Source organism: Ambystoma mexicanum, chromosome 6p, assembly GCF_040938575.1.
Source record: "Ambystoma mexicanum isolate Mex_15411 chromosome 6p, UKY_AmexF1_1, whole genome shotgun sequence".
Lineage (NCBI taxonomy): Eukaryota > Metazoa > Chordata > Amphibia > Caudata > Ambystomatidae > Ambystoma > Ambystoma mexicanum.
Genome location: NC_090935.1, coordinates 404,612,417 through 405,765,849, shown reverse-complemented (window position 1 = coordinate 405,765,849; position 1,153,433 = coordinate 404,612,417). Strand labels below are relative to the sequence as shown.

At 44.8% G+C, this 1,153,433-nt stretch overlaps 1 protein-coding gene and 1 long non-coding RNA gene across 3 annotated transcripts; one reads left to right on the top strand and one right to left on the bottom strand.

Annotated features, from left to right (window-relative positions):
• Nucleotides 1-186,486: 186,486 nt before the first annotated feature.
• PLCXD3 (phosphatidylinositol specific phospholipase C X domain containing 3) lies at nucleotides 186,487-1,146,176 on the top strand. 2 transcript variants are annotated; one of them, XM_069627200.1, is made up of 4 exons: nucleotides 186,487-186,984; nucleotides 802,914-803,622; nucleotides 1,137,310-1,137,390; nucleotides 1,140,206-1,146,176. In XM_069627200.1, the coding sequence occupies exons 1-4, from the start codon at nucleotides 186,882-186,884 to the stop codon at nucleotides 1,140,360-1,140,362; spliced, it is 1,050 nt and encodes a 349-aa protein (XP_069483301.1). In that variant the 5' UTR covers nucleotides 186,487-186,881; the 3' UTR covers nucleotides 1,140,363-1,146,176. The 2 variants fall into 2 exon arrangements, with proteins under 2 accessions (XP_069483301.1, XP_069483302.1); XM_069627201.1 differs by lacking the exon at nucleotides 1,137,310-1,137,390 and having other exon boundaries at nucleotides 186,519-186,984.
• Nucleotides 262,241-263,134, bottom strand: LOC138510927 (uncharacterized). Its single transcript, XR_011280473.1, has 3 exons — nucleotides 263,009-263,134; nucleotides 262,796-262,881; nucleotides 262,241-262,653 (listed from the first exon to the last, which is right to left on the bottom strand). It is a non-coding gene; the product is annotated as an uncharacterized lncRNA (long non-coding RNA).
• Nucleotides 1,146,177-1,153,433: the final 7,257 nt, after the last annotated feature.

The following is a 1,153,433-nucleotide window of genomic DNA, read 5'->3' as shown; positions in this document are numbered from 1 at the left end:
CCGCACCAGATTGTAGTGCGCAAACAGCAGCCACATTGCTGGTGAACCATGTGTTCTCAAGGTTTGGGTTGCCACAAAGAATTGAGTCAGACAGAGGAAGTCATTTCACAAGTACTCTAATGAGTAAGGTATGGCAAATACTAGGTGTGAAAAGGAAACTACATATCGCATATCGGGCGGCGTCGTCAGGTACAGTTGAAAGAAGCAATAGGTCTGTTGTGGACATTTTAAAGAAATTTGTGGCAGAAGCAGGTTCCAGCTGGGATTTGCGTTTACCATTGGTTTTGATGGCAATCAGGTCGACTCCTACCAAAGCAACAGGTGTTAGCCCCCATGAGGTCTTAACAGGTAGGAAAATGGTGTTACCACAACACCTACTATACAGAACACATGAGCAAACTCTAGTGAGTGCATCCACAGTTCATGAATATATTGATGAACTGAGGAGGCATTTGCAACATGCATTTGCTTTTGTGCAGAGAAATCTGGAAAGAGCTGCTGACAGTGCTAAGTCATATTATGACAAAAAGACATCAGTAAAGGAATACAATGTAGGGGATCAGGTGTACAAGTTTCATTTTGGAAAAAGTAAACAGAAAAATTCTAAATTTCTGGCAGCCTGGCAGGGGCCATTTCGAATTATAGATAAAGTCTCTCCTGTAGTGTATAAAATTTTGAAAAAGGAAGGTGAAACAGCAATAGAGCAGTTTGTCCATGTAAATCAAATCAAACCATGCCATCCCAGACATGAGATCAGGCAGCTTGAGCATGTGGAAACGGATAGAGTCCCTTGAGAAAATAAATGGGTGTGATCAGGAGGCAGTGACAAAGAAGTTAAAAAAAAAAAAAAAAGTTGATTGTTAGGATGGCACATAAACACTGTAATATATGTGAAAATATATAATAAATAAATAAATAAATAAATAAATAAATAAATAAATAAATAAATAAATGCACATATAACGGAAGCTCGTGGTTGGTGTGCAGAGAGAAAGTGTATTAAATATTGAATGCTGTTTTATATGTGTTTGTTTTCTTTTAACTTGTGTTTAATTTCAGAAAAAAAAAAAAAAAAAAAAAGAAGTATTTTTACCAAGCATGTTTTATTTTTGGCAAAAAGGTGGAAATTAGTATTGTGCTATGTACTTAATCTGTTTATTTTCTATTTTGATTTAGACAATTAACATTATTTGGTCGGAGGTTCCGGGATCAGAGGCCACGGGAGACGATGGAGTACTGGAGACCGCGAGGACGGATTCCGGGAAAGCCCCAAAGAGGGGTGAAGACCAAGGCTACAAAGCGATCAGCATTGAAGATGATACCGATGACATGTTTAACAATAGTGATATTTGGAGGGATCTTCAAGAATTCAGAAGCACAGGTTGTCATTGAACCTGGACCAGCATCTGGTATCGCGGTAGAAGAAGCACCAGGATTCATCATGAGTGATAGAAGGATGATTTTCCAAAATATCTACATACCATTGGATCCTGAGATTTTGATTGAAAAACATTTGAACAATACCGGAATTAAGATTGAACAGACTAAAGAGTGGCTGGAAATAAGAAAAGAGGACGCTAAGCAGTCAATAAGAGATATATTAATGCAATTGGAAAAAACATTCGTGAATTCAGCAGACATTAAGAAGAAGAGAGGAAAGAGAGGTGCGGTGATGCTCGCGATATCAATGGTAATGTCTATAATTGGGGCAATAATAGGTACTACAATATCAACAGCCAATTCTATTTCGGTAGGAACACTGAGTACTAAAGCACAACAACTGAGTATTGACCTAGAAATAATACAAAAGACATTAGATGGAATTAGAGGGGGACTGGATGAACAAGTAAGATTCATAAATGAAACTGCAATCATTCTAAATGAACAAGCGGATGTGATGCAACGGGCGACTAAAATAATACTTAAGCATGACAGAACTTTAAATGAAATATTGAACATAATGAGTCCTGTTGATAGACTATTAACGAATTATATGAGAGAAGTTCAAACTGCAGTTTCACAATTGATTCAAGGACATATTCCCTTGTATTTTGTTTCGCAGGATATCATTCGGCAAATGATAGAAAGATTGACCAGGAGGGAAATTGACCTTATACAGATAAGAATTGCATTCGAAATGGGGAATGCAATGCCGTTATATGTGGACTTGGAAAGACTAGAGATCGGATTTTTGCTATGCATCCCATTTGTAGCCCCTGAACTTATTTATCAAACGAAGTGGGTACACAACGTGGGATTTTGGCAAGAGGACAAATTCATTAAGATTAAGACTCCAGAAGTGGTGGCATTTCAGTCATGGGAACCTGAAGTTTATTTAATACCAAACCTGGAAACATGTGTAACATTTAAAGAACAAAATTATATGTGTCCAGGTAAACCGTTTGTTCCTGATGCCACAGATGCTATTTGTGGATTGAAATCTGACCCAAGTATATCAGAGGGATGTGAAGTGATTATTAGTAATATGGGGAGTGAAGAAATGGCACAGGCTAAGATGGTCAGAGGTAAATGGTTGGTCAGTACCTGTTTAAAGAACATGACGGTAGTACATTTAAACCATGGAACATACGTGGTTAAACAGGTAAAATATAATGTTTTTTATTTACAGGTTCCAAAGGATGCAATTGTGTCAATTGGGGGATTAACATTGTTCCATGTAACAAATGATGTTTGGGAAAGCCAAGTGGAAAATATCGATTTTTTTCAAAGGGATACTTTTCCAATAGATCCAGATGTGGAATATTTATTGAATCACAAAGAAAGACATGTTATGAAAATGAATTTGCGAAAAAACAATATTACAATTAGTAATCTGGGCATAATAGAAGTGGAAAGATTTAATTGGGGAACCTGGGGGGAACGCTCAATAGTGGGTTTGGCTATCTTGGTGCTAATCATGGGTGGATGGTTGATTGTGCTATCAGTAAAAATGAAAATGTTACTGATTTTACTGACTACGTCAGGAAGAGAAAGATATCCCAATACACATGCATTTTAAGAGAAAAAGAAAGAACAAGTTGTTTTTAGAGATTGGCTTGGATTATAGCCAAGTTCTAAAAAACAAAAGGAGGGTATATGTAAGGATATTTGGCATGTTACAGCACAGAGTACAGTACTACTGCACAAGTAGCATTTTTTTTTTGCAGCACCACCACAAGGGTGCGGTGCATTGCTATATGGGTTAGCAGATTAACAAGGAAAGACAGGCTATTCAGTCAAAAAAAAAACGATTTTAATATATAAGATGCAAAGCTATTTTTACAGTTAAAAGCACACGTGTTCATTTAAAAATGCACACTATTTTTCACCTGAAATGCCTATATTGCTAGAGACACATTTGAAAATTAACAGCTAACATATTAACAATTAACCTGACTAATAAAACCTTATTTTAATATAACCCACTAATAAAATGTGTTCTCTACTGCAGAATTAGGCATACTTTGAAAACCATTTAAATGAGTGTGCAGATTTTTCTCTTCTCTGCCTGATTATCCGTGTTGTTGTGCACAGTAACGGCAGGAAGGAGGAAGTCAGATTTGCAACAATTGCAAATGTATAAGCGAAGCTATTGTTGAAAAGTAGGAGGATGAGAGATGATGGATTTCATTGGAACACGTCATAAAGAGGGCTGAGAGGAAAGTTTTAGTGGGCAGTAGCAGGGAAAAAGACAGGCAGACATCTTTCTGCACTACTGGGGAGAAGACCTGGCTGTGGGGGTGTCCTGCTGCAGTCGAGACTGGGGAAAGCTGAAAGAATTACATTTCCACTGGCAGAGGCTGTCCTATCTGAAAAAGCTGAGAATTCCAGGCAATGACCCCGGCTTGAGAAGGCAAGCGTTCCTTTTTGTTGGAGTTAAGCCAAGAGAGCCACATTCACAGAGAAAATTCTCTAAACAGATAAGGTAATTACCTAACTGGGGGAGCTGTGTGTGTGCACGAAAGTATGCAGTCAGTGTAGAAAAATGAAAGTCCCGTGCGTGTCTTAATCAAGTGCTAATGTTGCAATTTAAGTTCTGTTCTCCGCCACTATAATTGCAGTGTGTCATTGAAAATGCTTTGATTGTTCCCTTTTATTGCTGTAAAGAATGAGATTATGTCTAAATGCAAATTTTATAATACAGAAAATATTTGAAAACAGACGGGTGGTTTATTTTCTATTTACCATTACAATGCCAATGATGTGGGGAGATTTTTAAACAGTGCAATGGTCATTTTAAGACAGATGTGTGTATGTCAGAATCAGTATGAATAATTGTGAGTGACTGTAGTATAACTTGTTGGAGGTACATGAGCCAACGGGAAGAGAGACTCTCTGAACATAGCTCCCTACCGTATATAAGGTAGTGGAAATTACCACAAGACTACCACATATAGCTCTCTGTCGTAAATAAGTCAGTGAGTTTGCCCATGGTGGCGCACCAACACTATCCCCGGAAATTGTGGTTTCCCTAGAATGCAGGTCTGAGGTCTCTCTAGTGATCACACGAAAAATCTAAGCGAAGATAAGGGATTCTGGACATTGGGGCCACAAATAAAACAAGGGAATTATGCTCACCAAAATACCACCAACCACGTATACCAAATATGCAGGTCTGGGTGCTGAAATAATGCATGTCCATTGTATTATTGTTGCACATGGCCAAATCTGAATACAAAGAGTGATTATTGCTAAGTTATTTCTCAGCGGTAATAAAATACCGTCAGGCCCCAAATCTCCACAAAATACCCTACAGTGAATAGCAACAATTTGGAATTTTGAACGTTTGTTTTGGGCTAGGCAATATCATTTCTTTACATTGGGCCTCATTAGGACTCAGGCGGAAAACCATGGTGCTATTAACACCATGGTCGATACCGGAGTCCGCCATGGCGGAATGGGGAATTACCACCCCATTCCAAGGTTGGCGGGGCGATAATTCCCCATGCCACCATGGCCCTTCCCCATTCCCATCTTTGCCCCATAGGGCATAATGGGAATGGGGAAGGAGGTAAGTACGAGAGTCCCTTTGCGGGCCCCTACTTTAACGTCTGGTCTAGACCAGCCGTTAAGGTCGGGCCCCGCAAAGGGACCTCGTAGTAAGGCGTTAAGGGTTTAACGGCGCCAACACCTTTTACAGTGCTGTTAACCCCTTAACGCCTGGGTCCTAATGAGGCCCATTGAGTTTTGGTATTGGCGAACTTTTGTGGTACTTATGATGCAAAATTGCTGAACCCATTGTTACAGAAGAGATAGAGAGAGAGAGAGAGAGAGAGAGAGAGAGAGAGAGAGAGAGAGAGAGAGAGAGAGAGAGAGAGAGAGAGAGAGAAGGGGATTACTGAACTGGGAATATCTGCCATAGCAACCAACAATGCCACAGCACGAAAATGCCAAATCACTAGTTTCTTTTTCCAAAACTCTTCCACAGTATTTCCCAATTAGGAGTTCCCTAACATTATTTGCTCCATTCAGCAGCTTTAGAAGTAAGGTGCCAGGCTTTCCAGTTCCCAGTTGCGCAGTGATTTGTAAGGTTGCAATGCTGGGCTATTTTGGGCTATTTTCCAGACAATTGGGGTATTTTGTACACATTTGGGCTCCTTTGTGTGGGCAATTACATGAATGTGTGGGTTTGTTTTTTGACTGTAGATCTGTTTTTAGTCCACCCCAGGATGCCTCTCTACCCCCACTCACCCCACTGTTTCTGCCCCCAGTCATTATCTGTGCTACTTGAGTTTTGTGTGGGCTATCTATTTTGGGCTACTTTTGATGAGTCCTCCAGAGGCTGCTTTTTTCTTCATGTTTTCTGCAGCAACAACTGTTAAATCCCACCCCGACCCTCAACTCTCTCTACCACCCAACCCACCACTCCCCCACTCTACCCCCACGCTCTCTTTCCCCAAAAAACAACCCTAGCCACACCAACCTGTCCTAACCCAACTCTTTCTACCCTTACCCACCCTACTGCCACACTCTCTACCCCAACCCATCCATTCTACCACGACTCTCTCTACCACCACCCAACCCCGATTTTCTCTATATGTCTACCTTCTCTCTACCCCCATACACTATCTTACACCCACTCTCTCTACCCGGATGCACCAACCTTTCCATCATACTCTCTACTGTCACCTACCCACCCTACCCACACTCTCTCTACCCCACTCTCTCCACTACCACCCTCCCCACCTCCTTTCTCTCTCTTTCTCAACCCCTACCCATCTTACCCCAACTCTCTCTACCTTCACCCACCCCACCTCACTCTCTCTACCCCCACCCATCCACCCCACCACAATCTCTTTACCCCATTCAACCCACCATACTCTCTCTGTACCACAACCCACCTACCCATTCCATCCCACTCTCTCTAACCCACCCACCCTACCCCACTCTCTACAACTGCCACTCTCTCTGCCCAATCCACCCACCCTTGCCCCACTCGCTCTGCACCCACTCACCCACCAAATCCCACTCTCTCTATCCTCAACCACCCAGCCTACCCTAACTCCCTCTATAGCACCCACCCTACCCCCACTGGCTCTACCTCCATCCACCCACCCTACCCCTCTCTCTCTACCCCACCCACCCTACTGCCATCTTTGTAACTCTACCCAGTATTCCCCCACTCTCTCCTCAACCCTACCCCCTCACACTTCCCCCACCCACTCACTCTACCCGCTACCTATCTCTAGCCCACCAACCCTACCCCCTTTCTACCCCCACCAACATATCCCCCTCTCTCTATCCCATATTCACCCACCCTACCTCCTCTAGCTCTCCCCCACCCATCCTACCCCTATCTCTCCCCACACCCACCTACCCGCTCTATTTTCCCCTAACCATTCTACCTCCCACTCTCTCTACCCCACTCTCTCTACTAGCCATTCTCCCTACACCACACTCTCTCTGCCCCAGCCACCCACCCTACTTCCACTTTCTCTACCCCCAGTCACACACCCTAACCCCAATCTCTCTACCCCACCCACCTTACCCCCACTCTCTATGTCCCCACTCATATTACCCCCACTCTCTTTATTACCACCTACCCACCTTACCCCATCTCTCCCTTCCCCCACCCACCAACTCTACCCCAACTCTCTCTACCATCAAACCCCAACCCTACCCCGACTCTCTACCCACACCCCCAACCTACCACCTCTTTATTTACCCTCACACACCTCACCCCCATTCTCTGTATTCCCACTCCACCTCATCCCACTCTTTCTACCCCATCCCCACCACCACACTCTCTCTAGCCCCACCCAACCCCCCACTCTTTCTACCCCCACTCACCCACTCTACCTAATTCCCTCTGCCACCACCCATCCTACCCCCACTACCTCTACCCCCACCCACCCTACCCCCACTCTCTACAACTACCACTCTCTACAACCACCATTCTCTATAACACTATCCCCACTGTCACCCACCATCGCTATCTGCCCACTGTACCTCTCTCTATCCCCACCCACCCCCACCCTATCCTCACCCACCAACCCCATCCCCACTCCCTCTATCCCCACCCACACTACCCCCTCTCTCTCTACTCCCACCCACCAACCCTGCCCCCACTCTCTCTACCCCCACCCACCCTACTCCCACTCTATCTTCCCCCAATCACAATACCCCCCTCTCTCTAATCTACACACACACCCTCTCCATACCCTCACCTACCCAACCCCTTCCCTTTACCCTATGCACCCCACCCCATCTCTCTACTTGAACCAACCCCCTCTCTCTCTACTCAACACTACCCCCTCTCTCTTCCCCCACCCACGCACTCTTCCCGTATCTCTCTCACTAGCCTCACCCACCCTGCCCCTCTATTCCCCCAACCACTCTCTGTACCCACACCTTACCCCATGCTCTCAACCCCATACACCCACCCTACCCCCTCTTTCTACACCTCCACACACCTACCCCCACTCTCTCCACTCAAACCTACTGCCTCTCTCCTTATCTTCACTCTCAAACCCTACCGCTTCTCTCTACCCCTCTTATCCTTCATTGCACATTTGCACTTTATGTCTTACCATCTCAATCTCACCATTTCCTGCTCATATTTCCTCTTGTTCATCATCAATGGCACCTTCTCTCAATGGCCTCCCTTGAGCTATTCCCCGTCTCATTCTCTTGCACACCTGCCCTCTTTATCGCATCCTCCTTTGAAACTTTGAACTCTCCTCCTTGCACCCTGGTGTCTATAATTGCAAAATGCAAAGAACAGCAGTAAATAACAAAGCAATGGTTTTTTTTTAAAGCTTTTTGTGAGAAAAGACGTTTTGTGGGAACTTAATTTATTTTTTGAAGTGTGTCACAGGAATAGCAACATGGTTAAAAGGATATTAGGAGGGGCCTTGTGGCAGTTTTTTCATCCAGGTTGGATATGAATAAGGTTAAAAAGTATCATTTGGGCATATTTAACATGTTTGGGGTGCTTGGTATAATATGTGATTTCCAATGCACTCTCATCTTATCGTCAGTATCAATGATATGTTTGTGAGACTTAAGTGAACGAGCAGTGTGCAATTTCCAATACTAATTTCTTGCAAGTGGTAGCGTTGCATTTTTACTGGAAAACCTTGTGGGAAGAACAAAGGGTGACCCAAAACAACTATTTTCCAAATGCTAAACATACTCATGGTACATAGCCTAACAATGTAATTGTAATATTGGTACCATCTATGATGCTTTGAAAATTACATGAAAAGTAAACTCTTTGGTACTAAAGGCTGTATGATAAATAGCATAACAAAACCCATTGTAAGTTAGCAAAACATGTTTGTTAAGCTAGAGTTAAGTTGAAACAGTTAAACACAATAAAACCCTTGAAATGCATTGTTGTACAGCCCATGAGTACATTTATTATATCACATCATTGTATACAGTGAAGAACAACTTTTATAAAGTATTAAGAGTGCTATCATCAAATCTATAAACAGTGGGAATTACACCATTTAGGCCCCAAGCATGGCTAGATGTAACATAAAATGAAACCAACATTAACACTATACATAACATACAAGAAATTCAACATTACTGAAACCTTAGCTCACACTCTTTCTTTGAATTGGTTTTCATGTATAAATGTGTTGAAGTCTTAACAGTATTTTATGACACATGTTCATACTGATGTTGTATGTGAGTTTCTTAGTACTTGACATATTAATGTAAGTTGTCTGGTTTTATGTGTTCCTTTGTTGACTGGTTTGTTTTTTTGCTAGGGACATGGATGACATAATGGCCCATGTGCAGTGTTAGACATTTGTTAAAATTGATGGGAAGTGTCTGAGCAGGCTGTGAGTGAGTTGTATCCTTTGAATGCTTCACCCCCTCTCCTAATGAGACGCCAGCACTTTTATGCTGGATTTCTGGAAATTTTTCTTTGATCCTGAATGAGTGGAGGAATTTTCTACTAATTCATTCTTATGGGCTCTGTCTTTTGGAACTCCATTATTTCTATTTTTCCAGGCCTATGTAGTCTATTTTCCTCCATAACTCTTAACCCCTTAAGTGCCAAGGACGAGTATGCTCATCCTTTTAGGCATCTGTATTTTACTATTGCAGCACACAGCCCCTTATGAGCAGTTTAGCTGGGGACCCTTAGAGTCCTTCTTTGAGATTAATTTCTTTTTCCTAGAGTAAATAAAGTTATTAAGGTTAGACATGCTTAGTATCTCTCCAAAACCTTTATAGTCTGAAAGATTGGCACACTCTACCTTATGTGGAGTACCAAAGGGATACCTAGTATCCCTCTTCTCTCTGCTCCTGTTACATTTTAGTCACATAGACAATGGGCCTCATTACATGGATGGCGGTAAGGATTTACCGGTACCAGTAAAATAGCGGTACCGGTAAATCCTTACCGCCTTACTACGAGGTCCCTTTGCGGGTTGGGGGATTTAACGCCTGATTTTTGCAGGCGTTAAAAACCAACCCCCAAAGGGACCCAGGGAGCTAATTACGGTACCGCAATTTGCGGTACCGTAATTAGCGCCTTCCCCATTCCCATTATGCCCTATGGGGCAAAAATGGGAATGGGGAAGGGCAATGGTGGAAGGGGGAATTAACGCCCCACCAACCTTGGAATGGGGCGGTAATTCCCCTTTCCGCCAAGGCGGTGCCGGTATTTTACCGGCATGAACCATGGCGCTAATAGCACCATGGTTCTCCGCCATCCGTGTAATGAGGCCCAATATCTTAGATATGGCTGGTGGCAGTGGACATGTTCTACCAACTATTGTGTAATTTTATTTACTGCAGCCTATGCCCATAGCCTCAGTAGTATAAAATATGGGCACCCAAGTACCACCTTGGGGCCTCCCTTCTTTTTTCAACGTTACTTGCATGGTTGGTTGTTCTTTGTCAGCCCTTCTTCTACCATTCTAGGAGGTGGAGGCCTGTGTGTGGTTTTGCCTTTGGCTGGAACCCTTGGGTGTCCCTGCCTAGGCTCCAGAGTGTCTGGGCGGGCAGGAAGTGAGGGAGATGTTTTCCACCCCCTGTCTTCGTCTGCCACAGGCCTGAATGGGACCAGCTCCCAATGGGAGTCTGGCTGTTCTGATTGGACAGCCAAATGCCCCTCTCTGTAAACTTCTAAGGACAATTGCAGAGGAGTGAATGCTGGAACTGTATAAAAAAGTATGGCCTGGAGTGAAAAGTATGTGGACCTCTGGAAGCTGAAGCAACCGAAGAAGACAACTAGATATGCCTGCAGATCCTTTGAAAAACCTTTAAGGGACCACTGCTGCCCTGACTCCGTTTTCTGTGTGACATAGGAACTCCGAAGAGGAAGATTCCTTCCCTTAGACTCGTGAGAACAATTCCCAAGACTAACTTTGATTTGAGCCATCTCCTGAGCCATCTCCAGAGGTCCAGTGAGACCTGCTGCCCATTTCAAGTGCATAGTCATGGAAAGCCTACATTCATCCATCCACGTATTTTCTGAGCCCTCAAGAAAACTCCAGAGACACAATCCAACTCATCCAGAACCCCTCATCAGAGTGTGGGACTGCAAGACCCGAAGAATATTGACTGGGTGAATTGCGTCCTTTGTTGGTGCTGCAGAAAAGGCAACAAAACCGCAGAGTGATCAAAGAAGTTGATGAAAGCCATGCTAGAGGTCCACCGTTCAGACTGCTGCTGAGAGATCCCATCCATTGTCTCACCTTCAGACATCAGACCAAGGAATACAGAGGTGGGGTTCAGAGCTGAAACATCATGATCATTCACCACAAATGTTTTCTTCAAACTAAGGTACTGTGGGGAAAGAGGTATTGCTTACCTTAATCCATAACATTGCTCCAGAGCATTGGAGGGCACATAGAGGTGGCCAGGGCAACCCCCACTTACCTCTGACTCGAGCTGCTGCTTTGTCCCTTTAGTGAGTCTTTTAATAGGGTCTACAACTTTGGTGAAGTCTTATTGTGTAGTCTTCCATAGAGACTAGAAAGTATGCACAGAAACATTTTACTTCTGCTCCTTTTTAAAGACTTTAACCCTCTCCGAACAGCCTTTTAGCTAGGGTTACGTTTTAGAATTTAAAAGACTTGCTGTGCAGGGAAACTGCCTCTAGAACCTGAAGCTCCGCTAGAATGACACTAACCAACTGTTTCCTTCCCAAAAATCACTATCTTATGTGTGTATGCTGACTAAATGCAATTACCATATTACTTTAGGATAGATTTGTACCGCCTTTGGGGTGGAGCGGATAGAGTCTACCTCCATTGCATTGTGCTGCACAACAGCGCCCCCCATACATTAAGCCTCTGATCTGTTAAATTTTGAACATACTGATGTTACTCATTCTTCAAGCTCTAATAAAATTTAGCTCATAGCTCAGCCGAGATATATATTTTCCAGAAGACACTTGCAGATATGATTGAGTGCTGCCTTCTTAATCATGGATGGAGATGCCATGCCTACGTACTAGATGTCTCAGTGGTTCCATATACAAATTAAAAATATTAGGTGAAATAATTGATCCTTGGGGAAATCCACAATATACAGGGGGAAAGGAATTTTTGGTCTATATTTGAACAATGTGCAGTCTGTTTGAAACACATAAGCAGTACCCATTCAAGACTGTGCAACATACCCCATGCAGCGACAATGGATATTAAGTAACATGGAGTGATCCGCTGTGCCACATGCGGCTGAGAGATCGAATAGTACCAAAAGGCAGGCACCTCCTCCATCAGCAATGCCCAGAATGTCATCTAGTCACTGAATAATTGCAGTTTCGGTACTGTGGTTTGATTTAAAGGAAACCTGATGAGACAGTGATGCACCATACTGTGGATGCGTGGCCCTTCTCTTAGGTATAGGGCATAGTGATTTAAGGGGTCACAGTGCACTCGGGGTGTGCATATGCATCCTTAGCTTTGGTAAGCACAATGTTTGTATGCATTGTCTGCGTATTGTACCCTAGTAATGTCATGTGTTTGTGTTTAGTAAAATCGCTAAAGGTTGTGGAGATTAATTAACCCATTAAAGTACCTTACAAAAGAATAGGAAGGAGGATAAATATTAGTTTTCACTAGATCAAGATAACCTTCCTTCCTATTGCTGTTTTCATAAACTTCTCAGTGGGTTAAACTACATGCTGCAGACATTTGTTTGTCCCTGATGCCTATAGTAATAGTAATGTAGTAATAGTATATGGGATATTCTTTATTAATTTCCAAGAGAGGACTTAGGTGTTTAATGTGTCAGCTGTTACATGCTCCATTTACTGGAGGCCTCCAAAATAACAATGCTGGAGCAGATTGAAACCTGGGAACTAGTTAATTTGTTAATGTGGGGGTCATCCAGTTAATGAGGTGCACACGAGTTTCAAACTCTGCTCCCCAATCTATACCCAATTTATGAAGGGTACATCAGTAAGGAGTTCAACATTGCAAACATGCTGTTGTAATGACAGACTGGCACATACAGGGCTGCTTCAAGGGACTTCTACGTTACACTGCTCTGGCGATACGTACTGCAGGCTTGATCGGCCGAAAAACAGTTGACATTTGGCATTCAAGCTGGTTTGATGGTGGGCAGGGGAGAGAGGGCAGCATAGGTTCAGCTAAACATTGCTTTTGAACAATCTGGCACTGCTGTGGTTAGGGGCTTTAGTGAGAATTAGAGATTGTTTCTGTGTATACAATTGGATACCTTCTCAAATGCCTCGTTCAGCTCTGATTGTGCATGTTGTGCGCATTGCATATCAATATAGCCTAAGCATTCTAGGACAGGTAGTCCTCCAATCGAGAAAAACAAAAGAGCTGCTGTGAGAGTATGAATCTCATAAAAACAAGAAATGATGAAGAAAAATACGAGCACAGATGAATAAAACAATACATAAATACCTCACGCAGATGGAAACTTGTAAAGCAGTTAATTTAGGTGTCACTCTGTGGAGGTGCACACCATTTTCAAGACCAGGGCTACAAGGTATCGGTGCATTTACCAGATATGCACTTAATCCCCCAAATACCACTATTGCAGAGCACGACCAGCACCTGGATGGCTATGTGCTTGAAAGGACTGCCTACATCAGAGTCATTTGGCAGTGCCAGCACATGAAGGTTCAGATGCTTCCATAGCTGTTGAATGACAAGAAGCCACCTAGTGGTTAAATGAGATCATGAACGCTGTGTCCTAATGAATCAGAGATAAAGTGGACCCAAAATAGTGCGGAGGTGTGTTGGAGAGATGGACAGCACAAATTAGCGATATGTTTTCACTAGCATACCACTAGCCCATACCTGTATTAAGAACAAACAAATGTGTCCATTTATATCCAGTGAACAGAAAAACAACCTTTCTGTGCTACGTAGTGCATGAATGAATTCAAATTAAGTAGTTCTATACAACATTGAAGAATGTTTAGGATTGATGAGATATGGGATTTTAACAAAATCACTTTAGAGCTCTGCTTGTTCTGCCTATGCCCTATAGTACTGTAATGATACTATAAAGGCACGACGGTGATCATACGGAAAAAGGGCATAGTTAAAGACCATATGGGATCAGATGGAACCCTGCTTGACCTATCATTTCTAGGCATATGCTTCCTAATCTCTGCCTTTATTCTTTGTGAGAGAAATGTGCACAAAGATGACACTTACAAAACACCACTAACAAAGTGTTTTGAAGCTACAATGAATGCATTTGCTATATCATAGCTGATGACATCATATATGCCTGTTGGATGTATTCCCAATTAATATGTAAGACGTTCACCAACATATTACCAGCATGCTTCCCAATGGCCTACAGACACTTAGAACGTTACAATATTATGAACCAACTACAATACCATGGTCTATATGATGATACAGAAGTTGCCAATCAAACTGGACTTGGGTAAACATATTGTAAAATTTGCCTTGGAATTTCCAAAGATCTGCTCCCAGCAAACTCCTACAGGATGGATGGCATTCAAGGGGGAAGGGGTGTCATTTAAATCGTGTAACCGTTTTAACATAAACCCTGACAACTCAAAACATAAATAGGTCATCGGGCATCCGAAGCTGTAACCAACTCAACAACTGTAGAACAGTCCAGTTTTGAAAGAGCCAGAAAACACTGTCAGATTACAACTCAGCTCTTACCAAAGACCTGTTGGGATGCGATTAATAAAACAATTCCTTACATTTATTATGTCTTAGCATGGGATGGACCCTCATTCCATTAACATGGGTGGTTGTTAGCATTCACTTTTGTCGTGCATTCTGGTGGATCTGTTTAACTGTATTAAAAGGTTTTTTCTTTTTATCAACATTATTTCAGGAAAAGTCTCCAGCATATAGCCAGAGAAGTATACTGGGTTTATTTATTTGTGATGGCGAAAGATCCCTGATGTTAAAATAGATGAGGGCATGTGTTCTCTGAAGCAAACTACCTTTAATGATCATCTTCTCCGAAGGCGTGAGAAGCATGTAACTATCCCCAGATTGAAAACATTTTCACTCTATAATTTCAACATAGAACTATGTCCATGTTCTACGTGTCACAATATGTGTTTCTGCACGTATGTTTCACTAGATTGAACCTTGACTCCTTTAATCTCCAGAATCATATTGCTAAGTAACTCATATGACAAACTACAGAGTAGCATTCTACAAGGGTCCTTTCATGAGTCCATTGAGTGTAAACATATGGTGCAAAACAAAGGTGTAAAGAGTTCATGCTTTGCGTTTACACTCCCATACCTCACAGCTCACATGCTTTTGGCGGGTGTCACCCACCACATAAGAAACTCTTTCACCAGTAAAAGCCCTTACATGCTCATCTGCTATGGGCGAAGCAAAAGGTTGAGAAATGTGTACTTTAGAGGATTTTGATTCCAACTGGATTGGACTAGGGGCACTAGTTGGGATATTGATTTCTGCTGTGCATTCCTGCTCCAACTTAAAGTACCACTTGGTTTTGTGTCAGTAGATATTTTCGTCCTGGTGTAAAACCAATTGATTCCCATGAAGACCACCTTTTTCTTACACCAGCTGAAACAGGCGGATTCCATAGGAATACATTGTAAACGCTGTCACGTGAAAATATCAGGCAGCCTTTATACTATAACATGTATGTACTTCTGTTTAAAAGCAGGCACATTTGTAAGAGTATCTGCATTTGTGCAATAAATGAAAGAACACAGGAATGTGTTCAATAATATGTGCAGTATTAACACTTACACGAGTCACAACGTTTATATAAATGGGCATCTGGTAAGAAAAATTTACATATTTTATTTTGAAATGAGATACGTTGTTAGCGCTCTTTTTTTAATTTTGATTTAATTACGTTTGCAATTTTTACAATTTTTTAAAAAAAAATCCTCCAAAAGATACTTTTTCTTTTAAACCAATTCAGAATTAGGTAGAGGTGGATCGGAGCAGCTTCGGCCATTGACTTTCCCATTTTCAAAGTTTCAGAGTTGTATATCCAGAGGTTTCAAGAATAACGTCACTGCGATCATACCTCTATTGTTTCCACTCATCAGCACCACCCATAGATTATCTGAATCGAATGTTCCAAAGTTTTTCAATGGTTCCGCAAGGAATCTGGTTCTTTCTGTTTTAAGCCCTTCGCATTCTAGCAGTAGATGCCTGCTAGTTTCCACTTGAGGGTTTCCTTTGCAAAAGCAGCACTTATTCAAATTCACCTGATTTCGGATCGCTAAGATTTCGTTAGTTTTCAACTGGTTTAATCGAAATCTTAAAAATGTCCTGCTTAGTTTTTTGTCCGGAAATTGGTTTAAGTACCCTCTCACCTCATTGAGCTTCATTGGTGTTGTCGGAAAATTTGCAGCCAGAGAGTACTTGTTGGCCACTTCCAAAGTATTGATCCAGTCGGCCTCGAAAAGTTTTTCGAGTCTTTGTTTGGGTTTTGCACCAGCGTTTCTATAGTAGATCTAGTTATTTTAATATATTCAAGTTGAGCTGTTCCCATTTGTGTAACATCTGGTTCTTACCGTGCCTTCTATCTCCCTTATGATTATGTCCAGCACTTTGGATTCGGAAGCATTTATTACTTTTCTATATAGCATTAGGGTTGCTCTCATTTTGATTGCCAGCAGAGATGACAGACAGAGTTCTCTTCTAATAAGTGCCATTGGTGTCGAATAAGACAGCCCTAGGACACCTCTCCAGAAGAAGCTTTCAAATTTCACTCAGATCGAGTTTGGGGCTAGCGGCATTGCATCCATACCATACGTTACTGCGGTAGCTACCTTCATCTTGAAGAATCTTAAAACAGGGATGATGGAAAATATGCTGTGTTTCCTGTTCACGGCCTTCGCTTGCGCCGTTAGATTTTTTAGTTTGCTCCACAAAAAGTCTTGCATGGCTACAGACAGGAGTCTGTCGTTACTGTACATTATTCCCAAGTATTTGAAGGTGATCACTTTTTCTAAGAGGAGACCTTCACAATGCCATGAGAGTTTAAATGTATTTTTTGGGATTCTTCCAATTATCAGAATTTTAGTTTTTTCTTTGTTTAGTTGTAGATTATTTTTTTTTAAGTATGTCACCGGATTGCCTAATTGCCGTTGCAGACCAATAGGGGTAAGATCCATCAATATTATGTCGTCGGATTAGAGGAGTCTAGATACCTTTGATCCTCCTAGTGATGGTGGAAAATGCCTGACTTCACAAGATGAATCTCCATAATCTGCTATGTAAGCATTGTATAACGTGGGAGCGAGGGAAAAGCCCTGTTTGACTCCTCTAGCAGTCTGGATTTCTTCAGACAGGCAGCCCGCTGCACTTAGATGTACCCTTATAGATGTATTTGATGTAAGGCTTGGATCGGTTCCAGAATAGAAGGTGGACATTTCTTTGTTTCCAATTTGGTCCAAAGGCGTTGTCTATTGACTTGGTTAAAGGCTTGGACCAGGTCAATGAAGGCCATGTAAACTGGGGGTCCTCCCTGTAAGACTTTAGCTTTCATGGGAGCTCAAATATAGAATGTTTGTTGTGGTTCCTGAGTTTTTAACAAAACCATTCTGAGAAGCGTCTGAATATTCTGTGGTGTGCAGCCAGGTTTGGAAAGCGTCTAAGGACACCAAAGCAAACACCTTCCCCATCACATCCAGGAGTGCAATCGGTCTATATTGATTTGGATCATCCATTGCTCCTCTTTTGAAAATGGGGGCGATGGTTGCTTTTCTCCACGATTGAGGAACCGCCTGGGTGATGTTACAATTTGCGAAGATCTTACTCATTATGTTGGCCCACAGCTCTGAGTGTTTTTTCAATTCCAAATTGCAGATCCCGTCAGGCCCAGGAGCCCTTGAATTATTTAGTTTGGTGATTTTGTTTAGGATCGTCGCTTTATCAGAGGGGATGTTCGAAGTTGCTTTATCCCTTATTTCGACAGCGTTAAAGTTCTTTTACTGTATTGTATCGGCCGATATCGGGGCATAAAGGGAGGCAAAGTGAGTTATCCAACGGTCCTCTCCCATGTTGTTTTGTATGAGATCATTCACCGTGTTTGATGTCCCCTTGATCATATTCCAAAATTCTTTAGCTTTGTTTCCACAAATTGCATGCAACATTTGCTCGGCATCTTGATGGTGTAATTTATGCCGGTAGTGTGTTAGCCAGCTTTTATAAACGCGCTGGGTCTTTAGCCACCTCACCTTATTTTCTACTGATTTTACTTTCTCAAAAGTTTTCTTAAGTCTCTGATGAAGTTGCCTTTTTTCAACTAAATCCGGGCTATAATGGTGAGGGTGGTTTGCCGTTGCTTTGATAGATCTCTTGGCATTCGTAGTAAACCTTGCCAGTAATGGCGTTTAATCCAAGTCGACTTTACTAATTTCTGCTGGCTTCAAATAATCTGTGGGTATTTGCTTGTACTGACTAGCTATTTGGAGGAGTCATTTTTCTGAGATCTTAACACGTTTACCTCCAGAAGCCACTGATATTGCTGGAAAAATAGAGAAATGATGGGCCCTCGATGCTAGGCATTCTGTAATAAGTAAGTTGTGATCACTAAACATGGTACTCTCAATCTTAAAGTTAGTGATCTCCGACAGCAAGTCCTTGGAGACGTATACATGGTCTATCGTGCATTGCTGGGTTCCTCTCTGCCAGAATATGATATTTAAGTTTATTTTGGATCGCACCCAATGAAAGTTGTGCATGTCACGAGGTGTCATAAACTCTTCCAACAGTTCACCTTGCTGTCTCACTGGCAGATGTCGGTCTTGATGTTTACCCTGCGCTCCTATGCCCTCACAAGCAGCGTTAAAATCGCTGTTAATTATTGCATAATGACCCAAATTTTTGGCATAAACCTCGTCCCAGATTTTCCCCATCCCATTAATAAAATCGTCATTTGATGTTGTTTCAGGATTCCAGTACAGGTTTATTAATAAGATGTTCTCCTTTTTCTGTTTCTGGGAGCCGACCTTTGCATGTTTCCAATTTAATAAGATTGCCTAGATCCAATGTGGTGAACTTAGCACTTCGACCAAATCAATTCCGGACCCCGCTCTTATTGTGGTTATCAGTCCTGCTGTAGGCTGACCGATTGCTCCTTTTCTTACTGCATTAAATATTAGTTCAAAGCCGTTGAGTTGGGGTTTAGAAGTCAGCCATGTCTCTTGTATACACAATATATCAAATTGGCCTAGGTTGACATCTGTTATCCTTGTAAGGTGCTCAAAGCCCCTAGTGTTCCAGCAGCCAAATTTGATGTTCTTTCTTTGTTCAATTGCTTCACCCTCCCACTCCGTCTCCTTAGGGACTTGATGACTTCTTCTCTTCATCGATGGTGGCTAACTTTTGCATTGCAATAGAGTGGGAGTCTTTGACCATGTCCACAGTTCTAATTTTTTATCCGACACTCCTTTAGTTCTCAATAATGGTGAGTCTTTTTTATTTGGAGTTGGAGATCTAATAACGTGGGCCTTGTGACTATCTCAGCGGTCATCCTTAATATTTGCCCTTTCTCTCTCTTCCGATCACGTTGATGAGTTTCTACTTCACTTCGCCTCCCTCGTCCTTGATCTTTACGGGAGGTTCGGAGATGTTCCGTCTTGCTTATATGGTGTATGTGCGTATGGTCTGTAGTTCTGGAGGTTGGTTTTGGCCCATCTAGGTCTGTGTCACCTAGTCTCTTTGTTTCAACAACGTCCATTGTCGGGCAAATGACTTCTATTAAGTCGTAGCCCAAAATTGATAATCTTTCACTTTCATCAGCTGATGTTCGATGATTTTGGAATTCAGATGCAGATATGAGGAATCTCTTCTCCCTGAATGACAGCGTTCCACTATCCACAAGTCCCTGTTCCGCATATGTCTTAGACTTTGTATTTGTGAGAGTACTTTTAGGATGGTGACTTTATTCAAAGTCAGTCCATCTGCTCGATGGAGCGTGCGTTTTATTTTGGCGCTCTTTTCAGTCTCTATCCCTTTAAACAATCATTGAGTCTAAGGTTGCTTCACAATCATCGCAAAACATGGCCAAACATATAAAAGAGCTTGTTGGAGGTTGCTTTCCCTAGAAGGGTAATGATAACCATCAACACATGATTCCCGAGCATATCGCTGGGGTAGATCGCGGATTGGTCTGTGTTGCAAAATCACTCCACTCCCTTTTGTACTTTTGCTCCACAGTGATTTGGAGGGCATGGCCAGTGACAGGAAAAGTTTTTGTTTAGTGGATGGCATGACCTTGAAAACATCATGGCACAACCTTGAAGACAGAATGTGGCATGACCTTTTAAACAGGGTGTGGAATGGCATTGAAAAGAGGGCAGGTATGACCTTGAAGAAAAGTGTCATAAGAGGGAGAAAGGTCATTAACCTTTGATCAAGGTGGGGAGTCAAAGCTCAGGGATTCATGTGCCTTTGTAAGTTGCAACAATGTTATTTATCCCCACAACACAACTCGTAACATAGTTTTCTAATGCATAACTTCTGCATTAGGCACAATTAAGGCCCCATTTTCAGTGGTCATGGATGCCATGAATGTCATTTAGGGGTCGCCAGAGGTCGCACTTGTGGTCTCCCTTGCTACCCCCCCTTTTTTTTTTTAACAAATTGAAGCTCCTGGGCTGTGACCAATTCCATGTGTCCATTTCAGCTGTTTGTCTTTCTGGAATTCCATAAAATAATTGGAGACTCATTACACGTTTATTTCAGGCACACTTCAGGGGGTGAGTCACTGATTTAGTTTGTTCTTAAACACCTCAAATTCACAATGCAGACAAAATCCTCCAAAAAGCATTTAGAGTAGAATAAGCATCAATTTCAGACTATGGGCCTCATCACGAGTTGGGCAGTAACGCCAGGGGTATTACTGCTGGCGGTATTAGCCCTACCGCCAACCCCCCCGGCGCTATTAGCGCCAGATCACAGGTTTGGCGGAGCAGTTAGTGCCCATTCCCCATTGGGCCCATTCCGGAATTCCTCATTCCCCATTGGGCCCAATGGGGAAATTTCGGGCTATTACCGCCGGCGGATTTCCTGCCGGCGGTAGTAGCGTCAAAAATCGGCAAATTTGCTGCGAATCTGGGGGGAAATCGGCCATGGCCATGATCTGGCAGACCTTTAAATGCAGCGGTAATAGCGCTACCGCCGCATTTAAGGGTTACCGCCAAACTCGTGATGAGGCCCTATGTATTTTGCTTTTCTCAAGTTGCAGTTATAGAATTTTTTTTCTGCCGATACATATGGTGATCCATTCTTTCATGAAATGTATATCACGTTACAGTAATATTGTAAACATATTTTTATAGTGCACTTAGAAACAATGCTATGTTATGCCCCTTCCTGTTTTGTCAAGGGGTAAAGGGTCGTGTTCCATCGCTTCCCGTGATGTCATTTCACAGTGGGGTCAAATGACATCACTTCCTGTGATGTCATCAGAGGTTAAGGGCCATGTGATGTCACTTCCGCTACCCCTGGCATTTTGGTAAAATGATGTCCCTGTCAGTGGTGCGTTTCTTTTTTAGCTGAATGTGACCCTAGCACGTGTAAGTTATTTGCAGCACTGATTACGCCAAGTATGTCCAGTTGTATGTTATAACCACACTAGGATGCAACTCACATCTATGTTAACTTGATCTTTGAAAAGGAACCTTTTTGACCCTCTCTTCATAACTACAAGCTCAATCTTTCTCTCACGTATTTAAATGTAACCTATTGAAGAACTTTGTTTATATCATCATATTAACATTTCTTTGAAACAGACTGACTGAGCCCATCATTGAAAGTTAGCAGAACGTACCTTTAGGAAACAGACAGTATTTCGGTCAGCATATGTTTTGAAAAAAGAGCCGTATTGACTTTGCTGAGGAAGGAAGCGAAAGAAAAATCAAGATGTGCTTCTAATCCACTATTGGAACCTGGGCCACCAGTCAGATGTTACTGAAATGTGTTCATGATAAATATGGAATGGAGATTGAGTCACAGAAGTAAGCTTATATTAGTAAACTCATAACTTTACAGATCTGCTTTCAGTATAGAAAATGCAACTTAGTTGTACGTTTTAAGCATATTTTTGTGTTACATCACATGTTTCACAGTTAATTATACCTATAGTAATAACTAAGGATTTTTAATAATCAAAGTCAGCCTTGATTCTGCTGTTATAGATTATTTCAAAATGGAGCAACTTGGCTATGCCATTCTTCAGGAATCCACAACAACACAACAGGGTAGGATTTATCAAAGCACTTGACCACTCCACCGGCACTGATTATATATTACTACACTAATCTGAAGCAGATAACGAGATAACAAGCATTTTCCATTGCTACAAGCCCACATGTTTGAAAACTCGCTGGGATTCTGATACATTGGGGGTCATTACGACCTGGACGCAAAGGGATACCGGGCACCGGTAATGACACCGGTGCCGGTAATCCCTTTTCGCCCTATTCCAAGGTCCCTTTGCGGGTCCCTCCCTTAATGCCTGGTTTTACCAGCCGTTATGGACGGGACCTGCAAAGGGATACAGGGGTCAATAACGGTACCGCAATTTGCGGTACCGTTATTGACGCCTTCCCATTGAGCCCTATGGGGGCTCAATTGGGAATGGGGAATGGCTTTTCAAATAGGGACTTACCGGTCCTGTAATGGTCGGAATAGACCGGTAAATCCCCATACCACCAAGTCGGTGGTGGTACCGGTATTGGTGCTAGTCATGGCACTAATACCGCCATGACTAGCACCAACCTTGCAATGAGGGCCATTGTATTGAAACTCAGGTGAAGTAGACAAGTTAGCAATTATGTAATCACCTCGGTTAAATGACCACCCACTTGCCATAGTGGTTACCACTGTAGTAACCTATAGTATACCAATAACCCCTGATTGGTGGGTGTATATGGCTGGTAAAGGGTTGCCAGCCCAAGCCTAGGCAGGCCAGAGTGGGGGCCATGTCGCTTGCCCTGTGAGGCCAGGACTCCCTTCCTCTCACAGAGCCCAGATGTGGGAGGGAGAACTGCCTCTGCATTGTCAAACAGAGCTCTGCCCACTGGCAAAAAGAGAACGAGAAGCATCTCTTTGACGCCACTTAGTGGCACTCTGGGAAGCCTAGCAGGTAAAGAAGAAGAGCGTTAACCACATTAGCCTTCTGTCTGGAGTGAAAAGGATAAGAAACAATGGGTGTCATTGCGAGGTTAGTAAGGGGTTAACAGCACCGGTAAAGGCGCCGGTGCCGTTAACCCCTTATACCTATATTCTGAGGTCCTCTAGCGGTTCCTGCGCCCTTAGTGGGTACCGCTAAAGGACCAGCATGCTAACAACGGGCCCGGTTGTTAGCATGGTCCCCATTCCCCTTGAGCCTATGGGGACACGAATGGGAATGGGGATGGGTTCCCTGTATGGGAAATACCGGGTGCTCCAAGGTTGAAATGGACTGGTAGTTCCCCATTCAGGGACCCGGACCTGGTATCCGATAAGGGGGTAGCCATGGCGCTAATAGCACCATTGCTACCTCCAACCTCATAATGGCCCCCAATGTCTGGGACCCAGCACCACTCCTGTGAGCTGTGCGCCCTAGGTGACTTACAAAATGACTTGTTCCCTGCTGGAGTACACGGATGAGAGCACTGGCTAACGTGCCCATTCAGCCTTCAGAAATTAAGAGAATTAAGAGATATTTCTCCTTCCCCTTTTGTGGAAACATGGCCCTAGGAAAAAGTATACTCTGAAGAGGAGTGTGAATGTGATCCAGAAGCAACCCAAAAAGCAAAGAATGACATTGCAACATCAAGGGAATATACAAGGAAGGTTCTATAAACATATAAATATTTTAATTAAACACACCATCAGCAATAATAAATACATAGAAAATGACTACAGAAAACCCACCCACGTGGAAAGAATTCAGAATATGCAGAGATAGAAAGATGCTGCACTGGATGGATTGAAGGTAACCTTAGCAGTCTCTAGGACCAAGGTGGCTGTAATCAGTTAATAATACCTTTTGTTGTTGTTGATGGTTCAAAAGATTCAAACCAGGCTCTTCGGTACTGTTCATGCGGTTCAAAGCGGGGCTGAATGAGCCAGTTGTGTTGTTCCAGACAGGTAGCAATCGTCATGCTGAGGCTGAGCGGAAGTTCATTGCAATTTGAAGAAGTGCGGATCATGAGGTCGACTCAACAGTGGGTTAGACATTGAAGATGCTGGTGACTGGTTTTGCAGTTCTAGGTTGGCAGTCCAATGCAGCATTCAGGGATCTCCCAATAGAGGTTCAAAGAATTCCTTGGCATGTTTTTGTTAATAGTGAATTAAGAGTGGCAGACTCTCTCTTTTGTAGGCACAGCTCACAGGTAATTGGACTAAAGCAAACGTGATTTAAGGGTTCCAATCCCTGTCCTTGAGACCAGTGGCCGTTGCCTTCTGACATAATACCCAAAGTGCTTTGTGCTAAAGGAAGTGCAGGGGACAGGAAAGCAAGAGAGAATATAGAGAAACAAGATGGTGGAATCTTCCTGCACCAATGCTGAGCTGCCCCTGTCTACACTAACTCCACCCCCTTCCCTTGTCAATAATATTAAAGGACTTTTGGTATGCAGCATCCTGGTGTGAGGCAAGTTCATTTGGGATGAGTGTGCCCATGTGATCATGTTTCCGAGGACAACTCCTGTTGGAAGGCTGTCCTGCTGGATAGAGTTGTTACCATACCTCACAAAGGATAACAAGAGAGGCCTAGCCATTCTGTCTCCTGCCCTGCAGTGTATCATGGCCAGGCTTTCTGAATAGAATGCATACAATACTTTCGCAGCTGGCCTGGCTTACATTGCTGACACATGTATGATATTAATCGTGTGTGGCTGCTTATGGTTATGTGAATTACTATCTATCATAACTTATATTTGGGTATGTCTTTATGGTTAAAGATCAAGATGCCATCAGAATAGAATTTCCTCATGACTATAGGTTTTGGAACAGAGGTGCTGACGTGCTGAAGTGACTTGGCTATCGCAGCAGCTGTCAAATGGGCATCTCTGTCCCCTGGACCTGCTCTGTGCCTCTAGAGAGCTGGCACTGCAGATAAGGATGTGATTCAGCGGGTCATAGGTGTGCACTATGCTTTTGGCGTGGAGCCTAAGAAAAAAGGATCTGATTAGAAGGTCACACTTTCTGAGATGGAATTACCTGCATTGGTTTTATGAATTAATGAAAATTAAAAATTATAGGGCTTCCACAGTCTTCCTTACATGCCCCCAGCCAAATGGTTTGAACACCACCATTCCTCATACTGGTTCCTTCACATGTGCTTGTGGGTGCACTGCACAAGACAGCCACAATGCTCTGGGCCCCACCCTTTGTCAACCCTTTTATGCATGCTGGAAAAAAAACACAGAGATGAAGTGACTGCTAGACTTCTGTACTGCTCTTGTGGGCTAGAGGACCCTCTGCCACCTACAATGCCTGAGGCTATTCATTGCTAAAAGGAAGCCTGGAATTGACCAGTGGTGCTGTTGACGACCTGTTTTTGCACCCAGTTGTATGCGCATTACATATCCAGGATATACAAATGCCACCTGCCAGAGCCATAACAAATGCAGGGATATTGTCCATGGTTCGTCCACGTGCATGATGGAATAGCTCAGAAAAGTGAGGGAGAGGTTCTTTGTCCCGCCTATTTATACTGGTCTAAGTGCAAGTAAATAATTAAAAAAGACCTTTCATGTTGGCAGAGGATGCAGGAGATGAATGAGGCACTGTCATCTGGCCAGGTGTATATACAGAGGAAACTTTTCCTCATAATGCAGTCAGCCAGCTCTGCCTCTGTTACCCCCATAGACAGTTACCCCCATAGAAGGATCACACACAGGGAGTCCCTCTAGGTGGCCATTGCTCACCACCATGGGTGTTGAGGATTAAGGGAGGGATTAAAGGAGGGTTTAAGGGAGGGTGGAGGACATGGGTCTCACAGACTTAATACATGGAGTTTGAAACACAAGTGAAGAACCAGTATTGTGTAGTGCAGATGTTTTATGTCCAAATAAAATGTCTATCAATTCTTGACATCCCTTCCTTCTGCATAGCCATCCTGTATTGGTCTGACAAACCATGTCTCATCACCCTCCTCCTATGAGTCTGCCCGTGATACACACTTTCTCCTCAGCAGGCAATGGTACATTCCTCCTGATGCACCTATTGGGCAGTATCAGACAGACAAGGACTATCTTCCCAACCTTTTCTAGACGGTGCAAGAGTCCAAATGGGCGTTCTATGCATACCCTGGTTCCTTGTGTGAGCCTCGTTCTATGCAATTTCACGTGGCTTCCCGGGATTCATTATTGGGTTCATGAGCAATGGTGGTTGCTGTGTGGGTAGCCAGAGTCACCTGCAAGTGGAATAAAACAGTGTTACTTGCAAATCGGTAATGGTCGTACTTCCCTGTGCTGAAAAAGTGGTGCGTGCTTTTCAGTTTCATGCAGTTATTCGAGTGCACTCTAGTGCCATTGGGTTGCATGTCCCATGAATGTGACAATGCACAATTACTTGTGTCCATCCTGCTCTGCAGCATATTTATGTATCCAATTGTTACTTTGCATTTTGCTACCTCTGCTGCCTTTTTCCTGGCCATTGTGATGTATTTGATGTGTGTCTGTGGCAGTATGTTTGATTGGCGTGTTCCATGTCTCGGGACTGTTGTTTGTTAATGGGTATGACGGGGTGCTTTCCTTTTGGCTTCCACTGTGGTCATCTGGGCCCGGCATCTTATCTGAGGGGCAGGATATAGGTGCTCTACCACAAAAATGCATTTTTAGTCATGGTGCCCTATGCATTCTGGGACTTGTGGTCTCTTCAGCCGATTGATTTTGTGGGGAGGGGGCATAGCATGAGATGTTTGCGAGGCCATGTGGATCATGCCCCAGGATACTTTTTGCTGACGCGCATGGTGGATCTTTGCTCCCCTGGCTCCACGTCCACATTCACCTTTGTGAAGCATACCTATGATCCAAGTGTGCTGTCTTCTGTGGGTCTCCATGTACTCAGACAGGGTGCTGCTCCAAAGACCATGGCATCATAACTTGAACCTGGGAAACAGGCACAGAAGTGGGTCACAGTGAGGTCTGCGTCACATGTAAATTGCACATTCAGGAAATGGTACTGTTTCCTGTTTTGAACAACCTGCTGTGATATTGTGAGGGGTCAGTAATGCGAGGTGGAAAAGTACTTGTAGATTTTTCAAAATATGCCATTTTATTAGAGAAAATATGATAAGAAAATACCTTGCTTGCACTACTCTACAGAGGAATTTCCTACCTAGCCTAAAGGCTAAGGGAACATTCTCTAGCATGGGAAAACTGGTCCTCACACTAAACAACAAATATACAAAACAAATTATATAGCAAACCAATATAATAAACAATATAAACACAATGGGCCTCATTACACGGATGGCGGTAAGGATTTACCGGTACCGGTAAAATACCGGTACCGGTAAATCCTTACCGCCTTACTACGAGGTCCCTTTGCAGGCGTTATAAACCAACCCGCAAAGGGACCCAGGGAGCTAATTACGGTACCGCAATTTGCGGTACCGCAATTAGCGCCTTCCCCATTCCCATTATGCACTATGGGCAAAAATGGGAATGGGGAAGGGGGAATTACCGCCTCGCCAACCTTGGAATGGGCCAGTAATTCCCCTTTCCGCCAAGGCGGTGCCGGTATTTTAGCGGCATGAACCATGGCGCTAATAGCGCCATGGTTCTCCGCCATCCGTGTAATGAGGCCCAATGTCTGAATGGGCTTCTCCTGTCGTGGGTAAGATCCCTACCCCAGGATTCAAAGTTAACTCCAAATGTTCAGCAAAAGAAAAGAAAGGTTTTGAACCAGCTCTTGTAAGTTCAACGTCAAAGAAAAAGTTAATCAAACAAAATTCCACTGGTAACAACTCTTTTGTTCCTGGATGAAAAGATCCCCTTCCAAATTCCAGAAAAAGAAATAGCACCAATAGTAATCCTGGTTATAATGATAAAGAGTTTCTTCTTCAAAATAATTTGTCACTTTTGGAAGAAGGTGTAATAGTCCCCAATGTCAATAATACACAATTAGAACTTCTTCATTTACAAATGTATATTTGGTATATTTGTCAGGATGCTTTCTATGTGCTGCTGCTCCTATTTTCAACAACCAAACTTCGACTATTGGTACTTTGGGAATAGTCACATTTGTCCCACAGTACATTATTACTTCAAACCGCTTCAACGTGACATCTGCTGACAACTTAATATACCACTACAGTTCAAGTATGACTACTACTGCTCAGTATAGTTGAATTATTAGGTACGTGTGACAAGACAATTCAACCTCTTCAGGTAGTCAAGGCACTCTTCCTTTTAATGACCTTCTAAAAAGGGGCAGCCTCTTTGCCTCTTCCATCTGTCTAACTACCTCAAGAACAACCTGCTTCTACCCATAAGACTCTCTCCTTTCTAGCTTCAGCGGTCTTTCGCACCACAGGTTGCATTTTACTTCAACGTATTCTTCACAAGCATTTGGTTCCCCTTCCCCAGCTTTGCTCCCACTTTTCTGCCAGTTCTCAGCCCAAGTAATTTCCAAGAAGCTTAAGTGCCACTCTCTCACCTTCCTTTACCTACACTTGTTAAATTGCAAGCGTCAAATTTGTTTTAAGGTCAAAGATACCAAGGTTAAACAGGTTCCATGTGTTTATAACAACACCATAAATGATGACATACATTTCTTTTGACACTTAAATGACGAAAACATTTCAAATTTTCTTTTTTTAAATTTTATTTGGGGTCCTCCCAGGCCTCTTGTTTCCCCCACTTTACTAACTCCCAATCCTCTTCACCCTTTTTTATCCCTTACCCCACTCCCCACATATACTTTCATTCAAAATGTTGTAATGTTTTCAGTTTTTCAGGTGTCACTGAAAATGTTTGTCATTATTTATTTTACGTTATTAACACTGTATACCGGTCAAACAAAGGAATGATCTTTGTTGGTTTAGTGAAGGGCTTACTTCTTAGCCTACCTTTTTGTTCTGCAAGCATGGTAATATCCAAGAACATTGTGCATTCTGTATTTGTGATGCTTGAGGATCAACCAGGATCAGGTTCTTCTCTTGAACCATCCCAAATGACCAAATGGAATAAATGGCAATGAATGGTTAATATGGCAGCGATGTTAATTGGTCATGGATTAGATAAAGTGTTCTTTGAACTCATGCCCATGTAGGTTAGCTATAATGGTAGAAATTGTGGCCCCCTTTGCTGTGCCTGATTTCTGGTGGAATGGATTATTCATAATTGCATTCATAGTCTGTGTTACTTGTTTCTAGACAGGTTCTCACTGTCTCCACTACAGTCCTCTGTGATATGTCCATACAGATATCATGAGTTGAATTGTTGTATATTTGACATAATTTGGGTAATGTAGTGGTGTGGTATTGTGCCTTCCTGGATGCCTGAGTGAGTGAGATCACTGGGAGAATGTTGAGAGAGTGATAGAGAATGTTTGTGTCTGATAGCAGTTCCACAACCAGGCAGTTGGATATGCAAGCTCGGGTGGTGGGATCCAGTGGGATTCTGTCCTTCCTCTTCGAACTCTTACATGTACCTGTCCTTTTACTTACCTCATGTGACCTATATCTGAATAAAGGAATCTCTCAAGAACTCACCTGCTGCCTCCAGGAGTCTCACTACATAACACTGATGAGGAGTTGGTCTTTTGATCTGGACCCAGGTGAGAATGAGCTACAAAAGGAACAAAGGTACAGTGCTTACCTGCTGAGGGGGGTGCAGGTCAGCTTGGACTGCCACTGCCCCCCAAGATCTATTTCCCACCACCCAGGGCTGAAGATGGGCAGAGAGCGGTTCTCTCCTCACCCAGAGAGACTGCCTGCCCAGGGTGACCTCCAGCTAGCTGGACTGCAGGCTGCAAGAGCCTGGTCTGTTTATGGCAAGGATCTTCCAGGCCGTCCTGCATAGCAGAGTGGGCTGCAGAGGAAGGAAGGAAGATTGGAGAGGAAGCAATGGTCTTATCTGTGCTTGGCCCTGTTTTAAGTGAAAATGCTAGCCTCAAGGTCAGTCTGACAAGGAAGAAAAGATGGCCTGAAAAAATGTAGCCCTGCTGTGAACAGGTCCTCCACGTGTGGCCCAAAAGAGCCAACATTGCGCATCAACTGAAGAAGTCACTAATATGTTGCAGCTGGAAGTGAAATCCCACCTTAGTCTGTGTGATTTGTTACCTCTGTTGTACATGGCTCACCCTGTGTTGTAGATGTGGTGAAGAACTTCATGAAGGCTGTGAGTAACCATTGGGAGCAGAGAGCTCCAGCCAGATTTGTGTCCTGACACGCACTGGTGACTTTATCCAGCCTGCATAGGAGTTTGGGGAACGTGAGAATGCTGGATATGTTCAACATTCGGCACCCCGGAGAGGGGAATCAAAGGAAAGAACCTACCAACGTGGTATAAGTATAGAAATGGCAATGTGGAATAGTGCCAGAAGAAGGAGAAGAATGAATGCTGTTGTGCATGATTGAACTGCCGAGCGTCAGATATAAATGAGCACTACAATTGCTTGAAAAGTATGTATTTCCATGCAGTAAGAGGTTGAAAGAGTAAAGCAGCTACCAATATAAAAGTTTAGGGCTGCAAAAGCAATAGTGAAGGCACTTTACCCAATATCAGCAATGTTTGAGGATTCTGTCTGCAGCTGGTTTCACCAAAGCTTAGCAAGCTGCCAGTTTACTCCCGCCTTTATGGTATGGGCTTTTGATTTTCTTTCTGTCCCTTCTGGGTTGCAGCCTGGGCTGTCACTGTCTGAGGGAGATAACAAGAGGAGTTCTGCAGCTCTGCCTGCATGTGTATGAATGTAGCAATTGTGTGAACTTTTTAAATAAATGAAGTCAATGTAAAGGTCTTTCCAGGTTATAGCTGCGACGCAGCGTGGATTTATGGAATTTATATAAGAAATGTGTCACTACAGTAGTATGATAACTTGATGATGCGTGTTCGAGTTTATTTCTTTGAGGGTGTGAATTTTCAGGAGTGGTACAGTATGAGTCATCAGTGTGTCTGTTTATATTACTTACACTAGTTTGAACCACTTTGAGGCATTTCGGGTTTCATAACTACCCTGCATGATTTGGGTTGTTTGCCCGTAACAGAAAGGTTTGCGGCCGAAAAGACTGTAGCTTACTTGTCCGTTACAGTCAAACAACCCAAAGAAAATGCCTCCCCAAGCATAACCCACAAATACACTCTCCCCCACCTTACTTACCTTTTGGCAGCACACCTTGTTGTGTGCCGTCGGCTCCGTGCATGCTTACATGCTTGGGAACCGGCGCCACAGGGTCCCTTTTCTTTTTTGTAATACTTTAATACACCCCCGCACCCTCCTGCCCTCTCTTCACTGTAATGTTTTGTACGGCATATTTTTCAAATTTTTAGGCAATAAACGATTTTCGTATAGCCTAAATTTGGTCAAATGTGCAATTTATTGTCAGTCTTTTTTGGTGTTAACCCCCTGCGCAGTAAGGACTTTTAGCTGAATATGAAACTTCACAAATATGTTTTTTATTCTGCGAGAAAGTCTTAGCTGAGACTGGGTTTTCTAAAGTTATTTCTTTTTTCTTCAAAATTATAGTGATTAGACTTTGATGTATTTGCAGGTCCTAGAATAATGGACCTATTAGTATTACATTGCTTATCTGCATTTTTGATTGTAGCATTACAATGCATGCACAGTCATTTTGCGTTTGTGATGGGCTAAATTGAAATTGTCCTTTGAACTGTGTTGTTGCTTCAGTGTGTGTCTTCTATTAGTTTGTGACACCAGTGTGTTGGCGTAGAAGCATGACACAGTGTCTGAAGTTTGGGTTTGAGCCATTGTGCATAGATTAAAATAACAACACTCCTGTGTGTGTTTGGAGAACATACCTTCTTGGAGATTAGTGTTTGTGCAATCAAGTATGGAGTTAAGAAGCTTCCATTAGTTTTCACTGGGAAGTGACAACCCTCCTATCTGTATAGATGTAAATCTGTGTGTGGATTGGAGTGTTACAGCCAGTTGAACAGGTTAGTGTACCACTTGCTTTTCATTACTGTGTGAAAATGTCTCTCATGGTAATGATACTTGCACCATTGTGTGCTTGGATTCTGAGGTGTTCTGTGGTGCTGGCAGGGCTCATTGGGGTGAGTGTTATTTGGGTGTTAAAGAGAGTTTTTGATTTTGAGCCCGTTCCAGTTGGGTCTTGTTTTTTTTCTCTCAACCGTTACTCCATTCAGTTCGGTATTGGTTTGCAAGTCCCCGCATTGTGGCAAACTCAGATCACAAGATCAGTAGTAGCTCTTGTTGGGGTTGAGTAGGTCCTTCTTCTGTGGAGGGAACACCTTGAAAGAGTTTTACTGAAGTGACATCTTAGAAGTGCGGTTGTGCTCATGGCAAGTACCTTTTGTGGCCAAGTGATGCAGGAATATTGGTTTGCTGTCTCTTTCTCATTCAGTTAGACCTGGTGGATCCTGAACTGCCTGGCCAGTAGTTTACAATGCAGAGCGAGATCTGTTTTTTCTTTTGTTGGGATAGTTAGGGTGTTCCATCTAACCCAAGTTTGTGCATGTCCTGTGTTTTTGTTCTTCTATATGCTAACATCTTAGTGTGGTGAGAAGGGAGAGGTGTGTGTGATTATGCATTGGGTATGCGCGTGGGTTGAATGTTTCCTGCTATGTGTATGGTAGGTGTTTTCCTGCAAGTGATTCACCTTAGCTGGTTGCTGCTTCTTTTAAGCTTGCAGTTTGGTGTTTGATTGAGCAGTATGGCCAACTGCCAGGTTACTCTGATGTTTGCGGTTTGTGCTCGAGTGTGGCAGGCTCAAGAACCAGGGTGGCAAGTCTAGGCAAAAGTGACCAGTTTTCTTTTGATGGTTTGGAGTTGGTTTTGTTTGGTTGCCCACGGCCTGGGATTCAAGGCTGACAGCATTAAAGAAAAGCGGTCTTGTTCTTTTGTGCTGGTTGCAAATGTTGGTCAGGTGATGTGGGTGGTATGATAAGTAAATATGATGTGAAGACCATGCTTTGTGGCATGCAGATAGTGTGGGTGCGGTGTATGTTCTCCTCTGTTGTGAAAGTTGAAGGAAGGGAGGTGTGTGGCATTGTGCCTTCCAGGATGCCTGAGTGAGTGATGTCATTGGGAGAATGTTGAGAGAGTGTTGAGAATGTTTGTGTCTGAAAGGGGTTCTACACCCAGGCAGTTGGAGATGTGAGCCTGGGTGATGGGAGCCAGTGGGCTCTTGTCCTGTCCCCTCTTTCCCGTGCATTTCATTTGATTTGATTTGATTTAGAATGTATTATGCGCAGATCCTCACAGAACCAGGCAGGAACCTGCATCTAGCACATATTTTAATGTACTTCTCAGGAATATAGTCACAGAGGTCTTGATTCATTGAAACATGTACATTTTCAGCTTTGAGCGGAAAACATCAATCGAGGAAACATTCCCCAGTTCAGCTGGGAGTGAGTTCCAAAGGCGGGTCCCCATAATAGAGAAGCAGTGGTCCGCATGGGTAGCATGATGAGAGAAAGGAACAATTGACAGGTTTTGAACAGCAGACCACAAAGCCCTGGAAGGCTGGTACAGTTGAATTATTTACACCAAACACAGGGGTGGTGTTCCCTGGATTCCCTTGTAGATCAAGCACAGTTTTATAAATTTGATTCTTTTTCTAAAGGGCATCCAAAGAAGGCTCCTCCAGTATGAAGAAATGTACCTGTCGTGTTCCTAACCTCATGAGACCTATATCTGAACAAAGGAACTTCTGAAAAATTCACCTGCTGCCTCCAGGAATCTCACTACATAACGCGTGCCTTATGTAGAAAAGTGAAAACTTGGATAGTGGTTCCAGAATGGAACGATTGCAAGAAACAATAGGCTGTCGAAGGAAATTTTGTCTAAATGGATTGTATTTATGCGTATACATTGAGAAATACTAATGACATATGTTTTCCCTTTTTGAAATCGAAAAAAGACTAGTAAAAATTTTGTTTTTCCTTTTTAAACAAATGGACTGTGGAATTTGTTTTTGATTTATTCATTGACCAATTTGAGATTACACTTTGTGTGTTATTTTGTTTTAAATTGTGAATTAGACTGTTTACTTTAATTAAATAACGATTGAATTTGATTTGGGGGGGTGTTCCTCCCATTGGAGTGCACTGTGGACAGACAGGTAGCAATACATGTCTCTTTTTCTTTTCTTGTCGAAGGAAAGAGTCAGGGTTTCTATGAATCTTTGGGTGCATATAGAACAACGCTCTTCTGTCAGGAAACTAGCCTCCTATGTTGATAAATGTTTTGCTGTGACCTCTTTTTCCACCTTCTCCTTAATTGGTTGATTTGAGATGTTCTATTGGGGCGGTCATGAGAGGGGCACATCTAGTAATGTTGGTCAGTTGTTTCCTACATTAATCTCCATCTTTAGCATGCAACATGGCCGCTGGTCTGAGGAAAGAGGGTAAAAGGAGGTTACAACAAAATGTATCACCAGTGGATAGTTTTCTGGCACAAGGAAGTTCCAGGGAAAGGCGATGGTGGTGAATCAAGAGTGATGAGATAAATTACCGGGCAACCCTAGAGGATTGGGAATTAGGAATGGAGAATAATTCAAACATATTTTTCCATGCATGGAAATTGAAGCTATAAACGCCTCAATTATCTGAGTAGCACACTTAAGTTGATTTCAGAAAGAAAACACTCCTGTAAAACTGGGAGTTGTCAGCATACATGTAATTGAAGCTGCCCATCCCATCACCAGATCCATAGAAATAAAAAAGAAATATGTGTGGCCTGAACAGTTCTTGGAGGAAAAATGAGGGATGGCAGATTGAGCATTAGTTAAAGTAACTTATTCAATGTAGATGAACAAGCAATCAGACAGGAATTAAACCCAGGCCACACTACAATATTGTGATGCAAGATATTATCAGAACCATGGGCGATTGTGTCAGTGGTTTGTCACAGATACAGGAGAAGTCAAATCCCACACCCACTCTTCAAAGTTGGAGGGGGGAGGGGAATCCGGGGCCCGCCATCACTGTAATGAATGGTTTTGTTTCTTGAAGCAATTTCAAATGCAATAAGTGGTTTGCCACGGCTCATGTATATGTTAAATCTTTAATAAACTGATGTTACAACAGAAAAAAAATCTACCACTAGCATCATCTATTGGAAGTCAAATGTCATCAAGCGCTTGCAGTGTTGGCATACCTACTTTTATAGCAGCACTAGCAGAAGTACCTGTTCTCTGCACGGGTTCTGTAGATAGGTATGATAACGCTAATCCTGTAGGTCACTGTTCTGATTTTCATATTGCTTGATATGCTTTGCACCCTGAAGTAAACTGCACTGTGAATGGCCACGTGTGGCTGGCTGACATACCCATGAGCAGACATTGGTGGGAGGCAAGAGTTGGTGTGCTGTTGCATACTGGGACATTCTGTGCTCTCTTCCCAATTGTCACCTCACCCTGGTGTGGTGCAGTTTGTTGTAGTGCAAATATCTTGGAAACCGTGCATCCTAGGGCCTGGACCTCTAGTTTTGTTCCTTGTGTCCGGAACAATCCTTTTACGACCACATTGATGTTTCGCCGATTTCATGTGTGAAGGTTCTGAAATCCGGGAAAAGGGGTTGCGTGTCCAAATGTCATGTAGCTAGTAATGTCCAGAGAGTCCTAACAGGTAACTATGCAACATTTGGTGCAGACTGGTGAAACGGTGTGGAATTGTATAAGCAACAATGCTTCACCATGCCACAAACCAACAAACACATTTTGACTTGTGCTGAAATCCGGGTAAAAGGGTGGGGTGTCCAAATGTCATGTAGCCATTGGGTCCTAACAGGTAACTATGGAAAATGTGGTGCAGATTGGTGAAACGGTGTGGAATTGTATATCGAACAACTCTTTGCCAAGCCACAAACCCACAAAATAATTTTGACTTGTGCTGAAATCTGGAGAACGGAGTGGGAAGTCCAAATGTATTATAGCCAGTTATGTCCAGAGGGTCCTAACAATTAACTATGCAAAATGTTATGCATATTGGTGAAATGGTGTGGAATTTGGTATAAGAAACAACATTTTACCATAAATGCACACAAGTCTCCAACTGACCCCCCAGGTCCAACTTAGGTCCATCCTTTCCTCTATCTCACTTTCTACCTGTGGTGTCCCCTAGGGGGTCTAACCTCTCTCCCTGGCTCTTCAACCAATACCTGGCACTGCTTGCCCACTGCATTGCTGCTCTCTGCTCAAACTTTCAATGCTATGCGGATCACACCCAATTTGTTTTCAGGCTCCCCTCTGCCACTTCTTCATCCACTATCATCTCCGACTGTCTGTCTGCAATCCAGGAGTGTTGCGCTGCCAACAAACTCTGCCTTAATGCCAGTAAGACAGAGATGCTCCTCATCGGCACACCTGCACCTTCCTTTCCTGTCGCTCTCTGGCCGGCCTCCCTTGGCCCTCTCCCTGCTCCCTCTTGCGAGTCTAAGAACCTTGGGCCATCTTTGACTCTATGCCTTCCTTTTCTCCTCACATCTCTGACGTCTCAAAAAAGTCTAACTACAAACTGCACCTCCTCAGAGGTATTCTTCCTTTCCTCTCCTTCCCCCAGAAGATCACTGTCTCCAGAGATCTGTTTCGCTCTAGGCTGGACTATTGCAACAGCCTCTTTCTAAATCTGCCTGCAACTACACCCCGTCCTCTGCAGCTCATCCAGAACAGGACTGCAAAACTAGTCCTTAGCCTCAAGCCTTGGGATTGTATCTCTTCAGCCGTTATTAGCTCCCAGTGGCTGCAAGGATTAAAATCAAGACCGTTTGCATTGTCCACAAGGTTTTCTGGTTCCTCGCTCCGTAAATACATTCTCACTCGATCTCTTCGCTCCTTCATCTCCATCTCCCTCAGGGTCAGTCGCTTCTCCAAGCTATGAGTTGGTGGTAGATCCCTTTCCTTGGCTGGGGCCTCCCTCTGGAACAGCCACCCTGCCTCTCTGAAACTTGAGGAGAACCATCTCCGGTTCAGGAAGCAACTCAAGACCTTCCTCTTTGATTCTGCCTTCGCTCTTCCTCTCCCCTGCTGATCTGTCTGCTTTGACACCGGGCACCTGGTTACCCTCTGATTTCAGGCCCAGATACCTGCCCTCCCAGCCACAGACCCGCACTGCCTCCTGGCAAACCCTGTACTTGGGTCTTAATCTGCAACCCTACAGTCCCCTTCCAGCACTTATCAGACACCCGCTATCTACACCTTATTCTCACACTTACCACCTGCTGACCGCACTACCTGTTGTTGTTCTATCGCGTGTTCAGCACTTTCCACTCCCCTCCGCCCCTCACAATTTCCCCCTTCGCTTTCCCCTGCACATGCACGTTCTCAATGTTACTGGGCCTAGTAAGATCGTTGTTTTGTCCTCCCTTGTTTCCCCTCCCTTATCTCATTGCGCTCTGAAACACTTCTGTGTGGGCGCGATACAAATAAAATATATCATATCATATCAGATCATATCAAATCAATGTTGACTTTTGCTGAGATATGGCAAAGGGGTGGGGTGTCTAAATCTCATGTAGCCAGTAATGTCCAGAGGGTCCTAACAGGTAACTCTGCAAAATGTGTTGCAGATTGTTGAAACAGTGTGGAATTCTATAAGGAACAGTGCTTTGTCACAATTCCCTCCACAGACAAGTTTTGATTTGAATACATATAGATTAACTTTAATACTTGAGTACACTATATAAAAAAGATGTCAGCACTGGTTTAAATAATTGGTTACATTACACAAAATCACCCACTTCAATGAATTATTGGTCAGTATAAAGAAATAATGGATTATGAAGACAGGTTCAGTGGATGACACCAATGATGTGCAACTGTGGGTTAAACTGTGCTCCCACACAGTTTGGAGTAAACAAGACAGCTTTTATCTGATTGGACAAACACACAAACAACACACATCTACACACTATAACATTTTTTGTTCAATAGTTTGTAGGTCTTTTCTACATACTTTCTTCTTTTAAGTTCATTCGGTCTGCTTCTGGAACCCAGCAGAAAGCTGTTTTGCGATTACTGAAGATTAATTCGAATGATAAAGTTATAGAGATGATTAGCTTCACTGTTTCATGAACATTTCATGCTTCACATTTCTTCTACTACTACTTTCTGCTTTGAATTTCTCTCAGCCATTCTAAGCAGTTAAAGTCATCTGTAATGCGACTTCGGTTGCCTACTGACACATTAGATTTGTGACGCGGTTGCTTTTATGACATACTTTTCACACGTTGAGAAGCCACTCGTTGCTTTTAGTCTGCTCAGTAGGCTGGTATAAATCGTCTGAAAGCCCATAATGTTACTAATTCGGCACATGCACAACAGTACAGTGCCCCCTTCATGCTCTGATAAATTACTGTATGAACTAAAAAGAAAAGAATCATCTCACCTCGGAGTCATTTGTTTCCTCATTATGAGCCTCCATTATATTTAAACCAGCAAAAAACAAAACAGGCCCACACGTAAATAATCTTTGCATTATGGAGGATTTACTAGAACATGGTGCTTTTAATTATGCAGACATTTTAAGTGCTGTCCTCTAGGGAAAGCTTTTACCCAGCCAACTAAATAATTAGATGTGCACCAGCATGTGGACATGATTTCATGGAGTAAATGTGTCTACTTAACGGTGAGTGATCATGTACGTGATTAACTGTGTTTTCGCACTATTTATGCTGCGTAGCACCAAGGACGTGTATGGAAACGTCCTAGTAAAACACATTGGGCCTCATTACGACCCAGGCGGTAAGGGGTTTACGGCAGCGTAAACAGCGCCGACCCTTACCGCCTGATTCCGAGGTCCCTTAGCGCCATGGAGGATTTAACACCTGTTTTTAGCAGGTGTTAAAATCCATGGCGCTAAGGGACCTTGTTGTTAATTACGCCACCGTAATTTACGGTGGCGTAATTAACGCCTTCCCCACTCCCATTATGCCCTATGGGGCAAAAATGGGAATGGGGAAGGGTAAATGGGGATTGGGGACTTACCGCCCCGCCAACCTCGGAATGGGGCGGTAAGTCCGCCAACCACCATGGCGTAAACATAGTTTACGCCATGGTGGTAAAGGTACGACCCAGGCGGTAATTTACCGCCTGGGTCGTAATGAGGCCCATTGGCCCTCATTACAACACCGGCGCTAAACCATGGCGCTATTAGCACCATGGTTGGTGCCGGTGTTGTAACGGGTCTGCCATGGTTCAAATGGGAATTACCACCCCATTCCAAGGTTGGCGGGGCGGTAATTCCCCATTGAACCATGGCCCTTCCCCATTCCCATTTTCGGCCCACAGGGCTCTATGGGAATGGGGAAGGCGCTAAGTACGGTACCGCAAATTGCGGTACCGTACTTAGCACCAAGGTCCCTTTGCGGGTCCCGCAAAGGGACCTCGTAATCAGGCTCTAATGGGTTAACGGCGCTGCAGCCTTTTACGGCGCCGTTAACCCATTAGCGCCTGGGTCGTAATGAGGCCCATTGAAAAGGCAATAGTTTCAAACCTCTGTGTGTAAAACATACGTTACTGGAGCGGATGTGTGGCCAACGCTGGGTTCTTAAAGTGTGGAGAGTGGACACTGGTAACCATGAGGACAGCTCCATTTTTATAATGGTAACATTCGATTGGGGGGGGGGCGTTAGGGGAGGCATGTGGAAGGTGGGAAGAGCACCTATACGTGCACCTTCGTTATGCAACACTCGAGTGCTTTCTAGCTAGGTTCACACTCTGTAAATCACCTACATGCGTATATACATACACACACTGGAGTGCTGAGACTTGAAGACCATTAGCAACATCCAAACAACTTTCCCATTCCATCCTTCAATGTTGCACAGCTGGACAGCAGGGTATAATTAATCTCCATCAGGGATACTGACCAAGAAACAGCATCACCCCACCGCGATATGAGAGGGCAACGCTACTCTTCTGTGGCATTCTGTGGCACATAAACTCCAAAAGAAATGGAATCATTACGAATCTGAACCTTCAGGGAGTCACTGAACTGGGAAATGCCACGTTTGCAGGGACTGTCGCCTGATTTGTGTGCCCTGAATGGGAAATGTTATTGCGTAGGCTTGTGAGGGAGGAGTGTGTGCAACTGGGTCAGGGACATGCTGCGATTCTCTGGCAGGTAGTGTTGTCAGGTAGCCACAACATTCCTTAGTGCTGACAGATCGGTCACTCCTGAAATGCTGCTACAATTTATCATTCTCATGTCTCCCTACTGACATGTCGACCTTCAATTTGGCTAGATTTGGGGTGGCGGTGGGTGGGGGGAGTAAAAGCCATGAAATCAAATCTTGAGTGATCCATGTTGCTCAGAAAGAGGTGATATGTGTGATTTTGTATCATTGGGCTTGCATTGATGTACACAATGCAAGCCATAGAATGGTACCTGGCCTGGAACCCTATGCCACCCCACAGTTCCAGGAGTGACGGTTGGGACACACATGATGGGAGATGAAACATAGAAGGATGCATCTACCATAGCTCCTACTTCCCTCCTACTTAATCCCTGTAACATAATAAAGCTTATTCATATTTGTACTTACCGGCTTCCAGAGTCCTTCCTGCTTATATGTGTGAACTTCAGATACTACAGATTTGCATTCTCTTAATGCCCACCTGGGCTTCATGGCAGCAACATGGGTTCCCCAGACATCACCTCATGACCTTGGCATGCTGTCTGAGAGGAACAGACCTGCTCATGAGCACCAGTGGGGGAACAGGTTTAGGAATGGTGATCTGATAGATCACCTGATCCGCCTGTGACAGCACACATCACCTCCTTGCACAGTTGGTGATGAGTGTTTTGGGAAACTACAGCTATTTGATTTCTGTGACACCACTTTGGCTTGGTTAAGATAATAATAGTTGTTCATACTACGTTCTTGTTCTAATACGTTCTTGGGTTCCTTAGTTAAAGTACAAGAATTCCAAAGAAGCCAACATTGGTGTTTGGCTTTCAAGATGTATCTTTCTCTACAGTGTCTCTGGTTTCCAGCGTCAATGAACTCATAGAATTGAAGTGTTTGATCTTCCAGCAGGATGTGGTTTATTTGCACATGAGGCTTCTTGCACGTCAACCTCCACTGTATTCTTTGTAGTTGCAATAACAATATTTTAAGGGGTGGGGTGCTGGATCCAAGTGTCAGCTGGGCTCCAGAGAAACCCTTGCTGCAAGTAGTGAGGTAAATTATAGGTCCCTGGAGACAGATGTGACTGGCGATTTGCCATAGGAACCTCATTGCAGAGCAATATTCTTGTAATCTGGATGTAGATAAATGCTGGCAGATACAATATGGGTGCTGCAACATCGCCCCAAAACCAAGAAGGTCCATGCAATTAATTCTCACTGGATTTCACAAGGATAATTGTGAAACGTCTTGGCTTTTCTTGGTCCTTACTTTGGAAGTCGGTGCACCACTTGTAACCCAGTTGTATTAGATGTCCCTACTCTTCAGTTGTCCCCTGGGTTCACTTATGTATGTTTCTGCCTATGCCCTTGTGCGACCACTTTTCTTGGACAATGACAGGCCATCTACTGGGTTGGAGGACAAGGCAAGTGAGGGCGAGAATTCCAGTTGGGGGAGCAAGTGCTAAGGAGGAATAACTATTGCATAAATGAAAAAAGAACCCAGAAACTACTCAAATAATTGATGAATAAACCGTGATTCCAGGAGAACGGACACGTACATGGAAGATGATGGGTGGGTATAGTGTTTTTTAAAGAGTATATGGCCTTTGAGGGTGGGTATGATGAAATGACTACTTCTCTGCAGGAGTACAGGGCAGGTGCGTTATTTGGGGGTTGCTAAGGGTCGCAGCTGCAACCCCTGCTGTCTCCCCTGCTACCCCTGGCCAATAAAAAAGTTGTTTTTGTTTTTTTAATCTGGCTTCAACCAGTAGCCAGTGGGTATATGTAAAGGCCCACTGATTAATGCTGTATATGGTGATGAAATGCATATCATATTACAGTAATATTGTAACCATATGTTTCTTAGTGTACTGAGGAACAATGCTATGTGATGCTACTGCCTGTCAAGGGGTGAAAGGTTGTGTGCCATCACTTCCTGTAATGCCACATTGCGGTGGGGTCAAATTACACTACTTCCTGAGATGTCTCTTAGATGTCAAGGGTCATGTTATGTCACATCCGATACCCCTGGTATTTTGGTGAAATGACATCTCTGGTACATGGATGAGTAATGGCTAAACTACCTACACAGACCAACACTACTACCAAACCAGCAGTAATCCCAATGTTAAACAGGCAGGCAGCGCTGGCCAGGACAACCTATATGTTCAGGAGGGGTGTGAGCTGATAACAGTGTCAACCCAGAGAGCTTTATTACAATATATCCAAAATGTAGGAATGTTCAATCAAGGTTCAAGAAAAATAATAACTTTAATAAAACAATCAATTCAAACAAACTAATTAAAAACACTGAAGACCCAATCCTATAAAAGAAACTCAGCCAATGCAGAACTTTAATGTGAAAGGACACTCTGGGCAGATAAGCAATAAACCAAGCAATCATCTTTCGTCATGTTTCTCTCTTGCCTTATTTATCTAAGCTTCTTGAATGCATTCTACAGAAACAACTTCCATCTCTGCTTCAAGCTCGCTTCATTATGCTTGCCATTTGAAACTGTCTTCTTTTTTTTGTTTTGATAGATCTCATTGCACCCTTTGAAATAGTGGATCATCCAACATTGCTTTCTAGTCTGGTGTGGCTCTTCAGTGGTTTTCTTATTTATCTCATCATTCCTTTGTAGTCTCTTGGAAAGATTATTTATCATGTTCCTATCTTCTTTCTCATGGGGTTACACAGGGCTCTGTTCTTGTTCCTCTTCTTTTCACTCTTTAAACAACTCTGTTGGCTTCTTTGATTTCTGATCATGGCTTTCAGGTACACTTTTATGTTAATGAAACTACAATTTTTCTTTCTTTTCCTTCTTTTGATGATAGTATTCATCAACATCTTTCTGCATGTCTGCTGGGTTCATGTGTTAATATCCCCGCACAAATATCGCCATAAGAATGGCGCCATATTTTGTTGGTGATATTAACCCATTAAACCGCCGGGGGACACCCCGCAACTCCCGTACTATTTTAAAGGGAGCAGGGGACACCACCGCAGCCCCTGCTCCCATTTAACCCCAAAAATGATCCCCACCAATAATATTGCATATGGCCGTTCACAACAACCATATATATGGCGATATTATTGGTGGGGATAATATTACCTGATACCGTCTGCTGGCTGTCTGATCTTGGAAGCCACGTTTTCTATGCCTTAACACCCAAGAAAACAGATTTCATGTTTTTCCTGTGTCTTCTTTGATTATCTCACCTCTTTATATTTCCTTTCCCCCACTCAATGTATTGATTGGACTTCGCTCTTGAAACCTGGGCTTTGTTTTTACCTCCTTGTTTACTTTACAGGCTCGAATGTCTATCTTGGCACAATCCTTTGGCTTTCCTCTTATCAATATTAAGAAAATGTGTCACCTTTTAACTTTGCTTCCTCCAAATGACTATCACTATTACAAACCACTGTCCCATCTTGTCTTAATTGTTGCTGCTCTCTGTACATTTGCCTTGCTGGCTGTGCTCTCTTTCCTCTTCCTTCTATGCTTCATTCTGCTAACAGGTTATTGATTGAACTTTAATATTCTTCTAATATATGTCCCTACTTAATCCAATTGCATTGGCCCCTGATTACATCTAGATTTTATTTTCATTTCCTTTGGTATTGAAGAGTATCCACACACAGGCTCCTGTTTATTTGTGTTCTTTGGTTTCCCTGCACCATCCTCAAAGGGTCCATCATACGTCATCAAAGTTTCTCCTTTCTGTTCCTTGTCCCCCATGTGCTTCTTCTCCGTTTCGTTGTTTTTAACCATCATCTCCCAAACTTTGGAATTTGCTTCCTCCTGATATCTGTTCCTGTTCCTATGCAGTACTTTTATTTTTTTAAAGCACAAACTATATCTTTTACAATATGTGTTTCCTCAAGATGCATTTTGCTGACTTTTGGCTGTATCATGACTTTAATTTATTGGTTAATGTTTTTTGTCATTTACCTTTTTGTACCCTTTGGAATATGTGCAGTGACTTGGATAAAGGTGTTATATAAATGTTGCAATACATACAAATAAGCTATGGTGTTCAGGCAAGAAACTTAGCAGCAATAAGAGGGAAGTGGGGCTTGAATCTGAAAATGGTCCTTCAAAATGGAGCAGTGGGACAGTGCATCTTCCAAACATCTTAGTTCTTGACTGTGGGTGGTCAACAGCATCACGCTGGCCTTTTTGATGCTATTCGCTGAGGTTGAGCCAATGTCATGATATCGTGAGTCATACTCTCCCAATGGTGAGTCTGCATCGAATCAGTTCAGGGTGCATTGAGTTGAGTCAGCATTTTTGATAGTCAAGTGAATGACTTCCAACAGTTCAGTATGATGCTTTACATTGGTTGAGTCGGGGTATGAGATGGGTGACACTAAGGCTTCCAATAGGTCAAGTCTGTTTACAAATCTGTTGCCTCAACAAAGTAGAGCCAGTGATTGCGTTGATCAATGTGGTCTGTATCAGTGGGTCGATTTGGAGTCTGGATGGTTTGAGGTGCAGCAAGTGGTTCAGTGGTGTAGAGAATGGCAAAAGCAGCATCATAGGTCCAGTGGCACTTGGAAGTGTGTTGAACGTTGTAGAGCCCTCTTGCAGATTTTCTGAGGCTGTTTCTGGACTTCTGGGCTTCTGGTAGGACCAATCCAGTGTCTCTAGTACAAGAGGAGTCCTTCAGTTTTGCTTTTTCACTTCAGGAAGTTTGTTGACAACTACCAGGCGTCCTTCACCTACAGTGCAGGATCCTGGTTCTGGTGCAGTAGCCAGCAGTGTGAGGCCCTGGTCCATAGCAGTTCACCCCACTGTTTTCTGGGGATAGTTTGAGAGCAGAGCTTGCCTCTTCCTTGGATGCTTTCTTCCTTCACCTCTTTGGCAAAGAATAGGCTGTATCCTCAACAGATGTCCAGTGAATCCATATTCTTGTCATGAGAGTCCAAGGATTAATCCAAAAAGGATGGGATTAACCTTCCTTATGAAAGCAACATGTCACAGAGGATTGGTTCACAGCAAGCCTGCTGAAAGGTGCCCTATCCAGGCTGTTGCCTTGTGACATCATATTCAGTGTGACTTGTGTTGCAGGAAAAGTAATTTACAGAGTGCCCTAATAGAAAGCAAGAGAATGAAATCTCTCTTTCTGCCTCTCTCTGTCCTCTAGCTACTCTAACACCACCCTCTTCCCAATTCTACTGATATCACAGGGACTCCAATGGACAGCGCTCTGGTGTGAATGTGGCTTTGTTATGTCTTTGCTGTCTTTGAAGCATCCCATCTCAAGAGCTCTCCTGTGTAGGGTTCCAGTTCTTTCAGAATCATGTAACCTGTTTTATGCAATGCTTGTTCAAGTTTAAAGATTCTTGTGCCCTTGGGTGTGTTTTCTGAATTACTTTGGCGAGGTACGCCTTGTTCGTTTGGCGAGTTTGCCTCTGCATGAGATTGTTGTTGCTTTTTCTTTGGTGTTCCATTGAGCATACCTGTTGTTTGAGCTTCGGCTGTTGAGGGCTTTTGTTCTTGTACTTTGCCTGACATCTTGGTTGCCCGACGCTCATTGTTGGATCCACTAGGGCTTTGAGTTTTGTTAGTTCTGGGTGAAACCTTCAGTTCTTGGTGGTTTTCCCTGTCGACACCTGTTGCTGCTAAAGGATTCGTCTGCATGTAGGTGTTGGGTTAAATACATGAGGCTACTTGATGCCTGAAATTCCGCCGGCGACTGTGGCGAGTTTCTTAAGTCAATAAATCCTTGAGTTTTGGTGGGATACTCTAGTTGGTGGGGTACTGTTTGTTGATTTTTGTTCACTGCTGAGTTCTCTTTACCGGCCTGTGTTCTGAGCCCTGCCGACTTTGGTTTCACGGAAGGTATTGGCTTTGCACTTGCCAGTTGAAAAGCTGGATTTAATTTTCTTAAAGGATCAATTCCAAAGGACTAGGAAGGGCTGTTATAATGTCACTCGGGTCTCTGATGGTACGTTTGATAAAGAGTGGAGTCACATTTTCATGGGTACTTCATCCACTGGTCTGGGATGCCTTTTCTGAGGTGAATAGTTTGGCCTGACTGGCAGGCATGGCTTTGGTCTGTTGTTGTTCTAACTGAGACAACTTTTCTTCAAGCTTTGATTGTGCAGACGTCTCTTTGGCTTCTGCTGCAGTTATATACCCTTCCAAGAAGATCAGTTTGGACTGGATCGCTGATAGGATTGAGGTGTTGTCTTTGGTGGCATCATTTATGGCTTCATATAGTTTACGGAAGGGCGATAAGGCGATGGTAATTGCTGACATTAATGTGGTCATATCAGGCCTCATTTTAGGCAACCCTTTATCTGTGTCACCTAAGGACTCAGAAGAAAGTCTTTTTTTTTTGATGCAGCCTCTCATGGGTCCTTTGACAGAAATTGAGAGTCAAGTATTTTTTCTGCTCGGAATGAATAGTGATGGGATGATTTGCGTACCCTTGGAGACATTAGCTGGTCGTCACGGCTTGAGTTGAAACAACCAGTATTTGACTGTATTGGCAGTGATATCCTGCCTCGATGTCGGCTTTCCAGATGGATGTTAGCCCATGGTTGAGAATTCATTTGGGGCACTGGCCTCTCATCTTGATGTCGTTTGTCCACTGTTCGTTGAGCCTGGATAGCTGAATTGTCAGCATCCTTGTCCCCGGTGACCTTATGGATTTGATGTTAATTTCCTCTGGAATGACTGCTGGACACGGTGGAGAGGTTTGGTCCTTCATCTGTTGCTCCTGGTGCTCTGGCTGCAAAGATTTGATAGGCTGCTCAAAAGTCTGAGCCTGGTCCAGAGAGGAAGTTCCTGTCAGTGTTGCTGGGCTTTGTGTTGGAATAAGTGCTTCTTTCTGCTGGTCCACTGAATTAAGATTGCCTGCTTTGTGGGACTGGATAAGAGGAAGCGGATTGCTTAATAGTGAGCTCTCGGAAGGTACAACAGGTAGCTGAGTAGAAGATTTTGATGGTGCTTTAGTATCAGGGTAGGCTGTTTTTCTTGATTTTGAGGCCGGAAAAGATTTTTCCAAGACCTCCAAGATTTCAGCATCCGAAAGTTCCATTTCCACATTAAGTTTGCGTTTCCATTGTTGCTTTTTAAAAAGGTTGAAGAGTGCTTTTGAAATAGATGCTTGGGAAGGCTTTGGTTCCCTGTATCACTGTTTTTTGCTGAGTTCTGGTTATGATTTTTAGGGTCTGGAGATGTAGATTTTTTTATTTTTGATTTCATTCCAGGGTCGGCTCTCAGTTGTAAAGTGTCATTTGTCTTGGGCCCTGTTTTTTTGCCAGTTTGGTTTTTATTGTAAGGAATTTTCCTTGATGGTCGAGTCGGTGAGGGATGGGTTTTTTGTCCCAATTCTTCTGAACCCCCGCTTAGGATAGCACCCGAGTCTGTGGTTGTTAAGGACTTTGTCACACCCTGCATAGGTGAAATAACCACAGTATGACTAGTGTCGTGTTGTTGTGGATCTACGTACACTGGAAGAGGGTCAATCCCTCTGTTGCTGTTTTTGTCCATAGAGGGTAAGTCATCCTCCGTGGCAGATTCGGCGTGTATTATTGCTGTGGCCCTGATTTTATTTTGCTTCTGATCATCCAGGACCTCATGGCAAGTTCCACTGTCCTGTATGGCATAATCCTGTCGGTTTAATCCAGCGCTTTTGTTGGTGCATTCACTCGCATTGGACGCATATGGCCCAGCTTTGTCAGAGCTGTCCATTTGGCCATGCGGGACCGTCGAAAGGGCCTTTCCAGGTCGTTCTCCAACGGCCTCGAAGGTAATCCCCCTCGCCGAAGCGGGACTCCGGCCCAAGCTATGGTCCCAATTGGACACTGACTGAGAATAGTCTGCAGGTGAAGGGGGCATTGTTGGTGGCTGACTGGCTTCTTGCCCTGGGGACAAGGCGCTACCGACCTGCTGCCTTGGCAAGCCAGTCAGACTGCGGTCTCTTTCTTTGTGAAGTTGAACGCCCGCGTCGGCGGTCACTGGGTGCACTCCAAGTGAGCATTCTGCTGCCGCGGCCGCAGCCGCGAGCACGTCCAGTGTCAGTGGCGATGACGGTGGGGGCGAGGAGGGCAGGGAGAGCCACTCGTTCTTCCCGAATGAGCAGCGCTGCTGTTTTTTGTGATTTTACCTTTCATCTTCTTGACGGGTGAGGAGAAGGAGGTAAGACTCACTTTGTCTGGCATTTTTTCTGGCCGTAGAGCTTGCGTTACTCTGCTGCAGAAACATCATTTTGGTTCCTTGTCCAAGGAGGAGGGGGGTGAGACAAGCACGTCCATGGCGCTGAGGCCTCCTGCGGCCCCTGAGGCCTTGCAGACTGCAGACTGCTTATACTCTGCGTCCTACTCCGCATTCCGCTCCACGGAAAGCCGTAGGTTTTAGTAGGTCCGCCTACTAAACAGCAATGGAGGTGAGACTGCACAGAGTGTAGGGACTGCAGACTGCTTATACTCTGCGTCCTACACCGCGTTCCGCTCTGCGGAAAGTCGTAGGTTTTAGTAGGTCCCCCTACTAAACAGCAATGGAGGAGAGACTGCACAGAGTGTAGGGACTGCAGACTGCTTATACTCTGCATCCTACTCCGCGTTCCGCTCCGCGGAAAGTCGTAGGTTTTAGTAGGTCCGCCTACTAAACAGCAATGGAGGAGAGACTGCATTTATAAACGCACACAAAACAGAGTTAACCATATGAAGGCACAGCTGGAGCAGAAGAATGAAACAAAGAAGACAGTGTGGGGAAGCCAGGCCAGTAAGGCAGCAGATGGCAGCAGATGGCAACATATGGAATCTCAAACCCCTGTTATTTGAAGAGATAGGTCTTAAGGAATTTACGAAACTGGTACACAAAGTCGAGAGGTCTGATATCTTTAGGGAAACTATTCCAGAGTTTGGGGCCATAAACTGCGTATCTTCTGTCTCCCCTTGACACACATGCAGAAGGGGACCTATCAACAGCAGTTGGTCCCCAGAACGTAGCGTCCTTGTTGGTTTATAGCGGCTAATTCTAGCCCCTAATAAGAGGGGGCAAGGTCGTTCAAGCATTCATAAATCAGATAGCCACCATAAAGTCGATTCTGTCCACCACAGCCAACCAATGAAGTGACCGGCGAAAAGCTGATACATGGGTGAACTTTCCCAGCTGGCACATCACTCTCACTGCGGCAGTCTGGGCTTTTTGCAACCTCTAGTGCTGTTTAACTGGAGTACCAGTAAGGAAACTGTTGCAATAGTCCAGTGATCGCTACCTGCAACAAGTGGCAGCACTTGGAGCAGTAGGTGCAATTAATAAAAAACGATTGCACCTTAGCACTAACCTGGCCTTCACTACCAAATTCAGCTCAGCCCTCAAGAGACATGGTGAATGGGGACACTTTCCTGAAGCAAGTAGATGTTTGGGCCCAAACAAAGCAATCTCAGTCTTATTAGAGTTGAGTTGTTGCTGTTTTTTTGCCATACTCCCTGCCCATGCTCTGGACATCGCTGACTTTATAACTCATGAAAAGCTCAATCTCCTCGCAGTCACGGAAACCTGGCTTAATGCTGCCTCCTGTCCATCTTTGGCCCTTGCTATACCTAACAATTATGCCATTATTAGATGCGACAGAAACACCAATCAGATGAAGGGAGGTGGACTCGCCCTCATATTCAGAAATACCTTTGACATTAAAATCATCCAGGACGCTCAAATCCCCTCTGCTGAATCCCTGTCCATCAAACTACCTCTATCACCCAACCACACGGCAACAATGCACCTTATTTACCGACCACCAGGTCCCATTTCTTCTTTTATAGAGGACATTGCATCACTCATAACCACTGACACTAAACCTAATTCACAAACTATCCTACTCAGGGATTTTAATCTTGGTTTTAACGACCCTAAGAATACTAACGCCCATGATCTAGCCAACACCTTATCCGACTTGGGTCACACCCACATTATTCATGAGCCCACTCATATCAAAGGTAGAACACTGGACTGGCTCACCCACCTCAATTGCTCTATTGATCTCCTATCCAATGATCCATGCATCTGGTCGGATCATCATAAAATAACCTTTTCTATCAAAGCCAACACACCCCAACCGGCTCCCATCATCGCCCCAGCCACCAGCACGAGAAATAAGAAAGACATTACACCTGACAAACTCCTACCGATATTACTCCCCATCCCGAACAATATTGACTCAGACGCTGACCCAACAGTTTTAGTGGATATCTATAACCAGGCTATTCTCAAAGCACTGAACACCATTGCCCCCCTAAAATTGCGGAAACCTAAACCACAGCGACACGTTAATACATGGTTCACGCCGCAGCTAAGAGAATTACTCAAAACTAAGAGAACTGCAGAGGCACACTAGAAAAAGTGCCCTACAGCAACCAATAAGAATGAGCTAACCCTAGCATCCACTAGTTACAAAGAAGCCATCCTTCTTGCTAAAAAAGACACCTACAACAAAAGGATTACGCAAGCGGAATCCAACACAAAAGAACTTTTTAAGATTCTAAAAGAATTAGAATCCCCTATTGCACGTATTCACAAATGTGTTACTAACGCACTATGCTGTAGTAATATTCAGAAGGCCTTATTAGATAAAATAGTTTGCCTACAATCTAAAATCAACGCTAAAAAAATCCCTGCTACTAGCTGACCCTGGCTACAAACAACTACCTAACAAATCACCTACCTTTAAGTCAACTTGTAAGCCATTCAATTTCTCACCCCTCTCAGTTTGGGAAGTAGAAAACATCATTAGGAAACTCAACCTGCCAAGGTGATGCCTGCCCGGCCCCGATCATCAAAGCACCAGCACACGATCTGGCACCGTTTATTACCAACCTCATCAATGCCTCCTTCAAATCCGGAGTAGTGCCTGACAACCTAAAAGACGCGTGGGTCATTCCACTTCTCAAAAAACCTACTCTTGACCCAGCCAACCCGTCTAACTACAGGCCGATAACTACCGTACCTTTCTTATTAAAAATACTGGACAGAGCAGCCTATCTACAAATACAGGCCTACCTAGAATCGAACAATCTCCTGGGACTAAGGCAATCCGGCTTCCGACCCAGACACGGCACGGAAACTGCATTAATAGATCTCACTACCCAGATCCAAATCCTAAAAGACAATGGCAAACTTGCACTCCTCTTACTGCTTGACCTGTCAGCAGCTTTTGATTTGGTTAACGACCAAACACTTTGTCACCACTTGAAAACTGCAGCACACTTTTCAGACGCAGCCACTGCTTGGATCAGTTCCTTCTTGGCGAACAGAACTATGAGGGTCTTCTCTCCCACTGATTCTGCCGAACCTTCACCAGTAACTTGTGGAGTCCAGCAAGGCTCTTGTGTGTCCCCGACGCTTTATAATTTATTCACAAAGCCCCTCTTTGATATCCTTGACTATCTGGGTGTCACGTATACTAATTATGCGGATGACACCCAGATACTCATTCCTATCTCGGGTAACTATGAAACAGACAGCAGAACCTTCAATGAAATATACTCAGTAATACAAGCATGGATGGCACATCATGGACTTTGTCTCAATGACGAAAAAACTGAGCTGATCATCCTTGGCACTCATGCCAAACTTAAAAATCTTAACTCCGCCTGCAAATCTTTCACTATAGATGGTAATCTCATCCCCGTTTCAAACAACACTAAAACCCTTGGTATCTACATTGATGCCACCTTATCCTTCCCCAAACAAACTAATGCAGTAGCATCAGCAGCCGCCTACACTTGCAAATTGATCACTGCATGTAGGCCGTTCATCTCCTCACTCAATTGCATTACTCTTGCTAGAGCATTAGTCCTATCCAAAATATACTATTGTAATGCCCTTTACTTAGGCACTAGCCACAAAAATATCAACAAACTGCAAGTAATTCAAAATAATGCCATCAGGGCTGCCCTCAACATCCCTAAAAAGTCGCATATTTCTGAGACTAGACGCAAACTACACTGGCTCCCAGTAGAGTACAGAATATCCCTCAAAACTCTGGCCCTCACACACAAAGCCAGGGCCAACCTTGCATCAGCCTACCTCACCAACCAACTTACACCTCATACATCATGAAGACCACTTAGAGCAGCACAAGTTAACACTATGTCCATACCGAGATTCAAAGTCCATAACTCGGGTGGAGCTAGCTTCCCCGTACAAGCTTCTAAACTATGGAACACACTCCCTGCGCTCCTTAGGTCATAACCCTCATTTAACCTATTCAAACGCAACATGAAGCATTGGCTTCACAACATGGACACTATGCTTCACAACATGGACTCTATGACAGCCTAACCTTCCAGATCCCAGAACGACTGACTGCTGACGGCACATTATGTAATGAATGTATTTATTTTAGACTATGTATGTATCTGTAATACTAAGCATGTACCTATCTGTAACTGTAACGTAACCGTTGTTTACTGCACTCAAATGTAACTGTAACCAGATCTAACTTACGCGCCTGTATGCCCCCGGGCCTGACTGCGCTTTATAAATAAAATAAATACAAAAATACAAATACATTTACTCACTTTGTCAAGACACTGCCTAACCCTCAGAAATGATTCCCCAATATTGCCTAGTCTAATGAATACCTGAATGTCATAGTGTAGGAGTGGAAATAAACCGTGTTACTCCTCACGATATCCATTAGTGGTCAAAGATAGATATTGAATAAGGATGATGATGATTTTTATCTGTTTAGAGGATGATGATGATTTTTATCTGTTTTACATTGTTATGTTTTGTACATGCTTGCATCTAAGGTTTAATTAAACCAAGTGATGTGTAAATAAAAAAAAATATATTGAATAAAAGGGGCGATAATGAGGAGCCCTGTGTGACTTCATAGCCCATAAATATTGGGTCTGAAATAAACCCTCCAGGTGTAACCCTTTGCTGATGATCAGAAAGGACAAAGCTGAAACATTTAATTGCATGCATAATATCTCCAAAAAACCTAGAGCACACCTTATGTAAATCTGAATTAATAAATATGTTTTAAAACTAGTAGAAGGTTGCAGGGGAGCAACCAACCCTGACACTAGGTTGTGATACCAATGTGACAAATAAACAGGTGTCCACAATGTGTAACACTCCTTTAACTTGCACACTTGATTATTACTTAACAATCAACAGTTAAGACGGTATATCTAATCAGTTTAAGAAACCATTATTCACTCAGAGTTATATATTTACAACCTTGATTGTTTATATAATTAGTGTACAAAAAAATAAATTATCTTTCACGCCATAATATACACAGAATTTGCTGAGGGCCGTGTAACTAGTTAGCATGTTGGAGTCTTGTTCGTTATCAGAATTAACTAGTTACACAACCCCAAGCCAATCAATATTGTAAATATATAACTCAGAGTGAATAATTCTGTATAATAATTTGCTGATTGTAAACAATAATCATAGGTGTTTAGGGGTCGGGAATGTTCAACAAATTTGTGGACACCTGTTTGTCCCATAAAATTGCATGTTCAGACACATTTCTAATGCGTCTCAGGTGGCTGAGTAGAATGTGATGATTCACTGTGCCAAAGGCCGTGGATAAGTCCAGCATTACAAGAAAGACAATTCTCCTTCAACTGTGACCCTTAACAGTTCATACTGAACGGCCTAAATGCTTTCCTAGTACCACATTCAGGCCGGAAACCAGACTAAAAGGAGTCCAATAATGACTCCTTCTCTACATATTCTTGTAGTTGGTAGGTAACCAACCACCTTCTCAAGAACTTTACCTGGCCATGGAAGACTAGCTACCGGCCAATAGTTTTGGAGAATGGCAGAATCTAGGTTTGATTCTTATTTAGTATCAGGGTAGCAATGGCTTTTTTTCAAATCCAGAGGTACTAATCCCTGTTTGAGTGGTTTATTTACAGCTCACAGTACATGCTTGCATAGGAAAAAGTAAGTCATTATTTGCTTTACGTTCTGCTAAAAAAAATTTAATGTGTTCCCCAGACACTAATATAAAATCAAACACTAATTTTACTTCTTGGTTACAGGAACGCAGGCACATCCAGGGAACACTACGTTGGGACGAATACCCCATTCCCTCTGTCAGACTGCACCCCTCTTTTTTCACATAGGAGGCGTGTAGTCTGGTGGAGGTGGCGAGGGATCTACGAAGTTCCCACCAAAGCTTTCAGGTACATACTTGTAAGATGTTACAAGTTCCTCCCTAAATGTAAATAATGACAATTCCCTGATAACTGTAAAGAGGATAGCAACCCAAAACCCGAACAGCAAAAATAATCCAAAAGGCCAAATAATCATTGCACCTCTTTGCAAGGGAAAACATTTTTCATTACATTTCAAAAGGTCTAAGACTGTCCCGTAGAACCAACTGACTAGGATCTCGTTGCACACCAAGAAGTTACATGTTATGTAGCAGAGAATTATGAATCTGCATACATAGGTTACAATGTTATCCCACCCCACTTTTTGGCTACTGCCTATAGAACATGCTAATACCCCCCTATAGTCCCTGGACCGATTGGCCACGTCTTAACTAAAGCCATTCCCCTGGACACGTGGCCTATTGCATCATCACTAGCAAATCCAGGTTTGGGATTGGTCACTACAACATACTTACACACTAATAAATCAAGACCGTCACATGATGTGCACCCCTCCGATCCAGACCCATTCAAAGCAAACTGGCAAGGCCAAATCTGCTTTGATAAAACGATAGGCCTTCTCATTATACCAGATGCCGCAGCAAACACAAGGTCTACCCCCGTCCCTGTACTAAATTTATTGGCATCACCTATGCTCCTGCTATCCCAAATCACGGAATGTTCCAGACACAGCTCCCCCTTATCTCCTTTAAACCCCAGGAGCCCAGTAATGACATGACCAGGGCACCGCTCTTGAGTTTGAATTTCATGGATTTATTTGTTTTCGGTTAAAAATGTACTTATCATTCAAATAGAATGACCACTCTTAGGTGAGGAATGTAGTGCTCTAAATCTTCGCCTGGCCCATTGGCATCACAAAACCTCATGCCCTATTCTCATAAAGTTTTCCTTCAAAGGGAACATCCCTTCCAACTCGCCCCACAGTTAATATTCCATTCCCACCATGTTCATACCCTGCAGCTGATTACAATTAGCATGTATCTGTGCACCGCGGGTGCCTCTGACTTTTCTCCTGGGGAACGCAAAAGACTATTTGTTTTGGGACGGAGCTAAATAGAGCCGCAGCTCCACATCATTCTGTCCATTGTGCACTGGGCCTTAACATCCAATAGGTCGATACTTCCGCCTTGTTAATTCGCTAACCTCGTTTCTATCATGGTACATTTCTGACTCCATCTTCCACCTATTTCAGCGCTCGTCTAACACCTAACTGGAAACATAACTTTGTGGACTACCTTTAAGCATTGCCCTATACCACACTATCACACTGGCCTATCTATAACCTTCTGCAACTGCAACATTAATACATGCATTGCTCCTTTTGTCTTTCTAATTTCTAATTGTTAGGCAGCTAATATGTGTCAAAACTAACAAAAACAATACATGCAACTTCTGCTGCACAAAACTCATTCCACTCACATGATGGTATGTGCTAATAGGTTTTTCTAAGCCTGAACTTTCTTGTCTGGCTGTAACACTGTACGTGCATCCCAACATAACCTAAATTAAATGCCAGAAATAAAGGCTACATTGTGAGGACTGTTCCTACTCTGTAATCAATGCCTGTAACCACTATCAGTGTGCAGTGCTCCACCACTATTCCATGTAAGGAGAACTAGTGTACCCTGCAGACCACATTAGGAAACCTGTGATCTCCGTAAATATGAGACACACACGGTCCTGTCCTTTCATGTCCTGGTTTCATGTTTCGATCCAACAACCATATTGTACATCCATGGTTTTGTAATCCGATAATAATATGAACATGTAATTTGTACTGTTCTATTTACATCAATTCATGTTCAATACAGCTGTTACCATAGATACTTTTTTCAATTGTTACACTGCTCTGTAGAGCTAGGTCCATGCTAGATCCATGCTATATCTACTACGCAAAATGAAAGGAATAATACACATAGTTCCCATCACCCACCATCAGACCCCAGTACTGACTTTGCCCTTATCATGTGTCCTGGGTTAATTGTTCTTAATGGCCAACTTCAAATAAAATGCCCAGGGACCTGGCTCCTCCTCAGATCCTTAGTGCACAGCTTATTCACCATTAAGGTCCCAGGTTCCTCACATTTACTAGCCACCAACAACATCTCTGCCTATTAAATCCCACATCCTGAGCCTTTGCCATTCCATTGTAGGTCCCTCTCTCATCTCCTAATGAGGTCCCTAAATGCCAAGCTGCCCATTAGGCTTCAGTATCATACTTCCCCAGCAGCTCTCCAATGCCAACCACTCCCATGTAAGGCTTCAATTTCCATTTCCATATTGAATTCATATAGACATTGTAGAGTCTTGATGCACTATCCAACAAAGAGGGAACATTAGGTAGAGGAATAACCATGGGTTACCCTCCAACTAGGTTGAGATACCATATGGACCTGCTTTCACAACTACACTCCTTCCAAGAAGGTTTCTAGTGTCAACCGTCAATGGAATCATTCCTAAGGTCTCAAGTCTCACTATTGAGTCAACAGGGTCACTTACCTTGATCTGCCTGTTTTCAACCCATCAGATGCCCAGTGACCATTCGCACATTTACACTTCACATTGCTACTCGTACACTCTCACGCAGGCTGTTATACACTCATCCACACAACAACTCACATTCACTAAGAATGAAGTGCAAAATATATTTCATATAATTGTTAAGTTAATGCAATGCAAAAAATCAGAATAGTCACTGTACCAATATATAAAACAGAAGGCAACATTTACTCTTAAGAATGTTCCATTTTCCGATGGGTTTCTAATTATAGTTCGATTTCCTGCTTACTTTTTTAATTGACTGAATGGAGAAGTCGTTAGTGTTTGAGGACATGAGAAGAAATGCTATGTTGTCTTCCTTCTCAGTGCAAGTATGGCAGTAAAGACAAAATAGTGGTAAAATGTCAGTTACCGAATTACTTGCACTTTACCACACCAAATACTAAAAGATTTGGAACAGAATTGTATTATTTACTCCAGTTTGCAGTAAATATGCAAAAACCTCATGGATTCCTATGGACCTAAAAATGGGGATTTACACTGCCTCGCAACTACTCAATGGGGCTGATTCATGTAATTATTTGCACCGAAAAATGGGGATTTGTGCCAGATTCTTCCCGCGAATCCCCATTTGTTAAACAGGGATTTGCGAGAAGAATGGCGCACCAATCCCCGTTTTTCGGCGCAAATAATTCCATGAATCAGCCCCATAATCCCAGGGAAATTCCACTAAAACAAGTGGCAGTAAAAGTAAACAATTTCTGGCAGTAATTCTGAAGATTACCCTTTGGTTTATCACTGTGAAAGATATTTCTTAAATACCTGTAAATGACAAAGTCACATTAGTGTGACACAACTAATTTCTTGCCCCCTATATTCAACCCCACCCCAGAATTCTTGGAAATACAAGACAGGGATTTCTCAAAGCACCACATTTATTTTAAAATAATGTGTCTCAATCCAAATAAAGTTGGTCTCCAGCTTTATATGAAGGAAATAACTATGATGCTACGGGCTCATAAAAAATTAGTCAACACAACTAATTTCCCCTAAAATATACAAAGGATTCGAAATACACTCATTCTATGATGGATTCTCTCTAAGCAACACAGTATTCATCAATTATAGTATTTCAACATGAGGAATAGCATTTCTGTTTCAAGACATCGAAATACAATCTTCATTTTCCTCAATGACACACCATTGTCATACACTTCTCAGAATCCCCTGCACCACATCTAATGTAGAAAAAGTATTCTGATAGCTTCTGAGATGTGTATGCAACATGTTCATAGTATGTGTGTGCAATGGGAATGGGGAACACAGATGCACCGGCACCATTCATGAATGATGCCAGTGCATCCGTCAAGGTCTGCGAGCAGGTACCTTTCTGCCCTCCAGGTCTGACCTGGCGGGAGGAAAGTCACCCGCTTGCAGAACTCGTAATCTGCTGGTCCGGGAACAACGGTACCTGCAAGCTTACCGGTACCGTTGTTTCCGGACTGACAACCTTACAATGACTCCCTCTGTATTCAAGCACACAAAATACTGTCAGTAGTAAAAGGTGCCTCTCAATACAAAAATGCTTTGGGTTTTAAGTAAATGACATCTCATGTGGTACTCAATTTAAGTGAGAGACACAGGCTCCATATTTAACACTGTACCTGTATCTTTGTCACTTTAATTCCCAGCCCCTTGGATTCCTGGGACTTTACCATGGATACTCAATAGGAACTATTTGGAGTTATCTCAAGGCTCTACTTATGTTTATGTTAATGATGTTAATGATAGCTTTTTTCAACTTCAAAATACACAGACAGACTAGTCGACTTTACATATATCTTGTCATGACACTCCTTTTCTCCAAGCCCCTAAAATACTCTGGCCCTCATTACGACCCTGGCGGAGAACCATGGTGCAATTTGCACCATGGTCCATGGCGCTAAGCTGCCAACTCCGCCATGGTGGTTGGCGGACTTACCGCCCCATTCCGACCTTGGCGGGGCGGTAAGTCCCCAATCCCCATTTACCCTTCCCCATTCCCATTTTTTCCCCATAGGGTATAATGGGAGTGGGGAAGGCGTTAATTACGCCACCGTAAATTACGGTGGCGTAATTAACAACAAGTCCCGTAGCGCCATGGATTTTTCCGCCCGGAAAAAGCAGGCGAAAAAAGCACCATGGCGCTACGGGAACTCATAGTCAGGCGTAAAGGTACGCCATGCATTACGCCGGCGTAAACCCCTTTCCGCCAGGGTCGTAATGAGGGCCTCTGACTGGAGTTTGAATCATTCCCTATCATAAAACCTTGTTTATGTGCCGCCTAAGTACCCCCTTGGGTTTTGAAATGACTCCTTCTAAAAGCTCCTTGAGCTAGGACCCTGGGCTCTTTTTGGAGCTTCTTGTCATATATTTATCAACCCCCGTTACTTTATTCTTTTACGACAATCCTCATTCCCTCATTTTGCCAATCCTCTCAATCTACTCACCATTCGCCTTTGAGCTTGTGACCCTCGGGATCGTCTACTCCTCCAATCAGCCACCGTCGCCTTCAGTCCGCTCAGCGCCTGTGGAAACCAGGAGGAATTTTGTGAAACAGGGACCCGTCCCACCTGTATCATCTTTTCTTGTAAGAGTTCTATATCGGCCGCTCTCCACAGGAAGCCTTGCGAACCTCCAGCTAAATGGCAGAGGACACCCGATGTTCAGAAAATTCGAAAAGCCACCTGGTCAACGGGTCTGTAACCATCCTCCTTCTGCTACCAAGTGAACCCGGAGGTCCTTTAACACAAGGTAATAGTATCTGAGATGGATGGGGATGCAGATCTTACTCATACATCAATAATCAGACCGACTCAGGAAGTTTGACAAAAACATGATTGTTTTAATGACACTTATTAAAACAGGGAGCACAACGGGCATCAACGGACGCTGCACAGCATTCTCTCTCAAGATATCTCGAAGCATTACATGAAAAAGCACAACTTTATACAAAAAATGTGTTATCACTGACGTCATACTACATGGCAAAATAAGAAAGACCTATGAGGGCTTGTGATACGCTCAATGGGAACATCTAAGTATATTTTCTATATAGGGACAGGTTGTGATTGGGTCTCTAAGGTCAGGTGGACAACTAAGCACACCCCAAGTGCAAGTCATCTTCTGTGTCAGACTAATACACAATGTTCTATTAGCTTCTCATACTATAGGGTTCCTTGCTAGCTACGTGGCCCCCTGCAATTGGTTGGCACGCTTGTACCCTTCTGGAATATTCCACTCGCTAGCAGCATGCAATCTGATACCCCAGGTGCAGGCGGGGTTGGCCTGGTTATGCCTCCCCACCCATTTAGCACAACATCCATCATCAATCCTGCTGTCTTCCAGTCCATTAGTCTTTGAACTCGGCCTTGTAATGGCTCACTGTGCATGAGAACAAAAGGGAGTGAAGGCATGGACTTATCTTCTGGTCTCGGTAAAGCGCGCCCCAAAGTCTATTTTCATCTGACCATGTGACTAGAGACCACGTTTTCAGCTCCTTCGTTGCATTTAATACTATTAAATGAAGACAAAACCTGGCACTTCTAGCGTTTTTCCATTACACCTCAAACAGGAGCTCGGCTCGCTTCTCTTCTCATGTTCATTGTATCTTCTTGAGTAGATAACCAGGCTCTTGGCGGCCCCAACTCTTGACACTGGGCCAGGTAAGCCTTCTCAAATTTTCCTTCGCCGCCAGCTGTTGTATTCTGCTACGCCACACTTTCAGCCCTTTCATTCATGGGGTCCAAGTTTGCTAAAATGCATCGTGGCACATCCAGATACACACACATATATATATTGGCGGCACTGCCTGCAGTCTATTCACTACGTATAGCCTGCCTTATGATTAAGTTGTCTACTGGCGTTACTGCATCTGTACATTTATGTGATGGTTTTGCATTTTCTTCAGCGCTTCTCTGCATGTGCAATCTTCATTTTGCTTGCAAAATGTTGCTTAATTCGCTATTATGCTATCAGATTCTATAAGGTCTATATACTTTCTTTATTGGCATCTCTTCTGGGTGTGTCATCTCTACTTCATGTGACGTTACCAGTCTTCTCTTTCATTCATCTTCACACTTCTTCCATAACGTCCTTCAGAAGACCGTCATTTCTTTGTGGATACATGTAGGGTTTTCTCAATGGATACCTTGTTTCAAGGACTCTTCGCGGTATAGGTACCATTACTGGCTACCCAAAATATAGGCAGAATGGGGTACTTGGCTCCTCCTCTACACTACTGATACACAGACAGTATTAGTTGTATGCAGAATTGTTACTGAGTATATACTGGCCATGGCCAGGAGAATCTTTTTGTTTTAGAGTTACATACTGATCAGGCAATAGTGGATTCAATATATGACTCACATTCATGTCGGAATCAGGCACTTTTTTCATTTTTACATGTAGAAAGTTGTACTTTAGGTACAGTTTCTGAGAAGTCAGTGGCATCAACAAGCCAATCTCTCAAATCGATTAAAATGCCTTTGAAATGGTAATAGACAAAAACCCAACAGGACTTACAATGGGCCTCATTCCGAGATTGGTGGTAGTCACGGCGCTATTTGTGCCATGACTGCTACCAATAACGGGACCGAGTCCGGTGTGGTGCAATGGGGACTTACCGGTCTAGTCTGACCCTGGCAGGACCGGTAAGTCCCCATTGCACCAACCGTTCCCCATTCACACTTGAGGCCCCAAAGGGCTCAATGGGAATGGGGAAGGCGCTATTTACGGGCCTGCTAATGACAGGCCGGTAATTAGCGGCCTGGTCCCCTAACGGGACCCGTAAGGGACGTGCGGTCCAACCGCACATCCCTAGCGGTTCCCATTAGGGGACCTCGGAATCAGGCTTTAGGGGATTACCGCCACCGGTCTCCTTACTGGTGCCCGGTATCCTCTACTGCCCGACTCGTAATGAGGCCCAATGTCAGGAATGGCCCCTCACTCTCTCTTTCAGAAATGCTTTTCTGTTGTCAGTTTACTTTAGGGGAACAGGCTTTCACTTCCAAGCGCCCCACACCATCATACTTGCAAAGATGCAATTTTCTGGTCACTTTATATAAATGAATCAGAGAGCTTTAAATGACGTTCACAGCAATGCAATTCCCTGAGCACATCGCATACTGGGCCTAATTACAACGTCAATTTAGCAGACAAAATGACAGTAAAATGGTAGTAAGACCACTTTACCACCGGTTTCCTGCATCCCATAATTCTGCACACCTTATTATTGAAACATGTTTTCACTTGGGTAAAAACTAAGCAGACTGTTTTATTTACTGTGTTTGCTCCATAACATGAACGTACATGGAGTAAATAAACACTTTTCTTTTTATGCTATGCATCAAACTTAGTGCAACAGTAGTCTGTCATTTTTGCTCTCATGAAATGACTTTTAGATCATTCAAATTGTGAGAAAACCTGTTTTCTCCCTTCCGTATTATCTAAGTATTTGCTCGGTTTATTAGTTCCGCTACAATGTTAGATATTCGGGATCCAGTTCGCTCCAGTGTGTGTTATCTAAGCAGTGAAACTGGTGCTAAATGCATTCACTCAATTTCTATCCCAGTCCAGTTGACATATATTATGTCTTTGAAATGGATGCAAGCTACGTGCTAAGCTGAAAGAGCAAACCCACGCAATACTCACCGCAGCAGTTCTGTAAAATGCAAAATCATGCGGCCACAATGCGCCATTTTGAGAACACAATGGCAAGCTGCATACTGCCCTGGCACAGCTTCGATTAAAGCAACAATTAGGGCACGTATCTGTACCTTAGATCTTCAAAATGCTCCCGCTTTGCTGGTGTTCGGGTGTCACTGAATCCGCCGACGTGGATAAAGGGCAGCACAGCAGGAGCAGTGATTCAGTCAACGAACGGAGTGAAAAGACTGCGCAAGAATTCTTTGCGCATTATTCTCGTCTCCCTCTGAGCTTTTGTCGGAAATCTTAACTGAGGTCTTCTAGAGGGGGCAGTGACCTGAACATACAGAAAAGAGACTGTGCTGAAATTCTCTTCTGTCCAAAAGAAGAGAAAAAAGTAGGAGCGGCTTCTGCTAAGATGGCCAAACTCGCTCCACGGGGATCGGAGGGCTCATGACATGTTACAATAGGTAAAAGTGAATTGTTTCTCTGCTTTCTCTCTATAATGGTATCATCATTTATCCCACCTGATATCAAGGCTTGGATCACCAGGTGATGCATTTGACGCTCTTTGCTCAGTGATGATGAGGAACCAGGCTTGCTGCACAGATGTGAAGCATCCAGGAAATCAGGAAGACATTCGTCATCAAGTTCCATCGCTTTTTTTTGTTTTTAATTAGAGCACTATTCACTCAGTGAAATAATGATAATGAACTGCTCATGTAAGTTCACTGGTGATAAGGATTTCTCTGAGACTCCTGTACACTCCCAGCATTCTGTCACATTGAAGGATGCCAAGCTGATGACCCATTTCCCCAGACCCGGTGGATGGTATGAGCAGACCCATTAATCACACTCAATGCACTCATTTATTTGTTTTATTTTTATTTTGCTTGTCGCTTTTTTATGACTCCCACTAGAGGGGGTGCTGCTTCAAAGCCCTGTCAGGAGGGATACAGCAGGGTTATGAAAAGAAGTAGCATCAGAGTGAGACCTTGAGGGCAGAATGAGGTTACACGCCGGAGATGAAATACATAAGATAAACAATTCTGGGGAAGGAAACATGAGAGTAATGCACAAGAGGAAGTACAAGTACAGTGTGGTGTATGGTGAAGCACTGGTTTTCTGAAACTAATATTCTCACAGGTATTGTGAGATGAAACAAAAACAATAGCCAAAGGGATTAGAGACTGGTCAGTGTATGATTACAGGCTTGAGTAACGGCTAGCCTACTTGGTCTCTTGGTAACTGATCAGTAACAGACGCATGAGAAGGCAGGAAACAATCTGATCATGTATAATACAGCCTGGGGGATTGCTGAAGGTTAACATAGATCATGAAGACTCAATTGGCAGATGAAGTGCTGGGATAATGTTCAATTGCAGTGACGAGGGTGAGAGTTGTGTTGAACTGGACTCCGCAGTTGGGACAGGGCCACTGAAGCCTAGGAGAGACACTTGGACACTTACATTTTCCGTCTGAAAATCACGATTTTAAGTTATTAGTTGAATATTTTTAGCTTAGGTTTCCCTTTTAAGTGGGGAGGAATTATGTTCCAATGAGCTAACTCTAGATCTGGCACTTTAAAAAAATAAATGGAAGGCCTAGAAGTCTTGGTTGAGGCTGGATGGTTTGCTAAGTAGGTGTTGAGGTATGTTAGACTTCATCTTGCATGTGCGTGAAATCTGATGCAGAGCACCTTATGACAGAGCCTTTTCTCCACCAGCAGCCAAATAAGTGATCTTTGGCCGGGGCTACGGAGTTCCCAATGTTTGAGAACGACGACCAGTTTGACAGCCTTATTTTGGATCAGCTGCAATTGTTAGAACTGATATTTAGGATATTACACTTAGGTGTGCGTGATACTATTAGGACTCTGCCGACTTCGATTTTATGAGACATGTCTATGTGGGAGAGTATGCTCCTAAGCAATTGTAGGTGGAATGAGATTTTTTGTTGGGGTATGAAAATTGAGATTGAAAAAATACAATTTGCTCTAAAAGATTAAACTGATATACTAAACATGTTCTGGCGTGGGCAAAAGGGGTGGCACTTCATCCATCAAAGGGTAGAAGGCAATAGTAGCAAGATCGGAACAGAGATGCCAAAGAATGCCACAGAGATCGTGGGCTATAATACAACCCTGCATTTTTGAAGATATTCAGTAATGTGATTATTACCAAACTTTGAGTGAAGGTAATACATGTCATCTGAAGGAACTCATCGTGAATAAGGCCATTAGCAGAGCTCTCAGATCTAACAATCTTAAATTACTAGTGATCCCAAGATGTAGATCCAAGAAGACTGAAAAGGGGGCCTCTTCATTTGTTGCCCCCATGGCATGATCTCCCGCTCGATCTTAGGCTCCAGACTAAGCTTGAGTCATTTAAGAAAAAACTGAAACCTGACTGTTTGCCTAAATCCACCTCCTGGCTTGTTTCTCTGAATCCCCCCGGCACTTTCTGTACTAGTTTTTCTCTGTCCCCTGTTCTCGTGTTTGTCAGCGCCCTCATGCCTCCGGGTCCATTGTTGCGCTATACAAATAATTTAAAGTAAAGTAACGGTAACCTGCATGAAGCTGGTATGACTTGGTGTAGAATCAATCAGTCAACCACAAGTTTGAGGTACATTTTAAATAACCAGCGTGAAATAGTGAATGATTTTAGTAGCCTGCATTTGACTGGATTCACTGCAGATTTACAATCACTAAGCTTCAGTCACAAGATGTGACAGGTCATTACTATCCACTTGAGGGCAATACTATTCCTGCCCATTTGCCTCTTTGCAGGAGGATATGATGATCAACCATATCATATGTAAAGCTGAAGATAAACCAGACAGTATGCTGACCGTCAAAGTATTACCACCACTTTTCTCTTTGATAAACCCTGGTGTATTGTCATTTAGGAGGCGATTTGTTTCACTGTGGGTCATGATTTGATCAGTCATGATTTTTCCAGAATGTTGTCACGAAAATCAATATTTGAGATTGAGCAGTAGTTTTCTGGTAAGTTTGTGGCCTTCTTTTGTGGTGGGGGTTATTGGTAGGAGACTTGCGATCTAGTGGGAGGAACCAAGTGGAAGGGAGGAGGTGCAGTGCTTAGTCATTGGGTTGGAAAGGGATTGTGTGGAAGAACGTGGGACACAGGTCGCAATTTTCAGCAAAAGCAAGTTTCCTAGATAGCCTGAGAGTTGTGGCAATGTCTTTACTTTCGAGACACATATGCCTTTGCAAGAGCATAACACTCTCAAAGCGGTTTGGTCTGTTATGATTGTCAATGTTGCTGAGGGTGTTAGTGCTTTGGAAAGCTTCACCTAAAGAGGTTGATATTTCCCTGGATGGTTTAGCGTGGTTTCTGATTTGGTGAGGCTCAGAGAACCTTTTTGACCAATTCAATGTTATTGCTCCATCAATATGCAATAAACAGGAGTGTACTGCATGTATTATTCCTTGGTAATGACTAACTAATTGTGTGCACAATATGACAAAGTGTGTCTAAACGCATTAATTCAAATTATTTTTGCTTGCAATTACCACTCTTATTTGCTCTACACTGCGATTTGTTCTTGATGAATCCCTCCCTGTTGAATTTCTGCTAAAATCACCTAGAGATCGAATTTGGCAACCTTGCAGTTTTTAGGGAGTTGCGTGTCAGAGACATCATGACTTGAAATTGTAATGTAGCTTTTCATACAATTCTATATATTTATATCTTTGATAACGCATCTTGTTAATATGTTATCAGCATTGTAATTATTTTAACCACATTGTATTGCAAAGGCCAATTCACATGCAGTAAGGCCAACAACATGGCAGAAGGGCATTATGTAAGAGCAGTTCGCATTACATACCATTGGCTGTTTTCCAAAAATTAGAGAGTATGGCATAAAACAAAGCATCCCTTAATCCATAATGTTGTAGTAATGCATGAACAAAAGCTAACTAAGGCAACATCTCTGCTCTTACAAAGTCATGTTGCAAATGCATTAAACTGATGCAAGGAATTGCTTCATTTGTTCAAAAGTATTATTTTAGTTGATAAACCCCTTTCGTTCAATCAAATTAACAAATTAAGCATTCATATCGCTGAAACATTCTAAAAATTCAAAACTCTATTACCTTGCTCCTAATTTTTTAGATGCTTCACGACCATTGCGGGACCAACTTTTTGATCTTGCGCAGGAAAAGACTCACATGACTGCTCTACACTCGCAAACGGGGTTTCCGACCTTGTTTGGCAAGCTCTATCTCCATTAAATAATTTATTTGTACAACCATTTACTCATATTGATATCTGGTTCCTAAGAGTACATATATGTATGTTGTTTAAATCAGCTTAGAGTATTACATTATACGAAATGGGGGAATCCTGAGGACTTTCTCAGACTTATAAGCTTATCAGACCCACAGGAGACCATATATTTTGGTGAGAGACATTTGGATACCTCTAACTATAATTTAGCACCTTTTCATAACATCTTCTGTTTCATCAAGCTCACATTAAGCCCACTCTAATCCATCTGAGGTGGTGCAGCCACTAATGAGGCTTTTTCTAGGTTTGCCAAACCTCACGAATTCTATAAAGCCTATATGATCATATAGCAAATAATCACTACCCAGTTCCTTATTAAGCAACAGCTTGATTTACAGCCAAAAGATTTATATTGGTGCAAAGGGGCCAAAAGACACGAATTGACTTAGAGTTACAAACTGCAACAATGTGAATAGCAATGATGGCATCATTAGTCTATATTTTTTACAAAAACAACCAGTTAACTGTTTAGATGAGTTTCTTAATATGGGATGTGCTTATTATAATGTGTTTTTTAATGTTTTTATTTCTTTAACATTTCTTTGTAAACAATTTGTTTGAAAACACTTCTTGCCCCTGATGAAGTGTAACTCACTCAAAACACGTTTGGGCCATTGGAAAAATAAAAACTATTAATTTTGAACAAAGAAAATTGTCAATTGAATATTTAATGTAAAAAGTATTTGCTGGTTGAAATAATACAAGTGTGTGTACTAACAATGTAACTATACATAAGCCATACCTGCTACCCCATTTATAGGGTAAATACGTTTTAGGCTTAAAAAACATTTTGGCTCATCTTAGTGTGCAGGGGACGCAGGTTCCCTTATAGGGAACTCTTCTTTGACGTATTTTTTCCCCAGCCTAGATGCCAAGGCTGTGACTATCTCCCCCACACCTAGAATTTCCTTAAAATTGATACCTTATTTTTCACACTATACTACCCTAAATCACCACTAACAAGCACCTACACAGGTGAGCTTTGTGTCTTTCTCTTGTTTGATATCTTCAAGAGTGCCAGAGAGAGAGCGACAGCACTTGTGGGGAGAGAGAGAAGGAGAATGAGAGCATGTGGAGTGAGAGAGAGAGAGTGACAGCGCGCACAGAGTGAGAGAGTGACAGCATGCACACTGAGGGAGAGACAGCGTACACAGGGAGAGCGAAAGTGACAGCGCACAGAGAGAGCGACAACATGTGGAGAGAGAGAGCGATAGCATGTTGGGAGAGAGAGAGCAACAGCGTGCAGAGAGAGAGAGGGCAACAGCGTGCGGAGAGAGCACAATTGTTGTAAAAAAGATGATGCAGCAGTCTTTTCCGATAGCAACATCTAGGAGAGTGGCCTTCATTTTGACACTGAACATAAACATGGGATAATTAATATGAATTTTGCCAAAAATGCATAAAATTAAGCTAAACATTAAACCAAGTGGCTCGCAGGCCAAGCAAAGTCACCTGACGGTCCCCGGAGCTAAAGTGGCTTCCAAGGCATGTCTCTAGAGGAAAGACCCTCACTCGATGAAAACCAGGGTGGCTATGTCCTATCAGGGGCTTGGCGGGTGGGAGGGAGGAGGGCACACGACCCCAACAAGGAAGCAGGCTGGAAGGGGACAGCAGGGGCAAAAAAGGTAATGGAAAATGCCGAAAATGGACACAATTATGTTAAACATTACACTAAATGGCTCGCAGGCCAAGCAAAGTCATCTGGTAGTCGCCAGCACTAAAGTCTGCAAAACTCCCACAAAACAGTGTTGCTACAACCCCAAGCAGGAAGCAAGCAGCAAGCAAATCATTATCCAGGAAATTAAATTGCAAATCCTTGGGCCAGCTGGAGAGGGTGTGTGTGGCAAAAAACTATAACGCACGAAGGTCACCAAATTGAAATATATGCATGTGGCAGAGGCATAGCCAGGATTGTGTAACAAGTGGGGCCTGGGGCTTGTGTAGTAGGGCCCACCCTAAGGGGAGCCTACAGAAAGACGGGGAATGGTTCTAAATGTGCAGGAACGACAACGCATAGATAGGGAACCCAAACCATTCCAGGGGGATTCGTTAGAAGAGCCAAGTAACCAACAATGCAGAGAAGAAGTTCCCAATGCATTTTCATAGTGTAGTACCTTCCCACTACACCAACCTCTCCTTCAAATAATAACACTCAATTTGCTTTGTTGCACCCGTAAACGCCAGTTAAACATGCCATGTCCCTGTTAAAAATTGCTCATGGTCCAATGACCCTCCCCGGAACACAGCCTCACATACACAGATACACACACACAAATACACAGACAGACAGACACACACATACACATACAAAGACACACACACAAAACACACACACACACATACACATACAGACACACAAACTCATGCACATTTATACACATTCATCCACCAGTCATATACCCATACATTTTCTGTCATTCACACAAGCACCCAGAACATACATACTGCATTCTCATTTACACCTTTTGTCGCACCAATGTACACAATTCACACTGCATTAATTCATACGAATGCAATTACAGACACACCCTTGCATACACACATATGTACATACACACACGTGCACTTACACCCTTTCAAGTATGACACATACATTCATACCTACATACAATCCTCAAACACACGCATACACACAAACAAAACACTTCTTCTTCCATGACCTTTTTCCCTCCAGACTTACCATGCCACTACCTCCTCAGCTGCTCCGTAGGCCTCCTGCTCCTGCACAGACAGAAACCAGGAAGCAGAGATAGCTGCCTGGTTCCTGACATGCACACAGCAGGGTCTGAACCCTCCCTGCTGCTCAGGCTGCACAGTGGCAGTTGTGAATGCCCACTCAGCCGTGCTGAGTGGGCATTTACAGATTTTGGGTGGGCCTTGCCCGCCAGGCCCTACCCATGTCAACGCCTCTGGCATGCAGCCATAAACACACCACCAGGAGAGCAGCCCTGCTAGAGCCATTGTGAACACAGAAGGCATGTAATGAACAATCAGTCCCCTGCGCCACCTGTGCACTGAAAAATTGCCAGATGGAGGCAGCATACCATCTGTAAAACATACACCAAGTGTGAAGGTAGGGCCTGACTACTTCACCCAATTCTACACCACCAGTGCACAGTTGTTTCAAGCACCATGAGACTGTTTCATATCTCACCCTATACATTCGAGCACAAACTGCAAGCCCCATATATTCCAGGAGCATACCGACTTCACATGATATCGCCTTTGTAACGGCTTTGATCAGAGATTTGAAACAGCGACACAGCCGTGAGGAAGGTTGTAAAAAATAGGGGGCGATATTCTTGTGCAGGAGGCAACAGCGTCAGAAGAAGACAGGAGAGTGCCCCTGCGGTCATGTGTGGAAAGTTGCAAGATGAACACCGACAGTGGTACCCGACCGACCAAAAAGGACTGTGGAGAAACCCTTCATGTAGAGAGGGTTGTACAGTGAAAGTGCAAGACGATCACCATGAAATAGAAACTGAACGATGCATGCATGTGCATGACAAAACAGCATCTAGCACAGGGAATAGGGAGCAAAGTGCAAATGGGCAACCAAGCTTGGGAAGACACCATAAGCTGCGTCACAGCACTGTCTAGATAAATGGTAGTATGCAAAGTCAAGAAGAGCAAATGAACTTAAGGTGAGGAACCATAGACACGAAAAGCTTCAGTGCTGGTCGATTGGAGCCGTGGTTGAAGCACCCTGGTAAAGCACTCAGAAGAAAGGGGCAAATGTTTTTCCCCCATGTACTTGTGGAGTCTGTTTTTTGGGGGTGGGTAGTTGTGTTAAAGTAATTGTGCGAGATCAGTCTCTGGATACACTGTGAATAGGAAGGGGGGGTCTTAAAGGCCGTGCCCATTGCTACCGAAGCCCACAGTCAGACATACCTGCATGGTGACCCCCACAGTTCCTCAGTGGCCTGCCTCTGCATTTGAGTGGCCAGGACCTGCGCCTCGCTGAGGATGTTATACTCTGTGTCGGTGGCTCCGGTGCTGCAACATTCTCAAAACCCCCACAGAGGTAGAGTAAAACTTTCCAAACACCTGACGACGCTCCACAAAACTTCCTGCCATGTCTTGAGAAACTCATTAAAGCACAGTCGAAAATGGCGGAAGCACAGCCCTCCATGAAAAGAACAAGGCTCAGCTGGTCCTTCGGCCATTTCGCCGCCAAACGTCGGCAAATTGCCATGCCAACATCATAGATTTCTCCCAAACTCCCCTTTCTCTTTTACAGTACCAATGTTTTGGGCATTAGGTGGCACTAGCGGCACTAAATGCACCAAAACCAAAAAGGTGAACTATAATGTGCCATGTATAGGAAAAAAATGTATATTTATGAGAAAATAAGCATTTATTTATGGATCTGGTAAGCCTTGTAGTTTTATGATGTGTGTTAATGGGCAATTCAGTGGGGAAACCGATGCCCAATGGGATGTCAATTACCTCATAGATCACCTTGGCCCTCATTACAAGGTGGGCGCAAAGGGATACCGGGCACCGCTAATGACACCGGTGCCGGTAATCCCTTTGTGCCCTATTCCGAGCTCCCTTTATGGGTCCTTCCCATAATGCCTGGTTTTACCAGGCGTTAAGGACGGAACCCACAAAGGGATACCGGGGTCAATAACGGTACCGCAATTTGCGGTACCGTTATTGACGCCTTCCCATTGAGCCCTATGGGGACTCAAATGGGAATGGGGAATGGCTTTACAAATGGGGACTTACCGGTCCCGCCAAGATCGGACTGGACCGGTAAGTCACCATACCACTATGTCGGTGGCGGTACCAGTATTGGTGCTAGTCATGGCACTAATAGCACCATGACTAGCACCAACCTTGGAATGAGGGCCCTTGTGTTTGAACGAATTAGTAGATTTTAAGTTATGTCATTACATTTGTATGCTGCTCCAAACACCCCGATAGTTGTCCTGCAGCAGTGGTAGCTTGCCTTAGAAATTGGTATATTGTGCCCACATGCAGGGTGCCCATAGAGTAGTCTTGGGAGAAAGAAGAACGCACAAAGTGAGTCAGAGGGAAAACCAGGACTAGAAAAGGGACACACACCAATTGGGAAGATACAATGGGGCTAGGGTAGAGTGAATGAGATTTTCGAAGTATTGGTTGTCTGTTTAATGAAAGAGAGTGTTTGCTAAAAACATTTTTGATTAAAGTCAATTTTCTAGTGCCTTAGAATGACGTTCCAAAATTAGTGGACATATAGTTGTTTGATCTGTGATGTATACTTGATGTCACTTCTAACTAAAGAGATAATCATGGCTGAGAAGGAGCGCCTTTTGGCTCTGGGATTTGAAGTAACTATAACAGGGCCCTCGATATTGTCAAGTTTGGCGCCAATTTACCAAACTTAGAGGGGCAACATCCAAGAGGAAAGAGATAGCTATAATAAAGAGATTTACAGCTCAAGAGGTTACACTCAAGACCCCATGAGAAGGAGAGGTGACGATCCTTGGGAGGGGGGAAATTATTTACAACGCCTATGATGGTCTAACTGGTCACTTATCACGTAGAATTCAAGAGGCTATAAGAACGTAACGAAGAATCATGACCTCTTTTCCACTTACGATATAATCTTCCTTCAGGAAACCTTTTTGCAGGACATTCCGATAATAGATGGTTTTGATGCTGTATTCATTAAAGCCCGGTGAGGAGTGAAGGGAAGGCCATATGGGGGATTAATAACTGCTGTTAAACGGTCTTTGGGGGTCACCATGCAGACAATTGAGACAGATAGGCCGGATATCTTAGTAGTGTTGTTAGAATGGCACGACAACGGGGGGGGCCTCGAAGTAAGTGTTTCCGGGTGAATGTCTATTTTAGTCCAATAAGGGAACAGTTGGAGGAGGCTCTGACAGCTGTGTCCTTAACATTACTGGGCGAGTATCCTGCTGATGGGGCATCGGTGATAGTTGTTGGAGACTTTAATGCAGAATGTTTAGAGGATAAGTGGTATCTGGATCAAAATAAGAAGTCTGGAGAGGGAAAAAAGAATTACGCAAGAATTTGAGGCTTGGAATCTAACGATTGTGAATGGCAATATACAAATGGATATTCCTCCAGCCTTTACTTGGTAGAATGGGCTATGGAAGACGACATTAGATAACGTCTTCGTCTAACAAGATCTAGCTTTGAAAGGGGACACCTTGGAAGTTATACCCCTGACTTGGAGTGATCATTCTCTGCTTCTATACAAATTGGTGGGTTTAGTCCGGAAGAAAGACCCTGAGCCCTTGGTGGTGGCAATAAACTTGGGTGGGAACGAAGTAAAATGGCTTCCAAGAATAGCAAAGGCATTTATTTCTGCGTGAGATAGTGAATCTACCTGCAAACAAGCTAGTATTTGTATGCTCGGCAGAGGGATTTTCTGGGTCAGTAAGGAAGCTGTTGGGTAGGTTAACCACAGATAGAGGTTTAATCCTGGGGTCAAAACAAACGAAAGGCACTCACTTTTTGTGGAGATACAGACACATAAAAAACAATTGCTCAAAGAAATAAGGCACCTTAGAAAAGCTTTACCTGCTGGTTATAAGGATGAGGCACGGAGACTGAGACAAACATACAGAAATTGGGTGAAAGGTAGGCAATTTGTGTTGTATATAAAAGATGCTGAGAGAATGTTGTATGTCAGGTAATAGGACAGAAACATTCTAGGACTTAATAAATCCTTCAGGAACCCAGGATTTTCTTCAAGTCCAGGCTGTCAGTGATACAGCTTGGGTTAAACATTTCTCTAAACTATATAGGGTAGAGGGGTTTGAACGATCTGTTAGTTGGTCCCAGGTGGAATGGAGTGGGGCCACGGTATGGGACTTGGAGGATGTCACTTATTTGATAAAGAAAAGTAAGCGCTTGAATGCGCCGGGGCTAGATGGCCTTTCAAACCTGACCTACAAGGACAATCTGACAGTCTGGTCAAGAGTGCTTTCAGATTTATTTATTAATATTCTTGCAAACAAAATGTTTCCCTATACCTGGTCTGCAGCCACTATAATGTTGATCTTTAAAGGTGGTGATTGGTCTTCACCCCTATATTACAGACCAATCTCCTTGCTGGACGAATAGAATAACATTTTTGCGAAAATGCTTCTGAAAGCCTTGCAAACATGGGCACTGGAATCTAAGTCTCTAAGTGCCTTTCAATCAGGCTTCCGGCAGGGTTTGAGCACTGCCACAAATTGTTTTGTTTTAGACTTACTAACACACCAAGCCAAGACCTAATCTCGGCCTGTATTTTTAGCCTTTCTGGATATCAGTAAGGCATTTGATTTGGTGAATAGGTCTCTTTTGTGGAAAAACTTACATGATCAGGGGTGCCCGGCTGCTCTGCTGGGTATCCTGGAGGCCCTACACACAGGCACAAGGATTAGGGTTAGGGTTGATGCTTTGGGAAGTTATTCGCCCTGGATACAGACAAATAGGGGCCTAAAACAGGGCTGTGTATTGGCCCCATTTCTTTTCTGTTTCTACTTGTTGGGGCTGGGAGGTCACTTAGGTTTATTCAATACCTTCCCCCCCAAGATTGGGCTTCCTGGTAATTCAATATCTACAGTATGCGGACGACATTGTTTTATGCGATTTAACAGCTATTGGTCTGCAGAGAGCATTAACAGCTGTGGAAGATTTTCTGGGGAGTCTGGACTTATCACTAAATACAACACAATCAAAGGTCCTTGCTTTAAAAGGGGGGGGGGAAATTGTAAAACAGTACCCTGGAACCTAAAAAATGGTAAACTAGAAGTAGTAAACAAGTTTGTTTATCTTGGTGTTGTAATGTACGATAAGGTTACAGGTACAGAGTATCAAGTTCTCAGGGGCACTGGTGAAGATGCGTGTCTTCGATGGTAAATTCGGAAGATACTCGCTTTTAGCCGTTTTGAAACTGTACAAGCAGAAACTCGTGCCTAAGTTAACTTATGCTGCCCAAACCCAAACCTGGCCCTTAGACTGGTCAAAATTGACGGGAGCATTGTGGAGAGGTCTTCTGCAACTACCACAATCAGTTTCACTTGTAGGGATTTTGTATGAGCTGGGACAGCACCCCATTCAGACAATGATAGATTGGGGAAGTTACAGCTCTTTATGAACATTCTGAACCCTCCAGTGGCCTCGGTTTTGGAGCAGTTAAATTTGGTAAGGCTGCAGGGGGGCTGCAGGGTCCTCACGGAGTGGGTCATGAGCTGTGAATCAATGCTCAAAGGTGCAGACATATCTGTAGAAGAATTGGGCCTCCCACCAAAAGTAGCTAAGCTAAGATGGTGCAGGTATGATTGGACAAATTTGAGAGGAATGGTTATGGATTTTAAATGTTTTGGTGATCATTTTGTGTGGTCTTGTAAAAGCTTTAATGTACCAGCACCTTATATGAAAAAACATCAGTCGAGAAGCTTTAGGTCTTAAGTATTAAGACTTAGGTTAAACTTGGTACCAACTAATGAAATATTGGGTCGGTGTCATAACATTCCACGAGACCAGAGGTTGTGTCGTCATTGTAAACTTCAGAGTCTAAGGCATCTATGTGTTGAGTGTCCAAATTTGGAAATCCTGCGACTCCATGGTTTACATGGAATTGGGTATTTCTCGGAAGATGAGTTGTGGAGGAGGATTATGAATTGTAATGAACTGAGCCTAAGTATTCATGTTTTAGAGTTTTTAAAGAACGCTGCAGTATTTTTAGAATAGGGTGGAATGTTTTCTTAATCTTTGTATTGTGAATTTGTATTATATTTGCATTTCTAGAGGTTAACTGTGTTAAAAGTACATTTGTACTGTGGAACACAATAAAATAAATAAAAATAAAAATAAAAATAAATAGTTGTTTGATCTGCCCGGGATGTGTTTAGGAAGCATTTAATGTGTAGAGGCTTGAATAAGTAGGTAACATATTTTAGGTGTGCCTGAAAAATCATCCACGTTATAGTGAGGAATGCCAGGACAACTGTCAGAATCGATCGAGCCAAGGATTGGCTGTGTAAATCGTGAATGTGCAGGAGTGGGAATAGGGACGAGGACGTGAAAACCAGACTACTAGAGCCATATGTGCATGCCCTATACACGAGGATCAATTCACTATTATGTTCTGTGGGAAATATGGTAGCTTTGTGATGTCAGTGCATGGTATTTGAGATGCTTTCATGTGCTGTTCTTGTGTTTTCGAGTAAAGGGCTTTCTTTGTATTTCTGTCAACATCGGGCAGTAAACCAAAGGATAAAAATAGCTTAAAGTTGACACTTTTACTTTTTCTTGTTTTATTTGATTGTCTAAAGCACAGAACAGCACAGCACTGTACAGGGTGTGGGTAGCAGGTTTATGGACTGGTAACACTGTACCGTGAGTTATGGTGGTCCAGGGAGGATAGCTCAGCGGCAACGTGCTCGCCTTGGAAACAAGACGACACGAAGCAACAAACGTTCGATCCCTGCGTCGGCGCTTAGAAACATCTGGGTATTAAGGGCATTATAAATACACAACTAAGAGATCCTGTAACAGCGCCTCGATGCCCTCAGGCTGTGTGAGCGCTTTAAAAATGCAAATAAATAAATAAAAGATAATCTGTACATCCATTGGCATAAGTCCTTGGTCAGGTGTCATTGAAAAAGCCACGATTTTAGAGATTTGCAAAATTGAAGAATTGTGGGGACATTCAGAACTGATACCGGGATTGAGTTCCAAAGGGTGGGTGAGTAACAAGGGACGGATCGTTTGCGGATCCTCTGATTGTGTGCTCATTGCGATTTGAGCTGCTTGGTTGATTTTCTGCATGAGGAGCTTGTTCCACCAGATATGTGGAGCTTAGCTGCCAGATACGTTGATGTGCTACTCATGACTGCCTTGTGGATGCTTTGTTTCCTGGCCTTCAGAGGAAACCAATGTAGTTTGCATAGGATAGTGTTCAAATTTCTGCGCACCCGTAATGTGCTACAGCTTGATGGACACGGTTTAGGTTTGCCAAGGACTAGATGATGGCTTTGTTCTGTGGACTTTGTACTCTTATGTACAATTGAATATTGCCCATGTCTTGATGGATAGCTATATTGGGATCATTGAGTAGTGTGCCCAGAGGCTACATATAAAGGTTGAAAAAGATTGGTGTGAGGATGGAGCCTTGGGTGACTCGGCAGGAGACTGGGAGTTGTTTAGAATGCAACATGTTCATCCGGACTTCACTATTGAGCATAGGCCAGGTGTCCAACATAGTAATGCGATGGGTTGTCCAGAATGTTTAACAAACCTGAAAATGAGACTCATCCAGGGGTGGATTAATTCCCCCTGTCCTTGGTCTGGCAGGGGCGAGTGTTAGGAAAGATTCCCATTCCATGTGTAATTTTCCCTCCAGTTGTGTACCCCACCAAATGTTTGCTTTGTTTAAACTCCATAGTCTGACTTTACCAGAGGAGCACAGCCTTCTGCTGCACTCCTCTGGGCTTTTTGCTCTCTTTGTTTTGGGGAAACGGACAGGCCCTTAAAGACAGTCAGTACTGGCAGACTTTGTTCCTTTAGTCCTTGTCAATGTTGCAACTTTTCTGCAAAACGTTACAAGTGCACAAATTACCTTACCGTACAGTGCACTTGGATCTTCCTGTCATTTCTAAAGGCCCTACTTACTCTCGAAGGATTTTTTAGGAGAAGCGCAGATGTGCCTTGAACAGGGCTGGTGGCAGCATATCTTTTAGTGTATTTCTAACTCTTTCCTGCCAGGTAAACCGCGGTTACCGCGTTTGGCACGGTTAGGTGGCCTGGCTCCCAAATGGCCACATCACAATGTTCTTTGTCTTGTCCTTTGGCCATCTTGCCCCTTCGCCATGCCCAGTTCTTTTTTGGGCATGCATTTTCTCGCAAGATGCCAAGCTTTCGCAGGCTTCTGCATGCCTTGAGTGTGCGCCCCAAGGATGTGGGCTGGACTGTCTAGTTCCAATACACATCCTGGGTGCCAGAGAGTCTGGTGTGCTGTGAATGCCTGGGACCACTGTGGTCCATGATTGGTCACGTATGGTGTGCATGTATTTGAGCAGATCTCCCATTGGGTCCTCTTCATTTTGGCACAAAGGAGATTCTGGATAAGAGAAGGCACCAAACAACCATACCATGTCGATCTCTGGAGTTCTGACTGAACGAAGGATAGGATCCAAGTATCCTGCAACTAAGAAGCTGAGTCGAGGAACCACAGGTAACCCGCTGGAAGGTTTGGCACCCTGCGCCCGCTGTCATGCTGTGGGACCCTTCTGCATCTGGTCATCCTAGAAGGTCTGCAAAGACGCTTCGACCCATTGGAATAGTAGGACCAACTATTCTTGGCACCTTCATCAAAACCTGCAAGTAAGCTTTTTCGGAAGCGTCCCTGGGCCAACCAGTGGGCTGACTAGCTTGCGCAGGACCTATGCCCTGATACGCCACCATTTTGAGGAGGCCCTTGAAACTTGGTACTTCTCATTCTCAGTGTTCACAGCACTCTCGCACCGAATTTCGTTCACTTGGCCTTACCATTCTGGAGTAAAGTGAGGGCGCCCGAACCGGAGTATATGCATGCCCAGCCGTGGGGACAAACTTTGCAAATTCATTTCAGCTCTTGTCCTCTGTGCCCTGAAGCTTGCTAGAGTGGAACTGGCCTGATCCATCCACCAGGAGTGGAGAAATCACCACTGTCCTGTTTGGGAATGAACGCTGTATCTTCGTCGCTGAAAACCACAGAGCTCTGAGATTGCTGCATTTGAACCTGCGTGGAGTCGACTGCCGAAGTTTGGTCTGGAGTGCGCCGGGTCGGTGAGTAATTGTAACTCTAACCGGTGGCCTCTAGCGCATCCTTCCATTTTTATACACAAGTGGCCACTGAGGGCTCCTCTCCTTTCCACTGCTAGTGCAAACTAGCAAACTATTCCCAAACCTGCTCTGCCTTGTTGGGGAGACCCTCCACGAATAGTGGGAACTTATTCTGCATCACCTCACCCACCTTCCTGAACTGCTACAGACCCTTGAAGAGACCCTGTTTTGGCCATCTGCATTACCGCATGAGCCAGCATTGCAAGTACATTTGAGCAATAGGCTCCACTCTGCTTAGGGATTGGACTGCCCTTCAGTTAGGATTGTGTTTGATACAGAAGGGACTAAAGACTATTTGCACTGCCTGTTTCCTTCCCCTTTTAGGTTATGGACCCCTTTTGTGCATAACCCTTTAGACCCAATTGGTCTTGTATATATGTATATTAATAGGATTGTGTTGGCTTAGAAGTATTACTGTGATTTTATTTGTGTGTTGAAACTCAAAGGCCTTGAAATAAATATATTTGTATTTTTAATATATCTACACCTGACTGGGAGTGATTTGTAAGTGTCCTTTACTCTGTGTGCTCATTGAGGTTTTTCAGTCACCCTCACCCCCCCTTAGACCTAGACTTGACCATCGCCAATGCTAACTTGATTGGTTTGGCTTGTCCAGAAGGTTATCGTGTTCCAAGAAACTAGGCTGGCCTTCTAAACCTCTGCCCACCAGGTCAGAGTTCAGAAATCCATCTTAACACCAGCTTCCAGCGCCCGGTGTAGCGGGGACATCCTGAAGATTTAACTATCATGTGTGATACCAGGATAGTTGGCTTACACTTCAGTAATGATGCCCATGGCTTCACACACAACCTGAACATTGATGTGTTTTCGGTTGCGGTAGATGTGCTGTGTTGCTCTAGGTAGATGTAGAGCAACATGGGTGCAATCAATAGCACCTAGCACTTTTGGAAAGTGCGCCACCCCATAAAATGCCTGGACCACTGCTTGCTTTTCTGCCGGTGTTATGGCATATAGATATGCTGGCGAACAAAAGCTTGTGCAGTTATGATTGCAAAGACCTGGTGTAAGCAGCCAGACTGCGTGACCTGGGAGATGCCACCTACTATGGCAGTGGTCTGCTGGAATGACCCAGTGGCCAAAAAATGCAGAGCAGTGAGCTCCTTTTGCAAGGGGCTCAGTGCGTGGGAGCATATGGTGGGTGATGTGTGGTCATCTTTCCACTCCCTGACCAGGTCTAGGATGATATGGGGGTGACCTATACCTGCCATAGACCTGGTCCTCAGGCATCCCAAAAAGGCTGGTCTGGTGGTGGAAGACCCCGCACCTGGCCATCCTCCTCCTCCTACGGTGTCCCTTGATGATTGCAGCAACAAATGGTGCATTCATCGTGGCTATATCAGTTTGTTTGTTGTCCTTGCGTGCTTTATTTGCATTTGTTAGGGTATGCTTTGATGTTTACGCCTGTTATCGCGTAGTGTAGATATTCCAGGATTTGGACATATTTTTCACGATCCGACGTTCCCAATTCAATTCCATGAATATGTTTATTTTGCACTTGTATGGGTGGTGCGATTGTTTGATGGTGGAACGTCCCTCGTAACGCCCATAATTTAGCTTGTTCTTCCTCCTTCCGCATGTTTCGGCCCCTTTTAGGTGGCTGCTCAGACCCAGCTCACCCCAGTCTTGTGCAAGGCGTTTGTCGAGTTGCAGCGACTTGGCGGACTGGCGCAGATTCCTCCCAAGTCCCCGGTAAACCCTGCGCTTTGCTTTCCATGAATCAACACACAGGGATTTGCGACCGATTTTGCATGCAAGTCTCTTTTTTTCCCAACAGAATATTCCAAGAATCAGGGACTTATTGTCGGGGTCGTGGGTCTGGCCCTCGACAAATGCAAATGTGTAAGCTGATTTGCTGATTGGGGAATGCGGCATGGCCGAAGCCTATACCCCATGGATTTGGAGACTGGCCATGGTTGCAAGCCATGAGCACTGGCCATTGGTTATATTATTAGGGTATAGTGGACACTGAGCTAGGATGCAGGGTAGGTACAGTGAATAATAGTGGTGGTTTGGTTCTGCTGGGGTCATGTTGGTACCTTATGCCGTAGGCAATTGAACAATGATTTCCATACCCAGCATGCGCTGCTGTTAACAACAGACATAAGTATGTGTTGCAAAATAAAAATATGTCGCTTAAAGGAAGTTTATAGTTCTTTCATATATATGAAAAGAGGAATTATTAATAACTTGTATATAGTGGTGTAACACCATGAAACATTTTCACTTATGAAAACCTATTAAATTGACAGAAACAACTTTGTTAAAGGGATGTTATGGTTAAGATGCATCCCACCCTATGGACTCCTCTGCTCCAGTAGTTACCCAATGGCATCCTACCGTGACATTTGCCTCCTGGGTTTTCACAAGCACTTGTCCATCCGTGTTGCCTCTTCTATTTGTGTACTTCTCTCACTGCACAATGCATATGTGCATTTATAGGAGCATTGTGTACAATTGTTTTGTATAAGTAAGGGAAATACAGATGCAAAAGATTTGTAAAAGACTGTTAAGTGGCAGTTTGTGTGTGGAAGCTTAATATGGTCATAGGGTTATATGAACAGTTTTTGGAAGCGAATGGTGAATGGATGTGTGACTGTTTAAAAGCAGGCATTGAGGGAGTGTTACAAATATAAAAATAAAAAAGGGTAGAAGGGCTGCCCTGTGCAATGGAGTGCACATGCCATCCGGGTGTTTTAATGATCCGTGGTGTGGAAAGAGGACTGTGGGGACTGTCCATAGTTATAAAGGTCCATTGAATATGGTCCTCATTACATTCTACAGAAAAGTATTTGGGACAGACAATGTGTTCAGTCATTTTATATTTCTCTGTAATATACAATTGTGCATTAGCACTCTGGGCGGGGGAGCCAGCCAATAAGGTGTCTAGGAACGGAGGCTTGAACTGTTGGTACAAGCCCACCATTCCAAGCTCTCCCTGCCACCATCTTCCTCCCCACCATTCGTTCCATTTTCTTTTTTTACCCCCCACCCCCTCTACTTACCTTATTTCAGCAGTGGGGAGAGCCACCACATTTGCTCCTTCTCTTCCCCTCCCACAGGCCACCATGAAAAAGGAGAGGAGCTCTGTTCGGAGTGCCGCTTTCCATTTCCATGGTGACCATCTTGAAAAAGGATTTTCTTTCCTACACCGGGACGCTCAGCACATACTGCTGTAGGAAGGACAATCCTTTTTTTAGCACCCCAGGTTAATGCTTTGGCAACCGAGGGTGCTAATGGCCTTCATCCCTAATGAAAGGGGCTTTAACAGGGGATAAAGGTCTGGAGTCTTCGTTATCTGCCCTTGCTTTGCTTGGACCGATAACTTCGTCTGCTGGGCCGGGTTTATAGTCACTATTTCGAATAACATTTGGTCGAAAGTCAAAATGTTGAAAAAAAAATGTTGAAAAAAAAAATTTGAATGTCTTTTTTAGTTTGTTTTTTGTTTGAAATGGGGTGGTTCCTCCCCAACCCCCTTCTTTAATTTTTTGTTTTCTGTTTTAACCCTTTTATTTACTTGCGGAGCCAAAAAATAAAACATGTATATAAAAAAAGAAAGCATTAGAAAACATTTTTTAGACATCATTTTTTCGACATTTTTGTCATTCGACCAAATGTTTTTGACATTTTGACTGGACACCGCTGGGCCGTTATTCCGCATTCCAGCGTATGGAATGGGGGATAAACGCCACATTACTCCCATTAGCATAACACAAAATGCTAATGGAAATGTTGAAAAATGTTATTGAGTCTCTCTACTTTACTGAAAAATGTAAAGTAGATGGAGTCTATAAGATTCCTTTTTTGGGTTCTATTTTTTAACTGTGAAAGGTGGTTCCTGAAGAAACCTTCTTTTTGTTATATTTTGATTTTGATTTTTTTTTTCAGGAGAGGTCAGAAAGTAAGGTGGGGAGGTAAATGAGGGTAGAGTCACCAAGCACTAATATGGGGTGGCAGCTGGACAGGGGAAGATGTTGCGGTTGTTTTATATCTATGGTAGGTAGCAGTGTTTCTCATGCTCCTTGATTATAGTTTCAAAAGCACTTTGAAATTGCTCCCTCCTGCAGAGTGGTATTTTGCAGTATATACAGAGTACTGTTGTCTTTGAAAGATATGGATCAATAGCCTCTTTTAATGCTTGCAAGGTGACTGGTGGGATTTTGTGTCCCACAGAAGTAGGCTGAGTGGCTACAATATTGGTTAAAATTATTGGTTGAGGAAGATGAGGTGGAGCAAGACAGTCACCTACTTGCTAATAAAGGAAACACATTGCTGAGAGCATTGCAGTGGTTAGATGTGGTGTGGTGGCGCATGAAGGCGGTCCCGTAGGAGGTCCAGGTAGTCCGTGACTGAGTACATTTCACTTTGGTAGCTTTAGCCTTTGGTACATTCCCAACAGTCGTAAAGAACTGCCACAACCATGATTCTCTCTGGGTGCTATAGGTAGGCACTTCCTCTATCTCATCTTCTTGGTCCTCTTCATTGTCTTTGAAAGTACTATGCCTTTTTTGTTGTTAGGTCCTCCTGCTGGTGGTGGTTGTGGTGGCTCTTTGGGAGGAGGGATGGCAATAGCTGATGCCTTTTCTAAGATAAATAGCAGTAATCCTAATATTGTTTGTTTGTTTGTTTATTTATATGGTGCACCAAACCCAAGGGTAACTGGGCGCAAGCAGTGCATGTAGGCTTTAGGCTTAGTTACATAGGTTACCAGACATAATATTTACAAGGTATTTACAATGTTAGAGATATTTGCAGTTACAAAGGTTTGCAATAGGTAACAACAGTTGACAGCCAAAGTATTTGCAGGGTACAATGTTGGATACATTTACAATTACAGAGTTTATAGGAGAAGTAAGTAATAGGACAGATTGCATAGGGTCATTGGCATAAATGGAGGTAGAGAGAGGCTACTGAGGCATTATTAGGTATTAGGTTCTAGGGTGAGCGTTGTTAGGTCTGATCCATTTCTGAATGTTGCGTCTGAAGCTAGGTTAGGTTTGATCAACATGGCGTGAAGGCGGGAGTGAGTTCCAGGTTTGGGCTGCCATAACTGGGAAGCTTCTGCTGCCAGATTTGGATCAGTTGAATTGTGGTACACTGAGGCAAAATGAGTTGGCCGTCCTGGTCAGGCGATTGGTTATCTTTCTGACTATCCGGTTGGTAAGGTAACCGGGGCGGCATTTTTCAGGCATTTATGGGTCAGGGAGGTTGTTTTAAGCAGGATTCTGTCCTTGATTGTCAGCCAATGGTTTTGTCTTCTGAACTCAGATATGTGATCTTTGTTTGGAATGTTTAGTGCCGTTCTTAGGGCATTATTCTGAAGAGTTTGGATCTTATTTAGGATGTACTTGTTAGCTCCCAAGTAAAGGGCATTACAGTAGTCCAGTCTTGAGAGTATGAGGGCGTTTGATAGGGTGATACAACTGGATGAGGATAGGTATGGCCTGCAGGCCCTAATTAGTTTGCATATAATTAGTTTATATAGGTGCCAAGTAGTTGACTTGTTTGTTCATGGTTAGAGTAAAGTCAAGGTAGAAACCCAACGTTTTTACTTCCCTTAGAACCTTGTTGGTATTGCCACCGATGTTGAAGGAGGAGTAATTGTTATTAAGTTTTTTGAGGTTGGCCGTAGTTCCTAGAATCAGACGTTCAGTCTTGTCGTCATTGAGGCAGAGGCCATGGGTGGCCATCCATGCCTGAATGAAGAGGTAGATTCTATTCACGAGAGCCGTGTCGCTTAGGTAATTGCCCAAAAGGGGTATGAGGATATGGGTGTCGTCTGCATAGTTCGTGTAGGTGACACCCAGATTATCCAATTTGTCAAACAACAGCTTTGTGAAGGTGTAATACATGGTTGGCGAGACACTTGAGCCTTGTGGAACGCCACACGTTATAGGGATTGGGTCTGCTGAGTCTGAAGGGGAAAAGACTTGCATGGTTCTATTATTGAGGAATGATTCAACCCATGCTATTGCATCCTTTGAGAAGTGGGCCGCCAAGGCAAGGTGTTTACATAGGACTTCATGGTACACCAAGTCAAAGGCGGCTGACAGGTCAAGTAGGAGTAGCATGGCAGTGTTCCCTTTGTTCCTTTATTTGTTTCTTTAGGTCGATTAGTGCAGTTTCAGTGCTATGTTATGGCCTGAAGCCTTATTGACGGGCACATAGGAGGTGATTTGTTTCAAGGTACTGTTGTATCTGAAGGTACGCTACTCTATCAAGTATCTTCAGAATGAATGGAACCGTCGTGATTGGCCTATAGTTGGTTGGAATGGATGTGTCTAAGCTTTGTTTTCTAAGTAAGGGTAGAACCCAAGGTTCTTTCAAGTTGCTTGGGACAGTGTTAGTTGAAAACGACCCATTAATGAGTTTGGATATAAATGGTGCCAGGTCTCTGACTGTGTCTTTGATTAATTGTGCTGGACAGTTATCAACCTGGCATCTTGATGATTTCAGCGAGGAAATAATTTTCTCCACCTCGAGGATGGAAACTTTAGAGAATTTAAACTGATCTAGTTTGTCAGTCAATGTCTGAGGGATAGGAGTATGAGTATCCTGTTTAGGTAGCGAGAATTTCTTGTTAGCTATATTCTCTTGGAGGAGTACTATTTTATTAGCTAGTGCGTGCTGTATGTTAGTACACCAGGTTTTTTCTTTAGCAATGTTGTCGGCTGGAGGGATGGGGGCCTCTATTTCATGTAGGATAGTGAATAACTCCTTTGTGTTAGAGCTGGCTTTCGCGATCCTATCATTGTATAGGTTTTCCTTAGTACTTATTATTTCTTTTCTGTAGTTGTCAGAGAATTTGGTCAGCTTGGTTTTGTTTTCTTCTGAGGAGGTAAGGCACCATATAGCTTCCAATTTTCTTTTAAGTAGCCTGAGTACTTTTAAATGTGGGGTGAACCAGGCATTCAGATGTGTTCGTTGTTTACTTTTGCGTAGTTTGAGGGGTGCGATGGAATCTAAGGCTTAGGACATAGTGTTATTGTACGTGTTGACTAATATGTTGGGGTCAGAGGAGGACGAGAGTAAATTCAGGGCTGGGAGGATCTGAGGCAGTAGTTTGTCAGCTGTGATATCTTTTTTGTTCCTGATAAGCTGGGGAGGGGCTATGACCAAGTTAGATTGTGGCTGTTTATTTATTGCCATCGTAAAGGCAATCAGATGGTGGTCTGTCCAAGGTAATGAGGTTGATAAGCTGATGGATAGTTCACAATTTAGATCGGCCACCAAGTCAAGGGTTTTGCCTTTAGCATGGGTTGGCTGAGTCACTTTTTGGGTGAGTCCTTGTTCTAGAAGCATGTTAGCGTCTTTGTCTGTTGGCTCATTAAAACCAAGGTTGAAGCCCCCCAGTAGGAGTACCTGTGAGGTTTCTTTTGTATTATTGGTGAGCATACTTGAGATGCATCCTCGAAGGATCCAATGGGTCCCGGAGGTCTATACACTAAATATATTGTAAGTGTTCTAGAGTTAGATATTGGTACTTTAGCTGTGGGAATTTCACAGGATGAGATTGATGGAGATGGTACTAGTCTAATTGCTAACTGTGTTTTAGCGATGATGGCGATAACGCCTCCTCTAGCATCAAGTCTGTCCGCTCTAAGGATTTGGTCGTTTTCTGGGACCGCGAGTGCAAGGGCTGGACCCGCTGCAGCATGTAGCTATGACTCGGTAACTGCTAGGATGTCAAGGTTATTTGTGGTAATTAGGTCTGCTGTGTCTAATGTGTGTATCACTAGGGATCTAGTGTTTATTAGGGCTGTATTGAGTTTGGAGACATTGTCGGGGTTGCAGTCATTTGTATGTTTAGGTAGGCTGGATTTGGTTTCAGCAGTTTTATTTAGGGTACTTTTCTGTATTGTCAGGGTGGCTGATGTATCAGGGCAGTGATATAGTTTAGCTTTAGAGTGGTTATTGTTGAGGTAGTGGGCCTGATTAGGTAGGTGGCTAGTTCATGGTTCATGGAGACATGGTAATCTAGCTCAAAGCCTATTGTTTCTTACTGCGAGTGGACAAGGTGAGATAATGATGCTGGCCATGGTCAGAGGTAGAGAGCCTACCGTAAGGCGGCTGGAGGCAGTAGTCTGTTGGATACTAATTACTGTAATGATTGCTAGTATGATTTGAGGGATAGTCCTCATAGTCATGTTTCCTCACTTGGTTAGAAGTCCAGATCAGCTGGCTAGGTAGTTTATTACTCTAACTGCATAGGCTATGTTGATGGTCAATTCTCGTGCCATGTATTATTCTAGTTAGGTTAGGTATTAATAGGTGCCTAGTATATATATTCTTCCAAGTATGTGCTCTGTGCTAGATTGTTAATGGATAATAAGTAAGAGTAGGTGTAGGTAGTATGAACGTTACTAGATCAGCAGACAATGCAGTTCCAAACTGTTCGTGAAGCACAAACCCATTTGTGAATACGTCATCATGCTATCCGTGCGCACGCAAGGTCATGTGATGCTGTTCGAAAAGTCTGCGATGGTGTCAGACTTTCGTGGACATTGACAGATGCAAAAAAAGTGGAACAGGTTTCAAAAAGTGTACATAAGTTTTAAAAATGATGTTAGGAGGTGGGAAATGGCAGAGTTTTAAGTAGAAACTTTGCAAATTGACCAAAAATGTTGCTATATTATGGGTAAGAATGACATTACTAAGTTGTAGGAAATTAGCATGTACTGTTAAAAACCCATGAAATTCACTGGAAAAACTTTGTTAAAGAGATTTTATGGTTAAGTTACACTAATAAAAGCCTATGAAATTCTCTGAAAAAACTTTGCTAAAGTGACTTTATGGTTAAGTTGCAGTACTAAAAACCTATGAAATTTAATGAAAAAACGTTGTTAAAAGGACGTTATTGTTGCAAGTAAAACCGAAAATCCTCAGAAATTCGCCAGTTATGGTAAGCTAAGCAAACATAACTCACACCTCCCCATACACTGCTAAGATAAAACTCAGATGACATCACATATCTGGGTCTCTTGTTTTTGTTCACTGACATATCTATGTCAGGCAGTTTTGTTCACTGACAGTCAGAATATGAACATTGAAAATGTGTTATATATCTAGACGTTAACCATCTTGTATATTCTTAAAGTTCTTACATTAGGGTTGGTCTCACCTCATGTTGCACACATATGGGGCAATAAGCAGGCTTCAAACACACAATTCATGTGTATACATCAGATGATAAACTTTTATGTTATTGACATTTTCTGGTGATGTTGTTTCTTTCTTCCTTACTTTAGTTTCCCTGTATGTGCCTCTGATTTGTATGAATTGTGGGTTTGCATATGTATTGTTTATACTAACACAAGTATGTATTAAGTCTTGAATTATTAGCTATTTATTCCATGTATAACATTACTCAAAACTCTGTTAAGGTACCATTCATTATTTTACTATCCAAATTACCAGATTATAAATATTGTACTTCTATGGTGGATGCTGCAGCCATTGCCTATGTGTTTGTATCATTGGGTTCCTGTATTAACAACACACCAATATAATGTTTTGTTTACATGAGTGCATTCTTTAATAAATTAATACATTCTTTAATGAACCGGTCTGTGCTTCGGGAACAGTTTGGAACAGTTTGGAACTGCATTTTCTGCTGATTTAGGAACTTTCAAACTTAAAATGTACCCTTGCGCAGCTCCTACACCTATTCTTACTCATTATCCATTAACAAACTAGCACAGAGCACATACTTCGAAGAATATTAGGAAAAAATGCTATTTATGGCCTTTGACCATGAGCAGTTTGTACATAGTTTAGCCATGTCAGCTGTACATTTTAAAATACTAACATGGCATAAGCGATGGACTCTGGCCATTCCCACTGTATATTATATACACTAACCAGCCGCAAGCCATGGTCTTCCACACAATACTAGGCAATGGCCACGTCCTTTGGCTGTGCTGAATGTATATTCTCACATATTAATGGGCACTAGCGACGGCTTTAGCTATGGCCACTGTCTACAGCTTTCAACGTTGCCCACTGTATATTTAAAAACAGTGACGTGACACTAGTCATGGCTTTTAACCATGCACATTGGTATTTTTTGCAATACTAACTAGCCACTAGGTATGGTGTGTGGTGATGGCCAGTGACCCCAGCCTTTGTCATGGCCAAATCCAGGGCCTAAATTGTAATTAAGATAATCAAAGTTTTCATGAGCCAACTTATAAATAATGTTATGTCTAGTTCCATTATTGATGTAATCAGTTATATACAATGTAATGAGTGTTTTCACCAATGTTGTCACCAGTGATGTTATTTGTAATCTCATCAGTGTTCTCATACAACATGTAATTACTGATTTCATCAGTCATGTGATCTGTGATGTCATCATTATGATCATAAAAAGCAAAATTGGGGCTCCCGCGCCTAATGTGGCTGTGAGCATGCGTTTTACTAAATCACTAAAGAGAATACACACAGGGATAATTAAAAGACAGTACAAAAAACGAAGCCTAAGGAAAATACAACCTGGCCTCATTAGGGAATACGATTCACATAGAAATTTTAATAACAAACATGCAAGTATTAAAATCAACTTAGTAGAACTAACATGTAAAATCTAGTATACGTGCTGACAAAATGACTAGTGTTTACAACACAAAGTGCTAAGTGCTATTGGCCATCTGGCTACAAAAGGGCAAGGTACAAACATCATACATGGCTCCAATTGTACATACAAAATTGTAGGCTGTTTTATCTTTTTTGAAATAAGTCTAGTTCACTCTTTCAATTACAATACAGCAAACAAAAAAACCACACAAAGTATAGAGATAGAGACCTTCTTTGTTGGGTGTCTCTAATTCAGATGCCTTGGTCAAAGAATACCTAAAAGTGCATCTATAAATTAAATACTTCGCATTAGTATCTGTCTAAAGCCCAACATGTTTCGTTCCTATAGTCCTATAGATTATTGGGAGGAACTTCTTCAGGGGAAAAGGAGTTGTTTGTGTGTAGGGGTTGGGGCAAGGAGCACTCCCAACCTAGCTTCAAGTAATAACTCTCTGGCTGTCGTTAAAGTGAGAGGTCTTTTCCAATTATTCTTGACAGACAATTCTGAGAGATAGTGTCCATGTAGTTAAATATATTCATCAATGAAGGAAACCTATACATTGTAAAAAATGGAGGCAATGGGGAGCTGGATATAAGATATGGGACTATCAGATTCAAAACAAAGTCTGGCTAGTTGTAAACCAGAGTTAATGCGAAATGGCTACCAGGTAGGTTACTAACATAAAGCAATCTGGCAATAGATAGCAGCCGGATGTCTAGGAAACATTATCTTTCCATGGGTAAAACAGAACTCAGGTGGAACGACTTAGGTGCCAATTCATAGCTTGTTGCCAAATAGCAAAGTTGGAAAACGATTATCAAGAGTTCAGTTGCTCCCAAATCGAAGGAAAAACGCTGAATTTACAACCTATATTAACGCTACTCTCAAACAAGTTTGTGGCGTAGTACCTCACTAGGTAATGGATTACCTGAAATGGATGGTCCATAGGCGTTTCATTGTGGTGTGGCTGAATCGCACAATGGCGATCGGAAAGGAAAGCTGCTGTGTGAAGAGGTAACTTTCTTCTGCACTCAATCCGAAATGTGTCTGCGGCCGCGCATGCGTCAAGTGACTAGCGTCTGTACTGCCGTGTACGTGAAAATATCAAGATGTAAAATGCTGTTCGAGAATAAATCTCGGTACGTTTTTAATCGTATGTTTGAGGAATTATAGCTATCGCACAATGGCTGTGCGTACCCTCCATGAATTGTCATCTAATAATAAGGTAAAGCGCACAGTCGGAAAGTAAATATATTTGTTTATAGAGACGGCAGTAGTCAGGCATTGTTAAGTGCCTGAAATACAAAGGGTTCTGGAGGCGCTCGAGACAGACATCCTCCGAGTTAATGGAAGGACAAAACATGTTGTTCTAATTTTGCCCGAGGGTATAAGATGTACAGAATGGATTCATGTTATTAAAAGAAAAACACCCTAAGGTGTTAATGAAGTGTGTATGCATTGCGCGTGCACGCAGCTAGTGTTGCTAGGGATAAGGATATAAAAAGAGAAATGGCTAGGTACAGGTTAGAACACAAACACTTTAAGGCTCTAACGGAGCCGTTACAACTCATAATTGGATTATTTAATGAATACACTCCAATCTATATTTTCATTAAGCCCTTCTGGATAGCTTTTAGTCAAAAAAAACATTTTTTGTTCTTGTACACTCAGAGTGTGTTTGTCATTAGAAAGGTCTTGTGTAGGTCCAATTTTCATCAACACTGTCCAGTTCAGTTCTTCTGGTTTGTGTCCTTGGCTAACAAAGTGGCCTACCAGAGGTGCATTAATGGTATTGTTCCTGATGCAACTTTTGTGTTCGCCTATCCTAACTTTAATTTTTCTCTCTGTCTTCCCAATATAGAGTCTCTTACATGGGCACCAGATGGCATAAACTACCATCATAGAGTTGCAATTGGTCAATACTCTTTGTTCCCACTTTTTTTCCAGTCCTAAATCAATGTCTTTAGTACAAGAAGTTTGGGCACAGCAATTGCAATGGCCACAAGGGCTATGACCTGTGGTTTTGGGTAGCCCCCAACTTTCAGTCAAGGTTTGTTGAGCACTTGTTTTCAATGCAACATCATTCCTTGTTATCAGTTCCTTAAGATTTTTTGCTCCTACGGAATGCGCACTTGGGTACTGATAGTGGGCAATCACCTTTTTCAAGTATATAGCAGTTTTTTCTCACAATCATTGTAATAGCATTGGATAGTGGATTGAATGTACTAACAAACACAATGTTGTCATCTTTAACTTTTTTCTGCCTATATTCCAAGATAGCCTCTCTATGGTTGTTGGATGCTCTTTTATATGCTGTTTTTACAATCTTTTTCGGATAACCCCTCAAAATCAAGTCTTGTTTTAGATTGTCTGCTTCTCTCACAAAATCCTCTCTTTTACTGCTGTTACGTTTCATCCGCAGAAATTGTCCAAATGGTAAATTTTGTCTTGTGTGTTTGGGATGAAAACTAGAGTATAGTAACATCGAATTCTTATCTGTTTCTTTATGAAAAGGTCTCACTTGTAGTGTCGATGAATCTCTATCTATAAAGATAGTCAAATCTAGAAAGTTAATCTTTTCAGCGCTCACAGTTTTAGTAAATTGTAAGAAGGGATTTTGTGAGTTCAGCCATATTACAAATGCTTCAAAGTTAGCCAGATCACCCGTCCAGATCAACAGAATATCGTCAATAAACCTCCTCCATAGTTTGATGTATTTCATATATGGATTAGAGTTATTCATGATGGTGTGTACTTCAATGGTTTCAACATACAGGTTAGCAAGTGTTGGTGCTACAGCAGACCCCATGGCTGTACCATGTATTTGTTTATAAAATGATTTGTTGAAGGAGAAGAAATGTTCGCATAGTGCCATCTCTGTACACCAAAGAATGAATGAATTTGGCGTTTTCCCTGAGTTTCTGGATGACATTAATTTTTCTTCTACCATATCTAGAGTTGCTGCCTGAGGAATTTTAGTGTAGAGGGAAACTACATCGAGTGTCACTAGTAGATCGCTGGTGTCAATCTTTAATCCTTCCACTAGCCTGATTACCTCTGTTGTATCTTGTTTATAAGATGCCATTAATTTGACATAGGAGCTGAGAAACCGATCTGCAAATTTGGAGAGTGGTTCTAGAAGTGAATTGCAACCCGATACTATTGGTCTCCCTGCAGGGTTTACTAGGGTTTTATGTATCTTTGGCAGGGTATAAAACTTAGGGACACTTGGCTGTAGAGGGGTCAAGTACTCTGCCTCTTGCTTAGAGATCCATCCTCTTTCTACTGCTTTCATGACTTTTTGATTAATTAGCGATTGTAGTCTCTTGGTAGGGTCAGTTTCCAGTAATTCATAAAAATGGCTGTCACTCAGTTGTCGCTCACATTCGGTGATATAGTCTTGTCTATTGAGGATTACTATAGCTCCTCCTTTATCTGCTTTTCTGATGATTATATCTGGATTCGATTTTAATGTCTGTATGGCTTCTCTCTCTCTTCTACTGGTATTCTGGAAGGTATGTGTAGGTGTTTCTTTCTCAGCTCGTTCCAGTCTTCCTAGATCGTTCATGACTCTTTTCTTGAATACTGTGGCTTCTGGGGTGTGACTCGCAGTAGGTGGATTAAAATTGGAGGGTCGACGTAGTCCTGTTTCATTTACTTCACCTGTGTATGGATTCATAGAAAAATATTGTTTCAGGTGAATTTTCCTGAAAAGCATCTCTAAGTCCATTCTGTTACCAAATGGATCGTAGCGGTTGGTAGGAACAAAGGTCAGTCCTTTTTCCAAAATGTCTTTTTCTGCAGCATTCGGGGTGTACTTAGACAGGTTCACTAATAGAGTCTCTTGCTCCTTGTATGTCATGGCTCGAAGTCCCAATTCATTTGTTCCTGGTCTAGAAAACTCGAGTTGGATCTATTATTACCTCTGCCTCTCCGGGGTCTTTGTGGTTGTCCACGTCTCGGACCACTCGGTCTTCTACCCCTTAGTGAGCCTCTGCTGCTGTTGAAGTCATCATCACCTTCTTCTGTGTTTTCGTCACTAGAGCCATAAGAGCTATAGGAAGTATTGCCAAATCTTACACGGCGTCCTCTGGAACTAGGTTGATCTCGTTGTTGATTAGGTTTGTAGTTATCCTGGGTATATGCGAAAGCTTTCTCGTGAGTGAAATTCAATAAATCTTTTTTCATCCTTCTGACTCTGTCTTGGGTGGTATAATCTTTAAACTCATCTATTTCTTTATTTATTTCTTCTAGTCTTTTCTTATAGATGTCTATCGATACTAGTTTTTTAATTTCATCTTCTAGTGCCAAAAGTTCAGCGGCAAATTTGTCAGTCATTTCCTTTGCTGTATCAATAATCAAGATTAACCAATCTCTTCCACACTTGTTAGCAATATAGCTCCATTGTTGTATGAATTGTTTATTGTCTAGAAATAATCTAGCTTCATTCCGGACTACCAAGCCTTGTGGTAGAGTACCATTTCTGAGATATTCTATCATAATTACGCCGTGTAGTTCTGTTCTGATAAATCGTTTCTTAAGTTGGGCTAGCTCATCCCAGTTACTAACATTGTTAATGGGAGAGCTGCCATTATCTGGATCCAGGGCTGTGGCTCGTGCAAGTAAATCTAACACGTATTTATCGTCATAGCTTTTGACTTTATCTGCCGCCATTGTGAAGGAAAGGTAATATTGGGAGTTCTCAGGAGTGGGCTGTATGTTTGTGGTGTATCTGTAACCCAAGCGGGTTAATTGGGACGCAAGGAAGTATAGTTCCCACGACCGATGGCCGTACAGAGTATATCCAAAAATATAGAGGGAAATCAGGTATCACTGCAGGTTTCGAGGGAGCAAACCTGACATATTATAACAAAAAGCAAAATTGGGGCTCCCGCGCCTAATGTGGCTGTGAGCATGCGTTTTACTAAATCACTAAAGAGAACACACTCAGGGATAATTAAAAGACAGTACAAAAAACGAAGCCTAAGGAAAATACAACCTGGCCTCATTAGGGAATACGATTCACATAGAAATTTTAATAAAAAACATGCAAGTATTAAAATCAACTTAGTAGAACTAACATGTAAAATCTAGTATACGTGCTGACAAAATGACTAGTGTTTACAACACAAAGTGCTAAGTGCTATTGGCCATCTGGCTACAAAAGGGCAAGGTACAAACATCATACATGGCTCCAATTGTACATACAAAATTGTAGGCTGTTTTATCTTTTTTGAAATAAGTCTAGTTCACTCTTTCAATTACAATACAACAAACAAAAAAACCACACAAAGTATAGAGATAGAGACCTTCTTTGTTGGGTGTCTCTAATTCAGATGCCTTGGTCAAAGAATACCTAAAAGTGCATCTATAAAGCAAATACTTCACATTAGTATCTGTCTAAAGCCCAACATGTTTCGTTCCTATAGTCCTATAGATTATTGGGAGGAACTTCTTCAGGGGAAAAGGAGTTGTTTGTGTGTAGGGGTTGGGGCAAGGACCACTCCCAACAAAGCTTCAAGTAATAACTGTCTGGCTGTCGTTAAAGTGAGAGGTCTTTTCCAATTATTCTTGACAGACAATTCTGAGAGATAGTGTCCATGTTATCTTGTTAGAAGTACAAGAAAAACGATCCTGGCCACACCTATTCAAGCAAAACACAAGAAAAACCACATATTAATTAGTGTGGTTGCTTGATAAATTACATCAATATTCAATTCTAATTAGAGTATGCACTTAGAGTAGGCGCTTACCATCTGTTGGTGTTAGTAAGCTGCCCGTGAGTACTGTCTGGAGTCACAGTATTGCAGTCTCCAATGGGGTCCATATAGATATACAGATACAAAAACACATACCTTCCTGTCAGGCCCAAAAGATTAGGGCTATAAATACAAAAGAGATATTGTTAGAAAGACTTACTTAAAGTCACACTCTTGTGTTTGGAAAAGTCGTTGAAGAATTGGAGTGCCTTTTATAATCTCGTTGGTACAGGCATACAGGGTTTAGTGCCAAATTCTGTAAATTAGAAAGTGGAACCCATATTAATATATAGTTGAGGATAGTAGTTAAATATATTCATCAATGAAGGAAACCTATACATTGTAAAAAATGGAGGCAATGGGGAGCTGGATATAAGATATGGGACTATTAGATTCAAAACAAAGTCTGGCTAGTTGTAAACCAGAGTTAATGAGAAATGGCTACCAGGTAGGTTACTAACATAAAGCAATCTGGCAATAGATAGCAGCCGGATGTCTAGGAAACATTATCTTTCCATGGGTAAAACAGAACTCAGGTGGAACGACTTAGGCGCCAATTCATAGCTTGTTGCCAAATAGCAAAGTTGGAAAACGATTATCAAGAGTTCAGTTGCTCCCAAATCGAAGGAAAAACGCTGAATTTACAACCTATATTAATGCTACTCTCAAACAAGTTTGTGGCGTAGTACCTCACTAGGTAATGGATTACCTGAAATGGATGGTCCATAGGCGTTTCATTGTGGTGTGGCTGAATCACACAATGGCGATCGGAAAGGAAAGCTGCTGTGTGAAGAGGTAACTTTCTTCTGCACTCAATCCGAAATGTGTCTGCGGCCGCGCATGCGTCAAGTGACTAGCGTCTGTACTGCCGTGTACGTGAAAATATCAAGATGTAAAATGCTGTTCGAGAATAAATCTCGGTACGTTTTTAATCGTATGTTTGAGGAATTATAGCTATCGCACAATGGCTGTGCGTACCCTCCATGAATTGTCATCTAATAATAAGGTAAAGCGCACAGTCGGAAAGTAAATATATTTGTTTATAGAGACGGCAGTAGTCAGGCATTGTTAAGTGCCTGAAATACAAAGGGTTCTGGAAGCGCTCGAGACAGACATCCTCTGAGTTAATGGAAGGACAAAACATGTTGTTCTAATTTTGCCCGAGGGTATAAGATGTACAGAATGGATTCATGTTATTAAAAGAAAAACACCCTAAGGTGTTAATGAAGTGTGTATGCATTGCGCGTGCACGCAGCTAGTGTTGCTAGGGATAAGGATATAAATAGAGAAATGGCTAGGTACAGGTTAGAACACAAACACTTTAAGGCTCTAACGGAGCCGTTACAACTCATAATTGGATTATTTAATGAATACACTCCAATCTATATTTTCATTAAGCCCTTCTGGATAGCTTTTAGTCAAAAAAATCATTTTTTGTTCTTGTACACTCAGAGTGTGTTTGTCATTAGAAACGTCTTGTGTAGGTCCAATTTTCATCAACACTGTCCATTTCAGTTCTTCTGGTTTGTGTCCTTGGCTAACAAAGTGGCCTACCAGAGGTGCATTAATGGTATTGTTCCTGATGCAACTTTTGTGTTCGCCTATCCTAATTTTTATTTTTCTCTCTGTCTTCCCAATATAGAGTCTCTTACATGGGCACCAGATGTCATAAACTACCATCATAGAGTTGCAATTGGTCAATACTCTTTGTTCCCACTTTTTTTCCAGTCCTAAATCAATGTCTTTAGTACGAGAAGTTTGGGCACAGCAATTGCAATGGCCACACGGCTATGACCTGTAGTTTTGGGTAGCCCCCAACTTTCAGTCAAGGTTTGTTGAGCACTTGTTTTCAATGCAACATCATTCCTTGTTATCAGTTCCTTAAGATTTTTGCTCCTACGGAATGCACACTTGGGTACTGATAGTGGGCAATCACCTTTTTCAAGTATATGCCAGTTTTTTCTCGCAATCTTAGTAATAGCATTGGATAGTGGATTGAATGTACTAACAAACACAATGTTGTCATCTTTAACCTTTTTCTGCCTATATTCCAAGATAGCCTCTCTATGGTTGTTGGATGCTCTTTTATATGCTGTTTTTACAATCTTTTTCGGATAACCCCTCAAAATCAAGTCTTGTTTTAGATTGTCTGCTTCTCTCACAAAATCCCCTCTTATACTGCTGTTACGTTTCATCCGTAGAAATTGTCCAAATGGTAAATTTTGTCTTGTGTGTTTGGGATGAAAACTAGAGTATAGTAACATCGAATTCTTATCTGTTTCTTTATGATGTATTTTCTATATGTATAACTCTAATATGGATTAGAGTTATACAGAGATGGCACTATGCGAAAATTTGTTCTCCTTCAACAAATCATTTTATAAACAAATACATGGCACAGCCATGGGGTCTGCTGTAGCACCAACACTTGCTAACCTGTATGTTGAAACCATTGAAGTACACACCATCATGAATAACTCTAATCCATATATGAAATACATCAAACTATGGAGGAGGTTTATTGACGATATTCTGTTGATCTGGACGGGTGATCTGGCTAACTTTGAAGCATTTGTAATATGGCTGAACTCACAAAATCCCTTCTTACATTTTACTAAAACTGTGAGCGCTGAAAAGATTAACTTTCTAGATTTGACTATCTTTATAGATAGAGATTCATCGACACTACAAGTGAGACCTTTTCATAAAGAAACAGATAAGAATTCGATGTTACTATACTCTAGTTTTCATCCCAAACACACAAGACCAAATTTACCATTTGGACAATTTCTGCGGATGAAACGTAACAGCAGTAAAAGAGGGGATTTTGTGAGAGAAGCAGACAATCTAAAACAAGACTTGATTTTGAGGGGTTATCCGAAAAAGATTGTAAAAACAGCATATAAAAGAGCATCCAACAACCATAGAGAGGCTATCTTGGAATATAGGCAGAAAAAGGTTAAAGATGACAACATTGTCTTTGTCAGTACATTCAATCCACTATCCAATGCTATTACTAAGATTGTGAGAAAAAACTGGCATATACTTGAAAAAGGTGATACCCAAGGGTGCATTCCGTAGGAGCAAAAATCTTAAGGAACTGATAACAAGGAATGATGTTGCATTGAAAACAAGTGCTCAACAAACCTTGACTGAAAGTTGGGGGCTACCCAAAACCACAGGTCATAGCCCTTGTGGCCATTGCAATTGCTGTGCCCAAATTTCTTGTACTAAAGACATTGATTTAGGACTGGAAAAAAAGTGGGAACAAAGAGTATTGACCAATTGCAACTCTATGATGGTAGTTTATGCCATCTGGTGCCCATGTAAGAGACTCTATATTGGGAAGACAGAGAGAAAAATTAAAGTTAGGATAGGCGAACACAAAAGTTGCATCAGGAACAATACCATTAATGCACCTCTGGTAGGCCACTTTGTTAGCCAAGGACATAAACCAGAAGAACTGAAATGGACAGTGTTGATGATAATTGGACCTACACAAGACCTTTCTAATGACAAACACACCCTGAGTGTACAAGAACAAAAAATGATTTTTTTGACTAAAAGCTATCCAGAAGGGCTTAATGAAAATATAGATTGGAGTGTATTCATTAAATAATCCAATTATGAGTTGTAACGGCTCTGTTAGAGCCTTAAAGTGGTTGTGTTCTAACCTGTACCTAGCCATTTCTCTATTTATATCCTTATCCCTAGCAACACTAGCTGCGTGCACGCGCAATACATACACACTTCATTAACACCTTAGGGTGTTTTTCTTTTAATAACATGAATCCATTCTGTACATCTTATACCCTCGGGCAAAATTAGAACAACATGTTTTGTCCTTCCATTAACTCGGAGGATGTCTGTCTCGAGCGCTTCCAGAACCCTTTGTATTTCAGGCACTTAACAATGCCTGACTACTGCCGTCTCTATAAACAAATATATTTACTTTCCGACTGTGCGCTTTACCTTATTATTAGATGACAATTCATGGAGGGTACGCACAGCCATTGTGCGATAGCTATAATTCCTCAAACATACGATTAAAAACGTACCGAGATTTATTCTCGAACAGCATTTTATATCTCGATATTTTCACGTACACGGCAGTACAGACGCTAGTCACTTGACGCATGCGCGGCCGCAGACACATTTCGGATTGAGTGCAGAAGAAAGTTACCTCTTCACACAGCAGCTTTCCTTTCTGATCGCCATTGTGCGATTCAGCCACACCACAATGAAACGCCTATGGACCATCCATTTCAGGTAATCCATTACCTAGTGAGGTACTACGCCACAAACTTGTTTGAGAGTAGCGTTAATATAGGTTGTAAATTCAGCGTTTTTCCTTCGATTTGGGAGCAACTGAACTCTTGATAATCGTTTTCCAACTTTGCTATTTGGCAACAAGCTATGAATTGGCGCCTAAGTCGTTCCACCTGAGTTCTGTTTTACCCATGGAAAGATAATGTTTCCTAGACATCTGGCTGCTATATATTGCCAGATTGCTTTATGTTAGTAACCTACCTGGTAGCCATTTCGCATTAACTCTGGTTTACAACTAGCCAGACTTTGTTTTGAATCTGATAGTCCCATATCTTATATCCAGCTCCCCATTGCCTCCATTTTTTACAATGTATAGGTTTCCTTCATTGATGAATATATTTAACTACTATCCTCAACTATATATTAATATGCGTTCCACTTTCTAATTTACAGAATTTGGCACTAAACCCTGTATGCCTGTACCAACGAGATTATAAAAGGCACTCCAATTCTTCAACGACTTTTCCAAACACAAGAGTGTGACTTTAAATAAGTTTTTCTAACAATATCTCTTTTGTATTTATAGCCCTAATCTTTTGGGCCTGACAGGAAGGTATGTGTTTTTGTATCTGTATATCTATAGGGACCGCATTGGAGACTGCAATACTGTGACTCCAGACAGTACTCACGGGCAGCTTACTAACACCAACAGATGGTAAGCGCCTACTCTAAGTGCCTACTCTAATTAGAATTGAATATTGATGTAACTTATCGAGCAACCACACTTATTACAATGTGGTTTTTCTTGTGTTTTGCTTGAATAGGTGTGGCCAGGATTGTTTTTCTTGTACTTCTAACAAGATAACATGGACACTATCTCTCAGAATTGTCTGTCAAGAATAATTGGAAAAGACCTCTCACTTTAACGACAGCCAGACATTTATTACTTGAAGCTAGGTTGGGAGTGCTCCTTGCCCCAACCCCTACACACAAACAACTCCTTTTCCCCTGAAGAAGTTCCTCCCAATAATCTATAGGACTATAGGAACGAAACATGTTGGGCTTTAGACAGATACTAATGCGAAGTATTTGCTTTATAGATGCACTTTTAGGTATTCTTTGACCAAGGCATCTGAATTAGAGACACCCAACAAAGAAGGTCTCTATCTCTATACTTTGGGCCTCATTAGGACCCTGGCGGAGAGGGTATTACGCCAGCGTAGTGCATGGCGTACCTCTCCGCCATACTACGAGTTCCCGTAGCGCCATGGAGGTTTTCTCCACCTGGTTTTACCAGCCGGAGAAAACCATGGCGCTACGGGACCTCGTTGTTAATTACGCCACCGTATTTTACGGTGGCGTAATTAACTCCTTCCCCACTCCCATTATACCCTATGGGGCAAAAATGGGAATGGGGAAGGGCAGAATGGGGATTGGGGATTTACCGCTCCGCCGAGGTCGGAATGGGGCGGTAAATCCGCCAACCCCCATGGCGCTATCGGCGGCTTTCCGCCATGCTTCGCGGTGCATTTAGCACCGCGAAGTCCGCCTGGGTCGTAATGAGGCCCTTTGTGTGGTTTTTTTGTTTGTTGTATTGTAATTGAAAGAGTGAACTAGACTTATTTCAAAAAAGATAAAACAGCCTACAATTTTGTATGTACAATTGGAGCCATGTATGATGTTTGTACCTTGCCCTTTTGTAGCCAGATGGCCAATAGCACTTAGCACTTTGTGTTGTAAACACTAGTCATTTTGTCAGCATGTATACTAGATTTTACATGTTAGTTCTACTAAGTTGATTTTAATACTTGCATGTTTTTTATTAAAATTTCTATGTGAATCGTATTCCCTAATGAGGCCAGGTTGTATTTTCCTTAGGCTTTGTTTTTTGTACTGTCTTTTAATTATCCCTGAGTGTGTTCTCTTTAGTGATTTAGTAAAACGCATGCTCACAGCCACATTAGGCGCGAGAGCCCCAATTTTGCTTTTTGTTATAATATGTCAGGTTTGCTCCCTCGAAACCTGCAGTGATACCTGATTTCCCTCTATATTTTTGGATATCATTATGATCAATCATATTCTGTGAAACAGCGGGCGCTACGTTAAGTTGGCTTTAGCTGAATTCCAGGGGTTTTGTTGCATTTTGTTCTCACCTTAACATCCATGCAACTAAAGTTGTTTACCTTAAATTTCAAAGGTTTTGTTATAATGTATTGCTCACCTTAATATCCCTGCAACAAAGGTTTTTTCCTTGAATTTCAAGGGTTTTGATATTCCATACATAATTGACATTAATAATACAGACTATTGGGCTAATGAAATTGATGTATCATGTGTAGAAAGTAATACAAAAAGAAATCGGGCAACCACATCCCCTATAACCCTGTTCTTGAAAAGCTTTGTCTGCATTTATTTAACTTTTAAAAGTGTTTAAATGTATATGTAATGTTGATGAATGGAAAGTTATTAAAGTGTTACAGTAACTGTGCACACATACTACACTCAATATATCTTAAAATAAATGTTTACAAGACTACTGCACATATATGTGTAGATATCTTTTTTTAATCGGTTTTATAGCTGTGGCTTTGAAAATGCATGTGTGGCTAATCCGCAGCTATAGTGAAATACATAAAGATATTTTGTTTTTTTTAACACACACTGTATTGAAAAGATAAATTAAGGGTCTTTAATCCATATATACAGTATGTGTTTTTATTGTCTATTTTTTATAACTGAAAAGTTGGCCCTGAAAAGAACAGTTTTTGGGGGCAAGGAAAAAAGAGGAAGGAACTGGGAAGGGAAAAACACTAGGATTCATACATATAACAAAAGGTTAAAAAGAAGAATCTTTTCTTTCCACATGTTTTATATTGTACATATTTTAATGTTGTGTTTATAAACAATGAGGTAAAAGAAATAGACACTGAAAAATATTCCTGGTGTTCGCAATTGGCCGTATGTTCTAAAAGAGCCTCGCCCAAAGCATCTAGCATGCCACGTCCCACCTCGATCAAGCTGTGACAGGTTTTGCACATCACCACAAAGTTTGGAAGATCAAGTGCACGCAAAATGGACTGAGGTTTGGTGTCAGTTAGTGGAAAATAACCAGTAATCGTATTGGAAATCTATGGCACAGATGATAAATACTGCTGAACTAATCTTGCTCCATGCCCTTTCTCCTTATGTTTCACATGTGCCTTCCTGTACGATTCATCCCAATTAACGCGGACAAGATATTGAATAAACATTGAGGTTCCCAAACTTTGCAACAACTTGTTTGAAGGTCCCCTCACAAAACCTTACCAGAGAAATTGCACATGACCTCCTCCTGTTTTAAACAGCAGCCATTGAAAGGGTGAACAGACTTTGGGCCTGATCACGACTTCGGCGGTAACCCTTAAATCCGGCGGTAGCGCTAATACCGCCGGATTTAAGGGTCCGCCGAATCAGGGCTTTGGCGGATTTCGCCCCAGCTCTGAGCTGGGGGGAAATCCGCCGAAAATTTGCACTATTACCGCCAGCGGGAAATCCGCCGGCAGTAAGAGTGCGAACATTCCCCATTCAGCCCAATGGGGAATGGGGTATTCCTGAATGGGCTCAATGGGGAATGGGGAATTACTTTACCGGCAAACTTGTGATCCGGCGCTATTAGCGCCGGGGTGTTCGGCGGTAGGGCTATTACCGGTGGCGGTAATACCGCCGGCGGTTACGGCCAAGTCGTGATCAGGCCCTTTGTATCCCATTCCATGCCGGACATCTTTTTCAGTTGCAAAATGCTGGTGTGCCTTGCAACCAAATAAAGACACTATTAGTAAACCGGTCTAATGAGCCAGAGTCCTAATAGCAATAAGCCCAGACGCAGGGGGGCTTTACTGCATCAAGTTGGGCCTGTAACTATGGGCCCAGGGGCATTACCTGATGCAGTAATGGCCCCTTACCCCCTGCTCAGGGCTTTTTGTTAAATAATAATATTTTCTGCATCCCAGATATGCAATACATTACACACTTATACTGAAAAGACACGAATTTCCCAAACCCACGTGTAAATTGATTTATTTACATGTTTTATTTAAAAGTAACATGCATAGAAAAAAAGAGTTAAAAATATAGATCTTCTTGAATCTGCAAATAGAAATCTGTAAGAGCATAAACAATAGTTTTTCATAAATCAAGCTCTAAATAACACAACACAACGCATGCACTATCAGAGTTTCCACTGCAAATAAAGCTGAAACTATTTACTGACACTTACTATCTGCTTATCCAAAAGATCCACAGATGTCAACAACAGCAACAGTGTAAGCATGTACACAGTGTGACGTCTGCAATTGTAGCCTACGTTCTTATTAAGAAATACAACATTTTTATTAGCGAACTTCTAAATGACATTGGGCCTCACCATGAGTTGGGCGGTAGTCCTTAAATTCAGTGGTAATGCTATTACCACCACATTTAATCGTCTGCCCAATCTCGAATTGGGAGAAAAATTGGAGTTTTACCTCCAGTGTTGTTTTGGAGGTAAAAATCAAACTTTCTGCCAGTTTTCGTCTGTTTTTGGTGCAATTACTGTAAACTCTATTTACACCATGGTGGATGGCGGATTTACCGCCCCATTCCAAGGTGAGTTGGGCAGTAAATCCCCAATCCCCATTTACCCTTCCCCATTCCCATTTTTGCCCCATAGGGCATAATGGGAGTAGGGAAGGCGCTAATTACGGCACCGTAAATTACGGTGCCGTAATTAGCGCCAAGGACGCTTAGCGCCTTGGTACTTAACGCCTGCTAAAAGCAGGCGTTAAGGTGGAAATCAGGCGTTAAGGGTTAACGTAACGCCTGGGTTGGAATGAGGGCCTATGCCACAAAAAATGAAGCCTCCTCTCTGAACCTCTATGGATTCCTGGTGACTCTTTGAATGTTGTGCTCCAGTGCTACAGGTGTTTCAAGACTGTGGGCCTCATTACAAGTTTGGCGGGAGCCTTGCCGGCACCTGCGAATGGCCAATTACTGGGTCATTACAGCCTAGCCGGACCCAGTAATTGCCCATTTGCGGGCGCTAGAATGCATTACTGCCCATTCTCACTTGAGCCCAATAGGGTTCGGGAAAGGGGAGGAGGGCTGTACCGGCAACATTGAGAATAGTGCGGTGCATCCGACATGCTCTTCTCGCGGGTGCCAGTACAGCCGCCAGGACAGACCTGGCAGCCATGATGGCACCCGAGAGCAGAACTCGTAGTTTGCCAGTCCAGGAACTACGGTACTGGCAAGATTACCGGTACCGTAGTTCCCGGACTGGCAAACTTCTAATGACCCCCTATGGCTGTTGCTGGTGAACCCATAGACCTTGGGCCCTTTAAGACAAGGTAGCAAACTTAGAGATAGATGGGGATGCAGAATTTACTCAAACATCAATAATCAAAACCGACTCATGAGGTTGGCAAACTCGGTCTGTTTTATTTGCAGTCTAAAACAGGGAGTTACAACGGACATCAATGGACATTTGCTAGATTTATCTCAGAGCATATTATAAAAAACACAACTTTTATAGTCAAAACTATTCATGAGTGACATCACACTGCATGGCAAACTACAAAAAAACTACTTGGGAATCTGATAGGACTACAAGGAACTCCTAAGTATACGTTCCATATTGATGGGGAAAGTGATTGGGTCTCTACTGTCAGGTGGCCAACTGCACGTCATCTTTTGTGTCACACTAATACTCAACACTCTATTGGTTATACAAAATATAGGGCTCTTTGATACATGGCTCTCTACCATTGGTTTGGCACACTTGCACCCTTCTGGAATATTCCACATGCTAGAAGCACACAAGCTACCATACCAGGGACAGGCAGCGTCGGCGTGATCATGCCTCCCCTCCAATTAGCCCCACATCTATCATCACTCTTGCAGTCTGCCAGTCAGTTAAGGCTTTGAACTTGGCCTTGCAGAAGCTCTCTGTACCTGAGAATAAAAGGGAGTATCTTCTTGGTTTCGGTGTAGCTCGACCCATTATCAATTTTGATATGACCATGTGAGTTGGAGACAGTCATTTTCCAACTGTGCCACACTGAAAACTCTTTTCAATCACGGGTTTCAAGCCTTGCTTAAAGTGCACTGTGGAATATCCAGGTACTATACATTTCTATATATTATACATTGGCGCATCGCTACAACTATTCACTACATAGCCAGCTTTAAGATCAGTTTGTCTACTTGCATTACTGCGTCTGTAAAAGTGTAAACTGATTTGCATTTTCTTCAGCGTTTCAGAAGCATGATCATCTTCATCTCAAGCCTGAAATGTTGCTCATCTTTGACACCTCCTCTTCAGATTTAATAGAATGTTTATGTTCTTTTACCTCGTGTATATTTTCTGGGTGTGCCAGCTCTGCTTTGCATGATGTCACCAGTCTTCTTTTTCACTCATTTTCACACTTCCTCTGGGACTTTGTCCAACAGGCCATTATTTCCCTGTGAATGCATATAAGGTTTTCTCAATGGATACCTTGTTTCCAGGATTCTCTGTGGTACAGGCATTCTCACTGGTACTGCATGCGTCACAATTTCTGCCTCCCAACAAATAGACAACATGGTGGCAGAGCTTTTGGTGGGGGTACTTGACTCCACCTCTACACTGGCAGCACCTTTAATGGGTGGAGGTTGATTCTGCACAACCAGCGCTCACACCTACAATGAACAGGTAATACCACATGTAAGCCAAAAATGGCTGCACCCAATATGGGCCACACCATCCGGGAGGTGTTAGCTGCTAGTTTGAGACATAGTTCACAGCATCTATCCCTCATGCAGATTTAAATACAGTTCTCCCAAGGCATGGACAAGAACAGAAGTACAGGCGACCATGTGTAGATTCGCATGTGTAGAATATGACTGCCAAGTGTTTCCTTCATCTTTCTGATTAATGTTATGTTTGTTGCCTTCCTGCCGATTTTTAACAACAGTTACATACCTGTAGGCGTATTGTAACTGTGCATTTGTTCCTACAGAACTGAGATATTCATTTATTTTTGTCGTTGTTATATACTGTTTCCTTTATCTTTCTGATTAATGTTATGTTTGTTGCCTTCCTTCCGATTTTTAACAACAGTTAGACACCTGTACTGTAGGCGTATTCTAACTGTGAATTTGTTCCTGCAAGTCTGTGATATCCATTTATTGGTGTCATTGTTATATCCTCTTGGGCAGTTAGATACCTATTGGCGTATTCTAACTGTTTGTAGACTTTCACATAATTTTTTGGCAATCTTGAAGTACACATTATTTATTACATTTTGGCTTTAAGAAGATTAAACACGCATTTGTAAGATTAGCTGGCAATCTTGGCTTTAGAGTAATGGTGCTATCATTACATTCAAACCATCTACATTTCTTTTTAATGTATACGATGTAGTGACCTGCATTGGTTGTAGTTCCTGCATGATAGATTATACCTATTGTTGTAAAGGTTTTCTTTCCAAGTGACAATTGACCGTGTGTGAATCCAGTCAGTTTGCAGTTGTTTTTGGTGCCATCTGCATTATAACGTAGAAGCATAAGTATTAAGTAGGCACTATGTGATTGTATCAGTAAGGTGGAGCGATTGTCTGAATTGCAAATAGTACATAATCTGCAATGGTTTGCATTCTGTACAAGTTGCTGAAATGGAATGCTTTTAAAATTTGTTATGGAAACATACACAAATCGCTCATTTGGGATTTCTTCCTGTATCACATTTCTACAGAGAGTGCATGTATGTTTCCACATGTACGAAATCTGGAAGATTCCATTTACAGGGATGCTTTTGTTTTCCAATACTAATAGTAAGTACATAAGAAATTCTTGTGGATCTTCTTGTGAGTTCAGAGTGAATCTCACCATTCCAGCACAGTCGTCCAATTCTTGCTGTATTCTATGAACACTGTGGGGTCGATTCATGGAGCAAACGTGCGCCGAAAATCCCAGCGCAAGCAGGCGCAAGGTGGCGCAAGCGTGAGAAACCCAGCGCACGGGTGCGTTTCAAGGAAGACGCTGCAGGTGTTTCCCGCTGTCCGTGCGTCAAATCCTGCCATGGCGCCCGCGGGCACACACAGCGTGTGCTACGTGCACAGCAAAAGCGTACATAGCGTGGCGCACACAACCAAAGTGGGCGGAACATTGGGCGTAACACGCAGAATGGGGAATAACGCGTGAAAAAGAAGGCGTAACTGGGGAAGAACTGGAGAGAACTACACAGAACGCCCACACGCACGCGATCAACCCGTATTCATGGATTCGAATATGGGAAACCCGCGTACGGCAAAAGACGCACACAGGCGTCAACGCGTCCGCCACAGGAAGGCAGGCAGAAGCGTCCCTGCGCACAGTATAAAAGTGCGCGCAAACAACAAACACGTATATACAGCTACGATGAATGCCCCATTTGTCGCAGCACTTATCGTGGGACACCGCAGGAGAAGGAGAATAGCCAGGGCACGCATTTTCGCACCATGGGGAGTCGGGGAGTGGGAAGATGACCTTACATCCCCCACCCTTTGCTCCCAAGTATTGAGCCCCTTGGAGAAGGGGCTCAATGTCCTGCATTTCTTGGCCACTGGGTCATTTCAGCGGACTACTGCCATAGTGGGGGGGTCTCACAGGCCACGCAGTTACGCTGTCTACACCAGGCACTGGCAATCATGACAGCGCGCCCCTCAGTCTGCAGGCACATATACATGCCCAGAACACCCGCAGAAAGGCAGGCCGTTGTCCTGGATTTTTACAGGGTGGCACACTTCCCCAAAGTGCTCGGTGCCATAGATTGCACCCATGTGGCCCTAAGTCCACCTAGGGCCACTGAGCACATCTACCAAAACCGCAAGCACTGGCATTCTATCAATGTACAGGTGGTATGCGATGCAAAGGGAATCATCACCTCTGTCTATGCAAACTACCCTGGCTCCACCCATGACAGTTTCATATACAGAATGTCCGCCCTGAGCCGGGCCCTGGAAACTGGACAGCATGGTGACACATGGCTCCTAGGTGAGTCCAAATGCCCTTGCACATGCATGCATGTCACACACACACACACAAATACACAAACACCAATAATCACAACCATTTACACCTCCCCAGGGGACAGTGCCTACCCTCTGAGCAACCACATGATGGCGCCAATCCGGAACCCCACCACACCACCCCATGTAAAATACAACGCTGCCCATATTGCAACCAGGGCCATAGTGGAGCGCACATTCAGAGTGCTCAAGTCACGTTTCCGCTCCCTTGACCGCTCTGGCAGGCAGCTACTCTATGCACCCCCAGTAGTGTGCAGGATAACTGTGGCAGCATGTGTCCTGCACAATGTTGCAACACGGCAGGGCGTACCGGTGGACATGGCGGTGCCCCCACATCCCCAACCACAGGCACAGGCGCTGCCCATGAGAGGGGACAGGGCACGTGGCGAGGAAGCCCGGACCCAGCTTATGGCCACATTTTTGACCTAAACTCCCACCCCTGCGGAGTGCACACAGGCCTGGCACATACCAGATGACAATCGATGATGACAAAGAGACAGTCAACTGTCAAAACCTTACCACCCTGAGATTGTTGCCATGGAAGTGCCACATTGTCTGCATCCCTAGCTACTTAAACACAAGCTATCCTGTGTGACCAAAAGGCACACATATGACATATGACATGACATGATATGGCATTTGTAACGTGCCTATACACAAGTGTTTCAAGGTGCAACGAGGCAGGGAGGGGGGAACAAGGGAAGACAGACAACGATACTACTAGGCCAGGTGACATTTAGATTGCGCAAGTGCAGGGGTAGGGGGAAGGGAAAAGTGCAAAGGGAAGGGGAGGGGGGGAGTGCAGTACAGGGTAAGTAGAATAAAAAACAAATAAATAGGCCAGCTGGTGGGAACTGCAAAGGTAAGTGCAGACAAGTGCTGGGAAGGGTGGGCTGTAGGGATAGAGAGACAGTGCAGGGTTTTCCAGTGAGGCAGTGCACGTGGAGAGTGGCTGGGCCAGGGACCGAGGTCAGTGAGAGTGGCCCAGTTGCAGATCCAGTGCAGTTTCAGTGAAGAATTTAGCAAGGGTGAGGGAGAGAGAAAGCAGAAGCAAAGAGGAAGGTTTTGAGGTGCTTCCGGAACCGGAGATGGTTCTCCTCAAGTTCCAGGGAGGCAGGAAGGCTGTTCCAGAGGGAGGCCCCTGCTGCGGAGAGAGATCTACCCCCAGCTCGTTGCTTCGAGAACCGACTGACCCTGACATGCAAGGTGTGAATCACACACACCTTCAAAACAGGCCATGACCATCACTGTTATGTCACTCAAACCCTCCGAAACCACAACATGACATGGCAAGCAATAGCCATACACCAACACAGTACCAATAAGGTACACATTGCCATGTTAAAAATGTACATTGGCATCAGACAATGATGCCTGACATGGAATCAGATTAAATGACTGACCAACAACCTCCCACCCAAAATAAGTAATTCCCAAATGCATTACAAATGTTGTAGACGTAACATAACAATGAATGCCTGTCTACATGCACATTGTGCATTGCAAAATCAACACTGCAGCTTCTGTGTGCTGTGTCCAACTCCTGCAACACACTGCTCAGCGCACAGCACAGTGAACATCTATTGTGTGTGATGCACACCCTGAGCATCACATCTAAGCGACAAACCACATCAAAAAGCAAATTAGGCATGTACAGGATCCATAATTGGTCACAGAACATATGCTGCAGGGACACAGTGGGCACCAGAAGGCAAACAGAGTGTACACGTGTATATCCAAGGGTGGTTGTACATGTAGTGCATCATAGTGCGAGTGTGTGGGTCAGTAAGGACATGCACTCAACATATGCATGTGCAATCAAGTGACCATCAGTGTCCTCTACACATCACATGTGAACATTCACCATGTGTACACCCCAGCATGTCAAACCACAACTATCCCCTCACACCTGAAAGGTAAACACAACACATGAACAGGCATTGATCAGCAGAACACAACATGTACATAGGATACCACAATTACAATGTCAGGGTTCCCATCACACTGCAGGGCAAGGCAACTATCAACAACAAAACACCCCCCCTCCCTCACAAATGACCATGACCCACTGAACAACTGCACCTGGGTCATGGAGCCTTCAACCCTCAATTTCACCTGGCCACAGGATCACCCTTCCCCTTCGTCACCACATCCCACCTTGTGTGTAAAAAGGTGCCTGCACCCTCAGAGTCCACCTTCATTTGCAAAATCACAAAATCCAAGGCAGAAAAACGAACCAGAACAGCCTCCAGTAGATGACTTGAAGTAGCAGTACCTCACAAAGGCCAAGTACTACCACAATGATGTAACAACCAAGGTAGCACAGTAAAACAATGTCACAACAGGATGTGAACCATGTGTGGTACATAACATAGAATGATTCACCACGAACGGATGTGTACTGTCACAGGTCCCGTATACAGGCGCAGGAGTGGCACGAACCAACCACCCCCACCGTGGCCCGGGTGCCTGCAAGGTCAAACTCACACAGGCCTCTGAGACTCTGGTGGGGAAGGAGGGTCAGGGATATGCAGTCAGGACAGGTGTTGGCACACTGGATAACTGGACTGAGTGGCAGGAGAGGGGAGGAGGAATGACACATGAAAGTAGGGAATGCACAAAAATGTACTACCTGCATGAACACATACACAATCTGAACAAACTTGTACATCATTGTCAGGGCCTTCTGGAGTCCAGGCTTAGGAGTGGCACAAACCAACCACCCCCTCTAGGGTTTTGGCGCCTGCAAGCTTGGGGCTTACACAGGCATCCGCAACCCCAGCAGGGAAAGAGGGTTAGGGAACGTTGGTTGGATAGGTACGGGAAGCAGGAACACCGAGTAGAGGGTACATGGTTTAGAATTGGATAGGACTCTGGGTGATTAGGGGAAAAAACATACCAAATTGAATTACACATTCATCCATGCATTAGTGCACCCCCCAGCAAGCCTATTCAGAGCAGTTTGAAAGAAAAACAACAAGTCACTTAGCTCTGGTTTTGAGTGCTGGCCTCCTGCCTGCGCACTCTCAGGTCCGGTTACAGGAGCACTTCAATGCTGCAAAGAGAGTCACAGTTAATAATCTGTGCGTGCCCATAACACAAAAACACACCACCAAATGTGCCCCATAGCAACAAACTACTCTACAAACAGACAATCTGGTGTGGATGCTTCGTACCCATATGTAACATTACCCCTGTGATGGGTCATACACAGTCAATTTCAGTAAGTCAGCCGCCGGTGGGTGCGTGGCAAATGGAACACCAATGTGTCACAATTCACACAACATGCAATGTTCCCTGGGTAAGCAGACAGACCCATATAGCAAGGCATGACTTCAGAACAAGTTGTGTTACACCATGACCGAAACAAAGTAGGCAGTGCATGTTTCAAAATGTACATGGAAATGAAATGCACTGCACCCGAGTATGGTATGTCCCTTGCTGTATGTCCCTGTGAGCTGCTCCTTTCCATGTCTCGGAAGGCTACATGGGTGATACAAGTGCCTCAATGGACCTTGGTGTTCCTGGAGTGTATGTGCCACTGCCCCTGCAGGTGCCCCAAACAACCTTACAATCAACAGCCATCAGTCCACCAACACATCTGAGCTGTATTGTGTGCTTCAACACCAATATTCGTCCAAGCTCACCCTCAGTGCTCCTACTGAGCCTGCATGTGCAACTGGCCTGGTGGAAGATTTGCTGTGTTGTGGCTCCCCTGTGCTGCTCACCTTGCCTGGAGTTCCTTGGAACACGTCAGCAGTTCTAGGATGTAGGTCTGCAATCCCTGTGCCTCTGCTTGCGCACACATGTGCATGTGGGCACCAACAAACGTGTCCAGAATCCAGACGTCCAATGGGCCATGTCTGCTGGCAAAGGTGGTCTGGAGGCTCATCCCCCTGCAGAAAGGGCATGAAACACATGATTAATGCTTTAAAGTCATCTGTGTGTGTCTCTTCAGGCATCTCATTACTGGACCATGTCAGAGACGTACATCAGAAATCACACGATCAGTCCGTCTTTCACATCCAAAGTGTGGAACACACTATCTACAGCATGAATTGCAACAAGCACATGTACAGTAAAGATAAGAAACATACTACACAATGCATAGCAATGAATGTACACATTAATCATGAAACACCCCATCTAGCAAAAGCCGAACAGTGGTCAATAACACCGCAATCATCCCCACTAGGGGTGTTAACACAAGTTACACAGCACCAGACATGCCACAGATATGACAGTCCAAAGCCCTTGTGTAATAGGCTGTCACACCGAACCATCCTTGCGAGCCCATGGATAAGGGAGGCAGGAGTCAAGGACCCCAAGCAGCAAACACATACACAAGACAAGCCTGAAGGACCCAGCTGGAACAGATAGTGGATGCTTTCAAAAGCCACAAAGCACCACACCGTCACATGAACGCACAATAGACAAGCAATTTTAAACTATATTAACTAATTACACTAACTATGAAAAACCTACATTACCTAATTAAACTAACTATCAAACAGAAACGTAACTAACTAAACTAAAAGAAAAATCAAAAATGGCCACATACGACCCGGGGGTGGGGAGGCACCCAGGAGGGGGGAGGTACATGGTGCTGCACAACACCCACATGCGATGATGCTGAGCCAAAAAAAAAACCTTCATGGGCTCAACGCCTGCACAGCCCGACCTATGTGGGAGATAGATGGTCGTCCGAGTCTGGCTCATCCTGGAAAGGAGGACGTGGCACTGTAGCCTGGCCACGCCTAGCCGCAGCTTGCCCCTCGTCGGCAGCAAGTCTGCTGGACGGGTGAGCCTGGTTCTGTGTGGCGATGTGATGTAGGCCTGCATGCAGAACCTCACGTGATACACGTGCTTCCTCTTGCAAAGTAGCACGTGTAACACAGAGTTCCTCCTGCAAGGCCTGGCTGGACAACCGCTGCACCTCCCGGCAAGCCTATAGCTCAGTCGAGATGGTACGCTCAAGCTGTGCAAACCTCTCCTCTGCCCGCTGCCTCTGGGACATCATAAGGACACCCAGAGTGGATTTGAGGGAAGCATACTCCTCCCTCAGGGCATCCATGTGCGCCTCTGCGTGAGCAGCAATTGCTTTACGCAGAGACGACATTTCAGCCTGGTGTGCCCTGTCTGAGGCCGCCATGCCCAGCCTGAGCGAGCGGGCCGTGAACCGTGCCGCCTGCTGCTGGAGAAGCACCTGCCTAGCAGGGGGGAGCACAGATCGGGCCACACGCTCCATGCTCTCAGCGATGTTCTCCATTGCTGCCCCCTGCCGTTCTGAATTGGCACTCAGTATACTGAGGTTGCGCGCGGCGACCGCGTTGCTGGGCTTGACCCCTGTGGGACCCAAGGACCGGGTGTCCTCGCTGTGTTGGCACCGCCCGCGGCTGCACAACTACATGCCCCCATCGACGTGATGTCCCAGGCACATCAGTGACTGGTGTGGAGGGTGACCCTGCATCCCGATCCACCACGGGCAGAGGAACCAAGACTTTCTGATCCCTCAGTGCAGGTGTCGTGGACAGAGGAGTGTCCACATCAGAATCACTCACCCCTGACACATGGACTTTATGCTCATCCAACTCGACATGGACGTCAGAGTCGTCATCAAGGCTGGACTCATAGGCAGCCAGAGACAAGATGGACTGTAGCACTTGGGGTTTTTCATGGCCTACCACCCCACGGCCCCCACTTGTGCCGGGTTGATGTAGTGGTAACAACCCTGTGTCTGGCATGACAACAACATCCTCCGCCTCCATTGCATCATCACCTGAAAAATAGAGAGAAAAAAGGTCACTACACATGTCAGAAGCACACAACACACACACACACCGACAACAAACACATCAGGCAGACATGTGACACACAACATAGAACCTGGCATGCATGCTGGGTCAACTTTGAATTGCTTCTGTGATCAGACCTGTTGAAAGGTGGCTGTTTGCATGGAAGTGGGTCTATGCAGTGCAGAAAATGTGTATGTCACTCACTACCTGCATGTACAAGGACTCCATGGTGTGTGTCAGGAAATGTGAAGGCAGTGCAAGGTCAAATTCAGGCATCACGTGCACTGTGCATTCAATGGGTAGCATATCTACAAGCAAAGCACCCCTCCACCCAAGTACAAAAGCAGGGATGCCTAGCATGGTATCAAAAGGCTGACCATAGACCTGTGTATTGACAGGCAGTATTGACTGGCATCAACAGCTTAATGTGATTCAAGTGACAACACTGCAAATGATGATGGGACAGTAAGCAGGACACATTATGAAAACTCTGGAGGCCGCCCACGTGTGAAGAAGACACTACAACAGTCGGACAGAGTCATTGGCCATTAAACAGGCTGAGGCCTGTGAGCCACACAGATTGTCAGACCCTAAACATGTGCGCAACGCAGTACTGAGCCACAGTTGACATGGGAAGGCTGATGAGATGCCATGCAATGTATGTCACCCAAGACTTATATTACAGTGATCATCCAGTCAAGGACACATGGGGGCATGCGTGCAATGCACATGGAGCATGAATGGGCACTCATGTCCCTGCAGGACATCTGACCTATGCACAGTACATGTGAGATACCCTGCATCAAGTACTAAGGCTGTACCACACGGCATATGTCTGGCAAATTGTACGCTGGAAGTTAGCATGTACACAGGACGCATGAACAGGAAAGTACACAATGGCAAGATTGAAGCAGACCAGTGCAAAGGTGGAACTGGGGTGCAGAGTGGCGGAGGAGGGGCAAGGGAGCATGCCTACATAGAGTACCCGCATGCAGGCAGAGGACACATGCACGTCAGTCATGCAATGACATTGTGCCTGGGCTGAGAGGAAGGTCACCCCACACCACATGCAGAAGGGCCAGTGAGCTGGAACATGGACCGGAGGGGCATACTTGTAACCAGCATGTGAGTAGGGTGCAATAGTGGTGATGCGGACAGTCCCCGTCTGCTCCACATGTCCAGCATCCAGCAGAGCAGACATGCATCACGGAAGCATTGCATTACTTACACATCAGAACCATGTACACATCACATGTAGTTGCAATAATGCACAACACATCCCACAAGTGAAACACACACGTCCTCAACAAACACGCATCAACACTCACTGGACTGGACATCAAAGTCCAGCATCTCTCCCACTCCTTCGACCAATTCAGGTGGTATGAACTCAGCAACGAGTGACTCATGTGGAGTGAGCTCTTCCTCCTCTGGTGCAGGCCCACCACCAGTCACCAGAGTCAAGTTGTAATTTGAGGCACGCTTAGCCTTAGCGCTGCGTTTGAGGTCATTCCAACGCTTTTTGCACTCTTGCGCTGTGTGCACCTCATGGCCGAATGAACTGACATGTTCCGCAACATGCTTCCAGTGGGTGTCACGGTGGGCAGCCGTAGTCTGACTATTGGCACCCACTACCATGTCACGGCTGTGGCCCCGCACGTAGTCGACGAGGAAGTCCAGTTCCTGCTTGCAGAAAGGATTCTTCCTTGACCTGCGGGAGGTCGTGGCTGTGTGTGGGGTCCCAGTCTGTGCTGCAGGTGCAACCTTCCTCTTCTTGGACTGTGGCGCAGACCCTGGCTGGCTAATGCCGCCCTGACCAGTATGGCCAGTGGGTTCGGTGGATCGAGCCAAGGGAGTGGCAGGTGGAGGGACGACCAAAGGCCTGACTTGTGTCAGTGGCATCTGGGTGCCCTCTAATGGACCCTGCGCAGCAACATCCGCTGTGGCAGGGTCATTGACTGCAACGGTCCTGGTTGGCAGACTCACAACCGGGGTGTTGTTGGGTGCATCTGCCCCTGCACTTGCCAACACCCGGCTGTTCGGGGCAGCAGATGACATAACTGCCCCAGGGACACGTGTCTTGGTCAGAGCAGCCCTGCGTGCCCCTATGGTTTCCCTACTGGCCTGTTGGAAATCTACCAAGGGCTCCTCAAGTGCCAACGCAGCCTGCGCTGGCAGACCCTGAGCCTGGGTGGCGGTGTCCACAGCTACACCTGCAGCTACCACTACCCTTGGGCCCGTGGCAGTCGATGGAACAGACTGCCGGGTCACACGGGCGCCAGTGCCAGATGCAGAAGCTGCATCCCCGGGAACCACAGGGGGTGGTGGCATGACTGCACCAACATATGGCACAACATTGTGCTCAAGTGGCGCACCCCTGCCTCTTCCCCCTCTGTGGCCGCCCTGGACACCCTGGAGTCCCCCTACTCCCTGGTCACCACGGCCACGTCCCCGACCACGCCCGCCACGAGGAGTACACCCAGCTGAGGCGCCCCTCACCTTTGCTGTCCCCCCAACCATGGCACAGATGTAGTAGTGCCGGCACAGATGGACTAGTGCCAGTGGGAGGTGTACACCACAATTGACCTGGGCAATTGTGGTGAAGGGGGTGGGAAGCAAGATGTTAACAGCCCCCCTGCACCTGCAAGGCTGTATGTGACCCCGGTGATGTAGTGACGCAACGTTCAGGCACCCCAAAACTGCAGTAAAACCGTGCACGCAACCCTGCAGCCTACGTGCGTGGAATCAACCTCCCGCAGTACGCAGTGGCACCCAGTAACACGAATAACGCGTACGCGTGGGACACGCAGGCTACTATGACCTCGAAAATAGGTGCGATACACAGGGGCACCCGCAGTGGGAAAAATAGCGTGTGCGACTCACCGTCTGACTAGCGCGATGCAGAAAAACACGTGTAGCCAATACCCCCGCCAAAAGAAGAGATACGTCCTTGATAGCTGTGAAGTTGTGATGGCGTGCGAAACAACAGGAAGCAGCAACACACGTCGGTCTCCACGAAAGGCACGTACAGCTCACCTTTAACCCGTGCTGAGGGAAATGCCCACGCACGTCACGTCACTTACCCGCATGGGCCCTTTCCTCGGATTACACGCATTCTCACACAGACATGCAGTTTTTCACGCGCGCTGAAATGCCTGGCACGCCCGCGCACCTCACGTCACAGAGGCGCTTACGCTTGAAGGGCCTTCGGTCCAATGAAATCGCGTATGCGTGCAGACACGCTTACGCGCTAAGGGCCTTTCCTCGAATTACACGCTGATGTGCAGAATTTTCACGTGCCAAATCACTCCGTATCAAGCTGGCCACGCGTAAGCACACGGAAGACCACGCTCCTGCCCAAAAGGATGAATTACAGCCCCCGGGAGCCCCGAGCAGCCTCCCACGAGCCATCTGCTGCTGCCTGCCTGCCTGCCTGCCTGCTGCCACCGTGCCCTGCCATTTGGTGCCTGCACATCAGCCATCTGCAGGGGTCCAGTTGCGGTGCCCACCCCTACTAGAACAGAAGACTCCCGACTGGGATACCATCGCACCACAGCCCAGCCCCAGGACCCAGTTGCCCACCCACACATGCCTCAGGGGTCGCCATGTCGGGGCAAACACCATCTGAGACCACTGGCGACCCCCAGCAAGAGGGGCAGAGGGCCACCAGCTTCAGTCATAAGGAAGTTGGTGTCCTGGTGGAGCTTGTCCTGGGGCATTATGGTTCCCTCTTCAGATCATCACGCGCCGACAAGGAAGGACGGGACAGGATCTGGGATGACTTTGTGGTTGCCATCAACGCAGAGGGGGTGGCAACCCGCAATATCAAGCAAGTCAAGAAGCGCTGGGAGAACTTGAGGTCCAGGACCCTCATAAAGGCCCGGAGCCTCATGGAGGGGGGCCGGGGCAGCATGAGTACCATCCAGCTGAGGGTCCTGGAACGCGTATGCCCAGCGCTCCATGCCCAGATCCTTGAGAGGCAGACCCCTCTGGAGTCGAGCGGTAATTGTCCAAGCATTGCTGTGTGAGGCAGGGCATGTTCCAGTGTGCTGGTTGTCTGCTACTTGCCTGTATGTGTGACATAGGCCATGTACGCGTGTGTGTGTGCAGGGACATCATGGTCATGCATGTGAGACCAGTAATGTGTGAAGCACACGGTTGGTGTATGTGTTTAAATGCTACATGGGGAGCCCTATGCGGAATGGACACATGAGAGCATGCCAGTCTCTGTTCCTGGACATGGGTGGGGGTGAGGGATGGGTGTTGATGCCATGTACATGTATGGTGTCCATGTCTGTGTGTCTGACCTGCGTGTCTGTGACTTGTGAATGCCATGGATGCATGACACATGTCTGTGACAATGTTCAGAATCACTGATGCAGCCTAGTTATCCTTGCATCCACTGTGTCTGGGGTGTACGAGTCCAGATGGATGACAGTACGGTGAAGTGTGTGCATGTGATAGGCATAACCCAATATGCATGTGAGTTCAAAAACAACATTGTATGTTTAAAGAGTCCCTTGGACATGTTTGCTAATGTCCATAGCATGCGCCATGCCTGTTACTGCATGTGTTTTGCCTGCACTGACCCATGTGTTGTGGAGGGACATGATGGAAGTGATCTTTGACAGTGCCACTCATCTGCTATTGCTTCCTGTCTAGGGGACCATTGTACAGTACCCTGATGCTTGTGTTCTATGTCTCCCTCTACACAGCGCAAAGTGAAGAAGAGGGCGGAGACGGTGCTGTGGAGCAAAGCGGCGGGGATGCCCCCAGGGCTGCAGCGGAAGGGGTGGGTGAGCCCCCACAGGGGCTTGCAACGGCGGAAGACGGGGTGGAGCCATCCAGGTTGGTGGTTTCCACAGAGGAGGAGGAGGCGGCTACTGAGCCGCACATGGGGCCTGGTAGGGGCATCCCTGCTGGTGCAAGTGGTGCAGTCCAGGGGCAGGGGCAGGAGGCAGCACAGGTCGCCGTGGAGGTGCCTGTGCATGTCACTGTCCCTGACACTGTGACTGCACCACCATGCACCAGCAGGGATGCCCCATGCCAGGCCCGTCCGCAGGTAGGGGGGATGTCCATGTCATCTGACTCCCCTCCACCTGCGGACGAGGGGACCCCTGGCCGTATGGAGAAGGTCCTGATTGGTGTCGCGTTGCGCACGGGTGTCATTCGTGATGAGGTGCATGCTTCCCGGGAGGAGCACGCACTTCATCACGAAGAGCACCGTGCCAACATGGCCCAGTTGGGAGCGGCCGTGGTCGGGGGTTTCGTACATGTGTCGAGCACTCTGGCGACCCTCTCCTCCTCTGTGGAGGCTATGCGCCAGTCGTTCTCCATGCCGTCTTCTGGCCCAGATGCCACCAGGGCCCCCTGTGGACCTGCCCCGACCAACGCAGCCAACTCGGTAGGGATCCCATCCCTGCCACAGTCGGAAGTAGGAGGTCCAGCAGGGGTGGACACACCAGCAACTGGACCCCAGCAGATGGAGGATGTGACGGCATCATCGTGCAGGGCACGTGCACGACGGCATCGGTGGATTCCATCACCCTGGATGCCGTCGTGCTGGCACAGGCAGTTGCGTCGGAGGAAGCGGCAGGCTCGACGTGGGAGGCATCATGCTCGGGGCCATCAACATCAGGGGGGCAGGAATCGGCCGGAGGGCAGGAGAACCCTGGAATGGGAGTGTCTTCCGTGTGGGAGCGGTTGGGCCAGCAGATAGGTGCGGAGCGGCAGTGTGCAGAGGAGGAACGGCTCACAATGGTCATGGCGGAGAACTCCATGCGGAGGGTGCTGAGGCGGGCTGAGTGCCTCGAGGGTATTTGCAGGGAGTTGGAGCTGGACACTGCATTATCCCTGCGAGACCTCGGGGCCAGGGAACATGCCCGCCTCCAAGCCATTGAACAGGAGTTCGATGATGCCCTGGCCCATGACAACAACCAGTGAGCCGTCGGACTAGCCCGCTGCCATTTTAAATAGTTATGTAGTTAGTGTTAGGTTTCCTTTGCTTTTTTATTTATTTTGGACCTTTTGGACAATGGAACACATTTTTGTATATAGTTTTTTTATTAGGTAGTATTTTTAGATAGGTTTCATTTCTTCAATTGGGATCATGGACCATGGATTGTTTATCTGTATATAGTTGACTGTTGGATTATCGTTTTTTTTGGGATTTACCCATGGAGCAATGGTTTTCGGTTTTGTTTTTCCTTTGGATGTACTTTTTTGAACTGTGACTTTGGACACCTTTCCTTTGGATTATGATTTGTGGTTTTTCATTATTTTACGGACATGCTGCTTTTGGTTTTTAATTCCCATTGTCGTTTGTTTATTTTTAATTCCATTTATGTTGCTTTTAATACATTTCTTTCATCAAACTTCAATGTGTAGTATCATCTCATTGGTTTCATGCATATGATGATATGGGTTTTGACATTCACTTACACCCATTGTGTGTATGTGAGGGACATGTGTTCATTTAGATACTTGCCATTGAGGTTGTATCATGTAATTGGCATTTCTAAGTGGGTGGATGCAATACTTGTGTGGGTGTTTGGCATGTGGAGGCTGCCCATAAGGGCCAGGGATCTAGATTGTGATGACGTGTTGGCTGGGGGACATGTGTCAGGGCCTGGAGGTGCAGGGGGACATGAGTGGGACATGAATGGGGGCCTGCTGGCAGGTGCCCCGCAATGCTGGGGGGTGGGGGTGCAGGGGGACATGAGTGGGACATGAATGGGGGCCTGCTGGCAGGTGCCCCGCAATGCAGGGGGGTGGGGGTGCAGGGTGACATGAGTGGGACATGAATGGGGGCCTGCTGGCAGGTGCCCCGCAATGCTGGGGGTTGGGGGTGCAGGGGGACATGAGTGGGACATGAGTGGGGGCCTGCTGGCAGGTGCCCCGCAATGCTGGGGGGTAGGGGTGCAGGGGGACATGAGTGGGACATGAATGGGGCCTGCTGGCAGGTGCCCCGCAATGCTGGGGGGTGGTGGTGCAGGGGGACATGAGTGGGACATGAGTGGGCGCCTGCTGGCAGGTGCTCCGCAATGCAAGGGGGTGGGGGTGCAGGGGGACATGAGTGGGACATGAGTGGGGGCCTGCTGGCAGGTGCCCCGCAATGCTGGGTGTGGGGGTGCAGGGGGACATGATTGGGACATGAATGGGGGCCTGCTGGCAGGTGCCCCGCACTGCTGGGGGGTGGGGGTGCAGGGGGAAATGAGTGGGACATGAGTGGGGGTCTGCTGGCAGGTGCCCCGCAATGCTGGGGGGTGGGGGTGCAGTGGGAAATGAGTGGGACATGAATGGGGGCCTGCTGGCAGGTGCCCGCAATGCTGGGGGGTGGGGGTGCAGGGGGACATGACTGGGACATGAATGGGGGCCTGTTGGCAGGTGCCCCGCAATGCTGGGGGGTGGGGGTGCAGGGGGACATGAGTGGGACATGAGTGGGGGCCTGCTGGCATGTGCCCCGCAATGCTGGGGGGGTGGGGTGCAGGGGGGCATGAGTGGGACATGAATGGGGGCCTGATGGCAGGTGCCCCGCTCTGCTGGGGGGTGGGGGTGCAGGGGGACATGAGTGAGACATGAATATGGGGGCCTGCTGGCAGGTGCCCCGCAATGCTGGGGGTGGGGATGCAGGGGGACATGAGTGGGACATGAGTGGGGGCCTGCTGGCAGGTGCCCTGCAATGCTGGGGGGTGGGGGTGCAGGGGGACATGAGTGGGACATGAGTGGGGGCCTGCTGGCAGGTGCCCCGCAATGCTGGGGGGTGGGGGTGAAGGGGGACATGAGTGGGACATGAGTGGGGGCCTGCTGGCAGGTGCCCCATAATGCTGGGGGGTGGGGGTGCAAGGGGACATGAGTTGGTGATCAGTAGTGCAAGGAGACATGTGCCTTTGCTGGGGGGCATGCCCATGTTGGGTGGGCTGCCTGCGGGACATGACCAGGGATGCAGGGTAGTCCCCTGTGGTGTGGGCTGCCTGCAGGGGCCGTGCAGGGTGTACAGGGAACACCTGGGAGGACCCACACTGCCAAATCACGTGTGGGACTCCCCGGCACCCCCAAAATACACGTACCCTGCTGAAATTGCGTGTGAAACTTCCCGCGCACCCCAGTAATACACGTACCCTGCTGAAATCGCATGTAAAACTTCCCGCGCACCCCAGTAATACACGTACTCTGCTGAAATCGCGTGTGAAACTTCCCGCGCACCCCAGTAATACACGTACACTGCTGAAATCGCGTGTGAAACTTCCCGCGCACCCCAGTAATACACGTACCCTGCTGAAATCACGTGTAAAACTTCCCGCGCACCCCAGTAATACACGTACCCCACTCGCACAGGGCCAATCGCGTGTGGAACTTCCCACGCACTCCAGCAATACACGTACCCTGCTGAAATCGCATGTGAAACTTCCCGCGCACCCCAGTAATACACGTACCCCACTCGCACAGGGCCAATTGCGTGTGAAACTTCCTGTGCACCCCAGTAATACACGTACCCTGCTGAAATCGCGTGTGAAACTTCCCGCGCACCCCAGTAATACACATAGCCTGCTGAAATCGCATGTGAAACTTCCCGCGCACCCCAGTAATGCACGTAACCTGCTGAAATTGCGTGTGAAACTTCCCGCGCACCCCAGTAATACATGTACCCCGCTCGCACAGGGCCAATCGCGTTTGAAACTTCCCGCGCACCCCAGTAATACACGTACCCCGCTCGCACAGGGCCAATCGCGTGTGAAACTTCCCGCGCACCCCATTAATACATGTACCCCACTCACACAGGGCCAATCGCGTGTGAAACTTCCCGCGCACCCCAGTAATACACGTACCCTGCTGAAATCGCGTGTGAAACTTCCCGCGCACCCCAGTAATACACGTACCCTGCTGAAATCGCGTGTGAAACTTCCTGCGCACCCCAGTAATACACGTACCCAGCTGAAATCGCGTGTAAAACTTCCTGCGCACCCCAGTAATACACGTACCCCGCTCGCACAGGGCCAATCGCGTGTGAAACTTCCCGCGCACCCCAGTAATACACGTACCCCACTCGCACAGGGCCAATCGCGTGTGAAACTTCCCGCGATCCCCAGTGATACACGTTCCCCGCTTGCCATGCTGGTGCAGGTTGCGCTGGATTGGGGATTTTGATGGCTTTTCCCTGCGCGAGGGTCGTTCTTGGGGGCGTAACTGACGCTGCTGCAAGGTCGCTGCACCACTGTGCGCCACGGCTGGTTTTGGTAGCTGGAATCCATGAATACGCTGTGCGCAGAAATGTATTTTAGGCACGCGGCTGGTGCAGGGATTCGCACGCGCACACTGTGCGCCAGCCGCATGCGCCACTTGTGCGCTAAATTCTATGAATTACCCCCTCTATGTGTTGTCAGGATTGCTTGGTCTGTACTGTGCAAGTAAAGATTGGTAACAATTGGTTGCAATTGAAATAGAATATTCATTGCTATATTTGCATAGCAACTTACCCCACTTTCATTTGCAAATTTGAATGGACCAGCTAGTTCTGTATCTGAGTGCATTTTTCGGAATTCCTGTTCCTTCTTTGCCGACGGCCCTGGTTTACATTCCTGAATAGCTTCTTCTTTGTTTGTGGTAATTGCTGAAACTTTAGCTTCTTTTCTTTTCTTTGAGGAATTTGCTGTTTGATTCTGTTGCATTTCTGTTTCATTTAGTTTTCTTTTACCACGTTTTACTTTATCTGGAACAGGATATTGTTTCAGATGAGGGGTGTACAGTGAACGCAGTCTATTGTATTCTAGAATGCAAGGAATATCAGCTTTCACTTTTCACTTTACTTGCAATAAAGTTCATTAGCAATAGACCGTCAAGTGTACGTAAGCGTGATAATGCTACGTAGCTCATGCCTTCTTTAAAGACTGCGTTTCCTATATCTATCAATGCTTTGTCTAGGGTAAGACCTTGGGATTTATGAATGGTAACTGCATATGCAAGAGTTAGAGAAAATTGCTCTCTACGTGCATACATGTCTTTGAAGAGAAGGAATCGAGCAATTGAGCGCCCTATCCTTTTCACTTCTGAAACTTTATCAAAGCGAATATTGACAAACTGAATGTTGCTGTCACGTGGGTATGATTGAAAGCCAACAACTGTACATAGTGCTCCATTAACTAGCCCTTGCTCGATGTCAAGGTTACGTTTAAGCATTACTCTTCAATTTAAGCATAATTTTAATATTTTTTCCAACCCAGCTGTGTTGGAGATTTAATTTTCTAAACTGTTTAGTCTTGTTGTGGCTTGCTCACACATGGGTACTGTCATACCATGTATGTCTAGTTTGTCTGTGGTGCTAATTTCCATTATTGGCTGCATTTCTTTACTTAACATTGTTTCCTTGAATTTGAAACAGCTTGCAAGAGTTGCCATTAAGACCATACAATTGACATTTTTGTGCCCTATTTGTTCCATAACATCAGTTGCCCATGCATTATCGCCATAAAGTGCATGAATGTGCCGGTTTGTCAATACAACTTGTGCTTCATGCGATAGTACACCAACTCTAATACTTTTTGAGATGTTGGCATAAGTGAGATCTGCAGATTTCCGTGTGTTCTCAGTTAATTCTCTGTATTTGAAATATTGCCGAAGGTTGACATTACCGATGCTACCAACAGTTCTCCGGCAGAGTTTGTGACCTAAGGTTTTAACAATAGGTTCACCTTTCACTGGTGTCAATTGTAGAAGATCTCCGAAAACTATAATGTGTTTCACTGCAAAGACTTCTTTGTTGTTACTTTTAAGTACTTCTTGTAATCTGAGGTAAATCAAAGCCAACATTAGGTTGGAGACCATGCTCACTTCGTCTATTAGTAGCATTTTCATTTGTTTTAATACTCTGCGTAATTCCATTGTAGCTTCTGCAGAAAGTTTGTAATAGTCTAATTTATTTTGATGCTCTACTGGAAGCAGTAGTAATCCGTGTAAAGTGACACCGCCTATGTTGTAGGCAGCTAAACCTGTGGGGGCCATTACAACAGCTGACAGTTTGTTGTTTGTCCATTTTTGAAGGAACTTGCTGGTGAATTGGCCCAGCTTTACCACTCACGTACAGCAGTATAGGTTTGTAATTTTGGCAGGTACATTCTTTATTTCGTGTTGTGCACCATGTACAATTTATTTTGTAACGTCTTCAACAATGGTGTGCTGATCTTTGTTAAGTTTTGCTTGTTGTGCATTTAAGTCTTCTGTATCTTCTTGATACTGATACATGGTGTTTTCTACTTCTGCCATAGCTACTTCAGCCTCATTTGCTATTAGTGGTTGTCCTAGTGGTTCTTGACTTCCTGTTACAGAAGGTTGACTACTGTCGAAAGAGTCCTTATGTTCTTCTGAACCTGAAGTTCTTCTTCCTGTTGCTGCTCATTGTGTAACATTGTTTTGTACTGCATAAAGTTCACATCGGTGATAGCGCTTTCCTTTCCTTTGAAAGTATCTTCATAGCAGTCATAGGGCCTCATTACACGGATGGCAGTAAGGATTTACCGGTACCGGTAAAATACCGGTACCGGTAAATCCTTACCGGCTTACTACGAGGTCCCTTTGCGGGTTGGGGGATTCAACGCCTGCTTTTTGCAGGCGTTAAAAACCAACCTGCAAAGGGACCCAGGGAGCTAATTACGGTACCGCAATTTGCGGTACCGTAATTAGCGCCTTCCCCATTCCCATTGAGCCCTATGGGGCAAAAATGGGAATGGAGAAGGGCAATGGTGGAAGGGGGAATTACCGCCCTGCCAACCTTGGAATGGGGCGGTAATTCCCCTTTCCGCCAAGGCGGTGCTGGTATTTTACCGGCATGAACCATGGCGCTAATAGCGCCATGGTTCTCCGCCATCCGTGTAATGAGGCCCATAGTTTTCTAGTATGTCTTCCTCTTTTCTCCATGGTTTGAAAAGTTGTCATTTTTTAAAAATGTATTTGCATTTATAAAGTGCACAGAGCTGCACTGGGGCATCGTGGCGCTGTTACAGCAGGCTTGATCTTAACATAGGTATGATGAATCATTCGGTTGCTATAGTAATACAAGAATAAATGGTTTGAGTGCAGTGGTGAACATAACAGGTGTTGAGAGACCGATTGGGTCTAAATGCAAAATGATAAGCTTTCCTATGGTTACAGTGCAAGCATAACTATGCATGATGGTTTGAAACATTAGCGGAATAGAAAGATTTTTAGGTTTTTGCGAAAGGTGGTGTAAGATTTTTCATTCCTTAGTGAGGTGGGCAGGGCATTCCAGTTCTTGGGTGCGAGGTGTTGGAAACTAGACCCTCCGGCTTTGGTTCTTTTGAACGTAGGAACATAGATCTGGTTAGCGCGGTGGGCTCTGGTGGGTCTGTTAGAGGAGCTTATGGTGATTCTTTCCGAGAGATAGGGTGGGGCATCTGATGTGAGGCAACTGTGTGTGATTGCCATTGCTTTAAAGACTATGCGTTCCTTTATCGTTAGCCAATGGGCATCTTTCCTACCTTGAGAGATATGTTCCTTTTGGGAATGGTCAGTGCTGCCCGCAGTGCGTTTTTTTGCGTGATTTGGAGTTTTTTTTAGATTGTTAGTCGAGGTGCCTAAGAATAGGACATTACAGTAGTCCAGTTTGGTACCTATTGTGGCTCTGGCGATGGATAGGCAGTTTTTGGTGGAGAGAAAAGGCTTGACTGCATTGACGGTGAGCGCTGAGGAGGATGCTATGGCATTGACCTGGCGGGACATGGATAGTGAGGCATCTAGGTGAACACCTAGGGTTTCCAGTCTTGGAGATTGTGATGATGGAATTGTCGATGTTGAAGGATTTATATTGTGGGGGAGTTTATTGAGAGTTTTGCTGATCCCTTCTACGAGGATCTCAGTTTTATCCCCATTTAAGCAAAGGCTGTTGGCAGCCATCCAAATTTGGATAGCTGAGTAAATTTTGGTTAGGGCTGTCACATCTTCTTCATAAGTCCCAGTTAGTGGGAGTAGTACCTGTGTGTCGTCTGCATCGTTGGTGTACGCTATGTTGCGACAGTGAAGATCATTGAAGGGTGGAAGGGTAAATATATTGTAGAGATGTCAGGCTGGAGACAGGCCATAATCACCTACATGGCCCTCAAGGTCCTCTCCATCCCTCCAAAGACCCACTTGGGGTCAGACTTGGCGCTTGTGGCACCAGACTCACTCATTCCCATAGGATAACATTGGGGATTGGACTTGTAGTGCATTGATGGGGACAAGATGGATGCCCCACATATTTTGGTTCCCCGAACTGCATGTGCAGGCTAGTCTTTTGGGTGATGTTCAGCCCAGAGACACCTGGGATACCCAGAAACTATTTAAGCCACGCCGAGGCTGAGAAACACCTGTTTTCTGCACCTGCAGCGTGACAATCACCTTGTTCGGATCAGTCTCCAGTAGGCCTGCATCTTTCTTCTGCGCTCAGCTCCTGCAAGAACAAGAACACCGTTAGGAACAGCCTTACCTTGCGGCGCTTATGCCCATCATTCATCGCTTCTTCTGTTCTGCGGGCATCTTCGGCGGTGTCATTCCCATCCTGGCACGCTGCTTCCTAAGGAAAAGGGAAACGAACAGACAAAAGGCATTTGTAAGCATTCAGCATATCTTTGCTTATTTTTAAAGAATGTACATGCTTCAAACGCTTACCTGAATCCCAGCCGCTCTGGGGGAACTCTGTCTCCGGAACTTCTCATCCATCTGCAACAGGAAAAAGACACTCCAGGTTAGCGTGAAAACATCTAGAGGTGCCGCATACCGCGCTTACTCACCGATTTTCTTCTTCATAACCGGCATCCACGCTGAAACCGTCACGGCACCTAAAGGACACAGAAAAATAACTCAGTTCAATACAAATACGAAAGGGTCGCATCACGCATCGCGCTCTCACTCACCTTCAGTGCTACTCATCTCAGCAGCACGTCGCCATCCCCGGATGCTGGCCATCATCTAAGGAAGGAAAGAAACCAAGTTAGAGAACTGTTCAAAAGACTCATTATACTTACCTGTCGGACTCTTGCCAGTGAAGTAACTAGGCAGCAACGAGCCCGCATCAATCAACGTGCCCCTGCGCTGAAAGCAGGACGGAGAATACACTTTCCAAGAAAACAAGGTGAGCTGTGGATCAAAGGGAAGGGTTGGACCCCGGGGAAGAAGGGGTTCAAGCACACAGAGACAATAGGGAGTTAAACTCTACCAATCCTGTATTTCAGGCCCAGTCTCCAGTCGAGTAGACTCCAGGGAAAGGTTTGAGGTCGTAAGAGGTCAGAACAGGCTGAGTGACATCCCTGTGGATACCAGGTGAGCGTTACAGAACACAAAGCCTCACATCAAAATCCACCTGGGCTTCATGGAAACATCGGAAACCGACCAGTTAGCCCACATGTTGGGGGAGCTATGTTCCGAAGTACATGCAGCCAGGCAGGAGACCAACAACCTGAGGAGAGAGCTGATAGTAGCCAACGAACGCACTGATGATTTAAGCCGGCAACTTCTCCAGTCACACACAGGGCAAGCACCATTGCAGGGAAGTGTGCCCTCGATGCCAGCACCATCAGCCAATCCCATTCAGATAACCCTTCCTGGGGCAGTTCCCTTGGTCCCGCCCGAACGATTTACGGGGGATCCCAAGAGGTTTGCAATGTTCTTGAACCAGTGCCACCTGCACTTCCTTTGTAGACCAGAGGCCTTTCTGAATAATCAATCACGGGTCGCTTTTGTGCTATCCTACCTGAGTGGTAGCGCCGCAGACTGGTCTGTACCATTTGTGGCCCAAGACGATTTCTTTGCTGCATGACTGCAGGGGCTTTCAGCAAGAGATAGAAAAGATGTTCGCCCGTCGTACTCATGGGCATGCATTAGACAACAAACTTCTGTCCCTACGCCAAGGGAATCAAGATCTATTAACATACATAGCCACGTTCAATAGACCCGTAGTTGAAGCAGAATGGCCAGTGGAGAAGAGAACCACGGTATTTTATTGGGGGTTTGTGGGGGGAGCTCAATGATGTTCTCGCACAAGTAGTGAACCCCCGAAAGACTGCTCAGAATTCATTGACCTTGTTGTGCAACTGGATCATAGGTTGCATGACCGAAGAGCAGATCGAAGAAGACCGGACCCTCGCCCTATGTATGTGCGTTCAAAGGACAATATTGCCTGCACAACGGAAGGTTCAGGAGAACCAATGCAAATCGGGGGGTTAAGATCCCCTTGACTAAAGCAGAAAGGGATAAAAGGAGACAGCAGCAGTTATGTCTGTACTGTGGAAGGTCAGGTTAAAGAGTGCCCTGTGAAGCCACCGAGGAGGACGGTAGGGGCCACGGACAAGGAATATACCATCAAGGAATCGAAAAACTCCCCAGCCCGGCAAGTGTAGGGGTCCACTTGTCGAGCAAAGAAAGTGAACTACAGACCTCCCATTTTGCACTATCTGTGGTCTTGATCAATCACCAACAACCATCTCAGATGCACGCAGTAAGAGCGTACGTTGACAGTGGAGCCTTTGGGAATTACATCGACCAGGATCTTGCGGCAAAGATGGGGCTTCCGTTGTGCCCTAAATCAGCCACCGACACTGTTACCACTGTCGACGGCACGGAAATAGCTTCTGGTACAGTAACCCAATGCACTGCAGCTTTAACCCTTCTATGCCAGGATGGACACCAAGAATCTACCGTTTTCGACCTCATTAAGGCACCACAGTTCCAGTTGATTTTAGGAATGCCATGGTTGGTAGCACACAATCCTCAAATCGATTGGCGAGCAAAAGAATTGGCCTTTCCCGAGACTTGCGCCCACACATGTTATCGCCAAGGGAATCAACCAATTGACCACAGAACCTCCACGCTTGCGACTGTGGCAATCGGCACCCTACCAAATGAATACCAGGACTTTCAAGATGTCTTTCAGAAAGAACAGGCTAATAACCTGCCACCGCATAGACCATACAATTGCCAAATCGGCCTGATACCCGGCGCACAAATCCATTGTGGGCGAATTTACGCACTCACGGAACCAGAAAACCAGCACCTCAAGGCCTATCTTGACCAATACCTGGCCAACGGGTTCATCCGTCCCTCGAAGTCTCCAGCAGCCAGTCCTCCATTCTTTGTACCGAAAAAGGAGGGGGACTTGAGAATGTGCATCGACTATCGCGCATTGAACCAGATTACCATAAAAAACAGCTACCCCCTGCCACAGATCCCTGAATTGCTTGATCAAAGATGTCCAAATCTACACAAAACTAGACCTGAGGGGGAGGCATACCACCTTGGCATATCACCTTGTTCGCGTAAAACAGGGGGACGAATGGAAAACTGCTTTTTGCACCAAATATGGCTTGTACGAATATCAAGTAATGCCCTTTGGCCTTTGCAACGTGCCTGCAGCATTTCAATACTTCATGAACAATGTCCTACAGGAATTGATTGATGTCTGTGCTCTAGTGTACATCGACGATATAGTAGTATATTCCGCATCAAAGCAGGACCACGTTAAACACATCCGATCCGTATTGGAGAAACTCTGTCAACACCACCTCTACGCCAAGCTCAAAAAGTGCTCATTCCACGTCTCCGAGGTGGAATTCCTGGGCTTTATTCTCAGCCCGAATGGAATCCGAATGGATGTACACAAGGTAGATGCTATCCTGAACTGGCTGTCATGATCTCTGCTTCCAAAAGGTCAGGGTTTTCCCAACTCCCTTGGAAGCAGATCCATAACCCAGGTTCCGAGTGCCAACCAGTCCCAATTGGGACCTTTTGGACCCAGTCCTGGCGCCAGTGGCACCAGGCTCATAAATATGCCCAGTCCCAGCGCTGGAAGCGCCGGGCTCATAATGCTTGGGTGGACTTACCTGCAGCAGACAGTGCTGCTTACTTGCCTGCCAGTTGAGCCTCTGATCCTCTTCTGTTTGGAACTACTTTTCCTGTTGGGTGGGGCAGGAGCCACTCCCTAGATTCAGAACACTGGAACTCTTCTGGAAAGCAGGAACTCTTTTCTTACCTAGGCGTGGCTGTGGAAGGAGACACCTAAGCACTACAGGAGGCTATTTAAACCACAACCGATGGATGAATCTTGCTCTGCGTTATTCTGCATCCTCTGCAGCAGAACGCTCATCGTGTCTTCTGCATCTGATCCTGGGCCTAAGGAAAAAGGCTTACCATCCTGAATCCAGTCTTCAGCAACACCTATCAAGACAAGAAAGAACAGGTTAGCATTACGGTCTTCAGTGACAGCTCTTCACTTACCTGGTCCATCGGCTGTCACCAACGCCTCGCGCTGCATTCCGGCATCTGAAAGACAAAGGCTTACCTACTCTTCGTGCGCTCCGGAGGTCTTCACACTGCATTCCGGCATCTGAAAGACAAAAGCTTACCAACTCTTCGCACGCTCCGGAGGCCTTCGGCGCTGCATCCCGCATCTGAAAGACAAAACAAGGTGCGTTTAAAGACATTGGGGAACTTTAATACTCACGTGCCATTACTCCTTTCCACATCTAACCCAGTGGGTATTCCGGCACCCTGCAGCCGCTCCGAACTTGTACCTGCAAAATAAAAAGACAGTTAGAGCGCATCGTGAAGCAGGCAACAAGCGCTTACTTACGTGCTTCCAGGCGCTTCTATTCATCACACGGGCTCCATCTTCAACTCATTTCAGCTCGTCATCCGCCATCGCCGGAACCCTGCAAAACAAGAGACATCATTACTAAAGACTTTAAAGACATTAGAATTACTCGAAACTTACCGTTCGTGCAGTAAACGACAGACAGCAGTCCTCTGAAGTCAAGAGGCCTGCTCCCCTTATCTAGTGAAGAAACTGGTTACAGCACCCTGCCCCGAGGCATATGGAGAGCACAGCGTTCACTTACCTAAGACATCTTACCCTTCGAGTCAGACATACAGTGCACAGAGGTCCAGCCCAAAGAGCCAGCCGTGTGTTACACATCACCTTTGAAGATACGGTAAACGCCCAGTCAAGACCGGCGCCTCTACGGGAATCAGGTGAGCGTTACACTGGCCATCCCCAAATTCATTCAAGGGGGTTCAAAGTATGCTGGGTTTTGCAAACTTCTACCGCCGGTTCATCCCAGGATTTTCGCAAATCATGCATCCCATCACGTCATTGCTAAGGAAAAGCAACAAAAAGTTCCAGTGGACAACAGAAGCTGAGGAAGCTTTCCAGGAACTCAAAGCAAGATTCACATCTGCCCCAATCTTATGCCACCCTTGCCCTGATCTCCCATACCTGGTGAAACGGATGCCTCAAGCTTGGCTATGGGAGCCTTCCTCTCACAAAAGGACCCCAAAACGGGCCAGTTACACCCTGTTGCCTTCTGGTCGCGTAAATTCACACCCCCTGAACTCAATTACGCTATCACAGACAAAGAACTCCTGGCCATTAAGTCAGCCTTTAAGGCATGGCGGCACTACCTCTTGGGGGCCAGACACACAATCACCGTAATAACTGACCACCGGAACCTCCAGAACCTAAAAACGGCATAGGCCCAAACCTCACGACAACTACGTTGGGCTCTTTATTTGCTGAATATGACTATGTGATTACATTTCGACCAGGGGTGAAAAACAGGAAGGCCGATGCCCTTTCCCATATGGGGGTGGAAGAGCAAGGGTATCAGACCCGTGACCCAATAGCAATCATCCTGGGTGACAAGCTCCTAGGAATCACAGAAACCATAACTCAGAAAGAATTACATGAAGAAATCCAAAAAACCTGATGAGTCCAGAGCAATTACAAGCATGGAGTGCACACAGAGAACATTACATGATATAAGATCAGTTGCCCTACTTCAGGAATCGTTTATTCTTACCAAACCAAGAACTACGAGAACAAGTCATGTCCGGTTATCATGATTCCTTGATCGAGGGCCACCCCTGCATCGCAAAAACCCTAGCCAAGGTAAAACGAAATTATTGGTGGCGTAAAGACATTGTGCCTCATTACGACCCAGGCGGTAAGTTACCGTCTGGGTCGTACCCTTACCACCATGGTGTAAACTATGTTTACACCATGGTGGATGGCGGATTTACCGCCCCATTCCAAGGTGAGTGGGGCGGTAAATCCCCATTTCCCATTTTACCCTTCCCCATTCCTATTTTTGCCCCATAGGGCATAATGGGAGTGGGGAAGGCGCTAATTACGCCACTGTAAATTACGGTGGCGTAATTAGCACCATGGTCCCTTAGCGCCATGGATTTTAACGCCCGCAAAAAGCAGGCGTTAAACTCACCATGGCGCAAAGGGACCTCGGAATCAGGCGTTAAGGGTCGGCGCCGTTTATGGCGCCGTTAATGATTCGTAATGAGGCCCATTATCCAATTCATCCTATCTTGTCGAGTGTGTGCTCAAAACAAGTCATCCAAGCAGAAACCGTCTGGGCTATTACAACCATTGGAAATCCCACCAGCACCCTGGCACACGTTGTCCCTCGATTTTATTACTGAGTTACCACCCAGTCAAGGGTTCAACACTATTCTTGTGGTCGTGGACCTATTTTCAAAAATGGCACATTTCATTCCTCTTAAGGGGCTCCCAAATGCTTCCACTCTGGCAAAGGTATTTCTTGAAGGCATAGTACGGCTCCATGGGTTTCCTTCAGTTTTAGTCTCAGACCGAGGTACTCAATTCCTATCTAACTTCTGGAGAAACTGCTGCTCTATGGCCCAGATCGACATCCGGCTATCCACCAGTCACCATCCCCAAACGGATGGTCAAACTGAGAGGACAAATCAGACGATTGAGCATTATCTGCGTTGTATGTTACACCAAGCTGAAGGAAGCTGGTTCGACCTATTATGGATAGCTGAATATGCTTATAATAATTCCCTACACACCAGCACCGGGCAGACACCCTTTTATACCATGTATGGCAGGCACCCACGTACTTCTGAGTTGGACGTTCCTACAACCCTGGAAATGCCAGTCAAAACCTTGCACACGACCATTTCTCAAACCTTTAAAAGGGCAGCTGAACACCTACTTCAAGCTAAGAATCGCCCAAAGAAGTTTGCTGATCAACACCGAGCAAAGGCCCCCAACTACCAAGTGGGAGACAAAGTGTGGCTGGCATCTAAACACGTGTCCATTAAAGGAACCCAAACTTTCCGTCCAAGATACCTGGGTCCATTCACCGTCACCTCCGTGATAAATCCTGTGGCGGCCAGACTAGCTTTGCGGTTAAACATGCAGATTCATTGTGTGTTCCACATGTCTCTCCTTAAACCTGTTCAACCTGGGACCCGACTAGTAACGGCACCGCAGCCAGTAGTAGTCGCCGGGGAGCCAGAATTTGAAGTCAAGGACATCCTGGATTCAAAGTATGTCAGATGCAATGATACTACCTAGTAGACTGGAAGGGGTATGGTCCACAAGACAGGACATGGGAGCCTTGTGAGTACATCCATGCACCTTGCTTGCTTAGACGATTTCATCAAAACCATCCAAACAAACCAGGACCAGACAGAAGAGCCACCTTGAGAAGGGCCTTGGGGGGAGTGCTGTCATGATTCCTGCCCCTCATGTCCCCAGCCCTACAAGATGTCAGGCTGGAGCCAGGCCACGATCACCTACATGGCCCTCAAGGGCCTCTCCATCCCTCCAAAGACCCACTAGGAGTCAGACTTGGCGCTTGTGGTATCAGACTCACTCACTCCCATAGGATAACATTGGGGATTGGACTTGTAGTGCATTGATGGGGACAAGATGGATGCCCCCACATATTTCAGTTGCCAGAACTGCATGTGCAGTCTAGTCTTTTGGGTGTGGTTCAGCCCAGAGACACCTGGGATACCCTATTTAAGCCACACCCAGGCTGAGAAACATGCTTTGTGTTTTCTGCACCTGCAGCGTGACACTCACCATGTTCGGATCGGTCTCCGGTAGGCCTGCATCTTTCTTCTGCGCTCAGCTCCTGCAAGAACAAGAACACCGTTAGGAACAGCCTTACCTTGGGGCGCTTCTGCCCATCATTCATCGCTCCTTCTGTTCTGCAGGCATCTTCGGCGGTGTCATTCCCATTCCGGCACACCGCTTCCTAAGCAAAAGGGAAAAGAACAGAAAAAAGGCATTAGTAAGCATTCAGGAAATCTTCGCTTATTTTTAAAGTCTGTACGAGCTTCAAACGCTACACCTGAATCCCAGCCACTCTGGGGGACCTCTCTCTCCGGAACTTCTCATCCATCTGCAAGAGGGAAAAGACACTCCAGGTTAGCGTGGAAACATCTAGAGGCGCCGCATACCGCGCTTACTCACCGCATTTCTTCTTCATAACCGCCATCCACGCTGAAAACGTCGCAGCACCTAAAAGGCACAGAAAAAGAACTCAGTTCAATACAAATACGAAAGGGTTGCATCGCGCCTCGTGTTCTCACTCACCTTCAGCGCTACTCATCTCAGCAGCACGTCGCCATCCCCGGACTCTGGCCATCATGTAAGGAAGGAAAGGAACGAAGTTAGAGAACTGTTCAAAAGACTCATTATACTCACCTGCCGGACTCTGGCCAGTGAAGTAACTAGGCAGCAACGAGCACGCATCAATCAACGCGTCCCTGTGCTGAAAGCAGGATGGAGAGCACACTTTCCAAGAAAACAAGGTAAGATGTGGATCAAAGGGAAGGGTTGGACCCCGCGGAAGAAGGGTTTCAAGCACACAGAGACAATAGGGAGTTAAACTCTACCAATCCTGTGTTTCAGGCCCAGTCTCCAGTCGAGTAGACTCCAGGGAAGGGTTCGAGGTCGTAAGAGGTCAGAACAGGCTGAGTGATGTCCCCGTGGATACCAGGTGAGCGTTACAGAGTGGGCAGTGCAGGAGACCTGAGGGACGCCACAGTGTATGATATTAGGGGATGCCGAGGCTGTGTCTGAGAAGACCTTCATGAGTCTTCCATTGAGAAATGAGGCTCCCCAAGCGATGGCTTCTGGGGAGAAGTGCGCTTCATTCTTTAGGTACATGCTTAGGATATCATGGTTGACAAGGTCAAAGGCGGCGAACAGATCCAGTAGAAGAAGGAGTGCCGGATTGCCTTTGTCCATGATGTCCCCAAGTTGTATTTTTAGGTTGAGTAGGGCTGACTCTGTCCCGTGACCTGGTCGGAAGCCTGACTGTCTTTTACCTAGGATATGGTTGGATTCAAGATATTCCTGGATTTGCGTGTAGGCAACTTTATCCAGGATCTTCAGCAGGAAAGGCACAGTGGTGATTGGCCTATAGTTATTAGCAACTTCTGTGTCGAGAGTAGGTTATTTTAGAAGGGGGCGTACCCATGCTTCTTTTAGACTGTCTGGCACTGTGTTGGTGTTGAAAGAGGCGTTAATGAAGGATTTGAGAAAGGGGGCGAGTGTTTCAGTGCAGTATTTAATCAGACTGGCTGGACAGGGGTCTCCTTTGCAGTTGGATGGTTTAATCTTGTTCAATATCTCAATAACTTCCTGTTCTGTTACTTCCCTGAATTTGAAAGGGGTTATGGGGGCTTTGGTGGAAGAGGGCATTGGGCTGGAGGTTGGCAGGTGGTCAGTATTGGTGGTTGATATTATGTAGTGTGATAGGTTTTTGTGGTGCTCCTTGATTTTGGCTTGTAGGAGTTTGATGTTGTTCAATAGGGCAGATTGTATGGAGTTGCACCAGGTTTGGTCTTTAACAATATCTTGTGATTTGGTAGCTGGTCTGGTGAGTTCTTTGAAAATGGTGAAGAGTTCTTTGGATTCGGAGCTTGCATTGGCAATTCTTTCATTGTAGGAAGCTGACTTGGCTGTGATTATGGCTTTTTTGTAATGAGAGGTGATTTTCTTGTAGGAGGATAGGGTGGCTGGGGAGGGTGATTTCTGCCAGGTGTTCAGTGCTTTTCTCTTCTGAGAGCGGAGCTCTTTAAGTTCCGATGAGAACCAAGTGTTTGAGTGTTTCACTGTTTTGGCTTTTTTATTCTTTAAATGGGCAATGGTGTCTATGTCAGTGCTTATGGTGTGCTTATAGATATCTGCCAACACTGATGGGTCAGAGGACTTAAGATCTGTTGGGAGGGGGCTGAGGTGTGGTAAGATCTTATCTTTGGTCAGATTTTTGGCGCATCTCGCCAGAGCAGGGGGGGTTGGGTTGGGCTTTTTGGTTTTATATGCGGCGGGGATGAAGAAGTGAATGATGTGGATGTCTGACCAGGGAGTCGGGGTGATGGAGCTAATGTCTATGTGACAGTTGTGGTCGGCTACCCAATCAAGGATACAGCCTTTGAGATATGTGGGTGAGGTTATTTTTTGGTCAAAGCCTAGTTCCTTAAGGGCTAGTGAGAGAGTTTTGGCTGGCTTGTCGTTTTTGTCATTGTATCCTAGGTTGAGGTCACCTAAAAGGATGCTTTTGGAGGTGAATTGTAGGTTTTCTGTTAGGCAATGGAGGAGATTCTCACGGAATTCCGATAGTGGGCCAGGTGGCTGGTAGACTAGGTTGATGGTGATGGTGGAGTTGGTGGAGACAGCGATTTTTATAGCAAGGGAGTCTATGGTATCACCCAAGTTAGAAGTGATTTGTCTGGCCTCTAGGTGATCTTTCAGGATGAGTGCTACCCCAGCCCCTACTGATGAGAGGTGGTCTTGCCTGATGATGGAGTAGCCCTGTGGGATGGCAAGGTTGAGGGCTAGCCCTGCGGCGCTCTGAAGCCAGGTCTCAGTGATGGCTAGGATGTCGAGGTCTAAGTTAATGAGGAGTTTGTGAATTTCAGTGGCATGAGCAGGGATGGATCTAGCGTTGATAAGGGCACACTGTAGGTTGTGTGGGGGCTAAGATGATGAAGGGGTGGCGTTGTGTGGTGCAGGTGAGGCACCAGTGTTGGGGTGGACCATGACTGGTGTGGGTAGAGATGGTTTGGCCATGAAGGTGGACATTTCAGTGGTTTTGTGTGAGTTGGGTGGGGTTTGGTGGGTGATGCTCGGCTATCTTGGCCGGAGTCCTAGGAGTTGGTTCCTGATGTTAGTGGGTCTAGTGTAGGATGTTATGGTAGCTGGAGGAAAGCTTGCTGTGATGTTGCTTTTAGTGAAGAAGGAGGGTAGAAAGTAGGTTGGGGGAATGTTGAAGGGGAGGGTCGTGGGCGACTGGTGTGCTGGTTGATTGAGGGAGAAGCATGGTGAGTGGCTGGATGGCAATGCAGCTGAAAGCTTGGAGTGCCAGTAAAAGAGGGGTGCATTTAGGTGCAAAGTACGGCAATCAATGGCGGTACAGGCAGGCAAAATGCGGGAACCAATTGCGGTACAGGCAGGCAAAATGCAGCAATCAATGGCGGTACAGGTAGGCAAAATGTGGCAATCAATGGCATTACACGCAGGCAAAGTGCAGCAATCAATGGCGGTACAGGCAGGCAAAATGCGGGAATCAATGGCGGTACAGGCAGGCAAAATGCAGCAATCAATGGCGGTACAGGCAGGCAAAATGCGGCAATCATGGCGGTACAGGCAGGCAAAATGTGGCAATCAATAGCGGTACAGGCAGGCAAAATGCAGCAATCAATGTCGGTACAGGCAGGCAAAGTGCGGCAATCAATGGCGGTCCAGGCAGGCAAAATGCGGCAATCAATGGCGGTTGTAACAGGTTGTAACAGAGACATGTAATATAGTTCTTTCTGTTGAGGAGTTTTTAATGACAATTTTACATGATTAATTAAGCTTTGTTTGGTAAGTTTCACTAAGCTCCCTTCAGAATCGGTCACTCTATATCTATGTTTGCTTTCATCGGGTTTTACATTATTTTTGTATGCAAAGTTTTGAGCTATGTGGTATAGAGACATGCTTTTCAAAGTGCTACTCCTGCTAGGATAGTATGTGTCCAGTAAATTGTTTTTTAGAATGTCTTGGCTGTTGGGATCATTTCTGGCAATTGTTTCTATGTCCTCATATGATTTCAGCACTCTTTTTCTAGATTTTGCAGGACCAAGACTTAGCCATACTATGTTGTCTGATTTACCATACAAAGCAGTACCGGTTAAACGATCGGCTGCTTCATAGGCACCACATTCTCTATGAGAGAGCATTTTTATGCCTAGGCTGTACAATTCTGTGATAATGTTTTGTCTGATGCTAGGTCATCCCAGAGGTCTTGAAGCTCTGTTTTTTCTGCTTTTGTTAAGTAAGCTGTAACATATTGTGCAACAGCAGTTGAATTGTCTGCAATGTACTGCACATCTATGTTTGCATTCCATAAGAGGGCAATGATTGCATTGTAATTATTGATATATTTTGATTCTTCCCTTCTTTTTATGTAATACATGTTCTTAGGTGATTTACCTTTAACACTATGTCGAACTGAAGACATGAAGTTGTTTACTTCACTGTTTCTGTAACTGGTCTAGGGAAACCAAAGCGGCATTTGGTGTAGTATTTACCTTTGTTTTTGTATTTCTGGCGACAATATTTGCCACATTTGTGTCTTTGAAATTGTAAAATCTGCCCATGCAGCTGACTATGTGTCTGTTGTGAAGAGATTTCACAAGTGACATATTTTTGGATAAACTGCAAAACAGTACTATCACTGTTGTGACCAAATTTCGGTGCACCTTTGATCCATAACAGGATGTGAATATGTGGAGCTCCTCTCGCTTGATATTTTTTTCTCCAAAAGAAGTGTTGCACTTCTCCAAGGGGAGCAACATTTTTATTGTAAATAAAGTATAGCATGGCAATGAAACGATGATGAAAATATCTTGACACATTAACTGAATCTAGAGAGCAAAGTTCTCCAGGTGTTAATATATCTATATTGTTTTTGTTGCTGTTTGCTATGCATAGGAACTCATGTAAATCTTCCCATGCATATTCTGCACAACTTAGCGTAACAAACCAAGTCGGTAGTCCAAGGTTTCTGATCATAAAACGCACGTCTCCGTGACGTCAGAACCAGTATTCCTTTGTACCACGCATGTTTGCAAACAAATTTGTTAGACTTGCTTGTAAAACCTCATCTTTTTCCTGTCCTTTTTGTATTAACTGTGTAGCTGACATATTTCGAAAGTGGTTTCCAGATTTCAAAATGTGTGCAACTCCATAACATAGTGTTGCTAATTCACTTTCATAGAGTAGGTAGAATATGTAGTCCACATTTTGTCTAAATCTGGGATCTTGCGAATACATTCGTAAAGAACGGTATTCTGATGCTCCAATCTGAGTGGGTCTATCATCGTATCTTCCACCTTTGCCATTAGGAAATTGCAGTGGAAAAGCATGTGCTTCTATACTTTTTTCCCATATGCTCATTGGTGACCCGTTGGTTTGTCGCATTTGGTAAGTTTCTAGTGCATCATCTATGCTTTCATTGGAATGCAATGGATGAATTGTGTAATGGTCCAAAAGAGTGGATACCGTAGCAGGATCCAGAAGATCGAATTGTCCAGTTTCTGATGGCTCTTCAATTATTTCAGTTGTTTCCCTTAAGCGTTCATCAATATTTATTTCCTGTAGTACTCGTTATTGTCTTTTAGATATTGCAATGCTTGTCTAACTTTTTGTAAGTCCACCAGTTGTTGCCACATTTTTTTGTCCTTTGTTGGTACACCATTTAGCAAGACTATTAAAGAATGCTCTATTGAACGTTGCACTCCTAGAGTGTGTACATTTTCCATTAGATCTAATGGCAAATAAACTACTTTGCCACAAATGCCTTTGACCAATTCAGAGGAAGGTAATTTTGCTGATTTTTGGATGAAGGCATATAATTGCTTGAAATGGGTGAACTGTTTGAATTATTATGCTCTCATACAAATTGAGTTGTTGCAGGACTTTTGGTTGTGGGAACAATTCCAAATGATTTGTAATAGCACGTGAAGGAGTGTGGTTTTTGTCTAATTTTGTAGTACAGTAACTGCAACATATTAGGCGTTCAGTTCGTTCATATTTGTTTTCTGCTAAAAGGTAGAGAGCTAATTCAAACCATTTAGAGTCTTCATTGTCTTCTACTTTGTATGCTATATCTACATTTTTTGTGTTCCTTTTGTAACCTTTTAAATGTTACTATTTCTTTTCTGTATGTGTGTAATAGAAGAATTGTTGCTACTATGTTCTTAAACTATTGTATTTTGTAATTGGCTTTCACTTCCAAAATACTTTCTCTGAATACGGTCAATTTCTTCTTGTAAGTATTTGGGTGTACCATGCAGAAGAGTGTTATTTAAATTGCCTAATTCTGAAGCTGGAGTATTTGCATAGTATATTTTATACACTAGATTTCTTAGACTTGAATGATGTATTGATATCCTTTTGATATCATGGAAGGTGCTTTTGCAAATAGGCCCAGAAATGCAGGCTAATGAATGTCCTTGTAGTCCTGTGTATTTGCGCACTGGACTACACAGCACTTTCATTTTACTTTTGTCTTTACTTTTTACATACTGATTGAGGAACCGACGTAAAGATTTGAAAGCTTTGTTTGGAATGGCACACATTGATGTGCATCGCCATTTGTATACTGGACGGTGTAGTTCTGCTGAATCGAGAGGTAATTCTGAGTTAACAGAGGATACTTTTGTAAACAGTGTTTCTTGTTCCATGATGGTAGTATTTATTTTTTCATACCCTCGTCCACTGCTATGGAAGGCAATTGTATTTGTTTGATGTTGTTTGTATGCTTCTTCATTAAAATATGGATCTGTGGTTGTTGTGTGACTCCATTCACCACCACAAACATTTTAAAAAATATTTTTGTTCACATTCAGTTTATTGCTGAGTTTCTTTTGTAGTTTGGTACTTAGTTTTGTTAGTCCTTTCATCCTATTTAACACTAATATAAACAACTTCATTTTCAGAAGGATTGCACTGTCCACGAGAACTTGTAGGATTAACTTTCTACAGTAGGTTTTAAGGGGTGAGGATGATTTTGCTCCTCTTCTTAGTAGATTCTGAAGGACTCTGTGACGAATCATTTTTGATAAAATACTTTTTTTGCTATGGATTCTTGTTACACTATCAGGATTAGTAGAAGAATTGTTAGCTGTACTGGTAGCCAACATTTTTGTGTTTTGTGACACATTTTTATGGAGGATGTAAAGCTTCGGTAGTTGAAGCTTCTTTTGTTTTGCTAACCGACTGCATTAGCTGGTTTCTTCCAACATTCTGTACAAACTCTACAACAGATGGATGATTAGATTGGGCACTTTTATTTTTATTTGCTCTACTTCTGCGTTCCTTTCTATGGAGTTGCTTTTTGGTAGGCATTCTTTGGTGTCTGTTGAAAAAAAGAAGGCATACTTTGGTCTGTTGTATAATGTATGTGTGCTGTGTGCATGTGTGCATGAGTCTGATGGGGAAGCTCTTTGTTATGGTGTGTGAATGTGTATTGGACTTTTGCAATGATTTGGTAAGGCTATTTCACTGTTTGTATAGTACAATGTGCTTCATATGAGACTACAAAGTGGGCTAGTGGTGACGAGAAGCATTATTAATAAACAAAATGCCATAAACTTGCAACAGCAACTACTTTTCTAAATCTAACCTTCTAAGGATTGCGTACGTTATTTGAGTTCCAAACACACAGGGATTTGTGAGCCATTCTGCCTGTTATTCTTTGTTCAATAAATGGATAATTTTAGGTAGAATGGTTCAGAAATCAATGTTTGCTTTGGTGCCCAAATTAAACAAATAACCCATGTAGCCTCTTTGAGGAGTAGTTACAATATAAAGGTAGTACTGTACTTTCTCAGTTTCTTCGGATATGTCGTCTGCAGTGTAGAAGCTGTTGATTCTCAGGAGAGTAGTCTTCACTGCGATTAAAAAAAACCAAAATTGATTACTTTGTGTGTTTACAGCAGTGCTGATACTGCCCACATTAATTGTGCATCGTTCGTCAGGGCATTCTCTTTCATATATGAACCCAGTGCATGTGCGCATTTCACTTCACTCTGTGCAGGCTTTGCATGGTATTTGCAATATGTTACTTGCAAGTCCTTCAAAATTGCTAACATTTTTAAGGTTATGAAAATGCCTTGTTTTTTACAAGGTGTACTATCAATAGGAGAGAGGTTTGTAAGTGATAGAGCACAGTAGTAGATGGGAAAAACTTTTCTACTTGCAATTTAAAAGCACGATGCCGAAAAATCGGGTGACCCTCAGAGGGAGATGTCACCACAGCAATCGGGAGCGCTTACTTTTGTCATACGATTACATTGTAAGTAGCATTAATGTAGGCCGTACACAGTATACAACTCCAACATTTTCTAATACAAAATCGAGTTTTGCTCTAAATAGGCATCCTTGCAACGTTTGTATAGGTTATGCGGAAGACAGTAAGAAATCGTGCGGTTTGTCAATGATAAATCGAACATCTTGCACTTAAAAGGGGGAGCGTTGGTATGTATTGCCTATGCACATTTAGCAGCATTAATTTGTTTTACATTAAATCATAAAGGTTGTACATGTTCTCCGATTGAAATATAATTACCTGTACTCTATACTCATGCATGTGCGCATGCATGGAGCTGTACACAGAAATTCGCAACACTTGCACAGTAGCTTCTGAAGTAGGTGCTTTGCAATGATATGTGACTTCCATTCAGAAATATCGACAGTAATTTTGAACTGCGCAATGTTGATGACGGAGTTACATTTAGCAATTTTCAATGTGATTGGTGGATGGTTGTGTGACTGCTTATGTGTGTCCAATGAGGGACTCGATTTGCTACCCCTGTGGAAAGGGTGAAAGGACTGGGTAAGAGTTGCATGCCGCACGTAGGCAACACTTGTCCGCGGGTAGGGCGTGTCACATACGGGTTTCTACAGCAAATCCTGCATGGAAAGGGGACTGTAGGCATCAGCCAATCAGATGTTCACATTACTCTTTAGTGTCCAAAGATGGTGCGTCCACTGAAGATGGCAGAGGTGGAGAGGATCACGGTTTTGGTGCTTGGAGACATTTTTGTCCATGGCTTACAACATTATGCAGAGAGTAGGCATGTGGCACACCATTTCGATGTGAGAGGAGTGGAGGTGGTGTGGAATGCTGAGACTGATGCCAATATTGCGGCAATTCTGCAAGTTTGCAAGTTTGCAGACACATACGTACGATGACCTCTCCTCATGTGGTAATTTTGCACTACGATGCTTGCCATTTGGGCTACGTGACTGCACGTACTTTGTTGGCAGATTTGGGACAGTTGGTTGATGCACTCATGACCATCTTTCCAACTGCAAAAGTAATTTTTTCTGGTTTACTCCCTAGAGTACAATGGGACAACAATTCTTTTTTCTGTCTAGATCAAAGTATTGGGAGGTGTATCATGTGTGCGTTTATGTTACGCGCTGGTGTGTTTTTCTGCAGCCATGAAAACATTGTTTCAAGTAATGTGGATTACTTTGAAGCAGATGGTGTTGCGCTATCTTCTTTGGGAAATGCGATGTTCTTTTGGAACGTAATGCTTGCTTTAGAGAATGTTCTGTAATGGTTGTAGGAGGAAAGTAAGGACAAAAAAATAAAAAAATAAACAAAATAACAGATGTCTGTAAGGTATCTGCCCAAAAATTTAAAAAAAACAGATCTTTTCAGAGCCAACCTTAAAGGGGAAAAAGGGGTATAATACTTTAATTCTTTAATTAGAATCGAAAGCCTGTCTAAGCATTTTTGAACCATACATTTATCATCTGACAACATAGGGTATTAAAGATCTCAACAAATGGAGCTAGTATATTCTAAAAATGGTCGCATCAACAGGCCCAAAGATGTACTATCAGAAAAAGAAAAAAAGGAAAACAGAAGCGCTACTCAATACTTCAATATTACTACACATTATAAAAATGAAAAAACATGGAGGACAGAACAAAACACCCTCTAAATACCCAATCGACAAGCTAAGATAAAACATAAGCAATGCTTCCATGATCAGTAACTCACTAAACATTCAAAATTCTGATATTCAACAGACGCAAGATCCAAATAGAGGTTCACAAAACTGTCATATGAAGCACAATGAACCTTAAAACTGCACAAGAAACAAACAAGTCCACCACAAAATACCACGATATACAGAAGTCTAAAATGGAAATCTACGGTAAACCGAATGAGCTGAAGAAAACAAAAAAAAATCAGATCCCCTTGGAACACTCGCTGACTACATCAGAAGCAAACAAAGATGTATTGCAAGAACAAAATGGATTTATTGTGGACGATACGAAAGAACAAGTATTTAAAAATAAAGATTCTCAACAAACAGAAAATCCTCCTATCCCGCTAGCCACACTCAAACTACGAGCAGAACATGCCAAACAGGTATGGCAACAGAGATTCAATACACAAAATAGTGAGAGCAAATTCAATCCATCCATGTTACAACCAGAGATCAAGAGAATGGCTGGACTATCTCTTGACATAACAGAGATGGAATCACTTTTGTCAACCATGAAAAGAGAAACCCATGTTTGGCCAAATCCATCAAATCACACATCCAATGACACAAGAGAGATGACGTCTACACCAGTACGGAAGGACCATGAATTGTTGGAAAAACACATCAAAGTACAACTCGACACAGAAAAATTCAAACCATTCACCCAGCGTGACACCTTAACAAACAAACAATTGAACAAGGAGCATCAACAAGAATGATTAAAAAGGTATAAGGAAGAAAAAGAATAAAGACAAGAACAAGATAACCAAAAAACACAAATAAAAGATCCTGAAGCAAGAAGAGATAACTCCCACGTTTGCGACTGTGAAAATAAGACACATAACCCAACACAACCTATCCCAATGACAATGCTGGATCTCCAGAATTCACTTATGACAGCATCAACGTACGCCCTAGCACCAATTTTAAAATTACAAAAAAATCAAGTGGACACCATGAAAGACCAAGCAACAATCCTTGTTCTTATCCACACACATTTTTTTTTATCTGGAGGCATGTGTAACTCGAACCCAGGAGAGATTGGATAGAGAAGCAGAGAGCTCTGCCCAATGTCAAGCCAGACTTTTCGACATTGCGAGAGCTGAGCGGAACCATATGAACGACATGGCAATGGCCCTCTTAAGTATGGTCGAACAGTTAGGAAATAATGACCAAAGAAAAAATATTAATCAACAAGAGAAGAAAATGAGACAGCAAACCCAACATGAAACCCTGCTAGTCAAGACAGTTAACAAGACAGCAGAGAACAAAAACCTAGGAGATAAACAAATAATTGAATTGAAACAACCAACCTTCTCCATATTTGAAGGCCTGAAAAAGAGAGCTAAACAACAAGAAAATCTAAAACATCAAACACCTGGATTGAAGGAAAAAACAAACCCCCTATATCGAAAAACAGCATGAAAGGATCTTGTGCTTCTTAAGAAATATAAAGATGAATCAACAAGCAACCGAACATTTACACAACATCCAAGAAAACAAGATTGCACAGAATAACCAACAGAAGTCCAAAAAAGGCAATAAAATTCAAGAAGAATCAAGAACTGACATAACAGATGATGAATTAGAACAACAAGAAATACTGATGAATTTATCTACCTATACAAATGAAGATGAAGAACAAGTCGCATTAATGCTAGATGATGAGTACATTGTCATCAATGAAGACTTCTTACTAATTGATAAGGCTTATTCCCAGAAAGAAAATGAAGACACAATATTATCCTGCAATAGTTCAGATACTGAACTAGCAACTTTCACAGAATCTGAACTAAAACCAGCACAAAACAAAAGATGTAAAAACCAAGAAGCAAGCCATCCAATACACAGAGAAAGTGCAGACTTGAGACAGGAGCTACTAATCTTTAAAGACCCAAGAGGCTCCTACTCAGAAAACATTCTTAACATCAAGGATACATGGCAGAGACATGACAACATTGTCCTGAATAGAGAAAATGTTCTAAGGCTATTACATGCAATTCCCAATTTACTTTTGATTATATCAGATGACATCAGAACAATTGAATTTCTTCATGAATATCGGACCAACCACTTAGCAGTACATGTACAGTCGCGAAAAACAGCAATTGCCATAATAGAAATGGCAAACAAGTTCTCAAGCTTGGGATTCGATTATCCCTTATAATGAATCATTAAACAAGGGAATAACTAATGAAAACCAACAAACAAAAAACCATTCCACAAACAGGAAAACATAACTTGAAGACAGAATCTTAGAAGCGCCATGGAAACTATGCTGCTGGAACTTCTGTGGCTCTAGATATCTATTCAAAGGTGAAAATCTAATTCTAAAAAATGGTGACATAATGGGGCTGATTCATGGAACAAACGTGTGCCGAAAATCTTTGCGCAAGCAGGCGCAAGCGCAAAAAAACAGGCGCACGCGCACGCTTGCGATTCATGGAAGTCACTGCGCGTGTTTTCCTCGGGATGTGCGCCAAACCCGTGCATGGCGCACACGTCACTGCAACATTCCGAAAGGCGTGCGCGACGCGCACAGTGAAAGTGCACAACCTCGGCGCATACACTAGAAAGTGGGCGGAACACGGGGCGTAACGTGCGGAATGGGGAACAACGTGCGAAAATAAGGGCGTAACTGGGGATGTACTGCAGGGAAGCAGACGGAACGCCCACACGCACCCGAACCACACGTATTCATGGAATCGAATAGGGCAAAGCCACGCACTGCCAAAGACATGCACAAGCCGAAACACGTCTGCCACACGAAGGCAGGCGGTAGCGTCCCTGCGCATTACAAAAGTGGCAACATACAGCAATTGTGCCTGTGCGAGCAGGGCACGTGTATTTCGGGGGTGCGCGGGAAGTTACACACGCGATTGAGCGGGGTACGTGTATTTCGGGGGTGCGCGGGAATTTACACACGCGATTGAGCGGGGTACGTGTATTTCGGGGTTGCGCGGGAAGTTACACACGCGATTGAGCGGGGTACGTGTATTTCGGGGTTGCGCGGGAAGTTACACACGCGATTGAGTGGGGTACGTGTATTTCGGGGGTGCGCGGGAAGTTACACACACGATTGAGCGGGGTACGTGTATTTCGGGGGTGCGCGGGAAGTTACACACGCGATTGAGTGGGGCATGTGTATTTCGGGGGTGCGCGGGAAGTTACACATGCGATTGAGCGGGGTACGTGTATTTCAGGGGTTCGCATGAAGTTTTACACGCGATCGGGCCTGGGGGAGCGGGCTATGTGTATTTCAGGGGTTCGCATGAAGTTTTTCACGCGATCGGGCCTGGGGGATCGGGCTACGTGTATTTCAGGGGTTCGCGTGAAGTTTTTCACACGATCGGGCCTGGGGGAGCGGGCTACGTGTATTTCAGGGGTTCGCGTGAAGTTTTACACGCGATCGGGCCTGGGGGAGCGGGCTATGTGTATTTCAGGGGTTCGCGTGAAGTTTTAGACGCGATCGGAACTGGGGGAGCGGGCTACATGTATTTCAGGGGTTCGCGTGAACTTTTCCACGTGATCGGGCCTGGGGGAGCGGGCTACGTGTATTTCAGGGGTTTGCGTGAAGTTTTTCATGCGATCGGGCCTGGGGGAGCGGGCTACGTGTATTTCAGGGGTTCGCGTGAAGTTTTTCACGCGATCGGGCCTGGGGGGCAGGGGGGTACCACTCACTGTCTGCCTTGCGTGTAGAAGAACGCGTAGCCAACACCCGCTGTGAAGTAATAGCGTGTGAACCCCAACGGATGGAAAACACATGCACAGCACGAAAAGCACATACAGAGCAGTGTAAAGGCACGCTGGATCTCCAAGCCCTGCCAGGGCAACGCCCGTGCGCGAAACGTCACAGACGCGCTTACGCTGTAAGGGCCTTTGGTCCAATGAAATCGCGTACGCGTGCTGACGCGCTTACGCGCTAAGGGCCTTTCCTCGAATTTCACGCTGACGTGCCGGATTTTCACGTGCCAAATCACTCCGTATCAAGCTGGCCACGCGAAAACACACGGAAGACCACGCTCCTGCCCAGAAGGCCGAATTACTGCCCCCCAGTGCCCCGAGCAGCCTCCCACGTGCCATCTGCTGCTGCCTGCCTGCTGCCACCGTGCCCTGCCATTTGGTGCCTGCACATCAGCCATCTGCAGGGGTCCAGTTGCTGTGTCCACCCCTGCTGGAACAGAAGACTCCCGACTCGGATAACATCACTCCACAGCCCAGCCCCAGGACCCAGTTGCCCACCCACTCCTGCCCCTGGGGTTGCCATGTCGGGCACATCAACATCTAGCACCAGTGGCAACCCCCGGCCAGAGGGGCAGAGGGGCACCAGCTTCACTGCCACCGAAGTTGGTGTCCTGGTGGAGCAAGTCCTGGGGCAGTATGATGCCCTCTTTGGATCGTCCCGCGCCAACAAGGAAGGACGGGAGAGGATCTGGGCCGACTGTGTGGTTGCCATCAACGCGGAGGGGGTGGCAGCCCGCACCATCCAGAATGTCAAGAAGCGCTGGGAGGACTTGAGGTCCAGGACCCTCATAAAGGCCCGGTGCCTCGTGGAGGGGGGCCGGGGCCGCATGAGTTCCATCCAGATGAGGGTCCTGGAACGCGTACACCCAGCGCTCCACGCCCAGGTCCTTGAGAGGGAGACCCGTCTGGAGTTGAGCGCTAAGTGGCCAAGCATTGCTGTGTGAGACAGGGCATGTTGCAGTGTGCTGGTTATCTGATGCTTGCCTGTATGTGTGACACAGGCCATGTACGCATGTATGTGTGCAGGGACATCATGGTAATGCATGTGCGACCAGTAATGTGTGAACCGCACGGTTGTTGCATGTGTTTAAATGCGACATGGGGAGCCCTATGCAGATTGTACACATGAGAGCATGGCAGTCTCTGTTCCTGGACATGGGTGGGGGTGAGGGATGGGTGCTGATGTCAGGTACATATATGGTATCCATGTCTGTGTGCCTGACTTGCGTGTCTGTGACTTGTGAATGCCATGGATGCATGACACATGTCTGTGACAATGTACAGATTCACTGATGCAGCCTAGTCATCCTTGTATCCACTGTGATTGGGGTGTACGGGGCCAGATGGATGTGACTGAGGTGAAGTGTGTGCATGTGATAGGCATGACCCATGATGCATGTGAGTTCCATTACATTGTATGTTTCGAGAGTCCATTGGACATGTATGGAAATGTCCATGGCATGCACCATGACTGTCACTGTGTGTGTTTTGCCTGGACTGACACATGTGTTGTGGAGGGACATGATGGAAGTGTACTTTGACAGTGGCACTCATCTGCTATTGCTTCCTGTCTAGGGGACCATTGTACAGTACCCTGATGCTTGTGTTCTATGTCTCCCTCTATGCAGCGGCTAGTGAAGAAGAGGGCGGAGACGGCGCTGTGGAGCAAGGCGGCGGGGATGCCCCCACGGCTGCAGCGGAAGGGGTGGGTGAGCCCCCACAGGGGCCTGCTACGGCGGAAGACGGTGAGGAGCCATCCAGGTTGGTGGTTTCCACAGAGGAGGAGGAGGCCGCCACTGAGGCGCACATGGGGCCTGGTGGGGGCATCCCTGCTGGTGCAAGTGGTGCAGTCCAGGGGCAGGAGGCAGCACAGGTCACCGTGGAGGGGCCTGTGCATGTCGCTGTCCCTGACCCTGTGACCCATGCACCAGCAGGGATGCCCCGTCCCAGGCCCGTCCGCAGGTAGAGGGGATGTCCATGTCATCTGTTTCCCCTCCACCTGCGGACGAGGGGACCCCTGGCCGTATGGGGAAGGTCCTGATTGGGGTCGCGATGCGCACGGCTGTGATTCGTGATGCCGTGCGTGCTTCCCAGGAGGAGCACGCACGTCATCACGAAGAGCACCGTGACGACGTGGCCCAATTGGGATCGTCCATGTTCGGGGGTTTCCTGCATGTGTCGGCCAATCTGGCGGCCCTCTCCTCCTCTGTGGAGACTATACGCCAGTCGTTCTCCTTGCCGTCTTCCGGCCCAGATGCCACCAGGGCCCCCTGTGGACCTGCCCTGACCAATGCAGCCAGCTCGGTGGGGATCCCATCCCTGCCACAGTCGCGAGTCAGAGGTCCAGCAGGGGTGGACACCACAGCAACTGTACCCCAGCAGATGGAGGATGTGCCGGCATCATCAAGCAGGGCACGTGCATGACGGCGTCGGTGGATTCCATCAGCCTGGATGCCGTCGTGCTGGCAGAGGCAGTGGCGTTGGAGGCAGCAGCGGAGTCAACGTGATGGCTCGGGGCCATCAACATCGGAGGGGCAGGCATCGGCCGGAGGGCAGGAGGACCCAGGACGGGAAGTGTCTTCTGTGTGGCAGCGGTTGGGCCAGCAGATAGGTGCGGAGCGGCGGCGGGCGGAAGAGGCGCGGCTCACAATGGTCAGGGCGGAGAAGCCCTGAGGCGGGCCGAGTGTCCCTGCGGACCCTTGGGGCCATGGAACAGGACCGCCTCTGGGACATCGAACAGGAGTTCGATGATGCCCTGGCCCGGGACACCACGGAGTGAGCCGCTGGACTTGCCCGCCCCCTTTGTATATAGTTATATAGTTAGTGTTAGGTTTCCTTTATTTTTTTTTTAATTGGTTGCGATTGGACAATGCGCCACATTTTTGTATATAGTTCAGTTTTTAGTTAGTTGTCATAGGTTTAATTTGGTTGGGCTCATGGACCCGGGATTATCTTGTAAATAGTTCTTCAATGGATTTTTTTATTTTTTGGATATTTTTCATCGCCATGGAGCAATGGTTTTTGTTTATCATTTACACTTGGATTACTTTTCTGACTGTGACTTTGGACACCATTTATTTTGATTGTGCTGTGTGTTTTTGATTTTTTTCATGGACATTCATCTTCTTTTGGTTGTTTTGCTTTGTGGTTTTTCTCATTTCATTTCCATTCAAGTTGATTTTAAATACATTTTTATTTTCATCCTTCAATGTGTCGTATCATCTCATTGCTTTCATGCATGTCATGTTGGGTGTTTTAACATTCACTTGCAGCCATTGTGTGTGACAGACATGTGTTCATTTGCATTATTTACATTGGGTGTGTAACATGTAATTGTCTTTGATATGTGGGTGGATGTGATAGTTGGTTGGGCCTTTTGGCAGGGGAGGATGGCTATTACGGACATGATTGGGATTGTTGGGACCCAGGTGCAGGGGGGCATGGATGGGACATGGGCGAGGGCCTGGTGGAGGGTGCCCCATGACTGCTGGGGGGTGGGGGTGGTGGGAGACATGTGTGGGGGCCTGCTGGCAGGTGCCCCATGACTGCTGGGGGGTTGGGGTGCTGGGAGACATGTGTGGGGGCCTGCTGGCAGGTGCCCCATGACTGCTGGGGAGTGGGGGTGCTGGGAGACATGTGTGGGGGCCTGCTGGCAGGTGCCCCATGACTGCTGGGGGGTGGGGGTGCTGGGAGACATGTGTGGGGGCCTGCTGGCAGGTGCCCCATGACTGCTGGGGGGTGGGGGTGCTTAGAGACATGTGTGGGGGCCTGCTGGCAGGTGCCCCATGACTGCTGGGGGGTGGGGGTGCAAGGGGACATGTGGGTTTGCTGGGGGGCATGGGCATGGTGGATGGACTGGCTGCGGGACATGACCAGGGGTGCTGGGTAGTCCCCTGTGGTGTGGGCTGCCTGCAGGGGCCGTGGAGGGTGTAGAGGGGACACCTGGGGGGACCCACACTGCTGGAATCGCGTGTGAAACTTCCCGCGCACCCCTGAAATACACGTACCCAGCCAAATTGCGTGTGAAACTTCCCGCGCATCCCTGAAATACACGTACCCAGGCCAATCGCGTGTGAAACTTCCTGCGCACCCCTTAAATACACATACCCAGCCAAATCGCGTGTGAAACTTCCCGCGCACCCCTGAAATACACATACCCAGGCCAATCGCGTGTGAAACTTCCCGCGCACCCCTGAAATACACGTACCCAGCCAAATCGCGTGTGAAACTTCCCGCGCACCCCTGAAATAAACGTACCCAGGCCAATCACATGTGAAACTTCCCGCGCTCCCCTGAAATCCACGTACCCAGCCAAATCGCGTGTGAAACTTCCCGCGCACCCCTGAAATACACGTACCCAGCCAAATCGTGTGTGAAACTTCCCGTGCACCCCTGAAATACACGTACCCAGGCCAATCGCGTGTGAAACTTCCCGCGCACCCCTGAAATACACGTACCCAGCCAAATCGCGTGTGAAACTTCCCGCGCACCCCTGAAAAACACGTACCCAGGCCAATCGCGTGTGAAACTTCCCGCGCACCCCTGAAATACACATGGCTCGCTCCCCCAGGCCGGATCGCGTGAGGAAATTCACGCGCACCCCTGAAATACACGTGGCCTGCTCCCCCAGGCCTGATCGCGTGAGGAAATTCACGCGAACCCCTGAAATACACGTGGCCCGCTCCACCAGGCCGATCGCGTGTGGATCTTCCCGCGCACCCCTGAAATACACGTGGCCCGCTCCACCAGGCCCGATCGCGTGTGGAACTTCCCGCGCACCCCTGAAATACACGTGGCCCGCTCCACCAGGCCCGATCGCGTGAGAAACTTCACGCGAACCCCTGAAATACACGTAGTCCACTTGCCGTGATGGTACAGGGTTCGCGCAGCCCTTTGCGCTGGATTGTGGATTTTAATGGCTTTTCCCTGCGCAAGGGGCGTTCTTGGGGGCGTAACTGGCGCTGCTGCAGGGTCGCTGCCCCACTGTGCGCCACGGCTGCCTAGGGATGCTAAAATCCTTGAATACGCTGTGCGCCGAAATGGGTTTTGGCGCACACGGCTGGCACAGACTGCCACACGCGCACACTGTGCGCCAGCCGCGTGTGCCACTTGTGCGCTGGATTCTATGAATTACCCCCAATATGTTTACGAGAAACATGGTCAGTGAACAACCAACATGTGACGGTTTTACCACACACGTGAATCCTGCTATCACTCAATAAAAAGGTCACCCTTCCTCAGGACTCCTAAGGATGATTAAAGCAGGAGTGAACTTACATGTGATCAAATCAATGAAGTTGAACCCATTCATTCAACTTACTATACTGGAAAAAAACAGCTGAATGCTCAATAAACACAAGAGGAAAAAAAGACGAGATGAACACAAGGATAACCTGTAAATGTACTGGAATCCTTGTGCAATTAACGATAACGTATTCATCAATGCAATATTTACAAAACTAGATTAAATAAAAGTCAGCTACCCAAAAATGGAGATAATCATATGCAGAGACTTCAACATCCACCTATTCACAAAATCTGGCACCGAAATTGCACAAAACAAACTTCTTTAAAAAACTCAACTGTGGCATAACGAATGCTCAATGAGGGACATATACCTTGTAAATGTTCACATACAAGGATACATTCCAGCCAGACCAACATGGGGAATAGGAAACACAATTGGATATCTATCTTCGTCACGCAATTGTTGATGCCCGAACTCGATACAATGGAGATTACTGATAAGACTACAAGTGACCACAACATACTTACATTGATCTGGAAAGGATCACATAAACATCCTCATATCAAGTCAGCTGCACCTTTGGAATTTAACCACAGACTAACCTTTCTACGGATATCTGAGGAACAGATACAACAACTTCCAATGATATTCCAAAGTACAGACATGACTGAGAAGGCTAAGATCGAATATGTATGGCTCTTCCAGACTCATAAAGGTCCAAGTTAGAATAAAAGATCTGATAGACCGCAACATATCCATGCATATAATCAGGAAACAGCCAATAGAAAGATTAAAGATGCATACGGCACAGAAATTGAGCTATGAAGAAAGAAAGATAGTCATCAAGAAACACAAACAACAATACAGAAACTGGCAAAAGAGTTCTCTCACTAAGCGCACACAGGCGCTGAAACAATGCTGGCTGCTTTAAACCAACTTAACACCAGAGAATTGTGGAACTTAATAAACCATAATACCCAAAAAAAGGATTTTCTAATAGCAGATGTGACCGAGGCAGCGTGGTCTGAACATTTCACTAAAATATTTGCAAAAAAAGAGACCTGAGAGTGAAACCAGATGGAAGTAAAACACTGAAATTGTCATGGGAGTTCAAATGGTCTTATGAGGAAATCCTAAGGATATTCTCACAGCTAAATACATCTGGGGCACCAGACCCAGACGGACTGAGCAACCAGATTCTGAAAATAAATCCAGAAGCATGGGCAAAGGTTTGTGAATACCTGTTACCTTATTATAAAGAACAAGCACATTCCAAACACATGGAAAACTGCAATACTCATACCGATCTATAAAAAAGGAGACCAGCAGCAACCAACTAACTATCGACCGATAGAGCTTCTGGATCCCCTTGGTAATCTCTTTGCCACCAAATTACAACACTGCCTAATGGAATGGATATTAAGTAAAAACAAATTTGATGAGAGACAAACAGGCTTCACACGAGGAATGGGGACAAACATCAACTTTCTCATACTAAATTTACTGAAACTAGAAGCTATGAAGACCAAGACACAAACAATGGCGATATTTATTGAATTTCAAATGGCATTTGACAGTGTCACTCGTCAAAGGTCGTGGCAAAAACTCAGAACATGGAATTGCCCTTTGGACATATTAGAACCAATGATAGCTCGCTACTCATCCACTAGCGTCCGAGTTAGGGTCTTGCATACAGGTGCAGTGTCAGAGGTCATTCCGACATGGAACAGACTAAAACAGGGATGCCCGCTGGCTGCCACACTTTTCAGCCTTTATCTCTCAGACATCAAATTACATCAAAAAGCTTTGATCACCAACCGGGCCATTTTGAATGGAATACCTATAAAATGAATACTATACGCGGATGATCTAGTTCTGTTTGACAAAACACAATTAGGCATGCACAAAAGAGTTAATGCTCTTTCCAACTATGCAGAAACCAGGTGATCGAAGTTTTAATTTGTCAAAATCTCATCTAATGCCCCTAACAAAAAAATATATTGGAAAAAAGAAAGATCCGACGATCTATTTGCAACAGACAAAAGTAGAAATTGTAAAGTCAACAAAATATCTGGGAATATGGATTGATCAAAGCATTGATGGATGCCTATGGAAAGATAATCTCATGACAAATATCGACTCTCTAGCTCGACAAGGAGCGATCCTCCACAAGAAATATGGCATATTTTCTTGCAAACCCTTGACCATGTTCTACCGACAAAAAGTAACGGTGATAGAAACATACAGAAGCAAATCTCTTCTAAACCTACCATGGCAAATTTGGAATACAATAGAAGGAAGGTTCTGGTGAAAAGTGTTATCCTTACCACCCTCATTTCCAGTGCAGCAAATCGGATTTCAGCCAGCACTACAATCACAAGAATCAATTGTAACATAGAAAACACTGGATCTTTGCAGGAAAATGGTAATAAACGAGGACATACCTGTTGTGCGGTTACTACGGGCCGGTTCCAAGACTAGCAATAGCACAATATTAAATGCGTGGAAGGATGCATGTAAACAACAGATGATAACCATGGGCATTACAGAAGAAATACTTGCGTGTAGACCATGCGAAGCCAAAAGAAAAATCCAGCAAAAAGACTGGACAGATACCATAGAGAAAAAAGACGAATACAAACTTTCGCTCATCTGTATTCTAGACTGTTGAAAACTGAACCAACTACCAAAATACATAGAATGTTTCCCACGTCGAAACATGAGAGACATTTTTCTTAGGCTCCAGTTAAACATTCTACCAACGAGGGAAGTTCTGGCAAAAACAAAAAAAAACTCGATCAATTTGAACTTTTGCCGATTCTGTAAAAATGAAAAACAGCCAGAAACATCTTATCACATCTTTATGGAGTGTGTGTCCCTGGACAAAGAAAGAAACACATTTTCGGCCAAGTTAGCATTGGAAAATTGCAGTAACTCTCAGGAAGAAAGATGGGAAATGATATTGGCAGGTAACTATAAGAGTCTGACATACCAAGTAGTGCAATACTGGAAAGAGATAATCTAAAAAGTAGTCTCCAAAATAGCCAAAGAGCAAGAAGACCTAATGCAGACCAATCTCCAAATAAACATGGAACCTCCATGAACAAAGAATTTATACCTGACTAAACTTGATTGCAGCATGAGTCACTTTATACTAAGACTGGGGGCCTCATTACGAGGTGGGCGGTAAGGGTTAACGGGCACCGGTCAGGAGACCGGTGCCAGTAAACCCTTACTGCCCTATTCCGAGGTCCCTTAGCGGGTCCAAGCAGGAATGGCTGGACTGCCCAGCCGTTCCCTGTGGGTCCCGTTAAGGGACCTTGGAGCTTATAATGGGCCTGCAATTTGCGGGCCCGTTATTAGCGCCTTCCCCATTTACATTGAGCCCTATCGGGGCTCGAATGGGAATGGAGAATGGTAAACTGAATGGGGACTTACCAGGTCCGCACAGGTCAGAATATCCCGGTAAGTCCCCATTCTGCCAGACCGGACCCGGACCCGGGTTTGGAGGCAGCCATGGCGCTATTAGCGCCATGGCTACCTCCAAACTCATAATGACCCCCTGTATTTTATTCTGGATCATCTAAAGGTACTAGTGAACTGATAATGATAACCGTGAAAACGATCCGAATGGAAATGTAAAAGTTATAATTTTATTAATTAAAACATTAAATAAAACAATTTTTTTTAAACTGGAAAATGGAGATTTTCAACATGCAAATTACTATTTCCCAGCCTTGCTTTGAATCATCTCAATACTGCTATATCAATCAAAATCTGCTAAAATGAACGAAATAACAAATGCACTTAACAATAATTCAAATGTTATATTTACGAAAAAGTCCAATCAGAAACATGACAGTATTCACCCCAGGTAATAATGAGACTATTATTATTATACCGTCATCAGCTTGTCTCCTAATCACAGTGATTCTCCACCTTTGCTTCCGTTTTTAATATTTAATGGGAGAATAATAACTTATTTTGTGTTGTTTTAATGTTGATATCTGTTTGTTGTTTAAAATATATTTTCCCCTTTATTTTACTGAATCTAGCAATGATTTTGTTTAAATGTAAATTAAATATAGGTATACTCAATTGATAATAAGTGGATTCTGCCAATGAATGTAAAATGAAACATTAGAAGACAAACGTAGAAGACAATTTCGTCATACTTTAAAAGAGTTTCTCTATGCCCAATTATCTTTTTCCCAGTTCACAATAAACAGACTTAATGCTGTACCGTTCAGAAGATGATTAGTAAGCAATGTGATGAGGTGCTTTGGAATTCGGCTGCACAAGCACTAAGGAGGCCAGGGACACCATGCATATTATGGCCTTAAAAGGGGTATACAGGAGAGCCCCTTTCTCTGAGCCCTGTGGTCCAGCATCTTCGCAGGGACCTGTCACATGACACACCATTTAATTCCATAATGCCTCTGGTCCACTCTCATTCCATAGGAATTCCATGCAATCATTTAATTTGACCCATATTTGTTGCTAAATTGGATCCACTATGAGATGGCTGCCCGTTCTGTCGCATTATGAGAGAGGTCTACATCTTCTGACGTGACGTCCTCTGAGCTGGTCATGTTTATACAGTTCTCAACCATGAGAACGGGACACACGCAGTGCTACAGCTGCTGCGTCTCCCCATGTACGGACAGACGTGGGATTACCAGCTGATGGAGACTGGAATGTCAGGGTAGGCACTTCAAATGAACATTCAGCCAGGATGTTCATCCCCCTGTGTTTTACACCAATCTCTGTGTTTAAACTTCACTCAACAGATGTGTTAATCTTTCAGATCCTTAGATGTGTTGCCCTGGTGAAGCCCAATCCCCTTAAGAAACCGTTTAGGGTAAGTCATCATGGATTCCTAATTCATTTTATATGTTAACTCAAACACTTTCTTTCGATGCAATGTGGTTTGTTACATTTGTGAATCACACTTTGGCTCAGAGGTTGACTACTGAACACATGTTTGCAGGTATTTTCACTTGGTTTGCAGTATTTCAATACAGGTCATTAAATAATGGATCTTATATTACCTTGTGTAACTGATGCACTTTAGATCAGTGACATAAGTCAGAATGATGTTCTAAATCTGATAGATCAAAATTGCCTGATACAGGCCTGGCTATATGGAATCACAATCAACAGAAGATCGGTCAGGTTCTGCTTCACTGCTTCAATGATATTTAGACTTTCAAATGTATTTTATTTATTTATTGGTTATTTATAATGTGCCTGTACACAAGTGTTTCGAGGTGCAACAAGACAAAAGGGTGGGGGAACACGGAGGACAAAAAGTAACAATCTTACTAGGCCTTGTGGCATTCAGATTGTGCAAGTGCTGTATCGAGAAGTGCAGGGGGGAGCTGAGAGCGGGGGGGTGCAGCAACAGGGCGGAGGGGCCAGTGAGAAGATGTGCCCGGTGATCAGGGCTGGGGAAAACAGAGAGTGAAGGGGAAGGGGTACCACAAGGTAAGTCCAGGATAAGGGGCTGAGATGGCAACATGGGTGCAGGCCCAGCCTGGTAAGTGCCGGTCGGGTGGCCCAAGGAGCAAGTGCAGGAATGGGGCGATCATGGAATACCAGTGCAGGGGTAGACTAGACAAGAGTGGGGCCTGGTGCCCTGTTATACACTAGCAGGGGAGCAGGAGGGGGAAGGAAGAAGAGAAAAGGTAGGTCTTGAGGAGCTTTCAGAGCGTAAGGAGATCCGGCTCAGTTCTGAGAGGAATAGGGAGGCGATACCAGATGGAGGCATCAGTGGAGGAGAGAGATCTACCCACTACTCTCTCCTTGGAAAGACGTTTGGTCTGCAGAGAGTTGGAGGGAGACAACCAAAGAGCTCTATCAGGGAGATACTTAGGGAGAGAGAGTTGGATGTAGCGTGGTCCCGGGCCCCAAAAAGCCTTGTGGGTGAAGTAGAGGGTCTTGAACTTGCTCCTTGCAGCAACCGGGGCCCAATGGAGAGATTTAAGGGCTGGACAGATGCAGTCCTTGGGCTTGAGGCCACGGATAAGTCTTGCAGCCCTATTCTGGATTAGTTGAAGGGGGCAAAGAGAGGAGTAAGGTAGATTGAGGAAGAGGCTTTTGCAGTAGTACAGCTTGGATGTACCAGAGTTCTGGAGACATTGAGCTTCTGGGGGAAAGTGAGGAAATGGAGAATGGCTCTTAGGAGGTGCAGCTAAAAGTAGGCCTTCTTGGCAAGGTCCGTGACTTGAGGAATTTGTGAAAGATAGTGAGCTAAAGAATCTGGGTATGGCTCTCATAACCAGGACTAATGTCGGCAGAGGGACTTCCCAGGTCCCACCTTGTTTTTTACATATTTTAATATTTGGGTCTCACCCTAAATTACTAGGGGAATCCAGATGTTGACCCCTTGCTCACTATTCTTAGAGAGGCATAGCTCCACCCTACTGATGAGGTCCAATCAGCCCGAAACACGTGTATGGGGTTTCTGTTGGTACTCTTGTTCAGAGAAGAATTGTTTAGCATTTCGGTGCTGGACTGCCCCAGGGCAGGACAAAGACTGACATATTTTGGATATTTCTCCTCTGTAAACGATAGTGAGCTAAAGAGTCTGGGCAAGGCTCCCGTAACCGAGACTAATGCCCAGTAGAGGGACTTCTCAGGACCTGCATTGTTTTTTGCAGGGTGGCTTTTGGACATAATCAAGAAGCTTCATGAAGGGACAGGAGCTTGAGTTTAGCTGGACAATGACGGAGGGTTGTCCTTCTTGGTGAAGCTTAACAGGTGAGTCAAGCAGAGGTGTGTGCTGGCTCCTCTGCTGTTTAACATGTGTATTTATGACCTTCCCACAAGGATGCTGTCCACTTCTATCTGTCACCCCCAGGATTGGACAAGCGAGAGTTGAGTGCATGTTGTACGTGGATGACCTTGTTATCTTTGATCATACACTCAGCGGCTGAAAATTTATGTTGGAATCCCTGGATGGCTATGCAAAGGAGAATGATCTTGAGATTAATTTGAAAAAACCATGACCATTTTAATATCTGGGAAGAAGGTAAACAGGGTGAAGCTAGCTCTTCTTTGGCCGATGTGTCATATGTAGACCATTACCCTTATCCTGGGCTGGAAATGAGTGCAGGGCTCACTTATCATCACATCATTGCAAATAAGAAGAGGAAAGCAGCACTACTTCCCCCAACTCTTTAACAATTTCACCCACCAGATGGCAGGATACACCCACAAGTGGATATTGGTCCTCTAAAGGCAGTGCTTCGGCATGGCCATCTTTTACGGTCTTGAAGTGTTGAGGATGAAGGATTTCAGATGGCTAGACTGTCTCGAGGGGATATTCTGGAGAAAGCTACTGAGACGGAGACCCTGGGCCTCATTACGAGTTTGAAGGCAGCCATGCCCTTTATACTCGGGTCCGGGATCCTTGAATGCAGAATTACCGGGCCATTCCAACCTTGGAGGACCCGGTAATTCCTCATTCAATTTTCAAATCCCCATTCCCATTCGAGCCCCCATAGGGCTCAATTGGAATGGAGAGGGAGCTAAAAACGGGCCCATTAATAACGGGCCCGTTGTTAGCTCCCTGGTCCCCTCGCGGGACCCGCAAAGGATGTCTGGTCTGACCAGACGTACAGAGCGTGTCCCGCAAGGGAACCTCGTAATAGGGCAGAATGGGTTTAACGGCACTGCCACCTTTACCAGTGCCGTTAAACCCATTCCGCCAGGGTCCTAATGATACCCCCCTGTGTTCCTATGGAGGCTGTTCACCTGAAGCTGGGGCTTATTTCTCTGGGAGGACAGGTTGACAGGAAGAGTGTAGAACTTTACTTGAAGGCTTAGATGGCATCGGTATGCCCCCTTCTGAAAATCTTGGGGGCAAATTGTGGGAGAAGTGGACACTTGAACAGTGACATGTTTGATAACCTTGTGATGTCTACTTTCCATGATATTGAGTGGTACCCAAACTGGAAAATCAGGGATTGTTACCAAAGTTTAAAACTATCATTTAAAGCTAAATACAATCTATTTGATTGGAACCAAAATGATGTGCAGATAGCTAATCTAAAATGTTTGAGTAATGTAACAAATATGGAACCCAGTTAGAAAAGACCACAATCCTACATTATCTTGAGTCCAAACCTTGAGGTGCGCTGGCTCGTTCTGCGCCTTCGAATAAACAAACTCGTGCAGCTATCCATTCTGGGACCGCAAATAAAAATACTGCTGGAAGGTAGCTATTGTTGTGCGTGCAGGAAATGCAACAGCTTAGAAACATCTAAGCATTTTTTCACTGAGTACCCAAACCTACGCACACTGTACATGTCCACATAATAGACCTTAGTTCACAAGTCTGATTCCATTAAATCTGCCGAATTTTGGGCCTATTGTCTAAACTCTCCCTCAGTGTCAGTTCATATTGCGCTGCATAGGGTCTAGTGGCATATAGCAAAGATGTTGTCTAGTGATAAAGTTCCTCGTAGATATCATAAGTAATACGAGGAAACCTGCACTGTTATATCAAATAAATCCCTGCGTTGACTATCAATTAAAGCATTTCTGCTCTGCCTTAGGCTTGCACATGCACGTTGACCATTAAGACTGACGGTTTCCTTTGATAATTGTACAACGTCCCATCTTTATTGTAACAGGTGCTCTTCACGTGAAACTGTCAATAGATAGGTGTTTACAGATGGGAAAGTTTGGGTGGATGGACCCATTCTTTCATTTTCTCTTCTTTATTATTGTTTACATTTATATTGAAATAGTGTGAATAGTTTTTATGTATTTATTAATAATTTACTATGAAATGTATTGTTTTAGGTTTGAAAAAAGTTAAATCGACTAAATACAAAAATGATAAATAAATATACTTTAATTAAACACACCATATGCAATACCTGTGCTTTAAAAATCCCTCTGGAACGAACACAGAAAATGAGATATTAAAATAATGCAAGTAATCCTGGTAATCTTGGTAATCTAGAAAAGTTGAAAGGCAAGTGCATTACAACAATGTAACCAAAAGGATATGTCTTAGATCAGAAAAGATTAACAGTAGTTACACCTCCAGCTAAGCTCTGCCATTACTACGGGACAGTAGCTCAGCTCATCAAAGGCCTTCTCTAGCTGATTTGATCCTGGAATGTACTGCCCTACCTTCACTAACTGTCCCCTGACAGCTGCAATACTAGCGGCATTATCACTTAAGGTTCAATGATACTCTTATGCGTTCAATGCTGGTATAACTCCATTTCACAATTGTTAAGGATATTCTCACATGCAATCATATTGTACATACCTTCAAAGGTGCCCTCAACTTTGTTACTTGTGACGCATCCACTCATATATTTATAGGACTGATGTGCAAACTTCTCTAAAGTGTGACCCGCTTTCTTGTAGAGCACTCTAAAGAGTTTGAGATATGGCTCTTTGGTCTAGCAAAACTTTCTTAGGATGCCAGATTTCATGTTTTCAGAAATGGTTTGATCACGCCTTTGTTGATGTGGCTCTAAGGCTTTCCTTGGGAGACACGAGTGGAGTTATGTATGAAGATGATACAAGCAATGTAGCATGTGTGAAAGGCAAAAAATGCAACAATGTTGCCAATTGATGTTTTGGTTGAGAAAAGGTTACATGTGTGCCTTAGCAGCCTTTAGGGTCCCACAAGTGGACCAAGGGGGATGGGGCATAGGACAAACCTTTATTATGTAGGCTACTTGCCACCCAGGATTAGACAACAGCAAGCCTGCTTTAAGAGATACTATCCAAGCTGAGGTAACAAGTGACTTTTACCTTCTGGGAAAATACCCAAAGTGCTTTGTTTGTGCTGGAAGTGTAGGAGACAGGAAGGAAAGAGAAGTCCACCAAAAACCAAAGTGGAGGAATCCTCCCCCCCCGTGTGTTCTGCTTCGCTTGACTGCCTAAACCTACCCCATTCTCTAAGCCTGGGCTTCAAGGTCTCTCTCTGGTACCACCCCCTTGTGTGAAGCAGAAATGAATTTGATGTGGAAGTGCCTCTTTGAAGGCATACTGTCAAGAGATCTCCTGTCGTGGGCCCCTGTGCCTTGGATTTGCAGGAAGAAGTTACCCAACCTCACACAGATGGCAACAGAGGCAGGCATCCTGCCCTGTGTCCCATCCGTTGGAATGCAGACAGCTTGGTGCCTGGAATCAACATCACCTCTCATAGCTGGTCTTCTGAGTTTGCACGCTTGTCATTGGTATGCAAATCAGATGTGGCTTTAATAATTAGGTGAATTATCAGCCACCATACCAAAACCTAGCTATGGGTTACATTTCCAGATTAACGGCCCACCAGACGATAGTTTGGCATAATTATTATGGTGCAGACTTAAATGCAGGCTCTGCATTGCAGTGACATTGATGTCAAAAACGGCACTTGTGATCTCTGAACCTGTTCTATACAACTAGAGAGCAGGAGCTGCAGATCAAGAGACTGATGCAGTAAGACACAGGTGTCACTAAACCTTTGGCATGGAGCTTTATGAAAAGGGGGTTGTTCAGCAGAACTCTCTTTTTGAGATGGAATTGCCTGCATTATTTTATTACTCCATGAAAATAGAAAATTGAGGTATTTTACAACCAGTCCACTGGGCAATTCCTAACAACATCCCATTGTTGTTTTTCTCTCTACTGTGCTTTTGCTCTTAGGAGTCCCATTGTAATCTAGTACTACTGGGATTTACACCCAGGTGTCAGTACATGGATATTTCTAATGGCCTGAGATGTTTAATGTGATACTGGTGTTTGGGAAGACTGATGGTTATGTTTGTTTTTATGCAGACGACTTGATAAAGAGATAAATTATCCCAACATATGCTATGGGTATGTCAAAAGTGTTGTGACGTAGCATACAGACACAGGTAAGTATTTAAGTATTTATTCAAGATAAATGAAGGCAAAAAGACCCCCGAGCATAAGAGATCCTTCCCCATCAAATCCTCTATCAACTGACCAAATTAGAACGTAAATATGGCTTAGTATCTTCCTCCAATGCCTGCTTATTTGGCCATGATCCAGACACAACATATGGAATTACTCTGTTGATAACATCGTCTCCTTTCATACCCTCTAACCACTCTCATTTGGAAACTATGCCATCGGTATTAACAAATACCAATTCTAATTCTTCATTCTCCACATTCTCAGGATTTGCAACTCTAATCCTGGACAGACTGTCCGCTAAAATATTTTCCTTCCCAGGTATGACTTCTATTTTAGAACAGTGCGTCTGCATCCTGGTGACCCAACCTGCCACCCGGCGTGAAACTTTGTCAAGGCCCTTACTCTCGAATATCGCTTTTAGAGGCTTATGATCAGTGCGTATTGTAAATTCAACACCCCACACAAAATTCTTGAAGCGTTCAACAGCCCAGAAACAGGCTAAAGCCTCTTTCTCGATGACCGAATATCTCATCTCTGCCCCTCTGAGACCCCGTGATGCATGAGCTATAATGTTTTCAGAACCATCAACTTGTTTCTGGGACAACACGGCTCCCAGACCACCCTCACTGGCGTCAACAGTAATGATGGTAGACTTCCTGGTGTCAAAACATCCTAACGGACGAGCCATATTTATATCTTCTTTGATACTATTGAATTCTTTCTCACACCGATTATTCCACACAAAGTCAGCACCCTTTCTCAAGATTTTCCTTAATTCCTGAACTTTATCGGCATAGTTCATAACAAATTTCTGGTAAAATTCTGTCATTCCCAGAAATGAACGAAGTTCACTTTTATTCCTAGGCGTCTCAATATTTCTTATAGAATTCACCATATCTTATTTGGGTCTTATCCCATCTCCCAACACTTCATGACCCAGATATTCCACTCTCGTCACAGCAAACTTACATTTCTCTCCTTTCACCGTGATACCTCTCTCTTCAAACATCTTCAACACCTTGCACAAATTTTTGTCATGTTCCCCTAAAGTCACTCCACTCACCAATACATCATCCTGAAAACAAAAAACACCCTTCATTTCTCTCAACAAAAGATCCATGATCTTCTGGAAAACTGAAGAGGCGGATGCCAACCCAAATGGCATCCTCCTAAATTGGAACACACCCTCATGTGTCACAAATGCAGTGATTTTCCTACAGCCCTCCTCCAACTCCACTTGATGATAAACTGATGCCATATCTAGTTTGGAAAAATATTTTCCCCCGCCCACCCTGGTCAATAACTCTCCCATGTTGGGCAGGGGATGCCTGTCCACCAACACACATTTGTTTAACTCACGCATATCAACACACAACCTCAAATCCCCTGAACTCTTCTTCACTATCACCACTGGGGAAACCCACTCTACTCTCCCAGCTCTCTCAATTACACCTGACGCCAACAATTTTTGTAATTCCCTCTTCACACTGCCTCGGAAAGCAAACGGCAAAGGTCTGAGCTTGGCCACTACAGGCACACTGCCCTTCTTAAAAATTATCTGATGTTAAACCCTTTCATTTTTCCCAGAGACTCATCAAACACTTTCCAATACTCTGACATATATTTCCCATGAGTCACGGGTTCTTCGGAAATTTATAACACTTGGTCTGGATGGTTGGGATCAAGCCTGATTCCCAAATTCTTTTGTTCTCTCCATCCTAATAAAGATTGTCCCTTCTTAGTGATATACACCTTCCCATCACAACATCGACCCTTAAACTCGAACTTACTCCACACGTACCCTAACAACTCGATTCGATCTTGATTGTAACTTCCTGGACTTATGTCGGTTTTGACAGTGCTGATACATTCCCTCTCATCTCTGCTTCAAATATACTCCTGGAAATAAGCGTTATTTTTGACCCAGAGTCAGCCATTAATGATATCTTGAAACCATTTACACTCACAGTGGCATACGGACGCTCACAGTTATCCACATCATCACCCTTACCAACAACATTAACCGTATTGACAATAACATTCTGAGGAGGGACAACAACAACTTCGTCATCTGACGATTTCCTATCCTCCTCTTCATTCACATAAAAGACTTTTCTTTGGTTATCTTGTGCAAATTGGAAATTCTTGCAACATGACATAAAATGTCCTCTCCTTCTGCATTTGGTACAGACAGTCCTTCGTCCTGGGCAAACTACAGAAGATGCAAAATGAGTTGCACTAGCGCAACAATAACAAAGCCTATCATCTTTCCTCTCCTCTCTTTTCTCATTTTCTGACATGTACTTTGACTCCTTCTTTCCTCCGGAATGTTCCTGCTTGACTGTCTATTTGTTCCTCTTCTTTTGTTCTTTCCTTCCGCTATGTTCAGTACTTCTGGTTTTGGTTCCTTGGTATCTTCTCCTTCAGTTTTGGACAACTTGGCCACACATGCTAAAGAGTGCTCTACTCGTTTAGCCAAATCCAATACTTCATCTAAATTTGGTTAATCTTTTAGCCATAATTCTTCCCGTATTTTGTTAGATCGACAATGTGTCAGGAATTGATCTCGAATATGTTCATCAAAACTTCCTTGAAATTTACAGGTTAGAGCCAGATGCCGCAAAGTAGTCACATAATCTTCAACAGACTCCCCCTGTGCTTGAACACGCATGCGAAAGTTGTAACGTTCCAAAATTGTGCTCCTTTTTGGATTGAAATGCTTGTCGAGTTTCAATAATGCAATTTCAAATTCATTCAAATTATCCCCACTACCGTCTCCTTCTAATTGTGGTAGCGTGTCAAAAATTCTCTGGCCTTCAAAACCCAAAAGATGCATACGGCCAGCTTCCTCTCACCAGAATAAGACGTACCACCAGCCACCTTCATATAGTGCATGAAACCCTTGCGCCATTGCTGCCAAGCAATCTTTGCCATTCCTGGGGTCGGCATAAAAATGGGAGGACCTGATATGCCTGGAAGACCTGCCATGTCTATCTGGCTGGAAGTATGTGCAGTTCGGTGGTTTCTGCGTGGCTACCACCCCAAATAACTCCGGTTACTTTCAAAAACTCTCAGCAGTTCTCTTCTTCCAAAAACTTTTTTGTGGATGAATATATATATATATATAGGGGTTACAACTCCTTCCTGGTTAAAATGACAACATTCTGTCCCTCTTGGATGCTGTGTGGCACTACTTTGAAACCAACGTCGCACGCATTTTAAATCATACCATTCACAGCCCTTTTACTATGAGGTATACGGTACCTTGGACACAGAGTCTCGGTTGATCTTGCCTCACTACCTATTGTACATAATACGGTAGTTGCGTTTAGATCACTTCGTCTGGGCTCTTCCATGAGATCACATGCAGCAACAACGTAGGAAAACAAAACTTACTTAACTTCGCCGGAAAAAGGTGATGAACCTCGTCATGCAAACTCAGAGGAGCCGCTCGACGCCAATGGGAGGCGGAGCAGATCCCTGAGATCAGCTTCGATCTCTCCTGCGCAGATTTGCGGCCTCTCTTTCCCCGCTCGACGCCGCGGCTGGGCGGAGCAGTTCCTGCTTTGCAGGTCGGGATCCAGGAGAAAGAACGGCTTTTCCCCCACAACAACGCACAGGGAGGCACAGAGACTGGCTCCTCGTGGGCTGCTCAACGCGGCTGCGGAGCGGCCCTGACAAACCGAACAGGTCCTGGAGGGTAAGGCTGTGAGCGGCAGCAACGTGGCCTGGCGAGTCGCTCGATCCGGGGCACCGTGATCGGAGGAATCCTCAGCTGCAGTTGATGCGGTCGCCGCTCGGCGCAGGTGCGGAGCGAACGGTACTTCAATCTTCATGGGGGTCTGAGTCTAGGCCTTCACTTCACCTGCCGGCCAACTGATGCTTCTTACTTCGATCCCATCCTCGTCGCCATTGTTGTGATGTAGCATACAGACGCAGGTAAGTATTTAAGTATTTATTCAAGATAAATGAAGGCAAAAAGACCCCCGAGCATAAGAGATCCTTCCCCATCAAATCCTCTATCAACTGACCAAATTAGAACGTAAACATGACATGAAAGGGCGAACATTCCGGTGACATCATAGAGACATCCTGCTCTTGTTATGTAACATATACATAAGCTATACCCAGAGAGAAACATCATCATAACAAAAAGCACGATAATTAAGAAAGTTAAGGGTTAAATTCATGAAGCCAATGCAATATCAAATTAAATGAACATGCTAAATGCTAAAGATACACATGAAACCCTTAAATTAATTGGTGGTGCTCGGATAAAGGTCACAAAGCTATTGTAATGACATGGACTGTTTCATTATCGAAAAGCATATCCAGCCAAGAGGGCATTTGATACTTTGAGAATCAAAGGAAGCAACAGACAGCACTTTGGGCTGTGAGCACTTTTAATCAGACGGTAACTTCTGCCCAACTGTGGTCTTCTCCAAGTTGACCCCACTGTTATTTTGCTTCAAGGTGTCCCATTTGATTGTGATGTAAGGAATCCCACTGTAACATCTTCCGTACCGTGATTTGCTCCAAGAGGTCCCCACTGTAATTTTCACTTCAAGTTATCCAACAGTAATATTGGACTACTGGGATTTTGCTCCTTGGTGCCACACTGTGATGTTGCCCTACTGTGAGTGTACCATGTGCTGTAGCACTGTTACGTCTGCACTATTATGATATTGCTCCTAGGTGTCTCATTGTAACACTGGGATTTCACTCCAAGGTTCCTCTCCTGTGATTTTGCTCTTAAGTATATTGCAGTCATTTCTGTCCTACCAATTGTTCACTCTCAGGTGTTCCTATGGTCATTGTATTCCTATGTCTACCACTGTAACTCTGTAACTTCTCCCTTACTGTTCTTTTGATTCTAGTTGTCAGACGGTAGCTAGTTAACTCCTTCTCTACTGTGAACTTACACCTAAGTGTCCAATTGAAATATATGGACGACTGTGTTATTTGTTTAGGAACCTTACTGTAACATCTGCCCTACTGTGTTTTGCTCTCAGTGGTCCCCACTGTGGTTTGCCCCAAAGTGAGTTTTCACATAGGTCACCAACTGCATCTTCTTTCCTGCTGTGATTGTGCACTTAGGTGTCTGACTGCAACATTTGCTTTTCTCATATTTTGCTCTGATATATCCCTACAGTGTTTTTGACCCCCTGTGTTCCAATATAACTCTTTAACTTCTGCACTCCTGCGAATGTACTCCTTTATGTCTGGCTGTAGATCAGTAACTTAAACCCTATTGCAATTTCTGTGTTTTTGATCATAGGTTTCCTACTATAACTTCTGCATACTGTGTTCTTGATTTTAGGAGCCCCACTGCAACGTTTTCCCTACTGTGAATTTGCCTTTAGGTGTCCCACAGTAACTACTGTACTGTGATATGCTACCAGTGGTGGCCGCTGCGATTTTGTCTCTAGGTACTAATCTGTAATCTATCTTGCATCACTGGCATTTTCCTATTAAGTGTCCCATTTTAAATTCTATTCTAGCATGTTGTTCTCTAAGGTTTCACATTGCAACTTCAGTCATACTGTAATTTAGCTCCATGGTTCTCCTAATGTGATTTCTCTTGTAAGTGCCTGTAGTGATTTTGCCCTACGTGTCCCACTGTAATTATTGCCTATGGTGATTTCACTTTCAGGTGCTCCACTGTAACCTCTGCCCTACTGTGTTTTGTTTTCAGGTGTCCATGCTGTAGTTTTGATTGTAGGTGTTTCCATGCAATCTTCCCCTTATGGTATGTTTCTACTAAGTACCCCACTCTAACCTCTGTTCTACTGTGATTGCACTCGTAGATGTCCCTCTGAACATTTTACATTACTGTGATTTTGCTCCTAGGTGTTTCACTGTGACTTCAGCCATACTGTGTTTTCACTTTGAAGTTTGATGGTTAGCACTGACATTGACCCACACGCTGACATAGCAGATTAGTAAGTAAGCAGCCATCATTAACCATACAACTGCATGAAACAAGAACCAACAGAGTACTGAGTATCACGTCTACTGAACACCCACCAACAATTCTGCCCAAGTGCTGGACAGAGAGAACAGACCACAACTGACAACCAAATTGAGAATGCTATACATCTCGTACAATCCATCTACCAAAACAGGCTGCACAGAAACCTTGTGCATCTTGGTTCCAAAGTGAATGACCCAATAAAAAGCAGACCAATAGGAAGGAAAAGGAGTATACAAAAGATGTAAAGGAGGAGACAAAACATGCTCGCTTTGGAAGAAAGACGACGCAGAGCAACACTGGTTCGATCCCCGGTCCGCTCTTAGAAACTGCTGGGTATTAGGCTCATTATAAATAAGCAATTATAATTGTAATTACAATTATAATTATGTACACATAATTTAGAACCCAAGTGGCAAACACAAGTGTAATACGCACAACACTGACCATTTTTTTAAACTGAAATGAACCTGGCATCTCACACTAACAAAGATATTTCATGTAACACACTCAGATGCAGAGCACCTATTCACTCCCTATATCAGAAAGGACGAGCACGTACAACTATGTATCAGCAACTCTAAAATAGGCTATTCTGGACATTACTGTAGTGGAAAATGGAGACCCTAATTTTACTTGTTAAAGTAGATCAATGTGTAACCAAAAACAGTAGGGATAGATTCGTCATACCCTCTACCCCAAACCCGCCAAGTGTGCCAACACAATGGAATCAAGTCAATTTTTTGGAAAGAGAGGCACAGGATTGTTGGCAAGACCAAAGGAAGGTTTACTGACCAATCGATCGGGACTATGTCAAAACACCAACCCACTCTTTATCATGAAACTGGATGCCAGATGGATGAAATGTAGTCGCACACAAAGCCATCTCACAAACAGCTTCAAATTCATCCACGCCAACTGGCAAGCAGAGGGAATTTCGGTATTGTCCAGAGACCACTTCAAGGTAAAAAGATCATTCCCCAACAAACATTTTAGACTGTGGGGGTAATTCCGAGTATGGTAGTAGGGGGTTAACGGCACCGGTAAGGATGCCGGTGCCTTTAACTCCCTACCGCCGCATTCTGAGGTCCCTTTGCGGGTCCCACTAGGGCCGGTTGGTTTTACCAGCCGCCCTTATCGGGACCCGTTAAGGGACCATGGAGTTGATAACGGGCCCGCAATTTGCGGGCCTGTTATTAGCTCTTTCCCCATTCCCATTGAGCCATATGGGGGCTTAAATGGGAATGGTTTTCGAAATGGGGACTCACCGGGTCCGCATAGGTCGGAATGTCCTGGTAAGTCCCCATTCCGACTACCCAGACCCGGACCCGATTTTGGAGGCAGCCATGGTGCTAATAGCACCATGGCTGCCTCCAAACTCGGAATGACCCCCTGTGAGTTATTCCTTGTCCATCTCCACCTCCAAGGAACTCTGTTCCTCTTGCTTATATGTCAAATACTTTTCTTGAAACTTATATTCCTGTAAAGGCTCACTGACAACATTGTCAACTTTGTGATGGAGTAAAAGTACCTAATTGTTCTAAAAAAGTCAACATTTAGTTTGAAGAAATAAATGAAACCCCAATTAGATCATGAAACTCCTACATGGGGAAACTTCATGTCAATGCAATTCTTGAATGAGCAATTCCCTCAGCCAGACACACCAGGATTTTGTTTTATGCAAGAAGAGATGAACTGCATCCCGCCCAATCCACGTTCTGTGCAGTGATTACTTCATAGTCTGAATTCTCACTTGAAAAACGCTAATTAGATGATCTTGACAAACTAGTGAAGTGACACCAATCCAAGCCAAGTAGCCCTACCACACACATTCTTGAGGACATAACAGATATTTTGCACAAAAGGATTACGAAACAATGGAGACTCTAGCACCATTAAAACAATTAAACCCATTGAATATAAAATACATGGTTTACCTAAGATCTATGCATCCTGAAAAACCAACCAGAAACTGGAGCATCCATGAAGGCAAAACTGCCACTATTAATACAAAGTAGAAAAACAACAACAGATTACACACTACAGATCAGTGGTCAGCAAGGAAAAGAAACTACACTTTGCAGAACAGTGAGGAATTGCAACCTGGTAATAATGTAAACGCTCTAGCTTTTTTGATTTGTGATAAATGATAACTGCAGCAGCTACCCTTCAAACGTCTGCATATCAGATTCAAAGCATCATAATTATAGTCCTAATCAGTCTGCTGGCAGGATAAACTTTAAGAATCAACCACAGCTGGTTTTTGTATGGTGACTGATAAGGGCCCACATTTATTAAATCCTCATCAAACTGGTGACATATATACAAGTGTCAATTCTGTGTAGCCCAGGTCAGCTATGTGGATGATATGTGGTTTTGTGGCTTGCCTGTCTGTCTCTCCTTCAGCAGGTTAGACAAAAGGCAGGATGCTGTTCTTCTTTGATGCTCTGGGAGGATGGGATCACTTCCGCTCAAGACATAGAGCTCTCACCAGGAGATCCCCTGGAATTATACTTCACGGAGACACATTCATAACAAACGGAAACCTCACACCAAGGTTTTGCACCAAAGGGCCTATGAAGCTGCAAGCTTAGGAAGGGGCAGGATTTGAATAGCCAAAGAGGACAGACGAGACACCGAGAAGTATTTCTCCCTCTTCCTTGTCTGTGGGGATCTCTTCCCTTCCTGCCCCATCCACCTATTGACGAACAAGCACTATGTCTATGTATAATGCATGAAAACAGGAGCCACTTGTTACAGTGACCGAGATGGGGTCCCTTACAGTGCGTTTGCTTTTATCCAATCCCATGTTGCCCTTTACCTTTTTAAGAAAGGGGTTTCTCACTCCTACCTTGATTTGGACTCACAAGAAAATACGAATAATTAATTGGGTCTCTTTTAAGAGTGCAGTGCATTCCAAAGTCCTGCAACAGTGAGGTGGAAATATAGTACATAAAAGGCAGAGGCAAGCTATACACCATAGCATCCTCAGGGACCATTAGGGGTGGAATTCTGTGGATCAAGGACTGTTCTCTGACCAGGCTCCTTGGGGATGTAAAGAAATACCCAAGTGCTAGGCAAGCTCCCTGAATGGGGAGTGGAGAGTTGGAAGAACTCACCTTGTTCTTGAGCCCTTGGAGTAGGTCTCCCAACACCCTGAGTAGCCCAAAGCAAATGGACTTTTGTTTCTGACAATTGAAACTATCCTTGAACTGATGAGATCGTTCTGAGCCTTCAAACCACATACGATCCATGGTGCTACCTTTGCCACTCTTGTTGAACTTTGAACCGCCTCTCGCAGGCTTTTACCATTTTAATGATGCATCGAACTGCCAGCTATAACTTCCATTTCAGCTCACACAACGGCTCACCACTGTGAAACACTTAGAATATATGTGTCTTGGAGCAAAGCATCAGCCCACATGGACCTTTGCACCAAACTGACTTAGACCTCAGCTCGAAACTACTGAAGCACCATATCACTCACCAACTCAACCCAGTTGTGACCATCGTCTTTAAAGATCTTGACCATCAACCCACCCCTGTTTGACTCATGAAACTGCACGCTTGAAAACTGCAACAAACTGCACAGAACTTGGCTTCAAACCTGACTCGATGCTGACTCGCCACCTAAACGTGACTCCAAACCCAGTTCCACTTACAAGGTAGTGCCAAGAGGTCTTGTTCAATTCTGTCAAACCATGCAAGCACGGAATATGTTACTGTTGAGAGGCTCAGACCCCTTGGTCAATTTTGGGGGCCATAGTGACTAATAAGCCACCCTTGTTCATCTTTTTCTAAAGACATATCCTTTTTCAAGTGGCATAGCTGCAATGTATTTCCTATTCACCTCTGCTCCAGCACCTAGAGTGTTATTATACAAATGTTCTGCATTTTCTGTGTTTTATTGCAGAGAGGCTATACTATAGCTGTTTGGCTTGAGTATTTCATGCCCTATGCGCATTTTTTTAAAAACGGTGAAGGAGATATATTCCTTCACTCTGCCTGTTTCACGTTTATTATTGGGATCACTTTTGGTTTATAGTAGTGTGAGGATGAGTAGGCGGATTAACCACAACACATGTCTGTACATCTCTGTAATCTGATGTCTCCTAAGGAATTGTGTGGCAGTATCACCTTCCACTTCTATAAACAAATCCCTAGTTCTATGGAGAAAATTAGGGCAGAAGAACAATCCAGCAAGGATAATACCAATGTAAGCACACCTCTGCTGAACTACATTAAACTCATCACCAAATTGGACTTCTCCAAACTGGTTAAGAAATGCATACATCAGGCTCACCAAATGACCCTTGCCCTGCGAGCATCTATGAAAGCACCATTTGCAAAGAAACATGGCCAACCTCTACTGGGAACTTAGTAAATCATGGTTAGCAACAGGAATTCTACCACAATACTACAGAGCTACTGCTCAAAGACACAACCAAAAACCCTGAAGACTGCACAAGCTCCCACGTCATCACTGGCAGAATAATCCCATTAAAAATAGTGCTACATATACAGTCAAATGATGGAACATGTTGAGTTAAACAACATCCTGAAACATCCATGAGTGTGATTCAAACCCATGAGAGCAATTGAATCAATACTCCAAGATATATAGTATGACTTATAGCAACATTTCAATGCCAACATCACCTTTTCTCCCATATTATTGGGAATTTCAACAGTGCTCGGCACAGTGTACATCTTGCCAGTAATCAAAAGACTCAGGAAATAGTACTAGGCTACACTGCACTATAATGGATTACCAGGTTCCTTACAGACAGAGCAGAAACAACCTGACTACCCTTGTATATTTGAACCAAAGTAACATGACATGTTCAGGATTACAAGAATCCAGCTTTCCCTGACTGCTCTTTATAGGGAAGCCCACAGACCATTGGCACGTGTCCAGCAGCCTCAGATCCCAATACCCCAGTCCCTGTAGAGCCAAGCTATCCCCAAAGACCTTCTTTCTCTATCCTGCAGCTGGGAAAGCAACCCTCCACCCACTTCCACCTCACCTGATGGAGCCTGCAAGCAGAACTCTTGGGCTTTTGAAGAGGGATGACCATGCAGCACACAACATTAGCTGTTTTTTCTCAAAGCCCACATGTCCTGTGCCTGACGCCATGATTGGCTGAGGAGGACTACATCTGCTACTGCTACCACGGAGCCGGATGGAGATTGCTGGCCCCATCAAGGGCCCACAACCTATATAAGCTGCTCTGCCGCCCACACCTCCTGCTTTCTCTACCCTGCAGCCGGAAATGCAACCCTCCACCCACTTACACCTTTCCTGATGCTACCTGCAAGCAGACTTCTTGGGCCATTGAAGATGGTTAACCATGCGGCACACAACATCAGCTGTTTTTGTTCAAAGCCCACGTGTCCCTTGCCAGCCACCATGATTGGCTAAGCAGGACTACATCCGTTACTGCTACCACGGGGCCCGATGGCGATCGCCAGCCCCATCAAAGGGCCATGTCCTGTCTGATCCTGTCCAGGCCTGGTAGGGTCTTGGATCATGCAAATCTTACCTCCTCCTGTGCATCTTCCAACTACCCCAGTTTGATCCGTGTGCCGTACATTTCAACTGTGGCACAACAAGGTAAGTAGGTAATGCAGCTTGCTCATCGATCTATCATAGTGCTCTCCCGTCTTACTACTTCAATGGTGCTCCTCCATTCACAGTCCCGTCCTCTGGCCTTGTAACCACGCCTGCATTGTTGTTGCCCACTCATACACCTACCCCCCTCCCTGATCCTTCACCTCTCAGACGTGTTCATTCCTGCGCCCCATCGTTATCTGCTGCCCCTCACCCTCCGGATGGATTACTGTCCAGTCCTCTTCTACTTCTCAATCTCCCTCGGGATGTTCTTGTGTTTCCTGCCTCGTTCAGCAACCTGAAACCATTCCTTGAGATCCCGGCACCACCCATTTCTCAATGCATTTATGTGCTTTCATGGACTCTTGAATCATGTTGTTTTACATCTGGGCACCACCCATTTCTCAATGCATTTGTGTGCTTGCATGGACTATTGAATCATGTTGTTTCACATCGCAACATCCCCATCTGGCACTTCACTGTTATGCTCTCTCACTCAATTTCTTTACCCTCTTGTTCCTTATTCTTTCCATGTCAACTGTTACTCCTCTCCTCCGTCCTCCCCCTTCCTCCTTTATGTTCAAAGCACTTCCTTTTCCACCCATTGCCTGTTCGTCTCTCCTCACCCTCCCTTTTCCCCTCTTATAGGTACAGCTCTTGCATTATTGAATTGAATGTCAGGCACTTACAATACCTTTTGCCATATGTTGTTCAGCTTGTATGCCTCCTTGTTCTATGTTTTACCTCCAAACTCTTAGCACTTGCCCATTCTGAATGTTGCAATGCCTACTATGAATGTCAACTCTGTTATCTACTTTGCTCTCCCTGCATTGGAGTGCTTTGAAACGCTTGTTTAAGTGCATAAGCGCTTTATAAATGGCCAATAAATAAATATAAATGACCCCAAACAAAGGACTCAAAATAAACTGCAGATAACATTCACATATTCACACTCAGATCAAAGACACAGATGTCCACTTCAGAAAATACCTTTCAAAAGTCAAACACAATGGGCCCCATTACGAGGCAGGCGTTGACGGAATGAAGGGGGCCGATTATGAGCTTCCCATCGTGGGACCTGAATCGGGTCCCGCGAGGGGAAGAGGGAGGTAACAACGGTACACTTATAATGTGCCCGTTGTTACCTCCATCCCCATTCCCATTGAGCCCTATGGGGGCTCAAATGGGAATGGGAAATGGTTCCTGCAAGGAGGATTTACCAGGTTCTCTTATGTCGGAATGACTCGGTAAGTCCCCATTGCAGGAACCCAGCAAAGGAGCACAGTTTGGAGGCAGCCATGGAGCTAACAGCTTCATGGCTACCTCCAGACTCGTAATCAGGCCCAATGTATGATGAGAAATAACTGGAAACTCACAACTGACATGATGGAAATAAAAATATACCATGTGTACATTATGCTGCACACAACAATCCAATGGCGTACAGAAATGAGCCCTTGACTGGAGATATCCATAATAGTGAAGAATTTAGGCATTATGATGGACAGTGGAATAACCCTGGAAATACAAGCCATACCATGGTGAAGAAATGATTTTTCCACATACGCTCAATCAGGCATCTATCGCCATTCCACAAGTTCCAACACAGAAATGATGATTCATATCAATAGTCTGTTAACAAATCGTCAGTGTTAGTGGCATATATGTTGGCATTTCAGACAACCACTGAGGAAATTTCAACTAATCCAGAACACAGCTGCAACAGGAGAAACCACATAACACCAGCAATATTAACACTCCACTGGGTGTTGGTCAAGAATAGAATACATTTCAAAGGGCGGTGTTTCAAACAACATGGCCGTGGACCCAAATTCATCAAAGGGAAGAAGATCATTCCATACTATGAGGGAAAGTATTTATGATTTGGCAACTACATACTCCTAAACCCTCTGTGATACATCAGAAAAAAAAGCACAAACAATCAGCCTTCTCCTACGTCACAGCCAATCTCTGGAACTCACATCCAAGGAGAATTTGAAAACTTCTGGCTCATCCGACCGTACAGAAACATTGAAGAAGTAACTGTTCAGTAAACCATAACAAATCAAAGTCTGCCAGGTAGATTCAACTCCAAGTATTGATACCGCACCAAATGAAACCTGCCAAAATGTGGACGTGAGTAACCACCAAAATGTTTTATGTCAGCACGACTTCAGTGCATGAACTTGGGACTGATTAATGACCAAAAACACAGTCAAAATAGCCTAAAATTATAATCTCATGCTTTGATGTCCAGTCACTGTCAGGATGGAGAACCAAATAGGAGAAATAATTCATCCAGTCTCTTCTGCTTTGGCTGGTTTATTCCTGAACCTTTCCCAGCCATGCAGACTCAAAGGCCCTTTGTTATGCCGCCCACTGGTGTGAGCCGGACTCTTTTGTTATGAGTGTACCTCTTTAAAGCACGGTTCACAGGAGTCCTCCAGCTGTGAGCTTCCTGGACTAGATAGGTGTTATCCAACCTCCCAAACGATCAGAGACATAGCTTTCCTGCCTATTGTCCTTCTGGCGGAGCAGAGACAGGCAGTTTGGCTCGAATCTACACAGCCTCTCAATAGCTGGCCTGAGATTTTAATTATTCTGTGAACTATCAGTCACCATATCAAAACCCACTACTCCATCTCACTTCCACCGCCTACCTCAAACACACAAAGTTGATGATCTAATCTTATCTCCCTTAACACCTCGCCTCTCTTCTGCTAAGACTCAAGTTCTCTACTCTGCTCTGCTTTACTGCATCAACTGTACATTGCACTCTGGAATGCTCAATCTGTATGCAACAAAACTTCCTTTGTCACTGACTACTTTCACGGCAGCTCTCCTCCCCGAGACATCTTTGCTGTCCCTGAAACCTAATTTTTCCTTCTGACACAGCCACTCTGAAGGCCTTACATGACTCCAAACTATCCTTCATTCACGCAATTCACCTTACTGGCTGTGGGGGAGGCGTAGGATACCTACACTTGACCTGCCATATCACCTTGCAACTCTCCAATGCCACACCCTCTCCTACCTCTTTTGAATTCACCATCTCTAATCTTGCTCCACCTCGCATGGTTCACATAAGCTCCATATATCGCCGTCCTGGACCCTTCTTTGTTGAACTTGGGCAACTCCTTGAGGATCTTTCCACTAAATATCACCTCATTCTCTTAGGTGACTTTAACCTTCCCTCTCCAACCACTTCTCAGAAATCTGAACATCAGTCTTGTCTTAGTGTCCATGCTCTCCACTCTATTTTTAACCTACCAACCCACACCAGGGGTAACTCTTTGGATCTCTTATTTATCTCCACCTCTCTCTCAGTCACTAATACTAATGTCATAACATCCATATCTCTTTTGTCTTAACCAGCATCTCCTCCATCACACCTAGTGCCTCTTCCACTAACACTGCCTTCTCCCTCATTTCCATCCCTACCCTATGACTCCTCCTCTCACTTCCCACTGTTAACTTTCACTCCTAAGCATCAAATTCCTCAACCATGGGTCACTCCATTCATACGATCTCTCTGCACATACATGCGTTGGCTGCTGTGCAAATGGAGGTGCACCGACTCGCATGAGGACCTGCTACTCTACCTCTCTGCCATGAACTCTCTCAATTCGTCTCTTGATAGATGAAATCAGATTTATACCTCACCCTTATTCACTCTCACTCCAACCATCCTTGCCGGCTACAGGGCACCCTACACTCAGTCCTCACTCCTCCTAGGCCTTTAGCTCCCAACTCCACACTCACAGCTAATGATCAGGCTGAATCCTTCTCTGTGAACATTAAACAAATTAGAGACTCTCACCTCACTTACCTCACACTCCCTCCTCCTACATTACACACTCCATCCCACTCTACCATCATCCTCTGCCTCCCACTTTAGGCACACTAATACTAAAAAGGTCCTATATTTTCTAATGAAGGCTAAACCCTCTTGTGTCCAATCAGACCCTCTTGCTCCTTAGCTAGTAAAGCCTATTGCTGCTTTAGTGAATTGTAAACTAGCTTGACTCTTCAACCTGTCTTTAATTCTGCTTGCTTTCCTCTATTTTTAAAACGGCCATGGTCAAGCCTCTCCTGAAAAACCAATGACCTGGCCCAAACCTACCAGATAAATGTTGCCCTGTGTCTCTCCTTCCACACTACACTACACTGCTCATGTATACATTTCTTAGACATGCAGGCCTCAGCTCCTGTCACTCCACAGAAACTGCTCTCATGAATGTCGCTAGCTTCATAGCCTCTGCAATACAGTCCAACCTACCCTCTATCCTAATTCACCTTTCCTGTCCGCTTTGACACTGTCAATCACTCTGATCTCCTCAATACTCTCTCTCTTCTTGGAATTTACGATCAAGTCATTGCCTCGATTAATTTGTAGAGGAGCAGCCGAATGCCTCTGCAGGAAGTCCCACCTCCTACCCGGCTATGTGCTGGAAGCCTGAAATCGCACCATGCACGACAACAGTTCCTGAAGGAATATGAATATGAAAGAAAGAGAAGTTGGTGACGTCACAAGAGATGAGCCTGATGCACTGGGAAGAGTGGCTGAAGAAGAGGATGTATAGACTTTATGGAGTCTGATGAAAAAGTAAAGAGTCGAGTAAAATGAAGATTTCACGCTTGAAGAGCACTGCAGAAAGTGCAAGCCATTTAATAACTGTACAGATGCAGCAATGCAAGTAGTCAAAGTGATCTTAGAAGCTGGCTTTGTGTAGTGAATAGACTGCAGGAAGTGCCGCCATTAAATAGAATCTGGACTTCAGTGTCACAATTTGAGTAAGCTTAAGCCCATGGAGAAGAAGGTTGAAAGGTGTGTTGCTGCAAGAAAGCGGCTGAAATTGAGGAAGTACCAAGAAAGACTGTCTGGCCTTGTGTCAAAGGCTGGGGTAGCCAAGAACTGGTTATCTATCCTAGAAGAACAGTGAACGTGAGAAGCTGAGTCCTCCCCTGTTAAGGTGCAAAGAAAGACCACTATGAGCATCAAGTTTCATTCCTTTAGTACAATTAAATGTTAGAAAGTAAGCCGAATTCTGGTCTCCTGTCATGTGGGCTATGGATGGAAATAGAAGTTGGGTATGCAGCTCTAGACTTAAGATAGCGTGTGCTCACACTCCAATATATTCCCATGAGCGAGAATACATTGCAAGCCCAAGTTCAAAGACAATCTCCATGGCTGAAGGCATGGATGATGAGAGATGTTGGGCTAATTGGGTAGGGAGACATGGTCAAAGTCCACTCACAGACAACTGGGGTACAGGCTGACATACTGCTAGCATGGCGAATGTTCCAGAATGTCACAAGCATACCAACCAATTATAGAAGGCCATGTAAAGAAGAGCCTAATCGTTTGATAGCCAATGATGAGCTTTGTGTCAAATAACTGTTGAAGATGACTTGCACTGGGGTGGGCATTGTAAAGACGCCGGTGGGGGGTGTCTGTACTTCCGCTCTCTATATGGTGGAGGAGAGGCACAGAGGACCCTAGCCAAGATTCTCTATTATTGGTGCATGGTCGAGCAATCAAGGCCTAGCTTCTCAGGAGGTGATGCGGGCTGGTTCTTAAGTACAGTGTAATCCCCAAGCACCCACAAAGCAATTTCCACACACTGTATTGGTTACAACACAGTCTTTATATAATTAATATTCAAAGGTATATACAATATCACGATAACTCACTTTGTACTCCGAAAATCAGCAATGGTAAATATATACAGTTCTAAAGTGCTACCACTAACGTTATCAGCCCTCAAAGTGCATACAGTCAGAATGACACACAGATCAAAATGAAGAGGAAACCAGCAGTAGAGAGAGGAAGGAAAGCAAGATGGTTGAACAATTGGCAGAATACTGGTCCCGCTACCTGGACACAGTTCTGTGTGGAGATCCCCCCACCTGGGCAACCTGTAAAGCAAGGAAGTATCACAAGCCCAGTCCATATATTGTTCACACTAGACTTTCCAATAGTTCTGCAACCCCAAAGTACCTTGGCGTTATAGCATTCCTCGTCGGGGAATGGACGGCCCTTCTTGAGTGCCCTCCCTTTAAGGCAGGAGTCACGGGTCGTTGAACGTCTGACGGAGAACAGATCGAGCTATGACGTTGAAGTGGCCGCGTTGTTCCTAGCGGTGCTCATTGATGGGGAAGCGGAATTGTCCTGCAAGGAAGAGGCGTGTGGGCAGCTTGGTGTCGATAGTTCTGGAACGCAAAGAGTTTTAAGAACTGTGGGCCAGCAAGGGCATCGAGTCGTCGGCGTTTCTATGGTCTTTGGGTGGTGGGAAACCCACCGGCAGATGCTCCTCGGCACGTCGCCGGTCAGGCCTTTTCCAGCAGGATACAGCGGCAATGATGCGGATGAGAGTGTCCTGGGATAAATGAAGTTCTTAGGCAAACGGAAGCACAGCGGCTCCAGTCGGCGACGGCGGTCGTCGACAGTGGCTGACAACAGTCCGGGTACTTTTCTTGGAGTTCCGCAGCAGTCCCCGCATTGGGTCGGCAGCCTGTCGAAGGTCTTTCTACCAGGGAGCTTTGGCAAAGGTCAGCTGGTGCACGATGGTCCCTCATAGCTCGGGAAGAGGGCGCCTTACCAGGTCCTCTCTGGGTCAGTCCTTGGAGACACAGCAGCTTTCAGATTGTGAAGGGGAGCAACAGCAATTCTTCTCTTCCAGCAGGGCTTCAAGGACAAGCGTCAGTTAAACTCCAGTTCGTAGTTTGGACTTCAGCTCTGAACACTTCTGAACACGATTCCTAGCAGTGAGAGGTCCCCAGATATACTGTTGATCTCCCATTCATTCTGCTGGGTCACACTAAAGCATCCAATCACTACGAAGGGCATTCATGTAAGCAGGCAACCAATCAGGTGCATAGTGCATTCAAACCATTCACTCCTCTCCAGACACTCACAACAAGTTATGTGTATTGAGCCAAGTACCGAGCCATTAAACACTCCACACTGTATTCATACCGGTTTCCGGCAGGGCTGTCTCATTCATTGTGTCACCTGTACCAAGGGGGGGGATCCCAACATCTATCTACAAGTTGCGAAGGAGAATGCTTTCAAATCAAACCAAAAAGGAAGGTTGAGATGGACAAATCACTCATCCTCAGCCTTCAAAAGAACACAGGACAGACTGAGACCTGTATTTAAATTAGGTCATATAACACATTTTTCATCAATGTATCAATTATCTGAATCATTGGGTAGCTGACATAAAATTAAATGATCAGTCTTTACTATTACAATTGTTTCAAATCAACAGTATTCATATTTAATCCAAATATTTTTGCACACAAAAATATGTTATTAGTCATTTAAACATTGTTCATACATTTGTGCATGTAATCAGTTTGGAATACTGAAATCCAGACTGTACATAAAGAAGGGGAAAAAAAGGGAAAAACCTTACATACGTGTTCAAATGAATCAAACAAAACAAACAACAAACACAATTCTATAAGCAAAACAACATTGAATGATTGTAAAATATCATAAGTTCAAAACATGAATTACATAATTAAAGAACTCATTAAGAATCATTGGAACTGTACCAAAGAGTGGGACTGGAGTCCATTGTTTGCCAGTCCAACCTAAGCAAAAATCTATCTGCGGGTCTACGTCAATAAGATCTAAAATGCAGGCAGTATAAGAAATATTACAAAGCTTTATACCATATCATGTTAGTATATACATGTATGAAACAACCAATATTGCTATTGGACCATTTCTTCATTTGAATTGATTGACGTTTCGGCTGATGTCTGAGATTTTAGTGACCAAAGCCTTCTTCAGGACCCAAAATCTATTTCTTTTCGGGGACCCTGCATATAGACATAAACCACTAATGAATATGTGTATGCCTAAATTCAAACACCACTCAGTAATGTACACAGATCTATTAAAGGGTATAATTAAAGTGAAGTTTCAGGAATAAGTACAAGGGAAATCCCTTGCACAAAGGGAGAGGAGGAGCAGCATCCATGAACAAACAAAGAACTAAAGTTGACAAGTAAACTGTGCCGGTCTGTGTCTTCTCAAAAGATTTCCAAGAGCAACCAAGGATAAACAACTCCAACTGCAAAAAAATTCAAGTGAATGACAAAAGAATAGATAATAAAGAAAACTTAAAACGATTAAGAAGAGGAGTTGAAAAAGATTTAGACTTTCAAAACACTCTGACTCCAAAGTTCCTCAAAGTAAAAACAGCGAGCTAAAAGTAGTCATATACAAAAGCCAGATGAACTTCAAAACAGAAATGAATCATTAATAAAGTGCCTAAGTTTGCATAAGGTGCAGGGAGCAATATTGTCTATGGAATAGACTGGAAACTGAAAGCCTGCGATGAGTGTGATAAAGGGTTGGGATAATGTGAACCCAACACCCACCAAATTAATGTGTGCAATAAGAAAATAAATAAATAAATACATAAAGAATAAGAAGTGGTTTTGGTAGTGATTAGTGGTGAGAAAGGAATACAGCTTACCCGTACAAGATTAGAGATGGGCAGACAAATCCGCAAAATGGATGGATGTAGAGAAAAGATCCAATTTTAAACAGTTGTGTACAATCCCCTCTGAGCTGGCCCAAAAGGGCCCCCTTCAATACACATTGGAGACGGGGCGATTGAAAAGATGTTTGTTGTACATGTAATGAGTAAATCATGCTTGTAGCAGATCATCGAGTAGTGCCCCCTTGGCTCAAAAGTAGCTCAGCATCCTGAAAAATGGGTGCCTGTAAAACCAAAAAACCAAGCTAGTAACAAGTACTGCCATGGACAGAAGCTCATGAAGGAGACAAGTCGCAGAAAAGAGTACCAAAAAATAGTAAAAGCTCTATCAAAGGCATCGTTCATAAAGGTGAGCAATGGGCCATCACAACCATGGAAGAATACATCAACGAGTAGAACCTCCGAAAGGCAGTGCTATGGAGGCCACGGGATCCCAATGTGAAACAAAGTCACTTCCGTACTTACACATGGCATGTATAATGTATATATAGGCCTACTGCACAGAGAAATAATGTTGATTGTTCTTTATGTATGTCCACCCATGCGTCGTCCACAGTGACTGTTCCATTTACTCTCCTCCACAACATGGTTAGAATGCACCTTCAACTCACCCCATTGTAAGAAGCTCACTGCTTCCTGTCAAATCTGATTTTGTATCTATTGTACATCATTTTGTGATCAAAAGAGCATTGTTCCTTCCTGTAAATACATAAACAAATAGATAAATAAATGCCTTATTCTACGAGATTACCCTTTCACCAGATGAATAGTGCCTCACAATTATTATGTTGTTACATCAGAGGTGCAGATTTAAATCCAACCTCTGTCTGTAGTGACTTTTGTGTCACAGCAGCCGTCAAACAGGGTGCACACAACCTTTGAACCTGCTCTATGCCTCTAAAAGGCAGGAGCTGCAGATCAGGAGACTGATGTAGCAGAGCACATGTTGACTATGCTTTCTGCATGGAGCTTTCTGAGAGGGAGTGTCTGTTCAGGAGACCCTCTTTTCACGGATGAAATTACCTGTATGATATTATTTATTTTAAAAGAAAATGTAAAATCTTGGGCTTTCTCACCCTGGCCAGATAGCAATTCCCATGTTGCGTTTCATGACAGCTGCTGCCAGCGCTGTTATCTACCAATACAACGAAAACAGATGTTTGGGATGCTATCTCGTTTTGAATGTTTTTCCCAGTCATGCCTGGGTGTGTCTTCAGTAAGAAACCCACATTATGTCCATTTCGTTTTGCTTAATGAATCAAGCATCCTGTGTGAGACTAGGCAGACACAAAGGCCGCGGAGAGCAGGCATGGGCAGGCAGGGTTACTTGATAAGATCAGAAACAGATAGAAGCGAATCCGGAGAGTGTACTGCGTAAGCTCATGGAGATAGAGAGGGGAAACAGAGGAGCGTGCCGAGAACACGCATTTGTTATTCTGACATTAATCGTTGGTGAACGCTCGTCGTTCTCGCAATCACTACCATTCAGAGTGGAACATCTAGACGGACAGAGAAGTAATTCTCGAAAGAATAAATAGATTAGAATAAAAGCGCACAACATAAAGGGGGACAAGGTAAGAAGCTAAGAAATACAAGAAAGTGCAAGATAACCTAGAAGCAGGGGCGGGAAGGAAGGCTCGGCTGCTGGGCGCCTAGCTGAATGACGAAGGGCTTGGCTTGGACTAAAGCTGGGAATTAGCATGTGCCTGCGCCATCCTGTGGGTGGTGCAGAGAGAAGTGTAAACTCTCTCAAGGCGCGAGCGAGCACTGGATCCCAGGCAGGAGCAGCCGGAGCGAGGAGCGCAGGGCACGCACGCTGTGTAGCAGCAGCAGCGAGGCGCAGAAGGAGCGGGCGTGTGCCACTGGCCAGCAGGCGCCCAGCAGGATGGCATCGTCGCAAGGCAAGAGCGACATGGAATTCGCAGACTGGATGGCAACTTTACCGGAAAATATACACAGCGTTCCTCTCACAAATTTAGCAATCCCAGGTAGGACCGAAGAACTCCACGGGGTTATTATTACGAGTTGTTTATTTTAAGCGTGATGGTGGCATTGCACCCTGACACATTTTCGCATTCATTGCACATGCCGCACACGTACAGCCCGCCTTGACCTGTGACAATCTCTGGCGAGCTTCTGAACAGATGTCACTGTGCGCATCGCATGGGTGGCATTTGAAGGTGACTGCCACGGCCGGCCCGTCTCTGCGGTGCGAGCGCTGCAGCCCAGCGCATTAGAGACTTCGGTAACCTTATATGACTGCTTGCTTTTCATTAGCTGGGGCGATCCATCCGAATCCCTGTCTGCCTGCAGACACCAGCCTCCCTTGACATTGAACGGGGTGGGTCTAGTGATTCCTTTTCCACGGAGACCCTCCCCAAGTCATTAATATTCTCCTCGCCTCCCTTATAGACACACACCGAGAGACGGGCGCGGGAGAGGAAAGTTTCCGCTGCGATCGTATGGGGTAACGAGCTTTGTCTTGTGGGGGGCAGTTCAGATCTATTGAAGGGAAACACCCAAGGCAAGTGGATGCAGAGACCCCCTCAATCATTGCAGTGCCGTGTGATGCTTAACCAGTGCTGTAACCTCATAGGAGGCCATGCCCTCAGCCTGCCAGACATGAGGGGCTTAGAGTCCCATGTCCGAGCGCGTGCAAGGACAGCAGCAGGGGCAAGGCACATGAAATGCAGGGCCTACTGTGAAAGACGGGCACCAGGAACCCACAAGTCTCTGATTGCAATAGCCGACAGCGGGATGAACATCCGTGCCCTTGCTTGAAACATATACACCCATGCGTCTGTGCGTCCATATTCATGTATGTTTACATATATTGCAGTGCCCGTATCTACTTAATATGTGCGCGCGTGTATGTGAGGCGATTTATGTTATGCATATAGAAATATGCACATAATTCATAATTATATGTATATGTACATATAGATATACACATATACGCACCCAAATTTATATATTCAAAGATCCACACATATATAAATACAAATATACATACCCCAGTATATGTGGGCATGTATTTAAATATATACATAGCAACGTTCACACACGCACGCACACACACACGCACGCACACACACACGTCGCACACATCTGTGTGATTTAATTGCTTGCGATACAGAAAGAGTGTGCGAGAGAGGAGTGAGGGAGTGCTAGAGAGAGAAGAGATTGATAGTTAATCTGTATTGCTCACGAGACCCATCATTCACAGGAATGATGTTTTTCATGAGTCATGGAATTAACATCATTCCCGTGTATTACGAGTGTCGACCAATTGGAAATGTGATTAGAACCTTCTTTTGTTATTACCAGACCATTGCCCTTCACAGATGTATTACCATGTCAACCAGAATCCACTGATCCCCCCCCATTATAGGAGCACCATACCCGTTTACGAGTTATGCTTTGTACAAGGAGAAGTGTTCCCAAGCTGCAATAAGGGGACTTGTGCCAGAAAGTCGACTAAAAGAAACATTCTTGCGATGTTTATTTAATGAGGAGGGTTTGAGATAAATGACTCAAAAACAGCTGCCTTTCCCCGTTGATCCGCTGGATGACATTCAGCTGCGCGTGGGAGCGGCATGCGCAACAGCTAAACTTTGTATGCACACAGTGGTAATTGTTGATTAATAAATAGACAGTAATAGGCTTGCTTCCCTGAACACGTGCTAACAGCTGAAGAAGCTGTGGCGTCCATGCCTTCTGCCAGCTGCTGCTTCTGCGCATCCCACATTAAAGTGCCATGGAATCATCAGGGTTACAGAGCTTGATAAAGTTTCGGCCATCATAAGTGAAGGCCAAGGAGCAGAGGCGTATTACTTTATGAGGCACGCAAGTGAAGTGATGCCATGGAAAAAGGTCATTTAAATCCAGCGGTAGATGTTTTGGCCTTGATCCTCTTTCAAAAGGTGTGTGAAGGCTTTCTACCCTTTCACCATCTCCAGAGCGTCTCTGATTTACAAGAACGCAAGGTGATGCTGTGAGCATCTCAGATTTGCACCTGCGAAATTCATTACACCCGCTTCGCAGAGTCTACACCTGGACCGCATCTCGAGATGTCTAGGGCATTTCTGAGGTGCCCTGGTGCGAATCTGGGGTAACCACACGTGAGCAACCCAGTGAGGATCCAGGCATCACCGATTTGCCCATGCGCCCGGATGCCTGATTCAGAAGGCCTTGCACTGGAGCACACCTGGTTATGAGGCCTGCTCTGCCCCTTAAGGGGCCATCTGGCAGTGCAGTTCTAGATCCATCTCCAGCTTTTGGGCTTGCCAATATGAAAAGAGGCAGCAGGGGCTGATGTGAGACTCCCAAGGGCTTCCATGTCTTAAAATCGCAGCAAAAATGGCCGTGAATACAAAATATCGCAGCAAAAATGCAGTGTTTTTTCCGCCACAATCATTTAAAGGATGCGGGGGACACCCCCGCAATCCCTGCACCCATTATACCTTTTAAGGAGAGCGGGGGACACCACCGCAACCACCACTCCTCCTAAATGGTATAATGGGGTACACCTTTACCGGGTCAAACCACTGCATTTTGGCCGCAATTTTGCTTACCAGTGACATTTTTGCCGCAATTTTATTACCTGATACCTCCCAAGGGCATCTCCTGATTTACGTCAGTTCCAGTCTTTGTCATCTAGGCCTTGGGTCTGTGTATAATCCATGCAATGTTCTGATGTCAAAAATATAGGATATGACGTGTTGCTTTAAGTAGAACACCTAAAAATATAGGATATGACTTGTTGCTTTAAGTAGAACACCTAAAAATATAGGATATGACGTGTTGCTTTAAGTAGAACACCTAAAAATATAGGATATGACTTGTCGCTTTAAGTAGAACACATAAAAAGAAACCTTTGGAGATGCTTGGACTGATTCACAAATATTGGGATGGCTACTTCATACCCGAGCGGCAAAAACGAAAGCTACAGCACATTTGGGGATCCATCTTTGTGAACCACTTTTGCACGACAGGCACCCACAGATCTGCAGATTTGCTTCAGTTTCAGGCTCTGTGAACCACGTATGAGCATGCAGGCGCACATGGGAAAAGTACGCTTCCTCGCTGGCCGGTTTGCTCAGAGCCCATTCACTCGTAAGTATTTGACCACATTTTACCGCAAATTATAGATGGGGTTGGCTTTAGGAATTTCAAAATGTGGTGAATGCGGAGCTGTGGGGGCTCTCTCCCTTCCTTTTTTTGTAGTAAAATGTGGTAGATAAAAGAATGTCGAGCAACTGGTCTTCGAGGAAATCACTTCGAGGGAATCACAGAGATGCTTATCAGTGTCCCCTGCCCTTCTATGGTGAAATCCTTATGAAGCAGGCCTGGCATCTCTAAACACCACATGTAGTAGGCCTTCTCCTCAGAAAGCCCTGTGTAAAAGACCTACGCGACCTTGCGAGCTAGCAACCAAACATGTGTCAGCCTGAGACAAAAGGCATTCTCTCTGCAAGATCGTGTGATGCGCTTTGTATAATCACAAACTCTTTTTTCCTTTTGGCTCACACTGGTACTTGTGCCACTTGGTAAATAAAAATATCTTTAAAAAAGCCATATTGCTACTTATATGTTATTAGAGGACAGGGGTTTTGAATCCTGATTAGTGATTAAAATGTTGTGGAATGTGAAAATGTTGCGCAGCAGCCCAAAATGATGCGCAGTGATCAAACTGAATGGTGGTCCCTGGCTGCTGCAGCTATTATGCAGTGCCTGCAAGTGTTGTACATTCTAATGCACTACATACATAATATGATGTCATTCTTTAAAGGGTCTGGAGAGTGACACATTTTAAATAAAAACTCCACTTTCACCAAGGAGGAAACATTGAATAGGCTCCTAGCTCGTGCTACTCTAAGTGACCCACTCCATGAATACATCTGTGGAAAGGGTCCTATGGTAAAGTATCTTATTTCCAATAAGTGCATGTGTAATCCAAGGCAAGGAAGCACGTATGGAACACTGATCATTGGGCAAGAGACACATTTTAAGAGCGATTTATAGGGAAGATGCATATTTCAAGGGTGATTGTTGGCCAAGACACAGGTTTTAAGAGTGATCATGGTCAAGATACACATTCTAACAGCAATTCATGGTGAAGTTGGATATCTTAAGAGTAATTCATGTCCAGGATGCTGGTTTTAAGTGTGATTCGAGGTCAAGATGCATATTTTAAGGGTAATTCATTGTCAAGACATAGGTCGTAAAAGTGATTTATCATCAAGACTTTTTTTATCATTTATTTATCATCAATACTTTTTAGAGCAGTTTTTGGTCACAATGCTTATTTAATGCATTTTTTTCGAAAGCATTCAGGATGTAGCACGACAAGGTTTTGCAATGCTTACACTTAACATCACTGGACAAAAGACTAACAACTAATTACACACTGAATAATTTCAGCTATTGTTGCCTACAAAACACCTATCTTTTGGCTTACTGCACAAAAACCCAGACTCGTTTAGAGTGGAAAAGGTTGCTTTAATGTCACAGGTCAAAGCTATCAAATAACCGCTTACCTGGCTCCCTGTCCTTACAAATTAGCAAACTATTTTAAAGAAACCAATTAATAATTAACACTTTAATTTTCCCAAACAATTAAACAAATAAATAAATAAATCCACTTCCTCCCTAACCATCCCTTGGTCTCTACCGTCTCCTTACCACTTCTCAAGGCGTCCCGTTTTCACCCCGGTGCCATGCCCCTTCAGGTTCAATACCTGTTCCCCCGGGGTAGCCCATTCGTGCAAACAGCACCACCCCCATCCTTTCCCGTGCCATTCCCCCATTGTGCTTCCCTCCCCCCACATTTAAAGGGGCCATGCCCCCGGCAACCAAACAACTTCCCAGACCCATAAAAAACTCCCCTCTACACCAATCTCCTCTTTCCTATGACCTGCAGCCAGTCTGACCTGCCACATGTAAGTGACTCCAATCAAGCAATCCCACTAAGTCAGTGCCTTGTCTGGGATGCCCAAAGGAAGCCCGTATTTATATATTTTTATGGCAAGTTATAATCTGGATGATGAACCCTTGTATAACACCCTTCTCTTAGAATCCCCCCGAGCCCACTGAGCCAAGAAGTAGATTTGTTTTGCAAATTTAAAAGGTTTATTTGAAAAATTAAACAATATATATATATATATATATATATCTCACTTCTATAAATAAATTGATAATGGATAGTACACTTGTGAATATGAGCAGCAATCAGCAAGAGGTAATTCTACAGTAGCACAGTTCTTGGTTACTTATGAATAGGAAAAGAAAAATAAGGTGGTAGAGAATGCCTTTATGGCTTCAAGGACAATGCAATGATGAATGAAATGCAGTACAGAAAATGACTGGATATGGCTTCAACAAAAGACAATGTAAACACTTTTCTTTGACAATTGACTCCGCACACAATTCTCAGGAATGCAATCAAATACAATACGAAATTCAGTCCCCCCCCCTAGCAAGCTTACAGAAAAACAGGTATGATTTTAAGACACAGGCCCAAAATGCTTTGAATGTGGTGGCAATGAAGTGAAATGATGCTAAAATTGATTTTAATTCCCTGTAGAGGTTCAGGGTGAGTGATAGCTAGTTGGTATTAGTTCAGGCTCACTTTAGCAATGCCCTATGAGTAATTAGCAGGTTAAAAACGAATTTCAGCAAAGGAAAGCAAGGAGCTGCTGATTTTTACACATGGCTGAAATTGTGCAAAATGTCAAATCGCGGGAAATTTAATCTCGTGCGTCGAGCGTAATTCCGGAGGCCCTATAAGGAGTAGCAGGTCGGTTCGTTGGAAAGCCTAGAATCTTAGCTTTAAGATAAAAGTTAAATTTCACTCCTAGCACAAACGGTTCCAGAGATACGGACGATTTTGTGAAGGTAGTTTTTCGGATTTGAAATTTAAAAGTTCAAAATGACAGGTGACAGTTTTCAGCTTTAAAAATGACAGAATGACACGATTATAGGAGGCAGTTCTAATAGGCTAAAATAGTTTGGATTAGATTATTTTAAACTAAGAGATTGGTTTTGCACAGTGACTACTCACACTATATTTTTGAAATAAGCCATCAAGGTCTGGTCAGGTTGGATGGGACTTCCGGCGGGTGGTTCTGAAGTCCCGGCTATCTGGGTCAGCTCTGCTCTCTGGATCTGTCAAGCACCGGTTCTGCTCACAACGGTCTGGTTTGTGGTTCTCTCTGGTTCCGGATACAGCACTGCTTTCTGGATACTGCTACAGGTTCTGGAGATTGATGGATTTGAAGTCTGGATCTCTGGATGTGAAGTCTGAAGTCTCCCGGCAAAGCGTCCCGCAAGAAAGTGGAAAGTGGATGTCCCTACCTGTCCTGCACTGTCTGCTTTTATGTGTTTAGAAAGTGGGTGTGTGCGTGGCATAATTGAACCTGCCCCTCTCTACTTGTCATTGGCCCAATTCTCCCCTCTCCCATGATTGGGGGAAGGAAATGGATTGTCATCATGATGAGGTCTGTTTATGGGTCAGAGGATCCTCCCCTGGTCAATTCGCCCACAAATTTATATTTGATTCAAATACATATTTCCCAGATACACAAGTGGTTGACATTACATGTACATATTACAGATGAATTAAGACAGGTCTCTGTTCAAGCCCCATGTTCCTGCGAGCTGGGATTCAGAAATGACAACATTTTGCGCTTTTTGGTCGGTTGACCAATATCGGACATTTACCAAAAATTACACAAATGTGTGCAAGGAGTATGGACATTAATTGATGAAGTGTCAGATTTTTAACATGCAGACATTTGGAGTAAGACCCTATTTTCCGCTAGCAACCCCCCAGAATACACCACAGGGTCCTAACACCTCTTAAAACGTGCACAGAAAAATCACAAGAATAGTGATATTACTTATATAATTCTGACAAGTCCGTACTATGAATTATCCATCTTTTAAAAAAAAAATATGCTCTGGCCCAAAGGGGTGTGGTTTCCCCCAAGCACATGGTGGAGTTTCTGGTTTGTCCACTTCCCCCAATCTCAGCTTTCTAGCAGAGGAACTGCCCCTCCCAGTTTCTCCCAAGAGGAAGCCATTTTACGACCCCCTCAATATAACATTTGCCTGAGTCCAGGAGAGGGCTTTGTTCAACTTCCTGCAGTCCCCAGGTGCTCGTCCCCTAACCCAATCAGAGAGGTGTCATCTCCTTTTGGCAGGGGCAGCAGGATGCAGCTAGGCCTGGGAAGAGTGGCTGAGCCCGTTTCTCCTGTCGGAGGTAGTTGTCAGGCAGAATTCAGCTAAATGTCACTTTAGTTCCCAGTTTTCTACATTCAAATGCAACTTACATGCAGCTATTTTTTATATATACATTAAATAATTACTTCCTTCAAGTCATTTCAGAATATAGTTTTACATTGTATCCACCTCTTAGCAAGTCTTTCCTTGGCCTGGTTTGGGTTCATTTGTTCAGTTTTACACCAAAGTCTGGTTGTTTTAAAACGCCGGCTTTCTGATAGTGGTGAGCACCGGTATTGCATCCATTTTTGACATTAAGAAAATGAATTCCCCACAGTTCTGGGTTGCTTTTGGCAATCAGCATTGCCATTCCCAATGGTTTCAGGCTACTGTGTGTGTAGCCCAATGGTGGTTTTAGGCAGTGCCCTCCTGTGCTCACAACATAGGCAAAAATGGGTGGCAGCCTATTCTTCATGTTTTCCCTGTGCACTCTCTGGGGAGTTCTGGCCATCATAATGTTTTCAATGCCAGTAACGCACATTTTTATGGTAGGGCTTGGATGCATGGGTAAAAACATCCCACACACATCAGCAACAGATATTTCACATCACAACTTCTCAAACTAGTGCCCCAACCTGTCACAGAAAACTACCGAAACAATACAAACCTTGAACAGAGACTCAAAACCCCGGGAACATTTTTAAAAGAAGGAATAACCCAGTAGGAGCCAAATTAAAAGCCCTCCCCCAGAAAATTAAAACCAGATAACTGAGACAACCCAAAAAAGAGGGTGGGAGGGTGGGTCAATCTCAAGTCCCAACCGTCGCCTGCTTCCCGAACCTTCCCTGCCCCTTAAAGACCCCCCATCTCACTGGCCTGTGCAGTGCCAAAATAACCCCGGGGGGAAACACTTTGCATTCCCCCCAGTGCCCCCCTTTTGGCTTACTGCACAAAAACCCAGACTCATTTAGAGTGGAAAAGGTTGCTTTAATGTGACAGGTCAAAACTTACAAATAAAGGTTACCTGGCTCCCTGGTCTTACACACTAACAAACTATTTTAAACAAACCAATTAATAATTAACACTTTCATTTTGCCAAACAATTAAATAAATAAATCCACTTCCTCCCTAACCATCCCTTGGTCCCTACCATCTCCTTACCACTACTCAAGGCGTCCCGTTTTCTCCCCGTGGCCATGCCCCTTCAGGTTCAATACCTGTTCCCCCGCGGTAGCCCGTTTGTGCAAACAGCACCACCCCCATCCTTTCCAGCGCCATTCCTCCATTGTGCTTCCCTCCCCCCGCATTTAAAGGGGCCATGCCCCCGGCAACAGAAAAACTCTCCCCCGAGGTGTTCTTTCTGCCCCACCCCATCACCATTTCTTTCTACTTCCAACTCTTTACCATATCTCTCACCAACCAGGTCAATTCGACAAATGATGAGTATTTCCATAAACTGACAAATGGACGCCATCCTCTCTAAATATCATGAGACCTTCATAAACTATTTCTTTGTGGTCCAAAACCTGTACCGCCACTGGAGCACAAAACTTTACCAGCTCTCTGTTTATCCCCTTCCTTGCCCGCTCTAACGCTCCCTCATTTCTCGCTCCCCTACAGACTCTCAGTGGCAGCAACTTATTCCAAACTACACGTTTGAGGCTACATTTCTCGGATCCATAACAAATCCCTTTTAATTTTCCTAAGGAGGGCCACACATGTATCTCTTACCAGGTCATTTTCCCCCGCATGAATGATCACCCCATCTGGAGCCCATGGCGTTCACTCAATCCTGCCAACATAGGCAGTAGCTGATCCCAGCGAAGCCCCACTAAACCCGGCCATTTTACCAATACCTCTTTATAGCTGCAACCCAATTGCCTGCCAAGACCCCTTTTACTCTGCTTCTTTCCCCACCCACTTAACAACTGAGTGCCCCACAATCCAGATTTGCACCATCTCACCCGGCCACCGAGCAGCATCTGAAAAAGAATTTACAAAAATCACTTACAAATCACCATCATCCTCCTTCATGCTACTCTCCTGAGATCCTATGCAAACTTCTCAAACATCCCGTTTTCCCAAGTCCCTGACATACCCTTTGTATCTCCCTGACTTCCAACGCCCCAAACTTTTCAAGCCCAACGTACTACCTTCAGATGCTGCCCCCATCCTAAATGAATGAGTCCCAATATCCTCTGCCTTTTCCCCTACTGCTACCAGAACCTTTCGCAGTACCCCAAGAAATTGCGCTGCTGATACTGGCGCCCCATCCTCATGCTGAAAAACCAAACCAGTCCTACCCACACAACGCTCCTTCCACACCAAACCTGTCTGAACCGGGCACAAATCCTTGCTCCCCCGACCCAGCAAAACCTAGGAGCCCTTTCCTTTTTGATCCATCTTAGACCTCTTGATCTTGATGTCCAAACCTAACTCAGAAAGTTGAATATCTTCCCAACGCAGTCCCCCTACCCCACTTTTTCCCCCCATCAGCTCAGAAACCCTAAAGGCCCACAAAAATAGCCAAGTAAAGCAAGTTGCAAACAAATCTCCTTCCAAGGCCGACCAGCAAACCCCCCCACAGCCTGACACAACCTTGTTAACAATTCCACTGATATCAATCTCTGCTTATCCTTTTCCCTCTTACTTTCCCTTTCCCATCCTTCCAACATCCTGTTTGCCATTTCTCCACCACTCGGTTGAAAACCCCAAAACCACTTCCCATAAAAAGCAATCCCTGCCAATTTCCCCGTTATAGTTGCCCTAGACCAGCCCCTATCCATGCACCTCAAGAGGAAGTTAGTGACATCATCCCTTCTCCGTTCTTCCTCATCCCCCCTACCCTTCCAGCTACGAGCTCCCCCTCCTAAAAGATCCTCCCAAGCTCACCTGTATGCCTCTCTAGATGCCAGAGCAAGCAAACCCTCAACCAATGCAAGCGCTCTCAGCTTCCTATTTTACACAGCTCCTCTGGAATCCGCTGCCCCTCCTGATCCCCATCTGGAGCCAATCCACGCAATCTCTGCCACTGAAAACAAGATAATGCATCAGCGATGCCATTATCCTTCCCTGGCACATGTGTTGCCTTAAACATCACATTCAATTCCATGCAACGCAGAACAAACTCTCTCATTATTCTCGCCACCCTCTGATCCCTCACCGACTGCCTGTTCACTACATGGACCACGCATTCGTTGTCAACGTTGAAATTCACTTTCTTGTTTTGCAACTCCTTCCCCCACAACTCCAATGCAACCAGCAAAGGGAAAAATTCCAGGAATGCTATGCTCCTTCCTTCCTTCAACCAACGCGATGGCCACTTCTCTGCACACCACTTCCCTCCCCAAAACACTCCAAAACCTCCCGCCCCTGCTGCATCCGAGAAAATCTGCACTTCCCATGACACTGGATCTCCCTGCAACCACATGGACACTCCATTAAAGTTCTACAAAAAACGCAGCCAAATTCTACAATCTTCCCTCACTGCACCTGATACACGTATCCGATGATGTGGGCACTTTGCTCCCGCCATAGACTGCGCCATGTTTCTGCAAAAGGTTCACCCAGGGGCCACCACCTTGCATGCAAAATTCAAATGCCCCACCAAACTCCACTAGCATCAATTTCTTGGCTTCCACCGCCTTCTCCAGCAATCCTACCAGTTTGCTCACCATGTCTTGCGGCAAGCGTGAGCTCATGACCACTGAATCCAGTTCAATCCCTAGAAATGTCAACACCACTGCAGGCCCTTCCGTTTTGTCTTCCGCTAGAGGCACACCGAAGTCCCCCATCAAAGCCTGGAACAACTTTAGCATCTCTTCGCACTCACCTTCTCTTTCCGCCCCCCTAAAAAAAAGAAAATCATCTAAGTAATGCAGCACACTTTCCCAACCTGAACTGTATGAAAAAACCCACTGTAAGAAGGAACTGAAACACTCAAACAAGGTGCAGGAAATTGCACACCCCATTTGCAAAGCTTTGTCGATGGATATCTGGTCCTCAAATTGCAAACCAAACAGCCAAAAATCCTAAGAGTGCACCGGCAACAACCTGAAAGCCGTCTTAATGTCACACTTGGCCATGAAGGCCCCGGGCCCCGCTTTCCTTACCAAATCCACCGCCTGGTCCACACTTGCATATATAACACTGCATTCCTCAGGGGCAATGAAATCATTGACAGACATGCCCTCGGGCCATGACAAATGGTGTATCAATCTGAATTCCCCTGGGGCTTTCTTAGGCACAACACCCAGCGGGGATACAACTAAATCACCCGGCAGATCATCAAATGGCCCTACTATCCTCGCTGCTGCTATTTCTTTGCCCAATTTTTGTCTTACCACCTCCACATTTTCTCTGGCTGACTTCAAATTTTCCCAGCCTGAAGCCATGACAAAAGCCCTCACTGAAAATCTGAGCCCCTTCTCTGTCCGGATAAAATTGTAACCACTTCTCCAGCACGTCCAAATTAATTGGGGTAAATGCCTTTCCCCACAACCCCGCTGCCGGCTCCTCTCCCCCTCCCCCTGTCTCCTTGTTGGAAATACTGAGTGAGAGGGTGCTTCCCTGCACATTTGCTACATTCATGTCTGAACCTACATAAGTTTCTTGTGCAGCCGTCCTTATTAAACGCCCAACACGCTGCTGAAGGCTGCCCTCTGCCTCTTCCCCCTCCCCCTCATGGGCGTGGCGACCAAGAAAGGGCCGGAAAGGCACAGGCAGCGCACTCGCTGTGTGCAATGTCAGGGCAGGCCTCGTTGGCGCCATCCACTGCAGCCATAGATCCATGTCTATTTCTCCCCATACAGCCTGACTGTCCTCTGCCATTCTTGCTCTGAATTCTTCATTGTAACGCACCCACGCAAATCCCCCAATACTTGTAAATGCCTTTCTGATTACATTCATATATTTTAGCAAAGCCACACATCACTCTGGACATTTCTCACAATAGACACTGGGGTAAATAATAAATGCTGACGTCCAATTTTCAATTGTCACTGGGACCCTTGGGCGTGAGGCCAGCACCCTCTCCTCTTCCTTAGAACCCTTGTTTGCTCTCACTTCTATATGAAGCAGCTTAAAAACATTCACAAATTCCCCTGCCTGAATCTTATCCTTAGTTGCTGCCATCAATTGCGCACCCAAAGGTTTCGTGATGCCCATGTAAGGTAGCCTTTTCACCTTGCCCTTCACTTCCACATCTTTTTCTTTTGAAACCTGTCCCTCGATCGCCAATGGCTCAACCACCTTGTCTGTTTGTACCTCCACCGAGCAATTACCCTTTTCATCCACCAAGGCTCCAATAGCCTGTACACCAATCTCTCTCCTTACTCCCTGCAAAACAGCCCCTTCATTCCCTACCACCATTCTCGTGTGCCCCCTCTGCCATCCAGTTGACCAGCCCCTTTCCTGCTCACCTCTTTCAAACCTGTCATCGCCCATCTGCAGTCTGACCTCCACTCCGATGCTCCTCATCTCTTTTCTAACTGGGCTTCTACTGCGGGGACAAAACATGTCAGCAGTCTCACCCAGCCAATTGTTCTCCCGACCTCTTGACTCCCAAACCCCCAGCTCCTGTCTTTCACAATCCCACCTAAAACCCCTTCTTTCATTCCCCCTCCTCCTTACCGCCCTAAATCCTTCATCCTCCCACTGCCCCACATATTCCTCCATTCCAACCTCGTCACCCCTGAAATACCATTGCTGATGGGAGCTCCTGCTCGGGTTGAGTAGATCATCTTCTTGTGAGCATGGGGTGTCTGCCCGCTACTCCTTTGGCGTCTTCTCGGCGGGGTCGCAGAAACCCCTTCCTGGTCCTCTTCTCTCGGGCGAGGTGTGCACTCCTCCACCCTGTGATCCTCATCGCTAGGGGCCGTGCTGCGCCCTCTAGACTGTCTCCGCGCTGACCGAGGAGGGGCTGTTCTTAAACCCTCTACAAATTCATCCTCTGGAACAGCGGGGGCTGCGCAGCGCCCTCCGCCCAAAATCCTCCTAGCCGGGGGGCCGTTCCGCGCCCCTCCCTAACCTCACTAAATGATGGGGACCTCTCTCTCCATCTCCCACCTGCACTCTTCCGCAGGTATTTACCCCCCTTCCCCCTCTGACCTGACATTCCGATCAGCGCCCCTTCAGCCCCACTATTATGACCCCCTTCACCTACACCTTTTTGTACACTCTCAACATCTCCTACCTCCCCTTGCTCATTATGTACCACATTCCTGTCCGTATCCTCGACCTCCTGTCAATCTCCCTCCTAGTATTCCTGCCCCTGGATTCCCAGACCTCCCCCCTACCAGCAGCGGGGGTGCAAACCACCACTGCCGCAAGGGCCCCATCTGCTGCTGCTCTACGCTGTGGCCTACCCCCACCCACATCCCTCTCTCCTGTGACCTCAACCACTGCCTCTGCCAATTGGGCCTTAGATGCCCTGCTAATAATTTCAAGGGCCTCCCTCAGAGCCCTTGCGTCCACCAAACCCTTTTTATTGGCTCCCTGACCCACCACGATGCACCCAATAATACGGTTGTGCGATAGCTTATGTACCCTAATGCAGACCTGTAGCTACAGTACTGACTCCCGAGCCAGAACCTACTCAGGGACAATGACACTAAAAGAATGACCAGAAAAAAGGGAGGGTGCGGGGGGGCAAACCCAAATTATTTTCTTAACAGAAGAGTTAAATAAACTCCTCTGTAATAAATGAAGTTATACTTAAATTTGAAAAGTTTTTAATACGCCCTGTGAAACCCTTAATTGACACGAAATTGTCCAATCTAAAAATTGCCCACAAACTAGGCAGCCCTTACAGAAAACGTGAGGAGCCAGAAGCGGCAGGAAAATCCTCCTACTGGCCGTAATAACGCAGAAGGGAACACTTCTATTTAATCACCAATCTAAAAAACAGTGCGGTCCCCTTTAAGGGATCCGCACTGCCTCACCGTGTAAGTTTGAAGTTACCACGGGTAGAGCGCCGCTTAGCAATACACGTAACTGATCTGAAAGCTCCTTCAAACAGACACGGGAGCTGAAAAAAGAGCGGGCTGTCCCGCTGCACAGCCTTTCTCTTTTTTTATATATCGCCGCAAACCACACCGCACGTAGCCTGGACGATTCCTCCTTTACCCATCCCACCCGCGACCTAATGAAAATAAAGAGACCGCCTGAGAGCAGCCACCTCCCCCCACCGATAACGGAGCGGAACCGAAGCGAGAAAATGGAAAAACTCATTCTCCGTCCCAACAGCTGATAAAATGAAACCGGCGGAGGCTCCGGTAAGGAAAAAGGGGGTACCTTATCTACGGTACCCACGGATATTTGTAAACCTAATATGAAATATATATTCCCCCCTTTTTTTTTTACTATCCTAACTGACCCAACTACCTAATAACACCCCTACCTCACTTTCACTACCTCGCACTCTGGGCCCAGCTATTCAGGGAAGGCTCGGGAGCAGGCGACCAGGACTGCACAATCTCAAGTCCAAACCGTTGCCAGCTTCTCGAACCTTCTCTGCCTCTTAAATACCCCTGGGGGGCGCTCTACATGCAGGCCATAATGCTGGCCTGCACAGCACCAAAATAACGCAGGGGGGAAACGGTTTGCGTTCCTCCCTGACCCCCTTATTACACTACTTTGACAAGACATTGGGCTTCATTCCAAATACAGCGGTCCGGAAATGAGGGTGCCGGTAGCAACACACTGGGACCCTTTCCTGGACCGATGTACTATCAAAATGCTGGTAGGGGCACGGATCCTCCAGCAGGCCTGACCTGCCTTGAAATCAGGCCCCTAACGGCATGACTCTCACTGAAGCACCGACACTGTTGTCATGGGAATGGGTATTTACTGTTCCACCACCACTTTTGATATCCCAGTGGCATTGGGATATTAGGCGGTGGAATCGGTGTTACAGGATTGGCGGTAACCCACCGGCAGCACCAGCGGGGTACAACCAACCCTCGTAATGAGGCCCATTGTCTTTGAAATCTTTATGGTTCCCTCCCTTTTTTAACCATTTGATCAAGTGTACGCCGTGTATTTCAAAGACTTAGCCTTCATCAAATATTGCTTTGTATCTTATTAGCCATTATTTGTGTGTAAATATGGCTGATAGCAGTGTTTATTGTTGAGGTATAATAGTCTCTGTTCTTTTCCAACAATACATAGTTTTGCATTGCTGCGTTGCCGAATGTATCAAAGGCAGCGTGACATAACAAGGCCTCACATAGAGAATCATGACCTCCAAGGTAGCAACATAGTTATCTCTTTAGAGATCTGCCACCGTAGTAGAGATAGCGATGCCCAGGTACTGCAGTTTGTCATCACTCCAAGCAAGGTCCAAAACAATCTCTTCCCTGCGAACGCTCGGAGTCAAACTCTCGGTGTCAAAGCCAAAAGCTCAGATTTCTCCCAGTTGATTTGCAGACATGCGAGATGCTTGATGACCATCACATCTTCTATAATTGGCTGGAGGTTTTGCACCGGATATTTGACGTACAACAGCATATCATCAGTGTACAGTGGTATTATGTTAATCGCTGAATACAGCCTGATCCCCCTCTGGCGATGATACTCACGTATGCGGCACGCACATGGCGATAATCAATGCAATCACCAAACATCCCTGAACTCCCAAAATGGCACATGTTGAAAATATAACCTACATTATATGACATACAAATATTTCTGGGTACTTAATAAAAATTATTCTGAAAATACCTCACAGATCAAAACATGTTACTTAGTAGTCATTTTTTGCAATTCTTCACCATCAGCTTGAATGCCTGTAATACCATATAGGACACGAAACAAACTGCTGTGATTGAAATAAAGTATTTTTTTTTTACAACGTATACATGCACACAATAAGAAATATAATAAACGTTTGCACTAATGGGGTGTTCAAACAGTGTTTTTGTGAAGTATTTTCTACCAAATCTCCACATATGATTGTTCCATAAGATGTACATGTTTCATATAAGAGCATTTTTGCACTGAATGCAGATCTTTCAAACAGAATGGCTGACTCCTGGGACCAATGACGCTGTTTTATTTCAGATGGCTTAACCAATCCGGCATCTAGGATATCATTAGTTGATGATGCCTCATTGTGTTTTTTTGATACAAAACGACTAATCATCTCTGAAACAAAAACAACATCTTACTAAAATTCAAAAGGAAAAAGAGACCCACTTGAGAATAATAATAATAATATATATTTCTTACATAGCACCCATGGGTCTCAGAGCGCTGAAATAACAGATGACATAATAATCCCCCAGAGTGGTACTCAAGTTATCGACCTCAGAAGGATGAAAGGCTGAGTTGACTTTGCCGGTATTGGAACCTGACACAGCAGGCTCCGCACAGATATCTGGGGCAAGCGTTCAAGTTGCTGTGCAATCTGTATAGCCGTACTCCTGCCGTGACCTAACAGTGCTGGTTGACGGAACTCTCAGGCTGACAAAGGCTCACTGGGTTAAATGCCATTAGCAGAGGGATGAACACACTAAGCAGAGGCAGAGCGAGTAGCTCTCCGAAACGATACAGCTTGTGGAAGTGACTCCACCCACCACTTAACACCAATGACAGCACAGGAAGGGCTTAGTCCTTGGCTCAAAAGAAGTATGATTGAGTGTGAAGTTGTGATGGCGCCTCCCTCACAAAAGGACGAAGCTGGAACTGTTGGCTAGACCTGCGCACTGATGTGCGAGTGGTAGACAGTAATTTATATTTATCTTCTAAGGGGGCACGTAAGTGGAGAAGATCTTTGTTGGCCTTTAAAGGATGGTGTGATTTTTCCATCCAGGACCAACCTTCTGCAGCGTTGCGGTCAGCAACGTTTCACATTCAGTCCTCGACATGTTATCTCTTCTGCAGTAAACCCTGCGGGACAAGCTTCAGATTATGGTTATGTTCAATGCATTCAGCAGACTTACGCTATCAACCACTCCTACTGGGGCTCCAGGTATCAAGGAACATTTCTTTGCTACCACTTTTATGGGCCAATTGTTCTTCAGATCATACAAACACACAGGCGCCGGGGACCATCTAGATTGACCTTTTGCCGGGATCAATAGAGGGCATGTCCGGTTTATTCCGGCGCATGAGGGATGATTGTTTTTGAGGTCTCTTGACTCATCAACACATGATGTTATGTTGTTATTCAGTGTTATAAACAAAGCTGACATTTTCATGATCTCTTGGTGCTTTGGAAACTGCATGAAAATGGGCTGATTTTGGTTTGCAGGATACGAAGGAACAGTTCTAAACTGTTTTGCTGTGGTGTTAATGCCTGCCGGTTGTACGGAACTAGGCTCTCTGTGGCGGCTATTCTTCTAGGTTTTTGTGTGTCCTGTAGTCTATTGGGATGGGGCTGGGCGTGCCTTGAAGGGGATGCAAGCGTTGTTTCGATAACTGTGTTGGTATGTTTGAGCGATTAGGTTGTCTGGGGTGGTCTGTGGCTTGTTGCCTTTGATTTAAGTGTGGATTTGCCTTGTGACCCTCATCGGTTTGTGCAGGTCAGCTCTGTCCTTTGTATTGATTCTGTTTCCTGAGTTTTGTGCATAATGTTAAGTGGTTAGGTGTGATCAATTATGGTGCAAAACTGAAAAGGTTAGTACGGTGAAATGCATACGACAGTGATCAAAAATCAGCGCACTTGACTAAGGATCACATTTTCCAGTGAGAATAGCAGATAGCAAATATCAACAGCTATTAGCCCTGGGAACAAATATCACAATAGAAATAACTCTTAGAAAATATCACAGAGCACTTTGAAAAAGCAAATACCACAGTGCAAAGGGAAGGGAGGCACTATCAAAGCTATGGAGACAATGTTGTCCCTAAAGTTTCCGATGCAGGATCTGGTGCCAATTATCACAGGAGTCAGGATCTTGGATAAAGGGTCACTGAATGGGGCTTGCTTTTCAGGCATGGAAGGCCCTTTTCTAACACTGCTCCATTGACCTGTAGCACAACCACCAGATGTGTGTTAGTAGACAGATTTTAATTAAGATCCAAGTATTCTACAGGCTGTCATTAGACATTCTTTCATAAAGCCTTTTTTGCAGCTTGTTCTAATTAATCAATCAACCCAGTTCCAGCAACTAATACAGGCGAAGGGAGCCAATTGATATGTAATCTGAGCTCGTATTAGTGAACCTCTATAATAGTCCCCATACATCTCAAGAGGAGGAATACCTAATCCAGCTAAAAGTATTATTTGTGGATAATTTGTGTCAGCATGATAATGGTGCATCCATAGTGCTTTTGGCAGGCAATTTTAAGGTGACATTTCGGAATGGTCCTCCTTCGGATCACTTGGATAAGAGATCCCCAGTAGATCTGCTGTTGGGCGTGCCTGAGCATTGACATAATGGGTCAAAGAACCTGCGTCTATGGACTTAAAATCAAATCCTGGTTGTATGAATGGGGCCTGAGATAGGTCAGTGGATGAAGCAAGGGTGAGAGCCCAGGGAGACCAACTTTTTGAGGCTTCCAGGGCTGTACCACAATTGATGTCTGTGGTTTCCCAATCAAATCCTGGCACAAGATCATCGATGTTCACATAGCTGAGGACATACTAAGTGATCACCACTCTTTGTCTATGGCTCTAGGGTTTGCCTGCATTACATCGGACGCTAAGAGGGCCACTCCCCACCTTGACTTGGATGATCCCAAGCACCAAGCGCACTTTAAGATTGCAAGCCAATAACAAAGACATGGGGCCTCATTAAAAATCGCCCGGTTTGGAAACAACGGTGGCGGTAAACCCGCCACCACCGTTGTTTCCATGCCGGGCGATCACAACTCCTGCAGGCGGGAGGTGATGGTCCCGCCAGATCTGACCTGGCGGGTTTAACACCGCCCGCCTGCATGCGGACGAGGAAACACCGGCAGCATTACGAGATGCTGCCGGTGTTTCCATGATACCCATTCCCATTGAGTCCCATAGGACTCAATGGGAATGGGGATTAACACCATTCCGCCTCCGTGATTCCCGGGAAACCGGGGTTGTAATGCCCCGGTAATTCCGGGAATCACGGAAGCTGAATGGTAATACGAGTCCGGCGGTAACCAGGCGGTTTTACCGCTGCGGTTCCCGACGGACTCGTAATGAGGCCCTCGTTCTTGTACAAGATTTTTAATAATATTTTACCAATACGTGTGCTTATTTTAGATGATTTCATGGTATCACACTCATCACTTAGTATGTTAGATAAGTTTAACTCACTGTGCAGTCGAATTTAAAAGCATGTCAGAAGGAGGTCACTAAGGTCGTGTCTCGCGGACAGGTAAATAAGACTAATAATAACAAAACATTCTGGGAGTTAGTGTACATGGGTCCAAAGCACAAAAGACAATACAATGGGTTGCAAACCACTGTAGCGTTTGGCAAATGGATATCTCATTTTTCAACACTTTACAATCCAGTCCCTTTCTGCAGAGGCACAAGATGTTTCCAAAATGAACCAGCCTTCACCGGAAGGGCAAATGGTTTCATTTACCCTTACAGAAGTTATGGATGAAATAAGGGCTACTTAGTGATTACATCGCTGAAAAGAACTTCGAGGGGCACTCAATCTTCTTTTTTAAACGCACTATTCAAACATTTCCCCAAATATTCTAGGACTAGAGCTTGTTTATATAATTGCACCAGTCCTACAATATGATGGGAAGGCTGTTTTAATGGGTTAAAAAATATTGAGTACCCCTCGATATTTTTTTCCCAGTGTTTAAATCACATATAAACAAATAAGCTTAATCGCTCTCCCAATCTGGACAGCATTTCTGTCGACCTATTTGGAGAAGAGGTTGACCCTATGGGTTTGTGCCCTGGTTTGGGCACTAGTGAACAGATTCTGAATGTGTACATAATTATGGCCAACTCTATATATGCAAGGCAGCAACCCATATATCTGGCCTTTATGGACTTGAGCACAACCTTTCATGAAGTGAATAGAAACAAAAAATTGGGCGGTGCTCAGGTCCCAGGGCTGCACATCAGAGGTAGTTACTCTGTTGACCACATTACACGAAATTCCCCAAGCCTGTGTCCAGAGCAGTACCAATGGGCACTACACAACATATTTTCAAATGAAGGCTGGAGTACATCAGGGATGTGTAATTGCTCCTTTACTGTCCTCACTGTATATTACTTGTCTATGCAATGGCCTGGCGCATGCCTCTTCTCTTGTCTCAAGAATAGGAGGGAGAACATTTTCAGTTCTAGCGTAGGCAGATGACGTGGTCCTGATTGTTCGCACCCCATAAACATTACGGACCCTTATCATAGCGTACACAGACTTTATGACATCGCTATATCTGAAGGTCAACACCACCAAGTCAGCAGTTATGGCGTGTCATCCTGAGAGAATGAGCCACAGGATGACAGCTATGTCAAGTAACAATGCGATCATTCCGAAAGTTTAAGTGTTTGCTTATCTGGGGTTACGCTTCACTCCCAATTTGAAACCAGTCTCGCATCTAACAAGACAAACAATCAGGTTCAAGCAAGCACTAAGTCGGGTAAGGAGATCCATGGCCATGTCTAACTGAAAGCCATTGGATTTGATAAAGATGGTCTACGGCAGTAAACAGCAGCAGTGGCTAAACATGGAGCTGCACTCTGTGGTTATGGAAATACACATGATATGATATGATAGGGCATTTATAACTCACCTATACACAAGTGATTCAAAGCACGATGAGGCAAGGGAGGGGGAACAGAGGGAAGACAGAGACAGCTATCTTACTAGGCCAAGTGACATTGAGATCGCGCAAGTGCAGGGGATAGGGGGAGGGAAAAAGTGTGGTGGGAAATGGGAGGGGGCAGTGCAGTATATAGGATAACAGTAAAAAAATAAAGACAAATAAAAAGTGCGACCAGCTGGTAGCAAGTGCAAGGGATAATGCAGACATCAGGTGTCAAGTTCTTGTAGGGGGCTGTAGGGATACAGAAACAGTCAAAGAGTGCAAGGGTTGCCAGTGGAGCAGTACAGATGTGCAACTGGCAGGGAGTGGACCTGGTGCCGAGATCAGAGGGTAGCCAGGTAACCACTGCAGTTTCAGATTCAGCCAGGAGATCAGCAGGGGAGAGGAGGAGAGAAAGCAGAAGCAAAGGGGAAGGTCTTGAGGTGCTTCCAGAACTAGAGATGGTTCTCCTCAAGTTTCAGGGAGGCAGGGAGGCTGTTCCAGAGGGAGGCCTCAGCAGAAGAAAGAGATCTACCACCAACTCATTGCTTGGAGAAGCGACTGACCCTGAGGGAGTTGGAGGCGGATGAGCGGAGAGCTCGAGAAGGAAGATATTTAGGAAGAGAGAGTTGAAGGTACTGAGGCCCCAGGCAGAGAATATCTTAGTGAGCTGGTCACTGTTACAGTTCCTAAAGTGAGCCTTAGCTTGAATGACATTTATTTTTTCACAATACGCTGTGCTTGGCCCTGGCATTAAGCTATATGTTCAACATCAAACAGGTCGCAGCATGTGCATGTCATAGAATGAATAGGACTGAGATGAACAAGGGTTTGATCAGGCTCTTAATGTTTAATGACGTTTTAGTTCATCTTATTAGCTCCATGTTTCAACGTGGCACTTTCTCATTGAACATGCAAAGATTTATACTTACATGTAGTATGCAAATGTTTTGGGCAGCACAATGATGATTGTTTTATCTTATCCTTTTATTTTATCTCAAGAGCACAGTAACTTTTGGCATTTGAGTGTTTTTGTACTGTGACGTATGTATTGATTTGCTGAATAAGGCTGCAATGAATTTTGTGTGAATGCTCTTATGTGTACTTTGTTGTACTGGTGCGTTTTTATGGAATCACGATTCCAAAATAAACATATTGCAATAATCTATTGAACCCAGGAAGGTGGCTGCTGTATTGTATTGTATTGTATCATGTTAACGTTTATAAAGTGCTATATCTCCGAAGAGGCTTCTTGGCACTGCTGAATAATAGACATAACATGTGGAATCTGGGGCAATAGGTAGGACTATATACTGGTAAAGAATGTAGGCTTCAATGGTGTACACGTCTCTAATGATCTCCCATAAGTATAATGGGCTCCGAAAGATAGCCCCAATGATCTTCATACTGTACCGAGAAAGCTCCTCCACCAACCCTCCTACTTTTGATAGTGGTAACCACCAGGAATGTGGGATTGGAAAACCACAACTGTCTGTCTGGATTTCAGAAATTGAGCTTTCTGGAGATATACTTTGGACTGCTTCCTACCATTAGTGGTACACCAGGTAGTACACCTTAATTTGATTGTGCTGGCCACATGGATCCAATGTAGGCTCCACAGGGAACATGTCAAATGACTTACAGTGCTCCAGCCTATCTGACGCGAAGGCATCAATCACGGATAGCTGATGGCCAAAAGGACTCCGATATAGGATTCCTCTTAATGTTTTCATTTTATATAAGCACTTTATGATAACATAATTTCTCAGGGTGTCTAATTACACATTCTTGTCTATCCAACATTATTCCCAAATTGGTTACCTCCCCGACAGGGTCCATTCATGCATTGGACAATGGGACATAGAACTTGCCGTCCACTTTGACCTTGTACAGACCTCGGAGCAATGTCTGTCATCACCGGTTGGTCTTGAGCCTCATTCCTGGCTTCCAATAGCTCACCTCCAGCATGACCACTTAAAGCCAGTGGCCACCTACTCGTTGTCCCCATCCACCCTTACAGAAGCTATGTGACATTCACATAGTGAAATGCTGGACCAGCTATGTGTTGCCAGGTGCTAAAGATATGGTTTAAAATGTGCGAGTGACAGGGAAGAACACCGGGCACACCATAAGAAATCAAGCAAAGCCATGATTCCTGAGGCGGCGTAGACATTGCTTGACATGAACCTGTGAAATAAGAATTGAAGTCCTACTGAGCCACAGCCCATGGTTTTGACCCAATACTTTGTATGGCTATGGTGCTGATGGATGAAGAAATGTCCCATAGTTTCATTGCAATGTGCTTGTCCCTTGTAAGATGTGAGTTACTTATTCAGGTCTGGGTTTGGTTGAAATCTGGTACTTGCAGTTTTGCTTTTCCATTCATAGATGCACGATTATAAGTACACAATGCATTTAAAAAAAGTGCTTATTGAGAACTTCTCTTTTGACAATGGACACTTTATGAGCTCTAGTTTTTTTGTTCCCGAGATAAATATAATGCTAATCCCAATGAGTACTGTCACGTTGGTTAATGAAACAATGATCCTTTACAAAACTGCAGGATTTATTTCCAGGTGTGAGTAGTTCATGCAGATCCTGTTTTGAATTGGCGTTGTGTTATTTGCAGTTTTTCTTTTACTGGAATTCATGGACACAAGGAATCATCATTCAGCAAACCACACCTGCACTTAAGAACAACCAAAATGTTTGTTCATACACTCGAGGACACAGACAATTCAGCTTTAGCCAGTACTCATTCCTGTCAGTCCCCACGACCCTAAAGTATGAGCTGATTTCTCAGGGCCAATGCTGGGGCTTCTTAAGAAAAACCTTAATGCAGATCTTCCTTTATCACAGCAACCTGTCAATGTTTTTGCATAGAGAAAATGGCGGCGGCGGGGCTGAGAATCTTAGCAGAAACATAGGTGTGGGGGGGGTGGTGGAATGTTGCAGCATTTGTGTACAAATGGTTAACTATGCTCCAGAGTAAAGGGCTCAGGAGAGCTCATTTGTTCATATCAATCATTAACCATGGGTGTTAGCAAGCTGCCGTCATGGGATGAAATCCATACTACACTGTTTGCAATAAGTCACTAAGCAAGGTTTTAATAGCAAGACGTTGAGCTATGTAAATATTCTCACGTTGGCCTGATTGTATATTTGGGTTGTTATAATAAAGTTCAATATTTCGTGAGTTGTAAGTAAATGCTACCATCCCCATCCCCTGCACCATCCATGGCCCAAGCTTGTCTGCAGTTGAATGATAGAGCTTTCCTCTCTTCAAGACAATCCACTTAACCTTCACTAGTTGTTGTTTTGTTTTATTATACCCTAGCTGACTGCTTAATGCCGTGCACCCTGAAGGCGAATTTAAGTATCCTAAGTGTAAGGAGGGTGTTCCTCATAGTAGCAGTTTGTTTTCCCCCAAGTTGTCTATAGAGTATGATTTTCTGATACAGCTGGGCTCACCTGCATGCATGCCTGTAGGGCTTATCAATGTGAACATGTTTCTGATGAAGCACTTATATGTGTATGCTTGTTAGTAGCCTGTAAATGAAGAGACTGCACTACCTGTCTGGAACGTCTGGCATGCGGAACCTTTAAGCTGTACTTTGCAGAGGCAAATGTACTTCCAGCTACTGGTCGCGCACCACTCCCAACCCGCCCCCACAGAAACTGTTTTTACATATGAACGTGCACCCCAAATATTTAAGTTATACGGCAGGGGTGCTCTCTGTCACCCTTATATTCAGAACTGCAGTTGAACTACTGGCAGTACTTACATAAGGAATCAGTGATATTCATGCCAAGGCCCACAATAAAAGAAAAATCATTCCAACTTAAAAGTGTCCTTAATAATATGGACACGCCACTCAAGCACTTAAAGCATTTTAAACATCGAACGCACTTAACTCTTTATCGGTTATCTCTAGTACTCTTTTTGCTTTTTTTGTGCACGTGTTTCCTGATGGTAAAATTGCAAACCTTCATAGTTCTAAATGTTAATGCATTCATGTATTTGTTAATGCAAATGGTCACACTTGAACAAGATGGCAAGAAAAGAAACCGATTTTATTTTTACAACAGTTGACAATCTTTGTGGCCCATGGATTGTTTTGAAAATCATTGATTCCTTATGTAAGTAGTGCCAATAAGTAGTTCAAGTGCAGCTATGAATATAAGGGTGACAGAGGGCAACCCTGCCTTATGCCCCACTGCAGTTTCAAAGATCTGGATGCATTTCAATGTTTACACACAGGTGCTCTGGTGCAGGGTGCATGTAAGTGGTGATTATAAGGAAGAACGGCCACTTTCATTTCGATGAAGCCAGCATATGTTTGCCCTATTTTCTAAAAACAATATCTGTTGATGCATTGGGTCTGGTATTGCCTTACTGCTAACAATATATATTTTTAAATTATGTTCATAAATATTATCATACACTGCCATTGCCTCATTATTTCTTCAGACAATATAAACTATAGAGTTACACAGAAATAACATTATGTTTTTATATAATTCGTTATGGTGACTTGTGCGTTTCTAGGTTCTGTAGTAGCAGCTGTTATTGTTACCTTATTACGTTCTATGGGCCGCAGAAGGATTTCTGAATGAGGCACCATGCCAGAATTCCTATCTGTGACTAATGGTTGCATAAAATCTCTGAAGCGTGTACTTAACTCACTGAAGTTTCTCAAGAAATTTTAAAAAAATAATAAAGATATCCTTGTGCTCTCTTGATATCCATGAACATGCTGCTTCATGGGGGATACATAGGTAAAAGGGGACATAAGTCTCCCGGTCTTGGTGACTGAGCATGGAATTTTACTCTTATTCGAAAATGTGTGTCGGCCTGGATTGAACCAGAGCTTCCAGGAGGAAAAGACGGACCGTCCAATGGTCATGTGGCTGTTGGAGGGCAGGTTTATCTCAGGAGGTTCTCCTATTCTTACATGTATGAACTATGTACCTTTTAATACATATAGGTCTATGTTCTTATCCTTTCTGAAGCCGTGATTCATTGGAGCTATGACATCACGTGATTAGGATACCAACATGTTTAGCAAAAATACCCAATTGCCGGTAAAAGTTTGAAAGCCACTAACTAAAATCAGGTGTTGGAGTTATCATATTGGTCAAATGTCATGCCATAAAAGTAGCAACATGGTGTATCAAGGATGTGCGGCTAAAAAGAATGGTGTGGATTGAAAAATCAATTTGTCTGAATTTCAAGATTTAGAGGTTAACACTTTTGTTTGTGTCCCAGGGAATTTACCTGCACAAATCATACCCTCTACCTTGCAAAGGCTAACCTATTTCCTTTGGCAATGGCTGTTATAATGGCAGCCATGATAGATTGATATCATTGCATCAATATAATGGTACATTGATTGATTGATTTATTTATTTATAGAGCAATTAACTGAGGGGGGGGTGGAAAGAGAGGGGGTGGGAAAAGGTGGGCGGGAGGAAGGGAAGAGGAGAGGGCAGAGGGGAAGTTTTCAAGGAGGAGGGGGGAGGAGGAAGGATTTAAGGGAAGTGCGAAATGAGGTGAAGGTCGTGGTAGAGGGGATTGTAAGAGGGAGTGAGTTCCAATGCAGAGGTGCAAGGAGTTGGAAGGAGCGGAAGTGGGAGGAAGCACATGGGGAAGGCGGTACAGTGAGAAGGAAATGATCAGGGGAACAGAGGGAGGGGGAGTAGAAGGAGAGAAGGGAGGAGAGATAAGGAGGGGCAAGACCATGGAAGGATTTGAAGACAAGCCATAGAAAGTAAAATTTAAGCTGTAAGTGGAAAGGTAGCCAGCCAAGGTGAGAGAGTGAGGACGAGATGGAGTCACGGGAGGAAAGGAGACAAAGGGTACGAACAGCAGAGTGGTATATGGATTTAAGAGGGGAAAGATGAGATACAGGAAGTCCAAAGAGTAGAGAAGAGCAGTAGAAGAGGCAGGAAAAGATGAGAGAGGAGATTAGGAGTTTGGTGGTGTGGAATGTGAGGGAGGGGCGGATTTTGCGTATATTGAAGAGATGGTATCGGCAGGTGCATTGAGCATTGAGCCACGTGATGGATACAATTTAACGGATTGAAACAAGGCTGTACTATGGCTCCAGTCCTGTTTAATCTACATCTTGTCGCTATGGCAAATGCACTGGGCAAATGTAACAATTTCCCACCCCATGTTGGCACCCAGCCTTTGGTGTGGCTTGCATATGCAGATGATATTGGGCCTCATTATGACCCAGGCGTTAAGGGTTAACGCCGTCGTTAACCCTTAACGCCTATTCTGATTTTAACAGCTGCTCTTAGCAGCCGTTAAAATCCATGGCGCTAACCCGCCATGGTGCTAATTACGCCGCCTTAGCCCCTTCCCCACTCCCATTATGCCCTATGGGGCAAAAATTGGAATGGGGAAGGGAAAATGGGAAATGGGGATTTACCGCCCCACTCACCTTGGAATGGGGCGGTAAATCCGCCATCCACCATGGTGTAAACGTAGTTTACACCATGGTGGTAAAGTTGGCGCAATTAGCGCCTGGGTCGTAATGACCCCCATTGTCCTGCTAGACCACACTAGGGTTGGGGATCAGCGTAGTCTTTTAGCATTAAGCCAACGCGCAGAGTTTAATGGGCTGGTGATTAATCGTGCTAAGTCTGAAATCATGATGATTAATCACAGTAGATAGAAAAAGTGTGATTACATATGGAAATAAAATGGGTAACACGTTGAATTGGTCATGAAATATACCTATCTGGGTGTCCCAGTTACACATAATTTAAGCACAAATATACTGGCCGCTAGGGTTATAGAAAAGACTCAAAGAAAATGTTCAGCCCTAAAAAGGTCTATCTCTCATCGGATTGGACACTCGATAGAGGGACATTTAACAACTTATAAGACCAGCACTGTACTAAGCACACTGTATGGCCTTGAAATCTTTACTAATAAAGAGACCTCATGGCTCTCACAGGCCACACCTATTGAGGCAATCCAATGTGAACTAGGGTTGGCCTCAATGATGGTTCAAAGAACAATTTCAGATTGTGTTTTCAAAGCTGGAAATGTTGTTCACTCCGGATAAGGAGCAATCTGTATAGAAATACCTCAGACAGCAATAACCTTATGGATAAAGAAAGCCAAAAAGTGTTTTGATGATATTGATTTTAAAATAAGTCCTGGTATGGACAGGGACAGTAATATGTCTCCAGTGGGCCAAACGATCACTATGAGTAACTATGTTAGACAAAGCTTTAGGATTAATGTTCCATGTATTTATTTAATTTAAATAAATTACAATACGATTCATTTTACAGCTTTGCCTCAAACAGTTGCCTACTATTGTCCTTTTGGGGGCCTGGTCTCAAATTCCTCTATCACAAAGAATATGCAGGATCTGTAAAAAGGGATGTGGAAAGCTGTTGTCATTTACTAACAGGATGTCTAACACTGATGGAGAAAACGTTATATGCATACTTGCCAACCCTACAGATTTAGGCGGTAGGATACCGCTTTTTAAGCAGTCCTACCGCCTTAGTGGCAACAAATACCCATTTTTTTTTTAAAATAAAATCGGTAGGGTTGGCAAGTATGCTAGTAGGGAGCCTTTGGTCCTTCTTCTGACAACTAGTCCTGTTGCAAAACCAAGGAACTAGCATTGCCTCAGCTATGTCCTGTACATCTAAAGCCCCTCCTCTGGTGAGGATTGAAGGACCTTATGGCACCCAATTGAGACTCCATGTGTTCGCTCATCCTGCGGCAAAGGTTCAGTGAATCCTGGGGCTTCATCTTTCCTCACAGTGATTCTTGCTGAGGCATTGCTCGGAAATCAGACCAAAGGCCAATCCAGGTGTTATGCATTTGAGGATTCATACTACTCCTGATATCTATCCCCATGCATTCATTTGAGTTCCAACAGTCACTGGGCCTTTCCACTCATCCTCTCAGCGGGGGGACAGGAGAACCTATATTGGTTTCTCTGTGAGAGGAAAATGTATGTAAAAGGCTAGCCCATTGGACCCACTAGGTGTTTTGGCCACCAATTCCCATCAGCCCTAACCAGCAGTTTCATAGGTGAAGGATCATGGGGGTTGTAGACCAAAACATCTGGATGGTTACTGGTTGCCCTTCACTTGCAGTGCCTACCATGACCACCTGTGCCTAGGGATTGTGGAATGCAGTACACAGATCTCAGCAGCTTTTGGCAGGATCAACCACTCCATTCACACAAACAGACTCTTTGACTTAGGCATCAGAGACACTGCCCTTAGATGCATCTCCTCTTTCCTCTCTGGCTGCTCCCAAATCATTTTCCTCCCTCCTTTCTCCTCTGTCCCCACCCAGTCCCCCACAGAGTCCCTCAGGGAGCGTCCCTCTCCCCTTCAACCTCTACATTTTGTCCCTCCGGCGCTCATCCGCTCCCACAATCGCCCCTGTTACAACTATGCCGATGACACTCAAATCACCTTCAAGATCCCTAACTCCCCGTCTTCACCCCTCCCAGATCTTGCCTCTCAGACGTAGACCGCTGGATGATGAACAACCACCTCCTCCTCGATCCTGGGAAACTTGAAATCCTAATCTGTGGCCAAACAGCTCTCTTTCCCCAACCTACCTCATGGCCGCCTTCCATAGGACCCCTGCCACTACATCGCCCTTTGTCATAAACCTAGAATGCACCTTTAGCTCGTACTTGACCCTTTCGCGCCACATCTCGCACCACCTCTATGCTGTCTCCAGATCATGCACCGTCGACCTCTGCATTCTCAAGCAGATCTTTCCATTGCTCTTCTACCCCTATAAAGTCTCTGCAATCATGGCCATCATCCTCTGGCACCTAGACTACTCCAATTCCCTCTATCTAGGGTGCCTGCTTTTCAACTCAGACAACTCCAACGTAATCAAAACTCTGCAGCATGGCTTCTCCCCTAGAGAATACATCTGCCCCACACTCGGTACTTCACTGGCTGCCCGTCAGCCGACAGGCCTCCTTCAAAGCCATGTGTGCCATCCTTAAGAAAGACCCTGCTTTCCTCCAAAACAAACTCACATGCTCCCGCCCAACCCGAATACTCAGATCAGGTTCAACACACCTCCTGGTAGTCCCCCCACTTCAAGTTCTCCAGACTAGGAGGAGCCGGCTTCTGCGTCCTTGTACCCACTTTCTGGAACTCACTTCCCCTGTCTCTCCATTTCAGTATGGATCACCTGGCTGTTCCCTCATGCATCCTGAACCCCCCAGCGCTCCCCACAGACTCTAGCACCAACCAGCAGCCAGACCCCGGCTCCCACCTATCTGCCTTTCAGCTACCATGCCTCGTCTCTGATTTATATTTCTGAGCTCTGCCCCTGCCACCTTCCCCTGAGCCACCGCCCTCATCCATAGGAGTCAAGAGGTCATCTAGTAACCTGCACATGATGAGAATTCTCAGGGTGGGAATGGTTTTGCACTCAAACGGACTCTGAGGGTGGGCACTGTATCAAACGTAAGCAAACCTTTAGGTCAAGCAATTGGAGCAATCTGGGGTTTTAAATATTTTATTAGCCAATATGTGGATATTGGGTCCGTGTGAGTCCAAGCTCTCCAACATTTTAATTCCCGTATTACAAACCATTCACAACGCAATCTATTTTGCTCAATATTCCATCTCTGTATACACCCGGATTACAGCTGAAAGCACCCAAATTATCATTTTGCCAAACCAATCAAAATGAAAAGTTAGAATTGGTGTGTAAAAGTGGCATCTGTTCGGACACGTATGAACCAGCTGCAACTTGTATGCTATGTTCCAAAGATAACAAAGCCAGCGGTTGCACCAGCTTGGATAGCACCAACAGTAATGTTTTAGACTGCTATATAGTATCTCGAGGTGCCCCTTTTCCTAGCGGAGGTCCAAAAGACAGACAGGAGTAGTAATGACTTGTCAAATAGTTAACATCTGCAGCTGCAGAAAAGAGCAACATTTCAGCTTGGTTTAACCGGCCAACATGGAGTCACTTTCACACTAACCAGCACAGCAACAAGTCCTTTCAAGTAGCATGTTCAATACACAGGGTAATGCACTAGTGTCTTTACAGTGCCACAGAACCAGAAAATCAATTAGAACAAACAGAAAACAGTATTGGTGGTTCCACATGAACTGCATCCTTAAAAGAAGTACTTACAGTGTATACAAGTTCACTTGCTTAGGTATTTGAAATACAACTTTATTATGGTCTAAACGAAAAAAAGGAACGGGAATGACAGTAACAAACAGGGTTCACCACTGAAGTGATATGACTGTAGCAGTCTTTAAACTAGATTTGAAACTTGAGGGGTAAAGTAATTGCAGTCCAAAACAGCTAAATACGCAGGTCCAAAATATGAAGGAATTAATTTTACTGCCACATTCACTCCGAAGCCCATTCATCTCCTTCAGCATCCCAAAGATTAAGCACATGTTCTGCTCAGCTAGATAAAAAAGTGGCAAACACGCTGCACCGTCGACATCACAGGACAGTTGCCTTCTGACGCTGGGCTCCAGCCGCACTCCCTCACAGATCGTCGTCTTCATCTGGCAGTGCAGTGGTTTGGGCAATCTGTAAATCTTTTTCATACTGTGAAAACCTTATGGATCACCTTATGGATAAAGAAAGCCAAAAAGTGTTTTGATGATATTGATTTTAAAATAAGTCCTGGTATGGACAGGGACAGTAATATGTCTCCAGTGGGCCAAACGATCACTATGAGTAACTATGTTAGACAAAGCTTTAGGATTAATGTTCCATGCATTTATTTAATTTAAATAAATTACAATACGATTCATTTTACAGCTTTGCCTCAAACAGTTGCCTACTATTGTCCGTTTGGGGGCCTGCTCTCAAATTCCTCTATCACAAAGAATATGTAGGATCTGTAAAAGGGAGGTGGAAAGCTGTTGTCATTTACTAACAGGATGTCTAACACTGATGGAGAAAACGTTATATGCATACTTGCCAACCCTACCGATTTAGGCGGTAGGATACCGCTTTTTAAGCAGTCCTACCACCTACCGATTTAGTGGCAACAAATACCGATTTTTTTTTTTTGTTAATAAAATCGGTAGGGTTGGCAAGTATGCTAGTAGGGAGCCTTTGGTCCTTCTTCTGACAACTAGTCCTGTTGCAAAACCAAGGAACTAGCATTGCCTCAGCTATGTCCTGTACATCTAAAGCCCCTCCTCTGGTGAGGATTGAAGGACTTTATGGCACCCAATTGATACTCCATGTGCTCGCTCATCCTGCGGCAAAGGTTAAGTGAATCTTGGGGCTTCATCTTTCCTCACAGTGATTCTTGCTGAGGCATTGCTCGGAAATCAGACCAAAGGCCAATCCAGGTGTTATGCATTTGAGGATTCATACTACTCCTGATATCTATCCCCATGCATTCATTTGAGTTCCAACAGTCACTGGGCCTTTCCACTCATCCTCTCAGCGGGGGGACAGGAGAACCTATATTGGTTTCTCTGTGAGAGGAAAATGTATGTAAAAGGCTAGCCCATTGGCCCACTAGGTGTTTTGGCCACCAATTCCCATCAGCCCTAACCAGCAGTGTCATAGGTGAAGGATCATGGGGGTTGTAGACCAAAACATCTGGATGGTTACTGGTTGCCCTTCACATGCAGTGCCTACTATGACCACCTGTGCCTAGGGATTGTGGAATGCAGTACACAGATCTCAGCAGCTTTTGACAGGATCAAGCACTCTATTCACACAAACAGACTCTTTGACTTAGGCATCAGAGACACTGCCCTTAGATGCATCTCCTCTTTCCACTCTGGCTGCTCCCAAATCATTTTCCTCCCTCCTTTCTCATCTGTCCCCGCCCGGTCCCCCACAGAGTCCCTCAGGGAGCCTCCCTCTCCCCTTCAACCTCTACATTTTGTCCCTCCTGCGCTCATCCGCTCCCACAATCTCCCCTGTTACAACTATGCCGATGACACTCAAATCACCTTCAAGATCCCCAACTCCCGTCTTCACCCCTCTCAGATCTTGCCTCTCAGACGTAGACCGCTGGATGATGAACAACCACCTCCTCCTCGATCCTGGGAAACTTGAAATCCTAATCTGTGGCCAAACAGCTCTCTTTCCCCAACCTACCTCATGGCCGCCTTCCATAGGACCCCTGCCACTACATCGCCCTCTGTCAAAAACCTAGAATGCACCTTTAGCTCGTACTTGACCCTCTCGCGCCACATCTCGCACCACCTCTATGCTGTCTCCAGATCATGCACCGTCGACCTCTGCATTCTCAAGCAGATCTTTCCATTGCTCTTCTACCCCTATAAAGTCTCTGCAATCATGGCCATCATCCTCTGGCACCTAGACGACTCCAATTCCCTCTATCTAGGGTGCCTGCTTTTCAACTCAGAAAGCTCTAACATATCCAAAACTCTGCAGCATGGCTTCTCCCCTAGAGAATACATCTGCCCCACACTCTGGGTACTTCACTGGCTTCCCATCAGCCGACAGACCTCCTTCAAAGCCATGTGTGCCATCCTTAAGAAAGACCCTGCTTTCCTCCAAAACAAACTCACATGCTCCCGCCCCACCCGAATACTCAGATCAGGTTCAACACACCTCCTGGTAGTCCCCCCACTTCAAGTTCTCCAGACTAGGAGGAGCCGGCTTCTGCGTCCTTGTACCCACTTTCTGGAACTCACTTCCCCTGTCTCTCCATCTCAGTATGGATCACCTGGCTGTTCCCTCATGCATCCTGAACCCCCCAATGCTCCCCACAGACTCTAGCACCAACCAACAGCCAGACCCCGGCTCCCACCTATCTGCCTTTCAGCTACCATGCCTCGTCTCTGATTTATCTTTCTGAGCTCTGCCCCCTGCCACCTTCCCCTGAGCCACCACCCTCATCCATAGGAGTCAAGAGGTCATCTAGTAACCTGCACATGATAACAATTCTGAGGGTGGGAATGGTTTTGCACTCAAACGGACTCTGAGGGTGGGCACTGTATCAAACGTAAGCAAACCTTTAGGTCAAGCAATTGGAGCAATCTGGGGTTTAAATATTTTATTAGCCAATATGTGGATATTGGGTCCATGTGAGTCCAAGCTCTCCACCATTTTAATTCCCATATTACAAACTATTCACAACGCAATCTATTTTGCTCAATATTCCATCTCTGTATACATCCCGGATTACAGCTGAAAGCACCCAAATTATCATTTTGCCAAATCAATCAAAATGAAAAGTTAGAATTGGTGTGTAAAAGTGGCATCGGTTCGGACACGTATGAACCAGCTGCAACTTGTATGCTATGTTCCAAATATAACAAAGCCAGCGGTTGCACCAGCTTGGATAGCACCAACAGTAATGTTTTAGACTGCTATATAGTATCTCGAGGTGCCCCTTTTCCTAGCGGAGGTCCAAAAGACAGACAGGAGTAGTAATGACTTGTCAAATAGTTAACATCTGCAGCTGCAGACAAGAGCAACATTTCAGCATGGTTTAACCGGCCAACATGGAGTCACTTTCACACTAACCAGCAGAGCAACAAGTCCTTTCAAGTAGCATGTTCAATACACAGGGTAATGCACTAGTGTCTTTACAGTGCCACAGAACCAGAAAATCAATTAGAACAAACAGAAAACAGTATTGGTGGTTCCACATGAACTGCATCCTTAAAAGAAGTACTTACAGTGTATACAAGTTCACTTGCTTAGGTATTTGAAATACAACTTTATTATGGTCTAAACAACCACCTCCTCCTCGATCCTGGGAAACTTGAAATCCTAATCTGTGGCCAAACAGCTCTCTTTCCCCAACCTACCTCATGGCCGCCTTCCATAGGACCCCTGCCACTACATCGCCCTCTGTCAAAAACCTAGAATGCACCTTTAGCTCGTACTTGACCCTCTCGCGCCACATCTCGCACCACCTCTATGCTGTCTCCAGATCATGCACCGTCGACCTCTGCATTCTCAAGCAGATCTTTCCATTGCTCTTCTACCCCTATAAAGTCTCTGCAATCATGGCCATCATCCTCTGGCACCTAGACGACTCCAATTCCCTCTATCTAGGGTGCCTGCTTTTCAACTCAGAAAGCTCCAACATATCCAAAACTCTGCAGCATGGCTTCTCCCCTAGAGAATACATCTGCCCCACACTCAGGGTACTTCACTGGCTTCCCATCAGCCGACAGACCTCCTTCAAAGCCATGTGTGCCATCCTTAAGAAAGACCCTGCTTTCCTCCAAAACAAACTCACATGCTCCCGCCCCACCCGAATACTCAGATCAGGTTCAACACACCTCCTGGTAGTCCCCCCACTTCAAGTTCTCCAGACTAGGAGGAGCCGACTTCTGCGTCCTTGTACCCACTTTCTGGAACTCACTTCCCCTGTCTCTCCATCTCAGTATGGATCACCTGGCTGTTCCCTCATGCATCCTGAACCCCCCAACGCTCCCCACAGACTCTAGCACCAACCAGCAGCCAGACCCCGGCTCCCACCTATCTGCCTTTCAGTTACCATGCCTCGTCTCTGATTTATCTTTCTGAGCTCTGCCCCCTGCCACCTTCCCCTGAGCCACCGCCCTCATCCATAGGAGTCAAGAGGTCATCTAGTAACCTGCACATGATTAGAATTCTGAGGGTGGGAATGGTTTTGCACTCAAACGGACTCTGAGGGTGGGCACTGTATCAAACGTAAGCAAACCTTTAGGTCAAGCAATTGGAGCAATCTGGGGTTTAAATATTTTATTAGCCAATATGTGGATATTGGGTCCATGTGAGTCCAAGCTCTCCACCATTTTAATTCCCATATTACAAACCATTCACAACGCAATCTATTTTGCTCAATATTCCATCTCTGTATACAACCCGGATTACAGCTGAAAGCACCCAAATTAACATTTTGCCAAACCAATCAAAATGAAAAGTTAGAATTGGTGTGTAAAAGTGGCATCTGTTCGGACACGTATGCACCAGCTGCAACTTGTATGCTATGTTCCAAAGATAACAAAGCCAGCGGTTGCACCAGCTTGGATAGCACCAACAGTAATGTTTTAGACTGCTATATAGTATCTCGAGGTGCCCCTTTTCCTAGCGGAGGTCCAAAAGACAGACAGGAGTAGTAATGACTTGTCAAATAGTTAACATCTGCAGCTGCAGACAAGAGCAACATTTCAGCATGGTTTAACCGGCCAACATGGAGTCACTTTCACACTAACCAGCAGAGCAACAAGTCCTTTCAAGTAGCATGTTCAATACACAGGGTAATGCACTAGTGTCTTTACAGTGCCACAGAACCAGAAAATCAATTAGAACAAACAGAAAACAGTATTAGTGGTTCCACATGAACTGCATCCTTAAAAGAAGTACTTACAGTGTATACAAGTTCACTTGCTTAGGTATTTGAAATACAACTTTATTATGGTCTAAACGAAAAAAAGGAACGGGAATGACAGTAACAAACAGGGTTCACCACTGAAGTGATCTGACTGTAGCAGTCTTTAAACTAGATTTAAACTTGAGGGGTAAAGTAATTGCAGTCCAAAACAGCTAAATATGCAGGTCCAAAATATGAAGGAATTAATTTTACTGCCACATTCACTCCGAAGCCCATTCATCTCCTTCAGCATCCCAAAGATTAAGCACATGTTCTGCTCAGCTAGATAATAAAGTGGCAAACACGCTGCACCGTTGACATCACAGGACAGTTGCCTTCTGACGCTGGGGTCCAGCCGCACTCCCTCACAGATCGTCGTCTTCATCTGGCAGTGCAGTGGATTGGGCAATCTGTAAATCTTTTTCATACTGTGCTGCCAATGCGGGTCCATAACAACTTCAGCGGGTGCGAGGGCAGGCATTGCTACAAACTCCAAGTTGGGATCACCAATTAGCTTTCTTGCAAGCCACAGGAAGGGTTTTTCAAAGTTGTCGTTACTCTTGGCAGAAATATCGTAGTACTGGAGATTCTTCTTCCTGTGAAAGACTATGGATTTCACCTTCTCCTTCCTGTCTTTAATATCCACCTTGTTGCGACAGAGTACAATGTTGATATTTTCACAGTCTCATATGAGATCTCAATGCCAGTTGGGGACATTCTTATATGTGACTCTTGATGTGATGTCAAACATGATTTTTATTTTTTTTGCCCTGGATTTAGCAGCTTATTCAGCCATGGTTGCAGGGTGCACAAGTACACTAAATCCGAGGAACGTTCTTCAGTGGGGATGTGTCCAAGCTGCTGCTTTTATAATGGTGTGTTCTTACTGGCAGCAGTTAGCAGGCCAGTGCAACCTCCCCAGACTGCCAGAGGCACCCGTGAGATCCACTCCAGCACTTCTGGATATCAACAGCCACATGGTTCACTGTACCTCAGCTCCCCAGTGCCAGTCATCTACATGCTGGGGCGAGCCGCTGAAGCAATGGAGAGCCACTCCTCCTAATGAGTTCTGGCAGGTGTGAGCTTGCGCCAGGAGCCGGGGGGAAACCACACGTTTCAGCCCTGCCCAGCGCAAGTCTCGCCACTTCCACCTGTCTGCAAGTTTAATATGCTATTTCTTCAGCATAGCAGCACAACGCAGCACCCCTCTCTCAGGCACCTGCTACATACTTGACAACCCTACCGATTTAGGCGGTAGGATACCGCTTTTTAAGTAGTCCTACCGCCTACCGATTTAGTGGCAACAAATACCGATTTTTTCAATATTTTTGAAACTTTAAGATTCCTACAGATTTTTGGTCACAGAATGTTGGCATGTATGTATATATGGACTATTTGAATATTAACGACTTAGAGCTCGAACAGACATGGCCATATACTCTGATGTAAATCTGGTCCTGAGTTTACTATGTGTGGCTTTATTTGATGTGAAGTATACAAAATTGTGAGAATTGAGACATGGTTTTAGTAGATTGGAAGTTTATGAAAAGACATTTTATGTAATATGAAATTGTATTTTAGAATAAGGAATGATTTAATAATTTTTTAGAGTATGAAGGATTGACTTTTAAGAACTTTCTATATGTTTATAAATTGATATTGGTAATTTGGAATTTTTTGGATTGATTGTTTGTTTAATTGTGATTACGTTATGTGTGTTAAAAGGGTTATTTCTACTCGTATTAACACATAAAATATTTTTTTTTTTAAAAAAGATATCCCAGCGGTGAAGCACCCAATCCATCATGACTGCATTTACCACAAAAACTGTGGCAGCATAGAAATTAGTCATGATGATGACATTCACACCAAAAATAGCAACCACAAACAGACAGCACAACAGCATAATACACATCAATGTACCAAGAAGCATGGAAACAAATCACGGTCTTAAAACCAACATTTAACCACTCCATTTGCAACATAATCAATTCCTTTTGCTTGTGGAAAAGGGCTGCCCAGAGCTATAGCAAAGATATCATCTTGCCAGAGCTATAACAGAGATTTCACCACAATGCAGTTGTTGTGCACCACAGAGCAGCCGATTGACACCACAGGGCATCTAATATTTCGCCTCAAGAGCACTAGCAGAAATCCCAAGCTTTGTCCTATCAGACATACCTCTGGCCGAGTGCTCAAGCTCTCTCAGGCCAGACCTAAAAAGGATGTATTAAAAGGGCACATTGTTATTATTGTGGCCCACTAGAGATTCATGTCTAAAAGGAGAACAGGAAAATGTTGCACACCGCCCCCATTTTCTATTACACAGGTCATTGCCTGAGCATAATCCCTTACCCCACAGAAGGCAGCAGCTAATGTGTGCCCTCAGATTGGCTATCCGCTCAGACTGACAATCTGCACTGACATGAGAACAGTCAAGGATGACATCAAAGCCCTGACTCGACATAATAATGTGGAAGATCCAATCAGAAAAAGCAAGGTCATTGTTGCATTATCCAAGAAGGCATTAAAGGAGACGTCTATGTTGTCAGTTCAATTACAGAACATCAATGTCAGCGTGCAATGAGATCATCTTCACCTTGCTGGTGTGCCAGAAAGTGATGAGGTCAGGTGAAACCTTTCCTTTTCATACCTTTTCCCGAACATTTCCAGTTTTCATAAACAAGGCATGCACAGTGGTTCTGCCTCAGATAGACTCAAGTTATTGCCACCCCAAAACTTAAACATGCATGGAGGGAGTTGGACATGGGCGCATTGGGTAATGCAAATATTAATTTGGCACTTAGTCTAGGGAACAACCGAGCATTAAGCACTGAACCCGATATCAGAAGTTGTGTCTGGAATTCGCCTATTTGTGTATACATTAGACTCATAAACCACACTCACACCTGGTATTTACCTATTGTAAATCTAGTATGAATAACAACTTTTTTTGTCTATATAAACCATACTTGTGTTTTTAAGTTTACAATTATGTTAGCCTACCACAATACTGATAGAACACCATGTAAAGGCTATGGATATTTGTCAATAATAAAGCATCTTAATCATTTAAAAAAATGTGCATCTTAATTTGAAACAAGATGACAGAGTGGACATTAATTCAGGATATCATGCTGCACTATGTGTATAACAAGGTCTCATGATTTTCAGTGCATGACACATGCATAGTTTATTTTAGCTTCTTTCAGGACTCTTAGATTAAATGGGACTATGATGACTCAGTTTATATTCAAGACAACAGTATTTATGAATGTTTAATTGTTATAGAGCGCTGCACGCCGTATGCCTCAGATCACAGAAAAAAGGACAGACAAACAGCAGAGATACAAAGGTTCTTAGGGGAGGCTGTGAGGTCAGGCACAGGGACAGTTAAAGAGGAGAATCTTGATGGTCTTTTTGAAAACTACCAACGAAGAAAGGGATCTCAAGGAGGATGGGAGTGCAATCCATTCTTGAGGTGCCTGAATTTCAAGGCTGGTGCCTCCAAATTCTTTAGACGAAAGAAGGGTTGATGCAATATGCTGATGTCATTAGAGCACAAAACCCTTGTGGGCTGTTGGAAGGAAATCCTTTTTTATCAAGTACTGTGGGCCCGTAGAGTTCTGGCATTTGTAAGGGATAGAAGATTATGCCTGATTCTCTGTTTAAATGGACGTCACTGTAACCTTTTTCTGAAATCTGATACATGGTCGCTCTGAGCCAATCCATAAATTGCCCTGATGGTACCATAATGCGTATTCTGTAAACCGGAAATATCGGATTTATATGTGCCAATGAACAGGCTATTGCAATAATCCAACCGTGAGTTGGCTAATGCGCTGTCAATCAAACATTGAATGCAGGCCTCTCCTTACATGAATATTAATAGGGCGTGGAGTTAACTATCTTTTCACTATGGAATACATTTAATTGCATCCAATCAGTGTAAATGATTACAAAATGGGTGGATGGCCACCCAAGTTATAAAGGAAGTTGTGTGGTGCTGAATAAGGGATACTGTGTGCCTCACGCGTCCCCAAAGGACTTCCCTTCTTATCTTTAGACTATAATCTTATTGGCGGTTTCTGTGCCCCTTTAAAGGAAAATGAAAGGCTACACTTACTACCCAACAGCCAGATTTGCAGTTCTCAGTTACTTGCCCAGAAACTTAAATGAAAATAAATTGGGATGCATTGACTATGTGTCACATGGTGACTCAGCCTTCCTCCGGTTAGATAGAAATGTATCTAAACAGGAAGGAATGGAGGAGGCCCACCAAGTTACTTAGGGCCATGCAGATACAACTGCAGTCCACCTCTTTTCACGGGATTACCTGATCAGCAGCAGTGGTAGAAATGCAGTTCTAACCAGGGTTACATTTCTGCAATCACAAACAAACAGAAATAGACCTGTGCATGATAGGGAATGTCGCCTAAGAAGGTATTATGCCACAAGCATTTCAAAGATGTGTTCTGTTACCCTATTTGTACAAATATATGACTCTACATGTGTCAAATCTGTAAGATAGGTAGATCAGTTGGAATTCGTAATGTTATGCCGTTCGGCACAATGCTGATATATTCGTATAACATCGTCTATGTGATGTTGATATAAGTGACATCACAATGTATTTATATTTCCTTTTCAGTTGAGGATACTCTGCATACCCTTGGTATAACAAATTGTATATAAAAGTGTATTCATCTGCACAATCCATAAGTAAAGATGTGCTTCACTATACTGAAGTAATAATATATTTCTGATTACTTTGGTTCAAGATACATTCCTTATTTTGCAAACATATACTTTCCATATGAAAGTATAGAACGTAATTATTATATCGATGAAATTATCAGAATGGTCGAATGATTGAATATTTGGAGGACTACCCACCAAATCTTCAAACAAGAATGCAGAATAAAGGAATTACGAATTACATGTAAATATTATTGGATGCTTGGACAATAAAGAACAACCCCAGCCAATGGTGTTGATTGTCTCTCTTGATCAGTGAAACCTGGTCACAGGAAACACTTATGTACAGGAGCGTTATAAATGCCATATCATATCATGAATGGTTGATGTATTCAGATTGTAAAGTGCACCTACATACACAAATGGGTTCCTTGGCGATAAAGAGAGCAGTGCATCAGCAGCCATCTATTAATTCAACAACCAGGTTTTTAAATCATGACAGAAGAAACTCAAATAAAATAAAAATGGGCTTTTAGAGTAAAACAATTTAGTACCAGGCGAATACTGGGAATCCCTCTCCCGATGTTCTTTTCCTTTGTCCCTGGCAGGGGAGGCGGGTGGTTGGCAGCCCCTCAGCCAATGAGTAGGCTCAGAACGGGGTTATCCCCACTCCGAGCCACCACACGGCTGGAGGCTACCATCCTCCCCCACCGGGGAGTGAGGTAAGTGTCCCCCTACTCCTCTCCCACCGCCTCCAATCCAAACAAACCCTTCCTGCCCCCCCAACCCCACTTACCTTCTTTTTGGTCCATTTCGGGAGCAGTCGCGCTTGGAACACTTCTGTCCCGAGCGTGTCCACTCCCGATCTGCGACAGTCCCTTCTTCCTTTCCATGGTGGCCATACTTTTTTTCTATTTTTTTCAGCCATTTATTTGTTTACCTTTCTCAATACACTTTAAATGGCCGCCATGGAAAGGCAGCCATTTGTTTTGACAGAGCGATTTGCAACAGAAAAACAGTGCTATTAGTACCCCGGTCTTGCGGGCCGGGGTACTAATAGCAATAAGCCCCTAGGCCTTCGGCAAGGCCCTATGTTTCACTCGGGACTGTAACTATGGGCCTCAGGGCTTTACCTGACTCGGTAATGTCCCCGCGGCTAGGGGCTTATTGCTTAAGTGAATTCCAAAGTGAGTTAGACAGGTTTGAAAAGGAACTGCTACCTCACTGTGAATGCCTAAAGCATGGTACATTCAGGAAAAATTCACCCTTTGACTGAAAGGATCTCGAGGGCTGGCAGGGAGCAGACGAGAGAAACATAGGGCACCATACACAGGACTTTCCACAATATGGGCTGTTGTGTGGGTAACCAAGGAAGTTTGCAATGCATGGAATCATCGAGTAAGTGATAGAATGAGCAGAACTGTAGCACTTTGCATGATTTGAAGCTGGGAGATACTATAAGCTGGAACTCAAAATGCACTGTCTTACAATAGTCTAGTTAGTCGAGACTATACTGCATTGGAAACCAGAACAAACTGTCAAGAGAGATTACGATATGGAACAATTTGTTAGAAAAGAGAGGCTATGGTCAATTTTTAGTGCTAGATTTTTAACCATGACCGAAGGGATGGGGTCACAGCCATAGTGCTAGGACACAACTGACAGCCTCAATGTCAGGCTTCACCACCAAATTAAAAGACCTCAGTCTTATCACCATTGAGTTAAATACTATTTTCAGCCATTCACTCAGCCATCACATTCACAAGCTGTCTCCATCAAGCCTTAGGATGATAATTATAATAATTAGCAAATTCCACAGGTCGTGGGCATAGTTATGAAAAGTAAAACCAAAGGAGTGGACGAACCAGAGGGTGTAGATAACGTTTACATAATAAAGGAGAAGAAGAAGAGCCCACAGGGACTACATAAAGGGGTGGATACAAATTAGAGGAACAGGTGGCATGAGAGACATCCTGCTTCCTGGCCATCATGAAGGAGTAGATGCATTTCAAGGCAGTACAGTACCCAGCTTGCTATAAGACTATAAGAATGAAGACCGCCTGCAAGGATGTGATGGTCAATGGTTTCAAATGCTGTTGAGAATCTAATATAACCAGTTAATGACTGTCCACATCAGCCATACCACTCAACCTTACCTACTACTGGAGCGAGCTGTCGCATGCTTGAATTTGGTTAGAGTTAGAGAACTTCAGGTGTGGCTCTGGCGGTTACTTGGGGGCTCTTCTGCTTAGGATTGTAAGGCACATATGTCTACATGGGGACCTTTAGCCCACTTAACTATTTATAGTGATGTAACTGGCAGTGAAGTTTCTCACTCACATAGTTACTTTCTGTCATTTGCTTTATATGCACATGGTCTCTCTCCCTAGAACAGGAAAGAAGCTGCCATCACCCCCAGCTCCACCTCTTTTGTATCATTGCCACTGCCTCGCCAACAACCAACAACAGAAAGAACACCAGGCATCCTGCCACGCTACTCTCTCATGTGCTCCTTTGTCCCTTCCCCACCCCAGAAGGGGAAGCATTACACTTGGCACCCTGCCGACCTCTTTTAGGCAGCACCCAAGGTCCTTGAGTACAGCCAAGAAATATATGCTGTCCTACCACCTTTACCCACCTCCCCCACTTTGTAGCACCACGTCATGAGGAACACAAACCTGGTGTCCTGCAACCCTCCACCCCCATTGCCCTCACCTCTTCCTCGCATCTGAGATCTGAGGAACACCCTGAGAGAATGGAAGCTGTGAGTCTGCAACTATGTCACAGCAGCAGATCCCGGCTGACAAGGGCAGACCATCTCGCTGAAAAGACAAGGGTGCTGCCAGTTGTTCAATCTGCCTCCTCTTCCTTTCTTTCCTCTAGGAGGCCTGGGGTGAGCACACCTCTGTACCCCCATGCCATGTTGTTTCAGTAGTGGATTATGGAAGTCATAACCATCCGCCGTCACATCTGAGGAGGTGGATCTGGCATTCAGAGTGTGCAGCTGTTGCTGATGGCTTACAATGGAATGCTATTAGCACTTTGGTCTTGCATCTTCCCCAGGTCCCCATCATTCAGCACTTCCTCTGCAGCTTCCAATAGCCCGCATGTTCTGAGAGAAATTCCAGGGCACTCCTAGACTAGAAGCTATGGTTGTATTGTGAGGAATCTCGATGGCCGGACTGCCATCAACATTCCATTTAAGTTGACAATGCAGCGTTATGCATCATGGAAGTAGTGAGCAAGGCTAGGGACCTGGTTTATAGGCCTGCACCAGAGGGGACATTAGGAGACTGACAGACAGCACTAGAGGTATTGACCAGCTACAGAGTCAGTCATGCAGTTACTGGATTATGCGGCAAAGTGTTACATGCTTATACCTGGTCACACTCATTATTCTGCTGTGAGTGACCTTCAGCTGAATATCTGCACCAGGAATTGCAGACTGCAGTCCTGATGACCTGATTGGCTGTCCTGATGACACTGGTCCAATGAAGGCGATAATTACATTTCTAAATGTAGCTGGTTAGATTCAACATGGCAAGTTCATCAACGTGATGTACATAACGGCACACATATGATATTTGAAAAATGTGCATATGAAGCATAACCAGACCTTTTACTTAAAGGTTTTAAACTCTCATTATTCCATAAATATTCCTCATTCCAATTCCAGATACACAGAGTGTGACTGTGCAAAACTCTGGTCCTCGAATGCTGCCAGCAGGTCAGGTTTTCAGGAAATGCCTCATGAATATTTATGATATAAATTTGCATTGGGTGGATATACATGGGAACTCATTTACACAGTCCTTACCCGAAAAGTCTGATAGCTTTGAAGACTGAAGGGCTAGAGTTTCTACTACTGATATTGGGAAAAATATAATTTCACCTATGACCTTTCCTTATCAGTCTCTTGGCCTTAACACACATTTTTTATCAAAGCGTACATTAAACTGGATTCACCATTTTAACATTTTCTTATCAATAAGATTAATATAGCAGCTTCAGTAAATCTGCATTTCGTAACTACAACAAAAAGTGTGTATATTAGACTAGCAGGCCTAGGCATGTCACTGGGATGCAATCTGTCTCCACGGTAACCAAGGGCACGCCTGTGAACCATTTGATATTCAGAATATACGAAAAGCAAATCTCCGGCCATAAATTGATTTCTGTTTTTTGCTCTACAGGGATTAGAGGCGTTTCTAGGTAACCGAACTACAAAATGTGCATTAGATAAACACACAGCTCCAGAAATAGACTCAATACAGCAGGCCGAAGCAGGTTCATTTATTGGAAGATCTCGGGCGGTTTCAGAGAAAGCACAGCACGTTTTTGAGTTGAGATTGACAGGTCTGAAGGAAGCCGCTGGCAAATCTTTCATTTGCGCCTTTCAAAAGAAGTATTCATTTTTATAATATTCCTGTGCAGATTATGAGCCTTCACAAACGAAGTGGTACTTTTGGAAGAACCTTTTGTTTGGTGTGCAGGTATAATTCGACGCATTTGCATTTTTGGGGGGTGCTCTCCATTTACATGTTTCCCAGACACACCCACAACACCTCCTTGCGCTCTGAAACACTTGTGTGCGAGCGCGATACAAATAAAATATCATATCATGTCATATCCTCTACAAAGCCCTCAGAGCTCCCACATCTGGTGGCCTATTAAGATTTAATGCATGCATAAACGTATGCAATACAAGCAACTTTCCACAAGAAAACTTTGCTAAGCATTTTTGAGAAAAGGTGCAATTTATTTCAGCTTCTTAAATGATTCACTATTTTTAGATGCCCTATTGTGTTTGTTGGCAAGCATTTCAAAATATTCAAAGCTTTTCATTAGCCACATTCCCAACATTTGCCATTTTCACTGAAAACACGTTAGCTAAGATACAGTTCAGATAAATAAGTTCAGTGCTGTAAAACCTTACAGTTCAGTGAAAACACGCTTGTTGAAGTGACGTTAAGGGGCTGATTTAATTCAACAAAACCCCTGAAATTCAGCAGCATTGGAAGCTATGCCACTTCACTATGAGGCCCCATTGCAGAAACCCTAAGCTCACTGATGACATCATATATAACAATTATGGCATCATCATTGACATCACTAGTACAGCAGACTGTGCATGCAAGTAAGAGAGTCCCAACATTTCGAAAGCATGTTTCTACATATAAGTGAAGATGAAAGTGCAAAGCTTGACTGGAGATTCCATTTTGCTTACTGTCCATTTACAACTGGGCTATTCTTGCACACCAGGGTTACTCTGTATTGAATGAGCATTCACCATGATGAGATAGATACTCTAGTGCCTTTATCATTCTATTCTAAAAACTGTCCCCAATGCAAAGAAGACATTTGAGTAGTGCACCAGTACAACAAAGAATGCGAAAAACATAAGAAGGAAAACTTTGCGAAATAAATAAATCTTCATATATTAGACAACTTACCATCAGTATAAGAAATCAAAAGGAAGACCTAGACCATGTCAAATGGTAAAGGTTAGGGCAGGTGGCCTGCAAAGGTCAACCATGTTGAAAAACACTTTCATGCTGTGAGGACACAAGACTAGAGTAGCAAATTTACTGAATGGACAAAAGTTGGAATCGTTTTAGTGACAGGGTTTGAAGGCTGCATTTCGCTACATGCTTTGGCCTAGGACTCCCATGATCCCCCACCTTGATGGGTAGGGCTAGTGGAAGTTGTAATGTAAAACCTCTGGCGATCAAAAGGTTGCAGATTCTTGCAGTATTGCATCTGAAATTGTAGATTGTTATTTGTAAGACCAACTTTCTGTAGTTATCCTATCATTATTTACAAAGCTTGACACATGTTTTTGAACCTTCATAAAAGACAGGGTATATTTCTTCTGCACACAAATCCACTGTGTATCTTCAAATGCAGCCAGCATTTACAGGGTTTTATTGCACTAAGCCTATGCCCCTAACTTAAGCTTTTTTCACTGAATTTCAATGGTTTTGCTATCTTATAACTCCCACCACCTGTAATTCTGCCTTTTGTCTGACAACATAATGGATGCCATATTCTTTATTATTAATGTGTGCTCTTTAGCTATGCAAGATGTGGTTTATCAAGTATTTCATCTTTTGCTGTCCACTAGATGCGAATGGATTACTGATGGTGTACTGGGATGAAGAAGAGGGAGATGGGGTAATGCAACAGATTATTATTGGGCAACATGGATGAGGAAGAGGGATGTGGGGGTAATGCAACAGATTCCTAATGTAGAATTGGCAGAAGGAAGAGGCAGGTGACAGTAAAGGGATGATTACTGATGGAGTACTGGGATGAGGAATATGGAGGTGGAGGTAGTGGGGGACCTTCACAAGGAAGAGTAAGGTGGGAGTAGTGGGGGACTGTGATGAGGAAGAGTGAGGCAGGAGTAGTGAGGGACTGTGACAAGGAAGAGTGAGATGGGAGTAGTGGGGGACTGGAATGAGGAAGCGTGAACTGAGTACAGTATGATACTGTGATGAGAAAAAGTTAGGTCAGTATAGTGGGGGACTGTGATGAGGAAGTGTGAGATGGGATAGTGGGGAACTCTGGCGAGAAAGAGAGAGGTGTGGTAGTGGGGGACTGTGATGTAGAGTAAGGTGGGGGCAATGGGGGACTGTGAAGAGCAAGACTGAGTGGGAGATAGTGGGAGAGTATGATGAAACATGAAGTGGTGGTAGTGAAGGACCGTGATGAGGAAGATTGAGATGGGGTAGTGGGGTACTGTGAGGAGGAAGAGTGAGGTGCTGGTAGTGGGGGAATATGGTGAGAAACAGTGATGTGGGCTAGTAGGGGACTGTGAAGAGGAAGAGTGTGATGGGCTATTAGGGTACTGTAATGAGGACAAGTACATTACAAGTTTGGGGGATTGTAAGGAGGAAGAGTGAGGTGGGGTAGTTTGAGTCTGTGATGAGGAAGAATGAGGTGAGGGTAGTGGCAGGCTGTTGTGATGAAGAGTGCGGTGAACGTAGAGGGGGACTATGATGAGGAAGAGTGAGGAGGGTAGTGGCCGACTGTGACAAGGAAGAATGAGGTGGTGATTGTTAGGAAAGATTTCGTAATTGTAGGTAATTTTCCTTCCATGTGGCCACCCCTAAACTTTTTGCTGTTGTTTTTCACCTTGTTCTTGACTTTGCCAGAGAAGTGCAGCCTTCTGCCGCACTCCTCTGGGATTTCGCTCCTTTTCTTATGGGGAAACTGACATGCCCTTAAAACAGTCAGTACCGGGGAACGCTGTTTCCCGTAGTTTCTTTTATCATGTGGCGGCTTTAGTGCAACATGACACAAGAGGGCACTGTAAGCTAAGTTACAGCTCTCTTGGGTCTCTAGCCTTCTACAGGCCCTAGATACTCGTTTAGGATTGTATTTGATCGGTGCAATTGATTCAGGGACGGGAATGGTGGCAGCAATCGTTTCTTTGTATTTTGATCTCCTTTTGGCGTTCTAAGCGCGTTTTCTGCGCTTAACCCAAAATGGTGGCCTGGCTCCCAAAATGGCCAGACCACGAGGCTCCTTTGTCCTGTCCGCTGACCGTCTTGCTCCCTTCACCTTCCCCAGGTCGAACCGACCCGGGGCCTTCCTTATTTGGGCATGTACTTTCCCGCGAAACACGGATGCTTTCGCAGGCTTCTACATGTCTTTTGTGTGCCTCCAGGGTGTGGGCTGGGATGTCTGGTCCCAATACACATCCTGGGTGCCAGAGAGTCTAGGGTGGTGTGAATGCCTGGGACCACCGTGGTCCGTGATTGGTCCACGTATGGTGTGAGTGTTAATGAGCAGATCTCCCATTGGGTCCCCTCTGTTTTGGCGCGAAGGGAACCGTGGATAAGAGGGGGCTGGAAACACCACTACCATGTGGATCTCCTGAGTTCTCACGAACGAAGGAATACAGGAGCCAAGTATCCTGCAACCAAGAGGCTGGACCGAGGAATCGCTGGTGACCCGCTGAAGGACTCCTCCTCTGCACTGCTGTCGCCTTGTGAAACCCTTTTCACCTTTGATCGAACCAGAAGGCCTGTACTGGTACTTCGACCCTTTGGAATAGCGGGAACAGCTATTCTCGGCATCTTCATCATCTCCTGCCAGTAAGCCTTCGGAAGTGTCTCTGGGCCATCCAGCTGACTGACCAGCTTACACGGGAGTCTTGCTCTGTAACCGCCGCCAGGTTGTGTTGTATTTCGAGTCCTTGTCACTCTCACACGCTTCGTACACTTGGCGTTCCCAGGTCGGAAGTGAGTAGTGTACATTTGGCTCAGATACACACGGCCGCTCCGTTGCCCTGCTGTGGTGACAAAACTGTGCAGGTTTCTTCGATCGGGACGTCTTTTTACTCAACACGACGACGAGGCGTTCCCTGCTCTTCTGAACCTGCCAGCTGCTGAAACTGACGCGGAGAAGCCTGGGTCTGCTTGCATCGGGGACCGGTGAGTAGTTTAGCTAGGATCTGGTCACCCTCCTGCAGGAGCCCATTGCTTTTCCCCGCTGTGTAAAACAGCACCCTTTTGCCGTACTCGCGCTCTGCTTCTGCCCGCTGTGGAGGCTGCGCTTGAGTCGCGGAACTTGTTCTCCTTCATTTGTGCACTGAACTGAACTGCCTGATTTCCTTAGAAGAGACTCTCCTTTTGCCCGTTGGCACCAGCGTGTGCAGGTACTTTTGAGCACAAGGCTCCACTCTTCGCAGGGCTCGGACTTCCATCTAGTTGGGTGCCTCTGAAGGCGAACTGAGTCTAAAGCATTGTATCGCACTGCCTGTTTTCCTTCCCTTGCAGGTGGACTACACATTTCGTGCATATAACGCTTGCAACTGTCGTATTTGTATATATATTGTGTTGATATGGTATGTGTTGGCTTAATATTGTGATATTGTGATTTTCTCGCTACGGTCATTGTTTTAAAGGCCTTAAAATAAATGTGTATATATTTTTGATATAACAACTGTTTGGAGTAGTTTGTAAGTGATCTTGCTTTGTGTGCTCATTGCGGGCTTTCAGTCACCCTCACCCCTCTTGAGACCTAGTCTTGACCGCTGCGATCGCTACCTTGATTGGTCTGGCTCGTCCAGAGGTTACCCTGTTCCAAGAAATTAGGTTGGCCTTCTGAACTTCTGCGCCACCAGGACAGAGTTCAGAAATCCGTCTTAACAAATTGGTGTACAGTGGTGGGATACGACTGAAGGTATCCAGTGTTGCGCACGAACTAAGGCATTTCAGGTTATTCCAACCAGGACACGTAGTGAATTGTTGTAGTATAACTTTAAAAAGGCCATAGTCCTATCTAACAGTATGGAAACAAATACCTTGTTAACTTTAAATGCTTCCAAATCAGAAACATTGAAGAAGATGTGTGCGGAGAGAGGTGTTTCCTCTCAAGGCACTAAATTGGAAATGATCCAAAGAATCGTGGCGTGGCAAGAAGCGCAGCTTGACGCTATAACTTCTGAGGACAGTGCAGAAGGTGGTGGGGCTGCTCTCACTGGTAGAACCGACGGTTCTGCCGCTGCACTGATCCATCGCGACCACGAGGACAGGGAGGATGTGATGTCTAATGTTTCCTCTGCCAGTGCTGATGGGGAGGCTATGCTTGAATTCAAGAAGCAAGAGCTGCGGTTTAGGCAGCAGGAGCTTGAATTCAGCATAGCCAAACTAAAAATCGAACAGGCAGAAAAACAAAAAGCCAGGGATCACCAGTTGGAACTGGCCAAGCTTCAGGTTGCAAATGGGTCCAAGGGTCCTGGACATGGGTCTGGGGCCTCCTCTCATCCACGGTTTCCGAATGATCTGCTCAGTGTGTATGAAGAAAGGAATGACATTATGGACTGGCTGAATGCGTTTGAGTATGCATGCGAAGTTCAACAAGTTGCCAATGCTGATAAGATTGCCTGGTTACTCAGCAGACTGCCCCATTCTGGCTGTAGTGCCATTATGGAAATGTCGAAGGCTGAGCGAGCTGATTTCGCAATGTTAAAGCAAACTCTCATTTTAAAGTTTGGGAAGACTCCGGCCCAATATTTGAAACGTTTCAGAGAGTATAAGAAAAAGGAAGGTGGTACTTGGGTATCTTATGTCACTGAATCCTTGAAAAACTTAACTGACTGGGTCGAAGGTTATAAGGTTTCTACCTTCGAAGGCATGATAAATCTTGTCATGCTGGAACACATTTTTGCTTCTTCTTCCCCGGAGCTTAAGCAGCATTTGGCCGATTCGAAGGAGATAGATCCTAAGAAGCTGGCCATTGCAGCAGACTTATGGGTGTCACATCGAGTGTCCCGTAAGGACAAAACTCATCCTGGTAAGCTGGAGGAAGGGAAAAAGTCCAAAGATATGGAGGGTGGAGAATCTGCTAAATCTTCTTCCCATAAGGGCCACAAAAAGAAAAATAAGGGTAAGACACAAGAGAACTCACAGGGTAGTGGAGGACAGCCTCCGAAACAGAACTCTGGTTACAATAAGCCTCCCTATGTAAACAGACCCAATGGATCTTGTTTTGCTTGTGGAGCAACTGACCACGTGAAGGGGGATCCCCGTTGTAAGGTTAGACCTTTGGGGGTCCACTCCGCTAATCTGGCCTTCTCCTCCTACGAGGAAGAAGAGATTACAGGAGCATCCTTCTCCTCAGACTCATTTCCCAGCGGGATAGAGGCTGAGGTAGTTTTAGTGTCCCTGGGTTCCTGGGAGCCTAAAGTCGCAGAGGCTTATGCTAGGATTCCGGATAATACCAAGCACTACTTTAAAGACAGTGTGCTGATCAATGGAGTAGATACTCCAGCTCTTAGGGATAGTGGGTGCAGCCGCACTGTAGTGGATTCTACCTTGGTAGACTCAGAGGAAGTTGCCAGAGCTACTCTGATGCCCACTAAGTTGGCTGACGGCCCCCTCCGTATGTTTCCCGTAATACCTGTAAATCTTACTTTAAATGGTACAGCAGTCAGGATTCCAGTGAGCATTCAGAGAAACGTCCCGGGAAAGGTCTTGTTAGGTAATGATCTCAGAGCTTTAGGGCTCGTAGGAGACACTGCGGAAAGACCCTACATACGGTCTCAAGCACGGGCAGCATTGGCCAAGTCCAATACGCCGCCCCAGCTGAAGGGGAAACCCAAGGCGAAAGGAGTCGACAAGTCACGACGAGGGAAAGAGAATATTCCCCCGAGCTCGCCTACCACTGCGGTGGAGGAAGTTGGTCAATCGCCCGGGCCTGACGAGGAGGTGGCGATGCCTGAAGTATTCGACCCCAACGATCATCCTGAACTAAAAGACTTGTTAGTTGAAGGAGGTCCTGATAGGGACGAATTCAGTAAAGGCCAACATGAGTGCCCATCTCTGGAAGGCCTAAGGAGACAGGCCTGCTCCCAGCTTGAGGGTGAACCTCCTGGGACGCATAGGATTTATTGGGAAGGTGGACTCCTGTATAGCGAGCCCACAGAGTCTACAGAAGGAGACCATAGGAGGTTGGTGGTTCCCTTTGCTGTTAGGCCCTTCCTCCTGCAGTTGGCGCATGAAGTTCCCCTTGCTGGTCACCTTGGTATGAGGAGGACCAAGCAAAGGTTATCCATGCACTTCTACTGGCCCAAGATGGGGGTGCAAGTAGAAAGTCACTGCAGGAGTTGTACCTCCTGCCAGTTGTCTGGTAAGGTTGGCGCGACAATCCAAGCTCCGTTGGTACCGCTCCCAGTTGTGGGGGTACCATTTGAAAGGGTAGGGATCGACATCGTTGGTCCCCTTGACCCGCAAACATCCTCGGGCAATAGGTTTATCCTGGTGCTGGTCGACCATGCAACCAGGTATCCTGAGGCCATACCATTGAAAACTGTAACTGCCAAGTGAGTTGCAAAAGCTTTACTCGGCATATTTACTAGGGTTGGCTTCCCTAAAGAAGTTGTGTCAGATCGTGGCAGCAACTTTATGTCGAAGTATATGCAGGCTATGTGGAAAGAATGTGGGGTCACCTACAAGTTATCTTCTGCATACCACCCCCAGACCAATGGTCTGGTGGAACGTTTCAACAGAACGTTAAAGAGCATGATTGGGGCTCTGGAAGAGCCTCAGAGAAGAAAATGGGATCTTCTGTTACCATGCTTACCGTTTGCCTACCGAGAGGTACCACAGGAGGGTGTTGGCTTCAGCCCCTTCGAACTTCTGTTCGGTCATCCCGTACGGGGACCCTTAGCCATCGTCAAAGAGGGATGGGAGATGCCCACTCCCCCTGTTACTACCAACGTAGTTGATTATGTGCTAGGGCTCAGAAAACGGATGGTACTTCTGATGGGCTTGGCTAGTGATAAATTGAAGGCAGGACAAGCGCTGGTGAAACATTGGTATGACCAGAAAGCTTCCCTCATCAACTTTACACCTGGTCAGCAAGTCCTGATCATGAATCCCATAAGGCCTCGAGCTTTACAGGACAAATGGTCAGGCCCTTACACAGTGGTGGAGCCCCTGGGTGAGGTTAACTATTTAGTGGACCTTGGAAGGCCTGGACAGGCTCCAAAAGTGTTTCACGTGAATAGGCTGAAGGCTTTCGTCCCAAGAGTCGAAATCGCAGCACTGCTACTGGCTTCAGATGTTGAGGAAGAGGAGTCGGAACCTCTCCCCGACCTGTTCCAAAGCGGTCCTTCAGATAGCTCCTTTGAGGGTGTCCGAGTGGCCCCTCACCTGACTTCTGATCAGCAGGCTGAGGTGAAAAGTTTGCTTAGGCAGTTTTCCCCCCTGTTCTCACAGTCGCCTGGTTTGACACCTTGGTGCAAACATAACATTGACACAGGAGACAGTGTACCTACCAAAAGTAGGGGATACAGGATGTCAGATAAAGTACGGTCTTATATTAAGACCGAGGTCAACAAGATGTTAGACCTTGGGGTGATTGAACCCTCTAGTAGTCCTTGGTCCAGCCCTGTGGTTTTGGTTCCAAAGGCAGGCACTTCTGAATTGAGGTTCTGCGTGGATTACAGTGCTCTGAATGCTGTCACCAAGACAGATGCACACCCCTTGCCTCGAACAGATGAGCTGGTGGATACTTTGGGTGCCTCCAAGTACCTCAGCACGTTTGACCTCACTGCTGGCTATTGGCAAATAGCTTTAGCAGAGCATGCCAAGGAGAAGACAGCTTTTTCTACTCCAGACGGCCTTTACCAATTCCGGGTAATGCCGTTCAGGTTGAAGAATGCACCTGCCACTTTCCAGAGGCTTGTGAATCATGTGTTGAATGGGTTGGACGAATTCTGTCTTGCATATCTGGACGATATAGCAGTTTTCAGTGCCACCTGGGAAGACCATGTAAAACACCTCGGGATTGTGCTCCAGGCTCTTCAGAAAGCCCACTTGACCATAAAGGCTAGTAAATGCCAGATTGGACAAGGCTCAGTGGTTTACCTTGGACATGAAGTAGGTGGAGGGAGGATACAGCCTCTTCCCAGTAAAGTACAAGCAGTACAAGACTGGCCTACCCCCACTACGCAAACCCAAGTGAGAGCCTTCTTAGGACTCACGGGGTATTACCGCAATTTTGTGGCAGACTATGGCACCATAGCTGCCCCTCTGACTGCCCTCACCACTCCGAAGAAACCCAAGAAGGTAACTTGGACTGACGAGTGTGAGAAGGCCTTCAATGGCTTAAAAGACTCCTTGTGCCAGGCCCCTGTCCTCAGGGCCCCTGATTATCAAAGACCTTTTATCGTGCAGACGGACGCCTCTGACACTGGGATAGGAGCTGTACTATCACAAGTAGATGAGAAGGGTAAGGAACACCCTATCGGTTTTATTAGTCGCCAGCTTAAGGACTTAGAGCTCAGATGGTCCACGGTAGAGAAAGAATGTTTCTCTGTTGTGTGGGCCCTAAGGAAGCTGAGGCCCTACCTCTATGGGACCCACTTCACTGTGCAAACTGACCATAAGCCGTTAAAGTGGCTAATGAACATGAAGGGGGAGAATCCAAAGTTGCTTAGGTGGTCCATAAGTCTACAAGGCTTCGACTTCACTATTGAGCATAGGCCAGGTGTCCAACATAGCAATGCTGATGGGTTGTCCAGAATGTTTAACCGACCTGAACAAGAGACTCATCCAGGGGTGGATTAGTTCCCCCTGTCCATAGTCTGGGAGGGGCGAGTGTTAGGAAAGATTTCGTAATTGTAGGTAATTTTCCTTCCATGTGGCCACCCCTAAACTTTTTGCTGTTGTTTTTCACCTTGTTCTTGACTTTGCCAGAGAAGTGCAGCCTTCTGCCCCACTCCTCTGGGCTTTCGCTCCTTTTCTTATGGGGAAACTGACATGCCCTTAAGACAGTCAGTACCGGGGAACGCTGTTTCCCGTAGTTTCTTTTATCATGTTGCGGCTTTAGTGCAACATGACACAAGAGGGCACTGTAAGGTAAGTTACAGCTGTCTTGGGTCTCTAGCCTTCTACAGGCCCTAGATACTCGTTTAGGATTGTATTTGATCGGTGCAAGTGATTCAGGGACGGGAATGGTGGCAGCGATCGTTTCTTTGTATTTTGAGCTCCTTTTGGCGTTCTAAGCGCGTTTTCTGCGCTTAACCCAAAATGGTGGCCTGGCTCCCAAAATGGCCAGACCACGAGGCTCCTTTGTCCTGTCCGCTGACCGTCTTGCTCCCTTCACCTTCCCCAGGTCGAGCCAACCCGGGGCCTTCCTTATTTGGGCATGTACTTTCCCGCGAAACACGGATGCTTTCGCGGGCTTCTACATGTCTTTTGTGTGCCTCCAGGGTGTGGGCTGGGATGTCTGGTCCCAATACACATCCTGGGTGCCAGAGAGTCTAGGGTGGTGTGAATGCCTGGGACCACCGTGGTCCGTGATTGGTCCACGTATGGTGTGAGTGTTAATGAGCGGATCTCCCATTGGGTCCCCTCCGTTTTGGCGCGAAGGGAACCGTGGATAAGAGGGGGCTGGAAACACCACTACCATGTCGATCTCCTGAGTTCTCACGAACGATGGAATACAGGAGCCAAGTATCCTGCAACGAAGAGGCTGGACCGAGGAATCGCTGGTGACCCGCTGAAGGACTCCTCCTCTGCACTGCTGTCGCCTTGTGAAACCCTTTTCACCTTTGATCGAACCAGAAGGCCTGTACTGGTACTTCGACCCTTTGGAATAGCGGGAACAGCTATTCTCGGCATCTTCATCATCTCCTGCCAGTAAGCCTTCAGAAGTGTCTCTGGGCCATCCAGCTGACTGACCAGCTTACAAGGGAGTCTTGCTCTGTAACCGCCGCCAGGTTGTGTTGTATTTTGAGTCCTTGTCACTCTCACACGCTTCGTACACTTGGCGTTCCCAGGTCGGAAGTGAGTAGTGTACATTTGGCTCAGATACACAGGGCCACTCCGTTGCCCTGCTGTGGTGACAAAACTGTGCAGGTTTCTTCGATCGGGACGTCTTTTTACTCAATACGACGACGAGGCGTTCCTTGCTCTTCTGAACCTGCCAGCTGCTGAAACTGACGCGGAGAAGCCTGGGTCTGCTTGCATCGGGGACCGGTAAGTAGTTTAGCTAGGATCTGGTCGCCCTCCTGCAGGAGCCCATTGCTTTTCCCCGCTGTGTAAAACAGCACCCTTTTGCCGTACTTGCGCTCTGCTTCTGCCCGCTGTGGAGGCTGCGCTTGAGTCACGGAACTTCCATCTAGTTAGGTGCCTCTGAAGGTGAACTAAGTCTAAAGCATTGTATCGCACTGCCTGTTTTCCTTCCCTTGCAGGTGGACTACACATTTCGTGCATATAACGCTTGCGACTGTCGTATTTGTATATATATTGTGTTGATATGGTATGTGTTGGCTTAATATTGTGATATTGTGATTTTCCCGCGACGGTCATTGTTTTAAAGGCCTTAAAATAAATGTGTATATATTTTTGATATAACAACTGTTTGGAGTAGTTTGTAAGTGATCTTGCTTTGTGTGCTCATTGCGGGCTTTCAGGCACCCTCACCCCTCTTGAGACCTAGTCTTGACCGCCGCGATCGCTACCTTGATTGGTCTGGCTCGTCCAGAGGTTACCCTGTTCCAAGTAATTAGGTTGGCCTCCTGAACTTCTGCGCCACCAGGACAGAGTTCAGAAATCCGTCTTAACAGTGATATTGTGAGACTGTGATGGGGAAGTGTGTTGTGGGATCATGGAGCCCTGAGATCAGGAAGGGTGAGATAGGGTAGTGGGGGACTGTGAGGAAGGAGAGTGATCTGGAGTAGTATGGGACTGTGATAATGAAGAGTGAGGCATTGGTTGTGGAGGAATGCGGTGAGGAATAATGAAGTGAGAGCAGTGGGGGACTGTGAACGCAAGGATGAGATGGAGGCAGTAGGAGTGGGTGACGAGAAAGAGTGAGGTGGGCTTAGTGGGGGATTGTGATGAGGAAGAGTGTGATCAGGTTAGTGATAGACTCTGATGAGGAGTAGTGGGGGACTGTGTTGTGGAACAGTGAAGGGGTGGTAGTGGGAGACTTTGATGAGGAAGAGTGAGGTGAGGCAGCAGTGGTCTGTGACGAGAAAGAATGAGGTGAGCTTAGCAGGGGACTGTGAAGCGAAAGGGCGACATGGAGGTAGTGTGGGTCTGTGACAAGGAAGAGTGGGGGGGGCTATAGCGTGGGACAGTAATGAGGAAGAGCGTGATGGGGTAGTGGAGGACTGTGATGAGGAAGTGTGAGGTGGGGCAGTGGGGGTGTCTGATGAAGAAGAGTGAGTTGTGGCTAGTGATGGACCATGGTGAGGAAGAAAGAGATGGTGGTGGTTGGGGACTGTGATGACGAAGAGGGAGATTTGTGTGATGAGAAAGAGTGTGATGGGTTAGTGGGGGATCATGACGAGGAAGAGGGATGTGGTGTAATGGAGATATCTTTGCTGATGATGTGCCTTCACTGTTAAGCCACATGGAAGATTGTCCAATCAAAGTAAAGGCTATTGGAAACATGCATCAGCTCCACTTGATCTTCTGTTCCACACTATTTGTTTAATATCATGAACCAAATAAAAGCGTTTAATTCAAGTCCAACACCTCCAAACAATTATAGCTCTCTAATGCTTCCAACAACACATTCTAAGATCATTTAGGAAACAATCCCTACGATAGAGTTCTATAAAGGGAAGGTGGTGCCAACCTTGACCTATGGCATGGGAGCTAGTCTGAGCATGCCAAAGGACATCTGGCGGAAACTAGAGAGCCATATTTGGAAAACGGTTCTAGGACTGCCCAACGCAACCTCAATGGTGTTGATCAGAAGAGATTTGGGCCTACTCTCCCTAGAAGTGACGGTGGGGCTAAACGCTATGCAACTCTGGAGGAACACTCTTATACAGGACAGCTTACCTATTTATAAGATAGTCGCCGATGAAATAACAAACCGTCACCTAGATATCTTAAATAAATGGACAGATAAACTGAGAGAAAAGCTTACTGAGATTGCTTGCACTGAAGAGGATCTAAAAAACAACCCAACGAGAGTGAAATCAAAATTGGAAGCACAGGACTGGATTGAAACTTTGGAAAAAGCCCAGGTGAATAAATTGACCAAAGATCTTCCAAAAACTTCAACAAACTAAAGGAACCAATGGGATACTGTATTAAATTTCCAAATAAGCAACTAAGAAAATTCTTTATGAGAGAGCGCTTTAACCTCCTCCCGACCCGTGAAATTCAGGCTACCAGGAGACAAACAAATGAGAAGGCCTGTCGACTCTGCAACCAACTAAACGCGCCAGAAACGATAAAACATCTGCTGTTATACTGTCCAGAGTTAAGAAAAGCAAGAGCCACATACCTGACTAGCCTGTGTACAGATCTTTTCGGGAACATTAGAAGATACAGACATAACGTGGTGGAACAGGCTGATGTCAGGGGAGAAAACAAAATAGACTATAGCGATTGTAAAAATCCTGGAAAGTGCATTTGAATTAATTGCCTCAAAGACTTCGATGATGACCGATTATGAGGTCCTTGATGTGGAACAAGCACTTTAACAGGGAAGAGCGGGTAGTCAGGGAGGAATTTTCCCCCGTCAGATCTTCAACTGTTTGACTGTTGTATTCTTCTTTTCAGTGTGTGGCTCTTGTAAGATGACCAGCATCAGTTTTGTAAAAATTGCAAATGCAATTATATACGAATAAATAAAAAAAATAAAAAAAATATACACATACAAATTACATTCTTTCTATAATACTATTCGTTTTGGAAAGGGAAATACTATTTCCATAAACAAATTCTTCAATAGGAACTTTTTCCAATCCCATGAATTTAAAAATATGATGAGAAAAAAGGTGAAAAAAATTACAAAATTACACATCAAGTTTTAAAGAAGTTAAAAAGGATACTGACTCAATTAATGCCTGCGTGATATATCCTTCCAAGATTCTAAGCCAAAAGGAACATTTGTTCAGAAAAGCCACATCATACACAAATCTGACAAAACACTGGACTCTTTTTTTCCTGCAGATCCATACACTGGATAGAAAGAGGCTTTACCTGCCCAATTCATTCTGACATATGACCCACTAAAAAGGACCTCCTGCATATGAATATGGTTTAACCTCATTCTTAAAAACGTCCTCATTATACGGGTATCTGGACAACGTGAAATGTAAAGCAGAAGACTGCCCCTCCATTTATTCTCAAGTGTCAAATCATCACACATTTGAAAAGAGCCTCTCCCATCACAGGTATCATTCCAGTTTGCATCAAGTATGTTCTTCTTTGCAGCAGATGGGTTTCTTAGAAGACTGTCTAAGCTCACACTCCATTTAGCCAGTGCCTCAGTGCATTTACGTTTAGAATTGGGCAAACACCCAAGCACGAAACCCTCCAACTCCTTCCCTATTAACGAATAAAGAGAGTTTGATGCCCCCATGATAATTTTTCTGAATACTGAAACTGCCTTCCAAAATACAATACATCTCATAGAGGTCAGTCCTAGTTCATACCGTAGCATAACTATAGGCACACAGGTGGGTATGTTAAGAGCTATTGACTCTCTTTTAAATATTCGGTATAATTTGCATGGAAAGCCGCCCACTGTATTTTCTCTGCATCTCAGAAACCTTGCTGTTGGCGTTGCAGCCCACACATCATAAAACTGAGCCAGTTCAACCCTATATCTTCAAGAAAGGTGTAAGAGTGTTGCAGAGGTCTGTTGATGGGTCAATCAATGATAGTTTAGATTTCCTTCGGGCTCCTGAGTTCATTCAGAATTTCCTTTTGTGGGTCTGGTGACATCTCAATTCTGGTAAAATATTTCTTTTTTTTGTAGCTTTAATGATTATTTTTATATTTACATAATTTGAGTGTTAGTGTGTCTGCCTCCATATTCTTTCTTCCTTTTTTTGTAAATGTGCTCTCCTTGCACAATTTCTTTATGGAACCATTTCTTGTTTTTATTGCTGATGTTACTATTTGTATTGCTTTTTCTAAAGGGATGCAAAGATCCAGTTGGTTGGAGATTTGGTTGCGCAGTAATTGCGGTTGGTGGCTTATTTACATCTTGATCATCGTATAGGGTTCATAATTAGTCAGATAAATTTCAACTTAATTTCTTTCTATGTTCTTGAAGATGAAGGACACAAGGGAGCAGGGGGCTTTTGCCTCCTTAAGGTGGAAATTGATTACATAGTGATGTGACGATGGTTGTACAACTACACAATTAAAAGCATCCCAAAGTCCACCAGAGAGAATGGAAAGCCTGCTCACTTAATGTTTTATTTTTGGCGGGACTACGATGCTAGAGGTTCTTCAGCGATACATACATGCACATGTGACAGAATATATATATATATATATATATATATATATATATATATATATATATATATATATATATATATATATATATATATATATATATATGCCTTATGGAAAACAGTGCAGTTTTGCTGAAGAATTCACTAATAGATTCAATGTTTACTATTGTTAGAAAGGACGTACGATCCAGTGGTAACTGGTCTACCGCTGAAACTATTATACACCTAATAAAGTTCAAATGCAGCTTTCAACATTAAATGTTGTTGTAGACTTCACTGAAAATGGCAAGGTTGTTTGTCAGCTTTAAGAATGCAGGCATCTTTCCTTTTCAAAGAGGTGACCAGTAGGCCTGCACTGCATTTTAAACAAGCCATGTTTGCACAAATATTGAGAAAGTAGCTATAATTATTTAAACACAAATATAGCATATTTATTTATTTATTGTTGTTTTATAAAGCACCACGCTGTGAACACAGCGCTTCATAGTGGCCCCAGTGGAAGGAGGGAAATGGTAGGGTTAGGGTGAAGGGAAAGTGGCTCTGAATCTTCACGCCTGGAAACATTCAGGAACAGTTCGGTGCCAGGGAGCGGAATGGGGGAAGTGCAATATGATCAAGTACAATACCAATACATAACTACAAGTGCAAGTCAGAGGCCGCAGCACCAAGGTTGATTGTTACATGGACCACGTAATGTACAGAATACATGATCGCAAAGTTCTCAGAGTTTTCAGCATCCATCACCTCCATACGTGAAAGGAGAGCTTATAAAGGAAGGTCTTCAGCAGTTTCCCGAATAGGAGATTGTCAGCCACTGCTCTCAGAGTGATGGGAAGATTAATCCATGAAGTTGCTCCAACCATGATTAGTAACCTTCCCCCATAAGTCTTGTTTCAGGCTCTTGCCAGTGAGAGGGAGAAGGGATTAGCACACTGTAAGGCCCTGGAAAGGGAAGTTCTTTGTGATTTTCAATTGGAGGTCATCTGGTCTCACTCAACAAAGGCTTGATGAATGGCAATCTACCACTCCACAGGTGGTCATTGCGGGGGTTTAAGTGCTGGTATGACATTATGTGCAGCTTTCAGGCTCAGGATCATTCTAGCTGCCTTATGTCGGATTAGTTGCAACTGGTGGGACAGGCATTTTCATATACCCAAGTACAAATGAATGCAGAAATCAGACACATTTAGGAATGCTGCATTGTGTTTCAGAATGCGGAAGTAGTAATAGGATTTTCTAGTGATATCTTATATATGAGGAGAAAGGAAAGCACACCGTCTAATGTAATTTCCAGGGTTTGTGGTACTCACACCAGAGAGGGAATAGTCCACCTGCTAGTAGGTCAAGTGAAGCCAAGGATGGGGAAATGAAGGTGCAGAGATGGGTCATTTATGTTTAGGAGGATTAAAGGCACACACAATTGACATTTATTGATTGTTTACAGGCAGGTGGAAATGGAGTGTGCATTATGGGTGGGATTACCTAGACTGAAGTCAATAGGGGTAATGTCAGTATAAGAATAAGAAGAAGCTAAGTAGAGGGAAACAAGATCAGCACATAGTTTTAAATAGGCATTATAAAGCCATGGCAAGAGGACAGAACCTTTGGGCACACCACAGAAGGACTGGAAAGGTAGCATCATGTTCTAATGAGTGCAGCAACTCTTTTCTCATGAACAGTAAGCCAAATTCCATCCCTCTGGCAGGCCAGGCGCTGGATAGATGTTCATGATATAAAGGAATAAATGTGCTGAAGCTCATCAAACGTGCTGTACCTCACGAGCCCTCTGCTCATCTACCTCCAATCTTCTGCAAGTGAGCCGGTTCTACAAGCAGAGATTTGCAGCAAGATCCTTATCCTCAGCAGGTGCCTCCCTCTGGAATAGCCTTCCTGCCACCCTCCATTCTGAGCCAGATCTCCTTAAATTCTGGAATCTCTGCAAGACTTTCCTCTTCTCCAATTCCTTCTCTCTCCCTCTACCCTGCTTACACAGTTCTCAGTTTTTCCCTCTGCCCCTCCTCTTCCTTACAGCATGTTGACTGGCTGCTGGGTGTACCTCAGAGTCTCACTGGTCCCTGGCACCTCCGCCAGTCCTCTCTCGCACATGCCCCAGGGCCCTACACCCCTCCCACAAGCAATGCACTGTAGAAACTAATCCAAGAGAGTGGCTCTCTCGGCACTTACCGCAGTCTTACCGACCGGGTGCACTTGATCCTCCCCCTCCGTGTGACCCTCTGTGCACTTTTACGATCCATACGCACAGCACCTCCATGAGCGCTTTGAAACACTTGCCTGTGCGTAGGCGTTATATAAATAAACAATACCATACCATACCATCATCTATGCGGACATGATTTCTCTGAATCATCTCAGAAATTATGTGTTGGCTATTTTATGATAATTGGCTAGGAGGGTTGGGTCATCTGCAGGCTTCTCTAGGAGAAGAGTGATGCAGATGCAGTTTTTTATTAATGCTAAGAGAGTTGTTCAATAACAGGGGTGAGGCTGTTACCGATGTTTGCTGGGAGGAAAGAGTTGAGTAAGGAGATGGGGGATGCATAGTTAGCTGAAGGGCTGAGACATTGAGGTGTGCGTCCATTTTAGACTGACTTGACTTCAATGGAAAAGGAAGACCTGTTGTCTAGATTCTTTGAGGGAAAACAAACTTAAGAACTTTATGCTGGGAGTGGTATCTGCAGATCATGCACTCTTTGGCTGAGATGTTAGATACCCGAATTACAGGATTATGTAGGCATGCTTCCTTCTTCAGGTTAATTGAGATGCACTGGCCTCTAGCTTGCCTCAGACAGTTCAGTTTACCATGGAGGCAAGTGAGCGCCTGGAGGCCACGGAAATGGCAGCGGTGTGCAGTACATACCCCAAACACATAGCATATCATAATATAATGTTTGCTTCTTTAGTGCATTCTTGTCCTTCTTTGATTTTGAGGGGAAAAGGGTATCATTTGCAAAATCTCAATGGAATGCTTGAAATCTGGCTGCTGATACAGTACAAAAGAGAGCTCAAATGTGTCTCTTATTATTTTTTCTTATATCATTCATGTATGCTTCATATTAACAGATAGTATGGTCTTCTGGCATCTCTGACTGTTTTGTTATGTATTTCAGAGTGTAGTCCTCAACTGACAGGGATTTTACATGTAAAACATTAAAATCATCCTGATATAACTTTATCGTCCAAGTTATCGCTGGACTCCTCCTACCTGCAAATAGATTCACAGGCTTCTGTACCGAGCTGTTAAGGATTTCAATCAGGCACACACCCAGGTCACGCCTAGCATGTAGTGCACAATGAAACCCTTATTTTATTTGTGTCTATAAGTTCAATATTCTGAATGATATACCACTCATATCACACCCTTCTCAAAATATCCCCCAGGTCACACTGAACCAGGAATCAGGTTAGTTTGTAAATATTTATTTTATTTTATTAATATTCAAATCACACATAAGTTTAATATATATATATATATATATATATTTATATGTATATACATATATATATATATATATATATATATATATATATATATATATATATATATATATATATATGGGACAGCAATCACATAGCAGTGACAATACAATTCAGAAAATAAGCAAAGCAATTGAATTCACATATAATGATGCAGAATAGAAAACACAGGAAAAATAACAGTTTTGGTTTGTGAACAGATAGAGTTTAGGTTAATATTCCCCCTGCAAAGTTTCTTTAAATACAAATGAGCAGTCCTACACAGATGTAAGTTTTCAGCAGGTATTCAGGAATGAAAGACAATGGGGGTCATTACGACCCAGGCGGTAAGTACACCAACTTTACCACCATGGTGTAAACTACGTTTACACCATGGTGGATGGCGGATTTACCGCCCCATTCCAAGGTGAGTGGGGCAGTAAATCCCCATTTCCCATTTTACCATTCCCCATTCCCATTTTTGCCCCATAGGGCATAATGGGAGTGGGGAAGGCGCTAATTACGCCACCGTAAATTACGGTGGCGTAATTAGCACCAAGGCGGTTTAGCGCCATGGATTTTAACGGCTGCTAAACCTTAACGCCTGAGTTGTAATGAAGCCCAATGTCTAGAGGTTAAATGCAATCTTCCCTCCCCAAACAAGAGAGAAAAATGTTTTTGGAAAATGACACTTTTAAACTGACAGGTGACAATTGCCTTGTAAAATAATGCAAAAGAGTGCAAAAATGCTAAAATGGAGAAAAATTCTAAGGAAAGCAACACTTAACATGTCCTAACGCACATGAGCTATAATATAAACAACAGCAGACACTTTAGATCAGGATGTGATGGAAGAAGCACTTTGAAATGGGGAAAAGACTCGTATAAACCTTTGAGAACTGCAAATTCGTGGCAAACTTTTACTATGTGATATTGCAGAAAAACTGGTCAAATACATTGTTCTGCATTTTTAGTTGTGGGTGTAGCTAAGGGTTTTAGGTATCAGTGGGAATTGAAATTTTGCTTCTATCCTTAAAATTGAAGAAGTTATAGAGGTTTTAGTGAGAGGCGTTTTTGCAAAATAGGCGTGAAAACGGAACAGGAATTCGGTTTTCAAAATGATAGATAAGTTTTATTACACTATATTAATGATTATGAAAAGAGGAGGCCACACATGAATCTTCACAGCTACATGGCCAGCGCAACCATTCATGTGGTAGATACTCGATTTTGTTCTGGGATTTACTTTTGTTACTCAAAATCACTAAGGAGTTATGGTTTTGTAACACAGATGAGAAAAATCAGCGCAAGAAGTATTCTAACAATACTAGGGTTCTGAATTTAATGATGGGATGGGTTGAGATTGGGATGATACAATGCAGACATACTATGGGTCACTGTATTTCCTATTAATACTTACAGTCCTTTGTAATTAAATTGGACCGTCCAGTTCTGGTCATTGGATCATTTCAGATCTACCGGCAGCATGGCACTTCTGGAGGGATTGGATCAACGGCGCGGTTTTGGTCAATTTTGGACTGCACCTCAGACTGGATTTGGATGGGCCCTTCTGGTCACTGGACATGGCAGATCACAGGATGCAAGTTTCAGCGAGCAAGCCTTAATGGTAGCAAGCCAAGCTGAATCACAATTATTCTTTTAAGTTTTGGATGTTTTGAAATTGGATCCCGCTAGCAAGAGTTCAGCAATGCTAAAGTCTGGAGTCTGCAAAGAAATCTGGATCTTCAAAGAAGTCTGGAGTCAGCTACAAGATAAAGAGTTCTGGAAGAAGGTGCTGCATGGAAATTTGGATGGGTTCTGGAAGCAGAGTCCTATGCGTTGTGAAGTTCCTATATTTATACTATCAAATGCCATCCCCAAGTTTATGGTGTGGGTGGAATTTCAAAACACGCCCCCACGGCTGTGAGTGGCCACAGGCACTTGCATTGTCCTGGTTGGCGGTCTGAACAGAGCTGTCATCTTTATGATGTGATTTAGGAACTTCTACATTGATTTTGACCACAATGTAGCTTTCCCATAAATACACATTTTTACAACTATGCCCTTTACTAAAATCAGACACATGCATTACATTTTTTATGGTTTATCCTGGCTTCCAATTACCATCTTGGTTAGAGCTGTCTTTCTCATTCTATGAAATTTCACCAATTTTAATCATAACAGTTTGGATTAATAATTTCTAATTTGGTACACCTCTGGGTGCTTATCAGTGGATCCTTTACGTACAATCTTAGGCTTGCAACATTAATAGTTCTGCTACCATAAGGATTGTTTCGTAACTTTGGTTCCTTAAGTCGTACAGATTTCATCAATGTCTTAAAAGCATTGGCCTAAAATTAGTTTAACATCTACCAATTTTCAGACTTATTCTTCTTAGGGTTGCACAGTTAAAGAGTTGCAAACTTAACCACAAATACAGATTTAAACACCAAGAAGTTCAGAGTTTTTTTTTTCCTTTCAACAAACAACAGCTGTCAGATCCTTTTGATCAGGGTGGGGTGCATCCTGTCGTTCCCCTACAGAGTCTGTCCTTTGTTCTTGGCTCAGCCACAAGACGAATGTCTAATGAAGTCTCATTGTGCTCCTTGTTGTCAATATGCGGGAGCCATTAAGCAGCCAATAGCCTTCCTGTAGCAATTGAGGGTCAAGCTGAAATGTGAATCTTTCCCAGGGTGGGCTGTCAGATCAGAATTAAATAGTTGATTAGCTCCAGACTGGGTTCCTTTAAATTAAATCCTTTTTTCATTTCACATATAACATATAAGCACAGTTTATAAGGGATTAAAAGAATCAGCCCTTCACAAACATGCTTTAAATAGGCGCATTTTGCAATTTCTTCCAAAAAAAGAACACTTTAAACTGGGTTTCACAGCTAATTTTCTGATGCAGCTGTCAGTCAGTGAGGTCTGACCTTATCTGAGCCACCTGCAGAATCTGTGATTTGAGCAACTTTTCATTTCATTTCAATAGCTCACTGGGGAAATGACTGAAATTAGCGCCAAAACAGCACTTTGAAGGTTGCAGTGGATTAGGAAAACTGGATATTAAGGCATTTTCATATTTTAAACCACTTCTGTGGCCTTGATTCATGTGACTGGTAACAGCACTCACTGGCATTCTCCTGCAGGGAGTTCTGTTTTGACATCAACTTTCCTGTGTGTGGCAAGGTGGTGCAGCCTCTTTGTGATTTCTGAACCATGCACAGTTTTGAAGATTTGGCGTGCACACGGATTAGCGCCTCAATTTCTGGCAGATTCTTTCCCCCATTGGCAAAGGGATGTAGTTTGACGCATTGGCATGGGTTGAAATATCCCACACACCCCCCCGACTTCAGCATGACGTCCAGTCGTGGGGGAGTCAGGATCATGGGATTTTTCTTATTCTGTCCATGTGAAGAAATCCAGTTGCTTCTCCCATCAGCGATTGATGCGACACGCTCTCCTCACCGATTCTGGTTGGAGCGACACTCTGGATCTCTTGGATTTTTCCTCCTGGTCCCTGAGGAGGTCCTCCTTGGTGATTGGGGGGATTTTAGTTCCAATACTAATAAAACAGAACATAGCACGGTTACAGAAATTTCCCCACTACTGTTCCTCGAGGGGTGTAGTGGGGCAGATGCATGCATTTAATAGCAATTGACAATATTCCCTGCCTATATTTAATAATGGTCTTAACACTCTATACTTGTATGTACTCAATGAAAATGTAATCATTTTTTTCAGATCTTCAGATTTTCCCCCTCTGGGTTTCTGGTAGGCTCTTCCATTTGCCGCAAAGTATGCCTGGGATGGCAACTCTTTAGCTGGTTTATGTGGACCCACTTGTCTTCCCCTCTGTCATATGGCCCTTGGGGATGCAGATTCTGTAGGCGACTGGTGAAATTCTGTCCACAGTTTCAAAAGGACCTCGCCAACTTGGGAGGAATTTGCGCTGTTTGGCTTGGTTCCTTTGGAAATTGAACAAGTAGACCCGGTCTCCTACTTGATATTCCTTTTTAGTTGTCTTAAGGACATAGTGGGTCTTCATACTGTCTGCAGATCTTTCTAGATTCCGCTGAGCATACGCAAAAGCATGTTGAAGGTGTTTTCTCAGATTCTCAACATACTCATGAGTTGTGGAGGCATTTATCAAGGTCTGCTCTTGGGGTCTATAGAGCAGATGCTGGGGTAGCACCATCCTTCGTCCAGTCATCAGCTCAAATGGAGACATTTTTGTTGCAGAAGAAGGGGTAGATCTGATGGCCATCCGGACAAGGGGTAATCAAATGTCCCAACTTGGCCCAGAATCTGCCACAAACTTTTTTAATATGCTCACAATAGTTTTATTGTACCTGTCAACTCTACCACTAGAGGACTGTCAGTATGCAATGTGTAGTTTCCTTTTTACCCTAAGTATCTCCCACATCTTTGTCATCACTTCTCAGTTGCAGTGACTACCTCGGTCTGACTCAATCCTTTGGGGTAGTCCAAAATGCGAGAAGATGTGATTGATCATCAGGGCAGCAGCTGTTTCTGCCTTGCAATTTGGGGCCGGGAGACATTCCACCCATTTAGTAAACAAGCATGTTATGGTTAACATGTACTTGTTCCCCCTAGAGGAGCGAATCATGAGCCCGATGAAATCGACTTGAAAATCTGGCCAAGGCAGTGTCATCCCCATCTTTTGGAGGGGAGCAGGGTGTGTGAGTGATGTTGGCTGAAATTGTGCACACACAAGACACCCCTTCAAGTATTGGTCGAGGTCCTGCCCCATGTGTGGCCAGTATGCAACCTCTCGCAAGATTTCTAATGTTGTATGAAACCCCCGATGACTGGCTGTGGCCGTATCATGGGCGTGACTTAGCATCAGGCTTCGGAATAAGGTGGGGACCACCCATTGGTCATGGCCAGATATGGATCTCCTCACCAACAGACCGCCTTGGATTCAGAACTTTTTTTGACATTTCATCAACACTTACCAATTATTGGATCCTCGTTTTGAGCATCTGGGGTCTCCTTACTCTATTGGGTAGTTGAGAGTTCATTGTGAGCATTGGTCTGGGACCTAGTGATAGCGGTGTCCTGGATTTCCCCCAACAGGGACTCGATCTCAAGTAGATCCCCTTGGATGGCTCAGATTTTGGCCAGCTGATCAGCTAAGTCATTTCCAGTTTTGTCTGGTCCCTCTTCTTTAGAATGACCCTTGATCTTTTTCCAGTAGATGATCATTCCAGTAGAGGTGACCAGATCATCAATATTCTGTATTAGTTTTCCATGTTTAAGTGGTTTATTGTTAGCACATAGCATGCCTCTGGTTTTCCAATTAACCAGGTGCTCCACGAACAAGTTCCGCACATAATCTGAATCAGTGATTATGACCAGTTCATGGAGTTGGTGTTGGATAGCAGTGAGGATGGCTTGATGCACAGCAAACAGCTCTGCCACTTGTCGACTACGGGGACCGATTTTGTACCCAGTAGAGGGTTCTGGGACATCATTCACCCATGCATTCCCCACACTGGCCACAAGTTCCTTTTCCCCATTGTTGTCAACACCCATCCACATAGACATAGACGGTGGGCATTCCCTCACACTTGTCTTCTTCATAGATTTTGTGTTGGGAATTAAGGTATGCCTCCATGTTGTCCTTGATTTTAAGACTTTCGTCCTTGAGACAGTTTTCTCTCTCACAATCATGCAAGTCAGCCAGAACTTGCGCAAGGGGACTCTCTTGTTTTGGCCATATCTGATCTCCACAGGAAAGCCTTGCCTTGACAGAATCCAGGAAGTAATTTGGGCAAATTTCCGGCCCGGATTCTGTCACTTTGAAGATATTGCAGAGGCTGGTGTGGAGTCTCCACTATGATGTGTTCCCCCTCGATGAACAGGCGGTAATTTTTCAATGCCTGCACCGTTGCCAGGAGTGCCTTCTCACAATCATTGAATTTTTCCTCCAGAGAGGATAAAGTCTTACTCACATGGGAAATGACTTTATTGACCTTGTCTCCGAGAATAACTCCTTGTTTTTGACAGGGTAAGCGAGGCAAAGTGCTTGTGACAGGCTTCTTTTGAGTTGTCTTAATGCCCCGGCTTGCTCTGGACCCCACTCCCACATGACCCCCCCCCTCTCAACAGATGGATCAGGGGTCTTGTGATCTCTGTGTAATCCTCAATGAACTTTCTACTGTAATTAGTCAGTCCAAGGAGGCTCCTTAGCTCCCGCAGAGTTGTGGGTTCTTTTAGTTTCTGAAGTGCTTCTACTTTCTTTTCCTGGGGATAGAGACCCTCAGAAGTTATCTCATGCCCCAAGAAGTTGACACAGGTCCTGCACCACAGTGCCTTTTGGAAAGATAATTTTGCTCTGGCAACCCTCAACTGTGTCAGAACATAACAGATCCCCACTATGTGTTCCTCCACAGTTGAGCTTTTGATTAGAACATCATCTACATAGGCCAGGTTACCCCTTTCACCCAAGTCGGGCATGACCTTATGCAAGAAGATATTAAATTCATTGCCGGAGTTGATGTATCCGAAGGGAGTCCGGGCCCAAGTGTACTGCTGCCCCCCGAAGGTAAAGGCCAGCTTGTATTGGTCCTACAGTCCAGTACCCATTGTTCAGGTCAATGGCAGTGTATACCTTTGACCCCTGGATCTGGGCCAGCCCTTGGTCAATGTAGGGAAGAGGCCATCGGGAAGTGTGGACCCGTTTGCTTAGCTCCCACAGGTCAGCACAGAGTCTCCACTGACTATTCGGTTTCAAAATCCCCAGCAGCAGATTATTGAAGGTGCTGTGGACTGGACTAATTATCCCACGGGACTCAAGGTTTTAAATTATTTCTGTAAGGGACTCAATGGATGCGAGAGCAAGCGGTATTGCTTCACAAACACTGGAGTCATGCCAGGGTCCGTGGGAAATGTTGTTGTATGGATTTCGGTGCGACCACAGTCATATGAGTCCACCGCAAAGAGATCCTGAAAATCTAAGAAAACTTCTTTCAATTTTTGCTTCTGCTCCAGCATCTCACAGGCATCAGCTAGGTTGACTCTCTCTTCAATCATCTGCCTGAAGCTCCCCAGAAAGACTTCTAGTTTGGCTATCTCAGCGGCCTCCTCTAGCTGGGTGGAGAAATCCCTGGTTAAAGTATTGTCTTGGACTGATGGCTTCAGGTGGGGAAGGCAGTCCTGGTGGACTTGAAAGATCATCTCATCCCTCCTGAAGTCACAGGTCACCTCTTCCTTACCATAAGGGCAGGAAGAGTACACCAGGAAATTCCCCCCATGCCGGGTTAAGATCCTGTCTAGTGTTGTGTCATTGTCGCTATCGCTGTCAAGACACTCATTAAGGATTGGTCCTATCAGTTAATTACCTAAATCTATGGGAAAATGTCATCAACTGCCATTCCAATAATGGTACCTATGCCCAGAGTGATACTCCTAAGCTCACTGTTATCCACCACTATTAGAATGGTGTTGTGTTCTGTATTGACTAGTGGTGTTGGGTTTAACCCCAACCGTTGCTGCTGGAAATGGGCATTGAGGTGAACATATGCGTCAGGATTTTGCAATTCATGTCCTCTTTTAATTTTATCTTCAAATGGGAATTGTCGGGTCCGTTCTGGGATGGTGACTTCCTCTCCAATCTGAACTTCAACTGCATATGGCAGCAATTGAGCTGACCGAAATTCTTTCTCTGGATCATCAAAGTCCATGGGATTACCTGCTAATCGGGACCAAGCTTTGACGTTTATTAGGTCCAAAGTGATGGCAAAGCGATTGAGAATGTCACTGCCTAAACAAAATGCAGCAGGAACATCTCACACGACCCAACAATTATGGACTATGCTCTTGTTGCCTATGGAAATTTTGAGCATGCACCTACTAGGCAGCAGGTCCATTTCCCATTTGTCTATCAATTTAAAGGTGGGAATGGCTGGATCTTTTGGGAGTTTTTTCGGAACATGGCTTCACTGATGAAGCTCTTACCGTTGTTCACGCACACTCGGGTGAGAACAGAGTCCTTCCCCCCATTTAACTGAATAGGGATGAACAACTGTTCTCTAATTTTCTGAATGTCAGTGAAGCCTTGAGCTGGTTTCTCATCATTTTGGACTATAGAAGTGGGATTTTTTGATTGTGAATTGGTATAGAATTTCAGAGTATTTCCTTCCAGTGTGGAATGCCACTTGAGACTGGAAGGAAGGTTGATTTTCAAAAATAGAGAGGACTTCCCGTCAGTTTGTTATTGTACTGCTATTTCTGTCACGTCAGGGTTTTTGTTGTTTTGAAAGTGGAATTCAATTTGGTCAGGTTTTTCTTCAACCATGTGGTATGTGCCATTTAAGCTAACATGGTTGACGCTGTGTTTTAATTTTATTGGTCGGTTAGTCTGGGTCCAGAGGACCTTGTTTACGCAATCTATTAGGGTAGACAATCTGCGCAGGATGTCATTCCCTGATAAACATGGTGTGCCCTCTCGAGTCACAACTATGACTGGATGTTTCACCTTGTGTCGCCCAATTTTAATGTGTAATTCCGCAGTCCCCTCGACAGGAATTGAATTCCCATCGAAGTTCTGAAGTTGTCCAGTCCAGGAAGAGGGCTGAGAGGTATCTGGTATCTCTCCCCCTTCCTGAATTCAGCTGATCAAAGGCCCTCTTTGACAGAAGGGTGGCTTGGGATCCAGTGTCCACCAGTGCCAAAATGTACATTGCTCCTGTATTTGGACCGGGGCATAAAATCTTCCCACCTTTTCCTCAAGGGGGAAAAGATAATGTGCATTTTGGGCCAATTGGTGGGTTAATTTCTTTACTCTTGATTCTGACAGAGGGGTAGTTTGGGCAGGATTCTTCTTTGGGAGCTTGGGAATCTGTAAAAAAAAGGTGGCAGTTGGATATTGGGGGAGTTTTGGGCTCCCCTAATTCTGATTCTGGGTTGCCCCCCACCCCCTTTTGGAGGCAGTCACCAGGGTTGGTTTCGGCAAAGTGATTTTCTGGCTTGTAATTCTGGGGTTGAATGATGGGTGGTTTTAACTCAGTCCCCACATTTACCGAGTCTCGATTCGGATCTCCCTGGACCCATTTTTCTTTGGGAGGAGTTCCCTCATCCTCGAAGGAGGAGATCTTTTTCCCAGAATCCTCTGCGGTCCCCTCTCCTTCAAATTGGAAGACTCTAACCTCCTCCACAAAATGGGTCTTTTCAGGCCCCTTATTTCTCCTAACCACCCTCTGTTTTTTAGGTTGCAGACTTTTGGGGGAAGGAGATTCTGCTTCCGGTTCCTGGGTTTCCAGGGGCTTTTCACAAGTGGGGAAGGAAGCTTCCTCTAAGGGTTTACACACCCCTTCCCCCTGTGCCCCCTCCGTTGGAACCAGTGGGTTGTTGGGGTTCTCTCCGTGTCATTGCTCTGGAGTACTAGACCCTTGATTTGTGGAGTTCTGAGCCGGCATGCTACTCTGAGGGATCTGCTGATCCCTCAAAATGTGACCCAGATCCTGTGACAAGTTCTGGACCTGGCGCTCCAGTTGAGACACCCGCTCTGGCTGGTACAGGGGTCTCTGTTCGATCCTGGATGGATCACGGGAAGCGTAACTGTCCCTTCTCCCATAATACCTGGGGTTGGGATAGTTGTGGTAACCCTCCACCCTTGGCCTCCCCGCTCCCGGATTGGGCTGTCTGGGCTCAGGAAAGTGGGGAAAGAAAAGAGGGTTGTTTCGGGGGGTTGAAGATTGGCCGCTACTGGGGAAAGAAGCTCAACCCGTAATTTGGGAGGTTACTGCCCTCCTGCGGAAAGTTAGGAGGGAAGTTTCCTGGGTTGGCAGCTACCTGGTTGGATTCCCCCCCCTTGGGCTGGGGCAGTCCACACATAGCCCAGGATGGGTATGTTGCCCTTGTAGCGGGGGCTGATATGATCAGGGGATCTAGGGGTCCCATTTGTGGGATTACCTCCCTGACTACCTTTCTGGGATTGGCCCGAGGGCCTTCTGGGTCTTTGGTTAGAAGGATTTTGCATAGGAATATTTTTAAGCCCCCCCCCATCTCCAGATCTAAAATGGGGGCAACCTTCACCTCTGCCACCTTAGCAGCAGCAGGGGTGTTGGCTGGTTTGGGGTTTTTATTTGTATTTCTATTCTCTACCGGTTTCTGCTCTTCAGAAATACGAGTCGCCTGTTCAATGACCCAGTCTAGTGATCTCTTCTCGTGAAAGTCCCTCACCAGCTGGGTCATGCTGTATTTAGGGAGTGCATGAAAGAAGGTATTAATGAACTCCCTACTGTCTGTGTGCTCCCTCCTGGTGGTCTGCGCAAAGGCACATTTTAATTCTTTCACAAATTCTTGTGGGGCCTGGTCTTCCCCACATTGCAGGTTGTAGGCCGCCTTGCGGGCCTCTTGGGGGTTCCTATGTTTAGAAAAATGTTTTAAGATGGCCACCCTATATGTGGACCATCTTGAGTGATTTTGATCACAGTTTTGATCCAGCCCTGCAAAGAAGCTGGAGTATTCAGGGGAAAATGTCCATTTGACATATTGGATACAATTCTGGCTATCTTTCAGGTGGAAGTATCCATCAGACGGAATACTTGGCATTTTTATGATAAGGAGTTCTGACGCTCCTAATGGCCTTTATCTGTTACAGGGGATCTTTCAGTAGGGCCCTCTTAATTTTGTTGGCCTTTTTAGTCTTAGTCGCCTGTGTCCACTCATCCTCTGACTTAGAGGCACTGCTACAAGAGGTATATATCACAACGGATGGGTAACCCCTATACCATGGAACTGGGGAACAACAAAATTACAAAAAAAGATCCCGAAGGGAAAAAGGGAGTTCACATGGAGGAGTACTGTATTAATTTGAGTACTCAATTATGGAAATAGAGGCGAGGAAGAAAAGGAGAGCCCAGTCATAAATATTCACATTATCATTTTTAATTAGTAATTTATTACCATTATAAAATTGCATAATATATAAACATCAAATCAACAATAAAATCGATAAATTGATTATAAAATACTTGTCGAATCTAATGCCTCAAGCCATTCAATAGCAGTTTAGTTTCCACAATTCGTAACCTCATGTTACTCAAGGTAAAGCATCGCTGTCTCATTTTAAATTCCATCCAAATAGTCAAAGTGCTATGGAGAGGGCAAATAGTTAACAATTGAATAAAGTGCTAAGTGCAACCAAGTGCTAAGTGCCAAGTTGTTAACAAAGAAATAAAGTACTAAATGCAAAAAAAGTGCTACATGCCTACTGTACATACATGATCTTAAAATATCATAACAGTTTCGGCGAATTCAACCTATCTGGCTCCATTGAGCGAGTCAGTAGTCGCCTTCCTCAGGGCGCACTAAATATTGCAAATAAAAACCTGGAACGAACTAATGCTTAAATATTTTGTCTATCATTCAGTAGTTCTTGCAGGTAAAACTTTGTACAATTCATAAGAGCTTGATTGTAGATCTGAAAGTCTGTGGGAGACGTTGACCCTTAATGAAACACATTAAAACAGACAAAATAGAAAAAACAGAAAAAAACTTTGTTAAAATACAGAGTATAATGAGTGAGCCTCCTAATTTTCGATGCCTCTAGCCATGGAAATAAAACCTGGGGATATATATATATATTCACCTAAGTTGGTCCAGAAGTGGTGCCGAAAAATGTGTTTGTTTCGATCCGCCACCCAAACAGGACTGGTGATGCAAATGAATTTACATCTACAAAAGACAAAAATAAGAAGCTAAAAGAGATATCACTAGATTATCTCAGACTTCGATTGCTAAAACACAGTGTCCCCTGTCTCCACAGAGAGCAGATCAATATGTTACCCCTTCTATTACCAACCTTAAATTGTAGAATGTTTTAGCCTCTAATCGTGTCTGCAATCGACTCTATAATAGATAAGGATAGGGAATATTCCAAATCTTCGAGTCTTCGACGGTGTGGGATCAAGTTGGAAGGAGAGGCCAACAAATGCTAACCCGTAGGTGCTACAAGAGGTGGCTATCTGATCCTCTAGGCTCTCTCTGATTCTGCGAGCTTGGGAATGGCTTGCAGAATGTGGGGGCCTAGTTTCTTGAGACCTGTGGCACTCAGAAGAGTCTTCTGACTCTCCCTTGCTCCCAGGATTGGCTGAGTACCCCCCCCCCCCGACCCCCACTGCCCTAGCTGGGAAGAGGTCTTTAAGATACCCTTTGTGGGCCTAGTTTCATGGAGATCCCCACCAAATTTTACAGACTGATCCTTTGGTAGGCAGTATTTTTGAGGATCCAGTTGCCTGATTCTTCTTTCACTGGAGTCTTCCTGATCAGAGAGGCTAGCCCTAACATTTGGGAATCTGTACAGAGATGCCCACCATCCAGTTCTGGGAGGCGCAGATCTGTCAGTCCCATGTTGCTAATTCTACTGAAGTCTACCATCCCTGTGGCCCTTGGTTCATATGAGCCAGTAGACATGAGGGCGGCAGAGTCCATGGTACTGAAGGTGTTAAAGTCCCTGATGACAGGGGTCCTGGTGTTATGCTCAGGGATTTCTCTGTCCCTTCTACCTCATCTCTTTCAGTCCCTATTCCCTGGTGACATGCCAAAATATGACTCTTTTGCTCCTCTATTAAGCCCTTACTGGTCTCAATCATTTGCTCTTGCATGGCTATTTGTGTGTGGAGCCTATCATTCTTTGTCTCATTGCCTCATTGTCGCTCTGTGCTTCCTGCCTGGATTGGAAATACTGGGCCAATTTTTGCTGCAGGAAACTCACCTCCTGAGCTGTCATTGTTGGTCTGAGTGTTCTTTTCCAGAGCATCCTCCACCCGCCTGGTGTGCTCTAATAGGTTCTCATATTCAGTTTTAACTTCACTAAACTCCTGAAGGGCCAGCTTTCTTTCCTCTAACTTACTTTTTAATTGGCTGACTTGCTGGTCTAAGGCATCCCTCTCCTGACTTAGAGTCCCCTCTGTGCAGCCAGGTCATCCCTCTGTTTTTTAAATGCACTAGATTCCTAATGCTCCTCATCAAATTCTACTTGATTCTAAATCTTTAAGGATTAATTTATTATTTTCTTCTTTCAAGATCTCTAGGTGATTTTGTAAAGTGACTACCTGCTCTGTGCAGGCTCTATTAAAATGTAATTGTTGTGCCAGTTTCTGTTGACTCTATTGTAAAGAGTCAACCCTTTCCTGATACTCATCTTGCAGTGTCTTTAATTTGGTATCTTGCTCTGCATTCCTTTGCTGTAAGAGAGCCAGATATTCTTTTAGTTTGGTGATATACTGCCTAGCCTCTGTTTCTGTTTCTGGTTCTTGGTTCTTCTGGAGCCTTTGTTCTGCAGAGTCCAGATTAGTCTGGATTTTCTGCAATGTTTCCCCTTGCTTCTTTGCCAGATCTATGTTGTCTGCATGCTTTTCCTGTATTATTCCTATGTGGAGGTACAGGTAGGCCGCTATTTTGGCAATTTTACACTGCTCCTCTTTTATTTTTGGGGCCATGTACAGTTCGCTAAGCTCTTGGTGTAATGGACCCTTGTCCTGCCATGTATCTAGGTCTATGGCAGTGACTTGTTCTTTTATTTCCTGTCGCCATACCTGTTCATCCTGTTCGGGCCACTCATCCCTGACAAACAGTTTGTGCAGAGAGTGTTCCCTACCAATATTAATTTCTACTTGGGTCGCCATTTCAGAAATATAATTTTCCTTCTGACTTATTTCAGGGTTAATTTACTTTTCCAAACAGGCCCAATTTTTGGAATATTTCTTTTGAGAGGTGCTTGTACAGTGTAGCACAGTACGCCAACCCAGCAAGGTGTCTGTACCCTGCAGGCTAGTATGCTGTGTTAGACTGTCACAGGTGGTATTTCAAATTCAGAATCATGGCACGAGCCCCCAAGCTGTTAAGGATTTCAATCAGGCACACACCCAGGTCACGCCTAGCATGTAGTGTGCAATGAAACCCTTATTTTATTTGTGTCTATAAGTTCAATATTCTGAATGATATACCACTCATATCACACCCTTCTCAAAATTCCCCCAGATCACACTGAACCAGGAATCAGGCTAGTTTGTAAAGGTAAATATTTATTTTATTTATTTAACCCTTTAAGTGCCAAGGACGAGGTATCTCGTCCTTGGAAGTGCACACGCAGTGCCAAGGACGAGATAGCTCGTCCTTTTCGGCACCTTGTTTTGAGCGATCCCTGCAAAGCAGGGATCGCTCAAAACTGTAATCCAACCCCCGGGCTATGTGAGGGGGAGGTCCCCCCTCACTGCCCGGGGGTTGGATTTCCTTCAGTTTCACGCCGACGTGCGTGACGCACGTCGGCGTGAAACGGAAAGCAATTCCACCGCAGCAGCCATTTTCGGCTGCTGCGTTGGAGAGAGAAGGTGAGTGCCCTTCTTGTTCCGCCTCGATCTCCGGCTGTATTTCAAGCCGGAGATCGAGGCGGGTATCGTTGGAAAGGGGAGATTCTCCCCTTTCCAACGGTACCCATTGTGTGACTTTGCTGCCCGCGGATCGGGCGCAGGGCGCCTCAATCCGCGGGCAGCAACGTCACGGATCAAACGAAGATCCTTTTGTGACGCGTGGGGGAGGGGGGGCTGCTTACTAGGTAAGCGGCCCCCTTCCCCCGTGGCCCCAAAGCATGGGGCCACAGCGCCAGGGACCCCTGGGGGCAGATGATCACTGCCCCCGGGGGTGGGGGGAAAAAAAAAAAAAAAAAAAAAAATCGAGGGAAGGAGGGAGGTGGGAGGGGGTTTTGGGCCCTGGGGCCCACTGGGCCACCAGCGATTGACCTAAAAGTGGTGTCCCTGGAAAGGGGACTTTCTCCCCTTTCCAGGGACACCACTCATATGCCGCATTGCTGGTCACGGATCAGCGCAGAGCGCTCGATCCGTGACCAGCAACCCACTAGACCACCATGGATCTCTTTGTGAGGTGGGGGGTGGGAAGGGGGCTGCTTCAAGTAAGCAGCCCTCTCCCCCCTCCCGACCCCAAAGCATGGGGGCACGTGTATGTGAACCCTGGGGCAGATGGCTGACCATCTGCCCCAAGGGAATGTAAAATAAAAAACAAAAATGAAATGATGGGAAACAGGGTTGGGGGAAGGGGTGGGGGCCACTAGCCACCATGGATTTTTTACTGAATGAAAGGGAGGGGGTGTCCCCCCATAGGGGCGGGTGCCCCCCCAACCAAAGTAGAAAGGGGGCACCCCTTGTAACCCTCCCTGGGGGCAGATATCTGTTCCTAGGGAGGGCCATCTGACCCCAGGGAGGGATGCATGAGGTGGGGCCCCCCCTATCTGCCCCCAGGGAGGGTTGCATGAGGTGGGGCCCTCCATTTGGGGTGGGGGGGGTTGAGGGCCACCCCCCGTTGCGGTACATCATGCGCTGCCAATTTAGGGTGGCCCTCAGCCCCCCCTAAAAAGCAGCCTGTGGTTTTGTAATTTTTTTTTTGTTTACCCAACTTTGCTTGGTGCAGATGGCCACATTAGTGTGGCTATCTGCCCCCAGGGTGCCCAAACCCTACTGCCCCATCTATTGGGGGTCCAGCCCCACCTTTTGGGGTGGCCCTCTCCCCCCTCACCCCAAATGGAGGTGGGGTGTACCTCACGCAGCCGTTTGGAGGAGGCCCAGGGAGGCCTGCATGAGGTGTGTCCCCCAGCCATTGGGGGTGGGGTGGGGGGGGGCACCCCAAAAGCTGGGGCAGGACCCCCAATAGATGAGGCAGTAAGGTTTGGGCACCCTGGGGGCAGATAGCCACACTAATGGGCCCATCTGCACCAAGCCAAGTTGGGTAAACAAAAAAAAATATACAAAAAAACAGGCTGCTTTTTAGGGGGGGCTGAGGGCCACCCTAAATTGGCAGCGCATGATGTACCGCAACGGGGGGTGGCCCTCAACCCCCCCCCACCCCAAATGGAGGGCCCCACCTCATGCAACCCTCCCTGGGCGCAGATAGGGGGGGCCTCACCTCATGCATCCCTCCCTGGGGTCAGATGCCCCTTCCTAGGAGCAGATATCTGCCCCCAGGGAGGGTTGCATGAGGTGGGGCCCTCCATTTGGGGTGGGGGGGGTTGAGGGCCACCCCCCGTTGCGGTACATCATGCGCTGCCAATTTAGGGTGGCCCTCAGCCCCCCCTAAAAAGCAGCCTGTGGTTTTGTAATTTTTTTTTTGTTTACCCAACTTTGCTTGGTGCAGATGGCCACATTAGTGTGGCTATCTGCCCCCAGGGTGCCCAAACCCTACTGCCCCATCTATTGGGGGTCCAGCCCCACCTTTTGGGGTGGCCCTCTCCCCCCTCACCCCAAATGGAGGTGGGGTGTACCTCACGCAGCCGTTTGGAGGAGGCCCAGGGAGGCCTGCATGAGGTGTGTCCCCCAGCCATTGGGGGTGGGGTGGGGGGGGCACCCCAAAAGGTGGGGCAGGACCCCCAATAGATGGGGCAGTAGGGTTTGGGCACCCTGGGGGCAGATAGCCACACTAATGGGCCCATCTGCACCAAGCCAAGTTGGGTAAACAAAAAAAAATATACAAAATCACAGGCTGCTTTTTAGGGGGGGCTGAGGGCCACCCTGAATTGGCAGCGCATGATGTACCGCAACGGGGGGTGGCCCTCAACCCCCCCCCACCCCAAATGGAGGGCCCCACCTCATGCAACCCTTTGAGGTGCAGATGGCCACATTAGTGTGGCTATCTGCCCCCAGGGTGCCCAAACCCTACTGCCCCATCTATTGGGGGTCCTGCCCCACCTTTTGGGGTGGCCCTCTCCCCCCTCACCCCAAATGGAGGTGGGGTGTACCTCACGCAGCCGTTTGGAGGAGGCCCAGGGAGGCCTGCATGAGGTGTGTACCCCAGCCATTGGGGGTGGGGTGGGGGGGCACCCCAAAAGGTGGGGCAGGACCCCCAATAGATGGGGCAGTAGGGTTTGGGCACCCTGGGGGCAGATAGCCACACTAATGGGCCCATCTGCACCAAGCCAAGTTGGGTAAACAAAAAAAAATATACAAAATCACAGGCTGCTTTTTAGGGGGGGCTGAGGGCCACCCTGAATTGGCAGCGCATGATGTACCGCAACGGGGGGTGGCCCTCAACCCCCCCCCACCCCAAATGGAGGGCCCCACCTCATGCAACCCTCCCTGGGCGCAGATAGGGGGGCCTCACCTCATGCATCCCTCCCTGGGGTCAGATGCCCCTTCCTAGGAGCAGATATCTGCCCCCAGGGAGGGTTGCATGAGGTGGGGCCCTCCATTTGGGGTGGGGGGGGGTTGAGGGCCACCCCCCGTTGCGGTACATCATGCGCTGCCAATTTAGGGTGGCCCTCAGCCCCCCCTAAAAAGCAGCCTGTGGTTTTGTATATTTTTTTTTGTTTACCCAACTTTGCTTGGTGCAGATGGCCACATTAGTGTGGCTATCTGCCCCCAGGGTGCCCAAACCCTACTGCCCCATCTATTGGGGGTCCTGCCCCACCTTTTGGGGTGGCCCTCTCCCCCCTCACCCCAAATGGAGGTGGGGTGTACCTCACGCAGCCGTTTGGAGGAGGCCCAGGGAGGCCTGCATGAGGTGTGTCCCCCAGCCATTGGGGGTGGGGTGGGGGGGGCACCCCAAAAGGTGGGGCAGGACCCCCAATAGATGGGGCAGTAGGGTTTGGGCACCCTGGGGGCAGATAGCCACACTAATGGGCCCATCTGCACCAAGCCAAGTTGGGTAAACAAAAAAAAATATACAAAATAACAGGCTGCTTTTTAGGGGGGGCTGAGGGCCACCCTGAATTGGCAGCGCATGATGTACCGCAACGGGGGGTGGCCCTCAACCCCCCCCACCCCAAATGGAGGGCCCCACCTCATGCAACCCTCCCTGGGCGCAGATAGGGGGGGCCTCACCTCATGCATCCCTCCCTGGGGTCAGATGCCCCTTCCTAGGAGCAGATATCTGCCCCCAGGGAGGGTTGCATGAGGTGGGGCCCTCCATTTGGGGTGGGGGGGTTGAGGGCCACCCCCCGTTGCGGTACATCATGCGCTGCCAATTTAGGGTGGCCCTCAGCCCCCCCTAAAAAGCAGCCTGTGGTTTTGTATATTTTGTTTTTGTTTACCCAACTTTGCTTGGTGCAGATGGCCACATTAGTGTGGCTATCTGCCCCCAGGGTGCCCAAACCCTACTGCCCCATCTATTGGGGGTCCTGCCCCACCTTTTGGGGTGGCCCTCTCCCCCCTCACCCCAAATGGAGGTGGGGTGTACCTCACGCAGCCGTTTGGAGGAGGCCCAGGGAGGCCTGCATGAGGTGTGTCCCCCAGCCATTTGGGGTGAGGGGGGAGAGGGCCCCCAAAAATGGTGGGTCAGGCCCCCCCAGTGGGTGGGGCAGTAAGGTTTGGGCACCCCGGCGCCAGATTGGCACACCAATGTGACCCTCTGCACCAAGGGGAGTTGGGTTACCAAAGGAAAAAAATGAAAATGGTGTTACGCTTTTTAGGGGGGGCGGTGGGGCACCCCAATGGGTCAGGGAATTTTCTAATGGGATGGGGCGTTGACCCCCCCCCACCCGCAATGGAGTGGGTGCCAAGTCATGCAGCCCTTCCTGGGACCAGATATCTGCTCCTAGGAACGGACGCCTCAGCCCAGGGAGGAGTGCAGGACAACCCCCCCCCCCTATCTGCCCCCGGGGAGGGCTACATTTTGCTGGTGTGACCATAGGTAACACATGTTCTTTGTTTTGTTTACAGCTTTTTCTACCCGAGCAGCTGCAACGTTATGTGAGTACTGTTTTTTATTATTCTATGGTTAGGGCCCACTGTCAGTGGGGTGGGTGAGACTGGGGCTGGATTGTTGGTGGTGTGGGTGGGAATGGCCCGTCTGGGCAGATCACCTCCAACTGTCCTGGAGTTGCGGCTTGGCTGCATTACAGCTTTTCCCTTCGGGGAGGTATTGGCACACTGCCGAGACTCCTTGGTGGGGAGAAGCTGTAACGCAGGGCAGCCAGGGCTCCAGCAAAGTCGGCGGTAATATCCCTGGCCTTGGGCACCCTTCTCCCATGTGGGTCTTTGCTGGTGGTTCTGGGTATTACATTCTGGGCCGATTTGCGTAAGTCAGACCTCTGTGGATTCCCACGGGTGTCCTCTTTTGGGAAATGCATGGGGTTCCCTGTTTCCCTTGCTGGCTGCGACACCCTAGGCCCAAATCTGTAGGTTGCCCACATGAACAAAATGGGCAGTGGCGAATGGCTTGGGGTTCCCAGTTGGTTACCCTTTTCCTTTTGCGCCCCCGGTAGGTGCACCCACACATGTGAGGTACCGTTTTCATCGGGACACCTGTGGGAACGCGGGACGGTAGGCCATGTGTTGTGGGGGGCGCGTTTCGATGGGTGCGGCGAGCGAAATGTGCGGAAAAAGCGTCTTTTTCCCCACATTTCCGACTTTGCAGGGCTGTCTGGGTAAAAAAATCTGGGGCGATGGGCGCAAATCACACCTCTGCGGATTCCCACGGGTGTCCTCTTTTCGAAAATGCATGGGGTTCCCTGTTTTCCTCGGTGGCTTGGACACCCGAGGCCCATATCTGTAAGTTGCGCCGGTCGGCAGAATGGACAACAGACTTGGGGTTACTTGTGTTTTAGGCTTTCCCCTTGGCGGCCAGGTAGGTGCACCCACACATGTGAGGTACCGTTTTCATCGGGACACCTGTGGGAACGCGGGACGGTAGGCCATGTGTTGTGGGGGGCGTGTTTCGATGGGTGCGGCGAGCGAAATGTGCGGAAAAAGCGTTTTTTCCCCCACATTTCCGACTTTGCAGGGCTGTCTGGGTAAAAAAATCTGGGGCGATGGGCGCAAATCACACCTCTGCGGATTCCCACGGGTGTCCTCTTTTCGAAAATGCATGGGGTTCCCTGTTTTCCTCGGTGGCTTGGACACCCGAGGCCCATATCTGTAAGTTGCGCCGGTCGGCAGAATGTCGGAGATTTCCCTCTGACAACAGACTTGGGGTTACTTGTGTTTTAGGCTTTCCCCTTGGCGGCCAGGTAGGTGCACCCACACATGTGAGGTACCGTTTTCATCGGGACACCTGTGGGAACGCGGGACGGTAGGCCATGTGTTGTGGGGGGCGCGTTTAGATGGGTGCGGCGAGCGAAATGTGCGGAAAAAGCGTTTTTTTCCCCACATTTCCGACTTTGCAGGGCTGTCTGGGTGAAAAAATCTGGGGCGATGGGCGCAAATCACACCTCTGCGGATTCCCACGGGTGTCCTCTTTTCGAAAATGCATGGGGTTCCCTGTTTTCCTCGGTGGCTTGGACACCCGAGGCCCATATCTGTAAGTTGCGCCGGTCGGCAGAATGGACAACAGACTTGGGGTTACTTGTGTTTTAGGCTTTCCCCTTGGCGGCCAGGTAGGTGCACCCACACATGTGAGGTACCGTTTTCATCGGGACACCTGTGGGAACGCGGGACGGTAGGCCATGTGTTGTGGGGGGCGTGTTTCGATGGGTGCGGCGAGCGAAATGTGCGGAAAAAGCGTTTTTTTCCCCACATTTCCGACTTTGCAGGGCTGTCTGGGTAAAAAAATCTGGGGCGATGGGCGCAAATCACACCTCTGCGGATTCCCACGGGTGTCCTCTTTTCGAAAATGCATGGGGTTCCCTGTTTTCCTCGGTGGCTTGGACACCCGAGGCCCATATCTGTAAGTTGCGCCGGTCGGCAGAATGTCGGAGATTTCCTTCTGACAACAGACTTGGGGTTACTTGTGTTTTAGGCTTTCCCCTTGGCGGCCAGGTAGGTGCACCCACACATGTGAGGTACCGTTTTCATCGGGACACCTGTGGGAACGCGGGACGGTAGGCCATGTGTTGTGGGGGGCGTGTTTCGATGGGTGCGGCGAGCGAAATGTGCGGAAAAAGCGGTTTTTTCCCCACATTTCCGACTTTGCAGGGCTGTCTGGGTAAAAAAATCTGGGGCGATGGGCGCAAATCACACCTCTGCGGATTCCCACGGGTGTCCTCTTTTCGAAAATGCATGGGGTTCCCTGTTTTCCTCGCTGGCTTGGACACCCGAGGCCCATATCTGTAAGTTGCGCCGGTCGGCAGAATGTCGGAGATTTCCCTCTGACAACAGACTTGGGGTTACTTGTGTTTTAGGCTTTCCCCTTGGCGGCCAGGTAGGTGCACCCACACATGTGAGGTACCGTTTTCATCGGGACACCTGTGGGAACGCGGGACGGTAGGCCATGTGTTGTGGGGGGCCCGTTTCGATGGGTGCGGCGAGCGAAATGTGCGGAAAAAGCGTTTTTTTCCCCACATTTCCGACTTTGCAGGGCTGTCTGGGTAAAAAAATCTGGGGCGATGGGCGCAAATCACACCTCTGCGGATTCCCACGGGTGTCCTCTTTTCGAAAATGCATGGGGTTCCCTGTTTTCCTCGGTGGCTTGGACACCCGAGGCCCATATCTGTAAGTTGCGCCGGTCGGCAGAATGTCGGAGATTTCCCTCTGACAACAGACTTGGGGTTACTTGTGTTTTAGGCTTTCCCCTTGGCGGCCAGGTAGGTGCACCCACACATGTGAGGTACCGTTTTCATCGGGACACCTGTGGGAACGCGGGACGGTAGGCCATGTGTTGTGGGGGGCGCGTTTCGATGGGTGCGGCGAGCGAAATGTGCGGAAAAAGCGTTTTTTTCCCCACATTTCCGACTTTGCAGGGCTGTCTGGGTAAAAAAATCTGGGGCGATGGGCGCAAATCACACCTCTGCGGATTCCCACGGGTGTCCTCTTTTCGAAAATGCATGGGGTTCCCTGTTTTCCTCGCTGGCTTGGACACCCGAGGCCCATATCTGTAAGTTGCGCCGGTCGGCAGAATGGACAACAGACTTGGGGTTACTTGTGTTTTAGGCTTTCCCCTTGGCGGCCAGGTAGGTGCACCCACACATGTGAGGTACCGTTTTCATCGGGACACCTGTGGGAACTCGGGACGGTAGGCCATGTGTTGTGGGGGGCGTGTTTCGATGGGTGCGGCGAGCGAAATGTGCGGAAAAAGCGTTTTTTTCCCCACATTTCCGACTTTGCAGGGCTGTCTGGGTAAAAAAATCTGGGGCGATGGGCGCAAATCACACCTCTGCGGATTCCCACGGGTGTCCTCTTTTCGAAAATGCATGGGGTTCCCTGTTTTCCTCGGTGGCTTGGACACCCGAGGCCCATATCTGTAAGTTGCGCCGGTCGGCAGAATGTCGGAGATTTCCCTCTGACAACAGACTTGGGGTTACTTGTGTTTTAGGCTTTCCCCTTGGCGGCCAGGTAGGTGCACCCACACATGTGAGGTACCGTTTTCATCGGGACACCTGTGGGAACGCGGGACGGTAGGCCATGTGTTGTGGGGGGCGCGTTTCGATGGGTGCGGCGAGCGAAATGTGCGGAAAAAGCGTTTTTTTCCCCACATTTCCGACTTTGCAGGGCTGTCTGGGTAAAAAAATCTGGGGCGATGGGCGCAAATCACACCTCTGCGGATTCCCACGGGTGTCCTCTTTTCGAAAATGCATGGGGTTCCCTGTTTTCCTCGGTGGCTTGGACACCCGAGGCCCATATCTGTAAGTTGCGCCGGTCGGCAGAATGGACAACAGACTTGGGGTTACTTGTGTTTTAGGCTTTCCCCTTGGCGGCCAGGTAGGTGCACCCACACATGTGAGGTACCGTTTTCATCGGGACACCTGTGGGAACGCGGGACGGTAGGCCATGTGTTGTGGGGGGCGTGTTTCGATGGGTGCGGCGAGCGAAATGTGCGGAAAAAGCGTTATTTTCCCCACATTTCCGACTTTGCAGGGCTGTCTGGGTAAAAAAATCTGGGGCGATGGGTGCAAATCACACCTCTGCGGATTCCCACGGGGGTCCTCTTTTCGAAAATGCATGGGGTTCCCTGTTTTCCTCGGTGGCTTGGACACCCGAGGCCCATATCTGTAAGTTGCGCCGGTCGGCAGAATGTCAGAGATTTCCCTCTGACAACAGACTTGGGGTTACTTGTGTTTTAGGCTTTCCCCTTGGCGGCCAGGTAGGTGCACCCACACATGTGAGGTACCGTTTTCATCGGGACACCTGTGGGAACGCGGGACGGTAGGCCATGTGTTGTGGGGGGCGTGTTTCGATGGGTGCGGCGAGCAAAATGTGCGGAAAAAGCGTTTTTTTCCCCACATTTCCGACTTTGCAGGGCTGTCTGGGTAAAATAATCTGGGGCGATGGGCGCAAATCACACCTCTGCGGATTCCCACGGGTGTCCTCTTTTCGAAAATGCATGGGGTTCCCTGTTTTCCTCGGTGGCTTGGACACCCGAGGCCCATATCTGTAAGTTGCGCCGGTCGGCAGAATGTCGGAGATTTCCCTCTGACAACAGACTTGGGGTTACTTGTGTTTTAGGCTTTCCCCTTGGCGGCCAGGTAGGTGCACCCACACATGTGAGGTACCGTTTTCATCGGGACACCTGTGGGAACGCGGGACGGTAGGCCATGTGTTGTGGGGGGCGCGTTTCGATGGGTGCGGCGAGCGAAATGTGCGGAAAAAGTGTTTTTTCCCCCACATTTCCGACTTTGCAGGGCTGTCTGGGTAAAAAAATCTGGGGCGATGGGCGCAAATCACACCTCTGCGGATTCCCACGGGTGTCCTCTTTTCGAAAATGCATGGGGTTCCCTGTTTTCCTCGGTGGCTTGGACACCCGAGGCCCATATCTGTAAGTTGCGCCGGTCGGCAGAATGGACAACAGACTTGGGGTTACTTGTGTTTTAGGCTTTCCCCTTGGCGGCCAGGTAGGTGCACCCACACATGTGAGGTACCGTTTTCATCGGGACACCTGTGGGAACGCGGGACGGTAGGCCATGTGTTGTGGGGGGCGTTTCGATGGGTGCGGCGAGCGAAATGTGCGGGAAAAGCGTTTTTTTCCCCACATTTCCGACTTTGCAGGGCTGTCTGGGTAAAAAAATCTGGGGCGATGGGCGCAAATCACACCTCTGCGGATTTCCACGGGTGTCCTCTTTTCGAAAATGCATGGGGTTCCCTGTTTTCCTCGGTGGCTTGGACACCCGAGGCCCATATCTGTAAGTTGCGCCGGTCGGCAGAATGTCGGAGATTTCCCTCTGACAACAGACTTGGGGTTACTTGTGTTTTAGGCTTTCCCCTTGGCGGCCAGGTAGGTGCACCCACACATGTGAGGTACCGTTTTCATCGGGACACCTGTGGGAACGCGGGACGGTAGGCCATGTGTTGTGGGGGGCGCGTTTCGATGGGTGCGGCGAGCGAAATGTGCGGAAAAAGCGTTTTTTTCCCCACATTTCCGACTTTGCAGGGCTGTCTGGGTAAAAAAATCTGGGGCGATGGGCGCAAATCACACCTCTGCGGATTCCCACGGGTGTCCTCTTTTCGGAAATGCATGGGGTTCCCTGTTTTCCTCGGTGGCTTGGACACCCGAGGCCCATATCTGTAAGTTGCGCCGGTCGGCAGAATGTCTGAGTTTTCCCTCTGAAAACAGACTTGGGGTTACTTGTGTTTTAGGCTTTCCCCTTGGCGGCCAGGTAGGTGCACCCACACATGTGAGGTACCGTTTTCATCGGGACACCTGTGGGAACGCGGGACGGTAGGCCATGTGTTGTGGGGGGCGTGTTTCGATGGGTGAGTCGAGCGAAATGTGAGGAAAATGCGTATTTTTTCCCACATTTCGGACTTTGCGGGGGTGTCTGGGTAATAAATTCTGGGGCGATTTGGGCATATCATACCTCTGCGGATTCCCACGGGTGTCCTCTTTCCGGAAATGCATGGGGTTCCCTGTTTTCCTTGGTGGCTTGGACACCCGAGGCCCATATCTGTATGATGTGAGAGTGTGACATTTCCGGTGTGAAAACAGACTTGGGGTTACTTGTGTTTTAGGCTTTCCCCTTGGCGGCCAGGTAGGTGCACCCACACATGTGAGGTACCGTTTTCATCGGGACACCTGTGGGAACGCGTGACGGTAGGCCATGTGTTGTTGGGGGCATGTTTCGATGGGTGCGTCGAGCGAAATGTGCGGAAAAAGCGTTTTTTTCCCCACATTTCGGACTTTGCAGGGGTGTCTGGGTAATAAATTCTGGGGCAATTTGGGCATATCATACCTCTGCGGATTCCCACGGGTGTCCTCTTTTCGGAAATGCATGGGGTTCCCTGTTTTCCTCGGTGGCTTGGACACCCGAGGCCCATATCTGTACATTGTGCCGGTCGGCAGAATGTCTGAGTTTTCCCTCTGAAAACAGACTTGGGGTTACTTGTGTTTTAGGCTTTCCCCTTGGCGGCCAGGTAGGTGCACCCAGACATGTGAGGTACCGTTTTCATCGGGACACCTGTGGGAACGCGGGACGGTAGGCCATGTGTTGTTGGAGGCGTGTTTCGATGGGTGAGTCGAGCGAAATGTGAGGAAAATGCGTATTTTTTCCCACATTTCGGACTTTGCGGGGGTGTCTGGGTAATAAATTCTGGGGCGATTTGGGCATATCATACCTCTGCGGATTCCCACGGGTGTCCTCTTTCCGGAAATGCATGGGGTTCCCTGTTTTCCTTGGTGGCTTGGACACCCGAGGCCCATATCTGTATGATGTGAGAGTGTGACATTTCCGGTGTGAAAACAGACTTGGGGTTACTTGTGTTTTAGGCTTTCCCCTTGGCGGCCAGGTAGGTGCACCCACACATGTGAGGTACCGTTTTCATCGGGACACCTGTGGGAACGCGTGACGGTAGGCCATGTGTTGTTGGGGGCGTGTTTCGATGGGTGCGTCGAGCGAAATGTGCGGAAAAAGCGTTTTTTTCCCCACATTTCGGACTTTGCAGGGGTGTCTGGGTAATAAATTCTGGGGCAATTTGGGCATATCATACCTCTGCGGATTCCCACGGGTGTCCTCTTTTCGGAAATGCATGGGGTTCCCTGTTTTCCTCGGTGGCTTGGACACCCGAGGCCCATATCTGTACATTGTGCCGGTCGGCAGAATGTCTGAGTTTTCCCTCTGAAAACAGACTTGGGGTTACTTGTGTTTTAGGCTTTCCCCTTGGCGGCCAGGTAGGTGCACCCACACATGTGAGGTACCGTTTTCATCGGGACACCTGTGGGAACGCGGGACGGTAGGCCATGTGTTGTTGGGGGCGTGTTTCGATGGGTGAGTCGAGCGAAATGTGAGGAAAATGCGTATTTTTTCCCACATTTCGGACTTTGCGGGGGTGTCTGGGTAATAAATTCTGGGGCGATTTGGGCATATCATACCTCTGCGGATTCCCACGGGTGTCCTCTTTCCGGAAATGCATGGGGTTCCCTGTTTTCCTTGGTGGCTTGGACACCCGAGGCCCATATCTGTATGATGTGAGAGTGTGACATTTCCGGTGTGAAAACAGACTTGGGGTTACTTGTGTTTTAGGCTTTCCCCTTGGCGGCCAGGTAGGTGCACCCACACATGTGAGGTACCGTTTTCATCGGGACACCTGTGGGAACGCGTGACGGTAGGCCATGTGTTGTTGGGGGCGTGTTTCGATGGGTGCGTCGAGCGAAATGTGCGGAAAAAGCGTTTTTTTCCCCACATTTCGGACTTTGCAGGGGTGTCTGGGTAATAAATTCTGGGGCAATTTGGGCATATCATACCTCTGCGGATTCCCACGGGTGTCCTCTTTTCGGAAATGCATGGGGTTCCCTGTTTTCCTCGGTGGCTTGGACACCCGAGGCCCATATCTGTACATTGTGCCGGTCGGCAGAATGTCTGAGTTTTCCCTCTGAAAACAGACTTGGGGTTACGTGTGTTTTAGGCTTTCCCCTTGGCGGCCAGGTAGGTGCACCCAGACATGTGAGGTACCGTTTTCATCGGGACACCTGTGGGAACGCGGGACGGTAGGCCATGTGTTGTTGGGGGCGTGTTTCGATGGGTGAGTCGAGCGAAATGTGAGGAAATGCGTATTTTTTCCCACATTTCGGACTTTGCGGGGGTGTCTGGGTAATAAATTCTGGGGCGATTTGGGCATATCATACCTCTGCGGATTCCCACGGGTGTCCTCTTTCCGGAAATGCATGGGGTTCCCTGTTTTCCTTGGTGGCTTGGACACCCGAGGCCCATATCTGTATGATGTGAGAGTGTGACATTTCCGGTGTGAAAACAGACTTGGGGTTACTTGTGTTTTAGGCTTTCCCCTTGGCGGCCAGGTAGGTGCACCCACACATGTGAGGTACCGTTTTCATCGGGACACCTGTGGGAACGCGTGACGGTAGGCCATGTGTTGTGGGGGGCGTGTTTCGATGGGTGCGTCGAGCGAAATGTGCGGAAAAAGCGTTTTTTTCCCCACATTTCGGACTTTGCAGGGGTGTCTGGGTAATAAATTCTGGGGCAATTTGGGCATATCATACCTCTGCGGATTCCCACGGGTGTCCTCTTTTCGGAAATGCATGGGGTTCCCTGTTTTCCTCGGTGGCTTGGACACCCGAGGCCCATATCTGTACCTTGTGCCGGTCGGCAGAATGTATGAGTTTTCCCTCTGAAAACAGACTTGGGGTTACTTGTGTTTTAGGCTTTCCCCTTGGCGGCCAGGTAGGTGCACCCACACATGTGAGGTACCGTTTTCATCGGGACACCTGTGGGAACGCGGGACGGTAGGCCATGTGTTGTTGGGGGCGTGTTTCGATGGGTGAGTCGAGCGAAATGTGAGGAAAATGCGTATTTTTTCCCACATTTCGGACTTTGCGGGGGTGTCTGGGTAATAAATTCTGTGGCGATTTGGGCATATCATACCTCTGCGGATTCCCACGGGTGTCCTCTTTCCGGAAATGCATGGGGTTCCCTGTTTTCCTTGGTGGCTTGGACACCCGAGGCCCATATCTGTATGATGTGAGAGTGTGACATTTCCGGTGTGAAAACAGACTTGGGGTTACTTGTGTTTTAGGCTTTCCCCTTGGCGGCCAGGTAGGTGCACCCACACATGTGAGGTACCGTTTTCATCGGGACACCTGTGGGAACGCGTGACGGTAGGCCATGTGTTGTTGGGGGCGTGTTTCGATGGGTGCGTCGAGCGAAATGTGCGGAAAAAGCGTTTTTTTCCCCACATTTCCGACTTTGCAGGGGTGTCTGGGTAATACATTCTGGGGCAATTTGGGCATATCATACCTCTGCGGATTCCCACGGGTGTCCTCTTTTCGGAAATGCATGGGGTTCCCTGTTTTCCTCGGTGGCTTGGACACCCGAGGCCCATATCTGTACATTGTGCCGGTCGGCAGAATGTCTGAGTTTTCCCTCTGAAAACAGACTTGGGGTTACTTGTGTTTTAGGCTTTCCCCTTGGCGGCCAGGTAGGTGCACCCACACATGTGAGGTACCGTTTTCATCGGGACACCTGTCGGAACGCGGGACGGTAGGCCATGTGTTGTTGGGGGCGTGTTTCGATGGGTGAGTCGAGCGAAATGTGAGGAAAACGCGTATTTTTTCCCACATTTCGGACTTTGCGGGGGTGTCTGGGTAATAAATTCTGGGGCGATTTGGGCATATCATACCTCTGCGGATTCCCACGGGTGTCCTCTTTCCGGAAATGCATGGGGTTCCCTGTTTTCCTTGGTGGCTTGGACACCCGAGGCCCATATCTGTATGATGTGAGAGTGTGACATTTCCGGTGTGAAAACAGACTTGGGGTTACTTGTGTTTTAGGCTTTCCCCTTGGCGGCCAGGTAGGTGCACCCACACATGTGAGGTACCGTTTTCATCGGGACACCTGTGGGAACGCGTGACGGTAGGCCATGTGTTGTGGGGGGCGTGTTTCGATGGGTGCGTCGAGCGAAATGTGCGGAAAAAGCGTTTTTTTCCCCACATTTCGGACTTTGCAGGGGTGTCTGGGTAATAAATTCTGGGGCAATTTGGGCATATCATACCTCTGCGGATTCCCACGGGTGTCCTCTTTTCGGAAATGCATGGGGTTCCCTGTTTTCCTCGGTGGCTTGGACACCCGAGGCCCATATCTGTACCTTGTGCCGGTCGGCAGAATGTCTGAGTTTTCCCTCTGAAAACAGACTTGGGGTTACTTGTGTTTTAGGCTTTCCCCTTGGCGGCCAGGTAGGTGCACCCACACATGTGAGGTACCGTTTTCATCGGGACACCTGTGGGAACGCGGGACGGTAGGCCATGTGTTGTTGGGGGCGTGTTTCGATGGGTGAGTCGAGCGAAATGTGAGGAAAATGCGTATTTTTTCCCACATTTCGGACTTTGCGGGGGTGTCTGGGTAATAAATTCTGGGGCGATTTGGGCATATCATACCTCTGCGGATTCCCACGGGTGTCCTCTTTCCGGAAATGCATGGGGTTCCCTGTTTTCCTTGGTGGCTTGGACACCCGAGGCCCATATCTGTATGATGTGAGAGTGTGACATTTCCGGTGTGAAAACAGACTTGGGGTTACTTGTGTTTTAGGCTTTCCCCTTGGCGGCCAGGTAGGTGCACCCACACATGTGAGGTACCGTTTTCATCGGGACACCTGTGGGAACGCGTGACGGTAGGCCATGTGTTGTTGGGGGCGTGTTTCGATGGGTGCGTCGAGCGAAATGTGCGGAAAAAGCATTTTTTTCCCCACATTTCCGACTTTGCAGGGGTGTCTGGGTAATAAATTCTGGGGCAATTTGGGCATATCATACCTCTGCGGATTCCCACGGGTGTCCTCTTTTCGGAAATGCATGGGGTTCCCTGTTTTCCTCGGTGGCTTGGACACCCGAGGCCCATATCTGTATGATGGGAGAGTGTGACATTTCCGGTGTGAAAACAGACTTGGGGTTACTTGTGTTTTGGGCTTTCCCCTTGGCGGCCAGGTAGGTGCACCCACACATGTGAGGTACCGTTTTCATCGGGACACCTGTGGGAACGCGGGACGGTAGGCCATGTGTTGTGTTTGTGTGGTTTTCATAACGTTTTGACCCATTTGCTGGAGCCCTTTGTCTCACAACCCTTTCTTTTCCCAAATGTGACCTACATTTAGTCGCTGCTTTAGCCACCATACACTTTTGTAACCTGCACAAGTCACCTACCCTTGAAAAGGTCTGCCTGTGCTCTTTCAAAAAATGTATGGCTGCCGTTCCTCACCACATTGGTTTTCCCAATTTACACATGCTAAGTGCGTCTGGTCAGGCCGTGAGCGTAAAACTCCTGTGTACCATGGCTCAGTGTTTGGCTTGTGGTATTGCTTGTTTTGTACAAACACTACAAAAATGGTATGCTCTCCTAACTGCAAGAGTCGGGGGAATGTAGCGGAGCATTGCTTTTCTCAAAATTCATAGAAGCCATTGCCGTACCAAGCCAACCATGTCCAACACATACCTTTTTTTTCAGTCATTTTCCCGCTTTTCCCCCATTCGATGGCAGTTTCCCCTACCTAGTTGTTGCCTGACCTATACAAATCACCCCTTCCTAAACTTGGAATTTTGTCTACTTTTCAGAAATATATGCCTTTCTGTCCTCCAATTTGGCTTTCCTGCCCTTTTCTTCCATTCTGTCCATGCATGTCCAATTGGCAAAAATGGCAAAAATCGCCTACCTCTCACAAAACGGTTGATATCCCCATCAAAATAATTTTTTTCCATTTCCACTCAACCTGTTCCTGAAAGCCAACACATTGGGGAACTCAGCACAGCAAACCATTTGTTCCTAGCTCTTACAAGGAAAAAACCACAGGCTTCTTTGTGCATCATTTTATTGGCATTTTTTGAAAAAACCCAAAATTTTCGCACATTTTCCTTATTTTCTCTCACCCCCCTACAGCAACCTGGGATTCCTGGGTGGCGTTACGACCGCCTACATGTGGGAAGAAAAGGAGCCAAATTTGGCCGAGATATCTCATGTAACAAAAAAGTTACAAGCCATTGAATGGCCACATACCAAAATCACCAAAAAAGGCTCTGGCACTGGGGAGAAATACCCATGGCACTTAAAGGGTTAATATTCAAATCACACATAGGTTTAATATATATATATGGAGCAGCAATCACCTAACAGTGACAATACAATTCAGAAAATAAGCATAGCAATTGAATTCACTTATAATGATAAAGAATAGAAAACTCAGGAAAAAGAACAGTTTTGGTTTGTGAACAGATAGCGTTTAGGTTAATATTCCCCCTGCAAAGTTTCTATAAATACAAATGAGCAATCATACACAGATGTAAGTAATCAGCAGGTATTCAGGAATGAAAGACAATGTCTAGAGCTTAAATGCAATCTTCCCTCCCCAAACAAGAGAGAAAAACTTTTTTGGAAAGTGACAGTATTAAACTGACAGGTGACAATTGCCTTATAAAATAATGCAAAAGGGTGCAAAAATGCTTAAATGGAGAAAAATACTAAGGAAAGCAACACTAAACAGGTCCTAACACACATGAGCTATAATGTAAACAACAGTACACACTTTAGATCAGGATGGGATGGCAGAAGCACTTTGAAATGGGGAAAAGACACGTATAAACTTTTCAGAAATGGAAATTCGCAGAAAACCTTTACTATGCGATATTGGAGAAAAATGGGTCAATTACAATGTTCCGTGATGCAGTTTTTAGTTGTAGATGTAGCTTAGGGTCTTAGGTATCAGGGAGAGTTGAAATTCCGTTTCTGTCTTTAAATTGAAGAAGTTATAGAGGTTTTAGTGAGAGGCGTTTTTGCAAAATAGGTGCAAAAATGGAACAGGAATTCAGTTTTAAAAATGATAGATAAGTTTTATTAGACTATATTAATGACTATTAAAAAGAGGAGGCCACACATGAATCTTCACAGCTACGTGGCCAGTGCAACCATTCACGTGGTGGATACTTGATTTCATTCTCAGATTTACTTTAGTTACTCAAAATCACTAAGGAGTTATGGTTTTGTAACATAGATGAGAAAAATCAGCGCAAGAAGGATTCTAACGATACTAGGGTTCTGAATTTAAAGATGGCATTGGTTGAGATTGGGATGATACAATGCAGATATGCTATGGGTCACTGGTCTTCCTATTAATACTTACAGTCCTTTGTAATTAAATTCGACCGTCCGGGTCTAGTCATTGGATAGGTTCAGGTCTACCGGCAGCAGGGCACTTCTGGAGGGATTACTTCAGCGGCACAGTTCTGGTCAATTCTGAACTGCACCTCTGACCGGATTTGGATGGGCCCTTCTGTTCACTGGACACAGCAGATTACACGATGCAAGTTTCAGCAAGCAAGCTTTAATGGTAGCAAGCCAAGCTGAATCAGAATTAGCTACAAGTCAGCTACAAGATGAAGAGTTCTGGAACAAGGTGCTGCACGGAAAATTGGATGGGTTCTGGAAGCAGAGTCCTATGTGTTGTGAAGTACCTATATTTATACTATCAAATGCCATCCCCAAGTTTATAGTGTGGGCGGAATTTCAAAACACGGCCCCATGGCTGTGAGTGGCCACAGGCACTTGCCTTGTCCTGGTTGGAGGTCTGAACATAGCTGTCATCTTTATGATGCGATTTAGGAACTCCCACATTGATTTTGACCACAATGTAGCTTTGAAAAGGGTATGGGGTGGGAGGCACTACAAAGAGTTCACAGAATCAATGTAAACGTAAATACTCGTTCCAGCAGATTTAGTAGAATCAATTAATTAAATTTCAGGTGCAGCAGGGCAAATCCCGAGGCCACTCGAGATCAAAACACAGAAAAAGCATCAAACATACATCGGGTGTTACCAACCGATAACCCTGTGTTGCACTCCTAATGGGATAGAATACCCTATGTGTTTTTAAAAGCCAATCGTGAGAAGGGATCTCCCAGCAAAGGGTTGTCATAAAGAAACTCAAAATGAATTACCTTGTTTTAAGCTCCCACAACTCACAGGAACTCTTGAGCACACCTCAAGCTCATCACACATCCATAACTCGATTTTAAACAGTACCAGCACATTGCATTGCTAAATGACAACATAATTGGCTTGCCCAATATGGACAGTTCTTGAATTCTTTTCCAGACTTTTTAACAATCTAAACCCATGCATGCATCTCAGCAATCACCATCAATCAAACTTATGTTATCTCTCAGTTTTGTTGTGTCTTATGTCTGTCCTGTCTTGTTGTCCAACGTTCTCCCTCTTTGCCATTCCCTGCATACCTTTTCGCTGATTTCCTTTTCACATCAGAGACCATGGTCTGCTTTACGTTCTGGCTGGGGATCACACTTCTCCTGTACAGACAAGCTTTTGGCACTTTAAAACCACTACGCTGGTGATGTGTGCAGTATACAAGCCAAATGACATAATATAGCATGTCTTAGGAAAATGTCAGAGCAGGCAACAGAAAGTACCACACACTCACTCCTAAACTGGGCAGCTGATGTGAGTGCCCTCTGTGACCATAAAATCAATGACACATTGCCCTTCTTCTGTCTCATGCTAAACCAGCAGAGAAATGTCGACAGGGTATGTGCAACACAAAGTGCCTGTAGCTACCTGAGAAATTAGCAAAACAGTATTGCCATGGGTAGGATCATCCAATGTGCAAATGCCTGGGCTACTCTGTAAATTAGGACTTGATTTGTAGAATGTTGCCTGTAAGAGCTCCTTTTATCTACCCTGCCAAGTGTAGAGACCTTTTGATACACACATGCAACACAAAGAAGATGCTGGCAGGACAATACAGAATAAAGAACCCACAATAAAACTACTTACCACCCAGAGATCATCTGAAACCAACTTTCTCCACACCCTCACATCTCTCATGTACTGCTACACACGTCCAGAGGGCTAATCAATCAACCCACCAAATAACTTGCAAACCGTACACCTCTTTCTAATCACACTATGAACACCATGCCTGCCAACTAAAACAACTCAGACACTAGACGTCACCGTTATAACCCAGTGCACATAACAAAACACACTCAGAAAGCTCACACAGACAGATGCCTGTTCCTCCTGGCTCTGCATGCAGATGAGCACACATTCTATCCTATCCATCTCTCCCTCACTAACCAACCCTACCCACCGTTCTTACAGAGCCAAGTGAGTGCCTGGAGACCATGCGAATGGCAGCAGTGTGTGGTATACATCAATATAACATAACATAATGTAATATCATTGTCCCGAATCCCAGCAAGACAGACTTGACCTTTTCTGTCTGAGGTTGGTAACCTTGAGTGTACAAACCTTGCTGATTGTAATACCTACTAACACACCAGATAGTGGTCTGCAAACTTTGGCTTTCTAAATGTGTGCTTACTATTCCCATCAGTCTTCCCCAACATAGTCGATTTGGAGTGATTATGGGAGTGGTAGTCCAAAACATCTGAAGAGACACAGGTTGCATACTCCGGTGTGACTAGAATAAAATACCTGCGCCAGAATAGTCATAAGTACGACATCGTAAACATGGTGCAGATCTGGTGCTCCCAACGATGTTTGTAAACACTGGATAGCCACCCCAACTGAAGATCATAAAACATTAGTCAAACAAGGTGATCAGTAGCTGAATTATAGATAGTAGCACTTGAGTCAACGTCCATATCTGGCTTTGCCAAAGGACAAAACTGTGATCCTGGACAGATCATTTTATTCAGTACAGAGTAATGTGCTGGGGCTTCTTATGACATTGTTTAGCACATGACCTAATCTTTCTTTTCATGTAGGATATTTCACTGGACACAGATATTTCTTCACAGGAGGTGACTAAATGCCACAGATCTCTATCAATCTTATGTTAATTTCTGCTTCAATGGTAGAAAAGAGTTTGATTTCTCTACAATTTGAAAGGTTTCTCTTCACATCATGTATTTACTTATTGTGTATTTGTGAGGCGCTTATACAACAAGTATTTTGTGTTTCAAAGCACCCACAGGGCAACATGGAGGGAACAAGGGATTGAAAACCTTATACACACTGGAGGATAAAGAAAAACCTACGAGGCCTTGTGAGTATTCAGAACGTGCAAGTGTAGAGAGAGAAGAGGGAAAGAGGGAGTAGGGGGTAAGTGCTGTGGTGTTCATGCTCATGGGTGAACAGTGTATATACGTGCCCAGTGTAGTAAGTGCTAGAGAGCTGCAATAAGTAGGTAAGTGCAGGCCTACAGTGGCCTAAGCAAGTGGGCACCGAGGCACGTGCTGTGTGTAGACAGAGGCTGAGGCGATTGGGTGTGAGAGGCCAGGGCACCAAAGGACACATAAGGGCCCTGGTCACTAATCACAGCGACTATGAGATTAGCAGAGGAGGGAAGAAGGGAAGAAGGAGATGAAAAGGAAAGTCTTGAGAAGCTTCCAGAATTTGAAGAAGGTCTGGCTCAAGATGGAGAGGAAGGGGAAGGCTGTTCCATAGGAGAGAGCCAGCTGAAGAAAGAGATTGGCATCCGGCCCTCTGTTTAGCGAAACGCTTTACACACAATGGTTTGTGCCTAAGCAACATAGAGGTCCAGAGGGAGAGCATTTAGTAACAGCGTGTTGCAGATAGCATGGTTCCTGGCCCCAGAAAACCTGTGGATGATGCAGAGGCATTTGAGTTTAATCCGTGCAGCAATCGAGGGCCAGTGAAGAGTTTGCAAGCCTGTGTAAATCAATGACTACAAGCAGATACCATGACCACAATTGTTCATGCAATATGTGCGTCTAAATCTTTAAAATCAGGAGACAAACCAGATGAGATCTTTTAGGTTCACATCACATAATATTGTGAAATTTTTAGTGCTTCTATTTATGACCAAGAAAATAAAGTACAATCTTTCTTCCTTTGCATAGCATATTTCTACACAGATGTTTAAACTAACATTTTCATGTCGATTCATCATTTACATTGTGTACTTTACAATTCTGGTTTTCAAAAGAGGGACTTTTTTTAGTTATGAAAATAAAACATTCACAAAAATTAATTGTAATTCGCTGTTTAACAACAATTCAGAGCCAACGTGAGCAAGTGCCAACATTGCTGAGCTATCAACATTTGCCAGTCCCTAATCCTTCAAAATTGTGAAACCCAACAAGTAGTTTACCTCCCGGGGTACACTGATCAAAAAAATTCAGACTCAGGATTTAAATGGCTATGACGGTAGTTCACGTATAACAATATTGACCATTAGTGTATTGCACACAAAAAATTTGTTTCAGGTACACTCATGGCAACAGCACTTAAAAAACCCTTGCCTCACTCTATGTTTGTGTCCATGCACCTTCCTCATAACTTCTGGTGTACATCCTATACTCTATGCTGTATCTTGTGTACATTACTTGTTGCTTATATTCCTTCTCCTTCATCCATTCTTCAACAGTTGTACAATCTGTTAGAATGCTAATCTGAGTTCTCTACCTCTGCCGGCTGCTGATTCATGTCCTTCATCTATGCTACAACCTGCATACTTTCCGTGGGGCTGTTAATGTTAAATGTGTCCTGTAGCTATGCTTAACCACAAGTACCCTCATAGTGGACAGCTATCATTGCCCTTGCAGTGCCACTTTATTATTCTAATTTTCTCCATGGATGATGAAGATACAGGGATTTCCACAGAGTTTTCACACTTATTTTAATCACTACAGAAGCAACATATTACGCTATGGGTTGTGATTGTGATGAAGGGGTGTGACCAGGGAGCCTTGTGGTCCCAGAATTCTGTTGGTACAGGGGTTACCCTAAAGTTGTCGATGCCCAGACCCCAAAGCATGTTAAGAATGATATGGCTTAAAAAGGTCAAATACAAACTCCCAGGGTTCATAGGACAGACCTATAAAGAAACAAACAAGAGCTCCATCTGCCCCAGGTATCTGTCTACAGTTTGGTTTACTCCATTATATAAAATAAAAACATTTCAATAATGTCTGTGCCTTCCATGTATGTAAATGGAGCCTGGGCACAGGAGAAAACATCTTGTTGTAAAGTATTTCCCTTCTCTAACTGGTATATTGGATGATTCTGCTACAATGGACAAGTATGCACGGAAGCCTTACATCCATATAAATAACCCCGCCACCCAAGACTCCTCCACCATGAAGGAGAGTCATCGGAGCCTCTGCAGAAAGAGCATGCTGCCAAAACAAACACAAATAAAGCCCAGTCATATCTGTGATATTCCCCACTCTGGCTCAAGCAGGGCGTTTTGATTGGCCATGTTTTGTAATGGGTTTTGCACCTTTAATTTCAGATTCTCCAAACGAGCATATGAGGAAAACATCCAAATAAAAAAATAAAACTCCTTTAGTTGCAAGGGCCTCTGCCCGGAGTCTGCATGTTCGCTGTGCAGGTGCTCCCTGTCAGGAAATCTGGTTGCATCTCTGCTAGAGGGACCGGAGGATCCCACTACTCAGGGCTACTAAGCAGCGGGTCTTCGTCAGCGACTTACTTCCTTGACTCCAGGACAAAACAGTTTGATCAAAATGAGTGCTTAAATGCCCTCTGCCTCACGTCCCCGTTTTTAATTTAGCTTTTCAAGGCTGTGCAATTGCTTAACTAGTCCTGCACTCACAATTGCTATATGTTAACATATCATAGGAATGGCGTACAACTAAATAAGCAGTCTGAATGCATATGTGTAGGCGTTGGGTTGTAGATAGAGCAGCTGTGAAGTAAGGGGGCACTGTATAGAAAGGAGATAAGGTACTATAACAAAGACAGAATTAGAAGGATTGATCCTGGGTACAGTTAAACACACACAGAAGCAGGGATTACAAAGGTTTACAGAAAGTGAATACAGGTTAGATTGGAAGTCCGGGGTCTGAAACCTATGACTTGCCAGATGTTTTGGTCTCCAACTCTCATGATCCTGCACCACTGAATTTGCTAGGTATGGATAATGGGAGTGGAAGTACAGATGCCTGGTTTCTGAGTGATATGTTTATAGTTACTCGAGTTTCACAAGAGTAGACCTAGCCAAATGGACTGTTTAATCTTTAGATCAGTCTTGGCGATGCCCTACCTTGACCTCTTCTGGTCGTTGTCAGAGAGAGAGGTGGTAAGGTGTGTGCCATTTCAAACGTCACTTTAGAAAAGAATGTCTCTTTGCGAGTAACCGCATACTATCCTGCGCGCAAGAACTTATGGGGTAAACATCTAGAAGCAAGCAGCTGTCCCTGTAACCAAAGACTATGATCAATGTCAAATATAGGGGTTTCATGATGGAGATTCAGCTTTTCCTCTTCCTCACTGTCCCGATTGTTCACATGAACAAAAACAACAGTTCTATCTTAGACTCATAGATGCATCAATGGTGAAAGGCTGCACATTGCACGTAGTGCAACCATGGGCACGCTAGAAAAGCTCTTCTTATCTAGAACACACGTAAAACACAGTCATTTGATTTCAGTTCATTACGCTACAGGGATTCGAGTAGTATCTAGGTTACAGATGTACAAAAGTACACATTAGGGAGATACACAGGCTCAGAACTAGATTCAATGTATGGCAGACCTCATTTTCTGTAGCCGTTCAATTTACTGGAAGATCTCAGGTGATTGAAGGAAAATAACGGCATGCGTTGAAGTCGGGATGGAGAAGGTCTCCACAGGAAAATCATTGCTACACCGCTGTTAAAAGAACCATCCGATTTCATGGGAGTCTCCGGCAAGGGAACATGCATCATGGATCTGACACATATTACAAGAAGGAGCGAAAGGGAAGCAGGGAGATTCACTCCTCACACCAAGCACTCATTTTACAGCTGGCATGCTGTAGGTGCCAGAGGACTAGTTGAAACGTGACGATCCATGTGTGTGCTGTCATAGGGGGCAGTCTGTAGTCTGGGCACAACAAAGCAGTGGTCATATTTGTTTTGTACATAACATGGTTTATCTGTTGTATTTCATTTGGATATCTATATAAATTAGAGGCCTGCATTTTGTGAAACTTTAAAGTGTGCAGGTAAAACAGCTGACATCAAAGGATCAGGCTTACAAATGCCTTGACTTTATGTCAGTAAGTGAATTTCTCTGACTACTGTGCTTATTTTGATTTGATTGAAGCATTTCATTTTACTCTATTATCTAAAGAATAGGGTTTAGTTAGGCTTGGCTACAGCCTGACATTCCATTCCAGAGCTTCTGGAGTTATTGCTTAAGAGCCCCATGGTGCCAATCACCTGCTCCATGAATCAGAGCTCAGAATTGTCTGACACTTTAAAGTGTGCAAGTAATGCAGCTGGAAAGAAAGGGTCAGCCTTACAATTCCCTTCACCTTATGACACTACGTGCATTTTCCTGACTTCTATTTTTAATTTGATTTATTAACACTTTCAAAGGGCTCTTGATATTTATTCTATTTTTAATAGGCACCAGAATGATCCTTCGAAAGAAGGTGTCTGCAGGCCTGCTGAGGCCCGTCTTTCCCGTAGGGGCCCTAAACAATATTAAGAAAAAGTATGTGCATTTCTAACAGTTTATTTGTATGGGCCTAAATGAAATCTTAAAAGAAAAATATTAGAACCTTTAAAATACCAGAGACCAAGCAAAAGTACATGTGTTAGATTGTGAGCATAACAAGGTTTAACAGGTCCACTTGGAAAGAATGCATATTGGAAGCAGAACTTCTTCTGCACACATGCCAGCGTGGTTGAAGCACAATGCATGTCTCATGTCCAGGTTTGATCTTTCATAAATGTGTCTAACTGGTGGTCTTATTTAAGTTGTTAGGCATTGTAAGGGTGTCGAAGAAGGAAGCTGATACAAAGATGGCATGGTTTTCGTTATGAACCTTTATTTCTCAAACAGAAAACCTCACTGTCCCTATCTCTTAGATGGGTTTTCCTGCCTCAAACTAAAACTAAAGGAATTGTGAGAAAGTCTGTCAACTCAAAGTTCCACTGTCCTGTGTCAAATCCTACTCTAACCCTCACACTATAACTAAAGGATAAACTAACAGAAAGTTCCTTCTTCAGGAGAATGGTCCCCTTTTCTGGGTTCTTGTACCATGTCCAAATAATTTTCTTTTACTGCTGAACATGCCAGGGGGGATGACTTCCTTCCCCAGGCTTATGGGCTTCATCCAGTCTTTATGCTATATCCAGGAGAATGGCTACCTTCCCCTGGCTTATGTGCTACATCCAGTCTTTATGCTATATCCAGGAGAATTACTCTCTTCTCCTGGATTATGGGCTTCATCCAGTCCTTATGCTGTATCCAGGAGAATGACTCTCTTCTCCTGGTGTCTCCAGTACAACTCTGACCCCAGTACAGAGAGAATACATCCTTTCTCCTGGTATTATTTTGTACAGTTAACCACAAGAAAAACAGAAAGGTGATGACTGGAAGGTTTAGAATGACTCTTAAACCTCTGGCAATTACTTAGGGCAACCCTCCAGAACATCGTTCTTCAAGTGCCAAGCTATTATTGAAAGGAAAATACCAGTTCACCACAAGGCCAGCGGGAAATACTCCCTTCCCCTGGTGTCTTTTTCCACAGCTTTTTGTCCGATACCAAGATAATTACTCCCTTCTCCTGGTATTGCTTGGCACACCTCTCTCACACTGTTGGGATTCGAGATCCTTTTCTGGTGGCCAGTGGTTTCCTCATGACCACAGTGCCGAGGACGATTCCCTCTGATGCTTTCTTTCTCACTGTCGGGGTCCCAGGTCTTTTTCTGGTGGCCAGAGGTTTCCCCGTTACCACTGTGCCAAGGAACATTTCTTTTGATGCTTGCCTTCTCACTGTCAGGTGTCCCAGACCCTACTGTGGTTCCCTTGTTACCACTTTGCAGAGGATGATTTCCTCTGATGCTCTCCTTCCTACTGTTGGGGTCCCAGACCTTTCTCTGGTGGCCAGAGGTTTCATTGTTACCCCTGCGCTGAGGAAGATTTCCTCTGATGCTCTCCTTCTCACTATTGAGGTCGCAGATAGACCCTTCTATGGTGGCCAGTGGTTTCCTTGTTACTACTGCGCCAAGGATGATTTCCTCTGATGCTAGCCTACTCACTGTTGGCAGACCCAGACCCTTCTTTCGTTACGCCCATTAACGTCCATGCTTATACTGGGTTGGGAAAAAGCCATTGTAGCCTCTGTTTCAACCGGTGGGTCCCCTCCGGTTTTAGTGTACCTCATCGAACCTCTTACGGGGCTCTGGTACGTTGATGGTACTTCCTGGGATCAGGTTGCACTTCTCCGGCTCTGTGAGCTTCTATCGCCTGCACCTGTAGCTTTGTGGCGTCTTACTGGCTTTGGGTTTCGGTCCGCCTCAACTCGACGGGCAGAGTACTTCTTTGGCATCCTCTTGGTGCTCTCTGCTTTTCGAAAGCCGTCGGTTGCCATTTGAATCTCCCATGCTGGAGAACTCGGACACTGGCTGCTTTCCCCAACAGGATTGGATACCGCTGTACCTGCTGCCACTATGCTTCTCAGCACAGCTGCATTCAGCTCTGCAGCCGGGCTTGACTCAACTAACAGTCCTTTGTTCCTTTTAATACATTGTATGCAGTTCCTCCCATGCAGATTGCACAAGTCTTTCTTCTTTGTTACTGACTTAATGCTCATTCCTCCATGGGGTCACATTGTACCATTGTTATCACAGTCAAGGATCTTTATGTCTCCTGTGTTCTTCCTCATCTGAGAACTTTTTTGCTTTGAAACCTATGTCACAACAATGCATAGGTTTGCTTTCAATGTAGTGGTTATGGGCATTAGGGAGGGTTAAGGAATGTCGGGATTAGCAACATTCATTGGGCTGTATCTCAAGTGATCGTCCTTATTCCCAGAGGGGGCTCCCTCTCCATGAGGTCCTCCCGCTTTAACCACCCATAGAGGGACTATTGGGTAGCGGTCACACCTCCCTATCCTCATGGAAAATTGCTCTCGCTGGGGGGAAGCGAAGATACCTTGTAAATCATCACAGTATATAAGTATAAGCGAATACATCTGTGTTTCAGTATATTTGAAATTGATATTTTACTTTCAGAAGTAAACTTTAAGTAGACCAAAATGGGCCCAGGAATCAGCATTGTGTTTGCACACAAAGTTTCTGCTTGGATATTACCTCCAAAGAAAATCCAAAAGCAAACTGTGGTCACTTTATAAAATTGTGTGAGGTGTACGGATTTCTGAAAAATTGTCTCGGTGAAATGAAGTCAGTAAAACTTACAGTCCTAACTGAAAATGAAGCCACCTATAAAGTACCGCCAGAAGCAGGGTGCCCACCAAATGATGCACGCACCGAGTAAACTTCAATTTGGCGACCTGAACCCACACCACTGTATTGTGTGGCTTTTTAAACAAAGTCCCTGACCTGAATACATAATTTTCTAATGACCTCTGCAGGACAATCTAATCCCTTACCTGGGAATAAGTTAGGTGAAACATTTGCATTAGTGTGGGCCTTTTCAAAAACATCTGTTTTGACGCTAGGTGTTGTCACTATGCATTTCCATATACGGGAGATTCATGATTTCGAATTCAAGTTCACCAATCGGGAATTCAGATTTAAAATTTCAGGTGCCAGCCACATGACTTACACGTTGACTCCTCTTTTGTCTGCAGCCACTGCTCGAAGCTTTAACTTTGAAACATTCCCTTTGAGCACTGAACTGTTATCTAGAGCGAGTCATGCTTGTCCACAGAGGTGGTTTAATAGAATATTGTGTGGACGGTACTGCATCATTTCAGTATTAGTTGACATCCAGGCTTCTGATAAAGGTAGAAGGAAGAGACAGAGTTATGGGTCCAAGTTATGCCTGTACAGTGACATCCTATAGGTGATGGCAGATGGAGCATGGATCTAAGCCAGGCTGAGTATCTTGAGACTTGGAATAGAATGTGGCATGGCCTCACACAGGAAGAGCAGGGCACTGAGAAAGGAACATGGGAGTGCAGTTTGGATTTGAGCATCAAGCCGCCCTCGAGAACAAGACAAGAAGCTGGTGAGATGTCTTGGATAGAATCAGTGGTCAAGTCCTAAAAAAGAAGTGGGGGGACTCATTAACGTATGAATTGGGATGGGTTGTCAACATGACCTACCATATCAAGGTGACATATGCACATTTCATCCAATTGGCTTTGCAAAACTGTACAAATTGCGCAGGACGAATGGCATTTGTTTTTCATAAAATCAACCCAACAAACAACCAAGGGAGGATATTTTCTACCAATAGTGTTTTGGAAATGTTAAAAGGTGTGCATGTTTTAAACTCCAAGAACCAATACCATTGTTTTCCCTGGAACATGCAGTCCCGAAATCTGACATTTCACCGTTAGTTGTGTGTTCTTTTTCCTCATGTTATGTGGTGCAGGGGTAACGTGACTTGCCTGTGAGCCTGGCAACTTCGGTTCAGACAACACCCAATGTTTGTGTAAATTCATAAACTGAAAAAAGATAGTAAATCTTTCTCTTTTTACACTAGACCTCTAAAATACCCAGGAAGGGGCATGGCTTCCACCCTCCGTAAAAAGTGTGTGGACGCCGTCCAGCCACGTGTACCCTCGACTTGAGCCTTGGATACAATTCAGATACATGCATTTTGTGTCCTGTGGTTGCTGCACATCTATTCAGCTGGACTCATGGCAGTGGGTGTTGTTTGAGCAACATTGCATCTACTGGTATATCATGGGGAATCCGGGGGTACACCTATGACTAAAGCAGTGACTGTGGACATCCAAATAACTTTAGGCCTGCATTAGACATTAGGCATGTGCAAACATAGACACATTCTGAGTTAACTAGATTGCGTTTGGAGCTCATATAAAAAAGTTGGAGCAAGCTTGAGCTTGTTCAGGGGAGATCATGAACATGCATGTAGGTAGAGACAGGGGAAAGAGGTTGCTAGAGTAGCTGAGAGAGGGGACAACAGTTGAAACAGAATTTAGTTGAGAGATAGTTAAACTAAAATGGATTTTGATGAATTAGTGGTAGACAATACACATTATTTGGTTAAGGGAGCGGGACACTATTGTAATTGTGTATTGCCTGTTTTTGTGACTAGTAGAGGAGAACATCCCATTGATCACGCATGACATACTAGCAGTTGACAGCACTTGTTAGTGAGCAGGGAGTGAGCATTTAGGTTGAGATTATTTATTATCATGTTTAGCTCAATTAGGCTTTTGTACAAGCAGTTTTAAAATACAATTCCAACACCACATCAATGTGCTAAAACAAAAATGTAAACAACTGGTCAAAGTCACTTAAAATTAATTAATCACACACATTGGCATGTGACCATTGTTTCATTTCTTTTCTTCTATTTTTAATCAAAAGTGAGGGAAAATTCCCATAATTATTTTGAGACATACACCAGATTACCTTTAATGGCTTGTAGCTGAGTGTGCCATCCTTGTGTGGCAAGATAAAATATAACTTGCAATAAGGAAATCATGGTTATTTTTTTGGAGACAGTGATTGCATTCATTGACTGAAAATGAGGGTGCAAACATTTTGTGAGAGATGTGTCAAAAAATGAGTTGCAGATTCCAAGATGGCCACTGGAACTGAGCGTAAGTGAATATCGTGCTCTGTCTCCAGGAAATCATTAAACTGCAGATTTTAACAATTGAAACCCAACTGAAAGTAAGGGAGGAACCGATGTTGGGACAGTAAGTGGCCGCAGTAACAAAGGATATCTCGGGAGGATATATCAGGGTCAACGTGCTCACCTTGGAAGAAAGACGACACAGAGCACTACTGGTTCGATCCCCGGGTCTGCGATTAGAAACCCCTAGGTATTAAGTGCATTATAATAACCTATCATATCAAATCATAATGAAGTATTTATGCAGATGTGTGGTTTCCTGTGATGCAGCATCGGGGAGATGGCAGGTGTTCCCCCTGTGGTTAGAACTAGGGGAATGACTCCCATAGAAAAGACAGGCAGTGCCTCCGCCTGATACAACAACGAGAGAGGAGTTCCCTCTTCCCTCCTTCCTGCCACCCGAGAAGGACATACGCAATGGGGATGGTGCCCGGGATGACACAGTGGGATTGAAGGCCTTGTAGGGGTAAGACATGCTGAAGCAGGCCTAGCGCAGGTGTGGGGTGAGTCTTACAATACGATGAGAGGGGGTGACTTTCAGCCCACAGGACCACCCCTTGTTATCACCAGGAACAGGCAGAAGGATAATGATTAATGGCTGTTGCTGATATATTTTACCTGCTACACAGTGGCCGTGGATCATGTGTTGAAGAAATGTTCTGTGGGGGGTTAATGTGGCCGTGGGGGTGGTCCTCCAGACAATGACGGCTAGCGTGCAACAGATAAGAGAGAAACCCCATGGACCCTGCGCAATCTGGTTACTTCATAAACAGCGAGGGAACATGGAAAAATAAATGTAGGACTCCACCAGGAGGTGATGCATACTCAGCTCTATGAAGGTGACATAGGATACATCAAGAGTTAAGGATTACTTAGTGAGTACCCGGGGATCGTCCCAAGGCAAGGAGTTTATGACAGTGGTCTTGGCAGCACTGGCTTGGTACAGCTCAGTATTAAATAGTGAGATGAAAGGCAGTGGCACAGGACATACCGTTAACGGGGGGACTAGGCAAATTTAGATCCTGTCAATGCCACAGCTGAAAACTAAGGAAGTAGCCCCATGGCAGACAAGCCTTAATAAGGTACCTTAGTCGACAGAAGGGGGAAAAAAACAACACTGCTGGTGACAAGGTGCAGTGGAGAGGGGGGATCAAGGAGGAATAGGCACCCCTCTAGTGGCGCAGAATAACACTCCCACAAATACTGAGAGAAGTTCAGGACAAGATCACAAATTCATTTCAAGACCAATGTACAGCTCTGAGGCAAAAGATCAAGCAGCCCATGAAGGAACTAAAAGGAGAAATGGAAAAACTGGCATAGAGAGTGGACACTACGGAACTCGCTCTGCAGGAATTAGTGGATGACATTAAGAGAATCAACCATCTATCTAGAGATTCCATGTGAGGATCTTGAGAAAAGATCTTGCAGATCTAATATTCGAATTAAAGGTTTTCCAAAATGTGTACTGGACTCAGGTCTCAAAGATATGATGCAACATTGTTTTAGGGATCTTGTGACCGACCTCCCAGCAGAAGACATAGGGATAGATTCGGTCCACAGAGGATAGAACAAGGTGCGAGACCTAGGGATGTCTTGGCAGACTTGACTTTATATGTCCAGAAAGAAATGATCTTATTGGCTGCCCGGAAAATGGATCACATAACTATAAACGGGACAGAGGTCTTTCTCTATCAAGATATTGCACAATGTGCACTGTTAAAGAGGATATTAAAAGCAATGGTTACAAGATTTCTGAATCAAAAAAATATCAGGTACATATGGATCTTCACTTTGGGATTGCACTTTGTGTGGGATGACACATCTTGGCCGCATTACGGGTCCAGTGGTAACCAGGGAATTCAGACGCCGGCAATTTAATTAATCCCCATTCCCATAGAGTACTCTATGGGAATAGGGACTTGGAAACACCAGCACCGTTGTTAACAGTGCCAGTGTTTCCATGATGGTTTTGCCTGCTGTTACCGCTGTGCACGGCAGGGTCAGACCGGCTCAGGCAGGCAAACCCGTAGTTTGACGGTCCAGAAATAACAACGCTGGTAAGCTTACCGGCACCGTTGTTTCTGGACCACCAAACTTAGAATGAGGCCAGAGACTTATTATCACACGTGAGGGGGCCATCAATATCTTGAAAATTATCAGCGAAGAAGCGGTTCATACCCCTATCAGTCAGCCATTGGAAAGACGCAGAAGAGGTTAGGAAAAGGAACATGTTCCCCGGAAAAGCAGAGGTGGTGAAGAGCACTCTTAGGGAAGTATATTTTAAATTTGATCAAAGAGGGAAAGAGTGGGACTTAAGGAATCAATGTATGAATGCAACGGAGGCCCTGTAGAGCGACTAGGGAACAATAATGAAAGGGGCTGGAATTGTACGAAATCTCTCACAGGGAAATAGCTATCCCTCATGTTCTCTTTACTCAGGATTTCCTAGGGGGCATGACTGGGGACTGGACATCTCCAGATTTAATAGGAACCATGACCCTACCCGGGTTGTTGCGGGGGGGACTGTTGGGAGAAGTCTTTCTGTAGAGGGTAAGTTTAAGCAAGGAGGAGTGGGTCAGATGGAGTATGGGGCATGGTGTCACACAAGTAATTGAGATAATGAACAGCGTTAAATGTAAAGTTATGATTAAAGCTTGCTGCGTATAATGTTAGGGGAATGAGTTCCCCTGTAAAGGGAAAAAAACTTGAAGTGTTGCTAATGAGAGAAAAAACAGATGCTATAATGTTCCAAAAAACACATATTAAAAAAAGGATAGCCAACTAATCAAAATGCGTTCATATTTTTGTATCTACCAAGTGAGCGCTTTTAGACAGCATCAGAGGGGTGCTTATTGCCCTGAGACAACTTGAATGCATTGGTCCTAAAATTGCAACGGATGTGGATGGATGCTATGTGTTTCTCCATTTCAAAATCGATCTACAATTGCACACTCTGGAGAATATATATGCCCCCAATTTGGGTCAGGATGGTTTTATACAAAAGGTTCTTTTTCAACTAGAACAGCTTACAAAAGGGAAAAATAATCTTAACAGGAGATTTTAATATAGCATGGGTCCCACAAGTAGACAGTAGTGTGGGTATACAACAGGGCACGATGTCCCCCTTGGAACATACATTTGAAGTACTGGCTCTTAGAGAGGCGTGGCGAGAAATAGGGGTTCACATATTATCATCCTGTTCACAGGTCATTCTCAAGAATAGGCTACATTTAAATTTCAGCTAAGTTACTGGGCACAGTGAAGAATATTGAATTAGGATCTATATCACTGTCAGATCATGCACCAATACCTATCAGAATGGAAATACATAGGCAGTTTTATGGCAATGAAGGTTACCAGCGGATATCCTAAAAGATCATGTAATTGTGGAAATGATAGGGGAGAAGATTAGTACATACTTTGAAGAAAATGCCACAATGGGGATCTCATTGGAGACGCCATGGGATGCTTTCAAACAGTTATGAGAGGAGAATTAATAGCGATCAAGGCTTCAAGGAAAAAATACTGGGGCCAACCAGAGAAAGAGCTGGAGGAGCAACTAAAGGGGATTATGGGGGCTCTGGTATCACAACAATCGAAAGCACTCCAGAAGTCACTTAATCCTGTTAAAGGATAGCTGGACATTTAGAGTGGTGACCGTGAGGTAGGCATGGTTTTAGAAGGCAGACACAGACACAAATTAACAGTTTTGAAAACCTTATTTAACTTGGACAGCGGCTGGAGACTTCCTATCTGGCCCTATCTCTATAATGAGGGTTGTCTTGCCCATCAGATTAAACTAAAGGATGCCAAAATCCGTCTGTCAAAATAATAAAGGTGTCTATGTCAAACCTAATCTTGCCCTCACTTAATTCTAGAATGATTATGTGTAAGGGATTAGGTCAAAACAAAAGAGTGAGTCAAAAAATATCAGGATGGTAATGGAGTTAAATAACACTCCCTTCCCCAAGCTTTTGTAATATAAGTTCATTAGGAGATTGGGTGGCTAATTCACACTTTTCAATGAGGCACAGTTCTTCCAGGTGTGTCTTGCTGCGTCAGAATTCACGCACTTCATTAGCATACAGTTTGCTCAGGATTCCCTCGCCCGCTTAAATATCAATTTCTCAAAACACCGTTTTTTCAGGCTTCCCTCGCCTGGTTCGACATCAACGATAAATATTTCAAAATGGGTTTCTCTTCCCCAACAATTCAATACTGGTTTCACACTTGAGTTCCCTTCCCATACAGTTCAACAATCTTTCAATGATTTACTCGACAGAGGCTTTTGCAAATGCACAATATTCGCTAGGCCTGTGCTGGACCACTCTGTCAGTGTGGTTTCTACACAATCATGCCCTTGGAGCCTCTTTACTTTATAGTACAGTAACAGAGACATTTGCAAATGCACAGCAACTTGCTCGGCCCTGTGCATGACCACTCTGTTACTAAGGATGTCTATACAGTTTTTACTCCTCATATTATATTTCACATGGTTGTGCCCATGGCACTGTCTTCCACAATCATTACTTCATTGTGCCCTTGGCACTGTCTTTCACAATCTTCATTTCATGGGCCCCAGAACCTCTTCTTAATTCTCATTATGGGTCTCAGACACTCTTCTTAATTTTCATTATGGGACCTAGACGTGCTTCTTAACTCCACAAATATAACATTTTCATTTCACTTTGGTTCATGCTTTCGAACCCTCTGTAATTCACACTGTTAAAAGTCTCTAATACTCATGTAAATGTACATGCAGCCTTGCTGTCACTTTGTTTCTTATCACACTCATCAACAATGGACAATTGAAGCTTTCCTCTTCATTGCGGCTCTCGCCATATGCTTGTCCTCGCTTTGCAACATTGTATTTCATTCGCACCTCATTCCTTTCACAAACCAAGCTCGCTTCTGCTTAGAACTCACCGGCTCTGTTTTTCTTTATCAATTGAGGTGTGTCAAGGTCAGGGTCTTCTCCACTGCCCCTCTGTGACTCCTGGGCCTTCTTGCATGCCTGGAGGAATGAGCACCTGTACCAGGCTTTCTATTTTGAGTTTGTTTTCCTCGATCAACACCCTTCTTACTCCTTGGAGACAAGGCTTTCTACGCTTTCTGCATCCTTTTCTCCTCTCAGGTCCTCAGTGTCTCGGTGCTTCGCTCTCTGCTGACAGATTCCAGGGGCCCTAAGTGACCCAGTTCACCTGCCTGCTCAACCTCCAACTTGTTCACGTTCTCAGGCTCCAACTTGCTCACAGTGTGACACTATGCTCCACCTCTTAATCTCTGGGTAGTTGTCACATTGTTTCAGGTGTGTGTGATTATGACTGAGTGGTTGACCCTGCCTGGCCTCATTACTGGGACAGGACCATTGTATATTACTAGGGGTAATCTTCCTAATCTCAGTCTTCCTCTTCCTCATTTTAGTAGTTGGGCTGACACAGAATGAAGGGGAATTATGGGAGTTGTAGTATCCCATAAAGGTAGATGGAATTTGGGGTAAACAATTGTCGGGAAATGGGGGATACTATGTCTTGCCTTACAGTGTTTCTTCCCCACTCCCCAAGGACCCCCTACCCAGGTGATCCTCCCTCGCTTGTCCACCCCCAGAGTCAGGATTCAATAGCGATGGCCCTTACCTGACCACCTAAATAAGGGATCCCAGGGGCTTGAGAAGTAAAATACCCTCAGGTTTTTAACAAGACATTTCTGCTATATGCAAAACAAAGGTATGTTAGCAAGGCAATTAAGGTACTGTACTGCGGCCCAGGCTACAACAAAAGTTATTATTATGAACTAGCTGTTCCCGGGGTAACATACAACGTTCTAGCATATCTTAAAGTTCAATATCTGTCAGTAATTCATAGGGTCACTTCTGTTCCCATACTTAAATATCAGATTACCACTTATCGCTTTGTAGGTTTCTGTAACTTATAAATGGTCATTGGAAAGGCTAAACATATAAGATAGAATGAGAGGTATGTGCGGGATAAGAACAGTATCTAAGTTTCATCACTCACACGTGCCTTTATGATGCGTCTTTGTAGACACATAATTGTGAACTTTGTTCCATTGCAGAGCCCCCATGATGGCATAAGATTGCGTAGTTGCATAATTACAGCACCTACTTTCAGTTTTAGCCCGTGATGAGGCATTCGTCCTACAGCGTTTCACACTTTAGAGACTGAAACTTTGAGCCGGTACTTAACTGTTCATTGACACTGGAACCGCTGTGCCCTGTGTGAAGAGAAGTGGCAGTGGAAAGACTTCTGAATATTTGCGATAGTGGAAGGTGAAGCTGACAGCGTAGAACTGTGCTCATGCTTTTTGTTGAAATGGTAGCTTTTGTTGAAGTGGGTGCACTCTGCCATTTGGACTGCAGAGGGCAACCTAACACTGATAATTTGCATCTATATGTAGAAATTATAGCTGTTGTTGAAGTGGGTGTGCACGTTGCCATTTGGACAGCAGAGGGCAACTTAACACTGATAAATTGCATCAGCTGAGTACGGAATCATACAGAAGCATTTTATATAGAGAGAAATTAGTGTATTCATTGAGCACAGACCTAGTTTCGGGTATTCATGGAGCCCTTTACAAGTCATAGGGGGAAGGACAACGTGAGAGATCTAGAGAAGCAATGGTGCGGGGAGCTGTAAATTTTGCTGAGGGAGGGTGTGCAAGTTGGCTTCAAGAGATATACAATCAGCCAAACTGAGGAAACAGGGAGGAGCATATCACTCAATCTCAGGTCAGGAGAATAGAGTATGCTGTGTGGACCTAGGTGTTAGGGAGAAGCAATTGCTTGAAGAGAAGGGTATTTAGCTCCCATCTGAACTGTAGATGCAAATGTTCAAGTCTGGGTTTGACAGGAGGAGGCTCCAGAGTCTGGGGGCATAGAACGAGAAGGGCTGTCTTCTGGTAATTTTCTTCCTGTTCCTGTTAAAGTCTGCACATGCCCTTACATCTCATGGAGTTTCTGAGTGAGGTAGCCTGGGGATCTCAGGGTGACAGCCTTGTAGAGGATGCATCAGGGTTTGAAGATGATACCTGCTTGCAGAGGAAGATTGTGTAATTCAGTGAGGGTCAAAGTGGTGTGGTTGAATTTGAGGACTCTTTTGGTGAGTCGGCTGCAGCATGTAGGACACATTTCGGGAGTGCCAGAGTAGTCACAGCAAGACCTTCCCGAAGGGCATTGCTACCATCCAGGCAAGAGGGGGCCAAGTCTTGGACAGCAGATGTTTTTTGGAAAAAAGGGCTTGATATTTTGCTGAAAAAGTTGGTACCAATTCATGTGTGCCTTCCTTGCTTTTTGCCCCATTTAGGAGAGGTGTTTGCCAATGTCAACCTGTAAGGACTTGGTACAGGTGGTCAGTTTGGATTTTAAGCCCTTAAGGTTTATAGCAGAGACCCCGATCTGGATGTGAGGGTGTTCAGTGTTGTTGGCCGGCAGTAATAATTCGGTCTTGGAGGGATTGAGCCGCAGGTAAACACTGGACATCCAGGCCTGGATCAATGGGAAGCAGGTATTGAGCCTGTAGATGCCTTTAATGGAGAATATCTTGATGTAGAGCTGTGTGTCATCTGTGTATTGGTGGATGTGGATGTTGTGGATGGTTCTGAGTGGTTCCATGTAAAGGTTGGAGATCATGAGGGAGAGGATGGATCATTGTGGAACTCAACAGGTGATGGATAGAATTGGTGATCTGGAGAGATCTATTTCGATGAATTGGCAGTGGTTTGGAATGTAGGATTTAAACCAGCTGGGGATGATCTCAATGATGTGCATGTGGCAATGCAGAATGTCAGTGAATGTCTGGTTGTCTACTGTGTTGAATGCAGCTGAGAGGTTAAGGAGAACCAGGAGGCAAAGATGGACATCATTAAGGATGTTAAGGGCATCATTGATCAACCTGATGTTAGCGGTTTCTGTGCTGCATTTGGGCATGAGACCAGATTGGTAGGGCTGAAGGAGGTTGTTTGATTTAATGTGTTGAAGGAGTTGCATGGCTACTGCTTTCTAAAGAATCTTACTTAAATCGAGGGGAAGGTGCTTTGTGTGAGAAGGCTGTCGATAATTGTTAGGTAAGGGAGGAGTACGTCAGGTGGAAGTGTCTTGAAAATGGCGGCAGGAAATGTCTGCATACAAAATATCCTTGACTGATGCTAGTGTAGTCTTCCGTAATGAGTGTCTTGAAAGTTGTCCATGTAGTGGTGGTTTTGCGAGATGAGATGTGTAGCATGCTGCCAGTTGTAGCATTGGTGTCAATGGTGGTCTTTCATGGGATCCTCTACTCTTAAGTTCTTGATTGATTTGAAGGCTTGTCTGCTGGGTTTAGGTGGGGCATGCTTGGCTAGGGTAGTGTGAATAATGTCAAATTGGATTGCCAGAAGGTCTGATGAGTCAAGCAGGATTGCAGAGCTATGATGGAGGGTGGGATTGAGGATGATATAGAGGATATTACTTATCCTGTGTGTTGTGCCATTTGTATGCTGTCTGATGTTCTGAGTGTATTGAACGCAGTCAATGTCTACCTGTTTTCTGGGTTGCAAGGAGATCGAAGTAAGTGAGGAAGATGTTGTTGGCATGCATGAGAGACATGGTTGTGACCAAGTCCATGAAGTGTCAGATGAAGGAGCTGTTTGGATTGGGTGGTCTGTAGTTGAGGTGGAAAGTGACTGTGTCCGTTGGGGAGAGTACAAAGTGGCAGGAAAGATTTTTGAAAGAGACAATTGTGGCAACGTCCAGACAAGTGCATGGCCATGATAGCTTGTGAATGATGGGCAGGCCTCCACCAATCTTATTTGGTTGGCCTCATTGTAGAATTCTGTAGCTGTTGGATGTGCGGCCATCTAGGATGTGGGTGTAGGTGGATGCCATTGAGGTCTAAGTAATGAAGAAGACGTCAACGCCATGTGTGGTGATGAGGTTGGGGATGTGTGCTGCGTGGTTGATTGCTGAGAAGACATTGTCAAGCATTATTTTTCATGTAATGATGGATGATGGAGTGCTGAAGGGCCCTATGATGAAGCAGGTGCAGTTGGCAAGTTGGCAGTGTCCATAATGTTGCTGTTGGACAACGTGATGAACAATGGGTGGTCATGGTGGAGATGGGCTGATGCGAGAGTTGGGTGAAACACATATTTGAGGCTGCTTGCTTACCTGATGTTAGAGGAGCAGGGATTCTGGTCCTGGGTTTTTCTGATCCATATAGGTCAAAAAGGAATTACCCCTTTTCTTCATCTGCCCGGTGGGGGCACCCTTTGATCTGACACTTAGGAAAGGAAAGGAAAGGAAGGGGTAGGGCATAGCTGTTGGTTGGGGTTTCACAAAGGAAGAAGAGGGAGTGCAGGCACCACAACGGGTGGAGTCAGAGGTCCTGTACACATCACATATGGCTGACGTGATGTGCAAGAGAGCGGTTGAACAAACATACCATGATGCTCAGCCCAGCAAGAGCAGTGTGCCCTAGGCAGGATCACTGCTGGAGATAGCCAACAGCTCAATTGAATGGGAGTGACACATGGTAGCAGCATTGGCCAGGGAAGGAACAGGAAGATAATTCAGAGCAGTGCTGGAGGTGGATTGCAGGGAAGGAGGGAGGTGGTGAGGAAGGTGTATGGGCCACACATTTCACCTGGTGACTGCATTCTACTTCTGAGACATCTTTAGAATAGAGTTCCTGGAGCATTTGAGATTGTGCTTGCCAATCGACATGAGGATGCACATTATATAAGGTGACAAACAATTATCAATAGATATTAACTATTATTTCTGGGGCATTTGAGGCCACACTTGCCATTTGATAGTAGTGACTGAACATATGAGGCTGAACCCCCTCTATATTGATGATACCAAAAACGAATTGACATTTCAGGGGCATTTAAGGTTGCATATGATAAAATAAACTGAACATGTGAGGCTGCACATTACATATGATAATTATACCATGCATTTGAGGCATTCATTGTCATTTCTGGGGAATTTGAGGTGGCCACTTCCCATGTGACACTGCACATAAGCTATGATGACTACACCATACACACAGGGCACAGGGCATTAACTGCCCTTTCTGTGGTGTATGCAGATGCATTTGGTGTATGAAAGGATCAACTACACATTTGAGGCTGCACATTACATTTGGTTACCACAACATGCATATGAAACATTAACCAATTTTGGATGCGAATACTCGAGCACTCGAGACTGTGGCTGGCATGTGATACGCAACTGTATGTGAGAGGATTCACCTTCCAAGTGATAGTTCTAACATGAATGTGGGGCATGAACTGGGCTTGTACCTTGTTACTGTGGAATTTGCGGCTTTGCCTGAAATGTGTATACCAAAAACTGGACATGCACGCTGTGCATTGCATTTTATGAGTATGTCTGGCTTTCGAGGCTATAGCAGGCATTGCAGCATCTGCCTGTAGCAGTCACTAATTATCATATAATGCCTGCAACTAGCAATGTCAGACTGTATTGTGCCTATAATGACTGCACCTGGAATAAAGTATTATTTCCCCTGGCCTATAATGGTTCTGGTAGGTGTGGTCCTGTCATATCATGACCCCAACCATTACATATAAAGGCTTTCTTAAGTTTAACAATGGTTATTAAGCAAAGCAGGCACACATTTATTTAAGTGCCTATTTGTTCTTTTATCAATCATGACCATATTCCAGTTTTTCTGTGTCATTTGTGATAGTCTTTCAGGTGATGTCGTTAAGGTTAAAGGTTGCATGGTGTCACCGACTGTGATGTTATGTATTTAAATATGGATTTATTTTTACAATTTACGAAGTACAACCCAAGCCCGTGGGCCGCTGGCCACTGTACAGTTAAAACAAATACAATACACATTTTAGCCACAAACAAAGTAAAAACAACAATGCTGATCGTTTTAACAAAGTAACCAAAATATAGACAAGAATAAGACATTTAAAAGAAAGTGGATTTTGAGGGCCTTCTTATATTTCAGTAGGGATGGGCGAGGACAGATGGATAAAGGAAGAGCGCTCCAGGCTGGGAAAGCAGCTGGAGAAATGGCCTTGACTGAATATTATGAATGCTTGAAATAAGCATTCATATTATTCTGATCTTCCTTGAATACTCGGCTCATCGGCCAAATAAGAAGGCTGGCCCAAAACTGCTGGTTTAATAGGTAATGAAGCAAATCCTAAATAAAACAAAGGAATAATGGGAAGCCAGTGAAGAGAGATCAACAGAGTAACATATTCAAACGTTCACCCCCATAATTGGCCAGGCAGCTGATGGAAGAATTCCCTTTAGAGGAGCTAAGGTGGAGCCCAGAATACCTGGAAATACAGCTTCCAAGTGAGAGAGGGCTAAGGCTAGTACAGCACTGCCGAATCCTAAGGGAGGTATTTACGCTTGTGGAACAGAGATAGTTGAAGGACCAAGATTTAGTGGTTCCATGTGTTAAAATCGCTGCAAAAATGGCCGTTTACACAAGAAATTGCAGCAAAAAGGCAGTAGGTTTACCGCCGCAATCCATGTAAAGGATGCAGTGGACAACCCCACAACCCCCAGACCCATTATACCATTTAAGGAGCGCGGAGGACACCCCCGCAACCCCCGCTCCCCTTGAATGGTATAATGGGGTTCACCTTTACCGGGTCAAACCACAACATTTATTGTGCAATGTTTTGTAAAGGTGACATTTTTGCCACAATTTTATTTCTGCATACCGATTTAGTGAGGTGAGAAATGTGAGCTTAAATAAGAATCTAAAGTAGAACAAAGAGACTTAATAGGGGGCACCTGCAAAGGAGTAATATCAGGAAACATCGGAGTTGGTGAGATAGAAAATGGGGAACTCAGAAGAAATGCAGTCTTAAAAACATTCAACTTAAGTGAAAGTGAAATCTTGCAGTCCTCAATAGCATGTGTCTCTAAGGTGGAGTTCAACTGGAGATGAGATCTATAGATATAGTTGGATGTCACCAGCATACTGGTGAACCTCTACACCCATCCCTGACCCAGATCTCCCAGAGGTTTGATGTAGGTATTAAATAACCTGGGTGATAAAATGGATCCTTGGGGAACCCCACACTGTTGTGGCAAGGGGCCAGATCTTCATGAACCCAGCTGCAGACACTGAGTATGGTAGTGGAAAAGAGAAGGCAATCAAGCCAGCATAGAACCAAGCAAACCTATGTGGGAGGATAGGATGTTAATCAGAATCTCTTCTTGGTGATTACAGGTTATAATTGCCCCACCAAACTCAGACATACCCGCAAACACGGGCACAAGTGTGAGTGCAATGTTGGGGTGCTGTTGAATTCCGCTAGATTTGCAAATCTGCTAAATCCCAGTTACAGATTCAATTTATAACACGAATAAGGCTATATTAAAGCTAATCTACCCTTACGTATTTGCCTAGCCGATGTAATGTGTGCCACCTATAGCCCTTGCTCTAAAAGCAATGCTGTGTCACCAATAGGGAGTCCTTTCTCTTCTAACCCCACATTAGGGAGGATAGCTCAGGGGCAGTGCATTTGTCTTGGAAGACAACACATAGAAACACAGGTTTTAATACCGGGATTGTGCTTAGGAACTAGCCTCTGGTATTAAGCATGTTAGTCTCTATTGTGTGATTTCTTGTCACAGCTGATTTTCTGATGGGGCTCCCCTCGGTAAGTCATCTAAAACTTTGGCCTGGTACTAGCAGAGTAACATGAGTAGGGATAATTTACCTGGTTGACTTAGGCAACACAGCCATCCTATTTTAAACAGACGTTACAAAATGAAGAGAAAAAAGCTTCCACTCTGTGCGTACCTGCCCTCCACTGCAGGACCTCAAATATTATTTCGCAGGGGTTGATACTGTAAGAGGATTCAATTCAGCACTACAGCTAAGTTAACGCCTAGTCTAGAATACTGAATGAAAACCCTTATTGATATATCTTTATGTCCAGTTCATGCGTTCTGGATGACTACCCCTATATAACACCCCTCTCTTGGAATCCCCCTGACCCCACTGAGCCAAGAAGTAGTTCTGTTTTGCAAGTTTAAAAGGTTTATTTGATAATTTAAAATATAGATATATCACACTTTATAATAAATTAATAATTGAATATCACACTTAATCTGATATGATAAATATTAACAACGGAGAATCTGGCACTAGCACGCTTCTTTATAATCACTAATAAGTTGAGATGAAATGGATAAGGTAGCACACTGGTAAATAGGAACAAAAGTATAATGTGGTAGAGGATGCTTTATGTAAGCTCAGGTGGATGCAATATTCAATGAATGCAGTACAGAAAATACTCAATATGATTTCAACCAAACAATGTAATCACTTTTCTCTGGCAATCCCCTCCCCCCTTGATGCAAGGCAAGGAAATGGAAGGAAAACACACAGTTCTCAGAAATGCAATCAATGTAAATCAGTTCACCCCAGCAAGCTTAGACTACAGAAGTTTGAAAACACAGGCCCAAATTGCTTTGATATGTGCTGGCAATGAATTGAAAAATATGCTAAAATACTTTTAATTCCCTTTCAGAGGTTCAGGGTGAGTGGTATCTAGTTAATATTAGTCCAGGCTCACACTAGCAATGATGCAGGGATAGTTAGCAGGTTAAACGAATTTCTGGCAAATGGAAGGCAAGCAGCAGCAGTTTTACATGTGAAGAAATTTGCAAATCGCGGTAAAATTCGCGGATGCGTCGAGCGCTATTACAAAGGAACCACAAGGAAAAGCCTAGGATCTCATCTTCCAAATGAAAGTTACTGCAAGTCTCTAGCACAAACGGTTGCGGAGATATGAGCGATTAAATAAAGGTCGTTTTTCAGATTTGAAATTTTAAAGTTCAAAAAGATACGTGCAGCTTGCAACTAGAAAATGACAAGTGACAGCTTTACAAATGACAGGTGACAGTTAGGAGACAGTTCTACTTAGATTAAGCTAGATTGAATTATATTATTTTAACTAGGAGATTGGATCTGCACAGTTTTCTAAGGTACTCACACTATATTCTTGAGTGAAATGGGCCTCATCACGGATCTGGTCAGGGTTTTAGACTCGCCTCTGGTCTCTGCACTTCACAGTGATCTGGGTCTCTCTCTTTCTGGATCTCTGGTCTGGGTCTCTAGTTCTGGATAGATTGAAGTCTCTAGTTTGGCTCTCTGGAGGTTTGATGGAGGTAAAGTATGGATTTTTCCGGCAGAGCGTCCCGCTGCAGATGGAAATGAAGGTCCCTATCTGTCCTGTCTGTCTGCTTTTATGTGTTTAGAATGTGGGTGTGTTCTAGCATCACTGACCCTACCTCTCTCTCAGCTTCTAATTGGTCAAACTTCCATTTATCATTTGATTGGGGAATGAACTGTGAGTCAGAGGGATGTCATTTTATGGCTTGCCAAGAGGGCACTCCCCTGTCAGATTGCACACATTCTATATTTGATAATAAAAGACATATTTCACAGTTACACAGTTGCTTGAAGTTACATATACATGGTGTGGCTGAATTTAGCCATGTCTCTGTCCAAATCTGCTGTTTCTAAGAAATGGCACATAATTGACTTTTTAACTGATTTTTCACTTTCTGATTTTTCACTTTCTGACATTGACCCAACTTTACATACATGTGTGCAGGGAGTATGGACATTAACTGATGAAGTTTCAGATTTTTAACATGCATACATTTAGAGTAATAGCCACTTTTCCGCTAAAACCCCCCTGAACATACCACCGGTTCTAAAAACCTCTTAAACTGTGGGCGGAAAAATCACAAGAATTATGGTATAATTTATAAAATTTTCACATGTCCGCACCATGAGTTATTCATCTTTTTCTAAACAATATTCTGGCTACAAAGGGGTGTGGTTTCCTCTCAGCACAAGGTAGAAATACTGGTTTTTCCAGTTCTGCCAAGCCAGCTTGCTCTCACAGGCAGTGCCCCTCCCCTTTCCTCAGGAGGAAGCCACTTTTTACGACCATTTACGACTCCTGCCAATAAAACCTTTGCCTGAGCCAGGACAGGGCTTTGTTCACTTTCCTGCAGAGCACAGGTAATTCAATTATCAGATAGATGGCATATCCTTAGTGTGAGCAGCAAAAGGGCAGCTAGGCCTGGGAACACAGCTGTGACTCAAGTTTCACTCCTGATGGGGGTAGTTGCCAGGCAAATTGGAATCTCTTTAAGCTGTCATTTCTGTTCCCCAGTTTCTGCATTCAAATAAAACTAAACATTTTCACATATGCAGCTAGAAGGCTGATTCTAAGTTTAAAACTATGACATTTAAACAGTTACAAAGGCATGTGACACCAAACATAGGTCACTCATTTAATCTAAACATTTTCGATTTTAGTGTCTTTAAATCCAGTGCAACTTAAACTGCTGACTCCATAGCTCAGCCAGTTTTGTTATAAGCATTGTTCTGGGCTCTTCATTTCCCAGATTTTGTAGGCACACAAAACTCCATTCTACCAAATGTCTGCTGGTGTTCAGTGAATATTTTGCACATATTGCAATGTTTGAAATAGGCACTTTGGCTTGCCTTCAGAGAAACACAGGGTGGTTTTAAACTGCCGGATTTTGGATAGTGGTGAGTACTGGTACTGCACCCATTTTTGGGATTTAAGAAAATGAATTCCCCACAATTCTAGGTTGCATTTGGCAATCAGCATTGCCATTCCCAATGGTTTCAGACTACTGTGCGGGTAGTCCAATGGTGGTTTTAGGCAGTGTCCTTCTGTGCCCATAACATCGGCAAAAATGGGTGGCAGCCTATTCTTCATGCATTTCCCTGTGCATTTTCTGGGAAGCTCTGGCCATCATGATGTTTTCCATGTCAGTACTGCACAGTTTTGAGGTAGGGCCCGGATGCATGGGTAAATACATCCCACAAGCCCCCCTCTTGCGATGGCCATTCTATTTCACGAATGGGACTCGCAAGACCTGGGATGTTTCCTCATCTTCTTCCAATAGATGGCACAGTTCAGCATCTTCTTCTCCATCCGGTACTGATCGATCGGTTCTCCTCGCCGGTCCTGATGGGAATATTGGGCGGTCCACTGGGCCCATTGCATCTTCGTTCCTGGTCTCCGGATCATCCTCCTTGGCCCGTCTTCAGGTTTTCTTTCTCCTAGGACGACAAAGGAAGAGCGGCAATACCGACTCATAGACTTTTTCCACCACTGTTGAGATAGTGGGGCAGCATATGCATTTCATCATAACGAAACATTACATTCTTATTTTGAAAAAAAAACAGTATAACTAAGAGACAGTTTCATGCAAATCACAATATTTTAGAGACTAGATGTGGTATGTTTTATGGTTGGAACTGAATTAGTCTGAGACAGTACCCGCTAGGATTCCAGAGGATTCCTCCAGTTGTTGCAGAGCGTGCCTGGGATGGCAACATTTCAGCTGGTTTATGTGGACCCACTTGTCTTCCCCCTCTGCCGAACCGCCCTTGGGGATGCGGATCTTGTAGGCCACAGGTGAGATCTTGTCGATGATCTCAAAGGGTCCTTTCCATGTAGGCAAAAATTTGCGCTGCTTGGCCTGGTTCCTTTGGAAGTTGTATAGATAGACCCGGTCCCCCACCTGATATTCCTTCCTGGAAGTTTTCAGGTCATAATGGGTCTTCATGCTATCAGCCGATCTTTCTAGATTCCGCTGAGCATAAGCAAAAGCATGTTGGAGGTGTTTCCTTAAATTCTCTACATACTCATGAGTAGTGGAGGCATTTATCAGTGTCTGCTCTTGGGTCCTATAGAGCAAATGCTGAGGAAGCACCATCTTGCGCCCAGTCATCAACTCAAATGGTGACATTTTGGTTGCAGATGAAGGGGTAGATCTGATAGCCATTAGGACCAGAGGTAATCGGATATCCCAACTTGGCCCAGAATCTGCCACAAACTTCTTTAATATGCTCACAATTGTCCGGTTATATCTCTCTACTACCCCAGAAGAAGCTGGCCGATAAGCAATATGCAACTTCCTTTTGACCCCCAGTATCTCCCACATCTTTGTCATTACTTCACTGGTGAAGTGGCTACCTCTGTCTGACTCAATCCTTTGAGGTAGACCAAAACGGGAAAAGATGTGGTTAATCATCAAGGCAGCTGCAGTTTCTGCCTTGCAGTTTGGGGCTGGGAGACATTCCACCCACTTGGTAAACAAGCATGTCACAGTCAACATGTACTTATTCCCCCTAGCCGAGCGAATCACAGGGCCTACAAAGTCGATTTGTAAATCTGACCATGGCAGTGTCATCCCCCGCTTTTGTAAAGGTGCCCGGTGTGTGAGGGATGTCGGCTGAAATTGTGCACACACAAGACAACCCTTCAAATATTGGTTGAGGTCCTGGCCCATGTGTGGCCAGTATGCAACCTCTCTTAAGATTTCCAGTGTTGTGTGAAACCCCCTATGACCGGCGGTGGCCGCATCATGGGCGTGACTTAACATCAGGCTTCGGAATGAGGTAGGAACCACCCACTGATCGTGGCCAGCTTTGGATTTCCTTACCAGCAAACCGCCTTGGATCCGGAACATTTTTGGACATTTCATCAACACTCTTAGGTCCTCTTTCCCAATGTAATCGGTATCCGTCAGGGGAAAGTTCTCAGGGTCCTCAAGGTGCTGGTAAAATTTACCAATAATTGGATCCCCCTTCTGAGCGGTAATCAAATCCGCATCAGGGGTCTCCTTACTCCATTGTGCAATTGAGAGGTCGTTGTGAGCATTTGTCTGGGACCTAGTGATAGCTGTGACCTGGATTTCCCCCAACAGGGACTCAATCTCCATTAGATCCCCTTGGATGGCCCCGGTTTTGGCCAGCTGATCAGCTAAGTCATTTCCAGTTTTGTCTGGTCCCTCTACTTTGGAATGACCCTTGATCTTTTTCCAATAGATGGTCATCTCATTCGAGGTGACCAGATCATCAATGTTTTGGATCAACTTCCCATGTTTCAAGGGTTTGTTATTAGCACATAACATGCCTCTGGTTTTCCAATTAACCAGGTGCTCCACGAACCCGTTCCGTACATAATCCGAATCTGTGATTATGACCAGTTCGCGGAGTTGATGCTGGACAGCAGTGAGGATGGCCTGATGCACAGCCATCAATTCTGCCACCTGACTACTTCGGGGACCAATTTTGTATCCAGCGGAGGGTTCTGGGGACTCATTCACCCATGCATTCCCTACGCCAGCCACCAGTTCTTTCTCCCCGTTGTTGTCAACATGGTAAGAGCATCCATCCACATACACAGTGGGCATTCCCTCACACTTGTCTTCTTCAAAGACTTTGTGGGGGGAATTAAGGTATGCCTCCATGTTGTCCTTTATTTTTAGACTTTCGTCCTCGAGACAGTTTTCTCTGGCACAATCATGCAATTCAGCCAGACCTTGCGCGAGGGGACTCTTCTTGTTTTGGCCATATCTGACCTCCACAGGAAAGCCTTGCATTGACAGAATCCAGGAAGTAATTCGGGAATTACTCACATTTCCGGCCCGGATTCTGTCACTTTGGAGATATTGCAGAGGCTGGTGTGGAGTCTCCACTATGATGTGTTCCCCCTGGATAAACGGGCGGTAATTCTTCAATGCCCACACCGTCGCCAGGAGTGCTTTCTCACAATCGTTGAATTTTTCCTCCACAGAGGATAAAGTTTTGCTCGCATAGGAGATTACTTTATTGACCTTGTCATGCTTTTGATATAATACTGCCGTCAAGCACGTATTAGAGAACCCTGTCTCCAGGAAGAACTCCTTGTTTCTGACCGGGTAAGCTAGGCAAGGCGCTTGTGAGAGGCTTCTTTTGAGTTGTTTTACTGCCTCGGCTGGTTCTGGACCCCATTCCCACTTGACCCCCCCTTCAGGAGATGAATCAGGGGTCTGGTGATCTCTGCGTAGCCCTCAATGAACTTTCTGCTGTAATTAGTCAGTCCAAGGAGGCTCCTTAGTTCCCGCAGAGTTGTGGGGTCTTTCAGTTTCTGAAGTGCTTCCACTTTCTTTTCCTGGGGACAGAGACCCTGAGGAGTAATCTCATGCCCCAAGAAATTAACACGGGTTCTACACCACTGTGCTTTCTGAAAGGAAAGTTTTGCTCCGGCGGCTCTCAACTGGGTCAGAACATAACGGATCTCCGCTATGTGTTCCTCCACAGATGAACTTTTGATGAGGACATCATCTACATAAGCCAGGTTACCCCTTGCACCCAGGTCGGGCATGGCCTTATGTAGGAAAATGTTGAATTCATTGCCGGAGTTGAGGTATCCGAAGGGAGTCCGGGTCCATGTGTACTGCTGGCCCCCAAAGGTAAAAGCCAGTTTGTATTGGTCCTCCCTGCTGACAGGCACGGTCCAGTATCCATTGGTCAGGTCTATTGCAGTGAATACCTGTGACCCCTAGATCTGGGCCAGCCCTTGGTCAATGTAGGGCAGAGGCCATCGGGAAGTATGGACCCGTTTGTTGAGTTCCCTGAGGTCAGCGCAGAGTCTCCACTGGCCGTTTGGCTTCAATATTCCCAGCACCGGATTATTGAAGGTGCTGTGGACTGGACGGATTATTCCCCGGGACTCAAGGTTCTTAATTATTTCAGTAAGGGACTCCATTGATGCGAGAGGCAAGCGATATTGCTTCACAAACACAGGAGTCATGCCAGGGTCCGTGGGGATTGTTGTTGTGTGGATGTCAGTGCGACCACAGTCATATGAGTCTACCGCAAAGAGATCTTGGAAATCCAAGAAAACTTGTTTCAACTTTTGCTTTTGTTCCAGAGTCACACAGGCGTCAGCTAGGTTGACTCTCTCTTCCACCATCTGCCTGAAGCCTGGAAAGACTTCTGGTTTGGCTATTTCCGCGGCCTCCTCCAGCTGGGTGGAGAAGTCCCTGGTCAGAGTGCTGATTTGGACCGGAGGCTTCAGGTGGGAAAGGCAGCCCTCATGTACCTGGAAAATCACCTCATCCCTCCTGAAGTCACACGTCACATCTTCCTTACCATAGGGGCAGGAAGTGTACACCAGGAAGTTCCCCCCATGCCGGGTGAAAATCCTGTCTGGTGTTGTATTGTCCTCACTGTCACTGTCAACACAGTCCTTGAGGATTGGTCCTAACAGTTCATTTACAAGATCAATGGAGAAATGTCGGTCATCAACCGCCATTCCAATAATGGTGCCTGCGGCTAGAGTAATACTCTTTAAGTCGCTGTTATCCACCTCTATTAGAATGGTGTCATGTTCTATGTTGACTAATGGAGTTGGGTTTACCCCCAACCCTTGCTGTTGGAAAGAAGCATTTAGATGTATGTAAGCATCAGGGTTTTTCAACTCTTGTCCCCTTTTAACTTTCACTTCCAGGGAGAATTGTCGGGTCCTTTCTGGGATGGTGACTTCCTCTTTAACCTGAATTTCAACTGCATAAGGTAGCAATTGAGCTGACCTAAATGCTTTTTCTGGATCATCAAAGCTCATGGGATTATCCTCTAATCGGGACCAAGCTTTGAAGTTTATTAGGTCCAAACTAATGGCAAAGCGATTGAGAATGTCACTGCCTAAGTAAAAGGCGGCAGGGACGTCTCGCACGACCCAACAATTGTGGACTATGCTCTTGTTGCCAATGGAGATTTTGAGCATACACCTGCTTGGCAGGAGATGTTTGGAATTAGGTGCTTCCAGGTCCATTTCCCATTTGTCTATCAGTTTGAAGGCGGGAATGGCTGGATCTTTTAGGAGTTGGCGGAACATGGCTTCGCTGATGAAGCTCTTACCGTTGTTCACACACACTCGAGCGAGAACAGAGTCCTTCCCATCATTTAACTGAACAGGGATGAACAACTGCTCTCCAATTTGCTGAATATCAGCCAGGCTTTGAGCTGATTTCACATCTTTCTGGACTATAGGAGTGGGAGTTTCAGATTGTGGATTGGTAAAGAATTTCAGAGTGTTTCCTTCCAGCGTGGAGTACCACTTTAGACTGGAAGGAAGGTTGATTTTCAGAAATAGAGAGGACCCCCCATCACCAGTCTGTTGTCCTACTGCTATTACTGTCACGTCTGGAATTTGGCTATTCTGGAAGTGAAATTCTACTTGGTCAGATTTTTGTTCAACCATGTGGCAGGTGCCGTTTAAACTAACATGGTTGACACTCTGTTTTAATTTTATTGGTCGGCTAGTCTGGGTCCAGAGGACCTCGTTTACGCAATCTATTAGGGGTGACAACCTTCTCAGGAGGTCATTCCCTAGTAAACAAGGGGTGCCCTCTGGGGTCACAACTATGACCGGGTGTTTCAACTTATGTCGCCCAATTTTAATGTCCAAGTCTGCCGTCCCCTCAACGGGAATTTCCTTCCCGTCAAAGTTCTGGAGTTGTCCAGGAAGAGAGGTGAGAGGAATTTGGTAATCCTCTCCCCTTCCTGCATTCAGTTCATCAAAGGCCCTTCTGGACAGAAGGGTAGCTTGAGATCCAGTGTCCACCAGTGCCGAGATTGTACCCTGCCCCTGTACTTGTACCGGGGCATAATATCTTCCCTCCTTCTCCTCAAGGGGGCACAGATAGTGTACATTTTTGGACAACTGGTGGGCTAATTTTCTGGTTTTGGACATCGCTAGCGAAGAGATTTGGGCAGAATCTTGTGGAGAGCCTTGGGAATCTGAAAGAAAAATTTGGCAACTGGAGATCAGAGCCATTGTGGGTTCCCCTGGCTCCGGTTCTGGGCCGCCCCCCCCTTTTTGGAGGCAGTCACCAGGATGGGTTCGAACCAGGGGATTTTCTTGATGTTGGTTCTGGGATGAGATGGTGGGCGGCGGTAGCTCAGTCTCCACATCTCCCCAGTCTGGATTTGCATCCCTAGGGACCCATTTTTCTTTGGGAGGAGTTCCCCCCTCTCTGAAGGAAAAGATCCTTTTCCCAGGATCCTCTGAGGATCCCTCTCCCTCAAATTGGAAGATCTGTACCTCCTCCTCAAATTGAGTCTGTTTGGGTCTTTTGTTTCTCCTACCCCCCCTCTGCTCCTTAGGAGGCAGACTTTCAGGGGCAAGAGATTTTGTTTCCGGTTCCTGGGTTTCCAGGGGCTGTTTACAAGTGAGGAAGGAAGCTTCCTCCAAGGCTTTACACCCCCCTTCCCCTTGTGCCTCCTCCCTGGGAACCGGTGAGTTATCGGGGTGCTGCCCCCGTCATTGTTCTGGAGCACCAGGTCCAGAGTTGGGTGCGTTCTGCGCCGGCATGCTGATCTGAGGGTTCTGCTGAGCCCTCAGTATGTGACCCATATCCCGCGCCATGTTTTGAACCTGGCGCTCTAACTGGGAAACCCGCTCAGGCTGATACGGGGCCCTGTTTTCTCCCCTGAGCTGATCCCGGGAAGGGTAGCTGTCCCTCCTCTGGTAATACCCCGGGTTGGGAAGATTTGGGTACCCCTCCACCCTTGGCCTCCCCTCTCCCGGATTCAGTGGTCTGGGCTCAGGGAATTGGGGAAAGAAGGATGGATGGTTTTGGGGCTGAAAGTCGGGTGGATATCTGGGGAAAAAGTTCTGCCCAGGGTTTGGTAAATTTCTGCCCTCCTGTGGGAAGCTTGGAGGGAAGTTCCCTGGGTTAGGTGCTTGGCTGGATCCCCCCCCTTGGGCTGGAGGAGTCCACACATAACCCAGGATGGGTCGATTTCCCTTGTAACGGGGACTTACATAATCAGGAGAGCGAGGGACCCCATTTGTGGGGCTGCCTCCTTGGCTCCCTGTCTGTGACTGGCCCGAGGACCTTCTGGGCCTAGCATTATTAGGTGCAGGTAGGTTTTTAGGCCCCCCCATCTCCAAATCCAAAACGGGGGTGACCTTTACCTCTGCCACCTTGGCAGCAGCAGGGGTGCTGTTGACTTTGGGGTTTTTCTGGGCATTACTTTTGCTATCTATCGGTTTCTGCACCTCATAGATCCGGGTAGTCTGTTCAATGACCCAGTCTAAAGATCTTTTCTCGTGAAAATCCCTCACGAGCTGGGTCATGATATATTTGGGCAAGGCATGGAAAAACGTATTAATAAATTCCCTGCTATCCGTGCGCACCCTTCTTGTGGTCTGTGCAAAAGCCCGCTTTAACTCCTGCACAAATTCTTGTGGGGCCTGATCCTCCCCACATTGCAAATTGTAGGCTGCCTTGCGAGCCTCCTGAGGATTTCTGTGAACAGAAAAATGTTTCAAGATGGCCGCCTTATAGGTGGACCATCTTAAGTGATTTTGGTCCTCCAGCCCCGCAAAGAAACTGGAGTATTCCGGGGAGAAGGTCCACTTTACATATTGAATACAGCTTTGGCTGTCCTTCAAATGGAAAGTCTCCATCATTTGTTCAAACAACTCTAAGTGCTCCCAAACAGAATACTTAGCGTTCTTATGGTAAGGCGTGATGACGCTCCTGATCGCCTTAATCTGCTTTAAGGGGTCCTTAAGCAAGGCCCTTTTTGCCTTATTGGCCTTTTTGGTTCGGGTAACCCTTGTCCATTCATCCTCGGACTCAGAGGCACTGCTCCCAGAGGTTCCCGTCTGTTCTTCCAGGTTTTCCCGGATTCTGCGAGCCTGGGAATGGCTGGCAGAATGTGGGGACCTGGTCTCCTGTGTCCTGCGCAGTTCAGAGGAGTCTTCAGATTCCTCCTTGCTGCCAGGATTTGATGGGTACCCCCTCCACTGACCTAACTGGGCAGAGGTTTTCAGGATGCCCTTAATGGGCCTACTCTCCTGGGGTTCCCCATTGAACTGTACTGTACTTGGGTGCCCATACCCGGATGCCCACCCCTCCATTCCTGAGTGGTACTGGCCTATGAGCCCCATACTCTTAGCTGGATAGTAATCTGCCATCCCTGTGGCCCTGTGCTCATGTGCGCCAGGGGACATGGGGGTGGTAGAGTCCAGGGACTGGGGAGATGAAGGCCCCTGGTGGTAGGGCTCCTGCGGTTATGGTCAGGAATCTCTCTTTCCCAGCGGACCTCATCTCTATCCGCCCCTGCTCCCTGTTGCAGTGCAAGAGCCTGCATTTGTGCTTTCAGTTCCTCTGTTAAGGCCTTACTCGACTCTATCAGTTTCTCCTGCATCGCTACCTGTTGCTGGAGCCTCTCATTGTGCTGGCAGAGAGCCTCATTTTCCCTCTGTGCTTCCTGGTTGGTCCTGGAGAACTGGGCCAGTCTTTGCTGCAGGAGGGTTACCTCCTGAGCTGTGTCCCTATTGGCCTGCTCCTTTCTTGCTAGAGCATCCTCCACCCTCCTGGTGTGCTCTAACAAGTTCTGGTGTTCTTTTTGGAGGTCACCCAGTCCCTGGTGGGCCAGGTGATTTTCTTCCATTTTTCTTTTTAGATGGCAGACTTCCTGGCCTATGGCGTCTCTTTCCTGACTAAGAGCCTGCATTTGTGCCGCCAGGTTGTCCCTCTGCCTTTGGAAGGTACCAGCTTTCTGGCGCTCCTGGTCAAACTCTGTCTGGGTATCCAGGTCTTTCAAAATCAGTTTATTGCTCTCTGCCTTCTCTCTATCTAGGTGGCTTTGCAGGGTGACTACCTGCTCAGCACATGCCCTATTGAAGTCTAGCTGTTGCTCCAGCTTTTTCTGGCTTTGCAGTAGGGAGTCCAAACCTTCTTGGTGTTCCTTCTGCAAGGCCAGAAATCTGGTATCCTGTTCTGACTTTTCCTTTTGCAGCACATCCATATCCTCCTTCATTTTAGTGATGTACAGTCTGCTGTCATTTTCTGACTCCTGGCTCCTCTGCAGCCTCTGCTCAGAAGAGACCAGGTCAGATTGGACCTTCTCTAACACCATTTGTTGCCTATTTGCCAGATTTTGGCTTTCAGCACATCTATCCTGCATGTCTCCCATATATAGGTACAGGTATGCTGCTATCCTGGCAATCTTATTGTGTTCCTCTTTGGCTTTAGGAGCCATATATAGTTCACTCAGGGCCACATGTAATGGACCCTGATCTCTATATATATCTGACCCTGTTTCAGTGACCTGTTGTGTGATTGCCTGCAACCACGCATCCTGGCCCTGTTCGGTCCATTCACCTCTCACAAATAGCTTATGCAAGAGGTGCTCTCTGGCCATTTTCATGTCTACTAAGGTCGTCATTCTAGAGATTGGTCTCTGTCCTGACTTACAGAAGTTAGTATTTTATTTTTGCAGAACAGAACTTTTCTTGGAGTGTCCCTTTTGAGGAATGCTTCACAGCGTAATGCAGTGTGGTGATCCGACCGGATGTATGTATCCCGTCAGTTAGCACACTGTATTAAGCTGCACAAGTGGTAAATCTAACCCAACGTCTCGGCTCGAGCCCCCAATTTGTAAGAGGATTCAATTCAGCACTACAGCTAAGTTAACGCCTAGTCTAGAATACTGAATGAAAACCCTTATTGATATATCTTTATGTCCAGTTCATGCGTTCTGGATGACTACCCCTATGTAACACCCCTCTCTTGGAATCCCCCTGACCCCACTGAGCCAAGAAGTAGTTCTGTTTTGCAAGTTTAAAAGGTTTATTTGATAATTTAAAATATAGATATATCACACTTTATAATAAATTAATAATTGAATATCACACTTAATCTGATATGATAAATATTAACAACGGAGAATCTGGCACTAGCACGCTTCTTTATAATCACTAATGAGTTGAGATGAAATGGATAAGGTAGCACACTGGTAAATAGGAACAAAAGTATAATGTGGTAGAGGATGCTTTATGTAAGCTCAGGTGGATGCAATATTCAATGAATGCAGTACAGAAAATACTCAATATGATTTCAACCAAACAATGTAATCACTTTTCTCTGGCAATCCCCTCCCCCCCTTGATGCAAGGCAAGGAAATGGAAGGAAAACACACAGTTCTCAGAAATGCAATCAATGTAAATCAGTTCACCCCAGCAAGCTTAGACTACAGAAGTTTGAAAACACAGGCCCAAATTGCTTTGATATGTGCTGGCAATGAATTGAAAAATATGCTAAAATACTTTTAATTCCCTTTCAGAGGTTCAGGGTGAGTGGTATCTAGTTAATATTAGTCCAGGCTCACACTAGCAATGATGCAGGGATAGTTAGCAGGTTAAACGAATTTCTGGCAAATGGAAGGCAAGCAGCAGCAGTTTTTACATGTGAAGAAATTTGCAAATCGCGGTAAAATTCGCGGATGCGTCGAGCGCTATTACAAAGGAACCACAAGGACTATCTCTATCGTTTTGGGGTCCTAGGAAAGCCTAGGGTCTCATCTTCCAAATGAAAGTTACTGCAAGTCTCTAGCACAAACGGTTGCGGAGATATGAGCGATTAAATAAAGGTCGTTTTTCAGATTTGAAATTTTAAAGTTCAAAAAGACACGTGCAGCTTGCAACTAGAAAATGACAAGTGACAGCTTTACAAATGACAGGTGACAGTTAGGAGACAGTTCTACTTAGATTAAGCTAGATTGAATTATATTATTTTAACTAGGAGATTGGATCTGCACAGTTTTCTAGGTACTCACACTATATTCTTGAGTGAAATGGGCCTCATCACGGATCTGGTCAGGGTTTTAGACTCGCCTCTGGTCTCTGCACTTCACAGTGATCTGGGTCTCTCTCTTTCTGGATCTCTGGTCTGGGTCTCTAGTTCTGGATAGATTGAAGTCTCTAGTTTGGCTCTCTGGAGGTTTGATGGAGGTAAAGTATGGATTTTTCCGGCAGAGCGTCCCGCTGCAGATGGAAATGAAGGTCCCTATCTGTCCTGTCTGTCTGCTTTTATGTGTTTAGAATGTGGGTGTGTTCTAGCATCACTGACCCTACCTCTCTCTCAGCTTCTAATTGGTCAAACTTCCATTTATCATTTGATTGGGGAATGAACTGTGAGTCAGAGGGATGTCATTTTATGGCTTGCCAAGAGGGCACTCCCCTGTCAGATTGCACACATTCTATATTTGATAATAAAAGACATATTTCACAGTTACACAGTTGCTTGAAGTTACATATACATGGTGTGGCTGAATTTAGCCATGTCTCTGTCCAAATCTGCTGTTTCTAAGAGCTTGCATTCAGAAATGGCACATAATTGACTTTTTAACTGATTTTTCACTTTCTGACATTGACCCAACTTTACATACATGTGTGCAGGGAGTATGGACATTAACCGATGAAGTTTCAGATTTTTAACATGCATACATTTAGAGTAATAGCCACTTTTCCGCTAAAACCCCCCTGAACATACCACCGGTTCTAAAAACCTCTTAAACTGTGGGCGGAAAAATCACAAGAATTATGGTATCATTTATAAAATTTTCACATGTCCGCACCATGAGTTATTCATCTTTTTCTAAACAATATTCTGGCTACAAAGGGGTGTGGTTTCCTCTCAGCACAAGGTAGAAATACTGGTTTTTCCAGTTCTGCCAAGCCAGCTTGCTCTCACAGGCAGTGCCCCTCCCCTTTCCTCAGGAGGAAGCCACTTTTTACGACCATTTACGACTCCTGCCAATAAAACCTTTGCCTGAGCCAGGACAGGGCTTTGTTCACTTTCCTGCAGAGCACAGGTAATTCAATTATCAGATAGATGGCATATCCTTAGTGTGAGCAGCAAAAGGGCAGCTAGGCCTGGGAACACAGCTGTGACTCAAGTTTCACTCCTGATGGGGGTAGTTGCCAGGCAAATTGGAATCTCTTTAAGCTGTCATTTCTGTTCCCCAGTTTCTGCATTCAAATAAAACTAAACATTTTCACATATGCAGCTAGAAGGCTGATTCTAAGTTTAAAACTATGACATTTAAACAGTTACAAAGGCATGTGACACCAAACATAGGTCACTCATTTAATCTAAACATTTTCGATTTTAGTGTCTTTAAATCCAGTGCAACTTAAACTGCTGACTCCATAGCTCAGCCAGTTTTGTTATAAGCATTGTTCTGGGCTCTTCATTTCCCAGATTTTGTAGGCACACAAAACTCCATTCTACCAAATGTCTGCTGGTGTTCAGTGAATATTTTGCACATATTGCAATGTTTGAAATAGGCACTTTGGCTTGCCTTCAGAGAAACACAGGGTGGTTTTAAACTGCCGGCTTTTGGATAGTGGTGAGTACTGGTACTGCACCCATTTTTGGGATTTAAGAAAATGAATTCCCCACAATTCTAGGTTGCATTTGGCAATCAGCATTGCCATTCCCAATGGTTTCAGACTACTGTGCGGGTAGTCCAATGGTGGTTTTAGGCAGTGTCCTTCTGTGCCCATAACATCGGCAAAAATGGGTGGCAGCCTATTCTTCATGCATTTCCCGGTGCATTTTCTGGGAAGCTCTGGCCATCATGATGTTTTCCATGTCAGTACTGCACAGTTTTGAGGTAGGGCCCGGATGCATGGGTAAATACATCCCACAAGCCCCCCTCTTGCGATGGCCATTCTATTTCACGAATGGGACTCGCAAGACCTGGGATGTTTCCTCATCTTCTTCCAATAGATGGCACAGTTCAGCATCTTCTTCTCCATCCGGTACTGATCGATCGGTTCTCCTCGCCGGTCCTGATGGGAATATTGGGCGGTCCACTGGGCCCATTGCATCTTCGTTCCTGGTCTCCGGATCATCCTCCTTGGCCCATCTTCAGGTTTTCTTTCTCCTAGGACGACAAAGGAAGAGCGGCAATACCGACTCATAGACTTTTTCCACCACTGTTGAGATAGTGGGGCAGCATATGCATTTCATCATAACGAAACATTACATTCTTATTTTGAAAAAAAAACAGTATAACTAAGAGACAGTTTCATGCAAATCACAATATTTTAGAGACTAGATGTGGTATGTTTTATGGTTGGAACTGAATTAGTCTGAGACAGTACCCGCTAGGATTCCAGAGGATTCCTCCAGTTGTTGCAGAGCGTGCCTGGGATGGCAACATTTCAGCTGGTTTATGTGGACCCACTTGTCTTCCCCCTCTGCCGAACCGCCCTTGGGGATGCAGATCTTGTAGGCCACAGGTGAGATCTTGTCGATGATCTCAAAGGGTCCTTTCCATGTAGGCAAAAATTTGCGCTGCTTGGCCTGGTTCCTTTGGAAGTTGTATAGATAGACCCGGTCCCCCACCTGATATTCCTTCCTGGAAGTTTTCAGGTCATAATGGGTCTTCATGCTATCAGCCGATCTTTCTAGATTCCGCTGAGCATAAGCAAAAGCATGTTGGAGGTGTTTCCTTAAATTCTCTACATACTCATGAGTAGTGGAGGCATTTATCAGTGTCTGCTCTTGGGTCCTATAGAGCAAATGCTGAGGAAGCACCATCTTGCGCCCAGTCATCAACTCAAATGGTGACATTTTGGTTGCAGATGAAGGGGTAGATCTGATAGCCATTAGGACCAGAGGTAATCGGATATCCCAACTTGGCCCAGAATCTGCCACAAACATCTTTAATATGCTCACAATTGTCCGGTTATATCTCTCTACTACCCCAGAAGAAGCTGGCCGATAAGCAATATGCAACTTCCTTTTGACCCCCAGTATCTCCCACATCTTTGTCATTACTTCACTGGTGAAGTGGCTACCTCTGTCTGACTCAATCCTTTGAGGTAGACCAAAACGGGAAAAGATGTGGTTAATCATCAAGGCAGCTGCAGTTTCTGCCTTGCAGTTTGGGGCTGGGAGACATTCCACCCACTTGGTAAACAAGCATGTCACAGTCAACATGTACTTATTCCCCCTAGCCGAGCGAATCACAGGGCCTACAAAGTCGATTTGTAAATCTGACCATGGCAGTGTCATCCCCCGCTTTTGTAAAGGTGCCCGGTGTGTGAGGGATGTCGGCTGAAATTGTGCACACACAAGACAACCCTTCAAATATTGGTTGAGGTCCTGGCCCATGTGTGGCCAGTATGCAACCTCTCTTAAGATTTCCAGTGTTGTGTGAAACCCCCTATGACCGGCGGTGGCCGCATCATGGGCGTGACTTAACATCAGGCTTCGGAATGAGGTAGGAACCACCCACTGATCGTGGCCAGCTTTGGATTTCCTTACCAGCAAACCGTCTTGGATCCGGAACATTTTTGGACATTTCATCAACACTCTTAGGTCCTCTTTCCCAATGTAATCGGTATCCGTCAGGGGAAAGTTCTCAGGGTCCTCAAGGTGCTGGTAAAATTTACCAATAATTGGATCCCCCTTCTGAGCGGTAATCAAATCCGCATCAGGGGTCTCCTTACTCCATTGTGCAATTGAGAGGTCGTTGTGAGCATTTGTCTGGGACCTAGTGATAGCTGTGACCTGGATTTCCCCCAACAGGGACTCAATCTCCATTAGATCCCCTTGGATGGCCCCGGTTTTGGCCAGCTGATCAGCTAAGTCATTTCCAGTTTTGTCTGGTCCCTCTACTTTGGAATGACCCTTGATCTTTTTCCAATAGATGGTCATCTCATTCGAGGTGACCAGATCATCAATGTTTTGGATCAACTTCCCATGTTTCAAGGGTTTGTTGTTAGCACATAACATGCCTCTGGTTTTCCAATTAACCAGGTGCTCCACGAACCCGTTCCGTACATAATCCGAATCTGTGATTATGACCAGTTCGCGGAGTTGATGCTGGACAGCAGTGAGGATGGCCTGATGCACAGCCATCAATTCTGCCACCTGACTACTTCGGGGACCAATTTTGTATCCAGCGGAGGGTTCTGGGGACTCATTCACCCATGCATTCCCTACGCCAGCCACCAGTTCTTTCTCCCCGTTGTTGTCAACATGGTAAGAGCATCCATCCACATACACAGTGGGCATTCCCTCACACTTGTCTTCTTCAAAGACTTTGTGGGGGGAATTAAGGTATGCCTCCATGTTGTCCTTTATTTTTAGACTTTCGTCCTCGAGACAGTTTTCTCTGGCACAATCATGCAATTCAGCCAGACCTTGCGCGATGGGACTCTTCTTGTTTTGGCCATATCTGACCTCCACAGGAAAGCCTTGCATTGACAGAATCCAGGAAGTAATTCGGGAATTACTCACATTTCCGGCCCGGATTCTGTCACTTTGGAGATATTGCAGAGGCTGGTGTGGAGTCTCCACTATGATGTGTTCCCCCTGGATAAACGGGCGGTAATTCTTCAATGCCCACACCGTCGCCAGGAGTGCTTTCTCACAATCGTTGAATTTTTCCTCCACAGAGGATAAAGTTTTGCTCGCATAGGAGATTACTTTATTGACCTTGTCATGCTTTTGATATAATACTGCCGTCAAGCACGTATTAGAGAACCCTGTCTCCAGGAAGAACTCCTTGTTTCTGACCGGGTAAGCTAGGCAAGGCGCTTGTGAGAGGCTTCTTTTGAGTTGTTTTACTGCCTCGGCTTGTTTTGGACCCCATTCCCACTTGACCCCCCCTTCAGGAGATGAATCAGGGGTCTGGTGATCTCTGCGTAGCCCTCAATGAACTTTCTGCTGTAATTAGTCAGTCCAAGGAGGCTCCTTAGTTCCCGCAGAGTTGTGGGGTCTTTCAGTTTCTGAAGTGCTTCCACTTTCTTTTCCTGGGGACAGAGACCCTGAGGAGTAATCTCATGCCCCAAGAAATTAACACGGGTTCTACACCACTGTGCTTTCTGAAAGGAAAGTTTTGCTCCGGCGGCTCTCAACTGGGTCAGAACATAACGGATCTCCGCTATGTGTTCCTCCACAGATGAACTTTTGATGAGGACATCATCTACATAAGCCAGGTTACCCCTTGCACCCAGGTCGGGCATGGCCTTATGTAGGAAAATGTTGAATTCATTGCCGGAGTTGAGGTATCCGAAGGGAGTCCGGGTCCATGTGTACTGCTGGCCCCCAAAGGTAAAAGCCAGTTTGTATTGGTCCTCCCTGCTGACAGGCACGGTCCAGTATCCATTGGTCAGGTCTATTGCAGTGAATACCTGTGACCCCTGGATCTGGGCCAGCCCTTGGTCAATGTAGGGCAGAGGCCATCGGGAAGTATGGACCCGTTTGTTGAGTTCCCTGAGGTCAGCGCAGAGTCTCCAGTGGCCGTTTGGCTTCAATATTCCCAGCACCGGATTATTGAAGGTGCTGTGGACTGGACGGATTATTCCCCGGGACTCAAGGTTCTTAATTATTTCAGTAAGGGACTCCATTGATGCGAGAGGCAAGCGATATTGCTTCACAAACACAGGAGTCATGCCAGGGTCCGTGGGGATTGTTGTTCTGTGGATGTCAGTGCGACCACAGTCATATGAGTCTACCGCAAAGAGATCTTGGAAATCCAAGAAAACTTGTTTCAACTTTTGCTTTTGTTCCAGAGTCACACAGGCGTCAGCTAGGTTGACTCTCTCTTCCACCATCTGCCTGAAGCCTGGAAAGACTTCTGGTTTGGCTATTTCCGCGGCCTCCTCCAGCTGGGTGGAGAAGTCCCTGGTCAGAGTGCTGATTTGGACCGGAGGCTTCAGGTGGGAAAGGCAGCCCTCATGTACCTGGAAAATCACCTCATCCCTCCTGAAGTCACACGTCACATCTTCCTTACCATAGGGGCAGGAAGTGTACACCAGGAAGTTCCCCCCATGCCGGGTGAAAATCCTGTCTGGTGTTGTATTGTCCTCACTGTCACTGTCAACACAGTCCTTGGGGATTGGTCCTAACAGTTCATTTACAAGATCAATGGAGAAATGTCGGTCATCAACCGCCATTCCAATAATGGTGCCTGCGGCTAGAGTAATACTCTTTAAGTCGCTGTTATCCACCTCTATTAGAATGGTGTCATGTTCTATGTTGACTAATGGAGTTGGGTTTACCCCCAACCCTTGCTGTTGGAAAGAAGCATTTAGATGTATGTAAGCATCAGGGTTTTTCAACTCTTGTCCCCTTTTAACTTTCACTTCCAGGGAGAATTGTCGGGTCCTTTCTGGGATGGTGACTTCCTCTTTAACCTGAATTTCAACTGCATAAGGTAGCAATTGAGCTGACCTAAATGCTTTTTCTGGATCATCAAAGCTCATGGGATTATCCGCTAATCGGGACCAAGCTTTGAAGTTTATTAGGTCCAAACTAATGGCAAAGCGATTGAGAATGTCACTGCCTAAGTAAAAGGCGGCAGGGACGTCTCGCACGACCCAACAATTGTGGACTGTGCTCTTGTTGCCAATGGAGATTTTGAGCATACACCTGCTTGGCAGGAGATGTTTGGAATTAGGTGCTTCCAGGTCCATTTCCCATTTGTCTATCAGTTTGAAGGCGGGAATGGCTGGATCTTTTAGGAGTTGGCGGAACATGGCTTCGCTGATGAAGCTCTTACCGTTGTTCACACACACTCGAGCGAGAACAGAGTCCTTCCCATCATTTAACTGAACAGGGATGAACAACTGCTCTCCAATTTGCTGAATATCAGCCAGGATTTGAGCTGATTTCACATCTTTCTGGACTATAGGAGTGGGAGTTTCAGATTGTGGATTGGTAAAGAATTTCAGAGTGTTTCCTTCCAGCGTGGAGTACCACTTTAGACTGGAAGGAAGGTTGATTTTCAGAAATAGAGAGGACCCCCCATCACCAGTCTGTTGTCCTACTGCTATTACTGTCACGTCTGGAATTTGGCTATTCTGGAAGTGAAATTCTACTTGGTCAGATTTTTGTTCAACCATGTGGCAGGTGCCGTTTAAACTAACATGGTTGACACTCTGTTTTAATTTTATTGGTCGGCTAGTCTGGGTCCAGAGGACCTCGTTTACGCAATCTATTAGGGGTGACAACCTTCTCAGGAGGTCATTCCCTAGTAAACAAGGGGTGCCCTCTGGGGTCACAACTATGACCGGGTGTTTCAACTTATGTCGCCCAATTTTAATGTCCAAGTCTGCCGTCCCCTCAACGGGAATTTCCTTCCCGTCAAAGTTCTGGAGTTGTCCAGGAAGAGAGGTGAGAGGAATTTGGTAATCCTCTCCCCTTCCTGCATTCAGTTCATCAAAGGCCCTTCTGGACAGAAGGGTAGCTTGAGATCCAGTGTCCACCAGTGCCGAGATTGTACCCTGCCCCTGTACTTGTACCGGGGCATAATATCTTCCCTCCTTCTCCTCAAGGGGGCACAGATAGTGTACATTTTTGGGCAACTGGTGGGCTAATATTCTGGTTTTGGACATCGCTAGCGAAGAGATTTGGGCAGAATCTTGTGGAGAGCCTTGGGAATCTGAAAGAAAAATTTGGCAACTGGAGATCAGAGCCATTGTGGGTTCCCCTGGCTCCGGTTCTGGGCCGCCCCCCCCTTTTTGGAGGCAGTCACCAGGATGGGTTCGAACCAGGGGATTTTCTTGATGTTGGTTCTGGGATGAGATGGTGGGCGGCGGTAGCTCAGTCTCCACATCTCCCCAGTCTGGATTTGCATCCCTAGGGACCCATTTTTCTTTGGGAGGAGTTCCCCCCTCTCTGAAGGAGAAGATCCTTTTCCCAGGATCCTCTGAGGATCCCTCTCCCTCAAATTGGAAGATCTGTACCTCCTTCTCAAATTGAGTCTGTTTGGGTCTTTTGTTTCTCCTACCCCCCCTCTGCTCCTTAGGAGGCAGACTTTCAGGGGCAAGAGATTTTGTTTCCGGTTCCTGGGTTTCCAGGGGCTGTTTACAAGTGAGGAAGGAAGCTTCCTCCAAGGCTTTACACCCCCCTTCCCCTTGTGCCTCCTCCCTGGGAACCGGTGAGTTATCGGGGTGCTCCCCCCGTCATTGTTCTGGAGCACCAGGTCCAGAGTTGGGTGCGTTCTGCGCCGGCATGCTGATCTGAGGGTTCTGCTGAGCCCTCAGTATGTGACCCATATCCCGCGCCATGTTTTGAACCTGGCGCTCTAACTGGGAAACCCGCTCAGGCTGATACGGGGCCCTGTTTTCTCCCCTGGGCTGATCCCGGGAAGGGTAGCTGTCCCTCCTCTGGTAATACCCCGGGTTGGGAAGATTTGGGTACCCCTCCACCCTTGGCCTCCCCTCTCCCGGATTCAGTGGTCTGGGCTCAGGGAATTGGGGAAAGAAGGATGGATGGTTTTGGGGCTGAAAGTCGGGTGGATATCTGGGGAAAAAGTTCTGCCCAGGGTTTGGTAAATTTCTGCCCTCCTGTGGGAAGCTTGGAGGGAAGTTCCCTGGGTTAGGTGCTTGGCTGGATCCCCCCCCTTGGGCTGGAGGAGTCCACACATAACCCAGGATGGGTCGATTTCCCTTGTAACGGGGACTTACATAATCAGGAGAGCGAGGGACCCCATTTGTGGGGCTGCCTCCTTGGCTCCCTGTCTGTGACTGGCCCGAGGACTTTCTGGGCCTAGCATTATTAGGTGCAGGTAGGTTTTTAGGCCCCCCCATCTCCAAATCCAAAACGGGGGTGACCTTTACCTCTGCCACCTTGGCAGCAGCAGGGGTGCTGTTGACTTTGGGGTTTTTCTGGGCATTACTTTTGCTATCTATCGGTTTCTGCACCTCATAGATCCGGGTAGCCTGTTCAATGACCCAGTCTAAAGATCTTTTCTCGTGAAAATCCCTCACGAGCTGGGTCATGATATATTTGGGCAAGGCATGGAAAAACATATTAATAAATTCCCTGCTATCCGTGCGCACCCTTCTTGTGGTCTGTGCAAAAGCCCGCTTTAACTCCTGCACAAATTCTTGTGGGGCCTGATCCTCCCCACATTGCAAATTGTAGGCTGCCTTGCGAGCCTCCTGAGGATTTCTGTGAACAGAAAAATGTTTCAAGATGGCCGCCTTATAGGTGGACCATCTTAAATGATTTTGGTCCTCCAGCCCCGCAAAGAAACTGGAGTATTCCGGGGAGAAGGTCCACTTTACATATTGAATACAGCTTTGGCTGTCCTTCAAATGGAAAGTCTCCATCATTTGTTCAAACAACTCTAAGTGCTCCCAAACAGAATACTTAGCGTTCTTATGGTAAGGCGTGATGACGCTCCTGATCGCCTTAATCTGCTTTAAGGGGTCCTTAAGCAAGGCCCTTTTTGCCTTATTGGCCTTTTTGGTTCGGGTAACCCTTGTCCATTCATCCTCGGGCTCAGAGGCACTGCTCCCAGAGGTTCCCGTCTGTTCTTCCAGGTTTTCCCGGATTCTGCGAGCCTGGGAATGGCTGGCAGAATGTGGGGACCTGGTCTCCTGTGTCCTGCGCAGTTCAGAGGAGTCTTCAGATTCCTCCTTGCTGCCAGGATTTGATGGGTACCCCCTCCACTGACCTAACTGGGCAGAGGTTTTCAGGATGCCCTTAATGGGCCTACTCTCCTGGGGTTCCCCATTGAACTGTACTGTACTTGGGTGCCCATACCTGGATGCCCACCCCTCCATTCCTGAGTGGTACTGGCCTATGAGCCCCATACTCTTAGCTGGATAGTAATCTGCCATCCCTGTGGCCCTGTGCTCATGTGCGCCAGGGGACATGGGGGTGGTAGAGTCCAGGGACTGGGGGAGATGAAGGCCCCTGGTGGTAGGGCTCCTGCGGTTATGGTCAGGAATCTCTCTTTCCCAGCGGACCTCATCTCTATCCGCCCCTGCTCCCTGTTGCAGTGCAAGAGCCTGCATTTGTGCTTTCAGTTCCTCTGTTAAGGCCTTACTCGACTCTATCAGTTTCTCCTGCATCGCTACCTGTTGCTGGAGCCTCTCATTGTGCTGGCAGAGAGCCTCATTTTCCCTCTGTGCTTCCTGGTTGGTCCTGGAGAACTGGGCCAGTCTTTGCTGCAGGAGGGTTACCTCCTGAGCTGTGTCCCTATTGGCCTGCTCCTTTCTTGCTAGAGCATCCTCCACCCTCCTGGTGTGCTCTAACAAGTTCTGGTGTTCTTTTTGGAGGTCACCCAGTCCCTGGTGGGCCAGGTGATTTTCTTCCATTTTTCTTTTTAGATGGCAGACTTCCTGGCCTATGGCGTCTCTTTCCTGACTAAGAGCCTGCATTTGTGCCGCCAGGTCGTCCCTCTGCCTTTGGAAGGTACCAGCTTTCTGGCGCTCCTGGTCAAACTCTGTCTGGGTATCCAGGTCTTTCAAAATCAGTTTATTGCTCTCTGCCTTCTCTCTATCTAGGTGGCTTTGCAGGGTGACGACCTGCTCAGCACATGCCCTATTGAAGTCTAGCTGTTGCTCCAGCTTTTTCTGGCTTTGCAGTAGGGAGTCCAAACCTTCTTGGTGTTCCTTCTGCAAGGCCAGAAATCTGGTATCCTGTTCTGACTTTTCCTTTTGCAGCACATCCATATCCTCCTTCATTTTAGTGATGTACAGTCTGCTGTCATTTTCTGACTCCTGGCTCCTCTGCAGCCTCTGCTCAGAAGAGACCAGGTCAGATTGGACCTTCTCTAACACCATTTGTTGCCTATTTGCCAGATTTTGGCTTTCAGCACATCTATCCTGCATGTCTCCCATATATAGGTACAGGTATGCTGCTATCCTGGCAATCTTATTGTGTTCCTCTTTGGCTTTAGGAGCCATATATAGTTCACTCAGGGCCACATGTAATGGACCCTGATCTCTATATATATCTGACCCTGTTTCAGTGACCTGTTGTGTGATTGCCTGCAACCACGCATCCTGGCCCTGTTCGGTCCATTCACCTCTCACAAATAGCTTATGCAAGAGGTGCTCTCTGGCCATTTTCATGTCTACTAAGGTCGTCATTCTAGAGATTGGTCTCTGTCCTGACTTACAGAAGTTAGTATTTTATTTTTGCAGAACAGAACTTTTCTTGGAGTGTCCCTTTTGAGGAATGCTTCACAGCGTAATGCAGCGTGGTGATCCGACCGGATGTATGTATCCCGTCAGTTAGCACACTGTATTAAGCTGCACAAGTGGTAAATCTAACCCAACGTCTCGGCTCGAGCCCCCAATTTGTAAGAGGATTCAATTCAGCACTACAGCTAAGTTAACGCCTAGTCTAGAATACTGAATGAAAACCCTTATTGATATATCTTTATGTCCAGTTCATGCGTTCAGGATGACTACCCCTATATAACACCCCTCTCTTGGAATCCCCCTGACCCCACTGAGCCAAGAAGTAGTTCTGTTTTGCAAGTTTAAAAGGTTTATTTGATAATTTAAAATATAGATATATCACACTTTATAATAAATTAATAATTGAATATCACACTTAATCTGATATGATAAATATTAACAACGGAGAATCTGGCACTAGCACGCTTCTTTATAATCACTAATGAGTTGAGATGAAATGGATAAGGTAGCACACTGGTAAATAGGAACAAAAGTATAATGTGGTAGAGGATGCTTTATGTAAGCTCAGGTGGATGCAATATTCAATGAATGCAGTACAGAAAATACTCAATATGATTTCAACCAAACAATGTAATCACTTTTCTCTGGCAATCCCCTCCCCCCCTTGATGCAAGGCAAGGAAATGGAAGGAAAACACACAGTTCTCAGAAATGCAATCAATGTAAATCAGTTCACCCCAGCAAGCTTAGACTACAGAAGTTTGAAAACACAGGCCCAAATTGCTTTGATATGTGCTGGCAATGAATTGAAAAATATGCTAAAATACTTTTAATTCCCTTTCAGAGGTTCAGGGTGAGTGGTATCTAGTTAATATTAGTCCAGGCTCACACTAGCAATGATGCAGGGATAGTTAGCAGGTTAAACGAATTTCTGGCAAATGGAAGGCAAGCAGCAGCAGTTTTTACATGTGAAGAAATTTGCAAATCGCGGTAAAATTCGCGGATGCGTCGAGCGCTATTACAAAAGAACCACAAGGACTATCTCTATCGTTTTGGGGTCCTAGGAAAGCCTAGGATCTCATCTTCCAAATGAAAGTTACTGCAAGTCTCTAGCACAAACGGTTGCGGAGATATGAGCGATTAAATAAAGGTCGTTTTTCAGATTTGAAATTTTAAAGTTCAAAAAGACACGTGCAGCTTGCAACTAGAAAATGGCAAGTGACAGCTTTACAAATGACAGGTGACAGTTAGGAGACAGTTCTACTTAGATTAAGCTAGATTGAATTATATTATTTTAACTAGGAGATTGGATCTGCACAGTTTTCTAGGTACTCACACTATATTCTTGAGTGAAATGGGCCTCATCACGGATCTGGTCAGGGTTTTAGACTCGCCTCTGGTCTCTGCACTTCACAGTGATCTGGGTCTCTCTCTTTCTGGATCTCTGGTCTGGGTCTCTAGTTCTGGATAGATTGAAGTCTCTAGTTTGGCTCTCTGGAGGTTTGATGGAGGTAAAGTATGGATTTTTCCGGCAGAGCGTCCCGCTGCAGATGGAAATGAAGGTCCCTATCTGTCCTGTCTGTCTGCTTTTATGTGTTTAGAATGTGGGTGTGTTCTAGCATCACTGACCCTACCTCTCTCTCAGCTTCTAATTGGTCAAACTTCCATTTATCATTTGATTGGGGAATGAACTGTGAGTCAGAGGGATGTCATTTTATGGCTTGCCAAGAGGGCACTCCCCTGTCAGATTGCACACATTCTATATTTGATAATAAAAGACATATTTCACAGTTACACAGTTGCTTGAAGTTACATATACATGGTGTGGCTGAATTTAGCCATGTCTCTGTCCAAATCTGCTGTTTCTAAGAGCTTGCATTCAGAAATGGCACATAATTGACTTTTTAACTGATTTTTCACTTTCTGACATTGACCCAACTTTACATACATGTGTGCAGGGAGTATGGACATTAACCGATGAAGTTTCAGATTTTTAACATGCATACATTTAGAGTAATAGCCACTTTTCCTCTAAAACCCCCCTGAACATACCACCGGTTCTAAAAACCTCTTAAACTGTGGGCGGAAAAATCACAAGAATTATGGTATCATTTATAAAATTTTCACATGTCCGCACCATGAGTTATTCATCTTTTTCTAAACAATATTCTGGCTACAAAGGGGTGTGGTTTCCTCTCAGCACAAGGTAGAAATACTGGTTTTTCCAGTTCTGCCAAGCCAGCTTGCTCTCACAGGCAGTGCCCCTCCCCTTTCCTCAGGAGGAAGCCACTTTTTACGACCATTTACGACTCCTGCCAATAAAACCTTTGCCTGAGCCAGGACAGGGCTTTGTTCACTTTCCTGCAGAGCACAGGTAATTCAATTATCAGATAGATGGCATATCCTTAGTGTGAGCAGCAAAAGGGCAGCTAGGCCTGGGAACACAGCTGTGACTCAAGTTTCACTCCTGATGGGGGTAGTTGCCAGGCAAATTGGAATCTCTTTAAGCTGTCATTTCTGTTCCCCAGTTTCTGCATTCAAATAAAACTAAACATTTTCACATATGCAGCTAGAAGGCTGATTCTAAGTTTAAAACTATGACATTTAAACAGTTACAAAGGCATGTGACACCAAACATAGGTCACTCATTTAATCTAAACATTTTCGATTTTAGTGTCTTTAAATCCAGTGCAACTTAAACTGCTGACTCCATAGCTCAGCCAGTTTTGTTATAAGCATTGTTCTGGGCTCTTCATTTCCCAGATTTTGTAGGCACACAAAACTCCATTCTACCAAATGTCTGCTGGTGTTCAGTGAATATTTTGCACATATTGCAATGTTTGAAATAGGCACTTTGGCTTGCCTTCAGAGAAACACAGGGTGGTTTTAAACTGCCGGCTTTTGGATAGTGGTGAGTACTGGTACTGCACCCATTTTTGGGATTTAAGAAAATGAATTCCCCACAATTCTAGGTTGCATTTGGCAATCAGCATTGCCATTCCCAATGGTTTCAGACTACTGTGCGGGTAGTCCAATGGTGGTTTTAGGCAGTGTCCTTCTGTGCCCATAACATCGGCAAAAATGGGTGGCAGCCTATTCTTCATGCATTTCCCTGTGCATTTTCTGGGAAGCTCTGGCCATCATGATGTTTTCCATGTCAGTACTGCACAGTTTTGAGGTAGGGCCCGGATGCATGGGTAAATACATCCCACAATACATACTCACAAAATTACCATCCAATAAGCAATCAATTTCACTTAATAGGACATTGACTTTGTCAATACCTGATTTTAATATTGCCCTTTTATAATACTTTATTCCTCTGGAAGATTAGATTAGTTGATATCAAGTTGTTTGAGTGAAGGATGCGGATTACATAATGATTGAATGCATAAAACAACACGCTTTACAAAATGTTTAAACAAGAGTGAACACATCATGGAAACGCTATATTTGTAATTTAAGATCACACGGAACTATGTCTCCAGGGCTCTAAAATGGGAGTGTGTTGCCATTTAGTCTGGTTGCTAACATATGTTGGCATAAGGCATATCACTGTTAAACTAACACAGAAAAGGGGTTACCTATACACAATTCACACAATGTAAAACCTGAACACAAGAAATGTTCTCCCTCACGTGACTCAAACAAATAATGTTCTGTGTAATGCATACTTACATGGGCAATCACTGAACCTGTGAAACTCTTATTTGGGCTATCTTGGTGTTTGCAAGTTTCTCATTTTGATAAATCCATGCCAGGAGAAGGTGCTATGAATCGCACTACATTAGCATGTCCCTCCTAATTCTTCATAAAATATTCACTACAGATGGTACTTTTCAGTGAAGATGTTTGCTAAGAGTTTAACATTATACTTTTAAAGGGTGTCTTCTGAGCATATATAATACTAACACAGATGCACCCTTCTTATACGAAGAAGTTGTACAAACCTTTTCAACATTTACATGTTGCTACAGGTTATGGGTTAACGGGGGCATGGAGGTGTGGAGAAATAAAGCTGGATGACCTGCATGTTGCATTCTTCTTCTACAAGACCATGGCAAGTCTTGGGGGTAGCTAAATGATCACAACAGGCCCTGAGAGATATTGGACTAGTGAAGCTATTGATAACACTTAATCAGATACTTTAGATAGTTTTTTTCATGACTTTCAATACTCCAGTAGACAGAGTATCAGCAAAGAATAATCTTAGGCTGATAACTCACGACTGACAGACTTGCATCAGACGTGGGGTCAGTCTACAGTTTGAAAGTTCAAGACCCACCTGGGCTGAAACAGATCTTCATGCTTCCAAGTATACATTTAGTACCATTACGGGTGGAAATATTTACGTTTAGTACTCAGTTCCAGTAGCAACGCATCGCACGTTGGGCAAACCACGGGATACACAAGCTGGTACATAGCCTGAAGATTTTCCTGGGCATCAACCCCTTAATGAACACCTACCTCACAACCATTTGTAGGCTCAGAAAGGCTTTTTCTTGGAACCGACCTGCCCGGCCACTCAGATATATGTTGTTTATAGTTATTTGTCACGTCTTATTTGAGTGTATCGGTGAAAAACCTAATACCGATAAATCCTATCATTAAACGTATACTCATTAAAGCCAAGTGCCAGTGTTCAATTGTAAGATTACACCATTTAATTTTCCTGTGTGCGTGCCCTTCTGATTACACGTGTTTCGGCTAAGTGCCTTTTTCAAATCTGGGCATGTTTGGTTTTCTCCATTAATGTGACAATACATCATCAGTATTATTGGAAATATTGGGTTGGGTAAGGGGAGGAAGTTAAGGGTTTCAAATAAAAAGAAAAGAAATACAAAAAAGTACCAATGAATACAATGGGAAAAGAATTGCATAGTTAAATCAGTTCATGTTTGTTGTCCAATGACTCTGAACATATTCCTAGCCTTGTAGTTTCACAGTATAGTACAGCTTGGTTTCTGCTAGGCAGGGATAATTTTAACACTTTGCCTTAATGAATAATTTCTAACACATTAAAATCCCCCATTGCTCTAAATTCACACCAAAAAGTGTCTTACCATCAATCTTGTGTCTTGTTGTGTGGTCTGTCCTGTATTAATGGGATAAATCCCCCTGTAACAGAACGTGCCATTGTCTCATTAATTACTTGTTTTGTTTTGTTCATAGTATTTGCTACACTTGCGTGATACTGCTTTTACACCAATAATCTGTGCATGCGTTTCATTACCTATTATATTAAGGTTCATCCCTGTTGTTTTTTGTGTTTCTATAAATAATGCACTATTCATAATCACATGTGTCTATAAATACATCTGTCACATCTGTAGAAGGGAAATATCTATTCAATTAGTCCCTCGTGTGGGTGAGTGACCCGTTTCCTAGGTAGCATCCCGTGCCCTTTATTCTCAGCTCTCTCGTGATTTGTGTGATGTCCCTGTGCATTCACATTAACTTTTTGTCAGTACCTGCGGTGCAAAACTTTACTCATATTCACCTCTTGTATTAGTCATATGCCGATCGCATCCCATTGAGAACTATTTCTTTGTATGCACATTAAAATGTTAACAACGTTTGCGGTGTGAAGCTATCCTCACATTCATAACGAGAAGTGAAAGAATCTGTTCAAATAGTCCCTCATGTCGGCAGGTAGCCTGTTTGTGTACTGTGCACATTCCACATTAACTAAATCCATCTTTATTGAGCTGCCGCCATGTTCTGAACGATATTTCCTCTTCTTGGGGTAGTAGTGATGGATTTAGTTTATTCTTTAGAGTTCTTGCTCTTTTGTAAATGATTTGTGGCTTCTCCTCCACATGCTCACATACTTGTCGATCCAATCTGAGTAAGTACCAATGCTTTTTCAAAATTCTGCTTATCACATAATAGTTACTGCAGTTCTTGGTTACAAATCCGACCTTGTCATATTTGTTCTTTTAGCCGTTCGTCCTTCTGAATCAGCATCTGATCCTGTGATAGTTCACATGCTTTCTCATATGCTTTGTTAATGTTTTTGTCTGTGTATCCTCTTTGTTGAAAGCATTTGGCCAATAATGTACATTCTTTCTCAAAAACCTGTTTTTCCTGACAGTTCCGACGTGCCCTTATAAACCTCCCCAACAGGGATGAACCTTAATATAATAGGTAATGAAAAGCATGCACAGACCATTGGTGTAAAAGCAGTATCATGAGAATGTAGCAAATACTATGAACATAAACAAAGCGAGTAATTAATGAGACAATGGCACGTTCTGTAACAGAGGGATTTATCCCATTAATACAGGACAGACCGCACAACAAGATACATGATTGATGGTAAGGCACTTTTTTGCGTGAATTTAGAGCAATGGGGGATTATTATGTATTAGATATTAAGCCACAACATAATGACTAACACAACATGACTGTGTTAGTCATTAAAGTTTACATTATCCCTGCCTAGCAGAAACCAAGCTTCCTCACAACCATCCCCGATGTTGCACCACATGCCTCAAAGCCACCTACTTAGTGCTGTTCCCCACAGTTGCTCTAGGCCATGATTCCCAAAGACCGTGCAACTGACGCAGGATGAAGACACACCTCTGCACAAGACACGCTACGCACACAGCAGTGATCCTTCTTTTCCAACTGCCTCCCATCTTCTCTTTACCACATACATACATACCAGGAATTTCCCCCACCAGGCTGCCGCCATGACACCGGTATTACTAAACAACCACAGCAATGCTGTAACCCCCAATAAAAACGAATAACAAAATAACGAGGCAGAATACTCCGTTTTTTTAATCACATTTATCTCTTGTTTTGCAATTTTTGTAACCAAAGAATGAAATGGGGTGGGGTAAGAGAATAAAACAAGGAAAGGGGAATGGTGGGCAGGGGGGCTTTTCGAAATTCGACCAATTTCAGCCTCGTTATTTTAAATTCAGTACTTCAACATAGAACCTGGATCACTAAAAACTAGCACAATACATTCTCCACAGTGGATTGCAGCACATTGGAAATAACCAGAAGTAAGGCCAACACAAACATCCACAAAATGGGCCACTGACATTTTTAAAAAGTTATCCGCAGCAAACAAGTTACCTACCAGCTTTTCAGAGTCAGTAACAATTGCTAATAGTTCAGTGTGCTAATGTCAAGCCGATGTGAGACATCTCTTTCAGTTTGACAAGAGTATCAACCTACCATAACTGCTGAATCCATATGCATGCATTAGTAATGGCCGACCCCCAAACCCTCTCCCATAATGATAGGCTCACAACTTGTATCAAGTGTTGGCAATAAAAGGCCGTAGGATTTTATTGTACAGATATGAGTTATGGCAATAACAATATCACATATCAGGATGGTATCATACTTTTGGGCCCGGGTCCTGAGGTTACCCCCTTGGACCCGTGCCACCTTCTTGTGTCCCACGACTTGTTGTGGGCACCATACTGTGCCTTGTACTTCTTTTTGTTCTTCTCCCCTTTTTGTAGGGTGGGTGGGTTCTGTGGTAAAGAAGCAAGAAGATGTGGAAGACACTGAGTAAACAGTGAACCTCCTGTTTGCTTGGGTCCCTGTTCAGGGTCCACAAACAGATTGTGTTTACTCTGAGCATGCTGCTCTCATTTATATAACCCAGGGAGGCCCTGGGTCTTTGTTGTGTATGTGGTGTCGCAGCCCCCGGCCGGATAGCCGACTGTCTGACCCCCTGGTGGGGGCAGTTCTTTTGAACCTGGGCCCTGCCTGACGGTTGTTTTCCATATGGCGCTTAGCACCTTGCTGTTTGGAGGAAGGGTGAGATGACTGTTCGCACCTTCCCTTCCGTGGCTTTGTGTTGCCGAGACTGTGTGTTTCCGTAGCTGGGGGGGAGGAGAGGAGCAGACACGGGGAGGTTGGGGCTGCCCCTCTCCCAGCTGCCGATGGTAACAGCAGTTACCCTGCCTCGCTTGTGGGATGCCCATGCATCATTGCCCATAACTGCTGAACCCATATGCATGCATTAGTAATAGCCGACCCCCAAACCCTCTCCCATAATGATAGGCTCACAACTTGTATCAAGTGTTGGCAATAAAAGGCCGTAGGATTTTATTGTACAGATATGAGTTATGGCAAAAACAATATCACATATCATGATGGTATCATACTTTTGGGCACCGGGTCCTGAGGTTACCCCCTGGGAACCCGTGCCGCCACACACAGGCAGGTTGCTGGCTGACCGTGTTCCCCCAAGAGTATGCCCTAGAGACAGCCCCTGTGAGCAAGTGTTGTATTGATTTTCTGAAAGAAATGCTCCATGCCCTGGCTAGACAGATGGGTGCCGTCGTGGAGAAAAAGGTCTGGATTGCCTAGTGTAATGGCTGGGTGTTTTATGAAACCCAGTCTTCTTGTCATACAGAATCTCTCTATCGTCCTGTTCAGTTTTCTTCTGGATATGTCTATAGATTTGTAGCAGTTTGCCCCTAGCCATTTATTTCTTGGTAAGATGGCTGAGAAGTATATTTCAGTACCCCTCCAGTTGTGTGAAATGCCTGCTAGGGAGGGGCAGATTTCTTCGCATAGGATGCGTCTAGCTGTGTTGACAAGGTTGTTGCCCCTAGATGAATGATCAGGAATTCTGGGGGATCCCTGTATGCCACCAGTTCTGCTAGTGTTTTGTGGACGTCGGCCCAACGTAGGCCTCTGTATCCCCACCATGAGGTAATGGTGTTTCTGAAAGGTGGCCCTTCTTTAGTCTCTTCTGCCCATCTGCCTGTCCTGAAAACGAATGAGTGGCCAACTATCCATGCTGATCGGAGTGTGGTCCTCGATTCGCTTGTTGTTTCTGTGGTGGTGGGAGGGAGGGAAAAGAAAGAACATTTTAGGCCGGATGGCTATATCAATTGTGGTCTGATATATCTTTTACAACAGTCTTACTTCCATCCCCCTATGTTTTTTAGAAGTTGCGGTGCTAAGCCTCCTTGCCATGCTGCGGTGGCGGCACCTATCCTGAAGGAATGAGTGCCGAAATGTTGGGGATCCCACCCTGCTTTGGTGATTGCTTTCATCAGGACTCCTTTAAATTGGTAGCGGATTAGGGCCGATGCATCCTTGTGGATTAAAAAACTCCCCCCCCACTTTGGGTCGTTGTGCGTAATAGAGGTTGGTGATGCAAACCGGGCAGTTTGTTGCTTCATCGATGCAACAAATGTTAATGGTTCTTTTTGCATCCGTTTTCGACTGTTGGATTTCTATGTTGACACTCTCCTGCCTCACCCTGATTTCCATGACGCCCAGGCCGTTTGTGGCGTTGGTGCTGGAAGCGATGAGTTCACCTACTCGGAAAGCCCCGAGGTAGGCTAGGAAAAATGCTGTTTTAAATAACATTATCTCGTATGGGTGCCAACATATGGCTTCCAACTGGCTTGCTATCTGCACCAGTTTGCTGAAATCGAGGGGTCATAAGAGATGAGGGCATTCTGGGTGGGGTCTGAATTGCCCCGTATTTTTGTAAAGTATGAAATTGCCACCAGGTGTCTTTTAGCCCAATCCCTTTTGAAACCTTGTTCCCGAGCCCATTTTAAAAATACTTATATATCTTTAATCGTTATTAGTTCTACATGGTTTAGACCTCTGGCCTTAAATACTGTTTGCAAACACTTACTGTACTGTGTTGCAGTGGTGCTTGCCACCGCACTCTCTGCCATCTCTGTTAGGAAGCCTGTGAGGTTGTTGGCACCCGTTGTTGATGTGCCTGATTCTTGTTGGTCATCCCGGCCTGGGCTCTCTGGCGCTGGCGTTGATGCCAATGTGTTGCTGGCACCCCTTTTAGAGGTGCCTGCTTTGTATTGGTCATCCCGGCCTGCACTTTCTGGTGCTGGCGTTGATGCCAATGTGTTGTTGGCACCCATTTTAGAGGTGCCTGCTTTGTATTGGTCATCCCGGCCTGCACTCTCTGGTGCTGGCATTGATGCCAATGTGTTGTTGGCACCTGTTTTAGAGGTGCCTGGTTTTCGTTGGCAATCCTGGCCTGTGCTCTCTGGCGTTGGCGTTGATGCCGTTATTCTTGTCTTCCCATTATTGCCCAGCATTCCGCTGGTATTGGCGTCATCTGTTCTTGGGCGTGTGGCGCTAGCTCTCGGAATCTTGTCCACTGGAAACGAGAAAAGGCATCAGCAATGTTATTATCTGCCCCTGAAATGTGCTTCGCTTTGAGTACAACGTTTACTTGTAGAGTGACTGTTGTAATGGCTCGTAATACTTTCAGTACTAAAGGGAATTTCGTAGACCTTCTGTTTATGGAGCCCACTACAGCCATGTTATCGCACCAGATCAAAAGTTCTGTATTCGCTAGTCGCTTGCCCCAGATGTGTAGTGTTAGCCAGATGGAAAATATTTCTAGTAGGGTGATGTTTCTTGTCCACCCTGTTGCTTGCCATGAATTAGGCCAGTGTCCTGCCACCCATTTGGAGTCTAGTATGGCTCCAACCCCTTGCTCCCAGCTGCATCGGTGTATAGGACCCTGTTTGACCGTGTATTTAAAGGCATTCACCAAAGTAAAGACCCGTTGAAATCTCTGAGGAATTTTCCCCATGTTTCCAGGTCTTGTTTCACCTCTCTGCCTAGCCGGATATGCAAGTGTGGTTTGGTGAGTGATTTGATTTTGAACTCCAGACTTCTGGAAAATATCCTCCCTTGAGGTATTATTCTGGATGCGAAATTGAGGCTGCCTGCTAAAGATTGTATTTCCTTTACAGTCCCCTTTTCTCTCATGATCAGGTTTTGTAATTTGAGAGGAGTTCTGATATTTTTGTTTTGGGGATTCTGCCCCTTTGCTGAGTCTATGTCGATGCCCAGAAAATTATGTTTGTGTCTGATTTGGTGTTTTTTTCCCTCGCTAGGGGAATTCCCCACTGAGCGGCCATGTGCTCCAGTTTTGCTAAAGCCTGGGCGCATTCCCCGGAATTTGGTGGCCCTATGACCATGAAATCGTCTAGGTAATGCACTATTTTTGTCCCTGGTCTCTGATTTAGGAAAGTCCATTGGAAAAAGGAACTGAATTGCTCAAATAGTGCACAGGATAATGCCCACCCCATGGGGAGGCATCTATCTACGTAGAATTTGTTGTTAAAAGTTAAACCTAGCCACTGCTGTGACTCTGGGTGGACTGGCAAGAGTCTGAAAGCAGATTCGATGTCCAGCTTGGCCATCAAGGTGTTTCTGCCGCACTCTTGTATGAGCCTTGCCGCCTCTTGGAAATGTGTGTAAGATACGGCGGATTCTGTGTGTGGGATGCTGTCGTTTAAAGACTGGTCTTTAGGGTAGGAGAGGTGATGGATTAGCCTCATTTTTCCGGGTTCTTTTTTTGGGACCAGGCCTAGTGGAGATATTAAATAGTCTTTTAAGGGCATGGCGCCCCAAGGACCTCCTACCCTGCCCATTTGCAGTTCTTTCTTGATTTTGGTTTCTACTGTCTGGGGGTTGTCCCTGGCTGACTTTAGGTTCATCGGGATGGTATGTGACCCAGTGCCCTTAAATGGGATGGAAAAACCTTTGGTGAAACCCTGCCATAGTATCCTGCTGGTTTCCTTGTCTGGGTAGCTGTTTAGGGCGTCCCTAAAATTGCCCGGATTGATGGGCGTTCGTCCTGGTTCTAAAATTGGGATGTCATTCTTTCTTGGCTGGTAGTCTGGTGCAGTTGCTTGCTGCATGGTCGCCGTTGCAGTTTGTACAGGCGTGTTTGTACCAGCATTCTTTGCCCCATGTACACCGGTTTTTCCCAAAATGTCTGCATGGGATGTTGGATTTGACAGCCTGCTGTTTGTTCTGTCTGTGGGCATTATTTTTAGCCGCCCAAGGCTGGTTCTTCCGAAAGGGCTGCTCCCCTTTTTTGGATTTATCATTGTCATGGGATTTGCTTACTTGCAAATTTTTGCTATTTTTGGAAGAAGAATGCATGGTATCTTCTTCCAGGGGAGGTTCGGCGTTGAGGGTGTATAAATCGTTCTGGACTTCATCCCACTCAATGGCCGGCCTTTCTGACATGCTCCTCCTAAATCTGATGTTGTATGCATGCCATGTCTTCCCCCTCTGTGTTACTTTTACTTCCCTTATTTTGTCAACGTATGCCCAGATCTTCCTACCATCCATGTGGAATTTTTCTTCATATATTGTTGCTAAGATGGCAAAGGCCTGTAACCAGTTGTCCCTGTTTTGTTCGACCTGGGCGTTCCTGGCAATAGCTTTTTCTTCTATTTTTTTGGGGTCTCTGAAAGCGTCTTTCCCTTTTCGTTGGGCTTCTATTAGTGAAAAGATTTCTATAAATTCTTTGGCCCATATGGGTTCTTTGATTGTGGTATCAATGTTCCATGCCAGGCATCTTTTCTATCTATTTAATATCTCTGTTTGGAAAGATTTCATTTTTTGGTCTAATTGTGCATTACAGATTGTTACAATGTCAGTTGTATTGCTGCCGGGTGTCCCTGTCATGCCCGTGTTGTCTGTGCCTGGGGTTGCCCATGCTTTTAGAGCACCTGCTGAATCTGTTGCTGGAGTTGTGGAGGCTGTTGTATTTATAAGTGCGGGTGCTATTGGCAACTGCTGTACTTGTTGTGGCGGGATTGCTGTAGGTAGTGTTACGGGTGGGTTGACAACCGTTATTGTAGGTTCTATTGCGATGGTAGGGTTTGAGGCCCCAGGTTCCCTTGTGGGCGGTGTCTGTTTCCCCCTTATTTCTACCATTAGTTGCTGTAATTCCGCTACATTCTCGCATAGTTTGACAATTTTTTGGTACCTTTTTTGGTGCCTTTGGATACTTTTCTCCTTTTTAATGATGCAGAAAACTTCTCCTGGCTGGGTGGGCTGGTAATTCCTTCCCTGGGTAGGCCGTACATGTTTTCTCTAACCCATGCCCATCCGTAGTGCTCTGCCCCTTCAATGGCTGCTAGCAATTGTGGTGATTTGGGCTTCTGCACCGGTGTTGGGGGTGCCCGTGCTTTCCGTTTGGGCCCATGGTCTTCTATGCCTGTTATAGGAAAAGGAAAAACTTTTATCAAGGAGTTAAACTGTTGTTATCGGCAAGTTCTTTGCACCTGTTCTATTTGTTGCCCGTGCTGGGTAACTGTTGGCTGTTGCCTTCTTGACCGGGTTCAAAGAAAATTGTCGCTTCCAAGTGAGAGAGGGCTAAGGCTAGTACAGCACTGCCGAATCCTAAGGGAGGTATTTACGCTTGTGGAACAGAGATAGTTGAAGGACCAAGATTTAGTGGTTCCATGTGTTAAAATCGCTGCAAAAATGGCCTTTTACACAAGAAATTGCAGCAAAAAGGCAGTAGGTTTACCGCCGCAATCCATGTAAAGGATGCAGTGGACAACCCCACAACCCCCAGACCCATTATGCCATTTAAGGAGGGCGGAGGACACCCCCGCAACCCCCACTCCCCTTGAATGGTATAATGGAGTTCACCTTTACCGGGTCAAACCACAACATTTTTTGTGCAATGTTTTGTAAAGGTGACATTTTTGCCACAATTTTATTTCTGCATACCGATTTAGTGAGGTGAGAAATGTGAGCTTAAATAAGAATCTAAAGTAGAACAAAGAGACTTAATAGGGGGCACCTGCAAAGGAGTAATATCAAGAAACATCGGAGTTGGTGAGATAGAAAATGGGGAACTCAGAAGAAATGCAGTCTTAAAAACATTCAACTTAAGTGAAAGTGAAATCTTGCAGTCCTCAATAGCATGTGTCTCTAAGGTGGAGTTCAACTGGAGATGAGATCTATAGATATAGTTGGATGTCACCAGCATACTGGTGAACCTCTACACCCATCCCTGACCCAGATCTCCCAGAGGTTTGATGTAGGTATTAAATAATCTGGGTGATAAGATGGATCCTTGGGGAACCCCACACTGTTGTGGCAAGGGGCCAGATCTTCATGAACCCAGCTGCAGACACTGAGTATGGTAGTGCAAAAGAGAAGGCAATCAAGCCAGCATAGAACCAAGCAAACCTATGTGGGAGGATAGGATGTTAATCAGAATCTCTTCTTGGTGATTACAGGTTGTAATTGCCCCACCAAACTCAGACATACCCGCAAACACGGACACAAGTGTGAGTGCAATGCTGGGGTGCTGTTGAATTCCGCTAGATTTGCAAATCTGCTAAATCCCAGTTACAGATTCAATTTATAACACGAATAAGGTTATATTAAAGCTAATCTACCCTTACGTATTTGCCTAGACGATGTAATGTGTGCCATCTATAGCCCTTGCTCTAAAAGCAATGCTGTGTCACCAATAGGGAGTCCTTTCTCTTCTAACCCCACATTAGGGAGGATAGCTCAGGGCAGTGCATTTGTCTTGGAAGACAACACATAGAAACACAGGTTTTAATACCGGGATTGTGCTTAGGAACTAGCCTCTGGTATTAAGCATGTTAGTCTCTATTGTGTGATTTCTTGTCACAGCTGATTTTCTGATGGGGCTCCCCTCGGTAAATCATCTAAAACTTTGGCCTGGGACTAGCAGAGTAACATGAGTAGGGATAATTTACCTCATTGACTTAAGCAACACAGCCATCCTATTTTAAACAGACGTTACAAAATGAAGAGAAAAAAGCTTCCACTCTGTGGGTACCTGCCCTCCACTGCAGGACCTCAAATATTATTTCGCAGGTGTTGATACATACTCACAAAATTACCATCCAATAAGCAATCAATTTCACTTAATAGGACATTGACTTTGTCAATACTTGATTTTAATATTGCCCTTTTATAATACTTTACTCCTCTGGAAGATTAGATTAGTTGATATCAAGTTGTTTGAGTGAAGGATGCGGATTACATAATGAGTGAATGCATAAAACAACACCCTTTACAAAATGTTTAAACAAGTGTGAACACATCATGGAAACGCTATATTTGTAATTTAAGATCACACAGAACTATGTCTCCAGGGCTCTAAAATGGGAGTGTGTTGCCATTTAGTCTGGTTGCTAACATATTTTGGCATAAGGCATATCACTGTTAAACTAACACAGAAAAGGGGTTACCTATACACAATTCACACAATGTAAAACCTGAACACAAGAAATGTTCTCCCTCACGTGACTCAAACAAATAATGTTCTGTGTAATGCATACTTACATGGGCAATCACTGAACCCGTGAAACTCTTATTTGGGCTATTTTGGTCTTTGCAAGTTTCTCATTTTGATAAATCCATGCCAGGAGAAGGTGCTATGAATCGCACTACATTAGCATGTCCCTCCTAATTCTTCATAAAATATTCACTACAGATGGTACTTTTCAGTGAAGATGTTTGCTAAGAGTTTAACATTATACTTTTAAAGGGTGTCTTCTGAGCATATATAATACTAACACAGATGCACCCTTCTTATACGAAGAAGTTGTACAAACCTTTTCAACATGTACATGTTGCTACAGGTTATGGGTTAACGGGGGCATGGAGGTGTGGAGAAATAAAGCTGGATGACCTGCATGTTGCATTCTTCTTCTACAAGACCATGGCAAGTCTTGGGGGTAGCTAAATGATCACAACAGGCCCTGAGAGATATTGGACTAGTGAAGCTATTGATAACATTTAATCAGATACTTTAGATAGTTTTTTTCATGACTTTCTATACTCCAGTAGACAGAGTATCAGCAAAGAATAATCTTAGGCTGATAACTCACGACTGACAGACTTGCATCAGACGTGGGGTCAGTCTACAGTTTGAAAGTTCAAGACCCACCTGGGCTGAAACAGATCTTCATGCTTCCAAGTATACATTTAGTACCATTACGGGTGGAAATATTTACGTTTAGTACTCAGTTCCAGTAGCAGCGCATCGCACGTTGGGCAAACCACGGGATACACAAGCTGGTACATAGCCTGAAGATTGTCCTGGGCATCAACCCCTTAATGAACACCTACCTCACAACCATTTGTAGGCTCAGAAAGGCTTTTTCTTGGAACCGACTTGCCTGGCCACTCAGATATATGTTGTTTATAGTTATTTGTCACGTCTTATTTGAGTGTATCGGTGAAAAACCTAATACCGATAAATCCTATCATTAAACGTATATTCATTAAAGCCAAGTGCCAGTGTTCAATTGTAAGATTACCCCATTTAATTTTCCTGTGTGCGTGCCCTTCTGATTACACGTGTTTCGGCTAAGTGCCTTTTTCAAATCTGGGCATGTTTGGTTTTCTCCATTAATGTGACAATACATCATCAGTATTATTGGAAATATTGGGTTGGGTAAGGGGAGGAAGTTAAGGGTTTCAAATAAAAAGAAAAGAAATACAAAAAAGTACCAATGAATACAATGGGAAAAGAATTGCATAGTTAAATCAGTTCATGTTTGTTGTCCAATGACTCTGAACATATTCCTAGCCTTGTAGTTTCACAGTATAGTACAGCTTGGTTTCTGATAGGCAGGGATAATTTTAACACTTTGCCTTAATGAATAATTTCTAACACATTAAAATCCCCCATTGCTCTAAATTCACACCAAAAAGTGTCTTACCATCAATCTTGTGTCTTGTTGTGTGGTCTGTCCTGTATTAATGGGATAAATCCCCCTGTAACAGAACGTGCCATTGTCTCATTAATTACTTGTTTTGTTTTGTTCATAGTATTTGCTACACTTGCGTGATACTGCTTTTACACCAATAATCTGTGCATGCGTTTCATTACCTATTATATTAAGGTTCATCCCTGTTGTTTTTTGTGTTTCTATAAATAATGCACTATTCATAATCACATGTGTCTATAAATACATCTGTCACATCTATAGAAGGGAAATATCTATTCAATTAGTCCCTCGTGTGGGTGAGTGACCCGTTTCCTAGGTAGCATCCCGTGGCCTTAATTCTCAGCTCTCTCGTGATTTGTGTGATGTCTCTGTGCATTCACATTAACTTTTTGTCAGTACCTGCGGTGCAAAACTTTACTCATATTCACCTCTTGTATTAGTCATATGCCGATCGCATCCCATTGAGAACTATTTCTTTGTATGCACATTAAAATTTTAACAACGTTTGCGGTGTGAAGCTATCCTCACATTCATAACGAGAAGTGAAAGAATCTGTTCAAATAGTCCCTCATGTCGGCAGGTAGCCTGTTTGTGTACTGTGCACATTCCACATTAACTAAATCTATCTTTATTGAGCTGCCGCCATGTTCTGAACGATATTTCCTCTTCTTGGGGTAGTAGTGATGGATTTAGTTTATTCTTTAGAGTTCTTGCTCTTTTGTAAATGATTTGTGGCTTCTCCTCCACATGCTCACATACTTGTCGATCCAATCTGAGTAAGTACCAATGCTTTTTCAAAATTCTGCTTATCACATAATAGTTACTGCAGTTCTTGGTTACAAATCCGACCTTGTCATATTTGTTCTTTTAGCCGTACGTCCTTCTGAATCAGCATCTGATCCTGTGATAGTTCACATGCTTTCTCATATGCTTTGTTAATGTTTTTGTCTGTGTATCCTCTTTGTTGAAAGCATTTGGCCAATAATGTACATTCTTTCTCAAAAACCTGTTGGTCCTGACAGTTCCGACGTGCCCTTATAAACCTCCCCAACAGGGATGAACCTTAATATAATAGGTAATGAAAAGCATGCACAGACCATTGGTGTAAAAGCAGTATCATGAGAATGTAGCAAATACTATGAACATAAACAAAGCGAGTAATTAATGAGACAATGGCACGTTCTGTAACAGAGGGATTTATCTCATTAATACAGGACAGACCGCACAACAAGACACACGATTGATGGTAAGGCACTTTTTTGCGTGAATTTAGAGCAATGGGGGATTATTATGTATTAGATATTAAGCCACAACATAATGACTAACACAACATGACTGTGTTAGTCATTAAAGTTTACATTATCCCTGCCTAGCAGAAACCAAGCTTCCTCACAACCATGCCCGATGTTGCACCACATGCCTCAAAGCCACCTACTTAGTGCTGTTCCCCACAGCTGCTCTAGGCCATGATTCCCAAAGACCGTGCAACTGACGCAGGATGAAGACACACCTCTGCACAAGACACGCTACGCACACAGCAGTGATCCTTCTTTTCCAACTGCCTCCCATCTTATCTTTACCACATACATACATACCAGGAATTTCCCCCACCAGGCTGCCGCCATGACACCGGTATTACTAAACAACCACAGCAATGCTGTAACCCCCAATAAAAACGAATAACAAAATAACGAGGCAGAATACTCCGTTTTTTTAATCACATTTATCTCTTGTTTTGCAATTTTTGTAACCAAAGAATGAAATGGGGTGGGGTAAGAGAATAAAACAAGGAAAGGGGAATGGTGGGCAGGGGGGCTTTTCGAAATTCGACCAATTTCAGCCTCGTTATTTTAAATTCAGTATTTCAACATAGAACCTGGATCACTAAAAACTAGCACAATACATTCTCCACGGTGGATTGCAGCACATTGGAAATAACCAGAAGTATGGCCAACACAAACATCCACAAAATGGGCCACTGACATTTTTAAAAAGTTATCGGCAGCAAACAAGTTACCTACCAGCTTTTCAGAGTTAGTAACAATTGCTAATAGTTCAGTGTGCTAATGTCAAGCCAATGTGAGACATCTCTTTCAGTTTGACAAGAGTATCAACCTACTATAACTGCTGAACCCATATGCATGCATTAGTAATGGCCGACCCCCAAACCCTCTCCCATAATGATAGGCTCACAACTTGTATCAACTGTTGGCAATAAAAGGCCGTAGGATTTTATTGTACAGATATGAGTTATGGCAATAACAATATCACATATCAGGATGGTATCATACTTTTGGGCCCGGGTCCTGAGGTTACCCCCTTGGACCCGTGCCACCTTCTTGTGTCCCACGACTTGTTGTGGGCACCATACTGTGCCTTGTACTTCTTTTTGTTCTTCTCCCCTTTTTGTAGGGTGGGTGGGTTCTGTGGTAAAGAAGCAAGAAGATTTGGAAGACACTGAGTAAACAGTGAACCTCCTGTTTGCTTGGGTCCCTGTTCAGGGTCCACAAACAGATTGTGTTTACTCTGAGCATGCTGCTCTCATTTATAGGACCCAGGGAGGCCCTGGGTCTTTGTTGTGTATGTGGTGTCGCAGCCCCCGGCCGGATAGCCGACTGTCTGACCCCCTGGTGGGGGCAGTTCTTTTGAACCTGGGCCCTGCCTGACAGTTGTTTTCCATATGGCGCTTAGTACCTTGCTGTTTGGAGGAAGGGTGAGATGACTGTTCGCACCTTACCCTTCTGTGGCTTTGTGTTGCCGAGACTGCGTGTTTCCGTAGCTGGGGGGGAGGAGAGGAGCAGGCACGGAGAGGTTGGGGCTGCCCCTCTCCCAGCTGCCGATGGTAACAGCAGTTACCCTGCCTCGCTTGTGGGATGTCCATGCAGCATTGCCCATAACTGCTGAACCCATATGCATGCATTAGTAATGGCCGACCCCCAAACCCTCTCCCATAATGATAGGCTCACAACTTGTATCAAGTGTTGGCAATAAAAGGCCGTAGGATTTTATTGTACAGATATGAGTTATGGCAAAAACAATATCACATATCATGATGGTATCATACTTTTGGGCACCGGGTCCTGAGGTTACCCCCTTGGACCCGTGCCGCCACACACAGGCAGGTTGCCGGCTGACCGTGTTCCCCCAAGAGTATGCCCTAGAGACAGCCCCTGTGAGTAAGTGTTGTATTGATTTTCTGAAAGAAATGCTCCATGCCCTGGCTAGACAGATGGGTGCCGTTGTGGAGAAAAAGGTCTGGGTTGCCTAGTGTAATGGCTGGGTGTTTTATGAAACCCAGTCTTCTTGTCATACAGAATCTCTCTATCGTCCTGTTCAGTTTTCTTCTGGATATGTCTATAGATTTGTAGCAGTTGGCCCCTAGCCATTTCTTTCTTGGTGAGATGGCTGAGAAGTATTTGCATAGGATGCGTCTAGCTGTGTTGACTAGGTTGTTGCCCCCTAGATGAATGATCAGGAATTCTGGGGGGTCCCTGTATGCCACCAGTTCTGCTAGTGTTTCGTGGACGTCGGCCCAAAGTAGGCCTCTGTACCCCACCATGAGGTAATGGTGTTTCTGAAAGGTGGCCCTTCTTTAGTCTCTTCTGCCCATCTGCCTGTCCTGAAAACGAATGAGTGGCCAACTATCCATGCTGATCGGAGTGTGGTCCTCGATTCGCTTGTTGTTTCTGTGGTGGTGGGAGGGAGGGAAAAGAAAGAAAATTTTAGGGCGGATGGCTATATCAATTGTGGTCTGATATATCTTTTATAACAGTCTTACTTCCATCCCCCTATGTTTTTTAGAAGTTGCGGTGCTAAGCCTCCTTGCCATGCTGCAGTGGCGGCACCTATCCTGAAGGAATGAGTGCCGAAATGTTTGGGATCCCACCCTGCTTTGGTGATTGCTTTCATCAGCACTCCTTTAAATTGGTAGCGGCTTAGGGCCGATGCATCCTTGTGGATTAAAAAACTCCCCCCCACTTTGGGTCGTTGTGCGTAATAGAGGTTGGTGATGCAAACCGGGCAGTTTGTTGCTTCATCGATGCAACAAATGTTAATGGTTCTTTTTGCATCCGTTTTCGACTGTTGGATTTCTATGTTGACACTCTCCTGCCTCACCCTGATTTCCATGACGCCCAGGCCGTTTGTGGCCTTGGTGCTGGAAGCGATGAGTTAACCTACCCGGAAAGCCCCGAAGTAGGCTAGGAAAAATGCTGTTTTAAATAACATTATCTCGTATGGGTGCCAACATATGGCTTCCAACTGGCTTGCTATCTGCACCAGTTTGCTGAAATCGAGGGGTCGGCGGGTGTCCCGTTGAGGACCCTCTATTCTGCCCATCCCTTCATTGCATAAGAGATGAGGGCGTTCTGGGTGGGGTCTGAATCGCCCCGTATTTTTGTAAAGTATGAAATTGCCGCCAGGTGTCTTTTAGCCCAATCCCTTTTGAAACCTTGTTCCTGAGCCCATTTTAAAAATACTTATATATCTTTAATCGTTATTAGTTCTACGTGGCTTAGATCTCTGGCCTTAAATACTGTTTGCAAACACTTACTGTACTGTGTTGCAGTGGTGCTTGCCACCGCCCTCTCTGCCATCTCTGTTAGGAAGCCTGTGAGGTTGTTGGCACCCGTTGTTGATGTGCCTGATTCTTGTTGGGCATCCCGGCCTGGGCTCTCTGGCGCTGGCGTTAATGCCAATGTGTTGCTGGCACCCCTTTTAGAGGTGCCTGCTTTGTATTGGTCATCCCGGCCTGCACTCTCTGGTGCTGGCGTTGATGCCAATGTGTTGTTGGCACCCATTTTAGAGGTGCCTGCTTTGTATTGGTCATCCCGGCCTGCACTCTCTGGTGCTGGCATTGATGCCAATGTGTTGTTGGCACCTGTTTTAGAGGTGCCTGGTTTTCGTTGGCAATCCTGGCCTGTGCTCTCTGGCGTTGGCGTTGATGCCGTTATTCCTGTCTTCCCATTATTGCCCAGCATTCCGCTGGTATTGGCGTCATCTGTTCTTGGGCGTGTGGCGCTAGCTCTCGGAATCTTGTCCACTGGAAACGAGAAAAGGCATCAGCAATGTTATTATCTGCCCCTGAAATGTGCTTCGCTTTGAGTACAACGTTTACTTGTAGAGTGACTGTTGTAATGGCTCGTAATACTTTCAGTACTAAAGGGCATTTCGTAGACCTTCTGTTTATGGAGCCCACTACAGCCATGTTATCGCACCAGATCAAAAGTTCTGTATTCGCTAGTCGCCTGCCCCAGATGTGTAGTGTTAGCCAGATGGGAAATATTTCTAGTAGGGTGATGTTTCTTGTCCACCCTGTTGCTTGCCATGAATTGGGCCAGTGTCCTGCCACCCATTTGGAGTCTAGTATGGCTCCAAACCCCTTGCTCCCAGCTGCGTCGGTGTATAGAACCCTGTTTGACCGTGTATTTAAAGGCGTTCACCAAAGTAAAGACCCGTTGAAATCTCTGAGGAATTTTCCCCATGTTTCCAGGTCTTCTTTCACCTCTCTGCCTAGCCGGATATGCAAGTGTGGTTTGGTGAGTGATTTGATTTTGAACTCCAGACCTCTGGAAAATATCCTCCTTTGAGGTATTATTCTGGATGCGAAATTGAGGCTGCCTGCTAAGGATTGTATTTCCTTTACAGTCCCCTTTTCTCTCATGATCAGGTTTTGTATTTTAGACAGGAGTTCTGATATTTTGGTTTTGGGGATTCTGCCCTTTTGCTGAGTCTATTTCGATGCCCAGAAAATTATGTTTGTGTCTGATTTGGTGGTTTTTTCCCTCGCTAGGGGAATTCCCCACTGAGCGGCCATGTGCTCCAGTTTTGCTAAAGCCTGGGCGCATTCCCCGGAATTTGGTGGCTCTATGACCATGAAATCATCTAGGTAATGCACTATTTTTGTCCCTGGTCTCTGATTTAGGAAAGTCCATTGGAAAAACGAACTGAATTGCTCAAATAGTGCACAGGATACTGCCCACCCCATGGGGAGGCATCTATCTACATAGAATTTGTTGTTAAAAGTGAAACCTAGCCACTGCTGTGACTCTAGGTGGACTGGCAAGAGTCTGAAAGCAGATTCGATGTCCAGCTTGGCCATCAAGGTGTTTCTGCCGCACTCTTGTATGAGCCTTACCGCCTCTTGGAAATGTGTGTAAGATACGGCGGATTCTGTGTGTGGGATGCTGTCGTTTAAAGACTGGTCTTTAGGGTAGGAGAGGTGATGGATTAGCCTCATTTTTCCGGGTTCTTTTTTTGGGACCAGGCCTAGTGGAGATATTAAATAGTCTTTTAAGGGCATGGCGTCCCAAGGACCTGCTACCCTGCCCAGTTGCAGTTCTTTCTTGATTTTGGTTTCGACTATCTGGGGGTTGTCCGTGGCTGACTTTAGGTTCATCGGGATGGTATGTGACCCAGTGCCCTTAAATGGGATGGAAAAACCTTTGGTGAAACCCTGCCATAGTATCCTGCTGGTTTCCTTGTCTGGGTAGCTGTTTAGGGCGTCCCTAAAATTGCACGGATTGATGGGCGTTCGTCCTGGTTCTAAAATTGGGATGTCATTCTTTCTTGGCTGGTAGTCTGGTGCAGTTGCTTGCTGCATGGTCGCCGTTGCAGTTTGTACAGGCGTGTTTGTACCAGCATTCTTTGCCCCATGTACACCGGTTTTTCCCAAAATGTCTGCATGGGATGTTGGATTTGACAGCCTGCTGTTTGTTCTGTCTGTGGGCATTATTTTTAGCCGCCCAAGGCTGGTGCTTCCAAAAGGGCTGCTCCCCTTTTTTGGATTTATCATTGTCATGGGATTTGCTTACTTGCAAATTTTTGCTATTTTTGGAAGAAGAATGCATGGTATCTTCTTCCAGGGGAGGTTCGGCGTTGAGGGTGTATAAATCGTTCTGGACTTCATCCGACTCAATGGCCGGCCTTTCTGACATGCTCCTCCTAAATCTGATGTTGTATGCATGCCATGTCTTCCCCCTCTGTGTTACTTTTACTTCCCTTATTTTGTCAACGTATGCCCAGATCTTCCTACCATCCATGGGGAATTTTTCTTCATGTATTGTTGCTAAGATGGCAAAGGCCTGTAACCAGTTGTCCCTGTTTTGTTCGACCTGGGCGTTCCTGGCAATAGCTTTTTCTTCTATTTTTTTGGGGTCTCTGAAAGCGTCTTTCCCTTTGCGTTGGGCTTCTATTAGTGAAAAGATTTCTATAAATTCTTTGGCCCATATGGGTTCTTTGATTGTGGTATCAATGTTCCATGCCAGGCATCTTTTGTATCTATTTAATATCTCTGTTTGGAAAGATTTCATTTTTTGGTCTAATTGTGCATTACAGATTGTTACAATGTCAGTTGTATTGCTGCCGGGTGTCCCTGTCATGCCCGTGTTGTCTGTGCCTGGGGTTGCCAATGCTTTTAGAGCACCTTCTGAATCTGTTGCTGGAGTTGTGGAGGCTGTTGTATTTATAAGTGCGGGTGCTATTGACAACTGCTGTACTTGTTGTGGCGGGATTGCTGTAGGTAGTGTTACGGGTGGGTTGACAACCGTTATTGTAGGTTCTATTGCGATGGTAGGGTTTGAGGCCCCAGGTTCCCTTGTGGGCGGTGTCTGTTTCCCCCTTATTTCTACCATTAGTTGCTGTAATTCCGCTACATTCTCGCATAGTTTTGACAATTTTTTGTACCTTTTTTGGTGCCTTTGGATACTTTTCTCCTTTTTAATGAGGCAGAAAACTTCTCCTGGATGGGTGGGCTGGTAATTCCTTCCCTGGGTAGGCCGTACATGTTTTCTCTAACCCATGCCCAACCGTAGTGCTCTGCCCCTTCAATGGCTGCTAGCAATTGTGGTGATTTGGGCTTCTGCACCGGTGTTGGGGGTGCCCGTGCTTTCCGTTTGGGCCCATGGTCTTCTATGCCTGTTATAGGAAAAGGAAAAACTTTTATCAAGGAGTTAAACTGTTGTTATCTGCAAGTTCTTTGCGCCTGTTCTATTTGTTGCCCGTGCTGGGTAACTGTTGGCTGTTGCCTTCTTGACCGGGTTCAAAGAAAATTGTCTCTTAGTGTCCACTTTGTGCGGTGTTTATTTTTTAAAAATGTGGCAGCCCTCAGTCTTGTTTCACTGGTATTTAACTAATTGGTTTCGCTGTGAGGTCGCCCTACAATATTACAGAAATTATTTTAAATCTGCAGTATTTGGGCCCGTCGAGCTTGAAACTGTGTTCGCAAGCTCTGCGTGGCTGTCAGGAAAAAACGAGCTCCCGGCTCGCCGTGCTACCAAGCTGGCTTGTGACTCTGCCCGAGTTTAAAACTGGCTTGTGTTATCTTGCCCCACCTGCCTTATAACGCGGGGGTTCCGATCCACTGTAATAAATTGTATCTCTTCCAGACACAAATGTCTATTTTTCCTCCCTCGTAGCCCCAACGCGGTGGCTCACCTGTAAGTTGTTCAATCAGTCCCCATCCGCGCTGGGCTGCTCTGGTGCCTCTCTCTCCTTCGTTTGTACTTGTTTTGGGATGATTCTGCAGCATGCGTCTTTGTTTGTTTTGCTTTGGACACGCTCGCTGCTCGCTTTTTCCTCTATGCCGAGATTTGAGATTGACAGCGTCTGCACTGGCCGTTCGGTTGACGCTTCTTCTTTCGTTAAGGCTGCATTGCAATTGCTTTAAACAGTACAATGTTCAGGAAGGAAAAAAGACGCTGCGATGTACAGCGAACTTCAAGAATTGATAAAGAAGCAAGAAGATTTGGAAGACACTGAGTAAACAGTGAACCTCCTGTTTGCTTGGGTCCCCATTCAGGGTCCTCAAACAGATTGTGTTTACTCTGAGCATGCTGTTCTCATTTATAGGACCCAGGGAGGCCCTGGGTCTTTGTTGTGTATGTGGTGGGGCCTGCTGTTGTCGCAGCCCCCGGTCGGATAGCCGACTGTCTGACCCCCTGGTGGGGGCAGATCTTTTGAACCTGGGCCCTGCCTGGCGGTTGTTTTCCTTATGGCTCTTAGCACCTTGCTGTTTGGAGGAAGGATGAGATGACTGTTCGCACCTTACCCTTCCGTGGCTTTGTGTTGCCGAGACTGCCTGCCTCCGTAGCTGGGGGGGAGGAGAGGAGCAGGAACTGGTAGGTTGGGGCTGCCCCTCTCCCAGCTGCCGATGGTAACAGCAGTTACCCTGCCTCGCTTGTGGGATGCCCATGCAGCATTGCCCAGTCTTATGCGCTGGCCTACATCCGCACATAAACAACCCTCCTTATGCGTGTTCGAAGAGCGCTTAGAAAGTGCCAGCAACATATTCTGTTTTCACGAAAGCAACATTTGAAGAGAGCAATCTCACCGCACCCAAGCCCCTCATTGCAGAAAGTGAAATACAGAAAGTCAAAACAAGTATCATTTCAAAGCCGATCACCGCTTCATGCTTCAGCTGAACGTATAGCAGGACATTCAACTACTTTTCGCTTGAGGAGGTAGGCAGGGGCAGCCGACCGTGCCCGCAAGTGCTTTCTCCATTTGCACTGACAATAAAGCACTCTGCTACGTTAAGCTTTAACAATGCAGCAAAAAAACAGCCAATCCCGGAAAAAGATTTAGATGTCCTTTGCGTTGCAATGTAAGAGGTTCCTGGAAACGAAATTTACTCTGTGAATTCGCTACAACTATATCTACAAAAACGACCTAAACATGCATTATTTTATTTTGTCCTTGCCAGAAAAATGTCAGTTTCTGAAGCCAAAGTCGGCTCTGTCAGGTACACCCATCGGCCACTGAGAAAGATTCACCCTCTATTAGATAATGCAAATCATCAGCAGAATCGCACGCTGATCACCAGCTTTGCCAATCGCTCCTTGCATGTGGCAGCAGTGACATTGTGGCCGATCACTGAATCTCTCCAGGCACACACACACGAACTGTCAATCAGAAGCTACTGAGACCCTCAAAACCTCCCAAAAATGAATGGCCTCCACTCTTCCACAATCCTTTCAAACCCATGTCTGAAGCCTTCACTAGCCATGGTTCCCACTGCCTCATCCACCTGTGATGTTCATTTGAGCACCACAACCACAATTGAAACCAGCTCTAAAGTGAGCTGAGAGGATAGCTCAGGGGCAGCGTGTTTCTCTTGGAAGCAAGATAACGCAACACAGGTTCGTATCCTGCTGTTAGCCTCCAGTATTAGGTGCATTATGAAAGAAATCTATGCATGCAATCATTTTCCATAGTGCTCATTCATAATCTACGCACATATTTTTCAAGGAAAATTACAATTAGACCACTCCACTATTTTGATCCTTTCTCGTATACTGCAATAACATCTGCTTTACCATCATGTATGCCGTTTGCCCTCTTTCTATCTCTTTTCAAAAGGGTAGGGGTGCTATAATTTTTAGAGACTCGGCTCTCATGCCCACACTGCTAATCTTGGAACCTTAAAACGTGTTAAAGGCCAGCACACTTTAACTCAGTCTTTGGTGCCCATAATGTCCCTCGGTCGGATCTATTAAGCTTAATGTTTACATCACTCATTAGTGAGTAGAAGCTGTCACAGCAGCATATTTAAAAACTGTGTCTATCCATAGTGACGTAAAGCATGTCATTTTGATCTGGTTATCTGCTTCAGAACTCAAGGAGTGGGGTATCTGTGCTGGAGAATACAATCTTCCGTATTTGTTAAGGAATACTTATGGAAGCTAAGAAACAATTCAGAAAAAATCTTTCTAAGCCACTAGTTTTGAGGCAGAAACCCAGGTTTTAGAAATCAGAATCCAGAATGATGCCACCGGCAATATTGTTGATATAGACAAACATAATTTTAAAATCTGACTTAAGTCTGGCCTTTGAAAATAACAAGTTTTTGTTATTAAGTCAGTTTTGCAGGTGAGGACACTGTTACAACATGGTAACATTTTTGATGTGTACCTGGCTATGGTGGTGTGAAAAGGAATGCAGTGTGGACACTAGGTGCTGGATTTGCATACTGTCAGTATGCAAGAGGATACGGTAGAAGTGCAGCTTAAATGTGCGTGGTTACTATTCTGTGTGCTGATTTGTTGAAGTAGGGACAATATTGTGAAAAGGTTGTGGGTAGGACACACACGCCACTAATGCATTTTGGATTCTGCAGCAGTTAGAGGGTGGTGACCTGTAAAGAATGAGTGTGGAGTACATTTCAGACGTAATAGAGTAGGAGAGGTGAGGTGCCATTTGTGTATGTTTGGTTGTGCAGGTGAGGACACTGTCACAACATGGTAAAGTTCTTGATGTGTACTTGGGGATGGTGGTGTGAAAAGTCATGCAGTGTGGGCACTGGGTGCTGCGTTTGAAACTGTCAGCATGGAAGAGGATATGGTAGAAGTGCACCTTAAATGTGCTTGGTTACTATGCTCCATACTGATTTGTTGAAGTAGGGCCAATGTTGTGAAAAGGTTGTGTGTGTGGGTTGGTAGTGACACAATACTTTGTGAATGGCAGTGGGTAGGGGTGATGGAGGCTGTGGTGTGTTTGTGGATGCTTCTAATTGCGACCAGTGTTTGTGAATGGGTGCTTTATGGTGTGAGGGAGTTGGGTTGAAGGGTCGTTATGAATATTACGTTTGCATACAATGTTAGCTGCCCACATGGTTGCATGCATGGATTCATAGTGTTGTTCTGGGTGTGGGCAAGGGTGGACTGTTGTGTGCATGGCGAAAGGTGTGCTGGGTGCGCTGCAGGATCATTGCGGATGCTGAAATAGGGCATCCTGTAGGAAAAGTTTCTGGTGGAGGGGCTTTGGAAGCAAAGGGAACGTGTTCTCAGAGTGTTTAACGGGAAATATGGAGTTATGTAGAGAAATGATAATGTGCAATACCGACGTTCAGTAAGTGATTGGTGCAGGCATTGGATTCTGAAGCAGTTAGAGGGTGGTGACCTGTAAAGAATGGGCATGGAGCACATTTAAGATGCAATAGAGCAGGAGAGGTGAGGTGCCAATGCGTGCATGTTTGGTTTTGCAGGTGAGGACACTGTTACAACATGGTAAAGATTTTGATGTGTACTTGGCGATGGTGGTATGAAAAGACATGCAGTGTGGGCACTGGGTGCAGGGTTGGAATACTGTCAGTATGGAAGCGGATATGGTGGAACTGCACCTTAAATGTGCTTGTTTACTATGCTGTGTTCTGATTTTTTGAAGTAGTGCCAATGTTGTGAAACGGTTGTGGGAAGGTTGGTAGTGACACAATACTTTGTGAGTGGCAGTGGGTAGGGGTGATGGAGGCTGTGGTTGGGAACATGGTGGCATGCGTGCATGCAGTTGGGGTGGGTTTGGTTAAGGATTACACTATTGGGTGCATGGCCAAAGGCAATAGGCCGGAGGCCATGCTCTCAAGAGCCTAGGACTTTAGCTCACCCACCGCAGCAATGCATGTGTGACTCTGTACCCGGTAGAGGGGGGTGCTTACATAGTGTGGTGTGTGCATATTAGTTGGAGTAGGAGCAATGTTGCGAACAGTACGTGGGTAGGTTTACAGTGACACATTACTTTGTGAATGGAAGTGGGTACGTGTGTACTATGTGAATGAAAGTGCACAAGGGTGCAGGAGACAGTATTGTGTTTCGACATGGAGACAGTATTGTGTTTCTATATTGTGGTAAGTGTAGAATGTTTTCCTCTATAGCTGTATGGCGGGGTGCAGGTTGGGTAGGAGTGCTGTCGGCAGTGCTGTGTATGTGGATTGTCATAGTTGGTGACATGGTGAAATGGATGGTGCCATTATGTAGCAGTGAGAGTGTTGAAGGCGTAGACTATTGGGTTCATGGCCAAAGGCCGTAGGCTGTAGGCCATCCACTGAAGAGGCTAGGACTTTAGGACACACACAGCAGTAATGAATTTTGGATTCTGTAGCAGTTATAGGGTGGTGACCTGACGCAATAGAGTAGGAGAAGTGAGGTGTCATGCGTGCATGTTTGGTTTTGCAGGTGAGGACACTGTAACAGCATGGTAACATTTTTGATGTGTACTTGGCAATGGTGGTGTGAAAAGGCATGCAGTTTGGGCACTGAGTGCTAGGTTTGCATACTCTCAGTATGGAAGAGGAGATGATAGAAGTACACCTTAAATGTCCTTGGTTACTATTCTGTGTGCTGATTTGTTGAAGTAGAACCAATGTTGTAAAAAGGTTGTGGGTAGGACAAACATGGCAGTAATGCATTTTGGATTCTTCAGCAGTTAGAGGGTGGTGACCTGTAAAGAATGGGTGTGGAGCACATTTTATACATAATAGAGCAGGAGAAGTGAGGTACAATGCGTGCATGTTTGGTTTTGCAGGTGAGGGCACTGTTACAACATGGTAAAATTTTTGATGTGTGCTTGGCGATGGTGGTGTGAAAAGTCATGCAGTTTGGGCACTGGGTGCTGGGTTTGCATACTGTCAGTATGGAAGAGGATATGGTAGAAGTGCACCTTAAATGTGCTTGGTTACTATGCTGTGTGCTGATTTGTTGAAGTAGGGCCAATGTTGTGAAAAGGTTGTGGGAAGTTTGGTAGTGAGATAATACTTTGTGAATGGCAGTGGGTAGGGGTGATGGAGGCTGTGGTATGTTTGTGGATGCTGTTAATTGCAACCTGTTTTCGTGAATGGTGCTTTCTGGTGTGAGGGAGTTGGGTTGAAGTGCTGTTATGAATGTTACATTTGCGTAAAATGTTAGCTGCTCACATGGTCGCATGCATGGATTCATAGTGTTGGTCTGGGTGTGGTCAAGGGTGGACTGTTGTGTGCATGGTGAAAGGTGTGCCGGATGTACTGCAGGATCATTGTGGATGCTGAAATAGGGCATCCTGTAGGAAATGTTTCTGGCGGAGGGGCTTTGGAAGCAAAGGGAACGTCTTCTTAGAGTGTTTAACGGGAAATATGGAGTTGTGTACATAAATGATAGTGTGCAATGTCAAGGTTCAGTAAGTGATTGGTGCAGGCGTTTTTTAAAATGTTATAGTCGCCAATAGCCACCAGTAAGGGAGTGTTGGAAATTTCGATTGCAAAGGGAAGAAGTATTGTGTCTGTTTTACTGGGGCGTGGCCCTAGCTGTTGCTTGGAAAGCACACGTGCCACATCATGGCCTTCTGAGCATGGAGCCTTCGCAAATGGAACTGTTAATTCTCCAATGAGGATTTAAGGGTGTGGCAATAACATATTTACCCAAAGTTCGATGTAGTGAACTTGGCAGAGATGGACAGACGGTGAGTGCTTATAGTCGGTGATACTTTTGTGCAGGATCTGCACAGGTATGCCATGGAAAGAGGCTTCTATACTGACTTTCAGTTGGAAGGAGTGCAGGCTTTTCAGGGCACAGTTTATGAGTGGGGTTTCGGGTGCATGGATCTGATTTGAAAATGTGTGGCCTGTGTTGGTAGTGTAGATGTGGTGGTCGTGCATTTTGCAGGACTATATATGGGCCACATGTCCTGCTCACATTTGCTCACTTACTTAAAAATGTTGATGACAGCTGTGATGCAGATATTTCCTATTGCAAAGGTGATTTTCTCATCGATGACACTAAGAGGACATTGGGAGCATACCGGTGTAATTTGTCCACAGCCAGAGGTTGGGATACATTGGATAAACAGAAGCATGTGCGACTTTATGTGCAGTGCTGGGATGTTCTGCACCGACTATGAAAGCATTAATAACTAGCAAGATTTCCAGTGGTCTGTAAGGACATGTATAGCATTTTGCCAAAATATAATAACATTTTTATTTTGCCAGCATGTAGTGGCGTTTTGCCAGTATGTAGTACAAGATTTACAACACAGCCAGGCCCAACTTGAAAGTGCAGATATCCAGAGCACACACAGAAAAACTTAGTGTTCTGCCAGGTTCAAATAATGAAGTGCACCATGTTGTTTTTGGATGCTTCATGTATGAAGACTATATTATAATACATAACCGACTAACATTATTAACATTACTAAAATACTAATTCTAACTTCTCTAACATTAAAATGCAGTCTCATATGCAAACTGAGGTGAAATCCATGTTTTGGTGGCACTGCTGAGATTCATTTTTAAATGCACACTGGCGTTTTCCTCAGCTTGTGGAGAACAGAAAAATGCAAGCGGCAGGAAACAAAGTGTAACAGTAGCTCTGGGCCTAAAGCTTTTATTGTTCTGAAAATGAGGGCTGGTACAGAGCACATTTGTTTTTAATATGATTGGTTGACATTGTAGGCAGACAAGCCACGTCAATAAGGGGATGGATAAGAATGTTCTTAGTAACAAGAAATGAGGAGAAATGAGGAGAGCAGTTAACTCATGCTGGGCTGAGGAGACAGACAGACGGAGGTTCCAGAGGGTAGAGCGCTAGCTGTGGGACATAATCAGCTGGCGCTCCCCACACAAGATTACGGAAGACTTTTACGCTGACACTGGGTCTGCATCTGTGAGCACCACGAGATTGTGTGGGGTACTTCAAAGAAAGGGCGACCATGGCAAGATAAGTGCTAAGTGGGGACCAGATACAATGCCGTATGTGTGTCTAAGGTTTATTAAAGTGTAGGGAAGTTAGGAAATCATTGCATGTTTATTTTTTATTATTTTCAGAATGTGGGAACATTGATCCATGTTTAAAAAAATATCTGCATGTTCTGTTTTGTTCTCTTGTATTGCAGATGATGGTGCAAGTAACCCATGGTAAGATGTGGTAAATAAGATACAATACATGCCGTATTTACAAAAACAAATGGGATTTTCCTGTCATTCATGCAACTGTGAACTATTTACTAAGTGTTGTATAAAGGGGAGGCTCATATCAGTGCAGTAGTGCATTTGCCAATCTAACACTGAAAATGAAATAGCAAACAGGAGAAAGCTAGTAATAAACAGCTATAAAGCAGAGGTTTGTGTGCGGTGTGATGGATGTCTCCTTCCTTGCTTCCTTCCTGATGGGAAGGTGTCTGATCTGATAAATAGATTACTGGATGTACATAAGTCAGTAATACCAGCCACAAACTGTAGGTGGCGCTATGAATAAAATCATTGGGTTCTACTAAGGTGTATAAGTCTGGGGCTCTCTACAGACAACTAGAAGGTATTCTAATATAAAGGAAAGGCTTGTTTTATGATGGTGTTATAGTATAAAAAAGAAACCATGCTCACCACTATACCACAGGAATAAAATACCGCAAAACAAGATACCACTAAAATTACCACCAATACAAGCTAACAAGGTATGGTCACTAAAATAGTGTGATACCAAACCCAATCTAAATGTAAGACTAATTTACCGCCAAATTACTGCCAATATTTTTATGGTAAGAAAATGCTGCCAAATCCTGAATTTACCCCAATAAAACAAAATCTCTTACAGTTCCAAGGAAATGGCATTTCTTTTACTTCTATTGTCACTGCTGTTGTGTTTGCCTCTCTGCATCAAGCTTTGCAGAGAATCCTGCAGCAATGTAAGATAACAGTTCATCATCAGGCGAGAAAAATGTCACAAGGGGAAGCAGACAGTGAGCAATAGAGAGAAAAACAAGAAACAAATGTATGAATGCATGTACATAAAAACACACGACAAAAACAAAACAAAAATATATGTGTTTTTAGAGACAATCCTAAAGGCAAAATCCCCACCCCTTTAGGGTGGCACCTATAGCTTTGCCCCTGTGGAGGCTAAGCCATTGGGCAATGTGGTTGCTGGTTGTGGTGTGTACACAAACACTGTGACAGAAGGTCTGTTTGTACAGATAAATGTAGGAGGCTATGGTGAAAGTGTGCAAGGTAAGGGGCATGCATCCTGTTTGTATGCAAGCACTGCACGCCTTCCTTAACGTTGCTATTATACATTCCCTGCTGCTTTTGTGGGATCCCTTTTCCATTTGTAGTACATCCATTACAATGGGAAGACCATATTGTGAAGTGTACAGGGTACGTGGCAGGCATCATGTTGTCATAAGTGCAGTGTGTGCATCACATATGATATGATGTGCTATAGTATTTTGTGCCATTTGTATCGCGCCACCATACAAGTGTGTGAAGGCGCGCAGAGGAAAGGGAGGCGGAACGGAGACCACACAGAGAAATTGATTCCTCTAGGCCAGCTGACATTGAGAGTGCGTAAGTGAATGGGAAGGGGGAGGGCAAAGTGCAGTAGATGGGAACAATAAAAAATAGAAATACATGCAACTACGCCCGCTGCTGGCAAGTGCAAGGATAAGTGTAGACATCAAGTGGTGGCTGGACAGTTAGTGTTCTAGAAAACAGTCCCCAAGTGCGGGGTTTGGCAGAAAGCGAGTGCAGGGGTGGCAATGTAGGGAGGGAAGTGGCCTGGGGCACAGATTAGAGGGTGGGTAGGAAACAAGTGCAGAATACTTTTTATCCAGGAACTGAGCAGGGGAGAGGAGGGTAAAAATAAGAAGCACATGGCAAGGTTTTCAGGTGCGTTCAGAGCCTACAATGCTTCTCCTCAAGGTCCAGGGAGACAGAGAGCATGTTGCACAGGGAGACCCCAGCAGAAAAAACACATCTACCACCATCTGGTTGCGTGTAGAAGCAACTGACCCGGAGGGAGTAGGAGGCAGATGAGGGAAGAGCTGGATCAAGCAGATATTTAGAAAGTGAGAGTGCACGTTATTGAGGTCCCAGGGACTAGAAGGCCTTCTGCATAATGCAGAGGGCTTTTTGTTTTATTGTTCGCAGCCACTGGGAGCTATTGCAGCCATTTTATTCGAGCAGAGATACGATCCCTGCCGTTCAGGCCAAGGACAATTTGCGCACTCCTCTTATGGATGAGTTGCTGAGGGCGCAGAGTGGAAGCTGGCAGATTTAAAAAGAAACTGTGGCAACAGTGCAGCGTACAAAGCACCGCACTAGTGCAGACACTGACCTTTTGGAAAGTGACTGTAGGTTGCTAAAATACATTCAGTGATGGCTTTAGTGACTTTTTACGAGTTATGTAGTAGGTGGGTTAGTGGGGAACGATTTGCATACGATTGTGGGAATGAAACAGAGTTTCGCTAATATAGTGTATGAAATGTGTAAATGAAAACATTGCAAGCACATACCAACACATTGCCCCTTCATGGTATGAGATGGGAGGAACATCAGTATGCATTTTAAACACATAGTGGACGCTTAGAGACAAATACCGTGCGCAGAGGTTCTGACCATACTGCAAAAAAATGATCATACCTTTCTGTTGTCTTGGAGGGCATTGGTGGATGCGTGTGTGAGTAGTTACCAATATCTAATAAGGGTGTGCTGGGAAGAGGATAGTGGAAAAGGAAGAAGGGCTGTTCATGATTTACTGCAACATGGCTCTCACAATACTTTGCGAGGCGCACATGCTCCATTCTACGCTTTTGAACATGCTGGCCAATGGAAATGTGATTGTTGCAATTGTCCAATCAGGGTTTCATTACTGTGTGTAGTGAGGCTGGCAGAGATGGCGAGATGCACAGTTTTCATAGTGGGCGATCGCTTTGTGCTAGAACTGCTCCAGTATGCCGTGGAAAGAGGCCTTAATGTCAAAAATAGAACCTTTTGAATTGTTTGTTCCTGACTGTTAGTGAAGGAAAGCACCTGCCATACTTATGGTAGTGAACAAAACAGAGGAAGCCACACAGTGATGTCATGAATGAGATTTGTGATCGCATCTTTGATGTCATGGGCGTTAGTCCTTGCAGTGCACACTGGTGGCACGAGTTATGGTTGCTTAGCTTACCATAACTATCGAATTTCATTTTTTTTCTCGGTTTTACCTGTAACCATAACGTCCCTGTAACAATGTTTTTCCATTGAATTCAATAGGTTTTCGCTAGTGCAACTTAACCATAACGTCCCTTTAACAAAGTTTTTGTTAGTGATATATATATGCATACATTACACGGCCACATGAGTGGTCATTGTAGTTATGGTTAAGTTGCTATTCCCATAAGAATAGCACTTTTTGGGTGGCTTGTAACTTCGCTCTCCCTGGACAAATTCTCACCAAACTTTGCCCACTCTGAATTTCTTTGCAAAGTTTGGTGAGGTTTGGTCCAGGGGGGGGCAAATTTATAGGGGGGGTCCCAAAATGTCTTTCTTTCCCCATAGACTGAATAGGGAAAAAACTTTGCTCATGCCTACAGCCCAAACCGTTGGACGGATTTTCACCAAATTTGCAGCAGGAGCAGCTGCTTTGTCCCGAAAGCGTGCTTTTGTAAATTTGGTGAAAATCCGTCCAGTAGTTTTTTTAAAAAATGACCCAAAAGTAGGTCATTGTCCTGATTGGCTAATCAGCTTGTGTCATGTCCACAGACATGCAATGTGTCCGCTGATTGGATGGTGAAGAGCGTGGAGTGCATCGGATTTTTGGGAACGCCTGCCATCTTGTATCCACGGACATCCGCGGACAGCGCAGTGACAAATGGTGGAGAAATACATTTTTGGCAAGTGTCTTGGCATGTAAGAATGTTTGGGGAGGGTGGGGGAGTAAGAGATGGGTCAAATATTGTATCTATTTAGGTGGCAGGCACCCCTGTCGTGTTTGTTATGTCCGCAGAAAGCCGCGCTGTTCTCGATGTCCGCAATCGACCCAATGGGGGTGTCCTAAGGACACTATACCTGTCCGTACCTGTACGTACTGTTCATAGACCAGTTGAAACGGTTCGAAGAACACACACGGTGTCCGGGATGTCCATAATTAAACGAAAATGGAGGTGTCCTAAGGACACTATACCTGTCCGTACTGTTGGCAGGCAAGTTGAAACTGTACTAAGAACACACACGGTGTCCGGGTTGTCCGTAATTAAACGAAAATGGAGGTGTCCTAAGGACACTATACCTGTCCGTACTGTTCGCATGCAAGTTGAAACGCTGAGCCGGTAATTAACTGTTCACTGACACTGGAACTGCAGTGCCCTGTGTGAAGAGAAGTGGGGGTGGAATGAAGTAACTTGAAATTATTCTGAATGTTTGCGATAGTGGAAGATGAAGGTGACTGCGTAGAACAATGCTCATTCTATTTGTTAAAATGATAGCTGTTGCTGAATTGGAAGGGCACACAGAGGTGCACTTTGCCATTTGGACAGCAGTGGACAACTTAACACTGATAAATTGCATCAGCTGAGTATGGAAACATACCTACGTGTTTCATATATTTACATATCAGAATTCATGAAGTTTGAAACTTAAAATCATACAAACTCCTTCTAATGTAAAAAGCAAAGGAAATACATCTGGCCAAATAGAGTGTGCTAGATATCGTATTCATCAACTTCAATAACAAAACATATAATTCTACCATACTTAGATAATACGCCACTTTGTGAAACAAGCCAAGCTAAAGGTCTGCTCACAGAAATTTAAGATCGACAAAGGCTTAAAATCAATTGGTCTCTGTATGTACTTTTACACTAGACTCAGGTGACCAAACAATTAGTAGGGCATTAGGTGAAATGCACCAAGGCAACATTCAAGATCTTTTCGAGAAACTGAAAAAAAGATGCTTTTCTAGAGAAGAAAATCTTCCCTTGCTTTGCCAAAGGGATCAGAACAAGAGAATAATTAGGTAGGGCACATTTCTTCTTTGTCTTCCAGGTGTATCCCACTTTTGATTTTTCAGAACTGTTTTAAATAAGTGTGATAATATTTTGGCAGATATTATTTGTGTGTTCCAAAGCCATTACAGGGATACTAAACTGAGACAATCAAAATCCTGATTGAACAGGTGAGCCATTGAACAGTTAGATTTTTATTAAGAAGCACCTCCATCTACAGCTAATGCACTTTCACACTATAAGAAATATGGTTCCATGTCATTTCAACGCGGGATGTTTTTTCGCTGGTTTTTTTTACCGCTGATTTTTTTGGGGAAAAATTAATCACATTTTTAATTTAATTGATTTTTGGGGTCTTCCCCCCAAAACCCGCAATCCCCTTTGATTTTTTTGGTCTATTCCCGAACATCCACACCAAATTTATATATTTTTCTAACCCCCCCAAAAAAAATTGATTTGTTTTTTCGGCAAGAAATTTGCGGTAAAATACCACGCGAAAAAACATCCCACGATGAAAGGACATCGTATTAAATATTAAATTAAATATCATTGGCTCCATCCTATGGCCCACACCCCTAACCACACTATTACTGCATGTAAGCGCAGACCCTGATGCAAGTTCAAAAAGGATAACACTGCTGTAAATTAATTTACCCCACTAGTCACCTGTACACATAAACGTCTATCGGGAGAGTAGGAGAGAAATATGTATGTCTGATGGGTCAAATAATCAGCTTTTAAGGTCCTGCAGAGATGTCCTAAACAGGTGGTAGTAAAACATTGAAAAGGTGAACAATTAAATAATGGATCTGGTTCCTGCTCCTATCCAGGTCTCAAATTGGGATAGCAAATGTTGAGTTGGAGGAATAAGCCGTTTTGGCTGTTGAATTCTTTGTATAAGCGATGCTAATCTCCACATTATTGAAACATTCCTCCAACTAACTTTTACTAACCCAATTTGAGACGTTTTCAATTGACCAACAGTTAATCCCATTAGGAGACCTTTGAAATACTTGTGCACCAAACAGACCAACATGCGGGAACAGTGATTCCGATTTATAAAAGCAAAGTAATCAGTTGGAACAGCCAAGACTCTATTATTATAGAATATATGACTAGGAACCAGATTTCAATCATGATATATGTAATTATGCTTTTAATGTATCCTAGGATATATGACCAGACTGTGATGAGGTGTTTGGACAAATGCTAAATACATTATAGATTCGATTGGATCAGATTCAAATTATGATTTTTTTCTTTGTATTGAAGTAATTGGAGTTGTACGTATTATGGATTGTGATTATGTTTTTGGGTTGTAAAATAAATATATCTCATAATCTGTGTCTTACTCAGGCTTTTTGAAACATGTGTTGCAACTGAATTTATTATATGATCGTTATAATTAGGACAAACCCGGTTTCCTCAAATCACTAATCCACGACGCTTATGCTTCTGGTCTATCTTTTCACACTAATTAAATAATGTTGTTTCAGCAGCGAGAAGGTTAGTTGCACAAGATAACAGCTATGGCAAGTATGGAGTCGTGCGAGAGCCGGTGTTATCTCCAGAGTAGTAAATGTTCAAGCAGGACATTGATGGTTGGAAGAAGCCTAATAGTTTCCCTGGCGCAGTCATTCAAAACGTGAACATGTTAGCAATGCTTGCTTAAAAAGGACAAATCAAAATCAACAACTAGTGTGCCACAGCAAACCGACATTTCGAATGAAAATGTACCCCAGTGCATACTTTGTAAAAGAATAAGTGCCATGGCTCTCAAGTATTCTAAAACAGCCCATCCACGCCATGTAATGTCCTGCTGGGGAAGGATCTGGAAGAGCGTGGTTATATATTTATCTTTTTCTTCCGGGTCATTCATCTATATCACTGCAGGTTAAGGTTTTTCATATTATATTAAGTGTGTGAACATGTAAAACAAAATGGCGCGTTTAAAAACATTTGGCCTAGTGAATTCAATACAACTGAATACTAGGCCTGGATACAATTTACGACCCGATTCCTTAAGTATGTGATATTTGAAAATACGCTTCTGTGCCTCTCATTATTTTGTCTCTGTGGGCTGCTATGGAACGATTTCGTGAATGCTTTTTCAGGTGCTCATGAAACATTTGTAAGAAATGAACCCCATTGCAAGTGAGCAGATAGGATGAGCTTCCAGAAATTGGAGAACGGTGGGGGGAAATGCGGCATTGTTTTCTCGCTATATTGGCTAAAAAGTTACAGAATTGAGGCACTTAGAAAGGGAAGCTCAAGTAATAATCCCATACTCCAATATAAGGCACAGTTGCCTGAAACATTTAATTCCACTGCATGAAAAATGTAGTTGGAGTAACCAAACAGAAGCATTTTAAATTGAATCAAACTAACTGTTTTGCAAGGGGCAGGCTAGGACGGAGTCAGCACTGAGAGCAGCAGAACAAGTATGGAAAATAACACTGCCAGAAGTGTACTGGTACTTCATCCATGATCACAATAAGTACAGGGCCTGAGCACTTAACCTACCAACCCTGGCGCAAATGAAGCACTGTTCATCTCTCTGAACATGTCATCTGTCACGTTACACCAAACATCCTTATGTGTTCCCAAAGAAAGGGATTGCCTGTGGTACCTTATGATATGGTTCCTGCACAAAGTGAAAGGCACATAAGACTATCAGCTGTAACTGCACCACGTATCACTTGCAAATGCAGATTGGCATCTCACCACCGGCACAGCCCCATTTTCACACAGTGATGCCAAAGCATGTTGTCATTGATAAGATCACTTGACTGCCTCCTGGATGGCAAATTGTGCAATTAAAGGACCACACGAGTGCTATGAAAATGATTTGCACTGTTGATTCTAAGGAATGTAATGATTCAGTTAGCTGCTATTGTATAATGTAATAGGTGTGTCCCATGTTTGATCAGTGATTTGAAGACAATGGCCCTCATTACAACCCTGGCGTTGGATCATGGTGCTAATAGCACCATGGCCCTTGCCGGTAACTTACCGACTCCGCCATGGCGGAATGGGGAATTACCGCTCCATTCCGAGGTTGGCGGAGCGGTAATTCCCCATGCCGCCATGGCCCTTCCCCATTCCCATTTTTGCCCCATAGGGCTCAATGGGAATGGGGAAGGCGCTAAGTACGGTGCCGCAAATTGCGGCACCGTACTTAGCACCAAGGTCCCTTTGCCGGTTGGTTTAAAGCAGGCGTTAAAATCTGCAACCCGCAAAGGGACCTCGTAATCAGGCGTTAAGGGGTTAACGGCGCCGCCACCTTTTACGGCGCCGTTAACCCCTTAACGCCAGGGTTGTAATGAGGGCCAATATCCTGCATGACTCAGAGCGTCCAGGCCCAGCCCTGCGAGAGTGGTTGACAACATATGTTGGTCTTGCGCCTGATGTCCCACTATTGTTGGCTGGGTAACCCTATACAAGAAGGTCAGCTATAAATCCCAATTACAACTTGACGCTGTTCATGTCTTTGGCATGTGGATTTTAAACTTCATAAGTGTCACACAGATGCCTTCAGGAAAAAGGTTCATGATACCCTTTCTGGCACCCTCATTTGTTTTGATTTAACAGCTGTCCTTAATAAGATCTACTACTCTATTATGGATGACTGGTCCAGGCAGATACCCAGTACATTATAGTTAGACATGTCAGTCTTTGTTACTGGACAGGAAGGCAGCTGTCTCTGTACCACTGACTGAGCCCCATTCTGTTCCCATTGGTTGTTGTGCTCCTCATTTATTTTTAATATTTCTTTGCTGCCACTTATTTAGCTGCTTGGGTAGTGCAGGAGTCAGCTTTATATTTACACCAGCGACTCAGAAGTGCACATTGATAGTCACAGCTATCAGAGACAGTATTGTTGATCGATGCGTATACGCAACTATATAAAATCAAGTTAAACAATGTCAAAGTGTTGATCATGGCTGTCTGCATTCCCACTAACATACCCCGCCCACGGGGTTCAGCCAACTGCGCTGGGGACAAGTCAATTTCCTGTAACTATGGTTTAGACATTAAGCACTAGTTTCAACCACCCGAACATCAACTCTCCATGTAGCAGCTTTGACCAGGTCTGGTTTATACTGTGTCAACCGTTACACAAAATATTTCAGCTCTTGTGATGTCAAAATTGTCACATCTTAACTATGTCAATGGATTGTATTCCAGGCTTGCACATTACCCAAGGAGCAAGCTGTAGACACTCCAGAATGCTGCAGCTCACCCCTCAATGAGGGTAAAGCATCAAGTCCATCTTTCGATTGCTCTACCATGAATGTGCTTTTTTCAGTATGTAAATGAACAAAGCTGTTGTTCCTGATACATTAAAATGTTATTGTAAATACAGGTTCCCTCTTATTACAGAGTTCACAATGTTCTTTGAGATTCTTTAATGCTCGCCCATCGGTTGTCGGAGCCTTTCAGCGTGTTCAAGTCAATAGATCCTCTTAATCATTTCTTACACCTGGAACGAGCATCCAGTACACCTTTCCTTGATTTCTTGATCTCAGATCAAATAGGTGTTTGAAATAAACTAAAAACAAGACATTGATCACAATTGAATAGTTTTATGGTAAACACACCTGCACTCTTTTACTCAGACTTACACCTTAAAATTCATTTTTATGGTGTATATACACTGTAGAAGAATTAATGTGGAAAGTCACACAAATCTCACAATTCTTAACGTTGTTGTCACAATGATGTTGTAATGGTGCTGTGTTCAGATTTCTCTATAGTGTGACATGAAACCTGTATATCTTTGCAAGATACTGTTCCAAAGATCCAACATGTTCATGTACTTTAGCTCACCAAACCTTGACTGAGAGATCACCATATTTTGAGCACATTTTATTTGAGATGACTCAGTGCTGACCGGCTGATGTTATATCTCAGCGAGGGAGGTGTTTGCGTTCATAGAGCTATGTGCAACCGAGGTCACTTACAGACATGAACTCTGACAAGGCAGTGTCGGCCGTTTATCCTTTCAAGGCTGATAAACCTTTCATTGTCCTTAGGGTGTACATATACCTCCTTGATAAAGTGGTCTCATTTTTCTCTTGCGGTTAGTAGATCTGCATCCTAAATTGGAGGTGGGGAAGTACATCTGTGTATCCCCAAGCCCGAAGCACCAATAATCAAAGCATTTCATTGGCTGTGGCAGTCTTGCTCCCAGGAGGGAAGAGTGTGAACTGGTCAGTCAAAGAGTTAATTTAGGTAAGTAGAACACCCACTATGACAGCACTTACAAGCAGGAGTGAGCCATCATGAAATCCGAAAAAAATAATGTGGTATTTCTTTTACCTGAATAGGTGACTCGTTCATGGAGTTTCAGGCAAGTTTCACTTAAATACTGTGGGCATTCCATGCATTGGGTAAGGAACACAGCCTCCGTCACTTGACATTTGTGTGTCCTTTAAATCTGCAGAGCCCTTGTGGTTGCAAAGGTAGATCTTCTGCAGATATGTCTGCAGGATTTGCATCTGTTAGGGTTGCATGGCCATTTTATCATTTTTAATTGCTCTTGCACTACTGGAAATTCGTTTCTGTTAAGTGTCTCCACCAACATTTTCATATGCCTTAGGCAATTAAGCGTGTTTCTCTAGAAACATACTTCTGGTATCATCCAAGATGAACATTGGTTGTAGACCTTTACATATAACATTCTTTTCTGCTAACAAAGCAAATACGTGGCCCACACAGAGTGTAGAGAATATATTTATGAGTCAGCTACTTTCTTCCTGAAAGGTGTATTGAATAACACTTGATGAAAAAGTCTATTAGGCCGATTCATGGAAAAAATGTGCGCCGAAAATCCCGGCGCAGAGGGGCCAATACGTGCGCTGCGCCGAAAATTAGCGAAAAGCGCAGGGAAACCAGCGCACGTCGATTCATGGAAGTCCGTGCGCAAGAAAAGCAGAGGACGTGCGCTGAAAAAGCGCGCGGCGCAGGCCGGCGCACAGGTCCACCAACGTCGTGCGCCACGGCCACTGCGCTATCACTCCGAGCGCAGCGCACAGCTCTAAAGTAGGCGGAACACAGGGCGGAACACTCGGAATGGGGAATAAAATGGGGCACAACACTCGGAATGGGGAAGAATGTGGGCGGCACGGGGAAAGTTTAGGAGGCAAGTGCGCGGAACGCCCTCACGCTCGCATACAACACGTATTCATGGAATAGAATAGGGCAAAAAAGCGCACGCTCAAAGCAGCGCACAGGCACAAACAGGCACAAACACGACCGCCACAAGAAAGCAGGCGGTAGCGTCTCTGCGCCTGCAAGAAATGTGCGCTAAAAGGTGCGCCAACAAATAGCACCTATATACAGACATGATCAATGTCCAATACTGTGGCCCTCCAGGACAAATGACGTACAAAGGGGTACCCACAAACACAGACACGCGCTGAGAGAAAAAATAAACGTGTGCGTGTATACCGGGGTGCGCGGGAAGTTGCACACGCGATATGGCCGGGTACGTGGATTTCAGGGGTGCGCGGGAAGTTCCACACGCGATTAGTCAGGGTACGTGGATTGCAGGGGTGCGCGGGAAGTTGCACACGCGATATGGCCGGGTACGTGGATTTCAGGGGTGCACGGGAAGTTCCACACGCGATTAGTCAGGGTACGTGGATTGCAGGGGTGCGCGGGAAGTTGCACACGCGATATGGCCGGGTACGTGGATTTCAGGGGGGCGCGGGAAGTTCCACACGCGATTAGTCAGGGTACGTGGATTGCAGGGGTGCGCGGGAAGTTGCACACGCGATATGGCCGGGTACGTGGATTTCAGGGGTGCGCGGGAAGTTCCACACGCGATATGGCCGGGTACGTGGATTTCAGGGGTGCGCGGGAAGTTCCACACGCGATATGGCCGGGTACGTGGATTTCAGGGGTGCGCGGGAAGTTCCACACGCGAATAGTCAGGGTACGTGGATTTCATGGGTGCGCGGGAAGTTCCACACGCGATATGGCCGGGTACGTGGATTTCAGGGGTGCGCGGGAAGTTGCACACGCGATATGGCCGGGTACGTGGATTTCAGGGGTGCGCGGGAAGTTCCACACGCGAATAGTCAGGGTACGTGGATTTCATGGGTGCGCGGGAAGTTCCACACGCGATATGGCCGGGTACGTGGATTTCAGGGTGGCGCGGGAAGTTCCACATGCGAATAGTCAGGGTACGTGGATTTCATGGGTGCGCGGGAAGTTCCACACGCGATATGGCCGGGTACGTGGATTTCAGGGGTGCGCGGGAAGTCCCACACGCGATATGGCCGGGTACGTGGATTTCAGGGGTGCGCGGGAAGTTCCACACGCGAATAGTCAGGGTACGTGGATTTCATGGGTGCGCGGGAAGTTCCACACGCGATATGGCCGGGTACGTGGATTTCAGGGGGGCGCGGGAAGTTCCACACGCGAATAGTCAGGGTACGTGGATTTCATGGGTGCGCGGGAAGTTCCACACGCGATATGGCCGGGTACGTGGATTTCAGGGGTGCGCGGGAAGTTCCACACGCAAATTGGCTGTGTGCTCCCAGGCATTACCTGTACACCCTCCACGGCCCCTGCAGGCAGCACACACCACAGGGAACTACCCTGCACACCTGCTCATGTCTCCCACCACCCCCACCCCCCATCCACCAGGGACACCCTCCACCAGGCCCCCACCCATGTCTCCCACCACCCCCACCCCCAGCACTGTGGGGAACCTGCCAGCAGGCCCCCACCCATGTCCAACCCATGTCTCCCACCACCCCCACCCCCCATCCACCAGGGACACCCTCCACCAGGCCCCCACCCATGTCTCCCACCCCCCCCACCCCCAACACTGTGGGGAACCTGCCAGCAGGCCCCCACCCATGTCCAACCCATGTCTCCCACCACCCCCACCCCCCATCCACCAGGGACACCCTCCACCAGGCCCCCACCCATGTCTCCCACCACCCCCACCCCCCATCCACCAGGGACACCCTCCACCAGGCCCCCACCCATGTCTCCCACCACCCCCACCCCCCATCCACCAGGGACACCCTCCACCAGGCCCCCACCCATGTCTCCCACCACCCCCACCCCCAGCACTGTGGGGAACCTGCCAGCAGGCCCCCACCCATGTCCAACCCATGTCTCCCACCACCCCCACCCCCCATCCACCAGGGGCACCCTCCACCAGGCCCCCACCCATGTCTCCCACCACCCCCACCCCCCATCCACCAGGGACACCCTCCACCAGGCCCCCACCCATGTCTCCCACCACCCCCACCCCCCATCCACCAGGGACACCCTCCACCAGGCCCCCACCCATGTCTCCCACCACCCCCACCCCCAGCACTGTGGGGAACCTGCCAGCAAGCCCCCACCCATGTCCAACCCATGTCTCCCACCACCCCCACCCCCCATCCACCAGGGACACCCTCCACCAGGCCCCCACCCATGTCCCCCTGGCCCCAGGTCCTGACGATACACAATCATGGCAGTAATGGCCAGCATACCCAGCACAAACACCCAGGCAAGGATTGCATGCACCCACATAGTGAATGCAATCACATGACACAACCCCAAAGGCAAGTATGCAAAAGAACACATGTCCGTCACACACACATACACAATGGGTGCAAGTGAATGTCAAAACCCATATCATGACATGTAAGAAACCAAAGAGAAAATGACACAAGTGTAAGATAATATAAAAATGTATTAAAAACAAAAAATAAGTAAACTAATAAAACATACAACTATGTGGCAAAGTAAATAAAAGGTCCATGTCCGAGAACAAAAATGATAAACCAAAAAACAAAGGATTAAAAAATCAATAGAATTTGTCCAAAGCAAAACCATGTAGTAGGAAATCAAAGAAAAACCATTACGTCATGGTGTAAACAATAAGAAAATAAAAAAATGTATCTCCCAAAAAATAACAATATATACAGGAATGTTCCAGGGTCCATGAGCCCAACACCACAAATGAAACCTAATACTAACTAATTAAAAAAATATGTACAAAAAAGTGGCCATTGTCCGAGCGGTCCAAAATAATAAAAATAAATAAAGGAAACCTAGCACTAACTAACTAAAAAACTATATACAAAGGCAGCGGGCTAGTCCTGCGGCTCACTTGGTGATGCTGGCCAGGGCATCCTTGAACTCCATGTCAATGTCCTGGAGGCGGGACTCAGTCCTGGCCCCGAGGTCTCGCAGGGACAACCCCATGTGCTCACCAAAATCCCTGCGAGCCTCCTCGAGGCACTCAGCCCGCCTCAATGCCCGACGCATGGAGATCTCCGCCCTGGCCATGGCGAGCCGCTCCTCTTCCGCCCGCTGCCGCTCCGCACCTATCCGCTGGCCAAACTCCTCCCACACGGAACACACCGCCATGCCAGGGTTGCCCTGCCCTCCGGCCGATGCCTGCCCCTCAGATCTTGATGGCCCTGAGCCATGATGCCTCCCACGTCGAGCCCGCTGCTGCCTCCGACGCCACTGCCTCTGCCAGCACGACGGCATCCAGGCTGATGGTAACCACCGACGCCGTCGTGCACGTGCCCTGCCCGATGATGCCGGCACATCTTCCATCTGCTGGGGTCCACTTGCTGTGTTGTCCACCCCTGCTGGACCTCCGACTCCCAACTGTGGCAGGGATGGGATCCCCACCGAGCTGGCTGCATTGGTCGGGGCAGGTCCACAGGGGGCCATGGTGGCATCTGGGCCGGAAGACGGCAAGGAGAACGACCGGTGGATAGCCTGCACAGAGGAGGAGAGGGCCGTCAGATTGGCCAACACATGCAGGAACCCCCCGAACATGGCCGATCCCAATTGGGCCACGTCGGCACGGTGCACTTCGTGATGACGTGCGTGCTCCTCCCGGGAAGCACGCACGGCATCACGAATCACAGCCGTGCGCATCGCGACCCCAATCAGGACCTGCTCCACGCGGCCAGGGGTTCCCACGGCCGCAGGTGGAGGGGAGTCAGTTGACATGGACATCCCCTCTACCTGCGGACGGGCCTGGGACGGGGCATCCCTGCTGGTGCATGGTGGTGCACTCACAGGGTCAGGGACAGCGACATGCACAGGCACCTCCACGGTGACCTGTGCTGCCTCCTGCCCCTGGCCCTGGACTGCACCACTTGCACCAGCAGGGATGCTCCCACCAGGCCCCATGTGTGCACCAGTGTCGGCCTCCTCCTCCTCTGTGCAAACCACCAACCTGGATGGCTCCTCACCGTCTCCCGCCGTAGCAGGCCCCTGTGGTGGCTCACCCACCCCTTCCGCTGCAGCCGTGGGGGCATCCCCGCCGCCTTGCTCCACAGCGCCGTCTCCGCCCTCTTCTTCACTAGCCGCTGCGTAGAGGGAGACAAAGGACACAAGCATCAGGCTACTGTACAATGGTCCCCTAGACAGGAAGCAATAGCAGATGAGCACCCCTGTCAAAGTACACTTCCATCATGTCCCTCCACAACACATGGGTCAGTCCAGGCAAAACACACACAGTAACAGGCATGGTGCATGCCATGCACATTTCCATGCATGTCCAATTGACTCTTGAAACATTCAATGATATGTAACTCACATGCATCATGGCTCATGCATATCACATGCACACACTTCACCTCAGTCACATCCATCTGGCCCCAAACACAACGAACACAGGCGAAACAAGGGTAAGTTGGGTGCGTCACTGAATCTGTGCATTGTCACACACATGTGTCATGCATCCATGGCATGCACAAGTCACAGACACGCAGGTCAGGCACACAGACATGGCTACCATATATGTACCTGGCATCAGCACCCATCCTTCACCCCCATCCATGTCCAGGTACAGAGACTGGCATGCTCTCATGTCCTAAATCTGCATAGGGCTCCCCATGCCGCATTTCAACACATGCAACAACCATGTGGGTCACACATCACTGGTCGCACATGCATTACCATGATGTCCCTGCACACATACATGCATACATGGCCCATGGCACACATACAGGCAAGTATCATAGAACCAGCACACCGCAACATGCCCTGTCTCACACAGTAATGCTTGCACACTTACCGCTCAACTCCAGACGGGCCTCCCTCTCAAGGACCTGGGCGTGGAGCGCTGGGCGTACGCGTTCCAGGACCCTCTTCTGGATGGAACTCATGCGGCCCCGGCCCCCCTCCACGAGGCGCCGGGCCTTCACAAGGGTCCTGGACCTCAAGTCCTCCCAGCGCTTCTTGATCTTCTGGACGTTGCGGGTTGCCACCCCCTCCGCGTTGATGGCAACCACACAGTCGGCCCAGATCCTCTCCCGTCCTTCCTTGCTGGCGCGGGACGATCCAAAGAGGGCATCATACTGCCCCAGGACATGCTCCACCAGGACACCAACTTCGGTGACAGTGAAGCTGGTGCCCCTCTGCCCCTCTGGCCTGGGGTTGCCACTGGTGCCAGATGTGGAAGTGCCCGACATGGCAACCCCAGAGGCAGGTGTGGGTGGGCAACTGGGTCCTGGGGCTGGGCTGTGGAGCGATGTAATCCCAGTTGGGAGTCTTCAGTTCCAGCAGGGGTGGACACAGCAACTGGACCCCTGCAGATGGCTGATGTGCAGGCACCAAATGGCAGGGCACGGTGGCAGCAGGCAGGCAGGCAGGCAGGCAGCAGCAGATAGCACGTGGGAGGCTGCTCAGGGCACTGGGGGGGCAGTAACTCGGCCTTCTGGGCAGGAGCGTGGTGTTCCGTGTGTTTTCGGGTGGCCAGCGTGAAATCCGAGGAAAGGCCCTTAGCGCGTAAGTGCATCAGCACGCATACGCGATTCTATTGGACCAGAGTCCCTCACCGCGTAAGCGCGTCTGACGTGATCCGCACGGGCGTTCCCCACTCAGCACGTGATGACGGAGCACACGTGGAAATACTGCACGTCAGAGTGTCATCGCGTGTAATTGGCCAAAAGTGCGCGTCCACGCCATTGGCCTATGTACGTGTATTTCATCGCGTGTAATTGGCCAAAAGTGCGCGTACACGCCATTGGCCTATGTACGTGTATTTCAGGGGTGCGCGGCCACTTACACACGCAAGTACGTCAGCGCACCTGTATGCCTGCTGCGTGGGAATTTCCACACGCTATTGGAGTGGGAACTAGATTCCAGGGTTGCGAGGGTCACACGCTCGCCTAGAACACGCGCAAGGCATTAATTTGCGCACTTTTCAATAAACAAGCCAGATGCCAGGATGAACATACCGTTCCTAGCAGCAGTGGCAGTGGGCTACCAAAGGAGGAGGAGGAGGAGAGTCAGGGCCAGAATATTCACACCCAGAACCAGCCTATTCGGGATGCCTGATGACCAGGTGTATGGGAGGTACAGGTTTCCAGCACACATCATACTGGACCTGGTCAGTGAGTGGGAGGATGACCTCACATCACCCACCCTGTGCTCCCAAGCACTCAGCCCCCTGCAGAAGGTCCTGAATGTACTGCACTTCTTGGCCACTGGATCCTTTCAGCGGACAAGTGCCATAGTGGGTGGTGTGTCACAGGCCACGCAGTCACGCTGCCTACACCAGGTCTTGAACATCATCACTGCACGGCCATCAGTCCGCAGGCACATATATCTCCCCAGGACTCATGCAGAAAGGCGGACGTGCATCCAGGAATTCTATGGTGTGGCTCAATTCCCCAAAGTGCTTGGTGCAATTGACTGCACACATGTGGCTCTACGTCCACCCAGGGCAACAGAGCACATCTATAGAAACCGCAAGCACTGGCATTCCATCAACGTGCAAGTTGTATGCAATGCCAAGGGAATAATCACATCAGTATATGCCAACTATCCCGGGTCCACCCACGACAGCTTCATCTACAGAATGTCTACCCTATGCCGGGACCTAGAGGCTGGCCAGCATGGAGATACATGGCTGCTTGGTGAGCATGAATGCCACTGCACATGCATGCATGTCAGATACTGGGTCATGACACAACACCACTAATGATACCCATCACCACCTCCGCAGGGGACAGTGCCTACCCTATCAGCCCCCACATGATGACCCCAATCCGGAACCCCACCACGCCACCCGAGGTAAGGTACAACACAGCCCACATTGCAACACGGGGCATAGTGGAGCGCACATTCGGAGTGCTAAAGTCACGCTTTCGCTCCCTTGACCGTTCTGGCGGGCAGCTGTTATATGCTCCCCGAATAGTGTGCAGGATCATAGTGGCAGCATGTGTCCTGCACAACGTTGCAACACGCCGGGGCCTGCCCGTGGACATGGTGGTGCCCCCACATCCACAACCACATGCACGCCCGCTGCGCATGGGAGGGGAAAGGGCACGGGGGGTGGCAGCCCGTACGCAACTGGTGGCCAACTTCTTCACCTAGGAATCACAGTGCTGGCTAGTGCACACTGCTCTGGCACATACCATCTGACAATCAATGATGACACTACCTGACAATGTCACAAAATTACTTGACAATAAACTGTCAGATACACATCAGCCTGAGATTGTTAACATGGAAGTGTCACTATGTGTGCACCCCTACCTACACATACACCAGCAATGCATCACAACGAAAAGACACAACTCCATCAATCAAATATGCATTGCCACAGGCGATTCACTACATGACAACATTGCCATGTCACCCATTCCCTTCACAGTCCCGCCACTGAGGACACCATGTCATGGTATGTGAGAGCAAACAAACTGGCCATCACAACATGACACCGGTGTCACAAATAGCAGTGCCCCAAATGGAACATAGCCGCACTTGAACAGCTAACCGCGCTGGAGGCACTACTACACACCTGTGTAAGAGTAATTTCAATCAAATTACACACCAACCCACCCTGAAGCCCACCCAAACAAGACACAATGCATGTAATCAATGGTAGTCTCATTACCTGATTCTGCTGGTATGTCCTCACCGTCCAGATGTACAGTGATGGCGCCACACAAAAGTGTCAGTGCACATCTACCGACATGTAGTCTGACTCCAGAGAGTATGCCCGTGTGAAGAACTGTGTGAAATACCTGCAAAACATGAGCAACATATGTAAGTAGAGGCACATATCAAACCATCATGCATAGTTAGGTGCAACAACAATGTACACTATGAATGTCTACACAGTATTGACTATGGACTGGCCAACAGCTCATGGGAGTCCAAGGTCACCGTGTAATTTGCTGTCACTTGGGCACACCCTTTGCAAGCCCATGGAAACCGAAGCAGGAGGGGTGTGGATGTCTGGTACCCAAGCATCGAAACCAAACTCAGGACAAGCCTGCATGTGCCCAGCCACAATACAGTGTATGCCCAGGTACCCACACAAGGCAACACTCTTGGAAAAGAAAAAATAAAATTGAGAAAAAATGGCCATGAAAGGGCCGGCGGGGGGGGGGGGCCACCTATGAGGTCCGAGGACAGGATGCACGCCACAATCCACCTGTGTGGATCATGGGAAACTAAAACACCCCATAGGCTCGTGGCCCACACGGCTACTCTGTTGTGGGAGATGAGTCGCTATCGCTCTGGCCAGACCCTGCAGCTGACTCAGGAGGTGGGGGAGCTGCCTCAGAAGATGGTGTGACAATGGGAGGCAGCCCACGCAAAGCACGAGTTTGCTCCTCCATGGCTGCAAGCAGGCGGGTCTGGTAGTTCTGGTTCTGGGTTATAATCATGCGGAGGTCCCCATGCAGTAACTTCCGGGATGACCTGACCTCCGCACGAGTTGCCTGCATCTCGGCCGAGAGCGTCCGTGTCAGACGCTCCAGCTGCTCCTCTGTCCTTCTATGGGATGAAGCCTCAAGCTCTAACAGGGTCGACCTGAGGTGATGGAATTCTTCCCTCAGGCCTTCCCTGTGGCGCTGGGACTCCATGGAAAGTGATTCCCGCAGAGTCGCCAGTGCCGCCCGCCTGTCCTTGTTGGACGCCAACATATCCTCCCTGTTTGCCTGGCAGATGGACTCTGTAGCCTGCTCCAGTCGCTCCATCAGCCTTTCTGGGGGGACAATGGAAGTGGCCACCCTATCCATGGCCTGTGCAATCATCTCGGATGATGCTGCCTGTTGGTTGGCCATACCGTAGATGGATTGCTCCCAAGCGGTATTGCCAGGTGGCATACGGCCACCACGTTGACGGGCACCACACCTGCCTGGGGCAAGGCGGACTGCGCCTTGCTGTGCCGGCAAGGCCTCAGGCTGCAGGACTGCATTCCCTCTCTGATCTGCAGCCCCAGGAACAGGATCAGAGATTGTGTGGTGTGGCCCTGCATCCGTAACCACCGGAGGCTGAGCTGCCGACACTGACATCCCCATTGAGGGCAATGGCCCGGCTGCAGGTGGGTCGGACAGAGGAGATTCTCTCCCAAGAACACTCACCTGCGACTGCACATAGGTGTCATCCTCCGAGTCTACACCTGAATACTGCTCGGGGGAGGAACCCCCAGAGACACCCCTCGACAGCACGACCTGCAGCACTTGTGGGTTTTCACCCACAAACACACCACGTCCCTCACTTGTGGAAGGTCGGCCCGGGTTGCCCTCCTGGGACGGCTCAACCACCACATCCCCAGCATCAACAAGTGCTTCGTCCCCTGCAAAGACATGAAAGAGAAAAATGGAAACAGGCATTAGCACCATGGCATGCAACAAGGGCTGATGAACAACAGAGGCAGTAGTTCTACGACACATGTCCCACATGACTGGGAGACCTCCTATGCATTCACCATCACTGGGTCTGTAGGGGAGGCTCAGGGCATACAATGTACAGATTGGAGAGCAACGCCTGCTCACCATGCTGCCTTGCACTGCCATCACACATTGGCCGGTGATTGCCATGTCAAAGGCACATGCCATCACACACATGGCATGTGACATAGCCACCAAGTGAAGAGGGAGAGGAGGGCAACTTTTTTGGATTTCAACCACTCTGGTCCTGACATTGCATCATCACATCAATAAGTTAACATGTTGTACATGGATCTGCTAGTCCAAATTGGCCACGATGCACAGTGCCTTGTCTACATCAACAAAATGCAGTAAACAATGAGATTCCACCTCCCCATCACCTGTAAAGGAATCATATAGCATTCGTGAAGCACCGGTCCAGAAATGTATGAAGGTACAGCGGAGCACTGAGGGGTGGTGGGGCAGTAGGGGATGCCAGTCAACAATCCTACTGGTGCTGGTGTCATTCATGTCACGCAAGTGCAGGGGTGGGTGGCACAATGAAGTGCAAGGGGAAGTGGCGGCTGGAAGTGCTGTACAAGGTAAGTAGGACTTAACGTCAAGGGCAGATGGTGTTAGGCGCAGACAAGTGCTGGGGGGGGTGGCCTATAGGGGTACAGAGACAATCATGCAGTGCTGTGGGCTCGGAGGGGACAGGGGAGGTACACACTGCATCTGGCTCGGCAAGGTCCTTGCAGATTTCTATGTGTCCTGCAGAGTTGTCACATGCCGCAGATATGTGCCCTTGGATTGGGGATCTCATCTTGGTGAAAAGGGTGAGGCGCTATTGCCTTTGGAGCATGTGGCAGGCCAGTTTGCCAGAGGATGAGCATGATGCAGGACATTCCCTCTCTGCCACCCGGCACCTGTGGTCTGGGTTCACAAGATCCGAGTCATGCCAGGACTCTGCATTGGCATGGGGCTTCAGACAGGTGGTCATGACCGTGGCAAAGACATCCAGTGTACCTGACATAGAGTGGAGCATGGAGTGGGCCCTGTCAGGATGGGAGTGAGCCTAAGGGGGAGCTGGATGGGGGGGAGATTTTGGCAGCATGAGCCTCGACTGACACACACTTCATGGGTTGGAATACCAAGAAGGTGTGTGACAGTGGTGAGGGTGGCTTTGCCTGTGGGGTGGTGAGGGTGAGCTGGGAGGAGAGGAGAATGTGATCACTCCAGGAGAGAGGAGTGCAGAGATGGACGGAGAGGGGAAAGTCAGATGAGATCAGAGCATCAAGAGTGTGCCCTGCAGAATGAGTAGGGACAGACGGGAGTCTAGAGGGTGAGAGGGAGTTGCTGAGGTCACAGAAAGGTCACGTGGGGGGGTCAACAAGCATGCAGGTGGATGCCTACAGCACCAAGGAAGAGGATTTCTGTGTCTGGGGACATGAGTGAGGAGGAGAGGTGAGGACACTCAGAAAGGAAGTAGTACATTTGACCAGTTTTCCCAGACACAGTACGCACAGTTTGTGAATGTCAAGGTGTGGTAGAGAGAGACGTCACACAAGCCATTCCAGAGTGGAGTAGGTCTAAGTAGGAGTGACAGTGGCAGGAATACCCTCAGGGAAGCCAAGGGCACACCCCCCCTGCACAGTAGTGGAGGGCCAAGGAGAGGGTCTCCTGAACATCAGGTAGGAGTGTGTGAAGGATGCAGACAGAGCTGGCCGTCAGACATGTTTCCATGAGACCAAGGATGTCAAGGTGCATAACCTCATGTAAGTGACAGATATCGGAGGAATGCCTGATGCAGCCGCAGTGAAAGGAGTGTAATTGTGGAGGAGGTTGACAGCCTTGGAGGACTTACGGGGAGTGCTAGAGATCAGAGGTGCAGCATGTGTAGGAGTTGGAGTGGGAGGCGGAGAAGGATCATGGGAGGGTGCAGGGAGGCAGTGCAGGATTGATGAGGAGAGAGGAGGGGGGACAGCAGGAGAGGAAAGGAAGTTGATGAGATGTGGGTAGCATTTCTCAAGGAGAATGAGGTTGGCCTAAGGGCCTTGGACTGAGATGCTCCCATTACCATGCACATCAATTGTGGCCTCTGAGGATTGGAAGGAGGCCAGGAGTACACCCCAACGGGTCCCACCATTGATGGTGGAAGAGGAGCAAGGAGAGAGGACAGGGACCATGTGAAGGGTCTATGGGACAGGCAAAGGCATGTATGAGCAGATGTCAGTGAGAGTTGGCTTTGAGTAGGCTCAGATGCACTTGTCAGCAATAGGGTGGGTCGCATTGGAGGGCAGGGTGCCCTCATTTGACTGTTAGCAAGCAGGTGTCGTGAGTAGGGCACGATGGTCTGAACTGTAGAAGTCAGGGAAGATAGACCATGAAGAGCAGCATGGAGTGTGAGGGAATGGGGCTCGAAACCAGACGGTACCAAAGCACACAGGTAGGAGGTGGATGTCAAGGCAACATCCACAGTATGACAGCATGTTGGTTGGCATTTATATACAGAGGACGCATTAGCATGTGGTATCATTGCATGTCAGGCATGTGAAGATGAAACTTGATTGGCTGGGGGAAAGTATAGGAATGGTATGTAAGACATCAGATGAATAGACAGGGGAGTATGAGCAACAATGTAGTGACAAAATGACAATTCAAGGGCAACTTCCATGGTGTAGGGCCATATGTGCACTGTTGCCAGTTGGGATAGTGCTGTGGGCAGATGGTGTTGCACTGAACATACTGGATGAGGCACATGGGTGCCACTATCAACTCTGCCACACACCCCCTTGACAGGCACCCAACATGAATGCTTCACACACACACCATGCACATGGATAATACACACATGCATGTGCACTCACCGGATGATGCCTCGTAATCAGGGAGATCTCCCACACCTTGGAGTTGTCCCTCGGTGACGTAGGATCCAGCTACGGACTCGTGTGGTGTGAGTTCTATTTCCTGTGCTGGGGACCCACCTCCAGTCACCAAGGTTGCGGCATGACTTGAGGCCAGCTTATCCTTTGCCCTGCGCTTAAGGTCATTCCAGCGCTTCTGGCAATCACTAGCTGTGCGCCTCACTACTCCAAGGGCACTTATTCTGTCAGCAATGGTCTGCCAGTGTGCCTGGCGTCTGGCATGTGTGGTCTTGGACCCTGCAACGATGACCATTTCCCTATCATGATCTGACACATACTGAACAAGTGCATTCAGTTCGGCGTCTGTGAAGCTTGGCTTCCTTGATGGGCCGGACTGTGCAGCCGTGCCTGGGGCATCAGCCTGTGCCGGACGTGCACTCTTCCTCTTGCGCTTGGAAGGGGGTGGGGATCCAGAGTGTCCTACGCCGCTGTGGACACTAGGGGCAGGAGCCGTGGTGGACTCAGTACTGGGTGTGTGGGATTGCACACTCAGCATGGGAGTAGGTGCAGGCATTGGGGGTAGTGGGATGGGGTCAGGCCTGATCTGAGGTGCATGAACTAGGACCGACACAGTCTTGGCAGGGTGTATGAGAGGTGGGGTGGATGGAGCCACACCCTGGCTACGGGGGCCAGCAGATGACCTATCTGGCATAGATGCGCGTGCCCTGATGACACCAATGTGCACCGGTGCACGTGCAGTGGACCTGCTGACCTGGATGTCAGCGATGGGATCACCCTCGGACAGGTCTGCTGCCACAATGGGCTGGTCCGACAAGGGCTGATCAGGGTTGGTATCAGCCACATGACCCTCAACTGGGGGGGGGGGCATGGGTGTCCCTGACTGGTCCTCCAGACTGGGGGGGACAGGGGCACCCTGCAAGTCACAACCACGTCCCCTAGTGGATCCTCCACGGCCACCACGTGTGGCTCGGCCACCTTTGCCACCCTTACGGCTTGCACGCCTCCCAACCATGGCACTGATGTTATTGTGCGTATGGGAGTCGGTGTGCACAATTGTCCTGGGCAATTGGGTGTCAAAGGGGTTGGGTACCAGATGGTATTCGTACCCTAGTGCAGTGGCAAGGCTATATGACACCCCTGGGGAAAGATGACGGGTCACGCAACGCACAGGCACCCCAGAAAAGTTAAGGAACGTGCACAATACCCCTCCTAGACCACGTGTGCTGATGGAAAACCCTGCACTACGCTGTGGCATCCAGTAACACAATGAACGTATGCGTGTCACACGCAGCCTAGAATGACCTCTGAAGGGGTAGGCTACACACGGGGCAAGCACAGAAGTTAGATACGTGCGTGACTCACCGTCTGCCAGGTAAAAGAGCGTGAAAAATGAGCGCGTTTGGTTGGCAACACCCCCGCCAAAAGAAGATGTGTACGCTGTCTGAGGAGACAGGACAACAGTAGAAGGGGACACTGTTTGAGGGAACAGGCCCAGGTAAACCAGTACAAGAGGAAAAAGAGAAAAAGCTGTCAGAGGTAACAGGGAGTACGAACTGGAAACGCCGTGAAGTAAATCGCGTGTGAAACGACAAGAAGTACAGAATTCACCCACTCGCTCTCCACGAAAAGCACGTACAAGGAAATGGTGTTCTACACTACCTTATATACAGGCCCACACGTACAGCGTCACTTACGGCGTGTACGTGCTTGGCCCATGTTCACCAATCACACGCTTTGTCACTTCTGCGTGTGGATCCTTTTTCACCAATCACACGCTTTGACACTCCTGCGTGTAGCTCACTTTTCACCAATCACACGCTTTGTCACTCCTGCGTGTAGATCCATTTTCACCAATCACACGCTTTGTCACTCCTGCGTGTAGATCCATTTTCACCAATCACACGCTTTGACACTGCACGTGCAGGTAACTATAGACGCACATATGCTGGTGACGGGTTTTCGCGCGATTCGCTGAGTGTGGGGTTTTCACGTGCAAAATCACTCCCTATCAGGCTGTCCACGCGTTCAAACACGAAAGACCACGCTCCTGGCCAGGAGGCCAAATTACAGTCCCCCAGAGCCCTGAGCGCGCTCCCACCTGCCATCTGCTGCTGCCTGACTGCCTGCTGGCCACGTGCCCCACAGTGCTGGTGGGTGGGGGTGGTGGGAGACATGGGTGGGGGCCTGGTGGAGGGTGCCCCTGGTGGATGGGGGGTGGGGGTGGTGGGAGACATGGGTGGGGGCCTGCTGGCAGGTGCCCCTGCACTGCTGGGGGGTGGGGGTGGTGGGAGACATGGGTGGGGGCCTGGTGGAGGGTGCCCCTGGTGGATGGGGGTGCAGGGGGACATGATCAGGTGTGCAGGGTAGTCCCCTGTTTTGTGGGCTGCCTGCAGGGGCCGTGGAGGGTGTACAGGGTACACCTGTGAGGGCCCACCCAGCCTATTCGCGTGTGATAATTCCCACGCACCCCTGTAATACACGTACCCTGGCCAATCGCGTGTTGAACTTCCCGCTACCCCTGTAATAAACGCACCCTGGCTGTTCGCGTGTGATAATTCCCGCGTACCCCTGTGATACACGTTCCCTGGGCTATCGCGTGTTCTACTTCACGCGTACCCCTGTAATACACGTTCCCTGGCCAATCGCGTGTTGAATTTCCCGCTACCCCTGTAATACACGCACCCTGGCTGTTCGCGTGTGATAATTCCCGCGTACCCCTGTAATACACGTTCCCTGGCCTATCGCGTGTTGAACTTCCCGCTACCCCTGTAATACACGAACCCTGGCTGTTCGCGTGTGATAATTCCCGCGTACCCCTGTAATACACGTTCCCTGGCCTATCGCATGTTCTACTTCACGCGTACCCCTGTAATACACGTTCCCTGGCCTATCGCGTGTTCTACTTCACGCGTACCCCTGTAATACGCGTTCCCTGGCTGTTCGCGTGTGATAATTCCCGCGTACCCCTGTAATTCACGTTCCCTGCCTAGTCGCGTGTAGAACTTCCCGCGTACTCCTGATTTGAAGATTGCCCGCTTTGCTTTCCTTGTTTGCCTGCCCTGTGAAGTGGTCCAGGGTTAGCGCAGCCCTTAGCGATGATTTAGCGATTTTGATGGCTTTTCCTTGCGCGAGGGCGTTCTTGGGGGCGTTACTGGCGCTGCTGCAGGCTCGCTGCGATTCTCTGCGCCACGGCTGGTTTGGGAGCATGAAATCCATGAATACGCTGTGCGCGGAAATCAGTTTTAGCGCACGTGCCTGGCGCAGACTATCGCAGGCGCACGCTGTGCGCCAGCCGCGTGCGCTACTTGTGCGCTGGATTCTATGAATTACCCTGTATGTTTCTTCCAAATCCCATTAACTGTATGTTCTGATCATTCAATAATTTGTCAGTCCAATAAAATAAATTAAATCATATAGTTTTGAATCCTTGATTAAATCTATCATATTAGGAAAGAGAATCCAACAGTTCTGACATTACTGGATGAGATTGGGAACTACTTCCAAAGTCATTGAGAAGACATTATATAAGAGATGCTTCTGTTGGTCTTATAATTGTAACCCTCTGTTTAAAAGTAGGACAACTTCCATGTATTTATGTTTAAAAAATTTCAATCCCTAAACTGCCAACATGGGACTTTTTTAAAGATGTACAGCTAATAATCTTCTATAATAACATTTGCACTGCCAGTATCTCTACCTAGGTGCATGAAATTCGTGCAAATCACTCAAGAGCATAGCATCAGAGACATTTTCTAACACCAAAATGATCACTGAATATACATATACTCATTTCAACATTCAGTCATCCTCCTACACACAATTCGTTTTGAAATCATTATATCCTATGATAATTTTGCTCTGCTCAAGCAGACAACATTCAAATCCATCCCCAAAGCATACCTACGTTATCAGTGGAGGGCTAACAGTAAACTGGAACGATGATGGAGGAAATTAGGACCTCATTACAAAGACTACCAAGGAGTGGTGCTTTCTTGGAAGAACTGGTACAATAACAAACACGTTGCAGAAGCTTCCACTAAAACAGGCAACTTCTTCAGATCAGGCCAGGAACAAGATCTTCCCTTTCCAAAGAATGGTGGGTATCCTCATATTCTTCCCTAAAAAAATCAAAACAATCATGAAAATAATCAAAGTATGGACAAATGTCTGTAAAATAATGTAACTCTTCATCTGCTGCTATTTTCACATCCTCCACTGCAGCGTTGGACAACTACATTCCTGAACGGTTAGAAGCATAAAGGCCGCTTCTGTTCAATTCTCTCTTACTCTGCCCAGAACATTTTATGAAGAACCACAACCGCTATGACCCATGAACCATTGAAACAATGCACCCTGAAGCCTAAACCTTCTGCACCCCGGTAAATTAAAGAAATCAACCTCAACAAACGAACCATCAGAAAACAAGTGTTTGTAAAAATTTTGCAGCACAGCTGACCTTGCCCTGCTCAAGGAACTCCATGCTACACACACATGACTGATCACTACTTCCAAGGTCAACTACTACCAACAACCCTTAGCCAACACCAACAATGAAAGAAGAGCCCTCCTCAAAGCCATTAAGCTCTGCATTGACCCACTGCCGACCCACCCATACTGCACTCCACTGCAAAATCCATCGCCATCTACTATTTTGTCATCAACCAGATCAGCAGGATCCACCAACACATAGACACCAAACACTACAGATGCCAGCACACTATACATCCCACCTCGCAAAACCACAACTACCTGGACAACCTTCAAGACACTCACTATGGAAGACCTCACTGCCACCGTAGCATCCCTCTAGGCCATTTGTACATGGATGACATACTCAACCACACAACTCCTCCAACACAAAGATGCCAACAACTCCTTCAATCCTACCAATCTGGATTCAGACCCAGAGGTAGCACAGACATCACTACCTTCAAGGTGATCGACATTGCCCTTAAAGCCTTAATGAGCGCCATCCTTGCCTCCTGGTTCTCCTTCACCTCTCAGCAGCATTCTCCATAGTAGACCAACTGGCATTCACCGGCACTCTACATCACCACATGGAGATCAGCAAGAGATTGTCCACAGCCGGTTCAAATCATACTTTCCTAATCACCACCAGTTTGTAGAAATGGATGCCTCTATATCACCTGCACCACTATTGAGTCCAGCAAGGATCCTTCATCTCTCCCTTGATCTTCAATCTTTACAAGAAACTGTTCGGAATATGCAGATGACACGCAGCTCTATCTCAAGATATCCTGCATCATCTGTTAAAGACATCCACTGACTCAAGGACTGCCTCCCTTTGATCCACTCATGGATGTCTAGTGCCTACCTGAATCTCAATCCCTCCAAGACTGAATTGGTACTTCTGACCAACATCACTGAAAACTCTGACATCCCGAACTGGATCCCTTCTATGCACCTTGCGGGCTGTCCACCTGTACCAAGTCCCTTTGGTTTAACATTGATATGCACATCTCCTTTAAATAGCATCTAGCCAGGGAGACATAAATTGAATGTTACCAACATTCTCACCTGCAGAGAATCAAGCCCTTTATCCCAGAAAACAACTTCAGATCTGCTGTCCAAGCATGGTTCCTCTCTGATCTTGAAGGTGGCAGTTCCCTTTTGAAGGCCTTCTTCTGACTACCCTGACACCCCTGAGATGCATCCTGCATGTTTCAGTGGGACTCATCGAAGGCCTCTACCAATGCGACCTCAGACTGAACTGGCTCCTGCTGAAATCTTGAATCATCTTCAAATCCTGCTGCATCATCTCCAAGGCTGTCACCCTGAAGACCCCAAGCTACATTTCTGAGAAACTCAGCATCTTTGGAGGCCTACAATCCACCAGCAGTAAGGACATGTGCAGACTTGAACTCTGCTGGTGTGAGAAGGAGATAACCTCCTCCCCATCAACATCAGACACGGCCTGCACTTCTGCAGTTCAGGAAGGAGCGATTCCTTGAACTCCTTCCTGAACCATCCCCTTCAAGGAATAGATCCTCTCCAACACCTTGGTCCATGGAACCATCCACTCTCCACACTACCAATGACTGGGTGATCTGATCCACACTGTTTTCTCCCACAGTTTTTTGTAGCTCCCTTGCTGCCAATTGCCTGCCCTTCCTTGTTATTAGCTCTTGCTCCCTTGTTCTTTCCCACCCTCACTGTGTTTTTCCCCTATGATTGTAAAGTGCTCCATTGCTTCCCTAAGATAGGTCTGTTCTCAATAAATACCCTAGAAATAATAATAATAATTATTATTATTCTTTGCTGATACTCTGTGCATTGGAATATAGAAGGCCATGAAATACATGTTTTCAACACTTAGCAATTGGAATAATGGTGGTTATCTTGATTAAGTGATCTCAATATCTTCATTAGGCAAAAATCTGGTCCTTTCCTTTAGCTACTCCCAACACTTGGCATGGTCTTGTAAAGGAAGTATGCAACATCAAAGACACCTAACATTATCCCCCTCCATGCCCTCGTCACCCCATAGCCAGTAGTAACATGTAAATGTTGAACACCTCTGTATAATTTCTTGTATAAAAAGGGTGCCTTCATGTTGGTACTATCTATGCTGTGAAGATACTGTTTAAAAGTATAATGTTAACCTCTTAGCAAACATCGTCAATGAAAGGTTTTCCTTCTCTGGTTATTTCTAGATCTCTTGCTGACAAATTGCCTACCATGCCCCTCCCCTGTTGTTAGTTCCTCACTCCCTTGTTGCTCTGCTTCCTTCACCATGTTCTTACCTCTCTCATTGTTAAATGCACCATTGCTTCCTGAACCCAGGTCTGTGCTCATTAAATACAATAATAATAATAATAATAATAATAATAATAATAATAATAATAATAATAATAATAATAATAATAATAATAATAATCCTTGCCTGTATCTCATCCTAGAATCATGGTAGGGTTACTAACATCACTAGAAATGGGCTTACTGAAGAAACCAACGGTGGACATACATATTATGTCAATCTACTCACCAGTTTTTAACTACCATTAATGGAAGAATGTTGGAAGGAGTAGAGATCTGTTATGTATTAATTAAGATTATTTTGTTTGCAAATATCAAGAAAATAACGTTAAACAGATAACATCAAGCACTGGGAAATAAATGGGTGGGTGTCGACTTTAATGTGCACCAGATGATGTAATTTAAAGGTACTTCTTCATGTTTGTTGTCATGTGAAAAACAATTATACGTTGTTTACTTTCATTTTAGTGTTCTATAAACAATGTGTTATGTTCATTTATTCTGGGCACCGCTTCCACCCAGCGGCAGTTTCCAGTCACTCTACATAGAATATTTATTACAAATTAGCTGATAGATTGATTTAAAACTGTGGATAGGCCTTCACTTTATTGGATTGCCACAATAAGTACAAATGACACAAAGAACATTTTCTTTTTACATGTGATATCAAAATGCCACCGTACTTTAAAGCAAATGGTCTGTTTCTTGTAAATGTTTGCTCTTTTGAAAACTGGAATGCATAATTCATTATTCATCACTTTCATCAAGGCTAAAAAGTGCTTTGGGGCCATCATTGTTTACTATAGACAATAGTTTGATTTTGAAAGTGTGAAAAACAAGTCACAATCAAGAGTGTTCATGGTCTTAATTTCCTAAGATAATGTAGATGGTCACCCTGAGAAAAGATTGAAATATTTCTGGTTGACATTAGGCACAGCTTCCAAAGATGCAGATGATTACACAAACTCCAACCTTTGACCTTGGCAGACCAATACGGCCTCTGAAGAATCTATCTGTTCCATTAATGCACGATATTAAAAGTATCCCTTTGTTTAATAGAACATCTTTTCAGCAGTTGATTTCTGCTTTTAAGTGGGGTTGAGCTTACAAATGTGAGCATCAGATACAATTTTGCTATGTCAGCTTTCAAATGTGCACCAAATGATGTATTTAAAAGTGACTGTCTGATTTGAAAAACATAGAAATATCTGAATTCAGCAGGGCAACATAAATCACATGCATATAGAAAGGATATATTGCATATAGAAAGGATATATTCAAATGTGTGATTTATTCATAAATGTGCTTATTTTCATAATGCTCTTATGCATGCAGTGAGAAAAAACATAAATGATGTTTCCGGATTCAAAATATATTTGTGAATGTGAATATATAATTCTCATCAATATCACATGCCTGTATCAAGAATTATTTGAAAGATAGATATTACAGGTACATTTTGATCACACGAACAAAGGAAGGTACTAGTCAGTAGCCAACCCATCTGTTTATGACACAATTGAATGAGCCAATTCAAGCAAAGACGAGAGCCGTAGATGGTATGAGTAAGTGAAGGGAACCTATTGCAGATCTATCCAATCCAAAAATGTTTCACCAGATGATCCATCAGACGGTGGAGTTTTCTGACTATTTAAACAAAATAGAAATGAAGCCTGTCCCCTAGGAGGAAAGCAGTTATGGGGTTTCAACTGGAAGTAGTTGATGTACAATCTCCTTGAGTTGGCCTTTTCCATTTGGGAATAAGTTTGAGGCCTGTCCCAAGACAGAATCAGATTACTTGAGAGGGAGTCTGGGATCTCATTGACAGAATGAATGCAATGGCGTACCTGGTGGTGCTGCCTGAAGCCAATTGATGTCCCCACCTGTCCTGGGCACTTGAAAGACAAACCAAAAGTGAGTACAATTAACCCAGAGTTTTTAAAACATGTCCGAATAATTCATTACATTCCAGCTACCAATTTCGAGGGATCCTGTTTACAAGCTAAGTCACTGAAAGCTGATCTGGGCTGAAAATGCAATTTGTTAAAAGTAGATTTAAAATATTGTCCTAGAATCAACAATTAGGCAGGTCATAGTGTTCTCTGTCAGGAACACATTATTAATGTATTCATTGTGTTTTAACAGAAGTAAACAATCTATATGTTGGCAAAGCAGGTTACCTCCCGGAATAAAGTGGAAAAGCACAGTTTTAAAGCACAATTGCCTTCTTATAGGGCAAATGACATCACAATTCTGTCAGAATTCCCATTGATTGGTTGGTTCTCTGCACCCACCTCCCACATGTGTGCTAATAGGACAAGGATTTGAGGGGTGTGGGTTAGGAAAGCTGAGGGAGGAGAAAGCATTGCCATCCCAAACTAACATGTGGTTTTTGTTCTTAAAATCGATAAACATTGCAAGTACCCTGATTTTTCAAATCTTTATATGCATGGATATATTTTTAAGAACTACATTTTAAGGCAGATAAGATGATGTTAATCTGAAGTCGGAACCCCCTTCCTATGCAGAGATACCGTTTTTCTTTGTTTACTCAGGAGCCACATCATTGAAAAATATAACACTTCATCATACAAACGTAATTTCGTACTTCACCCTCACACCAACTTTCAAATCTCTCAGAATCATGGGAAGGCCCAAATCACATTTTTAGCATGGTTCAAAAGATATTTCTTTCACCTTTAATAAAAGTCTGGAATGAGCTTTGTGGCATATATGCTGCCCTTCTTATGCAAAAGAAGTATAATTTTATTAATTAAACCCCTGTCTCACAAGCCTCACTCACTTTACTAGCTCCCATCTTTTTTTTAGGTTTCATTTATTCTTAAACATTTGACCAGCCAGATGCTGGCTCATGTTTACCCTAGCCTATCCCTCTTTGGCTTCCCAATGGTCCTGGCTATAGCTTAATGCACAGTTTATGTGAGTTGTGACCTCAAGGTCGATTCAGCTGTGGTCTTATCTATTTCCACCATGGTTCCCATCTCTGGCTATGTATTTCTTTGTGTTTTTAAGCAAAGAACCTGATTGATTGTTAACAGCCAGACCTCTTCCCAGGGACAAGCAGAGGAAAGGTCTTTGAGGTTTAAGTTCCAGTTCATTAGAAATGCCTAGCTACACCCCTACTTTTGAAAGTACAGCCGTGAATCAACTAACTGTGTTTACCTTTTGACATTTTGCATGGCATGATGTTTAACCATTTCTTTAGTTAATGACATTTAAACCTGTTGTTCATAACATATAGTTTTTGCTTCCACAATATTAACCCAGAGATTCATTACATGCACACAAATAGGCCAACTACAGAGAATGCCACTGTGCACTTCTACTATGCAAGTGATTTCAATCTGGCACACACCCAAGTCAAAGCCCAGCGTGTAGTGCACACTGAAACCCTTATTTATTTTTGTCTCTAAGTTCAATATTCTGAACGATATACCACACATATCACACCCTTCTCCTGAGACCCCCCGGTCACGCTGAACCAGGAATCAGGCTAGTTTTCAAAGGTAAATATTTATTTATGTATTTAAAATTTAATCACAATATGTTTTAATAGATAAACAACAATCACCAATGGGATTACAGAACACAGAATAATATCTTCAATACACTATGAATCAAGTAATGAACACCAAAAACATATGCAGCACAGAAAATAATACTTTTGTGTTGGTTCAGATCAGATAGCACTATGGTTATAGGTTCCCCCTGCAACACCCCTCAATCCCCCAATAGGCAATTAAATAGATGTGAGAAGAGAGCAGGTATTCAGGAATAGCACAGATCAAACCGAATTTCAGTCCCCCCTTCCCCCTTCAAACACAAGAGAAAAACGGAATTGACTTTTTTTTTCCTATGGGAGCTGCTTTGACCAGTTGCACACAACCACAAGCAATGATTTAGTCAGCAGAAAAAATGGAAATCTTAAAGTCCAAGTTGGAAACAAATTAAAGGTATTTCACATGTGTAAAAACCTTTCGGAATTATAATTTGCGGCAAACTTTTCCTTGCGCTATATTCGCAATAACGGGAGAATCGCACTGTTTTGCAATGTGGTTTTGGGTTCTATGGATAGTTACAGATGTCAGGTACAAGTAGGAGTTGAAATTTCATTTCTATCATGGGAGTTACAGAGGTTTTAGTAGGAGTCGTTTTTGCGAGATAGGCGCGAGAATGGAAAACAGAAATGCACTTTTGAAAATGACAAATGGGTTTGCTTACACTAGAAGAGGACTATGAAAAAGCAAATACCACAGAGGGAGCTTACTGTCACGTGATTAGTGTAACCCGCCTGCTGAGGAAACTCAACTTCTTCAGATGAGAAAAGAGTCAGCGCAAAGATAGTTCTAACAACACTAGTTCTGAATGAAAGATAGGATGGGTTTGAGATAGGGATAAGACAATGCAAATATACTATGGGCCACAGTTCTTCCTCTTAATACTCACAGGATAAATGGGACTGTCAGCTCTGGTCATTGGATTGGGTCTGGTCTCGGAAAGACAGCACATCAGGCATGGTACTGGATCAGCTAGATCGGTCACCGGATTTGCACAGGATCTGCCCTCCTAGCCTGTGGGTATTTTCATCAGCTGGATAGCGAGTTTCCTCTATTGCTGACAAGAGGTTTGGCCTCTGGATCTGGAATGATATGAAAGATGGATGTAGAATGCTGGATCAGAGTGCTTCGCCGGAATCAGGAAAGTGAGTGGATCTGTGAGTCCCTATGTGTTGTCAGCTGTCTCTGTTTATGCTATAAAATGACATCACAAAGTGGGTGTATGGGTTGACTTAGCTAAGCTTGCCCCTGTGAGCTGGGATAGGATCAAAATTCATCTCCGCCTTGCAATTTGAGTGATTGGATCAAGGCCGGATGATGTCACATTTTATGGTTTGCTTTACAGTCCTCAGAGACCTCCCTTTATCCACTGGTCTCAAAATTGGATTTTATACTAAAAGTACATTTCTACATTGGTCACCTTCATACAAATCACACACAAAGATGCCATATTTTATGTAGCAGCTATTCCTAAAAACCCTGCAGCGGTGGGATCTTGTCTCAACTTTCTACAGAATGTTGTCCTTTTCGCTATGGATACAATTTCCAAATTCTATGCAAATTTCCACAAATGTGTGTGTTTAATATCGGGATGTGCGTATACATTTTCACAATTCTAACATTAATACATTTTGCATAAAACCACATATATTGCCATTCCTGTCCAGAACATGCCACACAGTTCTACCACCTCTTCACACGTGCAGCCAAAAATTAAATTAACAACTCTATCCTTTTTATATTTTTCACCACATTTCTGCAGGGTGTGCTCTATTCCACCGCACATGCACCATGGGTGGCAGGTTGTGCATCCCTCTTTTTGTGTGCTGAAGCACACAGTTTTTGTAGGTTTTTGGCGAGCCCAAGGGTTTTGCCGTCATGGTTGCCGTTTCTTTCCCCATAATTGCAGGGTGATGCCGCATAGCGTAGCAGAGTGGGTCAATACATCCCACAACGACAAGTAGGTCTCTCCTTTTCAATGATGTCATTTTAATGTCAAAAAGTAAGTGCTTTGCTTCACTTTAGATTTCTGGATCATGTTATTGTGCTGCATTGAAGATAATGTACACATTGCTATCTGTCTCTGAGTAGAAAGTGTAGCTTTCCATGTATTTAGTAAAACAGCATTTTTAGCTACATGTCTTTTGTCATGCATTGGGCACATCCAGCGATTTTTAAGTTTTTTAGGCACATTTTCCTTCACTCGAGCACCTGTTCAATTTGGTAAAGTTGAAAGAGGCCCCTTTCTGTTCATGTCCTAGGCCTTAAGTCAGAAACATGTTTTGGACTGGCCTGAATTTTCCAATGGATAGCATCAGTCAGCTTCACTCTTATATGCAGGCCTGGGCTCTTATTTCTGGCATTCAGGGGCTATATTTTACCCCACAAACTTTATGTTCTTGATTTATATGACATAAATAAAATATTAAGATTAAAAACAGCCTGTTTCTCATCCCAGATTGTGGGGTGGTATTGTCATGGTGAGGGTATTAGATCAAGGATATTTCTTTGTAAACAAATACATCATTGGAAATGTAGATATACTGCATAAATAGATGTCCTCACAAATCTAGCAAGTAATAGCTCACTGTGAAAACAGCACTATTACACAACTGCCAATATTGTTTCAGACAGAGGCAGGGAATCTAGACTAGCAGACATTAGAGAAAATATAGCGAGCTCTGGACAAGTACCAATTGACTACACTTATTTGCTACCACTTTTTCAAACATACCAATTGTGATCACACAGTACTTCCAACTCCCACACGAACACCTTATATATACATGCACATTTTTCACATGGATCACATTGTTTACACACAAACACACACACACACACACGCACTTCCCTTCTCTCTATCTCACTATCTTGGATTTTCAAGAGATAACCTGTGTAGGCTCCAAAGAATGGCCCTCTAACCTTTGCCAATGTTTACAGATGCCTCTTTAATCCCTAATCAAACGCTTTGAGATGCCATTCCAAGTCTATGCATATAGTAAACAGTCATAGGGCATTTGCATGGCTGGAAAACACACTTAACTTGGTGCTTTTCCAGGAGGGAAAAATGGATGAGATATAGCAGTGTATGTACCAGTACTACTTGGGCAGATGTATTAATATATCATATTGATTTGGCCACCTTCAATGGGGACCGTCTGGAACCAGTTAGTCTGCAGTCTCGTTTGGACTAGTTATTGGTTAAAACCGCAACAGGACCATTTGACATTCCAGAAATAGCTTACTAACACTCTACCCAGAAGCCATCCTGCTTTTCAGGGGCAGAGACGAGCAGAAGAATTTAAAACCTGAATAGACTAGAAACAAACAAGCTATGCATGGGCATTCCCATTTTGTGAATGTACGACAAGCAGAGGTTTGGACCAAAGACTGCCAGCACTATGCTTTGCCCTGTGGTTAGCCTGTGGCATGCCAGGCAAGACGTAGGGAGAAAAGCCTTAAAGGAGCTGATTCCAACGTCCATCCTTGTATGAATACAGGATGCTCACAGTCCCAACACACCCCAAACACACATATTGTACATGCAGGCAGAAACTGCACGGGGAAAGTCATTTGCACATGTGTTTCTTTTATGTGAATCTGCCCACGCACACAACTCATTTTCAGACTTGCCTGCACACTTGGCGCATGCAAGTGGGAACATTTTCAAATGAACTGAGGACAATGACAGTTGCTTTACTTTTCCAATGATTTGCATTGCCCCCATAGCATAATGATCGAAATAAAGCAAAATTATTATATTCAAGCCAAAAAAAAACCTTTAAATTGATCTTTTAATAAGAGTATAATGGTTAAAATCTATTGTATTCTTAATTGTAAATGACGCTTGCAGCCGGACGGACATTTCGCAAGTCTAGCTGTCAGTGCCTAGGCTATTTTTTCCTTGCACTTTAAATAGAAACCATAAATCAGATGTGGTTTCATTCAGAAACATGCATTGATTTTCTTGCAATGGTGTCTTGCTGGCAATTCGGCCAAGACTGCCGCAGGCGATTCACAGTGGAAACTACTGCAAGCTTGCTAGCATAGTTGCTTTGCCTTTTTACAGGTTCTTGTTTTCAACACCACACACACACACACACACACATATCTTTTTTTAATCCAATAAATCACTCAAGCAGCAGGATTTTATTCTGTTGCCCTAGCAACAAAAGTAGAATAGAGTTAAACTAATCCCTGGCCATGCGCTGCAAATCCAGTGCAGGCAGTTTTGACGCTAGGCCGTTAAAAGCATAATGTATTTTTTGCAGTCATATTTTGAAATACTAATTAGTTTTACTGTGTGAGCAAATGCATTTTGTAGCAGCGGGAGCATCCATCTCCTTGGTAAAGGAAACCGGAGACAGATATTAAAAAGATGAATACAGAAAATTAATATGATTTTTTTACAATGTGATTTTCAACCAATGCTTGACTTTTCCTTCATAAGAAATACTGTAATAGTTTTCATAAAAAGAGGCAGGTCTCTTAATTAATAATTAATTAATTGCCTCAACCATAATATAATTCCGAATTATTTACACCTATAAATGAATGTATTGGTGAGCTAGTGCACTTGGATCTAGGTCACGTGACGTAAAACTCACCCACCCCTCAATCACTGCTAATCTTTTGTTGCCTTCTTAGTTTTCTGCTCTTTTTTCCCTCCTTAAGCAGCCCTTCAGCTTCCTTTTGTATGCAGTGGTGAGCTGCTGCAAGTGGATCTAAGTCACATAACCTTAACCCCACTCTTCCACGTAGCCCTGCCCTTCCTTCCTTTTCCTTCTTTACTGTTAGTTTACAGGGCGCCTCTCGCCCGTGCGTCCAATGCAAAGGACAGATGAGTAAAAGTGAAACACCTGCAGAACTTCGAAAGGGCCAGGACCAGTTACTTTGCCTATCTCAGACCACATAGGCATCACCGTGTGCCTCTTTTCCTCTCTTCAGGGATCACATAGCCAAACGCCTAAAGCAGCCACGAAAATCTATCTTCAATACCACTGGTATACCCTGGTAACATGTGCTTGGCATTCCCGTCTTCCCAGTTCTGATTGTTAACACTCACACAGCTGTCAAGCACGTCACCAACCTCAAGCTACAGTATTCATCAATACATTGACTAGCCAGTAAACACTGGAAGTATGGTGGCAGTAATCCATAAGAGAGACGAACACTGCAAAGTAATTCTAACTCCCACATACTGATCCTTCTAATACCTCTCATGTGGTTCCTCATCTCAAGCAATGACTCAATTACATTCCACCTCATTTACAGACACCTCAAGGCAGTGGTACTTCATCGATTATCTTTACAACTTTTTCTCCTCTGCAACAGTCACCTACTCTAATGCCACCCACCAGAGAGATTTCAATGTCCCTGAGTCTCAACCATCAAAGCGGTGGTACAAGGACCTCAGCCTAGAGGTTCTGTCTTCCTTCAAATTCTGTACACCCATTGCAGGCACGTGATCTCTAAGGCTAGTTAGCTTACTACAATGAGGCAGCCTCTAATGGGAACAAAGCCTACACCTCCTTATCCATTAACAAATTTGCTAAAGTCAGAAGCCTCATAACTGCATCAAAATAAGACAGCGCCCTTCATCCTCCTATCTCCTAAGGATTTCACAGACACACTTGCTCCTCTCAAACCTACCACTTACATGGATGACTTACTCCCAGCCTCTGTCATAAAATAACTCACTAGCCCAGTGCTCAGCACACTCCTCAGCATTGTGACGGTCTCCCCCAGTGAAGGTGCATGACAAGACATGTTGAAGACACGTCTCAAAAAAAACCTTCTAAAAAATGCCTTGCTTGACTAGCTAACTACAGGCCAATCACAAGTGCCTCATTCATCGGGAAGCTTATTGAGAAAGTATTTGCAACCCAACTACTCCCCAAAATCGACAAGCTTGGCTTCCTCCATGATTACAAGTGAGGCTTCCACCCCAAATGCAGCATTAAGACCGCAACGATCAAAGTGGTTGAAGATGCACTGCAAATAACTGACACATGGGACTGGTGTCTCCTACTCCTTTTGGACCTTTAATCTGCCTTTGACACAGTTGACCACCTAACACTCCTCTCCCTCATAGCCGACTGAATGGGCTACTCTTGAACCATCCTAAATGGTTTGTGTCCTAGCTATCTGGCAGGCACCAGGTTTTAAAGATGGGCACATTTAGATCCAATCGAGCCCCAGTCCCACGTGGTGTCTATCAAGGGTCCATTCTCTCCCAATGGTCTACATGGAACTCTTGGGATCTCTCCTAAATGACCCAACATAGCCATCCATCATTCTTTTCTTTTTAAATAAACTTTATTTGTTATGCATTCGGTAAACAGTTACATGAGTCAGAGTACCAGTAGCTGACCTGTGCAATACAGTACATTCCAAATGAACACGCGATCTGGTAATTAAAATAAATATATATAAAATGGGGTGAGGGTGAAAAATGAAGCAAGGCCTCACACCACAAAGTTAGTGAGATATGAACGAAAGTCTTGCCAAATGTCTTTAGGGCGATACGCACCCGGCACCAGTGTCACATGAAGGTCCTCCATGGACCCTTGAAGCCAGTCCAATAATGTAGGTGGAGCCTTCCAAGACCAACGCATCACAGTTGCCCTTTTAGCCAGTAACAAACCCATGTTTAAGAATCTTCACTGAGCAGTTGCTATTTTCCCGGTCTACCTCCAACATACATTACAAAGCCGTTAGGTGTAAATGCTGCACCAGTATCTCATCCAATGTCCGATAAACCCCCTCCCAATACCCAGCCATTCTGGGGGAAGTCCCATAGCATATGCACCAGCATATGGACTCTGGCATATGGGGCACTCCTGAGCATCATCACAGCAGAACCTCATTAGCCTAGCTGGCTTCTAGTAGTCTGTTAATGATCTTGAAGTGAATGAGATGGTACCTAGAGTTCATTGACACTCTTTTTGTCAGCAAGCAAACGCGCTTCCAGTGAGCATATGTAAATGTGGTATTCAAACCTCCCTCCCACTTCACCTTGTTTTTTAGGCCCACTTTAACCTCCAGTGTCTGCGCCAGCTTGCAGAGTGACGAGGTGGATTACTTGCCCCCAGTGTTCAACAAGATATATGACAAATATGGATGTGAGGCTAGCTCGGATGGAAATACCAACCAGTGTGCTACGACAACCACCTCAGTAATGCAGTAAGTGGAGTGGCATGCCACCTATATGCCCCTTAACTTCAGCCCATTCTATAAATCGTCCGTATACCAGCTCCACCGCATACCCTATCTACTGACCTGCCTGTGGAAGGCTTCACTGTCGCCATTCCCCAGAGGGGCAAGCATCTGTCATAGGGGCCCTGAATCTTTGCCTGCCTATTCAGCCTATTGTCGGCATCCCATGTTGCCCCCACCCGGTCCAGACTGTGTGTACGCTGAAATGCATTGCCCGTAAGCAGTAATACCGCAAATGAGGGGCCCGTCTGGAGCCATTCCAAGTGAGTGTGAGGTTCTCAGGGTAGACTATTCTGCAGTAAATAGCATACCGTAACTGTGCCATCAAATAATACAATGCAAAATCAGGAGCGGATAGACCCACTCTCTTGTAGCAGTGGGCAAGGTGTCTCCACACCACCCGAATCGGACCCTCTGACCACCGAAAGGCAGAACACATAAAACACGAGTCCTGAAAAAACATGTGTCCCTGCCACATCGGAATATTATGAAGAAGATAAAGAAGCTTCAGCAAAACAATCATCTTAATCAATGCCAGTCTCCCTGCAAGGTATAGCGGAATTTGGCCACATCTCTGAAACTTTATCCTCAAGCCCTCCAAGTAGCTCCCATAATTTAAATCAAACATTAAAGAGGTTGAACGCACCACTCTGATCCCTAAGTAATGAACATCGTTCACAGCCCATGCGAGGCCCAGCGTATACCCCGGCCTTTGTATATCACCCAACAGCGGGAATATTTTTGACTTGCTAGTATTATGGTGAAGGCCAGAGTACCAGCTGAATTCTACTACTGCTCCAAACACCCGGGCTAAGTGGGCCTCAGGATCTCCGATATACAATAATATATCATTGGCGTATAACAAAATGATTTTGGATATCCTTCCCAAACTTATGCCGGCCCTGCCATATATGTCACGGATCAGATCTGCTAGCAGCTCGATTACCAATGCAAACAGTCAGGGTAACAGGGGGCAGCCCTGCCTCGTGACTTCTTCCAGGCTAAGGATCGGGGACAGCATACCATTTGTATACAACCGGGCAAACGGATGCGAGTATAGCAGTCCCACCCATGAAATAAAGTTAGGGCCAAATCCATAATTCGCCATTACCTGGAAAAGAGAAGGCAATTAGAAAGTGTCAAAAGCCTTCTGCATATGCAGGAATACTGATATTGACTGACACTTGTATGGGACCTGCACCATCATTCTATAAAATCGTTGCATGTTAAATGCCGTGGAACGACCGGGGAAGAACCTGAAGGGTCCATGTGTGTCATATGTGGCATTAAAGGAGACAGGCACGTCCCAAGCGCTTTAGCATAAATCTTAGCATCTATGTTTATAAGAGATAGGGATCTATATGACCCACATTCATTCGCTGCTTATCCGGCTTAAGAAGTAGGATGATAATAGCTTCACGTAGCATATGGGGCAGAATCCCATCTGTTAGTGCTTCCGTCGACACACCCATAACAAGTGGGGAGCCAGCACATCCCCGAATTCCTTATAAAACTCAGCACAAAAATTATCTACCACTGTTTCCTTCTCATCGGGAAGATCTGTAATAGCTATTTGTATCTCCTCAACTGAGATCAGAGCCTTTTGAGCGCCGCACTGGCCACACCTGACAGCATAGTCATCGGTATCCTGCCCAGGTGTTGGTCTATATTTGAGACAGTTGCAGTGTCCTTAAGCATGTACAGAGATGAGTAAAAGCGATGAAATGTTGCACTGATATCCTCGTCCATGTGTGCCATGGATCCATCATGGAAAATGCCTGGTCCCCAGCTCTGTCCTAGTGGCCTGAGCGAGCAGTCTTTCTGGCCTATCTGCCTCCTCATATCGCCTTGTTGTCATTGGCCTGTCCAGATATTGCAATCCCCTGTCAGCTGCCTCCCGGAATGAGTCAAATCTAACCTTGATGTTGTGTCACAGAGTGGGGGAGGGGTTTTGAGCAGGCCTCAGTTTCATGGAGCCTCATTTCCTTCCGGATACCACTGAGGACCCCAAACTCACTGATAACACTATCTCCATATGTATACTTTAAACACTTGCCACAAAGTGGCAGAGCCTATATTCGTCTCAAAGTAGACTGTGATGTGTTTGTGCAAATTCAGGTAAAATAACTGGGTCTCGCAGCGCTGTTGGTTTGAAATGCCAAGGAGATCGCCCTCCACCACCCTTAACCAAATTCAAAGACAACAAAATGGGTGAGTGGTTGTGTGGTTGGACAGTGAGCTGGGAGAATTGAGCACCCCTGCACACGGGACAGCAACGAGCCAGACACCAACCACAGGTCTATTAGAGAATTCATGTCATGGACGGTCGAATACTATGGGGCTGATTCATGGAATTATTTGCGCTGAAAAACGGGGATTCATGCGCCATTCTGCCCGCAAATCCCTGTTTAACAAATGGGGATTTGTGGGCAGAATGGCGCACAAATCCCCGTTTTTCGGTGCAAATAATCCATGAATCAGCCCCTAAGTGTATTCCCCCCGGCAGTATTCAAGGAACGCCATACATCTAGCAGCTCATTATCCACCATGTGGATAAGAATGGTCTGGGCTGCACTGGCAAATCTCCTAGGGGTCTCTGAGGTGTGATCTACCTCTGTACTTAATATTGTGTTCCAGTCCCCCCACACATCACTGAAGCCATTGGGTATTGTCAGTATAGTCGAAAAACCTTGCCATTAAAATCGGGGTAGTCTACATTAGGACCATAGAAAGCCACCAGTAGGACCTCCCTACCACATAGAATAACGTGAACAAGCACATATTGCCAATCTTCCTGCACCCTGGTATCTAGATGTACAAATTGTAGTGAGTGGTATATCAGTATCATAACACCACAGGCTCTTGTCGAATAGGACATAAAATATCTGTTCTTCCCCCATCCTGGGGCAAAGCGCGCTGCCTGCCCCGCAGCATGTGAGTCTCCTGTAGAAACAAAATATTGTCCCGTTCCTTTTTGTGTAAGCAATTATGTTTTGTGCTTTTATGGTGTTCCCCAAACCTCAGACATTCCAGCTAAGCAAATTAATTGCTGGCCTTACCCCACCCCTCTGTGCCATGAATACAAAGCTGTTTCAAAGCCGTCTCTTGACCTGAAATTTCGTTCTGCACATCCTCTGCAATCTGCCAAATGCCTTTTTCAATTTTCATCCAAATGCTCGAACATACATTCCCTTCCCTCTCACATAGCCACCCAAACACTGACTGTTAAATTCCCTCCACACCCAACTCAAAACCAACCAATTGTACCTGCATAGGGGACAGCCACGCCTGTAAAATGTGGGCTATCAGAGTGTGGCCTAGACGGTTCTAGGATGTGCTTGTAATCACTCCTGGCCCTCAACAAAGTATGATACCATCAACCCGTGTGTAGATGTTCAACTGACCACAACTATTTTATACATTCATTTTTCTGAGGGGAACCTCCTAGCTGACGAGCAGGCATCAGGATCTGTGCCTCGATGAAAGACACTGCCTCTTCTGGCACTGTAAAAAAGAAGGATTTATCATTATGCTGGATCTTGAGGAGGACCAGGAACAACATGGCATAGAACATGTTCCTCTCCCTGAGAAACCTCTTCACCCCCATAAAGGTGCGGTGCTCCTGCTGCTCTGGAACTGTGCAATCACGATATATGTGCACAGAATTGCAGGCTAGTCTGAGCTCCTTCTTTTCCCATGCTGCATGCAATATTCAATAGTTCATGATGCGTGCTATGATCGGTTGAGGATAATCTCCAGGTGTGGGTTTTGCAGCTAGAGCCCTATGAGCGCACTCTACTGTGAAATGTGGTGACCAACCTGCGTTGTCCAACAATTTACAGAGTTCCCCAATGCTGTTTGCCCTGGATCGTGTCCTCTGGCACACCGATGAAGCAAATATTATTTCTACGGGACCCAGATTCTAAGTTCTTGCATTTCGACCTAACTTGCATCATGTCTCTGGTAAGAGTGGAGACTGTAGCTTGCAACTTTTGGACGTTATCCTCTGTGGTACTTAGTCACCCTTCAGAGTCTGTTATGCGATGTGTCTCTTTTTCAAGCTGTGCATGTACAGATGATACATTTGCAGTAATACTGTTTGGTTTGACGTTCACCGAGGCAAAGCCACGCTGCATTGTTTCCAGCATACAGTGGAGATCGATAGCGTCGTCCACCACCGGTGTCTCCATGGCCTGCAGGGTTTACAAAGTTTCACCCGCTCTTTGCACTACAGCCATTGGTCATCATGGAGTTTCACAGCTCAGCTGAACACAAAAGGATATGACCCTAGTCGATCTGACGAAGTGACACAAAGCCTAACTTCAGTTCTGTGAACCCGCCACCACTGGCAGTCCACAGTGTGTGAGAGTGGCATAGCTGTTGGCAGTGGCACATGGCCAGCCACAGAGACTGCAGGAGGTAGCCGATCTGGTATCACAGTCCATTATGCAGTCCCTAAATCCCCCTGTAGCTCCACCCAGTATACAAGTGCAGTCTCTTAGCACAAGATCGTAACGTAGCCTGTTCCTTGCACGGAAGACCTCGGCTCCAGTCAGTCAGGGCACCGCCCAATGCTGTGTGCCTCAATACTTTGGGTTCTCTGCCAGTCCAAACAAGGCTCGGGGTCACCAGCATGATGCAACACACTGTCACCACAGCAACGCTGAGCTCCCAGACCGTCTTCCCTCTTCCCTCTGCTCTGTTAATGTGGGCCTCAGCAGCGCCGTTGGTGGCCCATCACACCTTCACTGTTGCCTCGCCTCTTCACGCTCCCATCGAGCCATGGGTGAGCCCGTCCCTCCTTGCCACAGAGCTCCCCCAGCACTGGGAGGTGCACCACACACCTTCCCCTCCCCTACACAGGGTCTCACCATAGTCTCCTCTTGATGATACCAGGTGCCCCGGAAGGATTCACAGTGCGCCGCTGGGACGCCGGATCCCCGCAGGTCGGTCCTCCTCTGACCCTCGGGGTTGGCATCGCACCATTCAGTGCAGGGGCCTCCAGCATGGGATCTCAGCTATTTTATCTCTCAGGCACAGGATCAGCCCACTGCTAGAGTTGCGGACATATGCACGAAGCATCTCTCTAAAAACACCAACAAATAAATTGTGGACAGCTGCAGACCAGGGAGAATAGCAAGATTCTCTTCACTCTATACAGAGCTTAGGTGCAGCTTGCCATCTTGGCTCGCCGCTCCACAATGGCCCCAACTCAGCTTTACCTTAAGGTCAGTGACCCCCAGGACAGAATTGTCTCTGAAAATGCCTGGCTACCATCCAAACATGTATGTCAAAATATCTACCTAAAACTGAACCCCACCAAGAGTATATATGTCCTCATTGCCCCCATCGAAACAGCAACGTGCACAACACATGCTGGGTGACGTGTCTGGATGGACTCGCCCTTCAGCTGTCAAACCGAGCCAAATATGTGGGCTTTATTGTTGACAATAACTTTTCCTTCCAGCAACACATAGCCAAAAAGGTGAAAACACAGGGCTACAGATGTTCGCAGTACACATAATCAAAACTTGCATCCCCCTGCATGACTTCTTCATCGTCATTCAAGCCTTTATGATCTCACACATTGATGGGTGAAATGCCCTCCTTTCTGGGCATCGAGCCGCACGCCTGCCCCTCATAGCCCCAAGGCAGTCCATCATGCCATAGCTTGCCTCATTGCAGGTGCCCACGAATTGGACTTGCACAGTGCTTCAACACTGTGCTAGCTTCAGTGTCTTCCCGACCAACCCCAGAGTTATACGCACAGCTGCATGTATCAGCTACAAAGCAGTCTCAAACAGAACACTAACCTGTTTGGTGGTGAAACTTTACACCTCTGGGGGCTCTCGCACCTTCCATAGCAAAACTATGCAATTGTTGTTGTCTGAGTTCGCCTGTAAAGAGAAGACTTGCAAGCAATCCTTTTCATGCCATGCCGCAACCATCTGGAACTCCATCCCGGCAGAGTCTCAAAATGCCCTCACTATCATCAGTTTCACAAAATACTAAAAAGTGGCTCTTTCTACAATACCTACTGGGCAAAAAGAAATCCCTCTATCCATCAACCAACAGCACTGTTCTACTGTCTGCAATGCCATGCTCACTGCTGGCACCCTCCAGTTGTAACTTGTTCTGCTGATTTGAGCTAGGTTTGCTATTGCGCAATAATATTATAAACACAGTGTTTCACTACTTACTTCACACAAGTCCCGCGTTGTGTTTACTGCATCTTCTACACTACATCACGTTGCAATGGCTGTCTTTAGAGCAAGTAAGTGCTAGGCCAGCGAGTCTTGGAGCCTGCCTCTCAACGTCATAGCCCATGTCCAGATGTGGTAAGGAGGAAGAAAAGGAAATGTCCTGTTGACTCGGCATAGATGCTCTTTTTCCCGGAAGCACTCTGTGCTGCATTTTTGTTTATTTGTGAGAGCGTGCTATAACACAACACAGTGCTGGGACCTCTTGGATTTCTGACCTTGGAGCTTGCGCCACACCACACTGTGCCCTGATTAGTGGCAGGAAGAAGAAAAGAGTTTGTCAAAGATATTAACTGCTATATATTGGTTTGTTTTACTAATAGGACTCCCTGGTTTAATGCCCCCTTACATAATCCTTCCCCACTCCACAATTCGGGGGACAAGAAACATGCTAATTTTGGAATCAATATTTTATTTTATTAAAATACAATCAATACAAAGGTGGTCCACAAGCTATATGCAGGGGAAGTCAGCACACTATCACACAATCACAGGCAGCTTGTCTACAAAAACGAAAATAGAAATCAGTCAATATACTTTATTCAACTGGACACCATTGAAGAGGCATAGAAATAAGTAAATAGGCACACACATTCAATTAATCAATAGAATTAAAGAAAACACTTTTTTAAATCTCCCTAAAATCATAAAAATTCAAATGCACCAGGAACTAAAACACTGCTAATTTAGAAGTATCTTTATTCCACTCCAGTAATTAAAACATAGCAATATTAACGTACAATATACAACACAGTGAGTCTCATTTCTGAAAACAGGGCTGAAGCCATGGCTTTTATAGAAAAGAAGATAGCACTTTCCTGTAGTCTTGGGTGATGTGTGACACAATGACCCAATGCATTTGAACTCTTAGCAGAATAAAGAGATCCAGGCAGGCCTTCCTTCTCTTGTATTAGCCCGGACATCACATGGCCATATTTAGTGCTCTCAGTCTCAATAGCCAAGCTCTCGACAGATACACTATACATTCTTCATCGGTTCTGCGCATCACTGTCATTTCTAATTCCATACTTTAAGAATATCGGTTTGAGATAGAGCTTCCTTAATATCAAATATTGCAGATATAACCTATGAAGATGAAAAGGAGCTAAGAAGTACAGGATATCTGATTCTTCGTCTATTTGCATGCTCATTTTAAGCTTATCATTGTCAATATTTGCATAGCTTTAATGGGTTTTATTTATTGGTATTACTGTTTTAAGGAGTACTAGACTTAACATAGTGTTGAAGGCGTGTTTTTTTTCTGCTATTCCCACGGACAGCTATCACTTTTGGGCAAATGTTGAAATGTTATCCATTTATGGGCCCCATGATCATAGATACATCTCACTGATGATGTCCAGGCAGGCAGAACACACATGGCTGGCGTTGTTTTTTGCACTATAGTTCAGAGAATTGCCTGCCATTTTAGTGCTGGATTATCTCCTTGGACCTTTCTCATCTGGCTTGGCACAGCAAGCTAAAACGAAATAGTAGACTATTGTGAGTGGAATACATCTACCCCCCCTTGTTCATTGTGAGCAGAGTGCTTTCCTAATTTTACAAATAATGCATTTAATGTTCGTTTAAATAATTTGAAACAAGGCTTTTACAAAATGCGATAGGGCAGCATGAAAGTGCTCCTACTTCCTTACTCAGATTTTGGAATTTGGTGCCACATCATAAACATGTTACAGTCTACCTACCACCTGTCAATAATGAACGGTACACACTTCCAAGAAATAATGGCCTTCATAAGCAGTAGGCTTTCAGCGCTTGTACGCCTTCATTTATTAAAGTGCTACTTATGCAAATTATGCAGATAAATGGGTAACGTGCATTGGCCCATGTTAAAGTGCACAACTGGATTTGATCATGCTTGGTAAAACACAACACAATGCAACACATATTTTGACATGTTCACAATTCATCTTGTTTATACGATAGATGCAATGCTAACGGAGGGATCTTCCATGCTGGAGATATTAGTGAAATTATTGAAATCCCAATATTAACGGGTACTTTGATGCCAATCAGATTACAATTGCGAATTGCAGTGTCTGCATTGCTAGCTCGTATGAGTCACAAGAGGATGGGAAGGGAAATTGGCAACCCCATCCCTGTGAATATATTGGGCAAGGCAAGAGGTAATCATTTGCCAAATGGAAGCGTCAAAGCGGCGACAGTTTACTGTCCATTTGCATCATTGACGAGCTCCGGAAACCCACCTCTTATGAGCCCACACATGTGCACCTGATTGCTCACAATCCCTTTGCCCTTGATCTGATTTGGACATAGGTCATAGGGCAATGGTCTGGCAAGCCTGTACACCTAGTGCAACGTCTTAAAGGCATTCTTCTTTAAAACCTTCAGTCAGTGTTGCACTGGGATTAAAAATAGCCCGGGTCACTGATAAGAATATGGTCCACAACTGCTAACTGATTTTTGTTCTGTTTTGCATGAATAGTTCCTGCGGTTATGTTTTTGGGTGACATAAATGACAAATAGTCAATTTTAATGACCATTGGGCCAATAGCATTGACCAGAACTCCTGGTTGCATAGTGCATTGCTCATGAAATTCGTCCACATTGCTCAGCAAAAGAGACCCACATGATCTGCGTAGCCTGACCCATTCGGGGAATGCCCTGCTGCCCCATGGCCAGCCTGAGACTTCCCAATCTTGGTATGGTCATCAGTACAGCATGTGTAAAACATAGATGCCATATTTACATACTCGCAGCATTGCAGCACTGCCATTGAGATAAGTACGAGATTTAAACCACTTATTTATGAACTTGCTGTATTTTAAAGGTCATGGCAATCAATAAAGTGCTTTGTGAATCATAACGGCTATACTCTGAATGCTTGTGACTCCCAAGAAAACAGTGCTTGTAGCTGCATACCTGAGAGTTTGAACAAAGCGTTATCACTGCTGACGCACTCTCAAAACTCTGAACGAGAGCTACTTGCCCTGGGCAAGCTTTGGGTATTTGCATAGCATGCCACTTTCACATTGCCGTCAGAATGGCACAAGCTCTACCACCCTGATGCGGCAAGCAACCACATAGGCATTAGACCTCTGCTGTATGGCTGTATGCATGCTCTATTTCATTACAATAACCCTGGATGTTGAGCCAGTCTGCCTTATTAATATTAACTCGCTGAAAACACCAGACAGAAGAATGCTATGCCCATGTCCAGTGTTAAGCAAAGCCAGTGGATAATCACTAAACTCTGGTCTGTACTGACATTTCCAAGCATTACCCGAAGGTATCCTGGCGCCGAAATGACAAAACTAGCAAAAGGCCCAGCAGGGTTTGCAAAATCGAAAATGGTACTACCGACGGTGGCCAGAACAAGAAGACAGGTGAGTCTACGCCTAACGTCCCTCCCGCCGCCATGTACTGACTGTACAGACCCAGATAATCCATATGCTCAAACCAAAGAGCCGACAGCTTGCCTTCATTGTAATGACAGCATAAATATGCAGGCACAAACTTTATTGCGAAAGGAGGGTGGAGGAGTCATACAAGAAAATAACACTCACCCTCGGCAAGAGCAACCTAAAGATGTGCTTACTGTTTCGGCAGCGACTCTCTGTCTACCCCCCAACCCCCGCTGATCAGGGCACAGGATCAGGAAGACGGTGAGGAAGGTTGTGGAGAGATGTCAGAGGCGGGTTGCTGTGCTTGCGCAACGGAATAGAGCTCTCGTGCCCCCTAGTGGACGACATGGCTATAGTTATAGATCGAAAAAATGAGCAGCATAACACAAACTCAAATAAATATCCTCCAGCGTGCCGTAAAGGAACCATTTGAAGACTGTTTAAACACAACACAAAAATCAACTCCTGAAATGGACATTGGGACAATCGATGAGTGTTTAGGGGAAGGAGAAGATCTAATTGTTACTCCGGGTGGAAGTCTCATACAGAAGATTGATGATTCTATTACCTCAAACTGATGTGATTGACAATGGAATACTGACAGCAGTAGAACCACTGAATTCTTTAGTGGGTGTGAAAAATTAAGAAATTAAAGAGAAGTTAAAAACCTGCGAGATCTCTATAGTCCCGATTGACGCCCAGAAGATAATGCCATGGAGCGGGGAACATCTAGAAGTAAGACTTTCGACTGCTGCTGCTACCACGATTCCAACTGTGATAATAGAGAGTCTGAATGAAGAAGATTTGGATTGGTGGAACAACTCAGAGGAGATATCGTGGGAGGAACATGAGTCGAATAAGTCGGAAAAAAGCCCAGAAAAACAAAATATAGCAGGCTGGGATCTGACTAACCCTGTGACTCTGAGGACTACTGGATAGACTCCAAAGGCTACTGGAAAGAAACCTTAATGGAAGGAAGACCATAGAAAATTACTCTATGCTATCCAGAGGAGCAAAAGAAAAATGTTGGGGAAATGATCAATGTAAATGAAGAATTAGATCACAGTACATTTTCAAACTTGACCTTGGCGGATAAACTAATAACACATAATACAGCCCTAACTGGGAGAATGGTGAGAGAAAAACAAAAAAGTTTATCTTTTATCAATGAAAAAATTGCTGCACTGGACAATCAAGGAGTGCAGAAGGTGCAAAGTAAGGAGAATCGGGATTGGAAGCTAGTGGAGTATGCTAAAAATAGTGAAAAGCGGGGTAGCCATTGTGAAGAATGTAGCAAGGAAACAATGGCAATCTCAGTAAATGAATCTGATAAGGAGAGAGAGACTCCAAAAAACAGTGTAGCGAAAAGACAACAGAAAAGGATTTGCTACTAAAACATGAAAAAAGAGATCCGGGGAACAATCTGGATCATATTCAGAATACAGTCATGGCAGTGCTAACGATATCAATGACCCCTTTTATGAAAATGTATGAGTCATTAAATAACTCACTGCAAGATCTGTTGACAGGAAATGAAAGGAATTCCGAGCAGCTATTGAAATGAGGAATTGGAATGTTTTGCTAAGAAAATAGAAGCAAGGTTGGACAAAGAAGCTGAATCTACAAACACATGGCAAAATCGTTTATGTGACATGGCCAGAAGGGAGTCAACTGATCAATCACAACTGATGGAGGCAATGCCACAGTAAAGCTGGACTAGACCACCTATTCCAAAGTAATATTGAGCGGAGAAATACAGAATTAGCTTTGAAACAGACAATAAAAGTGGAACCAAAGCCAGTGGTAACAGTTAGGCTGGAAAAACAGAACACTGATAATACACTATTAAGCAATACAAATGAGGAACCCTCATTACCTGAGGGAAAAGAAAGGTCAATCCGTATCCCAATGAAGAAAAGTGGATAAGAAATGGTGTTGAACTCTGTTGCAAACTCCGGGAAAACACTAAATAAAGATGAGTGGGAGAAAATCAGTTTTCCAATATTTAAAAGCCTCCCTGCCAAAGAAACCTCTAAAATAGGAAGCAAGAAAAATTATGAGGTAAAAGAAAGTGCACTGAATACAAATGAAACAAAAAAGAAATCAAAAACTTTGAAAACACTTCCTAAAAGGAAATCAAATGTATCTAGAGCCTTTTTAAGGAACAAAAGACCCTCCCCCCCGAAATTAGAACTAACCCAGTGTGCAAAAAAAAGCGCAAAGGTCATAAGAGAGGATGTAGAAATGCCTGCAACTCTTGAAGCCTCTTTGGTGATAACGGATGAGACGGTTGAATATGAAATACATGATGCAGAAACAGAAGCAGATCTGAGCAATCTGATTGCGGCTATAGAAAAAGATCAGGAGGAAGACAAGTGGAAAAATCTTAGCTCTGTCGAATGGGAGGAAATTGCAGGTAAAGTCCGGGAACTAATGACTACCTCAAAAGCCAAAGTTACAGCTAAAAAGTGGAAAAACAAGACAAATTCATGTAATGAGGAGAAAAAGGGGAAAAACAGAGTGAAAACATAACAGGAAAAATGAAAAGTGAAAATAAAGATAAACTTGACAATTTCAGAACATTTGAATATAAACGAACCAATTGTGTAAAATGAGGGCTAACATCACAGAATAGATTATTAAAAAATGGAAGAAAAACATCGAAGAGGAACGTGAAAAAGAAACAGTTGGGGCCAGTGATGTTGACCTGCAGAGGAGGGAACCTTATGAACAAAAAAGTAAAAAAATAAATGAACAAAAAAAGGAAGGTACAGAAGTAAAAGTAACCAATGGAGAGAAGAGGTTGGGAATAAGATTAATCTGGGGAATATCACAAATGCCTCTAAAAAGATCATTCTGAACAGGGAACGAAAATCATGAAGATTTTCAGGCAGATTCCAAAAACGAGAAATGTATCATCTAATGACAAACGAATAGTGGAATTTACGAGCGAGTATAAGTCTGACTCGGTTATAGTGCATTTGACTTCACAAAGAGTCAAACAAATGCTAATAGAAGCAAGAAAAGTAATAATCCATGCTGGATACAAAATTACCGATATCCACGAAGGGAATATACAGCCAAAATATGCTGCTAGATCCTCCCCGAAGAGGAGATTAAGGTCAACCAGTGAAAAAGATGGATTTAAGAGAAGAAATTCCAGCAATGACTGATACAAAAAAAAAAGATAAGAAATGTATATCAAATTTGGAGAGAACGATGAAAGTTGGTGAGGAAATGGAGACAAAGAAGTAAAGGCACCTGAGAAGGCTCCTAGTAAAAATGATTGGGCCCATCAAAAAAAAAATGATGAAGTCATAAACACCTTGCGATTCACTATCGCTAATTCTAGAAAACAAGTGAAACAGTTAAAACCAAGTGCCCAAGGAAAAGAAAATATTAAATATTGGTCTTGGATGGCAGGAGCTCTTGCTTTAACTAAACTAAACCACAGTAGAATGAGATGAGAAGAAGGAAGATGATACATGTGGCTTTAAACATTTATATTCAGGAGAGGACAGCCATCTTGATCAACATGAAATCCTATGTATACAGGAAACATGGGTAGGGGAAAATCACTGTGTGAAAAATATGAGGTTTATACCAATCCGGCAAAGAAAGGAGAAAAAGGAAGACCCATGCTGGAATAATAACACTAATTATAATTGCAGGACTAAAGGTAATTGACCATATGATCCCTAATCCCTATGTGCAAATATTAAAACTAATAAAATCACTAGTAAATTGTACAGTTAAGCATCTACTGCCGAGAGACTTAGTGGAGGCAATACAATCTCTCTACTCTAATACTATAATCAGGGTATGGCAGACTCGTGAAGGAAGTCTAACAAGAAAGATTCAAACATATAGAGGGATAAAACAAGACTGCGCCCTGGTGCCATTTCTCTTCGCCCTATTTATGGCAGATCTGGAAGAATCTCAGAAGAACATTCGGGTAGTCCCCAAAAATGAATAATGGAGTGATCTCATGGATTCTATATGCAGACGATCTGGTAAATAGGTCTGCAAAGATGACTTCATAGCCTATTTGGATGAAAACAAGATGAAGGCGAATGAAAAAAAAATCAAAAATCATGATAATGGCCACAACGAGATGGCACAAAGAACAAGAAGAAATCTTATAACTGGTATATTAATAATAAACAATTGGAGCAATTGGACTCTACAATATACCTTGGAGCCCGGATAAATAAGAATCTGAATGAAATGGGATAACTTAATTTGATCAGAGAAAAACTGGTAAAATTGACAAACCAAGGGAGAGCCCTCCATAATAGATACGGAAAATGTTTGATAAGTCCAATATGGACCTTTTATAAGCAAAAGGTAGTGGCCATTTTGGCTTATGGATCAGAGTCATTATTAAATCTCTCCTGGAAAATTTGGAGTGTGAGTGAAGCCTATTTTGGGAAAAAAATCCTAAGAATATCAAATTCACTGCCAGTATTTATAAGATATGAACTTCGTCTCGAATCATTGGCCTCAATGGTCATGTGGAAAACCATTGCCCTCTTTGGTAAATGCATGATGGCTACTCCACCGGTACCCCTTTGAACTAATAAATAACTAAGGTGATCTAAAAGATCTGCACTTGAGAAGTTGGGGCAACCGCTGTAAGGACTTCTTGAGCAGTAATGACATAGAAATTGAAACATTGATAAACAACCCTACTAAAGTTAAGAACATCCTTCAAAAAAAGGACTGGATAGTAACTTTGGAATTAAAGTTCAATAGTAACTATGGCTTCTACTCTATATGGGAACAGAAAAAACTCAATCAGCTACCGAAATACTTAAAGAGATTCCCGTCACCACACTACCGGGACCTGCTGATGAAATGCAGATTAAATATTCTACCGACAAAGGAGGTTCAGTTGTATAGAAAACAAATCAAGTTGCAGGAAGCCTACTGCCGTCTCTGTAAAAAGGAGGGGGAAATTGACACTATAAAGCATCTTATAGTAAATTGCCCTGGTCTGCGACCAAGTAGAACAATTTACACGGACGAATATGTTAAGTGGTTTGAACGGTTCTCTGATGAAGAATGCTGGCTGATGATGGCGGAAAAAACAGTAATGACAATTGCAGCCTTAAAACTTGCTGAGATAGCATTGAAGGAATGGAACTGGTTAAGGAGGGACCATGAGATTGACTGTTTGGAACCTCTTTTTTTTTCTCTTTTCTTTTATTTTCTTTTGTTCTCTCTTATGAATGAAAATGGGGATTATGGATGAAGTTTACTAATGTTAAAGGTTTAAAAATTGTATAACCAATAAAACATTAAAAGAAGAAAAGTGGTGAGCGAGGAGACACCTAAAAGCTAATGTAGCTTATGTTATGTCAATATAATTTCTATGGTACGTTGTCACCCAAAGGTATCCTGGCGCTAAGCAGGAAGAAAATACCTTCATTAGAGAAAAACAGTTAGATTTGGAGACTCACTTAGTGAATAGAATGGTTTTAAGCAATTTCTGAAATTTAGAAAAATCCTCAATTAATCTAAGAGCTAGAGGAGGTGAATTTCGCAAGATAGGGGCAACAACAAAAACAGCCCTGCCACCAAAAGTTGCTTTCTTAAATTTTGGGGACTGCCATGATTAGCAGAGCGAAGAGTCCAAGAGGGGAGCCTACGGATGAATTTCCTATTGAAGAAAGGCTGCACCCTGCTTATGCAGTACACAAGGAGTCAGGCAAAGTGCCTTGGGTTTGATTCTGCTTTCAACAGGCAGCCGATGAAGCTGAGCCAACATTGGAGAAGGGTGAGAATATTTAAGCAGACCCATAAGGAATCTAGCAGCTGAATTTTGTAAAATTTGAAGCCTTCAAAAATGGTATTTTGACTGGGACAGGAGAACAGCATTGCAATAATCGAGGACTCCTGAGACTGCTGTAGCAATCACAGGACCCCAAACATGTGTAGGCAAAACATGAATCACATTTTTAGGTGTTTTAATATTAAAAAAACAGTTTTTCCTATAGCACTAATCTGCCATTCAGGTGACAAAGTGAAGATTTTCTAACTGAATCCACTAGCACAGGCAAGTTCCCCAAACTGGAAGGCCAAAGGTCTGAACTCCAGAGCTGCCTGATAGCGTGAGGGGCAATGATCATACCTTTGGACTTCTCAACATTAAGCTTGAGCCAGTTTGCATTTATCCAGCTACCTATTGCAGAGTCCAATGCGCTCTGATCCTCTCTCAAAATAAAATGGGTGTCGTCAGTTTAGGAATAAAATTGACTGCTGTGAGAGTGGATCAGATTAGCCAGGGGCTTAACGTAAATATTAAATAACAAGGGAGCAATTGAAGAACCCTGGGGAACACCACAGGTCACAGTGGATGGATCAGACCTGAACGGGGAAAGAAAGAGAGACTGAGAATGGTTAGATAGAAAAGAAAAAAAAACAATTGAAGGACACTTCCTGTAATGCCGACCTCCTTAAGTTAAGTAGAATGGTCAATAGTGTTGTCGGGGGGAAATTCTGCCGGGGTCGGCCGGGCCGTCCGCAGACCTCCGGGCAGGGAGGCCCCAACTCCTCCCGTATATCCCAAAAGAGATAGAGTATGAGACACACACAAGAAGCAAGGTGACTCTGCTGTTTATTAAACACAAACGGCAGGGATGGGTCAAGGATCATACGCGTCTGACCTGACACACACAAGATCGTGGGGCTCGCAGGCCCTTTTTACTGTAGTATGATGCGCTACTTGCGTCACTCTAGAAAGTTAACAAAAAACCTATCGCCACTCTTAATTGGTTGCTCGAGTGGTAGGGTTAGTATAGCATACGTATAGAGAATAATATGAGTGGATGAGGGTTAGTCAGGTGATATATCTGGGTTGTCCCTACAATTAGATACATGAGAATTGTTACATGAAGACTCCTAATGATTGGTTAATGTTACTGTCGTCAGTGATAAGAGCCCCATGTTCTGATTGGTGCGCCCGTGAGCTTCCCAGCCTGGGACCATCGCTGTTCCCAGCTCTCGGTGTACCTGCAATTTGCAACAATGTTTCACTATGGGTACATGCAGACAATGTGAAGACTTATTCATGAGCTGGATGGCTGAATACTCCCACCGTCGCAGATGTCTATTGATCCTTTCAAGTGTATCTGCCTGTGTCTCGTAACGAGGGATCCAGACGCCTCTTTCCTCCTGGGCTTGGCATCTCGTCAGGTTCGGCTTGGTCACGTGAGGTGGGACCGTGTTTGAGGCAGAATTCTGCACAATTAATATTGTTTTTCCACCGTGTGCCTGATTTAATTGTAGGTGCAACTTTGATGTTGGTGCACAGCGTGCGAGATTGCAACATCGTGCCCTTGATGGTCTGCTTTTGGAATGTGGGTTTGCAACATTAGGACCTTGGCTGTCTGCTTTCGCCAGGCTCATTCTGCAGGATCAGCAACCTGACTCTTGTTCTGTTAATGTCCACGGGAGCTCTTGCTTGCGGCCTACTTAGGTCTGGTGTATAGGTGGAACCGTTTGGTGCACAGGCACTTCAGGTTATAGTCTCATACTGTCTTATGACCAGTATCGTGTATTCGTTATAATTCTCATTATGGCATCTAGGTTTAGAGGAAGCATAAGCAAGCTCTTTAGATGAGGTCATGATGCGTCTTGCGTTTCTGCATTTTGAGAGCCTATGTGGAAAATAATAAAGATGCACGTCCGTGAGTATGTCTGTCGCCTACGTCATAGCACTGAGTATATTCTTCATGTAGATTGGTGCGGGAGTGTCCAGTGAGTATGTTGGCACAGGTGTGCTATCCGTTGGCTAGGTCGTCATGGCATCTCTAACGAAGTATAGTTTTAGTCCAGTTGATCCATACCGCAGGCATCGGCATGGGCAGGGCAGGCTGCTGGGTAGGCAGATGGACACATCCTTATGTTCCTGTACCAGGGTATCTGGTCGTCCGGTAGATGGGCAAACTCTTCTCGTGGCGGGTGCTTGGGTCATGAACCTTTAGGCCAGGCACGAGAGGGGGAAGATGGGAGCCTGTTTTTCCATTTTCCCACTTCAGTCCCCCCTCTGGTCGACTTGTCGACCACAAACATATCCTTTTCGTTATCTCCTCTTACTCTCTACACTTTAGTTATTCCTCCTAAATGTCCATAATGGTTAACATGATCTTCAAATGACCAATACATATATTCACAGGTTCCTCCAGGAGTACAGTATACCCATTTCCCTATGTAACTCCTGGGGTTTCTTGCGTTCTCGACCTTCACCGATGGTGGGTCCAGGTGGTTGGTGATGATCTGGTTGCGCAATTTCTCTCTCTCTTGTATTATTATGCCTGTGTGTTGGCCGTCGTCTGCTGGCATCAGTGGGTGCATACCAACCATTTCGAGCAACTCGTCAGTGGTGCGTGCTTTCTGGGCTTTCCAAAATCTTATTAAGATCAATGTAGCTCCAGCCAAAATAATACAACCAACTATAATTTTCAGTCCGTCTGACAGCCAAGATGGCATCCATGACCACAATAGCGAAAACCAGCTCTCATCCTTTTTCACACCTTTACTTTCATCCACCATTTTGGAGTGTAACTGGGCCCATTGTGAAACTGCTTCTGTCAGTGTACCGTTGTCAGCATCGTTGGCAGGGTTGAATCTGCAGCATGATTGTCCTATCTTTGCGCAAACTCCTCCTTCCATGGCAGTGAGGAGGTCTAATACATATCTGTTCTGCAGTGCTACCATCCTTATTGCTCGCAGCTCCTCTTTTATCGCGTTGAATCCGTTTACTGTAGAATTGATGGTCATCATAAGTTCCCATCTAGTTATCTGGAGCCATTTTGCGTTTGCGTAAACCTGTAGTCCCGGATGGATTATTGAGGAGAAGAACATTGCTGCTCTGCTGAATAGTCTGTGTTCTGGCGGGATTGAAGTCAGTGCCGTTTCCGACCTTCCCCATAGGTAATTTCCTGTCAGAGGTTCTCCTTGTCTTTTCCGTCTATTTAGGACAGTATCATTACTGCTGGTCCTGTTCCCTGGCTCCTCCTGAGGTGGTGCAGATCTCTTATTTCTCTTGTCCCCTTCATCCATCTTGGGAAAGTTCGCCACATTCACATGTTTCTGGGGTACCACAAGTGATGGTACATTGACATGCACCATCGTACATACACCATTCCACAGAGGGGGCAGTGTATGATATGCCTTTTCTCCACAGGCCCAGTAATGGTCCATTATCACTGCTGTTCCTGCTCCCCCCTCAGGTAACTCCATCACGCTTCCACAATTGGTGTTGTATCCTACGTCCACCTCTCCTTTATGTTGATAGCATACTTTGGGCGCAGTCAGCGGCAGTATTGTTATCGGGTCTTCATCCGTTTCTATCCATGTGAGCATAGGCACGTATTTGATCCAAGTTGTCCAACATCTGTGATTGTGTGCATCGATAGTTGAGATAGTTTCTTTTGTTACCATGTTGCTGCCAACCACTCCGATCTCCCATTTGTTGTCCAGGTATACTTTCCCCGTAATCGTCACCAGTGGCCTCTCCCAGCATCCTAGTTTACCAGGAACTTCAGTGGCGTACCAATCACATGATAAATACTGCAGTGTTACTTTCTGTGTTTCTCCTTTTGCAGGACCACTTGTTATGTATATGAATGCTTCAGCATGTAAACTGCTCTTGTGGTAACTCAAATAAGTCTTGAGGAAGTTGTTTTCATATGGGTATGAGTCTCGTGTTTTCCACGTCATATGCACCACTGTCCCTTGAAATCTTCCTTTCGTTTGGAACAGTGCCAAGTATATTATGCATCGTGCTGTTTTTTCGTCTATTTCTGTGGCAACAAATGTTCGAGAAGCGCTCATGGCGTACGGTATTAAGGAGCAAACGTAGCAGCTGTCTTCTGTTGTCTGCTTACCAATGCGGGTCATGTGTTGATACCATATGTTGTTCGAGACGTGTGCTGAATCTTGTATATAATGTCAATACCTTTATTATCTGAGTATGTGCTGCGTTGGACTCTATTTTGCTTGTGCGCAATTTTACTAATATCACCTGACGTAACACCTGTTGCAGCTGGGGATGGGGGTGTGTTAGGTTTGGGTACAGCAACAATATTGATAGCACAGCTGTACTGCCATACAGAGGCATCTACGAACCCGGTGATTACCAAAATCCCTATTACTTTTATTACATACGCTAATTTTACCAGCATTTTTGCTCTTACCTTGCTGCAGTCCGGCAGCATATTCTTGCGAGTTTATAGTTGCCCGCCTGAAAATTCTCAATATGCTGGTTATTAAATGTTAGTTGTTGTTATTTAAGCTCTCCCTATCAAGTAGTCATTCAGTGCCCAGGCGAAGAGCTGTTCCCACGCTACTCTAAGCGATCTATCCGTTAGGGCAGGCAAGTATGGGTGGAGGTGGGGCATCGAATATTCTATGGCCAAAAGGAACGCAGTGTAGTAGACACGTACCCTTTTCCTTTTCAGGTACGTTGGCCTTTTTATTTCATATACAAATTGGTGTGACAATTCCTCTGGGTAATTATCGTCTGAGGGTACCATCTACTCCTGGGCAGTGAATTTGTTAGTTATCTACTTTTCTTAGCAATACAATAATACGCGGTTCCTGCATGTGCGAGAGAAAAGAAAAGAGAGCATTCACGTGTTTACATGTGTAATTGTGCAAGACAATGGCCCTCATTACGACCCAGGCGGTAAGGGGTTTATGCCGGCGTAAACTTCGCCGACCCTTACCGCCTGAGTACGAGTTCCCGTAGCGCCATGGTGATTTTAACGCCTGCTTTTTGCAGGCGTTAAAATCCATGGCGCTAAGGGACCTTGTTGTTAATTACGCCACCGTAATTAACGCCTTCCCCACTCCCATTATGCCCTATGGGGCAAAAATGGGAATGGGGAAGGGTAAATGGGGATTGGGGACTTACCGCCCCGCCAAGGTCGGAATGGGGCGGTAAGTCCGCCAACCACCATGGCGGAGTTGGCAACTTAGCGCCATGGACCATGGTGCTAATAGCACCATGGTTCTCCGCCAAGGTCGTAATGAGGGCCAATGTTCTTTAGTTCAGTTACTACTCTAATGGGGACAGGGGTCAGTGGATGGTGGGCAGGGGGGGTTTTGGGTTCAACTGGTGGGCGTGGCTTTTACTCTTGAGCGTGTGATCATGGGGTGGGCTGTATGGGGATCACCCCTTTCTTCTTCAGTTATTGTCTCTGGGGAGTCTGGGGAGTGACACGGTATGGGAATACTTGGGCCGCTGGCTGTGGTAGAACTTTCTTCCTCCGTTGTCGATGTTGTTGCTGTTCTCTCAATGGACCTGTCGATGGCGCTGGGGCGGGTCTGTTGTCTGTAGATCTTTACGTCGTGTAGGTGGTTCCACGCACGCTTGTCCTGTAACTTTACTGCTCTTGTTGATACCTCCTCTACCAGATGGGGACCCGAAAAGCGTGGGTCATTCCATTTCCTATTGAAGTTGCGAAGTAGTACGTGGTCACCTTTAGCAACCTCACACAGTCCTTCCTTTTCCAGTTCTTTATCCGCGTTTTCTTGCTGGCTTCTATTAGACCCGCCCCGTGTGCGCTCGAGCTGTTGAGAGACAAACACTACACTAGTAATCAAAGAAGACACATATTGGTACATTTCATCACCAAGAACACTTGCAGTACTTTCGTGGTCAGTAAATGCTCTTGACGTTGGCGTTAGGGGAAGGCGCATTTGACGTCCGGTAACCACCTCATGGGGAGTGAGGTGGTGGTCGGACCCTGGCCTATTCCTTAGCTCAAATAAGGCTAATGGAAGACAATATAACCAATTCCTTTTTGTTGTTTGCTGTATCTTTGCAATTGCCTCCTTTAATAGGCCATTCAGGCGTTCACATACACCGTTGGCCTGTGGGTGGTATGCACATGCAAATTTTTGTTGAATGTTCAGCAGTGATGTAATGTGCTGAAACATTTCGTTTGCGAAGTGTGGGCCGTTGTCTGACCTTAACACCTCACACACTCCCCACCTAGGGAAGACCTCCCTCACTAGGAACGTGGCTGCTCTAAATGCATCTGGGTGTGAACAGGGCCCTGCCTCAATCCACCTAGAGAATGGGCATACTACTACAATCATATACCTATTTCCTTGACATATATTGATCATATCAACATAGTCAATATGGAGATGCCGGAAAGGTCCCTCTGGCCGGGGTATAGTACCTCTTATCACCTTTAGAGTGTGGCCGGCCGTAAACTGTTGACATGTGAGACAATTACTGATAAAATTCGACACATGCGAATTTAACTCGGGGCAGAACCAGTCTTCCCTAATTCGTGCTGCAATTACTTCCTTGCCTGTGTGGGCTGGATGATGTAGTTGGTTCAGGGCGGTGTTCAAAAGTGCCAATGGTATTACAACCTTTCCAGTGCCACCCTGGCGCCATAGTGCGTCGGTTGGTGACATTGTACACCCTCTTTTTACCCATATTTCTTTTTCGGCCATTGGTGCAGCCGCTTGTAATGCCATAATCTGTGTGGCTGGGAGATGGGTGTACCCCTCTCTTATCAGCATCTCCTTAGCTATTCCCCTCCCTCTCCCTCTCTGTGACTCTGGGGGGTTCCATATCTCACCAAAGTATGCAGCATACTTCTCATGTGCGTCTGCTGCTGCGTTACCCTTTGAGACGTGGTCCTCACCATTGGTGTGTGCGGTGCATTTTACTAAAGCTAATTCTTGGGGGTCATTGATTACTTCAATTAGTTCAGCCAATAAGAGGGCATGTTGCACTGGAGTGCCATCAGCTCTCCTAAACCCTCTTCTTCTCCATTTTGACAACCCTGAATGGACAGTTGATGTAACATATGCGCTGTCGGAATATATGGTCACTCGTTTGTCAAAGCTTTCCTTCAACGCCAAGATCAGTGCGACCAGTTCAGCTGCTTGAGCGGAGTAATGCTGTGGTAATTGTACACATTTCACTGCCACACACACCGGTACCTCCATCATTCTCACCACTGCTGCCCCAGTCCTCCTCACACCATCCCTCTGATCGATAGTTGATGACCCATCAATAAATAAGAGCTCACCCCCCTCTAGCGCGTTTTCCTCAACTTTTCTAGTACATGAGTACATTTCAATTGTTTGTGTACAGTCATGGGCATAGTCTCCCTCCTCAATTACTTCTGCTAGGAACCTTGCAGGGTTAACCGTGCTACATCTGACAATTGATAGTTCGGCTCTGGATAGAATGATCTCATAACCTGATGCTCTTTGCGTGGTTAGGGTGGATTTAGGTTTATTTAATATCGCAAAAAGTGCATGTTCCACAAATAGTGTAGTCGGGCACCCCATGGTGATTGCTGATGCTTTTTCCACCGCGAAAGCAGCTGCGGCGAGACCTTGTTAGCAGGGGAAGTGGCCTAACATTACAGGATCTAAGTGGCCACTGTAAAATGCTACGGGTTTGTAGCCCATGCTTGTTTTTTGAGCCAACACTGCTTTCATTACTGCTGAGTCGCAATGTGAAAATATAAAAAATTGCCGCTCATAGTCTGGGGATGCCAGTACCGGAGCAGTTGATATCGCATCTTTTAATTCGTCAAAAGCTTCTTTCATTTCCATTGTCCACCCCAGTTTTTTCTCCCCTTTATTAGCTTCCCGTAACGCCTCAAGCAGGGGTCCTATGTATGAACTGTAATCAAATACCCAAGCTCTACAGTAGTTGCAGAGCCCCAGGAACTGCTGCAGCTCCCTTACAGTTTGTGGCATTGGAGTGGTCGAAATAGCTTGTGCTCTTTGTGGTGCGATCTTTCTTCCATGTTGCGATGTAAGCTGGCCAATGTAAAGTACCTGTTCTTGACAATACTGTATCTTTTCCATGTCTACCTTGTAACCTTTGTCAGCCAATATTGTCAACATTTTTAAGGAGTCCTCTCTGCATGTTATTTAGTTTTTGCTGCAAATTATTATGTCATCCACATACTGCAACACCGTGCTTTCCACTTCAATGTTACCCAAATCCATCTGTATCACTCTGTTGAAAATTGAAGGTGATTCACAATACCCTTGTGGTAATCTGGTGTGCTTCCACTTAGCGTTTCTGTAAGTGAAGCTTGTCAGATCTTGTGAGTCTGGGTGTAATGGTATTGAGAAAAAAGCATTTTTAAGGTCGATCACTGTAAATCGTGATGCTTCTGCTGGAATGCCACACAGTATTGGGCCGGGTTAGCAGCTACGGGATATTCCGCTTCTACTATGTTATTCAAGGGCCTGAGATCCTGTATAAAGCGCCAAGACCCCCCTTTAGCCTTGCGCACTGGGTACACAGCCGTATTACATGGTGATTCTGAGGGGACCAGTATACCATTATTTATAAGGGCCGTAATGGTTTCATATATGCCCTCATCTGCCTCTTTTGATAGTGGGTACTGTTTTACTCTGGGGAGTATTGCACCTTTTTTCAATTTTATTTTTACTCCCCCTATACTTTTTATGCAGCCCACGTCATAGGGGCCGGTAGTCCACAATGATTTGGGTACCTTTGACATATCGTCCTTAAAGAAAGGGACCGGGGTGCATGCGGGTGCCTCTAGTGCCATTGCAATTTTCTGTGCTACTTGTTTGTAGGCCACTCTTAGCCATATTTCCACACTCATCATAAACACCATTTCACCTTCCTCCTTATCATCTGAAAACAGCTCCTCATCTGACACCTGGGTGAGCCTACATCCTTCTGCTAACGCTATCACTGCCCTCCATGCTCTTCCTTCTCTGTCTTGGGCATGTACAGCAATATAATCAGCTGTTGCAATAATGCTCTCAATATCCATTGAAACCACCTTCCCTTCTGGCTCATTAACAGGTGTTTCTGGTCTAAACAGGTAGGCTGCTGGCCTTCTCCATATTTTCCCTCCTATGCCTGGCATCCATGCAATTGCCATGTCCGTTCCATACTGGAACAATTTACCATCTACTGGCTCCGCCCTAATCGCTGTCTGTCCACAGTATGCCTGCATAATTTGTCGTGCTGTGAGCATGTTAATCCCTGGAGTAGAGCAAATTATGTCGTCTTCAGTAAAAGAGATCGTCATATTCAACCTGTTCATTATATCTCTCCCCAGTATATTTACTGGTGAGGCACTATAATATAAAAGTGGAACTGACAGATCGTACTCTCCAATAGATAAGGGAATGTTATCAGTAAAGGGAACCAACCCTCTAGCCCCAGAGAATCCTTGGGTGTTCATGGTCTCGCCTGACATCTTAAATTTACCTTCCCTTATGCAGGACCGGGTCGCCCCGGTGTCAACAAGGAATGATAATTTTTTGTCACCTATCGTTACCTCTATGCATGGTTCCTCCGCACTATTAGGTGTTACTGACAGGATGGGACACACCAAGGCCGTCTGTGGGCTGTCCTATTGGGGGTACAACGACTGGCCATTCCCGGTATAAGGGTTGTGTCCCAGAACCGTCACCCTACCCAGTTGCGTTTGTGGTATTTGTGGTTGTTGTGTCATCGCTACCTGTTGTTGTGGCAGTGTTTGGGGCTGCTGTTGTGTCAATGGTTGTTGTTGTTCATTTCCTTGTGGCAACATTTTCTGTTGTGGTATGCCCTGCTGTACCGGTGCGGGCCGTGGTTGTCCCTGATCATTCCATGATGGTGTTCCTGGTCTAACTCTACACGTGCGTGACATGTGCCCCAATAGTCCACAGCTCCAACACACCGGTGGTTCCCTATTCTGCCATGGAAAGCTCCCTGTGTTGTCCTGGTATACTGGTTGCCCTGTGGGGTAGGAGTTTCTAAATCCTCCCACCTGCGGTTGGGTACCATACCCGTACCCTCTCCCTCTCATAATTCCTCCTCTCCCCCTGTTATAATTGTAATATCCAGCTCCTTGCATTGGGTATCCTCCTCCCATGTTTGGCGTGTATGGTTGGAGTTGCGGCACCTGCTGTGTTGTAGTCTGTGAAGGTGGTGTTTGGGAGGAATCTTGTGCAGCCACTACTTGTGTGGGGCTTTGGGTCATTGTTGTAGGTGTAGTTATTAGTGCCCCTTCCATTGTGTATTTAGTAAGCTTTTTCTGTACTAATTTAGCCTCTTCCGTTTTCCTGTCCTCTTCCTTTTGTTTCATTTTCCCTTGCCATGTCCTACAATGATGCACTATAGTCAGTTGTATTTTGGGCCATGGTTTTGCTTCCATTCCCACTATTTTCTTTAGTTGTTTCTGAACTCCTTCTGGGAGCCCTTGTACCAGTATATGGTAAAATATTGCTGGTGTTTTATCCCATTGTTCTCTAGTTTCCATGCGCCACTTCTCTTGGAGTTCCTGGATATAATCAACAGGATCTTCGTTCTCATGTATCTTGCGGGATGTAATTGCTCCTATATCTGATGTGTCTGGGTACTGTACCCTCAATGCCTGCCATAGTGCATGTCTGCAATTTGCGAACGGTGCCCCATCGTGCGAGGTATTTGTTATTGTTACCCCATAAAATCCCGCTCTTTTCCATATGTCATCCGCTCTATCCCCTAATATTGATATTAAAAGGCCCTTTACATCTCCTACTGCTGGCTTCTGTCCTGCGGTGTGTTTTTCCATTTCATATATCCATTTACCCGCACCTCCACTTAATGATGGGAGCCTACATTTTATATTTTCTTTATTGGTATGCTTCCAAGGAACATACTGTGGCCTAACCCCACCTCTCTCTAAAAGTGGCATTAAATTATGTCTTGTTTCACCCTTTGTGTTCCACAATATTGAGTCCTCACACCCTTCCTCCTCTTCCCTTTCTTCCACATTTTCACTTTCGTTTGTATTTCCCCAGCTCATACCTCCTTCTTCTCCATCTTTTCATCTTCTTCCATCTTTCTCTGTATTTAATGTGGGCATGTGTATACCTTTTTCCTGCCTGCGACTAGGGAGGTCTCTAAGCCGCCATGTATAGGGTGTCCGTTCGTCGGTGAAGGGTGCTAGTTTTATTTTGCGTAACGAACGTGAGGTGGTTGAGCATGTAGGGTGCGATAGGGGAGGGCGTGATGGGGATGATGGGGATGGGGATGTTGCCTCCTCATATGCCTCTCTTTTCTCTATTCCTTTCTTTCCCTCCTCACTTCTCTCCATCTCATCCTTTCTCCTACTGATCCATGGTGAGTCTATGTTGGTCCGGGTGATGTATAGTTTATCTAAGCTTTCCCTTTCACTGTTTCTCCCTTCACTTTCCACTCTCTTCCTCACTACAAAAGCTATTCATAAACGGCAACCCCCACTCGGTCTTTTTCCCCTTGATCGTTACTGTTTGTAAATCTATTAGGTCCAGTTCTCTTCTTTCTCCTTTATCAACCGCTCCCCTTTGTGCTGATGTTGTTGCTACTTCTGTGTCATTATATACACCCCCCCATATTCCACTCTCCCTTCCCCTATCCCCTCTTTCTCCTTCATACCTTTCCTCCATCTCCTTACTATTTTCCTCCCTTTTCCTTTTCAATTCCTCCATCACTTCACTTCTCATCTGTTCTAATATTCTTTCATCCTCTTTTTTTCTTTCCCATTCCGCCCTTTCTTTTTCTACTATACTCTCCATCACCCTCCCTTCTTCGTATTTCTTAGTTGATTCTGATAGTAACCTCCTCCTCCATATTGCCATTTCTTTTTCTTTTTCTTCTTCTTCCCTTTTCTTTTTCCGCAGTATTACCCTTGATACCCTTTCTGCTGCTGCTTTTACCCTGTCAGCTTCTCTCCTTTGCTCCTCAGTTTGTTCCCTTATTTTTTCCAATTCGTCCTTACCTTCTTTCCTTTTCCTCGCTCTCTCTCTCTCCTCCCTCTCAAGCTGCTTGATTAATTCATTCTGTTCATACCTTAATTTTGCTAATCGTTCCTCCAAAATCTCTTCTTTTTGTCTTAACAGCTCTTCCCCCCTCAATTCACTCTCCCTGGCATTATCCTCGTCTGTTTTCTTTACTACCTCCTTCTCTTCTCCTGTTAATGAACCTCGTAATTTTAATAATATCTGTGCAGCTACCCATTCATCATTTCCTATTTCCACAGTCTGGTCTTCTCCAGTCCTCCCCTCCCCTGCTGGCATTTTCCTATGAGCCACATATGGTGGAGGGCTGTATGCCGGGTTCGAGTATCCCTCAGCCGCCTTTAACTGTCCTCTTTCTATTTCTACCAATTCTCTTAAAGGGTACAACCCCCTTCCCTCTGTTTTTACTCCCGTTACTAGGTGTATATCATTGCTCGGTTCCTTTTTTTATTTCATCTGCTTTATTATTCTTTTCTCCTCCCTCACCTCTGTTTCCCGTGGTCTTTGGATCCTCATACCCCTGTTTCCCATCCTCTCCTTCCTCCTTAATCTCTGTTTCTTCTGGTATTTCCCCCATAGTGAATATTCCATTTGGTCCTGGTCGGGACCCCTGGAACATCCTCCATAAGTTAAACACCTCCACGTGGTTTGCCAACTTCTTCCTTTTATATGTATTGTGCAGATGATTTAATAGTGAATGTTGGGCATATGGATCGAAGCTACCGTTAGGCGGCCACGGTGTTAGCATTTTGTTATCCGTCCCCTGTGTCCATTCTATGCTATACTTAATCAGTTTCTCCCTATGGGGTGGCAGTGTTGTGCATATGTATTGTAGTGGCGTTGTGAGGGTGTTCCCCCACCCACCCGATCCTGTTCCGTATGACATAGTAGCGCTCCACTCGCTACCCTCCCTTAATCTGGTACCAGTTTATCCCACTAGTAGTTTATAATATACAGCCTTATATCGTTACCTGGCCCCGTAAGTTTGGGGACTTATGATAGTCCGCTTAAGTAAAATTATAAAAATATAGTATGTTACATTTGTATATTTGCCTCTGCCTTTCTTCCTTTATACAACACCCTTACGGCCCCCTGCGGCCGAGGCGTACGCAGCCCCCTGCGGCCGCGTACCCCTTATTACGTCCTTATACAGTCGTCCTGTTTTCACGTGCTCCTCCCCCTTCTACACTTGCCGTGGCCGGCGTTCTCCGTGCGCAGCCACGTTCCCCGTTTCGCCTTTCCTCTATCCACTCGTCTACCGTTTATCTCCGTTTCCACTCCCTTACCGCAGTTCTCTTCCTCAACACTCTCAAAACGAGGATACCTCGTGGTTGCGATATCCTATGAAAACCCTATTGGTGACGTCACCGATCACGTAGAGCTACTGGTAAGTTCATCATATACTCTCTAGATCCAAAATACACCTGCATTCTACCCCTGTTAACCCCACAGCTGTCTTCCTGTCACTCCTGGAACAAGGTAATCAAATCAATCAATATAATCGGACTGCGCACGCTGCGTCGCCTCGCGTGTGATACCAATTATCTTCCGTATTAGGCAACTAACTAGCTACCGCCTACAGGGAAACGTCATCTACCTATCGAGTGTCTTGTTCGAACAATAGGGATCCTCATCTACTCATTGATCAATAAATGCCAAATCGTAGGAAACCATACACACACACACACACCCTTACATGTATTCGCGGCCTGGGCCAATCAGTGTTTACGAGCGGCCGCACGTGATGTTTTCGTGCTCCGCCCCTTCTCTCGCGTTACGTGGCCACCTGCTCTCACGCTCGTTCAGCTATCATTCATTCTATTTCTAACACTAAACTGTCAAAACCTTCGCCGTTCACCTGTGCAACACCTCCCTCCTCCCGTATTTAATTCCTCCCCCCTCCCTCACAATTTCACATTGTTTGTTGTGCGTGGCATGCTCACCAAGTTCTCTTGATGCGGGGCGCTCGACTGCGTGCACCCCTCCGAGCGGCTCGCCACATCCCCTCGTCTGGACCACGTCTGGACACTGGCCAACCGCGGGCGGGATACTTCTCAACCGGCTCCCGAGGGCCAATATCCGGATTGCGCTGTCCGGTCTTCTCGCAGTTCCGCGACGGTCCTGTAGTCCTCAGAAAGGGGGCGACGGCAGAGGGGGCCGCGCCCCCGGGCCTCCTCGCACCTGGAGTGCCTGGAAAAAGTAAAAAATAAAAATGCCGATCTTAAACAGATCTCAGCGGTGCCTCCAACTTGTCGGGGGGGAAATTCTGCCGGGGTCGGCCGGGCCGTCCGCAGACCTCCGGGCAGGGAGGCCCCAACTCCTCCCGTATATCCCAAAAGAGATAGAGTATGAGACACACACAAGAGGCAAGGTGACTCTGCTGTTTATTAAACACAAACGGCAGGGATGGGTCAAGGATCATACGCGTCTGACCTGACACACACAAGATCGTGGGGCTCGCAGGCCCTTTTTACTGTAGTATGACGCGCTACTTGCGTCACTCTAGAAAGTTAACAAAAAACCTATCGCCACTCTTAATTGGTTGCTCGAGTGGTAGGGTTAGTATAGCATACGTATAGAGAATAATATGAGTGGATGAGGGTTAGTCAGGTGATATATCTGGGTTGTCCCTACAATTAGATACATGAGAATTGTTACATGAAGACTCCTAATGATTGGTTAATGTTACTGTCGTCAGTGATAAGAGCCCCATGTTCTGATTGGTGCGCCCGTGAGCTTCCCAGCCTGGGACCATCGCTGTTCCCAGCTCTCGGTATACCTGCAATTTGCAACAATGTTTCACTATGGGTACATGCAGACAATGTGAAGACTTATTCATGAGCTGGATGGCTGAATACTCCCACCGTCGCAGATGTCTATTGTCCTTTCAAGTGTATCTGCCTGTGTCTCGTAACGAGGGATCCAGACGCCTCTTTCCTCCTGGGCTTGGCATCTCGTCAGGTTCGGCTTGGTCACGTGAGGTGGGACCGTGTTTGAGGCAGAATTCTGCACAATTAATATTGTTTTTCCATCGTGTGCCTGATTTAATTGCAGGTGCAACTTTGATGTTGGTGCACAGCGTGCGAGATTGCAACATCGTGCCCTTGATGGTCTGCTTTTGGAATGTGGGTTTGCAACATTACGACCTTGGCTGTCTGCTTTCGCCAGGCTCATTCTGCAGGATCAGCAACCTGACTCTTGTTCTGTTAATGTCCACGGGAGCTCTTGCTTGCGGCCTACTTAGGTCTGGTGTATAGGTGGAACCGTTTGGTGCACAGGCGCTTCAGGTTATAGTCTCATACTGTCTTATGCCCAGTATCGTGTATTCGTTATAATTCTCATTATGGCATCTAGGTTTAGAGGAAGCGTAAGCAAGCTCTTTAAATGAGGTCATGATGCGTCTTGCGTTTCTGCATTTTGAGTGCCTATGTGGAAAACAATAAAGATGCACGTCCGTGAGTATGTCTGTCGCCTACGTCATAGCACTGAGTATATTCATCATGTAGATTGGTGCGGGAGTGTCCAGTGTGTATGTTGGCACAGGTGTGCTATCCGTTGGCTAGGTCATCATGGCATCTCTAACGAAGTATAATTTTAGTCCAGTTGATCCATACCGCAGGCATCGGCATGGGCAGGACGGGCTGCTGGGCAGGCAGATGGACACATCCTTATGTTCCTGTACCAGGGTATCTGGTCGTCCGGTAGATGGGCAAACTCTTCTCGTGGCGGGTGCTTGGGTCGTGAACCTTTAGGCCAGGCACGAGAGGGGGAAGATGGGAGCCTGTTTTTCCATTTTCCCACTTCAGTGTCAAATGAGACTAATAGGTTGGGCATAATCAGGAGAGCTGTCCCACCCTGGTCTCTAATCAAGGCAATATCATTAAGAACTGAAACAATTGCTGACTTGGTACCCATTAAGGGATGAAATCCTGACTGATAGGGACTGATAGGGATCAAGGATCAAATTCTCCTCTAGGATATCTCTCTATTGCGGAGTGACAATGGCCTCAAGGATCTTCATGATGAACCTCGAAATGGATGTTTCGGAAATTGACCAGAATTGAGGGATCTAAATTGGGCTTTTTTCAAAAGGGCAAAGCCAAGGCATGTTTGAGGGCAGTCGGGACAACCCCACAATGCAATAAATAGTTAACCGCAGAGGTAATGATATAAGCAAGTTCAGTTTTCATTTGTTGAACACATAAAGAGGAAAGGGATCAAGGGTTGAACATGATTTTAGGATGAGAAATAACTTCAAGAAGACAATCCTCCGAAGCCTCCACAAAAAGTAGAAAAAAGACAGACTGGGATGAAGAAAAGGGAGATGGACTAACCAGCTGTTCCTTGAGAGTGGGAACCGGAATATTTGCTTTGATGCTAGAAATGTTCTAAACAAACTAATCTGACAAAGAGTCAACCAAAGTTTGAGAGGTGCAAACCTGAGGGGAGATAGGTTCAGGACAGGAAAGTTCCTTCACCAAAGAATATAATTCTTTAGAATGATTAATTGCCAGAGAAATGCAGTTAGCATAAAAGACATGTTTGGCAGCCTTAATAGAATTCCAAATGGAGAGTGTTTAGCTTGAGTCCATCTATAGGCAGATAGACTGAATGCCAAACATGCTCAGCTTGATTATATGCAAGTTTGAACACATGAAGTTCAGAAGTACATGAAGGTGCAGAACACCTACGAGGTTTATCCTGTGCTTTTAGAGGTCCCACCTCATGAGCTATGCTGCTGAAAACAGCCTGAAAAACTGTTAAAGGATCAGACATAGATTTAGAAGAAGACTTCTGAGATAGGCGTTCAAGAATCTGGGAAGGCAGTTTTGACTGGTCAACCTGTCTCCATATTTGCAATGAGTACATGCTGTGGGTTTAGACTTCTTAAAAGGACAAACAAAGTAAAAATAACCAGGAAATGATCCGACCACAGCAAGGGTAAATACAGAGTGACCCTCTGCAGTATCAGCTTGTGCAAACATGATATCTAGAGTATGAGTGTGTAGGACACTAAACATGTTGAACTAATGAAAGATCTTCCAGAAGTAGAGAACATGTATTTGATTGGAGGTTCGTAGACACATTAGCCCAGACATTAGTCACCCAAAATACCAAGCAAGGTGTATTTTAGTTTTAGAACAGCAACAAGAAAAGCAAATACTTCAGGAAAAGAGGCATACAAACCAGGAGGATGATAAACAATAAGAAAATACTGAGTGGCAGTTGAGCAAACCATAAAGCGAACCAGAAGAAGTTCTGTTTTAATGCATTGAGGCAATGTAATTGTAGAGCACTGGACACATTTTTTATAAAGGCCAGCCCACCGCCAGCTTGAGAAACACCCACTCATGTGTAAAATTGCGTAAGCTAAACGCAGGGCCTGAATCACATCCGGGATTGAACACATACTGATCCATGTCTCCGAAACACAGAAACACAGATAAAATCCGGCTGATGGGATGACAACAAGTCAAAAAAATCATGCCTCTGTTTTACGACACAGCACACATTATATAGCAACTCAAACATTACAGAGTCTGAACGAGAATGCAGAGATGAAGTAGACTACAAGGGAGGCCATGTAGTATCCTCAGGAGCGAGGGCACAGAGTGCTGTTTTACTATATGGAAATATACAGAATGCTAAAAATGGCAGGGTATCTGGAGTTTCCAATTCCCCAAAGCCAGGCCAGGACCCTGCCGGGCACAGACGGGCTTGATATCATATGATATGAGAAGACATTTATAACGCGCCTATACACAAATGTTTTTAGGTGCTTAACTTTAGGTGTAACTGCTGCGTGCTCGCAAAGGTATGTAAATAACTCTGCACATGGTTTACCAAAAGTCCAATCCAGGACCAGCTGCAATATAGCAGGACAAGAGACTGCAAGAGCAGCCGTGTGTGAGGGCAAGAAATGAAAATAGGACTAAGTGGCAAGTCCGGAGGACACAAGGAAAGTAAACTTCACACCACTTCATGAATTTACAGCACTGTTCACAAGTTCAGAGTTCATCAAACACTATGGAATTTAATTGATTCTAGCCCAATGACAACAATGTTTGAAAACGTGCATGAAAACGTGATGGGTATAGCAAGAAGAATGTTGGCTAGGAAGAGCCTTAAATAACAGATGAATAGGAACATGTGTTACAGGTCGCTAAAATTAACCATTATGAAAAGATACACTTCAACAGGATTATGAGAGACTATGGACCGTTGGCAGATTGTGACTGCATTACAAATCTTAAGGCCGAATCATAAAGATAGCACTGATGACAAGAAATTTAGAAACACTGGCATGGAATCTGGCATCAGGCATGTGCAGTTCAGCACCAACAATTGCATGAATCAAAAAGTTCTAAATGTGCTTCATACACCCCCACTAGTCATTGCAAATGTTGTTTCTGCACAGGTCAGTGGGTTTAATTTTTTGCACTAAAATTGTTAGAATATAATAATAATTAAGCAATATGCCCTGAGCGGCGGGGGCATTACCGACTCAGGTAATGCCCCGGGGCCCATAGTTATAGGGAAGGGAAGCGAGGGCCTTAACGAAGGCCCCGGGGCATTACCAGAGTCGGTATTGCCCCCACCGCGAGGGTGTGGGATGTTTTTACCCATGCATCCAAGCCCTACAATAAAACTGTGCAGTACTGGCATGGAAAACATCATGATGGCCAGAACTCCCCAGAGAGTGCACAGGGAAAACATGAAGAATAGGCTGCCACCCATTGTTGCCTATGTTGTGAGCACAGGAGGGCACTGCCTAAAACCACCATTGGGCTACACACACAGTAGCCTGAAACCATTGGGAATGGCAATGCTGATTGCGAAAAGGCAATTCAGAACTGTGGGGAATTCATTTTCTTAATCCCAAAAATGGTTGCATTACCAGTACTCACCACTATCAGAAAGCGGGCGTTTTAAAACCACCAGACTTTTGTGTAAAACTGAACCAATGAAACAAAACCAGACCAAGGAAAGACTTGCTAAGAGGTGGATATAATGTAAAACTATATTCTGAAATGACTTGAAGGAAGTAATTATTTAATGTATATGTAAAAATTGTAAGTGATTTAAACTGGGAACAAAAAGTGACATTTAGCTGAAACCTGGCTTAATGAAACTGGATTCTGCCTGACAACTACCCCCGACTGGAGTTGAAACCTGCTCAGCCACTCTTCCCCTTGCCAAAAGGAGTTGTCACCTCTCTGATTAGATTAGGGGTGGAGCAGCAGGGGACTACAGGGAGTTGAACAAAGGCCTGTCCTGGACTCAGGCAAATGTTATATTGGGGGCGTCGTAAAATAGCTTCCTCTTGGGAGAAACTGGGGGGAAGCTGTGCCTCTGTGAACAAGCTGGCTTGGGGGAAGTGGATAAACCAGTTATTCCACCCTATGATGTGGGAAGCCACACCCCTTTTTGACCAGAGCATAATTTTAAAAAGATAGATAACTCATAGTGCGGACTTGTCAGAATTATATAAGTAATATCATTATTTTTGTGATTTTTCTGTGAACATTGTAAGAGGCGTTAGGACCCTGTGGTGTATTCTGGGGGGTTGCTAGCGGAAAATAGGGTCTCACTCCAAATGGATGCATGTTAAAAACCTGACACTTTATCATCTGTAACCCATATGCCTGGTGCACATTTGTGTAAAATCTGGAAAGGTTTAGAGGTCGTTATCTGGATGAAAAGGGGAGAATTTTGTCATCAGTGGACACGACATCGTACAAAGACAGGGATCGGATGGTTTGGTGCTACAGAAAATATGTTAACTGGACCTATAATATTAGAAAAATGGTACATAGATAAATATGTATTTGGGTCAGAAATAGATTTGTGTGCAATCTGACAAGGGGAGGTTCCTCTGACCATAAAACCTACAGCATCACTCTGACTCACATTTCCTTCCCCCAATCAAGGGAGAGAGGAGGAATTGGCCAATGATAAGTGAGAGGGGCAGGTTTAGTTATGACCAACACACACACCCACTTTCCAAAACACATAAAAGGAGACTGCTGGGACAGGTAGAGACATTCAATTCCATTTGCTGCGGAGCATGCTGACCGACGACTTCACATCCAGAGATCCAACCCTTAGACTTCCAAGCTAAACAGAGACTACAGAACTTTGAACCAAGAAGGCCCACTGCAAGCAAAAGTATTTGTCAGCAGGCCTCAAAATCATTTGCAAACTATTCCACAGCCGGGCGAGCTGTCTGAATTCTTTTGCCAAGAACTCTTGCCAGTACCCAGAAAGCAGTGTTACATCCAGAATCCACTTGATCCGGACCGGAAAGCAGAGCAGTATCCAGAACCAGAGGCCGCTGTATCCAGAGAGGCTAGACCAGCAGAGCAGAGCTGACCCAGATCGCTGTGAGCAGAACCGGTGCCTGATTGACCCGCCGAGCAGACAGAACCGCAGCCGGACGTGTTGACCATATCCTTGACGAGGCCTAGTTCAAATTTATATTGTGAGTACCTAGCAGATCTAGCAGAACTATGCAGAACCAATCTCTTAGTTAAAATAATCTAATCCAAACTATTTTAACCTAAGTAGAACAGCCTCCTAGAAATCTTGTCATCTGTCAATTCTGCAGCTGCAAGCTGTCACCTGTCATTTTGAGTTTTACTTTAATTCCGAAAATCTACCTTTATTAAATCGTCCGTATCTCTGGAACCGTTTGGGCTAGGAACGAGATTTCGAGGACTTCCTACTCCTTATACTTTTTCCGCAATCACGATTTACGCACTTGCGAAATTTACCGCGATTTGCGATTTTGGCTCAATTTCTCCACTTGTCAAAATAGCAGCTCCATTCTTTCTTTTGTTAAAATCCGTTTGCAACTTGGTAATAACTCATAGAGCATTGCTAAAGTGAGCCTGAACTAATACCAACACGCATCTCCCACTCACCCTGAATCTCTAGAGGGAATTTAAATCAGTTGGCACATTTTCCCATCCATTGCCATCACATTTAAAAAGCATTTTGGGCCTGTGTTTCAAACTCCTACCTGTTTCCTCTAAGCTTGCTGGGGGGGGGAACTGAATTTTGTATTGTATTTGATTGCATTCCTGAGAACTGTGTGCTCCTCTTTACATCTCCTTCCATTTCTTACATTGCATAGGGGAGGGGGATGAATTGCAAGAGAAAAAGTGATTATTTTATCTTTTGCTAAAATCATATCAAGTATTTCTGTACTGCATTTTATTCCTCATTGCTTTTCCCTTGAAATCATAAAAGTATGTTTGCTACTTTATCCATCCTATACTAACTCCTCATTGATTGTAAAGAAGTGTGCTAGTGCCAGATTACCCATTGTTGATCAACATCATATGTCTAAGTGTACTATCAGATATTAATTTATTATAAAAGTGTGATATATATATATATTGTTTAATTTCTCAAATAAACCTTTTAATTTGCAAAGCAAACCTACTTCTTGGCTCAGTAGGGTTAGGGGGATTCTAAGAGGGGGTGTTATACAAGGGTGGTCATCCAGAGTACTGAACTAGACATAAAAATACATTAATAAGGGTTTTCCTCAGCATCCCAGACTAGGCTTTGACTTGGCTGTAGTGTTGATTGAATATCGCTTACAAGGGGCATATAGTTATTAGTACCGCGGCCCGCAAAAACTGCGTGACCGGGGCACTAATAGACGTCAAAGAAAATGGGCGCCATGGAAAGGGAAAACGGAGTCCGTTTTCCATTTCCATGGCGGCCATCAGGAGATGACGCGCTGGTAACAGAAGCGTTTCCAGCGCGTGCGCTCCAGGAAAAAAAAGAAGATAAGTGGGGTTGGGAGGGCGGAAGGGAGGGGAAAGGGAAAAAAAAGAAAAAAAAAACCTACCTGGGCCCCTGGAAATTTTTTTTTTTTTAAAAAATCTACCTGGGTCCCCGGAGGGGAACGATGGAAGTCTCCAGCCGTGTGGTGGCGCGGAGCAGAGATGGCCCCACTCCGATTCTTCACAGAGCTGGAGGCTTTCATCGTCCCCCGCCGCGGACCAAGGCATAGAAGGTAAGTGGGGTGAGGAGGGCAGGGAGGTGGGAGGAGGGAGGGAAGGAAAAAAAAAGCCTTTCCTCTGTCCCCGGCGGGGGGTGAAGGTAGCCTGTCAGCCTTGGGGAGGCTCGGAGCGGGGATGGCCCTGCTTCGAGCCTCCTCATTGGCTGAGGGTCTGCCGCCCCCCGCCGGGGACAAAGGCCATGGAATCCCGATAGAGGTATTCCCGGCATGATAACGACTCGGCGAGGGCCAATCAGAATGGCTCTTTCATTCTGATTGCGCCCTCGCCAGGTACTAATATACATTATTTTAGCCCTAAGCGAATCCCTTTTTGGGATCAAAAATCCTATTTTCTTAGTAATGTTCAAAATGGGGTTGCATTTGTCAGTCATCGAGTAAAACAAAATGGAACTGTGTTTTGGGCTTTTTTCTGTTAATCATTACCTACTTTAAAAAACATTAAAGGCAGATCATCCCATTCAGCGAAGTAAGAAAAGCTGTTTCAATATGGTTTTATTCTCTTAGATAAATACTATGTAAAGACTGACTGCACTAAGCAGAGGCTAGTTACATACTGAGTCATAGTGTTCAGCCCTTCCATTTTGTTTAAAGCACGAAAGGTATCTATTAAAGGTTGTGCAAATAGGGTGACCATTGTTGAAACGAAGGGCAGACGGGTTCTGTGTTTAAGGACCGCAAACACAAGTCACCATCCGTGAACTGGTTTAAATAGCATGTAATTAAGCCATAAGCAAAGTGGAGACTCTTGACATAGCAATAACAGTTGTTGACTATGCAAATTGTCCTGCCCTCTCTGGATTAGGTGTAGCATTGTGTATGTAATCTAAACATATCTGCATTATTATCTTTTGTAAATTAATAACTAATGACCTATGTTGATGCAGGCTTGGTTTTTGTATAAAACAGGACACAGTGAACCATTCAGGCACTTAACTTCTCCTCTCTCCATGAACTACTGGTCGTGGATGAACCTGAAGTCTGCTGGAGTGTGTGAGATGCACAAATTAAATCTTACCTTGCAATTCTGAAACTCTGTGTCAGTATGCTCTATTTTGTTTGAATTATTGTGATCTTTTATGAGTGCGATCTGGGGCCAGGTGGTTTGAAGAGGTGACATATGTGTATCCCAGAATACAGGAAGGAGAGGTAGCAATGAGTGTGTATCCCAGAATACAGGAAGGAGAGGTAGCAATGAGTGTAGTCAATTGGTCTTGCATTATCCCTAGGCGCATAAACTCTACTAAGGTTAGGCTGGGTGGATTTTGAGGCAGCATCTATTTTGCATCGAATTGAAAATCAATTATGTCTCCTATACTTATTTAAGAACGAATTGTCCCGAAATATAGGAGAAAAACAAACTCGTGTGTTAAATAGAACAAATTTCTAACAAAACACAACTGATTCTATTCACAAAGAATGAGCCATCTACAAAAAGAGATACGTGAATTCCCCACTCATGTCAATGGGCATTCGATTGGTGTCTATGGGAGGGGCATTTAAATGCATGGGAATACCCCTTCACAGTTGTGCAGCAGTATTCTCAAAAATGATATGCACGTGCACGTCATATTTGCACACATTCAGATCACCTTTGCGAATCACCTTTATGCACCGGTGCAAATGGAATTAGCACTCTTGCAATTTTTACCCAAAAGTAAAATACATAAGGACTGATTTCCGAACCCATTTTTAAGTGGGAACGCCCATTGAAAAATGCTTTATAAATCAGTGTTAGATTCTTTCAGTTTATTTTTGCACGAGGGCCATGTTTGCCCTAGTCCCAGCACTAGTGGGAAGTGCATTAAAAAATGTGTTCATTCCTGTGCGCTTGCACTGATGCAACGTTTCTGTTATATGACATGCTATCTCAGAAGAGGCAATTCTGCATAGTTTGACTTTTTATGTAGAGTCCGCATTTAGATGTCTTAATAATTATATGGTACTGGTGTGTATATGTCAACGAGCACCTAGGGTCAATGCTCTGCCTCTGCACTAACTTCCTATTTTCTGATATCTGAAAGCGGTAACGGATCTTGGCCCATTTATGCTAATTATATTCTAAGATCCAAAATTAATAGAGCATAATTTTCCCTTGAACCTTATATGCTCAATGATGTAGATACATAATTGCCACAGGGCAGCTTGTAGGTGCATAGAAGTACATCATGATCCTATATCTTTCGAACCTGTTTTATGAGTTTCTAAATTCCGTGTTTCACTTTGCACGATTTTGCATTTATCATCGTACGCCTTGCAATAATAATTTTAAGGATGAAGCAAAGGATTCGACATATGCCTACATGAGATAGCACCACGTCATTGTGCTTGTTCTCACAACACTACACTATTATAGCTCTTAAGTACAGCCGTAAGAAATGGTAAAATGGGCGTTAGCAAGTACAATCTACAGGTACAGTGTATTATTTAAGGTTAAGAGGTTAATATTAATCTCATGCATGTCTGCCACAGCCGGTAAGTGAGCAGGGGCAAGAGTTCCTTTGGGGGATACTTTACGTTCCAAGTCAACTAAGTTGTTAAAAGTATCCGCAGCCAGCTTCATCGACTTTGCAGAGTGAGTCTTAAGTGGAAGTCATCTGGTCGCTAATCCTACCTAAATTGGACTACTCTAGTATCAATAATATGGGAGTGTCCAAATGCAAATTCCGTTATTATACAGCGCTGTTCTACTCATAGAATATAAAGACATCTTCCACAGAAGGTTAGAGAGCTTTTTGGCATTTTGGCTTTTCGATTCATCTATAATGAAAAAATATATTGAACATTTTTTTGTCCCTGTTATATCCATGTCTACTGTAAGAGACATTTTGGTTTGAAAAGATAAACAACCTTTTTATGTATTCTCATGAATATTACCTCATCTTTTGAGGTAGGTGAGAGAAAATGTGTTTCTTTCACCTTGTTTAAATGAGTAAGTGCTTTGCGACAACAATGCAATTCTTTTTTTTTTGTTTTTTCACCTGGTTTCATGCTACTTCACATGCTGTTGGTTGTTATACACAATCAATTATTGCATTGCCTCTGAGGAAGATCCTAAAAATGATAAGCAGCTTGAAACATGTTGGGCCGATTCATAAGGGACATCGAACAAATTAATTGTGTACATATATTGAATTTCATGACTGTTTTTTGATTATCCTGAATGGAATGTTATAATTATGTCACTTTAGTGTATGTTATGTAATGTGATCAATTATTTAAATAATATCATATTTTTTAAAAAAATTTGGTTTGTCCAGAGTTCAGTTCATTTGATATCAACATAATCTCAGGAGAGGACATTCTTAGTTTCCATGTATTTTCTGTAATATTTTGTATGCATTTGACTGACAGTATGTGAATAGGTTGCCTTTACACCCTTCTTAAGATCATAGACTGCTCTTAGCCAACATTACCACAAAAAGCAAAGGGGGAATGTCTTTTACCTGTGCCTGTTTCACCTTTATGATTGACATTACTGTTGGTTTGTAGTAGTGGCGACTGAGTAGGTGGTTTAACCACTACTTATCTGTAACATCCCGTGCTCTCATGCTCGTGTTTGGATACAGAACGAGAGAGAGAGTGAAGAGGAAGGAGACTGTGTGGGCGGTCGTGGAATGAATGACTTTACAAACCTACCTGAAGTCTCATGAGAGATCATTGCGACACCACATTGGCGATGAATGTGTTTCCTGACTCCAGTCCATACTGGCATTGCTGCACCAGAAACCTGTGCCTGGCCGATGTCAACAGGCAACCCAGGGCAACCTGGAGGTCCTCCCTAAACCAGATAGTAGAAGGAAACCATGAGTAGTGCACCCCACGATCCTCGGACCCCAGCACAGAATGATTTAAGAAGATTTAAGAAGAGAGGCAAGGCATGGGGGTGAGCGCTGCTGAGCGTGTGCTAGATGAAAGGACCTCTCTAGCTGCAGCACTGCATGCTCACAGTACACCCCTGCACCACTGCAGCATTGTGTTCGCTGGCAACACGCGCAAGTGTGGAATCCCAGCAGCGTGGCCCAGAATGTCAAGTTCTTCATGGTTACCACTTACCAACAACATTTGCTGGAAACAAAGGGTCATTTTAGCCACAAACAGAGCCATAAAGTGAAGCTAAGGACATATAAAGTGCAATCTGATTTTTGGAATTCATGTCACAATTCATGCACGTCATGACTCACCTCATTAACCACACTGTTCTTAGCAGAGACACCACCAGCCTCTTCTGAAAGAGGAATACAGATGCCTCGCGTCCACACGGCATAGGGTCATAATGCTTTGTCCACCCTAAGAGCAGAGCAGTGCGATTCATCAATTCAGGGAGCTGAGGCTGCGGATACAAGTGCCATGACCACGCCTAGTCAAACACTGACCCTGCACCATGTACATCCCCAGTGCAAAAGCTTGCAATGGCAAGTAACAGACCTTATTCCCTGCGCAAGATGGAAACAAGATTTTATTAATGTACCTAGAAGCATCTGATGCCCATTTATTCACTGCTGCAAAGAAGAAGGCAGTACTACTAAACTGCTGAGGCTCAGAAGAACCGGAGGCTTGCAGACATCTACCTGCATTATCAATACCGGATGATACCCAGCCAAGGTGCCATTTGAGGAATTCCTGTGGAAACCACATTTATTTTACTTGCCGAAAATGAACACAGCCATGGAAAGACATTGATCCTACATGAGGGAACAGCAACCAGGTGAAACCATACAACAATACATATCAGCACTACGAACAATGTAGCAGCCAACTGCAAGTTCCGGGCCTTTCAGAACAAATTGATCAATGATCAACTCATGGTCCACATAGACAACCCACACATGCACGATCGACTGTGGCTTGCCGTCGAGCCCACACTAAATGTGGCTCCTGTTTTAGCCGAAGGAGTCAAACGATCAGTGACATAGAGTGATACCTTGGGGAAAGAGAAGATACAAGTACAAGTGACCAACTCAAGCCAGATGCTCATTCCCATCTGTGAACTTAACACAGCCATGATGACAAAGAAGCCCAGCAACATCAACAGAAACAAAGAAAATAAAACACGTCCCAAAAGAGGATCAAACAACCTCTGCCTGAGATGTGGCAGCACTAATCACAACTCAGAAACCAAAAATTGCTCTCCTTGGGCAAATATATGTGCAGTGTGTGGACGCTCAAACTATTTTCCTCAGGCATGTTTTCAACATAAGGGTCCACAAACAGCTGGAGAGATGCAAGGGATCCATATTTACACTATTGAAGAGTTAGTCCAAAGATGAAGTAACAAACCGTTTGGCAAACACAGTACTCACGAATGACATACCAGAAAATGAACCGGGACATCCAAGGCCTGTCATAAATGTAAAAATCTCTAGAGTAACAGTATTGCCTAGTGCAGACTCTGGATCATTGTACACAGTAATATCAAAAAACTATTCACAGAAACGTTAAGGCCAAGCATAGGAAATCTGACTCTCATCACATTTCCGCCAACTGCATACTCTGGCCACTGTATACAAATAATGGGATATACAGAACATTCAACAATAGGGGCCATGTTAATAGCAGAAAAGGGACGACCTGCCCTCAGAATCATGAAGCTGCTTTCAAACTCACACTTGAACCTGGCTCAGAATAACAAAAACTTTAAATTAACAGTCCCGAGATGGAAGACTTACAAAGAACAGACAAGGATGAGATTCGAGAGAACGAAATACAAGAATTACTTGAGAAACTGCCACTGAAATGTCCCATAGTGCTCACTGAAGTGATTAGGAAAGTCAATTATTTCAAGCCTCAAATTAGTCTCAAAGGGGCTACACAGCCAATCAATCATCAAGTGCGAAAAGCACCTTTCAGGCTGCAAGATCTATTGAAACAACAGACTGCTGGCATTTTAAGAGAACGTGTTATAGTGAAAGTGGAAGGTATTGTAGTGGTTCACAAACCTGCGAGATATGGATAGGTATGGATCTAAGACGTCTCAACAGAAGTCTCAAAGTGTATGTACACTCTCTACCCAATATATCTGAAATGGTCAGCAGGATCCAGGGAGCAAAATAGGTCTCCACAAAAGACCTGCAATCAGCATATTATGAGGTTGAGCTCACCCAGGATTTAAATGACGTAACAGCTGTCATAACTCACTTCAGCGCATACAAATTCCTGCGGATGCTGTTCGGGCTTGCCGCAGCTGCTGACGTTTTTCAACATTAGATGGATAAGCTTTACGTGCACAGAGAAGGTGCTGTTACCTTCCAAGATGATTTGTTATTTTACACTGTTTACCAAGACAATCACATGAGTTTCTAGCAAATAGTTGTGGAGACCATGGGGGTCATTGCGACCCTGGCGTTAAGGGTTTAACGGCGCCATAAAAGGTGTTGGCGCAGTTAAACACTTAACGCCTGATTACAAGGTCCCTTTGCGGCTCCCGACCTTAACGGCTAGTCTGGACCAGCCGTTGAAGTAGGGACCCCAAAGGGACCTTGAAGGTAATTACGGTACTGCAATTTGCGGTACCGTAATTACCGCCTTCCCAATTCCCATTGAGCCCTATGGGGCAAAAATGGGAATGGGGAAGGGCCTATGGTGTATGGGGAATTACCACCCCACCAACCTTGGACTGGGGTGGTAATTCCCCATGGCACCATGGCGATCTCGTTACAATACCGGCAGCAACCATGGTTACCGCCGGTGTTGTAATGAGGGCCCGGCCATTGAACAAGTGCAAATTGTTTGTTAAGGAGGTAGATTATTTAGGACGCACTCGATCATCACAAGGAGTTAAACCAGAGCCAGAAGTAACAAAAGCCATTGATAGGGCCCCAGCTCCTACCACAAACGATGAACTCACGTTGTTCATAGGCTTATGTGAGTTTTTTTACGCCAAGTTTGCACAGAGCCTTGCATGAGTAGAAGAACTACTAAGACGCATAATAAAGGTGTCCATTTTCATATGAGAAAGGAGCAAAAACATACTTTCTAATCACTAAAATGACTCATCGGCAAAGTGCAAACACTGAAGACAAAACAATGATAACAGTAGGTGCTAGCAACAAAGTATTGGGGAAGTGTTAGCACAGCTTCGAAATGGAAGAGAAAACATGGTGTCACTTGCCTATTGAGAACTTAAGCCAGCAGAGGTGCATTATTTAGTAACAGAGTGAGAAGCTCTTGCGTATGGGAAATACAGAACTTCAAACAATACTTATGGGGAACATTATTTATGCCCGGGATGGATCACAAACCTCACACTCAAGTTCTATAGCTGCATGCTCTATGAAAACAGCTCTCAGATTGGAAAGGTTTTCAGCAAAGTTGAGGGAATATAACTATAACTGTAAGAGGATTCAATTCAACACTACAGCTAAGTCAACGCCTAGTCTAGAATACTGAATGAAAACCCTTATTGATAGATCCTTATATCCAGTTCATGCGTTCTGGATGACTACCCCTATATAACACCCCTCTCTTGGAATCCCCCTGACCCTGCTGAGCCAAGAAGTAGTTCTGTTTTGCAAGTTTAAAAGGTTTATTTGATAATTTAAACAATATATATATATATATCACGCTTTATAATAAATTAATAATTGAATATCACACTGAATCTGAGCAGTAATCAATAATGGATAGTCTGGCACTAGCACACTTGTGAATAGGAACAGAAGAATAAGGTGGTAGAGAATGCTTTATATAAGTTCAGATGGATGTAATGTTGAATGAAAATGCAATACAGAAAATACTCAATATGATTTCAACAAAACAATGTAATCACTTTTCTCTGGCAATCCCCTCCCCCCTTTATGCAATGCAAGGAAATGGAAGAAAACACACAGTTCTCAGAAATGCAATCAAATGTAATTCAGTTCACCCCAGCAAGCTTAGACTACAGAAGTTTGAAACACAGGCCCAAAATGCTTTTATATGTGCTGGCAATGAAATGAAAAATATGCTAAAATGCTTTTAATTCCCTCTTGAGGTTCAGGGTGAGTGGTATCAAGTTAATATTAGTCCAGGCTCACTCTAGCAATGATTCAGGGATGGTTCTTAAGAGGCAAACGAAATTTTAGCAAGGAAAGCAAGAACTGCTGTTTTCACACGTGGAGAAATTTGCAAATCGCGGCAAATTCGCGAGTGCGTTTTTCACGATTGCGGCGAAAGTGTATGGAATAGGAATGCGGTTCTAGGTTCGTTAAAAAGCCACGATTCCCAGCTTTCAGAGGGAAGTTACTGCAAGTCTCTAAGACGAACGGTCACGGAGATATGAGCGATATGGTAAAGGTCGTTTTTCAGATTTTAAATTTTAAAGTTCATAGTGACAAGTACAGCTTGCAACTAGAAAATGACAGGTGACAGCTTTGCAAATGACAGGTGACAGTTAGGAGGCAGTTCTACTTAGATTAAAATATATTGAATTATATTATTTTAACTAAGAGATTGGTTCTGCACAGTTCTGCTAGGTACTCACAATATATTTTTGAAATAAATGGGCCTCGCCACGGATCTGGTCAGGTTTTAGACTGGACTCTGGTCTGGTCTCTGCACTTCACAGTGATCTGGGTCAGCTCTCTGGTTCTGCTAACAGTGGTCTGGGTCAGCTCTGCTCTCTCTGGGTACAGCACTGCTTCTGGATCTTTCTGCACAGCTTTCTCTGGAGATTGATGGATTTGAAGTCTGGATCTCTGGATGTGGTATGGTCCGGCAGCATGCTCCGCAGCAAATGGAATTGAATGTCCCTATCTGTCCTGACTGTCTGCTTTTATGTGTTTTGAAAATGGGTGTGTGTGCAGCATCACTAGGCTCTACCCCTCTCCACTTGTCATTGGCCACTTCATCCTCTTCCCCTTGAGAACCCACCCCTGTCAAATTACACACAAATTACACACAATCTATATTTGATCAAAAAGACATATTTGCACAGGTACACATTTGTTTAAAATTACATGCACCCATCACATATCACAGGAGGTATACCCTGTCCAAATCTGCTCTTCCTGGGAGCTTGCATTCAGAAATGGCAACATTTGCACTTTTTAACTGGTTTCGTAATATCGGACATTACCCCAAATTTATACACATGTGCGCAAGGAGTATGGACATTACTTGATGAAGTGTCAGATTTTTAACATGCATACATTTTAAGTAATACCCTCTTAACTGCTAGTTTGCCCCCAGATCATGCCACCGGTTCTAAAAACCTCTAAAAATGTGGGCAGAAAAATCACAAGAATTACGGTATCATTTAAATAATTATGACAAGTCCGTACTATGAGTTATTCATCTTTTTCTAAAACCATATTCTGGCTACAGGGGTGTGGTTTCCCCCCAGCACAAGGTTGAATTTCTGGTTTTTACAGTTCTGCCAAGCCAGCTTGCTCTCACAGGCAGTGCTCCTCCCCTTTCCTTCCAGGAGGAAGCCACTTTGTACGGCCCCCATAATAAAACATTTGCCTGAGTCAGGACAGGGCTTTGTTCAATTTCCTGCAGAGCCCAGGTTATTCAATCGTGGAAGTCTCATATCCCTTTTGGTGGGAGCAGCAAAAGGGCAACTAGGCCTGGGAACACAGCTGTTGTGCAAGTCTCATCTCCTGTCGGGGGTAGCTAGTGGGCAGAATTCAGTTCCTTATGCCAGGCCCCAGCTAATGTCACTTTTGGTTACCCAGTTTTCTGCATTCAAATAAAACTAACCATTTTACATATGCAGCTAGAATGCTGATTCTAAGTTTAAAACTATGACATTTAAACAATTGCAACCTATGTGACACTCAAAAGTAGGTCACTCATTTCTTTTAAACATTTAGATTTTTAGTGTCTTTCAGTCCAAATTTACTTAAACTGCTGAAATCCACAACTCAGCCAGTCTTGTTATAAACCTTCAAGTCACTTCAGAATATAACTTAGATTGTATCCACCTCTCAGTAAGTCTTTCTTTGGCCTGCCTTGGGTTCATTTATTCAGTTTTACACAAAAAAGAAAAAAGTCTGGTGTTGTTTTAAACCGCCGGCTTTCTGATAGTGGTGAGTACTGGTAATGCACCCATTTTTGGGATTTAAGAAAATGAATTCCCCACAATTCTAGGTTGCTTTTGGCAATCAGCATTGCCATTCCCACTGGTTTCAGGCTACTGTGTGAGTAGTCCAATGGTGGTTTTAGGCAGTGCCCTTCTGTGCCCATAACATCGGCAAAATGGGTGGCAGCCTATTCTTCATGCACTTTCCTGGGCATTTTCTGGGAATCTCTGGCCATCATGATGTTTTCAATGCCAGTACTGCACAGTTTTTGAGGTAGGGCTCGGATGTATGGGTAAAAACATCCCACAAGCCCCCCTCTTGCGATGGCCATTCGGTTTCACTGATGGAACTCGCAAGACCGGGATGTTTCCTCATCTTCTTCAATAGATGGCACAGTTCAGCATCTTTTCCTCCATCCGATCGGATCGATCGGTTCTCCTCGCCGGTCCTGATGGGAATATTGGGCGGTACCCTGGGCCCCCCGCGTCTCTGCTCCCGGTCTCCGGATCGTCCTCCTTGGCCCGTCTCCCGGTTTTCTTTCTCCTAGGACGACAAAGGAAGAGCGGCAATAGCTATTCATAGACATTTTTCCCCCACCATTGATATAGTGGGGTGGCATATAAATTTATAGTCAAAACATATGAACATGCACATTTCTTTTTCCCTTCAACAACAAAAACACCCACATTGAGAAACTCAGAATTTGATAGGCGATATGTAGGATATTTTAAGTTAGAACTGAATTAATCTGAGACAGTACCCTCTAGGATTCCAGAGGATTCCTCCAGTTGTTGCAGAGTGTGCCTGGGATGGCAACACTTCAACTGGTTAATGTGGACCCACTTGTCTTCCCCCTCTGCCAAACCGCCTTTGGGGATGCGGATCTTGTAGGCCACAGGGGAGATTTTGTCTATAATCTCAAAGGGTCCCTTCCATGTAGACAAAAATGTTCGCTGTTTGGCCTGGTTCCTTTCGAAATTGTATAGATAGACCCGGTCCCCCACCTGATATTCCTTCCTGGAAGTCTTCAGGTCATAGTGGGTCTTCATGCTATCAGCTGATCTTTCTAGATTCCGCTGAGCATAAGCAAAAGCATGTTGAAGGTGTTTCCTTAAATTCTCCACATACTCATGAGTTGTGGAGGCATTTATCAGTGTCTGCTCTTGGGTCCTGTAGAGCAAATGCTGAAGAAGCACCATCTTGCGCCCAGTCATCAACTCAAATGGTGACATTTTGGTTGCAGATGAAGGGGTAGATCTGATGGCCATTAGGACCAGAGGTAATCGGATATCCCAACTTGGCCCAGAATCTGCCACAAACTTCTTTAATATGCTCACAATGGTTCGGTTATATCTCTCTACTGCCCCAGAAGAAGCTGGCCTGTAAGCAATATGTAACTTCCTTTTGACCCCCAGTATCTCCCACATCTTTGTCATCACTTCACTGGTGAAGTGGCTACCTCTGTCTGACTCAATCCTTTGAGGTAGACCGAAACGGGAAAATATGTGGTTAATCATCAGGGCAGCTGCAGTTTCTGCCTTGCAATTTGGGGCTGGGAGACATTCCGCCCACTTGGTAAACAAGCATGTCACAGTCAACATGTACTTATTCCCCCTAGCAGAGCGAATCACGGGGCCTACAAAGTAGATTTGTAAATCTGACCATGGCAGTGTCATCCCTCTCTTTTGGAGAGGCGCACGGTGCGTGAGGGATGATGGCTGAAATTGTGCACACACAAGACACCCCTTCAAGTATTGGTCGAGGTCCTGCCCCATGTGTGGCCAGTATGCAACCTCCCTTAAGATTTCCAATGTTGTGTGAAACCCCCTATGACCGGCGGTGGCCGCATCATGGGCGTGACTTAACATCAGGCTTCGGAATGAGGTAGGAACCACCCACTGATCGTGGCCCGCTTTGGATTTCCTTACCAGCAAACCGTCTTGGATTCGGAACATTTTTGGACATTTCATCAACACTCTTAGGTCCTCCTTCCCAATGTAATCGGTATCCGTCAGGGGAAAGTTCTCAGGGTCCTCAAGGTGTTGGTAAAACTTACCAATAATTGGATCCCCCTTCTGAGCTGTAATCAAATCAGCATCATGGGTCTCCTTACTCCATTGTGCAATTGAAAGGCTGTTGTGAGCATTTTTCTGGGACCTAGTGATAGCAGTGACCTGGATTTCCCCCAACAGGGACTCAATCTCAATTAGATCCCCTTGGATGGCCCCGGTTTTGGCCAGCTGATCAGCTAAGTCATTTCCAGTTTTGTCTGGTCCCTCTACTTTGGAATGACCCTTGATCTTTTTCCAATAGATGGTCATCTCATTCGAGGTGACCAGATCATCAATGTTTTGGATCAACTTCCCATGTTTCAAGGGTTTGTTATTAGCACATAACATGCCTCTGGTTTTCCAATTAACCAGGTGCTCCACGAACCCGTTCCGTACATAATCCGAATCTGTGATTATGACCAATTCGTGGAGTTGATGCTGGACAGCAGTGAGGATGGCCTGATGCACAGCCATCAATTCTGCCACCTGACTACTTCGGGGACCAATTTTGTATCCAGCGGAGGGTCCTGGGGACTCATTCACCCATGCATTCCCTACGCCGGCCACCAGTTCTTTCTCCCCGTCGTTGTCAACATGGTAAGAGCATCCATCCACATAGACAGTGGGCATTCCCTCACACTTGTCCTCTTCAAAGACTTTGTGGGGGGAATTAAGGTATGCATCCATGTTGTCCTTTATTTTTAGACTTTGGTCCTCGAGACAGTTTTCTCTGGCACAATCATGCAAGTCAGCCAGACCTTGCGCGAGGGGACTCTTCTTGTTTTGGCCATATCTGACCTCCACAGGAAAGCCTTGCATTGACAGAATCCAGGAAGTAATTCGGGAATTACTCACATTTCCGGCCCGGATTCTGTCACTTTGGAGATATTGCAGAGGCTGGTGTGGAGTCTCCACTATGATGTGTTCCCCCTGGATAAACGGGCGGTAATTCTTCAATGCCCACACCGTTGCCAGGAGTGCCTTCTCACAATCGTTGAATTTTTCCTCCACAGAGGATAAAGTTTTGCTCGCATAGGAGATTACTTTATTGACCTTGTCATGCTTTTGGTATAATACTGCTGTCAAGCACGTATTAGAGAACCCCGTCTCCAGGAAGAACTCCTTGTTTCTGACAGGGTAAGCTAGGCAAGGCGCTTGTGAGAGGCTTCTTTTGAGTTGTTTTACTGCCTTGGCTTGTTCTGGACCCCATTCCCACTTGACCCCCCCCTTCAGGAGATGAATCAGGGGTCTGGTGATCTCTGCGTAATTAGTCAGTCCAAGGAGGCTCCTTAGTTCCCGCGGAGTTGTGGGGTCTTTCAGTTTTTGAAGTGCTTCCACTTTCTTTTCCTGGGGACAGAGACCCTGAGGAGTAATCTCATGCCCCAAGAAATTAACACGGGTTCTACACCACTGTGCTTTCTGAAAGGAAAGTTTTGCTCTGGCGGCCCTCAACTGGGTCAGAACATAACGGATCTCCGCTATGTGTTCCTCCACAGATGAACTTTTGATGAGGACATCATCTACATAAGCCAGGTTACCCCTCGCACCCAGGTCGGGCATGGCCTTATGTAGGAAAATGTTGAATTCATTGCCGGAGTTGAGGTATCCGAAGGGAGTCCGGGTCCATGTGTACTGCTGGCCCCCAAAGGTAAAAGCCAGTTTGTATTGGTCCTCCCTACTGACAGGCACGGTCCAGTATCCATTGGTCAGGTCTATTGCAGTGAATACCTGTGACCCCTGAATCTGGGCCAGCCCTTGGTCAATGTAGGGAAGAGGCCATCGGGAAGTATGGACCCGTTTGTTGAGCTCCCTGAGGTCGGCGCAGAGTCTCCACTGGCCGTTTGGCTTTAATATTCCCAGCACCGGATTATTGAAGGTGCTGTGGATGGGACGGATTATTCCCCTGGACTCAAGGTTCTTAATTATTTCAGTAAGGGACTCCATTGATGCGAGAGGCAAGCGATATTGCTTCACAAACACTGTAGTCATCACAGGGCCTGTGGGAATTGTTGTTGTGTGGATGTCAGTGCGACCACAGTCATATGAGTCTACCGCAAAGAGATCTTGGAAATCCAAGAAAACTTGTTTCAACTTTTGCTTTTGTTCCAGAGTCACACAGGCATCAGCTAGGTTGACTCTCTCTTCCACCATCTGCCTGAAGCCTGGAAAGACTTCTGGTTTGGCTATTTCAGCGGCCTCCTCCAGCTGGGTGGAGAAGTCCCTGGTCAGAGTGCTGATTTGGACTGGAGGCTTCAGGTGGGAAAGGCAGCCCTCATGGACCTGGAAAATCACCTCATCCCTCCTGAAGTCACAAGTCACATCTTCCTTACCATAAGGGCAAGAAGTGTACACCAGGAAGTTCCCCCCATGCCGGGTAAAAATCCTGTCTGGTGTTGTATTGTCATCACTGTCACTGTCAAAGCAGTCCTTGGGGATTGGCCTTAACAGTTCATTACCTAAATCTATGGAAAAATGTCGGTCGTCAACCGCCATTCCAATAATGGTGCCTGCGGCTAGAGTAATACTCTTTAGGTCGCTGTTATCCATCTCTATTGGAATGGTGTCATGTTCTATGTTGACTAATGGAGTTGGGTTTACCCCCAACCCTTGCTGTTGGAGAGAAGCATTTAGATGTATGTAAGCATCAGGGTTTTGCAAATATTGTCCTCTTTTAGCTTTCACTTCCAGGGAGAATTGTCGGGTCCTTTCTGGGATGGTGACTTCCTCTTTGATCTGAATTTCAACTGCATAAGGTAGCAATTGAGCTGACCTAAATGCTTTTTCTGGATCATCAAAGCCCATGGGATTATCCGCTAATCGGGACCAAGCTTTGAAGTTTATTAGGTCCAAACTAATGGCAAAGCGATTGAGAATGTCACTGCCTAAGTAAAAGGCGGCAGGGACATCTTGCACGACCCAACAATTGTGGACTATGCTCTTGTTGCCAATGGAGATTTTGAGCATACACCTGCTTGGCAGGAGATGTTTGGAATTAGGTGCTTCCAGGTCCATTTCCCATTTGTCTATCAGTTTGAATGTGGGAATGGCTGGATCTTTTGGGAGTTGGCGGAACATGGCTTCGCTGATGAAGCTCTTAGCGTTGTTCACACACACTCGAGCGAGAACAGAGTCCTTCCCATCATTTAACTGAACAGGGATGAACAACTGCTCTCCAATTTGCTGAATATCAGCCAGGCTCTGAGCTGATTTCACATCTTTCTGGACTATAGGAGTGGGAGTTTCTGATTGTGGATTAGTATAGAATCTCAGAGTGTTTCCTTCCAGCGTGGAGTAACACTTTAGACTGGAAGGAAGGTTGATTTTCAGAAATAGTGAGGACCCTCCATCACCAGTCTGTTGTCCTACTGCTATTACTGTCACGTCAGGAATTTGGGTATTCTGGAAGTGAAATTCTACTTGGTCAGATTTTTGTTCAACCATGTGGCAGGTGCCGTTTAAACTAACATGGTTGACACTCTGTTTTAATTTTATTGGTTGGCTAGTCTGGGTCCAGAGGACCTTGTTTACGCAATCTATTAAGGGTGACAACCTCCTCAGGAGGTCATTCCCCAGTAAACAAGGGGTGCCCTCTGGAGTCACTACTATGACCGGGTGTTTCACCTTGTGTCGCCCGATCTTAATGTCCAAGTCTGCAGTCCCCTCAACGGGAATTTCCTTCCCGTCAAAGTTCTGCAGTTGTCCAGGAAGAGAGGTGAGAGGAATTTGGTAATTCTCTCCCCTTCCTGCATTCAGGTCGTCAAAGGCCCTTCTGGACAGAAGGGTAGCTTGAGATCCAGTGTCCACCAGTGCCAAAATTGTGCCCTGCCCCTGTACTTGTACCGGTGCATAGTATCTTCCCTCCTTCTCCTCAAAGGGGCACAGATAATGCACATTTTTGGACAACTGGTGGGCTAACTTTCTGGTTTTGGACATCGCTAGCGAAACGATTTGGGCAGCCTTCTGTGGAGAGCCTTTGGAATCTGAAAGAAAAAGTTGGCAACTGGAGATCAGAGCCATTGTGGGTTCCCCTGGCTCCGGTTCCGGGCCACCCCCCCCTTTTGGGAGGCAGTCATCAGGATGGGTTTGAACCAGGGGATTTTTTGGCTGTTGGTTCTGGGATGAGATGGTGGGCGGCGGTAGCTCAGTCTCCACATCTCCCCAGTCTGGATTGGCATCCCTAGGGACCCATTTTTCTTTGGGAGGAGTTCCCCCCTCTCTGAAGGAGAAGATCCTTTTCCCAGGATCCTCTGAGGATCCCTCTCCCTCAAATTGGAAGATCTGTACCTCCTCCTCAAACTGAGTCTGTTTGGGTCTTTTGTTTCTCCTTCCCCCCTCTGCTTCTTAGGAGGCAGACTTTCAGGGGTAAGAGATTTTGTTTCCGGTTCCTAGGTTTCCAGGGGCTGTTTACAAGTGAGGAAGGAAGCTTCCTCCAAGGCTTTACACCCCCCTTCCCTTTGTGCCTCCTCCCTGGGAACCGGTGAGCTATCGGGGTGCTGCCCCCGTCATTGTTCTGGGGCACCAGGTCCAGAGTTGGGTGCGTTCTGCGCCGGCATGCCGATCTGAGGGTTCTGCTGAGCCCTCAGTATGTGACCCAGATCCCGCGCCATGTTTTGAACCTGGCGCTCTAACTGGGAAACCCGCTCAGGCTGATACGGGGCCCTGTTTTCTCCCCTGGGCTGATCCTGGGAAGGGTAGCTATCCCTTCTTTGGTAGTACCCCTGGTTGGGAAGATTTGGATACCCCTCTACCCTTGGCCTCCCCTCTCCCGGATTAGGTTATCTGGGCTCAGGGAATTGGGGAAAGAAGGATGGATGATTTTGGGGCTGGAAATTGGGTGGATACCTGGGGAAAAAGTTCTGCCCAGGATTTGGAGAATTTCTGCCCTCCTGTGGGAAGTTGGGAGGGAAGTTCCCTGGGTTAGGTGCTTGGCTGGATCCCCCCCTTGGGCTGGAGGAGTCCACACATAACCCAGGATGGGTCGATTTCCCTTGTAACGGGGACTTACATAATCAGGAGAGCGAGGGACCCCATTTGTGGGGCTGCCTCCTTGGCTCCCTGTCTGTGACTGGCCCGAGGACCTTCTGGGCCTAGCATTATTAGGTGCAGGTAGGTTTTTAGGCCCCCCCATCTCCAAATCTAAAATGGGGGTGACCTTTACCTCTGCCACCTTGGCAGCAGCAGGGGTGTTGTTGGCTTTGGGGTTTTTGGGCGCATTATTTTTATTTTCTATTGGCTTCTGCACCTCATAGATCCGGGTCGCCTGTTCAATGACCCAGTCTAAATATCTTTTCTCGTGAAAATCCCTCACGAGCTGGGTCATTATGTATTTGGGCAAGGCATGGAAAAACGTATTAACAAATTCTCTGCTATCCGTGCGCACCCTTCTTGTGGTCTGTGCAAAAGCACGCTTTAACTCCTGCACAAATTCTTGTGGGGCCTGATCCTCCCCACATTGTAAATTGTAGGCTGCCTTGCAAGCCTCTTGAGGATTTCTATGAGTAGAAAATTTTTTCAAGATGGCCGCCTTATAGGTGGACCATCTTAAATGATTTTGGTCCTCCAGCCCCGCAAAGAAACTGGAGTATTCCGGGGAGAAGGTCCACTTTACATATTGAATACAGCTTTGGCTGTCCTTCAAATGGAAAGTCTCCATCATTTGCTCAAACAACTCTAAGTGCTCCCAAACAGAATACTTGGTGTTCTTATGATAAGGCGTGATGACGCTCCTGATTGCCTTAATCTGCTTTAAGGGGTCCTTAAGCAAGGCCCTTTTTGTCTTATTGGCCCTTTTGGTCCGGGTAACCCTGGTCCATTCATCTTCTGACTCAGAGGCACTGCTCCCAGAGGTTCCCGTCTGTTCTTCCAGGTTTTCCCGGATTCTGCGAGTCTGGGAATGGCTGGCAGAATGTGGGGACCTGGTCTCCTGTGTCCTGTACCGCTCAGAGTAGTCTTCAGATCCCTCCTTTCTGCCAGGATTTGATGGGTACCCCCCCCCACTGACCTAACTGGGCAGAGGTTTTCAGGATGCCCTTAATGGGCCTACTCTCCTGGGGTTCCCCATTAAATTGCACTGTGCTTGGGTGCCCATACCCAGATGCCCGCCCCTCCATTCCTGGGTGGTACTGGCCTATGAGCCCCATGCTTCTGGCTCGATAGTAATCTGCCATCCCTGTGGCCCTGTGCTCATGTGCGCCAGGGGACATGGGGGTGGCAGAGACCAGGTACTGAGAGAAATAAAGGCCTCTGGTACTAGGGCTCCTGGGGTTATGCTCAGGAGTTTCTCTTTCCCAGCGAACCTCATCTCTATCCGCCCCTGCTCCCTGTTGCAATGCAAGAGCCTGCGCCTTCAGTTCCTCAGTTAAGGCCTTACTAGACTCTATCAGTCTCTCCTGCATCGCTACCTGTTGTTGGAGTCTATCATTGTGCTGGCAGAGAGCCTCATTCTCTCTCTGCGTTTCCTGATTGGTCCTGGAGCACTGGGCCAGTCTTTGCTGCAGGAGGGTTACCTCCTGAGCTGTGTCCCTATTGACCTGCTCCTGTCTTGCCAGAGCCTCCTCCACCCTCCTGGTGTGCTCTAGCAAGTCCTGGTGTTCTTTTTGGAGGTCACCCAGTCCCTGGTGGGCCAGGTGATTTTCTTCCATTTTTCTCCTTAAGTGGCAGACTTCCTGGCCTAAGGTGTCCCTTTCCTGACCAAGAGCTTGAATTTGTGACGCCAGGTCGTCCCTTTGCCTTTGGAAGGCACCAGCTTTCTGGCGCTCCTGATCAAACTCTGCCTGGGTATCCAGGTCTTTCAGGATCAGTTTATTGCTCTCCTCTTTCTCTCTGTCTAGTTGGATTTGCAGGGTGGCTACCTGCTCTGTGCATGCCCTGTTTAAATTGATCTGTTGCTCCAGCTTTTTCTGGCTCTGCAGTAGGGAGTCCAAACTGTCTTGGCGTTCCTTCTGCAAAGCCAGAAATCTGGTATTCTGGTCTGTCTTTTCCTGTTGCAGTATATCCATGTCCTCTTTTATTTTAATGATATACTGCCTACTATCATTTTCTGACTCCTGGCTCCCCTGCAGCCTCTGCTCAGAAGAGACCAGGTCAGATTGGACCTTCTCTAACGCCATCTGTCGCTTATTCGCCAGATCTTGGCTTTCAGTACATTTATCCTGCATGTCTCCCATATATAGGTACAGGTATGCCGCTATCCTAACCATCTTGTCTTGTTCATCCTTAGCTTTAGGAGCCATGTATAGTTCACTCAGGGCCACATGTAAGGGACCCTGATCTCTCCATATATCTGACCCTGTTTCTGTGATCTGGGGTGCGATTCCTTGCAACCAGACCGTCTGGTCCTGATGGGTCCACTCACCTCTCACAAATAGCTTATGTAAGAAGTGCTCTCTGGCTATTTTCATATCTACCAAGGTCGTCATTCTGGAATTTGAGTTCCTTCCTGACTTACAGAAGTTTGTATTTTATTTTTGCAAAACAGACCTTTTCCTTAGAGCGTTCCTTTGAGGAGTGCTTTACAGCGTAACACAGCGTGTGATCCGACCGAATATGTGTATCTGGTCAGCTGGCACGCTGTATTAATCTGCACAAGTGATAGATCTAATCCAAACGTCCGGCACAAGTCCCCAATTTGTAAGAGGATTCAATTCAAAACTACAGCTAAGTCAACCCCTAGTCTAGAATACTGAATGAAAACCCTTATTGATAGATGCTTATGTCCAGTTCATGCATTCTGGATGACTACCCCTATATAACACCCCTCTCTTGGAATCCCCCTGACCCCACTGAGCCAAGAAGTAGTTCTGTTTTGCAAGTTTAAAAGGTTTATTTGATAATTTAAACAATATATATATATATATCACGCTTTATAATAAATTAATAATTGAATATCACACTGAATCTGAGCAGTAATCAATAATGGATAGTCTGGCACTAGCACACTTGTGAATAGGAACAGAAGAATAAGGTGGTAGAGAATGCTTTATATAAGTTCAGATGGATGTAATGTTGAATGAAAATGCAATACAGAAAATACTCAATATGATTTCAACAAAACAATGTAATCACTTTTCTCTGGCAATCCCCTCCCCCCTTTATGCAATGCAAGGAAATGGAAGGAAAGCACACAGTTCTCAGAAATGCAATCAAATGTAATTCAGTTCACCCCAGCAAGCTTAGACTACAGAAGTTTGAAACACAGGCCCAAAATGCTTTTATATGTGCTGGCAATGAAATGAAAAATATGCTAAAATGCTTTTAATTCCCTCTTGAGGTTCAGGGTGAGTGGTATCAAGTTAATATTAGTCCAGGCTCACTCTAGCAATGATTCAGGGATGGTTCTTAAGAGACAAACGAAATTTTAGCAAGGAAAGAAAGAACTGCTGTTTTCACACGTGGAGAAATTTGCAAATTTCCAAATTTGCTCTTCCTAGGAGCTTGCATTCAGAAATGGCAACATTTGCACTTTTTAACTGGTTTCGTAATATCGGACATTACCCCAAATTTATACACATGTGCACAAGGAGTATGGACATTACTTGATGAAGTGTCAGATTTTTAACATGCATACATTTTAAGTAATACCCTCTTAACTGCTAGTTTGCCCCCAGATCATGCCACCGGTTCTAAAAACCTATTAAAATGTGGGCAGAAAAATCACAAGAATTATGGTATCATTTAAATAATTATGGCAAGTCTGTACTATGAGTTATTCATCTTTTTCTAAAACCATATTCTGGCTACAGGGGTGTGGTTTCCCCCCAGCACAAGGTTGAATTTCTGGTTTTTCCAGTTCTGCCAAGCCAGCTTGCTCTCACAGGCAGTGCTCCTCCCCTTTCCTTCCAGGAGGAAGCCACTTTGTACGGCCCCCATAATAAAACATTTGCCTGAGTCAGGACAGGGCTTTGTTCAATTTCCTGCAGAGCCCAGGTTATTCAATCGTGGAAGTCTCATATCCCTTTTGGTGGGAGCAGCAAAAGGGCAACTAGGCCTGGGAACACAGCTGTTGTGCAAGTCTCATCTCCTGTCGGGGGTAGCTGGTGGGCAGAATTCAGTTCCTTATGCCAGGCCCCAGCTAATGTCACTTTTGGTTACCCAGTTTTCTGCATTCAAATAAAACTAACCATTTTTCATATGCAGCTAGAATGCTGATTCTAAGTTTAAAACTATGACATTTAAACAATTGCAACCTATGTGACACTCAAAAGTAGGTCACTCATTTCTTTTAAACATTTAGATTTTTAGTGTCTTTCAGTCCAAATTTACTTAAACTGCTGAAATCCACAACTCAGCCAGTCTTGTTATAAACCTTCAAGTCACTTCAGAATATAACTTAGATTGTATCCACCTCTCAGTAAGTCTTTCTTTGGCCTGCCTTGGGTTCATTTATTCAGTTTTACACAAAAAAGAAAAAAGTCTGGTGTTGTTTTAAACCGCCGGCTTTCTGATAGTGGTGAGTACTGGTAATGCACCCATTTTTGGGATTTAAGAAAATGAATTCCCCACAATTCTAGGTTGCTTTTGGCAATCAGCATTGCCATTCCCACTGGTTTCAGGCTACTGTGTGAGTAGTCCAATGGTGGTTTTAGGCAGTGCCCTTCTGTGCCCATAACATCGGCAAAATGGGTAGCAGCCTATTCTTCATGCACTTTCCTGGGCATTTTCTGGGAATCTCTGGCCATCATGATGTTTTCAATGCCAGTACTGCACAGTTTTTGAGGTAGGGCTCGGATGTATGGGTAAAAACATCCCACAAGCCCCCCTCTTGCGATGGCCATTCGGTTTCACTGATGGAACTCGCAAGACCAGGATGTTTCCTCATCTTCTTCAATAGATGGCACAGTTCAGCATCTTTTCCTCCATCCGATCGGATCGATCGGTTCTCCTCGCCGGTCCTGATGGGAATATTGGGCGGTACCCTGGGCCCCCCGCGTCTCTGCTCCCGGTCTCCGGATCGTCCTCCTTGGCCCGTCTCCCGGTTTTCTTTCTCCTAGGACGACAAAGGAAGAGCGGCAATAGCTATTCATAGACATTTTTCCCCCACCATTGATATAGTGGGGTGGCATATAAATTTATAGTCAAAACATATGAACATGCACATTTCTTTTTCCCTTCAACAACAAAAACACCCACATTGAGAAACTCAGAATTTGATAGGCGATATGTAGGATATTTTAAGTTAGAACTGAATTAATCTGAGACAGTACCCTCTAGGATTCCAGAGGATTCCTCCAGTTGTTGCAGAATGTGCCTGGGATGGCAACACTTCAACTGGTTAATGTGGACCCACTTGTCTTCCCCCTCTGCCAAACCGCCTTTGGGGATGCGGATCTTGTAGGCCACAGGGGAGATTTTGTCTATAATCTCAAAGGGTCCCTTCCATGTAGACAAAAATGTTCGCTGTTTGGCCTGGTTCCTTTGGAAATTGTATAGATAGACCCGGTCCCCCACCTGATATTCCTTCCTGGAAGTCTTCAGGTCCTAGTGGGTCTTCATGCTATCAGCTGATCTTTCTAGATTCCGCTGAGCATAAGCAAAAGCATGTTGAAGGTGTTTCCTTAAATTCTCCACATACTCATGAGTTGTGGAGGCATTTATCAGTGTCTGCTCTTGGGTCCTGTAGAGCAAATGCTGAAGAAGCACCATCTTGCGCCCAGTCATCAACTCAAATGGTGACATTTTGGTTGCAGATGAAGGGGTAGATCTGATGGCCATTAGGACCAGAGGTAATCGGATATCCCAACTTGGCCCAAATCTGCCACAAACTTCTTTAATATGCTCACAATGGTTCGGTTATATCTCTCTACTGCCCCAGAAGAAGCTGGCCTGTAAGCAATATGTAACTTCCTTTTGACCCCCAGTATCTCCCACATCTTTGTCATCACTTCACTGGTGAAGTGGCTACCTCTGTCTGACTCAATCCTTTGAGGTAGACCGAAACGGGAAAATATGTGGTTAATCATCAGGGCAGCTGCAGTTTCTGCCTTGCAATTTGGGGCTGGGAGACATTCCGCCCACTTGGTAAACAAGCATGTCACAGTCAACATGTACTTATTCCCCCTAGCAGAGCGAATCACGGGGCCTACAAAGTAGATTTGTAAATCTGACCATGGCAGTGTCATCCCTCTCTTTTGGAGAGGCGCACGGTGCGTGAGGGATGATGGCTGAAATTGTGCACACACAAGACACCCCTTCAAGTATTGGTCGAGGTCCTGCCCCATGTGTGGCCAGTATGCAACCTCCCTTAAGATTTCCAATGTTGTGTGAAACCCCCTATGACCGGCGGTGGCCGCATCATGGGCGTGACTTAACATCAGGCTTCGGAATGAGGTAGGAACCACCCACTGATCGTGGCCCGCTTTGGATTTCCTTACCAGCAAACCGTCTTGGATTCGGAACATTTTTGGACATTTCATCAACACTCTTAGGTCCTCCTTCCCAATGTAATCGGTATCCGTCAGGGGAAAGTTCTCAGGGTCCTCAAGGTGTTGGTAAAACTTACCAATAATTGGATCCCCCTTCTGAGCTGTAATCAAATCAGCATCATGGGTCTCCTTACTCCATTGTGCAATTGAAAGGTTGTTGTGAGCATTTTTCTGGGACCTAGTGATAGCAGTGACCTGGATTTCCCCCAACAGGGACTCAATCTCAATTAGATCCCCTTGGATGGCCCCGGTTTTGGCCAGCTGATCAGCTAAGTCATTTCCAGTTTTGTCTGGTCCCTCTACTTTGGAATGACCCTTGATCTTTTTCCAATAGATGGTCATCTCATTCGAGGTGACCAGATCATCAATGTTTTGGATCAACTTCCCATGTTTCAAGGGTTTGTTATTAGCACATAACATGCCTCTGGTTTTCCAATTAACTAGGTGCTCCACGAACCCGTTCCGTACATAATCCGAATCTGTGATTATGACCAGTTCGTGGAGTTGATGCTGGACAGCAGTGAGGATGGCCTGATGCACAGCCATCAATTCTGCCACCTGACTACTTCGGGGACCAATTTTGTATCCAGCGGAGGGTCCTGGGGACTCATTCACCCATGCATTCCCTACGCCGGCCACCAGTTGTTTCTCCCCGTCGTTGTCAACATGGTAAGAGCATCCATCCACATAGACAGTGGGCATTCCCTCACACTTGTCCTCTTCAAAGACTTTGTGGGGGGAATTAAGGTATGCATCCATGTTGTCCTTTATTTTTAGACTTTGGTCCTTGAGACAGTTTTCTCTGGCACAATCATGCAAGTCAGCCAGACCTTGCGCGAGGGGACTCTTCTTGTTTTGGCCATATCTGACCTCCACAGGAAAGCCTTGCATTGACAGAATCCAGGAAGTAATTTGGGAATTACTCACATTTCCGGCCTGGATTCTGTCACTTTGGAGATATTGCAGAGGCTGGTGTGGAGTCTCCACTATGATGTGTTCCCCCTGGATAAACGGGCGGTAATTCTTCAATGCCCACACCGTTGCCAGGAGTGCCTTCTCACAATCGTTGGATTTTTCCTCCACAGAGGATAAAGTTTTGCTCGCATAGGAGATTGCTTTATTGACCTTGTCATGCTTTTGGTATAATACTGCTGTCAAGCACGTATTAGAGAACCCCGTCTCCAGGAAGAACTCCTTGTTTCTGACAGGGTAAGCTAGGCAAGGCGCTTGTGAGAGGCTTCTTTTGAGTTGTTTTACTGCCTTGGCTTGTTCTGGACCCCATTCCCACTTGACCCCCCCCCTTCAGGAGATGAATCAGGGGTCTGGTGATCGCTGCGTAATTAGTCAGTCCAAGGAGGCTCCTTAGTTCCCGCAGAGTTGTGGGGTCTTTCAGTTTTTGAAGTGCTTCCACTTTCTTTTCCTGGGGACAGAGACCCTGAGGAGTAATCTCATGCCCCAAGAAATTAACACGGGTTCTACACCACTGTGCTTTCTGAAAGGAAAGTTTTGCTCCGGCGGCCCTCAACTGGGTCAGAACATAACGGATCTCCGCTATGTGTTCCTCCACAGATGAACTTTTGATGAGGACATCATCTACATAAGCCAGGTTACCCCTCGCACCCAGGTCGGGCATGGCCTTATGTAGGAAAATGTTGAATTCATTGCCGGAGTTGAGGTATCCGAAGGGAGTCCGGGTCCATGTGTACTGCTGGCCCCCAAAGGTAAAAGCCAGTTTGTATTGGTCCTCCCTACTGACAGGCACGGTCCAGTATCCATTGGTCAGGTCTATTGCAGTGAATACCTGTGACCCCTGAATCTGGGCCAGCCCTTGGTCAATGTAGGGAAGAGGCCATCGGGAAGTATGGACCCGTTTGTTGAGCTCCCTGAGGTCGGCGCAGAGTCTCCACTGGCCGTTTGGCTTTAATATTCCCAGCACCGGATTATTGAAGGTGCTGTGGATGGGACGGATTATTCCCCTGGACTCAAGGTTCTTAATTATTTCAGTAAGGGACTCCATTGATGCGAGAGGCAAGCGATATTGCTTCACAAACACTGTAGTCATCACAGGGCCTGTGGGAATTGTTGTTGTGTGGATGTCAGTGCGACCACAGTCATATGAGTCTACCGCAAAGAGATCTTGGAAATCCAAGAAAACTTGTTTCAACTTTTGCTTTTGTTCCAGAGTCACACAGGCATCAGCTAGGTTGACTCTCTCTTCCACCATCTGCCTGAAGCCTGGAAAGACTTCTGGTTTGGCTATTTCAGCGGCCTCCTCCAGCTGGGTGGAGAAGTCCCTGGTCAGAGTGCTGATTTGGACTGGAGGCTTCAGGTGGGAAAGGCAGCCCTCATGGACCTGGAAAATCACCTCATCCCTCCTGAAGTCACAAGTCACATCTTCCTTACCATAAGGGCAAGAAGTGTACACCAGGAAGTTCCCCCCATGCCGGGTAAAAATCCTGTCTGGTGTTGTATTGTCATCACTGTCACTGTCAAAGCAGTCCTTGGGGATTGGCCTTAACAGTTCATTACCTAAATCTATGGAAAAATGTCGGTCGTCAACCGCCATTCCAATAATGGTGCCTGCGGCTAGAGTAATACTCTTTAGGTCGCTGTTATCCACCTCTATTGGAATGGTGTCATGTTCTATGTTGACTAATGGAGTTGGGTTTACCCCCAACCCTTGCTGTTGGAGAGAAGCATTTAGATGTATGTAAGCATCAGGGTTTTGCAAATATTGTCCTCTTTTAGCTTACACTTCCAGGGAGAATTGTCGGGTCCTTTCTGGGATGGTGACTTCCTCTTTGATCTGAATTTCAACTGCATAAGGTAGCAATTGAGCTGACCTAAATGCTTTTTCTGGATCATCAAAGCCCATGGGATTATCCGCTAATCGGGACCAAGCTTTGAAGTTTATTAGGTCCAAACTAATGGCAAAGCGATTGAGAATGTCACTGCCTAAGTAAAAGGCGGCAGGGACATCTTGCACGACCCAACAATTGTGGACTATGCTCTTGTTGCCAATGGAGATTTTGAGCATACACCTGCTTGGCAGGAGATGTTTGGAATTAGGTGCTTCCAGGTCCATTTCCCATTTGTCTATCAGTTTGAATGTGGGAATGGCTGGATCTTTTGGGAGTTGGCGGAACATGGCTTCGCTGATGAAGCTCTTAGCGTTGTTCACACACACTCGAGCGAGAACAGAGTCCTTCCCATCATTTAACTGAACAGGGATGAACAACTGCTCTCCAATTTGCTGAATATCAGCCAGGCTCTGAGCTGATTTCACATCTTTCTGGACTATAGGAGTGGGAGTTTCTGATTGTGGATTAGTATAGAATCTCAGAGTGTTTCCTTCCAGCGTGGAGTAACACTTTAGACTGGAAGGAAGGTTGATTTTCAGAAATAGTGAGGACCCTCCATCACCAGTCTGTTGTCCTACTGCTATTACTGTCACGTCAGGAATTTGGGTATTCTGGAAGTGAAATTCTACTTGGTCAGATTTTTGTTCAACCATGTGGCAGGTGCCGTTTAAACTAACATGGTTGACACTCTGTTTTAATTTTATTGGTTGGCTAGTCTGGGTCCAGAGGACCTTGTTTACGCAATCTTTTAAGGGTGACAACCTCCTCAGGAGGTCATTCCCCAGTAAACAAGGGGTGCCCTCTGGAGTCACTACTATGACCGGGTGTTTCACCTTGTGTCGCCCGATCTTAATGTCCAAGTCTGCAGTCCCCTCAACGGGAATTTCCTTCCCGTCAAAGTTCTGCAGTTGTCCAGGAAGAGAGGTGAGAGGAATTTGGTAATTCTCTCCCCTTCCTGCATTCAGGTCGTCAAAGGCCCTTCTGGACAGAAGGGTAGCTTGAGATCCAGTGTCCACCAGTGCCAAAATTGTACCCTGCCCCTGTACTTGTACCGGTGCATAGTATCTTCCCTCCTTCTCCTCAAAGGGGCACAGATAATGCACATTTTTGGACAACTGGTGGGCTAACTTTCTGGTTTTGGACATTGCAAGAGAAGAAATTTGGGCCGAATTCTGTGGAGAGCCTTGGGAATCTGAAAGAAAAAGTTGGCAACTGGAGATCAGAGCCATTGTGGGTTCCCCTGGCTCCGGTTCCGGGCCACCCCCCCCTTTTGGGAGGCAGTCATCAGGATGGGTTTGAACCAGGGGATTTTTTGGCTGTTGGTTCTGGGATGAGATGGTGGGCGGCGGTAGCTCAGTCTCCACATCTCCCCAGTCTGGATTGGCATCCCTAGGGACCCATTTTTCTTTGGGAGGAGTTCCCCCCTCTCTGAAGGAGAAGATCCTTTTCCCAGGATCCTCTGAGGATCCCTCTCCCTCAAATTGGAAGATCTGTACCTCCTCCTCAAACTGAGTCTTTTTGGGTCTTTTGTTTCTCCTTCCCCCCTCTGCTTCTTAGGAGGCAGACTTTCAGGGGCAAGAGATTTTGTTTCCGGTTCCTAGGTTTCCAGGGGCTGTTTACAAGTGAGGAAGGAAGCTTCCTCCAAGGCTTTACACCCCCCTTCCCTTTGTGCCTCCTCCCTGGGAACCGGTGAGCTATCGGGGTGCTGCCCCCGTCATTGTTCTGGGGCACCAGGTCCAGAGTTGGGTGCGTTCTGCGCCGGCATGCCGATCTGAGGGTTCTGCTGAGCCCTCAGTATGTGACCCAGATCCCGCGCCATGTTTTGAACCTGGCGCTCTAACTGGGAAACCCGCTCAGGCTGATACGGGGCCCTGTTTTCTCCCCTGGGCTGATCCTGGGAAGGGTAGCTATCCCTTCTTTGGTAGTACCCCTGGTTGGGAAGATTTGGATACCCCTCTACCCTTGGCCTCCCCTCTCCCGGATTAGGTTGTCTGGGCTCAGGGAATTGGGGAAAGAAGGATGGATGATTTTGGGGCTGGAAATTGGGTGGATACCTGGGGAAAAAGTTCTGCCCAGGATTTGGAGAATTTCTGCCCTCCTGTGGGAAGTTGGGAGGGAAGTTCCCTGGGTTAGGTGCTTGGCTGGATCCCCCCCTTGGGCTGGAGGAGTCCACACATAACCCAGGATGGGTCGATTTCCCTTGTAACGGGGACTTACATAATCAGGAGAGCGAGGGACCCCATTTGTGGGGCTGCCTCCTTGGCTCCCTGTCTGTGACTGGCCCGAGGACCTTCTGGGCCTAGCATTATTAGGTGCAGGTAGGTTTTTAGGCCCCCCCATCTCCAAATCTAAAACGGGGGTGACCTTTACCTCTGCCACCTTGGCAGCAGCAGGGGTGTTGTTGGCTTTGGGGTTTTTGGGCGCATTATTTTTATTTTCTATTGGCTTCTGCACCTCATAGATCCGGGTCGCCTGTTCAATGACCCAGTCTAAATATCTTTTCTCGTGAAAATCCCTCACGAGCTGGGTCATTATGTATTTGGGCAAGGCATGGAAAAACGTATTAACAAATTCTATGCTATCCGTGCGCACCCTTCTTGTGGTCTGTGCAAAAGCACGCTTTAACTCCTGCACAAATTCTTGTGGGGCCTGATCCTCCCCACATTGTAAATTGTAGGCTGCCTTGCAAGCCTCTTGAGGATTTCTATGAGTAGAACATTTTTTCAAAATGGCCGCCTTATAGGTGGACCATCTTAAATGATTTTGGTCCTCCAGCCCCGCAAAGAAACTGGAGTATTCCGGGGAGAAGGTCCACTTTACATATTGAATACAGCTTTGGCTGTCCTTCAAATGGAAAGTCTCCATCATTTGCTCAAACAACTCTAAGTGCTCCCAAACAGAATACTTGGTGTTCTTATGATAAGGCGTGATGACGCTCCTGATTGCCTTAATCTGCTTTAAGGGGTCCTTAAGCAAGGCCCTTTTTGTCTTATTGGCCCTTTTGGTCCGGGTAACCCTGGTCCATTCATCTTCTGACTCAGAGGCACTGCTCCCAGAGGTTCCCGTCTGTTCTTCCAGGTTTTCCCGGATTCTGCGAGCCTGGGAATGGCTGGCAGAATGTGGGGACCTGGTCTCCTGTGTCCTGTACCGCTCAGAGTAGTCTTCAGATCCCTCCTTGCTGCCAGGATTTGATGGGTACCCCCCCCACTGACCTAACTGGGCAGAGGTTTTCAGGATGCCCTTAATGGGCCTACTCTCCTGGGGTTCCCCATTAAATTGCACTGTGCTTGGGTGCCCATACCCAGATGCCCGCCCCTCCATTCCTGGGTGGTACTGGCCTATGAGCCCCATGCATCTGGCTGGATAGTAATATGCCATCCCTGTGGCCCTGTGCTCATGTGCACCAGGGGACATGGGGGTGGCAGAGACCAGGTACTGAGAGAAATAAAGGCCTCTGGTACTAGGGCTCCTGGGGTTATGCTCAGGAGTTTCTCTTTCCCAGCGAACCTCATCTCTATCCGCCCCTGCTCCCTGTTGCAATGCAAGAGCCTGCGCCTTCAGTTCCTCAGTTAAGGCCTTACTAGACTCTATCAGTCTCTCCTGCATCGCTACCTGTTGTTGGAGTCTATCATTGTGCTGGCAGAGAGCCTCATTCTCTCTCTGCGTTTCCTGATTGGTCCTGGAGCACTGGGCCAGTCTTTGCTGCAGGAGGGTTACCTCCTGAGCTGTGTCCCTATTGGCCTGCTCCTGTCTTGCCAGAGCCTCCTCCACCCTCCTGGTGTGCTCTAGCAAGTCCTGGTGTTCTTTTTGGAGGTCACCCAGTCCCTGGTGGGCCAGGTGATTTTCTTCCATTTTTCTCCTTAAGTGGCAGACTTCCTGGCCTAAGGTGTCCCTTTCCTGACCAAGAGCTTGAATTTGTGACGCCAGGTCGTCCCTTTGCCTTTGGAAGGCACCAGCTTTCTGGCGCTCCTGATCAAACTCTGCCTGGGTATCCAGGTCTTTCAGGATCAGTTTATTGCTCTCCTCTTTCTCTCTGTCTAGTTGGATTTGCAGGGTGGCTACCTGCTCTGTGCATGCCCTGTTTAAATTGATCTGTTGCTCCAGCTTTTTCTGGCTCTGCAGTAGGGAGTCCAAACTGTCTTGGCGTTCCTTCTGCAAAGCCAGAAATCTGGTATTCTGGTCTGTCTTTTCCTGTTGCAGTATATCCATGTCCTCTTTTATTTTAATGATATACTGCCTACTATCATTTTCTGACTCCTGGCTCCCCTGCAGCCTCTGCTCAGAAGAGACGAGGTCAGATTGGACCTTCTCTAACGCCATCTGTCGCTTATTCGCCAGATCTTGGCTTTCAGTACATTTATCCTGCATGTCTCCCATATATAGGTACAGGTATGCCGCTATCCTAACCATCTTGTCTTGTTCATCCTTAGCTTTAGGAGCCATGTATAGTTCACTCAGGGCCACATGTAAGGGACCCTGATTTCTCCATATATCTGACCCTGTTTCTGTGATCTGGGGTGCGATTCCTTGCAACCAGACCGTCTGGTCCTGATGGGTCCACTCACCTCTCACAAATAGCTTATGTAAGAAGTGCTCTCTGGCTATTTTCATATCTACCAAGGTCGTCATTCTGGAATTTGAGTTCCTTCCTGACTTACAGAAGTTTGTATTTTATTTTTGCAAAACAGACCTTTTCCTTAGAGCGTTCCTTTGAGGAGTGCTTTACAGCGTAACACAGCGTGTGATCCGACCGAATATGTGTATCTGGTCAGCTGGCACGCTGTATTAATCTGCACAAGTGATAGATCTAATCCAAACGTCCGGCACAAGTCCCCAATTTGTAAGAGGATTCAATTCAAAACTACAGCTAAGTCAACCCCTAGTCTAGAATACTGAATGAAAACCCTTATTGATAGATGCTTATGTCCAGTTCATGCGTTCTGGATGACTACCCCTATATAACACCCCTCTCTTGGAATCCCCCTGACCCCGCTGAGCCAAGAAGTAGTTCTGTTTTGCAAGTTTAAAAGGTTTATTTGATAATTTAAACAATATATATATATATATCACGCTTTATAATAAATTAATAATTGAATATCACACTGAATCTGAGCAGTAATCAATAATGGATAGTCTGGCACTAGCACACTTGTGAATAGGAACAGAAGAATAAGGTGGTAGAGAATGCTTTATATAAGTTCAGATGGATGTAATGTTGAATGAAAATGCAATACAGAAAATACTCAATATGATTTCAACAAAACAATGTAATCACTTTTCTCTGGCAATCCCCTCCCCCCTTTATGCAATGCAAGGAAATGGAAGGAAAGCACACAGTTCTCAGAAATGCAATCAAATGTAATTCAGTTCACCCCAGCAAGCTTAGACTACAGAAGTTTGAAACACAGGCCCAAAATGCTTTTATATGTGCTGGCAATGAAATGAAAAATATGCTAAAATGCTTTTAATTCCCTCTTGAGGTTCAGGGTGAGTGGTATCAAGTTAATATTAGTCCAGGCTCACTCTAGCAATGATTCAGGGATGGTTCTTAAGAGACAAACGAAATTTTAGCAAGGAAAGAAAGAACTGCTGTTTTCACACGTGGAGAAATTTGCAAATTTCCAAATTTGCTCTTCCTAGGAGCTTGCATTCAGAAATGGCAACATTTGCACTTTTTAACTGGTTTCGTAATATCGGACATTACCCCAAATTTATACACATGTGCGCAAGGAGTATGGACATTACTTGATGAAGTGTCAGATTTTTAACATGCATACATTTTAAGTAATACCCTCTTAACTGCTAGTTTGCCCCCAGATCATGCCACCGGTTCTAAAAACCTATTAAAATGTGGGCAGAAAAATCACAAGAATTATGGTATCATTTAAATAATTATGGCAAGTCTGTACTATGAGTTATTCATCTTTTTCTAAAACCATATTCTGGCTACAGGGGTGTGGTTTCCCCCCAGCACAAGGTTGCATTTCTGGTTTTTCCAGTTCTGCCAAGCCAGCTTGCTCTCACAGGCAGTGCTCCTCCCCTTTCCTTCCAGGAGGAAGCCACTTTGTACGGCCCCCATAATAAAACATTTGCCTGAGTCAGGACAGGGCTTTGTTCAATTTCCTGCAGAGCCCAGGTTATTCAATCGTGGAAGTCTCATATCCCTTTTGGTGGGAGCAGCAAAAGGGCAACTAGGCCTGGGAACACAGCTGTTGTGCAAGTCTCATCTCCTGTCGGGGGTAGCTGGTGGGCAGAATTCAGTTCCTTATGCCAGGCCCCAGCTAATGTCACTTTTGGTTACCCAGTTTTCTGCATTCAAATAAAACTAACCATTTTACATATGCAGCTAGAATGCTGATTCTAAGTTTAAAACCATGACATTTAAACAATTGCAACCTATGTGACACTCAAAAGTAGGTCACTCATTTCTTTTAAACATTTAGATTTTTAGTGTCTTTCAGTCCAAATTTACTTAAACTGCTGAAATCCACAACTCAGCCAGTCTTGTTATAAACCTTCAAGTCACTTCAGAATATAACTTAGATTGTATCCACCTCTCAGTAAGTCTTTCTTTGGCCTGCCTTGGGTTCATTTATTCAGTTTTACACAAAAAAGAAAAAAGTCTGGTGTTGTTTTAAACCGCCGGCTTTCTGATAGTGGTGAGTACTGGTAATGCACCCATTTTTGGGATTTAAGAAAATGAATTCCCCACAATTCTAGGTTGCTTTTGGCAATCAGCATTGCCATTCCCAATGGTTTCAGGCTACTGTGTGGGTAGTCCAATGGTGGTTTTAGGCAGTGCCCTTCTGTGCCCATAACATCGGCAAAATGGGTGGCAGCCTATTCTTCATGCACTTCCCTGGGCATTTTCTGGGAATCTCTGGCCATCATGATGTGTTCAATGCCAGTACTGCACAGTTTTTGAGGTAGGGCTCGGATGCATGGGTAAAAACATCCCACATAACATACAGTACAAACATGTAAAAAGCAATGTGGCAGTTGAATAGCTTTCAGGAATACCAACTGAAGCATATAGCAGCGAAGATGCAGGAATTTTCCTAGTTAGTGAACAAGATTTCACCTGCCAGCATATTGACAAAGAAGAATGGTTAATAAATGACCAAGAAGATGCGGTTTTACAATAAGTGTAGAGATACGTAGATACAGGATAGACTCTAGCAAGCCAACTAAAACGTGAATGGATTCCATATCAAAAGGTTTGAGATGCACTCTCCATTAAATAAATGTTTTATATGCGGGAGACGGAATAGTGCCACTGAGGAGTGTTCAAATAACATTGTTACAATTGGCCCACCTAGGTCACATGGGCATAACAATTATGAAATGAGTTTTGAATGAGAGTTATTGGTGGCCGGAAATTGTTTCAGAAGCTGAATGGTGGACAGAGTGTATGAAGTGTGGATGATCAAATAAAGTGTCAATTACCACGTCAGCCCCCATCTTTCGTATACCAATACCTGGTGGACCTTGGTGCACAATAGCAATAGACATAGTGGGGCTGTACAGCACAAATGAATGCAGTAGTGTTCATTGATCATTGTTCTAAATGAGCAAATGTAAAATGTGTAGATGCCATTGCCATGTCATCAGCAATTGAGGTGCTAAGGGAGCTTTTCAGTAGAGATGGGCTCCCAGAAACCCTCATTTCGGAGAACTGGATGTAATAGATCTCCACAGAAATGAAAAAATTGATGCATACTTGAGGGATAGTATATACCACAACATCATTATATCACCTGCAAGGTAACAGCTTAGTTGAGAGATTCAATAGAGTTTTTACATCATCTATAGAGCTGGTTTTTAAGAGTAATCTCGAGACATGCAAAGCTGTTCAAAACATGCATTTTGCATATAGAACAATGCCATATCTACAACAAAAGTCTCTCCTTTTCAGATCCTGAGAGGGTGAACAACTCCACTACCTTCTAAACCATGGTGGATGTGGAAGAAAATGATGAATTACATGTCTGTAGCCACAGATTTAGCAAAGATATGCACTCAAATGCGAAATGCACAAGAGCAGATGAGAACGCAATACCACGGTTCACAGCACACACGACAACCTAATTTTAGAGTAGGTGAATACATAAAAGTGAAGCGGCCAGGGAATGTTCTGAAAGGAATGCTCAAGTACTCCACACCTCATAGAATGATTGAAATAAGTAAAGGGGTGGTGAGCACTGACAATGGAAGGTAGTGGAATGATGAGTGAGTGGCACGTATTGCAATGAATGAACCAATGTTAGGGCTACAGAACTGATCATCTACACGTTCTAGGTGTAATGCACCAGGACACAGTACAACACATCCTAATACAGTGTCTGATAACAATGGGATATCCATTCAAATTGATGAGTTGACAGAGAAAAGAGTGAAAATGAGTGAAGGAAGCAGGATTTCGGGAAGAGTAGAAGTTAAATGAGTGAAGGAGGAGTGAATTCAGGACCAGAAATGAGTGAAGGAATAGTGATTTCAAGACCTGACTCTGTCGCATAATGAGTCAAAGAAAGAGGACATAAGTGTATGACTACAGTAAGGTTCAGAAGAGTGGAATATTAGCTGTTTGAAAGATTTAATTAGAAAGTTGTAAAGTTGTAAAGATTAACACAGTTAAGGACATAGGTAATTCTAAGTTAGAACATTATTTGTTCACTGTTGAAAGTACTTAATTGCAAAAAAGTCACATGTACTTTTTAAGTCACTCATCTTGTGATGGTGATCTTTTGTAAGTCCATATTTTATGTTGAAGTATCAAATAGAGGAGTGGTGTAACATCCCATGTTCTCGTGCTCGGGTGAAAACTTTGGTATAGCATGACAGCAAAGGGTGGTTGGGAGAGAACGAGAGAGAGGCTGAGGAGGAAGGAGACTGTGTGAGTGGTCCCATTATAAAGCAATTAACCAACCTACCTGAAGTCCCATGACATATGATTGCGACAACACATTATCCTTATACTCCTGCAGAGCAATTAGCATTTTATCTATGGATAATGTAGAGTGCGGAAGAACATAACATTATTGTAAAACTTACACATTTAACTATTTGATAAATCCAGACCAAAAACGTTTAAGAGTGTATTATTAGAGACAATATGGTTAGAACCTTAGCATGAAATGTAATAGCCAGTTACTTCCATATTATGTCAATTGTAGCAGCATGTCGGGTATTGTCATTATATGGAAAAAAACCAAGTCACTTTCAGTGCACAGGAGCGTAAAGGCTTTAATGCGCCAATATGCCCTTGGGTTTGGCGTGCTCTACAAATGCCAAATAAATAAATAATAATGAATTCATATTTATATAGCACTTTCGCAAAACGCTGAACATAGCTCATATTTACATACAATTATCATCCCAACGGAATTGGTACTCATTTATCCACCTTGGGAGAATGAAGGTTTGAAAGATTGAAAAATAGTCTCAATCATATGAGATGGAGACCACAATAGCCACGTTTCTACAAATTGCACGTTCAAACTTGACTCACCGATTCCCCTGGTACAGTTATGGCTCTGAAAAGAAATTAACCTGATGGCAAAGATCATCTGACATGGATTGAACCTACAGAATGATGCTATGTTCAATTGCTAGGATGTGAAAAAAAGGACCTCAAATACCATCTCATTCCACATTCCACAGTACTGAATAGCATGCCTAAGCCAGTCAGGGAGACCTTAATGCTCGGGAAAATACTGTAAGTATGCATAGAGAAGGCCATATCGAATGTATTAACACCAGAGGGAGTAATACAGAAGCAATGCACAGGTGCAAGTGCAAAATTGCATGTTATTGCCATTAGGGCAAAAATTGCCCTGGTCAAAAATAAATATTTTTTCAATTAATGTTTCTACCAGGGCAATGCTATCTCTAGTTTTAATAACATTCTATATTTTTACTAGAGCAGCCTTTGCACAAACATGCATTAAAAGAGTAGGTTTTTGCAGAAGGGCACAATTTGTCCTAGTGCTAACAAAATGCACAATGCACAATTGCACGCGCATGAGTGCAACGTTTTTGTCACAAGGTTGCGGTTGACTACCGGTCACAGGGCATCAAAGTGTCAGCAGTGAACATTCATAACATACATTTAGCATTATATTTTTAACTAGAAAGTATGATAAAGCGACAACAATGGAGGAAACGCTACTTGAATTTGCAGTTCAGATTTTGCAGATTTAAGGTACGAAAACAATTTAGCAGTAAGGGATCTAGCATTCAAACCTAAGGTAGGGATGGGAGCGAACCAGTGTTAGTGAACATTGTTCACTCCATCATGCAGTGTAAAAGGCATCCCAGTGGATGACACGTTTTGTGATATCTCGAACAGAGACTTTGCAGAGGGTATAAGCTGATCTGATGTGTCTGTTCACTGGTGATAACGAAATCTACCACAGGGTTGAGAGACACGTGTGGAAAAAGATTAAGATAGGATTGAAGGCGGACTGAAAGTTAGCAGTTACAATCCACAGCAGTAAGGCACCTTGATTCATCAAAATGCCAGGGGTAGTGGAAGTGGCATCACAGAGCTGATGACATCATAGGAAGTGATGTCACCTAAACTGTGACCTGGATGACATCAGTTGCTCTTTTATTTTAGTGACAATACCAAAAGTGGCTTGCGGGAGTAAAAAAAGAACAGAAATGTAAACATAATAAAAGACCAAATACATACTGAAGCAGATAAGAATATTTTAGATACATATCACATTTTAGCAAGGTTGCTACCTTCATATGCAATGGAAGGGATCATGATATAATCAGGTTAGACCCAAAAGTATAACATAGGCAGAGGCAACATTGGCTCCACCATCGGGTTTGCTATTTGAAGATTTGAATATATCTTTATGCAATAATTATGACAAAGCATGGAGCAGTTTTGGGGAGTGCTTTACCCGATTCTTGCTGAAATGGACTCAAACAAATTTGCAAAGCCAGGTGAAGATGTGAAACAAAATAAAAATTGTAAAATGGGAAAAGATATACGCTGAATGTAATTGTATAAACTACAAAGGGAGTTCACCACACACCTGAGGAAATATAAGGAGATTCAGTCTTCCGAGACAGAAATATTGTTACATTTATATAAGCTTTCGTCTTAACTTATTAGGCTTCCTACAAAGGTGGGGTTCGATAAGAGGGATCCATTGGCAAGAAAGACATTTTTGGCTCTGTAAAAAACGTGAGGGCGAAGCAGAAAGACTATAATATTGGCTGATTGGCTGTAGTGCAGCACAAGGGCTGAGGAAAATCTGATTCGGAAAGTTCATAAGGAGATTAGAAGATTTAAACAGTGAAGTCATGTGGGCTAGGCTTTCGTATGGATACTCTATATCAATGACCATTGCTTTAGTGAATATTTTAATAGTGATACACAAAAAGTTGGGGACAATGTTTTTCTCGATTAGTCCACCATCATGAAGTAGAAAAGGGAGTAATTTGTTGGATAGGTTGAAAATACAATGTTGTGGGGTAGAAATGGAGGCCTTGATAAGCATTGTGTTGAATGAATTCATGTCTGTAATGTTTGTTGTAGAATGTTGTGTCTGAAGTAATTTATTGCCATTCGTAATGAACTAATAGTTGTGAAGTATATGATTACAAACACACACAAAAATATGCAGAGGCATTGCCATAGACATGCCACTTCAGCATTGTATGGCCATTTACATCCATATTATGCCAATTATAGCTGCACGTTCCGCGTTGTTGTTATATGAAAAGTAGATCCACTACATTGCCAGTTGCTGCGATAATACAGTATCCAAAAATCCATTAGATGCAAGTCACTTTAAGTACACATGAGCATTAATGCTTTAATGATAATTTATATAGCACTTTCGCAAAAGTGCTGTACATAGCAGATATTTACATGCCATTATCATTCCAACCGAAGTTGGTACTCATTTATCAACCTTGGAAGAATGGAAGGCTAAGTTGGCTTTGCCAGGATTTGAACCTGTGACCTACATTTTTCACACAGATCACAGGAGCAAGCACTAAACTCGCTGATCTACCTTATCGCTTTGCTGTTAAAAATGCAATCCCACCATAAGAAAGCATGTCAAACCAGCTGCACATTATAGGCCAGACACGTAATGTCACTTATCATGTTTGCTGTAGCCTTGATGAAGCACAGTAAAAAATTACATGCCACAGTAAGGCATACCTAGACTGGCAGCTCCAAAATGCCTATTAACCAAATAATAAAACGTATCATGCTTACTTTAGCATAGCTGCCCAGAAAAATATACAAGGCTACAGTAAGGACTGGCTGCACCCAAATGCCAATCTAGCCAGGTAATTACACTCATCATGACTGCTTTATCAGAGATGCTCAGTACTAAATGTCAAGTCACAGTAAAAATGGTGATCTAGCTGCAGCAAAATGCTTGTCCTATTTACACTTATGATACTTACTCATTATAGATGCCCGGAAAATTATGCCATGACACAATTAGAAATGGCTTGACAGGCTGCACTCAAATGTCAGTCTAGACAGGTAGTAATACTTATCATGATTACTTTATTATAGTCACCCTGTAAAAATGTCATGCCACAGCAAGAAATGATCAGACAGGTAATAAACACTTATCATGCTTACTTTATTATAGATACCCTGTAAAAAAGTCATGCCATTGTAAGTCTACTATCACACATCATTCCTGCTGTATCATGGATTCTTATTATGTGATAGCACTCCCCCCACCTGTCCAGCCCCCTGACATGTCCCCTATCCTTCCAAGTTTCCCTCTCCAACCACAAACTCAGCCTCTAGGCCCAACATTACCTCCACGTCCCTCTTGCTCATCCCAGTACTTATTTGTGAGGCAAGGGGGGGGGAGGGTACTTTTTGGAGTCAGTCTAACTTCGAAAAGAAATATACTATAACAGAAATAATTTAGTTTTTAAGTCAGTCTGACTTCAAATAGATATTAATGTAAAGAGGGCTATCAAAGAGAGACAACTTTCAGGTTGTCTCCGCATTTGCAGACCTCACGGGCTGCAGAGGCAGAGAAATGGATCGCACAGGAGTTGCCAGGGGTCACAGTTGCAACCCTTTGACGACCCTCATTTGATGTCCCTGACTGCAGTTAAGTATGAGAGGGAGACAGGAACGGGAAACTATGAATTTAGACAAGTAAACAGTAAATTCTGATTCAATCTTTTGAAAAAATGAATAACTCTTAAAAAGCACCCCTATGCGACCACTAATATATGAAATATTGCAGATGCAAGTTATGTCAGCTGTTAAATGCATAGGCACCCGAGCCCACTCAGTCTGGTAAGTAGGGTGTAGGGAATTCATCAATTGAATAACCTATAACTGCAGACTGTGAGGCTATTAGCACCCTGGCTGTTGGCCTCCTGAGGGTCTTTTATCTTGATGTGTAACACTTACGAATAATGAAAGGAAAGCATTCAGCAAGCAAACCCGTCACCAGATCAGGAAAAAAACACTTCAAGAGGACTGCTCCACTGTGAAACTCTAGTGAGGGGAGCACTGATGTGGCCTCGACTTTTTTAAGATCCTGGTCTGTCCCCTGTTTTGTGTAATGCTTCCCTTCACTGCCTAGTATCTTCCCACATACACATCGGGGAACATGAGCCAAGTACTTGGCAGTGGAGACTAGCAGCACACAAAACAAGCATTGGCAATGCCAACAGTTTGGGTGTTTGTGTAGGCATGGGAAAGACACTTGCCAGGCACTGTGTAGTGGTATTAACTGGCCATTGGTAGTAGCAGGTGCATACTGGTGCGAGTACCTGGGCATCAAATAGCTGTGCCTGACAAATGCCTAGTACTTATACACAAGCCAAAACGGTTGGCTTTGCCAATGCTTTTTAAAAACCGGACTTCAGTGAAGTACACACACACTGCTTATAAATCGAGTGACTGAAGGCAGACTTGGTTGAAATGTTATTACACCAGTAGCTAGTTTACAGCTACAATTAAGTAATTGGGCCTCATTAGGAGTATGCCTGCCTGGAATTATCAATGCTGGTAATTCCATTGGCCAGCACATTTCTGGACTGGTATACTCCAGGTTTGCAAGTGGGGTGACCTGATTTACCACCAGCAAAAAGCTGGAGGTTACTCGGACACCCCACAGACAAAATACAGCCATTAATTCCAGAAATCCCCCCATGGAGTCCTTGATAATTCAACTTCCAAGGAGGGGCTTCAACTGGGCTAAGAGGAACACCAAGCTCAGCACAACACCGCCATATGCACTCATTCTGGCTTCTTGGAGCTGCCTGCCAGAGTCTATCTACAAACTAAACTCATGACCCCGGCCTGAGGAATCACCATTGAAGGGTATTTCCATCCTCAACTGGGCTCAAAATAACACTGAACTCTGCACACCACCACCTGAGACACACATTCCAGCTGCCTATGGCTGCTTACAATGGTCAGGGGACCTACAAAACCATCCAGGGTCTATGTACCAACTGATCCCATGACCCCTGACCAATGAAGCACCATTGAAGGGTCTTTCCATCCTCAGAAGGGGCTTCAACTGGGCTGAGAAGAAGCCCAAGCTAAGAGCGGAAACATCCCACACAGCCTTCAGAAAAGCCTTGAAAACCACTCTATTTAAGTGAAACCCAGTTTCCAATTGTATTGCATACAATATTGTCTGTAAATTACTACTGTATCATTGCTATGCGTCCTATGTAACCCTGGAACCACAGCCATTCCTGCAACCGATTCAACATGCCAAGTAAACCTTCTTGTAACAGCGCCACGATGCCCCAGGGCAGCTGCTGCGCTTTAAAAATGCAAATAAATAAATAAAAATAAATAGTGCTCAGCGCAGCACTATCAAAGGCACTCATTCTGTCTGCCCGCGGCTGCCTGCAGAGGTAAGCGAACCTACAAGAGTGGAATTACAATTCGCTTGGAGATGCACAGAGAACAAGCATTCATCGGGAATCTAAGACACCAGTCTACCCAACATATTGATGCACCTGGAACCTTGAGAATGCAAGGATTTCAGGAACTAAATAAGCTTGGCTGCCCATGTAGCATACTCAAATTGTCATATGCTCCTGGATATGGACAATCGGGTCCCTCTCCAACTTCACTGACTTTTCTCAACTTTTTCTACTAAAATTAAGGCCACTGAATATTACAAAGTGGATCCTGCAGTATTTCCTTTATTTCTATTAAGAAAAGGAAAATCATTCAACTAGCAAAAATATTTAGTTTGACTTACAGCGTAAAGATATGAAACTCTCCCGAGGATCCCTTTTGATCTTAAAAAAGGGTGAAAACCGTGTAGAGAGTACTGATCAATTGTGAATAAAAACAACTTTTCCACTATCTTCAACAGTGTGAAATACATTATTTTGTCTCTCACCGATTCAAGTTCAAAAACAAGTTTACTGGATTGACGCAATTGGGACTGTACATTTCACTGAATTTCCCTCATGGACTATTTCAACACCAAAATACACAACGTCAGACAAGCCCTCAACTCTGATCTTCCACTCCGAGCCCCCACTCCTCCGCTCCCAAACATATCAACACATGGGAACCCTTCCACCCTATCGACACAGACACCCTCACCCTTACTGCAAAAACAAAACCTGCACACTTCCTAGATGATTCATCCACACCTCAATCCGTATTCAACTGCATTACCACCATTGTTTCTCACTGGCTCAACATAATCAACTCCTGTTTCTAACATGGCAGTAGCCCCTCTGCACTCAAAACTGAACAAATCTCACCCCTCCTCAAAAAGCCATCTCTTAACCTCACACTCCCTGAAAATGACCAAACCCATCACTATCCTGCCATACCCCGCCAGAATAGTGGGATGCTTTGTCATTACAACTTTGCAACAACTTTGCAAATGTTGCCACTTTGTCACTTTGATACTTTGCCACAACAAATCACCACAAACAACCTGCTCCATCCCATCCAATCTGGCTTTTGACCTTGGCACAACACCAAGACTGCAACACATCACATCCTTGATGATGCCACAACATCACTGACAAAGCACACACAGCAACCTTCAGTACCATTGACACCACCATTCTACTGGGCATCTGAGCCCAAAAGATGAAACTCTCAGGCACCGAGTTATGATACCTTTCATACCTCATTCATGAAGTTGATGTAATTATTAAATGTCAAACCACATTAGTGTCTATATGCCAATCAACGGGGCATTACACAGTACTTTTCACATAAAAAGCTTTTCACATAAAAAGCTTTTATTCCATCAGCAAAAGGGTGACCCAATGTGTTTCGAAACAATAACTCTTCATCAGGGGTTTTCAAATAATCACAAATATAGAAAATCATCAATTAAATATATTAATTTCTCCATAGAATGCATAATTCTCAGCATTGTAAAACAAATTCTGCTATAACAGTAACTCTTTATAGACATGCATTCAAAAGTTTATTTGCACAGACATTGCATATATCGGTGTTCCAAGATATATCTGAACTGTAGTTGTCATCCTAAGTCAATGCTAGAAAACATACAAGACCTCCTTAAGCAATGTCAACTAATGTCCCAGTTGATTATAAATTATCCGAACCATCAGTTTATAGTGCACAAAATATTTCAAATTGAATAAATTGGTGTGGTACCTCAACAAGTGTCCATCATCACGAGGATAGAAGCATGTCAGTTACGAGCATAAAAGATCCTGCAAAGCTAAGTCTTCTTTTTTATGCAGAAACCATACAATTAGATATGGATCCAGTCTTCGAATCTATCTGATGGGTGTCCTATAAAATTCTGCGCTCAATATCAAACTCAATGTCACTCACCTCCCAGAGGTGAACCGTAAAGGTATTATCCAGGTACTGCCATCAAAGAGTGCATTAAGGTAAGGTGAAAAACATTTTCTCTCTATAGCTGGAGGGTAGAGAAAAATGCTATAATGCTATCTGGGCAAGTAAAAAATGAACTGCAACAATATTAAATAGTAAGTATTGGCCTCCAACTGCTTACCCCCAGGGTCAGCGTGGATCTTGTGCAAAAAGTAGTCATCAAGTCCCATCTAACTCCAAGCCCGTTCGTCTGTGAAGAGAATGAAGCTGTGTGAATAGGTGTTAACTAAGCCAGATAAAAGGGGGCAGTCCCTGTATTCCTAAAGCCTCCATACCAAGCCTCAGTGAACTGCTGCAGTCTCCATCGGAAGGGGACAATGCAGTGCTGGCCGCCATGAAAGTGAAGTATATTGCATCCTGCTCCTCTTCAACCTATATTTTGAATCCCTTTGACAGATCCTTACCAACATCCATTTCTACCAATATGCAGATGACATGCAAATATATTTCCAAATGTCTTCCCTCTCACAACTCCGCACCCTCAACGGCTGTCTCTCCAGAATCACAACGTGGATGCCCACCCACTTCTTTAAGCTCAACCCTTCGAAAACAGAATACCTCCACATCTGCCGCCCTAGACACAAACCCGAACTCACCACTGGATCAAAGGACTCACCACGGACAATCCACGCATATCCCTTTCCACACCTGTGAAATCCCTTGGCTTCAACATTGACCTCCACCTTTCCTTCACATACCACATATCTGCATTCACCAAAACATACAATCTACAACTATATATTCTACACATTCTACACATTCTTCCTCCTGATGACTTCACCACTGCAGTCCAAGCACAGGTTCTCACCAAGCTGGACTACAACAATGCTCTCTCACTGGACTCCCCTGCAAGCCAGACACAATGCAGCAGCCAGACTCGGCTTACACCTACCCAAACATTCACATATCACCTTGTCCAGCTCCACAAGCTCTGCATACCCTAGATAATTTCCTTCAAAGGACTCTGCTGTGTTCTCAAAGTCATTCGCCACAAAAACATCTTACCTTGACGATAAACTGAAACCCATCACCCACGCAAACATCAGACAAGCAAGACAGAACCTCTGACACATTCCACTCTGCAAACTAACATGCACACAAAAATAAGCATTTACTAGTGGGCCGCCCAGGGCCTGGAACATGTTACCTCTTCCCATCTGCACTGCACCCTCCAAAGCTACTTTCACAAAGAGAAACAAAATAGAGTTTTTTCGCCACAAATAACCTCCACTTCCCTGCTGTCAATTGTCTATCTTAATCTTCCTATGCTGTTCTGAACATATTTTGCAACTTCAGTTTCACTTCCCACCTTTTCAACCTTTGAACCGTGTAAGGCGCTCTGAGACCTTATGGGTAGGGCCAGCGCTGAACATTAATAATGTAAATGCATTAATAAAACAATAATAATACCTGAAAATTCAAAGATTACTTTTCCAGCAATCACTTTTAAATGAAATACATTCAGAGCTTGGCCATTATATGTAGTGATTTTTGAGGAGTATTGGTACACGCAGGGCAAAATATTATAACTGCAATATAAAACCTTAAAAAGGTGCTCTAACAATCACACAAGAATATTTGAATCTCTGAAGTCCTGTGCTCACATAGTCACTTCTAGTTGTGAAGACGTTAACCTATCTAATTGCCTATCTTAACCCATATTCACAGACTAAGTTCAGGTGAAACCATATGGCACCAGTGTGACAAATCAATTTCCGGGGCACATGTGGTCCAGGGGTGATTATCGGTATCTAAACCATCAATCAGCCCAACACCTCTAGTACCGCCAGAAGTGATCCAAACAAATTAGAAACACAAGCAAATTATAAACCCCCTTGTCTAATTTTGGAAACGTGGATGGAATGGCAGGCTTATCTCTGAAAGGTTGTGGATAGTTGGTTAGTTGCAACACAGCAAGTTTGTATGAAAAATCTATGCAGAGGACAGACAGTTTCAATGAAGGAAAAGGGATGCACTCTGGATACTGACAGGAGGGTAGTCGGTATGTTGAAAAATCACAACATTTGAAGGATACTTGGCTTCAGCACAAAGGGAGCAGTGGGTCTTAAAATTTCTCTACAGGCCTTTTGGAGAAGGACCAGGGGGACAGAACCAAACTGTACTTTGTCTTGTAGGTGTTCTTGGTGCTCGACAGTGTCGAGTCGTTTCAGGGCGCTTTGCAGCTTCTGTGACAGAGTTCAAGATGGGAGACGGCAGTGAGTATCAGGTGGCAAACAGTTTGGCGAGTGAAGCTGAACGGACAGCTGCAGGCTGGCCTACACAGCAGATCAGATCAGGAATCATTGTCTCAGTGCTGGTCAGCAGTTCTGAAGCACTGGTCGAGACATCTCGGATGTCTTTAAGCAACTGCAGTGTAACAACGATCAGTGTTACAGTCAGTTGCAGCTCGAGGAACTCGACTGGCTCAAAAATGTCCTTTAATGCGGATGTCCGTAGATTCTTGTTGAGGCACTTCTCCCAGCTTCTTCACTGGGCTTGTGTTGTCTTTTAAGGAGAATGGCCCAAAGTGAGGAGGGTGTTTCAGACATTAGCCTTGTCCTTGGTTTTGGGTTCAGACACCTTCTGGCCCTTCCTAATTAGGAAGCTTACTGCAGAGCCTAGAAGGTCACGCTGTGTGCTGGCTGGGTACTGATTCTGCAGCAGCTGGCAGGTCCTCTGGATTCGGTATCTCCCTCTGTTCCCTGGGATAAGTTTAGGGGAGGGATCCTGCTTCCCTCTTTGGAAATCCTGACCTTCCTTTACTGACAGAAGATGTAAGTCAGACTTTACCTTCACCCAGGTTCTGATGATGAGTTATTCTTGCTACTCCTTGCAAAATCTTCAGTTGATCTGCCAAAATATGGGTTTGGCCCTCTTTTAATGTCAAATGGACTGCAGGGATTGGTGTAGGCTAAGCCTACCTTAATGAACCAATCCTGGCTGCCCACCAACAATCTCCTGTATGCGTGAGGTCTTAACCAGAGTGCTGTGCAACATAAAAGGTAAAGGGGTGTAAAACATGTAATACTTGTCATGACCCTTGCCCCTGGCCCTCACTGGCAAGTCAGCCTTCCAGTTAGGGCCAGGTCAAAGGCCTTAAAGCATCATCCAAGACTCTCTTGGAGTCAGTCCTGGCCCCTTTGGCGCCAGGCCCATAACCATCATGAAGACCAACATTAGAATGGGACTATTTACTTGGGATTATTTAATTTGGGTGGGTTCAGCCAACATGGAGGCACACACATAGCTCAGTTACAAGGAACTGAGCTATGTGGTCTAGTCTTTTGGGCGTGGCAGGCCTGGGACTACTTTACCTGGACTACTTTGGGTGTGGCAGGCCTGGGACTATTTTACCTGGACTACTTTACCTGAGACTATTTAAACCACACCCAAACAGCAGAACATGTTTTCCGTTATTCTGCTGTGGGCAGCATAATGCTCACAGTGTCCAGTTCTTTGATTCCAGTTTACCTTAAACCAAGGACCTGCAGAGAGAGAAAGAACACTACGAAACTTTCCTGGATCAGTATCCTGTCTTCAATCCATCGCCGACTTCAGTTCCACTCGCCTGAAGGTATGAACTCCATCATCCGCCACCGCATGCATCCTGGAATACCATAACCTGGAAAGAGGAGAAAGAAAGACAGCATTAGTAAGCGTTTACTCATGTTTCCTCCCAAATGAAGAAAGCCACACAATTCTTACCTGGTTAGTCATCTCCTGGTCAGTATCATTGCTGGAACATTACGGCGCTCGGCGAGGAACATTGCAACCTGCAAGGAGAGAAAAGACACATATAAAAGGCGAAACAGTGCCACGCATTGTGCATTACTCACCGGACAGCATCGCGCACACCGCGCTTTTGACTACCGGCACATGCTCATCTTCAAACTGCATGACAACATCAAAATATCTTTCCATACCTAAAAGGAAAGAAGCAAGACATTATTATTCGAACTAAGAGGAACATAAGAACTGCATATAAAGACTGTAAAGCAGCAAACCTACGGAGTCGCAGCAGGCCTGGATTCCCACATGGGGGCTTGCACCAGTGAAGTAACTTGGTCGCTGCTCGCCCCCCCACACCTACGTGCCCCTTTCACGAGGAGCAGGACGGAGAAACCACCTTTTACAATATTAAGGTGAGGAGAGGGCCCAAGCAGGAGGAAGGAGTTGAGGCCAAGGGAGGTGGGAAAACATAAAGACAATCTGGTATTGAATCCAGCTCTCCTATATTGCAGACCAATGGTTAACCGAGGCGTTACCAAGGGACCGGGAGAGGGTTTGAGAGTGGAAATCATTCAACCAGGGCTAGGTGGCGTCCCCGTGGATACCAGGTGAGCGTAACAATACTAAGTCCCACCCATCTTCCTGTCTTTTGTGGATCAAAGGGTCCCTCTGGTTAATGCAGCTCTCTTTGGTTCCTGAATAAAGCGGCTGGTCTCCCTTGAAGCTTCGGCGAGACCAGACTTTCTGGCTCCGTCAAACCACATACTCATTCCTTCTGAATGGGGTCCCTTGCAGGGATGACTGCTATAAACACGCAATCCCTGACATGACATTTCACTGGCAATCAATACCGAGGGCGGGAGCTGGCATCAGGTTGACACAGTTGCATATGAAAGGTTGTTGGAGATTCCTGTCTCCTTTTTTAGCATCTGTAGCCAGGCCCCATGCGGGCCTGTTTGAATTACTTTCTGATTAGTATACAACGTGCTGCAGCTAGCTACAAGGCCCAACAAAATGACAGTGCAGATTCATGTAGTCTTTGTTAGTTAATTAGGATGGCCATGGCAGTGGGAAGGTTTGGCCCTCATCTTCTGGAGATGCATCGTGTACTCCGCCTGTCATATCCCAACTAAATATGACAGGGAGACTGCGTCTGTAAGCTGTGTTCACTCAGAGCACACAGGTCTATGCGTATGTCATGCAGTGAGCATAGGAAAATGTGTGCTGATTAGCCCCACACATTTTCTGGAGGTTGATCTACCATCATTCAATTTCATTTAAAATTTCAAAAACCCAGGTGAGTGCACACCGACTTATGCGGATGATCGAATTCCTCACAACCCGATCCTACAAAGGGCTTGTTTTGTCTCCTTTAAGGTATTGCAAGGTAGGGGGTCACTGTAAAAAGATAATTGGGAGATAAATGCCCTCATTACGAGTATAGCGGTACAGTGAACAATGCTAGTTAAGTGGCAATCATTCTGTTAATAGGTAACAGAAGGGACTGCCCTACTAGTGAAAGGACTAAGGGCTCTAAATGTATGAAATGAGGCGGCGTCATACCACTTGATATTTACAGCATCTCATCATTCATAGATGCCAGAAGCTATTTGGAGAGTATATTAGCTTAAAATATTTTGCTCTTGGCACCCACTCTCAAGGCTGTTTTACGTTTGCAGGATCAGTCTACAAGCATACAAGAATACACCTTGTTCTTTTCTAAAAAGCTTTCTTTCATTGGCTGTTAGTTGACTTTCTACTTTTTTACTTTTTACGTTTAGTTTTTTGTTTACCACTTAAACAGTACAATGGTTGTACAAACTGTTGTGCATTCTTAGTTAAAAAAGATACACATATATTGAAGATGGTCTGATTATGCATTGTTCAGATTTACAAACAAAATACAACAAAGCTAATCATGCTCTGTTTATACGATTCTCTGATACAGTGCCTACGCATGTAAAACCTAACATAGGTTAAAAAAACAGAAAAAGAGAGGTGACCAATCCATAGGTCTACACCAGGGTGGTGCGCCCTCGGTGTCTAATGGACTCCTCAGCATAAAAGCTGCTTGGTCCAATGGCGTTTCGGCTCTTGGTGAGTGTGCCTTCTTCCGGGTCTTGTGCCAAAACTCATCGGATTTACTTCACAGTATTACTCCTGGCAGTAAACACGCAAAAAATCCCTGTGGAGTCCCCGTTGGCTCAAAAACACAGGACTAACACCACCGAGCCACCACTTGTAAAGCTGCGTTTAGTTCACAGGCCGAGTTGCGTAACAGTAAATGAGCCTGGCGGTGAATCAGCGAATTTACTGACGACTGACTAGCAAATTTACGATGTGGCCCAAGATACTATTGCACCGTCTATCATTCTGGACTAGTTTTTCCTAGTTAACGTAATATATTTCTTATAATTAAGGCAAGCTGTGGGGAATCAGGAGTCATTTTGGAAATACCAGCGCAAGTACATTGCACATGTTCATGCCAGCTGGTGTGCAAATCATCTCGCCCCGCACACGCAGCTCAATCTTACTTACCAGGGGCCTATAATTAAAGCGGCAAGCCCATCCACCCACATTTCCATTTTGAGGCCTTAAACACAGTCTTTAAGTGGGGACAGAAGAGCACACATTAGATGCCTGATAATGAAGGCATGGAAATGCAGAGAGCAGCCAACATGTGAATCTATCATTGATGAGCTGTAACAGGAGAAAAAAAGCAACGCTGAGGCAAGAAATATCATTTCACAGAGAAACAGATAAAGCCATGTCTCTCTGGGAAGCTGGAAAGAACTTCTTGGGAGCATATGAGGATTTCTTGCAGTAGCACAAACACATTGCAGTGGAAAGTCACAGTAAACACAAAAGAGTACAATCTCATCTGTATGGATATGCAGCAACGCGGAGTAATTGCAATGGACTGCGAAAAACACCTGTGATAGCAAGCAGCGATGCAATCCTCTAATGAATATCTCCGGATACATCCATTAATTGTGTCATCGTAAAAACCTTCTAATGGACTCCACAGGCGCAGGCACGCCCTTGCGCGGCAGAAGAAAGCCGTAGGAAAGTGTTCGGTTGTAAAAAAGGTGGAAGCTGGCAACAGAGAAGACAGACATCCATCCACACCGAGGGGGATACAGAGGGGTGAAGCTGGAGAAAATGCATGTGGCCATTGATGAAAGCCCACGTGCCCTCCCCCCTGAAGGGAAATTGAAGCACTGTTAAACTAGGCGGTGAGCTTTCACGAGCCAGGGTGCGTGTAGGGGGAATGGTCAGCTGCCTTAGCCTTCCAGCTGTGCTAAATATGTGGGTTGACTCCCATTCTGTTGCTGCCCTAAAAATTATTTGCATTTTTAAAGCACTCACACAGCGGGCATCGAGGTGCTGTTAGAGGAACTGTTGCGTAATTGTTATTTTTTTAATTATTGTCTTAGTTGCGTATTTATAATGCACTTAAATACCCAGAGGTTTCTAAGCATGGACCCGGGGATCGAACCTGTGTTACTCCATGTCGTGTTGCTTCTAGGGCGAACACGTTGCCGCTGGTCTATCCTCCTGGGACAATGATAGTATTGTGTTTTCCCTTGTGCTACCCCCAGTTGTACTTCGAGCTGATCTGCTGCAAATAACTGGTACTGGATCCAATTGCTGCCTCATTTTTTCTTGGACAACTAGTGGACTACAAACCCTCCTCAATGCCCTGCGCCATTTTGACTTATTTGCAGCACAGAAGAGGAGGAGGGAGCAGAAAATCTGCTATTGGCTCTTCCCTCAGTTCTGTGCTTCAAAGCTGCGTGCGCCCCCACCTACACAGAATTTTCTTGTGGCTTTGGAATCCCTATGGATGCCTCCTATTCTTTTCACCTGCAAGTGTATTTATAATGATTCCTGTTAATGAGGCTCATTTCCCATGTACGTTGTAATCAATATTTCGCAATTTTCTTGAGCCCTCTCTTACATTTTGTAATTGGAAAGTTTATTTTTAAAAATATTTTAAACGTTCATAAACATTACAAACAATGCATTATGATAGGTCTAATATGTTCAGACTTTGACACTATTTGTTTGAAATTTTTGTAAGCTTTGTCCTCACTTTTCATTAAACAGCTTTCGTATTTTTTATTAAATAGTTTAAAATTATCAAAAACACTTCAAAATTATGTTATAGTATGTTTATTATTCCAACACCTTGTAATACATATTGTGCAACTTTAAATACCATGTGTTTGAATTTTGAGTGAGCTTTTTATTTCTAAAGTTTTTATGCTTTCATTATTTTTAAAATAGTTTCTTAATAATATATATTATTCCTATGCGATGCAATCCATAGTCTGCCGTTTCATTTAGATGGTGCTTGAATATTGTTCCCCCTTCGGTTTTTACTGTAGTTTATATATGCATTTGAAAAGAATAGTTTCCAATGATTTAAAGAATATCACATTTAATTTCTCCACATGTTCTAATATTCTTCCAGTCATTTTACTTTTGCTCCTCAAATCACATTTAATCTAAAGAAGTTAGGGTTTGTAGACTTAATGGAGATGTAAGGCCAGTTTCAATGTCAGGGGACCCTTTTTACTTCTCAAACGTTTAGAAAAAATATGAGGATTTTGCTGATTCTTTTAGAGGAGTTTCAGAATATAATTTCACAAATAATTTGTCATACTAGACCTATGCATGAGTCACAATTATTTCTTGAAGCTTGATCCCGTTTCCCTTGTTGCATTGATCATCTGACCGACAGTTGGTAAGAGAAAGTGGCTTGAAATGATTTTTTCTGCAGTGAGCACTAACGCGCTGCCTCACAAAGATGCTACAATCAGTAAATTTGATTTGAACCTGGAGAGGGCTATTCGATTCACAAGAACATGCTATGAGTCACTCTGGTTACAAGTCACATTCTCCAAGCAAGCCATGACTGAGTCAACGTTGCTTATAGTAATTTCTTTGTTACTTAAAAAGCCCTCTTGAGGTTTAAATCTGGGTGCGTCAAATTTATTCATCTGCTGAAAAACCGCCAAATTCTATTACCGTTAACACCACTTGGTCCAGTGGATTTACAGCTGGATTACAAGTGGTGGTATGGCAGTGTACATCCCCATTTATGGGATTTTGGCTAGAAAAAGTGGAGGATTTACCTCCAGCTTTTAGCTTGATCTAAATCCTTCACTTTCCCTCCAAACTCGGAATTCAGTGGTACAGTAAAAATGGTGGCAAAAAGCTGTTAATGCCAATATAAAGTGCCAGTAAGGGAATTACCACCACTTCTTTACCTCGCTGCCAAACTCATAATGCGCCCCATAGTGACCTCTTTGTGAATCGGCCACAATATCTATTCTAATGTGTACTATCACATTAATTACGCACCAGTATCAATGATTCTTTACATTTCATTGTGAGATTTACATTTCCCCGTGATCCTTCCATTTCCACATTGAGCATTAAAATAGGTTAATGAGGTTAGAGCCCAAAAGACCTAAACTATCAATAATAAAACAAGCCATTTATAATTATTTTAAGTATTTCAAATGCATTCTAATGTTCATGTAATACAATGGTATGTTTAAAACAATCCTGAATTTTATGTATTTTGATATTTCAGCATCTAACAGTAGACACGTCACTATCAGGTATCCTTGGGGTATAGGTAGAGACACATGTCCCAATATCGGGTTGAACAAGATTTTAGCTCCTTTAAAGTTAAACAAGGCAATAGAGTGACACATTTAAAATGCCCTACTTTTCTGGATTTCAGACTCCAGAAAGCCCATGCTAGAGATGAAAGTGATATTAAGTGTCATCAATGGCATCAATGTTACATACATGTGTGTTTGTTAGGCAGAGTCCATCTTCCATGACAGCATGTGGGTTGAGAGACTCATCAGAGCTCATCAATCAGCTTGTCAAGCTAATCAAGTGGGTTATAACTGATTCCCAAGGATCCTTTCATTCAAATGTATAGCATTGATAGGGTAGACTAGAGCCTGTTCTCAACCACGGCCAATATGGACACTTAAATATCTGCATATAACACTCCCTAAAGGTCAGCATTTTCCAAATCATCAGTGCCAAATAAATTCATGAAACAATGTATTGATCAGTCCTCCATGGAATTAAATGAAATTTTTTCCTCAATTCATCACTTGACATAAACAAGTGCAAAACGACCATTACATCAAGCATTTTCAGGTACAGCCTTTTATCAATGCATTACTTCCTGTGATTTTGGACAATAAAATATTCATCTTAATTAACCTACATATACATTACCTACATAGAGAAGAAGAATTAAGAGGTAATCAGGGGTTCCCACCCCCGAGAATTTTCTTTAAAATATATGAGCTGAAATTATGCATTTTGCAGCACAATTTAAAACGTCATAAAGCACCATAACATGTACAATTATTTCTCCATTGAAACATGAAAAATATCCATAAAATTCCATGATTCATTGACACTAAGTCATGGCTGTGAATATTTTGAGTAGAAGAACGTAAATATGTCCTCAAATAAGCACTAGTGACTGAGCGTAGCGTGGGGGACCAAAAATATGAAGGGCTGTTCAAGGGAATCTCCCACCCAAAAGAAAATCTTGTAAAGAATTGTGCTGAAATTATGCATTTTGCAGCCACATTTTACAAATCCATAAAAAATGTACAATTGTCTCTCTAGAGGCTGCATAAACAATATCCCATACATTTGCCTGGTTAATATTATGAGTGGAGGAACCCCAGAATAATTGTGGAGGGTTCCCCCTTCAGAAACTTTCTAAAATAATGTGCTAAAATCATGCATTTTGCACCTGTATCTTTGAGAATAATGATGGAAAGATTTACTGTTGGTTCTCTAGGGTAACACATGGACAGATCAGGTGAATGCCATGTCACAAACAGTACACTATATAGGAGCACTTTATACCATTTTCACGAGGCTGCTTTGAAGCCATATATATGCCAGTACTGGGTCAGTGTAAATTGCTTGCATGAGGCTGCATCCACTACCTGTTTATACCAGTAATGGACACCCAAGCAGCTGCTCCCACAACCTATTCAGACAGTAATAATTATCTGCAGAAATTATGGACAATGGCAAATCAAATGGAGAAATGACTGCATCTTTTTCTGTAATTGTAGGCCATTTCTTTAAAATATAGGGGTGGGGTGGGGCAAAGGTAATAGTTAAGGTGGGTGGCAGGGGGATGTGGGGGGGTTACCCCTGCATTATTAAAAATAAAAGATGCAGTAATTTCTTCATTAGATATTTTCATGGCCATCCAGTATAGATAGGTCATGGCAGACGCATCATGCATGTGATTTAAAGTGACCATCACTGGCAGAGAAAGGTTTTGGCATCAGTGTCATGTGGTACGATGTTGTTACATCCCCAGGCTTTTTTTCTCAGACTTGTTTGCCAAAGTTATTTTGCTTTAAAAAAACATAACATATTCTCTGGGGGGGGGGGTGGGTAGCGAGATAGAAGGAGTAGGGGGTTGTGGGGAGGATGTGGGGAATAGGGACTAGATAATAGGGAAAGGGGGGCTTAGGGAGAACCCCCAAATCTACATTAAATGACATGTATGAAGCTGATGCTTCAATCTATTAATGCCAGCAGTCTCTGCAATGGATTTACGGTGACTAAACCTTAAATGCACACACATGCCCTCATACCCAGCAACACTCTGAAACTGATTCTAACCTACAAACAAGCATGCACAGCTACAGACTTATCAACACGTTTTACACACACAATGCATTACTTTTAAACACACACGCAAACATACATAAACATCACCTACACAACCATAAAACATGTACACTTACCTTAGGTCTTCTCTTCCTCCATGAGACAAATTCAGGTGTGCAGCACCGGCCCGCCCAGGAAGGACTTGGAAACCCAGGGCTCCTGAGTGCTAAAAAGTGTACACCATCTAATTTGACCTGATATGGACCTATTTCATTGAGCAATGTTTCACTCAAGGTTCTAGGCAAAATCATTTTTAACCATTTACTGAATTGGACAGAACAGCATAACATGACATCTGACTCATAACTGGGTTTTTGCGCAACTTTGGAAACTACTGAGCAGAGCCTTAACTTGTCACTTATTGACAATTAGTATGTTGTTTGCTGTACTTGGCCTTTATGGACTTATCAATGGGATTCGACAGGGTTGATGAGATAATTGTTATGGTTTGCATAGACGAAGCCCTCTTGAGTCTTAATTATTCAATTAAACTGTAACAATCATGTGCATCTATTACTTATGGCAGAACTGAGCAATATACCAATCGTTTTACTTGTTTAAAGGTAGTCAGTCAAGGTTGTGTGATGGCACCCTTAATGTTGAATCTTTTTCCAAATGGTTTGGTGTATCATCTGCTGGGTACACCATCAGATGTTCTCATTTTGGATGGTCGTCTTATACCAACGTTGCCCTATGCAGATGATGTGGTATTGCTTGGAATGATCCCAGCTGCTTTACAATCATTGCTTGATCATTAAGTTGTTTTTATGTCTTCCTGTGGCATGGCTGTTAATGTACCAATCGCTACATATACCGGTTCAGAGTTGCCCCTGGACCAACAACTTGCTCTCTTTCTTCCCTTAGTAAAGTTGAAGCAAACAACTATATAACTGTTATACATTAATTTCAGATTGTCCATCTTCAGGGCTGAAAACGATCACAATAAAAGCAACAAAAGCCTTGCAAAATGTCAACACAAAAAGATAAAACAAATACATAGGGAGACAAAAACAGAAAAAACAAAGGTCAATATCAGTCGTATGTTATTTCACATAAAGGAAGCTCTTCCATACAAAAGTATGTGTTCATATAATGTACCTGCATATGTGCATTCAATGATTCAAAACAAGAGAGTAGAAATAATACCATCAAGATATTTTCATAGAAATATACTCATCAATAATATACAAAAAATATGCATACAATGTGTTACCTGAGCTGGTCTTCATAACCTACAAGAGGTAACTATGCCCGCTCTGCTATGACGATGACATGTTAAAAAACGAGCGGAAAAAAGGTACAGTATCTGCTACCATGTGGTGCTAAGGCGAGGCCCAGTGCCCAAACAAGGTTTAATTCATCTATTTGTTTTATCTTTTTGTGTTGACATTTTCCAAGGCTTTTGTTGCTTGTATTGTGATACTGTTTGGCCCTGAAGACGGACCATGCTCCAAAATGCATTGGCTATGCAACACTTATGTTTTCCCACTGTCTTTTATGATGGAATCAATAATAACTAAGCCACGAAACATGTACTCAGAATATACGGTTTAAGGACAATCTGAAATTAATTTATAAAGGTCATATAGTTGTTTTGCTTCAACTTTATATAAGGGAAGAAAGTGAGCAAGTGGTTGGTCCAGGGACAACTCTGAACTGGTATATGTATTATATTCCCTTGTAATAAGGCTAAGTATTCCAATATTAAAATTATATAATAAGATCTTTAATAATTTTGTAAAGTACCAATCGCTAACATTATGCATCTTCAAATTGGTCACGAAAAGAATTACTCACTGTTTGTTGACAATAGCAAGCTTGAACATATTCATACCTTTATCTCTGTTGAGATATTTCATAATATGTTGCTCTTTTCACTAAGTGACATTCCCTGATGCACACTCCCACCATACACTTTCTGGACAAGAAACAGGCTGTATGTATTATTGCAGCTCAGAAAACTAAAGGTGGTGTCCTTGTATTATTCTGGAGATGCCACCACAAGATATCAGATTTATATTAAAATGGGATTGTTTACACAAAGTATTCCTGCCTCTGACAATCTCGCCCTAATGCGACACACGCACACAATCGGATCATATCAAATATTATTTCCCAATACTCGTCTTCAATATTATAAAATAGAATCTGCACAGTACCAAATAATGAAATAATGGCATTGACGCTTATCGGCCAATGTGTTTAAATACTCACACATTACAATTACTCATACATTGTTCAAACAATCATACTTTACATACCCAATCAGCATATTCATAACATTTTATGTTCTCCAGTTTCACAAATAATGATTGGTATTTATAAATGCTGCATAGAAAAATGACATGCATGTATCCCCTGTATGGATATGGGTTGTGGATTTCTAATGTGTGCTTGCAATTTGAAGGTAGACTACAATGAGTTTCATTTAGTTCACCCACCCAATATATTCAAATGATTTTATGATTTTCTAATCCAGGAATGAGTAACCATTACACTTCACTTCTTAAATCAGGTTTCACAAGTGCAGAGCCGCTCCCTTCCTGGGCATTTTCAAAAGAGAGGAAGATGTGTTTATATAGGTATTATTTTATATCTATGTATTTCACAAGTTGCAAATTATGAGGAAATTCTGTATTTATACACAGCCCAATGAGTTTAACTATAACTGTGAATATCACAGGATTCCGTTTATGTTTGCTATCATCTTCCAAATGCTGCACTATTGGCACATTTTTGTTTGTATTTAAATGTTATCTCCCTCAACTTTAGTAAAGGGAAGGCAGGATAAAACCCACAGTAGCCAACTAGAATATCCTATTCCCATTCTGTTAATAATAATTGATCAGCCCCTGCACACTATACACAGAAATATGCAATGTTTTCTACAAGTTTCCAATCTCACTTAGCCTTAGATATAGTAAAACAAACAAAAATGGCAAGACATTCTATTTCGAATCAGCGCCCTCTAGTGGAAATCACCTTTACAATTCTTCCCACTCTAGAGACTTAGCAGTGCAATGATTCTAGGGGACTTTTCTAATTGCATTTGCAGACCTCTTTGTACTCACTTTGAAATATTCGTTAAGGTGGTGAGTAAGAAAGAGCCCTCATGAGTTTTCAAATAATTCCCAGTCTCTCTTCCCTCTTGGAAAGCAAGTCTGCTCCAGATCAGTTCATTTGCAAAATAAAAGTTTTAAGAGTAAGAGTGAATTTACTTGCTAATCTGTACATTTGTCTGCGAGACCTGCTCCCAGCACCAGCGCAGTGCCACTGCATGTGCCATTCAAAATGCGCAAGCATGAACAAGCCCCAGCGCATGGGCCCTGCATTACAGTTACCAGGTTGGGCTGTCAAAGATGGAGCATGTAGAGCAATCAGCAGCAGCAAATGAAGAAGACTTGAGAAGTGCAACAGCCTCGGTCTATAGCTCGCTCTAAACAGAGCAGTTAGCGTTAGCCAAAAATCAGGTATGCTGCTGTTTGCAAAGAAAAAGTGTCAGTATAGGAAAGACCCAGATGTTATTTTGATTATTCAATTGCCTTGAGAAATGTCGATTTCGGTAGCCAACTGTAGCTGTCTGGTGGCTTTCAGATGGATACAAAAGCTCCCATCAGTTTATCATATCGGCCAAATATTAACCCCAATAAAGTAAGACTCAGACAAAGCTACACTTTCAATTAGGTGCAAACGTGTCACAGTATTTGCGAGGCATAATGTGTGGGAGAGTGGTTTTTGGGGGCAAATCAAATCCATTTTGTGGCTTTGGTGGTGAGCTGATGTGCGTCCCCTGGGAAAGCGAGGCAACACCAAGGGGGCAGCCACACAGGGGGACAATCACCTGACATTTGATATTCTGAGGTCCCACTCTCACAAGTAGAGTCTGTGCAGCACCTGCACTGGGTCGGTGACTATTTTCCAAACCAGAACTAATTTAAATTCGTAATCTTGAAGCTTCAGAAAACAAGCTGAACAGGGTGTAATAGCAAACTCTTTCCTGTAGCAAGGAGTGGAGGGGCAAGATCATGAAGTCTTTAGTGAAGACTGTTTACCTCTGGAGTTAGAGTGGAGGAGAGAGTAAACATCTCCTTCTTGGCTGCGTAAGATCATGTGAGTAGGTTGATGGGATAAGATTTGGCAGGTTTGCCTCCCAAGATTCGATTAAGGACTGTAATCGCCGTGCTGGGTGGCTACAGAGCCAGCAATACATGTCAGACAAATCACTGCTTTGGTGACCAGTTGTACTTTTGTGACTTAGTTATTACAACATAAAATGTGTGAATACAGTAACAGACAACAAACAAACTTGTAGAGCAAGGATGACAAATGTCCTCCCTATTTTTCGAAATAAAAAATAATCATATATTGTTTACTTTTTTAATCACATCATTAGTGGAATCATCTCAAAGATGTAAAGCAATGAAAAGATACAATCTATTTTAAAAACGTATCCATGAAAATGTATTAATTCAGCAGGTTTATTTTTCTGAAAATCCATAATATATGTGTATGTGCTTTTAGCAAGGAATGTCTGTGCACACATTTCAAAAGATGTGTACACAAACACAAAGTAGAACCAAACCGATAACAGTGTAGGTTAACCATAGTGCTGCGAACCATTCTTCGTGCACTGGTTTAATTTGACAAGACAACAGACCACTAAAATACCCACAGCAAAACAGCTTCCTCTCAAAGGCTCAGTATTCAAAAGTGATGAAGTGCTGCATTTCTTGTAGATCATAGTCACATTGGGCCTTTGCATAAAAGGAAATGGTGGCAACATGAGCTAAGTGTCTCCTATCACCCTAGGAGGCAGGAGTCAAAATGTGGACTGGCAAAGAGGAGCAGGACCAATTACTTAAATGCTTTGGTTAGTCTGTTTCAATTGTCTTTATACGCTGAACTGATGACCTGAAAAAAGATCCCCTAACTATAGTTTGCAACAACATTCTAAATCTTCCTACACTTAAGGCAGTTGCAGGATTTGGCCCGGAAGGCCCCCTAAACAGTAGCCACACTCATTCCTTTAAGTCATATTTCATTCAGCTGCTCACCCACACTCGTAATGCAGCCTTACCAAGTACTGAGGGTGGCTTTCTTCATCATGGACACGTAGACTGTTTCTAGGGCCAACTTAAATTTCAATTTCTCTGCCTTGTCTTCAATTCTCTCCATGGTCTTGCCCCCCTTATCTCTCGTCCCTTCTCTCATTCTACTCCCCCTCCCGTTCCCTTTGGTCCGCTGACCATTTCCTTCTCACTGCACTCCCACCCCCCTGTGCCTCCTCCCGGTTTCGCGACTTCCAACTCCTAGCACCTCTACACTGGAACTCCCTTCCTCTTGTTATCCGTTCTTCCCCCACCTTCACTTCATTCCACACTTCCTTTAAATCTCTCCTTCTCCATTCTACTCCTTGAAACCCCTTCCCCCTTCTGCTTCCCCCTCCTCACTCTTTTCCCTGACTTTCTCCCCTCCCCTCTCCTGCCTCCCCTCTTCCACCCTCCCCTTTCCTCCTCCTACCCTTCTCCTGCACTCCCCCCTATCCTGTCCCATCTCCCTTTCCTCCCTATCCCCTTCAGTTAATTGCTCTTCTGTTTTATTGTTTGATTGATTCATATTGTAATTGCTTCAACTGTTATATCGTTTATTTTTTTTTTTTTTTTTATTTGTATATAATTGTATTACAATTTTTACAAATTCTGTCCAAATTTTTATATCCTTGTTTCCTGTTTTCCTTTGGGACTGTCCTGGAATTTTCTGTTCAATGGGATGTTTGAAAGCTCTCTGTTATTTCTTTTTCGTCCAGCTTCAATTTTTCCAAGAAGGTCGCTGTGGCCACCGTCAAAGATGCGGAATTGCCGCACATTAGCATATTCCACCAGGTTTCTTCGTTTATGTTTTATGTATTATGTTGTTCCATGTACAGCGCTTTGGCGTAACGCACTTTATAAATCAATAAATACAAATACAAATCTTTCATTTTTGCATTGCTGGCATTAGTCTGCCAATTTGATATGGCCATGTCCAAGAGGCCTTAAGTGCAATAATACACAACATGTGTCTTCATAGCCTGTTGAATGGCATCCATGAATGACCTTTGCTCATATTTCACTATCCATGTAACACGACCTAGAATTACTTTCCAGGACACAAAGAAGCACATGCAAAAACATTTATTGAGTTTGTATATGGTTGGAGTCATCACTGTGCACTATTTAATCCCAATCATTTCTTTTGTTTGAGAATGATATCCCAATGTATGGGGATCCCTTTCTATGACTCAGAATGTTATGGAGCCTTCAAACATGAATAGTTTAGCATTTTAGGTTCACTTATTGTTTCCTACCCTTTAAGTGACATAGGGCCTCATTGTGACTCCGGCGGTAGCCTGCTGTTGGTTTAAAACAGCAGGCTGCCACCAGAGTCCTGTTGTACTCAATGGGAATGGGGAGGACGGATGCACCGGCACTGTGTGCAACAGTGCCGATGCATCCACTGAGGTCTGCGAGCGGGTGCCATCAGACCTGGTGGGCAGAAAGGCACCCGCTCGCAGCACTCGGAGTATGCTGGTCCGGTAACAATGGTGCCGTTAGCTTACCGGCACCGTTGTTACCGGACCGGCATTCTCATAATGAGGTCCATAGTATCACCCATCAAAAAATGAAAACAATAGTTATTGGTTACAGATATGACTACATAATGGCAATTATTTTTGTCAACACAACCTATTTGGAAAAGCTCAGATAAAATGATTTAAGATGTGTAAAACTCTGGCATGTTCTTAAAGCCAATAGAGAGTTCTACAAGATTATTCAGTCACATACAAGTGCTCTGTATATGCAATAAAATATCCCGTACCGAACGTTATGACGATATTAAAGTCACACATCAGTTCTATGACCACATAGAGGAGCAAGGCCTGAAGGCTGAGTTCCTTTAAAAGATAATGGCTTGCGACGTGGCTTGCAATATCCATTTTACATCCGGCAGGAGGTTGTTTATTCCTTATAATACATGGACACACACTGTCATCCTGTTTAATACCTGGTGTCTTGCTTACTCTAATGAAAGAGATCTTCCATGTGCTGATCCATTAAATAGATGTAGAATCTGTTTGGATCCAAAAAGCTAATATGCAGCTATTATGCAGCGTCTAATGTGTTGCAGAACAATTGTTTGGTCTCCTCAGTCGCCCATCAGTCGGGAAATCATATGAGGATGGTTTCACTCCTCAGGTCATCCACTCGGTGGAATCCCTCGGGTTCATCATAGAAAGCAGCATCTCCTTCCAGCAGCATATTAACACCAGGTCACAAACGGCTTGTTATCAGCTGCACAAGATTAAGCCCTTCACTACAGGGACTAATGATTTCACGCTGCAGCACGACTCATAAGAGGTTCAAAAAAATTCAACATCATGACCTAAAATGCAGTCTCCTCCCAAGAGTTGATCTTTACATACCATAATCAGCTGACTCTACCTGAAGTACACACCAAAACAAAAAAAGGATATGGGAACTGGGGAGATGGGAAATCCTAATCCGGCTGGACTACTAGAGTATGCCTAGGACCTGCAACAAGACTGAGAGTTTTGACCAGAGACTGGAGGGGCATTTAATGTTTCAGCTCCCTGCCGGCTGGCGGTCTCATGCTAATCGGCAGTTATTAACACCCGGGTGGATTTCTTTGCTTCAAATGTGCGCTTTGAGGACTCACGTTACAAACTTCATTTGCTGGAGTCCATCAGGTTGTTTCTTCCAAGTGACGGGCTCCAGTAAAGGAGCGCTGCAAAGCTCACGTGATGACCTGAAGGGCTCCAGTAAAGGAAGCTTGTTGTGCTATCACTGCAAAGCACACATTTAAAGCCCCAAACGAACATAATGTCGAAATTAATATATTGCCGTATTATAAGACTGCTGACTGGCAAAATGGAAGCAGTTGCCGGGGTCCCTCCTGAGTCTTCAGGCCAGGGGCAGAGCTAGCCTCAAACCTTTAGGGTCATGAATGGCAGTTTTGAAAACTGTTAGTGAGATGGGACATTAAACCAATTGAGCTATTGACCTCTCCCCCACGTCTTGCCCCCCGTCCCTAAGACCAGGCAGCTGAGTAAATATGACGCCTTCCTTTGGCCCGATAGATGCATCTTGCACCTCAACTAACCAGAGACGTTGCCAAGATTGTGTAACAAGTGGAGCCTGAAGCTAACGTAGTAGTGCGCACACCACAAACATCCCTCAGAAGGAAGGGGGCTTGTTTGCCCCCAGCCAAATGTGCAGAAGTGACCAAGCTTAGTGAGTGGGCAGCGACAACATGAATGGGGTGCGTTAAACAGTACACTTTATGTGATGAATTAGGTAAAAAGCTGCACAGTTTACAATCAGTTTTGTAGGATAAGACATAAAGTCCATTAGATGCTAAGTCACCACAAGTGCACAGAAGCATTTTCCAGTGCATTCTTATAATGCATTTTCCCACTATATGCCAGTACTCTGCACGTGCAAAAAACACTTTCATATTCTGGGGCACCTATATGTGCCACTATTCCAACATAACAAAATATTAATGTTTGCTTTGCCCAAAATGCCAGCAATGATACTATAACAAAACATGTTTATGCTGGGTCTGCCAATATATGCCAGTATTCCCATGTAAGAACATACTCCTGTTGACGTTGCCTTAATGGCAGTAAAAAGTCAAGTCACAGCAAAAATAAATAAACATATCCTTGCTGGCTACACACATTCCCCCGTCCCTGTATAAGAACATATTGTATTGGCTCCAAATCGATAGTAAAAATGTCATACCACTGTAAAAAAACATTGCTTTGCAAGATGCACAAATGTCCCCACCCTGATGTAAGAACACGTATGTTGCCTATGGCCTTAACACCATTAATAAACTACAATGCCACAGTAAGTTAACATGTCCTTGTTGGCTATCCATTAAGATAGCTCAGCAGGTTGAACGCTCGCTATTGCCATCATAGTTTGATTCACAGGTTCAAATCCCTGCAAAGCCAAATCAGCCTTTTCTCCTTCTGGGGTCGATAAATGAGTACCAAATTGGGTGATAATTGTATGTAAATATGTTCTCTGTACATTGCCTTGGTGAAGCGCTATATACATTTATTTATTTGATTTATTGGGTATAATGTGCCTATGCAGGAAATGGTATTTCAAGGCACATCAAGAATTAGAGGGGGAGGAACAAGGATAAAGTAAAACAAAACAAAAACGTTCCTACTAGGCCATGAGACATTGGGATCGTGCATGTGCTGTAACATGAAAAGCAGGGGAGAGGAGGGGAAGTGCAGGTCGGGAAGGAAGGCAACATGGATGGGGAGAGGAAAGAGAATGGTGCAAGGTGAACAGGTTCAAACACAGCACACGATTGTAAATGAAGAATAGCATTAGAGTCGGTGCACTTTTTGGGAAAGTTTCACCTCATGGTCTGGGGGGCTATATCAAGTATGCAGGTACACGTAGATAAAAAAGCAACATTGGAATTCCTCACCTCATGGTGCAGGGGACTACATCAAGTATGCAAGGACAAGTAGGTTAAATGCAACAGTGAAAAGCCTCACCTTGCCGTACAGGGGACTAAATCAAATATGCAGATACAAATAGGTAAACTGCAACAATGGAATGCCTCACCTCATGGTGCAGGGGGCTACATCAAATATACAGGAACAAGTCGGTAAAGTGCACCATTGGAATGCCTCACCAAATGGTGCAGGGGTTCTACAAGTATGTAGGGACTAGTAGGTAAAGTGGAGCATTAGAATACCTCACCCCATGGTGCAGGGGGCTACATCAAGTAAGCTGGTACAAGGAGGTAAAATGCAACAGTGGAAAGCCTCACCCTACCGTACAGGGGGCTACATCAAATGTGCAGGTACAAATAGGTAAAATGCAAAGTTAGGATGGGTGAGAGTGTCCCTCCACTGGTGACAGGTAGGTAAAAACAAGTACAGCTCAGGGCTATGAATGGCAATACAGTGGTTATAGGTAGGTAAATTCAAAATACAGAGCAGGGCAAGTGCAGGGCAAAGCCTCACCTTATGGTACGGGGACTACATCATGCATGCCGACAAGTGAATGAGACAAAGTAGGTAAAAGTACAGTATGAAAATACAGATGCAGCATGGGGCTGAATGAAGAGTGAATATCAATAGTTACAGCGCAGGGCTGAATGAGGGGTCAACATCAGTCTTTACAGACCCACAAATGCAAATGTAGCACAAGGCAGTGTTACAGGCAGACAATGCTAAGGCAGCAGATGGCTGAAAAAAGGTCAAGTCAGTAGTTGTGGGCAGGAATGAAATATGCCGCCCACGGCTGACGAGAGAGATACAGGGTAGTTGGTTTAGTACGTAAGCAGGGCTAGTTTGTTATGGAATCGCAAATGAATGCAATATTTGAGAAGTTGGGCAGGCACAGGTCGGTAAAGCCTCCCCCTGCACTTGCCCGGGGAGTCAGGAGTGCATCCGTCTCAAATAAAGCAGCAAGGCTTAGTGCGCAGCCTGTGTCGAGACGTATATGCGGGAGGGAGGATTGCCTCAACATTAAGGCGGCAAGCCATGGGTGAGCAGCCAGCACATGCAGCTCAAACTAGCAGGAACCTGTCGCTGTGGCTCGTGCAGTGAAGGTGTTGGGTGCAAAGCATTCAGGGGATAAAAGTATCAGAGAAGTAGCAAGAACATTTTATAGAACCTCTCACAGAAATAGTATTCACACATGGCGATTGAAGTTGCAATGGGGACTGCTTACCTCCGTAAGCAAATCGTATGGCCGGAGATAAGGCTGAGTCGGCTCTTGTGATTTCAATGTAGGATCAGAATGATGGCAGTCCTATGTCCATTTAGGCCCAAAAAGGGGTCTCAGGCCTTAGTATTGGGCCAGCTCCCTCTGATATTGTGATGTTGGTGTTGCAGCGGGCTATCGGCTGCACGTGGAGGCGGGAAGGGGGCAGAGAGAGCCCATTCATTTTATCTGATGATGCGGCTGCCATTTTAGAGTATAGCGGCTGCTCTGGGTTCAATAATGGAGAGCCAGCATTACTCTGAAAATCAAGGCTTTCATGTATCGGAGGCTGGTGGTTTTCAGAATCCAGCAACAGTTGGTGTAAGATCGGTTGCTATAGTTACAGCCGAGGTCTGGTGGACCAAATAACATATCATTATCATTACACAAACCCCCATATAAGAGCACTGATGTTGTACTCATCATGTCTTATTTGCCCTGTAACGCCAGTAAAAAATGTCATGCCACAGTAAGAAATATGGTGTTGAGGGCTGCACAAATGCCTCACCCCCCTAAGGACACTTATGTCACCTTTGACCTTAAAACCAGTAAAGAAATGCCAAGCCACAGTAAGGAAACATGCCCCCAATGTAAGAACGCTAATCATGTTGGCTTGGACCTTAATGCGAGCACAGAATTTAATGCCACAGCAGGGCCCAGTCTGCTCCACTGTAGTACCCTCCCCTCATTCCAACCCCATGCTCCTTTCAAAAGATAAAAGATGTTCTTACTCCAGTACCCCTCCCTGTACATGCACACACACACACACAGATACATATAGACAGGCACACGCAGATGGACATACACAGAGATATACACATTCATACACATTCACCCACCAGTCACTCACCCATACAGTTTATCTGTCATTCACACAAGCACCCAGAACCTTTACACTGCACTCTCAATCACAGCACTCTCATCCACACACGCAGTCACGCCAATGTACGCCATTCACACAGCATTCATTTATATGTGGACTTCAGACACTCCCTTGCATACAAACATACACCCACTTACACACTCCCTTGCATGCATGTACGCATACAATCCAAGCAAACACATAAACAGAAACACTTTTGTTAGTTAAAGTTAATTATTCGATGCATAAGTCATGTAAAAACTGAGCACAGCGGTTAAGCCTTTAGCTTTTACATATTGGGGTCTGCTGATATCCCCCTGGCAGGCTTTTGTGCTCTGCATCTATGTGTGCTTCTGTCTGCAGTCACGTTAAGGACTGTTTATTTGTAGTGTATTTGCTTACTTTTGAAGTTTAAAAGTAAGTGAATACACCGCCCTCCGAGGTAAGAAATGTGCCAGGTTCTTGCCATCTGAGCCCGGGTGTCAGAGCACAGTGATGCCTGCTGCCTCAAAGAGAGAGGGTTTCAGCCCTCCCCTCTTTGCTGTGAATAAAGACATCCACCCACATGGAAATTGTTTTTATTTTAGGCATTTCAATATATTTCAATAAAAATACATCAGATATAAAAGAAAAGCGAAACAGGGTTAGGGATTAAGTAAGATTTGGTCATTTAGGATGATTTCAAAATAATTACACTGAACAGGTTTAAGATCCATTTGAACTGTTTACTTTCAGTATGAATTATTGCTTTGCATACAAAATATAATTAGAATACGTTTGATTAGGAGTAAAAAATAAGATAGGATAACTCTGTGGCAACAAAATTTGTTAAACACAGAGAATCATGTTTTAGTTTCTAGACGGCTGCACATTCTTGTCGGATCGAATTTCAGTTGGGAATCTTAGTGACCAGTTATTATGGTAGTAGGGCTAAAATACTGAGTTTAAAACATACACTTTAAAGCAGTGCTCATAGCATATCTCCCCATTGAAGACAGTGCCACGTGCTCATATAAATGGCTGTCAATATAGCAAAGCGTTCCATTTTATGCGCTTGTGTTTGCATCACAGAGCAGTTAATTGGCACTGGGGCCTCTCCAATACGCATCCCCCGGGAGCTGAGGATCAATCAGACAGGGAGAGCGGGAAGTCTCACCCAGGAGCTACATCAGCAAATGGGCAGAGAAGAGGAGTCCATCACCTACACAAAGCACAGAGCTTGGTACAAAAAGTAAGCGGACAGATGCACGCCAGAAAGTCAGAAGTTCTACAGTGTGGCACACAAAGGCAGAGGTATTGCTGGTGGGGGCGGGGGGCTAAGTGGGCTAAGTTGATTGTTGCCCCGGATAGAAGCTCAGGTGCTACAACCAAAATGCTAGATAGCCCCGAGGCCCGCCATTCCCGACATTAGCTTAGCCCATGATCTTTTCCAGACCTAGCAACAGCCCTGCATGACAGGCCATAAGGAGCACCCAAGAGAAGTAGTACAGTGGTGAGGTTTTGAGCCACTGACTAGGCCCAGGGTTGGACTGTGGCATACAATAGGCTCTGGCACCAGTGATAAAGTGGGCCACAGTTGCAAATGGCAATGTATTCCTTTTTGTGACAGACTGTTTGAATAGTACACAAGGGGAAGGATTTTGATAATGTGATGCAAATCGTGCAATTTAAAGAATATTTATTCAGCAACAATGGTCAAAACTACTAGCTGCATACTGAAGTAAGTCATCAAACTGGCCCACGTTGGCCAAAAAGGTGGCCCACGCTGACTGAAAAAACTGGCTGAGACTAGCATTTTGCGTTTTCGGTTCAGGCATTTCCCTATTGTACTATAAGCCAGTCCGAGTCTGACTAGGCCTGCTTTCGTAATCCTACATTCCACAGCCTAGTCCAGCCGGGAGAGAACCGGAAGAGGCCAACCCATTAACCAGCAAAATGCAGCAGAATCCAGCGGTCAGGGAGATCCTCCTTCACAGTTCCAGAGCCCTCTACAGATCTCCTTGGACCACCACCTGATAGGAGGACCCACACAGCTCTACAGAGAATCAGCAGGGAAGTCAAGAGGTTACTCCAATGAGAAAAAGGTCAATGACCCTGCCACGGAGAGCAGTCGACACCTCTGCAACGTGCTCTAAACCAGGATACCCTACTGTGGAGCCATGCTGAGCCAATCTTCCAGATAGCACCCCTCCAGCTCAGCAGCAGCTTGGTACATGGAGTTTAGGGCATTTCTGCAAAACAGTTTGGAGAAAAGCAGCAAGGATGCCTCCATACATTGCGCCAGTTTCTCCTCCTCCTCCTCCTCCCTTAACCGGAAATAGAACAATACATCCTGTTTATGCAGTCTACCCTCCAGCTCATTGCCAAATGAAGCAGGGCACAAACCAATCATCTCACCAACATATTAAAGGTAATTTTGATATCAAATTGTATTGTAGTGTACATTCCCATTGTGGTTCCAAAAAGAAATCCTGGCAGTACGCTTATTGTACTCTCTTTAACTGGGGCTAAAGAGGTTGTGAGTTAGGTTCAATGTTAATTTGGAATAAAGATAATTTCCATCCAGCTTTGCGATGAGCCAGCCAAAGAATATGTTTTATGGCATGGGGCAATATGGATAGAAAAGCACAACTCACCAAAGTGAAAAAGTGGCTTTAGTCATGGAAAATGAAGCATAGCTACAACTGGTAACAAAAAGAGGCCAGCTGCAGTTTCCCTTTTAAACATTCTTACGCCTAGGGCTCGAACAAAATAAGAAGAGTATTGTCAAGTGGCTCTGAAAGCATATCAGCTGACATATGCACAATGTAGGCCCCGGTGGATACAGGGAGCTTGCACGTGTATGTAATGCATTATTGTTTCATTAAACACTAACTTTATTTCTACAGCAAGAATTAATTGGAGCATGGAAAATTACATCTGTTTTTAAACATATTTTAATAGAACATGTAGTGCTGCAGGAGAAACCTGTACACACTAAAAGCACTAAGCTGCGTGCCTTGCATCTAAATCAGTAATATTTACTTTTTCATCACTCCAAATACACTCGGTAATGTAAATGGCGCATTAAAATCGAATTTTATCCCCCAAATGAAAGCGTACACAAAATCCTGATGAACAATGGTCACCTTCCGTGCAAGGCATGCCCCAGCGATCACTGTTCAGCATGGACAAGTAAATAGGCTGGAAAGGGTACATGCACTTTAGCCAGTCTCTTTTTTACAGAAGAGGTTTATTTGTTTTGGAACCGATGACTTGGAAGTGAAAAACAATATTGATACAGTACAGTTTAAACATAATTGTTAGACAATGATGAATAACTGTCATTTGAATATGCTTTATTTATCAACATTAAAGGGAATAACCTTAGTTGCAGAGAAGTTAAGGTGAGAACGTAATGCAACAAAGCCCCTAAAATTCAGCTAAAGCCCCCTTAACTTCGCACTCCATGTTGCACAGCCTATGACCACAATGATGACATCACAGATCACATCACTGATTACATCACTAATTACATTTTGTATGAGAACATTACAACAATAACTGGCCTTAAGCATGGCTATTCACTCAAGCAAATGGTGTCACAAGCCTTGGAAAGCCAAATCTGCACTGAGTGTAGTACTTTTTAATGTTTGTATTTTCTTTGACAGTACTTTCCACATGAATGCCTTTGAAACCTTTCCACCTTGTTCCGTAAATCAGCATTCACATGCTGAGCTGGACTAGAACAAGTAACATATTTTTCGATGAACTGCATCACACAGTCATCTCTTTCCTTAACAAACTGAGGAACATCTTTAATCCACAACAGCATATGTATACACAGAGCTCCATGTGCCTGATACTCTTTCCTCCAAAACAAATGTTCTACAAGGCCTACTGGACCATTTCTTTATTACATATAGAGTGTGACATGGCAAAACATCTGTGATGAAAAAAACACAATACACTTACAGGGTCCATAGAACACAGTTCTCCCAGTGTCATGTGTTCTATGTTGTCTTTCTCTGCATTACTTTCCCTAATCCACTCTGCAAGATCATCCCAACTATATTGAGTGCAATTTAAAGTCACAAACCAGGTTGGAGATCCCAAGTTTCTGATCATGCATCTAACCTCAGAGTGTCTACTATACCAATAATCTTTAGTCCCACTCATTGTAGCAAGAATATTCATAAGTTTGCCCTCAACAACTTACTTTTTTTCATTCACCTGCTGCAGCATCTCACATGCAGAAAGATTTTTAAATCTAGTTCCAGTCTGAAGCATGTGAGCAACAGCATAAGATAATGTTGAAAATTCACTTTCATACAATAAGTGAAAAATATATTGAACATTGATGCAGAATAATAAAATCTTCTGAATACATTCTTGTACAACGATATTCTGAGGCAGAGATTCAGACCTGACGATCATCCAATCTCTCTCTAGTACCAGTTGGAAATAAAATAGTGAAACAACTATTATTTTTCTTTTCCCAGATACCAATTGGTGCACCTTTTGTTGTTTTCATTTGATAAAATTCTAAACTGTCACCTATGACTTCACGTGAGTGTAGAGGATGAATAGTGTAATGTTCATACAAACTATTCTCTTCTTCAACAGATACACGCTGAAACTGGCCTTCACTGCTCTTGTTTGTTGACTCAACATCAAGCATAGACAAGTCTGGTACAGTCAGACTGCCATTGTATAAATCATTGTGCTCCAATAGAAACACCAATGCATTTTTCACTTTTCCAATATTGAAAAGCTGCTGCCAAATCCTCTTTATGGCAACCCCATTTACTAAAACAAACAAAGAATCTGCAATGTCACGCTTCACTTCTACAGTATTAACATTTTCTTCCAAATTCAGAGGTAAATACACAACTTTGCCTCTCACACCTTTCACTAATGACCTTTTAGACAGATTTGACATCTTTGTTTGCAGTCTAACAATAACTTGAAATGGATGAACAGTTTGCAATGCAATGTCTTCAAACATGTTCGATATTTGAAGCACAAGAGGGATATCAGGCAGTGTCATGTTGTTGAAGACACTTCTTGGCTGAATACATGTTTGATTATAAAATCCATCACAGTGGGCATCATTAGGAGTTTGGAGGTAGCCATGCCGTTCTTACCCGTATGGCTACCCCCAAACCGGGTACAGGGTACCGGGTGTGGGTCTCAGAAATAGGGAATTACCGGACCATGCCAACTTTAGCAGGCACGGTATTTCCCATTCTCGGGACCCGGACCTGGTACATCCCCATTCCCATTTGAGCCACCGTAGGGCTCAATGGGAATGGGGAAGATGCTAACAACAGACCTGTTAATGACGGGCCCGTTGTTAGCCTCCTGGTCCTGCTCTGCACATCCAGAGCGGGACACGCTGCAGACCTCGTAATGTGGCAGCCCGGAATGAACAGTGCCGGTCCCTTACCTGCACCGTTCAGTCCACGGCCGCCAACCTCCTAAAGAGACCCAATGTCTACAAACATAAAGTGCCTCACCTGTGTCACATCGTTCTTCTACAAACAAATACAGATACAGTTCTTTCCAGAAATCGTCTACAGTGTGTTTAATTTTGTTCTCAACATAAACTAGTTGCACTTGAGACTTATAAAAAGTGTGTCGACAAGATAACAAAAACAATGTCAAGATCTTTCAGTAGAAGACAACTCAAACATTGCAATGCTTCTTTTATACTATAGAAAAATCTGATCCTTTGAAAGCATAGGATCATCATTTCCACTTCATGTAAGTGTTTCATCGACGTACAGATACTCTTTTAATTGCATGATATTTATCATTTGCATTGTAGAAACTAAACTTTCTACAATTCCAGTCAACTGTATTTGATTTAAAACTGCAAGAGACATACTTGGTGTTTTGCGCTCATACAGTTTGACTAGAAGGTATCTCATTTTGGTATGATGTGCAGCCAGCATCCGTATAGGATGAAACTGACTCTTACATCTACTTTTATCAAGACAAGCTAGAGATTGAACCAAAACTCCTGTTTTTTCATGAACTTCACAGTCATCTATTCTTTGTAGCATCTTGATTTGTCATTTTTGTGCAATACTTGCAAAATTCTCTTTAAAACTTTACAAGAAAACCTATCAACATTGCATAAAGAATTGCAAGTCCATACCTCACAATGCTTCTTTTGTTTTATTTTTGACAGACCTACAGTTTCCATGTCCGTATTATTACACTGTATGATTTTCTCTTTTTTATAAATCACTCTATTTTCGACTGCATAGCTACTACCATTCTCATCAATGGCTAGTGGAACATTATTTCCTTGAATGCAACTCTCCTCCTTAAAAAAATCTTTGAGTATGAGAAGTGTGTTTCCACTCTCCACCAAAGATGTCACAAACATCACTTGTAAGCACAATTACTGTTTGTATATTTTTATAGAATCATGTAATCACGCAATTATTAAGCAATTTCTTAAGTTTATTTATTATGAAAATGAACCATTTTCTTTTCATATCAAAAACTTTCTTAATGATTACTTCTACTTTTTTCTTTTGCAAAAAACATTTTACCACACATCTAGATTTTGGTTTCACTCTTCTCCAAAGATTGGTAAAAACATGGGAGTGATACATTCTCCTATCTATTCTTATTCCTCTGTATCAAATTGATAGCACATTAACTACCTTGCTTCTAAAAACTTTTCTTTTTTTTACTAGCTGGCAACATATTTGAATTTGTACTCTTTTTTCCTTTTGATAAAAACATGAATGGTTTCAGCAAAACTTTGTGTTGGCATATCTCTTATTTCAACTTTAACATTTCTAAAACTATCCTCAACACTAGAAATCATTGCATTATCGACAGGATTTGTATCTACATATTTGAAAACACTAGTTTCTAAATATTATACTGTTTAATCTACTTCCCTTCAGACAACCCTTTCTGTTAGTTCATTGTTGTTCTTTTCTTGAAGGCAACTTACAAAAAAGCTGTATATAAAAATAAATGGAAATGATTAAGTACACACAGTCCTTTCTTTATATTTCCAATATAAAATATTAGTTTCAACCCCAAGCAACATTTGGAGATGCACTTTAAGGGTCCGCCAACCCCTGGATTTCTAAGGCCAAGCAAACCAAGACACTCACTCAAAGCTGCAGAATGGAAAACCCTGTATCTGCTCATCAGAACAAGTATAATAGTTATTCGCACCCTGGGAATTTTCCTGCGTGCAGATGATGTTCTTTTTTTTATTCCTGAGAAAATATATAGTAAAGTGAGTACACCTCCCACCAGAAAAAAAAATACCACCATGATTTAAATCAAAAAGACACTTGTTTCCTTTACAGATGACAGCAAACAAAACTGTTCCAAATTGGCCACCATAATTAAAAAAGGAACCTTTAAAATAAAATTACTACTACTTGACAAAACATACCAGCATATATCAGCCATCACTACAGTTTCAATGGCTAAGACCCCTAGTAGTGCCATAAAACGCCTCGCAAACCTCTACTTAACAGCTAAACGACAAGTACACAGCATTACATATATTAGTGTTCACATAACTAAGCCCTACCACACTCTTGCTTCTCCCAGCACCCATTTGATTACTCCTCCTTAAACATCCTCAATGTAAAACATGCTCAATCAACTACGTCTCCTGATTTCAGCATAATAACACAATAGCCTAATGCACTATGCTGCCTTTCCACTTCAAACCAATAACTACTACTACTAATCAACAACAAAATATCAGAATCTATGTCCTACCTTCACTGTCCTTCCCCACTCAAGTTTGAATGGCCATTTGCCCTAACCAGCCCCCGAAAACGTTCTTAACACACGTCATCAATAAATGCTTTACTGTTTCCCCCACCCCACTATGCAACCCCATTCATTTGACATCTTAAACACCACATTAACCATTCCTTACATAGCATTACAATTCAACATACACACCACATCCAGAAAAAAGGGTGTGATATATTAAAACTCAATACATGCTATAACAGAAAAAGCTGAATTTTGAAAAAACAGGATGTAAATAACCTGACACAACAGATGCGCAAAAATCAACCATTTGTTCTACCTGCAATGCCAAATATAAAACATTAAACCACCAAAATAACCTCCACCACTAAAGAGGTAGGCATGATTTCCATGTGTTCTGAAAGGAAACAAAGGTGCAACTGGCCATTAATCTTGCCAACTTCTAAGATATCTGCACTTAAAACTATACATTTTTCAATGATAACCCTAACCACCAATATAGGGTCATAAAAAACAGCTTAATATCCAACTACAAAGCACACACACAGCCACAAAGGTTGTCAAGACTTCAGTTATACTGCTTAGTTCACACTACAATTTCCTATGCAACCTCATTCATATCACATCTTGCAATGTCACTAAGAAACAACGTTTATTTGCAAATATATTTTCTGGCAAACATAAGCATAGTCATACTTCTTCATCACTCTCTGAAAAGTACTGAGGTAAAATATACAAAACCCAACTTTGCAAACAATACTTAAAAACTTGACCAAATGAGACAGCTAAATATACTTCAGTTATCTTACAAATACAATAATTCAGACTGTAGATAAAGTACATAAAAACACACTATCACTCACAGTCAGCTGCTCCAAATAATGAATAGATCTTCACCAGAACCAAACTCAAAACATATGCACACTCTGAGTTCTGAAATCATACTGTCAAAAGTTCACACAAATGTCACTTTCATAACTTTAACAATTCAATAGCAAAATAAGAGGACTGTAGAAAAAACAAACAAGTAAAATGACAAACACATTTCTATTACAACCTATATCAATCAATAAACCCCAACACAATCCTTCAAAGAATACTTTAGACAATATTTACACAAATAAAAAGAAAATATTTTCTTCCTAATTTTTCCCAAAAACATACCTGCCGCTAAAACCCTGGTTACAGACTAAAACCCACCCATAGTCACGGATTAACATCCATAATGTAATATGATCACTGCATCAAAATACAACCGGTTGTGGTTGTAGCCGCGTCTATAGCGATGCAATAGCGATAGCCACAACTGCACCTGCAAAAAATACACGGCATGCCGTTTGCCTGCTCGTACTCCTGAAACATGTGATTGGTACACTCATACCAGAGGCTAAAACATGACAGTTATCGCCTCAGCTGCACCCGCCAATAACACACAATGTGCCATTTGCCTGCTCATACCTGGGGCTATGGCCTGACCTGTGGTGGTCAGTACCCCTGGCTGCAATATGCCTGATAGAGCGTGACATTTAATTGGCCATTAACGCAGCGCGACTAATTAAAAAAGGACAACAATATTTTCCTTTTCCAATATACTTAAAAAGTTCTCTGAGTAGCTATTAAAAGAGCCTCTGGATTCTTCTACCACCTCATCACCAAAATGTTCAATCAGAAAAATACTCTTCCCCTCCATGATGATTCAAAACATTTTGAAAAAGTTGTCTGTGCTCTTTCTTTAGATGATTAATTAATTTTCTTTTTCGGAAGAGAAATAAACCTGTGCTCCCTGTCAATATTTCTCCACAATCGTAGTATATCCCTCTCATTTCAAACCTTCATCTAATATAATATTATGAAACCAAAAAAAAACCTTGTCAGCCAATGCTTTGAGAACTCATCACCTATGTCCTCAACATCACTATTACCCCATTTTCAAAAAATCTCCACAACCTTCTGAACAAAGACATTCCTCACCTTCTAGAATTTGCTCCATGTTTCAAATATCAAATACAACAATAAATATACCCCAACAACACCACTGTTTCCTAAAGTTGCACCTCACCCATCTACAGTTGTATTAGCATATATAAACATCACTCAAAGAAATACATTCTCTCAAAGGCTCTATAGAGTTCAACAGCATCTGAGGAACTTGAAATCCTATTTGCAGCCACCCACCACACAACCAATGAACAACCCATCACAAAGCAAACACAAACATTCCACCCTCTCTCCTCATTAATCTTCCTCCGTTCCAAATTCTAACTCTGAACTGACAAGAACTATTTCTCTGTACCACTAGAGTAATGAAACAATACATGGAATGGCTGGAGGAGACCTATTTTACAGAAGAAGAAATTAGAAAAGAAGATACGCAAAACAATGATCCAGAGGAAGATACACCACAATTAGGATTTTGTAAGTACATTGTATATATTCATGCAAATGTGACTAATAATTAAATTAAAATTAACAAATATCAGTCACCAAACACATATAATTTATCTACCTATTGTCAAACTATCAAATGTATATACAACCAACCCACATTTTTTGAAAATGTATAGTATCTTCAATTGTTTAAAAATATTTCTAATATTTTCAAACAGATGAAGAAGTGATTCAAGTGTCTAGAAGATTCACGAAGGAAGCAACAAGGATGAATATACAAAAAGACATGCAAACAATGAAAAAGGACATTGAACATTTAAAAGTAATCATGGAGAGTAAAAATGCAGAAAATGTGGCTACAGAACAAGATATTTCATGTATTACAGCTAAAACTGAAAGAAAACCCATTACTACATCTCCTCCTAAATAAACTTGTTTTCAACAAACTGTGTTTTAATATTTATTTACCCCTTTCAAATATATATATTTTTGTATTCACATTTATTGAGCGCACAGCAGCTCGGGGGCATCGTGGCGCTAGTTACAGACATTTATTTTCTTAGTTGCAGAGATTATACATGATTAACATTTATGATAGTTAATATCACTGGTTACAGACAGTTTTACATAATTACAGATGGTATGTCTTGGTAACAAATAAATAGACAATTGAACGTGCTGGAGTGGGATTAAATGAAGAGGGTGGTCTTTAGTTTTTTTTGTAAGGCAAGGAGGGAGTTTTCAGCTCTAATGTCGGCAGGTAAAGAGTTCCAGGACTTGGCGGCTATGTAGGGGAAGCTTAACCCTTCAACTCTCGCTTTGTATATGTGGGGGGTGACAATTTGGTTAGCGCAACGAGTCCTGACTGGTCGTATGGAGGAGGGTGTGGTGATGGTGTCTGATAGATAAGAGGGTGCAATGCGGGTGAGACATTTGTGGGTGAGAGTTAGGATTTTGAAAGTGATGCATTCTTTAACTGGGAGCCAATGGGCTTCTTTTCTGGCATGGGTAATATGATCTCTTTTAGGGATGCTGAGTGCAGCTCTTAATGCATTGTTTTGAGTTATTTGGAGTTGGTTTATATTTTTGGCGGTTGTACCTGCTAGGAGGGCGTTACAATAGTCAAGTTTGGCACCGATGGTTGGAGAGGTAAGGCTTTATAGCATTTTTAAGTTTAGTGGTGTGTGCTAAGCGGAGGAGATGGTGTTGACCTACTTCGTCATAGATAGTGTGGAGTCTATGTGAACTCCTAAAGTCTTCACAGTGGTGGACACAGGGATGATGGTGTTGTCAATGATGAAATTGGTATATGTTTTGTCTAGTTTGGCTAAGGTGGTTTTTAGACCTAATATGATTATTTCGGTCTTCTCCCCATTGAGGCAGAGGCCGTTGGCCGCCATCCATGCCTGGATGGTGGAATAAATTGTGTGGAGTGCTTTGGCATCTTTGAGGTATTCCCCAGAGAGTGGTAGGAGTACCTGGATATCGTCCGCATAGTTGGTGTACGCGATACCCAGGGCATCAAGCTTGTCGAATAGGGGCTTAGTAAACAGATTGTAAAGAGTGGGCGCTGTGCATGAGCCCTGTGGGACTCCATAGTGGATGGTGGTAGGGGCTGTGTTGGCAATGTTTGAGAAAACCTTCATGGCTCTACCCTCTAGGAAGGATGTGACCCAGAGCGCTGCTTCTTTGGTGAAATTGGCAGATTGGGTGAAGTGTGAGGTGAGAGTCTTATGGTCAACCAAATCGAATGCAGCTGAGAGATCTGGGAGTAGGAGGAGGACTGGTAATATATGCGTTATTATTGATTAAAAAGTATTTCAAATGTTACACTAACTATTTGCAACCACTACACTCAATACATATTTAAAACATATTCAAAATTTAAGTTATTTTAAAAATATATCTTTAGCCACAGCTTCCAAAATATAAAATCATGCTGCACCATCGAAATCACGCCTGGGACACTGCCCCTTTGTTGCTGCAGTTACCAGCGTCTCCAACTGCCGATTGCTCACTGGGCTGGATCCTAGCCGCAGCTATACATATATGTTTAGAAAAAGAATATAAGATATTCTTCTATCTGAAAAAAGAAAACAGAATCAGCTCAATAACACACACACTTTAATAAACAAAATTTAATACACAAATTTTTATGACCCTCATATTGTATATGCAGTGCATCACAGACACTATCTAACAGACACAAGATCCGTGAATAGTACACTGTTGTTCTCTTTGCACATACTAATCATTGGGTCATTGGGGAAATAAAATCTGACCTGGATTACAAAAAAAATTACAATAGTATAAAAACTATAAAAAAAAACACCACTACAAAAAACAAACAGGGATGTATAAACTGGGTGAAAGTATAAAAAGAACATTATAGGGGTAGCATACAGAACAAATTATGAGAAGGTAAAGAAAACTTGGAGAACAAGAGAAAATTGAGTGGGATAGGTAAACTTGGAGAACAAGAGAAAATAGGGTAGGATAAATAAACTTGCAGAACAAGTCATAAAACAAATATAATCTATCAACCTACTTTTTTTACTTTTTCATTTTTGGCAGCATTGTCTTTTTCATGTTGTCATTTTCAGTCGGCACGTCTTCATAGTCAAGAAACACTGTGCAAAAAAAGAGGCAGAAGTGGTACTTTTCACATTTTACAATAAAACTCTACACCATGGACCTTCCAATGTTCCAACACAAAGTCTAGGAGCATCACAGACAGAGATCAGCACCACCTGCAGCACCTCCATCCACTAATCCAACAACGCCAACAGCAGTATCAAATGCACAGACTCCTCTTTTACCGACTTTCCTCATCACTGGAGCTGTGAGCAGTGGTTGTACAAAATCAACAACCACACATTGAAGGTGCTGCCACCAACAACCATAGTCTTAAAATACCTGAGCCACAGCATTTGAAGGATCATCGACTGTCTCGGGAGGATAGCCCAGGGGCAACGTGCTCACCTTGGAAGCAAAACGAAACGGAGCAACACAGGTTCGAACCCCGGGTCCGTGCTTAGAAACCTCTGGGTTTTAAGTGCGTTATAAGTAACCTGTCATATCATATCATATCCAAAATGCTGTAAGGGTCACAAAGGAGGCTTTTCATGAAGAGTTTACAGATGCACTGCTGTGCTCTCCGACAGTACCACTATGTTTTGAACATAGGTTGACCTTTCACGGGGGTTAACTGTACAACATCTAATGCAAATCTACGGGGATAATAACAATGCAGCTACAAAAAAAAATAGAAAAATAAGCACATTACAAAAAAACTAACGTGCACAACACCACCAATTGAATTACTTCACAGAACACTTGAAACACCTACAAGTAATGCATATCTCAAAATACATTACAAGTACAAAAAGTACAATCAAAGAAACCTTCAGCCTTAATAACAAATGCAAAAGCTACATGTCCACATTTTTCAAACTTAAAAAATACAGTAAAAAATACTCAAACACAGCAATTGATCAAAATGATAATGAACACTATCTGATAGCAATGGTCACTACAACTAAGACACACAACACTGCAAATACACCTTCAAGTCTGTACATACAGAGTAACACGTACTTTCACATCAGCCACACTCCTGACGTGCACAGGCAGAATTCAGGAATCAAAAAGACAAAACTGCAGACAATGGTGGCTTTATACTTTACAAAAGAAACACCCAAAAAGAGGACTATATACCAATAAAACTACTAACATGGCTGACACATTTTCAGCACAACCTATCACTAAGCCCTACACAAATGCAAAAGTAACAACAACCAATAACAAACAATAAAACTGACACAAACCCACCTAGCATCTTTCATAGCCGCAGCTATTCGATGCGGATACGGATCCCAATTTGTACCCACAGCTACATGTATATTTTCCTGCAAGCACCAAATCAAACTAAAATGGCTTTCAAATTTCAAACCTTCAAATCAAATAAATGAGTTACTAAGTGTATAGAATAACACACACACATAAAATTCTGTACTGTATCATGCCCATGAACATATGATTATTGCACAGAACATGTATATTTATAGACACAGCTGTAAATATTACCTGTGGCTCGGGCTGTAACAAATGAAACACGGAATAGTATTGATGTGCCTACACACATGCTTTTTATAGACACAACTATTCTAGCACATGTCCTACACGCCCGGTGGTAGCCGAGACTATTTGCAAATATTTTGAATTCAAAAAACTTCAAAAAATGTCCCCAACATACCTACCAACCCCCCCCCCCTCATTTTCCTCCTCCAGCCCTCTAGTGTCGTACAATACCCCAAATGCATATAAGATGCCACCCCACCCAAAATTTTGGGTAGTCTGGGCTACCACATATCTACAAACACACAATGTGTCACTTGCTCTAATATAGCCGAGGCTACAATACAATGGGGGGGGGTGTAGCACGTAGCATTACCAAGTACAACACACACACATCATACATACCCTATTCATACAAAGTACTAGCAATTCAAATTAGCAATAATTTTCCTGGAAAAAGAAATACTGCAGATATCATGGCTGGTTTCTAAACTATGTGGCTGATTGAAGACAGTTGGCTGTTTTGGTTGTTCGCTTTTTTGTGGGAAACTAAATATTAACACAGACCTAGGTTAGACAGATTTTACCATTACATGGTTTGGATTGTGAGGAATGCACTAGTTCCAGGTTTTTCCAAAATTGTTCAGTCTGAGAAGTACAGGGCACTCAGATGTCATACTAATTCCTTGTCGAGGCAATGATTTGGGGAATGAACGAGGGGTGTCCCATACATTAATGATTAAACAAGACATGGGAAAACTAATGGAACTAGTCCCTCACATCATTTTTATCTTTTCCAATCTCACTCAGAGGCAAAAATGGAGATGGACCACCATTTAATGGTAACTTAGAAAAATTCTGGAGAAATGTTAATATAGCAGTTTCAACATTCATGACAGACCACTATCAGTTATGGTTTGCGGGCAACAACATATAGTTCTACATAGGCAATTTCTATAGGAGTACACCTAATGATGAAGGAAATGCAGTGTTGCTTCATAACATCAAAACAATACTCCTAATGTGCTAAAGTTCTACACTCAGTGTACCCCAAAACAGTCCTTTAAAAGACTACTCATCATACATAAATACACAAATACAATAAATTATAATTACAAATCTTTTTCATTATACCTACAGCTACAATTCATTGACTTTTACCTTAGCCGCGGCTACAAAATGTCAGTTAAAAGGGAGACTGACTTCAAATGTTATACTACAATTGAAATTAAATGATGAATACAGAACAACACTACTCTTTTACTTATGTAAAGTAACTGATACATAACAGTAAACTAGATAGGAAAACATTGCTCACCCACACAACATAATACCATAAGTGAGAATACACAACATAAAATACATTGGGCCTCATCACAAGTCTGGCGGTAACCGTGCCAGTAAAACCGGCAGGTTGGCGCCAGACTTGTACATTTTAACGGACCTGGCTTTCTGATAACACCATGGTATTCTGACCCCGGTGGCCGGAAAGTCAGGCGCCAGTAATTCTGTAAGTCCCCATTCCCATGGAGTCCAATAGGACTCCATGGGAATGGGGACCATGGAAGCACCGGCACCGTTTAAAACGGTGCCGGTGCTTCCGTGAAACTCTGTAGGCAGGTGCCTTCTATGGGACGACAACCGCCCGTAGAGTCGTAGTGTCCCAGTCCGGAAACAATGGTGCAGGTAGGCTTACCAGCAATGTTGTTTCCGTACCGGCACACTCATAATGAGGCTAATTGTGTGGCACCTCTAAAACTGGACTACAATTTCTCCTTTTTTATATTAATTTTGTTAAACTAATTTCTTCTCTTTCTCCAAAATGTCACATGCTGAAAAATATGAAAACACACATCCAAAATTTTAAAAAAAACACTCCATAATACCTACCAGGTTACTGACCATGGCCTTTGGCCATGGCCAGTGATTTATCACCTCTGATGTCACTATACCTAAACAAAGTATTTTCAAAAAAATATAAAACACTGACACCCCAAACTATATAGATGCGGCTACCGAACTACACATACCCTGGGTTATTTGTAGTCCTTTGTAGCCCTGGATATAGCTGCAAATATTGGCAAAACAGGCAGAAAAAAATATTTCCTGCCGCCACCCCCTGCACCTCACCAAATGGCCCTCTCATCTGTGCCAGATCCCCCAACTCCCCAGATGGCCTCCTCACCTCCCCTGCCCTCACCCTTTCACCCGAGAGCACACGTTGCTTCTGTGACACAGTTTGCTTTCAGATGTCAGCTACTTGCGGCTATAGCTGAGGCTAAAGAAAGCTTTGTGTTGTAAACTCGGTCCCTGGACCCCCTCCAACTCCCAAATTCCACTGACTTCTTTCTAGCCATCCCTTCACCTCTACCCTGATGGCATGTGTATGTTTTTGACCTGCAAATATCTTTTTACTGTGTTTCATTTTCCCACAACCTCAGCTAAAGCCATGAAAAACAAGATGGCAGTCGTTTCATTTCTGGAAACCATGATCCTGCAATGCACCATGGGAGATATAACTATAATTTCTGGGGAAGGGGCACCCCCTTCTCCAAAAAATTTTAAAATTAACACAGCATGGAATACCCCCATACCATGCATGGCATGTGAGCCAACGATTTTTGCCCAAGTGATTTCAGACCTGGTCCAAATCCGTCCAGCGCTTTGGGATGTGCGCTGTGGGGCAAAATTGACCTTTTTTGTCTATGGGAAAATGGATGGGAAGTAGGCTGCACTTTGGGAAATTTCTTTTTCTTTTTACGCTTAATAACTTTTTTATTTTTTAACAAATCTTAACAAAACTTCGCAGTGTGGGGGGCCCACAGACTTGTATTCACTTCCGAAATTTCGGCCAAATCCATTACTCAAATCAAAGGTTATTAACAATAGAATTTTGAGGGGTTCCTATGTGTCTCCGACTCACCTTAACTATAGCGCAGCTATCACTGCCCTATAATGCACAGTTTAACATTATTAGCAAGCATCATGAGACTGTTGGGTCTATTACAGCCGAAATGAAGTATGAAATAAGAAGAGTGAGTTCAAGGATAACAGTAACTTACAGAGCTTGGAATATTTTAGTCAAGAAAGTAGTTGTATAATGCCGGTAACTGTCACTTTAGGAAAACATTACCCGGCATGTTGTCTTCTCGAGCTTCTCATCATGTTGTTCTATGCCTTCTCGAGCTGTGTGACAACTTAGTTATATAACATTAATAACCATCACATTAGGCTACCATCACTCGTCATATTGTCTTATGCCTGCTCCAGCTGTGCCTCCCTAGTTACATGATGCTGATAATTGTCATAATAGTATACCATCACATGTCATGGTGTCTTATGTCTTCTTGAGCTGTGTACCTACTTAGTTATATAACAGCAATAACCCTTACTTTAGGATACCATCACTCGTCATGTTTTGCTATGCCTTCTTGAACTGCGTACCTGCTTAGTGAATTTGCGCACCATTTTCCACCGGAAAATTGCCATTGCCTTTCCGTTAGGTAAGCAACTCAGTGCTCATCCTGCCCGTGTCCCACCAGCTTATGCCCTGGGCAGGAACATTTCCTTATCATGGCATTTCATTTATCGAGTACCTTTTTTTTTCATGTAGAGTTGAAGAGATGTTCCCATTTCTTGATTTTTCTAGCAAGGACCAATTTACCATGATTTTGGCTCTCTGCACCCTGGGCTATTCTAAGAGCACATATCTTGGCCTCCCTGCTTTTAAGATAATGACCTACCAACGTCTTCGGAATGCTGCTAGACAACATCTCTAGGGAATGTCAAGATTGGATCATGTGACAGCCGATCTTAGATCCTTACATTGGCTGCTGCTGAAAAGCCACAAAACAAATTACGTTTAAACCCATGGGTATGGCAGATAGAGCAAGTTATGGACTTCATTCCAGGTTTTTGCCGTGAATACTCCATACATATCCTGCTTACTCCTGTGCATACCAAAGACTAAACTGAAGGGTGTAGATTACAGGTACTTCTCGGCCTGTGTGCCCCTTCTGTGCAGTTCTATCCCTGTTGCCCTTACACCTATTGATGGCCACTTTCAGTTCAGAAAGGGCCATAAGACCTATTTATTATCTTCATAAGGCATACCCAAGGTCATTCTGACTCCCCAGTTTACAACTAGTGCAGACGTTGATCAATCAAACATGCTAGGAGGCCACTCTGGTGGTGGCAGTGACCTTGACAAAAGAAATAAATACAAATAAAATAATTATTTGGTAAAATGATGTTTGTGCCTGTTCATGTAATTTTATTTAAATTATAACTGGTCCAGAATGGAAGCTAAGGCTTACAGAGAGTTTCACTCTTGGTCATAGTTGCATTGCCTTGATATTGACTTTATTGCGCAGAATGATTTCTAAGGACTCCAGAGGGTAGCAAATAGCTTGTCTCGACTTTCACTGGTACAGCCATATCTTCTATTGTTTGGGGCAACTCAGAATTGTATTCCTGGGTGCCAAGTGTATATGCAAGGTACAGAGAACAAGTATTCATTTCTCTTCCATTTCCCCACCCTCTGCCACTCTCTGGGTTTCTCCTTCTCTCCACCCTCTTCCACTCTCTGAAGCACTGTATCCCCTTTTTCTACTATTACTTTTGTTTGAGGGGGTATGTCCTTATATAGAGCTGGTTCTTTGTAGGTTCCCTCTGAGTGGCTGGACAGGTCAGGTGTGCTATCCAAGCATGCTCAATGGAAAAAATGCTCTGTGGTCTTGCTTCTGGCACATTCGTCTTTAGATAGGGCAGCCACTATTTTGGATTTCTTTTCTGCGTAGAACTGTTGGCTGCCTGACGTTATGGCCATTCTGGCTCTACCTTCTTGCTGCTGGATTTCCCTTTCCCAAAGGTCAGTTTGGCTGTCACCTGTACATGGCAAATCAAATCAGTGTCTGGGCAGCAAATTCCTATTGTTGAGTGGGGAGTTCAGCGTTGTGCCAGTGTCTATCCCATTGATTTTAACAGAGGTTTTGACCGCAGGAGATGCACTGGGGTTGGAGCTGTTGGGGAAAACAGGTGTGTCACTATCTTCAAGTCTACCTGTTTTATAGTGAAGAAGTGAAGCCTCTCTGTATCTGGTTGGGGAAAATGGCACCTCTTACTGCCCCCATGGATGGTCATGGGAAAAGTGGTGTGGGTCTCCAATCATTGTTCTCTTTTTAGTGGGGAAGGAACTTCTGGGTGGGGATTCTGTTCTCCACCTACTCAGTGTACCAATCCCTTTGATGTGTTCATGTGTTTCCAGGATCCAGTCTGGGGTTTCTCTCTGTAGAGAGGAGATTTCTAGAAGATGGGACCCTTATTGTCCTGGTGCTTCAGGCTAGCCTGGGAAGTTTGGCCTTGCGACACGTGCTTGGGTATTCTTTCTGTTATCATTAGCTTAGAAGACCTGTAGTTATCCTTCCCTTGTCTTTGTGATGGTGACAATGAGGTCACTTCATCACACTGTCTCCTAGCAACCTCCACCTCTGCACTCAGCTGTCTTGATTCTTAACTATCCCTCTCTCACATAACAGCTGCAAAATCTAACATTGAAATCACCTACGATTCCAATTCAGGTCGCATCACAAGATAACTCTCTTTCATGCACAGATTCCCATATAAGGAGTTGTTAATAGTGCACCCCATCCTGGAAGGCCACCTGCATCTACCCAGGCTTATACAATTTACAAGAAACAAACAGAACTCTGCATATCTCAGCCACTGTAGGGTATCTAGACATTTTCTTTTTTTTCTTCATCTTCATTACACATGTGATGTGCAATAATGTAGAGGATGCAGAGTGCCCACAGAAAAGAAGCCCATGGTGCAGAGGCTCACCACAAAATGCCAAGAAATCTCTGTAGGGATGTCCACCATTGGAGTGGGTGCTATTTATTAACATACTGTGATTGAGTTAAACGGCGTGTCGATGGATCTGGACCATCTTATGTGTGGTGGGTCTTGGTGGACATTCTTCTTACCGTGCCACATTCCATTCCTGGCATAGTACTCCCTTGCGTTCTGCCTCCAATACTGTTTCTGATTTTACATGCTCTGCTTCCACTGTGTGACTTCTCAGGAAAGATTTTCCCCCTCACCTATTTCTGCGTTCTTTTTTGGGGGGTGTGGGCAACGCTTTCATTGTTCAGGCTGATCTACCCCATACCTCTCACTCACACTGTTGTTACAACCAACAGTGAAAGGAAGCCCAGTCAGGTGACACACTAGCCACGTTTAAAGCACTATGTGTGATGGACAAATCTATGGAAATGTGTTCAATGATGTATTACATACAACTCTGCTTGAATTTGTCAAGATAATTCTCCATAGTTTGACATTCACATTCCTCTGAATTCATGTATCAAATATAATATTTCTTAAAATAATTAAGAGACAGTGAGCAATGAAGTGATTTTGTTTACAGCACACTGTGTATTGACCCGCCTGTAGGCAATTGAATGAATTAAGGCGGTGCTTTGTTGCCTAGGCTCTACCACTTTATTATCAAGCATTTTATCAGCCATAATGCTTCTGTTAATGGCAAGGGCAGATGTTGGATAATGCAAATGTATGGACAATAACTTGGAAGATAACACCTATTTTGCTGTACCAGCAAGAGGAATGTTATCAAATTTAGCTAAACCATGGAAAGGGGTAACTGTATTACAGGTTACTCCTTTGTTCCTAGACGTCCTGAATCAGGGCTTCTTTGTTTAACGGAAGGACAGAACATGCGGAAAATCAGCACCCACGATTGAACTTTGATCAAAATATATATCAATCACAAAGATGCCGTGAAAGAGAAAACTAATTATGAATAGATGAGAAATTTGATTTGATCCATCCCAAAAAGGGTGTGAATACTGAAGAGAGGGATATACATAATTTAAACATTTGAACTTAGCTAATGGAAAGGATTATGAAGTTGAAAAATAGGAGCTTCACTTGAAGCAGCCAATGGTAATTCTCTGATTAGGGAGGTGTAGATTATGCAGCCGGTAATAAAGAAGTGGACACAAAACGATAGTCATTCATGTTAGGAATGGATACATTTAAACCGAAAGGGAGTGCTCTACTCAAAATAAAAGCCAGCAGTAGCTTCTGAAATTGTTAATTGCATAACGGACTTATGCAAATGAAATACGGAGTATCAGACTTGAAACCTGAGGCTGGTGTGACACGACATTTCATGTGCAAGGATGTGTCCTAGCTCCTCCCTTGTTTATTTTGCATATTATTGGCTTGGAGCTGAGGTACCAGAAAGCTTTACATGGCATGTCCAAAATCTTGAAACGTGCCACATTACTCTTATTATATGTTGATGACATGGTTGTACTTGTGAAATCAGAAATGGAAATCACCAAGTTGCTGACAGTGTTTGTGAACTTTTTCAACAAAATAGACATGATTATAAACACAGAAAAAACAAAAGCTATGACGACTAGGCTGAGAAAACCCTAACAGATAAAATATGTGTAGTTCCTGTATTCGGTTATTTTGAATCAACCAACACCAGGCAGCATGGAACAAACAGTTTTAGACTAATGGGGCGCTCATATGTAACACCAAAATTAAGAATATATAGTATCTGATAACTTACAAAAGCCCCCTATGTCTGTGATATCTGTGGAATGTGTTCTAGTAGTCAATGGAAGCATTTAGAGAATATCTTATTAGAAACCCTATTTGCAAATAGCAAAGCTGTAACCATTCATGTTGTGTCCACAAACAACATAATATGTATAGCCTACGTCCCAATTTGGCTTAGAAGTATAAGGAAGTGAATGAAACTCTGGAGACCCCATTACCTATCCTTACTGAGAGATACGATCATATAATTATGGTCCCATGAGTGGTCAACCACAGTAACCTGTTTAAACAATCTGAATAGATTATTACATGAAGGTGAGCTAGAGTGATGATATGCTAAACCCTCTACCATTCCAGCCCACTTTAACAAAACACGAAAAATTGCTTTTCTGGAGACTAGGATCATGGAACGATGTCTCAGCGATCAGGATGAACAGTCACAGCAAACAGCTAACAAATCTAGTGCGATGCCGGTGATCCTCCCCTATGCTCCATTGGATAACTTGGTTGAAGAGGCTCAAAAAGCCTCAATAATAGATACTTCCTTGACTATACCTCCCACACAAGAAATCTCCATAGTGAGCGCCCCTCTGCAACCTCAAGATTGCCCGTAGGGGCTAATGGCAAATTGCTTACCTTGGAAGATTTACGTAAGGAAATTGGGAAATCAGTTGCTCTTTTTATAGCTTGTCCTTCAAATGTGCCCACCCACTCACAGATGGAATTTAAAGATCCTTTTAGAATTCCCTTGAGCCCTGCGCATGGTAAACATCTACAAACCGGAACATGCTAGTTGTGACTCAACAACCCATCATAGTCTGATTCTCCCATGCACGGGTAGTGATTTTCCAATTTATGACCTGAATAGGTCCTTAGTATTAAACATCTTGGAAGATATCCCTAAGTTAACAGGATATTATTTCTAGTGATTTATCACAGATTGAATTTATTCATCATTATGACACTACGGTGGATAGGTTATGGCTGACATCTGGAGTTGTGAGAAATACCATTTGGCATGCTTGTGAGGATTTGTATATTATGAGTTTTGTACTGCTTAACCAGTCAAACCCAATGCCGCCAAATATTTCTGGTAAGGCACAGATTGCATTGCCAGTACAGAACAAGCAATGGCTTACAACTCCTTTACCGGTTTCTTGTTTTCATACAAATCCATTTGCTACGAGAGTGGTGTCAGTTCCAAATCACCTATCCAACAATTATTCAGATTACCCACTTTGGAGAAACGTGCCACCTTTAGGCTAGCCTCATGGAATACTTAAGGTTATACTCATCTAACCACGACCTTTACAAACCTATTAGATGATTATGACATAGTAATGTTACAAGCGGTATGGCTAACTTCTCCTCTGATCTGTGATAATCACATGATCACTTTGCTTCCGGCTTCTACACTGGTATGAAGCAGACACATGGCTGGTCTATTGGTTGCCACAAAATCTTCGTCTAATCTCATGGTTTATCCATGGGCATCTCCTAGCCCATTAATACAATTAGCTAGGATTAAATCCAACTTCTTTGCCATCGCCTGTGTTAACATCTATTGGAATCACGTGGCAATCAGCCTTGATCAGTTTATGGAGGATTTTGAAGCTATACTCGATCTTATTGTTAGTGACTCCTCAACTGATTACACAATTGTTGCAAGTGATTTAAATATTCATTGTCTTCTGCAACAGGGCATGATATTGTCAGATGTAGGGCTCTGATGGTCGAGACTTATGCAGGATCGCAATTTCCTGATGACAAACGTTGCCAATGCTGAGAGCATTCCATCAGCTCATACATGGCAAAGAGGGTGTCAAACTGCCCTTATAGACTATATATATGTAGACCGAAACCTATTTGCCAGAATGGAGAACTTTAAGGTTGTCCTACAAACTGCCAGTGGTCATCATATTCTGGCGCTGATATGGTCTCTCCCCTTGTCAGTGCAGATAGCAAATCCAAATTACTATGGCACGCAAGTGAGTAGCTCTAGCAGAGGTAACCGTTTCAGATGGATGTCGGACAAGCTTCATGCCCTGATGCTAAGAGTTTCGTATCCTCCAAATATACTCTTACCAGATATCATTTGCACAGAAGGTTTATAGGTAGCAGCCATGCAGATATTTAAGACAAACGTCCAAAAGCAGACAAGACCTGCCATAATACACTCCCATACATATGACGCTGAATGACAGCTAAGAAAATCCATGTTAAGAGCTGACATTCAAGCCCTCAAAGGCCTGCCAGTTGATATGAGAGTCTGTGAATCTGGTAAGCTCAAAAACAAGTGTACAAACTGGATAAAAGCGAGAAGAGCTCATATGCATCTTGTTGATGCTCAAACCATGTTACACACTCTCATATCTAAAATCTTAATATACGGCCTTATGAAGAGGAAACCTCACCGGCTCAGACCATGATGCAGATAAACACAGTGCCAGAATCAGTTTGGGCCCAATACTATAGTTCCTTCTATGCTGCTTCTCCCTGGGTTCAATATCCTGCGACTACGATCGCTAGCCAAAGTACTGAGCTTATAGTCTCTGATCTTGTATTTTACATCTCTAAATTATCCACCTCGTGAGCACCAGGCCCGGATGGCTTGTCTAACTGTATGTTAAAGGCCTACACCCAAGCCTGGGCAAGGATTTTGTATGTTATATTTTCTCAGGTCATTTTTTCCGGTCATATTCCACCGACCAGGCAAAAATAAATTATCGTGCCAATCTACAAGAAGGGTAATCAAACTCATCCTACAAATTATAGACCAGTGGCACTGTTGGCTGTCCTGGGGAAACTTTTTGCACGTCTCATATTGAAAGAATTCAACATCTGGGCAGAGCAAAATAACATTCAGGACCCCTTTCAATCCAGATTTATGCCAGGGCTCGGGACGTCCATTTATTTACATACTTTACATGCCATCAAGCACCAGGATGTGCAGAAACAACAGCCTCATTATGCAGCTTTTAATGATTTTCAAATTGCGTTTGATTCTGTGTCAAGGAAATTGTTATTTTACAAATTGACTAAAGCTGGATGCCCTCAACATCTCGACCATTGGATTAGAGAATTCCACTCGAACAACCTGGCCCAAATTAGATTATCGCTGAATGACAGACTATCAACCTGTATAAAAATACACAGAGGTCTTAAACAGGGATGCTTGTTGGCATCGTCATTATTTAATTTTTGTCATTTCAGATATTAGTGAAGGTTTTCTTAGTGTCACCTCAGATCCCCCTAGTCTAGCTCACCATGCAATCCCCTGGCTCTTCTATGATGACGATTTAGTTCTGCTGGCGAAGACGCCACAGGGATTGCAAGCTGTTTTGAATGAATTGGACAAGTATGTCCGAAGAAATGAATTAATAATTAATCTTACAAAATCTAAGATTATTATTTTTGCCACTAGTCAGAAAATTAGCGAAACACCTTTAAGTGCACTTTACAAGAAAAGCCCTTGGAAATGGTCCGACAGTATAATTATTTGGGGTTTATTGTTAATGACCAGCTTTCAGAGGTTCCTTATTACTCTGACATTTCTAAAAAAAATGAAAACTGCAGCAGCTCAAGCATCTATGATAAACCAGAGGTATGGAAGGTTTTCTTTATTACCAGTGCTGACATTTTACAGACAAAAAGCGGTATCATCTACCATCTATGGCACTGAGACTCGCAATTGGCATGGTCATGTGTACTGGACCGTTAGTGAAGGCTCCTTTTGGAAAAAAGTGTTAAAACTATAGAAAAGTGTTTCCATGTGTATTTTAAGGTTTGAATTGGGCCTCATCTCCTTATATGCCATGTACAAGTGGAAGCTCTGTAGCCTTTACAGGAAGTGTATAATTAACTCCAAGAATAATTCACTGCTTGATGTACTATTGAAATACAAGAAAACATCAGATCACAAACACTTGAGTTTATGACGGTCTAACGTGCAAGAGTTTCTAACTGCAGCTGTGTCTCAGGACGTACTGATTTACAATCCTAATAAGGCCAAAAAAATATCTGAGAATGGGATTGGATCAACACTCGAGCAGAATGTCTTGAGCGAAAACATCTTAAGGCTTACACATCACTAGACAAAAAGCCATAGATGCCGGAATCACATGTCACTAAATTTCCATCTGTGAGTATCGTGACTTATTTATTAGATTCAGATTAAACATCTGGCACTTGAAAGAGGTTTTGGCCAAAGGAACTTAATTCAGGCCAACACCAATATTTGTTGGTTCTGTAAGAACGCGACTGAATCAGAAACTCTTATCCAGTTGATCGCTAGCTGCCCCAAACTGATGGTGTTAAGGAAGAAATATTTAGATTTCTTTTTCTTTGGATACCGACTGATAACACCTGAAATATTTTGGAATGCCTTATATAATGCCCAAACAACATCAGTGAGATTGGCGATAGTGAACTATCTCTTGGCCCTAAAACTGGAAGAATTGTAGTTTCATATGGAAGTATAATAATTTAAAATGTAACTGTTGTAAATGTTTTATAATTTCATTTTTACTATGTCAATGATGGACTCATTTTATATCATATGAAGCTTATGATTTGTTGTATACTATTCTGCATTTCGTATTCTGTATATTTTGATTTTGTTCTATTATGAATTATATTGAAAAGTTGTTTCTACAACTAAATCAATAACTATATATACATATATATTACACTGTTATGCACTTGCACTTTATTTCATCTCTCAATGGGGCCAGACTATTATATTATGTATTTCTTTATCTTTCAACCATTGTATTTGTACTTTATTATGTTGTTGCAAATGTATGCAATTGCATTTTATTCCATCAGCCAGAATGTTCAAAGTTTCTTTTGTATATACAATTTTACTGTGACTGTGGTTCTGCATTTTTGCACATTACCTTGCTGCTATTATCATGTGTATATGCACTCTGCATTATTTGCACTCTAATTTGCACATTACCTTGTTGCCATTATTGCCTGTATATGCACTTTGCAATTTTTGCACTTTTATTTTGCTGCTATAACATCTAGCATTTGCACTTTATCTCCAGTTAAATTGAATTACAAATTTAAACCTTTTTTTGAAGAGGATCAAGACTTATGCCATTCGTTTTTTCATGTGGCTATTTAATACATTGCGCCTCCACTTGGAATTATGTGTTCCTATATACACTGCTTGGCTGTTACTACTGATAGTGGATTTACAGTATTGCCTGTCATGGAATATGTACATTGGAGTCTTTTTATTTTGCTGTTTCCATGACCTTGTTTTCAGCGCTTTCAATTGTTCATGTGCTGTTTGATTGTTGGTGTTTTATTACAGCACTTCATTCCATCATGGCCGCTGCCCTTTCCATCTGCCTAGGCACTTCTTTGAGTTTCATGGACATAGTTAAAGGACTATATTGGTAAACAACTATTAAGATGTTTTAGTCCCTTGTCTTTTCACGTGACCAAGCACTCAGTTGAGTGTGAAACGCGTTGTGTGCGGGCCGTTTTGACAGGCGTCCTGCCTCTGTTTTTGCTACTGTTCCAGCTATATTTTGTAATTTTTGTTTATTTTAAACAAATTTCTTTGTGCAACATTAAATACTTTTTTATGACCTTCTCAGTGTTGTGCGCTGTGCTTTTTCCGTTTGGAAATTGGGCATTTGTTGTTCATTTTGACTGCGGAGAGTGCGGTTCATTTTCCTCTTCTTTCTCGATATATATATATATATATATGTATGTTTGAATATGAATTTTTTGTTTTTGTTTGATAGATTTATGTTTTGATCTGAATTAAACTAAACAAAATAACTCAATGTATAGGGAGGACATACTGAATTAGCATCACAGATTAATTCTGAATAACAAGAGAGTGGCAATACTTTACGAAGATCATCGTGAAAATTATATATTATGTTGATCGAAATCGCTGACAGTAGGGGGAATTTAGCTCTTGGCTGTAGCCTAGAAGAGCCTTGTTAGCTGGACACTAAAAACTATTAGGATTCATTTGTGCCTCCCTAGGCGTGGGATAGTCCTCTCTGCCAACGAGGAGGCGCAGGGTGGGGGCATTAGCATACAGTAATCCCACCACTTTGAGCCTCCTCAGTGCTGGCGGATGTCATCTTCCCCACCAGGGTGCTCAGGTAAGTGCACCCCTGCGCTCTGCATACTCTTCCTCCTCACTCCTCTTTTACACATATTTCTCCCCTAACCCCCTGCCCACTTACCTTGTGCTACCTAGACCCTCGTCGGCGTGGGGAACAGCAGTATACCTGGCGCATCCCTCCAGCTGTGCGAATGACCGTACATGTAGTCCATTCTCCCCGGTCCATAGCGGTCATCTTGTTTTTTTGTTTTTTTTTCAGTTGTGAAAAGCCAATGGCGTTTCACGACTTCCCAAAAGTATCCCAAAAGAATGTATTAGCTTCAATCGGGCCTGTTATATGGGCCACAGGGAATTACCAGAATCGGTACAGCCCACCCAGTTCGGGTCTTATTGCTTAAATAAGTATATAGTGGATCATTTAAATTCAATCATTAAAAGGGAAAAATGTAATTTTGGGAAATATGATTTGATCGATTTGCAAAACATATTACCCAAGCTTCAAAACTACTGGTCCTGATGGTCTTACAAATGTGATTATATGGAAAATTAGTACCTGGCAAGGGGGGGTATCAGCCTCCCAGGTAATGAGGAGGCTCAGAACGAGGTATTTACCACACTGGCAAGGACCCTGCTCCAAGCCTCCTCAGAGAGGGAGCCCATGAACTTCCCTTGCCAGAAATCAGCTAAGTCTGCTCCCTGCACGTCCAATATCCCTATCCCCACCCCATTTTCCACATATTCAAGCCCCCCATCTCCTTGCCCCTTTCGCTGTGTTGTCCCTCGCTGGCGCCGGCAACAGAGGTGTCCCTTGCGCATCTCTGACTCCTGAATGGCCGCAATGGAAAAGGAGAAGGGACTAGGAGTAGTTCCTTTCTCCCTGATTCATGGTAGCCATCCCTTTCTTTGTGTTTTTATCGCAGGCTGAGAAACATCAAACACACTGTTTCTCAGCTTGTAATAAAAACACTATTAGTACCCTGGTACAGCATGCTGGGATACCAATAGCAATACAGCCCTCAGAGGAGGCCATTAACTGACCGTTAATGTCCCCTTCCCGGCTTATATTGGTTAAACATGTTTTACTGGTCAAATCTTTTTCACAAGTTGTTTACTAAAATTGTGTAATCTGAGAGGGTCCCTTCATCTCACAAGATATCCTGTTTTATTCTGGTGCATTAAAAGATAAGCAAGTGTAATCCTGTGAATTGTTGACTTCCAGCACATTTTGATGTATCTAGCAAAGAATTTGCTATGGTAATACATAAATAATTGTATCAGTGGGTGTGGTACATAACCGCCTGAATCTATATCAGGCAGAATTTCGGAAGGGCTGCTCTTCAACTCATAACATTTTTATACTCGACTTAATGACCACTACAGCTAAAAGGGGCTTCAGAGCTCCACTGTATGTTGCATCTATTACCTCAGCGTTTGATTTTGTGAGTAGAATAAGGCTGTGGGAGAAATTACAAAAACGGAATATACCTCTGAAACCGCTTCATTAATACAATTGTTGCATATGCAAACCTCATTTCAAATCAGATTAGGTACTAAGGGGAACAGGTCATGGCCGATAGATAATAACATTGGTTTTAGTGCTTTAGCGCTGCTTTTATTTAATTTATACATCGCTGACATGACTTCTGCCTCACTATAAATCATTATATTCTCACCTAAAATTGGAAATCAATGCATATCATGGATGTGTTATGCTGACAACATTGTGTTTTACGCCGGTCAAGTGGCACAGCGAGTAGAGACTCTCACTTTGACATCTGTGCAGAGCCTGCTGATGCAGGTTCGAAACCCAGGCAGGGCCAAACTCAGCCTTTCATCCATCCGAGATCTATAGATGAGCACCACACACCATGGGTAATAATAAGCAGCGCTCAGATAACTGAGGGTTCGTAGCGCTATAAAAATGCAAAATTATTATTATTTTTTATTATGGATCAAACTCCTATTGGACCTCAGCGGGCCCTAAATCTGGTGTTTCCATATTCGGAAGCAAATGAATCAAATTATCTGCATTTAAACTTCAAAAAAACAAAGACAATGGGGCTCATTACAAGTGTCCCAGTCCGGTAACAAAGTGCCATTAGCACTGTATACCGACACATTTACCGGACCAGCATATCCAGAGTCGTAAAGCCAGAAACACTGGCACCGGTAACAACTTACACTGTAATATCTGCTCTATGCCTGTTCTATGGGAAGTCCATGCTGGAAAACCAGCACCGCACAGCAGCCGGTAAATGGGCCCATTTGGAGGAAATAAGGCCCCAGGTGTACCCAATACGCAGAGGGACAGTACTAAAGGGCCACACCCACCTCAGGAACATTCCCTAGCATAACCATGCTGCCACTCATGGTTGTAGCTATGGACATGGAGGTACTACACGCTGGAGTGTAGCTGATTGAGCTGAAGCTGCAACAGTGGTGACTGGAGGACAGATAGTGGAGAGGCAGGAGGAGTATGAGGAGGAGGAGGATGATTGGGATGCAAGTGGTGAGGCAGAGGCATGCTGTGATACCCGCACAAGGGCTACACCCTGGGCCCTGACAGATGGCCAGATACTCACCTTGTACCGCCTCAATAGGGAGGCAATACTGAAACCCATGAACCAAATCCAGGATACCATTGGGAGCAGGATTGGCATCAGGAGAGCCATGGCACCGCTGCTGAAGCTGGTGTTGGTCCTGCACTTCCTCGTCACAGGCTTGTTATCTGGGGCAACCTGCTAAACTGGTGCAGCACTTGCAGATCCTACTGAATTCGTCAGCCCGATTGGCTCTTGGGGCCCCGAGGCTCTCGCACTCTCAGGATTTGCTTAATCAGCTGCATTGGCTCCCGCTTGGCAGTCAAATCAATATAAAAAATCTGTGCTTGGTACATTGCGCCATTCATGGGACTGGCATGGAATACCTCTGCTCTAAACGTACCCAAAATAAGCCAGCCAGCCTACTCTGGTATTCCTTTCAAATTCTGCTTAGCATTCCGAGCTATCATAGAAAATTAACAGGAGGATGTTTCTACTCTGTACTGGCTCCAACAATCTGGAAATCTCTTCCAACGGATATTCATGATTTCAAAGGAACCTGAAGACCTATCTATTTAAGCTGCTTTCACCCTAACAGGTGTGCAGTAGCGACTTGATGCCTCCGGGCGATGGTTGCACTTTATAAGGCTATATACATAATTATATACATACATAAATATATACATACAGACTGGATGTCACACAGCGGCTGTTTCAGGGTGCTGCATGGTGCTCGAGTCATGGCCATACCACAGTACCAGATGCATGATGTTCACAACAGACACCTTCAGGCTAAACGAAAGACACTGACTTGCCACATGGATCACCTTGTGTTCTGCCCTTTGCAGGTGATTATGGATATCCAATGCTTCTGTGGCTAATGACCCCTCTGAGAGATCCCCAGGAGGAGATGGCCTACAGTTGTGTGCATTTGCGAACGAGGACAACTATTGAGCAGATCATCAGGCTATTGAAGGCATGATTCAGATGCCTACATCAGTCTGGAGGTGCATTCATGTGCAGGCCAAAGAAGGTGGGGAAGATACTCATGGCCTGTGCAATGCTGAATAACATCTGCGTCAGACGCAACATACCCCTGCACCAAGATCTGGACATGCCACTGCCAGAAGATGAAGATAAGGGATATGGCGAGGCAGCACCAACCAGACGCAGGCACGTGCATATGAATGCCAAGGATGGGCATACTGCCCATCAAGAGCTCATTGACAACTTCTTCTAAGTCCACTTCCACAATGCACTGTCAATACCACTTACTGCAGCTGATGCACACACTCAATACATTCTGGCGCAGAAATAAAGAATGCCCACTCATTGCTGTGTCAAATGAAATGCATGGATTCAAATGTCCTATCTACTACTAACACCTTGTGCCCCCTCTCCTTCCCCACACAACGCTTCCCCACACCACACCACCCCTCCCCTTCCCACACACCCCCTCCTCCACATCCCCTTCACACAAACCACTCCTCTCCACATAGCCCCTCCCCACACACACCCTGTCCCCTCAAACCCCTTCTGATTCCTACATACCCCCAAAAATAAAGTGTTGCATGTGCAGGGCATCAGTGTCATATCCCTTGCCAAGGGCAGGTGAGTACTTAAGCAGCTGGGAGTGATGCCTTTGGCTGCCCTGGTGAGATATCCCTGGGCCCCCATGCACTCCATGCTGGCCTTCAGGGTGTGTGTTAGGGACTCTGCAAGTGCAGACACACCATCGTTGCTCTCCCAGGCCCTCTGTGCCATTAGCACTAGGGCAGAGGTGGAGCAGCCCAGGGCACATGCACAGAGGAAGCTGCTAGCTTGCATGCACTCCCACATCAGATGGTATTCCACTCGTTGCTGCTGGACCATATCCGCCATCTCAGTGTGCCTTGCCTCCATCTGATGCTGCATCCTTATCAGAGAAGCTGCTGGGGTAGGATGATGCCAGGTGTGGAATGGGCTCATAGAAACGTCACGATGGCTGGCCACCAGGCTGTGGTGGGGTAGCTGGCTGTGCGGTCGCGGCAGCAGCCTGTGATGGTGCAGCTGGCTGTGCAGCCAGGTCAGCAGCGTGTGGTGTTGCAGCTGGCTGTGTGGTCGGGGCAGCAGGCTGTAAAGATGCCTCTGATGTGCGGCCGGGTAAGCAGCCTGTGATGGTGCAGCTGGCTGTGTGGCTGGGCAGCAGCCTGTGAAGATGCAGCTGGCTGTGCGGCTGAGGTGGCAGGCTGGGGTAGTGCAGCTGGCATTGGCAGGGATGTGGTGGTGTTGGCGCCATCCTGCGTGAGCTTGTCCAACCTTTCGAGAGTCCAGCATTGTCGCTACAGAGGATGTACCTGTTAGGGTGAGATGAGCATGCGGTAAGTGTCCTGTATGTCACATCAACGGACTTGCATTACACAGATACAGCATTGTGTTTGCCCTGGCCTGCACATGATGTCTGGTAGTCAAATTTGCTCTATTGCATACATACATATGTGTGTGGTGTGCATGCACATTGGTTGTTGTACTGGCATGGTGGCTTGTAGTGTGTGCTTTGGGGATGTGATAATTGTCTTGTTCTCCCTTTGCGCACATATCCAGTCCTCATGTGCCCATGTGTGTGCCAATGCATTTTGTGTATGATGCTTGTGCATGGCTTACTCTGAACACGACCCCTTGCATGTAGGTATGATTGGACCATGTTGCGGTGGTCGTCCAGTGTTGTACCCACTTGCTTGGACATGTCTCCCTAATCTGGAATCCGGATGTTCAATGTGTCTCTTGGTTGGCATTTAGATGTGGCTTGTTGTACTCACCACTGTCTCTTTGGGTCCTGGCTCTGGCTTCTGAAGATCCTACTCCCTCTATCCCCTGCAGAACGGAGCTTCAGGTCTGTTCCCATGGCGAATGATTATGGGATCCCCAATTCCATCTCAAGTAACAGCATCTGTGTCGAGCCGGATATTACTTCATTGCAAACAAGAGCTATAGAATGGAAAATTACTTTTATTTTAAATGTATTGTAAAAGTAATTAAAGTCAAGTAAACCCAATACACTAGCTAATAATAGAAGCTATTGAATTAAAAAAGTTCCAAAATATTAAATCAAATGCTGCAGCATTTTTTCTGAATGGATGGAATTAATGAACTTGCAAACTGATTGGAATCCTAGTTCAGAATTGATTTTTAAAAAAGTAAGCACGAGGATCAAGAGATGGGATTATACCAATCACGTCTTTTGGGTGGGAAATAAGAAAAATACTCAGGAAATTATTTGTGTTACATAAATTCAATCTAAGCCACAGAATTATGTTTGTAAATTCCCATCTCCTCATCTTCGATGTAAAACTTATATTATTGCATCTGAATGTACTTCCGTGCTTAGCCGTGCCTGGACCAAGATTTGCACTTGTCATTATTGTAAATAATCAAACAAACAGGACACAGAAAACATTGTATAAGAGAATGTGATGCTTTGATGGTACACAACATGTGTTTTCTTGGAAGCTGTGCTTAAAACATAAACAGTATAAACATAAACAGTCCAAATGCAAATTAGCTTTGGTTACGCTGCCTGAGCAGGCAAAGCTTTTCTCTTATTATAGTAGTTTTAAGATTGTGGATATTTTGAGAAGAAATGTGTATTCATTACACTGTATCACACTTTTAAATACATAAAACAATAAAATAATATATTTTTCAGTATGTGATGGGGCAATTTAAATGATAGATGTATTGAGTGGTACAAAATAGGGGGAATAAACCTGTACACCTTATCTCAGAGGACAACATTGCTTAAAGGAGTTAAACGTTTGTTGTGAAATGATTAATGGTTACAATAGAACATCCTTCAATGAGCCATACATCTGAAGGACATGTACAGGTGATTATGGAATTTGCATGGGGTTAATCATCACAAATATGTCATTAGTAAAGATATATTGAACTACTGTGGACAAAGTAAAAGTGTAATGAATCAATTGGACATGGTCCACTGTTTGCATTGCTGACACTCTTACTAATGTCCAATCATCAGGTAGAGAATGTGACTAGAACCATAAGCTCTCTATGCTCAATATCAAAAAAACATTATCTAAAGCAATGGTTATGAATATAAGGCATTCAAATTTCTATAGAGCCATACCTGTCCACGTTCACAATGGGGCCCTCAACATAGTTTTGCATGATGTTTCTATCTAAAACCACTGAATTTGCTTGGTCTGGATTCAGACATGTAAAAAGCAATGTAGACACAAAACAATGTTTTCATTAATTTAGGGTGAACATTTTGTTGGAGCTGCTATGCAGATTTGGATGTGAGTCACACATAATAATGTATATTGTGCTGCTATATGGTTTCTCTCAGTCAAGTGACCCGACTCACCGAGATTTCACAAACGAAGGCTCACATATCAAGTAAAAGAAAGATATGAAGAATATCAATGTTATGGCAATAATATTAAAGAAAGGACTGGCAGACCGGGAAAATCATCTTAAGTAACTGCTTGACACTCCTTGTAGATTCACAATTTGCCTGGTATAGGCCCTGCCAGGACTCTTGGTGCACTTTCAACGACCTCATTTACTCTTCTGCCAGGACTTCTGTCACACCCACAATCACATGGTGTACTCCCCTATATTAGCTCTCTCAACAAGTAGCACAGAAATGTGCACACACTATTCACTAGTGTTGCCACTGACTCTACTGTAAGCACGAAACTGGAGAGAAAGAGTCTAATATCACAAAATGTTTTATTCTGTTTCCTATATATAAATACATTCTTATAGCAACCAAAGAAACTTCAAAAGAGATAAACGGTTTCCATAATGTGACTGGGAGTTAGTATAAAGTGACTTATTCAATTACAGCACACTACAATGGACATGGACTGATTGTATGTAATACAGCCAAACTTCACAGCGACTCTAGTCGAAACTATATAACAATTCTGTTTTTCAAGTACAGATCAACTTGTTCATTTGCTTCTGTTTATCTGTGGGACAAACAGCGACCCTGAAAAATTGGTGTTGTTCTGGACAGGTGTTCAGGCTACTTATAATGCACCTTCTCCCACATGCTCAAGTAGTTGTTTCATTGGCCAACATCAGGAAATAAAAGTTATTCAAAGCCAAAATCAATCTGTAGGAGACCCCATAAATCACATATCCTATAACAATACTCTCCTGCCAGGACTTTTCTTGTGCTCACAACTTCCTGGTGTATGCTTGCCAGGATTTCTCTTGTCTTATACATTACTTTACTTTCCGTAATTTTGCAATATCCAAAATCTTCTGCTATTTTGATTTATAAACAGTCTTCTTGTCATTGGCTTTCTGTAACTTTACAATGTTCTATTTTTCTTTGGCACGGTTGCCAAAACACCACAGAGTCCCCACTCTGCTCTGCAAGACTCACTGTTTCTCGTGGCATTTCCGGGTTTGTTCCTGACTACACAGCATACCTTCGCTGACCTGCTTCTCACTCTGGGCAGCTCTGATGTCTTTGCAGGCTTCCTTGTGGCTTTGCTCCTGCATTCTGGGCTCTCCGCTAAGGACAACACTGCTTCTCTTGGCTGCCAGACGCCATGGGACCCTCTTGCGGTTTCTGTCCTTCTCTGCCAGTAAGCTCCCTCACTCCACCACACTGGCTTGCGTCTCCAGCTTCTGCACTCCAACTTGTGCCTCAAGCTTACGCACACCGGCTTATGTCTCCAGCCTCCATCTGCCTTCACTGAAGCAGTCATGTCTTCCCCAGAGCTGCTCCTGGTTCACATTTTTAAAGGTCCTACGCACAGGTTCCTTCCTCCAACAACTATCACGTTCTATACTCCGTCAATTCCTCCATCTTTCTCGTCTCCATACTTAGTTGGCTGTGGGAATTGAAGTCCATTGATGGTTTCTGATGCATATTAGTTGGAGGATATTTTCCAAAGATGTCCCATGGAAGATCAGGCCTACTTAATGGAGAACTAACATGACAGCAAGTAATTAGTCTATTGGGCAACAGGCGGTCTCCCTCATGGGAAAGTGGGGGATACTTTGCCTCATCCAATGAAGTCTTGACATCTCCCCGGTGGCTATCTCCTCCCATGTGATCCTCTCTCATATAGCCGCCTCCAGATCAGAATTAGGTAGCGGCTTCGTCCCCTGGCCATATGGGAGGAGGCTACCTCAGGGGAAACCATGATCCCTCCACTATTCATCACAGTTGTCACTCAATAGACTAGCAATAGGCTGTTATATACCAAGTAAATGGTCACTATTTTCAGTAGTTATTCAATATTTAAAGCTGATTAGGGAAAGCCTGACGTGTTCCTGCTAACCAACGTGGCAAATGCAACATTAATTTTAGGTAGTGTTGTTACTCAGAAGTAGTGAAGTACCTTATTGTAAATGTGTGTTTCTCAGCAAAAGGTTAAAGGTTAATTTGAAGAAAGTGTGGGTGTACTGCAGTCCAAATTATGCAAGATAGAACATTGGAATGCAGTCTCTACGTCAATGGTGCAGAGGGTCTGCATGATCTAAATATTGTCCTTTCAGAGGATGCTATATACACTTCTCATCAACATTTGTCATCTCAGATGAAATACCATGTGCTTTTTACCATTTTATGATTGACTGCAACAGGACAATCACTTCCTTTCACGCTTTTCTGCCAAAAACAGAAGGGAACATCTCTTATAGAATATTGGTGGCCCTCTCAGCATGGTGTTTTAAGCCACTGTTTATACTGAATATTTACTAAATCCAATCATTACGTTTCTGATTCAATCTACATTATAACTGTTTTATATTGTTTGTGGGTGGAGTTAAATTGCTATTTTGTGAAATATGCTCTTGTGATTTTTTAAGTATCTGCATTGCCAAGAAATATGCTAAAAACACTATCATGCATATATCTTCTTAGTTAAAATTTGCCTGCACTCTTTATTCAGAAAATGTTTCTTTACATTTTTGAATGGGCAGGGGAATGCAGATTATGAGTTAGAAATGCAAGGGCTGTGGTTTTCTTGTCTGATAGCACCATGCTCAGTGTTTGACAGCTGACATCTTCTGAGTGGCATTAGATATATTCAATTCAGTCAAGGGTTACATTTGTCTTGGAAATGTATCTTACACTTTTTTCTCAATGAGACAAATATGTACACTGAGAAGAAAAGAGTAATGTTCAAATGTAATTCTCAAGTGCAGTATGTTTCAAGCTATCGCAGAAGAATCCTTCTCAAAACTGTAAACAATAATACAAGTGTGTATGCTGTGATAAGGAGGTGCACGATGAATAGGAGAGACTGATGCAGCCACCTTTCCATACTGTGCTCACTCTACACATTCATTATTGTTATTATTGCATGTCACCGTTGCATTTTGAAGAGGAAGCAACCACAATTCATACAAAAAGGAAAGGCTAAATTAACTCCAGATACCCTTGAACACAGGTTTACTTTGAGTCAAGGAATCTAATTTATTTGTGACAGAGCACACAGTTGACCTGCAGGTACATCATAAAGAGGAGGGTTTACACACTACAGTTTATGGTTTGGAGAACTCTATGTGTGGGATTCTTACCTGACACGAGAACGCTGAGGAAGTGGCTTTTGAATAGGCATGCATATATTGGTCAAGTTTATTATAGAAGTAAAGGGTCTGGCCCAAGGAAAATGGGGAGAAAGGCCCTAAAATAAATTCAAACAATATTATTGCAAGTGGACTTTCTGCTCCCCAGGTTTTCTCCCAGGGATGCTTGCTGATCCCTTGCTGCCTAATTGCCTGTCCTCCTCGACCCTCTGTGTTAACGTCCAGCTCCCTTGTAACTCTGCTTCACTCACTGTGCACCTCCACCTCCTACGGCGTGTAAAGCTATACGTTGGTTCCTGAAGCTAGGTCCATGCTCAATAAATACCCTAATGATAACAATCATAATAACATGGTCAGTGAGTCGAGTCAGCTTCAGATTTTCCAATAGCCCCTAAACATGTCGGACCCGTCTCAGTCCAAACAAACCTCAAATTAATAAAAATGCTTTATCAACAAATAAAAGTGGACACCCCAGCTTATATGAAGGGAGCTTAGCAATTAGAGGTCAGATCAAATATATGCGTTCTTATGAAGACAAGATAGGACATCATTGGAAGTGTGTCTAAGATGCAGCACGCTTTTATCGATCTGGCAACAGAAAAACATCTTTGACTGTGAGCACACGAGTGAGTCAATGTCAAGTTCTTGACACATCAGGTTTGCCCCTTCCATTGATCTCAGGTGAAAATACAAGCCTCTTTCCTGTATCTACTCCTTTTTTTTCTGAAACTGACCTGCCTGCCCTAGTTGGCATACAGGAAAGGATAGGGGAGCTAGAATGGTAAAGGTTTTAATGAGGTAAGAATTTCTGATCCAGGTAGGTGTCCAGGAAGTAGAGTTCTGGTATCCAAATGCAAGATATGGCATAACCACTATCACCAGTTACTTAAGCAATGGGTGTTGACCACTGATGGGAGAATAGTGGCACATTACTGTAGTTAAAATGGGAGTATTGAACCAAACACTGCTGGACTGGTGTGAGAGTACAAAATGGCAGACAACTTGGATGGCATACATTTCTCTTTTGATAACTAGTGAAACACAACTTGATGCGCACGCGTGACCAGTGAGATACAAATAAATAAATAAATAACTTGGAAAAGTGCTGTAACACCAATTTGTGACAACCTGTAAGGCCACTGTGCCACCTCCCCATACCCTTAAAATCATCAGGACACTCTCAGACATCCTAACAGAACCTCAATCAATCAATCACAAGGCTTACAAATGCCACAATGTCCATAAAAGCCCCGGAGGGACTTGCCAGATCTGACACCATTACAGGACATTTTGTCACCTATAGGATGTCTAAGTAATCTTGAATAATGTGAATAAGAATAGCATGTAGAAAGGTCACCAGGCTAGCACTGCTATGATTAGGAAGACTGATGGCCGCTAATAGGAAGGACTGATTCGGAAACATGATAATTGCAAACAAGACAGAAATTGACTATTGTGGCCAAAGACATTTGCAAATAATTTTGGACACATACTTTCCTTTCAGAATCTGTGAATGAACTCAGACTATCTACAATCTACAATGTTCACTAAAATCTGGTACAAGATGGTATGCATAATCTAGTGGACAAAAAACAAACAAGTGTATTCATTCATTTTGTCATTTGTATAGTGCCTTTCACAATAATTATGGCTCCAACACGCTTGTTGGTTGAACGACCTCGGAGGGATAAGAGTTCAAATTGAGAATTGGGTGGTGCTATTATGCCTGTGTGCATTTCAGACATTAAAGTTATGTGAATGTGGCCCAGACCCTGTTTGTAACCCATGTCTGAATGGCATGTAGATGGGAGGAGCAGAGATAAACCATGAACTAATCAGGGTGGATTGTGTTTAAGGAAGTAGAGAATTGTGTGTGAAGCTACAGTTTGGGGTTTTGTTGTTTAAGGTAGCTTCATTGTTATGGCAGAGGTATTGTGCAATAGTGTGTGTGTTATATGTGAGTGCAGGGTGTGTGGAATGAGCTTGTGCCTTCTGCTAAATTACAAAGGTGCAGTGTGCGTGGGGAGAAATGGGTTAGCTGTACAAACAACGTTTACCTCCTGGGTTCCATCTATGTACAAGGAGCAGTGCTAGGTATGACCTAGATTCAAAGGGAGAGCAGAGACTAAAATGCGTAGGAAGAGTAAATGAGAACAGAATTAGTAAAATGCCTAGATTTAAAAGGTGATCATGGCCTAAAAAGCATAGACAGAGTGGTTGATTTGCACTATATGGCTATTTTCCACATTTAGGCCAAAACGCAGAATAAGGCTACACCACACAAATAGGCCAAATGCAGAACATGGCCACCGCACACAGCTAGGCCAAATACAGAATAAGGCTAATTTACACAACTAGGCTAAACAAACTCGGAATATGGATACACCACATTCTGCCTTTGGCCTAGTTGTTCAAAAACAGAAATGACAGCAACAACATCAGACCGATGTTAAATAAAATTCATAAACAAAGCAAAAGACTAGACCATCTTCTGCTTCCAATCAATCATTTTATTTGTTAAGAAATAACGTTTACAGACAGCATAACATGTTTACATTACAATTCTAAGTGTCATTATTAACGTCATACAATAACAGTGATTAGGCCAGCACTAATAACCATTGTCAAAATGTATTGAAAAATATTAATCCATCGGTATAATTTAATTAGCAATTAATGAATGTTCTAAATTATGCATTTTAATCTATGGCCCAATGTGGAATTTAGCCCGTTCAATTATCATAACTAAAACACCAGCTAGTGCATTATATGACAAAACATTAGTCAGCATATACAATTTTAATGCAGAGGAAGAGGCCAGTGCAGAAGCTGCTTCTGTTCAGGCCTTGCAGGCCTCATATCTATGCCGTATCCTCCAGGCCTGTTCTAAAATAGTATTCACGCCAAAAGCCACAATTGGAGAGCTGCTGTCCTTTTCCCAATCTAAAGTCTCCCTGAACATGTCCAAACCGGCATTTTTAATCAAATGCTTCAGACAGGCTACTTCTCAGTCTGGACACTGAAGTAGTATTTAATAACATGGTTGGACCTTTTTGTAGCACCTGGGTCAATGGGACCGAAGCTCATTACAAAGGACACTCCACATGTGTATATACTCTATCCTGACACTAGACGATTGACCACATGCAATTAAAGAGGCCTCTTGCACTTGGATTTTGAAAATGATGTTGTAGAGTACCTATCACACGGATATAAGGACTGCCGTGAAGCAAGGGTCGCCGCCAAAGCACAAGCAGGCTAGCAGTCGAAGGAAGTGGGACTATTTCCTAAACCCATGCTTGGCAATTACGCCCATTAGCACACCTGTGTTACTGATGTCACAAAAGGGTGATGGGGAATAGCACTCAATCCTCCACTAGTAATCAAGGGCAAAGCGATAGTTTGTCATTTAACTATTTTTTAGCCTGCACTAAATGTTGTGTAGCAAAAAAACACTTGTGTATGAGCGCGATAGAAATAAAATATCAATCAATCAAAGACTATTTGTTCCTAAGCATTGTGGATTTTATATGACGCTGTGTTCACAGTGTTGACTTGCGAATGATTAGAATCAGATGTGGCATCTAATATTGATGTGACCTAACAGCCATTGACCCCCCAAAAAAGGTCTGGTTTATGGTGAAAGGTTAAACTGCCAGTAGAATGATCTTTGTGTGTTTTATTTAACAGCAGTGCATATTTTAAATGCAGCCTCAGTACTGTAGTGAGTTTGCTCTCACAGAAGATGTCAGACCGAGCACCTGTGACCTTTGAACTTGCTCTGTGCCACTGGAGGGCAAGTGCTGGAGATCAGGAGACTGATGCAGCAGGTGTCATGTGTTACTGTGCTTCTGGCAAGCAGTTTATGAAAGGAGGACTTGGTAGAAGATCGCCCATTATGAGATGGAATTACCCCGAACACATTATTAATTAATACAAATAAAAAAACAGGGCTTCTACGCCCTTGACATATGTTAATTCCTCACAATGACTTACAAAATACCAGAGCTTTGCTTGCTGCAATGTGAAGGCAGAGTATTGCTCCTCTACTATGGAAAATAATTGTGTAAAACATTGTCTGAACAGAAGCTTACATCATATCTTGAGAAATGTTTGTGCCATACTCATCTGTGTTGCATGCACACATGTATTTAAACATAATTACTGTCTAGGCATTACCCTGGAAGTAGACATGTCATGTGCCTTTGCGAGGGCTACTTTCTCAGTTATGATTTTTATTAATATGTTTGTCATCATATGGACCATTGTTGAAAGTATTACAAACACAGTTTTTAAACCAGTTTTTTAAACCACTACTACACAAACAGATAACCATCATAAAAAGTGGAAAAGAGATAAATTAATCAGAAAAGAATATAGTGCCTTTTCAGACCAACACATAACAAAAGCTGTGAAAGGGTTGTGTATATTCTAGTCTGACAGTCTCTCTCGGCTCAGCCAGCAGTACAAGAGGCTGACAAATGATTCTTATCTTTTCATCCTTTATGAGGTTAGGCAACATCTCTCTCGAACAGGGTGCCCTTAGCAGGTGCTGTCCTGGGAAACACGATTAAAGAGGACACCCTAACAAAAAGGGCCAGCCCCACGCCATGGTATTCCATACCAAATTGCTGTTGATACTGTGGACTTGGAAGAGGACAGAGTTGGTACAGTCAGAGGGAGCGCAGCAGATTTGGAGAAGTATTAAATCATCTTGCGTTTCTCTACACCTCTCCCTCCTTTCTGCCTTGCACACTTCCTTTAGCAAAGGCACTTTGGCTATGATGCAACTAGGCAAAGAGGACTATATGTCACAAGGACTGGGATTGTACCCCTTATAACATGGTTGCTTTCTTCCAAACCTGTGCATAAAAGTGGAGGTCTCACATCCCTTAATTTATCTCTTTTGGACAATCCAGGATGTGAGGAAGAATTGATTTGGACCTCTTGTGGGACAGTTGATATTTCTAAAGTTCTCTGCCAGCAAATATTGAGTGTTTGAAGGCAGAGGCAAGATCTGCCCCCTACCAACTACTATGGCACACTGTAGATGAACTTCTGATGGAGCAAGACCTGCCACTCTAACAGCTACTCCTGGAGATGAAGAACCACTGCAGGTGTTAGCCATCCTCCCTAGGGAGGTAGACCAAGAACAAGGACACATTGTGTCCCTGAGCCCATGGATTGGGACTCACAACAACTGAAGAACCACATTGAACCTTTGCCAACCATGTTTGAATGCATTCAAAGTAACAGGACCAGCAGTGCTGTATTTGAAACTTCTTTGAACTCCTTCAAACCGCTATTGTTGCTCCTCAAAACGGGTTGCTACTGTACCATGCCAGCTGAGTGCATCAATTTCCCCGGATCGAACAAGAAGATCGCTGCCGCTGAAGCCTTCAAACTGGCAACATCTATAGCGCCAACCATGATTGAGTGCCAAACAGACCTTGGTGGCCTTGTTGACCCCCATTTTTCAAATGCTGTAGCTTTATCTCAAACCCAACTTGATGCCTACTCCACACCTGGATCATCGTAACTCACCACAACCAGAATTTGTTCATCATGTACGCACAACAATAAGAAGCCTGGTGCGACAATGTTGAAACACCAAAAACTGATTAGGGTGCTGATTGAAGGCCACAACACCCATGTCAATTCAATGGGACTCTACAGCCCCCTTTTGCACCTTTTTCCTCAGCATGAATATTTTGGTGATGTATTGCCTTTTTACTTCATGCTAAGTATCCAGAGTGCTTGCTTTATCACATTCTGTATTTCTCTATCTTCATTTACAGGGTTGGGTTTTTGTTGTTGTCTTCTAGTTGTTATTGCATATTGGTGTGTTCAATTAAAGTATATATATATTTATAGAACCTTGGTTGGATATTCTTTTATTTTGGACTGTTTCATTATTGCAGTTTGGGTTGCTACTATCTCACATTTATACTCCTCTTAAGAGTAGAGCCTCCCCTTGGTCCACAGAAACAGAGAAAGGTGTAACACTGCTTCATCACTCTTCAGTTTCCCCAGTACAACTCCTGGACACAGATGTCCTTTAGGCAAACTCTAAAATAAAGGCAGTACTGACTTACAAGACCTTGATAGAGGACAAGCTCTACCGGTTGAACAAAAAACTCAATCTGACTTGGCGGATGATCTTTAACTTCTACTCCTCAGTGTACAAAGGCACAGAAGGAACAAGTTGATAAGAATAGTGAACATGTAGCCCATGTAGAACATCTGTTTAGGATCTATTGCACTACAAGGTTACCATGGAGATAACGCCTACAAGATTCATACATATGCTGTAGTTGTATTTTTTGTATTTGTTGTGGTTTTGTATAGCAAAGGAGTTCACCGGTAGGGCATTATGGGCCAGTATGAGATTAAGCTTAGGCCGATCAGTTCTCAATGTTTAAAACCAGCATGAAGCAGGATGATAATGAAAGGAATTTCAGTCTTAGGTTTGCAGCAAGTGACTTTATAATATCTGTCGAAATGAAGTATATTTTTTCTCATATCTAAATGAGGCAGAGAGCTCATTCCTGATTCTGAATGCTGGTACTGTGAAGCACTTACCTCACAATCTTTCCCTATTGTACTTAGGCACATATATTTCTAGTGAGGTAGATGAGGGCAAGTATTTAGGGGAATTTTACCGTTCAGTTTGTGAGACATGCCCATTGGTTTATGTGTATGAATACATCCAGCAGCCAATGCTAAGATGTCAGAACTGGAGAAATGTCTTCAAACTTTGGTTTTCAATAGTAGCCTAGCTGCCATTGTCTATATTCCCTGTAAGCACGGAATGTGCTTTGCCAGCAGTCCCAAGTTCATGCTGTTTCCAAACTCAAGAAGGATTGAAACAAAAACATTCATAGCAATGTCTTTGTAGGAAGAAGAGAGAAGAGGTAAGTTCTGTATACAGAAAAAAGAAGAACTTAACAACAGTTGAGTCCTGGGAAGATAGTTGGAGCACTGCATCCATCATAAAACCTACATTTTGTATTATGACACAGGTGATGGGCAGGGTGCAAGGGATTCTAGCCAGAACATATCATTTCATGGACTGTGAATGGCCTAACTATGATAAGGTTATGGATGCCAGATACATTTATTCAAAAGAATCCTAGGAGGACAGATGCTCATACTGTGAAGGGTAGTCACAGTAAGAGCATCTGTCCTACAAGGATTCATTTGAAGAAGTGTAACTGACATCCATGACCTTATCGCAGTTTGGCATAAAGATGGATGGATGTTCAAATTAAAAAGTAAAAACGACAGGGCCGAACCCTGTTGCACTCCCCAGATGATAGGTAAGAATGGAGATGAAAAAGGTGCAGTTCCACAGCATGTTCCCTGTCAGGAAGAAAGAAGCCAATCCAGCTGAGATATATGTTTCATAAGGCTGCTCATTAAAGCCATGACATCAATCGAATGTGATCGACATTGTCTAATGTAGCTGACAAGTTGAATCGGACGACGACCCTAGCAGCACTCTGCTAGCTCCTCCTGAACCTGGTCTCTGCTGGCAGTGGTGACCTGTTCTGTGCTATTATGCAGTTTAAAACCCAGCTTTTTTTCATACAATAGATTGTGCTATTGGATAAAAGTTGCTTAGATGTTTAGAATCAATCTATGTGTCTGTTTTAATAGTGGACGGACTGTTGTTATTTTTTTCGACTTTGGCGATTATACCCGTATCAAGTGATGCATTGAACAGTGCAGTTTTCTCTCTAGGAAACAGTTAAACAATGTCCTGGGTGATTCTTGGGGCGTGGGGTGTAATCAAAGGCCCCAAACCAAAGGAACTGAAAGCCCCACTGAATAAAATGACCTGCCAACATTTATAAGAAAAGCTTCACACTGAAAACAGGCCTATTAAGGCAGACTGTGGGGTTTCTGCAAGTAACACAAGGAGGGGTCATGTAAAAAAGGCCTACCTGTCATTACAAAAGGAAAAGCAGCATTTCAATTTACAAGTGGGAGAAGAAATTCCCTTTCACATGAAAACATTGACACCAAAACGGCTTTTCGTGTGTGTTTGCAGTTTAAAGCAAGACATGAGAAAAATGTTCCCCTGCTAACATGAAGATTTCAGGGTAAAGACATAGGCCCTCATCACAAGTTGGGCGGTAACCCCTAAAAGTGTCCTTAATGTAATAAGTGCTGCAAATACCCCTCAACCGGTCATGAGCTGGCGCAAATACTGCTGACTGCAAAACAGCCGGCACTATTACAGCCGGCGCAAATACAGCTGGCGGTATAACAGCCAACAGAAACTGCACCAATACCATGGAATGCAATCAATGCCACATCACAAGTCCCAGCATGGCAGTATTAGCATCTGAAAAGGGCTCTAATGCACGGCACAATTAGCCCCAGCCTCCAGGAGGAGGTAAATGAATACAGGTGCCAGAAATGAAGCTACAGGTGATCCAAATCCACTCCAGAGGGCTACATAAGGCTCACACCTTCCCCAAACTCAGTTACCACCACCATGCTGCCACTAGCCATTGCAAAATGGGACATGCAGCTGGTCATGCTGCACAATCTCTTCCTCCAGCGGAATGTCCCTCTACCCCCTGATGCAAACATGCCACCCCCCAGAGAATGAGGATGCAGTGCCCGTATTAGAGACGTCTGCACGCATTGCCAGAGATGATGTCATGAATGGCCAACTTCCTCTTCAGGGACTGATAAACAATTTTTTCTGAGACATTCACATTGTACATGCCATGCACCACTGTGTCACAGTCTCACATCAATGAATAAACACAACCATGACGCAACGAGGAATGTCCTTGCATTGATGAAGGTTAACTATTTTAATGTAATTAAGTTCACTAAATATCCCCTTTCCCCCTCCCACCACCAATACCCAGACACTCTCTCTCCTCCCCCCTCCCACCACGAATACCCCATCATGACCAGTGTACTCTGTCACTTCCATGTTCTCTTATCCCTCAGAGCTGCCCCTAGTGATTTCGTCCGGAAATGACGCTCAAACCAGTGCCACAGTGTGCTGGGATGTAACCCCTCAGTGGGTGTGGCTGAGCTATATGGTATTGGCCCTGGTCCAAAGATGTGCTGCAGAGTGAGCTCAATAATCTCCTCCATCAGCAGTACTAGCAGCCACCTGTGCCTGGTTTCTCTCCATTGACCTCACTATCCTGCGGGTGTCACCTTGCATGCAATTGCGTATGGCCTGGGGGGCAAAGAGAGTGTGTGCCCAATGGTCGTCATCTCCTGTTGCTGCCTCTCCATATCGCCCAGCCTCTGGAGGATAGATTGGTTAGTGGTGCTAAATGGGATGGGGTCCATGTAGAGGGTCAGGACTGAAGGGCGGTTAGCCATATGAGGGGGAGTCCACATCGGCCTTGGGTGTGGGGGCATGCTGGTGGCAAAGAATGCTCTCAGGGGTGTTTTTCCCTAGATCTCCCTGTGGGAATTGGCTTGATTCCTCCTGGGTGCCAGCAGATGCCATGCCAGCAGGTGTGCTCTCAGTGTCAGCCACTGCAGCTGGCAGTGTAGGTTCTGTGGGTGTGGAGACGGCCCTGGTGGCACGTGGGGTTGGTGCAGAACCTGCGCTGTCACCAGCAGGCTTGGTCTTGCCAGGATCCAGGTGCGGCATGGTGGTCCTTTTACCTTGGTGTTGCCTGTGGCCATCCTTTAGGGGTGGTGGTGGTGGACCTGGAGGGCATGGAGGCACCACTTCCTGATGTGCCTGCACCCTCATCCTTCTCAGATATTTCTGAAGGTGTGTGAGTTCCTGTAGGAAACATATGAAATGTTGTCAGATAAGGTGCCTTCACCTGGGTTGGCATGCAAGACACATATGCCATGGTACAGAGTGGGCCCCCACACTTGTGGGAAGATGGGCATGGTTGTTATGGGGGACATTGCATGTGGGCACAGCATTGTGTGAATGTTTGCAGTCATATTTGTGTGACACATGGCCAGGTGGCCTTTGGACTGTGTGCGGTGAAGGCAGTATGTCCATGCAGTGGCAGCTGCTGTATTCCATGCATGCACATGGTCCTGCATGTTATGGCATGCTCTAATGGTCAAGTGCTGGCATACAGGCATAGCCTTAGTTACAGCAGCACATAAGAAGGATGTATGAGTTCATGCCCTCACATCACCTCCCCTGGTGACTCACGCCTTGTGAGAGTGGGTGTGGTGGCTTCATCTATGGTAGCGCTATTAGCATAGAGATTCCGGCAGAGTGTCTTGTTTCAGTGCTTATTCCGTCGGGCTGTATTACCGTTACCACCGAGTGGGACACGCATTCACACCAGATTGTGATTCGGCTCTAATACTGCCACTTTTCCCAGCGGTATTGCTGATTACACTTAGCTGAAATTCATCCAGAATACCGCCCAACTCATGATGAGTCTGTGTGTTGACAAAAAGTTATGTATATTATGCTTCACATGCAAAATGCCGGCAAACATTTGAAAAGAAAAACACACTTTGTTTCCATGATTATTGGGTGTCTTTTTACAGTGGAAATCCAGAGAAAGCTCTAACAAAAATGTAATCCAAATGCAGATTGGAAGTGTGTATTTTATAAATCACTGAAAGAAACAGCCCTGTATTTTCAGTGCAAAAGCAAAGTGAACCCTGATCAATAAAACACACCATATGTCAAAGAATCAAGGCTGATGTTAGAAAATGCAATATATGCGTTCCAAGGACAAATGGTGGGTCTCTGGGCAAAATGTACAAAGGACTTCCCACAATGAAAGCCTGGCTTGCATCCACACTGTTTATAACTGCAAGAAAACTGTTCTAGCCAGTACATGGCCGGAAAGTAGAGGGGAGGTGTGAAAACAGGGGCTGCAATCAAGGCTGAACTCTGAATTCAAACAACCAAGAGGCTAATAAAAAACAAACTCTGGTCACAGACTGGCTCAGAGTGACAAATGGCCGGGAGGAAGGGCATCTCTTATTTGCACATATGAAGATCTCCTTTGTTTGAATGGACTGTCACAATACTTAAATTACCCGGGAACCACAAGTCACACTGATTACATGTATTTTTCATTTTTTAGATAACTTCCAGGTGATTTTGTTAATATAAAACTCCTTCACCTGCAACTTAGGGAATTGTAATGTCCAGCTAAAAGGTGTTACTGACTGAGCTGAACATGATCTGAATGTGAGTATTGGTGTACTGGTGGAATGAAATGGAAGTTTTTATATTTCTGTTCCAGACTCCTAAACCAATCATTAGAGAGAGGCTCAATTTGGGAGGGGCGAGAAGGGTGACTGTCCAATCCTGGTTGCGAGAATTCTTGCAGGGCATCACCCAGTATTGAAATCTTGATGGTGTCATCACAGGTATATAAAGTGAATGCACTATGAGGAAAGAAAGAGAGATGCTGAAATGTACCATCTGACAGTTGCAAGGAAACACCAAAATGAGATTTTGCTGAAATTGCCTCTGGGAGGAGTGGTCTATTGCTGGGAAGGCCTAAAAGCTGACTGGGCCCTATGGTGAAGAGCTGGGTAAAATCCTTGAGAGTGAAGTGACCAGACGCCTGCCCTGTCCTCCCAGAGGGACCTGAAATTCAGCTGGCTTTCCTTAACTCTAAAAAGAGGTTTTAAATGTAAGTAGAAATTAACCCTCTTAACCAGAAGGTTGGGAGTCTGTTTGCCTTAAATCCTTTCCCTTTATAGTGGGCAGGGGTGGGGAGAAGCAACACTGCATAGATCCTTAGCCTATTTAACTAAAAATATTAATTTGATAAATTCCCTTTGAGAGAACACCATGGGGTGAATTCTGTTAAAATTCGAAATTAACAAAGCTCATTCCCAGTGTTCGATGAAAACTATAGACTGTAATGTAATTGGGTAATCCTATTGGTCCAGCTTCCCAAAGACAGGGTTTTAAGTGGAGGGGGGTCTGAAATCCAAAATTCCCAAATCATCCCAATTGTTACTCTCAACTTCCCCAACACAGACCTTACAGTGAGGGGGGCCTGAAAACAAACCGCTAAATCAACTGGTGTTTATTTTAAACCAAAAGTGTTGGTGAAATCATAACTGCCATATACATTTGTACCCATCTATAAACCCAACTGCTAGCCTTTTAAGTCTGTAGGAAAATCGAAATTGCACAGCACTACATATGTAAATTGCTTATGTTCATTGGCCTGTTTGATTATTTCTTAATGTGAAATCTGTATATAAAGTATTGTGATTTGCGTTTTTTCCAACCAACTGGTGTGGTTTATTTCTGTAACAAGAGGTTTAATTGTGAGCCAAAAAGAAGGTGGTGTCTGTCGTTTTAGTGTGATCTCTATCTCCTATCTTCCAAATAAATACAAATATATTTCCTATACCCTGTCTGGTTCTTGGCTCACTGTGGGCACAGGCGGGGGGCGAGATTTGCGTGACTCTATATCAGTCTTCAGAGGCCAGTGCTAAAAACTTGAGCAAGTATTGCAGGGCTCCTTGATTGTGTGTGTGAAGGATCTCCCCAGGTTAAGGGTGTTCTCAATATAATGTGACAGGGCTAAGCAGACCCAAGGGTCTTCCTAGACATCTGACAGTTTGTATCAAGGGAACAGCCTCTTTGTAAGAAAGAGTTGCAAAAGAGGTAAGGGTGGAGGTTTGGATAGTGAACTGAGGTTAGACATTTTGTCTGATGATATGGGTGTTCAACGGTCTTGCAAGCACTGCCCTAATCTTTCTGTTTTGTTTTCTGAAAATTACAAATGCAGTTAAGGCATGTGGGTTGACGAAACTACTCAATTATTATAAAAGCTCTTTAATTCAATTTCCTTGTTAAGAAACTTTATTTTTCTGTATAAATATGTTTTTATTGCACCATAGAATGTTCTAGTCTTAATTAATTAAATTTAGCTCAACAAGAGAACGATTTATGATCAAGGATTTCTTTTGTTGATCTACTTTTCTCTTAGGGGAAACAGGCTCAATAATATTCATGAACAAGGATTCCAGTGAGTTCAAAATGCTCTATTGCAAAATGTACACACGTGTCTCAGATTTCAAAGCAATTAGATGATTTCATGCCTATCTTTATAGATTATGACTCACTGTTGGAATGACATCTTGTGGTATTTACTTGTGTTCCAGAAATGGGAGGAGAATGTTGTGATTGTGATGGTCAAACAGGAGGAGCTTTAAAGAGGAGAGGGAGTGCAGACTGTGGAGCCCAGTATTGTTTTGTACTTACAATAAACAAATACTCTTGAGTTTACCACATGTGATATCGACATTGCAAGTGATGATGAATTAGTGGTGGGGCCCTGCTGCTACTGACTTTGTTCTGATGCACTGCAGCAACAGCTTTCCAACTGGAGGTAGTTCCGTTTTGGGGTACAAGGAGTACTATTGACTAAAGGTAAAGCCTTTTGGGGTTCCGGCCTACGTGAGATCCGGGATGTGTGTAGAAGGATCCATGAGCGTAAGTGCATGCTCATTAGAGGAAAGCCCACAGCACTGTGGTCTCGTGCCACTAGCAAGGCAACATAGAGACATCTCCCATTATAGCTAGAATATTAAGATAAGGCCATGTCCTTCGTGTTGAATGGCAGTGTTACCAAGACTAAAGGAGATGCCACACCACAGCAATAAAGTGGCAGGAGCTGTGTTTTGTACAGTGTGAAAGAAGTATAAGAAGGAGTGTCTATAATATAAATATAAAGCACAACAGGGAGAATATAAAACATTAGTTTACAACCAAGAACTGTAATTACAAAAAAAGGGGAGAGAAACAAACTAAACAAGGAAATGCATTCAGTCAATCAACATTAGTATCCAATTGGATAGAGGAAACAACAGTGGAGAGGATAACATGCTACAGAACATTTGACCTCCTGTGTCATTTCTAGCGTCACTGGGAGAGCCACCAACACCATGGACAAGTTGAGAATAAATCATTTGAGCATTATGTGAACAAATTTGTGGTATCAATTGCAGCATAGAGGGAAATAAATCTTTTTTGATGCATTGTTTGCGGACAGCTGGTCAAGACAAGTTTGATAATTGACCAGAAGTGAGTGCAGAGGATACAATGGACCCAAACTAATACGAGAAGTGCATAGTTCACTAGACAAACACTATGGGCCTCATTACAACTGTGGTGGTCCGGAAACAAGGGTGCCGGTAAGTAATAAATATGTTTTTATTGCACCATAGAATGTTCTAGTCTTAATTAATTAAATTTAGCTCAACAAGAGAACGATTTATGATCAAGGATTTCTTTTGTTGATCTACTTTTCTCTTAGGGGAAACAGGCTCAATAATATTCATGAACAAGGATTCCAGTGAGTTCAAAATGCTCTATTGCAAAATGTACACACGTGTCTCAGATTTCAAAGCAATTAGATGATTTCATGCCTATCTTTATAGATTATGACTCACTGTTGGAATGACATCTTGTGGTATTTACTTGTGTTCCAGAAATGGGAGGAGAATGTTGTGATTGTGATGGTCAAACAGGAGGAGCTTTAAAGAGGAGAGGGAGTGCAGACTGTGGAGCCCAGTATTGTTTTGTACTTACAATAAACAAATACTCTTGAGTTTACCACATGTGATATCGACATTGCAAGTGATGATGAATTAGTGGTGGGGCCCTGCTGCTACTGACTTTGTTCTGATGCACTGCAGCAACAGCTTTCCAACTGGAGGTAGTTCCGTTTTGGGGTACAAGGAGTACTATTGACTAAAGGTAAAGCCTTTTGGGGTTCCGGCCTACGTGAGATCCGGGATGTGTGTAGAAGGATCCATGAGCGTAAGTGCATGCTCATTAGAGGAAAGCCCACAGCACTGTGGTCTCGTGCCACTAGCAAGGCAACATAGAGACATCTCCCATTATAGCTAGAATATTAAGATAAGGCCATGTCCTTCGTGTTGAATGGCAGTGTTACCAAGACTAAAGGAGATGCCACACCACAGCAATAAAGTGGCAGGAGCTGTGTTTTGTACAGTGTGAAAGAAGTATAAGAAGGAGTGTCTATAATATAAATATAAAGCACAACAGGGAGAATATAAAACATTAGTTTACAACCAAGAACTGTAATTACAAAAAAAGGGGAGAGAAACAAACTAAACAAGGAAATGCATTCAGTCAATAAACATTAGTATCCAATTGGATAGAGGAAACAACAGTGGAGAGGATAACATGCTACAGAACATTTGACCTCCTGTGTCATTTCTAGCGTCACTGGGAGAGCCACCAACACCATGGACAAGTTGAGAATAAATCATTTGAGCATTATGTGAACAAATTTGTGGTATCAATTGCAGCATAGAGGGAAATAAATCTTTTTTGATGCATTGTTTGCGGACAGCTGGTCAAGACAAGTTTGATAATTGACCAGAAGTGAGTGCAGAGGATACAATGGACCCAAACTAATACGAGAAGTGCATAGTTCACTAGACAAACACTATGGGCCTCATTACAACTGTGGTGGTCCGGAAACAAGGGTGCCGGTAAGCTTACGGGCACCCTTGATTCTGGACCGCCACTCTATGAGTCTGCCTGCCGGGGGTGCTGTGCCCGACAGATCTGACAATGCTGGGTGCAGTGGCCATGCCAGACCGAGATGCCATGGAATCCCCAGCACTGTTAGCAACGGTGCTGGTGTTTCTGATTCCCCATCACATTGGAGTCCTTACAAAACCTGCTGCCTGACTTCCCGCTCCGCCGGGACTTGTAATGTCCCGATGGCACTGGGAAAGCAGACGGCAGCTCCTGTGTTACGAGGTCTGTGGCAACCCGCCAGTCACACCGTCGGGTTACCGTTGACCTCCTGATGAAGCCCTATGAAGCAAAAAACGAGTATCACATTACAATGGTACAAGTTTGGAAAACGTACGCACCATGAAGGAGAAACAGTTCCGCTATTCCTATTAGCCTGAAGAGGGTTGGCGAGAAGTGCCCAGCAATCCTCTTTGTCCAGCAATGAACGTTGTGTGTGGCAAATACAGAAGAAAAGGACATGTAACAAAGTGTTGTAGGAAGCAAAGCATCTATTTCATAAATAAAGTCTGAGAAGAACAAGAAGAAGAAGAAGAAGAAGAAGAAGAAGAAGAAGAAGAAGAAGAAGAAGAAGAAGAAGAAGAAGAAGAAGAAGAAGAAGGAAGATAAGGATTTGGAAGAACCTAAAGAATAATAATGCACATCAATGAAGTGCCTATACACATGATGAGAGACTCATATACACTTTGCTACCAAAGTGCATTTTTGAGAAAATGTTCAGCACACAAGATCTCTAATCCACAGATATTAGACAAATGGTGTATCATGGTGCCTGGATTGATATGTTAGGATGGTTCTCAGCAGAGCTCAAGTTTAAAGGAAGAAAAACAATGATGTATTTGGATGTAATGGGGAAAATTCAGAAACTAAACAGCTTGCAGGCTCCCGGGCTGATGTTCTAACAAACACCATGCTGAAAGGACATCCGGAGGCATGGGTCAAATTCATCCATAAACTCTTTGACCAAATCACCCAAACACACCTGAGTCGGAGCCCATGGAAGTAGGCTATAGTGGTCCCAATTTTCAAGAGGGGAGAGAGAGAAAACCCAAAGAACTACCATCCCATCGCCTCCTGAACGTAATCAGAAATATTTTTGGCTCTCTGCTCCTACAGCGGCTGTAAGAATGGACCAATGCAGCAGGGTGTAACAACCCTTTCCAAACCAGTTTTGTCAAGGGCATCAGCACAGCTATATATATATATTACTTATCAGTATGCTGAAAATGAGAATGTGGAAGGGTAAACCAAGAATCTTTGTGGCTTTTGTGGACCTCGTCCAAGCATTTGACCAAGTAAAGCGAAAACGACCGTGGGAAGAACTGGCTGCTCAGAACTGCCCGAAATCCATTTTGGAACCCCTGATATCACTGCACTTCCAGACCAAAATGAGAGTGCGGCTGAACCAGTCAGGTCTCTTATCAACCGAAATTCCAACTGCAAGAGGAGTAAAACAAGGATGCCCAAATGCCCCGGCCCTGTTCAACTTCTTTATGGCAGACATTAAGCAGCCACAGGCCTCACTCATATGTTTACCACCAACCATAGGAGGTGTCTGCCTAAACCGATTACTGTAAGCCGATGACTTGGTCTTCATAGACCAAACTCCAGTGGGTCTTCAGCGACAGTTAGACAGCCTCCAAAACTACATCAACATGAATGCCCTAGAAATAAAGGCAAAACAAAAATAATGTGCTTTGAAAGAACGAATAGGCACAAAGAAAACCTGAAATGGTTCCACGGCCATACACCTACAACAACAAATCAAACCGTTCAAGTACCTAGGAGTGTAGCAGTGCATTCGAAACCCCGATGGTGGATCATCTTTGAAAGAGAACTAAGACTCTGGCCAGCCAAGCAGCGGCATTGAACAGGAAATTTGTCTGCTTCTCAATACTGCCAGTAGTACATTTTTACAAATCAAAGGTAGTCCCGTTGCTGATTTACAGTGCTGAGGCGATGCTAAATATTCCAAATAAAGTTTGGCCTCGGCTATAAGGACTCTTTTGGAAGAGAGTTCTGGGAGTCCCAATGTCAACACCTATCCAGATCATCTGCCGAGAGCTTGGCCTTATCTTTCTAAAAGCCACGGTAGAATGGAACAGACTGGCTCTGTACAGAAAGTGCCTCTTACCCTCCCGGCCCCTGATTTTGGACATCATCAATTTTAATGCACCCACCGAAGCTGACCTAAAATTAAACCCGACAGGAGTAAAAAAGAAACTAGGAGAGAACGATTGGGTAATTGCTGCTTGCTACCAATCAACTGCACACCTGGCGGTGGAGACACAGAAACTAAATGCACTTCCTAGCTATCTAGTAAAGTTTCCGAATAGATTCTACCGTGACCAATTTCTTAGAACACGTCTGAAACTCCTACCAATAAACGAAGTCCTCGCAATCCAAGCTAAATCCAACCGGAATCTGTGCTGATTCTGTAGCAGAGAAGACAGCATTGAAACATTGAAACATCTCTTGCTACACTGCCCAGGTTTAACTGGGGAGAGGAAAAAACTACTCTGCCAGCTGATGCCAAAGTTCACCTCACTTGATGCGGAGGACTGGTGGGCTGCCCTGACGAGCAGGGACAAGACTTTACTTGTGATAGCAGTTGTCTCGATTTTGGACAAAGTGCGGCTGAAGTGCGGGAGAATAGAAGTCTAACCTCATGGAAAACTTTGTTGTAGCTTCGTAAGTATTTTGCATTGTTTGTATATATATATGTTATACCTGAGGGATAAAGACTCAGGTAGTGTCGTTGGTGGCAGATCCTTTCCTAAGAGCACCTCCGAGATGATTTAGCCTGAGTCCAGGAAGTCACGTTTACTATCCCACAAGACCTTGCAAAAGAGTGAACCATCTACATGTATGACGGAAATTGGGTAATCATTTGAATGAGATCCAACTACACTTCTATATACCCTTCTATAAATCGAGGCCGATTCTGACAAAAGACACTGGCAAGGCATATAATAACCCTGCCCTTCAGGTTAAAATATTGACTTAATACATGTGCCCAAATGTCAGCAACAGATAAAAATCGATCCACTGGCACACAATCCTCAACCAGCTCCTTCTCTCTTACAAACTTACAACCACCAGTTTAACCTCCTTGGAATCAAATTCAGGGACACAGAAACGAGGAGCCAAAGGGGACAGGTGTATAATGATCCACACAAATCCTCCACTAACTGTTACAACTCACTTAAATAATGGTCCCACCCAGCACTCATGATGCTGCTGCATACATCAGGTACAAATTCTCCTACCCTCCAAATAATCAGAATGCAAAATGCTTTACAGTCCTTAGACCCATTTGCTCTGTTGAGAGATTCACCCACACACTTCCAGCTTCTCACATTTGATCAACTGCTTACAAATTAAATGTTAGGGACTAAGGGCCTTCTTGTCATCTACTCTTTGAACTATACTTTCAGACTGAACCATTTGGCTTTATAAAGCTTAGCAGTCAGCATCAAAATGGAATCCGTATAATAAATCGAAGAAAAAGAAAAAAACAAATGGTAGATTTGATTGAAATTTGCGAAAATTTCATATGGCCGAATATTTCGATCAAGTCTTCCATTCAGTGCCGTTACAGTGAACAAGGGGAGCAGGGGATGCAGGGGTGTCCCGCACCCTTGTTCACTGTAATGGCTTCAAGGGTTGCGGGGGTGACCCCCACTTCCCAAGAAATAATGTTTTATAAAAAAGGAAAAAGGAGGACCCTGCGGCACCAGTTCCCGATCACAGGAAGTGAAGGAAACAGACGTTGCAGTGACACAGTGAGTCGGCGGCACACAGTAAAGTGTGCCACCAAACGGTAAGTAAGGGGGCGTGTGGGATCGGGTTATCTAAAATGACCACGGGATGAAAAACTGAAAGTTATTTTAGAACAATAACTTTCGTTTTTTTCTCCCTCAGTCATTTCAGATTCAATTTAATCATGGTAAATCCATCAAAAAAGCCAAGACTTACCATCCGATATCTACTTCCATAATGTCAAAAACAGAGCAACTGATCTAGTTTTGGCATAGGTATCATCTGCTGTACCTACCATCAAGAGTCGTCCAGCTTCAACCAAGATCTATCCAGCAACTTCCAAACAAGACACATTTAAGTCCCCTGTTAAAATCTATAGCGGAAACAGAGTACTTATTTTCCTTTCAAATCCTTTGCTCACTCAATAGATGAGCCACACACCTGCCTCCTCTTTTTCTTTATGTCTGACTCTCATTGGCCAATAGTCTGACACCCTGCACATACTCCCTGCCCGCTATGGCTGTCTTTTCAGTGGTAAAACAAACCAAAACACCTAACTGTCTATCTCCATGTAAATGCACCAATATTCATATACTCTGTGCTGCAAACACTTTTACACTCAGAGGCTGACCGGAAGTGGAGAGAGAAAAGGCTGAAGTGAGAAGAATGAGGCAGCCTGGATATTCCCTTTATGGGAATGTCTCCACTTCATCTTGGCCCATCCAGAGACAGCAACATCAACATGCTGAATGGGCAATAACAGACTGCCCACTCTTTGCACAGCCCAGCAGTTATTAATGTCAGCCGAGATATACGGTTTACATACGCTTTACACCTGTGTCTTTAATCAACAGCCTTCCTGTACCAATGGCCCACAGTTGATCAGACAAGAGAGGGCCTTTTGGCAGGAGATCATGGCGAAAGCATTCATTCCTCTCTCAGGATAGGAGAGCGTAGAGAAGAACTGTGTCTCATCCAAGGCCATCTCCCGAGTCCTATTCAGGGGGGTTGGGCCCCAGACAGAGTGTGAGGGCACACAAACTCAATAACTGTCATCTGTACTACGGTGTGCTCTCCCAGTTATTGTCAGGGTTCATTTAATCTCATGTAGGCTTCTGTTGTTGTATTTTACTCTTTCTTTGTAGGAAAGGGGGAAAGTGAGGTGTTCTTTCTTCAGTTAAAGGGAAGATAATCTGTTGAGAGAGGGGCCCAGGTTGCATGTGTAGTGGAGGCCTTAGTATTGTTTATCTCAATAACCCTTTGTTCCAATGATGGTATGGATGGTCTGCATAACTCAGGTTTTCCTGTGACTCATGTCAAGCAGTAGAATTTTGGCCCACTCGCCTCTTACTGTTTGACATGGCCAACATTGGCTGATTTCAGGGTACAACCCACTTTAATATTCCCTTGGCCTCAACACCCTTCCTCTTCCTTTTTCCTGTAGATCCAGGTAGACTTGCCCGGGCACCTACCACCTCAGTCATGTTAGTGAGAAGAAAGAGCAATTATCTCATTAAGCCTTAAGCAACTTTAAGTAAAACAGACCAGGAGGTGCCAGACATGTAATATAAATTGCCATAGCCAGCTAATCTTGCAAAAAACAAAACAAGACACAGAGTGACAAAGAAGGCAGAAGCCTATACCAAGCCGACTCCTTCCTGACCTCAAGAAAAAGAAAATAATGTTATGGCTGATTGTGGCTGGTGCCAATGTAGCTCACCAATGCACAACCACCCACACATTACCACACAGCCTCCCTTATTCCCCATCCGCAGTGAACTAATTCAAGGGTCACCATGGGCTTGCAAGTCCTGACATAAGTGATAGGCGGTCCCATTCATCCTGCTCGCCAGAGCTGGGGGGGATGCAAAGTGATGCAGGATCCATGCTCCCGCATCCAGTGTATCACAACGAGCTGGCCAGATCCAGCAGTGGTGCAAGATGTACGATGGAGGGCTTGGGAGCTGCTGTGAGCCGTGCACCAAGTTTCAAAGCAGCAGGGGTGGGTCAAGGAAACGAGAAAGAGCGGTAGCCTCATGCTGCACCGGAACCAAAACCAGCTGACCTTCCCTCTGATGAAAACAAAGAGGGGCCTCTCTGAAGAGACCACAACATGAAATTCGGCTTAAAGGTGTATTTGAGCGCCTGACAGAAATCGCTCTCATCATTTCTCTCTATGTCCTCACCATCTCACTCTCTCATGCACCCACTCCCCCCCTAGATCCCTCTTCATCTGGGCCCTGCTTTCACTTGTACCTGTTCCCTCACTCGTCTCTGTTGATTTCTTCTCCTCTCTGTCTCCAGTCCTTCTGTCCCGTCAATAGCTCTGTCGCTACTCTCGATATTGCCCTCTCTGTCCCTTTTCTCTTTCTCTACATTCAGGTTTTCAGCTTTATATTTGTTGGCCAGCTTTGGCAAATGCGCATACATTGGACGGAAAACCAGAAATCTGGAAGTGTATCCCAGTATATATCAATGTAGATCAATTCACAAACAGCCATCTCTGTAATTCTGGTTAGATATTAGGAAAACTGCCTAAGTATTAGGTTTAGCTGTGCCCTGTATAAATGGTGCAAAGATGTGAGGCAACGCACTCAGAGTACATTTTTCCTCCATTCATTATCTGATTATGCACGGGTGTGACAATGCCCTTGTGGCCCCAGTGCAACCGCCATTCAACAGAATAACGACTGGACTAGTGTGAAAGCTGGCCGTATGACTGCAAGAGGGGACATCTTAGACGTGGCGATTTACAAACAGCAAATCTGACCTCGTTGCAGACACCAGATTGGCTCTACAAGCGTACCATGAATTGTTCTTTTCATGGAGGCGGGGCTGCAAACTGCCACTTTGCCTCACGAGCAGTAGCAAAGGTAGCTTTTTGGTGCCGGGGTAGGTGGATGATAGGGTGGCAGCGGGAGGCTGGGGGGCGGACTGAGCAACTGCAGCACTGCCATGTGATGTGGTTTGCTCAGCAAGAGAGGGGAAGTGGGGGGTCTAGGAAAGCCGTGGCAATTGGACGGAAAAGGTGGGTTTATGCCCAAAGCCTGGGCGTGGACCAAAGTGTGGGGGGAGTGAGCGCCAGAGACATTGTGCAAATGCGTGCTTGGGAGAAATCTCTAGACATGCATACACGCACGTAGTTTTTAAAAGTTTCTGCCATTACTTTCAAGTTGGTCCATTAGAAAAACCCTTCTGTATCTAAAAATAGAAAAAAGGGTAGTAGGAACATATCCCCTATTACAGTTATTGGGTAAAACAACAAACCGTGAATGTTCCAACCACTTTATGAAGGAGCTGAGTAGTTTTCTGGAAGATTATTTGTGCAAATTGGGTCTAAATTTAGACACAATATGTGAACCATCGGACTATGAGTCAGTGATCAAAAAGAAATTGCGGGAAAGGGATATGGTAACGGACATAGATAATCTGTGTAAACTCAACAGATACAGAGAGTATTCTCATCAAGGTTTCAAGATGGGTAACCCCAAAAGCTACATAATAAAATGGTCCAATCCATCTCTCAGGAGATTTACGTTGCAACTAAGATTCAATATATTGGGATCTAAAGAACACATGAACAAGTGGAACAGAGCTGCGCAAGAGGTCGAAGATATAATGTTCAGGCACTGTTCTACAGAAGTGGAAACAGTTTGACACCTATTGACAGCATGTATAGTACTGAAACCCTTGTATATCAAAGGATATGGAGGTCGTGACACATCCATAGAGAGCATAAGCAGGGACCAATTTTGGTCAGACCTGATTGGGGCGGAATCAGTAGTACACAACGCTGCTGCCTACTATATATGGCAAATGGTGACCGATTAGATAATTAATTATAACTGTCATAGAAGAAGTAACCATATGGCTAATTTAGGAAATTAATATAGAAATGCTGACATCTTATATACAGAGGTGTTTTTAGTCTCTTGTATTGATGAATTTGTTTTTTATGTAGCAGGTAATGCTATTTTAATTCTTGTGTTTTTAATGTGAAAAAGTTTGTTCTTGACTGAATGTAAACTAAATGCATAAATAAATAATAATAATAATTAAAAGTTTCTGCAGCTGCTGAATATGTACTGCAGTGAAGCTGGCCCGTGGCATGACCATGAACAGCAAAGAGGGACTGCCGTCGGTATATTAGCTGGCCCCGGTGGCGGGCGGGTCCGCGCCACCCATCCATGCAGCGCGCCTCAGTGGTACATCACCCTGCGTGCCAGGGATCAATGAAGCACTGAGATATTGCCAGGACTCCTCGTATTTATAGCTCTGCCAGTTGAAGGTTGAAACCTACCCACGGTAATGATATCTATATAAATATCACTTACACTCCCAGCGTTGGCTTTGCTTGGCTCGGCTCCTCGCATAAAGACACCACTTTATCACGCTGCATCTATTAGTCCTTTCATTTGACAGCTACAGATCTGTTCAAGGGAAGTTCATTCCTGTAGTTAAAACATCAGCCAAAACAACACGCTGCGCTGACTGGGGGATACCATTTCAGCCTACTCATTTCACATGTTTCTTCCAATCTTTTCCCATATGTCAACTCACTTTTTTGTTTCTTTCTTTGTGGTACATTGTTTCGTTTTCTGCGCACAGTTTTAATGAGCTTTCCCATTGCTCATAAACCCGCGTTCTGAGGAAACAAGACGGGAATACAGCGTTAGCAGCAACCCATTCCCCAAATCTCCATATTTTAAATATTTCAATTTTTGCTAATGCGCAATTAGTACAAGTGATGTTTGTGCATGCGCTAATACACGATTTTGCCAAATACACAGGCAGCAGTTGAGCCAACAGAAACCAGCCGCATAAATAGCCCCACCTAAAATCAGGCAGCGATCGGGACAACCGCACTACCTGGCTGACGTTCCACTTACAGCATCATGCTAGCTCACGGATATTCCAATATCATTTCACTGCCCCTTTACTTCCGGAGGAAGAAGAGCAAATCCGGGGCAAATGTGACGGAACCATCAAAGTAGTGTAACATCTAATACATCACCGGGATGTCACAAACCAACACGCTTTCCGCATGATAGACAATGAATGTCCGAGCCTATATGCTTTTCGGCTACTTCAGCTACTTCCGTCTCCCCTTTCTCTTCCTAGATCATTTCTTGTCCCTGAAGTTGATGTGCGACCAAAGCATGTAGAGTAGATACCAATTTACTATGTGGGTGCTCTTACTTTGCATATGAATTGAAGTGAATAGTATCCTTATTTAAATTTGATATCATTTTTCTTTGTATTAAAGACGAAAAGGATGCCTCTAACCTCATTGGATTACAAATATATTTTAGTTTCGGAATGTTTTTAGTTTCGGAATGTTACTAAATATGAAACCAATTGTGATGGACATTTGGACTACTTCTTGAAATTGCAGTAAACGCTACTTGCATTCTGTTAGGAATAGCCCCAGAGGTGATGGAATTATTTAAAAAGGGGTTTTTCCTCACTAATTAACTAACTAACCAACTGCCAGCATTCCAAATACTACGCAGGATTGTAGTCTCTTAGCCAAACATCATCAATGCTTCACAGGTATTATCGAGGTGCCACCTATACTTAGACCATCAATGTAATAATGGCCGATAGGCTGGAGGACCTTGAACACAACATCAATATTAACCTTGCCATTCCTTATTGTCTCAAAGTGTTGTGGTCTTTCACTGCTCTTCTTCTTAATCCTTCAATAATAGTAGGATTGGTCAATAGGTTAACACAACACCCATTCTTAAAATATTGAAAGAGGTCATTCAAGCTATTCTACGCCATGCGGATGAGCACATGCCCTACTCAACATCAAGTTGTATGAATGACACGCTAAGTCATTTCCATGCTGAATCTGGATTTCCAGAGGTGGTCGCCAGTGCAGATTGCAAATGTGTCCCCTTGATCATCATTCTCTAAGGATACAAGCAGGTGTTGTTAGCAGGAACATGCATCAGACCGTCATTCTAGCAATGACACCAGAAGCAGACAAATATACCCTCCATTGATGTTCCCAATTTACAGGATCAGTTGTTGTCACTGTGATCCTGACAGTAGTCGAAGTGAGCGTGGACAGTCAGGAGCAGTGTTCCACTACGTTTATTTTTGACTGTTAACAGCTCCACTACTTTTTGCAACCATTTTCACCATTCCGGAACAGTTTTTTAAGAAGTCAAAGCACACTTCTCCACTTTACCAGTGGATATCAGTTACAGCTAAACTGAAATCTATTTCAACTCATTTAGCTGTCAACCAGCCTGACTGCAGCCCATGAAAAAGGTGTTGCACGTTGCTCATACACTTCCTATTCAGTCCCCTGTCGGAGTCACAGTTCCACTACTTTTTTGTTACACTTCTATCCCTGGATCCTGAGGTAAAGGCACTTACCACTCACCACTGATAGACAGAACTTAGTTACTAGGTATTGTGTGCAACCTCTCAGAAACTGTCATCATCGTCTCATGCTCCATTTGCCCTGCCCAAAAATATGACTTGATACATTCAGTAAAGCAAGCACATGAGTATCAGACACGTCTCACATATACACATGATCTATCATTCCCTCTCTCTCTCACAGACACACAGGCACACATTTGCACACCCACACAAATACACTCAAACCTAGATGCAGGTAATGATTGCACAGCACACATGGGTGCAAATGATGAACACACTAAAGTAAGTGCAATTAAAAATGCTGATATGAGGGCGCAGAGTAAAATGCACACCTGTCAATACTCCTACTTCTTGCATGATACTCTGGATATCACTTGGTTTAATTGATACTGACCCAGGCTTCTCAACAAACATATGTCCAACAGATTAGTTAGAACATGGCCATCATCAACACAACAAATATACTGACTGTTGAAGAAAAAGTTCAACATTCTTTACCATGCAATGTTTCGCTGAACTACAGTAAACACAAAAAAGTGTGCAGGATTGTGGTGCAATGTTGAATATACCATAAAATCATTCCCATATGTTGCTGCTTAATGATGCCACCTGGTTAGAAGAATGTCTAGTCCATCAATGTGGAAAATAAGTCTACCCTGTCTACCATATTGCAGGAGTATACTGAAGGAACAATGACAAGGGACAAGCCGCTATACTTATTTGCAGATTTCAAATAAACATCCCAAACTTTTCTCACTATCTGCTAAATACTCGTGTAGAGGAGGTCCCAAATATGGCCTGCACTCCAGCCACCCATTTCGAGATACCAGAAGCATACTCGCCAAGATATGTGACGTATAAGGAGCAAATGAACCAACAGAGAGCCACAGTGGGGCTCTGTCCAGTACCCATCAGAAGGACTTGTATACCTATTGAAGCGCCAATAACCATACAACTAAGGACTGCAAGGTACCCATTAAGACAACCATACCAGCAGCTGACACGAAATGAAGACCACTTACAAACTGTCCCCGAAGAGACTCAAAAGACTCTTATTGGAGGCGAATGGTGACGACACAATGGCCCGGACAGACGGTCAGAAAGAAATGACAACCAGAAAGGAGATAAAAGAAAGACGAAATGTTGCGAACCATGATGTAATGGGCATAGAAGAAGAAACAATGCTGAACTTTAAAGAAACGTAACCATTTAGAGCAGGATGGAAATGTGTAACTGGCCAAATGGTTGTAAATAGTCTTGGAACGCAAGAAGCGAAGGAAATGGTACTGCTTGCAATGCTTAGCAGGAGGATAGAACGGCAAGTGCCAACTATACGTCTACCTCAAGAAGCACATTATACAAGTGTGACTCCATTTTACGAAAGCAGAATTAATCCCAGGATGGTAGGGGCCTAACAGGCCAGGATTCATGTACCAGCACAAAGTCGGGCGAAAGAGCGGAATCGAAACTTAGCAAGAAGCAGCTCATGGCTAGGAATTCGAGGTCAACCCAAGGAAGGGAGGAGAGCAGCAACTCCGAAGAATTGAAACCTAAGAGCATAGAAGCCTGCCCCATGAAGGTCGAGATAAGGAGGCCCAGGCAGGTGGCGAGGCCGCACAAATAATCAAATATGCAAATAGATGGAAAATGAAGCAGCTTCGCAGTTTACTGACACGTGACCAGCCAAGCGCGAAGAGGTACCAACGTCTGATGTCACCCAAAACCGGAGGATGCCATAACTTTGCCTGATAAGAAGCTACAGTTTTGAGGTCATCTTCAGCCAAATAATTGACACCTGGGCCTGAGGGTAGTGATTGATGGAAGGGAGGCAGGGTGAATCTTGGGCCATCCCGCACCTGGGTGACAATTCTGCATGCTTCTAATTAAAGTGAACATTTATGCCTAGGCGTGTAACCCACCCAATCACAATGGACCAAATAATCTAGGGTCCTATAGCTAGTAGAACCAATGAGACGACGTACTTTTAGTGACGTCTATCACGAGTGATGTAGAGGGATGGGCATAGACACCCACCCGATAAGAGTTATCCAATCCCCACACTCTGTTACCATATACAGATATAGTACCTATACTTAAGTTACCTTTTCCAACCAATAGAATTGCATGTCAAACTTATGAGTTTTACACGTCAATGATGACGAGAACTTTCTATAAAAGTTACTGTTTGCATGAAGAATTTGGAAGTTGAAGCGAGACAGGCGATCGCAGCTCTGATGATTTCCATTTGTTTCCCCGTTTTTTTGTACTTGTCATTAAACGGACTTCCCTTTGCCAAACCATTGACTTGTCCTTATTGAGGGGTGTTGGAGTAAAAGAATCCTGCACCCCATCCTCCTCAAGGTGCAGCTATCTCGACTTAAGGTGCCGGAGAGCGAGCTCTGAATCTCATGGGCCCGTTCAGAGGTCGCTGCGTCCTCCAGTACACTCATTTAAAATGTACCTTCCTTTCCTCTCTCTTTATGGCCGCCCACTCTGGGCCCTCTTCCTGCTCCTTCCTTTGAGGCTAAGAACCTTGGTGTCATCTTCGACTCCACCCTCTCCTCACATTTCTGACACTTTTAAGAAGTCAAACTATCAGCTGCACATCCTCATATTCTTCATTTTCTCACTTTCCCCCAGAAACTCACTGTCTCCAGAGCTCTGGTCCTCTCTAGGCTGGACTACTGCAATAGCCTCTTCCCAAATCTGCCTGCCTCTACTCTTCGACCGTTACAACTTATCCAGAACAGGACTGCGTGACTTGTCCTTAGCCTCAAACCCAGGGATTGTATCTCTCCAGCACTGAAATCTCTTTTCTGGTTCCCGTGGCTGCAAGAATCAAGTCCAGGACCCCTCTGCATCATCCGCAAGGATTTCTGGGGCCTGGTACTGCTCTACCTCCAACTTTCTTTTCCAAAAAATCTTCCTTCTCCGCTAATCCATCTCCAACGCTCCAACTCTCTGAAGGTCAGACGCTTCACTAACCAGTGATTTGGGGGCAGATCTATCTCCTCGGCAACGGCCTCCCTCTGCAACAGCCTCCCTGCCTCTCAAACTTGAGCAGAACAACCTCTGGTTCCAGAAGCAACTCAAGACTTTCCTTTTTACTTCTGCTTTCTCTCTTCCTCTCCCCTGCTGATGCACCTGACTGCTCTGCTCACTGATCACCCTCGGAACTCGGGCACAGGCTCCTGCATGTCCTGTTGCCCTTGCACTGCTTCCAGGCTACCCAGCACTTAAGAGTCTGTATCTGCAACCCTACAGTCCCTTCTGTCTGCACTTATGAGCCACCCGCTGGCTGCACTTGAGAGTTAACTGCACTTCACCCTTCCCCACACTATTGAGATCATTATTTTGTCCTCCCTTTGTTTCACCTCCTTGTCTTATCGCGCCTAGAAACACTTGTGTACAGGCGCGTTATAAATGCCACATCATGTAATCATATCATATATCATATCATTCCAATTCCAATTTTAAGCTTCAAATGCAGGGACTTATTTTGGGGATTACCATCATTCCTGCCTGGATATCCCCTTCTAGACCTGCCCTTTTTACCCCTGAGCCACTCAACAAAGAGGCAGTGCCAACTGCAGATATCTGTGTTGCACCTGAACAAGGCTGTTGTAAATGCAGCTACATGTGCCACAGCTTTTTCCCCCTGGAATCACTTAGTTGGTTAATAGTCCATTGGTGAATGGTTGGGTTCAGAGGAGGGGCTGTCTGTGAAGCTCATACCCAGTACTGTAGCAACAGGAAGTGTGTGGGGGCTATGTCTAGCTAGCTGTGAATGGGTAAGGGCAGCCTGCAGTACTCAGTGACAGCGCAAACACAAATCTCATCAGTGTTTCTCGTTGTCTGCTTTACACATACAGTGAGCCACTGGGCCTGTGATGAGAGGGGTGTGCCCCAGTGGCTTCTGCCATCAATCCTGCCTGGACACTGTGTGACCTGACCCAGATCTGCCAGACCTGCATCACAGGCACACTGTAGATAGACGCAAGGTGAGATTATTAATTTACATGAAGTTTCCCTTCCCCCTATGAAGTAAACCATCTGTTGCTTCGTCAAGCAAAATAAATATATATTTGGAAGGATAGCTCAGGGGTAATGCACCGGCTTTGGGAACAAGAGGATGCAGTGCAACATGGGTTCAGCTCCTGTTCCTGTGCTAAGAAGCTGGAGGAGGCTGGTATTAAGCGACATATAAATAATGAAATGGGCCTTTTCTAGGTGTGATTTCATGGAGCTGCTGCTGCTGTATACATTTTAAAATAATAAAATCCTGCAAGTACTGTGACCTGCAACAGATCCTTCCCCTCTATCTCCCATCTAACAAACGAAATTGTGGGTTATTTACCAAATAAGCAAAACAGAAATGTGATGGCTGGAAGGTTTCAAATAATTCATAACCACTGGTACAACTCTGGGTTTGAGGTGTGTGCTTGAGGTTCAATGTAATAGAGGATGGTACTGGAGACTTATGATGTTGTACTATTGACTTACAGATGTTGGGAGAGAGTGTTGGAGATGTAATGTGTTGTAAGAGAGTTGACATGCATGGAATGCACATATAAGATGTTTGAGGAGGGCACTGTTGGGGTGTTGAAGGAGGTTCCTGGAGACTTAAGGTGCTAGTTTGCTTGAGGTTGATGGTGTTGGAGAATTCTGGAGACTTGTTGTTGGAGGTTGGAACTGTGTAAACATGAAGCTGTTGGAGCAAGGCATTGGAGGTTTAAGGTGTTGGAGGGCAGGAGTGGGTGCCAAACATTTAAAGCTGTTGATGGAGGGCCCTCAGCCACTAAAATGGTTGGGGGATATTCAGGCTCTGGGTGATTGGCAGTAGTGGGTTGCTGTTTAATGATTTAAAGTGCACTATTGACAAGAAAATCCTTGTGTGTATTGTCCAAGTGTTAACGCATGAAGTGGTATGAAGTGGTATAGCCTCTGATTGTCTTCTGGTTGGACTTGTGTTGGTCAGTTTCTGTTTCCAGTCTGTTGCCAAACACTTTGCAGGTGCTGGATGTCTGAGCTTTGGGTTTAGGCCTCTTTGCGATTCTCTGTCTTTTTACAGTTTAGCCAGAGTGTTGTACAATAGTCCAGGTTGTTGTGTTGGACACCTGCTTACTTTCACAGTCATTTGGTAATATGGGCCTATACACACTCATATTAATGATACATATGGTGATACTTTCTTGTATGCAATGTATATCATATTACACTGATATTGTAACTATATTTTTCTTAGGGTACAGAGCAACACTTCCTGTTTTGTCAAGGGTTGAAAGGTTGTGTGCATTCACTTCCTGTGAGTTCACTTGGAGGTGGGGTCAAATGACATCACGTCCTGTGATGTCATGAGAGGTCAAAGGTTGTGTGATGTCATTTCCGCTACCCATAGCAGTTTGGTGAAATGATGTCCCTGTTCACATGCTTTCTGTCCTAAGCCCCAGTCCAATTCAACCTCATCACACCCTCAGTTAGAACAAACCTGATCCAGTCCTACCCACTCACTAGCCTTAACACATTCCAACTGCTGGCACTTTTGTATTGATTGCCACCACCTCTCTGCTAATTAACGGGTTGGTGGTAGCTACTTGGTTGATGGCCATAGCGTTCTCTGGGTAGGAGGCATAAGGCTTGGTTGTGATTCCTAGCCTGATGATGGGTCTCCGAGGCATTGTTGTGACTATGCTATTGAGTCAAGTGGACATTGACTCTTGCTTCATGAGTGGTATAGTGTCTTTGCTACCTCGCAGTGCCTGTGGCTTTGAGAGGATAGCCTGCGCATTCCACTCTCTGTGCAAACACAAGAAGGCATATTAAGGTATTGCCTGATGGCGAGCTGCCAAATCGTTCGACTATTTATTTAAGTCATCTGGACTAAGGAAGAGGAAAGCAATCACATCATGCTTCTGGCATGTGAAAAGTTTGTTTATCTTAGGACTTCAGAAGGAGCGTGCCACCCCCTCTACAATCTCCTCCAGCAGTAAACCTGTGCCAGAGCAAGTAAAGCAATGAAAAAAAAAATCCTGTCGCCAGAGCTTGAAATGAAGACATTGCAGAATAGTTCTCATGAATTCACTGCCTCCTAAGTTAACAAAAGTTTATGATTTTGTATCTGTATTAAACAAAACCCCAAAATCAGCACAAAAAATATTGTTGATTAAAAAGGGGCGAGCAAACCTTCATCAAGTTCAGCTCCTTACAGCTATACATTACAAACGAGTGATGTTATCCCATTAATGGTTTTTCGTTGTATGCATGTAAAAATGTGTTTGGGCACGTAACGTACTTTTAGTATCGTCATCAAGCACTTATTTTCCATTCTGAAAAGTGCAAATAGAGTTTCAATACATTATTATTCAGAGGAAACATGGTGCATAGAATCAATGGTGTAGCCATATTTTAATACCCTATAAAAGCATTGGATTATAAGGAAATATATGGTGATTCCTAATGGAACGAATATAAACAGAGGTCAACACATGCCGTCTCTTGTATTATGTTATTTCCTAATCATATGTGGACTAGGTATTCATCTATACCGCCACACTCCAAGTGTAGGTGTTAGCAAGGCGTTTGCTCACACATATTGACATATAAAAATAAGACTGGAGTTTGTGTGTTTGTTTTCGTTTGGAATGTAGGAAAACGTGAGGTAGCAAAAACAAAGAGGTGATGGCTGGAAGGTTTAGAATTAATCTTTACCTTCCAGCCATCAACTTTCTGTTTTGGTATAATCACCCCGAGTGGGACGGGTATGCCCAGACGTGGGTCCCGAGTCTGCCGGCCTAGAGACCCAAGCTACTCCTCACTGATGACGCCCAACAAGGCTGAAACATGTCTGGGGATGCTTGTGGTCTCATGCAGAAGGGAAGTTACCTAGCAGTTCGGGCTGGACTGCCCCTTTTGGGGTAGGACCAAGCCTGATTTGCATTTGATTTTTCCCCTTCTGTAATGGCTTGGCAGGCGAAGAACGATGGTCTGGAGGGTTGCCCAGAGCTTTGCCCGTGGTTATGATTAATTCATACCTTCCAGCCATCAACTTTCTGTTTTGGGAAAACGTGAGGTGACATCGATTGTGGCGAGTTGTGCCTCCAGCAGTACGTGTTCTACATCCTGAGCCTTCCTGTCCTGTACTAAGCTGTTCCTGCTGTTTTTGCCCATGACCAGCGGTTTCGGGATCAATTTAATACATCCAGATATGGCGTTGGGTAATGCATTAAACCCACATATGATTGGACAGTACAGGGTTCCTGCTGGGAAGGCGTTCCTCCACGCTGCTTGTCATGTACGTGCTGATTTGTTCAAGAGGCATCATATATGGCGATTTTGGATGTCTGTGCACATATGAGTGGTTCCCATTATCGAACAGGAGGAATGCCCTCAAAACCAGTAGAACTTTCATCATTCTAACGGTTGTACCTTTTTTTGTGTTTGCCCCTTTGTACGCGAGTCATGCAGCCACTGTCAAACACGAGACACAACTAAGATACATTTGGGCATGCACCTTGGAAGCTTGGGGAATATTTGTGTATTGGTACCTCCATAAACACCACCATAAACAAAGGCCAAAGTAACTCTGATGGGTCTACTGTGTGACTTGCATGTCATGGAGGGTTCAAAGCATGCACAGCCCCTGACAATGTTTTAAGTTCGAAACACTTGTGCAGGGTGCTTGGACATGGCAATCACTGCACCCATGGTGCAGGGTGCTTTTCTTAGCTTGCTTGAACATTGCAATCACGGCAACCATTTATTTGGCTGTGTCTAATACACATTGTAGTTGAACAAATGTGAATCTGGTTGAAATATTGGATATTTAACCCCATTGTATATGTAAAAAAACTTTAAACTGTGCAGGGAAAGTATCACAAAGCATATCCTTTCTTTCTCAAACCGTGTGCCTTTGAATCTAACATTTTGGAATTTCTCTTTAACAGCAGCACTGTTTTCCTATACTGCGTCCCACTTATTAGGGCCTCATCCCGAGTAGGGTGCAAAGGGATACCGGGCACCGTTAAGGACATCGGTGCCGGTAATCCCTTTGCGCCCTACTACGAGGTCTCTTGGCGGGTCCTGCTAAGGCCGCCTGGTTTTACCAGGCGGCCTTAGCGGGAGCCGCAAAGGGTCCAGGGAGCAAATAACGGTACTGTTATTAGCACCCTCCCCATTCCCATTGAGTCCTATGGGGCTCAAATGGGAATGGTATTTTCAATGGGGACTTAAGGGTCCAGCAAAGGTCAGACTAGACCGGTAAGTCCCCATACCACCAAGTCGGTGGCGGTACCGGTATTGGTGCTAATAGCGCCATGACTAGCACCAACCTCGGAATGAGGCCCTTAGACTCTGCGTGCTTCTGTGTTAGTACACATTACATGCAGCACATTGGGTGAATAATATGTTTCGATTGGAATGGAATTTTTTAATGATGGGAATTGTTTCTCAGAATTTGAGTATGTGTCAATTTCCTTTAGATAAACTGGCCATGCAGGACTGAATTCACTGCATATTGTTTTCAACAGGCAATGGAATTTAAAATGGAACAAACACTTGTTTTCTTTTCTTTCGTTCTATTTAAAGGCAATGTCCTCCAGCTCTGTGATTTTCTTTGTTGCTCATTTTTCAGGTGACCACCATCTGACAAAGAAGCCTGTGGGATTTTGAAAGCTAATGAAACTATCATCTCACCATAATATGTTCAGTTAGTCCAATAATAGGTATCAACAGTTGGCTTGTGTGTGATTTAAAACATGGCTAACACAACACTAAACTCCTCTAAACTTTAATGATACCGCTGCGAAAATGGCAGTTTTGAAAGAAATTGCAGCAAAAAGACTGTGGTGTGGCTCCCACAATCCATGTAATGGATGCGGGAGACAACGCCGGGACCCATTATACTGCACATGGGGACCAGGGGACACCCCTGCAATTCCTGCTCCTCTGGTATTGTATAATGGAAACACTTTTGCCAGGTCACACCACAGCCTTTTTGCCGCAATTTTTTGTAAAAACAGCCATTTGGTAACCTTGGGACTAATGGTGTTAGTAACCCGTTCCAAAGGCTACACACAGGGCAGGGGTAATAGGCGGGAGCCCTTGTTAACTGCCCTCCCTTCAGTCTGCCCATTAACTCGGGCTGCCGGGCCATTACCCCTCGATGTAGCATGTGGAACGGGTTATTAATGCCACACTAATATGTTTACAAAGGCTGTAACACTGCATAAACTAAGCCCATCTTCAGATACTTCTTGTGTATTTATTCTAATAAGCATGTGGTCTGGCATATTTCTAATAGATCTCCTCCCTTTTACAGACACATGCGCGTTGTTAGGGTTATATATGATGAGGGAATTTCCAGAATAGATTATTTCAAATAATAGAACAGTAAAATATAGCAGGACATACTCTACCCAATGGGAACTGTTTAGTTGCTAGGCCTGCCATGTTTATGAGGAAATGCACAAGGTGGTGATGAATTTATATCATAGCAGCAAAAAAAATAAAATCAGAGAATGGATGGTATTGCAATAACATTGCCAAAACACTGATAAAACTGAAGTCCTTTTCTTCCCCTCCAACTCTCTTCCCCCTTCCTCTCCTCCCCCTTTCATGCATTTTCCTCCCTCCAATCTCCCCATCTCTTCCCAAGCTCGTAACTTAGGCGTTCTCTTTGACTCCTCTCTTTCCTTCTCCCAGAACATTTCACTCACCTCTCGCACTTGTCGATACCTCCTCTACAATATTCACAAAATCCGTCCCTTTCTCACTTTCCACGCTACCAAACTCCTAATCTCCTCTCTCATCTTTTCTCGCCTCTTCTATTGCTCCTCTCTTCTCTTTGGACTACCAGCATCTCATCTTGCCCCCCTTAAATCCATCTACCACTCTGCTGTTCGCACCCTTTGTCTCCTCACCTCCCGTGACTCCATCTCTACTTCGCTCTCTTACCTTGGCTGGCTACCATTTCACTCACAGCTAAAATTTTACTTTCTATGCCTTGTCTTTAAATCCCTCCCTGGTATATTTTATAGAGAGATAAGGAGGCCTCCTCCTTATCTCTCCTCCCTTCTCTCCTTCTACTCCCCCTCCCGTTCCCTTGGCTCTGCTGACCACTTCCTTCTCACCGTACCTGCATCACCCTGTGCTTCCTCCCGTTTCCGCTCCTTCCAAATCCTTGCACCCCTACACTGGAACTCACTCCCTCTCACTATCCGCTCCTCTACGTCCTTCCCCTCTTTCCGCACTTCCCCTAAATCCCTCCTTCTCCATTCTCCTCCTTGAAACCTCCCCCCTCTACCCTCTATGCTTCCCCCTCCCTCCCTCTTTCTTCCCCTTGATTTTCCTCTCCCCTCTCCTACCCTCCTCTCTCTCTCTTCAATTTCCCTCTTCTAACTCTCCATCACGCCCTCCCCCACCCGCCTAATCCCACTCCCTATTCCCCCTCCCCTTCAGTCAATTGCTCTTGTCACTGTTTTATCGAATGATTCATGATATAATTTTGCTTCATCTGTTACATTGTTGATGTTGTTATGTATAATGTTGTTCCACTGTAGAGCGCCTTGGTGTAAAGTGCTCTATAAATCAATAAATCAATCAATCAATCAAGAACGCAATGTACGGATGAGACAGTGAGTATAAACTTAGATTAAAGATAGTTTCGGGCAAGGCCATGAATAGACTTAAAGACAAGACACAAAATCGTGTAAAATGTATTCGCTGATGCACTGGAATCCAGTGAAGACCTCTTTTGAATCTCTGAGATTGGTGTTTTCCTCGGTGCTGAGAACATCAGCCGTAACGCTGAGTTCTGCACAACCTGAAGCCGCTGAAGCTGATATTTTGGTTTGCCAATTAAAAGGGCATTACAATAATCTAGTTTGATGTTTGTGAGTGTTCCCACCACGGTTGAATGACCCTCCTTGGAAATGAGCAAGAGTAGAAGTATAAGAAGTTTCAATTGAAAATAGAGACACTTGATAATTTAATTGATGTGTAGGTTACAACTCATGCTGGACTGCCAGATGCAGCCCAGGATTTTTTTACTCTGAGTGTATTTAGTAGCAGTTCTGAACACAGTTGGACAGGGAACCAGATGTAGTATATTGCCTAATTTCTTTTTATGGACCAAAAACAATAATCTCAGTTTTTGAAGCGTTTAGTGGGAGCTTATTTTCCAGCATCCAAGATTGAATTTCTTCTTCACATTTTAGTACCGGCTCCACTGCCTCCAATGGTTGCTTTAACCAGACCTATATCTGCGAAAGATAACGCAAATCAAATAAGGCATCTTAAGCAATGGCCGGATGTATACATTCAATAGTAACAGAGACATAGAGGACCCCTGCAGCACTCTGCAGGTTACTGGCAGTGCATCAGACAGGTAAGGGACTGCCCTGACTGGTGCGAGCAATCGGTCTCGAACGAGGTAAACCAGTGGCTATTCTCTTCGGATACATGTGACAATGATGATAATCTGGATTTAAGAATGCCAAAGTCGACTGTGTCTAAGGCTGCCGACAAGTCAAGCATGACAAGCATGCTGATGTCACCATTATTGGCAGTCTCAAGAAGATCGTCCCAGACGGCAAGTAAGGCAGCTCAGTGACGTGACCTGGTCTGAATCCTGACTGATAGGAATCCAGGATGTTGTATTCTTCCAGGAAAACTGTGTGGTTGCAATTTTCTCCAAAATTTGTCAGGCCACAAGAGATTTTTTTAATTCCACAGACACAGAACATTGAGTTAATGAGGCATTTGCCAAGGCCTGTATAGGCCTGCTAAGGATGTGTGCATGCTGTTTGGCTAAATAGGCCGGAATGAGGTCATAACTATGATTGCTAGATTTAAGGTTAGTGATCAGTTTCCCAATGTTTTGTGCAGTAACCAACGAGCGTGCATTCTTAATGGTCGCCTCAGTATGAGGGACCACTACTTGTGCCTGGATGTTAAGACTGATCAGCTTGATTTTTTCTAAAAAAAGATATTAAATTCATTAACCATCTTTTGAGATGCCGGTATATTGGCCTTTGTGCAAATAGGGTTAGTGAAATTTCTAATAGCACTGAACAGGGCATCAGCATGCACATGTTCACAACTTTACTCTGGCACAATGTAAATATGTGAACACGCTTGGGCTATAAGCATATTTGTGCCCACCGAAGCGTGAGAGCTAGTTGTATAGGTGTGTTGCACCGGCTGCAAATGATTCCCATTTGCAATTCTATGTGGGTTCATGTTTGGCATAAAAACAAAAAAATGATGTTGGCGCACTAAGAGGCACCAAAGTAGTGTTTATCTTATCCTACAGGAAAAACATAAGCTAATTCAGCCAAGGAGTACTTGCTTAGACAAATACTGAATTACGTGGTTATTGGCCGATTCATGAAAGTAGAAATGTCGAAAAGTCATTTGGATTTAATGCAAGTAACTGTAACTGAGTGCTTCAACATTTTGTGATGAGACCTAATACTAGTCGCAAAATAAAAGTTTAGGTCCTGATTTACAAAAATGTTTTCAATGGGACTTTCCCATGTTAAAACTGTTTTGTAAATAAGGCCCTTAGAATTGTTTAGAGATAGAAGAGACATTCTGTGTCTCGAAATGAGGGTGCCAAACTTTTGTGATGGGAATAAATACCAGTTGTGAAGTAACCCATTGTTTGGGAATAAGATATAGATTCAATGGCTGTTACAAAGCTTGCTAACTATTTTGGAAACATGAAATAGTAGATGTGAAGGAAAAGCATTGGATGTGGTTGCAGCAAGAGAGTACATTCAGTGGCTTGCAGTGTCACTGAGTGTTCCATTTTGTATACGTGTTTGTAGCCTTAGATATGTTCAGTAACTGCCAATTTGTTTTGTTGAGATGAGACAAATTACCGTAATTGTTGTTTGGTGACAGGACACACTTTGAATGGATAATACATGCATCAGCTGCAGTGGAGTGTGTCAACCTTTTCAAAATGGAAGAGACAAAATACTAGTTGCAAAGAAACACTATTTGAATTTTTCTGACATTGCATGTACATTTGATGGCAGAGTATGTCAACATTTTCTATTCAACAAGACGAAATACCAGTTTCAAAGACAATTCTTAAGGGCCTCATTACACGGAAGGCGGTAAGGGTTAACGGTCACCGGTAATGGTACCGGTGACTGTTAACCCTTACCGCCTTACTACTAGGTCCCTTTGTGGGTTGGTACTTTAACGCCTGCTTTTTAGCAGGCGTTAAAAACCAACCCGCAAAGGGACCAGGGTGCTAATTACGGTACCGCAATTTGCGGTACCGTAATTAGCACCTTCCCCATTCCCATTATGCCCTATGGGGCAAAAATGGGAATGGGGAATCGCAATGGGGGAAGGGGGAATTACCGCCCCGCCAACCTTGGAATAGGGCGGTAATTCCCCTTTCCTCCAAGGCGGTGCCGGTATTTTACCGGCATGGACCAAGGTGCTAATAGCCTACCGTGTAATTCAACTTGAGATCATGTCCAGTGGCTGTAAATGAGAGAGACAACGTGTCCGGACTGGATATGTTACTTGTTGCAAAGTTAAAGTCTTATTATTGTTTAGAGGCTAGAAGTGCATGTAGTGGCTGTAACAGAGTGGGTCGACCTTTTACTGTGCATAAGACAGAAACTGCTGTAAGCATAAAGAATAGCATTAACATTCTTTGGAAGCAAGATACATTGAATGACTGTGACAGGTTTTGTCACAGGAAAGACATAGTAGAGGAAACTAAACCCTTTTCATATGGTTTAGGGGCAATGTGCAAACCTTTTAACTGGCACATGGCAAATGGCATGCCACCTTTTTGGGATGGACAAGGAAAGGCACCAGTTGCAAAGGAAAACTCTTTGAATTGTAAGAGGCAGGAAGTACACTCAGGACTGTACTGGAGCATGCCAACTTTTGCTAAAGGATGAAACAAAATGATATACAACTTGTACATTCTTAGCATTTTAAAAGGCTTGACATACATTTAATGCCTCTAATATAGTGCTGTCAATTTGTGATAGAAGACACTCAATACTGTACTGATAATGAATAAAAACTCTAAGAATTCTTTCAAGGCAGGAAGCACACCCTTTGGCTGTAACAGTTTATACCAATGCTGTGAATGAAGACCCAAAATGCAAATTGTAAACGAACACCGTCACACATGTTTGGAGACAGGATGTATATAAAGTTGCGATAACAAGGTGCCAACCTTTTGTGACAGACAAGACAAAGTACAATTCTCTTGACCAGTGGTGCACTCAATGGTTATAATGCAGCTTGACAATTTTTTGTATTTATTTCATTTGTAAAGCGCGCACAAACCAGAGGCATCAGGTCACTGTCGAACCAGTTACTTGGGGCCCGAAGGCGTGAAGGCATAATCTTAGAGAGGAGCTGTCGGCAGACAACGTACAAGAGGTCTGCAACAGGTTACAGTTTGGTTTGCAAGAACAGATTAAATGAACAACCAGTTACATGGGTCCCAAAGCCGAGAAGGCATGAAATTACAGAGGAACTGGAAGCAGACAACTTTCAAGAGGTCTCAAGTAGGTTGCCGTTTGCTTTACATGAACAAATTAGTTGAACAACCAGGTTTTGAGTGCTCTGTAGAAGGCCCAGAAGAACCCTTCCACTCTGAGGGCGGGGGGGAGGGAGTTCCATTGCTTGGCTGCAATGACTGGGAAGCTTGTGCCTCCTGCTTTCGCATGTTTGAATTTAGGTTGCACAAGCCTGTGAGAGTAGGGGCTTCTGGTGGGCCTAGAAGGTTGGGACATGGTGACTTTATGCAACACGTAAGGTGGGGCAGACTTGGAGATGCATTTGTGGGTGATGGCGAGAGTCTTGAAGGTGATTCTTTATTTGTGATGTTGATTACAAACAATATTGTACAACTACAGAATGATAACCCATAATGTTTGGAGCATAAATATACATTAGGGGCTGCAACAGTGTTCAATAATTAATAAAGAACATGAAACAACACTATTTTGAAATAAGAAATAGACATCTTTTGAGTCAGGAAACTGCATTCAGTGCTTGTTCTGGTATACCAACTTACTCTGATGAGACAATGTACTAATTGCCAATTAAAAGTCTTGATATTGTTTGGGTGCAGAGGATAAATGCACTGGATGTAACAGCATGTGCAATTGTTTTCTAACAGAAATAAATGCCCTACAATTGTTTGCTGGCTGAGAAGTACATTCAGTTGCTGTAACTGGGTGTTGCAATATGTTGTAATGAGATCAAATATAAGTTGCAAAGTACAACTTTTCAATGTGTTTGTTTGTAGGCTGGAGATAGCGTCAGTAGCTGTAACTGAATGTGACAGCCTTTTGAGGCAGATGACAACAAATACTACACTAGTTTGAAGAACATCTCTTACAATGATTTGTTTACAGGGCACGCATGCTGTGGTTCTTACAGAGTGTGCAACGTTTTTGTGACAGAATAGATAAAATCCCAGGTGCAAGGAAAATCTCTTAAGATTGTCACAGTGTGTTCCAACAATTTGTGATGAATGACACAAAATTGAATTTGCAAAGAAAAACTCTTAGAATTCTTTGGAAACGTGACATGCATCCAGTTCTCTTAAGAGAGAATGGCAACTGTATGTGGTGAACTAAACAAAAAACACATTTGGCTGTACTGGATGTGCTCTCTTTTTCTGACATATGAGAGAAAATACTAGTTGTCTAGATTAGTGATGAGACAAAATATTAGTTTCTAAGAAGATGTCTTAGAATTGGTGAACATATAATCCGTGGCTGCATCAGGGTGTGCCAACTTATTGTGATGGAGACAAAATACTACGTTCAAAGAAAAACTCTTGTAAGGGCACAGGAGTTACATTTTATTTTCTGAAAATGGAATGCACCAAATTTTTATGATGTAGCAAAATACTAATTATGAAGTAAAACCCCTGGAGGGTGGCTATAATTCAGTGGCTGTAATGGAGTACTAGCTTTTTGTGAGTGGTGAGACAAAATACCAGTTGGAAAGAAACACTATTGTCATTGTTTGACCTGAGAGGAATTTTCAATGTCATTAGCACTGTGTTGCAATCTTTTGTGAAGGATGAAACAAAACACCAGTTGTTAAAACTGATTTGGGGAACAGTTTGCATTTCGTACTGCATACACAATAGATGTTCCATCTTTTCTGGGTAGGGTGGAGAAATTACTGTGTTGAGGTCCTTCGTGGCAGGAGCACTGAATTGTGCCAGTGGATGACAAATGCATGTGACTAAAAGGGATTTGCATTGGGATTGCAAAACATGTGTGTGATAAATTAAAGGCATCCATTTCACATTCAGCAGAAACACCTGAGGCTACACATTACTCTGCTGTATAAGATGAAGTAGTTCATTTACAAAGCAGGTGGACACAACTCACAGTGGAAACTGGGGTTTACATAGAGATATATTCAGTGATTCCCTAGGGTTTAAACATAATTCAAACACCCATATGGCACATTCTGTGAACAATAGGTCATTTAGTTTCTGGTTTAATTCAAAATGTTCTTTTTTCACAGTTTTAATGCCATTTATTGGACTAACAGATATCATGATATACTGTACATTAGTTTTCAAAGTCCCATACTCTTCTTCATTAGATGGTATTTTCTGGACAGGCATTTCTCATAGAAATAAAGCAACATTTTCACTTTAAAGTTCATTGAGAGAAGCAAGAGTATGAATTAAATGCAGGACTTGGATGGCCACATTATCACAGGGGAATACATCTGCCAAGACATAATGGTACACATTGAAACGAATTCTAGTAGTGCTCTGGAACACACTTCAGCAACTGTTGGACGTAATATGTTCACAGCATAAGGCACAAGAAATAACAAAACTGGACCCACTAAGTTAAAACATGGCTCGCAAGAAACATATTGAAGTCAAGGACACAAAAGGACACAATTTGAAAACAGGGTTTGCTACTTGACATCTACCCAACACATAGTCTGAGATGTTAACATGTATGCTTAAAAATCAGTTGCTGTAGCCAAGCATGAGTTCTTCTAAAGAACGCATCTTTCTGCATCTCCCTGCCAGTCCCACTCATCCAATCACTGGCAGTGACCTCAACGTCCAATCAAACATAAGAAAGGCACTTGCAGGTCTGTGTATTCAGAATTCAGTCAAATATAAGTATGTGTTTTGCAGCCTTCATGCAGTGTCATAGGTGTGCACTAATTTAACAGAGTTCCATAAGCTTACTAGACATAGCCAATGTGACCACTACAAAATTGGTTCCCAATGTCCAATGCTACATCAGCATGCCCCATTCTTGATGATGGTTTACTGGCTTACATATATGCAGACAGATACACAATACGTTACTAATGTATGAGTGGTGCTCAATACACTGGTAACTTAGTGTACCGTATGCTTGGAAAATGGATGCCTAAGATTGCCATTTGCAATGTCATGTGTCCTCACCCATTAGGGTCTCTCAACCGCAGTATCCCAGAGTGGTTGGTGAAAGGTGTATGGTCAGGTTGTCTGTTGGCACCATTGATGTAATTGCTTGATAGTCCTTGGCTAAAAGTTGGCCAGTTGGCCGTAGTGTATCAGAAAACCCAAATATATGGTTATACCTATGTTTATTAAATATAGCACCTGCAAGTAATTGAGTTCCCATATTATTTTGGGTGTGGTTTTTGAGAAGCCACCTTTGAATACTTAAAGAATACATGCTGCAATGTGTGTGTCCATCCAGTGTGAAGTGGTGGCCCACTGGTGTTTCCAATTTGTAGTTTGAGATGTTGTATCTATGACAATTCATTCTTTCACCCATCTTCTGGCATGTCTCACCAACATACCTCTCTTACAGGCATGTCTTCCTTTGCATGGGATTTAAAGCATTAGAATATTTGCAATTTGATGTCCCTTTTATCAATATTGTTTGATTCTGTGGGTTATAATTCAGTTTCGGTACACATGTGTTGGCAGATTTTGCATTCCTAGCAAAGCTTAGAGTATGTTATAGGCCTTGATTTAGTGAAAATGCTGATCTGATAAGGGACTGTGGCACATTTCTTGGATGCTTGTTTGCAGTGAAGGGAGTTTCCTTGAAATGAATCGCTCAGCTCATCATCATTGGTTGAAGGGCTGTAACCATTCCATTCAGCATTTTCAATGCCAGATGATAGTGAACACCTAGGGTATTTGTTCTGTAATTCCCATCTCTAGATTGCCTCTTGGTATTTTCAATGCACAATCAAATTCCTTGACAGTATTTTTCTGTGTAAGTCACCCTTTTGCAAGAAGGATGTAGGGCAAGTGGAGAGTTAATTGCTTCCTGTGAGAAGTGAACATGTACGTTGCGTATCAGATGCCCTGTCTATAGTTTATGGCTTGTTTTGTGTGGCATGATGGAAACTGCTGTGTGGAGCCACTTGTTCTTGTTCATGGGGTTCTGTGTACAGGTGTTTCTAGATTTCCATTCCTTCCAACAGAAATAGTGGCATCCAGGAAGTGTATGTGCTCTTGAAGTATTCTATGGTGAAGGTATTGCAGAGGTGGATGCCATTTAGTGATCGATGGAATTGTTGAAGAATAATCTATGTCTTCTGTCTAAATCAAACAAGTCTCATCCATGCATCACAGATACGTTACTGGCTTCTAGAATTGCTGTTGTAAGAACTCTTGTTTGAGGTCTGACATTACGTTTTTTGCATACTGAGGTGCCATTTTTGCATCCATGAATATTCTGGTCCTATATAAGGTGTGCCTTCCATTGAAGCATCAGCAATTCTTTGTGAGTTTGAATTTCATGTGATGGGCCTTATTGGGATGTGTATCTAGCTGCTCATTTTATGCAGGTGTCTCTTGCAGCTATTCTGTATTTAGGTGAAATAGAATGGCCAGGGATACATACAGTTATACATGTTCTACAATTTGAATCATGAGTAAAAAGCTATTGAGTCCATCACCAAATGTATTAGGATGGATTCAATAGGCTAAATTCTCAAACATACTTCTGGCGCAAATGATGAGATGCACTGGCGCATCTCATGAATTGCAACAACAAAAGGTTTTGCCCTATTCCTTTTAAGGGTCTGCCACTGTGAAATGCACCCTCCACACCTGCATCGATGCTAGGAGTCAGCCATTAATTAGTAGGGGTGTAACGGTATAATGGTATACCGTCATAGATACCGTGAACAGCTCAATTGAACTATAATAAACGTCACATTGTTTATACCGATATACGGTTTTAGTGAGCTTTTCAATCTGATTTGGAATGGCTGCAGTAAGCAAGTGCTGCACATTCTGGATCTTGCACTGTGGGATGTGGCGTTTGGCAGACAAATGCATTGGGAAAGTGAGGCCACATTAGTAAATGCAGCTTTGATGCTGTGACCGCTCTTTCTCTGTGATCAGTAGAGTTGGGTTAAAGATCAGCCGATTTGTAGTTTTCCCACAAATATGAAAGATGGGGAACTACACTTCCCAGAATTCAAATGGGAAAATTAATTGGATGCCCTTCTGATACATGTCCACAAAAATCGTTACATCTGTCGACTGTATGAATACTGGGCCTATCAGTGCTTTGTGCTAGTATCTAAACTGCCCCACCCCCCACTGTCCTCTGTGTAGAGTTATATATTGGCACTAATGTTGTTGCTTCGCTTGATCCTTCACCTGCCTTCTGCATATGGCACTGGACTCAAGCTGGCAGGACATATTCTACATTCAATTTGAAGGATCCAGAGCAATGGGGTGAGCTATTTCTCAGGTCTATCATCGATTTGTGACACCATCCATGAAAACATTCCTCCACCTCAACTTACATGACAAAGGTCCGAAAGCGCTCAGACCTGGGGAAAATGTTAATGATTGGGCTGTGGTGACGTGGTGGTCTAGGCAGATATGTATTTTAACGTTGTCATTTTCAAAAGGTTTTTGTGCCACTATCTTTAAGAAGGTAAATTAACATGTACTGCAAGAATCAAGAAAGAAATCAACAGCGCCCACTGAACGCTGTCCTGTCAGGATTACATGGTCAGTGGTGACTCCAACATCAGACTTTTATAATATACCAGGAAGATGGTAAACAAGCTATAGTAATTTGATTAATATGCAACCTTTCGGTGAGTGTGTGTTGGCTATGACATTTTGACAAAAGAAACGCAATGACATGGGCTTTCAGACCTCACATGAGTGACTTTTCCCCCTTTAATGGGATAAAGCGTTATCAAAACAAACTTTTATGACTGATGGCAGTGAGGTGTCATGATGCCCATGCCATGTGGTTCCAAAATAATGCAGGTAGAGGGCGATTTTCAAAGCGATGACCTGTGACTGAGCAGCAATCTCATTGCTCAAAATGTGCATTTTAACACTTTCACTAGCCACTCTTTCATTCAAGGCAATCAACGAGTGAGCGCCATGAAAGACCAAATCTGTAGCCGCCTTACATTCCTGGAGGATCAGCTAAAAATGTGCAGAGACAAGTTTCAAAATGCTGAGAATTTATGACCTTTAAGAAAATATGTTAAGATTAGTTAACTCCACCTGCTATAACGTGAAAACCATGACATACCGTCATTTGGCCAGAAGGTTATCATACCGCCATAAAACCAATACAGTGACACCCCTATAGTATCAGGAACACACCTCCAACACTATGCATGCAATACTCTGGCCAGTGCATCTTTTGGGCTGCTGATCAGCCCCACTTAAATGTGCAGGTCACCTTTGAGAAAAAGGTGACATACATATTTTCCCAAACTAGCACAAATTTTAAAAGCATACTTTTTGCCCTTATTTTTTTTGCACTAGTTTGTGAGAATGTGTCCCAATATATTCAGATGTGGTTTTCTTTAAGGTGTTGTCTCTAGAGGTGGCCCAGAGGGAGCATATAAAATATCCCCATACTGGATTATATGATATCAGATGTTGGAGGTGCTTCTGAATACTGCTATCATGGACTTGATGATATATTCCAGAGTTTCTTTGTGCTCCATGGTGAGGGTCATTTTTAAGTTCCTGTTAATTATGTGTGTGAAGAGGTTGTCTATGTGCAGCACCACCCTTGTCAACTGGTTTTATTATAATTGCCATTATTGCCTCTTTTGTCTTTGTCTCTTCAGGCATGGTTCTAGTTACCTGTTGTTTGTTGAGTATGTCCGATTTTACACAATTTTTGAGACAGGTAATGTATATTTCAGGTGTTGGAATACAGCCATATGGATGTCTCCATTTAAATTGACTTTTTTTTTGCATTCAAAATTTTCCTTCAGATTCAGTACCATGTACAGTCTTTGATTTCCCTGCAGAGTCTAATTGTGTCCAGTTCCTGGCCTGGGCAGTATGTCAGTCCCTTGGAGAGTGCAGACTGCTCACCTTGTATATGTTAGTGACCACACCGATTAATAACTGATAGTTAATTGGCCTCCCATTGGGGCCTCAGTGCAGGCTCTGTTTGGTGTGTGGTTATTATTTTAGGAGATGCCGTGTATCTTCCTACCCACTAAAAGTACCTAGTTTCCTTCATTGTAGACATGGAGTTTCTTGTTCTTCCAAATAAAAATAAAAAAATCTCCGCCTTTGCTTCACCAAATGAGTTTGCAGCTGCCATGATCTCGTGCATTGCTATGACATTAGGTATGGCTCAGCTCTTCAGCTCCCAGAAAGCTTTTCAGTTCCTTGATCCCCTTATGATGTTAAAATTCTGTTGAAATGACATACATCCTCCAACATCTGAGCCTCCTTTACCTTCTCTGTCACATTCTCCTGCTGTGACAATGGAAACCCATCCTTTGTCAGTTCTGCCTTCTCTCCTCTCCTTCAACCATCTCCCTCTGGCAGGACCTGCTTCGCTGCATGCAACCAATTCCTGCAAGTCAAGAGGCTCACAATTCTCCTCCAAGACATGGACAAATGTCTCGTCCGCTGAGAAGAGAGCCACCCCTTCCTGTTCTACCTCATCCTCAAAGCACTAAACCTAGTCCCAGTTTATGATTTCAGTTTCTTTTTGTAGGGACAAGTCACTAGGACAATCAAATAGAATTACAGAGACTTACAGAGACAAAGGAATATGTCTTAAACACTGGCGGCATTGTCGGGTTCACACTTACATGATAAGGGTTTCAGGTTTCTCAAACAAGTGAAAATACAAAAGGCAATTGCTTGGGCCAAGGGTAGGGGAAGGTAAATACGTGGAAAAAAGTCACACAAGGCCATGTAGGACACAGCCAAATGGGAATAGAAATACAAAGAAAAAGAGAATGTATTTTTGTGTGCTTTTTTAACCTTTTATGAAAACTAATGAAAAAGGCTGATGGATTTGTGAGTTTTTATAGTTTTTGGGTGATGCAAAGGTGAAAGGACAGGGAACACTTTTTTGTTGTTTATTAAACTTTTAATGAAGGTAAAAAAGAAAGACAACTGTAGGGTTAATAATGCATGTGAAAAGTTATGCACATTTCAACATTTGATATAAGTGTGTTGCTCAAATAACTCTATTGTCTTGAGCTGCAAATTACTTAAAATGTAACTTTTCGGAAAATGCAGATTTAAAAGGCACAGGATATGTTTTTGTTGTGCAAGACAGCACATGTACCTACACCGTTAGTGAAAAAGTGGCAGTATGTTATACTCAGAGCACGCAATTCACATCAATGGGTATAGGAGCAGAAATGTTTACACGTTACATAAAGCAAACGAAAATGAATAAACACATTAAACTTATTCTTCATATATGTTATATCAGATTTTGGCAATCACCTAGCGTTAATGTAGAATAGAATCACTTCAAATAACATGTGTCCTACATTTGAACTTTTGTATTCCCCCATGGAGGCAGAACTGTTTGCCTAAATAATGTTTGTATTCCTCTTCATAACTACATTAAAAGAACAAGAACTGTATGACATGTGCCTGGCAGGGACAAGAATTCCTTATCCTCGAGAAACTCACCCTTAAGTGGAGATGAATCCGCCCATTTAAGGAGAAGGGAGTGTGAGGAAATGGCATCTGGGAAGATTTTAAAAGCCCAGGGTTTGTTTTATTGTATTGTCTAATACAATGATGCAGGTAGTTCCATCTAACAAATAGACCACAAATAGTGGTCTGCTAACGAGAGCCCCTTTCATAAAGCTCAATGCCAAAATCACAGTGTACACCAGTGCACTGCAGCATCTGTATCCTGATCTGCAGCACCTGCTCTTCAGTAGCAGAGAGCAGATTCAGAGGTTACTGGTGCCCTGTTTGAGAACTGCTGTGACAGCCAAGTTAATGCAGCATAGAGGTTGCATTTAAGCGCTGAACCTCTGTTCCAAAACTACATAATTATTATGAACTTCCGTCCAGGTTGTGGTTTAATCTATAAACATAAGCTGTGCCTCAGTTGGGTTATGGTGGTGGCAATTCACCTGATTATTAATTGACATTTGATCTGTATCATATAGATGTCAACACTGTGTGCCCAGGTCAACCAAGGACAGATTATATGTATTGTCCAGAGACTGGCTTTCTCTGCTGCAACCAGCAGGACAATAGCCAGTGGGAGATGCCTCTCTTTTGATCCTTTGTATAGTTGGGAAACACCTACCTCCAGCAGGGCAGGCCTCAGCAGGAGTTGTCCTTGGAAACATGATGCAAAGGGCACACCATAAGCATACCAACTGTTCTTTTATGATATGGGTCTGAGAAGGGACCAAGGTTAGTGTAGCAAGATGGATCTGAGCACATTTGGAGAAGGATTCCACCGTCTTGTTTTTACCATGTACCTCTCCTTCCTTCCTACCCCCTATACTTTCTTTAGCACAAATCACATTGGGTTTGTTGCAACCAGGCAACGATCACTTGACACCAGGGCAGGGATTGAACCCCTTATAGCATACTTGCTTTCCTCCAAATCTGTGAGGCATTTTACCTATTAATTAGGGGGTCTAAAACTCCTTCTTGGATTCCTTCCGGACCTTCAGGAAAAATTCATTCATACTTCTTTTCCGAGAGCAGTTTTCCCCAAAGCCCTCCACCAATAAGATGAAGATCTAGTGTTCCAAGGCAGAGGCATGTTCTACTATCGACCCCCTTCCAAGGTAAATTGTAGGTAACCCCTTTCTGAAGGTTACACAGGTACCTTACTTTCTGTGAAGGACCCCTGTAGGGGTTTGCCAAACTCCTCCATGTTGTGAGAACTATAACAAGGACTCATGTTGTTCCTGAGCACCTGCATTGAGATCTGTGGCATCCTGGGAGACAGACCAGCCAGGATATTTTTTTTTCCATTTCATGGAACCAATAGAACTGCATTTGAGCTATATTTGCCACATTTGAATCAATAGGACCCACCTGTGCTGCATTTGTCACTTATTTGCACAAACTTGGAACCACCGTGCTTGCACCTTCAAACCAGCAGAACGTTGCATCGTACCAAGAAAAGCCTATCACCTGTTTGGCCTGAGCCACACTCTCATTGAAGAACCTCAACTGGAGCCACTGAAAGCATCATGTCATGCATCAACCCGAACCGATTATTACAAACATCTCAAACTGGTTCAACCTCAAACCACCACCTCCTCAAACTGTACATCAGATCATCATGGTCACAGATTCAAATCGTCACTACATCTCATCTCACACCACTGGATCAACACTCATTGACCCTACCCAGCCATTACCAAATGTTTTGAATGGGCTCGACATTCAAAGGCACGCTGTTGAGCCCTCAAAACTGTATTGCTTCAATGCTGCCTTGGAACTGCTCTGAGCTTCCACTTCAAACTGACTTCACTCCCGCACACAGATTGGATCTACACGACTCACCACATATAAACTTGTTTTGACTCACTCGCACAATGATAAGAAGCTTTGTTCGACAACCTCTGAAACGCCTGAACTTAGAATCAGGCACTGTGAAGTGACCCTGTCCCCCTGCTCTACATTTTGGGGCTGTAGAGACTGGTTCAGTCCCTTTTGCACTCTGTCTACAAGGCATATACTGTTGAACTCCTCATTGCATTTTTACCTGTTTTCCTCCCTTCTAAGCATCTAGAGAGCTGCATCATTACTTTGTGCATCTGTCTTCCTTTACAAGGATGGGTTTTTGATAAAGTTTTTGATAGTTGAGTGTACACATGATTTGTATAATTAAAGTGTATATTTTTATAGCACCCTTGTTGGGCATTCTTTTATTTTGAAAAAGTTGTACTATTGCTATTTGGGTTGCTACTGGTTCACATTCACATGCCTTGGATAGTATAGTTTTCGCTCAGCTCACGTTACCACAAAGGGCAAAGGAGGATATCTTGTAGCTGTGCCTGTATTACCTTTCTAATATGGATTACTGCTCGTGTGTATAGCGGTGTGAGGGCTGAGCAGGGAATTTAGCCAATCCTCTTCCGTTTACTCCTGCAGAACAGTAGTCACTGTTTCACAGAGTGCACCAATTGAGAAGCAACAGAGCACTTTACAGACGTATACAGCAGTAAAGATACACAACAGAATGATTTAGAGGTACACAACAGTACAGATGCCTAACAGAGTGCTTTACAGAGGTAACAGCAGAACAGATATACAGTGGAGGGTAGAATACAGAGGGGCACAGAGAAGGGGTACAGCTGTACAGGGTGACGGGGAAGAGAGGGGCGTGTGGCATCTAGCACATCAGGCAAGATGGGGGCAACATGATTGCCTAGGTGTTTAGGAGGAGAGACTCCTTGAAATGGTGGGTCTTGAGTTCTTTCCTGAATTGTAGGTATGTGGGGGTGAGTATGATGCTGGCAGGGAGGAGGTTCCATAGTCTTGGGGCGTAGGCAAAGAAGGCTTGTTTTCTGGTCCTATACTTTTTGCATCAGCCCATTTCAAGCCTGCATGTGTCCTGGCTTCTGGTAGTGCGCTGGAGATGCTGAGTTTCTACGCAAGGTAGCTGGGTGATTTGATGGTGACTGCCTTATAGATGATGCAGCAAGGCTTGAAGGTGATTTAGGCATGCAGCGGGAGCCAGTGAACGTCGATGAGGGGGGGGGGGTGATGTGGTCGTATCTGCTTACACCCTTGATGATGTGTGTGGTCGCATGAAGGACATTTCTCAAATGCACAAGGAGAGACGATAGGAGGTTTGAACACAATCAAATTCCTTTAATGTATTTTCCATATATTTGATGCAGGGAACAAACATGGTTAAACAGTTACCTTCCACCAATCTGAAAATTCATTAAACAGTAAACGTGAGAACGGTAAATTACTAGCTATAATTTAATGCCCTGATTTATTAACCTCATTCTTCACCGTGATCCTCCTGAAGAAGGTTAACAAATAATGGTAATTGAAACATGTTAGGCCTTTCTTGGTTGCCCAGAGATACCCAGTGGGGCATCATTTGAGTGTCTAAACAATTAGCATCTGTTTTTCTTGCATAGTTGATTATGATGTTTTTTGTATATTTGATTTTGAATGTATTTGACTTTAAAGAAAGATGTATACATGTCAGTGTCTGTTATGATTAATATTGAAGATATTTTATGTATTACAGTACATTAATTTTTGCAAATCAAACGTATATATGATAACTAGGCAAAGATATGATGTTATTGAATAACCTAGATTTTTGAACAAATTGTAAAAATACATTTCTATACATTGATACAATAAATTTGGCAATTCAATTACAAGGCAGTTTGCTAGTTGAATCATTCACAGATGCAATATAGGAAGTGGTATTTTGTTTTGTTTTACCAATATGTCAATTGCCTTTGAAGCAGGGTCTGTTCAAGGCTTGTGACACTAAGGCGTCATCAATCCTGCTTTCACAGATGAGAGAATTCAGCTCAAGGAAAAGAATATAGGTCGGACGAATCAACTTCGCTTTCATTTAATGCGATGGATTGAGAAGAAGCCGAGCTTCAAAAGAGGAATTTTCAGAACTCCAGATAATTGCAATGTGTAGATTTCACATGTCACTTCAGGAAAACAGAACATAAGGAACATGGGAGATTGTAGGGAACAAAAGCATGTTATTACAATGACTGCTTTAATTATTACTAATAGGATTTCAAAATGTGTTAACTCAGGATCTAAAGGTTGCAGAAATAAATCAAATATATTGATTCAACTAGAACGAAGAGCTGAATCTAAAACTATAACAATAATTACAATTTGAGCAGAATTTCTGCCATGAAAGGATACAATAAGAGACACATTTTATGTAAGGCAGGCCCAAAACCTGATCGATAATAACAACTCCAAATGTACCCTTTGGCATCACTTCTTGCAACTCCCATCTTAGAACACGTTACTAATATAGCAAGCCTCCTACCTTATCTCTCTTGGGAACTAGATGCTTTATAAAAATGCAGTGAAGGCACCACTCTCGGGGATGAATTTTGTATATGTATTTGCTCTCTGTCTTCAGACACCTGTAGTTCAAATGAACCATCTGCTTCTCAAGGGGGCACTATTACTCCAAATCTAGGTCAACAAATAGACAGTGCCAGACACCAGGCTCTATTCTTATGAGAGTCGTCCTTCATAGTGGCAGCACCGATCTAATTGTCAGAAACCAACATTCTGTTCTCAGCTCCTGTGAGTGGCTTGACCTGGCACAATTAGCTGCTATCTGTGCTGCACGTCTCCCTTCCTCCATAACGTTGGCTGACTGCACACTCACTGGTGGAAGGATGCCAAAACTCTAATTAAATGGACAGAGCAGAAGCTCCAAAGGGTGGCCTACTTATCTAACCACCAAAAGCTGCAACTTCTTACGAGGCCTAATCCAAAATGCCAGAGCTCTTGATCATGCGGCACACAACCCACATGTTAATACAACACAACCCTTACGCTATCTCGCTGCTGGACCCTTGCTACTGTTTCATCTGCTACCAAAAGCTTCCATGGATATATGTCTAATAAATCTCCTTACTGCACCGCAACATCAATCACTACTACTAGTTACCAAACATATATCATAAACCCTGGCTCTAACCTCTATATATTAAATTGTTGCTCCTTCTTTCATCGTGTAAGACTTTATGATTCTTTCTAAAGTGTGTGAACACTAACTACAAATAACACATCGGCAGAACTACCAAACCAAATGGCAAAATACTGACACTAAATGACTGCGCTTCTTACTAATACAATTTACACAGCCTAAACCTATTTCCACGGTTGGGGCATTGCACTTGCATCCCAACACTCCCTTCATAGTTAATTCATTAACTAATCTGGCTTCTCACTCACTGTATGAATCATCCATGGGCACCAACACCTTACACACATGATGTAAGATGTCTCCTCTCTGGGCATACTCATCTGAGGTACAGGTCAACATCAACCATCCCATGCAGGATATACCAAGTGATCTACATGGTTCTATGGGTCAGGTGGAGGGTAAGAAAGTGTGCCAATGGGACCAGCTGGATGCTCTAACCTTAGCATCTTTCACTCTATTTCGCCATTCCAATTTTCTGTTTGTGTGTGCACATGTTTTAAGAGGGGAGCGCTTTAACTGTTGTGAGGTCCAGGGACATCATCATAGCTCCTTTGGGTACCATCTTGGAGCAGCATCGCAAGGCAAGCTGGCAGGAGCAAAATAATATGACAAGTAAAAGGACAATAATGGAACTCATACTTTTATGGCTAGGTACAACTAGGAAGGAGCCCATGAAAATAACAAATCCATCCAATCCTGTTCTCCCACCCCAGCTTCCTTCTCCATGACAACACGCAAATTGTGCAGGGCACCTATGGCGTCGGTCAGGGATCCATTGTCGGAGTCATTTGGTGGACTGCAGGTGCAACAGATGCTCCCTATTTTCTTGCAGATACTCACCTCCATGGCAGTGAGAAGGTCGAGGATATATCTATTCTGGAGTGTCATCAACCGCTTGGCCCTCATCTTCTCTCTGACGGATTTAGGCCATGTTACATTTCGTTCGCGATCTCAGTCACCTCCAATCTGGTTATCTGCAGCCATTCTGAACCAGCAGGGAGGCAACAAAGGTCTCTGTCTTTGTGAACAGATAGTATTGGTCCGGTATTGATGATTAGCAGAGTCTTTTGAGAAGTAATTTGAATGTTTATAGCGAGAGGAGCTCACGGATCGACAGGCACACGGGTGGAGAGGAGGCAAAGTTGTAACTTTGTAACTGGGGTGGCGGTGGCACATTTATGATGGTGAGGTGGGCATCGGACACAATATAAGTACAGCAGAATGTAATGTTGATAGGCAGCATACTCCGTTCCACGAGGCAGGAAGGTGGAGATATGCAGAGGTGCAGCATATCCAGAAGATGTCCATGAGTGCTGCAATTCTTCTAGTCAAGTCTGGAATATGCAATGTCTTATTGCTGTGTTCATTGGTGCCAACAGGCATGCGGCCATTGCCTCTGAAACGCAAGGAAAAGCCTGTAAGTAGCTGTACTTTTGCAGGTTTTTCATCCATCTTTATCCATGTCAGCTTCGATACATATCGACTCCATGCATCATAACAAGTCGTGTATACATGTGCCACTACTTCCTCTGAGAACCCCAACATTCCCCCTGTTCTGCAACTCACCAGACAGCACTTGCTGCTTATTCTCAAAACACTCACTGGTGTCTGCTTCTAACATAGTTGCTTTAACCTTGCATCCTACATAGAGCTAAGTGCACTAAACATTGTGCTGTCAGAGGTACTATTTATTTGGGAATAAAGAATCTGGGAGTGCCAGTGGCAAGTGGGATCAAGGAACATCTGTTACAGGACCTCGCTCTTCCACCTGCGTATGATTATACCAAAGGTTATCCATGCTGGTTTGATGCACCTCTGCAACAGTGTCCAAGGGATCCCCTTAGTATTCAATGTCCCTTCTGCGTCTGGTCATTGCTATACTCCTATTTACTAACACACATGCTAATTCAGTATTATTATGCTTACTATATCCCCTTGTTATATACCCCCACCGTATAATTCTTGCCAAAAGAAAGGAAACATATTTTTTTTGGTGCTATGCACTGCTCTTGGAGGCTGTGAAAAAGAGTACATAAACACATTCGGCAAAACTCATCTTTTAGTGCTGTCCTTCCTGTGCATCTTGTGGAAGGAAGACTACTGGTGTCCTTTTGGTGTCCGTGAGGTGGATCCAGTGCTTTAGTACTCCAACCTTCACTGCAGACGGCTTAGATTAGATAGCATTCTAGGGCCTGTGGTAGCCGGTGTCATTCTATTTCCTTATGAATGAGTGGACGAACACTGAAACTCCTGGAAAGAGTTGATGTTGTTGCAGCGACGCTGGGTCAACATTGTCCTTTGCAGCCAGCTGTTCTGAATAGGGTGCAAGCTGTTCAGGGATAACTTTAACATATTTGGTTAAATCCCTAAGATAGCCCTGAAACAAATTCCCTAATATATCAGCTATTCTATGTCGGTCGAAGACTGTGCGTGTAGATGTGAGAGGTGAGTGCAGCCTCCTTCCCATCACTATTTCGTGATGGCTCAAATTATGCTCTTTCCCAGCTGATTTCTGAGGCAAAACAGTACTTGTTAGCCTGGTGGACACACTCTGGCTTCACCCTGACACCACTCCCCAGGAAGTCAGTCTCACTCTCTGCTATATAGTAATAACCTTTGCTGATGCCTTACCTGTGCACCCAGCACGGGGACATTCCCCTTTTATCTATGGCAGCATTTTTCCCTCTCCCAACAAGGCACTCATTCTAATTACAACCGCAGTGGGTTTTTTTGTGAAGGAATGGTTTGAAATGTGTGTGATTAAGCAATGGCAGTGATTTGTGAAAATGCATCAACACATTGTTTAATGATGGTGTTTTGCAGTACAACGTCATCATTCTACAATTCGCATCATATGAGCCATCAGTAAAATAACGTATAACGCATTGCTATTATATCCTGTGAGGTTTACATCATGTGGCGGCTATACACACACGGAAGGCAGATTACAGAAATGTTGAACTGGTGCAAGTTCCGTATTGGCACTGTATTAGCACGAGGGCAATTTATTCTAGGACAGAACCCTATTCTTTCAATGCAATGTACGAGGGAGGAATTTCACCTAGTGCTAAAATGGGATGTTTTTAGCACTAAGCACAACTTTGTCTGGTGCGAAAATGCATTGCAAGCACCCAAGCATATGTTTTTTGCAAAGCAGCAATTGTTGGCCTCGTACTAAAACATTTTTTGTAATCTGTCCCCAGGTATTTCCATGAAAGGCTGCTTGCTGACACCATGTCCTTGTTTTGTTATCAAAAGCACAAGTACTTCCATGTCATACATGTATTATCATCGAAACCCATGTACTCACCCATTGCCATCTTACACCAATGTAAAGGACATTGGCAATTTGATGCCCACTTAGATCAGAATTGTCAGATTTAATTAAAAACTGATTCCAAATATCATTGTGCCTAGGTACGACATCAAAGGAAGGCTGCTGTGTGCACAGATCACACAGCGAGTACAGATTGCAATGCGTCCAGTTTACATAGCAGTATTACATTATATTTTTCCCATCTATTTCAGTAATTCAAGAATCCATTATTCCCAGTTATCACAGTACGGCCAGAGTACAAACGCTCAGATATCATGGTGGGTGGAATTCAGTGTGTCCATCAAACACAGAGGGGCAGTTTCTTCTAATCCCAGTTTACAAAGTAGGACGAGATATCACATGTCCTGTCAGCACAGTAAGGCATATACATGTGTCAATAGTAAGCACAGTAAGGCAGATTTCAGTATTTCATGCCCAGTTAGCACAGGGCAGGCTCTATTTTGTCCAGGAATCGCTGATGTCAGATTATTTGTGTCCAGTCCATATTGCACCAGTGGATCAAGCTGCAAGAGAGCAGCATCCATCCAACTTCTCGGGCCCGCTCGGTTCCCTGGCATCACTGCCCTTGACAGCGGAACAAGAGCTGGACTGGGCCGGGGAAGTGCAGGAACACTTGAGGGCTGCTCCCAGCTCTCCCCTTGGCCGAGTTGACTCCGTGGCCTCATTGCCAGTACCAGGAAAGTGGCTGACGTGTGGGGTGCAGGGACGGCATACAGTAAGGATTTTATATTTCACTTACTGCAGCAAATGTTACCGCAGCTATATAAACCATCCATGCAGGCTGAAGGGGCGGGAGGGTTTAAGTTCCAAAAAAGGAGATACTCACCACCTTCCCTCAAAAAAAGAAAAAGAAAAACATGTCATGGGTGTGTTCCACGTGCAAGGTGCATTGTGGACACATTTCCGGTATATAATGAAAGTACCAAAAGATACCAGGTGCCCCTCTCTAGAAAGAACATAGCATGATACCCTGCTCTGTGGTTTCTTTCCACTTTGAGAGTCCGCAGCCATCGCATTTTGGTCACTGTACTTTTCACAAAGGCGGAATATCCATTGTCATATCAGTCTTTCTCCCACCCACAAGGGCAGCCCAGCACCGCAATGCCAGTCAAACCTCCTTTGAACAAGAGTACCAACAGCATCCCCAGACATGTGTTTCAGCCTTGTTGTGCCTCATTAGTGAGGTGGCGCTGTCCCTCTCTGAACACAGTGAGCATGGGTCCACATCTGGGTTCCCTCAGGTAACCTATGCTGACCAACCCCAGGTTCCTTGCAAAAATATAAAAAGGTAGCAGGCGCCCCTCTCTAGAAAGAACATAGCATGATAACCTGTTTCTGTGTTTTTTTTCCCACTTTGAGAGTCCACAGCCATCGCTTTTTGCTCACTGTACTTTTTACAAAGGAGGAATATACATTTACACGTCACTCTTTGTTCCGCACACAAGGGCAGTCCAGCACCGAAATGCTAGGAAACCCTCTTTTGAACAAGAGTGCAAACAGCAAACCCAGACACGTGTTTCAGCCTTGTTAGGCCTCATCAGTGAGGTGGAGCTGTGCCTCTCTGAGCACAGTGAGCAAGGTTCCACGTCTGGGTTCCCCCAGGCAATTTAGGGTGACCAACCCTAAGTTCTTTGTAAAAATATAAAAAGGTAGCAGGCACCCCTCTCTAGAAAGAACATAGCATGATAACCTGTTCTGTGTTTTTTTCCCACTTTGAGAGTCTTCAGCCATCGCTTTTTGCTCAGTGTACTTTTCACAAAGGAGGAATATCCATTTGCATATCAGTCTTTGTCTCGCCCCTCAAGGGAAGTACAGCACCAAAATGCCTGGCAAACCTCCTTTGAACAAGAGTACCAACAGCAACCCCAGACACGTGTTTCAGCCTTGTTGGGCCTCATCAGTGAGGTGGAGCTGTGCCTCTCTGAGACAGTGAGCAAAGGGTCCACGTCTGGGTTCCCCCAGGTAATTTAGGGTGACCATCCCCAAGTTCCTTGCAAAAATACAAAAAAGGTAGCAGGTGCCCCTCTCTAGGAAGAACATAGCATGATAACCTGTTCTTTTGTTTTTTCCTCACTTTGAGAGTCTGCAGCCATCACTTTCTGCTCACTGTACTTTTCACAAAGTATATAGAGGGTACCCCCACAGGAAGTATGTGGTGGGCAGACGAAGACATTGAGCTTTTGCGGGGAGTGTGGAAGGGAGTGTTAGGTTGGGAGGGGTTGAGACATCAAATGATTAGCAGAAGAGTTTGAGGGTATATATGTTCCTCACAGCACCTACTAAGTGAGGACTTGTCAATAACAGGAGCAAGGGCAACACCACTGTTGGAAAGAAGACTCCAAATCTTCAGGGACACTATATCACACTTTCCCAGTAATCACCATGATTTACGCATTTTATCAGTCTTTTGGAATATTAAGGCTAGTGAGGTAGTCCTGAGTTGAGCAGGGAGATTTGATGTATTGCTGCTTCCCAGAACCATGTGCTTCCTATGCATTGCTGTTTGTGGCTTGGCTGTCACCCTATCCTGCTTCTTTCCTTCGACCAGGGATGACCGTTAATTCAGGATGCAAGCATGTCAAGGCTCAGGCAGTCAGTACTGATTAGCTAAATGCAGGAACAGGAAGTCAGAGCACTGTATCCTTATAGAAGTGACAGCAATCTAATGAAGCGTTATTTCACCACTACTGTGGCACGTACACAGCCTTTCAGTTAATACCACATAGCATCAAAGTGCCCTGGTCAGCGTTCTGATATTGTTAACCATTGCTGTGTGCCTATTGTGAGTTACAGTTTCAGTACATCTGTTAAATGTAGGTAAGTCGTCATTCGGTTCACCTACTGTTAGCCATTAACATCAGGGACTTTAATATCTGGATGCCACACACTTATTAAGCAAGCAAGAATTCAATAATAAAATACTGTTCATAGGAAGATAATCTGTGCCTTACATTTGCATTCCCATCTTCTGCTGTGATTTAGCTCTACCTGCTGTGATGCGGTGGATGAGATCAACGCAAGATGAGTTATATCACCAAAACACTCATGCCAATCTAGTCATCCTCCTAGGGATCCATTATTTACTTCTGGTTTCTAATATCTTTAGTGGGTGGCTACTAGCTACAGAGAGATCAATTGGAGGGTCCACAGGTGCCTTCTTTGCTTTTGCGTAAGGATGAAAATAGCAATAATGTGTTTACTGGACTCATTTACTGAGATTGCATCCCACTGGAATACCTCTCTGGGAAATCAAGCACGTGTTGACTGCATTTAAAAAGCATCTGAATATTGCCAGTACAGTTTCATGTATGATTAGGAATACATACTGCTGGAATAGGTTATTCAGTATGTATTTACAGGTGTTGCCTTGATCTACTGGCTTCCAGAAGAGGCAAGTGAGGGCCTATGCATATACACGAAATTTACCAAACATCAGAGAGCTATTGTCTCTGGCAGAAGCATTGTGAACAGAAGAATAAGGTGCATTCAAGATGAAAAGGAACATTGTTCAAGATATTAAGCAGTAAAAAACATTCCCTTCGACCATCCTCAACCTTTGCTGTCCACAAACCACGTATGATCTGTTGTGGCACACTTGAACATTTGGAGGGGGATCAGGGTACCGTTAACATACATCAGTGAATCTATTCAACAATACCTATGCTTAATGAAAATAAAATATTTCATTGAAACAGGGCGAAAAATAGAGTATGTTGCAGTGAAATTGTTAACATATGTTAACTGGGAAAAGGGGTTCTGATGGAGTTAAGCTTCTTCGAGCAGTTTAGTGGCAAAGGACCAAATAATTGCATATTGGCTAAAAATGAATACTGCACACATGTTCAGCCCATCAGCTGGTTTTAGTGTCACATTACTAAAAGGAATCTGTCTTTCTTTCCATATTAAGTAATTGTTGCATGTCCCAGAATAATCTCTTTAGTATCATTTCTATCATGTTGACTTTCAGTAATTTTACATTCTGTCTACTTTGCTTTCAGGGTGTTCTTTTGAATGAGAAGACCCCAACCATGGCACCTGTTCTCCCTTTGGTTGAATTTTAGTAATGCTACTTGCCTTATTTTCTGATGTATTTGCTGATTGACCTTGAATTCTCATTAAAGGATGAAGTCCTATCGATTTGTGTCTATTTGACCTAAAACGTTTGACCTAATCACATTTGATATAATTTATTTTACCTTTTTTTCAGTCTAAAATGTGGGGGGAGACCCCTGCAACCTGCCCACTTCCCATCAGCCTAATCTATACCCTTACCCACCCCCATATATATATATAATAGGATTTGACCAAAAATAAGGTCAAGAAAATGCAATCTTATGTTTTAGGTCAAATGTTTTTAGGTCAATTATGCTAACACCGTCTTATCACCATAATTCTGTATATTGACATATGCAATTGATTTGCTAGGTATTTAGATACTCTTTTGATATTGCTCAAAGTAATACCATTTCCCAGTTAGACATACAGACATGAAATTCCTGTTAGCTTGGCAGGACAGTGGGTCTGGGTCTGAAAGGACCTGGTTCACACAGTCTTTCAAAAGAAATAACCTCATAGACTCATCAATCTATCAGCGTAAGAGCCATTGCCATCCTATGGTATTCAGACTTATGTGGTTCTGTCTATAAGAATGTCTTTAGCATTACAACACTTTAATCAGAAGCATAACAGTAACACAGATAGTTTCATCCGCTGGTTCCCATAAAATCAACGTCACAAAACACTTTATGCACAAGAGAGAATACATACGTTACCCTGCCCTGAACTCATATAATAGTGAAACATCTTCTATCCTTCACTAACAATTCGCACAGTAAGGGGGCCATTATTGGGGAATTCTGAATTAATTAGCTTAATGCTGGCTGTTTCATGAACTTGACTTTTCATTAACATGCTTTCCAAAATCAAGATCGGGTAGTTTATTTCACAAACTCTGGACATGAAAATATATTTTGAAATCAACAATGGTACACGTGTACCATATCAAATATTAGTTTGTGTGGCGCGTCCAACCTATCCACCACAACACCTCATACCAGGAACATCCTCTGGTTTTACGCACCAATTTGTTTTGTAGAGTCTCATGTCACTCTGGAGTTATATGCAGCCTGTCTCATCAACTCAACCCCACACTCCCTTGAATAACTTTTCTGATGCCACCAGTTTATGGTAATTTAACAGCCCACTCCAAAATAAGAATCACACAAACAAACATTAACATTAATAATTTTGAGTCAACAATGTATCTGAGCAACCCAGCTCTAATAATCACAAAGTACAACAATCCCACACCACAGGCAGGACAAACAGAACACTATTATATAATAATGGTGCTGTGTTTTATTTAAAAATTAAACACCATACATCCTGTCACATGGCTAGATAATACGTTTCTTTTACCAAAAAGAAATCCCATTTAGAAAATGGCACATTCAATAAATATTACATTTGAAATAAAACACTCCACATGGATTATAGTGTGTTATCTTAAAAGATTCATGAGAGCAGTAATCCCAGGCGCAGAGGCTGTCTTGTATTGGTCCCATTGGTCAGATTTACCTGAGAAATAGCATTTGTTTTCCAAATAATGTGGATCACATTATGGGGAATTCTCAAAACGTACACCCACAAAGCCCACATTGGCTACTTGCAAGTTAACTCACAGTAGGAGTTTCAATATTCAAATTTAGAAACGGTCCTGTTGTTTTTAAGAAACACCCTGCTTTATGGCATCACATATTACCTTTGAGTGCAAATATTAATTTGCCAACACAATTTATACCCATATCCTATAAATTCCATCAGAATGTATGTTATTGTCTCTTCTTAGTTATTCTAAGGTGTTTGAGGTTCATGGTACCTGAGATATGAAATCTCTGCAGACATTTGTAATTTGGCAATTTGTTTTCGCCACTCCGGCCAACAAGAATATCTGAGTACTGTTCAGTTCCTTCAGAAAAGAAAAAAGGAAGAATGAGGAAGGAGGAGCTGAAACAAAGTTTCTAACAGATTCATAAATAATAGCCCGTCTTTCATGCTATGAATATTCGTAGTTAAGGAACTCCGAGATCTAGCCGTCAAGGTCACGAAAGAGCAATACGAAGCTCTCCTCCTCTAATTCAGGAATAGTCTTTCCATCCAGGCAGTGATGGACCCTCCAGGCTTTGACTTCCTTCCTGAGTTCACTTTCTTTGTCACTCGTCCAGGGTCTTCACCTTCATCTATCTTGCTCTAAGACCTTCACTATCTCTTGCTCTGTCTTTATTTAGTGTATAGCTGGCAAATATTAACCAGTCTATGCAGTTATTCTACATAACACAGCAAGTAGAAAACCAAAAGCACATATTAAATTACGACTCTTTAATTATTCAAAGTACTAAATACATAATATATTTTTATATATATATCCCTGAATCAATTCGATATTCTTTATTAAATCAATGCTTACAATTCATTGTAAACTTCTTTATAGAGGTCCAGACGTATATTAATTCGAGATCCAAAACTGGCACATTGCCATAATAAGGCTTATTTGATTTCCCTGAATACACCGAGACCAACAAGCCTCTTCTCCCAGACCTTCTTGCCTGTGAACGAACGTGCGAAATATAAGGTGTTTCATAATTTGTACTATGTCAGGATTCTCGCACAATCTACACACACATACACTATGCAGAATATTCAGAGGGCCTTTGCTCCCAATATTTCGGAATTTCATAAAAATGTGTCTGTACTCTTTGTTTGGAAAGCAATGAATGTATTTGTGCCCGAGTCCAATTTTAGTGATATCTTTGTCATGTTCTAGATAATGGTGCTTTGTTATTGTGTGACATTTGTGCACCAGTCCCATATTTTTGCTTTGTTCTGGGCTTTTTCTGCTTCATAGTCATCAGATCAGAGCTATTTTAGTTAAAACCTATTTCTGTCCAAAATAATTAATTGCTCCAGGCAAATTAACTTTTTTTGTACTAATATTTTGAAGAGCAAGCTGCCATTGGAGAAATCTTGTTTAAGCAGCTAGAATCTAAAAGAAACACCACATATCGCTACAAGCTACAGACGAAGGTGACATGCAGTGTGATGTGGCATGGAACTCATAACACTGAGGCAAGCCTTTGCAAGTCCTCGGGGCATAAAAATAAGCAATAACCCCAAAAGGTTACACACTCTTTGCTGTTTTTGGCTATATACTCAAGGGGAACCCCAGCAGATTAAATGGAAGGACAAGAACGAAAAGGAAGCAGGCATCTTGAAGCTGACTAACGCCTCTGGTGAAATAGGAAAAGGAATGGCGCTGCTCCAGGCTCTTAGTTTCAGTCTTCCTACAATGTACCACTTCGTGGTTTGAGATTGTACGTTCTTGTGTTTGATTGCTATGATTGGAGTGGCCTAACATGCACCCAAGGGTGGAAGCTGCCTCTGCTGATCACCAGGCTCTATAAGTATGTGTATGTGTGTGTATGTGTGTGTGTGCGTGTTTTGCTCAGATACATTGGCGGGTAGAACTGTTTTAGGAATGTGCGCTTCCACCGTGCGTTTTTGATGTTATTGACAACTCCTCACTTTTCACCCTGCAACCTTTGCACAACTTTTCACTTCCAAAAGGTTTGTCAAACTCAGCTGATTGCACAATATGTCCATCAGGCATTACTCGAAAGTAATGGCAGTCACGCACGTGCTTTTTAGAAAACGACGTTTGACTCCTGCCACAGCTGCTCTTGCGGCCCCGGGAGAATGACCCACATTCATCATGTTAGTCCCGGGCCGCTGAGCCGAGCCTGTGACTTAATTAAAAGATCTTGAAATGCTGCTGACTCGAGCAGAGTAGACTGATTTTGTTCTTACTGTAAGCATTTTATTATTCTTATCCTTGGGTTTCAACTGCTGGCAGGGGAAGTGGTTGGCGTACAATTGCCCCCCTTGCAAAGTCTGCCAGTAGTAGAAGGTAACTAAGGCCAATTTGTAAAGGTAACATTTGTATATATAGTAATGTGTGTCTACATTGCAATGAAGGCCTCCTGTTTTATGGTGTTTATTTTTCTGACATTTCTGTCTGTATTTATCCATATTTCTTTTTGGGCCATTTTCCTATGTCTATCCACATTTATCTTTTGTCATATAAAAAGATAATTGTCAACCAATATTTTTCTGCATTCATTCTAATAAGAAAATCCATTTATTAAAGCACACATGCAGCCATATAAGAAAGACATGCTAGCTTCATGGTTTCTATAACAACAAAAGGTTGCTCCTGTGATTGCTGCTGCCTTCAGAGACATGTTGTCAGCAGTTTGAAGAACTTTAATGCTATTTTTATACAACTTTTACACTCGCCATGCTGCCAATCTACAATGCGATTGGCTTGCGATGTATGAGTGACATTTATCGATGAATACAGACAGAAAGCAGATTGATTTCCGTCTGTATTTATGTGTACAAATCAATACAATCGGAACACTGGAAGCCTTAATTACAATGCATTCACCAAGAACCATGAGGCACACGTGTGGCAATTACATTTCGATAATTAGAAACATTGGACATTTACAAAGAAAAGCCAATTGGACCTAAATCTGTAAACACAATGGGGCAGATCCTTGGACATCTCATCACTTGTACCAACAAAAGGTGCATTCCAGTCCACAAAGGACATGGGAATGCCCTAGATACACATTCAGATGTCCCTTTCACCCTTTTGAGCATTCATGCATTCACCCAAAACAGGGGGCATTTTAAAGTGCATACCTAAATTCTGGAATGGGATGCGCTTTAAAAGGCACATACAGCTAAGCTAGTCCCCTGTGCCTTTTTGGAACATTGCATGACAGTCAAGACCCTAAAGTGTGACATCAGCAGTGTGACCTGCTTCTGTCCCACTTGCATTTCTAGCCCCCACACAGTGCTAGAAATTTTCTTTTTTATCAAATTTCACATGGACAAGACCTTTAGGAAATGTACGCCCAGCAACCACACGCTTGCTGGCAGCCAGCCGTACATTAGTGTTAACAGGGCCCTCCTACACTAATGTATGGAAGGAGACTGTCCAGCGCACCTTTGCACTACTGTCCAACCCCTTCTGAAATGTGCAGATCACCTTTGAGAATAAGGTGGCTAGTGCATTTCTGCAATGAGTACAAATGAAATAAGTGCATCCGTTGTGCTTTTTGCATGTGTGCTCATAGTTTGAGAATCTGTCCCAATATGTACATTATGCAGGTATAATATTAGAAATAGCATTTCTATTGGTATTTATTTATTTGTAAACTGCAGCCGAACTCTTGGGCAACTGGGCACTAGTCTTACATGTTACATGTTACATGGCATGAATATAATGACAAAAACGTATAGACATAGATAAGGCACATAGATTACAGGCAGATATTTACATATGTGGCAACTAGGCGCCATATGTACATGTTACATAGTACTCAGGCATAAATATACAGGCAATAAACATAGTGACATAGATAAGGCACATAAAATACAGACAGATATTTACAAGTGGTATTGAGTGGCGGTGAGAAGGTTAAGAAGTTGTATATTATGTTGGGTGTCTTGACCCACTTTCAAGTTATTATGCTCCAACATTTGGTGCTGTGGGCTTAGAAAATCCAAGATGGCGGAAAAACCCACATTTGCACCAAAATCCTGTAGAACCGCGCAGTCTTTGAGCACAACAAAATGGTCGCCTGACCTGCCACCCACCAGTGTGAGCGTGAGGGGCCAGAAGCGCCATGAGCGAAATCAGTGCTAAGGAATATGGTGCTGTTCAAAATCTGTTGTTATTAATGTCAAAAATAGGTGCAATACTGGTGCTCACCACTACCAGAAAGCCGGCGTTTTAAAACCACCAGACACGTGTGTAAAACTGAACAAATGAACCAAACCAGGCCAAAGAAAGACTTACTAAGAGGTGGATACAATGTAAAACTATATTCTGAAATGAATTGAAGGAAGTAATTGTCTAATGTATGTATTGAAAATAGCTGGGGATGTCAGCAGATTAAGTGAATCTGGGTTTAAAGCCACTAAAATCGAAATGTTTAGAATAAATGAGTGACCTACTTTTGAGTGTCGCATAGGTTGCAATTGTTTAAATGTCATAGTTTTGAACTTAGAATCAGTGTTCTAGCTGCATGTGTAAAAATTGCAAGTTTGGTTTGAATGTAGAAAACTGGGAACCAAAGTGACATTTAGCTGAAGCCTGGCTTAAAGAGATTGAATTCTGCCTGACAATTACCCCCGGCAGGAGTTGAAACTTGATCAGCAGCTGTGTTCCCAGGCCTGGCTGCATTCTGCTGCCCCTGCCAAAAGGAGATGACACCTCTCTGATTGAATTAGGGGAGTGGCACCTGGGGACTGCAGGAAACTAAACAATGAGCCTTCCTTGGCCCAGGCAAATGTTAAATTAGGGGGGTCATAAATGGCTTCCTCTTGGAAGAAAACGGGGAGGGGCACTGCATCTGTGAGCAAGCTGAGTTGGGGGAAGTGGATAAACCAGAAATTCCACCATGTGCTTTGGAAAACCACACCCCTTTGGGGCCAGAGCATAATTTTAAAAAGATGGATAATTCATAGTGCGGACTTGTAAATATTATATAAATAATATCATCATTCTTGTGATTTTTCCGTGCACATTTTAAGAGGTGTTAGGACTCTGTGGTATGTTCTTGGGGATAATAGCGGAAAATAGGTTGTTACTCCAAATGTATGTATGTTAAAAATCTGACACCTTATCATCTGATACCCATATTCCTTGTGCACATTTGTGTAAAATCTGGAAAAGGTTAGAGCTTGTGTTCTTGATGAAAAGGGCAGAATTCTGTCATAAGTGGACACGACATCTTACAAAGACAGGGATCGGATGGGTTGGTGCTACAGAAAATATGTTAACTGGACATATAATATTAGAAAAATGGTACATAGATAAATGGGTATTTGGATCAGAAATAGATGTGTGTGCAATTTGACAAGGGGAGGATCCTCTGACCCATAAACCTACCTCATCACTCTGACTCACTGTTCCCTTCTCAAATCAGGTCAAAGAGAAATCCTTGACCTATCAAATCGTGAATGGTTTGGGCAAAGAAAGTTAGCATCCACACCCATTTTCAAAAGACATAAAAAGAGCCACTGGAACCCAGGCAGGGACATTCACTTTCCACTTTCTTGCGGGACACTTTGCCGCGAGACTCCTGACTTCAAATCCTTCAATCTCCAGAGACCAGAGATCCAGAGAGACCAGAGATCCAGAGAGACCAGAACTGTGCAGTGCTGAGAGCTGACCCAGATCACTGTGCGGAGAACCAGTACCAAGTGGCGAGTGAACCACAGCCAATCCTGACCCGATCCGTGACGAAGTCGCATTCCTGTCCAAAATATAGTGTGAGTACTCGGCCAGAACTGTGCAAAACCCAATCTCTTTGTTTAATATAATCTAATTCAAACTATTTTAACCTATTGAGAACTGCATCCTAGAAATCATGTCATTCTGTCATTCTAAAGCTTCAAAACTGTCATTTGTCGTTCTGAGCTTTATTTCAATTTCGAGAATCTACCTTCACAAAATCGTCCGTATCTCCGGAACCGTTTGTTCTAGGAACGAAATTTAACTTTCATCTTAAAGCTAAGATTCTAAGCTTTCCAACAAGTCTTTCTACTCCTTATACTTCTTCCGTAATTGCGCTTGACGCACGCGACTAAATTGCCGCGATTTGACATTTTGCTTCATTCCAGCCACGTGTAAAAACATTTGTCTTTTGCTTCCATCACGGAATTCTGTTTTCAACTTGATAACCATCCCTGAATCATTGATAGGTATGGCCTGAACTGATTTAAAGTATCTCTCACTCACCCTGAACCTCCTATAGGGAATTAAAAGCAATTTGAGTATATTTTTCACTTCATTGCCACCACATTTAAAAGGATTTTGCCTGTGTTTAAAATCATACCTGTTTTCCTCTAAGCTCGCTGGGGGGGAACTGGAACTTTGTATTGCATTTGTGTGTATTCCTGAGAATTGTGTGTGTTACTTCCATCTCCTTACATTGCATAGGGGGGGAGTGAATGGTCAAAGAAAAAGTGATCACATTATCTTTTGCTGAAATCATATCAAGTTTATTTCTGTACTGCCTTTTGTTCATCTTTGCATCTCCTTGAAACCATAAAGCATTCTCTGATACCTTATTCCCCTGTTCCTAGTCATAAGTCACCAGAACTGTGCTATTGTAGGATTACCTATTGCTGATTACTGCTCATATTTACAAGTGTGATATCAATTATTAATTTATTATAAAAGTGCGATATATATATATATTGTTTAATTCTCAAATAAACCTTTTCAATTTGCAAAACAAACCTACTTCTTGGCTCAGTGGGGTCAGGGGGATTCTAAGAGAGGGGCGTTATATAAGGGTTTATCATCCAGAGTATAACGTGTCATAAAAATATATAAATAAGGGCTTCCCTTGAGCAATCCCAGACAAGGCACTGACCTAGTGGGAATGCTTGATTGAAGTCATTAACAATTATGCAGCAGGTTGGTTGAGGTCTTGCTCAAGGAACCTGTTTTTAACCTTCATACGGAATCTTGTGAAGGAGGTTTCCTCTCTTATAGAGATAGGGAGTCATTCTATTTTTTGCAGCAAGGAATGGGAAACTAACTCCCCCTGCGCGTTGTTGGTTAAAGCGTGGGATGGAAACGCAGTGCTCGTGTGCAGTTCTGATAGGTTGCGTTGATGTGTGGCGTGAAAAGGTGTCGAATAGATAGGTAGGCCCCAGGTTGTGGAGGCATTTATGAGAGTGATTTGAATTCTATTCTTTGCCTAATATTGAGCCATTTTATGTTCTGTCTAGTTGTTGTTATATGTTGTTTCCTAGAAATGTTACAAGCCAATCTGACAGCATTATTTTGCATGACTTGCATTTTGTTGATGTTTTGTTGAGATGTGCCGAGGTAGAGGGCATTGCAATAATCAAGCTTTGATAAGACTAATGCTCTTGCTACTGAAATGCAATTATTTGTTGTCAGATAAGGGCGGCAAGCTGTGGTAAATTTGCATATATAGGCAGTGGAGGATGCTAAGGCATTAATTTGTCTCGTGAGTGAGAGCGCTGAGTCGATATAGATACCTAGGGTTTTAACATCGTTGGCAGCTTTAATAATATTGGCATCAATGTTAAAAGAGGTGAATGATCTTCCTAGTTTGTTCAGTTTAGTATGGGGTCCAAGAAGGAGCAGTTTGTTTTTTTCATCATTTAGACAAAGACCAGGCTTTACCATCCAGATTTGTATGGTGCTGTAGATATCGTTGAGCATCTTACTGTCTACAGTGTGGTCACCAGTGATAGGTATGAGTATCTGGGTATCATCTGCATAATTGGTGTACGTAATACCTAGATAATCAAGTATATCGAAAAGAGGCTTAGTGAACACATTGTAGAGAGTTTGGGAAAAACAGGATCCTTGAGGCAACCCACAAGTCACTGGCGTTGGTGGGGCAGATACAGAGGGTGCGAAGACCCTCATGGACCTCTTGCTCAGGAAGGATTCAATCCAAGGGTTGGATTGGTCTGAGAAGTGAGCAGCCGATGACAAGTGTTTACATAGGTGTTTATGGTTCAATAAATCAAATGCCGCTGATAAGTCAAGTAGTAAGAGAAGGGCAGATTTACCCTTATCTTTTAAGATCTGTATTTGCATCTTCAGGTCAATGAGCGCTGTCTCTGTCACATGTCTGGGTCTAAATCCTGATTGTCTCAGTCCCAGCAGATTGTTTGTTTCCAGATGCTACTGTATTTGGAGGTAGGCTGCATGGTCCAGAATTCTTAGCAAAAAAGGGACCATAGTAAGGGGTCTATAGTTTGATGGGTTGTTGGGGTCTAGGGATGTTTTTTTAAAATAGTGGGAGTACCCATGTGTCTTTCAGATTGTTGGGTACGGTATTTGAGTTGAATGAGGCATTAATAAATGATGTAATGAAAGGGGCCGGTTCATTGGCTGCCTCCTTGATGAGGGAGGCCGGACAGGAGTCGCCCTGACAGTTAGTTGATTTAAGTTTTAATATAATAGTTTTACTTCTTTGCTGGAGAGAGGTTTGTAGTTAAATTGAGGTATGTTCAATATAGGAGGTGGGGGCACGTTCTGAGGGATGGCAGTATCAATGAGTTTTTTTTAATATTTGCATTTTGTTGAAGAGTAAAGTAATTTTATTCAGGAGGGCATTCTGTATGTTAGTACACCACAAGGTGTCTTTTTATACAAGTATCAGGTGCAGGGGCAGGAGATTCAAGTTTCAGAATGTTAAATAATTCATTCGTACTGGACTTTGCTTTGGAAATGCAATCATTGAAGTTGTCTTATTTTGCCTGGATAATGGCTGTTTTATGATTAAATGAGGCGGCAGTGAAGTTGTCCTTGTTGGACTCCAACGCGGAGTCCAAAAAGGATCCTGTGATTTACCTTTTGCCATCAAGGTTCAAGTTAACGGGAAAGTTAAGTGTGCAACAACAATACCTACACTTCTGTGACTATCACAACATTTATAGATGAGTTGTATGTGTATGGATAGATTTTTGCATTGATAGTAAGATTATTATTTCAAAAACCTCTTCCCTGTCCCTTCTTCTAACTCATAGAAATGTCAGCGTGTGAAAATCTGGTTGTAATATTAACACACATAACACATACAACAGTCTCTAGTACACACTGTTACTTCACATATTGACATGTGAAATTCAGCTTTTCCAATCATTCATAATATCATAAATGTACCGTTTTTCAGGTGAGGTGGAAAAATAGTGGTTCATTAGCATAAAGGTTCAAAACCTAGCTCCCAAGTCTGTGTCCTTTTAGCAGTCGAATGTTGAAACTGCTAATGCTGTGGTTATAATCTACATACAAGGCGTTATAAGCTTTAACTTCTCACAAACACCCGAGAGACTAGAGGAAATATTTCTCTAGACCACGTATGAACAGCCCTCTCCAAATTGGCACAATATAATGTATTCACTGGGTCACTTCTTTCCCCTTAACCCATTTGTGTCTACCATCTGTATGTGGTATTCGTCTTTAAATCTTCACATACCCATTTGAAGTATCAAAAATATCAATTTATTATTTTTTTTACATTTTAATACATTATGTCATAAAAAAAAGCATACACATCTATGTCAAGCGTGCATACATCAATAAAAAAAGATTATACAACTTTTAACCCATTGATAATGTACTACAACAATCTACTGTGGTCTATTGATTCATCAATGTTTTTGCATTTTCATATTAAATGAATTTTCAGTAGGGATCTGTGGTTAGAACCTTCTCAAAATTGAGAAGGCTCCCCCTAGTCCTTATCTCTTTCACCCAACAGTCTTTACTCACTCCTTCAAAACTTTCATACTACATCCACAACCACTCCCAACATGTTTCTTTGCTTAGATTTTTATCACAACTATTAGGAAATTCATCAGGGGTAGAACCACATTCAATTGCAATATACAATACAATTTTATCTTCTTAGAATCATTAAGGGATCCACATCTTGTCACTCCCTTAGTTCCTCTCTTCCGGCTGAGACACCGAATGGATATCTGTGGGGGAACAAGTAGAGGACAATCGACTTTTAGTGTTCGACATATCCTGGTTGTATTTATCATTAGATACAACTTGCTATGCTTAACATCACAGCAGGAGGGTATCATTCATTTTTTAACTCCTCCTTTTCACCTTATGATGGCGCAACCTCACTTGGTAATATTGACAGGTTTCACATGAACTGTTATCTAAAAACATCTTGTCTCTGTGTCTAATTATCTTTCCCATTTATTTAGGCCATGTTCTGATCTAGGCTCTATCATATCCCAATCTCATTTTTTAATCATTTCTTAATATTCACATCGCAAGACCACCTGATTTTCGACCAGTTGTCTTTTTACCTCAGTATCCTACTACAATCCTATGTTGAGATCTATCTTTTCTTCGTACACGATAATGTTCTTGTTCTGCTTATATTGCACAAGGCAGTCCCTCAATGGTTTTAGCCATTTCAGTGCACCATTTCCGCAACAACCTATGTAGAGTGACAAACACGCACCATTTTATATAGACATTATCTTGACTTGTGTTGTAATAGTTGTCGTACAGTTCTAGGAACTATATTCTACTGCTCTTACCCATGTCTCCAAAGTGTTTGTCTCCGTCAGCTGGCTCAACGTTCTAGCTCTCAGGTTGTTTAAATTGTCCTCGCCTTCTTTGGGCTACATGGAGCATGAAAACAAACCAGGAGTCAAATATATCCTCTTTTCCCTTTCACTAAGTAGTTGCTTCTATATTTTATAAACCTCATGTTAATGTTGTCACAATCTACCAGTTATTGCATTAGTGGGGCAAATGCAGGCTTACCAATGGGGGACAGTATCTTCTGTCTGATGTCTTTGCCATAGAAATATTTGCAGCACTTCGAGTTCTGGCTCCTGCTTATTGTTTCGGCCCTCGTGTTGCCAATACACTGATTGAATCATATCCATCAGCAGTTTTGCTGTAAAACAAGAAGCAACACCAACAAAGGTGTAAATGGGCAGTGTGGGCATGTGTTAACAGTTAGTCTGCACTTCCCCTTACAGTTCGTATCCCTTCTAGTGTGCTCCATAGCTTCCTATATAATGCCACCTGCAGTCCCTTACCTTAGTACTCCTGCAGAGTTTGTTGGAGTCTTCCTTCTCACTTGGTGTGTCTTTGCCGGTCGCGTATCTTAGACTCGGCCCGACTTCCTGCTATTATGCTCATGATAGGTCTCACGTGACCCTGCCGTCATGTGATATTTGATGTTACGCGCGTGCCTTTTTCTATTTCAGGCGCCGTGGTAGAGATATTGCCTTCGGCCCCCCTGCTTCACTCCAATCTACCGCGGATCATTTCGCTGCATCATCGTGGCTTCTCCTCACGTTTTTTATCCCGTGTTGCAACTGTTAAGCACTCGATATTGGTCCACTCTGTCTGACTTTGCTGTTACTCTGGTGGACACAGGTTTATTCTCTATGGTTGGTATTTTTTGTTTTTGAAACAGTTTTCAGATCGTTTTATTTTCTGTATCAGTGTTTCTACTATGTGGACATTATGCCAGTATAGCGTAATGAGGTATTAATAACCATAGCCTAATTCTGAAATTCAATCAGTATGCCCTGGTGTTATTAGGCAGGACTCATCTACATCCTATATTTACAGAAATATCAGTCTCGTGTTATGGACTAAGTATCCTACTGTGTATCTTCCTCGGCCGTCGGTTGCACTCAATCGACCTTAATCCCTATAGTTGAGCCAATTATTCGATATTACTATTCTGCTCTTTCATTTAGTCTGACATCAACGCTGTTGGTTAAAAAAATCTGTTCTTTTTCCTTCAAAATTAGTATTTTTCGATCTAGGTAGATAGCATTACTGTTCTTTACCTGATATACTATCGACCACCTCAGGTCTTCCACTCTGTGTATATTCTCTATAAAATGTCCTACCAGTGAAGCTTAGTGCACTCTATTCTTTATGCAGCTTTTGTGTTCAGTTATCCGGGTTTTGATCTTCCTTTCCGTTTTCCCTATGTATAATTTATTACAAGGGCACCAAATCACGTATACCACAAATTTGGAATTACAGTTTGTTAGCATTTTTTCTTTCCACAGGGTATCTAGGCCCAGGTCTATTTCTGTTGTTTTCTTTGTCTGTTTGCAGCAACTGCAGGATCCACATGGATAATGTCCCTCTGGTCTTCTTCAGCCCCATGTTTCTGTAAGGGTTGGTTGCATTTGCATCTGTTTTGTGATGCCATTGCGCATGATCTGATCTTTAATAGATCTACTCCTCCGAAATGCAACAAGAGGTCTTTCAAGGAGAACTTTCCCTTTCTCAAGTATTTTCCAATTACGGTGGATAATCTTCCGAACCCGTTTGGAGAGGTTACTGTATGTATTGACAAAAACTAGATTATCTTTACTTTTGTTTTTTGGTGTTTGCTCTAGGATCGCTTCCCGATGGATGTTGTCAGCTCTTTTCATAGCCTTTTTAGTCAGGTTCACCGGATACCCTCTTTCATGCAGGGTAGTTCTTAATTTTTTGGCCCCAGCTTTGTTATTAGTCCTGTTCGTACTGTTTTTCTTCAGTCGTAAAAACTGCCCAAAAGGTAGGTTATCCCGTGTGTGGGTTAGGTGAAAGCTGCAGTAGTGAAATAATTACAATCTGTTGGTTTTTTATATGGTTTCACATATAATTCACCCTTGTCTTTGTGAACTTTAATGGTAACATCAAGATAGTTGACTTCAGTGAATTTTAGATGTTGATTTTGTGTATTAATCCACTCGAAAAAGCAGGTGGCCATATTTTCATCCCCTTTCCAAATGATGAGAACATCATCTATATACCTTCTCCATAGAAGAATGTTCTTTCTAAATGGATTGGTATCTGGGTAGATACAGCTTTTCTCGAAGGCTTCCATATATAGGTTTGCAATACCAGGGGCCAGTGTGGCCCCCATTGCCGTGCCCTGTACTTGTTTATAATAATGGCCATTAAAGTGAAAGTAACTCTCCATTAATGCCATTTCAGCACACCACATGATGAAGGAGGTTGGTGTATTCGTATTTATGTTTTCAGTAAGTAATCTTTGTTCCAACCCTTCCAATGAAGCCCTCTGAGGTATGTTTGTATACAGAGCTACCACATCTAGACAGATCAGTATCTCATCAGTGCTGTTGAATGGTCTGCCTTCTAACTCTTTAATTATTTGGGTGGTGTCTTTTACGTACAAAGTCATTTCCCTGACCATCGGTTGCATGAAGTGGTTCACCAATTTAGATAATGGCTCTAAGATTGAGTCACACCCTGACACAATCAGTCTCCCTGGTGGTCTAGTGAGGGATTTCTGAATTTTCGGGAGAATGTAAAATTGTGGGATCCTTGGTTTGTCTACCACTAAGAAAGCACATCACAGTGAGAAACTATCCAGAAGGTCACCTAAAATCTTTTCACCTATTTTCTACATTTTAGCCAATCAATGATGTTTTAATGCTATAACTTGTTTATGTAAATGCCCACAACTCTTTTCATTTAAAAAAATAAAAAACATTGAGCAATGGTGAGATCGTTCAAACCCAGCTTTAATGACAACTCCCTTTCTCAAGTCAAGTGATGAAACTTCTGCAAATTCTTGTTATAAAGTGTGTGGCTACCAGCTGCGGGAAAGCAGCTGTTGCCCTGGGTAGTCGATGGTGTTGGGCTCTCGGCGGACGATGGTCGCTCGGGTGTTGCCCTTGCTTGGGTTGTGGGCATTGCTAGGAGCCGTGCGGAAGGCATGAGTGAAGAACAAACCATGTACTCACCAGGGATACGCTTCAGCTTCTTTCTTTGGTCACGCCATTGATCCTCACAAAGTGTGCATGCAAGAATATGTAAGTTTTATTTTAAGTGCAGTGAGGTACTTCAATATGAGCTGGGTGCAGTCTTGGGGAATGGCATTGAGTAGCTACATTGGAGGAAAGAAAACAATGCAAAATGTTTGATATGGCTAAACCTGTTTTCTGCAGTTAGGTTTGTCTTTATAAACCCTTAAAAAGAGATACATGTTTGGAAGGCAGCTGGCTGAGATGGTGTATATTGTATCACAGTAAGGGGCATGTTTATTTATTTATTTGTTGCATATTTCTAAGGCGCCTATACATCGAAAGGTGTTTCTATATGCCACATAGCAAACAAAGGAGGGGAGAGAACATGGGAAATTATACAATAGCGGTACTACTAGGCCTTGTGACATTCGGATCGTGCAAGTGTAGAAGAAAGAAGTGCAAGAGTGGAAGGGAGAGGGGTGGTGGGAAGGCATACTAGGCAGAGGAGAGGGTATTGAAGGGGCCAGAGGGCTAGGTAAGTGCTGAGGGGGCTCTGGGGTCAGTGCGGGAGGTACAGCGGGTGGGGAACACCAAGGGGGGGCACCAGGCTCAGGTGGTATGCTGCTCAGGAAGTGGGATTCCCCCCGAGGGCAGTGCTGGTAAAGGGGAGTGCTGGTAGAGTGGCCATGTTGTGTTGCAGGGATAATATACCTGTAATCAAATACATTTTTAAATGAAACAATAAAACGGTCAAGTTTTCTTTAGGCTCTAATTGCATTAGGAATTCTTTGCAAAACTGTTTGTTGACTATCATGTTTAACATCAATCTCATATTTTGTCTCTATATATTTTGTCACTTTGGATTAACCTTTAGTGTGTGACCTTAATGAAACGATTAGTACTCATGTTACACAGTAGCTTGTAGAATACCCGAAGATATATATATATATATATATATATATGATCTCATGATGGCAAATGTAGGACTTATTTGTTAATTTTGCATTAACAAACTTTTCTATTTATTAGTTGTGTGTATTTTACCATATTTGTAACTGGCTGTCGCCAATAATCAATATGCAAACCCTCAGTTGCTGCTGCATTTCCTGATTTTGAGAAATATGTATATATCTATCAATGTCTTGCATAATAGAGCTCGACCTTTAAACTGCCAATTGGCACTCGATATAGCGGTGTTGCCTACACTGTAGGCAAAAGGTTTTACTAAAAAGTGTGATAGATCTCACCTTTTTAAAAGCTTATACCATGCTTATTGTTGTTTAAATCTGCCACCTTTGCAAGCAAGACAGGGCTAACCAAATGGGTGGTATCGAGGATGAGGGCATATTAAGGCAAATATTTGAGCAATTTGAAGGATTGCCATACTGTAAGGGTGTAGAAGCCATGGCTTTTTTATTTAATAAAATGATGCAGGTAATCCATCTTAGAAACAGTGGTCTGCCAGACATCCTTTCAGAAGGCTCCATGCCAAAAGCCAAGTGAACAGATTGCCCCTGTGGCATCACTCTGCTGATCTGCAGCTCCTGTTGTTCAGTGGCACAGATCAGGTTCAACACCTGCACGTGCCCGTTTCACATCTGCGGTGACACCAAAGTCACTACAGACAAAGGCTGCCTTTCATTTGCGCACCTTTGACCAAAGGCCATAATAAATGTGGGGCTATCTGTCTGGTGGCAGGGTACTCTCTAAGAATACGCAATGACAGGGATTTGGTATGGTGACTGATAGTACACAGTTACGGATCCACTTCACATATGTATCATACTCAAGTCAGGTATGGTAAGGCTATGTGGCTCTGTGGCTAGGCTGTCTGTCTATGCCTCAACAAGCAGAACAATAGGCAGGAGCACTGTCTCTCTTTGATTCTTTGGGAAGTTGGGTCATGTGAACCATGCTTCAAAGATGCATAACCATATCAAAAGGGCCATCATCACACCAGGGTGTTGCATACCAAAGGGCCTTTGAAGCTGCAGGCTTTGAAGAGGGTGGAGTGAGAATAGTAGACAGTGTAGAAGGGACTTCAGGAAGGTTTACGACATTTTAGTATTTTTTAGCCTTCTTTATCCTATGCTTCCTGCAAAGACGAGCACTTTGGGTATGAGTCAAGGAGGCAAATGTCATTGTAACATTGTCAGGGATTGGACCCCTTAAAGCAGGCTTGCTTTTATGCAATCCCTTGTAATCCTTTACCTGTAAAAGGAGGGGGTCATCCACTCCTTTTTTGGATTCCGTTGTCAACCTTAACTACAAGAAGAATTAGTTTGGACCCAGTTGGGAGAGCACTCCTTTTTATAGTCCTTCACATGTGAGGTGAAAGCAAGTGTTCCAATGCAGAGGCAAGCTATGTCCCCTAACCATCCGCAGGGAACATTGGGCTGATTGCTGTTGGATCAAGACCTGCACTCTCTGCCAGCTTGTACTGGTACCCATACTTGTGCAAGGGTCAACTAGCCTCCCCAGACTGGGAATGAAGAGGAACAGGACCAATTGCCTCTGGAATTAGGCTCACAGGACCAGAGAAGCCAATGTAGCTAAATTCCTGCATTCTGCTACTTGGAATAATCTTTGAGCCAGAGTCGACCGAGTCGGACTGCCGTTGAACTATCCATGAGGTTGTGTGATTGCCAAATTGCTGTGTTGCCACATCAAACCAATTCAGTGGTGCATCAGCTGCCCAGCTCAAACAAAACTCAAATAAAACACAAATTCTCCATGTCTCTAAAGATATCAAAATATTTAATGAATCCTATATAACAATCAAAAAATCAATTTATTCTGTACACCAATATGGTTGTTCAATATGAGAATACGACAATAAATAAAGAGGTACAAAAGAATAAGGGGACTATGGCTAAATAGCATCTACATGTTTCAAAATAATTATACATAATAGCAAAAATGACTAAATCACAACACATATTTCTTCCTCTCTAGACACACTGACAACATCTATAAATACAAAAGGCATTTAATTATAATTAAGAAAAACAACAATGTATTATACAATTATATGAAATGTCATATATAAAGAAGCTCAATGTGCAAGGTGGTCTAATAACTAGCTATATAATAAACATCAAAAATACAAAAATACAAACATTGACCCAAATGATAAAAAATCATGACAACTTTTATATATGGTTGATATTTACAAAAGTTTTATTTTGAGAGTTACTTTTATTTAAAAGAAAAAAAAGGAAATGTGTACCAAACCCTGCGTGCGTTGGGTATTTAATAATTCAGTCATACAACCCTCATGGACATATATGACAGAAATAAACATCTTTGGTCTTTATGATCCCGGAATGCTCCCTAGTATGCAAAATAGCCAGAACCTCATTTGTTTTATTGGTACCATTCCCCATTACCATTTGCATCAATTCTATACATATGACATGCATTTTTTAAACCATTCCAAAAAAGTAGGGTTTTCCCCTCCAGAAAAGTAAATGTTAAAAATGATGCATCATTTTAGAATATTAAACGCATGCCTATGCTTAAGTCAAGCACAAAGAGGGCAGTAAAATGATGTTCATAAGCAAGCACAATTTTCCTCCCCGTCCCCTCAATTGAAAGGACTTTAGCCTCCCCAAAAAGTGGAAGCATGACATAGATTGTACTGAAGAGTTAATCTAAATGCGCGAGTGCATCAAGAACCATGTGAAACGATACCCAAAGCCATAGAAGAATGAGAGAAAATAATTGTGTGCCAAAGCTACACACTGTTTTACAGCTGTAAAGATGAAAAGTCTGAGGTGTCCGGTCAAGATATCCATTTGACCATCTTTACAGAAGCTGACCAGTGCTGAGCAGGCAAAAAGCATGTCTGCTGGGTTGTTTATATGTCTTTAGTGACATTTAGCTGCACTCTCAGCGCTACAAGGAGAGAAATTACAAAGTATCCCACACAATGCATAATAGTTATATTTATAAGTAACTTTTACATGAATTAGATTTTAAATCCAATCCACTCAAAGGAGTGAACACACATTTTAAATGACCAGAAATGCAGCTGGCAAGACCCATAACCTAAACCACACTCCCAAAGAAAGCCCGCTCCATTACTCAGTTTTACTCTTGGGGTGTTGGTATTTTGGACAATAGTGCAAACAGCAATGATGTAAACAGTATCCGCCACTAATCCTATACATACAGCCTTTCTTAAATCAGAGACAATCTAGTTTGAAATAGAGATTCCAGGAGATCCGTTAGCCTGGTTGCTCATACTAGAGGTTAACCAATCCCTGGTGCAAGCAGCACCAGGTCCAAATGAGCACCTGGTTTTGGCAAGGAGCCACAGCAACTTCCCAGACTTTTCTAGGAATCTGGGCATGTGGAGAGAAACTTAGTCAAAGACAATCTTGTTCTGCACTTCGCACTTGGAGCGGTGAAATAGGTCTAGATAAAGGTCAACAGAGAGTATGTGATGATAGATTTGTGAAACTGACTCGTTATAGAAGAGGGTAGTACCCAGAGAATGGAAATGGTGGCTTCACACTGTACATCGACGACATCGTCTTATGGCTCAAAGCTATATTATTCCTATGTCTGCAAGTTTGGTTACTGTGACATAGAGACCTGTATCCATCACACATATTTTCCTCTCACTGGAACTAAGGCCAGTGAAGCACAGTGTCCCAGAGAAATGTGATTGCATGACTGTATAGAAAGGCTTTCATTCACCATACAATTAAGACAAGGTGTAGTCCATACTCCTGGAAGCAAACTGCAACTGTCCTACAACAAAACAAGACTGGGGAACTTATAAGATAGCCAGCACTGTGAATACTTAGTGATTGTTGGGACATCACTAAAAACACAGGAGAGCATGAGCTTGTTACAAAGTTATGTGTGAGGTGAATGTTGAAGCAGTAGAAAGGAGAGAGGTGGCCCAGTGAACCCGTCATAGAAATGGGGAAACATATTTGCCTGTGCATGAAGAATCTATCCATGTAGAATTGGTTAGGCAGTCTTTCACCTTACCAGAAGACAATGCCAATTGCAATTATGGAGTAGGGGGTAGGTTGGAAGAGCAACATCCACCTAGTCTTGACTGGCCTTTGAGCTTATCTGAACCCCTGATCATATGGAGCATTCTCTCCTTCTTGACGCCATGCATTTATGTATTTGTTTATTTTTTTTTGTCTTTTTATAATGCAGAAACTCATAAGGGTGTTGCTTCAAATCGCCTAGGGAAAGACAAAACAGGTCTTCAAGTACAATACAATGGTGTAACCTATATGCAAGAGTTAGGAAGCATGGGATGAGGTTGCATGCCCAAATACTCTGCTTAGTTAAAGTCTGTATCAGAGATCTGAGATGACGTTTAGGTTATGTATTGTGGTTAATGCTAATGCACCCTTGGTTACAGAAATTCTTGTTCTTGCAGGTTATTCATATTACAACAAACATTAAACAAGTGTATCTAGGAACAAGTCAGATACACTTTTTTCTCGGCCAAGGTAGGCAAATTCGAAGTTATCAGGTAATGGCTAAATGGGTGAAATGCTACTGCTAGTCATCAATTATACATGTTGTAGTGTGAAGTATAGGAGTACAGGAGTCATCAGGGGCAGGGGAGAGGGTTGTTTAGTTAATGCACATTAGTTGGATATTCTGTTCATGGAGCCAGATTTTTGGATTCCTTTTGAATATCATTAGGGTGTATTCTGATTTTAGGGTTGAGGGGAGTTTGTTTTAGTATTCTGAAACTGGGTGTAGTTAGGTTGTTAACATGTGATGATCTTAGAGCCAAAATATGTTTATACATGTTTATGTAAGTGTTTAGGTATTTGGGGACCATGTTATGGAAGATTTGGGCAGTGATACAGTTGATTGTGTGTGTTATTCTCTTTGCAACATGCTGCCTTTTGAGGTTTTTCAAGTCTTGTGAGATATGGGCCCAGGGCATGAGTGACAAACTAAGTCTAACTGCTTAATGTTTGATACGTTTCTGTTGATTCATTTATTTTTGTTTAGTCTTAGATTATTACAACAGTCTAGGCGATAGAGGAGAATGACTCTGATCACGTGACATTTTTGGTCATTTCCAAGTAGGGGACAATTCCCCTAAGGATATGAAGCTGGAAGTGGTTTCTGAGTAGCAGGTCTATTTGGGATTTCAGTGAGATCTTCATGTTGTAAGAGTTTTTTAGATGCATTAAGGCAGAGATCATAATCAATCCTGTTTTTCTTTTATTGGAGTTCAGTTATGTACTGATTGTTGTTATCAGGTTCCAGGTTCCTGGGTATATTTGAAAAGATTTCAAAAAGTGTTTGATCATGTCTGATAGGTTTTCATTTAAACATTAATTAGAGGGTAATTCATAGAATTTCGCAGAAAAGTGTCGCAAGCGGCTGGCGCAGAGTGTCCGCGTGCGATTGACTGCGCCAGGCACGTGCGCTAAAACCGATTTCCGCGCACAGCGTATTCATGGATTTCATGCTCCCAAACCAGCCGTGGCGCAGAGTATCGCAGCGACCCTGCAGCAGCGCCAGTAACGCCCCCAAGAACGCCCTCGCGCAAGGAAAAGCCAGCAAAATCGCTAAATCATCGCAAAGGGCTGCGCTAACCCTGGACCAGTTTACAGGGCAGCCAAACAAGGAACGCAAAGCGGGTAACGTGCATATCAGGGGTACACGTGAAGTCATACACGCGATTAGCCAGGGTAAGTGTATTACAGGGGTACACGTGAAGTCATACACGCGATTAGCCAGGGTACGTGTATTACAGGGGTACGCGGGAAGTTTAACACGCGATTGGCCAGGGTATGTGTATTACAGGGGTACGCGGGAAGTTTAACACGCGATTGGCCAGGGTACGTGTATTACAGGGGTACGCGGGAAGTTTAACACGCGATTAGCCAGGGTAAGTGTATTACAGGGGTACACGTGAAGTCATACACGCGATTAGGCAGGGTACGTGTATTACAGGGGTACGCGGGAAGTCTAACACGCGATTGGCCAGGGTACGTGTATTACAGGGGTACGCGGGAAGTTTAACACGCGATTGGCCAGGGTACGTGTATTACAGGGGTACGCGGGAAGTTTAACACGCGATTGGCCAGGGTACGTGTATCACAGGGGTACGCGGGAAGTTTAACACGCGATTAGCCAGTGTAAGTGTATTACAGGGGTACGCGGGAAGTTTAACACGCGATTAGCCAGGGTACGTGTATTACAGGGGTACGCGGGAAGTTTAACACGCGATTGGCCAGGGTACATGTATTACAGGGGTACGCGGGAAGTTTAACACGCGATTGGCCAGGGTACGTGTATTACAGGGGTACGCGTGAAGTTATACACGCGATTAGCCAGGGTACGTGTATTACAGGGGTACGCGGGAAGTTTAACACGCGATTGGCCAGGGTACGTGTATTACAGGGGTACGCGGGAAGTTCAACACGCGATTGGCCAGGGTACGTGTATTACAGGGGTACGCGGGAAGTTTCACATGCGATTTGGCCAGGTACGTGTATTACAGGGGTGCGTGGGAATTATCACACGCGATTTGGCTTGGTACGTGTATTACAGGGGTGTGCGGGAATTATCACACGCAATTAGGCTGGGTGGGTCCTCACAGGTGTTCCCTGTACACCCTCCACAGCCCCTGCAGGCAGCCCACAAAACAGGGGACTACCCTGCACACCTGCTCATGTCCCCCTGCACCCCCACCCCCCAGCAGTGCAGGGGCACCCTCCACCAGGCCCCCACTCATGTCTCCCACCACCCCCACCCCCCAGCCACCAGGGTCACCCTCCACCAGGCCCCCACTCATGTCTCCCACCACCCCCACCCCCCAGCAGTGCAGGGGCACCCTCCACCAGGCCCCCACTCATGTCTCCCACCACCCCCACCCCCCAGCCACCAGGGGCACCCTCCACCAGGCCCCCACTCATGTCTCCCACCACCCCCACCCCCCAGCAGTGCAGGGGCACCCTCCACCAGGCCCCCACTCATGTCTCCCACCACCCCCACCCCCCAGCCACCAGGGGCACCCTCCACCAGGCCCCCACTCATGTCTCCCACCACCCCCACCCCCCAGCAGTGCAGGGGCACCCTCCACCAGGCCCCCACTCATGTCCCCTATCACCCCCACCCCCCCGCCACCAGGGTCACCCTCCACCAGGCCCCCACTCATGTCTCCCACCACCCCCACCCCCCAGCAGTGCAGGGGCACCCTCCACCAGGCCCCCACTCATGTCTCCCACCACCCCCACCCCCCAGCAGTGCAGGGGCAGCCTCCACCAGGCCCCCACTCATGTCCCCTATCACCCCCACCCCCCCGCCACCAGGGGCACCCTCCACCAGGCCCCCACTCATGTCTCCCACCACCCCCACCCCCCAGCACTGTGGGGCACCTGCCAGCAGGCCCCCACCCATGTCCAACTCATGTCTCCCACCACCCCCACACCCCAGCAGTGCAGGGGCAGCCTCCACCAGGCCCCCACTCATGTCCCCTATCACCCCCACCCCCCCGCCACCAGGGTCACCCTCCACCAGGCCCCCACTCATGTCTCCCACCACCCCCACCCCCCAGCAGTGCAGGGGCAGCCTCCACCAGACCCCCACTCATGTCTCCCACCACCCCCACCCCCCAGCAGTGCAGGGGCAGCCTCCACCAGGCCCCCACTCATGTCTCCCACCACCCCCACCCCCCAGCAGTGCAGGGGCAGCCTCCACCAGGCCCCCACTCATGTCCCCTATCACCCCCACCCCCCCGCCACCAGGGGCACCCTCCACCAGGCCCCCACTCATGTCTCCCACCACCCCCACCCCCCAGCAGTGCAGGGGCAGCCTCCACCAGGCCCCCACTCATGTCTCCCACCACCCCCACCCACCAGCAGTGCAGGGGCAGCCTCCACCAGGCCCCCACTCATGTCCCCTATCACCCCCACCCCCCGCCACCAGGGGCACCCTCCACCAGGCCCCCACTCATGTCTCCCACCACCCCCACCCCCCAGCAGTGCAGGGGCACCCTCCACCAGGCCCCCACTCATGTCTCCCACCACCCCCACCCCCCAGCCACCAGGGGCACCCTCCACCAGGCCCCCACTCATGTCTCCCACCACCCCCACCCCCCAGCAGTGCAGGGGCAGCCTCCACCAGGCCCCCACTCATGTCTCCCACCACCCCCACCCCCCAGCAGTGCAGGGGCACCCTCCACCAGGCCCCCACTCATGTCTCCCACCACCCCCACCCCCCAGCCACCAGGGTCACCCTCCACCAGGGCCCCACTCATGTCTCCCACCACCCCCACCCCCCAGCAGTGCAGGGTCACCCTCCACCAGGGCCCCACTCATGTCTCCCACCACCCCCACCCCGCAGCACTGTGGGGCACCTGCCAGCAGGCCCCCACCCATGTCCAACTCATGTCCCCCACCACCCCCACCCCCCAGCACTGTGGGGCACCTGCCAGTAGGCCCACACCCATGTCCAACTCATGTCTCCCACCACCCCCACCCCCCAGCAGTGCAGGGGCAGCCTCCACCAGGCCCCCACTCATGTCCCCTATCACCCCCACCCTCCCGCCACCAGGGGCACCCTCCACCAGGCCCCCACTCATGTCTCCCACCACCCCCACCCCCCAGCCACCAGGGGCACCCTCCACCAGGCCCCCACTCATGTCTCCCACCACCCCCACCCCCCCGCCACCAGGGTCACCCTCCACCAGGCCCCCACTCATGTCTCCCACCACCCCCACCCCCCAGCAGTGCAGGGGCAGCCTCCACCAGACCCCCACTCATGTCTCCCACCACCCCCACCCCCCAGCAGTGCAGGGGCAGCCTCCACCAGGCCCCCACTCATGTCTCCCACCACCCCCACCCCCCAGCAGTGCAGGGGCAGCCTCCACCAGGCCCCCACTCATGTCCCCTATCACCCCCACCACCCCGCCACCAGGGGCACCCTCCACCAGGCCCCCACTCATGTCTCCCACCACCCCCACCCCCCAGCAGTGCAGGGGCAGCCTCCACCAGGCCCCCACTCATGTCTCCCACCACCCCCACCCCCCAGCAGTGCAGGGGCAGCCTCCACCAGGCCCCCACTCATGTCCCCTATCACCCCCACCCCCCGCCACCAGGGGCACCCTCCACCAGGCCCCCAATCATGTCTCCCACCACCCCCACCCCCCAGCAGTGCAGGGGCACCCTCCACCAGGCCCCCACTCATGTCTCCCACCACCCCCACACCCCAGCCACCAGGGGCACCCTCCACCAGGCCCCCACTCATGTCTCCCACCACCCCCACCCCCCAGCAGTGCAGGGGCAGCCTCCACCAGGCCCCCACTCATGTCTCCCACCACCCCCACCCCCCAGCAGTGCAGGGGCACCCTCCACCAGGCCCCCACTCATGTCTCCCACCACCCCCACCCCCCAGCCACCAGGGTCACCCTCCACCAGGGCCCCACTCATGTCTCCCACCACCCCCACCCCCCAGCAGTGCAGGGTCACCCTCCACCAGGGCCCCACTCATGTCTCCCACCACCCCCACCCCGCAGCACTGTGGGGCACCTGCCAGCAGGCCCCCACCCATGTCCAACTCATGTCTCCCACCACCCCCACCCCCCAGCAGTGCAGGGGCAGCCTCCACCAGGCCCCCACTCATGTCCCCTATCACCCCCACCCCCCCGCCACCAGGGGCACCCTCCACCAGGCCCCCACTCATGTCTCCCACCACCCCCACCCCCCAGCCACCAGGGGCACCCTCCACCAGGCCCCCACTCATGTCTCCCACCACCCCCACCCCCCAGCAGTGCAGGGGCACCCTCCACCAGGCCCCCACTCATGTCTCCCACCACCCCCACCCCCCAGCCACCAGGGGCACCCTCCACCAGGCCCCCACTCATGTCTCCCACCACCCCCACCCCCCAGCAGTGCAGGGGCACCCTCCACCAGGCCCCCACTCATGTCTCCCACCACCCCCACCCCCCAGCCACCAGGGGCACCCTCCACCAGGCCCCCACTCATGTCTCCCACCACCCCCACCCCCCAGCAGTGCAGGGGCAGCCTCCACCAGGCCCCCACTCATGTCCCCTATCACCCCCACCCCCCCGCCACCAGGGTCACCCTCCACCAGGCCCCCACTCATGTCTCCCACCACCCCCACCCCCCAGCAGTGCAGGGGCAGCCTCCACCAGGCCCCCACTCATGTCTCCCACCACCCCCACCCCCCAGCCACCAGGGTCACCCTCCACCAGGGCCCCACTCATGTCTCCCACCACCCCCACCCCCCAGCAGTGCAGGGTCACCCTCCACCAGGGCCCCACTCATGTCTCCCACCACCCCCACCCCGCAGCACTGTGGGGCACCTGCCAGCAGGCCCCCACCCATGTCCAACTCATGTCCCCCACCACCCCCACCCCCCAGCACTGTGGGGCACCTGCCAGTAGGCCCACACCCATGTCCAACTCATGTCTCCCACCACCCCCACCCCCCAGCAGTGCAGGGGCAGCCTCCACCAGGCCCCCACTCATGTCCCCTATCACCCCCACCCCCCCGCCACCAGGGGCACCCTCCACCAGGCCCCCACTCATGTCTCCCACCACCCCCACCCCCCAGCAGTGCAGGGGCACCCTCCACCAGGCCCCCACTCATGTCTCCCACCACCCCCACCCCCCAGCCACTAGGGGCACCCTCCACCAGGCCCCCACTCATGTCTCCCACCACCCCCACCCCCCAGCAGTGCAGGGGCAGCCTCCACCAGGCCCCCACTCATGTCCCCTATCACCCCCACCCCCCCGCCACCAGGGTCACCCTCCACCAGGCCCCCACTCATGTCTCCCACCACCCCCACCCCCCAGCAGTGCAGGGGCACCCTCCACCAGGCCCCCACTCATGTCTCCCACCACCCCCACCCCCCAGCCACCAGGGTCACCCTCCACCAGGGCCCCACTCATGTCTCCCACCACCCCCACCCCCCAGCAGTGCAGGGTCACCCTCCACCAGGGCCCCACTCATGTCTCCCACCACCCCCACCCCGCAGCACTGTGGGGCACCTGCCAGCAGGCCCCCACCCATGTCCAACTCATGTCCCCCACCACCCCCACCCCCCAGCACTGTGGGGCACCTGCCAGTAGGCCCACACCCATGTCCAACTCATGTCTCCCACCACCCCCACCCCCCAGCAGTGCAGGGGCAGCCTCCACCAGGCCCCCACTCATGTCCCCTATCACCCCCACCCCCCCGCCACCAGGGGCACCCTCCACCAGGCCCCCACTCATGTCTCCCACCACCCCCACCCCCCAGCAGTGCAGGGGCACCCTCCACCAGGCCCCCACTCATGTCTCCCACCACCCCCACCCCCCAGCAGTGCAGGGGCAGCCTCCACCAGGCCCCCACTCATGTCCCCTATCACCCCCACCCCCCGCCACCAGGGGCACCCTCCACCAGGCCCCCACTCATGTCTCCCACCACCCCCACCCCCCAGCAGTGCATGGGCACCCCCCACCAGGCCCCCACTCATGTCTCCCACCACCCCCACCCCCCAGCCACCAGGGGCACCCTCCACCAGGCCCCCACTCATGTCTCCCACCACCCCCACCCCCCAGCAGTGCAGGGGCACCCTCCACCAGGCCCTCACTCATGTCTCCCACCACCCCCACCCCCCAGCCACCAGGGGCACCCTCCACCAGGCCCCCACTCATGTCTCCCACCACCCCCACCCCCCAGCAGTGCAGGGGCACCCTCCACCAGGCCCCCACTCATGTCCCCTATCACCCCCACCCCCCTGCCACCATGTGCAGCCCCCACCAGGTCCTCACAATCCCCAATCATGTGCGTAATGGTCATCCTCCACAGCCAAAAAGACCTACCAAGTAACCCATTCACCCACATGGAAATGGAAATCACATGTTACACCCCCAATGTACATGAAGCAAATGAACCCATGTCCGTCACACACATATTTTCAAATTGAATGGGAAAACACACAACATGACATGCATGAAACCAATGAGATGAAACCACACAGTGAACAATGGAAAAAAAAATGTATTGAAAAAAATACAAATGCCAAAGAAAGAAAACTAACTACAATGTAAATGTGAAAAAATAAGCTGCATGTCCGCATAAAAACACAAAACTAGAAAATCAAATCCAAAAAATTATGCCCAAAGTGAAATGTAAAAACTCTCCATGCAACAAAGAACTATGTACAAAAATAACAAGGGTCCATCATCACAACTGAACTAAGGAAACCTCCTAAAAAACCTACCTAAATATCAACTATATACAAAAAGTGGAGCAGTGTCCGTCGACTCCAAATAATAATAAGAACGAAAGGAAACCTAAAACTAAAGAACTATATACAAAGGCGGCGGGCAAGTCCAGCGGCTCACTCTGTGGTGTTCCGGGCCAGGGCATCATCGAACTCCTGTTCGATGTCCCGGAGGCGGTCCAGTTCCATGGCCCCGAGGGTCCGCAGGGACGACGCCGTGTCCTCCTCCAACCCCCTGCGGATTGCCTCGAGGCACTCGGCCCGCCTCAGGGCCCTCCGCATGGAGTTCTCCGCCCTGACCATTGTGAGCCGCGCCTCTTCCGCCCGCCGCCGCTCCGCACCTATGGCGTGGCCCAACCGCTGCCACACGGAAGACACTCTCTGTCCTGGGTCCTCCTGCCCTCCGGCCGATGCCTGCCCCTCCGATGTCGAAGGCCCCGAGCCTTCATGGCTCCCACCATCTTGCTGCTGCTGCTGCTCTGCCTCTGCCCGTGCACTGCCTCCTGCTGCCTGCACATCCTCCGCCGGCTGGGGTGCAGTTGTTGATGTGGCCACCCCTGCTGGACGTCCGACTCCCGACTGTGGCAGGGATGCCTCCTCCACCAGCCTGGCCGCACTGTCAGAGGCAGCTCCACAGGGCACCCAGGTGACTGATGGGTGGGAAGATGGCACAGAGGACGACTGGCGCGTAGGGGGTCCAGTTGAGGAGGGGGTCGGAACAAGCCCCATCAGACGGAGGAATCCGGTCTGGGTGACCTGTCCCAGCAGGCTGACGTGGTCAACGAGCCATTCGAGATGACGTGCAGTCTCTCCATGAAAAGACTGCAGGTCACCTCGCATGGCCCGTTGACGCAACGCCACACCAGCCAGGACAGGCTCAACCCGGACCTGGATAGCCACGTCCGCAGGCAGAGGAAGGCCAGTTGACGTCAGCTCATCCCCTGCCTGAAAACGGGTCTGGACGTAGGCATCCCTGCTGGTGCAAGATGATGCAGGGACAGGATCGGGGACAGGATTGCACACAGGCACCTCCGCGGCCGCCTGTGCTGCCTCCTGTCCCTGGTCCTGGACTGCACCACTAGCACCAGTGGGATCCCCACCTCCAGACCCCGTCTCTGGTGCTTGCGCGGCCCCCTCCTCCACCAAACCCCCCACCAACCTGGATGACTCTGTGCCATCTTCCCCTGTTGGGCCCTGTGGGGTCCCAGCTGCCCCTTCTGCTGCCGAGGAGTCCAACTGCAACCTCCGCCTCTTGGACCTCCCCCCGGCAGCTGCGGCCTGGGACGCGGCACCGGACTCCTCACTCCCCGACGAGATGACAACACGGGAGGGGAGCCGGGCCTTGCGTCTCCGGCTGGCGGTCGGATCCCCGCCGCTGTGCTCCACAGCACCTTCTCCGCCCTCTTCATCAGTTGACGCTGCAGACAGGGAGAAACAAAACACAGGCATCAGGGCACTGTACAATGGACACATACACGCATGACAGTTGCACATGAGTGGCATTGGCAAACCTCAGACATGTCATCACAATCCCCAACACACATGTCATTGCAACTGGCACACATGAGCCATACCACAGCCATATCGCAACTGCCACCACCATCCCTACACATACAACAGCATCAGCAGCCAAAGGGGAGCCATACATCACATGCAACACAGGAAGTGCACCACACATGTACACACACCACCACACTTGCATGCATGTCTACACCTCTGCCAAGTGTCGCACTGTTCAGACGGGCATCCATGTCACATCTGCCAATCAGGCTTCCACATACCGCTGTCACATGCATCCATGTAGCATCACTGTTGCACCTTTGACAAATACACACACATGCACATGTACACAGTGCTCATACATGCAGCCGAAAACAACATACATGCCTGACATCACGGACATGTCTACTTACATACACATTCATCCAAACATGTGTGCACGCACAACTGCATTTGCCATGCAAGCCCACACACACAAGCACCATCCATGTCTCACACATTACAGCCCTCGCATGTGTCAGCCCCACGGCCCTGTACACCCCCACCCATACTCCACCCCATACAAACAGATGTGCAACCGGCACAATGGGGAATGATCACCACACGCCCTGCTCACAACCAGGATGCATGTACACTCACCGCTCGACTCCAGACGGCTCTGCTTCTCTAGGACCTGGACGTGGAGCGCTGGGGATATGCGTTCCAGGACCCCCATCTGTTCTTCCGACAAGTGGCCCCGGCGCCCCTTGGCATCCGCTGCCTTCAAGAGGCGCCGGGCCTTGTTCAGGGTCCTGGACCTGAAGTCCTCCCAGCGCTTCCTGACATGTTGTAAGTCCCGGACTGCCACCCCCTCCGCGTTGATGGCAGTCACGATGTCTGTCCAGATCCGAGTCCGTCCTTCCTTGTCGGCGCGGGAACTTCCAAAGAGGGCATCATACTGCCCCAGGACTTGCTCCACCAGGACACCAACTTCGGTGGCACTGAAGCTGGTGCCCCTCTGCCTCTCTGGCCGGGGGTTGTCAGTGGTCACAGATGGTGTTAGCCCCGACATGACAACCCCAGAGGCAGGAGTGGGTGGGCAACTGGGTCCTGGGGCTGGGCTGTGGAGCGATGGAATTCCAGTCGGGAGTCTTCTGTTCCAGCAGGGGTGGTCACAGCAACAGCACCCCTGGCTGATGTGCAGGCAGCAAATGGCAGTGCACGTGGGCAGCAGGCAGTCAGGCAGCAGCAGATAGCAGGTGGGAGCGTGCTCGGGGCTCTGGGGGGCAGTAATTCGGCCTTCTGGGCAGGAGCGTGGTCTCCCGTGTGCTCACGCGTGGCCAGCTTGGTACGGAGTGAATTGGCACGTGAAAATCCTGCACGTCAGCGTGAAAACCGAGGAAAGGCCCTTAGCGCGTAAGCGCGTCAGCACGCATACGCGATTCCATTGGACCAAAGGCCCTCAGCGCATAAGCGCGTCTGTGACGTGACCCGCACGGGTGTTTCCCACACAGCACGTGATGACAGAGCACACGTGGAAAGACTGCACGTCAGAGTCTCATCGCGTGTAATTGGACAAAAGTGCGTGTACACGCGATTGGCCTATGTACGTGTATATGAGGTGTGCGCGGACACTTACACACGCAAGTACGTCAGCGCACCTGTATCCCGGTGTACGGCCATTTCCACCAATCACACGCAATGAGACTCTGACGTGCAGTCTTTCCACGTGTGCTCTGTCATCACGTGCTGTGTGGGAAACACCCGTGCGGGTCACGTCACAGACGCGCTTACGCGCTGAGGGCCTTTGGTCCAATGGAATCGCGTATGCGTGCTGACGCGCTTACGCGCTAAGGGCCTTTCCTCGGTTTTCACGCTGACGTGCAGGATTTTCACGTGCCAATTCACTCCGTACCAAGCTGGCCACGCGTGAGCACACGGGAGACCACGCTCCTGCCCAGAAGGCCGAATTACTGCCCCCCAGAGCCCCGAGCACGCTCCCACCTGCTATCTGCTGCTGCCTGACTGCCTGCTGCCCACGTGCACTGCCATTTGCTGCCTGCACATCAGCCAGGGGTGCTGTTGCTGTGACCACCCCTGCTGGAACAGAAGACTCCCGACTGGAATTCCATCGCTCCACAGCCCAGCCCCAGGACCCAGTTGCCCACCCACTCCTGCCTCTGGGGTTGTCATGTCGGGGCTAACACCATCTGTGACCACTGACAACCCCCGGCCAGAGAGGCAGAGGGGCACCAGCTTCAGTGCCACCGAAGTTGGTGTCCTGGTGGAGCAAGTCCTGGGGCAGTATGATGCCCTCTTTGGAAGTTCCCGCGCCGACAAGGAAGGACGGACTCGGATCTGGACAGACATCGTGACTGCCATCAACGCGGAGGGGGTGGCAGTCCGGGACTTACAACATGTCAGGAAGCGCTGGGAGGACTTCAGGTCCAGGACCCTGAACAAGGCCCGGCGCCTCTTGAAGGCAGCGGATGCCAAGGGGCGCCGGGGCCACTTGTCGGAAGAACAGATGGGGGTCCTGGAACGCATATCCCCAGCGCTCCACGTCCAGGTCCTAGAGAAGCAGAGCCGTCTGGAGTCGAGCGGTGAGTGTACATGCATCCTGGTTGTGAGCAGGGCGTGTGGTGATCATTCCCCATTGTGCCGGTTGCACATCTGTTTGTATGGGGTGGAGTATGGGTGGGGGTGTACAGGGCCGTGGGGCTGACACATGCGAGGGCTGTAATGTGTGAGACATGGATGGTGCTTGTGTGTGTGGGCTTGCATGGCAAATGCAGTTGTGCGTGCACACATGTTTGGATGAATGTGTATGTAAGTAGACATGTCCGTGATGTCAGGCATGTATGTTGTTTTCGGCTGCATGTATGAGCACTGTGTACATGTGCATGTGTGTGTATTTGTCAAAGGTGCAACAGTGATGCTACATGGATGCATGTGACAGCGGTATGTGGAAGCCTGATTGGCAGATGTGACATGGATGCCCGTCTGAACAGTGCGACACTTGGCAGAGGTGTAGACATGCATGCAAGTGTGGTGGTGTGTGTACATGTGTGGTGCACTTCCTGTGTTGCATGTGATGTATGGCTCCCCTTTGGCTGCTGATGCTGTTGTATGTGTAGGGATGGTGGTGGCAGTTGCGATATGGCTGTGGTATGGCTCATGTGTGCCAGTTGCAATGACATGTGTGTTGGGGATTGTGATGACATGTCTGAGGTTTGCCAATGCCACTCATGTGCAACTGTCATGCGTGTATGTGTCCATTGTACAGTGCCCTGATGCCTGTGTTTTGTTTCTCCCTGTCTGCAGCGTCAACTGATGAAGAGGGCGGAGAAGGTGCTGTGGAGCACAGCGGCGGGGATCCGACCGCCAGCCGGAGACGCAAGGCCCGGCTCCCCTCCCGTGTTGTCATCTCGTCGGGGAGTGAGGAGTCCGGTGCCGCGTCCCAGGCCGCAGCTGCCGGGGGGAGGTCCAAGAGGCGGAGGTTGCAGTTGGACTCCTCGGCAGCAGAAGGGGCAGCTGGGACCCCACAGGGCCCAACAGGGGAAGATGGCACAGAGTCATCCAGGTTGGTGGGGGGTTTGGTGGAGGAGGGGGCCGCGCAAGCACCAGAGACGGGGTCTGGAGGTGGGGATCCCACTGGTGCTAGTGGTGCAGTCCAGGACCAGGGACAGGAGGCAGCACAGGCGGCCGCGGAGGTGCCTGTGTGCAATCCTGTCCCCGATCCTGTCCCTGCATCATCTTGCACCAGCAGGGATGCCTACGTCCAGACCCGTTTTCAGGCAGGGGATGAGCTGACGTCAACTGGCCTTCCTCTGCCTGCGGACGTGGCTATCCAGGTCCGGGTTGAGCCTGTCCTGGCTGGTGTGGCGTTGCGTCAACGGGCCATGCGAGGTGACCTGCAGTCTTTTCATGGAGAGACTGCACGTCATCTCGAATGGCTCGTTGACCACGTCAGCCTGCTGGGACAGGTCACCCAGACCGGATTCCTCCGTCTGATGGGGCTTGTTCCGACCCCCTCCTCAACTGGACCCCCTACGCGCCAGTCGTCCTCTGTGCCATCTTCCCACCCATCAGTCACCTGGGTGCCCTGTGGAGCTGCCTCTGACAGTGCGGCCAGGCTGGTGGAGGAGGCATCCCTGCCACAGTCGGGAGTCGGACGTCCAGCAGGGGTGGCCACATCAACAACTGCACCCCAGCCGGCGGAGGATGTGCAGGCAGCAGGAGGCAGTGCACGGGCAGAGGCAGAGCAGCAGCAGCAGCAAGATGGTGGGAGCCATGAAGGCTCGGGGCCTTCGACATTGGAGGGGCAGGCATCGGCCGGAGGGCAGGAGGACCCAGGACAGAGAGTGTCTTCCGTGTGGCAGCGGTTGGGCCACGCCATAGGTGCGGAGCGGCGGCGGGCGGAAGAGGCGCGGCTCACAATGGTCAGGGCGGAGAACTCCATGCGGAGGGCCCTGAGGCGGGCCGAGTGCCTCGAGGCAATCCGCAGGGGGTTGGAGGAGGACACGGCGTTGTCCCTGCGGACCCTCGGGGCCATGGAACTGGACCGCCTCCGGGACATCGAACAGGAGTTCGATGATGCCCTGGCCCGGAACACCACAGAGTGAGCCGCTGGACTTGCCCGCCGCCTTTGTATATAGTTCTTTAGTTTTAGGTTTCCTTTCGTTCTTATTATTATTTGGAGTCGACGGACACTGCTCCACTTTTTGTATATAGTTGATATTTAGGTAGGTTTTTTAGGAGGTTTCCTTAGTTCAGTTGTGATGATGGACCCTTGTTATTTTTGTACATAGTTCTTTGTTGCATGGAGAGTTTTTACATTTCACTTTGGACATAATTTTTTGGATTTGATTTTCTAGTTTTGTGTTTTTATGCGGACATGCAGCTTATTTTTTCACATTTACATTGTAGTTAGTTTTCTTTCTTTGGCATTTGTATTTTTTTCAATACATTTTTTTTTCCATTGTTCACTGTGTGGTTTCATCTCATTGGTTTCATGCATGTCATGTTGTGTGTTTTCCCATTCAATTTGAAAATATGTGTGTGACGGACATGGGTTCATTTGCTTCATGTACATTGGGGGTGTAACATGTGATTTCCATTTCCATGTGGGTGAATGGGTTACTTGGTAGGTCTTTTTGGCTGTGGAGGATGACCATTACGCACATGATTGGGGATTGTGAGGACCTTGTGGGGGCTGCACATGGTGGCAGGGGGGTGGGGGTGATAGGGGACATGAGTGGGGGCCTGGTGGAGGGTGCCCCTGCACTGCTGGGGGGTGGGGGTGGTGGGAGACATGAGTGGGGGCCTGGTGGAGGGTGCCCCTGCACTGCTGGGGGGTGGGGGTGGTGGGAGACATGAGTGGGGGCCTGGTGGAGGCTGCCCCTGCACTGCTGGGGGGTGGGGGTGGTGGGAGACATGAGTGGGGGCCTGGTGGAGGGTGCCCCTGGTGGCTGGGGGGTGGGGGTGGTGGGAGACATGAGTGGGGGCCTGGTGGAGGGTGCCCCTGCACTGCTGGGGGGTGGGGGTGGTGGGAGACATGAGTGGGGGCCTGGTGGAGGGTGCCCCTGGTGGCGGGGGGTGGGGGTGATAGGGGACATGAGTGGGGGCCTGGTGGAGGCTGCCCCTGCACTGCTGGGGGGTGGGGGTGGTGGGAGACATGAGTGGGGGCCTGGTGGAGGCTGCCCCTGCACTGCTGGGGGGTGGGGGTGGTGGGAGACATGAGTGGGGGCCTGGTGGAGGGTGCCCCTGGTGGCGGGGGGGTGGGGGTGATAGGGGACATGAGTGGGGGCCTGGTGGAGGCTGCCCCTGCACTGCTGGGGGGTGGGGGTGGTGGGAGACATGAGTGGGGGCCTGGTGGAGGCTGCCCCTGCACTGCTGGGGGGTGGGGGTGGTGGGAGACATGAGTGGGGGTCTGGTGGAGGCTGCCCCTGCACTGCTGGGGGGTGGGGGTGGTGGGAGACATGAGTGGGGGCCTGGTGGAGGGTGACCCTGGTGGCGGGGGGGTGGGGGTGGTGGGAGACATGAGTGGGGGCCTGGTGGAGGGTGCCCCTGGTGGCTGGGGGGTGGGGGTGGTGGGAGACATGAGTGGGGGCCTGGTGGAGGGTGCCCCTGGTGGCGGGGGGGGTGGGGGTGATAGGCGACATGAGTGGGGGCCTGGTGGAGGCTGCCCCTGCACTGCTGGGGGGTGGGGGTGGTGGGAGACATGAGTTGGACATGGGTGTGGGCCTACTGGCAGGTGCCCCACAGTGCTGGGGGGTGGGGGTGGTGGGGGACATGAGTTGGACATGGGTGGGGGCCTGCTGGCAGGTGCCCCACAGTGCTGCGGGGTGGGGGTGGTGGGAGACATGAGTGGGGCCCTGGTGGAGGGTGACCCTGCACTGCTGGGGGGTGGGGGTGGTGGGAGACATGAGTGGGGCCCTGGTGGAGGGTGACCCTGGTGGCTGGGGGGTGGGGGTGGTGGGAGACATGAGTGGGGGCCTGGTGGAGGGTGCCCCTGCACTGCTGGGGGGTGGGGGTGGTGGGAGACATGAGTGGGGGCCTGGTGGAGGCTGCCCCTGCACTGCTGGGGGGTGGGGGTGGTGGGAGACATGAGTGGGGGCCTGGTGGAGGGTGCCCCTGGTGGCTGGGGGGTGGGGGTGGTGGGAGACATGAGTGGGGGCCTGGTGGAGGGTGCCCCTGCACTGCTGGGGGGTGGGGGTGGTGGGAGACATGAGTGGGGGCCTGGTGGAGGGTGCCCCTGGTGACGGGGGGTGGGGGTGATAGGGGACATGAGTGGGGGCCTGGTGGAGGCTGCCCCTGCACTGCTGGTGGGTGGGGGTGGTGGGAGACATGAGTGGGGGCCTGGTGGAGGCTGCCCCTGCACTGCTGGGGGGTGGGGGTGGTGGGAGACATGAGTGGGGGCCTGGTGGAGGGTGCCCCTGGTGGCGGGGGGGTGGGGGTGATAGGGGACATGAGTGGGGGCCTGGTGGAGGCTGCCCCTGCACTGCTGGGGGGTGGGGGTGGTGGGAGACATGAGTGGGGGCCTGGTGGAGGCTGCCCCTGCACTGCTGGGGGGTGGGGGTGGTGGGAGACATGAGTGGGGGTCTGGTGGAGGCTGCCCCTGCACTGCTGGGGGGTGGGGGTGGTGGGAGACATGAGTGGGGGCCTGGTGGAGGGTGACCCTGGTGGCGGGGGGGTGGGGGTGATAGGGGACATGAGTGGGGGCCTGGTGGAGGCTGCCCCTGCACTGCTGGGGTGTGGGGGTGGTGGGAGACATGAGTTGGACATGGGTGGGGGCCTGCTGGCAGGTGCCCCACAGTGCTGGGGGGTGGGGGTGGTGGGAGACATGAGTGGGGGCCTGGTGGAGGGTGCCCCTGGTGGCGGGGGGGTGGGGGTGATAGGGGACATGAGTGGGGGCCTGGTGGAGGCTGCCCCTGCACTGCTGGGGGGTGGGGGTGGTGGGAGACATGAGTGGGGGCCTGGTGGAGGGTGCCCCTGCACTGCTGGGGGGTGGGGGTGGTGGGAGACATGAGTGGGGGCCTGGTGGAGGGTGACCCTGGTGGCGGGGGGGTGGGGGTGATAGGGGACATGAGTGGGGGCCTGGTGGAGGGTGCCCCTGCACTGCTGGGGGGTGGGGGTGGTGGGAGACATGAGTGGGGGCCTGGTGGAGGGTGCCCCTGGTGGCTGGGGGGTGGGGGTGGTGGGAGACATGAGTGGGGGCCTGGTGGAGGGTGCCCCTGCACTGCTGGGGGGTGGGGGTGGTGGGAGACATGAGTGGGGGCCTGGTGGAGGGTGCCCCTGGTGGCTGGGGGGTGGGGGTGGTGGGAGACATGAGTGGGGGCCTGGTGGAGGGTGCCCCTGCACTGCTGGGGGGTGGGGGTGGTGGGAGACATGAGTGGGGGCCTGGTGGAGGGTGACCCTGGTGGCTGGGGGGTGGGGGTGGTGGGAGACATGAGTGGGGGCCTGGTGGAGGGTGCCCCTGCACTGCTGGGGGGTGGGGGTGCAGGGGGACATGAGCAGGTGTGCAGGGTAGTCCCCTGTTTTGTGGGCTGCCTGCAGGGGCTGTGGAGGGTGTACAGGGAACACCTGTGAGGACCCACCCAGCCTAATTGCGTGTGATAATTCCCGCACACCCCTGTAATACACGTACCAAGCCAAATCGCGTGTGATAATTCCCACGCACCCCTGTAATACACGTACCTGGCCAAATCGCATGTGAAACTTCCCGCGTACCCCTGTAATACACGTACCCTGGCCAATCGCGTGTTGAACTTCCCGCGTACCCCTGTAATACACGTACCCTGGCCAATCGCGTGTTAAACTTCCCGCGTACCCCTGTAATACACGTACCCTGGCTAATCGCGTGTATAACTTCACGCGTACCCCTGTAATACACGTACCCTGGCCAATCGCGTGTTAAACTTCCCGCGTACCCCTGTAATACATGTACCCTGGCCAATCGCGTGTTAAACTTCCCGCGTACCCCTGTAATACACGTACCCTGGCTAATCGCGTGTTAAACTTCCCGCGTACCCCTGTAATACACTTACACTGGCTAATCGCGTGTTAAACTTCCCGCGTACCCCTGTGATACACGTACCCTGGCCAATCGCGTGTTAAACTTCCCGCATACCGCTGTAATACACGTACCCTGGCCAATCGCGTGTTAAACTTCCCGCGTACCCCTGTAATACACGTACCCTGGCCAATCGCGTGTTAGACTTCCCGCGTACCCCTGTAATACACGTACCCTGCCTAATCGCGTGTATGACTTCACGTGTACCCCTGTAATACACTTACCCTGGCTAATCGCGTGTTAAACTTCCCGCGTACCCCTGTAATACACGTACCCTGGCCAATCGCGTGTTAAACTTCCCGCGTACCCCTGTAATACACATACCCTGGCCAATCGCGTGTTAAACTTCCCGCGTACCCCTGTAATACACGTACCCTGGCTAATCGCGTGTATGACTTCACGTGTACCCCTGTAATACACTTACCCTGGCTAATCGCGTGTATGACTTCACGTGTACCCCTGATATGCACGTTACCCGCTTTGCGTTCCTTGTTTGGCTGCCCTGTAAACTGGTCCAGGGTTAGCGCAGCCCTTTGCGATGATTTAGCGATTTTGCTGGCTTTTCCTTGCGCGAGGGCGTTCTTGGGGGCGTTACTGGCGCTGCTGCAGGGTCGCTGCGATACTCTGCGCCACGGCTGGTTTGGGAGCATGAAATCCATGAATACGCTGTGCGCGGAAATCGGTTTTAGCGCACGTGCCTGGCGCAGTCAATCGCACGCGGACACTCTGCGCCAGCCGCTTGCGACACTTTTCTGCGAAATTCTATGAATTACCCTCTAAATAGCTAAGGAAATCAGAAGAATCTATGAATGTGCTCTATTTTCATGGCCAGCTATCAGAAAAAGCAATGCATTATATATATATATACATGTACGTATGTGTTCTTGCTGTTGCTGTTTTTTATGTACAGACAACCTAGTTGTGAAGCAATCGTTGCTACAGGCCTTTAGTTTGTGATAAATCATTATATTTATATCTCTGATTGTTTGCCACCTACCACTACTATCAATGAATAAAGAAGGCAACCATTGTACTGTGTATTTCCTAACCTACTCCACTAAGACATCCCTGTGTACACTGTTTTTTTTTAATCCAAATTGAATTCTCACAAGTGCATGCTTTCTGGTGGTGCAGCTTACCACTACTCCTTATACCCAAGTGGCACACACAAGCGCCCATTGATCCTCACCATAAACTTAGACACTGCCACTTTCCCAGGCTGAATAAATGTGCCATATAGTCACTCAACAATGACTCCCTGCTACTTCTCTCTCCATCCCCTCATCCCTTGTATCCCAAATGTGTACTTAATGAGCATCACTGTGCCCTCCCCCTCTGCCACATTTAACCACTCTCACTCTTGGGATCATACTCTGTTTAATCAAACTTCCATCCTCATTACCCATTTTGACTCTCATTAACCCCAGCTGGCAGCCATAGACATTACTGAGATGTGAATCACTCCCATATGCTCTTGCTACCCTTCATAGTGACATCACTACATTCTCCTACTCTCTATTCCCTGATAGGTGAGGGTGTGGATGACAGACACCACCCCTTAATCGATATTCCACTTCATTTCCCCCAAAGTCACTGCCATCCCATTTATCTAAGGGCTATGTGGTCCAAGCAACACCTTTCTCTCTAACATTGAACTGCTTCTTGACTCCCTCCTTGCCTAGGCCGCTACTGCCCTTCTCTGAGACTTCAACCTTCCTAAAATCTCCATCTTGATCTTGACTCCCTTGTTTCTGACCACTCCTTGACATTCCTGCATTTGTGCACCTAGCTTTCTATCCTCCCTCACACCTCAGACATGCTCCCTGTTGACCTGTTCCCTTTAGGCCACTCCCTGTTATACTTCAATGTCATTTCCCCCTGCCTACTCTCTCTCCCTCCAAATCCCCATGTTCAATATAGACGTTTTGAGCAGTTGCACTAACTGCTTTACATGTTGAAGGCATGTCCCCTCCCCTTGCTCTCTCTTTGGCCCAAGCACCCTCTATCAAGCAAGACTTCTTCAACTTTAACTCTGCCCTTAGGTCTCCCTTGGAGCCCTTCTAACCAACTTTCACCTTTACCACCACTAGCCCTCTTCCCAACCCTCATTCTTCAAGAAAATTAAACTTTTTAGGACCAACATGCGACAGTGGCTCAAATACTGCTACTTCTCACTCATGACTTTCTCTAAGGAGATACTGTCTGCCCTCTCAAGTGCTCTGGATAAAGCTAAATCCAGCTACTTTACTAACCTTACATCCTCCTTCCGATCCCACTGTCTCAAACCTTCTACTACCGCTTGGGCAATGCTGACTCACCTCATTCTCACTCCATGTTCTTCTGTCTGTCTGCTAATCTTCCTCTATCACCTCCCACACCATGCTCTGCTCCCCCCTCACATTTACTCTCTTGGCTCCTTCCCCCACCTCACTTCTGAATAAGTATCCATTCTCCTAAAATTCAATCCATCCTGTGACCAGTGGAATCGTTTGCAAGGGTCTGGCAATCTCCACCTGCTCTTACCTCTCTTCCCACATCTAGATTTTGCTCTAATGAGAGATCACATGTTATATTTGAAAATAGCTACAGTACTACAGTACTACTCGTCCTCCAGAATCCCTCTGCTGACTATAGCAAACTAGACCACTCTTTCCATTGCTCAAAAAATCTCAAATGGCTTGGCTTTACCCAGATTTGTAGCTACTCTGAAGGCACCAACCTTTGCAACACTCTGAAATGTGTGTTCTACAGCTTCCATGCCACGTAAACTCCACTGACCCATGTCACTGTCCTTAAAGTTCTCCGCCATCCATATCCTTTTTGAGCTTTTAGTGACCTTTCACACTCTGGTCTCGCCCCTTCCTCTTTCCCACCAATCGCACCTTGGGCTTCCAAGACACTGCACTCACCTGATTCTCACCTCTTTGATCATTCATTTCCCAACTAACTCCTGGGACATTAATAGCTCTGATTATAACCATTTCCCAGTGGGAGTTGACCAGGGTGCCACCATTAGCCCTCTTGCCCATTGATAAGCTCATCTCCTCCTTTGGATCTTCCTACCACCTATGTGATGATGATTCTCAAGTCCTCCCACTCCTCTTCCACATCAGCCCATAGTCTTTTACCAGCTGTCTTTTATTGCAACACTAGTCCCTCTTCATACTCCCTTTGCTTATCTTTAAATTAATCCATTGCATACCCTTCATCTGGCTAACTTGGTCAACAACAATACCCCCTTGACCTTTAATAACCACTCAACCAAAATCTGCTTGACCTTCCCACCACCTATGTTTCTCCCACTTCTGTTCTTTTGCTTTGCTTTGCTTTGCTTTGCTTTGCTTTGCTTTCATGGAATTTCTAAATGGAATTCCGATCTTTCCCTTGTATCAAAACATCTCTACATTTAAATCTACTCTTGGACTATATATCTTGTTTGTGGAAGGGTATCCCATAATAACACATCACGTCATCCACCCCCTTAATCTCCCTGTGCCTCCCACTATGAATATACAGAGTCGGTGCAGGGCTCCTGGCCTTGATGCACTTAAGGTTGTACTCTTCTTACAGAGCTGCCCTTAATCCTATATTGTTATGTCTGCCAGGACATGCTAGGACATGCTAGGTCTCCCCTGTTTATAAGATCCCATGTTATGACCAAATGCATGTTTTTTAGGCACTTATGCAGGGTTCGAAATTGAGGCTCCTGCCTCTTGCAGAGTAGAGTCTGGTTGGCTCGAAACCTCTAGCTACCAAGAGCTACATTTGGATCCTAGGGTCAACTGGTGCTTTCCAAACATGTAATTGTGACATTAACGTTGAGTAATACACATTTAAACAAAATGGTCCATACAAAATGGGCAAAGAGTTAAAAGAGCATGTCTGGTAGCTCCTGCTTCTCCTGCGGTAGCTCCTGCTTCTCCTGCGGTAGCTACTGCTGACTGGGTGATGCCCGACACCCAGGAGCTGGTTTTAGATCCTGCTCATCGAATCTCAATTTCAAACCCTGCATATGCTGGTTGTGCCTGAAAGGTAAAGGAATCTTTCATATAAATGGAAATGTCACCTTAGTTCTCTTATCAGCTACGGAACCCAGCCAATATCACTCTATCAACTAAGACGAAACATGATACCGTATTATCGTGCACTTTTTCAACCATGTTGCAAGGCAGTTTTTGAATTATTGTATTGTTTTGTTAAGTGCCTACCATATCACCTCATTGCCCCTTCTTAGCACTTTTTATTGCATGCAATTGGTATCCATAAATGCAGGGCGTGCACAGAAAGTTAGAGGGTGGTTGAGATGTTGGCCAGAATACATAATTTTTTGGATTTGATTTTCTAGTTTTGTGTTTTTATGCGGACATGCAGCTTATTTTTTCACATTTACATTGTAGTTAGTTTTCTTTCTTTGGCATTTGTATTTTTTTCAATACATTTTTTTTTCCATTGTTCACTGTGTGGTTTCATCTCATTGGTTTCATGCATGTCATGTTGTGTGTTTTCCCATTCAATTTGAAAATATGTGTGTGACGGACATGGGTTCATTTGCTTCATGTACATTGGGGGTGTAACATGTGATTTCCATTTCCATGTGGGTGAATGGGTTACTTGGTAGGTCTTTTTGGCTGTGGAGGATGACCATTACGCACATGATTGGGGATTGTGAGGACCTGGTGGGGGCTGCACATGGTGGCAGGGGGGTGGGGGTGATAGGGGACATGAGTGGGGGCCTGGTGGAGGGTGCCCCTGCACTGCTGGGGGGTGGGGGTGGTGGGAGACATGAGTGGGGGCCTGGTGGAGGGTGCCCCTGGTGGCTGGGGGGTGGGGGTGGTGGGAGACATGAGTGGGGGCCTGGTGGAGGGTGCCCCTGCACTGCTGGGGGGTGGGGGTGGTGGGAGACATGAGTGGGGGCCTGGTGGAGGGTGCCCCTGGTGGCTGGGGGGTGGGGGTGGTGGGAGACATGAGTGGGGGCCTGGTGGAGGGTGCCCCTGCACTGCTGGGGGGTGGGGGTGGTGGGAGACATGAGTGGGGGCCTGGTGGAGGGTGCCCCTGGTGGCGGGGGGTGGGGGTGATAGGGGACATGAGTGGGGGCCTGGTGGAGGCTGCCCCTGCACTGCTGGGGGGTGGGGGTGGTGGGAGACATGAGTGGGGGCCTGGTGGAGGGTGCCCCTGCACTGCTGGGGGGTGGGGGTGGTGGGAGACATGAGTGGGGGCCTGGTGGAGGGTGCCCCTGGTGGCGGGGGGGTGGGGGTGATAGGGGACATGAGTGGGGGCCTGGTGGAGGCTGCCCCTGCACTGCTGGGGGGTGGGGGTGGTGGGAGACATGAGTTGGACATGGGTGTGGGCCTACTGGCAGGTGCCCCACAGTGCTGGGGGGTGGGGGTGGTGGGGGACATGAGTTGGACATGGGTGGGGGCCTGCTGGCAGGTGCCCCACAGTGCTGCGGGGTGGGGGTGGTGGGAGACATGAGTGGGGCCCTGGTGGAGGGTGACCCTGCACTGCTGGGGGGTGGGGGTGGTGGGAGACATGAGTGGGGCCCTGGTGGAGGGTGACCCTGGTGGCTGGGGGGTGGGGGTGGTGGGAGACATGAGTGGGGGCCTGGTGGAGGGTGCCCCTGCACTGCTGGGGGGTGGGGGTGGTGGGAGACATGAGTGGGGGCCTGGTGGAGGGTGACCCTGGTGGCGGGGGGGTGGGGGTGATAGGGGACATGAGTGGGGGCCTGGTGGAGGCTGCCCCTGCACTGCTGGGGGGTGGGGGTGGTGGGAGACATGAGTGGGGGCCTGGTGGAGGGTGCCCCTGGTGGCTGGGGGGTGGGGGTGGTGGGAGACATGAGTGGGGGCCTGGTGGAGGGTGCCCCTGCACTGCTGGGGGGTGGGGGTGGTGGGAGACATGAGTGGGGGCCTGGTGGAGGGTGCCCCTGGTGGCGGGGGGGTGGGGGTGATAGGGGACATGAGTGGGGGCCTGGTGGAGGCTGCCCCTGCACTGCTGGGGGGTGGGGGTGGTGGGAGACATGAGTTGGACATGGGTGTGGGCCTACTGGCAGGTGCCCCACAGTGCTGGGGGGTGGGGGTGGTGGGGGACATGAGTTGGACATGGGTGGGGGCCTGCTGGCAGGTGCCCCACAGTGCTGCGGGGTGGGGGTGGTGGGAGACATGAGTGGGGCCCTGGTGGAGGGTGACCCTGCACTGCTGGGGGGTGGGGGTGGTGGGAGACATGAGTGGGGCCCTGGTGGAGGGTGACCCTGGTGGCTGGGGGGTGGGGGTGGTGGGAGACATGAGTGGGGGCCTGGTGGAGGCTGCCCCTGCACTGCTGGGGGGTGGGGGTGGTGGGAGACATGAGTGGGGGCCTGGTGGAGGGTGACCCTGGTGGCGGGGGGGTGGGGGTGATAGGGGACATGAGTGGGGGCCTGGTGGAGGCTGCCCCTGCACTGCTGGGGGGTGGGGGTGGTGGGAGACATGAGTGGGGGCCTGGTGGAGGGTGCCCCTGGTGGCTGGGGGGTGGGGGTGGTGGGAGACATGAGTGGGGGCCTGGTGGAGGGTGCCCCTGCACTGCTGGGGGGTGGGGGTGGTGGGAGACATGAGTGGGGGCCTGGTGGAGGGTGCCCCTGGTGGCTGGGGGGTGGGGGTGGTGGGAGACATGAGTGGGGGCCTGGTGGAGGGTGCCCCTGCACTGCTGGGGGGTGGGGGTGGTGGGTGACATGAGTGGGGGCCTGGTGGAGGGTGCCCCTGGTGGCTGGGGGGTGGGGGTGGTGGGAGACATGAGTGGGGGCCTGGTGGAGGGTGCCCCTGGTGGCGGGGGGGTGGGGGTGATAGGGGACATGAGTGGGGGCCTGGTGGAGGCTGCCCCTGCACTGCTGGGGGGTGGGGGTGGTGGGAGACATGAGTTGGACATGGGTGTGGGCCTACTGGCAGGTGCCCCACAGTGCTGGGGGGTGGGGGTGGTGGGGGACATGAGTTGGACATGGGTGGGGGCCTGCTGGCAGGTGCCCCACAGTGCTGCGGGGTGGGGGTGGTGGGAGACATGAGTGGGGCCCTGGTGGAGGGTGACCCTGCACTGCTGGGGGGTGGGGGTGGTAGGAGACATGAGTGGGGCCCTGGTGGAGGGTGACCCTGGTGGCTGGGGGGTGGGGGTGGTGGGAGACATGAGTGGGGGCCTGGTGGAGGGTGCCCCTGCACTGCTGGGGGGTGGGGGTGGTGGGAGACATGAGTGGGGGCCTGGTGGAGGCTGCCCCTGCACTGCTGGGGGGTGGGGGTGGTGGGAGACATGAGTGGGGGCCTGGTGGAGGGTGCCCCTGGTGGCTGGGGGGTGGGGGTGGTGGGAGACATGAGTGGGGGCCTGGTGGAGGGTGCCCCTGCACTGCTGGGGGGTGGGGGTGGTGGGAGACATGAGTGGGGGCCTGGTGGAGGGTGCCCCTGGTGGCGGGGGGTGGGGGTGATAGGGGACAGGAGTGGGGGCCTGGTGGAGGCTGCCCCTGCACTGCTGGGGGGTGGGGGTGGTGGGAGACATGAGTGGGGGCCTGGTGGAGGCTGCCCCTGCACTGCTGGGGGGTGGGGGTGGTGGGAGACATGAGTGGGGGCCTGGTGGAGGGTGCCCCTGGTGGCGGGGGGGTGGGGGTGATAGGGGACATGAGTGGGGGCCTGGTGGAGGCTGCCCCTGCACTGCTGGGGGGTGGGGGTGGTGGGAGACATGAGTGGGGGCCTGGTGGAGGCTGCCCCTGCACTGCTGGGGGGTGGGGGTGGTGGGAGACATGAGTGGGGGTCTGGTGGAGGCTGCCCCTGCACTGCTGGGGGGTGGGGGTGGTGGGAGACATGAGTGGGGGCCTGGTGGAGGGTGACCCTGGTGGCGGGGGGGTGGGGGTGGTGGGAGACATGAGTGGGGGCCTGGTGGAGGGTGCCCCTGGTGGCTGGGGGGTGGGGGTGGTGGGAGACATGAGTGGGGGCCTGGTGGAGGGTGCCCCTGGTGGCGGGGGGGTGGGGGTGATAGGGGACATGAGTGGGGGCCTGGTGGAGGCTGCCCCTGCACTGCTGGGGGGTGGGGGTGGTGGGAGACATGAGTTGGACATGGGTGTGGGCCTACTGGCAGGTGCCCCACAGTGCTGGGGGGTGGAGGTGGTGGGGGACATGAGTTGGACATGGGTGGGGGCCTGCTGGCAGGTGCCCCACAGTGCTGCGGGGTGGGGGTGGTGGGAGACATGAGTGGGGCCCTGGTGGAGGGTGACCCTGCACTGCTGGGGGGTGGGGGTGGTGGGAGACATGAGTGGGGCCCTGGTGGAGGGTGACCCTGGTGGCTGGGGGGTGGGGGTGGTGGGAGACATGAGTGGGGGCCTGGTGGAGGGTGCCCCTGCACTGCTGGGGGGTGGGGGTGGTGGGAGACATGAGTGGGGGCCTGGTGGAGGCTGCCCCTGCACTGCTGGGGGGTGGGGGTGGTGGGAGACATGAGTGGGGGCCTGGTGGAGGGTGCCCCTGGTGGCTGGGGGGTGGGGGTGGTGGGAGACATGAGTGGGGGCCTGGTGGAGGGTGCCCCTGCACTGCTGGGGGGTGGGGGTGGTGGGAGACATGAGTGGGGGCCTGGTGGAGGGTGCCCCTGGTGGCGGGGGGTGGGGGTGATAGGGGACATGAGTGGGGGCCTGGTGGAGGCTGCCCCTGCACTGCTGGTGGGTGGGGGTGGTGGGAGACATGAGTGGGGGCCTGGTGGAGGCTGCCCCTGCACTGCTGGGGGGTGGGGGTGGTGGGAGACATGAGTGGGGGCCTGGTGGAGGGTGCCCCTGGTGGCGGGGGGGTGGGGGTGATAGGGGACATGAGTGGGGGCCTGGTGGAGGCTGCCCCTGCACTGCTGGGGGGTGGGGGTGGTGGGAGACATGAGTGGGGGCCTGGTGGAGGCTGCCCCTGCACTGCTGGGGGGTGGGGGTGGTGGGAGACATGAGTGGGGGTCTGGTGGAGGCTGCCCCTGCACTGCTGGGGGGTGGGGGTGGTGGGAGACATGAGTGGGGGCCTGGTGGAGGGTGACCCTGGTGGCAGGGGGGTGGGGGTGATAGGGGACATGAGTGGGGGCCTGGTGGAGGCTGCCCCTGCACTGCTGGGGTGTGGGGGTGGTGGGAGACATGAGTTGGACATGGGTGGGGGCCTGCTGGGAGGTGCCCCACAGTGCTGGGGGGTGGGGGTGGTGGGAGACATGAGTGGGGGCCTGGTGGAGGGTGCCCCTGGTGGCGGGGGGGTGGGGGTGATAGGGGACATGAGTGGGGGCCTGGTGGAGGCTGCCCCTGCACTGCTGGGGGGTGGGGGTGGTGGGAGACATGAGTGGGGGCCTGGTGGAGGGTGCCCCTGCACTGCTGGGGGGTGGGGGTGGTGGGAGACATGAGTGGGGGCCTGGTGGAGGGTGACCCTGGTGGCGGGGGGGTGGGGGTGATAGGGGACATGAGTGGGGGCCTGGTGGAGGGTGCCCCTGCACTGCTGGGGGGTGGGGGTGGTGGGAGACATGAGTGGGGGCCTGGTGGAGGGTGCCCCTGGTGGCTGGGGGGTGGGGGTGGTGGGAGACATGAGTGGGGGCCTGGTGGAGGGTGCCCCTGCACTGCTGGGGGGTGGGGGTGGTGGGAGACATGAGTGGGGGCCTGGTGGAGGGTGCCCCTGGTGGCTGGGGGGTGGGGGTGGTGGGAGACATGAGTGGGGGCCTGGTGGAGGGTGCCCCTGCACTGCTGGGGGGTGGGGGTGGTGGGAGACATGAGTGGGGGCCTGGTGGAGGGTGACCCTGGTGGCTGGGGGGTGGGGGTGGTGGGAGACATGAGTGGGGGCCTGGTGGAGGGTGCCCCTGCACTGCTGGGGGGTGGGGGTGCAGGGGGACATGAGCAGGTGTGCAGGGTAGTCCCCTGTTTTGTGGGCTGCCTGCAGGGGCTGTGGAGGGTGTACAGGGAACACCTGTGAGGACCCACCCAGCCTAATTGCGTGTGATAATTCCCGCACACCCCTGTAATACACGTACCAAGCCAAATCGCGTGTGATAATTCCCACGCACCCCTGTAATACACGTACCTGGCCAAATCGCATGTGAAACTTCCCGCGTACCCCTGTAATACACGTACCCTGGCCAATCGCGTGTTGAACTTCCCGCGTACCCCTGTAATACACGTACCCTGGCCAATCGCGTGTTAAACTTCCCGCGTACCCCTGTAATACACGTACCCTGGCTAATCGCGTGTATAACTTCACGCGTACCCCTGTAATACACGTACCCTGGCCAATCGCGTGTTAAACTTCCCGCGTACCCCTGTAATACATGTACCCTGGCCAATCGCGTGTTAAACTTCCCGCGTACCCCTGTAATACACGTACCCTGGCTAATCGCGTGTTAAACTTCCCGCGTACCCCTGTAATACACTTACACTGGCTAATCGCGTGTTAAACTTCCCGCGTACCCCTGTGATACACGTACCCTGGCCAATCGCGTGTTAAACTTCCCGCGTACCCCTGTAATACACGTACCCTGGCCAATCGCGTGTTAAACTTCCCGCGTACCCCTGTAATACACGTACCCTGGCCAATCGCGTGTTAGACTTCCCGCGTACCCCTGTAATACACGTATCTGCCTAATCGCGTGTATGACTTCACGTGTACCCCTGTAATACACTTACCCTGGCTAATCGCGTGTTAAACTTCCCGCGTACCCCTGTAATACATGTACCCTGGCCAATCGCGTGTTAAACTTCCCGCGTACCCCTGTAATACACATACCCTGGCCAATCGCGTGTTAAACTTCCCGCGTACCCCTGTAATACACGTACCCTGGCTAATCGCGTGTATGACTTCACGTGTACCCCTGTAATACACTTACCCTGGCTAATCGCGTGTATGACTTCACGTGTACCCCTGATATGCACGTTACCCGCTTTGCGTTCCTTGTTTGGCTGCCCTGTAAACTGGTCCAGGGTTAGCGCAGCCCTTTGCGATGATTTAGCGATTTTGCTGGCTTTTCCTTGCGCGAGGGCGTTCTTGGGGGCGTTACTGGCGCTGCTGCAGGGTCGCTGCGATACTCTGCGCCACGGCTGGTTTGGGAGCATGAAATCCATGAATACGCTGTGCGCGGAAATCGGTTTTAGCGCACGTGCCTGGCGCAGTCAATCGCACGCGGACACTCTGCGCCAGCCGCTTGCGACACTTTTCTGCGAAATTCTATGAATTACCCTCTAAATAGCTAAGGAAATCAGAAGAATCTATGAATGTGCTCTATTTTCATGGCCAGCTATCAGAAAAAACAATGCATTATATATATATATACATGTACGTATGTGTTCTTGCTGTTGCTGTTTTTTATGTACAGACAACCTAGTTGTGAAGCAATCGTTGCTACAGGCCTTTAGTTTGTGATAAATCATTATATTTATATCTCTGATTGTTTGCCACCTACCACTACTATCAATGAATAAAGAAGGCAACCATTGTACTGTGTATTTCCTAACCTACTCCACTAAGACATCCCTGTGTACACTGTTTTTTTTTAATCCAAATTGAATTCTCACAAGTGCATGTTTTCTGGTGGTGCAGCTTACCACTACTCCTTATACCCAAGTGGCACACACAAGCGCCCATTGATCCTCACCATAAACTTAGACACTGCCACTTTCCCAGGCTGAATAAATGTGCCATATAGTCACTCAACAATGACTCCCTGCTACTTCTCTCTCCATCCCCTCATCCCTTGTATCCCAAATGTGTACTTAATGAGCATCACTGTGCCCTCCCCCTCTGCCACATTTAACCACTCTCACTCTTGGGATCATACTCTGTTTAATCAAACTTCCATCCTCATTACCCATTTTGACTCTCATTAACCCCAGCTGGCAGCCATAGACATTACTGAGATGTGAATCACTCCCATATGCTCTTGCTACCCTTCATAGTGACATCACTACATTCTCCTACTCTCTATTCCCTGATAGGTGAGGGTGTGGATGACAGACACCACCCCTTAATCGATATTCCACTTCATTTCCCCCAAAGTCACTGCCATCCCATTTATCTAAGGGCTATGTGGTCCAAGCAACACCTTTCTCTCTAACATTGAACTGCTTCTTGACTCCCTCCTTGCCTAGGCCGCTACTGCCCTTCTCTGAGACTTCAACCTTCCTAAAATCTCCATCTTGATCTTGACTCCCTTGTTTCTGACCACTCCTTGACATTCCTGCATTTGTGCACCTAGCTTTCTATCCTCCCTCACACCTCAGACATGCTCCCTGTTGACCTGTTCCCTTTAGGCCACTCCCTGTTATACTTCAATGTCATTTCCCCCTGCCTACTCTCTCTCCCTCCAAATCCCCATGTTCAATATAGACGTTTTGAGCAGTTGCACTAACTGCTTTACATGTTGAAGGCATGTCCCCTCCCCTTGCTCTCTCTTTGGCCCAAGCACCCTCTATCAAGCAAGACTTCTTCAACTTTAACTCTGCCCTTAGGTCTCCCTTGGAGCCCTTCTAACCAACTTTCACCTTTACCACCACTAGCCCTCTTCCCAACCCTCATTCTTCAAGAAAATTAAACTTTTTAGGACCAACATGCGACAGTGGCTCAAATACTGCTACTTCTCACTCATGACTTTCTCTAAGGAGATACTGTCTGCCCTCTCAAGTGCTCTGGATAAAGCTAAATCCAGCTACTTTACTAACCTTACATCCTCCTTCCGATCCCACTGTCTCAAACCTTCTACTACCGCTTGGGCAATGCTGACTCACCTCATTCTCACTCCATGTTCTTCTGTCTGTCTGCTAATCTTCCTCTATCACCTCCCACACCATGCTCTGCTCCCCCCTCACATTTACTCTCTTGGCTCCTTCCCCCACCTCACTTCTGAATAAGTATCCATTCTCCTAAAATTCAATCCATCCTGTGACCAGTGGAATCGTTTGCAAGGGTCTGGCAATCTCCACCTGCTCTTACCTCTCGTCCCACATCTAGATTTTGCTCTAATGAGAGATCACATGTTATATTTGAAAATAGCTACAGTACTACAGTACTACTCGTCCTCCAGAATCCCTCTGCTGACTATAGCAAACTAGACCACTCTTTCCATTGCTCAAAAAATCTCAAATGGCTTGGCTTTACCCAGATTTGTAGCTACTCTGAAGGCACCAACCTTTGCAACACTCTGAAATGTGTGTTCTACAGCTTCCATGCCACGTAAACTCCACTGACCCATGTCACTGTCCTTAAAGTTCTCCGCCATCCATATCCTTTTTGAGCTTTTAGTGACCTTTCACACTCTGGTCTCGCCCCTTCCTCTTTCCCACCAATCGCACCTTGGGCTTCCAAGACACTGCACTCACCTGATTCTCACCTCTTTGATCATTCATTTCCCAACTAACTCCTGGGACATTAATAGCTCTGATTATAACCATTTCCCAGTGGGAGTTGACCAGGGTGCCACCATTAGCCCTCTTGCCCATTGATAAGCTCATCTCCTCCTTTGGATCTTCCTACCACCTATGTGATGATGATTCTCAAGTCCTCCCACTCCTCTTCCACATCAGCCCATAGTCTTTTACCAGCTGTCTTTTATTGCAACACTAGTCCCTCTTCATACTCCCTTTGCTTATCTTTAAATTAATCCATTGCATACCCTTCATCTGGCTAACTTGGTCAACAACAATACCCCCTTGACCTTTAATAACCACTCAACCAAAATCTGCTTGACCTTCCCACCACCTATGTTTCTCCCACTTCTGTTCTTTTGCTTTGCTTTGCTTTGCTTTGCTTTGCTTTCATGGAATTTCTAAATGGAATTCCGATCTTTCCCTTGTATCAAAACATCTCTACATTTAAATCTACTCTTGGACTATATATCTTGTTTGTGGAAGGGTATCCCATAATAACACATCACGTCATCCACCCCCTTAATCTCCCTGTGCCTCCCACTATGAATATACAGAGTCGGTGCAGGGCTCCTGGCCTTGATGCACTTAAGGTTGTACTCTTCTTACAGAGCTGCCCTTAATCCTATATTGTTATGTCTGCCAGGACATGCTAGGACATGCTAGGTCTCCCCTGTTTATAAGATCCCATGTTATGACCAAATGCATGTTTTTTAGGCACTTATGCAGGGTTCGAAATTGAGGCTCCTGCCTCTTGCAGAGTAGAGTCTGGTTGGCTCGAAACCTCTAGCTACCAAGAGCTACATTTGGATCCTAGGGTCAACTGGTGCTTTCCAAACATGTAATTGTGACATTAACGTTGAGTAATACACATTTAAACAAAATGGTCCATACAAAATGGGCAAAGAGTTAAAAGAGCATGTCTGGTAGCTCCTGCTTCTCCTGCGGTAGCTCCTGCTTCTCCTGCGGTAGCTACTGCTGACTGGGTGATGCCCGACACCCAGGAGCTGGTTTTAGATCCTGCTCATCGAATCTCAATTTCAAACCCTGCATATGCTGGTTGTGCCTGAAAGGTAAAGGAATCTTTCATATAAATGGAAATGTCACCTTAGTTCTCTTATCAGCTACGGAACCCAGCCAATATCACTCTATCAACTAAGACGAAACATGATACCGTATTATCGTGCACTTTTTCAACCATGTTGCAAGGCAGTTTTTGAATTATTGTATTGTTTTGTTAAGTGCCTACCATATCACCTCATTGCCCCTTCTTAGCACTTTTTATTGCATGCAATTGGTATCCATAAATGCAGGGCGTGCACAGAAAGTTAGAGGGTGGTTGAGATGTTGGCCAGAATACATCATTTTTGAGGGAGACGGGGGATGGTGGATTTATGAGGTCATTACTGATGTAACTAAATGTGCATGGATAATGTGCAGACGTCTTGTCATAATTCCGCGATCTGTAGGCACATAAAGCCTCCTCTAGCACAGGAGGTACCTTTCTGGAGAATGAGCTGAAGTTTGTGGGTATGGTTGGCAGGGTTTGTGAAGTAAAGACACAGATACCATGTGCTTTGCCCTCGTCCTTTATAGAGAGGCATTAACATCCCTCCGTTGGCACAAGTTCCCTTCATCTCGCTTTGCCCGGTTCGTCATTTTGTAGTTTCATTTGCATTACAAACCTGTTTTCTTTACCCAGCTTGGCTCACCCGTTCTTGTTTATTTCCACAATTGATTCAATATTTGCTGTCCCTCCCTCCCCTGACTCTTTCCCTCTCACGGTATCTGAAATGCTTCTCCCGACACAGGGTTACTTTAGCAGACCTCATCTAATCTTTCCATCCTTTCTTCTTCTGCATACTTCACAATATCCAATTGCTCCCTGACAGATTTTACAGCTCTGACACAAATGCTTCTCTGCCTTATTTATCATCTACTCTGCTTCTTGGTGTCATCTTTGGTTGTGTAATTCCACTTTGGATTACACTGGCGGCATATTACATTTTAGCACCTACATATCATAAAGTAATTAAACTCATTCCTTTGAGAGCTATCAGAGTGCAGCGCAAGTAGTATAATGGTATATGAAGCCAGAACGGTATCTGGAACGTTGTCCTGGCCCAAAAGCCTATGATTACTATCAATGGTTGCACAACAATAAATTGCTGGTTCTATCAATATGTGGTCTTAAAAAGAAGATTCCCGGACGGTCACCAGGGGGCGCACGGATGGAGACGTTCTCCGTGTGAGCTCCGCGCAAGGGTCCCGAAAAGTGGGTTGAGCCCCCACCACGAGACCCCCGCCGGCTAAAATAGCGCCGGAACCCGGTGTCGGAACCACCCAGGCACCGTCTGGTCCCAACTCCGATCAAAATCGGACCTTCCATTCTGGAGAAATACCCTTCTGCGTCATACCGAAGGAAGACGCGCGAGGCCTGGAAGCTTCCAGCACGCGTTGCACTTTCACGGTCCCGGGAAACCTGCGACTTCGCGGACCCTCGACTTGGCTGAACCCCGCGAGAAGGTGTGTGCAACTTAAAAGACGCACAGGCCACACCTGACCTGCAGGAAGTCTACAAGGAGTGAGCCCGCCACGGGTTTGGACGCGTAAGACTTTAGGCTGTGGCCGGTGCGCGGGTCCTCGCCCGGGCGGCGGCGGAGGAAGGCCTTCCATACGAGGATATACCGAACCTGTGGGACAGACGCATCCCCATTCCGGGGTACCGGCACTACGCACTTCTCTTCCCTCCAGGCTGCAGTGGGCTGAGGGTTGGGCCCCTGGTCCCCAGGGCGTGTGCCCTCCTCGGCCCCCGCCATCGGCCACTGCTCCTGCTGGTCCCATCGAATTGTCACTCCGACTGGCCGGGGATCTCCGGACGCGGCCGCAGGCCTCAACGGCACTGAAGCTGCCCTGAGAGCACTCCATTGTGTGGTTGTGACCCCACTACCCATGGACCCTATGGACAAACTGGCAAAGTACAAGTTTGCCCCATCGCAAGACGACCCCCGGGGCCCGGACGAGCAAATGATGGCCTCCCAAGGATCTGAGGCCGCCGCAACTAAAGGGGACATAGCTGATCTACTCAAGGAAATGAGAAGCATGAGGGCAGACATAGGGAGTCGGATTGACAAGATTACGCAAAGGATGGATAAAATGGATGACAGAGTGGAACAGCTCGAACACAATCAAACCTCCCTAAATACGCTGGAAACACAGATGGACCTTCGTATTGCAGAATTAGAGCATAGGGAAGAGGAAATAAAGCTGAAGGTGGACGATCTTGAAAACAGAGAACATCGTAACAACATACGTGTTCAAGGCATTCCTGAAAAAGAAGGAGAGACTGATCTTGACCTGAAACAATCCATTCACAACATCCTGAAATTCCTCTTTAAGGATGACCTGGTAGACGAACCCAAAATCGACCGCATCCACAGAGCAGGAGGCAGGGCAGGAGGCCCGCGTTCGGTCCTAGTCAGATTTCATAACTACGCTGATAGGGCCCGCATCTTGGAAAAAGCTAGGAATGCCCCGCCACTTACCATCGGTGACGCGACTGTCTCTCTCTATCAGGACTTATCATCCCTCACGCTTGCCCTGAGGAGAAAATGTATCCCAATTACGAGGATGCTGAAAGACAAGGGAAGCAGATATCGATGGGGGTACCCGTTCTCTCTCACCTTCGAGTGGCAAGGCTCGACGATAAAGCTCGCTTTGGAGAAGGAAATTACAGACTGCACAGCTGACCTCCTGGGCGACCACGTAGGGGAGCCCTCCCAGGGAGATCCAAACATAAAGGAAGCTGAATGGCGCATCAAGGGTCCCCGTCGGAGGCGTATTCAGGGTTCCAGGAAGTTTCGGAGGATGAATGACTCACGTAACATGGAGCACTAACTTGGACAGGGGTTATGTGTGCTCAATTGCTGGAAAAAATGGCTTCTTCAGATGGGCGCTTTTCCCCGATCACTCCATTTGGGACCCCGCCCGGGGCCGTGCGAAACCAGGTCGAGGTGTCGACTGGGGTGATATTTGCTCATTGAGGATCATGGTTGCATACGTCTTCCTCAAGGCGTTCCTCGACTGCAATATGTCAACCTACCTATGTGCATTGAGCACTCGATTCTGTTTGCACGGTGAACTTGGTGGAGGATATGAGGTAATATCCATGCAGCATAGACATTCTGGGGGGAGTCGATAGTACCATTTCGAAGCTGCGGTTTACTCAGGCTTTTGTATGATTTGTTTGTTGGGGGCTCACTGTTATGTTTGCTTGTAGTGGGATGGGACTGCTTGTTCTTGCGGTCCCCACTGATGGTCCGAGTTCGACTGGGTGAGGTTAACCCAGGCGGATCGGGCGCCGATCATAAAGAAGACGGAAGGGGGTGGGTGGGGGGGTGGGGCGGGTGGGCAACATTTCATCGAGCACAACTCAGACTTGAAGGGAGAAATAGCGCAATACCCATGAATGTGAGGGCTCCACACACGGCGATGGCACTGACGCAGGCGCACTCGAGGTGCACATACACGTACATGACCTAAAATGACACACACACTCTCCACGGATACGATACGTATCTGCACGCTTAATGTTAAGGGGCTGAACTCCCCCACCAAGAGATCTATGGTGGCCAGGGAATTTAAGAGATCGAAGATCGACATTCTCTTTCTTCAGGAAACGAGATATCGGAAGGGTGAGGAGAGAATGATCCCATCACGGGAGGTTGGGCCCACCTTTTGGAGCTCGGGCACCTTGAAGAAAGCGGGAGTGGGAATCATAATCAGCAAAAGCCTGCGGAGCACAATTATGGAGACATGGACAGATCAGGAGGGGAGGGCTCTCATAGTCATTGCTAACATAAGGGGCACAATAGTCACTCCCGCTACGCTCTACGCACCTAACCAGGGGCAAAACAGATTTCTGCATAGAATCAGTGAAAAGGTCTTTGGAATGGCCAGAGGACACAGGGTCCTCGGCGGGGATTTTAACATATGGATGGACAGCTCCTTAGACAGACAATCTAAAGCAGATGCAGCAGACCCACCTGGTACCCCAAACGAGGCAAGCATCAAACTGTCCCTTGACCTCTTTGGCCTCACTGATTCCTGGCGTCACTTACACCCGTTGGAGAGAGGCTTCACCTTCCATTCCCTCCCCCATGACACGCTTACGCGCATTGATTACATTTTTCTCTCAGAGCATCTCTTGCGTATAATGCAGGCAGCTAGTATACAAACCTCTGCATGGACGGACCACGATATGGTGATGGTGGATATACCCTGGCACGATCTAACCCCACGAAACTCCAAATGGAGATGTAATGATTCTTTATGGGCCGATTTGGTCTTCAGAGAAAACCTTGAGACTGAAATCAAACAGTTTTTCCTTACCAATGATATGGGGGAGGTGGGAAAGACACACGTTTGGGAGGCCGCCAAAGCGACTCTGAGGGGAATACTAATAAAAGAGGGAGCCGATAAAAAACGTGAACGTGCCCTGGTGGAGACAGATATAAGGGAAAGGCTTGGGAGGGCCCAGGATATGGCACAGTCATCCCCATCCGAGAGGTCTGCACATATTGCCGAAGTCCGCCGTCTCAGGGAAGAGTTGAGAATACTCATTGCCGGTAAGACGGCCCAGACCCTGCAATATCTTAAGCAAAAGTACTATGAGAAGGGTGACAGGGCCGACGCTCTCTTGGCGGCCCGCCTCCGCGCGCAAAAAGCGGAGAGATGGGTTGAAACGATCGAGAGACTGGATGGCACTCTCACAGACACAGCCCCCGAGGACATACAAGAAGCATTTGCCTATTTTTACGAAGACCTATATACGTGTGACCCGCCCCCCCGTAGGAAGTATAGACGCATATCTGAAAGAATTACGGATCCCCACACTAACACCCACTGAAGCGGATTCCTTAGACATGCCTGTCCTTGAAGAAGAAGTCATAGAGGCCATCAAGAGGTTGAAAACAGGGAAAGCCCCAGGGGATGACGGATTCACACCTGGGTTCTATAAAACGTTCTCCCCCTTTATTGCTCCTTTTCTTACTTCACTGTTTAACCACATCTTTATCACAGGCCATGCACCTCCATCCTTTTCACCAGCCCTCCTCGCGGTCATTCCAAAAGAGGGCCGTGACCCCAGACACTGTAGCTCTTACCGCCCCATCTCCTTGCTTAATATCGATGCGAAGATTTACGCCAGAGTGATTGCAGCCCGGTTAGAGACATTCCTCCCCACACTGATAAACTCCGACCAAGTTGGCTTCGTCCTTGGCAGACAGGGCGCGGATACAATGAGAAAAACGCTGCATTTAATCCATGAAGCGAAGGAGATGGAGGGAGACCCGTCCCTTCTGTCTCTGGATGCCGAGAAGGCCTTTGACCGGGTCTCCTGGGAATTCCTGGAGAGGGTACTGAGTTCATACGGGCTGGGACCATAGCTTTCCCGTGCCATTAAAGCACTCTATAGCTCCCCCGTGACGTCCGTGGCGGTGAACGGGGGATACTCTCGTTGGTTTCCCCTTGAGAGAGGCACAAGGCAAGGTTGCCCACTGTCAGCGATCCTATTTGTGATGTCTCTGGAACCACTGGCACAAAAGCACAAAAGAAATGATACCAGAGTTAAGGGTATCACAGTGGGCGACCGGGAATATAAATTGGGCCTATATGCTGATGATATTTTGCTACATGTGACCGACCCCTTAGACTCGATCCCGGCAGCATTTAGTATTATTGAGGACTATGGAGCGCTTGCGGGACTGAAAATCAATACAGGCAAGTCTGTCCTCCTTCCAATAGATAGCCGCAGAGACGCGGATGCCGAGCGCTTCGCCCCCCTGGGAGTTAAGGTCAGCCTCACTACGCTCCGGTACCTGGGCATTAACGTCACCCGTGACCTTGGATCCCTTGTATGAGGCCAACTTCCCCCCAATGTCCCTTGCTCTTCAGAAAGATGTCCAAAGGTGGTCCAAACTTACCATTTCGTGGCTAGGGCGTCTAAATGCTGTAAAAATGGTCCTGCTCCCTAAACTATTGTATCTATTTCAAATGCTCTCTATTAAAATGCCCCCAGACTACTTTACAGACACAAGGAAATTGATATTAACCTTTCTATGGCAAGGCCAAAAGCCAAGAATCCCGAGATCCCTCCTTCAACTTAGAAAGGACAACGCTGGGGTGGGTCTCCCAGATATTGAGACATACTACAGTGCCACTCAGCTTAGGGTCCTTGTCCCACATTTCAGGCAGCAGTCAGAACCCCAGTGGATAGCGCTTGATAACTATCACCTCCGTCCCTTTATCATGAGTGAATGGCTATGGGTGCCTGGACCACAACTACGTAACACTGTCAAATCCCACCCCATCATAGGCACGATATGGTCGATATGGAAACCAGGGAGGAAAATGGTGGGTGTCACTATATGGCCCGCCCCACTGAGGCATCTCTGGTCACCAGGGATCCGCGATGCTATTCCTGAGCCGGGGAGTTATGAAGCATGGTATCAGGCGGGGCTGGAAAGGGCAGGGCAACTGCGCCGCAATGACTCCTTTATTACCATTCAGGAGTTGCAGGAAGCCCTCGGCATAGGTAGCCTCTCGGTCTTCCTGTATCTTAGACTCAAGGGGGTAATGTCCAGACCCATATGGAAACAACAGTTACAAAGAGACCTCACACCGTTTGAAAAGATCCTTGATTTATGCACTAGCTCCAAAGGTTTGATCAGTGCTATGTACCTCACACTCATTGAAATCGATATTAAACCCTCCTTGACACTCAAGGGCAAATGGGAAGCTGATATGGGCAGGCAAGTCTCCCCAAAACTATGGTTACAAATGTGCAGAAGAACGGCGAGATCTTCCCTATCGTGTCAATACAAATTACATGCTATCAAACTATTATACAGATGGCAATACGACCCTGCCCGGCTGGCCAAGATGTACCAGGGAGTGAGCCCGAATTGTTGGAGGGGATGTGGGAGGCGGGCCGATTATTGGCATATGTGGTGGGGATGCGCAAAGGTCCAACTCTACTGGTCAGAAGTCCTTAGCTGGATCAGGGACCTCGACGGGGAGGAAAGAGAGACGCATCCACTGCTCGTTTTGTTTTCCTTAACTGAGGACGGGGATAAGATAGTGGTGGCATGCAAAATGGTGCAGGGCCTATTGATGGCTGCTCGAGCATGCCTTACTATGACATGGAAGAGACCCACGCTCCCTAGCAAGAGTGAATGGCCAGCAGTCGCATTGAGCATCTACAGAATGGAGTGCCTGACTGCGGCATTGCATGGGGATCGTCCCACGGTAGAGAACACCTGGTCGGAGTTTCGCTCCGTATATGCTTTGTGAAATGTGTCTGACTCACGCTATATCTAAAGCTATTAAGGTTTAACGCTTGGATTGACTCGAGTACGTGTCTGTTGAATCATTGCGCGACTTTTATGCCCACTGCCATGACTGAAATGACGGTTTATTGGTGTTGTTTAATGCTCTCTCTAATTTCGGGTCTGATATCATGTGCGGGGGTGGGAATTAGGGGTGGGATATGTTCGGAAACAATGGTTTGGTTTCCTTCAGGTATGCGAAATAAGTGATTGTTATACTACTTACATGCTCGCTTTCTTTGTAACCAAGAGATGTAAGCTGCATTTATGTGACTGCCAAGCCTTTAAAAACCAATAAAAGTGAAATTTAAAAAAAAAAAAAAAAAAAAAAGAAGATTCCCTGTGAAGCTAGATATTGTAGGATTTGCCAATGTGCCTCTAACCCTGAGAGCACGTCCTGACAGAGTGCCTAAGACTAGGACCCCTCTATATAGTTGCACTGGGACATCTTGTGCATAATTTAGATACAATCAATAGTGACGAGTTCTGGTTGTTCTGTGTAAATTTCACCTCAATGTCAGTGCTATTGGTCCTTTACAGGGTCTGGAGAAATATAATTCAGTTCTTGGTCTAGTTTGTTCTTTGTAGGCAGGGGAAGACTGGATGTCCCCAGGGTAGTCATCGGCTGGGTGGGCCAGGGCTATGGGTTCAAAAGTGGGGCATGGGGCAATTATGATCAAATGATTTGGTACTTTAGTAATGCGATTTTTTATTCTTAATAGTTCTTTAATTTGCATAGCCTTTTGTAGTTTGGGTCCATTGCACATTTGTATTTTTGACAAATATATATTTTTCAACAAGTATATGTTCAATGGCGGAATGATTGGATGATATATTTCCCTTGCGATGCATTGCGTGGCTATGTAACTATTAAATGCCTGGTGGTTTTGTTATTGGAGGAATGACTCCTTGTAGTTTTAGGAGGGTGGTTTATTGAGTGGGCCACGCTCCTCAACATAACCTTGTGTGGTGCATTGACTTCTCGACAATCCTGTGCTCTGTTTCTTCAGCTGCAGATGTGATGGCACAGTCTCGAAGGCTGTTTATAATGTTTGTGTTGTTTAACATAACATGTAGTTCTAGGGCCAAGAATTACATTATCACATACAATAGTACTGGGCTTCGATAGCACCCCTATGTGTGATTTAATAGAACAATGTCTCCCCTATTGCTTTGAACTCAGTACAGGAAATTCAGGTATGTTGGTACTATGGATGGGTACAAATTACTGGTATTTCATAGTCTAGTCCTAATTACTGAACTACATTTTACTCACATCACCCATCATAGAGCATTTACTGTCAAACCTCATTATGTGGGCAATCAAATATGTGTGGGGTGAAAATACATCCACAGAGGGACATAGATTGAGAGGCAATGCTAGGTGTGGGATGTATTGACACACTTTTGCTCTGCTATGCTGCAGCACTCTGTTATGGTGGGGCCAGAAACAGCAAAATGGCCACAAAACACTTGTGCATGCCAAAACCCCTGAAAATCGCGCTTTTCAACGCACAAAAAGAGGGCTGCCCAATCTGCCACACCTGTAGTCAGTGGTGGAACAGAGATCTCACTACTGAAATATGTTACTGGGCTCCGCAGCAATTGAAAGTGGAGTGCAGAAGGAAAAAGCAGAGCTTTGCTAAATGAAACTCCAAGATTGCTTTAAATCACCTTTTCTTTGCTGCTGAAACTTCAAATGCCGGTACAAAACACCTTCAAATATTTAAAATTCTTGCTGGGTGCGACAATTCACTTAGTTTAAGGAATCACTGTGAACTTACAATGTCCTGAAATGCTAAGAGCATAAAGAGATTTCCACAGCAAAAGTGGCCTGTCTGTGGATCTGTAAAAAATCTCTGTGCAGCAGAGGGCTACCAGTGATGGCAGCTGTCAGAGGCCTTTCTGATTAAACTTTAACATATTATAAACTGAAAGTCAAATGTTTACAATACAAGAGGCCGGTTACTGATAATAACCCATATTATGGTTGTTTTGATCCGACAGGTTTAAAATCTTGAATGAGAATTCTATTTGTTATTTGATACACCAAAAAACTGGAATAGCAGGTTTTTCTCACAGATGGAAGGCCTTCCCTCTGCAGGAGCTCATGGGGAGGCGTTAATTACAGAGTAGGAAAGAATCTGGTCTACAGAGGGAAAAGGAACAATGACGAGCTGCAGCTCAGGAAATTCGAAGTGTGACTAGCTTTGTAAATGGCCTCTGCAAGGAACAAACAAGGAGGAGCCTGCTCCTGGACTACAGGGAGACAAAAAGAGGCGGAACCAAGCAACCATCTGTGGCTGAACATTAACAAAGAACACTTTTTAAAAGACTTATAAATTGCGAGTCAAAACGGTGAAAAATATAAAAATGACAGAGTTGTTCATTTAATTTCTGGCTGCACGTTTTAAGTGGCGGCAAAACCGTGTAACATATTCTGGAAAGCAATGGCAAGAAATGTGATTTTACGCAAAATGCATGAATGTTCGAATTGTGAAAATTTACACGCATGTCCCCATGTTAAACACGCATATTTGTGGAAAGTTGCAGAACAATTGGAAAGTGTGTTCCTAGCGAAAAGGGCAAAATGCTGTAGCAAGGGGAGACATGATCCCACAGCTAAGGGGTTTTGAGGAATAGCTGCTATGTAAAATATGGCATCTGTATGTGTGATTGGTATAAAGGTAAATGTAGAAATTTACATTTAAGGTCAAATCCGATTTTGAGACCAGTGGCTAAAGGGAGGTCTTTGAGGATTGTAAAACAAATCATAAAACTTGACATCACCCAGCCTTGAGCCAATCACTCAAAGTGCAAGGCGGAGATGAAGTATTTACCCTATCCCAGCACAAAGGGGCAAGCTTAGAGAAGCCGGCCCACACACCCCCTATATGATGTCATTTCATAGCATAAATAGAGACAGCTCACCACACATAGATACACAGAGATCCACTCACTCTCCTGATGCTGGCAGAGCACCCTGCTTCTGAAATCTACATCTTCCTTGTTCCAGACTCCAGAAACTTGGCAAAGCAATGGCCAATTGCATAGCTGAACCATTCTCAGCTAGGCCTCAAATTCTAGAACAGAACCCCAAAAGCCTAAGGGAAGCATCATAATACAGCCGGGCTGCGCTGTTACTGCTTGCCTGCTGAATTGAAAGATCATCAGAACCAAGAAGGGCAGATCCCATCCAGTCCTGTGCCGTGCTGTGACCAGAGCGCCTTGCTGACCCTGTCCAGTCCTGTGCCGTGCTGTGACCAGAGCGCCTTGCTGACCCTGCCCAGTCCAATGTGCCCAGCTTTCAGTCCCTGATAGGTCCAGAATCCTGACGGTCCAGAATCCTGATGGTCCAGAATCCTGACAGTCCAGAATCCGGACGGCCCCATTTAGAAATGTATCCAGTGAGTATAAATAGGAAGAACTGTGTAATATAGCACATGTACTTTGCATAGTCTTGTCCCTAGCTTATAGGGACAAGACTAACAGTATTGTTAGAACTATCTTTGCATGGACTCTTCTCTCACATGTGTTCCTAAACTCTAACTTCCTATTGATTGATTAAGAAAGTAATTCCCAAACCAAACAGAAAGCAGAGTATCTCACCTGAACTGTTATGATTGGCGGTAAATGACTTTCCTGCGTGGCATTCTACTTTTTGGTAGTCTTTAATATAGTGTAAGCAAACCCATTTGTCATTTTTAAAAGTGCATTTCTGTTTTCAATTCTCTCACCTATTTTACAAAAACGACTTTCACTAAATCCTCTGTAACTCCCTCAGTTGTTGTGATAGAAACGAAATTTCAACTCCTACTTGTAGCTAACATCTGTGCCTATCCATATCCCATTATTGCGAAAATCACGCACGGAAAAGTTTGCCGCCAATTTTCATTTTGTGAAATGTGTACATGTGTACAATAGATTCAAACTGCTTCCAACTTGGATTTTAAGCTTTCAAATATTGTATTTGCATTAAACCATTGCTTGTGTTTGTGTGCAACTATTCAAAGCAGCTCCCATAGGAATATATAACAATTTAGGCATTTTCCCACACATTTAGAGTTCTTGCTCAGCTACTTTAAAAGTCATTCTGACAGTTGAAAAGCTCACTTCGTTTTTCTCTTTCTGTGTAAGGGGGAAGGGGGAAGTGAGACACTGTTTGACCTGTACAATCCTGAATACCTGCTCCCTCCTCCTATCTCTTTACATTGCCTACTGGGGGGGGGTGGTTGAGGGGTGTTGCAGGGGGAACTGCTAACCACAGCGTTATCTGATCTGAACCAACACAAAAGTATTATTTTTTGTGCTGCATTTGTTTCGCTTATTACCTATTCCGAGTGTACTAAAGATATTATTCTGTGTTCTTTTACCCCATTGGCGATTGTTCTTCACCTATTAAAATATATATATATATATTGTGATTTTGATCTTAACTAAGTAAATAAATAATACCTTTTACAAACCAGCCTGATTTCTGGTCCAGCATGACCCAGGATATTCTGAAATAAGGGGTGTGACACGAGTGTTACATCTTTCAAATAATTGAATCTATATCTTAAATACATTTTTCCATTGCACTGTACACTAGGCCGGGAGCAGAGTGTATCACCTGATTGAAATTTTTAACATAGGCCACTATTGTGAGAGTAAAGCTGGATAATGTAGAGTCCCATTGAAATATAAGAGCTAGTACAAAACCGTGATTTCCGACATAAGGCATAGTGAAATGAAAAGAAATGGGCCTCCTTACACTGTGTTAAATGGACAGGCACTCAAGTGAAAGGGAATCTACCTACAGCTTAAAACTGCTGGATATGCCCAATGAATAGGAAAGGACATGTGTGGCTGGAGATGCTTTTATTCCTAAAATACGAAAATGTACAATTTGAACTTAAAGAGACAGATAGCAGCATGTGACATTGATTTCTATACAGCACAAGGCGGTGATCTAGAAATTCAAAGTGAAGCAAAGCCTTTTGCATTTTTTACTGATACAAATACTTATTTTCATCATACAAAATGACAGCATCTAAAGTGAAAGGCCTATTTGATTTTGTAGAAGTGAACACTTTCCTATGTTAAACTGTGGCCTATTTGTGAATAATGCCAAAAGAGAATTTAAATCTGTTTAAATATTGTATTGTATTTATAAACAACAGGACCCAATGCTGTTTTCTTAGAATGATGTATATAGCTTGTTTTTCTCACTGAGCTGAAAGGTATGTGCCTCTGAAACTTTGACCTCAAGTCCTTTGGGCTGCGCCCACTAGGAAAAGCAGGCCTGGTTTTCAGTTTAAAATACAAATACATTCAAAGAATTAGATCAGAGTTGTGGATGCTGTAGATAGCACAGGCAGCAGAAATGTTCTTAAGGTCAAACCTCTGCATTAACTGTCCATTAGCCCCGAACAGGGTCTTTTGAAGCCAAGGGAGGGGGATAGGTAGAATAATATGGGCTTGGCAGATGTCCTGGTCATGCGAAAGATGTTAAATAAAAGGTGGGGGCTATTGTCAAACTGAGGGGCACATGTGAAGCAGTGGCTGATTATCATTGGATTATGTTTTCCCTAATAAAAAGAAAACGGTGTGCCCCAGTTAGCTCATCTCTGACTCATATTAAAAGGGATAGGAAGCCTGTCAGTACCATGTAAATATGCATTCTAAGTGATGTATACAATTTGAGTTATGAAGAAAAGTATGATTCAGGCCTTCTAATAATTCCAAGGAAATTGAAAGTTTGTGTGGTGATAGATTGGGAAATTAATGTTTGAATCTTGAATGAGCAAATTGAAAAAAAAGTTAGATGTGCCCAGGAAGGGCCGGCCAAAATGAGATTAGGTTTTTCTGACTCACCATAAAATATAGAACTCAAAAATACATATGTGCCTACATCTATCGGAAAAATTAAGGTAGCTGCCAAGTTGTGAGATTTTTAGGAACACTGAAAAGGTAAATCCACCTCTCATTTTGGGATGATGAATCTTTCTCCTCCCTCAGCCTCCATCATTCACACCTCCCAACTCCCTGTCCTATCAGCAGGGCGTGGGTTTATTGGGGAGGTGGTGGAGCAAGCTAGCCAATCCGTATTGTGGGAATTAGGATAATATGCGAGTGTCACCAGCCCTATAAGAGATCGGTTTTCAATCTGAGAGGGACTTTTCCACTCTATTCCTAGTTGTAGTCTACTTCTGGACTCTTGCAAGGAACAGCTAGCAGAGAGGCACGGAGAGCTACCCAGGCCATCAGGGTAAAGCTTGTCAGGAGAAAAGCTGTTTGCCTGGAATTGCCTCAAACCTTGCATAGGAGACAGAGACTGGGAAAAAGAATCTAGCGGGGACCTTCTATTTGAGGAACCAGAGGTGGACTTGGTGCTGTGAAGTATTATTGACCAAAGCCTTTGACCAGATCTGTGCTGTCCTCAGAGGAACCCTGCTATTTCCCCGGATGCCCCCATAATCAATGCCTCCCATGTAAGTAGCTTTATCCAAATGCCAACAAAAGTGTGGGGGGAATCTGCCAACCTTAATCTCCATCTCACATATCGTGTAGGGGTGGTACTGGGTGGACCCTTGGCACATTTTATTAAATATAACTCAAATAAATTCCTCCACAGAAAACCACTTAACCCTTAACACATTTAATTAAAGTTAAATTAATGATTTCCCATATAGAAAAATCACAGGATGAGTTTTGGTAGAGTATAAAACTAACAAAGTGCATGCCCAGTGTGTTAGAGCCTGTATAGATAAAAAGTACTTGGGTGACTATTTTTCTGAAACCCCTAACTGTGCAGAAGGGGGTGCCCTTAATCCCAAAAATAAATAACCCTAAAACTTTCAAGTGAATGTAGAGTGTTTAAAACAAATGTTCCCATTTCAAACAAGAATCACAAAGCATTGCATGTCCCTTGTGTGAGTGGTGCAAAATAAAAGTTCCCATGATTTCCCATTTATTCTCGAACCAGAATCCTCAAAGACTTACATTTCACTTATTGTGTGTTGAAAAATGATTTTTCCTAGATAGCTCATTCCCAAACCTTGCCTTTCAAATAAAAAAGGCCAAACACGTTCCCTTTGCATTCCCACTCCCTGTACCTTGCCTTCACACCAAAGGGGCCCTATCGGCTTGATGCCGGGAGGGTGGGGGTTGCTGGGAGAAAAGACCATGGTAACAAACTAATCAATCAATGTGCATTTTACATTTGTCTATGGGTTCAATAAAAAAAAAGTCCAATCTAAAGTGATGACTGCCCAGCTTTAAATGTAACCTCTGTGTCGTAGTATCTGAAATACCATTAGAAATATAAGTCAGTCAATTGGTGCAAGTCATTTGAAATTGTGATATTGTTTAGTGCCATGGCATTGTTGGCTGATGTTTGGGTGACTGTTCTATTATTGATTCTAAAAACATAAATAAATATATATTCTTACCATACACCGACTTATTGGTGGTAAAGAGGGTATTTGCTGGGTGGTACTATATAGGTTGATGCCTCACTTAAGTTGAATCTGCATAGCAGTTTATTGCTTGCCACTTTGCTTGGGTGGAAAGGAACTCTCTGAGTATAGGATGACCGCTCAATAAAGTATGACAAACTGGGGGCTCGTGGCTGGGAATTGGTTGAGAGTTTTCACTTGTGACAGTTGCAATAGCAGCAGACTTTTCATTTGGGTGTAATTGCATAGCAGTGGATAGAAAGGTGTGTTGCATTGTTAAGGTGCCATTCAGACCTGTACCCTGGGTTCCAAGGTGGTGTATACATAAAATAATGTTGATTTTAAGTTGTCATTGTGAGTGGAAAGAAAGCAGGAACATGGTTGAGATTTTTGCCATTGTATAAAGAGTATATAAGGTTGCAGAACACATTTCAGAATGAGCACAATAGAAATCAATATGGCCAGGAAGCACCTCCTATCCACATTATTTATCAAAGGTGAATGGGTGGAGGAAGAACATGAATTGTGGCGAGTGAGAATGATGCACGAGTTCACCTCTGCAAATGTTGATATGTGGCGGGATAATGGTCTGATAAATCAGGCCCTGACAGACTTTTACATGACACAAACCAGCAAAGATGAGAACATTAAAATGGCTCAGGTAACAGCATACATGCATTTCCATATGCTGATCATGGAAGAAAGACACCAGAATAGTGTTGCCTCTGTGTGGAATCAGGCTGAGCTTTTGAATTAAGCCCAGAAAGAGCTGAAACTATTGGAAGCGAAAGTGCAACAGAGCCAAAATGTAGAGTTAAAATTTGAAAATGTAATTGAACAGCTAAAATATGAGTTAACAACACATCAGCAAGAAAATGTAGGGCAAGAGACTTGATTTTCTGCACTGCAATGGGAGCATAATGAATGTGTTGAAAATCTCGGCACACTGCTACACAAATTAAATGAGCAGGTTGTTCATAATAGAGCCTGCTTAGATGACATTTTCACATTTGAATCACAGGTAAAACAAGGTGAGTTTGATCAGACGCTCCAAGATCTGAACACCTGTAAACAGCAGAGAGCAGTTAAGGGAAGAAAATAACACATTAAGTCAAGAGAATAGTGCTCTGTTTCAGGAAGTGCATAGTTAAGAATGAATGTGGAGAAAAGGGAGTCATGTTCTCAGGAACTGACTGATAGTAGGTTACACAATGCACAATTAATGGAACATGTGAGGCAAGCAGAGTTTGACTGAGGCTTTGAGGCACCCTCACCAGACAAGGTATGGAAAAGCACCCTACGATTACTGAGTGATGACCTCTCTACCTGGGACTTTAAGCCAACTCACCACCTCATATGTACAGAGTGTAGCTGACTTCATGCATACCACTTCTCAAGAGCAGGAACATTTGAGGTAACTGGACTCACTCAGGCCTAGCCCAACTGATACTAAAGGCCACTCGTTCTCCGACATCAATGAGGTTTCAGGGTTACCAAGTAGAAGGGAAGGTGGCCTGACCAGTGGGCCCTGGGAATGTAAAAATATCCTGGCAGGTAATTCTGACCAGGGGGGCTCCTATGATGAAAAGATCAGGGAGTTGGACTGGCAGAAAATGAAGTTAAAAAGGACAACCTAGTCCGCTTTGCAGAAAGAGAAGAAACAGACTTAAGGCCTCAAAAGAGCATCTTAAAAACCTCCTCACATTCAGGGAGGTGGGGGGAATTCCCCACCATCCCTGGAAGGAGGGTAGAGGAGGATGTTACGCACACTTGGTCTCTGCAGAGGTGTTGGGGCATCATTGCAGCCATCCCTGAACTTGAATCACCCCCTTCAGGCCTCTCCCTCAGTAGAAAAGCTGTGAGCGGTGGTATGTGGTGATTCTGCTCCTGCGTGGAGATAACAGTGTGTGAGTGTGCCAATCTGTGATTGTTGTACCTCTCAAATCCTTCACCCCAAAGTATGGTTTCTGTGAGCATACGCCGGCCCATAATGATCGACTGTGAATTATGGAAGATCAGCTCTCCGTCCTGCTACTTCTGGCAGGGGAGCATCGAATGGGATCTAGTTCCTTCACTGATCACTGATAAGGATTAGTCCAGTCCAGCTGCGACTATGCTTCTCCTTATGATTGGTAAGTCTTTCATGAGCTCTTGTGATGCTGTTCATTCTGTTTAATGTTTTTAAATGTTGCTCCTATTTATGCCCGCAATAATCTCTCTCTTCTGTTTTCTTCCCTTAGATGGAAATGCGGCCTCAATGCAGCTGTGAGACGTGAGACGCAGCCAGATGGAAGATGGATGCTACTGCAATGTTCGACAGCAGGTAAGTGATGGTTTAAGGAAAAGCACAAAGTATGGTGAAGCGCATCCTTAAACTGACTGTTTTTTTCAATGCCTAACCTTGTCTTCTGTTTTTCCTTGCAGGCACTGCTGTCGACGATGGAGCGTGTCGTGCTGCAGTGCCAAGATGAAGATTTCAGCGTTCCGGAAAGTATAAAGATGAATACTTGGTTTGCCGAAGAGATGTAGAGGTAAGAACAGCTTCCCCCAGTTGGTAAATATGCTGGCAGGAAGCTTGATGTCCAGGAAGCAGGATCTTCAAAGATAAATCTGACCTCAGGTGACGGTGAACGTTACACTGCTTGCAAGTGCAGAATAACGTGAAGCGTCTGTCTTGAGGATCGGGGCAGCTTATATAGCTGAGATCGTGGGCACGCCCATTAGGGCTGGCTTACCAGCCACACCCTGCCCCTCCAAGAGAGGGAGCACGTGCAAAGGCAATCCATTAGCAGCCACACCCAAGAATACACTTGGGGCTGCTTAAAGGATGGAATGTTCAAGGTTAATGCATCCTGCTTAATGGATGGAATGTTCAAGGTTAATGCATCTGAATTACTATGCCCATAATAAAAGCTTTTTGGTGTTAAATGGATGCTCTTGTTTACTTTTGTTCATGAACCTGGCGCCAAAGGCGCCAGGACAGTGTCCATCCAGGTCTCCTGTGCATGTGACCCTTGCATGCCTGTGCCCCTGACTTCATGACCATGACAGAGGATTAGGAATCACCAATGCAAAAAGGGGAGTACAAGGGAAATTACCCAGAGAGCCCACACCACCACAGGAGAGAAGTGTCTAGACTCTGTAATTCTGGGAGCCTAGAGGACAGGGAATAGACCACCAAAAGTAGCAGCTCTGAGAGTGGACTCAGGTGTGGTAGAAAAGGAAGTCTGGCAAACAGAAGAAAGGTCTTGTGAAAGACCCAATTCGGCAGATAAAGGTCATAAAGTGCTTCATGACTCCCTACCATAAGAATGCCAAATATTCGAAATGGGAGCATGTAGAGTTTTAGAACCAAATGATGACATCATTTGGTGTTAAAAATTATAGAAATGTCATGGAATTTGCTAAGTGGACATTCTCCCCTGAATACCCCAGCTTCTTTACAGGGATGGAGGACCAATATCACCTAAAATGGTCCACCTATAAAGTGGTCATGCTTAAACACTTCTCAATTCATAGAAACCCACAGGAGGCCCACAAGGTGGCCTTCAACCAGGAGTTTGCGTCTAGAGAGTTTGTGCAGGAGCTGAAACAAGCATTTGCACAGATTTCTAGGCAGGTGAAGACCAATATTTTCATGCACTCCCAAAATACATAATGACCCAACTATTATGGGATTTCCATGAGCCTAGGACCCTGTATCGGTTTATTGAACTAGCCACCAAAAGACCTCTGAAAATAAGAATACCCTAGAATAAAAACATCAAACACACCTGCCGCTGCAAAGATAGCAGAGGTGAAAAATATTCCCCCGTTGGACTTGGAGACGGGGGGCTAAAAATACTCCTCCCACCAATCAGCAGAATGAGAGGCAGAGGAGTCCCTCGGATCCAACCCAATCAGATGGTAGCCAGGTAGGATACCAGACCAACGCTCCTTCTGACCCTGCCACCTACATCAGTCTGAGATACAAGGGTAACAGACCCATCCTGGGGTATGTCTTCACTCCCTCGGTGAAGAAAGGTGGGCCTGGTAAATACTTCCCCGGGAAACTTCCTTCAAAACTACCCTCAAAACTTTCTTTCCTCAGGAGGGAAATCATGCTCCACCACTCGACTTAATCTTCTTTCCCAGATACTCTTCAAACCCTAATTTCCAGAATAATCGTCTTCTCTCAGGACAATAGATTCCCAAACCCATAAGAAGCGAGACCAAGGATGGAAGGTTATCAGGGAAACCTCCAATACCCAAGGTACTCCGGGAGAAGGGACAGCTACCCTTTACAGGAGCAGGAGAGGTATGAATCCAGACCTCTCTACCAACCAGATAAAATGTCATAACTGGACCGACAAGTCCAACAATTAACACAAGACGTGTGTCACATGTTGATGACTCAGCATAACCTGTGACTGGAAACTGCTGCCCATGCACTGGGAGAGCAACAATGAGAAGAAAACTCTGACAACCAACAGGTTCCAGAGGAGTGGGCCTGGGTGGAAGGGAGATGCAAAGTTCTAGAGGAAGCTTCCTTTCCCACTTGAACAAAACCCCATGAAACCCCATACTCTGAGCCTGAACATGAATCTTCTACCCCTGAAACGTTGGAACTTAAAGAACAAGGGTAAGTAGGAGAAATCAGAAGTCAAAGACAACTCACTTTAAGGCGGAAGTCCGCATCATTCCTTTTGAAGAAGACAAATCCCTGTAGAATTCAGGTAAGAAAATATTCTCTTTCAGGGATGGAGGGCTCCATGCCAAGGAAACATGGGTCCCAAAAGATCCTTTTTTGACGGGGTAAGTATGGAGACCGACCCAGAGCAAGGATCTCTTAAACTCAAACAATGTCACCCAGAGGATGCAGAAATCACAGAGGTATCCTTGCCCCAAACAGGTTTGGGGAACTGTCTCCATAAAAAGGGGGACAGCAAAGAATCAGGGGAAAATGGGAACTTCCCAATCCCACCTGTTTTTGGGTGCACAATCTTTTTTACAGATTCCCAGGCTCCGACACAGAAAACTGTCCAAAATCACATAGGGTCGGAGTGCAATTTAAAATAGTTAACTGTCAAATTGGCACATAATGCACATTTTCTTTGCCCCGTTCAGGAGAGGGAAGGAAGATTGTACGCTCCTGTCAAGGTACACGATTAGTGTGCATTATCAGCGCTGGTGGATATTGGCTCACAAGCCACCCTCCTGTTGAAAAGGGCCTTTGATCAACTAAATTCAGGAAGGGGGTGTGTCATCATATTCCCCTCACACCTGTCTCCGGACAACTCCAAAACGTTGATAGGAATGACATTTCCATCGAACGAACTGCAGTTCTGGAAATAAAAATATTTGGACTCCAAAGGGCACACCTTTTCTATTGGGGAATGACCTCCTCCAGAGGTTATCACCCCTGATTGACTGCGTGAACAAGGTCCTCTGGACCCAAATTAACTGGCCAATCAAACTAAAACAAAGTCCAAATTATTTGAGTTTGAATGGCACATGCCACATGATTGATCAATGGTCTGACAAAATAGAATTCTATTCCAGGAACAATCAAGTCCCAGACATCACTGTCATTTCGATAGGAGAGCAAACTGGTGATGGGAACTCTGCTCCATTCTTGAAAATCAACCCCTCTCCCAGTTTTAAGTGGCATTCCACACTGGATGGAAATACTCTGCAATGTTATACGAATCCAAAATCAGAAGAAAACCCAAATCCCATGACAAAAGATGATGAAAAACTGGCTCAAAGTCTGACCGACATCCAGATACAGGGTGAACAGCTGTTTTTCCCATTCAGATAAATGAATGGGAGGAGCCTGTTCTCGTCAGAGTATGCCTGAATGATGGAAGAAGCTTCATCAGTGAAACATTATTAAGGAAACTCCCAAAAGATCAGACCATTCCCACTTTTAAATTGGTTGAAAAATGGGAAGTAGGCCTGGAAACCCCACATTCCAAACATCTCTTGCCTAGCAGGTGTATGCTAAAAATGTCCATTGGTGACAAAAGCATAGAACATAATTGTTGGGTCCTGAAAGATGTCCATTCTGGCTTTTACTTAGGCAGCGATAATCCCAATCGATTCACAAATAATGTGGACCTAATTAATAATAAAGCCTGGTCGCGACTGGGGGGTAACCCAGTGCTCTTTGACAATACCTAGAAAGCATTCTGGTCAGCTCAATTGCTGCATTATGTGGTTGAAGTTCAAGTGAGAGAAGAAGTCACCGTCCCAGGACAAGTGCCAAAATGTACCCTTCCTGTAAAAGTTAAGCGGGGACAGAACCTCAAAAATCAGGACCCCTATATAAATTTGAATTCTAATCTCCAGCAGCAAGGTTTGTATTTACATCCGACACCCCTAGTGGATCTAGAACACAACACCATTAGAATTTTGGAGAACAGCGACCATCGAAGTATCATTTTGGGTGCATACACCTTTATTGGCAGTTGAGTCTTAACATTATTCTATTGATTTAGGTAATGAGATAATTGGACCAATTCCAAATGACCGCTGCAATTTAATCGCCGATATCCCTCTGGACAAGATTTTCACCATACAACGGGGGAACTTCTTGGTGTGCTGTTCCTGCCCTTATGGTGTTTAGCAGGTGACCATATGACATCAGCAGTATGAGTTGGTATTCCGAATTAACAGTGACTACCTCCCATGCTTTGAACCTTACGTCCAGGACAACATCAGAACAAGAGATCTCTCCACCCAACTGGATGAGTATTGTTAGAATTTGAAACTAACGAAGATCATGCCCAGTGTGTTAGAGCCAGTAAAGACAATTCATACTTGGATGACTATTTTTCTGAAACCCCTAACTATATGGAGGGGGTGTCCTTAATCCCTTGGCACATTTTATTAAATATAACACAAATTAATTCCTCTATAGAAAACCACCCTATCCATTTAAATTGAATTGTGTTGGAATTGCTTGCATTAATCGCTTCCATTAAATTGTGAGGGAGGGTGGTGAAATTCAGTAGACCCTTAACACATTTAATTAAAGTTAAATAAATGATTTCCCATATAGAACAATCATAGGATGAGTGTTTGTAGAGTTTGAAACTAACAAAGTTCATGCCCAGTGTGTTAGAGCCTGGATAGACAAAACGTACTTGGGTGACTATTTTTCTGAAACCTCTAACTGTACAGAAGGAATGCCCTTAATCCCACAAATAAATAACCCTAAAACTCTACCTTTCAAGTGAATGTAGAGTGTGTAAAACAAATGTTCCCATTTCAAACAAGAGTCACAAAGCATTGCATGTCCCTTGTATGAGTGGCGCAAAATAAAAGTTCCCATGAATTCCCATTTATTCTCGAACCAGAATACTCAAAGGCCCTCATTACGACCCTGGCGTTAAGGGATTACGAGGTCCCTTTGCGGGTCCCGACCTTAACAGCTGGTCTGTACCAGCCGTTAAGGTAAGGACCCGCAAAGGGACCTTGAAGTTGATTACGGTTCCGCATTTGCAGTACCGTAATTACCGCCTTCCCCATTCCCATTGAGCCCTATGGGGCAAAAGTGGGAATGGGGAAGGGCCATTGGTAAATGGGGAATTACCGCCCCGGCAACCTTGGAATGGGGCGGTAATTCCCCATGTCACAATGGCGGATCCGGTAAATTGCTGGTGTTAACCATGGCGCTAATAGCACCATTGGTTAAAACCAGGGTCGTAATGAGGCCCAAAGACTTACATTTCACTTATTGGGCCTCATTACGACCCGGGCGATAAGGGATTACCGGTACCGGTAAGGGCACTGGTGCCGGTAATCCCTTACCGCCCAATTCCGAGGTCCCTTTGCGGGTCCTCCCTCAATTGCTGGTTTTACCAGCCGTTAAGGACGGGACCCGCAAAGGGACCTTGGAGGTAATTACAGTACCGCAATTTGCGGTACCGTAATTACTGTCTCCCCATTTCCATTGAGCCCTATGGGGGCAAAAATGGGAATGGGGAAGGGCCAATGGTGAATGGGGAATTACCGCCCCGCCAACCTTGGAATGGGGCAGTAATTCCGCCATTCCCCATGGCGGAATCGGTAAGGTACCGGCGTCAACCATGGCGCTAATAGCGCCATGGTTAACGCCTGGGTCGTAATGAGGCCCATTGTGTGTTGAAAAATTCTTTTTCCTAGATAGCCCGTTCCCAAACCTTGCCTTTCAAATAAAAAAAGCCCAAACAATGTTTCCATTGCACTCCCACTCCCTGTAACTTGCCTTCACACCAAAGGGGACATATCTGCTTGATGCGGGGAGGGTTGGGGTTGCTGAGAGAAGACACCGTGGTAACAAACCAAGCAATCACTGTGCATTTTACATTTGTCTATGGGTTCAATTACAAAAAAGTGATGACTGCCCAGCTTCAAATTTTACCTCTGTGTTGTAGTATCTGAAAGTCCATTAGAAATATAAGTCAGTCAATTGGTGAAAGTAATTTGAAATTGTGATATTGTGTAGTGCCATGGCATTGGTGGCTGATGTTTGAGTGCCTGTGTTATTATTCTTTTGAAAAACTTAAATAAATATATATTCTTACCATACACCAGCCTGGTTCCTAGCTTATTGTTGGTAAAGAGGGTATTTGCTAAATGGTACTATATAGGTTGGAGGTATCACTGAAGTAGAATCTGCAAAGCGCTTTGTTGCGCACCACCTTAATTGGGGGGGAAAGGAACTTCCTGAGTTGAGAGTGACCGTCCAATAATTCGTGACATATGGCACTTGGAGAAGCATCCCTTTCTCATCTTCCATCCTCTTTATCACCTGTGTATGACCAACTCGTGGTTTGGCAATTCTGTCACTTAGCTTGACACCTCCAGATTGTCTGCCTGGTTTACTAGGAGGGATGTTTTATAAAACGTTATCTGGATCAGAATCCTTCACATTTTAATGGGCATGTCTGAGCACCTTGGGTCCATCACACAACCATGCACTGACAATTGCCTAGCATTACAGACTGATTATTTCCCCGCTTCCCTTCTGTTTAACATCTGTTTAATTCATGGCCAATGTTTATTCAGGTGCCCCTACTGCCAGAATCACACCTCCTACCCCTCCACCCCTGTGTAACTTTGCAGTTTCTTTTCATGTCCAGTTTACTCCCTCTTCTCAAATTCTATAGCTTTTCTATCCCCTTCCACAGACCAAGATCTGTTTCATTTTGGGCAGGGGCACAATACATTCTGTCCAGCAAACCTTGGCATTGTAAGAGCACAACGGTGGTGATGTGTGCAGTGTAAAAAACATAGTAAATTCACTTGAACGTCACCCTTCGCAACGATACCTTTACATGTTCACCTACAACCTTGATATGTGTAAAGCACCCATCAATGGGCCTCCTCTACTGTCTTTTATTGCACTCGTGTACATTGTTTCTGATAGAAGAGCTCTCTCTCTCTTTTGTTCAATACATGCCTATATTATTTATTCTTTTATATACGGAATATATATGTATGGAAAAAACAATTTGGGAAGGTGTGTACATGACATGTGAAATAAATAACACAAACATAATACACATACATGTGTGTTTAACTCGCCATTCCTTCATTGGAATCAGCTGCCATTTTCTATTAGGTCTTTAACCTCCTTTTCTCTTTCGTTCTTAATTAAAAAGAGCATCGTTCATTTCTTTTTTCTTATTGAGATGTATATTATTATTAATTCATAATTTACACCATGATCTGCACTTTGTTCAGAACTTTAGTGAAAGTACTATGTGAACTAATAATAACAACAAAATACAAACAACTATGCACTCTGGGGAAGATTAGTAGCCATTAGAATGTCTCTCCGAGATGCATTCATGAAGAAAGGTTGAGTGTGCAGTTAATCCCACTTTTTCTGCTTGCTTCCCAGGGTTGTATTAACCTGTAAAGTGCTGAGGATGGGTACGTTCATCATATTTGCATAGACATGCGTAATAGCCTGTAATAACGTGGTGCTGAAAATTGCGTATAGTATAAATGAAGCCAGCCTTGTGGCCCCTTGAGCCTCCATGTAGCAAGCATCATGCTTCCTGTTCTTCATTCCCCGTGACTACAGTGAGCACTGCAGGAAAGCAAGCACATTTATTGATGCAGGTGGAGGCAACATTCGCTATTTGCCAATATTTTAGTACCTGAGAATAAAGGGATGTGGTTTACATTTAAAATTACAATGCACGACAATAGGTGCTCACACTGACTCACAGACGTATTAACTGGGGAAAAGCACAGTCCTAAAAGGTAGAATGGATTTCAAGAACAAATACATTTCGTGAACCATGGGTTATACGTGTGTGTTGATCAAACAATTACTAAAGGGTCACGCCTTAGTTCTACTGTCAAAGTTAATTATTTGTAAGATTTGGTAATCTTCAGATCACTTTATCAGGTACTTCAGCAGGAAGGTCATGCAGGGATTCACCTCTGGAAAGCCTTAGCTGTTCACATGTGCATTTCTGATTTGTGGTGGTTCGTTCACACAGAGACATACACTTCCTCCCATGCATTCCAATTTGAATGGTTTTAATAGAGCACTGAAAACTATATACCAGCAGGCAAGAGAAAGACACACTGCTGGGCTGCTCTGAGAGAGGAGTGAAGGGATTGGGTAGTGTCAGCCATTGCATGTGGACACCTACTGAAGGCAGGCATGTTTTGGGCAGAGCTAGTGCGTGTCAATCTAGACTGTACCTGTTGGCCATCATGCCCATCTATGCTTAAGCTTGGGTAGGAAATGTAGTTAGTCCCATGTTCAACAATTATAGTAAAAAAATGAATCAGGCTTTTGGTCATATTTTCAGTATTTCTAAAAGACTAACCATACTAGCCAGACCAAAATAGAGTAAGCCATTTGTCAAGCTGATCCCTTAGCAAGATTGGTAGTGGCACATCAATGTTGAGGGGGCTTTTGACCTGTAATGGATGGTGGAAAAAGGATAATGCCTTATTGAGAGTGTGCTTCTCTACATCTATGTGACAAGACAAAAAAGGGCAGTCTGGTTTGTAATAGGAACACTCACCAGCCTCTGGGATGCTTGTAGGACAGGATTATTAAGCGCCAGGAGGACTTGGGTAGGAGTAAATCCAGCAACAGACCATTGCCTCAAAGGGACCGGTGGGGTTGGGGATGTGTCAGTTAAAAGCATAGAAAATATTGGAAATAACAAGTCTTTTTGTTACAACCTCTGCTGCTCTATGGGTACAGAGAATGGAAATGTACCTGCCATAGTGAACCATTTAATCCATCTTCCAGTGTATTGAAAATCTGCATGCATATGCATTCATAAGTTACTCATGCATTGTCTGTCCTCTAAATATAACACTTGCACTCACTGAGACTTGGTTCAATGCCAGCTCAGTCACTTCCTTTGACTCTCTCTTAGCCGATGGCTTTAAGATCACCTCCAAGCCTCACCGGGCTGGTGGTGGGGTTGCCTCAATCTTCCCTGAGTGGATTCCTTATTCCATCCTACCCACTCATCTCTATTTGTCCTTTGAGAGCCTAGTATGCAGATTGATCATCTCTCCCTCCTCCACCTGACCATTGCGACCATTTACCGGCCTTGAGGTGCTTCCACTCTGTTTCTCTCTGAGTGGGCTGATTTCTGTTCCTCCTTACTCTCAACTACTTCCAACCTGCTACTCCTGTGTGTCTTTAACATCCAATTAGACTCCCTGTGCACAGCACCCACCCTCTTCATTGACCTCTCTATCCCTCTCCATTCTTCGTTCTGGTCCAACCCACTCTGTCGGACACACAGTGGACGCCATCATCCAATACAACATCCCTCTCTTCTCTTCTCTTCTATCTTCTCTGGTCACCCCTCTCTTGGTATGACCACTTTCTTCTCGCCTCACACATGGGTCCCTATGGCCTTGTTACAAATTCTCTAAAAGCCCTGCCAACCTCGTTCACGAACATACGTCCAATGAAATGAGTGTCAACTGCTGCCTTCACTTCCACCATCACCCAACCTTGCTCACCTAACTCAGACTGTACCTCTGACTCTGCTCTCAGCAACCTCTATCTCTCCCTTACCAACACCCTTGAAACCCTTGCCCCAGTCATGAGGATACACCTGAAACCTTCCTCCAAGTATAACACCTTGTGTGACCTGAAACGTAAGTGCAGGGCTGCAGAATGTAAGCGGCACACGTCAGGTCTGGCATGCCGTCTGCTCCAAAGGCATTACGGACTCTATCCATGCCAAGAAAAGAGCCCATATTCAGGCACGAGTATCTGGTGCTTCCAACAACACAGCTGACCTCTTCAAAATCTGCAGGGAACTTGCCGACCCATCTGCAGTATCCTCTGCCCCTATGCCTTCCCAGGCCCTTTAAAAGGTACTCGCCACTCCCTTCACCACCAAAACGCAGGACATACTAAACAGCCTTGTCACACACTCTTCCAACTAACCCCCCTTGCCTCCTCTAACCACTCACCCTCCTCCTTCCTCCTTTTCCTCCTTTGCCTCTGTATCTGCGTTAGAAGTTACCAGAGTAGTCAACTCCATGACGGTCTCTTCCAAACAAGTTGCCTCTTGCTCATCCAGAACCATCAAGGTATGGTTCTGGATGAGGAAGGACAACATTTCGGCTCTCGCCCCTGCTCTCCCTGATCTTTGTAACCACTCCTTTGCTACTGGTTCTATTCCATCCTCCCTCAAGCACTCCCTTGTGCACCCCCTCCTTAGAAATACGTCAGCTGACCCTTCCTGCCCATCCAACTATTGCCCCATCTCCCTCAATCCTTTCCTGGGGAAACTGCTTGAGAAGCTGGCCCTGCCCCAACTTAACTCCCATGCTGAAACTTGTTGGCGGTCCCCACGACCATTAATCTGGATTCCGAGCATCCAGAGGCAAGGAAACTGCTCTTCTGAACACCCGTGAAGAACTACTTGCATCCCTTGATTCCAACTCCCCTACTGTCCTCATCCTCCTTGATCTCTCTTCTGCATTTGATGCAGTGAACCACTCCATCCTCATAACAAGACTCCATGACACCCTTGGTATCCCGGAGCGGGCACTGGACTGGCTTACCTCCTTGTAGCTGACTGCTCTTCCAAAGTCATACTGGGCACCCTCTCCTCCCCCACTTCCTTCTCCAGCTGTGGCATCACCCAGGGCTACATTCTTTCACCTTAGCTCTTTAATATCTAACTTACTCTGCTGGCCTCATTTCCTCCTTCTCCCCCAACTTCCAGTGCTATGGTGGTGTACTTCTAAGGATCTCTGCTTCAGTCAGCAAAACATAGGTCCTCCCCATTAGGACTCGGGCACCCGACTTCCTCGACTCACTCTGGCCTTCTTCCATGGGCTCTCCCACTTCTCCCTCTTCGGAAGCCAGAAATCTTCGACTCCTCTCTAGCATTTCACATTCTGCTCTCCATGAGCACCACACCATCTATTCTACACCCTTCTCCCCGCTGCACTTGCTCGTTCTGAACACTCAGAAGGCATAGTAGGTTTGTCTCCTGCTCCCCATTGTCTCTTTGTATATTGTTATATTTAATTATTTAACATTGTTGTAATTTCATTGTCTATCATACGCTATCCACTCCATGTTGCCCTGTGGTCGCTTTGAAACATAGTTGCTTCCTGTATAAGCACCTAACAAGTGAACAATAAATAAATAAATAGATAAATAAATCCTCTCACTTTGTGTGTATGGGATTGTGTGGCTGTGGTAGGTGTGTTACTGTTCCTTGTTGTTGCTGGTGCTGTTTTGCTGTTGCAAATTCGCACAGAGCATGTGTTTCCTGAATACTGTTGGGTTGGCATCTTATATAAGGCTTTTGATCCTTTGGATGTATAGTGTGAAAGAGGGACTTCATGAGCATCTCCATTTCCAGAGTTCTATTGCCTTTACAACGCTTTCCAATCATGGAGACTGCCAGTGAAATAGAGCGGTTCTGAAAAGTAAACTTAAGAGACGTAAGAGAGGCATGGCACATTGTTGGTGATGTTGGACCCCTTAACACTGTCATGGGTCAGATACCAGGGTAGGTCAGGAGGGTGAAAAGATAACAGTGACTGCACAGTTCAATAAGGTGCACAAGTCATGATATGCATATTAATTAGGACATCACATTTATATTTAGCAGGAATAAAAACATCATAATGCAGTTTGATAGAATTGAACATTGTGGTACACATGATCACGGGTAATCCTCACAGTGTCAGTTAACGAATGAAATCCGACTCTGCAAATTAGGAGAGCAAACTCAATACTGCAGATCAACAGGAGTAAAACATCACAAAGTGAAGCCGTATGAGTTGACCTTATAATGCAAACCAATAAGAGGAAATGGACAGAGCAAGGACATCCGAACTGAGCCTCACGCTACCTGCCACCGGAGAGCAGTCCCAGGGCGAAATCAGTTGGAGGCAAACCAGTGCAGTACAAGACAAGGGAAACAAACAATGAAGTGCTAAATAGTAGAATTAAATATCACTGTGAAGTTTATCAGGAGTGACACCTTGCAATGTGAGTCAAAGGTATCACACCATTGGCCTGCAAATCAGCCAGGCATTACAAATCATTAGACTAAATTTACAACCTAGCACATGCACAATGTCACAATGAAAATAAGCCATAGAAAAACTTCACGCTTCAAATTAGCAGAAGAAAATCATTAGAATGTCCATTAGCAGAAGTATAGCATCCCAGAGATGTCACGCATTAACAGGAGAAAGCAATTACAATCCAAATCAGCAGGAGCAAATATCACAGTGGAAATCAGCAAGTATCAGAACCTCACAGTTCAGGTCTTCATGAGTGGAGTGTCCCAGTACAAACCAAAGGGCGTAAAAAGAGGAGAATTAGACTGCACTGAGGACCACACCGTAAACTAGCAGGAGTAACGTACCACCGTAGAGGGACCTAACAAGGACCTTGCACATCACCACAGCAGAAACTAGCAGGAGTAAAGTGCCAGCGTACAGGGACCTAATAAACTGCCACTGCACAGGGACCTTATAAGGACCATACACATCAGCACAACATTAACTAGCAGGAGTAAAGTGCCAGCGTACAGGCACCTAATAAACTGCCACTGCACAGGGACCTTATAAGGACCTTACACATCACCCACAGCAGAAACTAGCAGGAGTAAAGTGCCAGCGTACAGGGACCTAATAAACTGCCACTGCACAGGGTCCTGATAAGGACCTTACATATCACCACAACAGAAACTAGCAGGAGTAAAGTGCCAGCGTACAGGGACCTAATAAACTGCCACTGCACAGGGACCTGATAAGGACCTTACACATCACCACAACAGAAACTAGCAGGAGTAAAGGGCCGGTCTACAAGGACCTAATAAACTGCCACTGCACAGGGACCTGATAAGGACCTTACACATCACCACAACAGAAACTAGCAGGAGTAAAGGGCCGGTCTACAAGGACCTAATAAACTGCCACTGCACAGGGACCTGATAAGGACCTTACACATCACCACAACAGAAACTAGCAGGAGTAAAGGGCCGGTCTACAAGGACCTAATAAACTGCCACTGCACAGGGACCTGATAAGGACCTTAAACATCACCACAACAGAAACTAGCAGGAGTAAAGTGCCGGCGTACAGGGACCTAATAAGGACCTACCTTACACAGCACCACAGCAGAAACTAGCAGGAGTTAAATGTCACAATACAAGGACAGAATTAAGACTTCAGATAACACTGCAGTCCAAAATAGCCGAAGTAAAGCATCAGAGTGTAAATAAGCAGCAATTACCAATCATTGCGCAAATTAGCTGGAGGAAAACTGCACAGTATTTATCAACATGTATTTTATATTGAATGAGAGTGTTAGTAGTAGGAGCAAGGTGGCCTAAGAGGTTATGAAGTTTTTTAGAGCTTAGTGCCATGGCGGTGGTAGTGCAGGTCGTCAGTGAGGCAGTGACCAGGTGTCACCCGCAGCCACGGCCTTTCGACAGTTACCCTGACAAGGCACAACAATGAGTCTATTGTTAGAGGAGGTGGGACGGTGGGGTGAAGGATGATCAGAGAAGGTGAGTCATATATAAAGTTCAATCAACCTTGATTATGTTTAATCACGATGGGTGAGAGTAGCTCATGTGGGTACTGTGCGATTCATACTCGTAATAGTAAAATATACAATGGCTCGGGTATACAGATGGGTCAACTCAAAGTGTCTAAATATGAGGCTACTGCTCTTCTCCAGGAATCCCTCCTCTATGATGCAGTCTCAAGCATGTAGGGTGGTGTCACAGAACCTTTGCACCGTGCAGATTAGCCTACTCTTTTAATATATAGTTGAACCAGAGAAATGGACTATGACTAGGGCAAACACTTGCAATGACTTAATATGTTTTTTGCAGAAGGCTGCAGAATCCATAATTCAATTTAAACTTCAAATGTGTGCCATTTAAGGATTTCTGCTGACAACTATACAAATATACAAAAATGAGTTAGAAAGGTGCACAGTGTGCTTTCTTATAATACCCCATGCTTTGAAACACAATTTTTATGACAACCACAACCAGCATCCCATTGCAAAGCTAAAACATATAAACACACACGAGAAAAAGACATGAGGGCATTATTTGTTCCCAGAAGGAGCACAGGTAATTCTTTTACAAGAATCAACAATACTGAGGAATCTCTGAAAAGCAAATTTCAAAAACTAGAAAAATTATGAATGCGAGAAATTGACAAATATTAGGAAACAGCCACAGCGCGGCTGCTGGGAATGGTGTTACAGGCTCACCCTGAAACATTATTACATGGATCATAAATAAATAGAAACACCTGCAATGCACAACTTCCAAGTAGGATAAGATTGCGCTAATTTAATGTTTTTTTGATGAAATCATCGATCACACAGGGACGACCGCATCGATAACTAGAGAAGCTCCATATGCATATGATCATCCCAATAATCATTGGTTAATGGCATAGAATGAATGTTGATATGAGCATCTGAACATAAGAAAATGCAACTGATGAAGACTATACAGGCCCTGAAGAAGCTCTATTTCAAGAGTGACAGGTGTGTTGGCCTAATTTTGATATACTTTGATAAAATAAACATATCTTGGACCTTAAAAATAATCCTGGCATTATTTAAACGTTCTAGGTGTTAACATTATGAAGCCACATTTCAGTAGGCAGAGAATCCATAATTGTACATAACATTTAGATTTGATAAAAGGCAAGGGGGGGGAATGGACTAGTGCCATTTGTGGAATTCTACTGCAAACTACAAGGATCGGAAAGTGCTTAAAGAGGCACACACTGTTTTTCTTATAATACCCCATCCTTTGCAATACCATACATGCTTCTTTAGGACCACACATTTTGTAACTAATAAGTGAAGATGGAAAAACCTGGTCATCTATAGTAACCCCTCTTCTGAATCCTACAGGGAGATTTGAGATCAAAGTCTTTTCTGTAAACCGGGAGTCCATATGACAAAGCAGAAGCTTATTATACAATTTGGGTGGAGACCACGCGATGGTTCCTCTCTATGGCTTTTCTTATAGAGCGGCAGTATAGTGTCTCCCTGCTGGTTTAGAGGGATGGTAGATGTTGCACTGAGATCATGGAAACATTTAATTCCAAAAGTGAACTCAAAACCATGGGTTTGTTTATTTAGAAATTATATATGTACAAAAACAGGGGCCAGGTCTGTATCAGTCGTCTGCGAAACCAGAGCCTCCTTAATGTCTTTAATCATGAACACCAAGCTTCCAGCGATGGAATGCTTGTATACGTAGATAGATCAAGCAGTATGCTATTCTCCACTGGGCCGAACGGCAGACTCTCAATGGTGTACAATGAGCTAAATTAAGAATACCAGATTTCCTCTGGTATGTTGAGCTGCGATATTGTAGGGCACTATGATAAGAATCTGCCATAAATCTTTCCTTGCTCCATGCACCCCACTGTTCGATATAGAGGCATATTCCTTATTTCATTTTTATTATTATTTTTTATGATGTGCTTTTTGGTTACAATAGTGGCCTTTTACACTCTACTATAAGACAGACGATAAGACATTATACATTGTACAAATACATAAATACATTCTACATAGAACCATAATTCCATTAATATCCACACTATTCCAGATAAAATACTTTCTCCGAATTGGATAAATAATAAATAGTCTTACTTCAGTAATGGAAGTGGTAATCTGCTGGCAATCAGTTGCCACACATGAAAAGCCACCTCCATTGTTACCAGTGGCTCAGTCTCAAAAATGAAGCTCCAGAATTGGTTTGAAGTAGCAAGGGTGAATTTACTATACGCTTTACCATAGGCCATACACTGGTTCCTCACACTGTGTCAAAACATGTTGTGCGGATTCAACCTCCTTTGCGCAAGGTCTGCATAATCTGGCTACATAGGGGATTCCTACCCAAGCCCCTGTGTTTTCTAAGACCGCCAGAGTCTGTAAACGGACAGATAGTATAAATCTGCATAAGGCTGGTGAGCATAATTTTACCAGATAAGACTTCGGGCAGCCTAGAGAAATTATAGGTATGAGTAGGTCAGAAACTTCTGAAGGCCTGATAAATAAGCCAAGGATTCTGCATCATGGAACCTAGATTTCTCCTGTATCCTGGTTAAGTGGAAATCCAGCCAAGATTCAGGAAGACTAAACACCCCTATCTCCGTCAGACAGAACTTCACCGTTGTCTCCAGGTCTCCATACCACACACTCTAAGAAAACTTCATAGACTGGGTGGTAGATGGTCCAGCAAGGAGTCCATATCCACGGATCCATAATGGAGCTCAGCCCAGAACTTACATGCCACAATATACCATAATAACCTTAGAGAGGGAACACCCAGTTAAGTCCTGATTGCCTCCACTAGAACTCCAGTAGTAAGATTGGGAAAGGACCATTAGTTCTGCCTAGTAAAGTTGAATCCAGATTGCCTACACCTAGATTGCATCAATTTTTGCCTGATTTAGCAAATTAATATTTAGGTCTGCCTAGTAAAGTTACATCCAGATTGCCTATACCTAGATTGCATCCATTTCTGCCTGATTTAGCAAATTCATATTTAGGTCTGCCTAGCAAATTTGCATTTAGACTGCCTGTATCCCTTCACTAGCCTCCAGCCCACCTAGTCGTCCCTGCGTCAGCAAATCTGCACCTTGGCCCCCTACACACGCCCCATAGTGTCCTGACATCGCTCACCTATCTCCGCCCGTATGATCAAAGCTTAGGTTGCCAGTACTCCAAGCCCACCTACGCTGGCTTACTATGTATATACCACTATTCTACACAGTTCTACTCAGAGCTGCCCTCTACTTAACCACCCTTCACGACATGAACTTATTCCATACACAGAACCAGCTACCTCACAGAAGTGCGCCACTGGAGCAAGCTAACGTGGCTACTAAACCATGCAGCCCCCAACAGCGAAACCTAAGACTCTGCGTCAGACTCCCAAGAATCTATGACCCTCTATCTAATGCCCAATCCGCCTTAAACCACAATAAGCACGCTACGCTTACCACTAACACTCCTTCACACACAGACAATACTGGCCAACACCGACTACAACTCAACAGCCGCATCTTTAGAGAATCCACCTCCCCTCCAAAATGCCAACACAATGTCCAACCTCCCTCTGTCCAATCTACCCGACCTGGAATAAAAGCTGCCTTAATAAACGCCCGCTCTATGGTAGCCCATGTCACTGAAATAGCGGACACAATCCAAAACGAGAACCTAGACCTCTTGGCCATCACGGAATCGTGGCTTCACCCCACAGCAGGACCAGCCATCATGCTTGCCATCCCAGATAATTACACTCTTATACGCATGGATCGCACCACGTCTCGAGGCGGTGGCCTTGCTATAATTGTCGAAAATAATCTAGCCCTAAAACTCTCCTCACCCCATAATACCAACTCCTGTGAATCCCTCACAGCTAAACTTACCATTGCCAACAATCAAACCATCACTCTCCATTTGATACACCGACCGCCAGGCCCCTTAGGCACCTTTGAGGAAGACCTCACAAACCTATTATCTGACAACTTAAAAAACTCTACTCAATGTCTCATCCTAGGTGACTTCAACCTCGTATTCAATGACTCAAGTGACCCGAATGCCTTACAAATCATCAGCACCCTTGAGCAACTTGGCTTTAACCAAAAGATTACTGAACCCACACATATCAAAGGAAGAATTCTTGATTGGATTGCCGAACATAATTGCCCAACCACTATTACCTCTATAAAGCCGCAGTTATGGTCCAACCACCATATGCTATCCTTCACACTAGAAGCCTCCACACCCATAAACAATAGCATTCTAGCGCCCTCCTCACCTACCAGAAACAAAAATAATATTACCCCTGAAAACTTCATCCCCCTCATCCTTCCCACCTTAAATTCTATCTCAGATCAGTCTGACCCTGCCACCATGGTAGATAAGTACAATGAAGTGATGCTAGCCTCTCTAGATGCTATCGCACCTTTGAAAATGAAGAACAGCAAACCCTGCAAACATCTAAACACCTGGTTCACACCACTACTGAAAGACATTAGACAAAAGAAACGCCTTAGTGAAACAACCTGGAGATCAGACCCCTCAGACACCAACAAAAACAACCTGAAAAAATTAGCTACCCTCTACAAAAAAGAAATTATCCTTGCAAAAGAAACATCCTACAATACCCGTATCACTCAAGCCAAATCCAACACCAAAGAACTGTTCGCCATCCTAAAGGAAGTAGAATCCCCCATCCAAAACCCTAATTCTTGCCTCAAGGATAAGAAATGGTGCACAGGCATACAAAATGCCCTCTCCAACAAGATAACAATGCTTCAGACTAAGATCAGTAACAAAAAAGCTACTATAACTAGCCCAATTACTGGCAACATAGGCACCCCATCCAAGGTAACGACCAACTCTTCACCCACTCCGAAATCCACCCCCTCTCCACCCACACTGGACATCCCTCCCTTCTACTTTCGCAAAGTCTCCATGAAAGAAGTTGAGAAAGTCATCCTCACTCTTAAACCCTCCAACTGCCAGGGCGACCCATGCCCAGCCCAAATCATAAAAGATGCCGCCTGCAAACTCTCACCCTTCACCTCTAAACTTATAAATGCCTCTTTCACATCAGGTACTATACCCAACAACCTGAAACAGTCCTGGGTCCTCCCCCTCCTCATAAAAACAATCTCTGGATCCCTCCATCCCTACCAATTACCGCCCAATAACTACTGTGCCGTTCCTACTGAAAATCTTAGATAAAGTAGCCTACCTACAAATTCAGCACCACCTGGAACTAAACCTCCTCCTAGGAGTTCGACAGTCCGGCTTCAGACCTCAGCACGGTACCGAGACTGCACTCCTAGACCTTAAGGCACAAATAGATACACTAAGAGACAAAGGTATGACTTCACTCCTAATACTCATTGACCTATCTGCCGCATTCGATCTGGTAGACCATGCAATACTCTGCAAACACCTGGTCGCGGCAGCCTGCTTCTCCCATGAAGCAGTCGCATGGATCCAGTCCTTCCTAAACAACAGGACAATGCGAGTCTTCTCACCCTTTGCAGCTGCAGACCCCGCACCTATTTCATGCGGTGTGCCCCAAGGATCATGTGTATCGCCCACCCTCTACAATATTTTCACAAAGCCCCTTTTCTAGACGGTCTAGGTATCACCTACATGAACTATGCAGATGATACACAGATCCTCATCCCGTTGACACGAGATTATGAAAAGGATTTGGTCTTTGTGAACAGAATCTACCTCATCATCCAGGCATGGATGGCTTCCCACGGACTATGCCTGAATGATGACAAAACCGAACTCCTCATCCTAGGTACCCCCTCCAACATAAAAAAATTAGGCCCCATCTATAATTCCTTCATAATTGACAATAATAACATTACTGTGGCTAAAGTAGTTAAAACACTCGGTTTCTACTTAGACTCTACGCTCACCTTTGGCAGACAATTGAGTGCCATGACCTCAGCCACCTCATACATCTGCAAGTTAATTAGAGCAGTGAAATAAAGCAGTTAGAGCTGCAGAGTCCTCTTTTTTAGGGGGCTGTGTGGCAAAGGACTAATATGAATCTATAATGCAACAAGAATACCACAAAAACAGCTACCCGCCTACACACGTGCCAGGTGTGTCTAGTTGCACAACGTGCTACCTTTCATGTCGGTCAATTATTTGCGACAGAAAACATAGAGAAATACATATTTTAAATCATGGATACAAAACACTTAGAAAAATTAAAAACAGGAGAGACAAAAATGCACATACCATTCCATAAGAGAACCTATACTGAAAAACAATTGTCTTGACCAGTTGGTTTTAACTGAACACATTCGTCAGATACTGGTGATGTAGTGAGGTTAGTAAACAAATAATCATCATTTGGTCCTTTATATATGACATACCTAGGATATCTGGTACACAATTTTGAATCAATACTGAATGAAGCTTGCTGGATTTACTGCTTAAATACCAATTCCACGTTGGTACACATTGCCCTGCATCAAATGTAGACCAATATTAAAATACATTTTGCAGCAAACGCTCATCTCAGAACAGTTTATCAGGCCATGTTCTTTCTGGAGAGGAGCGCCTGCTACCTTTTTTGAAATATTTGAAAGGAACCTGGGGTCGGTCACCCTGAGTTACCTGGGGACAACCAGACGTGGACTCCCTGCTCACTGTACTAAGAGAGACAAAGCTTCACCTCACTGATGAGGCCCAACAAGGCTGAAACACGTGTATGGGGTTGCTTTTGGTACTCTTGTTCAGAGAGGAATTGCCATAGCATTTTGGTGCTGGACTGCCCATGTGGGCGGGACAAAGACTGATATGCAAATGGATATTTCCCATCTGTGAAAGGTACAGTGAGCAGAAAGCGTGTGCTGCAAACTCTCATCTCAGAACAGGCTATCAGCCATGTTCTTTCTGGAGAGGAGTGCCTGCTACCTTTTTTGAAATATTTGAAAGGAACTTGGGGTTGGTCACCCTGAGTTACCTGGGGGCAACCAGACGTGGACTCCCTGCTCACTGTACTCAGAGAGGCTCAGCTTCACCTCACTGATGATGCTCAACAAGGCTGAAACACGTGTATGGGGTTGCTTTTGGTACTCTTGTTCAGAGAGGAATTTCCATAGCATTTCGGTGCAGGACTGCCCATGTGGGCGGGACAAAGAATGATATGCAAATGGATATTTCCCATCTGTGAAAGGTACAGTGAGCAAAAAGCGTGTGCTGCAAACTCTCATCTCAGAACAGGTTATCAGGCCATGTTTTTCCTGGAGAGGAGCGCCTGCTACCTTTTTTGCAATATTAAAATACACTTTGAGTAGGTGTAATATTGTATCTAGAGACTAAGAGAGAAAACATTAGTAAGAATTTGAAGATTTTTAAGAAATTGTTGTGGACTATCCCTATGAATTTCAGGAGAGCAATGATTCTTTTTTCATAGTAACTTTTTGTTTTAACATTATATGAATGTAAATTGTTTCATTGGCTCCCAGATATGTGTTTAGCATTATGAAAATTGAAATTTGTTAATGAAGTTTTTAGATTCTGTAGGTATGAAATATTTCAATGTTGGAGCAGAGGCAATATATGGTTGAAGTGAGGCCTCAGGTTTGATAGATGTTAGTGTGATAAAGTGTGTATTTGTAAACAAACATACAAAACGTTCTATGAACTAAAAGGTATAAATAAATAACTACATTTATAATAAACAAGGAATGGTGAGTCAAAGAAGTCAATGGTCCTTGGTGGCCCAGGCTCAGCATTGACCTCATTTAATAACAGAGTCAGGGTCTATCTGTTTGCTCTCCTGGAACACGAGGGGCCATATCTCTTTTTTCAATAACCTCAAATCCATGGCAGCTATGAGTAATGCTCAATATTATTAGTTAAGGGAAACTTGGCTAAGCTCATTATTTGAACTAGATGGGTATATTACTTTTTCATCCATCCCTTTGCCCAACAAGGGGTAGGCCCAAAGGAGGGCTGTGTATCAGAGCTAAAGTAACAACAAACATCTCTGAGCTCATCGAAATTTCTTAGCTGCCCACATTAAGAAATCTCGTATGGGTCAGGAACCCATTCTACTGGCACCCTGTATGACCCACCGGGGAGCCATCTAATGGGTGAATTAATAGACATTACGCTTGAGATATTTTGAAATTGGCATAATCAGTTTTCTAGGGGTTCTATCTTCTTAACAGACGATTTCAATGTGAATGCGCCCTAAATCATCAATGTAAAGGAAGGGTTGCAAAGAAGGGCTGGTCAGAGTTTTGGGCTAAGGGATGGAGGGGGGCATTGGAAGAGTTTGAGCTTATCCCTCTACTGCCTAAGGAAGGGAAAGAACAAACCACTTGGAGCAATGGGGCTGATGGTTCGACCCAGGAAAATAAGAAAGTTAAATGCAGTTGTTCGCAGAATAAGGAGGAATGGCTGGCTAACGAGGAGGGAAAAAGTAGAAATTATAGCATGGACCAGATTGAAGGACAAGAACTGTGTGAAGAAGCGCATATTTTCAGTGAAAGAGGTGGGTTGGTAATTCATAAATTATTTGATAACAACTCACGACTCAAACAAATGTTGGCATTGTTAACGTAACCATGGGTTGGCTCGACTGGCAAATGAGATTGTAAGCATCTCAGATGCACAGTGGGGCGTTTTTTGTAAGTAGTGTGGTTGGTGGGGAGGACCAACCCGGCTTCACCTTGGAGCTAAAGTCCATGCATGATATGCTGGTTAGCACACACTTTAAGGGGACCGATCTGTGTCCAGTGTAACTAAATATAAGGCCACTAGTGCCGCTGACCTTGATGATCTCGGCAACCTGGTTTTAAAAGGTGACCCTTTACTGTGGGCTCCTCTCCTTTACCAACTATATCAACAGGTTTGTGAAATGGTGTGCATTCCCAGTTCCTGGGAAGCATCCATTCTTATTCCCATCTTTAAAAAAGGTTTACACAATCAGCCTTCCAACTACAGACTTTTAGCAATGCTGGATTGCAGCTCCAGTATATTTGCCAACCTATTATTGGAGCTACTATCCACGTGGGTTGTGGAGAAGGGTCTGCTAAATTATCAGCACGTAGGATTCAGGAAAGGGTGTGCGACTACTCACTCAAATTGGACTCTCCTCACTTTGATTTCTGACACCCAGTGCTATCCAGTGTCGACGCTGTACCTGTGTTTTGTCGACTACACGGCGTATAAGAGCAAAGCTTTGTGAAATGCTGGCCCGTTGGGATATAGACCCGTCACTTCTATATTTCATAAGGGCTTTATATAGTGAGACCCAAGTTAGAGTAAAGCTTTTCCCAAGGAGGGGATTTGTTGAGATATTTCCCTACCAACCGAGGATTAAAACAGGGATGCTCACTCGCACCATTGCTTGTTAATCTATACATTCCCAAATTACCCCTAGTCCTGAAGGCTGTTACGAATCACCCGCTGTATTATGGCATCAAAGGTTTACCCTGCTTGTCATATGTGGAGGATACAGTAATCTTGGACCACACACCAATTGGACTCCAGCGTTCCCTGCAGGCCCTCCATCGCTATGCCAGTGAACTTGGCCTTACTCCTAATGCTGTAAAAACAAGGTAATGGTATGTGGCAAGGGGGACTATGGTGCTCCTTTGTTTGACTGGTGGTTGGGTCAATTATACCAAAAATAGTATATGCCCTATAGGTGTTTCCTAATAAGGCTGTTACTTGTTTACCGAAGCTAGAGGGTACAAAATGATGGTTTGTTCAGAGAGGAATTGCCATTGCATTTCGGTGCTGGACTGCCCATGTGGGCGGGACAAAGACTGATATGCAAATGGATATTACCCATCTGTGAAAGGTACAGTGAGCAAAAAGCAGATGGCTGCGAACTCTCAATGTGGTTAACAACCACTGAACAGGTTATCATGCCTTGTTCTTCCGAGAGAGGAGTGCCTGCTACCTTTCTTGAATTGATCATTGCCAACTTTCAACTGACAGACCATGTTGATTGCCTGATGAATGAATTTACTCATGCATTCACTAAAATGCTCGACAACATAGCCCCAGTACTAACGAAAACAGTCGATAGAATCTCAGACTTCATAGTTGGTACACACTAGAATGGGAAGAGATGAAAAAGAAAAAAAGGTGCTAGAACTTGTTATGTTGCTTCTCCTTAGGGGAAGAGTCTTCCCATATGAAAGAGTAATGCAAGAAACCTCTAGTGTGAAAGAGCTGTATATTATGATGTCATGGAATGTTGGTGCAGGTTCCCTGTTATAGTTTGAGGTTTGTCAGTTGGAGGAGAGAGCTGAAGGGAAGGGAGCCCATGAGATGTGGGGTCTTCTTTTCTTATTTATAATCTTAATAAACCTATATTTCAAACTTACCTGCCTCCATCGCATCTTCATAACAATGGCGACGAGGATGGGTTGAAATGCCATGGAAGGCAGGTGAAGAGAAGACCCCAGCTGAAGTACGCCTGATCCAACGAGTCCTGCATTTAGCAAGCTCCTATGAACTGGTCTCCCTTGCTCTCCAAGTTCGCCCTGCGTGTGTCGCTGCAGCGCCTTAAGGCCAACCCATCCTTGGTTCCTGTGTGCGGCTCCGGAGGGGAACGCTGTTCACACGACAAGCGCGAAGAGGACCTGTGCCGTTCGCTGGATGCTCTGTTTGAAACAGTGTGACCGGATGACGTGTTAAGCGGTGGACACTAGCAGGACCTGCAAGCACTTCCTCTCGCGCAGGGGCCGCCGTGAAGAAGTTTACCCGGCGTATGAAGAGCAGGACTGGGAGGGCTGCTCCGCTCTCATGCAGCGTTGAGCGGCCCCGTGCGGAAACCTGCGTGTTGGCCGCTCCGCTCTCTGGTAGCGTCGAGTGGCCACCGAGCAGGTCTGCGTGCTCTGCACTCTGCCAACGTGACTAAAGTAAGTGTGTCTTAGCTATTCCAGCGCTCCTCTGGGGTCACCCTTCCAAACTTGTTTAGGTAGGCCCAAGGTGTTGCCGGGCACCGTCATTTTAATGGAAGCTGTGGGGAGCAGACTCTCAACCAGAGTACCGTATTCCACTCAACAGAGGGAGAAGTAAACGGCGTATTACCGTAATCTACTTAATAGAGGGGCAGCCCTAACTTTAAGAAGGTGTCAGTTTCCCGCACAACGCCGTTTTATGTCAAGGCATCAAGGGGGTAACTAAAGGTATTAAGGAGAAAAGCCTTTAGGGGAACTGAAGGTAATAAGGGGCCTGACGGTGCGTGGACTATTGAGCAGTCAAGGAAGTATTGTGAAGGACATTTAAAGCGCCTAAAGTCAACAGAGCCCAAGTGGTACCTGGTGCTGGGAAATTAGAACACGCGCACGCCAAGAGACATTTTAGCTGGCAGCGGACATGGCAGCTTTACCAGGGATATCTGGTCCCCCCATTTTTATGCCTGCCCCAGGCACGGCGAGGATCGCCTGGCCACAATGGCGCAAGGGTTTTATGCACTACATGAAAGCAGCTGGCGGAAGGGCCTATTCCAGCGAGAGGAAAGTAGCATTGCTGTTGCATTTTTTGGGCTTCGAGGGCCAGAGAATTTTTGAAACTCTACCCCAACTTGCGAATGACGGAAGTGGGGATGAATTAAATGAGTTTGAGTCCGCATTGGTGAGACTTGATAAGCATTTTAATCCAAAGAGGAGCACGATTTTGGAGAGGTACAATTTCCGGATGCGCACACAAGCCCAGAGCGAATCTGTTGAGGATTATGTGACTGCGTTGCGTCATCTGGCTCTTACATGCAAGTTTCAAGGAAATTTCGATGAACATATTCGTGATCAGTTCATGACACATTGTCGGTCGCATAAAATAAGAGAGGAATTGTGGCTAAAGGATGAGCCAAGTTTAGATGAAGTATTGGATTAGGCGAAACGTGTGGAGCTTTCCTTGGCATGTGTGGCCAAACTCTCCAAATCTGAAGGAGGGGAGCCCAAAGAAAATAAGCCGGAGGTATTGTCTGTGGCCGAGGGGGAAGAATAAAAAGAGAGGAAAGAACAGATTGTCAGGGAGGAGCAATCCCGAAGAGAGGAAGAATCAAGGGTCGATGCAGAGATATGAAAAAAAAGAAGATAGGAAGGACAAAAGGCTATGTTATCGGTGTGCTAGTGCAACACACTTTGCATCCTCGGTTGTTTGTCCAGGGCGAAAGAGTACGTGCTCAAAATGCAAAAGGAGAGGGCATTTAGCATCATGCTGCAAGAACTATCAATTTGGACAGTCAGGCCAACGGAGAGTCCTGTATGTGAATGAGGAGGAAGATGGGAGATCATCTGAAGACGAAGTTGTGTTGCCATTACAAAATGTTATCGTGAATACTGTTAATGTTGTTAATAATGGTGGAGATCCCGATGATTGTGAACGGCCCTATGCTGTGGTGACAGTGAATGGGCGTAAGGTATCAATGATGGCTGATTCAGGGTCGAAGATACCTTTAATATCCACGGTTGCCTTTGAGTGCGAAATGAAAGGGGCAGTATCTGAGTTGTTAGAGCCCGACATAAAACCAGGAGGGTACAACCAAGATCGGATTGATTTATTGGGTTATGTATGGAGTAGATTTGAATTTAAGGGACGCAGTTGTGATGGCAAAGTGTATGTTACTAGGAAGGGGCAATCTTTGTTAGGATGGAGAGAACAAAAGAATTTAGGGATCAGACTCGATCCCAATCACCCAGCGCAAGTACTGCAAATCTCCGAAGTGTCTGTGAGTCACAACAGGTATATGTCGGATTTTGGGAAAGTATTCAATGAGAAGCTGGGAAAGATAAGAGGGTTTCAACACCAGATAACATTAAAAAGGGGCAGTATACCTGTCGTGGCGAAACTCAGGCCGCTGCCTCTTGCTTTGAGGGAGAATGTGAAAAAGGAATTACAGAAGCTATTGGAGTCAGGTGTGATTGAGAGAGCTGGGGGGGTTGAATGGGTATCCCCAGTGGTGATTGTAAAGAAAAGTTCAGGAGACATAAGGTTGTGTGTTGATATGCGCGAATTGAATAAGTGTGTGTTGGTAGACAGACACCCGCTGCCAAACATGGGCGAACTATTGACCATGGTGGGTGGAGGAAGATATTTCTCTAAGTTAGACATGATGTCAGTTTATCATCAGGTCGAATTGGTAGAGGCATGTAGGAAACGTACAGCCTTTGTGACGCATGAAGGTGTTTTTCAATTTAGGAGGATGCCGTTTGGGCTGGCGTCCGCTTCATCTGTATTTCAGAAGATCATGGATCGTTTGTTGAAGGGATTTATGGGAGTGTTCTGTTTTCAGGATGATGTGTTGGTGAGTGGTGTTACAATGGAAGAACATGACAGGAACCTACAGAAGGTTTTGAGGATATTTGAGGAGAGAGGTATTACTTTGAGAGGTGAGAAGTGTATGTTTGCGGTGAAGAAAGTGGATTATCTAGGACATGAAGTGTCGGGGGATGGAGTTAAGCCCAAGGAAGACATGGTGAATACTATTAAGAGTATTGAGAAACCGGAAAACAAGAATGAGCTACGCTCTTTTCTAGGGATGACGGAATTTTACCACAAATTTGTGATAAACTATGCTGACAAAGTACAGGAGATGAGAAAGATTCTTAAGAAGGGTGCTGATTTCGTATGGAATAGCCAGTGTGACATTGAGTTTAACAGGATAAAGGAAGAAATAGATATGGCCAGTCCATTAGGATGCTTTGACACGAGGAAGCTAACCATAATCACAGTAGATGCGAGTGAGAGCGGACTGGGAGCTGTGTTATCCCAGAAGCAAGAAGATGGTTCTGAAGAGGTAATCGCCCATGCCTCGAGAGGTCTCAAGGGAGCGGAGTTAAGATATTCTGTATTAGAAAAGGAGGCTCTGGCATGTTTTTGGGCTGTGGAAGGATTCAGAAATTTTGTGTGGGGAGTGGAGTTTGTGTTACGAACGGATCATAAACCCTTAAAAGCAATTTTTGAAAATAAAGGTCTTGACAAAGTCTCTCGGAGAGTGGCAGGCTGGGTTACCAGGATGCAAGCACATTGTTTTAGGATGGAGGTCATACCAGGTAGGGAGAATGTTTTTGCTGACAGTTTATCAAGGATAAGGGTGGCAGGACCTGAAAGTATGGAGAGTGAGGAAATAGAGTTAGTGTTTGTCAGCACTGACGGTATTGTGTCCAAGCAGGAGTGGTTGGACGAAGTGGAAAGAGATGATATCATAAGGAGGGTGATCACATATGTTGAATCTACAGCTTGGCCCAATAAGGTGGAATTGGCGGAAGAAATGAAGCCATATTGGGAGGTGAAGGATGAATTATCCGTTAGTGATAATATTTTGTTGAGATGGGGTAGGGCAGTGGTCCCGATAGGTTTAAGGAAGAAAGTGGTCGATCTGGCACATAGCGGTCATATAGGGATTACCAAGACCAAAGGAGTATTAAGAGAAGATTATTGGTGGCCGGGTTTTGACAAGGAGGTGGAAAATTGTTTGGCAAATTGCCAGTTTTGTGTTAAGAGTGGAAAGGGAGTGGTGACCAGAAAACAACCATTAGTGGACGTCGGTCTTCCGTCCAGGATATGGTGTGATATTGCCATGGACATACTTGGTCCCGTGGAACTTGGTTATGCCCGTGGTAAGTATATTGTTTTGGTGGTGGATCTATTTTCCAGATGGGTAGATTTTAAGATAGTGAGGGACATCACTGGTGAGTGTATGATAAAGGTTCTACAGGAGATTTTTGCAAGTGAGGGTTTGCCTGAGACCGTAGTGACCGACAATGGTCCCCAGTTTATTGGAGAAAGATTCTCTAACTACTTGAGGAAGTGTGGAGTTGGTCACAAAAGAACTTCATTGTACCATCCCGAGTCAAATGGTGTAGTTGAGAGAATGAATAGGTGTGTGATGGAGAGTGTGCGTATGGGAGAGGAATGTGGTTTAGATAAGGTAGCTTTGATACAGAATAGGATGTGGGCTTTGAGGATGGCACCGCATTCCACAACTGGTCTATGCCCGTTTGAGCTCATGAGGGGAAGGAAGCCATACTCTATGGCTTGTCCGCCATGGCTAGGAAGGTGTAGGGAGACCGATCTTGTTGTGGACGAAGTGAGAAGATCATTAGTGAGGAAGAAATCAGATTGGGTCAAACGTGAGAACTTGAGGAGAGGAAAGAAGGAGTTACGTGTGGAGTGTAGTGACTGGGTCAGGATAAAGAGAGGAGTGATAAGGAGGAAAGGTGAGCCTCTTTATTCGGATCCTGTCAGAGTGGTGGCAGTCATGAAAGGGGCAGTGCGAGTTGCTGGTGGGCAAGTGTGGAATAAAGATAGAGTTGCCTCTGTGAGGAGAGGCCACATGTGAGAGTCATGTGAGGGCAATACCCAGGAAAGGAACCTGGGGATGGTAAATGAGCCATTCATGGCAGTTTGTTTGAAACCAATTTTATGAAATGTGAAATGATCTGATGATGTATAAAAAAAAAAAAAAGAAAAGGGTGAAGATGTGTTATGTTGCTTCTCCTTAGGGGAAGAGTCTTCCCATATGAAAGAGTAATGCAAGAAACCTCTAGTGTGAAAGAGCTGTATATTATGATGTCATGGAATGTTGGTGCAGGTTCCCTGTTATAGTTTGAGGTTTGTCAGTTGGAGGAGAGAGCTGAAGGGAAGGGAGCCCATGAGATGTGGGGTCTTCTTTTCTTATTTATAATCTTAATAAACCTATATTTCAAACTTACCTGCCTCCGTCGCATCTTCATAACAGAACTTACATGGATTAAACATCCCTCTGACACCACCCGGCATGAGTGGAAGAAATGGGACAATTGTAACGCTCACCTGGTTCCCACGGAGGCGCGGCGTCGAAGGCGCAGAACTCTGAAGATGGACAGGAAGGGCCCCTCTATTCTGGCTTCTCTGGCTCGTTGGATACCCTCCTGTGCGTGAAAAGGGAGTATTACCAACTGTGGAACAATGCTCAAGCCTCCCACTCCCTTCCAACCCTCCACGATACCTCCTCCACGATTCCCCGTGAAGCCTCACCTTAGGGTTTGGAAGGATGAGCTCTCCATCCTGCTTCTGATGCAGGGGCGCGTTGAAACCCAGTTACTTCACTGGATTGAGGATTGATGGGAGTTCAGGTAAGCTTGACTGTTCAGGTAAGGCGCTGTAAAAGTTCTGTTCAAAAGTTCAAGCTTAATAATAATGTTCGTTGTCTAATTGCAGCAAGCGCTAATGCTTATGTCTTTTTCCCCTTAGGGGCCGGGGTTCGGAGTGCCAGAGATATGGCGCCGACCCGAAGTGAAACAGTTCTGGATGAGCGCTCAGGTAATGTCTTTGCATTCGCTCATTCAATGTCTTTGTCTTTTTTCCCCATAGGGGCCGGGGTCCGGAGATGCCAGGAAGCGGCAGGACCCGAAATGCAGTGGGAATAATCCAACAGGTAAGACTTAAAAGGAAACTGAGCTTTCCTTATTCCTTTTCTCCCTCTCACCTTTGTTCTTGTCTTTTTTCCTCTAGGCGCCGGGGCGTAGCTGAATCCGGAAGATCGCTGCTGAAGATGGAAGCGCCTTGCAAAGGTGAGTAAAATGCAGCGCTGCAGCGATCGAAACAAAATGCCTTTAAAATGATGTCTTCCTTTTCAGGGCCGTTGGAGAAATGACTCCGGGATGCAGATTTAGCAGGTAAGGGCTTTTCTTCTCCTATTCTCTTCCTTTCTCCCCTTGCAGGTGTTCCAGGGTGCTGGCAGGCGTGGCTGAAGTCAGGATGCAGGAGCTGACACGGTGAGCGTCCAGCTGCTAGGTGCAGAACAACGCGAAGCACGTGTGGCTGTTCGGGTGGGGTTTAAATAGCCTTGGAAGAAGTTCCTGGTATGTATCCTTCCACCAATCAGGTATGTATCCTTCCCCGACCACACCCGGGTGGTGAAGTAGTCCTACAGGTAAAGTAGTCCCATTCAGGCCTCAAGAGGGCCTGGATGAAGCAGCAAGGTCTGCATCAGGTAAGTGTGCACCCAAGCACTTAAACACATATCCTCTTCTATGAGCCTGGCGCCTAAGGCGCCAGGACTGGGGTCCGCTATGAGCCTGGCGCCTAAGGCGCCAGGACTGAGTCCAAAGGGCCCCGACTTGGGCCCGCTGAGACTTCCCTGGGGAAAATGATGTCTGCCTCTGGGGTTGCTGGGCCCGGCCTGGCTCCTTGGAGGTAGGCATCATGACAGTACCCCCCCTCAAGGCCCCTCCCAAGGTCTTTTCCTCCGGGGGTTTTGGTTTGTGCGGGAATCTTCGATGGAATCGTTGAATTGATCGTGGTGCGTGAACATAGTTACTGGGTTCCCAAGATCTTTCCTGAGGTCCATATCCTTTCCAATCAACAAGATAGAAGAGTTTCGACTTAACTATCTTGGAATCTAAAATGTCTTTCACTTCGAATTCTAATTCTCCATCAATTTGGACAGGGCCTGGGGGCTCAGACAGTCTGGTTCCAGGTTGTACTGCTTTTAGAAGAGATGCGTGAAAAACGGGATGAATCCGCATGTTGGATGGTAAATCGAGTTTAAAGGCCACTGGGTTGATAATAGCTTTGATGGGGTAAGGCCCAATGAATCTGGGATTAAAAGTTCGCTGACCCTTGAGGGGTAGATGTTTAGTTGCTAGCCATACCTGATCTCCTACTTGGTAAGGAGGAGGTTTACTTCGGTGCAAATCAGCGTTTTCTTTATACTTTTTCTTGGCTTGCTGTAAGTGGGTTGTAGCTTCTTTGAAGGCTTGGGTTATTGTGGAATGTAGGTGATTTACTGCAGGCATCTCCAGGGTCAGAGGTGGATCTAGGTCAGAGGTCCGAGGCTGGTGACCATACAGGGTATAAAAAGGAGTCTGTCCGGTTCCAGAATGCACTGAATTGTTGTATGCATATTCTGCAATCCAAAGGATGTCTTTCCAATTTAACTCGGATTGGTGTAACATGCACCGCAGATATTGCTCGAGAGTCTGATTGGTTCTCTCGGTTTGTCCGTCGGTCTGGGGGTGGTGGCTGGTGGATAACCACACGTCTATTTGTGCTAGTTGGCAACATTTCTTCCAAAAGTGGGAGATAAATTGACTTCCACGGTCTGAGACTAATATGGAAGGGAAACCATGTAACCACACTATATTTTCCATAAATTCCTTGGCCAAGGTGGAAGCTGACGGCAATCCTTTTAAAGGGATAAAATGGGCCATTTTGGAGAATAGATCCACTATTACGAGAATCGTGTTGTAACCACCACAAGGAGGCAGGTCAGTTATAAAGTCCATTGACAAAGTGTGCCAAGGTGCTGGTGGAATGTCCAAAGGTTGAAGTAGGCCGGCTGGCCTTTTCTTTTGACTCTTATTTTGGGCACAGATTCCGCAAGACAACACAAATGACTTTATGTCTTTTCTCCAAGAAGGCCACCAGAAGTGGCGTTTGATCTTTTCTTCTGTTTTCGCGATACCGGGGTGTCCTTCCATTAATGATTCATGATGACGGGTAATGACAAGTTCCTGCAATTCTTTACTTGGCAGAAATAACCGCTCTTGGAAGTAGGGTAAATAATCCTTAACGGTGTAGTGAGGACCCTTTTGACTCCATTCCAGTAAGGCAGAAGAGTCAAAAAGCTGTTTTACTTGAGCTTGGATGTCCTCAATGGTTTGCAATGAAGTCAAGCCCAGAATTCTTTGTTCCGGTATGATTGGCACAGGTTCTAAACTCGAATTGGGTTCTTCCATGCCTATCCGGGATAAGGCATCTGCCTTACCATTCTTGCAGCCAGGGCGATAGGTAATTACAAAATCAAATTCCGCAAAGAATAAAGCCCATCGGAGTTGTCGCGAAGATTGAGCTTTGGCCGTCTTTAAATACTGCAAATTTCTGTGGTCCGTAATTACGGTGATGGTGTGTCTTGCACCGAGAAGATAGTGACGCCAAGCCTTGAAAGCTGATTTAATAGCCAGTAGTTCTTTGTCGGTAATTGCGTAATTGAGTTCAGGTGGAGAGAATTTTCTGGACCAAAAGGCTACAGGGTGTAGTTGGTTAGTTTCTGGGTCTCTTTGTGACAGGACAGCTCCCATGGCCGAACTGGATGCATCGGTTTCAACGATGTAAGGGAGATCTGGGCGCGGGTGCTTCAATACAGGTGCAGAGGTGAATTTGGTTTTCAGTTCCTGAAAGGCTTGTTCAGCCTCAAGAGTCCATTCAAAGCGTTTATTTTTCTTTAGGAGAGCTGTGATGGGTTGAACAGTTCGAGAAAATTCCGGGGTGAACCTTCGATAGAAATTGGCAAAGCCAAGCATGCTTTGCACTCCCTTCACAGAGCTAGGAGATGGCCATTTGAGAATGGCGTCCACTTTCCGCGAGTCCATTCGGATTCCTTGAGGTGTCAGGATGAATCCGAGAAACTCCACTTCTGTGGTATGAAAAACGCATTTTTCGAGCTTGGCAAATAATTTGTGCTGGCGCAATTTCTCAAGAATTGCCCTAACATGGTTTCTGTGATCTGATTCTGAGGAGGAATACACCAGGATGTCGTCAATATAAACGATGACACAAACATCGATAAGTTCCCGAAGAACATCATTCATGAAGTACTGAAAGGCGGCAGGTGCGTTGCACAAACCGAAGGGCATTACTTGATATTCGAAGAGCCCAAATTTGGTGCGGAATGCAGTCTTCCACTCGTCGCCCTCTTTTATACGTACCAGGTGGTAAGCTCCTCGGAGATCTAGCTTGGTGTACACACGAGCATCTTTTACTTGGTCGATAAGCTCAGGTATCAGGGGCAAAGGGTAACGATTCTTAATCGTTATCTGATTTAGGGCGCGGTAGTCAATACAGGCCCTAAGGTCTCCTTCCTTTTTAGGTAAGAAGAACAAAGCGGAAGAGACTGGTGACTTTGATGGGCGAATGAAGCCATTGGCCAGGTATTGATCCAAATACTGGCGCAAATGCAGGTTCTCAGGTTCAGTAAGAGCATAAATCCTACTACAAGGTAGTTGTGCATTGGGTACCAAGTCGATTTGGCAATCGTAAGATCGATGGGGAGGTAAGGTGTTAGCCTGCTCTTTCTGAAAAACGTCTTGGAATTCTTGGTATTCAGATGGTAGCTGTACAGGGGTGGAAGTTACAGAGGCTAGACCCATAGCTGGATTCCTTGGGTAACAGGTTGGTTCACAATCAGGAAAAGTTATCTTCTTTGCTCGCCAGTCTATTCTCGGATTATGTGTTTCTAACCAAGGGATACCAAGAAGTACTTGAAATTGTGGGGCCTTGATCACATCAAACACGATTGCTTCCCGATGTCCGTCCTGACCCACCAGAGTGATTTCAACTGTGGAATGCGTTACAGGCCCTGAGGCTATTTCGGTTCCATCAACTGTAGTAATTACGTCTTGGATTACTTTCGGGCGGAGAGGAAGCTTAATCCTGGAAGCCAATTCACGGTCTATGTAATTTCCAATAGCTCCACTGTCTATGTATGCTTTTATAGCATGCAACTGCTGAGGCTGTTTTGGGTTCACAAGCACCATTGGCATGACAAAATGCGAGGTCAAAGAGTTTGTTTTCAAGCTCGGCAAGCGGACCCCTACGCTTGTCGGGCTAGGTCGTTTCCCGAACCAGGTGTCAATAACTTGTTATCAGTGGCTCCAACCACCTTCTTGGGTGGTTTAACTGGACAACTTTGAAGAAAGTGACCGGAAGTTCCGCAATACAGACAAAGTTGCATTTGTCGCCTTCTCTCTCGTTCCTTCTGCGTTAATGGTCCTTTAACACTGCCAATTTGCATAGGTTCGGAAACGTCAGTACTCTTGGAGTTAACGTGGGTCTTGATAGGTACTCTGGCTTCATACTTGAGCCGATCTGCTTTTCTATTTTGAAGTCTGTGATCAAGTTGAACCACTAAGTCTATGTAGTCTGCGCAGGCCTGGGGTGGATCTACTATCTGAGCTATAACATCTTTAAGCTCTCCGCGCAGGCCTCGATGAAACAATGTGATCCTTTTATTTTCAGGCCATCCGGTTTCCACAACTAGTCTATTAAAGGTGGCGATATAGGACAAAAGATCCTGATTACCTTGTCGTAAGGATAGCAGTTCGTTGTCAAGGGCCTGTCCCTGCGAGTGTCGAGCGAACAATCTTTCCATGCTGGCCTGGAAGCCCTGGAAATCCCAGAGAATGGGATCATCCTGATTTACCAATGGAATAGACCAATCGGCAGCACAGCCACTGAGGTAAGATAGTACAAAGGCTACTTTGGTCTGGTCGTTGGGGAAGGCCCCGGGCCTGCATAAAAAGTGTAAACGGCATTGGTTTATAAAAACGGCATATTTCTTGGGATCCCCCGCATAACGTTCCGGCGGGGCCAAAGGCATGTGTCCAGGTAGATTGATTTGTACCGGGTTATTCGAACCCATTGTTGTAGAAATATCTCCGGAAACAGGTAAAGGAGTGTGCTCTGCCTGGCCCTGCAATAACCTTTTGGCCAGATCATCAGTTCTTTCCTTGGATAGGATTAGTTCCCTTCTGAGAGCATGAGTCTCCTGGCGGGCTGAGTGCACTTCTGCCCGTAATTCCCCTAAAAGATGGGCCAGCTGATCTGTCTCGGAAGTCTCCATAGCGCCCAGGTGGGAAATTGTGGTAAGGCTCCGCGTTCTGTAACGCTCACCTGGTTCCCACGGAGGCGCGGCGTCGAAGGCGCAGAACTCTGAAGATGGACAGGAAGGGCCCCTCTATTCTGGCTTCTCTGGCTCGTTGGATACCCTCCTGTGCGTGAAAAGGGAGTATTACCAACTGTGGAACAATGCTCAAGCCTCCCACTCCCTTCCAACCCTCCACGATACCTCCTCCACGATTCCCCGTGAAGCTTCACCTTAGGGTTTGGAAGGATGAGCTCTCCATCCTGCTTCTGATGCAGGGGCGCGTTGAAACCCAGTTACTTCACTGGATTGAGGATTGATGGGAGTTCAGGTAAGCTTGACTGTTCAGGTAAGGCGCTGTAAAAGTTCTGTTCAAAAGTTCAAGCTTAATAATAATGTTCGTTGTCTAATTGCAGCAAGCGCTAATGCTTATGTCTTTTTCCCCTTAGGGGCCGGGGTTCGGAGTGCCAGAGATATGGCGCCGACCCGAAGTGAAACAGTTCTGGATGAGCGCTCAGGTAATGTCTTTGCATTCGCTCATTCAATGTCTTTGTCTTTTTTCCCCATAGGGGCCGGGGTCCGGAGATGCCAGGAAGCGGCAGGACCCGAAATGCAGTGGGAATAATCCAACAGGTAAGACTTAAAAGGAAACTGAGCTTTCCTTATTCCTTTTCTCCCTCTCACCTTTGTTCTTGTCTTTTTTCCTCTAGGCGCCGGGGCGTAGCTGAATCCGGAAGATCGCTGCTGAAGATGGAAGCGCCTTGCAAAGGTGAGTAAAATGCAGCGCTGCAGCGATCGAAACAAAATGCCTTTAAAATGATGTCTTCCTTTTCAGGGCCGTTGGAGAAATGACTCCGGGATGCAGATTTAGCAGGTAAGGGCTTTTCTTCTCCTATTCTCTTCCTTTCTCCCCTTGCAGGTGTTCCAGGGTGCTGGCAGGCGTGGCTGAAGTCAGGATGCAGGAGCTGACACGGTGAGCGTCCAGCTGCTAGGTGCAGAACAACGCAAAGCACGTGTGGCTGTTCGGGTGGGGTTTAAATAGCCTTGGAAGAAGTTCCTGGTATGTATCCTTCCACCAATCAGGTATGTATCCTTCCCCGACCACACCCGGGTGGTGAAGTAGTCCTACAGGTAAAGTAGTCCCATTCAGGCCTCAAGAGGGCCTGGATGAAGCAGCAAGGTCTGCATCAGGTAAGTGTGCACCCAAGCACTTAAACACATATCCTCTTCTATGAGCCTGGCGCCTAAGGCGCCAGGACTGGGGTCCGCTATGAGCCTGGCGCCTAAGGCGCCAGGACTGAGTCCAAAGGGCCCCGACTTGGGCCCGCTGAGACTTCCCTGGGGAAAATGATGTCTGCCTCTGGGGTTGCTGGGCCCGGCCTGGCTCCTTGGAGGTAGGCATCATGACAACAATTCCTACAAAGTATTAATTGTGGATACGAAGAAAAATGTCTTCAATACACAGAGAGAGCAATCCTCCAGTTCTATGGGAATTTCAGCATTCTGAAATCTCTGGAAAAACCCAAAGCTGCAGATCTCCCAGTCACTATCATAAATCAAGGTTGCACTCGAATAGTGTCAGCCTTTGAAGGGAAAATCACTAGGGCAAGGGACAAAATCTTATCAGCACAGGGTCCAGCCATCGCCATAGGAGCTTCCATCAATCTGGCAGAGGATGACATATCCTATCCGTGCTTTTCGTTCTCCCCTATTTCTCTGACAGATATGGCCTCCTTACTCTGCTCTATGCACCCGACCTCCTGCTCCCTAAATCTCCTACCCTCCAAACTCATATTGGAACATAGAAACCTGTTTGTACCTTTTCTAACACAGTTTGTTAATGCCTCAACAGGTCCCTTTATACATCAAGAAAGTCACCATGACACAAATCCCTAAGAAATTGAATCTGGACCGCTCCGACCCCAGTAACCTCAGGACAATGACAAACAGCCAGTTCCTCTTAAAGATCTCGGACAAGGCTGCAACATTTCAGCTACAAGCTTTTGGGGAAACCAGCAACAATTTCCATAGCCGGCAATCTGGTTTTCACCCCTCCTATAGCACTGCGACCGCTCTTGCGGATCTCCAAACCCATATGCTTGAAATTATAGACACTGGGAAAGCCAGGATGTTGATCCTGTAAGATCTGTCTGCGGCATTCGATCTCATTGATCACAAGCGTCTTCTCGAGTGCTTACGACAGCAAGGGGCTTGTTCTTTGAAAGTGGTCAATTGGGTCAAGTCTTTTTTATCTAATCGTGAATCCCATATACAATGGGGTGCAGCCACCTCCATGGTCACCCCTATCAAATATGGCAGCCCCCAAGGAGCATCAATATTACCTCTCCTCTTCAATTTGTATATGCGCTCTTTCTGCACACTGTTGGAAGATCTAGGGGTCTTCTATACCAACTATGCCGATGACACGCAGCTGGTCATCGAACTGAGCTGAGATCACCTCCAGGATTCACTAATATTAAATAACATTTACAATGCCATTGAGAGATGTATGTCATCTAGTTGGTTATGCCTGAACGGCAATACGACCGAGCTATTGATTTTTGGCTCTCGCCAGGCTTGTGCCTAGTTAGATCCAGGATATGCCTACTTTATGTTACAAGGCAACAAGATCTTGACCCTATTGAAAGTGAAGACCCTGGTGGTCTTCCTAGAGGCCTCCCTGAACTCAGACGCACAAATACAAAATCTTCGTAAGATATGTAACTACCATTTGAGGCTCCTTCAGACTATACACCCATGCATCAACAAAAAGAACTCAGTGACCATTGCTCGTGCAATGATTTTGTCAATTTTAGATAATTGCAGCACATTATTGATTGGAGCCTCAAAATCTAATCTTCGGATATGCCAGACCATTCAGAATGATGCAGTCCATGTAGCAAAGGTCATCCCAGGTAGAGCTCATATATCTAACACCAGGAAAGGGCTACACTGGCTACCAGTACAGCAACGTATTAAGTTCAAAATGGGCTTATTAATACATTGTTCCATTAATGGAAAGGTCCCGAAATACTTTAAAGCAATGATCATGTCATACAAACCGGCTTGGGAGCTACGATCATTGGCTCTGGCCCAACTGCTGGAAATCAGAATCAAAAGAGCCAGAGTCCTAGGTGTATCATTTCGGGCGTTGGCACCCTCCTTTTGGAACTCCCTGTCGTTAGCAATCAGAGAGACACACAGGGCCTCATTATAACTTTGGAGGTCAGCGCCATGGGTGCCTCCAAAATCGTGTCCAGGTCCGGGTTCCCTGAATGGGGAATTACCGGGCCATTCCAAGTTTGGAGAGCCCGGTAATTCTTCCTTCAAGGAACCCGGGCCTGGTCCTTCCCCATTCCCATTTGATCCCCCATAGGGCTCAATGGGAATGGGGAGGGAGCTAACAACGGGCCCACTCATAATGGGCCCGTTGTTAGCTCCCTGGTTCCCTCGAGGAACCCACTATGGACGTCTGGATAAACCAGACGTCCATAGCGGGTCCCGCGAGGGAACCTCGTAATAGTGTGGAGTGGGTTTAACAGTGCCGGCACCATTATCGGTGCGTTAAACCCATTCCGCACATCTCATAATGAGGCCCACATTTTCAGTTATGTTAGAAACCCCTTGAAAAGATACCTCTTCAGCTACATTCCTAGGGCACTATGCCCCAATATCCTATATTCTGTCTTTTGATCAAGGACACACTAGCTTGCCCATTGTCCCGTAATTATTTATATCCTTTGTGTTTATGTTAGCGCCCCGATGCCTGCAGGCTTTCAGCACTTTAGAAATAAATAAATACAATAAATGCAGTTTGAGCATATGGACGAAAGATTTAGAACCCCAATTGATGTAGTGCCTTAGCGTTGTTACAAATGCATTCCACTACTGTTGGGGAAATAAAAGTAAGCAGGGCCCAACTAACCATACTGTCAAACATGGGCAGTTCAAGCTTGCAAAATGTCCTCAGATGAAATCCCACAGAGATCTGGGATTGGGTGCATAAGTTCCAGTAGCCATGATCGGTTCAAAAAAGGACTCTGGTCAGTTGACTTTGTCTTGACAAATGTAATGTGAAATAAATCCATATACCAGGCAGAGTTAGAATTCCTCCCCATGTTATCGGTAACCTTACGTCTCAACTGTTCAACCCGGTCAAGCCAGGTGACCTATTAAGATGGATCTTGGTCTATTTTCCTAGGGTCGAAGCCCATGTGCATAACCCCCCCCCCAGATTTAGCAACTACTGTAGGGCTCCTTAAATTGACCCTTTAACATGTGCAGGCGGGTCCCTGTAACCAGGGGTTTTCAGGCACAGCCAGAGATAAAGAGGGCCCATGGGGCAAGGATGGCACTAGGAGTTCTTCTGATGCAATCATAATAGAGGGGTTTAAGCCTGAGAGAGATGGCTCTACTCTCCCCATCCAGGATGTTAAGGGAAGCCACCAGGCCCTTCCCTCGTTGCAAGGGCGGCTTGAAGGAAGGCCTAACTAACCACCCGTAAATAGTGCCCCTTACCTCACCTCCCCATCACCATTAGTCCCTCCCTAAGCTGTAAGATGCTGCCTGGGCAGTTTTCTAAATGAAATTCCTTCTCCACAGTCCGCCTCTTACATTGTTTGAATTTTCATGGTGATGGAGAAGGGTTAGAGATGTTCAGGAGGGAAAGCTTGGCACAGATAGCCTCCAATGCCCCACTCTCAGATTAGGCTATGACGAGGTTTCAGACATCCCACAATGCCGTGGAGAGGACGTCACCCTTGAAGAACCCAAGTTGATCATTCCATCCATAGTTCGGGTCTCTCCAAAAGGTGGTCTTGGTGAATTATCCTCTCCCATTTGGGTGGGTATGGACCAACTTACCGGGATCAAGTCAATCTGGTACTTGGGCTACGAGCCGTGATACATATTTGGCTTCTGGACAATGCCTAGATTTTTTGTCAGTCCCTCCTTTATTCCCCCCCTGCTCCATGGCCAAGTTCGAGCACAATACAAACAGAGCATCTATCTTGGCTTCAAAGTCCCCCATCAAGACCTCAGCAGGGTAAGGGTTTTGGGTCACCTGAAGAGATGTATAATTTTCCACCACTGAGTCCTCCTCAGAGTCACTCTCACTACCTAGGGACTCCGATGTAGTAAGCAAGTTGGAAGGCAGGATGCTGTCGAACTCGAATTCTGCCGGTGCCATCAAATTTCTTTTCATGTTCTGACAGAGTTTCAAGAGGGAGCCGATATTATCAATTAAACGGTTAATGTCCAAGACACATTCCTCCAGATTTCAACTGGAATGTCTAACGTAGGCCCCCCCTGCGGTCCCGTTTAAAGATGGTATAGTTTAAAAAAAAGCCTTGATTTTAGTTTGAGACGTAGCTGCAATGTTCAAAGGGAGCACTATAGACTTTTTGCTTCGGCCGCGGCTCTTAATGCAACCTTGTTCATCTGAGGGCTGCACATTCATTGACCCTTGTTCTCATGGCACTTTGTAATATCGATCCTAGGAGGGTGGTCTGAGGGAGGTCCTTCAAGTGTATAAGTTTGGTGGCAGAGTGTCCTTACACACTTCAGTCTTTGTTGTATTACACTAAAGGAGATAAGTGGGGCAAAAATAGATGAGAAGAAACAACGGGGAGGTAGGAGTGGCTCCAATTGGCCAGCCCGATTCACATCCCTCTGGCAGAGGCGCCCACACTTCACTGAATAGTGAACATAAAAATATATGCTCTTAATCTCATTCACTGTTGAGCCCACAAGGAATGTATGGAAGAGCGCTTCAATACACAGGTGGCAGCCGTGACTGCCGAGCCGCAGAGCCAAAGACCGAACAGCAAAGACTTGGCTCAGGCTTTGCAGACATTGACCTTGATTGTGCCGGTATTACTTAGAGTTTAATACAACTACCGCCCCCTGCAGCCACGGGAAACATGGCAACACTGTGCTCACTCAGCCTCGCTCCGCTTCCCTTACCAGTTTTGATGAAAACGAAGTAACCCCTCACCCTCAGTAGCAGCGACTGAAGACAGACTACATTAAAAGAGTTTCCACACAGCACCAGCAACACTCTGCTCACTCCTCCTCAGACGTTTTGGCGAAAATGGTGTGGTGAAAATGTAACTCCTCTTCCTCATTAGCAGCGACTGCAGACAGACTGCAGCAAAAGAGTTTCCACAAGGCACAGGCAATACTTTTCACACTTTCTTTTTGGGAATTCCATTTTCATAGTGCACACTTAAATTAGTAATCAGAATACTATCTTGAATTCTCGAATGGAAGGATATGTGAGTTCTTAAAGTAGTTCATATTTAACTGGTGATGCTTTAATGATATATATATATATGTGGTTTTCCAATTTCTTCTCGGTTGTTATAGAAACAAAATGCTTCAGTATCACCTTTTTCTTCCTTTTGCCGAAACCTATTAAACGTGGTTGCTACATATAGAGCAAGAATATCCTCAGCTAAACCTAGACTGTTCCAGCAAATCCTGCTAGTACTGCTTGTGGTTGACAAGTTAATACTGCAAGAGACTGCCCGAATTGTGGTATGTTTTACCTATGCCATTGAGCTTTAAGACTAAAGACTAGACTAGACTAAGACTAGGTTAATAGTCCCTCTTCAATCTCTTAACAACTTTATACTCTTCTAGCAGGTGCCAGCCATGTCATGCTCTTAAACCAGCTGCAGTTCAACATGTTGCGAGGTGTAGAGCATTCTGATGCTGCTGGTGGGAGATGGTAGGGGGTGTTTAGAGCTAACAATTGCATTGTATCCCAAGCACCACTTCCAAGCCTAAAATATCCCTTGATTGGGTATATATCATTTCAAGTTAAGCATTAATAGATAAAGAGTTCCAAATCATAGCCCCCCACTAAAGGTTCCATAGGGCTGCTCACTGCCGCGATATGAAACACGATGAAGTCGGATTATTGGAACCAAGTCTACTGTAGGCACAGAAAGTGAATTCCTGCCAGTCAACATCATGGCGATTGTTAGGCAAACCCGCCAAGTTCCAAGACATAAAACCTACATTATAAAGGCCAGTGGTAATATGTGGTTGCACACACGGTACAATAGATTGTAGACCCTCCTTGCAATGGGGGACGGGCTCCTATTTCCAAACCAGCCTGATCAAATCAGTGGCATTGGAAGATGTTGCAGAAAGTGGTAAATCAAGTGAGAGAGACAAGGACACATTGTTTGCTTTAGTATCGGACTTCTCCATGATACAATTAGTCGGGCAGAACTGCCTCAGCTCCATAGAGGAACCTACATGAGGGAAGATTCCATATTCTATAGTGAACAATCCTTCAACCAAGGAATGATCGCTGAAGGTCCTCTTAATAATATCACTTTTAGGATCTACCTTAGCTGAGAGGTGCTCAACATTCACAATATCACTTTGAGTGATCACCAAGTAGTCATTTCTTTGACTAAGCCAATGAGCGCACTTATTAAGCAGCAAATCACGTGTCTCCTCCAGTCAGTTTGGGAACTCCTGTCACATATATAACCAGTTCCAGTTTTTCCAGACCTTCCCTAGCTGCACTGTTATTATCCTGTGGCCGGAATTATTGGAGGAAAAATGTGTGTGGTGGAATGCAGTTCTACCTCATCTTGGACGTGTACTACTCGCATAGGGTGCAGCTGTAAATAGGACATTCGGCATTGTTCACTAATTGGTCTAGACATATAACTTCTGCTAACTTCTCACTTGATGACACAGCTGTTATTAATGGTTTCATTACATGGGATATGGAGTTTTGTATACCATTAATAGTTCCAATACTTGCAGCACATCTACCTTGATGTAGAAAAGGTAAAAAAAACGATGCTCTGCTTGAACAAAATAAAACAAAACTAACAAAGCTAAACAAAATTAAAAAAATAAAAAGCGTAAAAAATGCTAGCTCTGCTTTGAGTATGTTACCTTACTTTCTCAGTGAAGAACAACCAAGACAAAAAGTTGGATAAACATTTGGACATCCCCTGCTACAATACAGTTTTTGTGTTGTGGCAGGTTGTCCCAGTTCTTAGGGGGGAGGGTAGTTCCTCCAGCATTGGGGGAAGATATAGTCAAGCTGTAACCCCCTTCCATGGCTACTGGCAGTGCTTTAAGTGGGATTGGAAATCGAGGGGGGGGGGCTATTTGGGGGCGTGGCCTAAGGACACACCCCCTAACGTGAGCCCCCCCTTCGATTAAAGGATTGGGAGGGCGTCTGGTAAACGCTGGAGCTGGGACACAATGGCATTATTACCTTTCCTGTTTCGAGTACATATACATCAGGCAGCCCACACTGCACAGTTACGCCTGCTGCTTGCAGGTGTCAGCACTTCGGTTTAAAAAAAGAAAAGGCAATACCTTTTCTTCAATGCCTTTTCTTTTTTCTAAACCGAAATGCTGACACATGCAGGCAGCTCGTATAACCGTGCAGCCTCTACACGGGCTGCCTGAGGTGTCAACTGACTAGGGCTAGTCGGGGGGTGGGCCCGGCAGGGCCCTGGCTCGGGAGCCATATCTGGAGACTGTTGGGGCCCGGCCCCGGCTGGACCCAGCCCACTTACAGCCCCGGCTACGGGTACAGCAACCAAGACTGATATTTCTGTTATATCTCAGAGTAGAACCGGTGAAAATCTGTGCAAGTGCAAGAAACTTCCCTTGCATTTACAGCAGTGCATTTATGATAAGATAGCACATAATTGTCCTTAGGGAGAATGTTAGAAGGACTAGGAAGGTATAATAAACTTGCCTTATCGTTATGCAGGCTGTGTATCAACAAAAACATGAAACTTAAGACTTGCTAGTATGCTGGAAATTGAGGCAGCTAAGTACAGCTGACATATCTCCTGGGTTATCACATTCTTCATGATGTATGTCTGCCAAATGCCAATAGCTGCACCGTAACTATACGAACACAGACATCTCCCCCCTTCACTTGGGTATCTCCTTTACCAGTTTGTGTAGGACAGCATTCTCCTTAGTTGGATCTAATATCAAAGCAAGAGGGTTTCTAAGACACAAACAATTGCTTAAATCCTTTTGGTACTCTCAATCAGCCCTTCCACCTGTCACTAATTCCAATGCACATAAGGGTTTAAAACATATCAATGCAGCACATCAAATCAGACAAAGTTCCCTTAGATGTTAAATCCTCATGAAAAATCCTAGACTGCAAAACTCCATTCAGTGCCCTGAAGCAAAACTCCAGGGGAAAAGGCCAAACAGCGGGTTGCTAATATACTCATAAAAGCAAGCGGTGTGTAGCTCAAAGTTTTTTTTTAGTAGGCATGGCCTGTTTGAGGCAGTCAATTAATCAAAGAACAACCAGCTAGCACTTGTTTAAGGCAAATGGGTCATGGGTAATATTCTTAGGAGCATAATAATAGCACTGCATGAATCTTGCTGGCCCGAAACAGTCACATTAACACAAATCATTCACACACACCTCGAACATTAAAAAAGTTCCAAGATCATGGGTAAAAACACTGGAGCTGGTCTGTCACTGATGTATTGAGCAGAAGATGAAAAAATAGCATTTTTAGCAAGAAATACCAGCACTTTCCATGCCCTACATTGCTTTATTATGGCTTCGTGAGGCCGCGGCAGCAGGAAAACAGACCAATGCAACAGCTAGCACCATTACTGTCTGATGACCTCTGGGCAGTGTCTTCATGAGGAAGACTGGGATTCGAGCGGGTGATCTGACAAAGCAGCATCAATCCTCGTTGCCGGGGACACAAAGGTGGACCATAGTGAGATCAGCAGTCAGCTCATGCAGATGAAACATGTGAGCACCTCTAGGAAGATTTTCCGCAGCTTGCCCAAAGACTGCTTTTGTGCTGCTTTTCACAGCGCGGAAGGGCGTTTCTAATCTGTTGTGTTGCTGCACTTATGCAGGATCCACCTGCTTACAACAGAAACCCCTTTGTTGACGCAGAGTGTTGCCTGAAGACTGCACTGGTGCCTCCGTTTGCTGAACTTTGACAGAAGGGTGGTTTTAATACTTTGCTCACACAATTCGGCAAGGTCCACCTGTTTTCAGAAACAACATTGTTGAAGCAACGTACTGCCTGGAGATGGCCCTTAAGCTGTGCTTCATGGCACTTTGCATTCAAGGGTGTATACAATATCCTGTACCCCCACACTCAGAAAGGTTCATAAGGTGCTGTTGTTTCAAGAAACCTCATTGTTGATCTGTGTGCTGCAGGGAAACTTCCCTTGCTTGGTTCCTTCACTTATTTGTCTAAATGATATCTCAGAATGTGCTTTTATGACAATGTGAAGTGTTTGTCACTGAGTGGATTTCATTTATCCACTTTCTTTATCATATTTACTGATGGAACGAGAAGTGCCCCTCAGTTGGAGTAGTGAGGGCTTCTAGTTTCGGGCCAGTGAACATTAAATCAGTCCTCTGATATTCAACTAAATAAAATACTATTCAGAAGTCTGAACCACTCACACACTTTTTTGTGGTCTTGGAACCAAGATCAGAGGCCAGAATCAAGGGTAAATATCACACCACGGGAAGATGTATTTTGTTTCTATTAGGAGGATGCAGAAAAATCATTACTTTTTTTTGTGTATTTTTAGGAGGCCAAGAAAGAAGGTGAAATCACCAAGGTATTGGGATCTGCTTGATACACATATTTTTATTTTTTTTTAATTTTATACATTTTAACACAACCAAAAATACAAACCAAACACGAAGTGCAATTCACAACCATTACAGTAACATCAATTAGTCTTTGCCCACTGCCCCCCCCTTTTACGAGCCTGTTTGTCCTTCACGCTCAGTATCTGCTACACGTGGCAGGGCGTCACTTTCATCGGATTTCTCTGGATCCAATATTGTTCCAAATAGTCCAGCTATTAATGCTTTCCATGCCATCAGGGTACCCACTTCTTCCTCCCAATTCATGCTACTTGCCTCCTGCCATACCACTGTTTCAGCCTCCGCACATTTCTGTAAGTCCTTCCACCACACCTCCACCCGTGGCTTGTGACACTTTTTCCATCCCATAGCAATCCTCCGTTTTGCAAGCACGTATGAAAAGTCTTTCAGTTTCCCAACATGCTTCAGTTTTCGTGGCCTGGGGAACCCTCCCAACAGGCAGGCCCAGGCTGTATCTATGATGAGCGTGACCCCTTTCTCTGCTAGTTTTTGTGCCACTTCTCTCCAGAAACACTGAATTACTGGGCATGACCAAAACATGTGTGTCATATCAGCGTTCTCCTCATCGCACTTAGGGCACGCCTGTCTCCCAGCACTTCTAAACTTAGATATCCTCAGAGGGGTCATATGCACTCTATGCGTTACATACAGCTGTATTTGCTTCAGTCTGGCATTCCTAGATACCTTCTTGTGGTATCCCAGGGCACGCTCCCACATCCCATCCTCTATCTGGGCTCCCACCTCTGCTTCCCAGTCCAATCTCAAATGTGTCAATTCTTTCCCAACCTTAGTCATTACCATCTCATACAATCTAGAGATCTCATGCCCCCTTCAGCTATGTCATATATCATCCCCATAATGGCGTCTGGTTCCTCCGCCAATACCGTCTCTGGCCACGTTTTCCGAATTTTCCGCACCAACCTGTGATACGTAACATATTGGCCCCCATGCAATCCCGCCTCTTCCCCAAGTCCTTCAAAATCCCTGATGGTCCCCTCTTGCCAAATATCCCCTAACGTTACCAACCCAACCGACTCCCAGTAGGTTCTAATAATCACCCTCAGTTGCTTATCTCCTTCTGCCAATGCAACCAGCGGTACCTGCGGGGAACACGGAAGCGGGTCCCCCAACATCATACACGCTTGACGCCACATTCTCCACCCCAGCATCATCATCCCCGGGCGTTCCTTCATTTCTGACTCGGGCAACCAGACAATTTCCTTCAGGTAAAACGGGGTACAGTCCCGCCCAAACAATCTAAACTCAGGGGTCGCTTCATCGGAGAGCCATTTGGCCACATATTGTAGTTGACCCGCTACATAATAAACCTCAAAATTAGGTAGTCTAATACCCCCTTTCTCATGAAAATTCTGCAACTTCCATAGCGCCACTCTATGATATTACTAAAATAATGTAGGAGCCGAGGCAGAACCACGATCTTAAGCATCGCCCCTCGTCCCATCATTGCTAAGGGCAACTTCTCCCAGAACCTCATACATTTGCGGATTTTTCCAATGGCCATCTCGATATTATCCCTATGTTCCTCTTCCACCGTATGATACACATCTATTCCAAGGTAGCGAAAGGAACTAACAGTCCATGGCACCAGCAACACCGGCAACCTTTCTACATGGGTTCCCTTGTAACTACTAACGGGAAAATGCTAGACTTTTGGGGATTTACCGCTATGCCGGACAGCCTCGCATACCTTTCCATCACCTCCAGAATGTACTGAAGATTGTCTTCCGGGTATCTCAAATATAATAACAAGTCGTCCGCATATAGGGATATCAGGTGTCTTTCCCCTCCCACCTCAATGCCTATCGTGTCATATTGTTGCCTTAGGTAGAGTGCCAAGGGCTCCAGAGCCAGAATGTACAACATCGGGGACCAGGGCACCCCTGTCTAGTGCCCCTGCTAAGTTGCCATCTCTCAGATATCACTGCTCCTGTTCCAACCCTGGCCAGCGGCGCACTATACAGCATCTCCGCCCACCTGATGTACCCCGGCCCCATCCCGTACTCTCCCAAGGCCGCCAGCAGCCACGACCATCTAACCAAATCAAAAGCTTTTACTGCGTCTAAAGACACGATTGCCATTTCTCCTTCATTGTCACAACCCCATTCGATCACCCGATGGAGTCGCCGTCCTGGTTCAGCATCGACAACGGCCTGTATGAACCACAGGTATGCCCAAGTTTATTAGGTTTGGGGAGCGGTATTATGATCACTTGTCTGAGCGACTCCGGCAACCGTCCCACTTCAAACACCTCATTGAGCATTTCTAGCATTGGGGGGAGTACTTCTGCCTTATATGCTTTATAAAATTCACTAGGGAACCCATCTGCTCCTGGGGTCTTACTGGTAGGCAGCTGCCTAACAACCTCCTCCAACTCCTCCAAAGTAATTGGTGCGTCAAGTTCTTCTCTTTCTTCTGCACTGATCTTGGGCAATCCTATATCCTCCAGAGTTTCAAGTATCTCATCTTGGCTGCCCCTCCTCTGTCCTCGTATACTTCTTTATAATAATCTGCAAATCCCCTATTGACTCCCTCTTGAGTGTCCGCTACCTCACCATCTTCTCTGGTTATTGTCCTAATCGGGGGCCTAGGGGTTTCACTCTTTTATAGCCACGATAAGAGGCGGCCCGTTTTATCCCCACCCGCATGTTGTCTCTCAACGTACTTTTTGTAATTAAGGTTGCAGAGCCTTTCCCAGTGTTCCGCGCACTGCTGCTGGAGTTTAAGTACTAGCTCCTTGTCTACACTTCCACCTTTTAGTTCTCTTTCTAATTCATCTTGCACTCTTTGTAAGTCAGCCAGGCCCCCGCCCTGCAGGCCTTTCGATTTAGCGATGGCTACACCCCGCATCACCACCTTGAAGGCCTCCCATAGTGTACCCGCCGAGTCAACACTGCCTGTGTTCACCTCGAAATAGTTAATAATCTCATCTCTTATATCCTCTCTGAAAACTGGATCTTTGAGCGCCTCCGCGCGGAGGCGCCATGTCGGAATCCGTGCCCTAGGGTGGCAATATTGCCACCCCAGCACCAGGGGCGAGTGATCCGACAGGACCCTCACTTTATATTCTATGTGAACGATCTCTGTCATTACATCTTGTGTGGCAAAAATATAATCAAGTCTGGTATGCAGCTGTTGCGGGGCTGAATAATGCGAATATTGCTTCTCATTAGGATGCTTTGTTTTCCACACGTCTACCAATTCGAAGTCATCTAGCAACGTCTGCAATGCCCTAGCTGCTGGGGCGGGCCTTTCCATCTTGTTATCCGATCTGTCTAGTTTGGGGTTCAGTACACAATTAAAATCCCCTCCCCAGATCACTGCGCTACCCATGCACAAACCTAGGTTGGTGCACATAGTCCTAAAGTGTGCCGCCGTGTTTTGATTGGGGGCATACGTGTTTACAATGCACACCTCTTTACTTTCTACCAACACTCTCACTATGTTTGAACTCAAACTCCCCAAAACTATATACACATCAAACTCCCCTCCTCCTTCCTCTCCCCCCACCCATCCCTTCCCCAACAACTCCCTCCCCAACTGTTGCCTAGCTCGATCCCTGGATCTCAGGCACCCCCACATCTAGCCCTGTCTGATTTGCTCAGAGCTCAGTAGGGTGAAGTCGCCCTAATGGCCACTAACTTTTAATACTAAATGGGGGTGTGAGGACTAGCTTCCACAAGGCTCCTTATTAAAGCAACATTCACAGTGCTCACAATACATTATCTATTCTAATTTGGTCTTATTTACTAACAGGCCACATCAATGACTATAGTCAAGTCCCATAGTCTTAAACCGTGCCATCTTCTAGTGCTCCCATTACTCATTACTTATCTCCTCTGTCTCCTTCTTTCTCCTGGATGCCGGACTCCTGGGGTCAACCCTGCGTGTCAAGCCATCCCATGGCATCCTCCGGAGTGTCAAAAAACAAGGTCCTGTTTTTATGAAAAACTTTCAATTTCGGCAGGTAAAGTAGCATGTACTTGCACCATCAGGGTATAGTCCGTGTAGGCCGTTATGTTTGCCGCCCCTCGTTTGATTGTTCCACCTTTGCGGAAGTGTTCCAGTATCCTCTCTCGGTCCCGGTAGTTAAGGATCTTGGCGATAACTGGCCTAGGTGGGTTGCCTGGCGGCAGCTTCCTCGTTAGAGCCCTATGCGCTCGTTCCACCGCGAATCCCTGAGACAGAACTCCTCCAGGTATCTCCTGCAGCATCATGTTTTCGACAAACTCTGTGGGGTTGTGGCCTTCTGTTCCCTCCGGCAAGCCCACAATGCGGATGTTGTTGCTTCGGGCGCGTCCTTCCGCTTCCTCCGCCCTATTCTCCAGATTGCCCACTCTCTGCACCAGGGCATGCAGTTCTGCCTTGTGTGAGGCACAGTCCGCTGTGTTCGAGCTCACTTCTTTCTCGAGGCTCTCTGTGCACTCTGCCAGGGACCTTACGTCCTGTCGGAGTAGATTCACCTCTTCCTGCACTTCACCGACCTTAAGGTCCAACGCTGTTTTCAGTTCAGACACAGCTATTTCAAGCTTGGCCTCCCAGGCCGCTTTCAAGTCTCCTTTCAAGTCTGCAATCTCAGCCAGGACCTCCTGGTTTGTACCCGTGGCGGCCAATGCCACCTGCGGGGGGCTTTTTTTTGCTCCTGGTGCTTTCCGGGCCTGGCGGCATCCTGGCGAATTCGTCCAGCGTGGGTTGCTTCCCTTTCAGTCTTGGAGGCTTGTTGGACATGATGCAGCAGCCGTATGTTGTGGGTCAGCCCACCTCTTATGCACTACAATTTTGGCAGGGGCCACTCTACGTGGTCTCTCACGCTCGAGGGGGCCACCTCAGAGGTGTGCCCAGCTTAGCCCACTCTCGCCGGAATTGGGCATGCCTTCCCACGTAGCCGTAGCAATCTCTACCTCAACCCAACCTCAAGGTGGGGGGGGGCACACACTCAGTCCCACTATCCCAAGCTCCGCTCAGGCATGGGGGCATCAGTACCTCAAAAGCTCATCCAGCCTAATATCACGTTGTGCACGGTCACTTGGCGCTGGGCCACGCTCGTTGGCTCAGCCTCACATTCTTCCGTGGGTATGGCAGGCTCGTCCTGCTCCAAGTGATCCTCATATGCATCAGCCCCAGTCCTGTGTGTGTCACATTGTTTTCCACTTCCCAGCAGCCTTATTGCCCTTTCAGTGCCTCCTTTGCTTTAGGGATAATTTTGTTCTCGTGGCAAGTTCTTTGTTACATGTTGAGCCACGTGCATTAGAATGAAGTGCCCTGCATGCATGCATGAGGCCAGTCCGCGCCTCGATTCCCAGCTCTCTTTGTCCCACCGCAGCCTGATGCTGTCTGTATGTGCTTTGTTCACTTCACCTTTGAACAAGGTGTCGGGTCGATTATGTGGGTTCCTCTCCAGTGGCGCCTCTGTCTTATCATGCATGGCGCAGCTGCCGGCCGCAACTTAAGCTATGTCCACCAGTGACCACAATCCTGTAGGTATCTAGGGGGCGCTGCAACATGTACCTCACCACTGGTGTGTTAGTAGGCACATGAGCCCTCTTTCATCCAGTCAGGATACCTGACCTCCTCAGTTCTCACGAGTCATCATTGGTCCCTGGGGGGCTCGCCACACGCAAACCTTGACTGGCTGTTATTCAAACCCCACCAGCAGCACTGGTCGCCATTGTATGCATCCCTGCGTGGGCAGCTGGCGCAGTCAGTACCTCTGCATACAATTGCAGGATGTGGCCGGGAATATGTCTGTCTCTTCCCCACCGCCAGACTGTCCGCCGTTATCTTTTATCTGCCCGCCCATGTTCTACAGAGCGTACCTGCATGTTGTGAGCTCTGCTTCGTAGATAATCTTGGGCGCACGCAGTTCCAGCTGACTGTCTCTTCGGCGGATTGGGAGGGTGTACACAACACCTTCATTGTGCTTCAGTGTCGATCACTGTATCAAGTTGTATGAAAAGAAATGGCACTCGATACTTCTATCTGGTCTGTGCAACGCTCATATTCATCGCCGCACAGAGAAACAGTAACCGGCTCATATGCACTTGTCACCGGAGCTCATACGACCTTGCAACAATGTTCAATCCAGGTTGCAACGGCTGCCGATGAGTCGCTCGTGTCTCGCGTAGGCTGCATCAGGGGCCAGCACAACGCGTATGTCTCAGCCCACGCTGTCCAAGCGCGAGCCGTGCTGCTGGCAAGCTCCGATCAGATAATTCAGCATGTGTTAATGGTTCTGCGCTCCCAGCCACCGTCATACACTGTCTCCGATGCCTCCGCTGCGGTACTCCTCAAAGTCGCGTCCCAGTTTTCCAAGTCCATTGTTTCCTTTGTCTGACTGGTGGCAGCCATTTTCCTCCCCGAAATGGATGTGCCTCGGGATATTTCAGAGCCTTTATCTCTGCAATTCCTGCATCAGGCAGCATAATAATGCGTCCTGGCCTGCCTTAAAGTGTCCCACACACGACCCTCGAATTGTAAGGTTTTTGCTTCATTATTCTCGCGGTTACATCAGGATGTTGGAAGGATCATCAGGAGCCCCAGTCAATACACGTCCTCTCACATGGCTACTTAGCCACGACCCCCCTGCTTGATACACATATTATTTAGGGCAGGGCAGGACAAAGACTGATATGCAAATGGATATTTCCCATCTGTGAAAGGCACAGTGAGTAAAAGCAGTGGCTGCGAACTCTCAAGTGGTTAATAACCACTGAACAGGTTATCAAGTCTGTTCTTTCGAGAGAGGGGCGCCCGCTACCGTTGTAAAACTATTTTTCAAGGAACCTGAGATTGGTAACCCTAGGTCTCCTGGGGGCAACCCGACGTGGTCTCCCTCTCACTGTGCTTAGAGAGGCATCAGCTTCACCTCACTGATGATCCCCAACAAGGGTGAAACATGTGTATGGGGTTGCTGGTGGTACTCTCGTTCAGGTTGGAGTTGCCATTGCATTTCGGTGCTGGACTGCCCCAGGGCAGGACAAAGACTGATATGCAAATGGATATTTCCCATCTGTGAAAGGCACAGTGAGTAAAAGCAGTGGCTGCGAACTCTCAAGTGGTTAATAACCACTGAACAGGTTATCAAGTCTGTTCTTTCGAGAGAGGGGCGCCCGCTACCGTTGTAAAACTATTTTTCAAGGAACCTGGGATTGGTAACCCTAGGTCTCCTGGGGGCAACCAGACGTGGTCTCCCTCTCACTGTGCTTAGAGAGGCATCAGCTTCACCTCACAGATGATCCCCAACAAGGGTGAAACATGTGTATGGGGTTGCTGGTGGTACTCTCGTTCAGGTTGGAGTTGCCATTGCATTTCGGTGCTGGACTGCCCCAGGGCAGGGCAGAGACTGATATGCAAATGGATATTTCCCATCTGTGAAAGGCACAGTGAGTAAAAGCAGTGGCTGCAAACTCTCAAGTGGTTAATAACCACTGAACAGGTTATCAAGTCTGTTCTTTCGAGAGAGGGGCGCCCGCTAACGTTGTAAAACACATATTATTTATGTTTTCCTCTGCCTAGATAGTTTGTTTAATCTCAGATAGATCCCAAATTCGAACAATCTCATCACGCCAATACCAATGAGAACTCCAGATTTTGCTCCAAAAGTGCCATCTGAGAGAGCACAGATTGTATCTTCCTGGGGTGTTTATTACCTCCTGCAACAACATCTATTATACTGCAACAGTGCCTGTGAAGACCACATGATTGTTCTAGGTTCAGACCATTATCCTTCCAGAACTGGATTGCTGACACAAAACATGCCGCTCTGCAGCATGCTTGGAGAAACAGGTGGCGTAATCTCTATGAACCCATGGTACAGCCTTAGGAAACACTCAGCATTTTCCTGGGAAACTAGTTAATCTATTTGTGAGTGTGTAGAGATATTTACAGCTCATGAAATTGTTTAATGGTCAAAGGAGTTTCTTCAACAACCATGTAAACCCTCTGCTTAGCCAGGCAAAGTGGTGCTAGGTGCTGAAAACAGGAATTGCTGTAACTTAAACACAAACCGTTGTTGGTGCTAAGGTCTGTCCTGAAGCATGAGTGCACACCAAAAGCATCTTCTTGAGCCAATCCTGGATTGTCCTATTGTTGGGAAGCGAGATACTGGACACCTTGTTTTGATTATTGGGTTCTTTATCGTAAGATATATAAGGACCCCCAAAGCAACCTGAGATCCTAAAGCAACATAAAACACTGTAAAGGTTCAACATGGAATCTTAAAAGTCAACTTTCTGACTTCATCATCAGTACCATTGTCACAATAAAGTTCCAAGTGACATGTGACATAATCATCTCAATACAAGTCACATTACAACACCTATTTTTTTCAGCAACCGTCAAGTTAATCAGGTATTGGCAAAACCTCTCCAGACTCTTCTTATAACCTGTTTCTTCTTCAGAAAATTCCAACCCCCGATAAATCAATCATTCATGTGAAAATGACATTATCTCGCACGCTCAATTGTTGCCACACTACTCTCTATCACCAAGTCTGTCTCTGTCTCAGCAGCATGTCCCTTTAGTGAGAAAGGTATCTATGCATGGACATGTGTATGAGTACGTTTCTACCACTATAGCCTTTAACATGCACCCTCAAAGATGTGTTCCTACTACCATGATCCACAATTTGTATTACCTTAGAGAATATTGTTTGACCTAGAACAATTAACAGTGTACAGTAGTTAATAAATTACAATTGCCCCACTATTGCTCAATACAGCCACCACAATCTGTAGTGCATCTATGAGCTCCTACTACAGAGCCTGCAAACACATTGCTCAATGTCATTGATAGTTTCCTTTAAATTATGATATATGATTTTATAATTAAGCATATGTATATTCAGCCATAGCATTTACCCATTGACAATTGTATCCAATGGACAATTTTCATTTATGTACCAAGAAGGTGTAACCCATTAGTACTGAATATATTACAGATGTATTAGAGAAATAAGTGGTTCATTCCAAAATTCCACATTTGGAGTGAATGACATGAAGATAGATGTACACTATTCTCATACAGCCTGTCAATATGCCCCTCCCCATACTGGGCCATCATTTCTAGGCCCATTTTCAGGGACATAATTACTATTATTTAAAAATCCTCTGTTATGATCTGACCATCTTTCTTATTATTTCATTCATAGGGTAACATAAAGGTACATCTCTTCCAAGATTAAACAGTCATAATTTAGACTCAGAGATCGAATTTGGGAAATTATCAGATCAGCTGCTTTTAATTCCTAATAAGCTTCGAAAGCCATTGAACAAGTCACAAATAGAATAGATTAACAACTCATTACATTAAGTTAATAAAGTAGATACCAGCATTTTAGAAATGTGCAACATCAACATTCCTTCATGTAATATTATATTTAAGCATGGTTAACATCAACATATTGCTTAATATAATATTAATAGCTGAAAGCTTCCTTATTTGCTGAAACGTTAACTGACAAGATGGCAATTTTTCATTAGAATGGCTGACACTGATCATGTAGAAATAGACAGCAAAGGCAGTTTTACATCACCAAATTCACATAAGACGTAGTACAAACATGCTTGTTATTACTGAAAAAAGAATCACTCACATGAAGGAATGTATATATCTCCTATCCATTTTATCCATTAACTACAATTCTTTTATTAGCCAATGCCTTAAAATAAGCCTTGCATGAAAACGATATGTTGTAGAGAGAAATCACAATATAAACACCAATTATTTAGAATTGCCAATTATAAAAATATGTTCTTCTGTGGCTCAAAAATATTGGAAGAAATCACATATCAATTTTAGCAACAAAAAAAATGAAGAGATATAGGGATATTTTTGAACCACACATTCTAAGTAAGCGCTACCATCGCATATGCATTTTTTAAATGCACCTCAGGGAGGGGAAAAATATGGTACAATTTTAATGATAACAAAATAATGAGCTAAGCAGTATGACATAGATGCACATATGGTACTAACATGGCAGTTAAGCCTATCATGAGGTAAGCCTAAACAATTTAATAGACAGGACACAGTTACATTGAATTTACTTGTACTGATGGGCAATATATAAAGGAATGCAATGTATTGCACTTATTTTCTGATCACTTTTATCCTACTACCATTGGATAACAAAATAATATTGACATATATAAAATTAAAAGGTTGCAGCCAGTCTATCCTGAGCTATCCTGAGCTCAGGTGTGAGATTATCATTACGACTTCTGTATAAGACTGTGCCTCCAAATATTCACACTATTCATATAATAAAAAGAGTGTCAACTGTAATTGACTTCAATTCCGTCAGTTTAAATCGTGGGGAAGGATTATGCATTCAGCTCTCTCTGGGAAGGGATTCTTAAGTAGAATTTCCATCAGCTACCTGCAGGTAAAAACCTGATCAGCTGTTCCCTTGAAATACAGGATTTCTTCCGCTGCTGCTTTTCAAAACCTTTCCCATATTTAACTTTAAATACCCAACAAATTCTGCCAATGCGGCATCACTTGAAGCAGCAATTTTGTGTTAGACAGAGCCTGTAACAGTGTCCCTTAAGTTACTTAAACCTGTGAGCATCCTCTTTTTGCTTTAACTGCCCCAATGTGTTTTCACCTGCAAAAAGACAATGGGCCACATTACGAGTTTGGGGGTAGCTATGCCCTTAATAAGGGCATGAATACCCCCAAACTCGTGTCCGGGTCCCGCAAAAGGGGACTTACCGGGCCATGGCGACCTCGGCGGGCCCAGTGATTCCCTATCATGGGACCCAGAGCCGGTACGTCCACATTCCCATTTGAGCCCCCATAGGGCTCAATGGGAATGGGGAGGGTGGTAGCAGCGGTACCATTCATAACAGTACCGTTGCTACCATACTGTACTGCTCACGGGTGCCGCTCTGCACGTCTGGTCTGACCAGGCGTGCAGAGCGGCACCCACGAGGAGCTCTCGTAATGTGGTGGCCCGGTATGAACGGTGCTGGTGCCTTACCGGTACCGTTCATGCCATAGCCGCCATGGCCCATTGTATTAATTTTGGGTTAGCCCTCCCCTCAGTAATTATAAATGAAAATATGTATTTCCCTAATAATTTTTTCCATGGACCTGTGCCATTAATGAGACCTATGCTTACAAAATAACAGGAATATCCTGCTTTCAGAAATGTTATTCATGTTCCTGTAGCTGCAGGCATAACATATTTATTCAAATGTATGACTTTATTAAAAATGCACATATTTTAATACATATGCGTTATATGCATGTTATTTGGGCTCCTTTGCTGAATTCAATGCAAGTCTTGGTTTTGAACAGAGCAAAGGGTTAAACAATTAGAGTCGATGATGTTTCAAAGTCTTTAACAATTTAAATGTATTTCTCTGGTGATCATTACATGTTTTGTGTGCCCTTGCTAATAACAGAAAACATATTTTGAACAGATATCATTTGAAACAAAAGGGAACTATTTTTAAATATGGCACTTTTCATGAAGTAGAAACATAATGGATGAGATGAAAAAGGGGGCTTGAACAAAATTATTTGTGAGAAAAACTTAATTTGTTTTACGGTACTCATATGCTGCTACTGAGAACTTCCTAACGATACTCAAACCTTTGCTGATTATTTCATAGAGGTGAGTTTCCACTTTGTATAAATCTTTATAAACAATGGATTATTGGACAATAAAACATACTGATGATTGTTATAACAACAAAATAATTACATAATCTTATATGTTTGAGAATATTCAAGCATACTGCCCAAGGACAAGGGAAAATATGAAACAGGTGCATTGGCTAATGACTGATAAGAAAGAAGAATCTCAAAGGTAGCATAACAAACTATTTTTTAAAGACAATCTTGACAATATGCAACAAGACAATATACCAATTAGAAAAGCTCAATAATGGATATATATCAAAAAAAGTATATATATATATATATATATATATATATATATATATATATATATATATATATATATATGTTGCAAAAAAGTTTATGGGCCAATTTTGCAGTGCCGTAATTAGCTCCGAGGTCCCTTAGCGGGTTGGTTTGTAACGCCTGCAAAAAGCAGGCATTAAAGCACCAACCCGCTAAGGGACCCCGTAGTAAGGCGGTAATGGTTAACGGTCACCGTTACCATTAACGGTGGCCGTTAACCATTACCGCCTTCCGTGTAATGAGGCCCTTTGTCTCCTTTTTCTACGTTGAAAATGTTTTGTGTAAGAGAATAGTACATTTTCAGATACCCCCGCCTCTTTGGGGACTGTTGACCTCGTCCGCCCCCGTCCGCAAACAGGCGCTCAGTCCGTCCCTTTCTAATATCAATAGGGAGGGGGTTCTGTATGTTGTATGTAACATGTATATCAAGTACGCCCATTATACTACATATCTCCCAAAATCACATGATGACAGTGTATATCAGCACATCAACTTCATTAACACAATGTTATGATTAAGTTCCCCTTCCAAAAACCTGCACAATTCACTACAAAAAAACTTTGTTCAGGGGACGTTATGGTTAAGTTGCCCTCCCAAAAACTTGTAAAAATCACTACAAAAAAAACTTTGTTAAGGGGACGTTATGGTTAAGTTGTCCTACCAAAAACCTGTGCACTTGACTTAAAAAAACGTTTCCACCTCCCCATTACCATAGTTAAATTTAAAACCGAAAAACCCATTGGTGGTGCGAGTTATGGTTGCTTAGCTTACCATAATTGGGGAATGTGCAGTGTTTTTTGGTTTCAATGTGAAGTGTAACATCCCTTTAACAAAGTTTTTTTACTGAATGCACATATATATGTATGGCAGTGAATGAAAACAAAGGGGCTAAACATGTGATGTCGTCAGTGATGGCATCAATGACATTTGTGATGCCATCTTTCATATTCTCGGTGTTAGTGTTTGCAGTGCACAGTGGTGATGGCTGGTATGGTGGCTTAGTTTACCATAACTGGCGAATTTTTTGGGGGTTTTAATTTGAACTATAATGGGGAGGTGGAAAAGTTTTTTTTAGTGAAGTGCACAGGATTTTGGTAGGGCAACTTAACCATAACCTCCCCTTACCAAAGTTTTTTTTGTAGTGATATATATATATATATATATATATATATATATATATATATATATATATATATATATATATATATATATAATATGTTATTATTCAGTGAAAAACATTGGTAAAGAGATAGCTAAGGTGATCAAATGTAATGCAAGAAATGCCCTGAAATTCAGCACTCACATCTCAAGCAAGTTAACTGTAACATTTTGCCCCCTGTTGCATAGTGAATGACCACAATGATGACATCACTGATATCACTGGTTAATTCATTACATTGTGAAATATAATAATTCTTTCTGTTACATACCATATATGTACATATTTCATACTTACGCAGTACATTGTAGTCTACCCTCGTTTCTTTAAAAGTGATATATAATTATGTACTATAAGTAACTAATGCATTTTGTATATTAACTAAACTTAGAATTTGTAGATTCTCTACTATAACAACACATATGGGCACTTACTTTCTTTTAAATGTGATTTTCTTTTTTTTTATAAAACGTGTCATCTATAAAATAATGTGTTCATGTAATGTTATTATGGTAAGGAGAATTGTAAATGTAAGTGTGAACCCTGAATATTTTCATTGCACTTACTATTAAACATGTAACTACTGCTATCTATTTTTATTTGTTTGTTACTACTACATCTACTTATTATATTATCTTTGAAATTCCTGAAATAGATTTAGCTGGATCAGTTACTTTTGCTACAATTAAGTAGTGTATGTGCTTTCAAATGCATGAAATTCAAACATTTGTACGTTACATATTTTAAATTGTATACGTTGATAAGTACTACAAATGATTGCTCAACACATAATCATGTGATACTTGTGTATGTTAGTATTGCTCCATGCACCAATAATGTCTTCCCGAAGACATATTCCCCCTTACCTAGTAGTTGTGATCTCTGCATGTGTACACATTTTCCACTCCCTATTCCTGCAGTAGTACCCTGGTATTCCCCCAATAATGGAAAAAACAAGCATACAATGCTGTGGTAATCGACCGGTATTCCCCCGATAAGCCAGAAAATGCTTGAAAATCAAAATCTCTTACCCGTCCTCACAGGCATTCACCATGGGCCCCACTCCTCTTTCCTTGCTCCCCCATTCCTCTTAACTGCTTCTGCCATCCCTGGCCCTCTCCCATTACCTGTGATGCATTTCCCCCCCATCCCAACTACCCCCATCTCCTCATGGGGGCTCTCTTTCCCCCTCTCCACCTCTAGCCTAATGTGATTAAATGATTTTTCCTCCTCCAAAAAAGCTTTTTGGGCACCTTTTGTTTTTGAATTCGGTAGGTATTACCAAGGTAATCGCTTTCATTGGAGATATGGCTATTTGTTGTGGCCTAGCACTTAGCTTTGCACCTGGCAGGATGAGCTGTGTCTGTGTGTGTGTGTGAGTAGTGGTACTTGGAGTGTTGTGGTGTGAGGCCTGGCCTGGAACCAAGGGAGCAGGAGGGTTCCAGGGATGATGGTTAGGAGAGGCAGAGAGAGCCAGATGGAGCAGAAGCTAGAGATATGCTTTCCATACTTACCTTCCTACTTGAAATGAAACAATTAAAGCATACTTTTCTTTTCTACATACTTGGCTCTGGGGTGATTCCTGTGTGTCCTGCCTGAAGTTAATGCCACTCCAAGATACATCACGCTGGTGACGAGGAGTCTTGATGAACTCATGAGAAATATGGAGAGTAGGTTGAGTGTTGTTGAGCAGCTGCAGGCCTGAAGAAGTTGGAATGCAGTGAAAAGTAACCCATGGTTTTAAAAGGCCCAGTTAAAATGCCCAAGAGAGAGAGTCAGCTGATGAAGAAACGATCCTGAAATATTGCAGAGGTTAGCAGAGGTTGAGCAGATACTCCATAATGAGTGCAGCAGGAGAACGTACCGTGAGCAGAGGTCGTTTAAAATGCTGCAACATTGTGTGCCATAGTGCTCCGGAATTACCACAGTATGAGCAGAAAAGGCACCGGTGAAGATATATTAAGAGTATAACATTTTAATGTGTTTCGTAGACATTAGTCTTGAAGTTTTATTGCAGTGTTACCGACACGTTTTTATCATTCAAAATATAGGTGAATATAGGTGAATACAGAGTGCTGCGGTTCATTAAGAAATGACATGAGAATTATGGTGCAAGTTGAAGCAGTGTTACTTGGAGTAGTGCCACATGTTGCAGGAGTGTTTGAGTATCAAGTGAGGTTTACGCGCACTATGGAAAAGTTAAAAGTCTTGCACAGGGTTATGGGGAAAATGTCATGGGACGCATACATTTTTATTTTATGATGGAATGAATGTTCTCAAGAGTGAGATTCATGTGTATTTGAAATGGAAACGAGTGTGTGCTATTTGGAGAAAAAAATGCACAGTATTTCAAATGAGGTTTGCACAGAAATTGTTTCTTAAATGATGTTTTTCTTAAATTATGACGTTCTTAAATGATGCTTTCTTAATGATGAACGACAACAGTAATTTTGACAATGATTGTTTAGCACAGAATAAGTCTTAAATTATGAGGTTCTTAAATGATGATACCATGAAGTGTTATTGGGATGTTTTAAAGTGAAATGTTAAATTGTATTGGCACACACTTTCAGAATGGTGCTTTTTCACCACCATATCTGCTAGTGTGGTTCATCCCTTGATTATAAATTGATTCTGTTAATCTACAGATGTATGTGTTTAGTGGACATGGATTGAGTGCATGTATTGGTGTTTAAAAAGTATTGCGATACCTGCATAATATGATTGAGGTTGCGTTGTGTGAACGCAAGTGATAGTATGTAGTGACATACATGTTGAAAAGGGTGTGTGCGAAAGGTTGCACGCATGAAGGAGAGGTTGTGGCTCACATGCTGGCCAAGTGTGGTGCCATGGTAAAACCTACAGTGAAACCCGAGCTATAGTGAGGTTTGAACACAATTAGAGGTGTAGTGTTCTTACCCCCAGGAGGGTAAGGTAGTAGTTATCAGACACTAGGGCAAGGTGCCCTGACATTTTAAATGGAGACTGAACTCTAGTAGAGTAGGGTAGTATTTATGAGACACTAGGGCAAGGTGCCCCTGAGATTCAAATGGAGACTGATCAAGCGTATTCTGACGTGTGATGTGTGGAAGGTAGGCCCCATGCAGTAGAAAAGATGTGTGGTAGGTGCCTGCATCTGTCTCCAGTCTTAGTTGTGGATATAGTGTCATTGGAGGAATGATGGTTCTAACTCCTATTTATATGATATGGCATTTATAACACGCCTATACACAAGTGTTTCAAGGCGCGACGAGGCAAGGGAGGGGGAACAGAGGGAAGACAGACAACAATCCTACTAGGCCAGGTGTCATTCAGATCGCACAAGTGCATAGGAAGGGGAAGGAGGAGAAGTGCGGGGGGAAGGAGGAGAGGACAATGCAGTGCATGGGATAAGAAATAACAATAAGTCTAAGTACGGCCAGCAGGTTGCAAGTGCAAGGGTAAGAGCAGACATCAGGTGTCAAGTGCTGGTGGTGGGACTGTAGGGATACAGAAGACAGTCCCCAAGTGCGGGGTTGCCAGGAAGGCAGTGCAGGAGTGTGACTGGCGGGGGAGGGGACCTGGGTCCGAGATCAGAGGGTGGCCAGGTAACCAGTGCAGTTTCAGTGTCAGCGAGGATGTCAGCAAGGGAGAGAAGGAGAAAAAGCAGAAGCAAAGAGAAAGCTTTTGAGGTGCTTCCGGAACCGATGATGATTCTCCTCAAGTTTCAGGGTGGCAGGTAGACTGTTCCAGAGGGAGGTCCCAGCCGAAGAAAGAGATCTATCACCAACTCGTTGCTTGGGGAAGCGACTGACCCTGAGGGAGTTTGAGGCAGATGAGCGAAGAGCTCGAGAAGGAAGGTATTTAGGAAGAGAGAGTTGAAGGTATTGAGGCCCCAGGCCCCAGAAGGCCTTGTGGACGATGCACAGGGTTTTGAACTTAATCCTCACAGCCACTGGGAGCCAGTGCAGAGATTTCAGTCCTGTAGAGATACGATCCCTGGGCTTGAGGCCAAGGACAAGTCTTGCAGTCCTGTTCTGGATAAGTTGCAGAGGGCCGGGAGGAGAAGCAGGCAGATTTAGAAGGAGGCTGTTGCAATAGTCCAGCCTAGAGAGAACCAGAGCTCTAGAGACAGTGAGCTTCTGGGGGAAGGAGAGGAAAGGAAGAATATCCCTGAGGAGGTACAGCTGGTAGTGTGATTTCTTAGAGACGTCTGAGATGTGAGGAGAGAAGGAGAGTGTAGAGTCGAAGATGACCCCGAGGTTTTTAGCCTTGCAGGTGGGATCAGGAAGAGGGCCACGAGAGGCTGGCCAGAGAGCTGCAGGAAAGGAGGGAGCGGGTGTGACGATGAGGAGAATCTCAGTCTTACTGGCATTAAGGCAGAGGTCATTGGCGGCAAACCACTCCTGGATTGCAGACAGACAGTCAGAGATGAGGTAAGTAGAGGAGGAGGCTCGAGGGTAGCCTGAAGATGAGCTGGGTGTCATCCGCATAGCAATGAAAGTTGGGGCAGAGAGCGGCGATGCAATGGGCCAGGAGTGCCAGGTATTGGTTGAACAGCCAGGGAGAGAGGTTAGACCCCTTGGGGACACGACAGGTAGAGAAAAAGATAGCGGAGAGGAAGGACCCAAGTTGGACATGGGAGGGTCGCTCAGAGAGGAAAGAAGTCCGCCATGCCAGAGCTTGACCAGTGATACCCAGGTTATCATGGAGACAGTTGAGCAGATGTAGAAAATTTGATGTCTGTGGTGCCAGGTTGTGCATATTGATAGATGGAATAAAGTTTCCTGGGCACACCTTAATTGATTTTAAATTGAAGCAAGTTGGGCACACAGAATGAAGCCAGTGTAGTTTATTGTCTTTATTGAGTTGTATAAAGTGACGTTGTGGACATGTTGTGACCAAGTGAACCATTTAACATTGGCAAGTTACTTAGTTGATTATATATTTATTAAAATAGCACCAATTTTTCATCTTCTTATGTTTGTGTGTAGTCTTTGCACAGTAGTGTCTGTACATACCAAGCACACCACACCTTTTGTGGTTGTGTCATTGTGTTTTTGTGCTCTTTGTTTAGTGAGTCACTTCCTATACATTTTATTTACTGTTCTGTGTTGGAGAGAGGTGGTGTTGTTAGTGGTGAGATGTGTTGGTGTGTTACTGGCGAGATCTGTTAGTGGTGTGAAGTGTGGGTGCTATTGGTCTTACCTAAGGGGTAGATACATCATGAACCAAGGGGTTAGATACAGTGAGACCTTCTTGTGAACCTCCATGTGTTGAGTTCTTTGAGAAGAATCATTAAGGAATATGGATGATAGAGTGGTTGCTCGCACTACAGAGACTGAGGTGTTCTGTACTGTTGGTGAGGTTGTGCCTCGATGTGGCAGGTCTAGGTTTTGGGTGTGGCAGGTCATTACGGAAGGAGCAAGGTTCTTTATTGGTGGTTTATGTGAGTTAGTGAAGTCTATTGCTCCTATGGAGCAGGCTGTGCTTGGGGGTGGCGGCCCTGAGGTCCTGGGGGGCAAACCAGGACAGAAGGAGTATTGTTCCTTGGTATGTTAGTTTCCATGTGCACATGTGGCTAGTTTTCTATTTTTTTCTTTTATGGAAGGAGATGTGTTGTTGCCTAGCACCTAGCTTTGCACCTGGCAGGATGAGCTGTGTGTGTGTGTGTGTGTGTGTGTGTGTGTGTGTGCGCGCTCGCGCGTGCGCGCGTGCATGCGTGCGTGCGCGCGCGCGTAGTGGAGCTTGGAGTGTTGTGGTGTGAGGCCTGGAACCTAGGGAGCTTCAGGGTTTCACGGTTGACAGTTAAGAGAGGCAGAGAGAGGGTTAGAGGGAGTAGAAGCTAGAGACCTGCTCTCCATATTTACCTTCCTACTTGAACTGAAACAATAAAGCATACTTTCCTTTACTACATACCTGGCTCTGGAGTGGTTCCTGTGCATCCTGGCTGAAGTTAATGCCACTCCAAGATACATCACTATTTTTTGGGGAGCTGGGAGCATCCCATTCCCCATTGAACATGTTTAAAACTGCTGGAGAGATTTACCCCAAACTTATCTCAGAAATCGAGTCAATGATTAATGTCCAGGTTGTTTCTTATTTGGTTCAAATCTGCCCTGGGTTCTTTTGCTTTCTTAATACCTTTTCATTTTTAAAGAGCTCTATCCCAGAATGTGCAGACTGGGGAGCCCATGAAACATCTTCTGTTTGGAAAATATCTGCTAATTTGTCCTGCAAGTCAAAAGTTATTTGCAATACAATGTTTGGATGTCCTATGACACAGGTATCACATTAACTATGGGTTGGCGACTGCAATCCTATTATGCTTATATATATTAATCTTTTTTCAATAACACACTTAATACCAGAGACCACTCTCTAAGCACAGAATGAGAATTTGAACCTGTGTTGCTCTGCAGTGTCCTGTTTCCAAGACAAACGCGTTGAGATTATAATCTAAAGATTTACATGTTAAGTTTGAAGCACACTATTATGTAAGAAAATTGAATGTAAGAACAGTAATTTTATTCTCCTTTTCATAGTTTCTCTTTTTATCTCTTCCATTTTTGTTCCTATACATTGTATACAATAAAAGCAAATATATTTCTGATATGAACCGCCAAGCTAGAGTCCACTGGGGTAACAGTTTTTCTGATCCCTGTGATATCCTATTTGGAGTTCCCCAAGGGGCCAGCTTTTCTCCCATGCTATTTAATATATATATGCTCACTTTGTGCAGTTTATTGGTGGAAGCAGGTGTGTCGTTCACGAATTACGCGTACGATACCCAACTCATATTGGAACTGGGGGGCAGACATCACTCCATGGATAGCGAACTGATCGCCAGGATTTACAAGACAATAGACGACTGGATGCAGGCAAATTGGATGTGCCTGAATGACTCAAAAACCGAACTGATGCTGTTTGGTCCCAGCCGCCAGCTGGCAAATTTGGGGCCTGGGTACAATTCTTTTCAAATTAAAAATGCCAACATCCTGGTGGCCCCTAAAGTGAAACCACTGGGTATGATGGTCAACTCTGCGGTCGACTCCCATGCCCAGAACAGCTACCTGCAAAAAAACACGGCGTATTACCTGAGATTAATGAAAGCTTTCAAGCTGTTCCTTAACAAAGGTAATATAGCCACGATAATCAGAGCCATTATTCTATCACGGCTTGACTATGGGAACGCTCTATTGTTGGAGGCCTCTTCCAAGGACTTATCTAGCTGCCAAGTGATCCAGAATAATGCGGTCAGGCTTGTCAAGAACCTAAAGAAGAAAGATCATACTACGCAGATAGACTATCACTGCACTGGCTCAGGGTAGAGGAGCATATCAAGTTCAAGGCCCTCTGTTTGGTGCACAAGAGCCTCTACGGCCCTGCGCCGGTTTATTTGAAAAAGAGCCTAGTGCCCTATATACCGAGGAGAAGTCTACACTCGGAGGGAAAATGTCTGCTGTCTTTCTCCAACTTCAAGCTGAAATCTGGTTTGGGTAGATCATTCTTGGTGATGGCCCCCAAATTATTTTACAGCATGCCTGAAGCACTGAGGTCAGAGGTAAACCACCTTACCTTCAGGAAGCACTTGAAGACACACCTTTTCAGATGAAGAGGCTGGGGTAAGCAATGTTTCGGGGTCCCTAATAGGCCGCAGTGTTCGTTACTTAATGTCTGTCATGTTACTGCTGTATTGTAAGTTCAAGCGCCCTGATGCCCTCGGGCTACCGGCGCAATACAAAATAAAATACATGCATACATACATACATACATGATTTGTTGGCAAATAATTAGCTTTTATCATTTATTATATCCTTAATGTGTCAAATAATTATTAATGGTGAATTATTGATTTATGAAAATTTGTGAATTAATTAGGATGACAAATGAACAAGTGATTAAATCTCTTTTAGGATGAATGTTCAAAACCTGGAATAAATACTTTAAGCACATAATGGAAGAGGCCTTATTGTTCTTCCATGTCAAGGTTCGGAGTTTGGGTAGACATCAGGTCCTCTGACTGCCTCATTACTCACTCTGACTAAAGTCAGTGCTAAGGCTGGGTTGGGTGTGACTGTGGCTGGCTGGTAGTGTAAGATGGGGTGCCCCACTTCTGCCCCCCCTGTGCATGTCAGAGAGGAACCAAGAAGCTCTCCCTGCTTCCTGTGTGTGTGGAGTGCAGGCGCTGGAGGCCTGGAGTAAAGGAGCATTGAGTGCGGCACACCAAAGCTGTGATGGGAAACATGCAAGAAAGCCTTTTTAGTATATGTGTGTATTATGGTTGTGTGCATGGCGGGTGTGTATGTATGTATATATGTGAACATGCATGTGAATGTTATGTATGTGTGGATGTATGAGTGTGATTGCACATGTCATGTGAATGTGAATCTATTGTGTGAATATCATGAGTGGGTGCATTTGTGTTGAATGCAGTGTGAATTAACCGGGTGTGCATATGATTGAATGCTGGCGATGTATTTGTGAGTGACTAGTGGGTGAATGGGTAGGAATGTGATTGCGTGTGAATGTTCTGGGTTTTTGCACATGTGAAGAATGCTATGTGAATGATTTGGGTATGCGTGTGAGTGAATGTGAGAGAAGTTATATGGGTCAGTGACTGTTGTGTGAATGGGTATGAATGTGATTGTGTGTGAATGTTCTGGGCTGATGCCCGTGTGGAGAATGCAGTGTGAATATTCAGGTTGCACACAAGAATGAATGTGAAAGAAGTTTGATGTGTGAGTGACTGGTGGGCGAATGGGTATTAATATGAATATGAGTGCGTATGAGGTGCTGGATCCATGGGAAACTGAGCATTGCTGAGGTTTTCTTAAACTGACATGTCATGTTTTACTGCCATTTTGAACAAAGCCAACTTGATGAGAGTCATTACATAACTATACTAGAATTTTGGTGCCGCCAGACTAGCCATTGATTACTGTGGCATCACATTGTTTATTTGGCATCTATGTTAAAGCAAGCATGATAAGTGATATGATGTGCCACAGGGTTCAGTTCTGTCTACGATTCTATTTAATATTTACATCTGGGCACTTGTGTGTCCTATCCGCTCTTTCAACATCAGGTGCTATTCGTATGTCGACAACACCCAGATCCTGATCCATTTAGATCTTGATCAGGCTCAGGTGTCGTTGTGCCTTCAGAGGTGCCTGCCAGCCGTGCGGGACTGGATGAACCATAGTTAGCTTAAATTGAACAGAGACAAGACTGAGGTGTTTATGGTGGGCTGTCCCCCTGATCCTTCACTTTGGGTGTCTTCTTTCTGACCCTCCTCTCTTGGCCCCCTCCTAGCTCTGGCAGTGAAGGTAAAAAACCTGGGTGTAGTCCTGTCTGCCTCCTTATCAACGGACTCCCAAGTAGCAGCTGTCTTCCAAGCCGGTCAGTTTCAGCTTAAAGTACTGAAAAAGGTGCTCCCCTTAATCCACGCTGCTCTCCGTCCCCTGCTTGTGGCAGCTGAGGTACTTACTCGGCTGGATTACTGTAACTCCCTTTACCTGGCTCAGCCGAAGGGGCTGGTTCAGCATCTGCAAAGGTTACAAAACCTTGCAGCTCGCGTTGCTTCAGGCACGCCTTATGGGGCTCAAATCTCACCGGTTCTTAGGGCCCTTCATTGGCTGACCCAACGCATCAGGTTCAAAGCGTTCTGCTTCGTCCATCGGGCGCTGCATGACCTGGGTGCAGAAAACCTCAGCACAAAGTTCACTCAGTACTGCCCCTCGCGCTGCCTGCACTCTGCCTGAGCCGATCTCCTGTGTGTGCCTTCCTTCCGCTGTTTGCGGATTGGAGGGCAAGCTTTCCCCATAGCAGCTGCTCAGCTGTGGAATGAGCTCCTGCCGGCCATAACAAAACTATTCAATCACCTGGCCTTTAGAAAGGCAGTTAAAACACATCTGTTTTAGGCTTAGGAGTGTTGTGGTTATGGTTTGCCTGCCTCTTAGCGCCAAGATACCCTTGGGGGGGTCATGCGCTTTAGCAATTGCTGTAACATAACATAACATAACATGTGGATATACTGGCATTATGGTGCATCCAGTCTAGCCATGCCTTACTGTGTTATGACATTTTATACTGGGCATCTATGATAAATCAAATCTGAAATGTTTAATTATGTGGCTAGAGTGGAATTATAGTGCTGCCAGTCTAGCTATTTCTTACTTTTACTGAGCCTCTATCATAAAGCAAGCATAATAAGTGGTATTATGTGGTTAGGATATCATTTTGGTGCAGCCAACCTAGCCATTTCCTACTGTGGCATGACCTTTCGTACTGGACATCTATGATAAAGCAAACATGATAAATGTTATTAAGTGGCTTGACTGGCATTTTGGTGCTGCCAGCCTAGATATGTCTTACTGATGCATGACATGTTTTACTGGGTATCTATGATAAAGCTAACATGATAAGTGTTATTACATGTCTCAATTGGCCTACGTTGGAGCCAGTTTAGACATGTTTTCTTATTGTGACATGACATTTTTAATGGCTAATCCAACAGCAGTATGTTGTTACTTGGGTGTGCTCTCATATATTGGCAGAGCTTTCCTTAATGTGGTACTTCATGCTTTCTCACCAATAATAGCTTTTCTGTGAGGGGTTACAGGACATGTAGCCTTTAAAGATAATAATATATAAGCGCGGGGGGTATATTAAAACAGTCCCCCCGATTCATGGATTATTTGCGCTGAAAAAAAACTGGATTTGTGCACCATTCTGCCTGCAAATCCCCATTTCTTAAACAGGGATTTGCGGGCAGAATGGCGCAGAAATCCCGTTTTTTTCGGCGCAAATAATCCATGAATCAGGCCCAGTATGTTGAACATTTTTCAGGACTCACTCAGTGTCCTAACAAACTTATTAAAAAAACATACACCTAGAACTAAGAACCACACTTTTGTTTATGCGGTTCCATCCACAGCTTCAGGCCCTCCTTTTCTGACTCCCAGAGCATCCGTTAAGCACAGTCTCCTCCACTCGGACCTACACACACTCTTCCCTGTATCTGCTGGATCCAACTTCAGTCCCGAGTATGCACAGCTTCTCCATTAGATTGTGGCACTTTAGCTTATCATTAAATAATGTGCCAGCCTCATTTCTCACTATGTGCTGCTGGTGCTAAATGAGGAAATTAAGTTTGCAGTGAGCATGGTGTGAGTAAATAAACGCATACATAAATCATAAACACGGCTATTAGAAAAAAGTACCTATCCAATTTATAATTGGCATCGGAAGACACTTTGATATTAGTTCTACTTTAATATATGTAAATTCTTTTAAGGGTTTTTATTTTATGTATTGTTAGTGATGTATATAAGTATAATAATATAATTATACTTAGTGTATGTTGTACTATGGATGTGTCTGGGAAAGTTCTTCTTGTCTTGTTTCTCTCTGTATATGGTTTTACTGTATTTTTTAATGATCTCCATTCACTGTCATTCGAACATCATTTGACTTGGAATATGGGCTGTGACAAAGAGGCTGACTGGTATCACAGATGAATCTCCAGTTTGGTTATACTGTGTTCTGATAGTGTGAAATGGGCTGCTCCATTGATATGCCTTTAACAATTTAAATAAAACAAGAGAAGCACATGAGTAAAACAAATCGTATTTAATCACAAGTATGTAGACACTTATGCAAGAAGGTGAGGTGTTTGTGTGTTATTGTATATGTATGTATACGTTTCAAAGGTGGAAAGAGGACACAGACGTATTTTTTTTTTCTTCATTTTTAAAGCGCTCACATAGCCCGTGGGCATCGAGGCGCACAGGAATGTTTTTTTTTGTTGGTCTTAGTTGCGTATTTATAACGCACTTAAACATCCAAAGGTTTCTAAGCGCGGACCCGGGGATCGAACCCATGTTGCCTCGTGTCGTCTTGCTTCCAAGGCGTGCACCGTGCTGCTGAGCTATCCTCCCGGGAGGATCAGACCACCTATAACTCCAACCTAATAAAATACTTCAGAAAATAAATTCAAAACCAGCCGAGAAGAGCTTCTAAATAAAGACCGGGCCGGCCGTCTACCCAACCGGTTTGGTAAAAAAACAGGCATTTTATGTCTTAATCAAATGAATACAATCAGGGATGGCATTTATGGGACCTGAGATCCTCAAAATGAAGCAGACTTCGAGCAGACCTCGACGTCTCCCAGAAATGTCCTATGTATCAGCCAGATATGATGGACACCTTGGTAGTCAGACATGCAAGGTAGCACTGAATTCAATGATAATAGGACAGCCAATGAATCTGTCTCAAAGGTGCAGGGTCATCCTATAGCCAGCTGTAAAAGACTGTCTTCAGGGCATCAACGGTGGAGGCAGGCAACCCAGATTTGGTGAGCTTGAGTCAATGTTTGGCACAACCAGGCACCTGTACCAAGGACCTGAAGTCGGGACTGAAGTCAGGAGGTGCAATATAAGACTGGGACCAGTGGAAATCCCAAGACGTTTGCCAAAGGTCACATAGGGGAAATGGTAGCACCCATGTCAATCTCCTGTGCCCAGACCTGGTCAGGTAACTTCAGATTAGGTGACTTCAGATGAGGCCCAGCAATGAAAGACTATTCGCTTTGGAGGCATTACGTTTGAAAGGGGGCCTGCCATTGTCCTTTAGAGATGAGCCTTGATGGAAAAAAGCTGTGTGTCATCCTCATGCTCACCTCACGCACAGAGGCGCTCCTAAGAGCTCTTAAACTGGTGGAACTATAGGCACGCCCTCAAACTGCCTTATGCTTCCCTATTCCTGCTCCCACAGGGAAAATAAACATTCCTCTCCCACGGCGGCAGAGGCCTTCTTCACAGTATGGAGAATCTCATTGCATGAAGTCTGCTGATTTTCTACCCATCTTTCCTGACTCGTTCCTATTGGGGCTCTCTCTACCATCTATTTTCTCAGGGAGGCCTTGCATTGCTTTTATCATGTGCAGGGGGCATTTGTGTCATTTTATTAGCCTAAATTGTTGTTGGGAAGAATTAAAACCGGCCGTGCTTTGTTTTCAGTTAGCTCCCCCGGACCATTCACTGGGCAATATGTTGATGGGTAATTTCTGCTCTGTTTCCAACAGTCCGCCTGATTTTAAACTGCTTGCTTGTGGCTCGTCCACTGGGCTTTCCTTAATTACCCGTGCTGCTGGAAAACCCAGATTCTCTCTCTGTGACCGTACTGCCCTCACACCTCCCTACCTGATGGTGATGCCTCTCTGCGAAGGACCCTTCCTGTCGCTGGCCCCTCCACGACCAGACCAATTAAATGCAATGTGTGCTCCACCACATCCCTGCATTGCGTTTCAATTGTTACTTTTATTTTTCATAGATCGCAAACTTGTTTCAGTCATGCTTTCTGTTTTTGAATGTTCTCTTAGCATTCTTGGTGTATGACGCAAGCCCCAATCAGTCCTCTACAACCATTCAACAATTCGTGTCAGCAACCTAAGCAGTGGTTATCCCAACACTCAACTTTAGCAGGTTTGTATTGGGCAAAGCTCAGACATCCCAGTGAGAATGGGCGGAACTGCTCTTTGTTGACTGTGGCTCAGGTGTTCTCAGGCATGTGAGCCTTGATCATATATGTACACATCCATATTCCAAACATACTTTGTATTGTATTCTAGAAAGGGAAGGAGGGGGCCCGTAAGAGACCTACTGGACTAGAGCTATGCTGTACTCCCGAAACAATTCTTAGGTGCAACTACAGGGCTCATTTCATTTATATTTGGTGTTGATACCTCATTTCATGGCTGACAGATCTTAGAAAAGATTATTATTAAGACAATGGGCCTCAATACACGGTAGGCGGTGGACCAAGGTGCTATTAGCACCTTGGTCCATGCTGGTAAAATACCGGCACCGCATTGGAGGAAAGGGGAATTACTGCCCTATTCCAAGGTTGGCGGGGCGGTAATTCCCCCTTCCCCCATTGCCCTTCCCCATTCCCATTTTTGCCCCATAGAGCATAATGGGAATGGGGAAGGTGCTAATTACGGTACCGCAAATTGCGGTACCGTAATTAGCACCCTGGTCCCTTTGCGGGTTGGTTTTTAACAGTACCAACCCGCAAAGGGACCTCATAGTAAGGCGGTAAGGGTTAACGGTCACCGGTAGCATTACTGGTGACCGTTAACCCTTATTGCCTTCGGTGTAATGAGGCCCAATATTCTTTATTAGCACCCTTGGCCAGTGTGTCAACAAATCTGGTTGCTTCAAACCCGGGCTGAATTCCATGTTCCAAGCCAGGTTTGGAGCAATCTGCACAGTGGATGCACCTGCCAGCCATCTTTTCTCCTACTTCCTGCCTCTTCTCTGCTCTTCCCTTTTACAAACACGTCCCCCACCTATCCCCACACACACTTGAATCAATGTAACAGCACCACCACGCCACACCTCACCACACACCCATGGCCTTATGCAAATGAAAGAGAAGCTCCACATGGAATCCCCTTACGTCCATTTCCAACGACAGCCATGTTAGGAAGGGATTGATTTGTGGAAAAAAACAGGTCACGTGCTCGTCACATCCCATTGTTTCACACAAATACCTTCCTGTTAGCACCCGGCGGGTTGGTCTCTGGATGCTAATCTGTTCTGGGTGTGTCATTACCACTCTGAAAAGCCTGCAGAAAGGGTGCGTATTTCTTATTTATTGCTTGCAGCAGCGAAAGCATAGCTCTTTTACATACCATGTCGTGGTTTTAAATACGCTAGCACTACGGACGATTCAACCACACTACAATGCATAGGAGAATTGAGATGTATAATAATTGCTTAGTGAATGTTAGTGCAGCTAATACTGAATAATTCTTTGATAGCATTTCCATAATTCATTGTGTTGATGATTGTTGTTTTTAATCCTTTCCCTGCTTTAATCAACTCAAACTGAATATGCAACGTGGCATCAAGTTCTTTTAGCTCATGTATCTTCAAGGATATTTGTGTGCAGTACAATTCCATAATATGCCATTGTTTCTTGATTATTGGAGTCATAATTGTGGCCTCACACTCCTTAATATGTAAAGCTTTATGCAGCTTAAATTATTTATTTATTTATTTAAATTTGTAGAGTGCACGGCAGCCTGCATGCATTGAGGCGCTATGTTAGAGCTTAATAAGGCTTGATTAAGGGTTACAAAGAAGCCTCCCAGTAATAATTGTTACAGTTCAGTTCAGAGAGAGTGTTTACAGCGTCACACAGAGTACATGCAGGTGCAAATAAACTGTCAGACAAAGAGGTTAGTTTTGATGGCTTTGCGAAAGGCAGAGTGGGATTCAATGGACCTGATGTGGGGCGGTAGGGAGTTCCAGAGTTGGGGGGCGACTGCAGGGAAGCTGGAGCCACCTGCCCAGGCCTTGCGGGTTCTAGGGACAGCTAGGAGATTAGAGTAATGGGTTCTGGAAGGTCTGAGGGAGGCGGGTTTGGTGATTCTGCATGACAAGTGGGGGGGGGAAAGGTTGTGGAGGCACTTATGAGTCAAAGACAGGGCTTTGAATGTGATCCTCTCCTTGACTGCGAGCCAGTGGACCTGTCTTCTAAGTGCCGAAATGTGTTCTTTACGTGTGAGGCTGGTGGCGGCTCTGAGCGGTGTCTGGTTATTTGGTCGAAAATAAATGGTCGAATGACCATTTGATCGAATCAAAATGGTCGAAAAAAAAGGTCGAATTTATTTCTTTATTTATTCATTTATTTATTTATTTATATATACATTTTTTAGTTTTGGTTGCTTAAAAATATTTTTTAATAAAGAAAAAAGGGGGGTTGGGGGCGAACCCCCCCATAAAAAAAATTTTCCGACCATTTTACTTCGATCAAATGGTCATTATTAGACCATTTGGTTTTCCACCAAATGACTGGTAACCACTCTGAGCACGTTGTTTTGAACGATTTGGAGTTTGCCGACATTCTTGGCAGAAGTGCCGATGAGTAGTGCATTGCAGTAGTCAAGCCTGGAGCCAATTATGGCCCAGCGATGGAGAGAAAGTTCTCTTGAGACAGGAAGGGTCTGACTGCGCTAATAAGTTTAGAATGATAGGCAGATGAGGAGGCTATGGCATTGACCTGCCTCTCCATGGTTAGGTCTGGTTCGAGGTAAACACCTAGTGTTTTGATGGAGGGTGACACGGTGATGGGGATGTTGTCAATGGAGAAGGTGGAATATTTGTTATCCAGTTTGCTCAAGGTGGAGGGTATCCCAATGTTATTTATAGGCCACTGTCAAATATTCACAATACATCATCACAACCACACTATTTTCTTTGTAATTGACGTGCCTCCATATTGATGGTCACCCAAGTTGACTGATGAACGTTTTGCTGTGACATTTGAAATTGTTTCACCTTCATTGCTTTAAGCACTTTGCCTTTATATGTCTTTCAAGGATACTGTTGTACGCAGTTTTACATTTTTATTTGTGTTTATTCTAGCTCAAAATGCTGGATAAATTTGATGATGACGATGGTGGTGATGATGACGGTAGTGATAATAATGATGGTAATAATGGTGGTGTTTGTGATGATGATGGTAGTGATGGTGATAATGATGGTAGTGATAATGATGATGGTAATAATGGTGGTGCTTGTGATGATGATGGTAGTGGTGGCGATGATGATGGTAGTGATAAAGGTGATGGTAATAATAGTGGTGCTTGTGATGATGATGGTAGTGGTGGTGATGATGATGGTTGTGATAATGATGATGGTAATAATGTGGTGCTTGTGATGATGATGGTAGTGGTGGTGATGATGATGATGGTAATAATGGTGGTGATTGTGATGATGATGGTAGTGGTGGTGATGATGATGGTAGTGATAGATAGTAGTGATAATGATGATGGTAATAATGTGGTGCTTGTGATGATGATGGTAGTGGTGGTCATAATGGTGGTGCTTGTATGATGATGTTAGTGATGGTGATGATGATGGTAGTGATAATGATGATGGTAATAATGGTTGTGCTTGTGATGATGGGGATGATGATGATAATGACATTGCTGTGAAAACTGGAGCCGTCCCTTGCCAGGCCAGAGCACGGGAAAGCCTTGTCATTTTTCAGTCACTGTCATCCCCTTTGCCTTTTGAAGCTGTATTCCAGTGTGACTGTTAATTTTTAGCTACATTTGCGGTATTACTATTTTACTTGGTCAACAGTATTAACGTCAACAGTGTAAGGTCACTAATGACCAATGGTTCAGAAGAAAACATAAATGAATAGCTGTACAGCTGATTAATGCCAATGGTTTTTAATCAAATATTGTGTTTTCCTGTAATTGCCAAAATTATCCCAAAAGGGCTCCCAATCTATACTTTATTTGTTATATTGCACCAAATGCCCGATGGCCTCAGGCAGCACATAAAAAAAGATCCATTCAGACAACAGTAAAATGAACAGCAGGCCACCTAAGGAGGATAACCAATCTACTCCTTTATTAAAGAGGTGGGTCTTGGCTGCTTTTTTGAAACGTGCTAAGTAGGGAATGGTCCTTAAAGTGAGCAGGAGCTTGTTCCAAGCATTCGAGGCCAAAACATTGAAACAGACATACCCGGGTAGAGCTAACAATTGCGCCTCATTTGATCGTAAAATTCTCCTAGAAGGAGCCATAAAGAGGCAACCAGAGAGGGATTGAGGCGGGGAGCCATCCAGACATTTGTGTGTTAAAGTAAATGTTTTATGGAGGATTCTGTTCTTAACTGGCAGCCAGTGCAAATCCCGCCCAGCAGCAGCAGCAATCTGCTGATGTTTACCCAGCCCACAAACAGCCCGGACAGCCCCATTCTGAGTGGTTTGCAGCTTGTTTTCATTACCGGAAGACATACCAGCCAATAGGCTGGTACAGTCATCAAGCTTCGAGTTGACGAGATCTGAGGCAACAACAGCTCTGTTCTCCTCAGAAAGGTATGGCATGATTTGCATAAGCAAGGCACACGAGGAACAAAGATGGGAGGGATGTTCATAAAGTGACTGTAAAAGGGACTCCTATGCCATTTCTATATTTAAAAAGAAATCTGTTCATGTCTGCCATTTACCAGTACCCAGACTCATAATGCAGATAGTATTTCCCTCTGCCTACCAGAATAACTGCTAAATACTAGCGAGCAAGCAAACTGCCTGTCCATACAGACATTAATAATGGCAATCTAGGATGGCTTTGTGTTGCGGAGTGGCATTCGCAGGTCTCGAAAATAACCTAAATCTGCTCAGGATGAGCAGTAGAAGAAGCAGGCAGCAGATGGTCCCTGTAGATGGGCTAGCCTGCCTCTGAGTATGGCGGCCAGGCTTCTTTTGCAGTCTCCACTTTTGAGCAAGTACTCATGCCTCTAATTAGAAATATCTATGAGAGCCACATCAGATCCAAACTGATCAATCACTGGCCCAAATATGTGTATTGTGCTTCTGCCTAGTGTTAAACGAACAGGAAAACACATCATATCTATGACTTGACAACATAACTTAATATTCATACTTGAGCCCATTATTTGGTTAGGTGATTTCATTAGGCATTTCATATAGTGCTGGTGTATCTCGAAGGGACTGCAGAGTACCTCACAGAAAACGTTGTCTTATAGAAGCTACAGCCTGAAACAAGCATTGGCAAAGCCAACAGTTTGGGATTTTCTGTATGCCTGGGAAAGGATCTTGGCAGGCATAGCCGTAGTGGTATTAACGATGCAAGTACTTGGGCAGTTAATAGCAGTGGCTGGCAAATGTCTAATACTTATGCACAAGCCAAATTCTTGTTTTTAACAGGATTTCAGTGAAGGACAGGCATAGTGCTTATAAATCGAGTTGCTGAAGGCAGACCTGGTAAAACATTTTTATTATGCCAGTAGCAGGTTTACAACTCCAATTAAGTCATTACTTCTAAGAAGACTGCTTTTAAAAAACACTGGCAGGCACTTAGAGTTTGATGATAAGGTTTGAATAAGGCAAGCGCAAAGAGTTTCCATGACGAGGTGATTTGGGCAGAGAGGGGAAGGAACTTGGTGGAAATGGCCATAGGAATTTGCATGGCCATGGGCAGTCAATGTGTGGGCACACAACCAAACCACACCTACAGATTGTGTGTCCCTCCAAATATGCCATTTCTCCCTATCTGTACTATAATGAAATAGTTTTGGTTTATCCGTAATAGCCTAACTAAAGAGGTGCTGCACAAAGAACATTATGGCCTGTAGTACCTGGCTACACAATGTTGAGGAACCAGGACAGGATCAGACTTTGTAATTGGGATGGTGTTACAGCACACTGTACATAGGATGTATTACATTACAGATATTACATGTCAGATAAATAAGGTGCTTTTTCCAGAATAACACAATTTGGACCAAGTGTGTAGCTGGAATTTGCACCCTGATTTATTGGTTCTATGAGCAGCACCTTTACCACTAGACTGCACCTCCTTATCAATGTAGTGACACTTACAGAAAGAATTCTCACACAAGGCTTACAACCATAAACCTATCCCTGGACATGTGCACTGTGGGAAATCTAGCCCATCACATGATAATATCTGCAATGTGTCTGTTACACAGCTCTCAGAACTGAGCCATGAACACCTTTCTACCACTCTAGGTCCCCTTGCTGCCCTTCCCAAAGGACAGTCACAATCAAATCTGGTTCTTTTACAATGTCCATAAGGATTTAACATTGAAAATGGAACATTCATAAACAAAGCAACAGTATATATGTCTTCCAAAATGCTATGAAGCAGAGAGATTATAAACAGCTTATAAATATCATTCAACAATACAACAAAAATATTTATATGCTAGAAGTATTATTGCATGATACACAGAGGAGATGGTCAGTAATCGGAGATACCCACTTTACCCAGTTATCTGCCAGAGGTAAACATGGAATTGGAATTGAGAGGTTAAGATAACAAAGGTCATTGGCCAGCAATGAGGACTCTATCCGCCAGTATTCAAATCAAGGCTTTTATTTCAGTTCTGGCAGGACTGATCGGCATTTCAATTGCGAACGTGGAAAACACTAATATTGGCTAATGTAAGCACTATAATGCATGCTGTGTACTTAGGCATTGTGATCTCAGAACAACCACATTCATTCCACGGGTAAGAGCTAAGAAAAATGTTAAATACGTTTAGGTATATGATTTATAGAGATATAATTACTTTAAAAAAATGAAATAGCCTAGTAAATTCATCTATGTTCTTCAATAAATTAGGCTAGTCATGAATTTATATTATGGTATTTATATGTATATTGGCATGAACAAATGAATGACATTAATGGATGATTTCTTTCTTTAGCATATTTATTTTGGTATAAACATTCTAAAATACAGGAACCTGCCAAATCTAGCTCACCAGCACATTATAGATTCAGATAATGTGCTGAATGTAAGCTGATACTGAATCACTAGCGTATTAATACAATGCACTGCACAGCTCTGCACACTGGAGCACACCAAGACATTTCCCCAAATAGAAGTGGGAGTAATGGCAAGTCCAGAACAGATGTGTTCTTAATAATCTGCTGAAGACAAAATGGTTGACTTCTGTGACAGGGTGGATTTATGATTTGTATGAAAGTATATCTTCAAAGTGTTTTCTGATGTTTATGATTAACTGTTGTTTAATACAGCCAATTTATAACCAACACATGGTTTTAATTTTTCTTGGTTAAATACAAATGGCCAGTGCAGGGTTATAGTTAATTTCAGAAGGTGTAGTCCTTTATGACACATTACGACAGCGGTATTCAAACTGTGGGTCACTACCCCCTTGGGGGGGGGTAGTGCAGCCTCATGTTCATGGGGTCACGCACCCACAGTCTGAATACAGAAAAACACTTTGTTATTTTGTGGGTGTCTAGAATCTAGTCTGAACTTTGATAACCCGGTTATCCAACCTCAAAACGTTGCACATCAGCATATTTCAATATATGGAATGGTTTGATTCCATGTAATGGCAGGTGCTAGTTAATAGAGCATTCTGCTTACTAGAGTGCCAGAAACCAGAGACTATACTATAATCATCTTTGCGTTAGTGGCCTCCTGAATACTCTATTGTTTAACAACTAGCCCTGCTTTGCCCTTCCAGTTTTCGAGTAGTGACGTCCAGTGCCAAAAGCTAATCAGCATTGCATGCCATCCATCTGAACTCACCCACTCGCAGCTGCCTTCTTCTATCAGAGAAATCTTTCTTTTTGTACCGTTGATGCAGAAACATATGCAAGGTGATATATTTGTGGACCTTGCTCATATGTTTGGCTTTTTACCCAATTTTTTAAAAAGGTGTCCCTGACAGGCAGCAAACTGGTCTAGGAGAGGGATGAGGGAGTCTAGAGACTGTGATGGGTGCAGGTGGAGGAACCCAGGAACTATACTGGGGCAGGCTTCAGTGATTCATAGTCAATTGCACTTCTGTCCATTTGGTGTAGTGGAGGCCAAGCCCCTTCTTGACCTGTTGCTGGATTCCTCCAGGAATAATCTGCATATATACCAAAATATAAAAGAACTGTAAATAAAGATGACTGAGATGTTAGGACATGGGGAAGTACAAAAAGACATGTAAAAACGAATTTCAAATTTAAAATAAGGAGCAGGTATATTAATGGCCCCAGATCCCCAGAAATTGTAGTTTCTGTTTCTCCTTTCCAAAGTGGGTGAGGTTAGGACAATATAACAGAGTAGGAAGCTATGTTTGGCCCACGGATTTGGCACAATGACTGAACCCTGTGCACCGACTGATTTTGGGAATGGTATCACATACTGAAGGTTGAATGTTCTCAGTCCCCTGAAGCACGTAGAAATGTGTGTACATGGTGAGTTTTGTAGTGCTCCTTAAATCTGAAGAAGTGAAAAAAAGACCATTGTTGAATAGAAAGTTCAGACTCCATTATTTGTGATGCCTCATCACCATCCACTTATGTGGAAATATTAGCATGTGCAAAAATAATAAAACATCTTATGCTATAATCTGTTCCTAACCTTTATACCCACTCGAAAAATTCACATCTAGAAATCGCACACATCGCTGTAAACACAGTCCAACAATTCATATGGATCCAATTTCAAAATCCTAGTGAACCCACTTTTGTATGTTTGTTTTTTAAAGTATTAGCGTGGATATCATAGAGTGAGTCCTGATATCAAGAACCTTTTTAAGTGGCTGTTGTTTAAAATAGACAAAATAGACAACAAAGGCATTTAAACGGGTCCATCGTTTGTAAAAAAAAAAAAAAAAAAACAGTTCTGTACGAATTGGTATCTTAGGGCGCCAACAGATTTAAGAATTTGACTAGGATTTTGAAATTGAATCTGTATGGATTTCATGCTGGTTTAAATCATTTATTTGTGATTTTTTAAATGAGAATTCCTGCAATGAGTTTAAAGTTTAGGGGGAGATTAGAGCCTATGAGGTTTTAACATTGTGGTGTATGCAAATCTGTAATTAAAAAACTGCTTTTGAAGAAGTAGAATATGAACAGTAGTGTTTAAATGAAGATGTTGAAAAGTACTGATACAGTGACAAGACATTCCTCAGTGGTACTCAATACTGATGGGAAAACCCAGCTGAAGTTAAGATGCCTCTGGTGAGGTCAACATGGTTCACAAATGTGTTGGCCAATCAGGTGGTATATTGCATGCTCTTATTGGCTGGAATCAGTAAACCAGAGCACAGTGAGTATTTTCCACCTCCTGCTTCTCTTATTAGTCTGATTTCTCCAAAAGAGATAAAGGGCAGCCTCCCACCAGGAAATCTAAATCACAGATGGCAGAAGGCCATTGTTGGATTGGCCACCCATTCTGACATCTTCGTGGGGAGTACACTGTGTGGACAATTTGCCCAATTGACTAATTGCCAAGGGTGTAGAAGCTATGGCTTTTGTTGCTCTTTATTAATTAATAACATTACACTGGTAATTCCATCTCTGAATTGGCAATCTGCCAATTAGATTCCCCTTTTATAGGGAATTTGCCAAAGGTGTAGTGTAAAGTTGTGCCATGCTTCATCAGTAGCCAGATATGGAGTGACTGCTCCCCAGTGGCACAGTGCAGGTTCAAAGGTCATAGGTGCCCATTTGACAGCTGCATTAACGGCAACGTCTCTGCAAATATAAGCAATACCTGAGTTAAACTATGGTGGATGGTATTTCTCATAATTTTTGCAGCCCCATCAAATTGGTGTTACACATGTGTCAACCCTGTGACCCCAGCTTGGCTGTGAAAGAATTAAGTAGCCAGCAAGACAGTAGCCTTGGGGGTTTCCTCTCTTTGTTCCTTTATGAGGACAGGTAATAGCCCCCTAGAATAACAGCTACTCCACAGGAAGCCATTCTTGGAACAGGAATAAAAGGGCACACATCCACAAAACACTAGTCCTCACACCAGGGTGCTGCATAGCTAAAGCCCTATGATTCTATTGAGAAGGGAGTACGGCAGGGATAGTGTAGACAGAGGGAACTCTTTACAGTTGTAGGAAGGTTTCACCAACTTGTTTATTTCTGCCTCTATCTTTCCTTCCTGTCCCTTCCACTTGTATCACCAACTCTTGGGGTGTGATGTCAGAAGGCACTGTCGCAAGACCAGGTATTGGACCCCTAAAGCAGGCTAGCTATAGTCCAATCACTGTGTGCTTTGCCTTTAAAAGAAGGGTTCTCCCACTCCTTCCTAAAATTCACTTTTGAACAAACACCTAGGGAAAAATTAATTGGACCACTGTGGGGAGAGCTGATCTCTCCAAATCCGCCACCGGTAAGGTGAAGATTAAGGGCCTGATTCATAGAATTCTTTCCACACTGAAAAGTGACTTTGTGCACTTTTCCGATTGCAAAACTCCTTTTACTGATTGATGGATCGGAATTTGCCTGCATTTCCGTGACAATGCAGGGACTTAGCCCGGGGTCATCACGTCTTTGTGTGCAGCTGAGCGCTTGGCGCAACACTACACGCAAAGTGTGGGACAGGCCAATGCAAAGAAATAAATAGGTGGAGGAACATGCACATTCCCCTTTCGTCCAGCAGAATGAGGAAGAACAAAGAATAACGTGGGTATGTTGAGAGCTGGCCACGCAAAGTAATCACATGCCCAGTCAAGCGCAAAAACAACTGTATTCATGGACCTCACGTGGGGAAAAGTTGCATGCAACGCTTGTGATCTCACTGCCTCACTATAGGAGGAACAAAGTACCAATTGCATAGGAACCAATGCGCAAAGGAAAGGTTCATTCAGGAATTTAGGGGTGCTGGGACGCAGTTGAGGTGCCGCTTGGAGTTAGGGGTGATTATATGCAGGTTAGCGGGGTGCTGCCTTGATTTACAGGTGTTTTCATGCAGATTAACTGGGTGCGGACGTCAGTTATGAGAAATGGAACGCAGATTATCAGGGTGCAGTTTAGGGTTACATGGGACCATACACAGTGTCACTGGGGTGCTGTCTTGGTTGCGGGGGAGCACCCTGCAGTATTTCCAGGGTGCATGATGGTGGGGATGAATACGGCGCAAAGGTTGTTGTATATGTCACTGGTTTTGCTTTGCGTGGGGGCATGTTGTGGACATTCCCAGTCGCAACTCAATTTTCTTTGTGCATTGGGTTACTTTGTGCCTCGAATTCCATGAGTATGCAGAGCACCCAACGAAACATTTGCATGCAGGCAGGCACAAAGTCATTTTAGGCACAAGGGACTCTGCAGGATTTGTGCATGTTTTCTATGAATCTGGCCCTGAGTGTCTCAAGCAGAGGTGATGCCTGTCCCCTAACCATCTCCAGGGACCACTGGGTGCAAACTGCTCCAAGACCTGCCTCTTTGCCAGCCACAATGATATCCATGACCTCACTGTGTTGAGAGACAGCTGCAGTTGTGGGCCATTCTCCCTGGCATGTGGGAGACTGAGAATTAGGACTAAACATATCTTTTAAGCCCTGAATTAAGATTCACAGAACCAGAGGACCATGATGGCCAGGAAGCCTGTGTTTCACCATTTGAACCAATTTGAACTGTGATTTGGACCCATGAAATACCATCAAACCTACGGGACCCCCCCGGAGCTGCTTTTAGCACTCTACCACCTCAAACCGCTTTACCGCATGTTCCACCCAGTTCACCAGCGCACTGCGTCAGATGAGCATGTCAATGCCTTGGCTCAAATCAGATGATCCTCATTGCACATCCAGTCAAAAGCATCTTTGCTGTTGCCTGGATGGTTGAACTGACCCCGGTGACCCTCACAATTCGAGTGCCATTTTCGATTCGCAAAGTACTTCTATACAACGTGATTGGACATCACCTGAACCCACGTGGCTGCCGCACCCAAACACTTTGACCCAATATGCTTGAACCAATCGAACCAACTCAATGTCAGCTTGTACCTTGCTAAACCCATCACCTGCAAATGAAATTAAATGTATTTGACCCAGCTCGACACCTGCTCACAATGCACAGTCCTGGAACTTGGTTTGACCATCTTGCACAATACCTCAAAGCCTGGTTCAATGCTGTTGAACAGCCGTGAACCGCAAGAAAGTGCTATTGACTGTTAAGTGCCCCTTTGTCCAGGTTTGGGCTCTAGGAGCAGGTTAGGTCACTAGTCCCCTTTTTGTATCCAATAACATATCCTTTTTTACAAACATTGTGCTTTATACTTGCCTTATACCCCTGATTCATTACTCAGAGTGCTACATATTTCTGGTGAAGAAGATATATCTCTTAACTGTGCCTATTTTGATTGGCCTTCATCATTGGGACACTCTTGATTTGTAGCAGTTAGAGGGCATAGTCAGTGATTTAGCCACTACTTACCCTTTTACTCCTGCATGGCAGAAATCATTTCACCACAGCCCATCCCTGCTCCGTTGGTGGGGATAACGTGGGTATACCTCTGAGTAGATGGTGGTGTGTTGGTATGTGCTGACTGAGGAAATGATGTGGGCATTGAAAGTCTTTTAAAGTTCAGGCTAAATAAATAGGAAATACAGGATAACTTCTTGGCTTTTTACTTTGGCTCTGAGGTGATTAGCTGACCCACAATTTGTGATGAAACTGTACTTATAGCTATGTTTGTGGAATGGTCGGTGCTGAATACCAACCTTAAATTCAGTGTATGCATATTTCCAGGGCTTTATACTGATTTGGATTGCTTGTGACACATTGGCCCTCATTATTACTCCGGCGTTAACCAATGGCACTAATAGCACCATGGTTAACACCGGTAACTTACCGATTCCGCCAATGGTAAATGGAGAATTACCACCCCGTTCCAAGGTTGGTGGGGTGGTAATTCCCCATTTACCATTGGCCCTTCCCCATTCCCATTTTTGCCCCATAGGGCTCAATGGGAATGGGGAAGGCGGTAATTACGGTACCGCAAATTGCGGTACCGTAATTACCTCGAAGTCCCTTTGCGGGCCCTTACTTTAAAGGCTGGTCCAGACCAGCCGTTAAGGTCGGGAGCCGCAAAGGGACCTCGTAATCAGGCGTTAAGGGTTTAACGGTGCCGACACCTTTTACGGTGCCGTTAACCCCTTAACGCCAGGGTCGTAATGAGGGCCATTGTATAGTTGGTTGTAGTCAGTATAGGTGAGGTACATTACATCATAGTTATGAATGGCCCACTGCTACTGGAAGGGTGGAGGTTGGCATTGACAAATACCAGTGAGAGAGGAGTTACTTCTGGGAATTCACGCAAGACTTAGGGCATTTGGAGTGGAGTGTGTCACTTAGAATAGTCAGGCCGGAAACATGCTAGCCAGGGTAAAGAGGAATCCCAGACTCCTGCTCCCTTCATTAGGCAAGTAAGGATGTCTATCTTCATTCATGTGACAAGCAGTTCTTCTGGTTGCTATGTATACCTAGAAATCTCCAACCAGGCAGAGTTATTCACATTTATGATGAAGGAGCGGAATGAGAGGGGCAAAGCGCCCTAGGAGTTCTACTCACGCCTCTCCTGCATGTGTGACTCTTGATTCAACAAAGGGACTTCCTTGCAAGAGGAGGAACTGATTTCAGGTAATCTAAACATGCATCGATAAATGTGGGGCGCACGCCTGACACTCAAATGCGTGTTGGATATCAACACCCATGTGGCTGGAGGGCCAGGGTCAGCTCTCGAGATGTGTGAATTGCGGATGCCCACTGCCAATGATATCCTTAATAGGCTTGTTACTGTAAATTACTTTTGTACATTTAAAGTCCAGCTTCATTGGTGGCAATGCACCCAAAATTGGACTGCCCATGCTTTGCACAATGGTTTCTTTTTTTTGTAGAGAATCCCTCATGCAAATTATGGCCATTTCGATTTTGGGTACATGCAAGTAGACAGCAACTGAAAAAGTCCATGTCTTCATTGTGTATTGCCTTCACCTGGCTTGCAGATGTGCGGCATAGACACAGGGCAATTATCCAGCAGAGGGCGTGTAACCCAGAGTGATTCTGTCTTTGCCATTCAGGACTGCCCTCTGAGAGAGCCCATTATGGGCACGCATATTGTCTGAGCAAAATGTCCTTTGAGGCTGCTCCCCATTCGGAAAATACAGCCTTTTTGCTCACTAGCCGTCACAAGGCCAATTGAAAGAAACTTTTGGATAAAAAAGAGGTCATATATATTTCCTTCCTAGATAACTGGTATTTTGGCGGTGTTTATAAACATGTATTCCTGATCCTTCGAGAACTGAGTACTGCTCTTAGTCAAAGGCAACATCAAGTACAATCCTTTATGTTGATTAAAAACATTGAAAGAACATTGGTTAACATTTCTTTGGATTTACTTGATGTAATGTAGAAATATGTCTGTATACCTCGTCCTCTATAACTATAAGCAGATCGCCCTCTTTTCAAGTCAAAGAAATCTCGAAAATCCTCTACTGTGGAACACCCTAACAGCTGATCTTCACTTTTAAGTTGGTGGAGTCTGAAAGCAACTGAAGCAGTTTATTTTTGTAAGAAACAATGGTTCCATTTTATTTCGTGTTCTTCTTTCTCTGCCTAGCTCCCTCTGCCTAATGGCTGGATTGGACCCAGGATCCATGCACCCAAACATGGCAAAAAAAAACAAAGCACATCTAAAATACATTTTAGTTTATTACAAACCTTTTAGATAACATCATACCTTTCCTTCTACAACATTTAAAACATATTGGGCCTCATTCCGAGTTTGGAGGTAATCATGGCGCTATTAGTGACATGACTACCTCCAATACCGGTATTGAGTCTGCCCTCGTTCAATGGGGACTTACCGGTCTATTCCAACCTTTGCGGGACCAGTAAGTCCCCATTGAAAAAGCCATTCCCCATTCCCATTTGAGCCCCCATAGGGCTCAATGGGAAGGCGCTAATAACGGTACCGCAAATTGCGGTACTGTTATTAGCTCTAAAGTCCCTTAACGGGTCCCGTCCTTAACGCCTGGTAAAACCAGACGTTAAGGAAGGGACCCGCTAAGGGAACTCGGAATAGGGTGCAAAGGGATTACCGGTGTCCTTACTTGTGCCCGGTATCCCTTTGCGCCCAACTCGTAATGAGGCCCATTGTCTATTAACTAAGTCCTTTTTTATTGCAGTCCTGTCCATTGTAGGTGATTACTAGCTGATATGATTCTTTCAGCTTAAGTTTCCCAAAAATCACCTCTAGGAACTTCACCAGTGCATATATAATTCTAGGGCTTTTTCCCCCATAGCGGGCCCCCCACCACCTTTTGGCATCCAACCCACATTTCTCATTCATGAGGTTGTATAAGTGTACTGATCTCAAATCTCTCAATTCTGCACAAAACCGAGTCAGATGTTTCAGCGACTCTGAGTGCAAACCACAAAAACGGCACTTGTTCCCCAATTTATGCCCATTTCTCTTTAGGATAACTTTAGTATGGAGAACATTCAGTCAGAATCTTAAGAAATGATCCCTCTGCCTGTTACTTGGGAATCTACTCAGAGACTGTGGGGTGACATTGAAGTGTAAATACATTTTTTTTTTAAGTATGTAAGGAGGAGTTTGATGTTTGCTGTCCGTTTCATGTCAATGATCTGCACAAAGTATTTTCCTTTCACATAAATTGGATGTTTACATAGTGTGTTTAATGAGGTGCCTAGGTTCTGTAGAGTAGCTCTACACTTACCCAGCTACAAGGTCAATACCCAGTCATTCATGCCTGTTTCTTTTGCCTTGATCACGTCGAACTGTGATGGACAGTTTGCCAAGTTCACCTTCCTGAAAAGTAGAAACGCATTCCATGCTATTCCCACGCACACTGACGACAGGCCCACCTCATGTCGAATGATTGCCATTGGGATTGATTTGGGTAAGTTCAGAACTCTTTTCCAAAACCATCCTTCGAGATGCTCCCAAATCTTCCAACTGAGACCAATGCAAGCCTCTGCCCCGTATGAAAGGACTGGTATCACTTTTTGGTTATAGTATTTTATGACTGGTAAGAGTGAGAATTTGCCGAATCTGCATTCAATTATAATCCCTTGAGTTGGTAAGTGTTTTACTTTCCTCTTTAGGCAATCTATCCATGATGTTTCAATCTTCATTTACATTTATTGTAAAACCGAGATATTTTATCTAAGAGGTCGGCCACAGAGGCTTTCCATTCAGTGTCCAGCTCGTTTTTCTTATGGACCATTTGCTTTCCAAATACCACTATTTCCAATTTGGCTGCATTTATATTAAGGGGGTTTTGGTCTACATAGTTTTGCCAACTGTCTACTTTCCTTTGCAGACCGATTTGTGTCTGGTCCAGGAGCACCAAATCATCTGCATATAGGAGCCAGTCAATTTCCGTCCCATTTATTTTTGGTGGAAAAAAGGGCTTTTTTATATCCTCAATGAAGAAGTTGAAGAGGACGGGGGTGGGCGAATCCTTGTTTTAGGCCCCTAACGGTGACAATTTTTTGGTTAAGTGGCACAACTGATCCAGTTTTATTTGCACTGAAGTTCCTGAGTACAGTTCCCTAATGGCTAGAAGTAAATCTTTTGGACAGCCGCGATTTTTCAATTTCGGACAAAGTTGCTCTCGCTCGATACTATCGAAAGCTTGCTTCAGATCTTTACATGCAAGGAAGCTGTTTCTGTCTCCCCTTGTTGTTCGCATTTTCAGGAGACTGATCAGTAATACAATCCAGATGCATCCCACCGCCTCAATGTATCCAGATTGGCGGCAATCAAAGGTCTCTGAGATTAACACCTATTCATTCAAGCGCCTTAGGAGAACCTAGGAAAAGATTTTACCCAGGACGTGCAAAAGGGCGATCGGACGATAATTTTTTGGGGCCATTCAGTCTACCTTTTTGAATATTGGCCCCACCACCGCCGCTTTCCAGGACATCAGTACTTTTCCCTTGAGGAGAATTCTACGGAATAGGACCAGGCAAAAGACTGCCCATGCCTCCGGACCTGCTTTTAACATGGCGTTGAAGAGGCCATACGGCCCAGGAGCGCGTGACCTGCTTAACTTTTTTATTAACATTAATGTTTCTTCTCTGTCCATCTCAATTTCCCATTTTAGCCCAGTTGACACCAATGTAGTACTATCCACTGGGACCGTTGACTCACTCAGATATCTTCTGTAATAGGATTTAATTGATGTGAGCTAGGGGACATCCCTTTCTCATTCAAAAGCTTCCACAAAGTCTTGTTGTTATTAGTATTGAGAGCCTTTAGGATAGATGCTGCGTCTTTTTGGAGTATTGTTGCTTTATGGGATTTGATCAATTTCTGATAATGTTGCCTTCTTTTCCTTAGTAATTCCCCTTTGTTTATGGTTCTTATGTAATTTAGCTCTTGCAGATCTCGGCTAAGAAGTTTTTTTTGTACTACCACTTCCTTGTTATAGGTGTGGATTGGTTTGTGCACAGGTCGCAGTTATTTGTGTGTCATATTCAACTCCTTCCACGTCCCGCTCTTGACATGCTAGTAAGGTTTTGTTAGGTGAGGGACTTATTTAGGTAGTAAGTGAACACGAACATCTAATGAGTGATAGCAGAGGTCGAAGTGGGCCAGAACTAAAGGGTTGCACCACCGACTGGCCATCATTCCCTTACTTTATGTCACCAAGAGCACTGTTCCAGGCCAGCAGGGAACAGTGTCCTTTTTACTTCTTCCCTACTTGGGATTCAAACCTGGGCTCTGCAGGTTACACTTCAGTTTCACAGCTTTCTGAGATATCTCACTTGCTGCATTTATCTATTAAAATTGACTGCTTGGGACATAACGTTATTCCCAAGACCAGCCACGCACCTCTCTGCAGTGATTTACATTTCTCTTCTGCAATTAAACATGCGTTGCATCAGGTGATGGTGAGGGTGTGAGTAAATATAGTCTTGGGCATTTCCCTAATGAGGTGCGAATGGTGGGTGATTGGAAAGGGGGGGTGCATTAAAACACAGCATTGTGGGGTGGAGTGAAACAAACGCAGGACCCAGGTATGGGCTTTGAATTTGGGGCGGGCAGGGTGAGTATGCAGTAGATGGGGGGTGAAGGGCTTGTGGCAGAGGGCAACCTAGCGAGGGGTAGTTTTTACAAATGAAACAGTCCACCAGATCAAGTGCAGGATTCACAAGCCAGCATCCACTGCGAATTTAAAAGCACTTTTCCCTATGGTTGATGAGACAGCTCGAATTGACAGAGGGTCAAGAATTGCCCTGTGCTGTGACTGCACTACATCTTGACAGCACTTAGAGACATAAGCAAGCACACAACTATATTAATGAATGAATGAATGAATGAACGAACGAACGAACGAACGAACGAACGAACGAACGAACGAACGAATGAATGAATTAATGAATATATCGAAATTATACTTGTTTGTATTAGGCGTATTGAGTATCATGAGATAAACAGTGTTATACATTTTTAGCTGTTTTGAATGTGCCCAACAGGATTGCAACCCTGAAAGTTGTAATAATCAAATGAACACATTGAAGACTTGCATACCCAACCGAATTGTATCGAAAAACGAATCTTGATTTAGGGCAAACTCGCTAATGGAAGTCACAAGGGTGAAACTTACCTACAAATTACAGGTGATGAGACAGACATAGGAGAAGCCATATTATCATAAGGACTATATATTACAACAACAATTCTGAAACAGAATGGAAGCAGCTATACAGCAACTCATTGGTGATTTATGAAAGACATGAACTGATTCAAAACCGATTTCAAATACATGGAATATTAAAATACAATGAAACTACTATGAAGGATACCCATATGTAGATTCATTGTACAATTGCCATAAAGAAGCTCACTGTAATTTAACAGTTCTGTAGAGTGAAACACTTGTTGGCAAATGTTTTCCATTTGAACAAGTGCTTAACATTTAATTTAACACCACAAGCCACTGTAAAAGGACCCCAAATGCGTTTTAAGCTATACAAATAAAGTTTAATGAAGACAACGGTCAAAAACCACTTTTTCTTTTACTGTGCCTGCTTTATGATTCATCGATTGAATTATTTAGATCACTTGATAGTGGGGTTAACGGACTGAACAATTTCTGGGAGCTTTGGTTAATGCACACTCTGAACATGTTGCCATCTGAACAGAGGCTTGTGATTGGAGCAAACCTTGCCAACCTTTTTAATCGTTTTTCCAGGGCATCAAAATGCGTTTTGTTCACACATATAGTTAAAAAACAAAAAAGAAAACTCGCTGGTAGCGCTATGCTTCATTTTCATGCTGGATGAATTTCGGCAGCTCTTATGTTGCAGGAAACATCCTGGTCTGCTCTAATGTGCAGAGTGCCTAGCAATGTAATTAAATGATGGTGTTCGAGGCATGCACTACATCATTTTCTTCATGATGAATTGAACTGAATGTAGCATCCCCGCTGTGCTGGTAATGTTGCATTGAGCTCTGAATGGCGACTGCTACCAGCACAGTAGTGAACATCCTTGACAAAGTGCTGCACAGAGTGCATGCTTCATGTAGATGATCACGGCCAATTTAGATGCACCTTTTTACGCACCATTAATACAATAGATCTTCACAGTCCTGAAATGTACCTTCTAGAAAGGAATCCATTAGCAGCCAGTGAATTCAACCATAGGGGTCCATTTGTGACTGTCATTTGGCGGTTTCACAAACGTGGCACTCTGAAGCATGACAAGAATGTATATTAAGTTAGTTTGTAACCCACCCTTGTGAGCTGAATGCCAGACCAGAAAGCTGCAGGCTTTATTTGGAATCCTATCCCGGGACGCCCTACACTTCCCAAGTCAATAAGAAAAAATGCTATTAAGTCGGAGAATTATGCCAACTGTTATTCCCGAGCCTAGAAAGAATTGAGTAAATGAGTAAATGATTCAGGCTCTAAAATAGTAATTGCTATGATAATTAATGCTTCACAGACAGGGTATGGCTGGGGCCACAACACTAATTAAAAACAAGCAATGCCCCATATTCATGGTAAAATGTGTGGCAAATAGAGCATTTTAATGCACTAGTTGGTCAATACCATTGGTGAAAACTACCAGCCGCAGGGTTCATTACATCTGAGCCTGTGCTGGGATAAGAACTGTGCTGTGTGACATGCTGTGCAGGTTGCAGTCTGACTAATAATAATACTAACTGGACATTTGAAATGTCATTGGCTTGGCAAATATGGTCGGGCCAAGACAATGCTACAGTGTGGAGAGAGAGGGGAGGGAGTGTTGAGAGGCAGAGGTTTTGGTGATGCTATTGGCACGCATTGGCCGTATCACAGATCCGCTTTTTTTGTGACCTGCTTCTTACCACACTTTCTTGTCATGTCTCAGTGAAGGCATGAATTCAAAAGTCTGAATCAGAGTCACAGTTACATGGTTTCATCCTAGAGCTAGTCTGTCATTGCAGTGTCTTATCCTTCATCTTAGTCTCTCACCATTGTTTTAGTCTCTCTCCAATGCCCTAGGCTCTTTTTCTAGTCTTAATCCCTTGCTTTAGACCCGCTATCCTACTCATGTTGCCTAATCTCTCATCCTAGTCCTAAACTCTCATTCTAGTCCCTCATCCGAGTATGTACTGTTAGTTTCTCATACCGTAGTCCCAACATATTGTCATATTCTCTAGTCTCTCGTCCTAGTCCCTGGCACATATGCTACTCATAGTCTGCCATTATAGTCATTCATCCTAGTTTCTAATCTAAATCCTAGTGCTTGATCAGTGTCCCATGTCCTGGTCACTCGAGCTGGCCCGTTGTCTTAGACCCACATACTAGTTCTTGTACCTTGCCCAGTCCTAAACGATTGCCCTAGTCCATCAACCTAGTCCTTATTTTTCATCCTAGCCTCTCACCCTAGTCTTAGTTTCTGATTTCCACCTCATAAACCAATGGAGTTGGTTTTTATTAAATTTGCAGCTATCAGCATGATTTTCTCTGATAGCATGTGATAGGGCACAAGGAAACAAAATCAAATTGCAGAATCACTGTCACTTTCCTACGCCTACTCACAGTACTAGTTCTAGTCATTGTCACAGTTCTAGTTATCATTCCAGTCCTTGTCAAAGTCCCACCCCTAGCCCTCATCACAGTGCTAATCCTAGTCTTCATCAGATCCTAGTCCTCATTACAATATTAGTCCTTGTCCTTTTTACAATATTATTTCTTGTCCTCATCTGTGTCCTCGTCACAATCCCAGTTCTCAACCTCATTATAGCCCAAGTCATTGTCACAGTCCTAATCCTCCTCACAGCCATCATCATTACTACCCTAGCCCGTATCCAGATCACGGTCCTAATCTTCATCTTTGCTACAGCCCTAGTTGTAAACCTATCTCTCATTCTAGTTCATGCCACAGTTCCAGTCCTGATCATAGTCCTAGTCCTTGTCAAAGCCCTAGCCCTAAGTCCAAGCCCTCATCAAAGTCCTAGTCATTGCTATAGTCCTCATCATTTTTCTTGTCATAATCAGAAACATAGTATTAGTCTTCCAACAGGCTCCGTCCAAATCAATCTCCAGCACAGGAGCCAGTGATTAGGAAATCTGCGGCTCCTACAGACAGAGACATACACCTGCCGCCTGGGCATCGGATGCCACACCAGGCAGTCATCCGAATGCAGGAATCTTCATACTGCACCAGATTCTTTGGAGGCATCTGCATTTACAATTAAACAGAGGCTAGGACAAGTGATCCGTTTCCCCTCACAAACTTATGATGCAGCACCGCTCATGGGCATAGGAACGGGACTCAGTTCTCCTGATTTACTTCTCAGCCAAATCCAACTGATTTGAGTCCTGTGACGTGATGTTTATTGGCTGATTTTGGTTTGCAGATACTGGCATGCAGCACCAACCTTTAGTTCTTAAAGGTTGAATTTTCCCTCACGGGTACTTCAATTCTGCCCTGACGAAGGGGGCCACAATTATTTCATCCACCACTGAAACACAGATTCAAGCAAGGGGGACATTCCGGGCCCCTGGTTGGGAAGACAACCAGTGGCTTAATATGGACTAACAGAACTTTCTTACTAATTTTTCTCCTATCTGTCATCCATCCCCTGCACGCGTAGGCAGACCCAATGAGGGCTCTTTGATCTATGGACTAAAAACCGCCACAAATTCTACAAAAATAGAGTTGATTTTTCAGTTGGTTGGGAAATAAAAGATTTATATGAACCTCTTAACATAGAAGTTTTTTTTTCGTTTTTTTCTGTTTGTTTAAGTCATTAAGGGGCCGATTCATGGAACAAACGTGCGCCGAAAATCTACGCGCAAGCAGGCGCAAGCAGGCGCAAGCAGGCGCAAGCGGAAAAAAAGAGGCGCACGCGCACGCGTGCGATTCATGGAAGTCCCTGCGCGTGTCTTCCTCGGGATGTGCGCCAAACCCGTGCATGGCGCACACGTCACTGCAACATCCCGAAAGACGTGCGCGACGCGCACAGTGAAAGCGCACAACCTCTGCGCATACACTAGAAAGTGGGCGGAACACAGGGCGTAACGCGCGGAATGGGGAACAACTTGCGAAAACAAGGGCGTAACTGGGGATGTACTGCAGGGAAGCAGAGGGAACGCCCACACACACCCGAACCACACGTATTCATGGAACCGAATAGGGCAAAGCCACGCACAGCGAAAGACACGCACAAGCTGATACACGTCCGCCACACGAAGGCAGGCGGTAGCGTCCCTGCGCATTACAAAAGTGGCAACATACAGCAATAGTGCCTGTCCGAGCGGGGCACGTGTATTTCGGAGTTGCGCGGGAAGTTACACACGCGATTGAGCGGGGTACGTGTATTTCAGGGGTTCGCGTGAAGTTTTCCACGCGATCGGGCCTGGGGGAGCGGGCTACGTGTATTTCAGGGGTTCGCGTGAAGTTTTCCACGCGATCGGGCCTGGGGGAGCGGGCTACGTGTATTTCAGGGGTTCGCGTGAAGTTTCTCATGCGATCGGGCCTGGGGGAGCGGGCTACGTGTATTTCAGGGGTTCGCGTGAAGTTTTCCACGCGATCGGGCCTGGGGGAGCGGGCTACGTGTATTTCAGGGGTTCGCGTGAAGTTTCTCACGCGATCGGGCCTGGGGGAGCGGGCTACGTGTATTTCAGGGGTTTGCGTGAAGTTTTACATGCGAATAGCCTGTGCGCGTGTATTTCAGGGGTACGCGTGAAGTTTTCCACGCGAATAGCCTGGGCGCGTGTATTTCAGGGGTGCGCGGGAAGTTTTACACGCGAATAGCCTGGGCGCGTGTATTTCAGGGGTGCGCGGGAAGTTTTACACGCGAATAGCCTGGGCGCGTGTATTTCAGGGGTTCGCGGGAAGTTTCTCACGCGATCGGGCCTGGGGGAGGGGCTACGTGTATTTCAGGGGTTCGCGTGAAGTTTTCCACGCGAATAGCCTGGGCGCGTGTATTTCAGGGGTGCATGGGAAGTTTAACACGCAAATAGCCTGGGCGCGTGTATTTCAGGGGTACGCGTGAAGTTTTCCGCGCGAATAGCCTGGGCGCGTGTATTTCAGGGGTTCGCGGGAAGTTTCTCACGCGATCGGGCCTGGGGGAGCGGGCTACGTGTATTTCAGGGGTTCGCGTGAAGTTTTCCACGCGAATAGCCTGGGCGCGTGTATTTCAGGGGTGCGCGGGAAGTTTTACACGCGAATAGCCTGGGGGAGCGGGGTACCACTCACCGTCTGCCTTGCGTGTAGTAGAACGCGTAGCCAACACCCGCTGTGAAGTAATAGCGTGTGAAATCCAACGGATGGAAAACACACGCACCGCACAAAAAGCATGTACAGAACATAACGGCACGCGGGATCTCCAAGCCCTGCCAGGGCAACGCCCGTGCGCAAAACGTCACAGACGCGCTTACGCTGTAAGGGCCTTTGGTCCAATGAAATCACGTACGCGTGCTGACGCGCTTACGCGCTAAGGGCCTTTCCTCGAATTACACGCTGACGTGCAGATTTTTCACGTGCCAAATCACTCCGTATCAAGCTGGCCACGCGAAAACACACGGAAGACCACGCTCCTGCCCAGAAGGCCGAATCACTGCCCCCCAGTGCCCCGAGCAGCCTCCCACGTGCCATCTGCTGCTGCCTGCCTGCCTGCCTGCCTGCTGCCATCGTGCCCTGCCATTTGGTGCCTGCACATCAGTCATCTGCAGGGGTCCAGTTGCTGTGTCCACCCCTGCTGGTACAGAAGACTCCCGACTCGAATAACATCGCTCCACAGCCCAGCCCCAGGACCCAGTTGCCCACCCACTCCTGCCCCTGGGGTTGCCATGTCGGGCACATCCACATCTGACCCCAGTGGCAACCCCCGGCCAGAGGGGCAGAGGGGCACCAGCTTCACTGCCACCGAAGTTGGTGTCCTGGTGGAGCAAGTCCTGGGGCAGTATGATGCCCTCTTCGGATCGTCCCACGCCAACAGGGAAGGACGGGATAGGATCTGGGCCGACTGTGTGGTTGCCATCAACGCGGAGGGGGTGGCAACCCGCACCATCCTGAAGGTCAAGAAGCGCTGGGAGGACTTGAGGTCCAGGACCCTCATGAAGGCCCGGCGCCTCGTGGAGGGGGGCCGGGGCCACATGAGTTCCATCCAGTTGAGGGTCCTGGAACGCGCACACCCAGCGCTCCACGCCCAGGTCCTTGAGAGGGAGACCCGTCTGGAGTTGAGCGGTAAGTGGCCAAGCATTGCTGTGTGAGACAGGGCATGTTGCAGTGTGCTGGTTGTCTGATACTTTCCTGCATGTGTGACATAGGCCATGTACGCATGTATGTGTGCAGGACATCATGGGAATGCATGTGCGACCTGTAATGTGTGAACCGCACGGTTGTTGCATGTGTTTGAATGCGACATGGGGAGCCCTGTGCAGATTGCACACATGAGAGCATGGCAGTCTCTGTTCCTGGACATGGGTGGGGGCGAGGGATGGGTGCTGATGCCAGATACATATGTGGTATCCATGTCTGTGTGCCTGACCTGCGTGTCTGTGACTTGTGAGTGCCATGGATGCATGACACATGTCTGTGACAATGTACAGATTCACTGATGCAGCCTAGTCATCCTTGTATGCACTGTGATTGGAGTGTACGGGGGCAGATGGATGTGACTGAGGTGAAGTGTGTGCATGTGATAGGCATGACCCATGATGCATGTGAGTCCCATTACATTGTATGATTCGAGAGTCCATTGGACATGCATTGAAATGTCCATGGCACGCACCATGACTGTCACTGTGTGTGTTTTGCCTGGACTGACACATGTGTTGTGGTGTGACATGATGGAAGTGTACTTTGACAGTGGCACTCATCTGCTATTGCTTCCTGTCTAGGGGACCATTGTACAGTACCCTGATGCTTGTGTTCTATGTCTCCCTCTACGCAGCGGCTAGTGAAGGAGAGGGCGGAGACGGCGCTGTGGAGCAAGGCGGCGGGGATGCCCCCACGGCTGCAGCGGAAGGGGTGGGTGAGCCCCCACAGGGGCCTGCTACGGCGGTAGACGGCGAGGAGCCATCCAGGTTGGTGGTTTCCACAGAGGAGGAGGAGGCCGCCACTGAGGCGCACATGGGGCCTGGTGGGGGCATCCCTGCTGGTGCAAGTGGTGCAGTCCAGGGGCAGGGGCAGGAGACAGCACAGGTCACCGTGGAGGGGCCTGTGCATGTCGCTGTCCCTGAACCTGTGGGTGCACCACCTTGCACCAGCAGGGATGCCCCGTCCCAGGCCCGTCCGCAGGTAGAGGGGATGTCCATGTCATCTGACTCCCCTCCACCTGCGGACGAGGGGACCCCTGACCGTGTGGAGAAGGTCCTGATTGGGGTCGCGATGCGCACGGCTGTGATTCGTGATGCCGTGCGTGCTTTCCAGGAGGAGCACGCACGTCATCACGAAGAGCACCGTGCCGACGTGGCCCAATTGGGATCGGCCCTGTTCCGGGGTTTCCTGCATGTGTCGGCCAATCTGGCGGCCCTCTCCTCCTCTGTGGAGACTATACGCCAGTCGTTCTCCTTGCCGTCTTCCGGCCCAGATGCCACCAGGGCCCCCTGTGGACCTGCCCTGACCAATGCAGCCAGCTCGGTGGGGATCCAATCCCTGCCACAGTCGGGAGTCAGAGGTCCAGCAGGGGTGGACAACACAGCAACTGGACCCCAGCAGATGGAGGATGTGACGGCATCATCGGGCAGGGCACGTGCACGACGGCGTCGGTGGTTTCCATCATCCTGGATGCCGTCGTGCTGGCAGAGGCAGTGACGTCGGAGGCAGCAGCAGGCTCGACGTGGGAGGCATCATGGCTCGGGGCCATCAAGATCAGAGGGGCAGGCATCGGCCGGAGGGCAGGAGAACCCTGGGATGGTAGTGTCTTCCGTGTGGGAGCAGTTGGTCCAGCGGATAGGTGCGGAGCGGCAGCGGGCGGAAGAGGAGCGGCTCACCATGGTCAGGGCGGAGTTCTCCATGCGTCGGGCGTTGAGGCGGGCTGAGTGCCTCGAGGAAGCTCGCAGGGAGTTTGAGCTGGACATGGGGTTATCCCTGCGAGACCTCGGGGCCAGGACAGAGTCCCGCCTCCAGGACATCGACATGGAGTTCGATGATGCCCTGGCCGGCAACATCACAGAGTGAGCCGCAGGACTTGCCCGCTGCCATTGTATATAGTTCTTTAGTTAGTTAGTGTTAGGTTTCCTTTATTTTTTAAGTTTTTTTTGGACCGCTCGGACAATGGCCACTTTTCTGTATATATTTTTTTTATTAGTTAGTAGTAGTAGGTTTCATTTATGGTGTTGGGCTCATGGACCCTGGGATATTCTTGTACATAGTTTGATGTTTGGAAAACATTTGTTGGATTTATATTTGTGTTCACCATGAGGCAATGGTTTTTCCTTATTTTTCCCCCCATTATTTTGCTTTGGACTACATTAGTTTTTGGATTCCTTTGTTTTTTGATTTTTTCTATTAGTTCTCGGACATGGACCATTTGTTTTGTCATCCCCATTGTTGTGTGTTTTATTTCTTTACTTCATTTTCATCTTTAATACATATATTTATTACTTACATTTGTGGTATTTTCTCATTGGTTTCATGCATGTCATGATATGGGTTTTGACATTCACTTGCACCCATTGTGTATGTGTGTGTGACGGACATGTGTTCATTTACATACTTGCCATTGGGGTTGTATCATGTAATTGCATCTGCTATGTGGTTGGATGCAATCCTTGGCTGGGTGTTTGTGCTGGGTATGCTGCCCATTACTGCCATGATTGCGTTTCGTCAGGACCTGGGGGGAGGGGGACATGATTGGGGGCCTGCTGGGGGGTGGGGGTGCAAGGGGACATGAGTGGGACATGGTTGGGGGCCTGCTGGCAGGTGCCCCACAGTGCTGGGGGGTGGGGGTGCAGGGGGACATGGTGGGGGCCTGCTGGGGGTGCAAGGGGACATGAGTGGGACATGGTTGGGGGCCTGCTGGCAGGTGCCCCACAGTGCTGGGGGGTGGGGGTGCAGGGGGACATGAGTGGGGGCCTGCTGGGGGGTGGGGGTGCAAGGGGTCATGCGTGGGACATGGTTGGGGGCCTGCTGGCAGGTGCCCCACAGTGCTGGGGGGTGGGGGTGCAGGGGGACATGAGTGGGGGCCTGCTGGGGGGTGGGGGTGCAAGGGGACATGAGTGGGACATGGTTGGGGGCCTGCTGGCAGGTGCCCCACAGTGCTGGGGGGTGGGGGTGGTGGGAGACATGGGTGGGGCCTTGTGGAGGCTGCCCCTGGTGACTGGAGGGGTGGGGGTGGTGGGAGACATGGGTGGGGGCCTGGTGGAGGCTGCCCCTGGTGACTGGAGGGGTGGGGGTGCAAGGGGACATGAGTGGGGCATGGTTGGGGGCCTGCTGGCAGGTGCCCCACAGTGCTGGGGGGTGGGGGTGCAGGGGGACATGAGTGGGGGCCTGCTGGGGGGTGGGGGTGCAAGGGGACATGGTTGGGGGCCTGCTGGCAGGTGCCCCACAGTGCTGGGGGTGGTGGTGGTGGGAGACATGGGTGGGGGCCTTGTGGAGGCTGCCCCTGGTGACTGGGGGTGGGGGTGCTGGGAGACATGGGTGGGGGCCTGCTGGCAGGTGCCCCACAGTGCTGGGGGGTGGGGGTGGTGGGAGACATGGGTGGGGGCCTTGTGGAGGCTGCCCCTGGTGACTGGAGGGGTGGGGGTGGTGGGAGACATGGGTGGGGGCCTGGTGGCAGGTGCCCCACAGTGCTGGGGGGTGGGGGTGCAAGGGGACATGAGTGGGACATGGTTGGGGGCCTGCTGGCAGGTGCCCCACAGTGCTGGGGGGTGGGGGTGCAGGGGGACATGAGTGGGGGCCTGCTGGGGGGTGGGGGTGCAAGGGGACATGGTTGGGGGCCTGCTGGCAGGTGCCCCACAGTGCTGGGGGGTGGGGGTGCAAGGGGACATGTGGCTTGGCTGGGGGGCATGCCCATGGTGGATGGGCTGCCTGCGGGACATGACCAGGGGTGCAGGGTAGTCCCCTGTGGTGTGGGCTGCCTGCAGAGGTCGTGGAGGGGGTAGAGGGGAGACCTGGGAGGACCCACACTGGCAATTCACCTCTTCAACTTCCCGCACAGCCACGTAATACACTGCCCCACTCGCACAGGCCCAATCGCGTGTAGAATTTCTCGCGCACCCCCGGAATACACGTATCCAGGCCAATCGCGTGTAGATTTTCTCGCGCACCCCTGTAATACACGTACCCAGGCCAATCGCGTGTAGATTTTCTCGCGCACCCCTGAAATCCACGTACCCAGGCCAATCGCGTGTAGAATTTCTCGCGCACCCCTACCCAGCCCAATCGCGTGTAGATTTTCTCGCGCACCCCTGTAATACACGTACCCAGGCCAATCGCGTGTAGAATTTCTCGCGCACCCCTGAAATCCACGTACCGAGGCCAATCGCGTGTAGATTTTCTGGCGCACCCCTGTAATACAGGTACCCAGGCCAATCGCGTGTAGAATTTCTCGCGCACCCCTGTAATCCACGTACCCAGGCCAATCGCGTGTAGAATTTCTCGCGCACCCCTGAAATCCACGTACCCAGGCCAATCGCGTGTAGAATTTCTCGCGCACCCCTGAAATCCACGTACCCAGGCCAATCGCGTGTAGAATTTCTCGCGCACCCCTGTAATACACGTACCCAGGCATATCGCGTGTGGGAACACCCGCACACCCCTGAAATACACGCGCCCAGGCTATTCGTGTGTGGAACTTCCCGCGCACCCCTGAAATACACGCGCCCAGGCTATTCGCGTGTGGAACTTCCCGCGCACCCCTGAAATACACGTACCGTACTGGAATCGCGTGTAAAACTTCCCCTGCACCCTGAAATACACGTACCCTGCTGATATCGCGTGTGGAACTTCCCGCGCACCCCTGAAATATGCGTACCCTGCTCGCACGGGGCCAATCGCGTGAGGTACTTCCCGCACACCCCAGTGATACACGTAGCCCGCTTGCTGTGCTGGTACAGGGTTAGCGCAGCCCTTTGCGCTGGATTGGGTATGTTGATGGCTTTTCCCTGCACGGGAGGCGTTCTTGGGGGCGTAACTGGCGCTCCTGCAGGGTCGCTGCGCCACTGTGCGCCACGGCTGGTTTTGGTGGCTGGAATCCATGAATACGCTGTGCGCGGAAATGGATTTCAGCGCACGCGGCTGGCGCAGGGATTCGCACGCGCACACTGTGCGCCAGCCGCGTGTGCCACTTGTGCGCTGAATTCTATGAATTACCCCCTAAAACTGTTGCACAATTGAAAAAATGATTCTGCTACACATTTGAGTAATATGTATTTAGCAGTCTCCTTAAGAACTTTGCACAGTACATTTGCTCAGGTTTCATCTACCTCCTAAGGTAGTATATGAATTTTGCTTCTCACAATCTGTTCTTGTTCCTACATTTCTCCTTTCTTACTACTTGTGACTAACTTTGGAGGCACGTTTTTCTCCCTTCACACTGGGTTTCTGTTCACACTCAATAACTTTCACTTCTTTATCTCTAAATCAGGATTGGGGTTTCGTTGACCACTGACTTAGAGGATTTTCAGCCCTAAGTGGGGAAACCTTTTATTTCCATGTGCCTATTACAGTGGACTGCACACTAGAGATTGATCCACGGTTTTATACAGGAATTACATTAAGTGTGTCAACAGTATTCCATTTTCTTTGTATTGTGTACTACCATTGTGTTTTCTTCATTTGCATTGTATATTGTTTAAATACAGACAACAAATTATAATAATTTTCCACTTAACGGTTACGATGTGTGTATTGTTTTAATCAATAAATCATATACCAAATGAGGTGATCCGGATCAGATTCAGTTCAGGCCCGATTTGGGGCACATCCAAAGGTTGGAAGCAGCATTTTTTTGAGCAGCACTTATTCTCTTTGTGTTCATTCCATCCAAATCACTGTCATACTCCTCATCACAGTCCTAATCATAGTCCTAGCCCTAGTCACAGACCTAGTTGTAGTCTTCATCATCATCACAGTTCTCATTACAGTCCTAGTCCTCATCATCATAGTTATAGCCATTGTCAGTTCTAGCCCTTGTCATATTCATTGTCCCAGCCTTCATTTGAGTCCTAGTTCTAGTCATTGCCCTAGTCACAGTATTATACCTGATAAAAGTCTTAGGGCCTCATTACGACTCAGGCGGTAAGGGGTTTACGGCGGCGTAAACAGCGCCGACCCTTACCGCCTGATTCCGAGGTCCCTTAGCGCCATGGAGGTTTTAACACCTGTTTTTAGCAGGTGTTAAAATCCATGGCGCTAAGGGACCTTGATGTTAATTACGCCACCGTAATTTACGGTGGCGTAATTAACGCCTTCCCCACTCCCATTATGCCCTATGGGGCAAAAATGGGAATGGGGAAGGGTAAATGGGGATTGGGGACTTACCGCCCCGCCAACCTCGGAATGGGGTGGTAAGTCCGCCAACCACCATGGCGTAACTTACCGCCTGGGTCGTAATGAGGCCCTTAGTCCTCATCACAGTCTTCGCCCTGGCCACAATCCTCCCCATGGTCATTGTCCTAGTCACTGCCTACACCTCATCCAAGAACTTGTCCTCATCATAGTGAAGAGGGATGGGGAAATTCTCCCCCTCCTCCCCGTCCTATAAGATATATGACACGGAAGAAGGCCAGAAGGTTACCGTGAACACCCATACTATTTCAAACCAATTCCTAGTGCTCCAATGATAGACAAGTATGTCGAGAGGTATCCTCTCAGCCAGCCCTACAGGCCAGGAGCTGTACAAGTCTACGCCAGAAGGTATGAGGAGCCCCAGGCTGCCACTAAAGAGTCCTCAATTGACAGTATCGATTATAGCACCAAGAAGTCAAGCCATTGACGTTGTTAGAGACACCATGACCTAGCAGCGTTAGACATGAAGCACACGTGCCATCTACACATCGAGACACAAACACACATTCAAATACATAAAGAACATGAGCGTACAGTTCTATAGTTGGAGGACAGATACAAATAAATGCTGTCACTGCTTTATTATTTTGTAATTAGCTAGATGAAACAACGCAAAAACCGCAAGAAGCAAGAGATCCTGAGTAAAGCTTGCAGATGCTTATATGTAAATAACCTAATGGAACTGCAGGAGCACTGATGGGACCTAACATATGAAAAGTATAGAATATCATGGACACTGTAGGAACTACATAATGGTTTAGGAAAATTGCAGTAGGCCACAAGCCTCTCAGCAAGAGCTGAGCAGAGGTGAATTTAGGCTGGACAAGAGCAAACATGTGAGACAGGACCCGCTGCAAAGGCCATCAGATACGAATGACATTCCATTCCCTGAGCGACAGTAACACCAGCTGCAATAAATGTTAATAATTCTTCATAATTCAGGGTGCAGAGCTCGAAATCATGGTCTCTGAACACGTGACCTGGCTGACTCAGACAATGGACAGCGCTGGGAAAGGGAACCGATCTCATGCCGCCAGAAATAAGCTTGCAACAAAGATGTTACTATTTGAGACAAGTGTTGCACAAGATGAACGAGCACTCTCATAGTCTAAGGTGGTAAACACAAGTTACAATGCAGACACATAGTCATTCTTATTACCTTGACAAGGTACACCAAGAGCTGAGAACCTTTGCGGATCCCAGGCCTTGGCACGTCAGCTCTAGCCAACCACAGTCCAGTATCTTAGGGGTGGGTAGCAACGGGCAAGAACCAATTGCAAGACCCTCACACTGCAACATTGTTAGAGATAGCAATTTGGGGATGGGTGAGGTCAGCCACCTGACATGCAAGAGCCAGTAGATTAACATGTATAGTGTCTGCTATAGGTGGTCTATAACTCAGTACCCAATCCAGTAGTTTTTCTGGAGAGAGGCCCAGGTTGTGACGTCACTCTGATGCAACTTTAGGACAAAGCTGGCCTGGGAGGCCAGGAGATGTTGAGTGGTTCACTGACTCCTTCTATCCTACTACTGATCCCTGTTGGTTTTGCTGTAATAAACCGCAGTTTGAACTTGCCATCTGACTGAGTCTACGTTACTTTTGGGGGAAGGTGTTGGGCCTTCCAAGAGTCTGTGAACTCCTAATGGCCCTCTGGTCTACCTCAGAGTTTGTCCCAATAGTTTGGTAGCAAGAGAATGGTTGGCTGCACCAGCCCGGCACCAGGTGGACACCTTGGCCGCCGAACCTGAGAGTCTGCGGAATGCTCGCATATTTTGAGAAGATGAGAACACATGTGCCCGATTAAAGGTTGTCAGGAGCCCTGTGGGAATAACCTTTCCCAAGGTCAGTGAGTTGTCCTGGCAGACCAGGACGGGGAGGCGAGTGCCTTGATGGTGAGCCGGCAGCCGAGCAGCGCTAGCACAACACAGAACTTAAGTATTGACCAAGTCCAACAGCAACTTTGGGTGTGAGGAAGGGTATTGAGTATTGTGAAGTATTCTTTAGTACTGTTGAGTATTGTAGAAATATTGGTTTGTATCATTATAGTGAGTAGGGACAGGAGCAGAGGTGGAAGTCAATTTTTTATGTTTAGGGCACATTCTGTCTTTGAGGCAAAAGCTCTGGTCATAGATGATGATATTCCTGTGAGGGTTAGCAAGGGAGCTAGCCTAGATTGCGGAAGGTGAGTAGACTGGTTAAGTCTCCTGGAGTGAGGTGTTTCATATGTTAGATGATGCAATGGGTTCAGTTTGATCACAAGAGAATATTGGTATATTCTGCCTGGAGAGCAGGAAGACAGTTGTGGGCGTTTTGTGTGGATTTGGGAGTAACATGCTATTACAGAGTGTGCACAATTTTGATTTACCTATATTGTCTTGATAGTTTGGTGATGTCACCCTTAGGTTTGCATATATGATACAGAGAGTTTGAGATGGTGAGGAGCTAGTGTTGAGAACTTGGAATTGGTAGATGAGGTGAACCAGTGGCGGTGCTTGGAAGGTCCAAGAATATGGTTTGGTCCCTGAGGAAGGAGTGATTGTGAAGGAGGGGCTGATAAGTTGTAGAGCCAGAAGGGCTTGTAGAAACTGGAAAGTATTATTATTTCAGTGTGACTTTTATTCCTGAACAGCGGATTATCAAAACCCTCCACTTAAGGTTAGGTAAAGGGTATTGAAATGTATGAAGGTAACAGTGAGAGACTACTCCCCTTCAGCACTTGTGTAAGACACTTCTGCCTTATAAGGACAAAATATGCAAATATAGCATACAATGGTCCAAAAGTACAGAAGGTAAATTAACCAAACCGTGGAAGTTTCTCCAAAGACTTCCAGCAATCGCTATTGACACACATACACTGTGCATACAAGGGGAATAAATTGACCAAACGCATGGCCATATTCGAGTTGTGGTGCATGTTTCAGGAGGGAGAGGGGGATACCGTGATGCGTCAGTGGATACTAAGCCAGCAGGAGGTGAAGGACCAAGGGACCCATCCCTCCACGCCTCCCCCTGCCCCTCCAAGTGTAGTATCTGATGATACAGACATAGAACACAGGATGTATCCAATAAGGGAACTAAGGGCAGCAGAGGGGTATTGTTTGTGATTTCAATCTCACACTGAACCAGGAATCAGGCAGGTTTGCAAAGGTAAATATTTATGTATTTAAAATGCAATCACTATATATTTTAATAGGTAAACAACAATCACCAATGGGGTGACAGAACCTGAATAATATCTTTAATACACTAGGAATCAAGGAATGAGCATAAAACAAATGCAGCACAGAAAATAATACTTTTGTGTTGGTTTGGTATAAATGGCACTATTGTTAGGGGTTCCCCCGCAACACCCTGCAACCCCCCAACAGGCAATTAAATAGATGTGAGGAGAGAGCAGGTATTCAGGAATGGCACAAATCATACAGAATATCCCTCCCACCTTCCCCCTTCAAACACAAGAGAAAGACGGAATTGACTTTTCAGCTGTCAGTATGGCTTTGAAATTGTCTTTGGAATTGACTGAGCAAAAACACCAAATATGGTCAAAAATGTTTAAATGATCATACATTCCTACAGGAGCGGCTTTGAACAGTTGCACACAATCACAAACAATGATTTAGTCAAAAGAAAACATTTGAAATCTTAAAGTCCAAGTGGGAAATAATTAAAGCTAATTCGCACATGTAAAAACCTTTCAGAATTTCAGTTCAGTTGAAATTTTGCTTTTATCATAAAACTGAGGAAGTTATAGAGGTTATAAAGGTTGTTTTTGTAAAATAGGCACGAGAATGGAGAACAGAAATTCGGGATTAGAAAAGACAGATAGGTTTTCTGATGCCATCTTAAAGACTACAAAAAGGATAATGCCACACAGAAAGGTCATTCATGGCCGCTCATAACAATTCATGTATGATACTCTAGTTTCCGTTTGGTTTGGGAATTAGTTTTCTTAATCAAGCAATAAGAAGTTAGGGTTTAAGAACTCAGATGAAAAAAGAGTCAGCGCAAAGATAGTTCTAGCAATACTATGGTTCTGAATTAAAGATGGGATGGGTTTGAGATTGGGATCATACAATGCAGATATAGTATGGTCACTTTTCTTCCTATTAATACTTACAAAATAAGCTATTAATTTGGACCGTCAGTTATGGTCATGGATTGGATCTGGTCTAGGAAGAACAGCACATCAGGCACGAGATTGGATCAGCTAGGCTGGTCACCGGATTTGCACGGAATCTGCCCTGCTTTTTTGTGGATATTTCAATCAGCTGGATAGAGAATTTCTCAGGCAAGCCTTGTGGTAGCAGCCAGAGAATTTCAGGATACTGGTTCAAAAGGCCTTCTCACACCACAGCGCTTCACTGGGTTGCAAGAATAAGTTTGAGGATGTAGGTCTTGCTGTAATCAATAGTTCTCTACTGCTTTGCAAGAGTCTTGGCATCTGGATCTGAAAGGATGTTAAAGCTGGATGTAGAATGCTGGATCAGAGTGCTTTGCCGGAATCAGGAAAGTGAGTGAATCAGTGAGTCCCTTTGTGTTGTCAGCTGTCTCTATTTATCCTTTCAAATGACATCACAAAATGGGTGTATGGGCCAGCTTAACTAAGCTTGCCCCTGCGAGCTGGGATTGGATCAAAACCTCATCTCTGCCTTGCAACTGAGTGATTGCATCAAGACCGGATGATGTCACATTTTATGGTTTGCTTTACAGTTCTTAGAAACCTCCCTTTAGCTACTATTACCAAAATCTGATTTCATCCTAAATACATATTTCTACATTGGTCACCTTTATACAAATCACACATAAAGATGCCATATTTTATGTAGTAGCTGTTCCTCAAAATCCCACAGCTGTGGGATCTTGTTTCACCTTTTTACAGATTTTTGCCCTTTTCACCATGAACACATTATCCACATTTTCTGCAAATTACCACAAATGTGCGCGTTCAACATGGGGATGTGTGTGTAAATTCTAGTATTAACACGTTTCACATAAAACCACATATATTGCCATTCCTGTCCAGAGCATTTTACACAGTTCTGCCGCCTCTCGAAACGTGCAGCCAAAAATTAGAATAACCGATATGTCCTTGGTATATTTATCACCACTTTGAATCACAAGTTATGAGTCTTTAAAAAATGTTCTTTGTTCATGCTTAACAGCAAATGGTCCGCCCATTTGTGTCTCCCAGCAGTCCAGGAACAGGCCCCTCCTTGGGAGTCCCTACCAGGAGCAGTTTACGGTCCCTTTCACACCTCCATTTCCTGGGCTGAAGCTCTGCCATTGTTAATTTTCTTCCTGTAGACAAAAGCCTGGGATAACCCACAATTAGCATCTCCCAGTGAGTTTCTGTTGAGAGGATTTTCCATCCCCCTGGGAGAAACCTGCTTTTCCAGTTCTTGCAGCTCAGCCAGGTTAATTTATTCTTAATTAAAATCCAGCAAAACCAAACGTATTGCATCAAATCACATAAATACATTACTTTCTTAGCCTTCAATCTGTGGGATCAAAAACACAACTAAAATCTGTATTTCGTTTAGCAACAATCCTTTTTATGTTTGCTAAGCCGGCAAACTTTTAGTTTAATACTTTGAAGTTTCATCAGGGGCTCCTCTGACAGCTGTCATCCACAAGCAGCCCAAGGTACTGCACACAGATTTTGACAGGGGCTGTCAGTTTACAGACAATCCGTTTTTTCTGAAGAAATGTTTTGCTCTTCACATTTAGGACTTTGTTTGTTTGCAATGCTTCATAAGATTACATGAATTCTAGTGCCAAGCAAGATTTTGGATGTTGAGAGGTGTTGTGTTATAGGCATTTTGGAGTTTTTAGCACCAAAGCAAATGTCATTTGTAGGCACATTTTTGAGTTTCAATTGCAAAGTGCTGCTTCTCCCTCTGCACTCTGTTTGCTGGTCATGGAGCCCACTGCCACATTTCCGGCAGTGTGTGCTCTATCCCACCACTCATGCACCATGGGTGGCAGGTTGTGCATCCATTCTTTTGTGTGTTGCAGAATTCAGGTTTTGTAGGTTTTTGGAAAACACAAGGGTTTTGCCACCATTGTTGCAGTCTCTTTCACCATAACTAGCAGGCTGATGCCGCATAGCACAGCCGAGTGGGTCAATACATCCCACGGTATTTAAATACGACACATAAACCACCACCATACACTAAAGAGGATAAGCAGAAAGGCGCAGGGCAGCCAGCTAGTGATGCAGGGGCAAGCAGTGAGGCACAGCAATGCGCGATGGAGGAGTTTGAGGGCGTAAGCATGAATTAATGGATAGCAGCGCAGGTACTTTTAAAGCTTCAAAGGAAGACAAATGGGGAGGCAGAAGGGGCGACCAAGGCAATAGAAAACCTGAAGAGGAACAGCGACATGACAGACTGGGCAGAACTGATGGAGGAGGACAGAAGGCAGAAGGACAGGGAAGTAAGATTAGAGCACGAGTACACAGAGAGAAGGAGAGAGGAGAAAGTAGAGCAGGAAGATAGAGAATGAAGAAGGGTAGAAGAGAAAGAATACAACAAACTATGATACTTGTTGTATTCTGAATTCAAACGGAGTAAGGGAGCCAAGGAAACTCTGTTGTTACACAGTCATGCGACCGTGACTTGTCAGTCAGCAATCATTAAGGAAAGGGCGCTGAGGTCCACCTGGAAGGGAACCCAACAAAATAGGCTCCTCACACACAAAAGGATAGAAAAGAAAGAACACTTGGAAAGGGAGCGGGAAGAAAGAATAGAGAGGGTTCTTAAGGAAAGGAAGAGAGCGGAAAGGGAGATGAAGGAGAAAAGGGAGAGGGAGCTGGAGAAGACAGAGAGACAGAGAGAGATAGCAGAGCAAGAAAAACACAAGTTGGCAGAGAGGGAGCAGAGAAAGTCGCAGTTGGCCAGATTGGCAAGAGAATGAGTCCGCTGGGAGGAGAACAAGTGAGCAATAAGGGCTATGAAGATACAAGCAACATGGTAAAGGGAAATAAATAAATCGGGGGAGGACTGACGGACAGAACCAGACAGCACAAACTCTCGGGGTCGGAGCAGAAACAAGGGAAGTGGAGCAGGCCTAGGGGCTTGCGCAGGAGGTAGCAAGTATGATTTAGTAGACATTGACTTTAGCATGAAACCCAACACAGACTTGACATGGAGGAGATTAAGCTTTGCCGATGATTTCTGTAGCAACATGGACACAGGATCTGAGAACGAGGACAAATACAGCAGGGACAAAACGGGGGAGCAGTACCGATCACAGTCCACGGGGCTGGGGACAGACAAACGGGTGTAGTGGGAGTTCAGAACACATGCACACAGAGAAGAGGGAGGTGGCTGAGATGAGCAGACACAACAGGCGGACAATCTTTGCACCACACACAACTCATATGTGAATAGACGAAGGCTAATGGTGTGATGTATGAGAATTCTTCTTGGGTGTGATGTAACAACCACCTCCAAAGCCTGCATTTGGGTCTGAGTGTGTTATGGTTACATTTTGGAAACAAAAGCTTCACTTGGTTGGAGGGTTCCAATTATGAACGGAACTTAAGTTGTTCTCTACAGAATAACATGTGCAGGTGACCCCTGAGAAGAACATCTGCTTAAGATTTTCCAGATGTACATGGTAATGCTTGAATGATTCTCAAATGTTTCTCAGTCTGAATACTGGTTTTGCAATATCTAATGTTCTTTACATATATTATAACAAGCATATTTAAATGAATGTCGATGCTGTCTTTACAGGGGCATGGCTGATAAACAGGGATTCGTTTTTGCTACAGCGCAATATTGTCATCTTGCTACAAACAGTACTTACCAACATGCTAACATGCCATCCTACGTGTGGTCTTATCTATCATGTCTGTATTTTCTTTCAGGGTGGTATGGTCCTATTTTGTGGACTAGTAGCAAATGTACTGTTGAGGGTTACACCTTCCTGTTGGATATTGTATATGGCCCTAAGTAATTGGGTTCGAAATTATGTTTTACCATTTTTGATAATGCCATGCTGGATGGTACAGAAATCAGAAACGTTTTATGGGCCTCTGAAGCGGGCGGTTTAAGCAGCGGGTTTCATGCCTCAGGTGCACATGTAAAATGCATGAAGTATTTAACCAGCGCTGGCTGGGCTGGTTCTTCATGGGTGTGACACAAATTCATGCCTATACATTCAAAAGGAAATGAACAACGCAAAAACAAATAACTTTGCAAAAAAACGTGATGCAGTGCCAGGATGGATGAAATTGGCAGCTGTGCACTGGATCTTCATCTATTAGAAGTTTCTTATATCTTAGAAAGATACTCACTGAAAATCTTTTCACCAGATGGAAATAAATCTTTCTCTTTCTTGTACATCACTAATCTTCCTAAAATATGTATTATATGTAGACAGATTTAAAAAAAATACTTAGCATTCGCTTATTTGCAGGCATTATGACTGATATAATCTTTCTTAGTGGAGAATGACAGCACATATGACACCTACCCAAATGCAAGGCTTACATTCGTGCTAGCCTGTAGTTTGTTTTTCCTGGGAGACTCACAATGGTATGGTATGGTAATGTGTATTTGTAAAGCTCCTGTACACAAGACAAGTGTTTCAAGGCGCTCAAGGAGGAGGGGTACAGGGGGAGAAAAACAACAGTCATTCAGAGCCCTTGAGTTCAAGGTATGGAACGTTCAGATCGTGCAAATGCACAGATGATACAGGAGAGGGGAAGGGAGGGAGTACAGAGCACGGGGGCGGGGGGAATCTAGATGTGCCCAGCTGGTCAGAAACTGGTAAAGATCAATGAAATCCAGAACATTCCAGTTTTTGTAGTTGGTTGTGAGTGTCTGTGAGGTGTGGTCTTACATCTGTGATTGCATAATTGTTTGAAACAATTACATTATTTTGAATATTCACAAAGTCTCTACACATGTTTATATTGGAACAACATAAGTCATTTCCTCTGTGAGTAATGCGATGCCTGGGTGCATGCAAATAAAACAAAAGAAACACATAGCTGGAACAATCTGGAGCCTTTGGAATTTTAAGGCAAAACTGAAACACCTAAACAGATATTCGCCAGTTATGGTAGAGGACTCTCACTGTCCTTCAGCCACACACTGCTTATAATGTCACCCTTGGCGTCACATAGAACTTGACCAATAAGATCATTAATGACATCAACGCTCAAGCCACAGCGCATGCTCAACAGCCATATTTATTATTTTTTTATTTTATTTGTATAGAGCACATCAGCCTGTGGGCCTCGTGGCGCTGTTACAGAGGGAGGAGAGTTGCAAGAATACATATAAGGTGTACACAGTTCCTATGGGTACAGTGAACGTGTGTATGCTTAACTACGATGAAGTAGTTCACACAGTGTACAGTATTATACATATACATGTAGGAGTATGCAGCTAGCGTGGTCACAAGGAGCGAGGGTACTCATGGCTAAGGTGAGGCAAGTGTGTGATCCAAGATCATCCAAACAGCTAAGTTTGAGGGCTTTGCGAAATGCAAGGTGGAGTAGTTCATTCCTGACGGTGGGTGTCAGGGAGTTCCACTGTCTCGCCGCGATGAAGGGGAAGCTGGCACCTCATGCTTTGGCGCGTTTAACTCTGGGTACAATGAGTCAGTGGGATTATGGAGTTCTGTTGGGTCGGGGCAAGCCGGTTCTGACTATTTTTGAGGACAGGTAGGGGGGACTGTATGATTGATGCATTTGTGTGTGATTGAGAGGGTTTTGAATAGGATACGTTCTTTAATGGGAAGCCAGTGTGCCTCACGTCTTGCTGCAGTGATGGGTTCGCTTTTGGAGATGTTAAGGGCAGCTCTGAGTGCGTTGTTCTGGATAGTTTAGAGTTTCATCAAGTTTTTTGAGGATGTACCAGTGAAGAGGATGTTGCAATAATCCAGTTTTGAGCCTTTTATCGCTCGTGCAATAGAGAGGCAGTTTTCAGTGGATAGGTATGGTCTGGTTGTGTTAATCAGCATAGTGTGGTAGGCTGCTCAGGAAGCGATCGCGCTTACTTTTCGTGTCATGGAAAGGGTGGCATCTAGATAGTCTCCAAGTGTCTTCACAGATGGGGAGACAGGGATCTGGATGTTGCCGATAGTGAAGGAAGTGTATTGGTTGTTGATCTTATTGAGAGTTCCCTGGGGGCTAACTAAGAGGATTTCTGTTTTGTCCCTGTTAAGTGTATGTATCCTAATTTAGTACCATGGCCCTCAATGTTCACAGGGCACAGACTGTACACATCTAGAGCATGCATAGTGCTTGAAGATATAATGCCCTGCAGGGGTTGCTCACATGCAATTACACTAGTCAACCACACCTACAGGACAACACCTATGGCCATGGCCTTTGGGCACTGCATACTCTCAGTGCTGTCATCCTGCCTACTACACTGACAGAGCATGCCCACATGCCACACACTGTGGCAACTACTCTCATGTCATTGGTTTCAGAATGTCCCCTGGAGCTTCATCCTCATCTCAGAACCTATAGTGGGACATGCCTCGGTGTATTATGCCCTCAAGGTACCTACAAGGCACGGTGTCCTGCAATGCCCTATGGATTCTGCACAATCCCCAAACCTAATAGCACTATTCATATATCTCAATGAGCATGGCTTCTACTTTGGACATGGCCTGATCCAATTCTCTCTGGATACAGCGTCAGCCCATAATATCCGCGGATTCCATTGATGCCTTGGTGATGTGATACGTAATATTATCAGTAATGTCCTTGGTAATGTAATTTGCATGTGTGACGCCATGAAGAGTGCATGGCCAGGTCAGAGGTGTTGCTATCACATTGCATCCATTCTGGTGCACTACCATTTGCACTATTCATAGTGCAAGGCCTTTTCTGATGACCTGAGAGACCACCCTCAGAAGCAATAAACGCATGGCATTCCTGCCAACTGGAGGGACATCCCATACTGGCATAGGATGAGTTCCAGAGAACAAACAGTCTTCCCTACATCCATCATCATTGTGTTCCTTATAGAACAGGATTAATGGTGCTGTAATGACCTTGTTAATAGCTTGCATATTTCCCCGGCCTGCATTATTAATTGCAATTAAATGTTATTGACGGATGTCAATGTCAATGCATCATCTTTTAGGACCTACAACGTGTGCCAGTAATCATGCAGAGCGTGTGGCATATTATGATATCAATAACATATTATCATATCAATGGTATTTGTGTTAAGTCATTCAATATCCCCCTCAAGCTGTGCAGTACTAGTGACAAACCTAAGCAGTCCTGAACTGTCAACCTCATGACCAGTGTTACCTAATCTCATCCTCATTCTGTTAGTGCCTGGCTGTATGAGGCATTAAGGATCTTCTCCGCGTGAACAGCCCCTGTGACGTAATGGTACATTCTCAGGATACATAGTGACGGATCTGACGAAATGATGCATGCTGGGAAGTAGGTGCATCACATGTAGCAATGCACCGACAAGTCCTGGGTGGGCTGAACAAATGTATGATCTGTATTTGCATTAACTAGATTATTTATGCATTTGCTAAAATGTTTTCCACAACAGTTATCAATCAAGCCAAGTAATACAGTAACTGCAATCAATTCAAAGTGCAGAGTATACATATATAAAAATAATATCCTCGCACGCAATCAACACTATTTCCAACCATTAACTATTTATGGTATATTATGGAATCCGACACCATTTTATTTCACTGTGCAAAAGAGGTCCCATACATTCCTACCTTAATTACCTTAACTATTTGTTCTACTTCCCAGTCATTAAACCTACAACATCATGCGAATAACAGAATAAATGAGGAAGTCAGACACATACGGTAACTATTGCACTATTGACAGTGCTTTTCTAGTGTATCTGCTAAGTTAAAGCACTGCATCAGAGAAGTACATCTTCCCTACTAATGCTTTGCCACTATGTTTCCTAGTCTTTTTCTGCCATGCTGCTTCCTGAAATGAGCTGCTATTCCTTACTCGATCCCAAGTTTGTCTGTCATGGCAGAAACATTGTGTTTCCCTTATAGGACTGATTCTACTTTACCACAATAGTGGCTAAAGCCATTGCTCCCTTAGTCTCTTTTAGGGAAGACACACCGTTAGGACATGGACTTCAGTTTCATCATGTAATGAGCAGTACTGGCACTCCAGAGACAGAGGTTGTATAAGGGTAATCCCTTACCTCAGTTCCAGTAAGAGGGAGCGTTCCGTCACTCCCAATGAGTCCTGATAGTTCTCGAAGCCTAAGAAGCGTGTAAGCTGCAAAAAGGCCATTGGCATGCTAGCGCCATTTCCCATCAACATTCTCTCACACCATTCCTACTCCTTAAGTGCCTCTTTCAGTAGGGTGCTAGCATGCAATCCATAAAAGCGGGGATGACCCTATAGCTCAGGCAGATGAAGTCTGCCTAGCACAGATTTGACGTCTTGAAACCAAGGCACAACTTCGGGGCCAGTTGTTGACAAGAGATCTTGCAAGGATTCACAATAAACTTTGAGATTCTCATAGTTCCAACTCTTTACAGAATATAAAAGGGGGTTCAATCTCAGACTGTAGGCAATTTATTTTATGCATAGTTCCATTTTAGTTGGTATTGAAGGGGAACTCAGTGTGAGCGTAAGTAATGGCGTTTTTATTTTCCTTTATTTCCAATTTTGTACTATTACTTTGCCCCCCTTTTTCACATCCATACGCAGAAGCAGATATTGGTTGGCAGTTTCACAATCTCTGTGCTGCTATGAAAAGGTCAATACTGTTTCCTCTCTTCGTGTTAGGACGCAACTGCTTTCGTCTAACTGGAATTTCCAGTTAGGTAATCATATGTTTCGACTTTCTCTATTTTATTACTTCCTATTTTAAACTTTGCCTGTGGCACCCTTTCCTTCTCTGCGATTGACAGACCATAATGATCGGCCATCTTGTCCTTAAGTGAAATCACTGAATGTGAAGCACTGGTGCTTTTATTATGGTTTTACTAGGTGGGTATTCCCAACTTAGGCATGTATGGCAAATTCTACAAATGCATGCTGTATTTGTCAGGTGACTTTTGCAATCCTGGCTGATTTCCTGACAATCTACTGTAAGTGACAATATCAATGTAGCTAGAGGTTTCCAGAAAGAAACGCCAATGTGTCAATTCCCGCCAAGTACACGATAAGTGGTACCTGTCACCTCCACGGTCCTTTCCCTTGTGGTGGGGAACAGATAATGAGATTAATATACCATCCATACCTAGATGTGATGTCTTCATGTGGCTACTCCACGGTCAGGGCTGTACTGATCACCCATACAACGTGCTTCAACATCCCACATCCTAATTGTGTCTGGCCCAGTGTCACCAGAAGATGTTACATGCACTGTGCTGTTGGTATTTCAGGTTTTCATGTTGCTGCTCTTCTACATAAGGATGTGTGTGTGGCGGCGGGAGGATATGTGTGTGTGTGTGTATGTGCATGTATGTGTTTGTGTATGCGTGTGTGTGCTTGTGTGAACAGTTTTCAAGTCAAGTACATATTTATTTGAACAGGATCCAAATGCTATAGCATACAGTACAATAAAATATATTTGTTTATTTTTATTTTGTTTGTTTATTTATTTAGTATAGCGCGCAAAACCCAGAGGTAACAGGGCGCAACAGAGGTCAGGAAGATAGGATTACATAAAAACTTGGTTACAGAATAAGATAGGCATGAGAAAAAGAGCATTGCATTTACAGTTACATTGTGTGGGATGTGCATATATACATATAATTGAGCGAAAGCTTACAAATTTACATATTTAGTGCTGTGCATAGGGGCAGTTCGGTTGCATTTACATATTTACATATTTAAGGCTGTGCATGGTAGTCAGGTTATAGCACTGGCATGATCAGATTAGATGGCAGGGTTAGTCGTGAGGATCATTGGCCCGCAGCCAAGTGAGGGTGTTTCGCCTGAAGCTATAGTAGGATTGGTCTGTCCTAATGTAGAGTGGGAGGGCGTTCCAGTGTTGGGCTGCCAAGACAGGGAAGCTGCTGCCGCCGGTTTTCTTTTGTCTGAAATTGGGTACCTGCAGGCAGTAGGAATTAATCGATCTGGTGGGGCGGGTGGACGTTTTTTTCTTTATTCTGGATGCGAGATAGGGGGGGGCTGCGTTGTTTAAACATTTGTAGGTGAGTGATGCCGTTTTGAGGGAGATGCGGTCGTGGATTTTAAGCCATTTGTGTTCTCTCCTTTTGTTGGAGATGTGTTCCTTAGAGGGTAGGTTGAGGGCTGTTCTGAGAGCGTTGTTTTGTAGTGTCTGTAGTTTGTTGGTTATGCATTTGTTGGCTCCTAGGTACATGGCGTTGCAATAGTCCAGTCTGGATAGTATTAGGGCGTTGGCTATGATGATGCAGCTAGCTTGGGTGAGGAAGGCTCTGCTTGCCCTAATTAGCTTGCATGTGTAGGCGGTGGAGGATGCTAGTGAGTTAACTTGTTTTTTTAGTGACATGGTTGCATCAAGGTGAAAGCCTAGTGTTTTCACTGTTTTGGCCACTGTGATGGTGTTGCCATCAATGTTGAAGGCCTTATAGTTGGAACTGAGTTTTTTGAGATTGGTATTGGATCCGAGGAGCAGGATTTCGGTTTTCTCATCATTTAGACATAGACCGTGTGTGGCCATCCATGCCTGAATGATGAGATATATTTTGTTTACCAAGGCCGTATCTGAAGCGTAGTTGCCTGAAAGGGGTATGAGGATCTGGGTGTCATCTGCATAATTGGTATATGAGACACCCAGTCTGTCCAACTTGTCAAATAGGGGCTTGGTAAAGATGTTGTAGAGGGTGGGAGAGACGCAGGAGCCTTGGGGCACCCCACAGGTTATTTTAATGGGGTCTGCTGAGGCTAGGGTGGAGAAGACCCTCATAGTTCGGTTGTCCAAGAATGATTGGATCCAGGCTATGGCCTCTTTCGAGAAGTGGGCTGCTGAGGCCAGGTGTTCGCACAGGACTGCGTGATCTACCAGGTCAAATGCTGCCGACAGATCGAGGAGTAGTAACATGGCAGTGTTCCCTTTGTCGTTAATCTCATTGATCTGGGTTTTAAGATCGATTAAGGCTGTCTCGGTGCCGTGCTTCGGTCTGAAGCCTGATTGGTGGGTGCCTAGTAGTTTGTGAGTTTCAAGATATTGCTGAATCTGCAGGTATGCTACTCTATCTATTATCTTTAACAGGAATGGCACCGTGGTGATGGGCCTGTAATTGGTGGGAATAGCGGGGTCTAGGGTTTGCTTCTTGAGGAGAGGCAGGACCCAAGATTCTTTGAGGTTACTTGGTATGGTGTTGGAGGAGAAGGATGCGTTGATCAGCTTGGTTATAAAGGGGGCTAGATCCCTAGCAGCATCCTTGATTATCTGGGGAGGGCAGTTGTCGCCTTTGCAGTTAGATGGTTTAAGTGAGGCTATAACTTTTTCTGTTTCTGGGATAGATATTTTGGTAAATCTGAAGAGATTCTGGCCTGGACGGTTGGCTGTTTTGTCGTGGTTGCTGGGAGATGCTTCATTGGTGGTGAGAGAGTCTTTTTTCAGAGCGATTTTGGTTTGGAGAGTTTTGATTTTATTAGTTAGGGCGTTTTGGACGCTGGTGCACCATACTTTATCTTTAATTATATTGTCTGGTGGGGGTATAGGGGATTCTAGTTCCCTTAGTATAGCAAATAGTTCTCTGGTGTTGGAGCTCGATTTTGCGATTCTTTCATTGAATAGTTTCTTTTTGGTGAGTAGAATTTCTTTTTTGTAGTTGTTTGCACAAAGTTTGAGTTGTGATTTATTCTCTTCTGTAGGGGAGTTGCGCCATTGGCTTTCAAGTTTTCTTTTGTGCAGTCTAAGTTCTTTCAGGTGTGGGGTGAACCAGGTGTTCAGGTGGGCTTGCTGTTTGCTTTTTTGCAGTTTTAGAGGGGCAATGATGTCTAGTCCTTTTTTTATGATATTGTTATAGTTTTCTACTAGGCGTTCTGGTTTTAGATTATCGGGGAGAGCATTGAGGGTTGGCAGTAGTAGTGGTAGGAGGTTGTCAGGGGTTATGTTTTTTTTTGCTCTAGTGGGTAGTGGTGGTGCCATGATTTTTCCTTTGTTGACTTCTTTATTGAGAGATAAGGTGAAGTCAATGAGGTGATGGTCTGTCCAGTGCTGGGGAGTGGTTTTGGTAATGACGGTGTCGCAGTTTAGAGTGGCGATCCAGTCCAAGGTCCTACCTTTATTATGGGTGGGGGTGAGCACTCTTTGGATTAGGCCGTGTTCATCTAGCATGTTGGCTATAGCTTGTGCTGATTTGTCGTCAGGGTCGTTTAGTCCTAGATTCAAGTCGCCTAGCAATAATATTTGGGTGGTGTCTTTTATGTTGTTGGCTAGGAGGCTGGATAGGTCTGCTTCGAATGAGCCAATGGGGCCGGGTGGCCTATATATTAGAAGGATGGTTAAGGTGCGACAGTTGGAGATGGGTAGTTTGGCTACTAGGAGTTCGCAGGATTTGAGAGGTGCTTGAGGCAGTGGTCTTAGCTCGAGGTTTGTTTTAGCTATGATGGCTAGGCCGCCTCCTCTGTTGTTGGGCCTGTCCATTCTGATTATTTGGTAATTTTCTGGAATGGCTATTGAGAGTGCTGGGCCTGCTGCTTCGTGCAGCCATGATTCAGTGATAGCTAGGAGGTCGAGGTTGTTTGAGGATAAGGTGTCTGCTATTTCTGTGGCGTGGGCCATTATCGATCTGGCGTTGATCAAAGCTCCGGATATAGTGGTAGTGTTGGGTGTATCCTGGATTGTTATAGGGATGAGTTTGGGTTGGGTGGAGTTGTAGCAGGGTGTGATGTGTCTCGGGTGGATTTTGGTGTGTTGCAGGGTGGGTCTCTTGTTGTGGTAGATGGGCTCGTAGAGACGGGGTAGTCTGGCTCGTAGTCTAGTGTTTCTTTCTAGGGTTGGACAGGGTGCATTTTCTGCAGGGTACATGGTTATGGTGGCAATGAAGATGGTAAGGTGTAATATATGTATGAGGAGATACAGTAGGGTGGCTGTTTGGCTCTTGCTGAGGTACATTGTACGGTTTGGCATGTGTAAATAGACAGGGGGTTTACCTGAGTTCGCAACTCAGGCTAAGAATGGCATGTGCAAATAGATGCAAGTAAGCAAGTAGTTCACCTAAGAACAGTAATCACATTTAGGCTAAAATGACATGTGCAAGTAGATGCAAGTAGGCAAGGGGTTCACCTAAGAACAGTAATCACATTTAGGCTAAAAATGGCATGTGCAAGTAGATGCGAGTAGGCAAGGGGTTCACCTAAGAGCAGTAATCACATTTAGGCTAAAAATGGCATGTGCAAGTAGATGCAAGTAGGCAAGGGGTTCACCTAAGAACAGTAATCACATTTAGGCTAAAAATGGCATGTGCAAGTAGATGCAAGTAGGCAAGGGGTTCACCTAAGAACAGTAATCACATGTAGGCTAAAATGACATGTGCAAGTAGATGCAAGTAGGCAAGGGGTTCACCTAAGAACAGTAATCACATTTAGGCTAAAAATGGCATGTGCCAGTAGATGCGAGTAGGCAAGGGGTTCACCTAAGAGCAGTAATCACATTTAGGCTAAAATGACATGTGCAAGTAGATGCAAGTAGGCAAGGGGTTCACCTAAGAACAGTAATCACATTTAGGCTAAAAATGGCATGTGCAAGTAGATGCGAGTAGGCAAGGGGTTCACCTAAGAGCAGTAATCACATTTAGGCTAAAAATGGCATGTGCAAGTAGATGCAAGTAGGCAAGGGGTTCACCTAAGAACAGTAATCACATTTAGGCTAAAAATGGCATGTGCAAGTAGATGCGAGTAGGCAAGGGGTTCACCTAAGAGCAGTAATCACATTTAGGCTAAAAATGGCATGTGCAAGTAGATGCAAGTAGGCAAGGGGTTCACCTAAGAACAGTAATCACATTTAGGCTAAAATGACATGTGCAAGTAGATGCAAGTAGGCAAGGGGTTCACCTAAGAACAGTAATCACATTTAGGCTAAAATGACATGTGCAAGTAGATGCAAGTAGGCAAGGGGTTCACCTAAGAACAGTAATCACATTTAGGCTAAAAATGGCATGTGCAAGTAGATGCGAGTAGGCAAGGGGTTCACCTAAGAGCAGTAATCACATTTAGGCTAAAAATGGCATGTGCAAGAAGATGCAAGTAGGCAAGGGGTTCACCTAAATTCGGTAATCACATTTGGGCTAGAAATGGCTACAGACATATAGATAACTCTGCAAGTTGGACCAGTTAGTAGAAAAAGACTACCACATGGTCGGGGGGGCGCATGATACCAAGAAGGATCTGTGGTGTTGAGGGCATTGCTGTGTATGAGTAAACATGTATTCGTGTCTACTGTACTTGCTTCTTGAGTACTATAGAGTGATAGCTGTTCAGTAAGTGAGAGAGCTCCAATCACACATTAAGAAATGCGTACAATTTGTTTAACGTTAGAGAATCTCAGAATTTCCGCAGCTGGTGATTGTTACCGCTTTTGTTGTTAGAAAATCAACAATTACAAATGTAGGTGTATCGCTTCAGTTATTTCTTATAAGAGCTTAGCCGTCTTATGTAGTTAAGCATTACTCACCAAAACAGTTCAGTTAAGCTGATAGGTATCATGGTGCTGTACATGGCCAATGTACCATACATGTTTAGAATCAGTATAATGCGGCTGAGGGCGTCTCCAACTTCTGATAGTGAGAGATCCTGGAGTTGAAAGGGCAGAGATCCTGGCCCCTGGCTCCTACGGCTCCAAACAGGCTCTGACCAGGCATTATGGACGGGACCCGTTAATGGACCAGGGCACAAATAACAGACTTGACATATGCGTGCAGGTTATTTGAGCCCTCCCCATTCTCATTGAGCCCTATGGGGGCTCAAATGGGAATGGGGAATGGCATTTTCAATGGGGACTTACCGGTCCCGCAAAGGTCAGACTACACCAGTAAGTCCCCATTGAACTGGACCGGTGCCGGACCCGTTATTGGTGGCAGTCATGGTGCGAATAGCGCCATGACTACCACCAATCTCGGAATGAGGCCCCATGCATCATTAGTGGCGATAAACCAACGGGTCTTGGTGAATAAAGCTGTCAGTATCTGAATCCTGACATTCACTATTTTCAATCTATAGGTTGTGCATCAAACAGTTGAGTAGTTATTGTGAATAATTGATTGAGGTTCTGCTGAAATTGTATGGCCTCTAAGAAGTGAACAGTGTGAAGTAATGATGCTTGATTGCAGGAAACCCAGTAGGGAATTCTGGGTTCTATGTAAATTAGATAGCACACACAAGACTGAGAACTGCTCTGGGTCCATTTATAACATTGACTTACGTTTTAAACCAGTATATCAGTATATCAGTATTAAGGTATAAAGCTCCCATTCACAATATAATTTAGTTTGCATCCCTGCATTAATTAATAATTCCTACACTAATTGCCAGAAATGTGATGGCCTTTCTGCTGATAAGGAAAAAGGCCAAATAACCTTTTCTGTGCTAGTGCCCACTCTGGAGTATCTCCAGTCATGTTGGCACACTGTGTCAGAGGACAAACATGAATTTGCATAGTAGTCTTGTCTTTTCCACTAGAACGGCTCAGTACTGCGATTTTAGGCATTCTCCTCGGAACAAGAGCATCAGAAATACCCCCATGCATGTGTTTCTATGCACATTGAGCCATGAGTACATCTCGGTATTGCCCCAAGCATATCACCTTTTTGCCAAAAATGTAAGATAAACTCTACCAAGAACAAGCAAGGCCAACTAACCTGCTCAATGGGACGGGGCCCTCTCGGGAGTCTAGAGTCATGTTTCCGTCACTGTACCTTGCCAGAGAAGAAGTATCCATGCAGGTAATTCTCCTATGAACAAGAGTATAATCAACATTTCCAGGCATGTGCTACAGTCTATGTTGGGCCTTATCAAAGAGGCATGGATGTGGTGCAGGGTCTGTCCATGAACAGTACCCAGGGTCCAATGTTTATATTATGCCTTCCCAATTGAATGATACTGAATTGTTTGACTTCCAAAGGATGAAGGGCACTTGCAAAGTGCTGGATGGCTCAAAGTCAGAGGTGAGCACTTAACGTGTGAGCTTCCCCTCAGACGCAAAACATGGATTTTGATCGGAGCTTAAAGGTTCTGCTTGTGAAACACTTTTAATAGTATCAATAATTATTTTAATCTGTCAACCATTCTGTGACTTAAGGTCTCTAATTTGTATAGATGTCTTGTAGCTTTATGATATAAAGACATCCATTTTCCCTTTCTCTTTCAGGATCTCATGACTCCTTCAGTTTCTACATTGATGAAGCATCTCCTGTCGGCCCCGAACAGCCAGAAACCGTTCAAAACTTCGTGTCCGTTTTCGGGACTGTGGCCAAAAAGCTCATGAGGAAGTGGTTAGCAACACAAACAATGACATTCACAAGCCAGTTGGAGGCAGGGATACGCTATTTTGATTTTAGAATTTCTACCAAACCTAGAGACCCTGATAACGAACTCTATTTTGCTCATGGTTTATTTAGTGCCAAAGTCAATGAGGGCCTGGAGGAGATCAATGCATTTCTCTCAAACCACCACAAGGAAGTGATCTTCCTGGACTTCAACCACTTCTACGGGATGCAAAAATATCATCATGAAAACCTGGTCCAAATGCTCAAAGACACATTTGGGAACAAACTGTGCCCTGCCATCTTTGCTCAAGAAGTAAGTCTTCAATACCTGTGGGAGAAGGATTACCAAATCTTGGTATTTTATCACAGTCCAGTTGCCCTTGAGGTCTCCTTTCTTTGGCCAGGCCAAATGATGCCAGCTCCATGGGCGAACACCACGGACACCGAAAAACTCATTCAGTTTCTTCAAGCATCAATAACAGAGAGGAGAAGGAAGGGGACATTTTTTATATCTCAGGTGGTGCTGACTCCAAAAGCTAGCACGGTAGTTAAAGGTGTGGCAAGTGGACTAAGGGAAACCATAACAGAAAGGTAGGTGCTTGAAACCTCATGGGCCTGTGATGGAATTTCTTTGTAGAAACACTGTTTATCATGTGTGTCTAGATACTAAAGCATCAAGGATGGACTACTCAGAACACAATCAACTGAGAATAAATGTAAAATAAGAATGTTAAAAAACAGGATTATTGGGATGACACCCCCTGACGTATCCAGTAATCCCACTCTCTAATGCTCCCACTACTCTGAAAACTCAATCTTCTGAAAGCTTAAGTTGAGCACAGTTGTTGTTTGTCAGTCACTTCCTGAAGTGTCCAATGGAATATTTAACCTATTAGGTTTATGGGGTTTGGTGAAATTGGTAAGTCTCTGTGCCTCCCTTCGTTATCTCGGGTAGTTGTTTCAATGTGTGTTAGCCGGCAGCAGTTACCTAACTATAATTGACATTCCCCTAGTCGATCAAGATAAATGTGTGCTTTGTGTGTTAGTTAGGTAAGGCATTGCGCCATGTCCAAGAAATATTTAGTCCGCAAGAAGTGTACTTTAGATCTTTATTTAAGATTATAATTGGAAACAGTAAGTGTCTGTATCAACAGTCCATCATTAAAATTGAGTGGTACTGTATAAGCCTAATACACGTATTGTTATTTGAGCCAACATTAATCGTATGGTGGCACATGCTGATGTTTCGTCCTGGTGCAGGCTTTATCAAGGCTCTTCCTTTTTGGTTGTTAATTTTTGTACCCTAAGTTAAATGCCAGTCTCTACAAGTATATAGGCAATTATTCATAAATACAGTCAAGCATGAGATCATGCAAAATTCGCTGTTGACTTTAAGTCAATTTTGAGTCTTGCATCTGATACATCAGTTGGTGCAACTGTATAAAGCATTAATTGCAAGCATACATATGTCAATGATCATGTGTGGTACAACATGCATTTGACATTGATTATTACTGGTGTGTAAAAATGCAGTTGTTCCACTGTTAATTTTACTGATAGTTGTCAGCCAAGCCCTTTTTAGCTGGTTGTTTGGGTCAGTCCCTGGTCCCAATCTGAATAGTTGCGGTTCCTCCTTGTGCATACTGGTGCAGCATGACATGTTTTCTTAACGAACATTAATGGTTTTGTAGCATAGCGAACATGAGTGCATTCTTACATGGGGATGCTGGCTTATATTGGTACAGCAGGCACATGTATCCTTTAAGGGGCAGTATTGGACGCAGACAACAGGAAAATCTCTTCTAACACCAGCAGTACATTGTCATGTATTGTCTGGCATCTAGTGAATGTGTTACCCTGCACAACCTAAATCGTATTGCTTTATTGCACATTTCTTACAAAAAAGTGCGTGGTAAAATGTGATGTTTTAGCCCATTATTAAAAAAAAATATTCTGGGGGTGGAGAACCACCTTAAACACCTCTTGTTCAGCTCACTATGCTCGGTCACTCGTGCATATTCATGGGGAATATTTACTCCTCTTCTCATGAAAACATTCTCTCACCACCACAAGTTCTCTGGCATCGCAGCCCCGAACCACCTCTGCACAACGATCCAAAAAGAACCTGCACCACGTTATTACATATAATATTATAATTTACATATCAAACACATATTTAAAGGGAAAACGTGACTGCAAACTGAAGTGAGACTAGAGCATAAAATCCCTTATTTTTCATTTCATTTTTCGAATAGTTTGATTTTACTGATCTTTAAATCAATGGAAACCTCAAGGACTGAACATATACTTGCAAGGCTGTCCTACAAACATGATTTGATGTTCACAGCGGTCATTTGTTATTAGTTGTGCGGGTTTCTTAGATCGAATTGATACATTGGAAAAGGTGTTGCCCAGTTGCAATCTCACTCATGCTGTTTTACAAGTGTAGCTTTGCATGGCAGTCCAGAAACTCTCCAGCCGCAGGCTATGACACTAATTATAGAGCAGATTAAGGCGCTTGCAACATTGCTATTGTCATGGTGAGTAATGCTTGGTCGCTTGGGAGCTGTGCAATGGACCTAATACACTTAGCATAAGTGGTATGCATATTGCTATGCATATTTTAACTCCAAGGTAATGATTTTAAAAGGAGAGTTCAATTCCGGCTGACAACATTGCATGGATTATTGGATTTGCTAAATCTATTTCTTATTCGGTTTAACATATGTTGCCCTGTTTTTTGCCCGATAGCCTTGTCAACATTCCAAAAAGCTAAACTAAAATAAATAGCCTTCTCGTTAAAAAAAGAAAACACTTATGTATGCAATACACTCCATGTATGTCGAAGGCAAGTTGTTTATGGATGAAAGGTGTTCATTTCTAACTTTTCACCTGACTTTCATTAGTGCTTGATATTAAATATTAAATCCTGTCTTTTAAAATAGCAAACTGCTAATGTTAGCAAAAAAAGAAACAAAGACATCATGAAAGCTTTATACAGGACTTGGGTATTTGTGATGAATAATGTGAATTATTTAGTTGGGGGAGCCAAAGAAATCATGAGCAGAGCCTGAGCCAAGTCATATTGTCTAGGTTAGCTCTAAGAGACAAATGCAAGCTGAGTATGCAAACGATGAATACATTGCCCACCCTGAAAACACAAAGCCCATACCTGTCATCCTGCATTCTCAACCCCCACCGCAGAAACCCCAAACTAGACATCCTCCTCTCTGCCACCCACAACACAAACCCATACGCAATGTCTGCCTCCCTAACTCTATAGATGACATTTCAATTTTGGATGCAGCACAGTTAAATGAAATGATTTGTCCAAGTTCACACATGTCCTGTAAAATGGGATTTTTTTTTACCGTCTGCACTTTAGACATTGAACCACATCTTTTCTCATCTCTAGCTGATATAAATGTGTGTGAATGTGCTGTTTTAAGGAGCTAAAGAAATGCTCTGCTTCATAAAGATGACTGAAAAATACAGAAATCACAATGTAAATCAGCCTGACAAATATATGCAGCCTTCTGTTCCAGAATAAGAGTGTTTATAGCTTTGTTTTCACCATCCTGAATGGATATGGAACTCTACATGTAAAAGGAAACAAAGTAATATCAGTCCCTGTGTTTTGCAACTGTGCTTCCAATACTTAGAGTGACAACAAAATAACTGTGAAAAGGTCAGCTACTTTTAGTTATTGTTTCACATAGACTTGGAGCTGCTTATTTGCACATCATTTAGCAGACGTAAAGCCATTATAAAAACTATACATAATGAATTGTAGTGAGTAAAGAAATACAGTTTAAAATGGCCTTTAGAGGGGCCATTTGCGAGACGGGCAGTCTATGGTAGAGTGAAAACATGGACATTGTTTTGGGTGATGTTATGTTTGTCTTTAGGGAGCGCTATTTGTCAGAGCGGCAGTCCATGTTTCAGTGTTTGTGTGAATTGTAATGCGCATATTACACACTACTATAAATCCCCTATACATCCCCACAATGTATGGATTTCGTTACATGATTGTGCTTGAAGATAATTTGCACAGATTGCATGTGTTGCCTCAGACTGATAAAAGGATTGCGGGGAGGAGGGATGCATAGAGAAGCGTAGGGATAAAGGGCGATGGGAGTAGTCTGGTAACCATTGTGGATTATCTATGACAACTATCCAATGTTCCCTTCCGGGTGTCCGGGAAGGAGGTCACTCTGCGATCTTAACTGGTGGGGCTTGACTACTCCATAAGGCCCGGCAATTCTGCACTTTAGTGACTTCTTGAATTATAGCTGCTTCCCTTAGCTTCCAAAGCCTTCGGGAAGGAGGCTCCACCGTCTGTCGCCATTTCAGAGATCTTCCCCTCGCATTAGTGGGCAATGCACGCGGCAAGCACATACATTTGTAATCGCTATTTGTTCATTTATTTTATTTTAAAAAGGAAATTGGGGTTTAGCAGAATTAGTTGTTTTGGGGTTAAGATGTTAAGTGATATATAGGCAATGCTTATTTACCGCTGTTCTTTAAGGGCTTAGTGCACGTCTGTGATTCGTCACCTGCAAATGTTAAAAGCATGGCTTCAACTCACTAAAGGGAGTTTTGGGTTGAAGAAAGGATGGGAATGCAGGGCAAGGCCAGCACAATCCTCTCTCTGTACATCTAAGTATGAGCAAATCCCCATTAGTTAAGGGGCCTCATCAGGGGTAGCGCAGAGCGGTACAAATGTGGTGGTAACTACTACTGTCGCATTACCACTCCGCCCCATGCCGAGTTTGGGGGAAACTCGGAGCATTCATCTCCAGCTCTAAGCTGGAGGTGAATGCGTGGACTTTCCGCCCATTTTCAGTGCAATTATCGTGGCCCAAAAACCTCTGCGGTAATTGCACCAGAAAGGCCCACTTGAGACCCATGGACTAAAAAAAAATGGGGACTTACCCCGCTAATAGCACCGGATCAAGTTGCGGTAACGCTAATTGCATTGGGCGGTATCCCATGGGATTTACAGATGGGATAACGCTCAACCGGTGACGGAGCCCCTTTGGCTGCCCAAATAGGATTAGATTACATTTTATTTACACTGTTGGTTGATTTAGCCTTTCTTGAAAGCAATGTTAAAATAGTAAAACACATTTCATACATATTCAATGCAAGATCAAACAGTTACAAAATGTGGTAAAAAAAATTCCAAAATGTTATATACTTGCAAAATGTCCTCATTTCACGTGAAACGTTATGTAAAATACCTAATATGTTAACAAATGTAATACAATGGGTGTCATCATGGTCATATTAGACCCTTGGCACCTTACAGACCATCCAAATATAGACTACTCCAATAGGGTGCATGGATATGTCCCGGGGAAGAGTCAGATGATGAAAGTGTGGCAAGTCTTCCTCTCCCGCAGCCTGAGACAACCTAGTGACGTGTGATAAATTTGACGCTCAGTATGGTTAATCGCTGATGCCGAGCCCCATAGATGAAATCTGGCAGTGATTTAGTGATATCACAATCAGAAGAAGGGACAATGCTGCATTCCTGTTCTCTGAACAGCCTGCCTTCAATAAATGAGGTTTGATACGTCTCTACTTTAAACAATTCTAAGTTGGGCATGTCAGGAGGAAATATTGCACATTTTCATCCTCCTCGCACATTTTTGCACTTTGCGCTAGGGCACTATTCCATTTCTTCAAATTATTCCCCAGATAAGGGTATCTACTCTGGCCAGCGCAAAGAGGTGTCTGACCTGAGGATTGGACACATTCAAAAGATAGAAAGTCTACTGGTAGCCGTTACCTCTTGCTCCTCCACCCACATGTGTGTAGCTTGACTATCGAGATGAATGGCCCTGTATTGTATTACTGCAACATACAAAAAAGTACAAAGAAATCCCACCATTGTTAACGAAGTGTATGAGCTTTTGTGTAAACAACATAGATGGGTTACAAAATTGCTGCAGTCTGCTTTGTGACTCACTCTGTACCTGAACCTAGCAGGTGATGATGGAGGCAGCATACTAGACCTGAGGCCTTCATTTCTATTGCAAAATGCCACTCTGAGCAACAATTCTTGCCTCTATTTCTCCCCAATGTATATATGATGGATGGCTGATGTAGACTTGCAATTTTTCTTTCATTTCAGCTCTAGCTGACTTGTCATTCCACAGAGTTTGAAACACCTGCATCAGGATGTCCTGCCCAAAAAACTCACTTAAGCACACCATTGTTAAGCACATCGGTGTTCAGAGGTGTGCTATATCCTACAATGTTGGTAGGACACAGATCAGAACGCTTGCCAGGTAAATCTGTCAATCATCTGGGAACCAGTGTTTAATCGTGGTGCAGCCCTTCAATCAACTTCCCTCAAGCAACTGGCAACCAGGGTTCATTTCTATCTACCTATGTCATTTTTCGTAGCACACAGTATATGATATGATAGTGTAGAGGTGGAGTCAAGTACCTTCACCAAAAGCTCCACCTCCATGTTGCCGATATATTGGGAGCCAGAAATTGCAACACGTGCAGTACCAGTCAGGGTACCTGTACCGCAGAAAATTCTGGAAACAAGGTATCCATTGAGAAAGCCCAATATGCATTCACAAAAAAGAAATGTTCTTTTGGACAAAGACCCAGAAGAAGTTTGAAAATGAGTGAAAGAGAAGACTGGTGACGTCATGCGGCATGACGCACCTAGAAAAGATGCACGAGGCAAAAGAACATAAACGTTCTATAAGTTCTGCAGAGGAAGTGGTAAAGATGAGCAACATTTCAGGCTCGAGATGAAGATGCTCATGCTACAGAAGCGACGAAGAAAATACAAATCAGTTTACATGTGTACAGACACAGTAACACAAGTAGACAAATTCACTTTAAGGCTGGCGACATAGTGAATAGTTGCAGCTACGCGCCAATGTATAATGCACAGGAATGTATAGAATCTGGATATTCCACAGTGTACTTTAAGCAAGGCTTGAAACCCCATGATTGGAAAGGTTTTTCAGTGTGGTGCAGTTGGAAAATAACTAAAGGTGATTCAGAAATACAAGAAAGGCTTGGCTGGCCCAGCACCAAGGAGACGAGTCTACCATGATCCTGGTTGTCTATCCAGTAGTTATATGAATGTGGGAAAGAAACAAACTTCTGTTTGAAGTGGAATGCAAAAACACTGAAGGCGTCAAACTTTCCATCATTTAATAGAATTAAATGCAGAAAAGAGCTCAGAAAAGCGGTCTACAGACACATGGTCAGAACAAAATAGACATTGGGTCAAGCTACACAGAAACCAAGAAGTTACTCCCTCTACAAGGCTGAGTTCAAAGCCTTAATTGACTGGCAGACTGCATGAGTGATGATAGATGTTGGGCTAATTGGGAGGAGAGGCATGATCACACCACCTTACCTGCACCTGGAGTGGGAGCTTACGTGCTGCTAGCGTGTGGAATATTCCAGAAGGGTACAAACGTGCCAAACCAATGGTAGGGGGCCACATATCAAAGAGCCCTATAGTTTGAATAATCATTTAAATGTTGAGTATTATTATGACACAGAAGATGACTTGCACTTGGGATGGGCTTAGTGCCCACCTGACAGTAGAGACCCAATCACTTCCCCGTCAGTATGGAACGTATACTTAGATGTTCTCTGTAATCCTATCACATCCCCAAGTAGGATTTTGTAATTTGACACATAGCGTGACGTCACTTATGATGAGTTTGACTATAAAAGTTGTGTTTTTCATGATATGCGCTGAGAGAAATCGAGCGAACGTCCATTGATTTCCATTGTAACTCCCTGTTTTAGACAATTGAAAATAAAACAGATCAAGTTTTGCCATCTTCCAGAGTCGGTTTGATTATTGATGTATGAGTAAAATCTGAATCCCCATCTATCTCAAAGTATTGCTACCTCGTCTTAAAGCGCCCTAGGTCTAAGGGTTCACGTGGTAGCAGAGGATGGTTTTGATCCATCGACCCAGTAGACTTTTAAGGGTCTCCGAAATATCAGATGTCTTCTGCCATTTAGCTGGAGGACCGCAAGGCTCCCTGTGGATAGAGGCCGCAACAAAATCTTCAAGAAAAACAAAGCAGGCGGGACGGGACCCACTTTCACGGAATTCCCCTCCCTGTTTCTACAGGCAGCTGAGCGGACCGAAGGCTAAGGAGGTCGGTTGAGGAGGAGATGACCCCGAGGGTCAGGCGCTGAAAAGCAAATGGTCAGTAGATCGAGAGAGGTGGCAAAAAATAGGGTTGGTAGGGTATTTCAGTTAATGATGAAGAGCGTCGAGTAGAAGTATTTAGTAGTGGACAAGGAGCGACCCATAAAGGTAAGCCCAGAATCCTACATCAAGGATGTCTAAAAGGAGTTGTTTTAAAATCTGAATGCATATATAGGAGAGAAATAGGTGGATCTGTTAAAGAGAGCAACACATATTCCGATCGGAAGCATTATTAGGGGCAAGAGTAGCCACGAGGAGCATTGGCAGAAGTATATGTGGGCCGGCCAGTCAGTCTGTCTGTCTGTATATTGTATGTATTATTTGTGATGAAGAAATGATGAAATGCCGAAGAGCGACAAACAATAGATTGTGGTAAAATGCTGAGAATAGATTATATATTTTATTTATTTAGTTGCCAAAAGTATTGACTGAACAGGTAGACTGAAGTAAAGTGAAACATAAGGGTTTGGAGCTGTGACAATTGGTGCACACTCATATCTTGTTTTTCTGAAAAGTATTATCTGTGTAAAATAACGTTAAGTATTGACAGTCGATTGTGACTTGTCATGATGGAAGATGTTACTCCGTTCATGCACCTGTTCAAACAACTGCCAAAACACGCAGCCAAGTTTAAACAATACAGTGCAGAATGGGTTAAGGGCACGGCAGATGAGATGTTCATGCCATGGCCACAGGGGTATCACTGGCAAAAGCAGTTTTGTAATTCATGACCACATACCTGCACGCAGCGTACATGGGACAGAAGTTAGAAAAAAAGCTAGCTAGCCTAGAGCTTTGGAAAATGTATCAGGAGGAACAGGAAGACCCACCTCCTGAAGACTGGATCGTTAACCAGTTTAAAGAGGGGGGTTTGGAGCCTTCTGCTCCCCCTACTGTGCCTGAGGTAGATGGCAATAGTACAAAGACGAAGGGGGGTATCCAAGGGAGCTTAAAGCAGCTGCAAGATATATTTATCTGACGCATATGCCGTCTGCGGATAGTAGTGATGAGAGTCCAGAAAAAGCTCCAGAAAGGGATGTGAACAACCGAGCATGACTCTAGATATAGAACGAGAAATTAAGAGATGGAAAGGAGAAAAGGGTAAAGCTGATGAGATAGTGCTCATACAGAACGAATGGATGGGTGGTCTGATATTGCTCAAACTTGATGGGAAGAGCATTGAGGAAGTACGGCAAGTGGAAGATCAAGACAAGCAAGATAAAAAAGACAGGGAACGAGAGAAAAGATCGAGAGAAGACAAGGCTAAATAGAAGTGTAGACTAAGACGATAGCGAATTTATCAGGCAGAGTAGTTGAGAAAGGAAGAAAGAGCAGAAGAGCAAAGAAAATATGACAACAGGCAGAGAGCAATCGAAGAATGAGACAGGCTAGAAAAGGAGAGAAAGGAAGAGGAAGAACAGAAATTGAGAGAGAAAGGAATGCAAAGACATAGGGACAAAGAGGTGTATAGGGCAAATGAGAAGAGAGAAGCAAAGAGACAGAAGGACGAGAGGGTTGGACACGAAGCAGAGAACCGAAAGGCATTTGATGAGGAGATGGAACGAAATAGAAGACAGAAAGCATGCAACATTGATCGCATTACAAAAAAGCTAATACAACCAAATGCATTAGTAACATGGATTGACATAGAGGAGTTCTTCCCATCACAAGAACCGATGCCAGGGCCCTCCTGGGTAAACCTAGAAGAAAATAGGAGATATAGGAGATAAAATTGACAAAAGTTTATCGAGAGATGAGGACAAAAGGTGAATTCAAAAACAAAGGGAAAGATGATCAATTTGAGATTTCCCAGTTACGAGGCAAGGAGGGTAGCTCGTTTAGTTTCGAGCACAGAGCTTTGTCCTTGGATGGGCTGACTCCAAACAGACACAAGAAGGAGGATAGCCATATGAGTTGTTGACAAGACATGTTAGATGAAGACAGGGAAACTTTCTGTGGGGAGGAGGGTGGTGCATGTGGTTCCGAGGGATATTTTCAAACAGACAAAGAAGTGAGGTGGTCGGATCTGGACCTACCTAAACCAAGGATGCCAGAGCTTATGGCACGGCCGGATCGACCTAAAGGGCTATCCCATAGTGTGAGGGGGGACTCGCCACCATATGGAGCAGACTAAGGTAATTACCTGGAAGAAGGCAATCAGGAACCATTGTCCCTACTATGGATAGGCAGACAATGGAAGCTGATTGCGATTTTGGGATTTCACAGTTTCCCTTGTTGGAAAAAGGAGGGGCCAAACCGCAGTATATCCTGTGGCCCAAGATGGACTAGGATAACCTAAGGTGTAGACTCCTGATTTTGACTTCGGGTGCCGGAAAATGGATGAATTAGAAAAAATGACAGGAGGAAACACGTTAGCTTTAGGGGACATTAAGGGTCTTCTAGCAGCTATTCTTGGTGAGAGGGCTGATGACATTTGGACGAGAGCAGGGTACGCAAGTGTCACAGCACAGAACACAGTGCACAATTGTGCACCATTTAATAATTGTACAGCGGTAGTCTGGAAAGCGCTTAGAGTATAATATCCTGATACGTCGGATATGGGAGCTATAATGGCACATAATATGCAGGAAGGGGAAGATCCGCTTGCTTACATTCAAAATTTTCAAGAGCAGTGGTCTTTAGAAACTTGTGAGCCATGGGGAAAATCTATACCTGTATTTTATCATATACTATGTCAGGGGTTGCCAGGCCAGGTGGAGGCAAAACCATGGCAAGAAATACAGTTGACCATTGCGCATCATTGCCGATTGCTGCAAGAGAAAAATTGAAAGAGAGAGGATGCTAGGAAGCTCGAGGAAGCTTAGTTAGTACAGAAAAAGCTGTCGAAGTATGCTATAGAAGGGGCGATGCTGACTAGTGGAGAAGGGCCACGATCACAACAGGCAACAGGTATGTCGCAGGTGAGTAAGCAACGGCAGTCAGATCAACGAGGGAATGGATTAATCCGAGAGGCAGAGGAGGCTTCCGCGAAGAGGAGGCTTTCAGAATAATCAGGGAAACATTTTAGAGTAATCCAGGAAGTTTTCAGAATAACCAAGGTGGTAATCAAGGCATGCAGGTTCGACAGGTTAGAAGATTCCCTCCTGTATGGTGGACATGTGGAATGACAGGGCATATTGTGCAAACATGTGGGAGCCAAGGGTATGTGCAGAATGGGCATTTCTCTGGAGGGGGAACAGCTTATCCTTAGGCATATAGCCCACAAAGCAGGGACGGGTGCGCCCAAGATCAGACAGTGTATCAAACAGAGGTACCGCAAGCACAGCAGGCTTTGCAACCACAGCAAGCACCATTGAATCCGCTGCAAGGGCAGTTACAGCATGGACCCATGAAGATACTGCAGAGCACAAACACAGGACAGGTATTGACTCCTAGAGTAGAGGGTGTCACTGTCATGGGAGGGAATCCTTTCACAGGTACGGGAATAAGTATGTACCCACAATAGGGCAGCTCATTGGGTGACTTGATGTGTTCAGCACTATCTGTGACACCTAATCCTCAAGAGGAACCAAGGGTTAATATCACGATAGGAGGCAAATCCTTTTCTTTTTTAGCAGACACTGGAGCGACTCGTTCATGTGTACGAGAGGGAAAATTGTCACTGTAGGTTCATGCCATTAATGCTCAAGGTTTCTCAGGAGATACAATTAGAGTTTCTTTCACTGAGAAATTGTCAGTCTCTATAGGAGAATGTGACATGTCTGTCCCATTGTTGTATTCAAAACAAACACCAATTAATATACTGAGCAGAGATCTAATGACGAAGCTAAATTTGACAATCACATTCACTGATGAAGGCATAGTTTTTTCAACGCCAGGAAAACATCATTTAAACGTGGGAAAATGTATCATGGCATTTACAGGACAAATTGCCATGCGAGGACCACCATCAGAACCAGAGGTCTTTCACTGTGGGATACGCATTTAGTTAACATTGCTACCCAGTTTAGTGGGCAAAGTTATGACAATATCTGATGAATTCCTGTTCAGGCCACAGATTCTCATGGATGAAGAGGGGGGACAGGTTATTCCCTTAGAGTTGCAGGCAGCTGTAGATGCGAGGGGAGCTGGCTGCGCTTGAAGGATTTGATGATGACAGTAGACCCTGGAGAACAGTGATTGATATTGGCAAAGGATACAGATTGACTGACGTCAGTGACAAGGATATGTTTAGATACGACCAGTCAGATGGCAAAGGAGTGTTTGAGATGAGCATTACGTATTTGATCAGGACAGAGAGACGAGAGATCCCACAGAAGATGATGATCATGCGACAGAGCCCTGCATTTTTTGATGAGCATATGGAAAAAGTGCCAACTTCTTTATGGACTATGGGCCCCTATGACGTAGGCCTGTTAAAGGGGGTGGGAGAAGTCAAGATTAACTGAAGCCAGGAGAAATTTTACCTCGAGCAAGACAGTGCCCTATGTCCCGAGAGGCAGATGAGGGCATTTTTAAGACTATATCAGCCGTGATGGATCAAGGCATCTTAGTGACGTCAGAGTCACCATGCAATACTGAAGTATACCCTATAAAAAAATCAAAAGGGGGATTGTGACATTTAATTCAGGACATGAGGCCGATTAACCAGATTGTAGAGGCAGAATGTCCTCTACTTCCAAATCTGGCGACAGTCCTATGTAGTATCCCTGTTGAGTTACCTCTAGAAAGGTTATCTCCCTCAATTTTTGTTTACGGGGGGTCAGTGTCTCGGAACGGGAGAGCAAAGCTAGATACACTATACAAAAATTAGACTACTGACTACCCCACTCATTATCAAAGCAGGCTAGGCTTAGTGATATATAATATGTTTTTAGTTGTTAGTTAATACCTTCCAACTTGGTAAAACAATCACAAATTATCAAAAATTAATTTTGAAACTGCCATAATTGGCAGCTACCACATGCTATTGAACGACAAAAGAACTATATTGCTTATACATACTCAAAAGAACACTGAGTCCATATACATTTATTTTTAAGACAAATTTAGAAAAATTAAAAAAGAGAGAAAGCAGGACATACAAATATATATAACAAATCAGCACTGCATGATCTACTTTATCCATTCCTAAAATCAGTATCAGCTGTAAGGGGTTAGTTAAATTAATGAAGAACTGACTTAATTCACTTAAGCAGTGTTAAAATACAAGACTTCAATAATTAGTGAGTCTATTGTCAAGTGTCGACATGTTTCGGCCCTTCTGGAGATTAAGGCACTATCTCTAGTGTCTCTACACCCAATGATTTTTCACAGCCTTCTTCAGGACAGACAATTTCTTTTAGATCAGATGGGAAAACCTCTTTCATATACCCTAACAGGTTTAGCACAATCTAAAAACAAACATACAAAGTCACAAGCAAAAATGGTTCTCTCGTTCCAGACATATACATATTATATAACAAACATTATACTTATACTAATAGTGACAAGCTTATTACATATATTTTATCAAAAAAATGAAATGCCCTAACTAGGGCACAACAGTCAATATATATCACCAAGCCTTAACTTACATCCTGGATGACCATGAGCTCAAGGACCGGCTCAAAATTTGCCGTAACAGGTCATATTTTCTTGTTTTCTTATTTTTTTATCACCGGTATTCGCAGAACCCAACCTGTATTGGGAGCCTGTATTTGATAAGGAATACATCTCCTTATTTCATTTTCTGACTCAATAAGCAACATATCACTTATTTTAAACAGAATTCTTGGTTACTTTTACAATAGCCACTTACTCTTGCTTGTTTTATTAATTACCGTGACACAAAATTATAAAATTAATATTATCAGCATTAATGCTTGGTATAACTATACTTAATCTCGATGTTATGCCACCTATCGTAGTTCTTGAAACTCAACTTTTTCACAAGCATCTTTTTTATAAAAACATTTTTGTTAGCATGGTCATCCGCAGTAAATCACTCACGTGAGTCTGCTTGATGTTAGGGAAATTATTCCCCAGCAGTATTTTATGAAAACACGATGGTGCACTCACTCGCCCTTCAGAACACCACAATGTTCACGTCTCAGGGTTGGCCTCTAAAGCGATTGCCTGCAAAGTTGTAAGGACACAGAGCCTTAATGTATTCTGCTTCTAATAAAGTGCATCAGCTGTTTGAAAGGGTGCCCCAATCCCTGTTGAGGCATGATATTTCACGGTGATTGACTTGAAAAATGCATTTTTGTCAATCCCATTGCATAAAGACTCCCAAGATCTTACATCATTTACATTTTGTCAGACTAAGCTGAAAAGCGCACGTTTGCCCCAGAGGTATTGTGAGTCTTCATCGATTTTCAATAGGGTCCTGCAGATGTGTAAAGACCCGGAGGGGGGTGTCTGTACTTCCGCTCTCTATTTGGTAGAGGAGAGGCACAGAGGACCCCAGCCAAGATTCTCTATTATGGGTACGTGGTTGAGCAATCAAGGCCTAGCTTCTCAGGAGGTGATGCAGGCTGGTTCTTAATTACAGTGTAGTCCCCAAGCACCCACAAAGGAATGTCCGCACACTGTATCGGTTAAAACACAGTCTTTATATAATTAATATTCAAAGGTATATACAATATCACGATAACGCACTATGTGCTCGGAAAATCAACAATGGTAAATATATACAGTTCTAAAGTTGTACCCCAACGATTATTAGATCGCATTAGATTGCATCAACTATACGGTCAAAATGGCACACAGATCAATAAAGAGGAAACCAGCAGTAGAGAGAGGAAGGAAAGCAAGATGGTTGAACAATTGGCAGAATACTGGTCCCGATACCTAGACACAGTTCTGTGTGGAGATCCCCCCACCTGGGCAACCTGTAGGATAAAGATACAAGCCCAGTCCATATATTGTTCACACTAGACTTCCCAATAGTTCTGCAACCCCAAAGTACCTGGCATTGTAGCGTTCCTCGTCGGGGAATCGACGGCCCTTCTTGAGTGCCCTCCCTTTAAAGCAGGAGTCACGGGTCATCGAACATCCGACGGAGAACAGGTCGAGCTACGACAGTGAAGTGGCCGTGTCATTCCTAGCGGTGCTCGTTGATGGGGAAGAGTAAACGGCCTGCAAGGAAGAGGCGTGTGGGGCACCTCGGTGTCGATAGTTCTGGACTGCAAAGAGTTTGAAGAACTGTGGCCCAGCAAGGGCGTCGAGTCGTTGGCGTCTCTGTGGTCTTTAGGTGGCGGGATACCCACCGGTGGATGCTCCTTGGTGCGTCAACGGTCTGGCCTTCTCCAGTGGGATACAGCGGCGACGATGCAGACGAGAGCGTCCTTGGATTCGAAAGTTCTTAGGCAAACGGGAGCACAGCGTCTCCAGTTGGCCACGGCGGTCGTCGACAGTGGCGGACAACAGTCCAGGCGCTTCTCTTTGTGATTCTGCGACGGCCCCCGTCTCGGGTTGGCAGCCTGTCGAAGTTCTGTCTACCAGGGAGCTTTGGCAAAGATCTGCTGGTACACAACTGTCCCTCATATCTCGGGAGGAGAGTGCCTTACCAGGTCCTCCTTGGAGACACAGCAGCTTTCATATTGTGAAGGAGAGCAACAGCAATTCTTCTCGTCCAGCAGGGCTTCAAGGTCAAGCTTCACTCCAGTTACTCGTCGTAGTGGACTTCAACTTCTGAACACGATTCCTAGCAGTGAGAGGTCTGCAGATATACTGTTGATCTCCCATTCATTCCGCTGGGTCATACTCAAGCATCCAATCACGACTAAGGGCATTCAGGCAGGCAGGCAGCCAATCAGGCACACAGTGCATTCAGGCCATTCACTTCTCTCCAGACACTCACAACAATTTAGGTGTATTGGGACAAGTACCAAGCCATTCAAAATTCCACACTGCATTCATACCGGTTTCAGGCAGGGCTGTCACAGTCATTGTGTCAAACACTAGATACTAGACACCCACAACATAGAATGCATATTCGTCATACACTCCATTCACCCAGGTCCCACCCACAGGCGTACCCACAACATATGGTCATTGAGAAGGCTCCAGCCAATCTGGTCCTGCACTTCCCCACACTACCATATATGGAACTTCCACCCAACAGCCAGTCAGGGGGAAGGGACAGAGTCAGGGCTTCCCGGGACTTCGGGAACATCAAGGTAACAGGCGATGGAAGGCAAGAGGCCATGGGGGCCATTTTGTCTCCAGTAGGAATCTACCGATTCCAATGACAGGGCCTGGGCATCCCAAAATGGAGGACGCTCAGGGCACCAGTTAATTCAGCACATAGCTGCCACCAGCACGTACCCTGCTCTGTGGGTCACACACAGGTGTCCAAAAACATACACTAGGGGCACAGGGTTGTACCCCCCCACGGGTGCCATTAGGGTATCCCAGGGGTCTGTTCACCAAACCAAAAGAGAGAGCTGCACCGCCAGGAGTCCCACATGAACTCTTGCGTGGAAAACACGACAGAACACACAATAAAAAGCATTAAAGGACAAGGATACGGAGGCCCTGTCCCTCCGATGCATTTCCAGCATCACAAGATGGACCTAAGCAATACTGATTTGCCAAATGTCGTGCTGCAATACGTAGATTATATTTTAGTCTGCAGCACATCAGAAGAAGAGTGCAGATGAGATTCGATTCAGTTAATGATTATTCTAGCAGAGAAATGATATAAAGTGGACAACGAGAAATTGCAGTATTGCCAAGAAGAGGTGTTGTACATAGGTCAGTTAATCTCAGCAAAACCGCACAAAATAAAGCATATGCAACAGTTTTTAGGACTGTGTGTAACTATGTGAGAGCATGGGTATTTGATTATAGTTCATACTCAAGGCCTTTGCTGCAGGTGCTGAAAAAGCACAGGTGAATCAGGAAAAAATCGAATGGAATGAGGCAATGAAGGAGAGGTTTGATGAACTAAAAAAGGCAATATGCACAGCGCCAGTTTTGAGGATTCCCAATTATTCTGAGGAGTTATTTTTATTCTTGCACACAAATGGAACAGTCATGACAGCAGTACTTACACAAAGAACTACATTGGGTATAAACCCCTAGCATATTACAGTGTGATTTTGGACCCAGTAAAGAGGGGTCACTTCCCTGGCAAACAATCATTGGCAGCCGCCACGTTCGCTATTGAGAAGTGTACAACCATAGTAATGGGGTGTTACATGACATTATTTGTCGAGCATGCTTTGTTCGCTGTTTTGGAGAAACCTAAGGGTACTCTGACATCTCAAAGAGCTTCTGCTTATGAGGTGATCAACATAGTCAGGTGTAAAATGGTGAACCCTGCCACGCTTGTAGCTGAACCACTGGCAGAAGATGAACAAGTGCATGATTGCTCAAATTATGAGGAGTTCTATGACAAGATCCCGAGTGTGAAGGAAAATGCTCTCGCACCAGATCATTATTGATGGTTCTTCAAGGATCGATTAAACTGATGGAGAGAGACATTCAGGTGCTGCTGTAGTGAAGTATAATGCTAATGTGGAATTCAAAGTAATAACAAGTGCAAGACTACCATCTCACTTTTCAGAACAGGCTGCAGAATTAGTGGCGCTGATTGTCGTGCTGGAGAAACACGCAGACCAAGAGGTAACAGTGTACAGTGACTCTGCCTATGTGACATGGACTGTGCACGTAGGATTAGTGCATTGGAAAAGGAGGGGCTACTTCCGAGTGGACGGCACTCCGGTGCAACAAGCTGTTATATGGATAGGCTTATTAAGGCCCTACAAATGGCAGTAGCCATTGCAATAGTTAAGTGCGCAGCACACACTAAGAGAACAGACTTTATCTCACGTGAAAACCGAGTCACAGACAAAGAAGCAAAAAGTGGCACATATTCACCTGACATAATGAGTTTTGATACGCCTGATGTGAAAGAGAAAATTGTTCTGATGATGGTTGTTAATGAAAGCTTCAACCACTTATCGAAAACACAATTGATGTAAGTTCAGGGTGAAGCCCCACAGGAAGAGAAAGACCTTTGGACATGGAGGGGGTGTTCTTTAAACCCTTCCAAGGCACTGTGGTGACAAGACCGCACTGCTAAAACAGTGATGCCTGTAGCCTTATTAACGGTGGCATTAGAACAGCTACACTACCCTGTGCATGTCAGTAGGGAGATCCTCGCAGCAACCATTGCGGAGGACTGGTTTGTAATGAACCTTCTAGAGCATGTTGCTTTTTATGTAGTAAATTGCATCGTATGTCAAAAGTTTACTGCTGGGCGCACGCTGCTAACAGTCATAGGAGTAATTCCTCAACAAATTTGGTCCTTTTCACCATTTACATATTGACTATGGTGACATGCTGCAGTTCTGTAATGGATAAAGGTATATGATAGTGGTTCTCTAGGTAGATCGAGGCTGGTCCATGCACACACCCTGACGCCACTTGCGCTGCAAAGTTTTTAGTCCAAGAAGTATTTCCCAGTAGTATTTCCTAGATGGGGAATATGTGAGGTGTTGAGATCAGATAATGGCGCCCATTTTGTGAATGAGGTATTTGAGCAATTTAGTTTATTGCTTGGTATGAAACAAACGTTTTCTTCTGCTTATCACTCGCAAGCTAATGGAATATGTGAGACTCTACAGTCTGCTCAAAGAGAGAATAGCCAAGTTGAAATTGACACTGAAGAAGGGGTGGCTGCACTGCCTGCCCCTTGCATTAGATGCATTAAGAAATCAACCCGGCTCTGACCTCCACCTCACACCCCATGAACTAGTTACAGGGGGCAAATGAGAACGCCTCTAACTCCTCCATCGAGGACTGGAAGTGTTGTCCAGACAACTGCAGAATTGTTAGGTGATAAGCTACGTGCGTAATTAACATGTATGACGGCTAGTATCTCTGTAATTTCCGATCAAGTCAAGCGGACTGGGTGTTGGTCTTAGAACACATATGAAGAACAAATAGCAACCAAAATTCAAGAACTATGGGCCTCATTACGAGTACGGCGGGTTAAGGGTAAGGATGCTGGTGCCGTTAACCTCCTACCGCCGCTAAGGGACCAGGGAGCTAATAACAGGCCCGCCATTTGCGGGCCTGTTGTTAGCTCCTTCCCCATTCCCATTGAGCCCTATGGGGGCTCGAATGGGAATGGGGAATGGTTTTTAGAATGGGGACTTACCGGGTCCTCCAAGGTTGGAATGACCCGGTAAATCCCCCTTCCGACTACCCGGACCCGGACCCGAGTTTGGAGGTAGCCATGGTGCTAATAGCACCATGGCTGCCTCCAAACTGGTAATGAGGCCCTATGTGTTCTGAAAATCTTTGCTGGAGATCAAGTATTAATCAGAACTTTACACGAAAGTGGCATGAGCCCAGTTTTAGTGGCCCTTTCGTAGTGGAGGACATTACTCCGTCAGCAGTTAAAGTCCTAGGAAGACGAGCCTGGATTCACCAAGGTGATTTGAAAATCTACGCTGGAGAGACCACATCACCCCCAATCCGTTTGGAAGCAAGTCTAGGAGGAGAGAGTCAGCGCGTGCAGACTCGATCAATGACGAGGACAAAGGACACAGAGACTGTACAGTAGACAGCTAAAAGTGTACATTTTGACTGTGACTTTCCTGAGACACTCTTTGTAATTGCTAAGCAAGGAGTGAAAAAGCTATTTGTTCTTGAGTCACAGAAGCTTTGCTGACATTGGACTGTGGAGTGCGGAAGTAAGCAAAATGTGCCAGACTTGGATTTTGTGTTTGACGATTGGAAGAGGGAACAGTTCCCTGACTCATTTCTCTTCTACTTCTTGCTGTCTTTTCATTCAGAAAATGCAAAGGCCTGGCTATCTGAAACACTTTAAAGAGCTAAGTCACCCCATGCATCGCCAACCAGACTCCACGCCAAAGCCCACAGCTGTGCAGTGATTCTCTCCTAAGTTCCCAATCTTGTTAGTGCCTTTTCTGTTTTACTCCCTGGTGCCATAACTATTGCTCTACTGTTGGTGTTGCTGTCATGTACCCTTAATGCCCAATGGTGGTATGACCCTACCATTATTTGCGCCTGATGCCTAATGTAAATTTGCATGGATGGCTCCTACATTTTGCACCTCAACTTTAAGACATAAAGGTAGTTCCCAGAGATGTACCCAAAATCTACCTTCCCTAGAATCCCTACTCTGATCTCTGCTCATGAATTATCCTTAACCATGGCTACATCGCACCAACTTCTGCATGCTCAGTGTGATTCCCCTCTTTGTATTTCTCTGTTCTCAACTGCAAACATTCTGTGAACACTCTCCACTGCCTCAGGTACCAGCACACATAAGGATGCATCAGGATGTTTCCTCACAAGCACCTGAACTGAAGGGCAGCACTACCATATGGGACAGATACTCTAATTTGCCTACTCGGCACCCCTCCACCTCAATAACATTGTCAAGCTATGCGCTCGATCACACTATATGCAGCCCAACTAACCCATTTGCACATGTCAATCTAATAACCTTCCACGCAGACATCAAACAACAGCACTCTTGTACGTACAGCGCTTCCCTTCAGAACACAAATGACTGTAAACCCTTGAAACACAATACCTAAAAACACACCAACATGGATATCTCATGGTACTTCCGGTCTTCATGCATTAACATAACAGCAAAGCTATCTTGCATTGTCCCTCTTTGCCCTTTAACCTAACCCATCCCCCTCTCTTTCAGACCCGTACACGAAGACCATGCAAATGGGAGCAGTGTGTGGTATAGATCCAAGTAACATACTATGAGATCACATTATAAGTCTGATTACCTTTTCCTGTGATTGACCCTCCCATCTAAGGCCTCGCAAACACCAACACTGAAACAATTGATGCCAACTGTATGCGCGTTCCTTAAGTTCCTGAATAATGCTCAAAGAATTGTCACAGGTGTGGGCGGAGCACATTATGTCTTCCCTTTGTAGAGAGTCGAAGCACAACTTCCCACAAACAATATAGGCTACCAAATGGGCCTTCACTCTTTGTATATGCCGTCTACGCCCTCTTTCAACCCCCCTTCCTTTCCTCCCCCACACCACCAACACACAACTGCAGCCTCTCTAAAATGCAGGAAAGACAATCAGCCACACCTCCTTCCTGATGTTTTTTTTTACCACCTTGGCAGGGGGCTCGCGAATCCAGAGACTCTGTTATTTATTTATTTATGTTATTTATTTTTGTATAGCTCGCCACATGCTCATGTTTCCTGAACGTCTGCATGCTGTAAGCGATATTCAATCAACACTGCAGCCAAGTCAATGCCTAGTCTGGGATGCTGAGGAAAACCCTTATTAATGTATTTTTATGTCTAGTTCAGTACTCTGGATGACCACCCTTGTATAACACCCCCCTCTTAGAATCCCCCTGACCCCACTGAGCCAAGAAGTAGGTTTGTTTTGCAAATTAAAAGGTTTATTTGAGAATTTAAACAATATATATGTATCACACTTTATAATAAATTAATATCTGACAGTACACTTAGACATATGATGTTGATCAACAATGGGTAATCTGGCACTAGCACACTTCTTTACAATCAATGAGGAGTTAGTATAGGATGGATAAAGTAGCAAAAATACTTTTATGATTTCAAGGGAAAAGCAATGAGGAATAAAATGCAGTACAGAAATACTTGATATGATTTTAGCAAAAGATAAGATAATCACTTTTTATCTGGCAATTCACCACCCTCCCCTATGCAATGTAAGAAATGGAAGGAGATGGAAAGAGGAGCACACAGTTCTCAGGAATGCCACCAAATACAATACGAAATTCAGTTCCCCCCCCAGCAAGTTTAGAGGAAACAGGTAGGAGTTTGAAACACAGGCCCAAAATGCTTTTAAATATGATGGCAATGGATGGGAAAATGTGCCAATGATTTTAATTCCCTCTAGAGATTCAGGGTGAGTGGGAGATGCGTGTTGGTATTAGTTCAGGCTCACTTTAGCAATGCTCTATGAGTTATTACCAAGTTGCAAACAGATTTTAACAAAGGAAAGAATGGAGCTGCTATTTTGACAAGTGGAGAAATTGAGCCAAAATCGCAAATCGCGGTAAATTCGCGAGTGTGTGAATCGTGATTGCGGCAAAAGTAGAGGCAAGTCGGTTCTAGGCTTGTCGGAAAGCTTAGATTCTAAGCTTTTAGAGGAAAGTTAAATCTCGTTCCTAGCACAAACGGTTCCAGAGATACGGACGATTTAAATAAAGGTAGATTTTTGGATTTAAAGTAAAACTCAAAATGACAGGTGACAGCTTGCAGCTGCAGAATTGACGGTGACAGTTGTGCAGCTTTAAAAATGACAGATGACACGATTTCTAGGAGGCAGTTCTACTTAGGTTAAAATAGTTTGGATTAGATTATTTTAACTAAGAGATTGGTTCTGCACAGTTCTGCTAGGTACTCACAATATAAATTTGAACTAGGCCTCGTCACGGATCTGGTCAACACATCCGGCTGTGGTTCTGTCTGCTCGGTGGGTCAATCAGGCACCGGTTCTGCTCACAGCGATCTGGGTCAGCTCTGCTCTGCTGGTCTAGCCTCTCTGGATTCAGCGCCCTCTGGTTCTGGATACTACTCTGCTTTCCGGTCCGGATCAAGTGGATTCTGGATGTAACACTGCTTTCTGGGTACTGGCAAGAGTTCTTGGCAAAAGAATTCAGACAGCTCGCCCGGCTGTGGAATAGTTTGCAAATGATTGTAAGGATGCTGAGGCCTGCTGAGAAGAGTTCTCAGTTTGTGGGTTTAGGCCCTTGCTTTAAGTTCTGAAGTAAATTTCTGGTCTCTGAAGATTGATGGATGTGAAGTCTGGAGTCTCCCGGCAGAGCGTCTCGCAGAAAATGGAATTGAATGTCTCTACCTGTCCCAGCAGTCTCTTTTTATGTGTTTTGAAAATGGGTGTGTGCCTGGGCCTCGCTAAGCCTGCCCCTCTCTCCTTGTCATTGGCCCAATTCTCCCCTCTCCCATGATTGGGGGAAGGAAATGTATTGTCATCATGATGAGGTCTGTTTATGGGTCAGAGGATCCTCCCCTGGTCAGTTTGCCCACAAATCTATATTTGATTCAAATACATCTTTCCCAGATATACAATTTGTTGAAATTACATGTGCACATTATATATTCCTTATGGTCCATGCTTGTCCGACTCTGATCTTTCTGGGGGCTTGCATTCAAAAATGACAACATTTTGCGCTTTTTAACTGGTTTTGCAATATCGGACATTTACCCAAAATTACACACATGTGCGCAAGGAGTATGGACATTAATTGATGAAGTGTCAGATTTTTAACAGGCAGACATTTGGAGTAAGACCCTATTTTCCGCTAGCAACCCCCCAGAATACACTATAGGGTCCTAACGCCTCTCAAAATGTTCACAGAAAAATCACAAAATAATGATATTACTTATATAATTCTGACAAGTCCGCACTATGAGTTATCTATCTTTTGAAAATTATGACCTGCTCAAAAAGGGGTGTGGCTTCCCACATCACAGGGTGGAATAACTGGTTCATCCACTTCCCCCAAGCCATCTTGTTCACAGAGGCACAGCTGCCCCCCAGTTTCTCCCAAGAGGAAGCTATTTTACGACGCCCCCAATATAACATTTGCCTGAGTCCAGGACAGGCCTTTGTTCAACTCCCTGTAGTCCCCAGCTGCTCCACCCCTAATCTAATCAGAGAGGTGTTAAATCCTTTTGGCAAGGGGCAAAGTGGCTGAGCATCCAGTTCCAACTCCTGTCGGGGGTAGTTGTCAGGCAGAAATCAGTTTCATTTAGCCAGGTTTCAGCTAAATGTCACTTTTTGTTCCCAGTTTTCTACATTCAAATCAAACTGACAATTTTTACCTATACATTAAATAATTACTTCCTTCAAGTCATTTCAGAATATAGTTTTACATTGTATCCACCTCTTAGCAAGTCTTTCCTTGGTCTGGTTTTGTTTCATTTGTTCAGTTTTACACAAAAGTGTGGTGGTTTTAAAACGCCGGCTTTCTGATAGTGGTGAGTACTGGTAATGCAACCATTTTTGGGATTAAGAAAATGAATTCCCCACAGTTCTGGGTTGCTTTTGGCAATCAGCATTGCCATTCCCAATGGTTTCAGGCTACTGTGTGTGTAGCCCAATGGTGGTTTTAGGCAGTGCCCTCCTGTGCTCACAACATAGGCAAAAATGGGTGCAGCCTATTCTTCATGTTTTCCCTGTGCACTCTCTGGGGAGTTCTGGCCATCATAATGTTTTCCATGCCAGTACTGCACCGTTTTATGGTAGGGCTTGTATGCATGGGTAAAAACATCCCACAAGCCCCCCCTCTTGCGATGACCATTCTGTCCTTTCGCTGATGGAACTCGCAAGACTTGGGATGTTCGCCTCCTCTTCTTCCAATTCCATGGATGGCACAGTTCAGCACCTTTTCCTCCCTCCAGTCGATCAATCAGTTCTCCTTGCTGGTCCTGATGGTAGGATCGGGCGGTACCCCGGGCCCCTCGGGTCTCTGCTCCCGGTCCCCGGACGTCCTCCTTGGCCAGTCTCCAGGTTTTCTTTCTCCTAGGACGACAAAGGAAAGCGGCAATACCTATTCGTAGACATTTCTTCACCACTATTAATGGTGTGGCAGACATATACATTTTATACTTTAACATACCTAACATTTTACTTTTGAGATACAAGTTATCATTCAAAGACAGTGGCTTACAAGAGTATAATATTTTAGAGACTATATGTGGGATATTTTAGGGTTGGAACTGAATTAATCTGGAGCGGTCCCCTCTGGTATTGCAGAGGACTCCTCCAGTTGCTGCAAAGTGTGCCTGGGATGGCAACACTTTAGCTGGTTAATATGCCTTTGGGGATGCAGATCTTATAGGCAACAGGGGAGATCTTGTCTATAATTTCAAACGGTCCCTTCCATGTAGGCAAGAATTTTCGCTGTTTGGCCTGCTTCCTTTGGAAATTGTATAGATAGACCCGATCACCCACCTTATATTCCTTTCGAGAAGTTTTTAAATCATAGTGGGTCTTCATGCTCTCGGCTGATCTTTCTATATTCCGCTGAGCATAGGCAAAAGCATGCTGAAGGTGTTTCCTTAAATTCTCCACATACTCATGAGTTGTGGAGGCATTTATCAATGTTTGCTCTTGCGTTCTGTAGAGCAAATGCTGGGGAAGCACCATCTTGCGTCCAGTCATCAACTCAAATGGTGACATTTTGGTTGCAGATGAAGGGGTAGATCTGATGGCCATTAGGACCAGAGGTAATCGGATATCCCAACTTGGCCCAGAATCTGCCACAAACTTTTTTAATATGCTCACAATTGTCCGGTTGTAGCGTTTTACTGCTCCAGAAGAAGCAGGCCTGTAAGCAATATGTAACTTCCTTTTGACCCCCAGTATCTCCCACATCTTTGTCATTACTTCACTGGTGAAGTGGCTACCCCTGTCTGACTCAATCCTTTGAGGTAGACCAAAACGGGAAAAGATGTGGTTAATCATCAGGGCAGCTGCAGTTTCTGCCTTGCAATTTGGGGCTGGGAGACATTCCACCCACTTAAACAAGCATGTGACGGTCAACATGTACTTATTTCCCCTAGCGGAGCGAATCACAGGGCCTACAAAGTCGATTTGTAAATCTGACCATGGCAGTGTCATCCCCCTCTTTTGGAGAGGCGCACAGTGTTTGAGGGATGATGGCTGAAATTGTGCACACACAAGACACCCCTTCAAGTATTGGTCGAGGTCCTGCCCCATGTGGGGCCAGTATGCAACCTCTCTTAAGATTTCCAGTGTTGTGTGAAACCCCCTATGACCGGCGGTGGCCGCATCATGGGTGTGACTTAACATCAGGCTTCGGAATGAGGTAGGGACCACCCACTGATCATGGCCAGCTTGGGATTTCCTTACCAGCAAACCGTCTTGGATTCGGAACATTTTTGGACATTTCATCAACACTCTTAGGTCCTCTTTCCCAATGTAATCGGTATCCGTCAGGGGAAAGTTCTCAGGGTCCTCAAGGTGTTGGTAAAACTTACCAATGATTGGATCCCCTTCTGCGCTGCAATCAAATCAGCATCAGGGGTCTCCTTGCTCCATTGGGCAGTTGAAAGATCATTGTGAGCATTTGTCTGGGACCTAGTGATCGCAGTGACCTGGATTTCCCCCAACAGGAACTCTATTTCTATTAGATCCCCTTGGATGGCCCCGGTTTTGGCCAGCTGATCAGCTAAGTCATTTCCAGTTTTGTCTGGTCCCTCTACCTTGGAATGACCCTTGATCTTTTTCCAGTAGATGGTCATCCCATTCGAAGTGACCAGATCATCAATATTTTGGATTAACTTCCCATGTTTCAGGGGTTTGTTATTAGCGCATAACATGCCTCTGGTTTTCCAGTTGACCAGGTGCTCCACGAACCCGTTCCGTACATAATCTGAATCTGTGATTATGACCAGTTCGTGGAGTTGATGCTGGACAGCAGTGAGGATGGCCTGATGCACAGCCATCAATTCCGCCACCTGACTACTTCGGGGACCAATTTTGTATCCAGCGGAGGGTTCTGGACACTCCTTCACCCATGCATTCCCTACGCCGGCCACCAGTTCTTTCTCCCCGTTGTTGTCAACATGGTACGAGCATCCATCCACATAGACAATGGGCATTCCCTCACACTTGTCTTCTTCAAAGACTTTGTGTGGGGAATTAAGGTATGCCTCCATGTTGTCCTTGGTTTTTAGACTTTCGTCCTCGAGACAGTTTTCTCTGGCACAATCATGCAAGTCAGCTGGAACTTGCGCGAGGGGACTCTTCTTGTTTTGGCCATATCTGACCTCCACAGGAAAGCCTTGCATTGAAAGAATCCAGGAAGTAATTCGGGAATTACTCACATTTCCGGCCCGGATTCTGTCACTTTGGAGATATTGCAGAGGCTGGTGTGGAGTCTCCACTATGACGTGTTCCCCCTGGATAAACGGGCGGTAATTCTTCAATGTCCACACCATTGCCAGGAGTGCCTTCTCACAATCGTTGAATTTTTCCTCCACAGAGGATAAAGTTTTGCTCGCATAGGAGATTACTTTATTGACCTTGTCATGCTTTTGGTATAATACTGCCGTCAAACACGTATTAGAGAACCCCGTTTCCAGGAAGAACTCCTTGTTTCTGACAGGGTAAGCTAGTCAATGCGCTTGTGAGAGGCTTCTTTTGAGTTGTCTTACTGCCTCAGATTTTTCTGGACCCCATTCCCACTTGACCCCCCCTTCAAAAGATGAATCAGAGGTCTAGTGATCTCTGCGTAGCCTTCAATGAACTTTCTGCTGTAATTAGTCAGTCCAAGGAGGCTCCTTAGTTCCCGCAGAGTTGTGGGGTCTTTCAGTTTCTGGAGTGCTTCCACTTTCTTTTCTTGGGGACAGAGTCCCTGAGGAGTAATCTCATGCCCCAAGAAATTAACACGGGTTCTACACCACTGTGCTTTCTGAAAGGAAAGTTTTGCTCCGGCGGCCCTCAACTGTGTCAGAACATAACGGATCTCCGCTATGTGTTCCTCTACAGATGAACTTTTGATGAGGACATCATCTACATAAGCCAGGTTACCCCTCGCACCCAGGTCGGGCATGCCTTATGTAGGAAAATGTTGAATTCATTGCCGGAGTTGAGGTATCCGAAGGGAGTCCGGGTCCAAGTGTACTGCTGGCCCCCAAAGGTAAAAGCCAGTTTGTATTTTTCCTCCCTACTGACAGGCACGGTCCAGTATCCATTGGTCAGGTCTATTGCAGTGAATACTTGTGACCCTTGAATCTGGGCCAGCCCTTGGTCAATGTAGCGCAGTGGCCATCGGGAAGTATGGACCCGTTTGTTGAGCTCCCTAAGGTCGCCGCAGAGTCTCCACTGGCCGTTTGACTTCAATATTCTCAGCACCGGATTATTGAAGGTGCTGTGTACTGGACGTATTATTCCCCGGGACTCAAGGTTCTTAATTATTTCAGTAAGGGACTCCATGGATGCGAGAGGCAAACGATATTGCTTCACAAACATTGGAGTCATTCCAGGGTCCGTGGGAATTGTTGTTGTGTGGATGTGGTGTGACCACAATCATATGAGTCTACCGCAAAGAGATCTTGGAAATCCAAGAAAACTTTTGCTTCTGTTCCAGAGTCACACAGGCATCAGCTAGGTTGACTCTCTCTTCCACCATCTGCCTGAAGCCTGGAAAGACTTCTGGTTTGGCTATCTCAGCGGCCTCCTCCAGCTGGGTGGAGAAGTCCCTGGTCAGAGTGCTGATTTGGATTGGAGGCTTCAGGTGGGAAAGGCAGTCCTCATGGACCTGGAATATCACCTCATCCCTCCTGAAATCACAAGTCACATCTTCCTTAACAGAAGGGCAAGAAGTGTACACCAGGAAGTTCCCCCCATGCCGGGTGAAAATCCTGTCTGGTGTTGTGTCGTCATCACTGTCACTGTCAAAACAGTCCTTGGGGATTGGTCCTAACAGTTCATTTCCTAAATCAATGGAGAAATGTCGGTCATCAACCGCCATTCCAATAATGGTGCCTGCGGCTAGAGTAATACTCTTTAGGTCGCTGTTATCCACCTCTATTGGAATGGTGTCATGTTCTATGTTGACTAATGGTGTTGGGTTTACCCCCAACCCTTGCTGTTGGAGAGAAGCATTTAGATGAATATAAGCATCAGGGTTTTTCAATTTTTGTCCTCTTTTAGCTTTCACTCCCAGGGAGAATTGTCGGGTCCTTTCTGGGATGGTGACTTCCGCTTTAATCTGAATTTCAACTGCATAAGGTAGCAATTGAGCTGACCTAAATGCTTTTTCTGAATCATCAAAGCCCATGGGATTATCCGCTAATCGGGACCAAGCTTTGAAGTTTATTAGGTCCAAACTAATGGCAAAGCGACTGAGAATGTCACTTCCTAAGTAAAAGGCGGCAGTGACGTCTCGCACGACCCAACAATTATGGACTATGCTCTTGTTGCCAATGGAGATTTTTAGCATACACCTGCTTGGCAGGAGATGTTTGGAATTAGGTGCGTCCAGGTCCATTTCCCATTTGTCTATCAGTTTGAATGTGGGAATGGCTGGATCTTTTGGGAGTTGGCGGAACATGGCTTTGCTGATGAAGCTCTTACCATTGTTCACACACACTCGAGCGAGAACAGAGTCCTTCCCATCATTTAACTGAACATGGATGAACAACTGATCTCCAATTTGCTGAATATCAGCCAGGCTCTGAGCTGATTTCACATCTTTCTGGACTATAGGAGTGGGAGTTTCTGATTGTGTATTAGTAAAGAATTTCAGAGTGTTTCCTTCCAGTGTGGAATACCACCTTAAACTGGAAGGAAGGTTGATTTTCAGAATTAGAGAGGACCCCCCATCACCAGTCTGTTGTCCTACTGCTATTACTGTCACGTCTGGAGTTTGGTTGTTCTGGAAGTGAAATTCTACTTGGTCAGATTTGTGTTCAACCATGTGGCAGGTGCCGTTTAAACTAACATGGTTGACACTCTGTTTTAATGTTATTGGTCGGCTAGTCTGGGTGTAGAGGACCTTGTTTGCACAATCTATTAGGGGTGACAACCTTCTCAGGAGGTCATTCCCTAGTAAACAAGGGGTGCCCTCTGGAGTAACTACTATGACCGGGTGTTTCACCTTGTGTCGCCCAATTTTAATGTCCAAGTCTGCAGTCCCCTCAACGGGAATTTCCTTCCCCTCAAAGTTCTGCAGTTGTCCAGGAAGAGAGGTGAGAGGAATTCGGTAATTCTCCCCCCTTCCTGCATTTAGTTCCTCAAAGGCCCTTTTGGACAGAAGGGTAGCTTGGGATCCAGTGTCCACCAGTGCCAAAATTGTACCCTGCCCCTGTACTTGTACCGGGGCATAGTATCTTCCCTCCTTCTCCTCAAGGGGGCACAGACAATGCACATTTTTGGACAATTGGTGGGCTAACTTTCTGGTTTTGGACTTTGCTAGCGAAGAGATCTGGGCAGAATTCTGTGGAGATCCTTGGGAATCTGAAAGAAAAAGTTGGCAACTGGAGATCAGAGCCATTGTGGGTTCCCCTGGTTCCAGTTCTGGGCTGCCCCTCCCTTTTTGGAGGCAGTCACCAGGATGGGTTTGAACCAGGGGATTTTGGTATTGTCGATTCTGGGATGAGATGATGGGTGGCGGTAGCTCAGTCTCCACATCTCCCCAGTCTGGATTGGAATCCTTTGGGACCCATTTTTCCTTGGGAGGAGTTCCCCCATCTCTGAAGGAGAAGATCCTTTTCCCAGGATCTTCTGAGGATCCCCCTCCCTCAAATTGGAAGACCTGTACCTCCTCCACAAAGTGGGTCTGTTTGGGTCCTTTGTTTATCCTACCTTCTCTCTGCTCCTTGGGTGGCAGACTTTCAGGGGCAGGAGATTTTGTTTCCGGTTCCTGGTTTTCCAGGGGCACTTTACAAGTTGGGAAGTAAGCTTCCTCCAAGGCTTTACACCCCCCTTCCCCTTGTGCCTCCTTCCTGGGAACCGGTGGGTTATCGGGGTGCTGCCCCCGTCATTGTTCTGGAGCACCAGGTCCAGAGTTTGGGGCATTCTGCGGTGGCATGCTCATCTGAGGGTTCTGTTGAGCCCCCAGTATGTGACCCAGATCCCGTGCCATATTTTGGACCTGGCGCTCAAGTTGTGAAACCCGCTCAGGCTGATACGGGGCTCTATTTTCTCCCCTGGGCTGATCCCGGGAAGGGTAGCTATCCCTTCTCTGGTAGTACCCCTGGTTGGGAAGATTTTGGTACCCCTCCACCATTGGCCTCCCCTCTCCCGGATTAGGTTGTCTGGGCTCAGGGAATTGGGGAAAGAAGGATGGATGATTTTGAGGCTGGAAATTGGGCGGATACCTGGGGAAAAAGTTCTGGCCAGGATTTGGAGAATTTTTGCCCTACTGGGGGAAGTTAGGAGGGAAGTTCCCCGGGTCAGGTGCTTGGCTGGATCCCCCCCCTTGGGCTGGAAGAGTCCACACATAACCCAGGATTGGTCGGTTTCCCTTGTAGAGGGGACTTACATAGTCAGGGGAGCGGGGGACCCCATTTGTGGGACTACCTCCTCGACTCCCTGTCTGTGACTGGCCCGAAGGCCTTCTGGGCTGTGAATTATTTGGTGCAGGCAGGTTTTTAGGCCCCCCCCATCTCCAAATCTAAAACAGGGGCAACCTTTACCTCTGCCACCTTGGCAGTAGCAGGAGTGCTGTTGGTTTTGGGGTTTTTCGGCACATTATTTTTATTTTCGATGGGCTTCTGCACCTCATAGATCCGGGTAGCCTGTTCAATGACCCAGTCGAAAGATCTTTTCTCATGAAAATCTCTCATGAGCTGGGTCATTATGTGTTTGGGTAAGGCATGGAAAAACGTATTGATAAATTCTCTGCTATCCGTGCGCACCCTTCTGGTGGTCTGCGCAAAAGCACGCTTTAATTCTTGCACAAACTCTTGTGGGGCCTGATCCTCCCCACATTGCAAATTGTAGGCTGCCTTGCGAGCCTCTTGAGGATTTCTGTGCACAGAAAAATGTTTCAAGATGGCCGCCCTGTATGTGGACCACCTTGAATGGTTTTGATCCTCCAGCCCCGCAAAGAAACTGGAGTATTCTGGTGAAAAGGTCCACTTTACATATTGAATACAGCTTTGGCTGTCCTTCAAATGGAAAGTCTCCATCATTTGCTCATAGAGCTCCAAGTGTTCCCAAACAGAATACTTGGCGTTCTTATGATAAGGCGTGATGACACTCCTTATTGCCTTTATTTGTTTCAATGGGTCCTTAAGCAAGGCCCTTTTTGCCTTATTGGCCTTTTTGGTTCGGGTAACCCTGGTCCATTCATCCTCCGACTCAGAAGCGCTGCTCCCAGAGGTGCCCATCTGATCTTCCAGGTTTTCCCGGATTCTGCGGGCCTGGGAATGGCTGGCAGAATGTGGAGACCTGGTCTCCTGTGTCCTGTGACACTCAGAGGAGTCTTCAGATCCCTCCTTGCTACCAGGATTTGCTGGGTATCCCCCCCACTGACCTAACTGGGCAGAGGTTTTCAGGATGCCCTTAATGGGCCTACTCTCCTGGGGTTCCCCACTAAATTGCACTGTGCTTGGGTGCCCATACCCGGATACCCGCCCATCCATTCCTGGGAGGTACTGGCCTATGAGCCCCATACTTCTAGCTGGATAGTAATCTTCCATCCCCGTGGCCCTGGGCTCATGTGCGTGAGGGGACATGGGGGTGGCTGAGTCCAGGGACTGGGAGAGATGAAGGCCTCTGGTACTAGGGCTCCTGAGGTTATGCTCAGGAGTTTCTCTTTCCCACCGAACCTCATCTCTATCCGCCCCTGCTTCCTGTTGCAATGCAATAGCCTGCGCTTTCAGTTCCTCAGTTAAGGCCTAACTAGACTCTATCAGTCTCTCCTGCATCGCTACCTGTTGCTGGAGCCTATCATTGTGCTGACAGAGAGCCTCATTTTCTCTCTGTGCCTCCTGATTGGTCATGGAGTACTGGGCCTGTCTCTGCTGCAGGAGGGTTACCTCCTGAGCTGTGTCCCTATTGCCCTGCTCCTTTCTTGCCAGAGCATCCTCCACCCTCCTGGTGTGCTCTAACAAGTTCTGGTGTTCTTTTTGGAAGTCACCCAGTCCCTGAAGGGATAGGTGATTTTCTTCCATTTTCCTTTTTAAGTGACAGACTTCCTGGCCTAAGGTATCCCTTTCCTGACTAAGAGCCTGCATCTGTGCCGCCAGGTCGTCCCTTTGCCTTTGGAAGGCACCAGCTTTCTGGCGCTCCTGATCAAACTCTGCCTGGGTATCCAGGTCTTTCAGAATCAATGTATTGCTTTCCTCTTTCTCTCTGTCTAATCGAATTTTCAGGGGGGCGACCTGCTCTGTTCATGCCCTGTTGAAGTCCAGTTGTTGCTCCAGCTTTTTCTGGCTCTGCAGAAGGGAGTCCAAACCTTCTTGGTACTCCTTCTGCAAGGCCAGAAATCTGGTATCCTGGTCAGCCTTCTCCTGTTGCAGTCTATCCATGTCCTCTTTTATTTTAATGATATACTACCTACTATCATTTTCTGACTCCTGGCACCTCTGCAGCCTCTGCTCAGAATAGACCAGGTCAGATTGGGCCTTTTCTAACACCAGCTGTTGCCTACTTGCCAGATCTTGGCCTTCAGCACATTTGTCCTGCATGGTTCCCATATATAGATACAAATATGCCGCTATCCTAACCATCTTGTCGTGTTCTTGAAACACCTGTGTATAGGCACGTTACAAATACCATATCATATCATATCATATCATCTTTAACTTTAGGAGCCATGTATAATTCACTCAGGGCCACATGTAATGGACCCTGATCTCTCCATTTTTCTGACCCTGTTTCAGTGACCTGTTGCGCGATTGCCTGCAGCCAGACCGTTTGGTCCTGATGAGTCCACTCACCTCTCACAAATAGCTCATGTAAGAAGTGCTCTCTGGCTATTTTCATATCTACCAAGGTCGTCATTCTGGAATTTGAGTTCCTTCCTGACTTACAGAAGTTTGTATTTTATTTTGCAAAACAGACCGTTTCCTTAGAGCGTTCCTTTGAGGGGTGCTTTCACATAATAAAACAGCGTGGTGATCTAACCGGATATGTGTATCTGGTCAGTTGGCACACTGTATTAATCTGCACAAATGGTAAATCTAACCCAGAATATCCCGGCTCCGAGCCCCCACTTTTGTAAGCGATATTCAATCAACACTGCAGCCAAGTCAAAGCCTAGTCTGGGATGCTGAGGAAAACCCGTATTAATGTATTTTTATGTCTAGTTCAGTACTCTGGATGACCACCCTTGTATAACACCCCCCTCTTAGAATCCCCCTGACCCCACTGAGCCAAGAAGTAGGTTTGTTTTGCAAATTAAAAGGTTTATTTGAGAATTTAAACAATATATATATATCACACTTTATAATAAATTAATATCTGACAGTACACTTAGACGTATGATGTTGATCAACAATGGGTAATCTGGCACTAGCACACTTCTTTACAATCAATGAGGAGTTAGTATAGGATGGATAAAGTAGCAAAAATACTTTTATGATTTCAAGGGAAAAGCAATGAGGAATAAAATGCAGTACAGAAATACTTGATATGATTTTAGCAAAAGATAAGAGAATCCCTTTTTATCTGGCAATTCACCCCCCTCCCCTATGCAATGTAAAAAATGGAAGGAGATGGAAAGAGGAGCACACAGTTCTCAGGAATGCAACCAAATACAATACGAAATTCAGTTCCCCCCCCAGCAAGCTTAGAGGAAACAGGTAGGAGTTTGAAACACAGGCCCAAAATGCTTTTAAATGTGATGGCAATGGATGGGAAACTGTGCCAATGATTTTAATTCCCTCTAGAGAATCAGGGTGAGTGGGAGATGCGTGTTGGTATTAGTTCAGGCTCACTTTAGCAATGCTCTATGAGTTATTACCAAGTTGCAAACGGATTTCAACAAAGGAAAGAATGGAGCTGCTATTTTGACAAGTGGAGAAATTGAGCCAAAATCGCAAATCGCGGTAAATTCGCGAGTGCGTGAATCGTGATTGCGGCAAAAGTATAAGGTTCTAGGCTTGTTGTAAAGCTTAGATTCTTTCAGAGGAAAGTTAAATCTCGTTCCTAGCACAAACGGTTCCAGAGATACGGACGATTTAATAAAGGTAGATTGTCGGATTTAAAGTAAAACTCAAAATGACAGGTGACAGCTTGCAGCTGCAGAATTGACAGGTGACAGTTGTGCAGCTTTAAAAATGACATATGACACGATTTCTAGGAGGCAGTTCTACTTAGGTTAAAATAGCTTGGATTAGATTATTTTAACTAAGAGATTGGTTCTGCACAGTTCTGCTAGGTATTCACAATATAAATTTGAACTAGGCCTCGTCACGGATCTGGTCAACACGTCCGGCTGCGGTTCTGTCTGCTCGGCGGGTCAATCAGGCACCGGTTCTGCTCACAGCGATCTGGGTCAGCTCTGCTCTGCTGGTCTAGCCTCTCTGGATTCAGCGGCCTCTGGTTCTGGATACTGCTCTGCTTTCCGGTCCGGATCAAGTGGATTCTGGATGTAACACTGCTTTCTGGGTACTGGCAAGAGTTCTTGGCAAAAGAATTCAGACAGCTCGCCCAGCTGTGGAATAGTTTGCAAATGATTTTAAGGATGCTGAGGCCTGCTGAGAAGAGTTCTCAGTTTGTGGGTTTAGGCCCTTGCTTTAAGTTCTGAAGTAAATTTCTGGTCTCTGAAGATTGATGGATGTGAAGTCTGGAGTCTCCCGGCAGAGCGTCCCGCAGAAAATGGAATTGAATGTCTCTACCTGTCCCAGCTGTCTCTTTTTATGTGTTTTGAAAATGGGTGTGTGCCTGGGCCTAGCTAAGCCTGCCCCTCTCTACTTGTCATTGGCCCAATTCTCCCCTCTCCCATGATTGGGGGAAGGAAATGGATTGTCATCATGATGAGGTCTGTTTATGGGTCAGAGGATCCTCCCCGGGTCAGTTTGCCCACAAATCTATATTTGATTCAAATACATCTTTCCCAGATATACAATTTGTTGAAATTACATGTGCACATTACATATTCCTTATGGTCCATGCTTGTCCGCCTCTGATCTTCCTGGGGGCTTGCATTAAAAAATTACAACATTTTGCGCTTTTTAACTGGTTTTGCAATATCGGACATTTACCCAAAATTACACACATGTGCGCAAGGAGTATGGACATTAATTGATGAAGTGTCAGATTTTTAACAGGCAGACATTTGGAGTAAGACCCTATTTTCCGCTAGCAACCCCCCAGAATACACCACAGGGTCCTAACGCCTCTAAAAATGTTCACAGAAAAATCACAAAAATAATGATATTACCTATATAATTCTGACAAGTCCGCACTATGAGTTATCTATCTTTTGAAAATTATGCCCTGGTTAAAAAGGGGTGTGGCTTCCCACATCACAGGGTGGAATAACTGGTTTATCCACTTCTCCCAAGCCATCTTGTTCACAGAGGCACAGCTGCCCCCCAGTTACTCCCAAGAGGAAGCTATTTTATGGCGCCCCCAATATAACATTTGCCTGAGTCCAGGACAGGCCTTTGTTCAACTCCCTGTAGTCCCCAGCTGCTCCACCCCTAATCTAATCAGAGAGGTGTTAAATCCTTTTGGCAAGGGGCAGAGTGGCTGAGCATCCAGTTTCAACTCCTGTCGAGGGTAGTTGTCAGGCAGAATTCAGTTTCATTAAGCCAGGTTTCAGCTAAATGTCACTTTTTGTTCCCAGTTTTCTACATTCAAATCAAACTGACAATTTGTACCTATACATTAAATAATTACTTCCTTCAAGTCATTTCAGAATATAGTTTTACATTATATCCACCTCTTAGCAAGTCTTTCCTTGGTCTGGTTTTGTTTCATTTGTTCAGTTTTACACAAAAGTCTGGTGGTTTTAAAACGCCGGCTTTCTGATAGTGGTGAGTACTGGTAATGCAACCATTTTTGGGATTAAGAAAATGAATTCCCCACAGTTCTGGGTTGCTTTTGGCAATCAGCATTGCCATTCCCAATGGTTTCAGGCTACTGTGTGTGTAGCCCAATGGTGGTTTTAGGCAGTTCCCTCCTGTGCTCACAACATAGGCAAAAATGGGTGGCAGCCTATTCTTCATGTTTTCCCTGAGCACTCTCTGGGGAGTTCTGGCCATCATGATGTTTTCCATGCCAGTACTGCACAGTTTTATGGTAGGGCTTGTATGCATGGGTAAAAACATCCCACAACGCAGGACTACACTTCCCCTGAACCTATCGAGCCTTCAGCAAAATAGCCAGGCAGCTGGACCAGAGCACACCATTTCAGACTGCATCAGTTCCATCTGTTTTGCTAACACAGATGACTGACGAACGCAAGTGTGGTTCATGAAAATGTGCATAAGGGCAAATATCCAGTCAGTGCAGATGGAGACATCAGCCCCTGCCTTCCCTAACATCGTGATATAGTCCTATTAAGCTTGCAGAGAGACCTGCTAGCACAGTGGTACTAGGACACACCCTGGTATCATAGCTGAACACTATCATCTCCCATCTGTGGGATCCTGTATATGTATGTCAGTAACATTATTAATATGCGATCTCAAAAAGAAGATAACAAGTTAGGTTGCGCACATTCCGTAATAAATGACCGTTCTGGTAACTGTTGAAATCCCATAAATCACTTCCGACTTTTATAAGTGTTATTTATCGTTCCGATGTAGAGACACTTCAGACATCACGCTTGTGTGGCTTGCAATGGCATTCATTGCCATTATGCTAATGAGAGAACCTGTGTACATTATTTAAATGGCACGCCTGCATTTTGAATATGAAAACAAACAGTCTACAGTTCCTCTAGGGAAAGCTAAGATGGCTGACAGGGGATGTTAAGGCTATGGACCATAGTCAGTGAAAGGCCCTAGGACTGCAGAGTTTACAGTAATAGGCAATTACTCAAAATAGATGCCTGAAAAATACAACACGGAAAACAGCTTCCCTTTATAATAGAGCACTGGAAAATAGATGACTGAGGAATATCTCAAACAGTCTGGTGTATTTACAGATAGACACATAGCAACTACTCAACACAATATTCTAGGAAGTTATAATTTACTATTCCTGGCTCAACTGAAGGACGTAGTAAATGCACCCATGCATTATTCAGCAATAAGATAGCAACATCATATGTCACTAAACAATAAATATCTATTATTCTGATATGGAGCTATATTCCAAAGAGTAGTTCTTCGTGAGAGTTTAGGGGTAAAACATTCTCAGTACACAATGACTGCATTTGATTTATTGTTGTATTTGTATAGAGCAACACGACACAGCGCACAGGAATGCACATGGTGGGAGAAAGGCCTTGAGACTAATGAGAATATTAGGAACAGCATTTTGGTGGTTCATCCGTTATGGAATAATGAGTAGATTGTGAGGTGGACAGGAAGCAAAGGCAATGTGTCTGACTTATTTTAAAGTGCGTGTGTTATGCATTGTACAGATGTGTGATTTAGTGAAGAGTGGATGCGTGTTTGGTTGGGTGGGCGTTTTTGTGTGTGTTTGGTTGGTTTTTGGAGTCTGATTGGCAAGGGCGTGGTTGAATGAGTGGATGCATGTATGTTTGCAGTATTGTATAAAGGGGCGTAATTAGTGTTTTGTTAAATGAATGTTACCGTATATCCACAGCATGCCATTGCACATATCGATACTATGCTCCTATTTTAGATATGTGGATAACATTCCCTTGTTGCACAGGCACGCACATGCCAAGTATTGCCATAATCTGACCAGGGACACCACAACAAGCTACATTTTGGCATCATACTGTCGAATGTGCCATCAGTAGAGCAAGTATAGACCTCATAGGCCTAGGTCCTCCAACCATGCACAGTTTGACCTGATTACTTATTGAATAACATACATTGGGCCTCATTATGAGTCCGGCGGTAGCTGTGCCAGAAAAACCGGCAGGCTGCCGCCAAACCTATATTACCATTCCGCCTCCGTGATTGCCAGAATCAGCGGGGCATCACAACACCGGTGAGCCAGTAATTCCGGAGGCGGAATTCTGTAAATCCCCATTCCCATGGAGTCCAATATGACTCCATGGGGATGAGGAACATGGAAACACTGGTTCCATCTATGACAGAGACGGTGTTTCCATGTCCACCTGCAGGCGGGTGGTGTTAAACCTGCCAGGTCAGACCTGGCGGGAGTGACACCTCCCGCCTGCATGACTCTGAATCAGCCGGTCCAGAAACTACGGTAGCATCAGTTTTACCGCCATTGTTCTTTCTGGACTGGCAGGGTCGTAATGAGGCCCATTGATTCGACATGTCCAGATACACATACAGTACTACAATCATATGTACAAGTCCAATCTCTATGGCAGGTACTTTCAGAATATACCCAGGTTCCTAAATCAGTTGACAGGTTTAGCTACCTTATGGCAACCTACTTCTACTATCTGTATCTATGCCTTCATTTATTTATTTTTATTTATTTGTCATTTGTAGAGCGCATCAAGACCGAGGGCAGCAAGGCGCTGGTTACGGTAAACACATCTTGTGAAACATATAGCAATGGTACAAGCATCAGCCGCTGGTTACAGTGAGCACATCCTTATGAAACATACGGATACGGTACACACATGCAGTTCAGGAGATGATAGGTTGCAAAATTGGGGCTCGCGATGGCTCACTATGCTGTGATTAAATCGGATGGTGGAAAGTTATAAGTCTTGTGAGCAGGGGTCAAGTCCTAAAAATTAAAGTGGGGGGACACATCAACAAATTCAATGCGATGTGACGTCACGTGAAATTAGCATATCAAGTTGAAAAAGACTCATTTCATTAAATTGGCTTTGCATAACCACCCAAATTGCAGAGGACGAATGGCATTTGCCTTCCATAAAATCAACACACAAACAAAACCAAGAGAGGATATTTTCTTCTAATAGTGTTTTTGAAAACGTTAAAAAGTGTGCATGTTTTAAACTCCAAGAACCAATAGTAATGTTTCCCTGGGACTTGCAGTACTGAAATGCGACATTTTACCTTTAATTGTTTGTGATTTTTCATCAAGTTATATAGTGCAGCAGTGAAGTGTCCAGCCTACAAACCTGAGGACTGTGGTTCGATCCCTGTGGTTGATTTTGATGCATAAATTCAAAGCGGTCGTTCAATTTCCTCATTTTAGCTGGGGGGGACTAAGTACACCCTCTGAAAAAAGTGCGTGGACTCCGTCCCCCCGCATGTACTCTCGACTTGAGCCCTGCTTGTGAGAAAAGCCATGTTTTGAGGCTTTTCCGGAAAGTCCAAAATGATGATTCTGATCTTAGAGATGACAGTAAGGCATTTCAATGTTTTGTGACTGCTACTGGGAAGCTGGGGATAGCAAGGAAGTGTGAGTGGGTGGCCTGGTTAAGTCTGTTAGATTGAAATTTTCGTAAATGTATTAGATAGGTATCTAGGTGCATTGTTTGAAAGGCATTTGTGAGTTAATCGACTCAAGAATGGGCAACCAATGCATGCTTCTTCTGCCCAGTGATATATGGTCTTTTTTAGGAATGTTCAAGGTTGCTCTTAGTTCATTATTTTGTATAATTTGCAGTTTTTTAATGTTGCCAATGGTGGATCCAGCAAAAAAGGGCATTACAATAGTCTAATCTGGAGACAATGAGGGCTCTTGCACTTGCGATGCAGCTGTAAGTAGGAAGGAATGATCTGCAGGCGTTGATGAGTTTAGTTGTGTAGGCCTTGGATGAGGCAATCACATTTACCTGTCTAGTTATTTAAAGAATGAGTCCAGGTAGACCCCTAGTGTTTTAATTTCTTTAGGGACTCGGATGCTAATACCGTTGATGATGAAAGATGTATATGTTCCGTCAAGTTTGTGTACATGTATTTGTGATCCAATAAGGAGCAACTCAGTCTTATCATCATTTAGGCATAGAGGATGTAATGCTATCTAGGCTTGGATGGTTTGGTCGATTTTACAGAGTTGGTTGGAGTCAGTGACATAGGTGCCTGAGAGAAGCAGGAACATTTGGGTATCGTCTGCATAGTTAGTATAGGAGATAGCAAAGGAGTTGAGTAGGTCGAAGAGATGCTCCGTGAAGATTTTGTATAGTGTGGGCGAGTCACAAGGGCCTTGAGGGACTCCACATGTGAATGAACTGGCGGGGCTGATACGGCAGAGGAGAACAAGCAGTTGCTTTAGTGGAGAAGCATCCTGCAAAGGACTGGAGTTGGCACAGAATTTTGTGGTCCACTAAGTCAAAGGCAGCTGAGAGGTCAAGCAAGAGTAAGAGAGCACATTTGTTATTGTCTTTGATTTCATTCATTTGGATTTTTAAATCTAGAAGTGTTCATTCCGTTCCGTGACCTGGGCAGAATGCGCATTGATGCAGTCCGAGAAGATTATTGTCCTCCAAGTGCTTTTGGATTTGTAAGTATGCTGCTCCGTCCAGTAATTTAAGTAAGAAGGGGATCGTTGTGATAGGCCGGTAATTATTGGGGATGTTTGGGTCTAAGGTAGGCGTTTTGAGGAGTGGGAGAACTCAGAAGTCTTTTAGGTTTGCTGGCACAATGTTGGAAGACAAAGAAGTGTTAATGAGTGAGGAAATGAATGCAGCCAATCATTGATGAGCGAAGCTGGGCAGGTGCCCCCTTGACATATGGATGGCTTGATTTCGATTACTTCTAGATTAGAGATTGAGGAGAACTTGAACACATGTGTATCAATGGGAGGTGGTAGAGTTGTGAATTCAGGTGGTGTCTCAGTGGCCATTCGTTTATTTTTCTTTGTGAGTGTCTTTGTTTGCATTCATGAGATTTTATCCAATACGGCATTTTGTATATTGGAGCACCAGGAGAGGTCTTTAAGGCAACCCTCTGGGTGGGGACTGGTGATTTGAGTTCTTGCAGTATGGCAAAGAGTTCTCGGGTACTTGAATTTGCTTTTTCAATTTGTTCATTGTACGTCAAACATTTTATGGCCTGTTTGTAAGTTTTTGTCAATGAGGTGAAGTGATCTTTGTTAGCAGTTAATGGATGCTTTTTCCAAGTAGTCTCAGCTGCTGGCTTGGAGGACCGAAGGGCTTTTAGGTTGGGGGCATTGCATTGGCACCATTTTCTCTGGTGTCAAATGAGGACGCTGTTTTGTGGTGATGTCCCAAGACATACCCACTAGACCACTAGAATAATTAGGGGAAAGAGAGCTTTATAGTGGTTTTACACTTAAAATATTGTCAGTGAGAGTGGAGGATCGTCATAATGGGGTGGCAGATGTGGGCACAATAATACAAAACAAGTAGCTTTTTCCACAGAATCTGTGAAGAATGTTGTTGTCCATGGACTTTGTGTTGGAAGTGCAGGATTTTTTTTTTTTTTATTGAAAATTGTTTTAGTTGAAATAACAACTTTTTCAATGAATACATTAACATTTATAGACATTTCTCACATTGATCCTTAATAGCAAGATGACAAAATGGTTTACACAGTTGATATTATGAGAGAACAGACATGAGTACAGAAAAATGTATGGTTGGGTTTGGTTACGTGTCAATACTTTTTCATTTCAGAATTTAGTCTATTTAATGTAATAATGAACAAATATTAAACATCAAAAAGAAGCAACCTTGTCAATGTGGATTCTAATCTATTGAAGCACAATTAGCTTCAATTCTCGCAAAAATTGGACAATATCACTAATTAATGCAGTCTTAGAAGTGTTAAATATAGCAACACATATGTCATCTTTAGTTAATAAAGTAAGGTGATGAAAGTGCTTCAATAAATGGTGAGTTCTCATTTCAACAAGTTCTGAGCAATCAATCATGAGGTGTCTCAAAGTTTGAACAGAATCATCAAGTTTACAATAGCCACAAGACCTAGCTGAATTAGGAAGACTGTTATATGAGGCTAGAACGTCATTTGTATGTAATAGATTAAATATGAACCGTAGGAAGGCATCTGCATATTTTCAATCTGGAAACTGGATGAGATATTGTGGTAGGACATTCAAAGCTCGCAACTTAAAAAAAAAACTTTTTTGTCACCTGGTAGAGGTTAATTTTTTCATAAGTGCAGATCCAGTCTTGTCTGCATAGTTTAGCCTTTGCTTTGTCAGGAAATTCGATTAATAAAGCGATAGAAATATCTGCATCTTGAAGGATTTGGACACAGGTCTTTTTCCATTCTTGAATTGATTTATGTTTTGTTGTGTTAAGATATTTTTCAAGAAATAAATTTGACGCTAAATCAGAAGAGATTAAACATTTCCTGTAAATTGAAATCATAAGCCAAGAGACAATAGTATGTAGAGAGACTAGTCCTAATTTGTATCTAATTAGGGCAATAGGGGTACTTGAAGGAATCCGGAGAATATATTTCCATAAAATGCCCTCAAGTAAATCCCATCTCACAGACTAGCGGTTGATCTTGATTTGGTTTCCATATGTGATGACTGGTACAACTTTTTGTATGTAGAATATTCAAGCCGGCAAAATGGAAAATTTCCCATAATTTCCCATAATTCGTCTGGAGTGCTTTGCCTTGTATTGCCAGAAGCCTCATTCTAGCAGAGTTCAGACTTGTAGGGTTGATCAGAAAAATGCATATTTATATTTACACCAAGATATTCGAATTCCTGGATTTGCGTTAGAGAGATTTTGTCCAATTTCCAGTTAAATCCGTAGTTTGAGGTGTAGCGCTGCGACTGAAATATTAGAATATTGGATTTAGAGGTATTAATTGTTAGATTATTCTTTATTGCATAATCAGACAGTGCAGTAAATTTCCTCTGAAGACCAATGGGAGTCCTATCCAGCAGCATGAGATCGTCAGCATAAAGTAAATAGAATATTTCATGGTCTCACAACTTTGGCGAAAATGAACGAACAAACTTAAAAGCATGATACATGTCACTAATATAAAAATGAAAAAGAATCGAGGCAAAGGGACATCCTTGTTTGAGTCTGGCGTCAGTTTCAATTGGCTAGGATAGTAACCCATTAGTTGTTAGTTTGACTCTCATTGAAGTTTTGGAGTAAAATTGATGAAATAAAAACCTAATATATAATGGACAGTTTGCTTTTAAAAGTTTGTTCCAAAGAGCTTGCCTCGAGACAGAATCAAAAGCTTGTTTAAAATCTATACAAGCTATAAAGACTGGTTGCTTAGTTAAAATGGCTTGTTGTTTAATGATGGATAAAATTAAAAGATTTAGGGCCTCATTACACGGTACGCGGTAAAATCCGTCCATTACCGGCATGGCGCTATTAACATGTCGGGCTTGGCATGATGCCGCTAATTGCGTGGCATTACGAGTACGCGGACACGAGCACAGCGCCATGCCAGTAATGTCCCTACCGCCATGCCGCTAAAGACCCCAAAAAGACCCTTTGCGGCATCGATGAAAGCACTGATAGCACTTCCGACATCCTGCAACATGCAAATAGCGGTCACCGCTAATAGCGATGACCGCTATTAGCGGTCACCGCTGGTAGCGGTGACCGTAAAATTGCAGAACCGGAAAGAGCGTCATCTCACAGGAACGGGAAAGAGCACGGCGGCCATCTTTAAAAACACAATCCATTGCCATCCTCGTCCCCCAGGACCTGTTTCCACACCACTCCAACACCAAAGCATCCCGGATACCCTGACGATGCCAAAGGCCATCAAGAAAGGCGCGGATTGGCAGCGCAAAGAAAAATTCACCAGCGAAGAGCTGATCATGTTAACTGAGACCCTTGCCGCAAATGCTAATGTCGTATTTGCGAATGACATGCGGCGTGAGACATTTGTGAAGAGAAAGGCCATCTGGGCAGAGGTGGCCCATAAAGTCAGTGCGGTGGGCACCACCACACGCACTGTCAGGGACTGCAGGAAGCGGTGGGACGAGCTACCGCTCCGCGTCCGCAGCATACTGGCTGCAAATCGCCACCTGTCCATGGCCATGGGAGGTGGTGCTGATTCCCCAATCAAACTCCGGAAGTGGGAGGAGACCTGCGCCAGCACAATTGGCGTAGAATCCATTGAGGGAGTCGGGGACAAGGTGCGCGGTGCGCCCATTTCATCAGATGGAGGTGAGGGTACACATTAAACAATGCACTGTGAAGGGTGAGGGCCCCCCCCAAATGTGAGTCCAGAATCTGCCCATGGATCCAGCCACAAACATACATGCACACAATCCTGCCCATGTGAGTGTCACACCCCAACACACACACATGCACTCATCACCACATACACGTGCAACACAGATCCATGCATGCATGACCCACCCAACATCCCCATTACCGGATTCCCAACTAAAGAGGTCCCAATGCATAGAGCGGCATGACGTAATTATTCGTCATGAAGCACGTTGAACCATCACCGATGCTATTCCCTATTTTTGTCCCCCAAAGGCTCACAGACAGACAGTGATGAGCAGGGCACTGTGTCACAGGCTCCCCCAGCCAAGAAAAAGGCCAGGGCACAGGAGACAGGGGACACTGCCACCACATCAAGGGGCACTGGGAGGAGTGAGCACCAGCAGAGGGGTAAACGCAGCAAGAGTGCCAGTTCACCAAGGCCTGAAGCCACGGCTGCTAAAATTGCTGCACCCACGGCAGTGTTCCCCCCATCATTGTAAACAACCACGGAGGGCCCGCTCTCTGCTGCCACCAGTTCGACTGGTGAGGCAGCAGCCATCGCGCCGCTGTCAGACATGGAGGAGACCATTGACCTGGAAACGCAAAGGCAGACCCCCAGCCCCCACAATCCATTGAGGCAAGCCCACGGCCACCATCTCGATCAAGTAGCCATGGACAATCTGGCAACAAGACCATGGAAGGGTGCCAGAGCCCTCAGGTGTCCTCACCTGATGGCCGTGCCATGGACCAGGGTGCAGCAGCCACCCCAAGAGCTGGACGCAGTCGCCATGACCTGTCAGCCATCAGCCAGAGGCAGGTGGAAATAACAGCGCTGGTTGGCCAGCATGTGGAAGAGGCAGCCCGTCTGAGGGAGGAGGTTAGGGCCAATGCAAGCCAGACAAGAGAGGGCATGGAGACCTGCACAAACAGGCTCTACGAGGAGATGGCCCAACTGAGGCAGGCCCTCACCCGCATAGCAGACGCTATGGACCGGCAATATCCCCCACCACAGGATCAACCGGGCACATCCTCCTCTGCTAGTTCACATCAGACAAGCCCCCGCCGCCGCACCTTGCGCACCATGAGGCGCACGCCATACCAACCTCCCAATGGCGGTGCTGGCCATGAGAATTAGGGCCAGCAAGAACTAGCTGGCACATGTGCAGCAGGACACCTACATACTACAAGCCACACATGGGAGTGTTGTGGGGGAGGGGGAAAAGGGGTTCTTTGGGAGTGTTGTGGTGGGAGGTGTGAAAGGGTGTTTGCACACTTGGGGCCATGCACTTTTTGTTCACAAATTCATCATAATACACTGTTGCCAAGTTGAAAAACAGGCTTGGTTTTCATCATTGTGTATGTGTACTTCATTGGGTACAGGGCCCATTGTGCGCTTCACCACATACACCAGGGCAACAATACCCATATCCATCCAAAAGAGTTGAACCATGTCTCTCAGAATATTTGATAGATCAGATGCTACTCACCAAGTAGCCACGAACGTTGTCCAGCATGTCGCTCCATGTAGCGTGGTATCGTTGAGTTCCGCAGGACCATTGAATCATGGGTTGATCAGGGGTGTCGGGCACAAATGTGTTGTTATCTTGTTTGAGTCACATACCATTTGGACATTGATGGAGTGGTAATGCTTTCTGTTTCGGTAGACTGCCTCATTGTGATGTGGGTGCACCATTTCCACATGGGTACAGTCGATGGCCCCGATGCTTCTTGGGATGCCTGCCAGTGAATAGATGCCAACTTTGTTGTTGGAGCGATGTGTTCACTTGTGTGCTTCAGGGGGCATCGAGCACCTGGGTCAGCGTGCGTGAGAATACTGGTTGTGAAATGCCATGCATCTGCCCTACCGTATGCTGGTAGGTGCCTGTGGCCAGGTAGTGGAGCACAGTTACCACCTTCAGTAGAGGGGGGATGGCAGTACCGATGTCTATGAGGCTCACTATGTCGTTGTGAATCATGTCCGCAATGGTGTTGATGGTTTCCCGGTCCAGGCGGCACACGGTGTGTGTCTGCTCAGGGGTTAGGTTGAATGGAATGGCTAGAATCCTGGGGATTGCTGGCTGCCTCTGTGGTATGACTCGGTGCACTGGTGGGGCTTTATGGGACAGTCTCGCCATCCTCCTCCCCCTGTGTCACCTCTGTGCTGCCTGTTGTTGTTGGTGCTGCAATGCAATCATGTCCTCCAGCCCATGTAATGCGGCAAGTATTGGAACCATCTTGGTGTGGGAAGGGGTGTGGGAAGGGGTGTGGTGTGCTCCTTATTGTGCTGCCCCGGTCTCCATTGCCTCCACCTGTGCTGTTGTGGCCACCTGTGGCAGGTGGGGACACTACTCAGCTCTCTTAACGGGTGGTCCGCAATGCCAGTATTTCCTCCATGCCGGTATGGGCTTCTCTGGCCAATACCATGCCGCTACTTGCATGTCCGCATGGCTTGTAATGGCGTGCTATTAGCGCCATGCCGCTATTTCCGACCTGAGGGGTCGCGCGCCCACGGACTGGCCGCTATTAGAGGCACCATTCTTAGCGGTGCCACTAATAGCGGCCAGTCCGGTTCGTGATTAGCTAGGGATTTTAGTGATACCGGTAATCCCTTACCGGTATCGTTATTCCCTTACCGCCTAACGTGTAATGAGGCCCTTAGTGCAGTACCAACACCTGGTATGAATCCTGATTGATTTATGTCCATCAATTGATTATCAATTAGCCATTTAGTAAAATCCCTTAAAAGCAGTTTAGCAAACATTTTCCCAGGAGCATCTAATAGAGCTATAGGTCTATAATTATTTGGATCAGATCTATCTCCTTATTTGAATATGGGAATAAGTATAGCTAATTATAGCTTGTTGCCAAGATGGCGGAATTTGGTTTGTTTCATTTATTCTTTTAAAAATAGTTACCAAAAGTTTCCAAAAGAGCAGCCCATTTTTCTGGATTAGCTTTTAGTGTTACATTGGATAATAAATCAGGGCCTGTGGCTCTAGAGGAACTTAGTTTTTTGATTATGATACAGATATCCAAGTTATCAAATTTAAGTTCAGTTGAGCCCAGCTGTTCAAAACAAAAATTGTCGTGTTGGGGTTCAGATTTCAATAACAGTGTTTGATAATGGTTTCAGAGATAGGGTTTAGAAGAACAGACTTGTTCACATTAAACAGAACGTTATTAATAACCTTCCATATTTCACCTGCCGATTTAGAGACAAGTACCTTTAGCATAAGTTCGGCTTTCTCTTGTTTGTGGGGTGTAAGCTGTTGTTTAATTTTATTTTTGTATTTATTTTTCAATTGGGATCTTATATCTTTGCTCATTTTAGAAGCCAAGGTTTTTAATGCACGTTTTAGCTCCTTTATGAGGGTAGTAATTGCTGAAATTTGAGGATGTTTGTGCACAAACCTTTGATGCATTGACCCAGTGTATTCTTGGTTCAGAATCAGAATATAGTCATGATAACATTTTTGTTCAAGAGATGCTGAGTTTGAGTCAGATTGTGTCATTTCCTGATGAAGTTTGGTAATTATTCATTTAAGTCGGTTTCTGGCATTATTTATTCCCACATGGGGAGAAAAGTTGGTAGGACTTTAAAGGAAGCTATAAGGTTGTTTGCATCAGCAGAGATGAAGACATAACCTAAAATCGAATTGCTTTGATTTCTAGACCAAGTAGGTTTGGGGGGAAAATCTTCAGGCGTGGACCCATTTAATATCACACATTTTCTCGCCTCCATTAGAGATAACCATTTTATGGCTCTTGTGTTCGAAGAAGGATTAGAGTTGAGTAGTCCATTTAGATTAAAGTCACCCACAATTATTATTGTTTTAATGGCAGGTTCCAGTAGAGCTCGGTTCAATATATTTTCAATTTTATCGATGAATTGAGTGGCAGTAGGAGAAGACGGGTTCCGATAGATATTAATTAGTAAACTGGATGGAAACAAGGGATGTGATGTATTAGACGTAGATAGATTAACAGCTTGGATACCAGGATCAGGAGAGGACCAAGTCGAAAGTGATAGCTGAGAGTCGTTGCGAATAGCAACCAGTAGCCCTGCAGCAGGGCAGCCTCTCACAGGTTTCGAAGCTTGGATAGCTTTTATCTGATGATTGACCCATATTAGGACCGACAACATCCAAGTTTCTTGAAGCGCTATTATGTCAAAGGCATTTAAATTAGACGAATCAGTAAAGAGCAGATGTGTAAAGCCTCTAGTGTTCCAAGACGCTAAAGAGCAAGATGTTAAGCTGTGCGTCTCTGGAGCGCTGCGTACCTGAAGTTTCAGTTGCTGGTCTCGCCGGTGACGCCAGACTGGTAAACCTCCAAACTGAATGCAGAAATTGTAACGCTAGGAAGCGACCCCGACCCAACCCTAATGGAACAGGGATGGATTGGAATCACCTCCCAACGCCACTGGCTCACCTCCCTGTGGATTAAAGTGACGTCGGGACAGTGCAAGCACTGACAGGGAGGTGATGAGGTGTTGAGCTGGTATGATCCGGTAGAGGTTCACAACTGGAGGATGAGTGGTCTTCAAGGATGTCCAGGCACGATCCACCAAGGCAGTTGATAATCAGGAGGGCTGGCACCCAGAGCCAATATGACAAGAAAGATCCAGGCAAGCAAGGAGATCAGGAAGAGAGTGGACCCAGGGAACAGGGAGGCCCAAGGAGAGGGAGAAGGCCAAGATGGGAACCCCACAACCTCCTAAGAGCCAGAGAGCCAAGGGAAACTAATCCCAATAGAAATGAACACAGGGAGGGGAGAGGAAACTGGAAGGCAGGAACCACAAGGAAGGGACCCGACAGAAGCTAAGGCAGCCCGAAGGCCAGAGAATTGGACAAGGAAGCAGGAGCCAAGGAGCAGGAACCTGATGCAAGGCACCAAGCGACGGTAAGTGAGGAACAAACCGCGTTAAGACACGATCTGTAGAAGGCTGGACGCTATTTACAGCGTCCGGCGCGAAAGCGAGGCGTGGAACGCTAGCGGGGCTGCGCATGCGTAATGGCCGAGCGGGCACCAGAAAGAGGCTTGGAACACAAGCTTGTCTGCCCGTTCCTGGTTACCCGCGAGGTTCGCGCATGCAAGCGAGCGCCGGTTCGCTGCCTACAGCCACGCTTCCCAAGCCGGTAATATGGGTACAACTGCCACGTCCGGGAACGGATGCGATGAGAAGGCCAGGTAAGTGTCCTAACACCATACCCCCCTTCCCAAAGACCGGAAGAACCCGGCTTCCAAGGAAAACGGGCATAAAATTTCTTAACCAAACGAGGGGCATGAACGCTCTCAACAGGTTCCCAAGTGCGATCACAGGCAGGATAGCCCTTCCAGTCAATCAAATACTGCAATTTTTTCCCTAAAGAGACGGGAATCACATATTTCCTGCACCTCAAATTCAGGGAAACCTTCCACATCAATAGCAGCGGGTCGGGGGCAGGCACGATGGAAGGGATCCGAATGATAAGCTTTCAAAAGAGATACGTGAAAAACAGGGTGGACCCTCCAGGATTCCGGCAACTTAAGTTCAAAAGCTACTGAAGATATCCTCTTGACAATCGGAAAGGGACCCAAAAACTTGGGAGCTAGTTTCAAGGGTACGTTCCGTGCGGGCAAATATCTGGAAGATAACCACACAAGATCTCCCACCCGGAATGGTGGCTCAGGGCTCCGATGTTTATCGGCCTGTATCTTCATGGCCTCACGTGCCTTGGCCAGGGTACCAGCCGCTCGACGCTGCAGATTCTGGATATCGGTGACAAGGTGATCCGCCGAAGGAACATTACTTGATTGTACTGGAGTAAAAGGCAGCAATCGGGGATGAAGGCCAAAAGTACAAAAAAAAGGACTTAGTCCGGTTGCAGAATGAGCCGCATTGTTATACGCAACTTCGGCCAAATCGAGATGCGACATCCAATTTGTTTGGGGGGCATTGGCAAAACAACGGAGGTACTGCTCCAACGTTTGTTTTGTCCTTTCTGTCTGTCCATTGGTCTGGGGATGGTAGCCAGAACTGAGAGCCCTCTGGATGCCTAAATGCTGGCACAATTGACCCCAAAAGGAAGAGATGAACTGAGAACCACGGTCAGATATTATCTTAACAGGTAATCCATGCAGGCGATATACATAGTGCAAAAAGGCACGCGCTACTAGAGCAGCCGTGGGAATTCCAGGGAAGGGAATGAAGTGGGCCCTCTTGGTGAAACAGTCGACAATAACCATGATGCAGGTATGACCTTCGGAGGGCGGAAGGTCGACAATGAAATCAGTGGCGATTGTATGCCAAGGAAAAGGCGGTGTTTCCATGGGATGTAAAAGACCCACAGACTTCATGCGTGGAACCTTGACCTGGGCACAGATGGGACAGCATTCCACATAACGTCTGACTTGCAAAGTCCATTTAGGCCACCAAAAATGTCGAGAAATGAGTTCTTGCGTAGACCAAATACCACGGTGACCCCCAACCTTGGAATCGTGAAAGCTTTGTAGGATTGTCTTGCGAAGCTCATCCGTGGGTAGGTACAACTTGTTCTGGAAAAAAAGCAATCCGTCCTTTTCCCTAAACTGGCGACGTCTCATCAACGTATCCCGAGAAGAGTCAGACAAAGTAGCTTGCACCACCCTATGCAAAAACGACGGCAAAGCCAGTAGAAAATGCTTGGGAGCGAGCACAGGCAGGTCCCGTCCCTCATGTTGCACATCAGCAGCCAAAGAACGGGAAAGAGCATCCGCCTTTACATTACAGTTACTGGGTACATAGGTGACACGGAAATCATACTGTGAAAAAAAAAAGGCCCATCGAGCTTGGCGGGAGGTCCGGCACTGCAGAGAGCGTAGAAATTGCAGGTTTCGATGGTCAGTGCGTACCTCCACTGGAAAGCGTCCTGCGAGAAGATGATGGCGCCATTCTTCAAAGGCGGTCTTGATGGCCAGTAGTTCTTTTTCGATAATGGGATAGTTCCGTTCACTAGCCGTAAGTTTTCTGGAATAGTAGGCCACAGGAAACTCCATTCCAATGCTCGGATCCATCTGAAGTAGAATGGCTCCCACAGCAAAATCCGAAGAGTCGGCTTCCACGATAAATGGCTGGTCGTCTTGGGGATGATGTAAGATAGGCGCGAAACTAAAGGTCTTCTTTAGTTGCTCAAAAGAGGCGGCAGCATCATGCCCCCAAACAAAGATTCTCTTACTGCTGGTCAAACAGGTTAAGGGTGCAGTTAATTGCGAAAAGGAGGGAATGAATCTCCGGTAGAAATTAATGAATCCAAGAAAACGTTGAAGAGAATTTCTGTCGCTGGGGACCTTCCATCCTTGGATTGCACGAACCTTGGCTGGATCCATGTGTATACCCGACGCACTGATCACATACCCAAGAAATTCAATATGGTCTTGGTGAAAATGACATTTCTCAAGCTTAGCGTAAAGGTTATTCACATGTAGCCGCCGAAGTACCTCTTTTACTTGTACTATGTGCTCTTCGAGATTCCTTGAAAACACCAATATGTCGTCCAAATAAACCCAGACTGAGGTCCCGATTAAATCAGAAAATATATGATCCATTAGACGCTGAAAGACAGCTGGGGCATTATATAGCCCAAAAGGCATAACTCTGTATTCATAGTGCCCGCTTGGAGTCTTGAAGGCCGTCTTCCATTCATCCCCGGCCTTTATCCGTACCAAATGGTAGGCTCCACGGAGATCAAACTTGGAAAACATTCTTGACTCACGTAAAGATTCCAAAATGGATCGAATCAAGGGAAGTGGGTATCTATCCTTTCGAGTAATGTCATTTAGTTGGCGATAATCAACACACGGGCGCAGGGTACCCTCCTTCTTCCTTACAAAAAACAGTGGGAATCCTGCCGGTGAATTAGAAGGGGCAACATACCCTTTCTGAAGACATTCATCAAGATACTCCTGCAAAACATCCTTTTCTTGAGCGGTCAGGGAGTACACCTTGCCGTGTGGAATCACAGCGTCGGGCAACAGGTCGATGGCACAATCGAAAGATCTGTGAGGAGGTAAGGGTATGTCCTTAGGTTCAGAGAAAACCTCATGAAATTCAGCATATTCAGAGGGAACTGAAGAAACAGAGAGTAAGCGTGGCACACAAACCCCTTCAGTCCGGGTGGCGATTGAAGATTGTGTTGAAGAAGAACCGACATGGCAACAGTCCTGCACACAACGATCAGAGCTGAAAACCAAGGTCCGAGTCTGCCAGTTGATGTTGGGGTTATGATGTAACAACCAAGGCAACCCTAAAATGATCGGATAAGAGGGAGTCTTGATAACATCCAAAGAGATCTGTTCATGATGTTCTTCAATCCACAAACTTAGTGTCTCGGAATGTTGATGGACCGGACCCGAAGACAACGGGGTACCGTCAATAACTTCCACCACCGAAGCACAGTTCTTTTCAATCAAAGCAATACCATTCCTGATGGCAAAATCTGCGTCCATTTAATTTCCAGAGGCTCCACAATCCAATAATCCTAGCACCTTTATGGGTTCTCTTCCTGACCAAGAGACCTTGAGTGTTAAGACCATATGCACGACTGATTGCATGGGTTGTCGGACCTGTACCGAATCGGGAAGGACTGTAGAAGAAGAGGGGCCCATCGTCGCCTTTCCCCTAGACGATAGGCCATTCAGTTTTCCGACTTTCGAAGCGGTCTTGATGGACAAGTACTGAGATAATGGCCGGAGGCCCCGCAATACAGGCACAACCGTAGGTCACGCCTACGTTTCTTCTTGGCATCAGATAGGGGACCTCTGACCGGTCCTAGTTGCATTGGTTCAGGAGTTGGTTCAGACGAGGTAGATGCTTTGGCTGGTACTGGAATGAATCTTGATATTGACCTTTCCAAACGGCGCCTCTCACCCCTTCTCTCAGACAACCTGTGATCGATCCGCATCACCTGTTCTTGCAATGCTTGCAGGGTTTCAGGTTCTGGAATATGGAGAAGTTCATCCTTATATTCATCTCTCAACCCCCTACGGAAAAGGGTCTTTTGAGTAATCTCAGGCCATTGTGAATCGGTGGCCAGCTGACGAAAACGGCTGATGTAGGCGATTATATCACTGGATTCTTGCTTCAGGTCCATGAGCTGATTTTGCGTAGCAGCGGCGAGGTTGGGAGACTGGAACACTTCCAAAAAAACCTTCTCAAAGGCCACAAAGTCTTCCAGAACTGGACTCTTGGCAGCTACCAAAGGAGTGGCCCAGGCCAACGCGTTTCCGGTGAGATTTCCCAAAATATACCCAATCTTAGCCTTATCCTGGTTGAAATGCGTAGGACGACACAAAAAATGTATTCTACAATGATTGCAAAATTCTGCCACCCGTCTAGGATCTCCGTCAAATTTTATTGGGGTGGTCTGAGCCATCACAGACTCTGCAGAGGTACTGGGGGTAGTCCCTTGAGCTACCAGCTGACGTAAGGCCAAATTCTCCTGATGCAATACAGTCATCTTGGCGCATAGGGCCCTGATCTCATTCCTCAATTCTTCAGAATCTTCCATTTCAGAATCGGAACTGGTTGTTAGGCGTCTTAATCTGTTAAGCTGTGCGTCTCTGGAGCGCTGCGTACCTGAAGTTTCAGTTGCTGGTCTCGCCGGTGACGCCAGACTGGTAAACCTCCAAACTGAATGCAGAAATTGTAACGCTAGGAAGTGACCCCGACCCAACCCTAATGGAACAGGGATGGATTGGAATCACCTCCCAACGCCACTGGCTCACCTCCCTGCGGATTAAAGTGACGTCGGGACAGTGCAAGCACTGACAGGGAGGTGATGAGGTGTTGAGCTGGTATGATCCGGTAGAGGTTCACAACTGGAGGATGAGTGGTCTTCAAGGATGTCCAGGCACGATCCACCAAGGCAGTTGATAATCAGGAGGGCTGGCACCCAGAGCCAATATGACAAGAAAGATCCAGGCAAGCAAGGAGATCAGGAAGAGAGTGGACCCAGGGAACAGGGAGGCCCAAGGAGAGGGAGAAGGCCAAGATGGGAACCCCACAACCTCCTAAGAGCCAGAGAGCCAAGGGAAACTAATCCCAATAGAAATGAACCCAGGGAGGGGAGAGGAAACTGGAAGGCAGGAACCACAAGGAAGGGACCCGACAGGAGCTAAGGCAGCCCGAAGGCCAGAGAATTGGACAAGGAAGCAGGAGCCAAGGAGCAGGAACCTGATGCAAGGCACCAAGCGACGGTAAGTGAGGAACAAACCGCGTTAAGACGCGATCTGTAGAGGGCTGGACGCTATTTACAGCGTCCGGCGCGAAAGCGAGGCGTGGAACGCTAGCGGGGCTGCGCATGCGTAATGGCCGAGCGGGCACCAGAACGAGGCTTGGAACACAAGCTTGTCTGCCCGTTCCTGGTTACCCGCGAGGTTCGCGCATGCAAGCGAGCGCCGGCTCGCTGCCTACAGCCACGCTTCCCAAGCCGGTAATATGGGTACAACTGCCACGTCTGGGAACGGATGCGACGAGAAGGCCAGGTAAGTGTCCTAACACAAGAGTGGAGGGCATGTACAGAGTCATCCTAGTGAACACCTATCTGATCATTGTTTTCTGAAGCTTGCTTGATCCAATCCCATTTAGACGGTGGCGGGTTAATCATAGGCCGATTGTTATTTGTGCATTTGCAACAGAATCCTTCATTATGTTCGATGATGGTTTTAGTGTTAGAATTTGGTTGACTCAGATTAGAAGAAGGAAGCTCATTGTTCATTGGTGGTGATAGATGAGCTTCGAGGCGCATACCTTTGTCATGTAACAACTGTCTTGCGCCCCACACTAAAATTTTGACAATTTGCAAAGGTATGATGATTATAGTAGTATCTTGTTGGGCATGGTTTGGATATCTTACAAAGCTAATATCACTTGAGTTTATCTGCGTTAGTGAACTGATAGAATTAAAGACTGTGAGGATCGTTCTATGATTTGGGAAGTGATCAGTGTAGAGTCTATTAAGCATAATAATATGTATGTTCTCATCCTTTAGAACTGAATGATTTGGAAAGTAAATGTCTGGTCTAGGATCATCATGGATCATATCTAAAGGATGGGGTGGAAAAGGTCTAACTAAGGGACCAGTCGCAGTAGGCGCGGAAGATATTATTCCGCTTGTTATCGGAATGTGGGGTGGAGTAGGATTCTGTGTTGGTTTGGGTACAAAACAAGGAACACTAGAGGACACTGGATTTGTTAAGAAGAATCTTTCTGACTGGTTAAATGTAGTAATTGACGATTCCTTTCGCTTTAGTCCAAGTGTTTTAAAAGCGTGGAATTCCCTAGCAAAATTTACATGACAAGTTGGGAATGCCTGTTGTTCGATACGAGGTATATTGTGTAACCCAAGATGAACATCCTGTACAATTTGATTAGATTCTTCAGGATAAACTGATAAATTCATGGGTTGTTCATGAGTATTATTCATAGCAGAAGAACCAGAGTCAGATAAGGGTACATTGCACGCAGGAGTTTTCAATAACCAGACTCTTACTTTTGGAGGCACCAAGGGCTGAAGCAGCAGACAAAATATCGACCGAAACCGCGGTTGACGGTGTAGTCAAAGGCTCACTCAGAGGTTCCACAGACTGATTTGAAACTGACTGAGGTGCTGAGAAGTTAGCAATAAATTTCTTGTTTTTTTTTAATGGAATTTTTATTTTTTACTGGTGGCGTAATATTTCTGGTTTCCTTGCTTTGACTTTTATCAAGTTTTTGATGTTGATGCCTCTCATTGAAATTTTGAGATGTTTGTTTTCTTTCCTTTGCCGTCTTCTATTATGCGAGGGTCTGGAAAAGAGATCATAGAGTGGTTTCTCTATGATTTGTATCTCAGGTAAGGTATCATTGATGGCAACAGGATGTGGCAACAATAGAGAGTCAGAATTAGGTTGAATTGCAATGCTCACTTCTTCAGTACAAGGGACTTCCAAAGGTATTACAGATTGGCGTTCCGGGGAAACATAAGGAGCATTTAACAGTTTTGATGTAGGATTATGGCTAGTTGCACTATTTGTGGCAACCCAATCCAGTTTGTTATGCAAAAGTAGTAAGGATTCATTTTGTGTAGTTGCTCGGAGGTCTATCACTTCATATATTTTAGTTAAAGTGAAGATACTAGTGTTGATCGTTGTTAAGGCAGCTTCTAGAGCAGGATTAGCAACTGACAGAAAGCCAAAGGATGGACACGGCACAGGTTTAGAGAAAGAAGCAACTAACGATGATTCTAGATCACCAGGAAAAATAATATCATCCGGGGCATCAGTGGGGTAAAGCTCTGGGGATTTGGACAGACCTGAGATGTTAGCCCCATTTAAGTGCGAGGTTTGTGGAGTAACATGTTTGGGGATATTAGGAGCTATCGTTTGAGTTGAATAGGAGATTGGAAGTGGAAAGGAGTGGGTGGGGATAGGTGGGTTCATTAGAGAGTGATTTGTCTCACTAGTGTGGACATTTCTCAGATATGAGGGGTACATTACCTGTAAATAGAGAGGGAGCGAGGTAGTGGCTTGAGATGAGGACACAGCAGAATTGGCTTCTGGTTCCGTTGAGATTTCAGGTAAATAGCTTGGGGTATGATACGTTTCACCTACCGTCGGATCATTTAAAGCTGAAGTGCAGCATTGTATTGTGAAATCAGAGAGAAGTTCTGGAACACTAGGAATCTCTGAGGAACACTGAGCCAGAGAGCGACGCTGCGGTATCGCATTGGAGCTAGAATTCACGGGCAAAGGTCTCATCGATGCGCTGGCATTAGTCTCACCATTATGAAGAAAATGTTGTATGTCGGGTGAGAAGCCGATATTTGTTTTTGGAACAGATCCGGGTTTGCCGTGGGCTGGATTAACTGGGGATTTTAAAGACAGCTGGCGTTGCATTGAGAGAGTGGAGATGCAAGGCATGCCAACTGTAAGTCGGTTCATGGTTTTGTTCCTTTTGGATTTGATTAGTAAGAGTAATGGCAGCAGTAGTTAAATCTCCCCAATTGTGGTCGATGAAGTTACGAACACAAACAATTGAAGGGAGGCTTGTTTGAAGGATTTTTGAAGTCTTGATTAACCCGGAAGACTCCTGATAAACAATAAAGAAACACGGAAAAAAGAAAAGATGGTATTCTGCTAGAACGCTGACACGCTGCACCACGGCTCAGCAGTCAGCAGTCATTACTCTGATGGTACTCGGCTGGGTGCGTGCGCGCAGGAGCGCGCAGGAGCTGATTTTGTATCAGCTGGGGGCGTGGCTACAATCTATAAGCAAAAAGAGTGGCATATGAGTTCTATATGTTGTTAAAATGACAACTATATATATAATAACACACTTTAGTTAGCATCCAGTAGATGGAAAAGTCCAAATTGAAGAAAGTAAAATCCATGTAGGTCGAGTTGAAATCAAGCTTGAAGGCAGGCAGGCAGCAGGGGTTGTGCAGACGTGCAGTCAGTACTGTGATGGTACTCGGCTGGGTGCACGCAAGCAGGAACTGATTTTGTATCAGCTGGGGACGTGGCTACAATCCAGTAGATGGAAAAGTCCAAACTGAAGAAAGTAAAATCCATGTAGGTCGAGTTGAAATCAAGCACGCAGGCAGGCAGGCAGCAGGGGGCTGTGCAGACGTGCAGTCAGTACTCTGATGGTACTCGGCTGGGTGGGCGCCAAAATCAAGCGCAAAGGCAGGCAGGCAGCAGGGGGCTGTGCAGACGTGCAGTCAGTACTCTGAATGGTACTCGGCTGGGTGCTTTGTTTGTAAGGGTTCCCAGACCTGTGCCCACTTTTACTTGGACCTATTGAGGCATTATCAACAATTCTCTGGCACCTATCTTACTGATTGCAATGTTTTTCAAGTGCTCAAACCAATTGTAAACTTAACAAGGGGTTGGTCATAGGACAGGCCACAAGCCCACTTTTTCCTGGCACTGGGGATATAATGGTGATATTGCTTATAGTTTTGTAAAAGAGTGTGTGGAAGGAATGCTGGGCATGATGTAGATTGGGTGGATCTTTTCATGGATTATGTAATTGTCAGTATCAGGGAAACATGGGGACATAGTTTGGTCACAGGACAGATCCTTGCCCAGCTTTTCCTTGTTCTGATGATGTAATGCTTGTAGTGTAGTGTATGAAAGTGTCTGCGGAATGCTAGCTGCATAGTAGGATGTTGGTAGTTGTGTGCCAGAGCTTTTTGTTAATTTTCCTTAGCAATGTTGAGTCACTGGTTTTAGGGCTGAAAAATTATGTAGAGTGTTTGTGGGTGTTCTAAACATGTACACCATTGTAAATTGGGTATGGGACTTAGGTGTTCGCACGTCCATGGGCACATTTTCCTGGCACTGATGATGTACTGCTTGCAGTGCTTTAATAGGGTATTTGAAATGTTGGGTGCATAGTAGGTTGGTTGGTAGGTTTGTGTAATGTCTTGTCTTGTCATTGCCAGTACCATGGAAAGTGGTCAAAATGGCCTAGCAGCAGGCCAGGCCCCTTGACCTCTTTTGCCTGGCACTAACAATGCACAGAATGTAGTGACATGTTTGTCAAGCGTTGGCTGTTTTTAAGGTTGAAGGTTGGGTGGTAGTGTTTGTGGTATGTTGGGAGGGTTGTAGGATGTGTGGTAAAATAGGAAAAATGTTGTAATGGAACCCAGGCTTTGTGTTCACTTTCCCATAACACCATTAAGACACATGTTGTACTGGTTCCTGTTGAGTACTTGTGGGTGTTATTATCACCATTCCATTTATAATTTAGGTAGAGGGCTGTTCACAGGACAAACATCATGTCCAGTTTTTCCTGCACCTGATGATATCCTGAGTAATGTAAATGTTTAGGTTGTAGTAATCTGGTTCGTAGTTTTGTAATGTGCTGTGGGTGTCTTGTAATCATCAATACCTGGCATTGATGATGAACCCATTTTAGTGTTATAAAGAGGTAGTGTTTGCTGAGTATTGGCTCTTTTGACAGTTGAGTGGTAGTGAAACAACCCTAGACTTTGTGTTCAATTTTCCTTGGCACTGTTAAGGCACTGATTGTAGTGTTTGAAAACTTTTGGTGAGTGTGTGTGGATCTTGGTTTCATCGTCAGTCTCATTGTAAAGTGGGAAAAGAACCCGACTGCAGGCAAAGCTCCATGCCAAGTTGTTCATGGCAATGATAAAATGCTGTTTGTAGTGTTGCAAAATTGTCTGTGGAATATTGGGTACCAGCACAGTGTTTTTTAGTTCTGTAAAATATTTTTTGTATTTTTGGATGGATAGTATGTTTAGTGGTATACCAAGATTAGTGGTATGAGTGATGTGATACTATAGCTATTGTCTTTGGGTGTGGTTGAGGTTTTGTGTGTTTGGTTACGTTTAGTGCCAGTTTGACATGTCTATTCACCATTATGTCTGCAAAGAAAAGAAAACATAATCAGAACTTGAATATCTTTTGGAGAATATTGAAGCAAAAGCATTATATTTTTATATCCTCATCGATAGCTCATTATGGAGCTCATGTTCATGAGAGTCATAACATGAATGGAAGGCGTAAAAGCCTTGAGAAATGTCTTTAATGCCTTCCATTCACATCACAGCTCATTTTCAAGCATGTGTATGGTGTAGGGGAGTAACGCAACTTGTGTTTCAGCAGCTTCCTTCCTCTCTGCTGTACAAATTCTCCAGGATTAACACCAACATGGTTTTTCCTGCCAGCGCAAATATTGGAGATACCTATCAGGTACACCTGCTTTATGCAAAAGCATAAAGCAGGCATACTCCATAGGGATCCATTGCACATACTACCTGCCATGCGAGTATGACAGGGAGCATGTACAATTACAATTAAACTCTCCCTGATTTGCTTGCATGCCAGTTTTTATTGTATTTTTGCACACTGCTTACCATGCATGTATTTTAATTGGTACATCAGAAAGTTCTCATATCATTTCATACTCTGCTTGCACTCCAGTCTTTTGCAAGGTTTAGATTTTTAGGGGCCTGGTAATATCTCCAAGTGCAAAGTGTACAAAGTATGAAGTCTATTCTGCACTATCATCCAATGGATGTCTGCTTTTACTTTGCTTGCATCAAATTCTAGTAGACCTGTGAGTGCACAAAAACTGAGAGCGACACATAACTAATATATTCTTTAAAGATTGTATTGCCTATGTTTACAAGTACATGGTACAGGGTTAGACCGTCACACTTTTGTATTTTTACAGAGAAAGAAAGAGAACAACATAACTGTTTGATTCTTACATTTATCTGTAAAAATAAGGAAACATGCTGATGTGTGGGGAATTGTATTCATTTGCTGTAGTTTGTCAAATCTGGCAAATACAAACTAGATATCATCTTGATTTGAATACAGTTGTAATCTGAGTAAGCCAACAACTCTACCCATTTCTCCATTGACTATCCCCGGTCCACTTCCAGTTTGTGTCTTAGAATCACTGTGCAGTTGAGTCAGAGGTTCAATACTTGTTCTAATCCAGCCATGTGGAATACAGATGTTCCTATTTGGTTAAGCACAAAAGTGGCATGTTGACATACAGGGAGTATCATACTAATTTGTCTACACAATAGGTATGGACTATGGGCTGCAGTACGTTTACATTACATTGAGTATTCCATGATTGTTAATTTGTCTTTTAGTTGAACAGCTGATGTTTCTTTTCCATATCCAAAAGAGAGTTTCATGTGATTAGAATAACTGGATTTTCGCGCCTTGAAACACTAGTGTATAGGCGCATTATAAATACCATATCATATCATATAGTTGACCTGAATGTCTACATTGTAAGGTTGTTTTAGACTGCTCGGTATGTACACCAACTCTGATGTTCTTTGAAATTTGAGCATAGGTATGCTCTATTGTCTCATGCATATTTTGTAACAGCTCCCTGTAATGAAAGAGGCTCCAGAGGGATACATTCCCTATGCTGTTAAGTGTGTTACAACATTCCTTATAACCCAAAGTTTTCAAAACAGGTTGGAATTTGACTGACAATAATATAAGTAAGAGATCTCCAAATACAATTAATATTTTATTTCAAACAATTGTTCATATCAAGTCTTAATGACTTCCTGCATTCTGACGTGAATGAAGGGTAGCATTGTATTAGAAAACGTTAATTTGATGTAGATGTCTGTCTGATTTAAATACTGCCTCTGAAGACAACACCTTTATATTATATGCAGCTAGTCCTGTGAGTGTTATTACAACACATGAACAACTGGTTTGCTTTTCTTTGTAAAAATGAATGGATTGCTTCAATTAGGAACAATTTTCAGAACTAACCTGGCCATTAACATAACAGGAGAGTTTTGTAACTATCACATTTGTACGTTTTCTTTTCTTCTCATAGTGTAATCCAGGGACCTTCACCTTTTGGCAATGAATATGTCTTGCAAATCCCATGATCCTTCACCAATGTCTTTGGTGTCTTTGTTGGCTAAGGCTAGTTGTATTTGTAGTCCAGAACATCTCAAGAGCCTAAGGTTGCCGATCCCTGGTCTAAGCCATGTATAGAAGCACTGAGACATCTTTGTCACCTTCTTTGGATTTTACAACAGTATTTTCTAACTTAATCACTGCTATTTTTGCTTCATTTTAATAAGTGGTTCTCCAAGTGTTATTTCAAGGGATGACTAACTCCTTTTGGGAATTTCTGTATCTATGTGTTCTTCTTGCTAAATCGCATCTTCTCACATTTGCCTACACTGTTTAAGTGTTTAAGGCTGATTTTAGTTGTTTCACAAGCAGCCTTAAATGTATCATACTGCCCTGTACATTCTTCTTCTGTACACCAATGCATGAATACCTGTAGTAGAGCAATGCAATAGATGTGGATTGCATATCCAAAAGAGAGTTATCATTTTTCACTTAGCACACTTTAACATTTTAAACTCTATTTATACCAGCTGTTTCATTAGGGGAGATGTTTTTGTATGTGTGATATAATGTGCTATGTAATACAATTCATGCTTTGCAATGAAGAACTTCTGTTTGGATAGTATATGTCGATGAGATTAGTTTTTGGGATGTCTTGACTGTTGGGATTTTTCAAAAACTATATTATAACATGTGCAAGAAAGCCAGAACTGTATTGTAAAATGCCTCATTCTAACTTCGCTGATATCCTGGAGGTAGAGCCGCCAGAATACCAGCAAATATAGATATTGTTACCAGCACTCAGTCCAGTGGCATTGCCACCAGATTCCCAATGCCAGAGTGACGGTGTAAATCCCCTTTCATGGAATCCCATGGAACTCCATGAGGGGATTTGCCATCATTACTAGCACTGGCAATGCTTGTGCTGGTAATGAGGGCTTTTGTGGGTGGCCCACCGGCAAACCTGTGGTTGGCTGGTTCGGTAAAGTGTCGTAATACACAAATACTGGCACTTTTTTACAGGACCGGCCAACCTAGATTTTTGCTCATTGTGCTTTTTGAATTACATTACATTATGAACTGCTGAATTAAGAGAAACAAGTATCAGAGCCGTGTTTGCTATTGTTGTATGTCACTTTAAATTGTAAATGATATGATATGATAGTTTATTTATATAGTGCCTATACACAATGTGTTTCAAAGCACTTCAATTCAAGGGAGGGAACAAGGGAAAATATAATGACATTCTTACAGGCCATGAGCAGTAAGGATGTGAAATTAACTATCGTACTCGGCCTGACGATATTTCAGAAAGTGCAAGAGCTAAGACATAGATAAGGAAGGGAGGGAGAGAGTGGGAAGGAAACGGAACCAGACAAGTGACTACCGTACTAGGCCTGACGACATTTCTGGTAGAGCCGGAGAAAAACAAAAGGTGAGGGAGAGGGGTACAGAAAGGGAGGGGAGGAACAAAACAAGCGACTATGATACTAGGCCTGACCACATTTCAGATAGTGCTGGAGGGGTAGTGGGGAGGAAAAAACAGTAATGGGAGGGTGGAGGAAACAGACAAGGTTGCTATCATATTAGGTCCATGTACAATTCTGATAGAGTAAGTGCATAGAAGAAACTAATGGGAGGAGATAGGAAAAGGGAGAAGGGAAAGGAGGAGAGAACAGAGAGTAAGCAGTCAAAAAGAGTGGAGAAGCAAGAGTGAAATCTGGCATATATCCAGTGAACCTTCATTCCCAAAACTAAGAGGCTCATACTTCAGTTCTCTGGTACAATACAGTCCATCTTTATACCATAACTATTTATTTAAGCTAAGCTGGACACACGGTGGGGGTTTTAACAGCATTTGATAAGCTCTGCAAAAATATAACAAATAGAGCCCTGCATTCCAATATCCTAATTTTTGCGTGACTGAACAGCTTTACACACATACAAGGAATGGATCTGTTTTTTAGCAATCTGTGCATGTCTGTTTCGTGGCTTGGAGAATAGGTAGGCCAGTCTTTAAAGTTGATAATTAGCTTGGATGGAAACATGTAATGCACAGAAATAGAAAAACAAAGAAACAAACATTATCTTATTGTTCATGGCACCGAAATGAAATCAACATATTCACCACATTTGGAATTAATTGTTTGTTTTATAAACTGAAAACAGATTTGACTTCAGTGAGGTCTTCCCCATTACATGAATACAAGTACAACTTAATATCAAGATTTGCACATTATTAATACATTTACATATTTCAATAACTTCCTCATACTACGTGTTACTAAAACATGTAGGATAACTACAGATTTGGAAATGATTTTGAATTCGTAGCCCTCAATTATGCGATAAGTTAATTACAGAAGTCATGAGAGAAACATACATTTGTTGCCAAACAAATATGAACTTCAGATGGGAGGAAAAAACCTCCCTTCTTCACATGGTAAGATTCCTTGGACCATTCAAAATAAAGGGGAGGACAACTGAAAGTATTGATATCTGAAGAGAACAAATTATAGTCCCCATCGAATGAAAAACACTGCACTAAATGGCACTGCGTTAGTGGAGTTTATAAGTTATTCAAGGCCAAACATACAGAAAACAGTGGGAATTCTGGGAATTTTCCACCTTGAATATAGTTGCCGGGAAGCAGATGTGCTGTGGTTTTGACTGGTTCTTTGAACGAGGTGGCTTGATGCTCTAATCTACTTTGTCAGAGTTTTTGGAAGCAGCGAGGAGTATGGATCAGTCAGTGAAGGTGACTTCTGCTGTGAATATAATGGAGAACGGGCACTCAGTACCTAGCAAGGGACCAAAGCAAAAGACCTCATAGAGATCACCCATGAGTCCACATGAGTTTGGTGTGACCCCGGTGGCCTGGGTGGTAGGGTTTGGGGCTTAAAGGGAGGTCCCATGCTACAGGGCTTAATTTTCTGTGCTTTTGTAGTGGCTGGTAAAATAGCTGTGGGAGAAATTGCACTATACCTTGCTACCCACCCTTAAACAACATAATTAGTATAATTTTAAACTGCACAGGAGAATGCAAGCTTGGACAGAAGGGCTTCAGACCCAATGGGGGACATTAACCCTGCTGTGGAGTTTTGCGTGGACGCAATCACTAACATAGGCAACAGAATTAATAGCAGTCTTATTGACGCTTCAAGAGATGTCTTAGCCACAGCAGGTGCCGTCTGTCAGGCTACTTCAGTTGAGCCCAGTAAAACGACAGTGGAAAATGGTGGTGTCATTCATCCAATCAATGGGGTGGGAGTTTGGTGATATATTATGCAATCCACAGTGCAGAATGTCCGACACCCGTGACCCTGAATGATGTACAGAACAATGTTGGCCGGTGAATGGCTGAGTCTCAAACACTCCTCTGACTGTTAACCAAGGCTGTGAGCCAGAGGAAACAAGTCCAGCACCTAAGGAAAATGCCATAGGTGGTGAGTTAGGGGTTTGTCAGTCAGCTTCTGTAGCTAATATGCAGCAGGGAGCACTCCCATCACCAGCTCATGAGGCAAGAGGTGCTATGCGTTGTACTATTACCAAGGATGATTACAAAGACCAACAAGGGAAAGTTTTTTTTACTTCGCCAATGCTGACCCTTTGAAATTACCCAAATTGGCCATCAAGCAAAGACAAATCTAAGATTTCTATGTGATTGCTGGTGCAATATGTAGTGTTACCACACACACTAACTTGACACCAGCTGCCAAAGCTAGATGGGGCAATGTTGGTACTCAGAACTTCATATATCAAAGCTTGCTCGATATAGAGATAGCTTTGGGCAGTGTGCTCCTCACTGAGATGTAAAAGGGGGAAGAAGGACGGAGATCATGAAAGCACCTGTTGTAGTGTTGTACAGCCAGAGGAAGAGAGAAATGATTGAATGGGCTTGGAACTGAAGGTAATACAGTCGACTGCAATCTTTTTTCCCTCTTATATCAAGAATTCAAGTGGTGATCAGCTTCCTGGCCAAGGAGAGCCAGGGAGAAAGTTGGGAGCTTCTACAGAGAAATCGAGTCTGAGGGTGGAGATTGGTTTTAAGAGTGATCCGACTGCACCTATTTGCTGTGGTCTGCCTTTACTATGTGCTTCATCAAGGGAAAACTATTAAATAAGGGTGTCAATGGAGGTGCCCCTATCCAGGCATGATGGACCGGACACTGAGTAGATTAAGCTTGGAAGGGACGCATCAGGGGGCCTCGAGCGTGCCGATTTGTGCAGTTAGGGAGAGAGTGAACAGAGTAAGTACAGGAATAGATCAACTGGGGGCCTTAGGGGTGTTAAGATCTGTTAATGTGGATACTTCTGCATCGTCCACGAGGGCCAACATAAAGATGTTTTCACCATCAACAGGCAAACTCCCAAAGATTTTTGCTAGATGTAATGCTCAGATCAGATAGAGAAATTCTGCTCAATCAAACCAACATTCTCAAATTATTTCACGAAATTCCCTAATTATGCCTACTCACCTTGAGAGTCATGGCAAGGGTGTACTTCATTGAAGATGGGTGAACCGATGTGGTACAGCTAGACTTTGTGTCGAAAGTGATATTCAAAATGGTGTTGATGGAAATCAGTTCTTTGCGACTAATGGAATACGACTTTACACCCATATTTAATGATTGGAAAAGAGAATGTGTGGACACTCAACTATCAGGGAGGGGAGATTGACTGGTCTTGGCTAGAGAAATCATTGCAAAAACATGCCCTTTGAATATCCATAAAAAGAGGATAGTAGATGTGTTACAAAATGAACAAATTATCTATAAAAATGAATGTGGCAATTGGTTTTGGCTCCCTCAATCACTTGTGGGCAGCTTCAGAAAATTGGGGGATAGAGGTACAGGTCTGAAGAGGAGCCAGGCATCAGCATCCTTTATCTATGCTAAACTGGAACACAAAGGATACAGTAGTTTTATGGGTTCACACAAGAGGAGTGTAATTCTCCTGGAACACAATCTGATTCAATTACAGGAGGTGTGGCGAACCAACTTTATAGTTATGGATTGTTATACAGTGATTCAGCAATTGGACAGTTCTAGATTTGGCAGTCGATCCTCAGCAGACTTTATCCCCACTATAAATAACACAATCTTAAACAAGTAGGAAATTGTCTCAGATAAGACATATGGTTTGTTGGATGTAAAAAACTACTTAAGAAGTATCATTCTACTAGTATTGTGACTTCTAGTGAACATCTACTGGAATCCCCTGTGCTCCAGCTTGGACTCTTTTGTTTTGCTAAACTGTCCGAGCTATGGGAAGGCTATTTAGATGAGGGGAAAGGACAGCACATTTTGATTTTGGGGGTCTTTAATGAGAAATGTATCTCCTAGTCTCTGGAAGGTCTCTCCTCTAAGGAGAACTGATTTAAAACAAAGAAAATAACCTATATTGATGGTAAAAGGTGGGGAGATTTTTTTCAACCTCTGGAATTTAAAAGTGGGGAGTGAGGAGTGGTTGTGTGGAGTATTATGTCCCAGCTCTTGCGACGTGGACAAGTGTGTTCAAGTCTCCTTATATTGATTATGTAGTTATGTCACCTTCCCTTCTGGATTTTTGTTCAGAATTCAAAGTGATGGACACAATATTGAGTGACCATAATTTACTAATGACTAAACTTGGATTTAATTTGAATTGTGTAGTGAATGGATAGTTTGGTGACGTAGTTGTTAATTTGGGTGGTGATTGAATTGCAAGGAACATTGGCAATATACAAAAGTGTAATCAGATGGTGAACAACTTTTTTGATTACTCTAATGTGGAAGATAAGATACACTTAGTGAGCATGAATATGTTCATGGTATACTTAGAAAGATTTGTGAATATTTAGGAAGGGTGTTAATGGAAGTGAATATACTAAGAGTGTAGGGAAATTAAGACAGACATACAAACACTGGTTTAAATGTCAAAGACATCAAACTGCAGAGGGAGGGCTTTAAAAATGCTTCAGTTTATCTTACAGAAAAACTCCCGCAACCTTTGTGCTGTGGTAAATGGGAGTTTAAAACCACATGACATTATGCAAAACCATCCCATTGCAGAAGGGCTTTCGGAACTCCTCTTTAAGTCCTTATATAGAGAGTCTGAGAAGCAGTTTCTGGGTCCTTACTATGAGGGCCCTTGGATACTTAACTATTCTATGGAATTGATTGAGAAGGTCATAAGAAAAACTTCCAATTCACAAGCACCTGGTTCCAATGGCATGACTAATGCCTTGTTAAAATCGGATCCGCAACTTTTGGCTAAAATATTTTTCTTGCTATTTTCATCAGTACTTGTCACTAGATCTACTACGCTCTCATGGAAGCAGTCCATAGTCAACCCTGTTATTAAAAAGGCTGACAGAGCAGATCCCCTAAACTATCGCCTCATCTCACTCATAGACTGTGACAGAAAAAATTGCGAGAACTGGAATCTTGGGCCGGTTCAGTAGCGCCTCTTCAAAAGTTTCAAACCGGCTTTAGACGGGGGTCATTACGAGGTAAGTGGTAAGGGATTCCCGGCACCGCTAAGGTACCGGTGCCGGTAATCCCTTACCACCCTATTCCGAGGTCCCTTAGCGGGTCCCTCCCTTAACACCTGGTTTTACCAGGCATTATGGAAGGGACCCGTTAAGGGACTTCAGAGCTAATAACGGTACCGGAAATTGTGGTACCGTTATTAGCTCCATCCCCATTCCCATTGAGCCCTCTGAGGGCTCAATGGGAATGGCGAATGGTTCCCGGAATGGGGACTTACCGGGTTCTCCAAGGTTGGAATGACCCGGTAAGTCCCTATTTCGGGAACCCGGACCCAGAATGCAGTAAGGGGGTAACCATGGTGCTAATAGCACCATGGCTACCTCCAACCTCGTAATGACCCCCAATGAGTGTCTACTACTTTGAAGGGCTTTGTGATGAGTTGCTTGCAAGAAAATATGTAGGAGGTTGAATCAGCTCCAATCGATCTCATAGCAGTGGATTTCTCCCAGGCTTTTCATTCTCTAAACTGCTCTTTGTTATGGGCAAAGTTGAGGGATTGGCACATACCGCCCACATTGTTAGCAATTCCTACATATTTGCATGGTGACACCTTGTTACAGGTGAGATTGAACAGCCATGGAACATGAACGGACAAGTTTATGACATGTGGAGGATTGAAGCAGGTATGTGTCTAGGCTCTCTGCCTGTTCAACCTCTATCTGTCTTGTCTGGGGGAATATCTGCAGCATGTGAGTTTTGCACCGCCACAAATGTATACATTGACCATTGCTTATCTAAGTTAAGCAGATAATGTCATATTGTTAGATAAAACAGCTTAAATTCTATGAAAATCTATGCACAGTAAAATGAGTTGGTAATAAACGAAAAAAAGAATCAAGCAATTCTGTTTGGAACAATGAATATGAGGTTGTATGAAAATCATTTTTGCAGGTAATATAGAGGGTTCCTCATGCGAATCCAAAATTGAAAGCTTTTAATTGTAATGATATGAAGATGAGTAGAGCCTTCCGAACTTGGGTAGATGTCATTGGGTGTTTTCTACCTTACGTTAGTTCATGTTTATAAAGCGTTGCTTTCATGTTGTGATGTAAATGTATAATAAAAGAGTTGATGGCCGGAAGGTTTAGCATTATCTTAACCTCTGGCATTGCTCTGGGCAACCCTCCAGACCATTGCTCTTTGACTGCCAAGCAATAACAGAAAGGGAAAACACCATATGCAAATCAGCCTGGGTCCCATCCGCAAAGGGGCAGTCCAGCTCAAACTGCTTGGTCACATCCCTTCTGAAAGAGACCACAAGCCACCCCAGCCATGTTTTGGTTATATCTGATGTCATTTGTGAGGATTAGCTTGGGTCTGTACGCCAAGCAGGCACCTGACTTACGCACAGGCATGCCTGTTCTGCCCTGGGTGACTATAGCAAAACAAATGAGCTGATAGCTGGAAGGTTTAGAGTGTATCTTAACCTCTGGCATCTCTCTGGGAAACTATCCAAACCATTGATCTTTGCCTGCCAAGCCATTACAGAATGGAGAAGGACCAGATGCAAATCAGCCTTGGTCTCACCCCAAAAGGGGCCGTCCAGGCCAAAATGGTTAGTCACATTCCTTCCGAAACAAGCCCACAAGCAACATCAGACATGTTTCGGCCTCCTTCGCCATTATCATTGAGGTGTGCTTGGCTCTGTAGGACCAGCAGGCATCGGATCCCTCTCTGGTCATACCCATTCCACCCACAAGCAAAACAATACAGTTGATGGCTGGAAGGTTTAGACTTAATATTAACCCCTGGCATCACTCTGGGCAACCAACACACCAGACCCTTGTTCTTCACCTGCCAAGCCAATACAAAAATGGGAAAGACCATACGCAAAGCAGCCTTGCTCCCATATGCAAATCAGCCCTGTTGTAGCAAAGGAGCAGTACAGCCCAAACCGCTGGGTCACACCCCTTCTGTATGAGACCACAAGCAACCACAGGCATGTTTTGGCCTCATTGGGTGTCATAAGTGAGGTGTAGTTTGTTTCATGTTGCGATGTGACATGACCCTAAGGATGCAGTATGTAACACACCACGTGATCATTAGGAGAGTGTTAAAGAGGGAGCAACTGGTGGAGTGGAATAGACTATCGATGCAGGCCTGTGGTCCACAGCCAATAGCTTTCCTCTTCCATGCCTATTCCATTATCAGTAATAATGTGTCTGAAAATGAAGTGTATTGTCAATAATAAGTGATTTGTGGTAGCTTCAATGCAGCCAGCTTAGGTACCACCTGCCCTAAAATCTCAGTCATTCAGAACTGATGTGCCGGGGTTCAAGGACCAGCAAGATATTCCCCGATGCTTGTTAGCATGGTGTTCAGGGGCATCTTTTGCATTGAAGGTAATAGAGCTCAATATGGCTCTAGGTTGTGTGATTCCCTCCAGGGCTCCTGGAGGCATTGACTTAGTGTGAACATTTATTGACTGGTCATCAGTGCAATTAGTGGAGTTCTGGCCCAGTATGACAGCGCAGGGTCATAATGTTGCATTACTAAGGACAGTCAATGGCCCTCATTACGACCCTGGCGGAGATCATGGTGCAATTTGCACCATGGAGCATGGCGGAAAGCTGCCAGCACCGCCATGGGGGTTGGCGGATTTACCGCCCCATTCCGAGGTTGGCGGGGCGGTAAATCCCCATTCCCTATTTTGCCCTTCCCCATTCCCATTTTTGCCCCATAGGGTATAATGGGAGTGGGGAAGGAGTTAATTACGCCACCGTAAATTACGGTGGCGTAATTAACAACAAGGTCCCGTAGCGCCATGGATTTTTCCGCCCGGAAAAATCAGGCGTAAAAGGCTCCATGGCGCTACGGAATCTCGTAGTAAGTCGGAAGGGTACGCCATGATTTACGCTGGCGTAAACCCTCTCTGCCAGGGTCGTAATGAGGGCCAATGTGTTTTGGGTCAGTCTGAGGTTTGGCAGTAGGGAAAGGGTTTGAGTTCTTGATGCATTTCGAGTTGCACCCACTTTTCAGAGGTTCCTGTTTCATGATAACAGATATTTTGTACTATCTGTATGTTAACTCCTTCAGGATGCATAATCATCAAGTGACAATTGGCTGGAAGGGGGAGCATTGCAGCTATTTCTCTCATTTGTGCTGAGGCAGCTCTAATGGATGTTTATGAATATTCTAAAAGGGAAACATAGGAGGGAGATTTGGACACTGAATTACATTGAGGGTTTTTGTGAATTTGAGGATAGAATTTTGGATGAATTGTGTATTGTGTAGCAACACAAATGAGTAAAGGAGCGGACAGACAATGCTTGCGTTACACTAGGCAAAGGAAGAAAGAACTTCTGAAGATTCAATGGAAATGCTGCGCCTAGTTTCATGCCTGGTGTGGTTGTGTTGGGTGGTAGCCAACCAGTCATAAAGCTGAATACAGATGGAGGCTGACCCAGCCTTTCTGTGCAGAATATGCAATACTATAGGCTCTGGGGTGTTATTCCTAGTATGTGATGTGACAAAGTCTCATGTTTTGATTAAGTGATGGGGCTGGAGGAGCCATGGGGTCTGGGTGCCACCACCGCTATGTGATTTAGGACCCTTAGGAGGAAAGGTGTAGGTCCCCTGTGTTGCCCTGTCCATAAACATGCTGTTAAACAGTACACTCTCACCATAGCCTACTGGAAACCTAAACAGAGGAAATGACGGAAACCAGTCATGAGTGGAGCCCAGAAAGGAATGGAAACTATGACAAAGGAATTCAGGCCAGAGTCAAGGGAAACACTCTTGTCAGGGTACAAAGACATAGAAATGAAAGGGGTATTCGGAACAAATTTCAAGTCATTCCGTTTCTCCCATTCAGTTTTCTAGAACCCATGGTCATTATGACCAGAAATAGTCTGCCACTTTGTTTAGAGAAGCTTCAGCACCAATGGGGGTTTGGTCAACCTATCATCAGAACCTATCCCTTAAAGTCCATGAAAAAATGTAAAAACTCTTCCTGTCCAAAAACATGCTGTTTGACAAGAACTGGGAGAGCTACAGTGGCCCTTGCCCCAACGAGTACCTGAGATGCAGCAAGCATGCTTTGCCATTTACCAAGTTAAGTTGGCAATGGTCATGTTTCGGTAAGATTACGAAAGAAAGTTGTGCATGGATGTCAACTAATGTCACCACAAGTCCTCAACTGAGCACCAACAAGGCTTGAGCCTATCCACTCTACAGTGAGCACTTGAGAAAAAGTAAATCATGTCCTGGCACAGAAAAGTGGGCCCACTTTGACTAAGGTAAAAGGGAATCTATGGAGGAAGATAATTGTGAGTCCTTCGGTCCACAAAACCAATGTGTGATCAGTGAACCAAAGTGATCCTTTAAGGGTGAGACTTGATGCTCTAGAGGTAAGGAAGAACAGTTACTTTCAAATTAATCAGCCCCAAGGGGGGAGACCATAGTTGGGGCTCAACAGGAACTGGAATTCTGGGAGATAATGATATCCACTAAGACTCTTGTCAGGCCCACCCTAATTGCACTATGCCAATCACTGTGCTCACCCTGAACTGATGTGTGCATGTGGAATGAGGACTAACAAGTGGCTACGGCATCCATGGATACCATGCCAAATGAGGGATAAACACTTGGAGTGCTGAATTAGAGTAACCATCACCTCAACAGATGTGGGAAAGAGGGCTGAACAAATGCAAAGTGGCCTGTGGGGGTGCTGAGAAGGAATGTAGAAATAGCAGAAACCACTTGATTGGAGAGCTAGAAAGCAGCACAAATTTACCCAAAACCACTTAATGAAACCTCCAAGCAAGAGAGTGAATCAAACTGGACAGGTTTTTATCTGGAGGAATATTCAAAGTTCACAAGGGAACAAAGGATGCTCAGAAGCAAAGTAAGAAGATCTAATTCAAAGATCCGGTCCCAAAGGTGTTGTCAGGCATTCGCTATGGCCACCTCTGACCTAACTATGGAAATGCTATGCTTCACTCAGAAATAATCCTATCTGACTCCAAAGCGATGTCCGACTATATGTAGCAGCCATTTTAGAATGGATCTTCATCTTTAATATTCCTGATTTCAATCCTATCTCCACCACTTCTGTTTATCACACATCTTCCACGTCTTCTTCTTTTATTGGTATGCCATGTGCCATAACAACCAATGGTCTTTTCCACAGGACAGTATGCTCATTTGTTTATGTACCCATGCCACTGAGTCCAGCTGTTCACAAGTAGCAAATGTTCAGCAATGGTTTCAATTCAGTCGCACTGTGACCTACGTTTCTTCTGCAACGGAAACCTTCCAGGGAATTTGCCTGCAGGGTTGGAGTGACTCCTCACCAACTGGCAGGGGCTTGAGTGATATCAGAGACAAGATGTCAGATGTCCTTCTTTAGTGTTCTCTCTACAGATACATACTGTCAATCACAGGGAAAGTGACAACAGTAGAGGAATTAAAATCCCATTTAGATTTCAAAGAGCTTTATTCCTCAGAATGTCTTCAGCTCAAACACGTGCATTATATAGGATAAGAAGCACAAAATACTCAGAACAGAACATTTAAAAATACAGCCCTGACATTAAAAACTACACAAATGGCAATTCATTATTTAGTGACTCAATAAAAAATAAATTACATTATATTCATCACAAAAAACCCAAAGCCATAAAAAAACTCAAATTGCACCTGCCCTTGCATGGTGGCTGAAATCCCTTGCTTCAGGTGTCAAATTAAAACCAAATACCAAAATGAAGAGCGACACCACTACTATTTAAATAGCAGTTTATTGGCCTGGTGTTTCCTTCTTATCCTTGCCCAGTGATTGTACTTCACCACAAAGTGGACGTCATTCGCATCAGTAGTTCATTTACATAACATCATCGCACCTTCGACACTGTGCGTATATTTTTCAACCTTTAACATATCTGTCCTAAACTTGACGAAAAGTGTGTGTGCATATATAGGTGATAAGATATAAAGGTACTCATCTAATCTAAACTCCTGTTTATGTGTTAAGAACTGCGCCCCTGAGCTCAATCGAGAGCATGAATACTTGAGCTGTTCCAACGTGAGGTACAAGGCTGCTTGTTTCACCTCATGTGTACTGCCACTAGATAATGACCCCGGGTTTGACCACAATCTGCTCAGGTTAAAGGCTGCCAGCTTTTGCTTGACATGCACCACCCAGGGTAGAGAAAACCAACCCTCAGAGTCTAATTTAGAGCTTCCGTATACTTTATGAGTCCCTGCATCATGCAATGTCTAATCTAAGGACCTATTGTGAACTATGAGATCAAGTATTGGTCTCAAGCCACAATCCATATGGAATGGAACACTTGGGTAGCTCTTAGGGAGCCTATACAACTTTTAAGAACATATTCTCAATAACTGCTAATGGCTTGGAATCTATATAGCCCCGTTGTTCTGCACAAAACAATGCTGCAGATGTGGTTTGCAGGTTATACATTTCAATTGCACGAGTAACAGCCCCCCCTCCATGGCTTGCAAAGTATCTCCTGACACCCCTGCTATTATTTTTCAAAATGGTGGAAGCACTAACTTATAATGCCCATACCTGGCTGGAACCCTGTCCGGAGGTGATAAATTCAAGTGTTCGAGTAAACCCAAACTTCAAGATGCTTGAGGATAACTTTATCAAAAATCTTCCCAGCAGCCTCGAGCAATGATATAGGCCTGTAGTTGCCTGGATTCTCTCTCCCACCTTTTTTGTAGATTGGCACTTTCTCTGCCTTTAGCAAGGATTCAGGTACCGCATTTAAATTAATCGCAGCTCTAAACCTCCTCCACAAAATAGATACCCACACAAGGGGCTCATCCTTACATAGATCTATGGGAACTCGATACGTGATCAGAGCTTTTTGCACCGTTGCCATACTAATGGCTTCCTCTACCTAAGTCAAAGTGACAGTTAACCTCCTAGCATCCAAGGAGGCTCCCTGCTCGAAATTACTATTCCCATTATCTACAGTATCTCCATATAACTCCTGGAAATGATCACACCAAGCATCTGGACCTATATTACATTATATGGTAATATCTCCATGGACCTCTTTGCCTGAAACAAGACTCCAAAATGCCATGGCATCACCCCTTTTCACTGCCTCCAGCAAGTCTTCCCATCTGGCGTAATAATATTCATCTTTTCTTGCTTTGATTACAGATTATTAAATTGCTCTGCACTGTCGTAGTTTCGCCTTGTCGTCCAGTAGATTGTCAGCAATTCTTTAGCTCTCTCTTGCCAGCGCTGCAATGTTCATCAAACCATCCCCACCTATTCAAGGTCGATTTGTTGACATCTATCGTGTGGCATCATTAGCAAGGGGAATAATCCCAAATTAAATTGTCAAATTCCACCATCACCCTCTCTATGGTGCTTGCCTCATTGCAGATATTTTCGATGTTCCCGAACACAGTCTGACATAAAGTTGACTCAGCATCTATTATCACTATCGTTTTTCACTTGCCGGTACACCGTAAATGAACAACAATCGTGATGTTTGAGGTCTGGGTTGGTTTCTTAGACTTTTTGGACGATTTGTCCAGTAATCTAATCACCGCGGATAAAGGCTTATGGTTGCTATTACAGTGGTCAAGGACAACAAAATGATCCACTAGTTCCCAGTCACTGGCTATATCTAAAATATTATCTATCCAGGAAGAGCTCCCATGGCCATGGAATATGTATCTATATAATAATTGTTTTTTATAACATGCTTAATACCAAAGAGGTTTCTAAGCACAGGCCTGGGATTTGAACCTATGTTGCTCTGCATTGTCCTGCTTCCAAGACGAGCGAGTTGCCACATATTATCTATCCAGGAAGAGCTCCCATGGCCATGGAATATGTATCTATATAATAATTGTTTTTTATAACATGCTTAATACCAAAGAGGTTTCTAAGCACAGGCCTGGGATTTGAACCTATGTTGCTCTGCATTGTCCTGCTTCCAAGACGAGCGAGTTGCCACTGAGCCACGCCAAAATGGAAGGTATTCCTTGCTGGTTGGGTTGGTCATATGAAGTGTGCCCATTACAAGCCCTTAAATTAAGCCCATACAAGATCCAGGCAGTATCTACGGCCTGATTAAGAGCTCTTGAGGCATAATCTGCTGCAAGGGATGGAGTCTCCAAGGCCAGATCTTTTTCATCCCATATATCATCCAATTCTTTTATGGGCTCAAATTGGAGATTAAAGTCACCCAGGACCAAAACAGGAATGTTTGTATGATCACAATTGTCCCACTTGTGAACTAGCTCTTGCATTAGAGCCATGTCCATCCTGGTTCGTTGCTATTACACGCTGAAGGTCAGGGGAACCTGTCCCACTAAGCTCAGTTTCCCAATCAGGCCTAGCTTCAACCAGAGTGAGTAACCCCCAGTGGTCTCCCCCTTGCTCCCTTTATAGCTGAAGTATTGTATGTCAAATACCCTTGCATCTCAATTCTGTTCAAGGATCAAGTCTCCTGTAGGCAAATAAGATTACAATCTTACATAGAAGCTCTCCATTCAGGATCTGACAAGTGCTTCTCTACACCCGCCACTTTCCAAGTCAGTACTTTGCAGCCAGCAGAGCCAAAATCTAATTTGTGGAACAAATCATTGAACATTGCTGGCCGTGTACCACAGTTGAACCTGATCCGATATTCATGGACCAAAGAAGTGGGTCCATGGGAGCAGAAAATCAGACACAGTACAAACCAAGAGTGTAAGACATTCAGATAATTAAAAAAACACGTTGATGTTGTGAAGCCAAAATTCCTTAAATGTAACTCCATAAGAAAGCTCCCCCTTTCTAAGTAAATAACTCTTCTGGAACGTTTGTCTGCATTCCCATTACTAGTTACTGCCTAACATTCAATGATCAAGTCTAGCTCTTGCAGGCTAATGGAACTACTGAGCAACTTGGAATGTCCTCTCTTCATTTTCATAAGGCTCCTTACGGCTTATGTTATGTTTTGATAATGCAGTGATACCTTTTGAAAAAGGGTCTACATCAATGTACAGACCAATTTATGGTATGGCGCTCCTTTTCAACAGTGGCCAATCTAGGCTCTTTACCCCAAGTTGTGTGACTAAAGAAGACTGTGGGATGTTCTCAGTCTTCTTCATCAAACTGAGACAAGACAGCTGCTATCCCAAGTGCTCATCCATTTGGACAATAAAACGTTTGAGGTAGCTTGATGCTCTCAATGCATAGGGCATCCTGTAGCTCTTGGAATGCCTTTTGGCACACCACTTACTGAGACATCTTTCATGGAAGTTTGCTAGAGGTGAGCACATTTAAGGGTATTATTATGCTCCTGTAATCAGCCACACGCCTATAATATACCTTCACCTGGTGTGTCCATTGTAGTAGTCTTCCCATTCAAGAGCTGTCCGTGATCATGGTAGATAACTCCACTCTGCCCTATCACACAGTAAAGTGCTTTGATAGTGAACTTTGCATTTCTCATTGCCTGAAACACCCTCTCAAGGTAGTAAATGTGATCCTTAGTGCACAAGCTGAAGATAGTTATTCCATCATAGTTGGCAACACAAAAAGGCATCCAATCAGTTGGGGCATGATACACCAGTCTATTGAAAGTGCCGTTACATTCTTCAAACCAAAGAGCATTACCCAGCATTGGTACCAGCTGGCTGGCATAATGAAAGCTATTTTTTCCAGAGCACAGCAAGTTATGGCAATCTGTGAGTAACTCCAGGTTAAATTAAAGGTGCTCGAAAACCTAGCAGCGCCTAGTATATCAGAAATCTCATCAGCGAGAGGAATGAGGCCGGCCTCAGTCTTCAAATTATTGACTCCCCTGTAGTCCACATATAAAACAGTGCTCTCTGGTTTTAGACATTGAATCGAGGACTACACAATGGGACTGTGGTCTTTGTGAAGGCTCAATAACTGCCAGGACCAATAAGCTTTGTGGCTTAATTCATGATGTAGTCACAGTCAAACATCCTGTAAGTCTTTATGTCATTCGGTCTCCCGTACCTATATCATGTTTACACCATGGCATTAGACCCTTGGTCTGGGAGAATAATGGTACACGCTATTAGAACAAAGCTCTATAGACACCTAACAAATACATTTTAGCCACCACTGGTTTATTCTCCTATCATGTTTCATACAAAAAATGATAAAATGATAAAAGCAGACAGCTCAAGTAGGTTCCATGTATGCAAAGCGAGATTTGAGAGAAGACTTAATTATATTGACTACTAGCAGAAATACCCGTTCTCTTGAAGGGTTCAGTAGACAGACATGATAACACTGATCCCCTAGGTTGCTGTTCTGATTCGCTTATCGCTTATTGTGCTTTTCCCCTGAACTAAACTGCAGTGAGAATGGGTGCGTGTGGCTGGCGAGAGTTGGCGTGATGCGGCATGCTGGGATCTTCTTTGCTCTCTCCCCACATGTTGCCTCACCTTGGCGTTGGGCAGATTGTTGCGGTGCATTGCGTTGAAAATATCTTGGAAACCATGCATCCTAGGGCCTGGACCTTGAGTTTTGTTACTCATTACGGGACCTGTCCTTCTACAACCACATTGATGGTTCACCAAATTCACGCAACCGTCTCATGTGTGAAGTGCTGAAATCTGGGGAAAGGGGTGGGGTGTCCAAATGTCATGTAGCTAGTAATGACCGGAGGGTCCTAACAGGTAACTATGCATAATATTGTGCAGATTTGTGAAATGGTGTGGAATTGTATAAGGAACAATGCTTTGCCAAGCCACAAACCCGCAAACAAATGTTTTCTTGTGCTGAAATCCGGGGAAAGGGCAGCGGTGTCCAAATGTCACATAGCCAGCAATGTCCGGACGGGTCCTAACAGGTTACTATCAAGAATGTTGGAGATTGGTGAAACAGTGAGGAATTGTATAAGGAACAACGCTTCGCCAAGCCACAACCCACAAACATTTTTGACTTTGTGCTGAAATCCGGGAATGGGGTGGGGTGTCCACATGTCATGTAGCCAGTAATGTCTGGAGGGCCCTAACAGGTAACCCTGCAAAATATGGTGCAGATTTGTGAAACAGTGTGGAATTGTATAAGGAACAATGCTTAGCCACAAATCCCGCCACAAACACATTTTCACTTTTCACACAGCCACTATAGTGGCTGTGTAGTTATGGTTAAATTGCTAATCCCATAGGAAGAGCACTTTTTGGGTGGCTTATAACTTCGCTCTCCCTGGACGAATCCTCACCAAACTTTGCAAAAAAAAGTATATGGCCCACTCTGAATTTTTTTGCAATGTTTGGGGAGGTTTGGTCCAGGGGAGGCAAAGTTATAGGGGAGGGGTCCCAAAATTTCTTTTTTTCCCATGGAGTCATGAATGGGGAAAAACGTTGCGCATGCCGACAGCCCAAACCGTTGGATGAATTTTCACCAAATCTGCGGCAGGAGCAGTTGCTTGGTCCCGTAAGGGTGCTTTTGTAAATTTGGTGAAAATCCATCCAGTATTTTTTTTTTAAAATGACCAAAAATTAGGTCACAAAAAATTAGTGGTTTCTATGTCAGCTCCGCGGACACACATCCCTGTTCGCTCCGCGGACAGGACACCGATTGGCTAATCGGCTTGCGTCATGTCCGCGGACAAGCGACGTGTTTGCTGATTGGCTGGAATGAAGCGTGAGGTGCGTCGTATTGTTTCGATGCACCCGCCATCTTGGATCTGCGGACATCCGCAAACAGCACAGCGACGAACGGGGAGAAATACAAGTTTGGCGATTGAGTTGCTGTGTAAGAGTGCTTGGGAAAGATGGGGGTGTAAGAGATGGCTCAAATGCTGTGTTTGTTTAGGTGGCAGGCACCCCTGATGTGTTTGTCATGTCTGCAGTCACTGCGGCTGTCCGCGGACATAAAAAATGCATTGCAGTAGCCCATATAAGCACAGTTAAAATGTTTGATTCTATGGGTGTGTTATGCTGCAGTGGTTGTGGCCAGGGTCTAGAGTCTTGGGTGCATGGCCGAAGGGCAATTGAAGAAGATCTCAGAAAACAATAACATGTTTTCCTCCAAAGAGCTGTTCGTAGTTTGTTTTGAGTACTTGTAATCTGAGGTGAATCAAAGCCAACATTAGGTTAGAAACCATGCTCACTTCATCTATTAGTAGCTTTTTCATTTGTTTTAACACTCTGCGTAGTTCCATTGCAGCTTCTGTAGAAAGTTTGTAATATTCTAATTTGTTTTGGTGTTCTACTGGAAGGAGTAGTAATCGGTGTAAAGTGACACCGCCTATGTTGTAGGCAGCTAAACCTGTGGGGGCAGTTACAACAGCTGACAGTTTGTTGCTTGTCAATTGTTGAAGGAACTTGCTGATGATTTTGATTAAGAATGTTTTGCCTGAACCAGCTTCACCACTGACGTATAGTAATATAGGTTTGTAATTTTGGCAGGTACATTCTTTATTTTCATGTTGTACACCATGACCAATTTCTTTTGTTACTTCTTGAAAAAATGGTACGCTGCTCTTTCTTCAGTTTTGATTGTTGTACAGTTAGGTCTTCTGTACCTTTTTCATAGTGACACATAGGCCCTCATTACGACCCTGGCGGAATTCGCGGTGCAAAATGCACCGCGGAGCATGGCGGAAAGCCGCCGATAGCGCCATGGGGGTTGGCGGATTTACCACCCCATGCCGACCTTGGCGGAGCGGTAAATCCCCAATCCCCATTTTACCCTTCCCCATTCCCATTCTTGCCCCATAGGGTATAATGGGAGTGGGGAAGGAGTTAATTACGCCGCCGTAAAGTACGGCGGCGTAATTAACAACGAGGTCCCTTAGCGCCATGGTTTTCTCCGCCCGGTAAAACCAGGCGGAGAAAACCTCCATGGCGCTAAGGGAACTCGTAGTAGGGCGGACGGGTCCGCCGCGATTACCGCTGGCGGTATCCCACTCCGCCAGGGTCGTAATGAGGCCCATAGTGTTTTCTACTTCTGTCATAGCTAATTCTGCCTCATTCGCTATTAGTGGCTGTCCCAGTGGTTCTTGGCTTCCTGTTACAGAAGTTTGACTACTGTCGGGAGTGTCCTTATCTAGTTGGGCCTGGAGTTCTTCTTCATGTTGCTGTTCATTGTGCAACATTGTTTTGTACTCTGTAATGTTCACATCGGTTATAGTGCTTTTATTTGCTTTGAAAGCGCCTTCATAGGAGTCATAGATATATAGTATCTCTTCTTCGTTTCTCCATTGTTCAAAAAGTGGTAGCAGGGACATGTAATATAGTTCTTTATGTTGAGGAGTTTTTAATTACAATTTGATATGATTAATTAAGTTTCATTTGGTAAGTTTCACTAATCTGCCTTCACAATTTGTCACTCTGTATCTACCTTTTTTTCATCGGTTTTTATATTATTTTTGTATTTTAAGGTTTGGGCTATGTGGTATAGACACATGGTTTCCAAAGTGGTACTCCTGTTTGGGTAGTATGTGTCAAGTAAATTGTTCAAAATGTCAAAATGTCTTAACTGTTGGGATCATTTTTGGCTATTGTTTCTATATCATCGTATGATTTGAGAACTCTTTTTCTAGATTTAGCAGGACCAAGACTTAGCCATACTATATTTTCAGATTTTCCATACAAAGCAGTACCGGTTAAACGATCTGCAGCTTCATAGCAGCCACATTCTCCAAGAGAGAGCATTTTTATGCTTAAGCTGTACAATTTCTGAGACAGTGTTTTGTCTGATGATAGGTCATTCCAGAGGTCTTCAAGCTCTGTTTTTCTACTTTTGTTAAGTAGGCTGTAACATATCATGCAACTGCAGTGGGATTTTTTGCAATGTACTGCACATCTATGTTTGCATTCCATAAGAGGGCAATGATTGCATTGTAATCATTGATATATTTTGCTTCTTCTGTTCTTTTTATGTAATATGTGTTCTTAGGTGATTTACCTTTAACACTATGTCTAACTGAAGACATGTAGTTGTTCACTTCACCTGTTTCTGTAACTGGTCTAGGGAAACCGAAGCGGCATTTGGTGTAGTATTTACCTTTGTTTTTGTATTTGCGACAACAATATTTCCCACATTTGTTTCTTTGAAATTGTACAATTTGTGCATGAAGACCACTATTTGTTGCTTTTGATGGAATTTCACAAGTGACATATTTTTCAATAAACTGTAAAACAGTGGCATCACTGTCTTGACCAAATTTAGGAGCATCTTTATTCCATAAAAGCATGGGATATGTGGTGCTCATCTGGCTTGGTATTCTTTTCTCCAAAAGAAGTGTGCACTTCTCCAAGGCGAGGAACAGTTTTATTACAAATAAAGTGTAGCATAGCAATGAAGCGATGATGGAAATATCTTGAAACATTAACAGGATCTAGAGAGCAAAGTTCTCAAGGTGTTAGTATATCTATGTTTGTTTTGTTTTTGTTTGATATGCGTAGGAAATAATGTAAATCTTCCCATGCATATTCTGCACAACTTAATTTAACAAACCAAGTGGGTGGGGAACGGTTTCTTATCATACAACGTACATCTCTGTGATGTTGGAACCAGTATTCTTTAGTACCATGCATGTTTGCTAACAGATTTGTAATGCTTGATTGTAAAAGCTCATCTTTTTCTTGCACTTTTTGTAGTAATTGCGTAGCTGACATATTTTGAAAGTGGGTTCCTGATTTCAATGTTTGTGCAACTCCGTAACATAGAGTTGCTAGTTCACTTTCAAAGAGTAGGTGGAATATGTATTCCACATTTTGTCTAAATTTGGGATCTTCAGAATACATTTGTAACGAGCAGTATTCTGATGCTGTTATCTGAATGGGTCTATCATCGTACCTTCCTCCTTTCCCAGTAGGAAAGAGTAGAGGAAAAGCACGTGCTTCTATACTTTTTTCCCATATGCTGATTGGTGATCCTTTGGTTTGTCACATTTGGTACGTTTCTAGTACATCATCTTTAGTGTCATTAGAGTGTAATGGATGAATTGTATATTGGTCTAAAATATTGGATACTGTAGCAGGATCTAGAAGTTCAAATTGACCTGTTTCTGGTGACTCTTGAATTATTTCAGTTGCTTCCCTTAAGTTTTCTTCAATATTCATTTCTTTGTAGTATTCATTATTGTCTTTTAGATATTGCAGTGCTTGTCTAACTTTATGTAAGTTTACGAGTTGTTGCCAAATGTTTTGGTGTTTTGTAGGTACACCATTTACTAAGACAATTAAATATTGCTCTATTGGACGTTGCACTCCCAGAGTGTGCACATTTTCTTTTAGATCTAATGGTAAATACACTACTTTGCCACAAATGCCTTTCACTAATTCAGAGGGAGGTAATTTTGCTGTTTTTGGTTGAAAGGGGTATTATTGCTTGAAATGGGTACACTGTTTGAATTATGATGCTCTCATATTAATTGAGTTGTTGCAGGGGTTTTGGTAGTGGGAATAAGTTATTTGTGATAGCACTTGAAGGAGTTTGGTTGTTGTCAAGTGTTGTAGTGCAGTAACTGCAAAGTATTAAGGGGTCAGTTATTTCGTATTTCTTTTCTGCTATTAGGTAGAGAGTTAATTCAAACTATTTGGAATCTTCATTGTCTTCAATTTTGTATGTTATTTCTATAGTTTTTGTGTTACTTTTATAAAAAGTTCTGCGGCAACACACACACATATGGTTTGGTACTTCAGCGGATGTACTTTTAATTTTAGTATTTCTTTTTTGTATGTGTGTAGTAGAAGGTTGCCACCTGTACAATTGTTGCTAGTCTGTTGTAAAGCTATTGCATTTTGTAAGTGGCTTTCACTTCCAAAATATTTTCTCTGGATATGCTCTATTTTTTCAAGTAGGTCTTTGGCTGTACCATGTAGAAGATTAATATTTAAATTGGATAGTGCTAAAGCAGGACTTTTAGCATGGCACAGTTTATAGACTAGATTTTGTATAGTGGAATGATGTGTTGATATCATTTTGATAAGATGGAAGGTGCTTTTCCAAATAGGTCCTGAAATTGAAGCTAATGAATGTCCTTGTAGTCCTGTGTATTTGCGCACTGGACAGGTATCCATATTTTGTAGCAGTTTCATTTTGATTTTGTCTTTGCCTTTCACATACTGATTGAGGAACTGGCGTAAAGATTTGAAAGATTTTTTGTCAATGTTACACTTTGACGTACATGGCCATGTGTAAATTGGATGTTCAGGTTCAGTCGAATGGAGAGGTGATACTGAGTTTTCTGCAGATATTTTTGTAAGCAGTATTTCTTGTTGCATTATGGTATTATTAAGTTTTTCATACCCTCATCCAATGCTATGTATGGCAATTGTGTTTGCTTTTGTTTGTATGCTTCTTCATTGAAATATGGTTCTGTGCTCGTGGTGTGATTCCATTCACCTCTACAGATATTTAAGAACTTATTTTTGTTTATATTCCGTTTATTGAGAAGTCTTTTTTGTAATTCAGTAGTTAGTTTTGTTAATTGTTTCATTCTGTTTAACTATAGAATAAATAACTTCCTTTTGAGAAGGATTGCACTGTCTATCAAAGCTTCTAAGATTCATTTTCTACAGTAGGTTTTAAGGGTTGTGCATGATTTGTCTCCTGTTTTTATAAGATTCTGAAGGACTCTGTGGCAGAACATTTTTGCTAAAATACTTTTTTTGGTATGGTTACTTGTCACTACATCAAGATTTATAGAAGCAGTGTTAGCAGTAGTGGTAGCTGAATTCTTGTTAATCACTTTCTGTTTCATTTTACATTTTGATAGAGCAGGCAAAGTTTCTGTACTGGAAGATTGTTTTGTTTCACTTAATGACTGTATTAGCTGTTTTGTTTGAACTTTTTGTACAAATTCTGCTAGAGATGGATGCTTATTTTGGACACTTTTATTTTCATTTGCTCTACGTCTGCGTTGCTTTCTACAGACTTACTTTTTGGTAGGCATCCTTTGAAGTCTGTTGAAAAAAAAAGAAGGTATGGGTTGGGCTGTTCTGCAATGTATGTGTGCTGTGTACATGAGTGTCTGAGTATGATGGTAAGGATGTATGTGGTGTGTGTGATTGTGCATTGGGCAGCTACAACTAGTTGGGGAGGCTATTCTTCTATTTGTGTGTTACTATACTGGGTTTCAGATGACAGTAGAAAGTAAGATAGTGGTGAGGAGAAGCACTAATACTAAATCAAATGGTGTAGAATTAAAGCAGTTCTTTGTTCTGTAATACTAACATTCTAGGGGCTTAGTTATGTCATTTGTGCGCTGAAAAATGGGGATTTGTGAGCCATTCTGCCTGCTAATCCCTTTTTAACAAATGGGGATTTGTGGGCAGAATGGTGTACAAATCTCTGTTTTTCGGTGCACAAATTCCATCAATCAACCCCACAGTGTGTTTGAGTAACAGTAATAATATTATGGTAGTATTGTCTTTTTTGTGGCATGAGCAGGTTTCCTCTGAGTTGTTGTTTGTACTTCAGATGCTGCTTCTTTTCAGGAGAGTGGTATTCACTGCAAATGAAAAAGAAAGAAGTTAGTAATTTTGTGTGTTTATAGCACTGATGTTAATTTAGATTTTGATTTTTATGTTTTTGTAGTAGTATTCTTGTTTGATATATGAACATAGTATGTGCATGCAGTTTCCTTTGACTATGTGCAGCCTTTATAATTTACTTACAATATGTTAGTTCAACATGCTTTGCAAATGAGTAGAATACTAAGGAACTCATTACAAGTCAGCCCGTCCGGAAAGAACGGTGGTGGTAAATCCGCCACCACCATTCTTTCCAGACCGGCTGATTAAGAGTCCTGCAGGCGGGAGGTGTCATTCCCGCCAGGTTTGACCTGGCGGGTTTAACACCACTCGCCTGTAGGCGGACATGGAAACACCGGCACCATGACAGCATGGGACTCCATGGGAATGGGGATTAATAGAATTCTGCCTCCGGAATTACTGGGTCACCGGGGTTGTAATGCCCCGGTGATTCCGGCAATCACGGAGGCAGAATGGTAATACGAGTCCGGCGGTAACCTACCGGAATTTCCGGCACGGTTACCGCCGGACTCGTAATGAGGCCCTAAGTGTATGAAACTCACTTGTTTTTTTAAGGCTGTGTTATTGAATGTTAGGAGAAAGAAGAAATAATGATATACTTATTTTGCAATTTTAATAAGGTAAATGGCAGATACTGTATAGAAAAGCATGGAATGTATGCATTTGTGAAGGCGTGGGTATAAATCAGAAGGATGTGATTTACAGGCAGTGGTGTTATTGCAGCTGGTAGCTGTTCAATGATAGTGTCTATCATGTTCAATGATGCATGTTCTTATCCTGGCTGTGTATAATTTTATAATACACTTCTAAGTGTTATTCTACAATTATAATGTTATTTCTCCCATCTTCTAATATTATAATTTAGATAGCTGTGTGTGTAAATAAATAATTAGATAGCAGACAGGTTTGGAAGTGACCATTGATTATAGCAGATGGAAAAAATGAAAGCAAGTTCATTTTATAGCTTATACAGGTTAAGTGGCAGTTACTCTGTTTATATGCATTCATAAGAGTTGTACATGTACTCTGCAGAAAATATGCATACCTGTAGTTTGTAGTAGTAGATGTAAAGTAGTTTGTTGTAGTAGTAGATGTAAAGATGTAAAGATGGCATCACAAATGTCATTGATGTCAACACTGATGACATCCCATGTGCATGTACTTTTCATGAAAAGTGTGTACAAGGGATTCTTATGATGTTGACAAAAAAGTGTCAAGGATCATTGGAATAGATGTCATGAGCTATGTAGTGCATTAAGCAATGCATTGATATAAATAGCATTCGATTATGAAGTTATTTACAGTATAATAATGTACTCATGTATAAACATAAGCATTGTGTGCAGCATACATGATGGAGGTGCAATATTCATAATGTTCCATGTTCAATAGTAAAATACTAAATGCTTTCTTATTAAAGTTTTGTGTACTGTGAAACATGTTATAAGTAGCTTATGAAATCCACTTCCTATATAATTTCATTATTACATACAAAACACAGAAACACAACAACACATACAAATATGAGTATATACAGGGAAAGTGAAGTACACAAAAAATCAGCAGTAGAACCAGAAATTGTTCATAACCTACCTGATTATCTTTATGGACAGAAATGATTGTTCTGCTTCAAACCTACTACTTCCCTATGTATACCTATCACATGATGTGACTGCACCCTAAAGAGAGTAATGCGAATAGAAATATGAGCATATCCAGAGAAAGTACAGTAATAAAAAAACAGTAGAACAATAAGAAAGTGTTCATAACCTCACTTATTTACTTCATACACAGAAAGCATTGGTATCGTTCACGTGTGTATTCTCCCTATGTATATGTTTCATATGCTGTGAGTGACCCCCAAATGAATTACTGTAAGAACATATTAGAAGTGTAAGTCTATAAATATAGTACTTTTTGATTTTTTTGTTTCTAAGTATTACTGGCTAAGATATATTACTAAAGGAAAAAAGAGGGAGCCAGACATGTGATGTCATCAATGAGATTTGTGAAGTCATCTTTGATGTCCTGGGTTTTAGTCTTAGCAATGCACATTGGTGGCACGAGTTATGCTTGCTTACTTTACCATAGCTAGCGAATTTCAAGGGTTTTCGGTTTTACTTTGAACCATAACGTCCCTCTAACAAAGTTTTTTACTGAATTTCATAGGTTTTTAGTAGCGCAACTTAACCATAACGTCCCTTTAACAAAGTTTTATTACTGAATATATAGATAGATAGATCTCTTACACTATTTTACATGTGTAAAAGAAATTATCAGGGAAAAAATGATAACATGCTGAATCCATTGATTTTAAATCACTAATGCACCATTTTACACTAAAGAGAGACAGCGGAACACAATACATTTTTGTATTTAATCATTTGAACGGTGTGAGCAAAAGTCAAACATAATTTTCCCATTTCTTTCACAGACTGGAAATTGATGTTGCTAAAAGTATTTTTGGCACACTTTCTGTTGGCATGGGCTTGTGAGTGAAATCAATGTACAAAGATGCAATATATGAGCGTTGAAAGATGCATGTCGACAGCTATTGGGTCGAGTTTTAAAATGTTTTTTGACCCCCAATCCCTGTGACTGTCATCCACCGGAGAATCATATTTTTTGGATATAGCACAAGCACTGCCCATGTGTATTTTGAATTTATTGATAATATTAAGACATGTTTTTTGTTACTAATTGTAGTGTGTTGTGGAATTGGTGAAAATTAGGAGCCTGGATTGTTATCATTATAATAATCATAAGACCCATTATTAGAATCAGTACTCTCTGTAGAGACCCATTACCCATTATTAGACTCACTGTTAGAGAATCATTAGAATTACCATTACCCAATCATTACTCTTTGCTATGGAATCATTCCATTATTGCATTCTGTTTAGTTCTGATTAGTACATTGCTGAAGTAGACACTATCCACATTATTAGACTACCACCTTTGTATGCATTTGCAATTTGCTTATAGATTGACATGTTATGCATTTGAAGAGAGTTGCCCTGTTATATGAAGGGTTTGCTTAGTAATGTTATTTGCTTTGCACCAGAAGTATAAAAGGTGCAAATTAGACATAGCATTAGGATTGCCTGCATTGTTATGCTTTGCTGTGTGTATATAAATAAATGTATCCCATTGTTATAAATTGAATCAATTCTTTGTGTTTTCTTTGTGTTGTGTGTTATGTTATTTATTATTCTGTTACCAGTAGTAATCTAGGAGTAACACAGTGCACATAGGGCCTGAGATACGAATGCAGCCAGAGGGGGTATAGTGATCCATAACCCCCTAGGAGGTTGTCAAAGATTGTCTGAGACTGACACTTCAAATTCGATTGATGGCAAATAGAAGCATTATTAATTGGCCACAGAAACTAGCATCCTGCATCTAAGGTGTGCCACCCTGACTGACCTGACCAGCCCTCCAGACACATTTCCTTTGTACAACACTGGTCACCTGATGTGAGAATATTAGAGAATAACATTGCATGCACATTTATCCTGCATCCTGCCAAAATAATGACCCCATTCATAAATGGATAGTCCATTTGTAGTGTTCATTTCTGGCTATGATGTCATTTGAAATCTTCCAGTCTTTCAATCAGTTCCGAGGGGCGTTGATCCTCCAACCACATGACAGCCTCCTTTTTTCAGATGGCTTTTTCAATCACATGGGTGCCGGTGACAGCACTTTTTGTCCATTGTTGAGTGCATGATCATAAGGCTTCCTAGAGAGAACAAGCAATTGTAAAGCCAAAGGGATGGGGAATACTATAATGCCAGCTTAAATAAAGGAACTAGGGGATATTGGCGATATGAAGTCATATGAACGGGGAATATCATGTGGGTTTATATTTAGAAGTCCACCTGTAAGAGAATGTCCTGCCCACATCCTTTATTCAGATATGCATATATTTATATAAATGATTTACTCCTACAGTGTGCGTGTGTGTGTCAATGTGTGTCTATCACACATTTTACAATTAATTAAATAAAACATGTCACTGATTTGCAAAGCTTATCCATGACTGTTTGAAAGCTTGCATTTTAGAAATGGAAAATAAAGCCACATGGATTAGCATTGCACATTTCTTTTAAAGTAACTGGTAAAAACAGGAGTGGGGCAATAATACCTAATGGTGTTTGTAATTTGGGACCACAGATTAAGATTCATCCATGACCCTCCATTACGAAACGAGGATTAACGTCAACCTGAACAGCTTGGTTGGGACTCCAAGTCATCCATTGTTGCCTAGAGGTTTGGCTGTTAGGATGCACCTGCATCTACATTATTCCAGAACAGTACTGCTCATGTCCAGCACAGCTGCACTGTACCACACCCATGAGAGTTTGCCTGTTCTCAGGTTCTGTACCTCATCCCATAGGTCAGGCTAGCTGTAGTGCTGCAGTGCTGCCACAGGAGACCTGAAGCATAGTCAGGGGTGAGTGTGGGTGATGGTCACACTTGCAAGTCTGACCATGTACAGTGGCCTTAAGCCTGCTAGCTTTACATTGTTATGTTAGGACATTTTTGGGTCCCCATTATTGTGTGGGCAACAATTTATTGCATGCTATCTTTGTGTTACACTGTATCTATTCCACCACATTGCTTTTCTATGAGCTACCTTTGACTGTGTATCCAATTTACCATTGGCTGAGCCTGGGCAAGCTTTCAGGATGCCTGATGCGCAGCTGTGGATCAGTTTCCATGCACCCTAAAGTGAGGGAGGAGGAAAACTCTCCTACAGATGCAAGCATCAGCTCATACAAAAACAATAACCAATAACAAAGCATGTTTCAATCAGCAACGTGAGCTCAACCAGTCGGAACCAGCGGTCCACCCCATCCTTCAGACAAAATCATCATGGCAGCCACCCACTGGCTGCGTTTGGGTTTAGAAACTGGAACTATCTGCCAGTTCCCATGACATTGGAACCTACCTGTAAATCGTTCAAACGACTTAAAAAGAATTGTTAAACTAAATGTGCTTTTGTTATTCAGTTCACTTTTTGACATTTTGGTGCATCATAGAGTTCCTGCTAAGGGAGACAGTGGTCTGGCCATTTCTATTTTAGCACAGAGCATGGGTTTACAACCTTTGTCTCTCCAGATGTTTAGGACTATGACTTGTATGATCCCTCACTATTGATTATGCTGGCAAGTGCTGACAGAGGCTGTTGCCCAAAACATCTGGTGGTGAACTGTTGGGGTACTTTGTGAGCCCCAGAGACACAGGACTACCTGTGTAATTCTTATATTGGGATCATGAGCGGCAAGCCTAAAAACTGGACCTATTGCGCGCTAGGGCACAATTTCTCGTTCTAAGTGGTATTGCATTGGTGGTATTTTATTGGTGGTAGTTATCACGAGTAACTAGAACACACAATCAATAGACCAAAGAAGATCTAATTATATTCAGGTACTTTATTAGCAATTAGGGTTTATGAGTAACAGAAAACGAGATGTGCAATGCAATGAGTTCATTATGACATTCTCTGCAATACAGAAATTAAAGCACACATTGTTATTTCACATTTTCCCTTTTTCAGTGATAGCAGACTCTACACTTCAGGCCAAAACAGAGCCGTGGGCACACTTCACGGTAACTGCCTCCCCCACGGTAAAACCCTTGCTCCCACAATAGATTTCAATTACACTTCTAGTGTTGCAGTTCAAAACACTGTTATCTAATGGCCTTGATGCATGTCGTTCACTTTAGCAGAGCCTTGATCTTATAGTTTATATATGCAAAATCTGTTTTTTGGAAGGACATTTGTAAGTGTACAAATTCACCAGCTTGCAGGTCAGCTGCCCACAATATGCAAACACACACCTCTCTTGGTACTTTTGTCTTCACCTAAAGAACGCTTGAAACATTCACAATGGCAGATTCAGCGAGGAATAGTTTCAGTGTGCCCTCGGTCTCAGCATGGCTATCTCTTCCTCAGCGCACCCTCCTTCCTCTGCAGCAGAACAAACCCAGCAAAATACTTGCCAGATCCTTATTCAACAAAGTCAGCGGGTCCTCCGAGAGACATTACACCCATTCTTTCTGCACTTCCCTTTTTAGGGCCTCGCTCTGTGATCGGCTCCTTGATCCTACAGAAAGTGTAAGAATTGCCTGGCCCTAACTGTGATGCTACATGCCAACCAGACACCACCTCCTCTGACTAAACCTCTAGAATCTTCCAGAGAACACGTGTTTTGCCTGTCACCTTCTCACAGAGATTTAGGGCCGCAAACAGATGCCAAAAAGTTACATTTCTCTATGATGGCTTCCTGCAGCAGAACATAAACAATGGAGTGGTTTTGAGCAATGTGTCTTTTCACATTCGACATCTTCATTGCAGAAGCAGCTTTACTTCTTGCATTTTTCAAGCATGGCCGCACAGCCTGCGTTTCCACACTCATGAATTGGACACATTTGTCCCAATGATCTGCACTAATGTTTTGCACCAGTGAGCTATGGACTGAGCTGTAAATATTAGCAAGGGATTAGAGATTAGTAGGTTAGGGGTTAATAATTGTTAGTCTTATGCTTCATTGCAACTCAGTCTATGCTATACCATGATGTGGGGCACTATTCTACGGTATGGCTACGATGCAAACCTGGTTCCAATTGTTTCTTTTAGCTTTGTAAACAGAGCTGATACACACCAGATTCACACCAGAGTCTCAAACCACAATTCCACACCTCTTGCTGCCAGAGACTGACTTTTTGATGAAATTCTGTCTTGACTGAAATTCTGAGTCCCATGTTCCCTAGAGAGACAAAAGTTGCAGACCCTTGGCATAGAGTAACCTTCATCGTTAATGTGTAATTAGTGTGTGCTGTCTTTTGCTTGCCTATTGTGTAACAAGAAATGTTGCTTGCACCATGTTTTATTAACTTGTGTCCTCTACATTCCTGAATTAGTTGTACTCACCCACCAACTGGTATTTACCTTTCCCACCTTTTGAAGTGAACGGAACAATGCCACATCAAACAATCTCAAAATAAAATAAAAAAATACATAAAATCAAATTAAATAGATTTTTGAAGAATCAATATGGGAAGATGAACGAGAGTTGATAGCATTTATAAGGTGAAATCAGTAAGTAGGATACATTCCTAAAATGCTATGTGGATATGTGCCCAGATGTAAGGGGTTTTTTGATTCAATGTTGCCAACTTTCCTGGCAGAGATTCATTTTTGGCAAATAAAGTATAACATAAATCAAAACGCAGCCGATTTTGTAGGTTCACAGCAGTTTATCCGACTACAACACTTTATATAGGCCACCAATAAATAAACATTTAAGTAAATATTCATATCAAAACATGCTAATAATCTATCATTATTTCAAGATGACACTTATTTCAGAAAGATGTTTTTAGCAGACGTGAACATGATTTCCCTGTAGACATTTCCAGTCTACAAGGGACGTCATAGATAACCAGATACACTTCAAGAGACAGCACTAACTTAGGGCCTCATTACACGGTAGGCGGTAACCATGGCACTATTAGCGCCATGGTTGCCACTGGTATTTTACCGTGTCTGCCTTGGTGGATGGCGGAATTACCGCCCTACTCCAAGGTGAGCGGGGGCGGTAATTCCCCATTCACCAAGGCACTTCCCCATTCCTATTTTTGCCCCCATAGGGCTCAATGGGAATGGGGAAGGCGCTAATTATGGTACCGCAAATTGCGGTACCGTAATTAGCACCAAGGTCCCTTTGCGGGCCCATTCCTTAACGGCTGTTAAAACCAGCCGTTAAGGTCGGGTCCCGCAAAGGAACCTTGTAGTAAGGCGGTAAGGGTTTACCGGTACATGTGCCCTTACCGGTAACGGTAAACCCTTACTGCCTACCGTGTAATGAGGCCCTTAGACTCTTGTTATAAGTTTGGTGGTGTTGAAACTCATCTTTTACTGCAGCTTTTGTGTAGATGTAATTATGCCTCCCACAAAGCATTTCCGAATGCGGTAATGTACACGTGGTAATATGAAAACACCATAGGATACTACAAAATGGGTAATAATTGAAGGGTCTGCATGTCACAGAATCATTCAGACCATAATGATATTACCATTTGGCAGTATTTGCAGGGGAGATACCGCCAAACTCATAATCAGGCCTTATGTAGAGCATGTATTGCAACTAATCAATCTTTTTTGTTTGAAAATTCTACCAGCAATGGGTACACAGATGGCCCCATGTTTTGCCAAACTTTGCATGACATAATGGAAATTGATTTCTTATCCACCTGCCAATTCTTGTAACGTTGGATGTACTCTTGAAAATTCAGGCTGCTAGCAAACAGGGCCAAATATCTTTGAATCCAATAACCTTAAAGATATGTCTTTCTATGAGAAGCAAAATATATTTTAGCCTGTGCCATCAGAACGCAGGCGAAATGATGAAAGCACCAGTATATAAAAACAGAATGACAGACAATGTAAATAGGCTTAATTACATGTGCGGCTGTAACGAAAACAAGTGGTTACCATATTACTCTCTGTCCGCATGATTGTGAGTTTGTAATGCCTTTAGTGGGAAATGCCATATGCATGTGCATTGAAATATGACCTCCAGAAAAATATTGTGCTACTGGTGGTCCCAATATTAACATCAAAGTTAATGTTGTCAATCTCCAATGAACTTTAAATTGCATAGTTAGGCCGAGATTCAACTCTTACCACAAGTGGTAATGGTCGTTTACTCTGGCATTGTTAGCACTAACAATGCCACTAAACTCTCAATGAGGCCCATTGTATCTACTAACAATCCATGAGGTTCAATTGGCTCTGCTCAAATTCAACAGTAATCAACCAAGAGAAGGACATTAATTTATTTTATTTATTTATTTATTTATTGCATTTGCTTACACGCCCTAACCCTTAGGTATCACAGCGTAGGTTACATACAGCATAGGCATCTTAAGCAGTTACATACATCTTAGCAATTTTAGGCAGTTACATGAAATGTAGGCGTCTTGTGCAAAAGACATAGGGCCTCATTACGACCCAGGCGGTAAGGGGATAATGGCACCGTAAAAGGTGGTGGCGCTGTTAACCCCTTACCGCCTAATTGCGAGGTCCCTTTGCGGGTCCCCACCTTAATGGCTGGTTTTACCAGCCGTTAAGGAAGGAACCCGCAAAGGGACTTTTGAGGTAATTACGGTACTGTAATTTGCGGTACCGTAATTACAGCCTTCCCCATTCCCATTGAGCCCTATGGGGGCAAAAATGGGAATGGGGTAGGGCCAATGGTGAATGGGGAATTTCCGCCCTGCCAACCTTGGAATGGGGCGGTAATTCTGCCATCCACCATGGCGAAATCGGTAAAATACCGGCGTCAACCAACAACCATGGCGCTAATAGCGCCATGGTTAACGCCTGGGTCGTAATGACCCCCATATTCTTAAGCAGTCACATAGGCATGAAGCGTACAGGTGGTTTCCACAAAACAATGTGCCGCATATGCGGGTTTGACAACATGCAGACTGAGGAGGCATGTTGAGCTGCACTTGCAGTGTTAGTATTTGTTGAAAAAAACAGTTTTTAGTTGTTTCTTGAACTTTGGGAAGGAAGTTTTGTTGCTGAGGTGAGTGGGGAGCGAGTTCCAGATGTGTGGAGCTGCTATGGGGAAGCTGGCATTTCCTGCTCTGGATGTTGTGAAACATGGGGTATGGAGGTGTGTATTGGCACAGGATCTGAGTGATCTAGCCATGATTTTATGAGTAATGCTCCGGCTGAGGTAGATAAGGGCATTGTCAGCAGTGCATTTATGGGTGATGGTGAGAGTTTTGTGGAGAATTTTCACTTGTACCAGCCAGTGAGCATCTCTTCTGTGTTGAGAAATATGCTCTCTTCTGTTAATGCCTCATGCTGCTCTAAGGGCTTTGCTTTGGTGGAGTTGCCGTTTGTTTAAGTTTTTTTAGAGGTACCTAGCAGTAGGACGTTGCAGTAGTCTATCTTTGTTAGGATAAGGGGTCTGGCAAGTGTCAGGCAGTTTTTGGCGGAGAGAAGAGGTCTGCTTAGTGTGAAGAGTTTGGCCTTATATGCTGTGGAGGAGGCAAGTGCACTGATATGGTTATTCATGGTGAGGCTAGAGTCTAGGTAGACTCAGAGGGTTTTGATTTTGTGAGATATGGTGATGGGGGTACCGTCTATTAGTAGGGAGGTGTAGTCTGGGTGGAGTTTGCTGAGTCTGGCTAGGGAGCCGACTATGAGGATCTCTGTTTTTTCTCCATTGAGGCAGAGACTATTATTAGCTATCCAATTTTGGATGAGGGAGTCGATTTTTTTAATGCAAGTTGTGTCCTGTTCAATGTTGCCTATAATGGGTATAAGTATTTGAGTGTCATCAGCAAAGTTTGTATAGATTATTCCCATGCGTCTAGTGCTGCAAAGAGTAGTTTAGTGTAGGCGTTGTACAGCGTAGATGAGAGACACGATACTTGCGGTACTCCCAAAGGTAAGGGAATGGGATCGGCTGCTGCTTCCCCTAGGGTGACTCTTGAGGTGCGGTCAGAGAGGAAGGATTTTATCCATGTAGTGGCTTTTTGGAGAAGTGGAAATTAGTGGTTAGGGTTTGGTATAATTTGTCATGGTCGTCTAAACCAAAGGCTGCAGAGAGGTCGAGGAGTAGTAAAATACACAGTTTTACCAGAATACCGGATAGAGTCGGTCTCAGTACTATGTCTGGGATGGAATCCTGATGGTCTATCCCCTAGCAGGTGGTTCTGTTCTAGGTGGGTTTGTACTTGGGTATATGCTATTTTGTCAATGATTTTGAGGAGGAATGGCACTGTTGTGATGGGCCTGTAGTTTGTAGGGATTGCTGGGTCTAAGGAGGGTTTTTTGAGTAGGGGTGTTACCCATGCTACTTTAATGGATGCTGGTATTACGCTAGAAATAAAAGACTCATTAATAAATTTGGTAGTGCTACTGTGGTGGCGCAGTCTTTGACTACTTTAGCAGGGAAACTGTCACCTTTGCAGTTAGATGGCTTGAGAGATGCTATTGTTTTAAGGACCTGGTGAAAGGTAACTTGAGCAAAGTGGAATTCGGGTACATCAGACCTTGTATGAGTACTTGAAGGGTGAGATGGATTGGTTGTAAGCTCTAGGAGCTTTTTTGTGAGGCTATTTTGTTTTGGAGTGTATTCACTTTAGAGGACAGAGCATCCTGAATGGTGGTGTACAAGGCTTTGGTAGTATTGATGCTGCAGTGGGTAGGATGGGCGATTCTAGTTCTCTGATAATAGTGAATCATTCTTTTGTGTTGGAAGCCGGGTTGGAGATGCGTTTGTTAAACGATTCAGCTTTATGGGATAGTACGCTAAATTTGTATGCTTTGGATAGTTGTTGGAGTTTGATTTGGAGTTCTGGGGAGTGTTTTTTTAGAGATTAAACTTCTGAGTTTTATAAGCTCATCATTGAACCAAGGGGAGCTGCCTTTGGACTTCGGCAATTTGGTTTTGAGAGGGGCTACTTTACCTATCGCAGTTTTCAACCATTGGTGGTAGTGATCCGAGATGCTCTCTGTATTTATGCTGCCTAGTGGTTTAGTATTTAGCAGGTCGTTGAGTATCATATTTAGGTTCTCAGGGGTGAGTTTGCATGAATTTCTGACCTGAATGGGTGCTGGGTTGGATGTTTTAGCTATTGGGTCTGTGTCTAGGTTTATATTAAATTTGATTAAGCAGTGATCTGTCCATTGCATCTTGAGGATGTCTACTATGGTTACTGCGGTATTCAAGGTGAGTATCCAATCAAGGATTCTGCCTTTAGAGTGGGTGGGGGCAATCACCATTTGAGTGAATTGCATCTCTCGGAATGCATTGTGGCAGGCTGTTCCTTTATTATCCATGGGGTCATTATATCCTATATTTAGGTCTCTTAGGAGAATGTACTTGGTTTGGGGTTTGAGAAAGGGTGTAATTCTCTCCTCCGCTGGGGCCTCCCTCTGGAACAGCCTCCCTTCCTCTCTCAAACATGAGCAGAAGAACCTTTGGTTCTGGAAGCAACTCACAACCTTCATTTTCACTTCCGCTTTATCTCTTCCTCTCCCCTGCTGATGCACCTGACTACTCCATGCACTGGTCACCTGCTCACCCTCTGAACTCGGGCCCAGACTCCTCTATGTACAGTTGCCCTTGCAATGCATCTGGGCTCCCCAGCACTTAAGGATCTGTATCTGCAACACTACAGTCCCTTCTCTCTGCACTTATGAGCCACCCACAAGCTGCACTTGTGAGTTAACTGCACTTCTCCCTTCCCCTCCACCCTGGCATTTCTTCCCTTCTCTCTTCCCCGCACTTTCACAATCTGAATGACACAAGGCCTAGTAAGATCGCTTTTTTGTCCTCCCTTTGTTTCCCCCTCCTTGTCTTGTTGTGCCTAGAAACACTTGTGGCCAGACGCATTATAAATGCCACATCATATCATATTATACTTAGATTTCGATTAGTGGATTCCTCTATATTTAACAAAAAAAAGAAAAAGAAACAAACAAAAGCCAGAAAGGAGCGTTTATTTTAATTTTATTTTCCCCTTTCCACGCATCCCGTTTTCCCTGCCCATTATACTCTGAGCACACTGCCCGAGGTGAGAGCCACACTTGTTGGCCTTTTCTTTACCTCCCTCATGGCAAGTTGAAGATGGCCGCCACCTTTGTCTGACACCAAAAGTCTTCCTGGAACTCTACATATATCTTGCCATTGGTTGCTAGCCTTCTTTATCTGGCCTATGGTGGACCGGCAGGCTTTGCTGGCCCACCCCCCCAAAAGCCCACTTTCTAAGGCCCTGTCTGTTACCCTGTCTGTTGCCTGGCTGGGTCTGGGGGTCCTCTTGCACCCCCCTCCCCCAGTGCACATGGAGTTTGAGGAGAATTCCATGCGTCTGGGACAAGGAAAGAATGGGACATCAAACTTTCTCCCTTTTTCAAAGATCAGTTCCCTCACTCATTCGACCATCCTCTCCACTCCTGTGACTGTCCCACCTCTCTCCAGCTGCATTGTGTTTCATTTTAGCATGCCAAAAACGATTTTAGATGTTCCCATATTGCTGCTTTGCTACTAAGGTGTTCACCTTGCTTGCCAAACTCAATGTTGGCTGTGCCCAGCTGTAGACTCAAAGTTCACCTTTTGATAACATTCTGAATCTAGTCTGTGCCCTGTGCTTTACTGCGTTTCACCTTTTTGATACAATTTGAATCTAGCTCTGCCCTGTGGTATACTGTGTTTCACGTTTTTTCAAACATTTGAATCTAGCTGTGCCCTGTGGTTTACTGTATTTCACCTTTTTGCTAAAATGTGAATCTAGCTGTGCCCTGTGGCTGTACTGGGTTTCACCTTTTTGCTAAAATTTGAATCTAGCTGTGCCCTCTAGTTTACTGTGTTTCACCTTTTTGTTAACATTTGAATATAGCTGTGCCCTGTGGTTTAGTGTGTTTCACCTTTTTGCTAAAATGTTGAATCTAGCTGTGCCCTGTGGCTGTACTGTGTTTCACCTTTTTGCTCAAATCTGAATCTAGCTGTGCCCTGTGTCTTACTGTGTTTCACCTATTTGCTAAAATTTGAATCTAGCTGTGCCCTGTGGCTTACTGTGTTTCACCTTTTTGCAAACATTTGAATCTAGTTGTGCCCTTTGGCTGTATTGTGTTTCAATGTGTTGCTCAAATTTGAATCTAGCTGTGCCCTGTGGCTGTACTGTGTTTTGATTTTGGTTGCACCCAGTGACTGCATTGTGCTACTCTGTCCTGCTGTTCCTGTCTTGCTCCGCCTCTTCTGCTTCCCCTTCTTTGTTCTTCTCCCACTCCCTTCCCTCCACCTCCCCCTCTCTCTCCTGTTCCCCCTTCTCCATATCCCCTATGACGCTCTCTGTTTCTCCTATCTTCTCTAACTGTTTCTCCATTGACTATCCTATCCTTCTCACTAAGTCTGGTAGGAAGAAGTTCAAAAAGGATATCTTGGTCTCTAACCCTGGTCTCCCTACCACTGACAGCTACACCAGTGCATCCTCCAGACAGACCCTCACGACATCCTCTTTGTCATTCCTTCGCCATATCTTTCGACTCCTCACATGATCTCTGTGCTCTCTCCTTTCTCTTCTTCACCCTTTAATGGTGGCACCTGGTGGGAAGCCCTCTTGGACCCCTTCCATTCCTCCAAGGTAATCATTAATGTCTACCTGAATAGCACTGCCTTGGTCCAAGGCCCTCAGACCAACGTTCTCCTCTTTGATAGACGCTTCCTGCACCTCATCAACTTCCTTCCTTCTCCTGCTGTGCCCTCTCGCTCCTCTCTGGCTTCCTTGCCTCCCACCTCTGCCTCCCCCTTGGTTACCTTGCCCTCTCCTCCTTCCTCTTCTGTCCCCCCTTGGGCTCATCTAAACCTCTGCAGGGCGTACCTCTGATTTGTACCCCTCCCCAGAAGTTTCAAGGCTGGCAACCTTCTCCCTATTGCCACTCTTAACTCTCGCTTGGCTGTCAAACACTCCTCTGACATCTGCCACCTCCTGGAGGAACTCGACCTTGATGTCCTCGGTCTCACCGAGACATGGTTCATGGCCAACTCTGTCACAATCTTTGACACTCTCCTCCCTGATGGCTACAGGATCCTCTCCATGCCCAGATCCAACTGTTCCGGTGGGGGTGTAGCCTTGATCTTCCCAGAGTGGATTCCTGCCTCTGTGATTCCTATGCAGGCCTTCTCCTCCCTCGAAGGCCTTGTCTGTAGGCTTTATCTCTCTCCGGGCCACTCTCTCACCATTGCTACTATCTATTGGCCACCTGGTCAGACTACCTCTTTCCTCTCCGAGTGGGCTGACCTCTCCTCCTCCCTCCTGGCCTCGACCACTCAACTCCTCCTCCTTGGAGACCTCAACATCCACCTGGATGCTTCCTGTCCCTCTTCTGGACACTTCTGCGACCTCTCCAACTCTCTCTCTCTTTCTATACTTCCCTCTGGCCCGACTCAATCTGCAGCACACACTCTGGATGTTCTCATCTCGTCTGACGTCCCCCTCTCTAACACTCTCACTACTCCTCTATCCTGGAGCGATCACTCTCTCCTTTCCTCCCATCTCTCCCTCTCTACCCCACAGGATAAACCAGCTCCAGCAATGCCACCTACCTTCTTGGTCATCTGGCCCATGAAGCGTGTGTCAGTTGAGGCTTTTGCTGCCACTTTCTCTACCCTCCTCCACCTATAGCAAACTCTCATCCTGACACTGTGCTTTCTAAGCTCCACTTTGCTATCTCTGACACTCTCGATCTTCTTGCCCCTATCATGAAGATCTGCTTGAAGCCCAAAGCCAAGTGCAACTCTTGGTACGACTCGGACCTCGTCACCCTTAAACGCAAGTGTAGGGTGTCTGAGAGGAAATGGCGGGCATCTTGTGCATCCTCTGGCAAACTGACCTGCTGCCTGCTCCAAAGGCAATACTGGCTCTCTGTCCACACTAAGAAGAGAGCCCACATCAAAGCCTGCTTCTCTGCGGCATCTAACAACTTTTCAGAACTCTTTAAAATCTGCAAGCAGCTGGCAAATCTTGCTGCAGTCTCTACTTCTTCTGTCCCCTCCTAGGCCTTCTGCACGAGCCTGCGTTCTCATTTCTTTCTAAAACCCAGGACATCTTGTGCACCTTCTCGTCCTCTCCCCCTCCTCCCTCTTCTCTCTCTGCTTCTTCCGGCTCCCAAGCAGCCACTTCTCCTCCCTCTTTCTCTTCCTTTCCTCTGTTCTCCCTTGACAAGTCCAATCTATGAACATTTCGTCAAATCAGGTCCTTCCTTGTTCGTCGAAAGCCATCAAGGACGATATTGACACCGTCGCTCTTCTTATGCAACCACTCCTTCACCACTGGAGCCTTCCCCTCCCCTCTGAGGCACTCTCTTGTGCACCCTTTTCTCAAGAAACCCACAGCCGACCCCTCTTGCCCGGCTAACTGTTGCCCAATCTCATCACTCCTTTCCTGGGAAAACTGGTAAAGCTGGCCATCTCCTAGCTTTATCTCCACACGGATTCTGTTGGTTGTCTCCATGACCATCAGTCTGGTTTCAGAGCAGCCAGAAGCACAGAAACTGCTCTCCTGAACATCCGTGAAGACCTGCTCTCCAACCTTGATTTTAATCTCCCCTCTGTCCTCATCCTACTCAATCTCTCTTCTGCCTTTGACACGGTCAACCATGCCATCACTGGCCTGGCTGACCTCCTTCCTCTCCAACCAACCCTCCCAGGTCCAACTTGAGTCCTTCCTTTCCTCTATCTCACTCGCCACTTGTGGTGTTCCCCATGGGTCTAACCTCTCTCCCTGCCTTTTCAACCAATACCTGACACTCCTCGGCCATCGCATTAATGCTCTCTGCTCCAATTTTTAGTGCTATGCAGACAACATTCAAGCTCCCCTCTGCCACCTCTTCTACCTCTCATCTCTAACTGTCTGTCTTTTTCTGAAATCCAGCAGTGGTGTGCTGCCAACGACCTTTGCCTTAATGCCAGTAAGATAGATAACCTTCTCATCGGCATTCCTGCACCTTCCTTTCCTGTCACTCTGTGGCCTGCCTCCCTTGGCCCTCTCCCTGCTCCCACCTGTGAGGCTAAGAACCTCATGGTCATCTTCTACTCCACGCTTTCCTTTTCTTTTTTTTCTTTTTTTTATTGTGTTATAGTTCATCGAACCTTTCACAAATTTTTGATCAAAACATAATAAACAAAATTAAACAACATAACAATTGTAAAATTATGCAGCATAATAAAGAGGAATATACTTATCAACTTATACAGTATAGAAACAGACAAAAATATCAAACAAACTTTAAAACTAGGCCAAGGTTAAAACAAGTAACATAAAATACGTACACATAAAATCCATAGACACACCAGACATATATAACCAATCCAGATGGTAACTGTCAGTGGAGCGAGCAGGTCACAAGTAAGATCATTAGAAAACATGGCCCGATGGTCCGGGTCACCAATATTAAACCCCACTTCCTGGTCAAATAGGAACACAGAAGACCATATCAGCAGTTTATGCTATATATCTAGATCTGTCAGCCATTTAACGTCTTCTTTAAATTTTCTTAGGCGTTTTCTTAGGCGTTAATTTACCACTTTCCAGATCTGTGTAATAGCAATGACCAAACTCTTTTTCATCCCAGAGAGACATCTCAGTTATCACTTACAATATAGCTCTGATCATACTCAAATTCGTCAAAATATTTATCATATGTTAGACTCATGTCATGATGCCTACCCCCAAGGGGCCAGATCGGATCCAGCGTCCCCGGAAGCAGACATCATGTTCTCGGGGGGAGGTCCAGCGGCCCCTGGTAGGGGCCCTGTGGACTCAGTCCTGGCACCTTTTTTGGCGCCAGGCTCATATTGGATATCAGTCCTGGCGCCATAGGCGCCAGGCTCATAACAAGTGAACTTATGTAAAGAGTGATTTTGTGTAAACTTACCTGATGCAGACCATGCTGCAACATCCAAGCCTCCTTGAGGCCTGAATGGGACTACTTTACCTGTGGGACTATTTTGCCACTCGGGCGTGGTCAGGGAAGGATACACACCTGGTTGGGGAAGGATACATACCTGAAACTTCTTTGGAGGCTATTTAAGCCACGCCCAGACAGCAGCTCACGCTACGCGTTGTTCTGCTCCTAGCAGCTGGACGCTCACCGTGTCAGCTCCTGCATCCCGGCTCCAGCCACGCCCGATTAGATCTTGGAACACCTAGAAGGAGAGGAGAGAAGAGAGAAGGTGAGAACAAGAACATTGCCAGTTGCTTATCTGTGTCCGGAGTTGTCACGCCGGCTACCTGAAGAAGAAGAGTTTATTTTAAACGCTTTGCGTCGCTCGTTGCAGCGCCGCGCTCACTCACCTGTCCACGAAACATCTTCATTCTTCATTGCGACCCTCTGCATGGTCCACCGCATACCTGCACCTAGGGGAAGAAGAAAGACAAAAGGTGAGCAGCAGGATCGTTATGATGAAACCTGGGTTCCATCTTTAATACTTACCTGTCTGTACTAGGCGGGTCCTGTCAGCATCTCGGGTCGGCGCTGCTTCTTGGGCAGTTACCGTAACCCGGCCCCTAAGGGGAAAAAAGACAAAGCATTACTGGATGTATTTAAAGACATTTTCAAGGAATCATCTTACCTCTTACCCACCTGAGTTATTTCCGGCGATTCCATTCTTCACTCCTAAAACTCCCGCAGTTTCTGTAATAAGAAACGGACTTCAGATTTCAAAGACAGATGAAAGGGAGATCATTTTCTTGAACTTTTACGAACTACATACTCACGGCGCTTGCCTGGAAAGTCAGGTGAACTTGAACCTCACGTTTCCAGCTAACCAGTGAAGTAACTGGATATACACGTACCCCTGCACCAGAAGCAGGATAGAGAGTTCATCCTTTCAAAACCTAAGAAGGATTCTCCTGCGGATAGACAAGCAAGATTCGGGGGTCCTGTCCAGTCGGTTTTCCGAGTTCTGCGCATCACCCTAGAAGGGGCCACAGCAACCCAGACCAGATCAGCACCTCCGTGGGAGTCAGGTGAGCGTTACAGAACGCGAAGCCTACCTACAATTTCCTACCCAGGCGTTATGGAAACTTCTGAGACTGACCAGTTGGCCCAATTACTGGGGGAATTACGGGCAGAAGTGCATTCCGCCCGCCAAGAGACTAACACTCTCAGGAGAGAACTGATTCTATCCAAGGAACGAACTGATGACCTGGCCAGACAGCTATTGCAGAGTCAGGCTGGACAAACTCCTCTACCTGGTTCTTGGGGTAATCCCGCTCCTGTGGTTTCAAATAACCCGGTTCAAATCAATCTACCTGGAAATATGCCACTGGCCCCGCCTGAACGTTTTGCTGGGGACCCCAAAAAATATGCCGTATTCATGAACCAGTGCCGCTTGCACTTTCTATGCAGACCTGGGGCCTTCCCTAATGATCAAACCAAGGTAGCCTTTGTCTTATCATATCTCAGCGGCTGTACTACCGATTGGTCAGTTCCACTGGTAACTCAAGATGACCCAATTCTCCGAGACTTTCAAGGCTTCCAAGCAAGCATGGAAAGATTATTTGCTCGACACTCCCAGGGACAGGCCCTGGACAACGAACTTCTGTCCTTACGACAGGGTAATCAGGATCTCTTATCCTACATCGCCACCTTTAGTAGGTTGATTGTGGAAACTGGGTGGCCCGAGAATAAAAGGATCACTTTATTTCATCGAGGCCTGCGCGGAGAACTTAAAGATGTCCTGGCACAAATTGTAAATCCGCCCCAAGACTGCGCGGAATATATAGACTTAGTGGTCCAACTAGATTACAGGCTTCAAAACAGAAAAGCAGATCGGTCCAAGTTCGAAACCCGAGTGTTGGTCAAGACTCACGTTAACCCCAAGGGTACCGATGTTTCCGAACCTATGCAAATTGGAGGAGTTAAGGGACCATTAACTCAAAGGGAACGTGATAGAAGGCGGCAGAAGCAATTATGTCTTTATTGCGGGGCTTCTGGACACTTTTTACGAGATTGCCTGGTTAAACCACCCCAGAAGGTAATAGGAGCAACTGACAAAAACCTTAAGGAATCTGATTCGGGAAACGACCAAGCCCGACAAGTGTAGAGGTCCGCTTGCCGAGCTTGAAAACTAACTCTTTGACCTCACATTTCATCATGCCAATGGTCCTCGTAGATCCGGGACAGCCTCGGCGGTTGCATGCGATAAAAGCATACATCGATAGCGGGGCTATTGGAAACTATGTTGACTGTGAATTGGCCTCCAGGATTAATCTCCCTCTCCGTCCTAAAACCAGCAAAGATGTCATTACCACAGTGGATGGAACCGAAATTGCCTCTGGGCCGGTAACACATTCCACTACAGAAATGACATTAGTGGGTCAGGATGGACATCGGGAGGCGGTTGTGTTTGACGTAATCAAGGCTCCACAGTTTCAAGTAATTCTAGGAATTCCTTGGTTAGAAACACATAATCCTCAAATTGACTGGCGAGCAAAGAGAATAACCTTTCCAGATTGTGCAGAAACTTGTTATCCAAGAAATCCAAATTTAGGCCTGGCCACAGTAACCTCCGCCATTATGCATCTACCGCCCGAATACCAAGAATTCCAAGATGTCTTCCTAAAGGAACAGGCCAACACATTACCTCCCCACCGGTCTTACGATTGTCAAATCGATCTGATACCCAATGCACAACCGCCTTGTAGTAGAATCTATGCCCTTACTGAACCGGAGAATCTTCATTTGCGACAATATTTAGATCAGTATCGGGCCAATGGTTTTATTCGCCCGTCAAAGTTTCCTGCTTCCTCAGCTCTGTTCTTCGTGCCGAAAAAAGAAGGCGACCTTAGAACTTGTATCGACTACCGCGCCCTAAATCAGATAACGGTTAAGAATCATTACCCTCTGCCTCTGATCCCTGAACTTCTCGACCAAGTGAAAGATGCCTGCATATACACCAAGTTAGATCTTCGGGGGGCTTATCATCTGGTAGGAGTAAAAGAAGGCGACGAATGGAAGACTGCCTTCCGCCCCAAATATGGACTCTTCGAATACCAAGTAATGCCTTTCGGGTTGTGCAACGCACCTGCTGCCTTTCAATACTTTATGAATGATGTCCTTCGGGAACTTATCGATGTTTGTGTTATCGTATATATCGATGACATTCTGGTATATTCTTCCTCGGAATCCGATCACAGAAAACATGTCAAGGCAGTTCTTGAGAAATTGTGCCAGCACAAACTGTTTGCAAAACTCGAAAAGTGTGTCTTTCATGCCACAGAAGTCGAGTTTCTTGGATTCATCCTAACACCTAAGGGAGTCCGAATGGACTCGCGAAAAGTGGATGCCATCCTTAAATGGCCATCACCTAGTTCAGTGAAGGGTGTTCAGAGCATGCTTGGCTTTGCCAATTTCTATCGCAGATTTATCCCGGAATTTTCACGTGTGGTTCAACCCATCACTGCGCTCTTGCGGAAAAATAAACACTTCGAATTGTCTAAGGAGGCAGAACAGGCCTTTCAAGAACTGAAAACTAAATTTACCTCTGCACCTATTTTGAAACATCCGCGTCCAGATCTCCCATACATAGTTGAAACCGACGCATCCAGCTTAGCCATGGGAGCTGTCCTGTCTCAAAGAGATCCTGTAACAAACCAATTGCACCCTGTAGCCTTTTGGTCCAGAAAGTTCTCGGCGCCTGAAGTTAATTATGCAATCACCGACAAGGAGTTATTAGCTATTAAGTCCGCCTTCAAGGCTTGGCGTCACTACCTTCTCGGCGCAAGACATACCATCACGGTGATCACGGACCACAGAAATTTACAATACTTAAAAACTGCCAAAGCCCAATCATCACGTCAGCTCCGATGGGCTTTATTCTTTGCTGAGTTCGATTTTGTAATCACCTACCACCCTGGCTGCAAGAACGGTAAAGCAGATGCTTTATCCCGAATTGGGATGGGAGAAACGAATTCAAGCTTAGAACCAGTACCAATAATACCTGAGCAGAGATTTTTGGGCTTGACCTCTTTACAAACTATTGAAGACATTCAAGCTAGAGTTAAACAACTTCTAAACCCTACAGCCTTGCAAGAATGGATTCAAAAGGGTTCGTACTTTTCCGTCAATGATGGTCTACCTTACTTCCAAGGGCGATTATTTCTACCTCATAAAGAATTACAAGAACTCGTTATTGCCCATTATCATGATACACTGATGGAAGGACACCCAGGTATTGCCAAGACAGAAGAAAAGATTAAACGGCAATTCTGGTGGCCATCCTGGTGGAAGGATATTAAATCTTTTGTGATGTCCTGCGGAGTTTGCGCCCAAAATAAAGGTCAAAAGAAAAGACCAGCCGGTCTTCTACAACCCTTAGACATTCCCCCGGCATGTTGGCACACCTTGTCGCTGGATTTTATCACGGACCTGCCTCCTTGTAATGGATACAATACTATCCTTGTTATTGTGGACCTATTTTCCAAAATGGCTCATTTTATTCCATTGAAGGGGTTACCTTCAGCTTCCATCCTAGCCAAGAAATTCGTTGAGAATATCGTTTGTCTACATGGATTCCCATCCATACTGGTCTCTGACCGAGGAAGCCAATTCATTTCCCATTTTTGGAGAAAGTGTTGTCAACTGGCACAAATCGATGTACGATTATCAACCAGTCATCACCCTCAGAACGATGGTCAGACGGAGAGAACCAACCAGACCCTTGAACAGTATCTTCGGTGTATGTTGCATCAATCTGAATGTAATTGGAAAGATATTCTATGGATCGCTGAATACGCATATAACAATTCTCTACATTCTGGAATGGGGAAAACTCCTTTTTATACTTTGTATGGTCATCACCCTGTGGACCATTTGCATTCCACGATAACTCGAGCCTTCAAAGAAGCAACTACTCATTTACAGCAAGCCAAGAAAAAATACAAAGAAAATGCTGATTTGCATCGAAGTGAGGCACCTCCATACCAAATAGGGGACCAAGTGTGGCTTGCGACCAGACACTTATCCCTCAAAGGACCGCAAACTTTCAATCCAAGATATGTAGGGCCTTACCCAATCAAAGCTATAATCAACCCGGTGGCCATCAAACTCGACCTACCAGCTAACATGCGGATTCATCCAGTTTTTCACGTGTCACTGTTGAAACCAGTGCAACCTGGAACCAGGCTAATCAAACCGCCAGAACCAGTTCAAATTGATGGGGAGCCTGAATTCGAAGTAAAGGACATTTTAGATTCCAAGGTGTCAAAATCAAAACTCTTCTATCTAATTGATTGGAAAGGATATGGGCCTCAGGAGAGATGTTGGGAACCTAGCGACCATGTACATGCGCCTCGGTTGGTAAACAAATTCCACCGGAATTTCCCAAACAAACTAAAACCCCCGGAGAGAACAACCTTGGGAGGGGCCTTGGGAGGGGGTACTGTCATGATGCCTACCCCCAAGGAGCCAGATCGGATCCAGCGTCCCCAGAAGCAGACATCATGTTCTCGGGGGGAGGTCCAGCGGCCCCTGGTTGGGGCCCTCTGGACTCAGTGGCGCCAGGCTCATATTGGACATCAGTCCTGGCGCCATAGGCGCCAGGCTCATAACAAGTGAACTTATGTAAAGAGTGATTTTGTGTAAACTTAAATGATGCAGACCATGCTGCAACATCCAGGCCTCCTTGAGGCCTGAATGGGACTACTTTACCTGTGGGACTATTTTGCCACTCGGGCGTGGTCAGGGAAGGATACATACCTGGTTGGGGAAGGATACATACCTGGAACTTCTTTGGAGGTTATTTAAGCCACGCCCAGACAGCAGCTCGCGCTTCACGTTGTTATGCTCCTAGCAGCTGGATGCTCACTGTGTCAGCTCCTGCATCCCGGCTCCAGCCACGCCCGATTAGATTCTGGAACACCTAGAAGGAGAGGAGAGAAGAGAGAAGGTGAGAACAAGAACATTGCGAGTTGCTTACCTGTGTCCGGAGTCGTCACGCCGGCTACCTGAAGAAGAAGAGTTTATTTTAAACGCTTTGCGTCGCTCGTTGTAGCGCCGCGCTCACTCACCTGTCCACGAAACATCTTCATTCTTCATAGCGACCCTCTGCATGGTCCCGCATACCTGCACCTAGGGGAAAAAGAAAGACAAAAGGTGAGCAGCAGGATCGTTATGATGAAACCTGGGTTCCATCTTTAATACTTACCTGTCTGTACTAGGCGGGTCCTGTCAGCATCTCGGGTCGGCGCTGCTTCTTGGGCAGTTACCGTAGCCCGGCCCCTAAGGGGAAAAAAGACAAAGCATTACTGGATGTATTTAAAAGACATTTTCAAGGAATCATCTTACCTCTTACCCACCTGAGTTATTTCCGGCGATTCCATTCTTCACTCCTAAAACTCCCGCAGTTTCTGTAATAAGGAACGGACTTCAGATTTCGAAGACAGATGAAAGGGAAATCATTTTCTTGAACTTTTACGAACTACATACTCACGGCGCTTGCCTGGAAAGTCAGGTGAACTTGAACCTCACGTTTCCAGCTAACCAGTGAAGTAACTGGATATACACGCACCCCTGCACCAGAAGCAGGATGGAGAGTTCATCCTTTCAAAACCTAAGAAGGATTCTCCTGCGGATAGACAAGCAAGATTCGGGGGTCCTGTCCAGTCGGTCTTCCGAGTTCTGCGCATCACCCTAGAAGAGGCCACAGCAACCCAGACCAGATCAGCGCCTCCATGGGAGTCAGGTGAGCGTTACAACTCATCTTTTTGCAACCTGTAACTACGTGACTTGCGGTTTCCAACTCTGAGTCATCTAGACCAAGTCTACAAATATTTCTCTCAGCTGGGATACCAATCCAAGCTCCTCGGACCCCTAATACATTTAGACAATTGAGTCTAATGTCCAGGAATATTCTTTGATTAGCCTGGGAGGGCATCAATTCTAGATCGTATTGGGGCTTTTTATATAGAATTTTTATAAGAATAATGCCAAATTCTCCCAAGCTGCAGTCGATTGGATCACTTCCTTTCTGGAGGGCAGGCAAGTCAGAGTGGCCAGTGATAGTGCCAAAGCAAAACCCTTTACACTCATGTGTGGTGTTCCACAGGGGACCTCTGTGTCGCCCTGCTTCTATAAAATCTTTATGATCCCTTTCTTCGAGATGCTGGAAAAGGAAGGGATTATATCTGCAAACTATGCAGACGAAACTCAGTGTGTTATCCTAATTTCAGGTTCCCATTCGGAGGACAAAATTCTCATCAACAAAATATATCATAAGATCCAGTATTGGATGGTAGTTAATGGTCTGGCCATCAACAGCACCAAAACCAAGCTTTTGCTAGTGGGATCAGAATCCAAACTTGAGAAGTTGGGCCCCTGCTATAAGAACTTTCCATTGATAAATGTAAAATAGACGTCATGAGTAAAGTAAAAACTCTAGGCATCTATATGGATACAAATCTAAATATGAAGGCACAGTTCAATAGCCTAGTCTCTTCTGCATCCTACTTTATCAAACTGTTCTGCTGTCTCAGACCTTTTGTATCTGAAAAGAATTCAGAAACCTTAGCAAGGGCCATTATTGGTGCTAAGATAGATTGTTGTAGCCTCTTAGTTGGCTTACCCCTATCAGATTTCCATCACCTACAGGTCATACGAAATGGAGCTGTATGGGTGGTTAAACGCTTAGCGAAAAGAGACCATGTATCGGAAGCACGCAGAAGTCTCTTTCTCTTTCAGACTGCTCTCTCATCACACATAAATGTGTGCATGGAATGATGCCCGCCGAGTTGAAAGAATTAATTAGTCTTAAAAAAAACATTCAAACTCTTAGATCCGAGGAGCCGAATACTCTCATGGTGCCATGCCTTAAGACCAAGAAATCTAGAGATGCTGTGTTTGTATCTGCAGCGCCTCAGTTATGGAATTCTCGTACTCCTCTGTTAAGAGTTACAACATCAACCGAGGTCTTCAAGAAAGGGCTAAAAATGTCTCTGTTCTCCTAAACACTGTTTTGCCTTGAATCTATCAGGCCCTCTCGAGAATCTACTGTCCTAGACTTCCTGCTTTTTTATGTTTTTTGTTGTAAGTTGGTTGTTTTTTTATGTTACAGCAGCCTTAAGCCCTAGGGTACCTGGTTGCGCTATACAAATCAAATAACATAATATAACATAACAGAAAAGACCTTCTGGCAAATGGACACGGGGTGTTACATTTCCTCGTCAGCACGGGGTTCTCCGGCGCCTTTCCCTATGGCGCCGCTGGAGTCACGTTGCTAATCTTCACTTTCCTACTCCCAAAATGGGCACTATTTCACAGGGGGTTGGTCCAGTGGTTCAGGAGACCAGAGAACCGACTCCACCCATCCTCGAAGAGAAAGTATTTCCGGCTCTCAACACAGGACGGCTTCGAGTTGCCTCTGTCAACAGACACTGCGCTCCGTGTGTATCGCTCCTAGGGACCTTTAATCCTTACGAACTTGCAATCCTCTCAGACACACACATTTACCTTCCTTATCTCACTCCCAGGGTTTCATCCCGCGAGACACTGAATCTCTCCTTACTCTCCCACCAACTACGTGATCCTGTCCAACCTCCAGATCCCGTTCGCATAGGTACACACCTTACCTTATCTGTCACCTTCCAGCATTCTGTTTATCCCTGCACTCGTTTAACCTACCTTCCCCCTTTTTCCCAGCACTCACTAGATCGAAACAATACCGAACTACAATACCCAACCAACCCTTCTTCTCGAAGGCGGATCCATTTGCCGAGCAGTTTTTTCCTTTGTCATTTCTTCCATTGGACCTCTAGCAAACCTTGCACTGACTTCGATTATCCTTCCAGGCCACAAGACTCCTAGCCTACTACGGACAACGTGACGGAGAACAACACCCTCCATGAGAAGTCCACAGGAGACAATCCGCATTTCATTCTTCTTCCCCACCGTCTCTGGGTTTTCTTCCCCTTGAGGGTTTCCCTGGCATTTTCACGCAGTGTCGACACCTTTCCACACTGTGAGAGAGCGCTGGGTGAATCGCTCTTACCTACTGAAGGCATTACAGAAGAACAGGTAGGATTTCGCTCTTTATACCTGTGTGATATTCGAGGAAGTGATTGATACGTATCTTAACGGGAATAATACCTATCACAGTTGATACCCATAACACGGGGAGCTCATAGTCGCAACCTTGTCATAGATGGCAACCCAATCCCACTTCTCAATGGAATTCTTCAAGGATTTTAATACCGCCCCCTCCCCATGTTCCCATTTCGGAGATCAACCAATTCTATCAAAAAGTTGCAGGTTTCTCTTCTGGAAAATATTCAGGGCATCCATTTTTCCACCCTCCAAACCTTTTGGTAGGATATGCAAAGAGTATCCTGCGGGGAAATTTGATTTTTACATAGAGCTTAGCTCTGTTATGCTCAATCTGTGCGGATAAGGAAATCAGCCCCATTTCAAGTCGGATTGCCTGAACCGGGATATTACTGGTAAATTCTAGCAATCTCCTCCATATCATTCCCTCAGTCACACCTGCCCATTCTGACCAATCTGAGAATGAAGTCTCTAATGCATACAGAAAAATTGTGGCCAACTTCTGTTTGTATATGTGAGTTACTCCCAGCAGACTAAAGCCTGCCGTTTTCTTAGAGAAGGACATAACTGCTGTTAGAGTGCCCATTACTTTTGATCTTTTACTTTGTTGGACCATGGGATTCATTTTCCTTCTTTCCCCACAGACCTCATGGCCCAAATACCTATAGCAGTTAACTTTCCTTATCACATCTAACGGGAAAGGGATACCAGTTTTTTTACAACAGTTGCGGCCCACCGTCATGAATTGGGTTTTTGTCAGGTTGATTTTTAGCCCATTAATTTTTGCATATTCACAGATGGCTCTGGCACAGTTGCAGATTCCAATAAAAGTATTATCAAAAATTATAATGTTGTCTGCATAACAGATCCAACCCACTTTGTGAGAGACAATTCTGGGGAAGGCGGTCATTTTATCCCTGAAAATTCCACCAAAGTCTGCCATGAATAAGTTATACAGCGTGGGTGCTAATAAACAACCCTGTCTTACACCTTTTTGAATATTGACAGGTTCAGACAGAGCACCCGTGTTGTCCAAGCGGATCCTGGCCACACTATCATTGTATATCATCATACAGAAACACAAAAGATCGGAGGGCATATCAAAGGATTCCAATTTTGACCATAGCCTCTTACGCTCGACCGAGTCGAACGCTGAGGGAAAGTCAACAAATAACATATACAAAGTCAACTTACTTCCACATTGGCCTGCTCAATTAGTGTGTTCACAATAAAGATATTATCCTTTGTGGAGCAGCCTTTGCGGGAGCCAGTTTAAGCCTTATCCAATATATTTCCGCTAATGAACTTCCTGGAGTATTAGGGTACAAAAGATCTTACTCGGCACATCTGTGAGTGCCAAAAGCCTATAGCTCTCTGGAAGATTACGGGGTCCACTCTTAAAGACTGGGATGATATTTAACATCTTCCAGGAGTTAGGCATCATGCCCGTATCTATAACGTTTTGGAATAGGACAGCTAATATCTCTGCCCAGACTTCAGGATGTTCTCTTATCATGATATTACAAAGCCCATCAGGGTCAGGTGCTCTGGAAGATTTTAGGTTCTTTATTACCTGTAATATATCCTCCCTACATATGATCATATTCGATATAGGTTTAATATCTAGCTTGTTCGTTTCCCCCTTAAATGTGAGAAACCTGACCCAGGTACAGCTGTTAATAGGAATCAAGAGCTCCGGGTTGCTCACATTGCTAACAAAACTACAAACTGCACCTCATCAGAATTATTCTTCCTTTCCTCTCTTTCCCCCAGAAGCTCACTGTCTCTAGAGCTCTGATTCTCTCTAGGCTGGACTACTGCAAGAGCCTCTTTCTAAATCTGCCTGCTACTATTCTCTGCCCTCTGCAACTCATCCTGAGCAGGACTGCAAGACTTGTCCTTGGCCTCAAGCCCAGGGATCGTATATCTCCAGCCGGAAATCTATTCATTGGCTCCCAGTGGCTGCAAGGATTAAGTTCAAGACCCTTTGCATTGTCCACAAGGCCTTCTGGGGCCCGTGTCCACAATAACTTCAACTCTCCCTTCGAAAATACCTTCCTTCTCAAGCTCTACACTCCTCCACCTCACACTCCCTCAGGGTCAGTCGCTTCTCCAAGCAATGAGTTGGAGATAGATCGTTTTCTTCGGCTGGGGCCTCCATTTGGAACAGCCTCCCTGCCTCTCTGAAACTTGAGGAGAACCATCTTCGGTTCCGGAAGCCTGTCAAGACCTTCCTCTTTGCTTCCGCCTTCTCTCTTCCTCTCTCCTGCTGATCTCTTCTGTTTCTTTACTGGCTAGCCAGGTGCACGGGCACCTGGCTACCCTCTGATTTTGGGCCCAGATCCCTGCCCACCCAGCTGCATACCCATACTGCCTCCTGGCAACCCTTACACTTGGGTCTGTATCTGAAACCCTACAGTCCCCGTACCTGCACTTATTAGATACCGGTTGTCTGTGCCTTATTCTTGCACATGCCACCTGCTGGCTGCACTACCTGTTGTTGTTTTGATCATGTGTTCAGCACTTTCCAATTCTCCCCTGCCCCTTGCACTTTGCCCTGTCCCTCTCCCCTGCACTTGCGCGTTCTCAATATCACTGGGCCTAGTAAGATTGTTGTTTCCTCGCCTATACCCCTCAATTGCCTCGTCGCGCCTTGAAACACTTGTGTCTGGGCGCCATACAAATAAAATATCATATCATATCTTATCATATCATATTACAGGATATGATTGTGAAATGACTACAATTGAAGAACATATTAACAGATGCAATCTTGTAGAAATAAGCACATCAAATGAATATAACTAACCAAGCCTTGTAGTCATCTACAGATGTCATCCCAAGCTTGGCTGCAATGTTGTGGGCTTCTGGGGACCTACATACTATTCAGAGTTTTTTCACAATATGAAGAGAAGGCATGCCAACACTGGTCCTCAATTTCAGGAACAACCACTCAAAGAAAAGGGTATAATGGTGATAATTAGATTACAGATCCCCACAAAGGCTAACAGTACTAGATACATAGACCTTCTCAATATACATATGCAAAAGCAACTCAAGGTTTAATAAGAATCTCAGCAGCTGGGGAGCACTCCCCTCCTATTTTTGTTTGCTTTTCAATCAAAGTTAATTGAAATGTGAATGCAACATGATCCAGGTATGTGAGGGATATTGTGGAAACAGGACAAGGGGATAGTAGAGTGAAACAAGTAAATGATAGAGAGTGATGTATACTCATGTACAGTGCAGGTGCGAACACAACTCTGATCACATGCAGCGTGCCAATGCAACTGTATGCCTAGGGTACTCCTTATAGAGAAAGGAGGTGCACCTTTCTTGCAATCTTGCAAACTTGTATAGTGGAAACGTTCTTAATTTCAGGCATCTGGGAGTTCCTGTGTTAAGGAACATGGAGGTCAAAGGAGCAGAAACCTGGGGCACAACAAGGCGTGGGGAAGTGAGGATCAGGAAGTTAAGCAGGGCATGGGATTCTCGAGTTCATGGTGGACAGTGGCGGTTGGTGACCTTGAAAGGTGGTGGGGCGCTAATATGTCAGAGCTAATTTGCCAGCGAGCGAGCGATCCCAGCCAACATCAGGAGGATGCAGCGGGGGGAGGCAGAGTTCTCCCCAAGAAAACGTTGGACAAATGCCTTCCAAAATGTGCAATTTACTGCCCAAACCCACAAAAACATGGCCAAAAAAGCATTCATTTTGTATTCTTACGTGTGCAAGTGTGATGGCGTATTGTACAGCAGCCTGTATTCTGAATAGATGGTACTATGCTGTATGTATAAAGAAATTCATTATGTAGATCTCCAGTAATGCAACAAAAATAACAATTTTCTCATGCAGTTAATGGCATTCATGTGCGTTCATCCTCTTAATAAGGTGGGATTTTAGGCATTATCTGAAAGGGGAGAAACTAGGGTAAGTTTGCTTCTGTTGACCCCTATGTAGGTTTTTTAGAAATATACATCTTATGACTTTCCATTTTCACATGCCACCCTCTTTGTTACCCACAGATACCATTCTTTAGTTTGTACTGTCATTCTGACTTTCCACACCAATCTGGCCCACACAAATAAGGGCTTCTTTTCTAACATTTTTACTTTACTAAATAACCTATGCAGAGAGAGTCGGATTGCCCTGATCACCCAACCCACAAAAGACTCATGCCAGCTCACTTTGGAGAATGGTCACTGCACTTAACTCCTTCTCAGGCTCTGGCAAATGAAATATAGAGAAGGTGCAGTATGGAATTTGATATAAGATGTCTTTAGTTTCACAATTATCAACCTGGACTGATGTTTGGTCGTGCATGGTGTTTTTGATGGTCTGTAAAGAGAATGCGAGAGAGAGCGAGACTGATCTGAAAAAGAGGAACATTGACTCAAAGCAGAGGACCGGGCTTACTTTGCAATCACCCATGCACACAGATGTGTTTACACATAGTCTTGTGGCTGGTTGATATTTTCACACCGTGTGGGTTTAGGGGACTCAAAGAAGCAATGCAAAGCGCTGGTTATAGCAGAAGCACATATGTGAGAATACGGACTACCCCTCATACTCCTGATCATTCCGGAAAAGGAAAGTGTATTTGAACAAAAAGGGGCATCAAATGCTGATTTTCACAGGTGTGTGTGTATACATACATACACACATGCATACAAATGATTACAAACAACCATCAGCCCCACCCTCGTAACCCAGCACTCAACCTGCCATTCTAGAAGTACCAGGCTGGCCACAATACAGGCAGGGAAGGAGAATAGTCTCGGCCCCGGGTCAGATGTGAAGAAATAAAATACACCAAGTTACTAGTTCATCTTGTTTCTTTTGAGTGTGTAAAACTCGTAAAAGTACAGTTGAACACACCAGAGATTATTTTAACTCATTATTTGGTTTTGATTTTCCATACCTTTAGCGGTATTGACCTCATGATGAAAAGAAGACTGCAATGTGCTTGGCTTTACATATAAGGACTTATAATGTCAGATTGGTTTATTATGTGATATATTCTCAGGTGTCATTAAAGTGGGTATTATTCTAGCCCTTAAAAGCCAAACATGTACATGTTTGTACCAAGTACCGCTGAAGAGAAGTGATGCTTGAGGGACCCCGCTTTCTTAGAGAAGACAAATACAGTCTAAAGCACCATGGGGTGTGTACATTACAATGGCGAAAATGAAACATAGTATACCGAGACGGTCACCCAGCAGGCAGCTGAAATACTAAACATCCACTCAAAAGCTATTAATGCTTCTTTGCCAACAAGGGGCGGGTGCAGAGAAACTGGAGTAAAAGGGCAATGAGGTGATAAGCACACTTCTGCATAGCCTGAGGCCTGAGGGGGAGACAGCCTCAAGAGCTCCAACAAATACAGCTTACAACAGGCGTGTTGCAAAGCGATCATTTAAAGCAATGAATGAAAAGAATATGTTGCAGTATCAGAGGACTGATGACTGCCAACATTGAGGCAGTTGCTTGTGGCCACTCGAGGCCAATTTCAAAAGAAAAGGTTGAAAGGCCCTGTCAGTTCAAACATTGAGTAGTGGGCCCTGCTCATGGGTTTGTGTTCAGTCCACTGCCCATGTCACAAGCAATACAAATTGTTGGACACGCAAAAGGTTGCAGAACTTATTCTGCGTGTGAACACATCACATAGATATGTCTCCTGTTCATCACACGTTTCATGAAAAGCGCCCTCCCCCATTAATGGAAAAAAAATCTGCCACATGCCTACTGCTGTTCAAATTAACACTGGGGATGTTCAAGGCGTCATTTTACAGAGAAATTAGATAACACTAATCCCTCATTTTACAGAGAAATTAGATAACACTAATCCCTCCCGCTCTTACCTTTTCCAAGTGGTCCTTTCCTTGCTTGTGCATTAACAGAGCAACAGTTATCAGCATCTGTGGTGTCTGGAGCTGAGGAGATGAGCAGGTGAGTGTAGAATGTGTGTTTTTTGTGTGCATGCATGCATGCATGCATGGAAGAGGCTGTATGTGTTTGTGAGTATGGGCATGCGATTGAGCTAGCATGTTTGTGTGAAGTGTAAATGTGTAATGTGTGCGCACTGCTGTGCAGGTTGGTCCCTGCCTAGGTAAACAAACTGGGCTGGGTCACTCAGATGACATTCAATCTGAGTCTGAGGTCCGACTCCAGTCTGCCATGCCCTCTCTCCTCCTCCTATATGCTACTGCCCTTCACAGCAGCACACTTACAATTAGCAAATGGGCCTGTTTCGAACTATTTGTCTTACATGGATAAACAGTTTGAAACAGGATCATTTGCTGGTGTACACGCACCTACATCAGAAAATTATCCGGGTCCAAAATGTTTTATCTATGTTAGACATCTAATTCGAAACAGGACCATTTCTAATTGTAAGTGCGCACTTACAATTAGCAAATGGTCTTGTTTCAAATTGTAAGGGAAACGCACTGAACATTATCAAATGGTCCCATTTGTATTGTCCAACATAAATAAAAACATGTTGGAAAAGGATCATTTGATGATGTAGGTGCGTGTTCATCAGCAAATTATCCTTTGTTAAAATGTTTCATCCATTTGCCACCGTTACTTTCAGGGGCACGACTCAGCTGGACAGAGAGGGAGAGACAGACTGCAGAGATCGGATTCGGCTCTGGGTGTAAAGAATGTTTTTTTACACATCGTTTTCCATCAAGTTCCCCAAGGGCCTCTCCTCCAATTGAGCTTGGCGCTGACCTGGCAGACTTGTATGAGGGCCCCGGAGGTGGGCAATAGATAGAGATAAGAACCCAGAGCTGAGTCGGCTCTTCAAAGTCTGCTCTTCAATGGTATTATGCCCGGGTGCTGGCTGTCGTCCAAGAGCCGAATGGCAGGGCCGTGACTCGTAGCGGGGCATCGAGGATAAATGCAAGGACTCGTACCCTCTCTGGTGTTATTTCTTTGTTAAGTAATGACAGTAGATTATTCGGCTTCCGTATGTATCGTCCCAAGTCCAACTTGCGACGATATACTGTAGCCAACCAATATACTGTAATTGCTTTTAGCAAATCAATCAAATTGGCGTGTTGGAATAAGAATGGAAGCGTTTGGGACCCAGGACTCACAGCAGAGGACGCCTACCTTCTCAGTGAGCGAGAGGGGCAGGGGACTAACCGACAGGGAGAGGAATGGACCAGCCTGGATCATTCTCTCTTGGTCTCGGTCACCACTCAGCACACAGGGAAGTACTTACCACTGGTTGTTGACCTCAGGCTCCTGCCAGAAAGGTAAGGCTGCATGGATGGCTTTGCTTTAGCTCAGCTGCAGACTGCACAAGCTTCACTGCTGACCCACGCCCTATCAGCTCACAAGGAATTGGCTCAGCGCACGGTGCTGCTTTGAGCCCGCCCACACACACAGACTCCTCACATTTTATTGGCTGACAAGCAGCCAATGAAATAAATATATGACAATGTTACTATGCAAGGCCAGTGAGCCTTGTTTAAGTCGTAACACTGCGCTGTTTGCGCAGAACACACAATACTGGCGGGGCCACACAGCTAATGCCCCGCCAGCCTTCTCTATCAGAATGGGTTACGCTATCTTCGTGGAGCCCTTTCTGCTCCATACAGTATCACACAGTGAAAACAGCATGGGAAGGGACGCGCCCCTGTGCTTGCATGTCAGATGGAATGTCAGCCCATCGTGATTCGTTCTCAAGCCAGGCCAGAATACATTATTTATTTAATGCTGCTAGTTCTTCAGCTGCAATCCGCCACATTCTGTGTGTGCACAGTGCACACACAAATGATTACACGTCTGAAACTCAGACTTGCCTTCTCCTCTGCATTTTGGGGGGGCGGTGGCCCCGCCCTATACTACCAGCCGCCACTGATGGTGGAGTGTATAGGGGAATGTTAATGGATAGATTTCTGGACTGGAATTAAGAAAGGGACCTAAGCTACATAGAGACATACCACATAGAAGTGTTTAGCAGAGGTGTGTAATGAATCTAGACTTTTGAAGAGCCAAAATGTGAAAGTTGATCTCTTTGTTGACTGAGGTACAGGAAGAGAGTGATGTCCTAAGAAGCTGGAGCAGTAATACAGGGATGTATATGGATGTTCAGTAGGCTTCACCTGGCAGCTGTGTCAGTGGCAGTAACACACAGTTGGAGTTTATGGTCCCTATCAAACCGAATCTCTAGATTGTGATACTTGAGGGATCAGTTGAGGAGAACATTGGAAGAAGAAATGATAGAGGGGAGAAAGGGTAAGACATCCGAAGCAGGGATATAACTTCAGTGTCGGAAGATTTGCACAACATGGAGCAGAATTTCATCCAGTGATAGAGAGGTGTATAGACAGTTTCAAATGCAGAGTTCAGGAATCAAATTGTGCAAGGAAAATGTCTGGATGCTGAACGAACCTGATCAAACAAGCTAAAACAGTAGTATAGTTTGCCGAAATGGTGAGATATAGGGCCTCATTACAACCTTGGTGCTAAGTGCACCAACTTTACCACCATGGTGTAAACTCTGTTTACACCATGGTGGATGGCGGATTTACCGCCCCATTCCAAGGTGAGTGGGGCGGTAAATCCCCATTTCCCATTTTCCCTTCCCCATTCCCATTTTTGCCCCATAGGGCATAATGGGAGTGGGGAAGGCGCTAATTACGCCGCCGTAAATTACGGCGGCGTAATTAGCACCATGGCAGGTTAGCGCCATGGATTTTAACGCCTGCTAAAAGCAGGCGTTAAAATCAGAATCAGGCGTTAAGGGTTAACGGTGGCGTTAACCCTTAACGCCTGAGTTGTAATGAGGCCCATAGTGTTTAAAGTAGAGGATACCAAGGAAGACTAACAGGTGAAGAAGTTCTGAGAAAGTTAGGAAGTGATACGATCAAGGGTGGCATTCTGGTTGCCAAGGTCAGAGAGGGTAGGGAGAATAGAGAGATGGTTAGCATTGGTGAAGGAAGCAAACCGATCAAATGGATAAGGGCGGAATGCCTTTTACAGAGATACGCAGTATTGAGGAAGTTAGAGACATGAGTAAGTGCCATTTCAGTAGAGTGACCATTTAAATGTCTGAATTGGATGGGGTTGCACGTAAAGTATATCACTGAGGTGAACACCTCAGTCATATACTTTGGAAACAGGGCTGCCTGTCTGGTGCAACGTCCCTATGTTCTTTTTATGTATTCTGACTAGTTAATGTAACCTTTTCCTTGATCAGTCCCATCTGAGGGCTCATCTCTGAGCCAACCCTTGAATTTGACCCTGAGATACACTAAGCCTCTCATGGCTGTGGTGCCTCAAAGAACCCTGTTACCCATGAAATTGTCCTCTTACAGTTGGCTTATAGACTCCATTACTAGCTGCAGTCACTTATTTGTGATTCTAGTCAGGTAGAGGCTACTGGTATTCTCTGTAAAAATGCTGGCATGGCGTCTGCATGCCACAGAGAGTCTGCGTTCAGTTTCCAGAACCAGATATGGCAAGATGCTTGAATGATATTTGGATTCAACTTTGACTCCACACCTGAAGTGAAAGCATCGGATGAATATGGTTACTGTTTGAATGTGGTATCCTACAGTGATTAGTTGGGCACCAATGTTTTCTTGGGTGCAGCCCCATAACTGTGAGCTGGGCCTAAAATCTCTCCAGGATTCCTATTCAGCCAAATGGCCTGTACCCATACATTTCCATGCTTGGGGATAGGTCCCAAAAACAAAGATGTTGTGAGTGCAGAACCAACACGTATTCCAAGATGCCTATCTCATGGAAAACATTTTCCAGCGTCTGCAGACACCAGCCTTTTATAGTTACCAGGGAGGGTCCAGCACTGGTGCTTTTTCCCTTGATCAGGCAATATCAGCCAGGTCACAATCCCTCAAGACTTCCTATCTTGAGATACCTTGTTACTATGCAAGTGAAAAAGGAAAATCATCAGTCATATAACTCCCAAACCACCCATATAACCCTACTCATCTTCTCATCTAAAAGAAGTGCTGATCCAGCACTGTCTCTCCTCCAGTTTAGGATCCTGGGATACGCAGATGTCATAGCAAGCATTGAACTAGCTTTGGATGAACTTGCGTCCTAGCTACTGCAGGCAGTGAGACAATACATGTTCTGGTGCACACAACGTTCAGACTATTTGAAGATGGTTATATATATGGTGAAACCCTTTTTTGTCTGAACCCTACATAATGATCCATGTTTTTAATGCTAGCAAGGGACCTCTGTCCGCACTGGTAGTTCAGTGTCCCAAAGTAAGTGTTTCCTTTCTCACTGCAGCCATGAAATCTTTGTATCGGCCGGGTTAGTTCAGTATATTTCTGTCTGGCTCACTCAAATCCATGAGGTGCACGCTTTTGCTGATCAATGTTCTGTGATTAACTGCATGAAGCCGAGTCAAGCATAGGAATACAGGTTGACCACTGTATATAGCCCACTTCATATGGTGTATCCGAGTGAATCTCTACTTTACGTACATGACCGCATAGCGGTTGTCAGTATTAGCAGCTTCACTGTGACTGATTGCAGGCTCTAATATTGCACATATGAAACACAAGAATCCAAGTTATCTGCAGAGATCAGATTACTGATCCCCATGGATAAGCTTCAGATTTCTAGCCTGGGATCTGGAAACCTGACAATGCAGATTCTACACCATCATTTAATCTCTATTCAGGTAACTCTGATCGGAATGGGGTGAACATGCAGAAAACAGCACAGACACAATTTTCTGCATGCCTCCGTTGGACTGAGGCACTTTGCCGTGATGGAAGACTAGGGGATAATGCTAATTTTTATCTGTGGGACTGCCACTTATGTGGTTAATTGCAAATGTGGTTCACATGTGATATTGAGAACCACCAGGGACTAGAATACAAAATAACAAAAAATCTCGAGTCTTTGGTATAAATATTGTATTGACATTATATTAAATCCAAGCAAAGACCAATACTCATGTCTATATGTCTAACAAACAAATACCTTTCTCGAAAAGCAGAACAAAATTGATCTGCGAAACCATTGGGAGCATGCAGCTTACTGCATATAGTGATCAAACATCTCTAACCCAATCCATTCAGGCCCTTCCTTAGCTTCTCATCTCAATAGGCTCAAAGCCCTTGCTCTGGTCTATCTTACCAGTGGATAAAAATAACACCAAGACCAGGAACTCATTATACATTAACCTCTACAGGTCAAGTTCATATAAAATAAATAAAAAGCCCAGAAGAGCTGACATTACAACTGCTTGAGTGTCCGCCAGTCTAGTTTGAGGGTAAGAAGAGATAACGAAGGACAGACGAGCTCTCAGACCTCGTTATGTCACGAAAACCGACAGGCATTCTTACACCAGCTCCCTTCTTAAAATAGTCACGAATGTGTTCTCTGTCATGAGAAAAAACAGTGGATCAGCGCTCCCACGTCTGACTGTCACCAAGCACTGGCGAGAAGAATACATTAGGAGCGCTAGAGTGATACTTAACGACATTACGCTGGCGGATCGAATAAACAGTTGTATGTGTAAAAACATATTGGCCTTTTAGCTGAGGGAGACGATGCAAGTTGGCGGTTTACTTTTGCATTACATTTTTGTGCATTAATAAGGAAATGCTACCTTGTGTCTGAAATGTGTAGTGTGTAAGTATTTTCTAATGATATTTGGGACACACCCTTGCTGTAAGTGTACTTATTTTAACACCTTTTAATGGGAATAACCAAGTGTGGTGTAGGGTGATTTTAAACCAATATTGAGAGAAAATATATGCTCCTCTTAAAATGCATTTTGCATTGGTACATACATAAAAATAAGTATCTTCTGCACGTATACATTTACGTTTAAAAAGACGATGATAACATTGCTTCCATCATGGTAATTTTAAGTTCTTATAATTACGGCATTACTGACAGGCTTTTTACTGCCAAGTGTTCATAGACAAAAGTGCATGACACTTTCTATAACATGAATTCAGTTCACCCTGAACTTTAGATGGTGGCCATGTGCTCTTTGGCTGCACACATTTGTGCAACCCTTGGAAAACCTAGCATGACTTTAGTTAATGGAAAATGCAATTTTGCGAGGTTTATAACTGTGGCTGCAGTGAAAAAAACAATCTGAAACTATCAAAATGAAATATCCAGCTGACATTAAACATTTTCCAAAAGTTTCTTGAAGGGCCATCCAGGGAAGCAAAATTACATGTACATGATCAAAATATATGACCATTTAACCAAGTTGAAAGAGAGGCATGGCACTTCCCAGAAGTAGCACACAGGCCACTTGAATGTTTTATGTAAGTTTTGGAAATTTCGGTACAGTGTGTGCAAAATTATGTCCTAAAGGAGTGTCCTATACAAATTCCTAAATAACAATTGTTCAGGAGTATAGGACAATAACCCCAAGGCAAATTGAAGCCACACGTCCATGATGAATTGGCAGGTAAATTCTCTGTGCTTGGGGTATGGCAGAAAGCCATTCTCAGTGTGTCCTGCAAGTAGGGGTGCAGTGCCCTGAACATAGCCAAAGGTCTTGTACGGTGTGCTTTGCCTATTGTGAACAACTACAAGCAGACACTAACTAATCGCAAAGCTAAACCCATTGCCCACATCAACAATTGGTTCACCCCTGACCTGAAAATACTCTGCACCTTAAAACGCACAGCAGAAACCTCATGGAAAAACAATTCTTATTCGTTGACAAAACCCAATTCCGTGACGCAACAAAGGCATACAAAGAGGCTATCCTCCAATCCAAAAGCACCACCTACAACAACAGAATCTCCAAAGCGAATTCCAACACACAGGAGCTCTTCTCAATACTACAGGAATTATAATCCCAATCCCCACCCAACACCAACTGCACCAAAGATATCACCTGGTGCACCAAAATGCAACACGTCTTAGTGAGTAAAATATCCATGCTCCAAGGAAAGATCCTGCAAAAGAAGAATAAATTACCCACCAACAATGACACACCCAACCTCAAACCCCAAACCAATAGGCTCAACATCCCTCTATTCAAGTTTAAATCTGTTGATGATAGCAACGTGACCGCCATCATAAAGGGCCTCAAGCCATCAAGATGTGAAGGGGACATCTGCCCTGCACCAATCATCAAAGACTGCGCCATAGCCCTAGCACAATTCATGTCCTCCGTCATCAATGGCTCCTTTTATTTGGGGACTGTGCCAATTAACCTAAACAATGTCTGGCTATTACCGCTTCTAATAAAGCCCACTGTACACCTGGCCATTCCTACTAATTACCACCCCATCACAACAGTACCATCCCTGCTGAAAATACTGGACAGAGCAGCATATCTTCAGATCCAAAAGCACCTTATTTTTTTATTTATTTATTTAAATTTATTAAGCGTGCTACAGCCCAAGGGCACCGAGGCGGTGTTGCAGGAGAACTTGTATCCTACAACCTTCTGGGCCTTCACCAATCCGGCTTAAGATCAGGCCACAGAACTGAAGCGGCCCTCCTGGGTTTAAAAAATCAACTTGATGATTCCAAAGACGCTAGCAAACTAGCCCTCCTCCCACTCCTAGATCTCTCAGCCGTATTTGATTTGGTGCACCACCAAATACTTAGCCAGCACCTCCACTCGTCAGCCTATTTCTCTCCTGAGGGTACTGCTTGGATCTCCTCCTTCCTCTCAACAGAACAATGAGAGTTTTTTCCACGTTCGCCTCAGCATCTCCTACCCCCTTGGCACGTGCAGAGTCCCCTAAGGATCTTGTGTGTCACCCAACATTTTCACCAAACCACTCTTTGATCTACTCGGTATCTCCTACACAAATTATGCTGACGATGCTCAGCTACTGCTTCACATAACAGGCGACCAACCCACCGCTGACAACAGTGTAGCAAACTATTCAAACTTGGATGGCGACGCATATACTCTGCCTCAACTATGAGAAAACTGAGCTGCTTTTGGTCAGCTCCCAAACCCTCATAAACAAATTAGACATGGTTTACAAATCCATCACCATCCAAGTCTCCGGTAATGTCAAAATCTTGGGGTGTACCTTGACTCCCGCTCACTCTCTAGGCAAGTTAATGCTATTGTATCATCAGCAGCATACACCACACAACTTATGTTTAATGCCTGTAAACCATTCCTCTCCCCAGAAAGTTACCTCACTATTGCAAGAGCCTTGATAGGCTGCAGGCTGGACTATTGCAATGCCTTATTCTCAGGCACCTCTTCTGGTAACCTCAACAAACTTCAAATTATACAAAACAATGCCTTAAGGGCAGCACTGAACATAGCAAAAAAAGAGCATATCTCCCAGGCCAGAAGAGATGCACACTGGCTGTCAATCCGAGAGCGCATTTGTTTCAAAACCTTGGCCATAACCCATAAATGTATCTCATACTTCTCGCCAAGATACCTTGCGTCCATATTCTACAAAACCTCTGCCACCAGACTCACACATTCGTCCCACACAAACCGCCTCAATAACCCCAGATTTCGACTAAAAAGGGCAGGCAGGCCAGTTTCCCGGTAATCGCTGCAAGGAACTGGAATGCACTGCTACCTTGCTTGAGGCTGGAAGAGTCCTATTGGGCTTTCCGCAAGCAGCTCAAAACATTAGCATTCTCTCATGAAATCTAAGTAGTCAGATGCATCCTGGCAACACCAAACATGACCATGTACTTTTTGTAAAAAAAATGCATATGTTTTATGTCAAGCTAATTGAAATGTCTTTACCAGTGCCTTGATACCCAAGGGTTAGCGCGCTATACAAATGACTAAATAAATAAATAAATGTATCCACACACAGTGTGCTCCATATTGTTGTAGAACATGTGTGTTCATGAATGTCTGTATTGCAAGATCAATAGGTCAGTCAGTTTTGTATATAAGAGTGGAAACTGTGGCACTCAAGCTTCCATTAAGGTTCAAATATGTGCTGCACAGGAGTCACTGTGATTCCACCATGAAAGAAGCGAGCAAGATTGTTTGATCAATGCTCTTCTTCAGCGCAATCTTGTTCATAAAATGTTGGTGAGCCCTCTATAGGAGCTTTGACTATGATTCACAGAATGTATGCAAGTGGTGTAGCCAGTATTTCTTACTAGGTTGGGCCTCCACATTACACACATGTGCCCATGGAAGGACAGCCTGCCACTAAAGAAGATATTTTTATATTATTGAGGTGTTGTATTTGGCATACTGCAGTGGACCATGCCAATGTTTTAACTTTTCTAGGCCATTACATACTTTTACACCAATCCAATCAGTATCCGGTGAAATTGTTGCCATGGAAATTGTTGCCATGGGAGATATTTATTCATACATGGATCCTGACTACAATAAAGCACTTTCCCCAAATATTCTAAGACTGGAGTTTAGAATAATAATGTTTGGAGGGCTTTTTAGAAGTCAGGCAAATAAAAATCACCCCACCGTCCCATGGCGACATTTTCCCGGCAGAATTGTCACATAGAACTATTCAATCAAATGATCACTTGCATTGTCCATGAGAATGACACATTGTGAAGCCAAGAATAATCTTGAGTTTTATGATGGTACTTTCAAATCACACAACAAAAGATACTGTGCGATACAGGGATTCCTCTGTGGTTATTCATTGCAAGGGAATGTATATTCTTTATGTGTGTGATGTCATGACAAATGTCAAGTGCTATAAAGAAAGGAAAAGGGAATGTAATGTGTTGTTTTAGAAGGTTTGATTGCTAAATGGGAGGGTTGGGGACTTTGAGACCAAACACAGCATTTGCAGTGTGAATGACTCAACTGTTCATACTTACTAGAAAGAATTGTCAGAGGAAAAGGAGTGAAATTTACAACACACTGCGTACCAGTATCTTTACATTTTAAATAATACATATTAACATTGCACAATCAAACTGTTTTAATCTTTTCAACTGGTTCAACTGGTTTAAGACAAAAGTAAGAGTTTGACCTGCCATAATGTGAGCATAAATGGATGTTTTACCCCCTGGTGCAGAACCATGAAGTGCATGCCTCGTATCTGCTGAGTATACAAACTCACTCTGCTCAAAGTAAAAATGTAGGACAAACATGATCCACGTTTCTCACCTACCACCCTTCCTTTATGTACACGCCGGTTTATTTAAAGTATACCAAAACAGGGTTCTCACATCATGCTCTGTAAGACTGGGCATTTTACTGCATGCCAGTTGGCATACCTGCACATTTATACATGCAGGTCTACACATACCAGAGTGGGATATGAAATAACCCGAAAAGCCAGAACGTTGGCTTTGTACTACGTTCAAACTCACACACAACCGAGGAGATTTTGTGTGATAGTCAGCTACTGTGTAATCATTGTTTATCACATTCAAGCATCCTGCTACAATGGATAACATGTATGACATGTGTAAATCAACAAATGAAGGTTTTAAATCCACTGCATGAGATGGCCACTCAAAGGCTGCTATTTGGGTCTGAAATGTCACAGATATGACCTGGCTCTATTTGTGGATATTCTAGTGACAGGACCTTTCTGCAGAGGCTCCCCGTGCATTCCTTTATAGGATGGGATCCCATATGGGATACAGACCTTTGTACGGGTGTACAGCTACTGCGCACACTTTTAATCAGTAGTATGAACACACAACATCCTGCAGTTAGAGAAGGGAAATACTTTCCAACAAGTTTTGTGTTTTCTCCTTTGTCCGTGGTCCATTTCCATCCATTGAAGTTACAGAGGTTGAAGACATTATTTGATCTAATTGAGTAAACATAACTGCAGACAGATCCCTAGGGGGCTATGGGTTTTTTTTCTCATGTACTGTCTTCTGTTCCCTGTAAGATTGTGTCTGACTGTCAGGCCAGGGCCATCTTGGCATAGCTTGGAGACCAGGGAACAGACACAATTGGGGACCCTGCAAACTAAACCAAAATGAAGGGTTCCTAAGAGCTCTCTGATAATGCTCACCCTCAGCCTGACGTATTACCTTGGTAACAATTAACAGAATCATGGTAACTCCTGTGAGTCCCCCTAACGTCTTCATCTGTGCTGGACTGGGAATAATGTAAGGCTACATTAGCTGTCCACAATAACGGTGCACGTGTTCTAGCCCACATACAGGACACATTTTAACAACACAGGCCACAAGGAAGGTTTCCTGGCTGTAGCATGGATGCAGGAAACAGATCAGTAGCCATAGGGCAAAGGTGCACTGCATACGTTCCGAACTCATATTAACAGCCGCAGAATGTACAGCCACAGAAGAATAGACAATGGAGACAGATTGGGTGCAACAAGTAATGTGGGCATACCATTACGGAATAGCACATTTGACAGGTTAGGCACTGTGAGATTAAAGGAGTTAGGCAGGATCACACATTTTAAGCCCAGTCTGAAAAGTTTGGGATTTACCAGTTTTGCTTTCCGATTCTTGTCATACAGCAAGGTGCTTTTATTTGTGATTATTTGACTTGCTATGTTCACAAATCACATGATAAACAAAAATGGCATACTAATAAACTCAATCTGTCTAGAAGCATTCTATGTAAAAGGAGAATGACAGCAGCTTTATTTTCTCCATCATAAATGGGTGTCTACACGTATTAGAATACCAACTGATGTAAACCTAAAGCATTTCTCCTAAATTGTCTATTATATGTTTAAGAAAGTTTGTGATGTGTTCACCTTCTTATAGTCAGATCTGCAAATTATTACACATCATGTAAAGAAGAACAGTTGAAAAAAGAAACTGGTTTTGCGTCAAACAGGCAGTGTCCAAAATAAGCTTGTGACACTTAGTCTGCTCTCTCCTCGCTTTCCACTCAATGGCCTCCATGAAAATAAAATGGTCCATCCAAGAACAATCACATCGGAATGTAAGAAAGCCAATCCTTTCACCAAAGCTTTACATTGAGAAAAGATGTTCTGTCCAGGATTACAGTATCGTCCGGTGGCACAGCCGATATGTGGCTTGACATTTTGGTTTCTGTGCCTCTGGATTAGCTGCCTAATAACCTTTCCTGACTGACACAAAATGCTCATCATTGGGGTGCCTACCCCGGTTTTCCAAACATTGTTTGTAGGACTAAGCTCTAGACCTGCGCAATACTGATTCTTTGATAGCTTTCACAATATTTTTCTGGGGCTGGTACTCATTACGTGTTTGCCGATATATGGTAAAAGTGCTGGTAAATCCAGTTACCAGCACTTTTACTATTCCAGTGAATTACGAGTTGGCTGCAATACCGTTGCCGGTATTTCTGGTGCCGGTAACACCGGTGGCGGCAATACCAGCAACGGAATATCCGACAGCAGAACAACCAGCACCAGTATTACCAGCACAATGGTTTTTTACGGCCCAATTGAGAAACGGCAGTAACACTGCTGTTTTTTGCACTTCTTTGCCACAGACACGTTCCTCTCGTAGCCTGCTTTCATTAAAGTGCTGTGTCAAGTGCTCATCACCCACTGCTGTGCCCGCTTCCCAGTATCAACCCATGCCATGGTCCTGCAGAACAGCATGCTGCCAGCATACATGGAGTGGCACAGAGGCCAACTGACATGGATATTGGGTGAGTACATGTTCCATCACACTAACCTTGCTGTAAAAGTGACATGTAATGGGGGGACCCCACAAATAGAGATTGCATGCCCTGACACGACTCTGTACATGCGGGACCCACCCATGTATCCAACACATGACAAGCCAAAGACATGAGTAGGACACAATTCACAATACAGCATCATATGGTCAAGCCATGCTTCCCCAACAGGCCAGCCACACACACTGAACTACAGGTACCAGAAAGTAACATCACACAACTCACATGCATGGGATGTAAATGGAGGGGCAGGCCCACCTGGGGGTGTACAAAGTATGTCATGGGGTGCCCAAAGAGCCAGGGAAAAAGAGCAAAGATGACAGTTGGCAACACAACCAATGACCAAGGTTACCATCCATTCAAACTACAACCACACATTAAAACAATACACAAGGAGATTAGTTGCTCCAATGACACTCTGGAATTCTGAATAGCCTACCCACCCCCAGACACATCTGGTGCAAGCTGATGGGTTTGGGGGACAACTAGGTGTAGGGCCCACAAACACCAATGGAGCTCCTGGGATGTTCTTTACATAAAGGACTGAAGGACACTGCCATCCATGGAATGACAATCTGCTAAACTGAAACTGAGGGACATGACACTGGCATTTGACATGGCATGTACTCAGGTCACCATGTATATGAATCCATCATGGAATCAACACAGACGACCTGCACCTGTAACCCAGACTCCCATCAGGAACCAAGCATGGGAACAATGCAGAGGCGCAAACGACCCACCAAGGCATTATGCCCTGTCAATCATTGACCATGAAAGCAACCAGTGTTACCTGTGAGCTGTGTGCAAGATGTACCATGACAGACTAAACACCTTCTCTGAGTAGTTGACTGCACATGCAAGGACTGGAATGTGAAATTGTGTTGTGCAACGACACATGGGACATGCATGCACAGACAGTCTTTCGGAATGTTGCTGCTACAGGCACTGCATCCAAAGATCATCATGATTTACACCTATTAATCATCCACTTGTAGGTGACTCTGGATACCTGCAGCTTCCATGGCTTATGACTCCTCTGAGGAATCTGTGGCATACAATCAGACACATGTCTGGACTAAGGTATCTGTTGAGCACACCTTTGGCCTGTGGAAGGCTCACTTCTGATGTTTACACTGGTCTGAGAGTGCACTCATGTATACGCCTGACAAGGTGGGACAGATTCTGCTCGCATGTGCAATGTTGCACAACATCTGCATTCAGACAAACATTCCACGGTCCTCGGATTTGAACATGCTGTTAGTCATCTGGCAGGCATGTCTGATGGCTTGCATTGCAGTCATGCAACTTTGTGTGTGACCCAGAGATGCACATTTCCTGTGGCTGGCGTGGGTGGTATTGCTCCAATGAGTGCTGCTACTACTAATTGGTGTTAGTGCCTGCCGAGGGTGTACATGGTGTATGCATGTCCACATTGCCTATTGGCCTGCCAATGTGGCTTGTTCTTGTGGGTGCAGTGGGGCTTCACTTTCTGACATGGACTATCTTGGCACATATGGGTGCTTCTCATGTGTCTATGTGTTGGCTTGCATGTCTCAACTACAGTGCATGTGCATTGTTATGTCTACCCGCCTCCCCTGGAATGTGTGTGTGCATTTACTGTGACTGGCATGTGTTGTACCATAACCATGCGCATGTTGTGCATCTCTACTGTGGAGTGCATGCTTTTGGACACTACATTCACGTGCACATGGTGCCATATGTACTTGCCACCATTGCTGTGGGTCCCTGCTGCAGCCTCAGTGCTCCCTATTCCCTAAATGCCCTCCATGTGGAAGAAGGAGCTGGCCGTCTCCTCCCGGGGGATGCGGTGGAGGGGTTCCTCCTGCGCCAACCTCTCCCTCCTGTGTCTAGCTATGAGGCTGCATACCCTCGCCTTTTGGTCATCCCAGCCATGCCAACAGACCCTGACGCTATGGGGTACAGTTCCCACTGCCATCACTCTTGCCTGTAAATCGGACCATTTGTTTTTCTCTGGGTAGAGGTTTTTCTCTGCCTGTTGTCAAATAGGGCATCAGCATGCTCCACCACAGCATCTCACAATACAGTTAGCTCCACCTCTGTAAGTGTTGGCTTCCAGAGCTGGATATCTGACAGGCAGGCACTTTTTTCCAGTGCCATTGTTTTGCCACAACTTTGGGGACTGGATACCAGTAGGAAATGGGTGATTCAGGGTGGATTATGTTTTTTATAGATGGACATTTCTGAGCTTCCCACTCTGGCGATGACAATATTTCTGATGCCAGTAGTACAGGTGCCAGTAATGGCCACCGCATGGTGATGGAAACAGTATCACCAGCATTATTTTGCTGGTATTACCAGCCGACGGTCATTGATGCCAGTAATACCAGCTGGCCTTATTACCATTTCCGGTAGGGTTGTGTGTGCGCCCAATGACTCATAATACAGTGGTGAATCTGCCAGCTACGTCATACCACTAACACCGCCGTACCGGTATTACCGCCATTTTAATGGTGAACTCATAATGAGCCCCTTCGTTTTGTATCACTGTAGTATCACTGTAGGTATTACTATCACCAAAGTTTACACACTCAAGTTTATTAATGTCACAAAAAGGAAAGGCTAACTACTCTGCCTTATTATAATTTATAATTCTGATTAAGCATATGACCGCAGATCGTTGTAACAAGTGATTCACTTTTTTCAACCATTGTAGAATTCAAGTCATGAACATGCATTTCTAATTTGTTTTATATTTTTTCTTATTTGTATTAATTAAGTATGTATTGTATTGTAGTTTACAATATAAACGTTCAACACTTAAAAATATTCAGATCAATTCATGAACATGAATTCAAAATCTCATCAAACACGTGATTTAATTCAATATCACAGAGGGACGTCTTTAAATACCGAACATCCTTACATCCTAGTGTGGCCACGACAAATCCATTATATTGATAATGAATTAATATTTCTCAAAATTCTACAGATTTTAAGTCTGTTTATTTATTTTATTTTTTAATTTGTTTTGATTAGGTTTTATTTCAAGACGGTCACAACAATTTTAAGGAAACCAGCCGGAAAATAAACATGTATCTTTGTCAAACATAATTAACACAATTATACTCCAATGACACATTTCAACATAAATCTCATAGCTTTTCCATCCTTAGTTTGTATGCATTTAAAGTGACCATATACATTTGCAACTCCTTTACCTCTCTCCCGCCCTCCCTCCCCCCTCCACCCAAGACTCGGTTTGCATCTGATGAGGGTTTTGTTATCTAGCGTTTGGTGGGTTGCATAGCAGATTTTGGAGATCACCTTGTCGGGGAGCTTATCATGTTACTTCTCCCTCTCAAATTGCGTAACCTATTAGAGGGTGTCTTCTTGCAGCGTGGCGTTATGTGGTTGGCAAGTCATCACAAGTTAGTGTATTGCTCCTGGCATGTATTTATTGAGGAACTACATCCACAGAGTGTCACATTGTGTGGATTTCCCGTGAAGGGATGATGTTATTTTTTCCATGGTGCATATGTTGGATACTACATTGACCCATTCTTTCTCAGTTGGGATTGTGGTGGATTTTCATTTTGTGGCTACCAGAGCCCTTGCGGCTAACAGAAACTGCGCAGCCAGGGCTTTGACCCTCCTCCACTCGTCCTCAATTTTTTCGAATCCAAACAAGACAAGAAAGGGGTCTACTGTCCTCTGAATCTCGTCGAGGTCCCTAATCCACCCCAGTACTTCATCCCAGTATACCTTGATTCGAGGGCAGCCCCACCACATGTGCCAGTAGTCTGCCGAGGATCCACATCTTCGCCAACACAGTGGACTGGAAGATTGGTACATTTTGGAGAGTCTGTGAGGATCATATTGCCCTCTGTTCAATAGTTTAATTGCGTGTAGTTTGTATTGGCAAGAGATTGAGGCCCTGGTTGCTGCCCGACATATCCTTTCCCATGTCTCTGGATCGATGTTTTCCCCTAGGGGTAATGTTATGCCCTTTCCCGCTTCTATCAGTGTTTTGTATAGAACTGATTTCAGTCCCTTCATTTCTGTCCTGGAGTTTAGTAGGGATTCAAAAGGGGTAAGTTCTCTTCTCAATGTATCTTTCCATTCAGGTTTCATCAGGACACCTTTGATATGCAGGAAGTGGAATGTGGACAGTACGCCTATTCCCAAAGCTTCCTCCAGTTCTGGGAGCGTAATAAATGAGCATTTTTTTAGGAGCTGTCCTTTCTAAGCCTTCTTCATACCAGGATTGAAATCTGTCTACGTTGGGAATGTGATCATTAATGCTGGGGGATCACAGATGGCTCAGTGGTGACAGCCATGTGGTGATGTTGTTCATCACCGAGCCATCTTGCCCTATTTCCCATATGGTTTCTAACATCGGGTGTGCTTTTGACCTGTGCAGCACTCTCCTCCTAGGGGCCCACAGCCACTCAGAAACCGTCGCTGGGGATAGGTAGTGGTTATCCATCGAGATCCATTGGGCTCTTTTTGATTATGGCGGTGAGTAATGAGAACTCGTAATTGGGCTGCTTCATAATATTTTTGAATGTATGGGAGACCCACCCCGCCTCTGTCTTTTGGTAGTGTCAGGTTATTATATGCAATTCTAGTTTTTTTCTATTGCCATAGGAACTTTACAATTGCTTTCTTGACTTCCACAAAGAAGTGTTGTGGCATCCTGATGGGGAGCATTTGAAAGGGTTATAGAAACCGCGGGAGACAGGTCATTTTTATTGCATTGAGGCGTCCTAGCCAGGATATGGTCAATTTGTCCCACCGGGCAAGGTCAGCATGGAAATTGTGGAGGAGCTTTTGGAAATTGGCTTCGTAGAGATCTTCTAATTTTCTTGTGACTTGTATTCCTAAGTACTTTAACTTACTGTGTTCTATCGTGAGACCTAGCAGGGAGTATCTATCGTTGTTCGTTTCTGCAGATCCTTGAGTATTGACTTAGTTGTATTACCCTTGAACCCTGATATGCGGCCGTATTTCTCCAGGAGGCACAGTGCCCTGGGGATGGATGTGTTTGGATTTGTGACATAGAGGAGTATGTCATCGGTGTACAGTGCGACCTTATACTCCGCCTGCCCTAGTCGCAATCCCTCAACCTGGGTGTCTTCTCTAATTTTTTGGGCCAGGGGCTCTACCGAGAGAGCAAAGAGGATGGCCGAGAGGAGCATCCCTGCTGGGTGCCGCGCTTTAATTCAAACCATCTTGAGTATTCCCCATTAACGGATACAGAGGCCTTGGGCGCTGTGTATACTGCTCGAATCCCCCTTCTAAATTTCGGTCCTATCCCCTGCCAGGAAATCCCATTCCACCCTGTCAAAAGCTTTTTCAGCGTCAACAGAGAGTAGGGCGGGCTCGTTATTCATATCTTGGGAGGCTGCAACCAGGTGGAGGGTCTTTCGCACGGTATCTGCGCCTTGTCTTGCGATTATGAATCCCACTCGGTCAGAGTGGACGAGGTGGGGCATGTGGGTATCAAGTCTAGCTGCTAATACCCTTGTGTATATTTTGGTGTCGACATTGAGTAGAGATAAAGGGCGATACGACCCGCATTGTTTGGGGTCTCTTCCTTCCTTGGGGATGACCGTTATGAGCGCTCGAACAAAGGAATCGGGAGCTATTCTTGTTTTGAGGATGTCATTGAATAGTTCGACCAGGAATGGTGTGAGGTGGGCACTAAAGGTTTTATAGAAGCCAGCTGTGTATCCATCTTCCCCTGGGGATTTGCCCAATGTTAATCTTTTAATCGCATTCTGTATTTCTTCTTCTGTTATGGGGGACTCCAGATGGGCCGAGTCCATGACCGCCACTTGGGGAGGTTGATGTCAGCTAAGTAATTGTATATCTCACTTGGGTCTAGGTGTGGCTCTGGGGTATAAAACAATTCATAAAAATTAGCGAAAGCTTCGGGGATGGAGGATTTACCTGACCCCTGGTCGGGCCTATCATCAGTTATTTGTATCACCCTGCGCTCTGCCCATTGCATTCTTAGTCTATCTGCTAATAATGCGTTGGCTTTGTCAGAGATGCAGCCTACGCACTATGTGGCCATGCTCTAAGTGGCGGAGTTCCTCCCATTTCTTTTTCGCCTCTTGAATCTTGTCGGGGTCTATAGTATCTCCAGCCCTGGCTTCCTTATCTAACTGACAAATTTTGCCCCTAAGTCTATTTTGGATTAGAGTTCTTTCTTTTTTCTTACGGGCCCCCACCCGTATAAGGACACTCCTCCAGGTTGCTTTTGCCACCTCCCATACCCCCTGTTTGGAAACCTCCCCGGTGTTGTTAACTTTAAAGTATTCTTCAATCTCTGTTTCCAATTCGGTTTTAAAGACCGAGTCTTTCCATAGGGTCTCGTTGCACCTCCATTTCTCACCTCTGACCGGTAAATGTTCCACTGCATGTCGATCGTGACCATTTCATGATCTGACTATGTTATTGGAGCGATCTCTGTGTGTGTTGCAGCGTTATGTAACTCTTGTGAAAGGTAAATGTTATCAATTCGGGTGAAAGTGTTGTGCGGGGCTGAATGGAAAAGTATAGCCTCTTACATCCGGGTGCATCTCCCTCCATACATCAACCAATGCATACACCTGCATCATTTTTGCATAATCGTTGTGGTCCCCTCTTATTCCATCATCAGAGCTGGGTCGCCCGCTCTCCGATCTAAGTCGTGGTTAGCCCATAGATTGAAGTCCCCACCTAGAACAATATGCCCAGTGGCTTATAGCATTATTTTGGGGATAGTTCTAGAAAGGAATCTAAGTTGACCATCATTTGGAGAATAAATTGTGGCTATCGTCACCTCAACGTTTCCAATGGATCCAACTACTAATAGGGCTCGCCCCTCTGTGTCAGGCCAAGTTTTAGTGGTCTGAAACTCGATTCCTTTTCTAATGAGGATTCCCACTCCTCCTCTCTTCAGCAAGCCTTAGTACATTATCCCCATCAGCTGTCGTCAAGGATTTTGTTTCAGTCTTTACCCCTACCTTGTCTTGTGTCCATTACCCCTCCCTCCCCTCATGTGGCGGCGTTCGATCGGATCCAGTTGGAGTCACTGATCCAGCAACGAACCACCAGCAGAGACCATTACCTCATGGTCCTACTGCTAAAATAACACCAACATAACATTGAGCCCCCACTTTCCCCCCATTCAAACCTCATCTTTCAACAGGCAAGTGTGAATTTCCATGCAGGACCAAAAAAAAGAACAATCAATATTCAAGTCGCCAATTAAGCACTAAGTCATTGTTTCTGATCAGGTTTACTGACCCCATCTGGGGAGATATTGCCTCTTTGGTATTTTCTGGATCCCTTCACTCTCTGTCTCTTTGGGCCTTGAATTCGCCATTCCCTTCCTTCCCTCCTTGGTGCCTCTCCATTGTCCCTTTGCTCACGCGTTTCCACAAGTTCAGATACACATGCCTTTATTTCTCTCTCCGATTGTAGTCTGATCCTCGTGCCGTTATGCTCAAAAGAAAGGGAGAAGGGGTATCCCCACCTGTATCGAGTGTCTCGTTCCTTCAACCATTTCATCAAGGGGCCGCACATCCTCCCATGAGCTAGCGTCATGGAGGATAGGTCCTGGTATATAGTTATTTGTGCTCCACTAAGAGTGATCACGCCTCGCGCCTTGCTTTTTCGAGAATCCTGGCCTTGTCCTGATATCGGTGGAAGCGGGTGAGCACCGATCTTGGACCTCCTGGCAGACCTCCTGCTCTGTGAATCCATTTGGTCTTAGGTTCATTGATAGAATCGTCAGCTGTCAGGAGTTTAATGATGTCGTGAAGCGTTTTCTTTAAGTCCTCTTCTGTTTCACCTTCCTGTTCCGGAATACCAAAAAAGCACAGGTTGTTGTGTCTTTCCCGATTTTCCAAATCGTTCATTTTCAACCTATACTCTTCTTCCCTTAGCTCAAGGTCTGTTATTCTGTGTTCCAACTGTGTTTCCAGGGTATCTATCGAGGCTTGATTATTTTCTACTCCATCCAACCTGTCCTCGATCTTGTCTATGCGTTGAGTAATCCTATCAATTTTGCCACCTATGTTGGCCCCCATGTTCTTTATTTCATTTAACAGAGCTGCTATGTCATCTTTTGTGGCTGCCGTCTCATGGTGCGCTGTTGCTTCAGTTGCCATCTTGAGATCAACAGCGTTATGAGCAGGGGAAGTGTAGGCAAAAGCAGCCAGTTTTTCTTTTGCATGCATATATTCGGGATAATTCCCCGCTATCTCTGTTGTAAGTTCAGCGTGGTTGGAATGCAGGAGCTTTATACCTGGGCCGGGTCGTATGCTTTCGGGTTTCTGTTTGTTTTTTTGTCCAGGCTGCTCCTTCTGCTCCCACATAGCAGGTTTGCTATGCTGTCTTTGTTGGAAATGGTCTTTGCGGCCTGCGTGATCTTCTGATCTGAGAAGGAACTATGTGATGTTCCTGTAATGTTGGCTCTAGCATCTGGCCTCTGAACACGGGTGTTCTGCTACTCTCTCGATGCCCTTAGACTCCTTGTGTGTGGGGTGTCTTGGTCTCAGGTTGGGGTGGTCCCTGCATGTTTTAGGGAGCGTTTGCAGGGTTTCTAGGAGTTCTGAGCTATTCTAGATGGTCCAGTCCTCCCCAGAGTTGCTCTGCCAAATTTGATCCCCCAGTGTGTCGCAGGGCACCGATGTGGTGAAGCGGTGCCTGGGCCAGGGCCAATTTTGTTCAGTGTGGGAAGTTTGGGGGATGTGGTCCCAGCCGCCGAAGTGTAGAGGGCCTCGGGGGACTAGCAGCGCTCTATTGGCCTGTTTATAGAGGCCTACGTTGCTCCTCCAGCACGTCTCCTATGTTAGTTCTTTGTCACGCGGGAGACCGTGTTCTGGGAGTGTCTGTAAATGCTGAGTGTTGGGGCCTCGTACGCGGCAACGCTTTGGCCGTGGCCTCCTTCTGGGCAGGGATGTTTTTCCCCAGATGTTATGGAGCGCTGTATCAGCTCTGAGCTACCTGCTGCGGGGTGTACAGGCTCCGGGGTCCCTCGGGGGGGTGGCATTGCCGAATGTCAATATAGGTACGAGGCGCTCCTGCTCGTGTGAGTATGCCGCACTCACCCGTTCGCTCCTTCATCCTTAGCGTTTGTCCTCAGCTGTCAGGTTCACGGTGTGCCGTTCTGCCAATTATCACTCAATCGCCTCGTTCGTGGAACGGGAGCCCTCTCATTTGCCTCCGGGCTCGATGCTCCGTGGGAGGAAGCCATGGGCCTCAGGACATCAGTAAACGGGCGTTTGTGATGCGGGTGCGGGGCTACTGTTGAGGGACAAGTTTCTCCGTGATGTCTTGTCCGATTTTGGCCCAGATTTCGCTCAAATGGAGGGGGGTCCTTCCGACATCATGCCATGGGATACCAGCCTGTGGGGGTCAGAAAGTGGGGGCTCTCCCTATATTTCCGGACCTGAGGTGAGGAGCTCACTCGAAAGAGGAGAGCATCCGTGCGCCCCCTGGTGGCCACCTCGTCTGTTTATTTTTTAATGTATTTTGCAAACATCATTTGTAGCTCGTCTAATTTAATACAGTCAATTTAATACACTTGAAAGAGGAGAGCATCCGTGCGCCCCCTGGTGGCCACTTCGCCTGTTTATTTTTTAATGTATTTTGCAAACATCATTTGTAGCTCGTCTAATTTAATACATTCAATGTGAATATGTTTTACAGTTTCCACTGTTCATTACAGTAACAACATTTCTGCTCACCTCATGGCATAGGTACAGGGGTACATATGCTCTACAATGGGGTTAACTGATTTAATCTAAGTAACATAAACTGCCTCATTTTTGCACGAGATGGAAATAATTGTAGTTTTGTGGAAAGTGTATTGACGGGAATGAGTACTTTAATGTACCTTACTAAACCTTTATTAGTTTTAAATGTACGTCTAACATTAGACCAGTCCCTGTCTTTTATCAGTACCATTAGTTTACCAATGGATGCAATTCATTGATAATAAATATTACCTTAATTAATTTTCTAACTTGTAACTCAAGACGGGATCTCTTTCTGGTCAATTCATTCCAAACAAGCCATTATAAGTGTTCATCCTACATGGGGACACTCATACAAATGAATTGGAGAGTCCTCAAACATTCAAGTGTTTGCCAAGTGGGGAATCCCACTTCCGCATTTATCACTTTTACTGGGAATGGCCAAGTATTCTTCTAGTGATGTAGGATTCCAAATGTGGCAGTCATTCCAGTTTATTGAAAGCCTCTGCCTAAAAGCATTGGCGTTGCATTTACTTTTATGAATTGTAATAACGGAATTAGTGTAAGGTCCCCTTGTATCTTTTAATGAAATAACTTCAATGCATTTAATCAATAGGTGGATTTTAACTTAATATGCATTTGATGAGGGCTCCATTTCAGATTGTCAGATAGGGCATGGCATTCGACACGGAATGCTGGTAGCCCGTTTTCTTTGTTTTGTGAGGGAGTCACATAATTTGTTTTTTGTATATTAATTTCCTAATTACTGGTATCACAGGGCACTGGTGAAAAAGTATGCAGTCTTTGGAAACTGATCTCTGTAGTTTCCATAATGATTACATTGATGGCATATGTCAGCCATGTACTTGTCACATTTCCTAATTTAGGTGGAAAGCACCTAAGAGTTCACATGTTCAGAACCGTATGCAAAGTACAGATTGAAGGGGGTCCGGTCCAAAATGTTTTAATCTGTGATAGGTTGGTATTTCATTTGTTACTGTCCCGGCCTTCACCAAGTGAACTTGGGCGTCAGTATTTTCATGCAGTATTTTGTGATGCAAAAGAAGTGGATTCATATCCCAATTCGTAAGCGTTGCCCATACTTTCTTCTGGTCCATTCTATGTAAAGCTGCAGCCAAGTCAATAAAACCAGCAAAAGGAGGCTGTTTCTTCAGTACCAGTGCATTTCTTGCCATGAGGCAAGTGCCATCGCATTATTATTAGTGGGCATTTATATCCTAAAGCTGGTTTGACCAATTGATGGAAGTTCTGTACACATATATGTTTGAAGTGGAGTAAAACAGTGCAAGCAATAGATAGTTGCTAGCTTCAGACCACTGCCCATTTTAGGTGTTTGCTATTAGGTGGGTGACACTAGCCTCCTATAAAGCTAAACTATTGATATGGAAGTAGCAGATATAGGGAATATGGCATATGAGGAGGGGTACACAGCCAAAAGATGAGGTGTGGTTATCTGTCTCTCTGCCAACACCCATGCACATGCTAATGTGAATGTGACGTCCCTCACTGTCCCTGTCCCTCTCCATCCAAACCATGCCAATTGTGATCCTTCTCCATGTTGTAAATGAGCTGCATGTCCCAGAGGCCTTTTAGCAAAACTGTGCAGCTCACTGACACTAGAGGAACTAGAAATACTGAAATATGACCTCACAGGGGATTAGTCATTGACTCCCTTCTGTATTCTGTATTGGTATTGGTGTTGGTATAGTTTATTTATATAGCTCCTATACACAGGCAAGTGTTTCAAAGCGCTCAGGAGGGTGGACAAATGGGGACAAACGAGCCCTTGAAATTCTGAGAAGATAATAGTCTGCACAGGCAGAGTAAGTATTTATAATACATTTAACAAATTGAGACACAGCCAATAGGCCTGACCACGATTCTGCTGTTTTAGCAGTGCAACTAGCGGTGAAGACAAGGGAGAACAGACAGCCAATCTTCAGGCACAGTGCATGAGGATTGTGCAAGTGCACACACGGTGAGAGGGAGGGGGAGGTCCAAGTGCACCAGGTCGGTGGATACTGGGGTACGTGCAGAGAGACCAATCTCTTGTGTTAATTCTCAAGTGCAGTGAAGGTGAGGTGTAGGGCCCTGAGGCAAGTGCAAGAGGGGACTGGCGGGGGTGCCCGGGACTGGTGACACTCTAAGGTACACCAGGCAGCCAGTCAGCAAGCTGTTAGGGGGAGGAGGGAGAGGGGGGAAAAAGTAGATAGCTAGGTTAGCAGGTCAGGGAGAGAGAAGGAAGAGGAGAAAAGGATGGTCTTTAGGAGTTTCCAAAACTTAGGAAGATCAGGCTCAAATACAGAGGGTGACAGGGAGCCTATTCACTACATGTAACTCCCAGCCTGGAATCTGTAGTAACAGGGAAGCCCTGTTTGTTCTTTTCTTTATTATTGTAGCCTATTTGCTTTATTGTGTGGGTACCTTGGGGATTTTATCAAAACTAATAGAGCTTTTTCTAGCCTATCTGTGGACTGTGGAGATATTAGGAAGCTTGAGCTGATGCCATTTGAATAAAAAACAAACACACATTCAGGTACACACATGCACCCACATGCACACACACACTGGCCCTCCACACATCCGCTGCCCCACACGCACTGCCCTTTAATACACTGGCACACAATGCTACCACAAAAAATGACCACACATAATACTACCGACATGCACACACACACTGCCCCCACAGACTCCTACTCCCTCAAACGGGCCCGCACATACATTTACCCACCACATTAAATCCCCCACACAAACTGCCCCCTGCATACTGCCTTCACACACTGCATGGACACACTTTCCTCACACACACAGACCATACATATACCCATACACACAGACAATTATACTGTGTGGGGTGAAATAACCCTGAATCCCATAACTAAAGGCTGGAGTCAGCATGAGGTCTCCCAACAATGAAAGGCCCACTGTGAATCCACATGGAAATAAGGCCCTGCAATGCCAACACAAAAAGGAGCACATTTAGGCATTGCAGCCTGGGGTTGCCTGTAAGGCCTCCATGTCCTTGTCCTGTACTGCTTTTATCCTGTGTGTTCTGTGTTATTTTCTGCACACGAGTCCATGCAGGACTCCTGGCAGTGCAGCTCTTCCTCTTTTTGCTCATGTTGAACAGACCCTTGGTATACCCTTATGGAACCCATGGGTGGGGGTACGACCCTGTACCCAAAGTGTATGTTTTTGGGCACCTGAGTGTGGCCCACGGATCAGGGTATGGGCTGGTGGCAGTTCCATGCTGAATTTGACAGGTGCTCTGAGTAGCCTCCATTTTGGGATACCCTGGCCCTGCCATTGGAATCAGTTGATTCCTGATAGGAGACAAGATGGACCCTGTGGCCTCTTTCTTTCTATTGCCTGTTACCTTGTTTTCCCAAAGTCCTGGGAAGCCTTGACGCTGTCCCTTCCCCTGGCTGGCTGTTGGGTGGAAGTTCCATATATGGTATCGTGGGGAAGCCCAGGCCAGACTGGCTGGAGCCTTCCCAATGACTGTATGTTGTGGGTACGCCCTTGGGGTGGGACCTGGGTGAATGGAGTGTGTGACTGTAAAGACTGGAGAGGGGTGTCTGTACTCCTGCTCGTTATATGGCAAAGGAGAAGCACAGAGGATCCCAGCCAAGATTCTCTATAGAGTAGCTATGGTCGAGCAACCAAGGCCTAGCTTCTCCAGAGGTGATGCAGACTGGTTCATAAGTACAGTGTAGTCCCCAAGCACCCACAAAGGAATGTCCACGCAGTGTATTAGTTAAAACACAGTCCTTATATAATTAAGGTTCAAGGTTATATACACCATCTACAATGGCAAATATATCCGCAGTTCTACGTGGTACCACAATTACTATCAGATTTCATTAAATTGCATCAACTGGACTTAGTTTAATTGTCACACAAATCAATCAATAAAGAGAACCAACAATAGGCATAATAGGAATGCCGTTGGTTAGAACAACTGACAGAATACTGGCCCTGTTACCTAGACACAGTTCTGTGTGAGGATCCCCCCACCTGGGCAACCTGTAAATAACGATATATCATACAAGCCCAGCCCATATATTGTTCACAAGAGTCTTCTAAATAGTTCTACAACCACAATGTACCTGGAATAGCAGAGTTCGATGTCGGGTCGTCGACAGATCCTTCTTGAGCGGCACCCTTTAAGGCTGGAGCCACGGACTGTCGAGATCCCACAAGGAAAAAGGGGTGAACAATGTAATTGTGGCAGCAGCTTTGGTTCTTGCGGTGCTCGTTTATGATTGGTCAAAAATGTCCTGCAAGCGGAGGCATGCGGTGCACCTCGACAACAAGTGTTAGTTGCTACAAGGAGTCAATGAAGAACTGTGGCCCAGCAAGGGTGTCGAGACGTCAGCGTCTCTGCAGTCTTCGGGTGGTGGGAAACCCACTATCAGATTCTCCTCGGTCGTCGGCAGCCTTGACTTTCTCCGGCAGGACGAAAGCGGTCCACGAGGATGAGTAATGGAGTCCTTGGATCAAATGTCTTAGGCAAAGGAGCACTGCGGCTCCGGTCGTCGATTGTTATGGACTTCAATGTCCGGGCACTTCTCTCTGTGATTCCGCGGCAGTACCGGTCTCTGGTCGGCAGCCTTTCATAGGTCTGTCTACCAGGGAGCTTTGGCAAAGATCAGCTGGTGCACGATGGTCCCTCGTAGCTCGAGAAGAGGTCTCCTAGCCAAGTCCTCTCTTTGATCAGTTCCTTGAAGGCACAGCAGCTTTCAGATTAGTGAAGAACAGCAGCAGCAGTTCTTCTTCTTCCAGTGTGCTTCAAAGTTAAGCATCATCGTCCCGGGAGGATGGCTCAGCGGCAACGTGCGCGCCTTGGAAGCAAGCCGACACAAAGCAACACAGGTTCGATCCCCGGGTCCGCGCTTAGAAACCTCTGGGTGTTTAAGCGCGTTATAAATACGCAACTAAGACAAAAAAAAACTATTACACAACTAAATAAACAAAAACGATTCCTGTAACAGCGCCTCGATCCTCGCGGGCTGTGTGAGCGCTTTAAAAATCTAAAATAAATAAATAAAAATCAGTTTCGACTTCAGCTTCTGCACAAATTCTAGAAGTGAGAGGCCCCCAGATATACTGTTGATCTCCCATTCACTCTGCTGGGTCACACTCAGGCAACCAATCATTCAGAAGGGCATTCCGTCAGTCAGGCAGCCAATCAGACTTACAGTGCATTCAGGCCATTCTTCTTCATTCAGACACTCACAGCACGAAATGTGGATTTGGACAAGTACCCAGCCATTCAGCACTACACACTGCATGTATACCAGTTTTGGGCAAGGCTGTCTCAGTCGTTGTGTCAACCACCAGATACTAGACACCCACAACACGGAATGCGTATTCGTCACACACTCCATTCACCCAGGTCCCACCCCATGGGCGTACCCACAACATACAGACATTGGGAAGGCTCCAGCCAGTCTGGCCTGGACTTCCCCACAACACCATATATGGAACTTCCACCCAATAGCCAGTCAGGGGGAAGGGACAGAGGCAGGGCTTCCCGGGACTTCAGGAAACAAGGTAACAGGTGATGGAAACCATCTTGTCTCCATCCGGAATAGAGTGATTCCAATGACAGGGCCTGGCCATCCCAAAATGGAGGACGCTGAGGGCACCTGTCAATTCAGCATGGAGCTGCCACCAGCCTATACCCTGTTCTGTGGGCCACACACAGGTGCCCAAAACCATACACTAGTAGTACAGGGTTGCACTCCTACCCATGGGTGCCATAAGGGTATCCCAAGGCTCTGTTCACCAAACCAAATACTGGAAGAGCCACACCGCCAGGAGTCCCACATGAACTCCTGTGTGGAAAACAAGACAGAACAAACATGATAAGCAATGAAGGACAAGAATACAGAGGCCCGGTCCCTCCGATGCATTTCCAGCATCACAGTGACCAATATACATTTCATGTTATGGTTGTCTGGTGTCTAGTGTGTGACACAATGGATGAGATAGCCCTGTCCGAAACTGGTATGAATACAGTGTGGAGTGTTGAATGGCTGGGTGCTTGTCCCAATCCACATTCTTTGTTGTGAGTGTCTGGATGGAGAATAATGGCCTGAATGTACTGTGAGCCTGATTGGCTGCCTGCCTGCAGGAATGCCCTGCTGAATGATTGGTTGCTGAGTTTGCCGAGCATTGTGAATGAGATACAGAACAGTATATCTGGGGACCTCTCACTTACTGGAATTGTTCAGAAGCTGAAGTCGAATCTTGATGCTCACTCTCATAGCCGAGCCGGAAGAAGAAGAATTGCTGCTGCTTTCCTTCAAATCAATCTGAAAACTGTCGTGCCTTTGAGGACTGATCGAAGAGAGGACCTGGCTACGAGACCCCTTCCCGAGCTACGAGGGAACATCGTGCACCAGCTAACCTTCACCAAGGCTCACTAGAAGTCAGTAATCGAAAGGCTGCCGACCGAAGACGGGGACCACCAAGAAATCTGAAGTGAAGTGCCAGGACATCTGGGCCATCGACCACTGCTACCGTTGAGCGAGGTTTGGAGGACCGCTGTAACCTCATCGACCGGAGCTGCAATGCTCCATCGCCCAAGACACTTTGAAATCAAGGATTCCATTGCTCATCACTGTCGACCGCTTTGTCCCGCCGGAGAAAGTCAAGTTCGCTGACAAATACAGGAGAATCCGCCGGTGGGTTTCCCACCACCCAAAGTCCACATAAACACTGATGAAGCCAGCCGTGGTTGAGTCCCCATTGCAGACGCCAAACGCTGATGACCCAATGCCACTCTATAATAAAAAAATAATTATAATCGAGAAATATTTGTAAAATTAACAAATACTATTTGAACAAAAAGTGATTTTTTGGTGCACATATGTAGCACACTACGTTCGGGCACCTAAATAGGGCGCCACGGAACACACAAATGCGCGCTCGCGGAAACGTGAGCGCGATGATGTCACACGCAATAGATGTATATAAACACACGTGATTTCAACAGAAGTCGGGCTGAAACAATGAGCCGAGAGAAAGAACTGTTTAATAAAAGTGAAAATCACATGTGTGAAATAATAAGTGTGAAGACCCTTTCTTTTTTGGCACCTGCAATTGAGAGAAAGAACTGCATAACAAAGGAGAAAAGCAGATGTATGAAATAATAAGTGTGAAGACCCTCTCATTTTTTTGACACTCGCAATTAAGAATTGAAAAAACTAATGGTATGTCGCAAGTGGAAAAGTAAACGATTGAAAACCGACACCTTTGCTGGGCTTAAATTCTTCATTGAGTCTTTATGGCAACAAACTCTCGTCATCGAGGTGCACTGCACGCCTCATATTCGCAGTAGGTCCACGACCAAGCATCGACAACCACTGCAAGTTCCAAAGCTGCTGCCTCGATGACATCGTTCTTTACTTCAAGGAATCTCAACGATCTGTGGCTCCTGCCTTAAAGGGAGTTCACTCAAGAAGGATCCGTTGATGACCCATCAAAGAACAATTTTTAAAAGGAAACAATACTACTTTAAACAATATGTGGACTGGTCTTGTTGATACACTTTGCTAACAGTTTGCCCAGGTAGGGGGACCCACACACAGAACTGTGTCTTTGGTAATGGGACAAAGTATTCTGCCATTTGTATAACTCAACTTGCCTTCCTTACCATGTCTATTTTTCATTCACATTACTGTTTGATTTGTATGCCATTGAGACTGTCAACAGTTGGTGCATTTTAAAAGGAGTCAAGAGTGAATTGTGGTACAACATACATATTGTACATATTTACCATATTAGTATTGCCGGAGCACAAGGTGTGTTATTTTGTATGTATATATTCTGAACCTTATTCATATAAAGAACTGTGTTATCACCTAACATAGTGTGTGGACATTCACTGTACTTAAAAACCAGTCTGCATCACCTCCTGAGAGCTTAGCCTTGATTGCTCGTCCATTGCTACCAACAATAGAGAATCTTTGCTGGGGTGCTCTGTGCTTCTACTCTGCCATATAAAGGGCAGGAGTACAGATAACCCCCCCCCAGTCTTTACAATGCCTGAAAATGTCCCTTGCCACACATGAGGGAAAGACCTCAGTAGAATTTTGCAAAAGGTCTGGAAAAGCTGAAACCATGCTGGCCGAAACTGCGGCATCCAGCGTGCAAATAAAAATGACAAAAGTGTTCAAGCTTTCACAGCAGAATGGAGCTTTCACTTTGACCGCAATCATTGCCTTCAAAATCAATGTTTTCCTCCATTTGTATAAAAGACATGCTCTTCAAAATGTGTCCAGGAATGTAAGAAAGGAACTTTGAGTTTGTTCATCCTGAGCCCATCACGAAAAGACATAATAATTTGCAGACTCTACATGGAGGTTTGGAACTGCAACAGAATGAAAGGTTTCACGGCTGGCACCAGTAACATTGCAATGGTGTTTTAACATTAACACTTTACGTATTCCCATGTACAGCTAAAGTCTAGAAATATGTACATTATGTGCCTTTCTGTGATTAATGGTTTCAGGAAATTACTGTGCAAGGGTTTTACATACAAACGTGTGCATTTGCTAAGGTTAGATTAAATTTAAAATACTGTTCAGCAGTGGGGAGAAATGGCAAGTTTTAAGTTTCACTTTCCCCCACAAGTGAAACCAGTTTTTCAAAGCCCCCTTGCCACAGAGATGAGTTGAGGAATTCTCTAGATCCCCAAGTTGTATGACCCAAAAGCATTTAGGCCGTCATAAATATGGTCATTTTGCCCTTGAGGCTATGTGCTATTATACACAAAGCCTCCCTCTTGACATCAGAGCCCAAAGAAAAACAGATTCAAATGGTGGGGCAGGTTTATGGAGGGTGATTGATTTCCTTTGTGTAAAATTAGGAGACATGCTTTTCATCGTGTAACATCCATAATATCCATCCAAAAATATCAACATGCATTTTTCTGAAAAGCTGTCATCAACTCCCCCATTCTCTGGACCTATTGTCCGGCTGATGAGAGGGGGCCCTTGACCACTGTCCTATCAATTCTGTGGGAAGGATGACTCATCAGTGATGTCATTGGGCTTATAAATAGAACACTCCACCTTAAATGAAGGACTCTCCCTAAAAGTCTTGAGCTGTGAAGCTGCCGAAGTCTGGAACCATCTTTGCAGAACTGGGCCTAATCTTGGAGTAAAAGCCAGGAGCTGGAATAGGACCTTTTTGGAGGACAGAAAGAGACCTTGACTAACCCCCTGATGGTCCCTGCAGTAAAGCTCTGGTGCCCCTTGAAGTCCATCAAGCCCTTTTCTTGTAAGTAAAGACCTCCCCAGCAATAGATTCAATAAGCCATATGTATTTCAGAATTGTCATAGAGATTCTCCCATGGTAAACCCCCTATCTTCTTTGTTTGTGTAATTTCATTTTTCCCATTGATATATTTCATTTATTTCTGCATTTTAGTAATTGTTCCCGTCGAAAATCCTTCATTTGTATGTGTCATTCAGTCCTTTCCCATTGAAAAATATTTCATTTGTTTGTGTATTTTAGTAGTTGCTCCCATTGAAAATCCTTTGTTGCCCGTGCAATTATTTCATTTCCCATTGAAGAGCCTTCTGTCATTTGAGTAAATCCCTAGTATATTGTGTTCAGTAAATCAATAAACTTAAACATTATTTCACGGGACTGAGAAAGTTAGCCTTCAAAACTAACAGGCCGATTCATGGAATAATTAGCGCGGCGCAAGTGGGCAAAAACGTGCGAATCGCAGTGGAATAGCGAAAATCGCAGTGAACGTGCGAAAATCGCACGAAAAGCAGCGCACGTCGATTCATGGAAGTCCGTGCGCGAGAAAACCAGCGGATGTGCGATAAAAAGTGCGCGGCGCACGTTAGCGCACAGGCCATCTAACAGCGTGCGCCAGGTCACAGCGAAAATCGCACAGGCCACAGCGAAAATCGCACATAGCGCGGCGCACGCAATAAAAGTAGGCGGAACACGGGCGTAACACTCGGAATGGGGAACAACTTGCCAAAACGTGGGCGTCACGGGGGAAGTACAGGGCACAAGTGCGCGGAACGCCCACACGCTCGCCTACAACACGTATTCATGGAATAGAATAGGGGAAAAAAGCGCACGCTCAAACCAGCGCACAGGCACAAACACGACCGCCACAAGAAAGGAGGCGGTAGCGTCTCTGCGGCTGTAAGAAATGTGCGCCAAAAGGTGCACCAACAAATAGCACCTATATACTGCCATGATGAATGTCCCATACTGTGGCCCTCCAGGAAAAATGACGTGCAAAGGGGTACCCACAAACACGGACACCCGCTGACAAAAAATACGTGTGCATGTATACCGGGGTGCGCGGGAAGTGTCACACGCGATTTGCAGGGTACGTGCATCACAGGGGTTCGCGTGAAGTTATTCACGCGATCGGGCCTGGGGGAGCGGGCTACGTGTATTACAGGGGTTCGCGTGAAGTTCCACACGCGATCGGGCCTGGGGGAGCGGGCTTCGTGTATTACAGGGGTTCGCGTGAAGTTCCTCACGCGATCGGGCCTGGGGGAGCGGGCTACGTGTATAACAGGGGTTCGCGTGAAGTTCCTCACGCGATCGGGCCTGGGGGAGCGGGCTACGTGTATTACAGGGGTTCGCGTGAAGTTCCTCACGCGATCGGGCCTGGGGGAGCGGGCTTCGTGTATTACAGGGGTTCGCGTGAAGTTCCACACGCGATCGGGCCTGGGGGAGCGTGCTAAGTATATTTCAGGGGTTCGCGTGAAGTTTCACACGCGAATAGCCTGGGCGCGTGAATTTGAGGGGTGCGCGGGAAGTTCCTCACGCGATCGGGCCTGGGGGAGCGGGCTACGTGTATTACAGGGGTTCGCGTGAAGTTCCTCACGCGATCGGGCCTGGGGGAGCGGGCTACGTGTATTACAGGGGTTCGCGTGAAGTTCCTCACGCGATGGGTCCTGGGGGAGCGGGCTTCGTGTATTACAGGGGTTCGCGTGAAGTTCCACACGCGATCGGGCCTGGGGGAGCGGGCTACGTATATTACAGGGGTTCGCGTGAAGTTTCACACGCGAATAGCCTGGGCGCGTGAATTTGAGGGGTGCGCGGGAAGTTCCTCACGCGATCGGGCCTGGGGGAGCGGGCTACGTGTATAACAGGGGTTCGCGTGAAGTTCCTCACGCGATCGGGCCTGGGGGAGCGGGCTACGTGTATTACAGGGGTTCGCGTGAAGTTCCTCACGCGATCGGGCCTGGGGGAGCGGGCTTCGTGTATTACAGGGGTTCGCGTGAAGTTCCACACGCGATCGGGCCTGGGGGAGCGTGCTACGTATATTTCAGGGGTTCGCGTGAAGTTTCACACGCGAATAGCCTGGGCGCGTGAATTTGAGGGGTGCGCGGGAAGTTCCTCACGCGATCGGGCCTGGGGGAGCGGGCTACGTGTATTACAGGGGTTCGCGTAAAGTTCCTCACGCGATCGGGCCTGGGGGAGCGGGCTACGTGTATTACAGGGGTTCGCGTGAAGTTCCTCACGCGATCGGGCCTGGGGGAGCGGGCTTCGTGTATTACAGGGGTTCGCGTGAAGTTCCACACGCGATCGGGCCTGGGGGAGCGTGCTACGTATATTTCAGGGGTTCGCGTGAAGTCTCACACGCGAATAGCCTGGGCGCGGGAATTTGAGGGGTGCGTGGGAAGTTCCTCACGCGATCGGGCCTGGGGGAGCGGGCTACGTGTATTACAGGGGTTCGCGGGAAGTTCCACACGCGAATAGCCTGGGCGCGTGTATTTCAGGGGTGCGCGGGAAGTTCCACACGCGAATAGCCTGGGCGCGTGAATTTGAGGGGTGCGCGGGAAGTTCCACACGCGAATAGCCTGGGCGCGTGTATTTCAGGGGTTCGCGGGAAGTTCCACACGCGAATAGCCTGGGCGCGTGTATTTCAGGGGTTCGCGGGAAGTTCCACACGCGAATAGCCTGGGCGCGTGTATTTCAGGGGTGCGCGGGAAGTTCCACACGCGAATAGCCTGGGCGCGTGAATTTGAGGGGTGCGTGGGAAGTTCCACACGCGAATAGCCTGGGCGCGTGTATTTCAGGGGTTCGCGGGAAGTTCCACACGCGAATAGCCTGGGCGCGTGTATTTCAGGGGTTCGCGGGAAGTTCCACACGCGAATAGCCTGGGCGCGTGTATTTCAGGGGTGCGCGGGAAGTTCCACACGCGAATAGCCTGGGCGCGTGTATTTCAGGGGTGCGCGGGAAGTTCCACACGCGAATAGCCTGGGCGCGTGTATTTCAGGGGTGCGCGGGAAGTTCCACACGCGAATAGCCTGGGCGCGTGTATTTCAGGGGTGCGCGGGAAGTTCCACATGTGATTTGACAGTGTGGCTCCTCCCAGGTGTACCCTGTACACCCTCCACGGCCCCTGCAGGCAGCCCACACCACAGGGGACTACCCTGCATCCCTGGTCATGTCCCGCAGGCAGCCCACCCAACATGGGCATGCCCCCCAGCAAAGGCACATGTCTCCTTGAACTAATGAACACCAACACATGTCCCCTTGCACCCCCACCCCCCAGCACTGTGGGGCACCTGCCAGCAGGCCCCCACCCATGTCCAACTCATGTCTCCCACCACCCCCAAACCCCAGCCACCAGGGTCACCCTCCACCAGGGCCCCACTCATGTCTCCCACCACCCCCACCCCCCAGCACTGTGGGGCACCTGCCAGCAGGCCCCCACCCATGTCCAACTCATGTCTCCCACCACCCCCAAACCCCAGCCACCAGGGTCACCCTCCACCAGGGCCCCACTCATGTCTCCCACCACCCCCACCCCCCAGCACTGTGGGGCACCTGCCAGCAGGCCCCCACCCATGTCCAACTCATGTCTCCCACCACCCCCAAACCCCAGCCACCAGGGTCACCCTCCACCAGGGCCCCACTCATGTCTCCCACCACCCCCACCCCCCAGCACTGTGGGGCACCTGCCAGCAGGCCCCCACCCATGTCCAACTCATGTCTCTCACCACCCCCACCCCCCAGCACTGTGGGGCACCTGCCAGCAGGCCCCCACCCATGTCCAATCCATGCCCCCCTGCACCTGGGTCCCAACATTCCCCAATCATGTCCGTAATGCCCATCCTCCCCTGCCAAAAGGCCCAACCAACTATCACACCCACCCACATATCAAAGGCAATTACATGTTACACCCCCAATGTAAATAATGCAATTTAACACATGTCTGTCACACACAATGGCTGCAAGTGAATGACAAAACACCCAACATGACATGCCTGAAAGCAATGAGATGATACGACACATTGAAGATTAAAAAAATAATATGTATTGAACAGCAAATAAGAAAAAACACAAAGCAAATCAAACAAAACAAGATGAATGTCCATGAAAAAATTATGAAAAAATAAAATAAGCCAATCAAGAAGATAATCCTGGGTCCATGAGCCCTACCAAATTAAACCTAACTGACTACTAACTAAAAAGGGAACTATATACAAAAAAGTGGTGCATTGTCCAATCGCAACCCAAAAAAAATTCAAAAAAACAAAGGAAACCTAACCCTAACTATACAACTATATACAAAGGCAGCGGGCTATTCGGACGGCTCACTGGTTGTTGTCATGGGCCAGGGCATCCTCGAACTCCTGCTCAATGGCTTGGAGGCGGGCATGTTCCCTGGCCCCGAGGTCCCGCAGGGATAACGCAGTGTCAAGCTCAAACTCTCTGCGAAGACCCTCGAGGCACTCAGCCCGCCTCAGCGCCCTCCGCATGGAGTCCTCCGCCCTGACCATCGTGAGCCGTTCCTCCTCTGCCCGCTGCCGCTCCGCACCTATCCGCTGGCACAACCTCTCCCACACGGAAGCCACTCCCATTCCAGGGTTCTCCTGCCCTCCGGCCGATGCCTGCACCCCTGATGTTGATGGCCCCGAGCCATGATGCCTCCCACGTTGAGCCTGCTGCTGCCTCCGACGCAACTGCCTGTGCCAGCACGACGGCATCCAGGCTGATGGAAACCACCGACGCCGTCGTGCACGTGCCCTGCCCGATGATGCCGTCACATCCTCCATCTGCTGGGGTCCAGTTGCTCTGGTGTCCACCCCTGCTGGATCTCTGACTCCCGACTGTGGCAGGGATGGGATCCCCACCGAGCTGGCTGCATTGGTCGGGGCAGGTCCACAGGGGGCCCTGGTGGCATCTGGGCTGGAAGACGGCAAGGAGAACGACTGGTGGATAGCCTGCACAGAGGAGGAGAGGGCCGCCACATTGGCCAACACATGCAGGAAACCCCCGAACATGGCCGATCCCAATTGGGCCACATCGGCACGGTGCACTTCGTGATGACGTGCGTGCTCCTCCCGGGAAGCACGCACGGCATCACGAATCGCAGCCGTGCGCAACGCGACCCCAATCAGGACCTTCTCCGCACGGCCAGGGGTTCCCACGTCCGCAGGTGGAGGGGAGTCAGGTGACATGGACATCCCCTCTACCTGCGGACAGGCCTGGGACGGGGCATCCCTGCTGGTGCATGGTGGTGCACTCACAGGGTCAGGGACAGCGACATGCACAGGCCCCTCCACGGTGACCTGTGCTGCCTCCTGCCCCTGGCCCTGGACTGCACCACTTGCACCAGCAGGGATGCCCCCACCAGGCCCCATGTGTGCCCCAGTGGCGGCCTCCTCCTCCTCTGTGCAAACCACCAACCTGGATGGCTCCTCACCGTCTCCCACCGTAGCAGGCCCCTGTGGGGGCTCACCCACCCCTTCCGCTGCAGCCGTGGGGGCATCCCCGCCGCCTTGCTCCACAGCGCCGTCTCCGCCCTCTTCTTCACTAGCCGCTGCGTAGAGGGAGACAAAGAACACAAGCATCAGGGCACTGTACAATGGTCCCCTAGACAGGAAGCAATAGCAGATGAGCACCACTGTCAAAGTACACTTCCATCATGTCCCTCCACAACACATGGGCCAGTCCAGGCAAAACACACACAGTAACAGGCATGGTGCATGCCATGGACATTTCCATGCATGTCCAATGGACTATTGAAACATTCAATGATATGTAACTCACATGCATCATGGCTCATGGCCATCACATGCACACACATCACCTCAGTCACATCCATCTGGCCCCAAACACACCAAACACAGCGGATACAAGGGTAATTTTGCTGCTTTACTGAATCTCTGCATTGTCACACACATGTGTCATGCATCCATGGCATGCACAAGTCACAGACACGCAGGTCAGGCACACAGACATGGCTACCATATATGTACCTGGCATCAGCACCCATCCCTCACCCCCACCCATGTTCAGGTACAGAGACTGGCATGCTCTCATGTTCATAATCTGATTAGGGCTCCCCATGCGGCATTTCAACACATGCAACAACCATGTGCATCACACATCACTGGTCGCACATGCATTACCATGATGTCCCTGCACACATACATGCATACATGGGCTATGGCACACATACAGGCAAGTATCATAGAACCAGCACACCGCAACATGCCCTGTCTCACACAGTAATGCATGGACACTTACCGCTCAACTCCAGACGGGCCTCCCTCTCAAGGATCTGGGCGTGGAGCGCTGGGCGTACGCGTTCCAGGACCCTCATCTGGATGGTACTCATGCGGCCCCGGCCCCCCTCCACGAGGCGCCGGGCCTTCACAAGGGTCCTGGACCTCAAGTCCTCCCAGCGCTTCTTGATCTTCAGGACGTCGCGGGTTGCAACCCCCTCCGCGTTGATGGCAACCACACAGTCGGCCCAGATCCTCTGCCGTCCTTCCTTGCTGGCGCGGGACGATCCAAAGAGGGCATCATACTGCCCCAGGACATGCTCCACCAGGACACCAACTTCGGTGACAGTGAAGCTGGTGCCCCTCTGCCCCTCTGGCCTGGGGTTGCCACTGGTGCCAGATGTGGAAGTGCCCGACATGGCAACCCCAGAGGCAGGTGTGGGTGGGCAACTGGGTCCTGGGGCTGGGCTGTGGAGCGATGTAATACCAGTCGGGAGTCTTCAGTTCCAGCAGGGGTGGACACAGCAACTGGACCCCTGCAGATGGCTGATGTGCAGGCACCAAATGGCAGAGCACGGTGGCAGCAGGCAGGCAGGCAGGCAGCAGCAGATGGCACGTGGGAGGCTGCTCGGGGCACTGGGGGGCAGTAACTCGGCCTTCTGGGCAGGAGCGTGGGCTTCCGTGTGTTTTCGCGTGGCCAGCTTGATACGGAGTGATTTGGCACGTGAAAATCCTGCACGTCAGCGTGAAATCCGAGGAAAGGCCCTTAGCGCGTAAGCGCGTCAGCACGCATACGCGATTCTATTGGACCAGAGTCCCTCAGCGCGTAAGCGCGTCTGTGACGTGACCCGCACGGGTGTTCCCCACTCAGGACGTGATGACGGGGCACACGTGGAGATACTGCACGTCAGAGTGTCATCGCGTGTAATTGGACAAAAGTGCGCGTACACGCGATTGGCCTATGTACGTGTATTTAATGGGTGCGCGGCCACTTACACACGCAAGTACGTCAGCGAACCTGTATCCCGTGGTGCGTGTGAATTTCCACACGCTATTGGACTGGGAACAGGATTCCAGGGCTGCGCGGGTCACACGCTGTATCCCGTGGTGCGTGTGAATTTCCACACGCTATTGGACTGGGAACAGGATTCCAGGGCTGCGCGGGTCACACGCTGTATCCCGTGGTGCGTGTGAATTTCCACACGCTATTGGACTGGGAACAGGATTCCAGGGCTGCGCGGGTCACACGCTGTATCCCGTGGTGCGTGTGAATTTCCACACGCTATTGGACTGGCAACAGGATTCCAGGGCTGCGCGGGTCACACGCTCGCCTAGAACACACGCTAAGCATAAATTGCGGACTTTAACAATAACAAGCTCAGACGCCAGGATGAACATACCGTTCCTAGCAGCAGTGGCAGTGGGCTACCAAAGGAGGAGGAGGAGGATAGTCAGGGCCAGAATATTCACACCCAGAACCAGCCTTTTCGGGATGCCTGATGACCAGGTGTATGGGAGGTACAGGTTTCCACCACACATCATACTGGACCTGGTGACTGAGTGGGAGGATGACCTCACATCACCCACCCTGTGCTCCCAAGCACTCAGCCCCCTGGAGAAGGTCCTCAATGTACTGCACTTCTTAGCCACTGGATCATTTCAGCGGACAAGTGCCATAGTGGGTGGGGTGTCACAGGCCACCCAGTCACGCTGCCTACACCAGGTCTTGAACATCATGACTGCACGCCCATCAGTCCGCAGGCACATATACCTGCCCAGAACACCTGCAGAAAGGCATGCTGCCGCCCTGGATTTTTACGCAGTGGCACGATTCCCCAAAGTGCTAGGTGCCATCGACTGCACCCATGTGGCTCTACGTCCCCCCAGGGCATCTGAGCACATCTATAGGAACCGCAAGCACTGGCATTCCATCAACGTGCAGGTAGCATGTAATGCCAAGGGAATCATCACCTCAGTATATGCCAACTATCCCGGCTCCACCCACGACAGCTTCATTTACCGAATGTCCACCCTAAGCCGGGACCTAGAAGCTGGGCGGCATGGCGATACATGGCTGCTTGGTGAGTATGTATGCCACTGCACATGCATGCATGTTGGATACTGAGCAAGGTCACAACCACACCAATGATACCAATCCCCACCTCCACAGGGGACAGTGCCTACCCTCTCAGCCCCCACATGATGACGCCAATTCGGAACCCCACCACGCCACCCCAGGTAAGATTTAACACAGCCCACATTACAACCAGGGGCATAGTGGAGCGCACATTCGGAGTGCTGAAGTCACGCTTTCGCTCCCTTGACCGTTCTGGCGGGCAGCTGTTATACGCTCCCCCAGTAGTGTGCAGGATCATAGTGGCAGCATGTGTCCTGCACAACGTTGCAACACGCCGGGGCCTGGCCGTGGACATGGTGGTGGCCCCACATCCCCAACCACATGCACAGCCGCTGCGCATGGGAGGGGAAAGGGCACGGGGGGAGGCAGCCCGTACACAGCTAGTGGCTAATTACTTCACATAGAAATCACACCCCTGTGGAGTGCACACTGCCCTGGCACATTCCATCTGACAATCAATGATGACTCAACCTGACACTGATCCTGAATGTGTGGAGAATGAACCGGGAATTCCATGTCAGCCTGAGATTGTTCACCTGGAAGTGTCACAATGTGTGCATCCCTACCCACACAGACACCACCAATGCAGTTTTGTGAAGTTACACATTGAAGCAGCTAAAATGAATACCCACTTGCAAAATGCAACAAGAGGACAGTGCCATGTCAGCCAACCCAACCCCAGCACTGCCACACGACACACCGTGCCATGTCATGCTAATTGCAGGTAAACAAAGTAATCCCCACAACATGACATCACTCTCACTATGTACAGTGGCACTATTAGAAACCTGCAACACCTGAAATGCTCACAGCAATGCCGGACCAACAACATACTTGAGCACGTAGTACCATTAACATGACATCGAAAATGTAACATATTAGTAGTCTCACCACCTGGAAATGCCTGCACTCCCACCACTACCAACTGTGCAGTGTTGGCGCCATGTAGAGTTGTAGGTGCACTGCTGCCAACATGGTCCCCATCGCCAGACTAGAGGTCCTTGTGTGGACTTGAGGAAGGGACCTGCAAATTGGGAGGTAGACACAGAAGAAGAGTTACACATCAATGCAACATGCAGTGTACAACACAACAGCAATATGCACTAGGAATGTATACACAGTATTGACTACAGACTGGCCACACAGGTCATGGGAGTCCAACGTCACTGTGTAATTCACTGTCACTTGGGCACACCCTTTGCAAGCCCATGGAAACGGGAAGCAGGAGGGGTGTGTGTGACTCAAACCCAAGCATCTGAACCAAATACATTACAAGCCTGCATGTGCCCAGCCACAATGCAGCGTATGCCCACAGGAACCACGGAAGCCAACAGATCGGAGCCAACAGATCGGAGCCAACAGATCGGAGCCAACAGATCGGAGCCAACAGATCGGAGCCAACAGATCGGAGCCAACAGATCGGAGCCAACAGATCGGAGCCAACAGATCGGAGCCAACAGATCCTCCCAAAAAAATTGGGAATAAAAGAAATCAAAATAAAAATAAAAATAAGAAAAAATCAAAAATGGCCATTGATGGGCCCGGGGGGGTTGGGGAGGCCACCCAGGAGGTCCGAGGACAGGATGCACACCAGAACCCACCTGCGTGGATCCTGGGAAAATAAAACACCTCCATGGGCTCATGGCCCACACGGCTACCCTATTGTGGGAGTGTCACTGCTGTCGCTATTATCACCCTGTGCAGCTGCATCCGGAGGTGGTTGCACTATGGGAGGCAGCCCACGCAAGGCCCTAGTCTGCTCCTCCATGGCTGCAAGCATGCGGGTGTGGTAGGTCTGGTTCTGGAGGATGAGTGTGCGAAGGTCCCCATGCAACAACTCACGGGATGCCCGGACCTCCGCCCTCGTTGCCTGCATCTCAGCTGAGAGCGTACGGGTGAGACGCTCCAGCTGCTGTTCTGTCCTTTGGTGTGTTGAAGCCTCAAGCTCAACAAGAGTCGTCCTGAGGTGTAGGAGCTCCTGCCTCAGGGCTTCCCTGTGGCCCTGGGACTCAATGGAGATGGCCTCCTGCAGAGTCGCCAGTGCCGCCCGCCTGTCCCTGTTGGACCCCAACATGTCCTCCCTGTGTGACTGGCAGATGGAGTCAGTTGCCTGCTCTAGTCGCTCCATCAGCCTTTCTGGGGGGACAATGGAAGTGGCCACCCTATCCATGGCCTGAGCCATCATCTCGGATGATGCAGCCTGTTGGGTAGCCATACCGTAAATGGATTGCTCCCATGCGGTATTGCCAGGTGGCGTACGGCCACCACGTCGGCGGGCACCACACCTGTCTGGGGCAAGGCGAACTGCGCCTTGCTGTGCCGGCACTGCCTGAGGCTGCAGGACTGCATTCCCCCTCTGATCTGCTGGCCCAGGAACAGGATCAGATGTCGCGGAGTGTGACCCTGCATCCGTAACCACCAAAGGCGTAGCTGCCAACACTGACATCCCCATGGAGGGTACTGACCCTGGTGCAGGTGGGTGAGACAGAACAGAATCCCTCCCTGGAACACTCACCAGCGACGGCACGTAGGTCTCATCCGAATCAACACCTGAGTACAGCTCGGGGGAGGTGCAGCCAGAGACACCCCTTGAGAGCACGACCTGCAGCACTTGTGGGTTCTCCCCCACCACCACACCACGTCCCTCACTGGTGGTTGGTCGGCCCTGGGACACCTCCTGGGTCTGCACCATCTCCACAACCCCAGCAGTATCAGGTGCGTCTTCCCCTGCAAAGACATGAAAACAAAGTAATGGAAACAGGCATTAGCACCATGGCACACATTGAGGGCTGAGAAGCAAGAGAACCAGTACTTGATTGACATGTCCCACATGACTAAAACCCTCCCATGCATGCACCCTCACTGCGTATGAAGTGCAGGCAAACGGCACACACTGATGACACCAAGATGGAAGAAGAACAAATTTTCTGCATGCTGCCTGGCAGTGGCATCACACATTGGCCTGTGATTGGCAGGTGAAACACACATGCCATCACACAGATGGCATGTACCATTGCTATTGAGTGAAGATGGAGAGGAGGGCAGCACCTATTCATTCAGTCCAGTTCCCGCATGTAATAGCTTTTCTGATTCTAACAGGTCAGATTTTTCACCTGGAGCTGCCAGTCTGTAATGGTCAAATTGCACAGGGACATGTGTGTACAAATGATATCCAGGTAACAAAGTCACTCCCCTTTACCATACCCATGTCAGACATGTGACTAGTGGACAGCGACATGCCTAGTGAAAGTGGTGGAATGCAAACAAACTGACTGAATGAACAGTGAAAAATAAGCAAATCTGTTGTGTCAAGGTGACACTTCAAGGGCAACTGGCGTGCAGTTGTGCTAGATGTCTACTGTTGGCAGAAGGGATACTGCTATGGCCAAATGCAGCTGCGCAGGAAGTATTGCATGAAGCACATGGCTGACCCATACGACTGAGGCGCACACACTCTCTCCTGGCACCCAAACAGAAGCCCTCACACACACACCATGCACATGTATGACACACACATGCATGTGCACTCACCGGACAATGCCTCGTAATCAGCCAGATCTCCCACGCCTTGGATCTGTTCCTCCGTGACGTAGGTCCCAGCGACTGACTCATGTGGAGTGAGTTCCATGTCTACTACTGGAGACCCACCTCCAGTCACTAGAGTTGCGGCATGACTTGAGGCCAGCTTACTCTTTGCCCTGCGCTTTAGGTCATTCCAGCGCTTATAGCAATCATTGGCTGTGCGCCTCACGATTCCAAGGGCACTTACGATGTCTGCAACGGTCTGCCAGTGTGCCTGGCGTTGTGCAGGTGTGGTCTTGGATCCTGCAACAATGACCATCTCGTTGTCATGTCCGGACACATACTCGACAAGTGCATTCAGTTCGTCATCCGTGAAGCTGGGCTTCCTGGACGGGCCGGACTGTGTAGCCGTGTCTGGGGCATCAGCCTGTGCCGGACGAGCACTCTTCCTCTTCCGCTTGGAAGGTGGTGGTGATCCTGAGTGTCCTGCGCCGCTCTGGACACTAGGGGCAGGAGCCCTGGTGGACTCTGTATCAGGAGTGTGGGATTGCACACTCAGCATGGGAGTTGGTGCAGGCATTGGCTCGAGTGTGATGGTGTCAGGGGGAATCTCAGCAGCATGGACTAGGACCGACACTGTCCTGGCTGGGTGTGTGAGGGCTGGGGTGGATGGAGCCGCAGCTGCCCCTGCAGCCACTCCGCCCTGCCTCCTTGGTGCAGTAGATGACCTTGCTGCCCCAGATCCACGTGGCATGATGGCATCAACGTGCACCAGCGCACGTGTCGTAGCCCTGCTGACCTGGAAGTCAGCCATGGAGTCAGCCAGGTCTGGTGCCACAATGGGCTGGTCCAACAAGGGCTGAGCATGGATGGTGTCAGCCACTTCAGCCTCAACGGGAGGGGGGGAGGGGGGGGAGGGGGGGGGGATGATGGGTGCCCTTGACTGGTCCTCCACACATGGGGGACAGGCTCACCCTGCAAGTTACGACCACGTCCCCTACCGGATCCACCACGGCCACCACTTGTGGCTCTTCCACCTTTGCCACCCTTACGGAATCCTCGCCTCCCAGCCATGGCACTGATATTAATGTGCGTATGGGAGTGGCTGTAGACAATTGTCCTGGGCAATTGGGGGTCAAAGGGGTTGGGTACCAGATGGTAATTGTACCCTAGTGCTCTAGCACGGCTGATTGTAACCCCTGGGGAAAGATGACGGGTCACGCAACGCACAGGAGGCCCAAAAAAGGGAGATGACGTGCACGCAACCCCTCCTAGACCACGTGTGCAGAAAGAAAAACCTGCACTACGCTGTGGCACCCAGTAACACAAGAATGAACGTATGCGTGTCACACGCAGCCTAGAATGACCTCTGAAGGGGTAGGCAACACACGGGGCAAGCACAGAAGTTGGATACGTGCGTGACTCACCGTCTGCCAGGTAAAAGAGCGTGAAGAATGAGCGCGTTTGGCTGGCTAAACCCCCGCCAAAAGAAGATGTGTACGCTGTCTGAGAAGACAGGACAACAGTAGAAGGGGACACTGTTTGAGGGAACAGGCCCAGGTAAACCAGTAAAAGAGAAAAAAGAGAAAAAGCTGTCAGAGGTAACAGGGAATACGAACTGGAAACGCCGTGAAGTAAATCGCGTGTGAAACGACAAGAAGTACAGATTTCACCCACTCGCTCTCCACGAAAAGCACGTACAAGGAAATGGTGTTCTACATGTACCTTATATACAGGCCCACACGTACAGCGTCACTTACGCGGCGTGTACATTCACCAATCACACGCTTTGTCACTCCTGCGTGTAGATCCATTTTCACCAATCACACGCTTTGTCACTTCTACGTGTACATCCATTTTCACCAATCACACGCTTTGACACTGGGACGTGTCACGCAACAATTTCCTGCACGTGCAGGTGACTATAGGCGCGCATATGCTGTTGACGGGTTTACGCGCTAAGGGCCTTTGCTGACGTGTGGGATTTCACTACCTATCAGGCTGTCCACGCGTTCACACACGAGAGACCACGCTCCTGGCCAGGAGGCGAAATTACTGCCCCCCAGAGCCCTGAGCACGCTCCCACCTGCCATCTGCTGCTGCCTGACTGCCTGCTGGCCACGTGCCCCACAGTGCTGGTGGGTGGGGGTGTTGGGAGACATGGGTGGGGGCCTGGTGGAGGGTGCCCCTGCACTGGTGGGGGTGGTGGGAGACATGGGTGGGGGCTTGGTGGAGAGTGCCCCTGGTGGCGGGGGGTGGTGGGAGACATGGGTGGGGGCCTGGTGGAGGCTGCCCCTGGTGGCGGGAGGGTGGGGGTGGTGGGAGACATGAGTGGGGGCCTGGTGGAGGCTGCCCCTGCACTGCTGGGGGGGTGGGGGTGCAGGGGGACATGAGCAGGTGTGCAGGGTAGTCCCCTGTTTTGTAGACTGCCTGCAGGGGCCGTGGAGGGTGTACAGGGAACACCTGTGAGGACCCACCCAGCCTAATCGCGTGTGATGATTCCCACGCACCCCTGTAATACACGTACCCTGGCTAATCGCGTGCATAACTTCCCGCGTACCCCTGTAATACACGTACCCTGGCCAATCGCGTGTTAAACTTCCCGCGTACCCCTGTCATACACGTACCCTGGCCAATCGCGTGTTAAACTTCCCGCGTACCCCTGTAATACACGTACCCTGGCCAATCGCGTGTTAAACTTCCCGCGTACCCCTGTAATACACGTACCCTGGCTAATTGCGTGTTGAACTTCCCGCGTACCCCTGTAATACACTTACCCTGGCTAATCGCGTGTTAAACTTCCCGCGTACCCCTGTAATACACGTACCCTGGCTAATCGCGTGTTAAACTTCCCGCGTACCCCTGTAATACACGTACCCTGGCCAATCGCGTGTTGAACTTCCCGCGTACCCCTGTAATACACGTACCCTGGCCAATCGCGTGTTAAACTTCCCGCGTACCCCTGTAATACACGTACCCTGGCTAATTGCGTGTTGAACTTCCCGCGTACCCCTGTAATACACGTACCCTGGCCAATCGCGTTTTAAACTTCCCGCGTACCCCTGTAATACACGTACCCTGGCTAATCGCCTGTTAAACTTCCCGCGTACCCCTGTAATACACGTACCCTGGCCAATCGCGTGTTAAACTTCCCGCGTACCCATGTAATACACGTACCCTGGCTAATCGCGTGTATGACTTCACGCGTACCCCTGTAATACACTTACCCTGGCTAATCGCGTGTTGAACTTCCCGCGTACCCCTGTAATACACGTACCCTGGCCAATGGCGTGTTAAACTTCCCGCGTACCCCTGTAATACACGTACCCTGGCTAATCGCGTGTATGACTTCACGTGTACCCCTGATATGCACGTTACCCGCTTTGCGTTCCTTGTTTGGCTGCCCTGTAAACTGGTTCAGAGTTAACACAGCCCTTTGCGATGATTTAGCGATTTTGCTGGCTTTTCCTTGCGAGAGGGCGTTCTTGGGGGCGTTACTGGCGCTGCTGCAGGGTCGCTGCGATACTCTGCGCCACGGCTGGTTTGGGAGCATGTAATCCATGAATACGCTGTGCGCGGAAATCGGTTTTATCGCACGTGCCTGGCGCAGTCAATCGCACGCGGACACTCTGCGCCAGCCGATTGCGACACTTTTCTGCGAAATTCTATGAATTACCCTGTAAATCTCACTCTTCCTTGTGCCTTGCGAGTCATTATCAGTATAAATTGTTCCCCAAGAAGTAATTTCATTAAGAGCTGAAAAACCAATTCTTCCATGTGTTAAATTGTGTGTTTCCCATTTGCATCTGTTATATTACACCCAAACCATTGTTAGTAATTCCTTTGCCCAAAGCCTACCTGTTAGTTGCTCCTGTCATTTTCACTGAAGACCATGGTTCCTATGTGCCTTCCTCATTGGTGAAAGCGTGCCTGTCATTTTCAGCCCCAGCAAAATTAGTGTAATTTACATTTTGTTTTTTTCTTAAAAGTTCGCTTAATTAACCTTTGAAAAATCGTTTTTCCTAGAGTATTCCCCTTCCCCTATCATATTTGAGCGCAGATTTTGAATTGCATTTCCTTCATTTTTCATTGTTTAGAGCTTGCCTGTCATTCCAAGCCCCAGCAAAAACTAAGGTGATTGACATTTTCGTTTTTCTAAAAATGTCACTTAGCCTGTTTAAACCCGATTTTCCTAGTTTACATGTCTTCCCCTACAGTACTCTGATCATGGATTTTGAATTACATTCCATTTTATTTATTTCTCGATTTTTTTCATGTTTTGTTTGTATTAAAATTGAACTTCCTACGTGTGCCAGCTAGTCTGTTTTGAAGCCCTATTTGTCTTCTAGTGTAAGCAGCCGGAAATACCCTTTTGTGCTGTCCCATAGCTGGTTCCCATCTTCTGTCAGTGGGCACCACTCCAAAACCAATGTATCCATTGTTTTCCTACGTCTGTCACTGCCTTCCATTCAAAGGGATTCAATCCAATTGTTGTTTGGGGGTGGAGTGTCGCAGGGGGAGCTCCTAACCTTCCTGCAATCATTTGAGTTAACTTGTTTTGTCTTGCTTTTCATAAAACAAAATAGGAGTGACATCACATTATCTCTTAACCTGGTTACTTTCTAGAAGTAAGCGCATTTGTGTTGCCACAACATTAGTGACTGCTGTCACCTATTTGTCCTGATTTGATATTAAAATAATCAATTAATAAAGTATTCATTTACAACACACCGGCCTAGTTCGTGGTCTATTGTGACAAGGGGTGCTGGTCGAGGTTGGGTGCAAGACAGGTTGGAGGCCTCCTTAAAAAGGAATTTGGTTGTAATAATGAAATTGTTATATTGTTCGCCACGTTCAGTGCAGGGGAAGGAGAGCTCTGACTTGCTTTGTGCTGTATAAATATATTATGGCAACTGTCCCACACAGACAGCTACATATACACATACCACTCCTCACATGCAGACAGCTCTCGCTCTCTCTCTCTCTCTCTCTCTCTCTCTCTCTCTCTCTCTCTCTCTCCCTCTCTCTCTCTCTCTCTCTCTCTCACACACACACACACACACACACATGGTCCTCCAAATACTGATCCTTTCCACATACACACTGACCCTCAACACTCCCACACATCGAGTGCCTCTCACATACCCGCACTGCCTCAGACACTCATTTCCCCATGCACACTCACCTCCCTCACAGTGCTGTCAACACACACTCCCACCCACACACATTGACTGCCCCACACTGCCCCTGCATGCATATCCTAAAAAGGTAATTGCCCCATGCACATTCTGCCCCCAGATGCTACCATCAACACACTGCCTCTATGCACACACAATCACACACACACTGACCCACATAAACTGCCCCAGCACACACATACACAGACACTGCTCCAACACATGGCCTACACCCACAGTGCCATTACACATACACTCCCCCCACACACACTCTGTCTACCCACACACATACACTGCCCCCCATCCACACAGCCACCTCACACACACACTACCCCACCCCTACATATATTTATGTATTTATTTATTGTTTACTTGTTAGGCACGTATACAGCAAATAGAATACTGTCTCATACACATCCCCACTCTTCTCTGTCACACACATAATCCCACACACTGCCCCATACACTTTCTACACATACCTGCCCACCAGCTACACTATACCTCCCCCAAACAGAGCACCCCCACACATAGACCCCACACTGCCCTATGTGTGAGATGGACTAAGGAGTCAGACAAAGGGGTGACATGTTTCAATTGTATTTTCAGAAATAAAGAAACGGTCCTACCTCTCCCTATCTCTAAAGGGTTATCCCTTACCTAAACAAATCTCAACTCGGGTGCTTATCGCCAGGATGCTTGTCCAAATCAAAAGTGTCTATCCTCTATCCAAATCCCTACTCTTAACCTACCACCAATCTACAAAAAGACTCCCTTCTCTTGCTGAACTGGCTCAGACTTTATCTGTTTTTCAACAATACTTTGCTCGAGTTTCTGATTCAACCTATAATGTATGGTCAGGAGAATTACTCCCTTCTCCTGAACCACCTCTCACAGCCTTGTGGGCTGTCTTGGGATATTATTTGGCAATAGTCCTCAAACCTCTATTCATTTCTTCCCAAGGGCTCCTAAAAGCTTGCTTTACAGTTCCAGCAATTCCTCCCTGCCTTAAGACATGAAGATTATCTCCAGATAGCTCCTATTGTCTAGTGTTCACTTTAATCTTACTTGGATTACCACTGTGATGAGGGAGATTCCTCCAGATGCACTCTTGAGTCCCAGACCTTTGGATATCACTACTGTGATGAGGGAGATTACTCCCAAGCATAACAGCTTCAAGCCTCCAAAATAATTGTCCTTAAAAATATGAAAACAGACATGTTTAGGTTAAAGTGCCACTATGAAATGTAGTAGTCCTTTCTGCACAAACAACGACAAACATACCATTCTGAAATATTTAGGACAGAAATGTTTTTGTAAAACAACACTAAACTTCCTCTCCCAACATGTTTTGATCCTTCCTTATCACTATGTGAACATATTCAGGGAAAAAACATTTTTCATTTACTTTATGCATGGTTTCTTGGTTTGTCGATTGATATCTAGCTGCCTCTTTACTCAACTGCTTTGTTATTTTAACTACATCACTGACACAACCCAGTGCTTTTTCCAACTTCTCTCTTCTCTTTTTGAGAATTTTTCTGCAAAGACTGTGTTTTTATCTCCTTGGACCAGTGCCACTGTTGATTGCAGAGTAAGTATATGTTTCTTTGGAATGCTCTTATACCATTCTTGTGCGTCCTGGGTTCTGTACTGTTGACTATATTTTAACACGCAGAAGTTGATCACGCTCAACTAGCAAATGTACATCATTAACAATTGATTCCGCTCTTGTTTCTTTACTTTCTTTTGATTGTCTTTTAAGGGTCACAATCTCATCTAGCAAAGTATTGATATGAGTGTTGTGATCTTTTAACACTGATTATGAGCATCTTTGTCTCTCAAAAACATTCTGCATAGGCATTTTTTGGCTTCATTGCATACTTTCAATTCAGACTGTTATTTTAATGCTGTTCCTCTGAAGGACCACCTTCATTCGTTGACTAATTGTTCATTCTGATCATAGGTTTGTGAATATCTGTTAATTTGACTGATATCATTTAATTAGTTTCCTTGTATTTATTAATGTCAATCTCCTTTCCACTAGTCTGTCTTCTAAAAACCGAAGGTGAAAAAAGAGGTCTGCTGAAAGGTTGACCAACATACATTGTTCATGTAGTCACACATAATCTTCGTAATAACTAGTCTAATGGGCTGTGTTCTTCCAAAATGGTTATCCCTATATTTGTCACCCTTTCATTCCGTGTGTCTTCTAGATCCTCGGTCAGCCACTAGCCAAGAAGGAAATAGCAAGCTACCATATCATTCAGAAATCATTTTTGCATTAATTGTATTTTTTAGACTAGATATGTAATGATGGACCTAATTAAATAATTGATTCATTATCAATAATCTAATAAAAATAAGCCTAAATAATATTTAATCCATCACAATATAGTTTTCACAATCCCTATTCTCACTGTTAAAACATGATATCAATTATATATCGATATCTAATGAAACCTTTGGGAAACATTCACCTATAACTTTGTAATTTAGCACATCAACAGAAATCTGTGATGGTGAATGTAATCTATTTTAAACACTGTATTTGTGTGTTGACACTTGAGATATTTACATTCAGCATCATGGCGTCAAGCTCCTAGTGTGCCACCAATCAATGCATTTAATTGGATAACACTCTCCTCAAGCAAATTTTACACCCCCCCGACCCCACTCCGAAATAAGGTGCACACAGCATTTCCAAATTCCTTTAAAATTGGGAATAACAGCAGTTACTTGTGCCTGCACGATAATCCCACTTCAAAATATGGCTTTCAAATATTGTTGGTTTTATTTCAAAATAATATTTGTAATCTTCAAAACAGGAGAAGTAAACAAAATACTGCAAATAAATGGGGTTGTCATGAAATAGAATCTGTTACCATAATTTAATCTGAAACTGGTATGAAAACAATACATACAATGCATACATAAATAACATTGCTCATTCGCATAGACATTTATTGGTACAATATATAATATCACTAACAAAAACGTTGTTAAAGGGATGTTCTGGTTAAGTTGCACCACTACAAAACCTATGAAATTCAATGGAAAAACGTTGATACAGGGACGTTATGATTACAAGTAAAACCTAAAAACCCCAGAAATTTGCAAGTTATGGCACGCTATGCAACCATAACTCGCGCTATCACTGTGCACTGCAATGACTAACACCCATGACATCAAAGATGACATCACACATGTCATTGGTGACATCACTGATGACATCACATGTATATGTAGTTGTCATGAGAAGCCTCCAGAAGGGATTGTCTTTGTTATGTTGCCATAAAACTATCAGAGATTATGGGGAGAAATATTATCATTACATAAGTAGGTAATTACTCAAGGCATTGTTATAAATAGTATTACATTACACATTTCTTTCCATTACAAGACCGAACTGATGTACAAACGTAAGCAGTGTGTGCAGCATGCATAATACAGGTGTAATAGCCACATTTTTTCCATGTTGCATAGTGAAATGATGCATGCATTGTTGTTAGACTTGTGTGGACTGTTAAACATGTGATAAGGAGCTACCAATCCCTCATTTACTATATAAATAGTCTACTGCACACAAAAATAAAAGACAGCACAACGCAAGCCATTAGCAGCACATACAAAGAAAGTAAAGTAAGCAGAAACAGAAACATAGCAGTACTACCGCAAGTGTTCATAACCGATTTGATTATTTTAATGCACAGAAATAAGTGCTGCATTTCAGGCTTACTTCTTTCCGTATATACATATTAGATGGACACGGTAGCGTCCATGTAGTTATGGTTAAGTTGGTGTTTCCATAGGAAGAGCATCTTTTGGGTGGCTTATAACTTCGCTCCCTCTGGACGAATCCTCACCTAACTTTGCAAAACGAGTATATGGCCCACTCTGAATTTTTCTGCAAAGTTTGGCGAGCTTTGGTCCAGGGGGGGCAAAGTTATAGGGGTGGTCCCAAAATTTTTGTTTTTTCCCATAGACATAATGGGAAAAAACTTTGCGCACGCCTACGGCACAAACCGCTGGATGGATTTACACCAAATTTGCGGCAGAAGCGGGGGCTTGGTCCCGAAAAGCGTGCTTTTGCAAATTTGGTGCAAATCCGTCCAGTAGTTTTTTTAAAATGACCAAAATGTAAGGCAAAAAAATTTGTGATATCTCTGTTTGCTCCGCGGACGGACTTCCCGGTTCGACGTGTTCGCTGATTGGACGGCGTGGTGCGATTTGCATTTGTCTTTGCTGTCGATCCGCAAAAGTTCATCTTGAGTCACGCGATGTTCCTTTGCGGTACACAGGGTGTTGGTTTATGATGAAAGAAGCACTATGGTTGCACTGATAATCGAAAGGCTGTTCCAACAACGAGGCATGAGACCACCATAATGGTTGGTATGTTGCTTCTAGCTGCTAGTACGGCGTAAGGGTATATTGGTCCTTGGCGATTGTCCCATAAAATGGTGAGGGTCATGAAGTTGTTTAGAAGTAGCTGCACCTGGCAGTTAAAAAAATCCGTCGGCCGGGGTCTGAAAATCGTGGCATTGACAGTACGGAAGGACGTACCTGTTTTAAAAATCATAAATTAGTCTCACCAGCCAATCTTCATTAAAAATATTCATTTTATTTATTAGGGTGTGAAACTATTTGCTAGCGAGGATAGTGCAACGGAGTATGTTAACTTATTCCCATTAACCCACCCACTGTCCTCTGCCTTTTTCAGAGCCCTCTAAGCGACAGGAGACCAATTCGGCGGTGATAGTGCGTGGTAGAAAACACTATGCCACATTGAACGAACAAGTACAATTTAACCTGGCTTTAACGCCAGGCTATTGTTATTATATTTCGGTATAAAATAATCTAAAGGGTTACTTACATTATATTGGCATTTTCCATTGTCTAAGCGTAGTGCAGTCCCAAAATACGACTCCGTCTGTGCCAACGATCTTTCTCATAGTGATATAATATATAAAAGTGGTTTCGTTTCAGAAATTTCATCCTTATCGTGTCTTACGTTTTTGCAACACTCCTTCAAAAGAAGTCTTTTAGCACGATCCCTGTCTGTCAAGGTCAAAAAACAATAGAACCTTATAGTGCGAGTCGTGGGCCTCTCCGGCACGCGAGCAAAAAATGGAAGCAGCTGACCTTTACTGTAAATTACCATAAATTCTTAGTTTGCAACATTCTGTGTACAGCCATCTCTGAGAAATTGCTTTTTACACTCCATCTTTGTATATTGTTTGCGTGCTAATAAAAAAACTTTGTTAACGGGACGTTATAGTCCCAAGTAAAACCGAAAAACCGCTGAAATTCACCAGTTATGGTAAGCTAAGCAACCATAACTCGCGCCACCACCGTGCACTTCTAAGACTAACACCCAGGACATCAAAGATGACATCACAAATGTCATTGATGAAATCACTGATGACATCACATGTGTATGTAATTTTCATGAAATATGTGTATAAGGGATTCTTATTATAGTGTTGAGGTTGTGGATTTGTGTTGAAAGAGACTGTGTGTAGTGAAGATGGCAGAAGTGGAGAAAGTCAGGGTGTTGGTGCTCGGAGATATGTTTGTGCATGGTTTACAACAGTATGCTCAATGCAGGCATGTTGCAAAGAATTTTGATGTTAAAGGAGTGGAGGTTGTGTGGAGCACTTCAAGTTTGTGAAGATATGGGCAGGATCAACAGTCCCCATGTGGTAGTTTAGCACTATGGTGCTTTCCGTTTGGGCTATGTCAGTGCCCCTACTTTGTTGGCAGATTTGGAACACTTGGTTGAAGCAGTAATGAACATCCTTCCAAATGCCAAAGGATTTTTTTCTGGATTACTACCTAGGGCAATATGGGACAATAGTTCACTTTTTTGTCCTCAGCAAAACAATGCTAGGTGTGTAATCAACCGAGGCATGTGTGCCTTCATGTTTAGAGCTGGTATGTTCTTCTGTAATAATCAGAATATTGATTCCAGTAATGCTGTTTATTTTAAAGAAGATGGCATTTCCTTATCTTTTATGGGAAATGCCATGCTGTTTTGCAATGTAAGGGTTGCTTTGGAGAAGGTTATGTGAAGATTTTAGGAGTAAAGTAAGAAAAAAAGAAAATAAAAATACAAAATAACAGGTGTCTGTCAAGCATCTGCAAAAAAAACAAAAAAACGGCTCTTTTCAGAGCCAACCTCAAAGGGGAAATGGGGCGCACTATTTAAATTTACATTCACCACGCTCAAATTTTCGATATGTCCGCAGACATTGCGGTAGTCTGCGGACATCGAAATCACTAGCTAGGGGTTCAGTATGTTCTATGTTACATGTATATAATGTCATCTTTGATGTCCTGGTTGTTAGTGTTAGCAGTGCACGGTGGCGCGAGTTATGGTTGCTTATCTTACCATAACTGCCGAATTTCAGGGGTTTTTCGGTTTTACTTTGAACGATAACGTGCCTTTAACAAAGTTTTTTTACAGAATTTGATAGGTTTTTAGTAGCGCAATTTAACCATAACGTCCCTTTTTCACTGAATATATATATATATTATGGTTAAGTTGCTCTTTCCCCATAGGAAGAGCACTTTTTGGGCAGCTTATAACTTCACTCCCCCTGGACAAATCCTCACCAATCTTTGCAAAAAAGAGTATATGGCCCACTCTGAATTTTTTCGCTTAGTTTGGTGAGGATTTGTCCAGGGGGGGCAAAGTTATAAGGGGGTCCCAAAACTATTTTTTCCCATAGACTGAATGGGCAAAAAAAAGTTGCTTGTGCCTACAGCCCAAACCGCTGAACGGATTTTTCACCAAATTTGGTGAAAATCCGTCCAGTATTTATTTTTTTAAATGACCAAAAAGTAAGTCACAAAAAATTAGTGATATCTCTGTTTGCTCCGCGGACGGACTTCCCGGTTCGACGTGTTCGCTGATTGGACGGCGTGGTGCGTGAAGCGCGTCAGATTTTCTGTGGTGACCGCCATCTTGCATTCGCGGATGACCGCGGACAGCGCGGTGAAACTTGGATTAAAAATTGTATTTAGTGGAGTGTGTTGGTGTGTAAGAGTGTTTGGGGAGGGTGGGGGAGTATGAGATAGGTTCAATGTTCTGTTTTTTTATATGCTAGACACTTTTGTTGTGTTCGATTTGTCTGCCGTCAACACGGCTGTTCTGAAATGTTCTATATAAACTAAATGGTGGGGTGTTCTGAGGACGGAGTATGTGTCCATTTTGTTTGCAAGCAAACTAAAATTGAGCTAAGAACACTCGCGGTGTCCTTAAATGTTCGTACATAAACAAAATGGGAGTCTCCTGAGGACGCTGTCCGTATTGTACTCTGGCAAGTTGAATGTCTTCTAAGAACACTTGCGGTGTCCTGAAATGCTCTGATTACTTACTGGTAATCTTCATTACTCCTAGTCCTACTCTTCCTCGTCACAGTACTAACGACCCTCCTCACCCTCCTTATGTCCGTTGACATTACAATTTCCTATGGGCCTTACCCGACTTTTTGTCCACTAAACAAACGATAAATCAGACTGCTGTGCGCCAACATTATGTGATAATCCTATCACTTGTCCCATCGACCTGGCTGACCTGCTTTTGCGACACTAAATCATATCTCCCGCCCCTAAACCTGACATTATCAAAGCATTCATATTCCCCGTCTCTCTCCGTGATGGTACAGGGTGTGTAGCCAAACGCGCCCAGTCGTCTCCAGTCCTACGCGACTTTACACAGAACCTGGAAAACAACACAGATCATCTCACAACACAGCGTGCCACAATTCGGAATATGAAACTGTGATTTAAAAGCAAACAGCAAGATTGTACATTTCGTAAAGTACTTTTATTTGACATCAAATGTTTAGAGAATATTCAGCGATTTGCATTTGTCTTTGCTGTCAATCCGCAAAAGTTCATCTTGAGTCACGCGCTGTTCCTTTGCGGTACACAGGGTGTTGGTTTATGATAAAAGAAGCACTATGGTCGCACTGATAATCGGAAGGCTGTTCCAACAACGAGGCATTAGACTGCCATAATGGTTGGTATGTTGTTTCTAGTCGCTAGTACCGCATAAGGCCCAGTCGTCTCCAGTCCTACGCGACTTTACACAGAACCCGGAAAACAACACAGATCATCTCACAACACAGCGTGCCACAATTCGGAATATGAAACTGTGATTTAAAAGCAAACAGCAAGATTGTACATTTCGCAAAGTACTTTTATTTGACATCAAATGTTTAGAGAATATTCAGCGATTTGCATTTGTCTTTGCTGTCGATCCGCAAAAGTTCATCTTGAGTCATGCGATGTTCCTTTGCGGTACACAGGGTGTTGGTTTATGATAAAAGAAGCACTATGGTTGCACTGATAATCGAAAGGCTGTTCCAACAACGAGGCATGAGACCACCATAATGGTTGGTATGTTGCTTCTAGCTGCTAGTACGGCGTAAGGGTATATTGGTCCTTGGCGATTGTCCCATAAAATGGTGAGGGTCATGAAGTTGTTTAGAAGTAGCTGCACCTGGCAGTTAAAAAAATCCGTCGGCCGGGGTCTGAAAATCGTGGCATTGACAGTACGGAAGGACGTACCTGTTTTAAAAAACATAAATTAGTCTCACCAGCCAATCTTCATTAAAAATATTCATTTTATTTATTAGGGTGTGAAACTATTTGCTAGCGAGGATAGTGCAACGGAGTATGTTAACTTATTCCCATTAACCCACCCACTGTCCTCTGCCTTTTTCAGAGCCCTCTAAGCGACAGGAGACCAATTCGGCGGTGATAGTGCGTGGTAGAAAACACTATGCCAAATTGAACGAACAAGTACAATTTAACCTGGCTTTAACGCCAGGCTATTGTCATTATATTTTGGTATAAAATAATCTAAAGGGTTACTTACATTATATTGGCATTTTCCATTGTCTAAGCGTAGTGCAGTCCCAAAATACGACTCCGTCTGTGCCAACGATCTTTCTCATAGTGATATAATATATAAAAGTGGTTTCGTTTCAGAAATTTCATCCTTATCGTGTCTTACGTTTTTGCAACACTCCTTCAAAAGAAGTCTTTTAGCACGATCCCTGTCTGTCAAGGTCAAAAAACAATAGAACCTTATAGTGCGAGTCGTGGGCCTCTCCGGCACGCGAGCAAAAAATGGAAGCAGCTGACCTTTACTGTAAATGACCATAAATTCTTAGTTTGCAACATTCTGTGTACAGCCATCTCTGAGAAATTGCTTTTTACACTCCATCTTTGTATATTGTTTGCGTGCTAATAAAAAAACTTTGTTAACGGGACGTTATAGTCCCAAGTAAAACCGAAAAACCCCTGAAATTCACCAGTTATGGTAAGCTAAGCAACCATAACTCGCGCCACCACCGTGCACTTCTAAGACTAACACCCAGGACATCAAAGATGACATCACAAATGTCATTGATGAAATCACTGATGACATCACATGTGTATGTAATTTTCATGAAATATGTGTATAAGGGATTCTTATTATAGTGTTGAGGTTGTGGATTTGTGTTGAAAGAGACTGTGTGTAGTGAAGATGGCAGAAGTGGAGAAAGTCAGGGTGTTGGTGCTCGGAGATATGTTTGTGCATGGTTTACAACAGTATGCTCAATGCAGGCATGTTGCAAAGAATTTTTATGTTAAAGGAGTGGAGGTTGTGTGGAGCACTTCAAGTTTGTGAAGATATGGGCAGGATCAACAGTCCCCATGTGGTAGTTTTGCACTATGGTGCTTTCCGTTTGTGCTATGTCAGTGCCCCTACTTTGTTGGCAGATTTGGAACACTTGGTTGAAGCAGTAATGAACATCCTTCCAAATGCCAAAGGATTTTTTCTGGATTACTACCTAGGGCAATATGGGACAATAGTTCACTTTTTTGTCCTCAGAAAAACAATGCTAGGTGTGTAATCAACCGAGGCATGTGTGCCTTCATGTTTAGAGCTGGTATGTTCTTCTGTAATAATCAGAATATTGATTCCAGTAATGCTGTTTATTTTAAAGAAGATGGCATTTCCTTATCTTTTATGGGAAATGCCATGCTGTTTTGGAATGTAAGGGTTGCTTTGGAGAAGGTTATGTGAAGATTTTAGGAGTAAAGTAAGAAAAAAAGAAAATAAAAATACAAAATAACAGGTGTCTGTCAAGCATCTGCAAAAAAACCAAAAAAACGGCTCTTTTCAGAGCCAACCTCAAAGGGGAAATGGGGCGCACTATTTAAATTTACATTCACCACACTCAAATTTTCGATATGTCCGCAGACATTGCAGTAGTCTGCGGACATCGAAATCACTAGCTAGGGGTTCAGTATGTTCTATGTTACATGTATATAATGTCATCTTTGATGTCCTGGTTGTTAGTGTTAGCAGTGCACGGTGGCGCGAGTTATGGTTGCTTATCTTACCATAACTGCCGAATTTCAGGGGTTTTTCGGTTTTACTTTGAACGATAACGTGCCTTTAACAAAGTTTTTTTACAGAATTTGATAGGTTTTTAGTAGCGCAACTTAACCATAACGTCCCTTTTTCACTGAATATATATATATATTATGGTTAAGTTGCTCTTTCCCCATAGGAAGAGCACTTTTTGGGCAGCTTATAACTTCACTCCCCCTGGACAAATCCTCACCAATCTTTGCAAAAAAGAGTATATGGCCCACTCTGAATTTTTTCGCTTAGTTTGGTGAGGATTTGTCCAGGGGGGGCCAAGTTATAAGGGGGTCCCAAAACTATTTTTTCCCATAGACTGAATGGGCAAAAAACGTTGCTTGTGCCTACAGCCCAAACCGCTGAACGGATTTTTCACCAAATTTGGTGAAAATCCGTCCAGTATTTATTTTTTTAAATGACCAAAAAGTAAGTCACAAAAAATTAGTGATATCTGTGTTCGGTCCGCGGACACACTTCCCTGTTCGCTCCAAGGACAGTGTTCTAATTGGCCAATCGGCTTGCGTGATGTCCGCGGACATGCGACGTGTTCCCTGATTCGCTGATTGGACGGCGTAGAGCGTGAAGCGCGTCAGATTTCCAGTAGCGCTCGCCATCTTGGAATGCGCGGTGAAACATGGTTTAAAAATTGTATTTAGTAGAGTGTGTTGGTGTGTAAGAATTTTTGGGGAGGGTGGGAGAGTATGAGATATGTTAAATGTTGTATTTTTTTATGTGGTAGACCCTCTTGTTGTGTTCCATTTGTCTGCGGACAACACGGTTGTTCTGAAATGTTCTAAATAGACTAAATGTGGGGGTGTTCTGAGGACGCAATATGTGTCTGTTTTGTTCGCAAGTAAGCTGAAACTATTCTAAGAACACTCGCGGTGTCCTGAAATGTACGTAAATAAAGAAAATAGGGGTGTCCTGAGGACGCTGTCCGTATTGTTCACTGGCAAGTTGAATGTGTTCTAAAAACACTAGCGTTGTCCGGAAATGTTCGCAAATAAACAAAATGGCGGTGTCCTGAGGACGCTGTCCGTATTGTTCGCTGGCAAGTTGAATGTGTTCTAAGAACACTCGCACTTGCCTGAAATGTTCGAAAATAAACAAAATGGGGGTGTCCTGAGGACGCTGTCCGTATTGTTGTCTGGCAAGTTGAATGTGTTCTAAGAACACTTGCGCTGTCCTGAAATGTACGTAAATAAACAAAATGGGGGTGTCCTGAGGACACTGTCCGTATTGTTCGCTGGCAAGTTGAATGTGTTTTAAGAACACTCGCGCTGTCCTGAAATGTTCATAAATACACAAAATGGGGGTGTCCTGAGGACGGTGTCCGTATTGTTCACTGGCAAGTTGAAAGTGTTCTAAGAACACTCGCGGTGTCCTGAAATGTTCGTAAATAAATAAAATGGTGGTGTCCTGAGGACGCTGTCCGTATTGTTCGCTGGCAAGTTGAAAGTGTTCTATGAACACTCGCAGTGTCCTGAAATGTTTGTAAATAAACAAAATGGGGGTGTCCAGAGGACGCTGTCCATATTGTTCGTTGGCAAGTTGAATGTGTTCTCAGAACACTCACTGTGTCCTGAAATGTTCGTAAATAAATAAAATGGTGGTGTCCTGAGGACGCTGTCCGTATTGTTCGCTGGCAAGTTGAAAGTGTTCTATGAACACTCGCAGTGTCCTGAAATGTTTGTAAATAAACAAAATGGGGGTGACCAGAGGACGCTGTCCATATTGTTCGTTGGCAAGTTGAATGTGTTCTCAGAACACTCACCGTGTCCTGAAATGTTCGCAAATAAACAAAATGGGGGTGTCCTGAGTACGCTGTCCGTATTGTTCGCTGGCAAGTTGAAAGTGTTCTAAGAACACTTGCAGTGTCCTGAAATCTTTGTAAATAAACAAAATGGAATAGTTATAAGCCTTTATGGGTGTGATATGCTGCGATGGTTGTACTTATTATAATATACTTACTGTTTGGTTTAGTAACTGGAGTACCTGTATTTCTTGTTCATTTCTGTAACAACTTATTACATTGAATACTGTGCAATTTGCTCATTTTCTTTTTTTTTGCTAAAATCATTGGGTCTGTGGGAGAATAAAATAATCCATGTTGGATTAAAAAAAAAACCTTTTTCTGTTATGCTACAGTTTATTTGTTTTTTGTTTTCAGTGTTCACTTGTTGTTTCTGGCTAATGCTGTATACATTGGCTTGTTGCAGTTTTTTGGAGCAGTAACATATAATTTATTTGTTTGGATATTGTAAAATTTTGGAGCAGTTAGATATCAGTAGGCGTATTCTAACCGTCTATTTTTTTATATATTTTAGTGGTATTGATTTATCTGTTTGGATATTGTTACAATTTGGAACAGTTAGATACCAATTGGTGTATTCTAACTGTCTAATTTTTTATATAATTTAGTGGTATTGATTTATCAGTTTGTATCATGTATCATGTATGTTTCCACATGTATGAAATCTGGAAGATTTCATTTATAGGTATGTTTTTATTTTCCAGTACTTTATTTTCCAGTACTTGTAGTAAGTACATTAGAAAATCTTGGGGATCTTCCTGTGAGTTTATAGTGAATTTCACCATTCCAGCACAGTAGTCCAATTGTTGTCTTATTCCATAAACACTATACGTATTATCAGGATTGTTTGTTGCATTTCTGTGAAGTACTAACATTTGCAAACACAATTGGTCTGTACTGTGTAAGTAAATGTTGTCAACTATTGGTGGCAATTGAAATAGAATATTCATTGCTACATTTGCATAGCAACTTAATCCAACTATATTTGAGAGTTTAAATGGACCAGTTCTGTATCTGATTCATTTTTTTTTAGTTTGTCTTCCTTCTTTGACGAAGTACCTGGTTTAATTTCCCTAATGGGATCTTTTATGTTTGTGGTACTTGATGAATTTTTATTTTCTTTTAATCTCTTTGGAGGATTTGCAGTGACACCCTGTTGCATTTCTGTTTGATTTAGTTTTCTTGTACAACGTTTTACTTTTTGTGGTACAGAATGTGGGCCTCATCACGACTTTGGCGGTAACCCTTAAATCCGGCGGTAGCGCTAATACCGCCGGATTAAAGGGTCCGCCAAAGCAGGACTTCGGCAGATTTCTCCCCAGCTCTGAGCTGGGGGGAAATCCGCCGAAAATTCGCGCTATTACCGCCGGCGGGAAATCCGCCGGAGGTAAGAGGGCGAAATTTCCCCATTGAGCCCAATGGGGAATGGGGCATTCCCGAATGGGCTCAATGGGGAATGGGGACTTCCAAGTCCGCCCAACTCGTGATCCCGCACTATTAGCGCCGGGGGCTATGGCGGTCGCGCTAATAGCCTCCGCGCTAATAGCGCTAACGTTACCGCCCAAGTCGTGATGAGGCCCTATGTGTTTAGATGGGGGGTGTATAGTGAGCGAAGTATTGTATTCTAAAATGCAAGGAATATCAGCGTTTACTTTACTTGCATCAAAGTTGATTAGGAATAGACCGTCAAGTGTACGTAAGCGTGATAGTGCTACGTAGCTCATGCCTTCTTTAAAGACTGTGTTACCAATGTTTATCATTGCTTTGTCTAGGGTAACACCTTGTGATTTATGAATGGTGACTGCGTATGCAAGAGTTAGAGAAATTGTTCTCTGTGTAAATACATGTCTTTGAAGAGAAGGAATCGAGCTGTTGAGCGTCCTATCCTTTTTACTTCTGAAAGTTTGTCAAAGAGAATATTGACAAACTGAATTTTGATGTCACGTGGTTATGTTTGAAAGCCAACAACTGTACCCGGTGCTCCATTTACTAGTCCTTAGTCCACGTCAAGGTTACGTTTAAGCATTAGTCTGTAATTTAAGGATAATTTTAATATCTTTTCCAAGCCAGCTGTGTTTGAGATTGAATTTTCTAAACTATGTAGTCTTGTTGTGGCTTGCTCACACATGGGTAGTGTCATACCATGTACATCTAGTTTGTCTGTGGCGCTAATTTCCATTATTGGCTGCATTTCTTTACTTAACATTATTTCATTGAATTTGAAACAGCTTGCAAGAGTTGGCATTAAGGCCATACAATTGACATTTTTATGGGCTAATTGTTCCATAACATCTGTAGCACATGCATTATCACCATAAAGTGCATGAATGTGCCGGGTTTTCAATATTGCTTCTGCTTCTTTAGAAAGTATACCAACTCTGATACTTTTAAAGATGTTGGCTTAAGTGAGATCTGCAGATTGCCGCATGTTTTCTGTTAATTCTCTGTATTGCAAATGTTGCCAAAGGTTGACATTTCCAATGCTGCCAACAGTTTTATGGCAGAGTTTGTGTCCTAATGTTTTAAAAATAGGCTCACCTTTTACTGGTGTCAATTGAAGAAGATCTCCGAAAATAATCATGTGTTTTCCTGCAAAGAGCTCTTCGTAGTTTGTTTTGAGTACTTCTTGTAATCTAAGGTGAATCAAAGCCAACATTAGGTTGGACACCATGCTCACTTCATCTATTAGCAGCATTATCATTTGTTTTAATACTCTGCGTAGTTCCATTGCATTGTTTTGGTGTTCTACTGGCAGGAGTAGTAATCGGTGTATAGTGATATGTTTACATATCACTTTATGTTGTAGGCAGCTAAACCTGTGGGGGCAGTGACAACAGCTGACAGTGTGTTGTTTGTCAATTGTTGAAGGAACTTACTGATGATTTTGATTAGGAATGTTTGCCAGAACCAGCTTCACCACTGACGTACAGTAGTATAGGTTTGTAATTTTGGCAGGTGCATTCTTTGTTTTCATGCTGTACAACGTGTGCAATTTCTTTTGTTACTTCTTGAAAAATGCTACATTGCTCATTGTTTAGTTTTGATTGTAGTATAGTTAAGTCTTCTTTATCTTCATATAGACCAGGGGTGCACAACTGATTTTGACAGAGGGCCGAAAGTACCTTACATGAGGGCTATAGTGGGCCGAAAAGTAAAAGTGGGCGGGGCGGTAGGCGGGACATGTCAGGAGGCTTTTTCAACCGCCAATTTGTATTAAACACATGGAAAAAGATATGTTTTTGAGGGGTAACGATTTTTATTGCATTTCAAACTTACATTTTGTACTACACATTTTCCATTGCTATCATTTATTTCGATTTAGTTATTGTATATCGTCTGTTTAATTAAATTATATATATTTTATTGACCCTTGATTGGACATTCCGTTATTTTGGACTGCTATAGTTTGCTGTTTGGGTTACCCAAGAGGAGTATGGCCTTCGTTGAGTCAGGTTTCCTCAAAAAAGCAAAGGATGTACATCTCCTAACTGTGCCTGTTTTAGCTTTATTATTGAGTTCACTCTTGGAGTGCAACACTATGCCCCATGGCTCCCATCCCCAACCAAACACTATGCCCCATGGTCCCCTCACCACCAACCAAACACTATGCCCCATGGCTCCCATCCCCAACCAAACACTATGCCCCATGGCCCCCTCACCCCCAACCAAACACTATGCCCCATGGCCCCTTCACCCCCAACCAAACACTATGCCCCATTTGCCCCTCACCCCCAACCAAACACTATGCCCCATGGCCCCCTCACCCCCAGCCAAACACTATGCCCCATGGCCCCTTCACCCCCAACCAAACACTATGCCCCATGGGCCCCTCACCCCCAACCAAACACTATGCCCCATGGCTCCCACCCCAACCAAACACTAAGCCCCCAGTCCCTCACCCCAACCAGACACTATGCCCCATGGCCCCCTCACCCCCAACCAAACACTATGCCCCATGGCCCCCTCACCCCCAACCAAACACTATGCCCCATGGCCCCCTCACCCCCAACCAAACACTATGCCCCATGGGCCCCTCACCCCCAAGCAAACACTATGCCCCCTGTCCCTCACCCCCAAGCAAACACTATGCCCCCAGTCCCTCACCCCCAACCAAACACTATGCCCCATGTCCCCCTCACCCCCAACCAAACACTATGCCCCATGGCCCCCTCACCCCCAACCAAACACTATGCCCCATGGCCCCCTCACCCCAACCAAACACTATGCCCCATGGCCCCCTCACCCCCAACCAAACACTATGTCCCCTGTCCCTCACCGCCAACCAAACACTATGCCCCATGGCCCTCTCACCCCCAACCAAACACTATGCCCCATGGCCCCCTCACCCCCCTAACCCCCAACCAAACACTATGCCCCATGGCTCCCACCTCCAACCAAACACTATGCCCCCTGTCCCTCATCCCCCAAGCAAACACTATGCCCCCTGTCTCTCACCGACAACCAAACACTATGCCCCATGGCCCCCACCCCCAACCAAACACTATGCCCCCTGTCCCTCACCGGCAACCAAACACTATGCCCCATGGCTCCCAACCCCAAACAAACACTATGCCCCATGGCCCCTCACCCCCAACCAAACACTATGCCCCATGGCTCCCACCCCACCCAAACACTATGCCCCATGGCTCCCAACCCCAAACAAACACTATGCCCTGTGGCCCCCTCACCCCCAACCAAACACTATGCCCCATGGCCTCCTCACCCCCAACCAAACACTATGCCCCCTGTCCCTCACCGCCAACCAAACACTATGACCCATGGCCCCCTCACCCCCAAACACTATGCCCCATGGCTCCCAACCCCAACCAAACACTAGGCCCCATGGCCCCCTCACCCCCAACCAAACACTATGCCCCATGGCCCCCTCACCCCCAACCAAACACTATGCCCCATGGGCCCCTCACCCCCAACCAAACACTATGCCCCATGGCTCCCACCCCAACCAAACACTATGCCCCATGGCCCCCACCCACAACCAAACACTATGCCCCATGTCCCTCACCCCCCAAGCAAACACTATGCCCCCTGTCCCTCACCCCCAACCAAACACTATGCCCCATGGCCCCCTCACCCCCAACCAAACACTATGCCCCATGGCCCCCTCACCCCCAACCAAACACTATGCCCCATGGCCCCCACCCCCAACCAAACACTATGCCCCCTGTCCCTCACCGCCAACCAAACACTATGCCCCATGGCTCCCAACCCCAAACAAACACTATGCCCCATGGCCCCCTCACCCCCTAACCCCCAACCAAACACTATGCCCCATGGCTCCCACCTCCAACCAAACACTATGCCCCCTGTCCCTCACCCCCCAAGCAAACACTATGCCCCCTGTCTCTCACCCCCAACCAAACACTATGCCCCCTGTCCCTCACCGCCAACCAAACACTATGCCCCATGGCTCCCAACCCCAAACAAACACTATGCCCCATGGCCCCCTCACCCCCAACCAAACACTATGCCCCATGACTCCCACCCCAACCAAACACTATGTCCCATGGCCCCCACCCCCAACCAAACACTATGTCCCCTGTCCCCCACCCCCCAAGCAAACACTATGCCCCCTGTCCCTCACCCCCCAAGCAAACACTATGCCCCTGTCCCTCACCCCCAACCAAACACTATGCCCCATGGCCCCCTCACCCCCAACCAAACACTATGCCCCCTGTCCCTCACCGCCAACCAAACACTATGCCCCATGGCCCCCTCACCCCCAACCAAACACTATGCCCCATTGCCCCTTCACCCCCCTAACCCCCAACCAAACACTATGCCCCATGGCCCCCTCACCCCCAACCAAACACTATGCCCCAAACACACTCAAGCATGCACCCATACAGACCTGAACCCCCCACCCCCCAAATCAACACACACACAAACATGCACCCATACAGACCCGAACCCCCCAACCCCCAACTCAGCACACACACAAACATGCACCCATACAGACCCCAACCCCCCACCCCCAACTCAGCACACACTCAAGCATGCACCCATACAGACCCGAACCCTCCACACCCCAACTCAGCACACACACAAACATGCACCCATACAGACCCGAACCCCCACCCCCCAACTCAGCACACACACAAACATGCACCCATACAGACACGAACCCCCCAACTCCAAACCCCCACCCCCAACTCAACACACACACACTCAAGCATGCACCCATACAGACCCGAACACCCCCCCAACTCAGCACACACACACATGCACCCATACAGACCCGAACCCCCCACCCCCCAAATCAGCAAACTCTCAAACAAGCACCCATACAGACCCGAACCCCCACCCCCCAACTCAACACACAAAAAACATTCAAATCAAAACATTCACACACATCCGACACCCCCCGACCCCCGCATCTCAACATACACACAAAATACATTCAAATACAAACATTCACACCCCTCCCACATCTCAACATACACACAAAATACATTCAAATACAAACATTCATACACATCCGACACCCCCCCACCCCCGCATCTCAACATACACACAAAATACATTCAAACACAAACATTCATACACATCCGACACACCCCCCCACCCCCGCATCTCAACATACACTCAAAATACATTCAAATACAAACATTCATACACATCCGACACACACCCCCACCCCCGCATCTCAACATACTCAAAATACATTCAAACACAAACATTCATACACATCCGACACACCCCCCCACCCCCGCATCTCAACATACACTCAAAATACATTCAAACACAAACATTCATACACATCCGACACACCCCCCCACCCCCGCATCTCAACATACACTCAAAATACATTCAAACATTCATACACATCCGACACCACCCCCCACCCCCGCATCTCAACATATACACAAAATACATTCAAACACAAACATTCATACACACAAACATAAAGCAAAACAAAACAAACCCGACACACAAACACAAACAGACCACTTACCGGAGAGGTGCTGGAAGGAAGGCAGGCAGGTAAGCTGGAAGTCGCTGGAATCGCACTACGGCTGGCATGGTCCAAGGCTGAAATGCCTTCCGGCATCAAGCCTTATGGGCCACGCCAGCCGTAGTGCTGGCCCTCCATTGGTGCAGCACACACGCATTACGTGGCTCGTAGGAGCGACGTGATGCGTGTGTGTGCTGAGCCAATGAGGGCCAGTGTTTTCACCGGCCCGGAGGACAACAAAGACTTTCCTAATGGACGGCGGCCGCCGGTCAAAAGGGCATGGCGGGCCGCAACTGGCCCGCGGGCCATATGTTATGCACCCATGATATAGACACATGGTGCCTCATTACGACCCTGGCGGTATGGGGTAAACGGTGCCGTAAAAGGTGCCGGCGCCGTTTACCCCGTACCGTCTCATCACGAGGTCGCCTCGCGGGACCCAGGAAGCAACGCCTGGTCAAACCAGGGATTCTTACCGGGTCCCGCGAGGGGAAATGGGAGCAAACAACGGGCCAACTCGTAAAGGCCCGTTGTTTGCTCCCTCTCCCATTCCCATTCAGCCCTATGGGGATTGAAATGGGAATGGGGAAGGACCGTGCCCGGGTCCTTGGAGGGAGGAATTACCGGGCCTTCCGAACTCGGAATGGTCCGGTTATTCCTCATTCTGAGGACCCGGACGCGATTTCGGTGGCAGCCATGCCGCCAATAGCGGCATGGCTACCGCCGAACTCATAATGAGGGCCATGGTGTTTTCTAATTCTATCATAGCTAATTCTGCCGCATTTGTTATTAGTGGTTCTCCCAGTGGTTCTTGGCTTCCTGTTACAGAAGGTTGACTACTGTCAGGAGTGTCCTTATCTAGTTGGGCCTGGAGTTCTTCTTCGTGTTGCTGTTCACTGTGCAACATTGTTTTGTACTGTTTAAAGTTTACATCAGTTATAGTGCTTTCATTTGCTTTGAAAGCATCTTCATATGAGTCATAGTTATCTAGTATTTCTTCTTCTTTTCTCCATGGTTTAAAGAGTTGTACCAGGGACATGTAATATACTTCTTTATGTTGAGGAGTCTTTAATGACAATTTGATATGATTAATTAAATTTGGTTTGGTGAGTTTTACTAAGCTGCCTTCACAGTTTGTCACTGTGTATTTACCTTTTTTTTCATCAGGTTTTATATTATTTTTGTATGTGTAGTTTTGGGCTATGTGGTATAGACACATGGTTTCCAAAGTATTACTTCTGTTTGGGTAGTATGTGTCCAATAAGTTGTTGGCTGTTGGGATCATGTTTGGCTATTGTTTCCATATCTTCGTATGGTTTTAGAACTCTTTTTCTAGATTTAGCTACACCAAGACTTAGCCATACTATATTTTCAGATTTACCATACAATGCAGTGCCAGTTAAACGATCAGCTGCTTCATAGGATCCACATTCTCTATGGGAGAGCATTTTTATGCCCAAGCTGTATAATTTCTGAGACACTGTTTTATTTGATGACAGGTCATTCCAGAGGTCTTGGAGCTCTGTCTTTTCTGCTTTGGTTAAGTATGCTGTGACATATCGTGCAACTGCAGTAGAATTGTCTGCAATGTACTGCACATCTATGTTTGCATTCCATAAGTGGGCAATGAGTGCATTGTAATCATTGATATATTTTTCTTGTATGTAATATGTATTTTTAGGTGACTTACCTTTAACACTATGTCTAACTGAAGACATAAGGTTGTTCACTTGACCTGTATTTATAACTGGTCTAGGGAAACCATATCGGCATTTGGTGTAGTATTTCCCTTTATTTTTGTATTTGCAACGACAATATTTGCCACATTTGTGTCTTTGAAATTGTAATATTTGTGCATGAAGATCACTATTTGTGGATTCTGATGGAATTTCACAAGTGACATATTTTTCAATAAACTGTGTAGCAGTGGCATCACTGTCTTGACCAAATTTAGGAGCATTTGTAATCCATAAAAGCATGTGGATATGTGGTGCTCCTCTGGCTTGGTATTCTTTTCTCCAAAAGAAGTGTTGCACTTCTCCAAGGGGAGGAACAGTTTTATTACAAATAAAATGTAGCATACCAATGAAGCAATGGTGAAAATATCTTGAAACATTATCATTAACATCTTTTTCTTGCACTTTTTGTAATAATTGTGTAGCTGTCATATTTTGAAAGTGGGATCCTGATTTTAATATGTGTGCAACTCCGTAACATAAAGTTGCTAGTTCACTTTCAAAGAGTAGGTGGAATATGTATTCCACATTTTGTCTAAATCTGGGATCTTCAGAATACATCCGTAATGAGCGGTATTCTGATGCTGATATTTGAATAGGTCTATCATCGTACCTTCCTCCTTTGCCAGTAGGAAAGAGTAGAGGAAAAGCATGTGCCTCTATACTTTTTTTCCCATATGCTGATTGCTGATCATTTTGTTTGACGCATTTGGTAATTTTCCAGTGCATATTTTATGGTGTCATTAGAGTGCATTGGATGAATTGTATAATGGTCTAAAGTATTTGATATAGTAGCAGGATCTAGGAGCTCAAATCGACCAGCTTCTTGTGTCTCTTGAATTATTTCAGTTGTATCCTTCAAGTTTTCTTCAATATTAATTTCTTTGTAATATTCATTATTCTCTTTAAGATATTGCAAGGCTTCTCTAACTTTATGTAAATCTACCAGCTGTTGCCAAATTGTTTTGTCTTTTGTAGCTACTCCATTTACTAAGATAATTAAAGATTGCTGCATTGGACATTGCACTCCTAGAGTGTGCACATTTTCTTTTAGATCTAATGGTAAATACACTACTTTTCCACGAATACCTTTCACTAATTCAGAAGGAGGTAATTTTGCCGTTTTTGGTTGAAGGTGTATTATTGCTTGAAATGGGTGCAACATTTGAATTATGATGCTCTCATATAAATTACGATGTTGTAGGGGTTTTGGTAGTGGTTATAATTCCAAATTATTTGTGATAGCTCATGAAGGAGTTTGGTTGTTGTCAAGTTTTGTAGTGCAGTAACTGCAAAGTATTAAGGGGTCAGTTATTTCGTATTTGTTTTCTGCTATAAGTTAGAGAGCTAATTCAAACCATTTCGAATTTTCATTGTCTTCTATTTTGTATGATAGGTCTACAGTTTTTGTGTTACTTTTATAAAAATGTCTGCAGCAACATACACACACATGGTTTGGTACTTCAGCTGATGTACTTTTAAATTTTAGTATTTCTTTTTTGTATGTGTGTAGTAAAAGGTTGCCATGTGTAGAATTGTTGCTAATTTGGTTTACAATTATTTCATTCTGCAAGTGGATTTCACTTCCAAAATATTGTTTCTGGATATAGTCGATTTCTTCAAGTAGGTCTTTTGCTGTACCATGTAGAAGAATGTTATTTAAATTGGCTAGTGCTAAAGCAGGACTTTTAGCATAGTACAGTTTATAAACTAGATTTCTTATAATTGAATGATGTGTTGATATCCTTTTGATATCATGGAAGGTGGTTTTGCAAGTAGGTCCTGTAATGCAGGCCAATGAATGTCCTTGTAGTCCTGTGTACTTGCGCACTTTACAGGTATCCGTATTTTGCAGTAGTTAAATTTTGATTTTGTCTTTGCTTTTCACATATTGATTGAGGAATTTGGCATAAAGACTTGAAAACATTTTTGGGACTGTTACACAATGATGTGCATGGCCATTTGTACACTAGATGTTCTGATCCAGTTGAATGGAGGGGTAATTCTAATTTTTCAGGGCATATTTTTGTAAAGAGTACTTCTTCTTCCATTATGGTATTATTAACTTTTTCATAACCTCGACCACTGCTATGTATGGCAATTGTATTTGTTTGCTTTTGTTTGTATGCTTCTTCATTAAAGTATGGTTCTGTGCTTGTAGTGTGAATCCATTCACCTCCGCAGATACTTAAGAAGTTCTTTCTGTTGACATTTTGTTTATTGAGAAGTCTTTTTTGTAATTTAGTCATTAGTTTTGTTAGTGGTTTCATTTTGTTTAACACTAAAATAAATAACTTTCTTTTGAGAAGAATTGCACTGTCTATCAACGCTTCTAAGATTAATTTCCTACGATAGGTTTTAAGGGTTGAATCTGGTTTCTCTCCTGTTTTTGAAGGACTCTGTGACGGAATATTTTGGCTAAAATACTTTTCTTGGTATGCTTACTTTGCAAGATTTATAGAAGCAGTTTTATCTGTAGTGATAGCTGATTTTTTGTTAATTGTTTTCTGGTTTGTTTTACATTTTGATAGAGGAGGCAACGTTTTTGTACTTGAAACTTCTTTCGTTTCACTAAATGACTATTAGTTGTTTTGTTTCAACTTTTTTTTACAAATTCTGCTAGAGATGGATGCTTATGTTGGACACTTTTATTTTCATTTGCTCTACTTCTGCGTTGCTTTCCACAGATTTGATTGTTGGTAGGCATTCTTTAGGGTCTGTTGAAAAAAATAAACAAGGTATGGGTTGGGGTGTTCTGCAATGTATGTGTGCTGTGTGCATGAGTGTTTGAGTAAGATGATGAAGATGTATGTAATGGTGTGTGATTGTGCATTGGGCAACTACAACTAGTAGGGATGGGTATTCTTGAATTAATGTGCTACTAAACTTGGGATCAGATGACAAAAAAAATAAGCTAGTGGTGTGGAAAAGTATAAATAGTAATTCTAATGCTATACAATTAAAACAGTTTTTTGTTCTATAATATCAAAATTCTAGCAGCTGAGTTGGGTCATCTGTGGGTCGAAAAAAAGGAATTTGTGGGCCATTCTGGATGCAAATCGCTGTTTAAGAATTTTTTTTAATTTATTTTTTAAATTTTTTATTTTTATTTTGGTTGGCTAATTAATTAACCTTTCAAAACAAACATTTAATACATACAATCATATACAAACCTTCTCAAAAACACATAAATCATTACAAAAGAAAAATAAAAAAACAGAAAACCCATCCTTTAAATACTGTGAAACAAATAAATAACAAAAAAAGGAAAAATAAATTAGAGAGAGGAAGTTTACATAAAGGATAAAAAGGATCAAAAATCATCCTATATATATACATGTTCACATTGCATTGTGAAAGTAACTAGCATGCTCATTGCCCTCCTATCAAAGGCTCATAATGGTGCTCCATTTTCAAACACCTCAATAACTCCACTCACGCCATGTCTTTTTTGATAATCTTGGATTGTCTTAGCTTCACTGGATTATAGTTTAACAATAAGAATTGATCATCTATTTCTCTAGACACGTAGTATGTAAAACTGTGACTAGAAATTGCATAGTAGCTATTCTTACTGCAATTTTTGACGTAGCAAATAGATCATGCCACAATTCATCATTTGACCGTCTAATGTGGTGATGTTGTGTTCATTTTTTAATGACCACTTGTCTCTGCGTTCTCAGTTCAATACAATCAATTAATAAATGCCTTAACCTTTCTTTACTGTCTGCTATTTTACAAAATCGACATATCACATTTTCCGCTTGAATTAGATCTCTTCTTACTAGTATCTGATTAGTTGGCCATAAGTTCAAACAAAATCGTAATATTTGATTTCTTAAATTAAACGAAGGACATTTTAATAAGTAATCAGTCGCCTGCCGAAATTTTTTATGACCAAAAAGTGCCCTGTCAAATTCTTTCAATTGCAGACACTTTTGTTGAGTGCTATTCCAATCAAATTGGTGCAATTTCAATTTTGCTTTGTTAGGATTGTATAGCAGAGTATCGAGTGAGATGTTGGCATCACTCATATCTGCTAGAACAGCAGCTCTCCATTTCAACGGAAAAGCATGTTCAGATCGTAATAGCTAAGATTAAGAAATGGGGATTTTTGGAGAGAATGGTGCACAATCTCTATTTTTAGGCACAGAAATAGGATGAATTAACTTTACAGTTTCTTTGAGTTATAATACAAATATTATGGTGGTATTCAACTTACTTTTTTTCTATAAAGAGCAGGTTACTTCTTAGTTGTTCTTTGTACTTCAAAATCAGCTGCTTCTTTTCAGGAGAATGGTCTTCACTGCAATTGTAAAAGAAATATATTAGTAATTTTGTTTGTATATACCAATGTTTTTAATTTAGACATTGATTTTTTTAATTGACATCCTCAGCGCCTTCCTCAAAACCATTAAAACTATCTTATTCATATAAGATACGTCACACCAGTTGAATACATATCTTAATTTGTTAATGAATACACTGTATTGCAATGACTAACTGTAGCAAACAAAATATCTTTAGTATGCCTTGTGAAGTTCATAATGTACCACTGAATACCACTATTCCTGTAACTAAGCTTTTGCAAGTAATAGTGCCCCAATGTCATGGGCTGCTTGCCCTATATAAATGTAAGTAATTCAATAAATAAAAAAAATAAAAAATGTTTATTTTATTGTACAAGTATTGTTGTTTGAGATTTGAACATATTGTGTGCATGCAATTTTGTTTGACTATATGTAGTCTATATATTTTATTTTGTTTGAGATTTGAACATATTGTGTGCATGCAATTTTCTTTGACTATATGTAGTCTATATATTTTATTTAAAAAATGTTAGTTCAATATGATTTGAGTGTGTGTGTGTATAAAGAAATTAAATAGTATAAAGGTTTGTAAGTGACAGTTGATTTTAGGAGATTGAAAAAAAGACAGTAAATTCATTTTAAAGATTATACAAGCTAAAAGTCAGTTAATCTGTTTATATGAAACTAGTAAATGTGTTCATGTACTTTACAGAAAATATGCATACCTGTAGTTTGTGTTCATGCATATGGATATGCATGGAGCTGCAAGTAGAAATCTTGGAGACCTGCACAGTATTTTTTGTAGAAGGTGCTTTCTAATGAAATGACACTTGTACTCAGAGAGATTCACAGTACATTTGCAGTGCTGATCTATGATGATGTAGTTAGATGTAGAGGTCTTGGATGTGATTGGTGGATGGTCATGTGACTTCTTAGCTACATCCAATGATGGAATGGCACAGAGAGTGAAGTGGAAATGGTAGAAGGGCAGTCCATGTTACGATATGTCCACAGACATGGCGGTAGTTTGCGGACATCGGATGTTACCTACGTGGATTTTTGGGTTGGGAAGCCTTGCAAATGAGAATGAGCATAGAAAGGGATTGGTCAGGAAAGCTTAGTGGGTGTGTTGTGACAGGAGAGAGTTTCTCAGATACTCTTTTTGCTGAGAGAAGAACAGATAGCTAGGGCTGTCTGTTTCAGAAAACAGATTGTTTGGATTTTGGGAGACTCGTGGATACATTGGTTGAAGGCGCATGCAGAAAGCTGTGGAGTAGCTGTAGATCTTGGATTCCCACATGTGGAAGTGCACTGGCATGGAGTACGTGGAATGAAGTGGTTGGACTTGCTACCTCTCTGTGCTACTTTGGAGACAGAGCAATATCCAGACATGATTGTAATTCATTGTGGAGGGAAGAGTTTAGGACATGTGTCTGGAATTTCTTTGCAATTTGCAATGAAAGAAGGACTTGGGAACGACATGGACATGTTCGCAAATTCTCAAGTAATTTTTTCACGATTGCGCAGAGACAAATGTGGCTTCATTCTTCTTCATTTGGTCCACAAATGGAGAAAGCAAGGTGCAATGTCAATAAGGCTGTTTGTGCCTTTCTAAGAGATGTTCGCATGTCCTATTTTCACAATGAAAATATTATGTTATGTAGTACATGTATTTTTCGCAGAGATGGAGTACATCTAACTTATGCTGGCAATCAGATTTTTCTAAGAAACATACAAAATGCATTGCAACCTTTTTTAGAAATACAGCATCCATTTTGAAGTAGATGTTGAGTATTTATAATTGTTCAAACACAAACACCACCAAAAGGCTCTTTCAGAGCCACCACTTCCTCCCAGAGAAAATTGCAATGTTTATGATAGGGCAGCACCCCAAAATTTTAGATGTCCGTGGACTGTCCGCGGACTTCTAAAATATACAAAGGGCCATGCTTCATTTATTTTCACTTCTATTTTTTAACTGTGAAAGGCGGCTCTGAAAAGAGCCTTATTTTTTTTTTTGTTGTTTTATATTTTTTTGGGTTTTTTATACACGACACACTAGGAGAGGAGGGGAAAGGAGGGTAAAGGGGGGACACCAACCACAGGGATAAGAAAGGGCGAGCTGAGAGAGGAAGATGTAGAGTGGGTTTTATTTGGGTAGTGGGCAGATCTTCTCGTGCTCTGAGACGATAGTCTCAAAGCACTTTGAAGTCGCTCCCCCCTGCAGAGTACTGCGTCGCAGTACATACACACAACTGTGACCCTTGAAAGGTAAGGGTCATCAGCATTGCGTATGGCCTGTGAGGCAGCTTGAGGAAGACGCTGTCTCACAGGAGTGTTCCTTGTGGTGACAGGATCAGAAACAGAGGATGAAGTAGAGGAAATCAACCTGCTATGCTCCTCGCAACAATGTACAACCTTGCGAATGGCCCCAGAGTAAAGTGACTTGAGGTGTCGCTTCATGGTAGTGGTCCCAAAGCTATACGAACCATGTCTCCCGCGACTGAGTACCATTTTGCACTCATTGCAGGTGACTCGGTTCGCACGAGCCTTAGGACCATTCCCATGAATGGTAAATAACCACCATATCCTAAACTCACGCCGAGTGCGGGTAGTAGGGATTTCCACTACCTCATTCTCGTCATCCTCTTCTTCCTCCTCTGCATCCTCACTCCTCTGCCCCCCTTCAGGCTCTTGGGGAGGTGGTGGTGGTGGAGGGGGTAGGGGTGGTGCTGGAGCAGGTGCAGCACCAGGTGGCAGTAGTGCAGCCATGGATGCCATCAGGATGAATATGTCAATCTGCAGGTGGCAGGAAAAATCGCTGTTTTCTGAAGAATAGCCAGAAAGACAATGAGAATAAGCTCTAGGGCGTGGTCTTTTATAGGGGTGCTTTTACGCGGTTCGCGGACATGCGCGCTGTCTGCGGACAGATCGAACACAAAAAAAAGGTTCAAAAAGTTTCAAAAAGTATGTAGAAACTCATGATTGGTATGTGGGACTTGTGCTATGTTGAGTTTTTATTGAAAAATATTATGGATTACTTGAAAACGTACTTTTAAATTGTTCGGGGACACGAACAGTGTCCGCATTTAGAACACGCGGTCAGCGTGGGCGCGGTCACATGATCGCTTGGCAAACATCTCCGCGAAGGGAGCGGCTGTCCGCAGGACACCAAATGCACGGACATTGGTTTGCGCATGCGCGTTGTTGTTCTACGAACACTGTTCGGGTCCTGAAGTAATTGAAGAATCGAACAGTTACGGACAGGCGTCTGTTCTTAGAACAGTTTGAACTTGCTAGCAAACAGTAAGGACAGGTATAGTGTTCTTCAGGACACCTCCATTTTCGTTTCTTTACGAACATTTCAGGACACCGCTTGTGTTCTTAGAACAGTTTCAAATTGCTAGCGAACAGTACGGACAGGTATAGTGTTCTTCAGGACACCTCCATTTTCGTTTCTTTATGGGCATTCAGGACACCCGCGCTGTCCGCGGACACCTAAATAGCTTCTTCTTTTTTTTATAAAAATGTTACTTTATTTAACATATATTAACAATTTATGACAGAGAAGGTGAGGCAGAAACGGAAACAAAAACAGGAGAATTAGGGGTATCAAGAGGATTTGTATCGGCTGAAGAAGGGATGGAAGTCTCATCAAAACGTTTTGGTTCATGGAGAGCTTTGGGTATAATTGACTTGGATATGGTGAGGGGGGACAGGTACATGTGGGACAATGATACAAGGTTTTTGGTTTAAAATGATCTTCCACAAAATGTTTCAAATTATTAAAATTGGTCAACAATAAATCAATTTTTTTCTTGTATGCTGTGAAGAGTGTTAAATGTATATAAAATAATAATAATTAAATGGTTTATATTGTAAAGTGTCTACCATTAGTTTCACTATCTTCTGACATTTCCTCATGTGGGAAATGCTCCTCTAGCCACTCCAGAGTACTAGACATTTCTGTGAGAAAAAAAAAACATAATATCATTTTTTTTTAATCTAATACAGAAAGTTTATAAATATATGAGTAAAATGCAGTATACTTACTATTTCAGGTAAGGTATGTTCTGAGTAGTCTGTAGGTCTGCTATTGTTCTTGGTTGTGGAGTGTCTGTGAGGTAATTATGTTGGAAGCCTATTTATCTTCTTTTGGTATATTCCATTTTAGAACATATTGTATTTAAATGAATGGTTAGTGCGTTACATATATGGGTTACACTTTTTATGTATTACTACATATAATGTGTATGTGTGCTGGTTTGTGAATTTGTAAAATGTTCATATGTTATGATATAACAATCAAACATACCCCCCCAGAGTTTTTAGGTAGTGGTACTGTTGTCCGAACATGTCCGCGGACATTAAAAAAGTTTGCGGACATCAAACTAAGTAAAGAAGGTTCAGTATGTTCAATTTTACATGTACATACAATCAGAGTTATTATTATTAAGTTGTGCTGCTAAATACCTATGAAATTCAGTTAAAAAGACTTTGTTAAAGGGACGTTATGGTTAAGTTGCGCTACTAAAAACCTATGAAATTCAGTTAAAAAGACTTTGTTAAAGGGACGTTATGGTTAAGTTGCGCTACTAATAACCTATGAAATTCAGTGAAAAAACATTGTTAAAGGGACGTTATGGTTCCAAGTAAAACCGAAAAAACCCTGAAATTCGCCAGTTATGGTAAGCTAAGCAACCATAACTCGCACCACCACCGTGCACTGCTAAGACTAACACCCACAAAATCACAAATGTCATTGATGACATCACTGATGACATCACATGTGTATTAACCTTTCATGAAATGTGTGTACAAGGGATTCTTATTATAATGTTGAGAAAAAACTGTCAAGAATCATTGGAATAAATGTCATGAGCTAATTAGTGCATTAAGCAATGCATTGATATAAACAGCATTCTATTATGAAGTTCTATCCAGTATACTAACCTACTCATGCAGAAACATAGGCATTGTGTGCAGCATACATGATGAAGGTACAATATTCATAATGTTGATATGTTGAATAATGAAATGATAACTCTTTTCTTATTAGAGTTTTGTGTACTGTGAAATATTTAATAAGTAGCTAATAAAACCCACATATTACATAATTACATTATTACAAACAAAACAAAAAGAGACAAGAACACATACAGATATGGGTATATACAGGGAAAGTGAAGTAAGCAAAAAGGCAGAAGTAGTAGCAGAAATAATTCATAACCTATCTGATTATCTTTATGCAAATAAATGATTGCTCTGCTTGAAAGCTGCTATTTACCCTACGTATATGTATCACATGATGAGACTGGACCCTAAGGAAAGTAATGTGAGTACAATGTATACAAATATGAGCATATACAGCGAGAGTACAGTAATAAAAAAACAACAGAACGTGCTGATAACTCTTCTGATTATCTTCATGCACAGAAAGGATTGCTGTCTTTCAAGCTTGTGTCTTCCCCTATGTATATGTTTCATATGATATGACTGGACCCTAAGGGAATTACTATAAGAACATACTTGAAGGATGTCTAGAAATATAGTACGTTTACAATTTTTAGTTCCTGACTGTTACTGAAGAAAACCATGTGGCCTAGATATGTCAGTAAAGAAAAAAGGGTGAGCCAGACATGTGATGTCATCAGTGATGTCATCAATGGCATTTGTGATGTCATCTTTGATGTTGTGGGTGTTAGTCTTAGCAGTGCACGGTGGTGGCGTGAGTTATGGTTGCTTAGCTTACCATAACTGGCGAATTTCAGGGGTTTTTCAGTTTTACTTAGAACCATAACGTCCCTATAACAAAGTTTTTTCACTGAATATATATATATATATATATATGGCATATGATGTCGCTGACCCCTAAGGAAAGCAGTGTAAGAACATATGAGAATGGTAAGATGTAGAAATGTAGTACCTTCTCACTTTGCAATTTCTCACTGCTACTCAAGAAAATCACCTAGTTTACATACCTAACTAAACTAAAAAAGAGGGTGCCAGACTTGTAATGTCTTCAGTGATGTCATCAATGGCATTTTTGGTGTCATCGATGTTAGTCCTTGCAGTGCACAGTGGTAGCACGAGTTATGGGTGCGTAGCATACCATAACTTGCAAATTTCTGGCTTTTTAGGTTTTACCTATAACCATGTAGCAACGTTTTTCCATTGAATTTCATAGGTTTTTGTAGTGGTGCAAGTTAACCATAACGTCCCTTTAACAACGTTTTTTGTTAGTGAATTTCATAGGTTTTTAGTAAGGTATGTAAACATAGGTTTCCTTTAGCATACTGCATTTAGAAATGATGATAGGATGTTTGTAATAGTGCACCTGTATTGTAACGTTCCTTTAGTAATGGTTTTTTTACGTGATTATCGCAGAATGCTCCTTTTAGATTGTCACAAAGCAAGTGGCAATGAAGGGAGTAAGTGCGACGGCCATCGTAGACCCTCCACACAGGGTATGATGGTAGTGTGGAAAACACTGCAGTTGGAATAGGTAGAAATAGGTACCTCATGAAAGAAATGGTTGTGCATGTTGCAGTGCGTTTTGAAGGGCGCCAGTGTGCAACAGCAAACACAAACATTGTTTCGGCATATCCAAAAAGGGCACCAAAGCAATGAGTGTACAGCGGGCACAAAAAGAACATGCAGTATTAGGAAAAGAAAGCCATTTGTGGGGGAAAAATGCTCGTGCTGTGAAAAGATAGAATCCCATTTGCATAGTAGGACAATGGCACAAGTTGGAACAGACACAAATACACTTCAGCACAATATACTAAGCTGTCTTGTTTTTATTTTTTAAACAACTTCCACAGTAACAACTCCTTTTGCGGCCTTTCGTAATGGTTTTTATTTGTTGTGCTGTTACAATAGCGTCTTCAGTGCAGCCTGTAGATTCGAAAACCAAATGTGATTGCCACGGTGCGACAATGAAATGCCACTTCCAATGAGAAAGTGGACACATCCATTACCAATGTTCTCATTTGTACAGTAGTATATCCCAGCAGCATGCAAAAAGTTGCACATACTTCTGTTGAGAAGACGTCTTCCCACCTCTGGCTGCCGACAACATTCATTGAAATAGCTATATACTGGACTTGGTGGTAAACAGGACAAAAGCACCTTCGACCGTGGGAAAAATGCACATCACTTCTTCCATCATCTTTTTTGGTTGACGGGACACATTTGCACAATCTTTTGAACCCAAAAGCAATTCTCCATAATGCACTATCACTACGACCACAGTACCTAAAGTGGCCACTCGTCAACATTCTTCAACCAAATGGTGGAAACTACGGACAGTGACACTGCACCACAAAGTCTCCACTTCATCCAAATTGAAATTGCCATTAAGGCCTCTTTCCATGGCATACTGGAGCAGATCGAGCACAAAGCAATCACCCACTGTAAAAGTGTGCGCTTCGCCATCCCTGCCCACCTCACTATACACAGAAATGAAAGAAAATATGGCTGCCTTTTCCTGTGCCGCACACTCTAACCACCTCATTGGAGAATTCCAACAATTGCATTTACATTGGCCAGCATGTTCAAAAGCACAGAATATAGCATGTGCGCCTCGCAAAGTACCGTTAGAGCCACACCTGAACAATTCATAAACAGTCCTTCTTCCCTTTCCACTATCCTCTTCCCACCACACCCTTATTTGCATCCTTTTTTTTCAGCGCTCCTTTACACACTTGTATGTAGGCACAATACAAACAGCAGGAAGCACCATAGGACATCATATGATATGATGCACACACTGCATGCATAACAACTTCATTGCTGCCACGTAGGTTATACACTTCACAATATGGTCTTCCCATTTTAATACATGTACTACAAATGTCGGAAAAATGATCCCACAAAAGCAGCAGGGAATGTATAGTTGCTACGTTATGCAAGTGCGTGCAGTCCATGCATACAAACATGATGCATGCCCTTTACCTTGCACACGTTCACCATAGCCTCCTACATTTATCTGTACAACCAAACCTTCCATCACACTGTTTGTGTACAAACCACAACCAGTAAACCGATTGACCAATTGCTTTTCATCCTCAGTGCTAATGCTATAGCTGCCATCCTAAAAACAAACGGATGTGACATGCCGAATCCTCACAGTACCGTACAATGCGTGGCACTGCTGTGCTAGACACTAGAGGTGGGGAAAGGGTTTGTGGGGGCTGAGAAGATATAAGGGGCGGTGGGGGATGAAATAAAGGGGTGGGATTGTGTGTTAAGGATGGTGTGTAAAAACACATATTTATTTTGCCTTTTTGTCGAGTTTTAATTATGTATGTGCATTCATACATTATTTTCTCTTCTTTTTCTGTCTTTTGCTCAGTTTCTGTTTGCTTCTCCTCCTGACATTTTTTCCCACTGAAGACGAACCGGTATGTAACATTTCTACAGGATTCTCTGCAAAGCTTCGTGCACAGTGTCAAACACAACAGCATTGCCAATGAAATTGCCATTTCCCTGGAACCACTGGAACTCTTGCTGGTTATTAATTCTGTAATAGTCTGAGCGGAACATCCCAATGCTGAACCTAAAGTCGCACAGCTTCTATTCATCCAACGTCACTCAACCTTTAGCTGTGGACAACTGACACTGGCATGCTCCCATTTTCATCTCGGTGTGATCGCTGAGAAAATCACCTTTGCTGTAGGAAAGATCTGCATCACAGCTGTCATCAACCTCTTTAAATAAACGAGCAAAAATAAACACATTTGCCCCAAATGTAGTCCTCCAAAATGCACAACCACCGCATCCACAGTACCAACAGAGGCCACATATTTGCAAAGAAAATTGCATGCAGCCGAAACTCCACTAAGAAACTGTGGCCCAAAAAGCCTGCACTCCTTCCAACTGAAAAACAGTATCAAAGCCTCTTTCCACGGCATAACTGTGCAGTTTTTGCACAAAGCTATCACCAGCTATAAGCACTCAGCGTCTCTCCATGTCCGCTGACCTCAGTACATCTACCTTTCGGTAAATAAGTCACTGCCCCTTCAGTTAAACCACACCCTGCAATCCTCATTGGATAATCCCTACAATTACATTTGCAAAGGCTCCATGCTCATAAAGCCATGATGTGGCACATGCACTTTCCTAGCTACAGCTAGGGCCACACCCCTGCAAAGCACCCACAATACTTCTTCCCTTTGCACGCGACTTTTCCAAAAAAGCCATGATGTGGCACATGCGCTTTCCCAGCTACAGCTAAGGCCACACCCAAATTCTCCAACAGTCCCTTACTGGCGACTATTCACAACTATCCAATTTTCAAAAACACCTACAACAACCATATACTGAAACTCTGCCGGGCACACTACCATTTCTGTACACAACTCCATATGTCCCCTTTAACACTCTCACAACGCGTTCCCTTTGCTTCCAAAGCCCCTCCACCATAAACCTTTCCTACACAATGCCCTATTTCACCATCCACAACAATCCGCCGGCGCAACCAACACACCCTTCACCATGCACACAACACTGCACCATTGTGCACACAAACAACAACACTATGAATGCATGCATACGACCATGCAGGCAGCTAACATAGTACACAACCGTAACCCAGATAGCGACACTTCAACCCAACTCCCTCACTCCATAAAGCACCCATGGACGAAAACAGGTCACAATTACCATGATCCACAAACATACCATAGCCTTGCTCACCTCTACCTAGTACCATTCACAAAGTAACGTTTCACTAGCAACCTAACCACAACATTGTGACAAATTTGGCCCTGCCTCAACAATTCTGCACACATCATAGTAAAGAACCCAAATAAGTGGCACTTCAACTACACCCTGTGCCATACTGCCAGTTTGCACACACTGCACCAAGTGGGCACACTGCACCAAGTGGGCACACTGCGTGACTTTTCATTGCACCATCTCCAATCACACATCCAAAACTTTACCATCTTCTACCATCAACCTCACCTGAGGAACCAAACTTACACTCCTGCCAGCTGTAAGAGGATTCAATTCAACACTACAGCTAAGTCAACGCCTAGTCTATAATACTGAATGAAAACCCTTATTGATATATCTTTATGTCCAGTTCATGCGTTCTGGATGACTACCCCTATATAACACCCCTCTCTCAGAATCCCCCTGACCCCACTGAGCCAAGAAGTAGTTCTGTTTTGCAAGTTAAAAGGTTTATTTGAGAAGTAAAGCAATATATATCTATATCACGCTTTATAATAAATTAATAATTGGATATCACACTTAATCTGGTATGATAAAGATTAACAACGGAGAATCTGGCACTAGCACACTTCTTGATAATCACTAAGGAGTTGACATGAAATGGATAAGATAGCAACAATACTTTTATAGTTTCAAATGGATGCAATGTGGAATGAAATGCAGTAAAGAAAATAACTTGATAGGATTTCAGCAAAAGACAATGTAATCACTTTCTTGGACAATTCACCCCCCCCTTTTATGCAATGCAAGGAAAGGGAAGGAAGGCACACAATTCTCAGAAATGCAATTCAAACGTAATTCAGTTCACCCCAGTAAATTAGACTACAGAAGTTGAAAACACAGGCAAAATGCTTTTATATGTGCTGGCAATTAAGTGAAAAATATGCTAAATTGCTTTTAATTCCCTCTAGGAGGTTCAGGGTGAGTGAAATCAAGTTAATATTAGTCCAGGCTCACTTTAGCAAGGATCTATGGTGTAACTAGCAGGTTAAATGAATTTCTGGCAAATGGAAGGCAAGCAGCAGCAGATTTTTACACGTGAAGAAATTTGCAAATCGCGGTAAAATGTCAAATCGTGGCTAAATTTGCGAATGCGCCGAGCGCGATTACAGACGAACTACAAGGACTATTACTATCGTCTTGGGGTCCTAGGAAAGCCTAGGATCTGAGCTTCCAGATGAAAGTTACTGCAAGTCTCTAGCACAAACGGTCACGGAGATATGAGCGATTAAATAAAGGTCATTTTTCAGATTTGAAATTTTAAAGTTCAAAAAGACAAGTGCAGCTTGCAAATAGAAAATGACAAGTGACAGCTTTACTCAAGTTAAAATAGCTTGCATTAGATTATTTTAAGTGAGAGATTGGGTTCTGCACAGTTTTGCTAGGTACTCACACTATATTCTTGAGTGAAATGGGCCTCGCCATGGATCTGGTCAGGTTTTGGACTGGACTCCGGTTCAGCTCTTTGGTTCTGCTAACATTGGCCTGGGTCAGCTCTGCTCTGCTGGTCTGGTCTGGGTTTCTGGTTCTGGATATTTGATAGATTTGAAGTCTCTATGTCTGCTCTCTGAAGGTTGAGGGAGGTAAAGTATGGATTTTCCCGGCAGAGCTTCCAGCTGCAAATGGATTTGAAGGTCTCTACCTAAGTTTCAGTGGTCCATTTATATGTTCTGCAAGTGGGTGTGTGTGTTGGTCATAACTAAACTTGCCCCTCTCACTTGTCATTGGTCCAGCTTTCATTTCTCCCCTGATTGGGGGAGCTAAATTGTGTCAGAGTGATGTCAGCCATTTATGATCTCTTGAAAAAACTCCCCTGTCATCTGTGCACCCAAATCTATATATGATCAAAATACATATTTCACAGTTACACAGTTGTTTGAAATTACATACCCATGTCACATATCACATGAGGTATACTCTGTCCCAAATCTGCTGTTTCTAAGAGCTTGCATTCAAAAATGGCAACTTTTAGCACTTTTTAATGTGCTAAACAACATTGGATCTTCATTAAATTTTATACAACTATTCCTCACATATCTACCCACATACCAATGCATTTTCGTTTGTCTAGCTGAAACAGGGAGTCTGTAATATTAATAAACAGCAGGGTTTTGTCCCAGAATATCCCACAATTTGGAGTTTGGGCTTGAATTAAAGGTACATGTTTTAAATTAAGTCTCTCAAAGTTATACATTTCTGTCATTTGATTACAAAGAGTTATCAGTGTTTTTGTAAAATATATATTTTACTTTCAATTCAGTCCTCAGAGTGTTGGAGTCCGCCTCCAAGACTTGGGTGGGTCAGTCACATGCATCCTCTGGGCAGGCAGGCCTTTGTTGACAGGACACAGTAAAAAATCAACATATTCCTTTCAGAGGAGAGGGGCCATTGTGTGGTCTCTGGGAAGCTGAGATCAGGAGGCCAGGGAGCCACTTTGCATTTAATTAACAGAACCCTGTGATTTCCTGGCTTCTTGTGTTGAGTTCTGAAGTGTCAAGAGTTCTCAGGACAGGCAACCCCTTTGAACTTTTGATGAAATGAGACCCCTTTCTTTGCACTAGACAGTTTTTCAAGACAGCTCTCCTGTCAGAGTTTAGACCGCTAGTGCCGCCTTGAGGATTTTGTTGGTACTGCATGCAATTTTGGGATCTTTCTTGGATTAATGCATTCTAAACAGGAATGGTTCTTACATGGTAGTAAATCCTTGCTTAACATTGTTTTGATGGGGCTCCTTACAGTAAGATGGTTATGTGGAACCCCACAAAAAGGTTGAATCTTTAAAGTGGTCCAATGATTCACGATTTCAGCAACCTTTTGACATCAGTAACAGTGGATTTTGTTAACAAAGACCTTTCTTTACACTGGTGGGTGGCAAGTTAGGTAACCATTTTGGTGTGCGCACAACTGCGCAGCTCACCTGGATTCTGGGATGAAATGATGGGCGGCGACAGCGCATCCCCATCTTTACCCACTCCAATGATTTATTTTTGTTCTGGGGTAAAATGATGGGCAGCGACAGCTTAATCCCCACATTTACCCCGTCTAATGATTCCACATGGGTCAAAACCCTCCACAAACCCCCCCGCCGACTGCGCTTTGACTTGAGTCGAGGGGGAGTCGGTTGCAAGGGAGGTTTTGAACCCTGGCGCTGGTATGTCCACATTATCTTCTTCCAATTCTGTAGATGGCACAGTTCAGCATCTTCCTCTCCATCCGGTCAGATCGATCAGTTCTCCTCGCCGGTCCTGATGGGAAGATTGGGCGGTACCCCGGGCCCCTTGCGTCTCGGCTCCCGGTCTCCGGATCGTCCTCCTTGTCCCGTCTCCAGGTTTTCTTTCTCCTAGGACGACAAAGGAAGAGCGGCAATACCTACTCATAGACGTCTTTCCACCACTGTTGAGATAGTGGGGCAGCATATGCATTTCATCAAAACAAAACATTACATTCTTATTTTGAAAAAAAAAAACAGTATAACTAAGAGACAGTTTCATGCAAATCACAATATTTTAGAGACTAGATGTGGTATGTTTTATGGTTGGAACTGAATTAATCTGAGACAGTACCTGCTAGGATTCCAGAGGATTCCGCCAGTTGTTGCAGAGTGTGCCTGGGATGGCAACATTTCAACTGGTTTATGTGGACCCACTTGTCTTCCCCCGCTGCCAAAGGACCTTTGGGGATGTGGATGTTGTAGGCCACAGGGGAGATCTTGTCGATGATCTCAAAGGGTCCCTTCCACGTAGGCAAAAATTTCCGCTGTTTTGCCTGGTTTCTTTGGAAGTTGTATAGATAGACCCGGTCTCCCACCTGATATTCCTTCCTGGAAGTTTTCAGGTCATAGTGGGTCTTCATGCTATCAGCTGATCTTTCTATATTCCGCTGAGCGTAAGCAAAAGCATGTTGGAGGTGTTTCCTTAAATTCTCCACATACTCATGAGTAGTGGAGGCATTTATCAGTGTCTGCTCTTGGGTCCTATAGAGCAAATGCTGCGGAAGCACCATCTTGCGCCCAGTCATCAACTCAAATGGTGACATTTTGGTTGCAGATGAAGGGGTAGATCTGATGGCCATTAGGACCAGAGGTAATCGGATATCCCAACTTGGCCCAGAATCTGCCACAAACTTCTTTAATATGCTCACAATTGTCCGGTTATATCTCTCTACTGCCCCAGAAGAAGCTGGCCGGTAAGCAATATGCAACTTCCTTTTGACCCCCAGTATCTCCCACATCTTTGTCATCACTTCACTGGTGAAGTGGCTACCCCTGTCTGACTCAATCCTTTGAGGTAGACCAAAACGAGAAAAGATGTGGTTAATCATCAAGGCAGCTGCCGTTTCTGCCTTGCAATTTGGGGCTGGGAGACATTCCACCCACTTGGTAAACAAGCATGTCACAGTCAACATGTACTTATTCCCCCTAGCTGAGCGAATCACAGGGCCTACAAAGTCGATTTGTAAATCTGACCATGGCAGTGTCATCCCCCTCTTTTGGAGAGGCGCACGGTGCGTGAGGGAGGATGGCTGAAATTGTGCACACACAAGACACCCCTTCAAGTATTGGTCGAGGTCCTGCCCCATGTGTGGCCAGTATGCAACCTCTCTTAAGATTTCTAATGTTGTGTGAAACCCCCTATGACGGGCGGTGGCCGCATCATGGGCGTGACTTAACATCAGGCTTCGGAATGAGGTAGGAACCACCCACTGATCGTGGCCAGCTTTGGATTTCCTTACCAGCAAACCGTCTTGGATTCGGAACATTTTTGGACATTTCATCAACACTCTTAGGTCCTCTTTCCCAATGTAATCGGTATCCGTCAGGGGAAAGTTCTCAGGGTCCTCAAGGTGTTGGTAAAACTTACCAATAACTGGATCCCCCTTCTGAGCTGTAATCAAATCAGCATCAGGGGTCTCCTTACTCCATTGTGCAATTGAAAGGTCGTTGTGAGCATTTGTCTGGGACCTAGTGATAGCAGTGACCTGGATTTCCCCCAACAGGGACTCAATCTCAATTAGATCCCCTTGGATGGCCCCAGTTTTGGCCAGCTGATCAGCTAAGTCATTTCCAGTTTTGTCTGGTCCCTCTACTTTGGAATGACCCTTGATCTTTTTCCAATAGATGGTCATCTCATTCGAGGTGACCAGATCATCAATGTTTTGGATCAACTTCCCATGTTTCAAGGGTTTGTTGTTAGCACATAACATGCCTCTGGTTTTCCAATTAACCAGGTGCTCCACGAACCTGTTCCGTACATAATCCGAATCTGTGATTATGACCAGTTCGTGGAGTTGATGCTGGACAGCAGTGAGGATGGCCTGATGCACAGCCATCAATTCTGCCACCTGACTACTTCGGGGACCAATTTTGTATCCAGCGGAGGGTTCTGGGGACTCGTCCACCCATGCATTCCCTACGCCGGCCACCAGTTCTTTCTCCCTGTTGTTGTCAACATGGTACGAGCATACATCCACATAGACAGTGGGCATTCCCTCACACCTGTCCTCTTCAAAGACTTGGTGTGGGGAATTAAGGTATGCCTCCGTGTTGTCCTTTATTTTTAGACTTTCGTCCTCGAGACAGTTTTCTCTGGCACAATCATGCAAGTCAGCCAGACCTTGCGCGAGGGGACTCTTCTTGTTTTGGCCATATCTGACCTCCACAGGAAAGCCTTGCATTGACAGAATCCAGGAAGTAATTCGGGAATTACTCACATTACCGGCCCGGATTCTGTCACTTTGGAGATATTGCAGAGGCTGGTGTGGAGTCTCCACTATGATGTGTTCCCCCTGGATAAACGGGCAGTAATTCTTCAATGCCCACACCGTTGCCAGGAGTGCCTTCTCACAATCATTGAATTTTTCCTCCACAGAGGATAAAGTTTTGCTCGCATAGGAGATTACTTTATTGACCTTGTCATGCTTTTGGTATAATACTGCCGTTAAGCACGTATTAGAGAACCCTGTCTCCAGGAAGAACTCCTTGTTTCTGACAGGGTAAGCTAGGCAAGGCGCTTGTGAGAGGCTTCTCTTGAGTTGTCTTACTGCCTCGGCTTGTTCTGGACCCCATTCCCACTTGACCCCCCCTTCAAGAGATGAATCAGGGGTCTGGTGATCTCTGCGTAGCCCTCAATGAACTTTCTGCTGTAATTAGTCAGTCCAAGGAGGCTCCTTAGTTCTCGCAGAGTTGTGGGGTCTTTCAGTTTCTGAAGTGCTTCCACTTTCTTTTCCTGGGGACAGAGACCCTGAGGAGTAATCTCATGCCCCAAGAAATTAACACAGGTTCTACACCACTGTGCTTTCTGAAAGGAAAGTTTTGCTCCGGCGGCCCTCAACTGTGTCAGAACATAACGGATCTCCGCTATGTGTTCCTCTACAGATGAACTTTTAATGAGGACATCATCTACATAAGCCAGGTTACCCCTTGCACCCAAGTCGGGCATGGCCTTGTGTAGAAAAATGTTGAATTCATTGCCGGAGTTGAGGTATCCGAAGGGAGTCCGGGTCCATGTATACTGCTGGCCCCCAAAGGTAAAAGCCAGCTTGTATTGGTCCTCCCTACTGACCGGCACGGTCCAGTATCCATTGGTCAGGTCTATTGCAGTGAATCCCTTTGACCCCTGGATCTGGGCCAGCCCTTGGTCAATGTAGGGCAGAGGCCATCGGGAAGTATGGACCCGTTTGTTGAGCTCCCTGAGGTCGGTGCAGAGTCTCCACTGGCCGTTTGGTTTCAATATTCCCAGCACCGGATTATTGAAGGTGCTGTGGATGGGACGGATTATTCCCCTGGACTCAAGGTTCTTAATTATTTCAGTAAGGGACTCCATTGATGCGAGAGGCAAGCGATATTGCTTCACAAACACTGGAGTCATGCCAGGGTCCATGGGGATGGTTGTTGTGTGGATGTCAGTGCGACCACAGTCATATGAGTCTACCGCAAAGAGATCTTGGAAATCCAAGAAAACTTGTTTCAACTTTTGCTTTTGTTCCAGAGTCACACAGGCATCAGCTAGGTTGACTCTCTCTTCCACCATCTGCCTGAAGCCTGGAAAGACTTCTGGTTTGGCTATTTCAGCGGCCTCCTCCAGCTGGGTGGAGAAGTCCCTGGTCAGAGTGCTGATTTGGACTGGAGGCTTCAGGTGGGAAAGGCAGCCCTCATGGACCTGGAAAATCACCTCATCCCTCCTGAAGTCACAAGTCACATCTTCCTTACCATAGGGGCAGGAAGTGTACACCAGGAAGTTCCCCCCATGCCGGGTAAAAATCCTGTCTGGTGTTGTTTTGTCCTCACTGTCACTGTCAAAACAGTCCTTGGGGATTGGTCCTAACAGTTCATTTACTAGGTCGATGGAAAAATGTCGGTCATCAACCGCCATTCCAATAATGGTGCCTGCGGCTAGAGTAATACTCTTTAAGTCGCTGTTATCCACCTCTATTAGAATGGTGTCATGTTCTATGTTGACTAATGGAGTTGGGTTTACCCCTAACCCTTGCTTTTGGAGAGAAGCATTTAGATGTATGTAAGCATCAGGGTTTTTCAACTCTTGTCCTCTTTTAACTTTCACTTCCAGGGAGAATTGTCGGGTCCTTTCTGGGATGGTGACTTCCTCTTTAACCTGAATTTCAACTGCATAAGGTAGCAATTGAGCTGACCTAAATGCTTTTTCTGGATCATCAAAGCCCATGGGATTATCCGCTAATCGGGACCAAGCTTTGAAGTTTATTAGGTCCAAACTAATGGCAAAGCGATTGAGAATGTCACTGCCTAAGTAAAAGGCGGCAGTGACGTCTCGCACGACCCAACAATTATGGACTATGCTCTTGTTGCCAATGGAGATTTTGAGCATACACCTGCTTGGCAGGAGATGTTTGGAATTAGGTGCTTCCAGGTCCATTTCCCATTTGTCTATCAGTTTAAATGTGGGAATGGCTGGATCTTTTGGGAGTTGGCGGAACATGGCTTCGCTGATGAAGCTCTTACCGTTGTTAACACACACTCGAGCGAGAACAGAGTCCTTCCCATCATTTAACTGAACAGGGATGAACAACTGCTCTCCAATTTGCTGAATATCAGCCAGGCTCTGAGCTGATTTCACATCTTTCTGGACTGTAGGAGTGGGAGTTTCTGATTGTGGATTAGTAAAGAATTTCAGGGTGTTTCCTTCCAGTGTGGAATACCACCTTAAACTGGAAGGAAGGTTGATTTTCAGAAATAGAGAGGACCCCCCATCACCAGTCTGTTGTCCTACTGCTATTACTGTCACGTCTGGAATTTGGCTATTCTGGAAGTGAAATTCTACTTGGTCAGGTTTTTGTTCAACCATGTGGCAGGTGCCGTTTAAACTAACATGGTTGACACTCTGTTTTAATTTTATTGGTCGGCTAGTCTGGGTCCAGAGGACCTTGTTTACACAATCTATTAGGGGTGACAACCTTCTCAGGAGGTCATTCCCTAGTAAACAAGGGGTGCCCTCTGGGGTCACAACTATGACCGGGTGTTTCAACTTGTGGCGCCCAATTTTAATGTCCAAGTCTGCGGTCCCCTCAACGGGAATTTCCTTCCCGTCGAAGTTCTGGAGTTGTCCCGGAAGAGAGGTGAGAGGAATTTGGTAATTCTCTCCCCTTCCTGCATTCAGTTCGTCAAAGGCCCTTCTGGACAGAAGGGTAGCTTGAGATCCAGTGTCCACCAGTGCCAAAATTGTACCCTGCCCCTGTACTTGTACCGGGGCATAATATCTTCCCTCCTTCTCCTCAAGGGGGCACAGATAATGCACATTTTTGGACAACTGGTGGGCTAACTTTCTGGTTTTGGACATTGCAAGAGAAGAAATTTGGGCGGAATTCTGCGGAGAGCCTTGGCAATCTGAAAGAAAAAGTTGGCAACTGGAGATCAGAGCCATAGTGGGTTCCCCTGGCTCTGGTTCCGGGCCGCCCCCCCCTTTTTGGAGGCAGTCACCAGGATGGGTTTGAACCAGGGGATTTTCTTGCTGTTGGTTCTGGGATGAGATGGTGGGCGGCAGTAGCTCAGTCTCCACATCTCCCCAGTCTGGATTTGCATCCCTAGGGACCCATTTTTCTTTGGGAGGAGTTCCCCCCTCTCTGAAGGAGAAGATCCTTTTCCCAGGATCCTCTGAGGATCCCTCTCCCTCAAATTGGAAGATCTGTACCTCCTCCTCAAACTGAGTCTGTTTGGGTCTTTTGTTTCTCCTACCCCCCCTCTGCTCCTTAGGAGGCAGACTTTCAGGGGCAAGAGATTTTGTTTCCGGTTCCTGGGTTTCCAGGGGCTGTTTACAAGTGAGGAAGGAAGCTTCCTCCAAGGCTTTACACCCCCCTTCCCCTTGTGCCTCCTCCCTGGGAACCGGTGAGTTATCGGGGTGCTGCCCCCGTCATTGTTCTGGAGCACCAGGTCCAGAGTTGGGTGCGTTCTGCGCCGGCATGCCGATCTGAGGGTTCTGCTGAGCCCTCAGTATGTGACCCAGATCCCGCGCCATGTTTTGAACCTGGCGCTCTAACTGGGAAACCCGCTCAGGCTGATACGGGGCCCTGTTTTCTCCCCTGGGCTGATCCCGGGAAGGGTAGCTGTCCCTCCTCTGGTAATACCCCGGGTTGGGAAGATTTGGGTACCCCTCCACCCTTGGCCTCCCCTCTCCCGGATTAGGTTGTCTGGGCTCAGGGAATTGGGGAAAGAAGGGTGGAGGATTTTGGGGCTGGAAATTGGGTGGATACCTGGGGAAAAAGTTCTGCCCAGGATTCGGAGAATTTCTGCCCTCCGGTGGGAAGTTAGGAGGAAAGTTCCCTGGGTTAGGTTCTTGGCTGGATCTCCCCCCTTGGGCTGGAGGAGTCCACACATAACCCAGGATGGGTCTGTTTCCCTTGTAACGGGGGCTTACATAATCAGGAGAGCGAGGGACCCCATTTGTGGGGCTGCCTCCCTGGCTCCCCGTCTGTGACTGGCCCGAGGACCTTCTGGGCCTAGCATTATTAGGTGCAGGTAGGTTTTTAGGCCCCCCCATCTCCAAATCCAAAACGGGGGTGACCTTTACCTCTGCCACCTTGGCAGCAGCAGGGGTGCTGTTGGCTTTGGGGTTTTTCTGGGCATTACTTTTGCTATCTACCGGTTTCTGCACCTCATAGATCCGGGTAGCCTGTTCAATGACCCAGTCTAAAGATCTTTTCTCGTGAAAATCCCTCACGAGCTGGGTCATTATGTATTTGGGCAAGGCATGAAAAAATGTATTGATGAATTCTCTACTGTCTGTGCGCACCCTTCTGGTGGTCTGCGCAAAAGCACGTTTCAGTTCTTGCACAAATTCTTGTGGGGCCTGATCCTCCCCACATTGCAAATTGTAGGCTGCCTTGCGAACCTCTTGAGGATTTCTGTGAACAGAAAAGTGTTTCAAGATGGCCGCCTTATAGGTGGACCATCTTAAATGATTTTGGTCCTCCAGCCCCGCAAAGAAACTGGAGTATTCCGGGGAGAAGGTCCACTTTACATATTGAATACAGCTTTGGCTGTCCTTCAAATGGAAAGTCTCCATCATTTGCTCAAACAACTCTAAGTGCTCCCAAACAGAATACTTAGCGTTCTTATGGTAAGGCGTGATGACGCTCCTGATCACCTTAATCTGCTTTAAGGGGTCCTTAAGCAAGGCCCTTTTTGCCTTATTGGCCTTTTTGGTTCGGGTAACCCTTGTCCATTCATCCTCTGACTCAGAGGCACTGCTCCCAGAGGTTCCTGTCTGTTCTTCCAGGTTTTCCCGGATTCTGCGAGCCTGGGAATGGCTGGCAGAATGTGGGGACCTGGTCTCCTGTTTCCTGTGGTGCTCAGAGGAGTCCTCAGATCCTTCCTTGCTGCCAGGATTTGCTGGGTACCCCCCCCACTGACCTAACTGGGCAGAGGTTTTCAGGATGCCCTTAAGGGGCCTACTCTCCTGGGGTTCCCCACTGAACTGTACTGTACTTGGGTGCCCATACCCGGATGCCCACCCCTCCATTCCTGAGTGGTACTGGCCTATGAGCCCCATACTTTTAGCTGGATAGTAATCTGCCATCCCTGTGGCCCTGTGCTCATGTGCGCCAGGGGACATGGGGGTGGTAGAGTCCAGGGACTGGGAGAGATGAAGGCCCCTGGTGTTAGGGCTCCTGAGGTTATGGTCAGGAGTCTCTCTTTCCCAGCCGACCTCATCTCTATCCGCCCCTGCTCCCTGCTGCAATGCAAGAGCCTGCATTTGTGCTTTCAGTTCCTCAGTCAAGGCCTTACTAGACTCTATCAGTCTCTCCTGCATCGCTACCTGTTGTTGGAGCCTATCATTGTGTTGACAGAGGGCCTCATTTTCCCTCTGTGCTTCCTGGTTGGTCCTGGAGAACTGGGCCAGTCTTTAATTTGTAAGAGGATTCAATTCAACACTACAGCTAAGTCAACGCCTAGTCTATAATACTGAATGAAAACCCTTATTGATATATCTTTATGTCCAGTTCATGCGTTCTGGATGACTACCTCTATATAACACCCCTCTCTCAGAATCCCCCTGACCCCACTGAGCCAAGAAGTAGTTCTGTTTTGCAAGTTAAAAGGTTTATTTGAGAAGTAAAGCAATATATATCTATATCACGCTTTATAATAAATTAATAATTGGATATCACACTTAATCTGGTATGATAAAGATTAACAACTGAGAATCTGGCACTAGCACACTTCTTGATAATCACTAAGGAGTTGACATGAAATGGATAAGATAGCAACAATACTTTTATTGTTTCAAATGGATGCAATGTGGAATGAAATGCAGTAAAGAAAATAACTTGATAGGATTTCAGCAAAAGACAATGTAATCACTTTCTTGGACAATTCACCCCCCCTTTTATGCAATGCAAGGAAAGGGAAGGAAGGCACACAATTCTCAGAAATGCAATTCAAACGTAATTCAGTTCACCCCAGCAACTTAGACTACAGAAGTTGAAAACACAGGCAAAATGCTTTTATATGTGCTGGCAATTAAGTGAAAAATATGCTAAATTGCTTTTAATTCCCTCTAGGAGGTTCAGGGTGAGTGAAATCAAGTTAATATTAGTCCAGGCTCACTTTAGCAAGGATCTAGGGTGTAACTAGCAGGTTAAACGAATTTCTGGCAAATGGAAGGCAAGCAGCAGCAGATTTTTACACGTGAAGAAATTTGCAAATCGCGGTAAAATGTCAAATCGCGGCTAAATTTGCGAATGCGCCGATTACAGAGGAACTACTATCGTTTTGGGGTCCTAAGAAAGCCTAGGATCTCAGCTTCCAGATGAAAGTTACTGCAAGTCTCTAGCACAAACGGTCATGGAGATATGAGCGATTAAATAAAGGTCGTTTTTCAGATTTGAAATTTTAAAGTTCAAAAAGACAAGTGCAGCTTGCAAATAGAAAATGACAAGTGACAGCTTTACTCAAGTTAAAATAGCTTGCATTAGATTATTTTAAGTGAGAGATTGGGTTCTGCACAGTTTTGCTAGGTACTCACACTATATTCTTGAGTGAAATAGGCCTCGCCATGGATCTGGTCAGGTTTTGGACTGGACTCCGGTTCAGCTCTTTGGTTCTGCTAACATTGGCCTGGATCAGCTCTGCTCTGCTGGTCTGGGTTTCTGGTTCTGGATATTTGATAGATTTGAAGTCTCTATGTCTGCTCTCTGAAGGTTGAGGGAGGTAAAGTATGGATTTTCCCGGCAGAGCTTCCAGCTGCAAATGGATTTGAAGGTCTCTACCTAAGTTTCAGTGGTCCATTTATATGTTCTGCAAGTGGGTGTGTGTGTTGGTCATAACTAAACTTGCCCTTCTCACTTGTCATTGGTCCAGCTTTCATTTCTCCCCTGATTGGGGGAGCTAAGTTGTGTCAGAGTGATGTCAGCCATTTATGATCTCTTGAAAAAACTCCCCTGTCATCTGTGCACCCAAATCTATATATGATCAAAATACATATTTCACAGTTACACAGTTGTTTGAAATTACATACCCATGTCACATATCACATGAGGTATACTCTGTCCCAAATCTGCTGTTTCTAAGAGCTTGCATTCAAAAATGGCAACTTTTAGCACTTTTTAATGTGCTAAACAACATTGGATCTTCATTAAATTTTATACAACTATTCCTCACATATCTACCCACATACCAATGCATTTTCGTTTGTCTAGCTGAAACAGGGAGTCTGTAATATTAATAAACAGCAGGGTTTTGTCCCAGAATATCCCACAATTTGGAGTTTGGGCTTGAATTAAAGGTACATTTTTTAAATTAAGTCTCTCAAAGTTATACATTTCTGTCATTTGATTACAAAGAGTTATCAGTGTTTTTGTAAAATATATATTTTACTTTCAATTCAGTCCTCAGAGTGTTGGAGTCCGCCTCCAAGACTTGGGTGGGTCAGTCACATGCATCCTCTGGGCAGGCAGGCCTTTGTTGACAGGAAACAGTAAAAAATCAACATATTCCTTTCAGAGGAGAGGGGCCATTGTGTGGTCTCTGGGAAGCTGAGATCAGGAGGCCAGGGAGCCACTTTGCATTTAATTAACAGAACCCTGTGATTTCCTGGCTTCTTGTGTTGAGTTCTGAAGTGTCAAGAGTTCTCAGGACAGGCAACCCCTTTGAGCTTTTGATGAAATGAGACCCCTTTCTTTGCACTAGACAGTTTTGCAAGACAGCTCTCCTGTCAGAGTTTAGACCGCTAGTGCCGCCTTGAGGATTTTGTTGGTACTGCATGCAATTTTGGGATCTTTCTAGGATTAATGCATTCTAAACAGGAATGGTTCTTACATGGTAGTAAATCCTTGCTTAACATTGTTTTGATGGGGCTCCTTACAGTAAGATGGTTATGTGGAACCCCACAAAAAGGTTGAATCTTTAAAGTGGTCCAATGAGTCACGATTTCAGCAACTTTTTGACATCAGTAACAGTGGATTTTGTTAACAAAGACCTTTCTTTACACTGGTGGGTGGCAAGGTAGGTAACCATTTTGGTGTGCGCACAACTGCGCAGCTCTCCTGGATTCTGGGATGAAATGATGGGCGGCGACAGCGCATCCCCATCTTTACCCACTCCAATGATTTATTTTTGTTCTGGGGTAAAATGATCGGCAGCGACAGCTTAATCCCCACATTTACCCCGTCTAATGATTCCACATGGGTCAAAACCCTCCACATAGCTCATTTCTACTGCTCTATGTCATCTGCAACGTACTGCACAACCATTCTTTACAGATTGTCACTGTCTATCAAATGCACAGTCAACATTGCATTAGTGGCATGGCTTTCCCAAAGTCTAACGCTCTTCAATCCATGGCCTACAACCTACCACCTTCGGCCATACACCCAATAGGCTACCCCTTCAACACATGCATCGCAACTCCATAGTGGCAGTATGCAAACCCCAGCACCCACTGCCCACACTGCATCACTTTTCAGAGCACAATCTCCAAGTACACATCAAAAAGTTTACCATGTAGTAACAGTGTCCTCACCAGCAAAACCACACAAGCAGTCATGGAAGCTCACTTATACTACTGTATTGCATCTGAAATGTGCTCCACACCCATTCCTTAGAGGTCACAACCCTCTGCCTGCTGCATCCCCTAAAATGCCTTACTACTGTGTGTGTCCTAAAGTCCCAGCCTCTTCAGTGCATTGCCTACGCCCTTCAGCCATGCACCCAACAGTCTACACATTCAAAACTATCTCTGCTACGTAATACCATCATCCATTTCATCCACTTCGCCTCTCCACATACACAGCAGTATCACCAGAACTACTACCCAACCTGCACATGCCATGGACCTATACAGATACAATTTGCACCACTTACCATAATGTACAAAGAGAACACTCTGTCCTACACCCCTGTGCACATTCATTCACATACTATGGGTAGCCCCACTTCCATTCCCAAACTATAGTGCCACTCGCAACGGTGCCACATTCAGTTCGCAACACTAGCCTACTGCAATACATTTGCACACACCGCACTATGCAAGCACCACCCTGCACCAGGTGTACACCCACACTTCCTTTACTGCACTAGATATGGTAAAGGCCTACGCTCTTCACTGCATGCCCTACGGTCTACGGCCTTTGTCCATGCAGCCAATTTTATAATCCTTCCACAAACCCAACGCAGCTTCCTTAACCCATGCATGCCACCATGTGCCCAAGTACTGCATTCCATCAGCATAAAACACCCACCCGCGCTCCCACCCAACCTATTTCATGTGCAAATCATTCCCATTCTACACTGTACCTACCACCACTTACCAGTGGTGGCAGATAAAACAGGTGACTTGCACATGCATCCAGCAATCACATACTGAACCTCTATATTGCACCCATTCACTAAAATAGGTCCCTATAAGCAAAATACTCAAACATACCACAGCCTCCACCAACCCTACTCTGACCCATTCACAAATAATGGTATCCCTGTCAACCTACCGACCACTGTTGCACAGCATTGACCCTAGTGCCACAAAGCAACACACAGCATAGTTACCAACCCCAATTAAAGTACACTTGTTCCATATCCTCTGCCATAGTACCAGTATACAAACCTAGCACCCACTTCCCACACTGCATCACTTTTTACATCTCCAACTACACATCAAATACTTTTCCATTTTGTAACAGGGTCCTCAGTCCCAAAACCAAACATGAAGCTATGGCAGCTCACTTGCTCTGCTCTATTGTGTTTGAAATGTGATGCACACTCTTTTTTTACAGGTCACCACCCTCTACGTACTTCACATTGTAAAATTCATTAGTACCGTATCTGTCGTAAAGGTCTGGCCTCTTGATTGCATCGCCTTTGGCTGTGCACCCAACAGTCTACCCCTTCAACAGTCTCACTGCCACGTAATGGCACCATTCATTCACCTGCTTGTAACTAATGCATTTGAAATGTGCTGCACACCCTTTTTTTAAAGTTCACCTCCATCTGCGTACTGCACATTGCAAAAAGCATTAGTACTGTCTCTATCCTAAATTTCCAAGCTCTTGAGTACATGGTGTATGGCCTTTGCCCATGCCCCCAACAGTCTACGCCTTCAACAGTCTCACTTGTACATAATGTCACCATCCATTCACCAACTTGTAACTACTGCACATTCCAAAATGAATTAGTGCTGTGTGTGTCCTACAGTCCTAGCCTCTTCAATGCATGGCCTACGGCCTACGGCCTTGAGCCATGCACTCAACATTATACACCTTCAGCACTATCACTGCTACATAATTGCACCATCCATTCGACCATGTGACCAACTTCACCTATCCACATACACAGCACCGCCACCAACACTATTACCCAACCTGCACAACGCCATGTACCTATACAGCAATAAACAACACCACTTACCATAATGTAGAAAGAAAACACTCTCTCCTGCAGCCCTCTGCACCTTCATTCACATACAGTAGCCGTCCACACTTCCATTCCTAAACTATAGTGCCACAGCCAAAGTACCCACAATCGGTTTGCAACACTAGCCTACTGCAATTAATTTGCACACACCGCACTGCACCGGATATACACCCACACTTGCGGTGGCTACAGTAAAAGGCTACGCTCTTCATTCCATGCACCACTGTCTACATCCTTCCTCCATGCAGCCAATATTGTAATCCTTCCTGGTATCCAACACAAGTTCTTAACCCATGCATACCACAATGTGCCCAACTACTACATTCCATCCGCATAGCACATCCGCTACCTCCCAACCTATGTCATTGACAAAATGTTCTCCTTCTAAAACATACATACCTGCCACCACTCTCCACCGAAATAGATGTATGCAATCAAGTGGTGGGACAAAGTATGGGGCCGTTGCAGCACCTGCCACCAATCACTGCACAAAGTACTTGCCTGTGTAGGTACCTGCCAGTTCAGACAATATGCGCGACCACTACAGACACTCCTCCGTCTTCTTCCACGTACACACATATTTCACATTACCTACTTTTCACTCCCCACCTGTTCCATACTGTCCATTTTACAGACCCTTCTGCCGCCGCACTGTCCTCCGATGTACCATGCGCGACCACTACTGGCACTCCTCTGTCTTCTTCCACGTACACACAGATTTCACATTAACCACTTTTCCCTCCCTCACCCGTTCCATACTGTCCATTTTACAGACCCTTCCGCCGCTGCACTGTCCTCCGATGCACCATGGTGGCGCTTCACAAAAACTCTGACGCAGAGCACGCTTCCCTACAGCCAACCACCGGCCGCGTCCAACGTTCACTGACATCACGACGTACCGCAGGCCAATGACACTGTGGTCCGCGGAGCGAACAGGGAAATGGGTCCTTGGAGCGGACACATATATCACTAATGTTTTGGGACATACATTTCAGTACTTCCCAAAATAAGTACTGCTCGGATTTCCATCCAACATACAAAAGCACACTTTCTGGGCCAAGCCCCCGCTCCTGCCGCAAATTTGGCGAAAATCCAACCAGCCCTTCGGCCTGTAGCCATGGGCAAACTTTTTCACCATTCACTCTATGGGGGAAAAAAAGTTTTTGGGACCCCCCCCATAACTTTGTCTCCCCCAGTAAACCTTGTCAAATTTGGTGAAAAAATTAAAAGCTGCCCATATAGTTTTTTTGCAAAGTTTGGTGAAAATTTGTCCAGGGGGAGCGAAGATATAGGCCGCCGAAAAAGTGCTCTTCCTATGACTTCAGCAACTTAACCATAACTACACGCCTGCTACCGCGGGCCGAATCATATATTGTCAGAAAAGAGTGTAGAAATGCCATACAGAGAAACACACATACAGCACAGTCGATTTACTATAATGAATCATGGACATCAGAAAAGTAAAGAACATCATAATATAAAACATAATTAAAACAACGCTTTTGATTGAAACAATACCCCTCTGTTCTACTGTCCATTGAAAATTTAAGGCAAATAAGAGGTGGAAAACATATTTTCAGGAGGGGGACTTCATGACATGTAATTAGAAGTTGTAGAACGGTTATGGATGAGAACAATGTAGTGAACTAAAAGAATGTTCCAAATGGGTTTAGCTATGGAGTGAAGGGCTGATAACAAGGAAAATAGTGTGAATCACTGTCTCCGTTGGATCCTAGTTCAAGGCCTTCCCCCAATGTTCTGAATATTCGAAAAATAGAGTTGACCTTAATTGACTAAGGCTGCTACAGAGCATTGTGTTGCTTAATTATTTTGTCAAATCTGTGATTCCCTATGTATCAGTGGCCACAGATCCCAGGAGACACTTCATTTCATAAAGAACCTTTGGAAAATAAATGATTTTTTGCTCTGGAGAGGAAACAGCCTTCCCGGTGTTTACCTTTTAAAGGATTATACATATAAATACACCAAAGGGGCAATGAATCACTTTAATTGTTTGTTGTTCAATAGAGATCTTTTATATATCACATCAGTGATAATACACCTAGCAAGAACCTCTGGTTAATGCATCCCCTTATTCACCTTTGCAGCTTTTAGGTCCAGGTAACAAGGTCCCTTTGTTGTCTATGTGAGTGTATTCTCTTATACTCTAGTAGATTGAAATGCCTCAGCTGTTTATCAGGATGTTTGCCATGGTTTTCCTCAATCAAATCATGTATGTTTTCAGCTCTCAGGAAAAAAGTGATTTTACCTCTGCCCATAGAGTTTGGATTTTCTTTCCTTTGGCACCTAAACATCAATGTAATATGATGCAGCAATAGTATATTGGATAGGCCCACTAATCAACATGATGCTGAGAAGGCACACCAAGAAAGTACACTCTCCTTGATGCCATTGGTTTCAAAGTTTACAATAATAGCAGATGGAGTTTCAAATAGTTTTTTTCCACCACTACCGACCACTTTCAATAAATCCATTTGTGCTCTTTTGAGATTGTGCTAAATAGTATATTGTTTAGAAATGTGCGGGTTCTAATGCAGTGTCTTTGAATACTAGAACTCATAACAAACTGAATGTATTAATATTTATTAATTGTATGGGGTAAATACTTTGGGCCTGATTCATGGAACGGTTTCATATGGGATTGCGCTATTATAAACACTTCCATGAATCAGGCCCTTTGTCTACAGAGGTATTTAAATTCTTTTGATAGTTTAGAGAGATGGATTTTGATATTAGTGGCCATGAAATAGCTGGTTAAGTGTTCAACTAATCAACACACCGCCTATTAGGCTGCAAAGTGAAACAACAACTTGCTTGATTAAAGGGTTTTCTTTCCTTTATACCAAGCATAACACATGTGTTTAACTGACATGAAACCTCCATTACTTTGAATAGTGGCTTATCAGACAAAGGCTTATATGGACACTAGAGCCTTCTGTTTATTAAAGGCCATTGCTTTGACAGCAGGTCATCATACATTTTAGCAATCCCCCACACGTAGTGGGCGTACAAGGCTTACAATGACCCTTCCGGCTCTACCCTAGGCAGGACCGAGTGAGATGAGGGCTTAGGGCTGTTGCCTAACTTGTACACCCCCTATGCAGGGCTGTTGGCAGCTGTAGGCGAGATGGAATGTTGGGATTGCAGCACAAAGCTCTGGTACAGCTGGTAAGTGGGGAGAAATGGGGGAATAGTGCAAAATGCCTTGTGGGTGGGCAGAAGATGATGGTATGGTGAGGCAACAGGAAACCAGCAATCAACAATCAAGATGGCAGGACCCTAGGAAGGGCATTGGGTGGCTGGTGAAACATGGGCATTACACTATGTGTTCTCGTCAGCAATTCCAGCCAGTTGATTGGCTGGGCACCCTTCATCTCTAAATGGTTTTTCATGAGCAATATATTTGGTGGGTTTTTGGTTTTTCTCTGGGTGGCTTCTCGTGAGCAGTCGTCCTTGTGGTTATTTGTTTGTGGTACACACATGAACCTGACTCTTTAAATAGATGTACATCTGTAGTTAATGCGTGTGCAAGTTCAGGTAATCTTTTTTGTGTCACATGGTTTCATCACTGGTGTAACGGGGCTCCTGCCACCGCATGTCCTGGGAGGGGGGCCGCTTGGACTAAAAACTCTGCTTTCATAAAGAAATGATTTCTGTTACAGCGTGATTACAAAAAAAAAATATTTATTTTTTAAGTCCAAGGGCTCGCCCCACCCCATGACATGGAAGCATCTGGGCTGGAGGCCTCCATGTTATGGGGTGGGGGAGCTCTATAACTTTCAAAATAAATTGATTCTTTTTGAAATCACTCTGCCTTCATAAAGAAAGGATTTCCTTTATGGTTCGGTCCTTAACGGAAATAATTTCTTTATGAAGTCAGAGTGACTTCAAAGAGAAACCATTTCTTTTTGGAGTAATACAGCTCCCCTCAGCCCCATGACGTGTACGTGTGTGAGTGTATGTTGAAAGGGTGCACACTTAAATATATGGCTGAATGCCTGAGTGTGCTTTTATGGTGAAAGGGTGCACACTTAAATGTATGGGTGGCTGCCTGGATGTGCCTGTATGGTAAAAGGGTACACACTTAATGGTATGGGTGGCTAGGTGCGTGTGTGTATGGTGAATGGTGAGTGTGCTTGTGTTCAGGGGCTCAAAGAACCTTACATTCCAGGGAGGTGCTAACCCTTCAAATGTATGGAAAGGTGCTAAATTCACGGGTGGTGGGGGCGAGGCAAACTTATTTGTGTGGGCATCTAAATATGTTATGCATTCTAATGAGACTATTCTAGTGCAGCTTCAATGTTACAAGCAGTTAACTCTCTCCTTTAAGTCTGAAAGCACCCACTTATGGACTGCTATGAGAATAAACGGCTTCCAGGCCCCTCTCTATCCTTCCAATCATTTCCCTGGCATGCAAGTACTAAACCCACAACAAGATTTCAATTGCCTAAAGAATTATGCATTTGAATACAGATACTAACATTGAAATACTTTACATTAGTAATTGATGGGCCTTTGTTAACAGCAAAAACGAGGTGCCACTTAACATCAGTGTTCTGTTCTGTCCGGCAGAGGCTCTATAGGTCAGCCAGGTCGAGTCAATGTAGCCCACCATTTCAAAAGGGGGTGGGGGGAGGTCTGAAGCGCATTCAGCTCAATATTGTTTTGCCGCTACTTCTGTTTAATCACTTGGTTGATTTATTGGCAATCTTCATTAATCATAGCCCTATTCTTCCTTGTCCCAGTATTTGTGCATGAGGCACTTTGAGTCATACACAATTACTGGGATGAAGTAGAGGGACATGGAGGTAATGCCTGGCTAAGTTACCTGCAATCTTCATTGCTTGTAGTTCCATCCTTCCTCACCCCAGTACTTACCTATGAGGCAAGGAGACTCATACGCAAGCACTGGGACACGGAAATGGGATTTGGAGGTAATTATGGGCTAGGAAGCTGATTTTGGGGTAGGAGGTGGGAGGGAGAGAGGGTGTGTGGGGGGTGGGGTGGGACGGGGATTGGGCGATAATCATAATGGTCATCCATGTCCAGTCTAATCAGGCATGATATATGGTATTAGTGGCTAGAGAGGCATTTTGGTGCAGCGAGTCTAGTCATTTCTTAGTTTGGCTTGACTTTTTTTTTAACAGGGCTTCTGCTAAGTGTAATTACCTGGCTAGACTGGCATTTGGGTGCTGTCAGTCTAGCCGTTTCTTACTGCATCATTGTATATTTCTTTGGACATCTGTGATGAAATAACCCTGATAAGTGTTATTGCTTCAACTGGCACTTGGTGCAACTAGTCTAGGTATGTCTAAATGTGGCCTGGCATGCGTTACTGTAATATGTTATTCATGTGTCTAGACTGGTCTACATTGTGCAGCCAGTTGGACATGTTTTCATTGTGGTGTGGCATTTTTAATAGCAAAGCATTACATTCATTAAAGCATCCTGTGCACTGTTGGTGACTTGCATGTATTGGATTCTTGGATTGGTATTACCCTACAAAACAATTGCAAATGCTCTGTCCTTTTAGCCAATTTTTCTCAGAAAGTGTGCTGTATAATGCATTAAAACACATACGTATATCTTACTCCTAGTGCAGTGTTCAGCGTACTCCTGCAGCAGCACGTTTGTGCATATTGTGTAAGCGTGGCCATCTAGGCTGGGCCAGATTGTGCCGCAACCCGTGATTTGTTGCTGAGTTGGGGTGTGGGACCATAGGGGGACCCCAAATGTTGTGTTACACCACTGGGTTTCATTAAAACATTCCTAATAAGAAAAAACAGAATTCTTACAAACACAGTTACCCTTTCCTAATAGATTTACCATTTTATTTTGAACAAAGTAGGTGTGCATGTTTTAGTGATAATTCTGTTTCAATAGTCGTGGTTGCCTAGTTTTAAGCAGTTCCTGCCAGCTGTGTTTGCTGCCGTTACTGGATATTTTTTTTTGACCTCACTTGGAGACTTCTCATGGCAGTTATGTTGGTGCTTTCTTTGCCTTCTGTGTATGGCTTGATGTTGGCAGTGCTTTCGGTGAGTTTAGTTATGGTTTGGCTGTGGCACTGTTTTTTTTATGGTGTTACCCAATTTCATTAATGCAATTGGAGTTTCCTATTGGCACTGTAAGGTTTTTTTTTACTATTACAAGTAACGTTCACTGCTAACACAGTATTCATATGTTTCAGGCATATGCTTTTTTTGAGGGCATCCTTTACATTGTTAATTGTTAATACATTAAATGACCGACTTAGTGATATGATGTTTTTTCTCTTTTTTTGCTTTTGGAATTTGCCACTATATTCACATCTACTGCAATATATTGCTTGTAACCACATTTTAGTGGTGTATAATGATTCTTGGGGTTTCCTGTTTTCAGTAATGATGTCCCATTCTGGTGGTGTTTTTCCACGGTTTTCAACATTTTTCAAAATCTGTGTTTATCAGTGCTTACTCATTGTTTTCCCTCAAAGAAATTGTGAACTCCATAATTTGGGACTTGCACCACCATACCAACACTTATGATCCAGCTGTAATTCTGCTGGATTTACCAATGGAATACTGCCAAACCTGCAATGAAGCCCATTGTTTGAAGTTGCAATTTTTTAATGAAATTATGTTTCACATTAAAGTGTTTGGGTTGTGTGTGTGTGTGTGTGTCTGTTTGTGAGTGTGTGTGTGAAGCTTTTAAAAGTGGCAAATTGCATTGTCTATTTTAGTCTGTGGCTTCCCTGTTGTCTGGTGAAAAATATAAAAAGATAATAGATGTGACATATGCCTTAATACATTCCCTATTATTCAGCCAATATGCTCTTCAGCTGTAGTGTATGTGCTTTGCATTTTCAGATTTGCGAATAACTATTGTGGTTCATTTTTCAGTTGCTTGATGTTTGATATACATAATGTTTATTGTGTGTCTTCCGGAATCAAATTGCCAAAGTGACATTTCTTTCCAAATTCCTTGTTATTTGCCCTCTGGTGCAGATTTATAAATTAAACCATGTTCTGCAATGACGTGTGTAGCTAGGGTGTGTGCAGGAATCCTTTAAAGTGTCACCTTTTGAACTGTATATTTGATATTTGATGATGTGTTCATGTGGGGTGTGAGTAAGGAGAGGGTGGGTAAGTGGGTTCCCCCGTTTCCCAGCTAAAGTGCAGTACGTCTTTCCAAATTCACTGTTAAGCACCCTTTATGCTCTGCACCTGTAATGAATCTTTTTTGAATTGTCAGATTGGAGAACTAAATTATGATGGTACAAGTTTTAATCTGTTGATATGTGATGTACATGCAGTATGTGTACAGTACGTTCGATGCCTACCTAAATTAAAGCATGTTCCGCGATGATACATTGGGTGGGGTGTGTGAATCTTTTCAAGTGGCACCATACAAAATCTACTTGTGCTACTTGATGATGTGCTTGTGTGGGATGCGAGTGAGTGGAGGTAGGCATCTATGGATTCCCTGGTATTCGGCCAAAGTGAGTAACTGTTACTTGGCTAATTAGCTGTGCCACTGTGATCTATCTCTTTTGAATTGGCACATTTAGGAATCATACTATTGTGACTAATGTTTTATTCCATTGATGTTTCATGGACAGCATGTTAAGCAGGGGGGGACTGGAAATATTTGTCTTGGGGAGCAAGTTTACATTTCTTGCCCATAGTACACAGTGCAGCGGCCCCTACTTCCAGAACAAGTAATCTCAATACCAACTGCTCCCCCTTCCTCACATTCTCAAGTATACATAGTAGCCCTTATTGACATTACTTTCCTTTTATGCACATATTTTTCAGTTATGTTTGTGGTTTCTGGACCACTGGAAATTCTCCCACTTACCAAACAGAGCAAAGTTATTTCACCAGGATAATATCATTGGGGAAATGGGAAAGTTGGGATTTGAGCCCAGTTTTCATTGTGTTACAGTTTGGAATTTGTCAGCAGGCTACATGGCATTCCATCCCACCTTTAGTTCCCGAACAATGTAAAGAGGTTGCAAAGCTAGAGAATTAATTGACAGAGCAAAGCCATTGCTAAACCGTGGGTCTGGGTTTGCTCTGAGAGTGAGCTGGCTTGGTCAAACACCCATACTTGGCTTACTGCCTCCTGAACCCACAACACAAAATCCATAGCTGCACCCTGTGTACAACCACACCTCACAACCCAAGACCATCACTTGACATAGATCTCAGTAACAGTTAACATGCTGACCAACCATTCCAGATGTGTACCTCAGTCTCAGTTACCCTATTTTCCTCACCCCTCATCCTTTGGGGCCCTTCCATTGCAAGACATTCTCAATGCCCCCTTGTTTCTTACAATTAACTTTTAGACCTCTCTTCCCCTTTTGCTCCATCCTTTTACTATTAACCTTGAGAATGCTTGCCCTTTTTGCATAGACTTGCATAATAGCCTGGCAGTTAAGGGGTTAATGTAATCCCTTACCTAGCGCACATCTCCTTCCTTTGCCTACATAGCTCTGTCTCCAATTCCTTGCCACTCACTCCCTTTATTTGCCCATCATACCAAGCCCATTCCTTGCCCCTCACCACCTTCCTTTGCCCTGGATTACCATTAGACCTTGATTTGCCAGTCGTCCTCTGCCAGACATAACACAAAGTCATGGCCGGGGAGTTGCTGGTAATTGTGGCTATGCGGTTTGCACTTGGATAATGCAGAGTGAAGGACGGCAATGGGATGTGGGATTTTTGGTGCTCCCAAGTTGCACTTTCTTGGAGAGCCGGCTGCTTATTTCAACTCATGGAAGCAGAGAGAACAGTAAAAGAAATACGCCTTGGACCTGGTGACGGAGAGGGAGCAAGAGCACCCTAGTATATTCATGTGTGTTTTCAAATAAGGAGTGTGTGTTTCAGTTTCTGTGACTGGGTTAATATGTTTTAGTGCATTTTTGACATTGTAAAGTATAGGTGCAAGGACTTATCGGCGTTCATGTGACTTTGTATCTATATATCTGAATCTGGTGTTGATGTGGATGTGTGTCTTTTGCTTGTCCCATAAGAGAAGAATGTTATGGTCAAGACAATTAAAAATGATCACAGCCTTAGGGGGTCACTCAGAGTTTGGTGGTAACAGTAATATTGTCAGTATTTGGCAAATACTGTTGATTGTACCGTCCACCCAATTCAGGGTTTGATCAACTATCATTGGTGGTATTCCATGGGTATACAGGCGATCATATTTTAGGCAGACGTTTTGCAGACAATGCACCTATTTTTATCTCCACCTGAAGAGTGGAGGTAAAAATCCAAAATGGCCCCACATTTTTAGGTCTTTTTTTTTTACCGTGCAGAAGGAAGCACATGTGATTCCCTTAAATAGAATGAAAAACGTTTTTAACAAATGGTCATGTTGAGAGGGTAAAAAGGTGGGCATCTCTGATTGCCTCCCCTGACCACCTTATTCATATGATGCATAGATGGGCCAGAATTTACCCTTTTGTGTATACAGAAAATCAACAATTGTGATATAAGCCACTATTGTACATAATACATTTCACCCTTCACTTTGATGCTGAAACATTCTGGTAAAAATGTTTTAAAAAAACGTTTTACATTACAGACATCAGAGGTGGCATTTCTGAAACAGCACTGGAGGTATTTCAGAAATACACCTCTGCTGGTGGTAAACTTTAAGTAGGACGGTTTTCCAGAAATACCATGGTTGGTGCTGGTAACATTTTTCAGCTGTATTAAAACATCCTCGCAACTCTGAATGAACCCCTTAGTTTGTTGTCTTCTAAAAATGTATATTTGAATATTACATCTTTCTACCCGTATTTTCCAACTGTGTCCAAAAGCAAGCAGCAGAAACAGTCCAATAGCCAGTTCTATAGACACTCTATGAGTAACATCCATGGGTGCTATTCAGGGTGCTATTAAACTCTTTTTGTATGCATGCACTGATGATACAGAAATTCACCAGAACATAGGATAAGCACTTGTACAGAATCAAACCAAGTACAAACCCTAATAATAAGACATGAACCCTTACTTCTTTAGCAACAAGGACTCATGATAAGCTGCTGTGGATTTAACAGACCAGTGGTGTTTGGGGGACATTGGTGCTAACATTAACATTAATCTGTTATTTATATGCATACATTGTCACTGGGCGGTACAAACATGCCCCTGCAGCCACTGTGGAGGCCCATGTGTGTGGGCCATCTGGGCACACCTACAGCATTGCTGAAATCAAAAAGAATGCCTCGCCCCATTAACACAGAATCTGAGCAGGCTTTGCAGCACTCGGTTCCTTTGTGTCAGGCTAGATTCTGAAGGATTTCGTCTTTTTTGATTATTTATTTTTACATTTTGGGGCTCTGGCCCATGGGGCAACAGCCCAGCCAGTCTGGGGGCAATTGCCTCTTTACCTCCTCGCCAGTCCACTCTTGTTAATCAGAGGGCAAAGTGACCTATGTCTTTCCAACTTCCCTGTTATTCACCCACTACACAATCTATCTCAGTGTCCCTGTCTGCATCTCACATGGTTTGAGTTATGTCCGACATCCTGCCAAAGAGAGAAAGCACAACGTGTTTATGTCAGATATGTCAGTGTTGCATGTAGAATTCTGTGTGTGTTTCTATAGGTTGCGTATGTACAAGAAGGCCAAACTTACATTGCATCATTCTTACTGTAATATTTTACTTCCAATTGTAAGCTGTCAGTGAGGTTGGTTCTTGCATGTGCCATCAATCCTTCACAGTGGCATGATTTACTTTATGGCATGTTTTTTATGTAACGTGGTTACACGGCGGTGTGTTTATGATTGCATGTGGTTGTGCGATTGATCCATGTACTGCTCACGTCATCACCAACATGTTGCTGTTTCTTTGATTCCTTGCACGTTGTCATTTGGATAAAATATTGTGCCAAAACGTTTTCCAAGTCAATCAAATAGTGTTATGGTGCCCTGTGGTTCTTGCATGCATAACCTGTTCTGTTCTGGTCAGCCTTTCTGTGCTTGTGCAAACACTGTGTGTATGTATGGAATTTTGTTCTGGTTGTGCAGTGTGGCATTGCTTAGGTGTGTGTGTGTGTGTTGACCTGCGAGCTGACGATCATTACAGTCTTTATATTCATATAGGTATTAAACATTATATACCTGATTGCTTTGGCCCCGCCTTCCTTACTGGGGACTTGATTTATTGTAATTGTGGAGCTTGTGGCTGTGTTGACATGTTGGGAGCTACAGACTTAATTTAAGTTAGCCCTTGATCATTGCGATACAAATTTAATTCTATGTTGCACATGATCATTTTTGCACATTGCTTATATGTTGACTGTGCTGTTTGTGAATGAATGTATATTTGCAGCAGTGTAAGCTTAATTTCATTCATTCCTCCGCACCTACTTCGGATGTCTATCTGGTGTAAACTTAATTTCCATTGTCCCTTCCTAAAAAAACTGATACATTTTCGGGGCCTTAAAAAGTGAATATCTCGAATTTTCTGGATGCAATTTTCACATTTGTATGGCATGCACTAGTTCAGCTCATGGTCCAGATGTGCACACACATCTCAAAAAATGAGGCCTACTGTTTGATATTCATGAGCTGAAGTGATCATCTTGCAGCCTCTATTCAATGCCACGTGCAAAGCAAAACTTTTTTTTCCCAATCATTTTCGAAATGAAAATGTTCATGAAACGTTGCCAAATTTGACATGAGTGTTTAGATTTGGACATATCACTGGCCTGCCAGCTTTTTTAAAAATGTTAAATAAATGAAGAGAGGAAAAGATTGTTGACATTTCCTATGTAAATTATGTAAAATGCAAAGTAACCTTAGTTATAAAGCCATGCTTCTTTGTTGTATGTGTGTGTGTGTTTGTGCATGTGTGTGCATTGTGTACGTGTATGTAAAACCGAAAAGTGGACATAGCTGCAAGGAGCATTGAAGTCCTTGCTCACAGAGAGTATTAATTGTGTGAAAATAGGAAAATACCTTGCAGAGCGTGCCGTGCAGCCCAGTCACAGCCCACCACTGCGAGATACCATGCAGAGCATGCCGTGCAGCCCAGTAAAATCCCACCACCGCGAGATACCTTGCGGAGCATGCCATGCAGCCCAGTAACAGCCCACCACCGCGAGATACCATGAAGAGCGTGCCGTGCAGCCCAGTAACAGCCCACCACTGCGAGAATCCGCACAGGTCATGCTGTGCAGCCCAGTAACAGCCCACCAGCGCGAGATACGACTATTTATGCAGTAAGGCGATTACGGGGTGTTGCTCTCGACCATTAGCGGCCGTGAGGGCAACCATAAGAGGTATTCGCAACATTAGAACCCAAATGAATAATCCAGCTGCTAATGCCTTTTCCTGCAGGGGTGTTGCTAGGTCTGAAAACGATCCGGGGCTACGCTAATGTTGGGACTGTCAGGACTCAGGGCTTGCAAGATTTTTGGTTGTAACCCCTGACCTTCTATCCGGGGCTACAACCAAAAGACCCGCGGCTAAAAAAAAAAACTTAGGCCCCTCTAGCAACGGCTGCGTTTTCCTCCAGCTTGGCAACCATCATGAAGACTTTTAAGTTTGCTTTGCTTTGTGTGTTTTGAAGGTGGGGGTGAGAGAATGAGGTCATCAGCCAGCTTGGAACATGGGTGTGTATTGGTGAATAACGCCCCAGTTTTGTGTTCTCGGATTGGCTGGCACTGTGAGTTTTCAGGTAGCAGGAGCATCACTAACATGTGCTGCTGTGTACAGAAATGTGTGGGGAGCCTTGAAGACTAGATCACAGAAGGGAAGGAGAAGTTCGTGTGTACAATTTTCTCAAATATCTGCCTTCATTTTCAACCCAAAATATTCTATCTGAAAACAATTGCATTATATTTGTACATGACTAGGAATGTTATTAAATGGGTTTTCTAAATCAGGCTCTACCTTCTAAATCTACTGTGAAAACTAATTAACACATCTGCCAGATGATAATCGACTGTAATGTATGGCTGTACCTGCATCTTTGCAGCCTCATGGAAGAGATCACGAAGCGTGGCCGTTCTTTCTTTGATTATAACGTCATGCACGGTCCAGCATCGGCATCTGCTATTGAAATAGGACATCACTCACGGATCAAAGAGCATCTACGCCAAGTACGCACACACAGCTATCCATACACGTGCTTTATAAACCAGCCTTTAAGAGAGGGTGGTGTTGCAATTATCCCTTATTAAATATTCACAAGTCCCAAACCCTTTTCCGAGCAAGCTCATAAGGAGCTGTTTACAAACCTTCCCCCTGAAACTGAAGAGCTCTGAATTATAGATACGTCGTCGGTCTGTGGAATGACTTTGAAGCCACCAATCGTTGTCGCTGCCTCCATTTCATCTCGACTTCTTGTGAGCTTTCACATTCTTTAATTCAAGATCATAAGAGGAGATTTAATGCTGTGCCCCCCAGGGCTGGCTCGCTGTGATAGATAGAAATATACGTATCTGTGCTCTAGAAATATGACTCACTTCATTGGGTAAATGAGCCACACACGAACATGCCTTCCTGTATAGCGCCAAGAAACCCCTCCTTAACCCCTTAAGTCCCAAGGACGAGTATGCTTGTCCTTTTTTGCATAAATTTACATAACAGCCTGGCACTTAATTTTAAAAAAATGTGTGGATGGAACCCGGGGCAGATTTGGGCTGCACGACCCTACAAACAGAAATGCCACCGGGCGATTCAAATGCATATCTAATACTGCCCTGAACCCATCTTCTCCGCCCCCAACGACCTTCAATGTGCATCCTTTACACTTCTTCCAGGCGCCCAACCGTGTCTTCGATTCTTCGTTTGGGTTCTAGAAGAGTCAACAGCGGGAGGTAATCTTTGACAAGAATCTTAAAGACCAGGATAATGTACTCTTCATTTCAGTATATAATTCATCATTAAATCCAGAACTGTTCTATGAAAGCAGTCATGCATCTCTTAGAACATGTGAAGTGCTGTCGAATCAGCGTATTGCTGTTAATTAAAAATGCACACATGTTTGAATGTACACAATGTACATAATGTACAGATAAAGATACTAGAGCTGCAGATGCTAACATACTTGCATTAAGCATATTAGCATGTTGCGCAACACCGGAAGAGAGGACATGTAATCCTGCCTGCACTGTGGATGATGCTAAGGTAAGCGGGGGCACCAATTGCAGGCTGCCTTCAGGAAACACAGCCTTGTGTAACGGCTGTCCTTAGCCCAGCCTGTTCCGGCACATGACGGGTGGCATTGGTGGCTCATGTCTTCTTTTCAGGGTCCATGGTGGGTGTGTCTGACCCAACAGGGTAAAGCTGCAAGAGTGAGGGCCTGATTCATGGAATGTTTTGCATTTTTTTGCACGGTTCAAGGAGACTTTGCAATGCTTAAATGGACTTTGCACTGCTGACACAAACCCTGATTCATGCAACCGTGCCTACATTCATGCAGTCATTTTGTACTGTAAAAATGACTATGCACTGACTTTGCACTGCAAAAATTCACTTTGCACAGTTCCATGAATCAGGGTTTGTTTCCGAAATGCAAAGTCACTTTTCAGCAGAGCAAAGTCACTTTGAACCGTGCAAAGCATTCCATGAGTCGGGTGTATTGGGGCAGTTGTTTACAAGGTACATTTTTTTGGAATCCCATATCACGCAAGGGAGATGAGCCTGATAGGAACTGGCCTTCACGGCACAAATAACAGCACCTTTTTGTCTATCTTCGACAGGTGAAAAGCCAGGTGTGTAAGGATATCCTAAAAGCCATGTGGTCATCAAGGTGCAACGTTTCCTAGCTGCGGAATTCCATAGGTTGGTCCACAGGAGGACCGACTCGCCATTTCATGTTGAAACATGGGGACTAGAGGTACATTGCAAGATTGAAACATTCAGACAGGTGAATGGGATGAAATTATTTTCAGTGGTTTCTGGACCCCTGCAGTATATGGCACGTGAGCAATATGCTGTACGTTTAACTGGAGTGTGCTTTGGACTGAGAGTCAATGAATTGTTCATAGTGGTTGGGGTGAATGGTTGATTTATTTATTGTTGGTTGTAAGGCGCCCACCAGGGCCGAGTTTACTTCTTGGCAACACTAGGAGAGTGAGGGTAAAAAAGGGGAACTTTATCATTCTCACTGTAAATTTGGTTTGTGTTGGTTGTTGAAATAAAATCAATAACAATTGTTAAAAAAAAAGAACAAACTTTATCATTCTCTGTCCTGGGCACCTAACAGAGCAAGCAAGAGCTGAGTGGAGGGAGCAGGGAAAATGAGCGTAGTGGTATAACAACATGGAAGCACATAAAGAGAAGAATCAGTATATATTGCATAAGTGCACAGGAGGCAACTGTGTAATAGTGCACAGAAGTCCAAAGTTTGTTTGCATTTGGAAACTTCAACCTTGGAAGAAGGACGCAAAGTCATAACTTCTGGGACTGTGGTGAAAGGCAGAGCTGGAATGCATATGTGGCAACACTGTGAAAACTGGCCATGTCTGTTCCAATATTGTTTGAAGGTTTCCAACTGTTTTCTGAACCTGAAGTAATTGTACTCTCTTGGAAGGGGCAGGGGCTGACATTGCAGAGCTTAGCACCAATGTCTGCTAGGTTTCTTTCTCCAAACCTCTTCTTCTTAGAGGCAATGGTGCTCATTGAGCTGGTAACACTTTGGTTTAGAATCTGGTTGAACACAAAGGCAAGTTTGTCCCGTGTATTCACATTTTACAGTTGGGGCAAATTACTTGTCAATTCCTTGGTTTTCTGAAGTGAAGAGATATTTGGACTCTGTAAATGCAGTGGTTTGTTTTGTGAATCAATCTAATATTACTGTTCCCAATAGTAAAATGGTCATACAGAATTTCAATCTTCAACTTAACTCAGAATGGAAGCATATTGCATAACAAAAAACCTATAATCACTCACATGCTGTTCTGTCCACGGTCAACGTTTCTGACTATTTGTTGTGAACTCATATATATTAAAAATGAGTGAGCATTAATAACGGGACAAGATTTAATCTCCTGCCTCCTTTTACTGGCAGATGGTCCAGAAATCAACTGGTTGCCATGAATGATTCAGGCTTTCTACTATGCAATGCAGAATTAGAAAATCTTATGTATTTTTTACCTTTTTGTCCAGTGTATACCTCAATTAAGGGAAGTACAATAAAGTTGGTATTGCGCAATTTACATTTTAGACAGTGTAGTCCAACCATGATTTTTATTTTGTCTGTTAATTCACCTTTAGTAGTTTGGAGTTTGCTTCAGTATTTAGGATCTGCCCCGAGTCTCAGAAATGTGTTAATGACCTCAACACATTCTTGCTTTGTGATTCTATTACCATATTTTATAATAATATAATTTATTATCTTGTTGGATTTTTTTTTTATTGTGGAAAAAGTCAAATGACTGGCTGACTGGAGGCAATGCAGCTGATTTTCCTTATTTGTTTAAAGGTTTTTATTTGAAGAAACAGATATACAAGGCAGATAATTGATACAACAGATATTTTAGGGTATATAACTTGTAAAAGGAAAATGCATAAAGAATAAAAACGTCATGTACAGATGAGCCAAGTATAAGTAAACTACCATTTTATGAAGGAAATTAGAACTTTTGAATATAGGGGGAACAGAAATACATACAAGACAAACCAAACAAAAGGGACAGGACATGTACAGGGGGGTAGGGAAGATGCAGAATCATACATAAAATAGTTATGATCACAGAATATTAATAGGAGATCATATTAGATAGCAAACATAGAAAGGACAGCCATTTCAACTGATGTTTATATAGTAGATCCAGAGAGGAGGAGTTACAGCTTTCTATCCTATGCATATTACAAATAGAGTTCCACCATGAATTATAATGAATGTGGTTTACATTTTTCCAGTTGGCGTTTACAGTTTGGATTGTAATCATCATAAAAAGATCAAGCAAATAACAGATATTCTTATTAATAGTTTCATGTATAAAAGAGCTACCAAAGATAATGAACACAAAACAAAAATCTTGATGAAGGTTAAAAATACATTTGATAGTTTTCCATACAGAATTCCAAAACAGTTTGACATGCTGACATTCCATAAACATGTATTTAAAAGAGCCTTGAGAGAGTAAGCTACTCCAACATTTATCATTGAGTACTATTTTACATTTGAAAAGTAAAACAGGGGTAATAATAGCTCTATGATAAAAAAAGCAGAGAGTTTGGATAAGACTGGCAGCGATGTTTGGAGATGCATTTCCATTGTGGGGGCCAGCGTAGTTGATTATCAGGTAGTGGACAGTCTTGCTGCCAATTACTGTGAAGGTGATCAACAATCGGGGTAGTTGATTTAAGAGCTAGGGTTTTATAACACAAAGAGGCAGTAATGTCATAAGCACATCTTTGTGTATTCGAGATATTATAATCAGACATTAAAATCTCATAGTTCTCCACAATTGCAAAGATCATTTTCAGATACTGTTTCCTAAAAGAGATAGGCATATGGAACTAAGTGGCAAATTCATTAAACGTAATTGGAACAACTTGTAGAAAGAACTGATTGCAAAATGTTATACCTCTGGAGCGCCATGGTTTCCAACAGATAGATTTCCCTTTGATTTTAATTATGTAACGCTCACCTGATTCCCACGGAGGCGCTGGTCTTGGCAGGAAGGTGTCTATGACTCGAAAAGTGATGTGCAGGACTCGATTGGCTTCTGGGGTCGAACCTCTTCACACTGTGTGTCAAACTCGTAGGGTGAGGTTTCTGCAGGTGAAAAAATATGGGGGTTAATGGTCTGGGTTGTTGAATGTCCCTCTCTCTCTCTCTCTTCCTAGCTTCTACGTAGAGCCCCCAGGTCAACATGCTCACCTTAGATAGGTGAATGCGGGACTCTCCATCTGCGTCTGATGCAGGGTGGCGTTGCCAGTTCCTTCACTGGTGAAACATACGCCTCTTGAACCCAGAGGATCGTTACCGTCGTTAACTGCACGAGCGGTGAGTTTCCAGACACCTTTTTAGTCTTTATAGTCTTTAGGTGCGTGGCACGTTAATATTGAACAGGACTCTGTATAATGCTTTTCCCTTTTGTCTTGCAGGACTCTTGAGATGGAGGATGGAGTGAGCACCTGGAAATGCGTAAGTAAATGCAAGCGCTCTAACTGTCTTTTTCCCTTGCAGCTTAATTCGTGCTGAAGAGACGCCGGAGTATTGGCAGGCGTTCTATTGCGACGAGCGCGATGGGCGTAAGTAAATACCTGACTAATGTCTCTTCTTTTGTCTTTCAGAAGTTGGGTTGCAGCGCCGGAGTCCGCGGAATGCCCGTAAGTAATAACAATGCTTTTGTCTTCACAGGCGGCGATGCATTGTGAAGAATTCCGGAATTCGCGGAGTGCCGGTAAGTAATAACAATGCTTTTGTCTTCACAGGCGGAGGTGCAGCGTGAAGAATTCCGGAATTCGCGGAGTGCCGGTAAGTAATAACAATGCTTTTGTCTTCACAGGCGGAGGTGCAGCGTGAAGAAAAGGCCGCAGCCGATGGATCAGGTGAGTAAGCACTGCGAGTAAAGGTTGCCTTGCTAACCTGTTGTTTCTTCTCTTTGCAGGTGCTGCTGTTGACTGGATACAGGAATGGTAAGTATAATTCTTGCAGGTTCAGGATCGAAAGAAGAAAGGCTGGAACAGACTCGGTGAGCGTTCTGCTGCAGATGCAGAATAACGCGAAGCACGTTTCATCTATCGGGTGTGGTTTAAATAGCCTTGGAGTGATGAGGCGTCTTCCTCCACGGCCCCGCCTAGGTAAGAAAAGAGTTCCAGTTCCAGAAGAGTTCCAGTGCTGTATCCAGGGAGTGGAGCTTGCCCCACCAAGGTAAGAAAGTAGTTCCTGTTCACAGAGGACTTCTAAGTGGCTGGTAAGTAAGCAGCATGGTCTGCTGCAGGTAAGTCCACCCAAGCATCTTCACACATATTATGAGCCCGGCGCTTCCAGTGCCGGGACCGATGGTTTTGATGAGCCTGGTGCCACCGGCGCCAGGACAAGGTCCAAAAGGTCCCAGTGGGGACCGGCTGGTGCCTAGGATTAGGGTTAGGGGCCTGCTTCCAAGGACGTTGGGCTGGTCCTGGCTCCTTGGAAGCAGTGATCATGACAGCACCCCCCCTCAAGGCCCCTCCTAAGCGTGTCTTCTCCGGGGGTGTTGGCTTGTCGGGGTGATTCAGATGGAATTTCTTGACCAGACGAGGTGCGTGGACATATTCTGAGGGTTCCCAAGACCTTTCCTGGGGGCCGTATCCTTTCCAATCAACCAGATAATATAACTTAGATTTGGAGATTTTGGAGTCTAGGATGTTCTTTACTTCGAATTCAAGTTCTCCATCTACCAAAACAGGTTCTGGGAGTTCACTCAATCGGGTTTCTGGTTGTACTGGTTTTAATAAGGAGACATGGAATACTGGATGTATTTTCATATGCGCAGGTAATTCCAATTTGACAGCCACCGGATTAACTATGGTAGAGATGAGGTAGGGTCCAAGGTATCTCGGGATGAAGGTGCGGGGTCCTTTTAGAGGCAGGTGCTTAGTGGATAACCAGACCTGATCTCCTACTGCGTAGTGAGGGGCCTCTTTACGGTGTCGATCTGCTCCTTTTTTGAATTGAGCTTTAGCTCTTTGCAGATGGACAGTGGCTTCCTTAAAAGCACAGGTGATCTCCGAGTGCAAGTGATCCACAGCAGGTGTTTCGAATTCTTGGGGAGGATCCAGGTTAGAGTTTCTAGGATGGTGTCCGTATAATAGGAAGAAGGGAGTCTTTCCGGTTCCAGAATGAGTCGAATTGTTGTAAGCGTATTCAGCGATCCAAAGAATATCCTTCCAAGGATTTTCAGTTTGTTGGAGCATGCAACGTAGATATTGCTCTAGAGTCTTATTTGTCCTCTCGGTTTGTCCGTCAGTTTTGGGTTGGTGACTGGTTGCAAGTCTTACATCAATTTGGGCTAGACGACAGCAACTTCGCCAAAAGTGGGAGATGAATTGACTTCCCCTATCGGAGACTAAAACCGAGGGAAAACCGTGTAACCGAACGATGTTTTCTAAGAATTCTCGGGCCAATACTGAAGCTGAAGGTAGGCTCTTCAGGGGAATGAAGTGAGCCATCTTGGAGAATAGATCCACGACTACTAGAATGGTATTATACCCTGAGCATGGAGGTAAGTCCGTGATGAAATCCATGGACAGGGTATGCCATGGACAGGGAGGAATGTCTAGAGGGTGTAATAGGCCGGCTGGTTTCTCCTTCTGACTTTTATTCTGGGCACACACACCGCAGGAGATTACAAAGTCTCTAATATCCTTCTTCCATGATGGCCACCAGAAATGTCTTTTGATCTTTTCTATGGTTTTGGTAATGCCAGGGTGACCCTCCATTAGAGAGTCGTGATAACAGGAGATTACTTGTTTTTGTATTTTCTCACAGGGCAAGTACAATCGTCCTCGGAAATATGGTAGGTCTTGATCCACTGAGAATTCTTTTCCCTTTAATTGCCAGTCCTGCAAATTGGCCGGAGTTAGGAGTGATTTGACTGTAGTCTTGATGTCTTCAAAGGATTGAGCGCTGACCAAACGCAAAATCCTTTGTTCTGGGATTATGGGTATTGGTTCTGGATTGGTCAAATGTTCATCTACTCCCATCCGGGAGAGGGCATCTGCTTTTCCGTTTTTACTGCCTGGTCGATAAGTAATTATAAAGTCAAACTCAGCCAGAAACAGAGCCCAGCGAAGCTGTCTGGAAGACTGAGCTTTGGCCGTCTTCAGATATTGTAAATTGCGGTGATCAGTCATTACGGTGACTGTGTGTCTGGCTCCCAAAAGATAATGCCGCCAGGCTTTAAAGGCCGATCTGATAGCTAAAAGTTCCTTGTCTGTAATTGAATAGTTGATCTCGGGAGCCGAGAATTTGCGGGACCAAAAGGCTACAGGAAGTAATTGGTGTGTGACCGGATCTCTTTGTGATAAAACTGCCCCCATAGCAAGACTAGAAGCATCCGTTTCCACGATGTAGGGGAGTTCTGGGCGAGGATGTTTTGGAACAGGTGCAGAAATGAATTTAGCTTTTAAGTCCTGAAAAGCTTGTTCTGCTTCAGTAGACCACTCAAAACGTTTGTTCTTCTTTAACAGAGCGGTGATGGGCTGGACTATCCGAGAGAATTCAGGAATGAATCTGCGGTAAAAGTTAGCGAAGCCTAACATGCTTTGAACTCCTTTTACCGAGGTTGGTGATGGCCACTTGATGATTGCATCGACTTTCTTTGAATCTATATGGACTCCGTTAGGTGACAATATGAATCCCAGGAACTCAACTTCAGTTACGTTGAAAACGCATTTTTCAAGTTTAGCAAAAAGGTTATGTTGACACAATCTCTCGAGAACCTTTTTAACGTGTCTCTGATGTTCTTCTTCAGATGATGAATAGACAAGGATGTCATCGATGTAGACAACAACACACACATCTATGAGTTCTCTAAGGACATCGTTCATAAAATACTGGAAAGCGGCAGGAGCGTTACAAAGTCCAAAGGGCATCACTTGATATTCAAATAGCCCATACTTAGTGCGGAAGGCCGTCTTCCATTCATCGCCCTCTTTTATTCGTACCAAGCGGTAGGCTCCTCTGAGATCCAACTTTGTATATATACATGCGTCTTTGACTTGGTCCAGGAGTTCAGGGATCAAAGGTAACAGGTATCTGTTTTTAACAGTGATTTGATTCAGGGCGCGGTAATCTATACAAGTCCTAAGGTCTCCTTCCTTTTTCGGAACGAAGAACAAAGCCGATGAAGCTGGAGATTTTGAAGGACGGATAAACCCGTTAGCTAGGTATTGGTCCAGATATTGTCTGAGGTGAAGATTCTCTGGCTCGGTGAGGGCATAAATCCTACTGCAAGGAGGAGTTGTTCCGGGTATCAGATCTATTTGACAGTCGTAAGACCTATGAGGAGGCAGGGTGTTAGCTTGATCCTTCCGAAAGACATCTTGGAATTCCTGGTATTCGGGAGGTAATTTGGGAACCTCAGAAGAGATTGCAGCCAGTGAAACATCAGGCCGAGGATAACAAGTGGTAAAACATTCTGGAAACTGAACCGACTTTGCTCGCCAATCGATCTGAGGATTGTGCTTCTCTAACCAAGGGATTCCCAGAATGATCTGGAACTGAGGGGCCTTGATCACATCGAACACGATTTTCTCCCGGTGTCCATCTTGGCTCACTAGCGTCACTTCTTGGGTGGCGTGCGTTACTGGTCCGGAGGCTATCTCCGTGCCATCCACTGTAGTAATGACGTCTTTTACTGCCTTAGGGACAAGGGGTAGATTCATCCTTGATACCATTTCACAGTCCACATAATTACCGATTGCTCCGCTGTCGATGTAAGCTTCAATTGCATGCAAACGATCCGGACGTTCAGGACTAATGAGGACCATGGGCACCACGAAATGCGAGGTCACGGGACAGATCTTAACGCTCGGCAAGAGGACCTTTACACTTGCCGGGCTAGGTCGTTTCCCTGCTCAGAACTTGTGGTACAGGTATCTGCGGCTCCTACAGCCTTCTTAGCTGGTTTCACTGGACAGTCTCGAAGAAAGTGCCCTGAGTTCCCGCAATAGAGGCATAATTGCAACTGTCTTCTTCTTTCCCACTCCTTTTGGGTTAAAGGACCTTTCATGCCCCCTATTTGCATGGGTTCCACAGTGTCAGCTCCCTTAGTAGAGGTCTGTGGTTTAGAAAACACTCGGGTATCAAATTTAGAACGATCAGCCTTCCTGTTCTGTAATCTATGGTCCAATTGGACAACTAAGTCAATATAGTCTGAGCATTCTTGTGGAGGGTTCACAACTTGAGCTAACACATCCTTGAGCTCTCCACGCAGGCCTCTGTAGAAAAGCGTTATTCTCTTATCCTCGGGCCATTGAGTTTCCACTATAAGTCTGTTGAATGAGGCTATATAAGTCAAGAGGTCTTGATTACCTTGTCGTAATGAAAGAAGTTCATTGTCCAAGGCCTGCCCTTGTGCATGTCTTGCGAACAGTTTCTCCATGCTGGACTGGAAGGCCTGGAAATCATGTAAAACCGGATCATCCTGGGTGACTAAAGGGATCGACCAATCTGCGGCGCTGCCACTGAGATAAGAAAGCATGAAAGCCACCTTGGTCTGGTCTTTTGGGAATGCAGCTGGTCGACATAAGAAGTGTAGGCGGCACTGGTTGATGAACACTGCAAATTTCTTTGAGTCACCAGAAAAGCGTTCGGGCGGAGCCAAGGGCACATTACCGGGTAGATTGATTTGCACTGGATTTAAAGATGATGCAGAAGGATAACTTCCTCCTGGAGCAGGCAGAGGTGTCTGCCCTGCCTGTGTTTGTAGCAATTGCCTAGCGAGGTCCTCTGTTCGCTCCTTGGAAATTATCAGTTCTCTTCTTAGAGAGTTTGTTTCCTGACGAGCTGCATGTACTTCTGCTCTTAATTCCCCGAGCAACTGGGCTAATTGATCAGTGTCTGAGGTTTCCATTGCGCCTGGGTAGGAGTTTTGCGGTGGACTTCGCGTTCTGTAACGCTCACCTGATTCCCACGGAGGCGCTGGTCTTGGCAGGAAGGTGTCTGTGACTCGAAAAGTGATGTGCAGGACTCGATTGGCTTCTGGGGTCGAACCTCTTCGCACTGTGTGTCGAACTCGTAGGGTGAGGTTTCTGCAGGTGAAAAAATATGGGGGTTAATGGTCTGGGTTGTTGAATGTCCCTCTCTCTCTCTCTCTTCCTAGCTTCTCCGTAGAGCCCCCAGGTCAACGTGCTCACCTTAGATAGGTGAATGCTGGACTCTCCATCTGCGTCTGATGCAGGGTGCCGTTGCCAGTTCCTTCACTGGTGAAACATACGCCTCTTGAACTCAGAGGATCGTTACCGTCGTTAACTGCACGAGCGGTGAGTTTCCAGACACCTTTTTAGTCTTTATAGTCTTTAGGTGTGTGGCACGTTAATATTGAACAGGACTCTGTATAATGCTTTTCCCTTTTGTCTTGCAGGACTCTTGAGATGGAAGATGGAGTGAGCACCTGGAAATGCGTAAGTAAATGCAAGCGCTCTAACTGTCTTTTTCACTTGCAGCTTAATTCGTGCTGAAGAGACGCCGGAGTATTGGCAGGCATTCTATTGCGACGAGCGCGATGGGCATAAGTAAATACCTGACTAATGTCTCTTCTTTTGTCTTTCAGAAGTTGGGTTGCAGCGCCGGAGTCCGCGGAATGCCCGTAAGTAATAACAATGCTTTTGTCTTCACAGGCGGCGATGCAGCATGAAGAATTCCGGAATTCGCGGAGTGCCAGTAAGTAATAACAATGCTTTTGTCTTCAGGCGGAGGTGCAGCGTGAAGAATTCCGGAATTCGCGGAGTGCCGGTAAGTAATAACAATGCTTTTGTCTTCACAGGCGGAGGTGCAGCGTGAAGAAAAGGCCACAGCCGATGGATCAGGTGAGTAAGCACTGCGAGTAAAGGTTGCCTTGCTAACCTGTTGTTTCTTCTCTTTGCAGGTGCTGCTGTTGACTGGATACAGAATTGGTAAGTATAATTCTTGCAGGTTCAGGATCGAAAGAAGAAAGGCTTCGACAGACTCGGTGAGCGTTCTGCTGCAGATGCAGAATAACGCGAAGCACGTTTCATCTATCGGGTGTGGTTTAAATAGCCTTGGAGTGATGAGGCATCTTCCTCCACGGCCCCGCCTAGGTAAGAAAAGAGTTCCAGTTCCAGAAGATTTCCAGTGCTGTATCCAGGGAGTGGAGCTTGCCCCACCCAGGTAAGAAAGTAGTTCCTGTTCACAGAGGACTTCTAAGTGGCTGGTAAGTAAGCAGCATGGTCTGCTGCAGGTAAGTCCACCCAAGCATCTTCACACATATTATGAGCCCGGCGCTTCCAGTGCCGGGACCGATGGTTTTGATGAGCCTGGTGCCACCGGCGCCAGGACAAGGTTCAAAAGGTCCCAGTGGGGACCGGCTGGTGCCTAGGATTAGGGTTAGGGGCCTGCTTCCAAGGACGTTGGGCTGGTCCTGGCTCCTTGGAAGCAGTGATCATGACAAATTAAGGGATTAAGCCAAATGAAAGGAGAGGTGAACAAGGAGGGCTTTGCTATCGAGGGGAACATATATAATCTAATAAAATGTGCAGATTGGTAATACATGAGTATTTAGTAAATTTGTTTTTACCTTTGATGAGGTCAAAATCTGCAAGGGTTATCAGTGAAACCATACCTCTTTCCAAGAGTACCCAGTTAGAAGGCAACACTTGGTTCTTTGTGGGGAAAACCATAGCTGCGTTTGCCTAAGAACAAAAGCCATGCGATTTTATTTTAAATAAGGGAATCCTACACCACCATGAATGCAGGATTTTTTAAATTTGCTGAGGGAAATTCTATGTCTTTTTTCCCCCTAGGAATTTAGTTAAACAAGAATCAATAGATTTAAAAAGAAGGGGGAAAAGGGGATTGGTAGAATAGAAAGGAGATTGAGAATAATGGGGGAAATCATCATTTTAATAGATTCTAGTTGTCCCAACTAGAATAGGTAAAGAGGAGACCACAAGGTTGCTAGTTCATTGATTCTTGCTAGTAGGATCTCTGAATTTTGTCTTTGGATATTTTTACTGTATGCCAATATATGAATACCCAAGTATTTAAATACTTTGTGACACCATTCCATACCTAAGGAAAGGGTATGATGTATTGTACAATGTACATTGAGGGGGAGAACGTCAGACTTATCGATGTTTAACTTGTAACCCAATGCTAGGGAAAACCTTGAAATAATATCTAGTAGAAACTGTGCGCTATGTTCTGGAATTCTTTTACAAAGAAGAGCACATCATCAGCATATGCCATGGTTTTGATATGTAAGTGTCCACGTTGAGTTCCTAGAATGTTATCATTTTGTCTTATTGCTTCTAAGAAGGGTTCTAGCACTAAAATGAAAAGAATTGAGGAAAGGGGGTATCCCTGACACGTCCACGTCCCTCTAGATAAGGGAAAGTAGGAAGACATTTGTCAATTTTTAAAGACTGCAGTCTTAGGCATGGAGTAGAGGATGCCAATCATAGAGAGAAATGGGGTGCCAAAGCCATGCCACTTAAGAGCTTCAAACATATAATCCCATTCCACTCTATCAAAGGCTTTTTCTGCATCAAGAGCTACATCTGTGTGGGGATCTTTAGAGTTATGTGTTATATCTAGGACATCCAGGAAAAGTCTGATGTTGGAAGAAGATAACCTACCTTCCACATATCCAACCTGGTTGTGCTTAAGTAAACTAGGTAAAAAGAGGAGAAGTCTATTGGCTAAGATCTTGGCGAAGATGTTACAATCTTTATTAATAAGGGAAATTGAACGATAGCCTTGGGTCACTTCTGCGTCTTTGTTGGGCTTAGGGAAGATGATGAGCATGGCCTCTAGGAAAGATCCCTGCGTCATGCTTTTCATGATGAAGTGGATACAGAGTTCATTGAGTTTAGGAACAAATAGATTGCAAAAATGGGAAAAAATGTCTATTACAACACCATCCGGGCAAGAGGCCTTGCTTTTCTTAAGGTTTTTAATGGCTTGGTGTATTTCGAAAGAGGATATTGGGACATTAAGTGATTGGAGATCCGCTTGGGGATATGTAGCGTGGGGAATATTATGAAGAACATCTGGAATGTGAGTATTATTTGGAGGGGCCTCAGAGGTGTATAGATTAGAGTAAAATTGGGAGAAAAGTTGGATGATTTCTTTATCTGAGAATTTCCTATTACCTCTATGGTCTTTTATAAATAAATTAGCTTTTTCTTTTTTGAGTTTAAGATATTATGCTAGGGATTTACCTGTTTAATTCGAGAATGTATAAATCTTTGCTTTATATTTCAGCAAGTTGGCACATGAGTTCTGTGTGATAATTCTATTATGTTGGAATCTTAACTTTAGAATGTCTTTGAGAATGGAAGCAGAGTTTGTACGTGCATATTGAGTTTCAAGGGGCTTCATCTGTCTGACTATGGTATCAGATTCTTGCTTTAGTTTTTCCTTTTTAGTTAGCAACAAGGGATATGATTTGACTTCTGAGAACAGCTGTATAGCAGTTTGAATTGTTAGTAATAGATGTGTCCTGAATTGTATTCTCTAAGAAAATATTGTTGTGCTGCTGTGTGATAAAGGGTGCAAATGATTAATCGCTCAAAAGATTAGCATTGCATCGCCATCTATTGGATTTATGAGAGTTCTGTGGGGATACAAGTTGGATCTATACTGGGGCTTGATCTGAGATAGCTATGGATTCTATTTGGGCAGTAGGAAGCAAATTAACCATAGATTTGGAAATGAAAATGTAGTGTAGTCGTGAGCAAGAGTTGTGGGGAATGGAGAAGAAGGTATATTTGGAATAAGTAGGGTGAGTGATACGCCATGCGTCGCTAAGACCCAACTCTGATATAAAATGTGAAAATTGTGTATGAGAGGTGGTGTTTTTGAAGCATACACTGCATTTCCTATCAAGGAAAGGGTCCATAATCTGATTACAATCTCTACAGACTATTAGATTATGGGGTTTGCATTGAAATGTGATTTCTAAATTGCCACCAAAAGGAAGGGTCTGCAGATGTAGGGCCATATAAATTCAATTCAAAACAGTATACTCCACTAAGATCTTCAGTAGTGCCCATATACCCAGTACCCATATACCTAAATCGTCAGATTCATTAGCTAACATTAGCTAACACCCTTCTTTTTACCATTTGCTGCACTAGAAAAGACCTGACCTACCCAATGTCGTTTAAGTTTAGCTGCTTCCTCATTTGAGAGATGTGATTCTTGTATAGAGGCATCTGATGGTTTTGTTCTGTTAAGGTGAGATAGAACTTTTTGTCTCTTGATAGGATTATGTAATCCTTTAACGTTCCAGAATTGTGCTGGCAAATCCAATATGTGTGTCTTGAAGCTATCTACTATTTTTTCTGTAGACGTTGGATGACCCTTCTTCTCGGAAGTTTGAAGCAAAGGATTTTGAAGGCAATTCTCTGGCTTTCAGGGAGATAGTGGAGGATTTGCAGAGCTGAGATGATATGGTCTTTTAGTTTTCATCACATGATCATCTGAGCAGCTGTATTCTGTATCAGTTGAATCAGATAAATCTATTTGTTTGTCTAGACCCAACTAGTACTCAATACATCTTACAATCATAACTATGGAGACTTCATGTTTGAGTGATATGTTAAGAATAGGCAGTATTTACTTAATCATACAGGGTTGAAAAGAGCATGTATTTGCTTTGAAAGGGAAATGATGTTATCAAAGATGATACTTAGGTTTCTTGAATTGTCAACACGGAAAGAGCCATGGTAGGAGGCCAAGACAGTGGGACTGCAAGGTGATTGTGATCTATAAGAAAACGATTTCTGATGTTGTATCGTTGAGTTAGAGACTTTTGTCAGTCACCATGTCTTGCTTATGAGAAAGTCAATTAGAGACGCCTTTTTTGTGTTGTTTCCAGCTTGTTGGAAAGCAATCTGAGTATTGTCAGTATACTTTTGAAATGAGAAGGTGAAAAAGGTGATAAAGTAAGCAATCATTTTCTATATATGTTAAAAGGCTACGGTGACAAGACTGAGATTGATGAACAGAAAAGTGGCTTAGGGATGTCTTGGATAAGAAGCTTCTAGATCTTTTGTGTGGTGTGGTCTGACAGGAAGGAGGCATTCCATTTTAACGAGCAACCTTTGATGCCTCTTACAGATTCAAACCTATCTAGCAGATGAAAGTGGTTGACAGTGTCAAAAACCAATGAGAGGTCTTATTAGATAAGAATTACAGAATAGTTTTACTCCAGTATGGCCAGGAGTTCTTTCCCCCTGAACAGGGAAGCACTACCTGTCCCCTCAGTCTGAGGCTGCTGGCTTTTTCCTCATAGTCCTCGTCAATGATCCCCTGAGTCCTGGAGTGGTGGAGTGCTGCCGGCACCCTCTGCCATGGCAACCATTGATTTTCATTGGACTGAATACTGTTCTGCTTCCATCCCTGGTTGCTTGAGTCTTTGGAGCAGTGGCTGGAGATGTTCAAGTGGGCCTCCTCTTGTGTCCCTTGTGTTAATTTTCTGCCTTACCAGTGCGGTAGCACAAGTAATTACCTGACTTGCTTCTGTAACTACATTCTGCCTATTGAATTATACCAACTTTGAACTCCACTAAAGTAACTTTTGGGAGTTCTTACCTGAACATTGATGTTTTTCCTGGATCCTCCTTGGGGTCCCGGAGTGTTCTACCAATGAACGGAAATTTGGCTATTACTCTTGATTTTCTTTGGATTTAAGTGTTCTAAAATCACTGCACTGCCCTTGTTATAGTAGGACACTGTCTATGTCAATGACTCTGTATAAATATTTTTATAGGAATGCAAAGATACTATACTGGTTGGGTAGTGCACGTTTGAAGATATTCTGACCTTTGGCTGTCCTCCTGGGCCATGTTGGGGAAATGATAACACCATTAGCTACTTCTTTGGTAAGTGGAGGGTAAGATGTAGCCCTCCAGCTATTTGATCCTTAAACTCCAATGAGACAAAAAATGGTGAGGGATCATGGGTCGTGTTGGCCAAAACACTTGAAGGGCCACAGTTTGCCCACTGCTGCTCTAGGGACTGTATCAGGTCTATTGTCTACATATCAGACTGGCTATGCACTAATGGTTTTGGATGTTGCAGTGACTATTCATGTGTTGTGGTTTTTGGTCCTGATTAATACTGTATTTGAATCTGGCAATGGCCATTGGCTACAGCAGGCGGCTGGAACAGCGGGTGAGAATAAACATTATTTGCCTGCTGTTCCAGCCACCCTAGTCCTTTCCCCAGGTGATGCCATTATTATTGTTTTTTAATGTGGGGAGGCAACAGTGAGCCTCTCCCTATTGCCTCCCCAACCAAACAAAACTTCGCCCCCTCCCTTCCTCCATACTTACCTGTGGGACCGGAGCTTTGAGCTCCAGTCTACTGCACCATCCGCTCTGGCTGCAATAGAAATGGAAAAGGGACCTTGTCCCTTTACCTTATGGCAGCACCCATCTTGTGTTCATAATTTTATTTCTCCTTGGGAGATTGGCTGGAAAGGAAAGCCATACACACCAGGATGAACCCTGGGGTGCGAATAGCTTTCACATCATTATTATGGCTTTCATGCACAAGCAGATGGGCAGACATGGCTGGTTACAGACTACCGCCCTCGCCGAGGCCCAAGCTTCGCTCGTACCTACCATGGCTCAGTCGACAGGGCATGAAAGCCATAATAATTCTGTAATAATGTATTTTGCTGTTGTCTGGGATTCAATTTTTCTGCCCATCACTTATGTTTATGGGTACTGAGCTTTCCCACTAGGTAATAGTCATACCCTTTCAACTTAAGAGCATGAAGGGTCTGCCATAGCAGTTTGCACGTTTTATTTATATACACATGTTTAATCCAAAGCACTTATTTTATATTATAGTTTCTTGGTTTAATTTTATAATAAAGTATACATTTTTCAGTATACCAGTTCTCTGGGGGTAACTATTGGGACACATTGTACAACACTGCCAGCCTACCTCCACAATTGATTGAAGCCTGACTGCTCTACCATTGCTGCCGTTTAGAGATTTTGGTCTGTCTTTTGGTTAGAAACCATGCCCTGCCATTTGTTTACATGGTTTTACATCACAAGAGGGCTGTTGAAAAACCTCCCTAATGGTTACCCATTGATGTAAATGTATTTGGGGGTAATTGTAGGAGGTTTGTATTTTGCAGATATGTCAAGACATAAGAGGTTGTGGTCAGTCCAGGGAGGACGGTAGCTTCAATATTCTGGAATATTAGGTTGACAGTGAAGATCTGTCCAGCGTGTGATAGCACACATGGTTAGATGGATTAAACTACAATGCGAGATTTAGACTCTGTGCAACTGAAAAAGCACAAAGTGTGTTTCAAGGTGGTCCAGCCATATGTTGAAACATGCCACACTGAGCATTTTAGTCAAAGTTATTTAGAGGTTGGAGATAAAATCAGCCCTGCTAGTGAGTCTACATATGTTGATGACAGATTTCAAAGGATATGGTGGCATTTGTGGAAATCAGGGTGGTGTGGAGGATGGCAGGAGAGATGGGGATTATTTCTCCACCAAATCTCTGATCCTGTTATTGACAAGCATTTCACTTCGTTCACAGGACGTAAGAGGATATATACTGTCGCAGTGCAATCTATCTATATATATTTTCAGGTAAAACACTTTATGGGCGGTATGGTGAAAATGTAATGCAACAAAATTCAACAAAACCCCTGAAGTTCGGCAGACAATTCAGGCAAAGCCACCTTAACTCTGTGCCCCCTGTTACGCAGTGTATGACCACAATGATGACATCACCGATGACATCACTGATACTGGTGACATCGTATATAACATCATTGATGGCATCACTGAGTGCATCAGACATGCCATCTTATATGACTTGGCAAATAAAAGCTTTGATTATATAAATGACATTTTTAAAGTGTACTACTATTTTGTTTAACATAAAATATATATAAACAATATCAAATTACATTATTTTCTGCTGTAATCATAAGGTACATTTTATTCAGCTGTAACATATTTAAATGTAGTGCATGGTCATTATGAAGTAAACACAAAAATGAATATTAATAAATTGGATAATATTTAAACAATTTTAGTTTAATATTAACATATACATCATTTAGAGAAGAAAAATGAAAGTATTATTTATGTATTTATCTATTTATTTATTTATTTGATTATATGCCCAAACCCAGTAGGTTACACGGTTACAATATTGCTTTCTGGTTACAAAGGAAATTAATCTAGGTCAAGGTAAAACATTGATACAGTGACAAGGCAATTATTGAAATGGGGGAACGTATGGGCTTACACTGGTTGGCAGTCGGGGTGGTGCACAGGGGCTATTGAAAGCATTAGCATGTAAAACATATTAAAATTTGTTGAATAACCAGGTTTTTAGTAGTTTCTTGAAATGAGTGTGGGAGGGCTCTTTACTTATGTTCAGTGAGAGTGAATTCCAACTTCTAGGAGCTGCTGGAGGAAACCTGGAACCTCCTACCCTTGAGCTCTTAAAGCAGGGAGTGAATAGGTGAATGCTGGAGTTGGATCTTAGGCATCTGGTAGCGGTTTTCCGAGAGAGGCATTGATTAAGATAGGTATGGGCATTTTGGGTGACACATTTATGTGTGATGGTGAGCATTTTGTGTAGTATTCTGGCGTGTAGGGGTAGCCAGTGTACCTCTCTCCTAGCCTGTGAGATGTGGTCTCTTTTTTGGATTCCAAGCACTGCTCTAAATGCTTTATTTTGCAGTAATTGCAATTTGGCTAAGTTCGTCTTAGTGGTGCCTAGCAGGAGTATCTTACAATAGTCTAACTTAGACAGAATAAGCGCTCTTGCTAGAGTAATGCAGTACTGTGGCATGAGAAATTGTCGACTGAGGGCAATGAGTTTAGCTGTATAGGCAGTGAATGAGGCAAGCGAGTTAACATGTTTGCTCATGGTGAGGTTTGAGTCAAGGTACATACCTAGTGTTTTGACTTGGTTTGAGATAGTAATGGGAGTACCATCAATGACAATGGATGTGTAGTCCGGGTGTAACATTTTCAAACAAGCTGGGGAACCTACAATGAGGATCTCAGTCTTTTCGCCGTTAAGGCATAGACTGTTGGTTGCCATCCAATTTTGAATTAGGGAGTAGATTTTATTTATGAGGATGGAGTCCCACTGTAGGCTGCCAGTAATTGGGATGAGTATCTGTGTATCATCCGCAAAGTTGGTGTAAATTACCCTCATGGCATCTAATGCTGCAAAGAGGAGTTTAGTGTAAGCATTGTATAGTGTGGGGAAATAGGCACGATCCTTGCGGTACACATAGAGGTACTGGGATAAGGTCAGCCACCTCCTCGTCAATGGCTACTCTGGAAGTACATTCTGATGCAAAGGATTTCACCCAAGTGGTTGCTTCGTCTGAGAAGTGGAAACTTTGATAATGCTAGGCATAGTTTGTCATGGTCCACCAAGTCGAATGCAGCAGACAAATCTAGAAGTAGAAGGATGAATATGTTCCCTGATTCTCGGATAACATCCATCTGATTTTTTAAATCTAGCAGTACTGTCCCAGTGCTGTGTTTGGGGCGAAAGTCTGATTGTCTATCGCCTAGCAAGTGATTGTTTTCTAGGTGAGCTTGTACTTGGGTGTATGCAATTGTATTGATTATTTTAAGAAGGAAGGGAACCGTGGTGATAGGCCTGTAGTTGGTGGGAATGGTGGGGTCAAGTGTGTTTTTTTTCAGCAGAGGAGTGACCTAAGCTTCTTTGATATCTGAGGGGATGTAATTGGTTCTGAAAGACGTGTTTATGAATTTAGTGATGATAGGTGCTAAAATAGGAGCCCAAATCTTGACTAGTTTGGCGGGAAAGCTGTCTCCTTTTCTCCTTTGCAATTAGATGGTTTTAGGGAGGCAATTGTCTTTAGTACATGGTCTTGGATAACCAGAAGGAAGTTGAACTGGGAAATTGTCAGTCAGATGTTTAGGGGGGATCTCCGTATTGAGAGCCAATAGTTCTCTTTTAATTGTGATTTTGTCTTGGAGGGAGTTGATTTTGGAGGCTAGGGCACTCTGTATGGTGGTGCAGCATGATTTACTGGTGATGGCGGCGCACGGAGATAGGATAGGTGTTTCCAATTCTCTGAGAATTGAGAACAGTTCTTTGCTGCTGGAGGCAGCATTGGTGAAACGTGAATTCAGGTTGTTGGCTTTGTGGGTGATGACTGCAAATTTATATTTTTTTGTGATTGCCTTGAACTCGTTTTTCAACTCTGTGGATGGGTTTTACCTGGCTAGGTGTTCTAGTGCTCTTTTGTGTCTTATGAGAGCAATAAGTTCATCATTGAACCAGGAGTTGCTTCGTTTATCAGATCGGGCCAATTTGGACTTGAGTGGCACTACTTCATCGATAGCAGGTTTCAGGCAAGTGTGGTAGAGAAGTGAGATACTGTCTGGGTTAATATTCATTATAGGCTGTGCTTCGAATCAAATTAGAAGGTGATCAGACCAGGAGATTTTTGTAATGTCCTCAAGGGATATTTTGATATTTAAGGAGAAAATCGAATCTAGGATTCTCCCTTTAGCATGTATGGGTGCATTGACTATTTGGGAGAACTGCATTTCTTGTAGTGCAGTGTGAAATGCTGTGGCTTTTTGGTCACAAGAGTCGTTAAATCCCAGGTTGATGTCTCCCAGTAGTATGAATTTGGTCTAAAGTTTTGGGCGGAGTAATAAGTAAGGGGATGTTTATATCCGGGTGATTAGTGGTATTGGGTCCTCTATAGACTATAAGGAAGTTGATGGTGGTTTTAGGGTCAGTGGTGAGTTTTTGAGCTAGAAACACATATCCATCTATTTGATCTGTTTTGCATGCTCTGAACTGTAGCATCTAGATGGTCAATACTTAGCATGGTGTAGTCCAGTGAAATAGCTAGAGTCAGTAGTGGATCTGAGGCAGGGTGGAGCCAAGTTTCGGTTGTTACTAAGAAATCGAGTTGGTGTTCCAAGATAAGGTCATGTGTGTCGATGGCATGTGCGCATATTGAGCGCACGTTCAGTAGAGCACCTTTGAGAAGCATGTTGGAGGAGAAATCTGCGGTATGGATGAAGAGGGCAAAACTATGTGGACTAAGTCGGCCAGCTGTTCTATGGAGTGGGAGTTCTGGGGGTTGCATTGATCAGTGGTAGCTATGGTGGTTTGCTTGTGGGTCAGGGGTTTGGTTTTATGGTATATGTTTTTGTTAGGGGGAGTGGGGGAATGGAAGGTGAGCTAATCTGCTTCCAATTTGAGGGAGCGTGCTGGTAGGTATGTGTAAAGAGGCAGGCTTTCCCATAGGCTCCCACTATGGGTCTGGTGAGGGACTGGGTATGATCCTGGTTTCCTGTGCTAAGGCGTGTCCGGCACGTGGGTGCTAGGCATGGGGTGGCTGGTCTGCTAATGGAGGAGGAGCTGGTGAGACTTGCTAAAATGGGAGGGGTGGAGTAGAGGGTAGGTTCTGAGGCTAGTGTGTATTTGGGAAGGGGTAGTGATAAGTTGGAATGTTGGTTAGCTGAGGGGAGGAAGGCTGATGTTTTGGGCAGAAAGGCTGTGGGGCAGGGGTGAGGATGATGTCTAGGACACCAGATGTGGGCCAGGCCTGTGCCGAGAATAATGTACGAGCCTTTTGAACACATTCTGGTGCAGGTCAGGATACGGTCCTGTAGGAGGGTCATTGTCATTGTAAATGGAAGGGTGGAACTTGTGAGGTCCCTATTGTTCAGTGATGTATTGTAGAGAAGGCAGGTAAAGAATATTATTTGTAACATTTGAATGGAGTGAGTGAGGATCAGTTACTGTAGCAGTCACAAGTGTCTAAAATAAACAATAGTACATTATGAATGACTGAATGGTGGAGCAAACATGCATGGCTCAGTAGGCAACTATACATAGGGGAGCAGCTATTGGCCTAATCATTGCAATAAAATGAATAAATGAGGACCAGTTACTGAAGCAGTCACAAGTGTCTAAAATAAACAACACTACATAATCAATGACTAAATGGTGGAGCAAACATGCATAGCTCATTGGGCAATGATACGTGGGGGAGCAACTATTGGCCTGTTCATAGGTTGTTAGCTACACACTGAGCCTAATGTATTGAGTGCACTATATAGTTTAAAGCAGTTAGAGAGAGCGGCAGTGGTCGTAGATTTCTTAGGGAGTTTAAATCTGGCGGGCAGCCAAGATCTGCAGGGCATCGAGTTAAGCGAGATGAGGGGGGAGCATTACTGCATATGATGGGCATGAGGTGGTTTAGGAGGAGCAGGGGCAAAGACTGACCGGATGACAGATGATTCTGGTCATGCGATTGAACCAGCTGGGATAACAGAGTTTACGGTCGATGGTGGGACGTGCGTCCTGATGGGGGTCCGCTGGGATTTTCAGTGACGGTTAGCGAGGGCCAGACTTCACAGGAAGTAGACCGTGGATGCTTACCCTAATAATGATCAGAACGGGGTACTCGATGTGTAAGGTGGTTGCAAGGCAGGGCTGTGTCTGATCCCGGCTCTGACAGCCTCGGGACAGGAGCCTTACTTTGTGTGCCTTCGTTCGTGGGCCGACTATCGCCTGCCCACGAATATGAAATATTAATCTATTTACGTGTTTACAAGTTAATATTGAATTTCAAAACTGAATTTCTTTTCTAGATATATGTGCATTTGTAGTAATAATAATTTCTTTATAGTACCCATGTTTAGAACTCTTAAAATATATCCCATTAGCACTCGGCACAGGGGCAGAAGCCAATCAAGGTGCTCGCAAAAACGACTGAAACAGCAGATCTAAGCCCGCATTCTGAGCAGCTTTAGGGCTGCTTCACCCACCAGCCATCTTTCCCCCACCATCCCTTGCCTTATTTGTCAATCTCCCCTCATCCCCACATACCTGATTGCATAGGAGGCGTTGGATCCGCCGACAGTGCTGCTGCTTCAGCATCAGCTCCCGCTCCATTGTGTCCATATGGAGCCCCTCTTCCATTTCCGTGGTGGCAATCTTGGTACCGTATTTTGATTTAATTAACAGGAATCGCAGCAGCGTCCTATTCATTCAAGCAAAACACAATATTCTCAGCATCCCGGGTTACCGGATTGGCAACCTGTGGTACTAAGAGGATTAAGACCTTCTCCAGTGGACCAGATCCACCTTCGGCCATGCCCATTGCATATTTTAAAACAATACGAGGCCACTAGTCATGGCCTTCGTCCATGTCCACTGTACATGCTCCCCAATATGTTTCTTTTGGACCCAATAGGTGGCACAGCCTTTTGCCATGACCACTATACATGTTTTTCCGGCTCACTAGCCAGGGCCTTTGGACCTGGCCAGTGAGCACGTCATTTGATCATGCCCACTGTATATTTTAAAACACTACCGCACCAATAGCCATGGCCTTCAGCAGTTTCCACTGCACATGTTCCCCCAATATGTTTCTTTTGAACCGACTATACATGTCTTGCCGGCCCACTAGCCAGGGCCTTTGGTCGTGCTGACTGTATATTTGAAAACACTACCGGGCCAGTGGCCACGGCCTTCGGATGTGTCCTCTATACTTGTTCCCCCGATATGTTTCTTTTGTACCCACCTACTACACATACAGTGGCATTGAACCACCAATGGAATTTCCCCGGTATTCCTACAATAATGCTTGAAAATCCAAAACTCTTCTGTGTCCCCACAGGCAATCACCAAGGACCCCCTTCCTCTTTCCATGGTACCCCCACTCCCTTCAATTGCTTATTTCCTCCCTGGTCCTCTCTTGGCCATTACCCCAATCACTGTTTGGTTTGTGTGACGCATATATGTTCTCTGAGGTGGAATGCCAATATATATAAAGGTTTTGAGGAACAGGGGGGCACCCCTATGTCTCTGTCAATTATTTTGAAAAATACTGGGTGGGTTTACCCCAAACCAGTCAAGGAAATTAAGTCAATGCATTCTGTCCAAATTGTTTCTTATTTGGTGCATATCTGCCAAGCGGTTTTCAAGCTATAGCTGTTCAGAAATTGCACTTTTTCTGTTTGGAAAAAGGAATGCAAGGAGCCTCAAAACAGCGTTCTTTTGTTTTCTTGATAACGTTTACATATCTAACAAATTGTTCCCAAAATCTCCAGTTCAGTGGGGGTTTTGACAACCCTTTTGTTCCAGAAATGTCATCCAAATCCATCCAGCAAGTCAAAGGTTATTAGCCTTGCTCAACTTCTCTATTGTAAAAAGCACCAAAGCCGATATAAAGGTTTTAAGGAGCAGGGGCACCACCTTCTCTGTTGAATGTTTTAAAAACTACTGGATGGATTTAACCCAAACCAGTCCAGAAATGTAAACTCACGCTGTGTGCCCAAGTTGTTTCTTATTTTGTCTAAATCTGCACAGCGGTTTTCACACTATGCTGTTTAAAAAATTCACGTTTTCTCTATGGAAACATCCAAATGCATCTAGCAAGTGAAATATTATTAGCAATAGAATTCTGGTTGAAAATGGCTGCTTTTTCATTTCTGGAATGCCTCTCAGCCTCTCTGCTGCAAAGCACCACGGGAGATATAGCTATTGGAAGAAGGGGGCAAATATTTTCTAACAAATTGTTCCCAAAATCTCCAGTTCAGTGGGGCTCTTGACAATCCTTTTGTTGTTGGGGCAAATATTTTAAAAAGTCCTGGATGGAATAACCACAAACCACAAAAGGATCATGAGTCAACGCTTCATGCTCAAGTTGTCCAGCGGTTTTGGCTGCGTGGTCGAGTACAAATGTACCTTTTTTGTCTATGGGAAAATCAATAGTGAGTAGGCTGAAAGAGTTTTTCTTTTGTTTTCTTAATATCCTTTTTAATTTCTAACAGATCTTGTGCAAAAGTTCCAATCTATGATGGAGGGTTGGGGGCAGGGTCAGGCATGTAAAATTATCTGCAAACTTTCAGCCAAATCCGTTGCACGAGTCAATGTTATTAGTAATTCATTTTTGACATTTCCTCTTTCCTTAACTGTAGGGTGGCAACCACCGCCCTATAATTAATCAATAAGCCCCAAGGTAGGGTGTATTACCAGATGCGGTAATGTCCCCCCAGTGAGGGACTTATTGCTATTAGTACATTGTCCCATTAGACCGGGTTACTTATTAGCCCCCTTGTGACTGTCTTTTTTTAATATAATGGTTTTGTAGCTTGGGTTACTAATAGTGTATTTTGGCAGTTGTTAAACACTTCAGAAAAAAGAAAAAGAATAAAAAGATGGCCTTGTGAACGTGACTCGGAAGAGAAAGGCTTTCTCAGGCTGTTAGCGACTCAGCGAGGGCCAATGAAATTGCTTGTTACAAGCTCATTGTCCCTCACCGGGTACTAATAAAATGGAAAATCTGTTAGTTTGTTTGTTTTTTCTTCTTACAATACACCATTCCACCAATCTGCACACATTTTGCATAGTTACCTGTTAGTACCCTCCGGATAACCTGGGTACAATACATGTGGACACCCCACCCCGTTCCCTATATTTCAGCCCCTGCACACAATACGGTTGCCTGGAAGTGGCAAAATCTGATTGTGGTCATAGAACGACCAGACGGAACTCATTTCAAGTGTCTGAACGTGAGGAAAACCATGTTTCAAGGCCCTTGGAAGGAATCATCATTTCTGAGATATTTGCACCTCAATGCGCAAAACATCAATGTGGTTGTAGAAGGACCAGATAAATCTCATTGTAAGGCTTTCGATGCCAGAAACAAAACCATGTTTCAAGGCCATAGCATTTCCAAGATATCTGCACCGCAACACGCAGCAATGCACTGCACCACTCCAAAGTGAAGCGACAGTACACAGAAGGTCCCATTATGGTGCAGCACGCTAACTGTCACCTACCCTCCATGTCTGCTCCAGGGAATGTAAGCCAGTCACAAACCCCATTCTCAGTGCAGAGGGCAAAGCACATCCAACTATAAGCGACTTGGAACATAGACCTACAGGATCACTGATTTACATAAACCACTCACAACAGGGACCTACGGGATCATTGATTTTCAAAACTTGATGAGAGTGTCATCATGTCTGTCTACAGAACCCGTGCGGAGTATGGGTATATGTACAACGTAACTCACAAAACTGGCAAAACATCAATGCGGTCGTAGAAGGACCAGACAAAGCTCATGCTAAGCGCTTCAACGCCATGAACAGAACTCAAAGATTCCCTTGAAAACTATGTTTCAAGGGCCTTCGATGCACCTTTCAGAGATATTTGCATTGCAACGCACAACATTGGCAAAACATAAATGCAGTTTTACAAGAACTGGACTAAGCTCAGTTTGAAGCGTCTTGACACCAGGATCAAAACTCGAAGGCCTTGAAAACCTTGTTTCAATACCCTAGGAAGCACTGTTTCTGAAATATTTGCTCTGCAATGCACGTCAAAACACTGGACCACACCAGGGTGAGACAATAGGTGGGGAGAGCACACAGATGGTCACATCATGCTGCAGCACACCAACTCTCATCTCCCCTCCACATCTGCTCGGGAGGATTTAGGCTAGCCACAAACACCCATTCTCAGTGCAGCTAACTTCAGAGTGCAAAGCACATCAACCGATAAGTGATTCAGAACAGGGATCTACAGGACCATTGATTTTCATAAGTGACTCACAACAGGGGCCTAGAAGATCATTGATTGTCAAAAATGGATGAATGTGTTGTCCTGTTGCTCTACAGAACCCATGTGAATTACGGCCCTTTTGCTAGTTATCTATAAAAGATGGCTTTGTCCTAGATTACAACAGAGTGATGATGTGGAAAATCAGGATGTTATGTATATTGGAGGCATGTTTGTTGGTTAATCTGGTGTTGAGAGAGTCCACACTGAAGTGGTTCTTAGGCTTAAAAGTTTTGATGGGTGAGGTAAAAATGTGCAGAATAGAAGAGATTTCCTCTTGGGTTGTTAGGGGAACAGGAATAGATGGGGTGGGTGGTTCAGCAGTATGGCGCTCTATCACGGGATGGATATTATTGGGAAGCTCCTTCACAGGTGAGGAAGCCATGGTTGTAGTGGCTCTGATCGTAGCAGATGAAAGTTTGTACCTTGGAGAAGTAAAAAGGACTGAGGAAGCAGAAAGTCAAAAGTAAAGAGGTGAATTTTATTTTCTTATGCAATCATAGTTCCATTAATGTTAAAATGAATGACTGGTCTTACGTGTGGTGAGGACTTCTGCGTAATAATACATATGGTCCACTGTTCACAGAGGAGATGGCAGTACTGAGGAATGTGCATGGATTATTTTGTTCCAGATTGTTAAATCATGGGTGTATATGGGGATGACTTTCACTATGCCTTTGGAAAACATGTTGATATATGTATTGGTGATAGGCATGCCTGTTTTGTATTTCCATGTGAGTTTATTGGCTTACATTCTGGCCCTTTCTTACGTAGTATCAGAATTAAAGATGATCATGTAGTATTTTGTTTATGTAGGCAAGGTGGTGGTTTCCATATCTCTGGGTCGGGCTCGAGATGACTTGGTATGAGTGCTAGGCTGGTAGGCACACAAAACTAACTGGGAAACACTAGCTGTTCCTAGCCTACCATACCCCGTTCTAGCAGATCTTAAAGGCCAATATAGGTCAGTAATTCATAGGGTCACTGCTGCTCCCCTTCTTTAATATTGGAAATTACACTGATTGCTTCTAGAAAGGGGGCAGAGGTCCCTGTGACTAATTAATGGTCATTGAAAAGGCTAAACGTAAAGGTAACTGTCTTCTTTGAATTTGAAGGGAATTTTTGTATCAGATTGGAATGAGAGGTATGCACGATATAAGAACAGTATTTAAGTTCCACCAATTACACAGGCCTCTATGATGTGTCTTTGTGGATATGTAATTGTAATTGTCAACCTTGTTCCATTGCAGAGTCGCCGTGATTGCATTAAATTGCATCGTAGCATAATTACAACACCTACATTCAGTTTTAGCTCTTGAGGAGGGATTCGTCCGACAGAGTTTCTCTCTTTACAGACTGCAACTTTGAGCCAGTAATTAAATGTTCATTGACACTGGAACCACCATGCCCTGTTTGAATAGAAGAGGGGGTGGAAAGAAGTAACTTGAAATTATTCCAAATGTTTGTGATAGTGGAAGGTGAAGGTGACTGCGTAGAACTGTGCTCATTCTGTTTATTAGAATTATAGCTGTTGTTGAAGTAAAAGGTCACCAGAGGTGCACTTTGCCATTCGGACAGCAGAGGCAACCTAACACTGATAAATTGCATCAGTTGAGTATGGACACATACCTAAGCGTTTTATATATATATATAGATGATAGAAAGCAACCCTTAATAGTGCCAACCAGTGAGGACCTGTACTGCCTGGTAGAAAGGGGGAATAGCAGTTGCACAAATGATTGGTTACGGTGCCAAGAAAGTTGGCACTGTTGAAGTTATGACATCATCAAAACAAGAGCATGGTTGGAAAAGTGAGAGGTGGACAGTTGTCATCAGTGGCAATAGGCACGACTTCCCCAAGTAGTAGTACTAAATGTGGAAGTAAACAGAATTGTACATGGAAGGGTACGGCATAGTAAGGGCACACATATATGATTGGAAGTTTACAGCCAACCAACCCATGTTAAGAGGGTATTAAGAAAGAAAGGCTTTTTTAAGTGTCAGTCATAGAGTTTAACACATAGTTTAAATGTGGACATAAAGAAGACATTTTAATTGCTGTTTAAGGGTGATTGAACCATTACAACCATGAAGCAAACAGCAAGGAGAAATAACTGGCAGATGGAGCATGTGGGACATACATGGTGGACAGAATCAAAAGGGTTACATACAAAGCAACCTGGGGTACAATTGCCATTGCTTGTCCACATGTTTCTCTCTGCTTCTCTTCACAATCTATCACCCACACACTTTCCCCAAAAGTCCCCTTCTCGCGGACCTCTCACACTAATCTCTTACCCATTCTACATTCAGCCAGCCCGTCCTGTAATCCTACTCTTATACATATCATCTATTCTGACCTCTCTTCCCTCTTCAATATCTTCTAATCAACATTAATCTATCCCTCCTGCTAAAAAGCAGCCACAGTACCCACATACTAAAGAAACCTAATGCTGACCTTAACAATCCCTCTTTCTACTACGCTGTCTCTCTCCCAAAACTCCAAGATCTTCCAGAGAGTTGCCTTTACTATATTTTCATTAACCCCAGCTTCCCTCATTCTATAACCTCTATAGTAGATTTTCTGCTGAAACAGCTCTCACCCACTTTCTTACCACTCTTGCTGTTGCTGGTTTTAGGGGAACCATACTCAAGTGGTTGATATAACCCCTCCTCCAAATCGCTTCCAATAAATATCCCTCAAGGATAGAACATCGATTCATTCCTCTTCATCCTCTACACCCCGCCCCTCATGGGCAAACTAATCACACCCTTTGCACTGCACTACTGCCTCTTTGCCAATTAAAATTAAAATAAACTAGTATTCATCTTTTCCTCGTCCACCCCTGCTGTCTCTGAACATTTTGTCAGCCCCCTTAGAGATAAACATCCCAGTATGGTTCTATGTTGTCTGATGCTAAACTCATTCACCACAAATGTGATCTTTCTTCTGCCATCCAATGCCAATCACAATCTCCGATCTCCTATCTCCTACCTTTATGGGGCTCCCAACCTTGGGGTACTTGTTGATAGTAAATCAGGACCCCAGAAATTAATGAATGAAATTGGCAAAGCAGGAAGGATTAACCTTGTCAACATAACGAAGATTCAGTCACACCTCACCCACCACTCAGATAAAACTTCGATCTCTACCCTAATGCTAAGAATGCTTGACAACTGATGGAGTTGGTCTTCCCCACCACTTAGTCTACCCGTAAGAAAATCTCTCAATGTTGCCACTTCCACCCTTTATAACCGACTTATCTTCTCCCCTCCTCTACTTCCCAACATCACACTTTCCAGGAGAAACCACTCTCACTTTCTGCTCCTGATGCTCATCTTCAAATCTATCCGTGGTCCTCCCGTCCTGTCATCTTGCTGACAGCATTGCTCTTTACTTTACCTTTTGAACTCTATGATCTTCCTCGTAGAGCCACCAGGTGGGAGGAGAGCATCTATAAGTATTCTAGTAATCAAAACCAAGAAATATGCCAGAGCACAAAAGAGAAAGGTTCAGGTTAAACAGGGTATCACATTGGAGACATAGGAGAGTATGATACAGGTCTTGCCCAGATAGCAGGTTAAGGCCATCATCAAGGAAGCAAAACAAAGAAGACACAGACTAGGACCTCAATGGAGGTCTGAATCAAGACAAAGACCTCAGCATAGGCCTTAATGAAGACAATGGCAAAGGAAAATCATTGCACTGGGGTTCTAATAGCCACTCTGAGGCTGGGAGTAATTTGAAGGACTCCGTCTATGGTGCAGTCACAAGAGTTACTACAGGGCTATTGAAGTTACCTCCCCCCACAAGTCTCATAAATAGGGAATGTGGGCCTTTTTAGATTCTACTGTGATATTATAGAAATATTGCACTGGTGAAGGAGAATTTGCACTAAGGCTAACGTTGGCTTCCTGCAAAAAGCATTCTTTCAATGCATTTTTGCATCAGGGGAATGTTTGCCCCAGTCCTTTGCACTGTCGCAAAAACGCCTTGAACGAATCTGTTTTTGCACTATGGCTAATTGCTCTTGCGTCATTGCAAAGTCCCTGTGACGTGCCCCTCGTCTGTTAACGCTCCCCTTCTTTTTTTATAAGTAAGCATGTGTTCCGTGCATCCTTCTGAGTGCGAGTGTTCCCTTCTTAACAATGAGGCGTGTCTGGACGTCTTTCCTGGACGGAAATGATCTGATTTCCTTAGATGCTGCTTTACTGTGCACGAACCGACCCTGTTGTGTCTGAAGTACCTGAAAACCCCTGATTGTGTGTGAGGCCAGAGCCCCACGCCCCACTTCATTTCCTTGCCGGGTAGTACTTAGAAGAAACCCATGAACGTATATGTTGCAGGTCCATGGCGTAGTGCCCACACACATCCGACCATGTTTTCCTGGTATGGGGATGTGCACCTGCACACATTGCCAATGCGTTGGGCTCATGCGTACGCCGTCCTAATTCCTGTCTCCTACTCGCTATGTGAAACCCAGAGGCAATTACAATGCTCTTACAATTCTATTGTTGCAGCAAATGTGTTTTGACTGTGTGGCACTGATTGTATATTTTCTTTAGGGTCGTCGTTTTCCCTTACGTCAATTTGCATCTGCTCTCTTCGTGCACGATTTGGTGGAATTGTTTTATTTCTCTGCACAGCTAATTGCCCGCTGTTGTCGGCATCTCCATGCTAATGAGCTTTTGGCCCGGATGATCATCTGAATGTGTGCGCGATTCCATGCTAGCTGCTTTCTCTAATTGCTATTTGCTCAAGGCTTTAGTTAGCACCGCATTTGTTAAATGTCTTATTTCACGCCGGCATTTCTGACTAACTTGGTGAGCGCATCTCTGCTCTTTGCATGCAAGGAATCTTCCCCAGCTCTCTGATTGCTCACGTTAGACACCGTGCACTGGTAGAAGGTTAAAAGTCTTCTACGTCATCATACATATAATGGCAGTGCGGGCAACACATTTCCTATACTGATGGTTAAGGTTTGAGGCGCTACTGAAACCTTTACTTGCTCATCATGCATAAGGAGCACAATTCTTAACATGTCAATGGCAATGCTGGAGAGAAAATGTTCATCTGATGTGTGCATCTTACAAAGGAAATCCAATCCATGCTCTCACATCAGATCCAACAGTTGAATTTGTTCTCCATTCTGGTAAACATAGAACAGTCTGGTTGTAGCCTAACAATAAATATTAAGATATGGAAATGTACAGGGGACATTTGATATGGACAAGAGGCGAGGTAGGGAAAAGTCACAAGGGGAATCCTGGGGGAGCAGGGTCCCACGGCCCTCTCCATCATTATGCACCATTTGCTTGCTGCGCCTTGGGTCCATAGCCGGCTTAATGGGTAATTCGAATCTGTTATTGCTCAACCTGCCATACTATAAAGCCTTGTTACAGTACTGTTTCATAGTTCTTATCGTCAATGTATCTATTGCTATAAATTCGGTTTTTTTTAATTTTGCGTTTTTGTATTTGCTTTGTAACAACGGTTGTTAGTTTAAGGCGTATGAATGTACAATTCTTGCCTTCATTGTAATTTCCCTTCTTCATGATTATCAGAGGCACAGCACAGTCCCTAGTACCAAAAAATGAACACAGGGACCGTGAAACATATTCGTTCCGGAGAAGTATTTCAAACACAATAATTGTCAAAACGAGATTGCAATGTGAAGTTCTCGAATATGGAAATGGAATGTTAGGTACATCCAATGAAACACAAATTCGATCGGAGAAATAAATGATAGCACTCATTGGTGAAGATTTCTAATGACATATTATGAACCCAACACATGCAATGGTGGACACATATACTCCCTCTAAGTGCAGGGGATTGGTGGACTGCAACAAACACCTTTAGAAGTTTATAACTAAGAAGCAACTGATTTACGAGTGACATTCAGCCAAGATTCATCCTAGTGTATTGTGTACAAGCAGCCGGGGAAGATACTGCAACCTGGTATAATCATGCAACAAGGGGTTACAGCATGGGCCGCAGATGCTATCCAGATGCTATCCAGATGCTATCCAGATGCTGTCCAGATGCTATCCAGATGCTATCCAGATGAAGTCTCGTGTGTTGCTACGGTGTTTGCCTGTTTCTATTCTATAGGGAACATTTTAAATGTATTTATGTCTATGATTGGCTCTTCTTTCCTATTTTCTGTGCACATTATTGAATTCTGTAGAGCCACAGGAGCGCACCCTTTTAAACACATCTTTTCTTTTATCCCCATGATGTTCTAATTGTTGTACAACAAATTGCATTATCAGATATGGTTTTAATGGGTTCTGTCACCTTCATGCCTCCAGAAATTGTCCTTATGCCCGGCAGTGTACACACTGAAGTGCAGAGCAGAATCCCAGAAATGGAGTACGTTCGGCATGGTCCATGTCACTGCTTAGTATGCTCAATGAAAGGTGCCATCATCCGGTTGCAGGGAAGTGACACTGTACCAAGATCTTTTTTTTCAGACACCTTGTCAATGTATTTTCTTTCGTTACATAATGGTGTTGCGTTTTTGGAAATTCTGTTATTTGTCGCCGCTTATGTTTGTTTCCCTTTTTTGTAGAGATAGGGCTATTTCAGTTTGACACAGGAGGTTTATTGTGCTGTATCTAGGAAATGACCGAAGAATGCAGAATATTATGGTAGAAGTTGTAGGTGTTGCGTGTGTCCACGAAACTTGCAAACCGTCATAAGTGCACCTTGCTATGACCCCGGCCACTAGGAGGTCATGCTCATGATAATCTTTAATATGTTGTTCTCTCTGTCACGGTTTGGCAGAAGAACGATTTAAGCCATTAGGGTTAATTAGAGGGAAATTAATGTGAGGGCTTGTTCAGTAATTAGATTATTATTGCTAGTAACTGACCTTAAGAGTCATGGTGCAATGGATCCTAGACTTTTAGTACCAAGAAGATTGCTGAAATATGGATTAACACGGCCATCCTAATAAAGAACTCCACAGATGCCAACTACATCAACCAGCTTTAGACCCAACTACAATGGCCTCTCATTCAACATGTCAGTATGCATGACATGTCATCATCAAAAGCAAAACCTTATCTCCTGCTCCAGAAACACATACCCTTTGGTAGTGATAAAAGAAGGTGCTGATGACCTTGCTACTGTGATCATGGAAAATGCAAATAACGCCTTTAAGAAAGGCACCACCCCAGACATTGTAGCCGTAGGCTTGCTAGGTTACCCCTTTTCTTAAGGCACCATTATTGGAGCTTACTTGTCCTTCTTAAAATCCTGTATTTGGAAACAAACATTCCGCTCCATATTTTGGTTGCAATGCCCAATTCCCTTGGCTAAGGTACTGGGTGTCCCTTGCTGGCTGTAAAGGAGGGCCTATTGTAGTTATTGGACTTGGGCGGGACATGTATTGTTGTCTTACATGAGTTGTTGATCACATCTGTTAAGGTTGGAGGTAGTGGCTCTGACTCAAGTGGTTCCTCTATCTCCTCAGCAATAGAAGATTTGGAGTAAAAATAAAGTCCTTGAATTTACCCCATTTACCCTTGCATGGATAGTCCCTCCTGTTGTTAAACGTATACGCGATGACATACGGTTAATAACGGTGCCTGTGCTTCCATGAAACGCTGCGGGCGGGTGCCGTTCCGCCTGCCAGGTCTGACCCTGGCGGGCAGACGTCACTGCCCACAGAGTCGTTCTGTGCCAGTCCGTTAACAATGGTGCCGGTATGCCTCCGGCACCATTGCTACCGGACCGACACAGTCAGAATAAGGCCCAATATCTTTTTTATTTATGTATTTAAACTTTGGGAACCTGTAAGTGGGATTATGAAGGATTGCTATCTGGCAAGGGTATTGAAACCGTGTTATTTTGATTTGTATTAATTATAAATGATGCAGGTAATTCTGTCTCAGCAAGAGTGGCCTGCTGTACAGGCCCCCTTTCTACAAATCCATGCCAAATGTGTAGTGTACACCTGTGCCCTGCAATATCAATATTCTGTTCTGAAATGCCTGCTCTCCAGCCCCACAGAGCAAGTTTGAAAATCACAGGTGCCCTCTTAACAGGGGCAGTGACAGCAAGTCACTTCAGCATGGGTGCTGAAAATAAGATATGCACCTCTATTCCCAAGCTACATACTTATGAAATGTATTATCACGGCGGCCATTGTAAACGCTAGAAATAAGCAATATGTGAGTTTAGGATATGGCGGCTACTATTTCTCCTAATTAATAAAGTCACTCCTGAATCTGTATCATGCATGTGCCAACACTGTGAGCCAGCCCAGCTCTTGACAGGCTTTGTGTATTCCCCCCCAGAGTGGCTGTCCCTGCTGCATCCAGCAGGACCATAGCCAGTGGGAACTGCCTTCTTTTGGTCGTTTGTGAGGTCAGGTAACACCTTTATCCACAGAGACAGCAAGGGGTTGTCTTGGGAAACAACAATCAAAGGGCACACCCTACAGAAAACAACTAGCCTCACACAAGGGTTACTGGAGGCAGAAGGAGCTCAGCACAAGTTGGGAAGAATTCCACCATTGTGTTTCTCTCTGTGTCTAATTTTCCTTCCAGTCTTCTTCTCTTCCTTTAGAACAAAGAACTTTGGGTCTGAAGCAAGCAGGCAAAGCACACTTTTCACAAACACAGTTATTGTGAATACCCCTTAAGGCTTGCTTTTGTTTAAAAACCTTTGCACTTTTGCCTATAAAAGAGGGGGGTCTCCCATTTTTCACAAAAAAGGGATTGGAAACCTTAAAGCGGGCCTGCATTTGTTCAATCACCTGTGTACCTTTGCATATGAAAGAGGGGGCTCCCATTCCGTCTATGATTCACTTGTGGACCTCAAGACTTAGGAATAATACATTTAGACCTCTTGGGAGAGTTGATCTCTCAAAATCCCTCAGCCATTGTGGTGAAGAAGGAGCAATCCAAGACAGAGTCCAGCTCTGCCCCCTAACCCGCACCCAGGCACATTGAGGTGACTTTTGGTGAGGACCAGGACCTGCCCAGGACCTGCCACTCTGCAAAAACCTTTCTAGGCTGGGCGAGCAGAACCTGAAATATCTCGCCCTGTCCTAGAGACCCTGCATTGTGCCAGACAGCATATTTGTAGACCAGATAAGCAACGCTTGCTGTTCTACTGCATCAAAACAGTCTAAATGCATTTAAACCTTATGCACTGCACTCAAACCAGAGGGACTCACCGTTGCTGCATTTTGCACTCCATCTAACTTTGAGCCACCACTCCATCACACCTACTAGTTCACTGCCATATCGTGCCAAGCGGACCACATCACCTGTTTGGCTCGAACAACATGCTCGCTGCTGCGGTCCAAACTGGAAATGCTGCCTCTTCGAACCCTACATCATATCACCAAGTTAATTGCATCGAATGGACAGACCTCATCTCAATCCTCTGGAGCATCGCATCACACACTGACCTGTACCAGCGGTTACCAACATCTTGAACCAACTCGACTCCCAGTTCGACCGGGGTGAGCCATCGTGCCAGCATGACTAGAATGTCACACTCGAGCAGCAGCAAGCTCCCGCTTTGAATTATCTAGACGACAGCTTACCACTTGACCCAGCATGACATGCCACACCCGAACCTGGTTTGACCCTCACCACAGCACAGCTCGAAGTCGATCTGTCCCAGAACAGCAAAGAGGTGCCATTCACTCATACCTGTGCCCTTGTCCAGCTCTGGTCCTGGAGACTGGTTAGGTCAGTTTTGCATCATTTTCACAGAAGGATATATCCTTTTAAATGCATTGTGGTTGAGGATTGCCCTTTAACCCCTATTTCATTACCCTATGCTGCATATTTCTATCTTTTGAACATTCTGCTTTTTTCTCTACGGGTGAGTTTATTTACAGTGCTTTTATAGTTAGTTTGGTATGTTCAATTAAAGTATATATTTCATAAAACCTTGATTAAACATTCCTTTCATTTTGGACTGTTTGGGTTGATACTGGATAAGATTCACACCCCTTCTGAGAGTATAGCCTCCCCTCAGTACATGTTAGCACAAAAGGCAAAGGATGCGTATCTCTTAGCTGTGTCTGTTTTTTGTAGTAGTGTGAGGACTGAATACGTAGTTTAGCCACTACTCATCTCTGTACTCCTGCGGGACAGAAGTCACTTCATTACAGATGGTAGCCATTTTAAACGCAAAATGTGGATCTACAGGAAGTCCTTTTGGAGTGATCAGGATCAAGGTGATGTGCCAGAATTCTAGTTCCTGAAATTGGGGAAGTTGGGTGCTGAATTGTTGCAGAGCCATTCAGTGTTTCAGACAGCCTGTCGGGGATGAGAGGGGGGGAATTCCCATGGTCATACCAGTATTTCAGATTTTGCCACTGGTCAAAGGGCCTATGCTGGCTGTAAATGTATAATGCTTCTCAGACGTCCCTTTCGTAACATTTCTTATATATTAATTGAGGTGGAATTTGTTGTCCAGTTTGGAACCAGGTGATTTGGCATTGGAGACTTTATTTCTGACTCATCCCTGCGGCTGTGAGCACTGATAACCATCTCTGGGGCAGGAAGAAGAGGGTGGTGATAAGATATGTACGAATATTTTGGTTTTGATGGGAGTAATATCAGGTAATTTGCAGCATCTGGATTATTTTGAAAGCAGTCCGAGGTGAACATTATTTGCATGTTGCCGTTTGTTACAGCTCCTGTAAGTGGTACATATACATGTGTGTATGGTTCAGAGACTAATGCATTCACTACAGGATCTGTGTCTGATGCCAGGGCCATGGGTTCACATTTCAGAAGGTACGCTGCTTCAAAGGCCATAGAATGAATGCCATTGATTTGGGTAACAGTAACATGTGTTACCTGCCCATGGCACCAGCTGCCCTCCTGGGGTGGGCGTGATCTCTATGAATATATCTGTTATGTTTTTTATATTACACAGCATGGAGGGAGTATTCACCCTTACATAACCCAATCCGAGGATTCGTATAAGGTCTTAAGTCCAGCGATTTATACTTGTTATGTCTGGTCTAGAAGGTAAGAGGCAAACCACTTCAGGACCTTACAATCTACACCCATGTGGTCTTTTTGGGTATTGAACGAGTGTTATGGACCACTTTGTCAAGTGCAGCAGTGAGGTGGAAAAGGATGACAAGGCAGCCATCTCCTTTGTTAAGTCTGAGCAATACGTTATCTAAGACTTGCAGGAGGGGGCATGCGGTACTGCGTCACCCTCTGAAACCTGAATGACATTCTGTTGTGACCTGGTGCCCAACATGTTGCTGTTTAGCTGTGTTTTACTATAAGTCTCAGTTGTTTTCACAGGGAAAAAGAAGCATGTGATAGTGTGGATCCTTGGGGTCTGCTGAGGGATGTTTAAGTAAAGGGCTGCCTGACCAGGCTTTATATTGTCTGCAAACACGTTTCTAGTGATGACATAATGGTCTCAAGCCACTAGAAGTACAGGTTATACAACAAGTCTTCCAACAAGTCTTATACTAGTGAGGATCTCCTACTTGTCTCGAGGGTTTTGATGATCCCATTGTTTTTGGAAAAACCTACATTGACAATGGGATAACATCAAGCAGACTATTGTGCAGATAGTGGAGTAGGGAATCCCAGGTCACATGACGAATGGCAGAGAAATTCAAAATGTTTTGAGATGGAGAAGGCAAATGGCCTCACACTCTATTACTGCTTTTTTTTTTTAAAAAAACACACTAAAACCCATGTATTCACTTTCAACTATTTCTTAACATACTCCAAAGATGCCGAAAACATGTCAAATTGGTTGTGCCTGCTCCTGTACCAACAGGAGGACCCCATCCAAGGATCCTAGGACAACTTGGAGGTACAGCTGGAGTGTTCCATCCAACATCTGACAAACGGAAGTCTCCCTTAAGCAGTGGTACCAACTAATTGTAATCATGTGAATGACTAGATACGCATTCTGCCACTACCACAGTCAAGGTGACACACCTACTACAACAACAACAACACAAGTCTATTGCTAATCATGCTCCTGTTATCCAACACCCAATTTTAAACAAGACTGATCCAGTACGGCTTTGTTTTATTGACACTTCTTTAGACTAAATTAATTTCACTTTCTCAGAGAGTTTTTATCAAGGAGCTACTAGGTGCGTTTTGACTTTGTGGCGCATTGGTATGTATACATCCTTTCAGAATAAGCAATATCCTGAATGAATGTGATGACACATTATGTCATTATCTCATGCTACTTTTTTATCATAACCGACACTAACCAACCTCTTGACTGTATTTGACTGTTTGTATTACACATTTAATAAGTGTGAAATGCTGGTGAACATTGTAGGGAAAGTCAAGCAGGCTGCTTTCATATATTCGCAGTGGCCGGCTCCCTGGCAGTTCCTTGAGTACAATTATTAACCTTACTGCAAAATAGTATTATTATTATTATTATTATTATTGTTATTATTATTACACTTTGGAGAATAGACAGTTGTCAAGCTGTTGGGATGTATTCAATTCATCCACATTCATCGATAGTTCATGTCATCCTTTTGTTGTCCTCCCCAGACCTGTTACAGAATTATGATAATTAAATGTAGACCATAGAGTTGCCTTACTTGGCTCCTCTCACACCTCCTAACAGGTTTTAATATCAACTCCGTATGATTGTATTGAATATTTTAAGTGGTGGGTCATAAATAGTGTCCACTAGTAGTGCGAGTGACTGAGAACAGCGACAAAGCCAAGTACAGTTAAACAGGAGTTGCGGGGGGTTATCTCCCTGATAATTCGTTTTGAACAATGGTTTAATATGGTGATATTTTCAGTGCACTTTTTTGTAAAAAAAATGGTTAAAAAAATACATATTACAATAATTTCTGCAGGTTGGCACGTAAAAGAAATAGTAGACAGTAGATGCAAGGTTGCCAACAGTACACAGAACATTTGCCACCACATTTTCATGCTGTCTTTGTCTACAATATGTTTATATTTATTGTGGTTTCTAAGCACGGGATCGAGATTCAAACCTGTGTTGCGCAGCATTATCTTGCCTCCAAGACAAACTTGTTGCCCCTGAGCTATCCTTCCTCCCCTAATTTTGATATCAAAATGTTGAGTGTCTGTGTAAAACACACTTTATGGTGCCTGCTCCTAGAACACATGGCCATATTCTGCCAATGGAAGAGGGCATTTCTAACTGAGCAACTATTGACTGTAGGGCCGCGCGAAGTTTTCAGCACTGTAGCCAAACAGGCAGTTTTTGCCACTTATTCCGCTTCTTCCTGCTTTGCAGAATCAGAGGCCTTTTTTTCACTATCGAATTGGTTTTGCTTTGCCGATGGAATGATTGACCTTCTGACAATTTGAGAGGGCCAGTTTGTGTATCTCACATACATTTTGGGTGATGGGTAATTTTTAGCATCCCTCATGCATTTGGGTGGTGGGCCTAACATATGTATTTTTCATGCATTTAAGGGGTAGCCTGTTCTTGAGTTGTGTTGTGTCATGCTTCCACATGGCCCTTTCTCCACTCTAATTGAAATATGTTTACGGTCGCTGGGCCAAATTGTGTATCTTTCATGTATTTTGGGGGCGGCTGGTTCTTTAATAGTTTTGTGCCGTATTTTGCGCACTTTTTTTCGGAATCCGTACATATTAATGATAAAGAAAACGAATGGGAGATTTGACCGCATTTTGGCTGCATGAAAATTATGTACGGGCGAAAATTTTGACCAAGTCTCCCATTCATTTGCATTACAGTGCTGTTGGGTGTCCTGACCCACGTTTGAGCTATCATGCTGCAACATTTGGTGCTGTGGGCTTAGAAAATCCAAGATGGCCAAAAAGCCCACAAGTGCGCCAGAATCCAGGAGAACCACGCAGTTTGTGCGCACACCAAAATGGTTACTTAACTTGCCACCCACCAGTGTAAAGAAAGATCTTTGTTAACAAAATCCACTGTTACTGATGTCAAAAAGTTGCTGAAATCGTGGCTCATTGGATCACTTTAAAGATTCAACCCTTTTGTGGGGTTCCACATAACCATCTTACTGTAAGGAGCCCCATCAAAACAATGTTAAGCAAGGATTATTTACTACCATGTAAGAACCATTCCTGTTTAGAATGCATTAATCCAAGAAAGATCCCAAAATTGCATGCAGTACCAACAAAATCCTCAAGGCAGCGCTAGCGGTCTAAACTCTGACAGGAGAACTGAGTGCAGTTGCTGACAAAGGGATTTGACTCAGTTGACTTCAAAGGCTGCATTTTAATTAAAAATTAGCCACCTGCTGTTCCCAGAGGCCTGAAGCCTGGGAAACCCTCTCACCTCCAGAGATTCACACCAGGAGTTAGAATCTCACATGACCTCTTGATTGATAGAAGGCAGACTGGCTGGGAGCCTCCTGGAGACCACACAATAGGCTCTTGCAATTGAATAGGATATGTTGATTTTGACTGTTTCCTGTCAACAAAGGCCTGCCTGCCAGAAGACACATGTGACTGACCCACCCAAGTCTTGGAGGCGGACTCCAACACTCTGAGAACTGAATTGAAAGCAAAATATATATTTACAGAAACACTGATAACTCTTTGTAATCAAATGACAGAAATGTATAACTTTGAGAGCCTTAATTTAAAAAATGTACCTTCAATTCAAGCCCAAACTCCAATTTGTGTGATGTTCTGGGGCAAAACCCTGCTATTTATGTATACTACAGACTCTGTGTTTAAGCTAGAGACATGTTAATTTACTGGAGTATGTATGGACAGGCCGTGTACATGTGTACAAATCTGGAGAAAAATCCGATGTTGCAAAACCACTAAAAAGCACAAAATATTGCCATTTCTGAATGCAAGCCCCCAGGAAGAGCAGAGTTGGAACAGGGGATACCTCATGTGATATGTGATGGGTGCAAACTGTGTACCTGTGCAAATATGTCTTTTGATCAAATATAGATTGTGTGCAATTTGACAGGGGAGTGTCCTTTCTGAAAGCCATTAAATTACATCATTCTGACACACAATCCTGCTCTCCAGTGAAAACGCAAAGAATTCTCCAACCTATCAGAACTCTGAAGGGGTTGGGCCTAGAAAGCTTAGCCTCTCCACCCACTTTCAAAACACATAAAAGCAGACAGTCAGGACAGATAGGGACATTCTATTCCATCTGCTGCGGGACGCTCTGCCGGGAAAATCCATACTTTACCTCCATCAACCTCCATAGAGCCAACATAGAGACTTCAATCTATCCACCTTCAGAGACCAAGACTTTACTTCAGAATTTGTAGCAGAGAGGTCAACTACAAGCTAAATCCCTCTTTAGCAGGCCTCAAATCATTGCCATTATCACAGCCAGGCGAGCTGTTTGAATTCTTTGCAAGAACTCTTGCCATTTGCCAGAGAGCAGTGTTGTATCCAGAGAGAGACCAGCTGAACCGGAGACCGCTGTATCCGGACCCACAGACCTGATCAGAACCAGAGACCCAGACCAGACCAGCAGAGTAGAGCTGACCCCGACGCTGTGCGCAGAGACCGTCCGTGGCGAGTGAAGAAAACCTGACCAGATCCGTGGCGAGGCCCATTCTATTTCTAAATATATTGTGAGTACCTAGCAGAACTGTGCAGAACCAATCTCTTAGTTAAAATAATATAATTCAATCTATTTTAATCTAACCAAAACTGTCTCCTAACTGTCACCTGTCATTTGCAAAGCTGTCACCTGTCATTTCTAGTTGCTAGCTGTAACTTGTCACTTTGAACTTTTAAAATTTCAAATCTGAAAAACGACCTTTACCATATCGCTCATATCTCCGTGACCGTTTGTCTTAGAGACTTGCAGTAACTTTCCTCTGAAAGCTGGGAATCTTGGCTTTTCAACGAACATAGAACCACATTCCTACTCCCTATACTTTTGCCGCAATCGCGAAAAACGCACTCGCGAATTTGCCGCGATTTGCAAATTTCTCCACGTGTGAAAACAGCAGCTTCCTTGCTTTCATTTGCCAAAAATTCGTTTAACCTGCCAATCATTCCTAGAACATTGCTAAAGTAAGCCTGAACTAATTTAAACCAACTAATCCTCAGCCTGAACCTCCAGAGGGAATTAAAATCATTTTAGCACATTTTCCAATATATTGCTATCACATTTTAAAGCATTTTGAGCCTGTGTAAAACTCATATCTATTCTCCTCTAAGCTTGCTGGGAAACTGGAACTCTGTATTACATTGTGATTGTATACCTGAACCGTGTGCTCTTCCTTCCATCTCCTTACATTGTATAGGGGGGGTGAATTGCCACAAAGGGAAAGTGATTACCTTGTCTTTTGTGAAACCATATCAGTTTATCTTCTATACTGCATTTCATTCATTCAACCTTGCATTTCCTTGAACCCTATAAAGCATTCTCTACCACATTATTCTTCTGTCCCTATTTACCAGTGTGCTACCTTATCCATTTCATTTCAATTCCTTAGTGATTATAAAGAAGTGTGCTAGTGCCAGATTCTCCGTTGTTAATCTTTATCATATCAGATTAAGTGTGATATTCAATTATTAAGTTATTATAAAGTGTGACATATATATATATATATATATATATATTGTTTAAATTCTCAAATAAACCTTTTAACTTGCAAAACAGAACTACTTCTTGGCTCAGTGTGGTCAGGGGGATTCCAAGAGTGGGGTGTTATATAGGGGTAGTCATCCAGAACGCATGAACTGGACATAAAGATATATCAATAAGGGTTTCCATTCAGTATCCCAGACTAGGCATTGACTTAGCTGTAGTGTTGAATTGAATCCTCTTACAGTGCCCAAGGGCAGCGGGGGCTGCATGGGTGTCCCCCACACCCTTGTTCACTGTAATATGAGTGGGGTTTGGGGGTGTGCCCCGCTCCCGTCACAATAAAGTTTTAAAAATAAATAAATAAAAAGGAAAAGCGAACCCTGCCGCACCGGTTACCATACACGCAAGTGAAGGAAACCAACGTCATACAGGGTTGTTGGAGACGGTGGCACACAAGGAGCTATGCCATCCACAGGTAAGTAAGGGGCTCAGTAAAATGTTTACTGAACAATTTACTGAAATGTTCAGTAAAATACCTTTCTGTTTTTTCTCCTTCGAACATTTCAGCTTCAAATGAATCTCCGTAATCCCTTCCTTTTCACATTAGCAAGAGATATGTACCTTTCTTAACCCTGATGCGAAAAGTGGCACGTGGCACATGCGTGAGCAAATAGGATTCACGGTTCGTGTCATACTGAGCGACACGTGACGTAAGCCACCTGCGCGCAAATCAGTGTTGCCAACCTAGCGACTTTCTCGCTATATTTAGCGAGAAAGTACGTCCCCCTAGCGACTTTTTCATCAAAAAGCGGCTAGCGAGAAATCTAGCTACTTTTTTCAATTGGTTTGGAGACTTGCTCATTTATGCAAGTTTCCAAACCAATTGAAAAAAGTGTGGTCATTCGCCCGTTTTCTAACGGGAGTAATGCAAAAACACACTGATAACTTAAAAGGGAGGTGTTAAAAGGGGAGGGGGCCACAGTAAAACACACTGATAACTTAAAAGGGAGGTGTTAAAAGGGGAGGGGGCCACAGTAAAAGCCATATATCGCAGGGGGAAAGAGGAGGTAATTATGCAAATTAGGCAGTGACGTCATCTAGCTACTTCTGGCGACTTCTAGGGGAGCCAATAGCTACTTTCTTCACTGAGGAGTTGGCAACACTGGCGCAAATGGGCAGCATATGCTTTATGCAAAGCGAAACCAAATCATGCCGTTGCACACTTGCATAAAGAACCACAAGCTTTGCACAAAGCAAGTCAAAAGTCTCAAGAGTGCAAAAGAAAACAGCGAGAGTAGAGCCCAAGAGGTGTGCGTGCGAATGACTCCAGTGTGGCGATAAACGGCAAACGAAAAAAGAACATCACTTTGGCGGTGGGCGTGTTCGCAAAAAGAGGGCCTCATTCCGAGGCTGGCGGTAAGGTTTAACGGTCACCGTTAATGGCAACGGTGACCGTTAACACTTAACACCATATTCCGAGTTCCCTTTTGCGGGTTGGCATTTAACGTCTGCTTTTAGCAGGCGTTAAAAATCCAACCCGCAAAGGGACCTTGGAGTAAATTACGGCACCGTAATTTACGGTGCCGTAATTTACTCCTTCCCCATTCCCATTGAGCCCTATGGGGGCAGGAATGGGGATGGGGAACCGGTATGGTGAATGGGGAATTACCGGTCCCTCCAACCTTGGAATGGACCGGTAATTACTCCATTCACCATGCCGGATTTCCATGGAGTAAATAGCTCCATGGTTGCTTACCATGGTGCTCTTTACTCCATGGATAGCGCCAGCCTCGGAATGAGGCCCAATGGATCAGGCATGAAAGATGAACACAGCATGCATGTGCAGTGCTAGGCGCACTCCACTGCATTGTTGATCTAGCGCATCTGATGTAAGATTTACTTGACTTCAGGGATTCCGAGCCCCATTACAAGTTAAGAGGCAAAGGTACAAGAGGCAGTAGTTCTGATCACCCGGGTTACCCCTGCCTCGGATATCGATGTGGGTATTTATCATCTGAGATATTCCTAGTAATACCACAAGTAGCCTGAGGATGACATTTTCCCCATTTGACCTCCCCCAGGAGCTCCCAGAAGTTAGTTGTGTTTCTGCGGTGAAGGGGGGCTCAGCAATTCCCCTCACTTCATAAAACAGAAAAATGTGCTTCTTAAGTACATCCAAAGGGGTTTAAAATGTGGCCCCTTCAATGCCCACCTTCCCCCCACCTTTGCAATGCAATGCACGAACGCAATGCAATCAGGGTTGACCCTGTTGTGGATTGCATTACTTTTATACAGTAGCAGTGTGAACGTCTACTCTACACAATCCATGTATGTCCGCAAAATGAGAGGGCAATGGATTTTTACAACATAGACAAATAATGCATTCCAGAAATACTTCCTGCAGTATTTCACAAAATAGGCATCAGTTACAAGCAAGTGGGTGGCTGTCTCATAGCTAGGCAGAAATACCACATGAGAGAACGATTCCTGCAAAAGTGTGTCAAACTCATAATGAGGCTGACTACCTTGTCCCATTTTATTAGCAATTCCATTTTTAGATGCAGTGTGTATCATTAGATGAAAAATTACCCAATTCATGAAACTGTTTTTCTTGCAACTGGAGAATGCTCTCACGACCCCCAGGTGGCATGAACAATAACACAGGGGATGTAGGAGGCGGTTTTGTGGGTGCACATTAAAGAGGTGCACGTGCAGATCCCCCTTTCTGACTGCGATGTTCAATCCCACTGATTTGGGTTTTAGCTGCTTCAGTCCCGCATGCAATTCTAAACCCTTGACAGTGGAAGACATGTATTTTCCGCATTTATGCAATTTATCAAGACAGAACCTATAATGGCAGTCACACCGAATTGCGCTCACAGCACCAAAGCAACGTGGATTATTGGAACCAATGAATACGTTCGTGTTGGTGCAGGCGCCTGACACTAATGTTTTCGTGTTGGTCGGGCTGCACAGCCTTTGCAATGGGGTGCATTTGTGTGTGAACGAGAGAATCCACCTTCCTGTGTTTTAGTCACCTTCCTTCTGTTTGACAATCCCTTTGTATGGTCTAATCAATCATTCGTCATTGTTGTATTTGTATAGTTTTAGTCCATTCGTGGAAAGGAATTGGAATCATGGAGCGTGGCAAGGCTTTGCATTTGGCCGGAGGGATGCGGTGGACGGGCATGCTCACTCTTGATGATGCTACTTGCCAAGGAAAAGTCTCGGTGGAGAATCGGGTGCAAAGCCTGTAGGTGGTGGATGCTCACAGTCGCTGCAGGGCTTGTCTTGGGTGGGAGAGTCATTGGGGGATAGAGCAGGAAAAGGAGCGGAGGCAGGTCTTACAATGGCCGCTGAGTCACTGCCACAGGGGGAGGAGCCAAAGGAAGAGTTGCAGAAGGCAGGGTTGCCAAATGAGGGCTTGCCACTGACACACGCAGAGGAAGTGGGGTAGGAGGTGGGGAAGGTGGGGCCTCTAGGCAGAATGTGGGGTGTCCATGTGACAGAGCTAGTCACCGGGACTACTGATGTGTCTGTGATGGACTGGGCCGTTCTAGTGACCTAATTTAAAAGGTAATTCTAGCGTCTGATTCATTAGATGTCTGTTTTGCTGGGCAGTAACATAATACACTTTTCAGCCGGAGAGGGAGATGGGAGAGGGTGAAGCAGAGGTGTCAAGCTGGCTGGGGATGCAAGAAGAGGGCGAGAGGGTGATGGTTCTGCAGGAGATAGAAGATCAACATGTAAAGGAGACTGAGGAGGTCACACAGCAGATGACAAAGGAGGTGGGGGAGATTGAGGCCTCTTCACCTGTGCCTGTCCCTGCAGGAGGCAAGGCAGGCACAGATGCCCCTTGTCAAGAGACATCCTGTCCCCACACAGTGCCCACCTCATGTGGGTCGGGAACTACTTTAGATTTACGAAGGGGAAGACAGGCAACAGGGAGGAAGAAATTGTGTATACAAACGATTCATGGTGTCAATAAAGTGGGCCATGGGAAAGAAGACTTGATTCTTTTTAAACACAGCACTGCACAAACACATACAATTGAAGAATGGCTGGACTAGTTCCAATGCATGCATGTCTGCTTCATGTGAACCCTTTTCCACTGCAGCCCCCAGTAGTGGGAATGACAGTGAATGAGACCCTGCACACCTGTTCTTCACCGACCCTTCACTCATCTGACCATTAGCCTTCCCAAACACCTCTAACCTATGTGCACACTGTGCCAGTGTCACCATCCACTTGCAGGGCCTTTTTGCCTCCATCATGCAGTTTGTTGGTGGGTGCCCTTAGGGTGCAACACTAGTTGGGCAGGTACTAACAGATCATCTTATGCATTATGCTGCCATGTACTCCAGTATTGCTAGATGAGAAACAGACAAGAAAAGCTGTCCTCCACGGTGGTTGAGGATGCCAAGGAGAGCCTCATGTCCCCTCACCACCCTACTCACTTGTAGGTGACTGACTGAGTTCTGGGAAAAAAGGGTAGAAGAATGCAGGAAGTAGATACAGTTATGATATACAATTATGTGTACCAATGATTGAAGATCTGAAAAGTCAGTGTAAACATTGAGAAATGAGTTGAAGAGATATGTTATGCTGATTTATGCCGCGCACCACTACCACCCAAGGGCAGTCTCCAGGCACTCACGTCACTCTGTAAGAGGGGGTTTGGTGTGTTAGTGGGGATAGGTTGATAGGATAGGTTTAGAACCAGGAGGAGCTGGTGTCTGTGAGTGTTGTCTTGCATACGGGAGTTTGTTTGGGTGGCCTGTGTGTTTTAACCGTATGGGTAGGAATGAGTGTTAGTATTTGTGTGGGTTGTGTGAGTTTAGGGTGGGGATGTGCTAAATGTCTTAATCGAGACTCGTATATATTTAATGGACCAAATATTGACCATAGGTAACACATGGTTATGAACTTGTGACACTATCATAAATCACCTGAAAGCAAACATTAAATGAATATTATTCCAACTCTACTTACAAATTTCCAGTTTTCTTTCTCAGCAAGCAAAAAACTGCCATCTAAAAAGGCACCCCTTGCATTACTCAATCTACTGTCAGGGGTGAAAGAAGATAAAATGTGTACTTCACTTGGTGGAGAATAATGCATCAAGCAATCACAGAATTTAATGCCAATCTTAACTTGGATGAACAAATGTAGGACATGCCAGAGGATATAAGGTGACATTGCACAACATACAGTTTGGTAATATTGCTTGAATATCAAACTTCGTTAGTACCGTGGCCCGTCATTGGTGGCCTGAGACTGATTTTATATTGTGTGACATAACTGTTTAGGTGTCTGTAATCTTTAAAAACACAACACATCTTTGATCATTAGGGAATTAGACAGGTGGGTCAAAGAACTAAAATTACTCTCCAAATTTCAAGTGGGTTTTTGGAAAGGCCAGGGAGCATCCTCAAATGGCATGATACTGTCCCATCTTAAGTCACATGCGAAATGTCCTAATTCCCCTGCCATCTACATGCCAAGTCTAGACATGATCAGTGCATTCAACAGGGTGGTTCAAAGTAGACTGCAGTGGAAATTGTGTATGTGGGGCATTCAGAGAATTTAATATGCCAAATTATTTTGCATTCACACGGACACATAAATTAGAGTACGCCTCTCTGCAGATGAGGCGTATCTGCAGATGGACACCTAACTCGAACAATCAATACATCCCCTGATTTCCAAGGAGTTTACAGCATTGGGAAATCTTCTTGGTTCTTGCAGGGTAAGTTCTAGCCCTGTTCGGTTTCAGGTGGTCACCCTTTTAACTGATGTACTTGTGATCCAGTGCCTTTTGGGCGTATCTAAATTATTCTGCCTCGGGAAACAAGAACTTCACATTGCACTCAGAGAAGGTTAGAGGGTTTGCCTTCCTTATATAGGCCACTTAACATCAGTGGTGCAGCTATTTGCCATTTCGTGAAAGCCCTGCTAAGGTGGTCATAAAATCCCAACTAGACCCAGAGGCATCAGAGTCATACCAAACCAAACTCAATGGCGGAGTAAACAAATTGCACGGCAACATCCAGCATTATCATCATCAAAACAAAGCCTGGAAAGGGTTTACAGTCAATTGTTCGACAGTCATAGTGTCGAAATACAAAAGTTTCGACATAAAAGGATTGACATTTTTTTTTTTCAAATGCATGTTTTTTCGGGGGGTTCCCCCCCAAACCCCTGTTTTTTTGGGAAAAACCAATAATGTTACTATACGAACCAAAAAAAACATGTACATTAAAAAAAAATGCATTTGAAATTTCTTTTTCCGATCCTTTTGTTTAGAAATTATTGTATTTCGAAAATATGTTTTCGAAACATTGACGGGACACCCCGGGACAGCATACAAGCACTCAAGTCTCATCGCTCTCAACATGTTAATAAAAAACAATTGCTTAAATACTACAAACGTGTCATCAATGGCATCATAACATAATATCAGTCTACCAAACCTATGGGGAATGGGGATAGGTTTGTGGCTTTGAATACATATAGATTGCACAGGGGTTAAACCTTTCATTGGGTTACAAGTATCTGATGGCTAAAAACCAGGAAGCAACCTTTTATTGATAAAAGTAAAAAATACATCAATTCCATGACATAGCCCTTTATGTTGGTGGAGAAAAGGTGGTATCGCAGCAGTAGTAGGAAGTCAAAAACTCAAAGGTGCATGTACTGGGTGGGTAGAAGGGAAAGTAGAAGGAGACTGTGTGCTGCATACGATTATAGAGCACCAGGGGAGGAGCACAAGCTGTTCTTCCACGTGGTTTTGGAGGAGAATACTAAAGTCAGTGCACATGTTTGTGCTCGGGAAAATGGGGATGTGTTAGATGGGGTTATCTTTAAATGGGTTAGGGTGGGTCTGAAGCCCTCTCCACATTTGACATCCCTGTCAGTCTCATCATGGGGGTGGAGGTACTGCCAGAGAGACATTCTGTCACACGGGAGACATAAAGGGTAATCATTGAGCAAGCATTGCTGCATGTGGCACAATGATGTGTATGAGGAGCACACGCCATGTGTCACAGACTCCACTAGCACATCACCCTCCCTGAACAATGATGGGAGTGTCAAAAGACACTCAACCTATTTGACAGCCACGCAAGAAGTGACCCCAATAAACCAATGACTCTCATTTAGCTAAAATGCATTCCCAACCACCAGTGTACGGCCCAGCACAGCCTGACCCAGAGGCACCAGCAACTTGCAGGGCTATAGCTTTTCAACAAATAGTAGCATGGCCTCCTGTTAATTGTGTTAGTGTGCTGCTTGGGCTGTGGAGAAGAGACAAAATGATGAGGCATACAGGCACACACTGCCTGTATGTTGCACAACTGTAAGACAGGGGAACTCGACAACATGGCAAGAGAGTGTTAGGGAGAATTCTCCAGAATGGCTAATTTCCCTTTCCTACTGAGTCCCTCAGCAGCTTTACTGGATTTCACTATTTCTTTTTCACCTGATAAGAGTGTGACCTTTTTTTCCCACTCTTACATGTGTTTTGCTGTGTGTGTTTAACATTTTCTTGTGTTTATAGACTGTGGAGCCTCACCTACTCCATAGGCATCATCTTTTTACTGTGTGTTACACAGCACCTTCAGTGCAGTGACATAGGGTTGTCTTTTTTGGCTTCCCAAATCCGACTCCATTTTCTGGGGCTGACTACTGTCTCCCAGAACATGTAAAGTTGCCATTGACTTTAGTAGTCTCTTTTAAAACTGACAGACCCAGTACAAAAAATCTTAAATAGAGTTCTGGAAAGGGTTAATACTCCTCCCTTTTTGCCTGTTTCTCTTGGAGACAAAAATTACAATTGAATAGGTACAAAGAAGAGTGCTCTAATGAAAACACACTGTTTCACCCCTTATTACCCTCTGCATTAAAGGAGAAAAAGAAAGAAACTCACTTTCTTTGTTGTTTGGAGAAAATAATAGTTTGTTTATCTATGCAGTTGAAAAAATCAACATAGAGTGAACAGTTCTCCAAACAGCATAACATCACACGGTTTAATGAAACCAACCGTACAGGCTTATAGGATATATTTACAAACACATGGGGTCACATAGTTTGACACAACAGTCGTGTAGGTAACGCAAACTCAATCAAAATACATAGTTTGTTATGGTGATTCATATACTTCAGTATAAAACAACACAATTAGACAAAGTAAGCAACAACAGAAAAAAAAAAAGGGGTTCGTGAATTGACAATTGGTAGTGGACAGTGACAATGCACTGTTGTTCGGGGTGCGTCTACACCAAGGTGTTTCGGCCGTTTAGGTGGACCAATTATGTCCCAGCATATGTACGGCCTTCATCAGGACGAAGTGCTGCACGGGGTGGAATAGGTGCTGCAGGGGAAAGGGAAAAACTCGTCAGGGGAGTGTGTTCGAGCGTGTATCATTTAAACAAAGGAATAAATCCAATACTGGGAGGCCCCAGCTTACCTGTGGATAATTATTTCCACTGGCACGAATTTCTAGTATTACGCCAGGCGTGGGAAGGATTTTAGTGTAATCCTATTAAAAAGCAAAGAAGGGCACTCAATAGTGATCTGGTGTCTTACAGATACTTAAATAACAAATGAGTTATAGGTCAACCAATCTTACCTCACTTGTGAGGATCTTGGAGTGGGATGGACTCTGATTTTAAATATGCGGTCCTCGCGCGGAAACCTGAACACCTAAATGAATAAGGGGCATATTAGTGGGGGTTCCACTCAGGGAACAAAATGCCTGACCTAATGGTGGTGTGTCTACAAAGATCTTACCTTTGTTCATGAATCACGAATAGCGGGCCAGGGGAGAGCGCTGTAGAAATGTGCTGACTCACTCCGGGGCTCGAAAGGGGCCTGGCGGCATAGCGTTAGTAACGCTGTTACTAGGAGCCTTTTCTATTTATACGGCGGCCATTTTGGATTGAGTGCGTCCGAAAATGACAGATAACTCAGCCATTAGGGCTCGGACTGGAAAAATACACTATTATCAGTCTTGGCCATGGTATGGCCAATCTAAAAACGTAATTTAGAATATAAATTTGAAAAATGATATCTATGTCGGCCATGTTGGATCGAGTGCGTCCGAAAAAGACAGATAACTCCACCATTAGGGTTCGGATTGGAAAAATACACTAATATCAGTCTTGGCCATGGTGTTGCCAATCTAAAAACGTAATTTGGAATGTAAATTTGAAAAATGATATCTATGTCGGCCATGTTGGATCGAGTGCGTCCGAAAAAGACAAATAACTCCACCATTCATGCTCGGATTGAAAAAATAAACATTTATCAGTCTCAGCCATGGTGTGGCCTGTCTAAAAAAGTAATTTAGAAGTGTAAAATTGAAAAATGGTTTCCATGGTAACCTCAGAAGCCTTGTTGAAGAACAGGGCGTATTAGTGAAACTAAAGGGAAATTAAAGTAAATTGGAACACTGAAAGCGCTCCTTGTGCTTGAAATGACTGGCAGGGTAGTGACATGACGTGATGTTGACATGCTTTTAGTAATGGAAAACAAATCCACATAGTAACATAGCACAATTTGTACACATGTTCGACAAGGGACAATTTGTATACAGGTTCGAGTGGCCCAGTCAACTCAGTGTTATGCATGCCATTCGACATTGTTGGAAATCTTTACAGCTGATAAACACTGATAGGCATCTTAATTCATTCATAGCCCTTTGGTAGAGATTTCATATTACATTTCTTGACCGCAGGTCATAGGCATTTTACAGGTGCATATACATAATGACGCTGCCAATGTTTGGGATCTACAGAAAAGATTTCCATTCTACCGCAATATTCAAACCTGCGTGCACAGTGTTTAGTTTGTGGACCCAACGCTGTTCTAATTGCGTCTCTTGGAGCATTGTTTTGCTCCCTTTTCATTAAGACTTGGCTGGTGGCAGTGGTAACTACCTTAGTTTTCCTACTGCGGTTATTTTAAATAACCCTGGTATTGTTTTAGGCCATCTTGGAAGCCTCGAACTGAAACCCGAAAGACCATATACGTTTTTATAATGTTCTGGCTGGGTTTACTCGCTATTTCTTTTTGTAAAAGTCTTTCTCGTGTTTTTCTCAGCGCACCAAACCAGGTTTGGTTCCTTTGTTCACCGTCCTTTCGCGGGCTTCTACATAGAAGCCCTCCTTAGGCACCTCTATGTCTGGGGGTGACAGGATGTGTGAGAGGGGTTTAGGACTCCCTGCACACGATCCCCTGGTGGGACAATCACCTGGCTGTGTGATTGACAGCCAGGCTGTGTGAATGGGGAAAACTGCATAAAAAGCAGGTCTCTGGGTCTGGAAAGGCAGAGTCGCCAATGGAATGGAAGAACCAAAGCGGAGCTGACAGAAGAGGACCCCTACAATGACTGAAAAACCTGGTGAAGCCCTGCTGCAGGTCCGAATCTTGATACTACAACGACAGGGAAGATCTTCAAGGAATCATTTCCCCTTGAGCTGGTTGGACCAACCAGTTCACCCAAACTCCAAGCCAGGCCTCCCTCCTCTGGTCGAATTTGCTGTGCAGAGCTACAGTGAACCAGATAGCCAGGAAAGTCAGACCCTGCTTTGGTTTTAAGGAGCACACCTTTTATTTGTTGCTTTGCTCTGTTGCTGGTTTCTTCCCTTGGCAGTGCAGGACCCTCCAGTCTTCCTACTTCGTGTCAGTCCGACAGTCGCTTCAGGAACCGTGAGCCTGCAGGACCTGCCAGGAACGTCCGGCTCAGCTACAGCTGCTTCTCCATTTTAAGGTACTGTTCGAATCCGGTTGTTGGTTTTGTCCAGCCACGGTGAAGGTGTGTGAAACCTTTCCCCAATCTGAGGGCTTGTCCTTCTCTATTCTTTAAAGTAACTTTTCATCTGACCAACTTCATTCTGAACTCTTGGCAAAGACATAACCGTGAACTACCCTGAACTGTGTGGTCTTGAGCAAAGACTCTGTTCCATTGACTTTGGGCCAGGTCTTTTGAATCTGATTTCCTCACTGTAGTTCCTTTTTCTAGATTGCCCTGCTTACTTACCTGTTGGTGTTGTTTAAGTCTTGCCTAACTTTGCCTTTCCCTACCTTTTAAATTGCTGGAGTGCCATTTTGCTCACACTTCATTTTGAGCCTAACTTGTACAGAATCTTTTGGGTGCGGTGTAGTGTATTAGTAACGTGATTTTTCACCTGCTTTACTTTAGTGAAATGTTACACAACTGATATGTAAATAAATGTATATTTTACTCAGAAAACTTGAGTCAGTGTTTGTTTGAATCATAGTAATTGCGGTTTTTTGTGTAACTATTTCATACTGCTCACTTACTCTTGAGATAGGTCTGGCTGCTCAGCCATCGCTACCACTTTACTGTGTAGTACAGGCTTGTAACAAAGGTGAATTTGTACTGTCACTCGTAGTCGTAATTGTGTGTGGTGTTCCCATCCGGTACTGCATATAATTCTGCCTAACAGAGTAGATGCCATCTTGTTGGACCTGTTCCAGCACCACCCTACTCTGGGCCTGGTGACTGGGTAAGAGGGTGCAAAATGGGGAGAGTCCAGAAAAATGCCAGAGTCCAGAAAAAAGGCAGGAGTGTCTCTGCTGATATGTTAATAGGTATAGCTAAAGTAATTGAGATAGAACCAATACATTGATAATGCAATGATAGCGTGTAGCTCCACTACTAGGCAAAGTCAAATAGACTAAGGCAGAACCACCAGGGAGTACAATGTCGCCATTAAACAGGCTGAATAAAACGAAAGCCTGGAATTGAGCAACAATGCTGGCTAGAGCCAAATAGACTGAGGCAGAACCACCAGGGACATAGAATATTTGGGTTGGGGTGAGTCCTGGAGTTTTGGGGTGAATTTGACCATGGGAGTCTTCTTGGGGGATGGCCCTAGATTGAGTCTATTGATTGATTGATTGTTTATTAACTATGCACTTATACACAAGTGTTTTAAAGCTCAGCCATGCATGGGAGTCTCCCAAGTCCTGGTATGCTCTCCTGCATAGTCTGCAGATATTAGACACGTGTTCATTTTTATAAAAAGTAAGCTCTCTCAGGTGCATATACTTAAGGTGTCTCTTGTTGTCTGAGACATTCGCCTAAGCCATGCTATATACCAATTTGCACTGGAGTGGAGATTGTTGGCACTAATGTACAAATGTATAAATACTGAAAATCTTGATGTGATCTTTAAAAAAAATAATAATAATACTTTGGATTATATGATGAATCACATTGGCTTATTTGGTAGATACAAATAACAAGTTAGTAAGCCATGCACAAAGGCTTCTATAGAACCCACACTACCTTTGACCGAATTTCTTACTGACTGGCAAGTAGATACCACTCTCTATGAAGCCATGTAGCAAAGGCCCCTTTTATTTGAACTAAAACTAGTATATTAGTTACTAATTTGAAATCCATCAACTAAACCAATATGAGTAGAGCGCAAAGACTGATATTCACCATTCTCGACTAACCTTTAATTCTTTTCATGTTCTGAATTGTTGCATAACTCCAAATAAACCTGATCTGGGAGTATTTACAGGATCCCCTCTTGTTAATCATCTGAGGATTGCTCTCTTGTTGATTTAATGTCAGGTTTTCTTCTCTTGTTCCTCAGACACTGTGTGGGCTAAAATTACTCATGCTCCTCCATTGCCAACTGAAAGTGTGAACATGGTTCCTGCACATTTACCTTTCCTGGCAATGCTCCTAATTCACTTGTGGCAGATGTCACCGTTCTTTGCAGAGGTATAGATCTGTGGCTGTGCATTGATTGGTGTGACTGACTGGCCTGCAAACCCACATACTATCTGGATTTCTCCAATGCAGGGTGCCACCACACTAGCTGGTTAAACATGCCCAACGGACAGATTCCTCTCCTGGGTCCTCCCCCTTTCATGCCACCATGCGTGGGTTCTGCAGCAGATTCAGACATGACATATATATAACTTGAATATAATGTGATAAGTAGACTGCACAACAGATTTGATTTGCTCTTCTCCTTGAACTATACAATAAATCTGTCCCTGTAAATGTGTTGGCATGCTCTTTCCCCACCTACAAAGATGTGTGCATAGGAATCTATTTTATCATACTGTCCTCCATATATCAAATGATATGTAAATAAGAATGTGTTGGCATGTTCTCTACACCACCCATAAAATTAACATGTGAATAAGAGTGCTCATGGCATACACCTAATAGTGCTTGCTCTTTCCCCACCTACAAAGATGTGTGCCTAGGAATCTATTTTATCATACTGTCCTCCATATATCAAATGATACGTAAATAAGAATGCGTTGGCATGTTCTCTACACCACCCATACAATTAACATGTGAATAAGAGTGCTCATGGCATACACCTAATAGTGCTTGAGAGTTATCCCTCCTCTGCCTTCAAAATGAAGGTGTGACTAAGAATGTTTTGTCATGCACTCTGCTCAACTACCAAAATAGCATGGCCTAAGGGTGCTTTGGTATGCTTTCATCCACCTATTAAATGGCATGTGCCTAAGAATGCTTTACTGTGCTGTCTTTCCACCTACAAAATGTACCTGTGCCTAAGAATGCTTGGCCATTCTCTCTCCTCCACCTATACAATTAATGTGTGACTAAGAATGCTTTGGCATGCTTGCTACTCGCCTAATCAAATATCAGGTGCCTAAGGATGCTTTGGAATGCTGCCCTCCACCTACAAATTTATGTGTGGCTAAGAATGTTTTGGCATGCTCTCATCGCACATACCAAACTGGCATGCACCTAAGATTACATTGCTTCCTCTTTTCACCACTTATAAAATGAGCATATAACTAGGAATGCTTTGGCATACGCTCTGTCAGCCAAACAAAATGAAATGCTCCTAGAAATTATTTGCTGTGCTCTCTTCCCACCGACAAAAATGGCAGGCACCTAAAAATATGTTGACATGCTCTCTCCACCACTTATAAAATGATTTGATTTTGATATTTGATTTTTTGCATTTGTAAAGCGCACCAAACGAAATAAACTGTATATCGGCGCAGATGACACAACTAAAGGTAGAAGCAAAGTTCAGGAAGAAACCCAGATGAAATAGGGACAACTACCTAAAAAGGAAAGTCTTCAGTGCCTGGCGAAATGGAAGAAGTGAGCTCATGGTTCTTAGAGAAAGCGGCAATGAATTCCACAACCTGGGACCATAGACGGAAAATCTTCTGTCACCTCTGGTCCTGGAAGCCGAGTGAGGAATGGTTAAAAGGTGTCTATCACAAGATCGCAATTGTCTCGTGGGTTGATATGGCTGTATTACCTCTTGTAAATACAAGGTAGCCATGCCATTAACACATTTATAGACAATACATGCTGTCTTAAATTTGATGCGATCATCGACTGATAGCCATTGCAACTTTCGGCAAAAAGGTGAAACATGATCAGTTTTCTTCAGTCTAAATATCAATCTGATGGCCGCATTTTGCGCCCTGTGAAGCCGCTGAAGCTGTTTGATAGGAATACCCAACAAATGACTGTTGCAATAGTCTAAGTCGGCACTAATAAGAGCTCCTACCACAGATGCATGATCTTTAGTTGGTATGTAGGGAAGTGCTTGACGTAGCATTCGGAGGACGAAGTGTACTGCTTTGGTCTTAGCTCCCACGTGGGTTTCACAGCCCAGGTCTTCTTGCCACATACAGCCCAAATGTTTTACTTAAGATACAAATGTTAAACTCTTTCCCAGGAGTGATGGAATAGGCAGCTTCTTGGCTGCTGACAACTGATTTTTTGGTCCAAATAAAATCTATTCAGTTTTAGCAGCATTAAGTTGCAAGTAATTCTTGGACATCCAGCTTCCTATTTCCTCCAGGCAGAGCCCCAATTTGTTAAAAGCTTCCTGAAAATTGCCAATTCGTATGAAGATCTGGGTGTCATCAGCATATGAGTGAAAATTCAACCCATAGCGTCTCAGAATCTCAAGTAGTGGCCGAATATACAGATTAAACAACAGTGGCGACAGGGAGGATCGACATGGAGATGTGTTAAAGGCTGCTTTGGTGTGCTCACGTCCCCCCTACTATCATGTGTGCCTGAGAATGCTTTAATTTGCTGTCTCCTCTGTCTATAAAATGTAACTAATGACGGAGAATGACTTGGTTCTCTTGTAAATCTGCTTATAACTTCTTATAAAACAAACGTGTGCCTAAGAGGGATTTGTTATGCTCTCATCTGCCTTTAAAATTAATGTTGATTAATAATATTTTCACAAGCACGCTGTCCACCTACCAAAATTACATGTGCCAAAGGAAAGTTTGGAATGCTCTCCTCAGCATATAAAATGATGTGGGACCAAGAATGTGTTTGCATGTTCTCAACCCACCTACCAAAATGATGTGCATGTAATAATGTTATGACTTCCTCTCTCCAAACAAAATGACACATTTCTAAGAATGATTTGCCTTGCTTTCATCCTTCTGTAAAATGACCAATGACTGAGCATGTTTTGCCATGCTCTCTTCCCATCTAAAAAAAAGGTGTGCACCTCAGAATGTTTTGGCATGCTCTCTCTTCCACCTATAAAATGTGAATGTGTTTAAGAATGATTTGGCATGCTCTCTGTCCACATAATAAAATGATGAGGACCTTAGAATGTTTTGTCATGCTCATTACTCCACCTACAAAATGAATGTGCTTATGAATGCTTTGGAATGCTTTCTCCCCACCTACTAATACCATGTATGCCCAGTGCTTAATTTGTAAATAAATAAGGCTGTGGCTCAAACATGTTCTAACACGCCCATGGCACTTCAGGATGGGCAGCTCCCCGCACACTGTTGCAACCACCAACGGCAGCTACCCATGCTGTTAACATATATAGGGTTCAATTTGCACCTCCCACTGGCTTATTGTGGTTGATGGATGTACTTCAGTCACTACAGCAGATGTGTGCTTTACAAAAAACAATCAACAGTCCCATCAAACAACATACTCGTGTCTTGACATGAGACACATGGTTAAGTGTGTCTTTCAACACAATCATCATTGACATTTTGCTCTGCTTCTGGAGGTGTTCTGAGACAATAAGTGCCTCTTGTTACTAAGAATACTTTGGCATGCTTCCCCCTCTAAAATCCCACCCAATAGCCTAATTCTAACAAGCTCTATTATCAATTTCAAAGTGCTGCATTCCGATATACACTACAATCGTGCACTACTCCCTTACTAGACATATTTCCTTCCCTATTTCGTGCAGGAGAGTTGCCCCTGCCTTTTCAAGCACTGATCACCAACGGTCTCGAGTTCTATGTGTTCGCCTTTATCTAGACATGAGTAGGTCTCCAGTAGAGTCAGCTTGCTTGAACCTCAGGAAAAGCCTGAAAAGCCTACCTCTTTTTAATTTGATGAAACCCGGGGGGGTCAGAGTTTTGTGCAAAATGCATTGCTCATGCTTACTAAAACCCCTGAAATGCCCAGTACCAGGACAAGATGCCAAATGATGGGCCTCATTACGAGGTGGGCGGTAAGGGATACTGGGCACCATTAAGGAGACCGGTGTCAGTAATCCCTTACCACCCAATTCTGAGGTCCCTTAGTGGGAACCATAAAGGATGCCTGGTCTGACCACATGTTCTTCACGGGACCCGTTAAGGGACCTTGGAGCTAATAACGGGCCCGCAATTAGCGGGCATGTTACTAGCGCCTTCCCATTGAGCCCTATGGGGGCTCGAATGGGAATGGGGAATGGCATTTGGAATTGGGACTTACCGGGTCCGCCTAGGTCAGAATGTCTGGTAAATCCCCACTCCACCAGACCGGACACGATTTTGGAGGCAGCCATGACGCTAACATGGCTGCCTCCAAAGTCGTAATGAGGCCCGATGACTTTTATTACACCAGAAAATTGCGTACGCCACTATGTTCGATACGACTCATGTTTGATTTCATTTTCCGTTAAAATAGAAGTAGCATTGTTCTAAAGGTTTCAAATAACAATTTTCTTGCAGTTAAAAGATATGTATGCATTGCAGAACCAATGCTAGGTACAAGTAAAGCTATTCGAACTCCACATTAAACACTTAAAAAAAGGTTTGCCTTTTCTGAGTCACTCATTAAACAAAATAGGAGTGCAGAATAAATGTGACAAGCAACATTTGTATTTGGTATTTAAAAAACATACAACTTTGTATAGTATGATTATAATTATTTGCTGAAAGAAGAATAAGTTATTGAAAAATCAAACGCCATTGAAAAAGCATGAATCAGGGTAGACAAGAAATGCTACGGCCACCAAGACAACCTTTTGGAATGTAACCCTGTGAATGGCATCAAACATGCAGCTGATTATTTGCACTAGAATTTACAGTGGCATATAATTAAATCAATCACATTTTGAAGAAAATCCTATTTTGTGTATCTAGAAATAGACATACGTAAATGTAGGGAGCTGGAAAATGTACCTCTTACACGTGAAATAGTAAGGTCAAGCCAACCCATAACGATCTTCTTTGAAAACATTCTCTTGAACAACATCACTGAAAAATAGGACGTGCTGGATTTGCCCTCTAAAATGGAGCAAGTGAAGTTGCTAGGAGCTGGAGATCCTTTTTAACATTTTGGAAATGCTAGCCCACCTTGTGTCGCTCTTATCAACACCCACAGCCCCAGTCATGCATGAAGAAATATGGAAGACTTAACATTCTTTTCAACAAGCTTAATTTGGTTATACCAGCCTTTATGAATGTTTAAAATGACCTCCTTGTTAGTGAACAGATTCAATGTGCATGCCATGTGTTTTCCAAGGAAGCAGAGGAGTTAATAATTCTGACAGCGCTCCAGTTTGCTCTCTATCCATAGCACGTCCCTGGATTCGGTCCTTCCTCTTCACAGTAAAACGTTCACCAGGCTGTTATCTGCTTCACCAAATTAAACACCCCACGGAGTGATTGAAGTAGGTAAGGAGGGGAAGGCTACTTCTTCACACTGTTGTAGGAACTCCTGAATGTTCATCTTGACTTCTGCACACTAACTGTCCTTCTGGACAGGCAAGTGACTGTAGATAATAGTAGAAGCAGATGAATAAAGAAATTGCCTTATCCTTGCATTTACCCCTGAAGTACCCTGACTCACATGCTGTCATCTTTTAACAGGAAACAGTCATTGTGGCAAGGTAGAGAAGGGTGGAAAGGATAGAATATGCATAGCAATCTTAGCCTATTAGATTTCTGCTTCCCCATAAAGCTCGAAGTAATCCTCAAAGTCTTCCAGGTAGCGCAAGCAAGGATATTGGTGCCAGAGGAGCCACAAGCTAAACTCTGCATTCAATTAAGCCTGCCTGTAGTTTCACCCACCTTTCCTGCAGATATAAGGTAGACCTGTGGAAACCTTGGTACTAGGGAATGATTATGAGGGTCTTTACTGCCCCTTTTCTTGGGCAGGAACGAGCACATCCCCTTGTCTCATTACTAAGCAAGGCTGGTGTGGCATGGTGCGAAAGGAAATGTGTGATGAATTTAGTAGAGATCCCAAATGACCTCACTTTCAAAGTCCAGATAAAGTAACCCATCAGACAATAAGGCAATCAAGGTGCCAGTCAAAATTAGTTCAGCCCTGCCATTTTCTACTGGGTGGAAAAAAGTTTATGTTTTGGAATGCAAACAATATAATAATATGGGTCCATTGGAATTTTCGTCAACGTTCAGTATCACATCCTATCTTAATTCAAAGAACAAGAAAAGAAAAGAAAATCCCAAAGTAAGGATACAGAAAAGGGTTTAAACAATGCTTTGACTACTCTAAAAATGAGACCAAATAAACGCAATTGCTTAGACCAGATATTCTTCTTGCCGTATGCCAAGAATGCGTAACGTTAATACGCTACATAATGCAACGCTGGTTTGATTACATTGAAAACAAACATGGCGCCCGCAGTTATGGAAGCCGTATGCCGCCAATATGAAAGATCATACCTTCTGCCAGTTCGGAATCTTATGATTTGGTTGGTTGATGACAGGATGAATACTTTACAACCTATTATAAAGGAGACTCGTTTACTATGAATGGGCAGGTCCAAACATTACATGTGTACGTTTATTTGATCTCTTTTTTAGGGTTGAAAAACTTGGGCGATATTAATTGACAAAAAATAGAATCTACAAATCCAGGGAATTCATCAATTCCTCAAGTTTGATGTATTTAAACAATATTCAAGTATACAAATAAATGTCTACATTTATAGGATAGCTGAAATGTTAACATGGCAAGATATTTATATGCCATTAAATGAGACCGAACCACATATTCTTTTGTCTTTGATTAGTTTTCCAGAATTAGGTGAATGTTTTTCATAGAAGGACGCACAAAGGGATGAAGAATATGTTTTAAGGATCTAATACAGCAGGTGTTCATAACTACTGGCAATACCAATTCGATGTCGACATATGCATTATACAATCGCAAGTATATATCTTGGTAGATTGATTGATTGATTGATTTATTATTTATTATGCACCTATACACAATGTGTTTCGAGGCGAAACAAGACAAGAGTGTGGGGGAAGGGTGGATAAAACAAAATCAAAAATGATCCTGCAAGGCCTTGTGTTAGGGAGAATTCTCATAAATATGCTAATTTCCTTTTATCTTAGAGACCACCAGCAACTTTTCTGGATTTTGAGGACTTGATTTTTTTACCTGGAGAGAGTGTGACCCTCTTTCCCACTCTCTCATGTGTTTTGAAACGTGTTTTACTCTTGTATTTCTTTTGGTTATGGAGTCTACCCAACACCATAGGCATCATATTTTCATTTTGTGCCACACAGCACCCTTAGTGCAGTGGCACAGGGAAACATTTTTTGGCGTTTCCCAAGTTTTAAATACCTTATCTGGGATAAACTACTGTTTCCCAGAGTAAGTAAAGTGAAATTGACTTTACCAGTCTTTTAAATTCCTAGACCCAGCACACCCTATCTTACAATAGAGTGCTGGAGGGATTATTTAGTCCCATGTGTCTAGATACTCATGTCATAGTCAAATGCTACCCTTTCCTCTCAGAATGGCTGGTGGCAGTGGTTTTACAATGAACTACCATGATTTTTCCTGACCGCAAACTATTCGTAGCTCCTGTAGTGTTAAATCGTGGGAGCCATGTTTTTCAAGATTGCGTCTGAGCCCCCTCTGTAAAAACAGGTCCTGGTCTTCTTTTTTCACCATTTCTTTGTGGAAAGGTCCTTCTAGAGTGCTGCTCTGCATGCCAAACCAGGTTTGGTCTCTTTGTTCATTTGCCTTTGGCAGACTTTAGGAGTGAAGACCGCCTCTGGCGCCCGAGTGTCTGGGGTGGGCAGGAAGTGAGGGAGGTGCCCAAAACCCCCTGTGCTTAGTCTCCTAGTAGACCCAAATGAACTCTGTGGTGATTGGCTGGCTGACTGTCCGGCAAAGGACAGCCACCCTGCTGGGTGAGTGACAGCTAGGCTGGAATGAATGGGAGAGAACCGAATAAAAGGCAAGTCTCTTGGCTTGGAAGGCAAACAAAAGAACCAAAGACGAGCTTGAAGAGGATGGCTGCTGCAACTCCTGGACTGTTGATTTGCCCGGTGAAGCCCTGCTGCTGGTCCGAATCGCCAAGTTCACCTCGACAGAGAAGCCCCTGCAAGGACGACTTCTCCCTTTGAGTTGGTGGGACCAATCAACTTGACAGTAAGACACCTTGATACCAATCTCAGAGTTTGTTGCATTTTCCTCAGAGTTCTGCAGGAATCTGTATAACCAGGGAGAGGGACACCAGTTTGTGTGCTTTACTGACTGCCATCGGAATTGAAGATTTGCCAAGTGGCAGCTTTTTGACCAATCCTAGTGCAGTGCAGGAGTCCCTCGACGTCCTCCCTCTTGTCCCCACGACTGAGGCACAGGAACAGCGAGATCTGCAGGAACTGCCAGGACCAGAAGTCATCAGCTGCATCCTTTTCTTCATTGTAAGGTACTGAACAACGAGACTGAGAGTACTTACCTCTCGCAGTGAAAGTGCTTGAAACTTCTGCAACTCACAGGTCGAATCAGCTTGTGACCCAACATATGATTCTTCTTTTTACAAACTACTCCCAAGAACTTGTGTAGAGACTTTACCATTTTCTTATCAGAACCGCTTTATCCTATCCAAGACTTTAGCCCATTGGCTTTGACATAGCCTATTGAATTGAATTGACTCTTCTGGTGAACCCAAAGTATATGCCCTGTGTAAGAATAATTGTAACCTTTCATGTTCTAATAATCTTTGCCTTTTACTAATCTTGAAAAGTATTCTGAAATAGTATTGAAGTATATTTGTGTGTGATTATATTGCCTCCTTCTAATGAATGTTTTATAACTGACAGATACATAAATTAACATGTATTAATAAAAGAAACCTTGAGTGTAAGAGTTTACTTGAACACTTGTGATTTTAGACCTCTGTGTAACATCATTACTGCTCACATTCCCCTCTTGAGATAGGCCTGGCTGCTCAGCTCCACTACCAAAACTGTGTAGTACAGACTTATAGCAAAGGTTGGTTTGCTTATAACTGTAGTACTAGTTGTGTGCAGTTGTCCCAAAGGGTACTGCATACAAACTCTGCCTAACACCTTGTGACATTCAGAACATGCAAGTGCAATAGGAGAAGGGAAGAGGAAAGGGGAGTGGGGGGAGTGCCAGTCAGGGCGGAAGGGCTTGTGAGAAAAGTGAGTGCCGGGAGAGGCGAGGTGGACAGAGCCGGGGAAGCAGAAAGCTCAGGGGAATGAAGTCCCGCAAGATAACTGTGAGGTGAGAGGCTGGAAGGGCTACAAAGGTGCAGGCCCCACCAGGCAAGCGTGGGGGGAGGGGCAAGGAAGGGCAGTGCAGGTTGAGGGAGGGAGGAGGTCCATGCAGACCAAGTACAGGTGCAGACTGGAATGTGGAGTCTGTTGCCCTGAAGACTATGGAGAAACCAGGCAATCAGTCAAGAAGCAGATAGGGACATCAGCAGGGGAGGGGGAGAAGGAAGGAACAAGAGAAAAGGAAGGTCTTCAGAAGCTTCCAGAATTTAAGGAGATCCAGATCAATTCTGAGAGGGGCAGTGAGGCCGTTCCAGAGGGAAGCACCCATGGAGGAAGGGATCTACCCCCGACTCTCTGTTTGGAAAAGCGTCTGATCTGCAGAAAGTTAGAGCTAGACGACTGAAGGGCTCTAGCAGGGTGATATTATGGGAGAGACAGTTGGATGTAGAGAGGTCTCAGACCCCAGAAAGCCTTGTGGATGATGCAGAGGGTCTTTAACTTAATCCTCTCAGCAACCGGGAGCCAGTGGAGTGATTTTACGGATGGAGAGATGCTGTCCCTGGGCTTGAGGCCAAGGATGAGTCTTGCAGTCCTATTCTAGATTAGTTGAAGGGGGCGAAGGGAAGAGTTAGGTAGTTGCAGTAGTCCAGCCTGGAGAGGACCAGCACTCTGGAGACGTTGAGTTTGTGGGGGAACATGAGGAAAGGGAGAATGCCTTTGAGGAAGTGCAGCTGAAGCTGCGCCTTCTTGGCAATGTCCTTGATGTGAGGAGAGAAGATGAGAGAGGGCCTAAGATGACACCAAGGTTTTTTGCCTCACAAGAGGGTGAGAGGAGGGGGCCCATGGAGGGCAGCCAGAGTGTCAGAGGGAAAGCGAGAGCAGGGATCCCAATGAGAAGGATTTCTGTCTTACTTGCATCAAGGAAGCAATTGTTAGCAGAGCACCATTACTGAATAGCAGACGAGAAGTCAGAAATGAGAGAGGAAGAGGAGGAGGCAGAGGATGGAAGCTTGAAGGAGAGCTGTGTGTCATCTGCATAACACTGTAAGTTAGGAGAGAAAGTGGAGATCTAGTGGGCTAGTGGAGCCAAGTAGATGTTGAACAGCCAAGGCGAGAGGATAGAGCCCTGACCGATTCTACAGGTGGAGAGTGAGTTGGTGGAGAGAAAAATGCCCAGTTGAATCTGGGAAGGTCATTCCAAGAGGTAGGAGGTCAGCCAGTCCAGAGCCAGATCAGTTATGCCCAGGGTTAATGTGCCCTTGTGTTGTTGTCTACTTTTTTTTTTCTAATTTCTTTCTTTTTTAGTTTTTTTGTTCTTTGTGGAGCAACAGCAGCCGAATCAATAGTTGAATTCAAAGGTTGCTCAATTTCCTTGGACATCAGTTTATGGAGTTTAGTCCACCCCTCACTCCTTTTTGGAGACGCTTTCTTCTGCGTCTATCATGATGGGTGGAGTAATTAAGGGGTTATACCTCTGCTTGAGGAATTTCAAAAATGTCATCCTCCTGGGATTTGATATTAATCGGAAGTGGCTGCTGGTTTCAGATAGACCCCCGCCTCGGTCACATCATCAAAGGTGGGAAAATTTTATTTTTCTAACACCATGCCCAACATGTTACCATGTTTTGCCACCTCCTCATGAATACGACCACAGAGTTTCAAAAGCACCTTCACTGCAATGCGCATCACATTATTTTCAGCCGTTTGATTTAAAGTGTTCACATTTGGGCTGTTTGATTGATTAATAGCACCTTGCACCTCCAAACTCACCAAAGGAGGTGTATCTTCCATTACCATATTAGGGCTTCCTGACAACTGTTGGGACAATAAGGCCCCAGAGAATCTCACCTGTCCTCCCACCTCAGATGACTTCACTCCTTCTTGGGAGCCCATAGATTTATAGAGCCTTCGTAGGTCTCATGGAATTGCTCACAAGGTAACACAAATCCAATAGTGAGTTATTATCAATTCCATCAAAAGTGGAATGCAAAGCAGTCGTATTTAGAGCTGCTTCTTTATGCGTAATTACATTTGCCTCACTTTGTTCAGCTGGTGACGCCATTTCTGTAGCCACCTGTTTTTTATGTAAAGAAAGATGAGATTTCTTTCGTTTTTCCTGAGCCCTTTTTAGATGGAGCCACCAATGTTGGTATGTTTGTTTCCAAGGAGGGCTCCCTAGGTATTGTATCCATCATAGCCACTATAGGGGCCCGTCAATAGCTGTTGATTTTCATAAGGCTTTTGTTTTCTCAGGTTGTAATACCTGTGTTTAAACTTTAAGCACCACTGTACCTGGCATGAGGACAGTTTGTCGCAGATTAAACAGTCTAAATAACTCGGTATTTGCAAAAGGTAACGATGCTCAAGCAATTTATATAAATGTACAACTGGCTTTTCCTCTGTAGCAATCTCCGCAGTCAGGCTTGAGAGGAAGACCAAAACAGGGTAAACCGGTGGGCTCAAAGGAGACACCACCCACAGTCACCACGCAGTTTACTGGCCTAGATGGTTAATGATCCAGCTTATTTCCAAAAGAGCTAGTCCCACTTAAGCACACCGGAAGGTCTTAATAGCACTGTGGGCTAAAAGGGTAAATCTCCCCCACAGTCACACGCACAGCTTAAAGCCGGGAATCAGAAAACAGACCCGGTATAGTAAACAAATATAGCCGCACGCTGCTTATAGATGGCTGAAGCTTCAAGTTCCAAAAGAAAATATCGCGGGCTGAGCACTTCTATTCCAAATGCTTGTGTCGCAATCTGATTCAGAAGGCACTTAATTAGGAGCTCCGACAGGGAAGAAGTCCAGCTCCTTCTCCACATGCCCCATGAAACACAAAACACTCTGCTCACTCCGCTCGCTCAGCTGAAGTGACGCTTATAAGTGTAGTCAGTCGCAGCAGTAGCAGGAAGCCACACCTCCTCAGTAGTAAAATAGAGAAAATCCTCCCTACAGCACAGCAGAGGTTGTTTGCAAAACACTCTGCTCACTCCGCTCGCTGCGCGGAAGTGAGGCTTATAAGTGTTTTCAGTCACAGCAGTAGCAGGAAGCCACACCTCCTCATAAGTAAAATAGAGAAAATCCTCTGTTTGCAAAACACTCTGCTCACCTTATATTATAGTAGAATAGGACGGCTGAGGTATTTTTGCGGACGCCATTTTGCTGTTTGTTTATATTCAAGATGTGACATCATGTGTTGTACGCATGAACGTATCACATACTTGCCAACATTCTGTGACTAAAAAGATGTAAGATTTTTCAAGTTTGAAAAATAATTCCCATAAAAATGACATCACAGGAAGATTCAAAACATACAAACAGTACAACATGGAAAGATGTTAAAAATGTTTAATTCTGAATGCGAACATCAAATTGTCGGCAGATGCTGTGTGATGGTGTTACACTCTGCCACTTGCTTTCACTGCTGGTTCACCTAAGGGCTGTACTGGCAGGAGAGAGTCATGTAGCTGACTGTTAGGCAGAATTCTGTGCAGTGCCCTTAGGGACCACTACACACAATTAAGACTACAGGTGGCAATACAAGTTTTACCTTTAGTACAAGCCTGTACTACTATGTTAAAGTGGTAGCAGTACCGGAGCAGCCAGGCTTATCTCAAGAGTAAATGAGCAGTAGCAGAGATTACACAAAGGGACCATAATTACTGTGACTCAAGCAAACACTGACTCAAGGTTTCAGGTAAAAAATATAAGTACATTTATTTTTAAACCATTTGTTATAAACATGACACTTCTATTAATTCAAAACCACACATAAAATATACTACAACTAACCAATTCACTTTGTACGGTATAACTTCAAGGTAAGTACCCTGTGTTTGAGCGGACCGGTGTTATGAAACAAACGACGTTACCGGGAATACATTTGCGATCTCTTTTTGACAGTAATGACAGTTCGGTCTTACTAAAGAAACGCGTATCCGCGGCAAGAAATGTTACCGGGGCAAAAACACACTTAGCACCTGAGATACCCAGAGAGAGTTGGGGGCAAAAATCATAGGCAATACTTTTGTTAAGGCGGACAGAACCGGAGAACACTCATAGACAGAAATTCAAAAGTCAATAGGCCGGAGCCAGTGTCAAGTGGAACCGGGTTCCTGTTGTCGAGGATCACACAGTCGTATAGTTCACGATTCAACGTAGCCAGGAGTACTTGGATATTGTCAACAGAGGAAGTAAAAGTTATAAGAAGGACGGAAGACAAGGGCAAGCCTTGGAGGCGGAGAAAAAGGATTCACCCAAATTCCTCGAACGGAACACAGTACCTTATTCAGTGAAGAAGCTGGTGCCACGGCACTTGTTCCTGGTAGTTTCTTGCAGACCCTCGGTTCCTGGAGCTTCGATCCGAAGGAGGTCTGGATGGGTCTGCACCACACAGGGCTGAAGCTGGCAGCAGCAACGGTGAATAAAAGGTGCGCGCCTTAAAAACAGGAGAGGCTCTTCAGATGGCTATCCGGACCACTACAGCAGTGTGCAGCGATTTCGACCACGAAGGGGATCCTCTGGCTGTAGACGATGAGCTGGTCATCCCCATCAGGCTCATGGGAAGAAGACTCCAGACTGGATCTTCTCTGGTCGTCGAAGGGTAGATAGCTCAGGACTGCAGCAGGGCTTCACCGGGACGGGATAGTTGCAGCAGTCGACTTCTCTGCTTCTCTTCGGTTCCTTGTAGTAACAGTGGCGACTCTCACTTCCAGCCCAAGAGTCCTGCCTTTTATGCGAAAATCCCCCATTCACTCAGCCTGGCTGTCAATCATGCAGCATGGGGGTTGTCCGGCTCGGACGACCACCTCAGCCAATCATGGCAAAGTGCGACTTGGGTTTCCTAGGATACCCTGTGCAGGGGGTGACTACACCCATCCCTCATATTCAGTCCACCTAGACACCCAGGCGCCTAGAGGAGGGCTTCTTGGTAGAAGCCCGCCAAAAGACAGTGAACAAAGTAGGCAAACCTGGTTTGCCGTGCAAAGTAAAACACAGGAAGGACTTTAACAAAAATAAATGGCGAATAAACCCGACCGGAGCCAAAAGAAAAAGTAATTGGTCAACGGGTTTAAGTTCGAGGCTAATATAATAGCCTAAAACAATACCACGTTTATATAGTATAATCGCGGTAGAAAAGTTAGGGTAGATACCACTACCACCAGCCAAGACTAATAGCCTCATTACACGGATGGCGGTGGACCAAGGTGCTATTAGCACCTTTGTCCATGCCGGTAAAATACTGGCACCGCCTTGGTGGAAAGGGGAATTACCGCCCTATTCCAAGGTTGGTGGGGCAGTAATTCCCCCTTCCCCCATTGCCCTTCCCCATTCCCATTTTTGCCCCATAGGGCATAATGGGAATGGGGAAGGTGCTAATTACAGCACTGCAAATTGCGGTACTGTAATTAGCTCCCTGGTCCCTTTGCGGGTTGGTTTTTAACGCCTGCAAAGAGCAGGCGTTAAATTCCCCAACCCGCAAAGGGACCTCGTAGTAAGGCGGTAAGGGTTTACCGGTACCAGTAAAATACCGGTACCGGTAAACCCTTACCGCCTACCGTGTAATGAGGCCCTAAATGTTAAGAGCGAAACAATGCTCTAGGAGGTACAGAAAAAAAGGGCTAAGGATTAACCCTTTCCAGTACTCCATGTAAGATGGGGCATACTGGATCTGTGGTTAAATGACAACTTTACCCTTTTCTGGGGGACAGTAGTCAGCCTCAGAAATGGAGTCGGTGGGAAGTCTAAAAGACAACCCTGTGTCACTGCACTGAAGGTGCTGTGTAACACACAGAAGAAGGGGGCTACTGAAGTGGTGTACTCCAGAGTCCACAATCACAAGAACAGATGAAATTCACATGGCAAAACACAGATAAGAGTTGGGAAAAGAGGTACACTCTTACCAAATGGAAAAAATAAACTCCAGAGATCCAGCAAAGCTGCTGGGGTACTCACTAGGTAAGGGAAATTAGCCATTGAATGAGAATTCTCCCTAACACTGACAGGTCAGTGGGTTGGTCTGAGCCCAATCAAAGTGATCACCTACTAGCCCACTGTACAGACAGACTAATGCGTTGCATGCTTTCTCCTGGGCTGGTCTCAAGCAGTCTGCCTTAGAATCACATAAATTACTTGCCACTGTAAAAAGCAGTAGGATCTGTCACTGAAATCTGTAGGCGCTAGGGTTGCTTCAAAAGCAGTAGACTACTGCCTAAATTGTTAGGGTTGGCAAGTATGGTATCACTGCATTGTTCAAACACTGGCTGTGCATCTTTATGCAGATATTAAAGTACATTTCTGAAAATATAAGTTTTGACGCAGGACTTTTTGATTCTATATTACAATGAGCAAGTATTGCTCCCGAAGGAGTGTTGTGAGATCACATTGAATTTCTATTTTAGAGGTACCGGACCGATGTAGAATTTGATTAAACTGATGGAAGCTGACATGGATTGTCACCCGAAAATATTAATGAATGTTTTAGATTCCGTCTGTACATTTAGCAAGCTTTGCTCTGTGTCCTGAGTGGTTGCTGGCTATGTGTCTTGATTTCCTGACTCATATAGTATTGAGTGAAAAGAATGGTATGGTATTAGGGTGGTCCATAAATGGCTAATTTTTGAATTCTTCATCTTAACATCAAATGCCTGAATAACACTCATAATAGATGCGTGTAACACTGCGATTGCAATTGTATCATAGTTGAATAATGTGGGCTGATCTCTGCTATAATCTTCATACCACACACTGGTAGCTGCATCTTGAATAAGTAGACTTACAGAAAAACATTACATTTGTGGGCTGAGTTTAGCCCATCCTTTACTGTCCAAAATGTACGAATGTATATTGGTTCCAGTTGGCGCAGGGTTAGTTTTCTGTCCCCTCCTCTTGAGCCCCATAAAATTATTTCCAGTCCAACAAACTTGAGCTTCTGTGTGTCCTCCATCTGATGATTGCTTTCCCAGTGTGACACCAAGGGCACTTTTGGATCCTGATTGACAATCATATACATATTTTCCCGGATCCTGACTCTGAGCTCTCGAATTGTGGCTGCAGTAAAAGCTTTCTTGCAGACACCAATTATAGCGTACATAACACATTTGGAATGACAGTTAATGAATATATATTTTTATATGACCTTTTTTCGACATTCCCTTTATTTTGGACTGTCTTACTGCATTGTTTGGATGACTACTGTTTGACCTTCACACCCCTCTTAGGATCATAGACTTCCCACGGCCCACATTACCATGAAAGGCAAAGGAAGCAAAACTGTCTCTTATCTGTCCCTGTTTTACCTTTATGATTGTGTTGGGTTTTTGTTTTTAGAACTGTGAGGGCTGAGTGGTCCTCTTTATCTCTACTCATTCTTGTACTTGCATGGAGCAGAATCCAATTAATAACAGACATCTTCAAAGTTCATCCTCAGAATGTGAAGATTATCCTACACTGTCCATCTCTCCGTCAAATTCTGATGTATAAAATGTTTGATAAAAGCACTTAAACTTTTTTGCAGTCTCCTGCTTGTCTAGGATTATTCGCCCCTTGGATCCTCTACTGCTTCAAATGGCCAGCAGCCCTTGCTTATTCCATTTATCTATATACAAGTAGCTGATCTACTGTTTCCACTTTCTCATAGCATTTCTGTTTGATAAACCTCAAATTCCATTTAGTTTCAGTCATTAAGACAGCATTAAGTTGACATCTACATATCCTTAGTTTCTTTGCCAATGTTTAAAAACACTTTAAAGTGACTGCAAGGTGTTATGCAGTGCATAGTGTAAGAAACCAACCATGTTCTGACCATCATTTAACGCCCTATGAGATATTGACTGCCAGAAGGATGCATACACCTGTCAGACCTGCATGCACAGCATCTGATGCCCACACAGCTGTGCAGGTTCTGGAGGATGAGTTTCAGATGGACCTTAGAGACCTAATCAAATTTGTTTGATATATACCTTACCATATTGAGCCCACCAGCAACAGAGCACTCCATCGCCGAATGACTTGTCACATCAGCAACAAGAACAACTTTCTGGGAGATCAAGTCTTTGTCAGCAAGTATGTCTGGAAATGGAAAGAACCGCCCTTTACGGGACCCCATAAAGTTATCTTCACCATGACTACCACTGCCATGGTAGCTGACCACAAGCAGTGGATACCCCTGAGCAACATCCAGAGAGACACCAGCTATTCGTGCAACCTTTTCCACCCACATCCACCCACATCAGCAGAAGGAGGACTAAGGGGTAATGGAGAGAATGGGAGTATTGGTGTTTTCACTTTCATGAACGTAATACAACCTTTTGGGCACAAGGATAAAATTCCATCTGCAAGAATACCACGATTTAATTAAAACATTTTTGCCTTGTTTTATTTTCCTCTTTTGTCTTCTCCCTCTATTTTCATGGTCGGGGTTATATGGTTTCTTTTTGGGGGAGGAGGGATTAGTGGCAATAACTTTGCAGATGCATCAGAAAATATTAGTGTCTGTATGATTAGAGTGACGAGGGATATCACCAGATCTAGTGATGTGCATTGCCATGCAGATGAACATTTGTGGTATAGATATATTAGAGTGGTTGGAAGGGAGAAGTCGAACAAGCCCTGGTTTGTCAGCTCATTGATTCCCCATGTGACAGCCATGCCCAGACTGTTTATACCACAATAAATAATGCCAATGGAAGCACAATGTTTATTTCACCTTACCCTATGCAGGGTGCAAGGTATGTTCCAGGGACACTCAATAAACATAGAGTGGGTAGGAGTTGACACTTCTACATATGAAGACACCTATGTAAAGATTAAGGGGATGACTGAGGAAGTGAATGTGAACAAAATGATACTAAATCTTCCAGGAAAGGGGAGCTGACTTTGGGGAGAAAGGAGCTAGAAAGAACGAGGAAATTTTCATGGCACTGCCCACTGTCCATTGTTCTAATAGTATAGGGAGGGGCCAGACGCAGTGTGACAGACCTAGATTACAGATGGAAGGAGTGGTTTTCTTTAAAGATAAGTGGGTTGAAGGCTTGATGGGTGTAGAGCAGGAGGGACGACAGGGCTGCCTAAATAGATAATATCAGAGATTAATGGAGCGTGTCCTTACATTTGGTATAAGTCTGTGAAAAAGTGGACCAGTACAAACCCACTAAAGTAATGGACATTTTTCAATTCTCCCTGTGTTTCAGAGGCAGGCAGTAGAGATATATTTTTGGAGAATAATAACTGTGGCAAGACTGTTAGGCTCTCCGACATCTAACCTGGCATCGCAACCCTAATGGACATCTGCTGGATCTGTAGGAGACTGTAGGAGACTGGCCTATATGCAGTCACCACCATCCTGGGAACGTGTATGTTTGTTGGCAACGCTGCAATCCCCAATACTGGTGGACCCGGACGTCAATCTTACAGCCATTCGCAAGCTGCCTATGACAAAACTGGTTCACAAGATGCATCATCGGGCCCATCAGTCCTTGGGACTGCAGCGTCAAGCACCGAGGGAACTAGCAATCAGAAGAATCCAGGAAAAAACTAGAAGAGATTCCAGCCAATTACTAACTGTTCAGCAAGGCACAAACTTTCTTTGCTTCGATCTTTGTACTAACAATAAAAACAGCAGCCAATGAAAAATGGCTCCAGGTCACCCGGTGAGAGTTCATCCAGATGGCCAATGACACTGAAAAGGGCCTAAACTCCATTAAGGAGGAGCTCAGAGCAATTAGAATAGTAACTCTTCAAAACAGATATGCTCACTGCCATGGAAGGAGGTGCCTAATCCAGGATAGGAGCACCCTGCTGTACATGCACTCCTCCATACGATGCAGACAGCAGATCACTTACCCAAGCAACAGATGCATTACATAATTTGCCTACCACTATGGAAAGGCAGGGTGGGACCACGTCTAATGACCGTCTGGTCATTGAGTACCCTCCTGGATCAATACTGTTTTTAAATTACTGACACCGGTGCTGGTTTTGCTACTTGTGCTTTTTTGCAGCTGTGAGCTGAACCCTGGATGCTGTAAGAAAACAGTTGGTAAGGTTATGCAACTTACACTGCAAGCTATTAAAGACACACATCTCTTGAAAGATGTTGCAACACAAGTGGGAAATACTGGAAAGGTCAATTCTGACACGGGTTACATGGTTAGAGAACTCCCAATTTGGTCACAAGGCACACTTTTTGACCGTCTGCACAATATTGAGAATTGCATTGAGACATATGTGGACTGTGCAAGAGATGGGGATTGCTTTTTCTTGCCATGCAGCATGGAAGAGTATACAGGAACAGAACAAAGGTTAGAAAGTTATTGGTGCCATTCGATTCTTTTGACAAGATAAGACGTAAGTGTAGAGTAGTTGTAAATTAACTAAAGGGGGTAATGTAAAAATGGGGATGCACTATCAACGCATCAAATGTAACAGGAAGTATGGGGTCTGAGAATTCTACCCACACAAGGTGCTCACTACCATCTTAACACCACTATGCAGAGACGTTTTTATGGGTGGGCAAAAGGGGAACTTGCCCAGGGCCCCCACCTTGGAGGGGGACCCCACAAAGCTGCCTGATCTGAAGGAGTAAGATTCCATTGTTCGCCAGCCCTAAATAGTACACATCAGGATATTATTTTTGGGGTTCTGCTGAGGGTCTAAACCCATTGCTTTGCTGTTTTGACAAGTACATTCCGCATTGATCAATTCATCAAGTATTGCTTTCTGTGTTCACTGTGGTATACATAGTTTGTGTGTTCCTTACGGCACAACTCTGTAGCATTCTTTCCTTCCTGTGGGAATTAAGTTGATCATGTGCAATAGGCTACCATGAAATGCATATTGATAAATTGAGTGCCACAATGGTTCAGAAGTTAGCTCAGCGTGTGAAGCACCCATTACAGAGATATTTGTTCATATGCAAAATTAGAATATCACATTCCAGCAAGGCTGGCTGAGCCTTTCCAATGTCTGAAGTTTATAAACCTGCCTGCATATGTACTTGGTTTTGCAGAACACCATCTGCTATTATCGGCAATGTACCTGCAACAGAAAGGGGTTGATATAAAAACTAAGATATCATCCGTATGGTGAAGGTCTAGAAATTTTGTTTGTTCAGATGGGGTGTTGTAAAACCTAGGCAATCACCTCCAACGATGGCATAAACTGTTAGTCCAAGAGGTGAATAAGTATCCAAATTCAAGACTATAGAACAAAAGCGTTCATGCTTGTGTCCTGGATTTGCCAGCAGTTGATACGAAGATTCTGGTCAAATCATCCAATATATTTTACGCTACTGTGCTGTCTTCTGTGAGGTTTGCCTTATTGCATGCTGCTGGTATCGTTTAGCCCATTACTTGATCTTTCTTCTTATGTAGGCCATTTGGGTGGAAGGGTTGGTAGACAGAAGAGAGCGGACCAAATGTTGCACGCCTCAGGCAAGCATATTTTAAGGTCCGCTTGTTTGACACAAAAAAAGGTTTGCTTTTTGGTAAAAGTCGAAGGTTTTATGCACGTTTATAAATGAAAATGTCACAAGCCATTGTTTTGGAAATATGTAAAGCTTTAAAATAACAAAAGATAAACCCAGATTACCAGGGTATTTCATAGAATTTCACATAAAAGTGGCGCATGCGGCTGGCGCACAGTGTGCGCATGCAAATGTCTGCGCCAGCCGCGTGCGCTAAAATCGATTTCCGCACACAGCGTATTCATGGATTTTAGCCTCCAAAACCAGCCGTGGCGCAGAGTGGCGCAGCGACCCTGCAGCAGCGCCAGTTACGCCCCCAAGAACGCCCTTGCGCAAGGAAAAGCCATCAAAATTCCCAATACAGCGCAAAGGGCTGCGTTAACCCTGGACCAGTTTACAGGGCTGCCAAACAGCAAACACCAAGCGGGGAACGTGTATTACTGGGATGCGCGTGAAGTTTCACACGCAAAAGAGCCTGTGCGAGTGGGGTACGTGTATTACTGGGGTTCGCGGGAAGTTTCACATTCGATTTCAGCAGGGTACGTGTATTACAGGGTTTGCGGGAACTTTCACACGTGAAAGGGCCTGTGCGAGTGGGGTACGTGTATTACGGGGGTGCGTGGGAAGTTTCACACGCGATTGGCCTGGGTACGTGTATTTCAGGGGTGCACGGTAAGTTTCACACGCGATTGGGCTGGGTACGTGTATTTCAGGGGTGCGCGGGAAGTTTCACACACGATTGGCCTGGGTACATGTATTTCAGGGGTGCGCGGTAAGTTTCACATGCGATTGGCCTGGGTACGTGTATTTCAGGGGTGCGCGGTAAGTTTCACACGCGATTGGCCTGGGTACGTGTATTTCAGGGGTGCGCGGGAAGTTTCACACGCGATTGGCCTGGGTACGTGTATTTCAGGGGTGCGCAGTAAGTTTCACATGCGATTGGCCTGGGTACGTGTATTTCACGAGTGCGCGGAAGTTTCACATGCGATTGGCCTGGGTACGTGTATTTCAGGGGTGCGCGGGAAGTTTCACACGCGATTGGGCTGGATTCGTGTATTTCAGGGGTGCGCGGGAAATTTGACATGCGATTGGCCTGGGTACATGTATTTCAGGGGTGCGCGGTAAGTTTCACACGCGATTGGTCTGGGTACATGTATTTCAGGGGTGCGCTGTAAGTTTCACACGCGATTGGCCTGGTTACGTGTATTTCAGGGGTGAGCAGGAAGTTTCACATGCGATTGGGCTGGGTACGTGTATTTCAGGGGTGCGCGGGAAGTTTCACATGCGATTGGCCTGGGTACGTGTATTTCAGGGGTGCGCGGGAAGTTTCACACGTGATTGGGCTGGGTACATGTATTTCAGGGGTGCGCAGGAAGTTTCACACGCGATTGGCCTGGGTACGTGTATTTCAGGGGTGCGCGGGAAGGTTTATACGTGAATCGCCTGGGTACGTGTATTTCGGGGGTGCGCGGGAAGTTTCACACGCGATTGGAGCAGGCTACGTGTATTACTGGGCTGCACATGAAGTTTCACACGCGATTTTGCTGTCACAGCGGGGAACGCGTATTTCGGGGGTGCACGGGGAGTCCTACACGTGAATTGGCAGTGTGGGTCCTCTTAGGTGTCCCCACAACCCCCTCCATGGCCCCTGCAGGCAGCCCACACCACAGGGGACTACCCTGCACCCCTGGTCATGTCCCGCAGGCAGCCCATCCACCATGGGCATGCCCCCCAGCCAAGTCACATGTCACGTTGCAATATGATCACCAACTCATGTCTCCCAGCACCCCCACCCCCCAGCAGTGAGGGGCACCTGCCAGCAGGCCCCCACTCATGTCCCCCAGCCCCCTCTCCCCCCCATCATTGACAGGCGCCTGCCAGCAGGCCCCAACACATGTCCCCCAGCACCCCCACCACCCAGCAGTGAGGGGCACCTGTCAGCAGGACCCCACTCATGTCCCCCAGCCCCCCACCCCCCCACCCCCCCATCATTGACAGGCACCTGCCAGCAGGCCCCGCCACATGTCCCCCAGCCCCCCCACCCTCCCATCATTGACAGGCACCTGCCAGTAGGCCCCGACACATGTCCCCCAGCACCCCCACCCCCAGCAGTGAGTGGCACCTGCCAGCAGTTCCCCCACTCATGTCCCCCAGCCCCCCCACCCCCCATCATTGACAGGCACCTGCCAGCAGGCCCTGACACATGTCCCCCAGCAGCTCCACCCCCCAGCAGTGAGGGGCACCTGCCAGCAGGCCCCCACTCATGTCCCCCAGCCCCCCCGCCCCCCCAGCATTGACAGGCACCTGCCAGCAGGCCCCGACACATAACCCCCAGCACCCCCACCCCCCAGCAGTGATGGGCACCTGCCAGCAGGCCCCCACCCATGTCCCCCAGCACCCCCCCCAGCAGTGAGGGGCACCTGCCAGCAGGCCCCGACACATGTCTCCCAGCACCCCCACCCCCCAGCAGTGAGGGGCACCTGCCAGCAGGCCCCCACTCATGTCCCCCAGCACCCCCACCCCCCAGCAGTGAGGGGCAACTGCCAGCAGGCCCCCACTCATGTCTCCCTGCACCCCCACCCCCCCATCATTGACAGGCACCTGCCAGCAGGCCCCAACACATGTCCCCCACCCCCCCATCCCCCCATCATTGACAGACACCTGCCAGCAGGCCCCGACACATGTCCCCCAGCACCCCTACCCCCAGCAGTGAGGGGTACCTGCCAGCAGGCCCCGACACATGTCCCCCAGCACCCCCACCCCCCAGCAGTGAGGGGCACCTGCCAGCAGGCCCCCACTCGTGTCCCCCAGCACCCCCACCCCCCAGCAGTGAGGGCCACCTGCCAGCAGGCCCGACACATTTCCCCCAGCCAACACGTCATCACAATCCAGATCCCTGGCTCTTATGGCCACCCAAATCCCACCCCACGCCACCCCAGTCCAAACACCCAACCAAGCTTTACATCCACTCCAAATTGAAATCCCCATAACATGATAGATCACAAATAAGCAGTATGCGCATGAGTACAAGTCTGTCAGACCCACACAATGACAACACATGACTGAGAAAACCCACATTGTGACATGCATGAAACCAATGAGAGAAGACCACACATTGAAGTAAGAAACAAAAATGTATTCAAGTCAAAATGAAGGGAATGAATTCAAAACATACAATAATGGCAATAATAATCAAAATGCAGCATGTCCCAAAAAATGATAAATAAATAAAATGAGAATCCAAATTAATCCAAATGAAAATGTGTCCAAAGTCACCGTCCAACAAAGCAAATCCAAAGGGAAAGAAAAGCGTAATATCCATTGCTCCATGGTGAAAAAAAAAAAGATGAAGGAGAAAAATCCACTGTAAAACGATGTACAAATAGCAAATCCAGGGTCCATGAGCCCAACGACATAAATGAAACCTACAATGAAACCTACCTAATTACTAACTATATACAAAAATGTGGGGCATAGTCCATGCGCCCCAAATGAAAGAAAAAATAAATGAAACTTAACACTAATTAACTATATACAATAGCGGCGGGCAAGTCCAACGGCTCACTTGTTGATGTCATGGGCCAGGGCATCATTGAACTCCCGTTCAATGTCTTGGAGGCAGGCCTGTTCACTGGCCCGAGGTCTTGCAGGGATAACGCCATGTCCACCTCCAACTCCCTGCGAATTCCCTCGAGGCACTCAGCCCGCCTCAGTGCCCTGCGCATGGAGTTCTCCGCCTTGACCATTGTGAGCCGTGCCTCCTCTGCCCGCCGCCGCTCCGCACCTATCCGCTGGCCCAACCGCTGCCACACGGAAGACACTCCCATTCCAGGGTCCTCCTGCCCTCCGGCCGATGCCTGCCCCTATGATGTAGATGGCCCCGAGCCATGATGCCTCCCAGGTTGAGCCTGCTGCTGCCTCCGACTCAACTGCCTCTGCCAGTACGATGGCATCCAGGCTGATGGAATCCACCGATGCCGTCGTGCACGTGCCCTGCCCGATGATGCCGGCACATCCTCCATCTGCTGGGATCCAGTTGCTGGGGGTCCACCCCTGCTGGACCTCCGACTCCCGACTGTGGCAGGGATGGAATCCCCACCGAGCTGACTGCGTTGGTCAAGGCAGGTCCACAGGGGGCGCTGGTGGCATCTAGGCCGGAAGACGGCATGGAGAACGACTGGCGCATAGGAGAAGGCCGCCAGAGTGGCCGACACATGTACAAAACCCCCGACCATGGACACTCCCAACTGGGCCACGTTGGCACGCTGCTCTTCGTGATGACGTGCGTGCTACTCCAGGAAGCACGCACGTCATCACGAATGTCACGCATGCGCAACGCGACACCAAACAGGACCTTCTCCATACGGTCAGGGGTCCCCTCGTCCACAGGTAGAGGAGTGTCAGATGACATGGACATCCCCCCTACCTGCGGACGAGCCTGGGATGGGTCATCCCTGCTGGTGCATGGTGGTGCAGTCACAGTGTCAGGGACAGTGACATGCACAGGCCCCTCTACAGCGACCTGTGCCACCTCCTGCCCCTGGACTGCACCACTTGCACCAGTGGTACCACCCCCACCAGGCCCCATGTGCAGCTCAGTAGCAGCCTCCTCCTCCTCTGTGGAAACCACCAACCTGGATGGCTCCACACTGTCTTCCGCCGTTGCAAGCCCCTGTGGGGGCTCACCCACCCCTTCCGCTGCAGCTGTAGTGGCAGACGCAGCACCAGTCCCCTCACTCCCGGACAATGGTAATTTCTGGGAGGGTGACTGGGCCTTGCGTCGCCGGCCGGTGGGGGCATCCCCGCCGCTTTGCTCCACAGCGCCGTCTCCGCCCTCTTCATCACTTGCTGCTGTGTAGAGGGAGACATAGATCACAAGCATCAGGGTACTGTACAATGGTCCCCTAGACAGGAAGCAATAGCAGATGAGTGGCACTGTCAAACATCACTTATATCATATCCCTCCACAACACATGGGTCAGTGCAGGCAAAACACATGCAGTAACAGGCATGGCGCATGCTATGAACATTAGCTTACATGTCCAAGGGACTCTTGAAACATACAATGCTGTTTTGAAACTCACATGCATCATGGGTTATGCCTATCACATGCACACACTTCACCATAGTTTCATCCATCTGGCCTCGTACACCCCAGACACAGTGGATACAAGGATGAGTAGGCTGCATCAGTGAATCTGAACATTGTTACAGACATGTGTCATGCATCCATGGCATTTACAAGTCACAGACACGCAAGTCAGACACAAAGACATGGACACCATACATGTCCATGACAGCAGCACCCATCTGTCACACCCCATCCATGTCCAATAACAGAGACAGGCATGCATTAATGTGTGCATTCCGCATGCTGCTCCGCATGTTGCATTGTAACACATGCACCAACCATGTGGTTCACACATTACTGGTCTCACATGCATGACCATGATGTCCCTGCACACACACATACGTACATGGCCTATGTCACACATACAGGCAAGTATCAGACAACCAGCACCCTGCAACATGCCCTGTCTCACACAGCAATGCTTGGCCACTTACCGCTCAACTCCAGACGGGTCTGCCTCCGAAGGATCTGGGCGTGGAGCGCTGGGCCTATGCGTTCCAGGACCCTCATCTGGATGGTACTAATGCTGCCCCGGCCCCCCTCGACGAGGCGCCGGGCCTTTATGAGGGTCCTGGACCTCAAGTCCTCCCAGCGCTTCTTGATTTGCTTGATGTTGCGAGTTGCCACCCCCTCCGCGTTGATGGCAACCACAAAGTCGTCCCAGATTCTATCCCGTCCTTCCTTATTGGCGCGTGATGTTCCGAAGAGGGCATCATAATGCCCCAGGACATGCTCCAACAGGACAGCAACTTCCTTCTGACTGAAGCTGGTGGCCCTCTGCCCCTCTGGCTTGGGGTCACCAGTGGTCTCACATGGTGTTTGCCCCGACATGGCGACCCCCGAGGCAGGCGTGGGTGGGCAACTGTGTCCTTGGGCTGGGCTGTGGAGCGATGGTATCCCAGTCGGGAGTCTTCTGTTCCAGCAGGGGTGGACACAGCAACTGGACCCCTGCAGATGGCTGATGTGCAGGCACCAAATAGCAGGGCACGTGGGCAGCAGGCAGTCAGGCAGCAGCAGATGGCAGGTGGGAGCGTGCTCAGGGATCTGGGGGGCAGGAAAATGGCCTTCAGGGCAGGAGCGTTGTCTTCCGTGTGTTTTCGCATGGCCAGCTTAATACAGAGTGATTTGGCACGTGAAAAAAGTGCACGTCAGCGTCATACAATCATGCTGTTGTATGTGTATGGATGGTGCTGCCTGGTGCAATATTACTGTTGAAATGTTCATGTGTGTGAGTCCATTGTACAGTGCCCTGATGCCTGTGTTTTATCTCTCCCTGTCTGCAGCGTCAACTGAAGAAGAGGGCGGAGAGGGTGCTGTGGAGCACAGCGGCAGGGATCGTCCCGCCAGCCGGAGACGCAAGGCCCGGCTCCCCTCCCAGGTTGTCATCTTGTCAGGGAGTGAGGAGTCCAGTGCCATATCCCAGGCCGCAGCTCCCGAGGGAAGGTCCAAGAGGCGGAGGTCAGAGTTGGACTCCTCGGCAGCAGAAGGGGCAGCTGAGACCCCACAGGGTGCGACGGAGGAAGATTGCACAGAGTCATCCAGGTTGGTGGGGGGTTGGTGGAGGAGGAGGCTGTGCAAGGGACAGACACGGGTCTGGAGGTGGGGATTCCACTGGTGCTAGTGGTGCAGTGCAGGGGCAGGGACAGGAGGCAGCACAGGCCACCGCCTGTGTGTAATCCTGTCCCCGATCCTGTGACTGCATCATCCCGCACCAGCAGGGATGCCTACGCCCAGACCCGTTTTCAGGGAGGGGATCCGCTTACAACAACTGGCCTTCCTCTCCCTGCGGACGTGGCTATCCGGGACCGGGTTGAGCCTTTCCTGGGTGGGGTGGCGTTGTGTCAATGGGCCATGCGAGGTGACCTGCAGTCTTTTCATGAGGAGACTGCACGTCTTCTCGATTGGCTCGTTGACCGCGTTGACCTACTGGGACAGCTCACCAGGGCCGGATTCCTCCATTTTCTGGACCTTGTTCTGACCCCCTCCTCAACTGAACCCCCTATGCCCCAGTCGTCCTCCATGCCATCTTCCCACCCATGAATCAACTGGGTACCCTGTGGAGCTGCCTCTAACCCTGCGGCCAGGCTGGTGGAGGACACATCCATGCCACAGTTGGGAGTCGGACGTCCAGCAGGGGTGTCCACCTCAACAACTGGCCCCCAGCCAGAGGAGGATGTGCAGGTAGCAAGAGCCAGGGCACAGGCAGAAGCACAGCAGCAGCAGCAACAAGGTGGGAGCCATCATGGCTCGGGGCCTTTGACATCAGAGGGGCAGGCATCAGCCAGAGGGTAGGAGAATCCAGGACTGGAAGTGTCTTCCGTGTGGCAGCGGTTAGGCCATGCTGTAGATGTGGAGCGGTAGTGGGCAGAAGAGGCACGGCTCACGATGGATAGGGCGGAGAACTCCATGCGGAGGGCCCTGAGGCGGGCCGAGGGCCTCGAGGCAATTCACAGGGAGTTGGAGGAGAACATGTCGTTGTCCCTGCAAACCCTTGGGGCCATGGAAGAGGACCGCCTCCAGGACATTGAGCAGGAGTTCGATGATGCCCGGGACATCCAAAAGTGAGCCGTCGGACTAGCCCGCTGCCCTTGTAAATAGTTTAGAGTTAGATTTCCTTTTCATTTTCCTTTTATTTGTGGTCAATGGACGATGCCACACACATTTATATATAGTAATATTTTTAGGTAGTTTGTTAGGTAGGTTTCATTTGTTTGGTTGGGATCATGGACCCTTTACATCCTTGGACAATGGATTGTATATAGTTTCATCATGTATTAATTTTTCATTTTTTTTGCATTATGGACATGAAGCAATGAAGATTTTTTTTTACATTTCCTTTGTATTTGCGTTGGTGGATGGTGACTTTGGACTGTTTTTCTTTGTAATGTTTTTGGATTAGTTATCATTTTCATTCAATCATCTTTTTCACATGCTTTTCATTTCATGTTTCATATTTTGGTATGCTTTCATTTCATTTTTGATTTTATGTACATAATACATTTTAATTTTTTTTTCCATGTGTGGGATTTGCTCATTGGGTTGATGCATGTGAACATGTGGGTTTACACAAGCAATGCCAACCAGTGTATGTGTGTGAGGGACATGTGTTGATGTACATAGTTGACTTTTGGTTTGTGTCATGAAATCAGCATTTCACTGCTGGGGGTGGGGGTGCTGGGGGACATGAGTGGGGGCCTGCTGGCAGGTACCCTGCACTGCTGGGGGGTGGGGGTGCAGGGGGACATGAGTGGGGGCCTGCATGCAGGTGCCCTGCACTGCTGGGGGGTGGGGGTGCAAGGGGATATGTGTGGGACATGAGTGGGGGCCTGCTGGCAGGTGCCCTGCACTGCTGGGGGGTGGGGGTGCAAGGGGACATGTGTGGGATATGAGTGGGGGCCTGCTGGCAGGTTCCCTGCACTGCTGGGGGGTGGGGTGCAAGGGGACATGTGTGGAACATGAGTGGGGGCCTGCTAGCAGGTGCCCTGCACTGCTGGGGGGTGGGGGCGCTGGGGTCATGTGTGGGAGCCTGCTGGCAGGTGCCCTGCACTGCTGGTGGGTGGGGGTGCTGGGGGACATGAGTGGGACATGAGTGGGGGCCTGCTGGCAGGTGCCCTGCACTGCTGGGGGGTGGGGGTGCAGAGGGACATGAGTAGGGGCCTGCTGGCAGGTGCCCTGCACTGCTGGGGGGTGGGGAGCAGGGGGTCATGCGTTGGTGATCAGTAGTGCAAGCTGACATGTGGCTTGGCTGGGGGGCATGCCGATGGTGGATGGCTGCCTGCAGGACTTGACCAGGGGTGCAGGGTAGCCCCCTGTGGTGTGGGCTGCCTGCAGGGGCCGTGGAGGGTGTAGAGGGAACACCTGGGAGGACCCACACTGACAATTCATGTGTAGGACTCCCAGGCACCCCCGAAATACACATACCCTGCTGAAATCACGTGTGAGACTTCCCGCGAACCCCAGGAATACACGTACCCCACTCGCACAGGGCCAATCGCGTATGAAACTCCACGCGAACCCCAGTTATACACGTACCCCACTCGCACAGGGCCTATCGCGTGTGAAACTCCATGCTTACCCCAGAAATACACATACCCCACTTGCACAGGCCCTTTTGCGTGTGAAACTTCCCACGCACCCCCGAAATACACGTACCCGGATCCAATCGCATGTGAGACTTCACGCAAACCCCAGTTATACAAGTTCCCCGCTCGCCCAAGGCCTATCGCGTGTGAAACTTCACGCGAACCCCAGAAATACACGTTCCCCTCTCGCACAGGGCCAATCACGTGTGAAACTTCACGCGAACCCCAGAAATACCCGTACCCGGATCCAATCACGTGTGAGACTTCAAGCGAACCCCAGTTATACAAGTACCCCGCTCGCCCAAGGCCTATCGCGTGTGAAACTTTCCGCGCACCCCCGAAATACACGCACACGCTATTTTTCACACAGCGGGTGTCCGTGTTTGTCGCGTACCCCTTTGCACGTCATTTGTCCTAGAGGGACACAGTATGGGACATTCATCATAGCTGTATGTACGTGCTTTTTGTTAGCGCACATTTTTTTCATGAGCAGGGACGCTACCGCCTGCCTTCGTGTGGCGGACGTGTTTAGGCCTGTGCGCGTCTTTGCCCGTGCGCTGGTTTGCCCTATTCGATTCCATGAATACGTGTTGTAGGCGAGCGTGTGGGCGTTCCGCGCTCTTGCCTCATGTACTTCCCCCGTGACGCCCACATTTTCATGTGTTGTTCCCCATTCCGCGCGTCACGCCCCGTGTTACGCCTACATTTGTTGTGTGCGCCGCGCTATGTGCGCTTTCGCTGTGCGCTTAGCGCACGCTGTTTGAAGGCGCGTGCGCCGATCAGGATTTCAGCGCACATCCATCGATTTCCACGCGCACGGACTTCCATGAATCGCTGTGCATGTGTTTTGCTGCGATTTTCGCTCTGGCACTGCGATTCGCACGCTTTCGCACGCTTGCGCTGAAAATTTCAGCGCACATTAATTCCATGCATCGACCTCTAAATGTGTTAAATCACATCTATTGGTATGCTGGTACTTATAGAATTCCCTTGATGATGGAGAGAATGAAGCTATAACCATTTTGCATAATACCCGTCTATATTATTTTGTTTAAAAATGGTCATGTTTGGTAATGTGATTTCTGTACTTGCGTTTTTATAAAATGAGATTGTTTTAGTTCATGTTAAGAACTGGAAAAGAAAGTGTTCAAATGCAGAAATTTCAGAGTTGGCACAAATCCCAGCTTCACCCCTTCACCCTTTGACCAATGTGTGATCCTGGGCATCTAATTTAATCTTGTATTGTCTAACGTCTAAATATTGCCACTCCCTAAACCTTTCAAAATTGTCAGTGATTTCTGTCTCATGGTATGATCACAATAAAAGACTTGTTCATGGTTTAACTGGCTATAGGGTTGCTTCCACTTTAATAGTGAGCACATATATTGCACACCACAGGCATTTGTTCCTTTGATACCTAATGGCAACACTTTTTGAAAACCATATCCCACTTCTAATCTCAATCTGTCTGGATAAAGACAGCTTCCTGGTAGCTTCTGATCTTCATCCACTATCCATGCTACGGTCTGTGTAGCTTTTGTTTCCTTCCAATTGGTCTCCTTTATCCATGCATGAGCACGTTTGCATTCTGTGAGGCAGCTAATGTGAGTTATCTGTCTATTATGGGTTACATGTACCTTTTACATACAGTCCTGCATTAATACTACAGGCTGCATACCATCCTGGATGCTACTGATAAACATTATCCTGTATGTGCTAGAACAGTAACCTCTTCGTAGACTAATGTTGGTCTTCAAAGTCTACTTGTTTATCAGTCTGATTAGAGCAAGAATGTCTCCTGTCTCCCCTTCTGTACCACCTCTCCAGTTTGTCTTTACGCTGTCACCACCGGTAAATAGCAATTGCCGAAGGTTGCTTGCTCCACTACACTACACTAACTGCAGGCCCGTCTCCATTTGTGTTTCCCATCTCTTTTAAATTCCTAGACTTAGCCATGGGCTCCTGGCATCCACAACAACACTTACACCTGCAAAAGAAAGAGTGGAATGTTTTGACTCAGGGTCAAAAGGAGCTTCAGTGACCACTTTTGGGCTCATTTCATGCGGATCACCTTGTTGTCTTGTGCAAGGCAAGAAAGTCTAATAATAATAATATTTTTAAAGTGATTTAGTTTAAATAATAAACTTTACACATATTCATCATTTCAGACTACATATAGTGACATAAAAACATAATAACATGAAATGACATATAATGCACATATAAGGTGCCTAATGGTCATTGGTCAGCTTATTTCACCTGGTACAAAGTGTCTACAGAGAGATTGCATGACAGACTAGATCACTGAGGAACTCTCAGGCTAAGCTAGAGCAAGAATTAGAACAGTACAAGCATCCTTCCAAGGTCGGCCAGCCAAACAGTAAACACACTCGCAAAACAGGCCTCTACCCAAGTGGTTCAGCAGACACCATTAAATATTCCCTTTCAGAAGCACCTACAGTGCCACCTGTGGACCTGTTAGATGACCTAGCACCATACTCGCCTCCCCCGAGGGCCCGCACACCAAACAAAGCCCACCACCCCCACAACACAGCAAGCTGCCATGCCACCCCGGCCACCCGCATCCACCTCCTACAACCCTCCTCTAGCTCCCGAACCACCCCCTGTGCCCCAGTCCGGCCTATCATAACCGCCATAACAGCCTGGAATACAGGCGGATCACTGAATATTTACAAGAATCATTTGCAGCAGCAGACCCAGACTTGCCATTCTACAACGCATTGCAAGAACTAACTAGACAAAAACTCCAATTTCCACATGCCTCCATGTCTACAACCCCGGCACTGAGCGCTATGGATGACTCATCATCCACCTCTACTGCCATCACCCGTGTGCCTACGCTTACCTACCCTTAGGCCAATACCGAGGCTAAACCTTTGAGAATTCACACTCCCTGGAGCTCCATAGACTTATACCATAAGGCACAACAGTTTTCCATGTTGCCTGACAACCCCACTGCTTTCATGGAACACCACAGAGCCTACTCCTCCCAGAGTTGGCTTTAACTTGGGTTTTCATAGACAAAATATGGGGATCAATATGGGTCCATGATAATCATTTTGGAATACCTACCCAGTGTTCTTACATCTTTTGATGTAAAAAATATTGTGAAATAGGCACTTTTGGAATCATTAAAATATCAAACCCATATGGATGGGATGTTCTGAGTCACAGAACAAAATTACCAAGATTGCGTTTTTTGCACAAGTATGAGTGGTTCTTTGTATGTATGGGGATGAAAGAGTATGGAAGGCAATGATATGTGAGATGTGAGCTATTTTTGTTGATGTGATAAAATGTGTGTTCTTGACAATTGATTTTTTTATAGATGTGTTATTAATGTATGCTTTTTTGTAAAAGTTTTCTACAATTAAAAAATTATTAAATAAATCCAAAACAAATGAGTTCTGGCATGCTGTTTTATGTCTAAAACACACACCCTTCAAATAGGGTTGTTGTCTTGGAGGGGCGTCTTTACGCATACATTTACATTGAATCAATTATAGGAGGTTGTGCAGTTTATCCGCGGATAACTGCAGCTTTTGTTTGTTCATGGAACATTTGAACACAGTGATTCTCTGTTATGATCCCACCATTGGGGACCTTTAACAACTCCTACAAACTGTGTTCAAAGACACTCTATACAAACAAGTTATGCTCAAATCTGACTGGTCAAAGATTGCCGCTTGCAAACAAAATCAGTCTGAATCTCCTTGTGACTACCTATCTAGATTGACTGACTGTTTCAGTAAATACTCTGGCATTGTAAACGCTGGGGAACAAGCTAAATCTGCATTATGAGTTTCGTTGTGTGGGGTTGAGGGATATCAGCTTAATATGCTCTGCGCCCTCTTCTACTTCATAGGATTTGCCGTGTCGCATGAGCGTGAAAGAAATTGGAGAATCGATTCCTCAACTCCATGATAGACAGCTCTTTCACACAAAAACTGTGCCACTAGTTATTGGAGGAAACCTTTCCCAGGGGTATAATTTTTATTTTTTACATTTTTTTTATTTGAAATTTTTGTTGAAACTCCCGTAGGAGTGCCCTATATATGACACGTGTTTCGGCACAACATGTGCCTTTGTCAAATCAGGGCAATATATGTTACATTGTCACATATCCTGATTGCAAAAAATAAGCAGTACACTCATATAAATATTGTGGCTAGGTACAATAAATACAAAAATAACCAACAGAATAAAACATACAAATATAAATAAAATTAAAAATTCAAACCACAGAGATGCAAGGATGGGAAAAAATGTTACAAAAAGAAAAGTCACAAATATATACATATCAATCATAAGATATATAATTGTCACATATACAATGAAGTCTTCCTTTTAGATCCCTCATATTTTGGAAACAAGTTACTTCATTTTATTGCATGTAGTTTATATATATAAAAAAGTCCCCTAATGTGTCTTTGGACACATTATTGACAATCAGTGCCATGCTTCCTTTTGTAGTCTGCATTTATGGTATGCCCCCTTCAATAATTAACCTGATTGTTAGTCAAGTGATATATGCCAACGTTCTCAGTGTTGCTCTAATAAGGGATTGGGTTAATTGTCCTTCTCTTACCCTTTTTTTATTCTTCTTCCTTCCATGTCATCATAAAAGGTTTTATAGTCCTCTCTCTGCCGTACATCCTGAGTTAAATCCCTCCTGTAACGTGTTTAGAACATTTCTTAGTTTGGCAGTGGCACCCAATTGGTAATAGATAAATGTAGAAACTGTTATTCTGTTACTCTCTGCTAAACCTGTCCGCATAATTCTCAATCCCGGAGTCCCTCTCCTGCGGGTGCCCCAGTACAATATCCACTCGAGCAGAGGAAGGTATAAAGCCTGTCATCTCTTCCCTCATTGATCAGGGCATCCTCTACTACACTACTAGCCCTTAAAATACTCTGATGCTCCCGATTGAGAAAAGGGGCATAGGCAAATTCCGTTTTGCTCATGATTTGCATGCCGTTAATAAGGTAGTAATACCTCACATCCAGTGGCCCTGGACCCCCCTGACCATTCTCTTCTGTATCCAGCCCCAAGCCCAATTTTTCACTTGAATTGACCTTCCCTCTGCCTTCTTCACTGTCCCCATCTACCATGACTCTCAGTATTTCTTTGCATTCACTTACCAGGGACGTCAGTTCACCTACATGTCCCTTCCAATGGGCTTTATTGACTCCCCATCTCTCTTCTTCCATGTTCTGCAGGAAGACCTCCAGGATGTTGCTTTCCCGGGGGGCTCCACTATTATCCGATACATGGATGACCTACTGTTAGCATCCCCTTCCTTTCAGTTTTCCCTCACCGACTCCAAAGTACTACTCACTGCCCTAGCAGAAAAGCATCACAAAGTAAACAAAGCAATATTGCAGCTCTGCCTACCCACTGTCTGTTACCTAGGACACAACTTTTCCCACAGCGCTAGGTGCCTTGCACCTCTTGAATGTCCTGCATCTAACAATAGGAATGAGCAATGTTTGTCGCCCCATGATCCTTAATTATGCCTGCACGGTTGCACCTATGCAAAAGATGCTACATGACTCCCAGCCTGACACACTTGCATGGTCTCCTGATGCTTCCACAGCCTTTGCCAAGTTCAAGATAGCCCTCTCCATTGCTCCTGCCCTTTCCCTTCCTGACTAATCTAAATCAATCAACCTGTTCTGCGATGAGAAAGAGGGGTATGCCCACACAGAAGCATAGGGACCTACAACGCCCTGTAGCCTGTTTTAGCTCACAGTTAGACCTTATTGCTTCCATGTTTCCCAAATGTAGCTGCCACTGCCCTTCTTCTTACAAAGCTGACATCACCATAGCACACCACATAAATGTAGCAGTACCAGACTGGCCCTCATCACGAGTTTGATGGTAACCCTGAAATGTGGTGGTAACAATATTTCTGCCACATTTAAGGGTCCGCCACATCACGGGCTTGGCGGATTTACCCCCAGCTCTGAGCTGGGGGCAAATCTGCAGCAATATTGCTGATTTTCGGCACTATTACTGCCGGCGGTAATACCGCTGGTGGTAATAGTGCCGAACATTCCCCATTGGGCCCAATGGGGAATGGGAAATTCCTGAATGGGCCCAATGGGGAATGGGGACTTACTGTTCTGCCAAACTTGTGATCTGACACTAATAGTGCTCGGGGGTTTGGCGGTAGGGCTAATAGCCCTAGTGGTAATACCGCCGGGATTAGCGCCCAACTCGTGATGAGGCCCTCTGTATTAGCACTCTTCCTCAGGGGTAAAACACAACCCCTATTTGCTGCACATCACACCAAATATGAAAAACTCCTCTCTGCCACCAACCTCCCTCTCATCAGATGCCCCCCACCTAACCCTGCCTCTCTCCTTCCCACACGTGATGGCAGTCACCCGTATGACTGCCTTGCAGCGGTTGACATTGTATCATCACCAAGAAACAACTTCAAGGATATCCCTCTTCCCAATGCAGACCTCATTCTCTTTGTTGACAGGTCTTGTCTTAGAGATTGAACAGGTAGTCTCCATGCAGGTTTTGCTGTTTGCACTTCCTTTGAAGTATTTGAAGCTTTTCATCTCCCATCAGTACGATCAGCACAATTTGCTGAACTCATTGCCCTCACAGAGGCTTACACGATCGCCACAGAACGCACAGCCAATATATACACTGATTTCACGTTATGCTTTTGGTATCGCATACGACTATGGGACCTTCTGGAAAGGGTACCTCAATGCACAAGGTACTCCCATTCTCAATGCACCCTATGTGGAAGCCCTGCTTAGTGCGATCCTGCTACCCACCAAGTTGGCAATTGTGAAATGCAAAGCCCACACTCGACTTTCAGACAGCACCTCGCAGGCTAACGTACTGGCTAACGGCCATGCAAAAATGCAACCCTCTATGGCCCCCATGCTTCTAATTATGCGCTGCTGTTTCTCTTCTCATTTGAGGACCCCCTAGCATCTCTTTCTGTCCTGGTGGATCTCCAAGATGCAGCCCCAAACCGAGAAATAGGGCTGAAAAAATAACAAATTTATTTGTTGCTCCGATCGCCTATTGCATGATTTCACAGGCCGATTAATGGCCCCACTATCTCTTTTGCCGTATCTTGCACTTGTTGCTCACTCTGTCCCATTCAAGCAAGGGATAGATGACCTCAGTGTTCCAGAGATGTTTGCACCTCAGTTTCCCTCCATTGCTCAGAAATACTGTGCGCACTGTCCAACATGTCTCAAGTTCAACCCTGGAAAGCCTGTGGAAACCACTCCAGGGGCATATGAAGTACCTTATGGCCACTTCATGAATCTCCAAATAGAGTTCATTAGCATACTGAAGTGTTCCTCCTTTGAGTGCGTCCTGGTCATCATTGATACATTTTCTGGATGGACTGAGACCTACCCCTGTAAATATGCTAATGCCATTACCGTGGCGAAGAAGCTGCTCAAAGAGTTCATTCCACGTTTTGGCCTTCCAGTTACCATAAACTCTGACAGAGGCACCCATTTCACTGGACAGATTGTACAAACATTTGCAGTACCTTGCGGATCCTTCAGCACTTACATTTTAGTTTTCACCCACAATCGGCAGGGGCAGTGGAATGCCGAAAATTTGACGTGAAGCTCGGCCTTGCGAAGGTCTGCCAGGAAACCAGCCTAAAGTGACCTGATGCCCTCCCTCTTGTTCTCATGGACCTTAAAAACTCTGTAAATAGAGTATACAGCATCCACAATCGGCAGGGGCAGTGGAATGCCGAAAATTTGACGTGAAGCTCGGCCTTGCGAAGGTCTGCCAGGAAACCAGCATAAAGTGACCTGATGCCCTCCCTCTTGTTCTCATGGACCTTAAAAACTCTGTAAATAGAGTATACAGCATCTCCCCAATGAGATAGTCATGGGGAGATCCATGAGAATGCTAGTTCCTACACCACCTTCCCCTGAACTCTGTGACTTACAATTGAATAGTGATCTTGTTGTGTCATATTGCAAAAGAATAATGTGCGTTGTCAGTTCTCACTTCCAACAAATCCAAGAAGCTCTGCCTCGACCGCCTGAAATGCTGTGCCACACCCTCCTGCTGGGAGACTGGGTGGTCCTGAAAGTGCATCATTGACAATCGTCCCTGTAAGCTCGCTGGAAAGGTACTTTCCATATCCTGATGACAACCCACACCGCAGTATTCTGTAGAGGCCATGACTCCTGGGTCCACGCCAGCCAGTGTGTGAAAACAGCACCTCCAATCAAAAAATAAAAACAGCAAGAGGAACAGGACAAAGACAACCCGCCATCCACCAGCATCAAAGACATAGCAAAGCTGCAATCTGCGGGGGTGCAAGGCAGCTGAAACCCGGTGACTCTACATCCAGCACTCCTCAACGACAAAGTTCCATTACCTGTCCCGAGGTACAACTTGAGGAGTATGGCCACCATCTTGCCTGACATCTTCAGGTGAACCATCACTCTCAAATGTTTGCTACACTTGTCTCCTACGGGTGGCTCATTGCTCTTAAGGCTTTTTGTCACCTAGCAGCTATAATAACGCTGTACACCTGGAGTGTAGGTGCATAAGTACACCAGACCAACGGGATTTTGGTAGCCAACTCAATGTGCCCAAATTTTGCAGGACCATCTCTCCTGTCTACCGGGTCCTGTAATGCCTGATACTCTTGGAAATTTTGAGCATAAGGCCATGATCTACTTAGGGTTGAACTGCTAAAGCTAGGAATAACGCTGCTATTGCATTATTGAATATGAATTGTTTACAACATGTTGCTGTTCCTTAAACTGGTATTTGCTCTGCCTCACCCTACACCCACCATCCTACACCCAGACATCAACACCTTCCTGAACTTTTCTTGGGCCTACGCTGACCTAATGAATGCCGCTGATTGCTATATATGCTCCCACACTCCTATGTACACCAGTGTGGGGAATCCCTTCATCCCTGTCCCTTTCAATCTTGCTGAATGGTGTTATGACCTCCTGATCAATGACACTTCTTGTCCCAATATGGCCCATCCCTTTCCCCAGGGATTCCTTTACCCCAGCTATGCAAATACTTTACCCCACCATCAACCTATGTCATTAAGAGAAGTGTTACTACTACCACCACCTCTAACGACACAGCTGTCAATAAGATAGGACAATTTCATAGTGATAGCACTGCCAGAGCCTCTACCCCCACAGAGTGTTATATTTCCTTTGTGGGGCTTGCTTACTGGACTGGTCATTGCACCATTGGGATAATTTGCCCAACAATTCACTGTGTTTCTTTTATTCCAAAAACTCACTACACACCCGATGGTCCAAACGTGATGCCTGAACGTAGTTCAAAGGCCTCATAGGGTTCCTGATCCCCAGCATTGGCACTACAACCAACAGGGCCGATCTTCATGCCTTATTACTCCTCCTTGTATAGGTAGCCACCAACACCGCCAAAGAAATACAGATAATTAAAAGCGAACAAGTTGCACTCAGAACTGTTGTTCTCCAGAATAGAATGGCGCTCAATTATTTACTAGCTGCCCAGGGGGGAACATGTAAAATTATAGGACAAGAATGCTGCACCTGGGTACCGGATAACTCCTCCCAGGTGGAGGATGTCATAAAACACAGCCAATGGGTTGGTACAATATTACACGGTATAAACAAAGATTATGCCGGCTTATCGTTAACTTGGATTCAAAACACTTTTGGTTCACTGGGCTCTTCCATTCTACATGGCATTAATGATAGTTTTTCTTATTCGCTGCTTTCTGTCATGCTGTGCTAAACAGGTGTCTCACTTGGCCGCCAAGGTCAGGCTGCTGCCACTCGAGATAGAGGCACTGCTACTTCCAATGAACAGGAAATGAAAGATGTGTTTGGAATGGTATACATTTTTGAACTGGGACCTTGATGCCGAAGATTGATTTCTCTAAAGAAGCATCCTTTCTGTGACAACCCCTGTGCCTATCCACCTTATCCCTAGGTCACCCGTGTACCTGAGCATCTTTGATTGATGCTATGCCCCAATCCTGCTCCCTGTGGTCTATGTCCTGTCTCAGGGATGACCACATGGGGGGTTGATATGGCAGAATGTTATGCTATACTTTGTTAGGCTATGCTATGTGGTGCTATGCTATGCTATGGTATGCTGTGCTTTGCTCTCGTATGCTACATTAGGCTCTCCTCTCTCATACATTTTCCCTCTCCCTCTGACCAAGACTCAGTAACACGTCAGACATTTTCTCTGTTTGCTACCTACAAGTATATTGCAATACTTGCAATCACAGGCAGGACAGGCGCCTCTACCTGGAAGCAATCCAACGATGCAAAACCCCGCCATACCACCCACTCTGGTACAGATCACGTTACCAGGAACAGTGCCCCTGGCACCACCAGAAAGGTTCTCAGGCGACCCACAGAAGTATGCAGCATTCATCAATCAGTGCCGCCTTCATTTTCTTTGTAGGCCTGGAGCATTTCCAAACGTCCAAGCTTGGGTAGCTTTTGTCTTATCATACCTGCGTGGTAGTGCAGCAGATTGGTCGGTGCCGTTGGTAACCCATGACGATCCTCTATTACATGACTTTGGGGGGTTCCAGAGAGAAATGGAAAAACTTTTTGCTCGCCATACCCAGGAACAAGCAGTAGACAATGAACTCTTGTCCGTCCAACAGGGGAATCAGGACTTGTTAACGTACATTGCTACCTTCAACAGACTGGTTGCCGAAGCTAGGTGGCCAGAAAACAAAAGAACCACGTTATTCCATCGAGGCTTACAAGGCGAATTAAAGGACGTCTTAGCCCAGGTGGTTGATCCACCCAGAGACTGTGCAGAATACATAAATCTCGTTGTGCAGCTAGACCACCAGTGTCAGGAACGAAAGGCAGACCGGTCTAAGACAGACCCTCGGACCGTGTATGTTCGACCAAGGGAAAACACACCCGTGCACCTGAAAATGCTGTAGAACCCTTGCAGATTGGAGGGATACGGCCTCCATTAACAAAACAAGAGCGGGACAAAAGAACACAACAACAGCTTTGTTTGTATTGAGGGAAACCAGGAAATTTCCTAAAGGACTGTCCAGTAAAACCCCCAAGAAGAACTGTCGGGGCCACAGAGAAGGATGAAGCTACGGAATCGGGAAAATACCAAGCTCGACAAACGTAGAGGTCAGTTTGACGAGTGAGAAGAAAGAGTTGCGGACCTCGCACTTTGCAATACCAGTGATCTTAATTAATCACCAACAGTTGTCAAGAATGCATGCCGTTGAAGCATCGATAGCAGAACAGTTGGAAATTATATTGATCAAGAACCGGCAGCAGAAATGGGGCTTCCTTTGTGTTCTAAGCCAACTATGGACAAGGTAACCACCGTGGATGGGACAGAAATCGCTTCCGGACCAGTAACCCAGTGCACAGCCAGGTGTAACCTTGCTTTGTCAGGACGGACATCGGAGTCTATTTCATTCGATCTAATAAAGGCACCTCAGTTCAGGCTAATACTAGGGATGCCATGGTTGGTTGCTCACAACCATTTGATAGACTGGCGGGCACGAAAATGAACCTTCCCCGGTGACTGCTCCCATGCCTGCTATTACCAAGAGGAGAAACCCGACGTCTGTATCCCTATCCTGGAGCGACAGTATCAACCCTGGGAGCAACTAATACCTTGCCAAGTGAATACCATGATTTCCAGGATGTTTTCCGAAAGGACCAAGCCAATACATTGCCGCCGCAGAGGCCCTATGACTGTCAGATCGACCTTGTTCCTGGTGCACAAATCCCTTGCGGCAGGATCTACGCTCTCACAGAACCAGAAAACCTTCATTTGAAATCCTATTTAGACCAGTACCTTGCAAACGGATTTATCCGTCCTTCGAAGTCCCCCGCAGCCAGTACTTTGTTCTTTGTACCGAAAAAGGAAGGAGACTTGAGAACCTGTATTGACTACTGCACATTGAACCAGATCACCGTAAAGAACCGCTACCCCTTGCCACTGATCCCTGAGATGCGAGACCAAGTTAAAGATGCCCAGATTTATACCAAATTGGACCTTCGAAGAGCGTACCACCTGGTCCGAGTCAGAAAAGGAGATGAATGGAAAACCGCCTTCCGTACTAAGTACGGCTTGTTTGACTATCAAGTCATGCCCTTCGGGTTATGCAACGCTCCTGCGGCATTCCAATATTTCATGAATGACGTATTAAGGGAGTTAATTGATGTGTGTGCCTTAGTGTACATAGACGACATCTTAGTATACTCAGACTCGGAACAAGATCATGTCAGGCACGTTCATTCAGTCCTCACCAATCTCCGTCAACATCACTTGTTTGCAAAGCTTGAAAATGCTTTTTTCAAGTCACCGAAGTAGAATTTTTTGGTTTTACCCTTACTCCAGGAGGCATCAGAATGGACGTGCGAAAGGTAGATGCCATTCTGAAATGGCCTTCACCGACGTCTCTGAAAGGGGTACAAAGCATGCTGGGCGTTGCGAACTTCTACCGCCGGTTGATCCCACACTTCTCTCAGGTTGTGCACCCAATCACAGAACTATCACGAAAAAAAAAAAAGTTTGCTTGGACCAAAGAAGCAGAAGAAGCCTTTCAGGAACTTAAACAAAGGTTTACCTCCGCTCCAATCCTGCAACATCCTCGTCCAGACCTCCCTTATGTTGTTGAAACTGATGCACAATGGGGGCTGTCCTTTCACAGAGAGACCTGGAAACCAGCCAGCTACATCCTGTGGCCTTCTGGTTGAAAAAGTTCTCAACTCCAGAGATTAATTATGCCATCACAGACAAGGAACTCCTGGCTATCAAATCCGCCTTTAAAGCCTGGAGGCACTACCTTCTGGGGACCAGACACACCATTACAATCATCACAGACCACCGAGACCTGCAATATCTCAAAACAGCCAAGGCCCAGTCTTCGCTCCAATTACGGTGGGCCCTTTTCTTTGCCGAATATGATTATGTAATCACATTTTGACCAGGGGTCAGAAACGGAAAGGCGGATGCCTTATCTCGCATGTGCATAGATGAAATAGTACATACAACTCCAGACCCAGTACCTATTATACCTGAAGACAGACTCTTGGGTATCACGACAGCCTTAACACAAGCAGAACTATGAAAAGAAATCCAACGGACAATGAATCCTGATGCCTACCTCGCATGGCAAACTCAAGGAGAACAATATAACATCAAGGACCACCTACCCTTTTTTAGGGATCGCCTATATGTACCCTAGAAGGAATTACAATAGCATATTATTTCAAACTATCACGATTCACTGATCGAAGGGCATCCTGGGATCGCCAAAACCATAGCTAAGGTGAAATAGAACTTTTGGTGGCCTACCTGGCGTAAGGACATCATTCAGTATATTCAGTCCTGCGGTGTCTGCGCACAAAATAAATCACAGAAACAAAAACCATCTGGTCTCCTACAACCATTGGACATTCCTCCAGTTCCATGGCACACCCTTTCCCTTGACTTCATAACTGATCTACCTCCAAGCCAAGGGTTTACACCATCCTTGTAGTTGTGGACTTATTCTCGAAGATGGCCCATTTTATTCCTCACAAAGGCCTCCCAGACGCAGCCACTTTAGCAAAAGTGTTCCTGGAGGGCGTGGTTAAGCTACATGGCTTCCCTTCGGTTCTGGTCTCTGATCGAGGCAGCCAGTTTGTTGGAAAAAATGCTGTTCAATGGCGCAGATCGATGTTCGGCTATCTACCAGTCACCATCCCCAAACGGACGGCCAAACTGAGAGAACCAATCAGACACTCGAGCAATATTTACGGTGCATACTGCCACACAAACAAAGGAATTGGAAAGACCTACTATGGATAGCCGAATATGCATATAACAATTCTTTGCATTCAAGCACGGGACAAACACCCTTCTATACCCTTCATGGCAGACATCCACGTACCTCTGAACTAGACCTTCCAGCCAGCTTGGAAATGCCAGCGGTAAAGACTCTACACACAACCATTACTCAGGCTTTCAAAAGGGCAAAGGAATACCTTATTCATGCCAAAGAAAGAACACAAGAGATTCGCCGACCAACACCGGAAAAAGGCCCCTGATTATCAAGTAGGAGACAAAGTTTGGTTAGCCACTAAATTCGTACCCATCAAGGGAACCCGGACCTTTCATCCCAGATTCTTAGGACCCTATACCATTAATTATCAACCCAGCAGCCATGAAACTGGATTTACCACCTAATCTACACATCCACCCGGTTTTCCATGTGTCCCTCCTGAAACCAATGCAACCCGGCACACGGATTGGGACACCACCTAACCCCACACTTGTTGACGGAGAACCAGAATTTGAAGTCAAAGATATCTTGGACTCTAAATACTCCAGGACCAAGCTATATTATCTCGTCGATTGGAAAGTATTTGGACCATAAGATAGATCCAGGGAGCCCAGTGAGAATATCCACACACCACGTCTAATCAGGAAATTTCATCGGAACTTCCCAACCAAACCTGGGCCAGATGGAAGGAACACCATGGGAGGGGCCTTAGGGGGGAATGCTGTCATGACCCTTGCCCAAAACCCCCTCTGGCAAACCCATTGGCCAGGTGGAGTCAGGACTCGGGCCTCTAGGGCCTGGCATCCTCTTCAAAAGCCCTCATGGGGCCAGTCCTGGTGCCTATGGCACCAGGCTCATACACCATGAACAACAATGTGCTTGGGAACTACTTTATTGTATTGTCAGCCAACATGGAGGCATCCACATAGCTTGGTTCCTAAGAACAAATGGCATGCCAAGTAACACCCCCCATTGTGCGAATGCTATAATATATTATTGATTGCATAGGATATGCTATATAACCTGCGCTCTAAGGGCTGTCCAGGAAGTGCTCTGTGTCCTGACTGCCTGGACACTTGTCCTGCTGTATCTTCCTGCTTATCGGCTGATCACTCTGTATGCTGTGTATTTGCTATCAAATACAAGAAGCTTAATTTACCATCAGTCTGTGTCTAATATCCATATTTGCTGCAAGCTGAGGGTGATGTTGAGGGGGCCCTTGGGAAGGGGCCAATCTTGGCTACCACAGAAAAATCTCAATCTTACTAGCATTAAGGCATGGCCTCCTACATTTAAGTTTTGGATAGGAAACACAACCAGTCACTTGTTTGACAATTGCATTTAGAAAATTATTCATGTTGTTGCTAACGGTTTCCATCAGATTGATGGTGGCACAGTTATCCATGTGTTGGACTTGTGCTTCTAGAAGACAAATAAGGAGGTGGAAACATCAGTCTTGTTTTGGGCCTTTCGCTTGGGAAGGCTGGCATGAAACAGATAATGCTGTAATGAGGGTGTGCCTCATTACATCTGGAAAAAAACACTCTGGGAAGCTTGCGGGTCATGGTTTTTATAGCACTAGAGGGCTTGGGTAGGAGTGAACCTAGCAACAGAACATTGCCCCAGAGAAGCAGATGGGGCTGAGGATGTGTCCGTCTGTATAGAGGCATATAAAATGTTATAGGAAATAACAGGTATATCTTTTCCAGTATATTGAAAATCTGCATGCATTTGTATTCATTTGTTTTTCATGCATTTCTGCCCTATAGTTACCTTTCAGTGCTGCAATTGTATAGTAATAAAGGGCGTGATTTGGTTCCAATAAGTGCTCACTGATGGGCGTGTCCTAATCGCCTGCTAATATTTGGCCTGTGTAGATTCATCCACTTATGTAATTGCTAGCCTGTTTACCCATCAAAGTGGCCCCAGGGGGCATATCATACACTTAATCCGATACACAACATTGCACATGTAAAACTGTGGTCATTTTGTAATCCTCTCCCATGTGGGGTATGTTGATTGTATTGTAGATATGTGGACAGGTTAGGCAGGTTATTTTTGCCTGGCTTTGTTCTATTTTCTGTTCGATGTGGACGTATCTTGCTCCTTATCATCATTTCTTTGAAACTGACTGACTCTCTGAAATCAAGGAGGGGCATTTCTATTGTTGCAGAATAGGATGCCATTCCTGAGCAATCTTGCGGAGGGATGCATATTCTGGATTGTATGTGACAACTAGTGTTCCCTTTTTGTGCTGTTTTTCAGGAGGCTGCTGTGGGGGATCCGTTTTGCCCTGTCACACTTCTGCACTTGTATCCATGGTTTAGAAGCCAGATCTCGAAGCAGGTCTGTTTTTATCTCTGTTCCTTGTGTCTGAGCATATTCGGTGTGCCTTAATGCCGGGCTGAATATTATGACATGCTTTGTGTGCACTGGGTGGAAGCTGCCACACTTCAAAATCTTGCCCGGTCTTTTGCTTAGTGAAATACTGTCTTCTGTAGCAGGCCATCCTTTAATATTATAGTGGTGTCCAGGAAATCTCCTTTTACATGAGAATAGGAGAGTTTGAGGGTGATGGTTTTATGGAATGCATTGAATCTTCTGTTAAAACTTGAGCGTTCCTGTACCCCAGTGTTTTAAATAAGGAGGATATATTGGCCTGCAGTCACGGGTGTCAAGGAAACAATGTTCTAGTTGTGCCATGAACAGTTTGGCATACTGTGGCACCACCCGAGTGCCCATGGCCTATGTACGAAACCGGTGTGTCCAGGAATAAAAATCTATTGCCCATTTATTCATTTCCCATTTGTCATCTGTTGGCTTCTTGAAGCATTTACCCGATGTTACATTAAGGACGCTATAGAAACCCATTCACCAATGTTGGAGAATCCTCTAGTGATAATCTTTGTAATACTGTGTGCCTTTTGTTCCCAGAGTCTCTGCCATGGTGACATTATAATGGGCCTGTAAAAAAATAAGGGAGATTTGTGCCCTATTTAATTCTGCAAACCTGGTTATTGGTCTTCAAGATAGTGGTCCTCTCTCCACTCTGTGCTGCTTCCTCAAATCTAGAGCATCCCTCTCCCCAATATTTTAATGTAATTATCTTTCCACACATCTTGATAATAGTGTTTGTCTGCATAAATATTTGACTGTGTAGTTTAGTTTATTTATTTATATTGTGTGCCTGGCCGGGAGGCATCTGGGTGCATTTCTTACAAGGTTAAAGTTCCAAAACAAAGTATTTCTTACATATTACAGATGAGACATTTGTTACAATAAAGGTGCAGGTACTCAGGACACAGTAGGCAGTGATACAGACCATAGACATCTTGAATAACTGGTGCTATGCGTAGAAGTGCTTCAGATAGAACAAGATCATTGTGGATCGTAGTATTTAGTCTGTGGATCCTTTTTAAAGGTCACCTGATTCATGCACCAATGTATGGAAAGGAAAAGCATCTGGAATCAAATAATAATGATATGCTTGATACTTGAAAAAATTTACTGAAGGTCCGAGTCTTGCAGGGAGTACTTAAGATGTGCACTGCAGGCACCCAGTTAAACATGCTCGGGCATTACTCTGCATGGAACATTATGCAGATTGTAGATAACACGTATATGAAAGCGACTGAAGAATGCTTGGTTGACAATCCAAGAGGCTGGGAAATGTTTGTGATAGGTGAGTTCTTGACCTGCATTCAGAAACGCGACATGTGTTGTGGGTACGCCAGCACAAAGCGTAGCTGCCAGTAGGTCCCAACACACGTTGGACACTTTGAGTCTTTAGTTGTGCATTCTCTGACATGTAGCCCAATACTTACAATGGTAAACATGAAACTACAGCTCCAATATGGAGGGGGTAAAACATAACTGGCTCAAGGAGTCACACCTGACCTGGGGCCACATGGAATCTATGCAAATGTTGCTATGCAATGCCTTTCTTGCATAATTATTAATCAGTAGGCTGATTGAATCTTAGTCCTGCACATGGGTGGAGTCGCAGGGATCAGCTGGTACCCGGCTTGCCCCACCTAGGATTGAGGTAAGAGCATTATAGGGGATGGGTTCTTAAAGGATTTTATTGTAATTCTGAGATTTTGATTCTACAGGGACAACCTACTTCAGGGCATACTCATGGTATGAGGTATTTGCAAGTTTGCAGGATTCATGAATTCGATTGTTGACTTACATGTTGCCTCTGCAGCTTGCTGTATGCAACCATTTGAGAATCACAGATGTGCTGACATGGGAGAGTTTTCCACCATAGTTCTGCATTGCGCGAATATTCTTTGTAAATAAGTGAATGTGGCACAGGATTTAAAACTTTGTAATACAAATTGTATCCCAATTTAGAAAAACACTTTGAAGCTCATGTTGCTACGTGGTGGGGCTCGGTGGGGGTGGGGGGGGTAATTTAAATGCAAGGTATAAAAGCCCTGTGTAAGTCTTTTGCGCATTTCATTCATGCCACGCCTCATTTCATTCATTTGTATGACAGAAAGGAGGGCTGTAACCCTAAGTTGCAATTCTGCCATCCCCTTCCTCTCTGCCAAACAAATACTCCAGAATTTGCACCAGCATGTGTTTTTATTCTGGCGCAAATGCAAAAACTGGTGGACTCCATAGGAATCCATTGTAATCGCTGCCTGCCATGCATACATGGCAGGCAGTGTTTACTCAGTTTGGATGGTGGAGGGCAAAAGGGTGATATACAAGCATGTTCGCCACATTTTGCAACCCCTTGTGCACTCTGTCATTCAAAGAAATTACATGACTGGGACCTGTCTACGCTAAAGTGCAAACCTAACAGGTCCCCACTGTGTAATTACACAGAAACTCGAAAATGTGCCCTTTTAACTTTTTCTTATTATTTAACCATATTAAATCCTATTGTTACTATTACAGTAACTGTTCTCTAATGCCCATTTATAAAATTCATGTTTTCTGTATCATTGCGAACAAAAATTGTACACACTATTCCAACTATGCTTTCTTAAATACTTAAGTAATATTATGTTGGTCTATATCTACCCATTGTTAATTCACCATTACCTCGTTTTATGATATAATAAATCATTTATAACGCGCCTGTATGTGTATGTTTTAAGGATCTCAATCCATGTCCTTTTGAATGACTGCCCTTTTTCTTGCTTCCTAGGGCTCTTCCTGCGATGATGCATTGGGTCCGGACCCAGAAACCAGGAGAAAGCGGCATCAATATTATCACCGCTGATTTTGTAGAACTTGGCGAGTTCATCAGCACGGTCATCAAGCTCAACTATCTCTTGGACGAAGGGGAGGCCAACACCACTTGATAATATATGTTTTGGGGCAATAACGTATAGAAAGCTATTTATTGAATTGAGAGAGTGACACGTAGATCTTCCTATAACACCACAACGCGGTGGTGTTTAGGGCTAGTAGCGGGTGAGGAAGGCAAACATATTTGTCATGACTGTATTTCTTTTCCGGGTTATTAAGTTATAATTTCTCATTTGAAAAGCAAAAGTTAGATAGTATATTTCCTGATGGTTAGAGAGACATGCTCATTGCCATGAAGCCATTTACAATAGTGCAGCAATTCCAGCCTTAGCTTTGATGATTTCCTCTTAGAAGCCAACACTGTGGCATTTGCTCTGCATGGGCAGGAAGCTCCCGGAAGGTGGGCCTGAGATGGAGGAAGATAGAATCAATCTCTCAGGCCAAATGTATCTGCTTCCGTAGAGTTTATCTGGAGTCCGCTGGCACAGCATATGCCCTGTTAGAACTCATGATCGGCGGGTGCACCAGCTTGTCTTCAGCATAGACCATTGTGTATGGGGGGAAGCCTAGCCAGTCATTTCTGCTTTCAGAGTTCCATAGTTAGTGACCACAAAGGAGCAAAGAATGTTCAAAGCTCCCACTGAAAAATGTGTTTTGCATGTGTTTCCTTGACAACGATCCATTATTTTGTTGAGCTTTGCAATTTTATTTGCCTGCGAAAATTGTGACACTCACACCTGCACTCCAATGATCATTCACTCACTGAGTCACTCCCTCACTTTCTCACCCACTCAGTATTTGGTTTCATAAGCATTGGTTTTGCATCAGCCTTAAAACTCCCACATCAGACTTTATTGATTAGGACATGATTGCCATATTTGTCAATAATACATAGCAAATGGGCACCAACTAGAGTCAAAGTTTACTTTTGGAACAAGTAACTATCAGAACAATAAAATCTAGTAATAGTTTTGCAAATCATTGTTACAGAACTCTGCACAGCGAGGCCCACAAGATTCATAAAAGCAAAGGAATGTAAAAAATAATTGACATTTACATATTTGGTATGCAACTTGATCTGATGCACATTTTGAGAGGATACTCTTAAATTGGTGTCTGTTGACTGCCATTGAAGACCAGATTGCTGCAGACCCTGCTCCGTACCATTGATATTCCATGATGGCTTTGGTGGAGAATCATACAGCTGCTCCTCTCCACATTGAAAATCATAACTTCTAAAGCTCACATGCTTCTGGATACCAATGCAAATCATGCGACCAATCTCCAATCTGATGCACCAGTTAGGTTTGAGCGTTTACTATGTATATTTCCCATATCATTCATAGTGGCTAGTGTGTGGCATTCAATCTATTCTCATTATCCGTCAAAAGGATGAGATATCCGATTGCAGTTCGATCTCTGAATATGCAAGCACTATGTTAATCAATGTATTTTTACATAACACTATGTTACTCGCTCCATCAACTACTCAAGTATGAAGGCTTGAGTCTGCTTAGCTAGCGTTGAAGCATGTGATTTGCAGGGCTCTCAAAGTCTCTGGATGGTATGCATTACCCAAATGGCCTTTTAGACAAATAATGTCACCTGACCAGGCCAATTGAGGTTAAAGAGATAGAGGAGATGTTTAAGGTTTCTTTTTCATTCAGGATTCCGATAATTAATGAGACATGCTAAACTATGTGCTGTCTTTATTCAGGTCTCTCCATCACACTAGACTATGTCTCGTGTGTCGGATTAACTCCCGAGTCCTATATGTTAATTAGGAACCTCTGATTTATATTATCATCTGAAAGAATGTAAATCAGCTCTAATACTAATCGTACCACAGTATTTTCCAACTTCTTTTATGGTAAAATACATCACCCCCAGAATTCACATCGAATCTCGGTATCTCTGGGAGGTCTTTGGTGACCTTTTTTAGGTGTCGGAAGAAAATGTGATGTTACTTCAAGAGATGACATGAATCTCCACATTATATAATCTTTATACGAGTGCAAATGTGCACTATTCGGCCCCTGTGCAACTGTGCCCACTTTTGCACTATTTACACTGGGGACAACATTGCCCTTATCTAAAAATGCATTGAAGCAATACATTGTTTGCACTAGCAAAATGTTTTCTTTTGTGCTAATGACGTGCACAATTGCACTTGCAATGAGGCACACGATGCAGTACTGGATGGGGTATGAAATCTTGGAGTAGTTGACATCCACCTAATTCGAAATACATTAAAATTAGCTAATTTAATATATGTGTTCCGTGAGAAAGGCTACTGTGAAAAAAGCACACCTCCATCTCAGTGTTTACAGCGATATGGCCATGTCACTTAACTAACCTTTTCAGTATTTGATGTAGACGTCATCAGAATTTAATTTCACCGTAGGTAATTTGGAAGTAGTTCATTCTTGCTGACCAACTTACATTGTGGTCACTAAATTGCAGACTGCAGCAAAGCCAACTGTCAATAGCCAAGTGACTGACAACTCATCTGTTAGAAAATGTAACACTAGCAGGAGTCACCGATTATCATCCTAGTATCATAAAAGAAGGACCAGCATGTCACTATTCCTGTCATGCACTAAGAAGTAGATTTCCATATGAGATAAAGTGCTCCATCTGTGGTAGGTTATCCATTGCTTTAAGGTCAATTTCCTTCCGGAAGCCACACATCTCCAAGAGGAATTATTATCGTCTCAAAATGGGCATTTTAAGGTACTGCCGCATTTTAACATGTGGTCCTGTTTACTTCGCCCCCATGTCATTCTATATCTTTTTCCGTTCACCTGTTGTTAAGAGCTTTCCTTCCTTAAAATCGCTGATGTGTTTAAAGGGCTATGTCATACATTCATGTGATTCAAATCTTGCAAATAGTGCTCCAAAATCCCTATGCTCACTTGTTGACATCAGTAGCGTTATGCCCAAATGTAATGTTCCTAGTCACATGCCTTAACCATCAAGAATCCCTGATATCATGACCATGCAATTCACAAGTCCATGGTGCCACCCACGCCCGAAGACCCAGTTTCCCGTATCCCCCTCACAGTGCCCTACCCGTGGCCGCAGAACAAGCACAGACATGATGTCTGCATCCTCCTGTTGACAGTACAAGTTGGCAGATGGCGTGCAGGTGGCTACACCCTTCTGTCTGAGTGCTGTGCGGAGTGCAATAGCAAAGCTGGTCCTGCCTACATAAGTGACATAAGGCTTAACTACCCTCCTCTGGTCTACTCACACTCTGCCCGAAATGTCTTACAGACGTTCTCTCAGTATTGTGACTGTCCCTGTAGGAGGTGGCGTAGTATCCATAAGTGCAAACACGTAATAGGTTTCCTCTAGAGATTGATTTAGTTTTGTATAAACACAAATGAGCTCACATAGTAATACGAAGCTATCATGAAATGTTTCATACATTGGCATTCAAAGGGCTATAGCAAACATCCATGTACCATGTAAGAATAACTTCATTATGAAATCCCGCTTTAACATACGGTAAAAGAGAATGCTGATAACAATGCTACCATTGAATTATCACCCACAACATTTCCGGTATGTATTAGCCTGCTCTTGATCTCTCTGCATCCATTGCTGGGAGGGGGGGGGGGGAGCACGTCCTCAGTGTGTTACATACACCAGTGAAAGCTTATTGCCACATGTGTACATTCCCAGGGGTGACACATTCAACACTTGCTTCTCAAAAGCAATGCACATCACTGATAACACATGCAATAAACAGGGCCGTATTGTTTGTATGATGCATATTTGGGGATTCAACCAGCTCGTGTAGCAACATGTATCATTTAGAGCAGGCCCTGCAGGGAGCGTGTATGTAACTATCCATGCACAACAAGTGAGCTCTGTATTACCTCACACAGAGGAAAGGTGACTTTTTTCCACCATAAAGGACCTTTATTTCTGAAACTGGGGGAGTTGTTTTAATACATTTAAGTCAAAAGAGGATAAGAGTTCAGCCAATTGACACCCACTGCTTTTTAGAGTTGATTCCATTGTCATAAATAATTAATAAATACATCAAGAAACTGATCAGCTGTCTGCCATGCTTCACCAAACACTAATATTTAACACACGTTTTGACAAAAAGAATGACCCAGAATGTTAGTCTTAAAGAGGCACTGATCATGAAGCCCAAGGGATGCCTGCTATGGCGTCACTTGTATAGAACAGCGGGTACTTCAGAGTTGTTGCTCTCTTCAAAAGGGGGCTGCCTGGGTCTTCCATGTGCAGTTAAACAGACACATGAGAGAGCATTCTAGTGACTCCACCAGTGCATTATCTTCCACAAATCAACAACATAGTGCATCAATGTTGTTTGGTTCACACTTATTTCATGCCCAGTTGGAGCCAAATATATTTTAAAAGTGCAGAAGGGAGTGGAATATTTAGAGGATAAGGGTTCACAATGTACAGCCAACGCATGTTTAACTATGATTAAGTTCCTGCTTCTTCAGGGTTTCATTTGTATTCGTTTGTATTCTGATGCAAGTCATGTCCATGTTTATGCCCCTGTGTCAGGAGGGCGCTAGATAGGGCCTGATGAATAGTTTAATACATGACAGTATAAAGAATGCTATAAGGAGGAGGGAGCACAAGCCCTACTTTTCCAACACATTACAGATGTCAGACGAGTGGAAGAGTGGACATTTTCTGGCAGAAAAATGACGCAAGCGAATTGCATTTTTTCCTTTGTGATCAACTCTTATTGAGGGTATAACAATATTACTTGAATGTGATACCAGCCCCCTCCCCACAACTCCCTCGGAATGTTGGAACATATTCTGGAGACAATTATACATGCTATATACATAGAATTTTTGCTGATGCAGATGATGGTACAAGGGTGGCCACTGAATGCACTGCTAATGGACCTTTTTTATAGAGAAATGGAGATCAATAATATCGGAGACCGTTCCATCTATGTGTAAATACACTTGAGCTACTAGTGATCATGCCTTCTCCTTCAATATACACGATCCTGCCAAATCTGCATGATATGTGGATGCAGAGGATCAGTTGCGGCACTAGATGGTTCCCCATACGCATTTTGCCAATTTGCCCTGTGTGCACCTTCGCAAGAGTCAAAAGCTCATGAAAGTAGCACTCAACAGGGATGATCATTTAAAGAGTAGTGACATGGCGTCATTTAGGAAGCGTAGCCGTTGTTTGAGTTTCCATGTTTTTATCGTTTCTCATGGCATCCAAATAAGCCTTCTGAATCGAAACGTGTTATGTCTAGTTTATACATTGAGTGTAAGAATTATGGATTTCTGAGGAGCCATATGGGTCAAGAAAAGGAACACCATGTAAAATTGACTTCATGAATTAGTATTATTGCGGCTGACGAGCAGCCCAAATTGTCCTTTCCTTTTGGGAGTGTGTATGTTAGCACACTTGCAATGCCAAAACAAGGGATTCACCCATACACATGTACTAAAACAGATGTTTCAATGTATTTAAGAAAACATTCTATTATATCAGTATGTAATACTTTTTTGAGCTTGTAGGCATTGGTTAATTACGTGATTTGCATTGACTGTGTCTTATTTGTCATGAATGTGGCTTTAATCAAACTAAGAAAACGTCCTCTGCAGCAATAGCAAAGTAATTGTGTCCTGTAACTTCTTCTACAAAATAAAGTAATTAACTGTTTGTGAGCTGCACACATTTTAAAGAGTTGCCTTGTCGAAAAAGGCTTGTCCAGTTTCAGTCTCCTGCTTCTTTACTAAGTTGGTATGTGATTCTTATTGACTGTGGGTACACAATGATTAAAAAGACTTTGCCTTAACTGTTGATGAACTGTGGGAGAAATAAAATTATTGTTAATAAATGTCCTCTGTGTTTTCTGTAATTTATGAATTGTGCTACACTATAAAAAAAACATGTACAGCAGAGATACACAATATAAAGAAACTTTTAAAAAGAAATGATAAGGGGCATCTTATGTGACATCAAACATACTTCGATTACAACACTGATGACATGTTCTCTGTCTTCATAAGTGTTCCATATAGTATAAAATAAGCGTTATTGAAAAAATCAATGCTTCACCCTTTCAACAAATAGTTGTTAATAGCAGGCACAAACACACGTTTTATCATAAAATATTAAGAAAAAATGTTTCTCTATATACAGTCTAATCAAATGTGTAAACACAATTAAAAGTGTAGTTACACGGTTACACTGAAACAACACATTTCCTAAATTCCAGGAATGCATTTGTAAGAACGCAATAGAAACGCATGTAATGCATTACATGAATATTAATGTAACCTGATAGCAGTGGACAATTCTCAAATATAATGGAGAAAGTTCTGTGAAAGTTCCCTGAATCTCTTATCATCTTGGAGGTGAAAAACCATTGTCTCATGTTCACTATGTTATACATTCTGTTAGACAGTCTTCTATTTCAAACTGTGTTAAGATTTCCAGTTTCACACGATTTCTTTTTGAGGCACTGCTATACATTCTATCAGCCAGAGGTTCTGAAGATGGGATAAGCCCTGGAGTTCCAAATACTCATGCAATCCGATCATTTTATTTTGATTTCTAGTCTCATTTCTAAAACGTAAAACTAAAAACAAATACAAGCAAATGTGTGTCTTCCCAGAGGCATGAGTTGTGGTGTTTGGTAAGTCAGAAAAGTGTTTGAATAAGCAGCTGGTACAGACCCACAAAAGATGTATATGTATTCACAAACTTCAAATTTACACCAAAACGTTCCAGGTGTATGCTTACATGAGTGGTGTGAAAGTAAATTAAAGTGCATGGTAATAGGTACTGCGTGTGTCCTAAGAAGGAGATATTGCTAGTAAAATTTAAATTTGTATTTTGTGTCACATGGAGTAAGTAACCACAGAGCAAGTTACTACCTGTCAGATATCTAACCGTGACTGTAAGTGTGCCTTTTTTGTTAGGAGGATAGCATAAGGGCAACACGCTGGTCTTGGAAGCAAGACCACGCAGAGCAACACAGGTTAAAATCCCCGATTCATGCTTAGAAAGCAAACTCATGTAAGGTACTAGGCGCATCATAAAAAATCAATTAAATAAATCAGCTGCAGCTTTCTTGAATCATCTCATAGTAGTTACAGATCATTTCTTTATGGATACCTTTTAGGTATAATCGATTACATCAAATATGAATAACGTACACCTCTAGTAACCAATGTCAAAAAAGAGATTATTTGACAATCAGTACCTATAGGTTCGCTAAAGTCACTCCACCATTTGTTTAATTCAAGGCAAAAAGAACCTATGTGACAGGGTAGATCAATGATGTTTTCATCTAAAGCAGTTATTCTATGCACCCAGAAGAAGGGTGGATATTTTGTAAGATGAGCAATATCTTCTACCCAGAATGCAATGCCGAGAGTACCCTAGCTGCAGATTTGTGCTTATTTTGCAAACATGATTACATTTCATCAAACATGCAGAAGGTAGGGAGATGCACAATTCATGTTTAATGTTCGGCATTCTACTAGTTACTTGTCAAGTGAGGAGGAATCCTGAAGTAGGGCTAAAGAAGCACTAATGAGGTTCAGTAGTTATTGAAGTCACAATTAATAGAATAGTCTTTTTGAAGGTTCACTTAACCAATACCATAGTTGAGGTTTAGGTAGCCTGGAATGCTTATAAAGATATCGAAAGCGAGAATTTGCCATCTCCTTTTTGGTTTGTGAGTATTGAAAATGCCCACAGTTGCCAATTGGCTCTCGATTGTGCATCTATTTGTTATTCGGTCTACAGGATTGTCAATACATTCAAGAAAGATTAATTGTAAAACATTGATCTTGTTCCTAGAGTACTATCTAAAACTGGCTATTTAGTTTCTAATCTATGTGGACATGATTTGATTTCCATCCAAGAAGGCAGTTCAGAGGTAGGGGATCAGAAGCAGTGGCTTGATTGTTTTGATGTTAATAGTTTGTGGCACTTCTTAAATTGTGTGGCGGCAAACCACACATATGCACAGGCACTTTAAGATTGTCTAGAGTTAGTAATGGTGAGTGTCATATAACTAAGATGGTGTCATGTATTAATGAGATAACACACTCTAAGTAGCAAGCAAATGCATGATGCCTATACATGTGGCTGTGTTTAAGCACATGTAGTGTCTCATATGAGTGTATTGGAAAATCACTGATTAACAAATTAACAGAGATAGATTACAAACATTGATATACATCCCTAGTGATTTATGCTTATAAATTCTTAGCTCAATTAATATTACAGTTTGCTAATAAAACTACTTACAGAAACAAATGATATCCTTCATTGGTAGTTAAACCTATGGGCAGTTCGGTCTTTGGTGGAGCGTTCTCCCTATTCCCTCTCCTAAGCTCAGATGCAGCACACACAAACCCACATATTGAAGGTAATACGGCTTGCTATTAAAACACGCTTCAAATTGAAGAGTCACTTGATAATTTATAACCCTATTTTTGATTATAATAATAATAATAATAATAATAATAATAATAATAATAATAATAATAATTTTGCATTTATATAGTGCTATGAACCCTCAGGTATCGGAGCGCTGCTTATTATTACCCACGGTGTGTGGTGCTCATTTATCGACCTTGGAAGGATGAAAGGCTGATAGCATGACAGTTTATTTTGTCTTATTGGCTTGCAATATAAACTCTTTGACATTGACAAATAAAATTGTAAAAAAAGAATCTATATTATGATTAATGCATTTATGAATATAGTGACACTACAATGCTCCATTTAAAATAGAACGCTCTTATAAACAGAATACATCCAATAGATAAATATTTAATAGCTCCATTTTATGTAATAACACATTTGTAGAATCCTTTACCACATTTCATCAACAATTTTTTGAGTTAAATATAAATGAAGATACTTTAGTGGTTATTAATTGGGATTATACTATAAGGCCTCTATTAGGGGGTGATATTGTTTCATGTGTAGCTAATATCAAAGTCAACTATGAATGTTTCTGATTCTCTGTTGAAACAAATCAAACAATTTGAAACATTATAAAATACGAATCCCAAAATCGGTGTACATTAATAGATTATTGCTCAATGAACTGAATGCAATAGAATTGCTTTAAAGTGAGCTTGTGGTACTATTTTAAAATATAAACCAAAAATATATCACCATTCAAATCATTTTTTGTTTCTTATTTAAACTTTAGAAAGCAATGCCCCATAATTATGTGTATTAAAAAGGGGAATGGTATGAAGGTCCATAGACATCTTTGACGTGTTTACTACAGGACGTATATGAATCTGAACATAATTCTACTAGTTCTATCTTGAATAATTGTTTTGAAACAGTACACCACACGTCATACCCATTGTGTGATTTTAGCTCCTTAGATTCTCCCATTTCTTTAGATAAATGTAATAAAGTGATTCTTGTTCCTAAAAAAAAAAAAGGCACTGGGACCGAATGGATTCACATCAGATTTTGTAATGATCCTCCTAATATGTTTGCCCTGAGATTAGTGATTTTCTTTTCCCTCTTTGATAAACAATAGTAGTTCTAGAGGATCTTTCAGAAGCTTTGTTAATCCTAAACCTGATAAAAATTGTGAGCTTCGAAAAAATGTTAGGCCTATATACCTTACTGTTTCTGTCGCTCGCAGTCGCGGCCATCGCCGTGACTGGCGATGTCTTCCGCGTTGGAGTTTGAGAGGACGCAGAGGAGGGTTACTTTAGTCCCTTTTCTGTGTTCGCAGCCGCAGCTCCAAACGCGGGACGCAACGCTGCCGGGAGTATTTAAATCCCCGCCTCCCGGCAGGTCGTTGCGTTGCAACCCCCTCTGTTGTTTACCTTTCGACTCTGGGTCCTTCGCTCTTCCTCTGCACTTCGCTTTGGAACTACTTAGGGGTTTTTTCCCCATGGCTACTCTTCTCCACCGCCTTCCCTGGGCGGCGCTACCTGTGCCTTTTTCTCCGGCGCTCTCTCTCTCTCTCTCTCTCTCTCTCTCTCTCTCTCACCCGTTCTTCTTCTCTTGCTCTTTGAGTCCAGTCAGCCTGGGGTTTTCTCCCGTGCTCCTCCGCAGTGCTTTCTTGGAAGATTTCTACCTCCACCTCAGCCATTTCAGATGCTGCCTTCTCCGCCTGCTCTTCAGGCCTACTGCTGCCGTTGGGCTTGGACGTTTTGTGGCCACACCCTCATTGTTGGAGATCCTTCGCTTCCTTCTTTCATCTGTTAACAACTGGCCTTCTGAGACAAGACTTGACACCTCTTATCAGGGTTTTTTTTCCCTTGCGGGTTTTTCCCTGTATTTTCTGGCTTGGTTCCGGAAAGGAGGTCACTGAGCTGCTGTTCTCACCCAGCGGCCACAGTGGCTTCTCTCCGTGACAAGCCCACGCACCAGAAGAAGGAGAGAGACTACCTGGCACGTCGAGGCCTGCAAGATACCATCGACTCGGAAAGTTCAGGTGAGGAGAGCGTGTGTACAGGGGGAACTCAGCCAAGGGTACCGTTCAAGTCACAGTTTCTGATTGTAAAGTATTTGCTAAAGTAATGGCACATAGAATTAAACCTCTTCTTAATGAAAGCGGACCAAACCGAGTTTGGCTAAATTTGACATTTCTCTGGTAAAGTAAGACTCTTTCTAGATTTTCTCACGATTACTCGTAATTCAACTGATAGTTATGTGGCTATTGCTCTAGAAGCTTTTGAAGCACTTGATGGAGTAGAGTGGGACGATTTCTTTGAGGCTTTGAAAAGACATGGCTTGGGATCTAAGTTTATCTCTCATACAATTTCTTTACTCTAATCTTAGAACATCTTTCTTCATAAATGGATATTTGACTAATTCTTTCTTGCTTCTTAGGGGAACATGAGATGTGTTCCACTTATCTCCAATACTTCCTTTAGACCCATTTATTCAACTGATATGACAGAATATTGAAATATATGGGATGTCAAATATGAGCACATTGAAGTTATATTGACAGCTTATGCTGATTATATATTTTCTTTTAATGCAAAATCCTGGAACTAGTTTCTAGCACCTACTTGACTCCATTGAACTCTTTTCTAATGTTCCTGGATATAAATTAAATTAAGGTAAATCAGAAATACTTCCTCTCAATTCATTTTTCTATAAACATGCATTTCTTGATTTTGGAATGAAATGGTTCCCCAATGGTATTAAATGTGTGGCTGTGTATATCTGTACCTCAACTAAATATATAATTCAATAAACACTTCATATATATCTGAGTACTTCATGGTCCCTATTATATCAGGATGAGGGAAATGGTAATAGGCAATTCAAATGATGTTTCCCCTGTTGTTTTATATATACTATATATGTTTGCTCTGCCCTTTCCCTCTGAATTATTTAAAAGACATGTATTTAAGTTTTACTGCATTTTGTTGGGGCTAGAAACGTTCTCATAATGCGCTTTGTAAATGAAAACTATTTAGAGAATATTGGGGTGAAACAACCTCCATCCTGGTTCCACCCAATGAGTTTATTAAACCCTCAGTGTGATTAATTTTAGAGAAACATTTTGTTTCTCCTATTCCTACAATGGATACATTTTAACTAACTAGGAACAGTAAAGCTCTGGAATCAATCTGCATTAAGGCTACGGCCTTACAAAGTGAGAACATTTGTATATCCAAACTTCAAGAAACTTTCTAAGTACATCTCTGGAGATTTATGGATATGTATGGATTAATATAATGTTGGCGATTGGGACGTCTATACCTTGGAAGAGCTGATTGGATAAAGGCACACAAATGGTTAATCAGCTCTTTGGTGATGGACTTCCATTGGCACTAAATGAATTTGCTCATCCCTTGTCTTTAGTGTCTCAATATATTGACATTGTAGTTACTTATTTCAATGATCAAGCTGTTATCCCTTAAAATGACAGATTGTGATACTGTAGTCTAATTAATAGTACAAACTTCACATTTCATATGATTAGTGAATTTTATAAAAACAGAAGTATTCATTCAATGTAGAAACAGATTATGAAATAGAATGGGATGGCAATATGTGGTCTTTAATATGGACCTGAGTTAATATTATTTCCACATCAGCTAGTTAAGTGACAAGGACGAGGTAGCTCATCCTTGGGATTACCTCCCTGTGGCCAAGGATGAGATACCTCGTCCTTGGCACTTAAGGGGTAAATGAAGGAGAAAACTTTAGAAGGCGTTGAATGGCGAAATACCGACATCACCAAAAAGGCCTTGGCACCGGGGGGGGGGGGAACCCCATGGCAGTTAAAATGTTAACCCAAGCTTTGTTTTCTTCATACATAGGCCCTTTCTAACTCTTACAAAATGATTTATGTCCATATGCATAACTAGTAATAAATGCTTGTCTTGTCAGGATTTGGAATGCACCTTTAAATGTAAGTTTTTAACTGGAAATGTGTTAAAAGAGTATGGCACAAGTTTTGGAAACTGGTGCAAAATATATTTAAGACTAAGATTCCATTGACAATTGAAAATATATTTTTAGGCAATTTGGCATTTGAAGCAACAAGTCCTTGTGTTCCCCTGTTGACGTTCTTGTCTTGATTGCAATACATGTCCTTAGAGTTAATTCAACACAACTCCATAATACCAATATTAGTTCTTGGTGGAATGTTGTATGCTATGTATACAGAACCGAAAAATGCCTTGCTGTAACGTCTAACTTAATGCAGGAGCAAAAAATTAAATTTCATATGTTTTTCCACTTTCTATCATATTGCAACTCTAGTATAATATAATGCTTACCCTATAAATAGAATATTGTTAATATTGTTTGTTATTGCTTCATATAGATATTACCTGTGTGTCTTTTCCTTTCCTCATGTACTTTCCTGTGATTGTTTTAGCTTTCCCAAAATATTTTTTATAGGTTACTCTATGTATATAAAAGTGAAAATGTGTGGGTTTGTGGCAAAGTGTATGTTCCGTACACAATTTCACACCATTTCACCAATATGCACCACATTTTGCACAGTCATCTATTAGGACCCTCCGAACATGACTGGCTACATGACATCTGGACACCCAACCCCTTTCCCGGATTTTAGCAAAAGTGAAAAATTGGGTGTGGGTTTGTGGCTTCGGGTATGTTCCTCTACAATT

Bases quoted from the DNA above. Each gene is read 5' to 3' on its own strand.
- PLCXD3 (XM_069627200.1), top strand. From the start codon at position 186,882: ATGGCATCGTCGCAAGGCAAGAGCGACATGGAATTCGCAGACTGGATG. The intron at 186,985-802,913 runs GTAGGACCGAAG...TTTCTCTTTCAG, and splicing joins CACAAATTTAGCAATCCCAG to GATCTCATGACTCCTTCAGT. The intron at 803,623-1,137,309 runs GTAGGTGCTTGA...GCTGTTTTTCAG, and splicing joins AGGGAAACCATAACAGAAAG to GAGGCTGCTGTGGGGGATCC.